The sequence below is a fragment of the Scyliorhinus torazame genome, chromosome 8 (genome assembly GCF_047496885.1).
Source record: "Scyliorhinus torazame isolate Kashiwa2021f chromosome 8, sScyTor2.1, whole genome shotgun sequence".
NCBI classification, from domain to species: Eukaryota; Metazoa; Chordata; class Chondrichthyes; order Carcharhiniformes; family Scyliorhinidae; genus Scyliorhinus; species Scyliorhinus torazame.
Window position 1 is genome coordinate 119,403,649 of NC_092714.1, and position 1,153,433 is coordinate 120,557,081.

General features: G+C 48.3%; 7 protein-coding genes across 23 annotated transcripts; 4 read left to right on the forward strand and 3 right to left on the reverse strand.

Annotated features, from left to right (window-relative positions):
• The first annotated feature begins 2,352 nt into the window (after window positions 1-2,352).
• egfl6 (EGF-like-domain, multiple 6) lies at window positions 2,353-125,634 on the forward strand. Of its 2 annotated transcripts, XM_072514091.1 has the most exons (13): window positions 2,353-2,630; window positions 33,532-33,638; window positions 51,541-51,633; window positions 56,172-56,291; window positions 57,854-57,973; window positions 59,520-59,654; window positions 60,612-60,737; window positions 63,502-63,567; window positions 68,556-68,855; window positions 106,278-106,358; window positions 109,316-109,411; window positions 114,261-114,529; window positions 123,498-125,634. In XM_072514091.1, the coding sequence occupies exons 1-13, from the start codon at window positions 2,557-2,559 to the stop codon at window positions 123,579-123,581; spliced, it is 1,671 nt and encodes a 556-aa protein (XP_072370192.1). In that variant the 5' UTR covers window positions 2,353-2,556; the 3' UTR covers window positions 123,582-125,634. The 2 variants fall into 2 exon arrangements, with proteins under 2 accessions (XP_072370192.1, XP_072370193.1); XM_072514092.1 differs by lacking the exon at window positions 33,532-33,638 and having other exon boundaries at window positions 2,355-2,630.
• A 121,176-nt stretch (window positions 125,635-246,810) lies between these two features.
• LOC140428077 (transcription elongation factor A N-terminal and central domain-containing protein) lies at window positions 246,811-268,280 on the forward strand. Of its 3 annotated transcripts, none has more exons than XM_072514101.1 (3): window positions 246,811-246,941; window positions 258,924-259,014; window positions 267,062-268,280. In XM_072514101.1, exons 1-3 carry the CDS (start codon window positions 246,813-246,815, stop codon window positions 268,150-268,152), a joined length of 1,311 nt encoding a protein of 436 aa, XP_072370202.1. In that variant the 5' UTR covers window positions 246,811-246,812; the 3' UTR covers window positions 268,153-268,280. The 3 variants fall into 3 exon arrangements, with proteins under 3 accessions (XP_072370202.1, XP_072370201.1, XP_072370203.1); XM_072514100.1 differs by having other exon boundaries at window positions 246,813-246,941; window positions 258,924-259,038; XM_072514102.1 differs by lacking the exon at window positions 258,924-259,014 and having other exon boundaries at window positions 246,856-246,941.
• A 39,893-nt stretch (window positions 268,281-308,173) lies between these two features.
• Window positions 308,174-408,957, forward strand: rab9a (RAB9A, member RAS oncogene family). 5 transcript variants are annotated; one of them, XM_072514108.1, is made up of 3 exons: window positions 308,174-308,303; window positions 402,392-402,419; window positions 406,424-408,957. In XM_072514108.1, exon 3 carries the CDS (start codon window positions 406,462-406,464, stop codon window positions 407,065-407,067), a length of 606 nt encoding a protein of 201 aa, XP_072370209.1. In that variant the 5' UTR covers window positions 308,174-308,303; window positions 402,392-402,419; window positions 406,424-406,461; the 3' UTR covers window positions 407,068-408,957. The 5 variants fall into 5 exon arrangements, with proteins under 5 accessions (XP_072370209.1, XP_072370208.1, XP_072370212.1 ...); XM_072514107.1 differs by lacking the exon at window positions 308,174-308,303 and adding an exon at window positions 389,722-389,790; XM_072514111.1 differs by lacking the exon at window positions 308,174-308,303 and adding an exon at window positions 389,725-389,745.
• A 2,439-nt stretch (window positions 408,958-411,396) lies between these two features.
• trappc2 (trafficking protein particle complex subunit 2) lies at window positions 411,397-421,218 on the reverse strand. The gene is made up of 5 exons (XM_072514113.1): window positions 421,065-421,218; window positions 415,450-415,556; window positions 414,611-414,756; window positions 412,901-412,985; window positions 411,397-412,058 (listed from the first exon to the last, which is right to left on the reverse strand). Exons 2-5 carry the CDS (start codon window positions 415,540-415,542, stop codon window positions 411,960-411,962), a joined length of 423 nt encoding a protein of 140 aa, XP_072370214.1. The 5' UTR covers window positions 415,543-415,556; window positions 421,065-421,218; the 3' UTR covers window positions 411,397-411,959.
• On the forward strand, window positions 421,195-595,017 carry ofd1 (OFD1 centriole and centriolar satellite protein). 6 transcript variants are annotated; one of them, XM_072514094.1, is made up of 23 exons: window positions 421,195-421,340; window positions 423,962-424,076; window positions 425,540-425,749; window positions 431,052-431,120; window positions 431,231-431,261; window positions 431,374-431,481; window positions 432,733-432,869; window positions 442,514-442,687; window positions 450,211-450,317; window positions 475,577-475,696; window positions 476,795-476,868; window positions 479,687-479,778; window positions 491,267-491,456; window positions 498,821-498,951; window positions 503,353-503,464; window positions 508,881-509,507; window positions 523,330-523,474; window positions 526,109-526,200; window positions 548,698-548,814; window positions 577,327-577,523; window positions 579,265-579,408; window positions 580,955-581,022; window positions 594,455-595,017. In XM_072514094.1, exons 2-23 carry the CDS (start codon window positions 423,969-423,971, stop codon window positions 594,495-594,497), a joined length of 3,096 nt encoding a protein of 1,031 aa, XP_072370195.1. In that variant the 5' UTR covers window positions 421,195-421,340; window positions 423,962-423,968; the 3' UTR covers window positions 594,498-595,017. The 6 variants fall into 6 exon arrangements, with proteins under 6 accessions (XP_072370195.1, XP_072370194.1, XP_072370198.1 ...); XM_072514093.1 differs by lacking the exon at window positions 421,195-421,340 and adding an exon at window positions 421,347-421,785; XM_072514097.1 differs by lacking the exon at window positions 421,195-421,340 and adding an exon at window positions 421,347-421,785 and having other exon boundaries at window positions 579,268-579,408.
• A 27-nt stretch (window positions 595,018-595,044) lies between these two features.
• On the reverse strand, window positions 595,045-880,246 carry gpm6bb (glycoprotein M6Bb). 4 transcript variants are annotated; one of them, XM_072514106.1, is made up of 8 exons: window positions 880,186-880,246; window positions 854,899-855,078; window positions 661,138-661,324; window positions 649,538-649,694; window positions 636,602-636,767; window positions 606,425-606,498; window positions 605,867-605,932; window positions 595,045-596,849 (listed from the first exon to the last, which is right to left on the reverse strand). In XM_072514106.1, the coding sequence occupies exons 2-8, from the start codon at window positions 854,900-854,902 to the stop codon at window positions 596,697-596,699; spliced, it is 807 nt and encodes a 268-aa protein (XP_072370207.1). In that variant the 5' UTR covers window positions 854,903-855,078; window positions 880,186-880,246; the 3' UTR covers window positions 595,045-596,696. The 4 variants fall into 4 exon arrangements, with proteins under 4 accessions (XP_072370207.1, XP_072370205.1, XP_072370204.1 ...); XM_072514104.1 differs by lacking the exons at window positions 661,138-661,324; window positions 880,186-880,246 and adding an exon at window positions 855,167-855,307; XM_072514103.1 differs by lacking the exons at window positions 854,899-855,078; window positions 880,186-880,246 and adding an exon at window positions 710,046-710,443.
• A 100,146-nt stretch (window positions 880,247-980,392) lies between these two features.
• On the reverse strand, window positions 980,393-1,018,342 carry gemin8 (gem (nuclear organelle) associated protein 8). 2 transcript variants are annotated; one of them, XM_072514114.1, is made up of 3 exons: window positions 1,018,232-1,018,342; window positions 1,012,940-1,013,375; window positions 980,393-980,763 (listed from the first exon to the last, which is right to left on the reverse strand). In XM_072514114.1, exons 1-3 carry the CDS (start codon window positions 1,018,253-1,018,255, stop codon window positions 980,507-980,509), a joined length of 717 nt encoding a protein of 238 aa, XP_072370215.1. In that variant the 5' UTR covers window positions 1,018,256-1,018,342; the 3' UTR covers window positions 980,393-980,506. The 2 variants fall into 2 exon arrangements, with proteins under 2 accessions (XP_072370215.1, XP_072370216.1); XM_072514115.1 differs by lacking the exon at window positions 1,018,232-1,018,342 and adding an exon at window positions 1,017,822-1,018,155.
• Window positions 1,018,343-1,153,433: the final 135,091 nt, after the last annotated feature.

The window sequence follows — 1,153,433 nt, forward strand, 5'->3', positions numbered from 1 at the left end:
AAACTGGCTCTTCGCTTAACTCAAGAAAGCCTGGTTAAATTGGCTCTTTTTGAAATATAAATATAGCTGGTAGGGGAAAGATATTGTTATATTTCTTTGTTGCTGCAAAGAGAAATCCAAACTCTGGGGGCTGTATTCTCCGTTCTCCACTGCCAATTTTGTAATCGCCGATCGGGCGGAGAATCCCTTTTTACAATGAAATCGGGGGCGGCGCCTGTTTGACGCAGGTTTTGCATGCACCCTCCCCTCCAAAACGGCCTCAGCGAGTCACCTCAATGCCCTTTCCCGATGCTCTGCCTCCGATGGGCCGAGTTCACGACGGCACGGATCACTTCTGGTCCCTGCCATATGGGAACCCGGCGTGGCGACTGCGGACTGTGTCTAGCGGCACCACAGTCGGGTGGGAGCCGTGCTGCTGGCCGTGGGGGGAGGGGGGGGGGTTCCGCGAGGGCTGGGGTGACTGGTGGGGGTGGTCAGAGACTGGCGAGGGGTGTCCAGGGGACAATACCTGGCAGGTCGGATCTGGTTGGCGCCATGTTGTATGGCGCGACCGCTGTGCGTACGGCGACGGATCCAACCATTCTCCGGCTGTTTATTTCGTGGAGGCCGGGAGTGTTATGTGGCACGGTTGCTAGGACCTCACCGTTCACAGCATCGGTGAGGGGGCGCCGCTGATCTTTTCCATGTAAAACGCCCTCTGCACTTAGCCTCAGAATCGGGCCCTGGTTCTTGTAAAACACGACATGAGATTTATTAAGGGAATTGCTCAATACAATCAAGACGGTGATCTGCTCAAAGCGCGTGCAAAACTCTGCTCATGTCACTACACATCACGTGATGCATAACCAACAGGAATGTATTTCCAGATACATACCACTTTACTCCATTAGTGTAACAATAACAATTAACATTTACACAACAGAACGTCTGATATATTATTTCTATACATAATACAATTCAATGAGACAGTCTGAGTGGTGGATGTCTATTCCCTTTTCGTAGAATCTGGCATTCTTGAACTTTACTACTTATAACCTCAGAAATGTCCTCATTTCTTTTCTGTCGATGAAACTTCAGTTCAGTATCAACCAGGCCAGCCCACCCCTCACATCCACCTGACAGAGCACCGAGGCAGGTTGTAACAACGTGCACAGGAGTTTGATGTGAGAACATACATACCGATGCATAGCCCCAATCACTAAACTGTGCCCTGCACCTGTGCCAACTTAACTGCTGTCTACGGTTTTGGCTTACGGGGCTGAACACTATGTCTAGGTGGGTCCCCAGATGGTACATCAGGCGTGGAGGCGGCCTACTGTGATTCCCACCTTGTGACCTGGGTCCCCGTTAACGTGTGTCTTCTGGGCGACTGGGCCTGGATGGGCCCAGCTACTGTTCGGGTGTCTTAGGTGCTACCGTGTTATGCTCGCTGCCCACCAGATTTTAATAATTTTATTGTCACAAGTAGGCTTACATTAACACTGCAAGAAGTTACTGTGAAAAACCCCTAGTCGTTACACTCCGGCTCCTGTTCGGGTACATTGAGGGAGAATTCAGAATGTCCAATTCACCTAACAAGTACGTCTTTCGGGACTTGTGGGAGGAAACTGGAGCACCCGGAGGAAACCCACTCAGAGACAGGGAGAATTTGCAGACTCCGCAGTGACCCAAGCCGGGAATCGAACCTGGGACCCTGGCGCTGTGAAGCAACAGAGATAACCAGTGTGCTGCCGTGCGATCCCATGGGAGATTGACACTGGCATAAAACTGATTCTTAGAGTCCCACTGAATCTGCACCACCCCACCCCCGCTTCAACCACCACTCACCATTGAGCCCACCAGCAGGAGCAAGGGAGAATTCTACCCTAAATTTAAAAAATATATATTTTTTAAAAGTGAAGATGTTTTCACCATACAAAAGAAAACTGTTTGCTGTACGGTTTTACAATAGTTGAATGCAGCTAAGGAAGAGAAACAAACTGTGCAGTAATAGAAACATGATCATTGTCCTTTATTATCTGAGTAAATTAACTGACTCCTTTCTCCACTCTTTCTTAATTCCACTAAATCAACACATTACCAATTTAAGAAGGGTGAACAAAGGCTTTAACTGGGATTTCTATCTGGCCGGGCAGCAGAGCGTGCTGTATCAATCAATCCATTATGGTATCTGGGAGGCAGGGCATGGAGCCCTTTGGTTCTGACCCACCTGCCCCTCAGCAGTTCATTTCAGCAAACCGAACTCAGGAATTCATAGTGCTCCAACTTCCCCACCCCAAGAACTGGAGGCAATCCTGAGAGAAGAAACGTCAGCCAGTGCTGCTTTCCTGAGACTGTGTTATTTACATAACTGGGGGGGGGGGGGGGTGTCAGGCAGTGAGAAGCAAGAGCAATAAAGGGTCCTTTCAGTGCAACAGTGACACCACCAGCAGCACTGAGTGCGTGTATGAAAGAAAGAGAGAAAGGGAGACAAAAAGAGGCTGAAGACTTTCCAGCTGGAAGTATTTAGATTGTGCTTACCCAGTGGAGTATTTTATAAAGGACGTAAAGAGGAAGATGCTGCAGAGTGTGTGGATAGGTCTGTTGGCATTTGCAGAGCTTGCTGTCAGCGGGAAAACAGAAAGCAACAGGTAAGAATTCATTTCACAGTGAAGAGAAAACAAGACTTTAGGGAAGTGATCTTTTTTCTTTAAATTCCCTGGTGTTGCTCATTCAAAACCAGAAAGATTGTCAAAGTGAAAGTGACATTTTGAATTCAAACCTTTCTATTCAATGAGTAGGTATGGCTTTCTGCAGAAGGTCTGTAACTAGCTGAGGTGCCACATGAAATGAAATGCCTACTTTCCAATGTTGAAGGATTTCTATTCACCTGAAGAAATGTCTATGCCAGGATCGTCTGGACAATGTGACATTAAATTCCGTGTGTTTGCATTGAATAATTGGGCAAATGGTAAATAAGAAAGGGTAGAGTTTTTTTGTGAGGAAAATTAGCCCCGAAAAGCATTTGGACTTTTTCTGGTTAGGTAAGGCTTTGCATTTCCACTAAAGTCTTTTGAATAATCATAAATACGTTTTCCAGCTGTCCTCGCTAATGGTATCTTCCAGTCCCATCGATGGCAAACCCTTGCTGCGGGTTTCCCAGTGGCCGGAGTGGGGGGGTGGATTCAATGGGAAATCCCACTGACAGCGGCGGGACAAGAAGATGCCGCCACCAGCCAATGGCAGGCCGCCTCCCGGCACCAAGAAACTCGCGGAGAAAATTCCTCTCCAATACATTCTGTACCTCAGCGCAGTCAGGCAGCTTGATCAAATGTGATTATTTCTGTTTTTTCTCATTAATAATTATCTTTTGATGTATGATATGATAATCTGGTGCCGTCTTACTAAAGCAGCTGAAATAGGTTTAGTGTGAAAAAGAAAATAAGCATTTTTAATAAATGTGTTCAGTCCTCCACCACCCAATTTAAACTCACTGAAAATGGACTTATTAAAAAACTATTCTGACGAATTTAAGTTTCATTGATGAACACGAGTCAAATCTTTAGTAAATTAAATTTTATAGGCACACTAACTGTCTGTAGAGCCCAAAGAAGCACAAATAGCAAAATCACCCTGTTTCATCCTGGAGCTGTGACCAGTTTCGTGGGCATGTCCTGATCTGAGCATAATTGAACATTGAACAAGCGGAAAGAGATTGTGGGAAATACGATCCAAGTGACTTTTGGCATAGTTCACTAAATTCCCCAATCTTTTAACTGCCATCTGGGTGTGGAACCAAGCAGAAATGCTACTCCATAACAGTGTGTCACTTTCTATTACAAAAATGTGCTAAGTTCATTACACAAAGCATGCTGATTTTCTTTACTTGAAGATGAAGTTACTGTTAATTAGATTCCTTATAATTTTATATTAAAATATTTGGGATTCGCACTTTTGATGTGAATAAACATTGTGATAGTTTTCATGGTAATAAGTGGAAGTATCGGATGGGTTCTATCCTGTACCCATGCATGGGTATTGTATGTAGTTGATTGAGTCGATCTTTATTTCAAGGGATCAGTGTCAATTCTCAACACTTTCACAGCTGTACGAGCTGTATGCTGTGAGAGAAGTGATACTCCCTTGAGTTTTAATTAAGAGAATAATAGTAAGTAAAGCATAGTCAGCATAGTCCCAGATGACCATAGGCTGTTTTCCCCTTTGAGGGGGAGACTGACTTGTGGTGATTTAACCTGAGAATCACCACACCTCAGGCGAGGGAAAGATTGAGAAGGCGGGACCTTCATGAGAGAATAATAGTTGCGCACTGAATGGAAACAGAAATTTCAGGTAAACATTTCACTGCCTTTTTCGCTTAGGCAGCGGAAGGCAGAATATTACAACGGTCCAATGCTGAGAAGTGAAAGTATATCTTTTGCGATAGAAAATATCTAATAATTTGAATTACACTATATAAATAACAGGGGACAATGCAGAATCAATGCTGGAAGAAACATGATGACTAAAAACTTCAATAAGCCTTTGGATTCAGATGTGAAAACAAAGCTCGTAGTTCGGAGGAGGAACAACACGTTCAAGCCATTTGTTGGCCCTGGGATTAGAGTGAGGCAAGGAGGGTGTGATGAGGGCAATAACAGCTGGGGAATGCACCAAGACCAGGGAATTTAACTGAAGAACCACGGTATAATATTTTTCTTGCGGCTTCTTGAGACTGATCAAATTAGCAGACTGAGTGGCTGCTGGGCGAGGAATTAATATGTGGCAGAGAGAGGAGGGAGAGACCACGATTTGCAGATGTGGGGGCTAGCGGTTTCTCTAAGGGCCCTGGGGAACACTCTTGCTGCAATGGAATATGCACATGACTGGGACAATGCCCAATGAGAGGGAGGGAGCGTGCAATAGATGGCAGGGGAGGGGTGGAAATGGTTTGGCTTACAGCAGGGAGTATACTCCCTAAGGACAAGCCAGCAACTCAACATGTATGTGGTAGATAAGCCCCTTAAATAACCGCAGGGGGTGGAACAGGCCAGAGGGGCAGGGCCCGGGGTTATGCTGATCATAATAGGGCTCGGGGGGTTGCTATATTGGTGGGCACGAGGGTGAGGTTTCAGATGGAGAAGGTGGTGGTTGATCAGTGGGGTAGGTACGTGGTAATGGGGGGTGCGTTGGAGGGGAGGTTAGTGGCATTGGTAAGTGTATGTGGCCCCCAGCTATGACGATGCGGGGACTGTGAAGCCCAGATCTGGATACCCACGAGCTGATATTAGGAGTGGACTGGAACATAGTGTTGGAGCCGAAGGTGACAGGTCCCAGTAGCGCTCACTGACCCAGTCGGGGGAGGGGGGGGGGGGCAAAGGCGTTCACTGGGCCCATGAGAGAGATGGGAGGAGTGGACCCGGGGAGGTTTTTACATCCAAGGGATCAAGAGAATTAGATTTTCTCCCTGCTGGTAGGAAAGGCATTGTTGGCTGGGGTTAAGAGCTCGAAGTACTCAGCAATTGTGATTTCAGATCACACTCCGCGTTGGATGAATGTAGTCTTGGAGGAGGGGGCAGCCTAGAGCCAGGGGTGGAGAATGGATGTGAGGTTGTTAGTGGACCAGGATAGGGAAGGTGATTGAGGAGTATGTCGGGTTTAATTGTACGGGGGAGGTCTCGTGGTCAGTGATCTGGGAGGCTCTGAAGGTGGTGGTGAGGGGGGAGATGATATCATTTAAGGCTAAGGTGGATAGGGAGGAGGGGGACGAATGCCAATGACTGATAGAAGAGATTTTGGAGGTGAGTGGAAAGTATGCGAAGGACCAGACCTGGATCTCCTGGCAAAGAGGAAGGAGTTGCAGATAAGGTTTGACCTTTTGTTCATGGGGAAAGAGATGCGTCAGCTGAGAAGTGTGAGGGGAGCTGTCTATGGGTACGGGGAGAAGGCAGGGCATATGTTGGCAGGTCAGCTCCGAAGGGAGAACGCAAACCATGGGGCAGACTTCCATCTCGCTGTGTTAAACAAGGACTTGGATCCGGTGGAGTGTGGATCGTATTGGCCCATATCTCTGCTGAATGTAGATGCCAAGATATTGGCAAAGGTGTTGACGTTAAGGTTGGAAGAGTGTCTCCCAAAGGTGATTGGGGAGGACCAGACGGGGTTCGTAAAGATAAGACAGTTGTCCTTGAATGTGAGGAGTTTGCTCAATGTGGTGCTTTGTCTGGCAGAGGGCAGGGAGACGGAGATGTGGTGGTGTTAGGTGTGGAGAACGCATTTGATTGAGTGGAGTGGAGGTATTTGATGGTGATATTGGAGAAATTTGGGATTGGTCTGAAGTTGATGGTGTAGGTGCAGCTGCTATATAAGGAGCCAATGGCGAGTGCCCGCACAAATAGTATGAACTCAGAGTATTTTGCATTACGTCGGGGTACATGAGTATCACTGCCTTGTATCCCGATCTCTGCATTGGCTAGAGACCTTGGCTATTGCACTGAGGAGTTCAGGGTTGTGGAAGGGAATAATGAGGGAGGGCGGGCGGTGGAACATAGGGGGCGGAATTCTCCGGTTGCCGACTTCGATATCGCTTTCGATGATCGGCCGGAGAATCAAAGTTTTCGATCAAATCAGGGGCGGCGCTGCTTTCACGATGCTCTGCCCCCTCTAAAGCAGCATATTGACGGCCTCCGAACGTTACCTGAGGACCACCCCCCCCCCGATGCTCCACCCCCCCGATCGGCCAAGTTCCCAACAGCGTCGGTCACTCATGGTCTCATCAGTCAGGAACTCGGCGTGGCGGCTGCGGACTCAGCCCAGCGCCGCCACAGTCGGGGAAGGTCCGATCCGTGGGCAGGGGGACTTTTCCAGGGGCTGGGAACACTGTGGGGGGGGGGGGTGATCTGGGGCACACAAGCCGACCAAAGGGGGGGCACTATTTTGCAGGCTGGGTCTGCGAGTGGCCGGCATCATGTTCCACGGCGCTGGTGCTGCAGGTCGCCACTGTGCGCATGCGCGCCCACGGACCCAGCAATTCTCCGGGCCGTGTCGGCAGCTGGAGCCGGGTGCTCTACGTTGCTGGCATACTAGCCCCCAGCAAAATGGAGGATCGGTGGCCATTTTATGCCATTCTTCCTGTCGTAAAACACCACCGTCCCCACACCGGCGTAGGGACATAGCCTCACAATCAGAGAATCCAGCCATGGGTGTCCTTATATGCAGATGGTCCGCCACTGTATATTTCGGAGCCGAGCGCGTCGGTGGGGATGATAATGGGATCGCTCCAGAGATTTGGGATGTTTTCAGGGTACAAACTGAATTTGGAGAAAAGTTGCATTTTGTGGTCTCCCCTCCGGGAGTGGGAGCAAGGGTGTGGGGGGGGGGAGAGGAGGGGGAGGAGCTGCCATTTCGCCCGCCGGCGTCTCATTTTAGGTATTTGGGGTTGCAGGTGGCCCGGGATTGGGCAGGGCTCCAGAAGTTTAATTTCATGAGTTTTGTGGGGGTGAAGCAGATTTAGTTTTGTGGGAGGGTGAAGGCAGATTTGTTGAAGTGGGACAATGCCACTCTGTCATTGGCGGGCCAGGTGCAGGCGATTCAGATGAATATTTTGCCGCGATTCCTGTTTTTGTTTCAATGTTGACCGGGCTTTTTGCCTGAGGCATTTTTCAGGGGGGTGGACAGGTTGATCTCCTCATTTGTTTGGGAGGGGAAGGTGGCCAGGATTAGGAGGGTGATACTGCAGAGGGGACGGCAGACGGGGAAGGTTAGCCTCCCAAATTTGTTGTATTATTATTGGGTGGCAAATGCAGAGAAGGGGCTGGAGCAGGGAGGTGGGGCTTTGTGGGTGAGGGTGGAGGCGGGCTTTTGTAGGGGGTCAGGGTTGCGGTTGCTGGTAATGAGGCTGCTCCCGATGGCTCAGGGAGGTATTCGGTGAGTCCGGCGGTGGTGGCCATGTTGAAGATTTGGACTTTATTACATCGGGATACAAGGCAGGTATGCCCATGACCCTCGCCCGTTTGCATTGGCTATAGAGCCCTTGGCTATTGCGCTGAGGAGCTCGGGGTTGGGCAGCCAGTGGAACATGGGGGTCAGGATTCTCCGGAGAATCGGCCGGCGAATCAAAGTTTATGCCCAGCACTTTAGGCTGGAGGCCGGGTCAAGGGCAGTCGATTAGGAGGAACCATGGGCGGGATTCTCCGACCCCCCGCCGGGTCGGAGAATCGCCGGGGGTCAGCGTTAATCCCTCCCCCGCGAGTTGCCGAATTCCCCCGCACCGGATATTCGGCGGGGGTGGGAATCGCGGCGCGCCGGTTGGCAGGCCCCCCCGGCGATTCTCCGGCCCGCGATGGGCCGAAGTCCCGCTGCTGGAGTGCCTGTCCCGCCGGCGAGAATCAAACCACCTCTCTTACCGGCGGGACATGGTGGCGCGGGCGGGCTCCGGGGTCCTGGGGGTGGGCGCGGGGCGATCTGGCCCCGGGGGGTGCCCTCACGGTGGCCTGGCCCGCGATCAGGACCCACCGATCCGCGGGCGGGCCTGTGCCGTGGAGGCACTCTTTTCCTTCCGCCTTCGCCATGGTCTCCACTATGGCGGAGGCGGAAGAGACCCCCTCCACTGCGCATGCGCAGGGATGCCGTGAGCGGCTGCTGACGATCCTGCGCATGCGCCGCATGGCAAAGTCATTTCTGCGCCAGCTGGCGGGGCACCAAAGGCCTTTCCCACCAGCTGGCGGGGCGGAAATCAGTCCGGTGCGGGCCTGGCCCCTCAAGGTGAGGGCTCGGCCCCTCAAGATGCGGAGAATTCCGCACCTTTGGGGCGGCGCGATGCCGGACTGATTCGCGCCGTTTTTGGCGCCCGTCGGCGGACATCGCGCCGATTGCGGAGAATCCCACCCCATGTGTTTGAGCTGGGGAGGACGGAGGTGAGGTTTCGGGTATGAGAGAGAAGAAGATTAGGAAATTAAAGATCGGTTCCTGGGAGGGCGATTTGCGAGTTTGGAGGAGTTGGGTGAGAAGTTTGGGCTGGCGTGGGGTGAAGGTTTCAGATATATGCAGGTTACGGGGCTTTGCAAAGAAGGTCTTTCAGACCTTCCTGGTAGCGCCTGCCTCCTCGTTGTTGGAGGCGGTGCTGTCAGTTGGGGATTGGAGTCTCGGCGATTTACGGCAGGATTTTGGAGGAGGACACGGTGGCCTTGGGGGGGAGTTAAGGTGCGGTGGAAGGAAGAGCGGGGGGTAGTGCTGGAGGAGGGTCTGTGGTGTGAAGGATTGCGGAGGGTAAATGTCGCGACTTCGTGCGCAAGGCTGAGGCTGATACAGCTGAAGGTAGTGTACAGGGCGCACCTCACAAAATCAAGGATACGCCGACTGTTTGAGGGGGTGGAGGACGTCTGTGAGCGGTGTGGGAGGGACCCTGCGAACCATGTACAAATGCCTGAAGCTGGAAATGTTTTGGAGGACGGTGTCCAGCACCATCTCGGGTGTCTTACACGTGGATGTGGAGCCCGGCCCCCTAGAAGCCATATTTAGGGTGTCGGATCGGCCTGAGCTGCAGGCGGGTGTGGGGGACAGATGTCTTAGCCTTCGTCACACTGATCGCTCGGAGGCGGGTCTTGTTGGGATGGAGGTCAGTCTCCCCACCCTGTGCCTCGGCTTGGCAGGAGACCTGCTGGAGCTTTTGACCCTGGAGAAGGTGAAGTTTGCACTCGGGGACGAGTGACGGGTTCGACAATTGTTGGGGTTTGCTTATCCTGCATTTTTGGGAGTTGGTTACCATTGACTGTTGAGTTGGGGGGGGGGGCGGGGGGGAGGGTTGTTTTGTATTGTAAAATTGTTAAAATGTGCTGAATAAAAATACTTTAAAAGTAAATAACCGCTGTCTGTAAGCATCACCAATTGCCAAGAGGGTTAATCACATACTCATTCATGTCTTAAAATAACATTTGAAATATGGTGAACACCCTGGAAGCCATTCAATACGGCAGGTGGTTTACGTTAAGGACGTAATAAATAAGTGCGGAACATGTTTTACGTCTGGGGCGTCATTCTCCGACCCCCCGCCGGGTCGCAGAATGGCCGTTGGCCGCCGTGAATCCCGCCCCCGCCGAAGTCTCCGGTACCAGAGATTGGGAAGGGGCGGGAATCGGGCCGCGCCGGTTGGCGGGACCCCCCGCTCAATTCTCCGGCCCGAATGGGCCGAATTCCCGCCCAGAAATTGCCTGTCCCGCCGGCATAAATCAAAGCTGGTAATTACCGGCGGGACCAGGCGGCGTGGGCGGGCTCCGGGGTCCTGGGGGGGGCACGGGGTGATCTGACCCCGGGGGGTGCCCCCAAGGTGGCCTGGCCCGCGATCGGGGCCCACCGATCCGCGGGCGGGCCTGTGCCGTGGGGGCACTCTTTCCCTTCCGCCTCCGCAACGGCCTCCACCATGGCGGAGGCGGAAGAGACTCTCCCCACTGCGCATGCGCGGGAAACTGTCGGCGGCCGCTGACGCTCCCGCGCATGCGCCGCATTTCCGCGCCAGCTGGCGGGGCAACAAACGCCATTTCCGCCAGCTGGCGGGGCGGAAATCCCTCCGGCGCTGGCCTAGCCCCTCAATGTTGGGGCTCGGCCCCCAAAGATGCGGAGCATTCCGCACCTTTGGGCCGGCGCGATGCCCGTCTGATTGGCGCCGTTTTTGGCGCCAGTCGGCGGACATCGTGCCGTTGGCGGAGAATTTCGCCCCTGAATAGCAATTGTAGTGCCCAAGAATTTTTAGATTGATTAAATTATTAACAAATAGATGATTTAACTAATGTCTTGACACTCAAGCGTTCAACCCATAGTGCTTTTCTTAAACCTTTTCCCACTTTAGGACCTTTTTGAGTTCTTCGACCCCAGTGACATTAGTCGAGCCGGTGAAAGGCCACTGGAGCTGCTGTTAGGACCCTTGAGGTGCTTGCAGCTGGGGACTTCTGAGTGCTTAATCCTGTCAGTAGGTTGTGTTTCACTGCAACTCAGCTGCCACTGGAGCAGTCTAGTTCAGCTTGCTTCCTGGTACCATGGCGGATATGGCTTGACAGGATGGTGAAGAAGCGGCTGTCCTGATATCTGAGGCCGGATAACACAGAACCTTCATAGTGGCTCCACCACTCCAAATGGACTGTTAGTTGAGATCAGTGGCACATTGCAGTCACCTATCAATGTGGTCCATCAGTCTTCCTGAAGTGGACCTCAGATTCTGGATGGCAACCAAAGTGGCAAACATAGCACAGAATTTATCTGAGAGGACCCACTGAAGTGGCCATGTAGCTCCATGATAGACTCCAGAGTGTAAAATTACACCACACAGAGTGCAACAAGCTCTACCACACTCAGCCATGAGGTGGTAGCACTTTGTAGGCCTTTCAATATCTCAACTAATTCCTTGTGTTTCTCAAATAGGCCCTCTTGCCAAAGCCCACACATGAGGCAAAATTCTCCGTTATCGGCGGAAAGTCCGCCAATCGGCGCAAAAAACGGCGCAAATCCGACTTGCGTCACGTTGGAAAAATGGTTCGAAAGTCTCTGGCCCGAAATGGGCTAGCAGCGACGTAACGGGATCCGCGCTTGCGCAGTGGTTCACGCCGTGCAGCGTCATACGCGCCGCACGGCGTGACGGCTCATAAGGCCGCGCTGCTCCCCCCCACCCGACCGGAACACCCGGCCGGAACACCCGACTGGATGGCTGCCCGCCGCTCAGCCCCGAGGTTCGAGTCACGGGATGTGGAGGCGCTCCTGGACGCGGTGGAGCAGAGGAGGGACGCCCTGTATCCCGGGCACGGCCGCAGAGTTGCCCCACGCCACAGCCGGCGTCTGTGGACGGAAGTGGCAGAGGCCTTCACCGCTGCGGCCCTGATACCACGGACAGGCACCCAGTGCCACAAGAAGGTGAACGACCTCGTCAGAGCAGGCAGGGTGAGCCTCCCCATATCCCCCCGCCCCCATATCCCCCCTTCCCCCATATCCGCCCCTCCCCATATTCCCCCTCCCCTATCCCCCTCCCCCATATTCCCCCTCCCCCATATCCCCCTTCCCCCATATTCCCCCCTCCCCCATATCCCCCCTTCCCCCATATCCCCCCTCCCCCATATCCCCCCTTCCCCATATCCCCCCTCCCCCATATCCCCAAGTGAATCCAGCCCTAACCTTAACCTCTGCAATGCACGCGCAACCGATGGCGTGCATTCATATACCTGCCTAACACTGTTGCCTTTTACCCCTGCCACCCCCCCCCCCCGCCCCCCACAGGATAAGCGCGCACACAACAATAGGGAGCATGTGAGGACTGGAGGAGGCCCCGCTGATGAGAGGCCACTGACCGAACACGAGGAAAGGGCCCTGGAACTGTCTGGCGGACCTGAGGACCGGGAGGTTGCTGATGCAGAGGTCGGGGGCGTAGTAGCAAGTGAGCCACCGACAGCCCGTCCCCATATCCCCCCTCCCCTATATCCCCCTCCCCCATATCACCTGATCACTGCCTGATGTCTAACCATGCATGCTTCATTGTGTATCGCAGGAGCAAACGTCCAGGCATCCATCCCCGCAGATGCAGACCGCCCGCAGGATGCCCCTCGGAGGCCACGGGAGACAGAGAGACACAGACCCTCCAGCATGCGACGCCCGCAGGATGCCCCTCGGAGGCCACGGGAGACGGAGAGACCTGGACCCCAGCATGCGACGCCCGCAAGATGCCCCTCGCACACCACGGGAGGCGGAGAGACCCGCACCCTCCAGCATGCGACGCCCGCAGGATGCCCCTCGGAGGCCACGGGAGACGGAGAGACCTGGAGCAACAGGGAGACGACACCCCGTCACGTGCGGGAGCGACCACCCAGCCACGAGGGGGGCAGCCACAGGCCCCCGTCACATCCGAGCCAGGACACCACTACCCAGGACACCACTACCCAGGACACCACTACCCAGGACACCACTACCCGGGACACCACTACCCGGGACACCACTACCCGGGACACCCCTACCCGGGACAGCACTACCCAGGAAGACGAAATACCGGACAGTGACTCCGAGTGGATGGGTGGAGACGAACCCCCACCCCAAAGTGCCATGGACTCAGAGTGGGACGAAGAGCACGACACAACGACACTGCTGTCACCAACACCCTCCACCATCGCCGAAACACTCACCTCGGTTGGGCACTTTAGTGATGAGGCGTCTGGTACACTCACTGGTGCGCACAACACAGCCGTCCCGGTACAGCAGGTGGAGGTAGGAGCAGCAGAGGGGCCGGGCGGTCGGAGGGTAGCCCAGCCCAAGCGAACATCTGCCGCCCAGATGGATCATTGATTCCTGGAGTTACCACACCCACACATAGATCCGATGCAACCACCGACCCGGAGACGAGCGAAGAGGGTGACGGGCGGCTTGCAGCGGCTGCAGTCGCAGGTGGAGGAGTCCACCCGCGTCCAGGAGCTGGGAGTGGTCCCGGTCATGCGTGCCACCCAGGCCGACACCGCACGGGTGGCGTCCGTGGTGGAGGCAATGGGTGCGACGGTGTCAGACATGGGGAACGGTTTGCGAGGCCTGGGGCTTTCCGTGCAGGCGGTGTCTGTGGCCCAGGACATGGCTGCCCTCTCACAAGAGGCCATGAGCCAGTGCCAGCGCCAGATGGCAGAGGCGCTCAACGCCATAGCCCAGTCTCAGCAGGCCATGGCGCAGTCTCAGCAGGCCATGGCCCAGTCTCTGCAGGACATCGCTGAGGGCATCGGCGCCAGTGGCCATGTGCGAGTTGGCGTCGCACTGTCACAGACAGGGTTTGCCAACCCCCTGGGCTCCATGGCTGCAAACCTGCAGACCCCTGTCGATACCAGCACGGGCCTCCAGGACTGGCAGCGCCAGATGTCGGAGGGGCGTCGGATGGCCAGTCCGTTCGCATCCCCCACCCATCATATCATAGAATTTACAGTGCAGAAGGAGGCCATTCGGCCCATCGAGTCTGCACCAGCCCCTGGAAAGAGCACCCCACCCAAGGCCAACACCTCCACCCCATCCCCACAACCCAGCAGCCCCACCCAACACCAAGGGCAACCCTGGACACTAAGGGCAATTTATCATGGCCAATCCACCTAACCTGCACATCTTTGGACTGTGGGAGGAAACCGGAGCACCCGGAGGAAACCCACGCACACACGGGGAGGATGTGCAGACTCCGCACAGACAGTGACCCAAGCTGGAATCGAACCTGGGACCCTGGAGCTGTGAAGCAATTGTGCTATCCACAAGGCTACCGTGCTGCATGTAGAGGCCTGGGGGCCATCGGGCACCCCGAGGGAGGAGGAGGTGGTGTGGTCCATCCCGGCTCCCCCTGTAGGGGAGGTCCCGGTACACCGCGACACCTCGGACTCCCCCCCTTCCGTCCCAGGTGCATCGGGTGGGCAACGGGCAGGACAGGCTGGCAGCTCGCCATCCCAGTCGCCCGGGCCGCAGCCTGGCCCATCTAGGCCAGGACGCCCCAGGAAACGGCTGCCAAAGGGATCCAGTGTCAGAGGGCAGGAATCACAGGAGTCCACCTCCAGTTCTGCTGTACCGTCTGGGGAACCACGTAGACGTAGTCAAAGGGCCCGTAAGGCCAAACAATTAGACACTGAGTAAGTTGGCACGGGTGCAGGGCACAGATGAGTTTTAGGGGCGAGGGCACGTGCATGAACTCCTTTGGTTATTAAAGTCAATGTTACACCTACCGAAGCTGCCTTTGTGCTCTGTCCAAAGCGTGCGGGGGTGTCATGTACGTTGAGCGCAAGTGTGTGTGTGAGGGGTGGTCTTACCTCAGCCCCAGGTGAGTCTGCCCCCTTCCCCCTGGGCCGCCATCAACATCCCCCGGGCAGAGGACGGGACCGTGCGCTGCAGTGTCACAGCCGCATGCAGGGATGGTCCGGGTGGATGGTGGTACTGTGGCCATGGGTCAGACATAGTCCAACGATGTAGAGCCAGGAACTCACCGCAGGGCGGGTTGTCATCATCCTCCATGGCCTGCAATAGACACGCGTCCACCCGCAACTGTGTGAGCCCGGCCCGTTGTGCCGCAGGTGGATTGGCAATGGGGGGGGGTGGTGTGCATGCGGGTGGGGTGGATGGGGTTGGGGAGGGGGGTGAGGGTGCTGGGTGGGTGGATGGGTGGGGGGTGTGGGTGATCGGCTGTTGCCATGGTGTGCGGTCTGTGGCCATACTACCCGATTCCCACGCCCATCTAGTCAGTGAAGCGGGCGGCTATCAGCCTGTCCCGTGCCCGCTGGGCCAGCCGGTAACGGTGGACAGCCACCCGCCCGTGTCTAGCCCGTCTGCCCTGACCATTACCCCCATCCCCCTCATCTGGGGAGGACTGCGCCTCTTCCTGCTGCTCCTCCACTCCGCCCTCCTCTGCCTGCGGCACATCGCCCCTCTGCTGGGCTATGTTGTGCAGGACGCAGCACACCACAATGATGCGGCCGACCCTATCTGACTGATACTGGAGGGCGCCCCCAGAGAGGTCCAGGCACCTGAAACGCATCTTCAGCACGCCAAAGCACCTCTCTATCACTCCCCTTGTCGCTACATGGGCATCATTGTAGCGGTTCTCCGCCTCATTGCGTGGCCTCCGTATAGGCGTCATCAGCCACATCCCTGTCGCCCAGCAACCAGCCCCTCAGCCGGGGATGGCGTCCCTCGTACATACCGGGGATGGATGACCGCGACAACACGTATGAGTCGTGTACACTGCCTGGGTAACGGGCGCAGACGTGCAGGATCATCATGCGGTGGTCGCAGACCACCTGTATGTTCATCGAATAGGTCCCCTTCCTATTGGTGAACACGGCCCTGTTATCTGCAGGTGGCCGCACGGCGATGTGCATCCCATCGATCGCGCCCTGGACCATGGGGAACCCGGCCACGGCAGAGAAGCCCACGGCCCGGGCATCTTGGCTGGCCCGGTCCACGGGGAAGTGGATGTAGCGGTGCACCGATGCACCGATGTCTGCGATATGCCAGACAGGTCCCCACTCGGTGCCTGGAATGACCCCGTTGCATAAAAGTTCAGGGCCACCGTAACCTTGACGGACACAGGGAGAGGGTGTCCCCCGCCAGTGCCACGCGGTGACAGGTGTGCCAGCAGGTGGCAGATGTGTGCCACTGTTTCCCGCCTCATCCGGCGTCTCCTCCTGCATTCGCGGTCCGTGAGGTCCTGGTATGACTGCCGGGGCCGGTACACACGGGGCGCCCTCGGGTGCCTCCGTTGCCGTGGGGCCGCGACGTCCTCCTCCCCCTCCTCGTCCTGTCGGTCAGGTGTCCCTCCAGCCTGGGCGGCTGCCGCCTGTCCCTCTGCGGCAGCCTGCGCCGCCTCTCTGGCACGCTCCTCCTCCTCATCCAGGGCAACATAGACATTAGCGGCTGCCGCCACGGCGGCCAACATCACTGGATGATCGGAAAACATGACGGCATGGTGGGGGGGAGGGGAACGACGACATGTCATCATTGCCCATATCCCCTCCTCCCCCCAGCCAGGTAGCATGGACCGCATGGGTCCAACTGTTGGAGGCTGGCACCTGGCCAGGTGGACCAACTCACTTGCCCTCGCATCCCCCTCCCCGGCACGGACCCCCCCCAACCTCCACCCCGGCATGGACCCCCTCCCAACCTCCACCCCGGCACAGACCCCCCCCCCAAAATCCACCCCGGCACGGACCCCCCATCCCCCTCCCCGGCACGGACACCCCCCCCAACCTCCACCCCGGCACGGACCCCCCCCATCCCCCTCCCCGGCACGGACCCCCTCACGGCACTCCCCCGGAGCCCAGCCCACTCTAACCACCCCCCCCCGCCGCACACACACACACACACAACCCGAGACACACCTCTCCCCACACATTCAGACTGCGGCCACGCCATCGCCTGCCCAGAGCCAACCCCCCAGGCCGTCACTCACCTCCACGCTGGTCGGCGTGACCCTGGAGCACAGGGTCACGCCGATGAAAAGGAGGTTTAATTTACGTCGACGTGAACGGTCATCACGTCAACGGGACTTCGGCCCATCCGGAAGGGAGAATATCGGCAGGCCGAAAATCGGCTGCCTTGCGCAGACCCGTGACATTCTCCGCGGCAGCGGCGCCATTAACGCCCCGCCGACTTTTCTCCCTTCGGAGACTTCGGCAACCGGCGGGGGCGGGATTCACGGCGGCCAATGGCCATTCTCCGACCCTCTGGGGGGTCGGAGAATGGCGCCCCTGGTCCCAAACAAGAGAACTGGAAGATGATCTTGCTCTCCACGGGCGAAATTCTCCCCAAACGGCACGATGTCCGCCGACTGGCGCCCAAAACGGCGCCAATCAGACGGGCATTGTGCCGCCCCAAAGGTGCGGAATGCTCCGCATCCTTGGGGGCCGTGCCCCAACATTGAGGGGCTAGGCCGGCGCCGGAGGGATTTCCGCCCAGCCAGCTGGCGGAAACAGCCTTTGTTGCCCCGCGAGCTGGCGCGGAAATGACATGTCGGGGCGGCGCATGCGCGGGAGCGTCAGCGGCCGCTGACAGTTTCCCGCGCATGCGCAGTGGGGAGAGTCTCTTCCGCCTCCGCCATGGTGGAGACCGTTGCGGAGGCGGAAGGGAAAGAGTACCCCCACGGCACAGGCCCGCCCGCGGATTGGTGGGCCTCGATCGCGGGCCAGGCCACCGTGGGGGCACCCCACAGGGCCAGATCGCCCCGCGCCCCCCCCAGGACCCCGGAGCCTGCTCACGCCGCCTTGTCCCGCCGTTAAATTGCAACTCTAATTTACGCCGGCGGGACAGGCAATTTATCGGCGGGACTTCGGCCCACCCGGGCCGGAGAATCGAGCGGGGGGGCCCGCCAACCAGCGCGGCCCGATTCCCGCCCCCGCCGAATATCCGGTACCGGAGACTTCGGCAACCGGCGGGGGCGGGATTCACGGCGGCCAACGGCCATTCTCCGACCCGCTGGGGGGTCGGAGAATGACGCCCCAGATACCTGGTATCACCAGGAGTTCATTCTCACTTCTGATGGATGCTTCACTTCCTTTGGGCCACTGGAACTCACAGCATTAGTGTGCCAGTCCCTGTGCTTGCTGGTGTGGGAGAGGAATGGAAAGGTGAGAGTGCATCCTCAGGAAGATTACCCTCCATGGAGATACCTTTTCCAGAGTCAAGGTGTCAACAGGGGCTTAGAGGAAAAGGAAGAGGAATGGTTCAACATAACTGTCTGTGTGGGTTTCCTCCAGGTGTTTTGGTTTTCTCCTACAGTCCAAAGATGTAAAGCTTAGGTGGATTGGCTTGATGCACTATCAATTACGACGAGACAAGAGTAAAGCGTAATCAAGGCTTTATTACGCAGAGATGTGTAGCCTCCCGCAGCTGCTGCCGAAATGGCTGCAGCTCGGTGAGCACACACATTTATACTCCACCTACTGGGCGGAGCCAGCAGGCAGGGATCTACCCCCGTACCTGTAGTACAGGGGCCTTACCGTAATACCCCTCGTATGCGGTATATACAATACAGCAGTGGTGACTACCACATTCACCCCCTGTTAAAAAAGAGTCCAGCGGGGGTGGTGGAAAACTATTTACATTCAGGTGTTTAACATTTTAAGGAAAAGTTTACAAATTCAGACGATTGGGCGCCTTGATCCGTCGTTGCGAGCGCCGCAGTTCTGGTGGCGATTTCGGCGTCGGTTCGGTCGTCGGTGACTCCGGGAGCGTGTCGACCTCATCTTCATCCCCGGGTGGGACCAAGGGGAGGACGGATCATCCTGGAGCAGGGGCTGTGGTGGGGTGCGTTGGGGGGAGGGAGGGTGGCGCCGGGGCGGGGGGGGGGTGGTGACGCAGCTGGTGCCAGGTCCCATAGGGAGACTGTGTCTTGGCAGCCGTTGGGGTACGCTACGTAGGCGTACTGCGGGTTCGCGTGAAGTAACTGTACCCTCTCAACCAACGGGTCTACCTTGTGTAGCCGCACGTGCTTGCGCAGAAGGACGAGTCCTGGAGCTGCCAGCCACGTTGGGTGCGAAACCACGGAGGTGAACTTCCTGGGGAAGGCAAGGAGACGTTCATGGGGAGTTTCATTAGTCGCAGTGCAAAGGAGCGACTGAATGGAGTAAAGGGCGTCCGGGAGGACCTCCTGCCAGCAGGAGGCCAGGAGATTTCTGGACCATAGGGCCAGCTGGACGGCCTCCCAGACCGTCCCATTCTCCCGCTCCACCTGCCCGTTTCCCCAGGGGTTGTAGCTGGTCATCCTGCTCGAAGCAATGCCCCTGTTGAGCAGGTACTGGCGCAGCTCATCGCTCATAAATGAGGATCCCCGGTCGCTGTGGATGAAGGCGGGGAAACCGAACAGAGTGAAGATTGTGTTGAGGGCTTTGATGACGGTGGCAGATGTCATATCGGGGCATGGGACGGCGAAGGGGAATCTGGAATATTCGTCGACCACATTAAGAAAATACGTGTTTCGGTCGGCGGAGTGGAGGGGCCCTTTGAAGTCCACGCTGAGGCGTTCAAAGGGGCGGGAAGCCTTCACCGGTGCACTCGGTCTGGCCGGTAGAAGTGCGTTTACACTCCGCGCAGACCTGGCAGTCTCTGGTGATAGCCCTGACTTCCTCGATGGAGTAGGGCAGATTGCGGGCCTTTATGAAGTGATAAAAGCGGGTGACCCCTGGGTGACAGAGATCGTCGTGCAGGGTCCGGAGTCGGTCCACTTGTGCGCTGGCACAAGTACCTCGGGATAGAGCATCGGGGGACTCGTTGAGCTTAGCGGGGCAATACAAAATCTCGTAATTGTAGGTGGAGAGCTCGATCCTCCACCTCAAGATCTTATCATTTTTGATCTTACCCCGCTGTGTGCTGTGTGTTGTTGAACATGAAGGCAACCGACCCTTGGTCAGTGAGGAGAGTGAATCTCCTGCCGGCCAGGTAATGCCTCCAATGCCGCACAGCTTCAACGATAGCTTGGGCCTCCTTTTCAACGGAGGAGTGCCGAATTTCGGAGGCATGGAGGGTGCAGGAAAAGAATGCCACGGGCCTGCCTGCCTGGTTGAGGGTGGCGGCTAGAGCGACGTCTGATGCATCGCTCTCGACTTGGAACGGGAGCGTCTCGTCGACCGCGTGCATCGTGGCCTTGACAATGTCGGCCTTGATACAGTTGAAGGCCTGGTGAGCCTCGGCCGTCAGGGGGAAAACGGTGGAGTGAATGAGTGGGTGGGCCTTGTCCGCTTAGTTAGGGATCCACTGGGCGTAGTACGAGAAGACGCCCAGGCATCGTTTGAGGCCCTTGGGGCAGTGGGGAAGGGGGAGTTCCATGAGGGGCGCATGCGATCAGTGTCGGGCCCTAGCACTCCGTTCTGGACCACATAGCCGAGGATGGCTAATTGGTTCATGCTGAACACGCACTTCTTGTTGTAGGTTAGGTTGAGGAGTTTAGCGGTGTGGAGGAATTTGGAAAGGTTAGTGTCGTGGCCGCAGATAGTGACATTGTCCAGGTAAGGGAAGGTGGCCCGCAGTCCGTACCGGTCAACCATTCGGTCCATCTCCCGTTCGAAGACCGAGACCCCGTTAGTGACGCCAAAAGGAACCCTAAGAAAGTGGTAAAGGCGGCCGTCCGCTCCAAACGCGGTGAACGGGTGGTCCGCCTTGCGAATGGAGAGCTGGTGGTAGGCAGATTTCAAGTCCACTGTCGAAGACCCGATACTGTGCAACCTGATTGACCATATCAGATATGCGTGGGAGGGGTTACGCGTGTACCGATTGATGGTCTGACTGTAGTCAACGACCATCCTGTTTTTCTCCCCAGTTTTCACAACTACCACTTGGGCTCTCCAGGGGCTGTTGCTGGCCACGATAATACCTTCCCGTAGCAGCCGCTGGAGTTCAGACCTGATGAAGGTCCTGTTCTGGGCACTGTACCGTCTGCTCCTGGTGGTGACGGGTTTGCAATCCGGGGTGAGGTTTGCAAACAGAGAAGGCAGGTCGACCTTAAGGGTCGTGAGACCGTAGACAGTAAGGGGTGGTAGGGGCCCGCCAAATTTCAGGGTTAGGCTGTGGAGGTTGCACTGGAAGTCCAGGCCGAGTAGCAAGGCAGCGCAGAGGTCAGGGAGGACGTAGAGCCGGAAGCCGCTGAACCTGCACCCTGCGTGGTGAGGGTGGCGATGCAGTACCCTCGGATCGCCATGGAGAGGGATCCGGAGGTCAGGGAGATTTTCTGGTTAATGGGGTGTACCGTGAGGGAGCAGTGCCTTACCGTAGCGGGTTGGATGAAGCTCTCAGTGCTCCCGGAGTCCAGAAGGCAGGATATCTTGTGCCCGTCGACCTTCACTGTTGTCGACGCGGTCACGAGGTTGTGCGGTCGGGACTGGTCGATCGTGATGGAGGCGAGAAGCGGCTGGTCGGCGGCGGTTGCAGGCGATGAGCGGCCTGATGAGGTGCCCGACGGGCAAGGGTCCTGAGGTGAGGAAGATGGCGGGGTCCACGGGCCGCACGTGTCCTGAGGCAGGCAAGATGTCGGCGTCCACAGGCCGCACGTGTTGTGAGGCGAGCAAGATGGCGGCGCCCACGGGCCGCTCATGGTCTGAGGCGAGGAAGATGGCGGCGCCCACGGGTCGCATGTGGGGGGTGCAGGGATAATAGCAGCGATCAAGCGGGCCTGGCACACAGCAGCAAAATGTCCTTCCTTCCCGCAAGCCTTGCAGAGCGTGCTCCGCACGGGCAGTGCTGCCGGGAGTGTTTTGTCTGTCCGCAGAAGTAGCTTGGGTCCCCGGGGTTTGTTGGCTGCCGCACGGCACAGGCCTGGGGTTGGCTGGGGGCGGTCGCCGATGGGGTCTACGATGCCCAGGATGCGTGGGCCGTGCGGTCGGGGGCATACGCCTGTACATTGCGTGAGGCGACTGAGCGAGATCGCTAGTTTCTTGGTCGCCGCGAGGTCTAGGGTAGCCCCTTCTAAGAGGCGCTGGCGGATGTAGGCCGACCCTATGCCCGGAACAAACGCGTCTCCAACTAGCAGGTCAGAATGTTCAATGGCCGAAATGGCCTGGCAATCACAGTCTCTCACCAGGGCATGCAGGGCACGCCTGAAATCTTCCACAGACTCGCCGGGGAGTTGATGCCGCGTGGACAGGAGGTGCCTGGCGTAGATTTTGTTGGTTTGCTGAGTGTAGTTCTCCTTCAGTAGCGCCATGGCCTCAGCGTAGGTCGGCGCGTCCCGGATGAGGGGAAAGATATCGGAGCTCAGCCGCGTGTAAAGGATCTGGAGCTTCTGTGCCTCTGAGGGTGGTTCTGTCGCTGATCCTAAGTAGGCTTCAAAGCAGGCTAGCCAATGTGCGAAGGTCGACTTGGCGTTGTCTGCTTGAGGGTGCAGTTGCAGGCGATCAGGCTTGATGCGGAGATCCATCGTTGTAAAATATCTGCGTAATAAATTGATGCACTATCAATTACAACGAGACGAGAGTAGAGAGTAATCGAGGCTTTATTACGCAGAGATGTGTAGCTTCCCGCAGCTGCTGCCGAAATGGCTGCAGCTCGGAGAGCCCACACATTTATACTCCGCCTACTGGGCGGAGCCAGCAGGCAGGGATCTACCCCCGTACCTGTAGTACAGGGGCCTTATCCTAATACCCCGCGTCTGCGGTATATACAATACCATGTGACTACCACATGGCTATGCTAAAATTGTCCCTCAGCACCCAAAAGATGTGCAGGTTCGGTGGAGTAATGGGGATGGGGCGGGAGAGTGGGCTTAGGTGCTCTTTCAGAGGGTCGGTGCAGACTCGATTGGGCAAATGCCTCCTTCTACACTGTAGGGATTCCATAGATTCTATGGAACAAGCCATCTCAGAATAGCTGATGGTCTTAAAATTGTCACAGCTCGTTGAACATTCATTTACTGAGATAATTGAAGGGTTACTATAGGCAAACATGCCTCCCAATGCTCATTGTTTCTCCCCAGTCCCAGCCTGGTGGATGTCTGGTATCTTCACTCGAGTGCACGGGAACAGCATTTTCTTCCTTACTCGATCTCCACCACCAAGAACTCCACAAAGCCAGGCTGAAAAATTTGGCGGCATTCCTCAAGCCAATTCTGAGATTGACACCAGTATACCAATGAAATCTGTAAACAGCAAGTGCAACCTTCCATAAAGAGGTGCATTGCAACTTTAACTGGATCTTGGGAAGCCCACCAGGAATGGCACCAGGTAAATGAGTGGACTGTCCATTTACTGCGCTACCAGTTGGGCAACTTATACAAATCAGGCCTGGGCTCTAAAGACACCCACGTTCATGCTGGCAACATCAATCACCATTTACCACCCTGAATCCTGAGTTTTATCCCTCAATACAAATATAGGAAACTGTGGAAAGTAATCAAGCATTTGCGCTTTTAAAACTTGTAACTAGACTTGGCTATTTACCAAAAATAGTATTCCTGCTGTGCTGGAATTCTAGCCATTTTTAAAGGGACCTTTTATCAGAGACTGAAGCACTTGTCTGCTGCAACTCAAACTTTCTGCCATTGCCTAACCGGTCTGGGCATCATAGGCATTCTGGGCATGGAAGTGACATTAACACCAAAAGCCATCAGCTTCTTTGAAGCATGTAACATCAGTCCTTGATGTCTTCATCAGTACAATGCCATCCACAAACCACCTCTTCACCAGCACCACATAGGAGTGAAAGCAAGTACAAAAGAAAGTCGCAATGTTAAGAGATACCATTAGTCATAGGATACAATAAAGGGATAAGATGCACTTATCAGTGTGTGTGTTTGTGCAGTTTTTGCTTGAAGGCCTGCTATCGCCTGTCTTACTCAATTAATATTTATAGCCTGGAGGGCCCCCTCTGACCTATCCAGATGTCAGAAAGAGGGTTTAAGAATTCTGATGATATGTTAAGATCCTGGCATGCCCAATGATCATCCTGGTTTCAACCTCCATCTTCAAATTGCTAAAAAGTATCATATGGCAGAAATGATTGCTCCTGCTCTCCAATCAGCCAACCTGTCACATTACCCTGACTGAGCAGTACAGATATCCTCTGTTAATGGATCGATGTCTGTGCCCTAGATAGTGTACATTGACAAGCACAATGAGGAAGTTGAACATTCCTCACTATCTGGACATTAAGAGATGAAATACCTTTTCAGTTTGTGAAGTTGTTGAGGTCTTTATAGCCATAAGATTGTCACCAACAGCACTTTGTACTAGTGAGAATCTAGCTAATCAGTAGAAGTTGGTTGTTCCCTCTCAGTGCTTTAGTGGATCCGTATGAAACGGAGTAAACCCGAATACCTGCCTAACCGGGGGACTTATGACTGTCTAATACAATGATAAACCATTGATTCACTACTGTCACCAGAGGCTGACGAGAGCTATTGTCACCTTCACATTCACAGAAAAAACAATGCCATAGGAGGCAAGAGTTCACAAGAGAGGTTTCAAAAGCTGGAATATTTCCATTATGGCAATAGGGAATACCTTCTCAGCCACTGCTGTTGAATATTCATGTTTGTTCTTAGCTGGATCAAGGCCACGTAAAGAGTTTGGTGAGGGGTTTGTTTCCTGTTGCCGCAGTTGTTTTTGTACTTCTTGGTTATGTATACATTTAAAATGCCTTCAATAAAAAACAGAGTTTGGTCGCGTGACTTATTGATGCTGTCATTGACAGTTTGCACGGGCTGACAGCCAGTCTATTCTAGCAGCCTGTGAGAAAGCACGGGCGGGATTCTCCCAACAGGCAGCTAAATGCCAACGCTGGAGTAAAAACGGGAGTGTTTTACTCCGGCGTCGGCGCCCGTTCCGGGACCCCATTCTCCGACCCACAGGGTGCTAGCACAGCGCTGGAGCGGCCTCTGCCGCCCCAGCTGCCGATCCCGGCGTGTGGGTTCCGCGCATGCGCAGTTGAGCCGACGCCAACTAGCACATGCGCAGTGGCCTTCTTCCCCGCGGCGGCCCTGACGCCAAATGGCGCAGGGCTACAGGAGCCGGCGCAGAGGAAAGGAGGCTGGGGGGCAGAGAGGCCGGCCCGCCGATTGGTGGGACCCAATCGCGGGCCAGGCCACTACGGAGGCCCCCCCCCCAGGATCGGACCCACCCTCCCACCACACAGGCCGCACCCGGACCCTTCAACGCCGAGGTCCCGCCAGCTCAGAGAAAGTTAGAACGGCGCCGGCGGGACTCGGCTTTTCATTGACTGCCGCATACCCCGACCGGCGCATACCCCGACCGGCGCCGCACCGACCACTGCGGAGAATTGTGTCCTGGCGTCGGGGCAGAATGGCGCGTTTCGCGCGGCGCCGTGCCGATTCTCCAACTCGGCAGGGGGTTGGTGAATTCCGCCCCACATTTCTAATTTGTTTGTTTATACCTTTGTGGTCTGTAAGCCTATTTATTAAAAATATCGCAAAAGAAACTGGTGGTGAGTAGGTCTGAATCCACACTGCAAACACTCGAAAAACAACTACAGAAATCCGGTGGACTAAGAAAACCCGTCCATCTACACTGCAGCCGTCCAAAAAAAGATCAAGAAGATAAAAATATGGCTATAAATGGAGGGGTGCCGAAAAAAAGTGTAACCATCAAAGGAATCGAAATTTAAACAAAAATTTCAGAGAAAACAGCATCAAAAGAAGCTTGCCATGTTCTCTGCCCAGAAAGTGCTCCCTCTATTCTGAGTAGCAAGTAAAGTAACAAAATGCTGCAACAATAGTATGGAGCTGAGGGTGTTCCAGACTCCAAAAGAAACAAGCTGAGCTCAGGAAAAAAAAAGAAACGGGCACATTTGAGCTTATGCAAGCCTTCCCATAGCAAAATGGCAGGTGTTTTTGGCACCATGGGATCGTATGTTGAAAGAATCGAGCTCTGGAGAATATACACTGAAATATTTGAATACTTCGTCCAGGTGAACAAAATTTCAGCGGACATAGTAGTTCTAACTTTCCTGAGCACCATGAGGGTGGGGGTGGGGAGGAGATCTCCAGTGAGGTCTGGTGCAACCAGAAAAAACAGGCTTGAAAACCAATGGTGAGATTGTGGAGATATGGCTGGGCCATCTCTCACTGACACATTTGGTCATCGCCAAGAGGTTCAAGTTCCGTAAACGTAACCAGCAAGATGGTAAGTCAACCGTATAATTCATAGCTACTTTGAAAAGATTAGCTGAATACTGTGAATTTGGAGATGTCTTGAATGACACCAGTAGAATAGACGTGTGTGAGTTACGAAGTGAAGCTATCAAGAAAGGCTGTTAACAGAGCAATTTAGACAAAAAGCCACGATCTTTATAGAATAGCAGCTAAAGAAGTATAACAATTAACTCGAGTAAAAAGTCAGCTGAGACCCGAACACAGGCACAGGTTTAAAATAGTCACCAATGTGCAAAAACTGTGCACACAGCAACTGATTGCTGGAGTAGAGATGCAAAATGCAAGAATTGTGAAAGGTGGTACAGTACATCGAACGTGCGGGTTGGAGGAAGAAACAACAAATTTCAAACAAAAATTACAAAAACCAAGAACCAAATACATGAAATGAAAAATTGGACAGAGAGAAGAGTAGCCACACGCTATAAAAAGGGCACGATAAAGGACCAGAGACACAGTCAGATGACGAACTGTCGTTGAATGTACTGGCCATTGCAGGCGCACTGAATCATTACTGGGTCACTCCTTTATTGGACGGACAACCCTGGGCGGGATTCTCTGAGCCCCGTACTGGGCCGGAAAATCGCCGCAACCGCGCCACGCCGCCCCGACGCCGGCCGCGATTCTCCGAGGAGCAGCGAATCGGCGCCATTTGTGCAGGTGCATTTGGCGCGGGGCCGGTCGAGGGCTGCTGTCCACGGCCGGCCCGCCGATTCCCCGGCCTTGATGGGCCGAGCGACTGCGCAGAAACGGCAGAGTCCCGCCGGCGCCGTCCACACCTGCTTGAGCCGGCGGGAACTCTGCCCGCAGGGTCGGGGGTGCGGCCTGTTGGGTGGGGGGAGGTGGCTCTTTCACCGGGGGCGGCCTCCGATGGGGTCTGGCCCGCGATCGGTGGGCTGGCCTCTCTAGCCCCAGCCCTATTTTGTTACATGGCCAGCCCCTGAACCCCCGCGCCATGTTGCGTTGGTGCCGGCTCATTGAGGAAGTCCCCCGTGCATTCGCGGGTTGGCACGCACCACTGTGCATGCACGGGTTGACGCGGCGCCACTGTGCATGCGCGAAACGGGCGCCTATGGGGGCCAGAATCGATAGTGCCCGCGCCCGTTTCGCGCTGTCGTGAAACGCCATGGACTGTATGCAGAACAATACTTTTCACTGTACCTTGGTACACATGACGTAAAACAAATACAATACAACCAGTGACATTTTAAAAAAAAATGTAGTGTACCCAATTCATTTTTTCCAATTCAGGGGCAATTTAGCATGGCCAATCCACCTACCCTGCACATCTTTGGGTTGTGGGGGCAAAACCCACGCAAACACGGGGAGAATCTGCAAACTCCACACGGACAGTGACCCTGAGCCGGGATCGAACCTGGAACCTCGGTGCTGCCCACAACCAGTGAAGATGGAAGTGGATACTGAAGCTGCCTTTTTGTTGGACCCAGAAACTGTTTACCAAGAGAAATCATGACATACCGCCTTGAAATCTTCCAAGATAATACTCAAAACCTATACCAACGAAGTGGTTCCATTAAGGGGCCATTTCACTGTAAATGTGCAGCTAAACAGAGAGACCGCAGACTTGTCCCTGCACTTTCACCTAACCCTAACTCTAACAATCCAGCCCTCATGGGGAGAACCAGGCTGGAGAGAATCAAGCTAAATTGGGCCAAGGTAAATCTCATATCTGAGTCCAAATCAGGCCCAACCGAAAGCCTAAAGGAACAGAAAGTAGCAGCTGCTAAAAAAAAAGCTCTAAAAGCCACTGTGGTCAAGGCTCAGGCTAGCAGTGCTTGGGACCAAGACAATTAAAGCTCAACATACTGTAACAAATGTGGTACAGGATCAAGAAACAAAGGGTCAAGGGCTTATGGAAGATACATATGAGTGCTTTGACAAAAATGAAGGTCAAAACTGTACTGAAAAATTTGGCGAGAATGTCCAGAATGTATTTGCATGCTCCCTTACCATAGGAAACTCTGATTCATTAGAAAGAATATTCAATTTGCAAAAAAAGCTGCTGACTTCCTTCATGCATCAATGGTCAACGAGAATATAAGGTTACTGATAGTAAACAAAGACAACAGGAGCAAAAGGAGCCAGCACAGAAACTCATGAAGGATGTTTGGATGGGAGTTGCTCCAGATGACCAAATGAAAAGTGTTAGAGCTGCTCAGCCTGCAACACCAATATTCCTTTCCCATTTCACCCTGCACAGCAGTAGTCCAACACGCATACCGATAGCAAGAAGAATTACCGTAACCTGACTTTGCTGAACAGACTAACCCTGAAGGCCAAATCTGATTTGTTCTTAAAGGGTGACGACACTTTTGGAAATCCTCAGGACCAACAACTTTAACTAGATAGTTTAGAGGTTGCATTCCAGAAACGAGACCTAAAACATGAGGTGAATGCAGCAAGAATGAAACCTCGAGAAAAGAGACACCAGGGGGGCGGGATTCTCCGACCCCCCGCCGGGTCGGAGAATCGCTGGGGGGCGGCGTGAATCCCGCCCCCACTGGCTGCCGAATTCTCTGGCACCATGGATTTGGTGGGGGCAGGAATCGTGCCGCGCCGGTCGGCGGCCGCTGGCAGCGCCCCCCCCCGGCGATTCTCCGGCCCGCGATGGGCCGAGTGGCCGCCCGTTTTGTGGCGGTCCCGCCGGCGTAAATTAGAGTAGGTCCTTACCGGCAGGACCTGGCGGCGCGGATGGCCTCTGGGGCTCTCGGGGGATCTGGCCCCGGGAGGTGCCCCCACTGTGGCCCGGCCCGCCATCGAGGCCCAATGATCCACGGGCGGGCCTGTTCCATGGGGGCACTCTATTCTTCTGCACCGGCGGCTGTAGCGGTCCACCATTGCCGGTGCGGAGACAGAGCCCTCTGTGCATGCGCTGGGATGATGCCAGAACACACTGGCCCTCCCGCGCATGCGCCAACTCGCCCCGGCTGGCAGAGACCCTTCGGCGGCAGTTGGCGTGGCGCCAAGCCTCTTCCCCGCCGGCTGGCGCGGCGCAAACCACTCATGGGCCGGCCTAGCACCTGAAGGTGCAGAGGATTCCGCACCTTTGGGGCAGCCCGAAGCCGGAGTGGTTCATGCCACTCCTTGCCACCGGAGTTGCCTGCCCTGCCGATTACGGCAGAATCCTGCCCAGGTGCTTGGTCTCCTGAAGATGCGGCTAGGTGCCAAGACCGTACTGGAGGGGCCCTTCAGTATAATGCTTAAAGAGACACCCACATCTCGGTGGCCTGCTGCATCCTCCACAACATCGCTCAGCAGAGGGGCGACGTGCTGGAGGAGGAGGAGGAAGAACGTTCTTCCCCGTCCGCTGAGGAGGATGGAGGAGGATTGTCAGGCTATGGAGCCCAGGCAGGCAAGTGAGGCCGACGACATGACTGCCAGGGCCAACGCGCATGGGATACTCTGATTGCCTCCAGGTTCACCATCTGGGGCGGGGTGGGGTGGACTGGCCAGTGGCATGAGCACCACACCCACACCTACACCCTCTCCTGCCGCGCTATGGGATGGGGGTCCTGGGTTGGTAGTAACACCGTGTCTTGTCCATGGGATGGAGGATGATGACAACCCACTCTGCAATGAGCTCTGATCGCCACATCGTATGACAACATCTGACTCCTGCTGATAACACTTTTCACCATCCACCTGGGTGATCCTTGCATGCGAGCTGGCCATTCACTCACACGGTCCAGATGGTACAGCAGGAGTGGAGGCAGCCTGCTGTGATTTGCGCCCTGCAACCTGGGTACCCGTTGGCAGCTGTCATCTGGGGTGCCCGGGCCTGGATGGTGGTGTGGTGCTGCCCGTTTCCCACCAGATGCAATAGGGTTAGGGAGGAGGAGAGTCCGAGGTGTTGCGGCGTTCCAGCACCTCCCCTGTGGTAGCCACCGGCATGGGCCCAATCTCCTCCTTCTCTCTCTGGGACTGGATCACTTCCCTCTGTGTCTGCACCACATCGACCAGCACCTGGGCAATGTTCCTACCTTCACCTGCTGTACCTGATGCGCTGTGTGGTGCGCACCAGACAGTGTCCCAGGAGCCTCTTCACTAAAGTGCCCAACTGAGTTTTGGGGACAGCTGTGATGGGAAGTCAGTGTCATTCTCAGACTCGAGCTCTGGGGAATACTATGTCTCGGGCGGAGCGCTGGCGTCCAAGCTTCTCTCAGCGTCGGGTGGTGGTGGTGAGGGTGGGGGTGAGGGTGGTGTGGGGGAGAGGGTGGGGGTGAGAATGGTGGGGGGTCAGTGTGAGGGACATGGTGGGGGTGGTGTTGGGGGAGGCAGTTGGTACATGTGTCACGGGGAACCACAAATCAGCCGGCTCTTCCTTCTTTCCTCCAGGCCGCCAGCCACGTCCAGGGCCCTCTGTTCTGCCATGGTTAGGGGCCCCGGTTCCGGCGGTCCCCCTCTAGTTTTCCCTCGCTCCCGGTAGTTGTGGCCAGATTTCTCCTGCGCCGGGGGGGGGGGGGCGGGGGGGGGGGGGGCAGGCGACCTGCAGCTATCGCGGCGTACAACATGGCGCCAGCCACACACGGACCAACCTGCCAGATAATGCCCTCCTGGACACCCGCTCACCACTCCTGGGCAGAGAATCCACCCCTGAAGTTAAAGTCAACACGAAAAGCAGACATCTGAGATTCGCTGACAACCACACTGGAATTAACATCCTCCAAAACGTCTAACTTATTGAGTGTTCTGTTTGTTAATTGTTCATATTGCAAATTTTGATTGTCGACATTATCTTGTGTTTATTTTCAGGAACCTCTGATATAAAGGGGGAGAAATGTGTTTGGCATTCATGTTTGTTCCTAGTTGGAACATGGTTATGTTAAGAGTTTGATCACATGGCATATCAATGACATCATCGGCGGTTTGGGGTGGCTAACAATCAATCTATTTTAGCAGCCTGGGAGAAAACACCTTTCCAATAAAACTCTTGTTTATTTGTACATTTGTGGTCTGCAAGCCTTAAAAATACCAAAACTGCACTTTAAAAATACCAAAACTGTCAATGGTCAAAATCCAAATTGGATCTCCACAGTGTGTGGAAGCTGTGGCATGGAGTTCAGTGGGTCACCTGTTGTTTCTGGATCTGCTCCCAACCAGTTCTCGATTCTCCTCAAAACACAGCAACACTGGAATCCTCAGAGGGAAATGGACTGCTTCATTACTAAAAGTTTGCTTTAACCACTCAATGAGCTTCACAAAGTCCCTTTAAGTGCTCAGAAACTGAATTTCACCTAAATACTTGAAATTACTCCCAGCCAAATCAACACTGCAGAATAGCTCTGCTGTGTGACCTTTCACCCTTACAATCTCTTCTTGCCTATCAGGCACTGTCCAAGCTCAACAAAGCCACCTGAAAGAAAATAGATTGCCAGCTGGCTTCACCACAGAAAGCAGAGAGTCGGAGTGAGGGGTCGTTATTCAGAGTGGCAGAAGGCGGGAACTGGTCCTCGACGAGGATCAGTGCTGACTGCTGTTCACAATTTACATTATTTTAAAATTTAGAGGTTGATATCAAATTGTGGAGCGGGGTGGGGGGGGGGGGGGGGGCTGTTTGCGGTGATAATGAATGCTGAGGAGGACTGCAACAAATTACAGGTTCTTGCAGAATGGGCAAATAATTGTCAAATGAAGTTCAAAACCATCCAGATGGAATAGAAGAGCAAAGGGATCTTGGAGTACAGATAACTAATCACTAAAAGTTTAACTGTACATGAGCAAGGCCATTAAAAAAACAAAGATATAACTTTATAACCAATGAAAAAAATGATATTTCTAGAGGAATAAAATCAAAAAGTTATGTGAAATCCATATTGAATCTTAATTAAACTACACTTAGAATTCTGTATGTAGTTCTGATAGCCATATTATAAGTTCATAAGATAAAGGAGCAGAATTAAACCATTTGGCCCATCGAGTCTGCTCTGCCATTTGATTATGGCTGATCTCATCCTGGCCTCAACTCTACCATCCTGCCCATTCTCCATAACCCTTCAGCCCATTACTTGTGACAATAAAGATTATTATTATTATTAAAAATGTGTCTAACTCTGCTTTAAATTTACTTACTGTCCGAGAATCCATCACACTCTGGGGTAGCTCCATAGATTACAGGAAATAGAGGCATTGGAGAGGATGCAGAGAAGACATACAAGGAGGATACCAGAAATGGGTGGGTAAATGTATAAGGAAAGGATTGATAGGCTGGCTTTCCTTTCTATCAAATAAAGAATGCTGAGTGTTAGCCTAATAGGAGGTCTTCAAAACGATGAAAGGTTTTGATTGAATGGATACAGAGAGAATGGTTCCTCTTGTTGGGAAGATCATAGCTAGAGGCCCTCAATAAAAATTGATTACCAAGAATTCTAATTGGGAATTCTGAAAAAACGTCTTTATCCAAAGAATGGCAAGAATGTGGAGCCCTCTGGAGGCTGAAGCGAATAATAGATGCATTTAAGCGGAAGCTAAATAAACCTTAAGGGAGAAGTGAATAAATGATAACGATGATAGAATCAGATGAGATGAAATGGAATTAAGCTAATGTGGGGCATAAACACTGACATAGCCTGAATGGGGCAGATGGCTTCTTTCTGTGCTGTATATCCTATGTAAATATCTGTAGGTGATATAAGTAGTTGCGAACTTAGGGATATTTTGGCAATGAAGGGGGGGTGACACTTGGCTAACTTCCATTTCATGGGGCAGCACGGTGGCGCAGTAGTTAGCACTGCTGCCTCACGGCGCCGGGGTCCCGGCTCTGGGTCACTGTCCATGTGGAGTTTGCCCATTCTCCTCGTGTTTGCGTGGGTTTCGCCTCCACAACCTAAAGATGTGCAGGGTAGGTGGATTGGCCACGCTAAATTGGCCCTTAATTCGAAAAATTAATTGGGTACTCTTAAATTTTTAAAAAAAATCTTCCACTTCATTTAAATGACTCAGGGCATCGAGTGGGCATTTCAGGATTACAGCGGGGTTATGGGAAGGAATGGTTGTGGCTACGTCATTCTGTTTTCCAGATTGCCTCACCATCACCTGGAATTGGTATTATTTTTGGTCAAAAGCTCCAGAAACTGTCGGAAAACTCCTGATCAATCTGCAGAGTGTAAACGTGCTGTTGTCCTGCACACCATGCGCCAATCCAACTCTCTAGAGAATGCAGCTCCATAGAAAGTAACATTCCCATGGTCCTGAGTACAGCTCCAGTTCCTCGGAGTCACAATGCAATCACGCAGTCGTCAGTCAAAGAGATCTGAGGAATACAAGAGCCACCCGCCATTCGTGAACCATGGTTGGTATTGTTGATCCATAAGGCCACCCGCTTCAGCACCCAAGATTTTAAGCAGTCTGATGAGAAAAGATACATCATAGCTCTAATTAAATGGTGACACATCTGTGTTTTTCTCCCCCAGTTTTCGAGAGCAAAGACATTCTGGAATTCAATCCGGACTTTGTCGCTACGGATCCCGGCTTGAATGCTGCTATGGATGGAAAAAGAATTACAAGGGGCAATGCGAAGGTACAAGAGCAGCATTCCCCTTCTCCTACCTTTCTGACACAGGAAACTGCAGCGTGATCCTGATCTGAAAATGCTGTAACATGAATTCATTTGTTGGTCAATGGATCAGCAGTGTGAAAGAAAGAAGAAATTGCATTTTAATGTAACACTTTTCACAGCCCTCAAGATATGCCAAAGCCCTTTCCAGCCAATGAAGTGCTTTTGAAATGCAGTCTCTATTGTTATGGGAGCAAGTGCAGCTGCAATACTGTGCACAATGTTACAACACCCTGGGATAGGGCACAATTCCAGCCCCACTTACCCCAGAGTCACAAAACAATTGAATTAACCAATTATTCTTTGAACTATACCCAAATTCTTTGGTCCTTGGCTGGTCAATAATTACAGTCACTAGGTTTGTAAATTTAAACCTAATTACTTTTTATTTACAGCAAGAACTATAATGAAATATGCAGCAAATACAACTGGCTAAATATTATCTAATTCTGAAATCCCCTCCCTCTACACACACACACAAGACAAACAAACACAGATGGGAAGTGAGGGATGAAAATAATAAGTAAAAGTATAACAACTCTTTGTTTCAGGTGGTTGTCTTTAAGCACACTTTCCTTCAAAGTATGCTTTCCGATTGAGGTCTCTGTTTGCAGCCTGTAATGGTTTTCACGGTAGATTGATTCATTCAGGTTCTCTTTAGATTCAGGAGGGCAGCAGCTCACCACATTTCTGGCGAGAGCAGCCATTCACAGCTCCTTCTTCTTCAGTGTCCAGGACCTAACACTGAGCTTCTGGGGTCTCTGAAAATCATTCCACTCGAGTAGGATCCAATCACCACCTGTTGCCAGGTAGAATACGGCCTTTTGGCACCAGCCACCCAATTGAACCGAGTCCCACCCCATCTTTTGGGTACCACAAAGTGTGAGTTCTCCTGGTCGAACACTAGCACCAAATACTATGGTTTCGACTTCTTGAATTCCTCATTCTTTCTGCTCCTTGACTTAAAGACACATGTCCATTAAGCATCCATGGACAAAAAATGATAACGGCAAAAACAAAGAAAGGAGAAATAAGGGAATCAACAGGAAAAATGTTTACAACAGCAAAGGTGCAAACAACCACCTGAATTTATTTGGTGCCATAAATGTAGATAAATGTTCCAAAGCACTTCAGAGGCCTGAGGGAAATGGCTGTCTAGCGGGAGAGTCAGTTATTAGATGGGAACTAATTTTTATTAAAAAAATAGGCTCGAAGGAGGATCTCTAGAGGCAGGTGGAGGGACCTATGGAGGAAATTAAAATGGATTGGATCTAGACTTCTATTGCACAACCAGCAATGATGGGGATAGGGGACTGGGATGCACAGAGGCCGAAGTGAGGAGAGCAGAGATTTTGGGATTAATTGTGTGGCTGGTGGAAGTTTTGACAACAGAGTGAGGTAATACAATGTAAGCAGGAGAATCTTCAATTTGTAATGTTTGCAGACAGGAAGGAACGTGGGTCAGCATGGTGTTGGGTGATGTATGGGCATTAAATTGTGTGGGATAAAATACTAACAGTAGAGCTTTGAATAAGATAGAGTGTCTGGATGGTGAAAGGCTGGAAAAGAGAGCATTGGCCTGTAAATCTCAAGGGAAATGTAACAGCGTCAGAGGGGAAGAGATAGGTAGTGGTATGGAAGTTGAAGGAGGTTGTCTCTGTGATAGAGAAGATAAGGAGGCTTAAACTCAGTGTGGGGTGAACAGCATACCGGTGGTACGGGCACTCTGATTCACTCTGATTTAGAGGATAGAATTTGTTCACAGGATCAGGGCTAATTAATGATGAGAGCTCAAACAGCAAACAGCTTTTGGTTTTTAGGTTGAAAGATTTTTCCTGGCCAGAAAACTGTGAGAGTTGCCCTAATTCACCTCTAAATAGTACCATCTGGGATCCTTTAGCTTCATCCAGACAGGCAGACTTGCTCAGCTTAACAATTGTCCTGAAATGCACCTCCTACAACAATGTTGCTCCTTCAGTACTACACTGACTCACTCATGCATGGTGGGACTTTACCCAAACTTCTAACACAGGTGATATTGCCCACTGAACAATATAAGGATTACAGAAATTCGCTCAGGTTCATAGAACTCACTTTCAACAACCCGCGAGCTTGCCTTGTGGAAAGAAAGTGCCTGTAAGGTAGTGATCAAAACCACCTTGCAGGATATGCTCTGCACCCATGTTCAAACAATGCATGTGCCTCTTATGCATACCTTTTAGATTAACTTTATTAGCATAAATGAGGTCTCTAAATATGCTGTCATTGGTCTGCTGTGTGGTATCAGAGGGTTGAAGCTCACTGCCAGGTAGAAAGCAGGAGCTGAACAATAACAGTAATTGGGAAACCCGACGAAGCTTTTGTGCTTTAAGTTTGATTACAATTCCTGGATCACCAGTCTGAGGGAAGCTTGTGAGAACCTGTCTGTGCAAAACAGACTGCAGGAAATGTGCACACCTGCTTTGCCAATGGCTTGAAGTATCTGTAGAAAAGATCTGATGAAAGCTGCTGCACAGGTCGTAATTTTGTGTCTAGAACAATTTTCCCACCAACTTGGATTTAAGCCTTAACTGCATAGAATCTACATTTGGCACCAACCTCAACAAATAAGCATGTCAGAGACAAGGGAAACCAGCAGCTGTGCGTCTGGTTCCTTCAGTCTGAACGGTTTACCTCGTGTCACATCAAGCCATAACTTAAGATTGTTATTCCAGAGACACCAGTATGAAATGCTTTTAACTTATCTGGTGCATGATGTCTGAATTGTTACACCATACTGCATTATTTCCTGAATAACATTGGATTGGTCCTAATGGTGCTTTTCATTGACAAGGATATTGATAGCTTGACTGACGTTATGACTTGGTGATCTTTGATTTGTGGAAGTTATGCAGCTTTGAGGCCAAAATCTTTTCCAACATATGTATTTATATTTAGGACTGTGCAGCAAGCAGAACTAAATTGTTTTGGGGATGTATAGGAAATATGGCTGCCTGCAGGGATACTTCCTTCTTCAATCTATGATGTGGAGATGCCGGCGTTGGACTGGGGTGAGCACAGTACGAAGTCTTACAACACCAGGTTAAAGTCCAACAGGTTTGTTTCGATGTCACTAGCTTTCGGAGCGCTGCTCCGAATACCTCTTCATTCACCTGAGGAAGGAGCAGCGCTCCAAAAGCTAGTGACATCGAAACAAACCTGTTGGACTTTAACCTGGTGTTGTAAGATGTTTGAGACGAGCCTGATTTGGTTACCGATCTCTCCTCTCCAAAGTTCATAGTGAACTATTCAAACAAATAAATTCTAATCACCTCAAAGGCTATTTTCCCAAATCCACAACCCACCCCCCACTCTCTATTTCACCCCTTCTGTTTAGAAGGTGCTGACTCCAGAAGCTTTTGGGTCCACTGGATGATCTGGAGGGTGGGGATGTTGGATATAACAAACCTTGAAGAACCAGGGATTCTGGTGGGATCTGGACGTTTAAGATGACCAATAACAATCTTAGTGGTACCTAATATATGCCAGGTCCTCAGGCAGGCTTTTATTTGTACAAGCTATGGACTCCAATATCAGAGATGAAGGGTCTCACGTGGGTTATATCCCACACAAGGAATTTCCTTAGCCCAAGCTTTCTGCCCATTGACCTGGATGCAGAGGTGAATACAATGGTTAGGTTACCCAAGGGGTAAGAACATAAGAACTAGGAGCAGGAGTAGGCCATCTGGCCCCTCGAGCCTGCTCCACCATTCAATGAGATCATGGCTGATCTTTTGTGGACTCAGCTCCACTTTCCAGCCCGAACACCATAACCCTTAATCCCTTTATTCTTCAAAAAACTATCTATCTTTATCTTAAAAACATTTAATGAAGGAGCATCTACTGCTTCACTGAGCAAGGAATTCCATAGATTCACAACCCTTTGGGTGAAGAAGTTCATCCTAAACTCAGTCCTAAATCTACTTCCCCTTATTTTGAGGCTATGCCCCCTAGTTCTGCTTTCACCCGCCAGTGGAAACAATCTGCCCGCATCTATCCTATCTATTCCCTTCATAATCTTATATGTTTCTATAAGATGCCCCCCTCATCCTTCTAAATTCCAACGAGTACCGTCCTACCTTTTTGTTGGTATAAACCATTCCTGAGCACTGAGAAAAATCACTTGGAAGGTTCTCCACTGTTCCTCAACTGTTTCACCATAAAGTCTTTGCTTCCAGTCTACCTTAGCTAGTTCTTCTCTCACCCCATTGTAATCTCCTTTGTTTAAGCACAAAACACTAGTGCTTGATTTTACCTTCTCACCCTCTCCTCGGAATCCAACCCCTTCAGCTCTGGGATTAACCTAGTGAATCTCCTCTGCACACCCGCCAGTGCCAGTACGTCCTTTCTCAAGTAAGGAGACCAAAACTGAACACAACGCTCCAGGTGTGGCCTCACTAACACCTTATACAATTGCAGCCGAACCGCCCTAGTCTTAAATCCATCCCTCTAGCAATGAAGGACAAAATTCTATTTGCCTTCTTAATCACCTGTTGCACCTGGAAACCAACTTTTTGTGACTCATGCACCCAGGTCTCTCTGCACAGCAACATGTTTTAATATTTTATCATTTAAATAATAATCCCTTTTGCTGTTATTCCTACCAAAATGGATAACCTCACATTTGTCAACATTGTATTCCATCTGCCAGATCCTAGCCCATTCACTTAGCCTATCCAAATCCCTCTGCAGACTTCCAGTATCCTCTGCACTTTTTGCTTTACCACTTATCTTAGTGTCGTCTGCAAACTTGGACACATTGCCCTTGGTCCCCAACTCCAAATCATCTATGTAAATTGTGAACAGTTGTGGGCCCAACACTGATCCCTGAGGGACACCACTAGCTACTGATTGCCAACCAGAGAAACACCCATTAATCCCCACTCTTTGCTTTCTATTAATTAACCAATCCTCTATCCATGCTACTACTTTCCCCTTAATGCCATGCATCTTTATCTTATGCAGCAACCTTTTGTGTGGCAGCTTGTCAAAGGCTTTCTGGAAATCCAGATATACCACATCCATTGGCTCCCCGTTATCTACCGCACTGTTAATGTCCTCAAAAAATTCCACTAAATTAGTTAGGCATGACCTGTGCTTTATGAACCCATGCTGCGTCTGCCCAATGGGACAATTTCCATCCAGATGCCTCACTATTTCTTCCTTGATGATAGATTCCAGCATCTTCCCTACTACCGAAGTTAAGCTCACTGGCTTATAATTACCCGCTTTCTGCCTACCTCCTTTTTTAAACAGTGGTGTCACGTTTGCTAATTTCCAATCTGCCGGGACCACCCCAGAGTCCAGTGAATTTTGGTAAATTATCACTAGTGCATTTGCAATTTCCCTAGCCATCTCTTTTAGCACTCTGGGATGCATTCCATCAGGGCCAGGAGACTTGTCTACCTTTAGCCCCATTAGCTTGCCCACCACTACCTCCTTGGTGATAACAATCCTCTCAAGGTCCTCACCTGTCATAGCCTCATTTCCATCAGTCACTGGCATGTTATTTGTGTCTTCCACTGTGTAGAAACTTTTACTATCTGTTTTTATATTCTGAGCAAGTTTACTCTCATAATCTATCTTACTCTTCTTAATAGCTTTTTTAGTCGCTTTCTGTTGCCCCCTAAAGATTTCCCAGTCCTCTAGTCTCCCACTGATCTTTGCTACTTTGTATGTTTTTTCCTTCAGTTTGATACTTTCCCTTATTTCCTTAGATATCCACGGTCGATTTTCCCCCTTTTTACCGTCCTTCCTTTTTGTTGGTATAAACCTTTCCTGAGCACTGTGAAAAATCACTTGGAAGGTTCTCCACTGTTCCTCAACTGTTTCACCATAAAGTCTTTGCTCCCAGTCTACCTTAGCTAGTTCTTCTCTCACCCCATTGTAATCTCCTTTGTTTAAGCACAAAACACTAGTGCTTGATTTTACCTTCTCACCCTCCATCTGTATTTTAAATTCCACCATATTGTGATTGCTCCTTCTGAGAGGATCCCTAACTATGAGATCATTAATCAATCCTGTCTCATTACACAGGACCAGATCTAGGACTGCTTGTTCCCTCTTAGGTTCCATTACATACTGTTCTAGGAAACTATCGCGGATACATTCTATAAACTCCTTCTCAAGGCTGCCTTGACCGACCTGGTTAAACCAATCGACATGTAGATTAAAATCCCCCATGATAACTGCTGTACCGTTTCTACATGCATCAGTTATTTCTTTGTTTATTGCCTGCCCCACCATAATGTTATTATTTGGTGGCCTATAGATTACTCCTATCAGTGACTTTTTCGCCTTACTATTCCTGATTTCCACCCAAATGTATTCAACCTTATCCTCCATAGCACCGACGTCATCCCTTACTGTTGCCCGGATGTCATCCTTAAATAACAGAGCTACACCACCTCCCTTACCATCCACTCTGTCCTTCCGAAAAGTTTGATACCCTCGGATATTTAACTCCCAGTCGTGACCATCCTTTAACCATGTTTCAGTAATGGCCACTAAATCATAGTCATTCACGATGATTTGCGCCATCAACTCATTTATCTTATTCCGAATATTACGAGCATTCAGGTAAAGTACACTTATGTTGGCTTTTTTACCTCTGTTCTGAATCTTAACATCTCGATCAGTAACCTCTCCTAAGTTATATTTCCTCTTAACCTTTCTCCTAATTTTCCTTGTCGTTGAACCCATATCTTCATGTAACAACCTGCCGCGTCGCTTACCATTAATGTTTTCACTTCCCGTTTTATTTCTTTTAGTATTCCTGGTCCTATTCACTGAGCTCCCCTCAGTCACTGTACCTTGTACTGTCGCCCTTTTTGATTTTTGGCTATGGCTTCTCTGCCTTACACTTTCCCCCTTACTGCCTTTTATTTCTGTCACTGTTTTACTACCTTCCAACTTCCTGCATCGGTTCCCATCCTCCTGCCACATTAGTTTAAACTCTCCCCAACAGCTCTAGCAAACCCCCCCCCCCCCAGGACATCAGTTCCAGTCCTGCCCAGGTGCAGACCGTCCGGTTTGTACTGGTCCCACCTCCCCCAGAACCGGTTCCAATGTCCCAGGAATTTGAATCCCTCCCTCTTGCACCATCTCTCGAGCCACGCATTCATCCTCTCTATCCTGACATTCCTACTATGACTAGCTCGTGGCACTGGTAGCAATCCTGAGATTACTACCTTTGAGGTTCTACTTTTTAGTTTAACTCCTAGCTCCCTAAATTCAGCTTGCAGGACCTCATCCTGTTTTTACCAATATCGTTGGTGCCTATGTGGACCATGGCAGCTGGCTGTTCACCCCCCCCCCCCCCAGAATGTCCTGTACCCGCTCCGAGACATCCTTGACCCTTGCACCAGGGAGGCAACATACCATCCTGGAGTCTCGATTGCGTCCGCAGAACCGCCTGTCTATTCCCCTTACAATTGAGTCCCTTATCACTATAGCCCTGCCATTCTTCTTCCTGCCCAGCTGCGCAGCAGAGCCAGCCATGGTGCCATGAACCTGGCTGCTGCTGCCTTCCCCTGGTGAGCCATCTCCCTCAACAGTATCCAAAGCAGTATATCTGTTTTGCAGGGAGATGACTGCAGAGGACACCTGCACTGCCTTCCTACTCTTGCTCTGTCTTTTGGTCACCCATTTTCTATCTCCCTCAGTACCTTTCACCTGCGGTGTGACCAACTCGCTAAACGTGCTATCCACAATGTCCTCAGCATCGCGGATGCTCCAAAGTGAGTCCATCCGCAGCTCCAGAGCCGTCAAGCGGTCTAACAGGAGATGCAACTGGACACACTTCTTGCACGTGAAGGCGCCAGGGACAGTGGATGTGTCCCTGAGCTCCCACATCGCACACGAGGAGCATGACATGGGTCTGAGATCTCCTGCCATGTCTTAAACCTTCGGTTACCTTCAACAATTACAATTTCCCCCCCACAAAATTAAATAAATAAATAAACAACGAAGAAAAAAATAAATAAATATATCAATGAAAAGAAACAGAAACACTACTTACCAGTCACGTACCAGGGATAAAAAGCACTTCCTCCCCACCCAGCTTCCAATTCCCACCCAGATTCAAATTCCCAAACTCACTTTTAGCTGTGTCTCACTCTGGCTGTGTCTTCACTGGCTCACTGGGAGAACTCACTGGGAGTGAGTTTACAAGTTGCTCTTTTTAAACTGTCCTGAATTGACTCCCCTCCCCCACCTGCTTTTAGATCAAGGTAGATTTAAGTGACTGACACTTAACTGCCAATCAGTTATGTGAGTGGGTGGGGCAGCTCTTCTTAACCTACACTGCACAATTCTAGCTTAATTTAAATTAATTTAAATTCCTGAAATTTAAAAGGAGCTGCCTTACTGATTTAATTCAATTCCCACCTAGATTCAAATTCCCAAACTCACTCTTAGCTGTGTCTCTCTCTGGCTGTGTCTTCTCTGGCTCACTGGGAGAACTCACTGGTAGATATGATATGGGGTCTCCAGGCTGGAGCTATAGCCTGGAACATCATGAAATTATTGTTTTGTTTAAAAACTAAAGTTACATCAAGTCAACAGCACAGAGACATTCAGTCCAGCTGGTCTATACTGGCATTTAGACTCAAAACGAGCCTCCACCTATCCTTCTTCATCTAATCTGATCAGCACATCTTTCTATATCTTTCCCACATGTACTTCCCCTTTCCTCAGTCTTGTTATTCATTTCAACTGTTCTTTCTGCAAGCATGTTCTACAGCATTACCTCTTCTGAAATAAAGAACTTTCTCCTGAAGTTCCCCATTGGAATTATTACTGGTGATTTTATATTTATGAGCTTCATTTCTGGTCTCCCCCCATTAGTGAAAACATTTACTTTTCAACGGGTTCCTGACTCCAGACTATGACTGATGCCTCCTCTGTGGGGCTGTGAACCATGGGTCAGGGAGAAACTGGCCCAGCTCCATGAAAATTGCATGGAGCTAGGAAATGCCTTACCCTGACGTGGAGCCGGCCAGGTCAGGAGCGCAGGATGTGGGTAGCGAGCTTTATCCTGTACCAGCACAAATTGGGAGGGATGCGTGGGGGGAAATATCAAAAATGGGGGCGAGAATCCTAGAATCGCATTCTGCCCGCCATTTTTAAGTAGCTCCAGAGTTCAAAGAACAATATAGCACAGGAACAGGCCCTTCAGCCCTCCAAGCCTGTATCGGTAATAATACCAACCGTTGTCAAAACTTCAGCACTTCCTTGTGCCGTATCCCTCTATACCCATCCTATGCATGTGTTTGTCAAGATGCCTTTTGAACACCGTTAATGGATCTGCTTCCATAACCTCCCCAGGCAACACATTCCAGGCACTCATCACCCTCTGCATAAAAAACCTGCCTTGCACATCTCCTCTAAACTTTGCTCCATAAACCTATGCCCCCTGGTGGCCGACCCCTCCACCCTGGGAAAGAGTGCCTGCTCATCCACTCTATCCATGCCCTCATAATCATGTAGACCTCTATCAGGTCACCCCTCAACCTCCATAGTTCTAATGAAAACAGTCCGAGTATATTCAGCCTCTCCACATAGCTAACATCCTCCAGACCAGGCAACATCCTGGTAAACCTCCGCTGCACCCTCTCCAAAGCTTCCACATCCTTCTGGTAGTGTGGTGAACAGAATTGTGTGCAATATTCCAAGTGCGGCCTTACCAAGGTTCTATATAACTGTAGCGCGACTTGCCAGTTTTTATACTCGATGCCCCATCCAATGAAGGAAAGCATTCCGTATGCTTTCTTGACTACCTTGTTCACTTGTGTTGCCACCTTCAAAGATCTGTGGACATGCACACCCAGATCTCTCTGACTTTCTATATTCCTAAACGTTTTACCATTTACATTATATTTCCCCCCTATATTAGACCTACCAAAATGCATTGCCTCACATTTGGCCAGATTAAACCCCATTTGGCATTTCTCTGCCCAAGTCTCCAACCTATCTATCCTGCTGTATCTTCTGACAATCCTCAACACTATCTGCCACTCCACCAACCTTGGTGACATCCGCAAACATACTAATCAGACTGGCTACATCTTCCTCCAAATCATTTATGTACACTACAAACAACAGAGGCCACAGCACAGATCCCTGTGGAACACCACTAGTCACAACCTTCCATTCAGAAAAACACCCTTCTAATGCTACCCTTTGCCTTCTGTGACCAAGCCAGTTCTGTATCCATCTTACCACCTCTTCCAATTCTGTGAATATCCGGGCATAGTACCAAAGAAGCAGGTGGCCTTCATATTCTTCCTGCTAAAATCCACCGATCACACCTTTTAGATTGAAATTCATTTGCCAATTGCCGATTCTGCAAGTTTAATAATGTTTTATTATATTTTTAGTGCATTCTGTTTTTGTATGAAATATATGTTCAAAATTTGGTGCAACCACAGGTTTTGAAATTGGAAAGGGGAGCAATTAGCTTGTTTGCAATCACTTCTCAGTTTTCCTCCAATTGGCTATCCGGGGCCTTAATTTCCGCGCCCACCCCCTAAAAACACACAAACTATGATAATATTTGCACAGGTGCCTGCTGGCCATGTCATAATGAGCTGACCACAACTTGACCTGAGCAGCCCAGTGTCAGCGTACAGTTAGTGTGCGGTGAAAGCGCAAGAATAATAAGCCTTTTAGTGTATAGTTCCACAGGTTCCAGTAACCCTACGGTACCTCATTCCAGAAACTGGTCTTACTTCATGTGTGCACAGTGGATCTGAGCTGCCTTTTTGACATTTGAAGCTAGGGTCTCATCTTGTTCTCATTTAACAGCCGTACATGTATGGCAGTGTGGTGATGGTATCACTGGCGTACCAATTTAAAGGCTGGCACTCAATCCAGAACCAATGGGCAGAATGTTCCCATCCTCATGGGATAAGGTTGGAGGGGGTGGGGGGAGGGGGTGGTGGTGTTGGTTGGGTGGGAGAATGCGGAATAGCCAGGAGCCTTGGCAGGATGGCTGCCCTATGTATTCTGGCCACTAGGGAAACTTCCCAGGGGTGTGCTGAGATGTGGATCAGCTTCCTGCTACATGGAGGCAAGTAGCCAAATTAAGTAGATCAGAGCCCAATTAGAGACAATTCTTTGGGCTCAGTTGCATTTTGTTAGGAGAGGAGCTGCCACCACCACTGCCCCAAGGCCTTTCTGTGGCAATCTGGATGGTCATCGGAGCCCAGGCTCCATGCCCCATTCTCAGGAATGTTGGAATGAATGACCTTGTGGCCCCAACAGCAATCCCAACCCTGCCAAAGGTCTTTTTCTTCCATGCCATGGGACCTTCCCCACACTGCATTACTAATTTAGTTTTACACCTCTAAGCGCACCTCCCTGCCTCGGCAACGCTGGCCTCTCCCGGTGGAGTTGCTGAGACTTCACAGCTGCCGGTCCCCTGATTGGGCCTGCAGTAGCGAGAGCCGGCCTGCTCAGTTTAATTGGACAACAGCACAGAGAGAGCCAATTAGGAGGCTGCCTCTGGGAGTATTGCCATAATATTGCCTCGTGGTTGGTATCTGGAGGGCTCAATGCTCCCATTTGGTCCAGGTATCAGAATCCCAAAGGAATTGCGGAAATCCTAGTCAGTGAGTTTAAGTGTCACAATAACAACTGGAGAGTTTGAATTCTGTTTTTTTTAGAAGCTGTAATTATTAACGGTAACCACAATGATATTAAATTAGCATAAACCACCACTGGTTTACTAATGCCCCTTTAGTGAAAGAAGCCTTCTATCTTTTACTGCTCAGGCTTATTTGTGACTGCAGGTGGCAGCTGGTGGCTGATAAATTGTAGTCTTGCCAGTGATCCCACATCTCCTGAAAATGCATTAAAAATAAAATTAAAAGACATGAGTGATTTGTCAAATGACGGTCAGCGGAATTGTCAAATTTCACTCTTTTTAGAGACACATCATTTCCTGGATGTTCATATTGTCATAATATACACCAGCATATCATGGTGCAGCCACACACACACACACTGATGGACATGCAGTGGGACCAATCAGCATACACAACACCACAGCCAATCACCAGTGAGAGCACACCCACTATAAAGACAGGGGACAGGAGAGTTCTCGCTCATTCTAGTAGCAGCCAGCTCGGAGCACAGAGCTCACAGCCTGCAACACAGACATTCACCATGTGCTGAGGGCATCACCTGGTTAGGACTAGGCAAGGGTCAACAGTTAAAGCTGGTATTGCATTTACCCACAGTTCAAGTATGTTAATATAGTTAACCTTATAATAAAATAGAGTCACTTCCAGTGTTTGTGACCTGTTTGTGATTCAGAACACCCAACACATCATGATACCAGGATTGGTTGCATACTAGCACTTCTGAGACCCACCTGCAACTAATCAGCATTCCGGCATCCTGCAGTATGGAGAACATCACCCCGCCGCCGCCGCCTCTCCGCATCGCCGGCTACTCAGCGTACAGTGACAACCAGCAACGATACCAAGGCAAGATGTTCAAGATCTGGGTTCCGCAGCAGCTCCAGTGCCATGGCGATCTCCGCGAAAACTGGCGGGCATTCCCGCAAAAGTCTGAAATCTTCCTGCTGGCAGCCGAACTAGAAGACGTAGCCGATTCTGAAAAAACAAAGCGTCTCCTCACCATCACCGGTGCCAGAGCAGAAGAAATCTTAAAAAAATTAAAGTTCTCCAAGGGGCAAAACAGGAGCGACTTCCAGGCAGTCCTGGACAAATTCGGCAAATACTGTGAGGAAAACATACTCCAACCAGCAAGGAAAGGTAAGAGAAGCACCAGTACTCACCTCGAGTCCGAAATCCCGGAGCAGAGAACGATTTTGGTCGGCGGCCATCTTTCTAAAGGGACTGCACTTGCGCAGTTGAGCCACGCCGCGCATGCGCAATCACGAATACGGCCATCAGTAAAGGAACCACGATCTGCGCATGTGCAAATGCCTCCTACGTGCTACGTCACGCGCGTCATGATGTCAGAGGCCCCGGACCACGCCCATTTAAAGGGGAAACGTCCCAAATCAAAGAAAAAATCTTTTAAAGCTGTAAAACAACCTTCCTTCACCTGGAATGACAGCACAATGCCTCAGATTGAACCAGGAAATGAAATAAACCTCCGAAGAACCCTGCAACAAGCAGTTACCTACCCACAAACCGAATCCGATTCCGACTTCCCGCAGTCCAGTGACACCGAGGACCTGAGGGAGCCTCTTCGAGTCGCTGTTAGAACAAAGAACAGGCTGTCCCCGAATCAAAAGCATGGATGCGCATCTATGTTGACGACATCATAATTTGGTCCACCACACCGCAGGAGCATATCAGTTGCCTCTAGCGCGTTTTCAAACGAATACGGGACCAAGGCCTTCGCCTCAACAGAGCCAAATATTCCTTCGGCCAGACGGAACTCAAGTTCCTAGGGGACCACATCTCCCGGTTAGGTGTGCGGCCGGATGCGAACAAGGTGGCAGCCATCACGGCCATGCAGAAGGCAGCTGATAAGAAGGCGGTCCTCCGATTTTTGGGCATGGTCAACTTCCTGGGGAAGTTCATCCCCAACCTCGCCTCCCATACCACAGCTCTCCGGAACCTGGTCAGGAAGACGACAGACTTCCAATGGATTCCCACCCACGAGCACGAATGGGAGGAGCTTAAGACCAAGCTTAACACGGCCTCGGTATTGGCATTTTTTGATCCCACGAAGGAAACAAAAATTTCAACGGATGCCAGCCAATCCGGCATTGGGGCGGTGCTCCTGAAACGCGATGATGCCACATCATGGGCCCCCGTTGCATATGCATCACGTGCCATGACCCCCACGGAACAGCGCTATGCGCAGATCGAAAAGGAGTGCCTGGGCCTGTTGACTGGGGTCGATAAATTTCATGATTACGTATACGGCCTCCCCCAATTCACTGTCGAGACCGACCATCGCCCGCTGGTCAACATTATACAAAAAGACCTGAATGATATGACCCCCTCGCCTCCAGCGCATTCTGCTTAAACTCCGGCGGTACGATTTCCAGCTCCTATACACCCCGGGCAAGGACCTGATCATAGCCGACGCTCTGACCAGGGCAGTCAACACCCCGTGTGACCCAGAGGGGTTCGTCTGCCAGGTTGACGCCCATGTGGCCTTCACGGCCTCCAATCTGCCGGCCACGGATGAACACCTTATCCACATTCGCCGCGAGACTGCGGCTGACCCCCTACTCCAGCGTGTCATGCGCCACATGATGGACGGGTGGCTCAAGGGTCAATGCCCGCAGTTCTACAATATCAGAGACGATCTGGCAGTAGTCGATGGTGTCCTCCTGAAGCTGGACCGCATTGTGATCCTGCACAGCATGCGCCAGCTCTTTTTGGAACAGCTACACGAGGGCCATCATGGCGTGGAGAAGTGCCGACGGAGGGCCCGAGAGGCTGTGTACTGGCCCGGCATCAATGAGGACATCGCCAACACAGTGCTCAACTGCCACACCTGTCAGCGGTTCCAGCCGGCCCAACCACTTGAGACCCTACAGCCCCATGAGTTGGTCACGTCCCCTTGGTCTAAGGTAGGCGTTGACCTGTTCCATGCGCGCGGCAGGGACTATGCTCTGATTGTAGACTATTTCTCGAACTACCCGGAGGTCGTACGCCTGCATGACATCACATCATCGACGTTCATCCGTGCCTGCAAGGAGACCGTTGCTCATCACGGCAACCCACTCACTTTGATGTCGGACAATGGCCCCTATTCGTGAGCCAGGAATGGTCGAACTTTGCCAGCAGGTACAACTTTGTGCATGTGACATCCAGTCCCCTGCACCCCCAATCCAATGGCAAAGCGGAAAAGGGCGTCCACATCATCAAACAGCTCCTCTGCAAGGCTGCCGATGCAGGATCCGACTTCTACCTCGCCTTGCTGGCCTATCGTTCGGCACACTCTCCACGGGCCTGTCGCCAGCCCAGCTGCTCATGGGTCGCACCCTCAGGACCACGGTGCCATCCATTCACGTCCCAGACCTCGACCACGTTCCGGTCCTTCAGCGGATGCAACAGTCTCGTGCACAACACAAGGCGGCGCATGGCGCTCGGGCGACTGATCTCCCTGCTCTGGCGCCGGATGACAACGTCCGCATCCATCTTCCGGAGGGTGGCTGGTCTGCAACTGCTGTGGTTCTTCGGCAGGTGTCTCCCCGCTCGTTCCTGGTTCGTCTGCCAGATGGTTCCATTCGCCGCCGCAATCGGCGTGCCCTTCGTCTCATTCCACGCTCGCTACATGATCCTCCCCTGGTGCCATGCCTCCTGTTGTCCCCAACCTGGACTATGTGGAGATTCCAAATACTCTACATCCTCCTCACTCTGCCGTGGCCCAGCCCGTTCCTCAGCCGGTGGCTCCTGACCCACCCTTGAGGCGGTCAACCAGAATTCGTCACCCACCTGAGACTTTGAGTTTTACGATGTTGGACACTTTGATCTGTTCTGTTATCCTGTTTCATCGTTCCAGTAGTTTGTTTATAATGTTCATTTCGTTGTTGGTGTGACACGCTATTTCTCGGCACCAGGCACCTTCCCGTGTAAATAGATTAGCCTCATGTACATAGTCATGTAAATAACACGCACACACATAGTCAGGTACATTCACTACATGATATTTATTGTCACGCAGGCACATGTTCTTTATATAAAAGGGGGGATGTCATAATATACATCAGCATATCATGGTGCAGGCACACACACACACACTGATGGACATGCAGTGGGACCAATCAGCATACACAACACCGCAGCCAATCACCAGTGAGAGCACACGCACTATAAAGACAGGGGACAGGAGAGTTCCCGCTCATTCTAGTAGCAGCCAGCTCGGAGCACAGAGCTCACAGCCTGCAACACAGACATTCACCATGTGCTGAGTGCATCACCTGGTTAGGACTCGGCAACGGTCAACAGTTAAAGCTGGTATTGCATTTACCCACAGTTCAAGTATGTTAATATAGTTAACCTTATGATAAAATAGAGTTGCACCACTTCCAGTGTTGGTGACTTGTTTGTGATCCAGAACACCCAACACATCACATATCAGCTTTCTATGAATGTCGAAGGGCAGCAAAAAGTGCATCAACAGCTCTCCAATTCTAATCCATCCTCTACCTCACCTCCAGTTGGTTTTGAATTTGATAAAAAGTGGCATCTCCTTGACACAATTTAGGCTTGAGAGACATCGGGTAGGATTCTCTGCAGCCCCGCGCAGAAATCACGTTCAGAGCGGGGGCAGAGAATCAACTTTTACACGAGAATCGGGCCCGGCACCGCTCCCGCGATTCTCTGGTCCCCGGAGAATCGCTCGCCTGCGAATCACGACGCGCGGCTTGGGTGTCATTGCCAGAGGCCCTTCCAACGATACTCCGGTCCCGAACGGCTGAGTTCCTGACGGCGTGGTTCTAACCATGTCTGGCCAGTCGGGACTCATGCGCGGCGGCTGTGGGCTCAATCCCCGGCCGCCCTGGTGGGGGGTGGGGGTGTCCAGCACCGGGGAGGTCTTCTGGCCGGCCGGGGCAGCGATCGGGCAGGTCAGATAAAGCGTTGCAGGGCAGATAGGTGGGACCCTGTTTCTTGGTCCTGGTCTGCTGGGTGACCGGCTTGGGGTGTTTTCAATGGGAAATCCCACTGACAAGCGACGGGCTTATAGAATCCCCCGACCAGCGAAGGGCGTGCTGATGACAAACACGCGGCTGGGGGTCTGGAGAATCCAGCCCCTGGTTCCAGTTGAGTCCAGTCCTATTTTCTCGCCTCCAGATTCCAGTGGCTAAAATTTCACAGATCGTTCATCATCTACCCAAAAGAGAAAAAAATAAGTTAGGACTTTGGGTTGAAACCCTTCAGCAGAATTTAACTTGCACATTCTACTTGTGCTGAGTTGCAGATTCTGGGGCGGGATTCTCCAACCCCCCGCCGGGTCGGAGAATCGCCGGGGGCTGGCGTGAATCCCGCCCCTGCCGGTTGCCGAATTCTCCAACACCGGGTATTCGGTGGGGGCGGGAATCGCGCCGCGCCGATTGGCGGGCCCCCGCCGGCAATTCTCCAGCCCGGATGGGCCGAAGTCCCGCTGCTGGAATGCCTGTCCCGCCGGCGAGAATCAAACCACCTCTCTTACCGGCGGACAAGGTGGCATGGGCGGGCTCCAGGGTCCTGGGGGGGGGCGTGGGGCTATCTGGCCCCAGGGGGGTGCCCCCACGGTGGCCTGGCCCGCGATCGGGGCCCACCGATCCGCGGACGGGCCTGTGCCATGGGGGCACTCTTTTCCTTCCGCCTTCGCCATGGTTTCTACCATGGCGGAGGCGGAAGAGACCCCCTCCACTGCGCATGCGCGGGGATGCCGTGAGCGGCCGCTGACGCTCCCGCGCATGCGCCGCCCGGCAAAGTCAGTTTCGCGCCAGCTGGCGGGGCACCAAAGGCCTTTCCCGCCAGTTGGCGGGGCGGAAATCAGTCCGGCGCGGGTCTAGCCCATCAAGGTGAAGGCTCGGCCCCTCAAGATGCGGAGACTTCCGCACCTTTGGGGCAGCGCGATGCCCGACTGATTCGCGCCATTTTTGGCGCCGGTCGGCGAACATCGTGCTGATTGCGGAGAATCCCGCCCAGGATTAGTAACTTTTAAGTGTTACAAATGCTATGTTTGTCCCTGTGGCAGGTTGGTAAATGAATTCCTTTTTGAGCACAGTCATATTTCAATATCTGGCCCAACTTCCTTGGTAATTTTGAAATACAAATGTTGTTTTATTAAATATGAGAGCTGGTCAAATTCAAATGCTACATTTCTATTCTATTTTCAGCTGTCTGCGAACATGGATGTAAACATGGAGAATGTATTGCTGCAAATAAATGTAAATGTTACCCAGGATTTACTGGTAAAACATGTAACCAAGGTGAGTGCCAAGTCAGTTGCCCCAGAACTTACTTTAAGTTGAATGAAACCATAGCCTGATATTTACTGGGAGGCCGGGAGATAATTGAAGAGCACTTCACCCAACAAGGTGAACTTTGAATCCCTGAATGCTAACATGGTGCCAAGCATGTTAGCCACTTTCAGCGATTGTGAGGACATTCAACATTAAATAACACTGTGTTGACACAGTACAGTTTTGCTCACATATTTAATGGGTTACATGGTCAACACTTTCAGATGGCAACAATACACACTGTAATGTTACATTATTATGATTACATTTGTACTATTATTAGAAAGCTGAACATAAGGTTACAGTTCACCCTATTCTCGCTCTGTGATACTGTTTCAACTTTACAATAAATAGCTATAAAGCACCAAGGTCAAGCCTGCACATTTACTTTGGTGACCTTTAAGCAAAAACTAACTCCCTCTCTTGTTCCCAGGTTGAGGCTACGGGTGGAATGGTAATTATAATCTTCAAATTCAGCTGCCTGTCTTCTCCCATTCCCTTTGTTCAGTTCACAGGCTCCCAAATACTTTTCCCATTTCTCTGCCTACATGTTCTGGACCTGCACCCAGCCTCCTCCCTTCATGTATTCCTGATTTTGATGACTCACCTCCTGCCTCCCACTATAATAATAATAATCTTTATTATTGTCACAAGTAGGCTCACATTACCACTGCAATGACGTTACTGTGAAAATCCCCTAGTCACGACAGTCCGGTGCCTGTTCGGGTACACTGAGGGAGAATTCAGAATGTCCAATTCACCTAACAAGCGCGTCTTTCGGGAGTTGTGGGAGTAAGCCGGAGCACTCGGAGGAAACCCACGCAGACACGGGAAGAACTTGCAGACTCCATTTTGTGAGGGTCACGAAGAATCCAGCACGAGTTGTAGAATAGAAAGAAATAACATTTATTTACAATAACATATATATATACACAACAGTAGCAGTAACTCCCTTGCTGCTCACTCCTCTCTAGCTGGTTCCATACTGGCCAGCTTTATTTATGCAGGGAATCTGCGAATGATTTCTCCGCTCCCCCTCATTGGGGAAGCTCATACTCCCTAAGGATAGACAGATTGTCATTAGTCCCCAGCCAGTGGTAAGCAGGCAGGTTATAGCACCCCCCCCCCCCCAAAGTCCAAGGAATCTACCGAAGACCCTGGCGTAGGAGGGCGCCGGACTCATTTTGCCGCAGGCTGGACACCATTTGCACAAGGCGCTGGATCGGGCGGCGTGTAACGAGGTGGAGAACGGCGCTTCCGTGATGAACGGCGGTTGTACATACAGGGCCCGTGGGCCTGAGGACCTCCCTCTGAGGCGCCCTGTGTCTCCATCTCGGAGTCGGAGTCCAGTGCCTCCATCATCCTGGCATCCCTATCTCCACACGGTTCTGCAACGACCTGCGCAGGCTTTGAGTGCGGCACCAAAGGAAGATTGTGAGGAATTCTCTCCACTGTGTCAGGTCTCTGTGACTGTAGAAGTGAGCTCCGGGGGCGGGGAATCTTTGGAAGAAACGGTCTTCTGGACTGAACGTGGACTACATGTTTGCGCTGGAGATGACCCTGGGCTTGCACCTGGTATGAGATAGGACCCGTTCGGCGAAAGATTACGCCAAGGACCCACTGGGCACTACCAACAAAATTTCGAACGAACACTGGATCACTAGGCGCAAACTGCCGAATCGGCCGATGCCAAGAAAGGCCACGTCCCTGCCGTTCTTGAGTGTGACGTACTTTTGCGCAAATGTCCAGGAAAACCATGTTAAGGCGGTTGCAAAGTCTCCGGCCCATTAGGAGTTCCGCGGGAGCTACCCCAGTCACTGCATGTGGAGTGGTCCTGTATGAAAACAAAAAAACAAGCCAGTCTCGTGTCCATAGGCCCAGAAGACTGCTTCTTTAGGCCCCGTTTGAATGTCTGCACTGCGCGCTCCGCTAACCCATTGGACGCCAGGTGGAAATCCGCATGCAAGCGCACCCAAGGCCGCCCTGGCCATTCCCAGTGATGTAGGGGCGCGGCCGGCGGAAGCGTCTGATGCTCCTGGTAAATGGAGCAGTTTTGGGCCACCTTCTCAATGTCGGTGTCGAGGCCTGGCCACCAGACATAAAACGGGGCCAACATTTTCATTTTGGTCACACCCGGATGCCCCTTAGTATCAGCTCCTGTCCCTTTTCCGGGACAATCACACGCGTCCCCCATAAGAGGATACCATCTTCCACGCTAAATTCTGACAGCTTGGAGGAAAATGCCCGCAACTCGTCTGGGAGCTGTCTATGTTGCCCACCATACAGGACTATGTGCCGAACCTTTGACAGGACTGGCTCCATCTGGCTCCACTCACGGATCTGTGATGCCGTGACAGGCAAGGAGTCCATAAAATTTAGGGTTGCAACCACCTCACCGGTCAAGGGGGTCGACATGGGTCTGGTCAACAAAGGCAATCAGCTCAGTGCATCAGCATTCGCTATCTGGGTCCCTGGTTTATGCTCCAGAGAATACTCGTAGGCAGCGAGCAACAAAGCCCAGCGCTGGGTCCGTGCGGGAGCAATGGGTGGTATTGGCTTATCCTCTCGGAAAAGTCCCAGCAGAGGCTTATGATCAGTCACGATAGTGAAGTGGCGGCCGTACACATACTGGTGGAAGCGTTTCACCGCAGAGACCACCGCCAAGCCCTCCTTCTCGATCTGCGTGCACTTCTTTTCCGCTACAGTCAATGTGCGGGAGGCAAAAGCTATCGGCCGCTCTGCCCCGTTCTCCAGCTTGTGGGACAGGGCAGCCCGAATACCATATGGGGAGGCATCGCATGTGATGAGCAAAGGCTTTTTAGGATCATAGTGGGTTAGTAACCCAGATGACGACAATTGTTGTTTTGCCCACCGGAAACCGGTTTCTTGCAACTGACCCCAAACCCAGGTGTGATTCTTCTTTCGCAGCAGATGCAACGGGACCAGCGTAGTTGCCAGATTGGGGAGGAACTTCCAGTAATAGTTTACAAGCCCGAGAAAAGAACGAAGATGCAAAGTATCAGTTGGGGAGGGGGCCTGTTGAATTGCGCGCACCTTCTCTGTGACGGGGTGCAGACCTTTGCGGTCCACCCGATAACCCAGGTAAACTACTTCCTTCGCCTGAGAGACGTGTACGACGTAAATGAACCCCAGCCTCTGAAAAGCGTCTAAGGACAGCCTCCAAATTTTCCAAATGTTTCTGCTCCGACGTCCCTGTAATCAAAACGTTGTTTAAGTAGAAAGCAACATGCGGCAAACCTCTCAAGGTGCCCCCCATGACGCATTGAAAGATAGCGCAGGCAGAGGATACCCCAAAGGGCAACCGTGTATATTCAAACGGCCCTCGGTGTGTATTAATAGTTACATATAGCCGTGAGGCAGGGTCCAGCTCCAACTGGAAGTAGGCGTGACTCATATCTAATTTTGTGAACAAGAGTCCACCTGCAAGCTTCGCGTAGAGATCTTCTATGCGAGGCATTGGATATCGGTCGAGCCGGGAAGCCGTATTCACTGTAAGTTTACAGTCGTCGCACAAGCAAACTGTGGCATCTGGCTTCATTACAGGTACAATTGGTGCTGCCCAGTCAGCAAAACGGACGGGCCTGATAATACCCAAGGACTCCAAACGAGTGAGCTCCCCTTCTACCTTCTCTAGCAAGGCGTAAGGCACCAGGCACGCCCGAAAATAGCACGGCATGGCTCCTGGTTCGACTTGGATACGGGCTACTGCCCCTTTTATTTTCCCCAAGCTGGGCTGGAATACATCTGGGTACCGTTCTAGTACCTCCGTCAACCCTCCAGAACGCGTTTGAAGGATGAGCTGCCACTGCAGTCGCAAATGGCGCAACCAGTCCCAACCCACCAGGCTGGGCCCATGGCCGTGCACCACGATAAGTGGGAAACGCCCCCCCGGCATCCATAAACAACAGGGGTCATCATAGTTTTGGACGGAAGGGGTTGCGTCCCAAGGCGTGCACCTCCATTCCCTGTAGCTCCTGCACTCCCCGTTCTGCGCTCTCTCGGGACAATACTATTTGAATGGCCTGTTGAAAAGTCAATGTTGGCTCAGCTAACAACTTTCTCTCGGTGGCCGCATTGTTAATACCACAAACCAAACCCTGGAGCTGTGAAGCAACAGTGCTAACCACTGTGCTAGCGTGCCGCCCATTAATCAGATTTTACGTAGGTACTCATTGGCAGCTTCGCCTCCAGCCTGCTTACTAAACTTCTTAATAGCTATGTTCTGGGCCTCACTTTAGGTACTTTATTCAGAGTGGCATTCCCCCCACCCCCTCAGTGATGCAACCACCTACCAATTCAAGGGGGCAATCTTCTATCTCTCCTATACATTTGAACATTAATGGCTTTACCCCATTCAAATGTGTTTGAACACTTTGCACATTTATGTGCTACTCAATAATGTCAAAAATCATCTTGTCAAACAAATGAAGGCAGTTCTTTCAGCTATTCTAGTCTTTGCGCCAATGTTTTTTTGGCTGCTACAGATTTTAACGAATGTGGACTGAAGCCAAGGCCCTGTGAACACAGATGTATGAACACACATGGCAGCTACAAGTGCTACTGCCTGAATGGCTATATGCTGACTCCAGATGGCATGTGTACTAGTGAGTAAAACATCCTTGGAATGTTGTTATTAAATATTTCTGTTGGATTGATCATCTATTAAGTTTATATTGTAAAGCTCCTAAATAGTTTTAAACATTAGAACACTCAGTGTGACTTCTGGTATTTTTGGGACAATATTGTTTTTCCTATACGTCTCTTTTTCAATCACACTCTCTCTTAATCCAAACATTATTTCCTTCTCTTTATTTCACTTTCTGTACCTGATTTGACATTGAATTTATCCTCCTTTTCCTCCTATCAAAGGTTTATTACCCAATTCTTAAATTGTATTGGTTAAGACTTGCCCTCTTCACTCAGGTCCAGTTTTTCTCTACTGTGCGCAACTTTTCTTCAGCACTAAAGGGTGCAAGGGAACGTCTAACTAATGGAAGGTGTCTTTAGATGCCCTATTACAGAGCTGGGTTCAATAGTAGGTTTAGTCCTCAGCAGATGACCATGCAGTTCAAAGTTTCTGTGATGGAAGACGTATATGGTCTTAATTCTATTCTTATATGCTTTTTGAGAAACTGATAGGATTGGGTGCAATCTTCATTCCCACCCGATTGAAAGCAATGGAGGTTACTACTGGGCAGGATGTAAAAACAGCATGTCACCCAATTCCATAGTGCCCTGTGGATAAAGTGTCCTGTGGCCTGGAGAGGAATGAATGACTGTGGAGCCATGGTGCGAGAGTAAAAATTTGGTCCAAATGTTAGGTTTTGAGAAGATAGAAAAATAAGTGGAAATACACTGGGAATTGGGCAAGGGGTTCCAAGCAGTAGAGCTAGGATTTCTTAAAATAAACACCATTGACAGAATCAACTGCCAGGCCACTGGCACTGCCACTAGAAGCTAACTAGAGTGATAAGAAGTCATTTCCTTTGCCCTCAAATTTCTGTATCTCCTTTTGGAAAAATGCCTCAATTCCAAACAGCCTGGCATAAGTCAGGAATTCACTGGTTTGCAGTCACAGGTATTAATTCATGCTTTACCAGACTGTGGCACAGCACCAAGGAACTCCAATGCACAGTGCCAGTGAAGCAACAATATTGGCAACATGGAATCCACCATCTTTGTTGATGGCAGGATGACAGATATTTAGCATAACTGGATGTGGAAACCTTCTTTAATTTGCAATAATTAATTTATCAGTTTTTAATTGATCAATTAATTCATTAATTACTGTTAAGCTCAATAGTTGCATTTGATAAGAATTTGTTCCATCCACTATAAATGACAAATTAATGAACTAACTTTACCATAAAGAAAAATTAATACTAACAAATCACGGTTCAATCCTTTCCCAATCAACCTTCTTGGCCTTTCAGTCGACAAAGACAGAGTTCAAATAGAGAATGCACTTTTCACTTGTCATTTTTACTAGGGAATTGTGAGGAATAATAATGTTGAAATAAATTATATATTTTTCCCAGTACAAAACTCATTGTCCCTATGTAACTTGCATCAGCATCAGGCTTAAATTTCAATCACCCAATAAAATAGGGAAAGACAACTTTCTAAGTACTGACGTGGGTAATGTTTGTGCACATTTGGGTTTTAGATTCCAGGACCTGTGCCATGGCAAACTGTCAGTACGGCTGTGAAGATGTGAAGAGAGAGATCCGCTGCCTTTGTCCATCGCCTGGATTGCAGCTAGGACCCGATGGAAAAACCTGCATAGGTCTGTGTTCTCTGTAACATCATGCATTAGAATAGGTTTACCAGTAGAAAGAAAACTGATTTATAGAAGAAACTATTGAAAACCATCATTGAAGGATGCCCTGATTTAATTCAGCGTGTCCATGAACATGTCACACAATTTTAGCCTTATCAGGATGAGCTAGGCTTCTTGTGGGAAATCATTTTGAAAGGCAGGAACGTTATCCTACCATGAAAGAGAAAATGCTGGAAAATCTCAGCAGGTCTGGCAGCATCTGTAGGGAAAGAAAAGAGCTAACGTTTCGAGTCTGATGACTCTTTGTCAAAGCTGGTTCCAGCATCCGTAGTAATTTGCTTTTATCCAGGTTATTCTACCAGAATCTTTGTGACCTGATATTCTTCAACAACTTCATCACTCACATATGGGCATAGACTGAATGAGAAGATTCGCAATAGAGGTAGTCTGTTGGCCAAGACTGAACAATAACGGAAATACATGGGAGATAGCTTGAAGAGATCAGTGCTGTATTCTGTTCACAGGACAAAGTGAAACGGAGATGGGATCAATGGACACATTCCCTTTCCATTAATGGCATGCTGCTCTCCCTTAAATACATTACAACAGCTAGTGCAGAGCATTTCAGCTCCGATAACTAATTTGCTGCCCATAGATACATAAAACATATGATGATACTTTATTCGCTATGAATAACACTTTCTTTTTCTTTCATTTCCTGATGACACAAGGACATGTAAGTTTACCAATGCTGGTTGACTGAATTCCAGGAGATTTCATCGCATGACTTTAAGGTAGCTTGTAAGACACAGTACATCAAAGATTTGTCAATGAAATCGAGATACATATCAGCCAAGTTCTACATGATTGGCAAACCAGGCTTGAGGGACTCAATGACTGACTCCTGTTCCCCTATTCCTATGTTAACAGGATGGTTGAGAGAGGGTAAGCACACAAAATCTTGATATTTCAAAGAGTGATTGGATGTATCTCCAGGAAAGTATGACAACAGTGAGAAGCTGATAAAACCTCAAATTCACCATTCCATATTCATTTTTGAGAATTCCCTATGAATTCCTTTCCCCCAGGTTGCTTGCAGAAGTGCCCAGGAATTGTTGATTCCTGAAGGCTCTGCAATGGACAAGGAGGATTGAAACTAAATAGCATGGCAGCCCAAATCCATTGGACTCCTGATTTTCCAGAATTACAGGACATTATCCTTCATTAAAATTTCTTGCAAAACATTGCCTCAAAATGTTCCTTCGAGACCGTGAGAGTAAAATTCACATTGAACAGGCAATAGCACCTCAACATCCATTTACACTCTGTTCAATCGCCAAAGACGAATCTCACCCATACCCACCTACAATACCAACTCTCACCTGTGAAGCAATTCTAAATAGCAAGTTAATTCAAAATGAAGCTCCTCAACATTTTCCTCACCATCCAATATTTAATTAAATATCTGCAGTAAATGTCATATTTTGATATTAGGCTACTAACTGATAAAGAATGTAAGTATATCTATCCTTTTTACTGTTTGCCCTTCTAGATATTGATGAATGCACAACTGCCAAACCACTATGCCCTCCTCTGCGGAGATGTGTGAACACCTTTGGCAGTTACTTCTGCAAGTGCCAAGCTGGTTATGAACTGAAATACATCGAAGGCAAATACAGATGTATAGGTAGGTTAAATCTATATGACAATTTCTCAGCAGTCAGCTGACAATAAATCACAACAATTACAAAGCAGATTTTGACAACTCCTGCTCACACCTTCTCCTCTCCAGACGAGTTTTTTTTAAAATTTCCAATAAGGGGCAATTTAGTGTGGCCATTTCACCTACCCTGCACGTTTATGACAGTGAGACCCATGCAGACACAGGGAGAATGTGCAAACTGCACACATGGATAGTGACCCAGGGCCAGGATCGAACCCGGGTCCTCAGTGCTGTGAGGCAGCAGTGCTGACCACTACGCCACCAGGCCACCCTAGAGGGCGTCTGTGGTAACCCGCGAGCAACTTACTGGACGGGAGCAATTAACTTCCCCGTGTAACTTGCACCCCGTTAAGGGGGCTGGGGACCTCTAAATAATGTATAGGTGTATGGTTATATAAAGCCGACCTATTTGGCAGCGGTAAGGCAGACTCAGTAGGGATTTACCATGTGATGTATACAATAGTTATTGTAAATAAACTAAGTTTCTTTGAACTACTCAGTGTGGACTCCTTTGTGGCCTTATAAAATCATTGTCTCAATCTGGGATACAGTTCCATGCATGCCCTTTATTAGCTCACACAACTATGTTTTTTTTTGTAAGTTAAGGCTGCCCACGTGCGCCATTCTTGGGGACCCCCACAGACACTCCCAATCCTATTATTGATGATGTATACCCATGCGTATCGGTTAGTGATCAAGAGCAACAACCCAGGCTATTATTTTGCCTCTTACCCCTGAGGTGTTGCAACCAACATTTGATCCCCTACTGCCATCCTGGCTGACATCAACAAACTCAGCACAGACTGGGAATAAATGCTGGAATATTCCAGCCTCTGTGGCTCAGCTATACAATATTCCTACCAAACAAACTGAAACGTACTTACTTTACACAGGTCCATTGACATTTATGTTGTTTGACAGATATCAATGAATGTGCTGTTAAAAATACACACTCGTGTAGTGCGAATGCAGACTGCCACAACACACAAGGATCCTATAAATGTAAATGTAAGCAGGGATTCAGAGGCAATGGCTTTCACTGCTCTGGTAAGTCTTAACAATTATTGTATCAAAGTTGATTTTCTAAATGCACGCTCTCACTAAGGAGCATCAGCTGCTGGGAATGCAGATCAGCCACACTTCCTGTGATTTTCCCACCTAGTAATACATAGGTACATAGAATATAGGAGCAGGAGGAGGCCTTTTGGCCCTTCGAGCCTGCTCCGCCATTCATCACGACCATGGCAGATCATCCAACTCAATAGCCTAATCCTAGGCGCCGGCCGAGGCCACTCGTCTGCCGAGGAAGCCGACGAGCACTGAAGCTGGGGCGATCCACAGGGAGGGCCCGGCGCGCGTCCAGAGTCGGCAACGCCCCGGAGGACGGCTCCTCATCCAGCCGCGGCACGTGCTCCGCTTCGCACCCCAGCCCGACTGACCCAGCCCTTAGAGCTAATCCTTATCCCAAAGTTACAGATCAAACTTGTAATGCAATGTGCAGTAGGAAAATTGACACCTTAATATGAAAGTTTTTAATAATTACAATTATCATCTTTATAGCTGGAGATATCTGTTCCAAGTAAAGTCACATAACACTCATAAATAACATAGAAACATCCATGAGGACATGAAGGCAACATTTTTTTTAAAAATGGTTCATATTTTCTTGTACATGATTTGAGGCCAAAATGAGAGAACATGTTGGCCAATAAATGCAAGTGACTTAAAAAACATGTAGGACTTTCATTGGTGCTTATGTTAGTAATGGTTAATTAGTGCAGCTTCAGATTCAACCTTTCAAGGCCTGGGCTACTGGAAGGGTCTGGGCTACTGGAGGACCTGGGGTGCTGGATGAGCTTGGGCTACTGGAGGGTTTGGGATACTGGAAGAGTCTAAGATACTGGAGGGGCCTGGGGTACTTGAAAGGTCTGGTATACTGGAGGGGCCTGGGATACTGGAAGGGTCTGGGCTACTGGAAGGGCCTGGGGTACTGAGAGGGTATGGTATACTAGAGGGGCCTGTGGTACTGGAAGGGTCTGGGCTACTGGAGGGGCCTGGGGTACTGGAAGAGTCTAAAATTCTCAGCCTCTCCACCACTTACTTGCTGTTTAAGCCCCATCTTAAAATTCAGATGAGGATTCAACTGTTCATCATCCCTCCTAATAACACCGTTTTTGATTGTATCACTCTGAATGTTTTCTGTGTTAAAGGGGATATATAAATGCAGGTTGTAATTGCCCTTGTTCTCAGGTCCAGGTACAACCATTTATTACTAGTTCAATTTGGCATATATCCGGCACATTCTTCTCCATTCTTTAATAACAGAGTCAAGTTGCACTATGATTGGAGTATACATCCTGTCATTGTGAGTTTGTACCTTTTAGGCAGATTGCAGACAACACAGCATTTTGAGCAGCTTATGACAGCAGGGATTGTGAAACCAGTTATGATCCTTGTGTTCACCAAAATCTCTTTCCTGACGGACATGACTGGAATGTGTGCCCTAAGACTGACAGTGTGGGTTGTACATTGGCATGACTGACAGAACCACATCTGAGGTCAGAGTTAGGCCAAACCACATGCTGCACAGTGTCAACATGAGATCATGTGCTCCCATCTGCACCATCTTTACACAGATCCCTTAATATTATCTAAATGAGAAAAATAAATAAGTCATCAGCAACAAACGAGTTAACAATATACTACAAGAAACTGTTTATTTTTAATATATGCATTCATTTCACAGAGTTCCAACCAGTGAATTTAATTATGTATATAAGTGGTGATGGTTAGCAAGGATTTAACTGTGAACTGTTTATAGATTAGACCTAGCTTTGGTTAAACAGCTTTCTCTGCAATAAAATTATGCTCATTTTCTATTGAGTTTTTAAGATTATAATGCGCAAGATGCTTTATGGGTCATGCCAACAAACCTAGATAAAGCTTTTCATACTTGAGGTGCTTTCAACAATAATGATGTTGACACAGCTGCGTGACTTTTAACTTGCACCAGTCAAGAATTAAGCAAAACCTCGATGTTGAAATAATTTTGGGGGATGAAAGAAGATCCTAGTGTGCTTAATATGTTTGATTTATACTTCTTAATTCAGGTGGATTAATATCTTACAGCTTGATGGCATAATTTAAGGGAGTTTCAGCTGAGAATGTGGTTAATCATTTTTAATAACTCTCAGTCAGGCAGAGTGACATTTTACTCAGTGATGTGATTGTATCAAGAAATAATAATCATCCAGAAGCAAAATCCCGTTCTCCTGGATACAGAGCGCACCACTGTCCATTGAACATTCATTGGGCGACTGGTGTTTGCTTATATTTCTCAAGATATCCAAGGCACTCTGCTCTGGCTCTTGCTCCTGAAACATAGATGTGATAGCAGGGGAAATCAAGGCATTAGGAGCATTATCGGTCGAAGTAGGTAGTAAAACAAAATGTATTTTACAACTGAGTTGAATTGGCACTTAAGACCAAAATAGTGTAATTATGAATGTCTCATAGAGGTAAATGATTTTGAATGCGGGCAAAATAACCTTGGAGATTTTTGTGCCAAATCATTATTTAGTTCTTTAGGAGCATTGGCTGCAATTTTATGATGAAACAATGGTTGCTTCTGAACCTCCATCAGTGGTGCAGCCTGTTGGACAGATTTTCAACCATCTTAATGAGCCAAAGTGTGTTTGCATACACTTTTCAGTTTCAGTTTACTAGTAAGTTTGTCCTCCCCTGTTTCTTATACTGAGATACAACAAACAATTACCTGTAAGAAGTTAACAAACAAATCTTTCTTTCATAGTTAAACCTTTCCTGCAAGGAACCTTGGAAGGAGAACAAGGCAGTGCTGATGATGAGATCCTCAATGGTGAGAAATCAATGAATAAATTGCAATCTCTCAAGCTCCCTCTACATATGCCATTGTCACATATAGCCAATCTTTCTCCACCTGCAGCCAAATACTAAGGGGGCTGGATTTTACAGGAGGTGGGAGTGATGATTGCTCATCCTCCACCCCAGTCAGAAAAGTTGTCTGCAAACCAACTAACTTAGAGAAAAAAGAAAGCTGTCTCGCTTTGAAAATGGTGAAATCATGCTGCGGGCGGCCAAATCAGGCAGAGAGTGGGATTTTGGCCCCTTAGCCAATCAGATTGTCCAACAGCTCTAGCAGTCTCAGCAGTGCCAGAACTCAGTAGTGGGCACTTCAAGGGCTGCACGCAGTCCAACAATGAAGAGAGCAACGGATCACAGACTCCGGTCAGTGGGGGACTTGAAAAAAGGAAGGAATCAGGTACTCAAGAGAGGGGATCAAAGGAGTGAAGGGGCTGGGTTTTTGAATTCTGAAAACATGCACAAAGGTCGGGGGGGGTGGAGGTGGTGCTGTCACAACCCAATGTTATCTCACTGAATTTTACGCAAACACGGTAGTCCCGACTTGTATGTGGTTTCACATTTGTTATATTACTGAGTCTAGTAATATGTATCATTACTGGTTGTTGTTGGTGCAGATGGTCTGGTGGTGTGATCCTGAAGAAACCACGAGTCTTCAACTTAAGCAAATTCATTTATTAAAGTAACGATTGATTATATCTGAGTTCGACACTTTAAAAGAATTGAGCGTTTTATCCGCAACCACCAACCTAGGCATGCAAGGCCTTCATGTAAACATTGGAACAGGAGCAAAATCAGGAGACACTTGTGATCACAACGGGTAGTGGAAATCTAGCTCACTTGCACCCAAAAATCAGTGGATACTGGGCCAATTACATCTTCAAGACTGAGACTGAGATTTTTGTTAGATCAGAGTATTGAGAGAGATGGATCAAAAACTGATAAATAGAGTTGAGATACAGATCAGCCGGAGCAGGCTCAAGGGAGCAAATGAGTTGCTCCTGTTCCAATGTTTACATGAAGGCCTTGCATGAGTTCTGATGCCTAGGTTGGTGGTTGCGGATAAAATGCTTAATTCTTTTAAAGTTACCTGCATCTGTGTCTAAAATGCTGTAACCTGCAAGACTTTGGACCAGGTGCTGTAAAATGGGATTAAACTGAACAGCTAGTTGCTTATTTTTCTTTTCTGGCCGGCACGGACACAATGGGTTGAATGGCCTCTTTCTGCACTTTTCTATGGTTCTACCTCACCTAGACTGCTTGATCTACAAACCAAGTAAATGTAGGCAGGCTCTTTGATGTCCAGACACTTCCATTTTCTAGCAGAGACTGTCTGCAAGAAGTGTTGATAGGATGTTGATGAAGTCTTGACAATGTGTCTCAGAAAGACTCCTGACATGTTTCAAAAATTCTCTTCAAATGTCCAGTAAAATGTGATATGCCTTTGTTAGCGCTGGAAGTCCTCAAGGACAACTTGTTTACTCTCAATCAACTGATTTCTGTTAGGAGAGCGTGTTATGTGAAGTGCTATCCTCCAAAATGCGGTACACCTACTGAATGAGCGCTGACAGGCAATTTCAGTGCCAATCAGCCTCTTATGATCGTCCAAGAAGTTGCTTCTCCTACATGTTTTAACTTATTTCCCAATATGGTGGCTTGCATTAAACACAGTATAAACTGGCATTGAGCAAAGTATAAAGTGGCATTACAGATAAAAATCCCACCTTGTCCACTTTGCAGATTTTGTAATCCTGTAATGTATCCTGAGAAAATTCCTTCCTCAATCTGCTGAATCACATTAGCAGAGGAAAGGTGTGTAATTATGATGCTGCAAACCTGAAGGATATTAATCTTCTGGCATGTCACCCACACTATGCATTATTTCCCAGAGGGGGTCTGTTAGCTCAGTTGGCTGGATGGTTGGTTTGTAATGTGGAGTGACGCCAACAGCATGGGTTCAATTCCTGTACCAGCTGAGGTTATTCATAAAGGCCCCACCTTTTTAACCTTGCCCCTCTCCTGAGGTATGGTGACCCTCATATTAAATCACCACCAGTCAGCTCTCTGTTAAAGGGAAAAGCAGCGTTTGGGACTCTGGGACTATGTCAAATCTAGTTTGCCAGTAGATGACCACCAGAGTTGTACCGTTAGTGGGTGCCTGTGATGGCTGCAGGATTTTAGATATATTGGAATATCAACATTTGGAAATTTAAGGGTTAAACGCCTGGTTTAGACTGTATTTGACTACAGTGGTCATGTTTTTAAAAATAATATTGTTTTGTAAGACGAGAAATCTTTTGGGATCCAGAGGTGAAATTGACCATCGTAAAAGCCTGGGCTAATGCTCTATTGTTTGACTAGGGAGTTCCCAGGGGAGTTAATTTGTTTTCATGCTGGGAGTTAATTTGTTTCCAGCTTGGGGAGATGATGTCATTGCTGGGTGGAACTAAGATATTCAGACATTTTGAGAAAGACTTTGAGTTGAGTTCTAATCTGGCTAACACTGAGTCCACAAGTAAGGTTTTTCGGTCTCACGCTAGGATTGTTTAAAAAGATTAATAGTATTTAAAGCAGTGCAGACTTGTCTGAGGACAAAAGGGAAGCTGAAACAAACCAGTTGAAACAACTATTTGAAGACATTCAACCACAGTGTACAGGGATTCTAACAGGAACCAAATCTGTTCTGGAAAGCAAAACTTAATCTGTGCCATTGGGATGTAGGATGGATTGAGAGCTGTATGTTCTTCCTTTCTTGTTGTTTAATTGGGAATGGACTCGGTGAGGTTAAGATTTTAATATTGTATCCGTGTGAAGTTTCCACATTCTCCCCGTATTTGCATGGGTTCCGCCGCCACAACCCAAAGATGTGCAGGCTAGGCGGATTGGCCAGGCTAAATTGCCTCTTAATTGGAAAAAATGAATTGGACACTCTAAATTCATAAGAAAAAAAAAGATTTTAACACTTTGAAAATTTGAAGTATCTGACCATTATGGGGAAGATGTTGATGAGATTTCTCAGGGCTCTTTGTCTGTAACCCTTGCACTTGAGTTGGTTGGGCATACTCTTTTTACAACCCTGAGGCTCAGGATGCATTTCTGTGTCACTTCTTGGAATCTAACATGGCAGATTTGATTTGGACTACCAAGGTCGTGACTTTTACCAAGGATAAATTTCCATGAGAAGATGTTTCCGAATTTGTGGAATTGAAGTCTTTTCAATTAATTGATCACAAATTAGTTTAATAGGTAGTGTGCCAAATTTACATGTAGATGCGAATTGCTGAAACACAGCCATGCATTGTTTAATATGCTCACCTGGCATCATTGGCGGAATGTATATCAATAGATTATCCCACTTTTCTTTTGCCTGCATATCTTTTGAGAGCACTGTGAACTGCTCACACATTCACTGGCCTTCTGCTCTGAGAGCATGTAGGAGTATCAACGTCTTGCAGATAGACATAGGAACACAGAAACATTGAAAATAAGAGGAGTAGACCATTCGGCCCGTTGAGCCTGCTCCACGATTCAATATGATCATGGCTGATCCTCTATCTCAACATCATACTCTGGCTCTCTCCTCATACCCGTTGATGCCTTGGGGTGTCGAAATCCATCTATTTCCTTCTTAATTATATTAATGACTTTGCCTCCACAGCCTTCTGTGGTAGAGAATTCTACTCATCTCAATCTTAAATCATTGCTACATCCAGACTGTCCATTCCTGTAGTGAGCCGGTACAGAGCTGCACTGAAAGAGCCCAAGAAGCAGCCATTCTACCAATTAGGTGGTACGTACCTGGACACGTGACCTCTCACGTCAAAAAGGCCTGCCCTCACACTCCCACCACTGGTTCATTCTCCAAGCTGACCAAGCCATTTGCAAAGAGACAGAGGCCGGGATTCTCTGAAATCTCGGCCAAGTGTTGATGCCGGCTTCAAAACCGGCGCGAGCGACGCAAGCATCAACGGGCCTCCAGGCCCAGGCATTTACCCCTTCCTAGGGGGCTAGTACGGTGCCAGAGTGGTGTCCGCTGCTCCGGCACTCAAAAGCCGGCGCGCCACGGCCGGCGCGGGTCTACGTATGCGCACCACGGCCGGCGCGGGTCCGCTCATGCACATGGGTTGCTGTCTCCACGCCAGCCCCCAGGCAATATGGCGGAGCCCTACAGGGGCCCGGTGCGAAGGAACATAGGCCCCCACCGGAATTAGCCCACCCGCCGATCGGTAGGCCCCAAGCACGAGCCTGGCCACCGTGGAGGCTCCCTCCCCGGAGTTGGATCACCCCGCCCCCACCAGGACGGCCCCCGCAGCCAGAACTCTGAGTTCCCGCCGGGTAGGACCATACGTAACCCATGCCGGCGGGACACGGCCGAACTCGGCGGGCATTCAGCCCGTCGAGGTGCGGAGAATTGCCGGCGCGACGGCGACCCCGCGGGCGCAATTGGTGCCATTCCTGTGGTCGCTGGAGAATCATCAGCCTGGCGCCGGAGCGGCGTGGCGCGATTCTCGCCCCCCCCCCCCCCCCCCCCCAGAGATTCTTCTCCAACCCGGCTTGGGATCGGGGAATCCCGGTCGGAATGTTTGTTAACCAACTGAATTCATCTTGACTGCTCATGAAATAGCTTTGTCCCCCATGCCAATATTTTCTTAACTAATAATTGCAAGTGGCCAAAGAATAGGGGGAAAAAGGACAATTTTATTACTGTCTCTATGATTATTCTCCAACGTTCTTCCCTCTTAGCTGGGAAATAACATGGGATCTGAAAAGGACCAAAGAGAGAGAACATAAGAAAGAGTAAATGATTACAAAAGCATTAAATATAGTAGGAATTAATGGAAACCAAATTGGGTCCCTGTTAACGGCGTCCATAGAAAGAAAGCAATGGGTTTTTTTGTGTGCAGAATGTAACAGAGATGAGGATGCTGTACATATACATTAAGTAACAGGGTTTCTTTCACTCAGCTGTTCCAGAAATTCCTTACGAAGAAGGACCTGTGATTCTGGGAGGAAGCAGGGAAGCCATAAAGAAAATACTGACAAATAGAAATAACGGAAGAAACAGTGAAGTGTTAAAGAATGCCATCCCTCGACCTGTAGCCACCCCTCCAGCCCAGGGCCATCTAAAGCCATTTGACTATGAGGATGGTATTTACATCGGGAGCCATGATGAGAAAGAATTTGACGTGCGCTACGAAGGCACTGAAGATGAGGTTGAGAACTACATTGACTCGGAGGAGTTGCATCCCAGGGGAGACGTATTTGGTAAGTCAACATTTTGACAAAATATTGCACTTAAGGGCAGTGGGATGACATAGTAATTAGCGCTGCTCCCTCACAGCACCAGGGACATGGGTTCGATTCTAGCTTTGGGTGACTGGCTGTGTGGACTTTGCATGCTCTCCTCATATCTGTGTGGGTTTCCTCCAGGTGCTCTGGTTACCTCCTATAGTCCAAAGGTGTGCAGGTTAGGTGGATTGGCTATGCTAAATTGCCCCTTGGGGTGCAATAATGTGGAGGTTAAATGGTTTGGCCATGATCAATGACCAGGGTTAGGAGGATAGGTTGGGGGAGTGGGCCTAGTAGAGTGCTCTTTCAGAGGGTCAATGCAGACTCAATGGGCTGAATGGCCTCCTTCTGCACTGTAGGGATTGTATGACTTCTCAACATCGACCATAATGATAAGTTTAAAACATCTGGGTCTGGATTCTTTGTAACAGAAGCTCAGCGCTGACGCTGGGACTGAATCGGTGGCGTTCTGTGACCATAGAAGTGGCGCCAGTCCCGAGCAATTCAGAATCTATTAATGGGCTAGCTTCGGCATCGTGTAAAAATAGAGCAATTCCATTGAGAAACAGTGCCGGATTCACTGGGGTCGGGATTAGCACTCGAGAGGCTGACAAGCTGCAGCCACATCCAATCACTCCACTCCCCACACACACTCATCCCAGCCAACAAGATGGCAGCACGCAGAGCGGCACCATGGTTCGCAGATGCGGAGCTTAAGACCCTGATGGATGCCATGGAGGAGAGGCCAGGAACCCTGCTCCCGGGGTGGGAAGGAGGCTGCCATCCATCGACACACACCAGGCCTGGGCGCAGGTGGCAGAGGCCGTGAGTGCCATGGGCCCCACCACCAGGACCGGCCAACAGTTCCAGAAGAAGCTACACAACCTTCTCAGGGCAGCCAGGGTGAGTAGCCAGCACCATGCCCCTGGCACCAACCCTTGTCCCGCTCACCCATGACCACACCTACCCCACCTAGAGGGTGACCGAACCTCACCCGCCGGCTGCCTGCCCGCACCCTACCCCACACTATATGCCAGCATCCGTACATGACTGTTACCCTGTTCACAAAGGCCGCCAGCTGACCATCTCTTGTGCTGGCCACGTCCAGTTGCATAATACTGTACATTTTCTGCTTCCACCCTGCCAGGAGAAGGCAGCGCACAACCAGAGGGAGAGAGAGAAGACTGGAGGGCGCCTGCTGGAGCTGTGGCCTGTCACCGTCGCTGGTAATGGATTTGATCGGTGGGTCCTCCCCACATCACCACCCCAGCCCATGATCCAACCACGCGTCATGTCTTGCAGCATCAATTGGCAGTGAGGCAGGCCCTTCTGGTGTCCCCTACCCTAGCCGACAACCCCAGGACATGTCCAGCGATGAGTCAGCACCGGACAGCGACGCGAGCCCCCAAACGCCAGCTCGTGACACCCCGGAGCACCAGTCCGGGGATGACACTGACTTCCCATCACAGCTGCCTCCACCATCCCAGAGTCACTCACTTCAGTTGGGTACTTTAGTGAAGAGGCTCCTGGGACACGCTCCGGTGCCACCACACACATGTAGCGGTATATCAGGTGAAAGTAGGAACCCCCAAGGGAGCTGACTGTTGGAGCGCGGCTCGACCCAAGGGACTAGCTGCCATCCAGATGGGTCTCAGGCTTCTGGAAACGGCGGTCCCACCGATGCTGGAGATGCAGTCGCAGAGCCAGGGACTACATGAGGGTTTATCAGCAACCATCCAGTGCCTGCAGGTGCAGTTGGAGGAGTCCAACTTCCTGCAGGGCCAGGAGGCGGTGCCGACTATGCGTGCCACCCAGGCCAATATTGCACGGGTAGCATCCGTGGAGGAGGCCTTGAAGGCGAAGGTATCAGCCATAGGTCAGCATGTCCAAGGCCTGGGGCACGAGTGCGGGTGGTGGCTGAGGCATAGGACATGGCTGCTCTGTCACAGGCAGCCATGTATCAGGGCCGCCTGGACATTGCAACGGCACCTCAGAGCTTGGCCCAATCACAATAGGTCATGGCTGCAGGCATCAAGGGCATTGGCCTGGCGCTGGTCGACCTGAGCTGGTCACAGAGGGACCTGGCATAGTCACTGAGTGATGTGACACAGTCCCAGAGCGAGATGGCCCAGTCCCCATGTTCCATGGCCATGAGCATTAAGACTCTGGTTGAGATAAGAGTGGGCCGCCAGGACTGGGAGCGCCAGGTGGCGGAGGAGACCCCAGAGGTCGTACAAGCCACACCCCCATCCCAAGGAAGAGCCCAAGGACCATTGGGCACTCTGGGAGAGGAGGAGGTGATGGGGCCCATGCCGGTGATCCCTGCAGGGAAGGTGCTAGAACACTGCAGACTAACCCCCTGGCGCATCCAAAAGGCAGCGAGCAAAATAGGGTGGCACCATACCACCGAGGACACCTGAGAGATGGCTGGGCCTGTCCAGGCCCGTTTGCACCACAGGACACCGCCAAAGGAGACTAGGATGACAGGGTGGATATCGCAGTAGGCCGTATACACCCCTAATGTACTGCCTGGGATCCACCTAGATGTAGCGTCAGGTGCCATAACGGCAGACAGTTAGACACCAGTGAAGCTGGCACGGGTGAAGTACACAAGATAGTGTTAGGGCCTAGGGCACAAACCTGTAGATAAATGCTCACCTGTTCACAATAAACACCTGTTCACAAACGTTACAACCTTACCTCAGTGTTCTGTCAGAAGGATGTGAGGGATGAGCTGGGCTGGGATGGCTGGGGACAGGGGGGTGGGGGCGCAATTGTGCGGCCATTGGAAGTGGGCCCCCAGGTCAGCCACCGCATACTGCCCCGGTAACCGGCCCCACCCATGGAGGACGCAGCAGGCCACCAAGATGTGGAAGAATCTCTCAGCGCTATACTGGAATGACCCTCCAGAGAGGTTCAGATACCTAAACCACATCTTCAGTGTGCCGATGCACCGCTCGATCACGTCCTTGGTCACAACATGGGTGTCGCTAGAGTGGACCTCCGCATTGGTCTGTGACCTCCGGATAGACGTCATCAGCCATGACCGCATCGGACAACCCCTGTTGCCCAAGAGCCAACCTCTCACCCATGGGTGTGTCTCAAAAGTGTTGGGAACCGCCAATGTGAGTCAGGATGAAGGCGCCGTGCACACTGCCTGGGTATTGGGCGCAGATGTGCAGGATATGCACCACCTTTTTTAAAACAGGGGAGTCGCATTTGCTGTTTTCCAATCTGCCGGGACCGCCCCAGAGTCCAGCGAATTTTGGTAAATTACCACAAGCGCATTTGCTATTTCCTCCGCCACCCCTTTTAGTATCCTGGGATGCATTCCATCGGGCCAGGAGACTTGTGTACCTTTAGCCCCATTAGCTTGCCCAACACTACCTCCTTAGTGATAATAATTGTTTCTAGGTCCTCACCTGTCATAGCCTCCTTGCCAACAAGTATTGGCATGTTATTTGTGTATTCCACTGCCTCAGCCATTTCCTCATTTCCCATTATTAAATCCCCTTCTCTCTAAAAGATCAACGTTTATCTGAGCTACCAATTTTCGTTTTATATATTTGTAGCCTCCTTTGCACCTCCTCCTTCTCGGCCTGTTAGTCCACTGGCTCTCCATCCTGGGCAGCTGCCTCCTGTTCCTCTGGGGCACGTTCGCTGCTGCAGGCTCTGCTGCTGCAGATTCCTCCTCCTCGAGCAGCTCCAGCTCGTACAGCCACAGGTCATCCCCCAAGGCTGCAGCGACTAGGAGGAAGGCCACCATTGCTGGTTGAATTCCAATACCTATTGTCTGCAAGGGGTGAAAGACCAACATGTTAGCATGGCGCATAGCCCCGTGCCCAACCAGGTCCAATGTGCTACATGGTGCACCCAGTTGACACTGCGGGGTCTGTCCCTGCATACCCCCCCCCTTTCCTAGCTTCGTGTGTGCTTACCTCCACGGGGACTCTGACCCTGGCACCTGTCCCTGCTGCCGGAGGTACCTTCGGCTGGCATTGCCCTTGCCAGCGGTATGCTCTCTGGCCCACATCTAGCACCCCCCTTGGGAGCTACTGTGGGCGTTGCCTTTGAGTTGACCGCATGATGCCATGCCGGCCGGTGGGGTGGTATGGCAGAGGGTGGGGTTCGGTGGTTTATGGCGCAGGGTGGGGTGCAGGAGTGGTAGGATGGGAGCACCCATACAATCGGTGTCTCTCTGCAGAACCAGGGGCCAAGTTGGGGGATCAGTGGGATGCACAGAAAGATAGCTGCTTTGCAGGCTGCGGCAATGGCGATCCATGCCTGGACTGGGGCGGAGTCACCCCGGCCATACAGCCCGTTCCTCGCCTCCACCCCACTAAGCCAACCTGGCCAGTGTCCAGCCCGACAGCCCGCTGTCACGCCTCTCCTGGTGCTACCTCCTCGCTCCCTCATCCGCCACCACGCCAGTTTCACGATTTTAAAAATCACAAGTGAACCACGCCATCGGGAATTCGACCGATTGGAGACGGAGAATCATGGAGGCCCCGGAGAATACCGGATCAGTCCCGCTAATGATATGCCAAGGATGTTTACTGTACGTACGTTCTGGAACACATTGACGCCGCTGTCAAGGCGACGGAGAATTTCGATTTGGCGTGAAACTGGCACCCGCCGTGATTTCGGCATCGGAACTGATTCTCCACCCAATCACGTTTACCGATTTTGGCGCCGGCCGACGGAGAACCTCGCCCATGTCTGCTTCAAGCAGTGTGGGTTCAAAAGGGCAAAATTACAAATGCTGTAAATTAAATAAAAGTAGAAAATGCAGGAAATACACAACAGTCCAATCAATGCCAGAAAATCATTATATGAGATAGAAACCTTGGGCTGAATTCTCCGCCGTTGGGAGAACGGGGTTTTCCTGACGGCGTGTTGCACCAGAAATCTGTTGCCATCTGGCTACTGTCTCGCCTGGGGATTCCTTCCTCCACCTGATGGGCATCAGGGACTGGCTGGTGCTCACCAGATTATGTCCCAGAATCCTGTCCACTAACATTTCCCTCTGAGGTGTGTGCATCTGCGCTGGTGGAAGGTGGGGATGACAGCTGTGACACATTGACTATGGCATCCTCAGAGCTCTCCGAGGTGGTTTCATGGGAGGCAGGGGGGTGGTGGGGCCACCCGGATGGGCCGCCGCCATCGGCTGGAGGACCTGCGGGGGAATGGACATGTGGTCAGTGGGAGGGATGGGTCAGTCAGTAAGGCAATAACAAATCACATGTGATAGTTCCTCCAGGTGAGCCCCGTGGATCCTCATCTCTGTGACGTCCGCCGACCTCCGCATTGGTGACCGCTCTATCATCGCCACCCCCGTCACTTCTCGGGCCCACTCCTTGAAGGTGGGTGAGGATTCTAATGTCCGGCACTCCTCCGCCAGTATGGGCCCTCTCCCTGCAATTGTGGGAGAGCTTCTCCTGCGGAGACACAGAGAGGGCATCGTTAGCCTCACGCGTGGTTCACAGTGCTGGGAGTGGGTGTGAAGAGAGGGTTGCGGTGAAGGGAGGGGAGTGTGAAGGGTGGGTTGGGGGAGTGGGGCAGGACTGATTACGTTGGGGGGGTGACAAGGTACCAGGTTGGGGAGGGGAGTCCGGTGTGGTAGTGTTAACTCACCCATGCTGCCCAGTGTAGTTCGTTGACCTTCTTGTGGCACTGGAAGCCAGTCCTCCTGGTCATGCTGCCCGAGCTTACAGCTGTTGCCACTTCTTCCCAGGCAGCACTGGTTGTCCTGTGGCTCACCATCAGGGTCCTTCAGGGGGACAGGACATCCCTCCTGGCATCACTGCATCTAGGAGCCTCCCCAGGTCTGCATCCTTGAATCGCAGGACCAGTTGTCTCGGCACCATGGCTGCGAGCTGAGTGGTGTTGGCTGTGCAATTGCTGCTTGACCTTGATAGCGGGAGGGCTGGCGAGTGTGGTCCAGGCAAATCGGCTGGTGAGTCCTCATTAGCCACATGAATCCCATGGGGCTTCGTTAAGTGGCCAAATTCAAGTTGAATAGCATTGCCAGCCTTTCTGGGCTGAGCGCCTGGAAGCTCGCGGCAGTTCCCACTCGCTACCACACTTAGAAATCTTTTTGGAGAATCGCGCCCATTGTTCTTCCTACACTGAATAGAACACAGCAATATGAGGTCTGGTGGAAGCCACAAATTGTGCCCAATGACGAAAGAATTATTGATTTTTTAAATTTGCTCCTATGAAACACACTTTCAGTTACATTTTTCTTTGCTACATACTTTTCAGGGATTGTCATTATGGTAATAGAGGCTTCAATATATTGGTGTACCTCTTTCTGTTTAGCATGGAATTGTCAAAAGGTAGAAAATTAATATGAAGCTTCGAGGGGCTAAATGTAACTAAAGTGATTATCATCACAGAATATTTTTCTTTTTTTAAAAATAATTTTTATTAAGGTTTTCACAGAATATCAATAACAAAATGAAAAAGGAACCCAACAGGGTTAAATACAAAATACAGTCAAAAAACAACCCTCCATACCCCCCTCCCCCTGTACATGAATAATAAATTAACACCCCAACTTAACACAAAACCAACATAACAAATATATACACCACCTCAGATCCCCCAGTGTAAATAAACATAAATAAAGTAAGCCTCCCCCCCCACCCCCCCCCCTGCCCCGGGTTGCTGCTGCCATTGACCAATGTCTACCGTTCTGCCAGGAAGTCTAAGAACGGTTGCCACTGCCTGAAGAACCCTTGTACCGACCTCTCAAGGCGAATTTCACCCTCTCCAACGTAATAAACCCCGCCATATCGTTGATCCAGGATTCCACGCTTGGGGGCCTCGCGTCCTTCCACTAAAGAAGAATCCTCCTCCAGGCTACCAGGGACGCAAAGGCCAGAATACTGGCCTCTTTCGCCGCCTGCACTCCCGGCTCTTCTGCCACCCCAAATATTGCGAGCCCCCAGCCCGGTTTGTCCCTAGATCCTACCACCCTCGACACCGTCCTCGCTACGCCCTTCCAAAATTCCTCCAGCGCTGGGCATGCCCAGAACATATGGGTGTGGTTTGCTGGGCTCCCTGAGCACCTAACACACCTGTCCTCACCCCCAAAGAGCTGGCTCATCCTTGTCCCGGTCATGTGTGCCCTGTGCAGCACCTTAAACTGTATGAGGCCGAGCCTCGCGCACGAAGATGAAGAGTTCACCCTCCCTAGGGCATCTGCTCACGTCCCTTCCTCAATCTCCTCCCCCAACTCCTCCTCCCACTTACCTTTCACCTCCACCACCAAGGCCTCCTCCTCCTGCATCACCTGGTAAGTTTCCGAGATCTTCCCCACTCCCGCCCACCCCCCCGAGAGCACCTTGTCCTGTACTGTGCGTGGCAGTAGTCGCGGGAATCCCACCACCTGCCGCCTGGCAAATGCCCTTACCTGAAGTACCTGAAGGTGTTCCCCGGGGGGAGCCCGTACTTCTCCTCCAGCTCACCCAGGCTCGCGAACTTCCCGTCCAAAAACAGGTCTCCCAACCTTCGTATCCCTGGCCTGTGGCACCCCAAAAAACCCCCATCTGTCCTCCCTGGGATGAACCGGTGGTTCCCCCGTATTGGGGTCCACACCGAGGCCCCAACTTCCCCCCTGTGCTGCCTCCACTGCCCCCAGATTTTGAGGGCAGCCGCCACTACCGGGCTCGTGGTATACCTCCTTGGAGGGAGCGGCCGCGGCGCCGTTGCCAGCGCCCCCAGACTCGTACCCACACAGGACGCCGTCTCCAGCCTCTTCCATGCAGCCCCCTCCCCCTTCATCACCCACTTGCGCACCATCGTCGCATTGGCGGCCCAGTAGTACCCACAGAGGCAGCGCCAGCCCCCCCATCCCTACTCCGCTCCAGGAACACCCTTCTCACCCTCGGAGTCCCTTGCGCCCACACAAACCCCATTATGCTCCTGTTGCCCCACCTAAAAAAGGCCTTCTGGATAAACACGGGGAGGCACTGGAACAGGAACAAAAACCTTGGGAGCACCGTCATTTTGACTGACTGCACCCTACCCGCCAAGGACAGCAGCAACGCGTCCCACCTCTTGAACTCCTCCTCCATTTGCTCCACCAGCCTTGTGAAATTAAGCCTATGCAGGGCCCCCCAGCTCCTGACCACCAGGACCCCCCAGCTCCTGGCCACCTGGACCCCCAAATACTTGAAGCTCCTCTCCACCCTTTTTCCAGAAAGCGGCCCATCCCTCCCTCCTCCAGTGGGGGCTCGGACCGATACAATTCCTCATAAAAGACCCTGAAGACCTCATTGATGCCATCCCCACTCCGCACCACACTCCCTCCCCTGTCCTTAACTCCCCCGATCTCCCTAGCTGCGTCCCGCTTCCGAAGCTGATGCACCAGCATCCGGCTTCCCTGTCCCCATACTCATAAATCGCCCCCTGGGCCTTCCTCCACTGCACCTCCACCTTCCTGGTGGTCACCAGGTCGAATTCGGCCTGAAGGCTATGCCTCTTCCTCAACAGCCCTTCCTCAGGCACCTCCACATACCTCCTGTCTACCCTCACCATCTTCCCCACCAGCCTCTCCCTCTCCCTCTGCTCCCTCCTCTCCTTGTGGGCCCCAATGGAGATCAGCTCTCCCCTAACCACCGCCTTCAGCGCCTCCCATACCATCCCCACTTGGACCTCCCCGTTATCGTTGACCTCCAGGTACCTCTCTATGCTTCCTCGGACACGCTCACTCACCTCCTCGTCCGCCAACAGCCCCACCTCCAAATGCCACAACGGGCACTGGTCCCTTTCCTCCCCCAGCTCTAAGTCCACCAATGCAGGGCGTGATCCGAAATGACTATCGCCGAGTACTCAGTATCCTCTACTCTTGCTATCAGCGCCCTGCTCAAAATTAAAAAGTCGATCCGGGAGTAAGCCTTATGGACATGTGAGAAGAATGAAAATTCCCTAGCCCCCGGCCTTGCAAATCTCCAAGGGTCCACCCCTCCCACCTGGTCCATAAACCCCCTCAGCACCTGAGCTGCCGCCGACTTCCTACCCGTCCTAGACCTGGAGCGATCCAGTACCGGATTCAACACCGTGTTAAAGTCTCCCCCCATTATCAGGCCCCCCACTTCCATATCTGTGATCCGACCCAACATGCGCTGCATAAAACCCACATCGTCCCAGTTCGGGGCATACACATTGACCAGTACCACCCTCTCTCCCTGCAGCTTACCGCTAACCATTACGTACCTACCGCCATTGTCTGCCACAATTCTCGATGCCTCGAACGACACCTTCTTTCCCACCAAGATCGCCACCCCACGATGTTTTGCACCCAGCCCCAATTAAACACCTGACCTACCCACCCTTTCCTCAATCTTACCTGGTCTACCACCTTCAGGTGTGTCTCCTGGAGCATGACCACATCCGCCTTCAGCCCCTTCAGGTGCACGAACACGCAGGCCGCTTGACCGGCAAGTTCAGTCCCCTTACATTCCAGGTTATCAGCCGGATCAGGGGGCTACCCGCCCCACTCCCCTGCCGACTAGCCATAACCCCTCCTCGGCCAGCCACGCACCCGCACCCCACACCCGGCCCGTTCCCCACGGTGGCAGACCCCCGTCTTGACCCCCCCCCACTCGCTCCAGCTCCCCCTTGGCCATAGCAGCAGCAGCTCGATTCCCCCCCCCCCCCTCCCCCCCCGGCTAGGGCCCCCTCCTAGCTGCTTTACTCCCCCCATTGCACTTCCGCAAGTCAGCTGACTCCTGTTGACCCAGGCCACTCCTGCCTCTCCTTTGACTCCTCCCATTGTGTGACACACCCTCCTCTTCCATTTCCCATCCGCAGGCTCTCCCAGACCCCTCACCCCCGACTCGGGCCTCCCTCTCCCCCGCGGGGCCCCATCACACTGCCGTTCACAACCCCTGTTCCGTTTACCTACCCCCCTCCAAGAGCCCCCCCGACCAACCCAACCAAAACAGTGCCCAACCTGCCCTAACCACCCTCACCAAACCAGAAAGAAAAAAAAAACAAAAGCAAAGGACCCCCCCTCAAAAAGTAACATATCAACCGCAATCCCCAAACGCCCATCCCGACCCTCAATCTGTGTCCAAATTCTCGGCCTGAACAAAGGCCCACGCCTCCTCCGGAGACTCAAAATAATGGTGCCGGTCCTTGCAGGTGACCCATAGTCACGCCGGCTGCAACATGCCAAACTTCACCCCCTTCCGGTGCAGCACCGCCTTCGCTCGATTGTGCCTGGCCCTCCTCTTCGCCACCTCCCCACTCCTGTTCTGGTATATCCGAACCTCCGCATTCTCCCACCTGCTGCTCCTCTCCTTCTTGGCCCACCTGAGCATACGCTCCCGATCGACAAACCGATGGAACCACACCAGCACTGCCCGCGGAGGCTTGTTAGCCTTGGGCCTCCTCGCCAGCACTCTATGGGCCCCATCCAGCTCCAGGGGCCCCTGGAAGTACCCCGCTCCCATCAGCGAGTTCAACATGGTGACCACATAGGCCCCCACGTCCGGCCCCTCCAGCCCCTCCGGCAGGCCCAGAATCCGCAAGTTCTTCCGCCTCGACCGATTCTCCATCTCCTCAAACTGCTCCTGCTATTTCTTGCGGAGCGCCTCGTGCGCCTCCATCTTTACCGCCAGGCCTAAGATCTCGTCCTCGTTGTCGGAGATCTTTTGTTGGGCCTCGCGGATCGCCACCCCCTGGGCTGTCTGTGTCTCCAGCAGCTTATCAATAGAAGCGTTCATCGGCTCAAGCAGGTCCGCTTTAATCTCCCCAAAGCAGCGCTGGATAACCTCCTGTTGCTCCTGCGCCCACTGCATCCACACTGCCTGGTCCCTGCCCGCCACCATTTTGTTCTTCTTCCCTCGCACCTTCTTCGGGTCCACCACCACCTTTTTAGTCGCCCCGCTTCTGGTAAAAGGCATATACTGTCGGGGAGCTATTGTACTCTCCTTCCCACAGCGGGAAACGTCGAAACAATGCCGTTGGGGACCCTGAAAAGAGCCCAAAGTCCGTTTTTTGCAGGAGCCGCCGAATGTGCGACTTAGCTACGCATAGCCGCAACCGGAAGTCCTGATCACAGAATATTTAACAAACCAATGTATTAAATTATTCCAGGATGGACAAAAGAGTTACTCATGAACATGCTGAAAATATTCATTACATGTGATTCAATTCCACAGAATCTACCTTTGCTTTTTACAATGAGTGTGTTGAGAGGTAGCCCCTTGTTCAAACCATAGGGAATATGCAGGGTATGGCGACAAACCTCAACCAGACAGACCCATTCCTTACAAATAATAGTTTTTAATACTGTTTCTCAGGAGAGAACATTGCAAGCAGTCCATGTTCTGTAATGCATGCACACATATATTGAAAACATGCACATATGTCCATTCACCTTGTGTCACTCCCTTCTCTGATTTTCATCTTAATGCTCAAATCCTGAGTGGAACCAGATGATACCTGATTTTCTTTTTGACCTCCTCAATATTCCCAAATTCATCCACTAAAAAGCTAAACACATATTTGTCAAATATTTGGCTAAGGCCATTCCTTCAGTCCGAGCCCGATCTTCATTTCAAAATGCCTGTCAAGCTTGACATACAACCCCACGGTACAATCTTCTCACAGCTAACTGCTCTAATTATTGATCCAAAGCAAAAGGAAAGAATGTAGCAAAGAGAATGGATTATATATTTTTTTAATATGCAGGGTTAAAGAAAAGGTTTGGCATTGTATTTTGTTTCACTTTTCTCGAAGAAAAAAATACACATTGCTTCTAGCTGTAAATAGCTAAATATTAAAGATAAAGATTTGCATTTATATCATCCCTTCCACAACCTCAAGATATTCCCAAGCGCTCTACACATCTTTGAATTGTAACCATTGTTGTAATGTAGCAAAAGCAGCAGTCGATTTTCACACGCAACAAGAAAGTTTGTTTTAGCGGCTGGTTGAGGGAGAAGTGTTAGCCAGGACATCGTGAAGATCACTCCAACTCTTCTTCCAAATAGAGGCTGCCTTCCTGAAGTCAATAATTAGTACAGTATATAATTAATTCTGTAACATTTCAGAGAAGCAGGAGGGCCTTGCAGTAAGAGATGTCAAGGATCAACACCTGAGTTTCTCACACCATAACCCCGGAAGTGTAGACAAATCTCCTCTCTAATACAGTCCTTGTGACATTCTTCCCGACTCCGTGCCCAAAGAACAGTCAACCCATTCAAACACTTTCCAGATCAATTTTATTTTGGCCATGCAGCCTCAGTAAACCATTCCACCAACCAATGTCCCAAAAGCCACAAAGGCAATCTTTTTATTACCAAACATAATAAATGCCCATTCCTTACCCAAGCAATCAACCCACAGTGTTTTTCTTTTAGGAGGTTTCCATCCCTGCTGCTCCTATGAAGTGTTCCTCAAGGGGCCTCAGCCAGTGGAAGTTGAGATGCTCATGGCTAGTGGACATCTGGAGTTGGAGCCTGTGAAGGCACAGCTGCAAGCTGCAGCAACATGGGCTGCTACCGGGGAAGTCTGTCTCAGCTGACTTGTTTGCCCTATACTGTTGCCTTTTTTACCTACTGTAAATATGGCAATCAATGAGGTTGCCCTCCTTTCTTTGGATACCTATATTATATTGCTCAGAGTCGCCAGGTATCAAATGATACCACCATAAGGTTCAACCGGATATCGATCAAAGAGCCAAACACCAGTTAGTTAGTTCAAGATCAAGGGTACTTCATTTACACACAATTAATCATGCAACATAGACACTACTAGTTAAACTACACCTATCAATTATGACAACGTGTACTTAACTTCAGGCACCCGGCTTAGGTCAGAGGAACAGTGGCCGTTGTTCGATTCTGGGTCTATTGGGTCTGTAGAAGTAACTGCTGCTCAGCTGGGCTCATCTGTCTGGTAGCGGGCGTTGAACTTGAACTTGCTTCTGGTGGTGCTGCACTTGGAAGTAGACATTGCCGGAGCGTCAGGTCCAAGAGAGATCGAACACATGGTGGCCTCTCTTTTTATCCTTGGGAGTTTTCGCGCTCTTTTGGGCGGTCCTTCAGTTTGGAACCCGCTAATTGGGTAATTCTTGATCACTGTGTTCAATTCGAACCAATAAAGGGGCGGGTGCCTTGATGGTTGGGCGTGTCCTAAGCGGTCATTGACTCTGTTGCCGAGTACAGGGAGTGGCGCCGAAATGTCTGGGATTGTATCAGTCGCTCAAGTATCAGTCCTTTGTCTGGCGGAGAAGGGCCATCAAATGCTAATCAGTTGGGGGTTCGATACCGTCTGGGTTCCTCACTCACCCATATACGTTCAGGCTCTGAGCCTGCCTGAATCTCGCATTGTCTATTTTTCCAGTTATGCTTTGCGACCTTCCCTGTTCCTTAATGTAAGTGGCCATCCCAGATGGCTGCAGTCCGTCCTCTTGATCCTCAACGCGAAGCGTGAAGGATCACACTACTGGATCTTCTCCTGTTTTCTGACATGCCGGGTACCCTCAATCAAGGACAGATTCTATCCTACTCTGTCCTATGAGTCAAAATATTTACCTAAGTTTTCCCTATTACAACACATATCTCTAAAGATTCTAAGGGGGCACTATAACATTCAAACATACATTTCAATTTCTTTACACAAAAAGGGGAACCTCTAACTGTCTTTAACTAAACTACACTCATGCTGCTATCTAATAACCAAAGAACTTATATTATAATGCAAAATACACCATAGCAGCATCACATTCCTACTTATCACTAATGTCCATGTACAAAGAAAGTAACTTTATTAAAAAGAACAACCGCGGAATGTATTAGGGAGGAAGGGTTCAGAAAGAGTGTGGGGTTTGCTGGAGTCCGGGGAAAGGGGCTCTGAGTGTGTATACCGGAGGACGGGAGGCTCTCCTTCGCCATTTCCGAAGTCTGATCGTCTCGATGACCCTGCAAAGTATAGCTATAACCAGTAGGGTCTCTACTGTGCATGAAAGGGAATACCATTTTATGATATTAGCACACTATGTGGGGGTATCAGTGGCTGTGTCTATGTGTGGTGCAGTGTCCGGGCTAGGGGTGTCGTGTTGGGTGGTCATGTTTAGGGTCTGTGTGGTGAGGGGTGTTATAGCCATGTAAAATGGCTGCGTTCCGATTAATCTGGCCAAAACCCAGTTTAAAACGGCTAACCCGAAAGACTGCTGGGAAAAGCAGCCAAGAAGACACAAGCAGGCAGCTGCAGGCAGGTTTGCATATTCAGCTCTGGGAACGTAGCCCAGATCGATACTCAGGGCTATCAACAGCCCATCAACCCAGGTATCCGCAGTTGCATTCAGGACTGTTTACACCTAATCTACTCAGACATCAACAGTTAAATCGGCTATCCCCGGGAACACTTGCAACATATTAGCAATTGAATACCGGGCCAGACCTGTCGGCGCCTGCAGTGGCCAAAACAAAGACAGGTGAGCGACCACCCCCCGATCGAGGAATCGCCTCACCATTGGACACACCGACCCTAGAGATTGGGGACAGAATCCAATCACTTGGGACTCAGGGTCAAGGGCCGTCCCGGGAGGCGGGAAGCCCCTGGGCCCTATAAAAGTGAAGGTCCAAGTTCAAATCTCTCTCTTTCTCTCATCTTCGCCTGCTCAAGACCTTCGCAAGACCAGCCACTGTGTATAGTAAGTTTGAATCCAGCGATCGCTATCCGGTAGAGACACCTAGCCACCAACCTGTAGCAGCCTTTTGAATCCCGCGGGCCAGATTTGATTGGACAAGCCATTCATTTCCCTGACCTGGTGGGCTCTTCCTAAGTTAAGTATTGGCCAGTAGTGATAGGTTTATTATATAGAAAGTAGTATTAGGGTATTAATATTGCTTGTTGTATATAATAAATGACCGTTGTTTTAATCCTTACTAAGCGGTGTGCTGTGTTATTAATCATAACCTGAACTTGAACCACGTGGCGGTATCATAAAGATACCTGGCGACTCATGAGCAAAGGTGACCTAAACAGAGCAAATAGACTAAGGTTAAAAAGAGCAACAGTGTATGGGCGGGTAACACGCGCAACTGTATTGATCCAACGACGATCATGATGCAGATCATCAGGTTCGTCTTCATCTCGTCTGTCTGTCTTCAGATATCTCCGTATCTTCCTATAGAACAAAGAACAAAGAAAATTACAGCACAGGAACAGGCCCTTCGGCCCTCCCAGCCTGCGCCGATCCAGATCCTTTATCTAAACCTGTCTTCTATTTTCCAAGGATCTACTTCCCACTGTTCCCCGCTCATTCATATATCTGTCTAGATGCTAGGGCGTCTGCTTTCACGTTCCGGGTGGGGAGGAACGATGGTGGCTTCTAACTTTAACAAATCCGTATTTTCTACCTTTTGCTGTCTGGAGGATGTTTTTGAGTAATGGGGCTGAGGGTTTTCCATCGACGGAAATAAATTCTCTAGATTCCCACAGGGGCAGGAATTCTGTCAGGCTGTTGCAGATGTACAAACTGTCTGAATATATGTCTGCTGGGGTCGGGAACAAATCTGGGTGCTGCACGATGTAAGCAATGGCTGCTAACTCGGCTGCCTGCGAACGTAAATGTCCAGGCAACTTTAATGAGATTTCCTCTAGAGCGCGTCCCTGCGCGTCCTCTACATAAATTCCACATCCTGTGATTCTTTTTCCATCTAGAACTGTGGAGGAGCCATTTACATACATTTTTAGAGCTTTGTCTGTGGGCTGGGTCGTCTGTGGTCGGATGCCTGTCTTTTTCGGCACCGATTTGGGAACAAAGGGGCCTGTGCTGTGCTTGGTTGCAATGATCTCGCACTCATGTGGGGTTCCTGCATAGTGTAAATTGTCGGCACGTGTGCGTCTTTGGCCGTTTTACCGTAATGTCACGTCCTTGTAGGAGTAGGGTCCAGCGTGCTGCTCGAATTTGGCTTACGGTGCCATCTTTTAATCTACCATCTAATAAAAGCTGTGTCGGGGTGAGCTCGGTCAAAATGGTTACGGGATTGAGCCCTGTTATGTATGAAAAGTACTGTACAGCCCAAAAAATTGCGAGCAGGTGCCTTTCGCAGGCTGAAAATCCCTGCTTTACCGGATCTAAAACTCGTGAGGCATAGGCTATAGGTCCTAAACGATCGTGCCTTTCCTGTAGGAGTACGGCCGAAAGGGTTCGGTCGGTGGTCGCTACCTCTATCACGTATGGGGAGTGTGGATCTGGGGCCTGTAAAGCGGGAGCTGTGCTTAGGGCGCGTTTCAATGTATCTACGGCATCCGTGTGCTGTGGAAGCCATTTCCATGGGGCCTGTTTCTTAAAGAGCTCGGAAAGTGGGGCTGCTTTTGTGGCGAAACCATCTATGTGGTTCCTGCAGTAACCAACCAGACCTAAAAATGACCAGAGTGCTGTAACATTTTGGGGAAAGGGCAATTTTACAATCAAATCTATCCATTTCTGTTCTATTTCACGCTTACCATGCATGATGACCGTACCTAAATAAGTGAAATGAAATGAAATGAAATGAAAATCGCTGATTGTCACATGAAGTTACTGTGAAAAGCTCCTAGTCACCACATTCCGGCGCCTGTTTGGGGAGGCTGTTACGGGAATCGAACCGTGCTGCTGGCCTGCCTTGGTCTGCTTTCAAAGCCAGCAATTTAGCCCTGTGCTAAACAGCGCCTTGACTTTTTCCTGGAGAATTTGGGCTTTTTGGGGGTTAATTTTGCATCCAATTTCTTTGAGGAGTCCTAATAGTTCCGAAAGAAGTGAAATGTGCTCTTCCTTGGTGTCAGTCTGTAGGAGCAAGTCGTCCACATACTGAACGAGGCATTCAGGTCGGGAAAATGTTGATAATCCGTTCGCCAACTGTCTGTGAAAAATGGAGGGGAGTTGTGGAAGCCTTGTGGAAGGCATGTCCACGTGTACTGCTGTCCCTGGAAAGCGAACGCAAATTTGTACCGACACGTTTTGTCCAATGGAATGGACCAAAGACCATTGCTAATGTCCAATACCGTGAAAAATTTTGACTGAAATCCCTGTTTTACTGTTTTAAGATGGTCTCGAGACTCGTGGCAATGGTGGGGGCTGCTAACGGAGTCACTTTGTTTAATTCCCTATAATCGATGGTCAGTCGCCATGAACCATCTGGTTTTCTTACGGGCCATATCGGGGCATTGTTCGTTGATGCTACAGGCCGAATTACTCATTGGTCCAATAAACTCTGGATTACTTGCGCTACCTCTCCCTCGGCTTGCTGTGGAAAGTCGTATTGTTTCTGGGGCTTAGGATCGGGACCTGTAATGTTAACCATTCCTGGGATCTTACCACAATCATGCTGGCGCTGGGCAAATGATGCTTTATGTCTTTTCAAGACTTCTCTAACCGTTTTGTCTGTGATAATGGTTTGTGGATCAAACCAGTACTCTCCCACTGAGCTAATGCTGTGTGCGTAGTCACCTACTGTGAGCGTGGCGGGGTCTCATGCTGCTCTAGCCATTTTCCACACACATTTATTCACGGGGTCAAAAGAGAGGTTGTGTGAACTCATAAAATCTATTCTCAAGATGTGTTCTGCTATCTGGGGTAAATCTACCAAAACGACTGAGTGTTTCGTTTTAATGTTGCCGATCTGGATATCCACAGGGGCTGTAATGTGTCCCTGCTGGGGGTGACCTGTAAAGCCACTAAGGGTAATGGTGTCTGTAGTGGGCCATATATCTCGCTGGTACATCGTGGAGGAGTTTAACGTGGCTCGGGACCCTCCTGTGTCCCAAAGGAACTCTACTGGGTGTCCCCAGACTGTGCCTGCAACTACCGGTCTTCAGGAATTATCCCAAAGGGTATCGCAGACCCAGGTTGGGGAGTCCGAACACCGTCAATCGGTGCTGTTCATGGCCAAATTATCTGCTCGGGCGCTAACGTTGTGGATTGGTTTGGCATTGTTCCTAGGGGGGGCATTTGTGGGCTGATTCCGTTGCTGTTTCGGGGGGGCTTGACATTCTTGTGCGTAATTTCCTTTCTGTCCACAATTGTAGCATTCCTGCACTTTAGGGTGCTGCGTGTTACTTCTGCCTTCATTTACTCATGCGGGATCTTGGTGTGCCCTTACTGGATTTATGGTGGCGTCTGCTCTTTCTTGGTCTGTCTTTTTCTGTAGGGACTGTTCCCAATCTCTAGATAATCGTTTCAGTACCCACACTTCGTTGTGTGCCGGGTCTGAGGGGTCGTAATTGGCACATGTCTTTTGTCCTGCCTCCATGGCATGGGAGACTAGAATCCGGGTCCATTTGGCCTTATTGTCTACCGATAAATGGGCACGTGCTAAATCACCGAATACTGCGGTAAAATGGATCCAGAGGCGTCCAGCAAATGCTGTTGGATGCTCTCCCTTTTTCTGTCTGCAACGGTTGAGTCCTTCTACCGGATCTCCTCTATTATAGCCAATGGCGTCTAAAATGGCTGTTTTCATGTCTTGAAGGCTACCTCCTCCTACATTTTGTGGGTCGGGAAGGGCTGAACTAACCGACGGGTCAAGGCTCATCACTATGAGCTTTACTTCTTCCTGCTCATCCAGACTGTACATGACGGCCTGTTGCCTAACTCATTCAAAAAAGTGGTGTGGGTCTGACGTGGGGTGAAAAGTCTCAATTTGATCATGGGCATCTCTTAACTGGGTGATGGTCAGTGGGGTGGTGTACACAAAATCGAGTTGGTCCTCTGTTGTTACTCTACGCTGCATGGTGATGGGATTCATTGGGTTGGGTACTGCCTGTGCAGTCGGTGGTGCGGGTGCTTTCCTTTTCGGGGGCCTGGGGGGGCTCTATTCTGATTTTCTGTCTCATTCACGTACCGTTGGGCCGTTTCACTAAGTTCTTGCCAATCGGGGCCATCTTCCTGATCTAACTGTGGGCCAAAGGTGTCTCTGAACCCATTCTGAATGGATAGCAGTGATTGCAATCTTGCAATTTGCTGCCTGCACTTGGCATGATCCACCAAACTCTGCCTCTGTTCTGATGTGTTGGGTACTCTGCTACACAGACGAACCAACACGGTTGCGAATGGTACAACTCAGTTTTATTACTATCATTTATTTACAGTGGTAAACTAGTTACTGAGGTTCGATCATAACCCTAGAATCTGTGGACCTATTCCTAATACTATCTTGTAGTGGCACTCAGCACATGGTGGATGTCTGAGTGGCTTGCTATGAGCTTTGTGCCCTGAGCTGTCTCCTGCTGGAATCCTCAGGAAGTGTTGTGTTCCCTTTTTGTACTGTGTATGCTCTTGCCTGTGATTGGCTGTGGTGTTGTGTGTGTGTTGATTGGTCCGTTGATCTGTCCATCAGTATGTATGTGCTATGATGTTTACCTGAATATCATGACATGTTCTGTGGTGGAACTGTGGAGTGCCCGTAGGGCTGCCTTTAAATCCTCACATTGTTTTCTCAACTGTTCTGCTTGGTTTTCCATTTCCTCTCTTACCAACACTGCACGTTGCGTGTCCTGGTAGGCCTGAACGTATTGAATCTGAAAGCTGCTTAGGTGGGCGAGACAAGATTGTTGTGTCCATTTGACACCAGCCATCTCCTTGTCCTTCGCCACTAGCTGCTCTCGGAGTTGCTCGTTTAATCTCTCACACTCGCTAACATTTCCCATTCTACTCCTCTCTTTCTCCTCAAGCTGTCTAGGGAGGGTTCCCTATGACCTCCTCTGTGCCTCGCAATTGTGCCAAGCAGGACACGATTGCCATCGGCTTACGAACTCTATTCAAATTCTTCTTGTGGATCTCGGTCAGGCTGTCCCACCAAGTTTGTCCTATGCTGCCAGGACCTGTTCCCTCATTCGCACAAAATTCCGACCATAGGGGCCATCCTTTCCCCTTTAGGTATTTCCTAATCTCCTCTTCCCATATGGAACACTGTTTTGCTCTGTTGGTCGCTGCGACCTCGGGCTCTTGTGGATGCATAAGGCGTTCCAATGCCTTCATTACCATCTCTACGATTATCTCTGTTTCTACCGGAAATTTGGAACAAGGGGGAATAAAGCGGTGGTGCAAACACGGGTACGGCTCAAGCTATTTTCCGGTTTACGCATCTCCCAAAAGTTTCACGCAACAATTCCTATCGAGGTTACCTTATATCATTTTGTTAGTACGCATGCAAATTACACACTTCTGAATTTTGGAGGTTTGATTGATAAATTGGTTTCACTTGTGGTTTCTTTTACTTTCCCAATTTGGATTTCAAATTCAAACATTTTGTGGGTTCTCTCAGAGTGACATGGTCACTTCTGGGTCAAATCCCGTCAGATGTCACCAATAACTGTTGCCTTTTTTACCTACTGTAAATATGACAATCAATGAGGTTGCCCTCCTTTCTTTGGATATCTATATTTTATTGCTCAGAGTCGCCAGGTATCAAATGATACCACCACAAGGTTCAACCGAGTATCGATCAAAGAGCCAAACACCAGTTAGTTAGTTCAAGATCAAGGGTACTTCATTTACACACAATTAATCATGCAACATAAACGCTATTAGTTAAATTACACCTAACAACTATGATAACCTGTACTTAACTTCAGGCACCCGGCTTAGGTCAGAGGAACAGTGACCGTTGTTCGATTCTGGGTCTATCGGGTCTGTAGAAGTAACTGCTGCTCAGCTGGGCTCATCCGTATGTTGAGCAGGCGTTGAACTTGACCTTGCATCTGGTGGTGCTGCACTTGGAAGTAGATGTTGCCGGAGCACCAGGTCCAAGAGAGACCGAACACATGGTGGTTTCTCTTTTTATCCTTGGAGGTTTTCGCGCTCTTTTAGGCGGTCCTTCAGTTTGGACCCCACTAATGGTAATTTTTGATCACTGTGTTCAATTCAAACCAATAAAGGGGCGGGTGCCTTGATGGCTGGGTGTGTCCTAAGCGGTCATTGACCCCGTTGTTTACACTTGCCGTGTACAGGGAGTGGTGCTGAAATGTCCGGGATTGTATTGGTGCTCAAGTATCAGTCCTTTGGCGGAGATGGGCCATCAACTGCTAATCGGTTGGGGGTTTCGATACCGTCTGGATTCCTCACTCACACATATACATTCAGGCTCTGAGCCTGCCTGAATCTCGCATTGTCAATTTTTCCCGTTATGCTTTGCGACCTTCCCTGTTTCTTATTGTAAGTGGCCATCCCAGATGGCTACAATACTCAGTGGGATAGGAGTCCAGGCAAATATGCAAATTTGCTGACATTCTAAAAGAGTCCAGTACATAGTACTCACAGTGTCCCCGAGGGTTGGAGGTCACCATTTCAATCTTCCCCTGTGTGATAATTTGTCGTAAATCCCATCTAAAGCACCTATCCATATCGTCCAATATTCTCTCCAGTGTGGATCTCGGAGTTTACATGGTAGCCATTTGAGGCTGTGCTAAAGTTGCAAATCATTCCAGCATGGACTCCTGATGTAAGGGTTCGTCTGCAGTCCACCTGGAGGATACCACATTCTTCAAACTAGATGGCAGAGTGGTAACAGAAGCAGGACAATGAATCCTTCACACTCTCAGCCAAAGCGCTGATGGAAGTGAATGTACTATTTCTGGTTTGCAGATGACACAAAAATAGATGGGAAGGCAAGTGGTGAGGATGACACAGAGTCCATAGAGGGCAAAAAATTGGCAGATGGAATATAATGTAAGAAAATATGAAATTATGTACTTTGGTAGGAAGAATAAAGGTGTTGAGTATTATTTAAATGGTGAAAAACCGCACAAAACTGCAGCACAGAGGGATTTGGGGGCCCTCGTGCTTAAATCACAAAATCTAGCATGCAAGGTCAGCAGGGAATGGGAGTGATAAATGGAATGTTGGCCTTTATTTCAAAGGGAATGGAGTATAAAATAAGGAAATCTTGTTGAAACTATGCAAGGTGCTAGTTAGACCACACCTGGAATACTGCAAAGTTTTGGTCTGTTTATCTAAGGAAAGGTACACTGGCATTGCAGGCAGTCCAGAGAAGGTTCACGAGGTTGATCCCGGGTATGGAGGATTTTCTTATGATGAGGGGTTGGGTAGGTTGGGTCTGTACTCATTGGAGTTTGGAGAATAAGAGGTGACCTTATTGAGACATTCTAAGGAGGCATGACAGGAAAGATGCTGAGAGGTTGTTTCCTCTGGTGGGAGAGTCTAGGACCAGAGGGCATAATCTCAGAGTACGTGATTGCCCATTTAAGACAGAGATGAGGAGAAATGTATTTTCTTCGAGGTTAGTAAACATATTGAAGTCTTTAGCACATAAGTCTGTAGAGGCTGAGATAGACAGATTTTTCATCAGTAAGTGAAGCATGGGTTATGGAGATAAGGCAGGAAAGTGGAGTTGTGGATTATCAGATAAATCATGATCTCATTGAAAGACATGATGGGCCGAATGGTCCCCTTCTGCTCCTATGTCTTATGGTCCTTAATATCTCATCATACAGCTGTTTGTGCCAGGCTAACAGTTTTCTTTTCACGGCTCAGTCCTGGAAATTCTGATCTCTGTTGTGTGCAGTAATACTGGGAGCAGACAAGGTCTTGCCCCAGCTGCAGCCTGCTGGTGCGGGGTATTCCTCCACTTACAGACCCCTCTCATTCACTATCTATCCGATGCGGAGGGCCTCTATCTCAGCTAGTGTCTGGACTGAATGGAGAGCCGAGCACTGCAGCCTCAAAGGGTCTGTCCTCTTCTGAGGTCTGGTCTTCTCTCAGCAGCTCCTCTAACCGTCCTGTTCCTCTCCCTGGCATTAAGCCTCATGGGAGTTATGGAATATATTTCGGGAAGGTGAGTGGAATAGTGCAGGGCTTGTGCATATTGTGTTGAGAGGTGCAGAAGAACCAAGGTGGAATGGTGACGGGGTGGGTGATGGGTTGAAAGGAGAAGTGGGTAAGGAGTGCTGAGTCATTGTGCAAGTGTCAGGATGCTGGAAGAGTTCAAGTTAGATGCTGTTAGTATGAGGTGTGAAAAGAAGGAAGAAAAGAGCCATTTGGAATGAGATAGAGAGGTGAATTGTTTGTATGCGTTGAAGGATATGATGGAGTGCAGATCGTAGTTGAAAGTGATGAGGGAAGGAGTGAGAAATGAAGAGCTGTACTCACTCACAACTGTGAAGTCACTCAACCTCTTTCAATATCCTCAGGACTGCCAACATTGATTTTATCTATTGCCTCTGACCAGCCCTTCTTAGGGATATTCCTATACGTGTTGAAGAAAAGTATTTCCTTCCTGGTTAATCTTCCACAGGGACCTTCAGCTATGCATCAGGAAAGTGAAAAGCAACCCCTGATTCATCTGCAACCATAAGACTATAAGACCATAAGACATAGGAACAGAATTAGGCCACTCGGCCCATCAAGTCTGCTCCGCCATTCAACCATGGCTGATATTTTTCTCATCCCCATTCTCCTGCCTTCTCCCCAGAACCCCTGATCCCCTTATTAATCAAGAACCTATCTATTTCTATCTTAAAGACACTCAGTGATTTGGCCTCCACAGCCTTCTGCGGCAATGAGTTCCACAGATTCACCACCCTCTGGCTGAACCGGCCAAACTTCCACAGTTATTCAATATAAAATGCAAGTATGTGACACAATCTCGCTTAAAGAGTTGTGTCTCGCTTTTAATGGAGTTGGGGAAGGTGGGCAATAATGGACTGGCCTACGTGAATCAAAATAGCCTTGTTTCATCTGACAACACTGCATGGTCAGCCATCTGTTTGCCCCGAGTAAAAATGGGTCCTCACGTATTGATAAATTGCACATTCCCAACCACTGCTTTTTAAATAAAAGTGATAATTTTTCTCTTAAATTGCCTAAAAGATACAAATGTGGCCCTTGCAGGATTTTGCAAAGTTGTTATTGATGTAGTGAGAGTAAGGGAAGAGCAGGTAGGGAGGAGTGGGAGCGTGAGCTCATCGGAGATTGGAGTCAAGACATATTGTTGAGGTAGAGATAATTTTCTTTTCTTTTTTGGATCTGCTCTGCCTCAGGAGTGTCCAACACTAACAATGGATGCTAAAGTTTTCATTCTCCAATATTGGTGCATTTTGTTGGAAAACAAAGTTAATTTTATAACTTCACAGCCTGTGCTCCTAGACTTGTACCACAAGTATGTATATTAGATATGTATGTATACAATATGTATTTATACCCTGGCTTTGTATCCTGTAGACTTTGTAAGATTTCCCATCCCTTTACATGAATGATCAAAAATTCTGAGGCTGGATTTCTGTGGGGAATTCTTCAGCACAACGGTTGGCAGAGTATACCCCCCCCCCCCCCCCCCCAACACTCCCAACCCCCCTCCTCGTCAGAGCAAAGATGGCTAAAACTACTCCTGATTATAGGTATCTGTGTTTTCAGCTTTGGAGCTGAATTGTTAACTCCGCCAAGAGCAAACTTTCAAACAAAACATATTTCTTAAGTGCTTTTAAAATAAAATCGATATACTTTCACAACATCACAGGGTCTTCATTTTTAATGTCAGAGCATTCCATGCTAGTTTCCCATGCCTACTATCGTCATCACCTCTGGGGCTAAGAACTTGCATTTATTTTAGCAAGTCTCTCAACACTTCCTATCTGTTAAATTGCTCAGAGGTGCCATCCTTGTTGTTAGGTAGACAAGCGCAGCAGCATTTTGCTTACAGTAGGATTCTATAAACAGTAATTAGATTGGGTAATGTGTTTTGGGTGGTTCTTTTTTGTAAAGTGCCATTAGATCTACAGTTGAAGAGGCAGAATTGGCTCTGGTTTACAACAATGCAGCCCTCCATGGAAGTGCCTGCTTCAAACTTATGCACCCAAGTCTTACTGTGTGGCTGTGTCAAGTCTCAGGTAAGCGACCACTCGAAAGCGACAACTGTAGAAAAGTTCGGTTTTATTCTCCTCACTATCCACTTCTCCTTATCCCCGAAGGGTCTCCCGTAGCCAGCCCACACCTGGGCTGTCCCAGCAGTCCTAGGAAAAGGAAGATAGCCCCACCCCCATCTGTGGGTCCGTCTGTGACTAAGCCTTTACTTAGGTTCCTTTACAGGTAATGAGTCCATAAAATGTAAGGTAGCGTCTACCTCATCCGATGCCACCAGCGATAGGGTGCTGGTGGTTAGCCGGAGGTGGCTGAGAGCATCCACGTGGGGAATCTGCGCGATATTCTGGAACAAAAGTCCAAAGCTGAATGCAGGCCGATGCCACTGGGAGAATTGCCTTGTCCTGTTTGAATAACCCCAAAAGCAGTTTATGGTCAGGTATCAGCCGTGAACACATGGCCATAGAGATCTTGATGGAATCATCTAACAGCAAACACCAATGCTAACCTTTCCTTTTCTATTTGGGCGTAATTTTGCTCTGCCGCCGCCAAGACGCATGAAATGAACGCAATGGCCCGCTTGGTACCATCATCCATCCTGTGTGACAGACGGCCCCAATTCGGTGGGGCGAGGCGTCATATGTGAGCAACAAGGGCTTCGCCGGCTCGAAGTGAGTCAGCAAGTGGGAGGGCGACAGTCAACGCTTTACTTCATTGAACGCTCTCTGCTGCAGTGGGTCCCAAATCCTCTGCTTGCCCTTCTTTAACAACAGGTGCAGCGGGGCCAAGACTGTCGGCAAGTTCGGATGAACCTCCAGTAATAGTTGACCAAGCCGCAAAACGATTGGAGTTCCATAGAATCCTTTGGTACGGGCGCCTGCCGGAAGGCCTGAACTTTATCGTTTGCTGAGTGTCGTCCGTACCCTGTAGCCCAAACAGACCACCTCCTTCGCGTGGAACACACATTCGTCACGTCGCAGGCAGACTCCGGCCACCTCATAGCACGTCCTCCAGGTTTTTCAGATGTTCCTGGTCGAAGGTACAATTGATCAGCACATCATCCAGGTTAACTGCCACCTGTGGCAACCCGCGAAGGGTATTTTCCATCACCCTTTGGAATATGGCACATGTCGACGAGACCCCAACTGACAGCCTGGTGTATTCATACAACCCCTTTGTGTGTTGATGGTCACAAAGTTGTGTGAGGATGGATCCAAAAACAACTGGAGATAGGCGTGGCTCATGTCGAGCTTGGTAAAAGTCCTTCCTCCGCTGCAACCCGTGTATAGGTCCTTAATCTTCGTCCCTGGGTAACAATCCGGATGGGATGCTCGGTTGATTGTCAATTTGTGATCCCCGCAATGCGGACAGACCCGTCAGGCTTCATAACCGGCACGACCGGTGCAGCCCAATTCGCAAATTGCACCAGGCGGATCATGCATAGCTTGTCTAGCGGCATGGTGGCACAGTGGTTAACAGTGATGCCTCATAGCGCCAGGAACCCTGGTTTTGAATCCGACCTCGGGCAAATGTCTGTGTGGAGTGTGTACGTTCTCTCAGTGTTTCCTCCAGATGTTCTGGTTTCCTCCCAGAGTCCAAAGATGTGCAGGTTAGGTGGATTGGCCAAATTAAATTGCCCCTTCGTGTCCAAAGGTTAGGTGGGGTTATGGGGATAGGGCGGGGGTAGGATGCTCTTTCAGAGGGTTGGTGCAGACTCGATGGGCCAAATGGTCTCCTTTTGCAATGTAGGGATTCTATGATTCTCCAAACGGTTCAGTTCTGCATCGACCTTCGGTTTCAAAGCGTAAGGAATGGGGCGGGCCTGAAAATAGTACGGTTGGGCCACTGGGTTTACAGATATTCTGGCGGAGGCCACCCCAGATGGTACCAAGGCCCTCTTGGAACACCGCAGGTAAATGTGCCAATACCTGTTGGGGTACATTCAGCCTACTCGCCAATCCAGCCGGAGACTTTTTAGCCAAACACGCTCCAGCAAATTTCAGCCTGAACCTTTCACCACTGCTAGTGATAGATTGATTGACTGAGCCCCATATTCCACAGGGAGTTCCGAGGTGCCTGCAATCTCCAATGGTTCCCTGTATATATTGCCAGCATTATCTCTCAATGCTAAAGAGTGTATCCCTGAGAGGATTTTGATCACCGAGGCAGTGGCTCCAGCATCAAGTTCCATTGAATTAGTAACTCGTTGATCTGGACCGTAACCTGGATAGGTGCCACCTGTGGTGCCGAAATGCAGTAAAGATGGTGGACCTCCTCCTGTTCGTCGTCAACAAAATGCGTCCATGCTCTGGGGCGGTCATCGGTGCAGCGGTGGCAGGTGGGTGAGGTTTCCTGCTGGCATCTGTCCCACCGCCTGCCTCTGGTGCCGATGCGTTCATGCCACTTGTCAGGGATCTCCATTGGCCCTGGTTCCCTGCAGTTCGACCCCAATGGTGGGAGTCCGGAATTGCCGCACGCTAGAGGGGTTCTCCATGCCCTGCTGGGTGACCAAGGTTCAAGATGGCTATTCCTCGGAGCTCCTGCACCCTCTCGGGACATAGCTATGTCAGTCACTTTTGTCAGATCCAGTTTCACACAATAAACGTTCTTGGGTCCCCCGCCTCTGATCCCGCAAACCAACCGGTCTGGGGCACTTCTTATAATGCCGGCCTGAACTCGCAGAACCCATCGGGTTTGCGCAACCGCCCCAGAAATTCCGCCATGGGTTCATCCTGGTGTTGAGAAGCCGTGTGGAACTGAAAATGGTTTGGGGACATGGGCAGCAAGGTAGCACAGTGGTTAGCACTGTTGCTTCACAGCTCCATGTACCCAGGTTCGATTCCCGGCTTGTGTCACTGTCTGTGCGGAGTCTGCGGGTTCTCCCCGTGTCTCCATGGGTTTCCTCCGGGTGCTCCGATTTCCTCCCACAAGTCCCGAAATATGGGCTGTTAGGTAATTTGGGAATTCTGAATTCTCCCTCAGTGTACCCGAACAGGTGCCGGAATGTGGCGACTAGGGCCTTTTCACAGTAACTTCATTGCAGTGTTAATGTAAGCCTACGTGTGACAATAAAGATCATTAAATTAAATCTAAATTAAAATGTTTGCCGACCAGCGTAACAAGCTCCACGAACTGGCAGTTATCAGGTGAGTTGGGAAAGTTAAACTTTTGATAATGTCTCTGCCCCACAAACTACGCGGAGGCTCACCACCTGTCTGTCGTCCCCGACTATTTTGTTCAGGTGAAAAAAATATTCCATCCGCTCTATGTACCCAGGCTCGTCTTCGAATGCCCTAAGCTTACCGATGAGCGGCATATCTGCTGCCTGAGCGGAGACCTCCTGAGGCCTAATCGAGGTGGGCACGGTCCGGAGGAAATGGCTTCTCCTGCAGCTCCACTTAACCCTCGTCGCCAGTTAACGTCTCAGGCAAGCAATCACTTGGAAGTGATGACTGTAGAAACAGTCACTATACACTCCTCCTACTCCCCAGAAGGTTCACGCGGGCCCGGCTCACACCCGGACCGGGGTATTATATCCCAGCAGTCCTAGGAAAAGGGGGGCAGTCCCGCTCGCTCATCTGGGTAAATTGTATTCAGGTGAGGCCACAGGGACTCTGATATTGCAGATCCCTGGACCTTCTGTCAGGTTATAACAGGCTGAAAGCTGAATCTGCCAGCCAAGAAGTGCAGGGACTATTAACCAAGTGGTTTGTGTGGTCAGGTCACTGCAATAGGTTTCACTGCACCTGAAGTGAACCAGCTAGGTTGTGGAATAAGTGCTCTTACACCTAAAAATTAAATTAACAAAATAACTACCAAAACATTCAGATTGCAGCAGATAAAGTATACTTTCAATAAGAGCAAGGGGGTTCACCGCAGTATCCAAAGCAATATTTAGCCCTCACCTGACATCACGGGAACAGATTACCAGGTCCATTATCCTGTTGCTGTTTGTGGGATCTTGCTGTGCACAGGTTGGTTGCCGTGTTTCCCTAAAGTAGATCAGTGAGAATGTTTCAAAATGATTATATTGGCTGTAAAGTACTTGCTGATATCCTAAAGCCATGATACATGCTATTCAAATGCAATTTTTTTCCCCTACAGACAGTAGTTTTCTGTATATTAAATATCATTCTGTGAAGTGTATTAATTTAACACTCCAAGGTTTTACGGATGTTCAGTTCATTTGAACAGCAGTCTGAAAGCACCATCTGGTAAGGATAAAAACTCTGAACGCTCTCTTCAAAGGACTTAACGGATGTCACCAGCTCGATGAAACACGACTAGCTTGAAATTTAGGTCACCGAAGAGCACACAAAAATGAATTATTTCCACAAATTAAACATTGGAAAAGTTCTCTTTTATTAAATAAAGTTATTTTACAGCCTTGAAATCCCCATTACCATCGGAATGACAGCTACTGCTGGCAGCTCTTTTGTAGCTAGAGGAAATATTCAAACTAAGGATTAAATACAGGATCATATGACAAAGAACTTGTTTCAATGGATCATTACTGATGACATGGTTGAAGTAAAGAAACAGTAACACAATAAATGACTGCCTCAGGTGAGATCTTTATCATAGTTATTTTCAACAATTGGCTGAAGATAAGATTCTCCCAAAACAGGAGGCTACAGGTCTAGGAATTCCATCATTAATCACATGTGTTTCGAAGGAGTCGAATGCTCTGCAGGAGATTACCCCGAGGTAATAATCCTCCAAGGAGACCGCACATTAAACAGTTTAGTGTACACTGAGAGGCCATGCCTTCTAATAGTCTCTGAGCACAGACGGTGTAAAATCCACACAGATATGTCATAAAAGGCCAAATTCTTTTGAATTTTGTCCTTTACTATGAATAAGTAAAAGAAACTGGACAAAATCAGGAATCTGATGAAACAATGCACAAACCATTTGCTTTCCACATTTCTTCCTTATTAGTATGAATAAATTAGCTGGTAAACCTTTGCACTATATTGACAAAGGCAATGTTGAAAGTTTATTTTAACCTCAAGTGATTTGGAAAGGGCTTCTTCCCCCACTTTTAAATAAATCTTGGAAAACCATAAGAGGTTTAATTTGGATCAGCCTCCACGCAGGCTCAGGGATTACAATTTGTGGTTTACTGTGCTCGTTCAGTATGATGCAGGCAGGATTCAAACTTCATGCTGCCTTATCATTTTTAAAAATTTAATCATGGGATGAGGACATAGCTGGCTAGGCCAGCATTTATTACCCATCACTAATGCCCTTGAGAAGGTGGTGGTGAGCTGCCTTCTTGAACCGCAGCACTCCTTGTGGTGCAGGTACACCCACAATGCTGTTAGGGAGGGAGTTCCAGGATTTTGACCCAACGACAGTGAAGGAACGGCGATATATTTCCATGTCAGGATGGTGAGGGCTTGGAGGGAAACTGGTGTTCCCAAGGGGTTTTGGAAGGTGTTAGAATGATTATAATCATTATGATGACTTTTGTATGCAACTAGTCCTAACCATGCTGTTCATTGGCTGCGTAGCTCAGCAAGGGTCATTATTTGCCACTTAAAGCTAGCCTGCACTATCCTTTGCTAGCCTGTGCCTTTTCAACGGGAGGTGTGTTATGGCTGCTGGAGATGCTGAGACTAATGGGAATACTGTAGCATGTTGTGTAACAAACAACGGATGGCTGGCAGTGAGGTAGAGAGTGAACACCAATGTTTTTCAACATTGCACTGGGAGTCTTGGTGGAGGAGGCAGAAAAGAAGAGAACTTTTAAGTATCTGCAGGGAACCGTAAGCCCTCTAAACCTGTGCTGGGAAGGCAGTGGGAACTGATAGCTGTGGAGGTCAATACCAGGGGTTTAGCCCCCACGGCCTGGATGCGGTGCTTCAAGTTTCATGATCTCATACAAGTGCTCAAAGTCAGTGAATGCATTTTCCATAGTGTGGCCATTGTTCTGGGTTTATACCGGACAGTCACGTTTTCAGCCTTCTGAGGGAGAATGCCACAGGTCAGTAATGACCAGAGATGGTGGCAGCATTTTCACAGCGATATAATGATTTTCACTGGGAACAAACTGCCCAGGTCATTCTCAAAAGCAGCGACAGAGGACAGCACGATGGTTAGCAATGCTGCCTCACGGCACTGAGGACTTCGGTTCGATCCCAGCCCCGGGTCACTATCTGTGTGGAGTTTGCACATTCTCCCCGTGTCTGCGTGGGTCTCACCCCCACAACCCAAAGGTGTGCAAGGTAGGTGAACTGGCCATGCTAAATTGCCCCTTAATGAAAGAAAAAGCAGTGACAGCACATTTACTCAACAGTACTTCTGCCAAGGTGAGGTTTGTGATTGGTAGTGGCACCTTGTAGGAGCTATCACACTAATTGAGATAAAACAGTACAGCAATACGTCCGGGGAGCAATGGTTTTATGTTACTAGGTGAATAATCCTGGGCTAATAATTTTGGAGTTAAAACCCCACCATGCGTTTTGGGGATTTGATTCTGTTTTTTTTAATCCATAGAAAAAAAGCTGGGGAAGAAGGAGAAACTAGCAAGGAAACTATTTTAAGACTTGATTTTGTAACCTCAGGTACTTGTCGTCCTTACTCCTGACCTTGACACTAAGTGATTCAAATCACAGATCAATGTGATTGACTCAAATTCCCTCTGAAGTGGCCTTACAAGATGATCTGTTCCTTCAAATAATTGGCTTATCAAGTCAGCAAGGGATGGGCAAAAAGTGCCAGCCTTGCTGGTGATGCTAACCTCCCGAGAATGAATAAAGAGAAATATATTGTTTCCACTCATTGAAAGGGCTTAAACACTTGTTCACATTCTGTAGTGAGTCTCTTGGTGGTACTGACAGTTCCTACATTAATAAAGGATCTGGTCAGTTGGATGTCGAACAGAATTATTTCAAATTAGCTGTTTAGTTCTGAAGAAGTAATTGTGGTGTTGGGTGCTCTGAGGTACAGATGAACCAACACGGTTGCGATTGGTACAACGCAGTTTTATTCCAACTTGTTATTTACAGATCTGTCTTGGTACTCAGCACGTGGTGACTGTATGAGTGTCTTGTTAATCAGGTCCTGTCCTTGTCCTGTCTCCAGATGGACTGGCCACCAGGTGTCGTGTTTCTTGTCTTATACTGTGTTTGCCCTTGTCTGTGATTGGCTGTCGTGTTATGTGTGCTAATTGGTCTGTTGGTCTGTCTATCATGATGTGTGTGTTTGAATACCATGACAGTAATGACTATGCCATTGACGTGCTGAGCTAATCACCATGTTGTGTATTGTTAGATTCATGCCATTACAGTGAAGAGGCAGAGTATCTCTTTCTTCCTAGTGCTCATTTTCCCCAGTTTTACTCTGGTTCTCTCATGGGACACTTACTGATGCTGGGGTAGACCACAGATACTTGCTGCCCCCCTCCCTGCACCATGGTCAGGTGACATTTCTTTCATATCTAGCTTGAACAGTGAGTGCTGGCAGATGAGTCAAATGTGGCCAGATATGGTCATTCGCCTACAGGACAAATCAATGTAATTTTCTAAGTTTGCGGTTGCGATTTGCAGTCTAACGTGAGCTATGCTACCTGTATGAAGTCTGGATGGAAAAGTGCAAATCTTCTTTTGTCACATTGGTCTTCAGACTTTTTTCTCTTTACTCTAATCTCTTGTCTTGTGGGGCACAATTCAACTACCGCATTGCGCCCGTGAACTACCGGTTGCTGGGTGAATAGCAGGAAAGGCCAAAATCGAGACTCGCGCCGTGCACGAACCATTTTACGATTCACCCAGTCTGCTCCCAGTGGTGACTTCCGGATCTCACCGAAAAGGTCATTAAACCTGATTTGCATTCATGAAGCAGATCCCGGGAGTCATCTGACTCCCCGGTAAGAAGTCACCCGAACGTCATTTAGTGCTCCTTTCCAAAATCAGCAAGTTGACACAATGTCTACCAAGAGGAAGTGAGGTGATGAATATCCATTTCCATTTGCCAGCATGCAACTCAAGAGCACTGGTGGTGGTGGTGCTTTAGGGGTGGTGTTGTTCGGGGGCTGGAGGGGGCCAGGTCGGGGATCACCCCTGGGCCAGGGTTTGTGAGGGGCTTTGTGTCTGTGAGGCCTTCAAGACATCTTTAAATATTGTGGAGACCAGGGGGAACCAGAGCTGCAGCCTGCCTGTCCAACCAAATACTTCAGGACAGAACCCTGCTGCAGCTTCTCTCATGACTGTCAATTTCGCTCCTTTCGACCAGGAGCAACCTCCAGCTTCGCAGCTGCAGGTTATTTCAAATGAGGAATTAGCCTTGTAAGTTGTGATAGCACTTCATACTCCTGAACTCTCAAGTGCCTCCTTGAAAGAACAGGTGCCATGACTGAAAGGTTGATGAGTAGACTGGATGCCAAGCAATCTTTGAGTGTGCCTGTACTCTCGGAACGTCAGCACTATAGAGGCAGCTGTCAACAATCAAACATTAAAGATCAGAACGTCACCACTTAGGATCACATCGTGGCTAAAGAGTAAGTGACTGGATGAGGGGAAGTCAGCTGAGCATGGCCTCCTTAATGGCGCTGGCAGAGGCCTGGGGCCTCTAAGTTCATGATCTGGCAAGGAGTGACTGTGCAGAGTAAGGTTTGCCAGCACAACTTGCTCACTGGGTGGCACTCTGAGAGAAAGTATGACAGACATGGTAAGGGTGGGGGGAGACTGGGAGATATGAGGGTTCAGGGATGGAAGCCCTAACTGATTGTCAGACTCTCTCCTTCTCCAATTCCTTCCAGATACAAAAATGTTTGCTGGTGTAGATCCCGCGGAGGCTGTCCTCGCTGGGCTTGTCGCAGCCGAGGCAGGTAGACGCCGAAGATGGCAACAAGGCCATCACAAGCTAGAGGCAGCATCACATATGCAGGCGGCCTGTCCACACCCTGAAGAACTGGCCGCCCATCAGGTTGAGGAGGCAGTCAGAAGGGGAGGCCAGCGATGTGCCAAGGTGTACAGAAGTCATTGGTCCTTCAGTGAACTTCAATGGACAGCATATGCCGTAGATGACTGCGTCTCAGCAAAGAGACAATGCGGCGCATCCTCGCGGACATAGCACCCCATGGAGGAGGAGAACATCCGCTCCCAGTGGCTATGGGGATCACTACAGCACTAACATTGTATGCCACCAGGCCATGCCAGGACTCGAGCGGGGACTTGTGTGGAATATCGCAGCCATCAGTCCACAGGTGCAACTGGGAGGTGACATATGCTCTGCATGCCTTGGCATTTGGCTTTATCACCTTCGACGTGGACCAGGCCCACCAAGATACTAGAGCTGCAGAATTCGCCACCATCGTTGGGATGCACCAGGTCCAGGGGGCCATCAATGGCATGCATGTCACCACGCACCAGGGCATCAGGGAGTGCCCTATATTAACAGAAAGATGTTCTACTTCCTGAATGTTCAGACCACCACCTGAGGATCATGCATGTGTGTGCCCGCTACACTGGGAGCATGCATTTCAGCTATGTCCTGGGGCATTCGGAGATCCCTGGTGTCTTCAAGAACCACCCACGGCTGGCGGGTTGGCTTGTGGGGGGACAAGGGAAACCAACTGAGGTCATGGCTGATGACGCTGGTGCAGAGGCCTGAGACCGAGGTGGCGATCTATTATAATGAGGCCCACGCTGCCACCCGTGCTGTCATTAAGCAGTGTATCAAGCTGCTCAAAATGTGGTTCCTCTGCCTTGTCCGCTCTGGCAGGGCTCGACAGTACACCCCAGAGGGTCTCTCGCTTTGTGGTGGTCTGCTGTGCCCTCCACAATCTGACATAGCAATGAGGGGACATGCTAGAGAAGGAGGAGGCAGACCAGGAATGGCTGGAGGACAAACCCAAGAAGGAGCTGGAGGACGGAGGACAGGCAACGAGAAGGGTCTGCCATGCCGGGAGGACCAGGGAGGCCCTCATCATATCCAGAATCTCCCAGGACGAGGCTGTGTCCATCAGCTCAACACCTCCCCCTTTCCCCTCCCCCCAGCCTCCCTCAATCACTCCGCCACCTCCCCGACCACTCCAGGATGATGGGCCTGCGTCGGCACTGTTAGTGAGCCACTATACAAGGCAGGTGAATGATGATCACTCACTGTGAGGTATGCTCTGGTGCTCCTCAATTTATGCCAAAGTCTGACTCCTGTTGTTCTGTTGACAGCCATCTTTATGCTGGACTCTGCATCGGGGGCTTTTGATCTTCAACTACTGTGCTGGGGCAGGGGGACCAGGGAGTGTGGGGAACAGGGGGGTGGGGGAGCCAGCAGGCCGGGGTGGGGTGAGGACTAAAGCGACAGAGGCTTCACATGTATCAGGTGGGAAATATTTTAATGGTGAATATTTTAATGTGACAGGTTTCCATTCCCCCAAGCAATGGATAGTGACCTCACCAGTGCCCACTCAGTGCTCCTCACTCTTCTTGATCCTCTGTAGTCTCGTGCCACATCTAGGTGTATCCCCAGGATGCACATTGGAGGAGGAGGCAGCCTGCTGCTTTCCACGCCCTGTGGTCTTTGCCACCCATGGTGGACATCCACTGGAGGGCTTCGAGCCGGAGTATCCTGGCCGACTTACCAGTGTCACAGGCGTCGTCATGCCACCCTGTTCTGTGCCAATGAGACGCGCCGATGTCGGGAGGGGGGTGGGGGTGGATTCGGAAGAACTGGAGATTGCCATAATCTCCTTAGTGGCAGGCTCCGGGTTAGGTTCCAGCGCCTCCTCCTCCCTGACGGTGCCCGTTGGTCCCGGGTAACTCCATGGGATGGAGGTGCAGCTGGAGTGAGCTCCAGCAGCCTCTGGTTCATCTGGCACTGCCAGTCCAGGAGGTTACCCATGGCATGCACCATGGCGTTGACGCCCCCAGCAGTGGTCCTCAGTGACTGGGCCACACTCTGGAGTGCCTCAACAATGTTCACCTGCATCTGGGACATGTTTCTTATCAACTGGGACATGATGTCAAGGCCCTCAGCTACGGTCATCATAGACTGAGCCATGCCTTGTACACCACCACTCAAGGTGCGGATATCGTGCTCCAGGTTTTCCACTGTGGTCGTCACCCTAGCAGTGTTGGCCTAGGTGCCACACATTTCTGGTACCATCTTCTGCACCTGAAGGCTTTAGGACTTCTCCAATCAGCCTTTCAGTTGCTGGAATGTCACTGACACCACCTCTTGAATATCATGACTGTGTCCCACCATCTGCATCATCTCTGGGAGAACCTTGAACCAAAGGCTCAACATCTGGCTGGGACCCAGCTGAGTCCTGGGATCCAGTTGACCTCTGACTCCCTCAACACGATGTGTATTAGCAGCTGCAGTGCTCATCAGATAGTCCCCCAGAACTCTGACTCAGGATGGCCCGGCCTCATCAGATGGTGATCCTGCGAGACAATGGACATGTGGTCAGTGAACGGGACATCAACAACTCAGTTGAAACAGATCATCTGCATGAAGGAGCAGCGGATCTTCTTTGGCGCAGGCCAACCTTAGTGTCAGTCATTGCTCTCTCCTCAGGCAACCCCGTGATCTCCAGGGCCCATTCCGCATAGTGGATGAGAACTCAGATCTCTGGGATTCCTCCCCCTGTCTTCACCCTTTCCCGTTTATTATGGGCTATCATCCCCTGTGGGGACAAAGAGAAGGCCCTGTGAGCCACACGCTTGATGGATCAGGGCATCTATAGCAGGTGGCATGCGTGGGCACCATACCTGGACATGAAGGAGTTGTGCTAGATAGTGCCAGGGGGTTCTGAGGAACATATTTGAAGATTGCATGTGGGGAAGGTGCAGGGTATCAGCCAGTGGATTGGGGGAAGATGGGGGTGTTTGGGAACTTGAGGGGTGGCAGATAGGACTGATACCATGAGAGAGGTAGTAACTTACTATGGTCTCTTAACTCCAGCACATCTGCTCTTTTCGATTAACTCCAGCAATTTGAAGTTTCAACAAGGATTTAGCTTTTTAACAACAGCAAGCGTTTTAAAACCTGCCATCATCTTACATGATCCTTGTGTATTTTGACCTCTTTTCTTACACACTATATGACAAAAGGGGACTTAATAGAGCTGTCTCTTAATAACCTTACACTGGGTAAAAGGTTTACGGTCCCTAAACGACATAAGTGAATCAGTTGGGGCTCTATCAACACTTTTTACTGATTCCAGCTTATTATATCCAGATTTTAAAAAACTTTAGTTCAATTTCTTAAACTATCTTGGGGAAGTTTGAATTTTCCATCTTTGAATTATTAGTTTGAGTTTCCGGATTACCAGTCTAGTAACATGACTGCAACACCAACCAACCCAATTTAGTTCAGTACTCAGAGGTACCAGTATTCTCCATATATTGATCCTCCCTGTGGAAACGACCTGGCATTGACTCTGTGTTGTCCTCTGACTGAGTTGAACAAGTGGGCGATTGCCAGGGTAAGCCAAGTCTCACCACTCAGAATTGTATAATACCTACGAATAACTTAGTAAGAATTCATTTAAGAATATGCTCATTGGATTCAAAATGTATCCCCAATTCTCACAGGATATTACTTTTATTCCCCAATTGTTTCAGTTCCCAGACGGAATGAAGCCGCAATATTTAGTCCGGTTCTGGGTCAGAAAGAAATCGCCGTACAAGAACCGCTTAATGAAGGTAAGGTGGTAATTTGCTTCTGTTGTTGAAGATCTGAAAGCGGTGGAGTTTCAGTATTATAGCTTCCTGTCAGCACACTATCACCACAGGTCTTACTGGTTCGAGAGGGATACTTGTCAGAACTTCTCAACTGCGGCAAGCATGCAAGATGGACAATATCAGGTCAACTGCCCATTACAGGGCCCACTCAATATTCCTACCATCATACCACCCTCCCCATTAAAACTGAAAGCCTCACCATTGGTCAGCTGTCTACAACCTAAGATTGACCTCCAATACAGTGAACAGGATATGGTTTCATATAAATGGTGCCAGTAAGCTGCAGGTGCCCAATGAGCTTCCCCACAGATTTTGTTGAATTCAGTATGGTGTCACCCAAGCTGGCAGCAAGGTCAGTCGTGATGGGGAGTGGGGCAGGTGGGTGGCAATCACAGATGAGTAAGCCCAGGATGGCAGCAGCCCAGGTGATTTATGTGGGCCTGAAAAGAATAATTAAAACTTACCTTCTTGGAGTTTCTTTTTATAATAACACAAGTGAAGCAGGGGTAAGTGCTTCAGCTATTTCTGTCCTAAAACAACAGATTGTTGTGTATGTCACAGAACTCCAATTTGCATGTTAAAAGGAGCCCAAAACAGAAGGACCCTTCAGCTATTCAAAGCCCCGATCCTGTAAAATGCCAGCAGATGGAATTTCAAGGTTATAATGTGGTAAGTCGCCCAACCGTATTTCAAGACCGTTACCATCCTGTTAACACCAATTCGCCAAGTTAAAAATGAGCCTCACTGTTTTCATGACAAACAAATGTTTGCAATCATACAAAAGAGTTTACCAAACAATCGATTCAGTTACATGTGTTGCATTGAAAGACAATGGCACCTCAATGCTACATAATGTGTGATTAAAACTCAGATTTGGCTACTCAAACTCAATCCCTTCCCCATTTTTCCAAGAGGGTGGTACTCCTTTAAGATGCACAACTCTTCAATTTCTCTGTAAGGCAACTTCCAGATGTGAGGAGAACGCAATGACCCCAAATTGACTTTATTTTGTAGTCTATTATCCAACTCACTGGGGTATAAACATGTTGCTCAAAAGTATCAAAGGTTGAGAGCGAACCTGAGAGAGGTGTATAATATTACGAGGGTCATAGATAGGATAGATAGGAAGGCACTTTTTCCATTAGTAGACGGGTCAGATGTCCCTCTACAGATGTGCGATAGAGAGCATCCTATCCGACTGCATCACAGCCTGGTATGGCGACTGCTCAGTCCAAAATCGTAAGAAGCTGCAGACTGTGGTGAACTCAGCCCAATGCATCACATAAACTTGCCACTCCCACATTGATTCTGTATATACCTCCCGCTGCCTCAGGAAGGCAGACAGCAATATCAGAGACCCCTCCCACCCAGGCAGTGCCTTCTTCCAGGCTCTTCCATCAGGCAGAAGGTACAGAAGTCTGAAGACTCACACATCCAAACATAGGAACAGCTTCTTCCCCACAGCTACAAGACTCCTCAATAACCCCCCCTCGGACTGATCTGGTCCCTGTAAGAACACCATTCACGACGCTCTATGCTGCTTTTGCTCATGTATTTACTTTGTTTGGCCCCTTGTTCCGCACTGTAACCAATCACTGTTTGTCGATGTACCATTTGTCAATGTTCCCTGTTGATTATTCTTGTGTCTACTATGTACGTACTGTGTACGTTCCTTGGCCGCAGAAAAATACTTTTCACTGTACGTCGGTACATGTGACAATAAATCAAATCAAGTCAAATCAAAATCAATAACCAGGGCCACAGATTTAAGGTAAAAGGTAGAAGGCATAGAGGGAAATTGAGGAGAAGATTTTTCACCCAGAGCTTGGTGGGAGTCTGGAACTCACTTCCTCAAAGACTGGTTGAGCCGAAACTCTTGTAATATTTAATAAGTATTTAGATATTCACTTGCGCTGCCATAACCTCCAGGGCTGTGGGCCAAGCACTGGAAAATGGGATTATTGTGGTCAGATCTTTGTTGACGAGTGTGGACAAATGGCCTCCTTCTGTGCTGTAAACATTAATGAATCGAAGTAGCAGGAAGTGCACCTATGCCTATGAACTCCTAGCCTTTGATAAGTTAACTGGGATAAGTGTGCTTCCACAAGGAGGAGGAGGCAACTCAAGTTAACTTTCTTTTCCAAAATGTAGTGTCACTGGATGAGTAATCCAGAGACCCAGGCTCATGCTCTGGAGACATAGGTTCAAATCCCGCCACAGCAGCAGATGGAATTTAAATTCAAAAGGTCAAGGTTCATATAGTGCAAGGCATCACCAAGTTTAATCTCAGAAGATGAGGTAAAATAAATAATAGCAATTAGGTGGCACAAGACTTGAGGGTGCAAAGCAGGTGGTGGCAAATTGGTTAGCATTATGCACCCTGCACAATTTCCCTTTCCATTCCAAAGTTGAGTTACACCCTCAATTTTAACGTTTTGAAGATTGTAGGAGGGAAGAAACTAAGGGAGGCCTTGGGTAAGGACCTATGTTAGAGAAGTAGATTTGGTGAGAACTCTTCATTCCTACGCAGTGGAGATCTGGGGAGAGATGTAGGAGAGCCGATAGGCTGAGGTAATTGGGGCTCAGAGTAAAAGCAACAGGTAAGTTCACAGGAGCTCTGACCATCAAAGAATTGATAAAATAAAGCACTCGAAAGGTTATCCGAGTCTATACTGCTGATAGGCATCTCTTCACAGACATAATAGAAGCAAACTTTCAGCAGGTTGGCTGTGCCCCATTTGAAGGATGAAAACATGTGTCACAGGAGCTGAAACTAGTGGGAGAATTTTTAAATGTGAAAGTGAAAACAAGTCATATCAGCAACCGTTATCAAAAAATTCTATCGCAAGGAAGGACGTTCAGGTAAATAAATATGTCAGCCGGTACAGCTTAATAAGATAGTCTGTGCTTCATTTTAGATTTTTCTGTAGACTGCAGTTTTAATCAAGGAGTTTGTGAATGGATACAGGACACAGAGGATGATTTTGACTGGAAAGTTGCTGATCGCCCTATTGGTAATTATATTTTACAATCAAGATACATTTTATTTGGAAAGAATTGTAATTTTTAAGGAAGAACACCACTTTTCAACATGTAGTTATTTATGTTTTTTATCATTAGGTCATTGACATTAATCTAGAAATTAAGATAGCAGGGCAATTATTTAATCATCAGGTTATGCTTCCATTAATTACCAATTACCCCAGAGAAACAGATGGGTCAATACCGGTGATGATATCTAGGTTGATATGTCTTAAAGTTATTACTATATTTTAAAGAAAGTGATAGGGTACAATTGTGTATGCGTATCTGTGTGTGTGATAGAGTGGTGTGTGTGTTTGTGATAGGATACATGTGTGTATGTGTATCTGTGTGCGTGATAGAATGGTGTGTGTGTGATAGGGTACATATGTTTGTGTGTACCTGTGGCCGCAATTCTCCAGAAAGCTTTCTAAGTGTAGTAGCGAACGGGAACTGCTGCAAGCTGCCTGATGCTCGGCCCAGCGAGGCTGGCAACACTATTCAACGTCCACTTAACGAGGCCCCACGGGCTTTTCACCGCAAATGAAGACTTGCCAGCCGATTCACCAGCACTGCGCTCGCCAGCCCCTCCATTAACAAGTTTGAGCAGCACATAAAACAGCACTCGCTCACCCGACCCCAGCTCGCAACAATGGCACCCAGGAGGCCAGCCCCAAGATTCGGGAATGCAGACCTAGGGAGGCTCAAAATAATAATCTTTATTCGTGTCACAAGCAGGCTTACATTAACACTGCAGTGAAATTACTGTTAAAAGCCCCTAGTCGCCACATTCCGGCACCTGTTCGGGTACACAGAGGGAGTTCAGAATGTCCAATTCACCGAATAAGCACGTCTTTCAGAACTTGTGGGAGGAAACTGGAGAACCAAGAGGAAATCCACGCAGACACGGGGAGAACATGCAGACTCCGCACAGACATCCTAGATGCAGTGGAGACCAGGAGTGATGTCCTGTTGCCCCGAGGGTCCCGGAGGGTCAGTCACAGGGCAACCAGTGCTGCCTGGGATGAGGTGGGTGTGGCTGTAAGCTCTGCGAGTGTGACCAGGGGGACTGGCCTCCAGTGCTGAAAAAAGGTCAACGACCTACACCGGGTAGCACAAGTGAGTAGTCACCAACGCCCCCGAAACCTTTCCACCCCACGCAAGCATCCACCCCCTCCAACTCCCTATGCGACCCCCAACCCTTCCTTCACCCCCGCTCGCTTCCCACCACTGTGAGCCATGCATGTGGCTAACGATGCCCTCTCTGCGTCTCCTCAGGAAAAGCTCTCCCATATTCGCCGGAGAGGGCCCAGACTTAAGAATCCTCACCTCCTTCGAGGAATGAGCCCTGGAGGTGACTGGGGTGGCTGAGGACAGGCAGTCTGCCGCAGAGGTGAGGAATCACCGGGAAGCACCCGGAGGACCTGTTGTTCGTGAGTTGTTATTGCCGTACTGACTGGCCCATCTCTCACACTGACCATATGTCCATTCTCCCACAGGCCCTCCATCCGATGGCACCGGCCCATCCCAGGTGGCCCATTCTCCAGCCTCCCAGGAGACCACCTCGGAGGGGAGCTCTGAGAAAGACACAATCAAGGTGTCACAGCTGTCATCCCTACCTCCACCAGCGCAGATACACACACCTCGGTGGGAAATGTTAGTGATCAGGCTTCTGGGGCACAATCTGGGGAGCACCACTCAGTTGCTGACTGGAACAGGTGGAGACAGGAGGTGGAACCCTCAGGCGAGACAGCAGTCGGAAGTCTGCTGGATCCCAAGACCCAGCTGGGTCCCTGCCTGATGCGGAGGCTATGAAAGAGGTTTACCTGGGCTGATGGAGACAATAGGGAGCGGTCAGGACATTCAGAGGGAGATGTCAGCATCACTCCATCAGATCCATAGCCGATTGGAGGAATCCCAGAGGCTACGGACGTAGGAAATGTCATCGGCAATGCATGGCACTGAGGCCAACACCGCTAGGATGGCGACCGCAGTGGAGAGCCTGGTGCACAACGTCGACACCATTAGTGAAGGTGCCTGTGGTAGTATCAGGTATTGCGGTACCCGAGAGGCTGTAGACCATTGGGTAAGCCTAGCAGCTTGCCATTGGATGATGGTATGTGGTTCCGCCCTGACAGGCGGGGTATAAGAACAGATGACGTCCCAGCAGCCCTCATTCTGTACCGAAGCTGCTGGGGAACAGATCTAGTCTATTAAAGCCTTCAGTTATGATATAACCTCGTCTTCGAGTCTAATTGATCGTGCATCAGTGTCCAAGGCGTTGCGTAGTTGGCGACGGTCATGGCTGAGGGTCTCGACAGAATGTCCGACTCAGTGGGGGATGTCACCCAGTACCAGGCTGACCTTGACATGTCCCGCACTCAGATGGGAATAGTGGAGAAGCTGCGGAGCTTGTCCCAGTCACAGGTGAGCATTGCTGAGGCACTGCAGAACATGGCTCTGTCACTGAGGAGCATTGCCGATGCACCAGTGGGAGAGTGGAAAATTCCAAAACATAATAAACACCCTTGACCACAACCAGTATGGTGCCTCTGTCAGTTTCTTCTGCAATGTGGCCCGACCTCCGAACCCTTGGCCCATCTCTCCAGGCAGCTTGCCCTCCGTGTAGCACTCACCCACCCTCCGGTGATGGACATGTCCCCGGAGCTGTGTCCCATCCCCTGGGTGTTCGGATGTTGGCTGTTGCGTGTGTGGTGTTGCCTCCCACAGTGTTCAAGCACAGATTCCATGCATCAAGGTGTAATTGGGATGCTAGTCAATGACTCCCACATGCTACAAGGCCCGTCCACCCATGGGAATCCACTTGGGATGTGGGAGGTGCTCACTTAACCATGATGACCAATTCCCTATTAACAATAGCCTTCGGCCACATGCCAGAGGCCTTGGCAGTCGCTGGGGGTTATGTGCAGTCAGTGGGCAGATGGTCAGGGACAAGGGTTGCACCTGGAGGGGTTGGCATGGTGGTGCCGCTCTGGTGTCTTGCGTTGCTTCTGTGGTGGAGGCTGTCCACGAGCTCTCTGCGGAGGCTTGTGTCACTGGAGTCACTTTCTGTGTGGAGACGTGCAGTTGTCTCGCTGTGGAGTCTTTCATCGCTTTCTGTGTGGAGTCGGGGATTCTTTGCGGTGCGTGGACCACTTTCTGTGTGGAGTCGGGGACTCTTCACAGTGCGTGGACCACGCTCTGTGTGGCAGCAGGCCACTCTCTGTGGGCTTGTACCGCTCTCTGACTCTTGGTGTCAGGCCACAGCATAATCCTGCACTCATGAGTTGGGATGTCATATATGCTGGGCTGAGGATTCCTCAACCTGAAGAACACATCGTCGGGGTCTTCAATGTACAACACCTCTAGTTATGGTACTGGGGTCGCCACATCCAATGATGAAATCTTCGTCTGAGTCGTAGTCTTCTAGGACCATATCATCACTTTCTGTGTTGGAGCTGGCATTGGGCTCGCGATGTCCAAAGAAGAAATCAAAGTCTGCGTTGTAGTCTTCAAGGACTGTATTATCTTTTTGGGTGGTGCTAACTGCTTGTTGCAGGGTTCTGCGGAGGTTACTTTCAGCTACTGGTCGAAGTTCAGGCATTGTGCTGTCGTTCCAGGTGAAAGAATCATGTTTTGAGGCTTTACATTTTTTTATTTTTATTTTGGGGCATTTCCCCTTTATGTGGCCGTGGTCCGGGGTCTCTGATGTCACGAAGCTTGTGACGTAGAGCGTAGGAAGTGATTGCGCATGCGCAGATCACTGTTCCTTTACTTTTAGCCCTTCTCTCAACTGCGCATGTGCGCACCTTTTCCAAGATGACCACTAATCAAAATTGTCATTCGTTGCTCACCTCCCTCGGCCTCGTGGTTAGTATTGGTGCCTCTTTTACCATTTTTTGTTGGTTTCTTTGTGTTTTGCTCGCAGTATTGTCCGAACTTGTCCAGGACTGTCTGGAAGTCTCTCTTTTCTTGCCCTCTGGAGTACTTGAAGGTTTTGAAGATTTGTTCTGCATTTGCACCCTCAATTGTGAGCAGAAGCTCTGTCTTTTCTGCATCGGCCACGTCTTGTAGGTCGGCTGCTACCAGGAAGATCTCAAACCTTTGCCTGAATGCACGCCAGTTTGCACTGAGATTGCCGTGGCACCTGAGCCGCTGTGGAACCGGAATCTCGATCATCTTGCCTGGGTGCTGTTGCTGGTTGTCACGGTTTGCTGAGTTGAAACTATATGGATTTAAACAGTCACTCCTTGGTACCATGTCTTGACGTAGCATAAGCTGCTTCCTTGATGTACACTCTGACAAAGGAAGGTTCAGACTTGGAGATAGCTTTAACACATTTTATTAAACTATTAACAATTCTCCTACTTGGATTTGACTCTCCTGTTAATCCTGCTATAGCTACTCAGACTAACTAACCAGTCTGCTACAATCCACGTGGTGGGTGTGATGTGTTTCAATCAACCCTGTCTATACTCACTAAGTGTCTCCAATGGAAAGAGAAAGATCATGTGTGCTGTGTCCTTATATATGGGTGTGTGTAATGCCCCCCTGTGGTAGTGTCACCTCTGGGTGTGTCTTGACTGCCCATTGGTTGTGTCCTATCTTACTGACCTATTGGTTGAATGTCTGTGTGTCATGATGTCTCTGGTGCTCCTTCTAGTGTTTATCTAGTCTAAGTGTATTTGCATTAACGCCTTGTGTATTTACAGTGATGTATATCACCACAACCTTCAGCTAGGTTTCAATAAAGAAGCACGAAAGAATAGATGGATTTTTAAAAAACTGCTACCATCCTTGATTGATTCCCCTCATTAACCAATATCATTTTCCATTCACAAGGCACTGGACACTACATGGCAGTCCCAGCATTTGCCAGTCTTAAGAACGAGGTCGGTCATTTGACACTTCTCAGCGGTGATTTGAGTCCGGAGGAGGATTTCTGCTTGACATTTAAGTATCGACTTGTGGGAGAGAGGGTCGGAAAACTACGGATTCTTTCTAATGTTCGCGATCCTGCAATCTGGGAGATGAATAAAGATAAAGACGAAGGTTGGAAGATTGGAAGAGTCACAATAGCAGCACTAAGCAGCCCTGAAACCCAGAGAAACGTAAGTCAGTGAGCTACTTCTAATAAGAAGACTAGTTTGAGTTTATGATTGATGGGAGTAATGAAGAAAGGGAATAGGAATCCTACTGTTTCAGTAAATATTTATTGAATACACTGTGTAAAATGCCTCAGGTCAGTTAGAAACTGCAATCTCAACAATCGGAAGATCTGGGAAATTGTTGGGCTTAAATTAAACACACCTGCAACCAAGATAAGTAATTTTAAAAAGTCAGTCGAATTTGAGACCTGACTGCCCGGAACTAGTTTCACAGCACACACACTATGCTGTCATTAACAGGGCTGCGAGTTCCAGGTTGTGACTCTCTAGTAGTTTACTAAACTCACCACATTTTGGAAATAAAATTAAAATGCAAGTTTTTGTTTTACTTTGTTGAAATGAATTGAAAAGACCAGTCGTGGTAAACCACGTGATTGCATTATATGTATTGTATTGTATTGTGCACGCTTGTGCATGCCTGGGCTTGTCCAGGCTGGCTCTGCCTGTGGCTCCTCCCCTCGGGCTTATGTATAAAGGTGGCAAGTCTCCGCCTCCGACGCAGTTCAGGTCCAGAGGCAGGAGGCTTGCAGTTTAGTGTATTAAAGCCTCAGTTACGTTCATCACTCGTCGTGTGTTATTGATGGTGTATCAATTGAATACACTAAACTCCTAAAGATGAACTCATCACTCAAGCCTGATCGCTTGGAGTTGGACCCACAGGCAGCCGACGCTACAGAAACATTTGAACACTGGCTAAGCTGCATCGAGGCGTACCTCGCATCCTTCAATGAAGACCTCAAAGATCTCCAGGTGTATCACCAGTAATGAGCACAAGACATTTTAAATTATTGCTTCCTCCCAACCGACAAAATCTGTAGGGAACTGAGTGATTTCCAGTCCGCCTGGACAAGCACATGCATGAAATAATGAAATAGGCCTGTTTTTGCCTGTGATTAACAACCTGCTAACAAAATCATGGGAACAGTTTTGTAACATGGATCACGGATTCCTGAAATGACCAACGTCGGTGTGTCAGAAATTATGGGGAGAACAAATGTTCCCTCCTGTTCTTCAGAGTGAGCCATTTTGGCTCTCCACCCTGATTGGTCAGATACATAAAAGCCATTCAAAAAGATTGGAAATTAAAGGTTCAGGTGATGCTGCGGGAGCGTCACCGGCTTTTTGGCCATAAGACCAGGCGGATCCTGCAGACATAGCTGCAGAATCGGAGAATCCAGTCCATTGTGTTTGGAAATCACACGTGTCACCAGACATTAGTAGGGTGACAAATAATGCAATGCAATTGGCCTTGTGACAATGAGACATTTGGAAGAAAATAAGTGAGGTAAGTCGAGGTTAATGCTGAACAGAGTGTTCAGATGATCCATCTCAGAATTCCCCAGAGGGATTCATGGAGAAAGCAAATACATCAAACTGTCATATTCAAAATCAAGAGTGACAGGCATTTAGTTTACAGATATTGCTCCTCAGTGGTGGTGTTTCTTAAAGGGGCGTTGTCTTTGTGAAAAAGTTTTTGTCAAGTATGTTTCTTTGCACGTAGAGCTGTTATAAAGCTGACCTGCCTCACTTTCACCTTGGGAGAATGGAACCAAGGGGAATGAAGGGGTGCAGCCTGGGGAAAGGAAAGTGCCCCATGGAAGGAAGGGCTGACAGAGCCCCCCCCCCTAAAATGTAATCTTTCAATATTAGTTACTGAGCCCCTTCAGGCTCTCAATTCAGCTTCTGGCAAGTCACAACTTTCCCATTCAGGCACTCGGCTAATGTTTGTACTGATTCTGTATCAGTGAGGGATTACCAGACCACCATTTCCAAAGCTTTATTTATTTAAAAAACAACTTTGATGCAGCCAAGGGACGAATTGAGGTAAGTTTTACAATCATTCCCAGTAAAAAACAAAATACTAAAAATTGATCTCAAGAATGGAGTAGAATAATAATAAACTGATCATCAGTTAGGGCCTTTACATTATCAGGGTTTAAAGTTTAACAGGCATGAGAGTTTGTTCATTGGACAATGGCATCGTACTATTCTTAATCCTCGTCTTAATCCATCATCTGTTCATATCTACATCCTGAGGTACTTGTACAATGTTGATATCAATTTACACATGGATCCCCTCCCCCGCAGTGATATGCACCCAAACAGCCCAAAATCCCCACAATCAGTTTCAAGCAACCCTCCGGATGTTTATGATCACCTGGAGTTCTCTTCTTTATTCCAGTGCTGTGTTAATGGGATGGTGAAAGTTAATCGAGAAGTAAACAGGGAAGGGGGGGGACACTGGGGAAATGTGGGCGCCGGTGAGGGGGGAGAGGCGGGACATAGTCAGAGAATAGGGAAGGAGAGGGGGAGGGGAAAGGGAGCTGCGCCATAAGAGGCGGGTCAGGTAAAGGGATGTTCCCGCGCCAGAAAGAATAAGGCGGGAAAACAGGCGCAAGGCGGATGGGAGTTCCCTCACACCGGGGGGGCCGAGGAGCGAGCAGGAGTAGCCGGGGTCAGTTGAAGTCAGCTGACTTACGGAAGTGATATGGGGGGAGCAATCAAGCTAGATAGGGATCTAGCGGGGGGGGGGGGGGGGTGGGGGGGGGGGGGGACAACTGGGTTGCTGCTGCGGAAATCCAAAAGGAAATGGCTAAAGAGAGGGTGGTCGGTGGCGGAATGCGACGCTGGGGGAGCGAGCAGGAGCGCGGAGGCGGGATATGGGACTGGCCTAGAGAAGGTAATGGCTAGTCGGCACGGGAGGGGGGCAGATAGCCCCCCAGTGAGGCTGATCACATGGAACGTGAGAGGCCTGAATGGACCGATAAAAAGGGCCCGAGCCCTCGCGCATTTGAAAGGACTAAGGGCAGACGTGGTTATGCTCCAAGAGACGCACCTAAAGGTGGCGGACCAAGTTAGGCTAAGGAAAGGATGGGTGGGACAGGTGTTCCACTCAGGACTGGATGCAAAGAACAGAGGGGTGGCCATTTTGGTGGGGAAACGGGTAGCATTTGAAGCAAAGAACATCGTAGCAGATAGTGGAGGTAGATATGTAATGGTAAGTGGTAGGCTGGAGGGAATGGAGGTCGTGTTGGTTAATGTGTATGCCCCAAATTGGGACGATGCGGGGTTCATGAGATGGATGCTGGGGCGTATTCCGGACCTGGACGCAGGAAATTTGATTTTAGGAGGGGACTTCAATACGGTGCTGGACCCGGGGCTAGATAGATCCAGCTCAAGGACTGGAAGAAGGCCGGCAGCGGCCAAGGTACTTAAGGGGTTTATGGACCAAATGGGGGGAGTGGATCCATGGCGATTTCTTAGACCCAGGGCTAGGGAGTATTCCTTCTTCTCACACGTCCATAAAGTGTACTCCCGGATAGATTTTTTTGTTTTAGGAAGGTCGTTGATCTCTAGGGTGGAAGAAGCTGAGTACTCAGCCATAGCGGTTTCGGATCATGCCCCACATTGGGTGGACCTGGAAGTAGGAGAGGACAGGGAGCAGAGAACACTCTGGCGATTAGATGTGGGACTGATGGCGGATGAGGGAGTGTGTGCAAGAGTGAGGGGGTGTATCGAGAGATACCTGGAGGTCAATGACGACGGCGAGGTCCCTGTGGGAGTGGTCTGGGAAGCACTAAAAGCGGTGGTCAGAGGAGAGCTGATTTCTATTGGGGCCGACAAAAGGAAAACAGAGGCCAAGGAAAGGGATAGATTACTGGGGGAGATTTTAAGGGTGGACAGGGAATTTGCAGAGACCCCGGAGGAGGAGCTGTACAGGGAGAGGAGACGACTCCAGACCGAGTTTGACCTTCTGACCACCAGAAAGGTGGAGGTACTGTGGAGGAAGGCACAGGGGAGGAGGTATGAATATGGGGAAAAGGCTAGTCGCCTCTTGGCGCACCAACTGCGAAAGAGGGCAGCAGCGAGGGAGATAGGAGGAATTAGGGATGAAAGGGGAGACACTGTGCGAAGGGCAGGAAAGATAAATGAGGTGTTTAAGACCTTTTATGAAGAACTGTATAGGTCTCAGCCCCCAGAGGGAGAGGAGGGGATGCGGCAGTTCCTGGACCAGTTGAGGTTCCTGAAAGTGGAGGAGCAGGCGGTGGCAGGCCTGGGGGCGCCGATTGAGGTGGACGAGGTTATTAAGGGACTGGGAAGCATGCAAGCAGGGAAGGCCCCGGGGCCGGACGGGTTCCCGGTGGAATTATACAGAACATATGTGGACTTGTTGGCCCCGTTGTTGGCGAGGACGTTCAATGAGGCCAGGGAAGGGGGGACACTACCCCCGACAATGTCGGAGGCGACGATATCGCTAATTTTGAAGAGGGACAAAGATCCGATGCAGTGTGGGTCCTATAGACCTATTTCACTATTGAACGTGGACGCCAAACTGCTAGCAAAGGTGCTGGCATCGAGGATAGAGGACTGTGTCCCAGGGGTGGTGCACGAAGACCAGACAGGGTTCGTAAAAGGGAGACAATTGAATGTTAACGTGCGACGGCTATTAGGGGTGATAATGATGCCCTCAGTGGAGGGGGAGGCAGAGATAGTGGCGGCAATGGACGCAGAGAAGGCATTTGATAGGGTGGAGTGGAAGTATTTATGGGAAGTGTTAAGGAGGTTTGGGTTTGGGAACGGATTTATTCGCTGGGTTAGACTACTTTATGGGGCAGCGACGGCAAGCGTAGTTACAGGTCGACATAGATCGGAGTATTTCCGATTATATAGGGGAACAAGACAGGGATGCCCGCTGTCTCCATTGCTGTTTGCGCTGGCAATTGAACCTCTGGCCATGGCGCTGAGAGACTCCAGGAAATGGAGAGGGGTGACTAGAGGGGGAGAAGAACACCGAGTCTCGTTATACGCGGATGACCTATTGCTATACGTGTCGGACCCAGGGGGGGGGGGGATGATAGAGGTTATGCGAATCTTGAGGAGGTTCGGGGAATTTTCGGGGTATAGGTTAAACATGGGGAAGAGTGAATTATATGTGATACATCCAGGGGACCAGAGTAGAGAGATAGAAGGCTTACCGCTAAGGAAAGTGGAAAGAAACTTCCGATACTTGGGGATTCAGATCGCTAGGAGCTGGGGAACCTTGCACAGACTTAATCTGACACGGCTGGTAGAACAAATGGAGGAGGACTTTAAGAGGTGGGACATGCAGCCTTTATCGCTGGCGGGCAGGGTGCAAGCAATTAAGATGATGGTCCTCCCGAGGTTCTTATTTGTATTTCAATGTCTCCCTATTTTAATCACCAGGACCTTTTTTAATAAAATAGATAGGAGCATTACGAGCTTTGTGTGGGCAGGGAAAGTTCCGAGAGTAAGAAGGGGGTTCCTTCAGCGCAGTAGGGACAGAGGAGGACTGGCACTACCGAACTTGGGAGATTATTATTGGGCCGCCAATGTGGCAATGATACGTAGATGGATGATGGAGGGTGAGGGAGCGGCGTGGAAAAGGCTGGAGAGAAGGTCCTGTAAAGGGACGAGTCTAGAGGCGCTGGTGACGGTGCCGCTACCGTTCTCACCTAAAAAGTACACCACGAACCCGGTGGTGGCGGCAACACTGAACATATGGGGACAGTGGAGGCGACAGAGAGGGGTGCGGGGAGCCCTGGTGGGGTCCCCTATCAGAAACAACCATCGGTTCGCCCCAGGAAGAATGGATGGAGGATTTCAAAGCTGGTACCAGTTGGGAATTAGGAAGGTGGGAGATTTATTCATAGATGGGACTTTTGCGAGCTTGGGAGCACTGGAGGAAAAGTATAAGTTACCCCAGGGGAATTTCTTGAGATATATGCAGGTGAGGGCATTTACTAGACAACAGGTGAGGGAATTTCCGCGGCTCCCGACACAGGGGATACAGGACAGGGTGCTTTCAGGGGTGTGGGTCGGAGAGGGCAAGGTGTCAGAGATTTATAGTGAGATGAGGGAAGAAGGGGAGGAGTCGGTGGGCGAACTAAAAAGAAAGTGGGAAGAAGAATTAGGGGAGGAGATAGAGGAGGGTATGTGGGCTGATGCCCTAAGCAGGGTAAATTCCTCTTCCTCATGCGCCAGGCTTAGCCTGATTCAATTTAAGGTGCTACATAGAGCACACATAACGGGGGCAAGATTGAGCAGGTTCTTTGGAGTGGAGGACAAATGTGGGAGGTGTGGCGGGAGACCCGGCAAACCACGCACATATGTTTTGGGCGTGCCCGGCACTGGAAGGGTATTGGAAGGGAGTGACGGGAGTGATTTCGCAGGTGGTGAAGGCCCGGGTCAAACCAGGCTGGGGGTTATCTCTATTTGGAGTTGCGGAAGAGCCGGGTGTGCAGGAGGCGAAAGAGGCCGATGTCGTGGCCTTTGCGTCCCTCATAGCCCAGCGCAGGATCCTACTCATGTGGAAGGAGGCGAAACCCCCCGGACTGGAGGCCTGGGTAAATGATATGGCGGGGTTTATTAAACTGGAGCAGATAAAGTTTGCCCTGAGAGGATCGGCTCAAGGGTTCACCAGGCGGTGGCAGCCATTGCTCGACTTCCTAGGGGAACGTTAGAGGGAAGACGGATGACCAGCAGCAGCAACTCAGGGGGGAGGGGGGGGGAGGGGGGGAGGAGGCTCAGTTGAGTATAGGTCAATAGAGTACGAGGTTTTGTTACTTGTATATTATTATTATTATTGTTAAAAAGTTTAAAAATTTCTGTTTTGTTACTGTTATCGTTTCGCTTGTTTTGTAAGCGGGAAAAATGTTGCTCAGGGAAAAAAATTTCAATAAAATATATTTTTTTTAAAAAAGGTGGTCAGGCGGGTTTGGAAAGGCCGAATCAGTTGAAAATGCTATAAGGCTAGGATGCAGAGATCTTCCGCATCTTAATGGGCAGCACGGTAGCATTGTGGATAGCACAATTGCTTCACAGCTCCAGGATCCCAGGTTCGATTCCCGGCATGGGTCACTATCAGCGCGGAGTCTGCACATCCTCCCTGTATGTGCATGGGTTTCCTCCGGGTGCTCCGGTTTCCTCCCACAGTCCAAAGATGTGCATGTTAGGTGGATTGGCCATGCTAAATTGCCCTTAGTGTCCAAAATTGCCCTTAGTGTTGGGTGGGGTTACTGGGTTATGGGGATAGGGTGGAGGTGCGGACGTTGGGTAGGGTGCTCTTCCCAAGAGCTGATGCAGACTCGATGGGCCAAATGACCTCCTTCTGCACTGTAAATTCTATTAATGGCACAGCATCATTAATATATTTGTAAATGTAAAGCCGTCACCTATCCAGCAGCCACGAAAACCTTACCAGCGTGCATGATGGACCACCATCTGCAAGAGGCTGTCGCCAAGGACTCTTGGAAATGGCTGACACCACTCAGGAAGGGAGCATCATCTTGTTGATGAACAGAAGGGCTGCAATCAAGGTTGATGGGTTGAGGGACGCGAGGCTGGTCATTCGGGCTTGGAGAGGCCGAAGGCTTCCTTGTGAGGCTTGCTGGGGAGGACACTCCTGCTCTTCCTGGGCCACAAGGAGTGGTAAGATGACCGTTTACTTTGAGGAGCCAGCAGCTACCTGGAATTCCACAGCTCATTTGCCCTTCATTTACTATTAAATTCAAGTTACAGTGCTGATATTGTCATCGGGCCATAACGTTGGTATGTTAATTAGGCCACTCCCTGCCTTTCATGGGAGTCTTGCCCATGGCCTGATTTCATTTGAAAAGTCAAAGGAGTGGCAATGGGGTCAGTTTGAGGTTATGTTGCTCGCTCTGTATATTTTAGCTCCTTGTCCTTCTCTCACCAGGGGGAGTATTTTAAATTAATGTTATAGATTGCACAGAAGCACAGTGTGTTGAACCACTAAATCTCTTGAGGTGATCTTGAGGTGCAGAATAGTAAATGATATGTTCACTCCTACAATTTTCACTTGTCCATTCTAGGCCTGTGTGGAGTTTGCACATTCTCTCTTGTGTTTGCATGGGTTTCCTCTAGATGCTCTGGTTTCCTCCCATTATCCAAAGATGCGCAGGTTAGGTGGATTGGCTATGCTAAATTGCCCCTTAGTGTCCAAGGATGTGTGGGTTAGGTGGAGTTACGGGGATAAGGCAGAGGGCCTAGCTAGGGTGCTTTTTCGGAGGGTCGGTGCAAACTCGATGGGCCTCCTTCTATACTGTACAGATTCTATGAATTCTATAGATCTCCGTTATATCATCAATTGGGAGTCATTAAGCCTAGCATTTTGCTCATGAATGTAGACGCCTTGGCAAGAACCAAAAGCAGGATTATTTTATTCAGTCTTTCGATGTTAGCATCCCTGTTAAGACCAGTTTTAGTTGCCCTCGGACAATGCCGATGAGTATTTCTTGTGAACCACTGCAATCCATGTTTGTAGTAGTTTGATGCAGCTAAATGGTTTGTTAGGTCACACGTAAAGGACATTAGTGAACCAGTTGCATTCTTGTAACAGTTTCACCGACTCTATAGACTAACACCATTTTCATTTTTTCAAAACTAAATTCAAATTCTGAACTGCTCTGGTGTACTGCCCTCTAGTCTGGATTATTTGACCAGTAACGTAACCTGACAACCGCAATGTTTTGGGCATGTTTCCTGAATGGAAGTTGCTAGAATACCTTTGTAGCTGTGACCCTACATACTGAGATACATGAAAGTAGAGGCCAAGGAAGATCAAAGGAAGACAAGGTCAAGAGTCACTCGTCATAGAAAAGAATACAGTTGACTGAAATAGCTGGGCTAGTTCAGAACCAACAGCAATAGAGTGAATTCTATCAGCACCATCGATGCTGCTGAATTGACACAGGAGAATTTAGTATGAAAAGTAGTATGAAAGCTGTTAGTTGTTAGCTTGAATTATTGGTGGTCGGGCATAGAAATTCAAAACAAAGAGATCAAACACATTAAAGGGAAATCATTTGTTATTATCATTTATGACTTGTGCAATTGAATTTCTGCTTCTGCTTTTTAAATTATTTTGTAGATTGTCTTTGAAGCAGAACGAGGAAAGGGCAGACTTGGAGAGATTGGATTGGACAATGTTATTCTGACCTCTGGACCCTGCTAAGAAGAGACCTCAGAGATTGCTAACTGAGAAACATGTATCAAATTCAAAGCTCCTCAATTCTTTGTCTGCAAACATGTGTGAGCACTAAAACTTACTTCAGACCAGACTGCTCTCCCGGATGTAAAATGTGACATTTTTACACAGTGAAGTATTCTTATTCTGGTGCCTACATTTCTTTGGCATTGCAGGATCCTTACACTCACAGTTTTGATATTAACTATAACAAGCATCTTATTGTATGTTTCCTATCAGTACAACTGTAATGCTGTTGTATCCGTGTAGCGAAGGTACTGTGTATGTCAGATATATGCCCACCTAATGATCTTTAACCTAACTACTCACTCACCTCTTTTACTTGACCTATTAAACATCCAGATTGCCAATTGGATTTTTACTGTCCTGGGTCATTAACAGTATTTTGTTCAATGCTATATTATATGCTAACTGAGTAATGTGATTAAGCACAAAGCTTTTGTAAATGTAAATGTATTAAAGAAAAGTAATCTATGATATTTGAAAAATAACAATGGCTGGGATTTTCCTGTCCCATCAGCTGGGATTGCTCCGGAATATTTGGCAAGCAGCGTAAGGTCCATTGACTTTAGCCAGGAATTTCAGATCCCGCTACCCAATGTAATTTTAAAAACTTGACACAACCTTTACTTTCAGGGTTTGAAGCCATTTACTTTGTTTTTTAATGGAACACTGGTTCCTAGATTATTCCTTATAATGAATGGGAAAAATTAATATCCCAGATGCTACAGAGAGGAATAACAGACCTGCCACCCCTACCACCACACCCCATCCTTGAATATGCCCCAAGGCTTCACGGGTTTCCACAATGGGAAGACGCTGGCCAACATCTACAATAGGTGCAGGCCCTCCATTAGAAAGGACACTCCAGGCCATCTTGCCTCAACCTCATTTTCTAATGACCAAAGCATGCCCATTTCTCTTGACAGCCCAAGAAGTTGCCGAAGACCCAGCGAGTAAGACAGTCTGAGGTGCATTGGCAGGATAGTGTGAAGATGGTCAAAAAGTAGGATTCAGATTTTATTTCAGGTAACCATAAGAAACTTGGGACCAGGGCCCTCCATCTATTGTTCTCCAATAGCAGTCAGTAGAGTCCTCAAGACAGGAACATGGTGGCCTAGTCTAAAAGAAATTTCAGTGCCAACGTTTGCCATGGTCTTGGGCGCGATTCTCCGACCCCCCACTGGGTCGGAGAATCGCCGGGGGCTGGCGTGAATCCCGCCCCCGCCGTGTCCCGAATCCTCCGCCACCAGAGATTCGGCGGGGGCGGGAATCGTGCCGCGCCGGTCGGCGGAAATCACGCCGGTCGGTGGGCCCACCCCCGGCGATTCTCCGGTCTGCGATGGGCCGAAGTCCCGCCGCTGTCAACCCACGCCAGCCTTTCGAACGGCGGGAAAGGCGGTGCGGGCGGGCTCCGGGGTCCTGGGGGGGGGTGCGGGGCGATCTGGCCCCGGGGGGTGACCACACGGTGGCCTGGCCCGCGATTGGGGCCCACCAATCAGTGGGCGAGCCTGTGCCATGGGGGCACTCTTTTCCTTCCGCCTTCGCCATGGTCTTCACTATGGCGGAGGTGGAAGAGACCCACTCCACTACACATGCGCGGGGATGCCGTGAGCGGCCGCTGACGCTCCCGCGCATGCGTCGCACGGCAAAGGCCTTTCCCGCCAGCCGGCGGGACGGAAATCACTCTGGCGCGGGCCTAGCCCCTCAAGGTGAGGGCTAGGCCCCTCAAGATGCGGAGAATTCCGCACCTTTGGGGCGGCGCGATGCCGGACTGATTTGCGCCATTTTTGGCGCCAGTCAGCGGACATCGCGCCGATTGCTGAGAATCCCACCCAAGATCTTTAAAAAATTGGTGTGAATCTGTCACTTTAATATATGATGGCTAAATCACTATCTATGCCTCTACACCCCCAATGGTCTGTACCAGTGATAAATTTTGATACTGATATTTTGTACTATTTCTTGTGTATTTGTACAACATTTTGCAATTAAATTTCTCTTTATAGATAAATGGAAATGATGTTCATGATGTTTTTCTAAATTACATCACAGCGAACGGTTTCAAATTGCTGAGGCTATGGGAAGGTATATGACAGACTGGCATCGCAGACCCACTTGAGTTGGATGGGTCCCAGCTCTTCTTATAACCAACATGTTAAGTGTTCCATCCAAGGGGCAGCACATTGGCACAGTGATTAGCACTGTTGCCTACAGCGCTCAGGACCCGGGTTCAAATCCCAGTCCTGGGTCACTGTCTGTGTGGAGTTTGCACATTCTCTCTGTGTCTGCGTGGGTTTCACCCTCACAACTCAAAGATGTGCAGAGTAGGTGGGTTGGCCACGCTAAATTGCCCCTTATTTGGAAAAAGATAATTGGGTACTCTAAATTTATTTTTAAAAAGTGTTCCATCCATTCCTCTAATTACAAGAATGACCCCTGGAAAGAAGAACTTGTCTTTTGAGGAACGGTTGAGGACTCTGGGTCTGTACTCGTTGGAGTTTAGAAGGTTGAGGGGGGATCTTATTGAAACTTACAAGATACTGCAAGGCCTGGATAGAGTGGACGTGGAGAGGATATTTCCACTTGTAGGAAAAACTAGAACCAGAGGACACCATCTCAGACTAAAGGGATGATCCTTTAAAACAGAGATGAGGAGGAATCTTTTCAGCCAGAGGGTGGTGAATCTGTGGAGCTCTTTGCCGCAGAAGGCTGTGGAGGCCAAATCACTGAGTGTCTTTAAGACAGAGATAGATAGATTGTTGATTGATAAGGAGATCAGGGGTTATGGGGAGAAGGCAGGAGAATGGGGATGAGAAAAATATCAGCCATGATTGAATGGCGGAACAGACTCGATGGGCCGAGTGGCCTAATTCTGCTCCTATGTCTTATGGTCTTATGGTCTTATCGAAACCTAGGTTCTCAACAGCATCTAAACCTGGCCTAAATAATATAAAACTCTCAATCTTACAATTAAACAACACAGTTCACTAAATTGCACACATTCAGTGGTTGGGCATGCTCAATCAAACTTTTCATTGAAAAATTGCAAACAAAATCTCTCACACTTGAGGTACTTTTGCTAATTCAAAACCCAGCTTCTGACTGAAAATACCTACTGTTAGAACCAGTGTGCAAATGAGAATAAACATGGCTTTTAAATAGAGATTGGTCCTTGCCAATGTTCACTGCACAGTAAAGTTAGAGTGGAATAGAGGATTCTGGAACCTTGTGAAAAGCAAACCTGGTTTAGTTTAATAATGAAATTAAGCAAAAATATTATTGGAACAAAAGTCTGTGATCCGTAACTGCTTTCTTCAATAAGTGGATGTCTTAATAGGATTGCCAACTCTAGCTGAACATATTCCTGGAGATATCATCAGCTGACCATCAATAACCCTCCTCCAGATACAAGCCATTGATCATCCAACATGTCACTCTTCAAGGGGCCCCACCTTCCCAAGGCTTTTCAATATCGCTTGTTTTGACTTTTGAATATCTGGTCACCCTGGAGAGATACTTCAGAGATTTTTATTGGGATGATTCATGTGAAGCTATTAAGAACGGAGGCGCTATTTCACTCAGTGAAACCACCATAAATGGGCCTGAAGGTCATCATGATGATGCAATTGGGGAGGGGGGCAGATCATAAACACGCAGACATGGGGAGAATATGCAGACTCCGCACAGACACTGACCCAGCAGGGAATCGAACCTGGGACCCTGGCGCTGTGACGCCACAGTGCTAACCACTATGCTACCGTGCTGCCCTTCTTTTCACAGACCAGCCCGTTAAAGCTGCCAAAGCACTATTATTCCGTAATTAGTGTGCCTAGCACAACTGAGCCTGCATATTACTCCCGTGTCTGCGTGGGTTTCCTCTGGGTGCTCCGGTTTCCTCCCACAGTGCAAAGATGTGCATGTTAGGTGGATTGGCCCTGCTAAATTGCCCCTTAGCATCCAAAAGGTTTGCTAGGTAGGGTGGAGGTGTGGGTTTAAGTAGGGTGCTCTTTCCAAGGGCCGGTGCAGACTCGATGGGCCAAAAGGCCTCCTTCTGCACTGTAAATTCTATGATTCCACATGGCCCTGCTAAGATTGTTGTTCTTTCCAGTTGTCGCCAGTCCTCCTCTGCCAATTATATGTTAGTAGAGCACTGAATCCAAACTGCATGGTATGAGTCTACATCTCAGCTCAGATAAACAGACTACAGCCTCTGCAGAAATGCTGGTTCCATGTAGGAGTTAGCAACATGGTACATTACTCGTGGAATATGGTTTGTTTTCCTCCTGAGTTTGCAGTAATATCATCGACTACCTTTCTCCATGGAGTCACTTCATCTAAACGGTAATTTGGCAGCAAGCAAGAAACTGATTGGAAATGTGTTCAAAATTACCGCAATAGGACAACGCTACTGTGAATACCAGAGACACAGAGTGTGTATTTGCTTGGATTTATACTGTTATCATACTGAACCAATGTTATCATAATGTTGAACTGTTGAATGTCTACTTCTATAAATTTTCAGAATTATAATGTTACATGTCCTGCTTGATATATTTTTTATTTCATCTCCTTGTCAACCATTTATGATTTGAGATCTTCTAGTCGTTTTTTATTTCATCGGGAAATGTTTCTGATCATTTTCTTGTCCAACCTGTGGGCAGCACAAGTGGATAGCACTGTGGCTTCACAGCACCAGGATCCCAGGTTCGATTCCCCACTGGGCCACTGTCTGTGCGGAGTCTGCACGTTCTCCCCGTGTCTGCGTGGGTTTCCTCCGGATGCTCCGGTTTCCTCCCACAGTCCAAAGACGTGCTGTTAGGTGGATTGGCCATGATCAATTGCCCTTAGTGACCAAAAAGGTTAGGAGGGGTTATTAGGTTACAGGGATAGGGTGGAAGTGAGGGCTTAAGTGGGTCGGTGCAGGCTCGATGGGCCGAATGGCCTCCTTCTGCACTGTATGTTCGAACATTTACACCCCCACACTTTGCCAGCCATGTTCTCTGGTTGAATGATTTCCCTCCCCCACTCAGGCCAGGAGTGCTAAAAGGCCTATTCAGGGGCGTCATTCTCCGCCGGCGGGAGTCTCCATTTTGCCGGCGCCCGGGGGTTTCCCGACGGCGTGGGGCTGCCCCACAATGGGAAACCCCATTGACCGGCCGGTGTTACGGAGACTCCCGCCGGCCGGTCGGGGCAGAAATGTGGCGGGGCGGGTAGGAGAATTTCGCCCCAGGTTTCCAATAACTGAAATCAGACAGGAATCACATTGGGGATCTTAACTTGATAAGATCATTTTGGGGTAAAGACCAAAGGATTAATGGGTCTTTTTTCTTATCTGGATCAAACAAAAGTGTCCTTGTAGGCTCGATCGAGGAGACAAGTCTCTTTACAGAGCAAAACCATGTATTTCTTTTATAACCATCATTCTCACAATTCATTCAGTCTGTTCCGTCACATGTGCCCCTTTTGCTTAGGCTGGTTTAAAGCAAACTCTGAAGTGATCAGCAACCAATTGATTAATGAACCTTGCATCTATCACTTTAACATAGACAATGTTCCCGAATGCTAAAAAAAAAATTGATGTTGAACCGAAGGGGCATTAGGAGGGGAAGGATGTTGGCTTTAAGGCTCTTCAAGGGAATTCTAGTGCATAGAGCCCAGATGACAATGCCAATTAGATGCACAAGAAGTCACAGCACTAAAAGGTTTGAGAAGAACCTTGGTTGGGCGGGGGGGGGGGGGGGGGGGGGTGAAATGTACAATTGGAGGACGTGGCAGAGATAGGGAGGGACAACGTCATATGAGGATGCAAATTTTAACTTTGAGAGTTTGAGGAAGAAGCAGCCAGGATGAGAACTCGATGGATGGGTGAGTGGAACTTGCTGTGGGGACGCAGAATTTTAAATGAGCTGAAATTTAGGATGATAAACATAGAACTACTGCTACCAACACTGAGTCTAATTGAAGCTCCAAACAATGGAAGGCAAATCATTACGTTGCTGTCAATTATGGATCTTGTTTTAGAAGCACGAAGGATGCTGGAAATCTGAAATAAAATCAAAATGCTGGAAACCCTCAACTGCAGCTCAGACAACGACTATGGAGAGAGAAACAGAGCGTGCAGCTTGTGTCCTTTCATCCTTTCTCTTCAAGTTCCACTTGTTATTTAATTTCATCATTGGAGGGCACAAGGTGCACTTTGCATTGTAATAAAAAAAACTTCAAAACTAAAAACAAAAACACAGTACTGATTTCCTGACATCAGGAAATGCCAGATCATAACTTTCTTTTAATATAAATTTACCTGTACCCAATTATCTTTTTTCCAATTAAGGGCCAATTTAGTGTGGTCAGTTCACCTAACCTGCACATCTTTGGGTTGTGGGGGTGAAACCCGCACAGACACGGGGAGAATGTGCAAACTCCACACGGACGGTGACCCGGGGCCGGGATTCGAACCCGGGTCCTCAGCACCGTAGTCCCAGTGCTAACCACTGCGCCACCGTGCTGCCCGAAATGCCAGATCATAACTGATTGCATGCATTTAAGTTTCCAGTTACACTGTACTAAACAGTCAATATGTGGACCATTCTAAGAACAATGTGGGTGGATGTTGTACTGCCAGCTCACACCGCTCTCGAATTAACAGCTCGTGTGTATTAGGAATAGTAAGAAGTCTTACAACACCAGGTCAAAGTCCAACAGCTTTGTTTTGAATCACTAGCTTTCGAAGCGCAGCTCCTTCCTCAGACACCTATCCTCTTGCATCATTGACTTTGTCTATATATGTGTTTGTGGAACCTACGTCTTCATCCTGGTGAAGGAGCAGTGCTCTGAAAGCTAGTGATTCGAAACAAACCTGTTGGACTTTAACCTGTTGTTGTAAGACTTCTTACTGTGCTCGTCCCAGTCCAACGTGTATTAGGAAGCATGCAAGTCGTCCACTGGTAGGAAAAACACACACACGTTTCTATAGCACCTTTCACAAGGCCAAGAGGCCTCGAAACACTGTAGAGCCAATGAAGTACTTCTGCAGTATAGTCACAGTTATAATGCAGGAAATGCTTCAATCTGCACACAACAAGCTCCCACAAACAGCAAATAAAATAAAATGTTTTTTTATTGATCTTGGTTGAGGAAAGCATGAAAAAAAACATTTTTCTTTAAATGGTGTCATGGGTACATGAGAGGGCTGATGAGGTCTTTGGCAGATTTGAAAGACCAGGGACGGGATTCTCTGTCAGCCGACGCTGGAATCGCAAAACGCGATTGGTGGAGAATTGGTTTTGACGCTGAAATAGTGGCTGGCACCAGGTTCACACCAAATCACAATTCTCCTCGATAGCGGTGTCAATGCATTTCACTCTCCACGTACAGTAAACGCCGTTGGTATATCATTCGCTGGCCTGACCCGGTATTCTCCGGGGCCTCCACGATCTTCCGTCACCACCGGGGGAAATTCCTGATGGCGAGGTTCACTTGTGCTTTCAAAAATCATGACAGACACCATGGCTGATAAGGTGGTGGGAGGGGGTACGGAAATTGTCCAACATCGCTATAGGGTGCTGACAATTGTGCCGCTGGCCGGGGGGCTTCTGCCACGGCCTGGGGGGGGTAGTGGGGAGGCCCTGATGGTAGGCTGTGGGGTCGGGTGGATGATCACGGAACACCGTTGTCACAGCCTGCCCGGCCAACCATGCAGCGGCGCACACCGCTGACTGCCCGCTGTGAACCTAGCATCATGGGTCGTATGGGTGCCCCCCATAGGTGCCCTCTGGCCCCAGCCGATCCAGCAATGGGATGAGCACGCTCCAGCGTAACCAGTGCCATCTTAGTGGCTGGGATGAGTGTATGTGGGGTTTGGAGTGCTAATATGTGGCTGCAGCTCGTCAGCCTCGAGTTTCAATCTCTACCCCAGCGAATCCGACACCCTTTTCCATTGGAATCAATAGTGTTCCACGGGGCGTCGGTGCTAGCCCCTCAACTTTCGCTGAATCGGTCCAGGTGTGGTGCCAGACTTGCTGTCGTAGAACTCCACGAATTCTGCCCAGATGTCTACGCAGTCTGAGGAACGGGGAATCCAGCTGTAGGTTCTATATAATATACAGATGTTATTTGGAAAGAGAAAACAGATTGTGGTATAAATAGGATAGATGACAAGAGCCCGATGGAGCGAATCTTTCACAATACTTTGTAAGCCTTGTAATCCATAAACGATATTTAGTTAACAACTATTCTGCAAGTCACCGATATGCATTTTATTTATCTTCACACGAGATTTTGTCTTCACAAAAGATATAAATACAGTGAACAATATCTAAAAGATCAGGTGCCCTGTTACATATCTGTATACAGCTACTAATCATTGGAGGCCTACATGGGAGGCGGTGGCATAGTGGTATTATCGCTGGACTAGTAAACCAGAGTCCAGAATAATGATCTCGGGTCCCGGGTTCAAATCTCACCAGGATGGAATGTAAACTCAATAAAATATTTGGAATTAAAAGCCTAATGATGACCATGAAACTATTGCCGATTGTCATAAAAACCCATCTGGTTCACTAATCTGTCATCCTTACCTGCTCTGGCCTACATGTGACTCCAGACCCACAGCAATATGGTTAACTCTTAAATGTCCTTTGAAATAGCCTAGCAAGCTCCTCAGTTGTAGCTACTCAGTTGTATTCAACCACTCAAAAAACAAGGAATGAAACCGGAAGGACCACCCGGCATCTAACCAGGCACCGAAAGTGACAATGGCATACCCAGTCCTGCCGACCCTGCAAAGTCCTCCACATTAACTTCTGGGGGCTCACAGAACTTAAGCAACAGCCTGATTATAGTCATAACTTACAAACAAGGTCCCAGATACCACTATCACCATTCCTGGGTTTGTCCTGTCTCACCGGCAGAGATGGCGGCACAGTGGTATAGTCGGGAGAAGTCCTCAACATCGACTCTGAGCCCCATGAAGTCTCATGGCTTCAGGTTAAACATGGGCAAGGAAACCTCCTGCTGATTACCAGGTACTGTCCACCATCAGCTGATGAATCAGTACTCCTCCATGTTGAACACCACTTAGGAGGAAGCATTGAGGGTGGCAAGGACGCAAATATGCTCTGGGTGGGGGACTTCAATGTCATCACCTAGAGTGGCTTAGTAGTACCACCACAGACTGAGCTGGCCAGGTCCTAAAGGACATAGCTGCTAGACTGGGACTCTAGCAGGTGGTGAGGGAACAAACAAGAGGGAAAAACATACTTGACCTCATCCTCACCTGCACCTCTCCTACTGCAGATGCATCTGTAGAAGTGACCACTGCACAGTCCTTGTGGAAAAGAAGTCCCGTTTTCACATTGAGGATATCATAGAATTTACAGTGCAGAAGGAGGCCATTCGGCCCATCGAGTCTGCACCGGCTCTTGGAAAGAGCACCCTACCCAAGGTCCACACCTCCACCCTATCCCCATAACCCAGTAACCTCACCCAACACTAAGGGCAATTTTGGACACTATGGGCAATTTATCATGGCCAATCCACCTAACCCGCACATCTTTGGACTGTGGGAGGAAACCGGAGCACCCGGAGGAAACCCACGCACACACGGGGAGAACGTGCAGACTCCGCACAGACAGTGACCCAAGCCGGAATCGAACCTGGGACCCTGGAGCTGTGAAGCAATTGTGCGATCCACAATGCTACCGTGCTGCTCCATTGTGTTGCATGGCACTACCACCGACCTAGCAATTCAAGATTGGGCATTCATGAGGCACTGTGGGCCGCAGCAGAATTGTATTCAACCACAATATGCGACTTCATGGCCTGGCATATCCCCCACTCTACCATTACCACCAAGCCAGGGGATCAACCCTGGTCAACGAAGAGTGCAGGACAGCACGCCAGGAGCAACATCAGGCATAGCAAAAAATGAGGTGTCAACCTGGTGAAGCTACAACATAGGACTACTTGTGTGCCAAAGAGCATTAGCATCAAGTAATAGACAGAGCCAAGCGATTCCACAACTAACACATCAGATCTAAACTCTGTAGTCCTGTCACATCCAGCTGTGAATGGTGGTGAACAATTAAACATCTCACTGGAGAAGAAGGCTCCACAAATATCCCAATCCTCAATGATGGAGGAGCCCAGCACATATTTGCAAAAGACAAGGCTGAGGTATTCGCAACCATTTTCAGCCAGACGTGATGAGTGGATGATCCATTTCGGTCTCCTCCGGAGATCCCCAGCATCACAAGTGTCAGCCTTCAGCCAATTCAATTCACTCCAAGTGATATCAAGAAACAGCTGAAAGCACTGGGTACTGCAGAGGCTAAGGACCCTGACAATATTCCGGCAATAGTGCCACACTTGTGCTCCAGAACTTGCTGCACTCCTAGCCAAACTGTTCTAGTACAGCTATAACACTGGCATCTACCTGGCAATGTGAAAAATTGCTCAGGTATGTCCTGTACACAAGAAATAGGACAAATCCAATCAAGCCAATTACCGCCCTAGCAGTCTACTCTCCATTAACATCAAAATGATGGAAGGAGTCATCAACAGTGCTATCAAGCAGCACTTACTCAGCAATAACCTGCTCATGAATGCTAAGTTTGGGTTCCGTCAGAATCACTCACTCCTGACCTCATTACAGCCTTGGTTCAAACATGGACAAAAGAGTTGAATGCCAGAGGTGAGAAAGACTGCCCTTGACATCAAGGCAGCATTTGACCGAGTATGGCCTAACTTATTTGGAGTCAATGGGAATTAGAGGAAAAACTCTTTGCTGGTCGGAGTCATGCCTGGCACAAAGGAAGATGGTTGTGGTGGTTGGAGGTCAATCATCTCAGCTCCAGGCCATGACTGCAGGAGTTCCTCAGGATAGTGCCCTAGGCCTAACCATCTTCAGCTGCTTTATCAATGACCTCCCTTCAAAAGGTCAGAAGTGGGGATGTATGCAGATGACTGCACATCGTTCAGCACTATTCAAGTCTCCTCAGATAGTGAAACAGTCCATGCCCAAATGTAGCAAGCTTGCACAATATCCAGGCTTGGGCTGACAAGTGGCAAGTTCCATTAACACCACACAAGTGCCACGCAATGATCATCTCTTACAAGAGAGGATCTAACCACTGTTCCTTGACATTCAATGGCATTACCATCACTGAATCCCCCACAATCAACATCCTGGAGTTACCATTGATCAGAAACTGAACTGGACTAGCCAGATTAAGACTGTACTACCAGGTCAGATCAAAGGCTAAGAATCCTATAGCAAGTAACACGACAAATTGCTCCCCCTTCCACAAATATTCAAACCCTCCAGCACCGGCGAACAGTGGCAGCCATGTGTACCATCTACAAGATGCAGTAACGCACCAAGGTTCATTAGACAGCACCTTCCAAACCCATGACCACCTAGAAGGACAAGAGCAACAGATACCTAGGAACCCCACTACCTGAAGGTTCCCCTCCAAGTCACTCAACACCCTGACATTTAAATATATCGCCGCTCCTTCACTGTCGCTGGGGCAACATCCTGGAAATTCCTCAGTAACAGCACATTGGGTGTACCTACTGCAGCAGTTCAAGAAGGCAACTCACCACCACCTTCTGAAGGGCAATTAGGGATGGGCAATACATGCTGGCCTAACCAGCGACACCCACATCCTGTAAAATTTTAAGGAAATTTGGCACGTCAGCTACGACCCTCACCAACTTCTACAGATGCACCATAGAAAGCATTCTTTCTGGTTGTATCACAGCTTGGTATGGAGCCTGCTCTGCCCAAGACCGCAGGAAACTACAAAAAGTTGTGAATGTAGCCCAGTCCATCACGCAAACCAGCCTCCCATCCATTGACTCTATCTATAATTTCCACTGCCTCAGAAAGGCAGCCAGCATAATTAAGGACCCCACGCACCCCGGACATACTCTCTTCCACCTTCTTCCTGTTTTGTTATGCTCTTGACATAGCATAAGCTGCTTCCTTGATGTGCACTCTGACAAAGGAAGGTTCAGACTTGGAGATAGCTTTAACACGTTTATTAAACTATTAACAATTCTCCTACTTGGATTCGACGCTACTGTTAATCCTGATGAACCAGTCTGCTACAATCCACGTGGTGGGAGTGATGCTCAATCAACCCTGTGTCTGTACTCACTGAGAGTCTCCACTGGAAAGAGACTGAGCATGTGTGATGTGTCCTTTTATATGGGTTGGTGTAATGCCCTCCTGTGGTAGTGTCACCTCTGTGTGTATCGTGACTGCCCATTGGTCGTGTCCTATCTTACTGACCTATTGGTTGACTGCCTGTGTGTCATGTCTCTGGTGTTCCCTCTAGTGTCTAGCTAGGTGTGTATGTACATAAACCCTTTGTGTACTTACAGTGATGTATATCACCACACTGCCGTCAGGAAAAAGATACCAAAGTTTGAGGTCACGTACCAACCGATTCAAGAACAGGGGCGAGATCTTCCGACCCCCCGCCGGGTCGGAGAATCGCCGGGGGCTGGCGTGAATCCCACCCCCGCCTGTTGCCAAGTCTCCGGCACCGGAGATTCGGCAGGGGCGGGAATCACGCCGCGCCGGTTGGCGGGCCCCCCCGCGCGATTCTCCGGCCCGGATGGGCCGAAGTCCTGCCGCTAAAATGCCTGTCCCGCCGGCATAAATTAAACCACCTACCTTACCGGCGGGACAAGGTGGCGCGGGCGGGCTCCGGGGTCCTGGGGGGGGCGCGGGGCGATCTGGCCCCGGGGGGTGCCCCCACGGTGGCCTGGCCCGCGATCGGGACCCACCGATCCGCGGGCGGGCCTGTGCCGTGGGGGCACTCTTTCCCTTCCGCCTTCGCCACGATCTCCACCATGGCGGAGGCAGAAGAGACTCCCTCCACTGCGCATGCGCGGGAATGCCGTCAGCGGCCGCTGACGCTCCCGCGCATGCGCCGCCCGGAGATGTCATTTCCACGCCAGCTGGCGGGGCACCAAAGGCCTTTTCCGCCAGCTGGCGGGGCGGAAATTCATCCGGCGCCGACCTAGCCCCTCAAGGTTGGGGCTCGGCCCCCAAAGATGCGGAGCATTCCGCACCTTTGGGGCGGCGCGATGCCCGTCTGATTTGCACCGTTTTGGGCGCCAGTCGGCGGACATCGCGCCGTTTCCGGAGAATTTCGCCCAGGTTATTCCCCACTGCCATCAGACTTTTGAATGGACCTACCTCGTATTAAGTTGATCTTTTCTCTACTCCTTGCTATAACTGTAACATTATATTCTGCAGTCGCTCCTTCCTTCCCTATGTACGGTATGCATTGTTTGTACAACATGCAAGAAACAATACTTTTCACTGTATACTAATACATGTGACAATAATAAATCAATTCAATTCAATTCAAATGAGTTTTTAAAAAAATAATGGCATGGCCCTGAATCAGCACAATACTACATAATCAGGAAGAGTATCAGATACAGTTGTGATTGTTATCAGCTAGGAGTTCATTCACACAATAAATACACAAAGTAATCCTGCCACAATTGTGGAAAACATCCAAGGTAATGAGAGTATGGGTTGACTACACAGATGAGGACATTGTCGTAATAAAGTACAACATATTACAGTAAATCAGAGTTAAACATCAGGAAAGTCAGGTCTGTCAAGAACAGTTTGTACATGATAATGCTATTTGTTTTCTGAAATTTCTTGAGAACCAGCTACTGAAGAATTAACGTCGATTTTGTATCCATATTTTCAATGACCGGCATTTTTTTAATAAACATTTTATTGAGGTATTTTTGGTATTATAACAACAACAAAATAAACAATGTACATGAAACTATAAACATAGTGCAAAAGCCGTCTCCCTCCCTTACAGGTCGAACCTTTCTTCACCCCCTACTCGAAGCTAAACTAACCCTTCTGCTGACGATTAATTTTCCACGAAGAAGTCGACAAACGGTTGCCACCTCCGGGCAAACCCTAACAGTGACCCTCTCAAGGCGAACTTGATTTTCTCCAAACAGAGAAAGCTAGCCATGTCCGATAGCCAGGTCTCCGACTTCGGGGGCTTTGAGTCCCTCCAAGCTAATAGTATCCGTCTCCGGGCTACAGGGAAGCAAAGGCCAGAACATCTGCCTCTTTCTCCTCCTGGATTCCCGAGTCTTCCGACACCCCGAAAATTGCCACCTCTGGACTCAGTGCCACCCTTGTTTTTAACACCGTGGACATTACATCTGCAAACCCCTGCCAAAATCCCCTAAGCTTCGGACATGCCCAGAACATGTGGACATAGTTCGCTGGTCCTCCCACACATTTTGTACACCTGTCTTCCACCCCAAAGAATCTGCTCATCTGGGCCACTGTCAAGTGAGCCCGATGAACGACCTTAAATTGTATCAGGCTGAGCCTGGCACATGTTGCGGACACGTTGACTCTACTCAACGCGTCCGCTCATAGACCATCCTCTATCTCTCCTCCCAGCTCCTCGTCTCACTTGCACTTCAGCTCCTCGGTCTGCGTTTCCTCTGACCCCATAAGTTTCTTGTAAATGTCAGAGACGCTCCCTCATACTCGGAAAGCTCCCCTCTATAAACATATCCCCCATTCTCTCAATCCCTGCTCTCCGCCATATCCGGAACCCCCCCATCCATACTTCCCATGGCAAACCAGTGAATATTACAGATTGGGGACCAGACCGATGCTCCCTTTGCTCCCACATGTCTCCTCCATTGCCCCCAGACTCTCAGGGCCACCCCGGGGCTGGTGGAGTTGATGCGACCATCAATTCACACAAAACCAGGAGGAGAAGTAAACTGTCATTTTAATCAACTAGAACAGTGCCTGTCTGCGACTGATATGTTAGTGGGAGCCGCCCACAGGGTGACTACTCTTATACCTCCCCTCAAGGGGTGGAGCCAGGGGCGGAGCCCACACAGGCCCCAATATGCTACATCATAGGTAATACCTTACAATGGTCCATAGGTGGAGCCCACATGGGCAACAGCGTAATACAGATATGTACATGGTAAATTGTTACAGCAATACATTCACCACATTCACCCCCTGTTAAAAAAATGAAGTCCGGCGCGGGTGAAGGGTTCATAAGTTCAGCCTGTCCGGCGCACGGATTGTGCGCTGTGATCGCCAAAGCTCTGGTATCCCCAGCTGGCCTGGGCATCGAACTCAGCCGTGCTGGCATCGGTAGTGAAGTCGCCGGTGCGGGCACAGACTTGGACTCCGGGTACGTGTCTTCTGGGGCTTCATTCCTGTGGGTCGGTGAAGGGGGAATGGTGGGTGGGAGGGTGTGCGGGTGCCATGTACGGGCGTGAGCGCTGGTCAGCGTAGGTTGGGCAGGATAAGCTGGGGCGGTGGAGGTAGTGGAACCTGCGGGTGCCAGGTCCTGGAGGGAGACCGTATCCTGTCAGCCATCGGGGTGTTCGATGTATGCGTACTGGGGGTTGGAGTGTAGGAGCTGGACCCTCTCGACCAGGGGGTCGGACTTATGGCTCCTGACGTGTTTTCAGAGCAGGACGGGCCCCGGTGTCTTCAGCCAGAACAGGAGCGAGGCCCCTGAAGTGGATTTCCTGGGGAAAACAAATAGGCGGTCATGAGGGGTCTCGTTTGTGGCCGTGCAAAGTAGGGACCTAATAGAGTGGAGTGCGTCGGGGAGGACCTCCTGCCAGTGGGGAACTGGGAGATTCCTAGACCGTAGGGCCAGGAGGGCAGTCTTCCAGACCGTCATGTTGTCCCTCTCCACCTGCCCGTTTCCCCTCGGGTTATAACTGGTAGTCCTGCTCGAGGCGATGCCCTTACCGAGCAGATACTGACGCAGTTCATCGCTCATGAATGATGAGCCCCGGTCACTGTGGACGTAAGTGGGGAAACCAAACAGGGTGAAGACACTATGTAGGGCTTTAATAACGGTGGCCACGGTCATGTCGGAGCAAGGGATTGCAAAGGGGAAGCGGGAGAACTCGTCGCTGATGTTGAGGAAATATGTGTTGCAGTTGTTGGAGGCGAGGGGCCCTTTGAAATCGATACTGAGGCGCTCAAAGGGCCGGGATGTCTTTACCAGGTGGGCCTTATCCGGTCGATAGAAGTGCGGTTTACACTCCGCGCAGATTTGGCAGTCCCTGGTCATGGCTCTGACATCCTCAGTGGAGTAGGGCAGGTTGCGGGCCTTGATGTAATGGAGAAGCCGGGTGACCCCCGGGCAGCAGGGGTCATCGTGGATAGCACATAGTCGGTCATCTTGCGCGCTGGCGCATGTGCCACGGGACAAGGCATCTGAGGGTTCGTTGACCTTCCCAGGAAGATATACTATATCGTACTTATAGGTGGAGAGTGCGATCCTCTACCTCAAGATCTTATCATTCTTGATCTTGCCCCGCAGCGTATTATCGAACATGAAGGCTACCGATTGTTGATCGGTGACGAGGGTAAATCTCCTACCAGCGAGGTAGTGCCTCCAGTGCCACACGGCTTGGGCTTCCTTTTCGACTGAGGAGTGTTGAATTTCGGAGGTGGTGAGGGTTCGTGAAAAAAACACTACTGGCCTGCCTGCCTGATTGAGGGTAGCGGCGAGGGCAACCTCTGATGCGTCGCTCTCCACCTGGAAGGGGACGGACTCGTCCACCGTGCGCATCGCGGCTTTGGCAATATCTGCCTTGATGCGGCTGAAGGCCTGGCGGGCCTTAGCCGCCAGTGGGAAGATGGTAGCTTTGATTAGTGGGCGGGCTTTGTCCGCATAGTTGGCGACCCACTGGGCGTAATAGGAAAAGAACTCGAGGCACCTTTTCAGGGCCTTGGGGCAGTGGGGAAGGGGGAGTTGCAGGAGGGGGCGCATACGATCGGGGTCGGGTCCTAGAACCCCGTTTTCCACGACGTAGCCGAGGATGGCTAGTCTGGTTGTACGGAAAACGCATTTCTCCTTGTTATAAGTGAGGTTGAGGGCTTGGGCGGTTTGGAGACATTTCTAAAGGTTGGCGTCGTGGTCCTGCTGATCATGGCCACAGATGGTGACGTTGTCCAAGTACGGAAATGTGGCCCGCAGCTGGTACTGGTCCACCATTCGGTCCATCGTTCTTTGGAAGGCCGAGACCCCGTTCGTGACACCAAAGGAGACCCGGAGGAAGTGGAAGAGGTGGCCGTCTGCCTCAAAAGCCATGTAGTACCGGTCCTCCGGGTGGATTGGGAGCTGGTGGTATGCAGACTTCAGATCCACCATGGAGAACACCCGGTAGTGCGCGATCTGATTAACCATGTCTGCAATCCGGGGAAGGGGGTACGCATTGAGGTGCGTGTAATGGTTTATGGTTTGGCTGAAATCTACAACCGTCCGGTTCTTTTCCCCGGTCCTGATGACCACCACCTAGACTCTCCAGGGGCTATTACTGGCCTCGATGATTCCCTCCCGCAAGAGTCGCTGGACCTTGGACCTGATAAAAGTGCTATCCTGGATACTGTACCGCCTGCTTCTGGTGGCGACTGGCTTACAGTCGGCGGTGAGATTTGTGAAGAGCGGGGGAGGGTCGACCTTTAGGGTCGCGAGGCTACATACGGTGAGTGGGGATAGGGGCCCGCCGAACTTCAGGGTTATGCTCCTGAGATTACACTGGAAATCCAGTCCCAACAGAAGAGGAGCGCAGAGGTCGGGGAGTACATATAATTTAAAGTTGTCGTACTCGGCGCCCTGTATTGCGAGGGTTGCAGTAGTGCACCCCCGGACATGCATCTAGTGCAACCCGGAGGCCAGAGAGATTGTTTGATGCGCCGGGAAGATTGGGAGCGAGCAGTGTCTTACCATGTCTGGATGAATGAAGCTCTCCGTGCTCCCGGAGTCGAAGAGGCAGGGCGTTTCGTGTCCGTTTACCCGGACAGTCATCATAGACCTCCGGAGGTGTTTGGGTCACGGCTGGTCAAGGGTGACCGCGCTGAGTTGCGGGTAGCCGGCGTGGTCGGAGGTGCTGGGGCGGTTCCAAGATGGCTGCTCCATTGGTCGCACGTGTCAGTTGGCGTTGCAGATGGTGGTCAAGATGGCGGCCCCCGTCGGTCGCAAGTGTCGAGCGGTGAGGAAGATGGCGTCCAAGATGGCAGCCCCCGTGAATGACACGTGGCGGGCCGCGTGGGCAAGGATGGCCAAGATGGTGGCCCCCGTGAGCCGCACACGCAGTGCGGGCTGGAAGATGGCTGCCGACTCGGACAACATGAGGCCGATGACGCGTCTGGGGGGGCGGAGCCGGCAGACACGCTGCCACACTGCGGGATCTGCGGGCCTGTGAGTCTGAGGGTCGGGCCTGCGATTTAGAGTTTTTGGACCTGGCCAGGCAAACTTTAGCAAAATGTCCTTTTCTCCCGCAGTCGCTGCAGTTCGCGTTCCGGGCCTCGCAGCGCTGCCGGGGGTGTTGAGGCTGACCGCAGAAATAACAGGGTAGCTCCCCCATGGTGGGCGGGCAGCTGCGGGGCACAGGCCTGGGGTATTCTTTGGTCGGGGGTCCACGAGGGGGTCGCGTGATTGGACGGGAACACGTTTATGCTTTGGAACGCTACTTCCAGAGAGGAGGCTAATTTTACCGTCTCTTCCAGATCTAGGGCACCTTTTTCAAGTAGGCGCTGTCTCACGTAGTTGGACCTGACTCCAGCCACGTAGGTGTTCCGGATGACAAGGTCCATATGTTGAGTAGCCGTAACGGCCTGGTAATTGCAGCTTCGTGCAAGGACTTTGAGGTCACGTACGTACTCTTCCAGCGATTCCCCGGAACGCTGGCGGCGAGTGGTGAGGAGATGCCGTGCGTATACCTCGTTCACGGGCCTTACGTAGAGGCGCTCTAGCATCGCGAGGGCGTCTGGGTAGGTGGAGGCTTCCTCGAGTTGAACAGAGATTCGATGGCTCACCCGTGCGTGGAGGAGACTCAGCTTCTGTTCGTCGGTGACGGAAGGGGAGGAGGAGGCGGCGAGGTAGGTCTTGAAACAGCGGAACCAGTGCGAAAAAATCTCCTTCGCCTCCGCGGCCTGCAGATCGAGTTCCAGTCGGTCAGGTTTGAGGGCTGATTCCATAGTGGCGTTGTAGTTGATTAAATTGATGCGGCCATCAATTCACACGAAACCAGGACTAGAAGTAAACTCTGGCTTTAATCAACTAGAATGGTGCCTGCCTGCGACTGATCTGTTAGTGGGAACCGCCCATAGGGCGACTGTTCTTATACCTCCCCTCAAGGGGTGGAACTAGGGGCGGAACCCACACAGGCCCCAACATGTTACATCATAGGTAATACCTTACAATGGTCCATAGGTGCCCACATGGGCAACAGCGTAGTACAGATTATGTATATGGTGAATTGTTACAGCAATATATTCACCACAACCGTGCTGGCGGGAACGGCAGAGGTGCAGTTACCAACGTCCCCAGACTGGTGCCCTTGCATGAAGCCGCCGCCATACACTCCCATGCCGACCCCTCCCCCACCACCTACTTCCTGATCATGGCTATATTTGCCGCCCAGTAATAGTTACTAAAATTTGGCAGCGCCAGCCCGCCCTCTCCCCAACTCCGCTCAAGCATTACCTTCCTTAAACGACTGACTTTTAATCTTTGAAATCGGGATTTCAATATTGCTGTGCTCCCTACATTTCACGGAGACTAACACCATAACCCAGATATCCACCTTTAGATCATACAAAGAGATAGAGCCCCCATATCCCATATACATCAGACATATGTCGAGCTGAAAGCAGGTTTGTATGCATGGCTTTTGTTTGGTACAAGTTTTCATCTGCTTGCTGAAGAAACCCTCTTTTAATCCTTTCTTTTTACACCTCATATTTACAGTCCCTCGGATAAATCATCAAGAGGCTTAAGTTTAACAGATTACCGAGTAACATAAGTGTCTCACTGGACAAACGATTGCCGTGCATGTCAGGGAACCTTAGTCAAAGTAAATTTGATCCACTTCCTCTGAACGCTTGAACAATTACAGCTGTTAGAATCAGAATAAATTAATCACAAATGGTTCCATGAGGCCCAGCACTGGGTACTTGGTGTGCTTAAGATTTGCTTTCCAAATTTTAATAAGGTTTCAGCGAGGACCACCTTCATGTAGCAGGAAGTTAGTAATAACCAAGTTTTTTAATAACGACTGCCAGCACAATGAGACTAATAGAAATGAATTCAGCATGCAATTAACCTTAGCTCTTAACATAACAGTGATTGCCTTTCTGGTAATCAGTCAAAAGTTCACATCTGTGCTGTGAGCAATTAAAAGAAAAACACACACCAAATGGATTTACTCAACAAAAGACTTAACCATTTTATAAACCATCCAGCAATAAATAAACTTTCATCAATGCAGTGCCATGAATAGAGTTTAAGATTATTGCACATTTCAACAGCCCAGTAAATTATCCGACCGAGTATAATAGATCTAAATGATTTTCATGTGGACCTGGCACCGACTTAATAGGAAACTGCCTGTAGTAATTCCAGCAGAGGCCAGGCTAACTGAAATAAAGCCGCAGCCACGGCATACAAACTAGCTTCCCAGCCCGGGACCAGGGGGAATGCTGAACGGGGCCTGGGACATATGGCGCGATGCTGCAGAAACATTTCTCAATTCATTCATGGTGAGTTTTAAAGGGAGTTTCCCACCGGCTCTGCCAGCGAGTTCCCCACCGCTTTTCAATGACACTTAGGGCGGGATTGTCCGGAAAGATTTCTGAGTGTTGTAGTGGGCGGGAACTGCCACGAGCGTCCCGCTGCTCGGCCCAGCGAGGCCAGCAACCCTATTCTACGTTAATTGGTTCACTTATCGAGGCCCAAGGGTCTTCTTGCCGCAAATGAAGGCTTGCCAGCCGATTCGCAGGCACCGCGCTCATAAGCACCCCCGCCTAACAAGGTCGAGCAGCACTTAAGCAGCACTTGCTCACCCAACCCCAGCCAGTTCCCAACAATGGTGCCCAGGAGACCGGCTCTGAGATTCAGGGGAATGTAGATCTGGGGTGACAGCTAGACACAGTGGAGGCCAGGAGAGTTGTCCTGTTTCCCCGAGCGTACAGGAGGGTGAGCCACAGGGCAGCCAGTGCTGCCTGGGATGAGGTGGCAGAAGCTGTCAGCACGGGATGTATGACCAGGAGGACTGGCCTCCTGTGCCAGAAAAAGGTCAACGACCAACACTGGGCAGCATGAGTGAGTAGACAGCAACACCCGTTCCCCACCCCCCAGATCTTTCTGCCCCCATGCGAACATCCACCCCCGCCCCCCCCCCCCCAACTCTCCTTGCGACACCAACCCTCCCTCCACTCCCCCTCTCCCTTTAACCCCACACAACCCTCCCTTCACACCTCCCCTCTCCCTCAACCCCCCCCCAGCACATCCTTCACACACACCCCTCCCACCACAGTGAACCACGCCTGTGGCTAACAATGCCCTATTTGTGTCTCCTCAGGGAAAGCTCTCCCACAACCATCAGGAGAGGGGCCAGACCAGTGGTGTGCAATACATAGGAATCCTCACCACCTTTAAGGAGCGTGCCCTAGAGGTGACGGGTGGCAAAGGACAGAGCAGCCCCCAACACGGAGGCTGGCCAATGCCGCAGAGGTGAGAAACCACCAGGCCCCACCCGGAGGACCTGTCAAACATTATTTGTTATTGCTTTACTGACTGACCCAGCTATCCCACTGACCACATGTCCATTCTCCCACAGGTCCTCCAGCTGACGGCGCCGGACCATCCCGGGTGACGCCTCTCCAGCCTCCCACGTGAACACCTCCGAGCGGGAGCTCCGAGGAGGATATGGTCGAGACGTCACAGCTATTATCCCCACCCTCCACCAGTGCAGAAACACACATCTCGGTGGGAAATATTAGTAGTCAGGCTTCTAGGTCATAATCTAGTGAGCACCACAGTGCTGCTGATGTACATCAGGTGGAGGCAGGAATCTTCCGGTGAGACAACAGTCAGAGGTCTGCTGGATCCCAGGACCCAGCTGGGTCCCAACCAGATGCTGAGCCTGCAGAAGAGGCTATCCTGGAGCAGCCGGGACATTCATAGGGAGATGTCAGCTTGGAGGAATCCCAGAGGTGACGGGCGCAGTAGATGTCGCCGGCAATGCGTGGCACCGAGGCCAACACTTCTAGGGTGGTGACCGCAGTGGAGAGTCTGGTGCATGACATCGGCACCATTAGTGAAGGTATTCAAGGCGTAGCTCAATTGGTGACAGCCATGGCTGATGGTCTCGGCAGAATGCCCGCCTCACTGGGGGATGTTACCCAGTACCAGGCTGATCTTGATGAGGTTCTGCAAAACATGTTCTTCTCTCAGATGGGAATGGCCGAGGCGCTGAGGAAATTGTCCCAGTCGCAGGTGGACATTGCAGGCACTGCAGAGCATGTCTCAGTCACTGAGGAGCATCGCTGAGGGCGTCGACATAATGATGCAGGAATAGGGGAACCCCCATGACTGACATAACCAGATGATGCAGGGTCTCTGACCATCTGCCCATCCATCCCAAGTTGAAACCCGGGGCCATATTGGCACTGACCAGGAGGAGGGGATGCTGGGAGCCAACCCATACCCATCCCACGGAGTGGCATTGGTGACCAATAGCTCCCCTGAGTTCCACTCTGAGTCCGCATCTCGCAGCCAGCACATGGGACAGAGCGGCATGGCTATGCATGATGCCTCGGTCAGTTTCTTCCGCAATGCAGGCCAACCTCCGAACGATTGGCCCACCTCTCCAGGCATTTCCCGCTCCCCATGGCCCTCACACACCCTCCAGCCATGGACATATCCCCGGAGCTGTGTCCCATCCCTTGGGTGTTCGGATGTTGGCTGCTGCGTGTGCGGTGTAGTGCGCAGTGTTCAAAAACGGTGTCCATGCATCAAGGTGTGATTGGGATGATAGGCAATAACTTCCACATGCTACAAGGCCCGCCCCACTTGGGCTGGGTGAAGTGTTCACTTAACCACGATTGACAATTCCCTATTAGCAATAGCCTTCAGCCGCACGGCCAGAGGCCTCGGCAGTCGGTGGGGGTAATGGACGGTCGGGTCGGTGGAGCAGGTGGGCAAGGACAAGGGTTGCCTCCGGAACGGGTACACACAATCCAGGGCTGGGCATAGTGGTGCCGTGAGCGGTTGCCCCACAGTTACCCCTCCCCTCCCACCCTCCCATGGCGGCCCACCCCTACGGAGGGGCCCCATCTCCAGCTGTGGGTTCCCCACCCCCTGCCGAGCACTGGGGTGGCAAGTCCAGCACTCCCGGATTCTCTGCTAGTGATGGTTACTTAGCTCCTTGGCTCCCGGCAGAAGCCCTCCCACCAGGTTCACATTTTTTCAAAAGGAGTGCTAATCGGCACCAGCGTGACCACTTGCTGGGGAGGCCGCTGAATGACAGGAGGCTGTTGGCTATGGGGTGGCTCTCGTTAATTGTATGGAAATGGAGCTTAAGTGATAATTGGTTTCTTGCCACGCTACGGCGAGATCAAGATTTCGCCTACGGGAGCAAACCATTGGCATCTGCCACGGTTCTAGTTTTGGGCCTCTACCGCTATTCACCGGCCTTGTTTCGCTTGAACGAAAGTGCAACGAGGCCTGAAAATCATCCCTTAGTCACTTTTTTGGGCCCTGGGGAGTTTCTCACCTGTTTAGCCCATGCTCAGGGCTGGATTCTCCCGCCCACAGACAGCAGGATCGGGAGGGATACAGACACTGTAAAGACCGATTGATCTGCGGCAGGAATTTCCAGTCGCCTGGCGAGCGCGGCCGGAGAATGTCGCATTTGAATGTTTTTCAGCGCTGAAGAGCTGAACTCCGTTTGGGCCAGCATTTTGAAAGGGCGCCCTGATCTCCAAGTGAGCTTGTGGGTGCCCCCCACCCCCATGGGAAATGTCACCCCCCCCCCCCCCACACACACATGGGCACTTCCCCACAGCCCAAAAGTGAGGACACCTGCTATGGAGTCCGTGGGGGCCCCCACTTCAGGGCCCCCCCCCCCCAAGTCCTCTTACAGGACCCCCACCTGTCAACCCCCCCCCCCCCAACCTCCCAGAGGCCCCACGTACCTGCCCTACATACTCTCACCTTTCAAACCCACCCTCCTTTAATTTGCTTGGCCCCTTTCCAGCTTGGACCCTTGCACTGCCACTCTGGCACCCAGGCAGTGCTCCTGCCAGCTTGGCGTTGCCACCCAGGTATTTTGGCAGTACCAGGGTGGCAGTGTCAGGGTGCCAGCTGGGCAGTGCCAAGGTGCCGTCCATTTTGGGCCGGGTTCCAATTCCAATGCCTCGCAGGACTTGGGTGAATCCCGCGAGGTGCGGAGGCAACTGGGAAGCCCGCAGGAGGGTTCTCCCAGGACTTTCCAGCCGTGTTGTGCTCTCGCTCAAGCACAACACGACTAGATAATTTAAAATCCCACTAGATCACTCAAAGCGAGAACTCATACTCCACGAAGCTGACAGGGAGGTCAATCAACAATGCCCTGTGGTCTTCGTGAGGGCTATACATCCCTCCCTCCTTAAATTTGTTTCATTCCAGTTGTTCCCATGACAAAGTGGTCTCGCAGCCTTTCAGCACTTGCCCTCGAGTCCGTGGCAGGTGCATCCAGATGGAGGGGTGTGAAGCCGACAGGTGAACTTCACTTCCTCAAGGAGCGCATGAGGTTCACTGATGCAGATTCATCATCAGTACTGCCTCCCAGAGGCAGACCAGTCTCTTCAAGCTCTATGTCAGACCCTAAGTCACAACTTGTATAACATGGGGTCCTTCTGTGTCCAAGCCTTAATCTGTTTGTCAGATACCAGCAAGGTGTCTAAAAGATTTGAGGTCTTGCTGATCTCTTCCAAAGCTGGCAAAGGGGCCAAGCCTGTGGGCAGTGGGAGACGACTCCAGGCGGACTGTGTCTAGCGCCGCCAGTCGGGTGGGAGACGTGCTGCTGGCCGGGGGGGCTTCCGCGAGGGCTGGGGGAACAGGTGGGGGGTGGCCAGGGGGGCACTACCTGGCAGGTCAGATCCGCTCATGGCGGAGCCAAGTTTTACGGCGCGACCGTTGCAGGTCATCGCCACTCGCATGCGTGGCCACGGACCCGGCCATTCTCCAGCCGTTTGTATCGCGGGAGCCGTGAGTTTTACTCGGCGCGGCTACTAGCCCATCACTGGTCACAGGATCGGCGAGGGGTCGGTGACTATTTTTTTGGCGTATAACGCCACAGTTCCTCCGAACATAGACTCAAAAACGGTGAATCCAGCCCATTGTCTCCCAAACGGAGAATCCTGCCCAATATCAGCTGAAGCAGAATGGTGCAAAGCAACACAAGAGAATGGGTGGTGGAGATGCCACAGAACCTTGCCACAGCACAGCAACCAAATTCATTCTGGCATATCATCCATTAAAAACAATTTATAGCAACAGGATTGCTTTTGGAGAAAAGTACTCTTCCCATCTCACTGGAATTCCTGTGGTGCAAACCAGAAATGAAAATGAAAATCACTTATTGTCACAAGTAGGCTTCAAACGAAGTTACTGTGAAAAGCTCCTGTCACCACATTTCGGCGCCTGTTCGAATGAAAGGTATATTAAATGCACCTATGTTATTTGCCTCAACTACTCTATATCAGAGTCACTTATGGCACAGAGTAATGCCATTTGGGGCTGGTTTAGCACACTGGGCTAAATCGCTGGCTTTGAAAGCAGACCAAGGCAGGCCAGCAGCACGGTTCAATTCCCGTACCAGCCTCCCCGAACAGGCGCGGGAATGTGGCGACTAGGGGCTTTTCACAGTAACTTCATTTGAAGCCTACTTGTGACAATAAGAGGTTTTCACTTCATTTCATTCATTTCACTTCATTGAGTCCATGCTGGATCCTTGCGGAGTAATCCAGCTAGTCTCACTCCCTACTCAGCCACTGGAACCCTGCACATTTATTTCCTTCAAGGACCCATCCAATTTCCTTTTGAATTCACTGTTGATTTCTGGTTCCACCTTTTGTATACAGTGTGTTCCTCGCTGGGTAAAACCTTCACATTCCCCCTGCATCCCTTCCTCAGTCCAAAACATTAAATCTCCACACAATCATGAGTTGCCCATTCTCACCATTCTGAGTAAAGAATTTTTTGTTTTACATTTTCATATTGATCTTATTATAGGGAGGTTGTGTGGCACATTGGTAGAGTCCCTACCTCTCGGTGAGAAGCTCTGGGTTCAAGTCCCACTTCACCTTTAGAAGGTGCATGCCTGATGTGACCAATTACCAGCTATAAATCATTCCAACACACCTGGTGCCAGGAGTTAAGCGTGGGAGAGATTCCTGATCAGCGATACTGCAGAAAGTAATGGCAAACCACTGCAATACAATAATTATGGACCAATCCAATGGAAATCCATGGTCACCAATGTCCTTTCAGGGAATGGCTTCTGGAGGAGAAGGATTGGATTTATTTGTGACTTTTTTATGTTTATGGATCCCAGATTTGGACTCAATGCATTTAAATTTATTAAATTCCTGCCCATGCTGTTTTGAGTAACAGGGACAGCTAGCCGAAGGAAAGCATGTCTGAGATGGTGATGCCAGCTGGCCTCCGTGCCACATTTCCTGGCTTACCTCTTTTCATGGGCAGTCATCACCTGTCCACACTGGCATGGGTGCCTGCTGAAGACATACTAAAGTGCCTGCACCCTGATTCTAGATACACCGGCAGGGTCAGGAGCCCAAGTTAGCGACACTTATACTGCTGGAGCTAAATCAGCATTTACATAAGTGCCCCTGATATGAGAGTGGGTAATTTAAGGCAAATGTTAAATCTGTCTGCTATTGCCCAGCAATCAAAAGTTTGCACTTGCTCACGCAGGACTTGGTTTGAATTGGCTATTGGTAAATCCAACAATATATTAAGATTGTCAAAGGCATCCAGAGGAGGTTCACAAGAATGATCCCAGGAATGAAGGGCTTGTCATATGAGGAGCATTTGAGAACTCCGGGTCTGTATTCAGTGGAGTTTAGAATGATGAGAAGGGATCTCATTGAAACTTACAGAATACTGAGAGGCCTGGATAGAGTGAACGTGGAGAGGATGTTTCCACTAGTTGGAGAAACGAGAACACGAGGGCACAGCCTCAGACTGAAGGGACGATCCTTTAATACTGAGATGAGGAGGAATTTCATCAGTAGAGGGTGGTGAATCTGTGAAACTCATTGACGCAGAAGGCTGTGGAGGCTAAATCACTGAGTGTCTTTAAGACATAGGTAGTAGAGTTCTTGATTAATAAGGGAAACAGGGAGAAGGCAGGAGAATGGAGATGAGAAACATATCAGTCATAATCAAATGACAGAGCAGACTCGATGGACAGAATAGCCTAATTCTGCTCCTATATTTTATGGTGTTATGGTCTAAAAGTCTACATAAAAAGAGTTAAGATTAGGAACAGCATTTCACTAACTGAAGACATGCAGTGGCGTTGCTTTACATTCTTTACCATCAGCTTTCCCCACATTCTGTGTTTTTCCCACACTACCCAGCCACCAGGCGAGTAATACAATCCAGCTTTCAAGGTCTACATGACGCAAAGCAGAACTACAGACATTTCCTCGCCAGATGTCTCATCCAAAGTATACAAATGAAAAACATCTTTTATTTGCAGTAACTTCACTTAACCTCAGAAGAGCAATGAGTGGAACTGTTTGTTCTTTGGAAAAAGCCAACCGGCAAAGCTATTGAAATTCACTTCAGCTCAAACCAAAGCAACCTGCAGGATTCTTTTAATGCAATAATTAGATTTCCACCCTGGCACTATAGTAGTGTGTATTAACGTTTTTCATGTTACTTCCTAGGATCAGACAGCACAGAAGAAGGCCTTTCAGCCCATCACCCCTGTGCATATCAAAACTCTGCAATATTTTTTTATTTAGTCCCTCTCTTTAATGTGCATGTGCTTCATCAAGCTTCCATTTAATCAAAATCAAAGCAATTGTAAGTACCTATTACAGGCAGGGCTATAGATGCAGATCCCAGTGTGTCTCTCAAGCAAGGGATATATTATTAAACCATTGCAACAATGCATTATACCACCAGAGTTTGATATTCCTATCTGTGACAGCTTTCCCCTGAGAGCTCAATGTACAAAGTGTACATGCTGATGTAGTACTGAGAGACACAAATGAAAGAGGACTGTTCCTGATTCATGATAGGTTGTCTGATCCCTACCCTGGCAGCAATGGGGTTGTTTCAGTTGAGTGCCATGACCCGTTAGTAGAAAGAGAAAAGAAATCACGTTGGATTGCTTCTCCTTATTACTTTGTTAGAAGTACAGAGGAAACAAAAGTTAAAATAGTTTTCAACTCCCTCTGAATGATCCGAATGGCATCCTTCTTGGCATCGTAAAGAATGGTCACTTAGCATCTATGCAATTGCACGCCAGCTTGGACCAATACCTTTACAAGAGATGGGGAGTAAGACACTCATTTTTGGCAATGGGCCACAACTTCGAGGTAAAACATATGACTGGGAAAGCAACAATTCAATTGCCATTTTAGCCATTGTAAGGTGATCACGAAGTTACTGTCTGTGTAAAAATCTTGGCTCACACATCTCCTCTAAACCTTGCCCCTCGCACCTTAAACCCCTAGTAATTCTCTCTTCCATCCTGGGAAAATGCTTCTGACTATCCACTCTGTCCATGACCCTCATAATTTTGAAGACTTCTTTCAGGTCGCCCCTCAACCTCCGTCATTCAAGTGAGAACAAAGCGGGTTTATCCAACCTCTCCTCATAGCTAATGCCCTCCATACCAGGCAACATCCTGGTAAATCGTTTCTGTACCCTCTCCAAAGCCTCCACATCCTTCTGGTAGTGTGGCGATCAAGATTGAATGCTATATCCCAAGTCTGGCTTAACTAAGGTTCTATACAGCTGCAGCAAGACTTGCCAATTTTTATACTCAATGCCCCAGCCGATGGAGGCAAGCATGCCATATTCCTTCTTGATTACCTTATCCACCTGCGTTGCCACTTTCAGTGACCTGTGGACCTGTGCACCCAGATCCCTTTGCCTATCAATACTATTAAGAATTCTGCCAATTACTGCATATTTCCCACCTGTATTAGACTTTCCTAAATGCATTAATAATATTAATAACCTTTTATTGTCACAAGTATGAATTTCTGTGAAAAGTCCCTAGTCGCCACATTCCAGCACCTGTTCTGGTAAACTGGTAAGGGAATTGAACCCGCGCCGCTGGTCTTGTTCTGCATCACAAACCAGCTATCTAGCTCACTGAGCTAAACCAGCCCTTTAGCTCACATTTGTCTGGATTAAACTCCATATGCCATCTCTCCGCCCCAGTCTCCAACTAATCTATATCCTGCTGTATCCTCTGACGGTCCTCATCACTATCCGTAATTTCACCAACCTTTGTGTCGTCCACAAACTTACTAATTAAACCAGTTACATTTTCCTCCAAATCATTTATATGTACTACAAACAACAATGGTCCCAGCACTGATCCCTGCGCAACACTGCTAGTCACAGCTCTCCATTCAGAAAAGTACCCTTCCACTGCCATCCTCCGTCTTCTATGACCGAGGCAGTTCTGTATCTATCTTGGCAGCTCACCTCTGATCCCGTGTGACTTTACTTTCTGTACCAGCCTGCCACGAGGGACCTTGTCAATTGCCTTACTGAAGTCCATGTAAACAACATCCACTGCCCTACCCCCATCAATCATCTTTGTCACTTCCTCGAAAAACCCGATCAAGTTAGTGAGACACAACCTCCCCTTCACAAAACTGCCTCTCGCTAATATGCCGTTCGCTTCCAAATGAGAGTAAATCTTGTCTTGAAGAATCCTCCCAATAATTTCGCTAACACTGACGTAAGGTTCACCAGCCTGTAATCTCCTGGATTATCCTTGCTGTTCTTCTTAAACAAAGAAACAACATGAGCTATTCTACAGTCCTCTGGGACCTTATCTGTAGCCAGTGAGGATACAAAGATTCCTGTCAAGGTCCCAGAAATTTCCTTCCTTGCCTCCCTCAGTATTCTGGGGTAGATCCCATCAGGCCCTGGGGACTTATCTACCTTAATGTTTTTCAAGACGCCCAACACCTCCTACTTTTTTATCTCAATGTTACCCAGACTATCTAAACACCCTTCCCCAGACTCATCATCCACCAAGTTCTTCTCTTTGGTGAATACTGATGCAAAGTACTCATTCAGTAACTCGCCCATTTCCTCTGGCTCCATGCATAGATTCCCTACCCTCTCCTTGAGTGACCCAACCCTTTCCTTGGCTACCCTATTGTTTTTTATATACATGTAACAAGCCTTGGGATTTTCCTGTTTGCCAATGACTTTTTGTGACCCCTTTTAGCTCTCCTCACTCCTTGCTCATGTTCTTTCCAACTTTCTTATATTGCTCATGGGCTTTGTCTGTTCCCAGCCTTCTAGTCCTTACAAATGCTTCCCTTTTCTTTTAGACTAGGCTCACAATACCCCTTGTTATCCAAGGTTCCCGAAACTTGCCATGCTTATCCTTCTTCTTCACAGGACCATGCCGGTCCTGAATTCCTAACAACTAACATTTGAAAGCCTCCCACATGCCAGATGTTGATTTAGCCTCAAACATCCACACCCAATCTAAATTCTTCAGTTCTTGCCAAATATTGTTATAATTAGCCTTCCCCCAATTTAGCACCTTCACCTGAGGACTACTCTTGTCTTTATCCAACAATGCCTTGAAACGTACTGAATTATGGTCACTGTTCCCAAAATGCTCCCCTACTGAAACTTTGACCACCTCGCCTGGCTCATTCCCTAATTGGACTATCTACATATTGTTTCAAGAAGCCCTCCTGGATGCTCCTTGCAAACTGTGCTAGGACCAGTGTCCTTGCAAACCACATAACTAGGGAAGTAGAAGGGACTTTAAACTAAATAGAGGGGGTGGGGGGTGCGGTTCTGTCGAGGGGATACGTAGGCTTACAAAGTAAAAGGATATGATAGCATTACAAGGCAGCTATTTAGGTAATGATACCCAGAGTGTGACAGGAAGAACAGAGTGCACAAACTTTAAAAAAGCAACTAATAGGGTCAAAATGGGAAAATATGGCATCAGGGCAAGATTAATGGCTCTTTAATTAAATGCACATTGCATTTGGCAAAAAATAAATGAATTAACAGCACAAATTGAGGTTAATGGGTATGATTTTATAGCCATTACAGAGACATGGTTACAAGGAGATCAAAGCTGAGAAGTAAATATTCAGGGGTATGTGACTTTTCATAAGGATAGGCAGGAAGGAAAGGGTGGTGGGGTAGCTTTGTTAGTATTAGATGGAGTAAGTACAATAGCAAGAAATGGTCTCAGATCAGAAGATGTAAAATTCATATGGGTGGAGGTATGAAATAATAAGGGGCAGAAGACACTGGTGGGAGTAGTCTATAGAGGCCCCCAAACAGTAGCTATAATGTAGGATGGAGAATAAATCAGGAGATAATAAAGGCATGTAAAAAGTAGTACATTAATCATGGGTAACTTTAATCTTCATGTAGATTGGGAAAATCAAATTGGCAGAGGTAGCCATGAGGGATAATTCATAGAGTGTATTTGGAATAATTTCCTGTGAACATATGTTGTGGATCCAACGAGGGATCAGGCGATTTTGGATTTGGTACTATGGAGTGAGACAGTAAACAATCTCAGAATAAAAGATTCACTAGGAAGCAGTGACCATAACTTGGTAGAACTTAGCACTCATATTGAGAGTGAGAAGCTTAGGTCTGCAGCAACTATGCTACACTTAAATAAGGATAATTATAAAGAAATGAGGCAGAGTTGGCTGGAAAGGAGTTTAGCAGGAAAGACAGTTGATCAGCAATGGCAGACATTTCTGAAAATGGTTCATGACTCACAACAAGGAATTATCACAGTGAGTAAGAAGGATTCTAGGAAGGGATAAATCAGCCATGGTTAACGAAGAAAGTGAAGGATAGTATTACACAGAATGAAAAAACATAAAAAGTGACAAAGATTAGTGGTAAGCCAGGGGATTGGGAAAGTTTTAGAAACCAACAAAAGATGAAGTAAAGATATGAGGGAGAAGATAAACCAAGACGGTAAACTAGCAAATAATATAAAAATGGACAGCACGAGCTTCTTTAAATATATAAAAAGGAAGAGAAAGGCCAAAGTGAACACAGACCCTATATTATTCCTTGTGTCTGAATAAAGCTCGTAGTCTTACAGTTGAAGTAGATGTTTTATTGTGCGAGTTCATTCTCTCTCTAGCGCTTATATTATGTTACATCTGAGCTGTCTGTCTGTGTCCTGCTCACCAGCTGCCGTTCCTGTGATGAGTGCCCCTTGGCTTCCTGTTTGTATTATATACATCTCTGGTGCTCCCTCTAGTGGTTACTTAGTTGTAGTGTATTTACATTAACCCCTTGTGTATATACAGTGATGCATATCACTACATCCCCCTTTTTGTCTTTTTACATATTTTCTGTACTTTGTTAAAGAAAATTGTACAACACAGGTAGATAAATGATGATATGTACAAGTTGTGATGATATTGATGATTATACAAAGCCAATTAATATTTACGAGTCCAATCTTAATTTAAAAATTTATGAGTCTAACTTTATGAATTTATTCGGTTGAGTTGTTTTTCTTCTTCTGTTGTTGACGTGGTGATGTTGATATTGTAATTTCTTTGTGAATGTCATCAGTGCTCTTGTGTTTAAGTAACCAACAAGTCATCACAAGGTGATTGAATGGTCGAACCACTGATGTTGACTGAGGTGGACTTTTTTCTGTGCTTGTGGTATCGATTTAGTGTGTCATCTGCCTTGAATGCTGGTGTGCTTGTTTGTTCGGGAGCAAACGTGAATTTATGAGATTCGTTGTCATGCCATGGTATGTTTGTACTCTTGTCATTGTTTTGGAGTGTGCTGTTGCATTGTCCTTCATGTGCAGAGGTGTACCATGTTGTACAAGTCGTTGTTTCATTGTTGTTGTTTCTGTCGTTTATGTCTTTGTTGTTTTTGTTGTCATTCTTGTAGTTGTTTTTGTCGTGCTTGTTGTTTTTGTTGTTCTTCTTGTTTTTGTTGTTGCTGTTTTTCTTGTTTCTGTTATGCTTCTTGTGTTGTTCTTGTTGCGCTCAATGACTGTTCTGTGTGGATAATTTGAGTCATTCTCAAAGTTATTGGTATCAGTGTCCTTTGTGGTATCTGATGTTTCATTGAACGTTTCTTCTTGAGGATCGTGAGAATGATCTGATGTTCCATTGATCTTGGTGACATCAGTCATTTGTGGTTGATTTGATTTCTCTTCTTTGATTCCTCGGTGCTCCTCTTCTGGAGTCACTTCTGGTTGATCTGCTTAATCTTTGATCTCTTGGTGCTCCTCTTCTGGAGTCAACGTCGTCAAGATTTCAGTTTCATGTAGGTTGTCAAGAGTAAATGAGGTTTTAATTGATGCGGTCTCACTAAATTCATGAGTGGCTGTGCTTTGATTGTCAAGTTCTTTTGTACAGACGAGCTGAGATCTGTCAGTCTCGCTGTGACCTTGTGTACCTTGTCTGGGAATTGTGATTTCTTTGTCACTTGTCTCACATACAGTGGGTAAACTTACATTGTCTTCTTGTTGATTATGTGCACTGGGTGGACTTTCATAGTCTTTTTGTAGTTCACGTGAGCTTGGTAGACTTTCATAGTCTGCTTCTTGTTGCTCAGATACGGTGGCTAGACCTTCATGGTCTTGTTCATGCATGGATTTCGCTATGGAGTCTTTAGTTGCTTCCATTTTGGAGTCTGTCAAAGAGCTCTCTGTGGAGTCTTTCATCGCTCTCTGTGTGGAGTCGTGCAGTGTTCTCTCTGTGGAGTCGATCTGTGCTCTCTCAACGGAATCGGTCAGTACTCGTTTTCTACTTGGTATTTGACAGGTTGCTATCATCCAATGTATCGACGATCTGCCATTGCATCATGGTGTTGGATTCATCTACCATGAGTAGAGTCATGTTGAGTTTTTCAACCGTGTCGATTATGTTATCCAAATAACTCAGCCATGTCTGAGTCGTATTTTTCGATAAACAAATCATCTTTTTTTGTTTCGGTTTGGTTATTGTGCTCTTCATGTTCAATGAACAAATCATCTTCTTTGGTTTCGGATTTGTCATTGTGCTCCTCACTTTGGGTCATGCAAACTGCTTGTTCCAGGGTGCTGCGAAAGTCATTTTCAACTGCTGGTAGAAGTTCAGGCAATGTTGTGCCCTTTGAGGTTGATTTTTTTGGTTTTGTGCCTTCAAGAGTCTTGTTTGTGTTCTTTGGGCTTTTCCCCTTTAAGTGGGCGTGGTCTGAGTCTTCTGACATCATGATGCTCGTGATGTAAAGCGTAGGAATCGATTGCGCAGGCGCAAATCGATTTTCCTTTACTGTGCACTTTTTCTTCGAACTGTGCACTCTTTTTGTTCAACTGCGTATGTGCGTCTTGCACATGCACACGTCCATCTTCGAACTGTGCGCTTTTTTCGTTCAAGTGTGCATGCGTGGCTTGCGCATGCGCAGATCCATTTTCAAACGATGTTCGATCTTCTTCTGACTGCGCATGCATCACTCATTCCCTGTGCAATTTGGTCTCCGAGCATTGAATGTCTGAAAGCAGCATTGTTACTGATGTTACAGTGATCTTCAAATTTTTTGTGTATTATTTCAGATTGGGTGTTGTCTTCACCTTTCAAGTAATTAAAGCAGTTATAGATTTCTCTAGTTTCATGTCCTGCTAGCAGCAGTGCTATTTTCGTTTCTTCTGAGGCCGTGCTCAAACCATTAGCTACGATATATAGTTCGAACATTTGTTTAAAAATTTTCCATCTATGACTTAAATTACCGGTTGTTTTCAGCTGTGGTGGAGTTCCAACGAGTTTCATCAACTCAGCGAAGTCTTCCCACGTTGAATGTCCAGTATGAGTTTTCTTGTCATTTCGTTCTTTCTTTGACTGCATCTTGTGTAATCTTCTAGTGAGCGTTCTGAAGTCTCCTGGTACCATGTATCATTCCTTGTGTCTGAATAAAGCTCGTAGTCTTACAGTTGAAGTAGATGCTTTATTGTGTGAGTTTGTTCTCTGTCCAGCACTTATACTATGTTACATCTGAGCTGCCTATGTCCTGCTCACCAGCTGCCGTTCCTGGGAAGAGTACCCCTTGACTTCCTGTTTGTATATTGTATACATCTCTGGTGCTCCCTCTAGTGGTTACTTAGTTGTAGTGTATTTACATTAACCCCATGTGTATATACAGTGATGCATTAGAGAACCCTTTAGAGAATGAGACTGGGGAAATAATAATGGGAAACCAGGAAATGGCAGAGAAGTTAAACAAATACTTCACAATGGAAGACACTGATAACATTCCAAAAACATTAAATATTCAAGGGACGGGGACGGGGGGAGGAAATAAATACAATAACAATCACTAAGGAAAAACTACGAGAGAAACTAATGGGGCTAAAGACCGATAACTCCCCTGGACCTGATGGGTTGCATCCCAGGATATTACAGGAAGTAACTACAGAGATAATGGATGCACTGGTAATAATTTTCCAAGAATCCTTAAATTATGAAAAAAATCCCTGAGGATTGGAAAATTGCCTTTATTCAAAAAGGGAGACAAAAATTAAGTAACTATAGATCAGTTAGCTAAATCTCTATCATTGGGAAAGTGTTAGAGTCCATTATAAAGGATGTAATAGCAGAGCATTGAAAATGCATATTACTATCAAACAAAGTCAGCATGGCTTTATGAAGGCAAATCACATCTGGCAAATTTATTAGAATTCTTTGAGGTGGTAACAAGCAGGATAGATGAAGGGGAATAGTAGACAAAATAAACTATGATTTCCAAAAAGCATTTGATAAGGTACCACACAAAAAGCTACCTAATAATATAGAAACCTATGATGTTGGGGGTAGTTTATTAGCATGGATAGACAATCGGCTAGCTGATAGAAGACACAGAGTTGGGACAAAAGGAGCATTTTCAGGATGGAAAACTGTAGAGGGCCACAGGGATCATTCCTGGGGCCACAATTATTTACAATATACATTACTGACTTGGACGAGGGAAGTGAATATACTATTGCCAAGTTTGTAGATGACACAAAAACAGGTGGGAAGGCAAGTGGTGAGGATGACACAAAGTGTCTACAGAGGGATATTAGGTCCCAGATGACCATAGGCTGTTTTTCCGAGGGGAGAGCTGACTGGTGGTGATTTAACCTAGGATCACCACACCTGAGGTGAGGGGCAAGGTTGAGAAGATGGGCCTTCATAAATAACCCCAGCTGGTACAGGAATTGAACCCACACTGCTGACCTAGCTCTGCATTATGAGCCAGTTGTCTAGCCAAGTGAGCTAAACCGGTAGGTCAGTGAATTAAAAACTTGGCAGATGGAATATAATGTAGGAAAATGTGAAATTATGTGCTTTGGTAGGATAATGGAGCTGAATATTATTTAAACTGAGAAAGACTGCAGAAAACTGCAGCTCCGAGGGCTTTGGGGGTTTTGTGCATAAATCACAAAAAGCTAGCATGCAGGTTCTGTAGGTAAAAGGGAAAGCAAATGGAATGTTGGCCCTCCTTTCAAAGGGAATGGAGAAGAAAAATAAGGAAATCCTGCTAAAACTATACAATGCACCAGTTCGGCCACACCTGGAATACTGTGAACCGTTTTGGTCCCCTTATCGAAGGAAAAATTCACTGGCATTGGAAACAATCCAAAGAAGGTTCACTAGGTTGATCTTGGGTATGGAGGGATTTTCCGATGAGGAGAGGTTGAGTAGATTAGGCCTGTACTCATTGGAGTTTTGAAGAATGAGAAGTGTAGTTATTGAGACATAAAGGGTTCTAAGGGGGCTTGACAGGGTAGATATTGAGAGGTTGTTTCCTCCTGTGGGAGAGTCTCGGGCCAGAGGACATAATCTCAGAGTAAGGGGTGGCCCATTTAAGATAGAGATGAGGAGGAATTTCTTCCCTCCGAGGGTGGTGAATTGTGAAGTCTTACACAAATACTTCAAGGTGGAAGACAATAAATACATTCCAAAAATGTCAAATAATCAAGGGATAGAATCATAGAACTAACAGTGCAGAAGGAGGCGATTCAGCCCATCGAGTCTGCACCGGCCCTCAGAAAGAGCACCCTACTTACACCCCATGCCTCCACCCTATCCTCTTCATCCCCGTAACCCAACCTAACCTTTATTTCTTTGGACACTAGGGGCAATGTAAAATGGCCAATCCACCTAACCTGCACATCTGTGGACTGTTGGAGGAAACTGGAGCACCCGTAGGAAACCCACACACACAAGGGGAGAACGTGCAGACTCCACACAGACAGTGACCCAAGCCAGGAATCGAACCTGGGACCCTGGAGCTGTGAAGCAACGGTGCTAACCACTATGCTACTGTGCTGCGCTTAGAAGGGGAGAGAAAGTAAATACAGTAACAATCACTAAGGAAAAGGTTGGATGGAAACTAATGGGAGTAAAGGCCGATATGTCCCCTGGGGTTCTGGGGATAAGGCAGGAAAGTGGAGTTGAGGATTATATCAGATTAACCATCATTTCATTGAAAGGCGGAGCATACTCGATGGGCTGAATAGCATACATCTAATCCTACATCTTATGGTCTTATGACAGGTCCGCTGCTCATTTCTCCACAAGTCACGGTCTAGAGCCTCCCTCTAATAATAATAATAATCTTTATTTGAATCATAAGTAGGCTTACATTAACACTGCAATTAAGTTACTGTGAAAATCCCCTAGTCGCCACACTACTGCACCTGTTCAGGTATACTGAAGGAGAATTCAAAATGTCCAATTCACCTAACAAACACGTCTTTCGGGACTGGTGGGAGGAAACTGGAGCACCCGGAGAAAACCCATGCAATCATGGGGAAAACATGCAGACTCTGCACAGACAGTGACTGAAGCGGGAATCGAACCCAGGACCCAGGCGCTGTGAAGCAACAGTGCTAACCATTGTGCTCCTGTGTTGCCCAAGTAGCTGGGAAGCAACCTGTCAGAGGATGGTCACTACGGAAATCAAAACTAGAGTAACCATGGCAAAGAACTTATCCTCCAAAATAAGGAATTGCTCAGTAGAGGAATGAGTAGAGATCTTAAGAAAAGAGCTGGATAAAAGCAAATTACTGTGGATGCTGGAATTTGAAACGAAAGAGAAAATGCTCGAAAATCTCAGCAAGTCTGGCAGCATCTTTAGGGAGAGAAAAGAGCTAACGTTTCGAGTCCAATGACTCTTTGTCAGAGAAAAGAGCTATTAAGTCCTTAGGGTAAGTCGTCTCAATAAAATAAAACCTTTTAAAACCTGCCAAGGTTCCTGATGTGTTATGTGAGTTGGTTCAATGTTGACTGCAACTGGATGCAGTGAAACTAGAAACAGATTTCCGACACAGGAGATGGTCCAACACTGTTTTATTGAACTTGCTGATTGCTGTACATAATCTGCTGTGGGTTGACACTCTATTAATCTAACTGATAACCTCCTACTGGCTTGACCAGACTAGCTCTCTACCTCATGGAGATGGTGCTCACTGGCATGTGCACTCGAACTATCTCAGTAGCTGCGTCCTGTGAGAGAGGGAGAGTCTTAATGTCCTGTGGGCTTTATAGTGGTGGTGTCCTGTCTGGTGATTGGTTGTTCTGTGTCGTGTGTGTTCATTGGTTATCCTGTGTGTCAATCACTGCCTGTCTGCATCTCATTATATACATGAGTGGCTATTATGACAGTTCCCATTCCTAATAATCATCAATTGACTCCTGCTAGTTAGTGTGTATAAGCATGGATGTCTGTCATCTAAGAATAGGATCCACAGTCACAGAGTCTCTGGGCTGACATAGAACGATCACCTATCTCAGCAACGCTTCATCGGTGATATATTCCCTATTTTACAGTGATGAATGTTACTAGAATGCTAATCCTTTCTGATCTTTTGAAATAATTCTGAGGCTGCCGCTAATGATGTTTCTGTTTTTCAATGTGATGCTCCAAAAAATATAGCTCACCCATCTAGTTTGATATTTTAAACCAAAACCATTTGAAGTAAACATTCTTAACTGGTAATGCAACATTCAATGTCGAACTGAGGTATAATGCAACATTCAATGTCGAACTGAGGTATAATAAGAGTTTATATCCATATCAAGATGTTTAATCTTAAGAGTGGAGTCAGTTAGCAATGCCTGAGAATGGGAATCAAAGATGGTCCGGGAGAGAAGGAGCCAGAGAAGAGCTAATGACATTGCCCATCGCCCACACCTATACTCATACACCTCCTCGCGAACAATCCAAAGCCAGTAGTAGCATAAGTTTGGGAACATGTCACCCCTTGTTTTCCATTACCATCAAACACGCAAGGTGGAACAACAACGGAGAAGGGGAATCTAAACAGATGGGAAAAGTGTGGACAAATATATAAGCAAGTCACATACTTTATAATTATTTTACATTCAGCAAACGTTTACCACATAAAAATGATCTGCCCATTGTAGTGATCTTTATCTGTGCATATACATAAGGGGTTAATGTGTAATCAGTAGCACCACATGATCACCAGAGGGCCAGACCAAAAGAAACCACATCGGGTCTCTCTCTCTCTCTTTTGGATGTACTGTGACCAGGACATGAGTATCAGATTTGGTCAGATGGTTAGTGTAGTCAAGCATAGTTACTGTAGTTAGATCTTGTTAACCCTCACTAGTATCAATGTAAAAGTAAAGAACTCACAATTATTGTATAGTTACTCAATAAACCTTTTGTTACTACTGGATGAGTTCGAGTCTTCTTCATCGAGATTCAGAAGACCTCATCAGTTACCAAGGTTTGAGTAGCACATATTACACTCCGTAGTATATCAAAACACACAGAGAAGTGTAATAAAAGATAATACAGGAGCGAAATAAAAGACCCATGTTGAAGTAGGAGAGTTTTTTTGTGTTGGAAGTGTTTGAATGAAGAAGCTTACCAGCGTCTGATTGCAAGATGATTTCTACAGTGAAAAAAGTGTTCGTGAGGCAAACTGCTAGAAATGGTCTGTCAGTAAGTGAAGAGAAGAGATCTGCTAACCATTTCCACTTGGTCCTTTTCAATCCTGTGGGGCAATCTGCTGTTTCCAATCAACAGAAATTGAATGGCATGGCAGCAAATTACACAAATTTAATTTTGTTTTTAATTTTTAAAAAAACAACTTCACCGTGTGAATTTTTCCCTGGTGTCCATCATCCAGTGTGAGTTGGTACCTGTCAGTACTAGGGCCCGGGTTTGAACCGAGATGTCTCCAGCAATGCAGTCTGAGATTGGCGGCCAGTGTGATCAAATTCTCTGCACAGCATCATCATCAAAAGTCCCTGTGTAACAACAATACTTACCATCTTAGATTCCTAAGGGGGGTGAACAACTATAATCAAAACATACAAGGAGGTATGAGTATTCTCCCTGACACCAAAAGTTAAATAAAAATAAATGCCCATCTCAGATTTCGACCATTACGGTTCAACACTGACCAGCCTAAATTCCACAGGTGATATTTGTATCATCTGAGTTACGGTCATTCACAGAGTATTTAATCATCAGTCTGTGGACTTATCTTTATAATCTCTGAACCAGATATTTATCTAGCTTATTTTCAAAGAACCTTACTGCATTTGTTGGGCGTCTATTCCTTGTAACGACAACCCTATTGTGAGAAAGTATGCTTCTGATCTCTAGTCACGTTTGAAGTTTGTTCATTTTGTACTTGTATCAGCCAGTTTTCAATCAAAGATTAAGTTAAGCGTTCAGGCTCCATTGATATTATTATACCCGTCTTTCATTGAGAATTTCAGTGTGAATTCCTAATTGTCTTCACACTTGTCACTTTTCATTGAAGTCACTTTGATGAAATAGTTTCAGTCAACATCACATTCAAATCTTCACATTTAATAAATGTGTATCTCAGAGAGTATCTGCTGCGCTTAGAATTGTTATTTTGTTCATTAAGAATTCCAAATGATAATCTACATACATGTAATGTCCCTTCTATGAGCCGAAAAATGATGCCAAAGAATGAATTCAAAGCTTTACTTAAGATTTAAATAAAGAAGCTTCGGACTTACATTTAAATGACACCTTTAATGGCTTCAAGACATCCCAAAGTGTTTTGCAATCAATATTCAAACTGTTTTTAAATTGTCTTCACTGTATGGTGCTGAGGACCCGGGTTCCATCCTGGTCCCGGGTCACTGTCCGTGTGAGTTTGCACATTTTCCCCGTGTTATGGGCCAAGGTTTTGAGAACCCCAAAGTGTATCATGGTGTTCACCTGACCCACAACTTTTAATAGATTGTGGTATGGGGAGCACACGGCTCACTCTACAGGTGTGGTACAGCAGAAAATGGACCAGTGGTTTTTTAAAACAAAACAATGTTTATTCTATGAACTCAAGTTAACCTTTTTAAAACATACAGTGAACATCTTAGCGACCATCAATTCAAATACAACCCCAAAGACTACAACACTAAGTAATCCTTGAGCTTTCCTTTTAACATCCATAAGACTTAAAAACATAATCTTTAACAGAAGCACATCAGGTTAAAGTCACTACTGAGAGCAGTCGTTAGTTTTAAATCACCAAAAGGATCGATTTACATTCTTCAGATTACAGAGAGAGACTAATACCCCTTCTGGCTGTGACTGCAACTATCCAGGTCTGAAAACGAAACTAAAACACACCCTGCAGCAAACAGCCTAAAACGAAAGTAAAAAGCTGACAGACAGCCCAGCTCCACCCACTCTCTGACATCACTGCATTAATAAACACCCATTTCTTAAAGGTGCTTTCACTACATATATTTATATACATACCCATTTATAAACACCCATTTCTGAAAGGTACTCTCACATGACACCCGTGTCTGTGTGGGTCTCACCCCCAGAACCCACAGTAGGTGGATTGGCCATGCTAAATTGCCCTTTAATTAGAAATATTTTTTAAAAGATTGTTGTCACGGTTATAATGTTGGAACTATAGCAGCCAATCAGCACACAGCAAGCTTCAATCTATGACTGTCCTGAGTGACAGTGGTTCTTGACATTATTTCTCTTGTGCAAAAATGCACCTTTACACAGACTGAGATGTTTTTACAAACAAGAAACATTGTACACATTAGAATTAAAAGGTCACAAACTCATGTGGCGCATTGCTGGGCAGTCTTAAAGAGGAATAAGGACAATTCTAAAACATCAAACTGTTACAAAAACATTATGATTTCAATGAAACCGTCTTTGCGTTTTCTATTTGTCTTAATGAATTAATTTAACTAATTGGTTCAGTATCAGTTATGGTGATATAATTGAGATATTTAGCTGTGTGCTTATATTATTCACATTTGTTGCTCCTCCAATCGTATCATCAGTTTAAGTTTTAAAAATGACAATCAAAAAAATCAAAGGAATATAAAAGTGATCTAATTAACTTTAACAGCTTTCTTGAGCTTTATACTCACCTCTTTCAAGATATTCATTTAAAGTCTTGAATAAAATGCTCAGTATTGGATACGTTGGCCATTTTGTACACAAATCCATCATTCCCTCCTTATACAAATGCAACCTGTTGCTATTGTTATTCCAGCAAGGAGACACGAGGTGCAATTTAAATATTCCAGCAGCACCTCTGAACATAACAAGTATTTTAAAAAAGTTTTGATAGAATGGTTCCACTTTAGGAACACTCTTCCTTGAAATAAAGCAATCCACTATGTGGTAGTATGCATTACCAGAGCACAAAAGATTTCCCTAGCTGCAGGATCCCACTCCGTACAGATCAAAGGCTTCTGCATAGTTACCCTAACGGTGCAGGGGAGGGAGTTCAAAAACTACAGGCTCTACGTCCTTCCCCAACTCTGCGCCCCCACATTACTGGGATTAGACTTCCAGTGCAATCTGCAGAGCCTTACCTTCAAATTTGGCGGCCCAATACCCCCACTCACTATCTGCGGCCTCGCAACCCTCAAGGTGCAACCCCCGTCCTTGTTTGCAAACCTCACCCCGGATTGCAAACCCATCGCCACTAGGAGCAGACGGTACAGCGCCCAGGACCGGACCTTCATTCGGTCCGAAGTCCAGCGGCTACTAAAGGAAGGCATAATCCAGGCCAGCAATAGTCCCTGGAGAGCACAGGTGGTAGTAGTAAAGACAGGGGAGAAGCAAAGGATGGTCATAGACTATAGCCAGACCATCAACAGGTACACACAACTAGACGCGTACCCTCTCCCCCGCATATCCGATATGGTCAATCGGATTGCCCGATATAAAGTCTTCTCCACCGTGGACCTCAAGTCCGCCTACCATCAGCTCCCCATCCGCCCAAGTGACCGCAAGTACACAGCCTTCGAGGCAGACGGGCGATCATACCATTTCCTAAGGGTCCCATTTGGCGTCACAAACGGGGTCGCGGTCTTCCAACGAGAGATGGACCGAATGGTTGATCAACACGGGTTGCGGGCCACGTTCCCATATCTCGACAATGTAACCATCTGCGGCCACGATCAGCAGGACCACGACGCCAACCTCCAAAAATTCCTCCAGACCACTAAAGCCTTTAACCTCACGTACAAAGAGGACAAGTGCATTTTTAGCACCAACCGGCTAGCCATCCTGGGCTATGTAGTGCGCAATGGGATAATAGGCCCCGACCCCGAACGTATGCGCGCCCTCATGGAATTTCCCCTCCCGCACTGCTCAAAAGCCCTGAAACGCTGCCTGGGGTTTTTTTCATACTACGCCCAGTGGGCCCCCTAATACAGACCACGACCTTCCCTCTGTCGACAGAGGCTTGCCAGGCCTTCAGCCACATCAAAGCGGATATCGCAAAGGCCACGATGCACGCCATCGACGAGTCCCTCCCCTTCCAGGTCGAGAGCGACGCCTCCGACGTAGCTCTAGCGGCCACCCTTAACCAAGCGGGCAGACCCGTGGCCTTTTTCTCCCGAACCCTCCACGCTTCAGAAATCCGCCACTCCTCAGTGGAAAAGGAAGCCCAAGCCATAGTGGAAGCTGTGCGACATTGGAGGCATTACCTGGCCGGCAGGAGATTCACTCTCCTCACGGACCAACGGTCAGTAGCCTTCATGTTCGATAATGCACAGAGGGGCAAAATCAAAAACGACATGATCTTAAGGTGGAGGATCGAGCTCTCCACCTTCAATTACGAGATCTTGTATCGTCCCGGAAAGCTGAACGAGCCGTCCGATGCCCTATCCCGCGGCACATGTGCCAACGCACAAATTAACCGCCTCCAAACCCTCCACGAGGACCTCTGACACCCGGGGGTCACGCGGTTTTACCACTTTATCAAGTCCCGCAACCTCCCATACTCTTTGGAGGAGGTCCGTACAGTCACAAGGAACTGCCACATCTGCGCAGAGTGCAAACCGCATTTTTTCAGGCCGGATGGTGCGCACCTGATTAAGGCTTCCCGCCCCTTTGAACGCCTTAGTCTGGATTTCAAAGGACCCCTCCCCTCCACCGACCGCAACATATACTTCCTTAATGTGGTGGACGAGTACTCCCGCTTTCCATTCGCCATCCCCTGTTCTGACATGACCGCGGCCACAGTCATTAAAGCCCTGAACACCATAATCACACTGTTCGGTTGCCCCGCATACGTCCACAGCGACAGGGGGTCCTCCTTCATGAGTGACGAGCTGCGCCAGTTCCTGCTCAGCAACGGGATAGCCTCGAGCAGGACGACCAGCTACAACCCCCGGGGGAACGGGCAAGTAGAGAGGGAGAACGGCACGGTCTGGAAGACCGTCCTACTGGCCCTACGGTCCAGGGACCTCCCAGTTTCACGGTGGCAGGAGGTCCTTCCGGACGCCCTCCACTCCATCCGGTCACTACTGTGTACTAGCACTAACCAAACGCCTCATGAGCGCCTCCTTGTCTTCCCCAGGAAGTCCTCCTCTGGAACGTCGCTGCCGACCTGGCTGGCGGCCCCAGGACCCATCTTGCTCCGAAAGCACGTGCGGGCGCACAAGTCGGACCCGTTGGTCGAAAGGGTTCACCTCCTTCATGCGAACCCGCAGTACGCTTACGTGGAGTACCCCGATGGCCGACAGGACACGGTCTCTCTGCGAGATCTGGCGCCCGCCGGCAACACACACACCCCCCCGACACCAATCACCCAACTCCCCCCTTCCTGCCACCGCCGCACCCCGCGACCGCCCCCTTCCCAGGAGGATCAGTCCTCCTCCCAGGCCCGACCAGGAATGAAGCCCAAGCTGAAACCGTAAGGCTCCCGGAGAAGACAACACCGAAACAAGCACCACCACCACCACCGGGGCCGAGGCGATCGACACGGACGACCAGACCGCCCGACCGACTCGTGGCGTCGATCTAACAGTACAATGTGGACTTTGTGAACTTTTAACAAGAGCATTTTGCCTTTTCCTGACGATTACTGTAAATAGTTTGAAACAAAAAAAAACCTTGTACATACTGTTATAACATGTGAAAGTTTTCCTCCCAGGACCAGCCTTGTAAACCCTTACCACCATGCGAAGCATCACCCCGCCGGGTTCATTTTTAACAAGGGGTGAATGTGATAGTATGCATTAGGGGTCATGTGGGACTGTGAAGCCATGATGTCATTGGCTGACAGATCCCGGGTCCTGGTTGGACGTTGACCTCTAGCTCCGCCATGAAGGCGGAGTATAAGTACCTGGAGTCCTCCCCCGCAGGCAGTCTACTACCGAACTGTGGGGGAAACAGTCACGCTTAATAAAGCCTCATCGACTTCACTCTATTCGTCTCTCGGAGTCTTTGTGCGCTACACACTATCATCAGATGAGGCTGACACAAGCAGAGATCTTCTGGATAAAGAGACACAGTAGGAGCACTGAAATCAGATCTTGAGGTAATCCATTGTAGTCCTGTTGAATATATGAGGAATGGTAATTTCCCAAATGGCTGTGGAGCAGTAATTTCACTCTCCCAGTAGTTTACAGATTAATCAAGATCGAAGGGATAGGGTGCAAAATAAAACTAAATCAAAATGGGGCAATGGTGAGAAACTGACCAGCCAGATCTGTTCATGGGGAGGAGGGCCGCCACCCTTGCCTTTGCCTCCCTGCTTGCCCACCGAAGAATCCTGCTTGGCTGGCGGTCAGCAGCACCACCTAAAGCTGCAGACTGGCTGTCCGATCTGTCGGAGTTTCTCCAAATGGAGAAAATCAAACCCGTGGGTAGGACGACGGCTTCCTCAAAACATGGGGTCCATTCACCCGACTGTTCCGGGACCTATTTTTGGCCAACGAATAAGTAGTCAGGAGCCAGGAAAAAGTAGCCAAGGCATTGTCATGATATTCAGATAAACATATCATGGTGCAAACACACATACACACTGATGGACAGATCAACGAACCAATCAACACACACGCAACATCACAGCCAATCACCAGTGAGAGCACACGCACTATAAAATGGGGAACACCACAGTTCCCGCTCATTCCAGCAGGAGACAGCTCAGGGCACAGAGCTCACAGCGTGTCACTCAGACATACACCATGTGCTGAGTGCCTCTCCAAGATAGTGTTAGGGCTGGGTCCACAGGTTAACGGGTAAATTACGAACCACAGTCATAAGTTTACAGATGTTGTTATCAAGAGTAATAAAACAGAGTTGTACCATCTACAACCGTGTTGGTTCATCTCTATAGCGGAACACCCAACACGAAATAGTACCAGGATTGGAACCCAGCAACTGTGAGACCTATCTGCACATCTTCAGAGATCCACCATCCTGCGCCATGGACACCATCAGCCCGTCGCAGCCGCTCCAAATCGGTGGAAACCTCGGCATCAACTGGAAGCTGTTTAAACAGCGCCTCCAGTTCTTCCTAGAAGCCACAGAAAGGGAGAATGCATCGGACACCAGAAAGATCGCCCTCCTCCTCTCCACGGCAGGGCAACACGCCATCCACATCTACAACTCCCTGGTGTTCGCGGAAGGTGAGGACAAGACGAAGGACAAGACGGTCCTTCTAAAACTTGAGCAACACTTCAGCGTCGAGGTGAACGAGAGCTTCGAGAGGTACCTCTTCCAGCAGCGCCTGCAGGGTAAGGATGAGCCTTTTCAATCTTTCCTGACACACCTCTGTATCCTCGCGCAGTCCTGCGGCTATGAGGCCACCTCCGATTCCATGATTCGGGACCAGATAGTTTTGGGGTCACCTCGGGCACCCTACACCAGCAACTCCTCAAAATTAAGACCTCACCCTAGCCACCGCTATCGAAACCTGCGTCCTCCATGAAAATGCGACCAGCCGGTACTCCCAATTCCAGGCGGCCGAATCGGCACGGCAGGGGTCCTACGAGGCCGAGCGGGTCCAGTCGATTGAGTTCCTCCTGGCCCGCGGCCCAGACAAGGGCAGCCATTTTACGCGCTTTCCGCGGCCTCCCGCGCTTGTACGCGCCAAAAGAGACGTCGACGCAGAGGGACGTGACGCGCAGGCGTGCTCTACGCAGGACCGAACTGCGCATGCGCGGTGGCGCAACGAACGGCATGACGCCACGACGTGCGGCAACTGTGGATCCGCACATTTAAAGCGCCAATGTCCAGCAAAGAATCGACAATGCCTCTGCTGTGGCAAGATGCGACACTACACTGCCTGCTGTCGAGCAGCTCAACCGGCCAACGCTCCCCAATTCCGCCAGCCTCGCAGGGACGTGCGAGCCATTCAGCCTCCATACACCGAGTTATACCCTGATGATGTACAGACCGGTGAAACCGACGACCAGGAAGCCTTCCACGTCGCGGTCATTGACAGGAATCGGATGTTCCCAAGTAGGACCCACCAGCCGATGCCAGTGAACAGCGTTAATCCGGGTGATGAATGGTGTGCCACCCTAACGGTCAACCGATCACCAATCACATTCCATCTAGACACTGGTGCCTCCGCCAACCTTATTGCATGGTCAGCATTCTACGCCTTGAAGGTCAAACCACCGATTCAGCCATCCCGCTGTCAGATGGTCGATTACAACGGGAATGTTATCCCGGCCATGCCAGCTCGAGGTCACACACAATGCATACACATCCACACTGTCCTTTGAGATAGTTGGATCATCGAAGGACTCCCTGCTAGGCACACAGGCGTGCAAGGTTCTCCACCTCGTTCAGCGGGTACGCACTCTGTCTCCAGAAGGCACGTCCCACTTCCTGGATGCAGACTTTAGGGCACAGCTCCACTCGCTCCTCGCCCACAACCAGGAGGCTTTCGAGGGCATGGGCACACTGCCCTACACTTACAGAATACGGCTCGAACCGGACGCCACCCCGGTCATTCACGCACCTCGTACAGTCCCAGCACCACTCAAAGACCGCCTCAAGCAGCAGCTGCAGGATCTCCAGGACCAAGGAGTGCTTTCCCGGGTCACGGAGCCCACGCCATGGATCAGCTCCATGGTGTACATAAAAAAGCCCTCTGGCGAACTCCGGATCTGCATCGACCCGAAAGACCTGAACAACAACCTCATGAGGGAACACTACCCCATACCCAAACAGGAAGAGATCACGAGCGAAATGGCCCGGGCTAAAATTTTTACAAAGCTTGATGCCTCAAAGGGTTTTTGGCAGATTCAACTGGATCAGTCCAGCAGGAAGCTGTGTACCTTCAACACTCCCTTTGGCAGGTACTGCTACAATAGAATGCCGATTGGCATCATCTCGGTATCCGAGGTGTTTCACAGAATCATGGAACAGATGATGGAGGTCATCGAAGGGGTGCGTGTCTATGTTGATGACGTCATCATCTGGTCCACCACACCACAGGAGCACATCAGTCGTCTCCAGCGTGTCTTTGCTCGGATACGAGAGCACGGCCTGCGCCTCAACCGAGCAAAGTGTTCTTTTGGCCAAACTGAGCTAAAGTTTCTGGGGGACCACATATCCCGGTCAGGAGTGCATCTGGTGCAGGCAAAGTGACAGCTATTACAGCCACGCTGCAGCTGGCAGACATGAAGGCAGTGCTACGCCTTCTTGGGATGGTCAACTTCCTGGGGCTCTTCGTCACCGAGTGAAGAAGACTATGGAGTTCCAGTGGCTGCCCGCACACCAGAAGGAATGGGAGGAGCTCAAGATTAATCTCACCACAGCCCCGGTCTTGGCGTTCTTCGACACTTCTCGAGATACGAAGATCTCGACTGATGCCAGCCAGTCCGGCATTGGGGCGGTACTCCTGCAACGAGACGACACTGCATCAGGAGCCCCGGTCGCCAATGCCCCCCACAGAACAGAGTTATGCGCAGATTGAGAAGGAGTGGCTGGGTTTGTTAACCGGCATAGATAAATTCCATGACTATGTGTATGGTCTCCCTCAGTTCACCGTGGAAACCGACCATCGCCCCCTGGTCAGCATCATACAAAAGGACCTGAATGAGATGACCCCTCGCCTCCAGCGCATTCTGCTCAAGCTTCGGAGGTACGACTTCCAACTGGTCTACACCCCAGGAAAGGACCTCATCGTCGCGGATGCCCTGTCCAGAGCAGTGAGCACACCGCCCGAATCGGGGGGGTTCGTCTGTCAGGTCGAAGTGCATGTGGCCTTCACATCGGCCAATCTGCCAGCTAATGATGCAAATCTGGCCCATATTCGCCGGGAGACTGCGGCTGACCCCCTTCTACAACGTGTGATGTACCACATGACGGAAGGGTGGCTCAAAGGACAGTGCCCACAATTCTACAATGTCCGGGACGACTTGGCCGTCATTGACGGTGTCCTCCTAAAGCTGGACCGGATTGTGATTCCACACAGCATGCACAGGTTGGTCCCCGAACAATTACACGAAGGCCATCTCAGGGTTGAGAAGTGCAGGCTGAGGGCCCGAGAAGCTGTATACTGGCCGGGCATCAGCGACGACATCGCCAACATGGTGCTCAACTGCCCCACCTGCCAAAGGTTTCAGCCGGCGCAACCCCCTGAGACGCTTCAGCCCCATGAGTTGGTAACATCCCCCTGGGCGAAGGTGGATGTGGACCTTTTTCATGCGCTCGGCAGGGACTACGTCATCATAATTGATTATTTTTCAAATTATCCAGAGGTCGTACGCCTGCACGATTTGACATCGTCAGCTGTCATCAGGGCATGCAAGGAAACCTTCGCTCGCCATGGCATTCCGCTTACCGTCATGTCGGACACTGGGCCCTGTTTTGCGAGCCAAGAATGGTCTTCTTTTGCCGCCTCATATGGCTTCACACACGTGACGTCCAGCCCTCTGCATCCCCAGTCAAATGGCAAGGCGGAAAAGGGCGTCCATATCGTCAAGCGGCTCCTCTGCAAGGCTGCTGATGCAGGATCGGATTTCTGTTTAGCCCTGCTGGCCTATCGCTCGGCCCCACTATCCACTGGCCTCTCACCAGCCCAGCTGTTGATGGGTCACGCCCGCAGGACCACTGTGCCATCCATTCATGTTCCTAAACCCGGCCATACTCCAGTACTGCAGAGGATGCGACAGCAGCGTGCTCAGCAGAAGGTGGCACATGACACTTGGGCAACTGATCTTCCTGCCTTGGCGCCTGGAGACAACGTCCGCATCCACCTACCAGAGGGTGGCTGGTTGGCAACTGCCGAAGTTCTCCGTCGCGTGGCTCCCCGCTCATTCCTGGTTCGCATGCTTGATGGCTCCATTCGCCGTCGTAATCGCCGGTCTCTTAGGCTGCTTTCGCGCTCGCTACGTGATCATGCACCGGTGCCACGCCCTCCTGTTGTCCCTGATGTCGACTTCGTGAAGCTTCCTGCCACCATGCCTATTCCTCTATCGCCTGTGGCTAGGCCCATTCCTCAGCCGGTGGATCCTGACCCACCCTTGAGGCGGTCAACCCGAATTCGTCGCCCACCTACTAGGCTGGACATTAGAGCCGGTTTGCACATTGGACTCACTAAAGTGTTATGCCACAATGTTAATGTGTTTCTCTTTTTGTCGTTACAGGAGTTCGTTTTCGATGGTTGATGATTGCACTTGTTTTGTTTATGGTACAACCTCGTTGCTATGTTGCACCTGACACCTTCCTATGTATATAGTTTAGCCTCATGTACATGTTGTAGATATTGCACACACATATTCAGCTGCACTCAGTACACACCAATATTTATTACCACATTGGCACATATTCTTGTAAAAAGGGGGATGTCATGATATTCAGATAAACATATCATGGTGCAAACACACATACACACTGATGGACAGATCAACGGACCAATCAACACACACGCAACATCACTGCCAATCACCAGTGAGAGCACATGCACTATAAAACGAGGAACACCACAGATCCCGCTCATTCCAGCAGGAGACAGCTCAGGGCACAGAGCTCACAGCATGCCACTCAGACATACACCATGTGCTGAGTGCCTCTCTAGGATAGTCATGATGTGGAGATGCCGGCGTTGGACTGGGGTGAGCACAGTACGAAGTCTTACAACACCAGGTTAAAGTCCAACAGGTTTGTTTCGATGTCACTAGGATAGTGTTAGGGCTAGGTCCACAGGTTAACGGGTAAATTACGAACCACAGTCATAAGTTTACAGATGTTGTTATCAAGAGTAATAAAACAGAGTTGTACCATCTACAACCATGTTGGTTTGTCTGTATAGTGGAACACCCAACACGACAGGCATGATCGAAGAGAGGGAAGTGCGGGAGGACCCGGGGGGGAACAAGAAGGAGTAGCCAAACCCAGCAAGAAAGAAAGGGGGTAGCAGAGAAGAAGGGGTGGGAGGGAAACATTATAGGGGAACCAGAAGGGAGAAAGAAGAAGGGAACACAAACTGGGGGGGGGGGGGGGGGAGCACAGGGGAGGATAATGGCCACAGCAAACACAGCAAGGCGAACAGAGAAAGAAAGAATAGGAAGAAGGAATGATCCATGACCGATGCTGAGGCAACTGTACAGCAACAAAAAACTAATCAAAAAGTGTAAACAGCATCAGGGGCACCACCTAGGTGCCCCTCCCACCCTGTTTTTTTTGTTAAAAAAAAAGGGGGAGAAAAACCTTCCTCGTTACGTGTTTTTACTTCCTTTGTTTTTGTGTGTGTATAATTGTAATTATACCATGTACAAAACCCAATAAAAACATTTTTACAAAAAACGGTGAGAAACTGAAGGGGGGAATGGCCTGAGCATGGGAAACCTGAACCCATCATTACTTCAACTTTGTGATGTAAGACTGGCATCTGATGCCAGCTTCACCAGGGAAACTCAGCACCAAGGAGTAGCAGGCCCAGAAGAGGGTGATGTGTTATGTACTCTGGGATAACATAGACTGCAACTTGATGCAGCTTTGACCAAAAGATACTCCAAGCTTTGAAGTAAGTTCAATGTGATTTATTGAACCATCAACACAGTTCTCTATGAGTTCAACTCTCCTGCTAATCTTGCTATAGTAACTCAGTCTAACTAACCAGTCTGCTCGAAGCCACGTGGTGGGTATGATACTTCTGATCTGCCCCTGTCCTACTCTCTAAGTGTCGCCTGTGGAAAGAGACAGAGCATGTGTGCCCTGTCCTTATATATGGGTTGTGTAATGCCCCCTTGTGGTAGTGTCACCTCTGGGTGTCTTAACTGCCCATCGGTCGTGTCCTATTCTATGTGTTCATTAGCTGTATGTCTGCATGTCATGACATCTCCGGTGCTCCCTCTAGTGTTTACTTAGTTGTAGTGTCTATACATTAACCCTATTGTATTTACAGTGATGCATATCACCACAAAGGGTAGAAAACGTAAATTATTTTAAATTTTTAACGGTTTCTTTGTGGCCCTCCACGCATCATAAACATAGATGTGGAGATGCCGGCGTTGGACTGGGGTGAGCACAGTAAGAAGAGCCATGATATGGAGATGCCAGCGATGCCGCTGTCTAAACATAGAAACTAGGAGCAGGAGTAGACCATTCAGCCCTTGGAGCCTGTGGTAACCTCGGGCCTCTCCTTCCCTGGAGCCTCCTGCCCGACTATGATTGCTGTTAGCTTCAAGCTAAAATTGTGACATTAACTTCAAACACTAAACATTTGTTACTGATAATACAGATAGATTTAACTATTTGATATCAAGTAGTATAACCTTTATGGCAAGTTTCTTTTACAACTGTAATAAATACTGAAATCCCAGCTCTTGCTCTGACCTTCCTTTTCAATTTTACAAATACTCAAAGGTGATGTATTACATTAATAACTTGAAAGACATTTTATGACTTAAAGGAGTGAGTACTATGGATTTAACAATAGCATAATATTATTTTATTATAGAACAGGACGAGAGGGCACAAAAGGATATAATTAAAGTTAATAATATGTCCCTATCACTACTGCCTTCTTGGACATAAAAATAAACTCCCGCTGGCTGATCTGAACCACTCTGATATTGACCTTTGTTTTAGTAACTTACATTGAACTGTACAGAATATGCAGCACAAACAGGCAATTTGGCCCAACAAGTCCATGCTCGTGTCCTCATGCACAAATCATAGAATGGTAGTATGCAGGTGCAGTGTCTAATAAGGAAGACAAATTGAATTTTGGCATTCATTGCTAATGGAATAAAGTATACAAGTAGGGAAGTGCTGTTGCAACTGTGTAGGGCATTGGTGAGAATGCATCTAGAGTACTGCACACAGTTTTGGTCCCCTTACTTGAGTAAGGATATAAATGCATTAGAGGTGGTTCAGAGAGGTTTCATTAGATTGATTCCAGCGATGAAAGACTTGTCCCATGAAGAGAGATTGAGCAGTTTAGGCCTATACTCGCCGGAGTTTAGAAGAATGAGAGGAGATCAAATTGAGGTATCTAAGATGTAAAAGGGGGTTAACAGGATAGACGTAGAGTGGATGTTCCTCCACATTGGACATTCTAGAATGAGAGGCCATAGCTTTGGGCTAAGGGGTGGCAGATTGAAAACAGAAATGAGGAGGAATCACTTCACGCGAAGGATTGTGAATCAGTGGAATTTTCTACTCCAGAGAGCAGTGAGTGCCGGAACACGAAACATATTTCAGGAGATAGATAGGTTTTTAATTAGTGGCGGGATGAGGGGTTATGGGGAGCAGTCAGGAAGGTGGAGATGAGGCCGTGATGAGATCAGCCATGATCCTATTGAATGGCAGAGCAGGCTCGAGGGGCTGAATTGCCTACGCCTGCCCCATGTTCTTATGTTCTGCTGCAGACAGAGATTTATTAAAAGAATCCAACACAGCATCGCTGTCTCATGAAGAACCACCAACTCAGTCGTCTACATCTTTAAATTGGAAGCAACGTGACCATTGAATTCAGCCTGAAGTCAACCGAATCACCATATTACAGACCGTATACTCATTTACTATTTTATGGAGTCTAATTTTATGGAGTCTATCCTCCTCCACTCTGTAATCTGTATTTTTGTGCATGCGAACTTGTCCTGTGTGTGCAGAAGTCAGTGTGCATTTTATTTTCTTACTCAGATCTATTTCAGTATAATAAACTAACACCTTTCTTTGTTAAACTTACGAAAACCTGTCTCATTGCTTCATTTATGATCACAAACCGTAAACAGTTAAGTGCTCACTGAATTGGCAAGTAAATACTTTTCAAACACAAACATCTGATCCGGGCAGAGGGGAGATATTGGACCACTCCTCACTTGGTTGTAGCACTCAGTCAGAATAACATTTTAGTCCCATCGCTCTCTACTTCTCTAGCCTCCCTATAAATGCATCCATAAGATTCTCTTCAACTACTTCCTGCCATAGAAAGATCCACATTCTTACCTCTCCCTAGGTAAAGATGTTTCTTCTGAATTTTCTGCTCGATTTCTTGATGATTTTCTTGTAATAATGGTCTCTAGTTCCTCTTCCCCATTAGTAGACACAATCTCTTAGGGTCGAGTCCATCAAAATCTTTCATAACTTTCTCTTAACCTCCTCAATGAAGTCACTCCTCAGTCTTCTCTTTTTTTTAAATTAAGGGGCAATTCTACCGTGGCCCATGCAGACAGGAGGAGAATCCTACCAACTGTCCTGGCTTGACACAATTCACACCTCTTTAACCTGGGGTTACCCCATCTCTGGATCTGTAAAGATTTAATCACCTGATAATGGTCGCATTCCAAGCATTGTTTGGCATCTTTGAATTTGTCTATATATATATCACCTGAGTAAGGAGCAGCGCTCCGAAAGCTAGTGACATCGAAACAAACCTGTTGGACTTTAACCTGGTGTTGTAAGACTTCGTACTGTGCTCACCCCAGTCCAACGCCGGCATCTCCACATCATATATTCTTACAGCATGTGCTTCTTTTATTCCGTAAATACATATTTGGAAACCTGTTAGTCGAATATAACAAGTCAATGTCACTTAAATCCTAGCTGTTTTTGTAACATGTATCTCATTTCTCATATCAGCCACCCAGAGAGTCAAGGGGCTGGATTCTCCTCTTCCCTAGCAGCGTGTTTCTCGGTGACGTGCCATTCACTGGTGGCGGGGTTCCGTCTTCCCGTTTGTCAATGGGATTTCCCATTGGAGCCACCCCACGCTGCCGGGAAACCCGCGGCCGGGGGTGCCCGGCCAGCAGGAAAAGTGAATCATAAGAGCTGGAGAATTTCGGCCAAGATCTAGATCTAACAAGAGGAGCACAACAACTTGGTCCTTCTTGCCATACGGTATTTAACTGATCTCAATCGAGCCATCAGGCAGGCTTCAGGTCATCGGCAATGCATTTCATGCTGATTTATAAAGATATGTTACCAAAGCCAGAAAATCTTCAAGTGCTCCATATGAACCTATAAGAAGCTTAATTTAATCTCGCAATATGTTATTAAGCATATTTGGTACTGTGAAAAATGGATTCCTGATAACAACAAATATTTTTGTCTGAGAATTTTATAAGTGATGGTTGGAATATCCAGACAGGAAGTTTGGAACACTGACATGTTTGTTTCAACAGCATACCTACATAGATAAAGTCTCTTCTTACAAAGTTTGTCAAACTTTCCCTTTCTAATAAAACCTTCTCAATTATTGTCCAGTACATGTATTGCCGTTGCTTCTGGCCTCGCCTGGCTAAAGTGAGCCTGTTTCACTGCAGAGTGAAACGAAACAGGACAACCCAGTGATGAACCACAAATGTTGTGGCTGGGGTATGACCTGTGACCTTTCAGGGTGCACTAAAAAGCAGCACACCTGTTGAGCAAGGCCAGCTGTTACACAATACTAGAGTCAGGGTAGTAGTTAAACCCTCAGCTGCTGGCTACATTTCACCAGAAAGGATTACGGAGAAGTGTGAAAAGAATGCTTCTAAATGTTAAAGCTCCTTAAAATTAAATGAATTGTAATGATACGCTTCACTGACCCTCTCCCAAATTGAAACTTGCAACTCTCATAATTTATACACAGTGAACAACGGCTATCCAGCACAGGAGCTGGAATTCAAAACACAATTAATTCTGAAGGAAGCACTTTTGAAAATTACACTGCAATTGGTGTTTCCATCTTTCCTTTATTGTTAAAATGCAGCCCCATGTCCAACAGTATCACCACACAGGCATTCCCACATCCTATAGGAGAATCAAAACTGATGAGCTCCTTTCTACAAGGGTAAATTTTGACTTTGTCCAATAGCGCAAGGTAGGAGTTAACAAGTTAATACCCCATTTAGCTTCCCTGATAAAGTCAATGGAAATAACGATGGGCAACGATGTAGGCCGGAATTCTCCAACCTTGGCCACAGCTGGGATTCTCCATTCCATTGCAGTGAATGGAGTTTAGGCTAAGCGCCAAATTCTCTGTTCTCGCTGGCAGTGGGATGAAGAGACCTAGAGAATTCCGCCCATAAAGCAGGCTGCTAACTCACTATCACCCATTTTACACAAAAATCTACTCCTTGATGTTCAGGGAATGGATTAATGCCCTATGGAGTAGCAATGGTCTTAAACGTGTTCTACTGGTGTCTGACCAGACAGGTTGAGCTTTCCATTCTGGGTTGCTGGCACCAGTCCTCAGATAGGTTTTAGGAGATAGGGTTGGATCAGCAATGGGGTGATGAGGTATTGGCAGTCGAAAGTATGCACTCCTGCTCCACCTGGTGTCAAAGTAAGGAATTTTTGCATCCAACCGCAGTCACGAGATATATGACCAGATTATCTACTTACGGTGCTGTTAGTTTTTTAAAAATATTTTTATTCTTCTTTTTCACATTTTCTCCCAAATTTACACCCAACAATAAACAATAATCAGTAACGAAGCAATGTCAATCCCCATATCAATAACAACGATCCCATCCTTCCACCAAACCTCCAAACATTAGCCCGCATGTTCACATAAACAAATAACAAAAAGGAATCAGGAATCACCCATAGTCACCATTAGCACATACAATCCCCCTTGCCCCAACCCTCCCTCAATGTTCGATGTAATCCAATTCTTGAAAGTACATAATGAATAATGCCCATGAATTGCAGACCCCCTCCATCGTTCCCCTCAGTTCAAATTTGACCTTCTCAAGAGTCAAGAATTCCAGCAGGTCCCCCCGTCATGCCAGGGCACAGGATGGAGAGGTTGATCTCCACCCCAACAGGATCTGCCTTCGGGCGATCAACGAGACGAAGGCTACAACATCTGCCTCCGCACCCGTTTCCAACCCTGGCTGGTCCGACACCCCGAATATGGCCTCCCAAGGCCCAGGTCCAGTATCACGTGCACCACTTTAGAAATTACCCTAAAAATCTCCTTCCAGTAATCCTCCAGATTAGGACAGAATCAAAACATATGAATGTGGTTTGCGGGGGCCCTGCAATGTTCACACACATCTTCTACCCCTTCAAAGAGCCGGCTCATCCTTGCCCTTATAACGGTGTTGTTAATTGAAGGATAATTGTTGCCCAGGACACCAGGAAAATCCCCCCCAGGTATTTCTTGAATGAAATCTGTAATGTTCTTGTTGGATGGCCTGATTTATATTACAAGAACACTTGTACCTAAAGCTATAAATGATTTATTAACATTAACTGTGGGTCAACTATATACAAAACAACAGATGAATAACATGTGAAAATGCACAAACCACAGTCTCTCTCCCAGTTTCCTCATCAGACTGAGGTCACCTGACTCTTACATTCACTTATATAACTAATGAGACCCCTAGTGGTCAGTCAGTGAATTACAACACAACCATGCTATCACGACAAAATCCATATTCATCTGAAAGAGAGCAGCGTTGCTGATATTAAGCAGAGTGAGTGCGTAGAAGATAATAACAGCAATTGCACCTGGGTGGAAAATCTTTGCTTATGTGGTGAGTTTTGGGAAACTAAATTAATTCTCCCTAGAGCAGAGAAGAATGATCCCTTGAATTAAGTGCTTATCATATGAGGAGTGGTCGAGGACTCTGGGTCTGTACTCATTGGAGTTTAGAAGGATGAGGGGGGATCTTATTGAAATTTACAGGATACTGAGAGGCCTAGATAGAGTGAATGTGGAGAGGATGTTTCCACTAGTAGGAAAAACCAGAATCCGAGGGCACAGTCTCAGACTGAAGGGACGATCCTTTAGAACAGAGATGAGGAGGAATTTCTTCAGCCAGAGGGTGAATCTGTGGAACTCTTTGCCTCAGGTGGCTGTGGAGGCCAAATCACCAAGTGTCTTTAAGACAGAGATAGATAGGTTCTTGATTAATAAGGGGATCAGGGATTATGGGGAGAAGGCAGGAGAATGGGGATGAGAAACATATCAACCATGATTGAATGGGAGAGCAGACTTGATGGACCGAACGGCCTAATTCTGCTTCTATGTCTTATTAGATAGAGGTGCTCAAAATTATGAGGGGTTTTGATTGAGTAAATGGGGAGAAACTGTTTCCCTCGGCAGGAGGGATAGTAACCAAAGGACACAGATTTAAGGTGATTAGCAAAACAACCAGTAAAAAAAAAAGCAGCAAGTTGTTGTGATCTGAAATATACTCTCCAATAGGATTGTGAAAGCAGATTGATCAACAACTTTCAAATGGGAGTTGGATAAACACTAAACAGGAGGAGAAAATCTGCAGTGCAATGGATGAAGAGCAGAGTGGGATTAATTGGATCGATCTCTCAAAGACCCAGCACTATACTGAATGGCCTCTCTGAGTTGTATCATTCTATGATTGTCAGGAATGGACTCTCTGAAAACTCTTTCACACAGAACAGCAACACCATAGCAATTTTCATTTAAATATATTCTGATTAAGTTGCAAGGTTGACCTCACTGTTGTGTGCCCCACAGCTAAAACAAGGTGGCCCCACCCCACTGCTGCTGACAACTGGTGGGACTGGCAAAAGACAAAAAAGCTTTTTTATTATCTAAAAATTTTATGGACTTGCTTTTCTGTCACACCCTATCCTGTCAAAATGTTTCACTGAATTAATTAACGTTGAGTTATCTGTCAAGCCCAAGCGATTGGTAAAAACACATCCCCTGTCCCTGCTGCTGTGAAATAGTGATCTTGCCAGCACAAAAATAGGAGTGACAGGTTTCCTGTTCTTGGGCCACATGACCAATCCTCTTTCTCAGGGGTGACTCATCACAAGAATGCAGTTTTATTTTTGCTATAACTCTAACTGCTTTGGCTTAAATGTAAGGAGTTGGGGAGGGAGAACAGACAAGGGGCGGAATTCTCTCCCCCCCCCCCCCCCCCCCCCGGCCGGGGGAGGGGGGTTCCTGCCCGGGGGAGGCCTCACAGGGGGTCTGGCCCACGACCGGTGCCCACCAATCGGCGGGCCAGCCTCTCTGAAGGAGGACCTCCTTTCCTCCGCCGCCCCGCAAGATCCATCCGACATCATCTTGCGGGCGGCCTCGGGGAGGACGGCAACCGCGCATGCGCGGGTGATGTCATTTACGTGGAGCCGCGTAACCCGGCGCGCGTTAATGACACGACGCCGCTCCCAGCCTCCCGGGGGCGGGAGAATAGGGGGCTGGGAGCGGGCTCCGACGCCGGAGTCGGGACTTAGTCTCCCGATGGGAGAAGTGCGCCCAAGGAAGATGGTGGCAGTTGCAGGGTTTGGTTTGGTTTGGCCTAGTTGCGGTAGCAGAGATTACAGATTTCCAGTAGGGATAAAAACAGTTCCAGACCGCTAGCCAACTGTGCTATGGACACCGATTGTTCTGGTTAACCACGGTTGGTTGGAAACGGTTGTTTCGATCAATGGGAGAGTTGACCTCAGCTGGTTGAATTCCTGTTGATCCCACTTACAGGGAAGTTCTCTTGATATTAATGATGGCACCATTACCCACCCCATGATGACATTTTCTGCTTCATCATGACAGTGATGTGTGTTATAATGAAAATCCAGTTTGACTAGTTTGGTTTTATGATGGGAAAAATTGAAATGGACAAGAATTGCTAATCCCCCAGAAGGCCCACCCCGCATGAAGTAAGCCTTATAAACATGTCAATGTGTGGAATTGTGACTAAATTGTTGACCAAGAATGTCAAGGAGACAGTAGTTGATTTTAAACTTTAATGGCAAAAACAGACATTAAACAATGCAAAAACACAACTGAACCATACGATATACTACATATTTCGAAAGCTCAGGCACAACTAAGTCTCTACTAAACCTGGCTTCTTATTTAGATTCTGGATCTTGTCAGAAATGTGATTGTTCAGTTTCTGCATTTCCTTTGACTCATCCTCTACACTGAAATCCTGAAACTTCTCCTCTCATTTGCCAGTACTTCCCTGCATATAACATCCTTTGCAACCTTACTTGCATTGGCACAATTAACAAAACCATACCACAATAAATCATCTTTTTACTGCTTTGTTCCAAATTAAGTTTCTTCTTTGTAGGCTGTTTAACAGAGGCCCTGGAACTCTGTAATGAGCTAACACTAGCACTGTTCTGTCCTGCCCTGGACTTTCCTGAGCAGCTCTCTCCAGCAGATTCAGATGTGAGATCCTGGGCAGTCGGTACTCTGCCCTATTTGTGTCTCTGACCATCTCTTTCTTAAAACAAAATGATTTATCTTCCCAGTCCGCTTGCCTTGCTTGCTAGCAACAAGAAAATGGAAGAAGCTGTCCTCCGTGGTTTGGTGCCAAAGGCTTGTACATACTGGCCGTGTGCAGTGTACGTACAGGGCGCACTGACCTGCTCACCGCTGCCCTTTATGGCTGGGAAACCGCACACAGCCTCATTTCCTTCTCATGTAAAAGGCAGCAGCGGCTCCTCAATAAAAATGCCATTAGTGGGCGTTGGAGACTTCTCCCATGATCAAAACTACTGCAGGAATGCTACAACCAATCGTTCCGCGACCCTCCTGACACCCACCCACAACACACTTGCGGGACGTGACCCGCAGTTTGAAAAACACTGGCCTACATAGAGCAAGTGCGCTCTGAGGTGCTTCAATTTAATTATGATACATGGCAATTTAGTATGGTCAATCCACCTAGCCTGCACATCTCTGTTCTGTGGGAGGAAACTGGAGCACCCGGAGGAAACCTACGCAGACACGGGAGAAAGTGCAAACTCCACACAGATAGTGACCCAAGGCTGAATTGAACACGGGCACCTGGCACTGTGAGGCAGCAGTGATAACCACTATGTCACCGATGGGCTGAATGGTCTCCTTCTGTGCTATAAAGATTCTATGACGTCCCCATTGTGAAAGATTTCTATAGCAGTGTCTGAATGCGCTTACTTGCATTGTCATATTCCTGGCTGTGAAATGTGAAATGTGTGAATTAACGCAATCACCAGTGAGTCAGAATGAATAGCAATCACATCAGGGCTTCTCTAGCAGTGAATTTACGTCCCTTTTGTGCTTTCTATAGCACTGTCAAATTACAAGTCACAGCTGGTAATACCTCAGCGAGGAGTAACAGAATGAATAGCATCTCCAGCCATTTTAAAATGCATGATTTGATTTCAAATTGAACATCCATCAATTCTACATGTAGAGGGAGTGCATACAAGAGGTAATTAACAAAGCTTTATTTGTATATCTAGACATTTTGCAACCATTGAGTCAGATTTTGCAAGTCTACCCATCATAATATTTGACATACAGGCCAGATTCTCCATTCCCCGCTGCTAAGATCAGGATTCCCGATCAGGTGGACCATCTCAAGTTGGCCTAAAAACAGGGAGCTGGATTCTCCGGTCGCTGAAATCACTTTTGTGATGCTCCGCCCCCTCCAAAGCAAGTACGTCGCGCACCGTATCAACGGCCTCAGGACATTGCCTGAGGCCGAACCGGCCGAGTTCCTGACAGCATCGGTCGCGTGTGGTCTCATCCGTCAGGAACTCGGCGTGGCGGCTGCGGACACAGTCCTGCGCCGCTAGTCAGGGGAAGGTCAATCCGAGGGCAGGGGGGACTTTATCAGGGGATGAGGGCACTGATGGAGGGTGGTCCGGGGCGCGCAAGCCGGCCAAAGGGGGGGACTATTTCGCAGGCCAGGTCTGTGAGTGGCCGGCGCCAGTTGCATGCGCATAGAGGGCCACGGATCCGGCAATTCTCCGGGCCATATCGGTTGCTAGAGCCCGGTGCTCTACGCCTCCTTGATGCTAGCCCCCAGCCAAACGGAGAATCGGTGGCCATTTTACGCCAATTTGTCTGTCGTAAAACGCCAGCGTTCCTACGCCGGCGTGGAGACATAAGCTCAAAATCGGAGAATCCAGCCCATGATACGCAACGGCCGGCAGACCCGACCCCGGTCTCTGGTACCACCCCGCTAGACATAGCGGGTTTCCCTCCCCACGCCAGCAGGAACATGCATGCAACTGATATACATTTATTATGAATGTGATCAATGAGCAGGAATCCAGAATCTCCACTCCCTTGTTATGCCCTGAACCCCCCCTCCCTCAAGCAGGAAGTCCACTGGCCTGGCTTTTGCGTATGTATTGACATGCGCTGTCCTGGCGCGGTGAAACCCAACGGGTGGGTGCGGGGGTTAAGGAGGTTGACCTATTGACCATGTTCCCCACTGCAGCTGCTAGGCTGCACAGAGTCACCCAAGGGTTCAGGGGGTTGGGTGGGGAAGGGTGCCTTCTCTTCCTGGGGTTTGGGGTTCAGTTTGCTCTGTCAGGGGTTTGGGGTCCAGTTGTTCTGTCTGGGGTTTGGAGTCCAGTTTGCTCTGTCTGGGGTTTGGGGTCCAGTTTGCTCTCTCTGGGGTTTGGGGTTCAGTTTACTGTCTGGGGTTTGGGGTCCAGTTTGGTCTGTCTGCGGTTTGGGGTCCAGTTTGCTCTGTCTGGGGTCTGGGGTCCAGTTTGCTGTCTGGGGTTTGGGGTCCAGTTTGCTGTCTGGGATTTGGGGTCCAGTTTGCTGTCTGGGGTTTGGGGTCCAGTTTGCTCTCTCTGGGGTTTGGGATCCAGTTTGCTCTGACTGGGGTTTGGGGTCCAGTTTGCTCTGTCTGGGGTTTGGGGTCAAGTTTGCTCTGTCTGGGGTTTGGTGTCCAGTTTGCTCTGTCTGGGGGTTGGGCTCCAGTTTGCTGTCTGGGGTTTGGGGTCAAGTTTGCTCTGTCTGGGGTTTGGTGTCCAGTTTGCTCTGTCTGGGGGTTGGGCTCCAGTTTGCTGTCTGGGGTTTGGGGTCCAGTTTGCTGCCTGGGGTTTGTTGTCCAGTTTGCTGTCTAGGATTTGGGGTACAGTTTGCTCTGTCTGGGGTTTGGGCTCCAGTTTGCTATCTCTGGGGTTTGGTGTCCAGTTTGCTCTGTCTGGGGTTTGGGGTCCAGTTTGTTGTCTGGGGTTTGGGGTCCAGTTTGCTCTCTCTGGGGTTTGGGGTCCAGTTTGCTCTGACTGGGGTTTGGGGTCCAGTTTGCTCTGTCTGGGGTTTGGGGTCAAGTTTGCTCTGTCTGGGGATTGGTGTCCAGTTTGCTCTGTCTGGGGGTTGGGCTCCAGTTTGCTGTCTGGGGTTTGTGGTCCAGTTTGCTCTGTCTGGGGTTTGGGGTACAGTTTGCTCTGTCTGGGGTTTGGGCTCCAGTTTGCTATCTCTGGGGTTTGGTGTCCAGTTTGCTCTGTCTGGGGTTTGGGGTCCAGTTTGCTGTCTGGGGTTTGGGGCCCAGTTTTCTCTGTCTGTGGTTTGGTGTCCACTTTGCTCTGTCTGGGGGTTGGGGTCCAGTTTGCTGTCTGCGGTTTGGGTTCCAGTTAGCTGTCTGGGGGTTGGGGTACAGTTTGCTATCTCTGGGGTTTGGGGTCCAGTTTGCTCTGTCTGCGCTTTGGGGTCCAGTTTGCTGTCTGGGGTTTGGGGTCCAGTTTGCTCTGTTTGGCGTTTGGGGTCCAGTTTGCTGTCTGGGGTTTGGGGTACAGTTTGCTCTCTCTGGGGTTTGGGGTCCAGATTGCTGTGTCTGGGGTTTGGGGTACAGTTTGCTATCTCTGGGGTTTGGGGTTTAGTTTGCTCTGTCTGGGGTTTGGGGTCCAGTTTGCTGTCTGGGGTTTGGGGTCCAGTTTGCTGTCTGGGGTTTGGTGTCCAGTTTGCTGTCTAGGGGTTGGGGTACAGTTTGCTCTGTCTGGGGTTTGGGGTACAGTTTGCTATCTCTGGGGTTTGGGGTCCAGTTTGCGGTGTATGGGGTTTGGGGTCCAGTTTGCTGTCTAGGGGTTGGGGTACAGTTTGCTCTGTCTGGGGTTTGGGGTCCAGTTTGCTCTGTCTGGGGTTTGGTGTCCAGTTTGCTCTGTCTGGGGGTTGGGGTCCAGTTTGCTCTCTCTGGGGTTTGGGGTCCAGTTTGCTCTGACTGGGCTTTGGGGTCCCGTTTGCTCTGTCTGGGGTTTGGGGTCAAGTTTGCTCTGTCTGGGGTTTGGTGTCCAGTTTGCTCTGTCTCGGGGTTGGGCTCCAGTTTGCTGTCTGGGGTTTGGGGTCAAGTTTGCTCTGTCTGGGGTTTGGTGTCCAGTTTGCTCTGTCTGGGGGTTGGGCTCCAGTTTGCTGTCTGGGGTTTGTGGTCCAGTTTGCTCTGTCTGGGGTTTGGGGTCCAGTTTGCTGCCTGGGGTTTGTTGTCCAGTTTGCTGTCTAGGATTTGGGGTACAGTTTGCCCTGTCTGGGATTTGGGCTCCAGTTTGCTATCTCTGGGGTTTGGTGTCCAGTTTGCTCTGTCTGGGGTTTGGGGTCCAGTTTGCTGTCTGGGGTTTGGGGTCCAGTTTGCTCTGTCTGGGGGTTGGGCTCCAGTTTGCTGTCTGGGGTTTGGGGCCCAGTTTTCTCTGTCTGGGGTTTGGTGTCCACTTTGCTCTGTCTTGGGGTTGGGGTCCAGTTTGCTGTCTGCGGTTTGGGGTCCAGTTTGCTCTGTCTGGGGTTTGGGTTCCAGTTTGCTGTCTGGGGGTTGGGGTACAGTTTGCTATCTCTGGGGTTTGGGGTCCAGTTTGCTCTGTCTGCGCTTTGGGGTCCAGTTTGCTGTCTGGGGTTTGGGGTCCAGTTTGCTCTGTCTGGCGTTTGGGGTCCAGTTTGCTGTCTGGGGTCTGGGGTACAGTTTGCTCTCTCTGGGGTTTGGGGTCCAGTTTGCTCTGTCTGGGGTTTGGGGTCCAGTTTGCTGTCTGGGGTTTGGGGTCCAGTTTGCTGTCTGGGGTTTGGTGTCCAGTTTGCTGTCTAGGGGTTGGGGTACAGTTTGCTCTGTCTGGGGTTTGGGGTACAGTTTGCTATCTCTGGGGTTTGGGGTCCAGTTTGCAGTGTATGGGGTTTGGGGTCCAGTTTGCTGTCTAGGGGTTGGGGTACAGTTTGCTCTGTCTGGGGTTTGGGGTACAGTTTGCTATCTCTGGGGTTTGGGGACCAGTTTGCTCTGTCTGGGGTTTGGGGTCCAGTTTGCTGTCTGGGGTTTGGGTCCAGTTTGCACTGTCTGGGGTTTGGGGTCCGGTTTGCTCTGTCTGGGGTTAGGGGTCCAGTTTGCTCTGACTGGGGTTTGGGGTACAGTTTGCTATATCTGGAGTTTGGGGTCCAGTTTGCTCTATCTGGGGTTTGTGGTCCAGTTTGCTGTCTGGAGTTTGGGGTCCAGTTTGCTTGTCTGGGGCTTAGGGTCCAGTTTGCTGTCTGGGATTTGGGGTTCGGTTTGCTCTCTCTGGGTTTTGGGGTCCAGTTTGCTGTCTGGGGTTTGGGGTCCACTTTGCTGTCTGGGGTTTGGGGTCCAGTTTGCTCTGTCTGGGGTTTGGGGTACAGTTTGCTCTCTCTGGGGTTTGGGGTCCAGTTTGCTGTCTGCGGTTTGGGGTTCAGTTGCTAACTCTGGGTTTTGGGGTCCAGTTTGCTCTGTCTGGGGTTTGGAGTCCAGTTTGCTGTCTGGGGTTTGGGGTCCAGTTTGCTCTGTCAGCCGTTTGGGGCCAAGTTTGATGTCTGGGGTTTGGGGTCCAGTTTGCTGTCTGGGGTTTGGGGTCCAGTTTGCTGTCTGGGGTTTGGGGTACAGTTTGCTGTCTCTGGGGTTTGGGGTTTAGTTTGCTCTGTCTGGGGTTTAGGGTCCAGTTTGCTGTCTGGGGTTTGGGGTCCAGTTTGCTGTCTGGGGTTTGGTGTCCAGTTTGCTGTCTAGGGGTTGGGGTACAGTTTGCTCTGTCTGGGGTTTGGGGTACAGTTTGCTATCTCTGGGGTTTGGGGTCCAGTTTGCGGTGTATGGGGTTTGGGGTCCAGTTTGCTGTCTAGGGTTGGGGTACAGTTTGCTCTGTCTGGGGTTTGGGGTCCAGTTTGCTCTGTCTGGGGTTTGGTGTCCAGTTTGCTCTGTCTGGGGGTTGGGGTCCAGTTTGCTCTCTCTGGGGTTTGGGGTCCAGTTTGCTCTGACTGGGCTTTGGGGTCCCGTTTGCTCTGTCTGGGGTTTGGGGTCAAGTTTGCTCTGTCTGGGGTTTGGTGTCCAGTTTGCTCTGTCTCGGGGTTGGGCTCCAGTTTGCTGTCTGGGGTTTGGGGTCAAGTTTGCTCTGTCTGGGGTTTGGTGTCCAGTTTGCTCTGTCTGGGGGTTGGGCTCCAGTTTGCTGTCTGGGGTTTGTGGTCCAGTTTGCTCTGTCTGGGGTTTGGGGTCCAGTTTGCTGCCTGGGGTTTGTTGTCCAGTTTGCTGTCTAGGATTTGGGGTACAGTTTGCCCTGTCTGGGATTTGGGCTCCAGTTTGCTATCTCTGGGGTTTGGTGTCCAGTTTGCTCTGTCTGGGGTTTGGGGTCCAGTTTGCTGTCTGGGGTTTGGGGTCCAGTTTGCTCTGTCTGGGGGTTGGGCTCCAGTTTGCTGTCTGGGGTTTGGGGCCCAGTTTTCTCTGTCTGGGGTTTGGTGTCCACTTTGCTCTGTCTTGGGGTTGGGGTCCAGTTTGCTGTCTGCGGTTTGGGGTCCAGTTTGCTCTGTCTGGGGTTTGGGTTCCAGTTTGCTGTCTGGGGGTTGGGGTACAGTTTGCTATCTCTGGGGTTTGGGGTCCAGTTTGCTCTGTCTGCGCTTTGGGGTCCAGTTTGCTGTCTGGGGTTTGGGGTCCAGTTTGCTCTGTCTGGCGTTTGGGGTCCAGTTTGCTGTCTGGGGTCTGGGGTACAGTTTGCTCTCTCTGGGGTTTGGGGTCCAGTTTGCTCTGTCTGGGGTTGGGGGTCCAGTTTGCTGTCTGGGGTTTGGGGTCCAGTTTGCTGTCTGGGGTTTGGTGTCCAGTTTGCTGTCTAGGGGTTGGGGTACAGTTTGCTCTGTCTGGGGTTTGGGGTACAGTTTGCTATCTCTGGGGTTTGGGGTCCAGTTTGCAGTGTATGGGGTTTGGGGTCCAGTTTGCTGTCTAGGGGTTGGGGTACAGTTTGCTCTGTCTGGGGTTTGGGGTACAGTTTGCTATCTCTGGGGTTTGGGGACCAGTTTGCTCTGTCTGGGGTTTGGGGTCCAGTTTGCTGTCTGGGGTTTGGGTCCAGTTTGCACTGTCTGGGGTTTGGGGTCCGGTTTGCTCTGTCTGGGGTTAGGGGTCCAGTTTGCTCTGACTGGGGTTTGGGGTACAGTTTGCTATATCTGGAGTTTGGGGTCCAGTTTGCTCTATCTGGGGTTTGTGGTCCAGTTTGCTGTCTGGAGTTTGGGGTCCAGTTTGCTTGTCTGGGGCTTAGGGTCCAGATGCTGTCTGGGATTTGGGGTTCGGTTTGCTCTCTCTGGGTTTTGGGGTCCAGTTTGCTGTCTGGGGTTTGGGGTCCACTTTGCTGTCTGGGGTTTGGGGTCCCGTTTGCTCTGTCTGGGGTTTGGGGTACAGTTTGCTCTCTCTGGGGTTTGGGGTCCAGTTTGCTGTCTGCGGTTTGGGGTTCAGTTGCTAACTCTGGGTTTTGGGGTCCAGTTTGCTCTGTCTGCGGTTTGGAGTCCAGTTTGCTGTCTGGGGTTTGGGGTCCAGTTTGCTCTGTCAGCCGTTTGGGGCCAAGTTTGATGTCTGGGGTTTGGGGTCCAGTTTGCTGTCTGGGGTTTGGGGTCCAGGTTGCTGTCTGGGGTTTGGGGTACAGTTTGCTGTCTGGGGTTTGGGGTACAGTTTGCTCTCTCTGGGGTTTGGGATCCAGTTTGCTGTGTCTGGGGTTTGGGGTACATTTTGCTATCTCTGGGGGTTGGGGTCCAGTTTGCTCTGTCTGGGGGTTGGGGTACAGTTTGCTATCTCTGGGGTTTGGTGTCCAGTTTGCTCTGTCTGGAGTTTGGGGTCCAGTTTGCTGTCTGGGGTTTGGGGTCCAGTTTAATCTGTCTGGGGTTTGGGCTCCAGTTTGCTGTCTGGGGTTTGGGGTCCAGTTTGCTCTGTCTGACATTTGGGATCCAGTTTGCTGCCTGGGGTTTGGTGTCCAGTTTGCTGTCTAGGATTTGGGGTACAGTTTGCCCTGTCTGGGATTTGGGCTCCAGTTTGCTATCTCTGGGGTTTGGTGTCCAGTTTGCTCTGTCTGGGGTTTGGGGTCCAGTTTGCTGTCTGGGGTTTGGGGTCCAGTTTGCTCTGTCTGGGGGTTGGGCTCCAGTTTGCTGTCTGGGGTTTGGGGCCCAGTTTTCTCTGTCTGGGGTTTGGTGTCCACTTTGCTCTGTCTTGGGGTTGGGGTCCAGTTTGCTGTCTGCGGTTTGGGGTCCAGTTTGCTCTGTCTGGGGTTTGGGTTCCAGTTTGCTGTCTGGGGGTTGGTGTCCAGTTTGCTCTGTCTGGGGGTTGGGGTCCAGTTTGCTCTCTCTGGGGTTTGGGGTCCAGTTTGCTCTGACTGGGCTTTGGGGTCCCGTTTGCTCTGTCTGGGGTTTGGGGTCAAGTTTGCTCTGTCTGGGGTTTGGTGTCCAGTTTGCTCTGTCTCGGGGTTGGGCTCCAGTTTGCTGTCTGGGGTTTGGGGTCAAGTTTGCTCTGTCTGGGGTTTGGTGTCCAGTTTGCTCTGTCTGGGGGTTGGGCTCCAGTTTGCTGTCTGGGGTTTGTGGTCCAGTTTGCTCTGTCTGGGGTTTGGGGTCCAGTTTGCTGCCTGGGGTTTGTTGTCCAGTTTGCTGTCTAGGATTTGGGGTACAGTTTGCCCTGTCTGGGATTTGGGCTCCAGTTTGCTATCTCTGGGGTTTGGTGTCCAGTTTGCTCTGTCTGGGGTTTGGGGTCCAGTTTGCTGACTGGGGTTTGGGGTCCAGTTTGCTCTGTCTGGGGGTTGGGCTCCAGTTTGCTGTCTAGGGTTTGGGGCCCAGTTTTCTCTGTCTGGGGTTTGGTGTCCACTTTGCTCTGTCTTGGGGTTGGGGTCCAGTTTGCTGTCTGCGGTTTGGGGTCCAGTTTGCTCTGTCTGGGGTTTGGGTTCCAGTTTGCTGTCTGGGGGTTGGGGTACAGTTTGCTATCTCTGGGGTTTGGGGTCCAGTTTGCTCTGTCTGCGCTTTGGGGTCCAGTTTGCTGTCTGGGGTTTGGGGTCCAGTTTGCTCTGTCTGGCGTTTGGGGTCCAGTTTGCTGTCTGGGGTCTGGGGTACAGTTTGCTCTCTCTGGGGTTTGGGGTCCAGTTTGCTCTGTCTGGGGTTGGGGGTCCAGTTTGCTGTCTGGGGTTTGGGGTCCAGTTTGCTGTCTGGGGTTTGGTGTCCAGTTTGCTGTCTAGGGGTTGGGGTACAGTTTGCTCTGTCTGGGGTTTGGAGTACAGTTTGCTATCTCTGGGGTTTGGGGTCCAGTTTGCAGTGTATGGGGTTTGGGGTCCAGTTTGCTGTCTAGGGGTTGGGGTACAGTTTGCTCTGTCTGGGGTTTGGGGTACAGTTTGCTATCTCTGGGGTTTGGGGACCAGTTTGCTCTGTCTGGGGTTTGGGGTCCAGTTTGCTGTCTGGGGTTTGGGTCCAGTTTGCACTGTCTGGGGTTTGGGGTCCGGTTTGCTCTGTCTGGGGTTAGGGGTCCAGTTTGCTCTGACTGGGGTTTGGGGTACAGTTTGCTATATCTGGAGTTTGGGGTCCAGTTTGCTCTATCTGGGGTTTGTGGTCCAGTTTGCTGTCTGGAGTTTGGGGTCCAGTTTGCTTGTCTGGGGCTTAGGGTCCAGATGCTGTCTGGGAGTTGGGGTTCGGTTTGCTCTCTCTGGGTTTTGGGGTCCAGTTTGCTGTCTGGGGTTTGGGGTCCACTTTGCTGTCTGGGGTTTGGGGTCCAGTTTGCTCTGTCTGGGGTTTGGGGTACAGTTTGCTCTCTCTGGGGTTTGGGGTCCAGTTTGCTGTCTGCGGTTTGGGGTTCAGTTGCTAACTCTGGGTTTTGGGGTCCAGTTTGCTCTGTCTGGGGTTTGGAGTCCAGTTTGCTGTCTGGGGTTTGGGGTCCAGTTTGCTCTGTCAGCCGTTTGGGGCCAAGTTTGATGTCTGGGGTTTGGGGTCCAGTTTGATGTCTGGGGTTTGGGGTCCAGGTTGCTGTCTGGGGTTTGGGGTACAGTTTGCTGTCTGGGGTTTGGGGTACAGTTTGCTCTCTCTGGGGTTTGGGATCCAGTTTGCTGTGTCTGGGGTTTGGGGTACATTTTGCTATCTCTGGGGGTTGGGGTCCAGTTTGCTCTGTCTGGGGGTTGGGGTACAGTTTGCTATCTCTGGGGTTTGGTGTCCAGTTTGCTCTGTCTGGAGTTTGGGGTCCAGTTTGCTGTCTGGGGTTTGGGGTCCAGTTTAATCTGTGTGGGGTTTGGGCTCCAGTTTGCTGTCTGGGGTTTGGGGTCCAGTTTGCTCTGTCTGACATTTGGGATCCAGTTTGCTGCCTGGGGTTTGGTGTCCAGTTTGCTGTCTAGGATTTGGGGTACAGTTTGCCCTGTCTGGGATTTGGGCTCCAGTTTGCTATCTCTGGGGTTTGGTGTCCAGTTTGCTCTGTCTGGGGTTTGGGGTCCAGTTTGCTGTCTGGGGTTTGGGGTCCAGTTTGCTCTGTCTGGGGGTTGGGCTCCAGTTTGCTGTCTGGGGTTTGGGGCCCAGTTTTCTCTGTCTGGGGTTTGGTGTCCACTTTGCTCTGTCTTGGGGTTGGGGTCCAGTTTGCTGTCTGCGGTTTGGGGTCCAGTTTGCTCTGTCTGGGGTTTGGGTTCCAGTTTGCTGTCTGGGGGTTGGGGTACAGTTTGCTATCTCTGGGGTTTGGGGTCCAGTTTGCTCTGTCTGCGCTTTGGGGTCCAGTTTGCTGTCTGGGGTTTGGGGTCCAGTTTGCTGTCTGGGGACTGGGGTACAGTTTGCTCTCTCTGGGGTTTGGGGTCCAGTTTGCTCTGTCTGGGGTTTGGGGTCCAGTTTGCTGTCTGGGGTTTGGGGTCCAGTTTGCTGTCTGGGGTTTGGTGTCCAGTTTGCTGTCTAGGGGTTAGGGTACAGTTTGCTCTGTCTGGGGTTTGGGGTACAGTTTGCTATCTCTGGGGTTTGGGGTCCAGTTTGCAGTGTATGGGGTTTGGGGTCCAGTTTGCTGTCTAGGGGTTGGGGTACAGTTTGCTCTGTCTGGGGTTTGGGGTACAGTTTGCTATCTCTGGGGTTTGGGGACCAGTTTGCTGTCTGGGGTCTGGGGTACAGTTTGCTCTGTCTGGGCGTTGGGGTCCAGTTTGCTGTCTGGGGTTTGGGGTCCAGTTTCCTCTGTCTGGGGTTTGGGGTCCAGTATCCTCTGTCTGGGCTTTGGGGTCCAGTTTGCTGTCTGGGGTTTGGGGTCCAGTTTGCTCTGTCTGGCATTTGGGGTCCAGTTTGCTGTCTGGCGTTTCGGGTACAGTTTGCTATCTCTGGGGTTTGGGGTCCAGATTGCACTCCGGGGTTTGGTGTCCAGTTTGCTGTCTAGGGGTTGGGGTACAGTTTGCTCTGTCTGGGGTTTGGGGTACAGTTTGCTATCTCTGGGGTTTGGGGTCTATTTTGCTGTCTGGGGTCTGGGGTACAGTTTGCTCTCTCTGGGGTTTGGGGTCCAGTTTGCTCTGTCTGGGGTTTGGGGTCCAGTTTGCTGTCTGGGGTTTGGGGTCCAGTTTGCTGTCTGGGGTTTGGAGTCCAGTTTGCTGTCTAGGGGTTGGGGTACAGTTTGCTCTGTCTGGGGTTTGGGGTACAGTTTGCTATCTCTGGGGTTTGGGGTCCAGTTTGCAGTGTATGGGGTTTGGGGTCCAGTTTGCTGTCTAGGGGTTGGGGTACAGTTTGCTCTGTCTGGGGTTTGGGGTACAGTTTGCTAAATCTGGGGTTTGGGGACCAGTTTGCTCTGTCTGGGGTTTGGGGTCCAGTTTGCTGTCTGGGGTTTGGGTCCAGTTTGCACTGTCTGGGGTTTGGGGTCCGGTTTGCTCTGTCTGGGGTTAGGGGTCCAGTTTGCTCTGACTGGGGTTTGGGGTACAGTTTGCTATATCTGGAGTTTGGGGTCCAGTTTGCTCTATCTGGGGTTTGTGGTCCAGTTTGCTGTCTGGAGTTTGGGGTCCAGTTTGCTTGTCTGGGGCTTAGGGTCCAGTTTGCTGTCTGGGATTTGGGGTTCGGTTTGCTCTCTCTGGGTTTTGGGGTCCAGTTTGCTGTCTGGGGTTTGGGGTCCAGTTTGCTGTCTGGGGTTTGGGGTCCAGTTTTCTCTCTCTGGGGTTTGGGGTACAGTTTGCTCTCTCTGGGGTTTGGGGTCCAGTTTGCTGTCTGCGGTTTGGGGTCCAGTTTGCTCTGTCTGGGGTTTGGGTTCCAGTTTGCTGTCTGGGGGTTGGGGTACAGTTTGCTATCTCTGGGGTTTGGGGTCCAGTTTGCTCTGTCTGCGCTTTGGGGTCCAGTTTGCTGTCTGGGGTTTGGGGTCCAGTTTGCTCTGTCTAGCGTTTGGGGTCCAGTTTGCTGTCTGGGGTCTGGGGTACAGTTTGCTCTCTCTGGGGTTTGGTGTCCAGTTTGCTCTGTCTGGGGTTTGGGGTCCAGTTTGCTGTCTGGGGTTTGGGGTCCAGTTTGCTGTCTGGGGTTTGGTGTCCAGTTTGCTGTCTAGGGGTTGGGGTACAGTTTGCTCTGTCTGGGGTTTGGGGTACAGTTTGCTATCTCTGGGGTTTGGGGTACAGTTTGCAGTGTATGGGGTTTGGGGTCCAGTTTGCTGTCTAGGGGTTGGGGTACAGTTTGCTCTGCCTGGGGTTTGGGGTACAGTTTGCTATCTCTGGGGTTTGGGGACCAGTTTGCTCTGTCTGGGGTTTGGGGTCCAGTTTGCTGTCTGGGGTTTGGGTCCAGTTTGCACTGTCTGGGGTTTGGGGTCCGGTTTGCTCTGTCTGGGGTTAGGGGTCCAGTTTGCTCTATCTGGGGTTTGTGGTCCAGTTTGCTGTCTGGAGTTTGGGGTCCAGTTTGCTTGTCTGGGTCTTAGGGTCCAGTTTGCTGTCTGGGATTTGGGGTTCGGTTTGCTCTCTCTGGGTTTTGGGGTCCAGTTTGCTGTCTGGGGTTTGGGGTCCACTTTGCTGTCTGGGGTTTGGGGTCCAGTTTGCTCTGTCTGGGGTTTGGGGTACAGTTTGCTCTCTCTGGGGTTTGGGGTCCAGTTTGCTGTCTGCGGTTTGGGGTTCAGTTGCTAACTCTGGGTTTTGGGGTCCAGTTTGCTCTGTCTGGGGTTTGGAGTCCAGTTTGCTGTCTGGGGTTTGGGGTCCAGTTTGCTGTCTGGGGTTTGGGGTCCAGTTTGCTGTCTGGGGTTTGGGGTACAGTTTGCTGTCTGGGGTTTGGGGTACAGTTTGCTGTCTGGGGTTTGGGGTACAGTTTGCTCTCTCTGGGGTTTGGGATCCAGTTTGCTGTGTCTGGGGTTTGGGGTACAGTTTGCTATCTCTGGGGTTTGGGGTCCAGTTTGCTCTGTCTGGGGGTTGGGGTACAGTTTGCTATCTCTGGGGTTTGGTGTCCAGTTTGCTCTGTCTGGAGTTTGGGGTCCAGTTTGCTGTCTGGGGTTTGGGGTCCAGTTTAATCTGTCTGTGGTTTGGGCTCCAGTTTGCTGTCTGGGGTTTGGGGTCCAGTTTGCTCTGTCTGACATTTGGGATCCAGTTTGCTGTCTGGGGTTTGGTGTCCAGTTTGCTCTCCCTGGGGTTTGGGGTCCAGTTTGCTCTGTCTTGGGTTTGGGGTACAGTTTGCTATCTCTGGGGTTTGCTGTCCAGTTTGCTCTGTCTGGGGTTTGTGGTCCAATTTGCTGTCCGGGGTTTGGGGTCCAGTTTGCTGTCTAGGGGTTGGGGTACAGTTTGCTCTGCCTGGGGTTTGGGGTACAGTTTGCTATCTCTGGGGTTTGGGGTCCAGTTTGCTCTGTCTGGGGTTTGGGGTCCAGTTTGCTGTCTGGGGTTTGGGGTGCAGTTTGCTCTCTCTGGGTTTGGGGTGGTTTGCTCTGTCTGGGGTTTGGGGTCCAGTTTGCTCTGTCTGGGGTTAGGGGTCCAGTTTGCTGTCTGGGTTTTGGGGTACAGTTTGCAATCTCTGGGGTTTGGGGTCCAGTTTGCTCTGTCTGGGGTTTGGGGTCCAGTTTGCTGTCTGGAGTTTCGGTCCAGTTTGCTCTGTCTGGGGCTTGGTGACCAGTTTGCTCTGTCTGGGCGTTGGGGTCCAGTTTGCAGTCTGGGGTTTGGGGTCCAGTTTGCTCTGTCTGGGGTTTGGGGTCCAGTTTGCTCTCTCTGGGGTTTGGGGTCCAGTTTGCTCTGTCTGGCGTTTCGGGTACAGTTTGCTATCTCTGGGGTTTGGGGTCCAGTTTGCTCTGTCTGGGGTTTGTGGTCCAGTTTGCTGTCTGGAGTTTGGGGTCCAGTTTGCTCTGTCTGGGGTTTGGGGTCCAGTTTGTTCTGTCTGGGGTTTGGGGTGCAGTTTGCTCAGTCTGGGGTTTGGGGAACAGTTTGCTATCTCTGGGGTTTGGTGTCTAGTTTGCTCTGTCTGGGGTTTGGGGTCCAGTTTGCTCTGTCTGGGGTTAGGGGCCCAGTTTGCTGTCTTGGGTTTGGGGGTCCAGTTTGCTCTGTCTGGGGTTTGGGGTCCAGTTTGCTCTCTCTGGGGTTTGGGGTCCAGTTTGCTCTCTCTGGGGTTTGGGGTCCAGTTTGCTCTATCTGGCGTTTGGGGTACAGTTTGCTATCTCTGGGGTTTGGCGTCCAGTTTGCTCTGTCTGGGGTTTGTGGTCCAGTTTGCTGTCTGGAGTTTGGGGTCCAGTTTGCTCTGTCTGGGGCTTAGGGTCCAGTTTGCTGTCTGGGGTTTGGGGTCCAGTTTGCTCTCTCTGGGGTTTGGGGTCCAGTTTGCTCTGTCTGGGCTTTGGGGTCCAGTTTGCTGTCTGGGGTTTGGTGTCCAGTTTGCTCTCTCTGGGGTTTGGGGTCCAGTTTGCTGTGTCTGGGGTTTGGGGTACAGTTTGCTATCTCTGGGGTTTGGGGTCCAGTTTGCTCTGTCTGGGGTTTGTGGTCCAATTTGCTGTCCTGGGTTTGGGGTCCAGTTTGCTGTCCGGGGTTTGGTGTCCAGTTTGCTATCTAGGGGTTGGGATACAGTTTGCTCTGCCTGGGGTTTGGGGTACAGTTTGCTATCTCTGGGGTTTGGGGTCCAGTTTGCTCTGTCTGGGGTTTGGGGTCCAGTTTGCTGTCTAGGGTTTGGGGTGCAGTTTGCTCTGTCTGGGTTTGGGGTGGTTTGCTCTGTCTGGGGTTTGGGGTCCAGTTTGCTCTGTCTGGGGTTAGGGGTCCAGTTTACTGTCTGGGGTTTGGGGTACAGTTTGCAATCTCTGGGGTTTGGGGTCCAGTTTGCTCTGTCTGGGGTTTGGGGTCCAGTTTGCTGTCTGGAGTTTCGGTCCAGTTTGCTCTGTCTGGGGCTTGGGGTCCAGTTTGCTCTGTCTGGGCGTTGGGGTCCAGTTTGCTGTCTGGGGTTTGGGGTCCAGTTTCCTCTGTCTGGGGTTTGGGGTCCAGTATCCTCTGTCTGGGCTTTGGGGTCCAGTTTGCTGTCTGGGGTTTGGGGTCCAGTTTGCTCTGTCTGGCATTTGGGGTCCAGTTTGCTGTCTGGGGTTTCGGGTACAGTTTGCTATCTCTGGGGTTTGGGGTCCAGATTGCACTCCGGGGTTTGGTGTCCAGTTTGCTGTCTCGGGGTTGGGGTACAGTTTGCTCTGTCTGGGGTTTGGGGTATAGTTTGCTATCTCTGGGGTTTGGGGTCTATTTTGCTGTCTGGGGTCTGGGGTACAGTTTGCTCTCTCTGGGGTTTGGGGTCCAGTTTGCTCTGTCTGGGGTTTGGGGTCCAGTTTGCTGTCTGGGGTTTGGGGTCCAGTTTGCTGTCTGGGGTTTGGAGTCCTGTTTGCTGTCTAGGGGTTGGGGTACAGTTTGCTCTGTCTGGGGTTTGGGGTACAGTTTGCTATCTCTGGGGTTTGGTGTCCAGTTTGCAGTGTATGGGGTTTGGGGTCCAGTTTGCTGTCTAGGGGTTGGGGTACAGTTTGCTCTGTCTGGGGTTTGGGGTACAGTTTGCTATCTCTGGGGTTTGGGGACCAGTTTGCTCTGTCTGGGGTTTGGGGTCCAGTTTGCTGTCTGGGGTTTGGGTCCAGTTTGCACTGTCTGGGGTTTGGGGTCCGGTTTGCTCTGTCTGGGGTTAGGGGTCCAGTTTGCTCTGACTGGGGTTTGGGGTACAGTTTGCTATATCTGGAGTTTGGGGTCCAGTTTGCTCTATCTGGGGTTTGTGGTCCAGTTTGCTATCTGGAGTTTGGGGTCCAGTTTGCTTGTCTGGGGCTTAGGGTCCAGTTTGCTGTCTGGGATTTGGGGTTCGGTTTGCTCTCTCTGGGTTTTGGGGTCCAGTTTGCTGTCTGGGGTTGGGGTCCACTTTGCTGTCTGGGGTTTGGGGTCCAGTTTTCTCTGTCTGGGGTTTGGGGTACAGTTTACTGTCTGGGGTTTGGGGTACAGTTTGCAATCTCTGGGGTTTGGGGTCCAGTTTGCTCTGTCTGGGGTTTGGGGTCCAGTTTGCTGTCTGGGGTTTGGGGTCCAGTTTTCTCTGTCTGGGGTTTGGGGTACAGTTTGCTCTCTCTGGGTTTTGGGGTCCAGTTTGCTGTCTGCGGTTTGGGGTTCAGTTGCTAACTCTGGGTTTTGGGGTCCAGTTTGCTCTGTCTGGGGTTTGGAGTCCAGTTTGCTGTCTGGGGTTTGGGGTCCAGTTTGCTCTGTCTGCCGTTTGGGGCCAAGTTTGATATCTGGGGTTTGGGGTCCAGTTTGCTGTCTGGGGTTTGGGGTCCAGTTTGCTGTCTGGGGTTTGGGGTACAGTTTGCTGTCTGGGGTTTGGGGTACAGTTTGCTCTCTCTGGGGTTTGTGATCCAGTTTGCTGTGTCTGGGGTTTGGGGTACAGTTTGCTATCTCTGGGGTTTGGGGTCCAGTTTGCTCTGTCTGGGGGTTGGGGTACAGTTTGCTATCTCTGGGGTTTGGTGTCCAGTTTGCTCTGTCTGGAGTTTGGGGTCCAGTTTGCTGTCTGGGGTTTGGGGTCCAGTTTAATCTGTCTGGGGTTTGGGCTCCAGTTTGCTGTCTGGGGTTTGGTGTCCAGTTTGCTCTCTCTGGGGTTTGGGGTCCAGTTTGCTCTGTCTTGGGTTTGGGGTACAGTTTGCTATCTCTGGGGTTTGGGGTCCAGTTTGCTCTGTCTGGGGTTTGTGGTCCAATTTGCTATCCGGGGTTTGGGGTCCAGTTTGCTGTCTAGGGGTTGGGGTACAGTTTGCTCTGCCTGGGGTTTGGGGTACAGTTTGCTATCTCTGGGGTTTGGGGTCCAGTTTGCTCTGTCTGGGGTTTGGGGTCCAGTTTGCTGTCTGGGGTTTGGGGTGCTGTTTGCTCTGTCTGGGGTTTGGGGTACAGTTTGCAATCTCTGGGGTTTGTGGTCCAGTTTGCTCTGTCTGGGGTTTGGGGTCCAGTTTGCTGTCTGGAGTTTCGGTCCAGTTTGCTCTGTCTGGGGCTTGGTGTCCAGTTTGCTCTGTCTGGGCGTTGGGGTCCAGTTTGCTGTCTGGGGTTTGGGGTCCAGTTTGCTCTGTCTGGGGTTTGGGGTCCAGTTTGCTCTCTCTGGGGTTTGGGGTCCAGTTTGCTCTGTCTGGCGTTAGGGGTACAGTTTGCTATCTCTGGGGTTTGGGGTCCAGTTTGCTCTGTCTGGGGTTTGGGGTACAGTTTGCTGTCTGGAGTTTGGGGTCCAGATTGCTCTGTCTGGGGTTTGGGGTCCAGTTTGTTCTGTCTGGGGTTTGGGGTGCAGTTTGCTCAGTCTGGGGTTTGGGGAACAGTTTGCTATCTCTGGGATTTGGTGTCTAGTTTGCTCTGTCTGGGGTTTGGGGTCCAGTTTGCTCTGTCTGGGGTTAGGGGCCCAGTTTGCTGTCTGGGGTTTGGGGGTCCAGTTTGCTCTGTCTGGGGTTTGGGGTCCAGTTTGCTCTCTCTGGGGTTTTGGGTCCAGTTTGCTCTCTCTGGGGTTTGGGGTCCAGTTTGCTCTGTCTGGCGTTTGGGGTACAGTTTGCTATCTCTGGGGTTTGGGGTCCAGTTTGCTCTGTCTGGGGTTTGTGGTCCAGTTTGCTGTCTGGAGTTTGGGGTCCAGTTTGCTCTGTCTGGGGCTTAGGGTCCAGTTTGCTGTCTGGGATTTGGGGTTCTGTTTGCTCTCTCTGGGTTTTGGGGTCCAGTTTGCTGTCTGGGGTTTGGGGTCCAGTTTGCTGTCTGGGGTTTGGGGTCCAGTTTGCTGTCTGGGGTTTGGGGTACAGTTTGCTCCCTCTGGGGTTTGGGATCCAGTTTGCTGTGTCTGGGGTTTGGGGTACAGTTTGCTATCTCTGGGGTTTGGGGTCCAGTTTGCTCTGTCTGGGGGTTGGGGTACAGTTTGCTATCTCTGGGGTTTGGGGTCCAGTTTGCTCTGTCTGGAGTTTGGGGTCCAGTTTGCTGTCTGGGGTTTGGGGTCCAGTTTACTCTGTCTGGGGTTTGGGCTCAAGTTTGCTGTCTGGGGTTTGGGGTCCAGTTTACTCTGTCAGGGGTTTGGGGTCCAGTTTGCTCTGTCTGGGGTTTGGGGTACAGTTTGCTATCTCTGGAGTTTGGGGTCCAGTTTGCTCTGTCTGGGCTTTGCAGTCCAGTTTGCTGTCTGGGGTTTGGTGTCCAGTTTGCTCTCTCTGGGGTTTGGGGTCCAGTTTGCTGTGTCTGGGGTTTGGGGTACAGTTTGCTATCTCTGGAGTTTGGGGTCCAGTTTGCTCTGTCTGGGCTTTGCAGTCCAGTTTGCTGTCCGAGGTTTGGTGTCCAGTTTGCTGTCTAGGGGTTGGGATACAGTTTGTTCTGCCTGGGGTTTGGGGTACAGTTTGCTATCTCTGGGGTTTGGGGTCCAGTTTGCTCTGTCTGGGGTTTGGGGTCCAGTTTGCTGTCTGGGGTTTGGGGTGCAGTTTGCTCTGTCTGGGTTTTGGGTGGTTTGCTCTGTCTGGGGTTTGGGGTCCAGTTTGCTCTGTCTGGGGTTAGGGGTCCAGTTTACTGTCTGGGGTTTGGGGTACAGTTTGCAATCTCTGGGGTTTGGGGTCCAGTTTGCTCTGTCTGGGGTTTGGGGTCCAGTTTGCTGTCTGGAGTTTCGGTCCAGTTTGCTCTGTCTGGGGCTTGGGGTCCAGTTTGCTCTGTCTGGGCGTTGGGGTCCAGTTTGCTGTCTGGGGTTTGGGGTCCAGTTTCCTCTGTCTGGAGTTTGGGGTCCAGATTGCACTCCGGGGTTTGGTGTCCAGTTTGCTGTCTAGGGGTTGGGGTACAGTTTGCTCTGTCTGGGGTTTGGGGTACAGTTTGCTATCTCTGGGGTTTGGGGTCTATTTTGCTGTCTGGGGTTTGGGGTGCAGTTTGCTTTGTCTGGGGTTTGGGGTCCAGTTTGTTCTGTCTTGGGTGTGGGGTGCAGTTTGCTCAGTCTGGGGATTGGGGAACAGTTTGCTATCTCTGGGGTTTGGTGTCTAGTTTGCTCTGTCTGGGGTTTGGGGTCCAGTTTGCTCTGTCTGGGGTTAGGGGCCCAGTTTGCTGTCTGGGGTTTGGGGGTCCAATTTGCTCTGTCTGGGGTTTGGGGTCCAGTTTGCTCTCTCTGGGGTTTGGGGTCCAGTTTGCTCTGTCTGGGGTTTGGAGTCCAGTTTGCTGTCTTGGGTTTGGGGTCCAGTTTACTCTGTCTGGGGTTTGGGGTGCAGTTTGCTCTGTCTGGGGTTTGGGGTCCAGTTTGCTCTGTCTGGGGTTTGGGGTCCAGTTTGCTATCTCTGGGGTTTTGGGTACAGTTTTCTCTCTCTGGGGGTTTTGGTACAGTTTGCTCTGTCTGGGGTTTGGGGTACAGTTTGCTATCTCTGGGGTTTGGGGACCAGTTTGTTCTGTCTTGGGTTTGGGGTCCAGTTTGCTGTCTCTGGGGTGTGGGGTCCAGTTTGCTCTGTCTGGGCTTTGGGGTCCAGTTTGCTGTCTGGGGTTTGGTCTGTCTGGCATTTGGGGTCCAGTTTGCTGTCTGGGGTTTGGGGTCCAGTTTGCTCCCTCTGGGGTTTGGGTTCCAGTTTGCTGTGTCTGGGGTTTGGGGTACAGTTTGCTATCTCTGGAGTTTGGGGACCAGTTTGCTCTGTCTGGGGTTTGGGGTCCAGTTTGCTCTCTGGGGATTGGTGTCCAGTTTGCTGCCTGGGGTTTGGTGTCCAGGTTGCTGTCTAGGGGTTGGGGTACAGTTTGCTCTGTCTGGGTTTTGGGGTCCAGTTTGCTGTCTGGGGTTTGGGGTCCACTTTACTGTCTGGGGTTTGGGGTCCAGTTTGCTCTGTCTGGGGTTTGGGGTACAGTTTGCTCTCTCTGGGGTTTGGGGTTCAGTTTGCTGTCTGGGGATTGGGGTCCAGTTTGCTGTCTGGGGTTTGGGGTACAGTTTGCTCCCTCTGGGGTTTGGGATCCAGTTTGCTGTGTCTGGGGTTTGGGGTACAGTTTGCTATCTCTGGGGTTTGGGGTCCAGTTTGCTCTGTCTGGGGGTTGGGGTACAGTTTGCTATCTCTGGGGTTTGGTGTCCAGTTTGCTCTGTCTGGGGTTTGGGGTCCAGTTTGCTGTCTGGGATTTGGGGTCCAGTTTGCTCTGTCTGGGGTTTGGGGTCCAGTTTGCTCTGTCTGGGGTTTGGGGTCCAGTTTGCTCTGTCTGGGGTTAGGGGTCCAGTTTGCTCTTTCTAGGGGTTGGGGTACAGTTTGCTCTGTCTGGGGTTTGGGGAACAGTTTGCTATCTCTGGGGTTTGTTGTCCAGTTTGCTCTGTCTGGGGTTTGGGGTCCAGTTTGCTCTGTCTGGGGTTTGGGGTCCAGTTTGCTCTGTCTGGGGTTTGGGGTACAGTTTGCTCTCTCTGGGGTTTGGGGTCCAGTTTGCTGTCTGGGGTTTGGGGTACAGTTTGCTGTCTGGGGTTTGGGGTAGTTTGTCTCTCTGGGGTTTGGGGTCCAGTTTGCTCTGTCTGGGGTTTGGGGTCCAGTTTGCTCTGTCTGGGGTTTGGGGTACAGTTTGCTCTCTCTGGGGTTTGAGGTCCAGTTTGCTGTCTGGGGTTTGGGGTACAGTTTGCTGTCTGGGGTTTGGGGTAGTTTGTCTCTCTGGGGTTTGGGGTCCAGTTTGCTGTCTGGGGTTTGGGGTTCAGTTTGCTATCTCTAGGATTTGGGGTCCAGTTTGTTCTGTCTTGGGTTTGAGGTGCAGTTTTCTCTCTCTGGGGGTTTTGGTGCAGTTTGCTCTGTCTGGGGTTTGGGGTCCAGTTTGCTCTGTCTGGGGTTAGGGGTCCAGTTTGCTGTCTGCGGTTTGGGCTCAAGTTTGCTATCTCTGGGGTTTGGGGTCCAGTTTGCTCTGTCTGGGTTTTGGGGTCCAGTTTGCTATCTGGGGTTTGGGGTACAGTTTGCTCTGTCTGGGGTTTGAGGTCCAGTTTGCTCTGTCTGGGGTTTGGGGTCCAGTTTGCTATCTGGGGTTTGGGGTACAGTTTGCTCTGTCTGGGGATTGGGGTACAGTTTGCTCTGTCTGGGGTTTGGGGTCCAGTTTGCTGTCTGGGGTTTGGGGTACAGTTTGCTCTCTCTGGGGTTTGGGGTCCAGTTTGCTCTGTCTGAGGTTTGGGGTCCAGTTTGCTGTCTGGGGTTTGGGGTACAGTTTGCTCTGTCTGGGCTTAGGGGTCCAGTTTGCTCTGTCTGGGGCTTGGGGTCCAGTTTGCTCTGTCTCGGGTTTGGGGTCCAGTTTGCTGTCTGGGGTTTGAGGTCCAGTTAGCTGTCTGGGGTTTGGGGTCCACTTTGCTGTCTGGGGTATGGGGTTCAGTTTGCTATCTCTAGGATTTGGGGTCCAGTTTGTTCTGTCTTGGGTTTGAGGTGCAGTTTTCTCTCTCTGGGAGTTTTGGTACAGTTTGCTCTCTCTGGGGTTTGGGGTCCAGTTTGCTCTGTCTGGGGTTTGGGGTCCAGTTTGCTGTCTGGGGTTTGGGGTACAGTTTGCTCTGTCTGGGGTTAGGGGTCCAGTTTGCTCTGTCTGGGGCTTGGGGTCCAGTTTGCTCTGTCTCGGGTTTGGGGTCCAGTTTGCTCTGTCTGGGGTTTGAGGTCCAGTTTGCTCTGTCTGGGGTTTGAGGTCCAGTTAGCTGTCTGGGGTTTGGGGTCCAGTTTGCTGTCTGGGGTTTGGGGTTCAGTTTGCTATCTCTAGGATTTGGGGTCCAGTTTGTTCTGTCTTGGGTTTGAGGTGCAGTTTTCTCTCTCTGGGGGTTTTGGTACAGTTTGCTCTGTCTGGGGTTTGGGGTCCAGTTTGCTCTGTCTGGGGTTAGGGGTCCAGTTTGCTGTCTGTGGTTTGGGCTCCAGTTTGCTATCTCTGGGGTTAGGGGTCCAGTTTGCTCTGTCTGGGGCTTGGGGTCCAGTTTGCTCTGTCTCGGGTTTGGGGTCCAGTTTGCTCTGTCTGGGGTTTGAGGTCCAGTTTGCTCTGTCTGGGGTTTGAGGTCCAGTTAGCTGTCTGGGGTTTGGGGTCCAGTTTGCTGTCTCGGGTTTGGGGTTCAGTTTGCTATCTCTAGGATTTGGGGTCCAGTTTGTTCTGTCTTGGGTTTGAGGTGCAGTTTTCTCTCTCTGGGGTTTGTTGTCCAGTTTGCTCTGTCTGGGGTTTGTTGTCCAGTTTGCTCTGTCTGTGGTTTGGGCTCCAGTTTGCTATCTCTGGGGTTTGGGGTCCAGTTTGCTCTGTCTGGGGTTTGGGGTCCAGTTTGCTTTCTTGGGTTAGGGGCCCAGTTTGCTGTCTGGGGTTTGGGTTCCCGTTTGCTGTCTGGGGTTTGGGGTACAGTTTGCTCTCTCTGGGGTTTGGGGTCCAGTTTGCTCTGTCTGGGGTTTGGGGTCCAGTTTGCTGTCTGGGGTTTGGGGTCCAGTTTACTCTGTCTGGGATTTGGGGTGCAGTTTGCTCTGTCTGGGGTTTGGGGTCCAGTTTGCTCTGTCTGGGGTTTGGGGTCCAGTTTGCTCTGTCTCGGGTTTGAGGTCCAGTTTGTTGTCTGGGGTTTGGGGTACAGTTTTCTATCTCTGGGGTTTGGGGTCCAGTTTGCTGTCTGGGGTTTGGGGTCGAGTTTGCTGTCTGGGGTTTGGGGTACAGTTTGCTCTCTCTGTGGTTTGGGGTCCAGTTTGCTATCTCTGGGATTTGGGGTCCAGTTTGCTCTGTCTTGGGTTTGGGGTCCAGTTTTCTCTCTCTGGGGGTTTTGGTTCAGTTTGCTCTCTGTCTGGGGTTTGGGGTATAGTTTGCTATCTCTGGGGTTTGGGGTCCAGTTTGTTTTGTCTTGGGTTTGGGGTCCAGTTTGCTATCTCTGGGGTTTGGGGTCCAGTTTGCTCTTGTCTGGGCATTGGGGTCCAGTGTGCTGTCTGGGGTTTGGTCTGTCTGGCGTTTGGGGTCCAGTGTGCTGTCTGGGGTTTGGGGTCCAGTTTGCTCTCTCTGGGGTTTGGGGTCCAGTTTGCTGTGTCTGGGGTTTGGGGTACAGTTTGCTATCTCTGGGGTTTGGTCTGTCTGGTGTTTGGGGTCCAGTTTGCTGTCTGGGGTTTGGGGTACAGTTTGCTCTCTCTGGGGTTTGGGGTCCAGTTTGCTGTGTCTGGGGTTTGGGGTACAGTTTGCTATCTCTGGGGTTTGGGGTCCAGTTTACTCTGTCTGGGGTTTGGGGTGCAGTTTGCTCTGTCTGGGGTTTGGGGTCCATTTTGCTCTGTCTGGGGTTAGGGGTCCAGTTTGCAGTCTGGGGTTTGGGGTACAGTTTGCTCTGTCTGGGGTTTGGGGTCCAGTTTGCTGTCTGGGGTTTGGGGTCCAGTTTGCTGTCTGGGGTTTGGGGTACAGTTTGCTCTCTCTGGGGTTTGGGGTCCAGTTTGCTATCTCTGGGGTTAGGGGTCCAGTTTGCTCTGTCTGGGGCTTGGGGTCCAGTTTGCTCTGTCTCGGGTTTGGGGTCCAGTTTGCTCTGTCTGGGGTTTGAGGTCCAGTTTGCTCTGTCTGGGGTTTGAGGTCCAGTTAGCTGTCTGGGGTTTGGGGTCCAGTTTGCTGTCTGGGGTTTGGGGTTCAGTTTGCTATCTCTAGGATTTGGGGTCCAGTTTGTTCTGTCTTGGGTTTGAGGTGCAGTTTTCTCTCTCTGGGGTTTGTTGTCCAGTTTGCTCTGTCTGGGGTTTGTTGTCCAGTTTGCTCTGTCTGTGGTTTGGGCTCCAGTTTGCTATCTCTGGGGTTTGGGGTCCAGTTTGCTCTGTCTGGGGTTTGGGGTCCAGTTTGCTTTCTTGGGTTAGGGGCCCAGTTTGCTGTATGGGGTTTGGGTTCCCGTTTGCTGTCTGGGGTTTGGGGTACAGTTTGCTCTCTCTGGGGTTTGGGGTCCAGTTTGCTCTGTCTGGGGTTTGGGGTCCAGTTTGCTGTCTGGGGTTTGGGGTCCAGTTTACTCTGTCTGGGATTTGGGGTGCAGTTTGCTCTGTCTGGGGTTTGGGGTCCAGTTTGCTCTGTCTGGGGTTTGGGGTCCAGTTTGCTCTGTCTCGGGTTTGAGGTCCAGTTTGTTGTCTGGGGTTTGGGGTACAGTTTTCTATCTCTGGGGTTTGGGGTCCAGTTTGCTGTCTGGGGTTTGGGGTCGAGTTTGCTGTCTGGGGTTTGGGGTACAGTTTGCTCTCTCTGTGGTTTGGGGTCCAGTTTGCTACCTCTGGGATTTGGGGTCCAGTTTGCTCTGTCTTGGGTTTGGGGTCCAGTTTTCTCTCTCTGGGGGTTTTGGTTCAGTTTGCTCTCTGTCTGGGGTTTGGGGTATAGTTTGCTATCTCTGGGGTTTGGGGTCCAGTTTGTTTTGTCTTGGGTTTGGGGTCCAGTTTGCTATCTCTGGGGTTTGGGGTCCAGTTTGCTCTTGTCTGGGCATTGGGGTCCAGTGTGCTGTCTGGGGTTTGGTCTGTCTGGCGTTTGGGGTCCAGTGTGCTGTCTGGGGTTTGGGGTCCAGTTTGCTCTCTCTGGGGTTTGGGGTCCAGTTTGCTGTGTCTGGGGTTTGGGGTACAGTTTGCTATCTCTGGGGTTTGGTCTGTCTGGTGTTTGGGGTCCAGTTTGCTGTCTGGGGTTTGGGGTCCAGTTTGCTCTCTCTGGGGTTTGGGGTCCAGTTTGCTGTGTCTGGGGTTTGGGGTACAGTTTGCTATCTCTGGGGTTTGGGGTCCAGTTTACTCTGTCTGGGGTTTGGGGTGCAGTTTGCTCTGTCTGGGGTTTGGGGTCAATTTTGCTCTGTCTGGGGTTAGGGGTCCAGTTTGCAGTCTGGGGTTTGGGGTACAGTTTGCTCTGTCTGGGGTTTGGGGTCCAGTTTGCTGTCTGGGGTTTGGGGTCCAGTTTGCTGTCTGGGGTTTGGGGTACAGTTTGCTCTCTCTGGGGTTTGGGGTCCAGTTTGCTATCTCTGGGGATTTGGGTACAGTTTTCTCTCTCTGGGGGTTTTGGTACAGTTTGCTCTGTCTGGGGTTTGGGGTACAGTTTGCTATCTCTGGGGTTTGGGGACCAGTTTGTTCTGTCTTGGGTTTGGGGTGCAGTTTGCTCTGTCTGGGTTTGGGGTGGTTTGCTCTGTCTGGGGTTTGGGGTCCAGTTTGCTCTGTCTGGGGTTAGGGGCCCAGTTTGCTGTCTGGGGTTTGGGGGTCCAGTTTGCTCTGTCTGGGGTTTGGGGTCCAGTTTGCTCTCTCTGGGGTTTGGGGTCCAGTTTGCTCTGTCTGGGGTTTGGAGTCCAGTTTGCTGTCTTGGGTTTGGGGTCCAGTTTACTCTGTCTGGGGTTTGGGGTGCAGTTTGCTCTGTCTGGGGTTTGGGGTCCAGTTTGCTCTGTCTGTGGTTTGGGGTCCAGTTTGCTATCTCTGGGGTTTTGGGTACAGTTTTCTCTCTCAGGGGGTTTTGGTCCAGTTTGCTCTGTCTGGGGTTTGGGGTACAGTTTGCTATCTCTAGGGTTTGGGGACCAGTTTGTTCTGTCTTGGGTTTGGGGTCCAGTTTGCTGTCTCTGGGGTGTGGGGTCCAGTTTGCTCTGTCTGGGCTTTGGGGTCCAGTTTGCTGTCTGGGGTTTGGTCTGTCTGGCATTTGGGGTCCAGTTTGCTGTCTGGGGTTTGGGGTCCAGTTTGCTCTCTCTGGGGTTTGGGTTCCAGTTTGCTGTGTCTGGGGTTTGGGGTACAGTTTGCTATCTCTGGGGTTTGGGGACCAGTTTGCTCTGTCTGGGGTTTGGGGTCCAGTTTGCTCTCTGGGGATTGGTGTCCAGTTTGCTGCCTGGGGTTTGGTGTCCAGGTTGCTGTCTAGGGGTTGGGGTACAGTTTGCTCTGTCTGGGTTTTGGGGTCCAGTTTGCTGTCTGGGGTTTGGGGTCCACTTTGCTGTCTGGGGTTTGGGGTCCAGTTTGCTCTGTCTGGGGTTTGGGGTACAGTTTGCTCTCTCTGGGGTTTGGGGTCCAGTTTGCTGTCTGGGGTTTGGGGTCCAGTTTGCTGTCTGGGGTTTGGGGTACAGTTTGCTCCCTCTGGGGTTTGGGATCCAGTTTGCTGTGTCTGGGGTTTGGGGTACAGTTTGCTATCTCTGGGGTTTGGGGTCCAGTTTGCTCTGTCTGGGGGTTGGGGTACAGTTTGCTATCTCTGGGGTTTGGGGTCCAGTTTGCTCTGTCTGGAGTTTGGGGTCCAGTTTGCTGTCTGGGGTTTGGGGTCCAGTTTACTCTGTCTGGGGTTTGGGCTCAAGTTTGCTGTCTGGGGTTTGGGGTCCAGTTTACTCTGTCAGGGGTTTGGGGTCCAGTTTGCTCTGTCTGGGGTTTGGGGTACAGTTTGCTATCTCTGGGGTTTGGGGTCCAGTTTGCTCTGTCTGGGCTTTGGGGTCCAGTTTGCTGTCTGGGGTTTGGTGTCCAGTTTGCTCTCTCTGGGGTTTGGGGTCCAGTTTGCTGTGTCTGGGGTTTGGGGTACAGTTTGCTATCTCTGGGGTTTGGGGTCCAGTTTGCTCTGTCTGGGGTTTGTGGTCCAATTTGCTGTCCTGGGTTTGGGGTCCAGTTTGCTGTCCGGGGTTTGGTGTCCAGTTTGCTGTCTAGGGGTTGGGATACAGTTTGCTCTGCCTGGGGTTTGGGGTACAGTTTGCTATCTCTGGGGTTTGGGGTCCAGTTTGCTCTGTCTGGGGTTTGGGGTCCAGTTTGCTGTCTGGGGTTTGGGGTGCAGTTTGCTCTGTCTGGGTTTGGGGTCCAGTTTGCTCTGTCTGGGGTTAGGGGTCCAGTTTACTGTCTGGGGTTTGGGGTACAGTTTGCAATCTCTGGGGTTTGGGGTCCAGTTTGCTCTGTGTGGGGTTTGGGGTCCAGTTTGCTGTCTGGAGTTTCGGTCCAGTTTGCTCTGTCTGGGGCTTGGGGTCCAGTTTGCTCTGTCTGGGCGTTGGGGTCCAGTTTGCTGTCTGGGGTTTGGGGTCCAGTTTCCTCTGTCTGGGGTTTGGGGTCCAGTATCCTCTGTCTGGGCTTTGGGGTCCAGTTTGCTGTCTGGCGTTTGGGGTCCAGTTTGCTCTGTCTGGCATTTGGGGTCCAGTTTGCTATCTCTGGGGTTTGGGGTCTATTTTGCTGTCTGGGGTTTGGGGTGCAGTTTGCTTTGTCTGGGGTTTGGGGTCCAGTTTGTTCTGTCTGGGGTGTGGGGTGCAGTTTGCTCAGTCTGGGGATTGGGGAACAGTTTGCTATCTCTGGGGTTTGGTGTCTAGTTTGCTCTGTCTGGGGTTTGGGGTCCAGTTTGCTCTGTCTGGGGTTAGGGGCCCAGTTTGCTGTCTGGGGTTTGGGGGTCCAGTTTGCTCTGTCTGGGGTTTGGGGTCCAGTTTGCTCTCTCTGGGGTTTGGGGTCCAGTTTGCTCTGTCTGGGGTTTGGAGTCCAGTTTGCTGTCTTGGGTTTGGGGTCCAGTTTACTCTGTCTGGGGTTTGGGGTGCAGTTTGCTCTGTCTGGGATTTGGGGTCCAGTTTGCTCTGTCTGGGGTTTGGGGTCCAGTTTGCTATCTCTGGGGTTTTGGGTACAGTTTTCTCTCTCTGGGGTTTTTGGTACAGTTTGCTCTGTCTGGGGTTTGGGGTACAGTTTGCTATCTCTGGGGTTTGGGGACCAGTTTGTTCTGTCTTGGGTTTGGGGTCCAGTTTGCTGTCTCTGGGGTGTGGGGTCCAGTTTGCTCTGTCTGGGCTTTGGGGTCCAGTTTGCTGTCTGGGGTTTGGTCTGTCTGGCATTTGGGGTCCAGTTTGCTGTCTGGGGTTTGGGGTCCAGTTTGCTCTCTCTGGGGTTTGGGTTCCAGTTTGCTGTGTCTGGGGTTTGGGGTACAGTTTGCTATCTCTGGGGTTTGGGGACCAGTTTGCTCTGTCTGGGGTTTGGGGTCCAGTTTGCTCTCTGGGGATTGGTGTCCAGTTTGCTGCCTGGGGTTTGGTGTCCAGGTTGCTGTCTAGGGGTTGGGGTACAGTTTGCTCTGTCTGGGGTTTGGGGAACAGTTTGCTATCTCTGGGGTTTGGTGTCCAGTTTGCTCTGTCTGGGGTTTGGGGTCCAGTTTGCTGTCTGGGATTTGGGGTCCAGTTTGCTCTGTCTGGGGTTTGGGGTCCAGTTTGCTCTGTCTGGGGTTTGGGGTCCAGTTTGCTCTCTCTGGGGTTTGGGTTCCAGTTTGCTGTGTCTGGGGTTTGGGGTACAGTTTGCTATCTCTGGGGTTTGGGGACCAGTTTGCTCTGTCTGGGGTTTGGGGTCCAGTTTGCTCTCTGGGGATTGGTGTCCAGTTTGCTGCCTGGGGTTTGGTGTCCAGGTTGCTGTCTCGGGGTTGGGGTACAGTTTGCTCTGTCTGGGGTTTGGGGAACAGTTTGCTATCTCTGGGGTTTGGTGTCCAGTTTGCTCTGTCTGGGGTTTGGGGTCCAGTTTGCTGTCTGGGATTTGGGGTCCAGTTTGCTCTGTCTGGGGTTTGGGGTCCAGTTTGCTCTGTCTGGGGTTTGGGGTCCAGTTTGCTCTGTCTGGGGTTTGGGGTCCAGTTTGCTGTCTGGGATTTGGGGTCCAGTTTGCTCTGTCTGGGGTTTGGGGTCCAGTTTGCTCTGTCTGGGGTTTGGGGTCCAGTTTGCTCTGTCTGGGGTTAGGGGTCCAGTTTGCTCTTTCTAGGGGTTGGGGTACAGTTTGCTCTGTCTGGGGTTTGGGGAACAGTTTGCTATCTCTGGGGTTTGTTGTCCAGTTTGCTCTGTCTGGGGTTTGGGGTCCAGTTTGCTCTGTCTGGGGTTTGGGGTCCAGTTTGCTCTGTCTGGGGTTTGGGGTACAGTTTGCTCTCTCTGGGGTTTGGGGTCCAGTTTGCTGTCTGGGGTTTGGGGTACAGTTTGCTGTCTGGAGTTTGGGGTAGTTTGTCTCTCTGGGGTTTGGGGTCCAGTTTGCTCTGTCTGGGGTTTGGGGTCCAGTTTGCTCTGTCTGGGGTTTGGGGTACAGTTTGCTCTCTCTGGGGTTTGAGGTCCAGTTTGCTGTCTGGGGTTTGGGGTACAGTTTGCTGTCTGGGGTTTGGGGTAGTTTGTCTCTCTGGGGTTTGGGATCCAGTTTGCTGTCTGGGGTTTGGGGTTCAGTTTGCTATCTCTAGGATTTGGGGTCCAGTTTGTTCTGTCTTGGGTTTGAGGTGCAGTTTTCTCTCTCTGGGGGTTTTGGTGCAGTTTGCTCTGTCTGGGGTTTGGGGTCCAGTTTGCTCTGTCTGGGGTTAGGGGTCCAGTTTGCTGTCTGCGGTTTGGGCTCAAGTTTGCTATCTCTGGGGTTTGGGGTCCAGTTTGCTCTGTCTGGGTTTTGGGGTCCAGTTTGCTATCTGGGGTTTGGGGTCCAGTTTGCTGTCTGGGGTTTGGGGTACAGTTTGCTCCCTCTGGGGTTTGGGATCCAGTTTGCTGTGTCTGGGGTTTGGGGTACAGTTTGCTATCTCTGGGGTTTGGGGTCCAGTTTGCTCTGTCTGGGGGTTGGGGTACAGTTTGCTATCTCTGGGGTTTGGGGTCCAGTTTGCTCTGTCTGGAGTTTGGGGTCCAGTTTGCTGTCTGGGGTTTGGGGTCCAGTTTACTCTGTCTGGGGTTTGGGCTCAAGTTTGCTGTCTGGGGTTTGGGGTCCAGTTTACTCTGTCAGGGGTTTGGGGTCCAGTTTGCTCTGTCTGGGGTTTGGGGTACAGTTTGCTATCTCTGGGGTTTGGGGTCCAGTTTGCTCTGTCTGGGCTTTGGGGTCCAGTTTGCTGTCTGGGGTTTGGTGTCCAGTTTGCTCTCTCTGGGGTTTGGGGTCCAGTTTGCTGTGTCTGGGGTTTGGGGTACAGTTTGCTATCTCTGGGGTTTGGGGTCCAGTTTGCTCTGTCTGGGGTTTGTGGTCCAATTTGCTGTCCTGGGTTTGGGGTCCAGTTTGCTGTCCGGGGTTTGGTGTCCAGTTTGCTGTCTAGGGGTTGGGATACAGTTTGCTCTGCCTGGGGTTTGGGGTACAGTTTGCTATCTCTGGGGTTTGGGGTCCAGTTTGCTCTGTCTGGGGTTTGGGGTCCAGTTTGCTGTCTGGGGTTTGGGGTGCAGTTTGCTCTGTCTGGGTTTGGGGTCCAGTTTGCTCTGTCTGGGGTTAGGGGTCCAGTTTACTGTCTGGGGTTTGGGGTACAGTTTGCAATCTCTGGGGTTTGGGGTCCAGTTTGCTCTGTGTGGGGTTTGGGGTCCAGTTTGCTGTCTGGAGTTTCGGTCCAGTTTGCTCTGTCTGGGGCTTGGGGTCCAGTTTGCTCTGTCTGGGCGTTGGGGTCCAGTTTGCTGTCTGGGGTTTGGGGTCCAGTTTCCTCTGTCTGGGGTTTGGGGTCCAGTATCCTCTGTCTGGGCTTTGGGGTCCAGTTTGCTGTCTGGCGTTTGGGGTCCAGTTTGCTCTGTCTGGCATTTGGGGTCCAGTTTGCTATCTCTGGGGTTTGGGGTCTATTTTGCTGTCTGGGGTTTGGGGTGCAGTTTGCTTTGTCTGGGGTTTGGGGTCCAGTTTGTTCTGTCTGGGGTGTGGGGTGCAGTTTGCTCAGTCTGGGGATTGGGGAACAGTTTGCTATCTCTGGGGTTTGGTGTCTAGTTTGCTCTGTCTGGGGTTTGGGGTCCAGTTTGCTCTGTCTGGGGTTAGGGGCCCAGTTTGCTGTCTGGGGTTTGGGGGTCCAGTTTGCTCTGTCTGGGGTTTGGGGTCCAGTTTGCTCTCTCTGGGGTTTGGGGTCCAGTTTGCTCTGTCTGGGGTTTGGAGTCCAGTTTGCTGTCTTGGGTTTGGGGTCCAGTTTACTCTGTCTGGGGTTTGGGGTGCAGTTTGCTCTGTCTGGGATTTGGGGTCCAGTTTGCTCTGTCTGGGGTTTGGGGTCCAGTTTGCTATCTCTGGGGTTTTGGGTACAGTTTTCTCTCTCTGGGGTTTTTGGTACAGTTTGCTCTGTCTGGGGTTTGGGGTACAGTTTGCTATCTCTGGGGTTTGGGGACCAGTTTGTTCTGTCTTGGGTTTGGGGTCCAGTTTGCTGTCTCTGGGGTGTGGGGTCCAGTTTGCTCTGTCTGGGCTTTGGGGTCCAGTTTGCTGTCTGGGGTTTGGTCTGTCTGGCATTTGGGGTCCAGTTTGCTGTCTGGGGTTTGGGGTCCAGTTTGCTCTCTCTGGGGTTTGGGTTCCAGTTTGCTGTGTCTGGGGTTTGGGGTACAGTTTGCTATCTCTGGGGTTTGGGGACCAGTTTGCTCTGTCTGGGGTTTGGGGTCCAGTTTGCTCTCTGGGGATTGGTGTCCAGTTTGCTGCCTGGGGTTTGGTGTCCAGGTTGCTGTCTAGGGGTTGGGGTACAGTTTGCTCTGTCTGGGGTTTGGGGAACAGTTTGCTATCTCTGGGGTTTGGTGTCCAGTTTGCTCTGTCTGGGGTTTGGGGTCCAGTTTGCTGTCTGGGATTTGGGGTCCAGTTTGCTCTGTCTGGGGTTTGGGGTCCAGTTTGCTCTGTCTGGGGTTTGGGGTCCAGTTTGCTCTCTCTGGGGTTTGGGTTCCAGTTTGCTGTGTCTGGGGTTTGGGGTACAGTTTGCTATCTCTGGGGTTTGGGGACCAGTTTGCTCTGTCTGGGGTTTGGGGTCCAGTTTGCTCTCTGGGGATTGGTGTCCAGTTTGCTGCCTGGGGTTTGGTGTCCAGGTTGCTGTCTCGGGGTTGGGGTACAGTTTGCTCTGTCTGGGGTTTGGGGAACAGTTTGCTATCTCTGGGGTTTGGTGTCCAGTTTGCTCTGTCTGGGGTTTGGGGTCCAGTTTGCTGTCTGGGATTTGGGGTCCAGTTTGCTCTGTCTGGGGTTTGGGGTCCAGTTTGCTCTGTCTGGGGTTTGGGGTCCAGTTTGCTCTGTCTGGGGTTTGGGGTCCAGTTTGCTGTCTGGGATTTGGGGTCCAGTTTGCTCTGTCTGGGGTTTGGGGTCCAGTTTGCTCTGTCTGGGGTTTGGGGTCCAGTTTGCTCTGTCTGGGGTTAGGGGTCCAGTTTGCTCTTTCTAGGGGTTGGGGTACAGTTTGCTCTGTCTGGGGTTTGGGGAACAGTTTGCTATCTCTGGGGTTTGTTGTCCAGTTTGCTCTGTCTGGGGTTTGGGGTCCAGTTTGCTCTGTCTGGGGTTTGGGGTCCAGTTTGCTCTGTCTGGGGTTTGGGGTACAGTTTGCTCTCTCTGGGGTTTGGGGTCCAGTTTGCTGTCTGGGGTTTGGGGTACAGTTTGCTGTCTGGAGTTTGGGGTAGTTTGTCTCTCTGGGGTTTGGGGTCCAGTTTGCTCTGTCTGGGGTTTGGGGTCCAGTTTGCTCTGTCTGGGGTTTGGGGTACAGTTTGCTCTCTCTGGGGTTTGAGGTCCAGTTTGCTGTCTGGGGTTTGGGGTACAGTTTGCTGTCTGGGGTTTGGGGTAGTTTGTCTCTCTGGGGTTTGGGATCCAGTTTGCTGTCTGGGGTTTGGGGTTCAGTTTGCTATCTCTAGGATTTGGGGTCCAGTTTGTTCTGTCTTGGGTTTGAGGTGCAGTTTTCTCTCTCTGGGGGTTTTGGTGCAGTTTGCTCTGTCTGGGGTTTGGGGTCCAGTTTGCTCTGTCTGGGGTTAGGGGTCCAGTTTGCTGTCTGCGGTTTGGGCTCAAGTTTGCTATCTCTGGGGTTTGGGGTCCAGTTTGCTCTGTCTGGGTTTTGGGGTCCAGTTTGCTATCTGGGGTTTGGGGTACAGTTTGCTCTGTCTGGGGTTTGAGGTCCAGTTTGCTCTGTCTGGGGTTTGGGGTCCAGTTTGCTATCTGGGGTTTGGGGTACAGTTTGCTCTGTCTGGGGATTGGGGTGCAGTTTGCTCTGTCTGGGGTTTGGGGTCCAGTTTGCTGTCTGGGGTTTGGGGTCCAGTTTGCTGTCTGGGGTTTGGGGTACAGTTTGCTCTCTCTGGGGTTTGGGGTCCAGTTTGCTCTGTCTGAGGTTTGGGGTCCAGTTTGCTGTTTAGGGTTTGGGGTACAGTTTGCTCTGTCTGGGCTTAGGGGTCCAGTTTGCTCTGTCTGGGGCTTGGGGTCCAGTTTGCTCTGTCTCGGGTTTGGGGTCCAGTTTGCTCTCTCTGGGGTTTGAGGTCCAGTTAGCTGTCTGGGGTTTGGGGTCCACTTTGCTGTCTGGGGTTTGGGGTTCAGTTTGCTATCTCTAGGATTTGGGGTCCAGTTTGTTCTGTCTTGGGTTTGAGGTGCAGTTTTCTCTCTCTGGGAGTTTTGGTACAGTTTGCTCTCTCTGGGGTTTGGGGTCCAGTTTGCTCTGTCTGGGGTTTGGGGTCCAGTTTGCTGTCTGGGGTTTGGGGTACAGTTTGCTCTGTCTGGGGTTAGGGGTCCAGTTTGCTCTGTCTGGGGCTTGGGGTCCAGTTTGCTCTGTCTCGGGTTTGGGGTCCAGTTTGCTCTGTCTGGGTTTGAGGTCCAGTTTGCTCTGTCTGGGGTTTGAGGTCCAGTTAGCTGTCTGGGGTTTGGGGTCCAGTTTGCTGTCTGGGGTTTGGGGTTCAGTTTGCTATCTCTAGGATTTGGGGTCCAGTTTGTTCTGTCTTGGGTTTGAGGTGCAGTTTTCTCTCTCTGGGGGTTTTGGTACAGTTTGCTCTGTCTGGGGTTTGTTGTCCAGTTTGCTCTGTCTGGGGTTAGGGGTCCAGTTTGCTGTCTGTGGTTTGGGCTCCAGTTTGCTATCTCTGGGGTTAGGGGTCCAGTTTGCTCTGTCTGGTGCTTGGGGTCCAGTTTGCTCTGTCTCGGGTTTGGGGTCCAGTTTGCTCTGTCTGGGGTTTGAGGTCCAGTTTGCTCTGTCTGGGGTTTGAGGTCCAGTTAGCTGTCTGGGGTTTGGGGTCCAGTTTGCTGTCTGGGGTTTGGGGTTCAGTTTGCTATCTCTAGGATTTGGGGTCCAGTTTGTTCTGTCTTGGGTTTGAGGTGCAGTTTTCTCTCTCTGGGGGTTTTGGTACAGTTTGCTCTGTCTGGGGTTTGTTGTCCAGTTTGCTCTGTCTGGGGTTAGGGGTCCAGTTTGCTGTCTGGGGTTTGGGGTACAGTTTGCTCTGTCTGGAGTTAGGGGTCCAGTTTGCTCTGTCTGGGGCTTGGGGTCCAGTTTGCTCTGTCTCGGGTTTGGGGTCCAGTTTGCTCTGTCTGGGGTTTGAGGTCCAGTTTGCTCTGTCTGGGGTTTGAGGTCCAGTTAGCTGTCTGGGGTTTGGGGTCCAGTTTGCTGTCTGGGGTTTGGGGTTCAGTTTGCTATCTCTAGGATTTGGGGTCCAGTTTGTTCTGTCTTGGGTTTGAGGTGCAGTTTTCTCTCTCTGGGGGTTTTGGTACAGTTTGCTCTGTCTGGGGTTTGTTGTCCAGTTTGCTCTGTCTGGGGTTAGGGGTCCAGTTTGCTGTCTGTGGTTTGGGCTCCAGTTTGCTATCTCTGGGGTTAGGGGTCCAGTTTGCTCTGTCTGGGGCTTGGGGTCCAGTTTGCTCTGTCTCGGGTTTGGGGTCCAGTTTGCTCTGTCTGGGGTTTGAGGTCCAGTTTGCTCTGTCTGGGGTTTGAGGTCCAGTTAGCTGTCTGGGGTTTGGGGTCCAGTTTGCTGTCTGAGGTTTGGGGTTCAGTTTGCTATCTCTAGGATTTGGGGTCCAGTTTGTTCTGTCTTGGGTTTGAGGTGCAGTTTTCTCTCTCTGGGGGTTTTGGTACAGTTTGCTCTGTCTGGGGTTTGTTGTCCAGTTTGCTCTGTCTGGGGTTAGGGGTCCAGTTTGCTGTCTGTGGTTTGGCTCCAGTTTGCTATCTCTGGGGTTTGGGGTCCAGTTTGCTCTGTCTGGGGTTTGGGGTCCAGTTTGCTTTCTTGGGTTAGGGGCCCAGTTTGCTGTCTGGGGTTTGGGTTCCCGTTTGCTGTCTGGGGTTTGGGGTACAGTTTGCTCTCTCTGGGGTTTGGGGTCCAGTTTGCTCTGTCTGGGGTTTGGGGTCCAGTTTGCTGTCTGGGGTTTGGGGTCCAGTTTACTCTGTCTGGGATTTGGGGTGCAGTTTGCTCTGTCTGGGGTTTGGGGTCCAGTTTGCTCTGTCTGGGGTTTGGGGTCCAGTTTGCTCTGTCTGGGGTTTGAGGTCCAGTTTGTTGTCTGGGGTTTGGGGTACAGTTTTCTATCTCTGGGGTTTGGGGTCCAGTTTGCTGTCTGGGGTTTGGGGTCGAGTTTGCTGTCTGGGGTTTGGGGTACAGTTTGCTCTCTCTGTGGTTTGGGGTCCAGTTTGCTATCTCTGGGATTTGGGGTCCAGTTTGCTCTGTCTTGGGTTTGGGGTACAGTTTTCTCTCTCTGGGGGTTTTGGTTCAGTTTGCTCTCTGTCTGGGGTTTGGGGTATAGTTTGCTATCTCTGGGGTTTTGGGTACAGTTTTCTCTCTCTGGGGGTTTTGGTACAGTTTGCTCTGTCTGGGGTTTGGGGTACAGTTTGCTATCTCTGGGGTTTGGGGACCAGTTTGTTCTGCCTTGGGTTTGGGGTCCAGTTTGCTGTCTCTGGGGTGTGGGGTCCAGTTTGCTCTGTCTGGGCTTTGGGGTCCAGTTTGCTGTCTGGGGTTTGGTCTGTCTGGCATTTGGGGTCCAGTTTGCTGTCTGGGGTTTGGGGTCCAGTTTGCTCTCTCTGGGGTTTGGGTTCCAGTTTGCTGTGTCTGGGGTTTGGGGTACAGTTTGCTATCTCTGGGGTTTGGGGACCAGTTTGCTCTGTCTGGGGTTTGGGGTCCAGTTTGCTCTCTGGGGATTGGTGTCCAGTTTGCTGCCTGGGGTTTGGTGTCCAGGTTGCTGTCTAGGGGTTGGGGTACAGTTTGCTCTGTCTGGGGTTTGGGGAACAGTTTGCTATCTCTGGGGTTTGGTGTCCAGTTTGCTCTGTCTGGGGTTTGGGGTCCAGTTTGCTGTCTGGGATTTGGGGTCCAGTTTGCTCTGTCTGGGGTTTGGGGTCCAGTTTGCTCTGTCTGGGGTTTGGGGTCCAGTTTGCTCTCTCTGGGGTTTGGGTTCCAGTTTGCTGTGTCTGGGGTTTGGGGTACAGTTTGCTATCTCTGGGGTTTGGGGACCAGTTTGCTCTGTCTGGGGTTTGGGGTCCAGTTTGCTCTCTGGGGATTGGTGTCCAGTTTGCTGCCTGGGGTTTGGTGTCCAGGTTGCGGTCTCGGGGTTGGGGTACAGTTTGCTCTGTCTGGGGTTTGGGGAACAGTTTGCTATCTCTGGGGTTTGGTGTCCAGTTTGCTCTGTCTGGGGTTTGGGGTCCAGTTTGCTGTCTGGGATTTGGGGTCCAGTTTGCTCTGTCTGGGGTTTGGGGTCCAGTTTGCTCTGTCTGGGGTTTGGGGTCCAGTTTGCTCTGTCTGGGGTTTGGGGTCCAGTTTGCTGTCTGGGATTTGGGGTCCATTTTGCTCTGTCTGGGGTTTGGGGTCCAGTTTGCTCTGTCTGGGGTTTGGGGTCCAGTTTGCTCTGTCTGGGGTTAGGGGTCCAGTTTGCTCTTTCTAGGGGTTGGGGTACAGTTTGCTCTGTCTGGGGTTTGGGGAACAGTTTGCTATCTCTGGGGTTTGTTGTCCAGTTTGCTCTGTCTGGGGTTTGGGGTCCAGTTTGCTCTGTCTGGGGTTTGGGGTCCAGTTTGCTCTGTCTGGGGTTTGGGGTACAGTTTGCTCTCTCTGGGGTTTGGGGTCCAGTTTGCTGTCTGGGGTTTGGGGTACAGTTTGCTGTCTGGGGTTTGGGGTAGTTTGTCTCTCTGGGGTTTGGGGTCCAGTTTGCTCTGTCTGGGGTTTGGGGTCCAGTTTGCTCTGTCTGGGGTTTGGGGTACAGTTTGCTCTCTCTGGAGTTTGAGGTCCAGTTTGCTGTCTGGGGTTTGGGGTACAGTTTGCTGTCTGGGGTTTGGGGTAGTTTGTCTCTCTGGGGTTTGGGATCCAGTTTGCTGTCTGGGGTTTGGGGTTCAGTTTGCTATCTCTAGGATTTGGGGTCCAGTTTGTTCTGTCTTGGGTTTGAGGTGCAGTTTTCTCTCTCTGGTGGTTTTGGTGCAGTTTGCTCTGTCTGGGGTTTGGGGTCCAGTTTGCTCTGTCTGGGGTTAGGGGTCCAGTTTGCTGTCTGCGGTTTGGGCTCAAGTTTGCTATCTCTGGGGTTTGGGGTCCAGTTTGCTCTGTCTGGGTTTTGGGGTCCAGTTTGCTATCTGGGGTTTGGGGTACAGTTTGCTCTGTCTGGGGTTTGAGGTCCAGTTTGCTCTGTCTGGGGTTTGGGGTCCAGTTTGCTATCTGGGGTTTGGGGTACAGTTTGCTCTGTCTGGGGATTGGGGTGCAGTTTGCTCTGTCTGGGGTTTGGGGTCCAGTTTGCTGTCTGGGGTTTGGGGTCCAGTTTGCTGTCTGGGGTTTGGGGTACAGTTTGCTCTCTCTGGGGTTTGGGGTCCAGTTTGCTCTGTCTGAGGTTTGGGGTCCAGTTTGCTGTTTGGGGTTTGGGGTACAGTTTGCTCTGTCTGGGCTTAGGGGTCCAGTTTGCTCTGTCTGGGGCTTGGGGTCCAGTTTGCTCTGTCTCGGGTTTGGGGTCCAGTTTGCTCTCTCTGGGGTTTGAGGTCCAGTTAGCTGTCTGGGGTTTGGGGTCCACTTTGCTGTCTGGGGTTTGGGGTTCAGTTTGCTATCTCTAGGATTTGGGGTCCAGTTTGTTCTGTCTTGGGTTTGAGGTGCAGTTTTCTCTCTCTGGGAGTTTTGGTACAGTTTGCTCTCTCTGGGGTTTGGGGTCCAGTTTGCTCTGTCTGGGGTTTGGGGTCCAGTTTGCTGTCTGGGGTTTGGGGTACAGTTTGCTCTGTCTGGGGTTAGGGGTCCAGTTTGCTCTGTCTGGGGCTTGGGGTCCAGTTTGCTCTGTCTCGGGTTTGGGGTCCAGTTTGCTCTGTCTGGGTTTGAGGTCCAGTTTGCTCTGTCTGGGGTTTGAGGTCCAGTTAGCTGTCTGGGGTTTGGGGTCCAGTTTGCTGTCTGGGGTTTGGGGTTCAGTTTGCTATCTCTAGGATTTGCGGTCCAGTTTGTTCTGTCTTGGGTTTGAGGTGCAGTTTTCTCTCTCTGGGGGTTTTGGTACAGTTTGCTCTGTCTGGGGTTTGTTGTCCAGTTTGCTCTGTCTGGGGTTAGGGGTCCAGTTTGCTGTCTGTGGTTTGGGCTCCAGTTTGCTATCTCTGGGGTTAGGGGTCCAGTTTGCTCTGTCTGGGGCTTGGGGTCCAGTTTGCTCTGTCTCGGGTTTGGGGTCCAGTTTGCTCTGTCTGGGGTTTGAGGTCCAGTTTGCTCTGTCTGGGGTTTGAGGTCCAGTTAGCTGTCTGGGGTTTGGGGTCCAGTTTGCTGTCTGGGGTTTGGGGTTCAGTTTGCTATCTCTAGGATTTGGGGTCCAGTTTGTTCTGTCTTGGGTTTGAGGTGCAGTTTTCTCTCTCTGGGGGTTTTGGTACAGTTTGCTCTGTCTGGGGTTTGTTGTCCAGTTTGCTCTCTCTGGGGTTTGGGGTCCAGTTTGCTGTCTGGGGTTTGGGGTACAGTTTGCTGTCTGGGGTTTGGGGTAGTTTGTCTCTCTGGGGTTTGGGGTCCAGTTTGCTCTGTCTGGGGTTTGGGGTCCAGTTTGCTCTGTCTGGGGTTTGGGGTACAGTTTGCTCTCTCTGGGGTTTGAGGTCCAGTTTGCTGTCTGGGGTTTGGGGTACAGTTTGCTGTCTGGGGTTTGGGGTAGTTTGTCTCTCTGGGGTTTGGGATCCAGTTTGCTGTCTGGGGCTTGGGGTTCAGTTTGCTATCTCTAGGATTTGGGGTCCAGTTTGTTCTGTCTTGGGTTTGAGGTGCAGTTTTCTCTCTCTGGGGGTTTTGGTGCAGTTTGCTCTGTCTGGGGTTTGGGGTCCAGTTTGCTCTGTCTGGGGTTAGGGGTCCAGTTTGCTGTCTGCGGTTTGGGCTCAAGTTTGCAATCTCTGGGGTTTGGGGTCCAGTTTGCTCTGTCTGGGTTTTGGGGTCCAGTTTGCTATCTGGGGTTTGGGGTACAGTTTGCTCTGTCTGGGGTTTGAGGTCCAGTTTGCTCTGTCTGGGGTTTGGGGTCCAGTTTGCTATCTGGGGTTTGGGGTACAGTTTGCTCTGTCTGGGGATTGGGGTGCAGTTTGCTCTGTCTGGGGTTTGGGGTCCAGTTTGCTGTCTGGGGTTTGGGGTCCAGTTTGCTGTCTGGGGTTTGGGGTACAGTTTGCTCTCTCTGGGGTTTGGGGTCCAGTTTGCTCTGTCTGAGGTTTGGGGTCCAGTTTGCTGTTTGGGGTTTGGGGTACAGTTTGCTCTGTCTGGGCTTAGGGGTCCAGTTTGCTCTGTCTGGGGCTTGGGGTCCAGTTTGCTCTGTCTCGGGTTTGGGGTCCAGTTTGCTCTCTCTGGGGTTTGAGGTCCAGTTAGCTGTCTGGGGTTTGGGGTCCACTTTGCTGTCTGGGGTTTGGGGTTCAGTTTGCTATCTCTAGGATTTGGGGTCCAGTTTGTTCTGTCTTGGGTTTGAGGTGCAGTTTTCTCTCTCTGGGAGTTTTGGTACAGTTTGCTCTCTCTGGGGTTTGGGGTCCAGTTTGCTCTGTCTGGGGTTTGGGGTCCAGTTTGCTGTCTGGGGTTTGGGGTACAGTTTGCTCTGTCTGGGGTTAGGGGTCCAGTTTGCTCTGTCTGGGGCTTGGGGTCCAGTTTGCTCTGTCTGGGGTTTGAGGTCCAGTTAGCTGTCTGGGGTTTGGGGTCCAGTTTGCTGTCTGGGGTTTGGGGTTCAGTTTGCTATCTCTAGGATTTGCGGTCCAGTTTGTTCTGTCTTGGGTTTGAGGTGCAGTTTTCTCTCTCTGGGGGTTTTGGTACAGTTTGCTCTGTCTGGGGTTTGTTGTCCAGTTTGCTCTGTCTGGGGTTAGGGGTCCAGTTTGCTGTCTGTGGTTTGGGCTCCAGTTTGCTATCTCTGGGGTTAGGGGTCCAGTTTGCTCTGTCTGGGGCTTGGGGTCCAGTTTGCTCTGTCTCGGGTTTGGGGTCCAGTTTGCTCTGTCTGGGGTTTGAGGTCCAGTTTGCTCTGTCTGGGGTTTGAGGTCCAGTTAGCTGTCTGGGGTTTGGGGTCCAGTTTGCTGTCTGGGGTTTGGGGTTCAGTTTGCTATCTCTAGGATTTGGGGTCCAGTTTGTTCTGTCTTGGGTTTGAGGTGCAGTTTTCTCTCTCTGGGGGTTTTGGTACAGTTTGCTCTGTCTGGGGTTTGTTGTCCAGTTTGCTCTGTCTGGGGTTGGGGTCCAGTTTGCTGTCTGGGGTTTGGGGTACAGTTTGCTCTGTCTGGGGTTAGGGGTCCAGTTTGCTCTGTCTGGGGCTTGGGGTCCAGTTTGCTCTGTCTCGGGTTTGGGGTCCAGTTTGCTCTGTCTGGGGTTTGAGGTCCAGTTTGCTCTGTCTGGGGTTTGAGGTCCAGTTAGCTGTCTGGGGTTTGGGGTCCAGTTTGCTGTCTGGGGTTTGGGGTTCAGTTTGCTATCTCTAGGATTTGGGGTCCAGTTTGTTCTGTCTTGGGTTTGAGGTGCAGTTTTCTCTCTCTGGGGGTTTTGGTACAGTTTGCTCTGTCTGGGGTTTGTTGTCCAGTTTGCTCTGTCTGGGGTTAGGGGTCCAGTTTGCTGTCTGTGGTTTGGGCTCCAGTTTGCTATCTCTGGGGTTAGGGGTCCAGTTTGCTCTGTCTGGGGCTTGGGGTCCAGTTTGCTCTGTCTCGGGTTTGGGGTCCAGTTTGCTCTGTCTGGGGTTTGAGGTCCAGTTTCCTCTGTCTGGGGTTTGAGGTCCAGTTAGCTGTCTGGGGTTTGGGGTCCAGTTTGCTGTCTGGGGTTTGGGGTTCAGTTTGCTATCTCTAGGATTTGGGGTCCAGTTTGTTCTGTCTTGGGTTTGAGGTGCAGTTTTCTCTCTCTGGGGGTTTTGGTACAGTTTGCTCTGTCTGGGGTTTGTTGTCCAGTTTGCTCTGTCTGGGGTTAGGGGTCCAGTTTGCTGTCTGTGGTTTGGCTCCAGTTTGCTATCTCTGGGGTTTGGGGTCCAGTTTGCTCTGTCTGGGGTTTGGGGTCCAGTTTGCTTTCTTGGGTTAGGGGCCCAGTTTGCTGTCTGGGGTTTGGGTTCCCGTTTGCTGTCTGGGGTTTGGGGTACAGTTTGCTCTCTCTGGGGTTTGGGGTCCAGTTTGCTCTGTCTGGGGTTTGGGGTCCAGTTTGCTGTCTGGGGTTTGGGGTCCAGTTTACTCTGTCTGGGATTTGGGGTGCAGTTTGCTCTGTCTGGGGTTTGGGGTCCAGTTTGCTCTGTCTGGGGTTTGGGGTCCAGTTTGCTCTGTCTGGGGTTTGAGGTCAAGTTTGTTGTCTGGTGTTTGGGATACAGTTTTCTATATCTGGGGTTTGGGGTATAGTTTGCTGTCTGGGGTTTGGGGTCGAGTTTGCTGTCTGGGGTTTGGGGTACAGTTTGCTCTCTCTGTGGTTTGGGGTCCAGTTTGCTATCTCTGGGATTTGGGGTCCAGTTTGCTCTGTCTTGGGTTTGGGGTACAGTTTTCTCTCTCTGGGGGTTTTGGTTCAGTTTGCTCTCTGTCTGGGGTTTGGGGTATAGTTTGCTATCTCTGGGGTTTGGGGTCCAGTTTGTTTTGTCTTGGGTTTGGGGTCCAGTTTGCTATCTCTGGGGTTTGGGGTCCAGTTTGCTCTTGTCTGGGCATTGGGGTCCAGTGTGCTGTCTGGGGTTTGGTCTGTCTGGCGTTTGGGGTCCAGTGTGCTGTCTGGGGTTTGGGGTCCAGTTTGCTCTCTCTGGGGTTTGGGGTCCAGTTTGCTGTGTCTGGGGTTTGGGGTACAGTTTGCTATCTCTGGGGTTTGGGGTCCAGTTTACTCTGTCTGGGGTTTGGGGTGCAGTTTGCTCTGTCTGGGGTTTGGGGTCCATTTTGCTCTGTCTGGGGTTAGGGGTCCAGTTTGCTGTCTGGGGTTTGGGGTACAGTTTGCTCTGTCTGGGGTTTGGGGTCCAGTTTGCTGTCTGGGGTTTGGGGTCCAGTTTGCTGTCCGGGGTTTGGGGTACAGTTTGCTCTCTCTGGGGTTTGGGGTCCAGTTTGCTATCTCTGGGGTTTTGGGTACAGTTTTCTCTCTCTGGGGGTTTTGGTACAGTTTGCTCTGTCTGGGGTTTGGGGTACAGTTTGCTATCTCTGGGGTTTGGGGACCAGTTTGTTCTGTCTTGGGTTTGGGATCCAGTTTGCTGTCTCTGGGGTGTGGGGTCCAGTTTGCTCTGTCTGGGCTTTGGGGTCCAGTTTGCTGTCTGGGGTTTGGTCTGTCTGGCATTTAGGGTCCAGTTTGCTGTCTGGGGTTTGGGGTCCAGTTTGCTCTCTCTGGGGTTTGGGGTCCAGTTTGCTGTGTCTGGGGTTTGGGGACCAGTTTGCTCTGTCTGGGGTTTGGGGTCCAGTTTGCTGTCTGGGGATTGGGGTCCAGTTTGCTGCCTGGGGTTTGGTGTCCAGGTTGCTGTCTAGGGGTTGGGGTACAGTTTGCTCTGTCTGGGGTTTGGGGAACAGTTTGCTATCTCTGGGGTTTGGTGTCCAGTTTGCTCTGTCTGGGGTTTGGGGTCCAGTTTGCTGTCTGGGATTTGGGGTCCAGTTTGCTCTGTCTGGGGTTTGGGGTCCAGTTTGCTCTGTCTGGGGTTTGGGGTCCAGTTTGCTCTGTCTGGGGTTAGGGGTCCAGTTTGCTCTTTCTAGGGGTTGGGGTACAGTTTGCTCTGTCTGGGGTTTGGGGAACAGTTTGCTATCTCTGGGGTTTGTTGTCCAGTTTGCTCTGTCTGGGGTTTGGGGTCCAGTTTGCTCTGTCTGGGGTTTGGGGTCCAGTTTGCTCTGTCTGGGGTTTGGGGTACAGTTTGCTCTCTCTGGGGTTTGGGGTACAGTTTGCTCTCTCTGGGGTTTGGGGTCCAGTTTGCTGTCTGGGGTTTGGGGTACAGTTTGCTGTCTGGGGTTTGGGGTAGTTTGTCTCTCTGGGGTTGGGGGTCCAGTTTGCTCTGTCTGGGGTTTGGGGTCCAGTTTGCTCTGTCTGGGGTTTGGGGTACAGTTTGCTCTCTCTGGGGTTTGAGGTCCAGTTTGCTGTCTGGGGTTTGGGGTACAGTTTGCTGCCTGGGGTTTGGGGTAGTTTGTCTCTCTGGGGTTTGGGATCCAGTTTGCTGTCTTGGGTTTGAGGTGCAGTTTTCTCTCTCTGGGGGTTTTGGTGCAGTTTGCTCTGTCTGGGGTTTGGGGTCCAGTTTGCTCTGTCTGGGGTTAGGGGTCCAGTTTGCTGTCTGCGGTTTGGGCTCAAGTTTGCTATCACTGGGGTTTGGGGTCCAGTTTGCTCTGTCTGGGTTTTGGGGTCCAGTTTGCTATCTGGGGTTTGGGGTACAGTTTGCTCTGTCTGGGATTTGAGGTCCAGTTTGCTCTGTCTGGGGTTTGGGGTCCAGTTTGCTATCTGGGGTTTGGGGTACAGTTTGCTCTGTCTGGGGATTGGGGTGCAGTTTGCTCTGTCTGGGGTTTGGGGTCCAGTTTGCTGTCTGGGGTTTGGGGTACAGTTTGCTCTCTCTGGGGTTTGGGGTCCAGTTTGCTCTGTCTGAGGTTTGGGGTCCAGTTTGCTGTCTGGGGTTTGGCGTACAGTTTGCTCTGTCTGGGCTTAGGGGACCAGTTTGCTCTGTCTGGGGCTTGGGGTCCAGTTTGCTCTGTCTCGGGTTTGGGGTCCAGTTTGCTCTGTCTGGGGTTTGAGGTCCAGTTAGCTGTCTGGGGTTTGGGGTCCACTTTGCTGTCTGGGGTTTGGGGTTCAGTTTGCTATCTCTAGGATTTGGGGTCCAGTTTGTTCTGTCTTGGGTTTGAGGTGCAGTTTTCTCTCTCTGGGAGTTTTGGTACAGTTTGCTCTCTCTGGGGTTTGGGGTCCAGTTTGCTCTGTCTGGGGCTTGGGGTCCAGTTTGCTCTGTCTCGGGTTTGGGGTCCAGTTTGCTCTGTCTGGGGTTTGAGGTCCAGTTTGCTCTGTCTGGGGTTTGAGGTCCAGTTAGCTGTCTGGGGTTTGGGGTCCAGTTTGCTGTCTGGGGTTTGGGGTTCAGTTTGCTATCTCTAGGATTTGGGGTCCAGTTTGTTCTGTCTTGGGTTTGAGGTGCAGTTTTCTCTCTCTGGGGGTTTTGGTACAGTTTGCTCTGTCTGGGGTTAGGGGTCCAGTTTGCTGTCTGTGGTTTGGGCTCCAGTTTGCTATCTCTGGGGTTAGGGGTCCAGTTTGCTCTGTCTGGGGCTTGGGGTCCAGTTTGCTCTGTCTCGGGTTTGGGGTCCAGTTTGTTCTGTCTGGGGTTTGAGGTCCAGTTTGCTCTGTCTGGGGTTTGAGGTCCAGTTAGCTGTCTGGGGTTTGGGGTCCAGTTTGCTGTCTGGGGTTTGGGGTTCAGTTTGCTATCTCTAGGATTTGGGGTCCAGTTTGTTCTGTCTTGGGTTTGAGGTGCAGTTTTCTCTCTCTGGGGGTTTTGGTACAGTTTGCTCTGTCTGGGGTTTGTTGTCCAGTTTGCTCTGTCTGAGGTTAGGGGTCCAGTTTGCTGTCTGTGGTTTGGGCTCCAGTTTGCTATCTCTGGGGTTTGGGGTCCAGTTTGCTCTGTCTGGGGTTTGGGGTCCAGTTTGCTTTCTTGGGTTAGGGGCCCAGTTTGCTGTCTGGTGTTTGGGTTCCCGTTTGCTGTCTGGGGTTTGGGGTACAGTTTGCTCTCTCTGGGATTTGGGGTGCAGATTGCTCTGTCTGGGGTTTGGGGTCCAGTTTGCTCTGTCTGGGGTTTGGGGTCCAGTTTGCTCTGTCTGGGGTTTGAGGTCCAGTTTGTTGTCTGGGGTTTGGGGTACAGTTTTCTATCTCTGGGGTTTGGGGTCCAGTTTGCTGTCTGGGGTTTGGGGTCGAGTTTGCTGTCTGGGGTTTGGGGTACAGTTTGCTCTCTCTGTGGTTTGGGGTCCAGTTTGCTATCTCTGGGATTTGGGGTCCAGTTTGCTCTGTCTTGGGTTTGGGGTACAGTTTTCTCTCTCTGGGGGTTTTGGTTCAGTTTGCTCTCTGTCTGGGGTTTGGGGTATAGTTTGCTATCTCTGGGGTTTGGGGTCCAGTTTGTTTTGTCTTGGGTTTGGGGTCCAGTTTGCTATCTCTGGGGTTTGGGGTCCAGTTTGCTCTTGTCTGGGCATTGGGGTCCAGTGTGCTGTCTGGGGTTTGGTCTGTCTGGCGTTTGGGGTCCAGTGTGCTGTCTGGGGTTTGGGGTCCAGTTTGCTCTCTCTGGGGTTTGGGGTCCAGTTTGCTGTGTCTGGGGTTTGGGGTACAGTTTGCTATCTCTGGGGTTTGGTCTGTCTGGTGTTTGGGGTCCAGTTTGCTGTCTGGGGTTTGGGGTCCAGTTTGCTCTCTCTGGGGTTTGGGGTCCAGTTTGCTGTGTCTGGGGTTTGGGGTACAGTTTGCTATCTCTGGGGTTTGGGGTCCAGTTTACTCTGTCTGGGGTTTGGGGTGCAGTTTGCTCTGTCTGGGGTTTGGGGTCCATTTTGCTCTGTCTGGGGTTAGGGGTGCAGTTTGCTGTCTGGGGTTTGGGGTACAGTTTGCTCTGTCTGGGGTTTGGGGTCCAGTTTGCTGTCTGGGGTTTGGGGTCCAGTTTGCTGTCTGGGGTTTGGGGTACAGTTTGCTCTCTCTGGGGTTTGGAGTCCAGTTTGCTATCTCTGGGGTTTTGGATACAGTTTTCTCTCTCTGGGGGTTTTGGTACAGTTTGCTCTGTCTGGGGTTTGGGGTACAGTTTGCTATCTCTGGGGTTTGGGGACCAGTTTGTTCTGTCTTGGGTTTGGGGTCCAGTTTGCTGTCTCTGGGGTGTGAGGTCCAGTTTGCTCTGTCTGGGCTTTGGGGTCCAGTTTGCTGTCTGGGGTTTGGTCTGTCTGGCATTTAGGGTCCAGTTTGCTGTCTGGGGTTTGGGGTCCAGTTTGCTCTCTCTGGGGTTTGGGGTCCAGTTTGCTGTGTCTGGGGTTTGGGGACCAGTTTGCTCTGTCTAGGGTTTGGGGTCCAGTTTGCTGTCTGGGGATTGGGGTCCAGTTTGCTGCCTGGGGTTTGGTGTCCAGGTTGCTGTCTCGGGGTTGGGGTACAGTTTGCTCTGTCTGGGGTTTGGGGAACAGTTTGCTATCTCTGGGGTTTGGTGTCCAGTTTGCTCTGTCTGGGGTTTGGGGTCCAGTTTGCTGTCTGGGATTTGGGGTCCAGTTTCCTCTGTCTGGGGTTTGGGGTCCAGATTGATCTGTCTGGGGTTTGGGGTCCAGTTTGCTCTGTCTGGGGTTAGGGGTCCAGTTTGCTCTTTCTAGGGGTTGGGGTACAGTTTGCACAGTCTGGGGTTTGGGGAACAGTTTGCTATCTCTGGGGTTTGTTGTCCAGTTTGCTCTGTCTGGAGTTTGGGGTACAGTTTGCTCTGTCTGGGGTTTGGGGTCCAGTTTGCTCTGTCTGGGGTTTGGGGTACAGTTTGCTCTCTCTGGGGTTTGGGGTCCAGTTTGCTGTCTGGGGTTTGGGGTACAGTTTGCTGTCTGGGGTTTGGGGTAGTTTGTCTCTCTGGGGTTTGGGGTCCAGTTTGTTCTGTCTGGGGTTTGGGGTCCAGTTTGCTCTGTCTGGGGTTTGGGGTACAGTTTGCTCTCTCTGGGGTTTGGGGTCCAGTTTGCTGTCTGGGGTTTGGGGTACAGTTTGCTGTCTGGGGTTTGGGGTAGTTTGTCTCTCTGGGGTTTGGGGTTCAGTTTGCTATCTCTAGGATTTGGGGTCCAGTTTGTTCTGTCTTGGGTTTGAGGTGCAGTTTTCTCTCTCTGGGGGATTTGGTGCAGTTTGCTCTGTCTGGGGTTTGGGGTCCAGTTTGCTCTGTCTGGGGTTAGGGGTCCAGTTTGCTGTCTGCGGTTTGGGCTCCAGTTTGCTATCTCTGGGGTTTGAGGTCCAGTTTGCTCTCTCTGGGTTTTGGGACCAGTTTGCTATCTGGGGTTTGGGGTACAGTTTGCTCTGTCTGGGGTTTGAGGTCCAGTTTGCTCTGTCTGGGGTTTGGGGTCCAGTTTGCTATCTGGGGTTTGGGGTACAGTTTGCTCTGTCTGGGGATTGGGGTGCAGTTTGCTCTGTCTGGGGTTTGGGGTCCAGTTTGCTGTCTGGGGTTTGGGGTCCAGTTTGCTGTCTGGGGTTTGGGGTACAGTTTGCTCTGTCTGGGGTTAGGGGTCCAGTTTGCTCTGTCTGGGGCTTGGGGTCCAGCTTGCTCTGTCTCGGGTTTGGGGTCCAGTTTTCTCTGTCTGGGGTTTGAGGTCCAGTTTGCTCTGTCTGGGGTTTGAGGTCCAGTTAGCTGTCTGGGGTTTGGGGTCCAGTTTGCTGTCTGGGGTTTGGGGTTCAGTTTGCTATCTCTAGGATTTGGGGTCCAGTTTGTTCTGTCTTGGGTTTGAGGTGCAGTTTTCTCTCTCTGGGGGTTTTGGTACAGTTTGCTCTGTCTGGGGTTTGTTGTCCAGTTTGCTCTGTCTGGGGTTCGGGGTCCAGTTTGCTGTCTGTGGTTTGGGCTCCAGTTTGCTATCTCTGGGGTTTGGGGTCCAGTTTGCTCTGTCTGGGGTTTGGGGTCCAGTTTGCTTTCTTGGGTTAGGGGCCCAGTTTGCTGTCTGGGGTTTGGGGTCCAGTTTGCTGTCTGGGGTTTGGGGTACAGTTTGCTGTCTCTGGGGTTTGGGGTCCAGTTTGCTCTGTCTGGGGTTTGGGGTCCAGTTTGCTGTCTGGGGTTTGGGGTCCAGTTTACTCTGTCTGGGATTTGGGGTGCAGTTTGCTCTGTCTGGGGTTTGGGGTCCAGTTTGCTCTGTCTGGGGTTTGGGGTCCAGTTTGCTCTGTCTGGGGTTTGAGGTCCAGTTTGTTGTCTGGGGTTTGGGGTACAGTTTGCTATCACTGGGGTTTGGGGTCCAGTTTGCTATCTCTGGGGTTTGGGGTCGAGTTTGCTGTCTGGGGTTTGGGGTACAGTTTGCTCTCTCTGTGGTTTTGGGTCCAGTTTTCTATCTCTGGGATTTGGGGTCCAGTTTGCTCTGTCTTGGGTTTGGGGTACAGTTTGCTCTGTCTGGGGTTTGGGGTCCAGTTTGCCCTTGTCTGGGCATTGGGGTCCAGTGTGCTGTCTGGGGTTTGGTCTGTCTGGGGTTTGGGGTCCAGTTTGCTGTCTGGGGTTTGGGGTCCAGTTTGCTGTCTGGGGTTTGGGGTCCAGTTTGCTCTCTCTGGGGTTTGGGGTCCAGTTTGCTGTGTCTGGGGTTTGGGGTACAGTTTGCTATCTTTGGGGTTTGGTCTGTCTGGCGTTTGGGGTCCAGTTTGCTCTCTGGGGTTTGGGGTCCAGTTTCCTCTCTCTGGCGTTTGGGGTCCAGTTTGCTCTGTCTGGGATTTGGGGTCCAGTTTGCTCTGTCTGGGGTTTGGGGTCCAGTTTGCTGTCTGGGGTTTGGGGTCCAGTTTGCTGTCTGGGGTTTGGGGTACAGTTTGCTATCTCTAGGGTTTGGAGTCCAGTTTGCTCTGTCTGGGGTTTGGGGTCCAGTTTGCTCTGTCTGGGGTTCGGGGAACAGTTTGCTGTCTGGGGTTTGGGTTACAGTTTGTCTCTCTGGGGTTGGGGGTCCAGTTTGCTGTCTGGGGTTTGGGGTTCAGTTTGCTATCTCTAGGATTTGGGGTCCATTTTGCTCTGTCTTGGGTTTGAGGTGCAGTTTTCTCTCTCTGGGGGTTTTGGTACAGTTTGCTCTGTCTGGGGTTTGGGGTCCAGTTTGCTCTGTCTGGGGTTTGGGGTCGAGTTTGCTCTGTCTGTGGTTTGAGGTCCAGTTTGCTCTGTCTGGGGTTTGGGGTCCAGTTTGCTGTCTGGGGTTTGGGGTCCAGTTTGCTCTGTCTTGGGTTTCGGGTACAGTTTGCTATCTCTGGGATTTGGGGTCCAGTTTGCTCTGTCTTGGGTTTGGGGTCCAGTTTGCTATCTCTGGGGTTTGGGGTCCAGTGTGCTGTCTGGGGTTTGGGGTCCAGTTTGCTCTCTCTGGGGTTTGGGGTCCAGTTTGCTGTGTCTGGGGTTTGGGGTACAGTTTGCTATCCCTGGGGTTTGGGGACCAGTTTGCCCTGTCTGGGGTTTGGGGTCCAGTTTGCTGTCTGGGGATTGAGGTCCAGTTTGCTGCCTGGGGTTTGGTGTCCAGGTTGCTGTCTAGGGGTTGGGGTGCAGTTTGCTCAGTCTGGGGTTTGGGGTCCAGTTTTCTGTCTGGGGTTTGGGGAACAGTTTGCTATCTCTGGGGTTTGGTGTCTAGTTTGCTCTGTCTGGGGTTTGGGGTACAGTTTGCTCTGTCTGGGGTTTGGGGTCCAGTTTGCTCTGTCTGGGATTTGGGGTCCAGTTTGCTCTGTCTGGGGTTAGGGGTCCAGTTTGCTGTCTGGGGTTTGGGGTACAGTTTGCTATCTCTAGGGTTTGGGCTCCAGTTTGCTCTGTCTGGGGTTTGGGGTCCAGTTTGCTCTGTCTGGGTTTCGGAGAACAGTTTGCTCTCTCTGGGGTTTGGGGTCCAGTTTGCTGTCTGGGGTTTGGGCTACAGTTTGCTGTCTGGGGTTTGGGTTACAGTTTGTCTCTCTGGGGTTGGGGGTCGAGTTTGCTGTCTGGGGTTTGGGGTTCAGTTTGCTATCTCTGGGGTTTGGGGTCCAGTTTGTTTTGTCTTGGGTTTGAGGTCCAGTTTGCTATCTCTGGGGTTTGGGGTCCTGTGTGCTGTCTGGGGTTTGGTCTGTCTGGCGTTTGGGGTCCAGTTTGCTGTCTGGGGTTTGGGGTCCAGTTTGCTCTCTCTGGGGTTTGGGGTCCAGTTTGCTGTGTCTGGGGTTTGGGGTACAGTTTGCTATCTCTGGGGTTTGGGGACCAGTTTGCCCTGTCTGGGGTTTGGGGTCCAGTTTGCTGTCTGGGGATTGAGGTCCAGTTTGCTGCCTGGGGTTTGGTGTCCATGTTGCTGTCTAGGGGTTGGGGTGCAGTTTGCTCTGCCTGGGGTTTGGGGTCCAGTTTGCTGTCTGGGGTTTGGGGAACAGTTTGCTATCTCTGGGGTTTGGTGTCTAGTTTGCTCTGTCTGGGGTTTGGGGTACAGTTTGCTCTGTCTTGGGTTTGAGGTGCAGTTTTCTCTCTCTGGGGGTTTTGGTACAGTTTGCTCTGTCTGGGGTTTGGGGTCCAGTTTGCTCTGTCTGGGGTTTGGCGTCCACTTTGCTGTCTGGGGTTTGGCGTCCACTTTGCTGTCTGGGGTTTGGGGTCCAGTTTGCTCTGTCTGGGGTTTGGGGTCCAGTTTGCTGTCTGGAGTTTTGGACCAGTTTGCTCTGTCTGTGGTTTGGGGTCCAGTTTGCTCTGTCTGGCGTTTGGGGTCCAGTTTGCTGTCTGGGGTTTGGGGTCCAGTATGCTCTGTCTGGCGTTTGGGGTCCAGTTTGCTGTCTGGGGTTTGGGGTACAGTTTGCTATCTCTGGGGTTTGGGGTCCAGTTTGCTGTGTCTGGGGTTTGGGGTACAGTTAGCTATCTCTGGGGTTTGGGGTCCAGTTTGCTCTGTCTGGGTTTGGGGTCCAGTTTGCTGTCTGGGGTTTGGGGTCCAGTTTGCTGTCTGGGGTTTGGTGTCCAGTTTGCTGTCTAGGGGTTGGGGTACAGTTTGCTCTGTCTGGGGTACAGTTTGCTATCTTTGGGGTTTGGGTCCAGTTTGCTCTGTCTGGGTTTTGGGGTCCAGTTTGCTCTGTCTGGGGTTTGGGGTCCAGTTTGCTGTCTGGGGTTTGGTGTCCAGTTTGCTGTCTGGGGTTTGGTGTCCAGTTTGCTGTCTGGGGGTTGGGTACAGTTTGCTCTGTCTGGGGTTTGGGGTCCAGTTTGCTCTGTCTGGGGTTTGGGGTCCAGTTTGCTGTCTGGGGTTTGGGGTCTAGTTTGCTGTCTGGGATTTGGTGTCCAGTTTGCTGTCTAGGGGTTGGGGTACAGTTTGCTCTGTCTGGGGTTTGGGGTACAGTTTGCTATCTCTGGGGTTTGGGGTCCAGTTTTATCTTCTGGGGTTTGGGATGCAGTTTGCTCTGTCTGGGGTTTGGGGTGCAGTTTGCTCTGTCTGGGGTATGGGGTGCGGTTTCCTCTCTCTGTGGTTTGGGATCCAGTTTGGTCTCTCTGGGGTTTGGGGTCCAGTTTGTTCTGTCTGGGGTTTGGGGTGCAGTTTGCTCTGTCTGGGGTTTGGGGTGCAGTTTGAGCTGTCTGGGGTTTGGGGTGCAGTTTGCTCTCTCGGGGTTTGGGGTGCAGTTTGCTCTCTCGGCGTTTGGGGTGCAGTTTGTTCTGTCTGGGGTTTGGGGTACAGTTTGCTATCTCTGGCATTTGGGGTCCAGTTTGCTCTGTCTGGGGTTTGGGGTCCAGTTTGCTGTCTGGGGTTTGGGGTACAGTTTGCTCTGTCTGGGGTTTGGGATCCAGTTTGCTGTCTGGGGTTTGGTGTCCAGTTTGCTGTCTAGGGGTTGGGGTACAGTTTGCTCTGTCTGGGGTTTGGGGTCCAGTTTGCTGTCTGGGGTTTGGGGTACAGTTTGCTCTCTCTGGTGTTTGGGGTCCAGTTTGCTGTGTCTGGGGTTTGGGGTACAGTTTGCTATCTCTGGCATTTGGGGTCCAGTTTGCTCTGTCTGGTGTTTGGGGTCCAGTTTGCTGTCTGGGGTTTGGGGTCCAGTTTGCTGTCTGGGGTTTGGTGTCCAGTTTGCTGTCTAGGGGTTGGGTACAGTTTGCTCTGTCTGGGGTTTGGGATCCAGTTTGCTCTGTCTGGGGTTTGGGGTCCAGTTTGCTGTCTGGGGTTTGGGGTCTAGTTTGCTGTCTGGGGTTTGGTGTCCAGTTTGCTGTTTAGGGGTTGGGGTACAGTTTGCTCTGTCTGGGTTTGGGGTACAGTTTGCTATCTCTGGGGTTTGGGGTCCAGTTTGATCTTCTGGGGTTTGGGATGCAGTTTGCTCTGTCTGGGGTTTGGGGTGCAGTTTGCTCTGTCTGGGGTATGGGGTGCAGTTTCCTCTCTCTGTGGTTTGGGATCCAGTTTGGTCTCTCTGGGGTTTGGGGTCCAGTTTGTTCTGTCTGGGGTTTGGGGTGCAGTTTGCTCTGTCTGGGGTTTGGGGTGCAGTTTGAGCTGTCTGGGGTTTGGGGTGCAGTTTGCTCTCTCGGGGTTTGGGGTGCAGTTTGTTCTCTCGGGGTTTGGGCTGCAGTTTGCTCTCTCGGGGTTTGGGGTGCAGTTTGTTCTGTCTGGGGTTTGGGGTACAGTTTGCTATCTCTGGCATTTGGGATCCAGTTTGTTTTGTCTTGGGTTTGAGGTCCAGTTTGCTATCTCTGGGGTTTGGGGTCCTGTGTGCTGTCTGGGGTTTGGTCTGTCTGGCGTTTGGGGTCCAGTTTGCTGTCTGGGGTTTGGGGTCCAGTTTGCTCTCTCTGGGGTTTGGGGTCCAGTTTGCTGTGTCTGGGGTTTGGGGTACAGTTTGCTATCTCTGGGGTTTGGGGACCAGTTTGCCCTGTCTGGGGTTTGGGGTCCAGTTTGCTGTCTGGGGATTGAGGTCCAGTTTGCTGCCTGGGGTTTGGTGTCCAGGTTGCTGTCTAGGGGTTGGGGTGCAGTTTGCTCTGCCTGGGGTTTGGGGTCCAGTTTGCTGTCTGGGGTTTGGGGAACAGTTTGCTATCTCTGGGGTTTGGTGTCTAGTTTGCTCTGTCTGGGGTTTGGGGTACAGTTTGCTCTGTCTTGGGTTTGAGGTGCAGTTTTCTCTCTCTGGGGGTTTTGGTACAGTTTGCTCTGTCTGGGGTTTGGGGTCCAGTTTGCTCTGTCTGGGGTTTGGCGTCCACTTTGCTGTCTGGGGTTTGGCGTCCACTTTGCTGTCTGGGGTTTGGGGTCCAGTTTGCTCTGTCTGGGGTTTGGGGTCCAGTTTGCTGTCTGGAGTTTTGGACCAGTTTGCTCTGTCTGTGGTTTGGGGTCCAGTTTGCTCTGTCTGGCGTTTGGGGTCCAGTTTGCTGTCTGGGGTTTGGGGTCCAGTATGCTCTGTCTGGCGTTTGGGGTCCAGTTTGCTGTCTGGGGTTTGGGGTACAGTTTGCTATCTCTGGGGTTTGGGGTCCAGTTTGCTGTGTCTGGGGTTTGGGGTACAGTTAGCTATCTCTGGGGTTTGGGGTCCAGTTTGCTCTGTCTGGGTTTGGGGTCCAGTTTGCTGTCTGGGGTTTGGGGTCCAGTTTGCTGTCTGGGGTTTGGTGTCCAGTTTGCTGTCTAGGGGTTGGGGTACAGTTTGCTCTGTCTGGGGTACAGTTTGCTATCTTTGGGGTTTGGGTCCAGTTTGCTCTGTCTGGGTTTTGGGGTCCAGTTTGCTCTGTCTGGGGTTTGGGGTCCAGTTTGCTGTCTGGGGTTTGGTGTCCAGTTTGCTGTCTGGGGTTTGGTGTCCAGTTTGCTGTCTGGGGGTTGGGTACAGTTTGCTCTGTCTGGGGTTTGGGGTCCAGTTTGCTCTGTCTGGGGTTTGGGGTCCAGTTTGCTGTCTGGGGTTTGGGGTCTAGTTTGCTGTCTGGGATTTGGTGTCCAGTTTGCTGTCTAGGGGTTGGGGTACAGTTTGCTCTGTCTGGGGTTTGGGGTACAGTTTGCTATCTCTGGGGTTTGGGGTCCAGTTTTATCTTCTGGGGTTTGGGATGCAGTTTGCTCTGTCTGGGGTTTGGGGTGCAGTTTGCTCTGTCTGGGGTATGGGGTGCGGTTTCCTCTCTCTGTGGTTTGGGATCCAGTTTGGTCTCTCTGGGGTTTGGGGTCCAGTTTGTTCTGTCTGGGGTTTGGGGTGCAGTTTGCTCTGTCTGGGGTTTGGGGTGCAGTTTGAGCTGTCTGGGGTTTGGGGTGCAGTTTGCTCTCTCGGGGTTTGGGGTGCAGTTTGCTCTCTCGGCGTTTGGGGTGCAGTTTGTTCTGTCTGGGGTTTGGGGTACAGTTTGCTATCTCTGGCATTTGGGGTCCAGTTTGCTCTGTCTGGGGTTTGGGGTCCAGTTTGCTGTCTGGGGTTTGGGGTACAGTTTGCTCTGTCTGGGGTTTGGGATCCAGTTTGCTGTCTGGGGTTTGGTGTCCAGTTTGCTGTCTAGGGGTTGGGGTACAGTTTGCTCTGTCTGGGGTTTGGGGTCCAGTTTGCTGTCTGGGGTTTGGGGTACAGTTTGCTCTCTCTGGTGTTTGGGGTCCAGTTTGCTGTGTCTGGGGTTTGGGGTACAGTTTGCTATCTCTGGCATTTGGGGTCCAGTTTGCTCTGTCTGGTGTTTGGGGTCCAGTTTGCTGTCTGGGGTTTGGGGTCCAGTTTGCTGTCTGGGGTTTGGTGTCCAGTTTGCTGTCTAGGGGTTGGGTACAGTTTGCTCTGTCTGGGGTTTGGGATCCAGTTTGCTCTGTCTGGGGTTTGGGGTCCAGTTTGCTGTCTGGGGTTTGGGGTCTAGTTTGCTGTCTGGGGTTTGGTGTCCAGTTTGCTGTTTAGGGGTTGGGGTACAGTTTGCTCTGTCTGGGTTTGGGGTACAGTTTGCTATCTCTGGGGTTTGGGGTCCAGTTTGATCTTCTGGGGTTTGGGATGCAGTTTGCTCTGTCTGGGGTTTGGGGTGCAGTTTGCTCTGTCTGGGGTATGGGGTGCAGTTTCCTCTCTCTGTGGTTTGGGATCCAGTTTGGTCTCTCTGGGGTTTGGGGTCCAGTTTGTTCTGTCTGGGGTTTGGGGTGCAGTTTGCTCTGTCTGGGGTTTGGGGTGCAGTTTGAGCTGTCTGGGGTTTGGGGTGCAGTTTGCTCTCTCGGGGTTTGGGGTGCAGTTTGCTCTCTCGGGGTTTGGGCTGCAGTTTGCTCTCTCGGGGTTTGGGGTGCAGTTTGTTCTGTCTGGGGTTTGGGGTACAGTTTGCTATCTCTGGCATTTGGGATCCAGTTTGCTCTGTCTGGGGTTTGGGGTCCAGTTTGCTGTCTGGGGTTTGGGGTACAGTTTGCTCTCTCTGGTGTTTGGGGTCCAGTTTGCTGTGTCTGGGGTTTGGGGTACAGTTTGCTATCTCTGGCATTTGGGGTCCAGTTTGCTCTGTCTGGGGTTTGGGGTCCAGTTTGCTGTCTGGGGTTTGGGGTCCAGTTTGCTGTCTGGGGTTTGGTGTCCAGTTTGCTGTCTAGGGGTAGGGTACAGTTTTCTCTGTCTGGGGTTTGGGGTCCAGTTTGCTCTGTCTGGGGTTTGGGGTCCAGTTTGCTGTCTGGGGTTTGGGGTCTAGTTTGCTGTCTGAGGTTTGGTGTCCAGTTTGCTGTCTAGGGGTTGGGGTACAGTTTGCTCTGTCTGGGGTTTGGGGTACAGTTTGCTATCTCTGGGGTTTGGGGTCCAGTTTGCTCTGTCTGGGGTTTGGGGTCCAGTTTGCTGTCTGGGGTTTGGGGTCCAGTTTGATCTTCTGGGGTTTGGGGTACAGTTTGCTCTGTCTGGGGTTTGGGGTCCAGTTTGCTGTCTGGGGTTTGGTGTCCAGTTTGCTGTCTAGGGGTTGGGTACAGTTTGCTCTGTCTGGGGTTTGGGGTCCAGTTTGCTCTGTCTGGGGTTTGGGGTCCAGTTTGCTGTCTGGGGTTTGGTGTCCAGTTTGCTGTCTAGGGGTAGGGTACAGTTTTCTCTGTCTGGGGTTTGGGGTCCAGTTTGCTCTGTCTGGGGTTTGGGGTCCAGTTTGCTGTCTGGGGTTTGGGGTCTAGTTTGCTGTCTGAGGTTTGGTGTCCAGTTTGCTGTCTAGGGGTTGGGGTACAGTTTGCTCTGTCTGGGGTTTGGGGTACAGTTTGCTATCTCTGGGGTTTGGGGTCCAGTTTGCTCTGTCTGGGGTTTGGGGTCCAGTTTGCTGTCTGGGGTTTGGGGTCCAGTTTGATCTTCTGGGGTTTGGGATGCAGTTTGCTCTGTCTGGGGTTTGGGGTGCAGTTTGGTCTGTCTGGGGTATGGGGTGCAGTTTCCTCTCTCTGTGGTTTGGAATCCAGTTTGGTCTCTCTGGGGTTTGGGGTGCAGTTTGTTCTGTCTGGGGTTTGGGGTGCAGTTTGCTCTGTCTGGGGTTTGGGGTGCAGTTTGCTCTGTCTGGGGTTTGGGGTGCAGTTTGCTCTCTCGGGGTTTGGTGTGCAGTTTGCTCTCTCGGGGTTTGGGCTGCAGTTTGCTCTCTCGGGGTTTGGGGTGCAGTTTGTTCTGTCTGGGGTTTGGGGTACAGTTTGCTATCTCTGGCATTTGGGGTCCAGTTTGCTGTCTGGGGTTTGGTGTCCAGTTTGCTGTCTAGGGGTAGGGTACAGTATTCTCTGTCTGGGGTTTGGGGTCCAGTTTGCTCTGTCTGGGGTTTGGGGTCCAGTTTGCTGTCTGGGGTTTGGGGTCTAGTTTGCTGTCTGAGGTTTGGTGTCCAGTTTGCTGTCTAGGGGTTGGGGTACAGTTTGCTCTGTCTGGGGTTTGGGGTACAGCTTGCTATCTCTGGGGTTTGGGGTCCAGTTTGCTCTGTCTGGGGTTTGGGGTCCAGTTTGCTGTCTGGGGTTTGGGGTCCAGTTTGATCTTCTGGGGTTTGGGATGCAGTTTGCTCTGTCTGGGGTTTGGGGTGCAGTTTGGTCTGTCTGGGGTATGGGGTGCAGTTTCCTCTCTCTGTGGTTTGGAATCCAGCTTGGTCTCTCTGGGGTTTGGGGTCCAGTTTGTTCTGTCTGGGGTTTGGGGTGCAGTTTGCTCTGTCTGGGGTTTGGGGTGCAGTTTGAGCTGTCTGGGGTTTGGGGTGCAGTTTGCTCTCTCGGGGTTTGGGGTGCAGTTTGCTCTCTCGGGGTTTGGGCTGCAGTTTGCTCTCTCGGGGTTTGGGGTGCAGTTTGTTCTGTCTGGGGTTTGGGGTACAGTTTGCTATCTCTGGCATTTGGGGTCCAGTTTGCTCTGTCTGGGGTTTGGGGTCCAGTTTGCTGTCTGGGGTTTGGGGTCCAGTTTGCTGTCTGGGGTTTGGTGTCCAGTTTGCTGTCTAGGGGTTGGGGTACAGTTTGCTCTGTCTGGGGTTTGGGGTGCAGTTTGCTCTGTCTGGGGTTTGGGGTGCAGTTTGCTCTGTCTGGGGTTTGGGGTGCAGTTTGCTCTCTCGGGGTTTGGTGTGCAGTTTGCTCTCTCGGGGTTTGGGCTGCAGTTTGCTCTCTCGGGGTTTGGGGTGCAGTTTGTTCTGTCTGGGGTTTGGGGTACAGTTTGCTATCTCTGGCATTTGGGGTCCAGTTTGCTGTCTGGGGTTTGGTGTCCAGTTTGCTGTCTAGGGGTAGGGTACAGTATTCTCTGTCTGGGGTTTGGGGTCCAGTTTGCTCTGTCTGGGGTTTGGGGTCCAGTTTGCTGTCTGGGGTTTGGGGTCTAGTTTGCTGTCTGAGGTTTGGTGTCCAGTTTGCTGTCTAGGGGTTGGGGTACAGTTTGCTCTGTCTGGGGTTTGGGGTACAGCTTGCTATCTCTGGGGTTTGGGGTCCAGTTTGCTCTGTCTGGGGTTTGGGGTCCAGTTTGCTGTCTGGGGTTTGGGGTCCAGTTTGATCTTCTGGGGTTTGGGATGCAGTTTGCTCTGTCTGGGGTTTGGGGTGCAGTTTGGTCTGTCTGGGGTATGGGGTGCAGTTTCCTCTCTCTGTGGTTTGGAATCCAGCTTGGTCTCTCTGGGGTTTGGGGTCCAGTTTGTTCTGTCTGGGGTTTGGGGTGCAGTTTGCTCTGTCTGGGGTTTGGGGTGCAGTTTGAGCTGTCTGGGGTTTGGGGTGCAGTTTGCTCTCTCGGGGTTTGGGGTGCAGTTTGCTCTCTCGGGGTTTGGGCTGCAGTTTGCTCTCTCGGGGTTTGGGGTGCAGTTTGTTCTGTCTGGGGTTTGGGGTACAGTTTGCTATCTCTGGCATTTGGGGTCCAGTTTGCTCTGTCTGGGGTTTGGGGTCCAGTTTGCTGTCTGGGGTTTGGGGTCCAGTTTGCTGTCTGGGGTTTGGTGTCCAGTTTGCTGTCTAGGGGTTGGGGTACAGTTTGCTCTGTCTGGGGTTTGGGGTACAGTTTGCTCTGTCTGGGGTTTGGGGTCCAGTTTGCTGTCTGGGGTTTGGTGTCCAGTTTGCTGTCTAGGGGTTGGGTACAGTTTGCTCTGTCTGGGGTTTGGGGTCCAGTTTGCTCTGTCTGGGGTTTGGGGTCCAGTTTGCTGTCTGGGGTTTGGGGTCTAGTTTGCAGTCTAGGGGTTGGGGTCCAGTTTGCTCTGTCTGGGGTTTGGGGTCCAGTTTGCTCTGTCTGGGGTTTGGGGTCCAGTTTGCTGTCTGGGGTTTGGGGTCTAGTTTGCTGTCTGGGGTTTGGTGTCCAGTTTGCAGTCTAGGGGTTGGGGTACAGTTTGCTCTGTCTGGGGTACAGTTTGCTATCTCTGGGGTTTGGGGTCCAGTTTGCTTGGTCTGGGGCTTGGGGTCCAGTTTGATCTTCTGTGGTTTGGGATGCAGTTTGCTCTGTCTGGGGTTTGGGGTGCAGTTTGCTCTGTCTGGGGTGTGGGGTGCAGTTTCCTCTCTGTGGTTTGGGATCCAGTTTGGTCTCTCTGGGGTTTGGGGTCCAGTTTGTTCTGTCTGGGGTTTGGGGTGCAGTTTGCTCTGTCTGGGGTTTGGGGTGCAGTTTGAGCTGTCTGGGGTTTGGGGTGCAGTTTGCTCTCTCGGGGTTTGGGGTGCAGTTTGCTCTCTCGGGGTTTGGGCTGCAGTTTGCTCTCTCGGGGTTTGGGGTGCAGTTTGTTCTGTCTGGGGTTTGGGGTACAGTTTGCTATCTCTGGCATTTGGGGTCCAGTTTGCTCTGTCTGGGGTTTGGGGTCCAGTTTGCTGTCTGGGGTTTGGGGTCCAGTTTGCTGTCTGGGGTTTGGTGTCCAGTTTGCTGTCTAGGGGTTGGGGTACAGTTTGCTCTGTCTGGGGTTTGGGGTGCAGTTTGCTCTGTCTGGGGTTTGGGGTGCAGTTTGCTCTGTCTGGGGTTTGGGGTGCAGTTTGCTCTCTCGGGGTTTGGTGTGCAGTTTGCTCTCTCGGGGTTTGGGCTGCAGTTTGCTCTCTCGGGGTTTGGGGTGCAGTTTGTTCTGTCTGGGGTTTGGGGTACAGTTTGCTATCTCTGGCATTTGGGGTCCAGTTTGCTGTCTGGGGTTTGGTGTCCAGTTTGCTGTCTAGGGGTAGGGTACAGTATTCTCTGTCTGGGGTTTGGGGTCCAGTTTGCTCTGTCTGGGGTTTGGGGTCCAGTTTGCTGTCTGGGGTTTGGGGTCTAGTTTGCTGTCTGAGGTTTGGTGTCCAGTTTGCTGTCTAGGGGTTGGGGTACAGTTTGCTCTGTCTGGGGTTTGGGGTACAGCTTGCTATCTCTGGGGTTTGGGGTCCAGTTTGCTCTGTCTGGGGTTTGGGGTCCAGTTTGCTGTCTGGGGTTTGGGGTCCAGTTTGATCTTCTGGGGTTTGGGATGCAGTTTGCTCTGTCTGGGGTTTGGGGTGCAGTTTGGTCTGTCTGGGGTATGGGGTGCAGTTTCCTCTCTCTGTGGTTTGGAATCCAGCTTGGTCTCTCTGGGGTTTGGGGTCCAGTTTGTTCTGTCTGGGGTTTGGGGTGCAGTTTGCTCTGTCTGGGGTTTGGGGTGCAGTTTGAGCTGTCTGGGGTTTGGGGTGCAGTTTGCTCTCTCGGGGTTTGGGGTGCAGTTTGCTCTCTCGGGGTTTGGGCTGCAGTTTGCTCTCTCGGGGTTTGGGGTGCAGTTTGTTCTGTCTGGGGTTTGGGGTACAGTTTGCTATCTCTGGCATTTGGGGTCCAGTTTGCTCTGTCTGGGGTTTGGGGTCCAGTTTGCTGTCTGGGGTTTGGGGTCCAGTTTGCTGTCTGGGGTTTGGTGTCCAGTTTGCTGTCTAGGGGTTGGGGTACAGTTTGCTCTGTCTGGGGTTTGGGGTACAGTTTGCTCTGTCTGGGGTTTGGGGTCCAGTTTGCTGTCTGGGGTTTGGTGTCCAGTTTGCTGTCTAGGGGTTGGGTACAGTTTGCTCTGTCTGGGGTTTGGGGTCCAGTTTGCTCTGTCTGGGGTTTGGGGTCCAGTTTGCTGTCTGGGGTTTGGGGTCTAGTTTGCAGTCTAGGGGTTGGGGTCCAGTTTGCTCTGTCTGGGGTTTGGGGTCCAGTTTGCTCTGTCTGGGGTTTGGGGTCCAGTTTGCTGTCTGGGGTTTGGGGTCTAGTTTGCTGTCTGGGGTTTGGTGTCCAGTTTGCAGTCTAGGGGTTGGGGTACAGTTTGCTCTGTCTGGGGTACAGTTTGCTATCTCTGGGGTTTGGGGTCCAGTTTGCTTGGTCTGGGGCTTGGGGTCCAGTTTGATCTTCTGTGGTTTGGGATGCAGTTTGCTCTGTCTGGGGTTTGGGGTGCAGTTTGCTCTGTCTGGGGTGTGGGGTGCAGTTTCCTCTCTGTGGTTTGGGATCCAGTTTGGTCTCTCTGGGGTTTGGGGTCCAGTTTGTTCTGTCTGGGGTTTGGGGTGCAGTTTGCTTTGTCTGGGGTTTGGGGTGCAGTTTGAGCTGTCTGGGGTTTGGGGTGCAGTTTGCTCTCTCGGGGTTTGGGGTGCAGTTTGGTCTCTCGGGGTTTGGGGTGCAGTTTGCTCTCTCGGGGTTTGGGGTGCAGTTTGTTCTGTCTGGGGTTTGGGGTGCAGTTTGCTCTCTCTGGGGTTTGGGGTGCAGTTTGTTCTGTCTGGGGTTTGGGGTCCAGTTTGTTCTGTCTGGGGTTTGGGGTCCAGTTTGCTCTCTCTGGGGTTTGGGGTCCAGTTTGCTCTCTCTGGGGTTTGGGGTCCAGTTTGCTCTCTCTGGGGTTTGGGGTCCAGTTTGCTCTCTCTGGGGTTTGGGGGCCAGTTTGCTCTGCCTGGGGTTTGGGGTCCAGTTTGTTCTGTGTGGGGTTTGGGGTCCAGTTTGCTCTGTCTGGCGTTTGGGGTCCAGTTTGCTGTCGGGGTTTGGGGTACAGTTTGATCTCTCTGGGGCTTGGGGTCCAGTTTGCTGTGTCTGGGGTATGGGGTACAGTTTGCTATCTCTGGGGTTTGGGGTCCAGTTTGCTCTGTCTGGGGTTTGGGGTCCAGTTTGCTGTCTGCGGTTTGGGGTCCAGTTTGCTGTCTGGGGTTTGGGGTCCAGTTTGCTGTCTAGGGGTTGGGGTACAGTTTGCTCTGTCTGGGGTTTGGTGTCCAGTTTGCTCTGTCTGGGGTTTGGTGTCCAGTTTGCTGTCTAGGGGTTGGGTACAGTTTGCTCTGTCTGGGGTTTGGGGTCCAGTTTGCTCTGTCTGGGGTTTGGGGTCCAGTTTGCTGTCTGGGGTTTGGTGTCCAGTTTGCTGTCTAGGGTTTGGGGTACAGTTTGCTCTGTCTGGGGTTTGGGGTCCAGTTTGATCTTCTGGGGTTTGGGGTGCAGCTTGCTCTGTCTGGGGTGCAGTTTGCTCTGTCTGGGGTATGGGGTGCAGTTTCCTCTCTCTGGGGTTTGGGATCCAGTTTGGTCTCTCTGGGGTTTGGGGTGCAGTTTGCTCTCTCTGGGGTTTGTGGTCCAGTTTGTTCTGTCTGGGGTTTCGGGTGCAGTTTGCTCTGTATGGGGTTTGGGGTGCAGTTTGTTCTGTCTGGGGTTTGGGGTCCAGTTTGCTCTCTCTGGGGTTTGGGGTGCTGTTTGTTCTGTCTGGGGTTTGGGGTCCAGTTTGCTCTCTCTGGGTTTGGGGGTCCAGTTTGCTGTTTGGGGTTTGTGGTGCAGTTTGCTCTCTCTGGGGTTTGGGGTCCAGTTTGTTCTGTCTGGGGTTTGGGGTGCAGTTTGTTCTGTCTGGGGTGTGGGGTCCAGTTTGTTCTGTCTGGGGTGTGGGGTCCAGTTTGTTCTGTCTGGGGTTTGGGGTGCAGTATGCTCTGTCTGGGGTTTGGGGTGCAGTTTGCTCTGTCTGGGGTTTGGGGTGCAGTTTGCTCACTCGGGGTTTGGGGTGCAGTTTGCTGTCTGGGGTTTGGGGTGCTGTTTGCTCTCTCTGGTGTTTGGGGTTCAGTTTGTTCTGTCTGGGGTGTGGGGTCCAGTTTGTTCTGTCTGGGGTGTGGGGTCCAGTTTGTTCTGTCTGGGGTTTGGGGTGCAGTTTGTTCTGTCTGGGGTTTGGGGTGCAGTTTGCTCTGTCTGGGGTTTGGGGTGCAGTTTGTTCTGTCTGGGGTTTGGGGTGCAGTTTGCTCTGTCTGGGGTTTGGGGTGCCGTTTGCTCTCTCGGGGTTTGGGGCGCAGTTTGCTCTGTCTGGGGTTTGGGGTGCAGTTTGCTCTGTCTGGGGTTTGGGGTGCAGTTTGTTCTGTCTGGGGTTTGGGGTCCAGTTTGCTCTCTCGGGGTTTGGGGTGCAGTTTGTTCTGTCTGGGGTTTGGGGTGCAGTTTGCTCTGTCTGGGGTTTGGGGTCCAGTTTGCACTGTCTGGGGTTTGGGGTGCAGTTTGCTCTGTCTGGGGTTTGGGGTGCAGTTTGCTCTGTCTGCGCTGATGGAGGTTGACGTTTTTCACTCCTTGCTCCGTTCTGCAGCGCCACCCGCTGGAGGGGAGGATATATCTCCAAACCGGAGCCCGAGGGGATCGGCTGTTTCTCTGGTGTGGAGGCTGCGACACCAGCTGGTTTGTAACCTGGTTTGTTTTCTCTGACGAAAGATCGCCCAGACAAATTAACAGAGTCAGATTTTATACCGGCGGTGCCGGCCGGCTGTTTCTCAACTGCTGCGTTCTGAGCTTGACCCCAAGTCAGGGCGCGTTGCGCTAGGCCCGGCCCCGGCCCTCTCTGAGCCGGCTCTGGCGGGTTTAGTCCACCTGTGGATGTGGTGTTGTTGCTGCACCGCCACCTGCAGGCCGGATGGTTGTGCTCCAGGTGCTGACCAAATGGACCAGGTTCAACCTTCATTTTAATTGGATCCTGTTTTCATCATTTATCATTGTAACGTTTTTGCAGGGAAATTGGTAAATAAAGGAGGAGGGAATAAGTGTGAATATAGAAGAAATTAATAACCTACACCTCAGTATCTTTTTCATTTTGTTCATAGGTAAGTAGGACCAGATGATTCCATCATCTTTATTGTGTTACTTTTCAAGACAACAGAAGAGAGTTTTCAGAACTGTTTTTCGTGGTGTTGCCTCTTTGAAACTACAAACGCAACCAACTTCATTGAGCTTATTACAATCCCCGACGAGACCCAACAGTGGCTAGGATACTGGACCAAACCCCCATTATTTTATTTTAATTTTGTAACACTGAGGGAAGGATACTTCACTCCAGGAGTGATTGCACAAAGAAATAGGGATATGGTATATTAAAACAAACTTTATTATTAACACAGTATTAAAATCTTTAACATCACATCCAACAATAGATTACAATTAGCCCTTAAACTATGCTAATTAATACAGTAAATACAATACCCTCAATTGCTATCTTTATTCCCACTTAAAGAACAAGAAAATAAACCATCTCATCTCTCAATCCACATTAAATACCAATGGCCCAGAAGAATACTTGCTTTACAGAGTTATTCTTTGAGAAAGAGACCATCTTGACACTGCTTTACAGAACAGATCTGACTTCAGTCAGATCTATGAAGAAACTTTGGCTGTATGTCTTCAAAGGCTGTTTCAATTGGCTTATTTCAGCTCCCTATGTCTTCAGACAAGTCTGCACTGCTTTAAATACAGTTAATCTCTTAACTAACCTACAGGGAGAACAAACTGTCTTACTTGTGTTGCTCGTTTTAGCCTTAGTTTACTTTATTCTTATTCTGTGACCATTGCTCATAAGTCGCCAGGTATCTTTCTGACACCGCCACGTGGTTCAAGTCCAAGTAATGATTAATAATGCACCACACCGCTTAGTAAGAGTTAAGTCAACGCTCATTTATTATATACAGCAATTAATACTTATACAATAATTCTACTTCTAGACTACTACCTACCACTAAAGGCCAATACTTAACTTTGGAAATGGCCCACCAGGTCAGGGAAACAAATGGTCTTTCGAATTGGTTCTGAGCCTGCTGGTACAAGTCGGTAGTCAGGAGCGCCTATCTGGTAGCGATCGCTGGAGTAACACTTACAGTTTCTTGTAGAAGGGTCTCGAAGGTTGCGAGCAGGAAGAGAAGGGTCGAGTTGAACTTGGCCCCTATTCTTATAGTCCCCAGGTTCTTCCCGCCTCTCGGGGCGGACCTCGTACCTGGTTCCAAGTGATTGGACTTGGTCCCAATCACTTGGTTCGATATGCTCCAATAATGGGGCGATTCCTTGATCGGGGGGTGGTCGTTTACCTTTCTTTGTGTCAGCCCCTGCTGGCGCCGAAAGGTCTGGGTCGGCTTTCAATTGCCAATTTGTAGCAATTGTTCCTGGGCATGGATGATTAATATGCAGATGGCTGGGGTGTTGTGATGTTGATGGCTGCAGGTATCGGTCTGGGCTGACTTCCCCAGAGGCGAATGCACTGTTTTACCTGCAGCTGTCCGTTTGAGTCCTGTTGGCTGATTTTCCCATCAGCCTCTTTCGTTCGCCATTTTAAATCGGGGTTTGACCATTCTAATCGGGAATCAGCCATTTTATGTGGCTACACTTGGTCTCAGCTTCAGACAGAATCAGAACTGAAACTGAAAAATGCTTTCTCAAAAAGCCCTGATGCCGTAGCTCCACCCTGATGCCTTAGCTCCACCCAACAATGGCAACATCTCACGAAGCTTAGAACTAGTTAACGCCCCAGGGAGCCTCTTAATCAAAACAAAATTGTATTAGCGAAAGTTTTTTCCGATGGTTAATTGCACCTCTGGCTCCTAAAACCTTTGTTGTCTTTCAAACCAAGATTCTCTTAAAAGCATGACTGATGCAGTCAAATACACTCTAACCCAGGCTTTTAACAATTACTTCACCAAATATCTATAATACAATATATCTGAAATTTCAACATTCATCACAGAGCTAAACCAGTGTTTCCCAAACTTAATTTACCGGGTCCCACTTTTACCAACCAGCCGACCTACGTGACCCACGCCGGCCGAACTTCACAACCCATGCCGACCTGTTACCTTGCTTGCTCACAGCTAGAAAAGGGAGGCATCTCTCCTCTGTGATTTCTCACCAGATGCACGGACCTACATGACAGTGTATGTGGTGGGCGCGGGACCTGCTTTCTGCTGTCTCTTCCTTCTGGGAGACTGCATCGTTTCATTTAAAAGACGGTCGCGGCCGTCATTCTCAATTTAAAAGCCGGTGGCGGCCGTTGGGCACTTCTCCCACGATCAGGAATGCCGTGACCAATCGCTCCACGACTGTCCTGACACCTGCCCATGGGTTGCGACCCACAGTTTGACAAACCCTGAGCTACACAATTCCAATGATGCTCTTTGCTGCAAAATGACATTCCATTTATACATTCTTATTCGCCCTTAACCTATCTTCTGGACTCTACTTTGCATTTTATCTGATGTTGGGATGGTAATTATAGTGGATTGCATGAGTGAGTTCCAAAATGTAATGCAGTTTTTGCTTACAAGTAACAAAGTTGTTTTCAACTGTTGAGTTTTAAGTGTGCCTTATTTTGAAAATGTTTTCTCATCTCTGTCCAAACTATGGCTTTAGCAGTCGGTACTATGCATCCAGACTGCCAGCTGCAATCTAAAATTCTTTGATCACTTTTTTTCATTGAATTGATGACACTGTCAAAGCTGTATCCAGCCCTCAACTGGAGCCATATTTTTTAAATTAACTGTGCTTCAATTTCTAGGTATCCCATACCTTTACCCCGACCGTTCCTTTCCCTTCCTGGATACATTTGATTTTAATTATGTAAATTATAAGCCTACTTATTCACAGAATAACCTGAATTATACCTATTCCTATCCCAGTTCCAGGGAATCTCCATTATTTTACCTTAGTTTCTCTTTCCTTGTTGTATCTGCTCTGATGATGCCACCTTCCACACATGAAATTCTTAAATTTTCTTCCATTTCCACAGCCATTCCATTTCCTGTGGTTGGACTCTCATGTGCTTGCCTTCCACCCCGGTAGCTTCCTCATTCAACAGAATATTTTCTGCCGTTTCCAACATGATCCCACCGTCAAACCTCAGGGATACCCGTTCTGCCCCAATACTCGCCCCCTTAACCATCCCAGACTTTCATGGCTCCATCATTGTTGGCCATGCCTTCAGCTGCCTTTGGCACTGGAGTTCACACTCTAAGCCTCTCTAGCTGCCTAATTCATTTCACTCCTTTAAAACACTCCTTAAAACCTACCAGGTTGACCAAGATTTTAAATTATCTGCCTTTATGTTTCCATCTGGGGCTTGGTATCCGATTTTGTTTTATTCTGCTCATGTGAAGTGCCTTGGGACATTAATCATGGTATATAAGTACAAATTGTTTTTGCTTGTGAGAGATGTGCAATGATACATCCAGATTTCCTAACATCACTGGTTTCATTGAATTCAATATATTCAGGAGTTTGAAGAAGTTTCTTTGATCAGTGGTGTTTGGGTGGCTAGGGGTCCTGGCTGTTGTGCTGATGTTGGTTGGGGTTGATTCTCTTCATGACCAGCGGGTGGGAGATAAATGGGGCATCATGTGGTTAATGCCGCCATCTGATTCTAATAGTGCAGAAGGCCGACCATCAACAGCTGCCACAAGGCAGAATATTGTTCAAAAGATCAGTTGTTTTGTGTTTAACTTCAGGGGTCATTGTTGCCCCAGTAACATGCCTTGCAGAAGGACTTTACAATGTGCATTTGTGAAGGTTTCCACAGCACTGAGATGCAGTGAGACAGCGCAGCTATCATTAAGTCACTGGGGCGCAAATTATTAATTTTAGTTACAGTTTGACTAAAATTAAGGTAAAACTCCGAAAACATTTTGTAAAAATGTATTTCACAGAGGTTAATGTGATGCCATTTTTCTTCCTTTAATCTTCTATGTTACTTTGATGTCAGATCTGAATCTTGCCAGGGTGTAATTCTGGGGGTGTCAGCCACCCTTCATTACCTCATCCAGGTCTTCATTTGTGAGCCGAGAAGACAGGTTGCTCACCATAAATGGAGTCATAGCCAAGCCCAATTTCACTGGAGTCTGTATTTATACTTTGCAGTATAAGTGATTGTATGGCAATCAAGAGGATTCCCTGTCCCTAGAATGGACCACTGAGGACATTTGCAGCATCCAGCCTATGGTTAGCTGTTAAGATGATTCTGGAGCATTTGTTGACATTGTTGTTATAACCAAGGCCATTGGAGGGAGCTTCAATATGCTTGATATAATATATCCTGAAATAATATATTATAATATATAATATATCATTATACTTTGAACAAAGTATATTGTTCAAAGGAGTGAGGCGATCCTAAAACTCTCAAGTATGTTGATAGAAACTTCGTAACAATTGGAATTTATAGTTCGTCACATCTTTAGACATCACTTACTGTTATAAATTATTCTAAACACAAGACTGGTAAAGTCAAGAACAACTCCGAGCATTTATGTGGCATCTTTATCTGAGAAACATTTCTCAAGATGCTTCAGAGGCAGAATCCGATTGAATGGAGACTAAGTCAAAGATGAAGCTATTAGGAGGAGTAACCAATGCTCGGTCAAAGAGCTAAATGTTAAGAAGGGTCTTAAAGGTTTAGCGAGAGGTAGAGAAGCAGGAGAGTTTAGATTGGGAATTCCAGGGTGTGAGAGTTAGGTGTCCGAAGGCCCAGTTCTCAGTGGTGGGATATGGGAAAAGAAGGAAACACAAAGGCCAGAGTAAGGGGGACTAGAAAATTCTGGAATAGGGTATTGATGGAGGTGGAAGAGTTGTAGAAAGCTACAGAATTAGGGGGAGGGGCAACAAAGCCATGAAGGGATTTAAACATGAAGGTGAGAATTTTAAGTCGGAAGCATTGGAGCAGCAGCAACTGGGCAGGAGCTGTGTGATGGAGGAATAAGCAAGCAATCTTTGTGATGGAGAGGGTCAAACGCAACACTGGCATTGTAAGCAGCCTGGTTCAACCTGAAACAGTGGTCAGAAAAAGGGTGAAATTAGTGATTCGCGTACCAAGTTTATATTTTGGTTTCCTGCGTGGATTTTGACCACTCCATCATTGATGGCTTTGCCTTCAGTTCTCTAGATCTAAGCTCTGGAATTCCCTCCATAAACATTGCTCACTCTCTGTCCTCCTTTAAGATGCTCCTCAAAAATCGACCACTTTGACCAAATCTTTGGCCACCTGTCCTAACATCGCCTTATGTGACTTGACATCAACTTTTGTTTGATAAGGGCCCCCCATGAAGCATCCTAGGATGTTTTACTACGTTAAGGGGGTTATATAAATGTAAATTGTTCTAGTATTAGCGGGAGACAGTGGGTCCTTGACAGTGTTGAGCTGGATAAAATTGGAGCTCGTCTACTACTGGATGTTGGACGAATGGTCTAACAGCACAGAGGTAGTAGAGGGGTTAAGAAAGGAGCTGAAGAGAGAACTGATTATGATCAACGTGTATATATAGAAGCTGGCCCTTTGTTTTCCAACATCACCAAAGGGAGTGGGGTCAATGAGTCAGGTGTATATCCTTGGGGAAATAAAAAGGTAACATAATAAAACAGCAAATGCTGGGAAAACTCAGCAGGTCTGGCAGCATCTGTGGAGAGAGAAACAGTTAATGTTTTAAATCTGTATGACTTCTTCAGAGCTAAAGAGAGGGATAAATGTGATAGATTTTATCCTGTTTAAGAGGGGGTGGAACAAAATAGACTGTCAGGGAAAGGTGGGAACTCAGGAGAGACTTGACAAAGATGTCATGGGTGCAAGGCAAAGGGAGTGTTGATTAACGGAAAGATTAAAGAAGGTGCTGAAAGTGTCATAAAGGTAAGATAGCAGAATGTGTTAATTGCAGAATAAAGGCCAGCGCTCTTTAAAAGCAAAACTTGAGAAAATGTGTCAGATGGTCCTGGTAGCACAGTGCTTAGCACTGTTGCTTCACAGCGCCAGGGTCCGAGGTTCGATTCCCGGCTTGGGCCACTGTCTGTGCGGAGTCTGCATGCTCTCCCCGTGTCTGCATGGGTTTCTTCCGGGTGCTCCGGTTTCCTCCCACAAGTCCCGAAAGATGTGCTATTCAGTAATTTGGACATTCTGAATTCGCCCTCTGTGTACCCGAACAGGCGCCGGAATGTGGCGACATGGAGATTTTCGCAGTAACTTCATTGCAGTGTTAATGTAAGCCTACTTGTGACAATAATAAAAAGACTATTATGAGGGAGGAGGGGGCGGGGGTTGTTAGGTTTTAAAGAGGGTCAAAATAGAGGAGAGAGTTGATGATCTGAAGTTGTTGAACTCAATGTTAAGTTCAAAAGGCTTTAAGGTGTTTAACCCGAAGATCAGGTGCTGTTCCTCCAGTTTGCATTGAGCTTCATTAACATTGCTGCAGGCCAAGGATGTGAACATGGGAGCACAAGGGTGAGTTCAAATGGCAGTCCGCAAGCATGGCCCCGACTTTCCTGCCACTTGCCGTTTTAACTCACCATCTGTCACTCAAGACTTGCTTTCACAGTGTGCTGCCTACCCCTTGTTCTGATATTAACATGATGTGGAGATGCCGGTGTTGGACTGGGGTGAGCACAGTAAGAAGTCTTACAACACCAGGTTAAAGTCCAACAGGTTTGTTTCAAACACTAGCTTTCGGAGCACTGCTCCTTCCTCAGGTGAATGAAGAGGTAGGTTCCAGAAACATGTATATAGACAAAGCCAAAGATGCAAGACAATGCTTAGAATGCGAGCATTTGCAGTTAATTAAGTGTTTACATATCCAGAGATAGGGGTAACCCCAGGTTAAAGAGGTGTGAATTGTCTCAAGCCAGGACAGTTGGTAGGATTTTGCAGGCCAGATGGTGGGAGGTGAATGTAATGCGACATGAATCCCAGGTCCCGGTTGAGGCCGCACTCATGTGTGCGGAACTTGGCTATAAGTTTCTGCTCGGCGATTCTGCGTTGTCGTGCGTCCTGAAGGCCGCCTTGGAGAACGCTTACCCGGAGATCAGAGGCTGAATGCCCTTGACTGCTGAAGTGTTCCCCAACTGGAAGGGAACATTCCTGCCTGGTGATTGTCGCGCAATGTCCGTTCATTCGTTGTCGCAGCGTCTGTATGGTCTCGCCAATGTACCACGCTTCGGGACATCCTTTCCTGCAGCGTATGAGGTAGACAACGTTGGCCGAGTCGCACGAGTATGTACCGCGTACCTGGTGGGTGGTGTTCTCACGTGTAATGGTGGTATCCATGTCGATAATCTGGCACGTCTTGCAGAGATTGCTATGGCAGGGTTGTGTGGTGTCGTGGTCGCTGTTCTGCAGGCTGGGTAGTTTCCTGCAAACAATGGTTTGTTTGAGGTTGCGCAGTTGTTTGAAGGCAAGTAGTGGGGTGTGGGGATGACCTTGGCAAGATGTTCATCTTCATCGATGACGTGTTGAAGGCTGCAAAGAAGATGTCGTAGTTTCTCCGCTCCGGGAAAGTACTGGATGGCGACGAGTACTCTGTCGGTACCGGAGCGGAGAAACTACGACATCTTCTTCGCAGCCTTCAACACGTCAGCGATGAAGATGAACGTCTTGCCAAGGTCATCCCCACTACCTGCCTTCAAACAACCGCGCAACCTCAAACAAACCATTGTTTGCAGCAAACTACCCAGCCTTCAGAACAGCGACCACGACACCACACAACCCTGCCATAGCAATCTCTGCAAGACGTGCCAGATTATCGACATGGATACCACCATTACACGTGAGAACACCACCCACCAGGTACGCGGTACATACTCGTGCGACTCGGCCAACGTTGTCTACCTCATACGCTGCAGGAAAGGATGTCGCGAAGCGTGGTACATTGGCCAGACCATGCAGACGCTGCGACAACGAATGAACGGAGATCGCGCGACAATCACCAGGCAGGAATGTTTCCTTCCAGTCGGGGAACACTTCAGCAGTCAAGGGCATTCAGCCTCTGATCTCCGGGTAAGCGTTCTCCAAGGCGGCCTTCAGGACGCACGACAACGCAGAATCGCCGAGCAGAAACTGATAGCCAAGTTCCGCACACATGAGTGCGGCCTCAACCGGGACCTGGGATTCATGTCGCATTACATTCACCCCCCACCATCTGGCCTGGGCTTGTGAAATCCGACCAACTATCCTGGCTTGAGACAATTCACACCTCTTTAACCTGGGGTTACCCCTATTTCTGGATATGTAAATACTTAATTACCTGCAAATGCTCGCATTCTAAGCATTGTCTTGCATCTTTGACTTTGTCTTTTTAAATGTTTGTGGAACATACCTCTTCATTCACCTGAGGAAGGAGCAGTGCTCCGAAAGCTAGTGTTTGAAACAAACCTGTTGGACGGTAACCTGGTGTTGTAAGACTTCTTGCTGATATTAACACACCTTACCTTGGTGCCACCATCAGCATCTTCTTTAGTTTTTAACACTACCATTAACACATCCTTTGTCTTGTGACCATTACATCTTTGTCAAATCTCTCCTAGCTCCCACCTATCCCTGACCTAGTTTGCTCCACCTGTTCCAGCTCCTCTGAAACAGTATAAAATCCATCACATTTCTCCCTCCCTTTCGCTCTGAAGAGAGTCATACACATTTGAGACGTGAAGCTGCCAGACCTGCTGCATTTTTCCAAAATTTTCTGTTTTTATTTCAGAATTCCAGCATTCACAGTATTTTGTTTCTATCATAAGAACAGCATATTTTTCAATGTGCCATCCATTGATTTTTAATCATTTATTTTCTGTAATATAGTTTATAGTTAATTATGATTGTCAGTGAACTGTATAGAATTCTTGCACTAAGAGAGAATGGCTGAAATTTTTTATTTGTCGATAATGCGTGGAACTGGCGGTACCTGGGGCTGGTTTAGCACACTGGGCTAAATAGCTGGCTTTTAAAGCAGATCAAGGCAGGCCAGCAGCACGGTTCAATTCCCGTACCAGCCGCCCCGAACAGGCGCCGGAATGTGGCGACTAGAGGCTTTTCATAGTAACTTCATTTGAAGCCGACTTGTGACAATAAGCGATTTTCATTTTCATTTTTCACCTGTTTGAAGTCCTTGGGAACTTTGGGTTTGGGCAAAAGTTCGTGGCTTGGGTACAGCTATTGTGAGAATGAACAAGATAAATTCGGGGTATTTTGGGTTGTATAGGGGGACAAGGCGAGGATGCCCATTGTCATCATTGTTGTTTGCGAGTGTGCTCTGAGCTTCGAATGAGTGACAGGGGATTGTGAGGTGGGGGGGGCATAGGATGTCTTTGCAAGCCAATGATTTATTGTTGTATGTGGTAAATCCACTGGAAAGTATGGGGAGAATTATAGACTTGTTGGGGAAATTTGGCATCTTTTCCGGGTATAAAGTGAATGTCAGGAAAAGTGAGATCTTCCCGGTAAACGCTCTGGGTCGGAGTGCGAATTTGGATGCCCTGCCGTTGAAGGTAGCTGGGGTTAGATTTTTGGTATCTCGGGATTCAGGTGGCACATGACTGGGCAACCATGCATAAGTGGAACTTGATGGGTCTGTTAGAGTGGATGAGGGGGTATTCAAAAGATAGGGTACCCTGCATTTGAAATTGATGGGAGGGTACAGGTGGTAAAGATGAATGTGCTGCCAATGTTCTCGTTTATTTTTTAATCCCTCCCAATTTTCCTTCCGAAGGGTGGACAAACTGACCTCGGAGTTTGTTTGGGCAAGCAAGACACCAAGGGTTAGTAGGGCCCTAATGGAAAGAAGGAGGCAGGAGGAGGAGCTGGTACTCCATAACCTGCTGCATTATCATAGGGCAGCGAATGCCGAGAAGATGAGACGATAGTGAGGGGAAGGAGGGTCGGACAGGGTCCAGTTGTTCGAGGAATCTTGTCGGGGGTTGCGCTTGAGAGCTCTGGCGACGTCCCCAATGCCGTTTTCCTCGGGGAAGTATACGAGTAGCCCAGTAGTGGAGTCTTCAGTTAAGATCAGGAATCAGCTGAGGAGGCACTTTAAATTAGGCAATATGTCAGTATTGACGTTCATTATGTGGGAAACATAAGTTTGCACTGAGGGATGGATGGGATATGACGGGAGAAATGGATAGAGCAGGTTAGGGACCTGTTTGTTGAGGGCTACTTTGCGGGGTTGGAGTAAGTGCAAGAGAGAGAGTGAGTGTAGATATTAGCAGGTGCAGGATTTTGCACAGAAGAGCTGCCGTGGTTTCCTCGGCTGCCGGACTATAAGCTGTTGGTCCCAGATGAGTGGAAGGAAGGGAGGATTGGAGATATTTATGGATGGTTGGGAGAGAAGGGGTTGGTCCTAGTGGATGGGATCAAGCGAAAGTGGGAGGAAGAGTTGGGAATTGAGATGGGGTGGGGAGTTTGGAGTGAGATGATGCACTGAATCAACTCAACCTCCTCCTGTGCGAGGATGAGCCTTAAACAGTTTAAGGCGGTATATAAGGCCATATGAGTGGGTTCTTCCCTGGATCAGAAGATGTGTGGGAGGAGGTCGGCAAAGCAGTTTTGGGGGTGTGCAAAGTTGGGTAGCTTTTGGGAGGCGGTGTTTGAGAGTCTGTTGAGAGTTGTGCAGGTCAGGATGATGATGGACCCACTGGTGGCGATTTTTCAGGAGTCGGAGGCACTAGGGTTGCAGGAGGGGAAGGGGATTGGGGTCACGGCCTTTGCCTCTCTGATTGCCCGGCGACAGATACTACTGAACTGGAGATTGGCAGCGCCACCGGCTTTGTTGGGGGATTTGTATGAATATCCTAGGCTGGAGAAGATACAGTTCGTCTCTAGGGATTCAGAAGGAGGGGTATACGTGCGTAGGAGGCCATTTCTGTCCATGTTTCAGGGATTGTTTGTTGGGGGTTAAAAGGTGGAAAATTGAACAAACTATGTTCTTTATTTATTTGGTGCTATGTTGACGTGTTTGAGAGGCTGTACCCTCCCCATCAATTTCATAAGGTTAATGCAGGGAACTAAAATCCCAAGCCCCATCTCCTAGCTCCCAAATAACCATAAATGGTTTCTGATTAGAAGGAAGACAGGAAATCTTTGTTGCAACTCTATCAGTGCTATTACATATATTTCTATCAATTTATTTTCATTATTTCCATCGATCTGTTTTTCCCTCACCATTATCCCCCCCACCTCATCCCACCCCACTAGGGCAATCTGTTCCCAGTTGCCCTTTGACACACTGCTTACCTTTGTTATGCCATTAACGCATTCTAATCTCTTTATGTGTCACTGTCCTTAACCTTAATCATCCCCATTTATATTCCCTTTGTCTTTCTGCCCACGACATCTTTGTCAATCGCTGGCCCTCTTATCAGCCCCACTGCTCCAGGCCCCCCCCCCCCCCACAACAGTATAAATCTGACCCTATTTCCAGCTCTCTTCATCTTTGACAGAGTCATCCAGACTCAAAACATTAGCTCCCTTCTCTCGCCACAGATGCTGCCAGACCTGCTGAGATTGTCCAGCATTTTTTGTTCTTGTTTCAGTGTTATTATTTGTTCAGCTTATAATCACACCACAGGATTCACCAGCTTATTTTTCTTTTCTCCCCCACTGTCAATCAGCACGAGGGTCAGCACGTGTTCGCCTTTCAGCAACTCTTCCAAATTAGCCAGTTAACACCAGGAACTTGCCAGCTGCATTTAACGGTTCATGGTGAGAAATTTACTTTTCATGCTGGTAAGTTATCAGCGTGAGGCTTTTTGCTTTTTTGAGGATGTCAATGATGTTATAATCTGTTGATACAATCATCCAAAATTTCACCTCCCTTTCGCCACCTTTCTCTTCCGTCAAAACACATGCAAAGTATTTTTTGTTCATCATCTACAAATTGAAAAACCTTTGAGGTCCCAGCTCTCTTTTAAAAAATCTTGCAATAATGATGTACTTGTGAAATACTTATTAATTCCTTTTCCATCCTTTTTGCTTAAAAAAGAAAAATCCTCATACGCCACCTTAGCTTTCCTCACCTCAAATTGACCCAGGAGGTACCAGAATAATAACGTTTTTAAACCTACTTCTCTTAAGGCATTTATATAAACATTAAACACAAACCATCACAGGAGTAAGAACAAACAGAAATCTCATGCAAAATAAATAACTACCCGAACACTCCGACCTCCCTGCCATCCCCCTCCTCTTGACCTATCTTTCCCATTTTTGTTTTTCATTTTGTAATATAAATTTAAGAGTACCCAATTCATTTCTTCCATTAGGGGCAATTTTAGTGTGGCCAATCCACCTACCCTGCACATCTTTGGGTTGTGGGGTCGAAACCCACGCAAACACAAGGAGAATGTGCAAACTCCACACGGACAGTGACCCAGAGCCGGGATCGAACCTGGGACCTCGGCGCCAAGAGGCAGCAATGCTAACCACTGCACCACCGTGCTACCCTCACCTTTCCTATTTTAACCCTGACACCCAATTATCCTTGGAGAAGTCGATGAACTGGTGTGAGGTGCTCTGGAGGATGAACGCCTCCACCTCGTGTGCAAGGTTGGGGCTGATACAGCTGAAGGTGGCGTATAGAGCACACCTTACAAGGGCGAGGATGAGCCGGCTCTTTTTGGGGGTACAAGATGTGTGTGAACGTTGTGGGGTGAGGGCCCGCAAACCACATTCATATGTTTTGGGCCTGTCCAAAGCTGGAGGATTATTGGAAGGAGGTGTTTAGGGTAATCTCTAAAGTGATGCACGTGAAACTGGACCCTGGCCCTCGGGAGGTCATATTCAGGGTGTCGGATCAGCTGGGGTTGGAAACGGGTGCAGAGGCAGATGTTGTAGCCTTCGCCTTGTCGATCGCCCGAAGGCGGACCCTGTTAGGGTGGAGATCAACCTCTCCACCCTGTGCCCTGGTGTGGCAGGGGGACCTGCTGGATTTCTTGACGCTTGAAAAGGTCCAATTTGAACTGAGGGGAAGGATGGAGGGGTTCTACAATTCATGGGCATTATTCATTATGCACTTTCGAGAATTAGATCACATCGAACATTAGGTGAGTTGGGGGCTGGGAGGGGTTGGGGGGAGGGGGACTGTCTGTGTTAATAGTGACTATGGGTAATTCCTGATTCCTTTTTGTCATTTGTTTATGTGAACATGCGGGCTAATGTTTTGGGTTTGGTGCGAGGATGGGATCGTTGTTATTGATATGGGGATTGACATTACATTCATTACTGATTATTGTTTATTGTTGGGTGTAAATTTGGGAGAAAATGTGAAAAAGGAGGAAAATAAAAAATATTTTTATAAAAAGAATACAATAAGAAAGAATGGAGGAAGTATACACACCGGTTTCAAATGGTTGGGTCAAATGTTTTTGCACTGTATCTTATGTTATCCTGTGTAATAGGAGGAGGGTGTGTAAAATACAGACACTGTTTCTAAAGCACAAAACTGGCCATTTGGCCTAAATGATCTATGGCAATGTAAAGTTTACAAACCCTTTCTGAAGTATCCTTTAAAACATATCAGAAAAAAATAAAGCCCATTAATCAACTGGGAGATTAATGTGAGCAAAATAAAATGACTTAAACCTCTTAAAAAAAAAAGTCGATGAACGGCTTTCATCTCTGGGCAAACCCATTAACTGACCATCTTAATGCGAGCTTGATTTTCTCCAACTTTATGAAATCCGCCAGGTCGCTCATCCACAGCCCTGGCTTCGGTGGCCCCGAATCCCTCCACACCCGCAAAATCCTTCCAGGGAGGAAAAGGCCAAAATGTTGGCCTCTCTTGCCCCCTGGACTAGCGGGTCTCCCGACATACCAAATATCGCCACTTCTGGACTCAGGGCCATCTTCACCTTCAGCACCTTGGGCATTACGTCCACGAGCCCCTGCCAGAACCCCTTCAGCTTTGGACAAAACATGTGGACATGGTTTGCGGGCCTCCCCGCACACAGTGCACACCTGTCCTTTACCCCCTCAAAACACCTACTCATCCTGGCCACCATCATTTGCGCCCTGTGAACTATCTTAAACTGGATAAGGCTAAGCCTCGTGCACGATGAAGATGCATTCACCCTCCTCAGAGCCACCTCCCATTTCCTCTTGAGTTCTCCTGTCGGAGCTCCCTCCCAGTCCATTAACTGCTTGTAAATCTCGGACAGCTTGCCCTCCCCCACCCACACCCTCTTTCGACACCACCTTATCCTGTAGTCCTGGGTGCGACAGATTGAGAAAACGGCACCTGCTTCCTCACATAGTCCTGTACCTGCAAATAGCGGAACCCGTTCCCTCTGAGCAGCTCATATTCCTCCTCCAATTCCTCTAAACTCGAAAAGCTGCCCCCCACAAACAGATCTCCAAACTGCCCAATCCCTGCCCATCGCCACCCCTGAAACCCCACAACCAACCATTCCCGGTGCAAATCTATGGTTACCGCAAATCGCTGCCCACATCCAAGCACCTTCCAACCTCAAAAGCTGCCGCCACTGTCCCCACACCCGCAGGACTGTCACCACCACCAGGCTCATGGGGTACCTGGCCAGCGGGAACGGCAGAGGCACCGTCAACAATGCCCCTAAACCCGTAGCCCTACAAGAAGCTGCATCGATCCGACCCCACGCCGACCCCTCCCCCACTACCTACTTTCTAACCTCAGCGATGTTTGCTGCCCAATAATAATTCATTATGTCTGGCAAGGCCAGCCCCCCCCCCCCCCCCCGCCCACACAAATCCCGAGATCAACAAATTAACTTTCCGGAAGAATGATTTTGGGACGAAGATTGGGTGGTTCTGAAAGACAAATAAGAGCCTCGGCAGCACCGCTGTTTTCACTGTCTGCACCCGCCCCACCAGTGATAGCGACAGCACATCCCATCTCTTGGAATCCCCCCTTACCGTTCCACCAACCATGCCAGATTCAATATGTGAAGTTGTTTCCACCCCTGCGCTACATGGTACCCAAATACCTGAAGCTCGCCCCTACCACTTTAAATAGCAGCTCACTCAACCACCTCTCCTGGCCCCTGGCCTCGATTGGGAAAACCTCACTCTTCCCCATGTTTAGTTTATATCCGGAAAACCAGCCAAACTCCTCTAAAATACCTATAATTTCCTCGATGCCACCCAGTGGGTCCTCTGTGCTCAATCCCTTTCCAACTCCTTGATGCTCTAAGCCCCATTCCCAATGGCTCTATTGCCAGGGCAAAGAGCAATGGGGAGAGTGGGCACCCCTGCCTTGTCCCACAGTGTAGCCCGAAGTGCCCTGAGTTCACTCGGTTTGTCCATATGCTCGCTACCGGTGCCCTATACACCAATCGAACCCAGTCTACAAATCACTTACCGAACCCAAACTGTCCGAACACTTCCCACAGATACTCCCACTCCACCCAATCGAGTGATCATTTAGGCCAAATGGCCAGTTTTGTGCTTTAGAAACAGTGTCTGTATTTTACACACCCTCCTCCTATTACACAGGATAACATAAGATACAGTGCAAAAACATTTGACCCACTTCTCCGCATCCATAGCAATGCCACTTCCAGATCCTGTCCCTCCGGGGGCATCATTACCACATTTCGTAATCTCCTGACATTTGGCGACAGTTGCCTCCCCTTTACGAACCGCGTGTGGTCTTCCCCTATAATCCCCAGCACACAGTCCTCAATCCACAATGCAAAGATCTTTGCCAACAATTTGGCCTCCACATTTAACAACAAAATCGGGCGGTAGGACCCACACTGCTCCGGATCTTTATCCTTCTTTAATATTAGGGATAGGGATGCCTGCAATAATGCAGAGGGCAGATCCCCCTTATCCCTCGCCTCATTATATGCCCTCACCAGCAGGGACCCCAGATCACCAGCAAACCTCTTATAAAATTCTACACGGAACCTGTCCGGGCCCGGGACCTTCCCTGCCTGCATCGCCCCATGCCCTCCAGCACCTCAAACAGTCCAATGGGGGGGCCCCTAGCCCCCCCAACCAAGTCCTCCTCCGCCCTGGGGAACTCCAACCCATCCAGGAACTGCAACATTCCCTCCCCTTGGCCGGGGACTTCGATTCGTAGAGCCTCCTCTAAATCTCCTCAAAAACCCCATTAACCCCCACCACCACCCTTCCCCTCCTGTCCTTCACCCTTCCGATCTCCCTCGCCGCCACCTGCTTGCTGAGTTGGTAGTCCAGCATCCTACTAGCCTTCTCCCCGTACTTATACACTGCCTCTCTGGCCCTCTGGAACTGCTCTGCTGCCTTCCCTCTGGACATCAGTCCAAACTCCATCCAGAGCTTCCATCTCTCCTTCAACAATCCTGCCTCCGGGGCCTCCGAATATCTCCTGTCCACCCGCAGAATCTCATCCACCAGGCTTGCCATCTCTGCTCGCTCCACCTTTTCCTTGTGCGCCCAGATCGATATAAACCCCCCCCCTGACCACTTCCTTAAACACCTCCCATAGCGTGGTGGCCGACACCTCACCTGTATCGTTCAGTTCCATATACCCCCGAACGGTGGCCCTCACCCGCTCGCACACTTCCTCATCCGCTAACGGGTCTACATCCAATCTCCACTGCAGGCGCTGGGTCCCCCCCCTGATCCACTTGCAATGCAGTGCAGTGCGTGGTCCTAAACCACGATCGCCGACTACCCCGAATCAATAAACCCCGCCACCAGCATCTTGTCCACTACAAAATAATCAATCCGCAAGTAGACCCTGTGCAAATGGCAGAAGTACGAGAACTCCTTCGCTCTCGACCTCCCAAACCTCCACGGATCTACCGCCCCCCCTTGCGCTCCATGAACACCTTCAGCTCCTCCACCACTGCCGACAACCTCCCGACTTTGGCTCGACCGGTCCAAACCTGGATCAATGACTGTGTTAAAGTCCCATCCCATGAATAACTGGTGCGAGTCCAGGCCCGGTATCTTCCCCAGCACCCGCCTCATGAACTCCACATCATCCCAGTTTGGGGCATAGACGTCCACCAAGACCACTGGCCTCACCTCCAGCTTCCCGCTCACCATCCCAAACCCCCTCCTGAATCTACCACAATATTAACACCTCAAACATCACCCATTTGTTTATCAGCACCACCACCCACTACGTCTTCATATCTAATCCCGAATGAAAGACTTGCCCTATCCACTCTTTCCTTAGTCTCATCTGGTTCCCGATCTTCAAGCCCATTTCTTGCAAAAAGGCCACGTCTGCCTTCAAGCTTCTCAAGTGCGCAAACAAATGCAACCGTTTGACTGGCCCCTCTCACGATCCATGTGACCAACGCCCCCCGCCCATTCTGCCAATCAGCCATATCACTTCTTGGGCCGGCCCGTGTCACATAACCCTCCAGGCCTACCCTCGGATGTACACCATCACCACCTCCCTTCCTGCTGCGTCGCAGGAACCACACCTTTATCAGCAGCACCCTCCCCCAATCAAAACAACAACCCCATCCTCCTCTGTTACACTAACCACCTGCTCACCCCCCCCCCCACTGTACTCTCATTAACTAGCCCGCCCAGCTAGCCTGGCAGCCCCCGCCCATGGTGCCAAACCTCCTACCCCCCACTGAATTCCCTACGCCCCCTGCTCGCACACCTCCATGTCAAAAACAACAATGAAATAAGAAAAAGGTGCACTCACCCTCCAAGTTTTCCAAGTACCCTGCCACAGAACCCAACAAGACTCCTCATAAAAAGAGAGGTTTTCCCATAATAAACAAACAAAAGGCAACAAAAACAAAAAAGGTACAGAAAAAAACAACATCTCCACACGCCTCCTCCACAGTTCAATGTCCTCCTCCTCCTGCCAGTCCCTTAAAAACTCCATTGGCTCCTCTGGTGTCCCAAAAACATGTTCACAGCTCTTGCGAGTCATCCAAAGGCGGGTCGGGTACAGTATCCTGAACATCACCCCCTTCTTAGGGCAGCCTTGACTACGTTGAACCCGGGTCTCCTCTTCGCTAGTTCCGTGCCCGAGTCCTGGTACAACCGGCGTTCATTACCTTCCCAAGTGCACCTCCTCGTCTGCCTTGCCCACTGCAATATTTTCTCCTTGTCGAGGACTCGGTGGAGCCGCGCCACCATCGCCTCGGCTGCTTGTTCGCCTGTGGCTTCCTCATCAGTGCCCTATGCACCCAGTCGACCTCCAGGGGTCAGTTCATGGCCCCCTTCCCCATCAACTTCTCCAACATCTTGGCTACATATGAGCCAGCGTCCGCTCCCTCGATGCCCACGATTCTTAGGTTTTGCCTCTGGTAGAGGTTCTCCAGATCCTCCACCTTCTCCTTTAGCCGCTTCTGGGTCTCCCGCATCATCCTGATCTCGGCCGCTAACGAGGTAAGCTGCTCCTTGTGCTCCCCCAACCCCTCCTCCACCTTCCGAATAGCCAGGCCCTGGGATTCCAGCCTCTGTTCACCCGATCATTTCCAGCTTTTAGTTGTTCCACCACCTTGACTAGTTCCTCGTGGGCTTCCCTCCTGCTGGGTGAACTTCTCATTTATGAAGTCCACCAGCTGCTCTGTTGAACGTTGGGCGGGCAGGACAGGACCTTTACCCTCCGCCATCTTCACTTGTGGCGCACAAAGAATTTCTTGTTCTAACAGCTCCTTCTTGACCCATTTCTAGTCCATGGATCCATCCACCAGCACCACCAGTGGTGTCTTAACGTCCCTCGATCACCTCTTTTATTTTTAATTTAGAGTACCCAATTAATTTTTTTCCAATTGAGGGGCAATTTAGCGTGGCCAATCTACCTACCCTGCACATCTTTGGGTTGTGGGGGCGAAACCCACGCAAGCACGGGGAGAATGTGCAAACTCCACATGGACAGTGACCCAGAGCCGGGATCGAACCTGGGACCTCAGCGCCGTTAGGTAACAGGGCTAATCCACTGCGCCACCGTGCTGCCTTACCACCTCTACACATTTTTCCACCAAAACATCCGCCCAAAAAACAGGGAAAAGGACCAAAAGAAACTGCCTTGAGCAGGAGCTGCCAAATGTGCGGCCACTCACTCCATGGCCGCCACCGGAAGTCCCCAGAAAAATAACGTTGAGCTCAATATGTAAGCTGTTACTTGCGTGTAAAAATAAAATCCAAGATGGAAGAGATATAGTGTGAATTGCGAATCACGGCAATTGTTGGATAATTTGTGCTGCTGCATTAACAAACTCATAAAAAAACAGACTTCCGCTGTCAACCTTCAATGAGTGTCAAGTCAATGCTGGTAAATATGAATTAACATGCCGCAAAAATTTGGGGCTGCTATTTAATGGCAAAAGGACCGCCTTAAGGAATTGGCTTATAGTCCTGACACGCCACTCAACTTTGGAAGCCCAGAAAAGAGCAACTGAAACTGTGGCACCTCACCTGTAGGTAATAAATTAAACTTTCCTTCCTTGCTTCTCAATCCCTTACCCCAAACATTTTCTCTCTTCCTATTTCTCTCTCTGCATCTTTTTCACCTGTTTCTTTCTGTATTATTCACTCTGTTTCTTTCTTTATTGTTTAAACTTAATTGGCTAAGGAGCTAAAACTATTGGTTTTGTCGTTCACCGGGTCCCCAGATGCCCTGCTCCAGTGCATTCTGAGCCAATCTGTTCTCTTATCTCATATTCCCCTTTGATTTTTTAGTCAGTAAACAAATCTTGTATTTGAAGCCATTCAGGTGTGGTACTGATTTTAATTTGGGAATTTATGTAGTATATGTTTCATATCGAACACAATAAATAATGATGCCTCCCTGTTTGATATTTGCCAGGTATGAAAATGAATGATCTGAAAGAGGTGATCTATAGAGCTCATCAGATTGATAAACTTCTTTCAGCAAACAGCATCCAGGAGATAAAGTACCTTTTGAATGATTTTAAGGGACTTCCAGTCACCCCTGAAATCCTGCAGGAGACTGACCTTGTTCGAGCTGTTTACAGAGTTTTAAAGACTTGTCCTGATGCAGATACCAGGAGGAAGGCACGGAATCTATTGTCTGTGTGGAAAAAGCTTTACAAGAACAACTATTTCCAGGAAAAAGGTCAAGATGACAGACTCTGTACTTCCAGCAAAGAAAAGAGTGAGAAGTCAAATAAAATCAATGAAGGGATAGTAAAGACTGGAAAAGAGGCAGATGGAACTGATTCTACATGCGAAATCCATGTGCAACAATTAGAGACCTCCCAGATAATGAAGGGAAATGAGATCATCCACAATCTCCCCACAGATGAGATGCTTGAAGAAACACGCAATGAAAAACAACTTTCATCAAGCAATGGTGTAGCTCCTAAAACACAGCATGTGCTCAGTACCCAGGCTGTACGGGCCAAGTGTGTGGAACTTCTTTTCCAAGCCCTAATTGGTTCAGAGTTAGCTGATGACACAGTGGTTGAAATGTGGAAGAGTATTGCTAAGGAAATTGAGCAATTTATACACACGTTACATCTGAAAAATGATAAAAGGTACAAAGCTTGCATTCGAAGTAAAATTGCAAATTTAAAGAACCCTAAAAATCCCCATTTAAGACAGAAGATATTATCAGGGGAGGTAACTCCGCAGATGTTTGCTGAAATGTCAGTGATGGATATGGCAAATGAGGAGCTGAAACAGCAAAGAGCATCGTACACCACCTCTGGACTTCAGGACCATCAGCTACCCCATAGTCTGGAAGGAACAAAGACAAACAAAATCAGGTGCAGACGGTGCGAAAGATTTAACTGTACGGTGACAGCAATTGCCAGAGGCACACTTTTTATCCCAGGTTGGGTGTGCTATGGAAATCCTGATGAACAGATGATGACTTTTGTCATTTGCAATGAATGTGGAGAAAAATGGTATAACAGTGGCTGGATTTCTGTTTAGATGTGACAAAGGACTTACTTATTTCCTATCCAACATCTAGTGACTATCTGTGTCTGCCAATAGCTTTGCACTAGGTACTGAATAACCAATAAATGTTCTTAAAATTGCCTAGGGAGCATTTAAGTGCCTGCATTTGTTCTCTTGTGAATTGTCTATCTTTTCATACTCTTGAATATATTATGTTTGCAAGAACAATGCATAAACTTGAAATGTAATTTTGAATGTAGGTACTCAACTTGATGGAAGACAAAAGATTGCAGGGTGATGTTATATTGTTTGGCCAGACTGCAGATCTGGAGAGTTGCTATGGCTGTTGTCACAATAGCTCCTGGTGTATAGTAAAACGTTCATTGGCTGATATTGCAGGGAACTTGCATTCCTCCACAGGTAGCCTTCCTCAGCTAATTGTTTTGCAGGACAAAATGTCCACCACATGCAGCCCCTTGGAGAGGGCTTCTCCAATGTTCGTTTTGAGAAGATCACGGGTAGACACTCAACTCTAATCATTACAAGCGCAGTGTCATAATGCTGGCACCAGTTTTCCTGTATTGTTACCTAGGCATCTCTGTGAGTACTGCACAGCCACAACCTTCCACCCACATCTCTGTCTCATTAATCGCAACGAGGTGATGTTTATCTGCCCTTGGTTTCTACCCTACTTTCCTGCAGACCCATTACAGCAAGAGGGGTGACACTGTTCCGTGGAGGATGAATAGGACCAATCCACCCAGGAGTTGCAGCTGTATGGTACTGTTGCCTCTCAGGATAACAGTTGCATGCCAAACAGTGAAAGCAGCATGCAATAGACAGGGTTAAGTGATCCCCCAACCAACAGATCAGGCCTAAGTTCTCCCGTCCAGCAAAGTGATGGAATGGGTCATCAACAGTACTCTCAAGCGGCACTTACTAAGTGACAGCACTTGCACAACCCTAGTCCTCTACCATCTAAGAGGACAAGGGCAACAGATGCATGGGAACACCTCCACTTGCAAGTTCCCCTCCAAGCCACAGCCCAACCGGACTTGGAAATATATTACCATTCCTTCACTCTCAAAATCCTGAAACTCCCTTCCAAACAGCACTGTGCATGTACCTACATCACACTGCCTGCAGCAGTTCAAAATTATGGATTACCACCATCTTCGCAGGGGTAATTAGAGATGAGCAATAAAAACATTGATCTAGCAGCAACCAGTGACGCCCTCACCTCATGAAAATAATTTTTTAAAATGTCAGGCCTACAGGCACCCTCTCACAACGATACACCAGAAGAATGTAGGAGTTAACAGTAAACTTCCAAAGAATAAGGGTTACCTCAGTCTGATGAGCCTTTTGTACAACATGAGCAACCAATCTAGCTCGAAATTGGCACCTACAAGAAGCGTCAAAGTAGGTAAACAAGGCACATGTAGTCAACCAAGGGAAGTATAGGCTGATGAAAGAGTGGGTTGAGAGTGAATGGTTTGGACTTAACTCTAATCAAATAGCATGTGCACTGACTGGTGCTTTGTGATGGAGTCTACAGTCCAATAGGAAAGGGTGCTATGGTTTTAAAGTCTTGTACGATGTTTGACATGCCAGGTAGGGCAAAAAAGGCTGATGTGTATTTATGTTAGGGGATGAGGAGGTTTGCCAGAAATTCTCTTTATTGGCAAGTTAGAATTTCCTGGCTTAAGTCACTGTCTGTGCAGAATCTGTACGTTATCCCCATGTCTGCGTGGGTTTTCTCCGGGTGCTCCGGTTTCCTCCCACAAGTCCCGAAAGACGTGTTGTTAGGTCAATTGGACATTCTGAATTCTCCCTCTGTATACCCAAACATAATAATAATAAAGTTGTTTATTGTTACAAGTAGGCTTCAATGAAGTTACTGTGAAAACAGGTGCCGGATGTGTCGACTAGGGGATTTTCACAGTAACTACATTGCGGTGATGGTCTCACAGTGGGTAGCACTGTTGCTTCACAGCTCCAGGGTCCCAGGTTCGATTCCCGGCTTGGGTCACTGTCTGTGCGAAGTCTGCACGTTCTCCCTGTGTGTGCGTGGGTTTCCTCTGGGTGCTCCGGTTTCCTTCCAGAAGTCCCGAAAGACGTGCTTGTTAGGTGAATTGGACATTCTGAATTCTCCCTCAGTGTATCCAAACAGGCGCCGGAGTGTGGCGACTAGGGGCTTTTCACAGTAACTTCATTACAGTGATAATGTATGCCTACCTCTGACAATAAAGATTATTATTATAATGTAAGCCGACTTGTGGCACTAATAAAGATTATTATTATCGCAGATAGGAAAAGGCTTGTGTCAAAGTGATGACACATGGGCAAATCCACTTAAAGACACAACAGTGCTGGAAATGGCTTTGAAATGAGCTTCCTCACTACAATCTGTTGCATTGTACACATTGGAAGCCAAAATTAGACTTTTCCACTGAGAAAAATATAGCTTTGTAACAATTGAGCAGTTTCAACTTCTGACTATTATCAAAAAGAAACTGATGTCTTCTTGCCTGTCTTGCTATCTGTCTACCTCTGTGTCTCTTTATAAATTAGAATCCTTTGTCAAAAGTAAAAATGAAGCATTAATGGTTTAAATGTCAAATTTTGATATTAAAAAAAATTCCCTCCAGTTTGTTTTCAAATCATTTGGAAAAAGTAAAGGAACTTGAGAACTTTTTTTTGGGGGGGGGAGTTTCAACCTGCAAGGGGGTGGCTGCTGTAGGAGTGTTGGTGCGGTGGTGGGGGCTTTATAAAAGAATAAATGTCGGTGTGTCAGCATGCTGATATGAACCCACTGACTTCTATACTTAACTGGTGTGCATTTCCAGGTGCATGGGAAACCCCATGGGACAGCCCACTGAACTATTTCAATATGCAGAAAGGCAATCGCCTGATGATTTAACCCTGTACTCTGGCTTTAACTGCCGGCATAAGTGGCTCCTGAGCTTACAGAAACCCGTCAGGGTCACCAAGGCGACAGTACAGTCGGAATTGATGGGACTGCCACTGTGCAGATGACCACATTTCAGTTACAGGAGACTGCAGTTCACCATGAGTGATTGTTGAGTGCCATGTGGCTGTATGATATCTAATTCCGTCACCAGGGCCGGGACTCTCCCCTACCCGGCGGGGCAGGGGGTCCCGGCTGGATGGAGTGGTGTGAACCACTCCGGCGTCGGGCCGCCCCAAAGGTGCGGATTTCTCCGCACTTTTAGGAGCCAAGCCCTCACCTTGGGCTAGGCCCGTGCCGGTTGGGTGCCCCGCTGGCCGGCGGGAAAGGCCTTTGGCGCCATGCCAGTCGGGGCCGAAGGGACTCCGCCGGTCGGCGGAAGTCCGAGCATGCACGGGAGCGTCAGCGGTTGCTGACGCCATCCCCATGCATGTGTGGGGGGGGGGGGGGGGGGTCACTTCTGCATAGGCCATTGCGGAGGCTATGGCCAAGGTGGAAGGAAAAGAGTGCCCCCACGGCACTGGCCCACCCGCGGATCGGTGGGCCCCGATCGCGGGCCAGGCCACCGTGGGGGCACCCCCCGTGGCCAGATCGCCCCGCTCCCCCCCAGGACCCCGGAGCCCGCCCGCCAGCGACGCTAGTCCCGCCGGTAAGGTAGGTGGTTTGATTCACGCCGGCGGGACTGGCATGACAGCAGCGGGACTTTGGCCCATCGCGGGCCGGGGAATCGCCGGGGGGGGGGGGGGGGGGGGACCGGCACGGCGCGATTCCTGCCCCCACCAAATTTTCGGTGCTGGAGAATTCGGCGGGGGGCAGGGGCGGGATTCACGCCGCCCCCCGGCGATTCTCCGACCCGGCGGGGGGTTGGAGAATCCCACCCCAGATATCTGAGAATCTCCCATCACTGCATCATCTTTGGCCATATACTTCAAAAGTTATTTGGTTTCCAATGCATCGTCCTCAACAGTATCCAGAGTGGCAATTGCTGGAGGGCCACCTTGTGCAACTGCCTCTCCCTGGGATTTTCGTGCTTTTTCCTACAAGTAGACCAAGCAGAGAGTTATGAGTGTGAGGAACGGAGTGTAATAAGAGTAAGGAGGGACACAACATGTGTGTCAATGTGAGGGAGGATTGGGTGTGAAATGTCAATAAAATGAGGCTGAATGTCAGTGCTGGCAGGATAATGGGACACGCAGAGGTACTCCAAGAGAGAAATGAGTTATAGAACATAACCTTCTACTTTGATTGGATACTGTATGGTTTGGACATGGAAATGACAAGACATAATTGTACACTCAACTATCTGAATTAAGTATTAAACTTTATTAGATTAGATGTACAATACATACATCTATTCTACTAAGGACTATGTAGCACCTACAATAAATATTCCAAACAGATTTTAAGAAAGACCACAGATCTTAGAGCAATAGTCTTATTCACACACACACAAATATAGTTCTAGGTTTCATACAGATTACAAGCTCTTCTTGGTCTATACTTGACGATATTGCCCCAGCAATTCAATGCCCAAATTTGTTCCAAGTAAATGGAATGTTGAACCTCTTTTGATTTTAGATACCCCTCTGACAATGGGTCAGGCTCCGCCTAAATATTCTTCTGATGGTGAGCCAAGATCTCGTAAATACTCTTGTTATGATGAGCAGGATTCTCTTAAATAGTGACCTGATGATGCCTCAGGCTCCCTTAAACATTCTTCCGACGATGGGTCAAGACCTTCAAATCTAGTTCTGAGCACAGAACAGATATTCATCTGAACACGAGTCAAGTTTTCTCTTTGATTGCCATTCTCCTTCTAACGATCGGGTCTCTTGATTGTGGGATTATTTATTGATGAGGCCTTTGTGTTGTATACAAAGTTTGTCAAGGCCACATTTGCAGACATGTCCCCTTTTAACCATGCAAAACCTCTGGTTGCTTCTTGATAGCATTGTCTAGTTTTGCTGCTTTTCACTAGCCCAGCAGGCTTCAATGTTAAAATGGATTCTCCTCTATTAAAAATTGTGGCCGTGATCTAACCAAGGAAAAAACAGTCCGTTCTGGGCGGGATTAAGCACTAGGAATGACCCGCTTTCTTTTTAAAAAAATATATTTTATTCAAATTTTTCGGCCAAACAAAACAGTACAAAGGTTTTTCCCCTTTTTACAACAATAAAACAATATAAATAACAGTGACCGTTTTTAACAAATAAATAAATAATATATAAACTAAATGGCAACTGCCATAACAAAAATAATAGCTCTCCCAAATAATAAAATCAAGCAATCCAATATACATACCCAAGTACAAATATCTATACAAAAACACCCCTGAGGACCCACCCGGGCCCTCCCCCCCCCTTCCCCCCTGGGTTGCTGCTGTTACCTTCCCATTTCCTTTATCGTTCTGCGAGGTAGTTAATGAACGGTCGCCACCGCCTGGTGAACCCTTGAGCCGAACCCCTTAGTGCAAACTTTGTCCGTTCTAGTTTTATAAACCCTGCCATGTCGTTTATCCAGGTCTCCACGCCCGGGGGTTTGGCTTCCTTCCACATAAGCAATATCCTTCGCCGGGCTACTAGAGACGCAAAGGCCAAAACATCAGCCTCTTGCCTCCTGCACTCCCGGCTCTTCTGCAACCCCAAATATAGCCAAACCCCAGCCTGGCTCGACCCGGACTCCTCCTTCGAAAGCACATTCACCACCCCCAACCAGAACCCCTGCAGTGCCGGGCATGACCAAAACATGTGGGTGTGGTTTGCTGGGCTCCTCGAGCATCTCCCACACCTATCCTCTACCCCGAAAAATTTACTGAGCCTTGCTCCGGTCATATGCGCCCTGCGCAAAACCTTGAATTGTATCAGGCTAAGCCTGGCGCACGAGGACGAAGAGTTTACCCTACGTAGGGCATCTTCCCACAGCCCCTCTTCAATCTCTTCCCCCAGCTCTTCTTCCCATTTTCCCTTCAGCTCATCCACCATGATCTCCCCCTCGTCTCTCATTTCCCTGTATATATCCGACACCCTACCATCCCCCACCCATGTCCCTGAGATCACTCTATCCTGAATCTCCTGCGTCGGGAGCTGCGGGAATTCCCTCCCCTGTTGCCTCGCAAAAGCCCTCAGTTGCATGTACCGAAATGCATTCCCTTGAGGCAACCCATATTTCTCAGTCAGCGCTCCCAGACTCGCAAACGTCCCGTCTAGGAACAGATCCCTCAGTTGCACAATCCCAGCTCTCTGCCATGCTCTAAATCCCCCATCTATTCTCCCTGGGACAAACCTATGATTATTTCTTATCGGGGACCGCACCGAGGCTCCCATCATTCCCCTATGCCGTCTCCACTGCCCCCAAATTTTCAAGTTGCCACTGGACTTGTGGTGTATTCCTTCGGGGAGAACGGCAACGGCGCCGTCGCCAGTGCTTGTCGCCTGGTTCCTTTGCAGGACGCCATCTCCAATCTCTTCCACGCCGCTCCCTCCCCTTCTCCCATCCACTTACACACCACTGAGATATATAGCGGCCCAATAGTACTCACTTAAGCTCGGTAGTGCCAGTCCCCCCCCTATCCCTGCTACGCTGCAAAAACCCCCTCCTCACTCTCGGGGTCTTCCCAGCCCACACAAAACTCATGACACTTTTCTCGATTTTCTTGAAAAAAGCCTTCGTGACCATCACCGGGAGGCACTGAAACACAAAAAGGAATCTCGGGAGGACTACCATTTTGACCGCCTGCACCCTACCCACTAGTGACAGGGGCACCATGTCCCATCTCTTAAAATCCTCCTCCACCTGTTCCACCAATCGTGTTAGATTTAGCCTATGTAAGGTTCCCGAACTCCTGGCTATCTGAATCCCTAAGTACCGGAAATCTCTTGTTACCTTCCTCAGCGGTAAATCATCTATTCCCCTACTCTGCTCCCCCGGGTGCACCACAAACAACTCACTCTTCCCCATATTCAATTTGTACCCCGAGAATTCCCCAAACTCCCTGAGTGTCTGCATTATCTCAGGCATCCCCTCCACTGGGTCCGCAACATACAGCAATAAATCATCAGCATACAACGACACCCGGTGTTCTTCTCCTCCCCTGAGTACTCCCCTCCACTTCCTGGAGCCCCTCAATGCTATGGCCAGGGGCTCAATTGCCAATGCAAACAGTAACGGAGACAGGGGACACCCCTGCCTCGTCCCTCTATAAAGACGGAAGTAGTCAGACCTCTGCCTGTTCGTGATCACACTTGCCACCGGGGCCCAATATAACAGCTGTACCCATCCAATAAACCCTTCTCCAAAACCAAATCTCCTCAACACTTCCCACAGGTAGTCCCACTCCACTCTGTCAAATGCTTTCTCGGCGTCCATCGCCACCACTATCTCCGCCTCCCCCTCTGGTGGGGGCATCATCATCACCCCTAGCAGCCTCCGTATGTTCGTGTTCAGCTGTCTCCCCTTAACGAACCCAGTTTGATCCTCGTGGACCACCCCCGTTAAATGCCTTGAACACCCCGTTCACTCTCTCCGCTCCCCGTTCCATCTCTCTCTCCTCATCTCTCACCCCACCTATCTCCCTCGCCGCTCCCCTCTTCCTCAATTGTTGGGCCAGTAACCGGCTCGCCTTCTCTCCATACTCATACTGTACACCCTGTGCCCTCCTCCACTGTGCCTCTGCCTTACCCGTGGTCAGCAGGTCAAATTCCACATGTAACCTTTGTCTTTCCCTGTACAGTCCCTCCTCCGGTGCCTCTGCATATTGCCTGTCCACCCTCAGAAGTTCTCTCAACAATCGCTCCCTTTCTTTACTCTCTTGCTTCCCTTTATGTGCCCTTATGGATATCAGTTCCCCTCTGACCACCGCCTTCAACGCCTCCCAGACCACTCCCACCTGAACCTCTCCGTTGTCTTTAAGCTCCAAGTACCTTTCGATACACCCCCTCACCCTTAGACATACCCCCTCATCCGCCAATAAGCCCATATCCATTCTCCAGAGTGGGTGCTGTTCTTTTTCCTCTCCTACCTCCAGATCTACCCAATGTGGAGCGTGGTCCGAGATGGCTATGGCCGTATACTCCGTCCCTGTCACCTTCGGGGATCAGTGCCCTTCCCAGGACAAAAAAGTCTATCCGTGAATATACCTTGTGAACATGGGAGAAAAATGAAAACTCCTTACTCCTAGGCCTAATAAATCTCCAGGGGTCTACTCCTCCCATCTGCTCCATGAAGTCCTTAAGCACCTTGGGCCACTGCCGGCCTCCTCCCGGTCCTGGACCTCGACCGGTCCAGCCCTGGATCAAGCACCGTATTGAAGTCTCCCCCCATTACCAACTTTCCCGCCTCCAGGTCTGGGATACGCCCCAACATACGCCTCATGAAGTTTGCATCATCCCAGTTCGGGGCGTATACGTTCACCAGAACCACCACCTCCCCTTGCAATCTGCCACTCACCATCACGTATCTACCCCCACTGTCCGCCACTATGGTCTTTGCCTCAAACAGTACCCGTTTCCCCACTAAAATAGCCACCCCCCTATGCTTCGTATCTAGACCCGAATGAAACACCTGTCCCACCCATCCTTTACGTAGTCTAACCTGATCTGTCCGTTTCAGGTGCGTCTCCTGCAGCATAACCACATCTGCCTTTAATTTCTTTAGGTGTGCGAGTACCCGTGCCCTTTTAATCGGCCCATTCAGCCCTCTCACGTTCCACGTGATCAGCCGGGTTGGGGGGCTCTTTAACCCCCCCCTTGTCGACTAGCCATCCCCTTTTTTAACCCAGCTCCTTACCCGGTTCCCACGTACCCGTATATCCCACTGACGTTGCCCTCCCGTCACGACCACCCCGACCCATAACAGCTCCCCCTTCCCCTTAGCAGCAGCAACCCAGTTAACTCCCTCCCCCCCCCCCTCCACTAGATCCCCCTCTAGCGTAATTACACCCCCCATGTTACTCCCAGAAGTCAGCGAACTCTGGCTGACCTCGGCTTCCCCGTTTGCCCTCGGCCTCTCACTGTGCGAGGCCCCCATCTTCCTGCGTCCCTGTTCCCGCCATAATTACCCTAGCGCGGGAGCAACTCCCGCGTTTCCCACTCGGCCCCGCCCCTAATGGCGCAGTTCCCTTCTCCTTCCCCTTTCCTTCCCACCGGCACCCACAGTTCCTCATACTCCCCCCCCCCACCCCCACACACCCCCAATGAGGGGTAGAGAGAAAAGTTACAGGATTGAAAAATTAACAAATTGAAAAATCATCCCCCCCCCTTCCCCTTCCCCTTCCTCGCCCCACATAATCACCCCACCACTTTATCCCAGAAGCTCTTTCTCTCGCCAGACTATTCCAGCTTCTCGTCCACAATGAATGTCCACGCCTCTTCTGCCGTCTCAAAGTAGTGGTGCTTCCCTTGGTGTGTGACCCACAGTCTCGCCGGTTGCAACATTCCAAATTTAACCTTTTTGTGAAGCACCGCCTTAGCCCGATTGAAACTTGCCCTCCTTCTCGCCACCTCCTCACTCCAATCCTGGTATACGCGGATCACCGCGTTCTCCCACCTACAGCTCCGAGTTTTCTTCGCCCATCTTAGGACCATCTCTCTGTCGTTGTAGCGGTGGAACCTCAGCACTATGGCTCGAGGTATTTCTCCAGCCTTTGGTCTTCGCGCCAGAACTCAATAAGCTCCCTCCACCTCCAAAGGGCCCGTCGGGGCCTCCGATCCCATTAGCGAGTGAAGCATCGTGCTCACATATGACCCGACGTCCGCCCCCTCTGCGCCTTCGGGAAGACCCAGGACTCTTAAATTCTTCCTCCTCGAATTATTCTCCAGGGCATCCAACCTCTCCACATACCTTTTGTGCTGTGCCTCGTGCGTCTCTGTCTTCACCACCAGGCCATGTATTTCATCTTCATTTTCAGCAGCCTTTGCCTTCACGACCCGAAGCTCCAGCTCCTGGGTCCTCTGCGCCTCCTTTAGCCCTTCAGCCGCCTGTAGCATCGGGGCCAACACCTCCTTCTTCAGCTCTTCCCAACACCTCCTTCTTCAGCTCTTCCACACAGCGCCGCAGGAACTCTTGTTGCTCCGGGCCCCATACCAAACGGCCACCTTCCAACGCCATCTTGCTTCGAGCTTCCCTTCCTTGCTGCTGCTCCAAAGGATCCACTGCAATCCGGCCGCTATCCTCTCCTTTTTCCATATATACCCGGGGGGATTCCCTTCTATTTCACCGCACAGTGATTTTTGCCGTTAAAAATTGCCGTTGGGGCTCCTAATAAGAGCCCAAAAGTCCGTTCCAACGGGAGGTGCCGAAACATGTGACTCAGCTGGTCATCGCCGCACCCGGAAGTCATGACCCCGCTTTCTAACGGCACCCTTGCTATTTCGGGTCCTGGCGGAGAACGCACCCCCACTCCCCCAGGCCGCACTCAGCGCCATTTCCTGCATTGAGGAGCTCCCCAGAGATAGGGACACCATTTTTAAATGGCACCCCAATCTCCTGATTTCCCAGACGTGACCCCCGGACTTCCCCAATGTCCCAACCCATCTATAAGGAGGTCCTTGGGGCTCCCGCACCCCACCTCACATGGGCAGGGCACCCCAGGCCCAATCCCTTGGCACTGCCAGATTGGCATCCTGGAAGTGCCACCTGAGCACCATGGCAGTGCGGAACTTTGCGAGAAAGGTCTTCCTGGACTTTCCGGTGGCACCATCCTCTTTGTTGCTGGAGGAGGTGCTGTCGGTAATGGGACTGGAAGGTTAGGTCGTTTTGGCGATTTATGGGAGGATCATGGAGGAGGATCAGGTGTTCATGGAAGGGATTAAAGCTAAGTGAGAGGAGGAGCTGAGGATGGCGTTGAAGGAGGGATTATGGTGCGAAGTGCAGCAGAGGGTTAACGCCTCAACCTCGTGCGCAATGCTGGGGTTGATTCAATTAAAAGTGGTGCTCAGGGCGCACTTTACAAAGTTGAGAAATTTTGGGGTCGTTTTTTAGCACAATGTCAGAAGTCCTACACGTAGATTTGGAGCCTGGTTTCCTGGAGGCCATATCCGATGTGTCAGACCTGCCGGAGTTGCAGATGGGTGCGGGGGCAGATATCTTAGCCTATGCCTCATTGATTGCTCGCAAGCGAGTCCTGTTGGGTGGAGGTCAGCTTTTCCCCCCTGTGCCTCAGCGTGGCTGGGGGATCTAATGGAGTTCCTATATTTTGGAGAAGGTGAAGTTTGCTCTAAGAGGGGCGGGTGAGGGGTACCACAAGAGATGGGGCTTGTTTATCTTACATTTTGGGAATCTGGTTGCTGTTAAGGGGTTAGGGGAGGTGTTTCATTTCTTTGCCGGGTGGAAACTTTGCCAGGTGCTGATATGTAGTAGTCCAATTATTTCCACTCACATCTAAATTTGCAGCATTGTGTTATTTCCCCATTCTATTTGAATATTCTGGAGGAAGGTGAGGAGCAAAGGAGGGTGCAGAATTACTCTGGCAATTCATAAGGTTTGTTCATCTTGCAGCAGTCATTGTGTCAAGCCAGATTTAACAGGCCAAGTTGTGCGAGGGAAAAGAGCTCCACACAATACCACAAAATATAAACTAAATGGTACACTTCTAAAAGAGGGTGAAGGAACAGGGGTATGTGTGCCACAAATAGTTGAAAGTGGCAGGGCAGAGAGGGTGGTTAAAAAGATGCACAGGATCCTGGGCTTAATAAGTAGAGGTGTGGAGTACAAATGCAAGATGAACCTTTTGTAGAACACCACTTTGGCTTCAACCTAAATTCTGTGTCCAAATGTGGGCACCATACTTTCGGGAAGGTGAAGATTTTAGAGAGGGTGAAGAAAAGATTGCTAAGAATGGTCTCAGGAATGATGGACAATTACATGGATAGATTGGAGAAGCTGGGATTATCTCCTTGAGAAACAAAGGTTGAAAGGGCCTAACAATGAATCAGGTAGGAGCGGAGGAGTGGCAAGGAGCTGAAGAAGAACACAAGACAATCATAAGAAAGCAAAATTGCCCGCAGAGCTGCTCAGATTACTTAGTTATCAGATGAGATCCAATCACTAAGCCTTTCATTCAAACCAGTGCATAATAGTCCCCTTTACATGAACACAATCTCTATGCCAAATAAAGCTCTCCCTCAGCTGTATATCAACACTCATGACTGCAACTTCATTTGATCCCAGCAGCTAGGGTCAGTCCTTTATCAAAAGAATTGTCTGAGCTCTAATATCAAGCAACCCAAGTTCTGGCTGCTGTGTCCATCATTGCAGTTTATTGCTTTTCATTAGTTAACGAGAATGATGAACCATCGACTGGCACTGTGCCTTTTAATGGCTTGTAATCTGTGGGGATGGAACCTCTGGTCAACAGTGATGTATTTGAAGCCGTACACTAGTACTGCTGAAAGTTGATTCCCCACAAGCAGATATCACAGAATTTACAGTGCAGAAGGAGGCCATTTGGCCCATCGAGTCTGCACCGGCCCTTGGAAAGACCACCCCACTTAAGCCCACCCCATCCCCGTAACCCAGTAACGCCACCTAAACCTTTTTGGACACTAAGGGCAATTTACCATGGCCAATCAACCTAATTTGCACATCTTTGGACTGTGGGAGGAAACCAGAGCACGCGGAGGAAACCCACGCTGACATGGGGGAGAACATGCAGACTCCACACAGACAGTGAACCAAGCCAGGAATTGAACCTGGGACTTGGAGCTGTGAAGCAACTATGCTAACCATTGTCCTACTGTGCACCCACATTCAGCTCACGTTCTCTATAGTGCTTAGTCAGTGTGTATGGGGGAAGCTAGTCTCAATGTAAGAATCTTAGCCAATGCATTCTCCACTGCACAGTGCAATGCAGTAGCCATATTCCAAAGTGCCCCCAAGCCCAAAGTCATAGTTACAAATAAAATGCTCATGTTGAGCTGATACAGAATGTTGCAGGTCGGTTCTGTGTAGTCTGAATCCCAGGGAACAGCAACTGAAAGAGGTCTAAAATGGTCCTTCCAACTCACAAATTGTCCTTTTCTCACTTATTCTCAATACTTTCCCAAGTACTGTGTCCTATAGATCTCGAACAGACCTTCCCAAAGCAGGTACTTCTGGGTATGGTAGCAGTATCACAGGTGATAGAAGGTTGATGCTGTATATTTGGCTGCATCCTTCTGTTGGGCACCAGGAATAGCAGAGGAAGAACATACATTACAATGGTTACAGAGACACAACCCTTGAAACAGTGTCCATGTTTGCCATTATAATACAAATACTGATTTGAGAAGCATAGGCATCAGGTGCTCACTCAAGGACACCCAAGGACACCCAAAGGGGCTGTTTAGCACAGGGCTAAATCGCTGGCTTTGAAAGCAGACCAAGGCAGGCCAGCAGCACGGTTCAATTCCCGTAACAGCCTCCCCGAACAGGCGCCGGCATGTGGCGACTAGGGGCTTTTCACAGTAACTTCATTTGAAGCCTACTTGTGACAATAAGCAATTTTCATTTTCATTTCATTTTCCCACAATCAAAACCTAAATCACAATAATGTGAAATAAACTAGTTTGACTTTGTTGTGAGGTCAATGCTATCTCTGCCAATAATGTATTTATCTTCTGACCTTGTGGTATTTTTATTCATCCATGGGATGTGGGGCATCGCTGGATGGACCAGCATTTATTGCCTCCCTGAGGACAATTAAGAGTCAACCTCATTGCTGTGGATATGGGGTCACATGTAGGCCAGACCAGGTAAGGACGACAGATTTCCTTCCATAAAGGGCATTAGTGAACCAGATGGGTTTTTCTGACAATCGACATGGTTTCATGATCACCTTTTAGACTTTTAATTCCAGATTTTTATTGAATTCAAATTTCACCATCTGCCATGGCGGGATTTGAACCCAGGTCCCCAGAGCATAATTCTAGGTCTCTGGATTACTAGTTTAGTGATAATACCACTTTGCCACTCAGGGGGTGGGGGGTCCTGAGATGAAACCACTTCAAGCTATGATCTTTTAAAAAATAAATTTAGAGTACCCAATTAATTTGTTCCAATCAAAGGGCACAGTGAGGGCAAAACTGACGTAAACATGGGGAGAATGTGCAAACCCCACACGGAAGATAGCTAGGATAACACTAGAATAGTTCTGCGTAAGTTAGTTTATTGAGGATTAAAACTAATCATAGAAAGTATACCCAGTAATCATTATTAACCATTAAACATGCATTCTTAGAATATAGCAGGGCTGCACGGTGACACAGTGGTTAGCATTGCTGCCTCAAGGCGCCGAGGTCCCAGGTTCGATCCCGGCTCTGGGTCACTGTCCGTATGAGGTTTGCACATTCTCCCCGTGCTTGCGTGGGTTTCGCCCCCACAACCCAAAGACAGGTGGGTTGGCCACGCTAAATTGCCTTGTAATTGGAAAAAAATGAATTGGGTACTCTAAATTTATATTTTTTAAAAAGAATATAGCAGTAACAAGCATTTAAACTCATGCTAATAGTAGTGGCCGCAATGTATTATGGGATTTAAGCTAGCTAACTTGACTATATTCCTAAGACAGACAGAATCAGACAGAAATAATGTGGTCAGCAATAACATAGCCAGCTCAATAGCAGTTCTTATCAGTAGCTCCAACATCCTGCACTCAGGCAGACCATGGTACAGGCAGGAACCAACTGAGATAAGATAAATGGGAGTAGGGGAGAGCAAGAGACAGCGGCTGCGTGGGTTTTGAAAAACAACAGATGGCCAGATAACAGGATGGGGCTAAATCCTGAGCTGATCACGCAGTCACCATGCTGCCTAAAATAAAATTCATTGGTCAAGCTAAAATCTACAGCTACAAAGATTGGATCAAGTTAACTGGGGTGGGCTACTGATTTTTGGAAAATTTATAACTGTTGAACCTAAAGCAATGTAAAGCAGAGTGGTTTTAGCATTTATCCAAATCACTCTCCCTCGTACGTTGACCAAGCTTGGAAAATAAAGCCGTCTTAAACTGAGTTGTCTCCGCGAGTCTTTGTGTTAGCTGAACTGCAATTAGGTAGAGAAAGTCACCACTAAAAGCCAACTCAATACTCAGTCTCTGAAAACACTCCTACACCCTGTAACACATTTCTTGTTTGGTTCTCATATTGTATTCTTTAAGGGAAATCTGCATGTTAATATAATAAAATAACAGCCAATGCAGCACTCAGAGGTGATGTGTGAATCATGAATCCTTTGTGATCAACTAGTTAGTGCCTTAATAATAATAATAATAATCTTTATTGTCACAAGTAGGCATACATTAACTCTGCAATGAAGTTTTGTGAGGGCCACGAAGAATCCAGCACGTGTTTTTAAGGATACAAAGTAATAACATTTATTTACAATAACATATATATATATAACAGCAGCAACAACCTCCCTTGCTGCACACTCCTTCCTCTGGTTCCTAAACTGGCCAGCTTTATTTATACTAGGAGTTTACTAATGGTTTCTCCGCCCCCCTCATTGGGGAAGCTCATACTCCCACAGGATTGTGGGATTGTTGCCATTAGTCCCCAGCCAATGGTAAGTAGGCAGGTTATAACATCCCTCCCCCCCAAAGTCCAAGGAATCCACCGAAGACCCTGGCGAAGGAGGGCGTCGGACTCGTTTTGCCACAGGCCGGACACCATTTGCACGCAGCGCTGGATCAGGCGGCGTGTAATGAGACGGAGACTGGCGCCTCCGTGATGAACGGCGCAACGGTTGTACATCCACGGCCCGTGGACCCGAGGATTCCCCCTCTGATGCATCCTGTGTCTCCATCTCGGAGTCAGAGTCTGCTGCCTCCATCATGTCAGCGTCTCTATCTCCATTCGGTTCTGTAACGACCTGCGCAGGCTTCGAATGAGGCACCAGTGGAAGATTGTGAGGACTACCTTCCCTTGTCTCTGGTCTCTGCGGCTGTAGAAATGAGCTCCGGGGGCGGGGAATCTTTTGAGGGGATAGTCTTCTGGACCGAACGTGGTCTACAACGCTGGAGACGACCCTGGGCTTGCACCTGGTAAGATATAGGGCCCGTTTGGTGAAAGATTACACCAGGAACCCACTGGGCACCACCAGCAAAATTCCGAACGAACACTGGGTCACCGGGCGCAAACTGCCGAGAAAATCCCTGTCCCTGCCGTTCTTGTGTACTTTTGTTCTCAGCGTACTTTTGCGCCAATGTCCGGGAAAACCATACTAAGGCGGGTGCGAAGTCTCGGGCCCATTAGGAGTTCTGCGGGAGCTACCCCAGTCACCGCATGTGGGGTGGTCCGATACGTAAACAAAAAGCGAGCCAGTCTCGTGTCCATTGATCCGGAAGACTGCTTCTTTAGGCCTCTTTCGAATGTCTGCACTGCGCGCTCTGCCAACCCATTTGAAGCCGGGTGGTAAGGGGCAGTGCGGATATGGCGTATGCCGTTCATCTTCGTGAACCTCGCAAACTCCTCACTCGTGAATGGAGTGCCGTTATCCGTGACCAGCACCTCGCGGAGGCCATGCGTACTAAACGAAAAATGCACCTTTTCAATTGTTGCGCAGGACGTTGTCCCCTGCATCTTATGCACCTCTAGCCATTTAGACTGGGCGTCAATTAATAGAAGGAACATGGATCCTTGAAAAGGGCCTACGAAATCTGCATGCAAGCATGCCCAAGGCCGCCCTGGCCATTCCCAGTGATATAGGGGCGCGACCGGCGGAAGCTTCTGATGCTCCTGGCAAATGGAGCAGTTTTGGGCCACCTTCTCAATGTCGGTATCGAGGCCTGGCCACCAGACATAACTGCGGGCCAACATTTTCATTTTGGTCACACCTGGATGCCCATTGTGCAAGTCTGTTAGTATCAGCTCCTGGCCTTTTTCCGGGACAATCACACGCGTCCCCCACAAGAGGATGCCGTCTTCCACGCTGAATTCTGACAGCTTGGAGGAAAATGCCCGCAACTCGCCTGGGAGCTGTCTATGCTGCCCACCATACAGGACTATGTGCCGAACCTTTGACAGGATTGGCTCCGTCTGGGTCCACTCACGGATCTGTGATGCTGTGACAGGCAAGGTGTCCATAAAATTTAGGGTTGCAACCACCTCACCGGTCGTGGGGGTCGACATGGGGCCGGTCGATAAAGGCAATCGGCTCAGTGCGTCGGCATTTGCTATCTGCGTACCTGGTTTGTGCTCCAGAGAATACTCATATGCAGCAAGCAACAAAGCCCAGCACTGGATCCGTGCGGAAGCAATGGGCGGTATTGGCTTACCCTCTCTGAAAAGTCCCAATAGAGGCTTATGATCAGTCACGATAGTGAAATGGCGGCCATACACGTACTGGTGGAAGCGTTTCACCGCAAAAATCACTGCCAGACCCTCCTTCTCGATCTGCGCGTACTTTTTCTCCGCTGCAGTCAATGTGCGGGAGGCGAAAGCTATCGGTCGCTCGGCCCCATTCTCCATCTTGTGGGACAGGACGGCCCCAATACCATACGGGGATGCATCATGTGTGACGAGCAAAGGCTTTCCAGGGTCATAGTGGGTTAGTAACCCAGACGATGACAATTGTTGCTTTACCCGCCGGAAAGCGGTTTCTTGCGGCTGACCCCAAACCCAGGTGTGATTTTTCTTTAGCAGAAGGTGCAAAGGGGCCAGCGTAGTTGCCAGATTGGGGAGGAACTTCCCGTAATAGTTTACGAAACCGAGAAAAGAACGAAGATGCGAAGTGTCAGTCGGGGCGGGGGCCGGTTGAATTGCACGCACCTTCTCTGCGACGGGGTGCAAGCCTTCGCGGTCCACCCGATAACCTAGGTAGACTACTTCCTTTGCCTGAAATACGCACTTTGTGCGACGTAAACGGACTCCAGTCTCCGAAAGGCGTCTAAGGACAGCCTCCAGATTTTCCAAATGTTCCTGCTCCGACATCCCTGTAATCAAAACGTCATCTAAGTAGACAGCAACACGTGGTAAACCTCTCAAAATGCCCTCCATAACACGTTGAAAAATTGCACAGGCAGAGGATACTCCAAAGGGCAACCGTGTATATTCATACAGGCCCTGGTGTGTATTAATCGTTACATATGGTCGGGAGGCAGGGTCCAGCTCCAACTGCAGGTAGGCGTGACTCATATCTAATTTTGTGAACGAGAGTCCACCTGCAAGCTTCGCGTAGAGATCCTCTATGCGAGGCATTGGATATCGGTCGAGTCAGGAAGCCGTATTCACTGTAAGTTTATAGTCGCCACACAAGCGAACTGTGGCATCTGGCTTCATTACAGGTACAATTGGTGCTACCCAGTCAGCAAAACGGACGGGCCTGATAATACCCAAACTCTCCAAACGAGTGAGCTCCCCTTCTACGTTCTCGAGCAAAGCGTAAGGCACTGGGCGCGCCCGGAAATAGCGCGGCGTGGCTCCTGGTTCAACTTGGATACGGGCTACGGCCCCTTTTACTTTCCCCAAACCAGGCTGGAATACCTCTGGGTATCGTCCTAGCACCTCAGTCAACCCTCCAGAAACTGTTTGGAGGATGTGCTGCCATTGCAACCGCAAATGGCGCAACCAGTCCCGACCCAACAGGCTGGGCCCATGGCCGCGCACCATGATAAGTGGGAAACGCCCCTCCTGGCGTCCGTAAACAACAGGGGTCACTGTAGTTCCTGCAATGTCCAGTAGTTCCCCCGTGTAGGTGGCCAACCTGGCCTGTGAGTCGGTTAATGTAAGGGTCTGTATACCCTGCTTGATGCGGTCGAATGTCCTCTGGGCGATCACGGAGACCGCTGCGCCAGTATCCAACTCCATCTCAAGCGGGTGGCCATTGACCCGTACTGTCACCTTAATGGGGGCCACACGGGGAGCTGCCACACAATGCAACTGCAGGCAGTCGTCCTCCGTCTCCACGTCCTCAGGAGTAGTTGCCGCAAGTTCATCCACATGGAAGGTATGGCCCCTGGGCTGGTCCCAGTTACGGCCCCTGGGCTGGTCCCAGTTTTGGTCGGAACGACGGCGCCTCTGGCGCCCCCAGGACCGCCGTCCGCAACGGGATCGGCGCCTACAAGTCTGACACGGACATGGCTCCTCATCCATTGGTTCTGGAGAAGGCTCCCTTCGGGGAGGAATGTCCGACGGCCACTGGCGTCGGTCCAGACTTTGCCTCGCCCAAGGTACCGCAGGAGTGCGGGGGGACGTTTTTGGACGATAGGGGTTGCGCCCCAAGGCATGCACTTCCATTCCCTGTAGCTCCTGCACTCCTCGTTCTGCGCTCTCTCGGGACAATACTATTTGAATGGCCTGTTGAAAAGTCAGTGTTGGCTCAGCTAACAACTTTCTCTGGGTGGCCGCATTGTTAATACCGCAAACCAAACGGTCGCGTAACATTTCTGACAAGGTTTCACCGTAGTCACAGTACTCCGCAATCCTGTGTAGCCTGGATAGAAAATCGGCAAGGGATTCTCCAGGGGTCCTCTCAGCGGTATTAAACCGGTAACGCTGGACTATCGTGAACGGGGTTGGGTTAAAATGTTGCCCCACTATATTCACAAGTTCATCAAACGTTTTGGTGTCCGGCGCAGCTGGGTACGTAAGGCTAATCACCCCAAACGTATGTGGGCCGCAGGCGGTGAGCAATATGACCACCTGGCGCTTGTTTTCAGTGATATTGTTTGCCCGGAAATAGTAATGCATCCGTTGTGTGTACTGGTTCCAGCTTTCCAGCGCAGCATCAAAAACATCCAAATGTCCGTACAGAGGCATGGTATAATAGAAAACAACTTCCAACCTGTATCCAACAAAAATCCAGGGAGGTGGCTTCAGCAGTGTAGACAGCTATTCACTTTAACCTTGGTCGCCAGTTTTGTGAGGGCCACGAAGAATCCAGCACGAGTTTTAAGGATACAAAGTAATAACATTTATTTACAATAACATATATATATAACAGCAGCAACAACTTCCCTTGCTGCACACTCCTTCCTCTGGTTCCTAAACTGGCCAGCTTTATTTATACTAGGAGTTTACTAATGGTTTCTCCGCCCCCCCTCATTGGGGAAGCTCATACTCCCACAGGATTGTGGGGTTGTCATTAGTCCCCAGCCAATGGTAAGTAGGCAGGTTATAAAAGAAGTTACTGTGAAAAGCGCCTAGTCGCCACATTCCGGCACCTGTTCGGGTACACTGAGGGAGAATTCAGAATGTCCAATTCGCCTAACAAGCACGTCTTTCGGTACTTGTGGGAGGAAACCCATGCCGACATGGAGAGAACGTGCAGACTCCACACAGACAGTGACCCAAGGGATGGAACCTCTGGTCAACAATGATGTATTTGAAGCCGTACACTATTACTGCCGAAAGTTGATTCCCCACAAGTAGATATCATAGAATTTACAGTGCAGAAGGAGGCCATTTGGCCCATCGAATCTGCACCGGCCCTTGGAAAGACCACCCCACTTAAGCCCACCCCATCCCCGTAACCCAGTAACGCCACCTAAACTTTTTTGGACACTAAGGGCAATTTACCATGGCCAATCAACCTAACTTGCACATCTTTGGACTGTGGGAGGAAACCGGAGCACGCGGAGGAAACCCACGCTGACACAGGGAAGAACATGCAGACTCCACACAGACAGTGAACCAAGCCAGGAATTGAACCTGGGACCCTGGAGCTGTGAAGTAACAGTGCTACCCACTGTGCTACCGTGCCGCCCACTAAATCCTTCTTATCGGATAGATTCACATGTTCTAGGCCGTGGAGAGTAAACCAAATTATTGGAACCAGAACGTACCCACCCAAAAGTGTCATATGACCTGGCCAAAACCATAAACCGGACAAGTTACAAATCAATTCTAACAATGTCAAGAATGCAGCTGCACCTCGGCTTTTCCAGGGAGAACAAAGTATTCAGAAGAAAAACAAAAGACTTTCCATTTATATAGCACCTTTCATGTCCACATATCCTAAAGCATTACAGAACCAATGAAGTAATTTTGAAATCACTGTTGTCATGCACGAAACACAGCAGCAAATGTGCACACCAAAGGCATAATGTGATAATGACCACATAATTTATTTTTGTCATCTTGATTGAGGGATAAATATTAGCCAGGACATCAGGGTTAACTCACCTGCTCTTCTTTAAAATAACGCCATGGGAACTTTTACCTGATAGTGTAGATGGAGGAGACCTCAACATAACATTTCATCCAGAAGACACCTGTTAGTGCAGCACTCTCTCACTACTCCATTGCAGTGCAGGAGTGGGGCTGTGAACCCACAACCTTCTGACTCTGAGTACTACCAATGGTCAGAAAAAAAAGCAAACATACTTAACTTAAGTTTCAGATGCTTCTTACAAAAGAAACAGAGGATGAAAGTATCAAAGTTTGATTACCATTTTCCCCTTGCTGGTGACTGATTTATTATTTCACAAGCACTAATACCCCACCATACAGGAGGAGGGGAATCACAGTTGAGCTTAACTCTCCCACATGCATACATGGTTAGTGATCAGGTTCAGAAACCTTAATTATTTTTCCTCTTCTTGGAAGCCAATTATTGCATACTGCCACCACCCAAAGTTTAGATCAGCTAACTCACCACTAACCAGAACCTCTAGTCTGTATAGCTTAGGACAATGCTAACCATATTGAAAAATCAAGGAGAAATAATAAATAGAAAACTGTTGGCTATTGTGTAGTGATTTCCCAAGATGTGTTCCCCTTTGCATGACTCTCCCTGGTGAAAATGCCAGATTGCAGAAACATATATGGAGCCTTGCACAAGTGAGTTATTTGCTGTTCGTACCAAGATTAGACAATAATCAAATTAATTCCAAGGTGCAGCTGATTCGAATGAAATGCTTCTGCACCCATGTTGATACTTGTATATTTACCTTTTTCGCTTGAAAGGTGAGTCAGTTATTCGATGAACAAATGTATACTCGTTAAGTTAAAAAACAATATTTAAATCTACCTGCAAGCTTTAGGACAATGAGAATAGCATTTCAGTTCTGTTCCTGTCTGTTACTTTTTCCTTCTTTTTCTTTATGATTTAGGGGACCTGATTCTTAATTTGTTCCCAGGATTATGCCCGTATCACTTTGGAGTTTTCTGTTGAAAGCATAACGCTCACCATCGTTAGGGGCGGCAGTGGCGTAGTGGTATTGTTGCTGAACTAGTGATCCAGAGACCCAGAGTCATGCTCTGAGGACCTGGGTTCGAATCTCTGCCTACACGTGACTCGAGACCCACAGCAATGTGGTTGCCTCTTAACTGCCCTCAGGCATGGGCAATAAATGTTGGCCCAGCCAGCGATGCCCACATCTCATAAACAAAAAAAACCAGGAAGTCTTATTTTCCTAACTTATTTTTGGAAGGTGCTGGTGTAGCTCACAGAGACCAGCTAAAATGAAACACTGGCAGAAACCCTGATAATAATAATCTTTATTATTGTCACAAGTAGGCTTACATTAACACTGCAATTAATTTACTGTGAAAATGCAGGGTGTTTATCTGTTCCCTCATCGCAAACAGCACCGGGAGACAAAGCGATAATGCAGAAGAAAATATAGCATGGATGTCAGCCAGCCTTCCCCGTATCATGACTGTGTCCACCTGTGACAGATGTATCTGCTGCTGCTGCTGTTGTATATGATTCAAAAGAACTCCGTTAGGTTTTGGCTCCTCACAGTGCTGAAATCTACAAAATGAATGGAGTACACTGATATATGTATGTAGAAAAGGTTCAAAATGTTAGTTGCACTGCCTTGGCTTATTTGTAAAATACTATAATTTGGGATAAATTTCTCGCATATTTGTTATCAATTAGTAGATTATTAAAAAGGAAAACTGCCAACTGCGACCTGTTGTAGAAATCACCTTACCATACAAAATCAATGCCCATTGTTCAAAGTCAAAGTTTGTGTTTATCTAAAACGATTTATTTGCAGATAGTAAACTTTGGGGATTTCATTGACAGAGCAACTATATCAGATCAGTGATAAAATTAGTACTTCATAAATCAGTTAATCATCACAACAGAAAATGCAGACTACAGAATGGCAGATGAAAATTTCTGACAAATTCAGATCTTCGGTAACATTTTCTGTAACTATTTCAATGAGACACAAATAGAAAATCTGTATATTTTTCAGTTGGATTTGCGAATTAATAGCACGCTAATTTTACTGCCCCTCCCTGTTTGTCCCAGCACTGGGCAAGTGCAGCACTCTGGTCTGCAGCGTGCTATACTCATCTTTAGTGTCCCAGAAGGCAGGATCATCTGAAAGGCTTGGATTATGCGCAGGCCACTTTAAAAAAGCGACAGTATCATAGAAATATAATTGATTACCTCCAATACAGAAAGAGGCCATTCGGCCCATCGGGTTTGCACCGGCCTTCTGACAGAGCACCTTACCTTAGGCCCAGTCTCCGCCCTATCCTCGTAATCCCACCCAACCTGCACATCTTTGGACTGAGGAAGGAAACCCATGCAGACACGAGGAGAACATGAAAACTCCACACAGATAGTTGTCCAAGGCCGGAATTGAACCCAGGTCCCTGCAGTGTGAGGCAGCAATGCTAACCACTGTGCCATTGTGCCGCCCAAAGACCTGGTGTGTTACTACTGGTAATAAAGTTGTGACTTACTTTTTGTATTCTCCTACTTACCGTTGGGCTACTCTGAGAACCTCAAACTTGAGGGCATTCGGGTACAAAGCCCAGTGCTACTTTCTTGGGCACCACTAGACCTGGGTGCTCTCGAATCATAAGGATGTCAATTTAGGGCGAGAAGCCAGGAACACCCCATACTTTATCTCATTTATGATGTGGAGATGCCGGCGGCGTTGGACTGGGGTGAGCACAGTAAGAAGTCTTACAGCACCAGGTTAAAGTCCAACAGGTTTGTTTCAAATGCTAGCTTTCGGAGCACTGCTCCTTCCTGAAGTGTTCCCCAACTGGAAGGGAACATTCCTGCCTGGTGATTGTCGCGCGATGTCCGTTCATTCGTTGTCGCAGCGTCTGCATGGTCTCGCCAATGTACCACGCTTCGGGACATCCTTTCCTGCAGCGTATGAGGTAGACAACGTTGGCCGAGTCGTACGAGTTCCTCTTCATTCACCTGAGGAAGGAGCAGTGCTCCGAAAGCTAGTGTTTGAAACAAACCTGTTGGACTTTAACCTGGTGTTGTAAGACTTCTTATTTATCTCATTTAGGCATGTGCCTATTGCAAATGCAGACCATGTTTCATTCCTTGGGAGAGGTCCCAGAAATCGCAAGGAAATCCTAACATTTTCTGTCTTCCTTCTCCTGGCGTGCGTATCCAGGGGATAATGGAAAATGAGGCAAATCGGCTCAGATAGTGCTAAATCCAAAATTCCCCAGAACTGGAGTGAAGATCACAATGGATGATTAACCCATTGATCGAAGCACAGGCAGCAGAACCGATTCATGCTGCCTGCTCATTTCAATGATTTCAGCATTCAGTCAGCAGTATTCTTTATTCAAGTCACCTCACCCTATCAAAAGGGAGCCAATATTCTGTGTGCTAGCATCACTTAAAACTAGCCTGCACTGCTTCAATGGGAGGTGCATTGTTGCTGGATGAGGTGCTGGTATTCATGCAGAAAGTGGTACGAGCCTAGAAACAGTGAAGAATGACACACAGAGGAGAGGTATTTAGGTGCTGCACTGGAGATCCTGGTAGAGGAGGAGATAAGGATGAGAGATGTCCTGTATCCGCAGAGGGCCAGGATGCCCTCCTACACACAACAGAGGGGAAATTCCTTCACACAGAGAGTGTTGAGCATCTGGAACGAGCTGCCAGAGGCAGTGGTAGAGACAGGTACAATTTTTTCCTTTAAAAAACAGACAGTTACATGGGCAGGGTAGACATAGAGGGATATGGACCAAATGTGGGCAAGTGGGACTAGCTTCGTGATAGAAACTGGGCGGCATGGACAAGCTAGGCCCAGGAGCCTCTTTCCATGCTGTAACCATCTATGACTCTATGAAAGCTAGAAAGGCATGGAATCAATTCCAGGAGTCAAGCTGAGAGGATCTGGATGAAATGCCACAAGACACAATGGTCTTATGTGAGTGGTCAAGGCCAGTGAACACGCTTTCAAATACCACATCCTACAAACTGCACCAATAGCCTCAGATACTCCTCAATTCACCTCACCCCCATCACTCAACCACCACAAATCTATCATTCGGGCCTCATACCTGACATTCGTATGCTGCACTGGACTGTCTCACAATTAGTACTTCTGCAAACCTCACCTACAGCTTGCACATAGTTCCAGCTATTCAACCATGACAGCAGCTCGCCCAAACACATTACACCAAACACTGATACACTTACCTCTGTCGTGCAGGACAAGATGGCACACAACCAGAGACACCAGGATCTAACTGGAACCAGATAGGCTCCCCTGTTCTTCCTAGCCTGCCATAGAGGAGACGTGCTGGTCATTATTGGGGCAATCGTTGATGTGATCAAGGTCATTGGTGGGATGAAACCATGAAGAGGAACTCACATTGCACCTACCCCTCATCCCACAATCGCTTCTGATTTAAAAGCTGCAGATGGTGTACACGTTTCACTCTTGCTGCCCTGCTCTTTAACTCACGTTTTGGAGGTTTAAGAGCAAAACGGTGACCAAAACACAAGCACAAGTAAATCCCATTTCCACAGACACTGTAATTTTGAATAACGGTGGATTTATGTTAACCAGGAACTTCATTCAATTCATCAATGAATTAGTACTCCTTGGATAGAGTTACATCTTGTGACCATATTTTTAAAAAATCTGAAGCCATAATGCAAAACCTTTGTTGCTCCGTGCCCATTTTACTCCTCCTCCTCCCCTGCTGAAGGTTTCATTATTGCTGGATAAGATCCATTTGCCCACGTAATCATTCTTTTTTTGTGAGCTCTGAGAAAGAATGAACTTTTATATTGTCGTCCTCAGGATGTAAGCATCATTGTAATGGAGACAAATACAACTGCCAGTTTGCACATAACAAAATCCCCAAACAGCAGTGAAATATATTATCTGATAATTCAGACAATGTAACACCCCCTCGGCACTGAAATACCAGCCTAGACTGGAAATGCAGTGGAGCTTGGACCCAAATCCCTGTGACTTTGTAGAGATTTGACTGCTATCAAGGGGCACGATTCTTCGGCCTCGTTACACTCTCGCTCAAGCGAAACAAGGTCGGTGAGTAGAGGGAGAGGCAGAAAATGAGAACCACGCCAGGCGCCAAACAGTTTGAGATGCAATCGGCCCGGTCCGTAAGCGAAATCGGGATCTCGCCATAGCGTGGTGAGAAACCAATTATCACCACTTAAGCCCCATTTCTATACAATTAACAGGGGCCACCCCATATCCAGCCCATATCCAGCGGCTGCCTGTCATTCATCGGCCAGTCCAGCAAGTGGTCACGCTGGCACCAATTAGTGCTCCTATTGAAAAACGTGAACCTGGCGGAAGGGCTTCTGTGGGGACCCGAGGAGATGAGTAGCCATCTTTGCTCACATGCAAAGAGTCCGGTGGGGGTGGCGGTTGGGCATGCTGCCCCTGTGCTCGGCGGGAGGTGAGGCCCCTCGGCTAGGGGTGGGGGACCCTCCGCAGGGCTGGGCCACCATAGGAGGGTGGGGGAAGGCGCTGGGAGTCAATCGAGGGGCTCATGGCACCACCATGCCAACCCCTGGATTATGTGTACCCATTCTGGGGGCAACCCTTGTCCCTGCCTGTCTGCCCCATAACCCCTGCCGACTGCCAAGGCCTCTGGCTGTGCGGCTGAAGGTTATTGCTAATAGGGAATTGGCAATCATGGTTAAGTGAGCACTTCACACAACCCAAGTGGATTCCCATGATGGACGGGCCATGTAGCATGTGGGAGTCATTGCCTAACATTCCAATCACACCTTGATGCCTGGAGACTGTGCCTAAACACTGAGAGAGGCAACACCACACACGCAGCAGCCAACATCCGAACACCCAGGGGATGGGACACATCTCCAGCGACATGTCCACGGCCGGAGGGTGGGTGAGTGCCATGGGGAGGGGACCATCACCTGGTCCAGGTGACATTACAAGTGGGTGTCTGGGGTACAGAGTCTGAAGTCCAGTGAGGGGGACCCACTGTGGCAGGGTGTAAGTGGGCAGGGCGTTCTGGGTGGGGAGGATCAATGAGGGATTGGAGGGTCCCGGGGTGGAGCCACCACTGTTTGTCAATCTAACACCCTCTCCCAATTCTTTACAGATATTGACACTCTGGCACGGATATTGGACACACAAGTTACCCTAGTAGAGCCTCTGCTAGGCTGGACTGCCAGATACCAGACAAGGCAGCAGCAGCAGCATCTGCAGATAATCGAGGCGGCAGCCCATGTGCCAGGCCCCTCCGAACACCCTGAGGACCCGGCCACCCATCAGACTAGGGAGAACCCAGGGTGTACAGGCATCGCTGGTCATTTGAACACATGACGGACAGCACGTGCCGTAGGAGGCTCCACCACAACAAGGAATTGGTGTGGCATCTGTGTCATGTCCTCGCGGACTTGGCACCACATGGAGGAGGAGGAGGATACCCTCTCCCACTGGTCGTGGTCATCAAGATTGCTGCAGCTCTGCACTTTTACGCCTTGGGATCATTTCAGGGCTCAAGTGTGGTATCTCACAGGCCACAGCCCACAGGTGCATTTGAGAGGTCATGGATGCCCTGTATGCCCGGGCGGAAAACTACATTGTCTTTGACATGGACCAAGCCCAACAAGATGCCCAGGCAGCAGGTTTCTCTGCCATCGCCAGGATACCCCAGGTCCAGGGGGGTCATAGATACCACGCATGTTGCCCTGCGCTCACTGGGACATCTGGGAGTGCCCTATGTCAACCGAAGGGGGTTCCACTCCCTCAACATACAGCTTGTGTGCGACCACCAGGTGAAGATAATGTATGTGTGCACATGCTTCACAGGGAGACTGCACAACAGCTACATCTTGGGGCAGTTGGTCACCCCGGCCTCTTTGAGGAGCACCCCAGTATGGGCAGCTGGCTCTTGGGGGACAAGGGATATCCGTTGAGAACCTGGCTAATGATGCCAGGACGGAGGCCGGAGACCGAGGTGGAGACCCCCGGGCTGTCATTGACTGGTGCATCGGACTCCTCAAGATGTGGTTCTGATGCCTCGACCGCTCCAGAGGTGCACTGCAGTACATCCCCCGGAGTGTTGCCCGCTTTGTGGTGGTCTGCTGTACCCTCCACAACCTCGCACAGCAGCGGGGCAACGTGCTGGAAGTTGGTGATGAGGAACATGTGGCCACCTTTGAGGAGGAGGACGAGGATGATGATGTGGCGCTGGACCAACAGAGGCTGCCGGACAGGGGGCACCGGTGAAGGTCCGGCAAGCCCGGAGGGCCAGGGTGGCTCTCATACTCCCCGATTAACTTAGGACGTGGCCTGATCCGTCACTCCCACACCCATTTCCCACCTTCCCAGGGTAAGTGTCACATTACTCCAGGGTGCTGGGATTGGCACCGTCAGAAGGTCACTGTCGAGGGCAGGGGGTGATGATAACCCGCAGAGATCTGAGCGCCAGTGCTTCTCAACCTATGCCATAGTCTGACCCCTATTTGTCTGCTGAGTGCTCACTCACACCCATCACCTGCAAGCAATGTGTACGGGGAGTGGGGGAAATGCCTGGAGAGATGTGCTAAGTGTTCGGAGGTTGACCTGCATTGTGGAAGAAAGTGACAGAGGCATCATAATGGTTGTGCACAAGGGTGTTTAATGTGTAATACAATTCCCCACTCCCCAAATGGTGCCGCCCCCCACCCTCCCACCCCCTACCTAACCCCCACCGCGTCTCCCCTCCCCCGGTGCCCTCAGTGGTCCTCGACATGCTTGGCCTTCCTAGCTCTACCATTATGTCTAGGTGTCTCCCCAGGATGCACATCAGAGGTGGAGGCAGCCAGCTGCTTACCTCTTCCCGTGATCTTCGAAGCCCCTGACGGGCATCCTCTGGGGGCTCTAGGGCTGGAGGGCCCTGTGGCGCACAAAGACTCCGTGAGACGAATAGAGTGAAGTCGATGAGGCTTTATTAAGCGTGTCTGTTCCCCAGCAGCCCGATAGTAAACTGGCCTGCGGGGGAAGGCACCGGCTTCTTATACTTCGCCTTCAGGGCGGAGCATGAGGTCAACGGCCAACCAGGACCCGGGATCTGTCAGCCAATGACATTAGGGCTTCCAGTCCCACATGACCCCCAATACATACTACCACATTCACCCCTTGTCAAAAATGAACCCGGCGGGGTGATGCTTCGTATGGTGGTAAGGGTTTACAGGGCTGGTCCTGGGAGGATAGAACAGTTACATGGTAGTACAGTATTGGACAGTATCGTCCTGTTACAACTATTTACAGAGGGTATAGGAAAAACAAAATGTTCATTGGACAGTCCATCTTTGTTTTACATCGACGCCACGAGTCGGTCGGGCGGTCTGGTCGTCCGTGTCGATCGCCTCGGCCCCGGCGGTGGTGGTGGTGCTTGTACCAGCGTTGTCACCTCCGGGAGCCGCACGGTTTCAGCTGTCGGTGCAAAGGGGAGGGGGACTGATCCTCCTGGGAAGGGGGCGGTCGCGGGGTGCGGCGGTGGCAGGAAGGGGGGCGGTTGGGTTGATGGTGTCGGGGGGGTGTGCGTGGTGCCGGCAGGCGCCAGATCCCACAGGGAGACCGTGTCCTGTCGGCCGTCGGGGTACTCCACGTAGGCGTACTGGGGGTTTGCGTGGAGGAGGTGAACCCTTTCGACCAACCGGTCAGCCTTATGTGCCCGCACGTGCTTTCGGAGCAGGATGGGTCCTGGGGCCGCCAGCCAGGTCGGCAGCGACGTTCCAGAGGAGGACCTCCTAGGGAAGACAAGGAGACGCTGGTGAGGCGTTTGATTAGTGCTTGTACATAATAACGACCGGATGGAATGGAGAGCGTCCGGGAGGACCTCCTGCCACCGTGAAACTGGGAGATCCCTGGACCGTAGGGCCAGTAGGACGGCCTTCCAGACCGTGCCGTTCTCCCTTTCTACTTGCCCGTTCCCCCGGGGGTTGTAGCTGGTCGTCCTGCTTGAAGCTATGCCCTTGCTGAGCAGGAACTGGCGCAGCTCGTCACTCATGAAAGAGGACCCCCTGTCGCCGTGGACGTATGCGGGGTAACCGAACAGCGTGAAGATGCTGTTCAGGGCTTTAATGACAGTGGCCGCGGTCATGTCGGAGCAGGGAATGGCAAAAGGGAAGCGGGAGTATTCGTCCACTACATTAAGGAAATACGCGTTGCGGTCGGTGGAGGGGAGGGGCCCTTTGAAATCGAGACTGAGGCGTTCAAAGGGGCGGGAAGCCTTAATCAGGTGCGCTCCATCTGGCCTGAAAAAATGCGGTTTGCATTCTGCGCAGATGTGGCAGTCCCTTGTGACTGTACGGACCTCCTCTAAGGAGTATGGGAGATTGCGGGACTTGATGAAGTGGTAAAACCGAGTGACCCCAGGGTGGCAGAGGTCCTCGTGGAGGGCTTGGAGGTGGTCAATTTGTGCGTTGGCACATGTGCCGCGGGATAGGGCATCGGACGGCTCGTTCAGCTTTCCGGGCCGGTACAAGATCTCATAATTGAAGGTGGAGAGTTCGATCCTCCACCGCAAGATCTTGTCGTTCTTGATCTTGCCCCGCTGTGCATTATCGAACATGAAGGCTACCGACCGTTGGTCAGTGAGGAGAGTGAATCTCCTGCCGGCCAGGTAATGCCTCCAATGTCGCACAGCTTCCACTATGGCTTGGGCTTCCTTTTCCACTGAGGAGTGGCGGATTTCTGAGGCGTGGAGGGTTCGGGAGAAGAAGGCCACGGGTCTGCCCGCTTGGTTAAGGGTAGCCGCTAGAGCTACGTCAGAGGCGTCGCTCTCGACCTGGAAGGGGAGGGACTCGTCGATGGCGCGCATCGTGGCCTTTGCGATGTCCGCTTTGATGCGACTGAAGGCCTGGCAAGCCTCTGTCGACAGAGGGAAAGTCGTGGTCTGTATTAGGGGGCGGGCCTTGTCTGCGTACTGGGGGACCCACTGGGTGTAGTACGAAAAGAACCCCAGGCAGCGTTTCAGGGCTTTTGGGCAGTGCGGGAGGGGAAATTCCATGAGTGCGCGCATACGTTCGGGGTCGGGGCCTATTATCCCATTGCGCACTATGTAGCCCAGAATGGCTAGCCGATCGGTGCTAAAAACGCACTTGTCCTCGTTGTATGTGAGGTTCAAGGCTTTGGCGGTCTGGAGGAATTTTTGGAGCTAGGCGTCGTGGTCCTGCTGATCGTGGCCGCAGAAGGTTACATTGTCGAGGTACGGGAACGTGGCCCGTAACCCATGTTGATCAACCATTCGGTCCATCTCCCGTTGGAAGACCGAGCCGGGGCCGAGCCTGATCGAGCGTAACCGAAGCGAGCCGTGGTTGTAATAGTGGGGTGGGGTCCGTTGTTGCCGTCCAAGATGGCGTCGGGGATGGACAAAATGGCCACCCCCATACATCGCACGTGGCTGAGGGGTCACAAGATGGCGTCGGGGGTGGACAAAATGGCCGCCCCCATGCGTCGTACAGGTCGGGGGCGGTCCAAGATGGCGGCGCCCCTCCTCCCCTCGTGGTGATCGGGACCCAAAATGGCGGCGTCTGCGGATCGCACAGGGTGTGCTGGGGGGTCTGGGGAGCGCTAGGACCGCGCGGAGTTCCTGCACTGCGAGCGCCAGGGCCGCGGGCGCTAGGACCGCGCGGAGTTCCTTCACTGCGAGCGCCAGGGCCGAGGGCGCTAGGACCGCGCGGAGCTCCCTCGCCGGGGACAGCGGTGGTCGGGGCCCAGGTCGGCGGCGCCGGCGAGTCAGTCGTGGGGCCGCGAGCGCTGGGACCGTGCGGAGCTCCCTCGCCGGGGACAGCGGTGGTCGGGGTCCAGGTAGGTTGCGCCAGCGGGTCAGGCGTGGGGCGAGGGACGGGGTGAGGGTGGCGTTAGGGATGCGAAAAAAACCCTCCTCTCCGTGGAGAGTGTTGGCCGGCACCCAAATCGGGAGCGCCGGCGGCGGGTCGTACATTGACTGCGGGGAGGGGGGTTGGGGAGCGTAGGCGGCGTGCAGGGCTCCCAGTTCTCCTGGGACCGCGGTGGTCGGGACCCAAAATGGCGGCGTCTGCGGGTCGCACATGGCGTGCTGGGGGGGTTGGGAGGCATAGACTGCCTGTAGGGCTCCCTGTGGCCCCGGGACGGCGGCGACCTCGCGGGATCGGCACACCACCGCATAGTGGCCCTTTTTCCCGCAGCTTTTGCAGATGGCTGCGCGGGCCGGACAGCGTTGTCGGGGGTGCTTCGCCTGGCCGCAGAAATAACAGCGGGCGCCCCCGGTGCGACTCGGCGTTTGGACTGCGCAAGCCTGTGGGGTGTCCGGGGGTGGGGGTAGGGGGTTTGCCGCGACGGGTACGTACGGGGCTCAATGGCCTGCCGCGCGGTCGGGGCCGTAGGCGCGGGTATTACGCGCGGCTACGTCCAGCGAGGCTGCCAGGGCCCGTGCCTCTGAGAGTCCTAGCGACTCTTTTTCTAGAAGTCTTTGGCGGATTTGGGAGGATTGCATACCTGCCACAAAAGCGTCTCGCATTAACATGTCCGTATGTTCGTTTGCATTCACCGACGGGCAGCTGCAGGCTCTTCCCAAAATCAGCAGCGCGGCGCAGAACTCGTCCATCGATTCTCCGGGAGCTTGCCGTCTTGTCGCGAGCTGGTAGCGAGCGTAGATTTGGTTAACTGGGCGAACGTAGAGACTTCTCAGTGCTGTGAACGCCGTCTGGAAATCGTCGGTGTCTTCAATGAGGGTGAAAATCTCCGTGCTCACCCTCGAGTGCAGGACCTGCAGTTTTTGTTCGTCTGAGACTCGGCCTGTGGTCGATCTGATGTAGGCCTCGAAGTAAGTCTGCCAGTGTTTGAAGGCTGCTGCCGCATTCACTGCGTGGGGGCTGATCCTCAGGCATTCTGGAATGATCCTGAGCTCCATAGTCCTTTTTAGGCACGCTTAATAAATTGTGGCGCACAAAGACTCCGTGAGACGAATAGAGTGAAGTCGATGAGGCTTTATTAAGCGTGTCTGTTCCCCAGCAGCCCGATAGTAAACTGGCCTGCGGGGGAAGGCACCGGCTTCTTATACTTCACCTTCAGGGCGGAGCATGAGGTCAACGGCCAACCAGGACCCGGGATCTGTCAGCCAATGACATTAGGGCTTCCAGTCCCACATGACCCCCAATACATACTACTACAGGCCCCAACGCACTTGTCGGTGGCACATGGACAGCTGTGCTGCCGTGTTCCGGGTCCTGGCTGTGAGACACGGCCCCATCAAAGGGTCGGAACTCGGGAAGCTGGTGGCTACCGTCGCCACTCCATGGGACGGGTCTGGGCTCAAACTCAGCATCCCCTCCTCCCGGTCGGTGCCCATAGGGCCCAGGGGTTTACCTTGGGATGGATGGGCAACTGGTTTGAGCCTTGGCTGCTCCTTCATCATCTGGCTCTGCCAGCCCTGGCAGTTCTCCATAGTCCGCACCATCGTGTCGACGACATCGGCGACGTTCCTTAGTGACCGGGCTATGCTCTGCAGCGCCTCAGCAATGCCCAACTACGATTGGGACAAGCTCCGCAGTGCCTTGGCCATGCCCATCTGAGAGCGGAACATGCCCCACAGCACTTCATCAAGGTCAGCCTGGTACTGGGTGCCATCCCCCAGTGAGTCGCACATTCTGCCGAGACCTCAGCCAGGGCTGTCACTGACTGCGCAACGCCTTGGACACCTTCACTAATGCTGCTGACGTCGTGAACCGGGCTCTCCACTGCAGTCCTCACTCTAGCAGTGTTGGCCTCGGTGTCACGCATTGCCGGCGACATCTCCTGTGCTCGTAGCCTCTGGGACTCCTCCAAGTGGCTATGGATCTGCTGGAATGTCGCTGACATCTCCCTCTGAATGTCTCGGCCGCGCCCTAACATCTCCATCGACTCTGGGTAACCCTGTTCCACAGACTCAGCATCAGGCTGGGACCCCTCTGGGTCCTAGGACCCAGCAGCCCTCCTACTGCTGTCTCGCCTGGGGGTTCCTGCCGCCACCTGATGTACATCTGCAGCAGTGTGGTGCTCACCAGATTGTGTCCCAGAAGCCTGACCACTAACGTATGTATCAGCGCAGGTGGAGGGTGGGGATGACAGATGTGCCATGACTATTATGGTGACATCCTCAGAGCTCTCCGAGGAGGAGGCTGGAGAGGGTGCCGCCTGGGAGGACCTGTGGGAGAATGGACATGTGGTCAGTAGGAGGGATGGGTCAGTCAGTCGATAAGGCAATAACAACTAACTTCTGACGGGTCCTGCGGGTGGAGCCCAGTGGTTCCTCACATCCGTGTTGTCCTCCAGCCTCCGCGTGGGTGACCTCTCTGTCCTCGGCCACCCCAGTCACCTCGGTCTTTGAAGGAGGTGAGGATTCTTAGGTCTGGTACACCACCGCCAGTCTGGGCCCTCTCCCGGCGATTATAGCAGAGCTTTTCCTGAGGAGACAAAGAGAGGGTATCGTTAGCCACACGCGTAGTTCACAGTGGTGGGGTGGGGGGGGGGTTGTGAAGGGAGGGTTGGGGGGGAATGAAGGGGGAGAGGTGGAGAGAGAGTTGGAGGTGGAGAGTTGGGGGTTGGATGCTCCCATACTGCCCAGTGTAGGTCATTGACCTTCTTCCTGTTCTGGAGACCACTCCTCCTGGGTCACAGCTGCCGTCACCTCGTCCCAGGCAGCACTTACTGCCCTATGGCTGACCCTCCGGGACCCCGGGGGGAACAGGACATCCCATCTGGACTCCACGGCATCTAGCAGCCTGCCTAGGTCAGCGTCCCTGAATCTTGGGGCAGGTCTCCTCAGCACCATTGTTGCGAGCTGACTGGGATTGGCTGAGCAAGTGCAGCTTAAGTGCTGATCGACCTTGTAAGCAGTGGGCTGGTGAGCTCGGTGCTGGCGAGCCTTGCTTTGCGGCGAGAATCCTCTGAGGGCTCATTAAGTGGACCAATTAAAGTTGAATAGCGTTGTCGGTCTCGCTGGGCCGAACGCCGGGAAGCTCGCGGCACTGATCATGGCAACCGGGCACCTAGAAGTTCCAACCTGGCACTCTGGAAGTGCCAATCTGGCACTGCCAGGGTGCCATATTGGCACTGTCCAGATGACAAGGGCAGTGCCCATGTGCCAGGTTGGCAGTGTCAGCATGCATATGTGCCCAGTTGGCACTTCCAAGGGCAGGGCCTGAAGGGAACCATTACCATGAAGGGGTGGTGAAGGCAGGGTATGAAGGTTGGAGGGCGGCATGAAGGTTTTGGGGTCCTGAACGGGGGGGCCTTAAAGTGAGTGGGCGCTCAGCAACCCCCATTGCGGGATATGCTGACTTGGGGAGGGGGGGGGGTGATGCACCGATGCCCACAAGGTTGAATGGGCGTGAGCCATGGTCACCCTAACATCTGGGTGGTGGGGGAGGCTCACGATAACTTTAGTGAAAGGGGGGAGGTTGCCCTTTGGGAGTTGAGGGATGGGGGCATTGTCCATATCTGTGAGGGGTTGCATTGTCCATAGGTGGAAGTTTGTGGGGACCCTCAGCCTCACTTTGAGATCAGGGCACCCTTTCAAGATGGCACTGGTCTGGACGGCGATTGTAGTTCCCCACGGCAGAAAAAATTGTAAATGTGGGTTGACTGGTGAGACACTCCCTAAATCCCCAAGAAAGTGTGGGTGAATACAAGTCTGGATCTCATCCAAAAAGCCGGCAGTAATCACCCTGCCAAATTTGACCAAAATAGCACTTATTCATTTTTTGGGAGAATCATGCCCATAGCAATATAAGAGAATGCAAGGGGAAAGAGAAAGTAATGATATACCCATGGTACAAAGAATCATACCAGCTGGATAATATCGAGGCCCTTTAGCCGGCTTAATTCAGCGTCAACATTTTCTACTAGCGCATGAGAAACTATGCAGGCCCTTAAATATTTTGGCTGTGCATGCGGATCCACTTGTATCTTTGACATGGCTCCCTTAATTTTCCCTAATCCTGCCTGGAAAACCGCAGGGTACAACCCAGCCCTTTGTAGAGGCCTCCAGTCCTCATCTGGAAAATCTGTCCCTTCACTGCAATCAGCGGGAGTCTTACCGACTGTTGTCCATCAATCACTGGGGTTTTTGTTGTCCCCGCAATGGCGGGTGGCTCACCCGTATAAGTTACCAACCTTGCCTCTGTGTCTTGCAAATGTAATTATTGAATCCCAGATTTTATGCCAGTGAATGTCTGTCACCCAATGACCAAAACTGCAGCACCCATACCGAGTTCCATCTCTAAAGGGTGGCCATTGACGTGCACAGTGATCCTGGTGGGGACCACTCGGCACGCCACAATACAATTTGACTGCAGGATATGGCAGGCTCTTTATCACCCTATAAATGTTGGCCCCACAAGCAGTTAAAATAATTACCGTCTGTCGGTCTTCACCAGTAATAGCATTTGTCCGAAAAAAATAACGCATACATTCAACGCAGTACATCCAATCCTCAATGCCTGCATCGAACGGGTCCAATCTTCCGAATAACGGCACCTTGGAAAAATAAATTCCAACCTTAGTCTTGTAGTGCAGAGGAGGAGGTTGTTCATCCAACGGTCAAACACGTCGAGAGTTGCTTTTATTCTTGTTGCCACTTTAGTGACCACAGATGAATCGAAGGAGAGTGGAGAAGAGAAACTGTCGTGTTGGGTGTTCTGGTCTACAAACAGGTCAACGTGGCTGGAGATGGTGTAACTCTATTTTATTAACAACTCAACTGTAATAACATACTGTAAGCTTGGGTACGTGCATTACCAGCTTATCTGTGGACCCTGTCCTATCACTATCTAGGTGAGGCACTCAGCACGTGGTGAATGTCTGAGAGGCAGGCTGTGAGCACTGTGCTCTGAGCTGGCTGCTGCTAGAATGAGCGGGAACTCTGGTGTCCCCTGCCTTTATAGTGCGTGTGCTCTCACTGGTGATTGGCTGCGATGTTGTGTATGCTGGTTGGTCCTACTGTATGTCCATCAGTGTGTAAGTGTGTGTGTGATTGCACCATGATATGCTGATGTATATCATGACATCCCCCCTTTTCGCAAAGAATATGTGCCTACATGAGAATAAATAAAGTGTAGTGAGTGTGTCTGATCATGTGTGTGCATTATTTACATCAATATGTACATGTGGCTATGCTGTATACACGGGAAGGTGCCAGGTGCAGAGGAAAACTATGTTACATCAAGAACGAAACAAATGCTATTAACAAACGATGACAAACTCTTAAACAGTATGGCAGAACAAATCAGTGAGTCCAATAGTGCAAGGTTTATAAATCAAGTCTTTGGGGTGGGCGACAAATTCGGGTTGACCATCAGGGTGGCACACAACTCATCGTCCGGATCAATGCTGTGCACCGACAGCGGCTGGTGCGTTCAACTCGGGGACAGCTTGTTCTTGTTGATGACAGCAATGCGGAAAGGCTCCCTGTCCTCAGTGTCACTGGTCTTATGATGTCAGAATCGGACTCGGTGAACGTGGGTAGAATTGCCTGAACGTTTCTGCGAGGCTGGTTAATGTTGCGAGTTGGCAGGCTGAGGTGCTCAACAGCAGGCAGCATAGTGGCCAAGCCTGCCACAGCGTAGGCATTGTCGCGCTTTGGTCGGACATTGCCGCTTTAAATGAGCAGAGCCACAGTTGCCGCACATCATGACGTCAGTGCGTTCGTTGCGCCACCACGCATGCGTGGTGCGGTCTTGCGTAGTGCGCCGTGTTCCTCCGCATCAACGTCCCCTCTTTTGGCGCGTACAAGCGCGGGAGGCCTCGGAAAGCACGTGAAATGGCCGTCCTCCTCCCGGCCACGGGCCGGGAGGTACTCGATCGTCTGGACCCGCGCCGCCTCATGGGGCCCCTGCCGCGCCGTTTCAGCTGCCTGGATGTGTGAGTACCGGCTGGTGGCATTCTCATGCAGGACGCAGGTCTCGATGGCCGTCGCTAGGGTGAGTTGCTTGATTTTAAGGAGCTGCTGGCGCAGGGTGTCCGACATGACCCCGAAAACTATCTGGTCGCGTATCATGGAGTCAGAGGTGTGCCCATAGCCGCAGGACTGCGCGAGGATGCGGAGGTGCGTTAAATAAGACTGGAAAGGCTCGTCCTTACCCTGCAGGCGTTGCTGGAACAGGTACCTTTCAAAGCTTTTGTTGACTTCAACGCTGAAGTGTTCGTCGAACTTCAGGAGCACTGTCTTGTATTTGGTTTTGTCATCGCTGTCCGCGAATGTAAGGGAGTTAAAGATGTGGGTGGCGTGTTGCCCTGCCGTGGAGAGAAGAAGGGCAATCTTCCTGGTGTCCGATGCATTCTCCCTGTCTGTGGCCTTTAGGAAGAGCTGGAAGCACTGTTTAAAAAGCTTCCAATTCACCCCGAGATTGCGGAGCGGCGGCGGCGGGTTGATGTTCTCCATGCTGCAGGATAGTGGATTGCTGATAAGTTGCAGGTAGGTCTCACAGGGGCTAGTATGCGTCCACTCCTGGAACCATGTTGCGTTGGGTGTTCTGGTCTACAAACAGGTCAACACAGCTGGAGATGGTGTAACTTTATTTTATTAACAACTCAACTGTAATAACATACTGTAAGCTTGGGTACGTGCATTACCAGCTTATCTGTGGACCCAGTCCTATCACTATCTAGGTGAGGCACTCAGCACATGGTGAATGTCTGAGAGGCAGGCTGTGAGCTCTGTGCTCTGAGCTGGCTGCTGCTAGAATCAGCGGGAACTCTGGTATCCCCTGTCTTTATAGTGCGTGTGCTCTCACTGGTGATTGGCTGCGATGTTGTGTATGCTGGTTGGTCCTACTGTATGTCCATCAGTGTGTCAGTGTGTGTGTGATTGCACCATGATATGCTGATGTATATCATGACAGAAACTAGATTTATTACGAAATAATAGTATGTACAATGCTCTTCGGATGCCAGCCATGTCTGAGGTGTTGGTTCCAAACCTGGCTAAACAAGTCCTTAGAGTACCATGGGCTCCCCATCCCTCGTACTCAATGAGGCTCAAGGGGAGCCTAATTGCTTCTACCCCATAGGTCTCGTGCGGGCTAGGACAAAATGACGAAGAAAAGTACTTTTTGTTCAACATACTTTCGCATTGTCTATCGGAAAACATGTGCAGATAAAAAAGATGACTTGCCGTTTCTTTAAAAACACCAAATATCTTACTTGATTGGTGACCCAACTTTACTCCAGTGATACACTTAAGAGAGGTGTCCCGCAAAAGCTCCACTGATTGCAGTAGGTGCCATGACACTGAACTGGCCTCGGAACCTAACTGAGAAAATGACCTGTTACCCACGAGGGTCGTGGATGTGGAAATAATCTATGGTTTTAAAAGGAAATTGGGTGGGCACTTGAAGGAAATAAACTTGCAGGGCTACAGGAACCAAGTGAGGCTCACTGGATTGCTCTGCAGGGAGCTGGCATTGACTCAACGGGCTGAATGGCCATCCTCTATGCGGTAAACAAGTCTATAAAGTACCTTAACTGAGAGAAAACATACTTGTTGGTGGATACAGTGCATATTTTCCTTCAGCTGAAAATACTTGGATATTTTATAAAACTGTAAGTAATATTCGCCTGCTGGCTCAGGAGTGAAGTGTCTCAGAACCATACAGATCAGGTAGATCCTAGGCTGTTTGGTGTTTTATTTAGACGACCTCAGCCAGCAGGAGCAAAACAACTGGACTTAAAGCTCCAGCCCATGAATGAATGAGTGAGTGTGTGTGTGGTGCAGCACACACAAGGTTAATTCATTTACTGAAACTTTATTTTCACGAGGATTCAGTGTCACGCTGACAGCATGTGATACAAGTGATATATCAATGATTAGTGGTTAGACAGGGTTCTGTTGTGCGATTTATGTAGCGTGTACTGAAGATGGGGATGTGAAAGAATGAGTCGAGCTCCAACGGTGACTGAAGTCACATGAGACTCTGCTGCAGTGCCCAACCCAGCTGTGTTACTGTGGCAGAGAACAGCAGCCACAGAGATTGCACCATCTCCAACTTGAAGGCAGCAGCAGCCCCTCACCAGAAACAAAATATAGATCTCTTTGGATGTTGCAGTAGAAATGAGCAGGTAGGTACAGTCAGCAAAAAACATTTCACCTGATGTCGAGGGTTTGAGCAGTTTGAAAGGAGTGAGTACAGTGCTGATGAAGAGTGACTGGCAGAAGGCCCGAGACAAAAAAATGTACAGAAATCAGCTGTTCTAGTAAATGGAGATGTATGACAACAGTTGCATTACTAAGTTAAGCATATAGCATATTTTAACTGTGTGTATGACTTATGCAATTTGCAGCATGTGTTCCAATCCAGTCACAGATTTGTCAAGCATCTAACATTATACCTTAAAGACATTTAAAAACCTTTACTAAATAATTTCACTTCATCAGGTTATTATAACATAATGTATTTCTGCCCTTGTGTTGTGTTTGCCTATGTCACAAACAATCATAGAGGCCAAGCAAATAATCTACTGCCTTACTTAATGCTGAGCTCGGCATGAAGAGGTGTGCAACAGTAGCCTTGATTGACTCAACTTATTGGGGGAGGACTTTATTTGGCATAGATTTATATGAGAGCTTGACCAACATTTCAAATGATTACATCACTGGCAGGGTCAGCATCTATTGCCCATCCCTAATTACCTTTGAACTGAGTGGCTTGCTCTTCCATCACAGGGGGTAGTTAAGAGTCAACAATGTTGGGGAACCACAGATTTGAGCCAGGGAGGTGGGATGGAAATTTTCGGAAATGGGAGGAGAAGGGGATTAAGACACTAAAAGATCTGTTTCTTAGGGGTCGGTTTGCAGGACTGAAGCAGCTTGAAGCTAAGTATGGGCTGGAGCAGGGGGAAATGTTTAGATACGTGCAGGTTCGAGATTTTGCCAGAAAGGAGATACAGAGGTTCCCGGTGGAGCCGGCGTCCACATTGCTGAGGAAATGCTGACGACAGGGGGACTGGAGAAGGGGGTAGTGGCAGCAGTTTACAGAGCTATTTTGGAAGAGGAGCAGGCATCACTGGAAGAGATCAAAGCAAAGTGGGAGGAAGAGTTGGGAGAGGATATGGAGGAGGAGTTCTGATGTGAGGTGCTCCGGAGAGTGAATGCCTCCACCTCGTGCGTGCGGTTGGAGCTGATACAGATATATAGAGCGCCTTCTATATCACCTTCACGAGGGCGAGGATGAGCCGATTCTTTGAAGGAGTAGAAGATGTGTGTGAACGTTGCGGGGGGGCCCCCGCTAATCACGTTCATATGTTTTGGTCCTGTCCAAAGCTAGAGGATTACTGGAAGGAGGTTTTTAGGGTAATTTCTAAAGTGGTGCACGTGAAACTGGACCTGGGCCCCCGGGTGGCCATATTCGGGGTGTCGGACCAGCCAGGGTTGGAAATGGGTGCGGAGGCAGATGCTGTAGCCTTCGCCTCGTTGATCGCCCGAAGGCAGATCCTGATGGGATGGAGATCAACCTCTCCACCCTGTGCCCTGGCATGGCGGGGGGACTTGTTGGAATTCTTGACTCTTCAGAAGGTTAAGTTTGAACTGAGGGGAAGGATGGAGGGGTTCTACAATTCATGGGCATCATGGGCATCATATTAAAAGCCTGAGGCTTTTCCCCAGGGTAGAGGGGTCAATTACTAGGGGGCATAGGTTTAAGGTGAGAGGGGCAAGGTTTAGAGTAGATGTACGAGGCAAGTTTTTTACGCAGAGGGTAGTGGGTGCCTGGAACTCGCTACCGGAGGAGTAGTGGAAGCAGGGACGATAGGGACATTTAAGGGGCATCTTGACAAATATATGAATAGGATGGGAATAGAAGGATACGGACCCAGGAAGTGTAGAAGATTGTAGTTTAGTCGGGCAGCATGGTCGGCACGGACTTGGAGGGCCGAAGAGCCTGTTCCTGTGCTGTACATTTCTTTGTTCTCTTTGTATTCATCATGCACTTTCACGAACTGGATAACATCGAACATTAGTTTGGGTGGGTGGGTGGGAGAGTTGGGGGGAGGGGGGCGGTGTGTGTTGATGGTAACTATGGGTGATTCCTGATTCCTTTTTGTCATTTGTTTATGTGAACATGCGGGTTAATGTTTGGGGTTTGGTGGGAGGCTGGGATCGTTGTTATTGATATGGGGATTGACATATTTGTTACGGATTATTGTTTGTTGTTGGTGGGTGTAAATTTGGGAGAAAATGTGAAGAAGGAGGAGAATAAAAAATATTTTTTTAAAAAAGAGTCAACCATGTTTCTGTCAGTCTGTAATCCCATGTCGGCCAGACCAGTAAGGATTTAAATGCCTTCACTTTGAGCTTTCTGAGGAAACCAAAACGTTTTTTTTACAACAGTAAGTGCCTTCCCCACCATTACTGGGGATAACTTCATATTCCACATTTTATTAATTTAATTTAAATTCCACCAGCTGCTATAGTGGAATTTGAACCCATGTCCACGGAGTATTAGCGTGGCTTATGCTTGAGTTCTGTTTTGAGGATATTTGAATACATTGATGAATAACCCATGTGCTGACTCCTGAACTGTTGCATTTAGCATTACAATCCCTTCTCTCACTCTCCCCTACTTTGACACCATGGTGTAGTGTATTGAAAATTACATTGTTCATTTCATTCAATTGAGGTTACTGTACACACATGTACCACAAGAGGGAGTTTAATATGAAGGGAGATAAATAAAGGAGGAATTATGTATAACAGCTCATGCTTTTCTAATTCCAAACGTCTCTGACTGAACAAAAAACTGTTTCTGTCCTAAGAATTTCACACATCTCTTTTATGAGTGCTTTTTTCATAAAGTTTTATTCAATTCCATTCTATTAGGCAATCACATACATTCTAATGCAACCTCCAGGAAGTTTGTCAAAGGTTTTCTAGAACTCCTGGTAAACGCTATTGCAAATTTTCAATATTAGTTTTATATGCACATAGAATTCCTACAGTGCAGAAGGAGGCCATTCAGCCCATCAAGTCTGCACTGACCCTCTGAAAGAGCACCCGACATAAACCCATTCCCCTGTAAAATCCCCGTGACCCCCACCTAACCTGCACATCCTTAAATTCTAAATGGCAAGTTAGCAATCTTTGGACTGTGGAGGAGGGAACCAGAGCACCCGGAGGAAACCCACACAGACACGGGGAGAAAGTGCAAACTCCACACAGACTAGTCACGTGAGGCTGGAATTGAACCCAGGTCGCTGGCACTGTGAGGCAGCAGTGCTAACCTACTGTGACACCGTGCCAACCCCTCATCCGCAAATAAATTAGGGAGACTTGTCAAACAGGACCTCTCATTTCTAAATTCATGCTGTCTGACATTTGCTAATCCGTTATTTTGCAGATACTCATTCAATCTACTCCATAGTTTCCATAATTATACACAGTATTAATATAAATTTCATTTTTTAATCTGGTAAATCAAAATCATCTTTTCATGAGCAATGTAAGAGAAAAGTCAACATTTTCAACATTTGTTCAAGAAGCAGAAAGGAAGCCATTTGAGGGAAAGTTATACTATATCTGCAATAAAAAAATCCTTAGTTTAAAATTTTTGTATAAGGTCATTAAGTGTGTTCATTCACATTATAAATTATTGTATTCATTCCTCTTAACTTCTTTTTAGTTGACTGACCACAGATTTTATATGTATGTATTAAAATGTCTCACTAGATTTCTAGGACCCAAGATTTGTATCAAATTTAAGAATCACATAATGACTTGTGCTTATATCAAAGTGGTGATTTTTATGCTTAATGCTAAATGGTCTGGCTCCACAAGAAGTACTCTGTGGATGATAAATGGTTTCTCAACTGCAAAGCTGTGGAATTTCTATTTCAAGTATAAAAGGTCGACTTAAAGAAACTCTTATGCTAATAAAAAGTATTTGAACCTTTGGAAAGCTGCAGGGAAGAGAATTAGAATTGGAACCTTTGGAAAATCTAGACTTGACTGTAAGGCAATAATGACACAGTAAGCACCAACAGTAACTTTGGAAGCAGAAATTCTGCAGTAAAGCACACACCAAAAACTTCAAGTTAATGATTGGGGTATGACATAGAAGCATGGGAAAGGGTCCAAGTAACTGGTATTTGGAGAGATGTCTCCCAAAGCTAATATATGATGAATAACTCATATCCATAATTTGTCAGTGTTGTTAATTGATTGTTCTGTAATGATAGGCCAGAAAGTGCTGTGGCAGGCCAGTGGCCAATACCCGCTGTTACTTAGACTTTTCCTTACCCATTTAATCACAATGGTATTTTGCCCTCCTGGTAGTGCAAGATGAAAATGGCACGGCACCCTCTCAAGGGCTTCTGGGATCTAAGTGAACAGGGCAAGCAACCAATCAGATTGAGGGATGGTGAACTGGACAATGCAAGGGCTGAGAATGAACTTTAAGGGAAGAAAAAGAAAGAGAAAGAAAAATTGCCTTAAGAATGAGAAAAAAGAGATAGAAAAAAAGTTTTTTAAAATTGTAACTTTCTTAATTTTTTTCCTAGCAGCAATTTGAACCTATTGAAATGAGACTCTACGCAGGGACCAGTCAATTTCAGTGCCAGAGGGGCAGCATGATGGCGCAGTGGTTAGTATTGCTGCCTCACGGTGTCGAGGTCCCAGGTTCAATCCGGCCCTGTGTCACTGTCCGTGTGGAGTTTGCACATTCTCCCCGTGTTTGCGTGGGTTTCGCCCCCACAACCCAAAGATGTGTGGGGTAGGCGGATTGGCCATGCTAAATTGCCCCTTAATTGGAAAAATGAATTGGGTACTCTAGATTTACAGGAAGAATTTTTTTTTTTTTTTTAATTCAGTGTCAGTGAGGTTGACTGGCAGTAATTAATATTTACCACGCCACTAAAAAGATACTTAGACTTGAAATGGTGAAGACAACTTTCTGTTGCAAGTTTAGTTCACAATTAGCACACAAATATAGAAACGATATTTCCTTTCAATGCAGTTCAATTATGAGCTAAATGTAATACCATTCTTGTGAAGTTAGCAGCAAAGAGACCCATCACGGAAATCAACTTTTGGATTTCTGTGCACTTTAAATTGGTGTGGCACTTTCGCATGAATAACACCAACGTTATTAGTCTCCTCGTTATTTTGGCAACAAACCTTGTGCCATTGGTTTTCTTGTTGTTACCCCTCTGTTGGTTTTGAATAATGTGGCACCACACTTTACAGCAAGTATCCAAAATCTCTAAATTTTACCAGGATTTTGGATGACAGTCACATTCCTGAAGCTTTTGCTTCAGGTGATCCGGGAAATCTTTCCACAGGCCACTTCCTACTCTGTTTACTGTCATCAACTCGTTCAAAACCCTTTGACTCACAGGGAACGCAGAATGTATGATTTCAATGCTCGTCATATTGAGAAAATGTAGCACTTCAGCACCCATCACTCTGTCTTTCTGTTTAGTATATCAGAAATTGTGTGTGCCTTTTGAATTTTTTCTAGCTGTTTTGTATGCTATTGTAAAAACCCAAGTTTCACAAGAGTAAGAATGATTGAATTGTAAACCCAATACTTGCTCCCATGTTTTTGGGAAACAGTTCGTCTAAAGATATGCCGCATTGGCATTTTGAAGACAGCTGCTGAGTTATTGGTTGTGATATAGAAAGGAGTTTCATTTTTCAAGGCAGTAGCTGCTTCCCTAAAATTTAAAATTTGTTAGGTCTGTTGTTATAATTCTGCATAGGACTTAACCAGCTGCGGATGATTGTTCCCTCGTGCTGATTGGTTGTGAATTAACCAGAACTAGTTAACCAGCACTAGTATAACAGGTCAGAAAGGAATGAAAAGCTTGAGATGTGTAAGCAGGTCCTGTGCAAATATGAAATGAAAAATGAAAATTGCTTAATGAAATTACGGTGAAAAGCCCCTAGTCACCATATTCCGCCGCCTGTTCGGGGAGGCTGGTACGAGAATTGAACCCGCGTTGCTGGCCTGCATTAAAAGCCAGCTATATTGCTGTGATGCTGAATAAACGTCTTTCTTATGAACTCTTTGGACTACATCTTTGTTGTTTACTTCATTGGCGACAAGGATGAATTGGAGCTGTCAGCCACCTTCCCTGAAATTTGTTTTAAGAGTGTGGACTAAGGTACGGGCTTTTGTTGTTGCTGATTCCCTATAGCTGATTGGGCTGTGAGTTAGCCAGCACTAGTATAACAGGGTGCTGTAGCAGCAGATAGAAAGGAGTGAGAACCTTGGGATGTGTGACTGGGTCATTTGTAAACACTGCTGTGGTGCTGAAGAAACGTCTTTCTTATGAACTCTTTGGACTCCCCCTTTGCCGTTTACTTCATCTGTGAATCTATATTATTTCAGTGCAGGACCAAGGGAGTGCAGCACTGTTGAGGTATCGTCTTTCAGGTCTGTTCTGCCCTCTCAGGCGGATGTAAAATACCCCATGGCAGTATTCCGAAGAACAGGGAGTTATCCCTGGCATTCTGATTAATATTTATCCCACAGTAACATCACAAAAATGATTATCTGGCCATCATCACATTGTTGTTAGGTAGAACAACATCAACAATCTATATAGCAGCTTAAAAGGAATAAAATATTCCTTGACACTTTGCGGCATTATAAAACAAAATATGACACCGAATCACAGTTAGTGAGCCACAGTTGTGGGCAGCACAGTAGCACAGTGGATAGCACTGTGGCTTCTCAGCGCCGGGATCCCAGATTCGATTCCCTGCTGGGTCACTGTCTGTGCGGAGTCTGCACCTTCACCCCATGTCTGCATGGGTTTCCTCCGGGTGCTCCGGTTTCCTCCCACAGTCCAAAGACGTGCAGGTTAGGTGGACTGGCCATGATAAATTGCCCTTAGTGACCAAAAAGGTTTGGAGGAGTTATTGGGTTACGGGGATAGGGTGGAAGTGAGGGCTTAAGTGGGTCGGTGGAGACTCGATGGGCCGAATGGCCTCCTTCTGCACTGTATGTTCTATGTTCTTAGTGGGTAAGATGATCAAAATTTGGTTAAATAGTTACGTTTTAAGGAGTGTCTCACAGGAGGAAAGCAAAGTAGAGCTGTGGAGTAGTATTGGGAGGCAATTCCTGAGCTTAAGATTTATACAGCCATAAATGATGGAGCAATTGAAATTGGGCACTCGGAGTGACAAAATTAGCTGTTTTCCCAATATTTATTTGGAGGAAATTTCTGCTCGTCTAGCACTGGATGTTGGATAAGCAATCTGATAATTTTGTAACAGTGGAAGAGTTGAGAGATCATCATCAGGTACAGCTGGGTGTTATTAGCATACATGTGAAAACTAATTCCGTGCTTTCAAATGCTGTTGCCAAGGGGACAAGAAATAGGAGGAGGCCAAGGATAGGTCTTTAAGGATCACCAGAGGTAATGGTGCTGGAGCAGGAAGTGAAACAATTGCAAGAGATGATTCTCTGGCTATAATTAGATAGGACAGAATGGAAACACATGACAGCAGTCCTGTACAGGCTTAGGAATCATAGGGAACAGAGGAACAGGAGTCGGCTCCTGCAGCCCTTGAGTCTGTCCTGCCATTCAATGAGATAATGGCTGATCGGTGACCTAACTCCATATACCTGCCTTTAGCCCATATCCCTTAATTTATTTGCTTAACTGTCATGTGAGAGTACCTTTAAGAAATGGGTGTTTATAAATGGGTATGTATATAAGTATCTGTAGTGAGAGTACCTTTAAGAAATGGGTGTCTATTACTGCAGTGATGTCAGAGAGTGGGTGGAGCTGGGCTGTCTGTCAGCTTTTTACTTTCGTTTTAGGCTGCTTGCTGCAGGGTGTGTTTTAGTTTCGTTTTCAGACCTGGATAGCTGCAGTTACAGCCTGAAGATGTATTAGAATCTCTTTCTGTAATCTAAAGAATGTAAATCAACCCTTTGGTGATGTAGAACTAATAACTGCTCTTAGGCGTGACTTTGACCTGATGTGCTTCTGCTGAAAGTTTTTTTTAAAGTCTTCTGGATGTTAGAAGGACAGCTTAAGAATTACTTAGTGTTGTATTCTTTGGGGGTTGTATTTGAATTAATGGTTGCTTAGATGTTCACTGTATGTTTTAAAAAGGTTAACTTGAGTTCATAGAATAAACATTGTTTTGTTTTAAAAAACCACTGGTCCATTTTCTGCTGTACCACACCTGTAGAGTGGGCCGTGTGCTCCCCATATCACAATCTATTAAAAGTTGTGGGTCAGGTGAATTCCATGAAACACTTTGGGGTTCTCTAAACCCTGGCCCATAACATAACACAAATCTATCGCAGATTTTAAATGAGCAGCTGTTCTAGCTTCAAGTGAAGAGCGGTGATGCTGGTTGGCTGTTGAGGGGGAAATTTGCATCAGGCGGTCAGTACTTCCAGAAAGTGGACCTCAGCAAGACACCCGTCGAGTGAAGGCAAGCGTGCAGCAGTGCGGCAACGCTGTTTGATTGTTGAGGGGAAGTTTGCATCAGGCTGTCAGTGCTGCCAGAAAGTGGGTTGTGGAGGAGCTGTCGTCAAAGGACAGTTAAACCCCCCTCCTCCTCCTAGCAAGATACCCTCTGTGTTCAAGTGAAGGAAAGCACCCAGCAGATTGTTGTGGGGAAAATTTGGATCAGGCAGTCAGTGCTTCCAGAAAGTGGGTTGTGGAGGAGCTGTTGTCAAGGGACAGGTACCTCCCTCCCTCCTCCTCTAACCAAAACAAAACAGTCACTGTGGACCACAAGCAAGAGAAGGAAAAAAGGAGCGAGAGAGAGAGGTGCGCTATTAGAAAAGTTGCAGCAGAGTGCTTGAGTGGTGAGGTTTTGGCGAATGGTGTCTCAGTAGAGTACGGGTAATCTCAGGTAATGTCCTCTTAACATTCCTCTTTAGTCTTGGTGCAGTTGGGCTGGCAATGAGGGCAGTGATATGCTCCTCCTGCAGGATGTGGGAGCTCAGGGAGAATTCCTTTGCCCCTGATGACTACACCTCTGGGAAGTACACCCAGCTGCAGCTCCTTGGAGACCGGGCTAAGGAGCTGGATGCTCTCAGGACCATCTGGGATACTGAGCACTTTATAAATAAGTGTTTTAGTGAGGCGGCCACACCTAAGGTGCAGTCAGAGAGTAGCTGGGTGACCACCAGGAAAGGCAAAGGGAGCAGGCAGAGAATGCAGGAGTCCCCTATGGACATTAACCTTGTAAACAGGAATACCATTTTGGATACTGTTGGGGGGATAACTGTTCAATTGAAAGCAGCAATAGCCAGATCTGTGGCAATACGACTTGCTCTGGGGCATAGCGGAAAAGGGTAGAGGTAAACAGGACCGTAGTGATAGGAGACTCGATAGATAGGGGGACAGACAGGAGATTTTGTGGCCGCAAACAGGAATCCAGAATGGTGTGTTGCCTCCTGGGTGCCTACATCAAGGATATCTCGGAACGGCAGCAGAACATTCTCAAGGGGGAGGGGGAGCAGCCAGAAGTCGCATCAGGTCCTGAGGAGAGATTATAGAGAGCTAGGAAAAAGGTTAAGAAGAAAAACCTCGAGGGTGGTAATCTCTGGATTACCTCCAGTGCCACGTGCTACTGAGGGTAAGAACAGGAGAATGTGGCAGATGAATGCATGGCTAAAGAATTGGAGCAGGGAGCATGGATTCAGATTCTTAGATCATTGGGATATTTTCTGGGGCAGAGGTGACCTGTTTAGGAGGGACGGGTTGCAGCTCAACTGGAGGAGGACCAATATCCTGGGGGAAAGATTTTCTAGTGCTACAAGGGAGAGTTTAAACTAGATTGGCAGGGGGGTGAGATCATCAGCAGCAGGGAAGCAAATGAGGGGCTGAAAGGAGAAGCAGTACTCAGCAATGGCAAGCTGAATAGACATGATAGGCGGAAGCATGGGAGGGAGCGGGGAAAACCTGTTGGATTAAATTACATATATTTCAATGCAAGAGGGTTTGATAGAAATCAGATTTTGTGGTTAGATAAGATAGATAAAAGGTTTAATAAAGACTTCCGGTGGCGGCTATGAAGGAGTAAGTCGCACATTTGGTGGCTCCCGCTCGGGTCGGACTTTTGGACCTTTTCCCCCATTTTCTACCGGACTTGAACTGTAAAACTGAAGACAGAGGCAATTGTGTACTGAATTCCCACATCGGTGCATGGAGAGAAGGATTAGAAGTGCTCGTAAAGGCAGAAACAGAAAGACAGAGAAGGCTTGGGCTGAAGCTGCAGCAGGAGACAGCAGGGCGGAGGACCGGACCTCTGGTTTGTCGACCCAGCGGTCTACAGAGCAGCTGATGCAAGTTATTCAGGAAGGCTTTGCTGAGCAGAAACGGGTCTGCTTGGACCCGATAAAAGAGTCGATTGAGCGGGTGGAGCTTAAAATGGGCACCCAAGATCGGGTGATTCAGAAGGTGGAGAAGGCGCTGGCTGAGCAGGAGGAACATCAAACTGCGGTGTAGTTGGAGGTGGAGATGCTGAGAGACCAGCAGAAGAAGCTCCTGGAGAAGGTGGAGGACCTAGAGAATAGATCCCGCCGGCAGAACTTGAGAATCGTTGATCTCCCGGAGGGGTCCAAAGGAGCGGACACTGGGACATACATCGCAGATATGTTTGAGAAGCTTCTGGGGGATGGGGCATTCTCCTGACCCTTGGAGGTGGACAGGGCTCACAGAGCACTCGCGAGGAAGCCGCGAACGAGAGACCCCCCGGGGGCAATGGTGGTGAGATTCCACAGGTACCTTGATAAGGAGCGCATTCTACAGTGGGCCAAGCAGACACGGAGCTGTAAGTGGGACAATAGTATCCTGCGGGTCGACCAAGACCTGAGTGTGGAGGTGGCCAGGAGAAGAGCAGGCTTCAACCAGAGTAGGTTTTTAAGAAAAAGGTGAAGTTTGGATTGTTGTATCCGGCCCGTCTCTGGGTCACGTATGAGGAACAGCACTTTTATTTTGAGTTGCCTGAGGACATGCTGGACTTCGTGAAAAGGAAAGGACTGGTGGTGGACTGAGAACTTTTGAACTTTGCTGCAACGTTCATGTTTTTTATTCTTTTTGTTTCTCTGTTCTTTAAAAGAAAAAGTTTCTCGTTTTTCATTTTGTGGAAACTGTTTGTAATGTCTTCTGTATTGATTTGGGACCAGTGGCAGAGCTGAGTGAGTTAAGGTATTCATTTGCACTGTTGGGGGATGGAGGTGTGCTTGTTTAGATTTTGTTGTTTTTCTGTCGGGCTGTTGTGTGGGGATTGTTTGATGTTGGAGTATGTTTATATGAACGGAGGGGAGGGAACAATAGGGAGAGTCTATCTGGCACCAGGGATGGGGGCCACCAAGCTAGCTGGGCGGGCTAGCTCACGGAAGCGCAGTGTGGGGTGTGCATATGTTCAGTTTATCAAAGGGGCTGGGTTACAGAGTGTTGTTACTAGCGGGGGGAGGGGGGGAAAGTGTTCTGCTGACGAAGGAGGGACTTGGGCCAAGAGATAGAGAGGAGGTTGGGGGCGGAAGCTGCCTGGGGGCAGGCCGGTGGAGGCGCAGAGCGTGGGCTGGAGGGGGGCCCAAAAAAGGTGATGGCTGATTGGCGAAGGGGGATGCCAATGAGCCCCCAAACTAGGCTGATCACCTGGAATGTTCGTGGGTTAAATGGGCCAGTCAAGAGGGCACATGTGTTCGTGCATCTTAGGGGACTGAAGGCGGACGTGGTAATGTTGTAGGAGACGCACCTTAGAGCAACTGACCAGATTAGATTGAGGAAAGGCTGGGTCAGTCAGGTCTTTCACTCGGGACTGGATTCAAAGACTAGAGTGGTCGCAATCCTGATCAATAAGCGGGTGGTGTTTGAGGCGGGTAGAATAGTCTTGGACGTGGGAGGTCGGTACATTATGGTCAGTGGGAAACTGGAGGGGGTGCAGGCGATATTAGTAAATGTGTATGCACCAAATTGGGATGATGTGGAGTTTATTAAGAGGATGCTGGGGAAGATGCCGGACCTGGACTCGCACAGGTTGGTCATGGGAGGGACTTCAACACAGTTATTGACCCTGGCTTGGACCGATCAAGCTCGAAAACAGGGAGGGTGCCAGCAATGGCAAAGGAACTAAAAGGGTTCATGGAGCAGTTGGGGGGGGGCGGGGGGCGGGGGGGGGGGGGGGGGGGGGTGTTCGGTGGATCCATGGAGATTTGGGCAGCCGAGGATGAAGGAGTTCTCCTTCTAAGCACACGTGCATAAAGTGGACTCCCGGAACAATTTCTTCATTTTGAGCAGGGCCTCACTGGCAGGGGTGGTGGACACGGGGTACTCGGTGATCACAATCTCCGACCATGCTCCGCACTGGGTTGACCTACAGGTTAGTAAAGAAAGTAACCAGCACCCGCACTGGAGGTTAGATGTGGGACTTTTGGCTGACGAAGGGGTGTGTGAGAGATTGAGGAAATGTATTCAGAACTACTTGCAGGTCAATGACATGGGGAAAATTTCAGCAGCGATGGTCTGGGAAGCACTGAAGGCTACGGTTAGAGGGGAGCTGATCTCGATACGGTCCCACAGGGAGATGGTAGAAAGGGCAGAGATGGTCCTACTGGTTAAGGAGATACTACAGATCGACAGGGTATGCGGAGACCCCAGAGGGTGGGCTTTTAAGGGAACGGTGGAGGCTCCAGGCAGAGTTCAGCTTGTTAACCACAGGGAGGGCGGTGGAGCAGCTGACAAAGGCAAAGGGGGTGATCAATGAGTATGGAGAGAAGGCCAGCAGAATGCTTGCACAGCAGCTTAGAAAGAAGGAGGCAGCCATGGAGATAGGAAAAGTAAATGACGGAGATGGGAACCTGGTTGGAGATTCAGCAGGGGTGAATAAGCCATTTAGGGATTTCTACAGTAGGCTGTACAGGTCGGATCCCCCTATGGGGCCAGAGGGGATGAGGCACTTCTTGGGGGGGCTGAATTTCCCAAAGGTGGACGGGGAGCTGGTAGAAGGGCTGGGGGCCCCGATTGGGTTGGAAGAGATAGTGGAAGAGAGAGGGCGGGCTGGCACTGCTAAATTTTAGTAACTATTACTGGGCGGCGAATATAGCCATGATCAGGAAGTGGCTAGTGGGGAGGTGTCGGCATGGGAGCGCATGGAGGGGGCTTCATGCAAGGGCACCAATTTGGGGGCGTTAGTAACTGCGCCTCTGACGTTCCCGCCGGCACGGTACTCCACCAGCCCCGTGGTGGTGGCGGCCCTGAGAGTCTGGGGGCAATGGAGGAGACATGCGGGAGCAGAGGAAGCATCAGTCTGGTCCCCAATCTGTAATAATCACCGGTTTGCCCTGGGAAGTATGGATGGGGGGTTCCGGATATTGCGGAGAGCAGGGATTGAGAGGATGGGGGTTATGTTTATAGAGGGGAGCTTTCCGGGTATGAGGGCGTTGTAGGAGAAGTTTGGGTTGGCAAGGGGAAATAAATTTAGGTATCTGCAGGTGCGGGACTTCCTACGTAAACAGGTGTCAACCTTCCCGCTCCTACCGCTAAGGGGGATTCAGGACAGGGTAGTTTCCAGAGGGTGGGTAGGAGAAGGGACCGTCTCGGACATTTACAAGGAATTTATGGGGTCAGAGGAGACGCAGGCCGAGGAGCTGAAGCGCAAGTGAGAGGAGGAGCTGGGAGGAGAAATAGATGATGGTCTATGGGCGGAAGCGTTGAGTAGAGTCAACGCGTCCACAACATTTGCCAGGCTCAGCCTGATACAATTTAAGGTCGTTCACCAGGCTCACATGACAGTGGCCCGGTTGAGCAGGTTCTTTGAGTTGGAAGACAGGTGTGCAAAATGTGCGGGAGGACCAGCGAACCATGTCCACATATTCTGGGCATGTCCGAAGCTTAGGGGATTTTGGCAGGGATTTGCAGATGTCATGTCACGGTGTTAAAAACAAGGGTGGCGCTGAGTCCAGAGGTGGCGATTTTCGGGGTGTCGGAAGACCCGGGAATCCAGGAGGAGAAAGAGGCAGATGTTCTGGCCATTGCTTCCCTGGTAGCTTGGCGACGAATACTATTAGCTTGGAGGGAGTCAAAGCCCCCGATGTCGGAGACCTGGCTATCGGAGATGGCTAGCTTTCTCTGTTTGGAGAAAACAAGTTCGCCTTGAGCGGGTCACTGTTAGGGTTCGCCCGGAGATGGCAACCGTTCGTCAACTTCTTCACGGAAAATTAATCATCAGTAGAAGCGGGGGGGTGGGGGGGGGGTACTTTAGCTTAGAGTAGGGGGTTATAAAGGTGGGACCTGTAAGGGAGGGAGAGGGCTTTTGCACTATGTTTATAGTTTCATGTACATTGTTTATAATGTTGTTGTTATAATACCAAAAATACCTCAATAAAATGTTTACTAAATAAAAAGGTTTAATGAAGAAATCCTGGTTGGAAAAATCCTTTAATCCTTAAGAGTATTTAACTAAATCAAAATATATTAACCATGAGAGTGAGGAAAAAGCTGACCAACTGTGAACTGATCAGATTAGATACACCATTCTCACATTTTGTAAGTTTTTTGAAGACTGCTAGCGAGTGCAAGGCCAAATAGCAGAATAGACCCTTTGTGTTATGGAAAACTGGGCTGACATCCCAGTTCCGTTTCGATGATAACGGCTGGTCAGCTCATGGTGATAATTTCTTGTGGGAAACGTGTTTCTCTCAGACCACCATGGAAAATTACCGCAAATCATTTATCTCTTAAATTTGACAGACTGACATTTCGGTCAAAGTAAGTGAATTATAAATTAGTTAAAGCCAATCATAGCTGTAAAGAGGATGAAACTTTAAATATAGTAATCTCATTAAAAGACCAGTTGTCAGGATGAGAAAACACTTTTCTATTCCGGAATCATTCTTACGTAATATCTGAAACCTATTCTCTTGCTTACTTTGCAAATCACCATTTTTTCTTTTGTTTCGTTTTGTCCTGTGCATCTTGATTTGAAGAAATTACCACAAACTATTGTTGTATTTTGAATTCAACCACTGTATTTGCTAAAGACAATCGATCTGACTAGCTTGTTGCCTGGCTAGTTGAAACTTCCTAAATTCTGTATTGAAAAATAAACTTTATTAGTAGACACTAAAGCTGATGAATAAAGTTTCAAATACTTTACCAAGAAGCGCAGTCTGGAATCTGTTATTTGGGAATTAAAAAGGGATAACGCATATCCAGAGTTCTGAATAGACACAGAGATCCATCAGGGTTGATGAACTCAGGGCATGGATAGGTTCATTGGTCTGGGATATTATACCTATAACTGAAACATGGCTAAGGGAGAGACAGGACTGGCAGCTTAATGTTCCAGTGTACAGGTGCTTAGGCGGGACAGAGGTGGAGGAAAGAGAGGAGGGAGAGTTGCATTTTTAATTCAGGGGAGCATCACGGCAGTAGTCAGATGAAATAACCGAGGGATCATCCAGCGAGGGTTTGTAGGTAGAACTAAGGATTAATAAGAGGATGGTCACCTTATTGGGGTTGTACTATAGGCCCCCAAACAGTCAATGGAAATTAGAAGAACAAATATGCAAGGAGATTGGTGAGATTTGTAGGAGTAATAGGGTTGCCAAAGTAGGGGATTTTAATTTTCTTAACATAGACTGGGATTGTCATAGTGTTAAGGGTTTAGATGGGGTGGAATTTGTTACGTGTATTCAGGAAAGTTTCCCCAGGCAGTATGTGGAGGGTCCTACTTGGGAAAAGGACAAAATTTAACCTGCTCTTGGGAAATAGGGCAGGGCAAGTGACTGAGGTGACTGTGGGTGACCACTTTGGGCCAGTGACCATAGTTCTACCAATTTTAAAATAGTTATGGAAAGGGACAAAACTGGTCCACAGGTGCAAGTTCTAAATTGGGGCAAGGCGAATTTTGATAGAAATAGACAGGAGCTTGCAAGGGTTGATTGGAATAGCTTGTATGAGGGCAAAGGAACCTCCTGCAGGTGGGAGGCCTTTGAAAGTGAAATAACCAGAGTTCAGGGTCTATATGTTCCTATTAGGGTTAAGGGGAAGGCTGGCAAGAGTAGGGAACCCTGGATGACAAAACATATTGAAGTTTTGGCCAGGGAAAAGAAGGAGACATTGCTCAGGTACAATCAACTGGAATCAAAGGATTCCCTGGAAGTGTATAGGGGATACAGGAGTATACGCAAGAAGGAAATTAGGAGGGCAAAAAGAGGGCATGAGGTAGCTTTGGCTGAGAGGATTAAAGGTGAATCCAAAGAGATTCTTTAAGTACATAAAAGGAAAAAGAATAACTAGAGAGAGAATAGGACCCCTCAAGGACCAAAGTGGACACATATGTGTGGAACCGCAGGAGATGGGCGAGGTTCTCAATGAATATTTCTCCTCTGTGTTTACCGTGGGGAAAGACATGAAGACTTGGGAACCTGGGAAGGTTAGTACCGATATATTGGGACAGTTCTCATTACAGTAGAGGAGGTGTTGGACGTATTAAAATGTATGAAGGTGGATAAATCTCCTGGCCCTGACAGGTATATACAAGAACACTCAGGCTAGAGAAGAAATTGAGGGAACCCTGGTAGAGATATTTGTATCATCATTAGCCATGGGTGAGGTACCAGAAGACTGGTGGGTAGCAAATACTGTGCTCATATTTAAGAAGGGTTGCAAAGAAAAACCTGGGAAATATAGACGAGTAAGCCTAAAATGTGCGGTGGGTAAGTTATAGAGAAGATTCTGAAGGATAAGATATACAGGCATTTGGAAAGATTGAGTTTGATTAGGAGTAGTCAGCACGGCTTTGTGCATGGGAGATCGTACCCTACAAATTTGTTAGAGTTCTTTGATGAAGTGACCATGAAGGTTGATGAGGGCAGGGTGGTTTTATTGTAGTCTATATGGACTTCTGTAAGGCCTTTGATAACTTTCCACATGGTAGGCTGCTCTGGAAGGTTAGATCACATGGAATCCAGGAGAGCTAGCAAATTGGATATACAATTGGCTTGATGGTAGGAAGCAGAGGGTAATGATGGAAGAATGCTTGTTCGTCTGGAGGCCTGTGACTAGTGGTGTGCCTCAGGGGTCAGTGCTGGGCCCATTGTTGTTTGTTTCTATATCAATGATTTGGATGAGAATATACAAGGCATGATCAGTAAGTTTGCAGATGACACTAAAATAGGTGGCCTTGTAGGCAGTGAGGAAGGTTATCAAAACATTGCAGCAGGATCTTGATCAGCTAGGGAAGTGGGCCTAGTTTTAGAATCTCCAATCAATGGAAATAGTTTATCTTTATCTACCCTGTGTTTCCCTGTTAATATCATGAATACTTCGACCAAATCACCCCAGAACATCCTAAATTCTAGTGAAAACAGGCCTAATTTGAGTAATAATTGGAGGAGGATGGTATGTTCAACTGTGTCAAAGGCTGTAGACAGGTCAAGAAAGAGAGGGTCATTAACCTTTGTCATCGTCATTTGAAATGAGCCTTTTCAGCACTGTGGGAGGGCAGAAACCTGATTGAAGGGATTCAAGTGTGGAATTCTGGAAAGTTTAGACACAGAATCTGAAGGTGACAAAATGTTCAAGGACTTGAGAGAGGTAAATGAGTTTGGAGATAGGGTGGTAGTTTGCAAAGATGGTGGGGTCAGGAAGTTTTTTTAGGAGCGAGGTGATGTTAAATTTAAAGGAGAGAGGGACAACACCTGAAGAGAACAGTTAACAATATTGATGATCATGGGAACAAGGATGGTCAGCAGTTTAGTAATAAGGCTGAGGGAGCAGGAGTTGGGTTTCATGAGGGTAGATAGCAGTTATACTGGAGAAAGATGCAAGTTCAAGGCTAAGACCAGGGAATCTTTAGAGGCAGTTTGGTCAGATGTGCTACAGAAAGGGAGGGACATGACAGAGGCAGCCAATTGTATGGTCTCAATCTTGGTGTTTATAAAGTCCATGAACTCCTCGCATTTGGAGGTGAGGGTGGAGGAAATAGGGGAAATGGGTATAAGAAGATGCTTTGCAGTAGAGATATAAATCTGGGAGTTATCTCTGCATTCCAGGATGATCTTGCAAGCAGTTTTAGTTGACAAGAACAGAACTTCATAGTTTTTATGTGGTCCAGTCAAATCTGGCAGTAGATGGCTAAACCAGTTGTCTGTCATTTCTTTTCAAGTGTGGAATACTTGGATTTAAGGAAACAGAGATTAGGACCTACATTGGGGGAACAACCAGGGTGAGAGTGAGTTGTAGTTTTGTTGACACTTAAGACGTCAAAAGTAGAAGTGTAAGTCTGGTCGAGCAAATCAGTAACTGCAGAGATCTTGTGGTGAATGGAGGGCCAAAGGTTAAACAGTTGGAATTTAAAAAATGTAGCTGTACTGGGGAATAGTTTTTTCCCCAGGGCTGATTATTAGAAGGAAGTAGGCCTGAGGCATAAAAGGGGGTGTGGATGGAAAATGTTCAAGAAAGTGATCAGAGAGAGACTTTTCTGTAATTGATACAATGGGATTAGTAAATCCATGGCATGACAAGACCAAAGGAGTGACTGTGAATATGGATTAGGGAGTTTACGTGGAGAGTGAGATTTGGGCTGGATAATGTTATTATAATGTAATACCTCAGGTCTATTTACTGTACAAGACACAAGGCGCCAACCTCTCATAAGGGATTGGGTAAACATGTGGGTTCATTTATTAAGACTAGACACGCAAGAACAATTCTACATAGATATAAGACTTGAAGACATCAGAGCAGGAGTGTGAGTGTGTGTGTATGCATGACACATTTCCTTTCTGGTGATGCCATGCTGATGTCCCTTAAAGGTATATTACAACATCCCCCTTTATTTTTGAAGATGCTTTCCCCCCTCCCAAAGAAGTATCAATATTTTTGTTGCAGTTCATATTTTACTTTTATTACATATGTGCATGAACTGATGAATCTGAGTCTCTAAAGCATAACGGTAATCTGCAGGTACACCCAGATCGTGTGGTGATAACTTTAAATACTCACAATGAGATTGTTATTCATGGACGTTGTTTTTGGTTGCATTTGGGATCTTGTCCTCGATAGAGTGGGACTGTAAGATGGGTGAGGAGCTGGAACGGATCTGAGTTGTCCTCAGTTTTGTGTCACCGTTACACCTTTGTGCGTAATGACTTCATAGGATCTTGGTTTTGAACAAATCTTTGTCACTTCCACTGGTTGCCAGGTATATTCTATGAGACCATGGACCGCACTTGTTGTCCCCCAACTGTAAACTTGGCAATTCTGTCCCTGAATTGTTATCATGCACATTGGTCATCTTCTCTTGCAGTTTTAAAAGGTGCTCTCCAGTTTCTTGGAGAGTAGAATGGGTTAGAGTAGGTAAATTGGTACATACTGATCTGCCAGGCATGAGCTCAGCCGATGATGAAATAGTTGCACTTAACGGTGTTGCTCTCAGATATAACATTGCAATGTTTTGATCTTGCTTAGTCTGTCTACATTTGAGAATTAGGGATTTCACCATGTGAATCATTCATTCAGCTAGGCAGTTAAATCTAGGGTAATGAGAAGAAGTTTCTGATCTATACTCCACTCCTCACATATATCCTGAAATTGCTTGCCAATAAATTGCAGATATTATCCATAATCTCTCTAGGTGCACCAAATAAACTGAAAATAGCACTTAAAAGTTTCCAGGACAAATATACTTGACATATGTTGAATAATGTGGTACGTGGTAAAGTAGTTAACGTTAACAAAGAAGTCAGTGCCATTGGCATGAAAGAGGCCCGATGCGGTGTTGAAACAAGGATTGGTAGGAACTTCATATAGAATGAATGGTGTTCTGTGCTGACTTGGCATATGCTCTTGACATGCCTCACACTGCTTGATGACAACTTCAATGTCATTATTCATTGCCGGCCAATAGACTGTTTCTTTTGCAAGTCTTCTCATCTGATCTATGCCCATGTGTAAGTAATGAAGTTATTGAAGAATATTAGGCAAAAATTCCTGGATAGTGGCCTGCCTGTCTTTAAAAGTGACTTCCTGGGAAATGCCTAGCTCATCCCAATATGGCCAAAATAAACTCTTGTTAGTGGACATGCTGAATTGAACCTGGTCATCCTTCGATAACGGTTTTCCACAGTTTCTGCAGCATAGACTCTTTCACCATTTCTTCTTATAGCTGCTGGCATTTGCATTGCGCAAAATGTACCAGATCTATTTGGAGAACATCTTCTAATTCAATGTTGATCAAGTCAGCTTGTAGATCTAAAGATATATCTTCTGCTTTCGCTGGTTTTAGCAATCCGCAAAGTGTATCCGTTGTTAGCTGGCTTGTCAACACCTCATGTATATGTTTCTGATGGGATACCGGATAGTCATTCTTATTGCTTGAAGGTACCCATCATGTATGGTCTGTTGGTAGTAGTTGCATCAGCCTTTGCTCTAGGGCACTGCTGCGGTCAATGGCTCTTTCTGCCACATACCATGAAGAATTAATGAAAAGCTTGGCATTCCTTTGGTGCATCCAAAGCTCTACAACTTTCACATGTCTTGTTAGGTTTGGGTGTTCTGGTGAGTGTGACAACAATTGGGTTTATGCTTAGAACCTATAAACATTGTCGATCTGCGAGGATTGCTTTGTATTTACATCCACCCGTCAGCAGCGTTTTGATGCTACATGCTTTAGACTTGTCAAGCAGATGGAATGCTTCTATGGGAGTGGGTGAGATCAACAACTTCACAATTCCGTCTGCTCGGTCCGTATTTGAAAAATCACAATACACACTCTTTACTCTACATCTGCTGACCAAGTACTCTATGGATTTGTAGGTTGTTGTCAAAATGGCATGAACTCTAGTCAATGAAAACAGAAGTTTAACCTGGGGCGAGATTCTCCGACCCTCCGCCGGGTCGGAGAATCGCCGGGGGCTGGCGTGGATCCCGACCCGCCGGTTGCCGAATTCTCCGGCACCGGATATTCGGCGGGGGCGGGAATCGCGCCGAGCCAGTTGGCGGGCCCCCCCCCCCCGCGATTCTCCGGCCCGAATGGGCCGAAGTCCCGCTGCTAAAATGCCTGTCCTGCCGGCGTAGATTAAACCACCTACCTTACCGGCGGGACAAGGCGGCGCGGGCGGGCTCCGGGGTCCTAAGGGGGGGGGCGCGGGGTGATCTGGCCCCGGGGGGTGCCCCCACGGTGGCCTGGCCCGCGATCGGGGCCCACCGATCCGCGGGCGAGCCTGTGCCGTGGGGGCACTCTTTTCCTTCCACCTTCGCCAAGGTCTCCACCATGGCGGAGGCGGAAGAGACTCCCTCCACTGCGCATGCGCGGGAATGCCGTCAGCGGCCGCTAATGCTCCCGCGCATGCGCCGCCCGGAGATGTCATTTCCGCGCCAGCTGGCGGGGCACCAAAGGCCTTTTCCGCCAGCTGGCGGGGCGGAAATTCGTCCGGCGCAGGCCTAACCCCTTAAGGTTGGGGCTCGGCCCCCCAAGATGCGGAGCATTCCGCACCTTTGGGGCGGCGCGATGCCCGACTGATTTGCGCCGTTTTGGGCTCCAGTCGGCGGACATCGCGCCGATACCGGAGAATTTCGCCCCTGATTCTGAACCGGTCTTCCAATGTAGTCCAGGGGCGGGTTTCTCCATCCGGTGTGACATGCCGTCGGGATACTCTGTTTCGCCGGACGGTCAATGGGGTTTCCCATTGTGGGGCAGCCCCACACCGTAGGGAACCCCCCGGACTGCCGGCACAATGGAGAATCCTGATGGCGGAGAATTCAGCCCCATATCTTTGAGGGACCCTATAACTGTTTCTCTATTGTGTTCAGCTTGTGCAGATCTTTATTTCCAATTGCTCGATGAATTTTTATGGCTTGCCGCTCTGGCTCAGGCCCACCTGAATCAAGAAACCACAGCTCTCTACGTTGTTTTAAATATTTTGCATTCGGATAGTAGATCATCTGGATCCCAATCAAACTGGATAAATTTGTGGATATTCTGACAACATCCCTTTGACTCTCCTTCTTTTGTAATGTCTAGGATGAGTCTCATTGTAGCTTCTTTCCCACGTGCTTTTCTGGAGCTCCGCTCACAAAGAAGAATTTGGGGCGGGAACGCACCATGGAATAATGTAATTTATTGTTCAGTGACTCCCAGAGCTGCCCATTATAATTGCAACCTTCTCTGGCATGTCCACATTGACTCTTACCAATTTTTACAGATGCATCATAGAAAGTATCCTATCTGGCTGCATCACAGCCTGGTATGGCAACTGCTCAGCCCATGACCGTAAGAAACTGCAGGGAGTCGTGAACACAGTCCAGTCCATCATGTGAACGCGCCTCCCATTCATTGATTCTGTCTACACCACCTTGTGGCTGCCTTGGGAAAGCGAGCAGCATAATCAATGACCCCTCCCACCTGGGTTATTCTTTCTTCCAACCTCTTCCATCGAGCAGGAGATACAAAAGTCTGAGAACATGCACTAACAAATTCAAAAACAGCTTCTTCTCCACTGTTCCCAGACTCCTGAATGACCCTCTTATGGACTGAACTGATCTCTCCACGCATCTTCTCTGCTGAGTAGCACTACACTCCGTATGCTTCGCCCAACGCCTATGTATTTAATAATAGTAATAATCGCTGATTGTCACAAGTAGGCTTCAATGACGTTACTGTGAAAAGCCCCTAGTCGCCACATTCTGGTCCCTGTTCAGGGAGGCCGGGACGGGAATTGAACCTGCGCTGCTGGCATTGTTCTGCATTACAAGCAAGCTCATTCTTCCAGCGGAGCGGGCAGAGAGTGCAGCGATTTTTGGAGGGGAGAGCTGGAAGGTAAGATGAGTTTTTGATTTTTGATTTACTTTTTCAGAGCTTATTTTTCCTCAGAGCAGCAGGAAACCGGAAGTCGGCCATGGGGAGACCTGGGAAGGTTTGTATTTTTTCTTTAAAAGGCACTTACCTCCGAGGTTTCGGCCTCATTCTGCCAGTGGAGCGGGCAGAGAGGGGAGCGATTTTTGGAGAGGAGAGCTGGAAGGTAAGCTGAGTTTTTGTTTTTTAACTTACTTTTTCTGAGCTTTTTTTTTTCTCAGAAGTCGGCCGTGGGGAGACCCGGGAAGGTTTGTATTACCCAATAAATTTGAACGGTGAGGAAACCCGAGACACGTGTAGTGTCTCCCACCCTCCCTCCTCCTCTAACCTAAAAGAAAAGACTCAGTGCTGTGAGCAGGTAAGCTATTTACTTTTTTTTGTTTCTTATTTACTGGGAGACTAAGTAGAGGTGATGGCAGCTCGGGCAGTGGAATGTTCCTCCTGCAGAATGTTCGAGGTGAGGGAGACCACCGGTGTCCTTGCTGACTTCACCTGTGGGAAGTGCAGCCATCTCCAGCTCCTCACAGATCATGTTAGGGAACTGGAGCTGGAGCTGGATGAACTGAGGATCATTCGGGAAGCTGAAGGGGTGATAGATAGAAGCTACAGGGACATAGTTACACCTGAGAACAAAGGTAGCTGGGTAACAGTTAGAGGTGGGAAGAGGAGGAAGCAGTCAGTGCAGGGATCCCCTGTGGTCGTTCCTCTCAACAATAAGTATACCGCTTTGGATACTGTTGGGGGGGATTACTTATCAGGGGTAGGCTGCAGTGACCGGGTCTCTGGCACGAGGTCCAGCTCTGGGGCTCAGAAGGGAAGGGGGGAGATTAGGAGAGCACTAGTTATAGGAGAATCAATAGTTAGAGATACAGACAGGCGGTTCTGTGGGCACGGGCGAGACTCTCGGATGGTCAGGGTCCATGACGTCTCGGATCGTGTCTTCAGGATCCTTAAGGGGGAGGGGGAGCAGCCAGAAGTCGTGGTGCACATTGGCACCAACGACGTAGGTGGGAAAAGGGGTGTGGATGTAATAAACGAGTTTAGAGAGTTAGGCTGGAAGTTAAAAGCCAGGGCAGACAGAGTTGGCATCTCTGGTTTGTTGCCAGTGCCACGTGATAGCTAGGCTAGGAATAGGGTGAGAGTGCAGTTGAACACGTGGCTGCAGGAATGGTGTAGGAGGGAGGGCTTCAGGTGTTTGGATAATTGGAGTGCATTCTGGGGAAGGTGGGACCTGTACAAGCAGAACGGGTTGCATCTGAACCAGAGGGGCACCAATATCCTGGGAGGGAGGTTTTCTAGTCCTCTTCGGGAGGGTTTAAATGAATTTGGCTGGGGAATGGGAACCGGGTTTGTAGTCCAGCAACTAAGGTAGACGATGTTCAGGACGTCAAAGCGTGTAGTGAGGCAGTGGGGAAGGTAACACTGACAAAGGAGAGTACTTGCAGGCACGGAGATGGGTTGAAGTGTGTATACTTCAACGCAAGAAGCATCAGGAATAAGGTGGGTGAACTTAAGGCATGGATCGGTACTTGGGACTACGATGTTGTGGCCACCACGGAAACTTGGATAGAAGAGGGGCAGAAATGGTTGTCGGAGGTTCCTGGTATAGATGTTTCAATAAGATTAGGGAGGGTGGTAAAAGAGGTGGAGGGGGGTGGCATTGTTAATTTGAGATAGTGTAACAGCTGCAGAAAGGCAGTTCGAGGAGGATCTGCCTACTGAGGTGGTATGGGTTGAAGTCAGAAATAGGAAAGGACCTTGTTGGGAGTTTTCTATAGGCCCCCCAATAGCAGCAGAGATGTGGAGGAACAGATTGGGAAACAGATTTTGGAAAGGTGCAGAAGTCACAGGGTAGTAGTCATGGGTGACTTCAACTTCCCAAATATTGAGTGGAAACTCTTTAGATCAAATAGTTTGGATGGAGTGGTGTTTGTGCAGTGTGTCCAGGAAGCTTTTCTAACACAGTATGTAGATTGTCCGACCAGAGGGGAGACCATATTGGATTTGGTACTTGGTAATGAACCAGGACAAGTGATAGATTTGTTAGTGGGGGAGCATTTTGGATATAGTGACCACAATTCTGTGACTTTCACTTGAGTAATGGAGAGGAATAAGTGCATGCAACAGGGCAAGGTTTACAATTGGGGGAAGGGTAAATATGATGCTGTCAGACAAGAATTGAAGTGCATAAGTTGGGACCATAGGCTGTCAGGGAAGGACACAAGTGAAATGTGGAACTTGTTCAAGGAACAGATGATCTGTGTCCTTGATATGTATGTCCCTGTCAGGCAGGGAAGAGATGGTTGAGTGAGGCAACCATGGTTGACAAGAGCGGTTGAATGTCTTGTTAAGAGGAAGAAGGAGACTTATGTAAGGCTGAGGAAACAAGGTTCAGACAGGGTGCTGGAGGGATACAAGATAGCCAGGAGGGAACTGAAGAAAGGGATTAGGAGAGCGAAGAGAGGGCATGAAAAACTTTTGGCGGGTACGATCAAGGAAAACCCCAAGGCCTTTCACACATATGTGAGAAATATGAGAATGACTAGAGCAAGGGTAGGTCCGATCAAGGACAGTCGCGGGAGATTGTGTATTGAGTCTGAAGAGATAGGAGAGGTCTTGAACGAGTACTTTTCTTCAGTATTTACGAATGAAAGGGGCCATACTGTTAGAGAGGACAGTGTGAAACAGACTGGTAAGCTCGAGGAGATACTTATAGAACATAGAACATAGAACATAGAACAATACAGCACAGTACAGGCCCTTCGGCCCACGATGTTGCACCAAAACAAAAGCCATCTAACCTACACTATGCCATTATCATCCATATGTTTATCCAATAAACTTTTAAATGCCCTCAATGTTGGCGAGTTCACTACTGTAGCAGGTAGGGCATTCCACGGCCTCACTACTCTTTGCGTAAAGAACCTACCTCTGACCTCTGTCCTATATCTATTACCCCTCAGTTTAAAGTTATGTCCCCTCGTGCCAGCCATATCCATCCGCGGGAGAAGGCTCTCACTGTCCTCCCTATCCAACCCCCTGATCATTTTGTATGCCTCTATTAAGTCTCCTCTTAACCTTCTTCTCTCCAACGAAAACAACCTCAAGTCCATCAGCCTTTCCTCATAAGATTTTCCCTCCATACCAGGCAACATCCTGGTAAATCTCCTCTGCACCCGCTCCAAAGCCTCCACGTCCTTCCTATAATGCGGTGACCAGAACTGTACGCAATACTCCAAATGCGGCCGTACCAGAGTTCTGTACAGCTGCAACATGACCTCCCGACTCCGGAACTCAATCCCTCTACCAATAAAGGCCAACACTCCATAGGCCTTCTTCACAACCCTATCAACCTGGGTGGCAACTTTCAGGGATCTATGTACATGGACACCTAGATCCCTCTGCTCATCCACACTTTCAAGAACTTTACCATTAGCCAAATATTCTGCATTCCTGTTATTCCTTCCAAAGTGAATCACCTCACACTTCTCTACATTAAACTCCATTTGCCACCTCTCAGCCCAGCTCTGCAGCTTATCTATATCCCTCTGTAACCTGCTACATCCTTCCACACTATCGACAACACCACCGACTTTAGTATCGTCCGCAGATTTACTCACCCACCCTTCTGCGCCTTCCTCTAGGTCATTGATAAAAATGACAAACAGCAACGGCCCCAGAACAGATCCTTGTGGTACTCCACTTGTGACTGTACTCCATTCTGAACATTTCCCATCAACCACCACCCTCTGTCTTCTTTCAGCTAGCCAATTTCTGATCCACATCTCTAAATCACCCTCAATCCCCAGCCTCCGTATTTTTTGCAATAGCCTACCGTGGGGAACCTTGTCAAACGCTTTGCTGAAATCCATATACACCACATCAACTTCTCTACTCTCGTCTACCTGTTCAGTCACCTTCTCAAAGAACTCAATAAGGTTTGTGAGGCATGACCTACCCTTCACAAAGCCATGCTGACTATCCCTGATCATATTATTCCTATCTAGATGATTATAAATCTTGTCTCTTATAATCCCCTCCAAGACTTTACCCACTACAGACGTGAGGCTCACCGGTCTATAGTTGCCGGGGTTGTCTCTGCTCCCCTTTTTGAACAAAGGGACCACATTTGCTGTCCTCCAGTCCTCTGGCACTATTCCTGTAGCCAATGATGACATAAAAATCAAAGCCAAAGGTCCAACAATCTCTTCCCTGGCCTCCCAGAGAATACTAGGATAAATCCCATCAGGTCCCGGGGACTTATCTATTTTCAGCCTGTCCAGAATTGCCAACACCTCTTCCCTACGTACCTCAATGCCATCTATTCTATTAGCCTGGGGCTCTGCATTCTCCTCCACAACATTATCTTTTTCCTGAGTGAATACTGACGAAAAATATTCATTTAGTATCTCGCCTATCTCTTCAGACTCCACACACAATTTCCCATCCCTGTCCTTGACTGGTCCTACTCTTTCCCTAGTCATTCGCTTATTCCTGACATACCTATAGAAAGCTTTTGGGTTTTCCTTGATCCTTCCTGCCAAATACTTCTCATGTCCCCTCCTTGCTCGTCTTAGCTCTCTCTTTAGATCCTTCCTCGCTACCTTGTAACTATCCATCGCCCCAACCGAAACTTCACACTTCATCTTCACATAGGCCTCCTTCTTCCTCTTAACAAGAGATTCCACTTCCTTGGTAAACCACGGTTCCCTCGCTCGACGCCTTCCTCCCTGTCTGACCGGTACATACTTATCAAGAACACGCAGTAGCTGATCCTTGAACAAGCCCCACTTATCCAGTGTGCCCAACACTTGCAGCCTACTTCTCCACCTTATCCCCCCCAAGTCACGTCTAATGGCATCATAATTGCCCTTCCCCCAGCTATAACTCTTGCCCTGCGGTGTATACTTATCCCTTTCCATCATTAACGTAAACGTCACCGAATTGTGGTCACTGTCCCCAAAGTGCTCTCCTACCTCCAAATCCAACACCTGGCCTGGTTCATTACCCAAAACCAAATCCAACGTGGCCTCGCCTCTTGTTGGCCTGTCAACATATTGTTTCAGGAAACCCTTCTGCACACACTGTACAAAAAACGACCCATCTATTGTACTCGAACTATATCTTTTCCAGTCAATATTTGGAAAGTTAAAGTCTCCCATAATAACTACCCTGTTACTTTCGCTCATATCCAGAATCATCTTCGCCATCCTTTCCTCTACATCCCTAGAACTATTAGGAGGCCTATAAAAAACTCCCAACAGGATAACCTCTCCTTTCCTGTTTCTAACTTCAGCCCATACTACCTCGGAAGAAGAGTCCCCATCTAGCATCCTCTCCGCCACCGTAATACTGCTCTTGACTAGCAGCGCCACACCTCCCCCTCTTTTGCCTCCTTCTCTGAGCTTCCTAAAACACCTAAACCCCGGAACCTGCAACATCCATTCCTGTCCCTGCTCTATCCATGTCTCCGAAATGGCCACAACATCGAAGTCCCAGGTACCAACCCATGCTGCCAGTTCCCCTACCTTGTTTTGTATACTCCTGGCATTGAAGTAGACACACTTCAAACCACCTACCTGAACACTGGCCCCCTCCTGCGACGTCAAATCTGTGCTCCTGACCTCTATACTCTCATTCTCCCTTACCCTAAAACTACAATCCAGGTTCCCATGCCCCTGCTGCATTAGTTTAAACCCCCCCAAAGAGCACTAACAAATCTCCCCCCCAGGATATTTGTGCCCCGCAGGTTCAGATGTAGACCATCCTGTCTGTAGAGGTCCCACCTTCCCCAGAAAGAGCCCCAGTTATCCAGAAATCTGAATCCCTCCCGCCTGCACCATCCCTGTAGCCACGTGTTTAAATGCTCTCTCTCCCTATTCCTCATCTCACTATCACGTGGCACGGGCAACAACCCAGAGATAACAACTCTGTTTGTTCTAGTTCTGAGCTTCCATCCTAGCTCCCTGAAAGCCTGCCTGACATCCTTGTCCCCTTTCCTACCTATGTCGTTAGTGCCAATGTGGACCACGACTTGGGGCTGCTCCCCCTCCCCCTAAGGACCCGGAAAACACGATCCGAGACATCACGTACCCTTGCACCTGGGAGGCAACATACCAAACGTGAGTCTCTCACGCTCCCACAAAATCTCCTATCTGTGCCCCTGACTATAGAGTCCCCAATTACTAATGCTCTGCTCCTCTCCCCCCTTCCCTTCTGAGCAACAGGGACAGACTCCGTGCCAGAGGCCCGTACCCCATGGCTTACCCCTGGTAAGTCGTCCCCCCCACAAGTATCCAAAGCGGTATACTTGTTTCTCAGGGGAACGACCGCAGGGGATCCCTGCACTGACTGCTTTTTCCCAGTCCCTCTTACAGTTACCCACCTATCTCCAATCTTTGGTGTAACTAATTCCCTGAAGCTGCTATTTATGACCCCTTCTGCCTCCCGAATGATCCGAAGTTCTTCCAACTCCAGCTCCAGTTCCCTAACTCGGTCTTGGAGGAGCTGGAGTTGGCAGCACTTCCTGCAGGTAAAATCAGCAGGGACACTAACTGCATCCCTCACCTCAAACATCCTGCAGGAGGAACATTGCACTCCCTTCCCTGCCATTCCTCTAACTTTCTACCAAGATCTGGCTAACAACTAAATTAAATTTTTATAAAAAATAATAATAATATAATAAAATATGGTACTTACCTCAGACCAATGGGTTTTATTATTAGGTTAGAGGAGGAGGGCGGGTGGGAGACACTACACGTGTAGTGTCTCGGGTTTCCTCTCCACCAGAATTTATTGGTGAGGGTCTTGCCAGACGTCCGCGGGTCGACTTCCTGTTCCCGCCTAAAAAAAAACTAATTTAAAAAAAAGAAAAATTCTCAGCTCCTGCTGAAATTGACTAACCAGCCAGCTCCACTCCCGCCGAAATCGACTGGCCTGCCCCTGCAAAGACAAGTGCTTTTAAAGGACAGACTTACCTCCCAGCAGCCACTTCCGCAATGCTCCCGCTGAAACTGACTCACCAGCTGTTCTCCCGCCGAAATCGACTGGCCTGCCCCTGCAAAGACAAGTGCTTTTAAAGGTTGACTTACCTTGTTAGGAAGGAAGACATGTTGGGCATTTTGAAAAACTTGAGGATAGACATATCTCCCGGGCCTGACGGGATATATCCAAGGATTCTATGGGAAGCAAGAGATGAAATTGAAGAGCCGTTGGCAATGATCTTTTCGTCCTCACTGTCAACAGGGGTGGTACCAGGAGATTGGAGAGCAGCGAATGTCATGCCCCTGTTCAAAAAAGGGAATTGGGTAACCCTGGGAATTACAGGCCAGTTAGTCTTACTTCGGTGGTAGGCAAAGTAATGGAAAGGGTACTGAGGGATAGGATTTCTGAGCATCTGGAAAGACACTGCTTGATTAGGGATAGTCAGCATGGATTTGTGAGGGGTAGGACTTGCCTCACAAGTCTTATTGAATTCTTTGAAGAGGTGACCAAGCATGTGGATGATGGTAAAGCAGTGGATGTAGTGTACATGGATTTTAGTAAGGCATTTGATAAGGTTCCCCATGGTAGGCTTATGCAGAAAGTAAGGAGGCATGGGATAGTGGGAAATTTGGCCAGTTGGATAACGAACTGGCTGACTGATAAAAGTCAGAGTGGTGGTGGATGGCAAATATTCATCCTGGAGCCCAGTTACCAGTGGCGTACCGCAGGGATCAGTTCTGGTTCCTCTGCTGTTTGTGATTTTCATTAATTACTTGGATGAGGGAGTTGAAGGGTGGGTCAGTAAATTTGCAGACGATACGAAGATTGGTGGAGTTGTGGATAGTGAGGAGGGCTGTTGTCGGCTGCAAAGAGACATAGATAGGATGCAGAGCTGGGCTGAGAAGTGGCAGATGGAGTTTAACCCTGAAAAGTGTGAGGTTGTCCATTTTGTAAGGACAAATATGAATGCGGAATACAGGGTTAACGGTAGAGTTCTTGGCAATGTGGAGGAACAGAGAGATCTTGGGGTCTATGTTCATAGATCTTTGAAAGTTGCCACTCATGTGGATAGAGCTGTGAAGAAGGCCTATGGTGTGCTAGCGTTCATTAGCAGAGGGATTAAAGTTATGAGCCGTGAGATGATGATGCAGCTGTACAAAACCTTGATAAGGCCTCATTTGGAGTACTGTGTGCAGTTCTGGTCACCTCATTTTAGGAAGGATGTGGAAGCTTTGGAAAAGGTGCAAAGGAGATTTACCAGGATGTTGCCTGGAATGGAGAGGAGGTCTTACGAGGAAAGGTTGAGGGTGCTAGGCCTTTTCTCATTAGAACGGAGAAAGATGAGGGGAGACTTGATAGAGGTTTATAAGATGATCAGGGGAATGGATAGAGTAGACAGTCAGAGACTTTTTCCATGGGTAGAACAAATCATTACAGGGGGACATAAATTTAAGGTGAATGGTGGAAGATATAGGGGGGATGTCAGAGGTAGGTTCTTTACCCAGAGAGTAGTGGGGGCATGGAATGCACTGCCTGTGGAAGCAGCTGAGTCGGAAACATTAGGGACCTTCAAGCGGCTATTGGATAGGTACATGGATTACGGTAGAATGATGGGGTGTAGATTAATTTGTTCTTAATCTAGGACAAAAGTTCGGCACAACATCGTGGGCCGATGGGCCTGTTCTGTGCTGTATTTTCTATGTTCTATGTTATGTTCTATTTAGCCCACTGTGCTAAACCAGCCCCTCAGAGTTTACTCTGTGTATTTATCATATGTCCTATGTTTTTCATTATGGAATGGTCTGTCTGGACTGTACGCAGAACAATACTTTTCACTGTATCTCTGCACACGTGATAATAAATCTAAATCCAAGTTTTTGATCAGCTTTGAATATTTCCTTTTGGGGATTAAGTTTAATTTAATTTGATAACAGTCTTGTGAAGCTCCTTGAAGTGTTTTTACTATAGACTTTTGGCCACCTTCCAAATTTTCCAATCCTACCCATGGCGATGCTGGCCTCTGGTGAGACTGGAAAATCAACCCTCTATTTAAGGTGCTATATGATTACAAGTTGTTGCCTCAGGTGAACTAGGCAGATTACAAGATTCATTATAAACTAAACACCTGAACCAATGTACTTTCCATGATAAAGGCTGCTTTCTGCCACCTCCATAACATCACCAACTTTGCCTCGGTCTCAGCCATACTGTCATGGAAAGCCTTATCCATGTCATTGTCACCTCCAGACTTGACTAGTCCAATACACACCAGCCTCCCATTCTCCATATTCCAACTCATCCAAAACTCTTAGTCCATGTCCAACTTTGTAACAAGTAGGCTCATTGATCACAAGTGTGTTTATTGGCTTCTCCAACACCACCCCCCACCCCATGCCTCAAGCTTAATTCTCATCCAGATATTTAAGGCGTGATTTAACCATCACGTTTCGCCTGGTGCAGATCTAGGCATGCCAGTTAAACAGGGGGAAAGGCCAAAATCAAGATTCACGCTAGGCGCAAATCAATTTACTATCTAACCGGCCGGTACTCGCTGATGATCTTCGGATCACACCCAAATATGACAAGAATATCATTACCCTGATTTGCATTAATTTCCATCTCATTAGCAAAATTAAAATCGACTGCAACGCCCTCAGGGGAGCTAACCGGCTCTCGAGCGAGAAATCACGTGGGCGTTGTTTAGTACTCCTCTTTAAAAACGTAAAGTGGTACAATGGCTGCTGAGGGGAACTGAGGAGGTAAGTAGCTATTTCCATGTTATAATTTGCAGCTCAAGGACAATGGAGCTGCAGCCTCAGTGCTCTGTGGGTGGTGGACCCCCTCAGAGGGGTTGGGCTTGGTCGGGGTTGAATCGTTCCGGGGAGGGAATGGTGTGGGGCTTTTTGCTTGTGAGGCCTTCAAGCCATCTTTAAATATTATAGATACCCATAACAGGGGCAACTACAGCTGTTGCCTGTCTGTCATACCAAACACTTCCAGGAGAGAGCCCTGTTCTTGATTCAATGCTGAAGGCCATTTTAACTCCCTTTGACCATGAGCAGCCTCTAGCTTCAAAGCTGATGGCTTTTGCTACTGAGGAATTGTCCTTGTGAGTTGTGAGAGCACTTCACAGCTGCAGGTTGTGTTTGCAGCTTGCTCCTGCTGGTGGCTGCTAATGCCTGGACACTGCTGTTGCTGTTTCCTTCCTTTTCTTCAGCCGAAAAGAACAGTTTTCTTTTCTAAGCTACCTGGGTGCTGGAACACCTCAGGGGGACATGCTTGGGTGGCAGTGTGGGGAGCAACTCTGGAAAGCCCGGCCCCATCAGATGGAGACAATGGACATATGGTCATATGGAAGGACCATTTTATCTGACATGAACAACTCAATTGAGGCAGGTCATCTAGGTGAAGGGGCAATGTATCCTCACCTCTGTAGCGCAGGCCAACCTTGCTGTCGGTGACTGCTGTCTCCTCAGACAACCCCGCGACTTTCAGGGCTCATTCCTCATAGGGGATGAGGACTCGAATCTCTGGTATTCTGTCCCCCTGTCTTGGTCCTTTCTCACTTATTATGGATTATCTTTTCCTGTGGGGACAAAGAGAGGGTATTATGAGCCGCACGCTTGGTGGGTCAGGAGGTCTATAGCAGATGGCATGTGTGGGCACCGCACCTGGACATGAAGGGGTTGTGCTGGTGGGTGCCAGGGGGGTTCTGAGGAGCAAACACTGAGGTCGGATGTGGGGAGAGTGCGGGATGTCATTCAGTGTTTTGTGGGGATGAGGGATGGAATTTGAGGGATGGCAGGCAGAACTGATGCCAGGAGAGAGGTGGTGCAGCTCAGTGGAGATCATTGGTCTTCTTTCGACATTGTACAGTGGTCCTCCTGGCCTTGCTGCTCACGCTGACAGCTGCTGCCACTGCCTCCCAGGCATTTTTGGTGAGCCTGCTGCAGGCATCCAACCCCTTCAGAGGAACAGGATGTCCCATCTCGCATTGACCGCATCGAGAAGCCAGGCCAGGTTGGCATCCACAAAGCAAGGAGCAGGTCTGCATGCTGCCATGCCTATGTGTTGAGTGGGAGGGAGTCGTGAACGAGCGTTTAAAAACAGCTCCCCCTTGTTAGCGGCGAGGCATTGAGGCACGAGTCTGGCACATCAGATGGCGAAACAGCCAGTAATGGTGAGAGGCTCGTGGGGGCTCATTTCGGACGCTAAGTGCCGATAAATACGGGCCGCAATCTTCCCAACACGGCCGTCGGGTCAAAATGACACATCAAAGTATTTCCGTTAAATTGCACCCTTAATTTCCGACACAATTTTGCTCTCCATATCTCCTCTGGTCCTACAACCACCCCACTCCCATCCCCTCGCACACCAAATATTCCATTCCCTTAATTCTGGCCTCCTGTTACCCCTTCATTCCACCACTAGCAACCGTCACTACCATAACTCCCTGCATTTGAAATGCCTCCCTAAATCCCTGCACCTTTGCTTCCCTCACCTCCTTTAAGTTGATCCATAAAGCTGATCTGTTTACTCAAGTTCTAGTCACTGCTCCTAAAATATCATTGGCTCAGCATCCATTCCTTTTTTGATTATGACCAGGAATGTTTTCTTTTCTGAAGCAAGATATGTAAATGAAGGCTATTGTTCAGCGAACTAATAGGGCGATCACAATATTGGCCTGCAGTGGCTGGTGCTAATTTCTTGCTCTATCTGTAGAAATGCTTGGTGGCACTATTGAAATCTGGAACACATCACATGATGAATCACATGGTGCTTTGCGGCTGAAAGATTGCTTTTCAAATTAATATTCCTGTCAAGACCATGGGCAACAAAGATTTCCTTGTATTATGACCAGTTCTTATATTCTACTTCCACATGTGTTGGGTGACCCGATGGTAACTGCAGCTTTAAAGCAATACAATTGTCTTGATGGGAACGTTCTCATTTTTAGGTTCTCTTTCTGCAGGAACTATTCCCCAAAAATGACACGATGAGAGACATTTATGTTGTGGTGGACACCGCTCTCCCATGAAATAATTAAAATTATTTTTTAAGATTCGCTAATGTCTGAAACCAACATTATCCAGTTATACGATTTTGGACACCTACTGCGTTGGCAAGGTGCGTAGTTAGGTTTAACCGTATTTTCTCTTCTGACTGGATTGCGAGCATGTGTTTTGGGATTTGAGTCGTTTATTAAAGGTGTTTATCATTTGCATTTAGTTACAGCCCCATCTGAAACTGTGGGCTCGATTCTCCAGCATTGTTGCGCTCTCGCTCAATCATAACGCGGCCGGTGAATAACGGGAGAGGCCAAAAACAAGATCCGCACCAGGCGCCATACAGTTTGCGATGCAACCAGCGCAATCCCGATTTTGCTTACAGGAGCGCGCCGTAGCATGGCGAGAAATTAGTTATCATCATTTAAGCCCTATTTCCATACAATCAGCAAGAGCGACCCCATATCCACTGGCCTCCCATCATTCAGCGGCCTCCCCAGCAAATGCTCACGCTGGCGCCAATTAGTACTCCTTTTGAAAAACGTGAACCTGGTGGAAGGGCTTCTGTGCAGAGCCGACGAGGTGAGTAGCCATCTTTGCTCACAGGAAAATAGCCCAAGAGCGCTTGGCTTGCCACCATAGTACTTGGTGGAGGGCCTTCCACAGGTGTGGGCCGCCATGAGGGGGGGGGGGGGGGGCGCGCTAGGGAGATGGATAAAGGGTCTAGTGGACATCCGGCGTTGCAGATGACAGAGGCATCATAATGGTTTTGTAAAAAGGTGTTTAATGTGCTGTACAAACCCCACTCCCAATGGTGCCACCCCCCACACCCTCCCCCCTCTCCCGGTGCCCTCAGTGGTCCTTGACGTGCTTGGTCCTCCCAGCTCTAACACTACATGTTGGTGTTTCCCCAGGATATACATCAGAGATGGAGGCAGCCAGTTTTGTCCTGAGACCTTCAATGCCCCTGGTGGGCATCCTCTGGCGGCTCTGGGGCCTGAGGGCCCCGGCTCACTTGTTGACGGCACATGCACTACCGTGCTGCCCTGTCCCATGTGCTGACCACGAGATGCGACCTCATCAGAGATGTGGAACTCGGGGGAGCTGGTGGTCACCATCGCCATTCCATGGGACGGGGCCATCTTGGCACCCAGTGCCTGCTCCTCCCGATCAGGGTCTATCGGGCCCTGGGGTTCACCTGGGATGGAGGGGCAGCTGGCTTGGAGTCCCGGCTGCCCCTGCATCATCTGGCTCTGCCAGCCCTGGGATATCCCCATGGTCCACACCATTCTATCAACGCCCTGAGCGATGCTCCTCAGTCACTGTGCCATACTTTGCAGTGCCTCAGCCATACCCACCTGCAACTAGGACAAGCACCGCAGCACCGCGGCCATGCCCATCTGAGAGCGGGGCATGTCCCTCAGCATCTCATCAAGGTCAGCCTGGCACTGGGTGACATCCCCAGCGAGTCGGTCAATCTGCCGAGACCCTCAGCCATGGCCTCACCGACTGCATGACGCCTGGGACATCTTCACTCATGGCGCTGATGTCGTGCACCAGGCTCTCCACTCCGGTCACCACCTTGGCAGTGTTGGCCCCCGTGCCACGCATTGCCAGCGCTCCCCCTGCACCCCTAGCCTCTGAGACTCCTGCAAATGGCTATGGATCTGCTGGAGTGCTGCTGTCATCTCCCTCTGAATGTCGCAGCTGTTCTCTATTGTCTCCATCAGCTCCGGGTACCTCTGTACTACAGGCTCAGCATCAGGCTGGGACCCAGCTGGGTCCTGGGATCCAGCAGCCCTCCGACTGCTGTCTTGCCTGGGGATTCCTGCCTCCACCTGATGTACATCAGCAGCGATGTGGTGCTCTCATGATTGTGCTCCCGAAGCCTGTCCGCTAACATGTCCCACCAAAGTGTTTGTATTTGCACTGGTGGGCATGGGGATGACAGCTGTGCTGCGACCACAGTTGCATCCTCGGAGCTCACCTCCGAGGTGTTCTCCTTGGAGTCATGAGAGAATGCCGCCCAGGATGGTTGGCTCCGTCGGCTGAAGGACCTGCGGGACAATGGACATGTTATCAGTGGGAGGGATGGGTCAGCCAGTCAGTCAATAAGGCAATAACAACTCATGTTTGACAGGTCCTCCGGGTGGAGCCCAGTGGTTCCTCACCTCTGCGGCGTCCGCCAGCCTCCACGTGGCTGATCATCTGTCCTCGGCCATACCGGTCACCTCCAGGGCCCGCTCCTTCTAGGAGGTGAGGATGCTTATGCCTGGCACCCCTCCGCCAGTCGGACCCTCTCCCGATGATTATGGGAGAGCCTTTCCTGAGGAGACATAAAGGGCATTGTAACCCACAGACGTGGTTCACAATGGTGGGGGAGGGGGTGTGAAGGCAGGGTGGGGGGTTGAGGGGCGAGGAGGGTTGGGGATCGGATGGGGAGTTTGGGGTGGGTGCTCCCTTGGTGTGGTGGGGGAGGGGGGCGTGTTGGTGTCTACTCACTTGTGCTGCCCGGTTATGTCATTCTCCTTCTTCCTGTACTGCTGGCCAGTCCTCCAGGTCACACTCCCCGAGCTGACAGCTGTTGCCACCTCATTCCAGGCAGCCTTGTGGCTCACCCTCTGGGATCCTCGGGGAACAGGATATCCCTCCTGGCCTCCATGGCATCTAGCAGCTTCCCCAGGTCAGCATCCCCAAATTTTGGGGCTGGTCTCCTCGGCGCCATTGTTAGGAGCAGGCTGGGATTGGGTGAGCAAGTGCAGCTAAAGTGCTGCTCGACCTTGTTAGCAGGGGGGGGGGCTAGGGAGCGCGGTGCCGGCGAATCAACTGGCGAGCCTTCATTTGCGGCAAGAAGCCTGTTGCCTCGTTAGGTGGACCAATTAATAATGAATTGCGTTGCTGGCCTCACTGGGTCGAGCGCCAGGAAACTCACAGAAATTCCTGCTCGCTACCACACTTCAAAATGTTTCCGGAGAATTGCGCCCTGTATTTCCTCTTCTGTTAGGAATTATACATGATTTGATCGTCTGCCGCTTCAGGGTTGTGGGGCAAAAGACATGGGTTGACAAGGTTATGGGAAAGAAACATTTAGAGGAGTGTAGGATTTTAGGGAAAAGCCCCCACACAGGAGGACCGGCACCCAAATGGGCAAGGAAGGAATGAGTGCAAAGCAGACCTGAGTCTGAAGACCAAAGGATGCAGAAGAGGAAGTAAGACTGAGTGGCTGAGGTTTGCAAGGCCATGGAGAGATCTGATGATGAGAACAGGGATTTTAAATTAAATGTGGTGAATGTCACAAATCCATTGTAAAGTGTGAGGATCAGTTGGGCAAGCAGTACTGTATGTGTGACAGAGTATAGTCAGTCGCTTTTTTGACGCGGTTGGAGTTTATGAGCATAAAGTAAGTAAGGCCAGGAGGTGGCTAAATTATACTCCAGTGTTTCAGTGAAGGGTGGCTGAGACGAGGAGCAGAAGTGGGAAAAGAAAGCATTTATATAGTGTCTTTCACAACTTCAGGACATCCCAAATGGGCATTATACACTTCTGAAGTGCAGTCACTGTGGTAATGTAGGAAGCACAGCGACTAATTAGCACAAAGCAAAGTCCCGCAGGTGATAATGACCAGCTCATCTATTTTAGTGATGTTGGTTAAGGGATACATGTCGGCCAGGACACCAGGTGGTCTGATTTTCTTTTTGTTCTTCAAAGAGCATTGCAGAATCTTTCATCTCCACCTGAGGGAGAAGGTGGGGTCTCGGTGTACCGTGTCATCCTGAAGACAGTGCTCCAATCAGTGCAGGGTTCCCTTAATGCTGCATGCAAGTGTGAAGCTGAATTGTGTGCTCAGGTATCTGAAATATTGATCGAAATAAGTAGTTTTGGTGATGGAGAGGATGTGGAATTTGAGGCATAGGTTCAGAATCAAACCATTTGGCATGTATCATTCTATCTGAGAAATCAGCTAGGGAGTGGAATCAATCAAGGGAGCAGATGTCACGTGCAGTAATTTGTTGTGCACCTGCAAATAATCTAAGACATAATAAATTATACAAGTTTAACATTTAAAGAATGAGTCAAGTGGGGCTACATTTAAAATAATTAGAATTGAAGCATCTTTTAAAAATTAAATATAGAAAATAACTCTTCCTAGTTGTCAGTAACTCTCTGCGCCCGATGACTATGTTAAAACACAGGCAGCCACTATTAGAAAGGTGAGATGTTACTGTAAATGTACAGGAATGTCTAAAATTTATATTATGCCGCCTCACTAAAGAAAAGCATTTAGAAAATCAGGCGTTTTAATTATTGAATTTCAATAAGTCTACTTTCTCCTCCTCTGACACAATTATAAACATCACATACACAATTACATACATTTTAAAATCCAATATCAGAATACACAACAGAATGTCATAGATTTGCAAGCTTTAAACTAGTAATATCCTATTTCCCTTTGCTGCCTTCTGAGTAAATTATTCATCTTCTGAAATAACATCACTGTGTGGGCCAACCGGAGATCCGTGCAGCGTGTGAAACCGAACAATGCCAGCTGTTTTTTTTTATATAGCTTTGCAGTTCAGTCTACAATATGTCCCATTGAGTTAATGCAGGAGGCTATCACTGTTGCAGAGAGGGGATGGATAGATCAGCGCAGAACCTCAACCCAGGCTGGTGGCTGCGTTGCTGATCAGTGTTCCGAAAAGCACATCACACCTCTGCACTGTCCCATCACAAAGCCTTCATGGGGCTGTGCCAAGTGTATGCAGAACACCGCAAAACATATCACCCTAAATGGCCAAGGCCCAGTGAGGCCACTGGTGCTGCAGAAGAAGTGCAGTTCATGTCTGCCACTGTGCAAGGGGGGAACATCCACATGCACAGTGTTATGATGCTTCTGCGTGCCATAATCTAACTGTTGTGTTATATGTAATTTGGAATAACACAAGCTGCCACTTGATGCAGTTTTGAGTAAAAGATACTCCAGACTTTGAAGTGAGTTCAATATGTTTTATTGAACTATTAGCACAGTTCTCAATGTGTTCGACTCTCTGCTAATCTAAATGTAGTAACTCAGTCTAACTGAAACAGCCTTGCTCTGAGCCACGGGCTGGGGTGTGATGCTGAGGATACACCCTGTCTCACTCTGTAGATGTTGGCCTGTGGAAAGAGGCGCATCCCTTTTATAGTGAGATACCACCCTTGAGTGTCCTGACTGCTCATTGGTCATGTCCTATTCTATGTGTTCATTAGCTGCATGTTTGCATATCATGACACTAACATCATGCAAAAAGGGTAGGCCTCCTGCATGTCGCTCAGACGGTGCTCAGAGCTTCTAAAATCTAGTCCATGAGGTTCAAGCTAAGGATCACCAGCCCCAAGTAACTCTCTGGACATTGTAGCTCCTTTGCAATGCAAAGGTCAAATGTGTCATTTTAATTTGAAGTGACTTGGAAACTATCAAGCACAAACTGCACCATGGCATATTTGAATTAAAAAACAAACAAACTTGAAAGCGAAAAAGGAAAGATTGGTCTCGATGAAAGATGTTCAAGCTGTCAAACTGCAGGAAGAACCAAACAGATATCCTTTGAGGACATTAATCTGTCCCAGACATTAGACTGGCCTTTACCCCAGCTCCACTCTCTGCTGTCTTTCAACACCTGCCACTGCAAACTACAATGGAAGTGAGCAGGCCCCTACTTCTGCTGCAGCCCTTCAATCGCAATATCGTTTAGCTGCTTCCTGCCAGATGCCAAAGGTTTGGATGTCAGCAAAAACAGGACCTTGTGCAGTCTCCAGTAAAGGGAATTCAAATGGCAATTCATCAAAGATCCATCAGTCAGAGAACATTGAGTAAGGGCCCATGTGAGACTCTCAACCTTCAAACAGACTGGTTTGTGACCTGCAGCTCGGAGCTGCTCTGAAATCACAGTAACTCTGTGGATTGGCGCCCACAGTAATACCCAGAGGTGTGGGCACCTACTCCTAATATTTAAATGACCACGATTTGACGTCATGGTGGGATGAAAGTGGCAAGCATAGCCTTTCATCTTTTTAAGGGGTATATAAAAGTAGTAACACTCAAAAATAATGGGCAGTGAACAAGATGTTGGGAAGATCTTGTACCAACAGCATGATTATGGTGAGTGCAGACCGGGAGGTTGGGGAACAAGCATTTCCGTTTGTTCTCTGCTGGATTCAAGCTCTGACCTACTTTCTATTCACAGTGTATTCTAATTATACACGGAACGGAGCCAGCATAATAATGAGGGACTTGAAGAGCTCCATTGTAACTTGTAATGTTTGGTAGAAATCCTTTCTAGTAAGAGATTAATAGCAAGCTGATAAAAGTCCCAATTAAAAAGGACAGAATGAATAAAAGCTGAAACCTATTTGATTATGTATATTTCATTAGTGCTTCGTGTATGAATACCAACTAATGTTTAGCACGTTGAAAGTGTTGCTAACCGGTACTTGGGGATCCAGATAGCCAAGAATTGGGGTACATTACACAGGCTTAATTTAACGCGGTTGGTGGAACAGATGGAGGAGGACTTTAAGAGATGGGACACGGTGTCCCTGTCATTGGCAGGTAGGGTGCAGGCGGTTAAAATGGTGGTCCTCCCGAGATTCACTTTTGTGTTTCAGTGCCTCCCGGTGGTGATCACGAAGGCTTTTTTCAAAAGAATCGAGAAGAGTATTATGAGTTTTGTGTGGGCTGGGAAGACCCCGAGAGTGAGGAGTGAGGAGGGGATTCTTGCAGCGTAGTAGGGCCGGGGGGGGGGGGGGGGGGGGGGGGGGGCTGGCACTACCGAGCCTAAGTGAGTACTACTAGGCCGCCAATGTTTCAATGGTGTGTAAGTGGATGGGAGAAGGGGAGGGAGCGGCATGGAAGAGATTGGAGAGAGCGTCCTGCAGGAGGACTAGCCTACAAGCAATGGTGACGGCACCGTTGCCGTTCTCACCAAAGAAATACACCACAAGCCCGGTGGTGGTGGCTACATTGAGAATTTGGGGGCAGTGGAGACGGCATAGGGGAAGGACGGGAGCTTCGGTGCGGTCCCCGATAAGAAACAATCATAGGTTCGTCCCGGGGAGAATGGATGGGGGATATGGAGCATGGCAAAGAGCTGGGGTAGTACAACTGAGAGATCTGTTTGTAGATGGGACGTTTGCGAGTCTGGGAGCGCTGACGGAAAAATATGGGTTGCCCCAAGGGAATGCATTTCGGTACATGCAATTGAGGGCTTTCGCGAGGCAACAGGTGAGGGAATTCCCGCAGCTCCCGGCGCAGGAGGTGCAGGATAGAGTGATCTCAGAGACATGGGTGGGGGATGGTAGGGTGTCGGACATATACTGGGAAATGAGGGACGAGGGGGAGATCATGGTGGATGAGCTGAAAGGGAAGTGGGAAGGGGAGCTGGGGGAGGAGATTGAGGAGGGACTGTGGGCTGATGCCCTACGTAGGGTAAACTCAGCGTCCTCGTGTGCCAGGTTAAGCCTGATACAATTTAAGGTGTTACACAGGGCGCATATGACAGGAGCACGGCTCAGTAAATTTTTTTGGGGGTAGAGGATAGGTGTGCGAGATGCTCGAGAGGCCCAGCGAATCACACCCACATGTTCTGGTCATGTCCGGCACTACGGGGGTTCTGGGTGGGGGTGGCAAAGGTGCTTTCGAAGGTGGTGGGGGTCCGGGTCGAACCAAGCTGGGCGTTGGCTATATTTGGGGTTGCAGAAGAGCCGGGAGTGCAGGAGGCAAGAGAGGCTGACGTGTTGGCCTTTGCGTCCCTAGTAGCCCGGCGCAGGATATTGTTAATGTGGAAGGAAGCCAAACCCCCGGGTGTGGAGACCTGGATAAACGACATGGCAGGGTTTATAAAGTTAGAACGGATTAAGTTTGTGTTAAGGGGTTCGGCTCAGGGGTTCACCAGGCGGTGGCAACCGTTCGTCGATTACCTCACAGAAAGATAGAGGGAATGGAAAAGAAGTAGACAACAGCAGCAACCCGGGGGGGGGGGGGGGGGGGGGGGGGGGGGAGGAGGAATCGAACGGACTCTCAGAGATGTTATTGTATATGTATAATATGTATAGGTAGTTGTTATAGGTAATTGTATATTGGATTGCTGGATTGTATTTTTGGAGAGTATTTATTTTGGACAAGGCAGTTGCCATTCAGTTTTGTTTTTGTTTTTGTTTATATATTATTTATCTATTTGTTTAAAACTGGCCACTGTTATTTATATTGCTTTATTGTTGTGTAAGAGAAACACTACGTACTGTTATGTTTGGCCAAAAATCTCGAATAAAATATATTTTTTTTAAAAAGAAAAGAAAGTGTTGCTAACGTCTTTTCCTCAAGTTCAATCGATGTTTAAGATCTATTAATTTTTTTGCTCCAGCTAATGTTTCATGAATTTCCCCCTTGTTTTCCGGATCATGGAGATGTCTGTATAATGAGCGAAGCAACAGAACTATAGAATTTTGCTATCGGGTAGGAGGTTGTTTGGTCTATTTATTTTGCTGCATTGACCCTTTAACCTCTCCTTTGTCCACACCTTTTAAAATATTTATTTTTCAGATTATTATCCATTTCCTTTTTCAAAGCAATCATGGATTCTGCTTGCACTAGTAGGGCATTCGATGCCTGAACAACCATACTTTTTTTTATTATTCTCACCATTATTACAAAGAAACTGACTGTTCAGCAATTCTTTCTGAAAATGGGCAGAGCCAGAAAGAAAATGGGAGCACCAATTTTGCAGTGTGGGAAGGGGCAAGAGCACCCTGAAAAGCATGGTGATGTGCTCACTGCTCCATTCTCAATCTATTTCCACCCAATATCAATTTAGTAAGAGTCTCCTCGTGGTGGCTCTCCCGGAATCAGCCTGTTTCATGTGGGAGCATATTTATAATATACTAATTGGTGTAGCATAAGGGTCAACATAGGGTTAATGTGGGACTGAGTACAGCACTGGCCGTATAGTGATATAATAAAGCACATGACCCAGACCCGCGGTTAGTGTGTTATTGAGCAGTCATGCATGGACCGAACCGTGGAAACAGATCTTAGCCTGCACACTTTACTATACATGTGTAAATAGTTCTGGTAGTTAATAAAGATTTACAGTTAACCTACAGAAGGCTATGGTGACTTCTTTAAGACATACTGATCTGTAACCAACACCCTCCCAACAATTGAAGTGCTACAATGTACAAATTTTGAGTTTGTCCCACCCTGACTATTGTCAGTCCAGAAGACAGGAAGAAGAATATATCAATCTACCTCAACTACTTTATACGATTAAGAAAAGAAGAAATGAACAAACACCCTTTAACATGTCTGTGATGGCCTGCCTCCAAGGCCAAAAGGGTCCCTTACTCTAATAAACACCTCAAGATTCCAGACCTGAGAAAATACATCCTTTGTCCAATACCGAGGAGAGGAAGTGAGATATATTCCAGGACCTCCCCCAAGCTGCTAGAACCTGTAATATTGCCACTTGGAACTGAGCCTAGGCAGTCTATCATTTCACTAACCAACAGGTAGCAGCAGAAAGAGGTAAATCCAGGTAAATGGCCTGCTCCCCATGTACACTGTGTTCTACTGGAACATTGGCACTCCCGTATCAGTGTTTAAAAGACTAATTTATCCCTCTGTGCCTCCTCCTATCATGGCTTCTGGCAAAAATGATCACCATGCAGCAATTTCAGCCTGCTAACTCCTAAAGGAATACATCACTGGACTTTTCATTCTGATCATTCTTGGGGCGGCACGGTGGCACAGTGGTTAGCGCTGCTGCCTCACAGCTCCAGGGACCTGGGTTTAATTCTGACCGTGGATGATTGTCTGTGTGGGGTTTGCATATCCTCCCTGTGTCTGCGTGGGTTTCCTCCGGGTGCTCGGATTTCCTCCCACCATCCAAAGATGTGCAGGTTTGGTGGATTGATCATAATAAATTGCCCCTTAGTGTCCAAAGGTTTGGTGGGGTTATGCGATGGAGCGTGGGCCTAGGTGAGTTCTCTTTCAGAGGGTCGGTGCAGACTCGATGGGCCGAATGGCATCTTTCTATGACTCTGGCCTCTCATGAAACTGTAACTCTTATTTGTATCATGATCTTGCCCTGTGCCCCATTTTTCCCCTGCTCCCTTACTTTATTGTATGAGTGCAATAGCAGCAGAGATTGGGAGGCCCCTTCCTGCATTTTGTGTGTGGGTGTAAAATAAACCAACCCTCCTGTTTTATGTTATCTTGAGTTTGCTGTGGGATTATTAATAGATGATCTGGTCACTCCAAACTGAATAGTTGGGGAAAATATGGCACCACTTATAAAGGGGGAAGTCAAAAATACCTTTCTGTTTATAGATGGGTGGTGAGAGGAGAAATCAGGGCTGTTTATATTAACCCAATCCTGTCCATAACACTATCGATACCAGATGTTGCATGGTCTAACAAATGGTCCTGATCATTGCAGCCTGCTCAGAAAATGACATGGTTTGGTTTTTGATTAAAGATACTTCTGGAACAATACTCCCTCTGGCCCCACAAAAATCCTGTAACTCATTGTTGGCCAGTCTGCGTACCCCTCATCTTCCCCCACCCTGGATGCCAGCTGATGTTGCAGTAGTGCTCTTGAAATTGCTACCTCCCTCACACACTCCACAACCAGTGAGGTGCCTTTTTAAAAATCATTTATGGGATCTGGGCTTGCTGCTCGGCCAGCATGAATTTCACATCCCTTTTTGCCCTTGAGAAGGTGGTAATTGTTGTGTTTGGTCCCTTATACTTTATGAAGTAACTCACCACACACTTCGATATGTCCAAACTAGGATCCTTTTATTGTGTCTCGTGTGGTAGGATGGAAATCTGATACAGAGGGCGGGATACTCTCAGCCCGCACAGGTTCAGAGAATCCCCGTTCCAGACGTTTTTGGCGCGACGCCAGTCTGACGGAGTTTTGCGATTCTCCCAACAAGTCCGCAACAAGATTCTGCGGCCCAGATGGGCCGAAGTCCCAACGGCATGACCCCAGGTCACGCCGGCGCCGTTCTAACATGCTTTTAAAAATCGTGAGCCAGTCGTGCTAGCTCACAATCCGGAGGCGGGAGGTGAAGGGATCGGTGTGGGGGGACCTTCGGGTGTCGGGACGGGCACGGGCGTGGCTGGGGGGCGAGGGGGGTGGCGGGGGGAGGACCTCCCGGTTCGGGGGGGGGGGGTGGCGTGGGGAGGACAGCCCCGCCGGGCAGGGCGGTGCCTAAGGCTGATGGGCACCGACCCTGGGCGCTGGCTGAGAACAAGATCCCGGCCGTGCGGATGGGTGCCGGAACCCCCCCACCCCCCGTCAGGTAGGTTCAGGGCCACACTCATGGCATCCCCCAGTGAGGGCACTGCCATCCATCGGTAGCACCATCATGAGGGACAGGAACAGGGGTCGGGGCACAGACAATGCGGCCATGGGGGGTGTGCATGTATGGGTGTGGCGCAAGCGTGGCGCAACTGGCCAACCAGGGCGGCCATGAAGCCCATGGCGTATGGTTGTGGAGGGGGCCATGCGCCATGGTTAAACCTGTTATCTACCCCCCCCCCCCCCCCCACCCCCTGCAGATCATAATTTTTGGGCACCAGCCAGCGATGTTGGCCGCCGTGGCCGGGCCACAGCCCTGCACTCAGACCTGTGGCAGCGTCGGCGCAGGCAGCTCAGAGAGGCGGCGGCAGCGGCGGCTGCAGCAGAGGGACGGGCTGTATAGGGTCAGGTGGCACCCACTCAGGCTGCAGGGCCACCCGCCCGACAGGCGCAGGAGGAGGAGGACAACGACAGGGGCGAGGCACAGGATGAGGATACCGATGTGGATGGGGGGGGGAGGAGGAGGAGGAGGAGGGGAGGAGGAGGGGGAGGTGGAGGAGGAGGTGCCATGGTGCCAGAGGTGCCTGATGAGGCCTCGTGTCTCCTGTCCTTCGAGGACCTGCCGGACAGAGCATGCAGGAGGAAACTCCAGATGAGCTGGGAGACTGTCGCCCATATCTGCCACCAGATGGCACACCTGACACCGTGTGGCACTGGGGGAGGACACCCTCTCCCCGTGGCCGTCAAGTTTACGGTGGCCCTGAACTTCTATGCCACGGGGTTGTTCCAGTCGCCGAGTGGGGACCTGTCCGGCATCTCCCAGGCATCGGTGCACCGGTGCATCTGTGCAGTGACTGACGCCCTGTATGACATCGCGGCCCGCTACATCCAGTTCCCTGTGCACAGGACCCACCAGGATGCCCGGGCAGCGGGATTCGCAGCCGTGGCCATGATACCCATGGTCTAGGGGTCGATCGATGGGGTCCACGTCGCCATACGGCCACCAGCGGAGAACAGGGACGTGTTCATGAACAGGTAGGGAAACTACTCCATGAACATTCAAGCAGTCCGCGACCACCAGACGAAGATCCTGCACGTCTGCGCCCAGTACCCGGGCAGTGTACATGACGCGTTTTTCCTGGCACAATCGTTCATCCCCGCCATGTCTGAGGGACGTTCCCCCCCCCGTCCCCCCCCCCCCCGTCCCCCCCGGCTGAGGGGCTGATTGCTGGGCGACAAGGGTTACCCGTTGCAGTTGTGGCTCGTGGCGCCTATACGGAGGCCACAGACCGACGCAAAGAACCGCTACAACGAGGCCCATGCAGCAACCAGGGGTGCGGCCAAGATGTGCTTCAGGTGCCTGGACCACTCTGGAGGGGCCCTCCAGTACCCATCGGAGTGGGTCGGCTGCATCGTTGTGGTCTGCTGCGTCCTGCACAATATAGCCCAGCAGAGGGGGAATGTGCTGGAGGAGGAGGAGGAGGAGGCCGAGGGGGAGCCCAGGGAAGGGCACGGCTCTCCAGATGAGGAGGATGGGAGGGGGCGGGAATCAACGGGACATGGGGGCTGGATATGAACGGGAGGCTGCATGACGCCACCGGCTTGGGCAACGAGCACGCGAGGCGTTGATCGCCGCACGTTTCACCAACTAGGTGGTAGGGGCTCGCTGAGCACAGGCATTGACCCCACTGAATAGCACCACCTCACCACTCTGCATCCCCACCTCCCACAACACCCATGAGGAGCACATCCCACACCACCCACCACTCTTAGCTCCCACACGACTGCATGCACAACACCCCTCCATTACACATCCACCTGCGGCACAACGGGCTGGGCTCACACGGTGGCTTGTGGAAGCGCGATTGCTCGATGCCTTGTAGGATGATGACAACCCGCTCTGCGATGAGCTGTGAGCTCAAAATCGTTAGACAATGTCTGACTCATGACCACATTTGCGCCCTCCACCTGGGTGGTCCCTGTCTGCATGCTGGACACGCCATCGCATGGCCCTGTCGAATCGCCGGGGGCAGGCATGCGTGGACGTCCGGGGAGCGGGGTGCACATTACACCCACCGGGGCTCAAGTTCATTCACCCCTTGACCACAGTGGCACTCAGTCCCCTTCCCGGCCCCGCAGACATCGGACATAGCACAGAGGCAGCTTGCATTGGTGTAACAGTGAGTTTAATTAGAAAGGTTATATACACGTGCCCTAGCTCCTATAACTAAACTGTGCCCTGCACCCGTGCCAACTTACTAGGTGTCTAACTTCCTGGCCTTACGGGCCCTGCCACTACGTCTCTGTGCCTCCCCAGATGGTACAGCAGGAGTGGAGGCGGACTGCTGAGACTCCTGCCCTGCGACTTGGCTCCCCGTCGGCGCTCGTTTCCTGGGGCGGCCCAGCTTGAAGGGGCCAGGCTGCTCCTCGGGTGTCCTGGATGGCGTGGTGCCACCCTGTTCTGCCCACTGCCCACCAGATGCACCAGGGACGGAACTGGGGGAGTCCAATGTGCTGCGGTGTACCGGGACCTCCCCTGCAGGAATCACCGGCATAGGCCCCAGCTCCTCCTCCCCCCACAGGGTGCCCGGTGGCCCCCAGGGCCTCTCTATGGGATGGGGGGTGTGAGCGGAGACAAGCCCTGAGGCACCACTGACACCTGGCGCTGCCAGTCCTGGAGGCCCGCTGTGGTATCAACTAGGGTCCTTACGTCTGCAGCGATGGAGCTCAGGGAGTGGGCCATCCCTGTCTGGGACTGCGCCACCACCCTCTGTGCTTGTGCAACGCCACCCAGCATCTGGCCAATGCCGCCGATGCTCTCAGCGATGGCCTGCTGAGACTGGGCCATCACCAGAGAAATGCCACCGATGCTCTCAGCGATGGCCTGCTGAGACTGGGCCATCACCAGAGAAATGGCACCGATGCTCTCAGCGATGGCCTGCTGAGACCGGGCCAGCATCTGGGCAATGCCGTCGATGCTCTCAGTGATGGCCTGCTGAGACCGGGCCAGCATCTGGGCAATGCCACCGATGCTCTCAACGATTGCCTGCTGAGACTGGGCCATCACCAGAGAAATGCCGCCGATGCTCTCAGCGATGGCCTGCTGAGACTGAGCCATCGCCTGGGCAATGCCGATGATGCTCTCAGCGATGGCCTGCTGAGACTGGGCCATCACCAGAGAAATGCCGCCGATGCTCTCAGTGATGGCCTGCTGAGACTGGGCCATCGCCTGGGCAATGCCACCGATGCTCTCAGCGATGGCCTGCTGAGACTGGGCCATCACCAGAGAAATGCCGCCGATGCTCTCAGTGATGGCCTGCTGAGACTGGGCCATCACCAGAGAAATGCCACCGATGCTCTCAGCGATGGCCTGCTGAGACTGGGCCACCATCTGGGCAATGCCGATGATGCTCTCAGCGATGGCCTGCTGAGACTGGGCCACCATCTGGGCAATGCCGTCCATGCTCTCAGCGATGGCCTGCTGAGAGTGGGCCATCGCCTGGGCAATGCCGATGATGCTCTCAGCGATGGCCTGCTGAGACTGGGCCATGGCCTGCTGAGACTCGGACAGACAGCGGAGCACGGCTGCAATGTGCAGCTGGCTCTGGCACATGGCCTGTGAGAGGGTAGCCCTGTCCTGGACTATGGATGACGCATGCACATGAAGCCCCATGCCTTGCATAACCTGACCCATGGCCGACACCGTTGCCCCCATTGCCTCCAGCGCGGACACCACCCGTGCAGTGTTGACCTGGGTGGCAGCCTGACCGGCACCACTCCCTGCTCCTGGATGCGGATGGTCGAACTGCATCGGATCTCTGGGTGGGTCTAGTAAGTACAGGAACCCGGGAACCGTCTGGGCGGCAGCTGGTTGCTGGCCCCTTGGCTGCTCCTACCTCCACCTGGTGTACCGGTACGGCTGTGTAGTGCGCACCAGTCAGTGTCCCAGAACTCTCATCACTAAAGTGCCCAACCGAGGTGATAGTCTCTGCGATGGTGGAGGGTGTGGGTGACAGCAGTGCCGAGAAGTCAAGGTCGTCGTGGGAGCCAAAGTCCGGGGTCTCCTGCGTCGAACCCTGGCTCAATGGGCCCTGATTCGCCCCTGTCTGCGTTTCACTGCCCGGTCTGTCAGTCCTCTCGGTTGCCGTCCTCTGTGTGTCAGTCCTCTGGGTTGGTGTGCTCTGTGTGTCAGTCCTCTGGGTTGGTGTGCTCTGTGTGTCAGTCCTCTGGGTTGGTGTGCTCTGCGTGTCAGTCCTCTGGGTTGGTGTGCTCTGCGTGTCAGTCCTCTGGGTTGGCGTGCTCTGTGTGTCAGTTCTCTGGGTTGGCGTGTTCTGTGTGTCAGTCCTCTGTGTGTCCGTTTCCTGGGTTTGAATCCTCTGTGTGTCAGTGTCCTCGGTGTCGTGTGCATCAGGGTCCTGGGTGTCCGTGTCCTGGTTTTCGTTGTCCTGGGTGTCCGTCCTCTGTGTCTCTGTCTCCTGGGTCTCCGTGTCAGTGGATGGGTTTGCATGGCATCTGGCCTCCCCGCCATGGCCTGCATCCCTGGGGGCCACTGGGCCTGGCACTGGCCGTGGGCCTGCAATGCCAGACGGGCCGGGACCACCGGCGGCTGGTCCTGTAAGACACAAGACAGCACGTATCAATAGACAGGTGGACGGCAGTCTGGGGGGTGAGGGGGGTCCAGTGGGGCATGGGGTGAGGGGGGTGCAGTGGGGCATGGGGGGGAATGGGGGGGGCAGTGGTCCATGGAGGGGATGGCGGGGGAGTCTCACTTGCTGGTTCGCCTCCGACCTGACAGCCAGCAACCTCCCCGTCCTCAGCTCTGCCTGCGAGGTCCAATGCCCTCTGCTCATGGACGGTGAGCGGGTGCTGTACCGGTGGACCCCCTCCGGTTCTCTCCCGCTCCCTGTGGTTGTGGGCAGTCTTATCCTGTAAGGGGAGGGGAAACAAACATCAGTGTTCGGCTGTCCGACGCAGGCAGCGCAGATGCTGGGTGTATGATGGCATGGCAGCACGGGGCACCCGGCCAAAGCACCTGGCATGGGTGGGTGTAGCCAATGTGGGTCAGGTAGGGGGCACTGTTCGCTGGTACGTGGGGTGTGCCCCACAGGGCTGACGGCATTGCCCACCTCCCTCCACAAACGGCGGACGGTGCTGCGCGGGTGGTGGTGTCCACGTCTGGGGCACAGGACCACCCTCCTCTCCTCCACTGCGTCCAGCGGCGTGTCCAGGTCGTGGTCCCTGAACCTCGGGGCGGCACGGCGTGCGGCGGCCATCTTGCGGGTCTCGGGACTGAGCGCCGCTCGCGCATCTTAAGCGACATGGCCCAGCTTCATTGACCCGTCGCGCCTATCCGACGCTGGCCTGGGGCCGCTCCCGCCCCGCTTCTCGCGGGGCCCGTCCTAGCCCCTTTTGCGGACCAGCATCGCTACTGACAGCGGCCCGTTCACGCTGTCGTAAAACTCTCTGGGTTTTACAACTGGCCTAGAGAAGGTAATGGCTAGTCAACACGGGAGGGGGGCAGGTATCCCCCTAGTGAGGCTGATCACGTGGAACGTGAGAGGCCTGAACGGACCGATAAAAAGGGCCCGAGTGCTCACGCATTTGAAAGGACTAAGGGCAGACGTGGTTATGCTCCAAGAGACGCACCTAAAGGTGGCGGACCAAGTTAGGCTAAGGAAAGGATGGGTGGGACAGGTGTTCCACTCAGGACTGGACGCAAAGAACAGAGGGGTGGCCATTTTGGTGGGGAAACGGGTAGCATTTGAAGCAAAGAACATCGTAGCAGATAGTGGAGGTAGATATGTAATGGTGAGTGGTAGGCTGGAGGGAATGGAGGTCGTGTTGGTTAATGTGTAGGCCCCAAATTGGGACGATGCGGGATTCATGAGACGGATGCTGGGGCGTATCCCGGACCTGGAAGCAGGAAACTTGATTTTAGGAGGGGACTTCAATACGGTGCTGGACCCGGGGCTAGATAGATCCAGCTCAAGGACCGGAAGAAGGCCGGCAGCGGCCAAAGTACTTAAGGGGTTTATGGACCAAATGGGGGGAGTGGATCCATGGCTATTTCTTAGACCTAGGGCTAGGGAGTTTTCCTTCTTCTCCCATGTCCATAAAGTGTACTCCCGGATAGATTTTTTTGTGTTGGGAAGGTCGTTGATCTCTAGGGTGGAAGAAGCTGAGTACTCAGCCATAGCGGTTTCGGATCATGCCCCACATTTGGTGGACCTGGAATTAGGAGAGGGCAGGGAGCAGAGAACACTCTGGCGATTAGATGTGGGACTGATGGCGGATGAGGGAGTGTGTGCAAGAGTGCGGGGGTGTATTGAGAGATACCTGGAGGTCAATGACGACTGGGGGAGATTTTAAGGGTGGACAGGGAATTTGCAGAGACCCCGGAGGAGGAATTGTACAGGGAGAGGAGACGACTCCAGACGGAGTTTGACCTTCTGACCACCAGAAAGGCGGAGGTACTGTGGAGGAAGGCACAGGGGAGGAGATATGAATATGGGGAAAAGGCTAGTCGCCTGTTGGCGCATCAATTGCGAAAGAGGGCAGCAGCGAGGGAGATAGGAGGAATTAGAGACGAAAGGGGAGACACGGTGCGAAGGGCAGGAAAGATAAATAAGGTGTTCAAGACCTTCTATGAGGAACTGTATAGGTCTCAACCCCCAGAGGGAGAGGAGGGGATGCGGCAGTTCCTGGACCAATTGAGGTTCCCGAAAGTGGAGGAGCAGGAGGTGGCAGGCCTGGGGGCGCCGATTGAGGTGGACGAGGTTATTAAGGGACTGGGAAGCATGCAAGCAGGGAAGGGCCCGGGGCCAGACGGGTTCCCGGTGGAATATTACAGAAAATATGTGGACTTGTTGGCCCCGTTGATGGCGAGGACGTTCAATGAGGCCAGGGAAGGGGGGTCTCTACCCCCGACGATGTCGGAGGCGACGATATCGCTAATTTTGAAGAGGGACAAAGATCCGTTGCAGTGCGGGTCCTATAGACATATTTCACTATTGAACGTGGACGCCAAATTGCTGGCAAAGGTACTGGCATCGAGGATAGAGGACTGTGTCCCGGGGGTGGTGCACGAAGACCAGACAGGGTTCGTAAAAGGGAGACAACTGAATGTTAACGTGCGACGACTATTAGGGGTGATAATGATGCCCCCAGTGGAGGGGGAGGCAGAGATAGTGGCAGCAATGGACGCAGAGAAGGCATTTGATAGGGTGGAGTGGGAGTATTTATGGGAAGTGTTAAGGAGGTTTGGGTTTGGGAACGAGTTTATTAGCTGGGTTAGACTTCTTTATGGGGCTACAACGGCAAGCGTAGTTACAGGTCGACATAGATCGGAGTATTTCCGATTATATAAGGGAACAAGACAGGGATGCCCGCTGTCTCCATTGTTGTTCGCGTTGGCAATTGAACCTCTGGCCATGGCGTTGAGAGACTCCAGGAAATGGAGAGGGGTGATTAGAGGGGGAGAAGAACACCGAGTCTCGTTATACGCAGATGACCTATTGCTATACGTGTCGGACCCAGCGGGGGGGATGATAGAGGTTATGCAAATTTTGAGGGGGTTCGGGGAATTCTCGGGGTATAGGCTAAACATGGGGAAGAGTGAATTATTTGTGATACATCCAGGGGACCAGAGTAGAGAGATAGAAGGCTTACCGCTAAGGAAAGTGGAAAGAAACTTCCAATACCTGGGGATTCAGATCGCTAGGAGCTGGGGAACCTTGCACAGACTTAATCTGACACGGCTGGTAGAACAAATGGAGGAGGACTTCAAGAGGTGAGACATGCCGCCTCTATCGCTGGCGGGCAGGGTGCAAGCAATTAAGATGATGGACCTCCCGAGGTTCTTATTTGTATTTCAATGTCTCCCTATACTAATCACCAAGACCTTTTTTAATAAAATAGACAGGAGCATCACGAGCTTCGTGTGGGCAGGGAAAGTTCCGAGAGTAAGGAGGGGGTTCCTTCAGCGTAGTAGGGACAGAGGAGGACTGGCACTACCGAACTTGGGTGATTACTATTGGGCCGCCAATGTGGCAATGATACGTAGATGGATGATGGAGGGTGAGGGAGCGGCGTGGAAAAGACTGGAGAGAAAGTCCTGTAAAGGGACGAGTTTAGAGGCGGCAACACTGAATATCTGGGGACAGTGGAGGCGACAGAGAGGGGTGCGGGGAGCCTTGGTGGGGTCCCCTATCAGGAACAACCATAGGTTCGCCCCAGGAAGAATGGATGGAGGATTTCAGAGCTGGTACCAGTTGGGAATTAGGAAGGTGGGAGATTTATTTATAGATGGGACTTTTGCGAGCTTGGGAGCATTGGAGGAAAAGTATAAGTTGCCCCGGGGAAATTTCTTGCGATATATGCAGGTGAGGGCGTTTACTAGACAACAGGTGAGGGAATTTCCGTTGCTCCCGACACAGGGGATACAGGACAGGGTGCTTTCAGGGGTGTGGGTCGGAGAGGGCAAGGTGTCAGAGATTTATAGAGAGATGAGGGAAGAGGGGGAGGAGTCGGTGGGCGAACTAAAAGGAAAGTGGGAAGAAGAATTAGGGGAGGAGATAGAGGAGGGTATGTGGGCTGATGCCCTAAGCAGGGTAAATTCCTCTTCCTCATGCACCAGGCTTCGCCTGATTCAATTTAAGGTGCTACATAGAGCACACATAACGAGGGCAAGATTGAGCAGGTTCTTTGGAGTGGAGGACAAATGTGGGAGGTGTGGCGGGAGCCCGGCAAAACACGCACATATGTTTTGGGCGTGCCCGGCACTGGAAGGGTATTGGAAGGGAGTGACGGGAGTGATTTCGCAGGTGGTGAAGGCCCGGGTCAAACCAGGCTGGGGGTTAGCTCTATTTGGAGTTGCGGAAGAGCCGGAGTGCAGGAGGCGAAAGAGGCCGATGTCGTGGCCTTTGCGTCCCTAGTAGCCCGGCGCAGGATCCTACTCATGTGGAAGGAGGCGAAACCCCCCGGACTGGAGGCCTGGGTAAATGATCTGGCGGGGTTCATTAAACTGGAGCAGATAAAGTTTGCCCTGAGAGGATCGGCTCAAGGGTTCACCAGGCGGTGGCAGCCATTTCTCGACTACCTAGGGGAACGTTAGAGGGAAGACAGATGACCAGCAGCAGCAACCCAGGGGGAGGGGGGGCGGGGTTTAGTTTAGTTTAGATCAATAGACAATGGGGTTTTGTTACCTGTGTATTGTTAAACATTTCTGTTTTGTTATTGTTTCGTTTGCTTTGTAAGAGGGAAAAATTGTTGTTTGGAAAAAAAAAATTCAATAAAATATATTTTAAAAAAGAGAGATGGAGAGAGGAAAAGATGCAACTGAGATGGAGAACTAGGGGATTGAAGTAGAGTCCTTACAGGAAGTGGAGTGGGAGAAGGTGTAGCTAAGGTAACTGGGAGTGAGTGGACTTGTAGGGACTATTTGTTGATATTTAAGATTTAATTGTATGCTACCAACTAGCACAAAGAGCATGTCATAGCTTTCCAATGACATTGCACTGCTGCATGTCTACAGGTACAAGGGGTCTAGCTGTAAATGTGCAGCAGGTTGATCAGCAACACTTTATGGCATCTGTATATGGACCATCTACCTGGTAAATTGTCAAAAAGAGACATGCAATCACCCTTCATGATTTAAGGGTGTCCCAAAGTATCTTACAGCCAATCAAATACTTTTGAAGTGTCGTCACTGTTGTAATGTCAGAAACATAGCTGCCAATTTGCACACAGCAGCTTTCTACAAAGACCAATGTGTTAATATCTTTGTGATGTCGATTGAGGGATGACTATTGGCCAGGACACAAATTAACTCCCTTGCTCTTCTTCAAAGTAGTGTCATGAGATCTTTTGCATTCAGCAAAGAAAACAACATATTTTATAGTGCAACACCCCTTCCGTGTGTTGGCCTAAATTTTTGTGGATTTTCTTTTCAGAAATATATTTTATTCAAAAGATTTGTAAAGGTAGATTGCATAGCCATTCAAATTGGACAGTATATACAATGCAAAACATGTGTTTCTTTCAATACACTGTGTGGTACTCTGAGATGCCTCACTATACTTCCAATTACATTTTACAAGAATCAAATCATGTTGAATATACAGTCCGAGTGCCATAGATGGTTTCCAGCCCTTTGGTATACTATAAAGGGAGGGCCTATTAGACAGTGGTCTTTTAACCTTGAGTCTTTATGATATCTGTGTCAGGTTATGGAGTGGACAATGTGGCTGGTATTTTCCGTGTCCAGTGATGGCGGGCGTGTTTGGTGGCGAGATCGGAGACTCTCACGAGAAGGCCCTAATCCTGTTTCTTGATTTATGTAAATCCAGAATGCAACAGTCCGCCCCCCCCCCCCCCCCCCCCCCCCGGCACCCATTAATGGCGGGTTGGGTTTCCCACCATCGTATATTGGGAGCAGTGTGGCTACACACTGGAATCACCCCATCATGTCAAATTTAAACCCGCCTCGCTATGACTTCAGAATTGCCTGATTTACAACTGGCTTTATAAGGCATGCACCTGGTGACCTGAGCTTTGAGGGGTAGTTGGAAGTCAGTACACACAACGTAGCACAGCCCTCAAGAGAATCCCCCTTACAAATACAAGGTAGCGGCACTGTGGATTCAGGAGGTGGGGTGGAGTCATCGGCAAGTGTCCAAAGTCGCTCTTCCCAGATGGCTTTCAGTGTGGTGCCAGGGCAACGGCACCAACGCAGTGGTGGGGGGCAAGGCAGAACCAAATGGAGCCAAGCAGCAAGGGCTCCAGTGCGAGGGCAACCAGGTGGAGAGGAAAGGCAAAACTGAGGGGAGCTTTGAGGCCAGGACTCCAGTGCGGGGAAAAGGCAGCACAGAATGAAGGAAGTACACAAATACATGATGAGGTGGAGGTGACAGAATCAGCCACACATTTGGAAAGGCATTTCAAGTTTAGGCATTCCATTGGCATGCTTGGAGTCTGGCTTCTGAAGCAATCATGCCCGCTCAAGCAATACAAATTCCTGACAGTGCCACTGATTGCTCCTGAACTTTTAACCCCTTGGGGGCAGAGTGCAAATTAATCTGAGTTTTATGGGGCTGTGAAACAATTGGATGACTGGACAAGTTAAACAATCCCCTTGCGAGAGGTGAGCATGGGACAACCACTGAGGGAGATGCGCAGAACTCCTTGCATTGTAGTTATTCAGGGGTGAGCTGTATTCTTCTTGGTCCAAGCTAACCACGCAGCCTTAGAATGTAGGTTAGGAAATTAACTGTGTCTGAGCTGAGAGCACAGGATGTAGTCGAGTGGCCAAAGCTGTTGCCACTCGGTCATATGGTGTGGAGCAGAGGTAGGTAGGGTTTTGGTCAGACTTCAAGCAAACTGAACACTGGCCATTCAAGTGGTGGACAGGACTCTCTGGCATGCATGAAGGGGCCTTGAGACACAGCTGGAGCTAGAGACTTAACCAAGTGTGGTTATTAGGAGACGTATGAACATAAGAACATAAGAACTAGGAGCAGGAGTAGGCCATCTGGCCCCTCGAGCCTGCTCCGCCATTCAATGAGATCATGGCTGATCTTTTTTGGACTCAGCTCCACTTTCCGGCCCGAACACCATAACCCTTTATTCTTCAAAAAACTATCTATCTTTATCTTAAAAACATCTAATGAAGAACCCTCAACTGCTTCACTGGGCAAGGAATTCCATAGATTCACAACCCTTTGGGTGAAGAAGTTCCTCCTAAACTCAGTCTTAAATCTACTTCCCCTTATTTTGAGGCTATGCCCCCTAGTTCTGCTTTCACCCGCCAGTGGAAACAACCTGCCCGCATCTATCCTGTCTATTCCCTTCATAATTTTATACGTTTCTATAAGATCCCCCCGCATCCTTCTCAATTCCAATGAGTACAGTCCCAGTCTTCTCAACCTCTCCTCGTAATCTAACCCCTTCAGCTCTGGGATTAACCAAGTGAATCTCCTCTGCACACCCTCCAGTGCCAGTACGTCCTTTCTCAGGTAAGGAGACCAAAACTGAACACAATACTCCAGGTGTGGCCTCACTAACATCTTATACAATTGCAGCATAACCTCCCTAGTCTTAAACTCCATCCTTCTAGCAATGAAGGACAAAATTCCATTTGCCTTCTTAATCACCTGTTGCACCTGTAAACCAACTTTTTGCGACTCATACACTAGCACACCCAGGTCTCTCTGCACAGCTGCATGTTTTAATATTTTATCATTTAAATAATAATCCCTTTTGCTGTTATTCCTACCAAAATGGATAACCTCACATTTGTCAACATTGTATTCCATCTGCCAGACACTAGCCCATTCACTTAACTTATCTAAATCCCTCTGCAGACTTGTTTCAGCATGTCTTTTGGGACTTGTTGGAGGAAACCAGAGCACCCGGAGGAAACCCAAGCAGACACAGGGAGAAAGTGCAGATTCTGCACAGACAGTGACCCAAGCCAGGAGTCGAACCTGGGACCCTGGAGCTGTGAAGCAACAGTGCTAACCACTCTGCTACCATGCCGCCCTGCAGTGTCATGCATTTTCGAGACTTATTGCGATGGAAAGATGGGAGGTCCTGGATGATGAGGAGATGGAAGAGCTGCATGTCTCCTCCGATGAGGAGGAAGTTGAAGGGGAGGAAGATGATGAGGACCAGGAAGCCCAGGATGCAGAGTGCATTGCTCTGGCCAGACCAGGCCGGCCCGACGGTGAGGCCCGAATAGCCGCAAGATCCCACAAGGAGGATGGCAAGGTGCAGTGAGGACTCTTCTGAGAGCACAAGATAACAACTTGGAGCATTTGACACCAGTATGATAGAGGTCAGCATACTCAAGGTATGAGCAAAGTATCATCTCATGCAGGTTTTGCTGGAATACTGCGGGAACATGGACTTCAAAAGTACTTGATCCTTTGCTGCACCATCACCTGTCCCTTCTGCATTACACAAAATCTGACAAGAATGCAGACGGTTAAAGGTGCTCAGAGTACACAACAGTACGTAACCCGACAACACTAGGGCAGATCATTCTTGTAGTCAACACAATCCACTTCAAGGTGGAGGGATCACTCACATGGGCAGTGACTGTGGGATGGGACAAACCTTGTTGTCAGAGAGTAATACACTGCACACTTTATTTTTGCAGAGACCAAGGTTTCACTTCGGAGTGACATAAACAAATCTCACCGTAACAAGGAGACATAGGCAAGGAGACATGATTTTTGAGTGTATTTACATTGACAAAAATTATATACAAGTGATTAGAGTCCATGCTCATGTTGTGTAGCTACATCTTCTTGACTTTCCTAATGCTGACGCTACGTCTTGATGCATCCCCAACATTCATAGAGGACGTGGAAGTGGTCTGCTGACGGCTACACCCTGTTGTTTGTGATGACCTTGGCAGGCGTCCTCTGGAGGTCTGAGAAGGTTTCAGGGTCCTTCTGTATGGCAATGGCATCTTCACCAGCATACAGAGCTGGAGCTGTTGGGAGTCAAAGAATGAGGGGATTGGGGTTGGCAGACACTCCTGGAATCACCTGGATGGATGGCCTCATGGTTGCCAGCTGTTGCTGCTCCTCCTGCCTATGGGTGCCCGAGAGCCCTGGTAGACTCATTGATGAGAACAGGCAGTTGGATTGATATTGAAATGCTCCACAGCCCTCTCGTGTGGCCACTGATGGATGCCGACTAGTGCCTCAGCCATGGAGTGCAGCTCCTACAGCAATGGAAGACTGATGTCCTAGGTCAAGGTCTCCATGGTGGCCACCAGCGTACCAGTGTTGACCTCAATGGTCAGCATGCCAGCACAATCACCTCAGACTGAAGGCAGCAGGACTCCTCCATCATGCCTTGCATTCTGAGGAGTGCGGCAGACATCTCTTCTCGATGTTCCCGAGCATGTCTTTGCAACTCCAGCAACAGAGAGAGGGCTGAGTCCGGAGGCTTGTCATCTAACTCGGACTCAGCCGGTTCCTTGACTCCAGCTGTCATTCTAGGATGTGCCTGCCTCCTCCAGCTGTGGATCAGACAGTGCGACATACTCACCAGATTGTGACCCTGAAGCAACTGTAGAACTAGGTACCACCAAGGTGTGTACCTCTGCGCAGGTGGAGAGTGAGCGCTATGACAGGTCTTCAATTAGTGTGTCAGCAGATCCATCTTCTGAGGTGTCCTCGGGCCTTGAGGGCTTGGCTGGTGGAAGGCCTCTGATGCTTCTGGCACTGGGTGGCTGTCCTCTGTTGTAGGGCGCTGGCACTCACCACTGCTTCCCATGCTGGATTTCTCACCTTGAATGAGTCTCTTTGCCCAGAGAAAGGCGAGAGGACTTCATGGTGGACCTCAACTGAATCCAGCAGGCACTCAAGAGAGGCATCACTGAATTTGGGGGCAGCATATTTCCTCCCTTTGGGATCCGTGACTTTCCAGCACCTTTAGAGTGCTAGCTCTGTGCAGGGGTGACCTTTAAACATGGCACTTGGATTATTGAAGGCCTGAGGTGACGTCAGAGCGGGCAAATCGGTGGCTGCCCTGCCAACGATTCGATGGGAAGCTCATGCCTCTGCAGTTCTTCAACAAACTGCTGCACGATATGGCGGATATTAGACAACAAGCAAGAACAGAGTGGTACTACTGATGGATTTTACAGTCAGGGATATAGATTACTGGGGGGGTGGTTATGGGGTTAAAACAAAGCCTCACTGGTGTTAATCTGCAGATTGCTCCCATTGCCACGTACTAGATAAATTAAAGAGAAGATGATTAGGAAGATCAACCCAAAACTGCAGAGCAGGTGGAAGATGGTAGGATTCACATTCTTGGACATTGAAATGAGTTCTGAAGCAAGAGCCAGAGCTGCACAAAAGGGGTTGCCTTTACCTGAACTGAACTTGCATGATTATCCTCATGAAGAGGGTCAGTAGAACCATGAGGATGACTGAAATTCATGTGGCAGACTTTGGGGAAGGTCAGAGACTAGAGGGGGAGAATAGGATTCATTGAAATAGAATCAAAAGCTTAGTTAAAATAACCAGTGATGAAATTGTAGCAGAGAAGACAGGAAGGGAAAGAGCCTTGCAGAGTGACAAATAAAAAAACTGGCTAATGGGAAAAGGGATATTAAAAAATGAAATGAGAAACCCGGATTAAAGCATGTCACTCCACAGTCCAAAAAGCTGGAATCAGTATTCAATGGTATTTAAGTAATTTGATATAACTGATGTAATGGAAATATGTCTTTGGGCAGCACGGTGACGCAGTTAGCACTGCTGCTTCACGCCGTCGAGGTCCCAGGTTTGATCCCAGCTCTGGGTCACTGTCCCTGTGGAGTTTGCACATTCTCCCCCCGTGTTTGCATGGGTTTTACCCCTACAACCCAAAAGATGTGCATGGTAGGTGGATGGATCATGCTAAATTGCCCCTTAATTGGGAAAAAATTACTTGGGTACTCTAAATTTATTAAAAAAAAGAAATTTGTCTTCAGTTTGGACAGGGCTTAAAACGTAATGGAAGTGAATGAGTGGAGTACTCTGTAAATCTCTGGAAGGACTCACTGTCCCATTCCTACTGTCGCTGTGGCCATCGTCATTTTAAGAGGGTCCTGGGGCTCGGCAGTCCCGGTGGCCATTTGAATATAGTGCACTATTCATTGATGTATTTAAGTTGGGGACCATGACATCAGTAGGAACCCATGTAATTTCAAGTTGCAATCAGGAAGAGCTTGTATCCTGCTGGTGGCACAGTAGAAGGGAAGCCCAGAGATTAGTTGTTGTTAATTCTCCTCCCACACCTAGTGGTGGAAAGGGAAGACTTTCAGCTGTTCCCACAGGTTTTGCCTGGAGCTGGTCATGAGCTTGTCATCAGAGGTTTATAGCTTGAGGGGCGTCACTCCACATCAAGTCTGGCTGACCAGGAGTCTCTCCTGCTCTTACTGCCTGCCATTGGCTTGTTTGGAAGGATTTTGCAGGTTGATACTCAAAAAGGGGTGGGAATCAAACTGGGAGCTTCCGGCTCGGAGACAGGGATGCTACTCATTGCACCATGAGACCTCCTCCAAAAGTAAGTAAATTATATAGTTTTCTGGGCAAAGAGGATCAAGAGTACTCCTCTAGGCTCTATAAATGTAAACTGGGTTGCTGTCATGTTAGGTGTGCCTTAGTGAGAATGCCTTCCCAACTAACTTAGTCAGGGCCTGGAATGCTCAACTTCTACCAGCCATCCGAACCTAAAAAGATTGGACCATTCAAATAGACTGGGCCTTCCACTAACATATTCTGAACACTGCACCAAAGGAACATAAACCTCAACGTCCCTGGTTAGGAGATTTTCAAGCGAGGTATGAACAGAATCGGCATGATTATGTTCTTGAGGGGTTTTATCGCAGTGCTGAATGTAAGGATGTACCTAGAGGTTATTTTTAAGTCTGACGCAATGATCACTTCAGAGTCCTGATCCTATACAAATGTGGAAATGTGCACATGCCCCATGTTTGTTACGCAAAGCATTTCATTGTCCATGAGTCACCTTTGCCACCCAATTTGCAGTAATGGATGTGGGATAGGGGCAGGACCAAGCAGGGCACAATTTAAAAACGAAAGCAAAGAAAGGTAGGTAAGGAAAGGTGGCCACACAATGCTCTGTATTTGCCATATTAGCCTGACCTTCATCTCCCATATGCCTTGCCAATTTGCTGTTACTGACAATTCTGCAACTTTTCTGCTGCCAACACTGTGAGGGCCAGCTCACAGTCTTCTCTCTTCAGTGCTGCACTTGCCTCATTGCAGATCACTCCCTGCTACCTCAGTGCCTTCTGCTCCATTATGTGGTTCTGACGAAGCATTGAATCCAACTCATCAAAACAAAAATGCAAACCTACCCACTGAATGAATTGACAACAAGCTTGTGGATATGCTTAAGTTGCGATTTTGAAAGTTTGGGTGTGTTGCCTCTTCCAGCTTCCCTTGGGCGCATTTTGAGATCTGAGCATGTTGATCTTGCGTTGGGAAATCAGCATGCTAACCTAGAGGTTGGTTCAAATAATTGCCCACCTCTGACCCTCCCTCAAACAACCAAACAATCTGAAATTCCCCCCGATGTTTAAAGTCAACCAATAAGGTGTAAAATGATGCAATTTCTGGATAGCATTACAGGTTACCGAAAAAAGAGGATTTAATTGAGGTTGAAATCAGCAGACTGTTCAGGCGAAAGGTTGTTGTCTGAGGCCTTTCATCCATAGTACACTGAGTGGTTGGAAATTTTGTAGAGCCCCCTTGGGCTATGTGCCTAACACTGACTAGGGATACAAAAGTATTGAAATTGTACTGAGCCACCTCAGAGGAACACGCTGTATGGAGGAAAGTTAAATTCATTCTGTCATTTTTCAATTTGAAATGTTTTTGCCCCAGGCTGTATGCCTGACACGGAATGTATATTAAAAATTATAAATTACAGCAGCTTGGAACACTATAGGCTGCTCTGGAATGCTCAACTTCCACCAGCCACACTAACCGAACGGTAGCATAGTGGGTAGCACTGTTGCTTCACAGCTCCAGGATCCCAGGTTCGATTCCCGGCTTGGGTCACTATCTGTGTGGAGTCTGCACATTCTCCCCGTCTCTCCCTGGGTTTCCTCCGGTGCTCCGGTTTCCTCCCACAAGTCCCAAAAGACATGCTGTTAGGTAAATTGGACATTCTGAATTCTCCCTCAGTGTACCCAAACAGGAGCCGGAATGTGGTGACTAGGGGATTTTCACAGTAACTTTGTTGCAGTGTGAATGTAAGTCCTCTTGTGACAATAAAGGTTCTTATTATTATTATTACTACCAAAAGAATTACAATTGTACAGGGGGACCTAAGAGTGGAACACACTATATGGATACAAGTCCAATTTTATGGCACTTTCAGTAAATTTCAAGTTGAAATGTTTTGCCATGCATTTTTACAGATTTTGTGAATACAGTATATTTTCTTTTTGGGGGGGGGGGTGGAAATGGGAACATCACAGCAATAGAATTGGGCGTGGTGCATGTTTCTCTTTAAATACATTCTCGTCTGTTCCTTAGATCGTTGTGTTTATAGTCCAACAAGAAAAAACATTGCCTAATTTAATTCTGGCAATAGATCTGGGATAAATAATTGATGTGAGGATAAAAGAATAATTGTGTAAAAGTACCCATTAATGCTGGCTCGGTGTAAGAGAAGAAGGGAACAAAAGAGTCAAAGATAAATCTGCAGGATGTAAACAGATAAAGTCCAGTGAGATAAGAAGGGACCAAATTAACCAGGCAAAAAAATGAGCAAACCTGTTGACAGTTAGCAGTGGGAAATCTTCAAATTTAAGATGGACAGGGTGCAAAACAAAGATAAGTCTCTCAGGTGAGAAAGAGGTGCATCAAAGAAGAATATAAAGATTAAAACTGACCTGAAACTTAAAGGAAGTAACACGATTAAAATAAGGCTAACAATAGTAAAGGAACTAGTGGGCAAGATAGAATGTGGGGAGACCAGAGGAAGACGGAATTCCTACAATGCAAAGGGTGGCCATTCGGTCCATCGAATCTGCGCCGGCCCTCTGAAAGAGCACCCTACCTAGGCCCCCTCCCCGCCCTATCCCTGTAACCCCACCTAACCTGCACATCTTTGGACTGTGGGAAGAAATGGGAGCACCCGGAGGAAACCGACACAGGCACAGAGGAGAGGTGCAAGCTCCACACAGTCACCCAAGGCCGGAATTAAATCCGAGTCCTTGGCACTGAGAGGCAGCAGTGCTAACCACTGTGCCACTGTGCAGATTAGAAGAACTAAAAGGGAACGCAGAAGTTAACTGCTACTATCACATAATATGGATTTTCACAAGCATATTAAAAAGTAAAAGAATAGTTAATAGAGTGGGTTTCCTCTGGGTGCTCCGGTTTCCTCCCACAGTCCAAAGACGTGCAGGTTAGGTGGATTGGTCATGATAAATTGCCCTTAGTGTCCAAAAAGGTTAGATGGGGTTATTGGGTTACGGGGATAGGCTGGAAGTGAGAGTTTAAGTGGGTCGGTGCAGACTCGATGGGCCGAATGGCCTCCTTCTGCACTGTATGCTCTATGTTCTATATTAATGCAAAGATAGCATAGTAATCGATACAGGCAGAAAAAAATAGTTCAATCATCCCATCCTGTGCACCATACTCTCTGGTGAATTTCAAATGGATGCCAGTCGTGCTCCGTAATGAATGACTCATTTAGCAGGTTAAAAGTATGGCAGAGATATTAAAGTTTAAAAAAAAAAAGATTTGCATCAATGTTTTTCAAGCAATTTTAGAAGTGTGTGTGGAGGTGTAGTGTGTAGTGATCTGTACATCTGCACATACATCTGCACATACACCAGGGACTGCAGACAGATGTAACAGTCACAGCACACTAGAGGGCAGCATCAGAGGCAGGTATAAAGGGTCCAGCCCAAGGTAGGATCCGCCTCTTTCAGAAGCACAGGGCTAGTGAGCAGTAGCACACAGAGACAGCTCAGCATAGGCAGCTTACCTTAGCTTCACTGGTCATACCTCTTGAGTGTATTATATCTAATTAAGCTCTGGAAACAGAACAAATCTACTGAATAAAGTAATTGTGTTAACTGGAAGTCTACAATCTTTATTCAGACTTAGAGAATAACATATAGAGCACATAGAACAAATTAAAGATAGTTGTAGAAAAGGAACTGGTTTGAAAATATTATTGGAACTCAGGCTGGAAAACTCTTAGAATCATAATTACCCCAAAAAATCAAAATACAAAACCACTTTAAAGTGCATGGGGTAATCAATGATAGCCATTGAAAGGGAAGTTTTGTTTTCCAAAATTAATAGAAAGATAGGCTTTAAACACAATGTTCAGTGCTGTACCTATGCTGGAGGTCTGGACATAAAGCTCCAGCTGAAGGTACACCTCAGTTAGAGCCTACTACAAAAGCATAGTTAGTGCTGTGGGGTATCGAACAAACATTTTGGTCAACTTGACAATGAGGGCACTAAGTTGGGAACCAGAGGATGCAAAGTTAGCTTATCTGAAAACGCTAGAAACTTGCAGCTAGGCTGAACCTTGGACGTTACGAACAAAGGTTACTGGAAGCAAAGTGCAAATGATCGTCCAAAGGTGTGAGCTGTGTTGGCCAAGCTCAAAATGAATTTGGGGGGGGGTGTGGAAAATCATGGGCGGGATTCTCCGCCCCCCACCGTGTCAGAGAATCGGCGGGGGGACGGCGTGAATCCCGTCCCCACCGGCTGTCGAATTCTCCGGCGCCGGGGATTTGGCGGGAGCAGGAATCACGCCGTGCCGGTCGGCGGCCGCTGGCAGCAGCTCCCCCGGCGATTCTCCGGCCCGCGATGGGCCGAGTGGCTGCCCGTTTTCGACCGTCCCGCCGGTGTAAATTAGAGTAGGTACTTACCGGCGGGACCTGGCTGTGCGGGTGGCCTCCGGGGTCCTCGGGGGGGCACGGGGGGCTCTGGCCCCGGGGGGTAACCCCACGGTTGCCTGGCCCGCGATCAGGGCCCACCAATCCGTGGGCGGGCCTGTGCCGTGGGGGCACTCTATTCTTCGCGTCAGCCGCTGTGGTCCTCCGCCATGGCCGACAAGGAGATGAACCCCCCCCCTGTGCATGCGCTGGGATGACGCCAGCACACGCTGGCGCTCCCGCGCATGCGCCAATTCACGCTGGCTGGCGAAGGCCCTTTGCCGCCGGTTGGTGTGGCGCCAAGCCCCTTCTCCGTCGGCCGGTGCGGCGCAAACCACCCCGCGCCGGCCTAGCCCCGGAAGGTGCGGAGGATTCCGCACCTTTGGGGCGGCCCGACGCTGGAGTGGTTCACGTCACTCCTCGGCGCCGGAGTTGCCCGCCCCGCCGATTCCCGCAGAATCCCGCCCCATGTTTCTAATGGCTTCACTACTGCTCTTGACGTACCCATATACTTAGAATCATGGAGAATTGTACCGCCATGGTGGACGTGGGGCTGGAAAATGTGGCGAGCTGTTCAAAACTCCATTGACTTCAGGGGCAAAGGAAAATTCCACCAGTGGCAGGGGCCATAGAATTAATAATAATAATCATAATAATCTTTATTATTATCACAAGTAGGCTTACATTAACACTGAAATGAAGTTACTGTGAAAATCCCCTAGTCGCCACATTCTGAACAGCACATAATGAGGCCATTTTGTTTGAATATATAAATTCTGGGTTTCTTGCAGGTGGGTGTCTTTTCCCTGTCCAAAGGAATTTGACTTCCTCCACTACATTTCAGGCAGTCAGGTCAGCAGATGCAATGGGACACCTACCTATGCTCATCTATGTATTTGCAGCTATGGGAGACAATCGGTAGCAGGAAGTAGGCTAATTTTGGAAGAGGCGTTGAAGACGAGTTGAGTTGAAGCAAAACAGAAATTAGCAGAAGGTACACTCGATAAAATACACAAAGTTTTAGTTGGACAAGTGATGAGCAGAATCAAAATACACTTTAAAAAAATTGTTGTAACTTAGCTTTAAGCGGTGGAGTTCTACATTGAGCAGTTGGAGGCCTCCCAGTGCCCACTTATGTGGACCATGATCTAGGATTGCACTGCAGAAGAACACACGTAACCACTGTCGGGGCCAATTTAAATAACTTTGACAAATCTAATGGGTCTTGCAGAGAAAGCATAGTGTGCTTCTTCAAATACTTCATAAACATGTTCTCCTGCGCAGAGTCCAAATCTGCACACACTGAGGAGGCCTGTCAGCCTAATTCTGCAACTTTGTAGATCAGTCAAGTGCTGCTCCTTGAATGTGAGGTTGGGGTATTGGCCCTTCCTCCTCTCCTTTGAGAAATCAATCTGCAAGATTGTCTTTTAATGGAACAATGAGTAACTAGTTTTATAGCAGATACATAAAGACACGATGATGATGGCTAACTGTGATGTTTGGACAGCATTGTCTCTATTAGGACTAAGATAATTAAATTAAAAGGGATCTGGATGAATGTTATTTGCTTAATGCACTTTACACACATCTGATAATCAACTGTTGGCAAGAAGGAAAAATTGCAAAAGCTGAAAATGTGAAATTAAAACAGGAAATGCTGGAATAGATAACACGTTAGACAGTATCTGAAAGAAGAAGTGATAGGTTAAGTTTCATGCCAGTTCTTTTCTTGGGTCTTTTCGTTTCACATTTTAAAAAAAGTACATTTATTGAGGTTTTACATTTTGACAAACAGCCCAACAAAACCACAAGAATAATACAGCACAGCAAAAAAACAAAAGACTCAGCATACATGAATGTCGAGGGGCGGGAGAACAGCACATTCTCCTCGTGTCTGCGTGGGTTTCTTCCGGGAGATCCGGTTTACTCCCACAGTCCAAAGATGTGCAGGTCAGGTGGATTGGCCATTCTAAATTGTCCTTAGTGTCCGAAAAGGTTGGGTGGGGTTACTGGGTTACAGGGGTAGGGTGGAGGTGTGGGCTTGGATAGGCTGCTCTGTCCAAGGGCTGTTGCAGACTCGATGGGCCGAATGGCCTCCTTCTGCACTGTACATTCTATGATTCTATGATACCCGAATGGTTCCAAGGATGAGGGATCTTGACCACAAAGTTAGGTAGGAAAAGCTGAGGTTGTTCTCCATGGAGCAAGGAAGTTGAGGGGAGATCTGACAGAGGGGCACAAGATAACCCCCAGCTCAAAAGACTTATTAGGGACATCTTGAGAGGCTTGGCTTTGCTTCTTCAGTGCACTAGGGCCTGGGGTTGAGCCAAATCCCAAACTTCGGTTGATATCCTGTTGCTCCCCCAATGGTCGGGACACTTTCTTGTTTGAATGAGCAGCTTGTTCTCTTCTTCATTAATAGGTTATGGCCGTGCGCCGGGGATTATGGACCCATGGTGGAGTCCTGATGCTTTGTTATCCTGTGATCCACTCTTGGTAGTTTTATCTCTCCTTCCTTTTTGTGAAAAAGCTGGAGCAATCAGTCTGCCGTGAGTCTCAGTGAGTACGAGCTGCCCCGTTAAGGGGACTGGGAGCCCGAGGACGTTCATGATGGAGTTCTATATAAAGTCAGCCAGGAGGCGACATGGTGGCGCAGTGTTTAGCCTCAAAGTGCCGAGGAGCCGGGTTCAATCCCGGCCCCGGGTCACTGTCCGTGTGGAGTTTGCACATTGTAGTAAACACCACTCACTGTCTGCGGCCTCACGACCCTGAAGGTCGATCCACCTTCCCTGTTTGCGAACCTCACCCCGGACTGCAAACCCGTCCCCACTAGGACCAGACGGTACAGTGCCCAGGACAGGACCTTCATCAGGTCGGAGGTTCAACGGTTTCTGTGGGAGGGGTTCATTGAGGCCAGCAACAGGCCCTGAAGAGCTCAAGTAGTGGTAGTGAAGACTGGGGAGAAGTACAGGATGGTCATTGACTAGTCAGACCATCAATCGGTACACCAGCTCAACGCGTACCCCCTCCCACGCAGATCTGACATGGTCAATCAGATTGCGCAGTATGGAGTCTTTTCCACAGTAGACTTGAAGTCCGCCTACCACCAGCTCCCCATCCGCCCAGAGGACCGCCAATACACTGCGTTCGAAGCAGATGGCCGCCTCAATCACTTCCTTAGGATTCCCTTTGGCGTCACCAATGGGGTCTCGGTCTTCCAGCGAGAGATGGACCAAATGGTTGACCAGTACGGACTGCGGGCCACCTTCCCATACCTAGATAATGCCACCATCTGCGGCCACGATCAGCAGGACCACGACGCAAACCTCCAAAAATTCCTCCATACCGCCAAACTCCTTAACCTCACCTACAATAAGGAGAAATGCGTGTTCCGCACCAACTGCTTAGCCATCCTTGGCTATGTAGTGGAAAATGGAGTCCTAGGGCCTGAACCCGACCGTATGCACCCCCTCCTGGAACTCCCTCTCCCCCACTGCCCCAAGGCCCTGAAACGTTGCCTGGGGTTTTTCTCATATTACGCCCAGTGGGTCCCTAATTATGCGGACAAGGCCCGCCCACTCATCACGACCACAGCTTTTCCCCTGACGGCTGAGGCCCGCCAGGCCTTCAACCACATCAAGGCGGACATCGCCAAGGCCACAATGCACGTGGTCGACGAGTCCCTCCCCTTCCAAGTGGACAGCGATGCATCGGACGTGGCTTTGGTCGCCACCCTCAACCAGGCGGGCAGGCCCGTGGCTTTCTTTTCCCGCACCCTCCATGCCTCCGAAATTCGGCACTGGTCTGTCGAGAAGGAGGCCCACGCCATTGTGGAAGTTGTGTGGCATTGGAGGCAGTACCTGGCCGTCAGGAGATTCACTCTCCTCACTGACCAACGGTCGGTTGCCTTCATGTTTAATAATACACAGCGGTGCAAGATCAAAAATGACAAGATCTTGAGGTGGAGGATCGAGTTCTCCACCTATAACTATGAGATCTTGTATCGCCCGGGAAGCTCAATGAGCCCCCAGATGCCCTATCCCGCCGTACATGGGCCAGCGCACAGGTGGACCGACTCTGGGCTCTCCACTATGACCTCTGCCACCTGGGGGTCACCCGGTTCTTCCATTTTGTCAAGGCCCGCAACCTGCCCTACACCATTGAGGAGGTCAGGACCGTCACCAGAGACTGCCAAATCTGCGCAGAGTGCAAGCCGCGCTTCAACTGGCCAGATAGAGCACACCTGGTGAAGGCCTCCCGCCCCTTTGAATGCCTCATCATGGACTTCAAAGGGCCCCACCCCTCCATCAACCGCAACGTGTACTTCCTCAACGTTATTTTTTTTAAAAAATATATTTTATTCAAAATTTTTGGCCACCCATAACAGTACATTGTGTATCTTTTACACAGTAATATAACAATATAAATAACAATGGCCAGTTTTTTAAACAAGAAATAAATAATATATACACAACATCAAAATTAAAAAACAAAACTAAATGGCAACTGCCTTGTCCCAAATAAATACTCTCCAAAAATACAATTCAGCAGTCCAGGATACAATTACCTATAACAACAACCTATACATATTATACTTATACACTAACATCCCTGAGAGTCCTTCTGGTTCCTCCCCCCCCCCCCCCCCCCGCCGGGTTGCTGCTTCTGTCATCTTCTTTTCCATTCCCTCTATCTTTCTGTGAGGTATTCGACGAACGGTTGCCACCGCCTGGTGAACCCTTGAGCCGATCCCCTTAGGACGAACTTAATCCGTTCCAGCTTTATAAACCCTGCCATGTCATTTATCCAGGTCGCCACACCCGGGGGCTTGGCTTCCTTCCACATCAACAGTATCCTGCGCCGGGCTACTAGGGACGCAAAGGCCAAAACATCAGCCTCTTTCGCCTCCTGCACTCCCGGCTCTTCTGCAACCCCAAATATAGCCAACCCCCAGCTTGGTTCGACCTGGACCCCCACCACCTTCGAAAGCACCTTTGTCACCCCCACCCAAAACCCCTGTAGTGCCGGACATGACCAGAACATGTGGGTGTGATTCGCTGGGCTTCTCGAGCATCTCGCACACCTATCCTCTACTCCAAAAAATTTACTGAGCCATGCTCCAGTCATATGCGCCCTGTGTAACACCTTAAATTGTATCAGGCTTAGCCTGGCACACGAGGACGATGAGTTTACCCTACTTAGGGCATCAGCCCACAGCCCCTCCTCAATCTCCTCTCCCATTTCCCTTTCAGCTCATCTACCATAATCTCCCCCTCGTCCCTCATTTCCCTATATATGTCTGATACCTTACCGTCACCCACCCATGTCTTTGAGATCACTCTGTCCTGCACCTCCTGCTTCGGGAGCTGCAGGAATTCCCTCACCTGTTGCCTCGCAAAAGCCCTCAGTTGCATATACCGGAATGCATTCCCTTGGGGCAACCCATATTTTTCGGTCAGCGCTCCCAGACTTGCAAACGTCCCATCTACAAACAGATCTCTCAATTGTGTTACTCCTGCTCTTTGCCATGTTCCAAATCCCCCATCCATTCTCCCCGGAGCAAACCTATGGTTATTTCTTATCGGGGACCACACCGAGGCTCCCGTCTTTCCCCTATGCCGTCTCCACTGCCCCCAAATTTTCAGAGTAGCCACCAGCACCGGGCTTGTGGTGTATTTCTTCGGTGAGACCGGCAACGGCGCCGTCACGATAGCTTGGAGGCTAGTCCCCCTGCAGGACGCCCTCTCCAATCTCTTCCACGCCGCTCCCTCCTCTTCTCCCATCCACTTACATACCATTGAGATATTGGCGGCCCAGTAGTACTCGCTTAGGCTCGGTAGTGCCAGCCCCCCCACTATCCCTACTACGCTGCAAAAATCCCTTCCTCACTCTCGGGGTCTTCCCGGCCCACACAAAACTCATGACACTCTTCTCAATCCTTTTGAAAAAAGCCTTCGTGATCACCACCGGGAGGCACTGAAACACAAAGAGGAATCTCGGGAGGACCACCATTTTAACCGCCTGCACCCTCCCTGCCAGTGACAGGGATACCATGTCCCATCTCTTGAAGTCCTCCTCCATCTGTTCCACCAACCGCGTTAAATTTAACCTATGCAATGTACCCCAATTCTTGGCTATCTGGATCCCCAAATAGCGAAAGTCCCTTGTTACCTTCCTCAGCGGTAAGTCCTCTATTTCTCTGCTCTGCTCGCCTGGATGCACCACAAACAACTCACTTTTCCCCATGTTCAGTTTATATCCTGAAAATTCTCCAAACTCCCCAAGTATCCGCATTATCTCTGGCATCCCCTCCGCTGGGTCCGCCGCATACAACAACAAATCGTCCGCATACAGAGATACCCGGTGTTCTTCTCCTCCCCTGAGTACTCCCCTCCACTTCCTGGAACCCCTCAATGCTATTGCCAGGGGCTCAATCGCCAGTGCAAACAATAATGGGGACAGAGGACATCCCTGCCTCGTCCCTCTATGGAGCCGAAAATACGCAGACCCCCGTCCATTCGTGACCACGCTCGCCATCGGGGCCCTATACAGCAGCTGTACCCATCTAATATACTCATCTCCAAAGCCAAATCTCCTCAACACCTCCCACAAATAATCCCACTCCACTCTATCAAATGCTTTCTCGGCATCCATCGCCACCACTATCTCCGCTTCCCACTCTGGTGGGGGCATCATCATTACCCCTAGCAGCCTCCGTATATTCGTATTCAGCTGTCTCCCCTTCACAAACCCAGTTTGGTCCTCATGGACCACCCCCGGGACACAATCCTCTATCCTCATTGCCATTACCTTGGCCAGAATCTTAGCGTCTACGTTCAGGAGGGAAATAGGCCTATAGGACCCGCATTGCAGCGGGTCTTTTTCCTTCTTTAGGAGAAGCGATATCGTTGCCTCTGACATAGTCGGGGGCAGCTGTCCCCTTTCCCTCGCCTCATTAAAGGTTCTCATCAGTAGCGGGGCGAGCAAGTCCACATATTTCCTGTAAAATTCAACTGGGAATCCATCCGGTCCCGGGGCCTTCCCCGCCTGCATGCTCCTAATTCCTTTCACTACTTCCTCCATTTCGATCTGTGCTCCCAGTCCCACCCTCTCCTGCTCCTCCACCTTAGGAAATTCCAGCTGGTCCAGAAAACACATCATTCGCTCCTTCCCATCCGGGGGCTGAGCTTCATATAATCTTTCATAGAATGCCTTGAACACTCCATTCACTCTCTCCGCTCCCCGCTCCATCTCTCCCTCCTCATCCCTCACATACCTATTTCCCTCGCTGCTCCCCTTTTCCTCAATTGGTGGGCCAGCAACCTGCTCGCCTTCTCCCCATATTCGTACTGTACACCCTGTGCCTTCCTCCACTGTGCCTCTGCAGTACCTGTTGTCAGCAAATCAAATTCTATGTGTAGCCTTTGCCTTTCCCTGTACAGTCCCTCCTCCGGTGCCTCCGCATATTGCCTGTCCACCCTCAGAAGTTCTTGCAGCAACCGCTCCCGTTCCCTACTCTCCTGCTTTCCTTTATGTGCCCTGATTGATATCAGCTCCCCTCTAACCACTGCCTTCAGCGCCTCCCAGACCACTCCCACCTGGACCTCCCCATTATCATTGAGTTCCAAGTACTTTTCAATACACCCCCTCACCCTTAGACACACCCCCTCAACCGCCATTAGTCCCATGTCCATTCTCCAGGGTGGACGCCGTTCTTTTTCCTCCCCTATCTCCAAGTCCACCCAGTGTGGAGCGTGATCCGAAATAGCTATAGCCGTATACCCCGTCCCCCTCACCTTCGGGATCAGTGCCCTTCCCAAAACAAAAAAGTCTATTCGCGAATAAACTTTGTGGACATAGGAGAAAAACGAAAACTCCTTACTCCTAGGTCTGCTAAATCTCCATGGGTCTACTCCTCCCATCTGCTCCATAAAGTCTTTAAGCACCTTGGCTGCTGCCGGCCTCCTTCCAGTCCTGGACCTCGATCTGTCCAGCCCTGGTTCCAGCACCGTGTTAAAATCTCCACCCATTACCAACTTCCCCACCTCTAGGTCCGGGATACGTCCTAACATGCGCCTCACAAAGTTGGCATCATCCCAGTTCGGGGCATATACGTTCACTAAGACCACCGCCTCCCCCTGTAATTTGCCACTCACCATCACGTATCTGCCCCCACTATCCGCCACTATGGTCTTTGCCTCAAACATTACCCGCTTCCCCACTAGTATAGCCAACCCCCTGTTTTTCGCATCCAGCCCCGAATGAAACACCTGCCCCACCCATCCTTTGCGTAGTCTAACCTGGTCTATCAGTTTCAAATGCGTCTCCTGTAACATAACCACATCTGCCTTACGTTTCTTAAGGTGTGCGAGTACCCGTGCCCTCTTTATCGGCCCGTTCAGCCCTCTCACATTCCACGTGATCAGCCGGGTTGGGGGGCTCTTTACCCCCCTCCCCCCGTGGTCGATTAGCCATCCCCTTTTATCCAGCTCCTCACCCGGTTCCCACGCAGCTGTGTCCCCCCCAGGCGGTGCCCTCCCGCCCTGCCCACCCCACCCCATACCAGCTGCCCCTTCTCCCCAGCAGCAGCAACCCAGTAAATCCCCCCTCCCACCCTCCCCGCTAGATCCCCCACTCGCGTAGTTACACCCCCCATGTTGCTCCCAGAAGTCAGCAAACTCTGGCCGACCTCGGCTTCCCCCCGTGACCTCGGCTCGCACCGTGCGACGCCCCCTCCTTCCTGCTTCCCTATTCCCGCCATAATTATCATAGCGCGGGAACAAAGCCCGCGCTTCCCTTTTGGCCCCGCCCCCAATGGCCAATGCCCCCAGCTCCTCCACCTCCCTTCCTCCCTCCCCCACAACCTGTGGAAGAGAGAAAAGTTACCGGGTCGCAGGATTAACAACATAAAAATCATCTCTCCCCCCTTTTCCCCCCTCTTCGCCCCCCCATATTCGCCCCACCACTTTGTCTCAAACGTTCTTTTTTAATAACCCGCTTATTCCAATTTCTCTTCAACAATAAATGTCCACGCCTCATCTGCCGTTTAAAAGTAGTGGTGCTTCCCTTGATATGTGACCCACAGTCTTGCCGGCTGCAGCATTCCAAATTTAATCTTCTTTTTATGAAGCACCGCCTTGGCCCGATTAAAGCTCGCCCTCCTTCTCGCCAACCCCGCACTCCAGTCTTGATATACGCGGATCACCGCGTTCTCCCACCTACTGCTCCGAGTTTTCTTTGCCCATCTGAGGACCATCTCTCTGTCCTTAAAACGGAGGAATCTCACCACTATGGCTCTGGGAATTTCTCCTGCTCTCGGTCCTCGCGCCATCACTCGGTATGCTCCCTCCACCTCCAACAGACCCGTCGGGGCCTCCGCTCCCATTAACGAGTGCAGCATCGTGCTCACACATGCCCCGACATCTGCCCCTTCAGGAAGACCAAGAATCCTTAAGTTCTTCCTCCTCGCATTATTCTCCAGCACCTCCAGCCTTTCCACACATCGTTTATGGTGTGCCTCGTGCATCTCCGTCTTCACCACCAGGCCCTGTATATCGTCCTCGTTCTCGGCAGCCTTTGCCTTCACGACCCGAAGCTCCCGCTCCTGGGTCTTTTGCTCATCTTTTAGCCCTTCAATCGCCTGTAATATCGGGGCCAACAGCTCCTTCTTCAACTCCTTTTTAAGCTCTTCCACGCAGCGTTTCAAAAACCCGTGTTGTTCAGGGCCCCATATTAAACTGCCACCTTCCGACGCCATCTTGGTTTTTGCTTGCCTTCTTTGCCGCTGCTCTAAAGGATCCACCGCAATCCGGCCACTTTCCTCTCCTTTTTCCATCCGTATCCAGGGGGGATTCCCTTCTGGTTTACCGCACAGTGCTTTTAGCCGTTAAAATTGCCGTTGGGGCTCTTATTAAGAGCCCAAAAGCCCGTTCCACCGGGAGCTGCCGAAACGTGCGACTTAGCTGGTCATCGCTGCACCCGGAAGTCTTCCTCAACGTTATTGATGAGTACTCCCCGTTCCCCTTCGCCATCCCATGCCCCGACATGACTTCTGCCACGGTAATTAAAACCCTCCACAGCATCTTCATTCTGTTCGGTTTCCCCATCTACATCCACAGCAATCGGGGATCCTATTTCATGTGCGATGAGCTACGTCGGTTCCTGCTCAGCAAGGGCATCGCCTCGAGCAGGACAACCAGCTACAACCCCTGGGGAAACGGGCAGGTGGAGAGGGAGAACGGGACGGTCTGGAAGGCTTGCTGGCCCTGCGGTCTAAAAATCTCCCGGTCTCCCGCTGGCAGGAGGTCCTCCCCGATGCGCTCCACTCCATCTGGTCGCTCCTCTGCATCGCCACTAATGAGACCCCTCATGAACGTGTGTTTGCCTTCCCCAGGAAGTCCACCTCTCGGGTCTCGCTCCCAACATGGCTGACAGTTCCTGGACCCGTCCTCCTCCGGAAGCATGTGCGGAGCCATAAATCGGACCCCCTGGTCGAGAAAGTCCACCTCCTATATGCAAACCTGCAGTACGCCTACATGGCACACCCCGACGGGTGCCAAGACACCGTCTCCCTCCGGGACCTTGCACCCGCTGGGTCCCCACCCACGACCCCCGACCTGACACCGCTCCTTCCCCCCTCCCGGTTGCCTCATTCACCCCTGCGCCACTCACCCTCCCTCCAGCGAACCTCACCGCTTCCCCCACCCCAGCAGGATCCGTCCTCCCACTGGATCCACTCAGGGGTGATGTAGAAGAGGTCAACACTCTCCCAGAGTCGCAGGTGACCTGGTCGGCGCCCACATCACCACCAGGACTGAGGCGATCGCAGAGGAGGGTCAAAGCCTCCGACAGACTTAATTTGTAATGTTTCCGTCACACCCGCCGGACTCTTTCTTTAACAGGGGGTGAATGTGGTAAACACCACTAGTGGTATATTGTATGTATTACGGCACTGCCCATATATTACAGGTATGACGGTAAATCCCTGCCTGTGGCTCTGCCCAGCAGGCAGCGTATAAAAGTGTGTGCTCTCCTGCGCTGCAGGTGATCAGGCTTGATGAGGAAATCCATCTTTTAAAATCTTGTTCCGGTACATCACACATTCTCCCCGTGTCTGCGTGGGTCTCACCCCCACAATCCAAAGATGTGCATGGATTGGCCATGCTAAATTGCCCTTAATTGGAAAAAAAAATTTGGTACTTTAAATTTATTTTTAAAAATAAAGTCAGCCAGCCAGGTATGGAACTGACAGAGCAGACCCAGCTGGGACGTGATGTATATTGTAAATACATTTGCTCTGCAATAAAAATAATTTTCTGTCAACTGCTCGATTCGGACTTGTCTATGGCCTACTAAAGGAGTTATTGACAGCACAGATCAGAATCCAAACATGTTGTTGCCGGTCCTCTCTACAAGTGTATGGAATGATTCTGTACTGGGCCTGAGATTGGGGCTAAGTTGTGTTGTGTGATATATACGTAACACCCCATTAGAATGGGGATTTTCACATATTTTCTTTGCATGTTTCCCTTTTTTTTTAAAGGGTGGGTATAAAGAATCCTTGATTGGTTCCTGCATGGGTGCAGATGGGTGTGGTATCTGACGAATGGTAATTGTGAACAATCGCTGAGTGGGAAGGTGTGCACCATTTTACAATGTTTTCATGGCCTTATCCTCCTGTTTCTCCCTTGTTCTCTGGTGGGGCTTATAGAGGCAGCAAGCTATGTTTAATGATTGTACTGAGCTAGTTATACTACCACCACAGCCCCCGCTCCAGGACAATCCGTCCTCCCCTTGGTCCCACCCGGGGATGAAGAGGATGTCGACACACTCCCGGAGTCACCGACGACCGGGCCGACGCCTGAGTTGCCACCAGCACTGCGGTGCTCTCAACGACGGATCAAGGGATCAAGGCGCCCGACCGTCTAAATTTGTAACCTTCTCTGAAATTTTAATGACAACCTGTATGTAAATAGTTTTCCTCCACCCCCGCTGGACTCATTTTTAACAGGGGGTGAATGTGGTAGTCACCACTGTTGTATTATATTGGATATACTGCACTGCATACGAGGGTATTACGGTAAGGCCCCTGTACTACAGGTACGGGGGTAGATTCCTGCCTGCTGGCTCCTACCAGTAGGCGGAGTATAAATGTGTGTGCTCTCCAAACTGCAGCCATTTTGGCAGCAGCTGTAGGAGGCCGCACATCTCTGTGTAATAAAGCCTCGATTACTCTCTACTCTCGTCTCGTCGTAATTGATAGTGCATCACACCCTAAGGGCCGCCACCACCACCTGGCTTGTGGAGTACCTGGCCGGCGAGGACGGCAGAGGTGCTGTTAACAATGTCCCCAAACCCGTATCCCTGCAAGAGTCTGCCTCCATCCACTCCCACTTCGACCCCTCCCTCACTACCCACTTCCGAACCATAGCTATTTTAGCCGCTCAGTAATAATTCATGAAGTTCAGGTGAGCCAATCTCCCCCACCTCGCCCCCGCTGCAGCAGCACCTTCTTCACCCGCGGGGTTTTACCCACCCAAACAAATGCTGGAATCATTGCATTCATCCTCCTAAATAATGCCTTAGGAATAAAAATTGTGAGGTTCTGGCACACAAAGAAGAACTTTGGGAGGCCTGTCATCTTCACCGATTGCACCCGTCCTGCCAATGACAGTGGGAGCACATCCCGCCTCCTAAAATCCCCCTTCATCTGTTCCACCAACTGAGCCAAATTCAGCTTAGCCAGCTGCTCCCACCCCCGCGCAACCTGAATGCCCAAATACCGTAGGATCCCCCCCCATCACCACCCTAAATGGCAACTCCCCCGCCTCTTCTCCTGCCCCCTCACCTGGATCGGAAAGACCTCGCTCTTCCCCATATTTAATTTATATAATTATATTTTAAAGTGTGTGAATTTCATAGAATTTCATAGAATTTACAGAGCAGAAGGAGGCCATTCAGCCCATCGAGTCTGCACCGGCTCTTGGAAAGAGCACCCTTCCCAAGGTCAACACCTCCACCCTATCCCCATAACCCAGTAACCCCACCCAACACTAAGGGCAATTTTGGACACTAAGGACAATTTATCATGGCCAAGCCACCTAACCTGCACATCTTTGGACTTTATTGTGTAGATTTTAGTTTATGTTATTCCTCCAGCATCCATTTGATTGAGTTTTTTCCCTGATCCCCTTTCCTCTACCTTCTCTCATGAAGGGACTGACTTATGCTTTGCACAGTTATACAGCTATTATCAGGTCATTAGTAAGAGCAAAAATGATTAAGAACAAAATAAGGTATGAGCAGTAGGTATAGCCCCTTGATCTTGTCGCATCAATCAATAAGACCATGACTGATCTTGTATCTCAGCTCCACTTTCGTGTTCTCTCTTCTTTTCACTTGGTTTCCTTTCGTGCCCAAAAATCTATTGATCTCAGCCATGATTATACCTAATGACTGAGCATTCACAGCCTTCTGGGTAGAAAATTTCAAACACGCACAACCTTCTGAAGAAGAAATATCTCCGAACGTGAGCTCAGACAGTGAGTGTCCACACTACATTGAAAGCTGCAGTCAATTCTTAGAATGGTTACAGCACAGCAGCAAGTGACCATTTGGGCTGTTGTGTCTGTGCCAGCATAAGAGCTACTCAACTAGTCCCACTTTCTCACCTTTTCCCAGAGCCCTACAGTTTTTTTTCTGTTCAGATAACTATCCAATTTCTTTCTGAAAACTGCGGTTGAATCTGCCTCCACCATACTCACAGGGAGTGGATTCCAGGTCCCAACCATTGGCTGTGTAAAAAAAAATTCTTATGTTGCTGATGCTTCTTTTGTCAATCACTTTAAATCCAACCCTTCTACCGCTGTAACTAGTTTCTCGTCATCTATTCTGTCAAGGCCCCTCATGATTTTGAACACCTCTATGAAATCTACTCAAAATCTTCTCTTCTCAAAAGAGAGCAGCTCCAGCTTTGCCAATCTATTCCTTTGCTGTAAGACCCTCATCCGTGGAATCATTCTTGTAAATCTTTTCACTCTTGTAAACCTTTTCTGCACCTTCTCTCCATGTCTTGAAGATGGTGCCCAGAAGAGGACTTCAATAAAAGCAAAATACTGCAGATGCTGGAAATCTGAAATAAAATTCTGGATAAACTCAGCATCTGCGGAGAAAGAAATAGAGTCAATGTTTTGCGCCCATATCAGAGAATCATAGAATTTACAGTGCATAAGGAGGCCATTCAGCCCATCATGTCTGCACCGGCCCTTGGAAAGAGAACTCTACTTAATCTCCACGCCTCCACCCTATCCCCTTTATTCCTGTAACCCAGTGACCCCACCTAATCTTTTTGGACACTCAGGGCAATTTAGAATGGCCAATCCATCTAACCTGCAGATCTTTGGACTGTGGGAGGAAACCAGAGCACCCGGAGGAAACCCACGCACACACGGTAGAACATGCAGACTCCACACAGACAGTGACCCAAGTTGGGAATCAAACCTGGGACCCTGGAGCTGTGAATCAACTATGCTACCGTCCTGCCTGTAGACCTGTAGACGGTTGATATGGGCTTGAAACGTTAACTGTGCTTTTCTCTCCACAGATGCTGCCAGGCCTGTTGAATTTATCCAACATTTTCTATTTTAATTTCATTATTACTCCGGTTGAGACCAAACCTGTATTTTTTAATAAAAGCAAAATACTGCGGTTGTTGGAGTTTTAATAAACCAGTGTTTTTAGAAAGCTAACTTCCTTGCTTTTTGTAATCTCGTCAGCTCATTGATTTATTTCTGCCTGTCTTTTTGGACACACCTTTGCAGCAGCTGTCACAGGTTGGCGAGCAGTGTTTGTGGAGGAGGCGGGCAGCTGGGTGCCCTTCACGTGATTCCCTGGATGTGAGTGTCAGCTGACAGGGAGGGGCAGGTGGTCAGCCGGCGCCGCGACGCCATTTCCGGTGTGTAGAGGTCCTGATGTGTGTGCGCGGGCGGGTGGGAGAGCGGTAAGTGACCGGGGCAGAGGGAGGAGAGAGCGGAGCGCACTGCCACGGGAAGGGAGAGCGGATCCTCGGGTACCCCCTCCACTTTGGAGGTGTCTCGCCCTCTCGCACGCGGTTTACTGCTTGATGTCTCCCGGCCGGCAGCACAACAACGTCCAGGGAGCCGGGGGGCCCTGCAGCCGGATAGAGTCAGTCACACAACACACACAGTGCTGGTTATCATGGCGCTCAGGTGACTGATCCACCTGGTGTGTTCTGCTGCACCACCTCGATGGGAAGCAAAGCATTTAAACCCCCCCCCCCCAGTTAAAGCACCTGCCAGCTGGTGTTACCGTGGTTGTTCGGGTAGTTGCCAGTGTCCTTAAAACGCAATCCGGGCGGGGATTACTCACTTGGTGTCTGCTTGTGATTTAACATCCCTACCCCTGCCTGCGACACTGATATCATTGATGTGGGCGACCAAGCCAGCTTAAATTCTGCCAAGAGACAGATAAGACACATGCTGGAAACATTTGGCAGATTGGGCAACGTCTGTGTAGAATTGGGGGTAGGGGGGAGAATGTTGATGCTTCAGAATCTGACTTGCCAAACTTTCAAATTCTTTAAACTGAAATACTAAAAAGCAAAAGGATATAATGGGGAAGTTAGTCTTGATTTACTTATTAAGAATTTTGTGGTGATTTAACCTGATGGTCACTGTGCCTCCGGCGAGGGGCAAGGTTGTGAAGGTGAGAGCTTCATGGATAGTCTTCATGGGAATTGAACCTGTGCTGTTGGTGTTGCTCTGTGCCACAAACCAGCCATTCAACCAACTGAGCACAAAGCAGTGTATGAAGCAGTGCCACATCTGGCTGCCAAAGGGTGCTTTCAAGAATTCTGGTTAGGCTTTTCCCAACTATCAAGTGCCTCATTTGACTTTGTGTTAGATTTTGAGCAACATGTTGCCTCTAACATGCTGTTTGGTGTTCAGAATGCTCACCTTTACCAAATTGGAGTGTTGTAGAGTGCCACATGTCGGTGAAGCAGTTGTACATTAAAATAGCTTCTCACGTCTGCAAGTTCAGTTCAAATAATCAACCAAAGCTTTGGGCACTGGGGAGACAAGAAAGGTAATAGCAGCTTGCAAGATGGCCTTACCATAGAAAAATGTGCCTTGGCACTTGACAGGTGTTACTGGGCAAAATGGATGGTGAGCCAAAAAAGGAGGTAATTGTTAGCAAAAATTGATGGTGATGGTGGGTTTTATGGGGAAATTGAAGGATCGGGGGGGGGGAGGGAAGATTGTCGAATGTGAGCCTTCATAGCCGAAATGTGCACAAAATCAAAGGATTTGGGGGAGAGATTTAGGCCTGGGGAGGTTATGGGGCTAGGGGCTCTGCTCAACCAAATAAGATGCAAGTGCATTGAGCCGAGTTAGTCTAAAGCAGTGGTTACGGTCAGGGAGGAGGGTGGAATTGGGTGAAGGCAGAGTTTGTAGTAGGGATCTATGACGATTGTTTTCTCCATGTTTAACTGGAATAAATTGCGGGTCATTCACAATTGGAAGTCAAACGAGCAGTCTTGTCAAAATAAGTTGTGATTGAGAAATGTTGGGGTGGCAGAGCGGTAAGAGCTGAATATCCTTAGTGGAAATGTGGAAGCCAGATATGATAAAGTTTGTTGCTTTGTCGTAAGTAAAATGGATATTTTATCAGAGGTTTAACAGAAATGCAACAGAGTAAAGGTTTTTACACACAGGTACCAAATCTCTGCATGAGGTCATGGTTATGCAAATCAATGGCTGCAGAACTTTGGTGAATGGAAGGCAGATGTGACTTAGAAAGTCCAATTATAAGTGATTGAGGAGAAGAAAACATTACCACAGGATTAGCACAGAAGGGAATTCAGAGCAGTGGGATCAGAGGAGAGAGCAAGTGAGCCAAAATGAATATTGAAATCACTATGCAATGCAGTCCAAAGTTGCATGTTTCGGGATGAGGCTTGGGTTGGTTTGGGCGGGGGAAAGGAATGGGTGGGGTTGGGGTGAGGTGTGTAAGGGGGTGTGGTGTGGGGGCAGGTGGGCAGAACCATACAAATAATTATTTTGAAGGGGTGACGTACTCTAAAAGGAGAAGGCACCAGAGGAATTGTGACTAGGACTGTTCATAACCCACCCACTCCCAAAATTAGCAAGTTGGGTGGATCTTGAGCCAAGTCTCAGTTAAAGTCAGAATCTATACAATAACTCACAATAAGGTTATTAAGGTCCTGGATCAGAAATGAATGAATATTCTTGTGGGAAATAGAAAGTGGGTGGTGATAGGTCCACTGGGAGATCTGAGGCAGCATTGGTGGTTGGGGTGAAGGTGGTGAGGTTTTGGTTTTTGCAGCCGTACTGGGCAGAAATTCTAGCTAGAGAGAAACATGGGTAATGTGTATGGCTTGATGGGCCCTTCATGAAAGGCTAAATTGGGCATAGAGGTAGTAGTGGATTTATAACCTGGATTCAAACCTCAAACAGCTGTGGGAGGATTTTGAGAGGATTAGTTATGATGGAGGCGAGGGTTAAGTATCTGTGAGGGAGAAGAAATGGCAGGACTGGGTGATGGAAAGAGTGTGGACAAAGAAAAAGCTTGCATGTATGTAGCACCTTTCGTAGCTCTGGACATCTGTGCAATGGAGTACTGTAATTAATGTTGTAGGATATATGACAGCAAGCTTCCAGGCATTGCAGTGAGGTTATGACCATATAGACGCTTAAGAGCCTGAGGGGAAAATAGAAAGGGGATAACATAGAATTAATAGACTTCTGGAATAGTGCATAAATGTGTGGTTACAAAATTCGGGCTTCACTACATCTCACTGTTAAAATAATCTTTGATAAGATGGTCAGGAGTATAACTATACCATTAATGGTTGATTGCGCATTCGGGTTTCGTAGGCGAATCTCTTGGCAGCTTCTGACATAATCCAGAAATGAAGCAATTGCTAAGAATTTAGCAAGCAGAGTCAGGGCAGCAGCCCGCAGAGTTAAAGTCAAACTTGATTGCCTTAATGCGTATTGGGTCAACGGCCCTGTCAACTCCTCCTTATTTACATACTGCCAGGCAGCAATATCCACAGGTCTGGGATCAACTACCTTCTGTACACTGATATTCAGCTCTACTTTGCTATTTCCTTCAGACAGACATGGAGAAGACCACAGCCAATGTTCTCATGCTTAAGGGAACTCTGTTTCTGATTCCATCTTCCTCCCTGACGTCTCACACTCTGAAGACCATTTGACTCCGAGTTTCAAACTGTATCTCCTCAAAGACCGTGTTCACTCTCATTCTTAAGCTTTCCTGGCTTTCAGTCCCTCGTCACACATTTTAAGTTTAAAACTCTTGTCTCATCCTTAAATGACTAACTTTGCAAACTGTTGAAATATACTCTTCTTTTGAACCCTTCTGTCTTTCAATTCTTACATCCTGTGAACAATTCCTCCACCCAACAGTTTGTGACTCTACTCTTTGGCCATGCTCTCTACAATTTCCCCTCTGCCTCTGGCTGTCTTCTCTCTTTCTTTGGAAACCTTAAAAGCCTTCTCTTTCCCCAAAAAACGTTTTTGTGACTTGGTAAATTGCCATGGGACATTTTGTGTATTAAAAGTGCTATATGCGGGGGATTCAGGATAGGGTGGTTTCTAGAGGATGGATAGGAGAGGGGAGCTTCTCGGACATATATAAAGAGCTTATGGGTTCGGAGGAGGCGCAGACCGAGGAGCTGAAGCAAAAGTGGGAGAAGGAGTTGGGGGAGAGATAGGAGGGCCTTTGAGTGGACGCGTTGGGTAGGGTCAATGCGACTGCAATGTGTGCGAGGCATAGCCTGATCCAATTTAAGGTTGTTCACCGGGCTCACAGACAGATGAGCAGATTCTTTGGGGTGGAGGACAGGTGTGCAAAGTGCACTGGGGGGGGGGGTTTGCAGCGAACCATGTCCATTTGTTCCGGGCATGCCCAAAGCTGACGGGATTTTGGCAGGAGTTTGCTGACGTCATGTCCACGTCATGTCCTCCCGCGGGGCGGGGGAGGGAGGGGGTTAGGTTAGTGTAGATTAGGGGGGGTAAGAAATAGTAGGACCTGTGGGAGAGAGAGGCGGTACTTGCACTATGTTTATATTTTCCTTGTTATGTACACTGTTGATTTTGTTGCTGTTACAATGCCAAAGAAATATCTCAATGTTTTTTTTTTTAAGTGCTATATGAATGCAAGTTTTGCAGTAGAGGGTGGAAGTGGTAGTGCGGTGGTATTGGCACTGGACTAGTAATCTAAAGACCCAGCATAAGGGGACCTGTGTTCAAATCCCACCATGCCAGATGGTGAAATTGGAATAAAAATCTGGAATTAAAATTTGAATGATGATGATGAAACCATTGTCGATCGTTGTAAAAGCCCATCTGGTTCACTAATATCCTTTTAGGGAAGGCCACCTGCCACCCTTACCTGGTCTGGCCTACATGTAACTCCAGATCCACAGCAATATAGTTGACTCTTAAATGCCCTAGCAAGCCACTCAGTTCAGGGGCAATTAGGGATGGGCAATAAATACTGCCTCAGCCAACAACGCCCACATCCCATGCAAGATTTAAAAAAATTAACTCCAGAGAGATGAGTTGGATTGTGAACTGATATATGTGGTCAATTAGTTCCACTGGAGACCAAGATTGGACAAATCCAAATTTCCTCTAATCCGACTCGAAATTATAATCACCCCCTTTTTCATAGTAATTTAAGCGGAGCTCTGCTATGGCAACAGGTTAGGATAGGAGCATAGCTGGTGAGAAGGGAAATCCTGGATTAGGACTCATCAGAGTTTATACTGACTTCAGCATAGCACATTTAAGAGTAGTTTCTACAAATGTGGAGATAGGAATTTTGAATGAAAAAGTTGACAGAAACGTGACAACGGGATAGGAAATTTTGGAGACATAAGGTGTGTGCCGTCATAAAATTTGTATAGTTGTTTTGTATGGGGTGCTCGTATTGTGCAAAGTAATACTGCCAGCAAGGTGAGCGTGCATGCAGGTTATTGGCCCAATGTATCTGCCAATATTGTTCTGAAACAGTTTGTGATTTTCCTCATTTCTCCCTTCTGTGAGGAATATCTGAGATTGGAAATCTGTGTCCCCTCATTATATTCCGTATTGCTGTTCAAAAATGTGTTGCATATGATTTTATGTAATATACTGTGTACCTGTTGTCAGATGGATTATTTTCCTCATTGCTATTCCTTCCTGAAATAAGGAAAGCTCCCAGTTTGGCTGGCTGAGAAAGGTGCTGAGCAACATGAGGAGTATGCAAGTTTGTTGTTTTCTGACATTTAAAAAATGTATGCTAGATTTGCTGAGGTTCACTTCAGTGAAAGATGAGTGGGAAATGCTTTCAAGGTATAATGCTCAGACTGATAAATATCAAATCAACAAGCTTTGATTAAACAAATGTGACCCAAAAATGGATCAACAAATGAAAAGCAATGTAAAGAGGAAAAAAATAACTACAGATCGAGCCAAGGGAAAATAATTCACTGCAAAGTATATAATAGCATGCAGGAACAAGTTAAGGGATGGCTGGAGGTGTAGAAAAAAGCATATTAGAGACTAAACTTTGCAGTATAAGTATTATTCTAAAGCAGGAAGAGGCCAGTGAGAAGTGTTGCTCTTTTCAACCTTAGTCTATTGGCTCTGATTACGTCACCTTTGCTCATGAGTCGCCAGGTATCTTTATGATACCGCCACGTGGTTCAAGTTCAGGTTATGATTAATAACACAGCATACCGCTTAGTAAGGATTAAAACAACGGTCATTTATTATATACAACAAGCAATATTAATACCCTAATACTACTATTTATATAATAAACCTATCACTACTGGCCAATACTTAACTTAGGAAGAGCCCACCAGGTCAGGAAACGAATGGCTTGTCCAATCAAATCTGGCCCACGGGATTCAAAAGGCTGCTACAGGTCGGTGGCTAGATGTCTCTACTGGATAGCGATCGCTGGATTCAAACTTACTATTGCCGGTGGCTGGTCTTGCGAAGGTCTCGAGCAGGCAAAGAGGAGAGAGAGCGAGATCTGAACTTGGACCCTCACTTTTATAGGGCCCAGGGGCTTCCCGCCTCCCGGGGCGGCCCTTGACCCTGAGTCCCAAGTGATTGGATTCTGTCCCCAATCTCTGGGGTCGATGTGTCCAATGGTGAGGCAATTCCTCGATCGGGGGTGGTCGCTCACCTGTCTTTGTTTCGGCCACTGCAGGCGCCGACAGGTCTGGCCCGGTATTCAATTGCTAATATGTTGCAATTGTTCCCGGGGATAGCCGATTTAACTGTGGATGTCTGAATAGATGGGCTGCAAACAGTCCTGAATGCAACTGCGAATACCTGGGTTGATGGGCTGTTGATAGCCCTGAGTATCGATCTGGGCTACCTTCCCAGAGCCGAATATGCAAAACTGTCTGCAGCTGCCTGCTTGTGTCTTCGTGGCTGCTTTTCCCAGCAGTCGGGTTAGCCGTTTTAAACTGGGTTTTGGCCAGATTAATCGGAACGCAGCCATTTTACATGGCTACAGAAGTAGTGAAAACCACAAGGTGAAAATATAATTGAAATTGAGGATAAACATATAATATTAGAACATAGAACATACAGTGCAGAAGGAGGCTATTCGGCCCATCGAGTCTGCACCGGCCCACTTAAGCCCTCACTTCCACCCCATCCCCGTAACCCAGTCACTAAGGGCAATTTATCATGGCCAATCCGCCTAACCTGCACGTCTTTGGACAGTGGGAGGAAACCGGAGCATCTGGAGGAAACCCACGAAAACACGGGCAGAACGTGCAGACTCTGCACAGACAGTGACCCAGCAGGGAATCGAACCTGGGACCCGGGCGCTGTTAAGCCACTGCTATCCACTTGTGCTACCGTGCTGCCCAATATTCTGGATGATTCCTTGAAGTATTGTTGAGGAAATAAATAAATAGGCTGTCCCCTGAGGTAACCAAAGTAAAATGAATAATTTCAATATTGCAATATGTAGTTCAAAAGATAAAAGGGCTCAAAATAAATCAGGGATAGAAAGTATTTATCCAAGGATGCTGAAGAGAATTGGGAAGGGGGGGGGGGGGGTGGTGGAGGGAAGAGATCTGTGAGGAACTGAGGCACATTATGATGGAGACTGAATCGCAAAATTGTTACAGAGCAGAAGGAGGCCATTTGACCCATTGTGTCTGCATCAGAGCTCCAAATAAGCATTGACTTTGTGTCATTCCCTTGCCTTTTCCCCCGTGTCCTTGCACTTTGTTCTATTCAAATAATCATCTAATGCTCCCTTGAATGCACCTCCAGGCAGTGCATTCTGGACCCGAAACACTCATGTGAAAAAGTTTTTTTTTCCTCACATCACATTTGTTTCTTTGCAAATCACTGTAAATCTGTGCCCGCTTGTTCTTGATCCCTTTACGAGTGGGAACAGTTGCTCCCTATCTACTCTGTCTAACCTCTATGAATTTGAACATCTCTACCAAATCTCCTCTTTAGTCTTCCTTGACAGAAGGGGGAGCCCTGTAATAATTAGATGTTTTTGGGGCTTTAGGGAGTTCTGGATGGGTAAGTTAAGATGGTCAAAAGATTTTCCTCATCCATAATTGTCTTATGGGGAATATTCTCGACAATATCAAACGTTGCAAGATGCATGTGGACTGTGTTGTCTGTATTTATTAGATTGTTAAATGATTAAATTCTCTCATCTCCACTGCATGCTTCCTTATATTGAATAATGTGGGAACTAGTGTCCTCTGATTTATTTAAAGAAACATTTTGACATAATATAATTTTAAATAAATTAAATGTACTTACCTAATAGGAAAGTCAATTTTCAATAACCCAGATTCCACAGGTGGGTCAATATGACAAAATTCACTTCCCCTTGTCAATGGTGGTTTTAAACTGGAACCAAGTTAAGGGGATCTTCAGGTGCCCAGTAGCATGGTATCAGCAAGCAGGATAAGTAGCCGATCTATTTGAAGTATTTCACAGGCAGCAAACCAGAAAGTGAATGCATTGAATGTTCCACTTCTAATTAAAATAGTTATATGAATGTTTTGTATGTATGTGTTTAAGGTAAAAGCTCAAATATAATCTTTTAAAATAAGTTATTTGAAAAATGTGATTCATTTTTATTATTGTGGAAAGAATTGACATTCCAAAAATAAAATTCGTTTTTCAGGGACAGTGAGGCTGTTCAGTAATTATGAATTCAGAACAACATTAGAAGTCCACATACACCATATTCAACATGGTGCAACTTTTTCATGGGTTTGCAGCAAGACTAATAGTGTAAAAGGAGACGTTTTATCAGTTCAGTGATTCCTACACGATTGTAGCCTGATTGGACTTCTACCGTGTAGTCAATGGGCAAGGGTAAAATCAGTGACATCAACCAGATCGGCATTTAATTGCAGAGTCTGAGATTTGCAGAGTATGTGCAGAGTCCTAGATTTGTTATCCGTTTCAGAGGAGTAATGGTGACAAATGTGAATAGTTTTGCCCTCATTGCCACAGCAGAATCAAGGCCGAGACATCAAATTTATAGTTATATAAAAGGAAAGCAGGTGGTCAAGAACAATGTAGACCCACTAAAGCTGAAAGTGGAGATATTGTCATTAATAATGGAGAAATGGCAGACATGTTGAACAATTACTTCACGGTTAAAAAGGATAACTTTTTATCTGAAAATCCCCCCCAAAATTAATAATCAACAGAACAAAGACTTTGTGTAATTCCAAGTTACTGATGCTGTATTTACATTAAACTAATCGAACGAAAGAGTGACAAATCCCCAAGACCTTACGGTTTCCATCCGAGGGTGTTAATGGATGTAGGATAGTATATTGTAGATGCCCTAACTATAATCTTTCAGAGTTCCTAGATTCTGGACTAGTCCCTTTGGATTGGGAAATTGCACATGCCGCTCCGCTTTTTAAGAAGGTGAAAGGGGGAATCCAGGGAATTGCAGACCAGTTTGCATAACATCCATGGTGGGGAAATTGCTGGAGTCTATCATCAGGGATAGATTAGCTGAACACCTCAAAATTTTGGTTGATCAGGGAGAGCTAGCATAGATTTGTGAAAGGCCAAGCCTCACAATCGCATAAAAAAATTTGAAGAGGTGACTAAAGTAGCGGACAGGAGAATGTATATAGATGTCATTTATATGGACTTCTAGAAGCATTTGATAAAGTACCACATAAAAGACTGTTAACTAAGATGGAAGCCCACAGAGTTAAAGGCAACTTATTGACATGGTTAGGAAATTGGTTGAGTGGCAGGTGACAGAGTGGTGATAATGGGTAAATACTCTAATTGGCAGGATGTGGCCACAGGGATTTGTGTTAAAATCAATTAATCATAGGGCAGCACGGTGGTGCAGTGGTCAGCACTGCTGTCTCACGGCGCCGAGGTCCCAGGTTCGATCCCGGCCCTGGGTCACTGTCCGTGTGGAGTTTGCACATTCTCCCCGTGTTTGCGTGGTTTTCACCCACACAACCCAAAGATGTGCAGGGTAGGTGGATTGGCCACGCTAAATTTACCCTTAATTGGAAATGAATTAGGTACTCTAAATTTATTTTTAAAAAAAACAATTAATCACATTATTCATGAATGACTTGGGTGATGGCATGCATAGAAAGTCATATATTCAAATTTGCTAATATACAAAGTTGGGCGGCATTGTAGACAGTTTGGGTGATAGCATGAGTGGGCAAAATTGTGGCAGATGGAATTCAATGCAAGCAAATGTGAGGTTCGCTATTTTGGACCAACAAGAGGACAGAGTAGGGTACTTTCTAAATGGGAAGAAGTTAAATACAGTGGATATCCAAAGACATAGATCTTTAAAATGCCACGAGCAAGTGTAGAAAATAATCAAAGGTGAATGGAATGCTAACCTTAAAATCTGGAGGATTAGAGTATAAAAACCCAGAAGTTATGTTGCAGCCAGACAAAACCTGGTTAGACCCTGCTTGAAGTACTGTGAAACAGTTCTGGGCACCACATCTTGGGAAGGATATATTGGCCGAGGAAGGTGTGCAATGTTGGTTTACAAAAATGATACCTGGACCACAGGTTAAATTACAAGGAGAGATTACACAAATTAGGCCTGTTTTTTGCTGGAGTTAAGAAGGTTAAGGGGTGATCTGATTGAATTCTTCAAGATATCAACAGATAAAGATAAACTATTTCCATAGTTGGAGATTCTAAAACTAGAGGGCAGAGTCTAAAAATTAGGGCCTGACCTATCCAGAGATATGTTAGGAAGCTCTTCTTCACGCAGAGGATGGTAGAGGTTTGGAACTCTCTCCAACATCAGCATTTGAAGCTAGATCAGTTATTAATTTTAAATTGGAGATAGATTGATTTCTGTTAAGCAAAGATATTAAAGGATATGGGCCAAAGGCAGGTATATGGAGTAAGGCCACAGATCAGCCATGGTCTCACTGAATGGTGGGATAGGTCTGAGGAGCTGAATGGCCTACTCTTGTTCCCATGTATCAGTCTGTTTGCCAGTAATTGTCACATTTAAATGTAGAAAACCCAGTCTATACACTGCCATCTCATGCTGTGCAAGTGCTGAAAAGCTACATCCAGGTTCTAGTATGAAATAGTTGTGCATTGCATACATGTTTAATTGCAATGTTTTTTTTTAAAAGATGCATAAAATGTTTCTTGAAGCCACAATCCTTGATCACAGAATTCTTCGTATTTAAAGTGGTGCTGATGCGTAATATCTGATCTTTCAACATTGCCACATCATGAAATTCTTTATTTGCTTTTGAAAGAATTATTTTGTTGTTTGCACAATGAATAATTATTTTACTGTCATTATCCCAAACTCCGTGATCCTTAAGATGTGCGTTATGAGCCATAATTCCATCTAAATGACTGACATTGGCTTGAATGATTTGTAGAAATTAGTACTCGTGCTAATCTGCTGAATGGTAAGCTATTATAAGTGTTTTTTGCAGTTCAGGCTTTCAGCCAATCTTTTAACTTCACTACAAAATGGCAGTTTCCATAAGAAGACCAAGTTCCCTTTGAATGAAACCCATACCTAGAAACATTTGGAGGCCATTCAGCTCATCGTGTCTAGGCTGTCGTGCATGAATGAAATTAAAGTTGTTGTGGTCCCAGAGGACCATAGGCTGCTCTCCCCTTTGAGAGAGAGCTGACTGGTGATGATTTAACCTGAGGGTCACTGCACCTCAGGCGAGGGACAAGGTCGAGAAGGCAAGGCCTTGATCGTAACCTCAGCTGGTATGGGAATTGAACCAATGCTGTTGGCAACACTTTGCGCCACAAAGCTAACTGACCTCCCTATACATGAATGAAATGAAACATTCTGTGAGTAGGATAGTGTGCCAGAGGACTAACCATTATATTGTAAATGTGCTGAACACGTGGGTTGCCCACCACTTTTTACCTGCTCTGGAAAGCAAATAAGCACTGATGTTTGACTGGTGAATTCAGGTTAGAATTAAGTTGGGGTTTAATTATACATAATTAGTTCCATATTTAGATGGAGTGCTTATAAGCACTCAGTCAAAATTAAGTGCAGGAGGGGTTACAATGTCAGCATGGTTCTGGCTTTGTTTGCAATACATTTGGAGTAAACCATTTTTTGTAGTATCATTGTATGTGGAAGAGGTGACATTACTACTCACTTCCAGAACTGAAATGGAGCTAAATGCTGTTGAATAGTGAAATAAAATTGAGCAGCTAAAAGGAGCCATTCATCTCATTGGTGTAACGTTGAGATGTTAACAATGTTTTGTGCTCTTGTCATCTAATAAACATTGATCACCTTTGCACACAACCGATTATGATGTTGATCCACTGCTGTGAAACTAAAGAGATTCTTGACCTCTTTCAAAATGATTAGTGTTAATATGCTTTTCAGACGTAGAAGTCATTTTTTGAAGTGTTCTGTGTTTAGTTCCTTTTTTCTTCTCCTGCTCTCTTGAAGTTATGTCTTATGGTGAGTTGGTTGATGTATTAATGTGTGTGAATATTCCATGTTCATTTAAATAATTTGTTTTAATATATGCTAGATGAATAATCATGAGTGCTTGTAGAATTCAGCAGGCTTCGTTTCTAAAGTGAGAATGAAGATGTGATTAGGTTTGGAATCAGCCTGAGCACAGATATTTTTGTTTTATGTGGTTCCAGCACCTGGTCTACATTGACTGTCCACCAATAATATCGTACTGCCACAGCCTAATCAGTGACACTAAATCTTACCGGGTACTAAGCATTTACTGATGTGACCATATTGTGGGTGAATGAGGGGGCATGCTGTCAATGTTGATAGTGTATAAATTATTTGGCTGCTGCCTGAACAACTCTAACTTTGTCAGTTTGACTGTATTAGGAACAAATATAGATTCTATTTTGAATGACCACTATAATTAATTATATACAACAGTTAAGAGGATTTTATAAATGCTCAGTAAGCAGCGATGAGATCTGACAAATGATTAATGTGGTAATATAATTCACAATTGTTATTCATCTTTTTAAACTTTTTTTACACAGGAATCTAATGATGCATTAATCTGAAAAGGTAAGGAATGACTTAATTCAGTTTCTATAGGGCATTCTGACCTTTATATTTAATGTTTTTAGAACATTTTTAAAAATTTAAAGTGCCCAATTCTTTTTTTCCAATTGAGGGGCAATTTAGCATGGCCACACCTTTGGTTTGTGGGGGTGAGACCCATGGAGACACGGGGAGAATGTGCAAATTCCACACTGACAGTGATCCAGGGCCGGGATCGAACCCGGGACCTCAGTGACATGAGGTAGAAGTGCTAGCCACTGTGCTGCCCTTTTAATATTTAATGTTGAGCGTTAATTTGCAAAAATATGAAGGCTGAAAATGTTCACATTTGTGCATTTTTAAATCGAAGATGTGGCAAATAATTTGAAAATATAATCTTGCTTTGTCTGTAAAGTTTGTATTTGGGAATTGTATACATCAATTTGTAGAGCAAAAGAGTGGAATTATGTACCTGTCCAGATGACTTCAAACGGAGTAAACCTTTAGCACTTTGGAGTCTTTTTGAAAATTGGGATTATTTGCAAATTTAAAATGCTTGATTTGTTAATGTGAAACTTATCAGATTACATCTTTATTTTTAAAATTGAGTCACTGGAATTAGCAATTTCACATGGTTGGAATGAAGAGTACAGGCAGATGTATACACTGGGATAGAATCAGGTGACAGGCAGCATAATTTATTTGCTGAGGTCTGATAACCTGTTGGAACTTGTTTTGAGATTGTAGCATAAACCTGAAGGGTTCGGCTCAGGGTGAAACTGAGAGCCAGTTATAAGTGAACAGACCATATCATGCCCTTGAATATGTTTACAGATTTTTTAGCTTGGTTGACATATAATTGGTTTCTGTATCTTGTCAGAATTTGGATATCTGTCTTCATCGCTTGGCGGAGAGGGAAATTTTACAAGATTAAGCCAGGTTCTCAATATCAGGTGTTCAAAATAGTGTTTTAGAAAAAAATTGTATTGGGCTGCTCTTTGTAAATGAAAATATTTTCATTCAGCTGTAAAGATTTTTAGTCAGCCTGACTGATGGAAATAAGGATAGACTGATGGAAATCAGGATATAATAGGTGAGGACCTTGAGATGATTGTAATCACTAAGGAGGCAGTATTGGGCAAGCTAATGGGGCTAAAGGTAGACAAGTCTCCTGGCCCTGATGGGATGCATCCCAGAGTGTTAAAAGAGATGGCTAGGGCAATTGTAAACGCACTAGTGATAATTTATCAAAATTCACTAGACTCTGGGGTGGTCCCAGAGGATTGGAAAGTAGCAAACGTGACACCACTGTTTAAAAAAGGAGGTCGGCAGAAAGTGGGTAATTATAGGCCGGTAAGCTTAACTTCGGTTGTAGGGAAAATGCTGGAATCTATCATTAAGGAGGAAATAGCGGGGCACCTGGAGGGAAATGGTCCCATTGGGCAGACGCAGCATGGGTTCACAAAGGGTAGGTCGTGTCTGACTAATTTGGTAGAATTTTTTGAGGCCGTTACCAATGCAGTAGATAACGGGGAGCCAATGGATGTGGTATATCTGGATTTCCAGAAAGCTTTTGACAAGGTGCCACACAAAAGGTTGCTGCATAAACTAAAGATGCATGGCATTGAGGGTAAAGTGGTAGCATGGGTAGAGGATTGGTTAACTAACAAAGCAGAGAGTGGGGATAAATGGGTGTTTCTCTGGTTGGCAACCTGTAACTAGTGGGGTCCCTCAAGGATCAGTGTTGGGCCCGCAGTTGTTCACAATTTACATAGACGATTTGGAGTTGGGGACCAAGTGCAATGTGTCAAAGTTTGCAGATGACACTAAGATGAGTGGTAAAGCAAAAAGGGCAGAGGATACCGGAAGTCTGCAGAAGGATTTGGATAGGTTAGGTGAATGGGCTAGTGTCTGGCAGATGGAATTCAATGTTGCCAAGTGTGAGGCTATCCATTTTTGGAGGAATAACAACAGAATGGATTATTATTTAAACGGTAAGATGTTAAAACATGCTGCTGTGCAGAGGGACCTGGGTGTGCTGGTGCACGAGTCACAAAGTTGGTGTGCAGGTGCAACAGGTGATTAAGAAGGCGAATTGAGTTTTGTCTTTCATTGCTAGAGAGATGGAGTTCAAGACTAGTGAGGTTATGCTGCAATTGTATAGGGTGTTGGTGAGGCCGCATCTGGAGTATTGTGTTCAGTTTTGGTCTCCTTACCTGAGAATGGACATATTGGCACTGGAGGGAGTGCAGAGGAGATTCACTAGGTTGATCCCAGAGTTGAGGGGATTAGATTATGACGAGAGGTTGAGTAGACTGGGACTGTACTCATTGGAGTTTAGAAGGATGCGGGGGGGATCTTATTGAGACATATAAAATTATGAAGGGAATAGATAGGATAGATGCGGGCAGGTTGTTTCCACTGGTCTGGGAAAGCAGAACGAGGGGGCATAGCCTCAAATTAAGGGGAGGTAGATTTAGGACGGAGTGTAGGAGGATCTTCTTCACCCAAAGGGTTGTGAATCTCTGGAATTCCTTGCCCAGTGAAGCAGTTGAGGCTCCTTCTTTAAACGTTTTTAAGAAAAAGATAGATGCCTTTCTAAAGAATAAAAGGATTCGGGGATATGGTGTACGGGCCAGAGAGTGGAGCTGAGTCCACAAAGATCAGCAATTATCTCATTAAATGGCGGAGCAGGCTCGAGGGGCCAGATGGCCTATTCCTAGTTCTTAGGTTCTTATGCACAAACCTTTGAATTTGGTAAAATATGTTCAGGCACAGATTGGCTGAACCGGACTTATTTATATCAAGTACGATTTATCCTCCTCTCTAAAGCGCTAATGTATTTGCTGTTTTATTAGGAGTAAATAGTCGTAAAATTTAAAATCAGGACAATCTTCAGGCACTGTGTTCCTGTTGGTAAATTCAAACTGCTTCCATGTTTGAGTAGTTCTACTTTAATTTCTCCACTGAGTTTTCAGTATGCTCTGCCCATTCTTTACAGGCATGTAAACATTCTGTGGCACTCAGAATGTTACATTCCTAACCTGCAGGAGATTTTGGTAAACTTAAGACAACTTGTTTACAATTGAAACTTTGAACCAGCCAGTAACTACCCCTACCCATAATTTGCTCCTCTTTCCCCCCCCAAAACTATAAAATCAGTTGGAATAAACTTTCAGTTTGTATGGTTATCTGAACCTATTAAACGTTGTGCATGAGGTACAATTGTTTGGCAGGATCCCTATAGTTTCCTCCCACAAGTCCCAAAAGACGTGCTTGTTCGGTGAATTGGACATTCTGAATTCTCCCTCCATGTACCCAAACAGGCCCTGGAATGTGGCGACTAGGGGATTTTCACAGTAACTTCATTGCAGTGTTAATGTAAGCCTACTTGTGATACTAATAAAGATTGTTAAAGTTTCAACCCATCTAGTCTGCATCAACCCTCTGAAATAGCACTCCCCTGCCTGAGGACCGCAAATCCACCTAAGTTGCGCATCTTTGGACAGTGGGAGGAAGCCGGAGAACCTGGAGGAAACCCATGCAGACACGGAAAACATGCAAACCCCAGACAGGCAGTCACCGAAGGCCGGAATTGAACCCTGATACCTTTGCTAACCACTCTGCCACCCTGTCACTCATTTACATTTAGTTTGCATTTTAAAATGTGCCTGCGTAACAACTAACATTTATGAGTAAATTAATGCACTGAAGTTGCATACTGCTCAGAGGTTCTCTTCAATCCTTGTCTCTGTAACCAAAGGATGGGATGACCAGATTAAAGATATTTTACTGTTTTGAGGTTCATCACGATAATGTAGGATCATTTGACAGCCCCCCCCCCCCCCCCCCCCCCATGCATGCTCCCTCAGACAAATGGTGTTCTTGTATCCAACTGTTATTAATAGACAGATTGACTCTCACTGACATTGCAACTCGGTGGTGATGCATTTTGATCAGTTTGCATAAATAGTCTTTATATACTCTGGAGTAGATGGCAATAAAAACCTTTGTTTTGTATTTTATAGACCATTTGATTTCTTCATTTAAAACAATTGAGGGTGCCATGGCTGGAAAATCAACTCTACTGAAAGTGATCCTCCTGGGCGATGGTGGAGTGGGAAAAAGTTCACTCATGAATCGATACGTTACCAATAAATTTGATATACATCTATTTCACACAATAGGAGTTGAGTTTCTAAACAAAGATTTGGAAGTAGATGCACATTATGTGACAATGCAGATATGGGACACTGCTGGTCAAGAGAGGTTTAGAAGCCTTCGGACACCATTCTATCGAGGCTCTGATTGTTGCCTCCTTACTTTTAGTGTTGATGATCACCAGAGCTTCCAAAATTTGGGCAATTGGAAAAAGGAATTCATCTACTATGCAGATGTCAAGGAGCCAGATAATTTTCCATTTGTGGTTCTAGGTAATAAAATTGATGTTACTGAGAGGCAAGTTTCAGCAGAAGAGGCTCAGGCTTGGTGCAAAGAGAACGGTAACCATCCTTATTTTGAAACAAGTGCAAAAGATGCTACCAATGTAGCAGTAGCCTTTGAAGAAGCTGTTCGTCGAGTTCTTGCTGCCGATGATAGATCTGACAGTTACATGCAAACAGACACGGTGAATCTAAATCGAGGGAAAAAACACAGCTCTTTCTGCTGTTGACTGGAAGATGCAATCACCTTTCCATTGTGTGCCATTGATTTACTGACTGGTGTTTATTGGGTCATGCAGATCTGCTGGAGCTGTTTTGAGAAAACCAATGCCAACCAGCTGAAAAACTGGGTTCCATTGGTTGTGAAAGGGTTTGGATGTACACATGCACAATACTAATGTGACGAGTTATCCACAGATAATCGACTCATTCATTGGCCAGATGTGATTTAGACAAAAGGGTTTTGTGAGTTTAAAATCAACTTTTAAAAATGGCAAAACTACACAAGCGTTAAATTTAAAAAAATAAATACATTTGGTGTTGGTATTTTTAACTGAAGTATAACAATTTTGAGCAAAAAACATACTGTAGCTTGGATAATGGTTGGGAAATTGAAGTTTAATCAACTCTAAACATTTGCTATTTGCTGGTTCTATAAAATTCTCCTTTATGTATTGGTGTCCCTAATCTGACCCTAAAATATACTGGGTGGACTTTTAATAATTTTTTTCCCTTTGCAAAGAAAACAAAATAAAAGTTCTAATTATATACTGATGTTGGATAGAAACCTTCTGTCTATTCTCACTCTAATTTTGAGTTTTGTGTAACTAAAATGTCTACTGATCATTTTTTCTATTGAACAATGTGTTTGCAGGTACTGAAAATATTGTCTACATAGTTTGGTTTAAGTTTGCAGAATGTTACAATGTCAAAAGGTAGAGGTTTGCTTACCAATTCTGGGTCAGTCAACTCATGTTCATTTTGTTAATGCACAGCTAAATTAAGAAGTGTTGGGATCACATGGAATGATACAAATATAGTATATTTTGAAATGACTTGTCAAGGACTGAAATAATTTCAATTCAATTCTGCATTATATATTAAAAAGTAACTGTTCACCATTACATGAAGCACCTTCTGCATTCATTTTTTTCCTCCGGGTTTAATGTAACCTATAAAACAATTTGTGTTCTCAATGGTGTGTTCACATGCACCAGATTACATAAATGTTACATACAAGACTGCCTTTACTTTAATTACTCCAATTTTCAAATTGTACCTTTGTGTACATAAAGATCTTCAAGATTTGAAAATGTTGAACGAGATAAATTTACAACTACGAGCATGTAGCTCAATATTTTTAATTTAGATTTTTCCTGCTGCAGAATGTTTCATTGTATGTCAAAACTGTGTAATCTTTATACATATTTTACCACTAAAAGTATTTATTTCCTTTCCATTTTCCCTTCATGCAACTGTCTCTTCCCTAGCCAAGAGTATTGGTTGAAACCTGCTCAAACGCCTTTGCTGCTACTTAGCTGGGTACAAGCTGTGCAATGTAGCCTGGTTGTCCATTTTTCCCTGTGCTCTCTGGTGTCTTTCCATAGTATCACAGTTGAGATCAGGAACATAGCTTGTGGAAATCACTGAGACAACTTGTATTTTAACACAACAGTGCAGTTGGAAGACTCGACATGAACCATTATATTATCTTTACAGAGAGCTATTTATTAAGCACAATGACAGATTTATTATTGAATGGTTGGACCTGGCTATGCTTCGTGAATCAATCAATTCAGTTAAAGCAATGAAAGGAGAATTAAATCCTAAAATAAAAGTGCTTTATTTCTAAGCTTAGCAGTAAATATGCTTGTAATAGTTAAACTGTCCCATTTACCACATTAGGATCTTCACTGTCAACCTTGGCTGATAAGTGCTGCTGAATTATGAAGGGGAAATAAACATTTCAATGTTGGCTTGGGTTGCATTTGTTAACAAATCACTGCATTCCCTCTGTCAAGATTTGAGTGGTCATTCCTAAACTCATCTGCTTTCCAGTCTGTCACCATATTTTCTGATCACTGCTTTTGTTAACTGCTGTATAAAATGCTTCAATCACTGATTTTTTTTTGGTGTCTTTTTTTCTTCAGTAACTGGCACTCCTTACTAAGTGAGGTTTTCATATTATATTTTACTCATTGATTTTTAATATCTGTCTTTGAAGTTTTACTTAGTACTTAAAAACCTAAGTCAAGCCAAAAGACTGGGATTTGGAAGCTTTGGACTCTGGTTTCAACCTTTGCTCAATGGTCATGTTCTGAAGGTTAAGTTCAAACCCCCCCTCCATAGACTTCACAATCTTGGATGATGCTCAAGTGCATCAATGAGGAAGATAAAATCTTAAAGCAATGCTAGACTGGAAATCTGAAATAAATATAAAAAGAAATTGGAAATACGTAGGTCAAGCAACCTCAGGTGGTGTGTGGGGAACAAATCAAGGCAAAAGAGTGGTTGGTAGTAAGAAAAATAAATAAAAGCTGGGTCTAAATCTAAATGGCAGCAGATTTATCACCTGCACCTACTGTCCAGGGAAAATAAATTGTTAAAAACATTGGTTGTCACCCACTTAACCAACAGTGGGTGACTTTACTGTTCTTTAAGATCTTCTTTGAGATCAAGAGACCAAGGACCGGTCAAAGTGGGACGGCAAACTAAAATGACATGACCAGAAATTTACAATCAAACTTATGAACGGAATGGACATGTTTAAAGTGGCTTCTAAATTTGCATTTAGTTTCCCTACTACAGGGGATATTTCATTGCTCACGATGTAGATGGTGTGTTAAATTGAAGTAAATCACTTCAATCTAGACAACATGTTTGAGAGTCTTGGTTGGTGGTGGAATTGGTGATGTAGAGTCAATTTACCCATTAACTCCTTATTTACAAGTTCTGAAATGATTCAAAGTTATTGGGGACACTGGTTACATATTCAGTATAACTAATACTTGACACGTGCTGATGTCTGAACACGTGTCAATGCATAATAGCATTAATATTGCTCTGCATATAACTATTCCCATGTCATTTTTTAAAATATTCATTTACAGGAAGTGGGTGTCACTGGTTAGGCCAGCATTTATTGTCCATCCCGAGTTGCCCCTCAAGGTGGTGATGAGTTGTCTTCTTGAACTGCTGCAGTCCTTCAGGTGTAGGTGCACCCACTGTGCTGTTAGGGAGGGAGTTCCAGGATTTTGCTCCTGTGACAGTGAAGGAGCGATGATACATTTCCAAGTCAGAGTGGTGAGTGACTTGGAGGGGAACCTCCAGGTGGTGAGAGTCCCAAGTATCTGCTGCTCTTGTCCTTCTAGATGGTAGTGGGTTTGGAAGGTGGTGTCGAAGGAACCTTGGTGAGTTACTGCAGTGGATCTTGTAGATGGTACTCACGGCTGCCACTGTTGGTGGTGGAGGGTTTGAATGTTCGGAAGGAGGAGCAGTCAAGCGGGCTGCTTTGGCCTGGATGGTGTCAAGCTTGTGTTGTTTGTTGGAGCTGCACTCATCCAGGCAAGTGGAGGGTATTCCAATACACTCCTGACTTGTAGATTGACTTTTTTTGGGGGGGGGGGGGGGGTGTCAGGAGGCGAGTTACTAACGGTACGATTCCTAGCCTTTGACCTGTCCTGGTAACCACAGTATTAATATGGCTAGTTCAGTTCTTGATCAATGGTCCCCCCCCCCCCCCCCCCCAAAAATGGTGATTGTGGGGGATTCAGCGATGGTAATACCATTGAATGTCAAGGGGTGTTGGTTAGATCCTCTCGAAGGAGATGATCATTGCCCAGCACTTGTGTGGCATGAATGTAACTTGCCACTTGTTGCCCAAGTCTGGAAATTGTCCCAGGTACCATGATACCACCCAAAGAAATCCCTACAGTGTAGAGGAGGCCATCAGCCCATCAAGTGCACAAACCCGCTGGCACCCTACCTAGGCCCATTCTCTGGCCCTATCTGTATACCCCACCTAACCTACGCATCTTTGGACTGGGATAAAACCCACGCAAACACTGGGAGAATGTGAAAACTCCAAGGCCGAAATCAAACTCTGGTCCCTGGCACTGAGGTAGCTATGCTAACCGCTGTGCCACAGTGCTGCCCAATCTCTACTGAGAATTCTTCCTTAAAACTTCCCACACACAACAAAGCCATGGAGATTAATTTAACCCAATCATTACCTCGCTATTTGAATTGCCCAAATGCAATCATTTCATGTATCCATCTACCTGCCAAAGCTAAATCAGAATCTCACATTCAGATGCCTATCGGCTTGTACATATTCCAATACAAAGCTTGATTAAAACAAGAAAAACACTGGCCTTGGTGCTGTTATTTTCTCCCAGCTCTACCAATATCTGGGCTTGGGATTCCATTAATGTGATTATCCTTTCATTTAGGATGTAGCAGTCTTATCTTTTTAAAACCCAAAGGGCCAGACCAGTTTTCCATCACCCCTTCAGCTGGTTTTATCCAGCACATGTTGCAAGAAGGAATAACACTTGAAATGTGTAATCAATCATTATATTTATTTATCTTTGGGTTTTTTTGAGATGTCTCGGATTCTTTGTGGGAGGGGGGAAAAAAGGGCAGTTGATGCAGCTCATGCACTTGCATGGGAAGGTCAAGTAGGAAGAGTTGGAAATTGGTGAAAGAGTGGAATGGGTTTTGGTGAAGTCAATAATCCCTTTGGAATGAAGAAAAGCGAGGAAGAGAAGAAATGAGGATCTGTTAAATTTGAAGGCAAGTGTAAGTAGAAAGTGGAGAATCCTACTGTGGTTCTGGGAGGGAAGGCGCAAGAGTAGAAGTGTGGGATATGGAATAGATGTAGAGGGTCCAGTCAAGCACAGATTAGAATGAAAGGTGTTATTTTGAGTAGGAAACAACACCAAGGAATGGAATAATTTCCCAACATATGGTTTCTTCCACATACATATATACACACAAGCTTGAAGGGATAGCAGAATTCTTACAGTCAAATCACCATTTTGTGAAAGACAATTGTCTATACAGAATACAGGTACTTCTGTTTTTTGTATTATTTACTTAAATACACATACACCTCATCTGTTCAACTAAGCAGATGCTTCTTCCCCAAGAATTGAACTTTTCTGTCAAATGCTGTTGATCGAATGAGGGTGTTGGGTTCGTAAAATGGATTCATGGCAAACTGGAGGGAAAAACAAAATATATTATTAGAATGGAAATCCACAGAATCCCCATCATGCAGGAGGCCATTCAGTCTGCACCGACCCTCCGAAGAACACCCTACTTAGGCCCACTTCCCCACCACCACGCCTAACCGTTGGACACGGAGGGGGAAATTTAGCATAAAGATTACTGTAGAGTAATTATATTGCTGAACATATCCAGGATCAGAAATGTTTGGAAATAAATGTAAATGTCGCCACAGGTTTCTCTCCCCTAGAGCTGACTGGTGGCGATTTAACCCGAGGGTTATTACACCTCAGGCAGGCAAGGCGCAAGGCTGAGAAGCCTTTATGACTATCCTCAGGAATTGAACCTATGCTATCGGCCTCGCTCAGCATCACAAATCAGTTTTCAGCCAACTGAGCCAAGCGATCATCTGTTTAGCTATAGTTATTTAAAATTGATGTATTTCAAATCAAAAATGTGGACAATTATGATTTGGGCTGCATTTGTTCCTATCCTTTGATCCAATGTCATATCTGGTAATCATTTTATGGAAAGACAATTTTGCTTCTCTGCCCCCCCTACTAAGCCATCTCCCAAGAGCTGACAGAGGATCTTCCTTGCCCACCCTCAAACATGAGAGTTTAAATTAATATAACATTCCACACTGCACTAAGTCTGCATAAGCCCATTGAAATCACAGCCATATTCATTAGTTAATCTTTATAACCATACAGACGATGGAAACATTGGTAAGATTACCTAATCAGACAAGTTAAACAGTATGGCATCCTAATTTTCACCTATTCCAGTAGGAAAACAAGGCTAAAAATTAATGGAATTGTAAAATCGACTTACTTTAATGTACAAATCATAGACATCATTAAAGAAATTTTTTATTCCATCTTCTTGCCGAACATCATGCAACATAATGAATCTCATGTGTGAAATGGAATTAAGGAAGCATAACAAACAGAAGAAAAAAATTCTGTGGAACAAATAGTTCCATTACATATTTTCAGCACAGCTGCCATAGTCCATGGAGGAACCAATGGCATAGGAATGATTTCCTGTGATGAGAGTTTGAGGAGTTAGAGTTCAAATTAAAACCCAGAACTTCAAAAAGTAGTCGTCTATGGATTATCACCTGACCCAATTTAGGATTAAGCAAATTGAACACAAATGAATGTGCAGCTCCAAGAATGCTATGAGAAGAGGTTTTTGATTCATGGCGGACTGGCACTAGTACTTGGGAAAGAGGGTGGAGTTTTGTTAAAATAGATGCCACTTAAACTGGGCTGGGATCAGCATCCTGGCTAATCATACAAGCAAAGGCCCATGGATATTAATTATATTCTATTGAGACTTGCAACGACTGCTATTAGAAACCACAAGTCACATTATTGCTCCCTTTATCTAGATATTTGAGTGTAACTACAAGGAAGTTTCCACTTTGTAGTAATAGTATAGTTGCTGTATAAGAATAATGACCTCCACTGAAATCATTGTGCTTGGATGTGAAATCACAGCCATATTCCAATTTTCAATCCTTGTATTATTCTGTTGCAAGAAATTATATATTTTTTTTTTAAAAAGCCAGTGTGTTCAATATTGTGTCTCCATCAGAGAAACTATGGCAAACCAACTTTCCAATTACACAAGATTAAAATGAGGGAACTGGCTGCCAGTGATTCCAGGACATAATTGTATCGGCTCTGGATTCTTGTTTAAATTAAAGCAAGACAGGCAGAATAAATCTCTCCTTTTTCTAAATGAGGGTTTTATGTGAAATTTGTTGCGGAGATTTCATGTTTATGTCACAATGTTGAATACCGGACTAATTGGAGTTTTATTACTCTCCTGAATACTGTTATGGCTTAGAACAACAATTTCTTCACAAAACAGTGCTTTTCAAAGCATTACTGAAGTCATATTGTTATATCTGTTTCACATACTCCAGACATGTTAGGAAAATAATGAAACTTGGGCTTTCTAAAGTTGAAAATCATTGTGTGACTCAATGCTGGACTTTGTAGAATATAATTAAAATACCAATTTAAATTTGAGGTAAACCTATCACATTGAACTTATCATCTAGAATGCTACACCTCAGCATTCACTTTTCTGAAATGCAAAGCCACTTTAATTAATTCTAGAGTGCGACTCTTGCAACATACTGACAAAGTTGCAACATACTGACAAAGTACCTATAAGGCACATGTCAAGCTTCTCCTTGGATCAGGGGAAATATTGGACCTTCTCTGGAGAGTTAAGTAATATTAATAACACCAGCCAAAGTAGTGAAAAAGTACAACACATTGCTGAAGAATTTACCACTAGCATAGGGTAGCCAGTTACTTTCTTTTCTCCCTCCCCCAACTAGAAATATTTTGCTCTTTCATGTACAATTCTGACTAAGCTTACACAATCATATTCAACCCATCTGTACAATGTATCAGTGTACAAAGTACTATGTGAGCAAATGTTAGACACGTAAAGGCAGGTTTTTCTGTGAATTCTCTTCCTGGAGAACAAAGAATTAGAGAAAATTTGCTCAGAAAAAGGATATGACCAGCTGTAACAAATGCAGAGACAAACCATTCATTGAACTTATCAACAGTCTTCAGGTACATATTATTGGATAACCACATGTTTTCATCTACTAAATCAAGAGCAGCATGAGCTATGAACTGGTTCAAGTGTCGGTGATCATCCTGTTTTGGAGAAGAAAATTTAATTAATTGCAAATAACCAAGAAACCATTTGCGGGGAAAAGAGGCAACTTTCCTTTCCAATTGCTACCCTGAAAAATGATTCACTCAAGTGGTTAGCTTGGAAACAATACTTCCCTGTTCTGCCATTAGAGCAACCAAATCACAATTCTAGGTAGCTGTAGAAGTATACTGACAAGCCAAAGGGGTGGATGCAGGGGAGAAACAAGAGGCTGGCAGAGCCCAAATGCAGGGTGAAATAGGGTGCTTTTGGAGATGACGACAAGCGTAGTGATTGCCTGCTTCCACAGAAACAGGTGTATCGGTGCTCGAGGGGATCACTTGGGTTCAAGCAAGGTCACAGGAATTTGAGAACAAGGATCCTGGAAGTTGATTTCCTGGGACACTGGAAGCTAGTCAAGCATGGCATGGACAAGAAGATGGGTGTTGGACTTTGAGTTATAAGACATAGGATGTGGAGTTTTCAATAACTTGAAGTTTGCAAAGGGGGGGGGGGAACAGAATAACATTGGAGAAGCGTTAGTTCTGGAGGTAACAAAAGTGTGAATTAGAACTTTAGAAAGCAAGATTGCCAGAGGTGTGTGGGCATAAATGGCAAGATGGAAACACTCAGCCGTGACGGTGTGTAGGGTAGAAATGTTTTCCTAGGAGTGCATTAAAGTACTATATACTCACTTTGGGTTCCATTTTGCCTGCTGGAAGAAACTCCATTTCAAAAACAGGGTTGTCATGGTGACCAACTACAACAAAATAAAAACTACCAGACATGTCGCTGGTCTAACCTGTAGAGAAAATAACATTCATATTAAAATTAATGAATAATGTTCCACAAGAACTATCACTTTTTTTGTGGCTCTTGCAGGAGTTCAAGTTCATGTGGTCAAGGTGGGAATCAAATTTAAAAAACTACTTTGAAAAAGGGTTTATATTTTGCCTCTGGGAAAGGTTTATTAATTTCCATGATTTTTAAAAAAATAACATTTTCTCTCATTAGATTCCCCTCTGCCATGCATAGTTGATTTCTAGTTCAAAGTGAGCCATCTGTTCCCAAGACTGTCAATAATGCTCTATAACTAATGGCTAGCAATAATTAGAGCACAACTGATGCAGATTTTGTGTCTTGTCATCCTGACATCTGCAGCTAGCTGGTCACTATTTTAAGCCACATTGTGCAGCATCCACATTCTTCAATAAGAACATAAGAACTAGGAACAGGAGTAGGCCATCTGGCCCCTCGAGCCTGCTCCTCCATTTAATGAGATCAAGGCTGATCTTTGTGGACTCAGCTCCACTCTCCAGCCCGTACACTATATCCCCGAATCCCTTTATTCTTTAGAAAGGCATCTATCTTTTTCTTAAAAATGTTTAAAGGAGCCTCAACTGCTTCACTGGGCAAGGAATTCCAGAGATTCACAACCCTTTGGGTAAAGAAGTTCCTCCTACACTCCGTCCTAAATCTACCTCCCCTTATTTTGAGGCTATGCCCTCTCGTTCTGCTTTCCCCGACCAATGGAAACAACCTGCCCGCATCTATCCTATCTATTCCCTTCATAATTTTATGTCTCTCAATAAGATCCCCCCGCATCCTTCCAAACTCCAATGAGTACAGTCCCAGTCTACTCAACCTCTCGTCATAATCTAATCCCCTCAACTCTGGGATCAACCTAGTGAATCTCCTCTGCACTCCCTCCAGTGTCAATATGTCCTTTCTCAGGTAAGGAGACCAAAACTGAACACAATACTCCAGATGCAGCCTCACCAACACCCTATACAATTGCAGCATAACCTCCATAGTCTTGAACTCCATCCCTCTAGCAATGAAAGACAAAACTCAATTAGCCTTCTTAATCACCTGTTGCACCTGCACACCAACTTTTTGTGACTCATGCACCAGCACACCCAGGTCCCTCTGCACAGCAGCATCCCAAAATGGATAGCCTCACACTTGGCAACATCCATCTGCCAGACCCTAGCCCATTCACCTAATCTATGCAAATCCTTCTGCAGACCTCCAGTATCCTCTGCCCTTTTTGCTTTACCACTCATCTTAGTGTCGTCTGCAAACTTTGACACATTGCACTTGGTCCCCAACTCCAATTCATCTATGTAAATTGTGAACAACTGTGGGCCCAACACTGATCCTCGAGGGACCCCACTAGTTACAGGTTGCCAACCAGAGAAACACCCACTTATCCCCACTCTCTGCTTTCTGTTAGTTAACCAATCCTCTACCCATGCTACCACTTTACCCTCAATGCCATGCATCTTTAGTTTATGCAGCAACCTTTTGTGTGACACCTTGTCAAAAGCTTTCTGGAAATCCAGATATACCACATCCATTGGCTCCCCGTTATCTGGGCAGCACGGTAGCATTGTGGATAGCACAATTGCTTCAAAGCTCCAGGGTCCCAGGTTCAATTCCGGCTTGGGTCACTGTCTGTGCGGAGTCTGCACATCCTCCCAGTGTGTGCGTGGGTTTCCTCCGGGTGCTCCGGTTTCCTCCCACAGTCCAAAGATGTGCAGATTAGGTGGATTGGCCACGATAAATTGCCCTTGGTGTTGTGTGGGGTTTACTGGGTTATGGGGATAGGGTGGCGGTGTTGACCTTGGGTAGGGTGCTCTTTCCAAGAGCCGGTGCAGACTCGATGGGCCGAATGGCCTCCTTCTGCACTGTAAATTCTATGATCTACTGCACTGGCAACAGCCTCAAAAAATTCTACCAAATTAGTCAGACACGACCTACCCTTTGTGAACCCATGCTGCATCTGCCCAATGGGACAATTTCCCTCCAGGTGCCCCGCTATTTCCTCCTTAATGATAGATTCCAGCATTTTCCCTACAACCGAAGTTAAGCTTACCGGCCTATAATTACCCACTTTCTGCCGACCTCCTTTTTTAAACAGTGGTGTCACGTTTGCTACTTTCCAATCCTCTGGGACCACCCCAGAGTCTAGTGAATTTTGATAAATTATCACTAGTGCGTTTACAATTGCCCTAGCCATCTCTTTTAACACTCTGGGATGCATCCCATCAGGGCCAGACCAGTCTACCTTTAGCCCCATTAGCTTGCCCAATACTGCCTCCTTAGTGATTACAATCATCTCAAGGTCCTCACCTATCATATCCTTATTTCCATCAGTCACTGCCATGTTATTTGTGTCCTCCACTGTGAAGACTGACCCAAAAAACCTGTTCAGCTCCTCAGCCATTTCCCCGTCTCCTATTATTAAATCTCCCTTCTCACCTTCCAAAGGACCAATATTTACTTTAGCCACTCTTTTTTGTCTTTAATATTTGTAGAAGCTTTTACTATCTGCTTTTATGTTCTGAGCCAGTTTACTTTCAGGTCTACCTTACTCTTCTTTATGGCTTTTTTTAGTAGCTTTCTGTTGTCCCCGAAAGACTTCCCAGTCCTCTAGTCTCCCACTAATTTTTGCCACTTTGTATGTTTTTTCCTTCAATTTGATACTCTCCCTCACCTCCTTGGCTATCCACGGTCGATTTTTCCCCTTTCTACCGTCTTTCTTTTTTGTCGGTATGAACCTTTTCTGAACACTGTGAAAGATCGCGCGGAAGGTTCTCCACTGTTCCTCAACTGCTTCACCATGAAGTCTTTGCTCCCAGTCTACCTTAGCTAGTTCTTCTCTCATCCCATTGTAATCACCTTTGTTTAAGCACAAAACACTAGTGTTTGATTTTACCTTGTCATCCTCCAACTGTATTTTAAATTCCACCATATTATGGTGCTCCTTCCAAGAGGATCCCGAACTATGAGATCATTAATCAATCCTGCCTCGTTACACAGGACCAGATCTAGGACCGCTTGTTCCCTTGTAGGTTCCATTACATACTGTTCCAGGAAATTATCCCGGGCACATTCTATAAACTCCTCCTCAAGGCTGCCTTTACCACCCTGGTTAAACCAATCGATATGCAGATTAAAATCTCCCATGATAACCGCTGTACCATTTCTACATGCATCCGTTATTTCTTTGCTTATTGGCTGCCCTACCATCCTGTTACTATTTGGTGGCCTATAGACTACTCCTATCAGTGACCTTTTCACTTTACTATTCCTGATTTCCACCCAAATTGATTCAACCTTGTCCTCCATAGCACCAATATCATCCTTTACTATTGCCCGGATGCCATCCTTAATGTTGCACTGTCTAGACCTCAATCAAGGTCATTTAAATATAACGAAAAAAGCAAAGACCTAACTATTAATCCCGGGGAGGGGGGGGGGGGCTCCACTACACACATTGCTCCAGTCAGCAAAATACCTTCCGAAATGTCATTTAGGAATATTCAAGGTCCTAGTCTGCCACCCTGCAGCCAGGTGATGGCAGGATTTTGTGAATCTACCGTGGGCAGCACAAGTGGATAGCACTGTGGCTTCACAGCACCAGGGCCCCAGGTTCAATTCCCCACTGGGTCACTGTCTGTGTTGAGTCTCCACATTCTCCCAGTGTCTGCATGGGTTACCTCCGGGTGCTCCCACAGTCCAAAGATGTGCAGGTTAGGTGGATTGGCCATGATAAATTGCCCTTAGTGACCAAAAAGGTTAGGAGTAATTGGGTTACAGGGATAGGGTGGAAGTGAGGTCAGTGTATGTTCAGATCATAGAATTTTAGTGTAGAGGAGGCCATTCAGCCCACCGAGTCTGCACCGGCCATTGGAAATTGTACCTTACCCAAGCCCATATCTCCACCCTATTCCAGTAGCCCCACCTAACCTTTTGGACCCCAAGGGGCAATTTAGCATGGCCAATCCACCTAACCTGGACATCTTTGGACTGTGGGAGGAAACCAGAGCACCTGGAGGAAACCCACAGACACAGGGAGAAAGTGCAAACAGACAGAGACTGGAATTGAACCTAGGACCCTGAAACTCTGATGCAGCAGTGTCAACCACTGTGCCACACAATATATTATCTGGTCATCAAGAAAGGTCAATATGTTTCACTATAAGCATCTAGCTGCCCTCAGCAAAGGTGTAATGGAGGACAATGCAATTGGCATCAGTTGTCCAAATTGTTGTGTGCACAGAGGGAGAGAGAAAGAGAGAGAGTGTGCTTAGGTTTGTTGTTGAACACCAAGCAGATTTAGCAGAATGGCAAGGTACAGACAGATGTGCAATAGTGATCAACGTATTAACCAGTAGTCAAGCTGGATTCAGAAAGGGAAATCTAAGAATAACCCTTGGAAAGCTTGAAGACATGAACACAAGAAACTGGATCAAAAACAGAATACTTATTAAAGAGGTTACATTTGGATGATGAAGGAAGTAGTAGGGAATTCTGTCATTTGTTGGGACCATTACAATTCAGGTTAGTGATGGATTCAGAAACTTACTGCAAAGTTATCAAATTATACAAACTCGATAGGTCAGTGAAATCAGAAAAGGCCACAAAATTACACAGCAAATTGGATGAAATGTAGAATCTAACTTCTTTCTAGGGGTGCATCAACTGCTGAATACAAGTAGAAGAAACAAATCACACAGTTCCCCCAATGCGTCAAGATGTCCAACCAGTGAAGAGTGGCAATCATCAAAGCTAATGGGATGTTGAATGACACAGGCAAAACAGTGAGACTACAAGTCAAAGGAAACGATGAACAAACAGTATAGAATCCTGGTTAAAATGCCCCTTGAATAGTGCCCATTTCTTATTGCGGAGACACAAGAAGGACGTTCAAGTGCAGAAAGAAGCCAGCAAGATCTTTGGGGCAAATGGCCAGTGGGTGCAGCAAGATTCACTGCAAGTCTTCACGAGAAGCCGATATCACCGTAGACTGAAAGTCATGAGAAATGATTAATCTCAGTCATCGCTATCATCTAGAATTTATTTTTAATGGGGGGGGGGGGGGGAAGACGCGGAAATAATATTGCAGATATGTTTTACATTGTTTTAACCTTGCCTACAAGGCTGTCGGCTGGATGGAGACTGCGGAAGACGTTCAAGTTGCCCCGTTGGATGGAGCAGCTGCTTCCCCCTCCCCTATGTTGTCAACGAGGGGGAGAAAGGAGGCTCCCCGAGTGACATTACTCAGTCTGAACTCACAAACGGTCGCTACGGGTGGCGAAGCCAAGATGGGGTTGTTATATAGCTTTCCCCTCCCTCCCGCCCGCTTCCTCCTCCTCCTCCTCCTCCTCCAAACTCCCGAGGGTTTCATCCGACTGAAAGGGAACTTCGTTCCGTAAACACGGTTAATCCATGACCGGGTCCCACCCATCCCGAGGCCTGTGCTATCGGAGTCTGCTCTGCGAAGCCTCACCCCCGCACTCACCGCGTCTCCTCAGCCTGGTCCCACCGCAGCAGCCGACACAACCCAACCTGTGACCGTCCGGAGAAGCCGATTGGACCGCATGCAGTGGGAAGGCACGTCACCCGTTTCTTTTTAACCAATCGGGTTCTCGCTTCCGAAGCAGGGCGGGGTGCTGTTAACGGCTGGTTTGCGCGTGACGCTCCGCTGGTGGCGCGCGGGTCGCGTGAATCGGCTGGTTGCTGGAGTGACAGGAGGAAGCGGTTAGAGACCAGTTGCCGCCCCGCATCTCGAGCTCAGGTGGGTGGCTACCCGCCCCAGCAAAGGGCAGAACCGTTGTTGAAATGCGCGGCCCTTTTGAAGAAACTCACGCAGAGAGGCCTTTAAACTTGTAGATGTTACCCCACATCTTTGGGGAGGAGAGGGCTTATGGTGTGTCTCCGACCACGACTAACATCCGGATCCTGCCAACGTTTTTAAATGCGAGTAGCGCTCTAAATGAAGATGATCTGAAGATGGGCCTTGAAGATTGTGCTGTGACTGTTTCCTTCGGCAACTTGTTCCACTGTGGAACTGTTCTTGAAAGGGACAGCACGGACATGATGGGCAGAATGGCCCGCCACGCTGCATCCTTGTAGGAATTGCAGACATTCTGTAGTTTCCAAGTTGTGAACGGCGAGGACGTAAATGTTGATTGGGTGATCCGCTGTGGTGGAAAGGTGCTTAGAAGAAATCCGCTTGGAAGGTGCAAATTGAATAAGATGTACAAAAACGGGCATATTTCTAAACAAATTGAGTGAACCTGGATCCAAGCGATGGATCAGTATGTAGTGTACAATGGCTTAACAGTAAAGAACCTTGCATGGATTCATTGAAGATCAATTGTTTAGTGAGACACTATTAATATGATGGGAAATCTGGCTATAATACAGTAGGCTGTCACTGAAGAGGGATAAAGGGTTCACAACAACAAAATTGGAAGAGCAGACGGTGCTGGCTGGTGTGTAGTGCTGGCTGTAAAAGTAAGAAAAGTGAAGATCAAGTTCTTGAAGGCAGGACAGGTGTTTTGAAATTGAAATGTGGACAGATTGGAACAAATGGAGATTGGCAAACATTGGATGGGGGTCAGGGGTGTGTGTGGCTGTACTCTTGATTCAAAGTTTATGTGGAAAGTGGAGGTTGAGAGGCCGGGGTTTCTGAATATGTTCAGTGCTTTCTTGAGGGTTTCATTGGGAGTTATGGAGAAGGAGAAGCTGTGAAAATATTTCCGAAGTTGAAGTAGGCAACTTTGGAAGTGAACAGAATGTGAGGTTTAAAGCTTGGTTCAGAATTGAGTAGCCTACATGGGTTGCACATTTTTGGGTTCAACTTGAGCAGAACCTGAGGGGTGAGGAACCAGGAGCCATCACATAGAGTTTGCGGTAGCCAAAGAGGAATATAATATTTTTCCAATCTTCTGGTCTACCACTAATCTTGATAGCACTGTACTTCTTCCAATTTAATACTATCCTTGAATTGCTTATTTACCGAGACCTCCGGTGGCGGCCATGGGGTCAGCGGTCGCACATTTGATGGCTCCTGCTCAAGGTGGTATTTTTTTGGCCTTTTCCCACCCGAAAGTTAGCACTGGAGCATCACAGCGCCAGGGTCTCAGGTTCGATTCCCGGCTTGGGTCACTGTCTGTGCGGAGTCTGCACGTTCTCCCTGGGTCTGTGTGGGTTTCCTTTGGGTGCTCTAGTTTCTTCCCATAAGTCCCGATAGACATACTTGTTAGGTGAATTGGACATTCTGAATTCTCCCTCAGTGTACCAGAACAGGTGCCAGAGTACGGCGACTGGAGGCTTTTCACAGTAACTTCATTGCAGTGTTAATGTAAGACTACTTGTGACAATAATAAAAATTATTATTGGTATGTCAAGAGGTCTGTAAAGTACTCCAATCAGTCACTTCTTCCATTTGCTATTTCGTGTCCTCCCGCAAAGTGATTCTGCATCTTGATCCTCTGAAGCAAGATCATTATTACCAAAGCTAACCCACCTCTGTTTCCTTTCTTTCTATCTGTCTGAAATGTCAAACATTTCTGGTCCTAGTTGTGATCATTTTGTACTTGTATCTCTGTAATTTCAGAATAACATACTCATTTGTTTTTACCTGTGCTATCAATTCATCCACCTTGTTATGAATGCTGCATGCATTCAGATAAAGAGTCTTTAATTTGTCTTTTTATGATTTTCCCCTACTCTTGGATACCTTATTTTCTGGTGCACTCTTTATGTTGTATGTTCTATCGCTTCTTTTCATGCTCTGATTACCATGACATGTATTGCTAACCTTCAGATTGCCTTGTCCTTCCTCTTGCACTTTCCAAATCTCCCTCGGGGGTCCCAGCTCCCCCCACTTAGTTTATACGATTTACCTGCACATTGGTCCCATCGTGAATCAGGTGAAGGAAGTGCCAATGGTAACTTCCCTCTTTCCCTGAGTACTGATGCCAGTGCCCGTAAAGTGAAATCCATTTTTTTCCCACGTCATTCTTTTGAGCCCCATAAAACTCTCTGCCTTCATTCTTACTAAAATTAAGCTTCTGACTCACCCATCGTTTGATATTGAACAGACAATCTAACGATAGTCATGAAATGGGAGTTTTGGACAGGATTTTAACCATTTCAAAGAGAAAATGTCAAATCCGTATCTTATCCAATTACTAAAATATATTTTCAACATTGTTTATTTGCTAATGTCGAAGGATTATTTGTAATTAAATAAAAAGTTTATTTGTAACTAAGAAAACATTGTGGATGTTCTTATAATTTTTGATGCTTACATTTTATACTATTCATGTATAGAACATGCAGACAGTGCAGAAGGAGGCCATTCGGAGGCCATACAATAAGAAACCTTTTTGTTTTAATTTTCTGCAGTGCATAAATGGAATCTAAAATGACTTCTGGTACTTGTGAAGCTATTTCTTCAGAAGAACTTAGGAGGCGACTTTATCAAACATTCAAAAATCGGGGTGTCTTAGATTCCTTAAAGGTATTTATTTATCTTGAACAAAAGGATAATACGTTTCAGCATCTTTCTGTAACAGTGTGTCCTTACAACTTAACTAAATCTTTAAAAAACTGTGGCTAGGCAATTTTTTATATTTCTAGCTGATACGTTATAATGTATTCAGATTTCAATATTTAGCTATTCAGTATAAAGTAAGAAATGCAGTAACCACAAATGAAACCCAAAAAGTTTCCCGTGGGTACGATTCAACAGAAAAATTTCAAAGTACGGTTTTGGCGTGGTTGGCGGGGTGTTTCTTGGCGCCTGCAGTGTCGAGATTAACGACGCTATTCAACGGTGCATAGCCGTTTTTTTGGGCCTCGAAGTGTCTCCCTGTCAAGGCCATACTTAGGCAGATTTCCTGCACTGGGGAGCTGAACTCGCCAGTGGGGCTGGCTCATCATAGATCGTAGCGCCATTTTGGACAGTTGCCTCGATCTCTTTCAGATCCCTCCTCCTTTTTCACGACCCCTCCCCTGTTCAGGATTCTTCCCATCCCGCCCCTTTCAGGATCTTCCCTTCACCCCCACCCACCCTTTTGTACCCCCTCAAATCCCCTTTTCATGTACATGGTCCCACAGGCCCTGACCCCAGCAGTGCCAACCTGGCAGTGCCTAGGTGCCTGAGTGCCAGGGGGAGTGCCGGGCTACTACCCTGCCCTGTCCCCAAACTACTGGGTGCTTTAATAGCCTGCGCGATCCCCTGAGGTGTCATCATGTCTATTCCACGCTAGTGGAAGCCAGTGCTAAATGATCCGGTTGAGACCTCGCAGGAGCAGCCATTGACTCCCGGACGTTTGGTGCATACGGCACCTGATTATTTAAATGCAGCTAATGACTCATTTAAATATCATTATCTAGATCACGCCCAGTGAGGGTGTGATCCAGATCACGCCGGATGTAGGGGTCGCTTGACATGCAATTGGCCCATCGCGAAGCCTGATTTGGGGCTCTCCCAGGATTCACCCATTGCGCCTGGCTATGCACCGGATGCAATACGGTAGCTGAATTACATCCATATTTCTATAATTTTGTGATCCTATATCGGTTAGCTAGAAAATATCAAGTCCATTCAGCTGCTGCATCGGGTTGATGGTAATTGGTTGTTCAATAACTAATTCTTCAAATTTGTGTGCCTATTCCATTAAATTCATCTTTGAATAAGTTTTAAAGATTCTGATATTTGACTTCTGGAAGGTATCAGATGAAACCCACATTTATTCTGATGGTTTTTCAACAGCCAAGCCAATTAGTACATTGTTTATGAAACATACTTTACATAATTTGACAAGTTCCCATTAATGCTAATTTGCACATCATCCAGTGTCAAATAACAATATCAGATTAAATAAATGAACATTTTAGGCATCTTAATAGATTTAACAAGTTTCTGCAAAAGTTTGTGTAGTACTCACTTGCTTCACTTACAAATTTTCTGTTGGGCAGTCTCAGCTTCGAAATCAACTTGTTCATGAATTAACACACCCTGGCTTAAATGGACCTACATTTGGTCATCGTCATCCAAGTCCTTCCACAGATGAAGATTCTCTATTGGTTATGGCTGCAAATAGCATTGTGGTGGACCACTTGCATAGGATTGGATACGAATACTCGCTGTCTGTCTTTTATCCAGAATGTGGCTTAGAAAAGGGGAAGGTAAAGTAAAACTAATATTGTCTTTTTAAAAAAAAAATATAACGACTGCAGTGGGAAACAAACCTGGAGTTGAAATAGTGAATCAGAACACCGATTATAGAATAGACTGAGCTAAACCAATGAAACCTGTCAATGTTTTTGTGAAATGATTAATCATATTTTGCAAATGTTTTTTCTTAAGAGTGTAAATTTGATTTTGGACAACCGACAAGCATGGTTGAATTCATCCAAATATTCAATAAAATGAGGAGTCTAATTTCTAATGATATCCATTAATTAAATAGAAATCCAATAACAAATTTGTCTGTTATTAAGTAAACAAAGAAAACCTTTCCTTCTTTCGACTGGTGAAGCCACTGACTCATTCCAGGGATAAAAACAAATTACTGCGGATGCTGGCATCTGAAACCAAAAAGAAAATGCTGGAAAATCTCAGCAGTTCTGGCAGCATCTGTAGGCAGAGAAAAGAGCTAACGTTTCGAGTCCAGATGACCAAGTGTTTGACAAAGGGTTATCTGGACTCGAATCGTTAGCTCTTTTCTCTCCCTACAGATGCTGCCCGACCCCCTACTGAGATTTTCCAGCATTTTCTTTTTGGACTCATTCTAAGGTACAGCCCCAGCAGCCTTCAGGCACTGAAGTAACTTCTCCAGGTGGTAATGGGGATAGGCTATTTGAACACAAGGGGCATCATACATGTTTTCAGCAGTTGATGGCAATCATGTAGGAATCCTAACTGATTTAATTTTCCCTCTCCCTTATCCTGGGAATACAGATCGGCGGAGAATCCTGCAGCGGGGCAAAATCTGGATTCGCACTGGGTGACAAAGCAGTTGTGAGTCTCCATGCCCGCCTGCCAGCCATAATGGGTTTCCCGATGGCCCTGTTGGGCTTCCCGCCCTGACCCGGCAGGACTATGTGAATAGTTCATTAGAGCTATTTTGCATGTCATTGGCAGGTAGAAAGCACTTATCGCTAGTCAGTTGGGTTGCTCTGGTGCCCTCAACGAGAGCACCGCTTTCATGAACTGGTGCAAGTCCTGAGGAGCGTGGACCTGGCTGCTTGCAGTTTCGAGGGGTTGCAAGGTGGTAAGTACCCCCCCCAACAATTGCCGCCTGGGTGCCAAGGGGGGTCCTTCATGGGAAGTGGGGGTCAGTGTTAAAGGGGCTCAGATCGGGGGTCTTTCCTGTGATGGGGCTCCTTTGGCTGCTCCTCATAATAAATTGAAAATGTGCTCATCTGTGCCCCTGTACCATTTAGACAGTTCCTAATTATTTCATAAATACATATCCTGAATAATAAAGTGATAATGTTCTAAATCTGCACCCATTTTTGTTTTTATAAATGTTTTTTATTGGGTTTTGGGAATCTGCACCCATAAACGCTTTTAAAAACTCAGTCAGTATGTCAAGTTTAGAGGTCTGTGAGATGAAGGTGCTTTTAAAGTGGTGGAAACCTTTGTTTTCACACGAGTCAATTTCATTGCCTTTTGAAGTATTGAAGGCACTGTGTATGACTAGGAGGCTGAATGCTTTGAACTGGATTGTTTATATTGAAATTTTCAACACTCCGTTGTCTGCTAAAAGCATCGCGATTGACAGCTCGCAGGAACTTCAAAGTGATGAATTGATATTTTGTTAGCTCTGCAGGGAGCTGTTTCTTTAACCGCATATTTGTCTGCCTCTGTTCACGAGGGAAGAACAGCTGTGGGGGCTGTCCCTTCACTTTCTATGAAACACTCGAGAACAGAGGGGGGCTGAGGGGAAACCTTTGCCAGCGATTAGAGCGGGCTGGTGCCCTGCCTGTGATCCTGGGTGGGGGGCACAGCAGCTGATGAAGTTCAGAGGGCCCTATAAAAGCGGCGCTCCGATCTCAGATGGGGGACTTGCCTGAGAGATTAGGTCTCGCCCCTCTTGGTTGCGGCACGAATCCCAGCATGCTATGGAATGGCACGGAAAATGTAAATTTGGAACCAAAAATCCCAAGTGCCATAGAATGGCACGTCAGGGGCACTCCTAGCACCAGCAGAGACCAAGCCTGATTCTCTGCTGGCAAGCGCATCTAGACTTGGGAACGGAGAATCCCGGCCACTAACTTAATTATATGCCAATTTATGGCATTCTGCACAACACCACAATATTTCCTATGAATTTAGCTGTTGGGCTATGGAGGAAATGACAACGGTTGAATTCAATTTATGGATATTTTTGCAGCAAGCTGTAAATTCTGTGACTTCTGACTGTACCCAAGTTAATTTATCTCTACTAACAATATTTTGAAGATGATGGCCAAAGAACTGTTGCAGAAAAGAAGTATGTTTAAGGACTGTGTGAAATTCTAAATTGCCTGGATGCCAGACTAAAACAGATGACAAGATTATTTGGTGAAATACCTCAATGATTGATTATTTGACACTGTGACCAGTCAGCAAGTTATTCATTAACCATAGAATAATAACATGTTGTGAATGTAAATGTCACCACAGTCCCAGAGGGTGCTCCCCTTTTGAGAGAGAGCTGACTGGTGGTGGTTTAACCTGAGGGCCACCACACCTCGGGTAAGGAGCAAGTTGAGAAGACGGGACCTTCATGAATAACCTCAGCCAGTGTGAAAATTGAACCCACGCTCATGGTGTCGCTCCACATCACAAACCAGTCGATCAACCAATTGACCTAACCGACACTCTTTATTGTAAATACCATGCAATGTGGGCAATTTCTATTGCGATGTAAAATTTAATAAATAATACTTAAAGTTAAATCACAATTATCTAATAATTCTGATGATTCTTTACAAATTAAATCTAGACAAGAGTGAGTGTTTTGTGGTGTCGCGGCTGGGGGTAGGGGCAGGGGTGGGGGTAGGGGCTGCCATTCCTTAGGGCAGGGACTCACTTTAGATACCTGGGGGTGCAGGTTGCTCGGGATTGGGGGGGGGGGGGGTGCTCCGTAGGTACAACATTTCTAGTTTGGTGAGGAGATTGAAAGCTGATCTGGCAAGGTCGGATGGTCTCAATGTGTCACTGGCGGGTTGGGTACAGACGGTTAAAATGAACATGTTGCCGCGATTTCTGTTTATCTTCTGATGCCTGCCGATTTTCCTGCCAAAGGCAATTTTTAGAGGGATTGAAGGAATGATTACCTCGTTCATATGGGGAGGGAAGGTGGCCAGAGTTAGAAAGGTGCTGCTACAGAGGGGAAGGCGGGTAGGGGGTTTGGGTCTTCCGAACCTGATGTATTATTATTGGGTGGCGAATGTGGAGGAGGTGCGGAGCTGGGTCAGAGGGGTTGTTTCCCAGTGGGCCAGAATGGAGGAGAGTTTGTGTAGGGGGTCAGAATTGAAGGCGCTAGCAACAGCGCTAGCAACAGCGCCGCTCCCGATGGCCCCGGGGAAATACTCAGGGAGTCCGGTAATAATAGCTTCATTGAGAATTTAGAGGCAGTTTTGCCAACACTTCGGGTTGGGCAGGGTCAAGGGAAATGCCGATTTGGGGGAACCACAGATTTCAGCCAGGGAACTGCGACGGAAATTTTCGGAAATGGGAGGCGAAGGAGATTAAGACACTAAAAAATTGTTTCTTGGGGTCGGTTTTCAGGATTGAAGGAGCTGAGAGCGAAGTATGCGCTGGAGCAGGGGGAATATTTAGATACATGCAGGTTCGAGATTTTGCCAGGAAGGAGATACAGAGCTTTGGTGGAGCTGGCCTCCACATTGCTGGAGGAGGTGCTGATGACAGGGGGACTGGAGAAGGGGGTAGTGTCGGTGGTTTACGGGGCTATTTTGAAAGAGGAGAAGGCACCACTGGAAGGGATCAAAACAAAGTGGGAGGAAGAGTTGGGAGAGGGTATGGAGGAGGGGTTCTGGTGTGAGGTGCTCCGGAGAGTGAACACCTCCACCTTGTGCGCGAGGTTGGGGCTGATACAGCAGAAGGTGGTGTAAAGAGCACACTTTACAAGGGCGAGGATGAGCTGGCTCTTTGAGGGGGTAAAAGATGTGTGTGAACGTTGGGGGGGGGGGGGGGGTCGCGAACCACGTTCATATGTTTTGGTCCTGTCCAAAGATAGAGGATTACTGGAAGGAGGTGCTTAGGGTAATCTCTAAAGTGGTGCACATGAAACTGGACCCGGGCCTTCGGGAGGCCATATTCGGGGTGTCGGACCAGTCGGGGTTGGAAACGGGTGCGGAGGCAGATGTTGTAGCCTTTGCCTCGTTGATCGCCCGAAGGCAGATCCTGTTGGGATGGAGAGCAACCTCTCCGCCCTGGCGTGGCGGGGGGACCTGTTGGAATTCTTGACTCTTGAGAAGGTTAAGTTTGAACTGAGGGGAAGGATGGAGGTGCCTACAATTCATGGGCGTTATTCATTATGCACTTTCAAAAATTGGATAACATCAAACATTATTGGGGGGGGGGGGGAGGGGGACTGTATGTGTTAATGATGACTATGAGTGATTCCTGATTCTTTTTTGTTTTTGTTTCTGTTAACATGCGGGCAGCTGTTTGGGGGTTGGTGGGAGGATGGGATCGTTGTTGATATGGGGATTGACATTATATTCGTTATTTTTTATTGTTGGCTGGTGTAAATTTGAGAGAAAATGTGAAAAAGAATAAAAATATTTTAAAAATCATTCTGATGATTCTTCAGGTCTAATTGCATCATATTAACGTTTCAAATGCTTCTGGTAAAATAAAAAAAACGTTCTTCTCTTTTCTGATTGCTCCAGGCTTTACTAAAGTAGATTTGAATTTATCCATGATTTTTCTAACAGTCAAATCACACTCCCCCTAGTATTAGCCAGACTAATTATGCAGCTATTTTTCAGTCATTTTTATTCAGTAACTAAAGGCATTCATGCTGATTAAAATAAAACAATGAAGGATCTTTTATTGTATTTCTCTTTTCAGGAAGAGGATCATGTTAATTTTATAAATAACATTTTTCTTTATCAAATGCTTAAATTCTTTCCTGCATGCAACAAAGGAAATACTAATTATTTTTCTCGTTATGCAGTAATTCCTCATTAACAGTGCTGTGTAGCACTGGAATTCATAGGGAAGTGTTGATCAGTTACAAACACTGTGCTTGCAGCAGTTGATGTATACTTGTATTTGTGATTAGATTTTTTTTTGGCAAATAGCTAGATGAAATCAAATAATTAGAGCATGGTAATGGGTGGCAAACTAATCATATGGATTTGCATAAAGTAAGATTTTGTTCATGTATTCAGAGATAGATCTCATAATTAAATACTATAAAACAGAGCAGTTTTGAACTGAATTTCACTTTAAAAATACTTTTCATAGGTATTTACAGCAAGAGATCTCCTACAGATCATGAAAATCAACCCCAGATCAGACCTTTACAAATCCATTGTGAGTTTGAGTTTGATTATATTATAAATGAGGTTGTCATTTCAGCATTTTCTCCTTCACATATTGGGTAACATTTATGTTTTTATTTTGTCTTACTTTCCCTACTGCAGATTTCAAATCTGGAAAAGGATCATCAAAAAGGTAAAAAATGTAGTTTAAAATACTATAATATTACATGTATAAAGATATTTCAATTCTTCCAAAATGGCTGAAGGTTATACTTGTAACAAAATTGCTTTTTTGTTTCTAATAGGGTTTCTTATTCAGTTTCTGATGGAACTGACTGACTATCATTTAACTCGGGATTATCGAGATGCACAAATTCAGACCAGTTACGTGTCAGAGTACAATGAATCAATTGGTAAGAAGCAGAGATGGGGATTCTATTTCAAAAAATAATTATCCGTGCAGGTTTTTTTTTCAAGAGTATGTCTCTAAATTAAACAAGTCTTCCAGCAATATATGCAATTTCATTATACAGTGTTGGACCTAGAGGCTGTTCTTTAATTAGTCAGCTTCCATTGAACGAATGGTGGGATAGGCCTATAGTTCTTAATTATGAAGCTTCACAGTTCTGGTCATGGATTATTAATTCTAAAGAATGGCACGGAAAATACAATTATACTGAAACAAGAAAGTATTTTTAGTTCCAAATTTTATTGCTGCAATTTTACCTCTGATTAATAGGTCTGTTTAACCATCAAAATATTAATTGGTTATGGTATAATGGCTATAGAGACATTATTCCATAGAATCTCTACAGTGCAGAAGGAGGCCATTCGGCCCATTGAGTCAGCACCAGCCCTCAAAGAGCATCCTACCTCGGCCCACTCCCTCTCAATCCCCGTGCATTAAGGGGCAATTTTATCATGGATAATCCACCTAACCTACACATATTTGGACTGTGGAAGGAAATACCCAGAGGAAATCCATACAGACACAGGGCAAAAGTGCAAACTCCACACAGGCAGTCGCCCAGGGCCGGGATTGAACCCAGGCCCCTGCTGCTGTGAGGTGCTAACCTCTGTGCCACTGTGCAGCCGTAAGTTGTATGCAAACAGTTATAGATGTTTTTTTTGTCATGAACCAGATGGATGGCAGTCATCAAAATCTATCAGCATTTCTAAATTAAGTTACTGAAAATTCCACACAAACGGTTTTTCATTTGTCAGCACAACAAAATTTGGCACTTCTGGCACAGCTGAAGCTGACAGCTGGAGGTTGATGGACTTGAGGACAGAATCCCAGAAATGCTGATAGTAGCTGAAGGGGCTGACTTGAGCTTCGCTAATATTCGGCTGGAGATAGTTTTTACTCATCTTGGTCTTGATAATAGGCAGGAAATTTGAAGGTATGTCAGCAATATTTAGGTCAGTGGAGATGGTAGTGAAGCTCTGCTGGTTTTATCTCTGAATGAATCTAGAACTTGATCCCATGCATCCCCATGTAATGTCACCTAGGTGCAGAATGTACTCAATGAAGAAGAGAAGCCAAAGTACTCCCTCCATGAAACCATCTAAGAATGGAACCAGAAGGCAAGTCCGTTGTTCCCTTCTGATCTGTTCTTTTACTGCAGTAATAAATAGTTAACTCCCCATTTTCTTTCTTACAGTTGATAAACTTCAAATGGTTGATGAAGAGTATGCAGCATTTCATCCAACAAATTTGCAAGACGATTTTTGGGAAACAAAGCTACTTGTATATCGCAAACAAATAGAAGAACAGCTTCAGGCAGAGATGCAGCAAGAGGTAGTACACTATATTTTTCAGTCATTTTATCACTAGCGTTCTTACTAGATACTGCGTTATTTGATTACTCTTTGTAAATTAGCTGAAATATTTAATTTCCAGGGTTTTGAACCATTGAAAGAATATAATGAAATCCACTGAAATATAAGTACTACACTGAAAACTTGAGTAGTTTGCAATAGGTGCCCTAATTAACTGATGTCCAATGTAGCACAGTTTCAACACCATCAACATCCATTGTAAAACTAGGGTTGAAGTTACAACTCATTAGAACAACATTATAGTATTCTTGCATTGTGTGTGACCTTGTGCCTGTGTTACTCTTGTTGGCACGCCAGATATGATTCTAGTGGATGTAATTGTTTTTTGGACGACTTCCGGTTGTGGCTATGCGGAGCTAAGTTGCACGTTCAGCAGCACCCGACAGAAACTGACTTTTGGGCTCTTTTTAGGGCCCCCAGCGGCATTTGTTCGACGGTTCCCAGTGTGGGAAGGTGATAGTAACATATCCCCGGCACTGTATGGATTGGACCAGGAGTTGGGCGGTGAAAAAAGTAGTTTTGGAGCAGTGAAAACTGCGAGGGAGGAAAATCAAGATGGCGGCGTGTGGAGACCAGGCAGCCTGGGCGCACTGGTCGCAGGAACAGCAGGAGTTTCTCCAGCGCTGCTTCACGGAATTGAAGGCAGAGCTGTTGGAGCCGATTGAAGGCTTCGATAGACCAGCTGCTCGAGACCCAGAAGGCCCAAGGGGCGGCGATCCGGGAGGTGTGGCAAAAGGCTTCGGAGAACGAGGACGAGACCTTAGGCCTGGCGGTGAAGGTAGAGGCGCACGAGGCGATGCATAAGAAATGGTAGGAGAAGTTCGAGGACATGGAGAACCGGTCGAGGAGGAAGAATCTGCGGATTCTGTGTCTCCCGAAGGGAGTGGAGGGGTCGGATGTTGGAGCATACATGGTCACGATGTTGAACACGTTGATGGGCGCGGGGGCCTTCCCGGGGCCCCTGGAGCTGGAGGGGGCCCACCGAGTCCTGGCGAAGACGCCCAAGCCCAACGAGCCGCCGCGGGCGGTGTTGGTGCGGTTCCACCGCTTCGTGGACAGGGAGTGTGTCCTAAGGTGGGCAAAGAAGGAGCGGAGCAGCAGATGGGAGAATGCAGAGGTCTGGATATACCAGGACTGGAGCTCGGAGGTGGCCAAGAAGAGGGCCGGGTACAATCGTCACCCCCCCCCCCCCAAAATCCGGCTGATAACGTGAAATGTGAGGGGCCTGAATGGGCCGGTAAAGAGGGCCCGAGGGTTCGCGCACTTAAAGGGACTGAAGGCAGATGTGGTCATGCTCCAGGAGTCACATTTGAAGGTGGCAGACCAGGTCAGGTTAAGAAAGGGATGGGTAGGACAGGTATTCCATTCGGGGCTGGATGCGAAGAACAGAGGGGTGGCAATATTGGTGGGGAAGTGGGTGTCGTTTGAGGCCAAGAATATTGTAGTGGACAATGGAGGTCGATACGTGATGGTGAGCAGTAGGTTACAGGGGACGTGGGTGGTATTGGTAAATGTATATGCCCCGAACTGGGACGATGCTGGATTCACGAAGCGTATGTTGGGGCGCATTCCGGACCTGGAGGTAGGAAGCTTGATAATGGCGGGGGATTTCAAGATGGTGTTGGACCCAGCACTGGATCGCTCCAGATCTAGGACCGGAAAGAGGCCGGCTGCGGCCGAGGTGCTTAGGGGGTTTATGGACCAGATGGGGGGAGTGGATCCGTGGAGGTTTGCCAGGCCGCAGGCCAGGGAATTTTCTTTTTTCTCCCACGTGCACAAAGCCTACTCCCGGATAGATTTTTTTTGTTCTGGGCAGGGCGCTGATCGCGAAAGTGGAGGGAACGGAGTATTCGGCCGTAGCCATTTCAGATCACGCCCCGCACTGGGTGGAACTGGAGTTGGGAGAGGAGAGGGACCAACGCCCGTTGTGGCGGTTGGATGTGGGACTGCTGGCAGATGAGGCGGTGTGCAGCAGGGTGAGGGAGGGGGTGCATTGAAAGGTACTTGGAGGCCAATGACAACGGGGAGGTGCAGGTGGGGGTAGTATGGGAGGCGCTGTAGGTGGTGGTCAGGGGAGAGTTAATCTCCAGGGCTCAGAGGGAGAAGAGAGAGGGCAGGGAAATGGAGAGGTTAGTGGGGAGATTTTAAGAGTGGACAGGAGATACGCAGAGGCCCCTGAAGAGGGACTACTTAGGGAAAGGCGAAATCTCCAGACGGAGTTCGACCTGTTGACCACAGGGAAGGCAGAGGCACAGTGGAGGAAAGCGCAGGGGGCGACGTACGAGAATGGGGAGAAGGCGAGCCGGATGCTGGCACACCAGCTCCGTAAGAGGATGGCAGCGAGGGAGATAGGTGGAGTCAAGGATGGAAGGGGAGCTACGGTGCGGAGTGCGATGAAAGTAAACGAGGCATTCAAGGCCTTCTATGAGGAGCTGTACAGATCCCAGCCCCCAGCGGGGGAAGAGGGGATGCGACGATCCTTGGACCAACTGAGGTTCCCGAGGGTGGAGGAGCAGGAGGTGGCTGTTTTGGGGGCACCAATTGGGTTGGAGGAGCTGATTAAAGGTCTGGGGAGTATGCAGGCAGGGAAGGCCCCGGGACCGGATGGGTTCCCGGTTGAGTTCTATAGGAAGTACGTAGACCTGTTAGCCCCGCTGCTGGTGAGGACTTTTAATGAGGCAAGGGAGGGAGGGACCCTGCCCCCGACAATGTCTGAGGCGACGATCTCTTTGATCCTGAAGCGGGAAAAAGACCCACTGCAATGTGGCTCGTACAGGCCGATCTCGCTCCTCAACGTGGATGCTAAGTTGCTGGCAAAAGTGCTGGCTACGAGGATCGAGGACTGTGTCCCGGGGTGATTCACGAGGATCAGACGGGATTTGTAAAGGGCAGGCAGCTAAACACCAATGTGCGGCGGCTCCTAAACATGATAATGATGCCATCGGTAGAGGGAGAGACGGAGATAGTGGCGGCTATGGACGCGGAGAAGGCCTTTGACCGAGTAGAGTGGGAGTACCTTTGGAAAGTGCTGCGGAGGTTTGGGTTCGGGGGAGGGTTTATTAGCTGGGTTAAGCTCCTATATAGAGCCCTGGTGGCGAGTGTGGTTACGAATCGGCGGAGGTTGGAGTATATTCGGCTGTATCGAGGGACGAGGCTGGGGTGCCCCCTGTCCCCCCCTGTTGTTTGCATTAGCAATTGAACCCTTGGCCATGTCATTAAGGGAGTCTAGGAAATGGAGGGGGGTGGTCCGAGGGGGGGAGGAGCATCGAGTGTCGCTTTACGCAGACGACCTGTTGTTGTACGTGGCGGATCCAGTGGAGGGGATGGTGGAGGTCATGCAGACTCTAAGGGAGTTTGGGAATTTTTCGGCTATAAGCTCAATATAGGGAAGAGTGAGCTCTTTGTAGTACAGTCAGGAGACCAAGAAAGGGGGATAGACGATCTACCGTTGAGGAGGGCGGAACGGAGCTTTTGGTACTTGGGAATCCAAGTGGCTGGGAGTTGGGGGGCCCTACATAATCTTAATTTGACAAGGCTGGTGGAGCAGATGGAGGAGAACTTCAAACGATGGAACATGTTGCCGCTCTCACTAGCGGGTAGAGTGCAGTCGGTCAAAATGGTTGTCCTCCCGAGGTTTCTCTTTGTGTTCCAGTGCCTTCCAATCGGGATCACCAAGGCCTTTTTTAAGAGGGTAGGCAGGAGCATTATGGGGTTTGTGTGGGCGAATAAGACCCTGAGGGTAAGGAGGGGGTTTCTGGAGCGCAATAGGGACAGAGGAGGGTTGGCGTTGCCGAATCTGGGAGGCTACTACTGGGCAGCCAATGTGGCGATGATCCGTAAGTGGGTGATGGAGGGAGAGGGGGCGGCATGGAAGAGGTTGGAGATGGCGTCCTGCAAAGGAACGAGCCTTGGGGGGGGGGGGGGGGGGTGCTCAGCCTGATACAATTTAAGGTGGTTCATAGAGCGCATATGATGGGGGCGAGGCTGAGTAGGTTCTTTGGGGTGGAGGACAGATGTGGGAGGTGCTCAGGAAGTCCGGCAAACCATGTCCATATGTTTTAGTCATGCCCGGCACTGGAGGGGTTCTGGAGGGGAGTGGCGGGAACAGTATCTAAGGTGGTGAAAGTCCGGGTCAAGCCAAGCTGGGGGCTAGCACTATTTGGAGTAGTGGACGAGCCGTGAGTGCAGGAGGTGAAAGAGGCTGGCATTCTGGCCTTTGCGTCCCTAGTAGCCCGGCGAAGGATCTTACTAATGTGGAAGGAAGCGAAGCCCCCCAGCGTGGAGGCCTGGATAAATGATATGGCAGGGTTTATCAAGTTGGAGAGGATAAAGTTTGCCTTGAGAAGGTCTGCGCAGGGGTTCTACAGGCGGTGGCAACCGTTCCTAGACTATCTCGCGGAGCGTTAGATGAAGGTCGGTCAGCAGCAACCCAGTGGGGGAGGGGGGATATCTTTCGTGGGGGGGGGGGAGGAGGGAGGGAGGGAGAAGGGGGGTTTATTTGGGGGGCATTCGAGCAAGAAAATACATGAATGAGCCGGAAAACTGACATGTACGGGAGGAATCCAATGCACAAAGCTCTGTATCATATCGATTTACCATGTTCATGTCTTGCTATGTGAGCTTTCGTTCTTTTTGTCACGGTGGGGGGGGGGGGCTTGTTTCTAAGGGTGAAAAATTTTGTTAAAATTCTTAATAAATATATTTTTAAAAAAAGAGAGTGCGGGAGGCACGGGCACGTGGCTGGCCTAGAAAGGGAGATGGCTAATCGGCAGGGGAGGGTGGGGGATGGGGTGGGGGGGGTGCGCGGGCAGCCCCCTGATCAGGCTGATAACTTGGAATGTGAGAGGCCTGAACGGGCCGGTGAAGAGGGCCCGTGTGTTCGCGCGCCTGAAGGGACTGAAGGCAGATGTGGTCATGCCTCAGGAGACGCATTTGTGGGTAGCAGACCAGGTTAGGCTGAGAAAGGGGTGGGTAGGGCAGGTTTTCCACTCTGGGTTGGACACAAAGAATCGAGGGGTGGCGATTTTTATGGGGAAGCGGGTGTCGTTTGAGGCGCTGAACGTTGTGGCAGACAATGGAGGTAGGTACGTGATGGTGAGCGGTAAGCTGCAGGGGGTGCGGGTGGTCTTGGTGAATGTGTATGCCCCGAATTGGGACGATTCCGGATTTATGCGGCGCATGTTGGGCCGGACTCTGGACCTGGAGGCAGGGAGCTTGATAATGGGGGGGGACTTTAATGCGGTATTGGATCCAGCATTGGACCGCTCTAGATCCAGGACGGGTAAGAGGCCGGCGGCGGCCAAGGTGTTGAGGGGATTTATGGATCAGATGGGAGAAGTGGACCCATGGAGGTTTGTTAGGCCGGGGGCCAGGGAATTCTCTTTCTTTTCCCACGTCCATAAAGCCTACTCCCGGATTGACTTCTTCGTTTTGAGCAGGGCGCTGATCCCGAGGGTGGAGGACACGGAGTATTCGGCCATAACCATCTCAGATCATGCCCCGCACTGGGTGGAGCTCGAGCTAGGGGAGGAGAGCGACAAGTGCCCACTGTGGTGCCTGGAGGTGGGTTTGCTGGCAGATGAGGAGGTGAGCGGGCGGATCCGGGGGTGCATTGAAAGATACCTAGAGGTGAACGATAATGGGGAGGTGCAGGTAGGGGTGGTCTGGGAGGCGCTGAAGGCGGTGATTAGGGGAGAACTAATCTCCACTAGGGCCCACAAGGAGGGGAAGGAGGAGAGAGAGGGAGAGGCTGGTGGGGGAGATTTTAAGGTTAGATAGGAGGTATGCAGAGGTCCCCGAGGAGGGACTACTCCAGGAGCGACGAAGCCTCCAGGCCGAGTTCGACCTGTTGACTACCAAGAAGGCTGAGGTGCAGTGGAGGAAGGCGCAAGGGGCGGTGTATGAATACAAGGAGAAGGCTAGCCGGATGCTGGCACACCAGCTTCGGAGGCGGGAGGCGGCGAGGGAGATTGGGTGAGTTAGGGCTAAAGCGGGGAACACGGTGTGGAGTGCGGTGGGGATAAATGGGGTATTTAGAGACTTCTATGAGGGGCTGTATAGGTCTGAGCCCCCGACGGAGGAGGGGGGGATGCATCGTTTTCTGGACCGGCTGAGGTTCCCGAGGGTAGAGTTGCAGGTGGCGGGGCTTGGGGCACCGGTAGGGCTGGAGGAGCTGACTAAGGGGCTGGGGAGTATGCAGGCGGGGAAGGCACCGGGGCCAGATGGGTTCCCGGTGAAATTTTACAGGAAGTTTATGGACCTGTTGGGCCCACTACTAGTGAGAACTTTCAATGAGGCGAGGAAGGGGCGGGCCCTACCCCCAACGATGTCCAGGGCGCTGATCTCGCTGATCTTGAAGCGGGTCAAGGACCCTTTACAGTTTGGGTCGTATAGGCCAATCACGCTCCTCAACGTGGATGCGAAGGTGTTGGCTACCAGAATTGAGGACTGTGTTCCGGGGATGATCCACGAGGACCAGATAGGTTTCGTGAAGGGAAGGCAGCTGAACACCAATGTGCGGAGGCTCCTAAATGTAATCATGCCTGCAGTGGAGGGGGAAGCGGAGATAGTGACGGCTATGGTTGCGGAGAAGGCCTTCGATAGGGTGGAGTGGGGGTACCTGTGGGAAGTGTTGATGAGGTTCGGGTTCGGGGAGGGGTTCGTTAGTTGGCTTAGGTTACTGTACGAAGCCCCGGTGGCGAGTGTGGCCACAAATCGGAGGAGGTCGGAATACTTTCGGCTGTACCGGGGGACAAGGCAGGGGTGCCCCCTATCCCCCCTGCTATTTGCGTTGGCAATTGAACCTTTGGCGATGGCTTTGAGGGAGTCCAGGAACTGGAGGGGGCTGGTGCGGGGGTGGGGGGAGGAACACCGGGTATCGCTGTATGCAGACGACCTGTTACTGTATGTGGCGGACCCGGTAGGGGGGATGCCGGAGGTGATGCGGATCCTCAGGGAGCTTGGAGACTTTTCCGGGACAAGCTCAACATGGGGAAGAGTGAGCTATTCGTGATACACCCAGGGGACCAGGGAAGGGGGATAGACGAGCTTCCACTGAAGAGGGCGGAAGGGAGTTTTCGGTACTTAGGGCTCCAGGTGGCCAGGAGCTGGGGGGGCCCTACACAAGCTCAACTTGACGAGGCTGGTGGAGCAGATGGAGGAGGAGTTTAAAAGGTGGGATATGCTGCCACTGTCCCTGGCGGGTAGGGTACAGTCGGTGAAGATGATGGTGCTCCCGAGGTTCCTTTTTATATTCCAGTGCCTCCCCATCCTGATCCCTAAGGCCTTTTTTAAGCGGGTCAGCAGGAGCATCATAGGGTTTGTATGGGCGAATAAGACTCCGAGGGTGAGAAGGGTGTTTCTGGAACGGAGCAGGGACAGAGGAGGGCTAGCGTTGCCTAATCTGTGTGGGTGCTACTGGGCTGCCAATGTGGCGATGATATGCAAGTGGGTAATGGAGGGGGAGGGGGCAGCGTGGAAGAGGCTGGAGATGGCGTCCTGTGTGGGCACGAGCCTGAGAGCACTGGTGACGGCATCACTGCCGCTCCCGCCGACGAGGTACACCACGAGTCCAGTGGTGGCGGTGACCCTCAAAATTTGGGGGCAGTGGAGACGCCGCAGGAGGGAGGCAGAGGCTTCGGTGTGGTCCCCGATTCGGGAGAACCATTGGTTTGTCCCGGGGAGAATGGTCGGAGGGTTCCTGAGCTGGCACAGGGCAGGTATTAGAAGGATGGGGGACCTGTTTATAGATGGGACGTTTGCCAGCCTTGGGGTGTTGGAGGAAAAATTTGGGCTTCCCCCTGGAAATGCCTTCAGGTACATGCAGGTAAGGGCGTTTGTAAGACGGCATGTGAGGGAATTTCCGCTGCTGCCAGCACATCGGATCCAGGATAGGGTGCTCTCGGAGGTGTGGTTGGAGAAGGCAAGGTCTCGGCGATCTACCAGGAGATGCAGGAGGAGGAAGAGGCCTCGGTGGAGGAGCTGAAAGGGAAATGGAAGGAGGAGCTGGGGGGGGAGATAGACGAGGGTACGTGGGCGGACGCCCTGGGTAGGGTAAATTCTTCCTCCTCTTGCGCCAGGCTTAGCCTGATACAATTTAAGGTTCTGCACAGGGCGCACATGACTGGGGCAAGGCTGAGTCGGTTCTTTGGAGTGGAGGACAGGTGTATGAGGTGTTCGGGGAGCCCAGCAAATCATGCCCACACGTTCTGGGCGTGCCCAGCGCTGGATGGGTTCTGGAGGGGTGTTGCGAGGATGGTGTCTAAGGTGGTAAACACCCGGGTTAAGCCGAGTTGGGGGCTCGCACTGTTTGGGGTATCGGACGAGCCGGGAGTGCAGGAGGCGAAAGAGGCCGGTATTCTGACCTTTGCGTCCCTGGTAGCCCGGCAGAGGATTCTGCTACAGTGGAAGGATGTGAGGCCCCCAAGCGTAGAAGCCTGGATCAGTGACATGGCAGGGTCCATTAAATTGGAGAGGGTAAAATTTGCCTTAAGAAGATCTGTGCAAGGGTTCTTCAGGCGGTGGCAACTGTTCCTAGACTTTCTAGCAAAGCGTTTGGAGGTGATCAGCAGCAGCAGTAACCTGGGGGGGGGGGGTTACTTTGTGTGTACTACTGTGTTTATTATCGTTTAATGGGGGGCTTGTATATTGGGGGAATACGTGACATAGCTATAAGATGTTTATTTCTGTGTTCTTTGTTTTTTCTTATTTCTGTAAGGGTTTGTTGAAAATATGTAAAACATTTGAATAAAAATATTTTTTTAAAAGTAATTGTTTTTGGACTGGTACAATCTATGTCACTCCTGTATGCAATTGAATTAAAATGGTATTGTCATGGTGAAAAATAGAACTAACTAATCCATTACTGTGCCACTTGAAGGTGACATCTGAGGATGCGCAAAAGGCTGTGTGCAAATTGGTGAAGAGGCTGAATGGAATAAACATCTACTGCCAGACTTTGCTTCCCAATGATCCAAAACCCCTTCCTCACATCCCAACCTCTCTACCGCTCTCAGATTCCCTCACATTGTTGACAGATCCAAGGATTGCATTCACAATGTTCCCCAATCCTGAAACTATCACATTGCTTCCAGACTCAGATATTTGGGTTAATGTATCCAGGATCCTTCTCATGGTAACCCCAGATCATCTTGCTGTCTTCCTGGAACTTCTCTCTTCATTGTTCCAATGGATCCTATTAAAAATAATGCCAGACTTGGATTCTCCATCCAGTACTGCCTGCCCCTGGATCTCCTTCCCAGGTTCCGGGTTGCCCTAGAGCTGATGAAGTTAGTGTTCCTGGCATAATAATTTGTGTTCTCAAAATCTCCCACAAACCACGAGTAATGTAATTTGTAGGCCTGCTTTAATATTTTCTGCTACTGACAATTTCTCTTCACTTTTGTCTTCCACACTCTGATGCTTTATATTCTATTACAGGAAAGCTATCCACCAGAAAGTGTGGTGATGGTGTAATTTGTAATTGCACATTTCCTGCTGAATTATAATACAGTTAGTTATAGTGTATGTTTTTTTAATTAGATGTATGCTTTCCCTTGAAAAATCATCTTGTAAGAAACTTACCCATCCTTTTGATTATGGTAGCTGCAGCATTTTAAGGATCTGGAATTGACCAAGGTTCGGATTCAGGAGAAAGAGCATTCACAGAAGAATATAGAAGAGCACAGATCAAAGCTCGATAAAATGTACCAGATGAAGTCTGAAACATTGATCACAAGAGAGAAGAATGCTATTGAGAGACTTCAGAAACAACAGGAGGTAGGCTTAGATGCAATGAGAAATTTTTCACCAGGCAACAATGCATGAGTCTATGAATGAGTCACAATTTTCTACAACTACCAGTACCTATAAAGAATAACCTGAATGCAAATAATTCATACATTTCCTCTTGTGGAAGTGCCTACAATCAAGGATGGATCAAATCTTGTATACTGTTTGCACACATGAAAAAGGCTTCTGTCACAAAACATTTGAAGAGGGGTGAACCCTTTTGTTCTTTCTGTCCACTCCAACAAGTCGACCACTGAGTATGTGGTGATATTATCATAAGAATAAAGAAGACCAAACAAATGTATAACCTTTTTTAACTTTGCATTAATTTCCTCTGGTCTTAATTCCACATCCTTTATTCTGGCAGAGAGAATTGTCTTCGGAAGTCTATGCACATGGGTTTTTTCCTCAAAATTAAAGGCTGTCTGGCACAAAAATCAAAACTTGATGGCAGAGTGTTGGGGCTGCAAATAATCAAAACCACTAAACACCTAACACCCCACCATCCCGCTCCCCAACTCCCCTACCTCCTCCCCCTCTGCTGACATCTCAACGATTCTCGAAGAAGTCCATGAACGGCTGCCATCTCTGGGCAAACCCCTCCACAGACCCTCTCAAGGTGAACTTTTATCTTCTCCAGCCTGAGGAACTCTGCCAGGTCACTCACCCAAACCCCCAGTTTCGGCGGCCCCGAGTCCCACCATTCCAATAAGATCCGTCTCCGGGCTACCAGGGAAGCAAAGGCCAAGACATCAGCCTCTCCCGCCCCCTGGACTCCCGGGTCTTCTGACACTCCAAGATCACCGCTTCTGGACTTGGGACTACCATCACCTTCAAGACCTCCGGCATAACGTCGGCGAACCCCTGCCAGAAACCCCTAAGCGTCGGACAGGCCCACAACATGTGGACATGGTTCGCGGGCCCACCGCGCACTGCCCACACTTACCCTCCACCCATTCAAAGAAACTACTCATCCTGGCTCCAAGTCATTTGTGCCCTGTAAATCACTTTAGACTGAATAAGGCTAGCACACAAAGAGGATGCGAGCACTCTCCTCAAAACTTCCTCCACCTCCCTCCCAACTCTTCCTCTCACTTACACTTCACTACCTCCTATCGGGGCTCCCTCCCAATCCATTAACTCCTTATAAATTCCTAACACTTTACCCTCACCTACCCTGTTTTTGACCATCTTGTCCTGTAGCCCCTGTGGCGGCAGGTGGGGAAAGGACGGTACCTGCTTCCTAATAAAATCCCTCACCTGTAAATATCGGAACCTATTCCTGGCGGGAACCTCAAATTCCTCCACCAGCCTCTCCAAGTTCCAGAAGCTGCCCCCAACGAATAGTTCCCCAAACCGCTCCATCCCCGTCCATTGTCACTCCCGAAACCCCCCCCCCGTCCAGCCCCCCCCGCAAATCGGTGCCAAACTAAGCCCCCCTCCACTGCCCCCACACCCTCAAGGCCGCCACCACTACCGGGCTTGTGGTGTACCTGACCAGCGAGAACGGTAAAGGTGCCATCAACAGTGCCCCCAAACTCGAGTCTTTACAATAGGCTGCCTCCACCCGCTCCCATACCGACCTCTCCCCCACTACCCACTTCCTAACCATTGCTATATTCGCCACCCAATAGTAATGCAACAAATTTTGAAGAGCTAACCCCCCACCACTCCCCCTTGACACCGCTCTAGCAGTACCTCCTTCTCTCGCGAGGCTTTACCAACCCACACAAACCCTGAAATCCGTGCATTCACCCTCCTTTTAAAAAAAAAAAAGAAGCCTTTGGAATGAAGATTGTGAGGTTCTGGAACACAAACATGAACCTTGGGAAAACAGTCATCTTCAACGATTGCACTCGTCCCACCAGCGTTAGCGGGAGCACTTCCCACCTCCTAAAATCCCCCTTCATCTGTTCCATCAACCGAGCCAGATTCAGCTTGTGCAGCTGCTCCCACCCCAGCACCACCTGAATTCCCAAATACTGAAACCTCATCCTCCACTACACTTAGCGGGAACTCCCCCAGCCTATTTTCCTGCACCCTCACTTGGTTCGGAAAAACCATGCTCTCCCTATATTCAGTTTGTACCATGAGCACTGTCCAAATTCCTCCAATTTGCCCATAATCCCCCAATAGCTTCCAAAGGGTTTCATATATAGAGCAATAGATATCCGTGTACAATGAGACTCTATGCTCCACCACCCACCCCCGCCCCCCACACACTATCCCCCTGCCAGTCACTTGACACCCTAAACGTCATCGCCAGTGGCTCTATAGACAAGGCAAAGAGCAATGGGGAGAGTGGGCATCCCTGCCTTGTCCACCGATGCAAGCTGAAATACTCCAAACTCACCCGGTTTGTTTGCACACTCTCTGTCGGCACCTGGTACAACAGCCGGACCCAATCCACAAACCCCTGCCTAAACCCAAACTGTCCCAGCAACTCCCACGAATAGTCCCATTCCACCTGGTCGAAGGCCTTCTCCACATCCATGGCGACCACCGCCTCCACACTTCGTCCCTCCAGGGGCATCATTATAACATTCAACAACCGTCTGATGTTAGCCGACTGATGCCTCCCCTTAACAAACCCCGTCTGGTCGTCCCCTATCACCCCCTGCACATAGTCCTCAATCCTTGAGGCCAAAATCTTGGCCAGCAACTGAGCATCCACATTTAATAATGAAATTGGCCTGTAGAACCCACACTGCTCCGGATCCTTATCCCTCTTTGAAATTAAGGATATCGAGGCCTGCGAAAACGTAGGGGGGGGAGCATTCCCTTCTCCCTCGCCTTATTGAACGCCCATACCAGCAGGGGCCCCAGTCCTGGTCCAAGGCCTTCCCCGCCTGCATCGCCCCCATGGTCCAAGGCCTTCCCCGTCTGCATCGCCCCCATACCCTCCAACACCCCCACCAGCCCAATGGGGGCGCCCAATCCCTCCACTAGGTCCTCCTCAACCCTAGGGAACTTCAACCCATCCAAAAAGCGCCTCATTCCCTCCACCTTGGCCGTGGGTTCCGACTCTTACAATTTCTTATAAAAGTCCCCGAACACACCATTCATCCCCACCGGGTTCTAGACCGTGTTTCCCTCTCCCTTATCCTTCACCTTTCCGATCTCCCTGACCGCCCCCGTAGCCCTCCACAACTGCCCTACTGCCTTACCCGTGTACATCAGTCCAAACTCCATCTGAAGTTTATGTCGCTCCCTCAACAACCCTGCCTCAGGGGCTTCGGAAAACCTCCTATCCACCTGCAGAATCTCATCCACTAACCTCGCCATCTCCGCCCGCTCCGTCTTGTCTCTATGTGCCCATATTGAAATAAACTCCCACCGCATCACTGTCTTCAGTGCCTCCCACTGCGCGACAGCTGAAACCTCACCCGTGTCATTCAGCTCCACAGATCCCCGAATGGCAGCCCTCACCCGCTCACAAACCTCATCTGTCAACAGCCCCACGGCCAACCTCCACTGTGGGCGCTGTCCCCGCTCCCTGCCCCCGATTCATGTGCAAGTCCACCCAATGCGGCGCATGGTCCGAAACCACAATTGGCGAGTACTCCGAACTGACCATCAACAGTCAACCTCGCCAAACACATCCTCCAAAGTCCTCCTCCTCCTGCCAGTCCATTGGCTTCCACAAACTCCAACGTCGCAAAGTAGAATTCCTGACCATTGTAGATCACCCAAAGGCGGGCCGGGTGCAGCACCCCCTTAAAGAGGGCAGCCTTCACTTTGTTAAAGCCCACTCTCCTCTTGGCTAGCTTGCACCCAGGTCCTGGTATACTCGCAAGTTCGCTGCCCTCCCAGTTACAGCACCTCGTCTGTCTGGCCGACCTCGGGGTCCGTTCCTTATCCAGAAACCAAAGCAACCGCATCACCATCGCTGTTGGCGGCTGGTTACCCTGCGGCTTCCTCTGCGCCCTATGTGAGCGATCCACTCCAGGAGCCATTTGAAAACCCCCTCACCCAGCAACGTCTTCAGCATCTTGGCTATATACGTGCCAGCGTGCACTCCCACAATGCCCTCTGGCAACCCCACAACCCTTGGGTTCTGTGTCCAGGAGCGGTTCTCCAGATCTTCTACCTTCTGAAGCTGCTTCTGGGTATCTCGCATCACCTCCATCTCGGCCGCCAACGAAGTAAGCTGCTCCTCATGCTCCCCCACTGTCTCCCCCACCTTCCGGATCGCCTGGCTTTGAGATTCCAATCTAAGCTCCACGTGGTCGATCCTGCCTTAAGCGGATCCACCATCCTCGCCAGGTCCTTCAAAAACTCCTTTCTCTGCAGGGTAAGCTTCTCGTTCAAGAAGTTCACCAGCTGCTCCATAGACTACTTTACCTTCTTTACCCTCTGCCATCTTCTCCTGTGTTACTGCAATGTTTCTCACTCCGACAGCTCCTTTCGCCTAAACCCACTTCTGGTCCTCAAACCATCCATCGGTGGAATGAACTCTTCCTCTGCTATTCCTGCACCTTTTTCCATTGAAACATCTGCCTGTTATTCGGGGAAAAGGTCCCAAAACACCGCCACAAGCAGGAGCTGCCAAATGTGCTACCACTCACACCATGGCCACCACCAGAAGTCGGCTTCTTTGTCAATGGTACTGAAAAATGTTCCCATATGCATAACCTCCTTTTATTCTCCACAAACATTTCAGTTTTATAATTTTGTTTTTTATTCCCCTGTAAAACCTTTGAAGGGCAGCGTGGTAGCACAAGTGGATAGCACTGTGGCTTCACAGTGCCAGGGACCCAGGTTCGATTCACTGCTGGGTCACTGTCTGAGCAGAGTCTGCACGTTCTCCCTGTGTCTGCGTGAGTTTCCTCCGGGTGCTCCGGTTTCCTCTTCAAAGTCCAAAGATGTGCAGGCTAGGTGGATTGGCCATGATAAATTGCCCTTAGTGACCAAAAGGGTTAGAAGGGGTTCTTGGATTACGGGTATAGGGTGGAAGTGAGGGCTTAAGTGGGTCGGTGCAGACTCGATGGACCGAATGGCCTCCTTCTGCACTGTATGTTCTATGACATGTATCATGATCCATGCTTTTGTTTCAATGTATGAAGTGGTGTTGTATGCAAAGAATATACTAAAGATCTGAAACAATTTGTTTGCATTTAAAATGGAGCTTACAGAGGCAAAAAATGTATGCGGTTTGTCTTCTCATCTTGCCACTTGTTGGGCTCTGTTTCAGTCAGAACATTTGTTTATCCATCCTGTTAAGGTCATTCAGTTTTATGACTTGTGATTGTTAGCTGGATTCCTATAGTACAGGTAATCTTACCTACCCATCATGCCTTCATGCTTATAGTATTGGCGATCTATCCCTTCTTTCTTGAGCTCTCATAACAGTCATTTGTCTTTTTTAAAGCTATTGATGCATATCTCAATATCAATCATAATATGAAATAACTTCACTCGCCCCTTTCAATCCCATGCACCTATGCACTGACTTACGTGGTGAGTGAAACTTGCTGAAGTGAAAAGTTGAGGCTAGCTCCTAATGTGAGTATAGCATTTCTTAGCAGAAAAAGGAGGTCAACTTGTATGCTGAGTATAGGCCTAAATATGGCTTGGAATTCTCCAGCTGGCAAGATTCTCTGATCCTGCCTGCAGCCCATCCTTGATGCGTGTTTCCAGGTGGCGTGGGATGGCTTCAATGGGAATCCCCATTGACAGTGGTGGAATCAGAGAATCCCGCCACTAGCGAGCAGTGCACCGCCTTCTGCTGCCGAGAAACAGACGTCTGGGATGCCATAGAACCCTGCACATGATCGCCGGTGCTGACAAAATGGACTTGTCTTAAATGCTGAGAACTAATAAATGGCACGGTAGCACAGTGGGTAGCACTGTTGTTTCACAGCTCCAGGGTCCCAGGTTCGATTCCTGGCTTGGGTCAGCACGTTCTCCCCGTGTCTGCGTGGGTTTCCTCCGGGTGCTCTGGTTTCCTCCCACAAGTCCCGAAAGACATACTGTTAGGTAATTTAGACATTCTGAATTCTCCCTCTGTGTACCCCTACAGGCGCCGGAATGTTGCGACTTGGGGCTTTTCACAGTAACTTCATTGTAGTGTTAATGAAAGCCTACTTGTGACGATAAAGATTATTGTATTATTATTTTTATTATTTTCTTTGTTTTCTTTTCTTTACTCTCTCTCAATCCAATCATTGCCTCTCTTTCTGCATTGGTCCAGATTTATTTTTTAGAACTCCAACAATTGAAACTTGAAATAATAAGAAACCATACTTCATTTTTAGTGCCATGAGGGTTTAGTAGACAGTAATTAAGACTTATGCCATTAGAAATGGTATTTGGACTGAAATGGACAGATCTTCACTTCATGTACAAAGATACAGAAATTTCATGCCATTCAATCATTAGAATGAGGAGTTGGATGGTGAGATGTCATTTTTTGATACGCTTGAGGCAGGGCAGAGCTGTGCATTTTGGACCCATGGAAATTGCCCAGGAAGTTTCAACTTTCTGACGAACAATTCCTCTGCTGTCTGGGACCCTCAGCAAGACCAACTCTGAGCTGGAGTCAGAGATTTCAGATAGTTCTGATGTACTTGCCTGAATAGATATCTAGGAAATGTTAGACAAATTAAAACCTAGTCAAACTCCTGGGTAACTTTATCCCCAGTCACTTTCACTGACCTATCTGACTATCCTCCTGACCACCCAAATAACTACCCCTCCCACCCACTACCCGATTAGCTGGGTTTAGCACACTGGGCTAAATCGCTGGCTTTTAAAGCAGACCAAGGCAGGCCAGCAGCACGGTTTAATTCCCGTACCAGCCTCCCCGAACAGGCACCGGAATGTGGCGACTAGGCGCTTTTCACAGTAACTTCATTTGAAGCCTACTTGTGACAATAAGCGATTTTCATTTCATTTCATTTCACTTCATTACCCCTAAACTGACCCGAGTATCCTCTGACCCACCTAGCCATGTGCTCCACCTGACCCATCTAGCAACTCATTCATTTGCATTACCCACTCTGTATATTCACTCACTCACCCATTCACTAACACTCCTACATTTCTCCCATTCACATTGGACCATTAAACCTCCTATGGCAGCTACTGCTGTATAAAGATGCTGCTGCGCTGTGACGGAGTTTTCTGATAGATGCTGCGCTCTGTATTTCTGGAAAAGCCGAGCTTAGAAGAACCGATACGAAACGTGGAACAGCGTCAGGGTGAGGGAACAAGTGGCGCAGCAATCCGGTGAAGATTGCTGATTCGTGGAAGGTCTCGGCCATTGTATCTCCGTTTTAAATTATGACAAAAATTTTCACTTTTTTTGAATACATCTCCATGTTTATATAGTTAAATATTCTAAATGGACTGACAGCAAATCATTGGGGTAAAGTAATAATTTTATTTAAATTGGGTAATCCACAAGTATGAAATTAAGAAGTCCTAGTTCTGTATTTATTTATTTGGTTAGTTACAAAATTGAGCATTTAATAAAATTAAGATAATGTTTATAATATCAATTTTCTTAGATTGAGGAAAAAGAAATATATCTCCAGAGACAAAGTTTATTGAAAGACATTGAAGCTGTGCGAAATAGAGAGGTCGAACTTAGACAACGAATTGAAGCCTTTGAACTGTAAGTAGAAATGGCAAATTAGCTAAAGAAATAAAGATCGGAATTCTCCGGTTGTCGGTATTCACTTTCCCCGCTGGCAGCGCACACCGGCCAGCGGGTTTTGCAACAGTCTAGGGTGGTTTCAATGGGAAATCCCAATAACAAGCTATGGGAGGATAGAATCCCGCTGCCAACAAACATCTCTCCAACGAGAAACACGCTGCTGGGGGAACCGAAGAATCCCACCCAACGTCTATAAATGACATGTCAATAAGTTCTTGCAGGAATGTGGGTATACTTGTGGTTTCTCATGCTTGCAATGAAATTATTTAAAATTATGAATTCTTGGATTGAAACATTAAATCTAGTTGACTGTTCATCTGTTTCAAATAAGTACTAATCAATATTGTTGCAACCAAAGAGGGCACCTGTCAGGACTTCTCATTTTCTTTTCACCCTTCGGTCGATCGTAACAGGGTTTTGCTTAATTTTTTAGGATAAAGATGTTCAGTCAATGGCTGTACTTTACCATCAGACACACTTTCTTTGAGCTTTATTAAAAAAGGAGTTAGTTTTTATTGAGTTAGAAACCCACCCAAGTAAAGATGTTGGGCGCGATCCTCTAGAAAAATTTCTAAATGTGATAGCGAGTGGGACTTGCTGTGAGCTTCCTGGTGCTCGGTTCAGCGAGGTCGGCAGCGCAATTCAACGTTAATTGGTCGTCTAACGAGCCTCGGGTTTCTTGCCGCAAATGGAGGCTCAGCAACTGATTCGCCGGGACCACTCTCACTAGCCCCCCTCCAACAAGGTGGAGCAGCACTTAAGCTGCACTTACTCAGCCAACCCCAGCCAGCTCGCAACAGTGGCGCCCAGGAGAACAGCCCTAAGAGTTGGCGATGCGGAACTAGGGAGGCTCCTTGATGAGTTGGAGGCCAGGAGAGATGTCCTGTTCCCCCGAGGGTCCGGAGGGTGAGCCATAGGGCACCCGGTGCTGCCTGAGATGAGGTGGCGGCTGCTGTGACCAGGAGGACTAGCATCCAGTGCCGAAAAAAGGTGAACGACCTACATGGGGCAGCACGAGTGAGTAGACATCAGACACCCGGGAAGGCGGTGGTGGGTTGGGTGGGGGGGGGGGGGGGGTGGGGTGGGGTGGGGGGGGGGGGGGGGGGGGGTGGTGCCGGGTGCCGGAGTGCCAGAGCCGGACCCTCCTCACCTCCCTATGCCCTGGATGTGACTGGGTGGCTGAGGACCAGGTGATCAGCCAAGCAGAGGCTGGCGGAAGCCGCAGAGATGAGGAACCACCAGGAACCTGTCAAATGTGAGTTATTGCCTTCCAGACTGACTGACCCATCCCTCCCACTGACCACATGTCCATTCCCCTGCAAGTCCTCCAGCCGACAGCCGGGCGGCCCCCTCTCCTGCCTCCCATGAGAACATCTCTGAGGAGAGCTCCGAGATTGCAACTGTTATAGTCGTGGCACAGCTGTAATTCCCATCCTCCACCAAAGCAGATACACACACCTCGGAGGGACATGTTAGTGGACAGGCTTCGGGGGCACAATTTAGTGAGCACCACACTGCTGCTGATGCACATCAGGTGGAGGCAGGAAACCCCAGTCGACACAGCAGTTGGAGGGCTGCTAGATTCCAGGGCCCAGCTGGGTCCCAGCCTGATGCTTAGCCTGTGGTACAGAGGTAGCCGGAGCTGATGGAGACGATAGGGAGCAGCTGCGACATTTAGAGGAAGATGTCAGCGTCACTACAGCAGATCCATAGCCGTTGGAGGAGTCCCAGAAGTTACAGGCACAGGAGATGTCGCCGGCAATGCGTGGTCTGAGGCCAACACTGCTAGGGTGGCGAACGCAGTGGAGAGCCTGATGCTTGATGTCGGCACCATTAGTGAAGGTTTCCAAGGCGTCGCGCAGTCGTTGACGGCCATGGCTGAGAGTCTCGGCAGAATGTCTGCCTCGCAGGGGGATGTCACCCAGTACCAGGCTGACCTTGATGAGGTTCTGCGGGACATGTCCCCCTCTCAGATTGGCATGGCCGAGGCCCTGCGGAGCTTGGCCCAGTTGCAGGTGGGCATTGCCGAGGTGCTGCAGAGCGTGTCCCAATCACCGAGGGGCATCGCCGAGGGCTTCAACACCATGGTGCAGACTATGGGGAACCGCCAGGGCTGGCAGAGCCAAATGCTGTAGGGACAGCTGGGGCTCGAACAAGCTGTTTCTCCACCCCAAGGTGAACCCCAGGGCCCTTTGGGCATTGACTGGGAGGAGGGGTTGCTGGATGCCAACCGGGACTCGTTCCATGGAGTGGCAACAGTGGCCACCGGGTCCCCCGAGTTCCACCTATCCGATGAGGCCACGTCTCTAAGTCAGCACACGGGACAGAGTGACACGGCTGCGCATGTGCCAGCGACAAGTGCGCCAGGGCCCTCCGGGAGAGTGGGAAACTGCATTACACATTAAAAACCCTTGTGCACAACCATTATGATGCCTTTGTCACTTTCTTCAACAAGGGGGCTGACCTTCGATCCCTTGGCCCATCTCTCCAAGCATCTCTCCCCTCCCCGTGGCACTTACCTACCCTCCGGTCGTGGACATTTCTCGAGAGCTGTGTCCCATCCCCTGGTGTTTGGATGTTGGCTGCTGCGTATGTGGTGTTGCCTCCAAGCACAATGTCCATGCATCAAGGTGTGATTGGGTTGCTAGGCAATGACTCCCACATGCTACATGGCCTCTTGGAAAGAGCATCCCACTTAAGCCCACACCTCCACCCTATCCCTGTAACCTAGCAAACCCATCTAACCTAAGGGCAATTTATCATGGCCAATCCACCCAACCTGCACATCCCTCGCGGGAGGAAACCAGAGCACCCGGAGGAAACCCACGCAGACCCGGGGAGAAGACGCAGACTCCGCACAGACAGCGACCCAAGCGGGAACCGAACCTGGGACCCCGTGGAAGGGTGGGTTAGTAAGTTTGCCGATGACACGAAGGTTGGTGGAGTTGTAGATAGTGTTGAGGGCTGTTGCAGGTTACAGCAGGACATTGACATGATGCAGAGCTGGGCTGAGAAGTGGCAGATGGAGTTCAACCTAGATAAATGTGAAGTGATTAATTTTGGAAGGTTGAATTTGAATGCTGAATACAGGGTTAAAGGCAGGATTAGAACATAGAACATTACAGCGCAGTACAGGCCCTTCGGCCCTCGATGTTGCGCCGACCTGTGAAACCACTCTAAAGCCCATCTACACTATTCCCTTATCGTCCATATGTCTATCCAATGACCATTTGAATACCCTTAGTGTTGGCGAGTCCACTACTGTTGCAGGCAGGGCATTCCACACCCTGAGTAAAGAACCTACCTCTGACATCTGTCTTATATCTATCTCCCCTCAATTTAAAGCTATGTCCCCTTGTGCTAGACATCACCATCCGAGGAAAAAGGCTCTCACTGTCCACCCTATCCAATCCTCTGATCATCTTGTATGCCTCAATTAAGTTACCTCTTAACCTTCTTCTCTCTAACGAAAACAGCCTCAAGTCCCTCAGCCTTTCCTCATAAGATCTTCCTTCCATACCAGGCAACATTCTGGTAAATCTCCTCTGCACCCTTTCCTTTTAAAAAAAAATATATTTTATTCAAATTTTTCGGCCAAACAAAACAGTACAAAGGTTTTCCCCCTTTTTACAACAATAAAACAATATAAATAACAGTGACCGTTTTTAACAAATAAATAAATAATATATAAACTAAATGGCAACTGCCATAACAAAAGTAATAGCTCTCCCAAATAATACAAATACCAGGTACAAATATCTATACAAAAACACCCCTGAGGACCCCCCCCCCCCCCACCCCCCGGGGTTGCTGCTGTTACCTTCCCATTTCTTTTATCGTTCTGCGAGGTAGTTAATGAATGGTCGCCACCGCCTGGTGAACCCTTGAGCCGAACCCCTTAGTGCGAACTTTATCCGTTCTAGTTTTATAAACCCTGCCATGTCGTTTATCCAGGTCTCCACGCCCGGGGGTTTGGCGTCCTTCCACATAAGCAAGATCCTTCGCCGGGCTACTAGAGATGCAAAGGCCAAAACATCAGCCTCTCTCGCCTCCTGCACTCCCGGCTCTTCTGCAACCCCAAATATAACCAACCCCCAGCCTGGCTCGACCCGGACCCCTACCACCTTCGAAAGCACATTCGCCACCCCCACCCAGAACCCCTGCAGTGCCGGGCATGACCAAAACATCACTTTTTCCTGAATCTCCTGCGTCGAGAGCTGCGGGAATTCCCTCCCCTGTTGCCTCGCAAAAGCCCTCAGTTGCATGTACCAAAATGCATTCCATTGGGGCAACCCATATTTTTCCGTCAGCGCTCCCAGACTCGCAAACGTCCCGTCTAGGAATAGATCCCTCAGTTGCACAATCCCAGCTCTCTGCCATGCTCTAAATACCCCATCTATTCTCCCTGGGACAAACCTATGATTATTTCTTATCGGGGACCGCACCGAGGCTCCCGTCATTCCCCTATGCCGTCTCCACTGCCCCCAAATTTTCAGTGTTGCCACCACCACTGGACTTGTGGTGTATTTCTTCGGGGAGAACGGCAACGGCGCCGTCGCCAGTGCTTGTCGCCTGGTTCCTTTGCAGGACGCCATCTCCAATCTCTTCCACGCCGCTCCCTCCCCTTCTCCCATCCACTTACACACCATTGAGATATTAGCGGCCCAATAGTACTCCCTTGAGCTCGGTAATGCCAGTCCCCCCCCCCTATCCCTGCTACGCTGCAAAAACCCCCTCCTCACTCGCGGGGCCGTCCCAGCCCACACAAAACTCATGGCACTTTTCTCGATTTTCTTGAATAAAGCCTTCGTGACCATCACCGGGAGGCACTGAAACACAAAAAGGAATCTCGGGAGGACTACCATTTTGACCGCCTGCACCCTACCCACTAGTGACAGGGGCACCATGTCCCATCTCTTAAAATCCTCCTCCATCTGTTCCACCAATCGTGTTAGATTTAGCCTATGTAAGGTTCCCCAACTCCTGGCTATCTGAATCCCTAAGTACCAGAATTCTCTTGTTACCTTCCTCAGCGGTAAATCATCTATTCCCCTACTCTGCTCCCCCGGGTGCACCACAAACAACTCACTCTTCCCCATATTCAATTTGTACCCCGAGAATTCCCCAAACTCCCTGAGTGTCTGCATTATCTCAGGCATCCCCTCCACTGGGTCCGCAACATACAGCAATAAATCATCTGCATACAATGATACCCGGTGTTCTTCTCCTCCCCTGAGTACTCCCCTCCACTTCCTGGAGCCCCTCCATGCTATGGCCAGGGGCTCAATTGCCAATGCAAACAGTAACGGAGACAGGGGACACCCCTGCCTCGTCCCTCTATGAAGACGGAAGTAGTCCGACCTCTGCCTGTTCGTGATCACACTTGCCACCGGGGCCCAATATAGCAGCTGTACCCATCCAATAAACCCTTCTCCAAAACCAAATCTCCTCAACACTTCCCACAGGTAGTCCCACTCCACTCTGTCGAATGCTTTCTCGGCGTCCATCGCCACCACTATCTCCGCCTCCCCCTCTGGTGGGGGCATCATCATCACCCCTAGCAGCCTCCGTATGTTCGTGTTCAGCTGCCTCCCCTTAACGAACCCAGTTTGATCCTCGTGGACCACCCCCGGGACACAATCCTCTATCCTCGCTGCCATCACCTTGGCCAGGAGCTTAGCATCTACGTTCAAAAGGGAAATGGGCCTGTAGGACCCACACTGCAGCGGGTCTTTTTCCTTCTTCAAAAGTAACGATATCGTCGCCTCCGACATAGTCGGGGGCAGCTTCCCCCTTTCCCTGGCCTCATTAAAGGTTCTCGTCAAAAGCGGGGCCAGTAGGTCCATATATTTCCTATAAAATTCCACCGGGAACCCATCCGGTCCCGGGGCCTTCCCCGCCTGCATGCTCCCAATCCCCTTTATCACCACCTCCACCTCAATCTGTGCTCCCAGTCCCGCCCTCTCCTGCTCCTCCACCTTCGGGAATTCCAGCTGATCCAGGAAATGCATCATTCCCTCCTTCCCTTCCGGGGGCTGAGCCTTATACAACCCCTCATAAAATGCCTTGAACACCCCGTTCACTCTCTCCGCTCCCCGTTCCATCTCTCCCTCCTCATCTCTCACCCCACCTATCTCCCTCGCCGCTCCCCTCTTCCTCAATTGTTGGGCCAGTAGCTGGCTCGCCTTCTCTCCATACTCATACTGTACACCCTGTGCCCTCCTCCACTGTGCCTCTGCCTTACCCGTGGTCAGCAGGTCAAATTCCACATGTAACCTTTGTCTTTCCCTGCACAGTCCCTCCTCCGGTGCCTCTGCATATTGCCTGTCCACCCTCAGAAGTTCTCTCAACAATCGCTCCCTTTCTTTACTCTCTTGCATCCCTTTATGTGTCCTTATGGATATCAGTTCCCCTCTGACCACCGCCTTCAACGCCTCCCAGACCACTCCCACCTGAACCTCTCCGTTGTCTTTAAGCTCCAAGTACCTTTCGATACACCACCTCACCCTTAGACATACCCCCTCATCCGCCAATAAGCCCATATCCATTCTCCAGAGTGGGTGCTGTTCTTTTTCCTCTCCTACCTCCAGATCTACCCAATGTGGAGCGTGGTCCGAGATGGCTATGGCCGTATACTCCGTCCCTGTCACCTTCGGGATCAGTGCCCTTCCCAGGACAAAAAAGTCTATCCGTGAATATACCTTGTGAACATGGGAGAAAAATGAGAACTCCTTACTCCTAGGCCTAATAAATCTCCAGGGGTCTACTCCTCCCATCTGCTCCATGAAGTCCTTAAGCACCTTGGCCGCTGCCGGCCTCCTCCCGGTCCTGGACCTCGACCGGTCCAGCCCTGGATCACGCACCGTATTGAAGTCTCCCCCCATTACCAACTTTCCCGCCTCCAGGTCCGGGATACACCCCAACATACGCCTCATGAAGTTTGCATCATCCCAGTTCGGGGCGTATACGTTCACCAGAACCACCACCTCCCCTTGCAATCTGCCACTCACCATCACGTATCTACCCCCACTGTCCGCCACTATGGTCTTTGCCTCAAACAGTACCCGTTTCCCCACTAAAATAGCCACCCCCCTATGCTTCGTATCTAGACCCGAATGAAACACCTGTCCCACCCATCCTTTACGTCTTTACGTAGTCTAACCTGGTCTGTCCGTTTCAGGTGCGTCTCCTGCAACATAACCACATCTGCCTTTAATTTCTTTAGGTGTGCGTGTACCCGTGCCCTTTTAATCGGCCCATTCAGCCCTCTCACGTTCCACGTGATCAGCCGGGTTGGGGGGCTCTTTACCCCCCCCCCTTGTCGACTAGCCATCCCCTTTTTTAACCCAGCTCCTTACCCGGTTCCCACGTACCCGTATATCCCACCGACGGTGCCCTCCCGTCTCGACCACCCCGCCCCATAACAGCTCCCCCTTCCCCTTAGCAGCAGCAACCCAGTTAACTCCCTCCCCCCCACCCCCCCTCCGCTAGATCCCCCTCTAGCGTAATTACACCCCCCATGTTACTCCCAGAAGTCAGCGAACTCTGGCTGACCTCGGCTTCCCCGTTTGCCCTCGGCCTCTCACTGTGCGAGGCCCCCACCTTCCTGCGTCCCTGTTCCCGCCATAATTACCCTAGTGCGGGAGCAACTCCCGCGTTTCCCACTCGGCCCTGCCCCCCCCCCCCCCCCCCCCCCCCCCCCCCATGAGGGGTAGAGAGAAAAGTTACAGGATTGAAAAATTAACAAATTGAAAAATCATCCCCCCCCCCCCCCCTTCCCATTCCCCTTCCTTGCCCCACATAATCACCCCACCACTTTATCCCAGAAGCTCTTTCTCTCGCCAGACTATTCCAGCTTCTCGTCCACAATGAATGTCCCCGCCTCTTCTGCCGCCTCAAAGTAGTGGTGCTTCCCTTGGTGTGTGACCCACAGTCTCGCCGGTTGCAACATTCCAAATTTAACCTTTTTGTGAAGCACCGCCTTAGCCCGATTGAAACTTGCCCTCCTTCTCGCCACCTCTGCACTCCAATCCTGGTATCACCACGTTCTCCCACCTACAGCTCTGAGTTTTCTTCGCCCATCTTAGGACCACCTTTCTGTCGTTGTAGCGGTGGAACCTCAGCATTATGGCTTGAGGTATTTCTCCAGCCTTTGGTCTTCGCGCCAGAACTCGATAAGCTCCCTCCACCTCCAAAGGGCCCGTCGGGGCCTCCGATCCCATTAGTGAGTGAAGCATCGTGCTCACATATGCCCCGACGTGCGCCTTCGGGAAGACCCAGGACTCTTAAATTCTTCCTCCTCGAATTATTCTCCAGGGCTTCCAACCTCTCCACACACCTTTTGTGCTGTGCCTCGTGCGTCTCTGTCTTCACCACCAGGCCCTGTATTTCATCTTCATTTTCAGCAGCCTTTGCCTTCACGACCCGAAGCTCCAGCTCCTGGGTCCTCTGCGCCTCCTTTGGCCCTTCAATCGCCTGTAGCATCGGGGCCAACACCTCCTTCTTCAGCTCTTCCACACAGTGCCGCAGGAACTCTTGTTGCTCCGGGCCCCATACCAAACGGCCACCTTCCGACGCCATCTTGCTTCGAGCTTGCCTTCTTTGCCGCTGCTCCAAAGGATCCACTGCAATTCGGACGCTATCCTCTCCTTTTTTCATATATATCCGGGGGGATTCCCTTCTATTTCACCGCACAGTGATTTTTGCCGTTAAAAATTGCGGTTGGGGCTCCTAATAAGAGCCCAAAAGTCCGTTCCAACGGGAGGTGCCGAAACGTGCGACTCAGCTGGTCATCGCCGCACCCGGAAGTCCCTCTGCACCCTTTCCAATGCTTCCACATCCTTCCTATAATGCGGCGACCAGAATTGCATGCAATACTCCAAATGCGGCCGCACCAGAGTTTTGTACAGCTGCAACATGACTTCATGGCTCCGAAACTCAATCCCTCTACCAATAAAAGCTAACACACCGTACGCCTTCTTAACAACCCTCTCAACCTGAGTGGCAACTTTCAGGGATCTATGTACATGGACACCGAGATCTCTCTGCTCATCCACACTGCCAAGAATCTCACCATTAGCCCAGTACTCTGTCTTCCTGTTATTCCTTCCAAAATGAATCACCTCACACTTTTCTGCATTAAACTCCATTTGCCACCTCTCAGCCCAGCGCTGCAGCTTATCTATGTCCCTCTGTTAACTTGTAACATCCTTCCGCACTGACCACAACTCCACCGACTTTAGTGTCATCTGCAAATTTACTCACCCATCCTTCTACGCCCTCCTCCAGGTCATTTATAAAAATGACAAACGGCAGTGGCCCCAAAACAGATCCTTGTGGTACACCACTAGTAACTGGACTCCAGTCTGAACATTTCCCATCAACCACCACCCTTTGTCTTCTTCCAGCTAGCCAATTTCTGATCCAAACTGCTAAATCTCCCTGAATCCCATGCTTCTGTATTTTCTGCAGTAGCCTACTGTGGGGAACCTTATCAAACGCTTTACTGAAATCCATATACACCACATCAACTGCTTTACCCTCATCCACCTGTTTGGTCACCTTCTCAAAGAACTCAATAAGGTTTGTGAGGCACGACCTACCCTTCACGGAACCGTGTTGACTATGTCTAATCAAATTATTCCTTTCAAGATGATTATACACCCGATCTCTTATAAACCTTTCCAAGATTTTGCCCACAACAGAAGTAAGGCTCACTGGTCTATAGTTACCGGGGTTGTCTCTACTCCCCTTCTTGAACAAGGGGACAACATTTGCTATCCTCGTCTTCTGGCACTATTTCTGTTGACAAAGATGACTTAAAGATCAAAGCCAAAGGCTCAGCAATCTCCTCCCTAGCTTTTCAGAGATTCTTGTAAGTGTGGAGAAACAGAGGGATCTTGGGGCCCATGTACATAGATCCCTCAAAGTTGCCACCCAGGTTGATAGGGTTGTTAAGAAGGCGTATGGTGTGTTGGCTTTCATTAACAGGGGGATTGAGTTTAAGAGCCACCAGGTTTTGCTGCAGCTTTATAAAATCCTAGATAGACCACACCTGGAATATTGAGTCCAGTTTTGCACGCCTCATAGGAATGATGTGGATGCTTTGGAGATGGTACTGAGGCGATTTACCAGGATGCTGCCTGGACTGGAGGCCAAGTCTTATGAAGAAAGGTTTTGGGAGCTAGGGCTTTTCTCACTGGAGCGCAGAAGGCAGAGAGGTGACTTGATAGAGGTGTACAAGATGATGAGAGACATGGATAGAGTGGATAGCCAGAGACTTTTCCCCAGGGTGGAAATTGCTGTTGTGAGGGGACATAATTTTACAGTGATTGGAGGAAGGTATAGGGGAGATGTCAGAAGTAGGTTCTTTACACAGAAGGTATAGGGGAGATGTCAGAAGTAGGTTCTTTACACAGAAGGTATAGGGGAGATGTCAGAAGTAGGTTCTTTACACAGAAGGTATAGGGGAGATGTCATAAGTAAGTTCTTTACACAGAGTGGTGGGTGTGTGGAATGCGCTGCCAGCAGAGGTGGTGGAGTCAGTCATTAGGGACATTTAAGCGACTCTTAGACAAGCACATGGACAGCAGTAAATTGACGGGGTGCAGGTTAGGTTGATCTTAGATTAGGATAAATGGTCGGCACAACATCATGGGCTGAAGGACCTGTACTGTGCTGTACTGTTCATAGATCATAGAATTTACAGTGCAGAAGGAGGCCATTCGGCCCATCGAGTCTGCACCGGCTCTTGGAAAGAGCACCCTACCCAAGGTCAACACCGCCACCCCATCCCCACAACCAGTAACCCCATAACCCAGTAACCCCACCCAACACTAAGGGCAATTTTGGACACTAAGGGCAATTTATCATGGCCAATCCACCTAACCCGCACATCTTTGGACTGTGGGAGGAAACTGGAGCACCCGGAGGAAACCCACGCACACACGGGGAGGATGTGCAGACTCCGCACAGACAGTGACCCAAGCTGGAATCGAACCTGGGACCCTGGAGCTATGAAGCATTTGTGCTATCCACAAGGCTACCTTGCTGCCCTATGTTCTATGTTCTATGATTAGATTTTGTAATGTCCCAGCCATTAACTCCTGAATGATCCATTATCCATTCAGACACCTTCCATGTAGCTATTGTCTTGATAGACTTTCAGAACCAGCTTAAGTGATTGCTTTATAGAAATGCAAATGTGAGGTCCAGTATAGCTTCAGTAAATCTTTTATAGATGTTCTTGACATTTTTGCAGGAGTATGTCTGTGCATGTCTTCATTGTATTCCACATTGGAACCTTACAGAAAACCGATTAACTTATAATGCCAAATGTCAGGTTACTTGTGGCAGCCATCTTAACTCGGCATCTTTGCTTACATTATAATAGTCCTTTTTCAACTGTTCAATATGTGTTTAGTCAGCCAATGAAATTGAAGATTGATATCACACATGACACATGTTACATATGGAGATCTGTTTTCAGTGGAACACCGCAGTGGGTAATATAGCAGAAATTGTTGCTCCTCAGCATCACAAAGCAGATATTGTAAGTGGGTAGAAAATAAATGAGAAGTGGGAGCTGAAGAGTATTTAAAAGCAAAATACTGTAAATTCTGGAAATCTGAAACATAAGCAGAAAGTGCTGGATGTACTTAGCAGGTCGAGCAGCATCTGGACTTCAGGGGCGGCCATGGTGTAAGTGGTCACACACAGGGCAGCTCCTGCATGAAGGCACAGGAAAGAGCTCTTTTAACTCGATATTAGGTGGAATTTTGATGAAAAGGTGTAGGTGAAGGTCGGAGGAGTAGTTTCCCCTGGGAATGGTATGTCTGCTGGTTACCAAACACAGCAGATGAATGTGAGAGCCCTGGTCAAAGAGGAGGAAACCTGTGGTGCAGGAGCCAGTGTAAGGATAGCTGAGGGGAAAGGGCTGGTGTAAGGTGAAAATCCCCAGATGGAGCAGTTTATGACTTTCATTAAGGAAGAAATATTGCCAACAGAGGAAGGAATTGCGGGAGGATCACTCGAAGGCAATCAAAGGAGCTGAGGCACCCCAGAAGAGTTCGATGGAACGGGTGAAGAAGTGTTTTTAGGCGCAGGGATCTCGGATTCGGGAGATCGCAGGAATGATCTCGGACCACAGCGATCGTGTTGTGGCTCTGTAGGAGGAGGTGGGGCTCCTGGAAGACCTTTGTAAAATGTTGAGGGCAAAGGTGGAGGAGCATGGAGAATATTTCTGGAAGGCGCATAGTGGGCCTGCCTGAAGGTGTGAGTGCCACGAGGTACGTCTCGAAGATGCTGGCGGGGCTGGTTATGGAACGGGTGCTAGATGAGGCCCCTGAAGTGGACAGAGCATATAGGTCCCTGAGGCAGAAGCCTAGAGCTGGGGAGGTGCCGTGGGCGGTGATCGTGAGACTCCACAAATTTGTGGAGAAAGAGAAGATTTTGCGTTTGGCCAAGGAGAAGCGTACCTGGGAATGGGAGGGGAATAAGATCCAAATTTATCAGGACATCGGAGCCAAGTTGGCGAAGCAGCGGACAGGGTTCAACAAGGCCCAGGTGGTGCTGTACTGGTGGCAGATCAAGTTCAGGATGCTTTACTTAGCGAAATTATGGGTGACGTTCGGAGGCCAGGAATATTAGCCAGAAGTGGCTGAAGAATTCATTAAGGAGCATAAACCGGGGGAGAATGGAGTGGACAATGCTTGGGAAATGGGGTGCTCGCACTTTGTAATGGTTGGGAGCGTATTTGAAGTGTGTAGGGATTTGGGGATTTTTGTCCCCTCGGGTTTGGAGGGGGTTCTTTTCTGGGTTTGCTGTTTACTGTTGGGATTGTCAGGGGTGGTAGGGATGAAAGGTTTGTGGGGATGAATGTTCCCATCCCTCCCTCCTGTTTTATGGGACTGTTTGTGTTTGGCATTTGTTTGTTTGCTTTTTGGGGGAGGCGGCCTGGAGTTCAGGAGGAGTCTTTGTTTGGGTGGGAGAGGGTAATGTCAGCAGGGAGCCTTCTTCCTTGATCTGAGGAGTGGGGGCAGGGCACATCATTGGGAGGTGCCTTTGAGCAGGGGCTGCCATGCTAGCAAGTAATGCTGGTGAACGGAAGTGAGATGGTGGGGGAGAAGCCCGAGAGGAGTGGAGGGCGGTGCAAGGGGGGAGGGGAGTGGGGGGAGGTTGTTGCAATGTGGCAGGGAGTGAGAGATGACATAGTCAGGGGCAGAGAGGGGGCCATTTGGGATGGGCTAGGTATTAAGTGGGGAAGACGACGGAAGGTAGAGGGGATTGGAGGCGTAAGCTCCGGTAAGGTTGGTAACGTGGAACGTCGGGGGACTGGATGGGCCGCTTAAAAGGTCGCGGGGTATTCACGCACCTCAGGAGCTTGAAAGCGGGGATGGTCTTTCTGCAGGAGACACACCTCCGCGTGAAGGACCAGGTTAGGTTAAGGAAGGGGTGGGTCGGACAGGTTTTCCACTCGGGGTTTGATTCGAAATCGAGAGGAGTGAAGATTTTAATGAGCAAAACAATGGGATTTGTGAGTGCAAAGGAGGTGAGGGATCCGGGTGGGAGATATGTGATTGTGAGTAGGGTATTAGAGGGGGCGCCAGTGGTATTGGTAAATGTGTATACCCCAAATTGGGATGATGTGAGTTTTATGATCGCTGGCAGCGATCCCGGATTTGGCCACGCATCAGTTGATCATGGGAGGAGATTTTAACTGTGTCCTAGAGCCGAGGGTGGATAGGTCGAGCCCCAGGTCGAAGGGTAGGGTACAAATGGCAAGGGAGCTGTGCGCGTTTATGGAGAGGATGGGTATGGTGGAACCAAGGCGCTTTCAGAACCCAGGGGGAAGGGAGTATTCCTTCAATTACTATGTAGTGAGTCGGGAGATTTCATTGGGGTGGAGGGGGCAGAATATGTGGGAATAGTTGTCTCAGACCATGTACCCCACTGGCTGGAGATTCGGTTTAGATCAGGGCGAGAACAGAGGCCGCGGGTTGTTGGCGGATTGAGTTTTTGTGATAATGTGCGGGTGATGATTAAGGAATATGTCGAGTTGAATCAGGATGAGGAGGTGTCGGTGGCCATTTTTGGGGAAGCACTGAAGGCAGTGGTCTGGGGGGAAATTATTTTGTTTAAGGCTTGTGCAGATAGGGAAAGGAGAGAGGAATATGACCGTCGAGTGAGCAAGATAGTGGAGATGCACAGGGAGTAGTGCCTACCGTGGAGGGATTGGCGGGGATGAAAAAGTTGCAGGGGCAGGTTGACAAAGGGGAGAGCGGTTGGGCAACTGTGTAGGGAAAGAGGTGTGTAATATGTGTATGTGGAGAAGGCGAGCCACATGCTGGTGCACCATTTGCAGAGGCATGCCGCGTCCAGGGAAATATTGAAGACACAGACTGGGGCTGGGGATGTGGTGTCGGAGACGGGGAAGATAAATGAGGCGTTCAGGGAGTACTACCAGGAACTGTACGAGGCGGATCCGGGGGGAGAGGAGGAGGACATGGGGTGGTTTCTGGACGAGTTGGAATTTCCCCAGGTGTAGGAAGTAAAGAGACAGATGTTGGAGGAGCCCTTGGGGCTGAGGGAGTTGCTGGATAGTATCAGGGATTTGAAGTCCGTGAAGGCCCCAGGGACGGATGGGTACCCGGCGGAATTTTATAAGGAATTAGCGGCAGACCTGGCGCCATACCTGTTGGGGACTTTTAATGAAGCACTGGAGAAAGGGGAGCTGCCGGAGACGATTATACAGGCAGTAATCACGCTCACCATGAAAAAGGTGAAGGACCTGGGGGAATGTGGGTCATATAGTCCATATCACTACTGAACACGGATGTGAAAGTATTGGCTACGTTGTTGGCAAGGCGGATGGAGGAGTGTGTCCTGGGAGTGGTTGCAGAAGATGAAACTGGCTTTGTGAAGGGCAGGCAGCTCGCGGGTGATATACGACGGCTGTTGAATGTAGTAATGAATCCGTTGGGGGCTCTGGTACCGGAGCTGGTGGTGTCCATGGACGCAGAGAAGGCATTTGATAGGGTGGAGTGGCGGTATTTGTTCGAGGTTTTGGGAAGGTTTGAGTTTGGGCCGAGAATTGTGGCATGGGTGCGGTTGATGTATGTGGCACCAGGACGAGTGTGAGGACGAATAATGTGAGTTCACGAAGCTTTGACTTACACGGGCACGAGCCAGGGGTGCCCTCTTGTCGCAGTTGCTCTTTGTGCTGGCCATAGAGCCGTTGACGATGGCTCTTAAGTGGTCGGAGGAGTGGTGGGGGATTATGAGGGGACAGAGGGAGCATTGGGTGTCGCTCTATGCCGATGACCAGTTGCTGTATGTTTCAGATCCGTTGGCGAGTATGGGAAGGATTATGGGCCTGTGGGGAGGTTTGGAGGGTTCTCTGGGTACAAACTGAATGTAGGGAAAAGTGAAGTTTTCTCGGTGAATGAGCTGGGATAGCAGGCTTATTTAGGTGCGATGTCATTTACGATAACAAGGGATACGTTTAGATATTTGAGGATTCGGGTAGCGAGGGAATTGACGTGGCTCCATAAGTGGAACTTAATGATGCTGGTGATGGAAGCAAGGGGAGGGGTTTTCAAGAGGTGGGATACACTGCATTTGACATTGGCGGGGAGGGTCCAAGTGGTGAAAATGAATATTCTGCCAATGTTATTGTTTATTTTTCAGGCCCTCCTGATCTTTATACCAGAGGCCTTTTTTCGGAAATTGGACACTACCTTTTCAGACGTTGTATGGGTGGGGAAGGTGCCGAGGGTCGGGAGGATCCTGTTGCAGAGGCAGCAGGTGGGGTTGGCATTGCCGAATCTGCTTCATTATTATTGGGGGGCAAATATGGATAACGTGCGGCGATGGTGGGAAGGAGAAGGGGTAGAGTGAGTTAGGATGGAGGAGGAATCTTGTAAGGGGTCCAGTTTGAGGGCTATGGTGACGGAAGCGTTGCCAATGCTTCTGAGTAGGTATTCAGGGAGCCCAGTGGTGCAGTCCACGGTGATGATATGGAATCAGTTGAGGAGGCATTTTAGGGTGGATGGGATACCCGTGTTAACACCGCTGTGCGAAAATCATGGGTTTGCGCCGGGGGATGGATTGTGTATACAGGAGGTGGAGGGAAGTGGGGCTGGTCAAGGTGAGGGATCTGTATTTGGAGGACGGGTTCGCCATCTGGAGGACCTAAGGGAGAGGGAAGAGCTGCCGAGGGTGAGTGAGTTCAGGTATCTGCAGGTTAGGGACTTTGCGCGAAAGGTCTGGAGGGGATTCTCTGGGTTGCCGGGATACACCCTGCTGAGTGACTGCTGCTTCTGGATGTGGAAGGGGAGGGAAGAATTGATGATCTCTAAAAGTGGCTGGGGAGCAGATAGTTGAGCGGGTGGTGAAGATCAAGGAGAAATGAGAAGGGGAGTTGGGAGGGGAGATCAATTGGGGAGTACGGTACCTCCTCTTGGGCAAGGATGAATTTGATATATTTAAGGTGGTGCACAGAGTGCATATGACTCGGGCGAGAATGAGTGTGTTCTTTCAGGGGTAGCAGATGATTGTGAGGCGTGTGGGCGGGGGCCAGCGAATCACGCGCACATGTTTTGGGGTTGCAAAAAATTGGGAAGATTCTGGGCAGTCTTAGCCAGGATAGTGGAGGAAGAGCCTTTGGTGGTGATGTTTGGGGTTTCAGAGAAGCCGAAGCTTATGGAGAGGAGGAAGGCTGATGTCGTGGCTTTCGCCTCTGATTGCATGGCGGCGGATTTTGCTGGAGTGGTGGTTGGCATCGCTGCCGGGGATAGCAGCTTGGTTGGGTGACCTGTACGACTCCCTGCAGTTGAAGAAGATAAGTCTGAGTTAAGGGGCTCTGCAAAGGGTGGGGGGCGGGGGGGTAAAAAAGGGGAAAACATTTGTGCAGACTGTATAGGTGATTGCTGGGCAGTTTTTGTTGAAAAACATTTTATTAAGGCATTTATGATTTTATAACAGTAATTACAAATGTAAACATAACTCAGTAAATAACTGCCCACCCCCTCTCCTCCAGCCAACAACCATACCCAGCCAACATGGATTGCGCGCACACAGTTCCCCAGTCCCCCCTCCTCCACTCGCTGGTCTCGCAAACCTGAGAAACTCGGCCATGTCGCTAACCCATACCCCCGGTTTCGGGGCTCCGAGTCCCTCCACACCAATAAGATCCATCTCCGGGCTACCAGGGAGGGAAAGGCCAAAACGTCAGCCTTTCTCGCCCACTGGACTCCCCTGGATTTTTCGACACTCCAAAAATCGCCACCTCTGGACTCGGTGCCACCCTTGTCTTTAAAACCGTGAACGTGACATCAGCAAATCCCTGCCAAAATCCCCAAAACTTCAGACATGTCCAAAACGTGAACATGGCCCTCCTGCACACCGCCCACACCTGTCCTCCACCCCTTCCAAAAACCTGCTCATCCAGGCCGCCGTCATATGTGCTCAGTGGGCCACCCTGAATTGTATCAGGCAGAGCCTGGCCCACAATGAGGACGTGTTAACTCTACTTGGAGATCCTCCCACAGACCCGCCTCTAGCTCCTTCCCCAACTCATCCTCCCATTAACGCTTCACCTCCCCTTTCTGGGTTCCCTCCCACTCCATAAGCTCTTTATATATTTCCGATACCTTCCCCTCCCCCACTCCCGTTTTTGAAACTACCTTGGGCGAAATTCTCCGGTATCGGCGCGATGTCCGCCGACTGGCGTTCAAAACGGCGCAAATCAGTCGGGCATCGTGCCGCCCCAAAGGTGCGGAATGCTCCGCATCTTTGGGGGCCGAGCCCCAACCTTAAGGGGCTAGGCTGGCGCCGGATGAATTTCCGCCCCGCCAGCTGGCGGAAAAGGCCTTTGGTGCCCCGCCAGCTGGCACGGAAATGACATCTCCGGGCGGCGCATGCGCGGGAGCGTTAGCGGCCGCTGACGGCATTCCCGAGCATGCGCAGTGGAGGGAGTCTCTTCCGCCTCTGCCATGGTGGAGACCGTGGCAAAGGCGGAAGCAAAAGAGTGCCCCCACGGCACAGGCCCGCCCGCGGATCGGTGGGCCCCGATCGCGGGCCAGGCCACCGTGGGGGCACCCTCCGGGGCCAGATCGCCCCGTGCCCCCCCCAGGACCCCGGAGCCTCTCCGTGCCCCCTTGTCCCGCCGGTAAGAGAGGTGGTTTAATCCACGCCGGCGGGACAGGCATTTTAGCAGCGGGACTTCGGCCCTTCCGGGCCGGAGAATCGCGCGGGAAGGCCCGCCAACCGGCGCGGCGCGATTCCCGCCCCCGCCGAATATCCGGTGCCGGAGAATTGGGCAACCGGCGGGGGCGGGATTCATGCCAGCCCCCCGCGATTCTCCGTCCCAGCGGGGGGTCGGAGAATCTCGCCCCCTATCCTGTATCCCCTGTGGCAGTAGAAGCGGAAAGGTCGAAACCTGCCTCCGTACAAAGTCCCTCACCCTCAAATAACGAAGCCCATTCCTTCCCGGCAATTCAAACTCCTCCCCCAAATTCTCCAAACTATAAAAGCCCCATCATTAAACAGGCCCCCCAGCCTCTCAATCCCTGCTCTCTGCCACCTCTGAACCCCGCCTCGCCCCTACCGGCACAAACCGGTGGTTCCCACAAATTGGACCCCACACCAACGCTTCCTCCACTCCCATATGCTTCCGCCACTGCCTCCAGACCCTCAAAGTCGCCACCACCACCAGGCTTGTGGAGTATTGAGATGGTGAGAACGGCCGTTACCAGTGCCCCAAAGCTTGTGCCCCTACATTATGCAGCCTCCTTCCGCTCCCATACCGACCCCTCCTCCACTACCCACTTCCTGATCATGGCGAGATTTGCCGCCCAGTAGTAATTCCTAATGTTCGGTAAGGCCAGCACCCCCTCCCCACTCGGCTCCGCACCAACAGCACCTTCCTTACTCGCAGTGCTTTACCCGCCCAAACAAACCCAGATATCACCGCATGGACCCTCTTAAAAAGCTTTAGGGATAAAAATAGGGAGACACTGGAAAATAAGCAAAATTCTCAGGAAAACTGTCATCTTTATGGTCTGCACCCTCCACCAGTGACAACGGGAGCATGTCCCACCTCTGAAAGTCCTCCTTCATTTGCTCAACCAACCGGGCCAGATTTAATTTATGTAACTGCTCCCATCCCCGTGCCACCTGAATTCCCAAGTATTGAAAACTTCCATCACTTTAAACGGCATCTCCCCCAGCCACCTCTCCTGCCCTCTCGCCTGGATCACAAAGACCTCACCTTTACCCATATTCAACTTATAGTTGTAACCTGTTTTGATACATGTTTGTAATAAAATACATTTTACAAAAAAAAGGTCTGGTAGGATCTGGGAAGAAAGAAAGTTTACAATTTGAAGTTGATGATTGTTGATTTGCAGCACCTGGGGTGTTTTGCTTTTGACATGCACTGGATCACTTGAACTCCATTAATTATTTCTCTCCAGTGTTGGAGCACTTCCCGATAGAGGCCCATTATATGGTCAGACAAATATTTGACGAAAGTTAGACGTCGGAACTCTCTATTCCTGAGACTAATTGTTGATGCTGGCACAGGATTCGTGGACTTCCATGACAGCAAAACTGGTGCCATACCTGGACCGATTCAGCTACTGTTAAGGGGCTAGCACCGGCGTCACGTGGCACACAATCGATTCCAATGAGAAGAGGTGCCAGATTCGCTGGGTCCAAGATTGACACTCAGGAGGCTGACAAGCTGCAGCTGCATATACACACTTCACTCACACTGCCATCCCAGCCAACAAGATGGCAGTGAGGAGCGCAGCACCAAGATTCACTGATGCCTAACTGGAGACCCTACTCCCTACTGGACGCTGTGGAGGAGAGGTGGTTGACCCTATAGCATGACCCGGAAGGAGGCTGCCAGCCGCCGCCATTAACCGTGCCTGGGCACAGGTGGCAGTGGTGATCAGCGCCGTGAGCAAAACCTTCTGGACCAGCCAGCAGTACCTGAAAAAACTGTATGACCTCCTCAGGGCAGCCAGTGTGAGTAGTCAACACTGTGCCCCTGGCACTAACCCACATCCCACACACCTGTAACCCGACCCCCCACTCGGAAGGTGGCCGAACCTCCATACTGCACCACATGTTGGCACCCATACCGGCTGCCATTGCAGGGTGCCCTGGCAACTGAGAGGCCAGCTACCCACCCCCTGGGCTGCATGCGACGGACTGTCTAACACTGTCGTTTTCGGTCTCTTTCCCCCCCCTGCCCCCCAGGAGAATGCCGCATATAACCGCCGGGAGCGGGAGGAAACTGGAGGAGGACTACCGGACCTGTGGCCCCTCACCGTGGCAGAGCAGAGGGCATTGGACGTGGTCGGTGGCCCAGAGGAAAGTGAGATCACCGGGTGGAAGTCGGCCATAGGCAAGGAAGTGAGACCGTGTCAGCCCCCATCCCCCAACACTACCTCCGCACCATTCTCACCCACCCCATGACCTTGAGGTGGTGCCAACCATGCGTGCCATCCAGGCCAACACCGCGTGTGTGGCGTTCACGGTGGAGGCTTTGGGGATGAAGGTTATGGCTATGGATTAGCATGTCCAAGACCTGGGGCACTCTGCACAGGTGGTGGCCCAGGACAGGGTGCCGCCTCACAGGCAGCCATGTGACAGAGCCACCTGGAAATTGCAGCAACGCTTCTGAACATGGCCCAGTCACAGCGGGCCATGGCTGAGAAGGTCAGTGGTATTGACCAGCTGCTGGCTGAAGAGGCGCAGACACAGAGGGCGGTGGCCCAGTCCCAGAAGCAGAAGGCGCAGTCACTGAGTGATGTGACAAAGACCCAGAAGGTGGTGGCACTGTCAGTGGGTGATGTGGCCCAGTCCCAGACGGCGATTGTGCCGTCACTAGCTCATGTGACGCAGACACAGAAGGTGGTGGCAGTGTATTGGAGATGTGACGCAGTTCCAGGTGGCAGTGGTCCGCTCCATGGCCACAAGCATGCAGACCCTGGTCGAGGCCAGAGCAGGCCTCCAGGACTAGCAGTGCCAGGTGGCAGGGAAGCCTCGGGATAGCTCTGTTCACATTCCCGTCCCATGAAGTAGCCTGGGGGCCAGAGGGCACCATTCCCCCGAGGATCTGGTGGGCAGCGGGCAGAACAGGGAACCACTACATCGCCGTGGACACCCGAGCAACAGCCGGGCCCATCCAGGCTCGATGACCCAGAAGCGAACCCAGCACAGTAGTTAGCACTGTTGCTTCATAGCGCTAAGGTCCCGGATTTAATTTCTGACTTGGGTCACTGTCTGTGAGGAGTCGGCACGTTCTCTCAGTGTCGATTTCCTCCGGGTGCTCTGGTTTCCTCCCACAAGTCCTGAAAGAGGTGCTTGTGAGGTGAATTGGGCATTCTGAATTCTCCTTCAGTATCCCTGAACAACCGCCGGAATGTGGCGACTAGGGGATTTTCACAGTAACTTCATTGCAGTATTAATGTAAGCCTACTTGTGAGAATAAAGATTATTATTAAGATAGCCGCCAGGTCGCAGGGTGGGAATTACAGCAGGCCGCCTCCACTCCCGATGTACCATCTGGGGACCCATCTAGACGTAGCGGTGGGGGCCCATAAGGCCAGAAAGTTAAGTTGGCGCGGGTGCAGAGCACAGCTTAGTTATCGGGGCTACGGCCCGACTCTGTACATATGTTGTGACATTGAACACGTGTTCACACTTTAAAAAAAAAAATGTCTTTATTCTCCTCCTGTTTCACATTTTCTCCCACATTTACATCCATCAACAATAAACAATAATCAGCAAGATATGTCAGTCCCCATAATAATAACAACGATCCCATCTACCCACCAACCCCCAAACCTCAACCCGCATGTTTACATAAACAAATGACAAAAAGGAATCAGGGATTACCCATAGTCACTCTTAATCTTACACAGCTCCCACCCCCCCCACCCCCCACCCCCCCACCCCAGGTCTCCAGCTCCTCCCGTCCACTGCCTCTTGTTAAACTCCTCCTCCCAACCTCGGTTCCTTCCCCCCAACTTTCCACCACGGCTAGACCACTCGGACCCTGTTCTGCCAGGCTCCGATGGCTACAGCCCCTCCCCCCACCTCACTCCCATTCACTGGCCGTCTTAAACCGGCCAGCGTGGAGGCCCCCACCCGGGTCCCTTTCCCACTTGCCCGGCCCTAGGAAAGCCCAAAGATCCCCTTTTAGCACACAAACCCCGCATATCCACCTGCACCCCAAAGAACCCTCATTTCGAGTGAAAGTCCCGTCCCTTCCCTTGTCCAAATATATACCACATTGGCTCCTTTAGCCTCTAGTGTTCACACTGTTGCAACCTGCCTTGGCGCGCTGTCATTTGGGTGTGAGGGGTGGGCTGGTCTGGGCTGGCCAGAGAGCAGGTGGGGGGGGGGGTATAATGGGTGGACATTGTGGGTGGCCTGGACCGTCCCCACTACAGTCAACCCAGGATTTTCATTGGACCATGTCATGGAGTGAACAGCTCATATGCAGGGAACACCCAGGTGGAAAGTGCTACCGTGTGCAGGAGTCAGAGGGTGTCATACGATGCGGAGCACCAGAGCTCATCGCAGAGTGGGTTGTCATCATTCTCCTTCCCATGGTGGGATACGATGTCCATGCCCCTGACCAGCTGACCGAGGGGGCTTCCGCGAGGGCTGGGGGGAACTGGTGGAGGGTGGCCTGTGGGGTTGCGGATGGCGGGTTGAGTCCACGCACGGCCGGCGCCATGTTATTCGGCGCGACTGCTGTAGGTCGTTAGCGTGCACATGCGTGGCCAGAGACCTGGCCATTTCCTGGCTGTTTTCGGCACGGGAGCTGAGAGTTTCACCTGGCGCTGCTGCTAGCCCCTCCCCGGTCCTGGAATTGGTGAGGGGTGGGTGCCGGTTTTGGGGTCTTAAAACGCCCGCGAATTCTCCGTTCGAGCCGGCACTTTCTGCTCAATCCAGCCAGGGGCTTTTGCAGCAACTAACTATCAGTGCAGAATAAGAAATTGATGAACTTGTTCCTTCTATTTATGATGATCACCATGGTTACACAAATTTAGAATTTCATTATTCTTGCAGCTTAGATCCTTAATTGGAGGGTAAATTCTACTCAAAATTGTGTTTCACTAGCGTTTGAAGAATACTGAATTACACTTTTGAAAGTTAGTTATTTTAATATTATAAAAAGCAGTGTTGGGCTTTTAATAGTTACAAAATTATGGCAGCTGTATATTTTTCTCCAATTAAAGCAAAATTGTATGGTGAGTTAAAGATTGCTGCATGCAATACCATTCAAAACTAGATGGTGGTTGGAATTCTCCGCCCGTCGGGATTCTTTTCCCGCTGGCAACGCACACCCCTTTGTGGATTTCTCACTGGTGTGGGGTGGCTTGAATGCAAAATCCCATTGACAGGCGGAGGGAAGATATAATCCTGCCGTCAACGAATGGCGCACCAGAAACCAGCTGGGGAACCGGAGAATCCCGCCTGATATGTTTGGAATATCATTCCAGCTATAGTAGACAAATCTGACAGTGCCAAGAATTTTGGTCCAATTTTGCTGTAAGAATAATTCTAAGGCTGTCAGTTCTTCGAGGAAAATTGGCAAAAACATTTAGCATCCACGTGTGCAGTTAGAAGCAGTAATCACACAGTCTGAGTTTTCTACTGCTCCTGAAGCTTCAAGTTGAGATTTCTTTCCCACTATGTGCCATAAAATGTTGAGGCTTGTCTATTTAAGTGTAAGTCATTCTTTTAAAAGGCAAAAGATTTATATGATCTGAAGAGAAGTCATTCTTTTTAATGGGGAAAGTCTTAATTACTGCCAAACAACCTGTGGTCTGAATATTTATTTTTACAAGTGCAAAGTCATAGGGCGAAATTCTCCCCCAACGGCGCGATGTCCGCCGACTGGCGCCAAAAACGGCGCCAATCAGACGGGCATCGCCCCGGCCCAAAGATGCGGAATGCTCCGCATCTTTGGGGGCCAAGCCCCAACATTGAGGGGCTAGGCCGGCGCCGGAGGGATTTCCGCCCCGCTAGCTGGCGGAAATGGCGTTTGTTGCCCCGCCAGCTGGCGGAAATGGCGTTTGGTGCCCCGACAGCTGGCGCGGAAATGCGGCGCATGCGCGGGAGCGTCAGCGGCCGCCGACAGTTTACCGCGCATGCGCAGTGGGGAGAGTCTCTTCCGCCTCCGCCATGGTGGAGGCCATGGCGGAGGCGGAAGGGAAAGAGTGCCCCCACGGCACAGGCCCGCCCGTGGATCGGTGGGCCCCGATCGTGGGCCAGGCCACCGTGGGGGCACCCCCCGGGGTCAGATCGCCCCGCGCCCCCCCCAGGACCCCGGAGCCCGCCCACGCCGCCTGGTCCCGCCGGTAAATACCAGCTTTGATTTACGCCGGCGGGACAGGCAATTTCTGGGCGGGACTTCGGCCCACCCGGGCCGGAGAATTGAGCGGGGGGTCCCGCCAACCGGCACGGCCCGATTCCCGCCCCTGACCAATCTCCGGTACCAGAGACTTCGGCGGGGGCGGGATTCACGGCGGCCAACGGCCATTGTCCGACCCGCTGGGGGGTCGAAGAATGACGCCCATAGTTCTTCAGATTTGAATTATTGTAGGAATTGTTTTTTAAATTAAAATTTTTTCTTTGTTTCTTTTTATAATTTTCTCTTAATCCAATTTCCCCCCCTCTCTATTTTGTTTCCTCGACATGAATTGACATTAAATTCAATATTCTCATCTGAACAACCTGATTTACACTGTGTGCGTGTGCTTCAATAAAGATTTTTTGATTTGGTAAAAGAGACGCACGGTTATTTGCCGTGTACATACACACCCCAGAGAGCTGCTCTCTGTTTTCCCTCTTTAATTACTCCAAGTTGCAATGCTAAGAGCTCGCAGTCTGTGGGCAAGTATTAGTGTAATGAATAGTGTCTGATATTTATTGCAAAATCCGGTCTATTTTGTTAGCTGCTTATTTTCTTAGAATGGTATGGGAAGATCGTTTTTACTTTTGTTGGAATGAGAAAAGCATATTAATGTATGTGATCATAGTTTGTTTTAAAACATTCCAAGTTTTTGACTTACAAAATGAAAAGCTGCATATTTACACTTGATAACAAGTCAGTCCTTGCTTCTTTCATATCTCGTAGTAGATATGTTCAAATACAGATTTCCTAAATGATTTGTCTGATATTTCAGGTCTCAGAATTTGCATGACCAAAGGAACAAGAGTTTAGAACAGGATCTCCGGAGACGGGAGCTGGCAGTGAAAAATATTGAGGAAACCTTTGAGCAAAAGCTGAAGAATGAGCAGTGCAGGTAAGGCAAGGGTAAGGCAAGCATGATGCAAGAATTTAGTTAAAGCAAGGAACGGATGTTTTCAATGTGCAGCTACTCTGTTAACCAAAATTTCAACTACCTTACTTTAATATTCTAAGCAAAATGGGTGGATTTAAAACATTGCTATCCCTCTACGACTGTATAGCCTAAAGAATAGGGAACCTTTTAATTTCTAGATGTCTCATCTTTGTGTGAGTGAGGTTGTGGTAGAATTATTTGTGGTACAACAAGTTTTTATATTGCAAAAAAATATTTTCACTGGCAAGTTTGAGCTTCATTTTGTATAAATTAATCCCATTAATCAAAACAGCTATTTAACAAATCAAACATTTATTATTCTTGCATTACATGCATTTCTCTATATTAACATAGAGTAATACATGTTTATTTACACCAATCCAGATTTGGTTTGCTCAGCAGCTCGGTCAAAACATTTATGGTATGGTGCTGTGCAGGATGATGCCAGGTTTAAACCTTGATCTTTGCAGTTGGTTGATTTGAGCTGAGGTGTTTAACCTTGGGATCCCTGATTTAGAGAAGAGGATTGTTGAAACAAAATTCCTGTTCCTTATCACTGTTCATCACAGTGTCCCTCCACAGCTGGATTGGAAAATGTGTGTACCTTTGTTTTCTGGATAATATTAATTTTCAATTTATGTTTAAATTTCCAACCTAGATAAAATCCTGTAATCAACATCAGATTTTGTTCACCTAAATTTGTGACAAGGCAAATTCTATGCCGAGTGTAGGAGAGAGTTCAGGGATCGAATGTCTTTTTGTTAGGTGTTTTAAGACAAAGTTCACTCCTCTGCACTTGTTGAGTGTTTGAAAAAAGTTCCTGTGAAAAGTTGTTGTCGCAACAATAATCTGCTTCTGCCTTAGCTGATTTTAAAATATGCAAGTGACTTTCACTAGGAGGGTTTCATTACACACACATGTTTATTTGTACTTCTCTTTATTATATCGATAGACTTTTTTGAGTTTGGATCCTTCCTTTCGAAGGTGACTACCGTGACTTTGAGATGGATTAAACACTCATTAGCATTATTTGCTAAATAAATACATTTTTCTGCTTAGGTATCAGCTGGAACTACAGGAAGAGTATCGTAAAAGAACTGAGAAAATAACAATAAATGAGAAAAGAATTGAAGGTCTGGTTCATTATTTAGCAGCTTAATTATGTTTAACAAGTAAGATGTTTATGTAGGGTTCTATACAAGTGCCACACTTGGCATTTGAGCAAGAGAATATTTTGATATCCTTATTGTGCAAAACATCTTCTTGCTATTTTCTTTTTCAAATACATCATTGTGCTCAATGTATGTCATTTATGTATTTGGTAGACCATTTACAGAGCAAAACTAAACAAACAAGCTTTTACGTGTTCAGCTATGGCTCAATTTGGTAGTGCATTTGGTCCTAAACCTAAACTGGCATCTTATCAATGCATTTGAATATGGGAGGACAGAGCCCATCCATCTTACTACTTTATATATTTCCATTTTTTCAACTCCCTTTCAAGGTTTTATACAAAGATTTCTTTGTTGTAGTTGTGGACCATTTTGCCAGCAACACAATTATGAGAAATTCACTAGAGGAAGAAATTTTAATGCACAAGAATTCAGTGCATTTGGGGAAGGTGGGACTAAGTTAAGCCAGGGTAGTCATACATGTCTCAAGCTAGGAGGTAAATATCCTATACTTTTAATGAGAATTTATTATCTCTAAGGTTTATCCTGATGACAGTCAGGAGGGCTAGAAGGGGTCACGAAAAGTCATTGGCAAATAGGGTTAAGGAAAATCCCAAGGCTTTTTACACGTACATAAAAAGCAAGAGGGTAGCCAGGGAAAGGGTTGGCCCACTGAAGGATAGGCAAGGGAATCTATGTGTGGAGTCAGAGGAAATGGGCGAGGTACTAAATGAATACTTTGCATCAGTATTCACCAAAGAGAAGAAATTGGTAGATGTTGAGTCTGGAGAAGGGTGTGTAGATAGCCTGGGTCACATTGTGATCCAAAAAGACGAGGTGTTGGGTGTCTTAAAAAATATTAAGGTAGATAAGTCCCCAGGGCCTGATGGGATCTACCCCAGAATACTGAAGGAGGCTGGAGAGGAAATTGCTGAGGCCTTGACAGAAATCTTTGGATCCTCACTGTCTTCAGGTGATGTCCCGGAGGACTGGAGAATAGCCAATGTTGTTCCTCTGTTTAAGAAGGGTAGCAAGGATAATCCAGGGAACTACAGGCCGGTGAGCCTTACTTCAGTGGTAGGGAAATTACTGGAGAGAATTCTTCGAGACAGGATCTACTCCCATTTGGAAGCAAATGGACGTATTAGTGAGAGGCAGCATGGTTTTGCGAAGGGGAGGTCGTGTCTCACTAACTTGATAGAGTTTTTCGAGGAGGTTACTAAGATGATTGATGCAGGTAGGGCAGTGGATGTTGTCTATATGGACTTCAGTAAGGCCTTTGACAAGGTCCCTCATGGTAGACTAGTACAAAAGGTGAAGTCACACGGGAGCAGGGGTGAGCTGGCAAGGTGGATACAGAACTGGCTAGGTCATAGAAGGCAGAGAGTAGCAATGGAAGGATGCTTTTCTAATTGGAGGGCTGTGACCAGTGGTGTTCCACAGGGATCAGTGCTGGGACCTTTGCTGTTTGTAGTATATATAAATGATTTGGAGGAAAATGTAACTGGTCTGATTAGTAAGTTTGCAGACGACACAAAGGTTGGTGGAATTGCGGATAGCGATGAGGACTGTCAGAGGATACAGCAGGATTTAGATTGTTTGGAGACTTGGGCGGAGAGATGGCAGATGGAGTTTAATCTGGACAAATGTGAGGTAATGCATTTTGGAAGGTCTAATGCAGGTAGGGAATATACAGTGAATGGTAGAACCCTCAAGAGTATTGAAAGTCAAAGAGATCTAGGAGTACAGGTCCACAGGTCATTGAAAGGAAAACACAGGTGGAGAAGGTAGTCAAGAAGGCATACGGCATGCTTGCCTTCATTGGCCGGGGCATTGAGTATAAGAATTGGCAAGTCATGTTGCAGCTGTATAGAACCTTAGTTAGGCCACACTTGGAGTATAGTGTTCAATTCTGGTCGCCACACTACCAGAAGGATGTGGAGGCTTTAGAGAGGGTGCAGAAGAGATTTACCAGAATGTTGCCTGGTATGGAGGGCATTAGCTATGAGGAGCGGTTGAATAAACTAGGTTTGTTCTCACTGGAACGAAGGAGGTTGAGGGGAGACCTGATAGAGGTATACAAAATTATGAGGGGCATAGACAGAGTGGATAGTCAGAGGCTTTTCCCCAGGGTAGAGGGGTCAATTACTAGGGGGCATAGGTTTAAGGTGAGAGGGGCAAGGTTTAGAGTAGATGTACGAGGCAAGTTTTTTACGCAGAGGTTAGTGGGTGCCTGGAACTCGCTACCGGAGGAGGTGGTGGAAGCAGGGACGATAGTGACATTTAAGGGGCATCTTGACAAATACATGAATAGGATGGGAATAGAGGGATACGGACCCAGGAAGTGTAGAAGATTGTAGTTTAGTCGGGCAGCATGGCCGGCACGGGCTTGGAGGGCCGAAGGGTCTGTTCCTGTGCTGTACATTTCTTTGTTCTTGTTGTTTCATGTATCAATAATATGACATGCTGATAAATATTACTGTTTAGCACAGGGCTAAATCGCTGGCTTTGCAAGCAGACCAAGGCAGGCCAGCAGCACGGTTCAATTCCCGTAACAGCCTCCCCGAACAGGTGCCGGAATGTGGCGACTAGGGGCTTTTCACAGTAACTTCATTGAAGCCTACTTGTGACAATAAGCGATTTTCATTTCATTTCATTACCTTCTGTCTAGCTGTTTAAGTATATTTTTAAATTGATTAACTAAAAGTTTAATGTGTAGTTTAATGATTCTTAATTCTTCATAACTTTTAGTAACCAAAGTATGGTTTTCCTTTAACAGCAGAGGCAGCTCGATTACATGAAGAGTCTGTTATCATCCATTCCAAGAAAGAGGAATTCCAAGAAACCCGCGTTCAAATTAAGAAGATGGAGGTAAACAGTCTAAACTGTTTTTATGTTTTTTTAAAGCATATTTAAAATTCAATAATATTGTTTGACCTTTTGTCATATGAGTGTCCCTTTAAGAAAGGTTTTGTCGCTTATCGTGTGACTTGTAGCACATTGGGCTATGGCTGTGAAATGAGAGGGGGGTTTCAGTTCGACTGCTTTGGACTGCAGAAGGAGAAAGAAGTGTTTTCACTGTTTTTCTCTGTTTTCGTTTTAAAAACTGTTTCAGTAAAAAGCACATTGGTTGTGGCTAAATGCCTTGGTAACTTTAAAGTTAAAGTTGCTTTCCGGAAGGAGTTTGAATCTGCTGGTTGGAGCTGGATCAGAATTTCAGGAACAGGACCAGTCCCATTCAAGTGAGAATAGTGTGCTGGGCCATGACCTTTAAAAGGGGTTTTGGTTTAATTGGATTTTGTCATTGAAGTGGAACAGCTAAGGGGGGATTCATTGAGGGTTATGTACATAGATTACTGTAGCTGTGCGGTGTCTTTATGTTTGTAATTGATAAAAATTCTTGCTGTGTTTATTTATATATATATATATATATATATGTGTGTGATTATATATATGTTAACCACATTCTTAGAATACACCTTGCTTTGATTAAAGTGTCTAGGATGTCTGATGAATCACACCTGCAGTGAAGGCTCTTGTGCTCATCCTAGCCTTCACGGCAGGTGTGATTCATCAGACTTCCTAGACACTTTAATCAAAGCAAGGTGTGTATATATACATATAATACATATAAGTCAGGTGAACTTCATAATACACTTTGGAGTTTCTAAGCCCTGGCCCATAACACTTTACTGATGGATTGTCTGTTACCATTAGCTTGTTGGAACCACAGACTAGGTAATTTGCTCTGTGTTGGCAATTCCTTGCTTTGTGGATAATATATCCTTGTCAGTTTTAAACTACTGCCATTCTAGTCTCCTCCAAAATAGATATTTGGGCACAAGACACCGAAGAAGGAAAGCAAAGATGTTTTTTCAGGGAACTTTAAGCAAGAGGAGCGTTCAAAAATGTTATACTGGTTGGGGTGAGAAAGTAAACTCAAGGTTAAATCCATAAAAGTTGGGAAACAGAAAATGGAAAAAGGAAGACAGCAGCCAGATATGTTTTAATTTAAAATTGTTCTTAGGTTTTAAAAGAAATTGTATAATGGACTTCCGGTGGCAGGGATGTGCTGAATAATCGCATGAAATGTGGCTCTCCCCTGGAAATTTAAACTTTGGCCCTTTTAACCCGAAAATTGACAGGAAATCAACAAACCACCCCCAACCCTCACCCTGTATCAACAACCACCTGAGGAAATGCCCTCAAATCAGCCAAGGAACCGTAAGAGCAGCAAGAGTCGGGAGGAAAATGCAGACCGCAGACATGAGGATTGAGTGGGATCGCCAACGCAAACACCGGCCCACCCACCGACAGCGCAGTGGATGGAACTCCTGATACAAGAGCTCCTAAAACATAGAGACTCCATTAAACAGGACCTCATGGCGACCGTGAAGTCGGCGATAGTAATCGCTCTTGACCGAAGCATTGGAGAGGACAGAACGGCGATTGGAGACTCCGGAAGTGATGATACAGGAATTGGAGAATGCGGCCACTGACCAGAGTGATCAGATTGCCTCGCTCAAGACAGAAATCGTTGGTGGCGGCCCAGGGAATGCTCAAGGAGAAAGAGGAAGACCAGCAGAAAATGTCTCGCCGCCAGAACCTCAGGATTGTCGGACTATGGGAGGACACAAGAGGGTAGAAACCCAACAAAGTATGTGGCACAGATGCTGGGAAAACTGGTCGGTGGAGAAAGCTTCCCCAAGCTCTCAGAGGTGGGCGGGGCCCACAGATCGCTCCGGCAGAGGCCCAAGGCAAGAGAACCACCGCAAGCAATTATTGCAGAACTCCACCGATTCTAAGATAAGGACTCAATCCTGAACGGAGCAAGGAGCACATGGTCCTGCAATTGGGAAAGGCATACGATCCGCATATACCAGGACAAGGCCGGCCTGGCCACGTACCAGGCAGAGTTCAATGAGACCAAGGCAACCCTATTCGAGAACAAGGTGCAGTTCGGGATGCTGTATCCGGCAAAACTCTGGGTGACATGCAATGATAAGCAGCACTAATTCAGCATGCCGGGAGAAGCCTGGAAGTGGGGGGATAGAAGAAGAAGGGGTACTTCATCTCCCAAGTACACAAAGTATATAAACCTGCATTGACTTCTTCATACTGGGGTAATCAGTGCTTCTTGGGTGGTAGGGGCGGAATACTCCACAATAGTAATCTCCGACCGCGCTTCACACCACGTGGATGTGAGGTTGGAGATGGGCCGGGCCCAGAGTTCCCATGGAGGCTGGCCACAGCGTTCCTCGCTGACCAGGCATTCTGCAAGTGAATGTGACAGGCCATCGACGGATGCATAACCTGCAACCAGAATGGGGAGGTCTCACGCTCCATATTCTGGGAAACACTGAAGGTGGTGATAAGGGAGAAAGTAATAGCGTATAGGGCATTCGACAGGAAGGAGAGGGCGGCTAGGCAACCTGTTGATCAACTCCATATTGGAGGTGGATCGACGGTACTCCACGGCTCCGATCTTGGAACTACGGGCAGAGAGGAATAAATTACAAATGGAATTTGATCTGCTCTCCATCGGGAAAGCAGTCCACCAGTTCAACAGACACCAGGGACTTTTTATGAACATGGAGACGAGATGGCTCACCAGCTGAGAAAGCAGGCAGCTACGAGGGAAATATCACAGGTGAAAGACTGGAACGGCAAGCTAGCCACAGCAATCAGACAAGATCAATGAGGCCGTTGCGACTTTCTATTGAAGGCTGTATACCTCTGAGTCCCTGGAGGGTGGTGCAAAGATGAAACGGTTCCTTGACGGGCTGGACATACTGGTGATGGGGGAGGACAAGAAACAGGGTCTGGAAGCATTACTAGAACTGGGGTAAGTCATGCAGAGTATTAACTCCATGCAGTCGGGGAAGGCACCATGTTCGGATGGATTCCCGGTGGACTTCTATAACAAATCCCCACAGCACTGGCCCTGCACCTGCGGGAGATGTTCAACATCTCGCTATTGAGAGGGACGTTGCCGCCCACATTGGCACAGGCCTCTATATCGCTGATCCCTAAAATGACACAAGACCTGACCGAGTGTGGGTTATACAGATCCATCGCACTCCTAAACACTGATGCTAATGTTCTGGCGAAGGTCTTGGCGAGGTGACTGGAAAGTTGTGTGCCAGAGGTAGTCGCGGAGAATCAGACAGGCTTTGTCAAGGGCAGACAACTAACAGCAAACATCAGACGACTGCTGAATATGATGATGACCCCACTTGGGGAGGAGACACCAGATGGGATCATCTCCCTCGATGTAGAGAAGGCTTTCGACAGAATCAAATGGAGGTACTGAAATGGTTTGGGTTTGGGTCAGGGTTCACCTCATGGATGAGACCACTGTACAGCGCTCCTGTGACGAGCGTACGGGCGAACACCAGCAGCTCTGAATACCTCCGGCTGCACAAGAGACACGAGGCAGGGATGCCCATTGTCCTTGTTGCTATTTGCCCTGGCAATTGAACCACTGGCCATTGGTCTCAGATCAGTGAAGGGGTGGAAAGGCACCCAGAGAGGAAACAGGGAGCATTGAGTCTCACTCTTTGCGGATGATCTGCTCCTCTATGTCTCAAACCCACTAGCCGGCATGGAAGGAATAATGGAACTCCTAAAGGAATTCGGAGCCTTCTCAGATTACAAACAATCTGAGCAAAAGCAAAATCTTCCCGTGAATCCGGGGGGGGGGGGGGGCGGCGGGGGGGGGGGGCGGCGGGGGGGGGGGGGGGGGGGGGGGGGGCGGCGGCGGCGGAGGAGAACGTCATTCTGCTGCCATTCAAGTTGGTCCAAAACAAATTCTGCTACCTGGGGATCCAAATAGCCCACGACTGGACACGGATACGTGAATGGAACCTGTCAAGTCTGGTGGAGGAGGTAAAGAGGGACCTGCGGAAGTAACATTTGCCAGACTGTCTCACAACAATAGAGAAGAAAAAATTGGTATACAAGAAGGAAAAAAGAGATGACAGAGAAACAAGTACACATCCAAAATTAACATATGCACAGGTATGAGGCCCTTATTTTTGAGTCGCAGGTGATTGATTGATGACATGGTGCGTTTGTGTCGGGAGGGATGAGAGAGAGAACCAAAGGATTCGAAAGAGCGTACTGCAGAGCCAAACCTCCTATTCAATTTTGGGCTGCTACTGCAGAAAGAGTACAGGGATGGGTCAAAGAGGAGGGAGTGAAATGGATAAGAGCAGAGGAGAGCTCCTGTACGGGGACATCCCTCCGAGCACTGGCCACCACCCCTTTCCCATTTCCCCAAGCCAGGTACTCAGGACTAGTGGTAGTGGCCACGCTGAGAATGTGAAGCCAACTTAAACACCACTTTGGTCTGGTTGCAATATTCACCATGGCCTTCATCTGCAGGAACCATAAATTCACAATGGACGATGCCTCATTTAAAAGGTGGAGAAAGGACGAAGAGGGACTGACAGTAAAAGACTTGTACGTAGACGGCAGAGTAGCAACCCTGGGGGAACTCGTGGATAAGTTCCACCTCCCGAAAGGGAATGAGTTTCGGTACATACAATTAAGGAACTTCCTCCACAAAGAAACAGCAGCGTTCCCCCAGATACTTGGACACTCCCCACTGAAGAGACTTCTGGCTGCGGGCGAGCTATGGGACGGTAAGTGTGCGGAAATGTACGACCGACTATTAGAGTAAATATGGTCACCACTGGATAAGACATTGGAGAAGTGGGAAAAAGAACTGGGTATGGACATAGGGGGAGGACTCTGTATCGAAGCGTCGCATAGTGCGATATCCACCTCCTCAGCGCAAGGCTGATCCTAACACAGCTGAAGATAGTGCACAGGGCGCACTTGACCAGAAAACGTATGTTCTTCCCGAGAGGTGGAGGACAAATGTGAATGGTGCCAGGGAAGCCCGGCTAACCACGCCCACGTGTTCTGGTCCTGTCTCAGACTTGTCGGGTACTGGACTGCCTTGTCCAAGATTGTGAGGGTCGAGCCATGCCCACTAGTGGCAGTCTTCAGGGTATCGGAACAGCCAGAACTCTTTACTGGGAGAGGGGAAGACGCCCTAGCCTTTGCCTCCCTGATTGTTCACAGTAGACTCCAGCTGAGCAGCCGATCAGCAGCACCACCCAAGGCCACAAACTTCCTGTCTGACTTGGCAGAATTCCTTAAATTGGAAAAAATTGAATTCTCTATTTGGGGATGGGTTGAAGGCTTCCACAACATGTGGAAGCTATTCACCCAGTTGTTTGTGACCAGCAACCAATGGGAGATGGAGGGAGAGCGGAAATGGACAACGGAAGGAGAAAGGAAAGGCGGTGGTATAGGAGGAGAAAGGGGGAGGACTTCAAGCAAAGCACAGAGCAGAGGGGTCGGAAGGGACAAATGGTGAGGACATACATGGGTGCCAAGCACGCTCGGTTGGCACCAACCCCCCCCGGTCACCTTTGAGTGAGTTTACTATTTATTGTTAAAGTTTGCTTAAGAAACACTGTTAACTAAAACCTAAAAGGGGAAAGAAAGTCCATGAGCAGCATATTTTATTTATTTATAAAATTCAATTTATTGAAAACTGATTTGCTTAATCTTCTGGGGCAAAGGGAGGCCTACAAGGGTTGGTCTACAATCTTTGTGATACGACTAGGAAACGCCTTCTTTTATGTTCTGTCGGGGAACCTATGCTAATAGTTGTCCCAGCACCATCTAAACCTTGAGAAATCATTCTGCTAACTTGGTTTGCAGAGTACTTGAGTGATAATATGGTTTCCTGGTAGTTGGTGGTTCTGGGTTGGCTCCACAGCCCCAAGTTTGCGATCCAGTGTTTACAATGGAACTGCAATGGGATAATAATTAAAGGTAGCATCGCAAATGACTTGACAGAGAGGATGATCGAACCTGGCTTGCCCCACCGCTGTTCACAAAATTGATAAATGTGAAAAAGACAGCTTAATCCTTTGTCTAATATAAAATAAGGTGGGCTATGAATTGAAAATGCTTCTGAGATTTACCTCCCAATTAAAATGATGTCCATTCTAGGGCAGCCTACAGCTGAAATTAATAAGAGCTGTGAGATGTTTATCTGTCATTCATTCAAGGAATGTGGACACCACTGACAAAGCCAGCATTTATTACCCTTGAGAAGCTTCTTGTCCTGCTGCAGTCTGCATGTTGAAGGTCTAGTGACAGTGATGCGTTCCCAAATAAGGATAGCATGTGACTTGGCGGGAGCTTTAGGTGGTGGACTTGTCTAATCTTTCTAGGTGCCGGACATCATGAATTGGGGAGGGACTGCCAAAGAATGATTGGCCGAGCAGCTTGTAGATTGTAACACCACAGTTACAGTGCAGGGGGTGAACACTAAGATGGTGTAACGGGTGCTGATCAAGTGAGTTTTGTCCTGCATGTTATTGAGCTTGGGTGTTGTTGGAGTTGCGTTGATCCAGGCAAGTGGACATTATTCCATCACACTCCTGACTTGCGTCTTTTAGGTGTTGGAAAGGTGTTGGAAGTCAAGCGTTAAATCACTGATACAGAAGACGACACAGTCTTTCATCTATTTACGTGGCTGGCCAAGTTTCTGGTCAATAGTAACTCCTGGGATTTTGATGGCTAGGGATTCCACAATAGTAATTTCATTGAATGTCAATGGAAAGTGGTTAAACCTTCTTGTTGGAAATGGCCATCACCAGGTACTTGTGTTATACGATTGGTGTTGCTTGCCACTTATCAGCTCAAGCCTGAAAGTTGTCCAGGTCTTGTTGCATGCAAGCAGTGTTCGTTAACAAAGGAATTGCAATTGTCAACAAACATCCCATCCCACCCCTGGGACTGAGATTATTGACCTCCAAAAACCATGCTTATATTCCGTATGACTCCGTCCAGTAGAGACTTTTCTTCCTGTTGCACATGATTTCTATTTTATTCTAGTATCTTGCTGCCATAATCAGCCAAATACTCCCTCGATGTTAACACTTGCCATGCCTCAGGAATTCAGCTCTATTTTCTATCTTTGAATCAAAACTGTAATGATGCGTTAAACCAAGTGGTCCTGGAAGAACTGCAAGTAAGCCATTGTTTATTGCTGTATAAGTGTCACTTAATAACCTTCCGTCACATTGCGGATTAAGAGGGAAGTGGGGTGATAAATGTTGGCTTGGATTTGTCCTTTTTGTGGACAGGATAACCCCTGATTATTTTCCATTTTGTCAGATAGATGCTAGTAAAGTACCTAGTGAAATAGCTTAGCTAGAGGCCTGGTTAGTTCTGGAGCACAAGTCTATTGAACGACAGTGTGGATTTTTCGGACAAGTACCCTTTGCTGTAACAGACTGCTCAACCAGCGTCAATGTTGAGAACTTTTGGGGCCAGTCCTTCCCCAGTGTATAAACCACTGTGCCATTATGTATGGTGTATCTATCCAGTCTGTGTTAAAGAACGTACTCCGGTTAATGATTGGGGTGCCTGCGATGTTGCCTGAAAGGTGTGATTTTCTGAGTATGACTATACGTGGGTTTGTGGGACAGATCTCCCAATTTTGGCACAAAGTCCTCAGATATGAGTGAGGCGGGTATTCCAAGGTTGATTGGTTGGTTGTGCCTTCATCCAGTGTTTAGGTTAGTGCTGGATGGTCTGTCCATTTCATTTTTATTATTGGGTGGATGTGGACTTCATATCAGTGAGATTGTTGAGGAATTTATGGCACCAAAATTAAATACTTTTCGAGAGGGAGGGAGTGAGAGGCCCCCGATCAGGTTGATCACCTGGAACGTGCGGGGCTTGGGGGTGGGGAGGGTCTGTGAAGAGAGCAAGGGCTTTTTTCCATTTAAAAAGGCTGGGGGCTGATGTGGTGTTCCTACAGGAAACTTTCCTTTTGGGTACAGGACTAGATCAGGTTGCAAAAAACCTGGATGAGTCGGGTTCTTCACTCCGGGTTTAACAGCAGGGCACCGGGGCTGGCGATTCCATTTTCAGGCTATTGTGGTGGTGGCTGTCCCAAGGGGTCAGTATATGATAGCCACAGGTATGTTAGAGGGGAGGGCTGTGGTGATGGTGAACATACATGCCTGAATGTCAAGTTTATGAGACAGTTGTTAGCTGCCATTCCGGAACTCTGTACACGCCAGCTGATTTTAGGTTTTTTTTTGGGGGGGGGGGGTGGATTTCAATTGCGTTTGGACCTAAAAGTTGGATCATTTTAGGCACAGATCACAGGTCCCTTCGGGGATGGGGCCGCATCTGGTGGACGTTAAGTTGGAGAAAGTGCCGAGTGCAGCACGCATGTTGGAGGCTGGATGTGGGTCTGTTATCGGATCTCTGGTTCTGTGCGAAGATTTCAGGAGCCATAAAGAACTGTGTTGAAAAGAAGAGATTGGGATGGTCTCGCTGTCTACGGTGTGGCAGGCATTAAAGGCGGAGATTGGAGGGAGTTTATCTTGTACAAGTCATATATGGATCGGGAGAACAGGCGGGTGCGTCAGGAGGTAGTGGATGAAATTCTGGGTGTGGATAGGGAGTATGCGAGTGACCCAACATCAGAGCTCTTGGCGCGCAGGAAGAAGCTGCAAATGCAGTTTGACCCGCTGTCCACAGGCCAGGTGGTGCGACAGTTGTGGTGCTTAAAAGGGATGGCATAAGAGTATGGGGAGAAGGCTAGCTGACTGTTCGCACATCAGTTAAGGCGCCAAGAGGCTGCCAGGGAAATTGTGTAGGTTCTGGAATCTGGAGGTCGATTGGTCTCTGCTCCAGAGAAAATTAATGAGGTGTTGTGTTCCTTTTATGAAGGGCTTTACAAGTCTGTGCCGCCAGAGGATGAGCAAGAGATGGTGGCAGTCTTGGAAGGCTTGGAGTGAGGGATGAGTTGCAGGAGTCATTGGGGGTGCCAATGGGATTTGAGGGCTCTGGGTAAGATGCAGGTGGGGAAGGCGCCGGGGCCTAATGGGTTCCCGGTAGAATTTTACAAGACGTTCGTTGACCAACTGGCCACATTGGTGCTGGGAATGATTAATGACTCGTTGGTGTGGGTTCCCTTCAAGAGATGTTGAGGCAGGCATCCATCTCCCTTTTTCTGAGTGTGGGTCGTACTGCCCAATCTCTGCTCGATGTGAATGAGAAACCTTTGGCTAAAAGCCTAGCCTTGAGTTTGGAGCGCTGTCTCCAGGAGATAGTAGGGGATTTGAGAGGAGCAGAAAACTCATCTAATATGAGGTGAATAATTAATGTAGTTCTTACACCGGCGGTAGGACTAGAACAGGAGATTATTGTGTCTCTGGATGCTGAAAAGGTGTTTGGTATGGTGGAATGGAGCTGCTTGCTCTCAGTTTTGGAGAAGTTTGGAATTGATCTTGGGTTTGTATTGTGGGTCCGGCTGTTACATGAAGCGCTGGCGGCTGGTGTTCGAATGAACATGAATTTGGGGTCATTCAGGCTGCACAGGGGTACAAGGCTCTATGTCCCTGCTGTTGTTCGCGTTGGCAATCAAACTATTGACGTTTCCTTTAAGGGCCTGGGAAAAGTGGAGGTGAATTGTGAGGGGTGGAGTAGAGTACAGGGTGTCCTTGTACATGGACAACCTTTTACTGTATGTTAGAATCTAGGGCAGTTATGTGGGAGATAATGGGGATACTGCAGATGTTCGGTTCCTTTTCAAGCTGCAAACTAAATGTTGGGAATAATGAATATTTTGCGGTTAGTCCTGTGAGGGGATGTGAACGCCAAAGCATCCACCTCTGCCCCATCCTCAATTCCGGTTGGTCCGATATTCCAAATTCAGTAACTAATGGATGGGGCTCTAAGTCAATATTCAGGATTGCCAATATAGTGCCGAAAAAGGATCCCCAAAAACCACCAGTTGGGACAGGGCCAGAACATGTGCGTATGGCGAGTAGGCCCTCTCGAGCACCTTTCACACTTATCCTCGACTTCATCAAAAATTCATCTCATCCTGGCCCTGGTAAGGTGCGCCCTAAATCATGGAATCCCTACTGTGCAGAAGGAGGCCACTCGGCCCATCGAGTCAGAACCGGCCCTGAAAAGAGCACCCTACTTAAGCCCACGCCTCCCCCCCTCCACGTAACTCACAAACCCCACCCAACCTTTGGACACTAAGGGCAATCTATCATGGCTAATCCATCTAACCTGCACATCTTTGTACTGTGGGAGGAAACCGGAGCACTCGGAGGAAACCCACGCAGCCTCCCGTACCAGCCTCCCCGAACAGGTGCCAGAATGTGGCGACTAGAGGCTTTTCACAGTAACTTCATTTGAAGCCTACTTGTGACAATAAGCGATTTTCCGTTCATTTCATTTTCATTTCAGATACGGGGAGAAAGTGCAAATTCCACACAGACACCTGGGTCCCGAATTGAACCCGGGTCCCTGGAGCTGAGGCAGCAGTGCCACTGAGCCGTCCCTAAACACCACCTTTAGCTGTATCAAGCTCAACCTCACGCAGGATGACTTAGCAGTCACCCTACGAAGGGACTCATCCCACACTCCCTCCTCCAAAATGAGTCCTAGCTCCTCCTCCCCCACAACCCAAAAATATGCAGGTTAGGTGGATTGGCCATGCTAAATTGCCCCTTAATTGGGAAAAAAAGTAATTGGGTACTCTAAATTAATAAAAAGAAAAAAACCCCAAAAACACTGCAGTGAAGTTACTGTAAAAATCCCCTTATCACCACACTAGAGCGCCTGAAAAAAACCCCAAAACACGACAATGAAGTTACTGTAAAAATCCCCTAGTCGCCACACCACAGCACCTATTCAGGTGCACTGAGGGAGAATACAGAATGTCCAATTCACCTAACACGCACATCTTTCAGGACTTGTGTGAGGAAACTGGAGCACCCGGCGGAAACCCACTCAGACACTGGGAGAACGTGCTGATTCGCATAGACAGTGACCCAAGCCGTGAATCGAACCCGGGTCCCTGGTGCTGTGAAGCAACAGTGCTAACCACTGTGCTACCGTGCTGTCCCTTTTTGAGATTTTAAGTCAAAATTGTCAGCATAAGTGGAAAGAAAATTAAATTTCTCTAGCGAACTAGCGAACTATCATTGTGTTAATTTTACTGATTTGAGATTAGTTCCAATTTCAATGTTTTAGATTTTTAAATGGTCATAAATTCCTGCCAAAGATTTATTTTTTATACTTATTTATTTTGTACTGAGAAAAACATATTAAGCTTCAAAGCTATACATGTCTTTACTTGTATTTAGATCAAAATTATGTATTCTTTAATATTAGAGCGATATAGTGATTCTCTTCTATCTGTACCAATGAATGATTGGAAAATGCTATCCCTAAAGTTCACTGCAATTGATCCAGATAATACTTATTTATCAAACTATCTCATCATACACAGGTGGAACTGAATGCAGCTACAACCCAAGTTTGTTTGCTAATGAAGCAAAATGAGTTGCTCAATGAAAAGTTAAAGGACACAGCAGACTATACATCATTAAAGACAGAACATGTACAGCATCGGGCTGAGATCAACAGGCTGAGAAAGCAGCTAGATGAGGCTTGTCATGAAAATCAGAAACTGTGTGAAAGTTAGTATACTTTGTTTCTCTGACAAATAATACTCTTGCATGCACAAAGGGGCTGGTTTAGCACAGTGGGCTAAACAGCTGGCTTGTACTGCAGAACAATGCCAGAAGCGCGGGTTCAATTCCCATACCAGCTTCCCCGAACAGGTGTCGGAATGTGGAGACTAGGGGCTTTTCACAGTAACTTCATTGAAGCCTACTTGTGACAATAAGCGATTTTCATTTCATTAGAAGATGTTTAATGACATTTAGACTGTAAACTTAATTAACGGCATTAGAGCTAATGTAACTTTGTAATACTAGTTCAGAGTCCCACATATCAAGAGTCCATATTGGACATCTGAGAACATCAAAGTAATGATTAGAATATTATTTGGAGTGTGCCTAAGTTTTCAGTGTACATTCTCAACAGTCAAGGGCCTCTACCAGGAATTGAAATATTATTTTGATTAGGTATGATTGAAGAAATGACTGTCCAGTGCAATAATGCTCCAAAATGCTTTGTGGAGTAAGAGGTATGTTTGATCTGATCATTGTTGCATTAATGGAAAGAGGCATTGAGCAGACGTCACTGGGAATTAGAGAGTGGAAAGAACCATCTTTGGTTGTTTGTCTGTGAAATGGTGCAGGGAGCAGTGCATGTTTAAACTTGTATTCAGACTGCAAGTTGAATTTGTTGGCTACAGTCAAATTCAGTTTGACTTTGTTTTGCATCTGCTGCTGGCCAAATTCAGGATAGCAGTTGCAGAAGACAGGATAGCAGTGCCAGAAGACTTTACTGTATAACTGTCCCACACCGGTTCACAGTAAAAAGAACCTTGGAGAAAAATACAATTGAAGAAAATGGGAAGAAAGAATTCTATTATATCATCAGAAACTCACAAAGCACTTCATTCTTTCTTATTTATTATGAAGATAAATACAGCAGATGATTTGTACGTAACAAAATACCGTAATTACCAATTAAGATAAATGAACGATTTATTTGTTTTATGTGGCATTGGTTGAGGGGTAAATGAATGCCAGGAAAATTTAATTGCTCGTTTTTTGATTAGCATCTTGGGTAGATTGTCTTTTGTTATGACCAATCCGCAGGTGAGGTTCCCCAAACTTGCTAAGCCAGGCAAGATCCCTCCCTTTGTAACCATAGGATCATAGAATTTACAGTGCAGAAGGAGGCCATTTAGCCCATCGAGTCTGCACCGGTCCTTGGCAAGAGCACCCTACTTAAGCCCAACACCTCCACCCTATCCCATTACCCAATAACCCCACCTAACCTTTTTGGACACTAAGGGCAATTTAGAATAGTCAATCCACCTAACGTGCACATCTTTGGGAGGAAACCAGAGGAAACCCATGCACACACTGGGAGAACATGCAGACTCCACACAGACCGTGACCCAAGCCGGGAATTGAAACTGGGACCCGGGAGCTGTGAAGCAACTGTGCTAACCACTGTGCTTCTGTGCTGCCCAATCTGGCTGGGATACTCCAAATTCCTTTGCCCCTGATGAGGAAGGACTGAGACACAACCAGAATGTGGTTATCAGGAATTTGAAACAGAGTGAGAATCGGTGCAGAGCAGGAAGAGGTGCTTTTTGCTTTTGCTCCTTGCTTTGTGACTTTTAAAATCTTCAGCGAGTGGTGTTACTCTGCTGCAGCATTTGATGCTACAAATAAGAGAGCTGATTGTGAGTAGTGGGTAAGGTTGGTAAGTCTTTACTACTTCTATCACATATCATGGAAAGATTGAATAAGAGTGGGAGCCGAAAGGGGCACCACTGGGCAGTGGGCTGTGTCTGAAAAACAACCCAGGAAAGATAACATAGTAAAACGGTAAGTTAATTGGCTGGTAAATAACTGCTAATTTGCATTACCTATTCTAAATTGCTTTAGATTAAAGATAAAAAAGAGAAATATTTCATAGATTACAAAGTTAAAAACCAGCTGTAAATTAAAAAAAAAAAATTAAAAGCTAATTAGATAAAATAGAGATGCAGGACCAGGCGATGTGTTATACCTGCATAATTTGGGAGCTGGTGGACCCCATTGTGGTTCCTCGTGAACACATCTGTAGCAAGTGTTGGCTGCTTGAGGAACTTCGGCTCAGAGTTGATGAGTTGGAGTATGAGCTTCAGATGCTGCGACACATCAGGGAGGGGGAGAGTTACCTGATGCTGTGTTTCAAGAGACAGTCACACCCTTTAGATTAACTACCTAAATTCGGCCATTGATCAGGTACAGGAGGGTGTGACTATCAGTGAGGTAGGTAGAGGGATCCAGGAGGTAGGGTTGCAGGAGCCTCAGACCTTGTCCTTGTTTGAGATTCTTGCTTACTTTGTGGATGAGGCAAGGACTGTGGGGAGAATGAGCAAACCAATCACAGCACCGTGGTACAGGGAGCCATTCAAGTTTGGAGCAGAGAAAAGAAATGTGGTAGTAATCGGGGATAGTATAGTTAGGGGCATTGACACTGTTCTCTGTGACTAGGATCAAGAGTCCAAAGGCTGTGTTGCCTGCCTGGTGCTCAGGTTCGGGATATCTCACCTAGGCTACAGAGGAACTTGGAGTGGGAGGGTAAAGACCCAGTTGTCGCGGTCCATGTCAGTACAACTGTGAGAAGTAGGGTGTTCAATGCAGGACTGAGGGTGTTGTACTCAAATGCGTGCAGTATCGAAACAATGAGCTTGTAGCGCACATTGAAATTGGCGGATACAATGTTGTGGGCATTTCAGACGTGGCTGCAAGGGGTTCAGGCTGGGATCTACATATTCAAGGATATGTATCCTATCGAAAGGACTGGCAAATGCGCAGAAGGGGCGTGGTTTCAAATTGATAGCAAGAAGCAATGTAGGGTCGGAAGGCGTAGAATCTGTGTGGGTAGAGTTGAGGAATCGCAAAGGAAAAAAAGACCCTGATGGGATTTGTAGAGGTCTCCTAGCAGTGGTCAAGAAAATAAATCCGGAGATAGGGCATATAAAAATGGCAGTATTACAATAATCATTGGGGACTTCAATATGCAGCTGGACTGTGAAAATCATGTTGGTAGCGGATCCCAAGAAAAGGAATTTGTGCAATGTTTACAAGATGGTTTTTGGAGCAGCTTGTGGTCGAGCCCACTAGCAAACATAAACTTCTGGATTTGGTAATGTGTACTAAGGCAGACTTGATGATGGAACATAAGGTGAAAAACCCTCGGGGGGCAGTGACCACGTGAATTTGAGTTTGAGAAGGAGATGCAGAAATCAGATGTTATAATATTACAATTGAATAAAGGTAACTGCAAAGACATGAGGGAGAAGTTGGCCAGAGTTGATTGGAAGGGGAACCTAGCAGGAAAGATGATGGAACAGCAATAGCAGGAGTTTTTGGTGGTTATTAGGGAGGCACAACAGAAATTCATCCCAAGGAGGAGGAAACATGCTAAGGAAAGGATGAGGCATCCATGGCTGACGAGGGAAGTCAGGGACAGCGTAAAAGCAAAAGAAAAAGTATACAATGTGGCAAGTGGGAAGCCAAACGATTGGGAAGCCTTTAAAAGCAAACCGAGGTCAACTAAAAAAGCAACAAGGGGGTAGAAGAGAAATATGAGTGTAAGCTAGCTAGTTATATAAAAAAAGGTAGCAAGTGTTGTTTTTTTTGATATATAAAAGGTAAGAGAGAGGCAAGAATAGACATTTGACCACTGGAAAATGAGACTGGAGAAATAGTAATGGAGAACAAAGAAATGGCAGAGGAACTAAGTAGATACTTTGCATCAGTTTTCATGGTGGAAGACACCGTGGCATCCAGATCTTCAAGAGAGTCAGGGGGCAAAGGTGAGTGTAGTTGCCATCACTAAGGAGAAGGTGCTTGTGAAGCTGAAAGGTCTGAAGGTGAATAAATCACCTGAGCCGGATGGACTGTACCCCAGGGTCTTGAAGGAGATAGCTGAGGAGATTGCGGAGGCATTGGTGGCGATCTTTCAGGAATCACTGGAGTCAGAAATTGTCCCAGAGGTTTGGAAAATGGCCAATGTAACACTCCTGTTTAAGAAGGGAGGGAGGCAGAAGATGGAAAATTATAGGCCGGTTAGACTGACTTCAGTCGTTGGTAAGATTATAGAGTCCATTATTAAGAATGAGATTGCAGAGTACTTGGAAGTGTACTAAAATAAAACTTGGAAGCCCTAAAATAGGGCTGAGTCAGCATGGCTTTGTCAAGGAATGGTCATGCCAGACAAATCTGATAGAATTCTTTGAGGAGGTAACGGATCAGTTCGACAAAGGAGAGCCAGTCGACGTGATCTATTTGGATTTCCAGAAGGCCTTTTAACAAGGTGCCATACAGCAGGATGCTAAATAAGATAAGAGCCCATAGTGTTAGGGGCAAGGTACTGGGATGTATAGAGGATTGGCTGACTTGTCAGAAGGCAAAGAGTGGGGATACAGGGGTCTTTTTCAGGATGGCAGCCAGTGACTAGTGGTGTTCTGCAGGGATCAGTGTTGGGACCACAACTATTCACGATATACACGAATGAGCTGGAAGAAGAAACTGAGGGCATTGTTGCGAAGTTTGCAGATGATAAAGTTTTGTAGAGGGACAGGCAGTGTTAAGGAAGCGGGGAGGCTGCAGAAGAACTTGGACAGGCTAAGAGAGTGGGCAAAGAAGTGGCAGATGGAATACAATGTGGAAAAGTGTGAGGTTATGTACTTCGGTAGGAAGAATAGAGGCATTGACTATCTTCTAAATGGGGAAAGGCTTCAGAAATCTGAAGCACTTCGGAATCCTAGTTCAGGGTTTTCTTACGGTTAACATGTAGGTTCAGTTAGCAGCTCGAAAGGCAAATGCAATGTTAGCATTCATGTTGAGAGGGCAAGAATACAAGAGCTGGAATGTGCTGCTGATGTTGTGTTAGGCTCTTGTCAGACCCCATTTGGAATAGTGTGAGCAATTTTGGGCCCCGAGTGTGGAACTACAGGGGGGCCTTCCAGATTTTGGCTATGGTATGGAGATCCTTCTGTCCCCGCAAAACTCACTCCCATGTCAAGCTCCAGCTGGAAAGAAAGGGATGTTGAGATTATGCTCTGTTTGAAAGAAATAAGGCATTATATTTTTGTTAGCTAAATTAGCCTCCTGTTCAAATCTCGATATCAAGATACCATGGTTGCCTATACTCTCTGAGCATGCCTCTGGTGCACTGCTGTAACTTGGAGTTATGTAATTCTGCAACCAAGTGTTGTTCCTACTAATTGCATCAAAATTCTGAAAGATCTATTTTTTGTGTTTATTCCCCCTCAACCATGAAGTTAAATTAAAGTTATTGTCAGAAATTGAATGATTGGTACAGGGATCACATTTAGAATGTGAATCTGTGGTTAAGTTGCTTTCTGGATTACTTCAGAGGGCAGTTAAAAGTCAAACCTATGATATGGGGCTGATGCCACTTATAGACAAAACCAGGTAAGAAAGAATTATCCATATAAAGGGTTTTAGTTAACCAACTAGATGATTACTACAATCTGATAGCTTCATGATCACATTTACTGCCACCAGCTTAAAGACTTAAAACTGAATTCAAATTCTTGAATTATAATAGATTTGAACTCCCATTATCTGGTTATTAGACCAAACCTTCTGAGTACTAGCCCAGTAAGATAACCACTACATTTCTTTGGAGGATAAACACAAATGTGGGATAGTTGGGCCAAAGGGATCATGTTAGAATTCCATGTAATTCTGTCTTTTGTGCATCTCGTAACAAGTTGGAGGACACTGTAATGGAGGGTTGTGAACATGTCTTTTAGTTGATGAGAGACTGGGACAATGAATATGTAAGGATTGGGGTGTGTGTAGTGAGACAGTACATTTTCTTTTTCTGCCTCTGTCAGCCAAAATTAATGTGAAAATTCAAATTCTGTTGTTACAAATACACACCTGGGAACTAAGATCGGTGAGCTTTACTTCTGTAGTAGGTAAGTTGTTAGAAGGTGTTCTGAGGGACAGGATCTACAGGCATTTAGACAGGCAAGGGATAATTAGCGAAAGTCAGCATGGCTTTGTAAGGGAAATCATGGGAGGAATTCTCCGCAATCGACGCGATGTCCGCCGACCGGCACCAAAAACGGTGGGAATCAGTCCGGCATCGCGCCGCCCCAGAGGTGTGGAATCCTCCACATCTTGAGCGACCGAGCCCTAACCTTGAGGGGCTAGGCCCGCGCCGGACTGATTTCCGCCCCGCCAGCTGGCGGGAAAGGCGCGAAACTGACTTTGCCGGACGACGCATGCGCGGGAGCGTCAGCGGCCGCTCACGGCATCCCCGCGCATGCGCAGTGGAGGAGGTCTCTTCCGCCTCCGCCATGGTGGAGACCATGGCGAAGGCGGAAGGAAAAGAGTGCCCCCACGGCACAGGCCCGCCCGCGGATCGGTGGGCCCCGATCACGGGCTAGGGAGTTGGGGAGAGTTACAGAACAAAGAGATCTAGGAGTACATGTTCATAGCTCCTTGAAGGTGGAGTCGCAGGTGGACAGGGTGGTGAAGAAGGTATTCAGAATTATAGGTTTTATTGGTCAGAATATTGAATACTTGAGTTGGGACGTCTTGTTGAAGTTGTACAAGACATTGGTAAGATCACACATGGAATACTGTGTTCAGTTCTGGTCACCCTATTACAAGAAGGATATTGTTTAACTAGAAAGAGTGCAGAAGAGATTTACGAGGCTGCTACCAGGACTTGATGGTCCGAATTATAAGAAGAGGCTGGGACCTTTTTCCCTGGAGCGTAGAAGGCTTAGGGGTGAACTTAGAGAGGTCTATAAAATAATGAGGAACATAGATAAGGTAGATAGTCAACATCTTTTCCAAAAGGTAGAGGAGGCTATAACTAGCGAGCATAGGTTTAAGGTGAGAGGAGAGAGATTCAAAAGAGACCAGAGGGGAAATTTCTTCACACACAGGGTGGTGAGCATCTGGAATGGGCTGCAAGAGACAGTGGTAGAGGAGGGTAGAATTTTGTCTTTTAAAAAGCAGTTAGATAGTTACATGGGCACGGAGGGTATAGAGGGATATGGGCCAAATGTGGGCAAGTGGGACTAGCTTAGTGATACAAACTGGGCAGCATGGACAAGCTGGGCCAATGGGCCTGTTTCCATGCTGTAAACATCTATGACTCTATGACCTCCATGAATGATTGAATGATTCAAGAACAGTGTTAATGTGATATGTACTTATTTTATTTCCTCGAATGGTTCTTGATCCTATTTAGTATACTAAGAACTGAAAATACATGATAAATATATTTTAAAATTCCATCCATAAAAATACACAGAAAGCATTAATCAAGTAAAACATCATTATGGAGTTAAGTTTTCTAACTATCGTATTTTCAGTGCTGAATCAACCTACTGCTGCTCATTTAGCTCTTCAAGCTGCATTGAAGAAAGCAGAATATTCCAGAAAGCTTGATCAGGATGAGCATCAAAACCATAAACAGATACTGGAGCAACAGCTACAGAATGAGGTAAAGTGTAAGCTGAAATACTGGCATGCTATTTATTATAGCTTTTGTAATAGTGGTTCATTTTGATCAAAAATGCTGGGTGGGATTCTCCGTTGGCTGATGCCGGAATCGCAAAACGCAATTCGGCGGCGAGTAGGTTCCGACGCTGGCCAGTATTCATTGCCCATCCTTAATTACCCCAGAGAAGGCGGTGGTGAGCTGCTGCCTTAAGCTACTGTCAGCCATGTGGTGTAGGTACACCCACGGTGCATTTACAGACTTCTAGAATTTTGACCCAGTGACAGTGAAGGAACGGTGAAATGATTCCAAGCCAGGATGGTATGTGATTTGGAGGGGATCTTGCAGTTGGTGTGTTGCCATGCATCTACTGCACGTGTCCTTATAGGTAGAGGTCACAAGTTTGGAATATGCTGTCAAAGGAATCATGGTGAGTTACTGCAGCGTGTAAATGGTACACGCTGCTGCCACTGTTAATCAGTGGTGTAGGGAGTGAATATTTAAGGTGGTCGATGGGATACCAAGCTTTGTCCTGGAGGGTGTTAAGCTTCTCGAGTTTGTTCGGATCTGCACTCATTTAGGCAAGTGGAGAGTATTCCATTACGGTCACGACTTGTGCCTTGTAGGTGGTGGACAGGCTTTGAGGAGTCGGGAGGTGAGTTACTCGCTGCAGAATTCCCAGCCTCTGACCTGCTCTTGTAGCCACAGTATTTATATGTTTGGTCTGAAAATATATTCTGTTGTTGGTAAGTTATGCACATGTAAACAAGGTATGTTGTTACAACATGGCATAGCTTTGTTTCAGGTAACACTGTTCTGATTGGGCATTCTGAAGCCAATTTTGACTTGACTAAATAGGTCAGAGAGGGTGTAGGAACCCCAAAATGGGGTTGATAGACTTGCTGCTCTGGTCATGCAAAGCTATGTTTTAGGTGGTGGCTCTTTTAATATGAAGTGCAGGATGCAATGATAAACATGATGTTCTGACAATGAATACTATTTAGTGAAGGTCAAGATTAAAATATGTGGCTTGGTCCCGCCAAATCATCTGGGAGGAGATCCTCAACTTATTCCTCCATGCAACGATTTTTACTGTGACACTGTCCTACCTGGTCTTTAATTAATATATAAATTTTCACAGTATGAGATTGTACAAGAATGTTATGTTTTGGGACTGTTTCTTTAATTTGGAATAAATTGGAGGAATGAAAAGAGTCATATGATCTGTTCTGAATTCTGCTTGTGACAAGTTGAGTGGTATGGTTGTTAAAGGTTATGGTGGGCCCAGGCTGTTTTACTGGGAAGGAGCTGTGAGTTATTCACACCTGTAAACAATGACCTGTGCAGCTGTGATGATGGCAGATAGATTGTCAGGGCGCGATCTACCATCCAGGTTGCGCCCGAACAGGAGCGCGGCACGGCCGGTAAATGCCGGGAGAGGCTTCCGCGGACTTCCCGACAGCCACTACACCTCGTGAGATCCACCCAGGTCTCACGAGGTGCTGTGATCAGGACCTGGGCCACAAGAGGCGGGATCAAGCCTCGCACACCTAAGCAGGTTTAAAAGCCGCTTGGGCGTGCTCACCTGGGAGTTATCTGGGTCCTGGCAGCTACTGGCCTCCCCAGAGTCCCCAGCCGTGTGTAGTTCATTACTGGTCCATACAGACCTAGATCAGGGAGAACGGCACCCGGCGGATCTCCTGGTCCATCAGAGGCCGCTAGGTGGTCAGGGACAGGGCAGGGTGGCCCACTGGCCCTCCCACTTGAATGCGGGCACCTTGGCACTGCCAGGCTGGCACCTTGGCACTGTCACCCTGGCACTGCCAAGGTACTCAGGTGCCACTGCAAAGCTGGCAGGAGTACTGTCAGGGTGGCACTGCCAAAGGTCAGGGCCTATGGGGGGGGGGCATGCCCATGAACAGAGGGTAGAGGGGGCGAATGAAGGGTTGGGGCGTTGGTGCAGCTGGGTATGAAGGGGCTCCGAATGTTTTGGGGAAGGGGGGGGGGGAAGGATGGAGAATCCTGGAATGGGGTGGGGGCCAAAAGCCTGAAAAGGGACATCCTTTAGTGGGGTGTCATCAGTTGGGGAGGTGTGTGGTAGTGCCAATTTGTGTGGGACATTGTGTGGGACATTGCCCATGGGTGGGGCATGTGGGGGACCTACAAGCTCACTTAGAGATTGAGTCACCCTTTCATGATGGTGGCCCGATCTCTGAGAAGCCTCACAAGTTGGGTCTGGACGAATCAGAGAGAGAGAGACACTTGAGAGTGATCTCACTTGCTTTGTTATTCAATGTTACATTGAAAAAAAAATAGAGAGGTTTGTCCTCGAACTCGCCATGCTTAGTCTTCAAATGTCTTTAAAGTTTTGAGGGTTTCAAACTTTCATTTGCCAGTGCTTCCCTGCATATAGCACACATGTGGCAGGGTTCTCTGTCTGCCGACGCCGGAATCAGGAAACGCGATTGGGCGGAGAAGAGGGTTAGATGCCGAAATCGTGGCGGGCGCCGGTTTAACACCATATCGCAATTCTCCTGTGCCTCGACAGCGGGGTCAAATGCGTTCCAGTACGCATGTACAGTAAATGCCGTTGGCATATCATTAGCGGGCCTGACCCGGTATTCTCCGGGATGCTCCGCCTCCACAGGGGCGAATTCCCGACGGCGAGGTTCACTTGTGAAACAGGCACAGTGGCTGCTCAGGGAGAGAGAAGGGGTACGGAGAGTGTCCAACATTGCTAGTCGTGCCACTGGCAGGAGGGGCTTCTCCCAGGGCCGGGTGGATTAGCAGGGGGAGGCAGAGCTGGGCTGTGGTGGGCAGTCACGGAACACCATTGCTGCACTCTGCAAGGCAGCCATGCAGCTGCTCATGCTGCTGACTGCCCACTGTGAACTTAGGCCACAGGTCATATAGGTGCTTTCTGGACCAAGACAACCCATTAGCAGGATGGCGTGCTCCAGCACAACCAGTGCCATCTTGTTGGCTGGGATGAGCCAACCAGTGTGTGCGTGGGTTTCCTCCGGGTGCTACGGTTTCCTCCCAGTCCAAAGATGTGCAGTTTAGGTGGATTGGCCATGATAAATTGCCCATAGTGTCCAAAATTGCCCTTAGTGTTGGGTGGGGTTGCTGGGTTATGGGGATAGGGTGGAGGTGTGGACCTTGGGTAGGGTGCTCTTTCCAAGAGCCGGTGCGGACTCGATGGGCCGAATGGCCTCCTTCTGCACTGTAAATTCTATGAAATGAGTGTGTGTGGGGAGTGTAATGTGTGTATGCAGCTGCAGCTCATCAGCTTCCTGAGTGTCAGTCACGGACCAGGTGAATCCCGCACCATTTCTCATTGGAATAGATTGTGGTCCATGTGGCGCCGGTGCTAGCCCCACCATGGTCGCTGAATCGGTCCAGGTATGGCGCCAGTTTTGCTGTCAGAAGTCCATGAACCCTGATCCGGTGTCAACACTTAGTCTCCGGAACGGAGAATCCCGCCAATGAACTTTGAATCCACGTGGCACTCGTAAGACCATATTTTGAGTACTCTGCACAGTTTGTGCTGTTAGGTCATTTGGAAATTCTGAATTCTCCGTCTGTGTACTCGAACAGGCGCCAGAATGTGACGACTAGGGACTTTTCCCAGTAACTTCAATGCAATGTTAATGTAAGCCTACTTGTGACAATCAAGATTATTATATTATATTTAACGAAGGATGTAAATGCATTGGAAGCAGTTCAGAGAAGGTTTATCAGACCAATACCTGGAATGGGAGATTTGGCTTGTTGAGGAAAGGTTGGACAGGCTTGGCTTGTATCCGCTCGAGTTGAAGAAGAGTAAGTCGACTTGATTGAAACATACAAGATCCTGTGGAATCTAGAGTGGATGTGGAGAGGATGTTTCCTCTTGTGGGAGAATTTAGAACTAGGGGTCACCCATTTAAAACGGAGATGAGGCAAACTTTCTTCATTCAGCGGGCTGAGAGTCTTTGGGACTTTTCCTGCAAAGGTGGTAGCAGAGTCTTTGAATATTTTAAAGGCAGAGTTGGATAGATTCTTGGTTAGCAAAGGGGTGACAGGTTATCCACAGTAGGCGGAATGCAGTTTACTGTCAGATCAGCCATGATCTTATTAAATAGCAGAGCAGGCTTGAGGGGCTGAAGGCTTACTCCAGCTCTTTGCTCGTATGATATTGCATTTAATTTTAACCTTGGGAAAAGTTGAGAATTCAAGGTAGTTCTGTTATTGGATAGTTAATTCAGTTATCCAAGATTTTAATTTAAATTCTAAAATTGATTTTTAACAGCATCAAGAAAAGGAGATAGGAAGGACACAGGGAAGATGAGTGAGGACATTCACTGAGTTGTCATCTAGCATGCTTTTGCAATCATGTTTTTGGTTCGGTTTTTCCTGCTATAGGTAGAGCGCTTTGCAAAGGTCAGAAGCCAACTCTTGGAGTGTGAGGATCAAACCAGAAGACTGAATGGACAAGTTGATGACTTGAAACTTCAGCTACGACAGACACAGTTGGGTATGTTATTTTGTAACAGCACTTCAATCATCTACTGCACAAATTCTACTTTGTAGAGTATAGGAACAGAATTGGGCCATCCGGCCAATCGAGTCTGCTCCCACCGTTCGATTATGGCTCATATGTTTCACATCCTCATTCTTACATAGGGCGGCACGGTGGCACAGTGGTTAGCACTGATGCCTCACAACACCGGGACTCGGGTTCAATTCCGACCTTGGGTGACTGTCTGTGTGGCGTTTGCACTTTCTCCCCGTATCTGTGTAGGCTTCCACCGAGTGCACCGGTTTCCTCCCACAGTCCAAAGATGTGCAGGTTAGGTGGATTGGCCATGCTAAATTGCGCCTCAGTGAACAGAGATGTGCAGGTTCGGTGAAGTTGCAGGGATAGGGTGGGGGGGAGTGGGCCTAGGTAGGGTGCTGTTTGGGATTTGGTGCAGGCTCGATGGCCTGAATTGCCGCCTCCTGCACTGTAGGAATTCTATGGTTCCATGGTCCTGCCTTCTCCCTGTAACCCCAGATTCCTTTATTAATCAAGTACCTATCTATCACTGTCATAGACATTCAGTGACTTGGCCTCCACAGCCTTCTGTGACAATGAGTTCACAGATTTCTCACCTCCTGGCTTCAACCAGCTTATTTCAAATTTGGCTGCCTGCGAGAATTTTGTTGCCTGCGTCTTGCAGATGTTTGGTGTGGTCTGGTAGCCAATGAGCTGATTCTCTTGTCCAAGTCTTGTGTGGTTCATCAGGCAACGACAATCGGCTATTTGAGACCCCCAGGATCGACCTGTCAATCGCAATCGGCTATTTGGAGCCTGTGGGCTGGAAGGATTAATGTGCAGATTTGCAGAGAATACTAACATAAAAGGCATGGGGTGGGATTCTCCAATAATGGAGCTATGTTCCCACTCCAGCGTCAAAACGCGGGTGTTTCACTCTGGACTTTTCTACCTAAGGGGGCTAGCAGGGCCCCGGAGTAATCCACGCAGCTTTGCCTGCCGATACAGGGCACTGCACTTCCAGTCAGGAGTCCGCGCATGCGCAAGGCTGCCACCCCGCGCAACATGGACTCGCACCGCGAATCGGCTCTGAAAATATAGGCCCCCCCCCACCGAGATCTGCGGATCGGTGGCCCCTGATCGCTAGCCTGGCCATCCCTGAGGCTCCCCCACCCCACCGATGAAGGATCCCCGCCGTGGATTGAGTCCGCAGCTGCCGCCGACCATTCCCGACAGGCAAATCGTGGTTGGAACCATGCCATCGGGAGCTCGGCCAGTTTTCGGTGATGAATGGCGGGTGGAGCCTCTATCAATGGCCCCTTATCCGTGCCACGTAGCCGCCGCAATCGCGGGAGCGGCGTCGTGCCGGTTTTCGGCGTCAACGCCCATTCTCCACCCCCGCGCCGATCGCGATTTCGGAGCGGAGGGTCGGAGAAATCCGCCCATGGTAACTAATTCCAAAGCTCAAGGGAAACTATATGAGAATATTGGCATGATATGGAATGGGCAAAAAAATGTGGCAGATACAATTCGGTATCAATAAATAAGAAGTAGCACAAGTAACAATTATGCTTTGGGGAAAGACTGAACGATGCGGGGGAACAGAGGTTTTTGAGGCCTCAAGTTCACAACTTCGAAGTAGTGTTTCAAGGACTTCTGGTGGCTGCCATGGAGTGAGTGGTCGCACACAGGGCAGCTCCGACTCGAAGGCGTTGGTTTGGACACTTTGGGGAGGGGGAATTGCAATGTGGCAAAGTTGGAGAACTGAGTGTGGTCATGGACAGAGAGAGGGGCCTTCTTGGTTGGACCCTTTACGGTGGTATTAGAGGGGGCAGATCCGGAGGGGGATGATGGCGGACGGTAGGGGGTGTGGAGGCGTAAGCCTCTAAGAATTGTAACGTGGAACGTCTGGGGGTTAAATGGGCCAATAATAGATCCCAGGTTTTTGCGCACTTGAGGAATTTGAAGGCAGAGGTGATCTTACAGGAGACGCACTTCCGAGTGAAGGATCAGGTTAGGCTGAGGAAGGGATGGGTGGGACAGGTATTCCACTCGGGGTTGACTCAAATTCACGGGGACCTGGGATAGGTATATGATATTGGGGAGCTGGAGGGGATGCTGGTGGTGCTAGTCAACGTATATGTAGCAAATTGGGATGATGTGGCGTTTGTGAGGGGTTTGCTGGGAGCAATGCCTGACCTGGATATGCACCAATTGATAATGGGGGGAGATTTTAATTGCATGATGGAACCAAGGGGAGCCCCAAGTTGGTTGAGGATGGTGAAGGAGTTGGGAGGGTTTATGGAACGGATGGGAATGGTTGACCCATAGATGTTGAAGAACCCTGTGAGGGGGGGGACTCCTCCTTCTCGCACTTGTATAACTTGTACTTGAGAATTGATTTCTTTGGTGAGCCGGGCAGTGTTGTTGGGAGTGGTGGGGGCGGAGTATGGGGGAATTGTGATATCTGATCATGCACCGAATTGGTTGAAGGTGAGGCTCAGCGAGGGGCAGGTGCAGAGACCGGGATGGATGCTGAATTTGGGTTTGTTGGCAGATAAGGGGTTCTGTGAAAAGGTGAGGTCAGTGATCGGGGAGTATGTGGAAATCAATCAGAACGGGGACGATCTGTTGTTGTTTGTGTCAGACCAGCTAGAGAGTATGGGTAGGATCATGGGAATATTGGAGAGGTTTGGGGCCTTCTCTGGGTATAAGTTAAATGTCGAGAAGAGCGAGGTGTTTCTGATGAATGCGGCGGGGCTGGGGGCAAACTTGGTTCCATCATGCAATTAAAATCTCCCCCCATTATCAATTGGTGCATATCCAGGTCATTTAAGGTAGCTAGGGAAAGGTTCAGGTATTTGGGGATTCCGGTGACAAGCGAATGGGCTATGATGCACAAGTGGAATTTGACAACATTGGTGGAGGAAATTGGGGTGATTTTAAGAGATGGGACACACTACACATGACACTGGCAGGTTGTGAAAATGAATGTGCTGCCAAGGTTCCTGTTTGTTTTCAGGACCCCCCTGATCTTTCTCCCGAAGGCCTTCCTTCGGAAATTGGAGAAGGTGATTTCAGAGTTCATGGGTGGGGAAGGTGCCGAGGGTAAAGAGGTCCCTGCTACAGAAGCAGAAGGGGGCGGGGGGTTGGCACGCCTAAGCCTGCTGCACTACTACTGGGCAGTGAACATGGAGACGGTGAGGCAATGCCAGGGTGGGGGGGGGTAGGATGGAGGAAGAGTCCTGTAGGGGAACCAGTTTGAGGGCCACGAAGACGGCTCCACTGCCGTTAGCTCCGGGGAAGTATACGGGGAGCCCAGTGGTACATTCGACAGTCAGGGTGTGGAATCAGCTGAGCTGAGGAGGCACTTTGATTTGGAGGGGATGTCGGTGTTGCACCACTGGGTGGGAACCACAGGTTTAAGCCGGGGGAGATGGATGGGATGTACGGGAATTAGAGGGGGGCGGGATTGGAGAGGGTGAGGGCTTGTATCTAGAAGTGCAGTTGTGGCCTATTGAGTTGAGAGAGGTTTGAGTTGCTGAGGGGGAGTGAATTTAGATATGTGCAGGTGCAGGACTTTGCAGGAAAGGAGTGGAGGGTGTTTCCCAGGTTTCTGGGGTATACCCTATTGGAGCAACTGTTGCTCCCGGACGAGTCGGGAGAGGGTAGGATTGGGCCATATATGGAGGGGGAGGGGGGGCAATAGGCGGGTCTGTGGTGTGAGGCGGTGCGAAGGGTGAATTCAACCTCCTCTTGCGCGAAGATGAGCTTGATTTAGTTCAAGGTAGTGCATAGGGTGCATATGACTCGGGCGAGGATGAATGGGTTCTTTCAAGGGGTGGCTGACCAAGTGAGAGAAGTGTTGGTTAGGGACGGCGAATCATGCGCGCATGTTCTGGTGTTGTGAGAAGCTGGAGAGGTACTGGGAAGCGGTGTTTGGGACGTTGTCTAAAATTGTGGGGGTGGAGGTCAGGCCCCAATAGTGGCGATCTTTGTGGTATCGGAAATGCCGGAGTTGTTGGAGGGAAAGAGGGCCGATGTTGTGAATTGGATATTGCTGAATTCAAGGTCAATATGCCGCCGGTGGTGGCGGTCTGGCTGGGGGAACCTGTATCACTTTCTCCGGATGGAAAATATCAAATTTGAGTTGAGGGGGTTGGGGGAGGGCTTTGAGACATGGGGCGAAATTCTCCCCCAACGGCGGGATGTCCGCCGACTGGCGCCAAAGCCGGCGCCAATCAGACGGGCATCGCGCTGGCCCAAAGGTGCGGAAGGCTCCGCATCTTTGGCGGCCTAGCCCCAACATTGAGGGGCTAGGCCGACGCCGGAGGGATTTCCGCCCCGCCAGCTGGCGGAAATGGCGTTTGTTTCCCCGCCAGCTGGCGCGGAAATGCGGCGCATGCGCGGGAGCGTCAGCGGCCGCTGTCAGTTTCCCAGCGCATGCGCGGGAGCGTCAGCGGCCGCTGTCAGTTTCCCGCGCATGCGCAGTGGGGAGAGTCTCTTCCGCCTCCGCCATGGTGGAGGCCGTAGCGGAGGCGGAAGGGAAAGAGTGCCCCCACGGCACAGGCCCGCCCGCGGATCGGTGGGCCCCGATCGCGGGCCAGGCCACCGTGGGGGCACCCCCCGGGGTCAGATCGCCCCGCGCCCCCCCCCCCCCCAGGACCCCGGAGCCCGCTCACGCCGCCTGGTCCCGCCGGTAAATACCAGGTTTGATTTACGTCGGCGGGACAGGCAATTTCTGGGCGGGACTTCGGCCCATCCGGGCCGGAGAATCCAGCGGGGGGTCCCGCCAACTGGCGCGGCCGGATTCCCGCCCCCGCCCAATCTCCGGAAGCGGAGACTTCGGCGGGGGCGGGGGCGGGATTCACGGCGGCCAACGGCCAGCGGCCAACGGCCATTCTCCGACCCGGCGGGGGGTCGGAGAATGACGCCCATGGTGTGGGTTGTTCATAACAATGTTTGAGGAACTATTCATCATGCGGGTGGGGAAGGGGGAGGAGGGGAGGGTAAAAATGTACAAACTGGATTGTGAGGTTGTGGAGTGTGTTGTGTCTTACTGTTTTTACACATGTTTGTAATAAAATACATTTTTTAAGAAGTAGTGTTTCAAATGAATTTGAGCTACTGTTTCTGTGGAGAACAAACACCAACACAAGCTGGTTAGACTAAATAGTCTATGCACAGTAATTTCTCGATAAATCAGTTTTGCAAAGGGTTGTAAAGCACTGACATTGTATCATGTGCAAATGTTTTACAACTTAGTTTTAAAATGCTTGTCAAAGTGTTGCTACCTACATATTTGCATCCTCTTAAGAGTTACCTAATGATTCGGTAGCTTTCAGGTTGTTCCCTTGCTACCCTTATTTCTAATTGTGCATTCAGCTTTCCTCTTTTGTGTTTTCTTGCCTTGCAGCTTTAGAGAATGAAGTTTACCGTAATCCAAAATCCTCTCTGGTTGACCGGTCAACCATTGACCTCAGTGCTGACAGAATTGTACCTCGTGACATTTATCTAGAAGCTGGTTTACTTAGGAGTCAGAGAGCACCTGAAGATGGCCTCTTCTATCCAGGCTATGGTATATGTGCAAACTACGGCAAGTACACTGAAACACAAACACAATGTTCCTCACCAGATTCTGACCAGGATTTTGTGGCAGGAGCCAAGGCTCGAATAAAGGAACTGGAAAAAGAGTCGGAGAACCTAGAGGAAGCCTACAGAAACTACCAAAACAGAATTATTCAAACTGCTATTCAAAAGAGTTCAGAAGCTTGTGCTTTTTCTCCGTTGCCAATTAACAATATTCTCAGTAAAATTCCAGCCAGTCACCAGCACAGAGTAACATTTGCAGACAGCGTTTTTACTTTTCAACAGCTAGAACACACTGCAAGAAGACAACTGTATGGGGAAAGTCATCAACAAATAACTAAAATTGAAGAACACCAAACTCCCTCTGCAGGTCAGTTTACATCTCCAGGATGCTGCTCTTCAACACCTTTCAAATATAAATTTGAATATGACAAGTGCAGGACAAATACAGAAGGTAGGATTTGTTGTGTGCCATGAAATACCAAATTTTAATGGTGTGAGATATATAGTTTGTGTGACCCCGAAACTGTAGTGGTATTTGTATAACAAATTTCAAACCTCATTTTAGAAGCCTCCAGTATTATGGCATAATTATAATACAGTATAGAGAATTAAAGTGAGAAAAATTACTCCCAAGTAGATTTACCTAATCAATCTACTTGACAAATTACTCAATATTCCACACTTATAATGCTATTTCTCACAGATGCATTAATGGTTAACTGTTTACAGCTTTGTTACACCTAAGGTGCTTTATTTACTTTGCCAATAGCATTCTAATTTTGTAATGGGAAACGGAGGTACAGCTTTCTGAGAGTTTCCCCTAGCTGAGCAATTAGCAGTTATATGCTGGAGTAATGGTCTAGAAGGCATTTGTATTAGACAAGCTCAATTGACACCAGTTAAACTGATTTCACTTTGGGCCCAAACAGATGGGTGAAGAGAGAAGACTTTTGTTCCATCAGTTTGGATTGGATTTTGAGCACTGGCACTGGTCCAAGAGGTTCTGAACTGCCTAATCTTTTTTTTTTTTTTAAATATTTTATTGAAAATTTTTGGCCATCACAGTACATTGTGTATCCTTTACACAGTAATATAACAATATAAATAACAATGGCCAGTTTTATAAACAAGAAATAAATAATATATAAACAAAAACAAAACTAAATGGCAACTGCCTTGTCCCAGATAAATATTCTCCAAAAATATGTTTTAACAGTCCAATATACAATTATCTATAGCAACAACCTGTACATATTATACTTGTATATTAACATCCCTGAGAATCCCTCTGGTTCTCTCTTTCCCCACCCCCCCCCCCCCCCCCCGGGCTGCTGCTGCTGCTGTCTTCTTCTTTTCCATTCCCTCTATCTTTCTGTGAGGTATTCGACGAACGGTTGCCACCGCCTGGTGAACCCTTGAGCCGATCCCCTTAGGACGAACTTAATCCGTTCCAGCTTTATAAACCCTGCCATGTCATTTATCCAGGTCTCCACACTCTTGGCTTCCTTCCACATCAACAGTATCCTGCGCCGGGCTACTAGGGACGCAAAGGCCAAAACATCAGCCTCTCTCGCCTCCTGCACTCCCGGCTCTTCTGCAACCCCAAATATAGCCAACCCCCAGCTTGGTTCGACCCGGACCCCCACTACCTTCGAAAGCACCTTTGTCACCCCCACCCAAAACCCCTGTAGTGCCGGACATGACCAGAACATGTGGGTGTGATTCGCTGGGCTTTTCGAGCATCTCGCACACCTATCCTCTACTCCAAAAAATTTGCTAAGCCGTGTTCCAGTCATATGCGCCCTGTGTAACAACTTAAATTGTATCAGGCTTAGCCTGGCACACGAGGACGATGAGTTTACCCTACTTAGGGCATCAGCCCACAGCCCCTCCTCAATCTCCTCCCCCAGCTCTTCTTCCCATTTCCCTTTCAGCTCGTCTACCATAATCTCCACCTCGTCTCTCATCTCCCTATATATGTCTGACACCTTACCGTCCCCCACCCATGTCTTTGAGATCACTCTGTCTTGCACCTCCTGCGTCGGGAGCTGCGGGAATTCCCTCACCTGTTGCCTCGTAAAAGCCCTCAGTTGCATATACCGGAATGCATTCCCTTGGGGCACCCATATTTTTCGATCAGCGCTCCCAGACTTGCAAACGTCCCATCTACAAACAGATCTCTCAATTGTGTTACTCCTGCTCTTTGCCATGTTCCAAATCCCCCATCCATTCTCCCCGGAGCAAACCTATGATTATTTCTTATCGGGGACCACACCGAGGCTCCCGTCTTTCCCCTATGCCGTCTCCATTGCCCCCAAATTTTCAGAGTAGCCACCACCACCGGGCTTGTGGTGTATTTCTTCGGTGAGAACGGCAACGGCGCCATCACCATGGCTTGTAGGCAAGTCCCCCTACAGGACGCCTTCTCCAATCTCTTCCACGCCGCTCCCTCCTCTTCTCCCATCCACTTACATACCATTGAGATATTGGCGGCCCAGTAGTACTCGCTTAGGCTCGGTAGTGCCAGCCCCCCCACTATCCCTACTACGCTGCAAAAATCCCTTCCTCACTCTCGGGGTCTTCCCGGCCCACACAAAACTCATGACACTCTTCTCAATCCTTTTGAAAAAAGCCTTCGTGATCACCACCGGGAGGCACTGAAACACAAAGAGGAATCTCGGGAGGACCACCATTTTAACCGCCTGCACCCTCCCTGCCAGTGACAGGGATACCATGTCCCATCTCTTGAAGTCCTCCTCCATCTGTTCCGCCAACCGCGTTAAGTTTAACCTATGCAATGTACCCCAATTCTTGGCTATCTGGATCCCCAAGTAGCGAAAGTCCCTTGTTACCTTCCTCAACGGTAAGTCCTCTATTTCTCTGCTCTGCTCCCCTGGATGCACCACAAACAGCTCACTTTTCCCCATGTTCAGCTTATATCCTGAAAATTCTCCAAACTCCCCAAGTATCCGCATTATCTCTGGCATCCCCTCCGCCGGGTCTGCCACATACACCAATAAATCGTCCGCGTAAAGAGATACCTGGTGTTCCTCTCCTCCCCTGAGTACTCCCCTCCACTTCCTGGAACCCCTCAATGCTATTGCCAGGGGCTCAATCGCCAGTGCAAACAATAATGGAGACAGAGGACATCCCTGCCTCGTCCCTCTATGGAGCCGAAAATACGCAGACCCCCGTCCATTCGTGACCACGCTCGACATCGGGGCCCTATACAGCAGCTGTACCCATCTAATATGCTCATCTCCAAAGCCAAATCTCCTCAACACCTCCCACAAATAATCCCACTCCACTCTATCAAATGCTTTCTCGGCATCCATCGCCACCAATATCCCCGCATCCCCCTCTGGTGGGGGCATCATCATTACCCCTAGCAGCCTCCGTATATTCGTATTCAGCTGTCTCCCCTTCACAAACCCAGTTTGGTCCTCATGGACTACCCCCGGGACACAATCCTCTATCCTCATTGCCATTACCTTGGCCAGAATCTTAGCGTCTACATTTAGGAGGGAAATAGGTCTATAGGACCCGCATTGCAGCGGGTCTTTTTCCTTCTTTAGGAGAAGCGATATCGTTGCCTCCGACATAGTCGGGGACAGCTGTCCCCTTTCCTTCGCCTCATTAAAGGTTCTCATCAGTATCGGGGCAAGCAAGTCCACATATTTCCTATAAAATTCGACTGGAAATCCATCCGGTCCCGGAGCCTTCCCCGCCTGCATACTCCTAATTCCTTTCACTACTTCCTCTATCTCGATCTGTGCTCCCAGTCCCACCCTCTCCTGCTCCTCCACCTTAGGAAATTCCAGCCGGTCCAGGAAGCACATCATTCTCTCCTTCCCATCCGGGGTCCGAGCTTCGTATAATCTTTTATAGAATGCCTTGAACACTCCATTCACTCTCTCCGCTCCCCGCTCTATCTCTCCTTCCTCATCCCTCACTCCCCCTATTTCCCTCGCTGCTCCCCTTTTCCTCAATTGATGGGCCAGCAACCTGCTCGCCTTCTCCCCATACTCATACTGTACACCCTGTGCCTTCCTCCACTGTGCTTCTGCAGTACCCGTTGTCAGCAAGTCAAATTCTACGTGTAACCTTTGCCTTTCCCTGTACAGTCCCTCCTCCGGTGCCTCTGCATATTGCCTGTCCACCCTCAGAAGTTCTTGCAGCAACCGCTCCCGTTCCCTACTCTCCTGCTTTCCTTTATGTGCCCTTATTGATATCAGCTCCCCTCTAACCACTGCCTTCAGCGCCTCCCAGACCACTCCCACCTGGACCTCCCTGTTATCATTGAGTTCCAAGTATTTTTCAATGCACCCCCTCACCCTTAGACACACCCCTTCATCTGCCATTAGTCCCATGTCCATTCTCCAGGGTGGACGCCCTTCTGTTTCCTCCCCTATCTCCAAGTCTACCCAATGTGGAGCATGATCCGAAATGGCTATAGCCGTATACTCCGTCCCCCTCACCTTCGGGATCAACGCCCTTCCCAAAACAAAAAAGTCTATTCGCGAATAAACTTTGTGGACATAGGAGAAAAACGAAAACTCCTTACTCCTAGGTCTACTAAATCTCCACGGGTCTACTCCTCCCATCTGCTCCATAAAATCTTTAAGCACCTTGGCTGCAGCCGGCCTCCTTCCAGTCCTGGATCTCGACCTGTCCAACCCTGGCTCCAGCACCGTATTAAAATCTCCCCCCATTATCAGCTTTCCCATCTCTAGGTCCGGGATGCGTCCTAGCATGCGCCTCATAAAATTGGCATCTTCCCAGTTCGGGGCATATACGTTTACCAAGACCACCGCCTCCCCCTGTAATTTGCTACTCACTATCACGTATCTGCCCCCGCTATCCGCCACTATGGTCTTTGCCTCAAACATAACCCGCTTCCCCACTAGTATAGCCACCCCCCTGTTTTTCGCATCTAGCCCCGAATGAAACACCTGCCCCACCCATCCTTTGCGTAGTCTAACCTGGTCTATAAGTTTCAAGTGCGTCTCTTGTAACATAACCACGTCTGCCTTAAGTTTCTTAAGGTGTGCGAGTACTCGTGCCCTCTTTATCGGCCTGTTCAGCCCTCTCACGTTCCACGTGATCAACCGGGTTGGGGGGCTTTTTACCCCCCCCCCCTTGTCGATTAGCCATCCCCTTTTTCCAGCTCCTCACACGGTTCCCACGCAGCTGTGTCCCCCCCCAGGCGGTGCCCCCCCCGCCCACCCCACCCCATTCCGGCTCCCCCCTCTCCCCAGCAGGAGCAACCCAGTAGCTCCCCCCTCCCACCCCCCCCCCCCCGCTAGATCCCCCACTAGCGTAGTTACACCCCCCATGTTGCTCCCAGAAGTCAGCAAACTCTGGCCGACCTCGGCTTCCCCCCCGTGACCTCGGCTCGCACCGTGCGACGCCCCCTCCTTCCTGCTTCCCTATTCCCGCCATGATTATCATAGCGCGGGAACAAAGCCCGCGCTTCCCTTTTGGCCCCGCCCCCCATGGCCAACGCCCCATCTCCTCCACCTCCCTTCCTCCCTCCACCACCACCTGTGGAAGAGAGAAAAGTTACCGCATCGCAGGGTTAATAACATAAAACTAATCTTTCCCCCCCTTTTTCCCCCCCTCTTCGCCCCCCATACTCGCCCCACCACTTTGTTTCAAACGCTCTTTTTTAATAACCCGCTTATTCCAGTTTTTCTTCCACAATAAAAGTCCACGCCTCATCCGCCGTCTCAAAGTAGTGGTGCCTCCCTTGATATGTGACCCACAGTCTTGCCGGTTGCAGCATTCCAAATTTTATCTTCTTTTTATGAAGCACCGCCTTGGCCCGATTAAAGCTCGCCCTCCTTCTCGCCACCTCCGCACTCCAGTCTTGATATACGCGGATCACCGCGTTCTCCCACCTACTGCTCCGAGTTTTCTTTGCCCATCTAAGGACCATCTCTTTGTCCTTAAAACGGAGGAATCTCACCACTATGGCTCTAGGAATTTCTCCTGCTCTCGGTCCTCGCGCCATCACTCGGAATGCTCCCTCCACCTCCAGCGGACCCGCCGGGGCCTCCGCTCCCATTAACGAGTGCAGCATCGTGCTCACATATGCCCCAACGTCTGCTCCTTCTGCACCTTCAGGAAGACCAAGAATCTTTAAATTATTCCTCCTCGCGTTGTTCTCCAGTACCTCCAGTCTTTCCACACATCGTTTATGGTGTGCCTCGTGCATCTCCGTCTTCACCACCAGGCCCTGTATATCGTCCTCGTTCTCGGCAGCCTTTGCCTTCACGACCCGAAGCTCCCGCTCCTGGGTCTTTTGCTCATCCTTTAGCCCTTCGATCGCCTGTAATATCGGGGCCAACAGCTCCTTCTTCATTTCCTTTTTAAGTTCTTCCACGCAACATTTCAAAAACTCTTGTTGTTCAGGGCCCCATGTTAAACTGCCACCTTCCGTCGCCATCTTGGTTCTTGCTTGCCTTCCTTGCCGCTGCTCCAAAGGATCCACTGCAATCTGGCCACTTCCCTCTCCTTTTTCCATCCGTTTCCAGGGGGGATTCCCTTCTGGTTTACCGCACAGTGCTTCTAGCCGTTAAAATTGCCGTTGGGGCTCTTATTAAGAGCCCAAAAGTCCGTTCCACCGGGAGCTGCCGAAACGTGCGACTTAGCTGGTCATCGCCGCACCCGGAAGTCCTGAACTGCCTAATCTAACAATCACTTTGTGTGTTCCTAGATCTGTTCAAGATCTATCCCATTTAGCACTGTGGTTGTGCCACACAACATAGAGGGTATCCTCTGTGAAAACGAGACTTCGTCTCCACAAGGACTGTGCAGTGGTCACTCCTGCCAATCACTTTCATGGACAGATGCATCTGTGACCGATAGATTGGTGAGAAGAGGCAAAGTAGGTTTTTCCTTCGTATTGGTTCCCTCACCATCTGCCAAAGTTCTACCAAAGATCTACATCCTTGAGGACCCAAACAGCTCAGTCAATAGTGATGCTACCAAATCACTCTTGGCGATGGACATTGAAGACCCCACCCAAAGTAATTTTGTTTCCTTGGCACCTTCAGTGTTCGTCCTGCAGAGCATTGAATCATCAGCTGATGGGGGACGATAGAGATATCCGAGATTTCCTTGCCCATGTTTGACCTAATGTCATGAGACTTCATGGCATGCAGAGTCAATGGTGGGGACTCCCAGGGTAACTCCCTCCCGATTGTATACTGACTGTACACCACTGTGCCGCTACCAAGTAATGCCAAAGTATACACAATAAAGGGTAGGATACTGAGAAGTGGTAGAGGAACTGAGGGACCTTAGAGTGCATGTCGTCAGATCCTGAAGGTAGCTAAACAGGTGAATAAAGTGATTAAGAAGACATATGATTGCTTTCATTTATTTGATGAGGCATATGTGTATAAGAAGAAGGAAGTCACGTTTGAACTGCACAAAACATTTGTTGCATTACTGTACCATTCTGGTCACCACATTATAGGAAGGATGTGATCGCACAAGAGAGAATGCAGAGGAGATTTTACAAGGATGTTTCTAGGAATAGAAAATGTAACTTCTGAAGAAAGGTGGTTTGTTTCCTTTAGAACAGGGAAGCTGACAGGTGGTTTTAATTGCAGTTGTGCCCACAGGGTGACAGACCAAGAACTAGAGGGTGGGATGAAGTTGGATAATTCTCTTTTGGCTGCCATGGATATAATGGACTGAGTAGCAGACTTCTGTTGCATAAGTATTTTCTGTTTTTATGTATACAGGTTGAGCATCCCTTATCCGAAATGCCTCTGGCCGAGTGTGTGCCAGATTTTGGAATTTTTCGGATTTCGGAATATAATGTGCATCTGCTTTGGGACCTGCGCATGTGCGACACACATTGGGACCTGCGCATGTGCGACACACATTGGGACCTGCGCATGTGCGACACACATTGGGAACTGCGCATGTGCGACACACATTGGGACCTGCGCATGTGCGGCACACATTGGGACCTGCGCATGTGCGAGACGTGCTGGGAACAACGCGTGTGCAGCGCATTGGGAACTGTGCATGTGTGGCGCTTTGGGACTTGTGCATCGCTCGGGAACCTTCCCAGAGCGTTGTAGGATTTCCACTTGTGACATCACATCGGCGCTCGAACAAAGTGCCGATTTTGGAATTTTTTGCAATTTTGGATAAGGGCTGCTCAATCTGTATATACGCAAAGGTAGGGGGCTGGATTCTCTGCAGCCCCGCGCTGAAATCGCGTTGTGGCACAGGGGCGGAGAATCGACGTTCCCGACCGGATCGCGACCAGCGCCGCTCCGACGATTCTCTGGGCTCCGAAGAATCGCTCATCCGTGAATCATGCCGTGCGGCTGGGGGGCCTTTGCCAGAGGCCCTCCCAGCGATACTCAGATCCCCACCGACCGATTTCCCGACGGTGTGGTTCTAACCACGTATGGCTGGTCGTGATTCTCACGTGGTGGCTGCGGACTCAGTACGCGGCCGCCCTGGTGGGGTGGTGGGGGCGGAGGGATCCAGCACCGGGGGGCCTTTATGGGCAGCCGGGGCAGCGCTCGGGCTGGTCTGATGCAGCGGCCCGCGACATATTGGGGGGGGGGGGGGGCCTTCTTTCTTGGACTTGGTCCATGGTCCGAGTCCGCCATGCGCTCGGCGTGGCTGCTGGAGGACTCGGAACCGGAAGTGCAGGGGCCCGTATCCGCAGCCAAATCTGCGTGAATTACTCCGGGTCCCTGCTAGCCCCTTCAAGCTAAGTGAGTAGCTCTTTATTTTTTGCAGGAAACTGGGGATTGAAACCCCACCGTTTTTACGCCGGCGTGGGGACATAGCTCCATTTTTGGAGAATCCAGCCCAGGGTGTTTCTCATAAATGTTTATTTCACCATAAATTGTTGACAGTTTAATTGTTCACTTAGTTGCTATGTTGTACTCCATCTTGTGGCCTGCATGCGCAATTGCAAAATTCATTAAATTATGACAAGTAAATTTTAACGGTAAAGTGAAACTCAAATTAAAGTAATAACCTTCTGGAGGTAAAGGGAAACAAATGAATGAATATTGTATATTTAAAAAGGAGTTATAGCATGGATATGATATTTACCAATGTCACAAAGTGGAAAAAAATTATGTTTTCAACCTGGTTAGTCTGTCTGTAAATATCTCAGTAACTTGCCAAGGTTCCTTAGCCAGCACCTTCCAAACCCACGACCAATACCATCTATAAGGACAAGTGCAGTAGATACCTGCGAACTCCACCTCCTGTAGGTTTCCCTCCAAGTCACTCACCATTCTGACTTGGAAATATATCACCGTTCCTTCACTGTCGCTGGGGCAATATTCTGGAACTGCCTAACAGCACAGTGGATGTACCTAAACCTCAAGGACTACAGCGGTTCAAGAAGGCAACTCGCCAACTTCTGAAGGGCAACTAGAGTTGGGCAATAAATGCTGGCCTAACCAGCGACTCCCACATCCCGTAAATTAATTTTTAAAAATCTCTATAACTAATCTGTATGCACCTCAAAAACTGATGGACATAGTTCAATAAAACTTGGTATACAAGTGGTGCATGGCACATGGTATGGTTGATTATATTTTGGTGAAGATGTGGATCTGGATCCTCTAATTTTGTAAAGGATCAATCTTTTATGTTTGTTCACTGGATGTGGACATCACTGGCAAGGCCAGCATTTATTGTCCATCCCTAATTGGCCATGAGAAGGTCATAGTAAGCTACCTCTTGAACTGCTGCAGTCCATGTGATGTAAGGTCACCCACAGTGATGTGGGAGGGGTGGAGAGAGTACCAGTATTTTGACTCAACAACAGTGAAAGAATAGCAATAGATTTCCAAGCCAGGGTGGTGAGTAGGTTGGAGGGAAACTTCCAGGTGGTGGTGGTCCCATTTATCTGCTCCTTTTGTCCTTGATGGTAGTGGTCATGGGTTTGGAAGGTGGTGTTTGAGGAGTCTTGGTGAGTTTCTGCAGTGCATCTTGTACATAATGACAGCACTGTGTGCGGTGCTTGGGGGGTGGGTGGGGGGGGGGGGTGTCAGGCAGTAAATGAATGTTTGTGGAAGGGGTGCCAGTTAAACAAGCTGCTTTGAACTGGATTGTGTTGAGCTTCTTGGGTGTTGTTGTTGAAGCTTCAAAATTACAGAAAGTGAGAATATTCTATCACACACCTGGGGCGTCATTCTCCGACCCCCCCAGCGGGCCGGAGAATGGCCGTTGGCCGCCGTGAAATCCGCCCCCGCCGAAGTCTCCAGTACCGGAGATTGGGCGGGGGCGGGAATCGGGCCGCGCCGGTTGGCGGGACCCCCGCTCAATTCTCCGGCCCGGATGGGCCGAAGTCCCGCCCAGAAATTACCTGTCCCGCCGGCTTAAATCAAAGCTGGTATTTACCGGCGGGACCAGGCGGCGTGGGCGGGCTCCAGGGTCCTGGGGGGGGACGGGGTGATCTGACCCCGGGGGTGCCCCCACGGTGGCCTGGCCCACGATCGGGGCCCACCGATCCGCGGGCGGGCCTGTGTCGTGGGGGCACTCTTTCCCTTCCGCCTCCGCCACGGCCTCCACCATGGCGGAGGCGGAAGAGACTCACCCCACTGCGCATGCGCGGGAAACTGTCGGCAGCCGCTGACGCTCCCGCGCATGCGCCGCATTTCCGCGCCAGCTGGCGGGGCACCAAATGCCATTTCCGCCAGCTGGCGGGGCAGCAAACGCCATTTCCGCCAGCTGGCGGGGCGGAAATCCCTCCGGCGCCGGCCTAGCCCCTCAATGTTGGGGCTCGGCCCCCAAAGATGCGGAGCATTCCGCACCTTTGGGCCGGCGCGATGCCCGTCTGATTGGCGCCGTTTTTGGCGCCAGTCGGCGGACATCGCGCCGTTGGGGGACAATTTCGCCCCTGATTTGTATCTTGTAGATGAAACAAAAGAGAAAATGCTGGAAAATCTCAGCAGGTCTGGCAACATCTGTAGGGAGAGAAAAGAGCTAACGTTTCAAGTCCAATGACTCTTTGTCAAAGCCTTGTAGATGTACCTTGTAGATGGTGGACGTTCTGGAGGTGAGTTAATCACCTCAGGATTCTTAGCCTCTGACCTGCTGTTGATGTCACAATATTAATATGGCTAGTCCAGTTCAGTTTCTGGTCAATGGTAACCCCTAGGTTAGGATGTTGATGGGGGATTCAGTGTTGGTAATGTCATTGAATGTCAAGGGGCAATGGATGGGTTCTCTCTTGTTGGAATTGGTTATTGCCAGGCACTATAGTGGCGCAAATATTAATTGCCTCTTGTCCATCCAAACCTGGATATTATCCAGGTCTTGCTGCATTTGGACACTGACTGCTTCAGTATCTGCAGAGTTGTGAATGGTGCTGAACGATGTGCAGTCATCAGCAAACATCTGACCTTATGATGGAAGTAAGGTTATTGATGAAGCAGCTGAAGATGGTTGGGCCTAGGATGACTCCTGTGGTAAATTCCTGGAACTGAGATGGTTCATCTTCAACATCCACAACCATCTTCCTTTGTGTTAATATGACTCCAATCAGTGGAGGGTTTTCTCCCAGATTCCCAATGACTCCAGTTTTTCCAGGGCTCTTTGATGCCATACTTGATCAAATGTTGCCTTGACGTCACCTCCAGTGTTGGGGGGTGTTTTTTATTGAGAATGTTGGTGATTGTTCTAGAATGTTGTAGATCGTCTTTGCTGTTTTGGTGGAATTTGCCACAGCTGTCAACTCAGCAGTTTTCAGAGCAGGCCCTCCCCGGCCCTTTCGATTCTCTACAACCTTCCCCCCCCCCCCCCCCCCCCCCCCCCCCCCCCCCCCCCGAACCCTTCGCACCTCCCGGCCCATCGAAACCTGTTCGACCAGGCTCCAATGACCCCAGCCCCTTCCACCACGCTCTCGTTGACTAGCCAACTAAGCTTGCTACTTTGGAGGCCCCTGCTCAGGCCCCCCTTCTCCCAATCCCCTCCCCCATGCCCAGACCCTTAAAAAAATACCATCAGATAAACAGCTAAACAAACCCAGTGCAAACACATGAACCCCAGAAAACCGCCATTGTGCAAAATCCCAACTCCTACACTTGCCTCAAACAGGCAACTTCACAGCCTTAAACCACTATTCAAAAAACAAGAATCAAAACTATATACAACTTTCCACCACCCTACCCTCAGTCCACAACCTGGGGCGCGATTCTCCGACCCCCCCGCCGCGTCGGAGAATCGCCGGGGGCTGGCGTGAATCTCGCCCCCGCCGTGTCCCGAATTCTCCGCCACCAGAGAATCGGCGGGGGCCGGAATCGCGCCGCGCCGGTCGGCGGGCTCCCACTGGCGATTCTCCGGCCCGCGATGGGCCGAAGTCCCGCTTCTGTCAACCCTCGCCAGCCGGCGTGGATTGAACCACCTACCTTACCGGCGGGAGCAGACGGCGCGGGCGGGCTCCGGGATCCTGGGGGGGGGGGCACGGGGCGATCTGGCTACGGGGGGTGCCCCCACGGTGGCCTGGCCCGCAATCGGGGCCCACCGATCGGCGGGCGGGCCTGTGCCGTGGGGGCACTCTTTTTCTTCCGCCTTCGCCATGGTCTTCTCTATGGCGGAGGCGGATGAAACCCCCTCCACTGCGCATGCGCGGGGATGCCGTGAGCGGCCGCTGACGCTCCCGCGCATGCGTCGCCCAGCGAAGTCCTTTTGGCGCCGGCTGGCGTGGCGCCAAAGGCCTTTCCCGCCAGCCGGTGGTGCGGAAATCACTCTGGCGCGGGCCTAGCTCCTCGAGGTGTGGGCTTGGCCCCTATAGCTGCGGAGAATTCCGCACCTTTGGGGCGGCCCGACGCCAGAGTGGTTCCCAGCACTCCATTACGCCGGATTCCCCTGCCCCGCCGGGTAGGGGAGAATCCCGGCCCAGACCTCAGTCCCATTTCTCATTTCCGTCCCAGTCCTCCTGCCTATACGAAAGCCTCTGCCGCCTCCACCATCCTGAAGTAAAAGTCCTTTGAGTTGAGTTGGTGTACCCAACTTCGCTGGATACACCATGCCAAACCTAACACCACTGCTATACAGTGTCGCCTTCACTCAACTGAAAGCCACCCACCTTCTCGCCAGCTCGACGGTTAGGTCCTGGTAGAGACCAGCTCATGCCCACTGCACCTCCTGCTTCTGTTTCACCCAACTCAGGACCTTCTCCTTCACATGGTACCTGTGAAAACAAATTATTACTGCCCTTGGTGGTTCATTCGCCTTCAGTTTAGGCCTCAACGACCGATCCAGTTTATACTGGTAGGGAACTTCCCCCACCCCCAGCAGCTCCGCCAATATCTTGGCAAAGTACTCAGTCAACCTCGGGCCCTCCACCCCCTCGGGCAGACCCACGATTCTTAGGTTCTGCCGCCTAGACCTATTTTCAGGTCTTCCACCTTCACTTTCAGTCCTTTGTTGTCATCCTCCACCCTCCACTGCTTTTCACCTATCGAGGTGAACTGGATGCTATGCTGCGATAAAGCTTCCTCCATCCCCTTCAGCGTTTCTCCCTGCTCCCGCACCTCGGCCGATGTCTTCAACACCACCGCCTTCACCGGGGCAATTTCCTCCTCCATCAATACCTTCATTGCTGCCATCATTTCCTTCCTCATCACCTCTATGTGCTTGGCAAACTGTTTGTCAAATTCCATGGCCATCACCTTGGTCATCTCTACTGTGAAGGGCGCCGCCCCACCCAGCGATCCAACCTCCGCCATCTTTCCTTTTGCCTGGCTGACCCTTTTGCTCGACGGCGAACCTTTGCTTGCCCTCTTCTTCCTGACAGCTTTCCTCTGTATTTTTAGACATACCCTTCCTTCCTTATGTCTTCTTGCACCTGTTCGTCTGAAAATTGTCCCTGGGACAGGGCATTAAATTCCGAAAAACCGAGCTTCGAGCAGGAGCTACCCAAAGTGTGACTTCCACTTACATGCCGCACCGGAAGTCATGGTGTTGTTAATATGTAGTATTATTGCATCCCTAAGAGTTTTGGACTCCACTAATAAAACTTTATTAGAATAATAGTGATATCCATGCTTTGACTTCTTGCTTCTAAATTGACTCATGCATGTTCCATTTTGGAGAGAAGTCCCATTCTGAATTGAAACAAAAAGAGGAGGGAATGTTTTTATTTTAGTTTATTTTGAATATTTTCAGAACAAAATGTTAAACGGTATGTATAAATCATGAAGTATTTTGAGCATTTTACTAATATGCATAAATTGCAGCACACATGCTAATAAAACCTTTTTTTAAAAAAGATGTTGATGGCTCATTTCTGGCCTCTGTTCCTGGTTTGCCTGAACATCAAGTGTCAGTGGCAATCAATGAAATCCAATCCTGTGATGTCCACGCAGTCAACACTGAAAACTTTCCTTCATCTGTTGATTATGGTACCAATGAAAGGTAATGATCCAAGCCACTGGGCAAATATCCCTAATGTCTTTCTGTAAATTATTGTGTACTATTAGTCAAATAAATTACAATTTTATAAAACTATCAAGTAATTAAGATAACCAATAAATCAGCAGCATGTACTAAACCTGGCATTTTAATTTCTGTAATCTTTTTATTTATTCATTCCTGGACTGTGAGCATCGCTTTCTCGGCCAGCATTATTAACCACCCCTAATTGCCCTTGATAAGGTAGTTATTGAGTCACCTTAATGAACTGCTGCAGTCCATATAGTACAGGTATGCCCACAACTATATAAGAAGGAATTTTCAAGAGGCCATTGCTTAAAATCCAGCCTAGACTGTGGGAACAAAAGTCTTCTCCTTTTTCCCCCCCATTTGTTTGGAGCCCCAAGTGAAATCTGTTTAATTGATGTCAATTTAATTTCTCCATTTTACAGATTATATAATTGCTCCAGCACAGAATATAATTGCTCTGCTAATTTCTCAGCTAGAGGAAGAAGGTGGTTTCCAAGATAATTCTCTGAAAACTGTACTTCGATAATTAGTATTTATAAGTGTGGAATATTGAGCAATTCATCAAGTTGATTGATTAGATCACTCCACTTGGAGTAATTTTTTTCAATTCAATTTTCTATACTGGGGTCCCCATTTTAATGACCCTCGATGGCAATTAGTGGCTGAAGGGTGAGAATGGACATGGGACACCAGAGGAGTGGGCCACACTCTGCCGTTGCTGTGTCTGCCATCTGTGCGTAAAAAAAGAGGATATTAATGTTCAAAGTGGCCAAGGCAAATGGTGAGCTGGAACTGCGGATAGGATATTAAACCATTAGCTATTAAAATTTTATTACTCATTTTTTTGTCCTAATTTTCAGTTTTTTGCAAAACAAAAGTGTTGCCACCTCTGTTCCTGCCAGGTTGTAGCTGATCAGTTTCAAAGAACGGCTGCCTGCCCCCATGAAAAGGGAGCCCAGAAGAGGAGCTTCCTAATGAACTTGGTACAACCAAATAACAAGGTGGGAATCTTTGCTTTCCCTCCTGACCCCTGCGTAGGGGAAAATCGTCAGAGCCAGGAACAGAAGTGGCAGACAGCACGGTGCCATTTCTTTTTGCCGTGCTGTCTCTGTCCCAATTCAGGATGAGAAAATCTGTCCCCTAGAGTATGGTGGTTGATACTGAGGATATAACACCAGTGCATTCTGTTATAATGTGAATAACTCAATATCACCAATACACCTGTTCTACATTATTAGTCCTTTATATAGCTGTTCATTTGATTCAATTTTTCAGTTCCGTGTAATTTTCCATTTTCACCGAATTTGATATCCTTATTAAAACCTGCAAAATGCTACTTTTTAAAACCATATATTTAATTCCAAACACACACAAACACGTTAACATAGCACAAAATAAACAAAGTACATATAGTTTGTTTGATTTTCCTGCTTTTAATCCCCACCACCCCCCAAGTGACGAATGATCCTCAAACATGGACAGAAACGGCCTCCAACGCATGCAAAACCCTTTCTCTGACCCCCCTAAGGGCGAACTTTATCTTATGTAGCCTAAGAAATTCATACAGATCCCCCAACCATGCCGTGATCCCCGGCGGTGCTTCCGACCTTCAACTCAGTAGTATCCGTCGCCGGGCAATTAGGGAGGCGAAGGCCACCACATCAGCCCCCTACCCTTCCTGCAGCCCCAATGCCTCTGACACCCCAAAGATTGTCACCATAGCGTCCGGCGTCACCCTCAACCTCACAATCCCCAACAGATTCTCACACCGCCTCCCAGAAGCTACCCGACTTTGCACACCCTCAGAACATGTGAATGTGGTTCGCCAGCCCCTCCCCACACCTCTTTTACACATCCTCTACTCATGGGAAAAACCCACTCATCCAGGCCCAAGTCATATGAACCCAATTTACCACCTTAAAATGTGTAAGGCACATCCTCACACAGAAGGAGGTTGAGTTGCTTTGATGCATTATCTCACTCCAAATTCTCCACCCCATTCCGACCCCCAACTCTTCCACCCACTTTCGCTTGGTCCCGACCCCTTATCTCCTAATCACCCATAGATATCTCCAATCTCCAACAATGAGGTTAATATCAGCCGGCCCCGGCCCCAGGTCACTGTCCGTGTGGAGTTTGCACATTCTCCCCATGTCTGCATGGATCTCACCCCCACAACCCAAAAGATATGCAGGGTAGGTGGATTGGCCAAATTGCCCCTTAATAAAAAATAAATTATGCGGTTAATACCAACATATGCCCTAATTTAAAGTGTCTGCCCAATGCTACTTATGCAGTAAATTTGGTCCACGGCGTTCCAATACTTTGCTTAATGAGTACCTGCTTAATGGGTATCTGTATTTTTAGTGACCTGAAATTTTACTTCATTCAGGTGTTCTGTTTAAAATTCATAATTTATAACGGTTTTAAAATCATTCATTTTTTTGATATTTGAACTAACACTGCAAAATGTACAGCTTTGTGCATGATTTTGTATTGGAAAGGACAAAAGAGAAAGTTAATTTCTTTATGTATCACTTTTTGGCAAATGTATATTTGCTTGATACATCTTGTATCACTTGGCTTTCTCTTTCTATTTCTATCCAGATCAGAAAAAACTCTGGTAGATAATACTGGGTCTCATCAATCTTCAACAATTCAAAGGTTTGAAGAGCAATCAGATGACCATTGTGAAATTGGTAAGCTGAATATATGGCAATAAAACTATTGATGGGTCCGTATAATTTTATAGAATGAAAACTCCAAAGGCTGGAATTATAATGCAAAAGTAGAAAAGGGATATCTGATTAGTCCGCATTTGAAACGGAAAAGACATTGGGTAAAATTCTCCACCTTACGTCGCCGCAAACGAGTACTGCTCGGGCGGAGAATCAAGCGTATGGTCAGAATTGAGGGGCACGCCCGGTGACGATTCGTCCCTCGCTGGTGGCAATAACTAGGTTTGCACCCCCCGCCAGGAGCCACATGCAAAAACCAACATCTGCATCCTTTAAATGTGATTAGCACGTCTGACCCAGTATGCTCCGAGCCTTCGCGAATTTCCGCCCCGCTCAGGTGGAAGTTACGTGGGCACGGTATACTACAGGTATTTCTTTTAAAAATGTTTTTATTCATGGCATTTAACTAATGTATGCAGACTATCGGGAGAACAACACATCAATCCAGTAAACGACTACAACCCTCCAATCACCCAGATAGCAACACCCCAACATGTCCCTCCTTCCCCATTTAACCCCCTTACTTCCCCCCTCCCCCTTGCTGACCCCTCAATTTTCCTTGAAGAAATAGGTGACGGTTTCCACCTCAGGCCGAACCACTCTACTGACCTCCGCAGAGCGAACTTGACCTTCTCCAACCTCCGGGATTCTGCCAGGTCACTTGCCCACACCCACATCCCCGCTTTCAGCGGCTCCGAGTCCCGCCACCATAACAAAATCTGTCTCCGGGCTATCAGGGAGGCAAAGACCAATACATCGGCCTCGCTTTTCCCCTCCTCCCACTTGATTAGGATTCCTGGGTCTTCCAACACACCAAATATCGCCGGTTCTGGACTCGGAACCGCCCCCACACCCAGCACCTCGACATCACATCCGAGAACCCCTGCTAGAACCCCCTCAATCTTGGACACACCCAGTGTAGACGTGATTCATGTGCCCACACATCGCCCATACCTATCCTCCACCCATCAAAGAACCTGCTCATCCTCGCCACCATCATGTGGACCCTAAGCACCACTTTAAACTGGATGAGGCTTAACCTCGCCACACAATGAGATTGTGTTCACCCTTCTGAAGACCTCTGCATAGGTCCTGCCCCCACCTCCCCTCCCAGCTCCTCTTCCCATTTGCACTTAATATCCTCCACCGGAGCATCTCCTTCTCCACAAATTCCTTATAAATATCTGACACCCTCTCCTCCCCTATTTCGTCCTCCAATAACAGCTTGGCTTGCAACACTGGAGGCAGCAGCCCTGGAAAGGATGTCTCCTCTCGAAATCCTGAACATGCAGGCACCTAAAACCATTCCTCTTTGGCAACTCATACAATTCCTCGAACTCCTCCAGCCCAGCAAATTTGCCCCCTATAAACAAGTCCCTGAAGTACTCAATCCCCCTCTGCCACCACCCCCGGAACCTCACATCCAGTCCCGCCAGCACGAACCTATGGTTGTCGCGGATCGGCACCCACAACGACATATCCTCCAGTCCAATATACTGCCTACACTGCCCCAACACCTTGCCGACACCACAACTCGGCTCACGGAGTACCTGGCTGGTGAAAGCTGCAAAGCTGGCAACAACAAAGCCCTCAAACCCATTCCCCTACATGACGCTGCCTCCACCCGCCCCCAAACCGACCTCTCCTCCACAGCCCACTTTTTCACCATCGCAATATTAACCGCCCAATAATTTATCAATTCATCAACGCCAGCCCCCCCCCCCGCCAACTCGCCCCGCTCCAGTAAAGTCCACCGCACCTTTCCCGCCCACACAATCCCCGAGATCATCCCATTGACTTTCTGAAAAAAAGACTAGGGGACATAAGATAAGGAGGTTCTGAAACACAAACAGAAACCTAGGCAGCATCGTCATTTTCATTGTCTGCACCTGTCCAGCCAGCGACAACGGCAAAATGTTCCATCTCTTAAAATCCCCCCATATTCCCTCCACCATTCGAGCCAAGTTCAATCTATGTAGTTGGGTTTAGCTCCATGCCACCTGAATGCCTAGGTACCTGAAGCTCGCCCAAACCACCCTAAACAACAACTCCCCTAATCTCCTTTCCTGCCTTCTGGCATTGATCAGGAACAGCTCACACTTCCCCATGTGCAATTTATATCTTGAAAACCAACTATAATCCCCCCCCCCCGATTGGTGCCCATCGGGTTCGAAATATATAATACCAAGTCATCCGCATACAGGGAAACCATATTCTCCCCGGTCCAATCCCTCAACACCCTAAGCGCCATTGTCAATGGCTCTATCGCCAAGGCAAAAAGCAGTAGGGAGAGCAGGCACCCCTGTCTCATCCCAAGATGTAACCTAAAGTACCCCGAATTCACTGGGTTTGTCGGCACACCCGCCACCTACGTCCTATACAGCAGCCAGACCCAATCTACAAACCCCTGCCCGAATCCAAAACTGCCCCAAGCACCTCCAACAAATACGCCTACTCCACATGAGCAAAAGCCTCTTCCGCGTCCATCGCCACCACCCTGCCCCTCCGAGGGTATCATAAACATATTAAGTAACCTCCGCACATTCACTGACAACTGCCTTCCCGTCACACAACCCGTCTGATCCTCCCCTATCACCTCTGGCACACAGTCCTCAATCTGTGATGCAAGCTCCTTCGCCAATAGCTTGGCATTGACATTCAATAACGATATTGTGCAGTACAACCCACACTGCTCTGGATCCTTATCCTTCTTTAAAATCAGGGAGATGGAAGCTTGTGACAATGGAGGAGGGAGATCCCCCCCCTCTCTCCTTGTCTCATTCTCACCAGCAGTGACCCCAGCTCCACCCCAAACATTTTATAAAACTCTACTGGGAACCCATCTGGACCCAGGGCCTTCCCTGCCTGCATCGCACCCATGCCATCCATCAGCTCTCTCACCCCAATCGGGGCCCCCAGGCCTTGAACTCGCCCCTCCTCTACCTTTGGAAACTCCAACCCATCCAGGAACCACCGCATCTTCTCTTCCCCTATCGAGGGCTCTGACTCATAAGCCTCCTATAAAAGGTCTCAAATATCCCATTCACACCCTCATGGTCCATCACCCCCTTGCCGCTGCTTGCTCCTTCAACTGATGGGCCAGCATCCTACTCGCCTTCCCCCGTACTCGTACATTGATGTTCTGGCCCTCCGCAACTGCCCTATCGCTTTACCCGTGGACACTAACTGAAACTCCATCTGGAGCTTCTGTCTCTCCTTCAGCAACCCCTGCTCCAGTGCCACCGAGTACCTCCTGACCATCCTCAAAATCTCATCTGTAAGCCTTGTCCTTTCCTCGTGCTCCATCCTCTTCTTCTCTGCTCGTATCAAAATAAACTCCCGTCTAACTACAGCCTTGTGTGCCTCCCACAGCATGGTAGTTGTGACCTCCCCCGTGTCGTTCAACTCCACAAATGGCAGCCAACACCTGCTAGCACACCCTCTCCTCCGCCAACAGCCCCGCATCTAACCTCCACTGAGACCGTTGGGCCTCCCACTGAACCACCCGCAAATCCACCCGACGACATCCTCAACGACGTAGGACTCGACTGTTCCAGGACCATATTGAAATCACGCCCCCCCATAATCAGCCGATGCGTGTCCCGGTCCAGATCTTCCCCAACACCCGCCTCATAAAATGCACATCGTCACATAAACCAAGACTACCGGCATCCCCTCCAGCTTCCTACTGACCATCATATACCTATCCCCCAGATCAGCGACAGTGCCCCCTACTTTAAACGCCACCCTCTCATTAACCAACATTGCCATCCCTCTTGTGTTTATATCCAGCACCGAGTGGAACACCTGCCCCAGCCAACCTTCCTCAGCCTCGTCTAATCCCCCAACTTCGGGTGTGTCTCTTGTAAAAACACCACGGGCTGGATGCTCCGCACCCCGATGCTGAAATCGCGGCTGGCGCCGGGGTGGAGAATCCACTTCAGCGCATGGATTCGGGACAAATGCCGATTTCCCCGATTCTCCAGGCCCCGAAAAATGGCATACTCGGAGAGTACGCCGCGTATCCCCTACCTGCAGCCATTGCTGGAGGCCCACCCCGCCTCCTCCCCCGACCGGCCAAAGTCCCTACGGCGTGGATCTAACATGGTCCTGCTGGTCGGGATACTAGCATTGCGGCTGCGGAATCAGCCTGCGGCCGCCATGATCGGGGGCGGGCCGATCGGAAGGCAGGGGGGTCCTTGTACGGCACCGGGCTAATTTTGGGCGGGCAGTCCAGGTCGGGCACGCGGCCGATCGGGGCATTATTTGGGAGGTCTAGCTCCGCGCTCTATGAGTCTGCAATGGAGCAAGGCACGGCTGCTGGAGGAGGCCGCCGCTGTGCGCATGCGCGGCCTCTGACCCGGAAGTGCGGGGGACTGTATTGTCACAATCTGTGTGTCACACCCAGGACCCACATCGATCTGCCTATATACAAGCCTCAAAAGCATGAAGGTGATTGGTTGCGTCGGCACACAGTGACCCTTTCCACCGCACAATCAGGTGCCACCCTGCTGGCAGGATAACACATAGCTCACCCAGTGAGGAGACCCACAGTAGACCCCATGAGTTGTGACAGCCACCGAAACCCCTGTTTACAGGGATGGATGGTGAGGATAGAGGCTCCATGGTCCCACTCACTGCTGGGGACAGAGGTGCAGTGTGGAACCCAAGATATCGAGGTGGGGGAGGACACGGTTGAAGGGGGAGGATTGGGAGGGCATATGGAGGGTGGATCTGAAGTGCAACTCTGTCACCATGCGCGCTATCGACCTGGCCGCAGCTGCCTTTGTGAATCAACGGAGGCTGGAGGCACAGGGCCTACTTGCGGAGGACCTAACACAAGAGGAGCTTGCCCCAGAAGAGCAGGGGACAGCCGGAGCCGGAGAGCTGGCCGTTCAACACACCGAGGAGGAGGTGCAAAAGAGGCGCCACATCAGATCACATTTATATCGTTGGCGCCTGTCCTTTTGAAGACCTGCAGGACCACGTGTGCCGCCAAAGACTTACCAGGAAGACGGTGCACCACCTGTGCTAGATGATGGCGTACCTGCTGCCGTGGGTGTTTGGAGCAGGATGTCTATTCCCGGTGACCCTCAAGGTGGCGCTCACCCTGAACCTTTATGCCTCTGGATCTTCCCAGGGGCTGAGCGTCTGGATCTATCCAGGGGCCGGGCGGGACATGGCTGGTATTTCTCAGACATCCTCACACAGGTGCATCCACGCTGTGACAGATTCCCTGTACGCCTGGGCAGCCTGCACGGTAGCACAGTGGTTACACAGCTCCAGGGTCCCAGTTTCGGTTTCCGGTTTGGGTCACTGTCTGTGCGGTGTCTGCACGTTCTCCCCATGTCTGCGCGGACTTCCTCCAGGTGCTCCGGTTTCCTCCCACAGTCCAAAGATGTGCAGGTTAGGTGGATTGGCCATGCTAAATTGCCCTTAGTGTCCAAAAAAGGATAGGTAGGGTTACGGGGATCGGGTGGGAGTGTCGGCTTAGGTAGGGTGCTCTTTCCAAAAGGGCCGGTGCAGACTCGATGGGCTGAATGGCCTCCTCCTGCACTGTAAATTCTATGATTCGAAAGTGGGAGCAAGGAATGATCACTGTTTTATAGTGGGCCTACACAAATAATTTCTTAGTTTTGATTTACTTGAAGCTGCTGGATGTCCCCAGTTAGCTCAACTGTAAAGTTTATTTGAATTCTGGCATGCTTTTTTGTCAGGTGTGGCCCTCAGGTGACACTTGCGAGTTGAGAGGGGTAGTGAATAGGGGAAGGGGACAAGACTGTGTTAGAGAACAGGTGAGGCAAATACCCTGAGAGGGAGAGAGGCTGGCAATCAGAGGCAGAGGTTTGCTTCGGCCTATAATTTTCATGTGGAATCAACTTCTGGTGGCAGCCATGGAGGAGTAGGTCACACATTCGATAGCTCCCGCCTGTAACGGACTTTTTCCCCCTCCTTTTCTTGGATTTTATGGGATAAATCGGTGAACTGGCTACAGTAAGGAGGATTCCCTCTCTGATGTATGGAGAATTGGACCAGAAGTAGCCGTGTGAAATGACTCAGTCCTTGTAGTGAGAAGCAAGCGGAGCTGGTACCGCGGGACAGCGTGGCGGAGGGCAAGGGCCGAGGAGAGACGGCACAGTGGTCAACGGAGCAGCTGGTGACGTTTTCGGTGGATTGCTTCACCAAGCTGAAAAAGGATATGCTGGACCCGATCAAGGCTTCGACTGATCAAGTAGTCTTGAAACAGGAGACCCAGGGGATAGCGATACAGGAGATCGAACAAAAGTTATCCGACCAGGAGGACTATATAACCGTGCTGGAGAACAAGTTGGAGGTGTTGGACGACCGCCAGAAGAGGATGCAGGAGAAGCTGAAGGACCTGGAGAATAGGTCCAGGAGGCAGAACCTCAAGAATTGTTGGCCTCCCTGAAGGCAGTGAGGGATCGGATGCGAGGGCATATGTGACGGGCATGCTGGAGAAGTTGATGGGGGCTGGGGCATTCCCTCGGCCCCTAGAGGTGGATCGAGCGCACAGAGCCCTCGTGAGGAAGCCCAGGGCGAATGACCCGCCGAGGGCCATGGTGGTACGTTTTCACCGTTTTACGGATAAGGAACACGTCTTGCGGTGGGCCAAGAAAGAACGGAGCAGCAAGTGGGAGAACTGTGAGTTGCATATTTATCAGGACCTGAGAGCGGATTTGGCCAAGAGACGGGCTGGGTTCAATCGGGCAAAAACGGCCCTATTCAAGAATGGGGTGAAGTTTGGGGTGCTGTACCCAGCGCGGCTGTGGGTTACGCACGAGGAACGGGACTTCTATTTTGAGACGCCGGACGATGTATGGGCATTCATTAAAGAAAAGAAGCTGGAGACGATTTAAAGGACAATTAAGCTGCGGAGAAGTTTTGTAGCGGTGGTTCGTAATACTGTACTGTTTTTTTTAAAAGAAAAAAGATTTTGGCGTTCTGGGTGAAATGATGGGCTGTGATGATGGTTGTTGGAGGGCGCTTTGTCTTGCAGGGATTTGATGCGGGGGGGCAGGGGGTCTTGAAGTTAGAGCTGTTCTTCGGGAGACTGGGTTGCGTGTTAAGTGACTGTCTCTTCACTGGTTTATGTTAATTTTGTCTTTTTTGTTGTTTTTGCTGCTGTTTACTCACTGGGGAATGTGATGCTGTTAAAAGGTTTAGACTCACATAACCTGATCATGGGTGGGGGGACTTTAACATTGTCATTGGATCCGGAATTGGACCAGTCAGTATCCAGGTCAGGGAGGAGGCCGGCTGTGGCAAAGAAATTGAAGGTCTTTATGGTACAGATGGAGGGGTATAGACACATGGAGGTTTACACGACAGAGGGCGAAGGAGTTTTCGTTTTTCTCTCACGTCCATAAGGTTTACTCCCGCATTTACTTTTTTGTTCTGAGCAGGGCGCTAATACCGAAGGTGACAGAGATGGAATACTCGGCAATTGCAGTGTCGGATCATGCCCCACATTGTGTGGATTTGCGGGTTAGTGAGGAGAGAGGGCAATGTCCATTATGGCGACTGGATGTGGGGTTGCTTGCAGATGAAGCGGTCTGCGGGCGGGTGAATCAGTCCATCCAGAACTACCTGGAAACAGATGACACGGGAGAGGTATCTGCAGCAACGGTTTGGGAAGCTCAAGGCAGTTGTTAGAGGGGAGCTAATTTCGATTCGGTCCCACAGGGAAAAGGGGGGATGGGCGGAGAGGCAGAGATTAGTGGAAGAGATACTCCGGGTGACAGGAGATACGCAGAGGCCCCGGACGCGGGGCTCCTGAGGGAGCGGCGGAAGCTGCAAGCGGAGTTTGAGTTGCTGACCACAGGGAAAGCAGTGGAACAGTTGAGGAAGGCAAAGGGGGCGGTTTATGAGTACGGGGAAAAGGTGAGTAGGATGTTGGCGCAACAGCTTAGGAAGAGAGGTGGCCAGTTAGATTGGTAGAGTGAAGAATAGGGAGGGGTCTTGGACCCAGGGCGGGTGAACAAAGTTTTTAAAGATTTTTACAGTAAGTTATATGAGTCGGAACCTCTGGCTGGAGTGGAGGGGATGAGGCAATTTCTGGATCAGTTGAGGTTTCCAAGGGTGGAGGAGGACCTGGTGGAGGGGCTGGGGGCCCCAATTGAGATTGAGGAAGTTATCAAGGGGCTGGAGGGCATGCAGTCGGGCAAAGCTCCGGCGCCGGACGGCTACCCGGTGGAATTTTATAAGAAGTTCTCAGAGTTGTTGAGCCCACTGCTGGTGAGGACATTTAACGAGGCTAGAGAGAAGGGAATCCTCCACCCGACAATGTTGCAGGCCTCAGTTTCACTTATTCTTAAACGGGAGAAGGATCCCGAACAGTGTGGGTCAAAAAGGCCGATCTCGCTTTTGAATGTGGATGTCAAGTTGTTGGCTAAGATATTGGCCACAAGGATAGAAGACTGCATTCCGGGGGTTATAGGGGAAAACCAGACGGGATTCGTTAAGGGCAGGCAGCTCAAGGCCAACGTACGGAGGCTTTTAAATGTAATCATGATGCCCTCTGAAAGAGGAAACCCCGCGGGTGAAGAAAATGTGGTTGGAGCGTAATCGGGGTGAGGGTGGGTTGGCGCTGCTGATCATCTGCAACTACTACTGGGCGACTAATATAGCCATGATTAGGAAGTGGGTAATGGGGGAGGGGTCGGCATGGGAGCGGTTGGAGGTGGCGTCGTGTAAAGACACCAGTCTGGGAGCATCGGTAACGGCACCTCTGCCATTCTCGCCGGCCCGATACTCTACAAGTCCGGTAGTAGTGGCGGCACTGAGGATCTGGGGGCAATGGAGGAGGTATAAGAAGGTGGAGGGTGAGTTGGTCTGGACCGCGATTTGTAACAACCACAGGTGGGGTGGGAGGGTGACACCCCGATGCCTGTGAGTGCCGATGCCTGTGAATGGGGGTGGGAGGGTAACTCTCCGATGCCTGTGAGTGCCGATGCCTGTGAATGGGGATGGGAGGGTGACGCCCCGTTGCCTGTGAGGCCCGATGCCTGTGTGTGGGGGTGGGAGGGTGATGCCCCGATGCCTGTGAGTGGGGGTGGGAGGGTGACGCCCTGATGCCTGTGAGTGCCGATGCCTGTGAATGGGGGTGGGAGGGTGACGCCCCGATGCCTGTGAGTGTTGATGCCTGTGAATGGGGGTGGGAGGGTAGCTCTCCGATGCCTGTGAGTGCCGATGCCTATGTGTGGGGGTGGGAGGGTGACGCCCCGATGCCTGAGTGCCGATGCCTGAGTGTGGGGGTGGGAGGGTGATGCCCCGATGCCTGAGTGGGGGTAGGAGGGTGACGCCCCGATGCCTGTGAGTCGGGGTGGGAGGGTGACGCCCCCGATACCTCGGAGGGTTTGGAGGAGGGTGACGCTCCAATGCCTGTCAGGCGGGGCGGATTTGAAGGGTGCTGCACTGCATGTGATGGGGAACTTGTAGGATGGTCCTCTGTGTCCGGCTCCATCTGGCCCAACCAGATTGACTCTGCAAACCATGTCAGCAGATTCACTGTAGAGTACCAGAGAGTCAGGAAAGAAAACTAGGCTGTGCAGTTGGAGAGCTACATGCCGGTTTTCTGCCTGAAACTGACACTCTTAACAAATTTTGGGCCGATTCTCCATCATGGCTGGAATTCTACGGCCTGTCGCTGGCGATGGGTTTCTTTGGTCCTGCCAGCAGCGCACCCCCTCGCCTGCAGGTTACATGGTGGCTTCAATGAGAATTCCCATTGCATTTTGTTACTTTTGCAAAGAACTCATCAATTTTTCGTACATTTTTTCATTTTTGCAAGTCCACAATGGCTGTGGTTAATTTCACAATGTCTTTTAAATAAATGCTAATTTTATCCAATTTCTTCAGTGGATGTGATTTAATAATCTTTATTGTCACAAGTAGGCTTATATTAACGCAGCAATGAAGTTACTGTGAAAATCCCCTAGTCGCCACACTCGGGCGCCTGTTTGGGTACACTGAGGGAGAATTCAGAATGCCCAATTTACCGAACAGCACGCCTTTTGGGACTTGTAGGAAACCGGAGCACCCGGAGGAAACCCACGCAGACACGGGGAGAATGTGCAGACTCCACACAGACAGTAACCCAAGCCGGGAATTGAACCTGGGATCCTGGAGCTGTGAAGCAACAATGCTACCAACTGTGCGGCCTCGTCATGCCCGACTTGGTGTCCCGACGAAGCTGCCGAATCTCACACTGGGAGAGATCCAGATCAGCGAAATACGCGTTCGCCGGATTCTTCCAGGGCCTAGGATTCACCGGACATGAATGGGAGATCTCACCTGGGCGCCATTTAGTACTGGTTCCACACTGACCTGGACCAGTTGTAATGGCTGCTGGGGGGGATTTACCCGGCCATTGGAGACCTCCGGATGGTCAGGCATTGGGCCGGGAGGCACCCTGGCACTCTCGCTGCCAGCCTGGCACTGTGGCACTGCCAGCCTGCATCCTTTCTACTGCCACCCTGGCACTGCCATGGTACCCATGCCAGGTGTTGTACCCGGGGTTTCTTTACTCGTATGATCCGGATGAGGGGACTTGAGGACTCCGGAAAAGGTAAGTTGGGTGAAGTGGGAAGGAGGGTCCAGAGGCCACGTTGGGGGTACTGAGAGGGGGGGGGGGGGGGGGGGAGGGTCGAAAGATTGGAGCTGCCTCTACCAAAGGCACCCCAATCCTGAGTAGTCTTCCTGCACAGTAAATTACGAAAGTGTCCTCGAAGGGGTGTTCCTCGTTGAGGCCAAAATAAACAGCAAAATGACAGTGAATAGATGAGGCAGGGCCAAGAAACAGCCCGAATCGCGCCAAGTATCTCTTATTCATCTGCATTCATTCTGTTTCTAGCTTGCCGTTATTCCTAATTGCTCTACCTGCTCCTCTTGTATCCTTTCATTCCCAATATGACATTATTTGTGAAAATCGACGAAAAATGCTCAATTTGGAATATTTGCTATTCCCTCCCTCTCCATAGAGGTGTTCTTTATTCATCTCTAATCAGTCCTCTAATATTTTGAACTATTCTTTGTAGAAGCCTTTATATTGTCTACCCAATTTTCTTTATTTCCACTAACTCTCTTAACCTCAATAAAGATTTTTTTTTTTCCTTTGTTTCCCTACTGTGTTGCTTCTATTCATGTATCTGGATCAATTTCCTTTTTATATAATTTCTTTTCTAGTTGAGCACTTTTAGCTTGGCTTTTTATGTCAAACTATTTTCATTATGTTTCTAGATGTTACTGTTCTGGGCCAAGGTTTAGTAATCCCAAAGTGTATCATGGAGTTCACCTGACCCCCGACTTTTGCTAGATTGTGGTATGGGGAGCACACGGCCCACTCTACAGGTGTGGTACAGCAGAGATCGAAAAGTATTTTTTTAAGCACAACAATGTTTATTCTATGAACTCAAGTTAACCTTTTTAAAACATACAGTGAACATCTTAGCAAGCATCAATTCAAATACAACCCCCAAAGAATACAACACTAAGTAATCCTTAAACTTTCCTTTGAACATCCATAAGACATTTAAAAAAGACTTTTAACAGAAGCACATCAGTTTTAAATTCATTACTGAGAACAGTTATCACTCTGAATTCACCAAATGATCAAGAGATAGTCTTTACATGGCCGAGAGAACAACATTACACCTTCTCTGGCTGGCTGCAACACTAAAACGAAACCAAAAAACATACACACCCAAGCTTTTCTCAAAGTGAAACTAAAAGCTGACAGACAGCCCAGCTCCACCCACACTCTGACATCACTGCAGTAATAGACACCCATTTCTTAAAGGTACACCCACTACAGTTATTCTATATAAAACACACATTTGTTAAAGGTACTCTCACATGACACCTCCCCCTAAGAAAAAATAAATAAACCATCAACTGCAAGATGGTTTCATTTTTCACCTTTTCACTTTCCTTTAAGAAATATGGACAGTGAATACATTTTTTTTTTCAAACAAACAAAACACGCAAACATTTAGAATAATAAAGTCCATTTTTGTTCTTCTTCCTCCAATTGGAATCCCTCTCGATTGACAGTCTCTTTGAACAAGAAGGTCTCTGCACGATCCATCCATTTCTTAACGCCTCGGCATTTCTCTTTAAAGCCAAATACTTTAATTCAATCTGATCACAGAGTCCCTTGTAATTCTCCAACCCAGCAGCATTGGTTATCACAGCTTTCAGGCAGTCTAATGCTTGTTGAAACTCCGCTGTCCACTGAAATTTTCGACGTTTCTTCAGCAAGTCCGTCAGTGGAGCAACCACGCTTAAATATTTTGCACAAATGTTCGATCAATTCCACTCATGCCAAGAAATCGCATTATTTCCCTTTGTGTCAAGGGTATTGGAAACTCCCCAATAACTTTTGGTTTCACATCCCGTGGGACCATTCGACTCTGTCCGATTGTATGGCCAAGGAAAGTGACTTGAGATTTTCCAAATGCACTTTTGGCTAGGTTTATCACCAAACCCGCCTCCTGAAGTCGATTGAATAACTCCATCAGATGGTTTAAATGTTCTTTCCATGTCTAGCAGAAAATTACCAGGTCATCGATGTATACAGCACAATTGGGTAATCCGGAAACAACTTTGTTAGTTAACCGTTGAAATGTGGCTGTGTCGTTTTTCATGCCAAATGGCATAACTTTGAATTGATATATACCATCTGAAGTCACAAAAGCTGAAATCTCCATCTCCCTTTCGGATAAAGGTACCTGCCAGTAACCTTTAACTAAATCCAATTTGGAAATAAAACCTGATTGTCCCACTTTCTCAATGAATATCCTCCAAACGTGGGATAGGATAAGAGTCCGTTCTTGTAACTGCATTAACCTCCCTATAGTCCACACACAACCGTTGGGTACCGTCTGGTTTAGGTACCATCACTATGGGGGAGCTCCATTGGCTGCAACCCACTTCAATTATGCCATTTGTAAGCATACTCTAAATCTCTGTTAACCTGTGGCAATTTTAAAGGGTTAAGTCTATATGGATGTTGTTTGATTGGAACAGCATTTCCCACATCTCCATCATGTATAGCCATTTCAGTACAATTTATCTCCACAAACTTGCCCATGTGATATCAATAACTCTTTCAGGTCAGTCCATTTTTCCTCTGGAAGGTAACTCAACAATTTATAATTCACAGTCATCTGGATTTGGTTTGTAACCTTGAATTAGAATCATTAAAACCTCCCCATTTTTCTCTCCTTCCCTTTCAAAGTATCTTTTAAGCATATTCACATGACTCAATCTCAAACTCGGTGAGTTTTCCTACTATCTGGTGTTTTTACCATATAATTCACCTCACTTAATTTCCTTTCAATCTGATAAGGTCCACAAAACCTTGCTTTTAACGGTTCACCTACCATTGGCAACAATACTAAAACTTTATCTCCACTGGCAATACTATGAACTTTGGATTTCCTGTCCGCTACCCGTTTCATCACGTGTGCAACTTTTAGATGTTGTCTTGCCAACTCACCTGCTCTATTTAATCGTTCCCTAAAATTTGACACGTAATCCAATAATGTAAGAGATTGCTTACTCACAAATTTTTTCTTAATCAATTTAAGTAGTCCTCTTACCTCACGACCAAAAATTAGTTCAAAAGGACTGAATTTGGTTGACTCATTAGGTGCATCCCTAATTGCAAACAGTACGAATGGAATTCCTTTATCCCAATCCTTTGGATAATCGTGACAATAAGCCCTCAACATTGTCTTTAATGTCTGATGCCACCTTTCTAACGCTCCCTGCGATTCTGGATGGTATGCAGTTGATTTAAATTGCTTTATTCCAAAGCTACCAATAACTTCTTCGAATAACCTTGAGATAAAATCTGATCCTTGATCCGATTGTATTTCCGTGGGTAGTCTATATCTAGTAAAGAATTTAAGTAACTCCTCCACAATCTTTTTAGCTGTCATTTTACATACTGGAATGGCCTCTGGAAACCTAGTAGACACATCCATTATAATCAAAAGATATTGATTCCCACTTTTCATTTTAGGAAGCGGTCCTATGCAAGCAATTAGGACCCTTGAAAAAGGTTCCTCAAATGCTGGAATGGGTAATAAGGGCGCTGGTTTTATCACTGCTTGAGGTTTCCCTATCACTTGACATGTGTGACATGATTGACAAAATTCAACTACATCTTTCTGTAGTCCAGGCCAATAAAAATGTTTTTGGATTTTTGCTCGAGTTTTCCTTACTCCCAAGTGACCTCCCACTGGTATCTCATGTGCAACTCGCAACACCTCCTTTCTATACCCTACCTGCAATACTACTTGATGAACTTGTGCCCACTTTTCATCCGCCTGCATATGTAAAGGCCTCCATTTTCTCATCAAGACATCACTTTTACGGTAATAACATTCTGGTATACACTCAGATTCCTCTTCTGTATATGCTTTCTGATAGATCCATTTTATTTCTACATCTTTCTGTTGTAACTCCGCCAATTTTCCTGAATTAAAATTATCCGCCTCATCCTCCACCTGTTCTTGTTCTTTTTCAACCATCTGATCAAAAATCGTTTCTGATAATTGCACTTCAACTTGATCTTCACTCTTCGATTTCTCCTCTTGTCTTTTTTTTTCTTAAAAAATTTAGAGTACCCAATTAATTTTTTCCAATTAAGGGGCAATTTAGCATGGCCAATCCACCTAGCCTGCACATGTTTGTGTGCGAAATCCACGCAAACACGGGGAGAATGTGCAAACTCCACATGGACAGTGACCCAGAGCCGGGATCGAACCTGTGACCTTGGTGCCATGAGGCAACAGAGCTAACCCAGTGCGCCATCGTGCTGTCCTCCTCTTGTCTTAACCTGTGACTTTGCGACCTTGTTATTTCACAATCCGGAACAATCCCAGGATATTAGTCCTTCAACACTTCAGTTGTCTGATTTTCCACTGGCTTATCAACCACTGTAGGCGTCACTCCCACCTGCGATCCCGCTATATCATTACCCAAGATAAACTGTATTCCTGGACAAGATAGTTTCTCTATCACTCCTACTACCACTTCACCACTCTTCACTGGACTTTCCAACCTTACCTTATATAATGGAACACTACTCCTCTCACCCTGAATTCCACATATTACCACCTTTTCTGGCAATATTCTTCCCAAACTACATAACTCTTCATCACTTGTCATTAAAGATTGACTAGCTCCCGTATCTCTTAAAATTGTGACTTCTTTACCTGCTCCTCGTGTTACACATGAGTAAACTTTACCCACACAAGTAAATTCTTTAAAGACATCTGGCACCTTCTGATCAATCACCTCTTGATCAGGCGGTACAATCTTTTGCATCTCCTTCGCTTCACTTGGGCTTTCCTTTACCACTTTCACAAACCCCACTATCTTATTCTGTTTTACCACATCAGCCTTCCCAGTGCTTGTCTTCAACCACCAACATTGTGACTTTACATGGCCTAGTTTATTACAGTGAAAACATTTGAAACTTTTCATTTCTTTTCCACCCTCCTGGATTTCTTTTTTAACCTGAGGTACACTCTCCTTATTATCTCCCATCAGATCACTGTTGCCTCTACCAATTGAGTATTTCTCATATCCCCAGTTTCTATCCCTCACAGGCTGAAACTGATGTCGGAAACCAAGCTTTGATTTATGAACTAATTCATAATCATCTGCCATTTCTGCTCCTAATCTCACAGTTTTAGCCCTCTGCTCTTCCACATGAGTTCTCACTACATCAGGAATTGAAATTTTCACTCCTCCAAAAGTATAATTTCTCTGAGAGCTTCATACGTTTGGTCTATTTTCAAAGCACTTATCCACCTATCAAAATTCCTCTTTGATCCTTTCAAACTCCATGTATGTTTGACCAAATTCTTTCCTTAAGTTTCTAAACCTTTGTCTGTGGGCTTCAGGCACTAGTTCATATGCACCAAAGATGGTTTTTTTCACCTCCTGATACGTCTCAGATACCTCTTCCGGTAGTGATGCAAACACTTCACTAGCCCTACCTACCAGCTTTGCTTGAATCAGTAATTCCCACATGTCCTGTGGCCATTTTATTTGTTTTCATAGAATCATAGAAGTTTACAGCATGGAAACAGGCCCTTCGGCCCAACCAGTCCATACCGCCCAGTTTTTACCATTAAGCTAGTCCCAGTTGCCCGCACTTGGCCCATAACCCTCTATACCCATCTTACCCATGTAACTATCTAAATGCTTTTTAAAAGACACAATTGTACCCGCCTCTACTACTACCTCTGGCAGCACATTCCAGACACTCACTACCCTCTGAGTGAAGAAATTGCCCCTCTGGGCCCTTCTGAATCTCTCCCCTCTCACCTTAAACCTATGCCCTCTAGTTTTAGACTCCCCTACCTTTGGGAAAAGATGTTGACTATCTACCTTATCTATGCCCCTCATTATTTTATAGACCTCTATAAGATCACCCCTAAGCCTCCTATGCTCCAGGGAAAAAAGTCCCAGTCTATCCAGCCTCTCCTTATAACTCGAACCATCAAGTCCCGGTAACATCCTAGTATATCTTTTCTGCACTCTTTCTAGTTTAATAATATCCTTTCTATAATAGGGTGACCAGAACTGCACACAGTATTCCAAGTGTGGCCGTACCAATGTCTTGTACAACTTCAACAAGACGTCCCAACTCCTGTATTCAATGTTCTGACCAATGAAACCAAGCATGCCGAATGCCTTCTTCACCACCCTTTCCACCTGCGACTCCACCTTCAAGGAGCTATGAACCTGTACTCCTAGATCTTTTTGTTCTATAACTCTCCCCAACGCCATATCATTAACTGAGTAGGTCCTGGCCTGATTCGATCTGCCAAAATGCATCACTTCACATTTATCTAACTTAAACTCCACCTGCCATTCGTCGGCCCACTGGCCTAATTGATCAAGGTCCCGTTGCAATCCTAGATAACCTTCTTCACTATCCACTGTGCCACCAATCTTGGTGTCATCTGCAAACTTACTAACCATGCCTCCTAAATTCTCATCCAAATCATTAATATAAATCACAAATAACAGTGGACCCAGCACCGATCCCTGAGGCACACCACTGGTCACAGGCCTCCAGTTTGAAAAACAACCCTCTACAACCATCTTCTGTCGTGCAGCCAATTTTGAATCCAATTGGCAACCTCACCCTGGATCCCGTGAGCTTTAACCTTCTGCAACAACCTACCATGCGGTACCTTGTCAAAGGCTTTGCTAAAGTCCATGTAGACAACGTCTACTGCACTGCCCTCATCTACGTTCTTGGTCACCCCCTCAAAAAACTCAATCAAATTTGTGAGACATGATTTTCCACGCACAAAGCCATGCTGACTGCCCCGAATCAGTCCTTGCCTCTCTAAATGCTTGTAGATCCTGTCTCTCAGAATACCTTCTAGCAACTTACCTACTACAGACGTTAGGCTCATCGGTCTGTAGTTCCCAGGCTTTTCCCTGCTGCCCTTCTTAAACAAGGGCACAACATTCGCCACTCTCCAATCTTCAGGCACCTCACCTGTGGCGGCCGATGATTCAAATATCTCTGTTAGGGGACCCGCAATTTCCTCCCTAGCCTCCCACAACATCCTGGGATACATTTCATCTGGTCCCGGGGATTTATCTACCTTGATGCGCTTTAAGACTTCCAGCACCTCCTCCTCTGCAATATGCACACTTCTCAAGACATCACTATTTATTTCCCTTAGTTTCCTAACATCCATGCCTTTCTCCACCGTGAATACCGATGAGAAATATTCATTCAGGATCTCACCCAACTCTTGTGGCTCTGCACATTGATGTCCTTGTTGATCCTTAAGAGGCCCTACTCTGTCCCTAGTTACTCTTTTTCCCTTTATGTATCTGTAGAAGCTCTTTGGATTCTCCTTTGCATTATTTGCCAAAGCAATTTCATGTCCCCTTTTTGCCCTCCTGATTTCCCTCTTAACTCTATTTCGACAATCTCTATACTCTTCAAGGGATCCACTTGATCCCAGTTGTTTATGTACATCATATGCCTCCTTCTTCTTTTTGACCAGAGTCTCAATATTTTGCCACCTTCTCAAATGAAATGAAAAAGGCTTCTACCTCCTTCTTGTCAAACCTTGGCCATGCTTGGGCATATTTAAATAGATCCCCACCGAACCTTCGACTTTGACGCTCTTTCTCACTATCCTCATCACTATCCTCAAACTGTACATTTCCCTTTAAATCCGCCAATTTTAACTGACTGTCATGTTTCATGGCCAATTTCTTTTTTTTTTTATTTAGAGAACCCAATTCATTTTTTCTAATTAAGGGGCAATTTAGCGTGGCCAATCCACCTACCCTGCACATCTTTGGGTTGTGGGGGTGACACCCATGCAAACACGGGGAGAATGTGCAAACTCCACCACAGAGAGTGGCCCAGAGCCGGGATCGAACCTGGGACCTCGGCGCCGTGAGGCTGCAGGGCTAACCCACTGCGCCACCGTGTTGCCCTATATGGCCATTTTCCGAAGTTCAAACTCTCTCTCTATTTCCTCTCTCTTTCTTTTTCCTCTCTATCTCTTTCGTATTCAAGCTGCTTTAATTCTTTCTCATGTTCCATTTGTTTAATTTGTAATTAAATTTTTGCCATTTCCACTGAGTCAGACTGTATCTCAGACAATTTTAAATGCTTAGCCACCGCCATAATTACTTCACCTTTTCGCATTTTGTCAGGTAATGTTAACTGCAATGTTTTTGCCAAATCTAACAATCTGTTTTTAGTCTCTGTCCGTAAGGTACTGCGTGCGACCGTCTCTACCCCCAAAGACTTCAGAGCCTCTGAAAGAGCCATTGTCCACAACACACTCCCTCCTTAAACTGAAATACCAACCCTGAAAAGCAATCACAATATGCTCACCCCTCACTGTCTTTAAGTTCACTAAGTCAATCCAATAGATAGACTTTTATCCCCCTCGAGTCTCCAATTTGTTATGGGCCAGGGTTTAGAGAACCCCAAAGTGTGTCATGGAGTTCACCTGACCCATGACTTTTACTCGATTGTGGGATTGGGAGCACACGGCCCACTCTACAGGTGTGGTACAGCAGAGATCGAAAAATATTTTTTTAAGCAAAACAATGCTTATTCTATGAACGCAAGTTAACCTTTTTAAAATCTTAATCTTAGCAACCATCAATTCAAATTCAAATACAACCCCCAAGGAAGACAACACTAAGTAATCCTTAATCTTTCCTTTTAATATCCATAAGACATAAAAATAAACTTTTAACAGAAGCACATCAGGTTTAAATTTACTACTGAGAACAGTTATCACTCTTAATTCACCAAATGATCAAGAGATAGTCTTTACATGGCAGAGAGTACAACTTTACACCTTCTGTGGCTGGCTGCAGCTCCAACACTAAAACAAAACCAAAAAACACAGACACACCCAAGCTTTTCTCAAAGTGAAACTAAAAGCTGACAGACAGCCCAGCTCCGCCCACACTCTGACATCACTGCAGTAATAAACACCCATTTCTTAAAGGTACACCCACTCCAGTTATTCTGTAAAAAAACACACATTTCTTAAAGGTACTCTCACATGACATTACCAACTATTGCATTACCTTGTTCGCCCACTTCATTTTCTTTAAGTAGATTCAGTATTGCATCTATCCTTGTTGGAAGTGAAAACAAACTGATCCTGAAATTGGGAACATGTTTGTGGGAGTATGAGTAGGGCAGCACGGTAGCATTGTGGATAGCACAATTGCTTCACAGCTCCAGGGTCCCAGGTTCGATTCCGGCTTGGGTCACTGTCTGTGCGGAGTCTGCACATCCTCCCGTGTGTGCGTGAGTTTCCTCCGGGTGCTCCGGTTTCCTCCCACAGTCCAAAGATGTGCAGGTTAGGTGGATTGGCCATGATAAATTGCCCTTAGTGTCCAAAATTGCCCTTAGTGTTGGGTGGCGTTACTGGGTTATGGGGATAGGGTGGAGGTGTTGACCTTGGGTAGGGTGCTCTTTCCAAGAGCCGGTGCTGACTCGATGGGCCGAATGGCCTCCTGCATTGTAAATTCTATGATGATAATGATGAATTCACTTGTCTTTGCAATATATATTTGAGTGCTGTCGTGTGAGAGTACCTTTAAGAAATGTACCTTTAAGAAATGGGTGTTTATCAGTGATGTCAGAGAGTGGGTGGAGCTGGGCTTGTCTGTCAGCCTTTTACTTTCGTTTTAGGCTGTTTGCAGCAGGATGTGTTTTAGTTTCGTTTTCAGAGCTGGATAGCTGCCGTCACAGCCAGAAGGGATATTAGTCTTTCTGTAATCTAAAAACTGTAAATCGATCCTTTGGTGATTTAAAACTAATAACTGCTCTCAGTAGTGACTTTAACCTGATGTGCTTCTGTTAAAGGTTTTGTTTTTAAGTCTGATGGATGTCAAAAGGAAAGCTTGAAGGATTACTTAGTGTTGTAGTCTTTGGGGGTTGTATTTGAATTAATGGTTGCTAAGATGTTCACTGTATGCTTTAAAAAGGTTAACTTGAGTTCATAGAATAAACATTGTTTTGCTTTAAAAAATACTTTTCCATTTCTGCTGTACCACACCTGTAGAGTGGGCCGTGTGCTCCCCATACCACAATCTATTAAAAGTTGTGGGTAAGGGAACTCCATGATACACTTTGGGGTTCTCTAAACCCTGGCCCATAACAGTGCTTTGAGAGCCAATGTGCTAGATCAAGTCTTTGAATTTGTCATAAGTCAAAATTAGAAAATCTAAGTTCGCTGCTAGTTTAGAACTAAAAAAATGGATCATTATCAAGAATTTAACTGCAAATTTTGAATCCTTGTCCACGCTTGACTTTCTTAGAGTTTCAGTTACGCTCGGAGTAAGTAAATATTAGAATGCAAACTCCATAACTGCCGGTTATGATGTATTTATACATGAGTAATTGACAGATGTAAAGCATTAAAAAAATGATCAGATATTTTTGTCTTGTTTTTTAATAAAAAAGATATTCTGCCCTTTCCCTACATCCCCTTTTTAACCCCCTAAATGCTGCCTCCTACCCTCGAGCATCCTGCTTTAACAAGAAAAAGAAAATGCTATGGATTAGTGATTGTTCCATAGCTGTCTCTGTTGCTTATTAGTAACTTGACATAAACTGCTCCTGCTCGTTTTTGCTCCACTTCAGATAGCAAGTTACAGAGCTCATTTTCTCATCTAACAGCTCCCAAGAATTGACAGTACTACCTCAACGAAGGCTTGAGGGACTGAATGGCTGAGATTCAATCTTGCAGTCCCCTGACAATCTCCGCATTCTCACTGAGGCAGGAGTAACTGCTTTGTAGATTTATAATGATGCGGAGATGCTGGCGTTGGACTGTGGTGAGCACAGTAAGAAGTCTTACAACACCAGGTTAAAGTCCAGCATGTTTGTTTCAAACAATAGCTTTCGGAGCACTGCTCCTTCACCTGAGGAAGGAGCAGTGCTCCAAAAGCTAGTGTTTGAAACAAACATGTTGGACTTTAACCTGGTGTTGTAAGACTTCTTACTCTACTAGATTTATAATGTTAAAGGAATACTAAATGCAAACAGATGTGCCACTGTTGAAATAAAACGGCAAACTTTGGACAGTAATTAAAAGGGAAATACATTGCTTCAAAGGCTACAAATTTAAAGGTGATTCACCTGTTGAAGGAGCTGTGCTCCGAAAGCTAGTGACTCCAAACAAACCTGTTGGACTTTAACCTGGTGTTGTAAGACTTCTTACACTGCCTACCTCAGTCCAACGCTGGCATCTCCACATCATTATGTCAGCATGGTAGCACAGTGGTTAGCACAGTTGCTTCACAGCTTCAGGGTCCCAGGTTCGATTCCCAGCTTGGGCCACTGTCTGTGTCTGCGTGGGTTTCCTCCGGGTGCTCCCGTTTCCTCCCCCAGTCCAAAGATGTGCAGGTTAGGTGGATTGGCCATGATAAAATTGCCCTTCGTGTCCAAAAAAAAAGGTTGGGTTGGGCGGGGTTACGGGGATAGGGTGGAGGCGTGGGCTTAAGTGGGGTGCTCTTTCCAAGAGCCGGTGCAGACTTGATGGGCCGAATGGCCTCCTTCTGCACTGTAAATTCTAAGATTCTATGATGATTACAAATTTAAATGTTCACGGATAGTTCTGTTGGTGAATGTCGCTCAGACTACAAAGAATAAAATGCATTTTCCAGTTTCCCAGGCAGTTAAAATTTCTGAGAGCAATTTTCAGAACAGAGATGTATTGAGGATTAACATGCAAATCTTGTTTGAGAGAGCAATGGGAGATAGAGTTTTTAATGAGTACGTGAAGAATCTGGTCAGAAAAGGTAATGATTTGTTGATATTCCGAGAGTTCTACTTTTATTGACTCGCCTTCCATTTCATTGTTGGAGTCAAACAAAAGATCCATTGTCTGTTTCTTACAGTGCAAGAAGGCATTCCAACACTTGACAAGAATATGTCCCAGTACTGGGAGGAAAATGTGAATAGAGGATCTGTTTCTTCACTAGACCAAGAAGTCATTTTATCCCCGCCAGATACATGTGAGTTTGCTATCGTCATGTGATATGTCGCATGAGAGTGTAGGCTGTTGTATTGACCTTTGAGAAATTGTTAGAAAATTACTTTTTTTTCCAAAAAATTGAACTTTGGAGTTTGTGTTTGCAAGGCTTTTGTTAGTACTCAAACGTACTTGGGATAGTATAATTATTCCTATACTGTAAATTTGTTAGAAAAGGGTGATGAATGCTGTTGATTCTTGGTTGTTCAGCTTCATGTGCTAGTTGAATTATTCACTTCACTTTGGGAGAAATCATCTAAAAATATTAGTGAATTCAGTACTCAACCTGCAGGAGCAAAATGGTTGCAGGAGATCTGATCTTGGGTAGGTTTCACCTTGAAATCCTTCTTACTAACTTTCTAGTGCCAGACCCGACATAATTTACCCTGCATTTTAGCCAGATTTGTTTGTTTTGCTTCCAAAATCTATTTTGAATAGACACAATCAAAACTGCAATTTAATTCTTGAAGTGGAATGTGCTTTGATTTTTTTTTTTTTGTTCAGTGTTTCAGTAACCTTTTAATCCCATTTTTACCAATTTTATTTTCAATGTTCAACATTTTAATTATTATTTAACTTTTAGGAGGCAAATTCTATTTTCTCACTGTGGTAAGCTTGCTTTTAAATGTTTCAAAAAACAATTATTGCCCAATAGGTTCCCTTAAGAGTGTGAAAAGGAATTCTTTCAATGCCAACTTTCAACAAATGCCACAAGCTGTAGAATTTCTTGACCGATGGCAAGTGAAGATAAATTTAATGATGGCCATTGGTTTGTATTTTATGGTCGAGGTGAAAAAGATGAAAGAAGGTATGCCAGGAAGATCAATGGGCACCTGAGCCACACTGTCCATAGTTACCATTCTGTCACCAATCAGCTCTGAAGGCCTTCAGCCACCTAATGATAACTGAGCACAGCAGCCTCCATATGCTGTCAGTTAGCAGGACGTTAGTTGCAAGGCTTAGCCATCAATTGCAAGTCAACCTTCAACTCAGACTAGGTCCCTGGTCTACCACTGGGAGTCCACCTCTGTCCCCTACCGGACTTTTAGCCTACCACATGTGAGGAAAACACATGCTGACTGGTACATTCCAGTCAGTGTCAGCAGAGTGACCTTAATAGACCCTTTAGGTGAGCTAATTAATTGCTACCACCACTTTCGAGTGGCTAACCACCACCACCTCCCTTCTTGAATCTGTTTCAAACTGATAACTGATGTTGTCAAAAGCATGGCCAATATTTTCATCTGCTATTTTAACGAGGTAGGGTGAAATTCTCCAGAAAGATTTCCAAGTTTGGTAGCGAGCGGGAACTGCCGCGGGTTTCCTGACGCTCGGCCCAGCAAGGCTGGCAACGCCCCACGGGCTTCTTGCCACAAATACATAGATACATAGAAGACAGGAGCAGGAGGAGGCCTTTTGGCCCTTCGAGCCTGCTCCGGCATTCATCACGATCATAGCTGATCATCCAACTCAATAGCCTAATCCTGCTTTCTCCTTATAGCCTTTGATCCCATTCCCCTCAAGTGCTATATAGACATAGAATAGTACTGCACAGTACAGGACCTTCGGTCCACGATGTTGTGCCGACCATTTATCCTAATCTAAGATCAACCTAACCCACACCCCTTCAATTTACTGCTGTCCATGTGCCTGTCCAAGAGTCGCTTAAATGTCCCTAATGACTCTGACTCCCCCACCTCCGCTGGCAGTGCATTCCACGCACCCATCACTCTCTGTGTAAAGAACCCACCTCTGACATCTCCCCTATACCTTCCTCCAATCACTTTAAAATTATGTCCCCTCGTGACAGCCATTTCCGCCCTGAGGAAAAGTCTCTGGCTATCCACTCTATCCATGCCTCTCATCACCTTGTACACCTCTATCAAGTCAGCTCTCTGCCTTCTTCACTCCAGTGAGAAAAGCCCTAGCTCCCTCAACCTTTCTTCATAAGACATGCCCTCCAGTCCAGGCAGCCTTCTGGTAAATCTCCTCTGTACCCTCTCCAAAGCATCCACAACCTTCCTATAATGAGGCGACCAGAACTGGACACAATATTCCAGGTGTGGTCTAACGAGGGTTTTATAAAGCTGCAACAAAACCTCACGGCTCTTAAACTCAATCCCCCTGTTAATGAAAGCCAACACACCATACACCTTCTTAACAACCCTACCAACCTGGGTGGCAACTTTGAGGGATCTATGTACGTGGACCCCAAGATCCCTCTGTTCCTCCACACTTCCAAGAATCCTGCCTTTAACCCTGTATTCAGCATTCAAATTCGACCTTCCAAAATGAATCGCTTCACATTTATCTAGGTTGAACTCCATCTGCCACTTCTCAGCCCAGCTCTGCATCCTGTCAATGCCCTGTTGTAACCTGCAACATGCCTTAACACTATCTACAACTTCACCAACCTTTGTGTCATCGGCAAACTTACTAACCCACCTTCCACTTCCTCATCCAAGTCATTTATAAAAACCACAAAGAGCAGAGGTCCCAGAACAGATCCCTGCGGGACACCACTGGTCACCGACCTCCAGGCGGAATACTTTCCATCCACTACCATTCGCTGTCTTCTTTCGGCCAGCCAATTCTGTATCCAGACAGCCAAACTTCCCTGTATCCCATGCCCCCTAACTTTCTGAATGAGCCAATCATGGGGAACCTTATCAAATGCTTTACTGAAATCCATATACACCACATCCACTGCCCTTTCTTCCATCAATGTGTCTCGTCACATCCTCAAAGTATTCAATGAGGCTTGTGAGGCATGACCTGCCCCTCACAAAGCCATGCTGACTATCTTTAATCAAACTATGTTTTTCTAAATAATCATAAATCCTGGGCGGAATTTGCCACCTCTCAGCCCAGCGCTGCAGCTTACCTATGTCCCTCTGTAACTTGTAACATCCTTCCGCACTGTCCACAACTCCACCGACTTTAGTGTCATCTGCAAATTTACTCACCCATCCTTCTACGCCCTCCTCCAGGTCATTTATAAAAATGACAAACAGCAGTGGCCCCAAAACAGATCCTTGTGGTACACCACTAGTAACTGGACTCCAGTCTGAAAATTTCCCATCAACCACCACCCTTTGTCTTCTTCCAGCTAGCCAATTTCTGATTCAAATTGCTAAATCACCCTGTATCCCATGCCTCCGTATTTTCTGCAGTAGCCTACCGTGGGGAACCTTATCAAACGCTTTACTGAAATCCATATACACCACATCAACTGCTTTACCCTCATCCACCTGTTTGGTCACCTTCTCAAAGAACTCAATAAGGTTTGTGAGGCATGACCTACCCTTCACAAAACCGTGTTGACTATCTCTAATCAAATTATTCCTTCCCAGATGATTATACATCCTATCTCTTATAAACCTTTCCAAGATTTTGCCCGCACCAGAAGTAAGGCTCACTGGTCTATAGTTACCGGGGTTGTCTCTACTCCCCTTCTTGAACAAGGGGACAACATTTACTATCCTCCAGTCTTCTGGCACTATTCCTGTAGACAAAGATGACTTAAAGATCAAAGCCAAAGGCTCAGCAATCTCCTCCCTAGCTTCCAGAGAATCCTAGGATAAATCCCATCCGGCCCAGGTGACTTATCTATTTTCACACTTTCCAGAATTGCTAACACCTCCTCCTTATGAACCTCAAGCCCTTCTAGTCTAGTAGCCTGAATCTTAGTATTCTCCTCGACAACATTGTCTTTTTCCTGTGTGAATACTGACGAAAAATATTCATTTAGCACCTCTCCTATCTACTCGGACTCCCAAGCACAACTTCCCACTACTGTCCTTGACTGGCCCTACTCTTACCCTAGTCATTTGTTTGTTCCTGACATATCTATAGAAAGCTTTAGGTTATCCTTGATCCTACCTGCCAAAGACTTCTCATGTCCCCTCCTGGCTCTTCTTAGCTCTCTCTTTAGGTCGTTCCTAGCTAACTTGTAACTTTCGAGCGCCCTAACTGAACCTTCATGTCTCATCTTTAATAAGCCTCCTTCTTCCTCTTGACAAGTTTTTCGTCTGCTTTAGTAAACCACGGTTCCCTTGCTCGACCACTTCCTCCCTGCCTGACAAGTACATACTTATCAAGGACACACAGTAGCTGTTCCTTGAACAAGCTCCACATTTCCATTGTGCCCATCCCCTGCAGTTTTCCTCTCCATCCGTTGCATCCTAAGTCTTGCCTCATCGCATCATAATTGCCTTTCCCCCGGATATAACTTTTGCCCTGCGGTATATACCTATCCCTTTCCATCACGAAAGTAAACTTAATCGAATTGTGGTCACTATCACCAAAGTGCTCACCTACCTCCAAACCTAACACCTGTCCTGGTTCATTACCCAGTACCAAATCCAATATGGCCTCGTCTCTCGTTGGCCTATCTACATACTGTGTCAGGAAACCCTCCTGCACACATTGGACAAAAACAGACCCATCTAAAGTACTCGAACTATAGCGTTTCCAGTCAATATTTGGAAAGTTAAAGTCCCCCATAACAACTACTCTGTTGCTTTCGCTCCTATCCAGAATCATCTTTGCAATCCTTTCCTCTACATCTCTGGAACTTTTCGGAGGCCTATAGAAAACCCCTAACAGGGTGACCTCTCCTTTCCTGTTTCTAACCTCAGCCCATACTACCTCAGTAGACGTGTCCTCATCAAACGTCCTTTCTGCCACCGTAATACTGTCCTTGACTAACAATGCAACCCCTCCCCCTCTTTTACCACCTTCCCTGAGCTTACTGAAATATCTAAACCCAGGCACCTGCAACAACCATTCCTGTCCTTGCTCTATCCATGTCTCCGAAATGGCCACAACATCGAAGTCCCAGGTACCAACCCATGCCGCAAGTTCACCCACCTTATTCCGGATGCTCCTGACATTGAAGAAGACACACTTTAAACCACCTTCCTGCCTGCCGGTACACTCCTGCAACTTTGAAACCTTACTCATGACCTCACTACTCTCAGCCTCCTGTATACTGGAGCTACAATTCAGGTTCCCAAGTCCCTGCTGAACTAGTTTAAACCCTCCCGAAGAGCATTAGCAAATTTCCCCCCCAGGATATTGGTACACCTCTGGTCCAGGTGTAGACCATCCCGTTTGTAGAGGTCCCACAGATCCCAGAATAAGCCCCAATTATCCAGAAATCTGAAACCCTCCCTCCTGCACCATCACTGTAGCAACGTGTTCAACTCCTCTCTCTCCCTATTCTTCATCTCGCTATCACGTGGCACGGGTAACAACCCAGAGATAATAACTCTGTTTGTCCTAGATCTAAGTGTCCACCCTAGCTCCCTGAATTCCTACCTTACATCCCTATCCCTTTTCCTACCTATGTCGTTGGTACCTATGTGGACCACGACTTGGGGCTGCTCCCCCTCCCCCTTAAGGATCCCGAAAACACGATCCGAGACATCACGCACCCTGGCACCTGGGAGGCAACACACCAACCGCGAGTCTCTCTCATTCCCACAGAATCTCCTATCTATCCCCTTAACTATGGTGTCTCCAATGACTAATGCTCTACTCCTCTCTCCCCTTCCCTTCTGAGCAACAGGGACAGACTCTGTGCCAGAGACCTGTACCCCATGGCTTACCCCTGGTAAGTCTCCCCCCGCCCCCCCCCCCCCCCCCCCAACAGTATCCAAAGCGGTATATTGTTGCTCTTATTAGCCTTAGTTTTATTAGCTCTAATTCTGTCACCTTTGCTCACGAGTCGCCAGGTATCTTTCTGATACCGCCACGTGGTTCAAGCTCTAGTTATGATTAATAAGACAGCACACCACTTAGTAAATGTTAAATCAACGATCATTTATTATATACAGCAATAAATACTTATACAATAATCCTACTTTCTAGACTACTACCTACCACTACAGGCCAATACTTAACTTTGGGAATGGCCCACCAGGTCAGGGAAACAAATGGCTTATCGAATTGTGTCTGGCCTGCGGGGTTCAAAGGCTGATACAGGTCGATGGCTAGGAGTCTCTATCGGGTAGCGATCGCTGGAGTCAAACGTACGGTTTCTTGTCGATGGTTCTTGCGAAGGTTGCGAGCAGGAGAAGAAGGGAGAGAAGGGTTGATCTGAACTTGGCCCCTATCTTTATAGTCCCCAGGGGCTTCCTGCCTCTCGGGGCGGACCTTGACCCTGGTCCCAAGTGATTGGACTTGGTCCCAATCACTGGGTTCGATATGCTCCAATAATGGGGCGATTCCTTGATCGGGGGATGGTGGTTCACCTTTCTTTGTCTCGGCCACTGCTGGCGCCGAGAGGTCTGGATCGGCTTTCAATTGCTAATTTGTTGCAATTGTTCCCGGGGATCGCCGATTAAACTGCAGATGGCTGGGTTGATGTGCTGCTAATGGTTGCAGGTATCGATCTGGGCCGACTTCCCCAGAGCCGAATACACTGTTCTGTCTGCAGCTGTCCGTTTGTGCCCTCTTGGCTGATTTTCCCATCAGCCTTTTCAGTTAGCCATTTTACATCGAGTTTTGGCCAAATTAATCGGGAATCAGCCATTTTAGGTGGCTAGTTGTAGCCACTTTGTGATCCCAACGCGAAGCGTGAAGGATCACATAAATTTTGTCCTTTACGTTCCCTGACCAGGGGGGACACCTCCTACATGGCCACTACTTTGACCCTAGCTATGCACCAAACATTTTTACCTAAACATTTCTAAGGGCGCTATGTCAGGCAGGGGCATGCATTTACAAAATAAAAAAACTTGGAGCCTCTAATTTTACCTAAATACACTATACTCACTAAACATTGCATTATCCTATCTTCCTAAAACATACAACAACATTTAATATACTCTTTCCTGGCTTGGCAGTCAAGCTCAGGATCATACATTTTGTTTGTTTATGACAAGTTTTGTACATCTTTTATTTACAGAAAAACGCAAGTGCATGTTCTTTATTATCGTGTTATAGGTCGCGGGGGTCGGGGGGTCTGGTCATAACCGAATATAGGGGATCGGATCCGATATACCTGGGTTCGAGCGCGGTACGCTCTCCTTCTCCATTTGCGGAGGCGCATAGTCTGCACTACACAGCAGAGTATCGCCAACGCTAACAGTGCTTCAATTACGTAGGACAGGGAGTACCAGGTTATGAATCTGGCACACCAGGAAGATGCAGTGTCGCTGGTGACTGGGCTTTGGGTACTGCGGGGCAGTGAAACATTAACGGCAGCGAGGTTTGGAGTAATGGGGTCCGCGTTCCCACGCAACCAGATGTTCATCAAAAAGATGTTGAGCACGATGAAAGAAGTCCCCATGGCTGTCCTCTTTCTTTTTCTTTCTTTGTGTTCTCTGTTTTCTCCGGTCCTGGAGCTTCTGGAGTTCTGTAAAACAAGCATAGTATCTGTAACTACCTTGGTTTAATATCTGGTATGATAGTGTGTCTGTCCTTTTTGGGGCCAATTATACCCTTATAATTGGTCACTATGTGTGACTCCCTTATTTTATTTTTTCAAACAAATTTTAGGACACGGCACACTTCCCAATGCGGGACCAGTGCTGATTTACCATCCCAATGTTCCAGGATGTAAATAGCATATGGCAGCAACCTAAAGGTCGCCTAACCAAAATAAAACTTTTTGAAATGAAAATGTCAAATGAGGTGCGTATGGGCCGGGATGGGTAAGATTTGGATGGAGTCCCCGGGTAGGATGGCTACCAATGCCGTATATCCCCTACCCGAGCGTGTTTGACCAACACTGAGTCCCCAGGCAGGGCGGGTCTCACGCCGTTTCTCCACTGCCTGAGCAACCGACAAGAACGGGCAAAAATGTAGTCATCATGGTGGGGCTGCTATAGTGATTCTACCCTTGAATCAGAAGAGCAGTTATGATCGGGCGTCTGGTGAGCAGGTATCTGCTGAAAAGCTAGTTCCATTGAACAAGCGTCTGGTCTGTTGACCAGGTATCTGTAGACAAGTTGGTACCGCTGACAAGCATCTGGCCGCGGTGGGTCTCTTGAGGGCAAGAGCTCAGCAGTTTCAGGTGAATGAGTGTGTGACAGTGAAAAAAATTCTCCTGTCGGACGAACAACATAAAACAAACGTACGAACAACATAAAACATCCTGCAGGTTCCATCAGGAAGGACAGCACTTCTCCCAAGCGTTTCCTTTTTACATCATGTGGACACCTCATTTCTCTGTTGCGAACAGGGTCGCAAAGGGGTTGGCGGCTTGGGAGTCCGACTTGAGGTCGTCCCCTTCTCCCGGGTGCCAAACTCTGGAGTGAATTAAGGCTGAGAGGGCTGCGTGGTGTGAGTTGGAGTTGCTTTCTTTGTTGCGGACGAGTCTATAGGAGTTGTCGCGGTGCCAATGAGTTGTGTCGAGTTGTGTGGGGACAAAGTCGGGGTCGTCCGTGTGGTTCGGTGGTCGGTGGTGGGATTTGTTTAGAAAAGTGATCATGAAGGGATCACTGGAGTCGAAATCGGAGTCGCTGGGTGTGGGTCCGGTTGTATGGGGATAGTAGGGAGGTGTGCTGTGGCTATCGTCTGAGTCACAGTCACTGTCTCTGCTGCGGCAGTCTGTGGGCGTTCCGGGGCGGAGTGTAGATTTTGGGGGTGGAGTTGAGGGCGAGTCCGTGGCTGGGCTGGACGTGGTGGGGGTTGGTCTGGTTACGTTGGCTCTGGGCGGGGTGTGGTTTGCTGCGTCAAGCATGACGTGGTGGGCGTAGTTTGACTGTGCTCCATAAGCCTTTAACTGGCTTATATGAAACCACGCAGTCTTACCATTTGGGTATTTGATTTTATATACCGATGGGCTTATTTTATCCGTAATGGAGTACGGACCTGAGTATTTCGGAGACAGGAATGTGCTGGGGTTATATACAGACAACATCACTTGCTGTCCTATATCATACTCGGTTGCATGCACTGCCTTATCAAAACAGGCCTTGCTCTGTTTCCTTTTGGTGCCCAATTTAACTACGGCTGCTAACTGAGCCGTTTTGACATTCGCAGCTAATTGCTCAACGGCTTTCTCGTGGGTGAGGGCCGTAACTTCAGGGCTGGTCAGGTCTAAACCTAACAAGTATTCTGTCCCTTTCATGGGGCGTCCGGTCATGAGAGTGTGTGGGGTGTAACCTGTGGAGGTGGAAACAGTGTTACGCAAAAACATCAGCGCAAACGGGAGGACTGAGTCCCAAGTGGTGTTGTTCTGCTGGACCATTTTTCGGAGGGTGGTTTTTAGGGTCCGATTCATGCGCGCCACTATACCACTCGACTGTGGGTGGTACGCAATGTGGAATTTTTGGGTTATGCCAAATATCATGAGGACGTTCTGCATAACCCGATCGCCGATTAAACTGCAGATGGCTGGGTTGATGTGCTGCTAATGGTTGCAGGTATCGATCTGGGCCGACTTCCCCAGAGCCAAATACACTGTTCTGTCTGCAGCTGTCCTTTTGTGCCCTGTTGGCCTTTTCAGTGAGCCATTTTACATCGGGTTTTGGCCAAATTAATCGGGAATCAGCCATTTTAGGTGGCTACAATACTTGTTACTAAGGGGAACGACCACAGGGGATCCCTGTACTGACTGCTTCTTCCCAGCCCCTCTCACCGTCACCCATCTATCTTTATTCTTCGGAGTAACTACATCCCTGAAGCTTCTACCTATGACCACCTCTGCCTTCCGAATGATCCGAAGTTCATCCAGCTCCAGTTCCCTAACGCGGTTTCTGAGGAGCTGGAGATGGGTGCACTTCCCACAGATGAAATCAGCAGGGACACCGATGGCGTCCCTCACCTCAAACATTCTGCAGGAGGAACATTGCACTACCTTCCCTGCCAACCCCTCTAGATAAAAAAAGAAAAAGAAAGAAAGAACTTACCTGTTATTCACTCCCCTTCTCAGCAAACACTCACTCAGCAACCTCTGTGCCCTGCACGATAACACCTGAGGGAAAATAAAAGAAAAACTACTTACCAGTCACCAGCCAGTCCCCTACCTACAGGCTGTGACGTCACGGTTCAACTTCTTTGGACTTCTACCTGCCTTCGAGCCTTCCTCTTGATCTTTACAGCGGTTGTTTTTTTTTTGGTTATAGGAGTGGGTAGGGAGGAAAACACTGAAGAAGTGTTTCGCGTTTAAGTGTCACTTGACAACAGCTCCTCCACAAAGCACCTTCAAGTTCGGGTGAGCACATGGACGTATGCAAATTTCCCCGCAACAGCCAATCAGCAGCTCCGCGCAACTGCCCTCTGCTGGATGCTTGTCTTCACTTGAACAGCTAGGGTCTCTTGCTGAGGTACACCTTCAAGTTTGGGTGAGCACACGGACGTATGCAAATTTCCCTGCAACAGCCAATCAGCAGCTCCGCTCTACTGCCCTCTGCTGGATGCTTGTCTTCACTTGAACAGCTAGGGTCTCTTGCTGAGGTACACCTTCAAGTTTGGGTGAGCACACGGACGTATGCAAATTTCCCTGCAACAGCCAATCAGCAACTGCGCTCTACTGCCCTCTGCTGGATGCTTGTCTTCACTTGAACAGCTAGGGTCTCTTGCTGAGGTACACCTTCAAGTTAGGGTGAGCACATGGACGTATGCAAATTTCCCCGCATCAGCCAATCAGCAAAGATCATCGCCAAAGGTGCAGCAATCTCCTCCCTCGCTTCCCGTAGCAACCTTGGATATATCTCGCCATCTCTTGAATATATTCAATGTTTTAGCATCAACTTCTTCCTGTGGTAATGAATTCCACAGGCTCAACACTCTGGGTGATGAAATCCCTCCTTATATCTGTCCGAAATGAATCCTTAGACTGTGACCCCTAGTTCTGGACACACCCATCATTGGTAACATCTTCCCTGAATCTACCCTGTCTAGTCCCGTTAAAATTTTAAGTCTCTATGAGTTCTCCCCTCATTCTTCTGAACTCCAGCGAGAACAATCCCAGCCTAGTCAATCTCTCCTCATATGACAGTCCTGCCATCCCTGGAATCAGTCTGGTAAATCTTTGCTGCACTCCCTTGAGAGCAAGAACATCCTTCCTCAGAGAAGGAGACCAAAACTGCACACAATACTCCAGGTGTGGACTCACCAAGGCCCTGTATAATTGCAGCAACACATCCCGACTTCTATACTCGAAACCTCTTGCAATGAAGCCCAACATACCATTAGCCTTCTTTACCGCCTGCTGCACCTGCATGTTTACCTTCAACGGCTGGTGCACAGGGACACCCAGGTCCCGCTGTACACTCCCCTCCCAATTTACAACCATTTTTGCTTCCAAAGTGAATAACCTCACACTTATATAAATTATACTGCATCTGCCAATTTGCCCACTCACCCAACCTGTCCAGATCATGCTGTAGGATCGCTGCATCTACTTCACCGTTCACCCTCCCACCGAACTTGGTATCGTCTGCAAACTTTGAGATGTTACATTTTGTTCCCTCGTCCAAATCATTAATATATATTGTGAATAGCTGACTCGCCAGCCAATTCGCCAGGACAGCGCTCGCCAGCCCATCGTTAACAAAGCCAAGCAGCGCGTAAACAGCACTTGCACAGCCAACCAAACTCAGCTTGCAGCCATGACGGCAAGAAGACTGCCCAACATGCGGATCTGGCGAGGCTCTTCATAATGATAAAAATCTTTATTGTCATAAGTAGGCTTACATTAACACTGCAATTATGTTACTATGAAAATCCCCTAGTCGCTACATTCCGGCACCTGTTCAGGTAGACCGAGGGAGAATTCAGAATGTCCAAATTACCTAACAGCACGTCTTTCGGGACTTGTGGGAGGAAACCGGAGCACCCAGAGGAAACCCATGCAGACACGGGAAAAACGTGCAGACGCCGCACAGACAGTGACCCAAGCCAGGAATCGAACCTGGGACCTTGCAGCTGTGAAGCAACAGTGCTACCCACTGTGCTACCGTGCTGCAGTTGGATGCAGTTGAGGCCAAGCGGAATGCCCTGTTCCACCAAGGGTCCCAGAGGGTGAGCCGCAGGACAGCCAGTGCCACCTGAGACGAGGTGGCTGCGGCTGTAAGCTTGAGGAGCGTGACTAGGAGGACCTGACTTCCAGTGATGTAAGAAGGTCAATGACCAATGACCTACACCGGGGAGCACGGGTTAGCACCACACAGCTGCTGAACCCCCAGGCGAGATAGCAGTCGGAGGTCTGCTGGATCCCAGGACCAGCCGAGTCCCAGTCTGATGCTGAGCCTCTGGTACAGGATTACCTGGACCTGATGCAGACGATAGGGTGCGGCTGGTACATTCAGAGAGAGATGTCAGTGACACTCCAGCAGGTCCATAGCCAATTGGAGCAATTCCAGAGGCTATGGGCACAGCTGTCGCCGGTAATGCGTGGCACTGAGGCCAACACTGCTGGGGTGGCGACCGCAGTGGAGAGTCTGGTGCATGACGTCAGCACATTAGTGAAGGTGTCCAAGGTGTCATACAGTCGTTGACGGCCATGGCTAAGGTCCTCGGCAGAATGTCTGACTCGCTGGGGGATGTGACCCAGTACCAGGCTGACCTCTGTGGTGCTCCGGGATGTCTCCCGCTCTCGGATGGGAATGGCCAAGGTGCTGCGGAGGTTATCCTAATTGCAGGTGGGCATTTCCGAGGCGCTGCAGTGCATGTCCCAGTCACTGAGGAGTATCGGCAAGACCATCGATGATGCTGAGGCAGCCGTGCCTCAAACCAGCTGCCCCTCCGTATCAAGGTGAACCCCGGGGTCCTATGGGCACAGAGCAGGAAGAGGGAGCGTAGGGTGCGAACCTGGACCCGTCCCATGGAGTGGGGATAGTGACCACCAGCTCCCCCGAGTTTCACCCCTCTGATGAGGCCACGTCTCGAGGTCAGCACATCGGATAGGGTGGCATGGCTGCGCTTGTGCCGTCTACAAGTACGCCAGGGCCCTCCTGCCCCAGAGCTCAGATGTGCATCCTGTGGAGATACCTAGACGTAGCAGTAGAGCTAGGAATGTGAAGCATGTTGAGGATCACTGAATGCATCGACGGAGGGCGGAGAAGATGCGGGGGGTAGGTAAGGGGGTGAGGGGTTGGTGATGGTGGGGAGAGTGGGGCGGCACCATTGGGAGGGCGACGGGGAGGGGGGGAGTTGTATGACACCTGTGACACATTTTAAAAATCGTCGAGCACAACCAGTATGACGCCTGTCACTTTCTTCCGTAGTGCAGGCCGACCTTCAAACTCTTGGCTCATCTCTCCAGGCATCTCCCCCTCCCCGCAGCATTTGCCCACCCTCTGGCCTTGAACATGTCCCTGGAGCTATGTCCCATCCCCATGGCATTCGGATGTTGGCTGCTGTGTGTGTGGTGTTGCCTCCCACTGTGTTCAAGCATAATATCCATGTATCAAGGTGTGATTGGGATGCTAGATAATGGCTCCCACATGCTACGTGGCCCGCCCATCCACGGGAATTTACTTGCCATCTGTTTGGTGCTCAGCTAACCATGATTGCCAATTCCTTATTGGCAATAGCCTTCAGCCGCATGGCCAGAGGCCTTGGCAGTCGGTGGGGGGTATCGGTGGTCGGAGGGGCAGCTGGACAAGGAAAAGGGTCGCCCCAGAACAGGTACACACGATCCAGGGGTTGACATGGTGGTGCCCCATGCGATTGCCGCCCCCCCCACAGCGCATCCTCCCCCCTGCGCCCCCGGGCTCTTTGCCTGTGAGCAAAGATGGCTACTCACGTCCTTGGATCCCCACAGAAGCCGTTCCCCCAAGTTCACGTTTTTCAAAAGGAGTACTAATCGGTGCCAGCGTGACCACTTGGTGAAGAGACTGATGAATGACAGGAGGCCGTTGGATATGGGTTGGCTCCTGTTAATTGTATAGAAATAGGGCTTAAGTAGTTATAATTGGTTTCCCGCCACGCTACAGCGAGATCCCGATTTCATCCATGGGAGCGGGCCGGTTGCATCGCAAACTGTTTGGCGCCTGGCGCAGTTCTCGATTTTGGCCACTTCCGCTACAGACCGACCTTGTTTCGCTCAAGCAACTGGCTGTGTGGAGTTTGCACATTCTCCCTGCCTGCGTGGGTCTCACCCCACCAACCAAAAAAGATGTGCATGGATTGGCCATGCTAAATTGCCCCTCAATTGGGAAAAAAAGAATTGGGTCCTCTAAATTTATTTATCAAAAAAAAACGAAGCCAGAGAATCGGGCCCGTAGTGTCATAACTAATTTGACCACGCTGCTTGAAGGATTTGTAAGAAAAAGAATAGTCACATGGGAGTTTGGCAAGTAGACCTCTTTTTATTTCCATTATCTTCTCCTGAATACACTGCAACAAACCTAGTATGTCTCTTCAGGCTCACTAACGTCATCCTTCATAATATTTTCAGCTATTTTGTTAATGCTTGCTAACATTAATGAGAAGTGTATTGGGCTTTGTGACGCTATCGTCTTTTGCACAACTGGAATTAATAAGAGGTCACGTTTCGCGTCTGTAGTAAATAAAAAGGAACAAGGGTTAGAAAGCTGGTTTCAGGACTTCCGGTGGCTGCCATGGAGTGAGTGGACGCACATAAGATGGCTCCTGCCTGAGGATTGATTTTTTGGCCCTATTCTGCCTGTTTTACGGGGGTGGTGCAGGTGGCAAAGTGGTAAAATTGAAGAACTGGAACTTCTCCTCTGGTGGGTGATGTCAGAAAGTAACCAGACGAGGAGTGAGTCGAGCAAGGGGCATTCTTTGGACCTGGAGGACACACAGGAGGGGTAAAGATGGAGGAGGGCTTGGTAGTGTCGTTGCCTGCAAAGTGGTTAAGTTAGCCGAATTCCTATCAGCCGAATTCAAAAAGCGAAGGCAGGCGTTCACTGAGGACTTGGCAAGAGTGGCAGAACTAATTTGGGCAGCCCTGGAGAGGGTGAAACAGCGGCTGGAAGCGCAGAATGTGCCTGTACCGAGTTGGAGGGGACAGTTGCTGACCACCAAGATTGGATTGTCTCTTTGAAGCAGAGATGTTGATGATGTCAGAGGGTCAAAATAAGCTGAAGGCCAAGATCGATGATCTGGAGAACGGCTCAAGGCTGAGCTTGAGGGTCATCAGGCTGCCCGAAGGCATTGCAGGTACGAAAACCACAGAATATGTGGCCAAGGTGTTCGAGCATTTGGTGGGGAGGGGGTCTTTGCCCTCCCTCATGAAGGGGACTGGGTCCATCGGTCGTTGAGAAAGGGAGCTGGGGAGCTGCCAAAGGTGATAATAGTATGGCTCCATCGATATTTGGACAAGGAAAAGATCCTGAGGTGGGAAAAGGAAACCCAGGAGTGTAGCTGGATGGCCATACCGTTTGAGTCTACCAGGAATTTGGAGCAGAGATGGCAAAGAGAAGGCCCGAGTTCAACAAGGCCTCCTTTTGTAAATTCTATGAAAGGCTGCTCTTTTCAGGAGCAAGGTACGATTTGGCATAATCTACCTGGCTCGCTTGTGGGACACGCATTGGGGAAGAGAACACCATTTCAATATACCGGGGGAGGAGAATAACTTTATATGGCTCATTCACCCCCAGTGAGACAGAGAGGACACATCCAGAATGAGGCACATCGAAGAGTGTTTGGGAGCTGGGAATTTGAAGCTCGGTGGGAATTTGAGGCTGGGTGGGGAGGTGCTTTTTATCCCTTGATTTATTCCTCAAATGTCCAGTGAGTGTCCTTGCCCTGCTGCAGGTGACTACAAGGGAGAGAGGTAATTGGTGAGCAGCAGATAATGTGGGTAAGTCTTTAACTTCTATCACTTATAATACTTTCTTGGTTTCTAATCTGTAAGGCTGGTCAAGATCAGGAAAGAAGGGCCATAGGGAAGTGGATTTAATCTAATATAAAGTACTCTCCAAGGTTTAATTTAATTGAAAGAGGTAAACCATGACAGGAGAGTTCAAAGTCTTGGTTTGCTCCATGCGGCAGGCTGAGGACAGTTCCAATTCCCCAGATCAGCACATGTACGGGAAGAGTCTCCAACTATAGCTCGTGGAAGAGCTCGGGTTTCAGAGCTGGGGCGGCGGTTGTGGACACTGTGGAGCATCCACGAGACAGAGAGTATCGTGAATAGCACGTATAGAGAGGTGGTCACACTGCAGGCTCAGACTCCACCAGACAGAGCAAGAGAGGTAGGCAAGTAGTGCAGGAACCTCCTGTGGCCATTCCCCTGCAAAACAGATATACCATTTTGGATACTGTTCAGGGGAATGACCTCTCAAGCGAAAGCAGCAGCAGCCAAACTCGTTGCACCACAGTTGGTTCTGTTGCAGAGGGGAGGGGTAAAAAGTGTGGGAATACGATAGTAATAGGGGACTCGATTGTAAGAGGAATAGACAGGCGTTTCTGTGGTCACAAACAAGACTCCAGGATGGTATGTTGCCTCCCTGGAGTGGGCACAGGACATTCTGGAGGGGGAGGGTGAACATCGGTACCAACGACATAGATAAAAAAAAGAGATGAGGTCATAAAAGCAGAATACAGGAAGCTAGGAAGAAAGTTAAGAAATTGGACCTCTAAGGTAGTGATTTCAGGATTACTACCAGTGCCACGTGCTAGTCAGAGTAGAAATGACAGGATCTATTGGATGAATACGTGGCTGAAGAGATGGTGTCGGGGGAGGGTTTCAGATACCTGGGACATTGGGACCAGTTCTGGGGGAGGTGGAACCCGTACAAATTGGACAGGTTACATCTGGGCAGGACCAGGACTGATGTCTCAGGGGGAGTGTTTGTTAGAACGATTGGGGAGGGTTTAAACTAATATGCCAGGGGATGGGAACATATGTAAGGAGTCCGAGAAGAAGGGAGCAAGGACAAAAACGGAAGGTGGAAAGGCGAATAAGAAAAGTGATAGGTAGAGAAACCAAGGACAAAATTCAAACAGGGTTATAGTGAAAAATATTGGGAGCAAGACAAACAAGTGTTAAAATGACAAGCTTAAAGGTTTTGTGCCTTAATGCACGGAGCATATGCAATAAAGTGAATGAACTAATCGCACAGATAGATGTAAACGGGTACGATATAATTGGGATTACGGAGACATGGCTGCGGGGGACCAGGGATGGCAACTGAATGTCCCAGGGTATTCAGTATTTAGGAAGGACTGGCAGAAAGGAAAAGGTGGTGGAATGGCATTGCTGGTTAAAGAGGAAATTAACACAATAGTGAGAAAGGATATTAGCTCCGACAATGTGGAGCCTGTATGGGTAGAGTTGAGAAATATCGAGGGGCAAATATCACTAGTGGGCATCATAAATTGACCCCCCAAACTGCTGTGGTGATGTTGGGAATGGCATTAAACAGAAAATTAGAGATGCATGTGATAAGGGAATATTTGTGATCATGGGTGATTTTAATCTGCACATAGATTGGGCAAATCAAATTAGCCATAGTAACGTAGAGGAGGAATTCCTGGAGTGTATACAGGATGGTTTTCTTGACGAATGTGTGGAGGGACCAACTAGAGAGCAGGCCATCTTAGGTTGGGTACTGTGTAATGAGAAGGGAATCGTTACCAATCTAGCTGTGCGAGACTCTTTGTGGATGAGCGACCATAACATGTAGAATTTTTTATCAAGGTGGAGAGTGAAGTAGTTGATTCGGAGATTAGGATGCTGAATCTTAATAAAGGAAACTATGAAGATATGAGGCGTGAGTTGGCCTTGGTAGATTGGGGAGAGTTACTTAAAGAGATGACAGTGGATAGGTAATGGCAAACATTCAAGGAATGCATGGAGGAACTGCCACAACTGTTCATTCCTGTCTGGCACAAAAGCAAAATAGGTAAGAGGGCCAATCCATGGCTTACAAAGGAAATTAGAGATAGTATCCGATCCAAGGGAAGAAACATACAGATTGGCCAAGAAAAATAATAGGTTTGAGGATTGGGAGCAGTTTAGAATTCAGCAAAAAAGGACCAAGAAGGGGGCAAATACAGTATGAAAGTAAGCTTGAAAGGAACATAAAGACTGACACGATGGGCGGGATTCTCCAGTTGCCGATGGCGAAACCGCGTTCGGCAATCGGCCGGAGAATCAACGTTCGCGATGAAATCGGGGGCAGCGCCGCTTTTGGTATGCTCCGCCCCCTCCAAAGCGGCGTACTCTAGGAATACGGCACACGCTGTATCGACGGCCTCCGGCAACCTGATGCTCTGCCCCCGACCAGCCGAGTTCCCGACGGCGTGGGTCTCTCATGTTATTATTTGTCGGGAACTCAGCGTGGCGGCTGCGGACTAATCTGCATCCCAGAGTACTGAAGGAAGTGGCTCTAGAAATAGTGGATGCATTGGTGGTCCAGGATTCTATGGACTATGGAGCAGTCACTGCAGATAGGATACCCGCTAATGTCACTCCAATATTCAAAAAGGCAGGTAGAGAGAAAATAGAGAATTATAGACCAGTAAGCCTAACATCGGTAGTGGGGAAAATTCTCGAATCCATTATCAAGGACTTTATATCGGAGCATTTAGAAAACAGTGGCAGGATCAGACCGAATCAGCATCAATTTATGACAGGGAAATCATGCTTGACAAATCTATTGGAATTTTTTGAAGATGTAACTATTAAAGTTGACAAGGGGGAAGACAGTCGATGTAGCACATTTGGACTTTCAGAAAGCATTTGACAAAGTCCTGCACAAAAGATTATCGTGGAAGATTAAAGCACATGGGATTGGGGGAAGTGTATTGAGATGGATAGAAACTGGTTGGCAGAAAAGACACAAAGAGTAGGAATTAACGGCTCCTTTTCAAATTGGCAGGCAGTAACTAGTGGGGTGCCACAGCGAGTGGTGCTGGGACCCCAGCTATTCACAATATATATTAATGTTTTGGGCGAAGGAACAACATGTAACATCTCAAAGTTTGCAGATGATCCCAAGTTGGGTGGGAGGGTGAATGGTGACGAGGATACAGAGATCCTTAAGCATGATCTGGGCAGGTTGGGTGAGTGGGCAAATCAATGGCAGATGCAGTATAATTTGGATAAAGATGAGGTTATTCACTTTGGAAGCAAAAACAAGAAGGCAGATTACTACCCGAATGGTTGTAAATTGGGAGAGGGGAGTGTGCAGCAGGACCTGGGTGTCCTTGTGCACCAGTCACTGAGGGTAAGCAGGCAGGTGCAGCAGGCAGTAAAGAAGGCGAATGGTATGTTGGCCTTCTTGCGAGAGGTTTCAAGTAAGGAGCAGGGATGTATTGCTGCAATTATATAGGGCCTTAGTCAGGCCACACCTATAATATTGTGTGCAGCTTTGGTCTCCTTTTCTGAGGAAGGATGTTCTCGAGGGTGTGCAGCGAAGGTTTACAAGGCTGATTCCGGGGATGCCGAAACTGACGTATGAGGAGAGATTGACCAGTTAGGATTGTTTTTGCTGGAGTTCAGACAAATTCAGGGGCAGCACGGGAGCACAGTGGTTAGCACTGTTGCTTCACAGCTCCAGGATCCCAGGTTCGATTCCCAGCTTGGGTCACTGTCTGTGCGGAGTCTGCGCGTTCTCCCATGTCTGCGTGGGTTTCCTCCGGGTGCTTCGGTTTCCTCCCACAGTCCAAAGATATGCGGGTTAGGTGTATGGGCCATGCTAAATTGCCCTTGGTGTCCAAAAAGTTTGGGCGGGGTTACTGGGTTGCGGGGATAGGGTGGGGGTGTGGGCTTGGGTAGGGTGCTCTTTCCAGGGGCCGGTGCAGACTCGATGGGACGAATGGCCTCCTTCAGCACTGTAAATTCTATGATTCCATGAATGAAGGGGGATCTCATAGAGACTTATAAAATCCTAACAGGACTATATAGGATGGATGCAGGGAGGATGTTCCCGATGGCAGGTGTGTCCAGAACCCAGGGGATCACAGTTTGAGGATTTGGGGTAGGCCATTTAGGACCGAGATAAGGAAACATTTCTTCACCCAAAGAGTGATGACCCCTGTGGAATTCATTACCACAGAAAGTAGTTAAGGCTAAGACATTGAATACATTCAAGAGGTGGCTAGATATGATACTTGAGGCGAATGGGATCAAGGGTTATGGGGAGAAAGCAGGATTAGGTTATTGAGTTGTACGACCAGCCATGATCGTGACGAATGGCAGAGCAGGCTCGAAGGGCTGAATGGCCTCCGCCTGCTCCTATCTTTTATGTTATGTTTCTATGGACTGGGGGACATGTGAGGATTCTGGGTGGGCTCACCTGCATGTTTGAGCTACGGCATTGTGCTCAGGGGTGTGAGGATTTGTTTTGTTTTTCGTTGCTGTTTTCTGTTTACTTGGTTTGTTTTATAGCTTTTTAATATCTGCCACCCGCGTGTGGGCTATAGGCACTGGGTGTATTAAAACATTTTTTGGGTGTGGTGGGGAGTGCGGGCTGTGACGGGGGATAAAGGGGACAAGATTAAAGAAGGGTTGGGTAGGTGGTGGGGGGAATATGTGGGTGTTTTTTGTAAATAAAGTTTGTGTATAGCCTCAGGTAGGGGTCACCCTGCTAGCAGAAATGCTGGTTAACGGAAGTGAAGTAGGGGGAAAGCCATGGCTGGCTATTTGGGGTGGGCGGGAGGGGTTGTTTCTTGTCTTTCATGTGGGTTGGGATAGCGAGCCTGGGGCGTTGGAGTTTTCTTTGTTTGGGATGGGAGGGGAATGATGGGTCGCTGATGATGAAGGTTTCTTTCTGGGGTCATTGGTCTGGAGGGAGGTGGCGGTGGGCTCGGGGGTTGAGCGAGGTAGGGGCCTGGGGGAATCCATTAGGATTAGAGTATGGCTGATCAGGATGGAGGGATGGTTTGGAGCCCCTCAACCAGACCGGTCTCATGGGATGTGAGGGGACTGAATGAGCCGATTAAAAGATCTTGGATGTTCACCCATTTGAAAAATTTGAAGGCAGACGTCATTATTTGCAGACGACTCACAAAGAACAAAGAAATGTACAGCACAGGAACAGGCCCTTCGGCCCTCCAAGCCCGTGCTGACCATGCTGCCCGACTAAACTACAATCTTCTACACTTCCTGGGTCCGTATCCCTCTATTCCCATCCTATTCATGTATTTGTCAAGATGCCCCTTAAATGTCACTATCATCCCTGCTTCCACCGCCTCCTCCGGTAGCGAGTTCCAGGCACCCACTACCCTCTGCGTAAAAAACTTGCCTCGTACATCTACTCTAAACCTTGCCCCTCTCACCTTAAACCTATGCCCCCTAGTAATTGACCCCTCTACCCTGGGGAAAAGCCTCTGACTATCCACTTTGTCTATGCCCCTCATAATTTTGTAGACCTCTATCAGGTCGCTCCTCAACCTCCTTCGTTCCAGTGAGAACAAACCGAGTTTATTCAACCGCTCCTCATAGCTAATGCCCTCCAAACCAGGCAACATTCTGGTAAATCTCTTTTGCACCCTCTCTAAAGCCTCCACATCCTTCTGGTAGTGTGGCGACCAGAATTGAACACTATACTCCAAGTGTGGCCTAACTAAGGTTCTATACAGCTGCAACATGACATGCCAATTCTTATACTCAGTGCCGTATGCCTTCTTGACTACCTTCTCCACCTGTGTTGCCCCTTTCAATGACCTGTGGACCTGTACTCCTAGATCTCTTTGACTTTCAATACTCTTGAGGGTTCTACCATTCACTGTATATTCCCTACCTGCATTAGACCTTCCAAAATGCATTACCTCACATTTGTCCGGATTAAACTCCATCTGCCATCTCTCCGCCCAAGTCTCCAAACAATCTAAATCCTGCTGTATCCTCTGACAGTCCTCATCGCTATCCGCAATTCCACCAACCTTTGTGTCATCTGCAAATTTACTAATCAGACCAGTTACATTTTCCTCCAAATCATTTATATATACTACAAAGAGCAAAGGTCCCAGCACTGATCCCTGTGGAACACCACTGGTCACAGCCCTCCAATTAGAAAAGCATCCTTCCATTGCTACTCTCTGCCTTCTATGACCTAGCCAGTTCTGTATCCACCTTGCCAGCTCACCCCTGATCCCATGTGACTTCACCTTTTGTACTAGTCTACCATGAGGGACCTTGTCAAAGGCCTTGCTGAAGTCCATATAGACAACATCCACTGCCCTACCTGCATCAATCATCTTAGTGACCTCCTCGAAAAACTCTATCAAGTTAGTGAGACACGACCTCGCCTTCACAAAACCATGCTGCCTCTCACTAATACGTCCATTTGCTTCCAAATGGGAGTAGATCCTGTCTCGAAGAATTCTCTCCAGTAATTTCCCTACCACTGAAGTAAGGCTCACCGGCCTGTAGTTCCCTGGATTATCCTTGCTACCCTTCTTAAACAGAAGAACAACATTGGCTATTCTCCAGTCCTCCGGGACATCCCCTGAAGACAGTGAGGATCCAAAGATTTCTGTCAAGGCCTCAGCAATTTCCTCTCCAGCCTCCTTTAGTATTCTGGGGTAGATCCCATCAGGCCTGGGGACTTATCTACCTTAATATTTTTTAAGACACCCAACACCTCGTCTTTTTGGATCTCAATGTGACCCAGGCTATCTACAAACCCTTCTCCAGACTCAACATCTACCAATTTCTTCTCTTTGGTGAATACTGATGCAAAGTATTCATTTAGTACCTCGCCCATTTCCTCTGGCTCCACACATAGATTCCCTTGCCTATCCTTCAGTGGGCCAACCCTTTCCCTGGCTACCCTCTTGCTTTTTATGTACGTGTAAAAAGCCTTGGGATTTTCCTTAACCCTATTTGCCAATGACTTTTCGTGACCCCTTCAAGCCCTCCTGACTCCTTGCTTAAGTTCCTTTCTACTTTCCTTATATTCCACACAGGCTTCATCTGTTCCCAGCCTTTTAGCCCTGACAAATGCCTCCTTTTTCTTTTTGACGAGGCCTACAATATCTCTCGTTATCCAAGGTTCCCGAAAATTGCCGTATTTATCCTTCTTCCTCACAGGAACATGCCGGTCCTGAATTCCTTTCAACTGACACTTGAAAGCCTCCCACATGTCAGATGTTGATTTGCCCTCAAACATCCGCCCCCAATCTATGTTCTTCAGTTCCCGCCTAATATTGTTATAATTAGCCTTCCCCCAATTTAGCACATTCATCCTAGGACCACTCTTATCCTTGTCCACCAGTACTTTAAAACTTACTGAATTATGGTCACTGTTCCTGAAATGCTCCCCAACTGAAACATCTACCGCCTGGCCAGGCCCATTCCCCAATACCAGGTCCAGTACCGCCCCTTCCCTAGTTGGAATGTCTACATATTGTTTTAAGAAGCCCTCCTGGATGCTCCTTACAAACTCCGCCCCGTCTAAGCCCCTGGCACTAAGTGAGTCCCAGTCAATATTGGGGAAGTTGAAGTCTCCCATCACCACAACCCTGTTGTTTTTACTCTTTTCCAAAATCTGTCTACCTATCTGCTCCTCTATCTCCCGCTGGCTGTTGGGAGGCCTGTAGTAAACCCCCAACATTGTGACTGCACCCTTCTTATTCCTGATCTCTACCCATATAGCCTCACTGCCCTCTGAGGTGTCCTCCCGCAGTACAGCTGTGATATTCTCCCTAACCAGTAGGGCAACTCCGCCTCCCCTTTTACATCCCCCTCAATCCTGCCTGAAACATCGAAATCCTGGAACGTTTAGCTGCCAATCCTGCCCTTCCCTCAACCAGGTCTCTGTAATGGCAACAACATCATAGTTCCAAGTACTAATCCAAGCTCTAAGTTCATCTGCCTTACCCGTAATACTTCTTGCATTAAAACATATGCACTTCAGGCCACCAGACCCGCTGTGTTCAGCAACTTCTCCCTGTCTGCTCTGCCTCAGAGCCCCACTGTCCCTATTCCCTAGTTCTCCCTCGATGCTTTCACCTTCTGACCTATTGCTCCCGTGCCCACCCCCCGCCATACTAGTTTAAACCCTCCCGTGTGACACTAGTAAACCTCGCGGCCAGGATATTTATGCCTCTCCGGTTTAGATGCAACCCGTCCTTCTTATATAGGTCACACCTGCCCCGGAAGAGCTCCCAGTGGTCCAGATAACGGAAACCCTCCCTCCTACACCAGCTGTTTAGCCACGTGTTTAGCTGCTCTATCTTCCTATTTCTAGCCTCACTGGCACGTGGCACAGGGAGTAATCCCGAGATTACAACCCTAGAGGTCCTGCCTTTTAACTTTCTGCCTAGCTCCCTGAACTCCTGCTGCAGGACCTCATGCCCCTTCCTGCCTATGTCGTTAGTACCAATATGTACAAACTGGGTTTGAGTCGGGATTCATTGCCTGGATTAGGTTGTTGTACAGGGCCCCAAGGCTAGTGTTCGCACTAACGCAACAAGTTTGGGGTATTTCCGTTTGGACAGGACTACAAGGCAGGGATGTTCACTCCACCCATTACTCTGCGCTGGCGATTGAGCCGTTGGCGATTGTGCTTCGGGCATCGATGGAGTGGAGGGGAATAGAGAGGGGGGCATGGAACATCAAATGTCCCATTTTGCGGATGCCATTTTATATGTGACAGACCCGATCTCCAATATGGAGATGCTGACTAAATTTGGTTCTTTTTTGGGGTACAAACTAAACATAGGAAAAAGTGAGGTGTTTGAGTTCCCAGGGACCAGGTATGGCCTGGAAAAGTTTTTTTAAATATAAATTTAGAGTACCCAATTCATTTTTTTTCCAATTAGGGGCAATTTAGTGTGGCCATCCATCTACCCTGCAAATCTTTGGGTTGTGGGGGCGAAACCCATGCAAATACGGGGAGAATGTGCAAACTCCACACAGACAGGGACCCAGAGCCAGGATCGAACCTGGGACTTCGGCGCCGTGAGGCAGCAATGCTAACCACTGCACCACCGTGCTGCCCCGGGCCTGGAAAAGTTGCCGTTTTGATTGGACAGGTCGCGTTTTCAATATCTGGGGATACGGGTGGTGCATAGCAGGGCTTTGTTGCACAAGCTGAATAAGGCCAACTTGTTAGAGGGGGTGAAGGAGGATTTGAAGAGGTGGAATGTTCTTCTACTATCGCTGGCAGGGCGGGTTCAAACCATGATGATCCTTCCGAAGTTTTAATTTATTTTCTAGAATATCCTGATTTTCCTGCCTATATCTTTTTTTGGGGACGGTAAATAGGATAATTCGTCCTTTGTATGGGCAGGTAAGGTGCCTCTAATTTAGAGAGCGTTTTGCAGAGGGACAGGTGATCGGGGCAGTTTGGCATTATGAATTTGATGAACAATTGTTGGACGGCTAATGTTGAGAAAGTTCGGAAGTGTGTCGTGGAGGGCGGGTAGGCTTGAGGGCGGAAGCTTCATGAACAGGGTCAAGTCTGATGGTGATGGCTTCGCTTTCGTTCTCGCCGGCCAAATATTCTCCAAGTTCAGTGGTGGTTGCCTCCTTAAGAGATGGAATCAGTTTAAGCAACATTATAAGCTGGAGGACATATCGCTGTGGGTGCCGATTTGTGGAAATCATCGATTTATTCCACTGGGGATGTATTCGATGTACAGGGCTTGGGAATGGGAAGGGATAGAGAGGTTTAAGGACTTATTTGTGGAAGGTAGATTTACAGAGTTGGGGGAACTGGCAGAAAAGTGTCAGCTTCCGAGGGGGAATGGGTTCCGATACTTACGATAAGGAATTTTGTGAGGAAGGCGTTTCCGTGGTTACTGTCCCCTTCGTTACTACAAAAGATAGTGGGCTAGATTCTCTGACAGCATGATCCTCCGTCTCGTCGGCAGCGCACCCACGCCCGTGGGCTTTCCAAAGATGTGGGGGTGCCCACAGTGGGAAAACCCATTGGCCGGCTGACGGGACATGGATTCCGGTGCCAGCAGGGGGGGGTGCCGCACCAGAAAACGGGTGTGGCGGGATGGAGAATCCTGCCCAGTGTCTGCGGATAAGATGGGGAGGACAGGATTTCCGATATTAATGGGCAGTTAATGGGGAGGGAGAGGGCCTCGCGGGAGGAGATGAAGAAAAAGTGGGAGGAATGTTAGTGGCGCATTTGAGGGGGATGGTGTTTGGCGTGAGGCCTTGTGTAGGATAAACCCGACCTCATGTGTGAGATTAACCTTAATTTAAAGTGATACACATAGCACATATGACAAAGATGCACATGCATGGGTTCTTTCCAGAGGTGGAGGACAGATGTGAGCGGTGTTTATAATGGGGCCAGCGAACGACACACACATGTTCTGGTCCTGTCCGAAGTTGGTGAGATTCTGGGAGTCCTTTTCAGGGATAATGTCGGAGATTTTAGGGGTATAGGTGGTCCCGAACCCATGGGTGGCGATATATTGGGTGTCGGGAGTGCAGGGGGGGGCTAATGTGTTGGCCTTTGCCTCCCTGATAACCTGGAGGAGGATTTTGTTCGGGTGGCGGGCAGCGGGATGCGCGAGTGACCTGTTGGAATTTTTGCATTTGGAGAATATGAAGTTTGGCATTAGAGGTTTGGAGGAGGGGTTCTACTCGAGGTGGAGATTGTTCATCTTTTTCAAGCGTTGGTAATCGTCACAGGCAGGAAGGGGCGCGTTTGTATTATTATGGGGCAGCACGGTAGCATTGTGGATAGCACAATTGCTTCACAGCTCCAGGGTCCCAGGTTCGATTCCGGCTTGGGTCACTGTCTGCGGAGTCTGCACATCCTCCCCGTGTGTGCGTGGGCTTCCTCCGGGTGCTCCGGTTTCCTCCCACAGTCCAAAGATGTGCAGGTTAGGTGGATTGGCCATGATACATTGCCCTTAGTGTCCAAAATTGCCCTTAGTGTTGGGTGGGGTTACTGGGTTATGGGGATAGGGTGGAGGTGTTGACCTTGGGTAGGGTGCTCTTTCCAAGAGCCGGTGCAGACTCGATTGGCCGAATGGCCTCCTTCTGCACTGTAAATTCTATGATATGAATTTTATAGTTGTAAAACAGGGCGTGGGGTGATATAGTGGGTGGGGTGTTGTTAACAAGAATTGTATAATGTTGGATTGAGTGTTGTGTTTTGTATATAAAATGAAAATGTCCTGAGTAAAAATATTTTTAAAGAAAGAAAGCTGCATTCAGTTCACAACCTTGAAGAACTGGCCTTACTGTGTACTTACATTTATGCAGTTACATCTATGACTGTGTGGCAATGAGAGTAATGAGGAACAAGATATACAACTGGATGGTACGATCCCATTGTCCCCATGTGCAAGGGTGCTCAGAGTGACTTCTCCAAGGGCGTTGAGAGTTTGTGAAACATCAACATTTTTACAGCTCCTTGCTTTCCCCTTGTATTTTACGAATTGTTGTGCTTCAGAGAAGTATTATTGAAATGTTATAAATTGAACGAACACCTAACAGTTACAGGCATGTGTCCAGCCCGCTGACGATCCTGGATGTTAGTAAGCAGCTAGGTTGAGTTAAGCACGTGAAGTTTTAAGCATGTCAAGATTTTTGATTAGTAATTTGTGCCCATTGAAGCATATTTGTGAAATTCAATGAAAGAGCGAGCAGGTAATGTGAAAGTTTGGCATGGTAAGTAGCAAATATAACAAATTAACAGGCAACACGGTGGCACAGTGGTTAGCACAGTTGCTTCACAGCTCCAGGGTCCCAGGTTCAATTCCCGGCTTAGGTCACTGTCTGCAGAGTCTGCACGTTCTCCCAGTGTGTGCGTGGGTTACCTTCGGGTTCTCCGGTTTACTCCCACAGTCCAAAGATGTGCAGGTTAGGTGGATTGGCCATGCTAAATTGCCCTCTGTGTCCAAAAAGGTTAGGTAGAGTTACTGGGATACAGGGATAAGTTGGAAGTGTGGGCTTTAATGGCGTGCTCTTTCCAAGGGCCAGTGTAGACTCAATGGGCCGAATGGCCTCCTTCTGCACTGTGAATTCTATGATGATATAGTCTATGATGTAACACTTTGTGGCATACGTAGTTACCCCATTTAACTGGCAAATGGTGCTTCTGGATGACTTGCCTGCCAGATTTCTTTCAGGTATATCATTTTGTGCATTTGTTCCTGGATACCACAGATACTGTATACAGGTTTGAACCTGGTGGCAACTGCTTAGGCACCACCTCTTATTAGGCGGAACACATTGCTGTCATGTGGATGAACCTAGTAAACTTAATTGCTCAAAACCTTAGGGAAAGATTGATACACAATATAGAGCGATTGCTTTCAGTAGACAACAGGCCTGGCTGTATGGGTCTAGTTGGAAGAAATCTGTCTTGTTTTAGTATGTGGGTGCTGTATGCCACTGGAGATTGCAACTACATTCCAGAACAAAATACTGCTAACATTTCACTCTGACTCTTTCACACAGATTAGCATTGAAATCTCTTTGCAGGGGTAAAATGGGGATCGTTCATAATGCTGCCAGGAAAGATTTGATCTTGACTTTTTGGCCTTGCTGTGTCAAATGATTCATTGGAATCCTATAGATGAAAATTATTGAAAGTTACTCCTTGATTCATTAGTTTGAAAATTGAGGCCACAATCAAAATAAGTTGAGAGAATCAAATTGGTCCATTTGAGTTGAACCTAATACGGCTTGCATGTTGTGCAGCTACATTCAAAGGTCCAGAAGAAGAAGAAAAAAACAGAGAAGATGAAAAATGCAAAGGAGGAGAAGAAAAGACTTGTGAAGATCAGAGACAAAGAGATGAGGAGAAACAGTGCCTGGAAAGGCAGGAGGAAAGGGAAAGAGAACAGAGAGAGCTGGAATGCCGAGAACAGGAAAAGATGGGAATGTTTTCCAGTATGGTAAGGCATTTTACAGTTTTCATTTAATCTTTCATCCATTACTGCGTTTGTATATATATTGATTGTCTTTTCTGGCGGTTACCATTATTACTATCACTAGAATACATTCCAGGAGCAGAGTCAGAGAAAACTTTCTGACCTCTAGGTAAGAATCAGAAACCTGCTATCACCCCAACAGATAAATACAGTCATTGAGGGATAACTGCAAAAATTCATTGAGTAATGTACATAGAACATTACTCACGTTTCAAATGAACTCTGAGCAACACACCCTAATTGTCCTTTAAGAAAGGAAACCTGCCGTCCTTACGTGGTCTGGCTTACATGTGACTCCAGATCCACAACAATGTGGTTGACTGTTAATTGCCCTCTGAAATGGCCGAGCAAGCCACTCAGTTCAAGGGCAATTAGAGTGGGTAAATGGAGTTGAAATCAGCCATGATTGAATGGTGGAGTGGACTCGATGGGCCGAATGGCCTTACTTCCGCTCCTATGTCTTATGGCAATTAGGGATGGGAGCAAATACTGACCTTGTCAGTGATATATTCCATGAAAAGGTGTGGGACACAAGGAGAAGAGTGGAATTAGACTAGGGGTAGGATTTTGGACTTTGGATCAAAATCCTGATTGATTCAAATGGTGGTCACGACCATGCACTGTAGAGAAACAGTCAACGGCAGTGAAGGTCGCTAAATCGGCTAATTAATGACCAGAAGGCAGGTTCGGGGCAGGCTCATCGTCCAATTAAGGATGGTGGGAGGGTTCTCCATGTTGGAAGCCCAACAGGAGGACCTGCAGCTTAGAAAGAGCTGCAGCCTACAGTTTAGGTAAGAGAAAGATAGGGCACCTCCATCTTGGAGTGTCCTCTCCCAAAACGGCCTTAGCAGCTGCGAACCATTGTGGAGAGAAACCCTTCCCCATGGTGGGCTACAGCTGTAGCCAGGCAGACCTAGTCCCACACCTTGGTGGATGAGTCGACGAGGAAATTCCAGCCATGTAATTGGGTCATTTGAGGCCAGTTATCTCCCTTCAATTGTCTACCTACTCCTTGTGGCCAAAGAGCCCTTCCAACCCCATCATGTCTCCTGTGTAAATTGTCCAGGAGCAGCATAAGAGCTAGAAATTGACCCTGCCAGGGATTTATGCTTGCCTTTCTCCATATGGGGAACATATTCAGACCCAGTTAGCCAGAAATGTCCCAGCAGTTTAATTTTAATACTTATGTTAGCCCATGGTTTGCTATCAATATTAAAACAATAATGTCAGATAATGCAACTGTTTATGTATTATTCCATAATTCAATGTTATTCCATAATCAGTCACTAGGAGGCATCATAGAATGGCTTCTATATCTTTTCTCGCTGCCTGATGCACAGTGAGACCACTCTGAAACTTGTGTGGAGAACTGCCAAGTGCAAGGCCACACCCAACTGCTTTGGTCAAGTTGTGGTTATCACCCTAATGTCTGGTGCTACTAAATAATTTAAAATCATTGTTTGTGATCTCCTGATTCAGCCATAAATACAATTCTGTAAACGTCACTATTGTCGAAAATGTCAAAATGCTCATGACTTTTATTCTATGCAATCCGTCTTTCATAATTTTTAATGATTATAAATATCAAAATGTGCCTAACATCAGAATGAGGACCTTTCTTCAAATAGGTTTGCCATTTTAAATGCATTTTTCATTCTGGGCCAGTATAATCTCAATAATGTTTTGAACTTTACACAACCTAAAGCAGGAAAAGCTAAAGACAGAGCCAAATGGACAACGACCAAAGGAGCAGGTTTTGGAAGGTGTAGAATTGCCAGCTTCAACTACAGATCCACTAGAGAAATATATGAAAATAATTCAACAGCAAAAAGATGAAAAGCAAGAACAGGTGACTCTCAAATATTTTAAAGAGGAACAAACAGCTTTTTTGTGACGTCACAAATAGGCTAGCGGGGAATGGTGGGTAGTTTTTAAATCTTTTGCAAATAGAATTCAAGAATTATTCTTCCTACAAAGCAACTTGATACCATCCTCTTTTAGATAGTTCCGATATTTTGATGATGGATATTCATATTTTATTTATTTTGGGAGGAAACCAGTAATTGTTCATAAGGTACAATCCAAATAACATCATTTTGTGGTTCCATCAGTTTTCTGAATATAAGTACAAAGACTTCAAAAATATTCTGTTGAAATATTGCATTTGATATTTCAAATTATTTTGGATGTAACATAACATGTCTGCTAAATCCAAGTTAATCTAAAGCACAAAACCTTAAAAGTTGAGATTTTACTGCAAGTTAAGAAAATGTTGCCATTGAATCTTCAATGTCGTTTTATTTGTGCAACAGTCAGTAATGAAAAGAAGGCTGGAGGCTTGAAAATGTAATGGAGAAGGAAAATATTGGCAAAAATGTAGAGAAACAATTTTCATGACTTTTGTTTAGCCAATTACATCCCCCCCCCCCCCCCCCCCCACCCCCTCAATGTGCTTTCCACTCTGATCGGTTGGTACGTCCCTGAAAAAATTTCAGGCAACTGTTTTTATTGCCACATGGACATTAAATGGTGACAAACATTTTAATAAAGTTTGATGCCAATTGCTCACGTATATTATTTCAACCGTATGCATTTAATGGCTCTCACATAGTTATGGGAGGATCAGGAGCCAAGATAGATCACCAACAACAGAGACTATGGGCAAGTTGGACCTAATGCTGAATAAAATATGGACAACAGGGTTTGGTTGAGCTCATGGAGGATTACCATGAAATAATTTAGTCGGGAGGTGACCCAGATATGAATGAGGTGTTTCAGCAGGAGTCGAGATAGAGGCTGAGATGAACAATGTTACAGATGGGGAAGTAGTCATGCTTCTGATAGAGAGGAATTAGGTTTTTAAAGGGAAAGTGGCAGTTCGCGGCCGTACTTAGATTGCTATCATTACGGATTTTCCACTTACTGAATCACTCCATGACAAACACTGCGTAGTTCCAACTTTCTAGTATTACAGACATTACTAAGGGTAACTATTACAATCCTATTGTGGCCTGCCTCCTGTTCCTCATCTTCCATAAAATACAGCTTAACCAAAATTCTGCTGCCCATCTTCTTTCCTTTACCAAGTTGAGTTTACTTATCACCTTTGTCCTTGTTGACTTGTGTTGGTTTCCACATCCTCAGTGATCAAATTTTAAGTTGATCCCTAATCTCCTGCAGCACGGCCCAAATTCTGTTCCTCTGCCTCTGGCCTGTTCTCCATTCTTCTTTCACCTCTCCCTGCCTTCCCTATGCCCCATCATTTACAGATATTCCTCCTCCACCATCTCTTTCTTTAAGGATCTCCTTAAAATGCATTTCTTTGTCCATGCCTCATTGTTCCTTTTTGCCTGATTGCATCTCTCTGAAGTACCTTGGGGCATTTTTCTTTTCAGAGCTGTGAAAAGGATGTATCGGAAGAGAGTTCTCTACTCCAAACACTGTCTGATGGGAAAATTGGGAGGTAAGGACAAAGCCAAACTTTAGAGTTACATTCACAACGTGTTTTTAAAGTTAACAACACAAAAAAGAAAAGGAACACAATCTATCATATTTATTATGGAAAAACTAAAATTGCACCACTGATTTGGGGCGGCAGGGCAGCATGGTGGTTAACACTGCTCTCTTACAGTGTCATGAGAATGTCGCTTTAAGAAATGGTTAGCTGCTCATGTTACTGCAGTGATGTCAGAGTGTGGGTGGAGCTGAGCTCTGGTTCTGCTTTTTCGTTTCACTTTGAGAAAAAGCTTGGGTGTGTCTGGGTTTTCCACTGAGCTGCAGCTGAAGTTAAACAAAAAGCTGTCCTGTTGATCTCTGCCATCCAAAGACTACCTCTGGATCATTTGGTGAATTCAGAATTATAAATGTTCTCAATAGTGAATGTGAACCTAATGTGCTCCTGTTTAAAGGTTTGTTAAGTCTTTTGGATGTTAAAAGGACAGCTTAAAGGATTACTTAGTGTTGTATTCTTTGGGGAGTGTATTTGATTTACTGGTTGCTAAGATGTTCACTGTTTGTTTTAGAAAGGTTAACTTGAGTTCATAGAATAAACATTGTTTTGTTTTAAAAAATACTGGTCCATTTCTGCTGTACCATACCTGTAGAGTGAGCCGTGTGCTCCCCATACCACAATCTATTAAAAGTTGTGGGTCAGGTGAACTCCATGATACACTTTGGGATTCTCTGACCCATAACAACAGCGCCAGGTACCCAACTTCGATTCTGACTTTGGGTGACTGTGTGGAGTTCTCCCCGTGTCTGCATGGGTTTCCTTTGGGTACTCCCACAGACCAAAGATGTGCAGGTTAGGTGGACTGGCTATGCTAAATTTCCCCTTAGTGTCCAAAGGTTAGCTTAGGTGTGGTTAAGGAGTTACGGGGATAGGGCGTAGGATTGGGCCTAGGTAGGGTGCACTTTCAGAGGGTCTGTGCAGACTCAATGGGCCAAATGACCACCTCATGCACTGTAGGGAATCTATGACTGTCAAATAGAATATGTTGGAGAAGTTGAGCCCACGTTTTCTTTTCAAAATATTGTTGCCAACATAGATAATTTGCAATGACAAATGGTTGTGCCACATCTGGTTGTTCCATGCATTTCAGTTTACATTAAAGTATTATTAAATAAATGATTGTGGTGATAAGTGAGTGCTCATAGAGGAGTAGAAGAAATGATACTGTCAGATGAACCTCCAGTCCATGTAGGAGAGATGGTACTGCAGGATGCAACGATGGTACTGCAACATTGCCTCCAGCCCATGTAGGGCAGATGGTACTGCAACATCCACCCCTAGCCCATGTAGGACAGATGGTACTGCAACATGCACCTCCAGCCCATGTAGGACAGAAGAGACTGCAGTGTCCACCTCCAGCCCATGTAGGAGAGACTTGGAAACCTGGCAGGATTGGACAGAGTCAGCATGTATTTATGGTGGGAAAATCATGTTTGACAAATCTACTGGAATTCTTCAAGGTTGTAACTAGTAGAGTTGATGAGGGGGAGGCAGTGGATGTGGTTTATTTTGACTTTCAGAAGGCTTTTGACAAAGTCCCGAACAAGAGATTTGCAGGTAAAATTAAAGTGTATAGGGGTAGTGTATTGAGATGGATAGAAAAATGGTTGACAGGAAACAAAGAGTAGGAATTAATTAGTCTTTTTCAAATTGGCAGGCAATGACTTTTAAAATTCATTTACAGGATGTGGGCCTCGTTGGTTAGGCCAGCATTTATTGTCCATCCCTAAGTGCCCTTCAGAAGGTGGCAGTGAGTTGCCTTCTTGAACCACTGCAGTCCTTGTGGTGTAGGTACACCCAATGTGCTGTTAGGGAGCGAGTTCCAGGATGTTGCCCCAGCGACAGTGAAGGAGCGACAATATATTTCCAAGTCAGGGTGGTGAGTGACTTGAAGGGGAACCTCCAAGTGGTGGGATTCCCAGGTTTCTGCTGCTCTTATCCTTCTAGATGGTAATGGTCATGGGTTTGGAAGGTGTTGTCTAAGGAAGTTAGTGAGTTACTGCAGTGCATCTTGTAGATGGTACACATGACTGCCACTGTTCATCAGTGATGGAGGGTTTGAATGTCTGTGGAAGGGGGAGCAATCAAGCGGGCTGCTTTGTCCTGGATGGTGTTGAGCTTCTTGAGTGTTGTTGGAGCTGCACTCATCCAGGCAAGTGGAGAGTATTCCATTACACTCCTGACTTGTGCCTTGTAGATGGTGGACAGGCTTTGTGGGGTCAGGAGGTGAGCTACTTGCCGTAGGATTCCTAGTCTTTGACCTGCCCTGGTAGCCACAATATTAATGTGGCTAGTCCAGTTCAGTTTCTGATCAATGGTAACCCGCCCAGGATGTTGATTGTGGGGGATTCAGCGATTGTAATGCCATTGAATGTCAAGGGGCGGAGGTTAGATCCTTTCTTGTAGGAGATGGTCATTGCCTGGCACTTATGTGGTGTGAATGTAACTTGCCACTTGTCAGCCCAAGCCTCGATATTGTCCAGGTCTTGCTGTATTTGGACATGGACTGCTGCATTATCTGAGGAGTCACGAATGCACGAGGCAGCACAGTGGTTAGCACAGTTGCTTCACAGCTCCCGGGTCCCAGGTTCGATTCCTGGCTTGGTTCACTGTCTGTGTGGAGTCTGCATGCTCTCCCCATGCTTGCGTGGGTTTCCTCCGAGTGCTCCAGTTTCCTCCCACAGTCCAAAGATGTGCAGGTTAGGTGGATTGGCCATGCTAAATTGCCCTTAGTGTCCAAAAAGGTTGGGTGGGGTTGCTGGTTTACAGGGATAGGGTGAAGTTGTGGGCTTGGGTAGGGTGCTCTTTCCAAGGGCCAATGCAGACTCGATGGGCTAAATGGCCTCCTGCACTGTAAAATTCTATGATACTATGAATGATGCTGAACATTGTGCAGTCATCCACAAATATCCCCATTTCTGACCTTATGATGGAAGGGAGGTCATTGATGAAGCAGCTGTAGATTATCATAGATTATCATAGAATTTATAGTGCAGAAGGAGGCCATTCGGCCCATCGAGTCTGCACCGGCTCTTGGAAAGAGCACCCCACCCAAGGTCAACACCTCCACCCTATCCCCATAACCCAGTGAGCCCACACAACACTAAGGGCAACTTTGGACACTAAGGGCAATTTATCATGGCCAATCCACCTAACCTGCACATCTTTGGACTGTGGGAGGAAACCGGAGCACCCGGAGGAAACCCACGCACACACTGGGAGGATGTGCAGACTCCGCACAGACAGTGACCCAAGCCGGAATCGAACCTGGGACCCTGGAGCTGTGAAGCAATTGTACTATCCACAATGCTACCGTGCTGCTCTGCATGGTTGGGGCGAGGTCACTACCCTGAGGAACTCCTGCAGTGATATCCTGGAGTTGAGCTGATTGACCTCCAACCACCACAACCATCTTCTCAGTGGGATACCGCAGGGATTGGTGCTAGGACCCCAATATTTATTAATGATTTCGATGATGCACAAAATGTAATATCTACAAATTTGCAGATGACACCAAGTTGGGCGGGAGAGTGAGCTGTGAGGATGCAGAGATCCGACTTCCGGTGGCGGCCATGGAGTAGGAGGCCACACATTTGGTAGCTCCCGCTCGTGACGGATCTTTTGGACCTTTTTCTCCAACTTTTTTTGAATTTTATTTGAAAAATCGGGAGTGGATGGGACAGTGAGGAGGAATCCCACACCGGTATATGGAGACGTGGACCAGAAGTAGTCATATAAGAAGGAATAATCGAGTAGAGAAGGCACGTGTAAAACCCACAGCACAGAAAAACATGGCGGAGGTGCAGGGTCAACGGAGCAGCTGGTGACATTTATTCAGGAGGGATTCGCCAAGCAAAAGGAGGAAGGTCTAGACCCGATCAAGGCATCGATCGACCGGTTGGAGCAGGGGCTGGAAGCCCAAGGTCGGGCGATTCAGAAGGTTGAGGAGAAGGTGGTCGAGCACGAGGAACACCTAACTGCGCTGGAGTTACAGGTGGGACTGATGAGGAATCAGCAGAAAAGGCTGCAGGAGAAGATGGAGGACCTGGAGAACAGGTTCAGTCATCAGAACTTGAGGATCGTCGGCCTCCCTGAGGGCTGCGAGGGAACGGACGCAAGGGCCTATGTGGCGAATGTGCTTGAGAAGTTAATGGGTGATGGGGCGTTTGCTCGAGCCGTGGAAGTGGATAGAGCGCACAGAATGCTTGCGAGGAGACCGCGTGTGAACGAGCCGCCAAGGGCAATGGTGGTGCGAATGCACTGGTTCCTGGATAAGGAACAGATTTTGTGGTGGGCCAAGCAGACACGGAGCTGCAAGTGGGAGAACAGCATGCTGCGCATCTGCCAGGATCTGGGTGCGGATCTGGCAAAAAGAAGAGCGCGATTCAACCGAGTAAAATCGGCCCTTTTCAAGAAGAATGTGAAGTTTGGGCTGCTTCCCGTACCGGCCTTCCCGAACAGGTGCCGGAATGTGGCGACTAGGAGCTTTTCACAGTAACTTCATTGAAGCCTACTTGTGACAATAAGCTATTATTATTATTATTATATCCAGCTCATTTATGGGTCACTTTTGAAGATCAGGAACGCTATTTTGAGTAGCCTTACGAAGCGATGGACTTTATTAAAAGTAAAGGGCTGGCAGATGACTGAGGACACTGAACTCTTGGGACGGGTAATGCTGTATTGATTTTGTTTTTAAGTTATTCTCGCTTTTGAACTGTATGTGAAATGTTTTTTTATATTGATTCTTGGGCTTTTGCTCAGTTCTGTAAGTTAACCTGGTGCTGGAAGGGTGGATGGATCTTCTTTGTCTTTTCTTTGTTTGGTTGGAACTGTGCTTTTTGAATTTGTATGTCCGAACGGGGGAGGGGGGGAAACAATAGTGAGTAGGATGTTTGGCGCCATAGGGGGGGAACTACCAGGCTAGCTGGGCGGGCTAGCTCACGGAAGCGCAGCGGGGGTTGAGCAGATGATACGTTTGTTGGAATGGTTGGGCTGTTAATGGGGGGGGGGGGGGAATTGCCCTTCTGACAGGGGAGGGATTGTTGCTGGGAGACAAATGGGAGGTCGAGGACGAAGGGTGCCGATGGACAGGCCTGCGGGGGCGCGAGCTGGAGACTGTCCTAAGAAAGGTGATGGTTGATCGGCAGGGTGGGGGGGCGATATGCCTCCCGATCAGGCTGATCACGTGGAACGTTAGAGGGCTGACTGTGCTGGTTAAGAGGGCTCGCATGTTTGCCCATTTGAGGTGTTTGAAGGCGGACGTGGCAATGCTACTGGAGACACATCTGAGGGTAACAGATTGAGGAAGGGGTGGGTCAGGCAGATATTTCACTCGGGGTTGGACTCTAAGACTAGGGGGGTTGCGATCCTGATTAATAAACGAGTGTCATTTGAGGCGGGGAAAATAGTTGCGGATATGGGGGGCAGGTATATTGTGGTCAGTGGGAAGCTGGAGGGGGCACCGGTGTTGCTCGTGAATGTCTACGCACCAAACTGGGATAATGCAGAGTTTATAAGACGGGTGTTAGGGAAGATCCCGGACCTGGATTCACACAAGCTGATCATGGGAGGGGGGACTTTAATACGGTCATTGATCCAAGGTTTGACCAGTCGAGCTCAAAGACAGGGAGAGTGCCAGCAATGGCGAAGGAACTAAAATGGTTCATGGAGTAGATGGGTGGGGTAGACCCATGGAGGTTTGGTCGGCCAAGAGCGAAGGAGTTTTCTTTCTTTTTGCATGTACATAAAGTATACTCCCGGATCGATTTTCTGATCCTGAACAGGACTCTACTGGCAGGGGTGGTTGATACCGAGTATTCGGCGATTGCTGTGCTGGACCATGCCCCACAATGGGTGGATTTACGGGTGTGTAAGGAAGGGGGCCAGCGACCGCAATGGAGATTGGACGTAGGACTGTTAGCAGACGAGGGGGTGTGAGGGAGTCCATCCAGAACTACCTGGAAATAAACAACACTGGGAGATCTCGGCAGCAATGGTTTGGGAAGTGCTGAAGGCAGTGGTTAGAGGGGAGCTAATATCGATAGAGGCCCACAGGAGGAAGGTGGAGGGAGCAGGTAGACAGGAGATACGTGGAGGCCCCGGAGGCAGGGTTATTGAAGGAACAGCGGAGGCTACAGATGGAGTTTGGTCTGTTGTCTACAGGGAAAGCGGTGGAGCAGCTGAGGAAGGCGAGGGGGGCGATATATGAGTATGGAGAGAAGGACAGCAGAATGCTTGCACACCAGCTAAGGAAAAGGGAGGCGGCCAGGGAGATGGGTAGAGTGAAGGACAGAGCTGAGAACACGGTCTTGGACCCAGCAGGGGTGAACGGGGCGCTTAAGGAGTTTTACTGCCGGCTATATGTGTCGGAACCCCCAGCTGGGGTAGAAGGGATGAGGCAGTTTCTGGGAGGGCTGGAGTTTTGCGAGGGTGGAGGAAGGGTGGGTGGATGGGCTGGGAACCCCGATCGGGATTGAAGAAATAGCAGAGGGGCTAGAGGCCATGCAGACGGGTAAGGCCCCGGGACCGGACGGCTATCCAGTGGAATTTTAAAAGAAGTTCTCTGAGATGTTGGGCCCGCTGCTGGTGAGGACGTTTAATGAGGCTAGGCAGCGGGGGATTCTTCCCCCGACAATGTCACAGACCTCTATCTCACTGATCCTGAAGCGGCAGAAGGACCCTGAGCTATGCGGGTCATACAGGTCAATCTCACTATTGAACGTTGATGCCAAACTGTTGGCTAAAATCCTGTCCTCAAGGATAGAAGATTGTGTCCCAGAGGTGTTAGGGGAGGACCAGACGGGGTTTGTAATGGGCAGGCAGCTAACTGCCAACGTTAGAAGGCTCTTAAACGTGATCATGATGCCCCCAAAGGGGAGGGAGTTGGAAGTAGTGGTCGCGATGGACACAGAAAAGGCCTTCGACTGAATGGAATGGAACTATTTGTGGGAGGTGTTGGGGCGGTTCGGGTTTGGGCGGAGCTTTATTAATTGGGTCCGGTTGTTGTACCAGGCACCAGTGGTGAGTGTCCGAACGAATCGGTGAACGTTAGACTATTTTAAATTGCACCAGGGGACTAGGCAGGGATGCCCCCTCTCCTCATTGCTGTTCGCTTTGGCCATAGAGCCACTGGCGATGGCGCTGAGAGCTTCAAGGGACTGGAACGGGGTAGTCCGAGGGAGGGTAGAACACAGGGTCTCGCTATACGCCGACGACCTGCTCCTGTACATTTCCGACCCATTAGGGGAGATGGGAGAGATTATGAGGATTTTAGGGGAATTTGGCCGGTTTTTGGGGTACAAATTGAATATGGGGAAAAGAGAGATGTTTGCGATCCAGGCAAGGGGGCAGGAGAGGAGATTGGGAGAGCTGCCGTTCTGAGTGGTGGGAGGGTGCTTTTGTTATTTGGGAGTCCAGGTGGCAAGGGAATGGGAGCTGCTACATAAACTAAATTTGACCCGGCTAGTAGAACAGATGGAGGACGTTCGCAGGTGGGACATGCTCGCGCTGTCACTGGCAGGGAGAGTACAGACCGTGAAAATGACGGTCCTCCCGAGGTTTCTGTTTGTTTTTCATTCCTCTCCATCTTTATCCCAAGGGCCTTTTTTAACTGAGTAAACAAGATGATTTTGGATTTTGTGTGGGCGGGAAAAACCCCGCAAGTGAAGAAAGTGTTGCTGGAGCGTGGCCGATGGGAGGATGGGTTGGTGCTGCTGAACTTTAGCAACTATTATTGGGCGGCAAATATAGCCATGATTAGGAAGTGGGTAGTGGGGGGGGGTCGGTCAGTGTGGGAGCAAGTAGAGACGGCATCATGCAAGGACACAAGATTGGGGGCATTGGTAACGGCACCTCTGCCGTTCTCGCCGGCCTGATACTCCACAAGCCCGGTGGTAGTGGCAGCCCTGAGAGTCTAGGAGCAGTGGAGGGAGCATCGGCCTGGGCTCCAATCAGCAATAACCATCCGGAAGGCCGGATGGGGGGCTTCAGAGATGGCAGAGAGCAGGATTGAGAGGATGGGGGATCTATTTATAGATGGGGGCTTCCCCTGTTTAAAGGATTTAGAGGAGAAATTTGAACTGCCAGCAGGAAATGGATTCAGATATCTCCAGGTACGGGATTTTTTGCGAAGGCAGGTTTCGACCTTTCCGCTCCTACCACCACGGGGGATACAGGACACGGTAGTTTCCAGAACGGGGGTGGGAGAGGGGAATGTTTCGAATATTTATAAAGAACTCATGGAGTCGGAGGAAACGCAGACAGAGAACCGAACGTGCAAATGGGAAGATGAGCTGGCGTGGGAGATCGAGGCAGGCCTTTGGGCGGATGCTTTGAGCAGAATCAACACGTCCTCATCATGTGCCAGGCTCAGCCTGATACAATTCAAGGTGGTACACCAGGCACACATGGTGGCCCGGATGAGCAAGTTTTTTGGGATAGAGGACAAGTGTGCTAGGTGTGTGGGAGGGCCAGCAAACCATGTCCATCACCTCCATACTCCCAGAATGCCTTGATCCACTGCAATTCGCATACTGCTGCAACCGGTCCACATCAAATCCATTTCCCTGGTCCTACACTCATCCCTAGAGCATCTCGAAAACAAGGACTCCTACATTAGACTCCTATTTATTGACTACAGCTCCGCCTTCAACACCATAATCCCAGCCAAGCTCATATCAAAGCTCCAAAACCTAGGACTTGGCTCCCCACTCTGCAACTGGATCCTCGATTTTCTGACCAACAGACCACAATCAGTAAGAATGAACAACAACACCTCCTCCACAATAGTCCTCAACACCGGCGCCCCGCAAGGCTGCGTACTTAACCCCCTACTCTACTCCCTGTACACACGCGACTGCGTGGCAAAACTTGGTTCTAACTCCATCTACAAGTTTGCTGACGATACGACCATAGTGGGCCGGATCTCGAATAACGATGAGTCCGAATACAGGAGGGAGATAGTGGAGTGGTGTAGCGACAACAATCTATCCCTCAATGCTAGCAAAACTAAAGAGCTGGTAATTGACTTCAGGAAGCAAAGTACTGTACACAGCCCTGTCAGCATCAACGGGGCCGAGGTGAAGATGGTTAGCAGTTTCAAATTCCTAGGGGTGCACATCTCCAAAAATCTGTCCTGGTCCACCCACGTCGACGCTACCACCAAGAAAGCGCAACAGCGCTTATACTTCCTCAGGAAACTTAGGAAATTCGGCATGTCCACGTTGACCCTTACCAACTTTTACAGATGCACCATAGAAAGCATCCTATCAGGCTGCATCACAGCCTGGTATGGCAACTGCTCGGCCCAGGACCGCAAGAAACTTCAGAGAGTCGTGACCACCGTCCAGTCCATCACACGAACCTGCCTCCCATCCATTGACTCCATCTACACCTCCCGCTGCCTGGGGAAAGCGGGCAGCATAATCAAAGATCCCTCCCACCCGGCTTACTCACTCTTCCAACTTCTTCCATCGGGAAGGAGATACAGAAGTCCGAGAACACGCACGAACAGACTCAAAAACAGCTTCTTTCACACTGTCACCAGACTCCTAAATGACCCTCTTATGGACTGACCTCATTAACACTACACCCCTGTATGCTTCATCCGATGCCAGTGCTTATGTAGTACATTGTATACCTTGTGTTGCCCTATTATGTATTTTCTTTTATTCCCTTTTCTTCTCATGTACTTAATGATCTGTTGAGCTGCTCGCAGAAAAATACTTTTCACTGTACCTCGGTACACATGACAATAAACAAATCCAATCAATCCAATCCATATGTTTTGGGCATGTCCGAAGCTTAGGGGATTTTGGCAGGGTTTTACAGACGTCATGTCCATGGTGTTAAAAACAAGGATGGTGCCGAATCCGGAGGTGGCGATTTTCAGAGTGTCGGAAGAAGATTTGGGAGTCCAGGAAGTGAGAGAGGCTGACATCTTGGCCTTTGCCTCCTGGAAACGGATATTGTTAGCATGGAGGGACTCGAAGCCCCCAAATTCAGAGATCTGGCTTAGTGACATGGAGAAAATAAAGTTCGCTCTAAGAGGGTCAATGCTAAGGTTCGTCCGGAGATGGCAGCTGTTTGTCGACTTCTTTGGAGAAAACTGTCAGCAGAGGTGGGGTGTGGGGCGGGGGTTAGATTATTGTTTAGAAGAGGTGGGACTTGTGAGGGAGGGAGGTGGTCTTTGCACTATGTTTATATTTGTATTGTTATTATAAATGCCTTAATAAAATGTTTTTCAAAAAAGAGGATGCAGAGATCCTTACGTGTGATTTGGACAAGTTGAGTGAGTGGGCACATAAATGGCAGATGCAATATAATTTGGATAAATGCGAGGTTATCCACTTTAGTAGCAAAAACGGGAAGGCAGAGTATTATCTCACTAGCCATAAAATAGAAGTGGGAATTAGGAGTTGGGAATGTGCAGCGAGACCTGGGTGTCCTGGTACACCAGTCAGTAAAGGTAAACATGCAAGTACAGCAGGCGGTAAAGAAGGCAAATTGTTTCATTGCAAGAGGATTCGAGTACACTAGCAGGGATGTCTTGCTGCAATTATACAGGGCTTTGGTGAGACCATACCTGGAATATTGTGTGCAGTTTTGGTCTCCTTATCTGAGTAAGGATGTTCATGCTATAGAGGGAGTGCAGCAAAGGTTTACCAGACCGATTCCAGAGATGGCGGGACTGGCACACGAGGAGTGATTGAATCGGTTACGATTGTATTCACTGGAGTTCAGAAGAATGAGAGGGAATCTCATAGAAACCAATAAAATTTTAACAGGACTAGACAGGGTAGATGCAAGAAGGATGTTCCCGAAAGTGAGTGTGTCCAGAACCAGGGGTCACAGTCTGAGGATATGGGGGTCGACCATTTAGGACAGAGGTGAGGAGAAATTTCTTCACCTAGAGCGTGGTGAGCCTGTGAATTTGTTACCACAGGAAATAGTCGAGGCAAAAGCATTGTGTGTTTTCAAGAAGCAGTTGGATATAACACTTGGGGCGAAGGGGATCAAAGAATATGGTGGGCAAGCGGAATTAGGTTATTTGAGATGGATATTCAGCCATGATCATAATGAATAGCGAAGCAGGCTCGAAGAGCCGAATTACCTCCCGCTCCTATTTTGCACCTCCAACTCTGCAGGACAAATGGCACTGCAATGTGCATCCCCAGCCCATGTGGGACAGATGGTACTGCAACGTGCATTCCCAGCCCATGTAGGACAGATAGTACTGCAACCTGAACCTCCACCCCATGTAGGACAGATGGCACTGCAACATGTATCCCCATCCTATGTGGGACAGATGGCACTGCAACATGCATTCCCAGCCAATGAAGGGCAGATGGCACTGCAACGTGCATACACAGCCCATGTGGGGCAGATGGCACTGCAATGTGCATTCCCAGCCGATGTAGGGCAGATGGCACTGCAACGTGCATCCACAGCCCATGTGGGGCAGATGGTACTGCAACGTGCATTCTCAGCCCTTATACGGCAGATGGCACTGCAACGTGCATCCCCAGCCCATGTAGGGCAGATGGCACTGCAACGTGCATCCCCAGCCCATCTAGGGCAGATGGCATTGCAGTGTGCATCCCCAGACTATTTAGGACAGATGGTACTGCAACCTGCACCTCCAACCCAGGTAGGACAGGTGGTTCTGCATCATGCATCTCTAACCCATTTGGGACAGATGGTACTGCAACATGCACCCCAGCCCATGTCCAGTGACTCTTGTCTGTTGCTGAATCTCACTGAAAGGTGTAAATATTCCCTTTAATTTGGAAGTGATAAAGCGATTGTAGCCGTTTGTGCTATAATGTTATAGCTATTTATGATCAGAGCCATATTGTGTTCAGGGCATCATTCATGACTTTTCAGGTAATGAAGCAATCCATGCGTGCATGTAGCAAGACCATATTCAGGCTTAGACTAATAAGTGACAAACAACATTCGTACACACGAGTGCCAAGCAATGATCATTTCCAAAAAGGGAGCAGAAACTCTCCATTGACATTCAATGGCATGACCATCTCTTAATTCCGAACCGTCAACATCCTGAGGACTAGATATTTATCTGGACCAGCTACATAAAAATAATGTGGCTACTAGATCAGGTCAGAGGTTGGGAATTCTGTAACAAGTAATTTACTTTGACTACAACACAAACCAGAAATGTGATGGAATACTGTCCACACACCTGGCTGAGTGTAGCTCCAACAATATTGAAGAAGCTGAACATCATCCATGTCAAGGCAGTCCCAAGCACCATTTCCTCCACCAATGGTGCACTCTAGCTGCAGTGTGTGCCATCTACAAGATGCCAAGGCTCCTTTGACAGCACCTTTCAAACCTGTAACCTGCAGGCTCTAGAAGAACTATACTTGGAAGGCCACTATCCATAAGTTCTCATAGTTATATACCATCTTCACTTGGAACTATATCACTGTTCCTTCACTGTCGCTTCATTGAAATCCTGAAACTCCCTCCCTAACAGCACTGTGGGTGTACCTGTTAGTCTGCAGCGGTTTAAGAGTATCAAGAGCAATTAGGGATGGGAAACCAATATTGACCTTGCCAGCGATGCCCACATCCTACGAACAAATGTTTTTTTAAAACTCCCTAATTATGGCATGGACCAAGAAAGTGAAAATGCTGACATGAAAATATTTACATACTTCGTTCAGTTCCTTTTAAATCCATGTGAAGTAAATCTGTATCCAGATAAGTCCCATTTAACTCATCAACGGTCAGAGATGCAATATCAGAACGGAATGTTTTTTCTGCTCATAAATGAGGGCTGTCAAATCCTGTTTCATTGAAAAGTCTGCATGTAACCCAAATGGGAAATGTGTTTAGCTTTTTGTTGTTAAGATTTAGAAATGTCTAATAAGACCATAATTAGATCATTATCTCTCCTTTAGTACTTAGCATACAAAATGCACCATATTTATTTATTTTAATTTCCTTCATTCTTTTCCTTCCTAAAACTAAACTTTAGTGGTATACAAGGGGTTTTCATCCTGATGACAGAAGGATAGGAATTGCATTGATACAACAATGCCTTTTTGCCTTTTGGAGTGTTTTCTTCCTTTCCCTATTTCTTTCAGTTTCACACAGAATTGCTAAACCAGAGAAACAGAAGGAAATCTGCTCCCAAGCCGTGATTTCAATCAGAAATGGCTATAAGATGTGTGAAAGGGGCCTGTGATGAGGTGTTAATATTTTAACTGCTTTTATGTGATACCGAGCTTGGCCTTTCCTTGGACTTCCAGCATATATTGCATTTAAACTCTACCAGATTAATTATGTTTTAATGAGGACTATGGCTGGGACGAATAACATTGACTTTCTTACAGTGATATTTTTTCTTTTACAGTCCCACAGCTTCCCATGAAGAAACTGATGACAATTTCTGGTGAAACAACACCAGATGTTTTGACACAGACCCATCACAGAATGTATTCTTATGTTCATTTAAAATTAATGTCATTTTAATGGAACAATGTTTTTAAAAGTTCTGTCTAAAGACAGTTTCTAATAAACTTAACTAGTTGGTAGTATGTTTACATTGATACAATTTTAATGCAAAATCTCTAAAAACAGAAAGAAAATTTTAGAAAAATCAATGCCTTGCATGAGTGATTTAACCTATTGCTTCAGATCTGAATCTCCTAGTGTAGCATGCTAGAACTCCTAGTGTAGCATGCTAGAACTATCTCTTCACTCTGTTTATATGTATTCTAACTTATTGTGTGTCAGTGATGCTGATGAGGACAAAGGAAGGTGGATTGAGAAGAGAAAGGACTAATTAAAGGTTGCACGTGGGTAGTATGAAAAGGAAAGTGAAATAAATACAGATTTCATAACTGAGAAGATGGGAAGAAACCAAAAAGATTGGAGATAACAAAATAAAGAACAATAAAGAGAATTATGACTTTTTCCCGGAGTGTTGATGCATGTGCATAATTGTAAAATTCTAACTGCAATGATTTATTCATCATTTAAAAGGGAATTACAGGAAGCTGCTGACTCTTGCAGTAGGAAATAGTTTACATATCTGATAATAAAAGAGCTAAGTTACAGAAAGTGATTCTAAACCACGCAATTTCAATGGTAACAATGTTTTCAAGCAACTAAAGAAGCCAGGGTACCATTTTGTTATATTAACAGATCTAATTTTTTGTTCAAAGAAAACATTTGAGACAAATTTACCCACATGCTTTGTTCACTCATTTCCTCACATACAAAGAATTTAACATGCTGAAATGTACAAGAATACTTTAAACAACTTAACACTCATAAGAAAGAGCTTTTATTGAATTGTTAATGAATTAGCACATAACTACTAAAGTTGAAAAGTAAATTTCCACAGAAAATTCATGGAAACATAAACTTTGTTAATCTGTCTGTAATTGTGAAGTGGTTTATATTGCCAGGTTAAATTTATAGTCATTTAATATACAGAATACTGTATATGAAAAATGTCTCTAATTACAAAGTAAGAATGGATTTCACATCACGCCTATCAGAATGGCTGTTTCTGGATTTCATCACAGCCAGCTGTCAAGGTTAACAGCGTGCAAAGATATTAATGCAACACTTTATTCCTAATAATTAAACCGTGATGATTAAATACTGAAATTTTAGTTCGAAATCACAAAATCAAAATCTGCAAGTATTTGCTATTGCATATTAGTTTTAAGAGTATGTTTAGTAACGAAAGATTGTGAACACCTAAAAATTAGCATTTATTATCTTTGAAAATACTGCAGAAACGAGGCCGTCTCTTCCTTAACTCAAAAATAAGGTTTAATAGATTTGATTATTCTGCCTATCAAAAATTAGCTAAAACTAAATAATTAGTGGCGATGGTTAACATAAATGACAATAACTATTTTAAAATTAAACAGCATGTAATTAAAATGGTTAATACTTTAGGTTATATTTACTATTTGCTTACAGGGTATTAGCAACATGGAAAATACTAATTTCAGGTGGGGTATATAAAAAGCAGGCATAATTAAACTAACTTGAATATTTTAGATTTTCTAATGATGAAATTATAAAATAAAGAAGGCCATGGTCTACAGTAATAAATCAGCAGACTACTATATATATATGGAAAATGCAAGGGCTCCATTGCAAGACATTTGTGAACTCGGGAAGTATTTGCTTGGATTCCAAAAGTTGGCTTTCTTCTGCTGGCTAACATAGTGTTTCTCCCCCCCCCCCCCCCCCCCACCAATCACACTGCTGTTGGCCTGCTTTATAATGCACATTGCACAGCAAATTTAGTCCAGAAATATGGGGAGTGGGGAGAGAATTGGACTAAAAGATGAATGGCTATAAGAATACTTTTTTTTTTCCAATTTGAATTCAAGATGGAAAAATACTGCTGAACTGAGCACTCTTTCCCAGAATCTTATGAACTGAGAAATGATTTGTAATATAGGAATTAATACAAACTGCTCATTGAAGATGTTCAGTTTTGTACTTAACACTTGCACATCTCTCGTTAGTGGAAGCACATCTGCACTGCACAGCAGTCTATAGATTTGTCACAGCTGCTAGGTTTTCTGTTCAGTGGTTCTGTTGGCAAATGTCGGACTATGTTGTTCTTATGTGTAAGAATTCAGTCGTTCTTTTGATCGGGAAGCATGGATATCGTGAAGTTCCTGCTCTTCTTTCGTTTTGAGATCCTGGTATATTTGCATTTTGCATGCATCCTTCAAGTACGCCCAGTTTGCAGACAAAATCATGAGGAAATGGATCTGGAAGAGAAGGGTGAGGAGGATGGCTAGTAAGCATGTCAAGATGCATAGCATGCTGCTAGTCAAATTACTCCGAGCTGTTAAGACAAGGTTACAATACAGGGTAACATAAAGGACTATGTCATTCTAGGTAGTAAGACAACCCAGATGTTATTTGTGATCGCACATAGACAGCTGTGAACACAATGAAAACATTGATATGAAAGCTAATTCATGAAGCTCTATGTTGAAAACTAGTTTCATGTCCTGAAAAATTTGGAAAGCCATGAACCAGAGCTAGGAACCACATCTTGCAAAGCTGAATTCAGCATTTTGTTTTTTAGAAGATATTTTCTTGGTATGTGTATACAACAGCCTAAATTCTAGGAAGCATAAGATGTTGTTTTCATGATGAGAGAATCCTCGTTATCTTGGGATAATTGTCTGACTGTAACATAAAATTTATGGACACGTAGACTGGAGAGTGCTGCATTTTACTGTCATTGAAAATGTATAGCAGGAGTGCTATGGAGGAGGGGTGCATCGGAATATATATCAATGACTGCAAGCTGATGCCCAATAGTCATATTGTAGTATTGTTATAGTTGCAAAAATTATGCTCAGCAATTAAGCTTTGGCAAGAATGTCTCTGCCTCAATATCTTAAAATACTCCTAAAGGAAAACAAACCAAGAAAATTGGTTCAAAGAAAGTAATCACTTTTGGTTAGCTAGAAAACAGAAGTTTTAATCAGATTGTCATTTATATTCTCTTTTACTTTTTTCTGTTAAATGTTAATTTAAATTTCCCTTCTAACACACTAGACTCAACTTTGAATAGTAGTTTATTTTTCATATCTTTTCCAACTCAAAACTACCTAATCAAAAACTACTTTTAAAGTAAAACCGATACACCGAATGACATATTGTTTTCATATTTATTCTATTGCACAAGCTTAAAAACAAATTGCGGCAGGACGTCAGGTTGTGAAAAGAAGTGGGGCTTTGAGACTGCCCAGCACTTAGGAAAACTGTCAAGAAGCTTGTTTAAGTATCTGGGGCCAGGGTCACAATACAAGCTCCTCATTCATCAAACATTTGATCAAGGGGAAACTGACAAGAAGATTGAAAAAAGACCAAAATAAGGGAGGCACAGATTTGAAGATCAAGTGACAAAGAGAGGAAAAAACCCTTCAAAGGTGGCAACTCTTCGGGAGTGATCAGGAACAAATGAGATCAGAAAGAGAAAAGGACAGGTTACAAGTAGAATCAGGAGTATTGTGAGACTACTGTAGAAACACAACCATATGCTATAGATTCTGGTCTCTATGACCAGAATATTAGCTGTTCAAAAATATAAACTCAAACATGAGTTTTATAGAGCAAATAACTTGGGAGTTCCAGCTTAATTGTTCCCTCAACATTTTTTCTTGTCTGTCACTGTCCAAATGCAGTTGAAGGTTAGAAAATGCTTTCATCGTCCAAATGAAAATTCTAACTACCATCTGACAAGTTACAGACTTGGCTGGCTACATCGATGGAAACTCTTCTGGTTAGACTAGTCTCTGGATTTAATGATTGTCCAAAGAATTGAGTGTCTTATGTAATTATTCACACAAGTGTCAAGTTCAGTTGGTCTACCACCACTATCAAAGTTAGCAATGACCTGTGCTAACTACATTAATCTGCGTGGAGTCCAGTCCAACTCAATCTAAATTAAAAATCTGACATTTCTGACTGATTAAAAAACGCTTCATTGCTATGTAGCTTTAAACATCTAGCTAATATCTGGCCAAAGTATCTCTGATAAGAACTACCTTATTCAACTCAAGCAAGAAACTGAAGGGCTATTGATATTGGATTGCTCAATGGGATTACTGGGAGAGAAAATTAGATGATTGACACAGAAATGAGCGAATTAAATGGGCAAGCAATTATTGGCAACCAAATGATGGTAAATTGTAACTTTCAGATTTGCTTCAAAATGTTAATATACATTTTCTTTATATGAACTGCAAACATCCAGTCACAATCAGATTCTCATTGTCGAATATATAATTGATTTGATATGCTGTGTTGTATATTCTTATACTTCCAAAATAATATGTAGGGATTATCTTCCAATAAAAGATTTGCATTATAAAAAGGGGAAAGCTGCATAAATGTGAAACAGATTTGCAGAATGCTACTCTGCAATATCCTTTAGAAGTATCTAGTTTGCTAATTATAATTTAAAACCTTGTAATTCTGAAGCATATCAAAACTTTTACCAAGAGAGGGCTGGATTCCGACAGCCTCAGTTGGAATCCCATTCTGATTATTATTAAGAATGAATTGTCCTCAATGGGCGGGTTAAGCTACTGCTGGAGTCGTATCTGTACTGGAAAGCAAAGAAAACAAGCGCAGCCAGTCTATATCACCTGTACCCTTTGTTGCCTGATGATTCTGAAGCAGAATTAAAAGCTGTAAAGAAGTTCGTTCGGCCGTTGTTTCCACCCTCCCAACTAAAGGAGACGGTGGATTAATGAAATCAAACTGGGTTTGGAATAAATAACAAAAGGAACACGTGTAATTCCTAAAAGCATAACTTCACTGAAAAATGATGGAAATCACGAAAAGGCAGCGATTTTGTAAAGAAAGCATGTTTATTTTGAGTATAAGAAGAAAAAAATGATTGAAAGTCAATAAAGTGTCTATACATACAATTTCAAAATACGGTATTAAGAAAATTAAATAATGCCGAAATGTGGGAAATTTGTAACAAAAGGTGACTAAAAACAAGCATAAAGCATGCAGTTTTGAGGTTAACAAATATTATAATGGCACATTTGAAGATTTTTTTAAATTGGCAAACGCATGTGTTACACTTAATTAACAAGAAACAATTTAGCTGCCAACACTGTAACTGGAGAAAAAAAATTAGTATTTAGCGCAATCACTCTTAATCTCATACTAAGCCTCAAACTGGTGCATTCCCAGCATCACAGAAAAATCCTTCTCACGGGAATGGGGGTGGATAGGAGACAACCTAAATTCTCATCACTTCTTACACCAAGCAACCTATTTCTCACCATTTCCAACAACCAAAACATCTTTGCCATGGGTCAGGTGCAAGATCTGGCTACTTAAGGAGTTTATCTCTTAGAACCAAGGCAGATCTAACCATATTCAATTGACCAAGGCTGATCTAACCGTATTCAATTGGCCATTTAGCAAATTTAGGCAAATGTTTTTTGATGCACAATGTACCTTTAAGGCAATAAAGTTATTCTCACTATGATTTCCCTTTCAGAACTTCTATGATTCACTGTGATTCTGAAAGCAGTTCTGCCATAGAGCACAAAGCACCCCTCCCAATATTTTAAACAGTTAATCAATTCTGTTGGCTTATATATTTTCACAATACTGGAATTGTTTGATGATATTCCATATGAATGAGCCAATTAGAAAACTTAATTGGGTACAAAATGCCAGTCAATGCAAATTTAGCTCAGAAGGTTGCTTTTGCAAATCATGTATGTTCACAGCCCGCTATGTGTCCTTAACTGCCTCCTTTTGAAAAACAGTAAATAACAAATAGCAGAGTTGCATGTAAAAGATGCTCTCAAACGGATTTTGCAATTTGCCATTACATTGCAAACATAACATCTACTTTAACCATAGCACAAATGTCCTAGGTTTCCACTACCAGCAACATTTTAAATTGGACCCAATATTTTCAACCTGATTTAAACGATTAATCCGGAGAGTGCATTGAATCCTAAACCGGAAATTATAGTTTTTTTGTTTAATTTACAAAAAGTTAATTTAGAAAAATGTGTGCCTTGTAACAACCAAAACTTACTTATTTGTAGAGAGGCAATTCACTGGGTGGCCTCTGTTGCTTTTATTGAACTGGGAAGTCATGACAAAGAAATATAGGAGAGGGGCATATGATTTCAATATTAATGGTGCATTAGTCTGACCAGGTAATTTGATTTGGTTGAAATGTATCAGCCACTTGAATTTTCAAAGCAGCCAAACTGTTTGCAGTGTACATTCAACTTTGCCACCCTGTGGTAAATACATGAATTCCTACAATTACACATTTGCAGCACCAGGCAAAGTGGATCTAAATGAATTCTGCCAATTGAAGTGGAGTTGGAGCAGACTGCGAAAAAGGTTTGATATAAAAACTTTGATCTGTTCCTGTGAATTTCTATTGTATGTAACACACAGGAATTAACTTTTGGACTTTTTGATTTAATTACAATCTCTTTGCAACAAACCATTGATGCATGTTAACTATTCTGGTTGGTTTCTGCTAGTAATCAATTGATAACATCATCTTGCAACGGGGCATAATATATGAGCAAATGAATAAATTGGGACTATGATCAGTTCCGATCAACTGAGCTGCACACTGCTGCCCTCAGCAGGTCATCCTCCAAGTTAATGCAATGCTCGCAAGTAACAGCTTCTTACCTGATTCAGAGCTGTACCTAATAGTTCCAAGCAATGTTGTCTAGTTCAACTGAAACATCTGAAATTGGCTTTTATTAAAACTAGACCAATAGTTTTAAACCTTTTGAATTTCTCTAGTTTGGGGTTCTTGGTTGTCGCAACTCCTAAAGTCTTTCTAATTTAGAATGATGGATTTCTCTTACTATATGCATCATGCGGGCTTTGACAAGAACCATTTCATTAGATTTCAACGCTTTTAAATGTAAGTACTACCATTGAAACAGAACCACATGGAGCTATCATCTGATACTTGGTTCCGCCTTCATTCATTTTGGATTTTGTGTTTATTCTCATGGGAGATCCCTAGTGTTGGCCTTTTGGCTTCATGGAAAGCAGTTAATTTATTCAATAACATTGAAAAGCAATTAGTGGCTTCTTAGTCCACACATCTGAGATTAGTGTTAATGGCAGATTTATAGCTGGTTTGGAACTGTACGCTCTGGGTCGGGAATCGGAGCACTTATTTTGTTTCCCTTACTCAATAGAATTCAGCCATTGGTGACATTCTTTGTATTGACCCCGTATTTGGAAATAAAAATAGCCAGATCATACACCTTTATGGCGGTCATGTTAATTCAAATAAGATACTAAAAAGAGTGCTTAAGTGTTGATACTATATGATGCTTTCTTGTGCTATTTACAAATTATTCTTTTGTAAAATGCAGATTAATAAGTTCTGTTTTAGTCCATGATGCCAGTGGTAGTTCAAGCTACTCAGTGCGGCTCGTAGAGCTCTGTATACTGCTTCTATAGCAACTTAGAATTTTGTGCAGCAGTCTTCTCGACTCTTAAACTTCAAAACAGCAAAGTTATATGTGGTAGCCATCATGTAGATGAGCTGGTAGAAGGAAACAGAACAAAGTGATAAGACAATGCTCACCAACATCGGCAACCCCAGGCACAACACTGCAAATCCACATAAACTCCTCACGATAAAGTTTGACAAGAAAAGAAAATCCATTCATATCGGCAGAAATAACTACAAGCAATATTGTGCCTTTCAATTAATATAATGACATTTTTAAACTGTACAGTGCAAGCCCCTAGCCCCAAAACAGCTTTGACTGTAAAACGGTACAAACAGTATTCATCAACAGGCACAAGTGAAAGTCAGTCTATGTACAAACAATTTGTAGGTCACAGTGAAAGCACTGCAAACACATCTGTCTAATTGTTCTTATAGTCCTGACATTCGGATAAGAGACCCACAAGTAAGATCAACATGTTCCGTTAAACCCTAAAGTAAACAATTTTCCTAATTAAATGAATTTGGACGGGAAATGATGGATTAGCTGCAGCTCCAGAAGAGAGGACTCTAGATTCAAGACACCAAGTTCAAATCTCATTCTCCACTGATATTCATGCATGCTGAAAATGGGTGATTTTGGCAGTGGATCAGAATGTGAGACAACCCAGTGGTCCTGTTTCAGATTACTCAAAAGCACCCTCAACAGAGTCAAAGGAGCGAGAGCGGTACCGGTTCATCAGCTCATCCAAGTTGGGAAAGAAATGGTGTCAGCAAAACTAGTAAAGTAAATGTAAAATATACATAAAAAGAGTGGTTGAAGGTCAGTTCTGTGGTTACAGATAACCTGGTAGAATAATAAAATCGTGTAGTCTGCCCTTTTCTCATTCAACACCCCCTCATTCCCCCCCCCCCCCCCCCCCTCACACATGAAATAACGAGTTCTGCTCCATGAGGTAACCCCAGTGCCGTAGGAGCTTATCTTTGGATTACCTGAGTATTCCTTTAATTTTTGTTCATTATATGACTACCTAAGACTTTCCCTTTTGCCCAGTGTTTGCCGGGAATGTATTATTATGACAATGTGTCCTTTGTCAGAAAGATCTAATAAGGTTCGTACCAAAATTAACTTCATATTCTAATAGTTATGAAGTTTGTGACCATTATCCTTTGTTCACGGTGTTAAAAAAAAAATAGACCAATATACTGTAGCAAAGTTTGCATCCACCTTTCAAATTCTAATAGATTGTAATGAAACAATTGAGTTCTTCCTGGTGCAGCAACTCGGGTAACATTTCTTTAAAATAACTGGCATTCCATAATCTCTTTACATTCCTGTTTTCCACCACCATTCTTTATGTTGTGGACTCAATTATATCTCATGGACTCATCTAGACTCACCTAATTCTACTCCCAAAATGAGTGGGTTGCATGTCCTGCAGCTAAAGGGAGGCAGGAAAGACTGGGTATAACAGGCAAGTGCCTTTGTAGCACTGGTTGTGAGCCAGGATAAAGGGGGGTATTTCACTGTGTTCCCCCCACCCCCAACAACCTGTCTTCCACACCACGTGATCAAACCTCCCCACGATTTATCCACAGTTTCCTGCTCTCCACTTTGTGTAAGCGGTCTGCTACTGCAGGCTGTCCCACTAAGAGCTGGCCAGCCTCTCAATCATTAATTTAGCAGGACATCCAGGAAACTCATACTTCCAGATTTCCCAGCCAATACACCTTCCACCATGCCTCTCTGCAGATATCATAGCATCAAGTCCATGATACAGAATGTGGGAATTTTGAAAGTGTGACTCCGAATGAGTGAGAAGTTTTCAAGAGTAGGATTGAGAATATGAGAGGAAATAGGGGGTATATTTCCTCTCCAAGTAAATTTCCTGGCCTATCAGAGGAAGTATATGAGACAAAGGTTGTGAAAAGTATGTGACGGGCTGATTGCGAATGTGAGAACACACAAGGGCAAGTGTGAATATGAGAGGAGGTGAATTTGATAGCATGCAAGCAAGACTGAACATGGGACTATATACGGTAAGAATATGAATGTGACAAAATGCAAGGAAGATTGTGAATATCAGAGTATGGCAAGAGGATTGTAACTGCATTTGTATGTCCAACAAGGCACCATTTTGCTTACACACTTTGCAAATTTCTGCGCATGTATTCCCAAACACTTAAAATTAATGTCCTACTCCTTCTTCAGTCAGACGTCTTACAACACCAAGTTAAAGTCCAAAGATTTGTTTCGAATCACGAGCTTTCGGAGCACTGCTCCTTCCTTAGGTGAATGAAGAGGCAGGTTCCAGAAACATATATATAGACAAAGTCAAAGATGCAAGACTATACTTTGAATGCGAGTCTTTGCAGGTAATTAAGAATTAAGTCTTTACAGGTCCAAACGGAGCAACTGGAGAGAGGGATAATCACAGGTTAAAGAGGTGTGAATTGTCTCAAGTCAGGACAGTTGGTAGGATTTCGCAGGCCAGATGGTGGGGGATGAATGTAATGCGACATCAATCCAAGGTCCCGGTTGAGGCCATACTCATGCATGTGGAACTTGGCCATAAGTTTCTGCTTGGCGATTCTGCATTGTCGCGCGTCCTGAAGGCCGCCTTGGAGAATGCTTACCCGAAGATCAGAGGCTGAATGCCTGTGACTGCTGAAGTGTTCCCCGACTGGAAGGGAGCATTCCTGCCTGGCGATTGCCGCGCGATGTCCATCCGTGTTCACAGTGTCTGCATGGTCTCGCCAATGTACCACACTTGAGATAATTCACACCTCTCTAACCTATGCTTATCCCTCTCTCCAGTTGCTCCGTTTGGACCTGTAAAGACTTAATTACCTGCAAAGACTCGCATTCAAAGTATCGTCTTGTATCTTTGACTTTGTCTATATATATGTTTCTGGAACCCACCTCTTCATTCAACTGAGGAAGGAGCAGTGCTCCGAAAGTGAGTGATTCGAAACAAACCTGTTGGACTTTAACCTGGTGTTGTAAGACTTCTTACTGTGCTCACCCCAGTCCAATGCCAGCATCTCCTCATCATTCCTTCTTCAGGGCTGTTCTTGCAGAGGTTCCCAAACATCTTGAGCCAGTCCAGTGTATGAGTTTGTGTATTTAAGTCATCAAAATTATTTCCTCTTCAAAAAGCTCACTTCTTACCCTTCCTCATGCTACCTTGAGTCAAGAGTATTCTACATAGATCCTCAACAAAGCTCAGTTTCCAAATGAAATGGCCGGGGGGAGTGAGGGAGGGAAGTACCATTACTGCAAGAAGCATTTCCACACTGTTCTGGCAGATCTTATGATAAAAGATTTTTCAGCTCCTTGGTCTTCCCCAACACCTCCCCCCACCCCAACTTGGCCACCTATATCTGACTGTTCAGTTGCCCCCATTAACACATTCCGCTATCTCACCTTTTGCCACCATTTGCACTTTTCATCCTTAATGGCACCATTAACACTCCCCTTTGTGTTATGTCCCATGACAAATTTGTCTGTATCTCCTCTGCCCCAATCTATCCTTGGTCTTCTGATCTGCCCCACCACTTGCACACGCTTTCCAACTATATAATTCTGTATATTTCTACCTTGCTTCAGTTCTGTAGAAGGATCATTCAGATTTAAAACGCTAACTCTGTTTTCTACAGATGCTGCCAGACGTGCTGAGTTTATCCATCATTTTCTGTTTTTATTAGGGCCCTAAATTGGAACATATTAGGCGGACTTTAAAACAAATGAATTGAAGAACGCTCATCCTAAATAGATTCCACCCCACTTACCAATGCAATAACAGTAACACCAGCTCCAGCACAAGCCACGATGAACAGATGATAAGACAAGTCGAACTGGAAACAAAAAGGAAAAAGTTAACCACATCTTCAGTTACTTTTTGGACTATTACAAAGTTCTCAAATTTTTTCAATATATTTTAGGAGCAGCATTGAAATTGGCAAATGAGGTGCTGCTGTGGGCAGCATGGTGGCACAGTGTTTAGCACTGCTGCATCACAGCGCCAGGGACCCGGGTTCAATTCCGCCCTTGGATGACTGTGGGGTTTGCACTTTCTCCCCAGCTTGTGTGGATTTCCTCTGGGTGCTCTGGTTTCCTCCCATAGTCCAAAGATGTAAAGTATAGGTGGATTGGTCATGCTAAATTGCCCCTTAGGGATAGAGGGTGGGAGGGGCGTGAGCCGAGGTAGAGTGCCCTTTCGGATGGTCGGTGTGGACGAGATGGGTCGAATGGCCACCTTCTGCATTGTAGTTACGCTATGACTATATATTTCCTTCACAATATCTCTCGCATGCAAAAACATACTTTATGTTCTCCAGTTAGGTTACCTCGGATGTATTGCAGATAGCGACTAACGTTGAGCCACAGGCTTTTCCAGGTGAAGCATTCCAGGGAATAATACCTGACAAAATAATGAAAGCAAAAGTCAAGTTACCAGCATCCTAACATTTAAAATCTGATGATTTTAAAATTTGTTTCCAGAAAGATGATAAAATTAAAAATCTGCCAAATTAAGAATATTGGGTTGTTGGGCCGTGTGACTAAAAATGTAATGTACTATCTGGTATATAATTGCGGCCTTGCCCTTGTTCTATCAGATTGTAAATTCAGCAGCAGGCATGTGGAAACTTCAGCATAGTATTTTTCTAAGTGCTTTACAAAACACCTTGGGCGGGATTCTCCGACTCCCCGCCGGGTCGGAGAATCTCCGGGGGCTGGCGTGAATCCCGCCCCCGCCGTGTCCTGAATTCTCCGCCACCAGAGATTCGGCGGGGGTGGGAATCGCGCCGCGCCGGTCAGCGAGGGTGGGAATCGCGCCGGTCGGTGGGCCCATCCCCGGCGATTCTCCGGCCCGCGATGGGCCGAAGTCCCGCCGCTGTCAACCCTCTCCCGCCGGCATGGATTAAACCACCTACCTTACCGACGGGAGCAGGCGGCGCGGGCGGGGTCCGGGGGGGTGGGCGCGGGGCGATCTGGCCCCGGGGGGGGTGACCCACGGTGGCCTGGCCCGCAATCGGGGCCCACCAATCCACGGGCGGGCCTGTGCCGTGGGGGCACTCGTTTTCTTCCGTCTTCGCCATGGTCTTCACCGTAGCGGAGGCGGAAGATACCCCCTCCCCTGCGCATGCGCGGGGATGACGTCAGCAGCCGCTGACGCTCCCGCGCATGCTTGGACTTACGCAGGCCAACAAAGTCCTTTCGGCCCTGTATGGCGTGGCGCCAAAGGCCCTCCACGCCAGCTGGTGGAACGGAAACCACTCCGGTGCAGGCCTAGCCCCTCAAGGTGAGGGCTTGACCCCCAAACGTGCGGAGACTTACGCACCTTTGGGGCAGCCCGACGCCGGAGTGGTTCCCGCCACTCCATCACGCCGGGACCCCCCACCCCGCTGGATAGGGGAGAATCCCGTCCCTTAACTCTGAATCTGTATGCTCTTTAAGCTGCACTATGTGAGCATGTATTCTACATTAGCTAAAGAGTCATAATGAAGGATCAAAATCAGGTTTATCCAAGGCTAATCCAAATTATTAAAATTTGAAGAAGCATTGAAATCTGTCACATAAGATATGTTGCACTGCTCCATGGTAACTGGATAATTTATCGTGTCCAGTTCAATGAGAAATTAAATTTTTAACTCCTATGTAAGTTTTGTGCGCACAAAGAAGTCAGGTATGCAAGTATAATGAAAACAATTTATAGTTTAGGCAAACTATTTATGGGTGTCAATACAGGTGCCAGTCGGGACTTCTCTGCCTAGGCACGTATATGGCCAGCTTTTATGTCCATAATCAATTACCCCGCTGATGGTCCCACACCCCCCATTGGGGAAGCTCGCATTCCACAAGGTTTACCAAGAGGCTGAGCGGTCCCTCCACGGAGGTCTTGAGGGTTCTAACACCCCTCCCCAACGTCCGATGACTTATGTGAGGAAGGGGGGGCGCCTGCTCTTCGCCCGCGGCTGTGTGCCTGGATCAGTGGCGTGTATCTCGTCGGGGAACGCTGCTTCCTTGCTGACCACCTGGGGGGTATTATCAATGGCCCTTGATTCCCTGGCTAGCTCAATGTTGGAAACCACCTGGGTGTCCATATCCGAGTCGGAGTCAATGAGCTCTTGTATCTTGAAGCCGGGCCATCCACAGGGTGACGCCCAAACGTTTGCTTGGGACGGGGCGATGTGTTGAGAAGCTGGTTCCTCCGGAGGGGCGTGACACAATGCCGGTCTCCTGTGCCTGAGGTGCACTAAATGTTTCTTCATTTCCCGTTCTCGCGTCTGCATCTGGTACGAGACTGGTCCTGTCCACCACATCGCTGTCCCAGGAATCAACTTGTCGCCGAAGTTCCGAATGTGAACCGTGTTACCTGGTCTGAACTGCCTGGTCCGTGCTGGCCCATCTGGGCTACGTCCCTGCTGCTCCTGACTCCATGCACTTTCCTACCAAGGTCAAGAACATGAGGCTGAGGCGGGTCTTGAGCCGTTGGCCCATTAAAAGTTCTGCCGGTGCTACGCCGGTCGCGGCATGTGGTGTGGTCCGGGAGCAAAACAGAAATCTAGCCAGCCATGTCCCCCATTTGAGGATGGGTAGTACGGGGCCGTGCGGATATGCCGCACCCCACTGGCCTTCGTGAAACCCCCAAACTCTTTGCTGGTACAGGGGGTGTCGCTTTCCGTGACCAACACCTCTGGAATGCTGTGTGTGCAAGAAGAGAGACAGAGCTTCTCAATCGTCACTTGCTCTCAATGTGGTGGAGGCCATCTTGTGGATCTCTAGCCACTTGGAATGAGCACCAATTATAAGTAGGAACATGAATCACTGGAATGAGGCCGGGGAAATCGGCATGAAGACCAAAGCCGGCCTAGCCATTCATACGGATGAAGTGGTACGGCAGGTGGGAGTTTCTGCTGCTCCTGGCAGATGTCACACTGTTGGGCCAGCCGTTCTATTTCTCCATCCAGGCCTGGTCACCACATGGAGCGACGTTCCAGCATTTTCATTTTTGAGACACGTGGGTGAACAATGTACAGATCCCATAGTATGTGGTGTCGGCCATGGTGTGGCACCACGAGCCTGCCACAGGAGAATGCCATCCTCAACACAGCTCCAGCATCTTGATCACGAAGGCCCACAAATCGTTGGGCAGCTTTCGGTGCTGATCTCCGTAAAATACCACGTAGCAGAAATTTGACAATATGGGGTCTTTTTGCGTCCAATCACGGATCTGGGAGTGGTGACCGGGAAAGTAGCCATGCAATTTGGTGCGGCGATGACTTCATCAGTCCAGGGCGTGACAGGAGCGCCACGGTAGCGGGAGCCTGCTCAACGCATCTGCATTCGCAATCTACCTCCCTGGGCGATGTTCAAACATATATCTGTATGCCTCTAATAACAGGGATCCTTTGGATTCTGGTGGACGCTATCGGCAGAATTGTCTTGTCTTCCCTAAAAAGTCCCAGTAATGGCTTGTGGTCCGTTAGGATAGTACTCGTGGAATTTTTTTACCATGAATACTATTGTCAAACCTCAAACCCTCCTTTTCATTCTGAGCACAATTACACTCCGCTGCAGCCAGCGTCCTGGATGCAAATGTGATCTGCTGCTCTCTACCATCATCTATATGGTGTGACAATAATGCACCAATGCCAAATGGTGAGGCATCACATGTGACCAACAATGGTTTGGCGCGGTGGTAATGAGTCAACAGGCCAGACGACATCACCTGTCTTCACCTGGGCAAAAAGCTTCCTCCTGAGGAGCTCTCCATGCCCACCCCTGGTGCTTTTTCAGCATAGCATGTAATGGGGTGGTGACGGTTGAAAGGAGGGTAGTTCAGTTGCATTTTTCAGAGTGAACGCTCATCTAATCACTCGCACCTTCTCCTCTACCGGGTGCAGTCCATCCGGGTCCACGGGGTATCCGAAGTAGACAACATCCTTGGTGTGGAAACACTTCTCCCTCTTGAGACGGACTGCCGCTTCAGAAAACCGGCGAAGGATCTCGTCTAGGTTGTTCAGATGCCGTCGCTCCATGGCTCCGATAACCAAGATGTCGTCCAAATAAACGGTGACGTGCGGCCGCCCTCGCAGGATGTATTCCATAACACTTTGAAAAATGGCACAAGCCGATGACACACCAAATGGGAGCCTTGCATGCTCGTATAGACCCCTGTGCGCATCAACAGTCACATAACCACTGAACTCTGGGTACAGCTCCAGCTGGAGATATGCATGGCTGATGTTGAACTTAGTAAACAAATGACTCCCAGCCAATTTTGTGTGCAAATCTTCAATTTGTGGCAACGGGCACTAGTCCAAATGGGAGGCCTTATTCATAATCGCCGTTCAGTCAAACTGTTTTCTCTGGATTAAATGCGGGGACTACCGGCGTTGCCCAGTCGGCGAACCGTACCAGCCGGATGATCTCGAGGCCCTCTATCGGTCGGGTTCTGCCTGTACCTTCGCCAGTAATACGTAGGGAGTGGGCGAGCAAGGAAGTACTGGGTGAGCAAGGAAGTACTTGGGTTGCACTTCAGGGTCCACTTGTTTTTTTTCCCTTGGCTCCCTTGATCTTACCCAAGCCTGCTTAAAAAACCTCAGGGTACTTTCCCAATGCCTCATTATAGACCTCCAGTGCCCATCCGAAAGATCCGCTGTCAATCCAGGCGGAGGCGATGCAGCCAATTGCAACCCAGTTGGCTGGGTCTGGGGTCCTTCCCTATAATCAATGGCAGCCAAATGGATTGTTGTCCATAGGTCACCAGGATCATTGTTGTCCCTGCTATGCCGAGGGTTCCACTGTATAGGTCGCAAGTCTTGCTTCTGTGTCCCGCAGACTCAACCGTTGCACCTCAGTCCTAAATTTCTCGAACGTCTGTTTCTCAATGATTGAAACTGCGGCTCCCCGTGTCCAACTTCATCTGGTAGGGGGTCCCAACTCACCTGAACGGTGATCCAAATGGGCGCCACTCTTGGTACCATGATGCAGTTCAATTGCATGCAGTATTTGTCCTTGGGTTGGTCCACGCGGAAAGTCCGCACTCTGGGCTGGTGTCTGCCTCGGGCAGGGCGGCGCATTGGCTGGCTGCCCTGGGGTTTTCTTTCCCTGCAGCTGCTCTGGCCACAAATGCCGCACCATCTGGGGTCATTCTCTACCAATTTGGGGGAGGAGTCCTGCCTGGTCTTCGCAGCCCTAGAGCCAGGGCGTTGAGTCTCGGCGGACGGCATATGTCGGATGGTGCACATCCCACTCTGTTTACCTCCCTCCTCGATGTCCTCCGGAATTCTTGGACTCCATTCTCCGCACTTTCATTTGAAAGGGAGATCTCCACGCCGTTTTGGTCTAACAATGGTTCAGCCAGTAACTTCTGCTGTGTCGCCATGTTGTTCACTCCACAGACTTGTCGGTTTCGCAGCATCTCAGGAAAGGATGGGCCGTAGGCGGAGAACTCAGCTGCTTTTCGCATGTCAAGAACTCAGTAATAAACTCCTCTGAGGTCCTCTCAGCTGTATTAAAACAGAATCAACAAACAAAGAACAAAGAACAAAGAAATGTACAGCACAGGAACAGGCCCTTCGGCCCTCCAAGCCCGTGCCGACCATACTGCCCGACTAAACTACAATCTTCTACACTTCCTGGGTCCGTATCCTTCTAATCCCATCCTATTCATATATTTGTCAAGATGCCCCTTAAATGTCCCTATCGTCCCTGCCTCCACTACCTCCTCCGGTAGTGAGTTCCAGGCACCCACTACCCTCTGCGTAAAAAACTTGCCTCGTACATCTACTCTAAACTTTGCCCCTCTCACCTTAAACCTATGCCCCCTAGTAATTGACCCCTCTACCCTGGGGAAAAGCCTCTGACTATCCACTCTGTCTATGCCCCTCATAATTTTGTATACCTCTATCAGGTCGCCCCTCAACCTCCTTCGTTCCAGTGAGAACAAACTGAGTTTATTCAATCGCTCCTCATAGCTTATGCCCTCCATACCAGGCAACATTCTGGTAAATCTCTTCTGCACCCTCTCTAAAGCCTCCACATCCTTCTGGTAGTGTGGCGACCAGAATTGAACACTATACTCCAAGTGTGGCCTAACTAAGGTTCTATACAGCTGCAACATGACTTGCCAATTCTTATACTCAATGCCCCGGCCAATGAAGGCAAGCATGCCGTATGCCTTCTTGACTACCTTCTCCACCTGTGTAGCCCCTTTCAGTGATCTGTGGACCTGTACTCCTAGATCTCTTTGACTTTCAATACTCTTGAGGGTTCTACCATTCACTGTATATTCCCTACCTGCATTAGCCCTTCCAAAATGCATTACCTCACATTTGTCCAGGTTAAACTCCATCTGCCATCTCTCCGCCCAAGTCTCCAGACAATCTAAATCCTGCTGTATCCTCAGACAGTCCTCATCGCTATCCGCAATTCCACCAACCTTTGTGTCGTCTGCAAACTTACTAATCAGACCAGTTACATTTTCCTCCAAATCATTTATATATACTACAAAGAGCAAAGGTCCCAGCACTGATCCCTGTGGAACACCACTGGTCACAGCCCTCCAATTAGAAAAGCATCCCTCCATTGCTACCCTCTGCCTTCTATGGCCTAGCCAGTTCTGTATCCACCTTGCCAGTTCACCCCTGATCCCGTGTGACTTCACCTTTTGTACTAGTCTACCATGAGGGACCTTGTCAAAGGCCTTACTGAAGTCCATATAGACAACATCTACTGCCCTACCTGCATCAATCATCTTAGTGACCTCCTCGAAAAACTCTATCAAGTTAGTGAGACACGACCTCCCCTTCACAAAACCGTGCTGCCTCTCACTAATACGTCCATTTGCTTCCAAATGGGAGTAGATCCTGTCTCGAAGAATTCTCTCCAGTAATTTCCCTACCACTGAAGTAAGGCTCACCGGCCTGTAGTTCCCGGGATTATCCCTGCCACCCTTCTTAAACAGAGGAACAACATTGGCTATTCTCCAGTCCTCCGGGACATCCCCTGAAGACAGCGAGGATCCAAAGATTTCTGTCAAGGCCTCAGCAATTTCCTCTCCAGCCTCCTTCAGTATTCTGGGGTAGATCCCATCCGGCCCTGGGGACTTATCTACCTTAATATTTTTTAAGACACCCAACACCTCGTCTTTTTGGATCACAATGTGACCCAGGCTATCTACACCCCCTTCTCCAGACTCAACATCTACCAATTCCTTCTCTTTGGTGAATACTGATGCAAAGTATTCATTTAGTACCTCGCCCATTTCCTCTGGCTCCACACATAGATTCCCTTGCCTATCCTTCAGTGGGCCAACCCTTTCCCTGGCTACCCTCTTGCTTTTTATGTAAGTGTAAAAAGCCTTGGGATTTTCCTTAACCCTATTTGCCAATGACTTTTCATGACCCCTTCTAGCCCTCCTGACTCCCTGCTTAAGTTCCTTCCTACTTTCCTTATATGCCACACAGGCTTCGTCTGTTCCCAGCCTTTTAGCCCTGACAAATGCCTCCTTTTTCTTTTTGACGAGGCCTACAATATCATTCGTCATCCAAGGTTCCCGAAAATTGCCGTATTTGTCTTTCTTCCTCACAGGAACATGCCTGTCCTGTATTCCTATCAACTGACACTTGAAAGCCTCCCACATGTCAGATGTTGATTTGCCCTCAAACATCCGCCCCCAATCTATGCTCTTCAGTTCCCGCCTAATATTGTTATAATTAGCCTTCCCCCAATTTAGCACATTCATCCTCGGACCACTCTTATCCTTGTCCACCAGTACTTTAAAACTTACTGAATTGTGGTCACTGTTACCGAAATGCTCCCCTACTGAAACATCTACCACCTGGCCGGGCTCATTCCCCAATACCAGGTCCAGTACCGCCTCTTCCCTAGTTGGACTGTTTACATATTGTTTTAAGAAGCCCTCCTGGATGCTCCTTACAAACTCTGCCCCGTCTAAGCCCCTGGCACTAAGTAAGTCCCAGTCAATATTGGGGAAGTTGAAGTCTCCCATCACCACAACCCTGTTGTTTTTACTCTTTTCCAAAATCTGTCTACCTATCTGCTCCTCTATCTCCCGCTGGCTGTTGGGAGGCCTGTAGTATACCCCCAACATTGTGACTGCACCCTTCTTATTCCTGATCTCTACCCATATAGCCTCACTGCCCTCTGAGGTGTCCTCTCGCTGTATAGCTGTGATACTCTCCTGAACAAGTAGCGCAACTCCGCCTCCCCTTTTACATCCCCCTCTATCCCGCCTGAAACATCTAAATCCTGGAACGTTTAGCTGCCAATCCTGCCCTTCCCTCAACCAGGTCTCTGTAATGGCAACAACATCATAGTTCCAAGTAGTAATCCAAGCTCTAAGTTCATCTGCCTTACCCGTAATGCTCCTTGCATTAAAACATATGCACTTCAGGCCACCAGACCCGCTGTGTTCAGCAACTTCTCCCCGTCTGCTCTGCCTCAGAGCCACACTGTCCATATTCCCTAGTTCTCCCTCAACGCTCTCACCTTCTGACCTATTGCTCCCGTGCCCACCCCCCTGCCATACTAGTTTAAACCCTCCCGTGTGACACTAGCAAATCTCGCGGCCAGGATATTTATGCCTCTCCGGTTTAGATGCAACCCGTCCATCTTATACAGGTCACACCTGCCCCGGAAGAGCTCCCAGTGGTCCAGATAACCGAAACCCTCCCTCCTACACCAGCTGTTTAGCCACGTGTTTGTCTGCTCTATCTTCCTATTTCTAGCCTCACTGGCACGTGGCACAGGGAGTAATCCCGAGATTACAACCCTCGAGGTCCTGTCTTTTAACTGTCTGCCTAGCTCCCTGAACTCCTGCTGCAGGACCTCATGCCTCTTCCTGCCTATGTCGTTAGTACCAATATGTACAACGACCTCTACCTGTTTGCCCTCCCCCTTCAGGATTCCCTCTACCCGTTCGGAGACATCCTGGACCCTGGCACCAGGGAGGCAACATACCATCCTGGAGTCTCTTTCACGTCCACAGAAGCGCCTATCTGTTCCCCTGACTATAGAGTCCCCTATAACTATTACTCTTCTGCGCTTTGACCCTCCCTTCTGAACATCAGAGCCAGCCGTGGTGCCACTGCTCTGGCTGCTGCTGTTTTCCCCTGATAGGCTATCCCCCCCGACAGTATCCAAAGGGGTATATCTGTTCGAGAGGGGGACAACCACAGGGGATTCCTGCACTGACTGCCTGCCCTTTCTGGTGGTCACCCATTTCTCTGCCTGCACCTTGGGTGTGACCACACTTACATAACTGCGATCTATGACGCTTTCCGCCACCTGCATGCTCCTAAGTGCATCCAATTGCTGCTCCAACCGAACCATGCGGTCTGTGAGGAGCTGCAGTTGGGTGCACTTTCTGCAGATGAAGCCATCCAGGACGCTGGAAGCCTCCCGGACCTGCCACATCTCACAGTCAGAGCACAGCACCCCTCTAACTGACATTGCGTCAATTAATTAAAATTAAAATTTGTCTTTTTTTTTTAATAAATACTTTTTTTTTTTAAATTACAAAGTTACTGTCAACTATCTGTTTCCTAGCACTAGATTTCTAATAGAAATGCGATAGCTAACTATAATATCCTCCGATCTCTGGCTTAGATATCCTCTAAATTATAATTAAGTTATTATGTTTAATTAGTTCCCAAATAGTCAAAAAAATTTAGGTTAGAATCCCAACCAGCCACTCAGGTCACAGCTTTTCTGTCCCCCCCGACACACACAATTTGAAAAAAGGTATAAAAGTAAAAATCACTTGCTTACCTTCTGAGATGTTCTCAGGTTCTCTCGCTGACAGAGACTGCTCCTCCACCTCCAATCCTTGGCCTGCACAATGCTAATAATATATAATATAATATGGCACTTACCTTACACCAATGGGTCTTATTATTAGGTTAGAGGAAGAGGGTGGGTGGGAGACACTACACGTGTAGTGTCTCGGGTTTCCTCTCCACCAGAATTTATTGCGGGGGGGGGGGGGGGGGGGGGGGACTTGCCAGAGGTCGAACTTCCGGTTCCCGCCGAAATCCAATGGGCTGCTCCTGTAAAGGTAAGAGCTTTTAAACTAACTACTCACCTCCCAGAAGGCCCCTGCGCACCGCTGCCGCCGAAATCCAAAGGGCTGCTCCTGTAAAGGTAAGGTTTTTAAACTCACTACTCACCTCCAAGAAGGCCCCTGCGCACCGCTGCCGCCGAAATCCAATGGGCTGCTCCTGTAAAGGTAAGAGCTTTTAAACTAACTACTCACCTCCCAGAAGGCCCCTGCGCACCGCTGCCGCCGAAATCCAAAGGGCTGCTCCTGTAAAGGTAAGGTTTTTAAACTCACTACTCACCTCCAAGAAGGCCCCTGCGCACCGCTGCCGCCGAAATCGCTGAACTATGACCGACGACTTGCAGTTGTAGTGGTTCGTCACCAATGGCACCAGCTCTTCAAATTTCTTGGAGTAAGGGATGCGGAATAAGTCAGGCTTTTTATAATGGTGAAAGTGGGGGCCTCACAGGAGGTCAGGAGAATCACCATCTGTCACTCGCCTGCAAAGCCTTAAAGAAATAGCGCATTGGCTCTGCTCATTGCATCCATCCTCCACGCTCACATCAAACACATTGTATATTCCAAACAGCAGCATTTTAAAAATGGCACATACCTTATTCCGGCATGACGAGAGGAGGTGGCTATGCTTCAAACGGTTAGTAGCACCAACTGTAACTCCACTTGACCCTCATTGCCATTTTAGTGGTCACAGAGGAGTCACGTACGCGATTATAATGAAAACAATTTATTGTTTAAGCAAACTATTTAGAGGTCCCAGCCAGGACTCCTAGGCTCCTATCTGAGCCGGCTTTTATGTCTATAATCCAATTATCCCATGGATGGGCCCCCACCCCTCATCAGGGAAGCTCGTATTGCACGAGGATTAGGGGGACCTAATTGGTCTCCCCCCCCCCCCCCCCCCCCCCGCCCCCCCGTAGGCCCCGTGAGGGTTATAACAGTAAGCATACCTTTCAAAAGATTTTGTTACCTTGAACACTAAAACAATTACAGGAAACCATTGTTAACATCCATACTATTCTCAATGTCAAAAAGAAACCTTCAAAATTTTGTGGGGGGAGTTGAATAAATAGGTCTGCTGCCAGCCCATGAATATTCTTCATAACTCACTGAAGCTGTCGACTAAACAGGCTCTCTCTTCAATTTTGGTAGAGATCAGTTCAAAAGAACTGCTACTCCTGTTATATGTGTGTCGGTAAATCTGTTATCAACCTGGTTAGAGGCCAGTTTAAAGCATCATTCTTTAGCAGGGCATGTCCAGAGGGGCAGAGGTGATGGTGTTGTCTCTCAGGACATCAACACTTCTGCAGCCTCCCATCAGCTCCCTCTAATGATTGCCTGGGTGACAGGCTTGCTGAGGTTGTCTATGCAACAGTCCACCTCGAACAGAGCACTTCTGGTACAACCTGCCTTTATCATTCTATGATTCCTGTAAGAGAAGGAACAACAGAGCTAGAAGATGCCCTTGATAAAACCCATTGTGGCACCATGCAGCAGGTGATTGAAATGGACGGCAACAAGACAATTGTCACCAAAGCTCCAAGAAGGCAGTGCATAAGATGTTTACTGAATCTCCTCACGTGGAGCTTTAATTCAACTTCCCTATACTCTGTCATAATATGCACTCATGTTCATAATGAGATACAGACAGGCAGTGATGGACACACATAGGAACCAATCACCACCCCGAATACAGAACAACCAATCATCAGGCAGGACACTACAGGTACATTATCAGTATAAAACACATGAGGCAGGAAGGCTCGGCCTCTTCGTACTGGTGATAGCTGTAGCAACAGTCAGAGTGCAATGTACAGTCAGCACCTACTACACATGGCACAGAGCAAGTCTGGGCAAGCCAGACCAAGGTTAGCAAGCTTAGATTAATAGAGTGTCGACCCACAGCGAACTGTGTACATTACTCGGCAAGTTCAATAAAGCAGCGTTGAACTATCTACAGCGTTGGAAGCCTGTTTTCAAGTGATACTACATCGAGTTGCAGTCTGTGTTAATCCAACATATATAACACATCATACTCTTCTTAGTAAAACGGGATATCTACTTTGTATTAGTGTTACATAAAAAGAAAGAACTTGCATTTATATGGCACCTTTCACAGCCTCAGGACTTCCCAAAGCATTTGATAGTCAATGAGGCATTATTTTGAAACATGGTCGCTATCGTAATGTGATAAAGTTTGCAGCCAATTTGTTTACAACAAGGTCACCCAAACATCAATGAGATAATGAGCAGCGAATCCGTTTTTAATGATGTTGGTTGAACAAGAAATATTGGCCAGAATGCCAGGGGAAAAGTCACCCACTGTTATTTGAAACAGGATTTCATGGTTTTACTTATGACCAACTGTTCCGAAGTGACTTGTGGGCTCAAGTCTCCGGCACTTGAATCCACAACCGTCTAAGTTAATAGAGAGAAGAGTTATACCAATGAAGCAAGATGAGTGGTTTAATACACAAACCATGACCATGAGAGATTGCGCGTTTGTGCGTCAAAATTACATCACTGCAATGTTCATTTAAATGCCACAGTGACATTCCTCGTCTTTTCAGGATGGTTTCATATATAAATACTTACGGTGTGCAAAATAGTGAGCTCAAGTGCGATTGATCACCCCATTCTCTATCGTTAATGCCCACTTTACATCCCCCAAAAAGGTGTTAATAATTAGATAACCAATTGTGGGCTGTCTACTTAAAAAGTACTTTTAAGAATATATACAGCTGAGAGAAAGAGGCTAATGTCGACAAACGATGAAGACAGGCTAAGGAAGCTGCATCTGTTTTAACTCAAAAAAGATTAAGAAGAAGAGCAATGCCAAAGCTTTGTACAAATCTGTTCCAAATAGATGATTATTTTTTCGCAAATGCTGCAGTGGTCTAATAATCTTCGGAAAAGCTGCCTTGTTGTTTTTCTGGAGAAGTAAACTCTTTCAAAGCTATTAAGCTCACTGAAAGAATCCGGCCTGGAATCCTGGGGCTAGTGAGTGAAGCATAAACTAATGCTCTGCTATTCAAAGGCAGCATCACAACATTGGAACAATGATGCACTCTTCTCAGACACTGTTGACCAGTGATGCAAAAATAGAAGCAGTGTATTCTGAATCCAGATTTTCATTCTGGGCATCCCCTGGGGGCTATATGACTTCAGTTTCAATGCAAGTACTTACTGCACTTTAATGTGAAAAATATGTAATTGTTCTGTTCTTCCAGGAATACGTAATTCTATTTTAAAATTGATTGTTAATGTAACAGGAAATGGACGTCTGGTATATAATAATCAAAACTACAGCTGCTTTCAATAGGAGGTTGTGACCTGAAACAGAAATGACCGCTGGGATGAAAATGTTGCATCATCTACAATGAGACAATAAAATCCATAAATGTGTTAAAACTCATTCCTTATATCTTTTTTCCAAAAATCCGTTATGTGTATTGCTGGTTAACAACTTTGACAAGTATTGTTGAAATAAATGAGACATTTTGTCAAAGTTTTTCATCTTGCACTCATCAGAACCATTCCCAAGAAGACCAATGTGAGGGAAGACAACAAATTTATGTAAAATCTTACTGTATGAGAGTGCTGATTGGTTAGCACATGGACTCTGATTGGTCGAGGCGTGACCAGGGAGAATGCACTGAGGAGTGACAAGGGAGAATGCACCAATTGATGGTGATTAATGGTTAACTCTCAAGCCTTGTTTGAAATTCATACCAGGCAGCTTGATTCAAGGCATTGCCCTGAGGAATGAACTAGTGAGGGGTGTCATCTATTTTGTTTAGCTGAAACAGGTGCAATGTGTGATCATGTTCTTTCTGTCTGCAAATAAGAGGGGAGTGTGTGTTTTTATATACGTAGTTCCCAGTACATGCAAATACGCCACACTGCAAGCCTGACTGAAAATATTAAATTAAGAATAATTCTTAGCACACTGAGGATCATTTAGCAGATGTTGTCCAATCACAGAATCACATCTAATGTTGGACAATGTGTTTTGCACAATTGGATAGGGTCTGTACCCAATGGGGCTGGTCTGTACCTTGCAGACTTTGACAAGGCAGAATTCTTGCACTTTTCACCATGATGTCATGCTAACTTTAAATATTTTAATGAAATATACCTCTTTCAGCAGTTTTGACATAAATCCCATAAATGGCCCTCAGATATGAATCAGAAACTGCAGCTACTCTTAAAAGTTCAGAACCTTTAGAACACATGCATATCTGAATAATAGTGCCCATAGCATTTTAGTTCTCTCCAGAAGGCACTCTGGAAGAATTTATTATACACCATAATCCAAATTAACGGTCCAGGTTTATATGCAGATTTCTATTTTGAATGAGGGACAGATACGAAATACCCATCTTAAAATTACAGTCTGCTGAAATAGAAGTGAGTGTAAGGCAAGTCTCTTCACCGCCAGACTGTACCTTCTCCAGTACATGAGTTCAGATTCATTTTCTTCAGGGCCACTGTCATTCCCCAATACAAGTGAGAACATATTACAAATTTTAACACTATATTTAAAAAAGTGTACACAAAAGCTGTTCAGATAGCTGCATCTTACCATGTGACTTTTGCCATTTGAATTGTAGACAGTGGAATGTGTGGTCAATACCAGATTAAATTTGGACTTAAATGAAGGAACCTCACAACTGCTTGTGAAATTCAGACATCTCTTTGTTTATGGATGGACCAAAACTTACAGGCAATGGAATTTGCAGACATCTCGTCACCATGTTTTGTAAAGAACAAATGGGAAGATCATCTCTTAATTTTTAGGAAGTCAAAATGAATAGCCACCATTACATTTCTATTGTATAATGATGGCTTGTCCAGTCCAGCCAGAATACGTGCGCGTCAGAAGTATTAACCTCATAGTCATGTGACCAAAACTGGTTTCAGGGCTTGAAGCTTATTTACTCAGGAAAAAATGGAAAATGCTATCCAAAGGTTATTGAACCAGCTGCAGTTAAGCAGCCCAGGGAATAAACAGCAATTCCTTGAAAGAGGGAGAAGAAAACTCTCCCAACTTCAAGTTCATCTGAGAACCAACCTTTGGCAATTCAACAACATGAAGCTTCATATCTTACTGAGAAACCTCATACAGCATACAAACCTTCATTTCAACTAAAATCATCAACTCATCCAAGAAACAACAGACAGGTAACGAAAGAGAGACTGAAGCAATTGCACTTTATAATCTTTTTTTGTTGATTCGTCTGCATTTAATCATTGTGTGAATGATAAGAGTGTTTGAGAGGAGTAAGTGAGACGTTATATTTTTAAACCTCTGAGAAAAATGTGGGATAATAAATAACCTCCTTTATTTTAAACTCACACAAAACTTGCTGCTGGAATCAATTAAACTGGGACCACCATTCCGAGGGCAACGTAATACAAACATCTCACACATAAAAACATTTTGATCATGGGAATAAAACACAAATTCTACAGTGACAACCACCCTGTGATTGAATCCCCTTTATTCCTCTCTCTGCTGCTTCCAGTGTCAAGCACCAGCATTAAATACCCCCTCTTCCTTTTGAATGCCTGAAATGGATATAAAATTCCAGGTAGATAAAATTAATGTTACAGGCTTGATTCTTGATCTTTTGATCGTCCTGTTTCTAGTTTGAATGTTCCACAGGGCGGTGTGGCTCAAAGCTCACTCAGAAAATCTTTGTCACGTAAGTAATAATATTTGCAAGACAAAGGCCATTACCTGAAGGCTGAGCACATTGGAGAGGAGCGGCCAGTGGAGACCTTCCCCAGCTTTGGCTATACATTCACAGCACGGCCTCAACCCATCGACTTACATTTGTTTGTAAAGCCAATCTTTTTTTATTCAAGCTTAGCCGGTAGTACACTAAAACAGAAGGTTGTGGATTCAAAGCCATCTACAAAATCTAGGATAACACTTCAGTGCAGAACTCAGGGGATATACCACCCTATTCCAGATGCTGTCTCTCGCGAGAGCTGTTCAATCAACACCGTGCCCTCAGGTGCAAAGGATCCCAAGGCACCATTGCATACAAAAGCCACAGAGTTTGCCACTATATATATATTTTTAAAAAGTTTTCAAACACAATTTTTCCCCTTACAAATCAACAAAAACGGTAATGTGATAACTGATATATAACATTGTTTAAATAATATAGTAAACTAACCAAATAACACGAAGTACTGCTTCCCCCACCCCCTCTCCCCATCTAGAACACAAACAATTTACCTCCCCCCCTCCCTGGGCTGCTGCTGCTGGCTATCTATCTTTCCACTCTCCTTAGCGGTAGGCCATCTATCCCTCTACTCTGGTCCCCAGGGTTATCACAAAAAGCTCACTCTTTCCCATGTTAAGCCTATATCCCGAGAAATCTCCAAACTCCCTCAATATCTGCATGGCCTCTGTCATCCCCCCCACTGGATCTGCCACATACAGCAGTAGGTCATCCGCGTAGAGTGACACTTGGTGTTCCTCTCCCCCTCTAACCACCCCTCTCCATTTCTTGGAGTCTCTCAGCACTATGGCCAGTGGTTCAATTGCCAGCGCGAACAGTAATGGGGACAGCGGGCATCCCTGTCTTGTTCCCCTGTGTAGTCGAAAATACTCCGACCTTTGCAGATTTGTGACTACACTTGCCATTGGGGCCCCATAGAGAGTTTAACCCAGCTGACAAACCCCTCCCCGAACCCGAACCTCCTCAGCACCTCCCATAGATACTCCCACTCTACCCTATCAAATGCCTTCTCTGCATCCATTGCCACCACTATCTCTGCCTCCCCCTCTACTGGGGGCATCATTATCACCCCCAATAGCCATCGCACGTTGACATTCAATTGTCTCCCCTTTACGAACCCTGTCTGGTCTTCGTGCACCACCCCCGGGACACAATCCTCTATCCTCATTGCCAGCACCTTTGCCAGCAACTTGGCATCCACATTTAGGAGTGAGATAGGCCTATAGGACCCGCATTGCAGCGGGTCTTTATCTCGCTTCAAGATTAGTGATATTGTCGCCTCTGACATTGTCGGGGGTAGGGTCCCCCCTTCTCTGGCCTCGTTAAAGGTTCTTACCAGCAGCGGGGCCAACAAGTCCACATATTTTCTATAAAATTCCACCGGGAACCCATCTGGTCCCGGGGCCTTCCCTGCCTGCATGTTCCCCAGCCCTTTGGTCACCTCGTCCACCCCAATTGGCGCCCCCAGGCCCTCCACCTCCTGCTCCTCCACCTTCGGGAACCTTAGTTGGTCCAGAAACTGCCGCATCCCCTCTTTTCCCTCCGGGGGTTGGGACCTATATAACCTCTCATAAAAGGTCTTAAACACCTCATTTATCTTCCCTGCGCTCCGCACCATGGCTCCCGTTTCATCCCTAACTCCCCCTATCTCCCTCGCCGCTGTCCTCTTTCGAAGCTGGTGGGCCAACAGGCGACTCGCCTTTTCCCCATATTCATATCTCATCCCCTGTGCCTTCCTCCACTGTGCCTCTGCCCTCCCTGTGGTCAGCAGGTCGAACTCCGTCTGGAGTCGTCGCCTCTCCCTGTATAGTCCTTCATCCGGGGCCTCTGCATATTTTTTATCTACCCTCAGAACCTCCCCCAGTAATCTTTCCCTTTCTTTGGCCTCTGTTTTCCCCTTGTGAGCCCTGATGGAGATCAACTCTCCCCTGACCACCGCCTTCAGTGCTTCCCATACTACCCCCGCTCAGACCTCCCCATCATCGTTGGCCTCCAGGTACCTTTCGATACATCCCCGCACTCTTTCGCAGACTCCCTCATCCGCCATTAATCCCACATCCAGTCGCCAGAGTGGACGCTGCTCCCTCTCCTCTCCTAGTTCCAGATCCACCCAGTGTGGGGCATGGTCTGAAACAGCTACTCAGTTCCTTCCACCCTCGAAATCAGTGACCTTCCCAAAACGAAGAAATCTATCCGGGAGTATACCTTATGGACATGGGAGAAAAAGGAGAACTCTTTGGCCAGCGGCCTAGCAAATCGCCACAGATCCACTCTCCCCATTTGGTCCATAAACCCTCTAAGCACCTTGGCCGCTGCCAGCCTGCTTCCGGCCCTAGATCTAGATCTATTTAACCCTGGGTCCAGCACGGTGTTGAAGTCCCCCCCCCCCCCCCCCCCATTACCAGGTTTCCTACCTCCAGGTCCGGGATGCGTCCCAGCATCCGCTTCACAAATCCCACATCATCCCAATTCGGGGCATATACATTAACCAACACGACCTCCATTCCCTGCAGTCTGCCACGCACCATCACATATCTGCCACCGCTGTCCGCTACAATGTTCATAGCCTCGAACGACACCCGTTTCCCCACCAATATGGCCACCCCTCTATTCTTTGCGTCCAGCCCTGAGTGGAACACCTGTCCCACCCATCCTTTCCTTAACCTAACCTGGTCCGCCACTTTCAGGTGCGTCTCTTGGAGCATGGCCACGTCTGCCTTCAGTCCTTTTAAGTGCGCGAACACGCGGGCCCTCTGAATCTGCCCATTTAGGCCTCTCACGTTCCACGTGATCAGCCGGACTGGGGGGCTGCCCGCCCCCCTCCCGTCGACTAGCCATCACCCTCTCTGGGCCAGTCCCACGTCCCGGTTCCGCGCACGCACCCGTCTCCCAGGCGGCGCATTCCCGCCCCGACCACCTTTTCTTTTACCAGTTCCCTTTCGATCTCCGCAGCAGCAATCCAGTTATCCCCCCCCTCCCTCCCTCTAGCATGGTTACTCCCCCATATTGCTTCCGAAAGTCAGCTGACTTCAACTGACCCCGGCTTCTCCCGCTCTCTCCTTGACCCCCCCCCGTGTGAGGAACTCCCATCCACCTTGCGCCTATCTTCCCGCCATCATTTTTCTGACGCGGGAAAGAGAAAAAGAAACCCCGCGCTTTCTAGAACCGTCCCGCCCCTCATGGCGCAGCTCCCCCTACCGCCCCACTCCCATTCCCCATCCCCCACCTGTGTCTCTTCTTCTTCCCCCCCACCGGCACCCTCATTTCTCAATGTCCCCCCCTCTCCAATTTACATCTCTATATACATCAGCATTGTCGTTTCCCCTCCAACATCAGTCCCTCAGTTCTGATCCAGTTACTCGTTTTTAATGAAGGTCCATGCTTCTTCCGCCGTTTCGAAGTAGTGATGCCTCTCCAGGTGCGTGACCCACAGTCGCGCCGGCTGCAACATCCCGAACTTCACTTTCTTCTTGTGCAGCACCTCCTTGGCTCGATTGAAGCTCGTCCTCCTTCTCGCCACCTCCGCACTCCAATCCTGATACACTCGTATCACCGCATTCTCCCATCTGCTACTTCGTACCTTCTTGGCCCATCTCAGAACCACCTCTCTATCATTGAAGCGGTGAAATCGCACGATCATCGCCCTAGGTGGTTCTCCAACCTTTGGTCTCCTCGCAGGGACCCGATGGGCCTCTTCCACTTCCAAGGGGCCCGAGGGGACCTCAGCTTCCATTAGCGAGCGTAGCATCGTGCTCGCGTAAGCCCCGCCGTCAGCTCCTTCCACTCCCTCGGGGAGACCCAGGATCCGGAGGTTCTTTCTCCGTGATCTGTTTTCCAGGACTTCAATCTTTTCGGTGCACTTCTTATGGAGCGCCTCGTGCGTCTGCAATTTGACCGCTAGGCCCAGGATCTCGTCCTCGTTGTCAGTCACCTTCTGCTCCACCACACGGAGCTCTATCTCCTGGGCCTTTTGTGTCTCTTTAAGCCCCTCAATTGCTTGTAGCATCGGGGCCAGCACCTCCTTTTTTAGCAGCTCCACGCACCGTCTTAAGAATTCATCCTGGTCCGGTCCCCATGTCGCCTGGGCTCCCTCCGCCGCCATCTTGCTCCTTTCTTCCTTCTGCCACTACCCTCGAGGATTCTTCGCGATCTGGCCACCACCGCCGATATTTTTCTTTTCTGCTGGGGGGGGGGGGGGGGGGACACTCCCTGTTGTCTCACCCCACACCGGGTTTCGTCCCGAACAAATTTCCCGTTGGGGCTCTTAAAAGAGCCCGAAGGTCCGTTCGAGCTGGAGCCGCCGAAACGTGCGGCTTAGCTGGACATCGCCGCAACCGGAAGTCGAGTTTGCCACTATATTCTGGTAAATATTCATCCCGTACCACTAAAAATAGATCCTGGCATTGCTGTTTATGGGAGTTTGTGCTGACTGCTCATCTTCTGCATTGGAACAAATGAAAATTGCTATAAAGCTCTCTGGGGTAACCTGAAATTGTGAAAGGAGCGAGATAAACACAGATATTTGCTCTTTTTACATGGTGTCACAGCAGCTTCAGGAAATCTGAAGTACCTAGAATCCAAGACGAAAGTTTAAAACTTAAAATATAAACTTAAATGTCTTAGTTGAAAAATAAAATAAAATTAAGTACAGGCAGAGATGTGAACAGTTTTAAATAGGACCTGTGGATGCAGTGATTGCAGTCAAGTGTAAAAAATGGATTTCTGCCCGTAAAAGTGCAAAGGTCAGCTGGAACGTTCCCCTGCCTTGGTTTGCACTCATCATTAAGAGGCCCTCTTACAGCTGATTTTGTTCAATTCCTGTTAGAGGAGATTGCGTGTGGTGTTCATTTATCTGAAAGAAGGAATCTCAATGCTTTAATAAAATATTATAGTTGTAAAGAATTCTCATCAATATTTTTTGACCTTTTTATTTCTGTGGTCTTTTTATCTACATGCTGAAAGCTGATGATGCTCCAGGGACTACCACAGAAGAGGTAATGAGGCCTACAATGAGTGATTAGAATTATTTCTAATAAAGATCATTATTTATGAATTGTGAGGGGCTGACTCCACATCAACCCTGCATGTTAATCTATCTGCATTTAGAGAATCTAGCTCAGTGCAGTAGAAATTATCTTGGGCAGCAATGCAAACTGGACCGTACTGAATCAGCAGCCTCATCTGCACCTCATTTATTCTGATCTTTTCTGAACCCCCCCCCCACCAACAAGATGCAACATGGCCCAAGACTAACATCGGCCACAGTATTAATTTAAGCCAGCAACCACTAATGAGGTCATCATCATTCACAATTTTGAAATAAAACTTATGTGGGCGGATTACAGAAATAAAATGTAATGTTTCCAAGAATGTTTTGACTTTTAAATGTCATACGTTCCTTTGGGGGGGTGGGAATACAGAGGTCGAAGAAGCATTCTCTGAAAAATATTAGGAGGTTCTTCATCGTTGGATTTATATTAAATGGAAAAAAAGTTTAGCCATGAAGAAACTCTTTAGGAGTGCAAAATTGGAATCGTTTGTGCCCCTCTTTTAGAGCGCTATGAGTACCCTTAGATCTCCAAAATGACATTCACAGCACGCGCATCCACTTTTGAAGCGATTCGCACAGGATGACATAATGGTGAGGTAGTTAGCATTCATGCAGGAAACCATCAGATATCTGCGAAGCAGGAAATTCATGACATCAACCAGCATGAAACCAACGCTGCCATTTTGGAGTTTAATATTCCAACAAATGTTTTCTCTTAACCTTACATAAGCGACCATCCATTCAGTAGCAGGGAGAACCCACCACCGGCAGTATTTAAAGGGATCATCAACAATTTACTGGCTAATTTCTTCAATGGTTGCTTTGATTGTCCAAGTATTTTGTGCTGTATTACAAATTCTAAAAATCAACAGGGGTGGTGTGGTAGGTGCTCATGGTGTTTTTGCAGCGTTCAATGTTTCAGCACCAATCAGTTCTTCCCAGGCACATGAGTATGAGACAGTTTTCCTTTAGGACTTGGAGAATGAGCAGAGGGGATAAAGAGCAGGAAAAGCTGCTCGAAGAGGGAGGAGGAGGATGGGGAGACGGGCTCTCCTTTCTGAAAGCCAGTGATGAACAAAATGTGCAATCTCTGTACTTCAATCAGGATGTCCACACTGAAAGCTGTTACCTACTGCAGCCAAACGAAACCCTCAGTGCAACAGGAGGGGCAGCAGTGCCTATGAGGGTGACCATGGAAATGAACTCTCATGAACTTCTTACTGGCCAGAGCTATTTTGAAAATATCCCAGTTTTTCATCCACGGTGTCGAACTGAGGCTGTGCATTCATTGAGAGCTGACCACATTTCATTCTCTCTTGCCAGAGATTAGCAGATGGAATGAGCACATGGCTTCACCAGGATTGCCGGCTTCCCCATGGCGCAGGGTGACATGGGCTGTACACAAATTTCTTTGCAGGCGACGCAAACTAATTCTGTCTTACACCGCGACTGTAGATGATTTCAATATGCAGGTGGTGTGTGGCCATCAGCAGAGAACCATGCAGGTCAATGCCTGCTAGCCTGGCAGCTGCCATGATGCTTTAACTCAGTCTGATTACCATCAGCATTCGAGCCCATACGGCAGGCCAAAGGGTGGTTACTGGGTGACGAGGGCTATCCACTGACCACGCCACTGATGACTCCTGTGTGCAACCATAGTATGCACATAATGAAAGCCATGCAGCCACACAAGATATGATACAGAAAACCACTGGCATGCTGAAACAATGATTTTGTTGTTCTAACTGCAATGGTGCAGCCATACAGTAATCAGCAGAGCCTGTGTCAATATTTGCCATAGTATGAGAGCAACAGCCTTGCCACCGGGTACACAGCAAGCGGCTGAGGAGGAACAGAGGAGACAGCCTCACTGCAACTTACTGGCTGTCCATGAAGAACTCATCCCAGTCTGTTATCAGTAACTACACACTCAATTCCCACTCCCAACCTCACCTTCCGTCTGTTACTGACCACTTCAGTTTGGACACAATGCAAAAATAACAGCCAAAAAACAAAAATATTCCAAACCAAATTTAGAAATGAAACATCCCATTTTGTACACAAAAGTCAATAATTACTCTTGTGTATTGCCTTCATGTGCCTTTGCCTATCCGAGTGCTCTTACACAGTGCTGCCCCAGCATGGCTTCTGGAAGGTCAGTAATTTTCAGAAGAGGAGTCAGATTATGGCCTTGGAGGTGAACTGGAATAAGTTCTGGGCCTAGAGTGCTTGGCTTGAGACTGCATCATCTTGGCAAGAGCTGCAGCGGCCTAGGCTATTGAACTGGCAGGCAACAGTCAGGTGGAGTGGTCATGCTGGGAGGACATATGCTGTCTTCCTGAAAGAGGACATCTTGGGTGTCATTCACCCACCCCCCGCCGGGTCGGAGAATCGCCGGGGGCGGGCGTGAATCCCGCCCCCGCCGGTTGCCGAAGTCTCCGGCACCGGAGATTCGGCGGGGGCGGGAATCACGCCGCGCCGGTTGGCGGGCCCCCCCGCTCGATTCTCCGGCCCGGATGGGCCGAGGTCCCGCCGATAAATTGCCTGTCCCACCGGCGTGGATTAAACCACCTTTTGAACGGCGGGACAAGGCGGCGTGGGCGGGCTCCGGGGTCCTGGGGGGGGGCGCGGGGCGATCTGGCCCCGGGGGGTGCCCCCGCGGTGGTCTGGCCCGCGATCGGGGCCCACCGATCCGCGGGCGGGCCTGTGCCATGGGGGCACTCTTTCCCTTCCGCCTCCGCCACGGTCTCCACCATGGCGGAGGCGGAAGAGACTCCCCCCACTGCGCATGCGTGGGAAACTGTCAGCGGCCGCTAACGCTCCCGCGCATTCGCCGCCCGGGGATGTCATTTCCGCACCAGCTGGGGGGCACCAAAGGCCTTTTCCGCCAGCTGGCGGGGCGGAAATTCGTCCGGCGCCAACCTAGCCCCTCAATGTTGGGGCTCGGCCCCCAAAGATGCGGAGCATTCCACACCTTTTAGGCGGCGCGATGCCCGTCTGATTGGCGCCGTTTTGGGCGCCAGTCGGCGGATATCGCTCCGTTTCGGGAGAATTTCGCCCAAGCTTTGTGCTCTATCGAGCTATGCTGACAGCAGACTGACCTTGACTGACTTTAGTCTGAGCTTCCACTGCACGTGTGATGGTTGTTGTATATTGGGGGTCAATCACGCGCAGGAAATGTTACATGGGCTGGGGGAGAGAGACAAGGCTGCGACAGGAGCTGCGCCAGAGGGGGCGGAGCGGGCTTTGGAAAGCGCAGGGTGTTTTCCCGCGCGCGGGAAGAAAGGCGGGAAGGGGAACAAAGGAATGCATATGGATTGGGAGACTCCCACGCGGGGAGGTCAATGGGACGGCAGGGGAAGCCGGGGTCAGCAGGCGTCAGCTGACTTACGGGAGTGACATGGGGGAGCAAAAAAGCTAGACAGGGGTCTAGCGGGGGGGAGGGGAGGGGGGAAAGGGGGGGGGGAAGGGTTGCTGCTGCCCTGGCCGAAAGGGAATGGGACACAGAAGAGGTGGTCGGGACGGGGGTAGGTTCTTTGGGGTAGAGGACAGATGTGGAAGGTGCTCAGGGAGCCCGGCGAACCATGTCCATATGTTTTGGTCATGCCCGGCACTGGAGGGGTTCTGGAGAGGAGTGGCGGGAGCAATATTTCAGGTGGTGAAAGTCCGGGTCAAGCCAAGCTGGGGGCTAGCTATATTTGGAGTAGTGGACGAACCGGGAGTGCAGGAGGGGAAAGAGGCCGGCATTCTGGCCTTTGCGTCCCTAGTAGCCTGGCGAAGGATCTTGCTAATGTGGAAGGAGGCGAAGCCCCCCAGCCTGGAGGCCTGGATAAATGATATGGCTGGGTTCATAAAGTTGGAGAGGATTAAGTTCGCCTTGAGAGGGTCTGCGCAGGGGTTCTACAGGCGGTGGCAACCATTCCTAGACTATCTTGCGGAGCGTTAGAGGAAGGTCGGTCAGCAGCAGCAACCTTGGGGGGGTGGGGGGGGGGGGTGGAGGGGACGTCCTGGGAGGGGGGGGAGGGGGCGGGGAAAGGGGGGACTGCCTGGGAGGGTGGATGAGCAAGAGATAACATGAAGGATTGGGGAAACTGGCACGTACGGGTGAGGGCCAGTGTACAAAGCTGTGTAAATATATCATTTTGCCATGTGTATATCTTGCTCTGCGCGATTTCTCGGGTTTTTTTTGTTACGAGGGTGGGGGGGGGGGGGGTTATTGTTTGTAAGGGAGAAAAATTGTGTTAAAAATCTTTAATAAATATATATATTTTTAAAACTCTGTCTGACTGAACCAGACTAGCTCTGAGCCACATGCTGGAGGTGTGATACTGTACATACACCCTGACTCACTCTGTAGATGTTCATCAGTGGAAAGAGGCGGAGTGTGAGTGCCTCGTGCCTTTTATAGTGAGATACCACCCCTGAGTGTCCTGCCTGCTCATTGGTCATGTCCTGTTCTCTGTGTTCATTAGCTGCCTACCTGTATATCATTATCGGTGTGTCTGCATATCATGACATCTCCCTTTTTAAAAAAGTGTTTTGTTGGTACATGGGAATGTACTTGCATGTGGCAGTATATATTAACATATTTACAAGCGGTGGCATATGTGAATGTATTTACATGTGAAGACAGCTGTCTAATGTGAGAAAACAGAACATGGGCAGCACGGTAGCCTTGTGGATAGCACAATTGCTTCACAGCTCCAGGGTCCCAGGTTCGATTCCGGCTTGGGTCACTGTCTGTGCGGAGTCTGCACATCCTCCCCGTGTGTGCGTGGGTTTCCTCCGGGTGCTCCGGTTTCCTCCCACAGTCCAAAGATGTGCAGGTTAGGTGGATTGGCCATGCTAAATTGCCCTTAGTGTCGAAAATTGCCCTTAGTGTTGGGTGGGGTTACTGGGTTATGGGGATAGGGTGGAGGTGTTGACCTTGGGTAGGGTGCTCTTTCCAAGAGCTGGTGCAGACTCGATGGGCCGAATGGCCTCCTTCTGCACTGTAAATTCTATGATGATCTATGAAACATAGCAAACAAAACAAATGTTCATAAGTCCAGTCTCTGGGGCTTGCGCCTGATCCTTGTCGACCGCCGGAGAGGTGGGGGTAGGGATGACAGGCAGGATGGAAGCCTGACTGGTGGCCTCGTAGTTCAAGGTATCAGGAGGTGGCAAAACAACGGACGGAAATGGAGAAGAAAGCGGTTGCGGGCAGGCAACTTTGCGCAGTGCCCGTTTGTTTCGTCGCACAACAGAACCATCAGCCATACGTACAACATACGAGCGGGGCGTAGGCTGTCGAACAACAACAGCTGGAGCAGACCAGCCACCATCCGGTATCTTGATCCCGACAGTGTCTGCCGGGGATAACACGGGCAAATCGGTGGCATGAGCATCATAGCCCTGCTTTTGCTGGTTTTGGAGCTGCTGCACCTTCTGCAGCACCGGGAGGTGATCCGGGTTGGGCAAGTGTATGGATGGGAGCGTCATCCGCAGGTCCCTATTCATTAGGAGCTGAGCCGGCGACATGCCAGTGGACAGTGGGGTTGACCTGTACGCAAGCAGCGCGAGGTAGATGTCAGAAGCAGAATCCGCGACCTTGCAGATGAGCTGTTTCACAATGTGCACCCCTTTTTCAACCTTCCCATTGGACTGCGGATAGTGTGGGCTGGAAGTGACATGTTTGAAATGGTATGACTTGGCAAACATAGACCACTCGTGGCTGTGAAGCACAGGCCATTCTCACTCATAACAGTGAGTGGGATACCATGCCTGGAGAACGTCTCCTTACAGGCCTTGATGACGGTCCGAGATGTGAGGTCTGAGAACTTCACGACTTCAAGGTAATTGGAGAAATAGTCAATAATCAACACATAGTCACGACCATTCGCACAAAAGAGGACGATGCCAACCTTGGACCACGGGGAGGTCTCGATTCCATGCTGCTGGAGCCTCTCCTTGCTCTGCACTGGCTGGAAGCGTTGACAGGTCGCACAGTTGAGGACCATGTTCGAGATGTCCTGGCTAATACCGAGCCAGTAGACAGCCTGCCTGGCTCTGCTTCTGCACTTCTCGGCGCCCAGGTATCCCTCATGGATTTGGCGGAGCACCAAGCTCTGGAGACTGAGTGGAATGACAATCCGGTCCAATTTGAGGAGGATACCATCAATCACCATCAGGTCGTCCTTTACATTGTAGAATTGAGGGCACTTCCCTTTTTGCTAGCCATTGGCGAGGTGGTGCATGAAGAGGGGGTCGTTGGCTGTCTCTTCGCGGATACGAACCACCTTCTCATCAGACGCCGGGAGGGTGCTAGCACACAGCTGCGCCTGTGATTCAATCTGCTGGATGATTTCCAGCGGTTCACTAGGCAATGTGATGGAGCGGGACAATGCATCAGCAATGATGAGCTCCTTGCCAAGCGTGTACACAAAGTCAAAGTCGTACCTTCTGAGTTTGAGGAGGATGCGCTGCAACCGAGGCGTCATGTCGTTCAGGTCCTTGCGGATAATGTGGACCAGAGGCCTATGATCCGTCTCGACAGTGAATGTCGGCAGGCCGTCGACATAGTCGTGAAATTTGAGAATGCCAGTGAGAAGACTCAGGCATTCCTTCTCTATTTGCGCATACCTTGTTTCGGTGGGTGTCATTGCCCTCAATGCTGAGGCTACCAGTGCCCAGGATGAAGTGTCATCGCGTTGAAGCAGCACCGCACCGATGCCATCCTGGCTCGCATCTGTCGAGATCTTCGTCTCCCTGTCTGGGTCGGAAATGCCAAGACGGGTGCAGTGGTGAGCTTGGCATTCAACTCGAACCACTCTGCCTGATGTGCTGCCTTCCACTCAACGGCAGTGGACTTTTTTACCAGGTTTCGTAGGGCCGTGGCGTGTGAGGCCAGATTTGGGATGAACTTGTCCAGAAAATTGACCATGCCCAGGAAGCACAGCACCGCCTTCTTGTCTTCAGGGACCTTCATGGCTTCGATGGCCCTGACCTTGCCTGTGTCCTGGCGCACACCCTGCTGAGACATCTGGTTTCCTAGGAACTTGAGTGTCGACATGCCAAAGCATCATTTGGCCCTGTTCAGCTTCAGGCTATTGGCATGGACACGGCGGAATACCTGCTGGAGACGGGAAACATGCTCTTCAGGGATCGTGGACCATATGATGATGTTGTCCACATACACACGAACGCCTTCAATGCCCGCCATCATTTGCACCATGATGCGATGGAAGATCTCCGATGCAGAGACAATGCCAAACGGCATGTGATTATAGCAGTATCTGCCAAACGGTGTAGAGCCTTCTGCTGGACTCATCCAGCTGGATTGTCCAATGTGGAAAAACCATGTGACGCATCTAACTTGTGAAAAAACGTGCGTGTGCCATCTCACTGGTGAGTTCCTCCCGCTTCGGGATGGGGTAGTGTTCACGCATTATATTCTTATTGAGATCCTTGGGATCAATGCAGATGTGCAGGTCTCCAAAAGGCTTTCTAACACATACCATCGAGCTGACTCAGTCAGTCGGTTCGGTTACCTTGGAAATGATGACCTGTTGCTGAAGATCCTTGAGCTGTGCCTTAAGGCGCTCCCTCAGCGGAGCCGGGAACTGGCATGGTGCGTGGACCACTGGCTTGGCATCAGGTCGTAGCAGAATCTTGTATCGATATGGCAGCGTGCCCATCCCGTCGAACACATCTGGATACTGAGCGAGGATGTCGTCAATGCCGGCCTGAAGATCCACATTGGAGGATGTCGTTGTGTAAATCCACTGCACGAGGTTCAGCTGCTTGCAGGCATGCGCGCCAAGTAGGGATACCCTGTCTGGCTTGACAATTTCAAAACGTAACCGTGAATGGGTGCTCCGGTTGGAGACGAGTAGATGGCAGGATCCCAGTGCCGTGATGGCATTTCCATTGTAGTCCAGGAGCCTGCAGGCTGCTGGAAGGACCTTGGGGGCTTCTTGATGTGTTTGAAATCTGCCTGTGATAGGAGGTGGCAGAAGCACCTGTGTCCAGCTTAAACTGGATGGAGCAGTGGTTGACCTACATCACCGCCATTCGACCGCAGTATCCACAGCGAGAATGGATTGAATTTGTGATGAGTTTGATGTGGCATATTCACATTTGGTAATGATGCCCACACAGTAGGCGGAGTCCAGGCATTCTTCCTCTGGATCCGTTGTGCTGCCAGGATCAGAATCCTGTAATCGTTATTGCACACTCTGAACGTGCCGTCGTCGGAGTTGGGAGCGCTGGCCCCTGACTGGTGGTGCAGACCTGCACAAGGCTGCATAGTGTCCAGGCTTCCCGCAGTTTAAACATCGCCTGCCTCTTGTAGCGCAGTATTTCTTTAAGTGGGCGGTGCCGCAGTTAGAGCATGTCACGCCGTCGGCGTCCTGACGCTCCGCGCGTTGTCGCACATGCGCAGTGTGGGTGTCGGCCGCTTCATTATCCCGTTCGCATCGCGCATGCGTGGGGCCCCAGGAAAAGCGCGCAAAATGGCCGCTTTCATCAATGCTGAGGCGCTGCATCCGGGAGATGGCCTGCACACTCACTGCCTCATGGGAGGCAAGTTTCTCATTTTCAGTTGATTTGTACTGGGCATAGCGATTTTTGGCGTGCTCATGCACTGTGCATGTTTCAATCGTGACTGGCAGGGTCAGATGCTTGATTTTTAAGAGCTGCTCGCTCAGAGGATCAGAGTGAATCCAAAAAAGATTTGGTCTCTGATCATGGAGTCAGCAATATCACCAAAGTTGCAGGACAGCGCTAGCAGGCGGAGGTTAGTTAAGAAGGAGTTGAAAGATTCATCTTTACCTTGTAGATGCTGTTTGAATATGTAGCGCTCGAAGATTTCATTGGTGTCCACTTCATAGTGACTGTCAAACTTGTCCAGGATGGTCTGAAACTTTGTCTTGTCCTGGCCTTCGGTGAAGTGAAAAGAGTTGAAGAGTTTGATGGCTTGATCACCACTGTTGAGAGGAGAAGTGCGATCTTCCTTGCATCAGACCCACCCATGAGGTCTGAAGCTTCGATGTACAGCAGAAACTTTTGCTTGAATGTCTGCCAGTTGGCACTGAGATTGCCGGAGGTCCTGAGCTGGTGAGGAGCCTGAATCTTCTCCATGGTGCTGGGATACATTCACTGGTCGTCACGGAATGGACTGAGGTAAACCACCTAGATTAAGCAGTCTCCTGGTAGCATGTCATGTTATGTACTCTGGGATAACACAGGCTGCAACTGGATGCAGCTTTAACCAAAAGATACTCCAGACCTTGAAGTTAGTTCAATCTGGTTTATTGACCCAGTAGCACAGTTAGCACAGTTCTCTATGAGTTCGCCTCTCTGCTAACCTAAGTGTGGTTACTCTGTCTGACTGAACCAGACTAGCTCTTAGCCACGTGCTAGAGGTGTGATACTGTACATACACCCTGACTCACTCTGTAGATGTTCATCAGTGGAAAGAGGCGGGGTGTGAGTGCCTCGTGCCTTTTATCGTGAGATACCACCCCCGAGTGTCCTGCCTGCTCATTGGTCATGTCCTGTTCTCTGTGTTCATTAGCTGCCTGTCTGTATATCATTATCGGCGTGTCTGCATATCATGACAATGGCAAAAGACAAATTATAGATACATTACCGTACTGTCGGACGTCCACACAAATATCAGTCACTGTCAGATTCATTGGTGGGGAGTTGATTGTCTGACAGGTCAACCACATGTTGTAATAAATAAAGACTGGGATCGCGGAAAAGCCAAAAACTCCAAGCCACGCTATCCCCAACAGGTAGGTCAGAAAGACAAACTGTAGAGAAATTAAAACAATCAATATGTAAGTTCACATGTACACATAAAAATATTCTAAGTCCAAACAGCATGATTACACAGCAGGTGTAGCTCCAAAATAGTGCTTTAGGTGCCTGGTTTTTAGTTGTTCTGATATTTACCTGCTACACATGTTGACACATTTCAGTGGATCCCTATAAATATTGACACACCCCTGGGAATACAGTACCAATACCAACTCATTCCAGGGGAATACTGACACGTTCTGTGGAATACACATATTCCAGATAAATGCTGACACCTTCTGGGGGGAAATTGGCACGTTCCGGGAAAATACTGACACGCTCCGAGGAAATACCGACACGTTGTGGGGAATTACTGACACGCTCCGAGGAAATACCGGCAAGTTCCGGGGAAATACCGACACGATCCGAGGAAATCAGGGAAATACCGACACGCTCTGAGGAAATCAGACACATTCTAGGGGAATACTTGCACATTCTGAGGGAATGGTAACACATTCTGGGGGACTGCTGACACATTCGGAAGAATATCGACACATTCTGGGAAAATACTGACATATTTCGGGGGAATACTGACATGTTTGGGGGAGGGGGGAACAGGCACGTGCAAAGGGTAAACGGACAGGTTCTGGGGGAACACTGACAGACTAGGTGGATATTGTGTCGAACTTTATATGATAAACATCCTAGATCCATTGTAAACAATAACACTCCCAGAGCTTCCGGCAAACATGGACAGGCTCCCCCAGAAATCCTCACAATGAGTGAAATGCTCCTGGGTGATCTCGATCTAACCTTTGATTGCCCCCATGTCAGCGAAGGACAGTGGTGCAATCCCTTAGTCTGTTGACAATATAAAAATCTGATCACAGGTTTACAATCTACTGACCAACCCTGAAATATCAGATAGCACCAAGTGGGTTATGAGAGTTTGCGACTTGGAGGAATGTATTTATTTATTCAGACTGCCCAACATTACACCTTTAAAGGTATCCCAAGTTGTTCTCTAACTGGAATGTTGTTCAGCCAACAAAATCAGTTTGCTGAAGTTACAAAGAACAAAGACATGTACAGCACAGGAACAGGCCCTTCGGCCCTCCAAGCCCGTGCCGACCATGCTGCCCGACTAAACTACAATCTTCTACACTTCCTGGGTCCGTATCCCTCTATTCCCATCCTATTCATGTATTTGTCAAGATGCCCCTTAAATGTCACTATCGTCCCTGCTTCCACCACCTCCTCCGGTAGCGAGTTCCAGGCACCCACTACCCTCTGTGTAAAAAACTTGCCTTGTACATCTACTCTAAACCTTGCCCCTCTCACCTTAAAACTATGCCCCCTAGTAATTGACCCCTCTACCCCGGGGGAAAGCCTCTGACTATGCACTCTGTCTATGCCCCTCATAATTTTGTAGACCTCTATCAGGTCGCCCCTCAACCTCCTTCGTTCCAGTGAGAACAAACCGAGTTTATTCAACCGCTCCTCATACCTAATGCCCTCCATACCAGGCAACATTCTGGTAAATCTCTTCTGCGCCCTCTCTAAAGGCTCCACATCCTTCTGGTAGTGTGGCGACCAGAATTGAACACTATACTCCAAGTGTGGCCTAACTAAGGTTCTATACAGCTGCAACATGACTTGCCAATTCTTATACTCAGTGCCCCGGCCAATGAAGGCAAGCATGCCGTATGCCTTCTTGACTACCTTCTCCACCTGTGTTGCCCCTTTCAGTGACCTGTGGACCTGTACTCCTAGATCTCTCTGACTTTCAATACTCTTGAGGGTTCTACCATTCACTGTATATTCCCTACCAGCATTAGACCTTCCAAAATGCATTACCTCACATTTGTCCGGATTAAACTCCATCTGCCATCTCTCCGCCCAAGTCTCCAAACAATCTAAATCCTGCTGGATCCTCTGACAGTCCTCATCGCTATCCGCAATTCCACCAACCTTTGTGTCGTCTGCAAACTTACTAATCAGACCAGTTACATTTTCCTCCAAATCATTTATATATACTACAAACAGCAAAGATCCCAGCACTGATCCCTGTGGAACACCACTGGTCACAGCCCTCCAATTAGAAAAGCATCCTTCCATTGCTACTCTCTGCCTTCTATGACCTAGCCAGTTCTGTATCCACCTTGCCAGCTCACCCCTGATCCCATGTGACGTCACCTTTTGTACTAGTCTACCATGAGGGACCTTGTCAAAGGCCTGACTGAAGTCCATATAGACAACATCCACTGCCCTACTTGCATCAATCATCTTTGTGACCTCCTCGAAAAACTCTATCAAGTTAGTGAGACACGACCTCCCCTTCACAAAACCATGCTGCCTCTCACTAATACGTCCATTTGCTTCCAAATGGGAGTAGATCCTGTCTCGAAGAATTCTCTCCAGTAATTTCCCTACCACTGAAGTAAGGCTCACCAGCCTGTAGTTCCCTGAATTATCCTTGCTACCCTTCTTAAACAGAGGAACAACATTGGCTATTCTCCAGTCCTCCGGGACATCACCTGAAGACAGTGAGGATCCAAAGATTTCTGTCAAGGCCTCAGCAATTTCCTGTCCAGCCTCCTTCAGTATTCTGGGGTAGATCCCATCAGGCCCTGGGGACTTATCTACTTTAATATTTTTTAAGACGCTCAACACCTCATCTTTTTGGATCTCAATGTGACCCAGGCTATCTACACACCCTTCTCCAGACTCAACATCTACCAATTCCTTCTCTTTGGTGAATACTGATGCAAAGTATTCATTTAGTACCTCGCCCATTTCCTCTGGCTCCACACATAGATTCCCTTGCCTATCCTTCAGTGGGCCAACCCTTTCCCTGGCTTCCCTCTTGCTTTTTATGTATGTGTAAAAAGCCTTGGGATTTTCCTTAACCCTATTTGCCAATGACTTTTCGTGACCCCTTCTAGCCCTCCTGACTCCTTGCTTAAGTTCCTTCCTACTTTCCTTATATTCCACACAGGCTTCGTCTGTTCCCAGCCTTTTAACCCTGACAAGTGCCTCCTTTTTCTTTTTGACGAGGCCTACAATATCTCTCGTTATCCAAGGTTCCCGAAAATTGCCGTATTTATCCTTCTTCCTCACAGGAACATGCCGGTCCTGAATTCCTTTCAACTGACACTTGAAAGCCTCCCACATGTCAGATGTTGATTTGCCCTCAAACATCCGCCCCCAATCTAGGTTCTTCAGTTCCCGCCTAATATTGTTATAATTAGCCTTCCCCCAATTTAGCACATTCTTCCTAGGACCACTCTTATCCTTATCCTTGTCCACCAGCACTTTAAAACTTACTGAATTGTGGTCACTGTTCCCTGTGCAGGGTGGGGGTGGGGGTGGGGGGGGGGTCACAGGGGGATCTGACCCCAGGGGGTTGTTTGCTACTTTCTTTGGAATTAGCCCTTTTCAAAGTTAAACAGTCACACCTGCTCATTTTTGGTCATGTTGCATTTAAAAATTTTGTAATAACAGTCCTAGCCTCCCTCCCGAGTGTTACATCCTCCATTTCTTGTACGTCCAGGTCAAAACAAGCACCACCACTTGTGATACCTAATACACCAGCTCATGGATAGATTGTGCCTTAACAGTCAGTAGCTTTAACTTCCAACAATTTTAATTTTCTCTAGTAGTATTCGCTTCTTTTGATCTTGTAGCTTGATGAGTATCCAGAAAGACACCAGCAAAGTGAAGACACAAGCAATTCCATTGTTAAAAGGACTAACTAAATAGCAAGGATCTGGGGCGGGGTTCTCCGCGAACCGGCTGGGGGGGCCACTCTGGCGCCGAGGAGTGGTGTGAACCACTCCGGCATCGGGCTGCCCCGAAGGTGCGGAATCCTCCGCAACCTTAAGGGGCAAGGCCAGCGCCAGAGTGTTTGGCGCCACGCCAACTGGCGCGAAAGGCCTCCGCCGGCCGGCGCAAGTTGGTGCATGCGCAGGAGCGCCAGCGTGTGGTTTCATGCCAGCGCATGCGCAGGGGGGTTCTTCTCCGCACCGGCCATGGAGGAGATTGACAGCGGCTGGTGCGGAGGGAAAGAGTGCCCCCATGGCACAGGCCCGCCCGCGGATCGGTGGGCCCTGATCGCGGGCCAGGCCACCGTGGGGGCACCCCCTGGGGTCAGATCCCCCCGTGCGCACCCCCCCCCCCCCCGCACAGTGGCTGCTGCTATGCCTTGAACAGACATGTGATTGAACACAGCCCCTGTGTGTCGTGCACCTGAGAGAACGACTCCTGAGTGAGACACGATTCTTGAGCATTCGTGACCAGAAAACACGAGCTCCACCTCCTCTGAGACTTCACGCCAGCACCAAGGCCCAGGTGCTCATGCCCTACTCATCTCTCTCTCACTCTGGGTCATGGGCTCCTGCCACTTCACGGAATCTTCTGGCACTGAGGTATCTGGAGAGCCGGCTGAAAACGCAGTGGCCAGTAACTGGCATACATTATGTTCAATGCCTGTTTAGAAGCACTACACTTTGCTCAAAGTCAGACCCCAGCCATGAACCCAGCGGCAATGCCTCTGCTGCTGAGCTGCGGTTCCTATAAGCTCAACCCCATCACCATGGCACTGCGTAACAACCCGGCATCCAGCATCAACCACCTCAAGACCCTCAACCTGCTTTGACAAAGGGTCATCTTTGATGTTAGCTCGAAACATTAGCACTTTTCTCTCCTGACAGATGCTGTCAGACCTGATGGGATTTTCCAGCATTTCCTCTTTGGTCTCAACCTGCACACCCTCTGCTTTCTGGCCATGGTCCATGAGTTTGAGCAGCTTAGATGAAGAAGTACACTGGTGATTACATAAAATAAAGGGCGAGATTGTCCATTTCTGAGACTAAGTGTTTGGTGCCGACGCAAAATTTGTGGACCGTCGCGACAGAAAAACTGGCGCTGAACGTGGATCGATTCAGCAACTGTGGAGGGGCTAGCACCAGCACCATGTGGAATACAATTGATTCAAAAAAAAACGGTGCGGGATTCGCTGGGTCTATGATTAAAACTCAGGAGGCTGACAAGCTGCAGCCACATATACACATTATACTCCCCACACACGCTCATCCCAGCCAATAAAATAGCACTGGTTGTGCTGGAGCGTGCCCATACAGCTGATGGGTCGGCTAGGGCCAAAGGGCACCTAGGGGGGTGGCCTGGGGGACACCTATACGACCCATAGCTCTTGGTTCACAGTGGGCGATCAGCGACATGTGTTTCTCCCTCTCTCTGCTGCCTGTTGCCTGGGACTACAGTGACTATCATTACAAGCTGAAGGAAAATACCCAATTGAAGGACTAACCTTGAGAAAGGAACTAACTGGAAAACACCGATCTGAATCAAAGATCCTTACCCTTTCATTTTATTATTATTTTCTTTATCTCACAACCACCCTTTTCCCTCTGTGATGTCTGTCTGGATGTAGAGAGTGGGCTGGGGGCTGTTGCATTTTTTGCCTATTTAATTATAATTATTGTTAATAATAAAAGGTTACTTGTGTTTAAATTTTACAAACCTGGTGACTAGTCAATTCAACTCAACCAAAACCACGAGTATTGATATAAAAACAAATTTCACCTGTGTTGTGACTTTGGGCCAAGTGGGGCTGGAATTGACTACGCACTAGCCCAGGGTGTCGTGACAGCATGTAAAGTAAGGGCAAGTGAAGTGAGGTGTATGCTAATTGCACACAACACTGACTGTGAGAGCTGTGCCCTCCCTCTGCATCCAAAGTGTAAATATTTATTTTGTTTTTACCATTAGACATTGATGATAGTTCTATTGATATATAAATGATGAAGCATTTTCTCGAATTTTCTCGAACGCTTTATGATATATTCGGCGTGTATTAAATATATTTCATCTATAGTACTCCTTACAGTGCAGAACATGACCATTCAGCCCATCGAGACTGCACCAACTTCCGAAAGAGCACTCTGCCTCAGCCCACTCCATCGCCGTAAACCCACGCAATGGTCATGGCAAACCCACCTAACAGCAATTCTTTGGACCGTGGGAGGAAACCGGGCACCTGGAGGAAACCCACACAGACACTTGGAGAACATGCAAACTCCACACAGAGAGTCACCCAAGACCGGAATCGAACCCGGGTCCCTGGCGCTGTGAGGCAGCAGTGCTAACCACTGTGCCACCCACGAGGTTACGATTAGTGAACAAGCTTGATTTCAATCTTGCTGCCTGCTGAGATGAAGGAGGGACACTCAAGTGGCCCACTCACTCGCCTAGATTGCCCATCACTGGTGGAGAGGCATTGAAGGAGGCTGCAGACAGGCCAAGAGGGAGGAGGGAAAGTTTACCTTTGTCACAGTCACACAGGACACCAATTGTGACTTTGATAAGAGCTGTTTTGGTATTGTGCCAGGGGCAATGACCTAATTGGAGAGATTCAAACACCAAGTTCCAGGAAAGAGGAGCATTGATTTGAGAGGTGAAAACAAGTTCAAGACTTTGTATTGGAAAGGGAGGAATGTAGAGTTACTTTAACAACAGGCACTCAGTAAATTGCATTCCGCATATCAATTTCACATGCTTGCTGTTCCCTGAATGGTACTGACTTAGTAGGAATCTGGTGCATGTGGGCACTCATACTTTCAAAACAAATCACAGCTACTGCCAGAGTGCAGGGCTATCAGTTTCAGAGTGGTTTTATTTTCTATTATTTTCGTGGAAGAACGTTCGTTTTTTATTTTGTTGACGGCAGATTTAGCCGGCAATACTTGGATAGTCTACTTCTGTATTGGACCAGTGGGTTGCAGGTAGAATTTTTTTCCAAGCGGTGTTTGGTTATGAGTTTGCAAATAGGAATATCGCAGAAAAGATCAAATTGAAACATTATTGCCCCATTAGCAATTCAAATATAGCAAATTAACAAAACTGATGGTTAATTTCAAACAGGGTGTCACAAGTTTCTGCTCTCTCAGTGCTCTCCTGATTGTTCTTTGCAACATCCCTGCAGATGTTTAGCAACTCAAGGAAAACAAATTAGTCTTCCCTAGTTTAACTGTGGAACTGTCTAGTTCTGGAGCACCGTCCATTTATTCTGTGTCTTATCAAATGATTGATCGCACATTCTTTCAAAAAGAGTGTTACAATTCAGAACAAAATCATAAAGGTATCAGAGTTGTATGATCAGCCTACCCGCCTTTGTCCATTTAGAGATTCTTGCTACGCACTCTGTGTTTCCTATCTCTACTCTGAGAATTTAGTTGATGGACAGGAAGTCCTGATCCATTTTGCCACTGAACCCAAATTAGCATGGATTCAAATATTGGATGGTGGGCCAACAGTATAACTCAGGAATAAATCACTAGGGGTGGGAGCAAAATCAATGCTCTAGGATTTTAAAAACCTACCAATGAGGCAGCAAATTTGTGGAGACAGCAGGTGAGTGTTTTATTTATTCCTTTGACTTTTGGTAGAGTGTTCAACCACAATGATTTCTTGCCAAAGGATTGTTTTGTGATTTCTCATGTTTTTGTGATGGTTTCAACTTCGTTCGCCAGTAAATTTCAAGGAAGGGCACAAACAAATGGTGACCCACAAATCCTCCTGACAAGATAAACAAGTGGAAAGACCAGCTGCTAGACTGGCAAGAAGCGGAAGCCACCCGAATTAGAGCAAAGTGGAGGGAACGGGCAATGGTGCTGAATTCCACCATTCTCACTCTTCGGATAGTGGGCTAGTGCCACTATTCGTTGAAGGAGCTGACGAGGGCAGCCAAGGTAAGACAGCTGTAACTTTGCCCTTTTCACTCTGGCCATTTCTCAAATGTTGCAATAAGTCTTCATTTACACCACATGGCTAACTCTCTAATGTTGGATTTCTCAACAGAGACCCATATTGCATGCTGCCCTTACAATTCCAATCTCTTATTTTATAGGATCTGTTGAGACCTGTAACATTAGCTGCCACCTAGGAAATTCCCTTCAGATTTTTACCATCACATAACTGTTGTTGTGTTCCTGTAAAACTAGCACAGAATATCCAGCAAAGGTGGGCCAACGTGTGCTCACTCCCGTTTGGTTGCTTCCTCCTTCTCATTTTCCACGCAGAAGGTAAATAGGGGAAGCATTGCAGTTTGACAGTCTGTTTTACTACAAAGGGGATTCAGGCATGTTCTAGTGGCCAGCAGGTTTCTAACTTTGAATGGCAACTCAGCAGCTCTCCAGTGCAAAAACGAAAATTCCAAAGTATGCAGGCTAACTTTAAAAAATAAACTTTAACCTGGTGTTGTAAGGCTTGTTACGTTAAAAAAATAGAGAAAGGTTTTCCAAGGAATTTGCCTTGTTAAGTATATCATTTCCACCGAAAGGGTCAGCTCATGAGAAGGTTATGCCTCATTTATCTGCATGTTACGCCGATGGAAATAATGCCTAATGGGGGCTTAGGATAACACAAAATGTGACCACTTACACCATGCATATAATTGGCAAGTGTGCACCAGTGGAAGGACCACTGGGGTTTCAGGTTGGAACATTGGAAATGGTGCTTCCCAAAAAGACTGCCAAGACCACGCAAGACGAAAAACTGGAGTAACATTGGGTGGGAATGGGTTCCACCCAGAACCACAAGATGTTGATGCCCATGGGAAAGCCCCTTTTTGCACATCACAAACAACATGAGTATTCAGTCCTCTGTTTGCACACGTGCAAAATTTTGAAAACTTCACTCGACATTGGCTGCAGTTCTTCCATACTGGTTGCAACATGGAAGCAGACAGCCAGCAGGTCACAGCCTCACAACTCTCGCCCTCTTTACATTTTTCAGAAGTTGCACATTCAACACTGCAGATCCTCAGTACGGCGGTGTGGAACCACACATTGGAAACTAAAAACATGGTCCTTCCGCAAATTCACAACAGGAGATGACTTCAAAAGATCTTAGTTCTTACCATAGGGTCATAGAATTCCTACAGTGCAGAAGGAAACTATTCGGTTCATCCAGTTTGCACCGACCCTCTGAAAGATCACCCTACACAGGCCACTCCCCCTTCCTATCCCCGTAACCCCACATAACCTGCACATGTTGGGACACAAAGGAGTAATTTAGTACGGCCAATCCACCTAACCTGCACATCTTTGGACCGTGGGAGGAAACCGGAGAACCCAGAGGAAACCCACGCAGACACACGGTGAAAGTGCAAACACCACACAGAGTCAGCCGAGGCCGGAATAGAACCCGTGTACCTGGCGCTGTGAGAAAGCAGTGCTAACCACTGTGCCACCATGCCACCCCTTACTTTGGCCAATCTCTGAACAAGGTAGCATGATGTTACAATGCTGGATCTGGATTAAATGTATGAGAAGCACTAGTCAAACTGGTTCAACCACTGAAAGAATGGTGTGGGAAAGAGGGGTTCCTTTTCATGGGACACTGGCATCAGTTTTGGGACAGGGGGGACCTATACCGTTGGGATGGTCTCCACCTGAACCGAGCTGGGACCAGTGTTCCGGCGAAAAGAGTAAATAGGGTGGTCAATAGGACTTTAAACTAAAGATTGGGGGGGAAGGGAAAGTCAGGGAACCAAGAGGTGAAGTAATCAGTGGGAAGCGTAGCTGCTTAGGAATACAAAAAAGTATGAAAAGACAAAACTCAGGAGAGGTTACGATTGTCCCCATCCCACAAAATATGACACAGTGTATGGAAAGGCTCAGTAAACCAAGGTCCACCACACTGAGAAAACAAAAAGGGACGGTCAATAGAGAATTAAAGGTGCTATATTTAAATGCGCGCAGTGTACGGAACAAGGTAGATGAGCTTGTGGCCCAGATTGTGACTGGCAGGTATGATGTGGTAAGCATCACAGAGACGTGGTTGCAGGGGGTTCAGGACTGGCATTTAAACATCCAGGGATTCACAACCTATCGAAAAGACAGAGAGGTGGGTAGAGGTGGCGGGGTTGCCTTGTTAATTAGGAATGAAATTAAATCAATAGCACTAAACGACATAGGGTCAGATGATGTGGAGTTTGTGTGGGTAGAGTTGAGGAACCACAAAGGCAAAAAAACCATAATGGGAGTTATGTACAGGCCTCCTAACAGTGGTCAGGACCGGGGGCACAAAATGCACCACGAAATAGAAAGTACATGTCAGAAAGGCAAGGTCACAGTGATCATGGGGGACTTCAATATGCAGGTGGACTGGGTAGATAATGCTGCCAGTGGACCCAAGGAAAGGGAATTCATTGAATGTTTACAGGAGGGCTTTTTGGAACAGCTTGTGATGGAGCCCACGAGGGAACAGGCCATTCTGGACTTAGTGTTATGTAATGAGCCAGACTTGATTAAAGATCTTAAAGTAAGGGAACACTTAGGAGGCAGTGATCACAATATGGTAGAATTCAATCTCCAAATTGAAAGAAAGAAGGTAGAATCAGATGTAAAGGTGTTACAGTTAAATAAAGGTAACTACAGGGGCATGAGGGAGGAACTGACGAAAATCGACTTGGAGCAGAGCCTAGTGGGAAAGACAGTAGAACAGCAATGGCAGGAGTTTCTGGGAGTAATTGAGGACACAGTACAGAGGTTCATCCCAAAGAAAAGAAAGGTTATCAGAGGGGGGATTAGGAAGCCATGGCTGACAAAGGAAGTTAGGGAATGCATCAAAGCAAAAGAGAAAGCCTATAATGTGGCAAAGAGTAGTGGGAAGTCAGAAGATTGGGAAGGCTACAAAAACAAACAGAGGATAACAAAGAGAGAAATAAGGAAAGAGAGGGTCAAATATGAAGGTAGGCTAGCCAGTAACATTAGGAATGATAGTAAAAGTTTCTTTAAATACATTAAAAACAAACGGGAGGCAAAAGTTGACATTGGGCCGCTCCAAAATGACGCTGGTAATCTAGTGATGGGAAACAAGGAAATAGCTGAGGAACTAAATAAGTACTTTGCATCAGTCTTCACAGTAGAAGACATGAGTAATATCCCAACAATTCCGGAGAGTCAGGGGGCAGAGTTGAATATGGTAGCCATCACAAAGGAGAAAGTGCTAGAGAAACTAAGAGGTCTAAAAATTGATAAATCTCCGGGCCCAGGTGGGCTACATCCTAGAGTTCTAAAGGAGATAGCTGAAGAAATAGTGGAGGCTTTAGTTATGATCTTTCAAAAGTCACTGGAGTCAGGGAAAGTCCCAGAGGATTGGAAAATCGCTGTTGTAACCCCCCTGTTCAAGAAGGGAATAAGGAAAAGGATGGAAAATTATAGGCCAATTAGCCTAACCTCGGTTGTTGGCAAGATTCTAGAATCCATTGTTAAGGATGAGATTTCTAAATTCTTGGAAGTGCAGGGTCGGATTAGGACAAGTCAGCATGGATTTAGTAAGGGGACGTCGTGCCTGACAAACCTGTTAGAGTTCTTTGAAGAGATAACAAATAGGTTAGACCAAAGAGAGCCAATGGATGTTATCTATCTTGACTTCCAAAAGGCCTTTGATAAGGTGCCTCACGGGAGACTGCTAAGTAAAATAAGGGCCCATGGTATTCGAGGCAAGGTACTAACATGGATTGACGATTGGCTGTCAGGCAGAAGGCAGAGAGTTGGGATAAAAGGTTCTTTTTCGGAATGGCAACCGGTGACGAGTGGTGTCCCGCAGGGTTCAGTGTTGGGGCCACAGCTGTTCTCTTTATATATTAACGATCTAGATGACGGGACTGGGGGCATTCTGGCTAAGTTTGCCGATGATACAAAGATAGGTGGAGGGGCAGGTAATATGGAGGAGGTGGGGAGGCTGCAGAAAGATTTAGACAGTTTAGGAGAGTGGTCCAAGAAATGGCTGATGAAATTCAACGTGGGCAAGTGCGAGGTCTTGCACTTTGGAAAAAGGAATAGAGGCATGGACTATTTTCTAAACGGTGACAAAATTCATAATGCTGAAGTGCAAAGGGGCTTGGGAGTCCTAGTCCAGGATTCTCTAAAGGTAAACTTGCAGGCTGAGTCCGTAATTAAGAAAGCATATGCAATGTTGTCATTTACCTCAAGAGGCTTGGAATATAAAAGCAGGGATGTACTTCTGAAGCTTTATAAAGCACTAGTTAGGCCCCATTTAGAATACTGTGAGCAATTTTGGGCCCCACACCTCAGGAAGGACATACTGGCACTGGAGCGGGTCCAGCGGAGATTCACACGGATGATCCCAGGAATGGTAGGCCTAACATACGATGAACGTCTGAGGATCCTGGGATTATATTCATTGGAGTATAGGAGGTTGAGGGGAGATCTAATAGAAACTTACAAGATAATGAATGGTTTAGATAGGGTTGATGTAGGGAAGTTGTTTCCTTTAGCAGAGGAGACTAGGACCCGGGGGCACAGCCTTAGAATAAAAGGGAGTCACTTTAGAACAGAGATGAGGAGAAATTTCTTCAGCCAGAGAGTGGTGGGTCTGTGGAATTCATTGCCACAGAGGGCGGTGGAGGCCGGGACGTTGAGTGTCTTTAAGACAGAAGTTGATAAATTCTTGATTTCTCGAGGAATTAAGGGCTATGGAGAGAGAGCGGGTAAATGGAGTTGAAATCAGCCATGACTGAATGGTGGAGTGGACTCGATGGGCCGAATGGCCTTACTTCCGCTCCTATGTCTTATGGTCTTATAATAACCAACCAGTAAAGCACTGCAATGCATTAATTCTGCTGAACCCATTCCTTTACTGTCATGTCACAGCTCTGTTTATCTGGCAGACACATAATATCAGCACTGTTTCTGTGACAACTCAGAAATGATGAACGACAGCCTGGTCTTCATACCATTCCACTGATGCAGCGTCCACACACAGTTGTTTTGAACTCGCCATGAATTTCCTTAACAGCGCTTGTGGTGTAGAAACCTTCTGCCAAGAGGATTATTCCGTAGAGGAAGAAGAAAGAAGCCACTCCATAGATGACATACTGCATCATCTGGATTCTGAGGAGTTAAACAAAAACAGGTACATTTTATACATTACAGTGCAGATCTCCGAGCTGTGTGTAAAACAAAACAGGCAAAGTGGAACATGGGGTTGCACTTCACAGTGGAATTTTCAATTGCTGGGATAAAGCATTAAAAAGAAAGAAAATTGGCAAAACTATGAGAGCATTTCAGAGTGATATCAGGAGGCTGAAACCAAAATGTTAGAAGGTACTCCCCACTGAGTGCAATGGTCATGGTTACGTTGTGGGATTCTACTTGCAAATGATTAAGTTTATTGCTCCTCATCTCTTTTTAGTAGGCATTCGTTTCCAATAAATGGGTTAAGTCTCTGCTAAAACCACCAAGATAAACTTTGAAACAATGCATTAAAGAGCAGTACCCCACTGTAAGATTTTGGAACCACTTTTCTGCTTCTTTACTTGTTATCCGTCTCAGGCTTTAGGATACACTTCAAATCATCAAATGGATGATGTCACAACATAGAGATTTACACTTAGCAGTGCTATGCCTCCTTACTGCTCCACATGAATGTACAAATTAGGAGTAGGAGCTACTATTCAATAAGATCATGGTTGATCTAATTTTAACATCAACTCATATCCTGCCTACCCCAATAACCTTTCACCTCCCAATTCCCTATCAAGGACCGATTCATATTTTTTACAAATTTAGCGTACCCAATTATTTTTTTCCCAATTAAGGCACAATTTAGCGTGGTCAATCCACCTAACCTACACATCTTTGGGTTGTGGGGGTGAAACCCATGCAGACACGGGGGAATGTGCAAATTCCACACGGACAGTGACCCAGGGCCGGGATTCGAACCCGGGTCCTCAGCGCTGTAGTCCCAGTGCTAACCGCTGCACCACGTGTCACCCTAAAGACCTATTCTTAAAGATATCCGAAGACATAGCCTCAACCACCCTTGAGGAAGAGAATTCTAAAGTGTCACAACCCTCTGAAACCCGCTGCCTTAAATGGGCGACCCCTTATTTTTAAACAGTGACTCCTGGTTTCTAGTTCCCCATGTTATGCATGGCAGCATGGTGGCACAGTGGTTAGCACTGCTGCCTCACAGCACCAGGGACCAGGTCCAAATCCCACCTTGGGTGACTGTCTGTGTGGAGTTTGCACGTTCTCCCCATGTCTGCGCAGGTTTCCACCAAGTGCCCTGGTTTGCAGAATAGGTGGGTTGGCCATGATCAATATGCGGGTTCCGGAGATAGGGCAGAGGAGTTGGCCCAGGTAGAGTGTTCTTTCGGAGGGTCAGTGCAGACCCGATGGGAGGAATGGCCTCCTTCTACACTGTAGGGATTTTATGGATTCTATTAAGATTTTACCTGACATCTGAAACAGAGTACATTCAAATCATACTCTTATACACGGGGTACACCATGTTTTGAGTATTAGCCAGGAAATCCAAAAAGCATAACATAATTCAAGGATTCAGTAAAAATCCATCCATAAAACATGGGGATGATGGTTTGGGGTAGGATGGAATTGTTCAAACATCCCATGATTTTTCAAAACAGGGCATCTTTGATTGTTTTTCAAAATCATCCTTTCCTCTTTTCAATTCAGTTGAATATTTATGTAGTATCTTTGTTTTCCTCTCTCCATATAGTGTGCTCTTGATCTGAGGGTTGCTAATCATGGCTCATGCCATAATACCACTGTAGGGCAAGCTGAAGAGGCAAAGGAGTTGAACCTACACTGTTGGTGTTAATCTGCACCACACCCTAGCCATCTTGCCAACTGAGCTAAAAGACTCAACCCTTTACATAGTGCCTTGAGCATGGTAAAATGTCTCACAAGCAATCAGACAAAAATTGACACTGAACCAGAAGGAGACATGAGGGCGGGTGACTAAATTCTTGGCCAAAGAGCTAAGTTTGTACTGTAGACCATCTTGACTTGCTGTTGTCTCTGCGTTCTTGCAGGTCGTCATTGACACCAGGGACAATCAACAGAATCCACAACCTTCTTACCAGGATAAATGAGATAACAAGAGATTGCTCAAAGTATTGAGGGGGGGATGTCACTGGTATTTTCCTTCTCTTCCCTTCGAAAAAGAACAGTATTTATCAAAGAAAATGTCAGAAGGAATGGAGGCAATGGCGCTACAACAGGTTTTAAAACAACTCGATTTTCCATTTTAATTGTCCTTTCTATCAAAGAAGTGTCCTCAATCATCTCAGCAGCATATCAACACATAATTGCCACAGTCATAACTGAATGCGGAAGGAACAATGCTCCACAAACAAGCCTGATGGTTTACAAAGCGCCTTTGAGGAACAACACTTATTTTTAAAAATTCATCCATGGGATCTGGGCGTCGCTGGCCAGCATTTATTGCCCATCCCTAAGTGCCTCTGAGAAGGTGGTGGTCAGCAGCCTTCTTGAGCCGCTGCAGTCCATGTAGTGTAGGTCCGTCAACAGTGCTGTTAGGAAGTAGTTCCCAAGATTTTGACTCAACAACAGTGAAGGAATGACAATATATTTCCAAGTCAGGATGGTGAGTGGTTTGAAGAGGAACTTCCAGCACGTGTTGCCAGGTATCTGCTGCACTCGTTCTTCTAGATGGTAGTGGATATTTGTAATATCACAGGTCAGGGTTTACTGGTAATTATATGAAGTGGTTTTATATCTGTAAGACTCTTATTTGAGGAAGAAAATTGCAGCTTTAACCAACTGCACTGCAACCCAAATTACAACTTTAAAAATATTGTAATAAGCCTCTTCAGATCTGGCGGAGGACCCACAGAGCACCAATTTTGCACCAAATGATTTCCTCATGTTAAGCTGTACTCCTCCTATAACCAACTATTTAAAAACCTGCAGCACGTGACTTATGAGAGATCAGTCCATTCCAGACTCCAATGTATAAGGAGCTGCAGGAAAACAGATGGGCTAGGGCAGAAACATATGGGGCTGGATTCTCCGCCCCCCCCCCCGCCCCCCCCCCCCCGGTTGAGGAATCGCCGGGGAGCGGCGTGAATCCCGCCCCTGCCGAATTTTCTGGCACCGGGGATTTGGCGGGGGCTGGAATCGCGCCGCGCCGGTCGGCGGCCGCTGGTAGCGGCCCCCCTGGCGATTCTCTGGCCCGTGATGGGCCGAGTGGCCGCCCGTTTTCGGACGGTCCCACCGGCGTAAATTAGAGAAGGTACTTACCGGCAGGACAAGGCTGCGCGGGCAGCCTCCAGGGTCCTCGGGGGGATCTGGCCCCGGGAGGTGTCCCCACGGTGGCCTGGCCCACGATCGGGGCCCACCGATCCGCGAGCGGGCCTGTGCCGTGGGGGCACTCTATTCCTCCACGTTGGCTGGTGTAAAAGTCCACGATGGTCGACGCAGCGATGAACACCCCTGAGGATGCGCTGGGATGACGCCAGCACACGCTGGCGCTCCCGCGCATGAGCCAACTCGCGCCAGATGGCGGAAGCCCTTCGTCGCTGGTTGGTGTGGCGCCAAGCCCCTTCCACGCCGACCGGAGGGGCGCAATCCACTCCGGCGCTGGCCTAGCCCCTGAAGGTGCAGAGGATTCCGCACCTTCGGGGCGGTCCGACGCTGGAGTGGTTCACGCCACTCCTCGGCGCCGGTACCGCCCGCCCCGCCGGGTACGGGAGAATCCCGCCCCTGGTCCTGAGAGTGAAAGCAAACATAAGGTGCATCCGAGGCAGGAGGCTTGAGGCCGACTGGGTTACACTTCAGGACCCCTGCCTTTTCAGCAGTGGTTGTCAATTAAGTCTCTGATCCTCCCCTGCCCTAAAAATGGCGATGAGCCAATTTTACCACCTTGAAGACTCTCCAGGCAACCTCTCAAAGGGTGAAACATCTGGAGATGGAGCCAGAACTGGGTGTTGTCCTGTCACGTCTTCCAGATGATGTCAAGTCTCAAAGCCATTACAATCATGGCTACAGTGATTTGCTGGCATGGGAAAGCCATAGTCATGACTACAGCATCTGGGACTTGGTCAAAGCCACACACTATGGAATTTATGGAGACTGTCCACGCAGTCCAGGATTTCCCACTGTCTCGGTTCAGTCAAGATCTGGAGTAGGACTGGAGACAATTCGCTGAGCCAGAGACCATTTCTAGGTTCCCACTGAGGAGGTAAGTGTAGAGACTGGAGGGTTCCAGAAACGACCAGCCAAGTTTCAGGAAAAACTGTTAGCGATTTTAACTATTGGGTTATGCTGTTGTCCAGGTGTTGCATAGAACCATAGAATTCCTACTGTGCAGAAGGTGGCCATTCGGCCCATCGAGTCTGCACCGACACTCTGATAGAGCACCCTAGCCAGGTCTATTCTCCTGGCTATCCCCATATCCCCACCTAACCTGCACATCTTTGGACACGAAAAGGTAATTTAACATCGCCAGTCCACCTAATCTGCACATCTTTGAACTGTGGGAGGAAACCGGAGCACCCGGAGGAAACCCCGCAGACAGTAGGAGAAAGTGCAAACCCCACACAGACAGACAGTCACCCAAGGCTGGAATTGAAGCCGAGTCCCTGGCGCTGTGAGGCAGCAATGTTAACCACTGGACTTAAGCTGAGCCACCTATTAGACAGGACTGTGTGTTCCAGGATTTGTTTCAGGAGAGGAGAGTACAGATTTGTTGGCACCGAGGGAATCTTAAAGACCAGCTTTGGAAGATATCAGTTCAGTTGGCTGATGGCAACCTTTAGGTTGGCCAGGGACAGTGTTTTGGCTGACCTGAGGGATACCTCAGAGAGCTGGATAGAAATGATTAGATCTTGAATGAAGAAGGAACTCTCACTCTTACTGCTTAAGTAAAGGACTGCTTTGTTGATCTTAAACCAGTGAGTGCCTAGCACATCTTTACTATACAGTTGAAATTATCTTGAATCTAGAAAGAAAATAGACAGTCTAGCCAGAGAAAGCCCTCTCAAGCTTACAAGGAAGAAGCATTGCAACAAAAGCTTGAACAGCTGAAAGACTTTAACATCAGCGATTTATCCTCTTTACTTCATAATCATTTTTTTTCCCTCTCCAATACCCTTTCCTTCTATTGTGTGTAGATATATAGAGCGGGGCGTTTGAAGGGGGGGTTGGGTAAAGGGTATTAGGTAGTTTAAAAAAAAATCTTCATTCAAATTTTAACATTTTAGCAATTAAAAACAGATAAAACACATAACATTTAATTAACATAAGATAAAATCTACTCAAAACAATCCCATGGACCCCCCCTAACCAACACCACCTCCCCCCCTCCAGCAGTTGGCGACAACTAGCTCCCCGAAATGCAATACAAACAGACCCCATCTCTTGTTCAACCCCTCACTTGCCCCCCTCAGAGCAAGTTTCACTTTTTCCAAATAGAAGAATTCAATTAGATCCCCAGCCATACTGAGGCACAGGATGGAGAGATTGATCGCCACCCCCGACAGGACCCGCCTGCGAGTGATCAACAAGGCGAAGGCTAAAACATCTGCCCCGCACCCGACTGCAACTGCGGCAAGTCCGACACCCCGAATATGGCCCCCAGAGTCCCCATGCAGGATCGCCGACATAGTGCAGGAGAACGACCCCCAAAACCTCTCCATCTTCAGGCAGGACCAGAACATATGTACATGATTGGCTGGACCCCTCCCACACTGCTCACAGATATCCCCCACCCCCTTAAACATCCTCGGATTCGTCAGGTACACCCTATGTACTGCCTTTAGCTGCATCAACCCCAGCCTTGCACACGAGGGTGAGGCATTCATCCTCCACAACACCTCATACCACAATCCTAGAATCCCTCCTCCAGCAGCATCCCCAACTCAGAGACGCCATAACCTCCTCTAAAATCCTCCCAGAAATCACCAAGACGATCCCCCACCCCCCCAAACCCCATCACCGACAACATCCGCTGTAGTAACGAGGGGGGCGGTGCCAGAAAGGTCGGACAGACCTTCGTCACAAAATCCCACACTTGCACGTACCTGAAGCCCTCCCCTCGCCAGACTCCAAACCTCGCCTCCAACTCCTCCAACTCGTCCTTCTAAAAATAGATCCTTTATTTCCACCACACCTCGCTCCTACCATCCCCAAAACCTTGCATCCACCCTCCCAGGCTCAAACCCATGGTTCCTTCATATCGGATTCAACTTCAACCCCGTCCCCAACTTAAAGTGATGTTGATATTTTCAGGGTGGCCACCACCACCGGACTTCCCGAATATCTCCTTGGAGCAAACGGAAGTGACGCCTTTCCCAGCATCCGCAACCCAGACCCTTTATAGGAACCTGTCTCCATCTCCACCCACAAAGCTTCCATCTCCCTGCCCCAGCCCTTCTCAGCGGTCGCTGGCCAATAATAATATAACAAGTTCAGAAGAGCCAAGCCCTCCCCCCACCCCCTGACTGTTGCCCTCTCTGGAGCACTGTCCCCCTAATGATTGGAACCTTACCTGCCCACACAAATGACAAAATCAGCCTCTCCACCCCCATAAAAAACGATTTCAGTAAAAAGACCAGCAAGCACTGAAGAATAAAAACCACGGCAAAATATTCATCTTAACCGTCTGCACCCGGCCTATCAATGATAGGGGAAGACTCAGTAACTCTTCCTTAATCCTACTCACCATGCTAGTAAAGTTCAACTTACGGAGCCGAGCCCTGTCCCAAGTCACCTGCACTCCCAGATCCCTAAAGTGGGTCGTTGCCACCCAAAATGGCAACACCCAACCCAGTTCCCGCCCCAGAGAAGACACTACAAAACACTCACTTTTTCCCAAATTTAATTTGTAGCCTGAAAAAGGGCCGAATCTCCTAAGCAGTCCCATTATATCCCCCACTGAGAAGCTGGATTGGAAATGTATAACAGCAGATCATCAGCATACATCGACACCGTATACTCCACACACCCTCCTTATCTCCCTCCTTATGCCCTCCATTTATCCAAGCACCTCAGCGCTATGACCACGGGCTCTATTGCCAGCGCAAACAGAAGGGGGGGACATAGGGCATCCCTGCCTCGGTCCTCTGTGCAACGGAACGTACCATGAATTCATTTCCTTTGTACGCACACTCGCCATAGGGTCCTTGTACAACAGTTCCACCCACTCCACAAACGTAGCCCCAATTCCAAACCTCTCCAACACCGCAAACAAGTAACTTCACTCCACATGATCAAACACCTTCCCTGCATCCAGAGCTACCACCATATCCAACTCCTCCCCTTTTGCTGGAGAAAGCACCACATTCAACAGGCGCCGTACATTAGATGACGACTGTCTGCCCTTCACAAAAACCGTCTGCTCCTCCCCAATCACCTTCGGGAGGCACTCCTCCAACATGAGCGACAACAGCTTTGCCAAAATCTTGGCATCCGCATTCAAAAACGATATAGGCCTGTATGACCCACACTCTACTGCGTCCTTGTCCTTTTTCAGCAGCAGAGGTATGGATGCCTGTACCATGCTCTCTGGCAGTGCTTCCTCGCTCCCGTGTCCTGCAACATCTCCATCAGCAGCGGCGCCAACCTATCCAGAAAAGTCTTATAAAACTCCACCGGGAAACCGTCCAGTCAGGGTGCCTTACCTGTCTGCATCTTCCCTATCACCGGCCACAGTTCCTCCACCCCAACTTGCTCCTCCAACCCTGCCCTCGCCTCCTCTCTCACCACAGGACACTCCAACCGCCCCAGAAACTCCCTCATGCCTAACGTATCCTCCAGAGGCTCCAACTTATACAGATTCTTATAAAACTCCTCAAACACCTTATTCACCTGCTCTGAAGGCCCACCAACTCCCCTCTCCTATCCTGTACCCGATCAATCACTCTCGTGGCCTTCTCCCCATACTCATACCAACCCCTTCTCCCGCCTTAACCGCCGAATCGCCTTTCCCGTGGACAGAAGGTCAAACCTCGCCTGTAGCTCCTATCTCCCCACCAGAAGATCCGGAGTCGGACCCTCTGCATACTTTCCATCCACCTCCAAAATCTCCTCGACCAACCGCTGCCAGCCCCTCCCTTGTCTCCCTGTCCACCTGATCCTTAAATGAGATAACCTCATCCCTCACTACTGTCTTCAACGTTTCCCACACCACTGACGGCGACCCCTCCCCAGTCCTCTTAAACACTGCGTAGTTCTCAATCACCCTTCCCATTTTGGTGTAAAGGTTTGACTCCGCCAACAATCTCACGATCAATCTCGTGCCGACCCCTTCTCCAGGACCATGTCCACCCAATGTGGAGCATGGTCTGAGGTAAAAATTGCAGAATATTCTGCCTTCCTCACCCCAGCCAACAACACCTTTCTCATAACAAAGAAGATAATCCTCAAATACACATTGTGTACTGGCGAAAAAAACAAATACTCCCTCTCCCACGGGTGTAGAACCTCCACGGTTCTGCCCCTCTCATTTCCTTCATAAACGCAGCCAACACCTTCGCCACACAGTGAACGTGACTTGGATCTATCTACCTTCGGGTTCAGCACTGTATTCAAGTCCCCACCCAGTATTAACTGATGCTATCCAAATCCGCTATGGCAGTCAACATCTTCCTCAAGAATCCTTCATCGTGCCAATTCGGGTCATATACCCTAACCAGCACCACTAACCTCCCTTCCAAAGTACCCATTACTATTACATACCTACCTCAACTGATCCACCATCACCTTCTTCACCTGGATCCTCACCCTCTTACCCACCACTATTGCTACCCCCCCTACCCCGGGCCGTGCTATCAAAACCCAAATGGAATACCTGACTTACCCAACCCTTCCGTAGCCTCTCTTGGTCCGTCACCCTCAGATGGGTCTCATGCGGCAGCACCACCTCGGCTTTCAAACTCATCAGCTGCGAGAAAACTTCTCGCTCGTTTCACGGTCCACCCCAAGCCTCATACGTTCCACGTCACCACCCGGATGGGAGGACTCTTCCCCTTCCCCCGCCCCTCCTGTCAGTCACAACTGCTACTCCTGACCCCACCAACAGGCGGGTCCCAGCCCTATCCTGAGTCACCGTCGGCTACCCGCCCCTAGCCCCTTCCCAGAAGCTCCCAGCCACTTCCTCTCGAAACCACCTCTCCCAGTATCATCCCCAGTCCCCCATCATTCACACCTCCCTTGGCCATCGAAACCTGTCCATACGGGTTCCAATGACCGAGGCCCCTCCCCTCACCTTGCTCCCCGTTCATAAGCCAACTTGCGCCTGCTGGCGCGGTAGCCCCTGTCAGAGCCCCTCCCCCACATAGAAAAAACAAACCAACGTCAAAGCTTCCCACATCCACCCTTCCAAACTCCCAACATGATAAACCCACAAACCCAAAAGCAACAAATCCCAATCAACATGCCAAACCCATCCCTACCCAACCACCACTAAAAAAGAACAACTAGAGAAAAACAGCAATACAGAAAGAAGAGAATGTAAAAGAGAACAAAAAGCCTAACACCATCGAAGTCCAAGTTCAGTCCCAGCACTACAGGTTTCACAAAGGCCTCCTCCACCGTCTCAAAATGGTCATCTCTGGAGTTGTGTGTAACCCTCAGATTCGCCAGGTAGACCACCCCAAACCTCACGTTGCTTTTATATAACGCTGCCTTCGTCTGACCATTGGCTGCCCACATCTTTGCCAGATCCACTGAGAGATCCTGGTACATACATATACCACTAGCTTCCCACATCACCTCTCATTTCAGCTTCGTCCATCTCAGAGCCTTCTGCTTCACCAGAGAGCTGTGGATGAAGGCATTCACAGCCCTTGCTGGCTCATTTGCCTATGGTTTCGGCAGGAGTGACCTATGGGCCCTATCCAACTCATCGAGAGAGGGGATTTCCTCCTCCCCGTCAGCTTGCCGAACATTTCCGTAAAATACTCCGTCGGCCTCCAGCCCACCAGGCAACCCCACGATCCTTAGATTCAGTCTCCGCGACATGTACTCCAGGTCCTCCACTTTGTCTCTCAGCCCTGTTTTACTCTCCACCACCCTCCACAGCTCCTCACCCATCGAGGTGAACAGGTCACTGTGCTGTGGCAATTCTTCCTCAACCCCCTTCAAAGCCTCTCCTTGCCTCCGCACTACCGTCGACGTCTTTGCCAGAGCCTCCTTCATCAGGCAAGGATCTCACTCACCCACTCCATCATAACCTCCATTTGATGCTTATTGAAGTGTTTCAAAAACAGCCACTCGAGCTCCCCCGTCATCGCGTCAGCCAATTTTTCTACTGTAATGGGCATGGCCCCATTCGCCGAGCTTACTCCCGCCATCTTTCCTCGCACTGAACTCCCCACCAAACTCGCCGGCGGACCTTCGTTCACCCCCTTTTTCCTGGATTTGTTTTCTGGGATTTTGTCATCCTTTAGTTGCCTTAGACTTTCCCATGAATGTTTATTTAAAACTCTCCCCAAAAAACTGGGTGCAAGGGGCCAAAAATCAAAGACTCTGGCAGGAACCACCAAATGTGCGACCTGCACCTACATGCCACCACCAGAAGTCGGGTATTAGGTAGTTAGTTACATTTTGTCAGTTTCATTATATTACGGTTATATACTAACAGGTTATTTGTATTAAATTTACACACCTGGTGACTGAGCCGAGATTTCATCCCACCTCGCCCAAATCTCAGCTTGCCCCAAATCAGTACAGCAACAATCCCATTCCCAATGTTGCTATAACCCCAATCCCAGTGTTGCCACAATCCCATTGCCAGTACTACAACATTCCCATTTCCAGTGCTACCACACTTCTGTTTCCAATGCTGCCACAATCCCAACTCCTAACTTATCGAGGTCCCAAATATCCACAGCACATCTGGAGCATTCCTGCCGTAACAGTGGGAGGAATCTGCTAGAAAAGCCACAGATTAGACCAGAACTAGAATATGACGAGTCCTCGTTTGACAGCATTGTTTCCAGGATCTCATTGTGGAAGAGCTGGAGGTTATTTGAGAATGTGTCCCCAAAGCCACAAAATTCCTCGATCCAGATATCCAATTAGAACGGATAATCCTTCTTTCTATCCCCAACTTTGAAACAATAAGGGATTAAAATTAAAAACATAACTAGGTAGTACACAAATATGTCAAAATGCCCACTTGTGTATGGTTTTCATATGTTACTGGACACATGTTCAAATTTGATCTCCGAAAGACCAGTGAGTATTCCAGAATAACATTTAATGTAAATGGAATTTTAATCATTCAGCCATTATAAATCAGCAGACCTCATAGTCCTCTCAATGTGGCGCATACACCAGCATTACAAAACAGCAAATTCTCTGACTCATTACAGGTAATGCCACAGGAGACCAGCGGGTGTATTCGGAATAAACAATGGCTCAGGGTCTGTTGCCAGGCAACATTTCTATTTGGCATGAGACATAGCAGGAAGCCGCCACACTGAGTGATCCTAAGAATATGCTTTTTGGACAAAGTTAGAAGAAAGAAATGTCTCTGCAGCGATGAAAGATTTCACACACTTACACATCAGTCAGCAAGGCATGATCGTTTAGGGTGTTGGAGAAGTACATCTCGACGATACTCTCCACCTTCGTTAGAGCCACATGACCACAGCCACAGAACAGCGCCACGCCAGAGAAACACAAAATGGTTGCCAACAGCGACGCATAAGGAACTCCTCCAAGGCACTTAATACAGCACTCAAAGCAACCTGAGGGGAAAATAAAGAGCAGAACAGTAAATGGGGGTTCCTCCATAATTAGAAATGCTTCTCCAGTTAAAATGGTCTTATGTTTCTCTAGAAAGTTGCCAATCACCCGAAAGCAATCCATTCAGCTACAGAATATATTCATACACATTCAGAGTGAAATGTTATCACTGAATGGTCCCGAATATTAATTGCACCTGTTTTTAAGCAGTTAATATAAATCAGACTAAAGCAAAAGTTCATTCAGGCGCTTGGAGTAATGGCATCACATATGAGGTTAGAAACACATCCAATTTTCTATTTCTGACCAAATTGTCCTAAGCAAGGTGGGAAGAACACCAGAAGATGACTAGGCCATTCGGTCCTTCAAGCTTTATTCACCTTTCAACTGGATCATGGCGGTTTGTACCTCAACATCATCCACCTCCCTGTCACCTAAATCCCTTCATGCCTATCAATTTCAATCTTCAAAGAACTTAGTCCTGATGGAGATGAGAAGGACTCAGTGAGGGTAACTCTATAATCTCACAGTTCCGGCGAGGAGTAACACCTATGAGTTTGAATCTGTGAATGTTAATGCATGGAGAATCACAGGTTGTGTACCCAAAATGTCCTGAGATGTTTCCCCTTGAGATCTATCCCACACCTGGGAAACTGGGCTGTGGACCATTCCAGGAGTGACCAGAGGAACTCTTGCCCCACTGACCCTTTCCTGGCTCTGACTGGATAGGTTAATTAGTATATTTTCCAATTGTCCAGGGTGGGAATTATGATTCCAAGTTTAAATATGGACTGCAAAGATCAGAGTCCTAATAATTCTGAGGACGATTTGAATGGGGCCACGGCTCTTTCGGATTATTCCTCGAGAGGGCATTCTGCCACCCATTCTGGCAGAGGTCTGTGAATTCAACTGTATGTGGAGGGTAGCACAGATGCTGACATGGCGGAGGGTGTGTGTGTGTGTTGGCGGGGGACGGGAGAGGTTGCTCCCCAATCCTGTATCCTGTGAAATCCAGTGATGTGTTCCATGGCAGGCATAAACCTGGTGTAACTGCCAGCATTTCAGTTCCATTTCTTTTTAAAGCATCACACCTTCACCTATGATTGAGTGCACTGGGCATGATTCTATCTTTTGAATTTTAAATGCCTCTTGTGTCTTGTCGACAACAGGAGATTGGCAATTCTGGAGTCATATTCAACAGCTGGGAATCCCAGCTTGAGGGCCTGCAGTAAGATACTGGATATTTGAGGTGCATTTCCTGTGTTAATTGTCTCCTTTGAAAATTCCTACATCCACAAAAAAGTCAAAAGTCATTAAAACGACCTATGTAACCGCATCACAGTGGAATGGCAATCTCCCACTTGCAATGATGCTGTAATCCCACCTCCTTCATCTGCACGAAAAACCCAATGCTTCAAACTGTTTGCCGTAGGTTTTGTCAAAAGTATTACATAAAAATGAAAACAGAATTAGTTCTGCAAGCCTTTCTGCAGCTCTACCCTCCTCTTTCACAACCTCCCCCAGCCCCGCCCGCCCTTTCAACTGAAGACTGTAATTGGCCTTCAGCCACATGTATAACACCACAGCAGATCGGTTACGAGTTATCAATGTAAACTACGTTTATAATAACGTGTTTTTGTTTTGCTAAATACGAGCTTGGATCGAGTGCATGTCTCAAGGCAGATCAACACAATGTTGTTTTACAGAGTATTCCAAAGCTTAATGGGATGTTTGGAGGGAGCACAAAGCAGAAGTGAGGCGATTTCTGATAGAATGCTCAAAGACAATCTATAGACAGGTCAAGCTGCCATATTTATGATGCTCTGCAGACACAATCTCAATCTCGGCCATTCCCTCTTGGAATATCGTGCCTAGAAAGCAAGCTCCTCCCTCTTGGAACAACTGGGAACAAGAGGAGGTTTTACCTCAGTCCACTTTTGTACTCCTCCCCAAAACCAATCCCAAAGCAGTAATGGTTGGCACAAGCACATCTTCTTGACTAAAAATAATGCACGGCAGAGGGAGTTTCAAAAAAAAGATGGAAGACTAACTCAAAATTAAAGTTGTTTTCTCCATTCGATGAAATATTTCAGCAAGTTCCTTAGAACTGGCCAGATTTAAAGTTACAAGATAAAGCAAGGTAAATGTCAAAACATGCTCCTGCATTAAACTGCATTAATTACATACATTGGGCTTAACGTTTACAAATCAGTTAAAATCTATGTTGGCACTAGATTAATGGAGTCACTGTTGTGATTCAGTTAACATAAGGGATAGCCACGTGATGCAGGATGGTCAGTGAATTCAGACAGTGTTAGAAACAATTGAGATTATAACTCCGAAATGGAGTCTAAGTGCCGACGCCGGAGTGAAAACCGGAGTGTTTCACTTGGCGTCGGAGCCCCCCACCAGCCCCTATTCTCCTGCCCCCTGGAGGCTAGGAGCTGCATCGCATAATTTACACGTGCTGGGCCTTGGCGCCGCGTAAAAATCAGTGCCACGTAAATGGCGCGGCCGGTGCCGCATAAATGACGTCACCCGCGCATGTGTGGTTGCCATCCTCCCCGAGGCCGCCCTGCAAGAAGATGGCGGATGGATCTTGCAGGCAGCGGAGGAAAGGAGGTCCTCCTTTAGAGAGGCCGGCCCACCAATCGGTGGGCACCGATCGCGGGCCAGACCCCATCAGAAGCCCCCCCCGGTGCAGGAACCCCCCTCCCACCCCACAGGCCGCCCCCCCCCCCCAACGTTCCCACGCAGTTCCTGCCGGCAGCGACCAGGTGTGAACAGTGGCGGTGGGAACCTGTCGTGTTGGGGCGGCCGCTCGGCCCATCCGGGCCGGAGAATCGCCGCTCGCCTTTTGCAAACAGCGAGGGGCGATTCTCCCAGCGGCCAGGCGTGATTCTCGATGCGCTGGTTTGGGGGGGGGTGGGAGGGAGAATTGCGTGCGGGTGTCGGGGCGGCGTGGCGGGATTCGCGCGGCACCCCGGCGATTCTCCCACCTGGCGTGGGGGGGAGGGGGGGGGAGAGAATTCTTCCCTCTGTATTTTGGATTTCCACATATAAAAAAACAATTTAGCACAGCAGCAAAACATGCAGATGTTGGAAATTTTAGATAAATATAGAAAATATTCAGCAGGTCTGGCAGCATTTGCGGAGAGTATTTTAGCAGATAGTAGATCATTAAGCTGAAACGTTAACTCTATTTCTCGCTCTGAAGGTGCTGCCTGACCTGCTGAATATTTCCAGCATTTTCTGTTTACGTTTTGAACAACAATCTGTACAAGTGTAACTGGATATGAATTCATTATATTCTCCTCTAAGACAGGAACCAGGGGCGAAATTCTCCGTTATCGGCGGAAACTCCGCCGATCGGCGCAAAAAACGGCGCAAATCCCACTTGCGTCACGTCATAAAAATGGGCCGATAGTCTGCGGCCCGAAATGGGCTAGCAGCGACGTAACGGGATCCGCGCTTGCGCAGTGGTTCACGCCGTGCAGCGTCATACGCGCTGCACGGCGTGACGGCTCATAAGGCCGCGCAGCTCCCCCCCACCCGACCGGAACAGCCGACCGCAACACCCGACTTGATGGCTGGCCGTCGCTCAGCCCCGAGGTTCGAGTCACGCGATGTGGAGGCGCTCCTGGATGCGGTGGAGCAGAGGAGGGACGCCCTGTATCCCGGGCACGGCCGCAGAGTTGCCCCACGCCACAGCCGGCGTCTGTGGAGGGAGGTGGCAGAGGCCGTCACCGCTGTGGCCCTAACACCACGGACAGGCACCCAGTGCCACAAGAAGGTGAACGACCTCGTCAGAGCAGGCAGGGTGAGCGTCCCCCATATCCCCCATATCCCCCCTCCCCCATATCCCCCCCTCCCCCATATCCCCCATATCCCCCCTCCCCCATATCCCCCCTCCCCCATATCCCCCCCTCCCCCATATCCCCCATATCCCCCCTCCCCCATATCCCCCCTCCCCCATATCCCCCATATCCCCTCTCCCCCATATCCCCCATATTCCCCCTCCCCCATATCCCCCATATCCCCCCTCCCCCATATCCCCCCCTCCCCCATATCCCCCCTCCCCCATATCCCCCATATCCCCCTCCCCCATATCCCCCCTCCCCCATATCCCCCATATCCCCCCTCCCCCATATCCCCCATATTCCCCCCTCCCCATATCCCCCATATCCCCCCTCCCCCATATCCCCCATATCCCCTCTCCCCCATATCCCCCATATTCCCCCCTCCCCCATATCCCCCATATCCCCCATATCCCCCCTCCCCCATATCCCCCCTCCCCCATATCCCCCCTCCCCCATATCCCCCATATCCCCCTCCCCCATATCCCCCCTCCCCCATATCCCCCATATCCCCCCTCCCCCATATCCCCCATATTCCCCCCTCCCCATATCCCCCATATCCCCCCTCCCCCATATCCCCCATATCCCCTCTCCCCCATATCCCCCATATTCCCCCATCCCCCATATCCCCCATATCCCCCCTCCCCCATATCCCCCCCTCCCCCATATCCCCCCTCCCCATATCCCCCATATCCCCCTCCCCCATATCCCCCCTCCCCCATATCCCCCATATCCCCCCTCCCCCATATCCCCCATATTCCCCCCTCCCCATATCCCCCATATCCCCCATATCCCCCCTCCCCCATATCCCCCATATCCCCTCTCCCCCATATCCCCCATATCCCCCCTCCCCCATATCCCCCCTCCCCCATATCCCCCCCTCCCCCATATCCCCCATATCCCCCCTCCCCCATATCCCCCCTCCCCCATATCCCCCCTCCCCCATATCCCCCATATCCCCCCTCCCCCATATCCCCCCTCCCCCATATCCCCCATATCCCCCCTCCCCCATATCCCCCCTCCCCCATATCCCCAAGTGAATCCAGCCCTAACCTTAACCTCTGCAATGCACGCGCAACCGATGGCGTGCATTCATATACCTGCCGAACACTGTTGCCTTTTACCCCTGCCACCACCCCCCCCCCCCCCCAGGAGAAGCGCGCACACAACAATAGGGAGCATGTGAGGACTGGAGGAGGGCCCGCTGATGAGAGGCCACTGACCGTACACGAGGAAAGGGCCCTGGAACTGGCTGGCGGACCTGAGGACCGGGAGGTTGCTGATGCAGAGGTCGGGGCCCCACGAGCAAGTGAGCCACCAACAGCCCGTCCCCATATCCCCCCTCCCCTATATCCCCCTCTCCCGTATCACCTGATCACTGCCTGATGTCTAACCATGCATGCTTCATTGTGTATCGCAGGACCAAACGTCCAGGCACCCATCCCTGCAGATGCAGACCGCCCGCAGGATGCCCCTCGGAGACCACGGGAGACGGAGAGACCCGCACCCTCCAGCATGCGACGCCCGCAGGATGCCCCTCCGAGACCACGGGAGACGGAGAGACCCGCACCCTCCAGCATGCGACGCCTGCAGGATGCCCCTCGGAGACCACGGGAGACGGAGAGACCTGGAGCAACAGGGAGACGACACCCCCGTCACGTGCGGGAGCGACCACCCAGCGATGAGGGTGGCAGCCACAGGCCCCCGTCACATCCGAGCCAGGACACCACTACCCAGGACACCACTATCCAGGACACCCCTACCCGGGACACCACTACCCAGGACACCCCTACCCGGGACAGCACTACCCGGGACAGCACTACCCGGGACAGCACTACCCAGGACACCCCTACCCGGGAAGACGAAATACCGGACAGTGACTCAGAGTGGATGGGTGGAGACGAACCCCCACCCCAAAGTGCCATGGACTCAGAGTGGGACGAAGAGCACGACACAACGCCACTGCTGTCACCAACACCCTCCACCATCGCAGAAACACTCACCACGGTTGGGCACTTTAGTGATGAGGCGTCTGGTACACTCACTGGTGCGCACAACACAGCCGTCCCGGTACAGCAGGTGGAGGTAGGAGCAGCAGAGGGACCGGGCGGTCGGAGGGCAGCCCAGGCCAAGCGAACATCTGCCGCCCAGATGGATCCCGGGTTCCTGCAGTTACCACACCCACACATAGATCCGATGCAACCACCGACACGGAGACGAGCGAATAGGGTGACGGGTGGCTTGCGGCGGCTGCGGTCGCAGGTGGAGGAGTCCACCCGCGTCCAGGAGCTGGGAGTGGTCCCGGTCATGCGTGCCACCCAGGCTGACACCGCACGGGTGGCGTCCGCGGTGGAGGCAATGGGTGCGACGGTGTCAGACATGGGGAACGGTTTGCGAGGCCTGGGGCCTTCCGTGCAGGCGGCGTCTGTGGCCCAGGAAATGGCTGCCCTCTCACAGGAGGCCATGAGCCAGTGCCAGCGCCAGATGGCAGAGGCGCTCAACGCCACAGCCCAGTCTCAGCAGGCCATGGCCCAGTCTCAGCAGGCCATAGCCCAGTCTCTGCAGGCCATGGCCCAGTCTCTGCAGGCCATGGCCCAGTCTCAGCAGGCCATCGCTGAGGGCATCGGCGCCAGTGGCCATGTGCGAGCTGGCGTCGCACTGTCGCAGACAGGGTTCGACAACCCCCTGGGCTCCATGGCTGCAAACCTGCAGACCCCTGTCGATACCAGCACGGGCCTCCAGGACTGGCAGCGCCAGATGTCGGGGGCGCGTCGGATGGCCAGTCCGTTCGCATCCCCCACCCATGTAGAGGCCTGGGGGCCATCGGGCACCCCGAGGGAGGAGGAGGTGGTGTGGTCCGTCCCGGCTCCCTCTGTAGGGGAGGTCCCGGTACACCGCGACACCTCGGACTCCCCCCCTTCCGTCCCAGGTGCATCGGGTGGGCAACGGGCAGGACAGGCTGGCAGCTCGCCATCCCAGTCGCCCGGGCCGCAGCCTGGCCCATCTAGGCCAGGACGCCCCAGGAAACGGCCGCCAAAGGGATCCAGTGTCAGAGGGCAGGAATCACAGGAGTCCACCTCCAGTTCTGCTGTACCGTCTGGGGAACCACGTAGACGTAGTCAAAGGGCCCGTAAGGCCAAACAATTAGACACTGAGTAAGTTGGCACGGGTGCAGGGCACAGATGAGTTTTAGGCGCTAGGGCACGTGCATGAACTCCTTTGGTTATTAAAGTCAATGTTACACCTACCGAAGCTGCCTTTGTGCTCTGTCCAAAGTGTGCGGGGGTGTCATGTACGTTGAGCGCAAGTGTGTGTGTGAGGGATGGTCTTACCTCAGCCCCAGGTGAGTCTGCCCCCTTCCCCCTGGGCCGCCATCAACATCCCCCGGGCAGAGGACGGGACCGTGCGCTGCAGTGTCACAGCCGCATGCAGGGATGGTCCGGGTGGATGGTGGTACTGTGGCCATGGGTCAGACATAGTCCAACGATGTAGAGCCAGGAGCTCATCGGAGGCGGGTTGTCATCATTCTCCATGGCCTGCGATAGACACGCGTCCACCCGCAACTGGGTGAGCCCGGCCCGTTGTGCCGCCGGTGGATCGGCAATTGGGAGTGGGGGGGTGGTGTGCATGCGGGTGGGGTGTGTGGGGTTGGGGAGGGGGGTGATGGTGCTGGGTGGATGGATGGGTGGGGGGTGTGGGTGGTCGGCTGTTGTCATGGTGTGCGGTCTGTGGCCATACTACCCGATTCCCACGCCCATCTAGTCAGTGAAGCGGGCGTCTATCAGTCTGTCCCGTGCCCGCTGGGCCAGCCGGTAACGGTGGACAGCCACCCGTCTGTGTCTACCCCGTCTGCCCTGACCATTGCCCCCATCCCCCTCATCTGGGGAGGACTGGGCCTCTTCCTGCTGCTCCTCCACTCCGCCCTCCTCTGCCTGCGGCACATCGCCCCTCTGCTGGGCTATGTTGTGCAGGACGCAGCACACCACAATGATGCGGCCGACCCTATCTGACCGATACTGGAGGGCGCCCCCAGAGAGGTCCAGGCACCTGAAACGCATCTTCAGCACGCCAAAGCACCTCTCGATCACTCCCCTTGTCGCTACATGGGCATCATTGTAGCGGTTCTCCGCCTCATTGCGTGGCCTCCGTATAGGCGTCATCAGCCACGATCGCAATGGGTAGCCCCTGTCGCCCAGCAACCAGCCCCTCAGCCGGGGATGGCGTCCCTCGTACATGCCGGGGATGGATGACCGCGACAACACGAATGAGTCGTGTACACTGCCTGGGTAACGGGCGCAGACGTGCAGGATCATCATGCGGTGGTCGCAGACCACCTGTACGTTCATCGAATAGGTCCCCTTCCTATTAGTGAACACGGCCCTGTTATCTGCAGGTGGCCGCACGGCGACGTGCATCCCATCGATCGCGCCCTGGACCATGGGGAACCCGGCAATGGCAGAGAAGCCCACGGCCCGGGCATCTTGGCTGGCCCGGTCCACGGGGAAGCGGATGTAGCGGTGCGCCATGGCATAAAGGGCATCTGTCACTGCCCGGATGCACCGATGCACCGATGTCTGCGATATGCCGGACAGGTCCCCACTCGGTGCCTGGAATGACCCCGTTGCATAAAAGTTCAGGGCCACCGTAACCTTGACGGACACGGGGAGAGGGTGTCCCCCGCCAGTGCCACGTGGTGACAGGTGTGCCAGCAGGTGGCAGATGTGTGCCACGGTTTCCCGGCTCATCCGGAGTCTCCTCCTGCATTCCCGGTCCGTGAGGTCCTGGTATGACTGCCGGGGCCGGTACACACGGGGCGCCCTCGGGTGCCTCCGTTGCCGTGGGGCCGCGACGTCCTCCTCCCCCTCCTCGTCCTGTCGGTCAGGTGTCCCTCCAGCCTGGGCGGCTGCCGCCTGCCCCTCTGCGGCAGCCTGCGCCGCCTCTCTGGCACGCTCCTCCTCCTCCTCCTCCTCCTCCTCCTCATCATCCAGGGCAACATAGACATGAGCGGCTGCCACCACGGCGGCCAACATCGCTGGATGATCTGAAAACATGACGACCTGCTGGGGGGGAGGGGAACGACGACATGTCATCATTGCCCATATCCCCTCCTCCCCCCAGCCAGGTGGCATGGACCGCATGGGTCCAACTGTTGGAGGCTGGCACCTGGCCAGGTGGACCAACTCATTTGCCCTCCCATCACCCACCCCGGCACGGACCCCCTCCCCAACCCCCAACCTCCACCCCGGCACGGACCCCCCCACCAACCTCCACCCCGGCACGGACCCCCTCCCCAACCTCCACCCCGGCACGGACCCCCTCCCCAACCCCCAACCTCCACCCCAGCACGGACCACCCCCCAACCTCCACCCCGGCACGGAACCCCTCCCCAACCCCCAACCTCCACCCCGGCACGGACCCCCCCCCCCAACCTCAACCCCGGCACGGAACCCCTCCCCAACCCCCAACCTCCACCCCGGCACGGACCCCCCCCCCAACCTCAACCCCGGCACGGACCCCCTCCACAACCCCCAACCTCCACCCCGGCACGGACCCCCTCCCCAACCTCCACCCCGGCACGGACCCCCTCCCCAACCTCCACCCCGGCACGGACCCCCCCCCAACCTCCACCCCGGCACGGACCCCCTCCCCAACCCCCAACCTCCACCCCGGCACGGACCCCCTCCCCAACCCCCAACCTCCACCCCGGCACGGACCCCCTCCCGGCACTCCCCCGGAGCCCAGCCTACTCTAACCACCCCTGCCCCCCCCCCCCCGCCGCCGCACACACACACAAGCCGAGACACACCTCTCCTCAGACAATCAGTCTGCGGCCACGCCATTTCCTGCCCAGAGCCAACCCCCCAGGCCGTCACTCACCTCCTCGCTGGTCGGCGTGAGCCTGGAGCACCGGGTCACGCCGATGAAAAGGAGGTTTGATTGACGTCGACGTGAACGGTCATCACGTCGACGGGACTTCGGCCCATCCGGAAGGGAGAATATCGGCAGGCCGAAAATCGGCTGCCTTGCGCAGACCCGTGACATTCTCCGCGGCAGCGGCGCCATTAACGCCCCGCCGACTTTTCTCCCTTCGGAGACTTCGGCGGGGGCGGCATTCACGGCGGCCAACGGCCATTCTCCGACCCGGCGGGGGGTCGGAGAATGACGCCCCAGGGGCGGGATTCTCCGCAATCGGCGCGATGTCCGCCGACCGGCGCCAAAAATGGCGCGAATCAGTCCGGCATCGTGCCGCCCCAAAGGTGCAGAATTCTCTGCATCTTGAGGGGCCGAGCCCTCACATTGAGGGGCCAGGCCCGCGCCGGACTGATTTCCGCCCCGCCAGCAGCGGGAAAGGCCTTTGGTGCCCCGCCAGCTGGCGCGGAAATGACTTTGCCGTGCGGCGCATGCGCGGGAGCATCAGCGGCCGCTCACGGCATCCCCGCGCATGCGGAGTGGAGGGGGTCTCTTCCGCCTCCGCCATAGTGGAGACCATGGCGAAGGCGGAAGGAAAAGAGTGCCGGCGGGGGGTCGGAGAATCCCGCCCCAGAACTCAACATGAGTGATCTAGAGAAATAATTTTTTGGAGCCAATATACTACTTGTTACAAAATACAGAACTGATGAACATTGCATGAGAAGATTGCAGGGATCTCAAAAGCGCAATTAAACTAACGAGCCAATATCTAATCCCAGCACCTGTAACGTACAACCATTTGTATGATCCCCAACAAATGTAAATGACTCCCATTCATAACCTTTTCAACAGCTGTTAACAACTTCCAAAATCTGGAGTCCCATTTGCAGATTCTGTAATCTACTCAAATACAGCAAAAAGCTGAATGATCACAGTTTCCCTAAATACTAAAATACTTCTCTCCTCTCTTCTCCTCCGCCTCCCCCACCAACTATTTATCCTTGACACACTTCCACATGATAGCATAACAAATTCTGTTTCTAGGTTATGCCTAAAAGCTGTTAATATAACCAGTAACAATAAAATAACTGCTTCTCTTGTATTTCTCCCTAGAAAAATATTTACTAACTGCAGTGGAAGACAATAGTGCTACAATTGACAGCCTGAGCTGATGGCAATAAAGGAAATCAATATTAACTCATGACTGGAGTACTATTTTCCAAAGGCTTGGCAGCCTCTCTAATTGCTATTACTGGTAGATTATAGCACCAACGAGCGCATGTATTCATTATCACATCCACACTAAAGAATTTTTTTTTTAACCACATAACAGGAAATACCAAATTCAACACTTTCAGGCTTGTTTGGTGATTAATGTGAAGGAGAAAATACAACTAATTTCAAACCTTTACCCACAACCATGCGGGTTGAAGTGGGAAGTGGTTCAAAAGGGCACTTGGCACAGAAGATGGCTGCCTGACACACAAGATGGAGACATAGAGAATAAAGCAGACATAACTGATGCCTGGAGTCCAGCAGGGTGCCAGTAGGACAGATAGGAACAGATCCAGGACCAAGGAAGATTAAGAAATACATAAATACGGGACACCTCTTGAATAAAGCTGACTTCAGCCAAGGTGTACACAATGATATGCTAATACGAATGTCTTGGGCCATTTCCTAAAACAAAGGGACAATCGATACTACCTTCCTGCTGCTGCCTGTAACCTGTAAAACCTCTTTGACTGTGGCCATGTGTAAATGGCAAAATGCTTACAAATAGCGATGTACAATCTATAAAATGTTTAAAGATAACAAGGTGATAATTGTTTTGTACCTGGGCTCATTGTGAACCCAAAGTATAAAATGAATGACTGCCATTCAAACCGGGAGAAAGGCTGGCTACTGTACCGCGGGGTACGTACACTTTCTCCCGAAGCTTCGTGTAACAATAAAACTGCATTTATCTGATCACAGCAAGTCTGACTCTTGAAGTGGTTGATTTTTCCCACAACAGGGTAAAAGCAGATTTTCTGCAACACCTTTCAGCCAATACTTCAATGCAATGCTGTAAGAGGGCAGTTCCATCAAGGGCTTTCAAACAAGGCATCCCCACAGCACCATTCAATGAAAGGCAGGGTCCATCTCTCCCCCAAACCCCCCCCCCCCCCCCCCCCCCACCCCCCAGTCTCTTGGCCCCTCTTGCAGCCAAACAAAAATTCATCAGCTTATTTATTTCGTTGCCAATTGTGACATTTAAACCCAGTCCTAAAATTAGACGGTCAAATGTCTGTGCCTGCCCATCAATCAGCCTGACAAAGCAGAACTCTTATCAAAGGGTACTTCATCTTTGCGGCTTTCTCCAGTGGGAGTACTGGGGAGTTATTGCGACTACAAAGATCTCCTGTTCAAGCTTCAGGTCCTGGTTTGTCTTGTTCGTGGCCGGGCCAGAGGTGAGGGCAATACAATTAGCCATTGTGAATCTTGGGGAAGGGGCAGATAAGGAATCAGCAAAACCGCCTATGTGGTGGCGCTGAGAAGTAATGTATTGGCACCTGATTCCACCGAGCAGGGATAGATGTCATGCACTGATCCCACTGCGCTCAGTTCCTGAATGAAGCTGTGTCCAGTCTGGAGGCGTGAAGCCAAGGTAACCACATCAACAGCTTTCAGAGGAGGCGAGAAATCAGAGAGAAGAGTTGTGCTTGGTGACTGGAGAGCTCTGGCACCTCATAGCTGTTGCTTGAGGGCAAATTGTGAACGTCTTTCAGGGCAACAAGTGTCACAGCTAATGGGCTAAAGGAATAAGGAATGAAAAAAATTACAAACTGGAGGAGAAACTTTCTCAAATGCGTTCAGGAAAATAAAATCCTGTGGCCTCTGCTGGAAAGTGTATACGTATGGCTGTTGGACAAGAGATGGGAAAAATAAGTAAAGAAAACTTTGAGAAGCAGAAAGAAGCTGTAAAATTTCACCAGGAGGGTGACAAAACCATTGAAATGCTGGGGAGTGGCTGTGAACTCCAAAATAGATTTTTTAAAAAACAGGATTGGAACGGAGCCTAGTCCACTGGCAATGCCAATCGAAGAATTTGAATGGATACTGTCCATGGGTTTTCACAGACAGTGCGTGTCCAAATTAGTCAAGGTGCCCTGACTGGGAGTGCAGAGTCAGAAAATGAACCCTCACAGATAACCCACACAAGAATATTCTGTGTTCACAACACAATTCAATGTGAACTGCCATCACCCTGCGGTGCTTTGCAAACCTTTTTTTTTTGTTTGTCTCTCAAACACTTTCCCAACAAAGACAGTGGCCCCTTTAAATCCTTGGGGGAACAGATGTACAGGATTCCTTGAACAATTGTGCCGTGGTTACAGGATTCCTGGGGACACAATTGACCGTAACAATGAGGTTACAGCACGCTGAAGGGAGAGGGAGTTGAAAGCAGACTTGAAGGGAAACTCAGGCATTGCTTGTTTCTTGTTCCCATGGCCTTCTGATCTCTCATAATAATCCAGGCGCCAGAACTGAACAAATCCCCAGCTCCTTCCAAGGAATGCAGACCATACATGTTTTAGTGTGTCACTGCTTTAAACACGGGGAAACAATAGGCTGAAAATCAGTCACTTGGAGCTTCAAGATACACCGACAAATGGGACAATGTGAAGGGCAGCCTAAATCACATAGTCTCAGTCACCTTTCATCTATCAAGCTGGTTTACAACATCTTCACCGCGCTAGAAAGAGTAAAGTACATGGTCCAGTTAGGGTGTCTTTTAAGTCATAAATTGCCTAACCTATCCAGTCTATCAATCTGAAGAAATGGGGCGGGATTCTCCACTCCCGCGCCGAAGTGGCTGCGCCGTCGTGAACGCCGTAGAGGTTCACGACAGCGCGAAACAGCCCCGATCCCGACCGATTCAGGCCCTGACAATGGGCTAGGATCGGGGCCAAGTCATCTACATGCGCCAGGCCTTGTCGCCCGCGTAAAGGCGGCGACGCATAACTGGCGTCATCCACGCATGCGCCGGTTGGCCGCGCCAACCCGCGCATGCGTGGTTGCCGTCCTCTCTAAGTCCGCCCCGCAAGAAGGTGGCGGACGGATCTTGCGGGGCCGCGGAAGGAAGGAGGTCCTCCTTCAGAGAGGACGGCCCGACGATCGGTGGGCACCGATCGCGGGCCACCCCACATTTGAGGTACCCCCCGGTGCAGGATCCCCCCTCGCCCCCCCGCAGGCCGCCCCCCCCAGCGTTCACGCACCGTTCACAACGGCAGCGACCAGGGACACAACGGCGCTGGGGGGAACCCGCCGTTTTGGCCTGGCCGCTCGGCCCATCCTGGCCTGAGAATAGCGGGGGTGCCGGAGAATCGCCATTTTGGGTGTCTCCGGTGATTCTCCGGCCTACGGAACTCGACGGGGCCGTTCCCGCCGCTTGGGAGAATCGCGGGAGGGCGTCGGACCGGCGTCCCGGGAAATTTTGCCGGCCCAGGCGATTCTCCCAACCGGCGCGGGAGTGGAGAATCTCGCCCAGGGGCATCATTCTCCGACCCCCCAGCGGGTCGGAGACTGGCCGTTGGCCGCCGTGAATCCCGCCCCCGCTGGTTGCCGAAGTCTCCGGCACCGGATATTCGGCGGGGGCGGGAATCGGGCCGCGCCGGTTGGCGGGCCCCCCCGCTGGATTCTCCGGCCTGGATGGACCGAAGTCCTGCCAATAAATTGCCTGTCCTGCCGGCGTGGATTAAACCACCTTTTCAACGGCGGGACAAGGCGGCGCGGGCGGGCTCCGGGGTCCTGGGGGGGGCGCGGGGCGATCTGGCCCCGGGGGGTGCCCCCACGGTGGCCTGGCCCGCGATCGGGGCCCACCGATCCGCGGGCGGGCCTGTGCCGTGGGGGCACTCTTTTCCTTCCGCCTTCACCACGGTCTCCACCATGGCGGAGGCGGAAGAGACTCCCTCCACTGCGCATGCGCGGGAATGCCGTCAGCGGCCGCTAACGCTCCCGCGCATGCGCTGCCCGGAGATGTCATTTCCGCGCCAGCTGGCGGGGCACCAAAGGCCTTTTCCGCCAGCTGGCGGGGCGGAAATTTGTCCGGGGCCGACCTAGCCCCTTAAGGTTGGGGCTCGGCCCCCAAACCTTTGGGGCGGCGCGATGCCCGACTGATTTGCGCCGTTTTGGGCGCCAGTCGGCGGGTATCGCGCCGATACCGGAGAATTTCGCCCTTTGACTGCAATGTTCCCAGTCCAGTAAAACTGCAGTAAATGAGGAATGAACTATATAAAATGATTAAGAGCCAATGAATATCAGCTGAGATACAACTTCACGAATATAAGATGGTGCAGATTTAAGAAATTGGGCTGTATTTTTACTCATCAATGTGGTTGAAAGCTGGTTTTATAAACCGTCTCGTAGCACTTACTTTTTTTAGATTGAGCTCTCAAACTAAAATTGCAGCCCAGTTCTCTGAGAAGCAACACAAATCTATCTTGGGTCATCATGACTCCTCAATTTTCCTTCCTTTCGACCAGTTTAAAGGAATTTCCAAGTCAGTCCAGAGGTCAGAAAAAACATGTGGGATCTATTGTGGTCTTGCAAGGGAGTTCATTGCATTGGCAGATAAAAGGGGAGCTATGTAGGTACATCATGCTCAGGATCGCAATGTGGGAGGGCATGTGTTAATGCCCGAGATTTGATCACAAAGTAAACTTGCAATCTTTGTTCTGACACTGGGAGTGAAAGGTGGGTCGCATGAGCTTGGAGAGCAGAAGGATGGGATGTAATTTCAATAAGAAAATAGATATAGATCTGGGAACTAAAGGAATCAAGGGAGGGGAAGGCAGGATCAGAGTACTGAACTCGATGATCAGCCATGAACATAATGAATTGCGGAGCAGGCTCGAAGGGCCTCCTCCTGCTTCTATTTTCTGTGTATGTCTCTGTGTATAAACAAGAAAAAGATGTGAGTTCCAGGCTAATGCAGGGGGGAGCTTTGGGGGAATTGTTGTTTGGTGGACTGAAGGATGGGAGAAAAACAGCAGAAGTAGCTGAACATGCCGTCCCAATCTTAGTGTTAAAATGGTCAGTGAGCACCACACACCAAGTGAAGGCAATATGTGTCCCACAAAAATAGGTAAAATGTGAAAGCTGAGGGACATCTGCGGTACACCCCTTAGTTGCCAACTTACAATTGTGTGACGAATGAAGGATTTTAGGAATATTGGATTCTAAATATTGGAACAATTTAAGAGTTTAAAGCCCAGGGTTATAGTGTGTTTGACTGCAGTGGTGTTGTTTTTAAAAAGGATTTTGTTTTGTAAAAGCCTGGGAGCTTCTAGGAGTCAGAAGGTGGAATTGACCAAATTAATGTGGTTTTTCAGTCTGGTTTCACTGTGGTTTGACTGGGGAATGTCCCTGGGGTGTTAATGTACTTTCAGTCTGCAGAGAATTTTTTTTTCAGCTTGGGGAGATGATGTCATTGCTGGATAGAGCCCAGGAATGATGAGAGTCAGTTTTGAAGAAGGCTTTGGTGAGAGAACAGGTGAGTGCTGATCTGTCTGACACCAAGGCCACAATTCTCTTACAGTAGAATAGATATAAAGTATGATAGTATTTAGAGCAGAGCAGTCTTGTCTGGGGACAAAGAAGATGCTGAAACACGCCAGGTGTACCAGCATTTTGAAGATATTCAGCCAGAGTCTGAAGGGGTTCTAACAGGAGCCAAATTTGTTTCATAAAGCGAGTATTACTCTATGCCATGCTGATTTTAAGACAGATTGAGAGCTGTATGTTTCTTCTCTTGTTTAATGGGAAATCAAATAGCAGTGTTTAAGGGGTAATTGTAAGCTGCTCTTTTTGGGTGTGACGTTAAAGAGTTTAAAATTTTATTCGTAATAACGTTTTGTTTTTAAAAAAAAAAAACATATTCCCATTTCTTCATGCAATCACTCCTGGAGTGAATCATTCCTTCCGCACATTCTTACAAATAACCTAAAATGTTGGGGTTTCGGTCCAGTATCCTAGCCACTGTTGGGATCTGGTCTGGGATTGTAATAACTAACACTGGCAGAAGTCACAGCAGCTGTGTTTCAATGTGACGGCCAGAGATGTCAAAAAAGAGGGATCAAAAGAACTGCAAGATATCCGTATATTCTATCAGTGAAGAAGATCTGCTGGCTCGTACACCAAATTGATGATCACCTTTTCTTATACATCCATTGTTTGGGGGATAGGGTTGAGGGGGAGGGAAGGGGGAAGAGAAAGATATATATATATATACAGAGAGAGAGTGGGGGATGGCTGCAGAAGTAGAGAATCTCAAAGCACAGAAGCCATTAACCCAATGTGCTTAGGCCCACAGCTCTTTGAAAGATTGATTCAATTATTATCACTTCCCCATGTTCTTTCCCTGTAGCCTTTCAAATTTTTGCCCTTCAAATACTTATTTAATTTATTTTTTAATATCATTATTAAAAGCATTTTGATCATCCTTTCGAGGCAGTACACGTCAATTGATAACATTTGTTTTGTAAAAGTAGCCTCCTCATCCCACAATCATCCACACAAAAATCACCCAAATGATTATACCACAAACAGAAAAGCCACTTAGGCCCCGGCATTGATGCTCCTGAATTTGCTTCTGTTAAAGGGTTTACACTTAAGACCTGTCTTTTCTGACTAACCTGTTGCATGTCCAGCCTTTTCTGTTCTTATTGCAGATTTCCATAATTTCCCATTGTTTTTCATCTTACTGGTATGGATCACTTATTCTTTCAGTACTCCATTCCCTCCCTCCCTCTTTTCTCCACCCAGGAGTAACACTGGGAATTTGCAAAAACTCCCAACACTTCGATACCTTGAGGTATGCTGCACGGGACCTCAAAAACAAGAAATTCAAGTTTAAATATACCATGTTCACGGAAAATCGAAGATTCAGATCGAGAGATTCAGATCTAGACACAGGTTCCAAGTAAGTGGACCTTATTAACTTACATCAAAATCGCACCAATAAACAAGATTGGTTAATAGGCTAATGGTGGCCGTGTTAAGATACAAGCTGAATTTGGAAGATCAATATTCGTGAATGAAAGCTTCAGTTCAGGCTTCCTACGTAACGTGCGCTTTTATAGCGAGGGAGCTCTCTCACAAGCTGCCTTCCAGTGCATCACAAGCATTTCCATACATTTGGCCTTCAATAGCCATTTTGTTCAAAAGTGTCACTGTGCTCTTTTGTAAAATGCTGCGGATTGAAAAATTTTTTTTGTCTCCCAGCCTGCAAAGAAGTGTTTCCATGGAAACACGGTTACTAACGAGCCAGTGATTCGCCAAGATCTGGCCACACAGCAGAGTATTTGTTGGCGGTGGACTTAATGCATTGGGGGGTGGGGGAGCAAAATTTTTTTTAAAACACAGATTATGATTATTCCCATGGCAGTAAATGCTGTTTAAAAAGTGAGGGAGGTATATTTTGAAATATCCTGAGAGAGAAAGGGCAGGACGGGGATTCAACCCGCGACACAGACTTGCTATCAATATTCTTAGCACGGTGAAAGACATTTGTTGAAGTGGGCCATTCAGAAGCACCAAATGCAGCGCACAGTCTTTTCTCGCCCCACGATTCTCCATTCTGAAAGGGAGAGAGAAAATAACACTGGCAGAATGTGCTGCTCCTGCGTGTCAGCTTTAGAATAAGGTCTCCCGACAGTAATAGCCAATTCGGCCTAATATTCCAATACTGTACTGTTGGTTTTCTTGTTTGAACTGCTAATATCTCAGACCTGGTAAAAATGGATGTAAGACGATTGAAAATCCTGGTTCCTGCTATTATTCTTTCTATGCTGCAGAGATGGGTAATAAATTAGCACCTACCCCCCTCCCTAATTTCCCCATGCCACGACTTGGTCAAGCGATCTGTATGCCCAGAAAATTGCCGGAATGTTTTTCTTTAAGAACCCTCCCGAAGCCGCTCCTCCTCGACCTCTCTTGATCTTAGATGTTCTTTTAAGATCTGCTTCTTTGATCAAGCCTTTTGGTGCCCTATCCTCGCATCTCCCTGCATGGCTCACGTGGTCAGATTTTCTGTGATAATCACTCCCAAGAAGTGCCTTGGGAGGTTTTACTCTGTTAAAAAAAAATACAAATAAAAATTGTTGTTGTTGTTGCGTCCATTCTTTATCCGAGGGGCACACTGTTACCATCCACAAGGAACTGCATAAAAGCTGCCCAGTGACTCACATGGGAAAGTGCCTAGTCTCCAATTCCCGCCACCTCCCATCACATCATGAACTCAGTGCATGAATAGCCAAGTCTTTCCGTTCCAAGAGGCGGTCTACAGGAATACTGATAGGCTACGTCAGCATACTGCTTTCCCTGCCACCCACATCCACCCATCCCCACAGCGAATCCTTGCAGGGGAACGGGTAGGTGGAGCTCAGAAGGGTTTCTAGGGACATGCCCCACGTGGACATTTAATGAGACAAATAAATAAATCCCACATTTCATCCCTTCTTAATATTCATCTCCTTTTGCAATTTGTGTTTAAAGACAGAGTCATTTTCCCAGAAAGTCACCATCGCTCCAACAATGCAACCGATGAAGGAAAATTTGTCCCTAAAGAAATTTGCCTCCATTAAAAGCAGGACTGGAAACTTATATTTTATACAAATGCTGTACAAGGACAATTTCTATCTCCTTCATATTAAGAACGACTGGTTTATCCACTGTAAGTTCATTGATTTGAATATGTGGGCTGCACACACCAGGAGTCAGGCCAGGCGGCCTCCACCAGGAGCCTGGCCAGGCCCTGTATTCTCTGGGAGTTAGGCCAAATATTGTACAAGGGTCAGGCCAGGCCTTGGCCTCCACTGGGAGTCAGGCCAGGCCTCTGCCCACCGGATGGCCAGCTCTCACTGGGAACTAGGCCAGCTCCGTATGGGAGTCAGGTCAGGCCTCAGCCTCTACCACACTTGAGGCAGGCTGCACACACAGAGTCGGTCAGGCCTCAGCCTCAATTCAGGCCAGGCTGCACAAACCGGGGATCGGGCCAGGCTAGGTGCTTCAGGAGTGAGACCAGGCAGCCACTTCCACTGGAAATTAGGTCTGACAGGAGATACTTTTTGGAGTATCACCATGCTTTTTGGAGATACTGTGGGGAATAGGTCAAGTCATGAAGGGCATCAGAGATTGTTGGACCTGAAAGCAAGGAGGTTAAGGTGGTCACTTTAAAGCTCTCAGTGAACAGTCAAAATGGAAGGAAATACCAATACTCTATGTTAACTTACATGTGCCTTTTTGTTAAAAATTTTGCCCACAGAGGGAGACATTGCACTTGATTGTTTCTAACTATTTCAAGCTGTAATATTTAACAGCAAGTTAAATTATATAAAGTCTAAGCTCTTAATTATGTAGTGTCTCACGCAAACATCAGGACTGCTTAAGCCTGAACAAAAGCCATGTGGAGAGATATTACAGCCAGAGAGCAGCGTGTTCTTGGCACTCAGCACTTGATCCAGCCTTCGCTTCAGAGAAGCACTGCACAGAACTAAAGTGCCACATAATCCAGAGTGTGACAAAAGGGAAATATCTACACACTCACTGTTCTTTCGCAGTCATCCTTATGATATCACCACACAAAGAATTCCGCACAAATTATTGCCCCAGCAGTTTGGAAATATGAAATCTTCCTTTGGAATGATGCAACACTGACATGGATGCTGTTATCCTCAATGTCATTGGGAATGGTTCACACTGGATCACGCACAAAAACGTTCTTTCACTCTGAGGAAAAACACCTGCTTTGGCAAATGATATGTCACACTAGGTCCTGGATATTTAATTAAAACCAAAAAAAAACACTGCATCATGTTAAATTATAAACTTGTGATCTGCATTATCACTTTCCTGTTTCTGTGACAACCCTCCTCCTCGCTCTGCCCCCTCCCCCATACAGATAGTCACATGTGGTAGGTGTGCCTGAAGCCGCAATACAATTTGGGGACATCTTATTTTGCGTATATGGCCACAGTATGTTTTTGGCTGTTGTTTAAATATCAAGAGCCTAGGGTGTTTAGAGGTCCTTCACCATGCCACAGTTGCTTCTTTTACTCACAGTAAAGAACATTTTTAGTGCAATCGGGTGCTAATTATTTCCAGCGACATGGAGAACAACTGTGCCAAATCAGTGGTGCAACATTATGGAAAGAATTTGCATTTCTATAGTGCCTTTCGCCACCTCAGTCCGTTCCAAAGTACTTTAGAGCCAAAGAGGTACCGGTGAAGTGTAATCACTGTTGTTATGTAAATGCAGCAGCCAACTTTCAAACTTCAAGATCCCACAAACATCATTAAAGTAATGACCAGATCATCTGTTTGGACGATCATTGTTGAGGAGCAAGAAATTGGCCAGGACAATGTGGATAATTCCCCTGCCCTTTCTTAAAATAGTGTAATCTACACCCACCAAGAAGGCAGATATTCAGCTCATTCAAAGCCATCTCTGGCACTGTGCTCGTTCAGCACTGAATTACAAGGGGCAGCCTGAATTAATATGGAGTCAGACTTGGACCCAAGATTTTCTGATCAGAACACAAGAGTGCTCTCATTGAGTTACAGCAATCACACTTCAGCAGAAGTAGATATGTCACATATGGCACATATACACCTCTGCCAAAGTGTTCCAGCAGTGACTCAGTGAGAATACTCGTGTCTTCTGATCATGTCCCCTTGAACCAGAAAATTAACCAGCAAAACAATGATAGATTTTGGCCCCCCTCAAACTGGGATTGTGTCTGGGATGGATGTTTGGAGCGGTAGAGTACAGTGGCCTGTTTATTGCTCATTTAAATCATAGAATTTACAGTGCAGAAGGAGATCATTCGGCCCAACGAATCTGACCAGCTCTTGGAAAGAGCACCCTACTTAAACCCACGCTTCCACCCTATCCCCGTAAACCAGTACCCCCACCTAACCTTTTGGGACACTAAGGGCAATTTATCATGGCCAATCCACCTAACCTGAACGTCTTTGGACTGTGGGAGGAAACCGGAGCACCCGGAAGAAACCCACGCAGACACAGGGAGAACGTGCAGACTCCGCACAGACAGTGACCCAAGCCGGGAATCAAACCTGGGACCCTGGAGCTGTGAAGCAACGGTGCTAACCACTGTGCTACCGTCACTGCTGGTGCTAGTAATTCCAGACCCGTATGGCAGTACAAACATGCAGCCTGGTCATAGTTTCAAATTAATGATAGAATCTAGTCACTGGGATGCACCTCCTGCCACATCCAAAATAGTCACTAGGGTGCAAAACCATTCAGAACTCAAACGAGGCCCCATGGGGTTATGCACGAGGGACATCTTGGTGGCTTTGTGCCTTCGGTGCCACCAAATACTCTCTTTAACAACTTTTTGTTTGTCTTTCTATCGCACTCACACTGGAACATGCTGGCACATCTGCCCAGCAGCAGCACAAGACTGTACCAGCCTCATTACTGTGCTCACAGCTCTGTCCCATGTTCTCCATCCCAATGGGTGGATTTCTCTTTGTCTAACGTGTGGTAGCTCCGAATGAGAGAAGCAGAAAGTTAACACCGCGCACAAACACTTCAGCCCCTTCTCGTACCTGATTTTCAAGAGGTGATGACCCGATGAGCACTGGAACAAAGGAGGAGGAACAAGTGAAGGTGCCAACCAAACAATTGCAACAAGAAAAAAGAAAGGGCCAGGCGTTTGCTGAGAAGAATAAACATTTTACACAGCTCCATAAGTACAGGTTTAATGTGCAAGTCCGATTAGTCACTGATTGATGCGTTATTCCTGCTGGCTATTTCTAGACTGGTCATTTCAGATATTGAGTCAAGACCATACGGTGCCTCACTGGCCAACTATCCAGTCTGCTTGCTCCTCGAGATGACATTGCCACAAAGCCAAGACGCTCACCTGCTCCAGGGGCCCACGCACAGCTTGTGCATCAATGGAACGGCAGCCGTTCCTGTCTGTATGTAGCAGGTGACTGTCATTAAGAGGCCTGGAAGGCTACATCTGCTCCACCAAGGGTGCCTTCCTCTTTCACTGCTATATTTTTCACCTCAGTGCGTTAACACTGTTCTTTCCGGCCTGGTTTTGATGCACGAGATGAAAGTAGCCTTTTAGGTCAGCTGGTTAAAAAGATCCTGGGTCAAAAATTCTCTTTTTAAAAAATATTTTTATTCTCCTCCTTTTTCACATTTTCTCCCACATTTACACCCATCAACAATAATCAGCAAGATATGTCAGTCCCCATAATAACAACGATCCCACCCGCCCACCAACCCCCAAACATCAGCCCGCATGTTTACATAAACAAATGACAAAAAAGAATCAGGGATTACCCATAGTCACCCTTAATCCACACAGCACCGCTCCCCCCACCCCCAACTAATGTTCGATGTTATCCAGTTCTTGAAAGTGCATAATAAATAGTGCCCATGACTTGTAGAACCGCTCCGAGCTTCCCCTCAGTTCGAACTTAACCTTCTCAAGGGTCAAGTATTCCAACAGGTCCCCCCGCCACCACGCCAGGGCACTGGGTGGAGAGGCTGCTCTCCATCCCAGCAGGATTCGGGGGCTTTGTATTCTTACTTAACTTTCCAATTGACATAAATCAGCACTAAATTAGTCATCTCAAAGGGGCTTTAAAACCTATTGATATGGGAAACAGGTAAACTGACACCAGGAGGAGGTACTCTTGGAAGATGGACATATGTTAATACTTTAAGAACAGAGCCTGTTGTTCTACATCAAATCCATGGGACCTGTTATTAAATTCAGCTCATAACAAACCAAGACAGACTGCCGAGCTTTGAGTCAAGTGGTTTGTATGGATCGGCCATTTCAGTTCAGAGCCTGCAGCTGCTGATCATTCAATCATTTCCAGGACAGCGGGAGCGGCTAAAATTCCCTCGCTCGGAGACCTGACAGTTGATCCATTTTGTACCCACAACACTAGCCCAAATCTATCATCCCTCCTCACAAGTCTCCATCGCCACATTGACTGCAGCACTGGGCCACCCGCCCACCCAGCTCAAGGGCAATCCACTGCCCCAAGTTGCCGTGGGAGTCTCCAGGAATTGAAGATTAATCCCCAGGTCTCTGCTGCTGGAAAGGCAGGAGAAGAATAATAGCAGCCTGATGACTGCGCTATTATTTTCCATTTGCTTTGAACACTTTCATTCATTAGTTATAAAAATATCAGAGATGGGAGAAAAAGGCTGCTTTATTAGCAATCAAGGTTGTGTAACAAAGAATTTATTCCTTTTCAAATTGGCGTGGGAAGCGGTTCTCTCCGGACGGAAGGTCGAATGGATGGAGTTTGGGGGGCGGAGAATGTGACGAGACCTCCAGGAAGAATTGGAAAGTTGGCAATAAAAGATAGCTTTACCAGTAATGCCCACTGCCCAAAATATGAATCAAAATAAATCTATGTTCACCACAATTCCTTTCAACTCATTCAGCAGTCAAAGTTCAGTCAGACCTGCATGTTGCCAGGCTCTGGTGAAGAGTGCAGCAACTCTGGAAGATTACTGTTCAGCGTGGGCTTCATTTTTACCAGCTGTAAAATGCACCACTGAAGTTATCTGATTAACGTGGCATAATTACAGAGACTCATGGGGCAACAGGGGACTTCAGATGTTAGCATTGGACAAGAAAATGACTGACAGTAAACACTTTAATTTGTTATATTTATCCTGATGCAGTGATCACATTGCAAATTCCAAACTGCATATTAAATTAATGTTGGTTAAGAGAGGAAAAAAAACAGTGACCATAAAGTGAAAGTGATGTCCTAAAAATATAGAATAGCAATCTGTACAGGTGCAATGCCAGTAAAGTGCCCTGAAAATTGAGTAATAACATGTACAGTGAGATGTGGGAGGGAGGTGGGCAAAAGGGAGATGGTGGGAGATGGCGAGAGTTAGAGAGGAAAAGGAGCAGAGGTGAGACATAGAACATACAGTGCAGAAGGGGGACGTTCGGCCCATCAAGTTTGCACCGACCCACTTAAGCCCTCACTTCCACCCTATCCCCATAACCCAATACCCCTCCGTACCTTTTTGGACACAAAGAGCAATTTAGCATGGCCTGCATGTCTTTGGATTGTGGGAGGAACACGGAGCACCTGGAGGAAACCCACACAGGCACGGGGAGAACATGCAGACTCCGCACAGACAGTGACCCAGCGGGAAATCAAACCTGGGACCCTGGCACTATGAAGCCACAGTGCTAGCCACTGTGCTACCGTGCTGCCAACGAGGGTAAGTTTCACATTCACGACACAGGCAGCAATCTGGCGGAATGTATCACCCGTTCTTATTGAACTGACCTTATGTTCAAACTAGTCATGGTGAAGAAGAAAATAATGAATGGACTGAACCTTTGGTTTGGTGGGAACACCCCTGCCTTGAACTCACAAGATGGAGGGATTGAATCACACTCCAGAGCATGCCGGTGAGAGGAGGCCACTACAACATCTCTGAATTCTGGGGTCATATCCAGTGGGATTTGTGAGGGGGGGGGGTGGGTGGGTAAATGGCTGGCCCCTCATCATATGAGGTTGTGGGTGCTCAGAAACATCACACACAACCCCCTCCCCCACCTCTGTCCTGTAGGTCACAGCACCCACCCTGTTCATCCATGATGTGGAGATGCCGGCGTTGGACTGGGGTGAGCACAGTACGAAGTCTTACAACACCAGGTTAAAGTCCAACAGGTTTGTTTCGATGTCACTAGCTTTCGGAGCGCTGCTCCTTCCTCAGGTGAATGAAGAGGTCTGTTCCAGAAACACATATATAGACAAATTCAAAGATGCCAAACAATGCTAGGAATGCGACCATTAGCAGGTGATTAAATCTTTACAGATCCAGAGATGGGGTAACCCCAGGTTAAAGAGGTGTGAATTGTATCAAGCCAGGACAGTTGGTAGGATTTCGCAGGCCAGATGGTGGGGGATGAATGTAATGTGACATGAATCCCAGGTCCCGGTTGAGGCCGCACTCATGTGTGCGGAACTTGGCTATAAGTTTCTGCTCGGCGATTCTGCGTTGTCGCGGGTCCTGAAGGCCGCTTGGAGAACGCTTACCCGGAGATCAGAGGCTGAATGCCCTTGACTGCTGAAGTGTTCCCCGACGGGAAGGGAACATTCCTGCCTGGTGATTGTTGCGCGATGTCCGTTCATTCGTTGTCGCAGCGTCTGCATGGTCTCGCCAATGTACCATGCTTCGGGACATCCTTTCCTGCAGCGTATGAGGTAGACAACGTTGGCCGAGTCGCACGAGTACGTACCACGTACCTGGTGGGTGGTGTTCTCACATGTAATAGTGGTATCCATGTCGATGATCTGGCACGTCTTGCAGAGATTGCCATGACAGGGTTGAGTGGTGTCGTGGTCACTGTTCTGAAGACTGGGTAGTTTGTTGCAAACAATGGTTCGTTTGAGGTTGCGCGGTTGTTTGAAGGCAAGTAGTGGGGGTGTGGGGATGACCTTGGCAAGATGTTCATCGTCATCAATGACGTGTTGAAGGCTGTGAAGAAGATGACGTAGTTTCTCCGCTCCGGGGAAGTACTGGACGACGAAGGGTATTCTGTCGGTTGTGTCCCATGTTTGTCTTCTGAGGAGGTCGGTCCGGTTTTTCGCTGTGGCGCATTGGAACTGTCGCTCGATGAGTCGAGTGCCATCTTTCAACGTCTGTAGGTGTCTGTTACGCTTCTCCTCGTCTGAGCAGATCCTGTGTATACGGAGCGCTTGTCCATAGGGGATGGCTTCTTTAATGTGTTTAGGGTGGAAGCTGGAGAAGTGGAGCATCATGAGGTTATCTGTGGGTTTGCGGTAAAGCAAAGGTACAATTCACACCTCTTTAACCTGGGGTTACCCCATCTCTGGATCTGTAAGGATTTAATCACCTGCTAATGGTCGCATTCCAAGCATTGTTTGGCATCTTTGAATTTGTCTATATATGTGTTTCTGGAACAGACCTCTTCATTCACCTGAGGAAGGAGCAGCGCTCCGAAAGCTAGTGACATCGAAACAAACCTGTTCATCCAATCAGCTACCAGGAGAATTGGATAGTTTAATGTGTGAAGTGATGAAGCCCATTGACAAATAGTTAATTGCTCAACAGTACAACCTACTCCCCACAATAATGCAACAAAGGCTCACTTCACATATGTTCATGGTTCACAAAATTTACAGTGCAAAGAAGGCCATTCAGCCCATCGGGTCTGCACCGGCCCTTGGAAAGAGCACCCTACCCAAGCTCACACCTCTACCCTATCCCCGTAACCCAGTAACCCCACCCAGCATTTTTGAACACTAAGGGCAATTTAACATGGCCAATCCACCTAACCAGCACATCTTTGGACTGTGGGAGGAAACCAGAGCACCCGGTGGAAACCCACGCTCACACTGGGAGAACGTGCAGACTCCGCACAGACAGTGACCCAAGCCGGGAATCAAACCTGGAACCCTGGAGCTGTGAAGCAACTGTGCTAACCACTGTGCTACCGTGCTGCCCTTTTTATCAGCGGCGTGGAAGTAAAGAATCAGTCTTTTCAAAAATGCAAATAGAAGGGTTACTAAGGACTCTGTGAAGGTCAGCTTTATGTAGCTGCTACCATTAATCTGACTTGTTCTTTTTTTAAATAAAAGCTGAAAAATGCCTGAGGAAGTGAGAGACAGATAGGACTTGTTATATTTTATTACAGTGCAGTCAACAAGACAGGCACTGTTCTCTTGCACTAACACAATTCCCTTGGGTAGCAAGATCCACCAAGCTGCCAACAGCCCCTTATCTCGCAGATTAAATCCCAAACCCAGCAGTGGTTCTTATAGAATCTGTGAACAAATGTTACAACGTTGACAGAAATTCCCTGACTCTTTATAGAAGCAAATACATTTACATAGTGACTTCTACATCGAGCTAGCCCAGAAATGGGCCATTCAGCCTAACTGGTCTATACCAGCATTTAAGCTCCACATGAGTCTCCTCCACCACTCTTCTTCATCTAACCTTATCAACGTATTCCTTTCTCACACCACTGTCCCCACCACAACCATGTGCTTTATCATTCATCTCAATTATGTTGCGAAGTTCCACATTCTAACCATGCTTTGAGCAAAGAGGTTTTTACCAAATTCTCTATTGGTGTTTACATAGATTACATTACATAGAACATACAGTGCAGAAGGAGGCCATTCGGCCCATCAGGTCTGCACCGACCCACTCACTTCCACCCTATCCCCATAACCCAATAACCCCTTCTAAACTTTATGGGACACTAAGGGCAATTTAGCATGGCCAATCCACCTAACCAGCACATCTTTGGACTGTCGGACGAAACCGGAGCACCCGGAGGAAACCCACGCAGACACAGGGAGAACATGCAGACTCCGCACAGACAGTGACCCAGCGGGGAATCGAACCTGGGACCCTGGCGCTGTGAAGTCACAGCGCTAGCCACTTGTGCTACTGTTATATTTATGATCTTTGGTTCAGGTCTCCCTCATAAGTGCAACCATCTCTACAGTCACCTTACCCTCTCATAATTTTCAGGTCACCACTCTGCTTTCTATTTTCGAGACAGAATGACCAAAATCTTCAGTCCTCGATCATGGCTGGCATTTTTCAGTGCTGGTGAAAGTGAATGGAGTTTTGCCTGAAGCCCCAAATTTTCCGTTCTCGCTCGCAACGGGTCCCATCTCGGACGAGGCCAGAGAATCCCGTCCAATAGTCCCAGTCTGTCAGCCTTTCCTGACAAGTATATACTCTTAGTTCCGATATCATATTTGTGAATCTTCTTCGCACCTTCTCCAGTGCTCTTGGACATTTTTCATGATATGAAGACTAAATGGATGGCACGGTAGCACAGTGGTTAGCACAGTTGCTTCACAGCTCCATGGTTCCAGGTTTGATTCCCGGCTTAGGTCACTGTCTGTGCGGAGTCTGCACATTCTCCCCGTGTCTGTGTGGTTTTCCTCCGGGTGCTCCAATTTGCTCCCACAATCCAAAGATGTGCAGGTTAGGTGGATTGGCCATGCTAAATTGCCGTTGTGTCCAAAAAGGTTGGGTAGGGTTACGGGGATAGGGTGGGGGTGTAAGTAGGGTGCTCTTTACAAGGGCCAGTGCAACCTCGATGGGCCGAATGGCCTCCTTTTGCACTGTAAATTCTATGATTCTATGGAAATAGGAGTTGGTTGACGATTAAACCTCTGAAGCATGGGTGGCTTTCAATTTAATGATACAAAATTATCACAAGTAACTAACCCGGACACTAATTGCAATCAGCAGGGTTAGCAATGATATTTGCTTCTTTGTGACAGAGAAACCTGACTACGTTTGTATTTCGACAATGTTCATGGTTTAGTAATCAGACACATCATGGACAAATAGAGAGATACATGAAGCTGAATGGTGTGCAAAGCTCAATCATGATAACTAGGTTATTCAATATTATGGTTCAGTAAGCATGCATAACACATGCGACATCCAATTAACAAAGAACAAAGAAAAGTTCAACACAGGAACAGGCCCTTCGGCCCTCCAAGCTTGTGCCGAACATGGGGCGAAATTCTCCTCCAACGGCGCGATGTCCGCCGACTGGCGCCAAAAACGGCGCCAATCAGACGGGCATCGCACCGGCCCAAAGGTGCGGAATGCTCCGCATCTTTGGGGGCCGAGCCCCAATATTGAGGGGCTAGGCCGGCGCCGGAGGGATTTCTGTCGTTTGGTGCCCCGCCAGCTGGCGTGGAAATGCGGCGCATGCGCGGGAGCGTCAGCGGCTGCCGACAGTTTCCCGTGCATGCGCAGTGGAGAGAGTCTCTTCCGCCTCCGCCATGGTGGAGGCCGTGGCAGAGGCGGAAGGGAAAGAGTGCCCCCACGGCACAGGCCCGCCCGCGGATCGGTGTGCCCCGATCGCGGGCCAGGCGACCGTGGGGGCACCCCCCGGGGTCAGATCGCCCCGCGCCCCCCCCAGGACCCCGGAGCCCGCCCACGCCGCCTGGTCCCGCCAGTAAATACCAGGCTTGATTTACGCCGGCGGGACAGGCAATTTCTGGGCGGGACTTCGGCCCACCTGGGCCGGAGAATTGAGCGGGGGGTCCCGCCAACCGGCGCGGCCTGGTTCCCGCCCCCGCCCAATCTCCGGTACCGGAGACTTCGGCGGGGGCGGGGGCGGGATTCACGGCGGCCAACGGCCATTCTCCGACCCGGCGGGGGGTCGGAGAATGACGCCCCTGATGCCCTAACTAAAAAAAAATCTTCTGCCCTTTCTCGGACCGTATCCCTCTATTTCCTCCATATTCATGCACCCATCCAGATGTCTCTTAAATGTCGCTAATTTGCCTGCTTCCACCACATCCTCTGGCAACGCGTTCCAGGCACCCACCACTCTGTGTGAAAAACTTACCCTGCACATCTCCCTTAAACTTCCCCCTCTCACCTTGAACCTGTGCCCCCTTTGTAACTGACACTTCCACCCTTGGAAAAAACCTGACTATCCACCCTGTCTATGCCTCTCATGATTTTGTAGACCACTATCAGGACTCCCCTCAGCCTCTGTCTTTCCAGTGAAAACAATCCTAGTTTATTCAACCTCTCCTTCTAGCCAACACCCTCGAGACCAGGCAACATCCTAGTGAACCTTCATTGCACTCTCTCCAAAGCTTCCACGTCCTCCTGATAATGTGGTGACCAGATCTGTACGCAATACTCAAAATGGGGCCGAACCAAGGTTTTATATAGCTGCAACATGATTTCACAACTCTTGTACTCAATGCCCCAGCTGGTGAAGGCAAGTATGCCATATGCCTTCTTAATCACCTTGGCCATATGTTGCAACTTTTAATGAACTGTGGATCTGCATACCCAGATCCCTCTGAATGTTAATATTCCTAAGGGTCCTGCCATTTACAATATAATGCATACCTAGATTTGACCCTGCAAATTGCATCGCCTCGCATTTGTCTGGATTAAACTCCATCTTATATTTCTGTGCCCAAGTCTCCAATGTATCTATATCCTGTTGTATCTTCTGACAATCCTCGGCACTATCAGTGACTCCGCCAATCTTCATGTCATCCGCAAACTTACTAATCAGACCAGCCACATTTTCCTCCAGATCATTTATATATACTACAAACAAAGGTCCTTGCACTGATCCTGGCGGAACACCACTAGCTACAGATCACCATTCAGAAAAACACCCTTCCCCCACTACTCTCTGTCTTCTAGCCATCATCAATTTTGGATTCTCAATGTTTTGCCCTTTTCGATATTATCTACACTTGCCAATATCTCGGATTAATATTTTTATATTCTGCACTGGAATAAATTTAATACATTAAACTACTTAGCTTTCAATATTCTTACACATGATTCTGCTTTTATTTATTCGAGGAGGCAGAAAGTCAGTGCCATATGTAGCATCACATCATCAGACGTAGACCCAATTCCACCATCTGGCAGATACACAGTGGACTGAATTTTCAAGATGTGAAGGCGGGTGAGGCCGCAATTTCCTGCTGCTGACCACATCGCAGGTCGGTTGCCATGGTTCTGCCTCTGAGCTATTTTGAAGGATGCTGCATTCAGTGTGGCGGTTTCGGGTTGATGTTGGAGGTGATGGCTACCTGCCCAGCAGTAGCAGGTGGCCAACTAAATTGCCCAAGAGCACTTATCAGAAACTGTCTGCAATGCCTGCTTCCATTGAGGCCAAAGCCCAGCCAATGGATGGAGGTGGCTTCCCTCATTTAACTTAAACCCTGCCTGGTAGCTGTGGCCACATTTATTTATTATTCTTAAGGCGCTTTCTTGTTCCCCAAAGTACACTCGGAGGGCCTACCTCAGTGGGACTGCCAATCATCCAGTACTGGATGGCTGCATCTTGGCCCTCTCGACTCATGGGCCTGCCCACCATCCTTCACTCGACTGGACTCCAAGGCAAAGCCACTTAATTGGCCAACATTCCATAATCTCCCTCCGAGTATCACCACTGACATTTATGAGTTTCCAACCTGGAACTGGAGGTAATTTATTCAGGATTTCAGTCAATGTAAGCCTAGCAAAACTTGAATTGTTTGTCATCTGAATTCTGAGATGAGATTGATTGCAGGTTTGAAAGTGCCCAGGAGTACCTCCTTGCTTATAATATGGTTTGTAAATTTCCTGGGTTAGCTCTAATTAGCATGTTAACAGCGCCGCTGTTCGCGCTTATGTGAGATAATTCACTATCAAGGATCAATGATGCTCGGCACTACTGCAGTTTTATCGAAGTTGAATTTATTGTTCATTCCTTGGAGTTTCTATGATAAGTATAGATTGTTGTATGATAAGTATAGATCAGTTGTATTTATTTTTTGGGATTAAAGCTTTTTTCCCAACCTATAGTAATTATGTTAATTGTGACAGTGAAGAATGAGCAGGATTTGCACTCCTGTGCTAATCCCACTGTCAGGACAAAATTCAACCTTCTCGTTCTTGATCCAGTTACAAATAGGAGCAGTTTCTCCCGATCTACTCTATCCAGCCCTCTCATGATTTTGAACATCCCCATCAAATCTCTTCTTCTCTTCGTGGAGAACAGCCACAACCTTTCCAATCTATCCTCATAACTGAAGCTACTCATCCCTGGAACCATTCTTGTAAACCTCTTCTGCACTCTCTCTAATGTATTCACATCTTTCTATAGTGCAGCACCCAAAACTGTATATAATTCTCCAATTAAGATCTAACTAGTATATTGTGTAAGTTTAGCATAACCTCCCTGCTCTTGAACTCTAAACTCCTATTAATAAAGCCCAGAATACCACATTCTTTATTAACTGCTCTCTCCACCTGTCCTGCCACCTTCAATGGACTATGCATATACATGCATATGTGCATATATACATATACAATGTTATCCCTTACTTCATATTGTCTGTCCATATTCTTCATACCAAAATGCATCACCTCACACATCTCAGCATTGAACTTTATCTGCCACTCATGTGCTCACTCCACTAAAATGTCAATGTCCTTTTGAAGTTTTACACTGCCTCCTCATAGCTTGCAATGCTTCCAAGTTTTATGTCACCTGCAAGCCTTGAAATTGTACCAAAATCGAAATCATTAATATATAACTTCCATGGTTCAGCTGTGACTTTGGCCGCACCTAGGCCTATGTATCACAGATGAGAGGAAAGTAGTGCTGGTCTGCTCTGCTCTCCTTGCACATGTAGGCTAGAAGCCCCAGTCTCTCTCTGCACAGGGAGAGGTACATTAGGGTGAAGCTAACATGTTCTGAAGGCTTGCCAGGAGAGAAAGGAGGACAACAATCAGCAATAACCTACAGCAATAGTAGGCAACTAATCTGTCTTCTTGCAAACAGAAGTGTGAAGACTAGGGAGGTGTAAAGGATGAGGGAATACATTTATTAAAATCAGTCACTCGACTGATATAAAGAAATAAAGATGCAGCAATCATTCAACCATGAAATACTTAAGCTGTAGAAACTCACCAAGAGTCAGGCTTCAAAAGTCCCACAATCAGCTTGTTGCTACTCTCTGAGGCCCACTTGTCAGTTATTGTGACATGGTCATGCAATAAACAAAGTGCACAGTGAGATCGAGGGATCTTTACAGCAATTAAACCATACTCCACATCAGGAATGTTGTTTAAAATAACCGCACCAACAGAGCATGTGCCCTTTCAAAGAAATAACAGGATAAATCCTTGCAAATAACTCTGATGCTCATCATTCCAATGCAGCACCTACAAATTACTACTGAATTGAAAAATGTTTGAAAATGTCAGTATGGTGTAAGACTCTTTATTCCACAGCATGAAATACTTAGAAAATCTCTACCCCTGCCGACCCTCAGGTCCAGCAACTTCCCAACTGATTTCTGCCAGTACCCAGGATATTTGCAAAACAAAACAAATACTGCAGATGCTGGAAACCTGTAATAAAAACAGAAAACACTGGAAAGACTCAGCAGGTCTGTCAACATCTGTGCAGAGGGAAATGAGGATTCCACAGAAAGATTATCAACCTGCAAAGTTAACTCTGTTTTTCTCTCTCCACAGATGCTGCCAGACCTGCTGAGCATTTCCAGCACTTCCTGTTGTTATCCCAAAACACAGTAGGTTAGGCTGTAGCCTTAAAGCTGCACGTCCAAACTGAAACAGTTTCCCCAACTAGTCTACTCCTCATAATTTAAACCAAGTTGTGCGGTTAAAGGTAACGGGTGAGATTCTTTGGCCTCCCCGTTTGTTTCCCGGCGGTGGGAGGCAGCCCGCTGTTGGCTGACGGTAGGATCTTCTGGTCCTGCCGCTGTCAATGGGATTTCCCATTGGATCCACCCCACACCGCCGGGAAGACCACGGCAGGGGTGTGCCATCGACGGGACTGGGAGATCCTGCCGACGTGAACAGCCAGAAGGTCTCGGTCATTGAATTAGACAGCATAAATGACACAGGAATTTAGTGCTAAGTGAAGTTAGCAGATAATTTGAAATAAGCAACTGTGAATAAAAAGGAGTAAACTGTAACCAGAACTGAAGGTGCAAATTACAATAATATAAATAGGAAGCTTTTACATCATTGTGCTCTAATTCCTCTACGGTCTCAGCCCTCCTTCTCTTGCACATCCCCAACTTACTTTACCTCCACCATTGCTGCCCATTTCTTCAGCTGTCAAATGAAAATTATTCTTACTGTGCAATTTGCTCGGTTGTTTTTCAGTGGCAACAATTGTTTGATTTCCTTATTTCCAACCAACCAATTGTCTCCCTTGTAAACTATGATTACTCCCGGCAGATTATCAAAACGTTACATCATTCAATATACCGTGGCACCTAAATTTGCACGAGTGCTGAACCTATGATTAGGAAATGCACTTCAAATTTTCTTGCAATACCTTTGTCTGTATTACAATTTTCACAGGGAGGGGCGTGGCGTCAATTTTAGCAGGGCGGCATGGTGGCACAGTGGTTAGCAGTGCTGCCTCACAGCGCCAGGGACCTGGATTCAATTCCAGCCTGGGGTGACTGTCTGCGTTGAGTTTGCACTTTCTCTCTGTGTGTCTGCGTGGGTTTCCTCCGGATGCTCCGGTTTCCTCCTGCCGTCCAAAGATGTGCAGGTTAGATGGATTGGCCATGCTAAATTGTCCCTTAGTGTCCAAAAGGTTAAGTGGGGTTACAGGGATAGGGCGGGGGAGTGGGCCTGGGTAGAGGGTCGGTGTAGACTTGATGGGCTGAATGGCCTCCTTCTGCACTGTAGGGATTGTATGAACAGATTAATACTCAATTCTTTTCAATTCACTTTCCTGGCAAATATTTCCTATTCATAGGTTCAGCGCTAGTGCAATTTGGGTTCCAGTTTTCTAAATGTGTAATGTTTTAATAATTTGACAAGAGTAATGGTCTTTGAAGAATCATAGTTTACAAGGGAGACATTCTGTTGGTTTCTCGTGCAATAATCTGTGCATTTACTTTGTTAAAGGTGCTATATAAACACAGGCTATTGTTTAATTCTAGCATGACTTTATGTGAATAGTTATAATCTTCTTCGATGTGTAATGTCACTGGAGATGGACAATGGAGATTGCGAACTGAATTTTGTGTGTTTTTAAGGAACCAGTAACAGAACTACGGGCAATGAGTAGGGGTGTGTAACTATTGGTCTTGCTTTTTCAATGAGCCTCCTTAATTCAGCCACCCCGTGAACTGGATTTTATCAGCCATTTTGGTCGATCACATATCCTTGGATATGACAATCCTTTCCTAAGCTTCTGTTTACTGTAAATATCAAACCTTAACTCAGACATTGGCTCTTCTAGTCCACATTGAACAATTCAGCGTTAGATGATAGACAGAATAATCGGTTCCAGATGCCACTATAATCGTCTATAAAGACTAAACCTTTCTGGGGGAGGGAGGCTAGAAGGAAGGATTATATCCCAGACATAATCAAAGCTGACTTATAATTTAAAAGGTTTATTTACTTGCAAACTAAGAATCCCACGATGTGGAGATGCCGGCATTGGACTGGGGTGAGCACAGTAAGAAGTCTTACAACACCAGGTTAAAGTCCAACAGGTTTGTTTCGATGTCACTAGCTTTCGGAGCGCTGCTCCTTCCTCAGGTGAATGAAGAGGTATGTTCCAGAAACATATATATATAGACAGATTCAAAGATTGTCTGGCATCTTTGAATCTGTCCATATATATGTTTCTGGAACATACCTCTTCATTCACCTGAGGAAGGAGCAGCGCTCCGAAAGCTAGTGACATCGAAACAAACCTGTTGGACTTTAACCTGGTGTTGTAAGACTTCTTACTGTGCAGAATCCCACAATAAGGGAATCAAACAATTGTTTCCACTGAAAAGCAACCTAGCAAATGTGTGCAGTAAGAATGACCTTCATTTAAACAGCATCCGTATACATGAACAACAATGCCTAGGCTGCTGTCTGGAAATTTTCACAGGCCTGAATAAAAGGGTCAACATCTGGATAGAAGTGACTGGCAACCATGTTGCAATTTGTTCCAAGTGCTCTTTATTCAGCTGTGCTTGTCAAAACCGTCTCTAAAATAAATTAAATAAATCCTGAATGTTTCCTGAGAAGCAATAAAGCATACACTTAAGATTTACTGAAAAAGGCGAGGAAACGTGGCCACTTGGCCTGTACACTTGCGCAACTATTCACTTCCAGAAAACCACTGGCATTATCGAAAGTAATTATAATTATCAGTGACCAGTAAACTGACGTCATTCAGCCGAACAGAGTCATGACCTGATTACTCAAAAATTCTTCAACTGAAGACCACTGACATGTATACTTAAAACAACAGACATGTAGTTTGAATCTTTGGAACTGAATTCTGTAATTACTTTTGTCTACATTGCAATTATAACATACTAATACTTGATTTTTCTCAATTCACTTTCCGTAACTTGTTCACATCACTGCTTCATATCCAACAGAAATTACGGATCTAGAAATGACTGATTATTGCAAGAGAAAACTAGCCCATTGTCTCCCTTGTGAACTATGATTCTTTGACGATCCTTACTTCCGTTAGATTATTAAAACATTACATCATCTCATAAACCGTAGCCCCCAAAATTGCACGTGTGTTGAACCTCTGAATAGGATATATTTGCGAAGAAAATGAACCGAACATGCTGTGGCTAGTGCGTAGCTCAGGTTGTAGACTTGCACACACAGTGGAAGATTCCTGCGACAATCTCCTTGGGGACTGTTCTCCTTCAAAGTAGGGATATCGCTCGAGTCAGTGTTAAATATTAACACAAGCACCATTATAGGGTGATTATAGCCAGCTGCTTTCTGGGCAAGTAGAGGGATGCTGTTACTGGAAAATAAAATGGTGTCTCTTTCTCACAGAATGCGTCCTGAGGGAAACTAATTTTCATGCAAGAAGAGTGTGAAAAGAACGTGAAATATTACAGCAAAACTCTTGCATATTTTACCAACTTTACTTGAAACTGTTCAATTAAGAAGAAACATCTGCAAATAAGGTGCCTGTATTCGTAGAGTACTCAGACACTCCTAGTCAGCTCAAAGAGGGCAAAAGAAATCATTAGCAGTTATTCACCTAAAGCGAATCATCCACTTGCCTTGGTTATTTCAAAGAAATTTCAAGAATGCAACTTCCTAGTTAGATATGGGTGATTAGAGATGGTGATACACATGGAAAGTCGAGAGCTAATGTCGGCTTCAGCTGAATCATGGTTACAGTCAGGAATGTACGTCAACCGCAGAGCACAGACAGAAACTGCTCTGACTGTAAGGTCTTCTAGTCTGTCTTGAATATTACATTCGATTAATGCTTCATGTAAGTATCTTTGTAATTGAAACTTGTCAGCTTCCAATGACACTTTTGCTCCCATCTTTACTGGCATGGTGACGTACAACGTGACAGGTTTACATTGGCAATTTTAAAAATTCATTCATGGGATGTGGCATTCATTGCCAGCATGCCAGCATTCATTGCCCCTCCCTTATCGCCCTTGAGAAGGTGGTGGTGAGCTGCCTTCTTGAACTGCCGGAGGCCAAATTTTGCAGGAACACCCACAGTGCGAAATCTCTAGAGAGTTCAAAGATTTGACCAGTGACAGTGAAGGAATGGCGATATATCTCTAAATGATGATGGTGGGTGGCTTTGAAGAAAATCGCAGATGATGGTCTGCAATGTTCCTATGTGCCTGCTACCATTGTCCTTCTAGATGGCAGCAGTCATGGGCTTGGAAGGTGCTGTCGAAGGAGCCTTGGTGAGTTGCTGCAGTGCATCTTGTGGATGGTACACACTGCTGCTACTGTGTTATGGTGGTGGCGGGAGTGACGGTTGATGGCGCAGAATAGGGTGCCAGTCAAGCGGGTTGCTTTGCCCTGGATGATGTCAAGCTTCTTGAATGCTGTTGGAGCTGGACTCATACAAGCAAGTGGAGAATATTCCATCATATTCCTGACTTGTGCCCTGTTGATGGTGGACAGATTTTATTAGGGAGTCAGAGTGTGAATTACTCTCCACAAAATTCCCAGCCTCTGTAGCCACAGTATTTGTATGACTGGTCCAGTTCAGTTTCTGGTCAATGGCAACCCCCCCTAGGATGTTGATAGTGGGGGTTTCAGTGATAGTAATGGCATTGAATGTCAAGGGGAGTTGGTTAGTGATATAAACTGTTATTATTTAGCACCTTCTTATTTAAATCCATTGCTGATGTCACCAGTAAGTGCTGTGATGTCATTAGTTGTTGTTACCTGTGTATCTTTGTATTTAACTGTCGTTAGTTCTAGCTCTGTTCTGTTACTGTTATTTCGATGTTTAACTAGCTACTCCTGTTGTTGAGTCCATACTGTATTTTAAACTTTGTTATCTATATTATCTTTATATAAGTTTAACTTTAAGATTAACCCGTTTTGACTTTTTGTGGTCAAGTTGCCACAGTTAGGATTCTCTCTTGTTGGAATTTAGAAGGATGCGGGGGATGGGGGGTCTTATAGAAACAAATAAAATTATGAAAAAGAATAGATAGGATAGATGCTGGCAGGTTGTTTCCACTGGTGGGTGAAGCAGAACTAGGGGGCATAGCCTCAAAATAAGGGGAAGTAGATTTAGGACGGAGTGTAGGAGGAACTTCTTCACCCAAAGGGTTGTGAATCTATGGAATTCCTTGCCCAGTGAAGCAGTTGAGGCTTCTTCATTAGATGTTTTTAAGATAAAGATAGATAGTTTTTTGAAGAATAAAGGGGTTAAAGGTTCTCGGGCCGGAAAGTGGAGCTGAGTCCAAAAAAGATCAGCCATGATCTCATTGAATGGCGGAGCAGGCTCGAGGGGCCAGATGGCCTACTCCTGCTCCTAGTTCTTATGTTCTTGTTGGAGATGGTCATTGCCTGCCACTTGTGTGATGTGAATGTTACTGAATGTTGCCACTGTAAATAATGAACATTGGATTTTATAATGGAAACCAGATAAAGCACAGAAAAAGCCTTTCAATACATTAAATGTAGATGTCACTTCAATACGAAAGAACACATCCTTATCAGGTTTCTCACAGATTTCTATCACTCGGGCCTGGATTTTCCAGCCTCTGCGCAGCATGCTTTCCAGTGGTGGAGGCGGCTCGTTATTGGCCGCCGGCAGCATCTTCCGATCCCACCAAAGTAAATGGCAATTTGCGCTGCCGAGGAACCCGTCATGCCGGGGTGGCGGGGGGTGGAGGGCAGTACAGGGTACACGGCATCTAATTTCCAATTCATTTTTTCCAATTAAGGAGCAATTTAGCGCAGCCATTCCACCTACCCTGCACATCTTTGGGTTGTGGGGGTGAAACCATGCAAACACGGGGAGAATGTGCAAACTCCACACGGACAGTGATCCAGGGCCGGGATCGAACCTGGGACCTCGGCGCCATGAGGCAGCAGCGCTAACCACTGTGCCACCGTGCTGCCCTGACTGCATCTAATTTCCATAGATTACATATGTACATGTGTGTAAAATGCACACACAGCTCTCACACATACATAATACATGATTTTGAGACAAATTACATTTTCTTACTCTGTATTGTACCAGCAATAGTTAAATTCATTCCCATGCAAGTCTGACATGGGGCTAATATTACAGAAATGCCAATCTCATCAGTTACTCTCTGTTAATTGAGCTGATAAATAAAATGAGAATTGATAGAGCAAGTTAATCATTTCTGATAACAGAAACACATATTTTCATGCAGTCGCTTGCCTGGCGAGTATTGTGTCCAAGTAGCTTAAAGTACCTGTAAGTCCTGCTGGGATCTGTCAAACACACAGCCTCTCCTTCATCGATTTGTCTTCATGTGTTGTTTTATTCAACTGGTAGAACTCTGAGTCAGAAGAGTCAAGACCCGCCCCAGAGACTTGGGCACATAATCTAAACTGGCACTTCAGAGCAGTACTGAGAGAGTGCTGCACTATCAGAGTGCTTTTTGTCATGGTGAGTCCTTATCGGTTTTCTCAATTAGACATAAAAGCTCCCATGGCCCCACTCAAAGAGAAAGGGTGGTTCTCCAACGTCCTGGACAATATTTATCCTTCAGCACACACCCAAAACACATGGGGCGCGATCCAATGGCCATGCTGTGCCGGAATAGCAGCTTGTTGTAGCGCAGCATGGCCAATGAATGGCGGGACACCCAGCTCCCAGGATCTACCCAGCTCTCCATGCCTCACGAGATCCAACGCAATTTCGTGGGCCGTTGCGCTATAAACCCCGCCCATTATGGCGGGACCACTTTATGGCAAATCTGTATATTCGAGCGAGGCAGTAAGTCTCACTCGAATGTGCAGATTCCCAAGGTACCTGAGGCTTTAGAATACATCCCCTTTGCCTCAGAGATTTCAGGTGAGCGCTGTTCAGCACTGGTCCTCACAAACAGGGACCAGACAGAATGGAACTGGTGGGGGCCTCCCAGGAGATTGGAGGTCCCCAGCTGCATGCCATTTTAGCATGGTGGTGCACTGGCACTGCTGGCACCACCTGGGCACCTTGGCAGTCCAACATGGCACCCTGACAGGACCACCTGGGTTCCAGCCTGGCACTGCCAGCTGGCATGGGCACTATCAGGGTGCCAGTTTGACACTGTCAAGGTCCAAGCTGGCATTTTTTGCATGTGCGCGATCAGGCCTGGGGTACCCAGCGTGGGTGTTGGGGGTGCGAAGACCATCCTATAGTATGTTCAGGCAGGGCGGGGGGGAGGGGAGGGGGGGGGGGGGGGGAGGAGGATGGGAGAGGGGATCATTTTGGCATCCCAATCTCTCACTACACTTCGGAGATCCAGTGAACAGAGCTCCTCACTGTGAAAAACAGAGCAATGTGTGGCCTCGGCCGCGCATTCCCTGTTCAGGCCCCTTATACGCGAGTTGCGTTGAATAGCCATGTGTTTCTCGGTACTGCGAGCGCCGGGAAGCACGCAGTTAAACGCGCTCCCTTGTGGACTTTGTACCCTTATGGGAGAATCGTGCCCATGAAATGAAATGAAATGAAAATCGCGTCAAATGAAGTTACTGTGAAAAGCCCCTAGTCGCCACATTCCGGCGCCTGTTCGGGGAGGCTGGTACGGGAATTGAACCGTGCTGCTGGCCTGCCTTGGTCTGCTTTAAAAGCCAGCTCTTTAGCCCTGTGCTAAGCCAGCCCCTATCTGATCATTTCAAATGATCTGGTCATTTATTTAATTGCTGATTGTGAGACCATATTTATGCAATTGTCACATTTCCTATATTATTAAATATGGTCAATTATTGTAATATCGAAGTGTGTCATTGGTGCAAAAGCACTTTGGGACAGCTTAAGATTATAAAAGATGCTGCAGATCTGCAAGCTCTTTCTTTCTAACACCTTAAAGTATCTTACATGATCTTCAAAAAGCCTAAAGTGCTAAATAATTATTACCTTAACTACATGAGCTCTCACAGGGTTAACATGTTTAATTTTGAAGATCGTGTTCAACTGAATCATATCTGCTAACATGGTGTTTGCCCAATGTACTTCCCATTTGGATGGAGGAAGAGGACAGCTTTACCGTTTGGATTGTCCCACAAACTGCCTGTAACTCTCTGAATTCCCCACCATCACCCAACCTGGAGAAGACATTGTCCACCCACCCCGCCCATGTTCAATCTGATGTACGCATTGGATCTTACTGGCCGCTGCTGAATGGACATTATGTTCACACTGGATTCATTCAAAGCCCCACAACTACATGGCTACCTTTCAACCAGAGGTGGCATCGATAACCTGAGCCAAGGCTGGAACTAATTAGAGAGATGAAAAGGAGAAAAAGAAAACTCACAAATGCTACAAAATCTAAACTGAATGCAGACGGTTCTGGATAGGAGCAGTATGAACACAGCTGAAATCCTCATCATTCCTCCTCCCTCACTTGCTGTTTCACCAGAATTTTTTGTTTTGTTTCAATGTTGGTATAAATAAATTGTCTCACACAACATTTTCAGCGGCAACCTCCAGTTACCGTGAAAGATGTCAAAATGTTTTCATTTCAAATGAGACCCCCTGATCTGTATAATTTTGAAGAAAAACTGATGCAATCTGGAACTTCAAATAGATTTACATTTCATACGTTAAGGAAGTCATCTGTTTTAACCTTGTGAGCTCACAAAAGATGGTACTGTGGCTGAGTGGGTGTTTCCATATGGTTTTTTAAAAAAAAAATGTTATTAAGCCAGCAGTGGATCTCAGTCTGCCCACGTTTATCTGACCCATTTGAATCTGTGCCTGGGAATGTTCATTTTCCCACCCTGTCTGCACTTGTGGCCACAATGAGATCAAACAGGATTGCGCCTTACCAGCACGCTGCATCATTCTGGGAAACTGCACTGGTTTTCTGGACTACGCTCCTTTTCAGAAGGTGGTTCACCTCATCCACCAGCCATGTACATCATAGCTCGGATTTTTCTGCAGGCTCGGGGAAAACTGACCTGTGGACTTCTCCGCCTTCCAAAATATATTTTGCCCGGGGCTTTTGTCTTTTCACACAAGGTTTGCATTCACAGTCCAGTTTGCCAGCTGCAATGGAGTGCGGGATGAGGCGTAGATGCAGAATGGGCAATTCTTGGGAGATAGCCGCCTACCGCCTGGCTCCCAACATAGCTTAAAGGCCCCTGAAACACACCTCGCCCCCTCACATCACCCCCCTCCCCCCCACCACAATCCCCTAGCCACACCATGCCCCTCAGATTCCCCTTGCTCCCTCCATGTGCTCTCAAATACCCTGGGCGCGATTCTCCACACCCACGCCGAAGTGGCCGCGCCATCGTGAACGCCGTCGAGGTTCACGACGGCGCGGAACGGCCCCGGTCCTGACCGATTCAGGCCCTGACAATGGGCTAGGATCGGGGCCGCGTCATCTACACGCGCCAGGCCTTGTCGCCCGCGTAAAAGCGGCGCCGCATAGATGACGCGACCGGCGCCGCATAACGGGCGTCATCCGCGCATGCGCGGATTGGCCGACGCCAACCTGCGCATGCGTGGTTGCCGTCCTCTCTAAGTCCGCCCCGCAACAAGATGGGGGACGGATCTTGCGGGGCCGCGGATGGAAGGAGGTCCTCCTTCAGAGAGGACGGCCCGACAATCGGTGGGCACCGATCGCGGGCCACCCCACATTTCAGGTAAAGCCCGGTGCAGGATCCCCCCTCGCCCCCCCGCAGGCCGCCCCCCAGCGTTCACGCACCGCTCACGACTGCAGCGACCAGGTGTGGACGGCGCCGGGGGGAACCCGCCATTTTGGCTTGGCCGCTCGGCCCATCCGGGCCTGAGAATAAGCGGGGGTGCCGGAGAATCGCCATTTTGGGTGTCTCCGGCGATTCTCCGGCCTGCGGCCCGCGAAACCCGACCGGGCCGCTCCCGCCGCTTGGGAGAATCGTGGGAGGGCGTCGGACCAGCACCCCCGGAAATTGTGGCGGCCCAGGCGATTCTCCCAACCAGCGTGGGAGTGGAGAATCGCGCCCACAATGCCACCCAATACCCCCTTAGGTCCTCCATGACCTCCTTATCCTGCACCAACTCACAATCCCTCAGATCTTTTATGCCACCCTTTGCCCCTCAGATCCCCTTGCCATCCCATATACCCTCTCTATGTCCTCTCAGACCTCCATGCCATGCCATGTATTTTCCATAGCCATTCCAACATATGCTATTGATAATACCAAAGAAAACTTCTCCATTGACAAAGTTAATCCTTTAAATTACCATTAGGTTATGTAAGCAAAAGCCATTTGCTCTGAAACCACATCAAAGGCAGAGTTTTCTTTTAAAACTTCATAAAACTGTCAGTCATTCTCCTGAACAGCTGTGTCAACAGACTAACAGCTTTTGGAACTCAGCCACAAATCGATAATGACCACAACTATCAAAACATTGGCTTATCCACTCCAAAGGCTGAAATTGAAAGAACTGATGCTGTCTTCTGCATTTTAAAGCAGATTACCTCCCGATCAAAGGAAGGGAGCGAGCTCTTGGATCTTTTTTATCTTTACAAAATCAGGGAATTCAATTTTTTTCACAGTCAGAGCTATCTAGACATTGAAATCCCAGTGGCAAATATGACAGAGGATTTTCTAAATACGTTCCCACATTTTTGAATGCAGGATTGCACTATTTCCAGGGGGGAAAGTTCTGTAATGCATGCCAACACTTACACAATGGGGGTTAATGAATTGGTCAACTTACCTTTGTGGAACAGGGGGTACAATCTTTTCCTTTAACCACAAATTGGGAGCCCTTTGATGAATCACTGCATTAAAACACATCTATATTATATCATCTAATAGTGATATTTAACAGTGTCAAAACACTTGTGTTCCAGAATGTTTTCAATCCCTTAGCAGGCTTCTTCAAGGCGGTGCATCCTTTAAAGACTTCCAAAACCTGCATCAGCACACATAAATAGTGCATGGGAGAAAATACAATTAAAACACAATGGGGGCCCTGACCTCAGGCCTGTGCATTTAGTACCCAAGGCCTCCACGGCCAGCGAGAAAGGCACATATAAATGGCATGGGGTAGTGAAGGTTGAGGATTTTTTTCTAATTAAAGAAACAAAGTTCAGCGATTCATGACCCAATTCGCACATCCATTGTATGACAAAATTATGTTCCCCATGACTGAAATCTCTGAAAACTTATTTCTAGTGACCAACTAAGCCGAATAACGTGCTATCTCAACTAAGCCTTTCAACACTGCCTGCTAACACAAGCAACTGGGTGCCACACTTACAATAAAGAGATGAATAAAACGTCTTCTGGCTTAGGGAGCATGGTTTAAAGCTTCTGATCTTGATCCTAATTTGTGGTTGAAGGAAAAGATTGTAATTTGGAAGAGCAATGGAATGCCACAAGTAAAATGCAGTTTGTGGCTTTAAATACAGCTTGGCTTTGGCGTTGAACTCTGCAGTTAATTAATCTGTTTACCAGTAACAGCCTAAATTATAAGGCATTATCAGTTGCAAGCTGCGATCAATGTGACTTTCATCTGCCTATTCTCCATGTTAGTTTTCTGGTAACCACAGCACCCCATAGGGTACCTGGGAAGGGCTCAGAGTGCCCATATTAGCTATCCTGACATAAATCAAAATGGCACCCCTAAGTGCAGGCCCATCCCCTAGAGGTACTATGAACAGGAGTAAGTAACAGGAATGATCTCCCCTGCATCGTTTCCCTGGCCTCATTGGGCCTATATCGATTGGAGCTATGGCCAAGGTACACTCATTCAGAGTGAAATCACTTGGCAATATGAGGGTAGGAACCTGGCACTGTGGATCTCACCTTTCCTCTCTGCAGTATGTGGCAACTGAGCATTTCTCAGTGGCCTCAATGAGGACAATCATTTTTTACATGTTAAGAACATACTGATCTGGCACATGCTGCAAGATTTCAATTTCCTGAAGGCCTATGTTCATTGCTTATTTTGAGTTGCACTTTGAAGCTTATAAAGATGCACCACGAGTCTGTCAGATTGTATGCAGCAACAACTTATAATTATACAGCACCTAAAACGTAATAAAATATCCCAAGGCGCTTGTCATAAAAATCCATCTGGTTCACTAATGTCCTTGAGGGAAGGAAATCTCTCATCCTTACCTGGTATGACCTACATGTGACTCCAGATCCACAGCAATGTGGATGGCTCTTAATTTCCCTCAGGGATGGGCAATAAATAATGGCTCAGCCAACAACACCCACATCCCATGAACATATTTTAAAAAAGGAGGATAATAAAACAAACTATGTCATCGAGCTACAGATCAAATTAGACCAAATAACCAAAAGCTTGGTCATAGAGTTAAGTTTTCACAGGAGGAAAGCGAGTTGGGGAGGTGGACACTATAGGGAGGGAATTCCAAAGCTTGGGACCCAGGAAAGTGAAGGAAATAATGATGGAGTGATTGTAGTTAGGAATGCACTAGAGGCCCGAATTCAAGAACATATATTTTCATGGATCCTGGAAGTCGTCACCAATATTTAAAAATGGTTGGTGTAACCCAGATGCAGAATTTCTCCCCTCCCTCAATTTTTGACAAATCCATTTTTTGTCAGCACGGGGAAGAAGACATAGGAAGGAAACCTGAACTCAGCAGGGAAACTTCAAATTGGCGCTGAGTTCAGACAGACCCCATTTTATTTGTTGCAAGGGCCTTAACCCACAGAATGGAAGTAACACATTGATGGTGTGGACTTAAAGGTTCTTGAAGAGCAGGTAACTGTCGTGATCTGAAGTATTAAACTCCATGCACTTTGAAGTTTTAAAAAAAATGGTAGGGCAACACGGTGGCACAGTGGTTAGCACTGCTGCCTCACGCGCCAAGGTCCCAGGTTCGATCCCGGCTCTGTGCCACTGTCCGTGTGGAGTTTACACATTCTCCCCGTGTTTGCGTGGGTTTCGCCCCTACAACCCAAAATGCGCAGGCTTGATGGTTTGGCCATGCTAAATTATCCCTTAATTGGAAAAAAAAAAGAATTGGGTACTCAAACTTTATATTAAAAAAAACACAGACGCAAAAAGCATTGAGAGTTTAAAAAAACCCTCTGCTGGACAGCATTGATTGACAGGTCATGTGGGCCAGGTTTGAAAAAGAAAGTAGTGTCCTGTCATGCAGTTTCGATGGAGATCTTTGTTGACAATTTCCCAAGGGCTATTATTAAAACTCTATGAATGCTTGGCTGTGTTCTGGATACTGAATGAGTTGCTATAGGGGTTGTAAAGGGGTATGAGGGAGCATGGTGTGGGCAGGGGCCCGAGTTGCCACTGAATGGGCATGGAAGTTTTATGGGGTCATGGCAGGTGGGTGAGGGGCATGCGTTGGTATTGAAAGTATGAGGGGCAATGGTGGGTAGGTATTAGGATGAGGCAGTGTGAGGATGAGTGAGCTTAACTGCCTCCGAAACAACTGGGGCACAGTTACAGAGAACTGAGGTGGGCCTCGCAATCAGCCCTCCTTGGCAGCCACGTACACTCAGCGGACATGACACCATTCTGCATCCACAAACTGCTCCCACCCCCCCAATAAACAAGAATGGACCTTTTACTTCAATGGGAAATTTCTCAACTCGAGCCACCTGCCTCAGTGGTGAAAATCCAGCTCCTGAAGTCAGGAAGTGAGCTCCTAACCCTAAACCTCTGGGTTAGAGCGAGCTAGGAACACCCCAACTAGCCAAGGGATGTGTAAAAAATGGAGGGAGGTTCACAAAGCTACTTTGGTGGTGGCCTGAAAATATTAATTCCGCCCACTGATCAGAAAATAACAGAGAGCACACAGCGATTGGCTAAAGTGAGGTTAAATATAGCGGACAAATGGTTCCAAGGAAACAAAAAGATAAAGTTTCCACAGACAATTGAAACCTGTCCCTTCCACCTACTCTTAGGTAACGTTATCATGGAGCATTTACAACCTGTCACAGAAGCTTTAGTGAACTTGATTTCCCTGGTTCAGGTGAACCACCTGATCATTATGCTAAGTGTCCAAATCCACAAGAATGTGGAGAAGCACTGTAAATTCTATGATTCTTCAAATCAACATTACTTTCTATTTGCTTACTGCCACAACCCTATCGGGTAATGGAATCTTAATAACATGCTGCATAATTCTCTGGAGGTGAGGCATGTTCATTTATATTGACCATAATGAATTAAATATGGAAATCTCAAGTATAACAAAGGTAGACCAAGACACCAAGGAGTATTTAGAACTGTAAGTAAGATGTAACAGCCCCTAACTGGTTGAGGGTTTTTTGCAGTATTTCAGGCAATTATACGGCGCACTTGTACATAAACATCTGCTGCTTAATCTAGCAGGATAACTAGTTTTAAACCCACTAGGGCTGAATTATGCATTACTGTATATTAAATTAAAACAGCCAGTTTCTGCTAATATACATTCTGATAATGATGAACACAGTCCTGACAACCTCCATTTGCAAAAGATTTATTCTGACAGTTGAATCCCATTACTGTCTGGTAATGCATTATATCACTGATGGTAGCTTTCGGTGAGGGATGAAAGATCAGACTAGATTTACTGTGTCTGATGAAATGTTGAATTTGGTCTCATTGATCACCTACAGCATCCCTATATTCCTGAAATGACTCTTGTTGTCCACCATGATGCCTATCGAACATGTGTCAGCAGTCAACACAAAAGGGACATCGATGGACACTTCTAACCAGCTGAATATGAAATAACATTAAAGCAATTATTTCATCTCTACCAAAACGGAAGCCATTGTGAAATGGCAGCACTAAAATTCAGAGTCAGTTGCAACACATAGGCAGTATTTAACAATCCAATTCTATCAAGATGTTTAAAACCTCTTCATACCGAAGTGGTAACAGACCCATATGTTGCTCAGAGCTGAGCCCCTGTGGTACGGTACCTTTGCTCTCTTGGTTTGATTCGTTGCTTTCCCCGGGGGTTGTAGTTTCCAAGATTGGCTTCATTCTATACACAAAGACAAATTCAGGGACAACGCTTTCTGCTCTCTGGTGTCTCTTTGTTTTCTGTTCCTTTTCTTCTTCACCTCAAATTCGCACGGGGGGAGTGATTAAGCTGCTATGTGGTGCTTTTGTAAAAAAACACTGTCCTTTCCAGAGATGCAGAGGTCTTGTCAGATCCGATTTTGCTCAAACTCACTGAAAATCCCTGCCAGCGACTGGTCACACATACGTCACCAAGGATTCCACTTATAAAACAGCTTTTCAGAATTAAAATGCAGCTCGAGTCCCTGCCCAATTACAGTTTAAAAGTACATTTCTTCATCCACTGCCTGTCCTCTGAAACGATCCGAATAAAATGACAATGAACCGCATCACTGGAGGATGGATTGATTACATTGCAAGAGAGTTTGTGTGCTACAATGAAAGGGACCCCCTCCACTCGTAGAAATCTCCAAGCATACCCCCACCATGTGCTGTCTCAGGGGAGAATGCATGTCATCACACAACAAGAGGACCACTTTTCTCAAAGGGGACCATTAAACTGTGCTCTGCATTTTTAATTTACTCCTTGTGTCTTTTGCTCCCTCCCACCCTGTTCCCTTAACCTCATGCACAACCCCGCCCTCCGAATTTCCACCCAGACCACAACCATGATTATTACTATCTGCTGGATTTTGGTTGACAAATCAACCATACCCGTCACTATTCATGAGGTTATTAAAATATATTTGCTCTAACGTTTTTATTGGCTCCAGAATAAATAAAATATCAGTTGTTCATGAATATGATGCTTTCTTAGTTGGATAGGAAGACCACAGATCATTGAAAATATATTAAGAGTTTGTAAGACAAAAGATTCATAACTAAATTCGTGTCTATTTGCATTTAATACAATATCGGCAGGTCCCATTTGAATGTGATCCTGTTGAAAGTCCTGGTCCCCAGGGTGTACTTGGAATTTAACAGAAAGTACGAACAGACTTAACAGTATAGTCTCATGATAGAACAAGTAATCTGGCATCTCCCATACTTGGATGCCTTCAGGTCCTGAAGAAGACCTATAATTTTGAACACTTTTTTTTATAGAGTACCCAATTATTTTTTTTCCCAATTAAGGGGCAATTTTAGGATGACCAATCCACCTATCCTGCACATCTTTGGGTTGTGGGGGTGAAACCCACGCAGACACGGGAAGAATGTGCAAACGCCGCATGGACAGTGACCCGGGGCCAGGATTCGAACCCGGGTCCTCAGCGCCATAGGCAGCAGTGCTAATCGCTGTGCTATGTGCCACACTGAAGACCTTTAGGATTGATTTTACAGCCTGCCCTGTGCAAGTCTCCATTGATTTCAATGGAAAGTAAAATTGAGTGGGATATAATAATAATAATAGCTTATTGTCACAAGTAGGCTTCAAAGAAGTTACTGCGAAAAGCCCCTAGTCGCCACATTACGACACCTGTTCGGGGAGGCAGGTACAGGAATTGAACCTGCGCTGCTGGCATTGTTCTGCATTGCAAGCCAGCTATTTAGCCCACTGTACTAAACCAGTCCCTATATACAACAAGTGTATATAACAAGTATATATAAAACAAATGTTGTACCATTTCCCAACTGGGTTAGGTTAAATTTGGACACCATCCCTCCAACAGTCCCTACATTGTCTAATGATGATATGCTTTATTAGCATAGGATCCATTTCTATATATGCATCAATAAAACTCAGCACCACTTCCAATAGGTACAATAATCTCAGCACCAGTTTCTAGATATACAATGCCATCAACACCAGTTTGTATATGTATAATGACCTCAGCACTGGTTTATATATGTACAATTACCCCCAACACCTATTTCTAAAAGTATACTGACTTCAACACAATTTTTTATATGTACAATACCCCAACACCAGTGCAATATGTGCAATAACCCCAGCATTTATTTCTATATTTACAATGACCCCAGTACCGGTTTCTATTTGTACAATGGCCCCAACACCTATTTTTATATGAACAATGACCCCAGCACTGGTGTCTATATGTATAATGACCCCAGCACTGGTTTATATGTGTCCAATGACCCTAGCACTGGTTTCTATATGTACAATGATTCCAACACCTATTTATATATGTACAATGACCCCAGCATTGGTTTCTATATGTAGAATGACCCCAGCATCGGTTTCTATATATACTCTGACCCCAACATTTGTTTCTACATATATAACTATGAGAGAATAAAGTATCAAAACCTACTCAAAACATTTCTACACTAATCATGTCTCTCCTGTAGACTTATAAGGGCAATTTTCCAACTTTGTCTAGTCACTGAGTAAATTGATGAGTGTTCATGTGTAGCTGGCAAAATAATTTCTTAGATACATTCCTGGTCCTCATCAGAAGCATCGCATAAAAGCATTATCCTCACATCTCTAAAACACCAGAAAGACCAACATAAAGACTGGGCAACATTAGTTTGTACAAAAAAAGACCTTCAATCTTACTTTCCAAATCGATATACACAGTAATACCTTTCATGCATGCTGTGCTATCTGCAGTAACACACAGCAGTTGGAGAAAAATAGTTGTCGCCAGAGCTCACCCAACAAAAATATGTATTTCTATAGTGCCTTTTACATGAGAAAGCATTCAAGGAGCATCAGAAGCACCCAACCAAATTTGTCACCGAGCCATGTATGATGATATTAGAGCAGAGGTAGTTCAGAAGTAGGTTTTAAGGACTACTTTGAAGGAGGAAAATGTGTTCCAGAGGTGGAGAGATGCAGGGAGCAAGTTCCAGCACTCAGCCTAAGCAGCTGTAGACATGCCACGACTGGTGGAGAAATTTAAATCCAAGTTGTGCAAGGGGCCAGAATTGGAGGAGCATGGCTATCTCAGAAGGTTGTGGGCCAGGGCAGATTATAATAATAATAGTCTTTATTGTCACATGTAGGCTTACATTGCAATGAAGTTACTGTGAAAAGCCCCTAGTTGCCACATTCCGGCGCCTGTTTGGGTACACAGAGGGAGAATTCAGAATGTCCAAATTATCTAACAGCACATCTTTCGGGACTGGTGGGAGGAAATCTGAGCACCCGGAGGAAACCCAAGAGAACGTGCAGACTCCACACAGACAGTGACCCAGCCGGGAATCGAACCTGGGACTCTGGCACTGTGAAGCCACAGTGCTAACCACTGTGCTACCGTGCTACCCAAAGGTTACAAAGATAGGAAGGGAAATGGCCATGTGGGATTGGAAAACAAGGCTGAGAATTTTAAAACCAAGGTGTTGCTCAATCAGTAGCTAACTTAGGTCCATCAGTACAGTTAGTGGTGGTGCAAGTTAAAATACAGACAGCCTGGTGTTTTCCTGAGTTCAACGTTATGGGGGGTGAAATATGGGAGGGCGGCAAGAGTGTGTTGGAATAGTCAGATTTAGAGATTAAGGGGTGGATGAGGGTTTCAGCAGCAGGTGAGCTGTGGCAAGGCGGAATCGGACAGTGTTACAGAGGTGGAAATGCAGATGGAGCAGATATGTGGTCAGAAGCTAATCTCAGTTCTGTAGAAGGGTCATATATGGACTTGAAATGTTAACTCTATTTTCTCTCTCCATAGATGCTACCAGACCTGCTGAGTTTATCCAGCATTTTCCATTTTTATTTCAGATTTCCAGCATCCACGGTATTTTGCTTTTATCTCAGGGTCAAATGATGATATCAAAGTTGCAAACCATTTGGTTCAGCCCAAGAACAGTTGCTAGGAAGAGCCATGGAGTTGGTAACCAGAAACAGGGCTTGTAGTGAGGACTGAAGACAATGGCTTTGGTCTTCCCACTACTTGTTAGGAGAAAATTGCTGATCACCTAATATGTGCTTTCGGACCGGCATTTTGACAGCTTCGAAAAGATGGAGGAGTCAAAAAAGGTGATGTGGTGGGGTAGAGCTGGGTCTTTTAGATGCGGAAACTGTTACTATATTTTCAATGTTGACACTGAGGACCTACTAATGCTCCTAATTTGTATATTTGTAAGTTATGGAACTAGGTAAGTGCAACTGGATGAGATAGGTGTTGGAAGAGGATGGTCTGGTCAACCAAATCAAAGGCCGCAGACAAATCTCTACATAAGCATCGCTGACCAAATCCTCCAAGTAATCTTCATCACTGCCCTGGAAGCAAGTTCTCACAATGGTGAAAGGTGGAACACAAAGTGCAATGCATAATCAAAGTAAGCAACATTCACAATGTGTGATTCCCTTGCCTCCACAAATTAAATGCGTATTGAGATGACTTTTTCTTCTCTCTGCTGAAGGTTGTTCTTAAGATAGGAAAAATACATGGGGGCCATTTTTTTAAATTCTCGATTCCTTTCTCCACTCTCCTGAAGAAAATGACTTTGATGAGGTATTATTTTAGAAACGCCAGACCATCTTACCAAAGGGTGGCACAGTGGTTAGCACTGCTGCCTCACAGTGTCAGGGACCCGGGTTCAATTCTGGCCTTGGGTGACTGTCTGTGTGGTGTTTGCACTTTCTCCCTTTGTCGGTGTGGGTTTCCTCTGGGTGCTCCGGTTTCCTCCCACTGTCCAAAGATGTGCAGGTTAGGTGGATTGGCCGTGCTAAATTGTCCCTCAGTGTCCAGGGATGAGCAGGCTAAGTGGGGTTATGGGGATAGGGTGGGGGAGTGAGTATATGTAAGGTGCTCTTTCAGACAATCAGTGCAGAATCAATGGGCCAAATGGCCTCCTTCTGCACTGTAGGAATTCTTTGAGTGATCATTCTATGTTTATACAGACATGGCGACGAATAGATTTCCCACCACAGTCCCACTGTTGAGGTGATAATCAGGTGGCCAGGGGTGGAAAATGGATAAAATTCCTCTTTGCTTTTGGGTCTTTTCTGTGCTCTGATTTTAACTATTTCAGCTTCTGTATTTATGATTACACACCTTCTTAAGAGTGCCTTCACTGATCTTACCTGGTTTTTGGTCACTTGCCAAGGATACTGAAGAGAAGAACCTTTCTTAGAAATGTCTTTGGTGACTAGATTTATCCTTGTGCCCCTACAGGCTCTTTCTCAAATCTTCAAAAAAGGCTCACAAAGTCAACCTTGTTCCAAATGATCAAAGTGAATAGATAAACAACTGAATTGACAATGCTAACAAGACGTGCATAAATTATCAGTGAATGTTACATTCTCTTGACACTCAGGATTCTTCCAATAGTGTGCTACACTAAACATAAAACTCATCCATGAGCCTGAGCTCGGAGCTGTATGGGCAACACAAATTGTTGTCACTACAACATCTGGAAATATACCCTTCCTTGCTTTCTGTTGCTGCCTGCATCCCGTTCCTAAATTGCTTTCATTGTCAGCTCATATGTGCCAATATTTTGGCTCTCGATTTTCCTATGTGTACAACCACGAGTGATTTAAAAAATAAAATCATACTTTTACATTACCTTCTCCCTATGTATCTCTAAGACTGAATAGGTGTGATTCATTTTCACTTATACAAAGGTGTAGAACGATGCTTAACATGAAACCTTAATATTTTAACGACAAATAATGGCATGGTTGTCGTATTATTGTTTAATATTATTAGCACTGTCACTAATGTGACAATCCAAAATATTCCCCTTCATCAAAGAGGCTCATTCCAGCTCTGACCTGGAGTCAAATGCCCCTTTCTGATTTAAGTATGACCAAGTAAGATATTCCTCATTAATAATCTTTTCTCCAAAATCTTTGCTAACATTTGTTCATTCCTTTTTGAAGGAATATACTGAATTTTAGGTCAGTGCTGTGGTTATATGCCTATGCACCGTTTTGTAGATAGTTAATGATGCAATCTCCAACCAGCTGGTGGCACCAGACATTCTTCATGTGACCTGCGATACCCGCCTGTTGGTAGTAGGACGTACAAAAGGATAGTCGCAGTTAGAGTAGTTCCAGTAAAATTCATTTTGCAGTTAGTGTTTGCATAGTAATTTGTTAGTTATCTTTCCACGTGTGTGTTAATAAATCACATTTTAGTTAAGCAATTGGATGTTCTGTGTACCTCATTGCAATGGCCATCTCACAGAACGCAAGTGCTAAACACAGGCTGGTAGTGTGTTAGTACCAACTTGTACTCACATGTACTCTATGTTAAAAATGATCAGAAAGAGGATTGTGTCATTCTTGAAGACCTGAAGCATTGATGGATGTGAAATGTAAACTGGGGCACAAATATGAGGGAAAATGTCCAATCTTTACTCCCGCCCTCCAAAGAAAGACAGGTTAGTACAAATATTGCATTTCGGTGTTATTTTTCCTTTTCACTACTTCTGTACTCTGCTACTGTGAACTATTGCTTTCTTAAACAACAACATTACCAACAGACAGTATAAAAATTAAGACCAATAATTCACAGCTAAAATGTGAAAAAAGAGATATTTGGTGCAGGGAGAATCCCAATCATTTCAAGTACAATGGGGTAGTTTTCCCTTTCACCACCTGAGTGGTGACCTGTTAGAGTGCATCATTCGCTGTAGAATCTGTCCCTCATTCATTCCATTAATTTCAGTGGGATAGAAGTCAGTGGGCTCCATAACGGGCAGTCAATCTTCTTTGTCAGATCGCCACTAAGATAGTAAAGCTGAAAATCATCCCCAATTAACTCGTGGACCTTTGGATTCTAACAAAGGTACAGCAACATAGGCCTGGAATCAATGTCGCGAGATTATGGCAATGAGATTAGCCTTGAGGCCACTGGATGTAATACCTTGGGCGGGATTCTCCAGTTCTCCAGTGGAGTGTTTGTTGGCTAGTTACCGTTCGCTGGCAGCGGGACTCTACCTTCCCGCTACTTGTCAATGAGATTACCCATTGAAACCACCCCTCACAGCAGCAAAACCCACTGGTGCACTGCCAGCGAGAAAAGAGAATCGCAACGACCTGAGAATTCTTGCCCTTGGTTCTTTGAATCCTGAGCGATAGACTTGTAACCCATGATTTCACAGTGGGCTGTGTCTGAGTGCAGTATGTCTAAACGCACATGACAATGAACTGCAAGCTGAAATGCAAAATAAGCAAGACACTCTGTGGTGACTGGTATAGAGCCACTTTATTCAGACAACAATGGACCCCACTTTTCATCCACTGTCCACTCCTGCTGGCTTGTTCAAAAGTACTTTAGAAACACACTGCCTACCTGCTCAAGTGGTCAGAGAATACTTTATGCCAACCTGAAGGAGAAAAGGACATAACAAGAGCATGAGGCCCACTGCAATAGGTGCAGGCCCCGTTATAGCAAACACAGATGGTAATTTAAAGCTTTCTTTCATTGAATGATAGAACCTTCGAGCACATAGAACCTTATAGCGCATATGGTCACTCACCCTTTCTTCAGAAACACCCAATGTATTTCCACACCAAGCTTTGTCCCATACTCCTGCAAATTATTTCTCTTCTAGTGCACGTTCAATTGCCTTTTAAAAGTTCCTTTGAGATCTAATGCTGCCACCCCTTCAGCTAGTGTTCCAGATCTCAACAACACTCTGTATGAAGACATTTCTCCTCATCTGCTCTTTAGTTTGCTTGCCATTTATTGCATGGGTTATTGGCTCCCATGCCAGAGCAATTAGCTTCTTCCTACTTGCTCCACCATATCCCCCATAATTACCCTATCCGGTCTCCCCATAACCTTCTCTGCTGTGAGGAGAACAATCCCAACTTCTCAATCTCTCCCTATAACTGAACGCCCTCATCCCTGGTACCACCTTGATGCATTTTCAGCACAGCCTCTCGAGGGCCCTGGCAACCTTCCGAAAATGTGGGGCCCAGGATTGTACACAATACTCCATTTGCTACAAGACTTTCTGGTTCACGTATTCAATACCCCTTAATACAAAGCATATTCCATATGCTTTTTAACTACCTTCTCAACTTTCCCTGCCACCTTTAAAGATTTCTGAACAGAAGATTTCTATTCTAAAGATTTCTGCTCTCCCAGGCTCCTCTGTCTTGCACCCTTCGCAAAATAGTACCGATTAGATTATACTACCACTCCATGTTGTCTCTTCCAAAGTGTATCACAGAGTTCTGAAGAAGTCATGTGAACTTGAAACATTAATTCTGATTCTCACTCCACAGATGCTGCCAGACCTGTTGATATTTTCCAGCATTTTCTCTTTTCGTTTCGCATTTCCAGCATCCGTAGTATTTTGCTTTGATATTATTGCATCACATCTCAGTTACCCGCATTAACTTTCATCTGCCATGTGTCTGCCCATTTCACCAATCTGCCTGAGTCCCCCTGAGGTTTGCGACTATCATGTTCACTGTTTCTCACTTTGTCAAGTTTTGGAACATCTGCAAACTTCAAAAATGTATGCCCTATCCCCGAGTTCAGGTCTCATATATGTTGCAGGAAAAACAATGAGCCTAATACCAACCCCTGGAGACCCCATGGCATATTTATCTCTAGTCAGAAAAACATCCGCTCACCACGACTCTTTGCCTCATATTCATTTCTTAAGTAAACCGTGGAATACTGGAATATTTATTATCATTCCTGACGCACAACTGCAATTTGGCTTCATCAGATTCAGCAGTGAAGATAACCCCCCCACACACACCCTCAGCCCCACACACACACATACATACATACATACACACACACACACAATCACAGCCTTCGTGTTATGCTTCAGCAAATTTGAAAGCGTTTTTAAATGAGTGGTTTCAGCCAGCAATAAGCATCTGTATCACGTACAGGAACTGTGGGAGAGACAGCAATACCAAACAACAGCAGAAACAGGACGCCGCGGGAATCACAAACACATGTGCCAATCGTTTTATACCCTTATCTGTTTCAGTGTACTCATGGTTTTTGCTGCGAGCATTATTCTGTATTGCAGCAGCACCCCAGAGTTGCTCTTCCAGTGGATGCTGCCCATGAGAAACTGCTCGTCTTGGGGCAATTTGCCGGCCCTGGGTCTTCACGGGTGAATGGTCTCTTCACATCCATTCAGCTCCGTTCTGAATAGATAATGGGAGACAGCAACAGAAGACTTGCCACTGAGAGTCTCTCCCATTGTGCTCTCTCCTTCATTATCATTCATATCTGAGCTGTGACATGGGAACAAAAAAAAACTTTTGAGGTAATTGCAGTTCAAATTCTGAGAACGCAGCTTGCATAAGGCATTGATTTGTGCTTATTTTATTTGATTCACTTCATTCCATAACACAGCAAATGGCACAACGAGGTCGTGATCTGGCATCAGTGTTGTAAATGCAAAGGGGAGGAAGAGGCAATTCAGGAGATGTTTGAATCATAAAGAGGCTGGACAGAGTAGATAGGGAGAAACTGTTCCTGCTCATAACTGGATCAAGAACAAGGGGGCACAGATTTAAAGTGATTTTCAAAAGAAGCAAATGTGATGTGAGAAAACAATTTTTCACACAGCGAGTGGTGTGGGTCTGGAATGGACTGCCTGGAAGGGTAGTGGGGACAGGTTCAATCGAGGCACTCAAAATGGCATTAGATGGTTACTTGAATAGAAACAATGTGCGGGGGTAAGGGGAAAAGGCAAGGCACTAAACCATGATGCTCGTTTGGAGAGCTGGTGCAGACACGATGGGCCAAATGGCCCCCTTCTGCACCATAACAATTCTGTGATTCCGTGAAGAGCCTTCATGGAACCCAAAATGCAACGCCTGATGACAAGCCATTTAAATGCCTGCTATCCCGGCAATCAAGGCCAGCGTCGGCAGCCAAAACCTCAACCGAAAATATTGCAGTTTCTTTGCAAGATTCCACTGCACTCTGAATCACACAGGTTTGGAGATGAGAATTGCTTTCAGTGGCACTCATCACCAGGCAGCAGCAGCCCACTCAACAAGTTTATTTGTGTTAAAATAACAGTTTGACAGCACGCGGTTTACCTGAGAAATTATTTTTCAAAATGTACACCAAGTAACACAAAATGCAAGTGACCTTTTAGGACAAAAAACACCCATCAATGACTGCCTGTAGATCTTCACAGAATTTAACGAGCACGTTAATTAAATGAATCATATTAAAACGCTGTCTATTTAACGATGAAGAATGAGCATGAAAGACACTTGACAATTATCGTTTAATGTACAGATGAAAATGGATGTTCACGCTTAATTAATGACGACTCAATGAGCTCAATCAACGAATCTGAGGGCAGACATTGGCTTTAGACAAATAAACAATTTAATAATCCATGACAAATGGTCTGGTTTTTATATGTCAGGCCTGCAATAAAGACAATAAGAACAACAAAGGCGCCATTACGGTCTATTGTAGGGTATGTGAACTGTGTCATTCTGCTAATTATCATCCCACATGCTCGTTTTTAACCACTAATTTTACTCAGCTTTAACTCTGAATTTTGTTGACGCAGAACAAGTAGCTTGAAAATGAATTCACGCAAAACTGGATTCTGTGCCAAACTGATGGTAAAAATAAATATTTGAGAATTTATTTAAAGTTAAACAAACCATACTTTCCTTGTTTAACTTTACTGCATTTCTCAAAACAGCCGTAAGTTGAAGACATGAGGCTTTTATTATTGACTTCCATCGGCGTCACAAAAAGACACAGCAGGAAGAGTCAAAGGTTAAGTCAGCTGAGTAAACAGATTCAGCAAATGGCCACCAATCTAAACTTCTCTAAATCTCAGTGATGGGAGAAATTAAATTCTGATAAGCTTCCATGCCTTTGGTTAGCCTTTCGCAGGCTAGACATCTATTCAAACAGGTCACACTGCCAGCAACTTATGAGCCTTGTTCCAATTTCTATAAAGTTGGTGAAAACCGCTGCAAAAGCACTTCTTCACACAATGGGAAGTGGAAATCTGCAACTTACTTTGTCCCAAAAAGATGTTGGGGCAAGGTCAATTAAAAATGCCAAAACTAAGATTGAAAGATTCAAATCATAGAATCCCTGCTGTGCAGAAGGAGGCTATTCGGCCCATCGAGTCTTTACCGACCATCTGAAAGAGTACCTTACCTAGGCTCAATACCCTGCTCCAAAACCGTAACCCCACCCAACACTTGGACACTAATGGACAATTTAGCCTGTCCAATTCACCTAACCTGTACATCTTTGGATTGTGGAAGGAGACTGGGGAACCCGGGGGAAACCCACGCAGGCTCAGGGAGAACATACAGACTCCACACAGACATTCACCCAAGGCCGGAATCGAACCCAGGTCCGTGGCCCTGTGAGGCAGCAGTGCTAACCTCTGTGCCTCCATGTCACCCTAAGCTTTAAGTTAAGAATTATGGAAGGCAGGAAATAGAGTTAAGATACAGAGGAGCTATGATCTAACAAAATGGGAACAGGCTCAAGGGCTGAATGGCTTCCTCCTGTTCCTATTTTTCCAATGAGGCTAACACTTGCGGTGTTGCTTCTGTACCTTTGCAACTTATGCTTGACCACAACGCTTAACAATTTGTACATTGAGATGGATCAGATGAGATGGGCCAGCAACACCACTCATGATTGTCAGCAGTCTGTCAGGCCATTTGAAGATTACACAGACTTCAAAACTGGAATTTGGCAGCAGCAAAATCTGATAAACACTGTGTGCAAACCGCAACTTTACAACCACACACAAAATGGAAATAAAACTCCAGCCAATATCCAGCCTGACGTGGCTGGCACAGAGAAAGATATTTTTCTTTTAAAAGTAGTGAGCGTGGCAACCTCGCATCCACCGCTGATGACACAAGGAGCACAAGTGAGGTGATGCAAACCAATGCACAGTTTGACACGGGGAAGGAGAATGTCAGGACAGTTGGTCCAACTTATTCTCTGGTTTGTGAGGAACCTCATTGTGTTGGGTGTAAATAAATTGAGAGTCTTCATTTAACGGTTTGAAACGGTGTTTCTTAAATCAAAGACATTTGTAAAATATTTGTTAGGCCCTTCTTAAAAGAGTACAAGTCATAGCATAGTCCAATCCAATTTGAAGCAGCAGTTAGGAGTTTATACACTGGAAAAATTAGCAAAGTTTTCCCCCAGTGCTTATAAATGAAGCACGTATTCTTGGAAAAACAGCTGCCGATACTGGTCAATTTATATCCTACTGATGAACCATACACCCAGGAGAAGATATGATTCCATATGTCATGAAATGGATATGAAAGGAAAGGGAGTGAGACAAAATGCTGCATTAACGAATCAGTTCAGTGCTCTTTCAAACAGCCAACATAATAATTAATAATTGATCCAAAAGATCCATTATTAATGCTGGGTTTTCAGCAAATCCATCCTCTCTCGAAAGACAGCTCGTGATTTTGTACAGAGGGGGAAGCACCCTCTGATTGTCGCCCTATTTCTGGGCCTTCTGGACTCCCTGTGAGGAAGTTGACTGTTCTGAGTCTGTCCACCACGACAAGACTGAGATGTGGCTGAGTCAAGGATGAAACTACTTCCCAGTAGGCAAAAACAAAATCATATTCCCTGTGCTCTCCCCAACGTTCTAACAGGAGCAGGTCAGTGCAGTCCAGTCATCCCCAATTAAAATAGCACCAATGTCCTTGCAGACAGATAAACGAAAAGGAGCTGGAGGGAGAAGGTTTGAACTAATACGATAGCGCAGCTGGGAAAAGTCTAACCTTGAGATTGAAACAAGGGGAGAGAGTGAGAGAGAAAGAGAAAGAAAGAAAGAAAGAGAGAAAGAGAGAAAGAAAGAGAGAGAGAGAGAGAGAGAAAGAAAGGGAGAGAAAGAAAGAAAGAGAGAAAGAAAGGAAATAAATGAAAGAATGAAAGAAAGAAAGGAATGAAAGAAAGAAAGAAAGACAGACATTGGGTAGCAAGGGGCAAAGCATTGTGGAGAAAATGTGAGAGATATCAAATAATTGAATAAGAACATGAGGAGAAGGAAAAATGGGTCAATGTTGCAAACAATGGAATCAGGCTTGAGTGGTGTGTTGGGAATGTAGAGGAAGTCAAAATAAAATTGGAGCAGTAGAACGATTAATAACTTTGGAGAAAAATGATAGACCAGAACTGAAAAGTGGATTCAATTTACCAGGATTATGAATTTAAGATCGCTTATGACATTCTTAGCCATAGCCTGGATTTCCATGTGTGCACATGTGCAGGGTCAGGAGAATTCCCATATCATCAAGCACAACTTTTAAAATTGGCTGCCCAGATCAGTTTAGAAGTCGGGGCAAGCAACCTTGGAAGTAGTGCGGAGGTGTCGGGTGTGGAGGTAAGCCGCATGAAGGCATTGTGTCCAATTTAAAAAAAAGATTAAACCATGAAACATCCTCCAGCCCTTGACCCTCGTCCTCCCCCCTTACACCCCGCACTCCCTACGCCTCATCCATTTTAATCCATACCATATCATGCCCTGTACTCATCCCCCATGGCTCATCATACCCTCCATGCCAATCTATGTTCATGTACACACCCCATACCCCATTATAAGCCCAATGCCAACTTATGGCCTTATACTCACCACCCCACCCCATGGTCCTTCATAAACTCCATGCAATCTTATGCTCCTGTACCCATCGGCCCGGTCCTTTGTAATCCCATGTCAACTTCTTGCCAACTCACGCCAACCCATGTCTCCTACTCATCACGCTTTGCCTTTACACCTACTATGTCAACTCACCTAGTATCCACATGGCCCCATGCAGAGATGAGATGAATGGAAGCTCTAAGTGTCTTTCACTATGTTAAAAAACACTCATTCATAAAAAAACATTTCCAACATATACATTCCTTCAACTACACAAAGCCTTAGAACAAACATTTCAAGTGCTTAATCCCTTATAACAACAGGCATTGAAATTCATAGTCCCACTTCAAAGAGTCTATAACTACTTGTGGCTGCGACACGATGGGCACGCTACTGTGATAATGAATAGTTGTGAAATCAGTCATGCAGCACACTAATACAGTCATGGAAGCCCTCTGGCTTATGCCGACATAGATAAATAGCAAGTAATGGTAATGTTTAGAAAACCCAGACATGGGGCGAAATTCTCCCCCAACGGCGGGATGCCCGCCGACTGGCGCAAATCCGGCGCAAATCAGACGGGCATCGCGCCGGCAAAAAGGTGCGGAAGTCTCCGCATCTTTGGCGGCCTAGCCCCAACATTGAGGGGCTAGGCCGACGGCGGAGGGATTTCCGCCCCGCCAGCTGGCGGAAATGGCGTTTGTTGCCCCGCCAGCTGGCGCGGAAATGCGGCGCATGCGCGGGAGCGTCAGCGGCCGCTGTCAGTTTCCCAGCGCATGCGCGGGAGTGTCAGCGGCCGCTGTCAGTTTCCCGCGCATGCGCAGTGGGGAGAGTCACTTCCGCCTCCGCCATGGTGGAGGCCGTGGCGGAGGCGGAAGGGAAAGAGTGCCCTCACGGCACAGGCCCGCCCGCGGATCGGTGGGCCCCGATCGCGGGCCAGGCCACCGTGGGGGCACCCCCCGGGGCCAGATCGCCCCGCGCCCCCCCCCCCCCAGGACCCCGGAGCCCGCCCACGCCATCTGGTCCCGCCGGTAAATACCAGGTTTGATTTACGCCGGCGGGACAGGCAATTCCTGGGCGGGACTTCGGCCCATCCGGGCCGGAGAATCCAGCGGGGGGTCCCGCCAACCGGCGCGGCCGGATTCCCGCCCCCGCCCAATCTCCGGGAGCGGAGACTTCGGCGGGGGCGGGATTCACGGCGGCCAACGGCCATTCTCCGACCCGGCGGGGGGTCGGAGAATGACGCCCTCGATTTTTAAAGATTTAAAAGGGCAGGACTTTTAAATTCCTCAACAGCATGGCAACTCCCTTTGGCTTGTGTTTTTGATAGTTCTCTTTGACAACTTTGACAGGTCGTCTTGGAAGGTGCTTCTGATAGTTTTAACAGCTGATTTTGACAGAACTGTTGATAGTTCCAATGAGTTTAAGAGTAATGTGTTTATGCACCTTTTTTTTACACACATTTATGCCTACTTGTAATAACTCCAACGGGTACCTGACCTCCCTCAGAGGTGGCCCAGGATCATAACCAAAGGGGTTCTGTACCTCTCCAAAGGGATACCCCGGCAATTCAAAGAAGTTCACAAAGTTCTGACTTGCTCTTACCAGGTTTACTTTGCACACCTCGGATTTCATACTCCAGTAAACAATAATCTAACTTCAGTGAAGGCAGCTGATGATTTAAATGACCAGCTGCTTTTGTGGACCGTGCAGGCACAAAACGCGAACCACCCCGATTCCTGCCCTCGTGAAAATGGAAATGCTGTTTTGGGGACAGGATTTACAATTTTAGAGCACTTCCACCCTTTTTGCGATGACGAATAGACCCAGTTAAATTGAGGGGAACAGAGGGTAAATGTACTTTTAAATAATCCTCAGTGTTTGAACATAAAGATGTCCGCAGGGGTAATCTTTGCTTTGGACAATAATGTAAAATGGGTGAAACGGATCAGTTATACATGTCTGCCAATTTAAATTTTCTACAGGTTGTCAAACTAGGAATGAGGTTTTAGGTAGTCATGTCGAGATGGGCAGTGAGGATTAGTTTGTGGATAATTTGTGTGTGGTTAGAGCCAGTGGGAGGGATTCTCCGTCAATTCGCTGACGGCGGGATTTCCTGGTCCTGTCGGCAGTGCACCGCCGCTCGCGGGTTTCCTGGCAATGTGGGCTGGTTTTGATGGGAAATCCCATTGACAAGTGGCATGACTAGAGAATCGCTCTGCCAGCAAATGGCCGTGCATAATTCTACGTCCTTTCCAGCAGCCATAGCAGGACGGACTCGCAACGGAGAATCCTGGCCAGTAATTAGTGTATAGTTAGAGATGATCAGTTCTCCTACCATTCAATCTTTTCTCAGGGCAGAGTACCAATCCTCACCTGAACCAACCTGCTCCAGAGCAAAGGAAAGACACTTATCAATCTGTGGATCCATAGAATCCCTACATTGCAGAAGGAGGACATTCGGCCCATCGAGTCTGCACCGGCCCTTGGAATGAGCACCCTACTTAAGCCTACGCCTCCAACCTATCCTCGTAACTAGCAATCCTACTTAACCTTTAGGACACTAAGGGGCAATTTATCATGGCCAATTCACCTAACCTGCACATATTTGTACTGAGGGAGGAAACCGGAGCACCAGAGGAAACCCACGCAGACACGGGGAGAAAGTGACAGACAGGCACCCGAGGTCGGAATTGAACCCGGGTCCCTGGAGCTGTGAGGTAGCAGTGCTAACCACTGTGGCACCGTAGACCATTCCTCTTGTTGAGTAAAGAGGTTGTGATTTGTATGAGTTTTATCTTAGTTAATTCAAAACTAAAATATTATGTTTGGCTTTTAATTCACTCTAAACTCTGGCACCATAGACTGTAATGGAATACATTTGATCTTGCAGCACTGTTATTCCTTAATTAGCTGTGGCAGTAGAATTGTTACTACTGATAACAAAAGAATCTGCCAAATATTGTTTTTTTTTAAATTGAGATATATTTTTACGTTTGTAAGCCAACATTAATATGTAATTTGAAAATATAACAAAATGAATTGGCTGATATGAATATTTTATTTCAGCAGAGAGGACATGAATAATTCCCACTTGGCACAGAGGTTTGCTGCACATACTTATCAGCAGGAGCATGTTGTTCTGAAGGGGTATCTTCCTAACAGTTCCTGGATTTTGCTGTAATTGTATTGCTGTGTAACAAGCTTACAATTTACTATCAATGACTGAACGCCCATGATTGTTCATTTTTATTGATGTCATAATCACAAGATGCAAGGCATACTTTAATAACGTGTTCAAAACTGTATCATTTCCAATATCTTCTTAGGACAATCCAATTTATGCCACCCTTGGCACAGTATTTATAATTTCTAAATAAAGACCTTCAGATCCAAAGACTACCTCAAATAATCCGTGCAAGGTTCAATTTGGAGCAATTTTACCACAATTACCCTCCAGGATCATTATATCTTCATAAGAATCGAAGAATAACTTAGAAGTGTCTCTTGGTGAGTCATGTAAGCACCGTGCAATTATCTTTATGATACATTCCAATTATCATCCTTAATGTGGCTTTGCTGCAAGCTGCACTTGACCAAAATGCAGAATTAGAATTGGGGCCCAATTCTAATTAGCACTGAAGATCTTTAACATAGGCATATTTCAATAAAATGAAGTTCTCTGCAGTGGCTAATGGTTCGATTCTCAATGTAGCTACCCCATGTAGATAATAGAATAGGTTGTTGTTTTTCTATCTTCGTGCTTTTCTCCTTGGAGGAGAGTGTAAAATGGTTGAAGTATTTGCGGGCTGATTAACAGTCTGTCAGGCAATGGTTATACCAGTCAAAAGGGGGTTTAGTCATCTACATGGAGGGTTTTTGTGGGCTCCCACAACCCATATCCACTGGAACAGAGCATCCCATTTGGACGTCAATCAAGAATCCACAGCAAACACTCAAGCCTCCACTTGCTAGGACTGTCTGGAGCAGGGTTCAAACCCAATAACTTCTGGTTCAGAGACAAAAATGCTACCGCTAGGCCAAAGGCCCATAATACAGTCAGTACTGTGCTACCTTGCCTCTGCAGCAAATTCTGTACAGGCCTGACCTGCGTGCTGAGGCTAACCTTGCTCAATAACACTCATGAACATTGTTGTAAGATCCTTTCATACATTGTGCTAGAAGCACAGTGAGTTGGTTGGCTGGAACTTCAAGCACCATAAAGGAGTGCTGATTTATTGCAGAGACCACTTGCTTTGGAGGAGAAAACAATGGTATGCATACAGTCCAGTACCGGCAGAAAACCAGCCTGCGGAGGACCAAGTCTTCCAACAGCAGATTTGGCAGATAAGATGTGTGGCCCTATCTTAAGGTGAGGGTGAGGACCACTCAAAAAAGCTGTCAATGATTCTCGGGATGTGAACTTTGTTGCCAAGGCTGGAATTTATTGCCTAACCATGGTTACCCGTGAAAAAGTGATGGTGGACCTTCTTTTTAGTGGTTTTATACAATCGAGTGGATTGCACAGTTGCATTCCAGGCATTAGGAGACATTTTCACTCCTTAAATGGAAGCTACGTTAGACCATTGTACACCCAGAGGGACAACTGGATGGCACAGTACACTGTTCTTCCAACTCTAGGAACAGAATCTGAATCCAATTCAAACAAATGCCAAGGAGTGCCTCCTTTCACTGTGTAAGGTCCCAGTTTGGCAAACTCAAGATAGGTCTCCAAATACAAGCAAAATACTGCGGAGGCTAGAAATATGAAATTTTTAAAAAATGCTAGATAAACTCAGCAGGCCTAACAGCATCTGTGGAGAGAGAAACATAGTTAACGTTTCAAGTCTGTATGACCCTTCTCTAGATCTGTTACAGGTTACAAAACTTCAGAGGCAGATCCAGGTACCTTTTAAATGAGTTGAGTGTTTCAGCCTCAATCACCAACTTAGGCAGTGAAATACAGAAGCACACCACCCTCTATATGAAGAGGGTTTTCCTTATGCCACCTTAAATCTATGCCCTCTGGTAATTGATCCTTCAGTGATGAGTAAACTAGACTCGAAAATGGGCACACAGGAAGGGAAACTTAGGGGAAATACATGCACTGTCCTACTGCTTAGCAACTCTGCCCACAACATTCCATTGTTGCTACAGGGGACTAACGTACCATCAAACTGAACATGTCTCAGAAATTACTTCTTAAATTGATTTTGCAAGCACAATTTAATCTTTGCACTGGGGAATTGAATCATATGTAAAATGATGCCTTTAACATCAGTTAAGCCCTAAGTGGACTTGAGATACGAAGCCAAGCAATGTGTTGACTCAGTGACTTTTACTCCGGCTCAAGTGTTCATTCATACAGGAAAAGCTGCTATTTTTATGACTCATTTTGGATTTTACTGAGCAGTGAAATGAAGCTCATATATTTCATCTTGCAAACCCCACAGAGCTCAACTTTTCCATTCAGCCAGTGCCATCCCTCATTAACCCAAACTGCCACTCCTAAAATAAAGTCAGAATTGAAACCGTGCTGTGCTGGTTTTAGAAGTCATACACACCTGGCCAAATATTTACATCCCCCATGCACAGGTAATTTACATCAGGGTTTTTCAAAGTGCGGGTCGTGACCCCCCCGGGTGGGTCGCGGGTCTTCCCAGTGTGGTCCCGATCTCAGGAGAAGTGCCCAACCTGGCGCCACTTCCAAGGTCTCTGACAATGCGGTAAATGCAGTAAACTGCAGTAAAGCCCTGAAGGGCTAATAACTTGGAGAGTGTTTTTGTTGCATAGCACCCTTTCACTCGCGGTGGAGGTGTGGTGCTGAGCTGATTTTTAGCAGGAGGCTAAGGAGAGCAGCCCCTTCCATCACTGCTCATCATGTCGGCACAGACACCCCGCGGTGTGGTTCCCCGTTTGCAGCGTGTCATTGGATCTCTGCTCGCACCGCACCAAAGTGCAGCGAGGCTTTATAGTGTCGCGTTGCCCCTCAGTTATCCACCTTGTCAAAAGTTTTAATGTCAACTGAGCACAAACAGAATGATGGAAGCAAGAGGAAAGCATCAAACATTAAACAAGAAATAACTGCTCACAGGGGCAACACCAGCTCTTTGCTTTCTTTATTTACTCCTGGGCAAACCAGAAAAAGAGCAGCATTCGCAAAAAGCTAAACGAGCGACACATTGGGTGATGCTTCAACAGTGGCTAAAGGTGCAACTCTGTCAGTTCCAATAAAGCCTTTACGGACAGACGAATGGAAGAAATTGAAAGCAGAATGGTGCACTAAAACTCGGTTTGAAGTAAGCATGATGGAAAAACTATTGTCTACTCGTGCTAATGTTGATGTGGCTAAATCACTATTAGTTTTGTGACAATACTGTTAATTATGAACTCCTTCTGAAGTACTCGGCATTATGTCCAAAAGCAATACCTGAGCGAGGTGCTTGATTGATATGTCATTCTGCAAAGATATCATTATTTCTGCACTCTGGCATAATGAAGCAGAAACTGCTTGGAGGTCGTTTAATGAGATGGAAGGCAAATATTTAAAACCAAATGAGGATACCTTACTGGCATTTTTTGATTGTGGCAAGTCATTTTGTGATGATCAATATGAAAATAAGATGATATATATCCTTTCTTTCCTGAGAGACAATCAGATGTATTCTGGAGAACATTTGGCTACACAGCCTTAATTCATGGTCTGAGAGGTAAATATTTAGTTCCAATACCCCGTGTGAAAGTTGCTTTGAAGTTACTTGCTAAATTTCAATATATATTTGAATGTTGGATTAGGTGCAATAAAAATGGGTGGCACAGTTGTTAGTACAACTCCAGGGGTCCAGGATCAATTCTGACCTTGGGTGACTATGTGGACTTTGTATGTCTCCCCATGACTGTGTGGGATCCCTTCTGGGTGCTCTGGTTTCCTCCTGCAGTCCAAAGATGTGCAGGATAGGTGGTTTGGTCATGCTAAAATTGCCCCTTGGTGTCCAAAAGATTAGGTAGGGATAGGGCGGGGGAGTAGGGCCTATGTAGGGTGCTCTTTCAGAGGGTCGGTGCAGACTCAATGGGTTGAATGGCAACCTTCTGCGCGTAGGGATTCTAAGGTTCAATGAACAGCCGCTACTAGCTTTTACATCGAGAATGGCGGCCGCTTCTACCTTTTAACTGGAAATAACTTAGGCTGTGTGGAGTTATCCGGCCAGTAGCGGTCACAGATAGAAATTTACGCACCCTGCATGCACACTTGACATCATACGTCCTCAAGAAACATGCTTTTGGCACCAAATCACGGACCAGTGTTGCTTCCATTTTCTAGTTGCTGGCAAGCAAGGCAAGTGAACTGTGAATATGGATAGTTTTCTTAAAAAACAAGAGATGGCCAGAGACTCAAACAGGCAGTTTACCTCTTGGAAGGATCTCACAACAGAATCTGCTGGAGAGAGCTCGTCAAGAGAGTCCAGGGCAGGACAGGGCAGTGTTAGCGTTAGCTCTGCACAGAGCTCCAGTGCATTAGGTTAACAGCCTACAAAGAAGAAACCCAACTCGGGAACAAAGCATTATAAAGATTTGTTGAGGTATGGTTTTGTCAATTGTGTCAATGCAAATAAGAATGCAAAGCCCATGTGTGTAATATGCAGGGAAGTACTGGCAAATGAGAGGGGAAGTTTCAGATATTGGGCACAATTTAACTAAATGGGAACAAAGTTCCATAGTGAGCCTATTTAGCCCCGAGATTCCCGGCACTCGCAGTGCCGAGAAACACAGCGCTACTGAACGGCAGTCGGGCCTCAGAGGGAAAGGTGCTGCCAAGGCTGCACATAGCCCCATTTTCTGCACTGAGGAGTTCCGTTCACCGGAATGCCTCAGCGTAGCGAGAGATCGAGATGTCATTGTTGAATGGTGTCCCGATCTCTGGAGCCCTCGACATGACCCCTGACCTCCTGAAGCCCCAACACATTATGAGGGGGTACCCAGGCACCCCCGCAACCCCCAACACCTTCGCAGGGCACCACCAACCCGATTGCCACCGCATGAAAAATGTCAGCTTGGCCCATGGCAGTGCCACTTGGTACCCTGGCAGTGCCCTACCAGCTTGCAGTTCCACATGGGCACCTTGGCAGTGCCAGGCTTGCACCCAGGTGGCACTGCCAGGGTGTCAGGCTGGCACTTCCAGGGTGGCACCAACAGTACCAGGGTACCAGTCTGCCCAAATTGTATGTACCTGGGGGCTTCTGATCCCATGGAAGACCCCCACAAGCGTTGTTCCCTTTGGTCCTCGTTTGTGGAGACCAGTACTGAATGACGCTCGTCCACGGTAGAGAGATGGCACAGTCCATTAGCTTTTAAACATTGTTAGATCCTATCAAGTCTCTCTTTACCTCATATATGCAGAGTAATAAATGTATAGTCTTTCTTCAACTCTCTTACCTTTTTGTTAATCAGGAGACTTCCTTTGCATTCTCTAGTCTCGTTCTTTTAGTAGCTACTTCCTAAAATATACATAAAGAGTAATTTTACATGCAAAAAGTATACCATGGTTGAAGGCAAAGGTAATAAGGCCGAGGGATGTATGTCATTTAAGATGTTGAAGCTTCGGTGGATTTGGTGAAGAGGGACCTGGGTGTCCTCGTGCATGAATCTCAGAAAGCTAGCATGCAGTACAGCAGGTAATAAGGAAGGCAAATGGAATTTTGGCATTTAGAACTAAAGGAATAGAGTATAAAAGTAGGGAAGTGTTGTTGCAACTGTACACGGCATTGGTGAAACTGCATCTGGAGTACTGTGTACAGTTTGGTCCCCTTATTTGAGGAAGTATGTAGTTGCATTAGAGGCAGTTCAGAAGAGGCTCACTAGATTGATTTCCAATCCCGCGGCAGAGCGTTCACTCCAGCGTAAACGCTGTCACGTTTTACGATGGCGTGAATGGGCCGCTCCCACATCTAATTCTGGCCCCTACAGGGGGCCAGCATGGTGCTGGAGCAGTTCGCGCCAGCTGCAGATCCCGGCGCGAACTGTGCGCCGCGGGATCCGCGCATGCGTAGTTGCGCCGGCGCCAATGAAGACATGCGCACTGGCGCCGGCGCCAACTCGCGCATGTGCAGTGGCCTCCTTCAATGCGCCGGCCCCAACGCAACATGGCGCAGGGCTACAGGGGCCGGCGCATAGGAAAGGAGGCCCCCAGCCACAGAGGTCGGCCCACCCATCGGTGGGTCCTGATCGCAGACCAGGTCACATCGGAGGCCCCCCTCAGGCCGGAACCCCCCCCCCACAGGCTGCCACCCGACCCTTACACGCCGAGCTCCCGCCGGCCCAGAGCAGTTTAGAACGGCGCCGGCGGGACTTGGCTCTTTTCCTATGGCCGCTCGGCCCATTTGGGCCGGAGAATCGGCCGGGTAAAGCAGTGCGGAGAATCGCGTGCCGGCATCAGGGCGGCGTGGCCCATTCGCGGGGATTCTCCGGCCCGGCGCAGGGCTGGGAGAATCCCACCCGAGGGGTTTGTCTTATGAAGAGAGATTGAGCAATTTAGGCCTATACTCTCTCGAGTTCAGAAAAATGAGAGGAGATCTAATTGAGGATTATAAGATGGTAAATGTTATGGATAAAGTTCTGGATGTAGAGCGGATACTTCCTCTTGTGGGGAAATCTAGAACGAGAGGTCATAGTTTTAGGATAAGGGGGAGCAGATTTAAAACAGAGATGAGGAGAAACTACTTCTCTCAAAAGGTTATGAATCTGTGGAATTCACTACCCTTCAATGTGATAGATGCTGGGACATTGAGTGAATTTAAGTAGGTAGACAAATTTTTGTGGTGAATGGTAATTCACCAGTGCACTGTGATATCATGTTACTGCTGCATGGTGTTACGTTATGTGTTTAACCATGTGGGCTCCACCTATGGGCCATTGTACGGCTTCACCCACAGGGGGATATGTCGGGGCATGTACGGGCTCGCCCATGGCTCCACCCCTTACAGGAAGTATAAAGGCAGCTGACCTGCAGGGCCGCATTCTTTGTTGTACCGGTCACAGGCAGGCTCAGTTGCAAGCTGATTAAAACCACGGTTTACTTCTCAACGTGTCTCTCAGTGAATTGATGGTCGCATCAATTTTTAATTAGTAATGGGTTGAAGGGTTATGGAGAATGGACTGGAAAGTGGAGTTGAGGACGAGATGATATGAACCATGATCGTATTGAATGGTGGAGCGGGCTCGAGCGACTGAATTCCCTACACCTGCTCCTTGTTCTTGTGTAAAAGAGATGAGTCAATTCGCTCAAAGACCGTCACTCGTTTGTAAGAAAGGTTCAGGCAGAACTGAAGATAACTCAACAGGCAAAATATTGCAGATGCTGGACATCTGAAACAAAAAGAAAAGTGCTGGAAACATTCATGTCAGACAACGTCTGTGGAGAGGAAGGACCTGAAACTCTGTTTCTCTCTCCACAGATGCTGCCTGACCTGCTGAATATTTCTGGCATTTTCTGTTTTTATATGAACAGATAAACTCTGCTGTCAAAGGGGCTCCTGTAACTAATGCCTGTGTCCTCCGGAAGAAAAGAAAACAACTTAGCCACATTGCCCATGGCTAACAAAGTGGCCATATAAACTCTGAAACATAATCACCTTCATTGACTCTTATTCAATAGACTGGTTCTTATTCGATAGACTAGTTATCAAAGACTAGATAGCTGACCAGTTACGTCTAAATTAACCTCGCTAATGTCAGATACTGATGCTGCTATAATTAATATTTTGCATCCACCAATGCTTGGAGAAGGACATGCCTGGGCAGTGTCTTGGCACTGTTCTGGTACTGCCCCCTGGCACAGTGCTAAACTGGCAGTGCCATCCTGTGTCAAGGGGGGGGGGACCAGTTACGTACGGTGGTGGGGGGTGGGGGTGGAGGAGGAGGAGAGAGAGAGAGAGAGTATGGGCAATGAAGGGGGAAATGAAATGAAATGAAATGAAAATCGCTTATTGTCACAAGTAGGCTTCAAATGAAGTTACTGTGAAAAGCCCCTAGTCGCCACATTCCGGCACCTGTTCGGGGAGGCTGATACAGGAATTGAACCATGCTGCTGGCCTGCCTTGGTCTGCTTTCAAAGCCAGTGATTTAGCCCTGTGCTAAACAGCCCCTTGCAGGAATGAGTGGCCTGCAATACTTCTGTGTCGGGGGGGGCTGCTAGGAGCTCCTAATACCTCCGCGGTGGAGGAGTTCCACTTCAATTCTGATCTCGCCCCTATCTCCATGGAGTCTGTTGCTGGTTCTATCATGCCCCACCCTATCAGAGTGACGGTGGAAACCACGTCCACTCATTTATTTTTTTTCCTTTCAGAGACTTGGAGAGAAAATTGGTCTGTACAGCTGGAGAGCTACAGGCCAGTTTTCCATCTGAGCCTGACACAGTGCAAAAATATGGTAAGATTCTGCCCATAATTCTTGCAGCCTGTGTGCTAATGAAGTTGGCTCAATTCTTGACTGTGCACTCAACCACCTTCCAGCCTCCACTCCACTCCCCCGGACCTATGGGTGACTGAGATAAATCTCATCACAAGACGAGTAATATTGATGGCTCCAGGCATCCGTGAAGCTTTAAACTGCCAGTAAGGTTGTAGCACACACTTTTTCCAAAAGGGCATAAGTTACCAGTTACTAAATGAGAAATGAATGCCGCTTCTGCAATGATCTACATCGAGACTTTGAGAGCCTTTAGCAGTCAGAGAAAAAGAGAGGACAAATTGCCAATTAGATCAGCCAGTTATCATTTAAGACTTTTATTTTGTAGATGTTCGACAAAGATTTAGGGGTCATATTTACAGCGGACTTCAACTCTGGGGAAAGAGGGTCATTGGGGTGAGGTAAGTACTGATTAACTTACTTACCTTGCAGGTCAGCTGTGTAGTTCGGGAGTGAGAGCCGGGACCTTAGAAACAGCGCGGGAATTTGAAAAAGCGCGGGAGCTGCGAGGCAGAGGGGACCGTTTAAAAGGTCGCTGCCTGGGGTGAGGTAAGTACTGATTAACAACTTACTTACCTTGCAGGCCAAGTCGATTTCAGCAGGAGCGGAGCAGGCTAGTCTATTTCAGCGGGGGCAGTGCGGAAGTGATTTCTGGGAGGTAAGTCTTTCCTTTAAATTTTTTTTTTAATTTTAGTGTTTAAGGTGGGAACAGGAAGTCGACCCGCGGACTTCTGGGAAGACCCTCACCAATAAATTCTGGTGGAGAGGAAACCCGAGACACTACACGTGTAGTGTCTCCCACCCGCCCTCCTCCTCTAACCTAATAATAAAACCCATTGGTGTGAGGTAAGTACCATATTTTATTATTGTTATTAATATTTTTTTATATAAAATTTTTTTTAAATTTAGTTGTTAGCCAGATCTTGGTAGAAAGTTAGAGGGATGGCAGGGAAGGGAGTGCAATGTTCCTCCTGCAGGATGTTTGAGGTGAGGGATGCCGTTAGTGTCCCTGCTGATTTTACCTGCAGGAAGTGCTGCCATCTCCAGCTCCTCCAAGACCGAGTTAGGGAACTGGAGCTGGAGTTGGAAGAACTTCGGATCATTCGGGAGGCAGAGGGGGTCATAGATAGCAGCTTCAGGGAATTAGTTACACCAAAGATTGGAGATAGATGGGTAACTGTAAGAGGGACTGGGAAAAAACAGTCAGTGCAGGGATCCCCTGCGGTCGTTCCCCTGAGAAACAAGTATACCGCTTTCGGTACTTGTGGGGGGGGGGGGGACTTACCAGGGGTAAGCCATGGGGTACGGGCCTCTGGCAAGGAGTCTGTCCCTGTTGCTCAGAAGGGAAGGGGGAGAGGAGCAGAGCATTAGTAATTGGGGACTCGATAGTCAGGGGCACAGGTAGGAGATTTTGTGGGAGCGTGAGAGACTCACGTTTGGTATGTTGCCTCCCAGGTGCAAGGGTACGTGATGTCTCGGATCGTATTTTCCGGGTCCTTAAGGGGGACGGGGAGCAGCCCCAAGTCTTGGTCCACATTGGCACTAACGACATAGGTAGGAAAGGGGATAAGGATGTCAGGCAGGCTTTCAGGGAGCTAGGATGGAAGCTCAGAACTAGAACAAACAGAGTTGTTATCTCTGGGTTGTTGCCCGTGCCACGTGATAGTGAGATGAGGAATAGGGAGAGAGAGCAATTAAACACGTGGCTACAGGGATGGTGCAGGCGGGAGGGATTCAGATTTCTGGATAACTGGGGCTCTTTCTGGGGAAGGTGGGACCTCTACAGACAGGATGGTCTACATCTGAACCTGCGGGGCACAAATATCCTGGGGGGGAGATTTGTTAGTGCTCTTTGGGGGGGTTTAAACTAATGCAGCAGGGGCATGGGAACCTGGATTGTAGTTTTAGGGTAAGGGAGAATGAGAGTATAGAGGTCAGGAGCTCAGATTTGACGTCGCAGGAGGGGGCCAGTGTTCAGGTAGGTGGTTTGAAGTGTGTCTACTTCAATGCCAGGAGTATACGAAATAAGGTAGGGGAACTGGCAGCATGGGTTGGTACCTGGGACTTCGATGTTGTGGCCATTTCGGAGACATGGATAGAGCAGGGACAGGAATGGATGTTGCCGGTTCCGGGATTTAGGTGTTTTAGTAAGCTCAGAGAAGGAGGCAAAAGAGGGGGAGGTGTGGCGCTGCTAGTCAAGAGCAGTATTACGATGGCGGAGAGGATGCTAGATGGGGACTCATCTTCCGAGGTAGTATGGGCTGAGGTTAGAAACATGAAAGGAGAGGTCACACTGTTGGGAGTCTTCTATAGGCCTCCAAATAGTTCTAGGGATGTAGAGGAAAGGATGGCGAGGATGATCCTGGATAAGAGCGAAAGTAACAGGGCAGTTATTATGGGAGACTTTAACTTTCCAAATATTGACTGGAAAAGATATAGTTCGAGTACATTAGATGGGTCGTTTTTTGTACAGTGTGTGCAGGAGGGTTTCCTGACACAGTTTGTTGACAGGCCAACAAGAGGCGAGGCCACATTGGATTTGGTTTTGGGTAATGAACCAGGCCAGGTGTTGGATTTGGAGGTAGGTGAGCACTTTGGGGACAGTGACCACAATTCGGTGACGTTTACGTTAAGGATGGAAAGGGATAAGTATACACCGCAGGGCAAGAGTTATAGCTGGGGGAAGGGAAATTATGATGCCATTAGACGTGACTTGGGGGGGGGGATAAGGTGGAGAAGTAGGCTGCAAGTGTTGGACACACTGGATAAGTGGAGCTTGTTCAAGGATCAGCTACTGCGTGTTCTTGATAAGTATGTACCGGTCAGGCAGGGAGGAAGGTGCCGAGCGAGGGAACCGTGGTTTACCAAAGAAGTGGAATCTCTTGTTAAGAGGAAGAAGGAGGCCTATGTGAAGATGAGGTGTGAAGTTTCAGTTGGGGCGATGGATAGTTACAAGGTAGCGAGGAAGGATCTAAAGAGAGAGCTAAGACGAGCAAGGAGGGGACATGAGAAGTATTTGGCAGGAAGGATCAAGGAAAACCCAAAAGCTTTCTATAGGTATGTCAGGAATAAGCGAATGACTAGGGAAAGAGTAGGACCAGTCAAGGACAGGGATGGGAAGTTGTGTGTAGAGTCTGAAGAGATAGGCGAGATACTAAATGAATATTTTTCGTCAGTATTCACTCAGGAAAAAGATAATGTTGTGGAGGAGAATGCTGAGCTCCAGGTAAATAGATTAGATGGCATTGAGGTACGTAGGGAAGAGGTGTTGGCAATTCTGGACAGGCTGAAAATAGATAAGTCCCCGGGACCTGATGGGATTTATCCTAGGATTCTCTGGGAGGCCAGGGAAGAGATTGCTGGACCATTGGCTTTGATTTTTATGTCATCATTGGCTACAGGAATAGTGCCAGAGGACTGGAGGAAAGCAAATGTGGTCCCTTTGTTTAAAAAGGGGAGCAGAGACAACCCCGGCTACTATAGACCGGTGAGCCTCACGTCTGTAGTGGGTAAAGTCTTGGAGGGGATTATAAGAGACAAGATTTATAATCATCTAGATAGGAATAATATGATCAGGGATAGTCAGCATGGCTTTGTGAAGGGTAGGTCATGCCTCACAAACCTTATCGAGTTCTTTGAGAAGGTGACTGAACAGGTAGACGAGGGTAGAGCAGTTGATGTGGTGTATATGGATTTCAGCAAAGCGTTTGATAAGGTTCCCCACGGTAGGCTATTGCAGAAAATACGGAGGCTGGGGATTGAGGGTGATTTAGAGATGTGGATCAGAAATTGGCTAGCTGAAAGAAGACAGAGGGTGGTGGTTGATGGGAAATGTTCAGAATGGAGTTCAGTCACAAGTGGAGTACCACAAGGATCTGTTCTGGGGCCGTTGCTGTTTGTCATTTTTATCAATGACCTAGAGGAAGGCGCAGAAGGGTGGGTGAGTAAATTTGCAGACGATACTAAAGTCGGTGGTGTTGTCGATAGTGTGGAAGGAAGTAGCAGGTTACAGAGGGATATAGATAAGCTACAGAGCTGGGCTGAGAGGTGGCAAATGGAGTTTAATGTAGAGAAGTGTGAGGTGATTCACTTTGGAAGGAATAACAGGAATGTGGAATATTTGGCTAATGGAAAAGTTCTTGGAAGTGTGGATGAGCAGAGGGATCTAGGTGTCCATGTACATAGATCCCTGAAAGTTGCCACCCAGGTTGATAGGGTGGTGAAGAAGGCCTATGGAGTGTTGGCCTTTATTGGTAGAGGGATTGAGTTCCGGAGTCAGGAGGTCATGTTGCAGCTGTACAGAACTCTGGTACGGCCGCATTTGGAGTATTGCGTACAGTTCTGGTCACCGCATTATAGGAAGGACGTGGAGGCTTTGGAGCGGGTGCAGAGGAGATTTACCAGGATGTTGCCTGGTATGGAGGGAAAATCTTATGAGGAAAGGCTGATGGACTTGAGGTTGTTTTCGTTGGAGAGAAGAAGGTTAAGAGAAGACTTAATAGAGGCATACAAAATGATCAGGGGGTTGGATAGGGTGGACAGTGAGAGCCTTCTCCCGCGGATGGAAATGGCTGGCACGAGGGGACATAACTTTAAACTGAGGGGTAATAGATATAGGACAGAGGTCAGAGGTAGGTTCTTTACGCAAAGAGTAGTGAGGCCGTGGAATGCCCTACCTGCTACAGTAGTGAACTCGCCAACATTGAGGGCATTTAAAAGTTTATTGGATAAACATATGGATGATAATGGTATAGTGTAGGTTAGATGGCTTTTGTTTCGGTGCAACATCGTGGGCCGAAGGGCCTGTACTGCGCTGTATTGTTCTATGTTCTATACCAAGCTTATGAGATAATTTCTACACAGAACGCAGTAAGGGCTCTTGTTAGGATTTTAAATAGAGCATGATGATATGCACTAAATCGCCATCCAGCCTCATCACATGGCATCTGAGTCATTTCAAAAATAGAGACATTTTTAGCATCTTGCCTAATTGTTCCAAGATTGCGTGGGTTTGTAATATGTGCAATTGCCTTAAAGCATTCACATATTGTGTGGATATAAAGCAGTGGGCCTTCCAGCAGTGAAACAAAGCTGCTGTGTTAAATGATATAAATTCTATCTTCACTTGAAGAGGAAATATTAATTAACCAGTAATGTGCCAAAGGGAAAAACATGTAGGAAATTAAGCTTTCTGTTCCAAAGCCATTCCAGGCTGGTTGCAGGAATGCTTTCCAATCTGTTTGGGGAGATTCTCTCGTTCTCCACTAGATTTAGCCCAGTGAGCTATACGCAGGGCATCACTTCTGACGGTGCAATCTCCTCTCCCACTCCAACCATAAGTTATTATGAACTACGCCAGCTCAAACTGAATGACACTTAAATCCTTGTCTTAATCCAAGTTCAGATTAAACCAATTAATGTAAACAAGACAACAAATGGAAAGCACATGGTTGCTACCTCCCACTATGACAAAGAAATATGGAATGTCTGGTCACTAATATATTTCTGTTTTTACAGTCCAGGGTTTCACATACAGTAAGGAAACAGATTTTTGATACAACTCCAAAATCATGACTAGATTTTGGTTCGTATGCAAAGTGCAAAAAAATACTTTTATTGCTCTGTCATTATAAGTTCTTTAAAATAATTACACAGAGCAAAGTATGTCCCAGAAAACATCAGCAGTTCTGATTCTTTCTTCACAGATGCTACCAGACCTGCTGAGCATTTTCTGTATTTTATTTCCGATATTCCAGCATTCACAATATGTTGCTTTTGGGTCAGAAGTATTTCAATTTATCCCCTCCCTGAAAATACATTTTTTTCCTGATTAACCTTTTGCTTTAAAAGAATATGCTTTCATTTCTTGCTGCTACAAAGTAAATCTTCTCTAAGGGGTTTCACTAAACATGCAGTTCATTAGCTTGCAACTAGCACAGTGGCTATGATTTGGGACATATTCAAATAAAGCTTGATGGGCAATCCTTTCTTCACAGGTCAAAGTACCCTAGTGTGAAGTTTATTGGACCCTTCAGGAGAACTTTTTTATCCAGGGTAGTGTAAGCAGGAGATATCGCTATTGGAATTAGTCACCTATATGATGACTGGGAGAGAAACAGAAAGGCCAGCTGATGTGATATTGTCCCAAGCCAGAATTACTCCCTGTATTTCATTAGTCTATGAAGGATGGGATTTTCCAGTTCTGTCTGCTGCGAGACCCCAAATTTGCTAGTCTGGCAAACTTTCCAAACCGTCCGCAACATTTCCCCCATGAAAAGGCCATATTTCACAAGACTAGATATTTCACTCTCAAAACCATTAAGTTATTTGAAGTCAAGAGTACTGGGCGGGATTCTCCCAGCCCTGGGCCGGGCCGAAGAATCCCCGTGAATGGGCCACGCCGCCCCGACGCCAGCACGCGATTCTCTGTAGAGCATTGGCGCCATTGGCGTGGTTGGCGCGGCGTCAATCGCTCTATGCGACTGGCCCGTCGATTCTCCGGCCCGGATGGACTGAGCATTCGTAAGAAAAGAGCCCAGTCCCGCCGGCGCCGTTCTAATCTGCTCTGGGACGTCGCCGTGTAAGGGTCGGATGGCGGCCTTTGGGGCGGGGGGTGGGGGGGCCGACCCCAGGGGGGCCTCCGATGTTGCCTGGCCCGTGATCAGGGCCTACCGATCGGCCGGCCGGATGGCCTCTGTGGCTGAGGGCCTCCTTTCCTACGCGCCGGCCCCTGTAGTCCTGCGCCATGTTGCGTCGGGGCCAGCGCGTTGAAGGAGGCCATGTGCACATTGGAGCCGGCGCCACTGCGCACGTCCTCGTTGCTGCCGGCGCAACAGCGCATGCGTGGATCCTGCGGCGCACAGTTCGCGCCGGGATCTGCAGCTGGAATTAGTCGTGTGAGTGGCCCGTTCACACCATCGTAAAACGTGACGGCGTGGACACTCTGCCGCGGGATTGGAGAATCCCACCCATAATATTTAAATTAAAGTTCTATGAAGCTCATTTTCTGTTTCCTCGACTAGAAAATCCTGCCGTTGAAGAGTGCATTTGATAATCTCAGGAAGCTCTAAGTCATTACCTCTTGGCTTGTTAATGTGTAAAAACTGTTACCATCCTGATTCCATGAGTACTACCAAATAAAACCTCTTGGCATTCAAAGAAAAATCTACCCTTATAATCCCGAAACCTTCTTGTGGTGCTCAGCATTACAACCTGCACCTCAATATGTAAAGGAAGAGGACCAGACCTCTTGTAGAATATCGTAAATACATACTATCAATGAATAAAAGTGTGCTATATTTGTACTTCCTGATATGGCAATGTCATGGGAATCTCACACTATCTCCCATAAATTATTTCCATGATCCCCAGGCTAACCATTGGATCTGGGCTGCAATAACTCACCACAGAGAATATATAGATAGTCACAGGGTTCTATTCATAGGAGATCATTTTTTAAAAAAATTGTTGGCAAGCTGTAAACATAAGGAAATATGCTGGAGGAAAAAATCTTCAACTGAAGTATGCTAGCCTTTAATAGTTGTTTTTTCAATATATATTAACATATCGCACTTGTCATGATATTCAAACACACATCACAACACACACATCATGATAGACAGACCAACAGACCAATTAGCACACATAACACGACAGCCAATCACAGACAAGAGCAGACACAGTATAAGACAAGAAACACGACACCTGCTGGCCAGTCCATCTGGAGACAGGACAAGGCCAGGACCTCATTAACAAGACACTCACACAGTCACCACGTGCTGAGTACCAAGTCAGATGTGTAAATAACTAGTTGGAATAAAACTGCGTTGCACCAATCGCAACCGTGTTGGTTCATCTGTACCTCAGAGCACCCAACACCACAGCACTGATTCACAAACCTTACTTTCTCAGTCACTCTTATTAAAGCATTTCCATTTCAACTCTGAAGAGGAAACCCATCCAAAAATATTCACATCCCACAGTGGGACTTAATCTAACAAGAGTGCTCAAATTGAGCTACAACTAATACCATTGTTGTACAGAATGGTCACAGTGCAGAAGGAGGCCATTCTGTCCAACCATTTTGGTCTGTCTACTGCCAGCATTATCTTGTTTCTTTTTTAAATGCTTTGTGTTAACGCAGTAGAATTGCCACTGTTCGTTCGTCAAAACAGTGGAGCACAAATAAGCACCTCATCTTTTAATGAAGCTGTTTAATACCGTAATCTATTGTCAACTCTCAGTGTCCTCATCTTCATTTCTAAGTTGTCGTTCGTTCTTGTTCTCACAATAACCTTTGACTTGCTATAACTGAGCATCACTAAGTTTATACATACTCGGTTCCTGAGCCTGCATTTTCAGAAGCCAGATTTGCCCAGGCATGCTGAAGTTTAAGAACCCACAAATTAAATAACAGCAGTAATCAGACAGGTGTTGCATTTCTGACTGACTCCATATAATGAAACAAAACAGGTCAAAAACAATCTTTCCACTGTCGGCCATGGAAATATAAATGTTATTAATGTACCATAATGACTCCTGTGATTGGCCACCAGAATTCTGCACAAGCTGCTAAATCTTTGTGGAATGAACAATCTGACCCAAGGGTCATGAGCTGCTAATGGGTGTTACAATGTGGTACATTCTGTTTGCATACATTACATACCACCTCAGTTTGAAAAATAGGTTCATTTAATGTGGAGCCAAACCAGACAGAGCAGCAGGTCAAACCCAGTCGACAATGCTGTGTTCGTTGATACTGGTTAACAGAATGTTATAAGGGGTCTCAGGACCCAGAGCTAGAGAAGGAAACGGAAAAGCACTCCTGCACGAATGAGTAGAAGTGTTGGGGTATGCTTCATGGTCAAACTGTTAGCCAAATATTGACATCTGCATTTCTCAACTTCAAAATGGCCACCCAGGAGGTGCCAATGGAATATACTCCAGCAGAGTGGCAGTGCTGTCTGCAATGAAGGGGAGAAAATTGGTGAAGATAAATCAAATAAAAGCTTCAAAAATATTGCTGCACATTCCCAACAATCACAATTCTGTGGTTTGTTTTGAAGACATTGACCGCAGAATGATTCTCACACATAACACAGCAGACATGATGGACAGAATTGCCTCCTTCTGCACTGTGACCATTCTGTACAACAATGGTATTAGTTGTAGCTCAATTTGGAGCACTCTTGTTAGATTAAATCCCACTGTGGGATGTGGTGAAGTTTGGGTGAGGATCCACCATCGGAGTTCCATCTGCCTTCTCGTGTTTGAAGAAAAGAGATCCCGTGATGTTCTCTTGAAGAAGAGCAGCAGAGTTCATCCTGGTGTCCTGGGTGTAGTGATATGCATCACTGTATATACACAAGGGGTTAATGTAAATACACTACAACTAAGTAACCACTAGATGGAGCACGAGAGATGTATATATACATAGACAAACAGGAGGTCAGGGACTCTTCACAGGAACGGCAGCTGGTGTGCAGGGCACAGACTGGCAGCTTAGATGTAACATAGTATAAGCGCTGAAGAGAGAACAAACTCATACAAAGAAAGCATCTACATCAACTGTAAGACTACGCGCTTTATTCAGACACAAGGAATAATACATGGTACCAGGTGACTTCAGAATGCTTACTAGAAGGTTACACAAAATGCAGACAAAGCAAGATCGAAAACAGAAGAAAATTCGTACGTGGGGAGACTTTGCTGAGTCGATAAAATTTGTTGGAACTCCACCGCAGCTGAAAACAACCGATAATTTAAGTCATAGATGGAAAATCTTTAAGCAAACGTTCGAACTATATATTGTAGCTAATGGGTTGAGCACGGCCTCAGACGAAATGAAAATAGCACTTCTACTAGCAGGACATGAAGCTAGAGAAATCTATAATGGCTTTAATTACTTGAAAGGTGAAGACAACACCAAATTAGAAGTAATACTTAAACAATTACTGTAACACCAGTAACAATGCTCAGAGACCAAATTGTACAGGGAATGAGTGTTGCGAAACTCAAACAATCATCAGAACAGAAAGGTTTAATGCTTGAAATCGCGATTGACAATGATCGCAAGAAAAAAAACTTTACATTTTTAACAAGAAAAAACGGCAAAAAAGTTCTTTTCCACGGGTCTGAAGAAGTTAAAATGGTGTCTGAGCACATTTTAAACTGCCTGGGGAACAAAAGACGCAAATCTGGGTCTGCGCACGCGCAGGAAATCACAGCCGCGCGTGCGCAATTGAAAAAAATAAGTTTTGGCCGCAGATCGTTCTGCGCATGCACAAGCCGCGTATGCGCAGCCAAAAGAAGATCGAACACCATTCGCTGATGGATCTGCGCATGCACAAGCCGCGCATGCGCAGTTGAACAAAAAGAGCGCACAGTTCGAAGATGGATCTGTGCATGCGCAGTTTACGAAAAAGCGCACAGTAAAGGAAAATCGATTTGCGCCTGCGCAATCGATTCCTACGCTTTACGTCACGAGCGTCATGACGTCAGAAGACTCTGACCACGCGCACTTAAAGGGGAAATGCCCAAAAATCACTAACAAGACTGTTAAAGGCACCAAACCAACAAATGTAACCTCAAAAGGCACAACAATGCCTGACCTTCTACCAGCAGTTGAACATAACTTTCGCAGCACCCTGGAACAAGCAGTTTGCACCACCCAAAGTGAAGAGCACAATGACAAATCCAAAACCAAAGAAGATGATTTGTTTATTGAACATGAAGAGCACAATGACAAATCCGAAACAAAAAAAGATGATTTGTTTATCGAAAAATACTACTCAGACATGGCTGTGTAATTCGGATATGATGATCATCGCATCAGCGACACGGTTGAAAAGCTCAACACGACTCTACTCATGGTAGATGAATCCAATACCATGATGCAATGGCAGATCGTCGATACATTGGATGACAGCAACCTGTCAAATACCCAAGAAGAAAATGATGCCACACAGAGAGCACAGAACGACTCCGTTGAGAGAGCACAGATCGACTCCAAAGAGAGAACACTGCACGACTGTGCTCTTTACAAGAGCCGGTGCAGACTCGATGGGCCGAATGGCCTCCTTCTGCACTGTAAATTCTATGAAATTCTATGACTCCACACAGAGAGTGATGAAAGACTCCACAGAGAGAGCGACACAAGCCTCCACAGAGAGCTCGTTGACAGACTCCAGAATGGAAGCAATTAAAGATTCCAGAGCGACAACCGTGCACGAAGAAGACTATGAAGGTCTATCCACCTTATCTGAGCAACCAGCAGCAGACTTTGAAAGTCTACCAAGCTCACATGAACAACAAAAAGACTATGAAAGTCTACCCAGTTTATTTGAGCCACCAGAAGAATACTATGAAAGTCTACCCAGCTTATTTAACCAACAAGAAGACTCTGAATGTCTACCCACTGTATGTGAGAATAGTGACAATGTGACCACGATCGACATACAAGATGTGCAAGATCACAGCGAGACTGACAGATCTCAGCTCGTATGTACAGAAGCACTCAACAATCAAAGTGAAACTACTCTTGAGTCCAGTGAGACCACGCCAATTAAAACCTCATCTACTCTAAACTATCCACAAGAAAATGAAATATTGAAGATTTTGACTCCAGAAGAGGAGCATCAAGAAACCAAAGATGATTCAAATGAACCAGAAATGACTCCAGAAGAGGAGCACCAAGGAAGCAAAGAAGAGGAATCAAATCCACCACAAATGACTGATGTCAGCAAGATCAATGCAACATCAGATCATTCTCACAATTCTCAAGAAGAAACGCTCAATGAAACATCAGATACCACAAAAGACACTGACACCAATAAATTTGAGAATGACCCAAATTATCCACACGGAACAGTCAGTGAGCGCAACAAGAACAACAAAAACCACAAGAAGCACAACAGAAACAAGAACAACAACAGCAACAACAAAAACAACAAAGATGTAACACGGAATCACTACCACAAGCATAGAAAAAAAGTCACAATTAGACAACAAAAGTGATTCAACCATTCAAACACCTCATGATAAACACAAGAACACTGATGACATTCACAAAGAAATTACAATATCAATATCACCACGTCAACAACAGAAAAAAACCTCAACCGAATAAATTCATAAAGTATGGACTCATAAATTTTTTAAAATTAAGATTGGACTCATAAATATTAATTGGCTTTGTATAATCATCAATATCATCACAACTTGTGCATATCATCATTTATCTACCTGTTTTGTACAATTTTCTTTAACAAAGTACAGAAAATATGTAAAAAGAAAAAAGGGGGGGTGTAGTGATATGCATCACTGTATATACACAAGGGGTTAATGTAAATACACTACAACTAAGTACCCACTAGAGGGAGCACCAGAGATGTATATATACCTAGACAAACAGGAAGTCAGGGACTCTTCACAGGAACAGCAGCTGGTGTCGAGGACACAGACAGGCAGCTCAGATGTAACGTAGTATAAGCGCTGAAGAGAAAACAAACTCATACAAATAAAGCATCTACTTCAACTGTAAGACTACGAGCTTTATTCAGACACAAGGAATAATACACTGGGTAGTATTCATCTTTCAATCACCATCACTTAAAAACAAATCTGGCCATCGTTACATTGCTAATTGAGGGGCCTTTGTGCAAATTGGCTGCTGTATTTTCCAGATTAAAACAGTGACTGTATTACCTTCTAAGCACAGCATTGCCTGTAAAGTGTTTGGAGGTGCCCTAAGATCATGAGAAGTGCTTTATAAAAGCAAGTCTTTCTTTCTCATAACACAATATATGTAGCATAAACACTATAATAATAAGACACAATATAAACATGCATGAGCATTGTGCTTTTCCCAAGTGGTAATCTGTATGAAAATTTAATTAGGAGCTCTAATTCCTGAGGCAGACAAACAGATGTACAAAGGTTTATTTCATCATCAAAACTTGTTTATCTACAGCTAATCCATGGCATATTTTTACTTCAAGCCACGATAACTACTTTTACAGAGCTCAGAATTTATTTTCTGTTGGTCCCTGTAATTCAGGGTTTAAGCCAAGAATACATGCTTTAAAGAAGCTGTGTTCCATTTAACTCCTTTATTTCCGATCCAAAGGAATAAACAGTTTCCAAAAAAAATCACATAAAAAACGCATTTTATGTAATTCCATATGGTTCTTGTTTGTGCTTGATGGGTGAGAAAACTAACATTTTTGTCAAACAAAAATACCTTTGTTCAACATAACACCTAATGAGACATTGGTTACAGTGATATCCTTATGCGTCATCTATCTATCTAATGACATGTTTGTGACATATGATAATATCATTCTGAATCATACAACATGGCGCAGCAAACAAGCCATGTCCCACACCTAGTCAATGCCAGCGTTTTCCTCCATCTCTGCAGAATCCCATTCCCCTGCTTACGCCTACTTTTAAGAAATTGCCTGTTTCGCTTTCAAAATTATCCAGTTTTTTTTCCACAACCATTTGTGGCACAGCATTCCACATTCTAACTCTTTAAAAACATTTTTTCCAACCTCCACTTTGATTCTTTTCCTGATTTTCTTAAATTGCTCTCTTCTGCCACCATCTCATGGAAACAGCCCCTCTGTATTTACCATATTATAATTATACAAACACACAAATTAGGAGCATAAATAGGCTATTTGGCCCATCGAGCCTGCTCCACCATTTGATAAGATCATGGCTGACCTGTTTGTGTTTCAAGTTCCATGTTCCCATCTGCCCCCAGTAACCTTTGATTCCCTTACCTAACAAGAATCTATCTACCCCCGCCTTAAAGGTATTCAATGACCCTGCCTCCACCACTGTTTGAGACAGAGGGCGCGATTTATCGGGCCGTGTACCGCCAGAATCGAGGCAGAATACCCAGGTTGCGCTGCCAGGTTGCCAGGTTGGCATTTTGCCCACGCAGGTGATCGGACCCAGGGGTGCCCTGCCTGTAGGGAGTAGGATGCGGGGGGAACCGAGGGACCCCTTATAGGTGAGTTGGGGCGTTGGAGGATCCTGGGGCCGTGTCAGGGGGGGTCGGGAGATCAGGGCCCCATGTCTGCACTGAGGAACTCTGTTCGCCGGAGCTCCTCAGTGCAGGAAATATCGCTAAGTGCGGCCTTGGGGCACGAAAAAAGACTGCCGTTGGATAGCGGGGTCCCGGACTCCGTTTTATTTTGGTTAGATCACATCCCGAGAGATCCAATGTTGCACAACCCACTGAGAGAGAAAAATTCTCCTCATCTCTGCCCTAAAAGGGCAACTCCTAATTTTAAAGCAGTGCCTTCTCGTCCTGGACTCAGCCACAAGAGGAAACATCCTTTCCACATCCACCTTGCCAAACCCATTCCGGATATTATATGCTTCAATCAAGTCATCCCTCACTCTTTTAAACTCCAGTGGAAACAATTCTTCAGGTCACACGCGATCTTGCCACAAAAACATGCGTAGGTATAGCATCTTCAAGGCAGGCAAAAACATTACAAGGTGCCTCACAGACTTGTTGATACGAAAAATGGAGGCAAAGCCAAATGAGGAGCTACTGGGAGGGGCGGCTAAAGAACTTGGTCAAAACAAGTGAGCTTTAAGAAGGGTCACAAAGGAGTAGAGAGAACTGAAGAGGCAGAGGGCTTTAGGGAATGAACTCCAAAGTATATTTCCCTCGGCGGGGGTGGGGGATCCAGAACCAGGGGGCTGAATAAGATCGGGCAGCAGGCTTTTAGATGAGCTGAAGTCACTGGAAATGAGGAATGGTAGGTCTGTGAGAAGCTCACTGCAATAAACAAAATAGAATGCAATTCATTCAACATCCAAACATAAACATGTATTTCCAAGAGAGAGGAAAAGAACACAGCCCCTTTCAGAATATTATGTCATGCGTGGGCATAGAGACTTTCGTCCTTCCTCACGAGGTACACTTTTATGGCAGGAGATCTTAGGCTTTTAAAAATATATTTACGCATCTACATGGCGATCTTTATCATTTACAGCCAAGGAAGCAGTTTTTTGACATATTCCTTGGTCCCTATTGATGCCACCCTGTAACTGGTCAACTTTAACAATGTCAGAAGGGTGGAATTGATCGAAGTCTATTAATCTTGCTTTCACTCAGCACCATATCCACATCACCCTTACCTGAAATCAACAAATTTGGAAAGCCAAAAACCACCAACAATAAAAATAATAAATGCCGCACAAGATTGATCATGCAGAGTTGGTCAAAATTTATATTTCACCCATTGTCATCAACGAAAGGCAGGAATAAACAAATGGAGTCCAGGAAGTGTCCAGGAAAGCTGGGGGCCTGTGGCAGCTTGCATCGTCAATCATGGTTCCCCAACTCTTTGTTCCTGGGCACTATTGCCCCCATTGGCTGGAGTGGCTCTCAGGGTCACTGGAGGAAGCTAAACTATTTGGTTCACGGTACAGCATTGGTTCCAATACAACAGAATCTCCAGAGGAAGGTCTGTAATGTAAGCAGGGTTCAGATAATTGTCCAATGCTTTGCTCCCAAGGAAAACAACCAACTGCTGAGATTTACTAGATCTGTCATGCTAGATAGAAGGTGCGATCCAATGGCCACACTGTGCCCGAAAAGCAGCTGGTCGCGGCACAGCATGGCTGAATGAAGCTGGCAGACCCCACCCCTGGGATCTACCTGGCTCGCAACTTTGCAATGTAAATCCCACCATCATGGACTGAATCGCTTTTTGGCAAATCTGCATATTAGAGCGAAACAGTCAGTTCCACTCTAATGTGCAGATTCCCGGGGTACCTGAGGCTCTGGGATTCATCCCTTTGCCTCGGAGACCTTGGGCATGCGCCATTTGGTACTGGACTCCACAAATGGGGACCAGGTGGAACAGCACTCTTGGGGATCTCCCAGGGGATCGGGGGCCCTTAGCTGCATGCCTTTGGGCAGGTTGGTGTCCTGGCACGTCTGGCGCCACCTGGGAAGCCTGGCAGTGCCAACTGGGCACTTAGGCAGTGCCAGGCTGGCACCCAGGTGGCACTGCCAGCTAGCATTTCTTTATGCATGCGATTGGGCCAGGGCTGCTCTGCAGGAGTATTTGGGGGGCAGGGGACCCTCCCATAGTGCATTCGGGTTGGGGGGTTTCGGGGGTCGCTTTGGGGGGCCTCGGAGATCAGGACGGCATTTAAAAATGGCATCCCAATCTCTCACTACACTGGGGAGTTCCGGCGAGCGGAGCTCCTCAGTGTGCAAAACGGGGCTATGTGCGGTCTCGGCCATGCGTTTTCCATTGATGCCCTTATACATGTGAGCTTGCTATGGGACTTTGTTCCCAATTAGTTGAATCATACCCTAGTTGCATATAGATATAGGAGGTTAATGCACTGTGCACACTGATTTAGACTTGGGCATGGGTATTAAGGGTTCCAGAAGCAAAAAAGTAGGTGAAATTAAGATGCTCAGCCTTGACCTATTTGAATAGGGACACAAACTCGAAGGAAAGAATGATCTACCCTTGTTCCTATGTTATATCACAAGGGGAAAAAAGCCTCAACATATATGGTTTCCACACAAACCTCAGTTCCATTCTAGCACCACCAATAACTGCTACTTTGAAAGCAGTACTATAATATAATACCTCAGGAAGCGTTTCCAGACCATACTTCCAACGTGGAAGCTCTGCTGCCAGGAGTAATTCCTTCTAGCTCGGGGTGAACAGAGTGCACAAGGCATCCTTTCCCACTTGCTGCCCAGTTGGCCCTGCAAGATGTTTTGAATGTCATCCTGTATATAAATGGAGCAAGGTCAGAGCACATGGGAGTCAGTATATACTATCGAAGCAGTCCAGCAAGATAAATGGGCTGGTCATGATTCACGTGGGGCCACTGCATGCAGCCTTGTCTCACCAGATACACATGCCGCACTGTAAAACAGTCAGGACCATGTGCATTTTAGATCCCCTAACTAAAACCTTCCAAATTTGGTGCCAAGGAATCAAAACCAGTAAGGGAAAATTCTACTTTGAAATTAACTTTCATTATATGGGTAAAGTTACAACAATAAATATTTATTGGGAGCTGGAATTTTGAAGCGACGATCTGTGTACTATATAGAAGCAATCTGGAATTAGCTTCGGCCCATGACATCCTGAACATTGAAATAACCAACTTAATGGTCACGGTGTTACTGAATGGAAGAGGTGATGGATTAAATCTTGGTGGAAGGTAGGATTACAGTCACAGTTAATAAACCTGCCACTTGGGGTTGATTTTAATTGCCTGGAGTTAATGGCCTCAAATGGAAGGTGTATAACTTTACCAGGCCTTTAGCATCAGTTCTAAGTTCAAAGGGGCCAATCATCAGCTGTCCAAGGTGCCTGCCTGTATCAGGAGATAGGCCCAATACGATATGGGAATCAGGATCCTATGACATTAACAGGACTTGGACTACCATTTTTCGTGCTGGCTCTAACATTCCATGGGCAGCTGCCCTCATGAGGCTCACTGAAGGTAAATGTTGAATCATCTTTTGGGGTCCTGGAGGAGCAAGAATCTTGGTCGCCTGTCCGATTTAAACAAGGGCGTGTCCTTCGTTGCCAGAGTGGGCAGCTATAAGGGGCTGGTTTAGCACAGTCGGCTAAATAGTTGGCTTGTAATGCAGAACAATGCCAGCAGCGCAGGTTCAATTCCCGTACCGGCCTCCCCGAACAGGCGGCGGAATGTGGCGACAAGGGGTTTTTCACAGTAACTTCATTGAAGCCTACTTGTGACAATAAGCGATTATTATTATTATTATTCATGTCCTCCACCAGTCAGTGGCACATGAATCAAAGTTGGCTTCCAAGTCTGAATTACCCAGCAATGTAGAGGAGCGAATGCAAAAGAACAATTCTGGTAGAAAATTCGTACCGAAGCCATGCTCGTCTGTCATAACAAACTGCTTCTTCCAGTTTTATCACTAACATACACAAAAAGAAAGTAAAACTAACCGTGGTCTTTTACACAATTGGATTTCATAGAAATATGGGAGCAGGAGGAGGCCAATTAACTCTCGGGCCTTTTCCATCACTCAAGGAGATCATGGCTGATCTGTGATCTAACGTATATCCACATTTGTCCCATTTCCTTTCAAACCTATGAATCTCAGAATTTGAATTGATCCGCCATCAATTGCTGTTTGAGGAAGAGAGGGCAAACGTTCTGTCACAATTTGTGTGTAAAAATGTTTCCTAACATCACTCCAGAAAAGATATGGCTCTATTTTTTGGGTTACTTCTTCTAGTCACAAATTCCCAACCGGTGAAAATAACTTCCTTCCCTCGAGCTTGCCAGATCTCCTCAATATCTTGAAGATGTCACTCAAACCACCCCTTAACTGTCTAAATTCCAGGGAATACAACCTTAGATTGTGCAATAAAGAAAGAAAATGCTGGAAATACTCAGCAGGACGGGCAACTTCTGTGGATAGAAAAAGAGAGTTAACATTGACCTAAAATGGTGAGCCAGGACTTTAGCGTCCTGACACTATGCAAACTCACGCAGGCAGCATAAAATGGAAGCACCAGACCGTAAATTCAAATTTCCCACTTTATTCCTAGCTGCCACCACATCAACTGGCACGAGAATCATGGCAGGTGGCAACCTGCTGCTCCACGCAAAGTGACATTGAGTTCAGCTTTTCCAATTTCTGCCTCAATTTTGAGTTTCCTTGAGTTTGATTACTTTAATGAGGTGAGTAGATTCCTAAATCGCGTGAAACACTTCCAGTCAGTCAGGTTCTAAACCTTTAGGAAAGTCTATTATAGAGCCAGGAACATTCTGACAGTGAAGTTTAAAATGTGTTGTCAACTTCAAATGTGATAATTAGATGTTCTGTCATAAGTTAAGTATGTTATTAATACAGTGATTGATCACAGGCCTTTGTCCTTAAAAAGTAATTGACCATTACATTACCAGTGTTCAGATGTATTAAAATACTTGCTCCAGTGTATAAAGTGTTCTTCTTCATTCAATAGTATTGAGAATCAGATATTAATGTGGCATCTGGACCCAGTGCTTTGATTTATAGATTGATTTAAAGTCCAGTCCAGGCATCTGCTAAACATTTGAAATAGCTGAACATCTTTGGCTGAAAGTCCATCTCTGGGGTTTTACAAAAATTAACAGATTTCTAGGCATCTATTTAGTTAACTCCATTGTATTGAGCTCTAGAGGGGTTATTTGTACAGTTGTGCAATGGAATCTCATTATGAATACTTGGCTGAGTTCAAAATTCCACTAATGGATTTGGCCCAGCAGGGTTTGTTTGCACAGCTGTGAAGGGGATGTTGAGCTTTTGTTTAATTGAGCATTTGATAGGATTAAAGTGTTTTGAAGACATTTTGAATGCTTGTTTGTTTATTTTGACAGATTTACAAGCTCTTAAATGAATGAGTGTTTTTAAGTGGAGTTTGAATGGTTGCGTTTGTGGGCAGTTTTAAGAGCTTCCAAGAGGAGCAATTTGTTCCAGTGAATGCAAATAATGGATAGCTATTTCTTTATTTCATGAGTATTTCAAAGACTTCCAGTGTTATTATAGAGCTCATGAGTTCTGTCCATAGTGGATACTAGGTTAGTGGGTATGGAGATGCATGGGATGGTATGGGGGTGACATGGAGGCATGGAAGACACATAGTGGAAATTAAGAGGCATGGGGGTGAAGGGGTGTGAGTGCTGGGGGCTCTAACAGTCATCTATTGATGACCCAGTGAATGGAGGTGGGCCTTCTAACCTTAGCATCTACCCATTCCAACCAGCTTCTGGAGACAATGGCCCAGAATCCATCCACCCCCAAGGGAGTTCGGGGAGGGGAAATAGAATTTGCATGAGCATTCAGAATTTAGGAACATGACATTGGGAAATGGCACGACTAGTGATTCCTCAGTCTATCATGAAAATCAAGCAAATTAACTTCCTATCTCCACAGATGCTGCCTGACCTGCTGAGAATTCCAACATTTCTGTTTTTATCTCAGATTTCCAATGGTATTTTTGCTTTTGTCCTAACTTACATAATGTCACCTTCTCATTTGACTCTTGGAATCTAGCTGACATTCTGGTAAATCTACACTGTACTCCCTCCAAGGCGGTGCCAGGGACTGAACACAGTATTCCAGATGTTCAGCCATAAAGGAGTCCATTTATGGAGCAACAACTTCAGGGACATCATTTTCAAAATTATATTTTTAGATATCTGGGGGGCGATTTAATGACCTTGTTGCGCCCAACTTGATGACACGATGAGGCCATTGAATCTGATTCTCGACGCTCGGAATACCTCGCAAGATTTAAGGAGATCTCGCGAGACGTTGAGATCTGGACTTTGCCCTCACCATTAGACTCATTTAACTATATTCTCCCGAGGCCCCGGTACTAACAACCACACCAGGAAGACCTCGTCACAGTGCCGTATAGCACTATTTTCCACAAACGTAGACCAAGCATAACAGCACCTGGGCGGTCTCCCATGCCATTAGAGATACCCGGGTGGTTGGACTCTGGGCAGGGTGGTACCCTGGCACTCCTGCTGGCAGGGGGTCCCTTTGGCACTGCCAGCTGCCTAGCTGGCACTACCATGGTGCCAGGCTGACAATGCCAAGGTGTCCGGGTTCAGGGTGCCCGTGCCAGGGATCGGGCCTGTGATGCCTTGCCCTTAAGAGGTGGAGTGAGCGGGTGGTCGATGACCCCCTAAGAGATAAGTTGGGTGCAGTGGGGAGGGGGTTGGAGGCCACGGTGGGGTGGCTGAGGGGGGCGACTGAAATGCTGCCCCCGATCCACAAATACAAATGACATAAAGTGTGGCCTCAGCAGAGCGTTCCTTGTCGAAGCCAAAAGAAACGGCAAAGTCCTGTTAAATAGCGGTGTCGTTCTCGGCACTGCAGCCGACGAGAAACACCCCGTTAAACACGCCCAAAACAGGACTCTGTTTTTGTCCCGTTAAATCTTGCCTCTGATTAATGTTGCATTCTCAGTTTCTAACTGACATTGCAGTTTGTATTGATCAGGGAGAGGGGTCATTGATTTCACAGTTGCTGTAAAGTCAGTTATTCTTATTTATATCCTTTCCTTCATAAATCGGCACGTTGATCACGGCCAACCCACCTAACTTGCACATCATTGGACTGTGGGAGGAAACCGGAGCACCCGCAGGAAACCCACGCACACACGGGGAGAAGGTGCAAACTCAACACAGACAGTGACCTAAGGCCGGAATGGACCTCGAGTACCTGGCACTGTGAGGCAGCAGTGCTAACCACTGTGCCGTCATGTATCTTAAAATTAATTGTTTTTCTGGCGACAAGTATTTCATGTTCTTCAGTGAGGTTTTAAGAATTAATGATAAGTTATTAAAAGCAAATTATTCTACATCAAATGGTAATTATGGCTTTTACTGATTTCGATCCGAATGCATTATGTTTTTCTTCCCTTCCAATCCGAAAGAAATTATGTCATACCTACAATCACGCCCACACAAAGTCCTGAGTGTTATATAAGGTTATTTTGTTTTTACTTCCATTGTCTCTTTTGGCAATTTTCTTCAGTTTTCTTCATTCCACTCCATCCCACACAAATATACCTGACAAAGGAATGTTCTCAGCCAGGATGTCAATGGACTCAGTTGGTTGCACTCTGAGGTGAGGCAGCACATTGTGGATTTGAAGCTGCATGCCAGGCCATAACCACATCATCTACTGCAGAAAGAAAGGAGTGCAGCATTGTCAGAAAGATCCGTCTTTCACACAAGTTTTGAACGGAGGCCTTGACTGCTTGCTCAGGTGGCTATTAAAGATTCCTTGGTCTTCCTTGTAGAAAGGCGCGATGTTTCCAATATACTAGCCAACATTCTTCCCTCAGCCATCACTTCCAAATAGATCAACTATTTGTTTCCTGCTGTGCACAAATAAGACGTTGGGTGCGTTTGAACGGCCTAGGCAAGCCCGACACGGTGACGCGACGAGGGCCGTTGAATCCCGCGAGGGGCCTCTCAAGAGATTTGCGACGCTTGGAACGCCTCAGGAAATCTAATTTGATTTGATTTGATTTATTTATTGTTACATGTACCGAAGTACAGTGAAAAGTATTTTCCTGCGGCCAAGGAAACATACACAGTACGTACACAGCGACAAAGAAGAAAGTAGATAGTTACAGTGAATGCGAAAAAGTACTCAGTACATTGACAAATAAATAATTAGCTACGTATGGAACAAGAGCAAAATAACAAAGAAAATACGACACACCAAGAGCAGCATAGAGAGTTGTGAATCGTTGTGGAGTCTGGTCACTGTGGGAACAAGCTGTTCCTAAGTCTGGATGTACAGGTCTTCAGACTTCTGTATCTTCTGCCTGATGGAAGGGTCTGGAAGAGGGCAAAGCCTGGGTATGAGGGGTCTCTGACAGTGCTGTCTGCCTTCCTGAGGCAGCAGGAAGTGTAGACAGAATCAATGGGAGGGTGGCAAGCTTGTGTGATGCGTTGGGCTGAGTGACACTCTACAGTTTCTTGCGCTCTTGGGCCAAGCAGTTGCCATACCAGGCTGTGATGCAGTCAGATAGGATGCTCTCTATGGCACATCTGTAGAAGTTTGTGAGAGTCGATGCAGACATGCTGAATTTCTTTAGCTTCCATAGAAAGTAGAGAGGTTGTTGGGCTTTCTTAACTGTTGCATCAATGTGAGTGGACCGGGACAGTCTGTTGGTGATGGTGACCCCCAGGAACGCAAAGCTATAGACCACCTGCACTTCGGAGCCAATGATGTAGGTGGGTGTGTGTCACACTACGCTTTCTGAAGTCAATGATCAGTTCCTTGGTTTTCCTGACATCAAGAGAGAGGTTGGGCGGGCTTCTCCATGGCCCGATGGCGATCGGGCAGAGAGTCCCTTCTGATGCCCAAATCAGGGGTGGCGCCGGTTTCTCCCAAGGCCTGGGATGAACACCCATACCTGGGAGACCTCACCATGGTGCCGTTTGGCACTGGTCCACACAAACAGGCGTAGTGGCATTTGGGGTAGGGTCTCCCAAGCCATTGGAGGCCCTTGGGTGTTTGGGCTCTGGGCAGGGTGTTACCCTGGCAGTCCCGCTGCCATCTGGGCACCTTGGCACTACCAACCTGGCACTGCCAAACAGGCATCCTGACAGTGCCACCTGGGTGGCAGTGCTAGGCTGGCATGGGCACTGCCAAGAATTTGAAGTAACCTTATCCGAAGTATTGATGGTGGATGGGCAGAATCATATGTTATTTTACCCAACCACTTATTATTTTCTTTTATTCATCCATGGGAGGTGACTGTCACTGGCAAGGCTAGCATTTATTGCCCATCTCTAATTGCCCTAAAGAAGTGGTGGTGAATTTCCGTCTTGAACCACTGCCATCCATGTGATGGAGATGCATCCACAGTGCTATTGGGGAATGAGCTGCAGGATTTGTTCCCAAGATGTTAATGAGGAGGACTTTTCAATGTTGACTGGGCTGGGTGTGCCTTTGCCATAGTCCTGCCTATAGATTGATGCTTGGTCAGCTGACTGGTTTTATTCTTTGCATTTATTCTTGGCGTTTACTCTCCACTCTATGTTCTATTACACGAGTGCTCCTCAAATCCCAAATGCCCACTTTGTCCATCAACTACGGCGCTGATCGATTCTTAAACACACGGCGTTCTTGAATGTTTCACTTCTTGCCCAATTAGAATCTCACCCGACTTCTCCCTGGGAACACATGTCGAAACAAGACACATAGGAAATATGAAGAAAATTTAACGTAAGAGCTCCATGGAGGAAGGAAATAAGGATGGAAAACTTATAAAAGAGCAGAGATAAAAAGAATGTGGGTTGGGCTCCTCGAACTTCAAAGAACAGAAATGGATGTATTATTTAAAAACACACTTCCTTATTCTTTTCCTAAGCTTCCTGCAGCAGTAATGAAGATAGTTGGTGGAATTCCCATTGTAATATCTCCAGCTGAATAAGCAGTTCGTATGCCAAATAACATCTTTTTTGGAATCTAGTTATGCTTAACTCGCGTAATGACCGCAGTGTCCCTTAAAAATGCCTCAAGCCATCCAATATGCAGCAGCTGGATTACTGGATTATTAAAACTCAGAATATTTAATAATAAAGAATACTTATTTTTGAAAAGATTGAATAAATATGAGCGATATGGCGGCGATTTTGAGCTTGGGTTAGCTGTCAGTGAGAATCCCGACTCAAGCGTGAAATCAGCAGCGAATCGGGAAATGTGATTCTCTCCGGAGAGATTGTGGGCAGGATTCTCCCTGCCCTGCGCCGGGCCGGAGAATCCCCGCGAACGGGCCATGCCGCCCCGACGCCGGCACGCGATTCTCCACAGTGCGAAGAATTGGTGCCATTGGCACCGGCGTGGTTGGCGCGGCCCCAGTTGCGGGCCGCTAAACGCGGCCGGCCCGCCGACCAATGTGGCTGGTCTGCGATCGGAACCCACCAATCGGTGGGCCAGCCTCTGTGGCTGGGGGCCTCTTTTCCTAGGCGCCGGCCCCTGTACCCTTGCGCCATGTTGCGTCGGGGCCGGCGTGTTGATGGAGGCCACTGCGCATGTCTTCGTTGGCGCCGGCGCAACTGCGCATGCGCGGATCCCGCGGCGCACAGTTCGCACCGGGATCTGCAGCTCGAGCGGCGGGAACTGCTCCAGTGCCGTGCTGGCCCCCTGTAGGGGCCAGAATTAGACGTGGGAGCGGCCCGTTCACGACGTCGTAAAACACAACGGCATTTACGACGGCGTGGACACTGTGCCGCGGGATTGGCGAATCCCGCCCCCAGTTTCCCGATTTCTCCCGCGCCTCACCGGCGATGTCACGAGGTTCACACCCACAAAGGCGGGAACATCATTTAAATGTATTTTAATATTATTAACAGGCCTCCCTGCCGCATGATTATCCCCCTCACTAAATATTCATATCTCAACGACGTGATGTTGACAAGGTTTACAACAGGTTTGGCAAAACGAGAAACAGTCGAGGAGATCCATCCGGGGGTACAAAGATAAGTGTAGCCCCTGGGGAGGGAAGAGGGACATGCCCAGAGAGTGCCCCGGTACTGCCCATTCGCACTTACCATTGCCAATTTGTGCCAGAAGGCAGTGTCAGGGGTAGGCCCTCGCGGCAGCCCCATGAATGGGGAATGGGGGAGCATTTCCATTAATGTATGGTGGGGTGGAAGTGGGGGAACACCAGCGATTCTTTCACGCCGGTGATGGTGGAGGACAGGGGGATTATCTGGAGCGAAAGGAGCCCCCGGAATGGGACCATTCAGATGGCACCCCGATCTCTGTGGAACCGAGTGCCGGCTTTATCAGAAACCGCACCCCCCCCCCCCCCCCCCCCCCCCGCCGCCGCCAGTGTGACGATGTGAACCCCATCCACACATTCTTTTTTTCTTTAACCAGGTTCAACTTCTGGGGAGAAAACTGGTCTGTGCAACTGGCGAGCTACATGCCAGTTTTCATTCAGAGCCTGATACTTATGCCAAGTTCTGGTAAGATTACACCCTATTAAAACTGTCAGCATACTGCATGAAATTGAAATGTGGAAGAAACACACCAAAATGAAAGAAGTGAATGAGAATGTACAATCTCTCTCACACCAGTCAGTCTAGATCGTTATTTGCAACAGAACTCACAAAATTTTACTGCCGTTAATTGGGATCCAGAAAGGTTTTTATTTAAGTGGAGAAAGGAGCCCGGGTAAAGCAGCTATATATTTGATAGTTTAATCATCATGCCTTTTTGATATTTGGAGAAAGATCTTCAATATAAGAGCGTAAGAACCGAACTAGCAATTGGGTGGTTAATTTGAAACTGAAATCGAGGTATAGACAATCGCATTATTAGAGGATAACGAAAGTAAATATATGAATTAAAAATTGTAAAATGGGTACAACACAGGAGGCCACTTAGTCCGTTGTGTTGATGTTCGCCCTCTCCAGGGGCAATTCACCTACTGCCTGGAAGTATATTCCAGATCCTAACCACTCGCTGCATAATTAAGCTTTTCCTCATGTCGCTTCTTTTGCCTTACATCTGTGCCCTCTGGTTCTGAATCCTCCCACCAGCAGGAACAGTTTTTCCCTATCTACTCTGTCCAGACCCCTCATGAATTTAAATACCTCTTATCCATTCCCCTCTCATCCATCTCTTCTCTAATGATTTTGTGTAACTGAGGTTCCTCATCACAGGAGTCATTCTCATGAATCTTTACTGCGCTTTCTCTAATGCTTTTACATTCTAAGGTACAGGGCTATGAGGAAACAGTTAGATATGGGAATTCCTTTAGATTGCTCTAGCAAAAAGTCAATATGAAAACAATAGGCCAAGTGTTGCAAACATTTCCGGTACTAATGTACATCTTTATTCTCCTCTTTTCCCAAAGATTTGTTTAAAATTAAGTTTTACAGGATGTGGGCTAGGCCAGTATTTGTTGTCCATCCCGAATTGCTCCTGAGAAGGTGGTGGTGATCGTCCTTCTTGAACTGCCGCGGACCAAGCATTGCGCAGGTCAAGGAGACACAGCCTGAGTGAGAGAAATACAGACCGAGTGAGAATTTGGTAATTTGGTGCAGTGAGGTAACCAGGAAAGGTAAGTGGTTAATCTAATTGTGCTGTTTTTCAGTTAAAAGTGCAGTGTAGATTAGTGTCTGATTGGCTGAAGCTGCCCCCACCCTAATTGCTGAGAGGCAGTTATCTGGCAGTCACCTGAGGCCTGTTAAGGGGCACAAAGGTACACATTGTATTCTTCTCTTTGAAGTTTTAGTGTGAGTCATCCTAAAGTCTGTATAAAAGACAGACAGAAAGCGCACATTAGTAAGCATTGCGCAGGTCAAGGAGACGCAGCCTGAGTGAGTGAGACACAGACAGAGTGAGAATTTGGTAATTTGGTGCAGTGAGGTCATTCAGTGAAGAGTGGGAGAAGGTGCTTTTTCCCGACTGTTTTGTTCTCTCTCTTTCTTCGGGCCTAATTTCGGGAGCCGTTCGGAGGAGGAGGAGCAGTCTCTGTGAGTATAAAAACCTAACGGTAACTTCCTGTTTTCCAGTTTTTTTTCCAAAAGTGACGTCAGAGGGAAGCTGTGATCGGAGTGGTTGATAGCAAATCTGCCACAAATTTAAAAAAAAAACACAGCTAAACTCATAAACTTAAATTAAACTAATTAATTAATTAGTGATGGCTGGTCAGGTGATGTGCTTGAGCTGCTTGATCTGGGAGCTGGCAGATCCCATTGCGAGCTGCAGTGACCACATCTGCAGTAAGTGTTGGCTGCTCGAAGAGCTCCGGCTCAGAGTTGACGAGCTGGAGTCTGAGCTTCAAACACTGAGGCACATCCGGGAGGGGGAGACTTACCTGGACACTGTGTTTCAGGAGGCAGTCACACCTGTCAGAGTAAGTAGTTTAAATCCTGCCAGTGGCCAGGGACAGAAGGGTGTGACTGCAAGTCAGGCAGGTAAAGGGAACCAGCAGTCAGGAACTCAGGAGCCTCAGCCCTTGACTCTGTCCAACAGGTATGAGGCACTTGCTCCCTGTGTGGATGGCGAACTGGGCTGCAGGAAGGATGAGTCAGCTGACCAAGGCACCATGGTTCAGCAGGCCATTCAAGGGGAGGGAGTAAATAGGCAAGTTGTAGTTGTAGGGTATTCTATTATCAGGGGGATAGATAGTATCCTTTGTGAGCAGGATAAAGAATCCCGCATGGTATGTTGCCTGCCCGGTGCTAGGGTGCGGGACATCTCTGACCGGCTTGAAAGGATACTGGAGAGGGAGGGAGAGGATCCAGTTGTTGTGGTCCATGTCGGTACCAACAACATAGGCAAGTCTAGGAAAGAGGACCTGTTTAGAGATTATAAAGAACTAGGATTCAAATTAAAAAACAGGTCCTCAAGGGTCATAATCTCCGGATTGCTGCCCGAGCCACGTGCAAATTGGCATAGGGAGGCAAGAATAAGGGAAGTTAACACGTGGCTGAAAGAGTGGTGTGGGAAAGAGGGGTTCCTTTTCATGGGACACTGGCATCAGTTTTGGGACAGGGGGGACCTATACCGTTGGGATGGTCTCCACCTGAACCGAGCTGGGACCAGTGTTCTGGCAAAAAGAATAAATAGGGTGGTCAATAGGACTTTAAACTAAAGATTGGGGGGGAAGGGAAAGTCAGGGAACCAAGAGGTGAAGTAATCAGTGGGAAGCGTAGCTGCTTAGGAATACAAAAAAGCACGAAAAGACAAAACTCAGGAGAGGTTATGATAGTCCCCATCCCACAAAATATGACACAGTGTATGGAAAGGCTCAGTAAACCAAGGTCCACCACACTAAGAAAACAAAAAGGGACGGTCAATAGAGAATTAAAGGTGCTATATTTAAATGCGCGCAGTGTACGGAACAAGGTAGATGAGCTTGTGGCCCAGATTGTGACTGGTAGGTATGATGTGGTAAGCATCACAGAGACATGGTTGCAGGGGGTTCAGGACTGGCATTTAAACATCCAGGGATTCACAACCTATCGAAAAGACAGGGAGGTGGGCAGAGGGGGTGGGGTTGCCTTGTTAATTAGGAATGAAATTAAATCAATAGCACTAAATGACATAGGGTCAGATGATGTGGAGTCTGTGTGGGTAGAGTTGAGGAACCACAAAGGCAAAAAAACCATAATGGGAGTTATGTACAGGCCTCCTAACAGTGGTCAGGACCGGGGGCACAAAATGCACCACGAAATAAAAAGTGCATGTCAGAAAGGCAAGGTCACAGTGATCATGGGGGACTTCAATATGCAGGTGGACTGGGTAAATAATGCTGCCAGTGGACCCAAGGAAAGGGAATTCATTGAATGTTTACAGGAGGGCTTTTTGGAACAGCTTGTGATGGAGCCCACGAGGGAACAGGCCATTCTGGACTTAGTGTTATGTAATGAGCCAGACTTGATTAAAGATCTTAAAGTAAGGGAGCACTTAGGAGGCAGTGATCATAATATGGTAGAATTCAATCTCCAATTTGAAAGAAAAAAGGTAGAATCAGATGTAAAGGTGTTACAGTTAAATAAAGGTAACTACAGGGGCATGAGGGAGGAACTGACGAAAATCGACTGGGAGCAGAGCCAAGTGGGAAAGACAGTAGAACAGCAATGGCAGGAGTTTCTGGGAGTAATTGAGGACACAGTACAGAGGTTCATCCCAAAGAAAAGAAAGGTTATCAGAGGGGGGATTAGGCAGCCATGGCTGACAAAGGAAGTTAGGGAATGCATCAAAGCAAAAGAGAAAGCCTATAATGTGGCAAAGAGTAGTGGGAAGTCAGAAGATTGGGAAGGCTACAAAAACAAACAGAGGATAACAAAGAGAGAAATAAGGAAAGAGAGGATCAAATATGAAGGTAGGCTAGCCAGTAACATTAGGAATGATAGTAAAAGTTTCTTTAAATACATTAAAAACAAACGGGAGGCAAAAGTTGACATTGGGCCGCTCCAAAATGACGCTGGTAATTTTGTGATGGGAGTCAAGGAAATAGCTGAGGAACTAAATAAGTACTTTGCGTCAGTCTTCACAGTAGAAGACATGAGTAATATCCCAACAATTCCGGCGAGTCAGGGGGCAGAGTTGAATATGGTAGCCATCACAAAGGAGAAAGTGCTAGAGAAACTAAGAGGTCTAAAAATTGATAAATCTCCGGGCCCAGATGGACTACATCCTAGAGTTCTAAAGGAGATAGCTGAAGAAATAGTGGAGGCGTTAGTTATGATCTTTCAAAAGTCACTGGAGTCAGGGAAAGTCCCAGAGGATTGGAAAATCGCTGTTGTAACCCCCCTGTTCAAGAAGGGAACAAGGAAAAAGATGGAAAATTATAGGCCAATTAGCCTAACCTCAGTTGTTGGCAAGATTCTAGAATCCATTGTTAAGGATGAGATTTCTAAATTCTTGGAAGTGCAGGGTCGGTTTAGGACAAGTCAGCATGGATTTAGTAAGGGGACGTCGTGCCTGACAAACCTGTTAGAGTTCTTTGAAGAGATAACAAATAGGTTAGACCAAGGAGAGCCAATGGATGTTATCTATCTTGACTTCCAAAAGGCCTTTGATAAGGTGCCTCACGGGAGACTGCTGAGTAAAATAAGGGCCCATGGTATTCGAGGCAAGGTACTAACATGGATTGACGATTGGCTGTCAGGCAGAAGGCAGAGAGTTGGGATAAAAGGTTCTTTTTCAGAATGGCAACCGGTGACGAGTGGTGTCCCGCAGGGTTCGGTGTTGGGGCCACAGCTGTTCTCTTTATATAGTAACGATCTAGATGACGGGACTGGGGGCATTCTGGCTAAGTTTGCCGATGATACAAAGATAGGTGGAGGGGCAGGTAGTATGGAGGAGGTGGGGAGGCTGCAGAAAGATTTAGACAGTTTAGGAGAGTGGTCCAAGAAATGGCTGATGAAATTCAACGTGGGCAAGTGCGAGGTCTTGCACTTTGGAAAAAAGAATAGAGGCATGGACTATTTTCTAAACGGTGACAAAATTCATAATGCTGAAGTGCAAAGGGACTTGGGAGTCCTAGTCCAGGATTCTCTAAAGGTAAACTTGCAGGTTGAGTCCGTAATTAAGAAAGCAAATGCAATGTTGTCATTCATCTCAAGAGGCTTGGAATATAAAAGCAGGGATGTACTTCTGAAGCTTTGTAAAGCATTAGTTCGGCCCCATTTAGAATACTGTGAGCAATTTTGAGCCCCACACCTCAGGAAGGACATACTGGCACTGGAGCGGGTCCAGCGGAGATTCACACGGATGATCCCAGGAATGGTAGGCCTAACATACGATGAACGCCTGAGGATCCTGGGATTATATTCATTGGAGTTTAGGAGGTTGAGGGAAGATCTAATAGAAACTTACAAGATAATGAATGGCTTAGATAGGGTGGATGTAGGGAAGTTGTTTTCATTAGCAGGGGAGTCTAGGACCCGGGGCACTGCCTTAGAATAAAAGGGAGTCACTTTAGAACAGAGATGAGGAGAAATTTCTTCAGCCAGAGAGTGGTGGGTCTGTGGAATTCATTGCCACAGAGGGCGGTGGAGGCCGGGACGTTGAGTGTCTTTAAGACAGAAGTTGATAAATTCTTGATTTCTCAAGGAATTAAGGGCTATGGAGAGAGAGCGGGTAAATGGAGTTGAAATCAGCCATGATTGAATGGTGGAGTGGACTCGATGGGCCGAATGGCCTTACTTCCGCTCCTATGTCTTATGGTCTTATGAGGTGTAGGTACACCTACTGTGCTATTAAGGAGGGAGTTCCAGGATTTTGATCCAGTGACAGTGAAGGAAGGGCAATATATTTCCAAGTCAGGATGGTGAGTGACTTGGAGGGGAACTTCCAAGTGGCGGTGTTCCCATGTATCTGCCCTTGTCCTTCTGAATGATTGTGGTCATGGGTTTGGAAGACACTGTGTAAAGAGCCTTGTTGAGTTACTGCCGTGCATCTTGTAGATAGTACACACTGCTGCTACTGTGCATCGCTGGTGGAGGGAGTGAATGCTTGTGGAAGAGGTGCTTTGTCCTGGATGATGTCGAGCTTTTGGAGCATTTTTGGAGCTGCAGTTATCCAGGCAAGCGGAGAGCATTTCATCACTTGTGCCTTGTAGATGGTAGAAAGTCAGGAGGTGAGTTACTTGCCACAGAATTCCTAGCCTCTGATCTGCTGCTGTAGCCATAGTATTTATATGACTAGTCCAGTTTGGATTGGATTGGATTGGATTTGTTTATTGTCACGTGTACCGAGGTACAGTGAAAAGTGGAAGAAGTTGGAAGAGAGAGTAAGCCGGGTGGGAGGGATCTTTGATTATGCTGCCCGCTTTCCCCAGGCAGCGGGAGGTGTAGATGGAGTCAATGGATGGGAGGCAGGTTTGTGTGATGGATTGGGCGGTGTTCACGACTCGCTGAAGTTTCTTGCGGTCCTGGGCCGAGCAGTTGCCATAGTAATTATATGACTAGTCCAGTTTGGATTGGATTGGATTGGATTTGTTTATTGTCACGTGTACCGAGGTACAGTGAAAAGTATTTTTCTGTGAGCAGCTCAACAGATCATTAAATACATGGGAAGAAAAGGGAATAAAAGAAAATACATAATAGGGCAACACAACATATACAATGTAGCTACATAAGCACCGACATCGGATGAAGCATACAGGGTGTAGTGTTAATGAGGTCAGTCCATAAGAGGGTCATTTAGGAGTCTGGTAACAGTGGGGAAGAAGCTATTTTTGAGTCTGTTCGTGCGTGTTCTCAGATTTCTGTATCTCCTGCCCGATGGAAGAAATTGGAAGAGTGAGTAAGCCGGGTGGGAGGGATCTTTGATTATGCTGCCCGCTTTCCCCAGGCAGCGGGAGGTGTAGATGGAGTCAATGGGTGGGAGGTTTTGCTCTTGTCAGGCAAACTATGTTCAGCACTTTACGTGCAAAATGAAGATGCTAGGTATTTATGGAAATTTCTGCTGATAGTAGCATTCGAGTTAATCAGAGGACCGCCTACATACAAGAGGAGTCATTGCATTTAATCAGTTATAGATTAAGCTAGATTGTATACAGGTATACAATATATGGAGTGGTGCGGGAAATGGCATAGCTGAAAGAAAAGCTGAATGCAATACCTATATGAATGTGGGTGACAAATATTGAAACAAGGGACAAACATTCCTTCAACCCAGTAGTCGATGATCCCAAATACATTTTATCGTGAAAAATGGCCTGACGGAATGAAAGGCCTGGTCAATAATTACAGCCATCCACAATGAGCATAATCAATTATTAATCAACTTTCCCATTCACCCACATCCCACAACTCTTTATATCAATGTTGAACTCCCTAGAGTCTCGCTAGATTGATGGTATTGCGAAAGCATGAATATGGATCACCCTCTGGGTGACATTTGGAATTAGGGTACTCTGAATGGAAAGCTGCCTTGTTTAAGCAGCTTCTTCAAATAAATGCAGTCCCCACTTAAAAAAAGAGGGAGTAGCTTTGGAAATTCAACTTGATTGAGGTTTGAAACAGTGGCATGACAAGTGTATCTGTGGCTATTTTGATCCTGACACCATTCTAAGGCAAACTATTTTATTTGCGATCATAGCTTATGAAGTAACAAACACAGCGGCAGACCTGACTGGCTTTGACTTCTTGAAACTGGAGCTTCTGATTGCCCATCTCAAACAATAAGATCACTCACTTCCTGCTGGATTTATTAAATATCTTTAACCGTATAAAATGATATATTCAGTCATTTAACAAAAACAATTATGAATGACCAATCCAGCTGAGAGGTCTTAGACAATAGATTATTTCAAAAAACTTGTCACTCTTGAGCAGACTTGGTCAATGACTGACTTTTAGTAAGAATCTCACAGCAACCGTGAGTATTACCCAGTAACATACTGTAGCACAGCCATAAAGAAGTCTTTTTAAAAGCCATTGCATATCTCTGTAATATATTGTGACACTTTATGGCAGTCACTGAAAACCACTCAGCATGCAGTGTATGAGAACAAAGTTGTTTCCAAATAAATCAGCATATTTCACACTCAGGGCAAGGAAGAGTTTTGGCAGCATTCTGTTCTAAAAATCTACCAGTAATTACAATTACATTGTGTGAATGTACTCTATACACGAGGGCAAACCTTATAACAAATTACTTTGTGCAATTCAGGATGGTGAATAGTGATAGACTTATATCATATTCCACTGCGCAATACAATACTGTGTGTGTTTTAATATTCACACATTCCTTGGGGATCATTCGTGGCAGAAATCCATCCTGGGTTTTTTTTCACATGTAACGCAAACCCACATTAAATATGCTCTCGGTGCAATATTCTGCATAGCAGTTGGGCTAGTACAGAACATAGAAATAGCATTTAGGTTAATATAAGAATAAGAAGGTCTGCCTTCATAAACGTTTCCACATCTAACACTTACCTCCGCTAAGGCCCATTTCTCAAGGTAAAATGATGCATTGCTTATGAGCAAAATCATGTCAGCAACACTGGCAAGAATAATGCGTAACACTTCATAAATACATCTTTATTTATGAATACATCTTTATTTCTGAATAATTAAAAGTAAAAATATTAATCTATTTTATTGGTAAATGATCCATGCCGAAGAGTCCACTAAGGTTGCTTTTCCAATGGCTTTAGTCTGCTGACATTTGTCCAAGGAAAGGGAAAGGACTTGCATTTACATAGCGCCTTTCACAACTTCAGGATGTTGCCAAGTGCTTTAGAGCCAAGCATCAAAACACAAGCATCATAATGACACGTCTCACAAGTTATCCAAAAGCATCATTGGCCAAACTAATAGTTAAATTCAGTTGAAGGAACATTGCTCTAGTTTACTTTGAATATATTGACACATCTGTTGCTTTGTACTTTAAATAGATCCTGTTGCCTTCTTGTACTTCAATATAGAGCTGTAAGATGCGGTGCACTTAGATCTTCTTCCCCAGTCCCAAACGTGAGTTAGACCATCACCAGCTGTAAATCTTAACATCTGCCATTAATCCCTAGGAATATCCCTTATTCCGGGATGATACAAGATTTCAATTATTTTTTAAAAAAAATTAATTCTTAGCAGTTTACTGTCTCTCCCGACAATTGTTAAGGTAGAACATCCTGGTGAAAATATCAAGACATGCCCACCACTCAAATAGCGTGGCTGGGGGAAGTTCCGATGTTTAGCCAGTTGCAGCCATATCTGGGGAAACCCACAATTGTCAGAAACAATATTTTGCCGGAAAAGAGAATTCCTAGCCAGATCCTTGGGGATCAGAGTGCTCCAGATGTTGATCCCACATTCGGCTCCCACGTGGCTCCACATCCAACCCATTGTCAGCTGGTTCAACTAATTTCACCATTTCCATCTCTGTTGACTGTACACTTCATTCCATTATACATCTTAACGTGGGAACGGCAAAGGCCAGAGTACCTACCCTTCAGCCACACCTTCTTATGTCAATTGCCTCACAATGAGAATACAGAATCTCCATCCCCAAAAGGTCATGCAGGAATTCTGGGAACAAGTCCTTGATATGGATATGTTTGAAGCCAACCTCTGCCAGGTTATCGCAGGTCATAGTTGGTCTGTATCTCAATTCCATTGACCTGTCTTTTCACTGTATCCTTTGATCCATCTTCTCCTTCAGGTATCATGCCCTAAGAAGGCATTGGCAACCTTGGACTTCCATTGGATTGGTTCATGATAATGCTCAGCAAAGTACTGCAGCCTTGTGAAGTTTTGTTGACCAGGAAACTCTCTCACTTTTATAGCCTGCCATCAGTCATATTGGAGGATTTACATGCTAGCAAACAACCTGTTTGGCCATGTTATAAATGCACTTTCCACATCCCATCAGGTCCTGAAGTGAGACTTGAATTTGCACCTACTGGTCCAGAAGTAGGGACACTATCACTGTGCCAAACAACCTCCATATACCTCAAAACTCTTGTCTAAAAAGGCAAACATTTATAAGATACAGAAAGGATGGATAATTGGAGCAAGGTTATCTTGCACAGAGCCAGCATGAGTTCAATGGGCCTAAAAGACTCTTTCTTTGCTCTAGTTATTCTGTGATTCTATTCCACAATTTCTCATGATGTTCAATGCAGCTCAGGCCAAATATTAAAATTTCACCTTCACCCATTTACCAATGCTGCCTGCCTCACATACACCTCTCACTCCCTTCACATACCTCCAGGTGTTCAGCTGTGGCAGGCATATCAACCAAACACTGCAGCACAATCTCTGACATTCCTCCATCTCTTTGCAAACAAGGTTGCAGATAACTTCAGGGAATAGCAGAGACCTGACGGGGAATGGGCATGCCTGTATCACCTCAACCCTTTAGCGGGGATGGTGCTCTGCATCACGGGGAGTCAGTGAACAAGATTGTCATCTCTGGCATCACAGAGAATATTCAGGTTGACGGGCCATGCTGGAAGGGAGCAAAAGTAATGTGGCCACGTTTCTGAAGTTTTGGGATTCCATAATACCTGCACGACAGAGCTATATTTTGAGGCCATTATCTTTACTCTGGAATATTTATCTATCAACCTTAACCTCGTTCATTAATAACACTGAATAATCCCTATTATCATTTTCTGTCATTCAGTGACCAGTCGAAAGTGAAGAAAGCTCAACTAAAAAATTACATCTTGTTCTGCGAAAAATTTAATTAGTCCTACTTTTCTCAGTCTTATTTTAAATAAAAGTCTACAGTAAGCTCCCAATCCATTCAGCTTCAGACGCTATGCTCTGTCTGATCCAACCTCTTTCCTTCCCTTTATGCACGGCTATGCAGCTAAGCCCCAGCAAAGCTCATTATGACCTGATGTGCCTCTGACGATATAGCCATGAGGCAATTTCAATGTCAGGACTTTTCCAAGGATTTGACGGATCCTCTGGTGAAGTTACAGCACGCGATTGGGAAAATCTCTCATAGAAATTGAACCCCAATTTCTCTGATACTCTTTGTCAACCAACATTAACACCACCTGGTCTGAAGCTGGTACCCTGACTCACACATTCACCCGACACCCCCAGCCTCACTGATATTCAAAGGCTCCCAGTGTATATTAAACATGTTGAATCAAAATTCTTGACTTGAAATCCTTCCTGATCTTACTCAGCATCCATGTGCACCCCCCCCCCCCTCCCCACCTTCTGTCCTCTTCCATATTCTATTAGCTACTAAATTTATGCACCCCTCCAACTATACAACCCCACCACTGATCAGCTTTCAGCCTCTTTGGTCCTACTCCATGGAATTCCATCCCTAAAAGCCCTCAATCTTTCCTCCTCTTTCTCCACCCTGGGTGACCTTCTTTCTCAAAGCACATCATCTTGCCCAAGCCTCTCACCCTCCTAATCTCTCTCCCCATTCCTTTGTGCATTATTTAGTTTTTCTCACCTCCCCTCCCCAACCGAAAAGCACTGATGGATGTTTGTTAAAGATGCTATGTGAGAGCAATCTGCTGTTATTAAAGAGATAAAGGGTCACAGACTATTCATAAAAAGGGTAGCACATCCTGCTGAAGGGAAATGAGAGAGACAAAATTCTGTTCGAGGTGATTCAGAACTTGTTGGCAGGTGAGAGGGAACAACCATGGAGTGAATAGAGAGGAAGGGACCCTTTTTGGGAGCAGGGGTGGAAGCTTCTGTTGGGTGGGAGAGTGAAAATGAAATGAAATGAAAATCGCTTATTGTCACAAGTAGGCTTCAAATGAAGTTACTGTGAAAAGCCCCTAGTCACCACATTCCGGCGCCTGTTCGGGAAGACTGGTACAGGAATTGAACCGTGCTGTTGGCCTGCCTTAGTCTGCATTCAAAGCCAACGATTTAGCCCTGTGCTAAACCAGCCCTGTGCTTAACCAGAGCCAGTGAAGCTCTGTTTCTGCTGAGAGAGAGAGACAGAGAGAGAAGAGACGCCTTGTTGAGGGGGTGACAGACACAGGAGCCATGTTGAGAAGGAGTACACTTATATTTTTTATTGGTTACCCCCCTCAGATTCACCATTAAGAGGAATCGAGAGAAAGCTATTGTTCAGCAGTTACATGAGAGGGAAAGAAAGACATCCTGTGGAGTGAAGTGAGGAAGGAGATGACTCCATGGAGTAAAGTGATAGAAACCACATTTTGGGGCAGGGAGATGGAGGGACACTATATTGAGTGGCCAATGGGGCAGAAAGAGAGACAGTGATTTTGTAATTCGTTAAAATGCTGACTTCTGTAAAATAAAGTATTGCCCATCAGTTCAGTCGAATAGTAGGCTTTCATGACTGCAATCAAAATGTAGAGACTTGATGAGACATTCCAAGCTAATTTTGTGAAAACACACAATATTCTGCTTGGTTACAATACAAGATGGGTTACATGTAAGAATATTTTGGGGGGTTTTAAAGGAGGAATATTGAGAGGAGAGAGGGATAGAAACTGGTTCAACAGGGAGGGTAACAGTGGCATTGTGGGTGTAGGGAAGAGGAACAGAGACAACACTCAGATGAATTGGCAACCATCCTGACCAGAAGCCCCCACCATGGGATAAAGCTTATTACCTTTTTATTAATTCTTCCTTGAGATGTGAGTGTCACAGGCAAGGCCGGCCTTTGTTGTCTGGGAGTCTGAAGTCACATGGAGGCCAGGCCAGGTAAGGAGAGCAGATTGCCTTCCTTAAAAGGGCATTGGTGAACCACGTAGGTTTTTATGACAGCTTCTTGGTCGCCATTACAGAGACTAGCTTTCAAAATCAGGTTTTATTTATTGAATTTAAATTCCACCCGTTGCCGTGGAGGGATTTGAACCCATGACCCCAGACTGGGCTCTGGATTATTAGTCCAGTGACATTACCTCTACTCACCATCTTCCCCTTTTCTTCTGGCTACTGATAGGTCATAAAATTGTAAACAACTTCAATAAGGGTAGTTGTCATAATGGCGCTACACATAGCGAACAGGAACAATTACCCAACGACTAACTGTTATTCTGCACTCAAATGTCACGATGAAAATTCAAAGAAAATCAAGTGCCTTCAATGGTTTGATAGTAAGGTTTACATTTAGAAGTTAGTATGTAAAGTTTCTTTCATTCTCCAACCTCATTATTGGTCCCTCTGTTATCAGGGAATGAGCCGTTACTGTTTTTTGCACAGGGTATGTGCGTATGACTAATTTCTCGGCAATCCTTTAGAAAGTAGGGCGTTTCAGTATTCACGCCAATCAAGTGGCATTTTCTATTTTTCAATTGATCTACGAATAGAAGCATTTACAGTATAGAGCGTGCATTCTGACCTTTCAAAACGGCCAGCATTTTGGAAAAAGAAACAGAAACATTTCCCTACAGCCAGAGCTGTTGAAAAAAATGTTCTATTTTCAGAGATCAGCGATTGATCGTGACAGTGTACAAGGCACAGGATTGTTTTACTTTAACAAAGACTTGCGTTAGGAAGATTCTTAACAAGCTTTACTTGATGCGACTGATTAAACCACCAAAATACATGGTAACATGTGAATCACATGGTGACTAAGATCTGAGAGGGTGGAGACTCAGGGAGGGTAGAGAGTAGGCTCCCTGGGCGATCAGTAATTTTAAGCAAGATCCCAATTCTACACTCATTAAACTCTGACTCAAATTCGGGTAAGAGGGAATGAGTGGGCGAGTCTCTCACTTACCACCCCAAGTTTCCGCAGGGGGATAGGTGGGGGAGGCATCTGAGGGAGTCACCGGGCTATCCTGTAATATCCTCAGCAAGTCCAACATGCCCCGCTAGAACTTAGGGAGAGCTGCCTTGTGCTCCACTGAAGCAAAACATCCTGAAACAAAGATCATGCAGAAGGGGGCTGACTTCGGCCATCTTGTCAAACTGTCCACATGCCCGAAGTTAACCTTTCTGCTCTTTCAACACATGTTACGGAGTGGGTTTCCAACATTTTCTGTCTTGGTTAGGGATATCAGGCATTGTAGTCAGTCCAGCTTTGTTCCTCACACTTGATAATGGATTTAGAGACTTTATTACAAAGAGTCCAACAAAGATAGTGTTTAAACTCTGACTCGGTGGAACTCCCCGTTAAGGCCGCTCTTTAAGTCATTTCCTGCAGTAACAAGCTCAGCTTGCCAGTGCAGGAAGACTACTCTCAGCTGGTCTGATTGCAACCCATACCCGCACCCTCCCTTCTTTCTCCATGTTCACCCCTGCCCCACCCCACTCACACTGAAAATCCTTTTGCAGCACCTTCTCCCAAGGCGGGTTAGCTCAGCAGGGAATTTTATGCCTGATGCCACCCACCTCAAGGATGAAAATCCAGGTGGTGGGCTGGTCAAGGGTGGGGGGGAGGGGTAATCAGAGGAGGTTGGCCAGGGACTGGTGGATGTGGCATAGTCAATGGTGTTGGGGAGTGTAGTTGTGAAGTAGCCGAGTGGACTTCCGGAAGGGATCCCAGTGCATCTTCTGGGGTAGCTCTGGAGTAAAATAAGTAAGTAAAGGCGCCATGGTCCCAGATGACCATAGGCTGCCTTCCCCTTTGAGGCGGAGAGCTGACCGGTGATGATTTAACCTGAGGATCACCACACCTCAGATGAGGGGCAAGGTTGAGAAGATGGGGCCTTCATGAATAACCTCAGCTGGTACAGGAATTGAACCCGCACTGTTGGCCTTGCTGTACCCATGCTGTACAACCCCATGGGAATAGGGTGTGTCCCAGCCACCATGTTTAAAGGGTTCCCAAGTCATCCTGACGGGGTGAAAATCCAAGCTTGGTATGTTTCGGATATGAAAGGCAATGTGTAAATATTCCTTAGATTTTCCTTATTAGCAGTTACGGGGAACATTACTTCCACAGAATGAACAGCTGCAACTAATCCGTTGCACAGCTTCACAACATGAAGTCGCCATGAGGAATGTAATAAATTCTTGAGACAAATGGAGGGTGCTGGGAGGGAGTGACTCACCAAGTTAGACAAAGGTTCACAATGGACCTTTTAAATAATTCAAATATCCACAGCTTCTTACAGGTTCAAAAATGTGTGGGATGCTGACAGATTCACTTCGTCCATCTTTCGAGGGCTTCATGAATCATAGAACATACAGTGCAGAAGAAGGCCATTTGGCCCATCGAGTCTGCACCGGCCCACTTAAGCCCTCACTTCCACCCTATCCCAATAACCCCATCTAACCTTTTTGGACACGAAGGGCAATTTAGCATGGCCAATCCACCTAACCTGCATGTTTTTGGACTGTGGGAGGGAACCGGAGCACCCAGAGGAAACCCACGCACACACGAGGAGAACGTGCAGACTCCACACAGTGACCCAGCGGGGAATCAAACCTGGGACCCTGGCGCTGTGAAGCCTCAGTGCTATCCACGTGTGCTACCGTGCTGCCCGTTAAAAGGCAAGCCCACACCTCAACCCTATCCCCATAACCCAGTAACCCCACCCAACACTAAGGGCAATTTTGGACACTAAGGGCAATTTAGAATGACCAATCCACCTAACCTGCACATCTTTGACTGTGGGAGGAAAGCAGAGCCTGATAGGCTTTCACAAAATGTCCAAAGTATTATCAAAGAAGAAGTTATCTGGAAAGGTAAATATTTACTGCCAGTGAGTCCCGTTTATTATTAAATTGTACAATTTTTATGCATTTATGTCGTGCTTTACAGGACTTCCCGGCAGGCAATAAGTACTTTTGATGTGCAGTTATTATAATAATGGAGGAACCATGGAGCCAATTTGCACACAGCGATCTCACACAACAGCAATGAGATTATGGCCTGATAATCTATATATAATGCTGCTACTTGTGGGAAAAATATTGGCCAGGACACAAGTTAAAAACCCAAGACTCTTCTTTAAAATCAAGGACAGATGAAACCGTTGTTTAATGTCTCATCTGAAAGACCACCTCTGACAGAGCAGCACTCCTCCAGTACTGCAACATCCTCCTAGATTGTGGCGCTCATGTCTCTGAAGCAGGGTCCCACAGCCATTTGGCAGAGAGGCAAAAGTATTACTACGACTGATCGAATGCTGACGGCTATTAAAACAAATGCTTCAACCAATTTTCACCTCCATTTGGGGGAATCCCCCAGTTTAAGGTCTTTCCCACCACTCTTACAGAACTAGCTGCACGGAGCGACACAAACAAATGTTCACATTCCGAGGGAAAATAAAATGAGAAATAGAGACTAAACTAAGACAGCAGAAATAAACAACACCCACATGGTCTGAATATCAAGTATCTCTAAGAATGTTCTCTGGTGGGAAATAAAAGAATCATTACATCAGGTTCTTGTGTGCCTACAATGTCAATTAAATTAATCTCAGAAATTTGCCAACTCTGCACTTCAGAAACAACATTTTTGTCACTAACAAAATGTATACAGAAATGCAGGCTATTTCATCAGTCAATGACGAGGTATTATATCTGTATTAAATCTCTTCAGTCCCTTAGAAACACAAGGAACTGTTCTAACTTCCTTCGTCTTCTTCAATTGAACCCTACTTATTTATTTCGACGAACTGTATCACGAGTCACTGGAAAGTCTGCAGTGCTTGACGGACCCATAATTTACCCCAAATCCACTATCAATAGCTTCAATAATCAAACATTTCAATCTAATTTCATCCAAATATTATCATGTTTGTTGGTTTAATACAAACTTCAACATCTTGCCCACTAAAGATGGGTTAGGTTTGGAGTTAAAGAATAGTTAACTGCCTCCTGCAGAGGTACAGGCAGGTCTCATATCCGAGAAGAAGATGTCTTAATGTGTCATTGGTGCCTCTGGAATAGTTGGGAGTTGAGGGAGCTGTGTTTCAGTGCTTATGCTATATTCTCCTTGGCTAAGTGAACACGTGAAGGTGTGCGTCGCTTTACCACCTTTCCATGGCTCCCTTATTCTCTCGTTTATCTGTTCACTGTCTTTCCTGATATAAATGGAGGTGCCACGTTTAATGATTAAGCTGAACCAACTGTGTTGGTTTTTGCATGTCTTTTTCTATATCAGAATATGCAGAAGCATTTATACTCTACTGTACCTGTTTTGAGGATTTTGTTGCGTTATTTGTTAAAATGGAAATTTTTTTGTAAAAATATATATATTTAAAATAGATGCATTAGCCACAACTCGTTTGAGTGGCACATCTCGGGTTGTATGCAGGGTCGGTGAAGGTAATCACAAATAGTTCAAAGTGTACCTCACCTCATTAGTGGTTACTCCAAGAACACAGTCAGGGTTACGCTCTGAAACAGACAATGGGAAATTGGCCGCCTGTTTTGTACCAGGCTCAATTTTCCTTTATGTCGACTTCAAGATTACAGTGAATCATCAGAAATTAACCATTTGGCACTCCCAATGAAAAATACTTCTTTTGATTGTCATTAAAACGGCCTTCTCCCCTGGCTGCAGAAGCATTGGGAATTTTTTGTGACGTTGTAAAATGAATAAGATGCAGTTTACTGACGTTATCTTTAAAAAAAACTCTTGAGTAATACCAGATAAACAGCAACTGGTTCTAATCATTACAATTTTGAAATAAATTCCTCAACACCATGTTAGCTTTGATAAAGTCATTGGACTCGAAACGTTAGCTCTTTTCTCTCCCTACAGATGCTGCCAGACCTGCTGAGATTTTCCAGCATTTTCTCTTTCCTCAATACCAAATGGATTATTCGCAGTCTATTTCGCTATACATAGGAATTTAATTCCCAATTCTCGTTTAGATTTTTCTTGGTTGAAATCTATTTCTCTGGCTGCAGTGAAGGCCCTACAACGAAATAAAATGATTTTAATGTTTGAAAGAGGACATTCAGTTTTAAATCTGATTTATTAAAACACTCTCTACCGGGAATACGGGATTCAAATACTGGTCTTTAGATCCAGAGTTCCCAACTACTACACTTTAAAAATGACATACGGGAAGCCCAGAAAGGGATGACGGACAGATGAACAAGAGTCTCTGTGGGAGGAGAGCAGGGTAGGAGTGGGCACAGATACATTGGGAGAGTAATCAGAGGGGGCATTGCGATACTGCAGGGGGCCAATGTACATCAATGTCCTGCAAATTTATGGAAGAGCAAAGGGGTACCTCAGGAAAGAGGGTGCAGAAATGCTACAGGGGAGGAATTAACAGGAGCTGAAGCTGACAGAGGGTCTCTGGGAGTGGAAGGACACAGAGGCCTAGCATAGCCTGGACACTCGCGGAATGGTGGCAGTAAAAGAAATTGCAGCAGGAAATATATTGGCTGGGATTCTCCAGTCCCCCATCCAACTGTTTCTCAGCCAAGCGACGTTTGCTGGTGGCGTGATTCTATCCTCCCGCCGCTTTTTAAAATTCATTTTCGGGATGTGGGCGTCGCTGGTTAGGCCAGCATTTATTGCCCATCCCTCGTTGCCCTTCAGAAAGTTGTGATGACCAGCCTTCTTGAACTGCTGCAGTCTTGAGGTGTAGATACAACCGTTGTGCTGTTAGGGAGGGAGTTCCAGACTTTTGCCCCAGCGACAGTGAAGGAACGGCAATATATTCCCAAGTCAGGGTGTTGAGTGACTTGGAGGGGAACCTCCAGGTGGAGGGGTTCCCAGGTATCTGCTGCTCTTGTCCTTCTAGGTGGTAGTGGTCATGGGTTTGGAATGTGCTGCCTAAGGAACCGTGGTGAGTTACTGCAGTGCATCTTGTAGATGGTACGCACAGCAGCCACTGTTTGTCGGTGGTGGAGGGTTTGAATGTTTGTGGAAGGGCGAGCAATCAAGCAGGCTGCTTTGTCCTGTATGGTGCAGAGCTTCTTGAGTGTTGTTGGAGCTGCACTCATCCAGGCAAGTGGAGAGTATTCCATTACACTCCTGACTTGTGCCTTGTAGATGGTGGACAGGCTTTAAGGGTTCAGGAGGTGAGTTACTCGCCATAGGATGCCTAGCCTTTGACCTGCCCTGGTAGCCACAGTATTAATGTGGCTAGTCCAGTTCAGTTTCTGATCAATGGTAACCCCCCAGGATGTTGATTGTGGCGCATTCAGCAATGGTAATGCCATTGAATGTCAAGGGGAGGTGATTAGACCCTCTCTTGTAGAAGATGGTCATTGCCTGGAAGTTGTGTGGCACGAATGTAACTTTGTCAATGGGATTTCCAATTGAAACTGCTCCCACTGGTGAAACCCTCTGGCGGGGGTGCATTGCCAGCAGGAAAAGTGAATCCCGACCCGGAGAATTCGGACCAGTAGGATTTGTATATTATAGTTCACATTATGAACTTAATTGAATAACTGATTCTTATGCAATTTTCCCTGAAGAATTACGGAGACTTGGGAGATTAATATTATAGCACAGATAAAGGGTTTAGATAAGCACAAAACATACCAAGCACATCTAGCAACACATTCACTAGTTAAATTAAAGATATAAGAAGAGCAAGGATAACCGCTGGTGAACTAATTACTTCATGTATTGATATGTATACATGTATGCCAGTGAAGGGTTAATTATTACAGCTCAGTGTAATTCAAACACTAGAGGGCACCACCAATTCCCAGTATAAATATCAAATCTCAGGGTATCTTGGGTAGTCTTAGTAGGTGTTAGCAGAGGAGAAGTATTGTTCACAGCTCAAGGAATAGTTTAGATTGGAGAGAAGTAGCACGAGGACATCATTAGTTAATTCTAGATTATAGATTACTGCTTAACAGACTCAATCTTAATTTATTAGTAGTTATAGCTCCGTAGAGTGTGCAAACTCTATTTAATTTAATCATTATTCAATAAATCAGTTTTGCTTCAATCTAAAGATATGTGATTTCTTTATCATCAACTGTCCGACCATTCTGGACCACAAGGCAAAGAATAACAACATATTACCACAAAGCGTAATATAACACTTCATTTATCATTTAACAACACTCCTATTACAATAAAATTACTAATTCGTTTTGGTAACATTTGGAAGGTAATTGCTTAGCCCATTAAGACCACAAAAGTACTCATCGACGGTATTTAAAATGAATGTCTTAAATCATCACAAGCAATTAATTTCTGCCTCTGTATTTACAAAATCCTTCAAATGCATTTTTTAAAAAAAATTCCAATTAAAGGGGCAACTCAGGGTGGCTAATCCACCTACACTGCACTTCTTTGGATTGTGGGAGTGAGACCCATGAAGATACGGGGAGAATGTGCAAACTTCACAGGAATAGTGACAGTGACTCGAGGCTGGGATCGAACCTGGGTCCTCAGTGCTAACTACTGTGCCACCATGCTGCCCCATTTAAATGCATTCTGAATAAACACTCATTCTAGTTCTGCTTCAGGAAACAGTAATGCCAGATTGTAGATGCTTCTTAATAAGACATGCTGTCTTCAGACTCGCCATTTCCAGGAACAGAATATAATGGTAGACTTTCCAAATTCAGCCAACAGCATGGACGATTTAAGAGATTTCAGTAAAAAGTTTAAAATCAGGGGAAATGGTACTACAGTGAATAATAGTAATTTCTCATGAAATGTGCAAAGATTGACATGGATGCTTGTGACAGCATATTCCTCGAATTGCAAGGTCTTTAAATAACGTTTTGAATTAACGTCAAGAATGTAGTAACTTCAAACTGAGCCAATTGTTAGCTGTAACTGGACGGACTTGGGTTCGCTCAGTTCTGCATTCCACTGAATTAACAGCCAGCCCTCCATCCGATGACATTTTGTGCTGGCAAACATTTTATTGAATAGATTAGAAAAAAAGTTTTGATTATATGTTCACAGCTGCCCAAGTATCTCAGAACGTGGGGAGAAATCATACACAGAATTATGGACAGATTGTGCACCCCAATAAACAGGTTCTCACAGGACAGAAAGATGAAGAATTTGTCCTTTTAACAGGGGTGCTCACCTTTAGTCTCTGTGCGCCACTTTGTTCAATACAACGGGTGCTATGTCACTCAGACACAAGGGCAGAATGTACACAGTAGATTAATGGACAAAACATTTTATAGAATTGCACACACAGACTAAGGGGGCAGAAAGACAGATGGAGTTTATGGTGGGGGGAATTGTGGGATCATGCATCCTTGATCTAAGAGTGACAAATTGGAATATCTTGACATTGGGAGCTGTAGAGGAGCAAAGAAATTTATGTGGTTTCTATGTTGGCTTGGAGGGTATGTCGAGCCATAGGGATGGATAGAAGGGCATGATTTGGCATGGATGATAGATGGGGAGCTTCTGAGAGGATAGACGGGGCGAGGACTGTTTTTTGTTCTGGTTACAACTGAGGCAAAGTCCCAGAGCACCGAGGCAGGCCTCTTAATCAGCCCACCTCCATCACACCGTTTCTGGGGGCAGTGGACCTAACCCCAGTTACTACCCACCCTTTCCCCTTGCCCTGTCGTACCTACCCCTCCCACCACCAAAACGAAAATCCGAACATTTGGGGCACTTTCTCCCGAGTCTTGAGATTACCCAACTCTGCATGCCCAACTCGGGACTGAAATTCAATCCCACATCTTCTGGTGGCATTCCAAAACAAGTGACAATCGTAAAATTAGAACATAAGTCAATTAGGAGTGAAATCAAAAATCACTTTTTCACACATTGTGTCCTGAGTATCTGGAACTCTCTCCTCCAAAAGGTTACTAATGCTGAGTCAACTGGAATTTTCTGGATTAAGTTCGATAGGTTTTTGACAGATAAGGGTTATGAAGAGCTATGAAGACAACGGCAGGTAAATGCAATTGAGTTATAAAACCGGACATGATTTAACTGAAAGCTTGAAAGTGTACGAGGGGTTGAATAGCCTGCTCCCATTGCTATCTTTCTACCTCACATTGTTTCTACACTGTACGACCTCTGCACTACAAGCACAAATCTACAAGCACAAAGTCATAAAACCTGTCTGATCAAGAATTCCACAGGAACCCCCAGCTGCCATGATTGAGATAAAATTCTATGGATGGGAAACCTCAAAGTTAGATTTTGTAGGGATTCAGAATTTATCCAATCAGGAAGGAACAATCTTTATAAACTGCCACACCAACAAAATTTAAACAAACCAAACTCCATGGAACAGTGCATGTAAAGGCAAACAGATACTGTGGATCACATCACAAGCTGCGGTTTGCTCACTGTCGCATCAGAATATTGTGAAATGTGTGACATATACTTGAAGCAGCTTGATTCATTTTTCCCCTCACGGTTCAAGGACTGGCTGAAGGCAATAACTTCCCTTTAAAAGTTTTCTCCTAAAATATCATTGTTGATGAAAGAGCTAGGTTTCTACAGTGGCATTGATATCCAAGTAGGCACAATTTATGGTTTCAACCCACTGACCTCTGCCCTTTGCCCCAAGGCCTGGAGCCCAAGGCTTAACCCCAAGGGAAAAGAATGGAAGTCAGTGTCACACATACATTAACCATGCTACCCTTAAATTGATGTTACTCCACAAAAACAAATATGAACATAAATATTTGTGAGAGCAAGAATATTTTTTAATTTGAACTTTAGTTCCCACCTGTCATAATATACACCAGTATATCATGGTGCAGACACACACTGATGGACACACAGTGGGACCAATCAACATACACAACACCGCAGCCAATCACCAGTGAGAGCACACGCACTATAAAGACAGGGGACATCAGAGTTCCCGCTCATTCGAGTAGCAGTTAGCTAGGAGCACAGAGCTCACAACCTGCAACACAGACATTCACCATGTGCTGAGTGCATCAACTGGTCAGGCCAAGGCAAAGGCCTTTAGTTAAAGCTGGTATCGTATTTACCCACAGTTCAAGTATGTTTAAATAGTTAACCTTTTAATAAAATAGTGTTGCACTACTTCAAGTGTTGGTGACCTGTATGTGATCCAGAACACCCAACACATCACCACCCACATACTTGGAAAAATGCTTTTGCAACAATTAAGGTTAATTTTGATTTCCCAACAGGATGCTAAGATGCAGAAAGAAAGTCAGTGATATGTTTGTGGCGTATCGGGCACTTTGCCGATCTGTGGCAGGTTCTTGCTGATAATACATTTGCATACCATAAATACTTATCATCATAAAACTTTTTTCATTACATCCCAGCTTCATGATTAAATCTGCGGTGCATGAAAATCTCATGCCACATGGGTTCATGATTGGTTAAAGGTGGCGTACACCTATCAGCTTTGGTCAGTTGTGTGTACAGTTAGTGGTCTTCCTTGTTTTGCTCCACGGTACAAGGGAGGGGATAAGGAGAATTAACTCTCGCACAGAGACTCGGGATTGACAAAGATGAGTCAGTGGTGAGGGGGGTTGTGGCGTGAGGCTGAGAGCCTGGTGGAGTGGAAGAGGGATCCAAAGTGGACCACAGGGCATGATTGGAGACATGGAGGAGTGAAGGGTGAGGGGCCTGGCATTTTGGGTGTGGTGGTAAGGACTGTTGTGCTGAGAAGAAATGGCTGCCGGTTCCTTTTGTAAGGAAAGAGTTAATGTTCCCCAATGCCTAAGTCAGAAATAGAGCTGTAATTGTTTAATAGACCTCACTGATTGTTTGATAAATTGCACATATATATGTATATATCTATAAATATATATATAATAACGGGGATACAGCTGGCACTGTGGAGTTGGATGAGAAGTGATGTAGAAAAAAAAGGGAGTTCAAGAAGTCAAGACTTGCTTTCCAGTTTTTATTAGAGATACCATCGGAGCTAAACACGTTCAACCGTTCCTTCGCATCAATTTTGTTCCAACTTCTTTTTGTGCCATTCCCCAGCAGCCCTCTCAGTACAGTTCAATTGAAGTCGCGGAATTGTCCTCCTGCCTACTCTGATCGGGCAGCGATCCCGGAGGCGGTTTCTTAACGGGACACCTCCCAGAAGATTGAGGCAGAAAGCATGCCACTCTCAGCTCCGGGTTGCAAAGAAGAACAAAGAACAAAGAAAAATTACAGCACAGGAACAGGCCCTTCGGCCCTCTAAGCCTACGCCAATCCAGATCCTCTATCTAAAACTGTCGCCTATTTTCTAAGAATCTGTATCCCTCTGCACCCTGCCCATTCATGTATCTGTCTAGATACATCTTAAATGACGCTATTGTGCCCGCCTCTACCACCTCCGCCGGCAATGCGTTCCAGGCACTCACCACCCTCTGCGTAAAGAACCTTCACACATATCTCCCTTAAACTTTTCCCCTCTCACTTTGAACTCGTGACCCCTAGTAATTGAGTCCCCCACTCTGGGAAAAAACTTCTTGCTATCCACCCTGTCTATACCTCTCATGATTTTGTAGACCTCAATGAGGTCCCCCCTCAACCTCCGTCTTTCTAATGAAAATAATCTTAATCTACTCAACCTCTCTTCATAGCTGGCAACCAGGCAACATCCTGGTGAACCTCCTCTGCACCCTCTCCAAAGCATCCACATCCTTTTGGTAATGTGGCGACAAGAACTGTACGCAGTATTCCAAATGTAGCCGAACCAAAGTCTTATACAACTGTAACATGACCTGCCAACTCTTGTACTCAATACCCCTTCCGATGAAGGAAAGCATGCCGTATGTCTTCTTGACCACTCTATCGACACTCTATACACCTTCAGGGTACAATGGATCTGAACACCCAGATCTCTCTGTACATCAATTTTCCTCAGGGCTTTTTCATTTACCGTATAGTTCGCTCTTGAATTGGATCTTCCAAAATGCATTACCTCACATTTGCCTGGATTGAACTCCATCTGCCATTTCTCCGCCCAACTCTCCAATCTATCTATATTCTGCTGTATTCTCTGACAGTCCCCTTCACTATCGGCTACTCCACCAATCTTAGTGCCATCTGCAAACTTGCTAATCAGACCACCTATACTTTCCTCCAGATCATTTACGTATATCACAAACAACAGTGGTCCCAGCACAGATCCCTGTGGAACACCACTGGTCACAGTTCTCCATTTTGAGAAACTCCCTTCCACGACTACTCTCTGTCTCCTGCTGCCCAGCCAGTTCTTTATCCATCTAGCTAGTACACCCTGGACCCCATGAGACTTCACTTTCTCCATCAGCCTACCATGGGGAACCTTATCAAATGCCTCACTGAAGTCCATGTATATGACATCTACAGCCCTTCCCTCATCAATCAACTTTGTCACTTCCTCAAAGAATTCTATTAAGTTGGTAAAACATGACCTTCCCTGCACAAAGCCATGTTGCCTATCACTGATAAGCCCATTTTCTTCCAAATGGGAATAGATCCTATCCCTCGGTATCTTCTCCAGCAGCTTCCCTACCACTGACGTCAGGCTCACCGGTCTATAATTATCCCTGCTACCCTTCTTAAACAAGGGGACAACACTAGCAATTCTCCAGTCGTCTGGTACCTTACCCGTGTTCAAGGATGCTGCAAAGATATCTGTTAAGGCCCCAGCTATTTCCTCTCTCACTTCCCTCAGTAACCTGGGATAGATCCCATCCGGACCTGGGGACTTGTCCACCTTAATGCCTTTTAGAATACCCAACACATCCTCCCTCCTTATGCTGACTTGACCTAGAGTAACCAAACATCTATCCCTAACCTCAACATCCGTCATGTCCCTCTCCTCGGTTAATACCGATGCAAGTACTCATTTAAAATCTCACCCATTTTCTCTGACTCCACGCATAACTTTCCTCCTTTGTCCTTGAGTGGGTCAACCCTTTCTCTAGTTACCCGCTTGCTCCTTATATATGAATAAAAGGCTTTGGGATTTTCCTTAACCCTGTTTGCTAAAGATATTTCATGACCCCTTTTAGCCCTCTCGACTCCTTGTTTCAGATTGGTCCTACACTCCCGATATTCTTCCAAAGCTTTGTCTGTCTTCAGTCGCCTAGACCTTATGTATGCTTCCTTTTTCCTCTTAGCTAGTCTCACAATTTCACCTGTCATCCATTGTTCCTTAATCTTGCCATTTCTATCCCTCATTTTCACAGGGACATGCCTGTCCTTCACTCTAATCAACCTCTCTTTAAAAGCCTCCCACATATCAAATGTGGATTTACCTTCAAACAGCTGCTCCCAATTCACATTCCCCAGCTCCTGCCGAATTTTGGTATAGTTGGCCTTCCGCCAATTTAGCACTCTTCCTTTAGGACCATTCTCATCTTTGTCCATGAGTATTCTAAAATTTACGGAATTGTGATCACTATTCCCAAAGTAATCCCCGACTGAAACTTCAACCACCTGGCCAGGCTCATTTCCCAACACCAGGTCCAGTATGGCCCCTTCCCGAGTTGGACTATTTACATACTGCTCTAGAACACCCTCCTGGATGCTCCTTTCAAATTCTGCTCCATCTAGACCTCTGACACTAAGTGTATCCCAGTCAATGTTGGGAAAATTAAAATCTCCTTTCACCATCGCCCTGTTGCTCCTACATCTTTCCATAATCTGTTTACATATTTGTACCTCTATCTCACGCTCGCTGTTGGGAGGTCTGTAGTACAGCCCCAACATTGTTACCGCACCCTTCCTATTTCCGAGCTCTGCCCATATCGCCTCATTGCTCGAGTCCTCCACAGTGCCCTCCTTCAGCACAGCTGTGATATCCTCTCTGACTAGTAATGCAACTCCTCCACCCCTTTTACCTCCCTCTCTATCCCGCCTGAAGCATTGATATCCTGGGATATTTAGTTGCCACTCATGCCCTTCCCTCAACCAAGTCTCAGTAATAGCAATGACATCATACTCCCAGGTACTAATCCAAGCCCTACGGTCATCTGCCTTACCTATTACACTTCTTGCATTAAAACAAATGCACCTCAGACCACCAGTCCCTTTGCGTTCATCATCTGCTCCCTGCCTACTCTTCCCCTTAGTCACGCTGACTTCATGATCTAGGTCTTTACAGGCTTTAGTTACTGCCTCCTTACTGTCCACTAACCTCCTCATTCGGTTCCCATCCCCCTGCCACATTAGTTTAAACCCTCCCCAACAGCATTAGCAAAAGCACTCTCAAGTACATTGGTTCCAGTCCAGCCCAGGTGTAGACCGTCCAATTTGTAGTAGTCCTACCTCCCCCAGAACCGGTCCCAATGTCCCAAAAATCTGAACCCCTCCCTCCTGCACCATCTCTCAAGCCACGCATTCATCCTGCCTATTCTTTCATTTCTACTCTGACTACCACGTGTCACTGGTAGCAATCCTGAGATTACTACTTCTGGGGTCCGACTTTTTAATTTAGCTCCTAACTCCCTAAATTCTGCTTGTAGGACCGCATGCCGTTTTTTACCTATATCATTGGTGCCTATATGCACCACGACAACTGGCTGTTCACCCTCCCCCTCCAGAATGTTCTGCAGCTATTCTGAGACATCCCTAACCCGTGCACCTGGGAGGCAACATACTATTCGGGAGTCTCGTTTTTGACCACAGAACCGCCTATCTACTCCCCTTACAATTGAATCTCCTATGACTACAGCCCGGAAATAAAGTCGCCTCGCATTTAAAAACTAAGCTGGGGAAATTCAGGCCAGCATTTGGGCTGGAATCAATATTTGCTCTGACTTCAGAAGCAGACCGAGTCTCTATAACTTGCCGATAAAGGACATTTGAACAGGATCTCTGGAGATAATCACATTCCAGATGCAGTGTGAGCAATGCTATTAAAGTGGGAGTAAGTCAGCCACAATTTCAGAATGGTTAAACAGAGCTAAAATACAGCAGTGCTAATTCCTTGCTGACCTGAATGGACATTCCCTAGCTAATGAACGACAGGGCAAGAAATAAAATCCGCAGCCACAAGACCAAGATACAAGCTCGCATGTGCAAAGGTATCGATTGTTCCTGAGCACGAAGAACCTCACAATCTATTCCAGAACTGCAGCTTTAAATCCATTGCAGTAAATGAATCGACTGGAGCCGTATGGGGAGAAGATCTGCAATCAATGCGAACAGCATGTTCTGGTGGAGGCAACATGCAATTTAAATTTACTTTGTGCGTGCACTATAATTGCAAAGCTCAAATGAAGAGTTTGTGTCACACGAGTGTAATGTGAAAACCATAATTTGCATGCTCGAAAGGCCATCTCAACAACACAATTCACCTCCCTCCACTAAATAAGCCTTCCCTGTGCTTATTTACAGAAAAAGACCATCAAACTCGCCCAAGATCATTAAATGTGCTGCAGTGCACATACATTTTGAGCAGGGATTTCATTGTAGACTGTTAAACCTGGTGGCCAACATATGTTCTGCGAAAGCTACCCACGATCTACCAAGCCTAACATATGCACAATATTAACTAACTCCATGCAATGATCTGTATTTGCGTTTGTGAGTGCCTGCATACGTGACATGGTGAGCCCTTCTGCAACTCAGTGCTAAAATAGTACCGGTCCAGCCACAGTATTGCATACATACCTTCAGGTCCAAAGCTGAAAAACAGAACATGGACAATGCTGCTTAATCCTGTCACACCGCATTGCTTTCATCATCCAGTGAAGCTGCAAAAATCTCACTTCAAAGGAACACAGTGCAAGGTTATGATAAGAATAATGAATACTGATTATAAATGTGGTTAATTTCAAGCCTACCACACAAAAGGGCTAGGATAATAATAACCAGACTTCTTGCCAAGGCAAGCTAGAACGTTTGTCAGTCATACATTAGTGGCACCACAGAGAATTGCCTCGCTAAGGAGGAAAGACGTGATGGAATGAAATCTATCATAGAAACGATATTGCGTCCAATTTGAGCCAGGTCAAAATGGGCCTTCTCCACTGAGTCCATTCTTTGCAACAGCTTAACACCATTGAGTGACTTAATGAGTTACTTGACAGGCCAGTCATAATCACAACAATGTGGGACATCGGTGGCAAGTTTAACGTTGAGAAAGATCACAAGGGTACGAGTGAACCATTCAGGTGTTTATGACAATCTAACAACGTCATGGTCACGCTTCCTCATACCGGTTTATTTTTCCTCCAGAATTTCATTTTTCAAAAACTCGATTAATGTTCTCTGGCTTCTAAATCTGAATTTCAAATGTGAATTAGACTAGCCTGAAAAGAAAGAACGTGTATAATTGTGAAGAAAAGACAGAGGAATAGCACTTGATGAATTGCTCACTTGGAGAGCCAGTGTAGCCACAACGAACTGAATTGTCTCCTTCTGTGCTGTAAAAATTCTGTGATTCTGTAACATTTCACAATATCATGACATCAATCCAGCGAATTTTCAATTGTGCCTTTTATTAAAGCTTTTGGTTGAAAGCCTCAGCCTCTACCAAAAGCCAGTTTGTGTTCCTTTGAATGCACTATTTTCAGCCCTTATCTATAACTCGCGGCTTCCCAAACTGTGGGTCGTGGCCCTCAGTGGGGTCACGGAACAGCAAGCACTGTCACGGGTGCCAAGGCAGCAATAGCGGCTGTAGGGAGCAGAGATTCCGATTTGAGAGTGCTGGAATTGGCAGGAAGGCCCCTCTAAACCTGTGTGTTTTGTTCTCGCCTGTGGGCACAGTCCAAGGAAGTGAGCTGTGAGGCTCACTTTCTGCCACATGCAGTCAGCAAAATGGTACCTGTCTTTGGCTTTTATTGTGCCTGTACCCCTGTGGTTTTAAACTCACCCCGTCTCCCAGCATCCCCCAGCCCAGACCTCACTATCTCTTGGTCAGCATCTCCCCACCCCACTCAATTTTCAATCGGGGGTCGCACCAAGTATCAAGCATCAAAATGGCGTCACGGTGAAAAGAATTTGGGTAGCACTGCTCCAGCCAAATGCAAATTGTGCAGTCTGAACACGTACCGGCCTTTTGAGGATGCATCCATACTGTTGTCAGCTGAATTGTTGAACTGTTTTCCTTTAGCTTCTAGCAGTTATTTTTAAAACTCGGCTTTAGTTTGATGTGAATCATATGTGATTGTAGAACAGTGCCATCAGATCAAATAAAGAGATAAAGACACAACAGGTTGTCAGTTTAAATTGTGATAGCACAAACACCACTGTGTATTAATTGCATACTATTGCAAATGTTACACTGTGGCAACCATTGTGGCTCATTTGTTTCAGTATTCGGGCAAGAAATGGAATTATAATACTCGTACCAAGGGAAAGAGTGAACCTCTCACAGAATTTCCGATACACTGGATCTCATACGTCAAATACACCGGCATCCAAGCTGGGAGAAGAAGGCTTATCAGCTGAGTGCAAGTCATTCATATTTCGGAAGGTATTTAAACCATGATAAGTTCAAGGGATTTGAAGTACCCAAATAAAATTCCCTTCACAGATGAATGGATTGTGCTACTATCTGTGAAATCCCATCATCACCAGTGGTAGCTTTGGGAACTCTGCTTAAGTTCTGTGTTTGTTGTCCATCAGTATTGATGGCACTCCCTTTTTAAAAAAAACTAAAATCAGAACCAAACTTTTCATTCCAGAAGGGTTGAAGTACAAAGAGTTTTGTCAGTCTTTAACTTCCAGGGCGCTGCTCGGTTTGTTGTGACTCATGTCTGCCATTATGTACATTAATAAATGTTCTTTCTGCATGACAATCATGAGTGGAGAGATTATTTGACCATGGTCACTGTAACCCAAATGAATATCATTCGTAAGTGTTGCAAACTCATATTTCAGTCAAATATCAGCATAAAATATAGAAATATATATAAAATAAATATATAAACCATGCATTTCTATCTTATCTGATATAAAGTGTCCTTTCAAATTAGTTTGGATTATTAATTTTGACATACAAATCCGAACCGTACCTTTACAACTCCCCATCTTCCTTAACCATCTCATCAACCCCTCCTACATACTATTTGCTAACCTCTGCATTGGCACAGCTTCTTGAACCTTTCTTCATGGCTGTTTTGCCTCCTTTCTGAACAAGCATACAGCACACAGGGACAAAGAAACCAACAGTGGAAACTTCACCCACACTCTTCAGTATCATAAATCTCCAACCTCAGCTGGCCTATTTGAAGTAAGTGAAGGCTTCGCCACATCGAGGGAAGAACAAAGGCATCTGAACATAGGCCAACTCACACTCATTGTCAGACATTTGTTTTGCAGTATGAATAGAAAGGATTAGAAATAACGGACCCAAACTGTCAGTCAGGTAACAATGTGCTGAATGGGGAGATGTGTCTAAGAATAAGGGAGATTTATCTTCTCCCCTCAATATCCACCCTTTCACCTCATCCCCTAAAGACAGTTGAGTCTTACTTCTGACTCATTTCCATTGGGAGTGGCAGCCTTCCACTACTTCAGTTAAGTTGACATTCAGGGCCATATTCTGAGCATCAAGTGCCATGTTGTCCACCACACCTCAATCGTGTCTTCATCCATTGGCTGAGGGTCACTAGAGGCAACCACAATCTGGCCCATTCCCACCCGCACCCCCACTCCTTCCAACCCACTTGGCACTGAGGCTAGTTGTGTCTTAATTGAGATTAGGTAACCAGGCATGCACCAGGATCTCTACCGCTTATTTCACGCCGTATTTCAATGTGAAAACTGAATTGTCAGCCATGTCATAACTGTATAACATTTAGGCAAGTTTAGATTCTCACATTTTCTCTCTCATCAATCAAATGGAGATGGTGCCAGCAATATATTGGTTCATTATGACTGGGTGGACAGGACCTGTCTGTAGAGCAGTAAGACTTGGCATACATTTCTGGCAAAGTAGCATGGACAGCACAGTATCTCTGCTGTATGGACCACAGCTGTTTTCATCGCCCCCAAAGGCTTACTGAATACAGACAAAGCTTGTATTTGTTAATAGCAATTCATGTGACTCCAATGGAATAATAACGTATTTTTAAAAATCATTGCTGAAAATTTAGGATTTTATTTGCACGCTAAACAAATTTTGGGTGTATGAAAGTCCATCAGGGAACCTTTTAAAGGCCATGAGTATGGTGGCCTAAAGGTTGGGGTCCTGGGTGAGCATTCTGCGGTTGTGAATTCCACCACAACAAATTGTAAAATTCAATAAAATAATTTGCTGGTTGGCATTAGTGAATAAGACAATTAAAACTTTTGGCTTGGCATATAAACATCAACTTGTTTGTGACTGTCCCTCAGAGATGTCGGAGGGTCGATGCAGACTCAATGGGTCGACGGCCTCCTTCTGCACTGTAGGAATTCAATGGTTCTATGTCCGGTCACCCACACCTGGCCAAGTTTCCCTGCGATTCCCATCCCATTCTGTGCACTCAGGACTACAAGAAGTTGGACAATCAGTACCGATTTGTTGTCTCCACAACCAATGAACAAAATGAATACTCAGTGCTATGTCCATCACAAAAAGGACAATTCTCCAACAAATAAATGATAGGAGAGGAAAAAGAATCACATTATTCCAAATATGACTAAAACGTTAGCTTGCTGTAATAGTAATTGCGGTAGGTCTGCCAGGGCATGTCTTGCACCATTACAAAGGCGACTGTGACAAACGTTAAACAACACTGAGGGTTTTGATGCTTCATCAAAATGCCCCAAATAATTGAAATATTGCACCAGTGAAATGCATTGTGAACCATGTACAGTCCTCACTGCTTTTCACATTGGCATTAACACAAGGGTTGGGATTTACTGCTCACGTTCCTGCGGGCATATTTGGCAATGCGACTGGAAAATATCGCAAAAAGGTCCTAAATACATTTCCCCATGGCATAAATGCAATATATGATCGTCTCACCAAGGCAGGCTAGCAGCACGGTTCAATTCCCGTACCAGCCTCCCCGAACAGGTGCTGGAATGTGGCGACTAGGGGCTTTTCACAGTAACTTCATTTGAAGCTTACTTGTGATAATAAGCGATTTTCATTTCATTCATTTCTCCTCCCCCGTCAATGGCGGGCCATGTTTCCCACTGTCTAACTTTGGGAACATCATTATAATGAACTTGCATCTCATTATGGCGCCCACATGCCAGAATCAGTCCCCCATGTCAAATTTAAATCCCATGGCGGCATGCTTTCAGATCAGCACATTTCACAACTGTCATTGAAAGGCATGCACCTGGCGGCCTGAGCTTCGAGGCAAACTCGGAAGTGAGTGCACAGAACTTAGTGCGGCGTTCGTGAGAATCCCAATACAGGGAGGCGGCTCACGGATTCAGGCTGGTCAAGGGCTCAGAGGTAAGTCTCCGAGGTGGCTTCTTTGTGGCTTGTTTCTGATGCTGGGGAAATGGCAGCAGTGCAGGGGTGGTGGTGGTGGAGGGGTGGAAAAGAGGGGTCGGCATTGGCATGGGCCATGCAATTGCTAAAAAATGTCCAGATTGAGCATTCTTCCACACCTGAGACAGACAGCTCCATTGCCACGCTTGGAGTTTAGCCTCTGAAGCAATTATGCTGACTCAAGTAACACAGTTTCCTCCCACAGTCCAAAGATCTGCAATTTCCTCCCACAGTCCAAAGATGTTCAGTTTCTTCCCACAGTCCAAAGGTGTGCAGGTTAGGTTGATTGGCTATGCTAAATTGCCCTTCGTGTCCAAAAAAGGTTATGTGGGGTTAAGAGGATAGGGTGGAGGTGTGGGGATAGGGTGGAGGTATGGGCTTAGGCAGGGTGCTCTTTCCAAGGGCTGGTGCAGACTTGATGGGCCGAATGGCCTCCTTCTGCACTGTAAATTCTATGATTCTAGGAACACTAATTGCTGAGAGTGCAAATGATCGCTCATGCAATAGGTCACCCCCTTGTATGCAGACTATTGTTTTTGGGCTGCAGAACCATTGGGTGACTGGAAAAATCTAAGGATCCTCTGCTGACAGGTGGGCATGGATCATTAACTGAGGGTGGCTCTCGGAGCACCCAGCACTAAAGTTATAGAATCATGGAATTTACAGTGCAGAAGGAGGCCATTCAGCACATTGAGTCTGCACCAGCCCTTAGAAAGAGCTACTTCAGCCCATGCCTCCACCCTATCCCATAACCCGGTAACCCCACCTAACCTTTTGGACACTAAGGGGCAATTTAGCATGGTCACTCCATCTAACCTGCACATCTTTGGACTGTGGGAGGAAACCGGAGCAGCCGGAGGAAACCCACGCACACACGGGGAGATAGTGCGAAGTCCACACAGACAGTCAGCCGTGGCTGGAATTGAACCTGGGCCCCTGGAGCTGAGGCAGCAGTGCTAACCAATGTGCCACCGTGCCACACTGAACATTGACCTCCATGATTTAAGCAAACCGCTCAGCCTGGGACTGCAGGTTAGGCTAATATTTGTGTTTGTACTGAAAGCCCAGGTTGCAATTGAATGGTCGAGGCTGCAGACACGCTGTCATGTGGCCTGGGGCAGATGTGGATTGCGTTTTGATCAGGCATCAAACAGGCACAAGACAGGCATCCATTTGGTGGGCAGGACTGTCCAGGAGCTTCTATCGCTTGAAGAGTGCTACCTCTGTGCGGAGGCTCCGTTCAAATAAAGTGCTTGGATTACTAAAGTTCTCCGGTCACGCTGGGGCAGACGAATCAACCTGCCATTGACGTGGGCGTTCCAACACCGCATTCCCTGCCGGACATCAGACGTTGCCGAATTCTGGGACAATTCTGCACAATTTGTTCAATTTAAGTGGGGAAACTAAAACTTGAATTTTTAAACTTAAATAAATGTGGGTTTTGCAGCTGAGTCTCAAAAGTACATAAATTGTTTTTATTTTTTCTTACAGAGTTTCGCACACTATAATCATTAACACAGGTTTTGTGCGGAATGATACACTGCATCCAATTAGATCTGGCTATATTCACATTATATTAGGGGGGTAAAGTATGCTATCAAACCACAGCAGGAAATCAAATTCATCAAACAGAGCAATACTGCGATCCAAACTCCTTCTCTCCCACATGCCACAGCAACATATGCATTCATTACAGTACTTGCCTTGTCTGAACAATTTCCTGCATATTGTATTACCATTCGGGGAAATGGGATTTACTGATGCTTACACCAGAATGTCAGAGGCACATTTAGTTTTAGCAGAGTAACCAGCTGCTGTTGTTTTAAAAACTCTAAATAATGACTTCAATGCAAAGGGAAGAATGAAAGAACAATTGTGCATTTATATAGTGCCCAAAGCACTTCACAATGAAGTACTTTATTCACTGTTGCAATGTTACATGGACTAATATAGAACATTGATGCTTATTTATACCATATAGTTCTGGCTTCAGAATAGGAATTTTCACACCCATATTTTCCCTCCAAGTACCCTAAAGGAAGTGCAATGGAAAACACCATGTCGTCGATTTTCATATGGCTGTTCCCATTTAATGAGGCGATTCTGGGAGAGGGAACATTGGAGTGTCGGGTATCAAGGGATGGAGGGGCATTTTTGTGGATCAAGGAGGAATATTCTGAAAAATTATTTACAAAATGTTTTTGGACATTCAGCAGTCTGGTTAAGGATTGCCAGTTCGGCCACTCATTGAGGGGAATGAGCATGGGTCAAAATGTTGCTGCAGGGACTTGATTTATGTAGGCTAATGAGGTGCTGCCCTGGGATCCCCCGCCATAATGGAACATGGCAGGAAGTACTGCTCTGTGATTTTCATGGTGTTCCCAATCCACTCCCACCTGGTAGAAAAAGAACAATGACTTGTATTAATATAGTTGCATTCATGGTGTCTCAAAGGACTTTACAGCCAATGAGGTACTTGTTGAAGTCACATGTAATGTATGGCTTGGGTATTGAACAGAATATCGCACAAAGTGCACTGCTAATCCCTGACGTTGCGCAATCTTTGTTAATAAAGTGTTACGAAAATCTTTTTCATAACATTGCATTGACAGGAAAGCAGATGTATGACTGGGGTGGGATGTGGACATTCACATAGCCTATCATGGAAATGTAACTTCACCACCTACAACAACCATACATAGAATTCCTCCAGTACAGAAGGCCATTCAGCCCATTGAATCGGTACCGACCCTCTGAAACAGCACCTTCCCCCACCCTATCGCTGCAAGGCCACCTAGCCTGCACATTTTCGGACTAAGGGGCAATTTTACATGGCCAATCAACCTAATCTGCACATCTTTGAACTGTGAACGGAAAATGCAGCAAGACCTGGAAAATGTCCAGGCTTGGGCTGACAAGTGGCAATTTACATTCGCGCCACACAAGTGCCAGGCAATGACCATTTCCTACAGGGAGGATCTAACCATTGCCCCTTGACATTCAATGGCATTACCTTTGCTGAATCCCCCACAATCAACTTCCAATGCGTTACTCTCCACTTGCCTGGATGTGTGTAGCTCGACCAACACTCAAGAAACCCTGATACCTGGGAACCCCACCACCTGGAGGTTCCCCTCCTACTCACTCATCACCCTGACTTGGAAATATATTGCCATTCCTTCGCTGTCGCAGGGGCAAAATCCTGGAACTCCCTCCCTAACAGCACAGTGGGTGTACCTACACCTGAAGGACTGCAGTGGTTTAAGAAGGAAACTCATCACCGCCTTCTGAAGGACAACCAGGGATGGGCAATAAATGCTGGCCTAACCAGCGACATCCACATCCCGCAGATTAATCCAAAAATGTTTTTAAAATGAAACTGGAGCACCCTGAGGAAACCTACACAGACAGGGGGAGAACGTGCAAACTCCACACAGTCACCCAAGGCCAGAATTGAATCCAGATCCCTGGTGCTGTGAGGGAGCAGTGCTAGCTACTGTGCTACTGTACCACCCCAAATCCTGCATCTGTTGCACATCTGACAAGATCAATGAAAGTTGCTATGAAGATTGTGGCAACTTACGGCAGAGGAGACAGGGAATGATAGTTACAGAGGTGTAACAATTCCAAGGGACAAAGTGCAAGTAAATAGATCGGACAGCAAACACACTTTCACCTCTGACCATGAAGCACCCACAGCTTTATCTCTTTCAGATCTCAGATGAGACATTAGGCAAAGGTTGCTCCTGTCGGTTTTATTGCACTTTGAAAGAGTAGCAAGAAGTTGTCCCAACGTTCAGCAGCACAGATTAACTTGCCATTTATTTTACCTGTGCAAATCGGCCGCCACATCTCCCTGTAAAACCAGATAGTGAGTACAGGACCACAGATAAATAGTTTGTTGGTCATGACATGTCTTGTGATATGCTGAGGTTGAGAAAGATGTTACGTCAAGCAATCTCTTTCGTTAGTCCATTTATATTTTACACATAAAACTACAACCAATGAAGAACAATAACCTGTGTTTACCTGCCACCTTTAATGAAATACATGGCCCAAAACCTATCAGTTTGATCAAAAGATAGAACTATCAGGGCATTGGAGATATTGGGATAAGTGTCTAGGAATTTGGTCAAGGGTTTAAATTTTAAAGAATATCTTAAAAGCAGATAGAGAGGTGGAGAAGTGGCTGAAAACAGGACTGCCAATGATAGGGTGATGGGAATGCACAATAGATTAGAGTTGAGGATACGTAGAGTTATTGAGAGGTTGCAGCGATGGAGGAGGTTAGAGATAAGGAGGAGGCAAGGCCATGAAAGGATTGAAAACAAGGATGAGAATTAAAAAATAGAGGCAATGGTGGGCCAATAGGCAATGCAGGTCAGTAAATACAGGTGATGGATGAACGGGACTTGGTGCGAGTTAGGATACAGGTGTGGGAAGCATGGATGATGGTTTCAGTCACAGGCAAGTTGAGATGGGTGATGTCATGGAGATGGAAGTTGGAGATTTTGTGAGGGTGAAGAAATAGGGCTTCAAGCTCCGCTTAGAGCCAAACAGGGCACGAAGTTGGTAAATCACATAGTTCATCCTGAGGCAGTGTTCAGGGAGAGGCACAGAGTCCATAGCTAGGGCACATAGTTTGGTGTGGTGAATGAAGACAATGACTGGTCTTCTCAGAACTTACCTGAAGGAAATTTCTAGTCATCTGACAATGGATGTCAGATAAATAGGCGGAATTCCACTCCCCACCCCCGTCTCACACCCGTGACGTGTTTTGCGGTGACGAAGGCGGCCTGCCATTGGTCAGTTGCAGGATGTTCTGGTCTTTCCGCTGTCAATGAAGTTTCCCAATGTTTGTACCCTCCGCTGCCAGGGAACCCATGGCGGGGGCTCGCCGTCAGCAGGACTGGACGATTCAGCTGGCGGGAACGGGCAAGATATCCTGCCCGTAATCTTTGCAATACAGAAGTAGTGGAGAGGTCAAGAGAAATGACAGTGAGATCGGGCAGAATGTCATCATGTGGATCCTGATGTCATTGTCACAATGTCATTGAGAGGCAGCATGTAGGTGAGAAATAGGAAGGGCCGAGGAGAGGGGGGATTCTAAAGGGAACAGTGTGGGTTGAGAAGCCGCTGCAACAAATCTCTGGCTGCGACTGGATAGTTAAGGATGGGACCAGGTGTGATGAGTCCCACTGAGCTGGGCAATGAAAGAGACATTAGGAGAAGATGATTTGGTCAACTACGTCAAAGATTAGAGATATGCAGAGAACGATAAGGGAGAACCCATGTTCAGAGAGGGTGTGGTTTGTTAAATTGATAAGGGCAATTTCAGTGCTTTAATGAGGGTGTAAACCCAATTGGAGACATTCAAACAATGAAATTTTGGACAGAAGGGCACCTATTTGGGAAGTGCCAGCACTTTTAAGGACATCGGAAGGAAAGAAAAGTTTGAGATGGTAGTTTTCATTGATGGAGGAGTCAAGGATGATGACAGTAGATGTGAAAGGAAGGGGACAGTACCAGAAGAAAGAACTGTTAACATGATCAACTAACATTGGGATCAAGAAGCAAAGTTGAGTGGTCAGCAGTTTTGTGGGAATAAAATCAACTGTATCCAATACAAATCTGATTAGTTATAAATAATCTTTCTTCTCTTCTCCTTAAATTGCAAATACACAGTCCTACACACTCTTCCATCTCTCTGCATCTTGTATACTATTCTCACAGTAAAGGGGGAAGGTAAGTAGTAGTAGTACAAGAGTACATATAAATAAGTTAAGGGGAGGAATCTACTGGATTGAATGCAAGTTTAAAAGAGAGTAATGGTAAAATATTGGGTCTTTGAGGACCCAATCTTTGAGGTCAAATCTCCAGGACCTGATGGCTTCCAGCAAAGAGAATGCAGATGTTGTAGTCATTATTTTCCAAGGGTATATTCAGCATTCAACGTTTTAAAATTGCAACATTTTTGAATTATATTAGAAAATCGCAAATGTCACGCCAAGGAAGGAGGGAAAGCTCAAGAAACTAAAAAACTGGTCCTTTAACATATGGGTTGTGGAATTGTTCCAGACATCTGTCATCAAGGACAGGAGTCACTGAACACTTGGATAAGAATGAACTGAACAAAGAAAGTCAGCATGGATTTGTGAAAGTGTGTCAAATCCAATAAGGTTGCTAACATGTTGGATAATGGAGGGTCTATGAATGCGGCTCAATTGGGGCTGAATGACTTACTCCTATTCCTGTGTTCCAACCTTCACCATGTTGACACTGAGACTCAGTACAGTCTCCTACTCAAAATTCTCTGCCAGCACCTCAAAATATATCTCCCGCAGTCTTTCCTTCCATCTACAGTTTTAATATTTTTTAAAAGGCTTGGTGTAGCAGCCTGTTGCAACTTTATAAATCTCATCTTCTCAACTCGTGAAAGATTTTAACAACTTTAACAATTTGGTGCTCCCAGCACAGAACTTTGCATGATGTGAATGCATATTAGACCATAAGATATAGGAACAGAATTAAGCCATTGTCCATCGAGTCTGCTCTGCCATTAAATCATGGCTGATATTTTTCTCATCCCCATTCTCCTGCCTTCTCCCCATAACCCCTGATCCCCTTATTAACCAAGAACCTATCTATCTCTGTCTTAAAGGCCTCCACAGCCTTCTGCGGCAAAGAGTTCCACAGATTCACCACCCTCTGGCTGAAGAAATTCCTCCTCGTTTCTGTTTAAAAGGATTGTTCCTTCAGTCTGAGGCTGTGCCCTTGGGTTCTAGTTTCTCCTACTGTGGAAATATCTAGTACATGTCCACTCTTTCTAGACTTCTTAGTATTCTGTAATTTTCAATAAGATCTCCCCTCATCGTTCTAAACTTTGTTGAGTACAGTTCAAGAGTCCTCAACCGCTCCTCATATGACAAGTCCTTCATTCCGGGAATCATTCTTATGAACCTCCTCTGGACCCTCTCCAAGACCAGCATATTCTTACTTACCCAAAAATTCTCACAATATTCCAAATGGGGTCTGAGCAGAGCCTATCCAGCCTCAGCAGTGCATCCCTGCTCTTGTATTCTAGCCCTCTTGACATGAATCTTCCTTCCTAACTGCTAACTGAACCTGCATGTTAACCTTAAGAGAGTCTTGGAGAAGGACTCCTAAGTCCCTCTATGCTTCTGATGTCCGAAGCCTTTTCCCATTTAGTCAATGCCTCTATTCTTCCCACCAAAATGTAGAACCTCATACTTTTCCACATTCTATTCCATCTGCCACTTCTTTGACCAGTCTCCTAGCCTATCCAAGTCTTTCTGCAACCTCCCTGCTTCCTCAACAGTACCCGTCCCTCCACATATCTTTGTATCATCTGCAAACTTAGCAACAATGCCCTCAGTTCCTTCTTCCAGATCGGTAATGTATATGCCACTATCACTGCTGTTCACAGTGCCAGTACTCAGGTTCAATTCCGGCCTTAGGTGACTTTCTCCCCGTGTCTGTGAGGGTTTCCTCCGGGTGCGCCGGTTATCTCCCACAGTCCAAAGATGTGTAGGTTAGGTGGATTGGCCATGATAAATTGTCCCTTAGTGTCCAAAGATGTGCAAGATAGGTGAGGTTATGGGGTTACACCGATAGGGTGGGGAAGTGGGTCTATGTAGGGTCCCCTTTCAGAGGATTGGTGCAGACGTGATGGGCTGAATAGCCTTTTTCTGCACTGTAGGAATTCTATGGTTCTATCATGAATAGTTGTGGTCCCAACACTGACCCCTGCGGAATACGGCTGTCATCCTGAAAAAGACCCTGTTGTCCCCACTCTCCGCCTTCTGCCAATCCTCTATCCATGCCAGTACCTTTCTCCTAACACCATGGGTTCTTATCTTATTTAGCAGCCTCCTGTACGGCACCTTGTCAAAGGCCTTCTGGAAATCCAAATAGATCATGTCCGCTGGCTCTCCTTTGTCTAAATTCCTTGTTATCGCCTCAAAGAATTCCAACAGATTTGTCAGACATGACCTCCTCTTGACAAAGCCGTGCTGGCTCAGTCCTATTTTATCACACACTTCCAAGTACTCCACAATCTCATCTTTAATAATGGGCTCTAACATCATACCAACAACTGAAGTCAGGCTAACTAGCCTATAATTTCCTGTCTTTGACCTCCCTTCCTTTTTAAACAGGGGTTACATTCATCATTTTCCAGTCCTCTGGGTCCTTCCCTGACGCCAGTGATTCCTGAACATCACCACCAATGCCTCCACAATCTCTTCAGTTATCTCCTTCAGCAGTGTTTTTCAAACTTTTTTCTGTGGACCCATTTTTACCAACCGACCAACCTTCGGGACCCAACCTGGCCGACCTTCGCGACCCACGCCGGCTGACCTTCAAATCCACCATTTTCTCTTACCTTGTTTGCTGCTGACAAAAGGGAGGAAATAGTTTTGGGTCCCTTTGGCCCTCGTACATGCTTCTTCAATGGAAGCTGTTGGATGAAGGTGAAGCCTTCCGGTCTCGGAAAGTATGTCTTCTCCATCTGTCTAAAGTTAAGCTCCACAGCACAATTGTGGCACAGAACATGCAGAAATAAGGCTCTGTCAGCAAGACTATCTTTCCCAATCTTAAACGGTACACCCAGGTCCTGACCATTCTTGGAGTAAGAGATTTCCACTTCATCAGCATCAAAGTTCAGAAAGCAACCAATCACATCTTTCTCCCCGAACTTTTTGCAGCCAGCTTTTAGCAATGCCGGCTGCGAACAGCCTTTAAAAAGGCTGCGATCATATATGGTCGCAGCCTTTTTGAAGGCTGCTCGCACCAAGCATTGTTAAAAACCGGCAGCTGCGGCTGTTGTGTGCGAATTTGCGCAATCGGGAGCGCCGTGACGGATGGCTCCGTGACGCTCCCGACACCTGCCCGCGACCCACCCGCGGGTCACGCCCCCAACTTTGAAAACGCCGGTCCTTCAGAACACTGGGGTGTAGTCCATCTGGTCATTTATCCACCTTCAAACCTTTCAGTTTCTCCAGCACCTTCTCCTTAGTGATGGCCACTACACGTACCTCTGCCCCCCGATTCTCCTGGAGCTCTGGCATCCCACTGGTGTCTTGCACCGTAAAGACTGATGCAAAGTACCTATTCCATTCCCCTTCTGCTAGCCAGCATTATTATTTCATCTTCTCCCCCCAACCCCCATTGCCTTTTTAGTGACCCTCTACTTACTTTTAATGGCTTCCGAATCCTCTGGCTGCCCAGTAAACCTCGCCACCTTGTATGTTTTTTTGGGCTTTTATGCCGTCCTTGACTTCCTTTGTTAGCCATGGTTGCCTTGTCCTCCCCTGAGCATGTTTCCTCGTCCTTGGGATGAAATTTTGTTGTGCCTCCCAAATGACCCCCCCAAAACTCCTGCCATTGCTGGTCCACTGTCTTCCCTGTTAGGCTCCCCTTCCAATCAACTCTGGCCAGCTCCTCCCTCATGTCTTTGCAGTTACCCTTGTTTAATTGTAATACTGTTACATCTGATTGCAGCTTCTCCCTCTCATACTGCAGGGTAAATTCTATCATATTGTGGTCACTGCCCCCTAAGGATTCCTTCACCTAACATTCCCCAATCTAGTCTGCCTCATTACACATCACCAAATCCAGAATTGCCTGTTCCCTATCTACCACATGTTGCTCCAAAAAACCATCTTGTAGACATTCCACAATTCTTTTTCTTGGGATCCACTACTAACCTGATTTTCCCAGTCCACCTACATGTTGAAGTCCCCCATGATTATTGTGATATTGCCTTTCTTACATGCCTTTTCTTTCTCCTAATTTATTTTCTGCCCCACATCCCGACTACTGCTAGAGGGACTGTATATAACTCTCATCAAGGTCTTTTTACTTTTGCGATTCCTCAACTCTACCCACAGCGATTCTATGCCTTCTGATCCTATATCGCTCCTTGCTTTTGATTTAATTTCATTCCTTACTAACAGTGCAACACTGACCCCTTTGCCCATCTGACTGTCCTTTGGTAGGACACATATCCTTCGCTATTTAGGTCCCAGCCCTGATCCCCTTGCAGCCACATCTGTGAAGCGCACAACATCATACCGGCCAATTTCAATGTGCGCAACACGCTCATTTACCGTGTTTCATATGCTGCACGCATTTTGGTACAACACCCTCAATCCTGCATTGACTGCAACCGCCGCGCCCCCCCCCGCCCCTTCTCATAGTTGTCCCCTTTTTTGCTCTGCCTGAAGTTAGGTTCCTGCCGCTTTCTGTACTCTCTGTTCTATTACTTGTTCTGGAAGCTATACTAATCTCTCCTGAGCCGCCCCCCCCCCCGTCCCTTTAGCTTGCTTAAAGTCTTCATCATTAACCTGCACTCTCACCTTCTCCTTTAACTTTTGTTTTCTAATTTCCCATACAACTGAACCCCCCACTATTTAGTTTAAAGCCCTATCTACAGCCCTAGTTATGCGATTTGCCAGAACTCTGGTCCCAGCATGATTCAAGTGAAGACCGTCCCTTCGGAACAGGTCCCATCTTTCCCAGTACTGGTGTCAATGTCCCATGAATTCAAACCTATTTTTCCCACACCAATTTGAGCCACGCATTTACCTCTTTATTTTTATTGACCTTGTGCGAATTAGCTCGTGGCTCAGGTAGTAATCCAGAGATTACGTTTTTGGTTCTGCTTTTTATTTTAGCTCCTAGCTGCTCATATTCCTTCTGCACAACCTCTATGCTTGTTCTACCTGTAGACAGTCCAACTAGGGAAGGGGCGGTACTGGACCTGGTATTGGGGAATGAGCCCGGCCAGATGGTAGAAGTTTCAGTAGGGGAGCATTTCAGGAACAGTGACCACAATTCAGTAAGTTTTAAAGTGCTGGTGGAGAAGGATAAGAGTGGTCCTAGGATGAATGTGCTAAATTGGGGGAAGACTAATTATAACAATATTAGGCGGGAACTGAAGTACCTAGATTGGGGGCAGATGTTTGAGGGCAAATCAACATCTGACATGTGGGAGGCTTTCAAGTGTCAGTTGAAAGGAGTTCAGGACCGGCATGTTCCTGTGAGGAAGAAGGATAAATACGGCAATTTTCAGGAACCTTGGATAACGAGAGATATTGTAGGCCTCGTCAAAAAGAAAAAGGAGGCATTTGTCAGGGCTAAAAGGCTGGGAACAGACGAAGCCTGTGTGGAATATAAGGAAAGTAGGAAGGAACTTAAGCAAGGAGTCAGAAGGGCTAGAAGGGGTCACGAAAAGTCATTGGCAAATAGGGTTAAGGAAAATCCCAAGGCTTTTTACACGTACATAAAAAGCAAGAGGGTAGCCAGGGAAAGGGTTGGCCCACTGAAGGATAGGCAAGGGAATCTATGTGTGGAGCCAGAGGAAATGGGCGAGGTACTAAATGAATACTTTGCCAAAAGTTCACCAAAGAGAAGGAATTGGTAGATGTTGAGTCTGGAGAAGGGTGTGTAGATAGCCTGGGTCACATTGAGATCCAAAAAGACGAGGTGTTGGGCGTCTTAAAAAATATTAAGGTAGATAAGTCCCCAGGGCCTGATGGGATCTACCCCAGAATACTGAAGCAGGCTGGAGAGGAAATTGCTGAGGCCTTGACAGAAATCTTTGGATCCTCACTGTCTTCAGGTGATGTCCCGGAGGACTGGAGAATAGCCAATGTTGTTCCTCTGTTTAAGAAGGGTAGCAAGGATAATCCAGGAAACTACAGTCCGGTGAGCCTTACTTCAGTGGTAGGGAAATTACTGGAGAGAATTCTTCAAGACAGGATCTACTCCCATTTGGAAGCAAATGGACGTATTAGTGAGAGGCAGCATGGTTTTGTGAAGGGGAGGTCGTGTCTCACTAACTTGATAGAGTTTTTCGAGGAGGTCACAAAGATGATTGATGCAGGTAGGGCAGTGGATGTTGTCTATATGGACTTCAGTAAGGCCTTTGACAAGGTCCCTCATGGTAGACTAGTACAAAAGGTGAAGTCACACGGGATCAGGGGTGAGCTGGCAAGATGGATACAGAACTGGCTAGGTCATAGAAGGCAGAGAGTAGCAAAGGAAGGATGCTTTTCTAATTGGAGGGCTGTGACCAGTGGTGTTCCGCAGGGATCAGTGCTGGGACCTTTGCTGTTTGTAGTATATGTAAATGATTTGGAGGAAAATGTAACTGGTCTGATTAGTAAGTTTGCAGACGACACAAAGGTTGGTGGAATTGCGGATAGCGATGAGGACTGTCAGAGGATACAGAAGGATTTAGATTGTTTGGCGACTTGGGCGGAGAGATGGCAGATGGAGTTTAATCTGGACAAATGTGACGTAATGCATTTTGGAAGGTCTAATGCAGGTGGGGAATATACAGTGAATGGTAGAACCCTCAAGAGTATTGAAAGTCAGAGAGATCTAGGAGTACAGGTCCACAGGTCACTGAAAGGGGCAACACAGGTGGAGAAGGTAGTCAAGAAGGCATACGGCATGCTTGCCTTCATTGGCCGGAGCAGTGGGTGTAAGAATTGGCAAGTCATGTTGCAGCTGTATAGAACCTTAGTTAGGCCACACTTGGAGTATAGTGTTCAATTCTGGTCGCCACACTACCAGAAGGATGTGGAGGCTTTAGAGAGGGTGCAGAAGAGGTCTACCAGAATGTTGCCTGGTATGGAGGGCATTAGCTATGAGGAGCGGTTGAATAAACTCGGTTTGTTCTTACTGGAACGAAGGAGGTTGAGGGGGTGACCTGATAGAGGTCTACAAAATTATGAGGGGCATAGACAGAGTGGCTAGTCAGAGGCTTTTCCCCAGGGTAGAGGGGTCAATTACTAGGGGGCATAGGTTTAAGGTGAGAGGGGCAAGGTTTAGAGTAGATGTACGAGGCAAGTTTTTTACACAGAGTGTAGTGGGTGCCTGGAACTCGCTACCGGAGGAGGTGGTGGAAGCAGGGACGATCGTGATATTTAAGGGGCATCTTGACAAATACATGAATAGGATGGGAATAGAGGGATACGGACCCAGGAAGTATAGAAGATTGTAGTTTAGTCGGGCAGCATGGTCGGCACGGGCTTGGAGGGCCGAAGGGCCAGTTCCTGTGCTGTACATTTCTTTGTTCTTTGTTGTTCTATGTTGTTGGTACCGGCATAGACCTCGACAACTGGATCGTTGCCCTCCCACTCCAAGTTCCTCTGCAGCCCAGATGAGATATCCCGAACCCTAGCAGCAGGTAGGCAACACAACCTTCGGGACACTAGATCCTGGTCACAGGGAACAGTGTCAGTGCCCCAAACTATATATGTCCCCAATTACAACTAAATTTCTGGTCCCCCCACTTGAATGGCTCGCTGTACCACGGTGCTGTGGTCAGTTTGCTCATCCTCCCCACAGTCCCCACTCTCATCCATACAGGGATCAAGAATCCCAAACCTCTTGGACAAGGGTAAGGGATGAAGCTCTTGCAATCCTAACTCCTAGATCCCTCTACCTACCCCAGTGATAGTCACACCCTCCTGTCCCTGATCACTGGCCAAATTCAAGGTAGTCAATCTGAGGGTTGTGACTGCCTCCTGAATATAAAAAATTCGGGCCCAGAAGTTTGTGCACCCGAGGTGCAGCTTCCATGATATTCTGGCCAGAGTAGAGAAAGTTTATTGTTCATTCTCCATTAGTCCTGAGAGTGTTTTATGCGAACACTGGATGCCCAAAATGGAAATGTTTTCCATTCCTCATTGCTGATATAGCCTTCCTTAATAAGAATTTAAATTCACCATAAAAGTCCAACTGTCTAAAAGGATGCTTCAAATCTTAAACACCAAGTTTTCTCCTGCCAAGTTACATTTTCAGAAAGTGAGAACTATTATGATTAGCAGCAAAATAATCTACATTCTTCCCTGTACACGCGCAGTCATTGTTCTTTCATGGCATCAATTTGCGTTCAGCCATACTCAGGCTGTCAAAGGTGCAACTTTAATAAGGATTCACAATGAATAATGCATGAAAAGAGACAGATCTAAGATAAAGGTGTTGAAGTGGAAATTAGCTCATATGAGCAGGATAAAACTGAGCCTAGCCCAAAATAATTGGATGACAAGTAATGGAAGATTGGATCAATTTAAAAGGACTCAGCAGATGTATGAAAGGAGACAGGAAGTCAACATCAGGGGAAAAAGAAAAGCTGTCATAGGCTCCAGAGAAGTAAAAGGGAAGGGATAGTTTGGAATGTCGGAGGTAAAATGGGCCACCTGAACATTTGGGAGTGAGGAAACAGCAGAGATGATTAATACGGATATCAGGGAGGAATCATCCTCTGTTGCAGCATGACCGAAATTCCCTTGTCGCATTGGCAGTTGCTCATTTGATGGTCGTAATTTCACTGGAGTCCCACCGTATACATGTGGAGGACCCATTCTGACCCAGGAAAATAGAAATTTCCCCTTCTCCCCATAGAGTTTTAATAGAGGAAGATGAAAATGGGATGTAACGAATATGAGAGGGCTGTCGAAGAGCCTTCAGTGAAGATAAATAGTCAGAAAGAATCTATGAAAAAAAGTTAACGTGACTAAAATTAGAAAAACTTACTCGGTCCAGATGGTTCAGAATACTAAAAAGAGGTTAAGAGGGTTCGCAGGTGCACTCATTTTAATTTTCCAAACATGCCAGGAAGGAGGAAACATGCCAGGAAGTAATAGAGGGCTGCAAAATGCTTCATGATTGTTGAAGGAAAGAGAAACAGATAAGACAAGAAATTTCCAGTTAAACGTAACTTATTGTGGGTAAACTGAAACCAATAATGCAAAATTATGACATTCAACATGTAAAAACAGTCAGTATGCATTTGTAAAGGAGGGTCTTGTTTGGTTCATTGAATATGTTGAGGAAATCAAAGGTAATCATATTATGAAGTAAAGGAACATGGGGTCTGCAGTATGAAGAGATTTTCAAATTTAAATAAATTCAATAAAATGCAAATTTGCAGCATTTCAAAAGTACTGGCTGTAAATTGGGTGTAAATTTTGCAATCTCTGGATGTCCCAAAGTGTTTCACAGCCAATGAAGGACTTCTGAAATGTAGTCATTGTGGTAGGAAACAAGGCAACCAATTTGCGTACAGAAGTAAATGACCAGGGGCGGGATTCTCTGACCCCCCCGCCGGGTTGGAGAATCGCCGGCGGGGGCAGCGTGAATCCCACACCCGCCGACCGCCGAATTCTCCGGCACCGAAAATTCGGCGGGGGCAGGACTCGCGCCGCGCCGGTCGGCGGTCCCCCCCCGCCCCAGCGATTCACCGGCCCGCGATGGGCCGAAGCCCCGCTGCTGTCATGCCAGTCCCGCCGGCGTGAATCAAAGCACCTACCTTACCGGCGGGACTGGCGGCGCAGGCGGGCTCCGGGGTCCTGGGGGGGGGGGGTGCGCGGGGCGATCTGGCCCCGGGGGGGTGCCCCCACGGTGGCCTGGCCCGCGATCGGGGCCCACCGATCCGCGGGCGGTCCTGTGCCGTGGGGGCACTCTTTTCCTTCCACCTCGGCCACAGCTTCCGCGATGGCCGATGCGGAAGTGACACCCCCCCTGCGCATGCGTGGGGATGACGTCATCAGCCACTGATGCTCCCGCGCATGCGCGGACTCCACCGCCTGGCACAGTCTGTTCGGCCCCGGCTGGCGTGAAGCCAAATGCCTTTCCCGCCGGCCGGCAGCGCACCAACCACTCCGGCGCGGGCCTAGCCCCTCAAGGTGAGGGCTTGGCCCCTAAAGGTGCGGAGAAATCCGCACCTTTGGGGCGACCCGACGCCGGAGTAGTTCCCGCCACTCCATCCCGCCGGGACCCCCCGCCCCGCCGGGTAGGGGAGAATCCCGGCCCAGATCATCTGTTTTAGGAATCGGCTGTGGGAAGAATGCAGATCAAAACATGTGGGACCCACTTCTCTTCAAATAGTGCACCAAATCTTTTATGTCAGCCCGAGAGTGAAGGTCAATTTAAAATTACATGCGAAAGTTGACACCGACAACAATGCTGCACTCCCTCAGCCAAATGTATTCGTTCAATTGTAAGGTACGGGCTTGAACTCGCAAACCTCTACTTCTGGTGAGAGTGCTACCATTGAGCCATGGTTGAGAGCTTTGACAAAAGGGATTGGATAAGATGCCACACATAGTTATCAAATGAAAATGAATGGACCTATTTTATCAAAAGGATGGCAGCTGCCCGAGGATTATTTTGCAAGAGTAAGTTGAAATTATGATCCAGGGATTTATTACGATCTGGAATAGAACATAGAACATAGAAAAATACAGCACAGAACAGGCCCTTCGGCCCACGATGTTGTGCCGAACCTTTGTCCTAGATTAATCATAGATTATCATCGAATTTACAGTGCAGAAGTAGGCCATTAGGCCCATCGGGTCTGCACCGGCTCTTGGAAAGAGCACCCTACCCAGGGTCAACACCTCCACCCTATCCCCATAACCCAGTAACCCCACCCAACACTAAGGGCAATTTTGGACATTAAGGGCAATTTATCATGGCCAATCCACCTAACCTGCACATCTTTGGAATGTACTGCATGAAAGAGTGGTGGAAGCTGATTCAATAGTAACTTCCAAAAGGGAAATGAATATATACTACAAGAGGAAATCACTGAGGGCTCTGGGGAAAAGTGTAGGTGAGTGAGCTTAATTAGGGAGAACTTTCAAAGAATTAGCACAGGCACTATGAGCCAAATAGCCTCCTTCTGTGCCGTTGGTTCTATCAAGAGGATGATTTTCAGATTGGCTGGAGGAGGAAGTGACGTGCCTCAGGTATCTACAGTGGGACTTTTTTTCCCAAATTAGGGACATGGCAAATTGTGAGCAAGAATGACGAAAATTGCAGAAAGTAATTGGTAGATCAGAAGACTGTACTGAAATGTGGCAGACAAAATTCATTGTCGAGGAATGTGAAGTCATATTTATCGATGAAAAAAAAGTGAAAGGAAGAATGCGGCAAACAGAAAAACCCTTAACAAAATGGAGAAAAGGAGAAATTTAGCCACGTAGATTCAAAAATCTTTTTTTAAAAGAGTATAGATCGAAAAAGCCATAAAATCTTGGGTTTCTATGCTTTATACAAATTATATAAGAGGAAAATAATGTTTAATTTTTACAAGGTATAGATTAGGCAGATTAGGCCGCAGTTGAAATAATGGGTTGCCAATACTAGGAAGGATATTAAAGAAGGTAGACAATTAATATCAGTGGAATTAATGCAGGAAGAGGAGATTATAGTTACAAAGCGAGGGATTTTTTTCATTATGAGGCAAAAGCCAGAAAATTGCAACAGAATCTAAGGAGAGTGCATAGTTACAGATTGTTTCCATGGAACGGCAAACCAGTGACAAGGGAGCATAGAATTACCAGTCAAAGAAAGAGATGCGAAGTTAGAAGAAAAGCTTTCACACCTGGAGTTGTTTAGACATTGGACACTTTTTCACAAGGTGCTTTAGAGGCCAACATTCAAAATGGAATTGGAGCAGGTAGTCCAGCAGAAGATCCAGCACTGGCACAACTAATCAACTAAATTGCCTCCTGCTGTGCTGTAATTCCCTGACCAATCATCTGTCAAAGGAAGGATAATGAAAGGAACCCAGTTGGATCAGGGACGATTGTGAGCTTTTGAATTTTTCAGGTTGCAACAATCACTGGATTGGGAAGGAGGCCTGTGTAATACCACTCCCACCACCGGCTCCCTCCCCTCCCCGGGTCTTTCACTCTTACCTGGAGGTTCTGCTGCAGGTTCTAAGGGTCTGCAGTGATGTGAGCTCTCCCAAGGACAGGAAGAAGAAGACTGCTTCTCCAACTAGGCAGGCATGGATGGAAGTGGGCGGGGAATTCACATGGTACCTCCAAACTGGAAGCAATGGGTCAAAAGGATCCAGGGCCTCAAGAGGGTGGGAATAGAGAGGGGTGTGGCACTTTCAGGTATCAAGCCTGACCTTTCGACTTTCTCAGCATGCTCCTTTACAGTACTGCTCAGAACACCCTGAAGCTCCACCTTATTCCTCTCACCAGACAACGCACATTCCCTACTTGAGCAGCCAACACTCACCCTCAGTTATAAATTAAAACAGAAAATGTTGGAAAATTCAGCAGGTCTGCCAGCATCTGTGGAGAGAGAAACAGAGTTAGGGAGTTCTGTCATGTGGACCTGAAACGTGAACTCTGTTTCTCTCCATAGACATTGCCAGACCTGCTGAGTTTATCCTTCATTTTCTGTTTTTATTTCAGATCTCCACTATCTGCAGTATTTTGCTTTTATTTGAGTGTTTAACTCACACTCAGTTTATTGTTCTCTTGAACCCATCCATGCCTTACAATCACCCTCAAAAAATGTTGTCCTTCCCTCGTACACACACAGCCATTGTGAACACACATCTTTCTGCTCTCTCTCTTTGCAGTAGAAAAGTGCACACAACTTGGAGACTTTGACCTGACGCCATTTAGCACTGGTCTCCACAAACTTGGACCAGGCGTAACAACACTTTGGGAGGGTCTCCCAGGCGATTAGGAACCCCTTCCCCCCACCCCCGGGTGGGCGGGCTCTGGGCATGGTGGTACCCTGGCACCCCCGATGTCACCCGGGCACTGTGGCACTGCCAGCCTGGGAGTACCACCCAGGCACCCTGACAGTGCCACCTGGGTGTAACCCTGGCAGTCCGCCGACTGGCGCCCAAAACGGCGCAAATCAGACAGGCATCGCGCCGCCCCAAAGGTGCGGAATGCTCCGCATCTTTGGGGGCCGAGTCCCAACTTTAAGGGGCTAGGTCGGCGGCGGACGAATTTCCGCCCCGCCAGCTGGCGGAAAAGGCCTTTGGTGCCCGGCAAGCTGGCGCGGAAATTACATCTCCGGGCGGCGCATGCGCGGGAGCGTCAGCGGCCGCTGACAGCTTCCCACGCATGCGCAGTGGAGGGAGTCTCTTCTGCCTCCGCCATGGTGGATACCGTGCCCCCACGGCACAGGCCCGCCCGCGGATCGGTGGGCCCCGATCGCGGGCCAGGCCACCGTGGGGGCACCCCCCAGGGCCAGATCGCCCTGCGCCCCCCCCCCAGGACCCCGGAGCCCGCCCGCGCCGCCTTGTCCCGCCGGTAAGGTAGGTGATTTAATTTATGCCGGTGGGACAGGCATTTTAGCGGCGGGACTTCAGCCCACCCGGGCCGGAGAATCGTGCGGGGGGCCCGCCAACCGGCGGGGCGCAATTCCCGGAGACTTCGGCAACCGGCGGTGGCGGGATTCACGCCAGCCCCCAGCAATTCTCCGTCCCGGCGGGGGGGTCGGAGAATCTCGCCCATGGAGACCAAAACTGCACACAATATTCCAGGTATGGTCTCACCAAGGCCTTGGATAATTGCAGCAAGACATCCCTGCTCCTGTACTCTAAACCTCTCGCTATGAAAGCCAACATACCATTTTCCTTCTTTACCGCCTGCTGCAACTGCATGCTTACTTTCACCAACTGATGTACAAGGACACCCAGGGATCATCACACATTCCCCTCTCTCAATCTGTAGACATTCAGATAATATTCCGTCTTACTGTTTTTGCTACCAATGTGGATAACCTCACATTTATCCATATTATACTGCATCTCTCATGCATTTGCCCACTCACTCAAATTGTCCAAATCACAATGAAGCTTTTCTACATCCTTCTCACAGCTCACCCACCCACCCAGCTTTTGTCATCTGCAAATTTGGTGATATTACATTTAGTTCCCACATCTAAATCATTAATATACATTGTGAATAGCTTGGATCCCAGCACTGACCCCTGCGGTACCTCACTAGTCACTGCCTGCCAATTTGGGAAAAGATCAGTTTATTCCTACTCTTTGTTTCCTGTCTGCCAACCAGTCTTCATCCATCTCAATACATTGCCCCCAATCCCATGCGATTTAATTTTACAGGCTAATCTCTGAAATAGGACTTAGTCTAAAGCCTTCTTAAAGTCCAAACATACTGGGCGAGATTCTCCGACCCCCCGCCGGGTCGGAGAATCACCGGGGGCGGGCGTGAATCCCGCCCCCGCCGGTTGCCGAAGTCTCCGGCACCAGAGATTCGGCGGGGGTGGGAATCGCGCCGCGCCGGTTGGCGGGCCCCCCACTCGATTCTCCGGCCCGGATGGGCCGAAGTTCAGCCGCTAAAATGCCTGTCCCGCCGGCGTAAATTAAACCACCTACCTTACCGGCGGGACAAGGCGGCGCGGGCGGGCTCCGGGGTCCGGGGGCGCGGGGCGATCTGGCCCCGGGGGCCTGGCCCGCGATCGGGGCCCACCGATCCGTGGGCAGGCCTGTGCCGTGGGGGCACTCTTTCCCTTCCGCCTCCGCCAGGGTCTCCACCATGGCGGAGGCAGAAGAGACTCCCTCCACTGCGCATGCGTGGGAAGCTGTCAGCGGCCGCTGACGCTCCCGCGCATGCGCCGCCCGGAGATGTCATTTCCGCGCCAGCTGGCGGGGCACCAAAGGCCTTTTCCGCCAGCTGGCGGGGCGGAAATTTGTCCGGCGTCGACCTAGCCCCTCAATGTTGGGGCTCGGCCCCCAAAGATGCGGAGCATTCCGCACCTTTGGGGCGGCGCGATACCCGTCTGATTTGCGCCGTTTTGGGCGCCAGTCGGCGGACATCGCGCTGTTTACGAAGAATTTCGCCCACTATATCCACTGGCTCCCCCTCATCAACTCTACTAGTTACATTCTCGAAGAATTCCAGTAGATTTGTCAAGCATGATTTCCCCTTCATAAATCCATGTTGTCTCTGTCCGATCCTGCCATTATTTTCCAAGTAGTCAGCTATTAATTCTTTTATAAAAGACTCTAGCATTTTCCCCACTACTTGGTCTATAATTCCCTATTTTCTCTCTCTCCTTTTTTAAATAGTGGAGCTACATTAGCTATCCTCCAATCTGCAGGAACTGTTCCAGAGTCTATAAAATCATGCAAGATTACCACCGATGCATCCACTATTTCCAGGGCAATTCCTTAAATAGTCTGTGATGTGTATTATCAGGCTCTAAGGATTTATTGGCCTTCAGTCTCATCAATTTCTCCAATACCATTTCTCTACTAATATTGATCTCCTTCAATTTCTCCCTCTCGCTAAACCCAAAATTTCTGGTATGTTATTTGTGTCCATATTTGTGAAGGCAGAACTAAAGTATGTATTGAGTTGCTCAGTCATATCTTTGTTCCCCATTATAAATTCCCCTGTTTCTGACTGTAAGGGGCATTTTCGCGTTGCAATCCTATAGAAAATTTTACAGTCGGTTTTTAATGTTCCCTGCAAGCTTACTCTCGTACTCTATTTTCCCCTTCTTCATCAATCCCTTTGTCCTCTGCTAAATTATAAACTGCCCCCAAACCTCAGCTCTGCTGTTTTTTTCTGGCCAATTTGTATACCTCTTCCTTGGGCCTCATATAACGCCAGACAGGAATGAACAATTGTTGCAGTTCACCAATGCACTCTTTGAATGTTTTCCATTGTCTATCCACCGTCATTCATTCAAGGAACATTTTCCAATCGTTCATAGCCAACTCACACCTCATATCATCATAGTATCCTTTAGTAAGATTCAGGAGCCTAGTCTCAGAATCAATGACATCACTCGCCACCTTGATGAAAAATTCTATCATATAATGGTCGCTCAACCCCAAAGGGCTTCGCACAACTAGATTGCCAATTATTCCTTTCTCATTACACAATATCCAGTCTAGGATAGCCCTTTCTCCAGTAGTTTCCTCAACGTATTGATCCAGAATACAATTTCATATACACTCCAGGAATTCCTTCTCTATGGCACTGTTACTAATTTGACTTGCCTAATCTAAAGTCTAAAGCCACCCATAATTACAGATGTTCCTTTCTCACATGCTTCTCTAATTTCCTGTTTAAAGCCATTTCCAACATCACCACTATAGTTTGAGGGTGTATATACAACCCCCACTAATGTTTTTTGCCCCTTGGTGCTTCTCAGCTCTACCCATACAGATTCCACATCATCAAAGATAATATCCTTCCTTATTATCGGGTTAATTTCCTCTTTAACCAGCACTGCCACTGTCTGCCTTTTCCATTTTGTCTGTCCTCTCTAAATACTGAATACCCCTGATGTTCAGTTGCCATTCCTGGTCCCCTGCAGCCATGTCTCCATATTCCTGACTGTATCATACCTGTTTATATCTATTTGTGTGACTAATTCATTTTCTTTATTATGAATGCTCCGCGCATTAAGTCAGAATGCTTTAAGGTTTGTCTTTTTAACATTCTTCGTCCTGTTCCCATTACTTTTCATTGTGGCCCTGGTTGATTCTGGCCCTTGATTTCTTTACCTATCACTTTTCTTATTCCCCTTTTTGTCTTTTGCTCTTGTCCTTGATTTCCCCCTCCTCTGACTCCTTCCCATTCGCCTGCCATTTTGGTTTAAACACTCCCCAACCACTCTAGCAAATACGAGCCCCCCCCCCCCCCCCCCCCACCCCCACCCCCACCCCAGACATCAGTTCCAGTCCTGCTGTGTGTTGCCTCCCTCCCACTGGATCTTGGTGCACATCATATCTATCCTTAGGAGAGGCATAGGGGTGACTTGCAGGCAGCTGGTGCTGCCAATGGTGTTGCTCCTGATGCTGCTGCTGGAGCAATTGGTGGTGATGTAGCCTCTAGTCTTCTCCCTCAGCAGAGGTGGAGGACGGAGCTGCATAAGCTGCTCCCATGCTGGGGTGAAGGCTACAGTTAGTGTGGAAATGAAGTTGAAGGAAATGCTAGACAGGTGAAGCAACAAAAGAACTAGAATTGCTTTGAACAGCACTCCCTCAATGGCCATGGCTGTGGCTCTTCAGGGCAACTGATAAAGGATCTCCCAGGTTGTCAGCTTCATTGATGTAGCTCTCCGCACTTTGCACTCATCTCGCTGCCCCTAGAGAGGTGCTGGCAGGTTGACAAACTTGCACCCTAGATAAGAAATCCAGAACCGAGAGTTCAAACAGTTCTTAACTAGCTTTTTAAACACCTTAATTACTCGCCATCAAAGCCAAGGGGGTTCCCTGATCACCTTCAATTTCTGGAAGGGGACAGGATGATATCAAGACCCAACCTGACATTGATTCCAAGGGATTTACCTCTCTGTGTGAAATGAATGAAATGAAATGAAAATCGCTTCTTGTCACAAGTAGGCTTCAAATGAAGTTACTGTGAAAAGCCCCTAGTCGCCCCATTCCGGCGCCTGTTCGGGGAGGCTGTTACGGGAATCGAACCGTGCTGCTGGCCTGCCTTGGTCTGCTTTCAAAGCCAGCGATTTAGCCCTGTGCTAAACAGCCCCTATGCGTGGAGGCAAACCCCTTCCAGAGCCTGGAAAAATGCCTCCCGGTTGAGTGTGTCTCCCTCTCACCTCTGCAGAATGATCAGAACGAGTAGGAGGTCATGATTAACGAAAGCTCACTGCACCACTGTCGTTTGAAGGGTTGCAAGCCAAAAATCAGCAGAAATCTGGATTATGACCTCTGCTCGGTTTTGTACAAAACAGCAATATTTATTTTGATCTCTGGACCAGCTCTACACATGGCACAACTTCCGAGCCAAACAAGTATCATAGGAAGGAAAACAGACTACGGAATTAAAATCCTGCTAATTTTTCCGATCTCACATCAGAAAAAAAAATTTGCACTTTTTTTATTTTGGCACGTAATTAAACACGGTGAATATAACTGGGCTCTGTGAAGTTCAAATCTTACAAGCCCCGATTTTCACCTAACCCACCTGGACAGCAAATGAGCTGGTTTGGCTTTGGATATTTGTTTTCCACCCCGTTACATTCTTCCTTGGTGCCCCACCTGAACCTGCCCATAACCACCAGGCAGGTTAGGTCAAAATTGGTGCTTTAATAAAACAATAAGCTCAGAGATTTTTCCTGGGACAATTTATTAAAGACTTATCATTGGTGCCTAATTCAAGTTGGTCAGAGTAGTAAAACAGGCGGTGTCATACAATGCCTATTATATGTCCTGTTCAATATCCAGTTCCATTGACTTCAAAGGGACTGAATGTTGGATGGACTGAAGACTGTCAGGAGATGAGATATCGCCTCTTTTGCATCCCCTCCATGTAAGCCTATTGATTCCCTCCCGTTCTTTCCATTTCTCAATCGGGAGAAAAACGAAAGCCACAGAGGGCGGAAGTCCATGGAGAATGAAACTAAATGCTTCTTCTGTAACTGAAAATAATCCCAATCAACCTCATAAAGTGACCAAGAGAATGCATCACGATGGTTTGTGTGCAGGAAATAAAACAGAGCTGAGTGGAAAGAATACTATGCAGATGTCAGGGATTGCTCATGTAGTTTTCTTAATGAGCAACATTACCAAATACAGCCTGGGAATAATCGGGACACACACTATCGAAGTGCTAGCACCCCTGCAAACATCTGTCACTACAGAAACAAAAACTCATTTCATTAAAGATAGCAGCCAAGTTGAAAGAATTTGGTCATAAATTTGTGGCCAGACTCCTCACCTAATCAATCCTGATCAGCCCAACATACACATATAAAACGCGCAGCCCGCGGGAAATTCCATGTCTCATCAAATTTACCTTCTAAACAATTATTTACAGGCATTAAATCATAAATTCACACTCGGATATTCCCCCCTATCTTAACTGCAAGCAATCAGCAATGTGAACCTATATACACAGCCAGCCAGCTATCCCCCCACCCCCACCGTTCATTTTCCATAACATCTGCCAGTGTTCCATGAACAGCCAAAAACAATGTAAAACTAACTTATTTGACATTGGTTTGGATCCATTCCTAGTGACTTTTCAGAGTTTACAGAATGCTTATGTTTCCACACACTTAAAACTGGAACATTTTATCTAAGAAAATAAAGCAATACTGAATCAGTTCAATGGCTTCAAATTCAGAGCCATCAGGTTCACAACAACAAGAGAAGGGAAAATCTACGTGTTGGAAGGAAGTAAAAAAGAACAATAGTGTAAGTCAGAAAATTGGAACAAAAACGCACAATGGGGATTACCTCATGGAATAAGCTCCTGACCCATGTTCCCTTGCTTAAACTTATTTTTTCAGTCAATTATTTTGCGGTTTTAACTTGTCGTAAACTGCACGTACAAGGGGGCTGACATTTTTTTTTTAATGCAACTCCGGTTGGAAATCCAAAAGCAAGAACTAAGAGAAAATAAGGGAAAGAGAAATGGGAAACAAAACAACCCGGCAACTTTATCTGAGGCATATTTTTCAGATACCGTACAACAGGCATTGTCAAACTCGGAGGCACGACCTGCGGGTGGGTCGCGGGTGGTTGTCGGGAGAGTCACGGAGCCATCCGTCACGGCGCTCCCGATCGCGCAATTCTGCGCGCAACAGCCACAGCAGCCGGCTGCAAGCGGTCTTCAAAATGGCCACAAACATGTAAAAAAAATGCGGCCGCACTGCGAATGCGTGCCAGATCATCGGCGCGCATGCGCAAAACTATGCCCATGGGCGCCAATGATCGGGCACACATGCGCAGTGCGGCCGCTTTTTTCTTAAACGGTCGCAGCTTTTTGTTTTATAAGTTTGGGGTTTTTTTTAAATTCATTTTACTTTTTTTTTACAAGTTCGGGGAGGTTTTATTTGATAAAATTTTACGGGAAAAAAATGCAGAACTTTGGACAGATGGAGACTCCATACTTTCCGACACCGGAAGGCTTCACCTTCATCCAACAGGTTCCATTGGGGGAGCATGTACGAGGGCCATAGGGACCCAAAACCATTTCCTCCATTTTTGTCAGCCGCAAACAAGGTAAGAGAAAATGGTGGGTCGCGAAGGTCGGCCGGTTGGTAAAAATGAGTCCCCGTAAAAAAAGTTTGAAGAACACTGCCGTACAAGATACATTGGGCCATTGGTAGGGCATATTACCGATATGTAGTTACCAACACTCCAAAGGTTAATATGGAGTTACTTTGCAATGAGATGGCTCGCATTATCAATGTATTATTACTGCTGGGTATTATATTTGAGAATTCAGACCACATGAACAGGGGGATGAAACGGATTCTTTGAGAGCATTGCACCAATCGGTCACGTGTCTTTTTAGGCAGACTTTCTGCTCAATAGCTAAAGGAGCAGACAGATGTTATGGATCACGTCAAAATCCACTGGCGTTCACGTAATAGGATCAGAGACAAGCCCCCTCAGAAACATAACCAAGTGAAGAAAAAAGGCATAGTTGCCAGGGTTGGGGGTGGGGGAGGGGGGAACAATTATGTTACAATCACGTAACTAGCTGTTGGAGCTAAAAGTTATTTAAAAAAATACAAGGATGAGTGTGAAATCAGTTTAGGAGCAAGGACAAACACTTTTAATGCTCTGGAATAAAGATCCTTCTTGACATTGTCCATGCACATTAGTATATATATCCATGCACATTCGTATATATATTCAAGCCCCAAGATCATCCAAATGCTGGTAGTGAAGATGTTATCCACTACAACATATCAGTTTAATATAATATGCGCCAACATTTTCACGAAGTGGTGGTTGAAAGATTCAGGCATATAAGGCTAATATGATTTATAAGCTTTTCTGTGTAATAGATTAACAGCAAAGTTTTATCAAACTAGCCACGCTGACCGACTGTTATTGGAACATATTGTACAAAGAGCTGTCTGTTATAAACTGAATGACCTCGAGTGTTGTGTCAGACTCAATCCTTTTGTATACTGGTCTATAGATGTCTTCAAAGAACCAAAACCTCGGCAGTAAAGGATTTTATTCTTAAAAGTCAGATACAGTTAAATTGTTTCGAAGACTGAGATCAACTCAGCCTGATTAGAATACAAGTTGCAGCTTGGTAAAATGAAGAAACTTTTCCCTGTTACCAGACCGTTATAGGGACATTGCGACTACACACCAGAGCTATTCATCCGCATCAACAAAACACCCTTTCAATAGAACTCCATTTCTAAAAGCTTGAGACACAGCTTCCACATACAAATGAGCTTTATCTAAGGCTTTCATTAACTTCCTGCTTATAACCACAAAAACTTTTGTTTTCTTTTATGAATCAGACGAGTGCAAAGTGGAACTGAACCAAAGCAACTTGACAACTAACATTTTCCCTATAATCTTGCCAAATTGAAATGAAACAGTTCTTATAGTCACTGGGGTGCTGGTGGGGATTGGAGGAAGGGGAGTTTTGGCTGAACCTTGAACCATCCTGACCAATTTATTTCATCAATTCTTTCAAGGGACAATTCAGAGAAACTGATCCACGGCACATTTGAGAAGAAATGCACTTTGCCACTTTACCATTGATAGCCTACTCTCAAGTGTTAATGCTGGCCCCTCTAAGGAGCTGTTTAACACTTTGGAAAGCAGCTCCATTAATCCATAGAGCAAAAAAATAAATAAACTTCACTTGGTTTATTGAATTAATATGATTAAGTTCAATAGGTCTGTTTCTGAGAAGAGAAATGCAAACCTTTGTTCGACGAATGCAATGTTAAAATACTACTCACTCCAATTTTAAAGTTGTTGATAAACTGCAAGTTATTCGGGAAGGTACCATGAAACAATCAACTAGACTCCTTTGCCATAGCTGAGGTAGGTCGGTGTGAGAAGTTAAGATAAAGGTTAAGGTGGTTAAGACAATGATTAGCAGGATAGGGCTTGTTCTGAGGCCAAGAGACCCAGAAGGACAGATTTCCCTCACGCCCGGCCAAATTAAATGGCAGGAGCGGGTAAATATTTCTATCTCCATTTGCTGGTCACAATCAGGACGGTCGAGACATTGACCTGTCAGCTGCGTAGCCCTTCAGTACCAAACTTAGGCAAGACACGAAAGGGGATGGTGGAGGTGGGGGGCAGGGATAGATCAGTGATTGGGGTGATGGGGAGCGGGGGTTGCGATGGACAGAGGTTGGAGGACTGGAGAGATCAGGTTCTGGGGGGAGGGGGAAGGAAGGTGTGGGTAAATCAGAGGCAGGGGGTGGATTGTGTCGAGACTGGAGGCCAGAGTTGTTAGGGGAGGGGGGTTTGGGAGAGGGCAATGTAGAAATCGAAATCCAAGATGGAGAGGAATTGGATGCTAGAGGGGCCGGGGGAGAGGAACGAAAGCCAGATAGGAGAGGAGTCGGAGCCAGAGAGCAGGAAGAGGTTGGGGGTCATGGGCGGTTGGTAGGGAAGAGAGATCGGATAGGGAGCAGTAGCACCTTTGTGAGGATCGATGGGCCCTGTAGAAAGTGCCTTGAGGCATAAGGGGTGACAATATGCGATTGGTTTGTGTCCCTGGATGCAGAAATGGGGATCCTGGGGGACCTATGCAAGTCGCTGAGAGTGAAGGTTGAGAAGCAGGAGAACAGGTCCAGACGTCAGAACCTGCGAATTGTGGGTCTGCCAGAACGTGTGGAAGGAACAAACACCACAAAATATGTGTTGAGGCTGCTGGCTGGATTGGTGGAGGAGAGAGAGTGCTGGACAAGCCCCAGAGGTGGACAGGGCATGCGGGTCTCTAAGGCAGAATCTGAGAGCGGGGGAGCCACCGTGGGTGCTGATTGCGTGGTTGCACAAGTTCGTGGAAAAGGAGAAAACCCTACGGTGGGCCAGGGATAATAGAGACTGTGAATAAGGGGGCAATCATGTCTGAATATACCAGGATATTGTTACAGAGCTGGCGAAGAGCCATGCTGGATTCAACAGGGCCAAGGCGGTGTACCAAAGGAAGATTCATAGAGTAGAATCATAGAATTTACAGTGCAGAAGGAGGCCATTCAGCCCATCGAGTCTGCACCAGCCCTTGGAAAGAGCACCCTACTCAAGCCCATGCCGCCATCCATTCCCTGTAACCCAGTAACCTCACTTAATCTTTTTGGACACTAAGGGCAATTTAGCATGGTCAATCCCCGAACTCGTACATTTTTGGACTGTGGGAGGAAACCAGAGCACCCGGAGGACACCCACGCAGACACAGGAAGAATGTGCAGACTCCACACAGACAGTGACCCAAGCCGGGAATCAAACCTGGGACCCTGGAGAGGTTTTTGTTAATTGGAGAGAACGGGCGGGGCGGAAGGATGAATGGAGCCGGGAGGTGAGGGTGAGGAGGGAGCGGATGCTTCATAAGCACCCGGTGTAGGTCCCAAGCCCAAATATGACCCCGCAGGTCTGGAGTTTGTAGTTCCAATGCTTTTTCCTGAGAATAGGCCCAGGCTTGAAGACATCTTGAAGCAACTGTGCTACCCACTGTGCTACCGTGCAGCCCACTGTGCTACCATGCTGCCCACGGTTTGGGCGCTGTACCGGCAAAACTGTGGGTCACATTTGAAGGCCAGGAGCATTATTTCAAAACAGGTAGGGGGAGGGTTGGGGGGTTCATTTTTTCTTTGGGGAGTTATATGGGGATAATTAACTCCACCCCCTGCCCCCCCCCCCCTCCCCCCCCTCTCCTCCTCCACCATTTGTGGTGTTTTCCTTCCAGGAGCGGAGATTTGCGATTTTGGGTGCTTTTTCTTTACGGGTAAGGGGTGTGATTGGTGGTGCCCGCTGGGTGGGGTGGCTGGCTGAGGGGCGTTCAGGTGGGTAGAGGGCTGTTTGCACAGGCTAAGGAGGGACTGGAGGGTGGGAGGGGGGGGGGGGGCGGAGGAGTGTGTAGCTGGGGCTGCCACAGTGGCATGTAATGCTGGTGAACGGAGGTGAAGTGGGGAGGAGGCTGCGAGAGATGGCCAGGCCGGGGGAAGAGGGGGGCAGAGGGAGAAGGGAGGGTGGGAGGGGCAGCGAGGGGGGATCGCGACATGGCAGGGTTGGAAACTGAGTGTTGTCATAGGCGGAGAGTGGGGCCATTTGGATGGACCCGGTTTAGGGTGGTATTAGAGGAGGCAGATCCGGAGGGGGATGATGGCAGCCGGATGGGGGGGGGGGAGTGGAGGCGTAAGCCTCTGGTTAGAATTGTAACGTGGAATGTTCGGGGGTCAAACAGGCCGATTAAGAAGTTTTTGCACTCCTGAGGAGTTTGATCTTTTTACAGGAGACACACCTCCAAGTGATGGACCAGGTTAGCTTGAGGAAGGGATGGGTAGGACAGGTATTCCACTTGGGGTTTGACTCCAAGTCACGGGGGGTGGCCATTCTGTGAAACAAAAGGACGGGATTTGTGGGAGCCAAGGAAGTGCGGGACCCAGGGTAGCTATGTGATAATGAGTGGAGGGGATGTGGTGGTGCTCGTCAATGTATATGCGCCAAATTGGGTTGATGTGGTGTTTGTGAATGGTTTATTGGGAAACTTTGGACTTAGATATGACGAATGTGATATAAAATAGTTACTTTAGAGATATTAGTTACTGTAATGTAGAGATAGGCCAGTCTCATTCTGGTGAGTTCACAGACAAAGGATTTCAGACCGCATGGCAAAGCAAGGAGGAGGCGTGTCCACCAAAGGAGGATAAAAGGATGCTGGGTAATAGGGGCCAGAGGAAGGGATTGGAAGTGAGCCAATCAGAATGTATGACCAGGTCAGGAGGGGTATAGGATAACCTATGGGAATCGTGTATGTGAAACTTGATACCATTTGAATTGATTTGCAGAAATCCCTTTGTCTCTTTGTTCATTCACTTTCCGGGGTGTAGGAGACTGGATGTGTCTTATGTCTCTGTGAAATGAATCAGGCTTGCAAGCCAAATAAAATAACTAATGCTGTACCTGCAAATCCATCTCGACTTTTATTGAGGCCAGACTGACGGGTAAAGAAATTTGTATTTTGTCAGATACACACCAATGGATTATGGGTAGAGAATTGTGTGACGGAACCCAAGTGGATAGGTCAAATGCCAAGTCAATGGGAATGTTGAGGATGACGAAGGAGTTGGGGGGGGTTTATGGAATATATAGGAATGGTTGATCCATGGAGAGTACTTCTTCTTCTTCTCACACTTGTATAAGGTGCATTCAAGAATTGATTTCTTTGTGGGGGTTATGAGGGTGGAGTATGCGGGAATCGTGATTTTGGATGACGCGCCACATTGGCTGAGGTGAGGCTTAGTTCGGGGCAGGTGCAGAGGCCGGAATGGAGGTGAGATTCAGGTCATTTGGCAGATAAGGGGTTTTGTGAAAAGGTGAGGTCAGCGATTGGGGATTACGTGGAACTGAATCAGAACGGGGAGGTGTCAGCAGCCACGTACTGGGAGGTGTTGAAGGTGGCGGTCCAAGGGGAGATTATCTTGTTCAAGACGCAAATGGATAGGAGGAGCATGGACGGTTGCTGGACCAAGATAGTCGAGGTGGACAGGAGATACTTGGGGGCCACCACTAAGGAGCTGATGGTGGAGATAAGAGGTTGCAGGGGCAGTTTTATAGGTTGAGAACAGGAAGGGACTGGAGGCCACTACGGAGGGCGAGAGGGGTGCAATATGAATATATGTTGGCCCACCAGCCGAGGAGGCAGGCTGCGTCCAGGAAAATTCTAAGGGTGCGGACAGAGAAGGGGGGGATAGTGACAGAACCAGGGAGGATAAATGAGGTGTTTATGAAATACTGTACAGGGCCGAGACATGTGGAGAGGAAGGGAAATGGGACAGTGTTTGGATGGGTTAGAATTTCCAAGTTTCCAAGCATCCTATCGGGCTGCATCACAGCCTGGTATGGCAACTGCTCGGCCCAGGACCGCAAGAAACTTCAGAGAGTCGTGAACACCGCCCAGTCCATCACACGAACCTGCCTCCCATCCATTGACTCCATCTACACCTCTTGCTGCCTGGGGAAAGCGGGCAGCATAATCAAAGATCCCTCCCACCCGGCTTACTCACTCTTCCAACTTCTTCCATCGGGCAGGAGATACAGAAGTCCGAGAACAAGCACGAACAGACTCAAAAACAGCTTCTTCCCCACTGTCACCAGACGCCTAAATGACCCTCTTATGGACTGACCTCATTAACACTACACCCTGTATGCTTCATCCGATGCCAGTGCTTATGTAGTTACATTGTATACCTTGTGTTGCCCTATTATGTATTTTCTTTTATTCCCTTTTCTTCTCATGTACTTAATGATCTGTTGAGCTGCTCGCAGAAAAATACTTTTCACTGTACCTCGGTACACGTGACAATAAACAAATCCAATCCAATCCAAGTTTACAGGAAGAGAAGAGCCAAGTGTTGGAGGAGCTGTTGGGTCTGAGGGAGGTGATGGACAGCATAAGCGGGATGAAGTTGGGGAAGGCTCCAGGGCTGGGTGGTTTGCCAGCAGAATTTTATAAGGTGTTTGTGGCAGCATTGGCACCACATTTGTTGGGGATGTGTAGTGAGGCACTGGAGAAGGGGGAGCTGCCAGAGACACAGACACAAGTGTTGATCACGCTAATCCCGAAGAAGGGGAAGGATCCGTTGGGAGTGTGGATTATATAGACCCATTCCATTGCTGAACACACACATAAAGACTCTGGCTAACTTGGTGGTGGGAAGGATGGAGGGATGTGTGCCAGGGGTGGTCGCTCAGGATCAAACAGGTTTTGTAAAGGGTAGGTACCTCTCTATTTTCATCAGGAGGCTGTTAAATGTGGTGATATATCTGCCAGTGAAGCGGCAGCCGGAGGTTCTTGTCTCTGTGGATGCAGAGAATGCTTTTGATTGGGTGGAAGTATTTATTTGAGATCTTGGGCAGTTTTGGGTTTGGCCCGAGGTTTGTGGCGTGGGTGCGTCTGTTGTATATAGCCCCTGTGGCAAGTGTATGTACAAATGAGATGAGTTCACAGAGTTTTGGACTGCATAGGGGAACGAGACAGGGGTGTCCAGGCTCTTCCCACTGGCGATTGAGCCCTTGGTGATGGCCCTTAGGGGGTCTGTGGAGTGGCAGGGGATGGTGAGGGGGGGGCAGGGAGAAGCAGGTGTCACCTTACATGGACGACCTGCTGTTGTTTGTGTCGGACCCGTTGGGCAGTAGGAATATGGGAATATTGGCGACGTTTGGGGCCTTCTCTGTGTAATAAGGAGGGGGGTGAGAAGTGAGTCAAGATGGAGGAGGAATCTTGTAGGGGTTCCAGACTGAGGGCTATGGCAAATGCGCTGCTGCCACTAGATCCGGGGAAGTACCCTGGGAGCCTGGTGGTGCAGTCGGCAGTTCGGATGTGTAATCAGCTGCGGAGACACTTTAAGTCGGAGGGGATCTAGGCGTTGACACCATTGTACGGGAACCACAGGTTTAAGCCAGGAGAGGTGGATGGGATGCACGGGAAGTGGAGGGAGGCGGGACTGGTGAGAGCGAGGGACTTATACTTGGAAGGGAAGTTTGTGGGTCTGAATGAGTTGTGGAAGTGGTTTGAGTTGCTGAGGGGAAGTGAATTTAGATATATGCAGGCGAGGGACTTTGCAAGAAAGGAGTGGAGGACATTTGTCAGGTTGCTGGAGCACACCTTATTGGAACAGCTGCTGCTTCTGGGTGAGTTGGGAGAGGGTACGATTGGGGATGTACACGTGATGGGAGGGAGAGAGGGCGGGGGGGGTGAGGATCGTGAACAATTGGGAGGAGGAGTTGGGCTGGGGGAAATAGGCTGGGGATTGTGGTGAAAGGTGATGCAAAGGGTGAATTCAACCTCCTCCTGTGTGAGGATGAGCTTGATTCAGTTCAAGATGGTGCATGATCCGGACGAGGATGAGTGAGTTCTTCCAAGGGGTAGCTGATGAGTGCAAGAAATGTAGGTGAGGGCCGGCGAATCATGTGCACATGTTCTGGTGTTGCGAGAAGCTGGAGAGGTACTGGGAAGCGGTGTTTGGGACGTTGTCTAAAATTGTGGAGGTGGAGGTCATGCCCCAATAGTGGCGGTCTTTGGGGTGTCAGAAGGGCTGTGGCTGCTGGAGGATAAGGGGGCCGATGTTGTGCCCTTCACCTCTATGATTGCCCGGCGAAGGACCTTGCTAAATTGGAGGTCAGATATGCCCCCGGGGATTGAGTTGAGAGCGTCAGTGGAGGGCTTTGAGACACGGTGGGGGTTGTTAATGACAATGTTTGAGGAACTGTTCATCGTGGGGGAGGGGGAGGGGGAGGGGCATGGAAAAGATTGTACAAACTGGGGACTGTGAGTTTGTGGAGTGTGTTTTTGTACATGTTGCTGTTTTTACACATATTTGGAATAAAATAATTTTTTTTAAAAAGAGAGTGGCAGTGGCTCATGGAGCCTGGGAGGTGCCCTCCTGCTGCTCCTCTTGGCCCACAAGAAGTGCTGGGAAGGCCCTTATTCTCCTTTGCAGCACTCCACACTATTTAGCTGCTGGGTTAAATTTAAAATGGAGATAAACTCTGAAGCAGGCAACCTCAATCCAATATTTAAATGGGCAAACTGCCCCCTGAGAACAGTTTCCTTGTCCACCCCAACCCCCACCGCCAGTTAAAACTAGAAGTTAATAATAATAATAATAATTTTTTTTATTGTCACAAGTAGGCTTACATTAACACTGCAATGAAGTTACTGTGAAAAGCCCCCAGTCGCCACAGACTGGGTAGACAGTCAGAGACTTTTTCCCCAGGTGGAACACACCATTACAAGGGGACATAAATTTAAGGTGCAAGGTGGAAGATATAGGAGGGATATCAGAGGTAGGTTCTTTACCCAGAGAGTAGTGGGGGCATGGAATGCACTGCCTGTGGAAGTAGTTGAGTCAGAAACATTAGTGACCTTCAAGCAGCTGTTGGATAGGTACATGGATTACGGGAAAATTATATAGTGTAGATTTATTTGTTCTTAAGGGCAGCACGGTAGCATTGTGGATAGCACAATTGCTTCACAGATCCATGGTCCCAGGTTTGATTTCGGCTTGGGTCATTGTCTGTGTGGAGTCTGCACGTCCTCCCCGTGTCTGCGTGGGTTTCCTCCGGGTGCTCCGGTTTCCTCCCACAGTCCAAAGATGTGCGGGTTAGGTGAATTGGCCAATGATAAATTGCCCTTAATGTCCAAATTGCCCTTGGTGTTGGGTGGAGGTGTTGAGTTTGGGTCGGGTGCTCTTTCCAAGAGCTGGTGCAGACTCAGGGGGCCGAATGGCCTCCTTCTGCACTGTAGATTCAATGATAATCTATGATTAATCTAGGACAAAGGTTCGGCACAACATCGTGGGCCGAAGGGCCTGTTCTGTGCTGTATTTTCTATGTTCTATGTTCTATGTTAGTACAGCGCCTGCTCGGGTACACAGAGGGAGAATTCGGAATGTCCAATTCACCTAACAGCACGTCGTTTGGGACTTGTGGGACGAAACCGGAGCACCCGAGGAAACCCACGCAGACACAGGGATAATGTGCAGACTCCGCACAGACAGTGACCCAAGCCGAGAATCGAACCTGGGACACTGGCGCTGTGAAGCAACAGTGCTAACCACTGTGCTACCGTGCCGTGTTGATGAGGTTTGAGAGGGTTTGCATTCAAATTTGAGGATTTTTGTTAGTTTTTACATCTCACCTGGCCAAATCCACCATTTTTGGGAGTAACCAGCCCCCCTTGATTTCTGAGATTCTCTCAACGATAGCTGAATTGCCCAGCCTAACGTTATCAACACTTTTCTCCGATAATCCTCCCCCCTACAATGTAGCTCCCTCAGAGGTCCATTGCAATGTAACACCACGGCCAGAAGCAGGGAAACCTGCTTCAACAATGCATAATTGTTTGGCAGCAGACACGTAGCTGGGACCAGAGCCACGTGTTTTTGGCAAAGAGCGCTCCTGCCTCACCGAAGAGGCACTGGGATTCCGTCCTTGCGTTGAAACTAATCCAGAAAAGAGGCCAGTTCCATGAGATATTGGAAGGGTGCCTGGAATTCATAGTCATACCTTCATATGGGGAGCTGGCGAACTGAAAAAGGTGGCATGGATAGTACAGAGCAAAAAATTCCACGTGTAGGAATCGATTTATATTGGCGAGATTGAAGAGCAAGTACATTCATAGAATCATACAACACATAAGGTGACCATTCGACCCATCATACCCATGTAAGCGCTTTGAAAGCTGTCAAATTAGTCCCACTCTCCTGGTCTCTCTCTCCTACAGTCCTGCATATGTTTCCTTTTCAAATGTATATCCAACTCCCTTTTGGAATTTACTACTGAATCTGCTTCCAGCATCATTTCAGACAGTTATATTCCTGATCAGAACTCACTGTGTAAACAAAATTCCTCAGCTTCCCTCGGGTTCTTCTGTCAACTTGCTCAAACCTGTTCATCAAACTCCTTGCTACTGGAAACAATTTCTCACAATCTACTTCATCAATAATTTTAAACATCACCCACAAAATGGCACGGAGCGCTATCCAATGGCCACGATGCGCCTGGAAAGCAGCTCGCCGCAGCGCAGCGTGGCCAATAAAAGCCGGAAGACCCCGCTCCCGGGATGTACCCGGCTCGTAACGCCCCGTGAGATCCAACGCGATCTTGCAAGGCATTGCGATGTAAATCCCACCCATTGAGGGCAGGATCACCTTTTGGCAAGTCTGCATATTAGACTGAGACAGCTAGCCTCACCCTGTGCAGATTTCCGAGGGACCTGAAGCTTTGGGATTCACCCCCTTTGCCTCGCAGACCTCGGGTGAGAGCTGTTCAGCACTGGTCCCCAGAAACGGGGACAACCAGGGGATGGGCCTTGGGGTCGGGGTGACTCCCTCTGGGACTTGCACTGCAGCGGCCTGCACACCTTGACCTTGCTGCACACCCCACTTAACGCCCACCATGGCCCGTGGTTGCGCAAAGAGGCACTGGCCATATGTGTGCACCTACCACATCACCACCACACTCCACCGCCCCAAACTCCCCCGCATACACACTCACAGAAACAACCGGGCACCAGCCACCGGCGGGGCATCAGGCGCCCCGCCCAAGGACAATTCCCACAGTAGCACCTATAGGACGCCGGACAGGGGCCACAGAGCGTACCCTTCGCATGGGTATTCCACCGGTACTCCTGCTGGCAGGGAGGGGTGCTGAAGCCAGAGTCCCGTGCGGTGCAGAGGGCAGAGTGTGAATGGATGTGGGGATGGGAGAGAAGGACTTGCGGGGGCAGAGACTGCAGTGTAGACCGGGGCCACCGTGTAGCCCCTTGGGTAGGTTGGGCACGGGGGTACGCACCATGTTAACATGTTTGCTTTTAACCCCCTGAAGACAATGGACTTCGGAATTCAACCAGGAATGGTGGCCTTCATCCTAGCCGCTGCAGCCCTGTGGGATGTACTGAGGTTGTAAGAGCAGGAGCAGCTCAGGGAAGAACCTGTAACAGCAGAGCCTGTCCCAGAGAAACAGGAGCCAGGCGAAGAGGATGGACAGCTGGCCACCCAACGGACCGAAGAGGAGGTGGGAAGGACGCTCTGCATCAGACACCATGGGCGGAATTCTCTGATAATGGGGCTATGTCCCCACGGCCGTGGGAAAATGGGCACGAATCACTCTGGACTTTCGATTCTCCATTTTGCAGGAGGCTAGCTTCTTGCAGCTCCGACTGCTGATATGGAGCCCTGCACTTCCCGCCCCGGGTCCGCGCAACATGGCGGATCCACACCGCGGCAGGCCCTGACAATATAGGCTCCCCCCGAGATCGCGCATGCCCGCCAATCGGTGGCCCCCGATCGCGAGCCTGGGCGTCCTGGAGGCCCCACACGATGACAGATCTCCCCGCCTCCCACCAGGGCGGCTGCGGACTCACTCCGAACTCCCACCGGGTGGAACCATGAGTGAGCCACGCCGGCGGGAATTCGGGCTTTGTCGGCGGAGAATCACTGCGGGGGCCTCTTTCATTGACCCCCGACCGGCGCCAAGTCGATTGCGATTGCGCGAATCCCGGAGAATCGCGGGAGTGGCATCGGACCCGATTGCAGGTCCTACGCCCATTCTCCGCCCCCGCGCCGAGCGCGATTGCGGCTCAGAGTCTCGGAGAATCCCAGCCCATGTGTACCGGCAGTGCTTGTCATTCGAGAATCTGCCAGACCATGCATGCTCGGTCCTGTGACTCGGCCACCGCCCACACAGAGTTCCCCAGGCTTTGGACATCTTGACCCATGAATGATACCTTCGCCCCCAAGGTCTGAACCGCAGACGCCACCCATGCAGTGTCAGCCTGGGTGACACGCAAGGTCGGCACCGCCTCCTGCTCCTACAGGCAGTAAGGGGCTCCTCCAATTGCACCTGAATGCACTGAATGGTTTCTGACAGCCCTTCATGCAGGCCCCAGCTCGGTGTCTGCATCTCCATCATCGATGGGACCAACCTTTCCAGAAGCCCGAGACCCATCTGGACGGCAGTTAGTCCCTAGGGTCGGGCCGCCTTGGGGATTTCTACCTCCACCTGCTGTACTGCTGCATGAATGTGGTGTGCACCAGATAGTGCCCAGGAGCATCTTCACTATCGTGTCCAACTGAGGTGAGTGTCTCTGGGATGATGATGGGTATTGGTGACAGCAAGTCAGTGTCGTCTCCGGGCTGGTGTTCCGGAGTGTCTCAGGCTTCCTAAAGTGTGGTGACCAATATTGGGCCATGCTTCAGCTGAGGTCTAACCAATGATTTATAACTTTTAGATAACTTATTTGCCTTTGTTCTCTATTCCTCTATTTGTAAAGCCGAGAATCCATGTGCATTAACAGGCTTAACACCTTCAGCTCTGTCCTATAATTCCTAAATGTTATGACGAGGAAGATATTGAAAAGTAGAATCCCTCCATACAGTGCAGAAGGAGGCCATTCAGCCCATCAAGAATGCACCGATCCTTTGAAAGAACACCTCACCTAGGCCCAACCCGCCACCCTATTGCCATAACCCCAACTAACCTTTGGATATTAAAGGGCAATTTAGCATGGCCAGTCCGCCTAACCTGCACCTCTTTGAACTGTGAGAGGAAACCGGAGCACCCGGTGGAAACCCACACAGACACGGGAAGAACATACACTCCACACAGTCAGCTGAGGTCAGAATTGAACCCGCGTCTCTGGCGCTGTGAGGAAGCAGTGCTAACCACTGTGCCACCTTGATGCCCCAGTAGCCATTGCTTACCACATCATTTGATGACCAGACTGTGTGACACTGAAACTGATGGTGGTTTGTGTAGCATCACTCCATTATGTGTAAGTCTGCTACATTGTTCAGTCCTAACTGTTGGTGCATAAAATAAGAATTCTTTTAGAAAATGTATAATTGAAAATTTAAATATTGGCAATTTGCTTTGAAGCAACAACTTCTGTTTGTAGCTATAAACTGTATCATGTTGATCAATGCACTACAATTTAAACAAGCACATTACAGATGTATAACGTTTTTTAAATTAAAAAAAAAGTTTGAGTACCCACTTTCTTTTTTCCCCATCAAGGGGCAATTTAGCGTGGCCAATCCACGTATTCTGCACATCTTTGGGTTGTGGGGGTGAGACCCACGCAGACACGGAGAAAATGTGCAAACTCCACACAGACAGTGACCCGGGGCCGGGATTGAACCCAGGTCCTCAGCAGCGTAGGCAGCATTGCTAACCATTGCGCCACCGTGCCTCCCGCTACAGATATATAAATATAGAATTTTCATGCTGACTTAACTATTTTTCCAGATCACAATCGGTGACAAGTGTGGGTCAACAATGCAATATAATATTTAAACAAAGATTTCATTCAATTCACACTGAACATCTTGAAAAAGTTTGTAGGTGGTGCAACAAGGCTGTCTGTGTTTTGAAGTTGGGTTTTGAATTATCACATGCTTTCCCATCGCTCGGCCATTCTCCGGCCGAACAAACCATTGCTTCCCCCACCCTTGAAAGAAAAGCAGTGGGAAAACACTTAATATAACCAGCATTTCTGTTGCAATCTCAGGGATGCCATGATGATTGCAGTGTGGCGCATGAGTATGGCACAAAGAGGCAGTGAACTGCAAAATCCTGAAAAGGGAGCATTGATAAGAGGAACTAGGAAAAGAAGAAACAACTTGCATTTATATAATGCCCTATAATACCTCAGGATATCCCAAAGCACTTTATAGCCAATGAAGTACTTCTGAATTGTAGTCACTACTGTACTGAAGAAACAAGGTGTCATGATATTCAAGTAAACATCGTGGATGAACCCTTTCAATCTTTCCTTACACACCTCCGTATTCTTGCGCAGTCCTGCGGTTACGACACCACCTCCGATTCAATGATTCGGGACCAGATTGTTTTTGGGGTCATCTCGGGCGCCCTACGCCAGCAGCTCCTCAAAATTAAAGGCCTCACCCTCGCCTCCGCAATCAAAGCCTGTGTCCTTCATGAAAACGCGACCAACCGCTACTCCCAATTTCAAGCAGCCGAATCGGCGCGGCAAGGGTCCTACGCGCCCAAATCGGCAAGGCAGGCGTCCTACGAGGCCGAACGGGTCCAGGCGATCGTGTTCCTCCCGGCCCGCGGCCCGGACGAGGGCGGCCATTTCGCGCGCTTTCCGTGACCTCCCGCGTTTGTACGTGCCAAAAAAGACGTTGACGCAGAGGGACGTGATGCGCAGCGGCGCTCGACGCAAGACCGAACTGCGCATGCGCGGTGGCGCAACGAACGCCATGACATCACGAGGTGAGGCAACTGCGGAGCCGCACATTTAAAGCGGCAATGTCCGGCAAAAAACCGACAATGCCTCCGCTGTGGCAAGATGGGCCACTACGCTGCCTGCTGTCGAGCAGCTCAACCTGCCAATGCTCCCCAATTCTGACAACCTCGCAGGGACGTGCGGACCATTCAGCCTCCGTACTACGAGTCGTGCCCAGACGAAATCCAAACCAGTGACACAGACGACCGGGACGCCTTCCATGTTGCGGTCATTGATAGAAACCGGATGTCTCCAGCCAGGACCCACCAGCCGATGCTAGTGAACAGCGCCAATCCGGGTGATGAATGGTGTGCCACCCTAACGTTTAACCGATCACCGATAACATTCCGCTGGACACTGGTGCCTCCGCCAACCTAATAGCATGGTCAGCCTTCTACGCCTTGAAGGTCAGACCACCAATTCGGCCATCCCGTTGCAAGATGGTCGACTACAATGGAAACGTTATCCCGGCCATGGGATCCTGCCAGCTCCAGGTGACACACAACACATACACGGCCACACTGTCCTTCGAAATAGTCGGATCATCAAAGGACTCCCTGATAGGCGCACAGGCATGCAAGGTTCTCCACCTCGTGCAGCGGGTCCACGCTCTGTCTCCAGAAGGCACATCAGACTTCCCGGATGCAGAATTAAGGGCACAGCTTCAATTGCTCCTTGCCCACAACCAGGAGACATTCGAGGGCATGGACACACTGCCCTACACTTACAGAATACGACTCAAACCGGACGCCACCACGGTCATTCACGCACCTCGCAGGGTCCCAGCGCCACTCAAAGACCGCCTCAAGCAGCAGCTGCAGGATCTCCAGGACCAAGGGGTGCTATCCAGGGTCACGGAGCCCACGCCATGGGTCAGCTCCATGATGTGTGTTGAGAAGCCCTCTAGCGAACTCCGGATCTGCATTGACCCGAAAGACCTGAACAACAACATTATTGACTGAACACTACCCCATACCCAAACGGGAAGAGATCATGAGCGAAATGGCCCGGGCTCAAATCTTTACAAAGCTGGATGCCTCAAAGGGTTTTTGACAGAGCCAACTGGACCAGTCCAGCAGGAAGCTGTGCACCTACAACACTCCTTTCGGCAGGTTCTGCTATAACAGAATGCCGTTTGGCATCATCTCGGCATCCGAGGTCTTTCACAGGATCATGGAACAGATGATGGAGGGCATCGAAGGGGTGCGCGTCTACGTTGACGACGTCATCATCTGGTCCACCACACCACAGGAGCACATCAATCGTCTCCAGCGCGCCTTTGCGTGGATACGGGAAAACGGCCTGCGCAAGGTGTTGAGTTTGGGTAGGGTGCTCTTTCCAAGAGCCGGTGCAGACTCAAAGGGCCGAATGGCCTCCTTCTGCACTGTAAATTCAATGATAAGGTTCGGCACAACATCGTGGGCCGAAGGGCCTGTTCTGTGCTGTATTTTCTATGTTCTATGTTCAACCGAGCCAAGTGTTCTTTCGGCCAAACGGAGCTGAAGTTTCTGGGGGACCACATATCCCGGTCAGGGGTCCGTCCGGATGCTGACAAGGTGAGTGCCATTATAGCCATGCCGCAGCCGGCAGACAAGAAAGCAGTGCTACGTTGCCTAGGCATGGTCAACTTCCTGGGGAAGTTCATTCCCAACCTTGCCTCCCACACGACGGCTCTGCGCCACCTAGTCAAGAAGTCCACGGAGTTCCAGTAGCTGCCCGCACACCAGAAGGAATGGGAGGAGCTCAAAATTAAGCTCACCACAGCCCCAGTATTGGCGTTTTTCGACACATCTCGTGACACTAAAATTGCGACTGATGCCAGCCAGTCCGGCATTGGGGCGGTACTCCTACAGCGGGATGATACTGCGTCATGGGCCCCGGTCACCTATGCCTCGCGGGCCATGACCCCCACAGAACAGCGCTATGCGCATATCGAAAAGGAGTGCCTGGGTTTGCTAACAGGAATAGACAAGTTCCATGACTACGTGTATGGTCTCCCCAGTTTACCGTTGAGACTGACCATCGCCCCCTGGTCAGCACATACATAAGGACCTGAACAAGATGACCCCTCGCCTCCAGCGCATCCTACTCAAACTCAGGAGGTACGACTTATGACTGGTCTATACCCCGGGAAAGGACCTTATCATTGCGGATGCCCTATCTAGAACAGTGAGCACACCGCCTGACTCAGAGGGGTTCGTCTGTCAGGTCGAAGCGCAGGTGGCCTTCACATCGGCAAAGCTGCCAGCCGGTGAATCCAGTCTGGCCCGTATTCGCCGGGAGACTGCAGCTGACCCCCTGCTACAACGTGTGATGCGCCACATGACGGGAGGGTGGCCCAAAGGACAGTGCCCGCAGTGCTACAATGTCCAGGACGACTTGGCCGCCATTGAAGGTGTCCTCCTAAAGCTGGACCGGATTGTGATTCCACACAGCATGCACAAGCTGGTCCTCGACCAACTACACGAAGACCATCTGGGGGCCGAGAAGTGCAGACGGAGGGCCCGAGAGGCGGTATACTGACCGGGCATCAGCGATGACATTGCCAATATGGTGCTCAACTGCCCCACCTGCCAAAGGTTTCAGCCGGCGCAACCTGAATGAAATGAAAATGAAAATCGCTTATTGTCACGAGTCGGCTTCAATGAAGTTACTGTGAAAAGCCCGTAGTCGCCACATTCCGGCGCCTGTTCGGGGAGGCTGGTACGCTTCAGCCCCATGAGCTGGTGACGTCCCCCTGGGCGAAGGTGGATGTGGACCTTTTTCACGTGCTTGGCAGGGACTATGTAATCGTCATAGATTACTTTTCAAACTATCCAGAGGTCATACGCCTGCACGATTTGACATCGTCCGCTATCATAAGGGCCTGAAAAGACACATTCGCACGCCACGGCATTCTGATTACTGTCATGTCGGACAATGGGCCCTGTTTTGCCAGCCAGGAATGGTCGTCCTTTGCTGCTTCGTATGGCTTCACACACGTGACGTCCAGCCCTCTGCATTCCCAGTCCAATGGAAAGGGGGAGAAGGGCGTTCACATCATCAAGCGGCTCCTCTGCAAGGCTGCTGCTGCCGGATCGGACTTCTGCTTAGCCCTGCTAGCCTATCGCTCGGTCCCACTAGCCACTGGCCTCTCACCAGCCCAGCTGTTGATGGGCCGCGCCCTCAGGACCACTGTGCCCTCCATTCTGGTCCCCACAACCAACCATGCTCCAGTACTGCAGAGGATGCGACAGCAGCGTGTTCGCCAGAAGGTGGCATATGACACACGGGCAACTGATCTTCCCGCCCTGGCGCCTGGGGATGACGTCTGCATCCACCTGCCAGAAGGTGGCTGGTCAACATCTGCCGAAGTTCTCCGACGCGTGGCTCCCCGCTCGTTCCTGGTTCGCAAGCCTGATGGATCCATTCGTAGGCGCAATCGCCGGGCTCTTCGCCTGCTTTCACGCTCGCTACGGGAACTTACACCGGTGCCACGCCCTCCTGTTGTTCCTGATGTCGACTTCGTGGAGCTTCCTGCCACCATGCCCATTACGTCGTCGCCCGTGGCCAGGCCCATTCCTCAGCCGGTGAATCCTGACCCACCCTTGAGGCGGTTAACCCGAATTCGTCGCCCACCTACTAGACTGGACTTATGAGCCTGTTTGAACTGTGAACTCACTAATGTATCATACCACTGTGTTAATATGTTTCTCTTTTTCCTTGTCATTACAGGAGTTCGTTTTGACGTTTAACATTTCCACGTGTTCTGTTTATGGTACAACCACGTTGCTATGTCGCACCTGACATCGCCCCACGTATATAGTTTAGCCTCATGTACATGCTGTAGATATTGCACACACACACATTCAGCTGCACTCAGTACACATCTCTATTTATAACCACATAGGCACATGTTCTTGTAAAAAGGGGGGGATGTCATGATATTCAGGTAAACATCATGGTGCAAACATACATACATACTGATGGACAGATCAACGGACCAATCAATACACACACACCACAGCCAATCACAGGCAAGAGCATACACACTACAAAATGGGGAACATGACACTTTCCGCTCATTCCGGCAGGAGACAGCTCAGGGCACAGAGCTCACAGCAAGCCACTCAGACATCCACCATGTGCTGAGTGCCACGACAAGATAGTGTTAGGGATAGGTCCACAGATTCAAGGGTAATGAACGAACCACAGTAACCAGTTTACCATTGTAAATATTGTTAGTAATAAAACTGAGTTGTACCATCCGCAACCGTGTTGGTTCGTCTGTGTAGCAGAGCACCCAACACGACACAAGGAAGCTGGCTAATACACAACAAGCTCCCACAAACAGCAATGTGATAATGCCCAGATTATTGGAAGGAGAAAATTGAAAGAAGAAATAGTCTATAAATCTGGTGTCTTTACGCTGCTGTGGGTGATGATGAGGCAGGGGTCATTTTGAGACATACCCCTGCCTTAAATCCTGCCTTTCCCCTCCATTCCCTCCTGGGCTTATATCCACCTAAGGCCCAGGTTTCATCTAGGGCTTCCCCTCCAGACCCTAGTCTCATCATCCACCTCTCATTTCAGCGCTAAGAACAGCCCGGGCCCTGTGCCCCAACTTTCAATGTCCAATTTCTCTCTGTACGCATATCTCCTAGAAACACCCAAACACCATGGGACAATGAACACCACCCAGTCCAGGGGAGACACTTAACCTTTTCTGACAACCAGTCTCCAGTTCTATCTTAACGATAGGCCCTATCCTCCCATTCAAAATAAAAATCTTTCCATTCTATCACCATCATGCCCCTCACAGAGCTGGATAGCAGCAAGGGTCAAAGATAAAATCCTAATCCATGTAAAGATTTGACAGAGGTGTACAAAATCATGGGGGCTCTGGACAGAGTAGAAAGGTAGAAACTGGCCCAGTTGCAGAAGGGTCATCAAACCGAGGACACTAATTTAAAAGGGTTGGCAAAACAACCAGAGGCAAATGGAGAAAAATCTGTTTTCACAGTGTGTGGTCAGGATCTAGACAACACTGCCTGAATGTATGGTGGAAGCAGGTTCAGTCGTGGCTTTCAAAAGGGAATTGGATCTTTACAAGGGGAGGAAAGGTTTTCGGGGTTATGGGTAAAAAGGGGAGTGGTACTAGCTGAGTTGCTCCGGGGTGCCAACAGGGACACTGAAGGCCAAATGGTCTCTTCTGTGCTGCAACCGTTCAATGATTCTAAATCCAGGAACTGCACTACAGAAGATGCATTAACCGGATTATAAAAATAACTTCTCACTCTGCTTTAGCCACCTGTATTCCTTCCACCTTTCCTACAATACCAGTCCTGTAATTTTCTTTGTTCTTAATATAGATCTCCAGCATCAAACATTGTTATTAAGTACAGGGTGACACTTAAATTGCTTAAAAATCATAAGTTAATGGGAAAACTTGTTGTACAACTGTGTCGCAAAGCATCTTACCAAACAACAACATCTTCCATACATGCCCAATGCGTTTGAGGGATAATCTACTTGGCTATCAATAGTAACTGGGCTTCGTGAGCTGCTTAGTGGTCATAAAAATAAACAAGCAGGATATATTCAGTGGTGATACTTCCAAGTCGATAGCTGATCAACTTGAATGAAAAAATACTCCTTGGAAGATTTTTAAAACAGCAGTGCATTCCAGACGGTGTACACTGTACATGAATAGCATCTTACAATTTAGTACGGTGCCCCAGCACTCAGTTGCAATTTGTCATCTTAGGGTGACATGCTTGCTATAATATAGGAAGATAGGTCAAACCACATTTCCCCAGGGTTATATAGCTATGTAACGGACCACTACCCGAGCCATTCCCTGCACTGCACACAGGCACTGGTTGTTCCACTGCAAATATTAGCTCAATTAAGGTTTTCTGGTGTGCACCATTCCCCCAAGTGAAACCTCTTACATCTTGGAAACCAGCTCACTTGGAGATCCCAGTGAAGAAATTATAATTGTGTTATTATAACTGATGAAACAAGTTAGAATCTTAGGGTTGTGGAATACATACTACAGAGAAAGAGGCCATTCAGCCCACTGTGGCTGTGCCAGCCCTCTGCAAGAGCAACTCAGCAAATCCTATTCCCCCCACCCTTTCCCCATAGCCCCTCAATTTTTTTTTTCTCTTCAGGTGCTTATGCAATTGTCTTTCGTGAGCCACTATGGTGATTCATGTACGATGATTCACCTCATCAGCATCCTTTCAGGCAAAATAGATTTTCTTGTATGTTTTGCATGGGTGTCATACTCATTCAAAGTCCTGAGATACTGGAGGGAAAGGTGTGTTGGCGAAGATATCTTTAAGCTACTTTAATCCTCATGAGCATTCATATGTTTCAGTTACCTTACACACTGGCCTGTCCACCCTCCCACACCTCATTCCCCCATTATAAATTTCCAGAAAGGATTGGGCTATTGGTTGCTGAACAACAAAGGATTTAAGATGAATTTTCACTTGCCTTGCAACAAATATTTCCCCTGTGTCAAACACAGTTCAATCCACATATGTGCAACACCAGTATGTACAAATTGTTACCAAACTCTAACATGCTCCTCACATGGGCCCCAGAATATTCGCTGGTCTAAATTCTAGGTAATTCTTCTCAACCTATGAAGAAAACATGACTCCAATGTTCAAAAGCTGGTCAATAGTTAAGGTCCAATGTTCGTAACACCTGTTTCCTTAATATATATTTGCAACTGAAATGGACTTTTTCTTTTTGTGTCAAGAAGCATACTCACGATAATTAAAGATATGACAGCTTTGCATGATATCAACTACATAACTGCAACTCTCAGCAGTGAATAACTATTAAGTACTGGAATGATGACTGATTTCTCTCTTCATAGTTCAAGGAACCCTGAGACCAGTTCTAGTGTGTTTATTGTTACCTTAGCTGACACCTCACTCAGCAGAAAGATGAGAGAGCTTTGTACCCATAGATACCTATTAGGAGGAACCTGTGGTTAGTCGAATTAATAGGCACGATTTAATGTACAGAAAACAGAGTCCCGTTTTAGGCGTGTTTAGTGGGGTGTTTCCCGGTGACTGCAGCGCCTCACTCAGGAACGCCCCGCTGAGGGGCTGAACTCATCGGTGCAGGAAGATGAATCTCGGATCAGAGCGCCATTTTTAAAGGCTGCCCCCATCGTTTCAGCCCCTTCAGCTCCTTCTGCTCCTCTATCATGGCCTCTGGACCCTCGCTGCCCAACTTACCTCTTAGGGATTCCTCGAGCTGCCCCTCACCTCCCCCTTCTTAAGGACAGAGTACCCCTGGGCTTGATTCCTGGCAACCGGACATCTTGGCACTGCCTGTCTGGCACCTTGGCAGTGCCCCTGTCAGTCTGGCCATGCCACCCTGGCACTGCTGGGCTGGCAGTGACAAGGTGCCTGGGTGTCAGCAGGAGTGTCAGGATACCATACTGTCCAGAGCCCGACCGGCCGGTGACCTCCAATATTTATTCCTCAATTATCTGGTCATTATCAGATGGCTTGTGGGAGTGGCTGCATGCAAATTTACTGCTGGTGTTGCCGAGATTGCAGTGGTGACTACACTTCAAAAGTACTTCATTGGTTGTAAAAATGCTTTGGGATATCCAGTGGTCATGAAAACCCCTGTAAAGAAAGTCTTTCTTTGCTCTTTATTTTTCACTCAGCCACAAGAATTCCCCAATCTCCCCACGCTTCCTACATTTGAATTGGAGCAACTGACCCGCTCAAAGATTTCTCCAATGTTGATAAGTTTTCTCTCCAATTTCCTTTCCCACCAGCTCCATGGGGAGATGTAGGTTCCACAGCTGCAGCTTCTCTATGACTGCACAACAGAACTCAGTGACATGGGGAACTAATCCCAATCTGCCAAAGTACTGTAATGGCAGCCTCTAATTTGTGCCACTATGTACTCGGCCTCTTCTGTCAGAATCACATACAAAATGCAAACAACAATTCAATTTGGGACGATCAAGAGTTCAAACATACAAAATCCTAGTTTGGATGGCCCGGCAATGCCAAACATTTTGGGTCAACAACCATTGCATTTTTAATTTGTATTTTCTCCATTTCTTTTATTATAACAATTCATGGCACGGAAATATTTGCCATCATGTTTAATAGAAGGTAAGTTCCGCTGTATTCCGCAGGCAATTCTGGATTTGGTGATGTGTAATGAGGCAGACTTGATTAGGGATCTTAAGGTGAAGGAACCCTTAGGGAGCAGTGACCACAATATGTCCAAAGATGTGCAGGTTAGGTGGATTGGTCACGATAAATTGCCCTTAGTGTCCATAATTGCCCTTAATGTTGGGTGGGGTTACTGGGTTATGGGGATAGGGTGGTGGTGTGGGCTTGGGTAGGGTGCTCTTTCCAAGAGCCGGTGCAGACTCGATGGGCCGAATGGCCTCCTTCTGCACTGTAAGTTCTATACCTCTAAAGGATAGAATTTACCCTGCAGTTTGAGAGGGAGAAGCTGGAGTCAGACGTAACGATATTACAATTAAATAAATTGTATTTCCCCATGAGGGGACATGAGGGAGCAGCTGGCCAGAGTTGATTGGAAAAGGAAGCAGACGATGAAGAAGCCTTTAAAAGCGACCAGAGGACAACTAAAAAAGCAATAAGGGGAGAGAAGATAATAATAATAGGAAACAAAGAAATGGCAGATGAAATGATTAGTTATTTTGCATCAGCCTTCACGGTGGAAGACACCAGTGGGCTGCCAGAGCTCCAGGAGAATCAGGGAGTAGAGGTGAGTGCAGTAGCCATCACTAAGGAGAATGTTCTGGGGAAACTGAAAGGTCTGAAGGTGGATAAGTCACCTGGACCGGATGGACTACACCCCAGGGTCCTAAAAGAGATAGCTGAGGAGATTGTGGAGGCAGTGGTGGTGATCTTTCAGGAATCACTGGAGGCAGGAAAGGTCCCAAAGGACTGGAAAGTGGCTAATGTAACACCACTGTTTAAGAAGGGAGGGAGGCAGAAGATTGGAAATTATAGGCCGGTTAGCCTGACTTCAGTCATTGGTAAGATTTTAGAGTCTGTTATTGAAGATGAGATTGTGGATTACTTGGAAGTGCATGGTAAAATAGGACTGAGTCAGCACGGCTTTGTCAAAGGGAGGTCATGTCTGATAAATCTGTTCGAGTTCTTTGAGGAGGTAACAAGGGAGTTAGACAAAGGAGAACCAGTGGACGTGATTTATTTAGATTTCCAGAAGGTCTTTGACAAGGTGCCGCATAGGAGATTGTTGAATAAGTTGAGAGCCCATGGTGTTCAGGGTAAGATCCTGGCATGGATAAAGGATTGGCTGACTGGCAGAAGGCAGAGATTGGGGATAAAGGGGTCTTTTGCAGGATGGCAGCCGGTGACTAGTGGTGTGCCTCAGGGGTCTGTGCTGGGACCACAACATTTCACAATATACATTAATGATCTGGAAGAAGGAACTAAAGGCACTGTTGCTAAGTTTGCAGATGATACAAAGATCTGTAGAGGAACTTATAGTATTAAAGAAGCAAGGGGGCTGCAAAAGGATTTGGACAAGCCGGGAGAGTGGGCAATGAAGTGGCAAATGAAATACAATGTGGCAAAATGTGAGGTTATGCACTGTTGAAGGAGGAATTTAGGCATAAACTATTTTCTAAATGGGGAAATGCTTAGGAAATCAGAAGCACAAAGGGACTTGGGAGTCCTTGTTCATGATTGTCTTAAGATTAACATGCAGGTTCAGTCGGCAGTTAAGAAGGCAAATGCAATGTTAGCATTCACGTCGAGAGGGCTAGAATACAAGACCAGGGATGTACTACTGAGGCTGTTTAAGGCTCTGGTCAGACCCCATTTGGAGTACTGTGAGCAGTTTTGAACTCCATATCTAAGGAAGGATGTGCTGGCCTTGGAAAGGGTCCAGAGGAGATCCACAAGAATGATCCCTGGAATGAACAGCTTGTCGTATGAGGAACAGTTGAGGGCTCTGGGTCTATATTCGTTGGGAGTTTAGATGAGGGCGATCTTATTGAAACTTACAGGGTACTGCGAGGCCTAAATAGAGTGGACGTGCAGAGGATGTTGCCACTCGTAGGAAAAACTAGAACTGAAAGACACCATCTCAGACTAAAGAGACGATCCTTTAAAACAGAGATGAGGAGGAATTTCTTCAGCCAGAGGGTGGTGAATCTGTGGGACACTTTGCCGCAGAAGGCTGTGGAGGCCAATTCATTGAGTGTCTTTAAGACAGAGATACATAGGTTCTTATTAATAAGGGGTTTAGGGGCTATGGGGAGAAGGCAGGAGAATGGGGATGAGAAAAATGTCAAGAATGAAAACCTCAGGATCACAAAATTTATTACTTTAACTGAGAATATGAAAGTGATGACAACCCAGTCAATATAATTTTCTGTATAACTTTTTCCCATCTAACTTCTGCTAACTCCTTGCAACAGTAAATACAAAAGGTTTTCAAATACGGGTGTTTATAACACAGCAGGAGACTGGATGCGTAACAGCTCTAAACATGAATTTCATTGCTCTCTGGGACAGATTACATAACAGACATCTTTCATTTAATTTCTCTTTCAAGGGAACAACAAAACAATGGACCGGGATCTGTTATTGTTATTAGAAGTGGCTTCAGGACAATTGTTACTAGTTATCTGGTGATCAATGATACAAATTTATCTTTACACACCCGTAGTCACTGCAATTTGCATGGCATTTGATGGTTCTGTAGATGTGGAAGCAGGGCCGCCACTGAGGTAAAATAGCATCAGCAACAGGCAAAGCAGCTAAAGGGAGCAATCGGCAGATCTAGATTTTCTTGTCTTGTGATGAAACCCATAAGTACTCTTCCCGCAGGAAAGACATTATTGGGAATATCAATATTATCTGTTCTCTGACATTAGCAATTAATACAAACAGAACATGCTGGAAAAACTCAGCAGATCTGGCAGCGTCTGTGGCGAGAGAAACAAATTAACGTTTTGAATCTTTGTGACTCTACTTCAGGGTTCAAGAGAGGAGAAATGTGATGGATTTTATAATGCCTCAGAGCGGGTGAAGCAAGTGGAGAAAAATAGGTCAGGGATAGGTGGGAGCTAAGAGAGATTTGACAAAGATGTTAAGGGCACAGGATAAAGGGAGTGTTAATGATGATGTTAAAGACTAAAGAAGGTGCTGATTGAGGCATATAGTTAAGACAGCAAATCGCCGGTACTACTGATCCCAGGACAGGACCTTATAGCGGGGTGAAGTTACTGTTAGCTGCTGCACTGAGTACAGGAGAACCAACAGGTTTGATTCCCCATTCGCTAACTGTTAAATCTCTGCTGCACTCTCAGAAAGCCAAATAGGCAGTCTCAATTGAAGTGAGAAATTAGTGAAAAGGACCAGCGGATTAAAATTGATGTAGGATAAAATAATAAGTTTTGTCTCTTCTGCTGCCCTCATAAAAAGTCAGTCAATGCTGGTGTCTGTTGCCCTCATAAAAAGTCAGTCAGTGCTGGTGGTGGCAGGATATGCCGTAATGACATAAAATGTTTTTATTTACCGGCCTCCATCCACTCCTAGTAGCCCACTAAAGATATGCTCTTGTCACTAATGGGGAAAAACATCATTTGCATCTTTGTAACTGTTTGGTTCCAATTAAGAGTCAGATAAGTAACTCACGCTTCTATCCAACCTTGCATTTCATCAGCCACTACACTCCAAAAGAAAGCATTATCTTGTGCTGTATTGCTGTGAAAATATAAGTACCACATTACAAACTGCATGGTTATTTCAGTACTCAAACTAATAACCTCTTTCAGGTCCTTGTTGACTCCATGAAGTAGGCAGATGTTCTTCACGTCAGAAACACTGTCTTGTATAAGCTGTACACAAATTTCCCTTCATATTCTTCCTGTTGCCTGTGACAACTACTCTTTACACTTCTATCATTCAACAAAGAAGTGCAGAAAAAAGCTGAAGCAAACGTTAAAGAATTTGCACAGCAGTCGACTAAAAGATTTACCAATTTGCCAAATGGCAGCTTTATCAGGAAACTGGGTGTAAAATCTAAAACACAAGAAACCGAGCTGGCAAAAACAATGAGCAAATTTTGCATCGGCTCTGCTCATTTTTGTCAACTTTGGAGGGAACCATCTCAGTTCTAGATTGCTAACAAGTGTACTTTGCCTGAGGAGATACTCTCCTGCTCTATAAAATCTCCTCCTGAGTCAAGGACTCTGAAAATCATCGGCCATGGCCAAACAAAATAATAGATGACATCAGCAATTGAAAATAGTCAAATCTACATTCGATATCTTTACAGAGTATTTCAATTTGCAGCCCACAGTTCAAGATTTCCGCAGTGATCCTTCCAATGCTTTTAAAACATAAAACAGGTTGGTGTATAGTTATGCCTATTTCTAATAACTAACATTTCTGCTTCATACATTTGTGTTAAAAAAAAGCAATCGTCGAACAGGGCAACTAAACATATTTTTCATGCTGAAGCACAAACTCAATTGATTAATAATAAAACCCAAACTAGTTTTTTTAAGATAGTGAGAGATATTACTGCAGGCTTTGAGCTGCCACATATTTTACAACTTGATTTGTAAGCTAGAAATTTGTCAATGTGTCACAAATTATAGCCTGGGCACATGACCTTGTCCTTCACCATTGTACTAAGTGTATGAAAAAAGTTAAAGGCACTTCAATTTGAGTTAATCGGCCTGAGCACTAGTTCTCAAATGTGTTCAATTCCATAAAAATGTTAAAGCTACGAATAAAGAGCCCAATAATTGTGCAAGTCTTGGATGGGATAAATTAGAAGCCAGAATAATGCTAGCGCTGTTGTACGAATAATTACAGTCCATTAGGCTCTCAACCTGATGACAGCTCCTTGGCTTCACTGTAAAATTTCAATAGTAATTCAAGCAATGACTTTATTAGATATGAAAGAGATATGCAGCGGAATAGCCTGGTTTATGATAAGGGAGTTTGTTATGTAAACTCACACAATACAACTAAGGTTTTATCTTAATACCACATTTCTGGTATGTTGAGCTACATATCGTTCATAGGTCTTAAACCCACAAAAGCCACAGATAAAGAGGGCCACCGGATAAAGGCCCCCACATAGCCCAATGAACAAGGGAATAAGACAATCAGTGTAGCATTCTGTGAAAAAATAGGCAAGGTTGATTTCTGAGCATTTAGCCAAATTTCAATGTAGAAAATTGTGCTTTCAATATTTTTTGTTTTATAATCTTTATTGTCACAAGTAGGCTTACATTAACACTGCAATGAAGTTACTGTGAAAAGCCTCTAGTCGCCACATTCCGGTTCCTGTTCAGGTACACAGAAGGAGAGTTCAAAATGTCCAAATTACCTAACGGCACGTCTTTCACGACTTGTGGGAGGAAACCAGAGCAGCCGGAGGAAACCGGAGCACCCGGAGGGAACTTACGCAGACACAGGGAGAACGTGCAGACTCCACACAGACAGGGCCCAAGCCCGGAATCGAACCAGGGACCCTGGACCTGTGAAGCAACAGTGCTAACCACTGCGCTACCGTGCCGCCCGCAACACATTCCAGACATTAATAGAAAGCGCAGGTGATGCATTTTTTCCCCAGATAGAAACCAAACAGCAGCTGGTCATTTTTAAGCCTCATAACACCATATTTTGTGGAATTCTTTTTGAAAGAGGTAATTAATGCTCTTTGCTGATGAACATGTACCATGGGCATGGGAAGAGTGGTGCATATAGCCTAAATGGAGGAATGTTCAAATATCAGACTTCCCTCATGTACCTCCGAACAGCCAGTTCCAGAGCGGCACTGACCATTTAGTTAGACAGATACCCAGCCAGTGTTGGCTGCAACGAAAGAATGGAAACTCAATTATTGGAAAAAGGAGCGCAAGATATAAATCTGGCTCCAAAAGCAGCTACACATTCAGTATTCACCGACAAACAATAATGTTACCACTGTGACATTTCTTTGGAATCTCACAGAGATTACACCATAATTGAGCACAGATGGCACTGTAAGGAAACAGAAGATTTGATGATGACTTCCCCCACCATCGGTGTGTCAATTTGAGTCCTGCTTGCCATCAAAAAGGTAGATCCTCTCACGTTTTCCAGAACATTCCACTCTGCCAGGTTAGCAAATCAGCCTCAGCTTCAAACTAACACCAAACACCTGGGATGCAAGTGAGCTATGAAGGCTCGAGCTGCCTCTGAAGGAATAATGCAAACCTCCTCTGGAGAATCCCACTCCTCCAGAAGCCTGACTTTAGATTTGTGCTGCATGTATTCGGTTTTGTACTAACACTACAGCTATGGTCTGGGTGCACCCTCAGCCATTTGTCTCACCTAGTGCATGCTGAATCTCAAATGAGTTTCCGTGAAATGCTGGTTAAATCCCAATTGAAGTGTTGACCTCAACGAACAGCCAGCTAGGCTACAAGTAAATTATCAGGTCAATGCTCGAGATCGTATCCCACAGCCCTCGATTATTTACCCTCCATTTATCACACACTCCCTCATTGCTGATCCTAGTCGTTCAGCCAGCCAGAACCCATTTCTATTGATAAGCCTTCAGGCTCCAATGTGACCTGATTGTGCTTTTGGTCAACAAATCTGAAAAGAGAGCCAATAATGCAACATACTGATATATCAAGGTGCTGCAAACACAGTGAGGGAAAGGCGTTCATCACTATACATTTTCTAACACTGTAAGCTCCTGATCTTGGCTGGCTGGGCCATTCAGAAGAAAATGTTTCACAACAGAAAAAAAAACAAGGAATGAGATGGAACGGCTGGTCTCCCAGCAGCTATTTACAAAACCGAACCATCCATAAGAGGCCTTCCTCTGAGGACAAGGCAGAAACAAGTCAATCATTTTTTCACCGGATCAATTTTCTCCCCCATCATGCTTTGCAATAGTTTAGGATACCTGCTATTTGATGTTGTTAATAACCAGCCCCACACTGCACATTCTACATCCAAATTATAATCTCAATCCCTGATGAGTCAGTAGCTTTACTCAAACATGTAGCTGGGCCACACAGACCCGCAAGATTGCAATTTTGAATCCCAATTTTTCATTGAGTCGGCCGGAATGACAGTGTACAACCATTGTCTTTAGTGAACCTAGAGTGGAAAACCAGTCAATGTTGTCGCAATCACTATCTTGTGATTCCATCAGGAAGTGCACATCGACGTTAGGGAAGAGGAGAATAGGAGTCCACTGTGGCACCCCATGTCAAGTTCACACAGAAAAACATTACTCACATTCTTTTAATGAAATACAATGCAACACCGATCGCCCAACCATTACAAAATAAAAAGCAAGCGGTGATAACCTGAAAAACACTGCCTACATGGGGGTTGGAAGCAGTGACCATAAATGATTTCAGTAATTGAATAGTCATGATTGAAATGAACTTCCGAGGCCACAGGGACAGAGTTGGGAAATGGGCCTGACTGGGTTGCTCCATAGGTTCGATAGGCTAAATGGCAGCCTGGGCCATAATGACTCCATGAATAGATTTCATAGAAGTGATCAAAACTATGAAAAGTTTTGCTAGCCTCTCCGTAATTACTATGTTTCCGCAGGCAGGAGGGTCAGTAATTACGAGGACATTGATTGCATATAGGATCATAGTGTCATAGAAAAGTTACAGCACAGAAGGAGGCCATTCAGCTCATCTTGTCCATGCCAGACCAAGGACACCCAGGTCCCTTTCCAATCGCACATTCCTGCACGTGGTCAATAGTCCTGTAGCTTAAAGCACTTAAAGTGCAGATCCAGGTACCTTTTAAAAGAGTTTAGGGTCTCTGCCTCCACCACCAACTCAGGTAATGAATTGCAGACTCCCACTACCCTCTGCATAAAATGTTTTTCCTCATGTCCCCTTTACACCTTCTGCCATTTATCTTGAATCTGTAACTATAGACCAGTGAGCCTTACTTCTGTTGTGGGCAAAATCTTGGAAAGGTTTGTAAGAGACAGGATGTATAATCACCTGGAAAGGAATAATTTGATTAGAGATAATCAACACAGTTTTGTGAAGGGTAGGTCATGCCTCACAAACCTTATTGAGTTCTTTGAGAAGGTGACCAAATAGGTGGATGAGGGGAAAGCAGTTGATGTGGTGTATATGGATTTCAGTACAGCGTTTGATAAGGTTCCCCACGGTAGGCAACTGCAGAAAATACGGAGGCATGGGATTCAGGGTGATTTAGCAGTTTGGATCAGAAATTAGCTAGCTGGAAGAAGACAAAGGGTGGTGGTTGATGGGAAATGTTCAGACTGGAGTCCAGTTACTAGTGGTGTACCACAAGGATCTGTTTTGGGGCCACTGCTGTTTATCATTTTTATAAATGACCTGGAGGAGGGCGTAGAAGGATGGGTGAGTAAATTTGCAGATGACACTAAAGTCGATTGAGTTGTGGACAGTGCGGAAGGATGTTACAAGTTACAGAGGGACATAGATAAGCTGCAGCGCTGGACTGAGAGGTGGCAAATGGAGTTTAATGCAGAAAAGTGTGAGGTGATTCATTTTGGAAGGAATAACAGGAAGACGGAGTACTGGGCTAATGGTAAGATTCTTGGCAGTGTGGATGAGCAGAGAGATCTCGGTGTCCATGTACATAGATCCCTGAAAGTTGCCACCCAGGTTGAGAGGGTTGTTAAGAAGGCGTACGGTGTGTTAGCTTTTATTGGTAGAGGGATTGAGTTTCGGAGCCATGAGGTCATGTTGCAGCTGTACAAAACTCTGGTGCAGCCGCATTTGGAGTATTGCGTGCAATCCTGGTCACCGCATTATAGGAAGGATATGGAAGCATTGGAAAGGGTACAGAGGAGATTTACCAGAATGTTGCCTGGTATGGAGGGAAGATCTTATGAGGAAAGGCTGAGGGACTTGAGGCTGTTTTCGTTAGAGAGAAGAAGGTTAAGAGGTGACTTAATTGAGGCATACAAGATGATCAGAGGATTGGATAGGGTGGACAGTGAGAGACTTTTTCCTCGGATGGTGATGTCTAGCACGAGGGGACATAGCTTTAAATTGAGGGGAGATAGATATAAGACAGATGTCAGAGGTAGGTTCTTTACTCAGAGAGTAGTAAGGGCGTGGAATGCCCTGCCTGCAACAGTCGTGAACTTGCCAACACTAAGGGCATTCAAATGGTCATTGGATAGACATATGGACGATGAGGGGATAGTGTAGATGGGCTTTAGAGTGGTTTCACAGGTCGGCGCAACATCGAGGGCCGAAGGGCCTGTACTGCGCTGTAATGTTCTATATTCTATGTTTTATGTCCCCCGGTTCTAAAATTCTCCACCATGGGAAACAATTTTACCCTATCAATTCCTCTCATATTTTTGTACACCTCAATTAATTCGCCCCTCAGCTTTCTTTGTTCCAACTTATCCAATCTCTCCTCGTAGTCACACTTTTCTAGCCCTGGCAACATTCCTGTAAACCTCCTCTGCACTCTCACCAGAGCAATACTGTCCTTTCTGTAACGTGGCGACCAGAACTGCACACAATATTCCAGTTGTGGCCTCACCAGTGTTTTATACAATTCTAACATTTTATATCCTTATTTTCATATTCTGTACCTCTGCCAATGAAGGACAGCATTCCATATGCTTTCTTTTTTAATATAAAACATTAGTGGGGTATTTGTGGTTTTGTAACAATAACAGAAGAAACAGTGTACATACAAATATAAACATAGTGCAAAGGCCGTCTTCCTCCCTCACAGGTCCTACCTTTCTTACCCATTAATCTAAGCTAAACCCCCCACCCCCACCCCCGTCTCTGCTCCATATGCTTTCTTAACAACCTTGTCTAATTGAACTGCTGCCTTTAGGGACCTGTGTGCCTGTACGCCAAGATCACTCACTTCATTTACCTCTCTTAGTATATTCCCATTTATTGTGCACACCCTACAATTGTTCGACTTCCCTAAATGCATGACCTCGCACTTCTCTGTGTTAAATTCCATCTGTCACTTTATCGCCCACTCCACCAATCCATCTATATTGTTTTGAAGATTATAGGTATCCTCTGCACTGTCCACCACTCGACCAATCTTTGTTGTCTGCAAATTTCCCAATCATGCTCCCCACGTTCACGTACAAATCGTTAATACATAACAAATACAGTCAAGGTTCCAACACCGAGCCCTGTGGAACACCACTTGAAACCACTTTCCAATTGCAAAGGCAGCCATCGACCATTACCCTTTGCTTCCTGTTACTAAGCCAACTTTTTACCCAGTTTGCCACATTGCCCGGTATCCCATAGATTTTCATTCTCTTGACCAATCTGCTATGTGTGACTTTGTCAAACGCTTTGCTGAAATTCATGTACACCACATCCACTGCACTACCTTCATCAACCTGCACGTCTGCACGTTCTCCCAGTGTCTGCGTGGGTTTCCTCCGGGTGCTCCGATTTCCTCCCACAGTCCAAAGACGTACGGGTTAGGTGAATTGGCCGTGATAAATTGCCCTTAGTGGAGCACGGCGCGGCCGTTGGAGGCTGCCGTCGTGTACATGTGCGGCCGCCGACCTGGAAGTGCGGGGGCCCGTATCTGCAGCAAAAGTTGCTAGATCTACGCCGGTTCCCTGCTAGCCTCCTGCAGGGCTAGGAATTTGTGGCCCTTCACGCCAGTGTTTCTGTCGTGAAATTCCACAGTTTTGATGCCGGCGTGGGGACATGGTCCCAATAACAGAGAATCCAGCTCAGTAACTTTCAAAAGGGACTTGGATAAAGGAAATAATTGTAAGACTATGGCAAAGGAGCAAGGGAATAGCCTCCTTCTGTGTTGTATGATTCGATGACACCAGGTCCTTAAGGATAGCCTGGAATAAATAAATCAATTTGTATCGCCTCTCCCCACCCTCTTGGAATTTCTATTTGAGAGAAATACCCATACTTCATGAGTTACATACCACCAATATATGTTCTATAAGTTTAAGTTAAATTTGATAATTCCACAGGCGGATTCATGGAATAAAATATGGCTACACAGAAATACACCATTCGGCCCATTGAGTCTGTACTAGCTCTTTCAAAGACCAATCCAGTTAGTTGCACTCAGTTTGTCATTTAATCTTCTTCTAGCTTCCATGGCACCAGACATCCCCCTTTGGTTCATCCCCCCCCCCCCCCCCCCCCACTCCCACACACACTTTCCCTGGACTTGTTACATCTATAACATTTTCCAGTTCAGTCAAAAGGTCATTGACCTGAAACATTAACTCTGTTTCTTTTTCCGCAGATATGGCCTGACCTGCTGAGTATTTCCGGCATTTTCTTGTTTTTCAGTCCCTCTCTCACCCGCTCTTTTCCCACATCCCTGCAAATTCCCACATCCCTGCAAATTCTGTTCTCCTTCAGTTGTCCACCCCTCCCCCCAACCTGACCAACCACTAACCCTGAGGGACTCCTGCATCCCAGAATGAAATACATCAGGAGACCAGTAACAGTATCAAGCAATGATAAACTAAACCCACTGTACACTGGGTATTATTGCAAGGGGCACTTTAAGAAAGAGAGCTGTGTCCACAGTTACATTACCGCTTAACCGAGACACTACAGCAGCCAAGAGAATCATATGGTTTCTGCCAAATAATAAATTCATTAATAGAACAAAAATGAAACAAATCCCAGCGAGACAATCTGCAAGCATTTTCACACACAAGGCCTCTTGATAATTCAAACACCAGCCGTGCATTCCTGCAGAGTGCTGTTGTTCTGAGTGAAAGTCGTTCTAAAATCAGGACACAATAAGTACAAAATCCAAGATTATCTTGCCAAACACATCTCTTTCAAACCATATCCTGTTCGATCACAGCTGCCACAAATCAGCTCCTCATGCTTATTAAAAACACGTTTTTTGTATTACTTTTGCTTTTAGGTTATAAATGGATTTGATCAAAAACATCTCAAATTTTTTTTTTAACCAATCCTAACCACCACCCCCCCGCCCCGACCTGGAGCTTGGAACTTGTGAATTCAGTTGAGTTTGATTAAAGACCCTTTAAATCAAAATAAATCCTTGCACTTTGTGCAGACAAATCCAGACAGCAAATTTATTCCAGTCCGCCTGACTCATTTATCCCACGGAACGGGCAGAGTCAGCGAGAAATACTTTCATCCCTTGCAATAATGTAGCCCGCATTTGACTGAAAAGTTAACTATATAATAAGCGAGCCAGCAGTGCACTCTCCCTCCCAGGTACATTCCAGAGGTTCCAGATGTGTCGCTTTCACACTCAGTTTCCAAGGGGCGGTGGGGGGGGGAGCAAACTTTACAAATCAACTCATTGCAAACCAGAACTTGGGCTGCACAAGGAGCAAGAAGGGTGGGGGGTTGGAGATTAGCAACATGAAGTTGCATTATTATTTTTGCAACTTTTGCTTTCTAACTCCCGAGTAACGGTCTTATTTCTTTTTGTAACAAAGGTTTTGCCAGCTCAGAGAGGGGAACGTTCCTGACTGCAAACTTCAGCGCTTTTGCACACACACACACACACACAAAGGACAGAAAGCAAACTGGTCAAATGCCCCCCTGGCTGTGCGAGTGTACTTACCCATCCTGGCTGAGCTTGCAAAGGCGAGATTGGTAGAAGGTGGTGGCCCTGATCCTCCTGCTGTTGCTGCTGCTGGGTTTGCCTCCTCTTCCCTCTCTCTCTGTCCCTGGTTGGTGAGACTGAGCTCGGGGCTCACACACACAAGAGAGAAAGAAAGGCTGGCTGACGTCAGTCTCCCTGCTGTGGAGAAGGATTAAAACAAAGTCAACAAGGACCCAGCCAAGTATTGAGGGTTGGGGGGCAGTGCAATATTACCAGGGTAACTAACCCAGACGTGCAGGAACAAAACCGCATTCCCAATATATAACAATGTCACTTTGACTGAGGGTACCCCAGCCAGCATAGCAAGGAGCAAGGGCTGCTGCCAGAAGCTATGGATGTCACTCAAGACAGTTTCACTGAACACAAATATATCCGGCTAATGATTGAGGGGCGGGGGGCAGACTAAACATTTTGGGGTTTTGACAGCACTGAAAATGCTGCACTGCTGGGGATTAGTCCAGCTCTGGTCAGCTATAGATGCTTAAAATAGGATTTGCGAGGCAAATGCATTTTGCAGTTTTAATTGCCTCATTCTCTACAGATTTCTCCTTCCCTCAACACTTAGAAAAGATAACACAAATTTACATAAAACTGCCCACAACAAAATGACAAAGGATCCATGTTTCTACTAAACGTGTATATTTAAAATCTTATATTTAACACATTCGTTTCTGCACAAACATACTACCTGTTGTCATGTTTTTGTCAACTTTTTAAATTATAAATGTCTAAATCCATCCTTATAATTGCAAGTCTACGTAAATTTGTTAACATTGTGTTTACATTCTCCCACCAGTGCTGATGTGCAACACCTCGATTTTGTGCATCCCAGTTCTTTAATACCTATTGCAGAACAACATCTATGCTCCAGCAAACAATACTTCCCAACTTCACATTGATGCTTATATTAAAGTATTAGAACCATTAAACTATAGAATGCAGAAGGAGATACACCAAGTCTTTTTAGGTCTTTGCCAGAGCAATATACAACAAATCCCACACTTCATACTCTATAGACTGTTCTTTGCTTCATGTATATAGCCAATTTACTCTTAAAGGATGCAATAGTTCCTACCTCAACCATCTCTATGGCAAACTATGCTTCAACAACCTGCTAGATAATGGAATTGTTTTTAATCTCTCTCCTCATTCTTTTGGTGACAATTTTAAATTGATGACCCTTCATCATTTCTCAATCTTAGCAAACAAGCTTTCTCTCTTCATTCCAACAAAAACCTTCAAAAGTTAAGAAAAAAACTTCTTTAGTCTCTTCTTAATTTTCACTCTTCTTTCGAAAATAAACTCATAACAATTGCTTTCCATCCCTGGTATCATTCGGACACTCAACAACAACAATAACAACATCACCTCCATACTCCCAGAATGCCTTGATCCACTGCAATTCGCATACCGCTGCAACCGGTCCACATCAGACACCATTTCCCTGGCCCTACACTCATCCCGAGAGCATCTCGAAAACAAAGACTCCTACATTAGACTCCTATTTATTGACTACAGCTCCGCCTTCAACACCATAATCCCAGCCAAGCTCATATCAAAGCTCCAAAACCTAGGACTTGGCTCCCCACTCTGCAACTGGATCCTCGATTTTCTGACCAACAGACCACAATCAGTAAGAATGAACAACAACACCTCCTCCACAATAGTCCTCAACACCGGCGCCCCGCAAGGCTGCGTACTTAGCCCCCTACTCTACTCCCTGTACACACACGACTGCGTGGCAAAACTTGGTTGCAACTCCACCTACAAGTTTGCTGACGATACGACCATAGTGGGCCGGATCTCGAATAACGATGAATCCGAATACAGGAGGGAGATAGAGAACCTAGTGGAGTGGTGTAGCGATAACAATCTCTCCCTCAATGCCAGCAAAACTAAAGAGCTGGTAATTGACTTCAGGAAGCAAAGTACTGTACACACCCCTGTCAGCATCAACGGGGCCGAGGTGGAGATGGTTAGCAGTTTCAAATTCCTAGGGGTGCACATCTCCAAAAATCTGTCCTGGTCCACCCACGTCGACGCTACCACCAAGAAAGCACAACAGCGCCTATACTTCCTCAGGAAACTAAGGAAATTCGGCATGTCCACATTGACTCTTACCAACTTTTACAGATGCACCATAGAAAGCATCCTATCAGGCTGCATCACAGCCTGGTATGGCAACTGCTCGGCCCAGGACCGCAAGAAACTTCAGAGAGTCATGAACACCGCCCAGTCCATCACACGAACCTACTTCCCATCCATTGACTCCATCTACACCTCCCGCTGCCTGGGGAAAGCGGGCAGTATAATCAAAGATCCCTCCCACCCGGCTTACTCACTCTTCCAACTTCTTCCATCGGGCAGGAGATACAGAAGTCTGAGAACACGCACGAACAGACTCAAAAACAGCTTCTTCCCCACTGTCACCAGACTCCTAAATGACCCTCTTATGGACTGACTTCATTAACACTACACCCTGTATGCTTCATCTGATGCCAGTGCTTATGTAGTTACATTGTATATGTTGTGTTGCCCTATTATGTATTTTCTTTTATTCCCTTTTCTTCTCATGTACTTTATGATCTGTTGAGCTGCTCGCAGAAAAATACTTTTCACTGTACCTCAGTACACGTGACAATAAACAAATCCAATCCAATCCAATCCAACATCTGGCATTTGCACAGCACCTTTAACAGAATTGAACATCCTTAAGGCACTTCATGGGAGTGTAGTCAGACAAAATATTATGTTCAGTCTAGCAGGACATAGGACGGGTGATCATAAGCTTGATCAAAGAGGTAGTTACTATAAATACAATTGAATTATTACCTGTTATAATTTTATCATTTTTTTTAACTCAAAGCCCAAAATGCTTTGGTCTTTGTTTTTTTACAGATTTATCCATCAGCACTGATGCTTCAGAAAATGATATTGTTAAACTTAGAATGGCTGTTGACTCAGCATTTTACAGTCAAATTCACATTCCCATCGCGTGTTTGTCCTCCCAAAAATAATTGCCTCACACACACATTAAAATGCATCTTCCACCTCCTGTCTGCCCATTCCACTAACCTGCCTACACCCCCCCTGAAATCTTTTGTACACCTCCTCACCAGCTGAGAGCCCTATTTTTGTGACAACAGAAAATGTTGCGTTTGTACTCTTTATATACAACACCTGCAATTACCAAGGGCAAAAGTGGACCCAGCACCAGCCTCTGGGGTACATCATTTCCAATCTTTTCCCAATGGGATCCTGACTCTGTTTCCTTTCAGTGAACTAACTTTCTATATATACTAATATATTTTCTTTCATCCAAAAGGCCTGGGTTTTCTAACGTCTCTTGTGAAGCATCAATGCAAAGGGCTCCTGAAATTTGATCTACACTACCTACATCTTGGATATTCCCTTCAGCTACCAATCAGTCACCTTTCTGGAAAATTTGATTGAGCAAGTAACATTTGCCTATATCCAGGCTGGCTGCACTTGATTAACCTACGCATTTTAAGTATTCAAAGAGTATGACCACAACCGATGTTAGGTTAGCTGGTTTATGGTTATATTTATAGTACTATTTTCTCCCTGCCTGGTTATTTCCAGAAAAATTGATAAATTGCGGTCAGAGCTGCGCACTCCAATTAAATATTGGGAGAAGTGAAGCCACTGACTTCAGATTCTCACCATAAACTCCAAACCATCTCTTTCCCCGGCAACTTTGTCAGACTGAACAATACTGGTCGCAGTCTTGGCAACATAGATCATAGAATTTGCAGTGCAGAAAGAGGCCATTGGGCTCATTGAGTCTGCACTGGCCCTTGGAAAGAGCACCTCACCTAAGCCCACACCTCCACCCCATCCCCATAACACAGCAACCCCTCCTAACCTATTTTATTTGGACACTAAGGGCAATTTATCATGGCCAATTCACCTAATCTGCACCTCTTTGGGCGGTGGGAGGAAACCGGAGCACCCGGAGGAAATCCTCGCAGACACGGGGAGAACGTGCAAACTCCGTACAGACAGTGACCCAAGCCGGGAATAGAACCTGGGACCCTGCAGCTGTGAAGCAACAGTGCTAACCACTATGCTACCTTGCCGCCATGTTTGGCACGGAGCTGAATTTCCAACCTCGTATCCTTCTCATTCAGTCAGACCATTTCTGTTGCTGCCCAGCTGATGTTTATCTTTCAAAGTTTGATTATTCCAATGCTCGCCGATCTGGCCTCCCCACCTTCCATCCTCCATAAATTTAACATCATCCAAAACTCTGATGCTGGTATATTAGGTTTTAGCAAGTTCATAGGAGCATACAAACCAAGGGCAGGACTGCAGGAGTAGGTCATATAGCTCCTCGAGCCTGTTCTGCCATTTAATAAGATTGTGCCTGATCTGATAGCGACCTCAAATCTACATCCCGCCTACCCCCAGTAATGTATTACCCCCTTGCTTACCAAGAATCTGTCCACCGTTGCCTTCAAAATGTTTGAAGACTCTGCTTCCACCACCTTTTCAGGAAGAGAATTCCAAATATTCACATCCATCTGAGTGAAAACAAATGTGACCTCATCTGTGTTTTAAATGGGCAAATGCTTATACTTAAACAATGGCACCTAAAGTCAGTTTGGCCTTCTTGAAATTGAACCCTTGGAAAGCAAAGGGTTCTGATGGAGTCCCTGGTCATGCACTCAGATCCTACGCGGACCAACTGGCAGGTGTGTTCACGGACATCTTCAACCTCTCCCTACTCCGTTCTCAAGTTCCCACCTGCTTCAAGAAGACCACCATCATACCGGTGCCAAAGAAGAACAAGGCAATGTGCCTCAACAACTACTGTCCGGTGGCCTTGACATCTATCATTATGAAGTACTTCGAGAGGTTGGTCACGGGAAACATCAACTCCATACTCCCAGCGGAGTCTGCACGTTCTCCCCATGTCTGCGTGGGCTTTCTCCGGGCGCTCCGGTTTTCTCCCACAAGTCCCGAAAGACGTGCTGTTAGGTGAATTGGACATTCTGAATTCTCACTCTTTGTCACCGAACATGTGCTGGAGTGTGGCAACTAGGGGCTTTTCTCAGTAACTTCATTGTGGTGTTAATTTAAGCCTACTTGTGACAATAATAATGATTATTATTATTATTATCCACTGCAGTTCGCATTCCGGCTCAACCGGTCCACAACAGGCACCATCTCCCTGGCCCCACACTCATCTCTGGAGCATCTCAACAACAAGGACTCCTACATCAGACTCCTATTCATTGACTACAGCTCCGTCTTCAACACCATAATCCCAGCCAAGCTCATATCAAAATTCCAAAACATAGGACTTGGCCCCTCCCTCTGCAATTGGATTGTCAACTTCCTGAACCATAGACCACAATCAGTAAGGATAAACAACATCTCCTCCATGATAGTCCTCAATACCAGGGTCTGGCAACGCTGTGTACTTACCCCCCTACTATACTCCCTGTACACACACAACTTCTTCCCCGCTGTTACCAGACTATTGAATGACCCTCTTATGGACTCAACTGATCTCTTCACACATCTTCTTACTGAATAGTACTGTGCTCCGTATGCTTCGCCCGATGTCTGTGTCTATGTATTTACATTGTGTATTTATGTATGTCCTATGTTTTTTCATGTGTGGAACAATCTGGACTGCACTCAGAACAATACTTTTCACTGTACCTCGGTACACATGACAATAAATCAAATCAATCAACCAATCTTCACAGCCAATCTGTCAAAATCCTTCAGCATCTTATATGTTTCAACTCTTACTCTTCTAAACTTCAGTGGATACAAGCCTAACTTGTTTCCTCATAAGGCAACCCACCATTCCAGGTATTAGTCTGGTAAACCTTCTCTGATTGCTTCCCACACATTTACATCGTTCCTTAAATAACATGACCAGTACTGTATACAGTGCTCCAAATGTGGTCTCGCTAGTGTCCTGTAAAACTGAAGCATAACCTCCTTACTTTTATATTCATTTCTCCTCACAATAAATGCTAACATTCTATTAGCTTCCCCAATTTCTTGCTGTACCAGCATACTAGTCTTTTCTGATTCATGCTCTAGGACACCCAGATCCCTCCGCATCTCAGAGCTTTACAATCTCCCACCATTTAGATAATAAGCTTATTTTTTCATTCTTCTGCCAAAAGGAACAATTTTGCATTTGTATACATTTTACTCCATTTGACGGATCTTTGCCAACTCACTAATCCCATCTTATATCTTTTTGTAGCCTCCTTAGGTCCTCTTTATAACTTACTTTCCTACCAACTTCCGGTTGCAGCTATGCAGAGCTAAGTCGCACGCTCGGCCGCTCCTGCTTGGAACGGATGTTTGGGCTCTTTTCAGGGCCCCCAACGGAATTTTTTCGACATTTCCCAGTGTGGGAAGAAGACTGCAGCATTCCCCCGACAGTGTATGGCTTGGACCAGGAGCGGGGCGACTAAAAAAGTGGTGGTGAACCTAAAGAAAGTGCAAGGGAAGAAGAGCAAGATGGCGGCGGGCGGGGACCAGACAGCGTGGATGCAGTGGGCGCAGAAGCAGCAGGAGGTCATCCAGCGCTGTTTCAGGGAGCTCAAAGCGGACCTGCTGGAGGAATTTTGGAAGGGCGTAGCGAGGATGGTGTCGAGGGTGGTAGGATCCAGGGTTGAACCGGGCTGGGGGCTCGCAATATTTGGGGTTGCAGGGGAGCCGGGAGTACAGGAGGCGAAAAAGGCCGGTATTCTGGCATTTGCGTCCCTGGTAGCCCGGCGAAGGATTCTTCTCCAGTGGAAGGATGCGCGGCCCCCAAGCGTGGAATCCTGGATCAACGATATAGCGGGGTTTATTAAATTGGGAAGGGTGAAATTTGCCTTAAGGGGATTGGTGCAAGGGTTTTTCAGGTGGTGGCAACCATTCTTGGACTTCCTGGCAGAACGATAGACAATGGTCAGCAGCAGCAACCCGGGGGGGGGGGTTATTTTTGTTTGACTGTTCCGGGGGATCTGAGGGGGTGTATATATTTGCTATGTTTGCTATGTGTTAATTTGGGGTGTTCATTTATTATTTGTGTATGGGGGGAGGGGGGTATGGGGTTGTTTTGTTTGGTTTTGTATTTAATTCTACTGGGTTCCTTTTACATTTTGTTGTTGATATTTTGTGAAAACTTGAATAAAAAATATATATTTTTTTTAAAACTTACTTTCCTACCTATCTTTGAGTCATCAGCAAATTTGGCAACTATCCCTTTAATCCCTTCCTCCAACTCACTTACAGAATTGTATTGTCACTGGACGAGTAACACAGAAACCCAAGGTGCTGCTCTGGGGAGCAGGTTCGAATCCCACCATGGCAGCTGGTGAAATTTTAATTCAATAAACATATCTGGAATTAAAAGTCCAATGATAACCATGTTGATTGCCATAGAAATCTATCTGGTTCACCAATGTCCTTTAGGGAAGAAAATCTAATATCCTTACCTGGTTTGGCCTACATGTCACTCCAGATCCACAGTAATGTGGTCAACTCTTTTAAAAATTGCCTTTTGAAACGGCCTAGCAAGCCATTCAGTTCAAGGGCAATTAGGGGTGAGAAATAAATGCTGGCCCAGTCAGTAATACCCACATCTCATGAAATAGTTTTTTTTAAATTGTAAAGGATTGAGTTCCTGGGACTGATCCCTGTGACACACCACTGGTTACATCTTTCCAACTTGATAAAGACCATTTGTATCTCTGCTTCCCGTTAGCTAGCCAATCTTCCATCTATGCCAATATGTCACTCCCTACACCATGAGCTTTTCGTTTCTGTAATCTTTGACCTGACACCTTCTGGAAATCTAAGTATAGTACATCAGCACGGTAGCATAGTGGTTAGCACAGTTGCTTCACAGCCCCAGGGTCCCAAGTTCGATTCCCGGCTTGGGTGACTGTCTGTGTGGAGTCTGCACGTTCTCCCCGTGTGTGCGTGGGTCTCCTCCGGGTGCTCTGGTTTCCTCTCACAGCCCAAAGATGTGCGGGTTAGGTGGATTGGCCATGATAAATTGCCCTTAGCGTCCAAAAAGGTTAAGTGGGGGTTACGGGGATAGGGTAGATATGTGGGCTTGAGTAGGGTGATCTTTGTAGGGGCCGGTGCAGACCTGATGGGCCGAGTAGCCTCCTTCTGCACTGTAAATTCTATGATTCTATGATCCACCAGTTTCCCCTTTATCCCCACACATGTTACTTCCTCAAAAACGTTAGTTAAACATGGTTTTTCTTTCATAAAACCATGTTGACTCTGCCTGATTACTTAGAGTCTATCCAAGTGCTATAACTTGTTTAATAATAGCTTCTAATAGCTTTAATCCATTCATTGCGTCTGTGCTTGTTGATCTACGTTGGATACCAGTCCAATATCTCAATTCTAAAATGTTCATCCTCCTATTCAAATGGTTCCAAAGCCTCACCCCTCCCTATCTCTGTGACCCCCTTCAGCTCCACAGCTCTTTGTGAATGTGCATTTCTCCAACTCAGGCCTTTTGTGTAACTCTCACTTTCTCAATTCCACCTTTAATCAGCAAATTCCTAATCTGTAGGAATGCTCCTCTAAATCACTCCCCGTCTGCCTCTTCCTTTAAAATGCAGCTTCAAACCACCTCTTTCATCAAGTTTTTGGCTAATAACCTCTCATTCTTTTATCACATTGTTAATGTTTTACTGGTTATAATACTGTGAAGCACTTGGGAAAATGTTACCATGTCAATGGAGCTATATAAGTGCTGGTTGTTGTTGTTGAATGATTCCATCCATCCTCTATTTAATAATTATATTATATTTTAGATGCTTACGAAAGTTTCAAACTGTGCATTTTTATATTATATGCAAGTTTCTTTTTTCATTTTCTTTTAGCGCCATTTGAATCTCCAATGTTTTATTTGAAGCCCTCATTCTCTCTCAGAAGCTTGGACTTCAACTCCATGGGCTGGATTCTCCATTATTGAGACTATGTCCCCTCCAACGGCTGCGCCGTGCTCCATGGCGGGCTCGGACCACGGAGCTGGACCCGGAAAAGAGACCCCCCGATCGGCCGCGCGCCCGACCCTCAAACCCCGCACAATCATTCCCTGGCCGCCTATAAGCACGCCCCCCCCCCCCCCCCCCCCCCCCAGCCTCCGATCATCCTGCCCCCAACCAGGGCGGCTGCGGACTGAGTCGCACAATAGCAGGTTAGCTCCAAGTTGTCGGGAACTTGGCCGGTCGGAGGATGGCAGAGCAGGCCTCTGGCAATGGCCTCCGTCAGCGCAGCGTACTCCCTGGTGATGCCGATTCTCGGTGCCCGGAGAATTGCCGAACAAGCGCCGGTCCTGATTACGGCGTCAAACTGGACTCTCTGACTGCGCCGGCAGTGATTCCGCCGTTGCGGTGCGGAGAATCCAGCCCCATATCTTTGCTCAGAGCAGTGACTCTATCAGCTAATGCAGGTTTTGCAGTTTGAGTATGTGGTCAAATCTCAGAACATGTGAGAAGACTTTAGAACAGCCAAGTGGGAGAAGGCCTCATACTGTGTCACTGACATAATACAAAGGAATAGTAGGGTAATAATAATAGTTACCAAACTAGTAATCCAGACTAATGCTCCAAAGACATGTGTTCAAATCCTACCATGGCAGCTGGGAGAATTTAATAAATCTGGAATTAAATACATCTAGAATTAAAAAGCTATCTCACTAATGGTGACTATAAAGCCAACAGATTGTGGTGAAAACCCATCTGGTTCCCTAATGCCTCTCGGATTAGGAAAGCTGCTGTTCTTACCCAGTGTGGCCAGACCCTCAGAAATGTTGACTGACTTAGCTGCCCTTTGAAGTGGCCTGACACTTCAGTTACATCAGATTACGAAGAGAAAGGCAAAACCAGAATAAAACAGGACAGATAACCTGGCATTGAACTGGGACACATCTGTAACATCCCGCATGGGACATACGGGGTGGGAATGATTATCTTTCCTGTGTTTTTTGTGGAGTACGACCTCCGACGCTGAGGGGTTGGGGAACTCCATTTAGTTGTGTATAAAGGCACTGACCAAGAAGACACTTGGTAGGGATCTACCGGAGTTGTATATAACATAGCTGTAAATAAATCAAAGTTCTTTCTTTTACTTGGTGTAGACTTCCCATATCCTTACTAAAATACACTGCCCAATTGACCCTGAAAAATCTCACTTATTAATATCTGGGATCTTGTGCCAAAGTTGATGAGGCTGGCCTATAGACTTGTTAAGCAACAGCTTGACACGGTCATACTCATGCAAACACACCTTACTACCAATCTCCTGAACGTATCCACCCCATTGCTGTCTCATCAGCAGGACAGATCTACCAGAGATGGCAGCACTGTGCTATATAGTCAGCAGGGAGTGGCCATGAGAGTCCTCCATATTCACTCTAAGACTCAGAAAGTCTCACAGCATCAGGTCAAACATGGGCAAGGAAACTTCCTGCTCATTACAACATACCCTTCTAGAATTCAGTGCTCCTCTCATGATATGCAAACATGCAGCTAATGAACACATAGAATAGGACGCGACCAATGAGCAGAATAGGACGCGACCAATGAGCAGCCAGGCCACTCAGGAGTGGTATCTCACTATAAAAGGGATGAGGCACTCACACCCCGCCTCTTTCCACAGACCAACATCTACAGAGTGAGACAGGCTATATCCTCAGCATCACACCCCAACATGTGGCTTAGAGCAAGGCAGGTTCAGTTGGACTGAGTTACTACATATAGATTAGCAGAGAGTCGAACACATTGAGAACTGTGCTAATAGTTCAATAAAACACATTGAACTCACTTCAAAGTCTGGAGCATCTTTTACTCAAAACTGCATAACACAACACTCCTCCATGTTGAACACCAATTAGAAGAAGCACTGATGGTAGTACAGGCACAGAAATGTACTCTGGCTTGAGGGTATCAATGTCCATCGACAACAGTGGTTTGGTTGCATCACTGCTGACTGAGCTGGCTGATGTCTGAAGAACATAATTGCCAAATTGGGCCTGAGGCAGGTGTTGAGAGAACCAACACAAAGAAAAAAAATCTATTTGACTTCACCCTTATCAATCATGCTGCTAATGCATCTGTATTGGTAGGAGTGAGCACCACCCAGTCCTTGTGGAAAGGAAGCCCCATGTTCACACTGCAAGCATCCTATATCATGTTGTGTGGCACTACGACTGTGCTAAATATGATACTTGCTTCCGAAAAGATCTGGCAGCTCGAAATTTGGCATTTGTGAGGGGCTGTGGACCATCAGCAGCAGATTTGTATTCAACCAAAATCTATTAGCTGACGGCCCAGCATATCCCTCATTTCACAATTAGCATCAAACCATACAACTACTCCTGCTTCATTGAGAAGTGTAAAAGAAGATGCCTAGATCAGTACCAGGCGTACCTAAAAATAAGGTACCAACCAGATGAAACTACAACACAGGACAACTGCAGAGCCACTGTATCAGATGAAAGCTCTGATTTCCTGTCACACTCAGAGCTGTGTTTGGTGGTGGACAATTAAATAGCTAAAGAGAGGGACAAGCTTTGCAAAGAACCCCATCCTCAAAGAAGGGGAAGCCCAACATGCCAGTGCATTTGTAACCATCTCCAGCCAGAAGTGTCAAGCAAGTGATCCACTTTGTACTCCTCCTGAGCACAGATGTCAGACCTTACCCAATTCAATTCAATCCTTGTGATATTAGAAAAGGACAGAACACATTGGATTCAGCAAAAGCTATGAGCCCCTGCAATATCCTAGCTGAAGAGTTGTGCTACAAAACTAGCCACTCCTCTGGCCAAACTGTTCCAGTACACCAACAGTAAAGAATGCCACAGATTCATTACATTCTGAATCTGACTTAAATGGCCGACCCCTTTCTTTGAGATTATGCCCTCTGGTCCTAGAATCTCCCACAAGGGGAAGCAACCTCTCAGTATCTACCCTGTCAAACCCTTGAGAATCCTTTCTGTTTAAATAAGGTCACCTCTCATTCTTCTTAAATGAGTAAAGTCCCAACCTACTCAACCTCTCCTTGTAAGAAGATTCCTCCATACCCGGAATCAACCTAGTGAACCTTCTCTGGACTGCCTCCAATGCCAGTGTATCTTTCCATAGATAAGGGGACCAGAACTGTCCACAGTATTCCAGATGTGGTCTAACTAGTGCCTTGTATAATTTTAGCAAGACTTCCCTATTTTCATATTTCATTCCCTTTTCGGCCAACATTCCATTTGCCTTCCCTATTACCTGTTGAACTTGCATGCTAGCTTTTCATGATTTATGCACAATGACCCCCAAATCCCTCTCAGCTGCAGCTTTCTGCACTCTTTCTTCATTTAAATAATATTCAGCTCTGATAGAGTATTGATTTATTTATAGTTTCTCGGTGCTAATTGAGTGCAATTAGCTGAGAGGGAAAATTATTAAAAGTGTCTTGACTGTGAGAATCCAGACATTGTTTTGTCAACGTTTCATATAATGAATCAGCCATTGTATTCCAGAGTATTCAGCACTAAAATCTATCAACTAATGAGCAAGGTCTCCGGGCCGAGCTCTGGCATGAGAAACCAGTAATTTTCCTAAGACTGCGCACACAGACGCTGAGCTAGTTTTGATAGGCACCAGTCAATCTTAAGTAATGTCCAATGTTTGATTAATAAATCATCCTCTAAGTAACAGGCATCCATTTGAACAAACCAGGAGGTCTCAGCTGAGAATTAGAAACCAATGAGAGTAAATGAGAGGTTAAACCAGAGATAATAATAATAACCTTTTATTGTCACAAGTGTGAAGTTACTGTGAAAAGCCCCTCGTCACCCCATTTCGGCGCCTGTTCAGGTAAGCTGGTATGGGGATTGAACCAGCACTGCTGGTCTTGTTCTGCATCACAAACCAGCTGTCTAGCCCACTGAGCTAAACCAGCTCATTAAGAATGCCCTTAAAAGTAGGACCACGTGGTCAAGGTCTTGTTCCTGAATTCCTGCATTCGTGAATCATCTATCTGTTTGTTTGTGTTTAAAGTGATTTCTTTATGCTTTTTGCCATGTGTTCGACCCTTTTATGCATTGTTTGATATTTCATTTCTAAAGTTTTGATTCAGTTCTTAACCAAGTGTGTTCAAGTGAATAATTAGCAATAAAATTGTATTTTGATACCTCCAATAACTGGACTATCGACTCTTATTAGAAGGTCAAATAAGAGCCCCAACTAGCTCCTTTATTCTTCCTACCAAAGTGCATAACTTCACATTTTCCTGCATTATATTCCATCTGCCAAGATGTTGCCCATCACTTAACCTGTCCAAATCCCTCTGTAAACTCTGTGTCATCCTCACCACTTGCCTTCCCACCTATTTATGTGTCATCTGCAAAGTCCAAGTCATTAATAAATATTATAAATAATTACAGTCCAGCACCGATTCTGTGGCACTTCACTAGTTACAGGTTGCCATCCTGAATACGCTCCTCTTACCCTAACTCTCTGTCTTCTATCAGTTTGCCAATCCCCTATCTGTGCTAATATGCTACCCCGAACACCATAGGCTCTTATTTTATTAAGTGGCCTTTTGTGCATAACTTTCTCAAACACTTTTTGCATTCCAAGTATATTACATTTACTGGTTCCCCTTTATCTATCCTGCTTATTATCACCACAAAGTATTCTAATAAATTTGTCAAGCATGATTTCCCCTTTATGAAGCTCTGCTGACTCTGCTTGATTATATTATGTATTTCTAAATGCTCTGCTATCACATCCTTTATAGTCGACTCTAACGTTTTTGCAATGACGCCTATAGTTACCCATTTTTTGTCTCCCTTCTTTTTAAATAAAGGTGTTAGGTTGGCAGTTTTCCAATCCTCTGGGACATTTCCAAAATGTAAGGATTCTTGGAACTACCAGTGCATGCACCATCTCTGGAACCATTTCCTTTAATATCCTAGGATGGAACTCATCTGGTCCAGTGGACTTATCGGCCTTCAGCCCCATTAGTTTCCCTAACATTTTCTCTAGTGACAGTTATTGTATTTATTTCTTCCGCCCGCTTGTGCCCATGGATTATTTAGTATTTTTGCAAAGTTATCACTGTCTTCTACAATGACTACTGACACAAAGGCCGGATTCTCCACTTCAGAGACTAAATGCTGACGCCGGGACTGAATCGGTGGTGTTCTACTACCACAAAAGCAGTGCCCAGAGGAATTCAGGATCTGTTAATGGGCTAACACTGGTGCCATGGCACGTCTGCGAACCGCGGTGCCACTCTACGTGCTGCCGCATTGTTAGCTGGAATGAGTATGTGTGGGGAGTGGAGTGCTTATTTGTGGCTGCAGCTTGTCAGCCTCTCGGGTTCCAATCCCAACCCCGGCGAATTGCCCCACCCTGCACCACATGCTGACACCCATACCACCCGCCATGGCCTGGTGCCTTGCCCACACAGGCCACCAGCTACCCACCCCCTGTGCTGCCCATGGCTTACCACTAATCATGCCACATTGTATGTTTTTTCTTTCAGTTTAATAATATTCTTAACCTCCTTGGTTAACGATGGTTGATTTATCCCCTTCCTAGAATCCTTCTTCCTGACTGGGATATATCTTTGTTGTGAGCCATGAATTACTTTCAGAAAAGCCCGCCATTGCTGGTCACCATCTTCAGTGCTTCATCAATGATCTTCCCTCCATCATAAGGTAAAAGGCAGGTAACCTTCACACCACACAAGTACCAGATAATGATATAACATATCATCTACAACAAGAGGCATTCAACCTTATTACCAGCATTGAAACCCCACCATCAACATCCTGGAGGGGTTAATCAATTACTAGACATTGAACTGGATTAGGCACATAATTTATGTGGCTACACTAACAAGTTAGAGGTTAGAAATTCTGTGGTGAGTGACTCATCTTCGGACGCCCCAATATCTATCCACTATCTACAAGCACAAACCAGGAATCTAATGGAATACTCTCTATTTGCCTAGCTGAAATCCAACAGCACCTAAGATGGTTGACATGATCCGAGAGACTTCCGGTGGTGGCTATCGAGTGAGTGGTCGCACATTAGGGGCTCCTGCCAGAGGGTGGATTTTTTGGTCCTTTTTGCCCGTTTTACGGGGTGTTACGTAGGTGGAAAATGAAGGAATAGTGAGAACCAGTGAGTCTCCTTCGGTAGGGAATGTCTAAGCCCTACCAAACGAGGAGTGCAAAGAGTGAAGGACAACAGTCAGACCAGGAGGGTTCTCGAGGTGCAACAGAGAAAAAGAAAGCGGAGAGCACTGTTGCGTTGCCCACAAAATGGTCAATGGAGCAACTAGCCGAGTTTTTGACAGCTAATCCCAGCAGCAGAGGAAGGAGGTCTCAGAAGACTTGGCTAAGGTGGCAGTGCTGCTCCAGGCTGACCTAGGGCAAGTGGAGCAGAGGCTGGAGACGCAGCATGCGTCACTTTGTAAGGTGGAGGAGTCAGTGGCCGACCACGTGGACCATTTGGCCTCATTGGAGGCTGTAATGCTGATGATGGCGGAGGGCCAGAAGAAGTTGCAGGAGATGGTGGACGCCTTGGAGAATTGCCCGAGGAGGCGGAATCTCAGGATCGGGGGCTGCAGAAGGGATCGAGGGAATGCGGGTCACGAAGTATGTGACTCAGATGTTCGAGAAGCTAGTGGAGGAGGGGGGCTTCGACCGACCTCCTGAAGTGGATCGGGCACAAGGTCACTAAGGAGGAGGCCAAAAGCAGGAGAGTTGCCAAGGGCGATCATTGTGCAGTGACACAGTTATTTGGACAAGGAAAAGATTCTATGTTGGGCAACAGAGACGAGTGTGTGTACCTGAGAAGGTCATGCGGTTAGCATCTACCAGGACCTGGAAGCAGAGCTGGCCAAGCGGCCAGCCGGGTTCAATAGGGTCAAGGCGGCCCTATTCAGGAACAAAGTGCGGTTTGGGGTGTTGTATCCTGTTCATTTGTGGGTCACATATGAGGAACAGGAACATTATTTTGATACGGCAGAGGAGGTGAGCAAGGTCCTCAGGAACCGTGGATTGGGAAACTTATGAGAACGTTGGAACTTGGGCGAATACACCTGTTGAACGGATTGGAGGTGCTGTACTCAGGGAGGGAGGGGAAACTGTTTGTGCCGGGTTATTATGTTTGGCTTTGTTCATAACACCTACTTGATTTAGTTAGTTGTCTGTGTTAAGGTTGAACTGTTGTAACTTCTTATCCTCCCAGCATTGGGAGCAATGTCAGATGTATATTAACATGTGGGTTTTCTAGTGGGCAGCGTTGGGGAGAGTGGGGGTGGGGGTTTGGCAGGAGGGGAGATGGGGGTGAAGGAGTACGGGAGGGCACAGAGCCTGGGCGGGGCAGAGGGGGCGGACGGTTTTAAGAGGGAAGAAGCTGTTGCCTCAAGTGGGGCTTGCCCCTGCTAGCGGGTAGGCTAGTTAACAGAAACAAAGTGGGGGGAGAGTGATGGAGAGAGAGGGGGAGGGAGGATGCTTGGGAGAGGATAGTTTTCTTTCTTTGTAAGAAGTCTGACAACACGAGGTTAAAGTCCAACAGGTTTGTTTCGAATCACTAGCTTTCGGAGCACTGCTCCTTCCTCAGGTGAATGCCTGAGGAAGGAGCAGAGCTCCATTCACCTGAGGAAGGAGCAGTGCTCCGAAAGCTAGTGATTCAAAACAAACCTGTTGGACTTTAACCTGGTGTTGTAAGATTTCTGGCCTCACCCCAGTCCAACGCCAGCATCTCCACATCACATTCTTTCTTTGTGGCTGGAGAGAGATGGTGGGATGTTTGGTGTTTGTGTTGTGGGATGGCGGGGGGGAGGGATGGGTTGCTGACGTGGAATTTGTTGGAGTGGCTCAGTTGGTCATGGCGGTCGTCAACTTGAGGAGGACGGGGAGGTGGGCGGTGCATGGGCATGGAGAAGCTTATTAAACAGTGGATATGGCTGATCGGGGTGGGGGGGTCTGGAGCCCTCCAACCAGGCTGATCACCTGGAACATTAGGGGACTGAATGGGCCGATCAAGAGGTCCCACGTCTTTGCACACTTAACAGCTTGAAGGCAGATGTGATTTTCATGCAAGAGACTCATTTAAAAGTTGCAGAACAAACGAAGTTGAGAACAGGTTCGGTGGGCAGGTGTTTTATTCAGGATTGGATATGAAGACAAGGGGAATAGCGGTGCTGGTGAGTAAGAGGGTGATGTTTTCGGCTGGTAATACTGTGGTGAATCCTGAGGGCAGATTTGTGATGGTGAGTGGGAGGTTGGAGGTGGCACCCACGGTGTTGGTGAACATAACAGCCTCCCCGGACAGGCGCCGGAATATGGCGACTAGGGGCTTTTCACAGTAACTTCATTTGAAGCCTACTTGTGACAATAAGCGATTTTCATTTCATTTCATATATGCCCCCAACTGAGACGATGCAGAGTTTGTGAAGGTGTTGGCGATGGCCCCGGACCTGGATACACACCGATTGATTTTGGGGGGGACTTCAATCCGGTTTTGGGTCCAAAGGGAGATCGGTCGTGTCTTAAGTCCCTGAACGTGTTCGCGATGACAAGGGAACTGCTGGGGTTTATGGAGCGAATGGGAGGAGCAGACCCGTGCCGAATGAGAGGCCGATGGTGAAGGAATTCTAGTTCTTTTCGCATATTCAATGGGTGTATTCCCGGATCGATTTTTTGTGCCAGATAAGAGGTTGCTGGTGGGGTTAGTTGAGATGGAATACTCGGCGATTGTGATCTCAGACCATGCGCCGCGTCTGATGGACTTGCGCGTGGAAAGACGGGATTCCCAGAGGTCGCAGTGGAGGTTAGATGTGGAGTTGTTGGCTGATAAGGAGGTCGGCGAAAGTGTAGGGGTGGCTACATTAAATTATGTGGAGCTAAATAGTACAGACGAAGTATCCACCTCCGTCATGTGGGAAACGCTGAAGGCGGTGATCAGGGTGAAGTTTATTTCGATCTGCGGAAATAAAGAGAAGGGGGAGTGGCTGGAAAGACAAAGACTAGTGGAGACCATTGTGGAAGTGGATCGGAGGTATTCGGCAGTGCCTGAGGAGGCATTGCTAAAGGAGAGGAAGAAGCTCCAGATGGAGTTTGAGCTTATGCCTATGGGGAAGGTGGTGGGGCAGTTACATATGGGGCGAAATTCTCCGGAAACGGCGCGATGTCCGCCAACTGGCGCCCAAAACGGCGCCAATCAGATGGGCATCGCGCCGCCCCAAAGGTGCGGAATGCTCCGCATCTTTGGGGGCCGAGCCCCAACATTGAGGGGCTAGGCCGGCGCCAGAGGAATTTCCACCCCGCCAGCTGGCGGAAACGGCCTTTGTTGCCCCGCCAGCTGGCACGGAAATGACATCTCGGGGCGGTGCATGCGCGGGAGCGTTAGCGGCCGCTGACAGTTTCCCGCGCATGCGCAGTGGAGGGAGTCTCTTCCGCCTCCGCCATGGTGGTGACCGTGGCGGAGGCGGAAGGGAAAGTGTGCCCCCACGGCACAGGCCCCCCCGCGGATCGGTGGGCCCCGATCGCGGGCCAGGCCACCATGGGGGCACCCCCCCCGAAGTCAGATCGCCCTGCGCCCCCCCCCAGGACCCCGGAGCCCGCCCGCGCCGCCTTGTCCCGCTGGTAAGGTAGGTGATTTAATTTATGCTGGCGGGACAGGCAATTTATCGGTGGGACTTCGGCCCATCCGGGCCGGAGAATCGGGCGGGAGGGCCCGCCAACCAGCGCGGCGCGATTCCCGCCCCCGCCGAATATCCGGTGCCGGAGACTTCGGCAACCGGCGGGGGGTCGGAGAATGTCGCCCCAGATCAGGGGAGGCGATACGTGAACATGGGGCAAAGGCCAGCAGGATGCTCATTCATCAGTTGAGGCTGCAAGAGAGATTGTTTGGATGAAGGATTTGGGTGGTAAGGTGGTCACTGAGTCGGGGAAGGTAAATGGCGTATTTGAGGCCTTTTATCATGGGCTGTATAGCTCAGAGCCTTAAGTGGGGGACGAAGACATGAGGCGGTTTTTGGATAGATTGGAGTTCCCGGTGTCGAGAAATGGAATGTGCAAAGGTTGAGTGCCCCCAATCGGGTGAGGGGAAGTAATGAGGTGCGTGGGGTTGCGGCAGTCCGGGAAAGGCCCAGATCCGGATGGGTTCCCAGCAGAGCTCTATAAAAAGTTTGGCATGGAATTGAGAGCCCTACTAGTCGAGATATATAATGAGTCGGTCGTTGGGGAACTGCTGCCCACGTTATCTCAGGCTTCAATGTTGCTCACTTTACAAAAGGATAAGGACCCAGAGAAATGTAACGTGTACAGGCCGAGATCGCTACTAAATGCGGATGCGAAGCTGCTGGTGACAGTGCTGACAACATGCCTAGAGGACTGTGTGTTGGGGATGATAGCTGAGGCCAAACGGGGTTCGGGAAAAGGCGGCAGCTGTCGGCGAATACTAGATGACCGTTGAATGTGATCATGATGCCCCTCGGGGGGGGGGGGGGGGGACAGGAACCGTTTGTGATCATGTCTAAGGATGTAGAGAAGCATTCAACTGGGTGGCATGGGTGTATTTGTTTGAGGTGTTGGGATGGTTCAGGTTTGGGCAGTGGTTTGTAAATTGGGTTAGGTTGCTGTATAGAGCCCCCACGGCGGGTGTTCGTACAAAAATTGTGAGCTTGAGATATTTTGGTCTCCATCATCTCCATCAGAGAATGAAGTAAGAGTGTCCGCTGTCTCTGTTGCTTTTCACTTTGATGATCAAACCTCTAGTGATGACACTTAGAGCCTTGGGGGGGGGGGGGAGAGTTATCGTGAGGGGGGCGATGGAGCACTGGGTCTCTCTATGTTCAGATGACCTTTTCCTGTATATTACGAACCCGATGGAGAGCTTTGATCGGATCATGGGGCTATTGGGGGAGTTTGGCTCGTTCTCGGGTTTAAACGCAACACGAGGAAAAGTGAGGTATTCCCAGTCAATGCGCGGGTGGGGTGGGGTGGGGTGGGGGGTGCGGGGAAGGGTTTGGAGAAGTTGCAAGTTTCCGATACCTGGGGATATGAGTGGAGCATAGTTGGGCCCAGTTGCAGAAGTTGAACTTGTTGAATCTGGAGGAGGGGGTGAAGAAGGATTTTAAGAGGTGGGATGTCTTGCCATGGTCAATGGCTGGAAGGGTCCAGACAGTTGCTGCCGAAGTTTATGTTTGTCTTCCAAAATCTCCTGGTATTTGTATCCAAATCTTTTTTTCAGCAGCGTCAACAGGATGATCTCAGAGTCTATATGGGCGGGTAACGTACAACAGATCAGGAGGGCGTTTTTGGAGGGAGACAGATGAAGTGGGGGGTTGGTACTGCTGAACTATTACTGGGCAGCGAATGTTGAGAAGATCAGGAAATGGGCAGTGGGGGAGGGGTCAGTATGGGGGCGGATGGAGTAAGCCTTGTGTAGAGGGACGAGTTTAAGGCCGCTGTCATTAGCACCTCTTCCGTTCTCTCCGGCCAGGTATTCCACAAGCCCGGTGGTGATATCAGTGCATGGAATCAATGCCGGCAGCATTTGAAGATGGAGGGGATGCCATTGTGGGTGCCAATCTGGGACAATCACAGGTTTATTCCAGCAGGCCTATTTTCCACGTTTAGAATGTGGGAGCGGGCGGGGATAGTGCTTTAGGGACCTGTTTGTGGGGGCGATGTTTGCAGAGTTGGGAGAGCTAGAGGAGGAGTACCAACTACTGAAGGACTTTGATATCTACAAGTTTGGCACTTTGGCGGAAGCAGTTGGTTATGTTTCTGAAGTTATCACTCCCAGCACTGCAATATAAAATTCTGTCCGAGAACAAGACCGTGGAGGGAAGGAGCTGAGACATATATGGGAAGTTGATGAAGAGAGGGACAACTTTGGTGGAGGAAATAAAATGGAAATGGGTAGAAGGGCTGGCAGGGTGTTGTAGAGGCTGGTCTATGGAGTGAGGCCCTGGGCCACCTGGATTCCCAGATATCGAAAGCGCTTCCCTACCATTCTAAGCGGCAGTTCTCCCAGTCTCTTCTCCTGGCCTCTTGCTTGGATCGCAAATATCTCACTTTTCCCCATGTTCAATTTATACCCCGAAAAATTGCCAAATTCCCCCAAGATTTGCATTACTTCTCCCATCCCCTCCAACGGGTCCGAAATGCACAAGAGCAGGGCATCTGCGTAGAGCAAGACTCAGTGCTCCACCACCCCCCACCCCCGAACCAGTCCTTTCCATTCCAAGAGGCTCTTAACGCCATGGCCAATGGCTCTATGGCCAGAGCAAACAGAAACGGGGAGAGAGGGCACCCTTGCCTTGTCCCTCGGTGCAGTTCAAAATACCCCGACCTCAGCCGGTTTGTACGCACACTCGCTACTGGTGCCTGATAGAGCAACCACACCCAGTCAATAAAGCCCTCACCAAACCCAAACCTTCCCAGCGCCTCCCACAGGTAATTCCACTCCACCCGCCCAAAAGCCTTCTCCGCATCCATCGCTACCACCACCTCCGCCTCCTCTCCTTCTGCGGGCATCGTAATAACATTTAGAAGCTTTCGGACATTGGCCTTGAGTTGCCTGCCCTTAACAAATCCCATCTGGTCTTCCCCTATCACCCCCGGGACACAGTCCTCTATCCTTGTGGCTAGTATCTTAGCCAGCAGTTTGGCATCCACATTCAGTAGAGAAATCGGCCTGTGTGACCCGCATTGCTCCGGCTCCTTCTCCCGTTTCAAGATCAATGAAATCGAGGCCTGCGACATTGTTGTGGGGGAGGACTCCCTTCTCTCTTGCTGCGTTAAATGTCCTCACCAGCAGTGGGCTCGATATCTCTGAACACTTATAGAATTCCACCGGGTAGCGGTCAGGCCCCGGGGCCTTGCCTGACTGCATGCCCTCCAACCCCTTGATTATTTCCTCAATCTCAATTGGGGCTCCCAGCCCCTCCACCAGGTCCTCCTCCACCCTCGGGAACCTCAACTGATCCAGAAATTGCCTCATCCCCTCCACCCCAGCCGGGGGTTCCGGCTCATATAATTTGCTATAAAAGTCCTTAAACACCTCGTTCACCACCGCTGGGTCCAGGACAGTTTAACCGTCTTTACTCTTTACCTATCTCCCTGGCCGCCTCTCTTTTCCTGAGCTGGTGCGCCAACATTCTGCTTGCCTTTTCCCCGTACTCATAGATCGCCCCCCTTGCCTTCCTCAACTGTTCCATTGCTTTCCCTGTGGTCAACAGCCCAAATTCCACCTGTAACTCCGCCGCTCCCTCAGTAGCCCCACGTCTGGTGCCTCTGAGTATCTCCTGTCCACCTGGAGTATCTCCTACACTAATCTATCCCTCTCAGCCCGTTCCACCTTTTCTCTGTGGGCCTGTATCGAGATTCATTCTCCTCTGACTACTGCCTTGAAAGCTTCCCAGACCGTCGCTGCAGAGACCTCCCCCCTATCATTTGTTTCCAGGTAGTTCTGGATGGACTTGTTAACCAGCCCACAGACCGCTTCGTCCGCTAGCAACCTCACATCCAGTCTCCACAGCGGGCGTTGCCCTCTCTCCACACTAACCTGTAGATCCACCCAGTGCGGGGCATAATCCGACATTGCAATTGCCGAGTACTCAGTATCCACCACCTTCGGTATTAGTGCCCTGCTCAGAACAAAAAAGTCGATGCGAGAGTATACCTTGTGGACATGTGAAAAAAAGGAAAAGTCCTTCATCCTCGGCCGTGCAAACTTCCATGGGTCTACTCCCCCCACCTGTTCCATAAAACCCTTCAATTCCTTTGCCGCAGCCGGCCTCCTCCCTGTCCTGGATTTTGACCGGTCCAACTCCGGCTGAATGATTGTGTTGAAGTCCCCTCCCATGATCAGGTTATGTGACTCTAAGTCTGGGATCTTACCTAACACCCGCCTCATAAATTCCACGCCATCCCAATTCAGAGCATGCATGTTCACAATACCACTCACACCCCCTCCAGCTTCCCACTCACCATTATGTACCTATCCCCCTTGTCTGAACAATTCTCCCTGCCTCGAATGCCACTTATTTGCTGATCAAGATCGCTACTCCCTGGGTCTTTGAGTCCAGTCCTGAGTGGAACACTTGGCTAACCCACCCTTCCTCAATCTTGTCTGGTCTGCAACCTTTAGGTGTGTCTCTTGTAGCATTGCCATATCCGTCTTCAGTTCCCTCAAATGCACGAACACGTGAGCCCTCTTGACCGGCCATTTAGTCTTCTCACGTTCCATGTGATCAGCCTGCGTGGGGGGCTTCAAACCCCCCTCCCCACCCCCACTGCCAACTAGCCATCACCCTTTTTAGGCCAGCCTCGAACTCGCGCCCTCCACTTCCTCGAGTCCCCACTCGGGCTGTCGCCTTTCCCGACCTCCCATTTGTCCCCTAGTAACAGTTCCTCCCCTGTCAGCAAAGCAGCCCCCCCTGCCCCCCTAGCAGCAACACTAAAACCCACTCCCCCAAGTCAAGCTCCAACTTAACACCTGTCCACCCCCCACTGCTCTTCCGAGAGTCAGCTGACCCATGCTGACTCGATCGCTCCCGCCCCGGCACCAAGCAGTGTGTCTCCCGATTGTACTCTCCTCACTCCCCCCAACATGAATAAACATTTTAAAAGCATCACATTCCCCAGTAAACAAACAACCGAAAAACAGTGAAGAAACAGTCACTTTAGAAAAATAGTCTCCCAAAAAGCAGAACTAAATTAAAAGCCCACCCCCTCCTCTAACAAGGTCCCTGCAAGACAGATCAGCCTTTAACCATCCACACAGCCCATTATTTCACATAGAGCTACTTAATTGTTTACAATCCAGCCCCACAAATCGCTGCCACAGTACTTCTCCAAGGCCTAAGTGTCTTTTAATTCGCCTCCATCTTCATTTCTTTAATAAAGATCCATACTTCGTCTGGCGTTTCAAAGTAGAAGTCCCGTTCCTCATGTGTGACCCACAGGTGGGTTGGGTACAGCATCCCGAACTTCACCCCATTCTTAACGAGGGTTGTTTTTGCCCGATTGAACCCAGCTCGCCTCTTGGCCAAATCTGCTCCCAGGTCCTGATAAATGCGGAACTCACAGTTCTCCCACTTGCTGCTCCGTTCTTTCTTGGCCCACCGCAAAACGTGTTTCTTGTCCATGAAACGGTGAAAACGTACCACCATGGCCCTTGGCGGTTCATTCGCTCTGGGCTTCCTCGCGAGGGCTCTGTGCGCTCTGTCCAATTCCAGGGGCCGAGGGAACGCCCCAGCCCCCATCAACTTCTCCAACATGTCCGTCACATAGGCCTTCGCATCCGATCCCTCACTGCCCTCAGGGAGGCCAACAATTCTGAGATTCTGCCTCCTGGACCTATTCTCCAGGTCCTCCAGCTTCGCCTGCATTCTTTTCTGGCGGTCGTTCATCATCCCCACCTTGCTTTCCAGCACAGTTATATACTCCTCATGCTCGGAAAACTTTTGTTCGACCTCCTGGATCGCTCTCCCGTGGGTTTCCTGATTCTGAACCACTTGATCAATCAAAGCCTTAATCGGGTCCAGCGTGTCCTTCTTCATCTTGGCGAAACAATCCTCAAAAAACTTCACCAGCTGCTCTGTCGACCACTGTGCCGTCCCCCCGCGGCCCTTGCCTTCCGCCATGCTGTCCCGTGTTACCAGCTCTGCTTGCGTCTCCCTTATAGGACTTTGTCGTCTCACATGGCCACTTCTGGTCCAATTCTCCATACACCGGAGGGGAATTTCTCCTTACTGTCTCACTCTTCACTGCTTCATCCCATAAAATCTGGGAAGAAACGAGGGAAAAAGGTCCAAAAGTCCGTTACAGGTGGGAGCTATCAAATGTTCAACCTATCCCTCCAGGGCCGCCACCGGAAATCCCCTTCTATATAAAACTTAAAATGCCTTGAATAAAAATACTTGAAAAAAATGATTGACATCATCCAGGTCAAAACACCCCTATTGATTGGCACCCCAACCACCATCTTTCAATTGATTCTTTCCGCACAGTGAACTGTACATTCAATGTATTTATATGATGTGCACCAGCACATAGAAGAGCACGACACTATTTCCAAATTCCCCTTCAAGTCACACACCATTCTATGTGAAAAGATAGCTCTTTGTTGCTGGGCCAACATTCTGGAAATCTCTCCTTCACAGCACTGTGAGAGTAAATGAATCATACAGTTCAAGAAGGCAACTCACCACCACCTTCCCAAGAGCAAGGAGATGTGGACAAGAAATGCTGGCCTTGCCAGCAAAGCCCATGTCCTGTGAACGAATAGAATACATGTATGGTGAGCAAGTTTGTGGTTGAGATTAGACGAGTAGCACAGGTATTGCAAACACACGGCTATTGAAGTGCTGCAACATTTTGTGATTTGAAACAAGGGCTGATGTGTGCGATACTGGAAATGGTCTTCTGGGTGGGATAGTATAGTCAAAGAAGCTTAAAGCCTAATGAAGAATCAATTAATTGATCCAACAAGGTAATGTAGGTCTTCTATTATTCATGGATACCAAATGATTCTGATGGCTTTACTTAGTTGTATCTGGCATGTGTTGTTTTTTGTCTCTAGTTTATGTTGTTTTATTTTCTCTGTTGTAAGGTGTTCCTATGAGCTATTCCCGAGCCAAGTTGCCAGATGGTCCGACATAGGCCTCTACTAATGCTACTTTGGCTGTGTACAAACCAGCTTCAACTGGAAATAATTCACCCCATGCATTCCTTACTTCTAAAACATAATATTCTAAGAAGTCTCATAGCATCAAGTTAAAGTCCAACTGGTTTATTTGAAATCACAAACTTTCAGAGCACTGCTCCTTCATCAGGTGAAGTAGAGGCAGAATCACAATCACAGCATTTATAGGAGAGACACATCTTGCAATCGTGAAATTGTGTCTCTCCTATATATGTTGCGATTTTGAATCTGCCTCCACTTCATCTGATGAAGCAGCATTGCTCCGAAAGTTTGTGATTTCAAACAAGCTTGTTGGACTTTAACCTGGTCTTGTGAGACTTCTTACTGTGCCCAGCACAGTCCAGCAATGGCATCTCCTATCATGATATTCTAAAACATGTACATGAGTGTCAGTCATTCATTCCGCCACCCACCCCCACCCTCGCAACTGCTTGAAAGAAGGCTGAACAAGTTAACATATCATTATAGACGTGTAATTTACTTGGGAATCAAGGCTATCTGTGCTTTGGGAGTAGAGGTTTTGTTGATGACGTTTGGAATCAAGCTTTGTTAATGTCGGACTTTCCCGAATGAGATTAATGGATGGAGCCAGATGTAAGATCGAACTTATAGGCCGGGATTTTCCATTGCGAGTCCACCCCGCTACCTCTGCTAGCGAGGATGGAGAATTTGGCAGCCAAATCTCCCATTCACTGCAGCAGAACCGGAGAAACCCACTGCCGTGAATGGACAGAGAATCCGGCCCATATGGCCTGTGCAGTGTATGGGACTGATGAACAACATGGCCTTAACTTCTTCCATAATTTCTTATACTTATCCTCTCCTGCACGTAGCAGATATGCCGAACCCTGGCACAGGACAAACAACACAGCTGCCTGGACTTACTCTTGACTGTAGAGAACTGTGTCATTCCCCTGACTATGTTGTTCCTTATCTTCACTATATTCCTATTAACTCTTCCCACTTGAATACATTTCTGTACCCCAGTCAGTTTGCTCATCCACCCCAAAACCCTAACTTTCCTCCCCACAAGCTGCAAAAACCTTGAAGCAATTGGACAATTGCAACGGCCGAGTTTCCTCCACATCTACCTTCTCAATCCTCTCAACTGTCTCACTTGCAGCCACACCTGACTGTACCTGACCAAATTCAAATATTTCAACCTCTGGGGTGTGACCACCTCCTGGAAGTGTCGAGGGCTACTTTACCATTCCTGAGTCATCGCAGCATCTGTCTCTCAACCTCCAGCTCAATGACTCTGAGCCAAAGCTTCTCAAGTCACTAGAACTTACTACAGACATGTTTTTCCTGGATCACACAGATGTCCAGGAACTCCTACATTCTGCAGTTACAGCACATTACCTTCCTTGCAATTCTTTATTAAAATGTAATGAAATTTAAGTTAATTTCTTAACTAATTTATAATTAAAAAACAGCTATTCCCAATGAGCTATTACTAGTGCTGGTAAACCTCATTAATATCAATAAAATCTTGTATACATTTCCTAAGTTTTGAAATATAAATGAACAAAATACTCAAAAGCCAGTCAGATATTTGCTTGCCGCCTCTCTCATTGTACCAAATTTCCTTACTCACCAAATTCCCAAGTTCAAAGTCTGTGCCGAAGTGCATTGAGTGCTGAACTGCTGCCTTTGTGCGTGCTTACTTTGTGCACTTAGCAAGAGCACCGATATTTATACCAGATGAAATTCTACAGAGGTGTGTCAGCACTCCTGTCCAGAGAAACGAGTTCAAACTGGCTACCTAATTAACAGACTATAGCCGCATCTCTGGTAGGGAGCTTGTTTTTCACTGAACTTCAACAGTAAAATGCAGTTAAATTCTAAATGCAAACTAGATTAAATTTTAGAAAGAGATTAACCCTAAAATGAGACCTGTACTCTGGGATAACACAGGCTGCAACTGGATGCAGTTTTAACCAAAAGATACTCCAGACCTTGAAGTTCGTTCAATCTGATTTATTGAACCAGTAGCACAGTTAGCATCGTTCTCTATGAGTTCAACTCTCTGCTAACCTAAGTGTGGTTACTCTGTCTGACTGAACCAGACTAGCTCTTAGCCGCAGGCTGGAGGTGTGATACTGTACATAAACCCTGACTCACCCTGTAGATGTTCATCAGTGGAAAGAGGCGGGGTGTGAGTGCCTCGTGCTTTTTATAGTGAGATACCACCCCTGAGTGCCCTGCCTGCTCATTGGTCATGTCCTGTTCTCTGTGTTCATTAGCCCCTGTCTGTGCCTGTCCGCATATAATTATCTGCATGTCTGCATTGTGGTGATGTGCATCAATGTAAATACATGTAGGCTAGCTAGACACTAGAGGGAGCAGCAGTGACATCACACACACACACTCAACCAATAGATCAGATAGATAGGATACGACCAATGGACATTCACGATACACAAGGAGGTGACACAACCACAGGGGGGCATTACACCAACCCATATATAAAGGACACCACACACATGATCTGCCTCTTTTCAGTGTAGACAGCCAGTGAGTAGAGACACAGGGTTGATTCAATATTACACCCACCACGTGGATTGCAGCAACTGGTTAGTCAGTCTGGGTAGCTATAGTAGGATTAGCAATAGTGTCGAGCCCGAGTAATAGAAGTGTAAATAGTTTAATAAACTTGTTGAAGTTATCTCCAGTCTGAACCTTCCTTTGTCAAGTGCACCACAAGGAAGCCGTTTATGTCACACCTACAACATAACAAATCATGGTGCCAGAAGTGAACAGTTTCAATCCAGATAGCCTTACTTCCATGTACAGTGACAACCAGCAACGATACCCAGGCAAGATGTTCGAGATCCGGGTTTCGCAGCAGCTCCAGTACCATGGCTATCTCCGCGAAAACTGGCGGGTGTTCCGGCAAAAGTTTGAAATCTTCCTGGTGGCAGCCGAACTAGAAGAAGTGGCCGATCCTGAAAAAACAGAGCTTCTCCTCACCATCGCCGGTGCCAGAGCAGAAGAAATCTTTTAAAAATTCAAGTTCTCCAAGGGGCAAAACAGGAGCGACTTCCAGGCAGTCCTGGACAAATTCAGCAAATACTGTGAGGAAAACACACTCCAAGCAGCAAGAAAAGGTAAGAGAATCGCCAGTACTTACCTCGAGGCCGAAATCCCAGAGCAGAGAACAATTTTGGTCGGTGGCCATCTTTCTAAAGGGTCTGCACTTGCGCAGTTGCGCAAGAAGTGCGCAGAATTGGAAGGTCCATTTGCACATGCGCGAGAAGCCGCGCATGCGCAATCATGAAAACAGCCATCGGTAAAGGAAGAGCGATCTGCGCATGCGCAATTGCTTCCTACGCGCTACGTCACGTGCGTCATGATGTCAGAGGCCCCTGACCGCGCCCATTTAAAGGGGAAATGTCCCAAATCAAATAAAAAACTTTTAAAGCTGTAAAACAACCTTCCTTCACCTGGAATACATATAACATAGAAAAGTACAGTACAGAACAGGCCCTTCGGCCCACGATGTTGTGCCAAACCTTTGTCCTAGATCAATCATAGATTATCATTGAATTTACAGTGCAGAAGGAGGCCATTCGGCCCATTGAGCCTGCACCGGCTCTTGGAAAGAGCACCCTATCCAAAGTCAACACCTCCACCCAACACTAAGGGCATTTTTGGACACTAAGGGCAATTTATCATGGCTAATCCACCTAACCTGCACATCTTTGGACTGTGGGAGAAAACCGGAGCACCCGGAGGAAACCCACGCAGACATGGGGAGGATGTGCAGACTCCGCACAGACAGTGACCCAAGCCAGAATCGAACCTGGGACCCTGGAGCTGTGAAGCAATTGTGCTATCCACAATGCTAGCGTGCTGCCCTTAAAAACAAATTAATCTACACTATATCATTTTACCGTAATCCATGTACCTATCCAATAGCTGCTTGAAGGTCCCTATTGTTTCCGACTCAACTACTTCCACAGGCAGTGCATTCCATGCCCCACTACTCTCTGGGTAAAGAACCTACACCTGACATCCCCCCTATATCTTCCACCATTCACCTTAAATTTATGTCCCCTTGTAATGGTTTGTTCCACCCGAGGAAAAAGTCTCAGACTGTCTACTCTATCTATTCCCCTGATCATCTTATAAACCTCTATCAAGTCGCCCCTCATCCTTCTCCATTCTAATGAGAAAAGGCCTAGCACCCTCAACCTTTCCTCATGAGGCCTACTCTCCATTCCAGGCAACATCCTGGTAAATCTCCTTTGCACCTTTTCCAAAGCTTCCACATCCTTCCTAAAATGAGGCGACCAGAACTGTACACAGTACTCCAAATGTGGCCTTACCAAAGTTTTGTCCAGCTGCATCATCACCTCACGGCTCTTAAATGCAATCCCTCTGTTAATGAACGCCAGCACACCATAGGCCTTCTTCACAGCTCTATCCACATGAGTGGCAACTTTCAAAGATGTATGAACATAGACCCCAAGATCTCTCTGCTCCTCCACATTGCCAAGAACCCTACCGTTAACCCTGTATTCCGCATTCATATTTGTCCTTCCAAAATGGACAACCTCACACTTTTCAGGGTTAAACTCCATTTGCCACTTCTCAGCCCAGCTCTGCATCCTATCTATGTCTCTTTGCAGCCGACAACAGCCCTCCTCACGATCTACAACTCCACCAATCTTCGTATCGTCTGCAAATTTACTGACCCACCCTTCAACTCCCTCATCCAAGTCATTAATAAAAATCTCAAACAGCAGAGGACCTAGAACTGATCCCTGCAGTACACCACTGGTAACTGGAATCCAGGCTGAATATTTGCCATCCACCACCACTCTCTGACTTCTATCGGTTAGCCAGTTCGTTATCCAACTGGCCAAATTTCCCACTATCCCATGCCTCCTTACTTTCTGCAGAAGCCTACCATGGGGAACCTTATCAAATGCATTACTAAAATCCATGTACACTACATCCACTGCTTTACCTTCATCCGCATGCTTGGTCACCTCCCCAAAGAATTCAATAAGACTTGTAAGGCAAGACCTACCCCTCACAAATCCACGCTGACTATCCCTAATCAAGCAGTGTCTTTCCAGATGCTCAGAAATCCTATCCTTCAGTACCCTTTCCATGACTTTGCCTACCACCGAAGTAAGACTAACTGGCCTGTAATTCCCAGGGTTATCCCTAGTTCCTTTTTTGAACAGGGGCACGACATTCGCCACTCTCCAATCCCCTGGTACCCCTGTTGACAGTGAGGACGAAAAGATCATTGCCAACGGCTCTGCAATTTCATCTCTTGCTTCCCATAGAATCCTTGGATATATCCCGTCAGGCCTGGGGGACTTGTCTATCCTCAAGTTTTTCAAAATGCCCAACACATCTTCCTTCCTAACAAGTATTTTCTCGAGCTTACCAGTCTGTTTCACACTGTCCTCTCCAACAATGTGGCCCCTCTCATTTGTAAATATAGAAGAAAAGTACTCATTCAAGACCTCTCCTATCTCTTCAGACTCAATACACAATCTCCCGCTACTGTCCTTGATCGGACCTACCCTCGCTCTAGTCATTCTCATATTTCTCACATATGTGTAAAAGGACTTGAGGTTTTCCTTGATCCTACCCGCCAAAGATTGTTCATGCCCTCTCTTAGCTCTCCTAATCCCTTTCTTCAGTTCCCTCCTGGCTATCTTGTATCCCTCCAACGGCCTGTCTGAACCTTGTTTCCTCAGCCTTACATAAGTCTCCTTTTTCCTCTTAACAAGACATTCAACCTCTCTTGTCAACCATGGTTCCCTCACTCGACCATCTCTTCCATGCCTGACAGGGACATACATATCAAGGACACATAGTACCTGTTCCTTGAACAAGTTCCACATTTCATCCTTCCCTGACAGCCTATGTTCCCAACTTATGCACTTCTGACAACATTGTATTTACCCTTCCCCCAATTGTAAACCTTGCCCTGTTGCACGCACCTATCCCTCTCCATTACTAAAGTGAAAGTCACAGAATTGTGGTCACTATCTCCAAAATACTCCCCCACTAACAAATCTATCACTTGCCCTGGTTCATTACCAAGTACTAAATCCAATATTGCCCCTCCTCTGGTCGGACAATCTACATACTGTGTTAGAAAAGCTTCCTGGACACATTGCACAAACACCACCCCATCCAAACTATCTGATCTAAAGCGTTTCCACTCAATGTTTGGGAAGTTAAAGTCACCCATGACTACCACCCTGTGACTTCTGCACCTTTCCAAAATCTGTTTCCCAATCTGTTCCTCCACATCTCTGCTACTATTGGGGGGCCTATAGAAACCTCCTAACAAGGTGACTGCTCCTTTCCTATTTCTGACTTCAACCCATACTACCTCAGTAGGCTGATACTCCTCGAACTGCCTTTCTGCAGCTGTATACTATCTCTAATTAACAATGCCACCCCCCCCCCCCCCACCTCTTTTACCACCCTCCCTAATCTTATTGAAACATCTGTAACCAGGGACCTCTAACAACCATTTCTGCCCCTCTTCTATCCACGTTTCCGTGATGGCCACCACATCGTAGTCCCAAGTACCGATCCATGCCTTAAGTTCACCCACCTTATTCCTGATGCTTCTTGCGTTGAAGTATTCACACTTCAACCCATCTCTGTGTCTGCAAGTACTCTCCTTTGTCAGTGTTCCCTTCCCCACTGCCTCACTACACGCTTTAGCGTCCCGAATATAGGCTACCTTAGTTGCTGGACTACAAATCCGGTTCCCATTCCCCTGCCAAATTAGTTTAAACCCTCTCGAAGAGTACTAGAAAACCTCCCTCCCAGGATATTGGTGCCCCTCTGGTTCAGATGCAACCCGTCCTGCTTGTACAGGTCCCATCTTCCCGAGAATGCGCTCCAATTATCCAAATACCTGAAGCCCTCCCTCCTACACCATTCCTGCAGCCACGTGTTCAGCTGCACTCTCTCCCTATTCCTAGTCTCGCTATCACATGGCACCGGCAACAAACCAGAGATGACAACTCTGCCTGTCCTAGCTTTTAACTTCCAGCCTAACTCCCTAAACTCGTTTATTACCTCCACACCCCTTTTCCTACCTACGTCGTTGGTACCAATGTGCACCACAACTTCTGGCTGCTCCCCCTCCCCCTTAAGGATCCTGAAGACACAATCTGAGACATCCCTGGCCCTGGCTCCCGGGAGGCAACATACCTTCCGGGAGTCTCGCTCGCGACCACAGAATCTCCTATCTATTCCCCTAACCATTGAATCTCCTACAACTATTGCTTTTCTATTCTCCTCCTTCCCTTCTGAGCCCCAGAGCCAGACTCAGTGCCAGAAACCTGGCCGCTAGGACCTTCCCCCGGTCGGTCATCCCCCCCAACAGCATCCAAAACGGTATATTTGTTTTGAAGGGGAACGGCCACGAGGGATCCCTGCACTGTCTGCCTGTTTGTTTTTTTCCCCCTGACTGTAACCCAGCTATTCTTGTCCTGTACCTTGGGTGTGGTTACCTCCCTGTAACTCTTCTCTATCACCCCCTCTGCCTCCCGGATGATCCGAAGTTCATCCAGCTTCAGCTCCAGTTCGATAACACGGTCTTCGAGGAGCTAGAGTTGGGTGCACTTCCCGCAGGTATAGTCAGCGGGGACACCGGTGGTATCCCTCACCACCCACATCCTGCAGGAGGAGCATGCAACTGGCCTAGCTTCCATCCCCTCTTACCTTACAGAATATAGCTGCCCTGTGGACCAACTGGATCTCCGCCCTCCGACTCTGCTCCCAGTCAGCTGCACTCTCTGTAAACTCCTGGCTCTCTTCTCACTCTTTGCGGAAATGTAGGAAACAAAATGAAAGGAGCACCTTACTCCCTCCTCCGTTACCTACGCCCAAACCGATGATTCCGTCCTTGAATACTTTGATACCGACCTTTACATTTTCTCTGGACCTCGCGAGCCCAATGCCAGCTCCAACGCAAACAGTGATGATATGGTCCTAGAAGACAACGACTCGGACAAACCTTTCACCTTGGGAGGCTACCCCAGTACCAAATCCGAACCGCAACTAGACGTGCTGCACATTGGCGACCCCCGTATTGAATCTGACGCAGACGCGGATTCGTTCTTCGGATAGTCAGTCTGGGTAGCTATAGTAGGATTAGCAGTACCGTCGAACCCGAGTAATAGAAGTGTAAATAGTTTAAAAACGTGTTGAAGTTATCTCCACGTCTAAACCTTCCTTCGTCAAGTGCACCACAAGGAAGCCGCTTATGTTACACCTACAACATAACAAATCATGCATATTATGACATCTCCCCTTTTTTTGTTTTGTTGGCACATGGGAACGTACTTACATGTGATGGCATAGATTAACATATTTACAAGCAGTGGCACATGTGAGCGTATTTACATGTGAAGACAGCTATCTAATGTGAGAAAACAGAACATAGCAAACAAAACAAATGTTCATAAGTCCAGTCTCTGGGGCTTACGTCTGAACCTTATCGACAACCAGAGAGGTGGTGGTGGGGACGACAGCGCCTTGACAGGCGGGATGGAAGCCTGACTGGTGGCCTCATAGTTCGAGGTATCAGGAGGTGGCAAAACAATGGACGGAAACGGAGAAGAAAGCGGGTGCGGGCAGGCAACTTTGCGCAGTGCCCGTCTGTTTCGTCGCACAACAGAACCATCAGCCATACGTACAATATATGAACGGGGCACAGCCTGTTGAACAGACAGGAGCAGACCAGCCAAAATTCAGTATCTTGATCCTGACAATGTCTGCCGGGGATAACACGGGCAAATCGGTGGCATGAGCATCATAGCCCTGCTTTTGTTGGTTTCGGAGCTGTTGCACCTTATGCAGCACCGGGAGGTGATCCAGGTTGGGCAAGTGTATGGCTGGAAGTGTCGTCCGCAGGTCCCTGTTCATCAGGAGCTGAGCCGGCGACATGCCAGTGGATAGTGGGGTTGACCTGTACGCAAGCAGCGCGAGGTAGATGTCAGAAGCAGAACCCACGGCCTTGCAGATGAGCTGTTTCACAATGCACACCCCTTTTTCAACCTTCCCATTGGACTGGTGATAGTGTGGGCTGGAAGTGACATGTTTGAATTGGTATGACTTGGCAAACATAGACCACTCGTGGCTGCTGAAGCATGGGCCATTGTCACTCATGACAGTGAGTGGGATACCATGCCTGGAAAACGTCTCCTTACAGGCCTTGATGACGGTCCGAGATGTGAGGTCTGAGAGCTTCACGACTTCAGCGTAATTGGAGAAATGGTCAATAATCAACAGGTAGTCACGACCATTCGCACGAAAGAGGTCGATGCCAAACTTGGACCACGGGGAGGTTTCGATTTCATGCTGCTGGAGCGTCTCCTTGCTCTGCGCTGGCTGGAAGCGTTGACAGGTCACACAGTTGAGGACCATGTTGGAGATGTCCTGGCTAATACCGGGTCAGTAGACAGTCTGTCTGGCTCTGCGTCTGCACTTCTCGACGCCCAGGTGTCCCTCATGGATTTGGCGGAGGGACTTCCGGTTGCGGCTATGCGGAGCTAAGTCGCACATTCGGCGGCTCCCGCAAAAACAGTCTTTTGGGATCTTTTCAGGGCCCCCAACGGCACTTTTTTGACGTTTCCCGGTGTGGGAAGGAGTCTATAACAGCTCCCCGTCAGTATATGGCTTCATATAGGAGCGGGGCGACAAAAATGGTGGTGGTGGACCCGAAGAAGGTGCGAGGGAAGAAGGACAAAATGGCGGCGGGCGGAGACCAGGCAGCGTGGATGCAGTGGGCGGAGGAGCAGCAGGAGATAATCCAGCGCTGCTTCAGAGAGATTAAAACGGACCTGCTAGAGCCGATGAAGGCTTCTATTGATAAGCTGCTGGAGACACAGACGACCCAGGGGGTGGCGATCCGCGAGGCTCGACAAAGGATCTCTGACAATGAGGACGAGATCTTAGGCCTGGCGGTAAAGGTGGAGGCGCACGAGGCGCTCCACAAGAAATGGCAGGAGCGGTTCGAGGAGGTGGGGAATCGGTCGAGGCGGAAGAATCTGCGGATTCTGGGCCTCCCGGTGGGGCTGGAGGGGCCGGACGTGGGCGCCTATGTGGTCACCATGTTGAACTCGCTGACGGGAGCGGGGTCCTTCCAGGGGCCCCTGGAGCCTGAAGGGGCCCATCGAGTGCTGGCGAGGAGGTCCAAAGCTAACGAGCCTCCGCGGGCGGTGCTGGTGAGGTTCCACCGGTTCGTCGATCGGGAGTGTGTGCTCAGGTGGGCCAAGAAGGAGAGGAGCAGCAGGTGGGAGAACGCGGAGGTTCGGATATACCAGGACAGGAGTGCAGAAGTGGCGAAGAAGAGGGCCGGGTACAATCGAGCGAAGGCGGTGCTGCACAGGAAGGGGGTGAAGTTTGGCATGTTGCAGCCGGCGCGACTGTGGGTTACCTACAAGGACCGGCACCATTTCTTTGAGTCTCCGGAGGAGACGTGGGCCTTTGTTCAGGCCGAGAAGTTGGACACAGATTGAGGGCCGGGATGGGCGATTGGGGACTGCGGTTGATATGTTATGTTTATTTTTGTTTCGAGGGTGGGGGCCTTTGTATTGCTCCGGGTTTCTTTTTCTCTGTGTCTTTCTCTTTCGGGTCGGTGAGGGTGGCTGGGGGGGGAGGCCCGAGTCAGGGGTGAGGGGACCGGGCCTGTAAAAGGAGCTGCGTCAGAGGTGGCGGGGCCTGGGCGGGGAAGCTAGGGTAGTTTCCCGCGCTTAGAACGGAAGGGGGAGGGGGAGAGCCTATGGATGGGGACGGGAGAGGAGGGTGTGCCACACAATGGGAGGAGTCGAAGGAGAGGCGGGAGTGGCTGGGGTCAGCAGCAGTCAGCTGACTTGTGGAAGTGCAATGGGGGGAGTAAATCAGCTAGGATGGGTCCTAGCCGGGGGGAGGGGAGTGGGGGAGTGGGGGGTTGGGTGGGGTTGGAATCGAGTTGCTGCTGCTATGGTCAAGGAGGAGCTGGAGCGCGTGGGGGGGGGGTCGAGACGGGGGTATGCCGCGGTGGGGAACGGGCCGGGTGTGGGGTGCGGGCGCGTGGCTGGCCGAGGAGGGGTCATGGCTAGTCGGCGGGGGAGGGGGGGGGGGGCGGGTCGCCCCCTGAACCGGCTGATAACCTGGAATGTAAGGGGACTGAATGGGCCGGTTAAGCGGGCCCGCGTGTTCGCGCACCTGAAGGGGCTCAAGGCGGATGTGGTTATGCTTCAGGAGACACACCTGAAGGTGGCAGACCAGGTCAGATTGAGGAAAGGGTGGGTAGGTCAGGTGTTCCACTCGGGGCTGGATGCCAAAAATCTAGGGGTGGCGATCTTGGTGAGAAAGAAGGTGTCATTCGAGACGTCGAGCATTGTGGCAGATAATGGCGGTAGGTACATAATGGTAAGTGGTAAGTTGCAGGGAGAGAGGGTGGTACTGGTCAATGTGTATGCCCTGAACTGGGACGATGCGGGTTTGATGCGGTGTATGTTGGTTCGGATCCCAGACTTGGAAGTGGGGGGCCTGATAATGGGGGGAGACTTTAACATGGTGCTGGATCCGGCACTGGATCACTCCAGGTCTAGGAAGGGTAGGAAGCCGGCGGCGGCTAGAGTGCTGAGGGGTTTATGGACCAGATGGAAGGGGTGGACCCTTGGAGATTTGCAAGGCCGGGGGCTAGGGAATTTTCATTCTTCTCACATGTCCATAAGGCTTATTCCCGAATCGACTTTTTCATTTTGAGTAGGGCGCTGATAGCGAGAGTAGAAGACACTGAGTATTCGGCAATAGCCATTTCGGACACGCCCCGCATTGGGTGGACTTGGAGATGGGGGAGGAGAGGGACCAGCGCCCGCTGTGGCGCTTGGAGGTGGGGCTGTTGGCGGACGAGGAGGTGAGCGAGCGGGTCCGAGGAAGTATAGAGAGGTACGTGGAGACCAACGACAACGGGGAGGTCCGAGTGGGGATAGTATGGGAGGTACTGAAGATGGTGGTGAGGGGAGAGCTGATAGCCATTAGGGCCCACAAGGAGCGAAGGGAGTGGGGGGAGAGGCTGGTGGGGGAGATGGTGAGGGTAGACAGGAGGTATGCGGAGGAGCCCGAGGAAGGATTGTTGAGGAAGAGGCGTAGCCTCCAGACTGAATTCGACCTGGTGACCACCAGGAAGGCAGAGGTGCAGTGGAGGAAGGCCCAGGGGACGATTTACGAGTATGGGGAAAAGGCAAGTCGGATGCTGGCACATCAGCTTCGGAAGCAGGACGCAGCTGGGGAGATTGGGGGAGTTAAGGACAGGGGAGGGAGTGTGGTGTGGAGTGGGGTTGGCATCAATGGGGTCTTCAGGGACTTTTACGAAGAATTGTACCGATCCGAGCCCCCACGGGATGGAGGGTGGGCCGCTTCCTGGACCAATCGAGGTTTCCAAAGGTGGAAGAGGGACTGGTGGCGGGACTGGGGGCCCCGATTGGGCTGGAGGAGATGATCAAAGGGTTAGGAAGAATGCAGGCGGGGAAGGCACCAGGGCCGGACGGTTTCCCGGTCGAATTCTATAAAAGACCTGTTGGGCCCGCTGTTAGTCAGGACCTTTAATGAGGCAAGGGAGAGGGGGGCTTTGCCCCCCGACTATGTCCCATGCACTGATCTCCTTGATCCTGAAGCGGGACAAGGATCCCCTGCAATGTGGGTCTTACAGACCAATTTCCTTGCTAAATGTAGATGCCAAGGTGCTGGCGAAGGTCTTAGCCACGAGGATTGAGGACTGTGTGCCGCAGATCATCCATGAAGACCAGACGGGGTTTGTGAAGGGGAGACAGTTGAACACGAATGTGCGGAGGCTTTTGAACGTTATCATGATGCCGGCGAGGGAGGGGGAGGCGGAGATAGTGGTGGTGATGGACGCTGAGAAAGCCTTCGATAGGGTAGAGTGGGGGTACCTGTGGGAGGTGCTGAAGAGGTTTGGGTTTGGGGAGGGGTTTGTCAGGTGGGTTAGGCTGTTGTATGAGGTCCCGATGGCGAGTGTGGTCACAAACAGGAGGTCCGAGTACTTTCGGTTGCATCGAGGGATGAGACAGGGGTGTCCCTTGTCCCCCCTGCTCTTCGCACTGGCGATTGAACCCCTGACTATGGCACTGAGGGAGTCAAGGAACTGGAGGGGGTTGGTGCGGGGTGGGGAGGAGCATAGGGTGTCACTTTATGCGGACGACCTGCTGCTGTATGTGGCGGACCCGGTGGGAGGAATGCCGGAGGTAATGAGGATTCTTAGGGAATTCGGGGACTTTTCGGGGTACAAGCTCAACATGGGGAAGAGCGAGCTGTTCGTAGTTCATCCAGGGGACCAGGAGAGGGGGATTGGCGAGCTCCCACTAAAAAAGGCGGAGAGGAGCTTCAGGTATTTGGGAATCCAGGTGGCCAGGAGCTGGCGGCCCTGCATAGGCTTAATTTTACAAGGCTGGTGGAGCAAATGGAGGAGGAGTTCAAGAGGTGGGACGCGTTGCCGCTGTCCTTGGCGGGTAGGGCGCAGTCAATCAAAATGACGGTGCTCCCAAGGTTTTTGTTCCTGTTCCAGTGCCTCCCTGTGGTTATCCCGAAGGCTTTTTTCAGGTGGGTTAACAGGAGTATAATGGGGTTTGCGTGGGCGCGAGGGACTCCGAGGGTGAGAAGGGTGTTCCTGGAGCGGAGTAGAGATAGGGGGGGACTGGTGCTGCCCACTACTGGGCCACCAATGCGACGATGGTGCGCAAGTGGGTGATGGAGGGGGAGGGGGCTGCATGGAAGAGTCTGGAGACGGCGTCCTGTGTGGATACGAGTCTGGGGGCGCTGGCAACGGCGCCGCAGCCGCTTCCTCCAAGCAGGTATACCACAAACCCGGTGGTGGTGGCTGCCCTCAAAATTTGGGGGCAGTGGAGGCGGCATAGGGGGGAGGTTAGGGCCTCGGCGTGGACCCCATTACGGGGGAACCACCGGTTCGCCCCAGGAAGAACAGGTGGAGGGTTTGCGGGGTGGCATAGGGCAGCGATACGAAGGTTGGGGGACCTGTTTGTGGACGGGAAGGTCGCGAGCCTGGGTGAGCTGGAGGAGAAGTACGGTCTCCCCCCCGGGGAACACCTTCAGGTAATTACAGGTAAGGGCGTTTGCCAGACGGCAGGTGGTGGAATTCCCGCGGCTACGGCCAAGCACAGTACAGAACAGGGTGCTCTCGGGAGGGGGGGGCGTGGGAGTGGGGAAGATCTCGGAAACTTACCAGGTGATGCAGGAGGAGGCCTCGGTGGTGGAGGTAAAAGGTAAGTGGGAGGAGGAGTTGGGCAGAGGAAATTGAGGAAGGGACGTGGGCAGATGCCCTGGGGAGGGTGAACTCTTCCTCATCGTGCGCGAGGCTCAGCCTCATACAGTTTAAGGTGCTGCACAGGGCACACATGACCAGGACAAGGATGAGCCGGTTTTTTGAGGGTGAGGACAGGTGTGTTAGGTGCTCAGGGAGCCCAGCAAATCACACCATTATGTTCTGGGCATGCCCAGCGCTGGAGGAATTTTGGAAGGGCGTAGCGAGGACGGTGTCGAGGGTGGTAGGATCCAAGGTCAATCCAGGCTGGGGGCTCGCAATATTTGGGGTGGCAGAGGAGCCGGGAGTGCAGGAGACGAAAGAGGCCGGAATTCTGGCCTTTGCATCCCTGGTAGCCCGGCAGAGGATTCTTCTTCAGTGGAAGGATGCAAGGCCCCCAAGCGGGAAATCCTGGATCAGCGATATGGCGGGGTTTATTAAGTTGGAGAGGGTGAAATTCGCCTTGAGAGGGTTGGTATAAGAGTTCTTTAGGCGGTGGCAACCGTTCTTAGACTTCCTGGCAGAACGGTAGACATTGGTCAATGGCAGCAGCTACTCGGGGGGGGGGGTTACTTTATTTTTTGATTTTGTTATTTACACTGGAGGGTCTGAGGGGGTGTATATACTTGTTGTATTAAGTCGGGGTGTTAATGTTAATTTATTATTTATGTACAGGGGGGAGGGGTTATGGAGGGTTGCTTTTCAGGACTGTGTTTTGTACTTAACCCTGTTGGGTTCCTTTTTCATTTTGTTATTGATATTTTATGAAAACTTTTAATAAAAATTATTTTTCATGGATTTGGTGGAGCACCAAGCACTGGAGACTGAGTGGAATGACAATCCGGTCCAGCTTGAGGAGGATACCATCAATCACCGTCAGGTCGTCCTTTACATTGAAAAATTGAGGGCACTGCCCTTTCTGCCAGCCATTGGCGAGGTGGTGCATGACACGCTGCAAGAGGGGGTCTTTGGCTGTCTCCTCGCGGATACGAACCACATTTTTATCAGACGCCGGGAGGGTGCTAGCACACAGCTGCACCTGTGATTCAATCTGCCGGATGATTTCCAGCGGTTCACTAGGCAATGTGATGGAGTGGGACAACGCATCAGCGATGATGAGCTCCTTGCCCGGCATGTACACTAAGTCAAAGTCGTACCTTCTGAGTTTGAGGAGGATGCGCTGCAACCGAGGTGTCATGTCGTTCAGGTCCTTGTGGATAATATGGACCAGAGGCCTATGATCCGTCTCAACAGTGAATGACGGCAGGCCGTAGACATAGTCGTGAAACTTGAGAATGCCAGTGAGAAGACCCAGGCATTCATTCTCTATTTGCGCATACATTGTTTCGGTGAGCATCATGGCCCTCAATGCGTAGGCTCCCGGTGCCCAGGATGAAGTGTCGTCGCGTTGAAGCAGCACCGCACCGATGCCATCCTGGCTCGCATCTGTCGAGATCTTCGTCTCCCTGTCTGGGTTGAAAAATGCCAAGACGGGTACAGTGGTGAGCTTGGCATTCAGCTCCAACCACTCTGCCTGATGTGCTGCCTTCCACTCAAAGGCAGTGGACTTTTTCACCAGGTTTTGTAGGGCCGTGGTGTGTGAGGCCAGGATTGGGATGAACTTGCCCAGAAAACTGACCATGCCCAGGAAGCACAGCACCGCCTTCTTGTCTTCAGGGACCTTCATGGCTTCGATGGCCTTGACCTTGTCTGTGTCCGGGCGCATGCCCTGCTGAGAGATCTGGTGACCTAGGAAGTTGAGTGTTGACATGCCAAAGCAACGTTTGGACCTGTTCAGCTTTAGGCCATTGGCATGGACACGGCGGAATACCTGCTGGAGACGGGAAACATGCTCTTCAGGGGCGTGGACCATATGATGATGTTGTCCACATACACACGAACCCATTCAATGCCCTCCATCATCTGCTCCATGATGCAATGGAAGATCTCCGATGCCGAGACAATGCCAAACGGCATGCGATTATAGCAGTATCTGCCAAAAGGCGTGTTGAAGGTGCAGAGCCTTCTGCTGGACTCATCCAGCTGGATTTGCCAAAATCCATGTGACGCATCTAACTTGGTGAAAAAACGAGAGTGTGCCATCTCACTGGTGAGTTCCTCCCGCTTCGGGATGGGGTAGTGTTCACGCATTATATTCTTATTGAGATCCTTGGGATCAATGCAGATGCGCACGTCTCCCGAAGGCTTTCTAACACATACCATCGAGCTGACCCAGTCAGTCGGTTCGGTTACCTTGGAAATGATGTCCTGTTGCTGAAGATCCTGAAGCTGTGCCTTCAGGGCTCCCTCAGTGGAGCCGGGACCGGCGTGGTACATGGACCACTGGCTTGGCATCAGGTCGTAGCAGAATCTTGTATCAATATGGCAGCGTGCCCATCCCGTCGAACACATCCGGATACTGAGCAAGGATGTCGTCAATGCCGGCCTGAAGATCCTCATTGGGGGATGTCGTTGTGTAAACCCGCTGCACGAGGTTCAGCTGCTTGCAGGCATACGCACCAAGTAGGGATGCCCTGTCTGGCTTGACAATTTCAAAATGTAACCGTGCATGGGTGCTCCGGTTGGAGACGAGTAGATGGCAGGATCCCAGTGCCGTGATGGCATTTCCGTTATAGTCCAGGAGCCTGCAGGCTGCTGGAAGGACCTTGGGGGCTTCTTGATGCGTTTGAAATCTGCCTGTGAGAGGAGGTTGGCAGAAGCACCTGTGTCCAGCTTAAGCTGGATGGAGCAGTGGTTGACCTGCATCACCGCACGCCATTCATCCGCAGAATCCACAGCGAGGATGGATTGAATTTGTGATGAGTTGGATGTGGCATATTCATATTTGGTAATGATGCCCACACAGTGGGCGGAGTCCAGGCATTCTTCCTCTGGATCCGTTGTGCTGCCAGGATCAGAATCCTGTAATCATTGTTGCACACTCTGAACGCGCCGTCGTCGGAATTGGGAGCGCTGGCCCCTGACTGGTGGTGCAGACCTGCACAAGGCTGCATAGTGTCCAGGCTTCCCGCAGTTTAAACATTGCCTGCCTCTTGCAGGGCAGTGTTTCTTTAAGTGGGCGTTGCCGCAGTTCGAGCACGTCATGTCGTCGGCGTCCTGACACTCCGCGGGTCATCGCACATACGCAGTGCAGGTGTCAGCCGCTTCGTTATCCCGTTCCCATCCCGCATGCTTGGGGCCCTGGGAAAATAGCACAAAATGGCCGCTTTCATCAATGCTGAGGCACTGCATCCGGGAGATGTTCGAACTGCAGCAACGCCCACTTAAAGAAACACTGCCCTGCAAGAGGCAGGCAATGATTAAACTGTGGGAAGCCTGGACACTATGCAGCCTTGTGCAGGTCTGCACCACTCTCTGCCTCGTGGGAGGTAAGTTTCTAATTTTCAGCCGATTTGTACTGGGCATAGCGATTTTTGGCGTGCTCATGCACTGTGCATGTTTAATCGCGACTGGCAGGGTCATATGCTTGATTTTCAGTAGCTGCTCTCTCAGAGGATCAGAGTGAACTCCAAAAACGAGTTGGTGTCTGATCATGGAGTCAGCAATATCACCAAAGTTGCAGTACAGCGCTAGCAGACGGAGGTTAGTTAAGAAGAAGTTGAAAGATTCATCTTTACCTTGTAGACGCTGTTTGAATATGTAGCGCTCGAAGATTTCATTGGTGTACACTTCACAGTGGCTGTCAAACTTGTCCAGCATGGTCTGAAACTTTGTCTTGTCCTGCCTTCGGTGAAGTGAAAGGAGTTGAAGAGTTTGATGGCTTGATCACCCGCTGTTGAGAGGAGAAGCGCGATCTTCCTTGCATCAGATGCACCCACGAGGTCTGAAGCTTCGATATACAGCAGAAACTTTTGCTTGAATGTCTGCCCGTTGGCACTGAGATTGCCGAAGGTCCTGAGCTGGTGAGGAGCCTGAATCTTCTCCATGGTGCTGGGATACATTCGCTGGTCGTCAAGGAATGAACTGAGGTAAACCACCTAGATTAAGCAGTCTCCTGGTAGCATGTCGTGTTATGTACTCTGGGGTAACACAGGCTGCAACTGGATGCAGCTTTATCAAAAGATACTCCAGACCTTGAAGTTAGTTCAATCTGATTTATTGAACCAGTAGCATAGTTCTCTATGAGTTCGACTCTCTGCTAACCTAAGTGTGGTTACTCTGTCTGACTGAACCAAACTGGCTCTTACCACGTGCTTGAGCTGTGATACTGTACATACACCCTGACTCACTCTGTAGATGTTCATCAGTGGAAAGAGGCGGAGTGTGAGTGCCTCGTGCCTTTTATAGTGAGATACCACCCCTGAGTGTCCTGCCTGCTCATTGGTCATGTCCTGTTCTCTGTGTCCATTAGCTGCCTGTCTGTGCCTGTCTGTATTTCATTATCTGCATATCATGACAAGACCCTTACAATTCCCTTACTCGCCAAATTCCCAGTCAGTGATAGCTGCACTCAGTGATGAGCTGTTATCTTTGCGCTTGCTCGTTTTGCAAGACCACCTATATTTATACTAGTTGAAATGCCAGAGAGATGATCTGCCACTGCTGGCTCGAGAAACTAGTTCAAACTGGTTAGCTAGTTAACGAGCTGCAGCTGCATCTCGTGCAGGGCACTGTTTCTCACCTTTAACAGTAAAATGCAATTGATTCAAAATGTAAGCTCGACTCGACTTTAGAAAGAGATTAACCCTTAGATTAATATCTTAAACTTCCCTGACTCTCCAAATTCCCATGTTCACACACTGTGCCTAGCTGCACTCAGTGCTGAGCTGCTGCCTTTAAGCGTGCTCACTTTGTGCAAGGCCACCTCTATTTATACACAATGAAGTTCTACAGAGGTGTGTCAGCACTCCTGGCCAGAGAAACTTGTTCAAACTGGCTACCAAATTAACTAACTGTAGCTGCCTCTTTGGTAAGCAGTTTGCTTATCACTGACCTCACTGAAAGAAGCTGAACTTTAACAGTAAAATGTAGTTAAATTCTAAATGCAAACCAGACTAGATTTTATTTTCTTCTTAAGTATTTTTATTCAAACTTTTAACATTTTAACATTTGAAAAACATTACAACACAAAAATGAACCCAACACAAAACTCCTCCCCCACTGCTCCCCCCCACCTCAACAATTGACGGTAACTAGTTCTCCAAAATGCAGAATAAACCAACCCCATCTCTTGTGGAACCCCTCATTCCCCCCTCTTAGGGCGAATTTTACCTTCTCTAAATGCAGGAAATTCATTAGATCCCCCCCACCACACCGAGGCACAGGGTGGAGAAGCTGACCTCCACCCCAACAAAACCTGCCTGTGAGCGATCAGCGAGGTGAAGGTTAAAACATCTGCCCCCGCTTCCACCTGCAACTCCGGCAGGTCTGATACCCTGAATATGGCCCCGAGAGGATCAGGCTCCAAATCCACATACAGGATCGTCGACATGGTGCTGAAAAGCAACCTCCAAAATTTCTCCAACTTCGGGCAGGATCAGAACATTTGTATATGATTGGCTGAGCCCCTCCCACAACGTTCATAAATATCCTCTACCCCCTCAAAACAGCCAGCTTATCCTCAACTTCGTCAGCTGCGCCCTGTGCACCACCTTTAGCTGTATCAACCCGAGCCTCGCACATAATGTTGAGGCATTCACCCTCGGCAGCACCTCACACCACGATCCCTCCTACAGTGCCATCCCCAGCACCCCCTCCCACATGACCTTAACCCCCTTCAAAGATGCCTTATCTTCCTCCAAATCCTCCCAGAAATCACCAAGAAGACTCCACATTCTAACTTGAAGGTGGTTTGTGGAGGAGCTGTTGTCAAGTGACGCATAAACCCGAAACACTTCTTCAGTGTTTCCCTCCCTACCCCCTCCTCAAACCAAAAAAAAAACCGCTGTGAAGATCAAGAGGAAGGGCTCGAGGGCAGGTAGAAGTAGAAAGAAGTTGAACCGTGATGTCACAGCCTGCAGGTAAGCCTGCTGGTGACTGGTAAGTAGTTTTTCTTTTATTGTCCCTCAGGTGTTATCTTGCGGGGCGCAGAGGTTGCTGAGTGAGTGCTTGCTGAGATGGGGAGTGAATAACAGGTAAGCTCTTTCTTTCTTTTTCTTTTTTTATCTAGAGGGGATGGCAGGGAAGGTAGTGCAATGTTCCTCCTGCAGAGTGTTTGAGGTGAGGGACGCCGTCAGAGTCCCTGCTGATTTCATCTGTGGGAAGTGCACCCATCTCCAGCTCCTCAGAAACCGTGTTAGGGAACTGGAGCTGGAGCGGGATAAAATTTGGATCATTCGGGAGGCAGAGGTGGTCATAGATAGAAGCTTCAGGGATGTAGTTACTCCAAAGAATAAAGATAGATGGGTGACTGTGAGAGGGGCTGGGTGGAAGCAGTCAGTACAGGGATCCCCTGTGGTCGTTCCTCTTAGTAACAAGTATACCACTTTGGATACTGTTGGGGGTGACGACTTACCAGGGGGTAAGCCATGGGGTACAGGTCTCTGGCACAGAGTCTGTCCCTGTTACTCAGAAGGGAAGGGGGGAGAGGAGTAGAGCATTAGTCATTGGAGACACCATAGTTAGGGAGATAGATAGGAGATTCTGTGGGAACGAGAGAGACTCGCGGTTGGTGTGTTGCCTCCCAGGTGCCAGGGTGCGTGATGTCTCAGATCGTGTTTTCGGGATCTTTAAGGGGCAGGGGGAGCAGCCCCAAGTCGTGGTCCACATAGGTACCAACGACATAGGTAGGAAAAGGGATAGTGATGTAAGGCAGGAATTCAGGGAGCTAGGGTGGAAACTTAGATCTAGGGCAAACAGAGTTATTATCTCTGGGTTGTTACCCGTGCCACGTGATAGCGAGACGAGGAATAGGGAGAGAGAAGAGTTGAACACGTGGCTACAGGGATGGCGCAGGAGGGAGGGTTTCAGATTTCTGGATAATTGGGGCTCATTCTGGGGTCGGTGGGACCTCTACAAACGGGATGGTCTACACCTGGACCAGAAGGGTACCAATATCCCTATGGGGGAAATTTGCTAATGCTCTTCGGGAGGGTTTAAACTAGTTTAGCAGGGGCTTGGGAACCTGAATTGTAGCTCCAGTATACAGGAGGTTGAGAGTAGTGAGGTCATGAGTAAGGTTTCAAAGTTGCAGGAGTGTACCGGCAGGCAGGAAGGTGGTTTAAAGTGTGTCTTCTTCAATGCCAGGAGCATCCGGAGTAAGGTGGGTGAACTTGCGGCATGGGTTGGTCCCTGGGTCTTCGATGTTGTGGCCATTTCAGAGACATGGATAGAGCAGGGACAGGAATGGTTGTTGCAGGTGCCGGGGTTTAGATATTTCAGTAAGCGCAGGGAAGGTGGTAAAAGAGGGGGAGGGGTGGCATTGTTAGTCAAGAACACTATTACGGTGGCAGAAAGGACGTTTGATGAGGACCCGTCTACTGAGGTAGTATGGGCTGAGGTTAGAAACAGGAAAGGAGAGGTCACCCTGTTAGGGGTTTTCTAAAGGCCTCCGAAAAGTTCCAGAGATGTAGAGGAAAGGATTGCAAAGATGCTTCTGGATAGGAGCGAAAGCGACAAGGTATTTGTTATGGGGAACTTTAACTTTCCAAATATTGACTGGAAACGCTATAGTTCGAGTACTTTAGATGGGTCCGTTTTTGTCCAATGTGTGCAGGAGGGTTTCCTGACACAGTATGTAGCTAGGCCAACGAGAGGCAAGGCCATATTGGATTAATGTAGATTTAATGTAGCTCTGTCAGTACAGATTTGATGGGCTGAAGGGCCTTTTCTGTGACTTTTCTGTGATTTGTCGTCTATATCCTTGCTTTCCTTTAGATAGGGCCTCAGTTTAATGCCTCAAGCAGAAGATTGTACTCATGAAAGTGCAAACTCCTCTTCAATACTCCACAGAGGCCTGGAGTGGAGCATGAAACCACAACCTTCTGACTCAGAGCCAAAATGCAATCCACAAAGGCACAGTTTATACCTTCATGTTAGTACAGAAATAGGAGATAAATAATGTTGAATACTGGTATATGTAATAAATATCACACAGGTATAAAAGTGATTCGAAATCACAATAATTGCTGATTTCTGTTGGGAGGAAAAATGAAAAATGGCTTTTCAAGATGGAGAGGTTACTGAATGTACTAACCAGTTTGTGTAACTCAAAACAAGGCAAAACATTCAATCCCACTGTCTGATTTCAATTAGTCGTCAGCTATTATGAAATAACACCAGCTACGTTGTAAATTGAGTCACAATCCACTGTTCCATGCAAAAGGAATGTTGTCAAAGTTTTCCACAACATTCTCGGAGCCGATTGGTTCAAATCTCTGCAGCAATGAGAATGACATCATGCAGTGTTCTTGCTGGTGACTTGGTTTTTTGCTAAATACAGACTGAAATAGGAGTGCAATTATTACTCACATGCCCCATTATCCTGTTGGCCCATGGAATTGTAGAATACATAGAATGACATGGAATATACAACGGAAAAACAGGCAATTTGACCATAATAGTCTGTGCTGGTGTTAAAACTTTACACGGGTCCCCTCCAATCTCCCTCGTATCAGCCTCCCAGCAACTCCCTTTCTTACCTTTTCTTTCATACACCCATCCAGTTTCCATTTGAAAGCATCTGAGTTATTTGCCTCAACCAATCCCTGCATTCGTGATTTCCGCATGCTCTGAGTAAAGACTATTAGGTTATCACTGCTGCCTCACAGTGCCAGCGACCCAGGTTCGATTCCGGCCTCGGGTGACTGTCTGTGGAGTTTGCACGTTCTCCCTGTGTCTGCATGGGTTTCTTCCGGGTGCTCCGGTTTCCTTCCACAGTCCAAAGGTGTGCAGGTTAGGTGGATTGGTCATGATAAATTACCTCTTAGTATCCAAAGGTTAGGTTGGGTTGTGGGGTTACGGGGACAGAGCAGGGGAGTGTGCCTTGGTAGGGTGCACTTTCGGAGGGTCGGTGCAGTCTTGATGGGTCAAATGGCCTCCTTCTGAACTGTAGGGATTCTGTGATTCAATGATTTCTCTTTTTTTCCTTTCAGATTTATTGGCAACTATCTGCTATTTATGGCCCCATAGTTTGAATTCTTCCACAGGTGGAAACATTTTCTCCATAGCTACCCTACACAACCCATTCATAATTTAAAAGACCAGGTGTGGACGGCGCCGGCGGGACTCTGCCGTTTCCACGCGTCCGCTCGGCCCATCAAGGCCGGAGAATCAGAGGCCTGGCTGTGGACAGCAGCCTGCGACCGGCGCCACGCCAAACGCGCCGGCGCAAATGGCGCCGATTCTCCGGCCCGGCGTGGGGCTCGGAGAATCCCGCCCCAGAACTGTGCACAGTATTCAATTGTGGCCTGACCAAATAGCATAGTGTTGTTATTTTTGAATTGCATATCGTTGGAAATAAATCTCAGCCTTTCGAACAACAAGTCACCAACAAAAACTCTGTTGTGATTATCCAGGCCCAGTCACCATGGGTGTAAATCCGTTGTGGTCGCTAATACTCGTGAGAGGATTTGCACTGGAGCGATAGAATGAATCTTCCCCGCAAGCCCCCCCCCCCCGCCCCCCCACCCCCCACTCCACCCGCCAGCGACGTAATTGATGCGCGATCAATGACCATTAAAGCGAGGTTGTAATCCAACTGAAGGCTTTAATAAGCTAGATGTTTCCCCCAGCAGCTCAGGTACAGAAAGAAGGCTGCTGGGGCGGCACGGGGTCTTATACCCCACATTGCAGGGCGGAGCTACCATACAGCTTGACCAATAGGAAACATACAATATCTACCAATGGTGCTCCAGCATTACCAGGTACCGTAATACCTCTACACAGACTACAGTAATCAGATACAGTGAGGGTGTGAACCTTATTACCACAAATTTGCATGAATTCAAATTTTCCAAAACAGCATAGTGCCGTAGCTTCCTTGCTAATATCCCCCTTGTCAGATATCCCCCTTGCTAATGAGAATCACCACTGCCCTCCAGCAGTTGAGAAGACCATGCCAGGGGTGTGGAGGCCAGCGTAGCCCCTGCGCAGTCAGGGACATGGCAAGGCAGTGCCCTGGTGAGCTCTGAGGAAACTGCAAAGATCCTTCAGCAGCATTTGGACAGGCTGAGTGAGAGGACATAGGCATGGCAGATGCAGTATAATGTGGAATAATGTGAGGTTGTCCACTTTAGAAGCAAAAATAGAAAGGCAGGTTTGAATGGTTGTAAATTGAGAGAGGTGGATACTCAGCTAGACCTTGGTGTCCTCGTGCATCAGTCGCTGAATGTAAGCATGCAGGTACAGCAGGCAGTAAAGAAAGCAAATGGTAAGTTGGCCTTCATAGTGAGAGGATTTGAGTATAGGAATAGAGATGTTTTACTGCAATTATATAGGGCATTGGTGAGACTACATCTGGAGTGCAATTCTGTGTGCAGTTTTGGTGTCCTTACCTGAGGACGATGTTTTTTGTAAGGGCCACGAAGAATCCAGCACGAGTTTTAAGGATACAAAGTAATAACATTTATTTACTATAACATATATACATAACAGTAGCAGTAACTTCCCTTGCTACATACTCCTTCCCCCTGGTTCCTGAACTGGCCAGCTTATTTATACTAGGAGTTTACTAGTGGTTTATCCGCCCCCCCCTCATTGGGGAAGCTCATACTCCCACAGGATTGTGGGATAGTCATTAGTCCCCAGCCAATGGTAAGTAGGCAGGTTATAACATCGCTCCCCCCCAAAGTCCAAGGAATCCACCGAAGACCCTGGCGAAGGAGGGCGTCGGACTCGTTTGGCCGCAGGCCGGACACCATTTGCACGCGGCGCTGGATCAGGCGGCGTGTAACGAGACGGAGACCAGCGCTTCCGTGATGAACGGCGCGGTTGTACATCCACGGCCTGTGGACCCGAGGATTCTCCCTCTGATGCATCCTGTGTCTCCATCTCAGAGTCAGAGTCTGCTGCCTCCGTCACGTCAGCGTCTCTATCTCCATTCGGTCCCGTAACGACCTGTGCAGGCTTCGAGTGAGGCACCAGTGGAAGATTGTGAGGACTACCTTCCCTTGTCTCTGGTCTCTGCGGCTGTTGAAATGAGCTCCGGGGGCGGGGAATCTTTTGAGGGGATGATCTTCTGGACCGAACGTGGTCTACATGTTTTCGCTGCAGACGACCCTGGGCTTGCACTTGGTAAGATATAGGGCCCATTTGGCGAAAGATTACACCAGGAACCCATTGGGCACCACCAGCAAAATTCCGAACGAATACTGGGTCACCGGGCGCAAACTGCCGAATCGGACGATGCCGAGACAATCCCTGTCCCTGCCGTTCTTGTGTGCGGCGTACTTTTGCGCCAATGTCCGGGAAAACCATACTAAGGCGGGTGCGAAGTCTCCGGCCCATTAGGAGTTCTGCGGGAGCTACCCCAGTCACTGCATGGGGGGTGGTCCTGTACGTAAACAAAAAGCGAGCCAGTCTCGTGTCCATTGATCCGGAAGACTGCTTCTTTAGGCCTCTTTTGAATTTCTGCACTGCGCGCTCTGCCAACCCATTTGAAGCCGGGTGGTTAGGGGCAGTGCGGATATGGCGGATGCCGTTCATCTTTGTGAACCTAGGAAACTCCTCATTCGTGAATGGAGTGCCATTATCCGTGACCAGCACCTCGGGGAGGCCATGCGTACTAAACGATAAGCGCATCTTTTCAATTGTTGCGCAGGACGTTGTCCCCTGCATCTTATGCACCTCTAGCCATTTGGACAGGGCGTCAATTAGTAGAAGGAACATGGATCCTTGAAAAGGGCCTGCGAAATCTGCATGCAAGCGTGCCCAAGGCCGCCCTGGCCATTCCCAGTGATGTAGGGGCGCGGCCGGCGGAAGCTTCTGATGCTCCTGGCAAATGGAGCAGTTTTGGGCCACCTTCTCAATGTCGGTGTCGAGGCCTGGCCACCAGACATAACATTTTCATTTTGGTCACGCCTGGATGCCCATTGTGCAAGTCTGATAGTATCAGCTCCTGGCCTTTTTCCGGGACAATCACACGCGTCCCCCACAAGAGGATGCCGTCTTCCACGCTGAATTCTGACAGCTTGGAGGAAAATGCCCGCAACTCGCCTGGGAGCTGTCTATGCTGCCCACCATACAGGACTATGTGCCGAACCTTTGACAGGACTGGCTCCGTCTGGGTCCACTCACGGATCTGTGATGCCGTGACAGGCAAGGTGTCCATAAAAGTTAGTGTTGCAACCACCTCACCGGTCGTGGGGGTCGACATGGGGCCGGTCGATAAAGGCAATCGGCTCAGTGCGTCGGCATTTGCTATCTGCGTACCTGGTTTGTGCTCCAGAGAATACTCGTATGCAGCAAGCAACAAAGCCCAGCGCTGGATCCGTGCAGAAGCAATGGGCGGTATTGACTTATCCTCTCTGAAAAGTCCCAGCAGGGGCTTATGATCAGTCACGATAGTAAAATGGCGGCCATACACGTACTGGTGGAAGCGTTTCACCGCAAAAACCACTGCAAGGCCCTCCTTCTCGATCTGCGCGTACTTTTTCTCCGCTGCAGTCAATGTGCGGGAGGCAAAAGCTATCGGTCGCTCGGCCCCGTTCTCCATCTTGTGGGACAGGACGGCCCCAATACCATACGGGGATGCATCACATGTGACGAGCAAAAGCTTTCCAGGATCATAGTGGGTTAGTAACCCAGACCACGACAATTGTTGCTTTACCCGCCGGAAAGCGGTTTCTTGCGGCTGACCCCAAACCCAGGTGTGATTTTTCTTTAGCAGAAGGTGCAAAGGGGCCAGCGTAGTTGCCAGATTGGGGAGGAACTTCCCGTAATAGTTTACGAGACCGAGAAAAGAACGAAGATGCGAAGTGTCAGTCGGGGCGGGGGCATGTTGAATTGCACGCACCTTCTCTGCGACGGGGTGCAGACCTTTGCGGTCCACCCGATAACCTAGGTAGACTACTTCCTTTGCCTGAAATACACACTTTGTGCGACGTAAATGGACTCCAGCCTCCGAAAGGCGTCTAAGGACAGCCTCCAGATTTTCCAAATGTTCTTGCTCGGACGTCCCTGTAATCAAAACGTCATCTAGGTAGACAGCCACACGTGGTAAACCTCTCAAAATGCCCTCCATATCACGTTGAAAAATTGGGCAGGCAGAGGTTACTCCAAAGGGCAACCGTGTATATTCATACAGGCCCCAGTGTGTATTAATCGTTACATATGGTCGGGAGGCAGGGTTCAGCTCCAACTGCAGGTAGGCGTGACTCATATCTAATTTTGTGAACGAGAGTCCACCTGCAAGTTTCGCGTAGAGATCCGCTATGCGAGGCATTGGATATCGGTCAAGTCGGGAAACTGTATTCACTGTAAGTTTATAGTCACCACACAAGCGAACTGTGGCATCTGGCTTCATTACAGGTACAATTGGTGCTGCCCAATCAGCAAAACGGACGGGCCTGATAATACCCAAACTCTCCAAACGAGTGAGCTCCCCTTCTACCTTCTCGAGCAAGGCGTAAGGCACTGGGCGCGCTCGGAAATAGCGCGACGTGGCTCCTGGTTCAACTTGGATACGGGCTACGGCCCCTTTTATTTTTCCCAAACCAGGCTGGAATACATCTGGGTATCGTCCTAGCCCCTCAGTCAACCCTTCAGAAACTGTTTGGAGGATGTGCTGCCATTGCAACCGCAAATGGCGCAACCAGTCCCGACCCAACAGGCAATGCCCATGGCCGCGCACCACGATAAGTGGGAAACGCCCCTCCTGGCGTCCATAGACAACAGGGGTCATTGTAGTTCCTGCAATGTCCAGTGGTTCCCCCGTGTAGGTGGCCAACCTGGCCTGTGAGTCGGTTAATGTAAGGGTCTGTATACCCTGCTTGATGCGGTCGAATGTCCTCTGGGTGATCACGGAGACGGCTGCGCCAGTATCCAACTCCATCTCAAGCGGGTGGCCATTGACCCGTACTGTCACCTTAATGGGGGCCACATGGGGAGCTGCCACACAATGCAGCTGCAGGCAGTCGTCCTCCGTCTCCACGTCCTCAGGAGTAGTCGCCGCAGGTTCATCCACATGGAAGGTACGGCCTCTGGGCTGGTCCCAGTTATGGCCCCTGGGCTGGTCCCAGTTTCGGTCGGAACGACGGCGCCTCTGGCGTCCCCAGGACCGCCGTCCGCGACGGGGTCGGTGCCTACAAGTCTGACACGGACATGGCTCCTCATCCATTGGCTCTGGAGAAGGCTCCCTTCGGGGTGGAATGTCCGATGGCCACTGGCGTCGGTCCGGACGTTGCCTCGCCCAAGGTACCGCAGGAATGCGGGGGGACGTTTTTGGACGGAAAGGGTTGCGCCCCAAGGCATGCACTTCCATTCCCTGTAGCTCCTGTACTCCTCGCTCTGCACTCTCTCGGGACAAGACTATTTGAATGGCCTGTTGAAAAGTCAATGTTGGCTCCGCTAACAACTTTCTCTGGGTGGCTGCATTGTTAATACCGGAAACCAAACGGTCGCGTAACATTTCTGACAAGGTCTCACCATAGTCACAGTACTCCGCAATCCTGCGTAGCCTGGATAGAAAATCGGCAAGGGATTCTCCAGGGGTCCTCTCAGCGGTATTAAACCGGTAACGCTGGACTATCGTGGACGGGGTTGGGTTAAAGTGTTGCCCCACTATATTCACAAGTTCATCAAACGTTTTGTAGTCCGGCGCAGCTGGGTACGTAAGGCTCCTAATCACCCCAAACGTATGCAGGCCGCAGGCGGTGAGCAATATGACCACCTGGCGCTCATTTTCGGTGATATTGTTTGCCCGGAAATAGTAACGCATCCGTTGTGTGTACTGGTTCCAGCTTTCCAGCGCAGCATCAAAAACATCCAAATGTCCGTACAGAGGCATGGTATAATAGAAAACAACTTCCAACCTGTATCCAACAAAAATCCAGGGAGGTGGCTTCAGCAGTGTAGACAGCTATTCACTTTTACCTTCGTCGCCAGTTTTGTAAGGGCCATGAAGAATCCAGCACGAGTTTTAAGGATACAAAGTAATAACATTTATTTACTATAACATATATACATAACAGTAGCAGTAACTTCCCTTGCTACATACTCCTTCCCCCTGGTTCCTGAACTGGCCAGCTTATTTATACTAGGAGTTTACTAGTGGTTTCTCCGCCCCCCTCATTGGGGAAGCTCATACTCCCACAGGATTGTGGGATAGTCATTAGTCCCCAGCCAATGGTAAGTAGGCAGGTTATAACAATGTTCTTGCTATGGAGGGAATGCAGCGAAGGTTTACCAGGCTGATCCCTGGGAAGGCGGGACTGTCATGGACAGATTAAGTTGGTTAGGATTATATTCATTGGCGTTTAGATGAGTGAGAGGGGATCTCATAGAAACTTGCAAAATTCTAACAGGATTAGACAGGGTAGATTCAGAAAGAATGTACTCGGTGGAGGGGGAGTCCAGAACTAGGGGTCATAGTTTGAGGATAAGTGGTAAAACCTTAGGTCTGCGGTGAGGAGAAACTTCTTCACCCAGAGAGTGGCAAATCTGTGGAATTTATTACCACAGAAAGTAGTTGATGCCAAAACGTGTAATTTCAAGAAGGAATTAAATATAGTTCTTGGGGCTAAAGGAATCAAGGGATATGGAGGAAGGTGGGATCAGAGTATTGAACTTGATGATCAGCCATGATCATATTGAATGCTGGGGCAGGCTCAAAGGGCCGAATGGCGTCCTCCTGCTGCTATTTTCTATGTATATATGCCACCCTGGCAGTTGGCACTGCCGATGGTGGGGCCATGGTGCAGGGTGATGATGGCGGTGTGAGCGGGGGAGGGGGGGGGGGGGGCGTGCGGGATGGGTGGTGGCTGGGAGAGCTGCCGGCAATGATGGGGCCCCGGCAAATTGTATGTCATCCCGGTGAGTACTGAGTTTTGTTACTTGTGGTGGCCAGTCTTTTCTTTATAATTTTGTAGTCATATGATGGTTGTCTGCTCTGTCCTGGGTCTGGATGGGGGTCAGCTTGCATTTTGGGGCATGAATGTAATTCCCCCCTAATTCTGGGATTCTCCTGAATTTATTTTTCTTTGAAGCTATGGGTATGATGTATCTTTGTGTTGTTGAATGTATCCTGCAGGTAGGTCTTGTATCCGTAAACGGAACATGTTGGGATCTTGTCCCTAACTCAGTCTGTATTGTTTGTTCCTATGCTGGCAATGACTTGTGTTATGTGCTGTACCTGCTTTTCATTGATACTTATTTCTTTTTCTCTTTTTCTTTTCTTTTTCTGTGATCTTTGTAAAAACTGGAACATTTCAATAAAAACACATTTTTAAGGAATGGTGTCCTGATCTCTCTGGAGCCAAGATTGTTGGTGTCTTTGGGCCCCGCCCCTCAAGAATGATGACGCAAAATATTGCCCCCCCCTACTTTTTCTGGACAAACCGTCAGAAGATGCAGAGAAAAAAAAACTGGCTGCTTCTCTGGGGAGAAAAAAGCTATTTTTCAGTCAGAACATGTTACCATTTTTAGGGTAAACTGCATGATGTCATTCTCAAAGTTTGAACCAACCGGCTCCGAGAATGTTGTGGAACACTCTGATAACATTCCTTTTGCATGGAACAGAGGATTGCGATTCATTCTATACCTTGACTGGTATTATTTCATAATAATTGGTAACTAATTGAAATCAGACAGTAGCATTGAATATTTTTGCCTTGTTTCGAGTTCCATTGCACAAGCTGATATATTCAGCAACTTTGTTAGCCTTTATAATTGCTTTGTTAACCTGCTGTGCCACTTGAAATAATTTATTCAGCTGTCTCTCCCGATCCCTTTGCTCTTCTAACCTATTTAGTTTCTTATTTTCTCAGGTGCAGGTGTTGACTCTATCTTTTCTAGCTGAGAACATCTCCCACATGTATCTGTGATAAATTTAATTTGCCACTGAACTGCCCGGTCTGCAAGTTCTCTGAGGTCTTCTTGCATTATGTTGCATTCTTCCTCAGCTTAATACCATTTGCAGATTTTGATATTGAGGTACTTGTCCCTGAGTCCAATTCAAAGAACAAAGAACAAAAAACAAAGAAACGTACAGCACTGGAACATGCCCTTCGGCCCTCCAAGCCTGCGCCGACCAAGCTGCCCGTCTAAACTAAAATCTTCTACACTTCCGGGGTCCGTATCCCTCTATTCCCATCCTATTCATGTATTTGTCAAGATGCCCCTTAAACGTCACTATCGTCCCTGCTTCCACCACCTCTTCCGGCAGCGAGTTCCAGGCACCCACTACCCTCTGTGTAAAAAACTTGCCTCGTACATCTCCTCTAAACCTTGCCCCTCTCACCTTAAACCTATGCCCCCTAGTAATTGACCCCTCTACCCTGGGAATAAGTCTCTGACTATCCACTCTGTCTATGCCCCATAATTTTGTAGACCTCTATCAGGTTGCCTCACAATCTCCTTCGTTCCAGTGAGAACAAACCAAGTTTATTTATTCTCTCCTCATAGCTAATGCCCTCCATACCAGACAACATTCTGGTAAATCTCTTCTGCACCCTCTCTAAAGCCTCCACATCCTTCTGGTAGTGTGGCGACCAGAATTGAACACTATACTCCAAGTGTGGCCTAACTAAGGTTCTATACAGCTGCAACATGACTTGGCAATTTTTATACTCAATGCCCGGCCAATGAAGGCAAGCATGCCGTATGCCTTCTTGACTACCTTCTCCACTTGTGTTGCCCCTTTCAGTGACCTGTGGACCTGTACACCGAGATCTCTCTGACTGTCAATGCTCTTGAGGGTTCTACCATTCACTGTATATTCCATACCTGTATTAGACCTTCCAAAATGCATTACCTCACATTTGTCCGGATTAAACTCCATCTGCCATCTCTCCACCCAAGTCTCCAAACGATCTAAATCCTGCTGTATCCTCTGACAGTCCTGATCGCTATCCACAATTCCACCAACCTTTCTGTCGTCCGCAAACTTACTAATCAGACCAGTTACATTTTCCTCCAAATCATTTATATACACTATGCACAGCAAAGGTCCTAGCACTGAACCCTGTGGAACACCACTAGTCACAGCCCTCCAATTCATTTTTGTAAACTATGAATAACAGTGGTCCCAGCACTGTGTCCTAACGGAGCCACAATTTCCACCTTCCTCCAATCTGATTCATTTACCTTTACATCTACACACTTGCTTTCTATTTTCTTTAGCCAATTTTCTATCTATTCAGTTATATGTCCCCCGACTTCAGAGGTCCTCACTGTTTCACAAACCTACTGTGTGGTAGCTTACCTATGACCTGATGAAAATCCAAATAGATGACATCCATAACATTACCTTGATCTACTGTTTCCATGATCTCTGGCAGGTTAGCTAAGCATGACTTAGTCTTTCAGATTCCACGTTGCCTATATATTTTAAAGCTATATTTTCTGTTGTTAGATACTTTTCTCTTACTTCTTTTAGTATAGATTTGAATATCTTTCTGATTGCTGCCGTTATGCTGACTGGTCTGTAGTTCCCAGGTTTTGTTTTAGCTCTCTTTTTGTGCCGAACAGGCATTGAAAAGTTCAGTTCAGGGAAAAAATGCCCCTGGTTGAAGTACTAGTGTGTGTCCAGTGAAGAATTTTGTAGCTTGTAATCAAAATTATGATTCTGGTATGAAAAATCTAACCTCTGCATTAAAACCAACTGAACCCTGTATATTTACAAGAAAATAAAATCAATGGTGGAACAATCCTCTTGCTTCAGAAGAACACTGTTATTGATTCGGGGATGCACTAGCTTTACATTCCCATCCAGCTTTACTACGACCTTGTTTCCATGGCAACACATAGCGCAGAACAGAAATAATTGACATTAAAACAAATTGTGACCCTGCAGCATCTCGAAAGTTGACAGGACTGGCAAGATAAAGCATGAGGATCATAATTCGAATTTAAATTGTAGTTGAAAACATAGTTATAACAAAATGCCACTCAGAAGTGCAAAAGAAACCATAATTTTTATATTAAAACCAAATCAAAAGTTAAATAAATGGTCCTAACAACGTGTCGATAAATACGCTGCTCAGCATGGAATTGAACTATGCAGAACAAGAAGACTCCCCTATTTAATTAGCTGACTGTGCGAATCTTGTTTCATAAGACCACAAGATATTTCTTTTTTTTTAATAAATATTTTATTGAAAATTTTTGGTCAACCAACACAGTACACTGTGCATCCTTTACACAATATTATAACAACACAAATAACAATGACCTATTTTATAAACAAAAAAAAATGAATAAATAATAAATAACAAAAATGAAAACTAACCCTAATTGGCAATTGCCTTATCACAAGTAACACTCTCCAAAAATATAATTTAACAGTCCAATATATAATTATCTGTCGCAACGACCTATACATATTATACAGTATATATTAACAACCCTGAGAGTCCTTCTGGTTCCTCCTCCCCCCCCCCCCCCTCCTCCCCGATCCTGGGCTGCTGCTGCTGCCTTCTTTTTTCCATTCCATCTATCTTTCTGCGAGGTATTCGACGAACGGTTGCCACCGCCTGGTGAACCCTTGAGCCGACCCCCTTAGAACGAACTTAATCCGCTCTAGCTTTATAAACCCTGCCATGTCATTTATCCAGGTCTCCACCCCCGGGGGCCTGGCTTCTTTCCACATTAACAATATCCTGCGCCGGGCTACTAGGGACGCAAAGGCCAAAACATCGGCCTCTCTCGCCTCCTGCACTCCCGGCTCTTGTGCAACCCCAAATATAGCCAACCCCCAGCTTGGTTCGACCCGGACCCCCACTACTTTTGAAAGCACCTTTGTCACCCCCATCCAAAACCCCTGTAGTGCCGGGCATGACCAAAACATATGGGTATGATTTGCTGGGCTTCTCGAGCACCTCGCACACCTATCCTCCACCCCAAAAAATTTACTGAGCCGTGCTCCAGTCATATGCGCCCTGTGTAATACCTTAAACTGAATCAGGCTTAGCCTGGCACACGAGGACGACGAGTTTACCCTGCTTAGGGCATCTGCCCACAGCCCCTCCTCGATCTCCTCCCCCAGCTCTTCTTCCCATTTCCCTTTTAGTTCATCTACCATAGTCTCCCCTTCATCCCTCATTTCCCTATATATATCTGACACCTTACCATCCCCCACCCATGTCTTTGAGATCACTCTGTCCTGCACCTCTTGTGTCGGGAGCTGCGGGAATTCCCTCACCTGTTGCCTCGCAAAAGCCCTCAGTTGCATATACCTGAATGCATTCCCTTGGGGCAACCCATATTTCTCGGTCAGCGCTCCCAGACTCGCGAACTTCCCATCCACAAACAGATCTTTCAGTTGCGTTATTCCTGCTCTTTGCCACATTCTATATCCCCCATCCATTCCCCCCGGGGCAAACCTATGGTTGTTTCTTATCGGGGACCCCCCCAAGGCTCCAGTCTTTCCCCTATGCCGTCTCCACTGTCCCCAAATCTTCAGCGTAGCCACCACCACCGGGCTTGTGGTGTAGTTCCTCGGTGAGAATGGCAATGGGGCTGTCACCATAGCCTGTAGGCTAGTCCCCCTACAGGACGCCCTCTCTAATCTCTTCCACGCCGCTCCCTCCTCCTCTCCCATCCACTTACTCACCATTGAAATATTAGCGGCCCAATAATACTCACTTAGGCTCGGTAGTGCCAGCCCCCCCGCTATCCCTGCTACGCTGTAAGAATCCCTTCCTCACTCTCGGGGTCTTCCCGGCCCACACAAAACCCATGATGCTCTTTTCAATCCTTTTAAAAAAAGCCTTCGTGATCACCACCGGGAGGCACTGAAACACAAAGAGGAATCTCGGGAGGACCACCATCTTAACCGCCTGCACCCTCCCTGCCAGTGACAGGGATACCATATCCCATCTCTTAAAATCCTCCTCCATCTGTTCCACCAACCGCGTTAAATTTAACCTATGCAATGTGCCCCAATTCTTGGCTATCTGGATCCCCAGGTAACGAAAGTCCCCTGTTACCTTCCTCAACGGTAGGTCCTCTATTTCTCTACTCTGCTCCCCTGGATGCACCACAAACAACTCACTTTTCCCCATGTTCAATTTATACCCTGAAAAATCCCCAAACTCCCCAAGTATCCGCATTATTTCTGGCATCCCCTCCGCCGGGTCTGCCACGTATAGTAGCAAATCGTCCGCATACAAAGATACCCGGTGTTCTTCTCCTCCTCTAAGTACTCCCCTCCACTTCTTGGAACCCCTCAATGCTATCGCCAGTGCAAACAATAATGGGGACAGAGGGCATCCCTGCCTTGTCCCTCTATGGAGCCGAAAATATGCAGATCCCCGTCCATTCGTGACCACACTCGCCATCGGGGCCCTATACAACAGCTGCACCCATCTAACATACCCCTCTCCAAAACCAAATCTCCTCAACACCTCCCACAAATAATCCCACTCCACCCTATCAAATGCTTTCTCGGCATCCATCGCCACTACTATCTCCGTTTCCCCCTCTGGTGGGGCCATCATCATTACCCCTAACAGCCTCCGTATATTCGTGTTCAGCTGTCTCCCCTTCACAAACCCAGTTTGGTCCTCGTGGACCACCCCCGGGACACATTCCTCTATTCTCATTTCCATTACCTTGGCCAGGATCTTGGCATCTACATTTAGGGGGGAAATAGGTCTCTAGGACCCGCATTGTAGCGGGTCCTTTTCCTTCTTTAAGAGAAGCGATATCGTTGCTTCAGACATAGTCGGGGGCAGTTGTCCCCTTTCCTTTGCCTCATTAAAGGTCCTCGTCAATACCGGGGCGAGCAAGTCCACATATTTTCTATAGAATTCGACTGGGAATCCATCCGGTCCTGGGGCCTTTCCCGCCAGCATGCTCGTAATTCCTTTCACCACTTCTTCTACCTCGATCTGTGCTCCCAGTCCCTTTCCTGCTCTTCCACCTTGGGAAATTCCAGCCGATCCAAGAAGCCCATCATTCTCTCCCTCCCATCCGGGGGTTGAGCTTCATATAATTTTTTATAAAATGTCTTGAACACTCCATTCACTCTCTCCACTCCCCGCTCCATCTCTCCTTCCTCATCCCTCACTCCCCCTACTTCCCTCGCTGCTCCCCTTTTCCTCAATTGGTGTGCCAGCAACCTGCTCGCCTTCTCCCCATATTCGTACTGTACACCCTGTGCCTTCCTCCATTGTGCCTCTGCAGTGCCCGTAGTCAGCAAGTCAAATTCTACATGTAGCCTTTGCCTTTCCCTGTACAGTCCCTCCTCCGGTGCTTCCGCATATTGTCTGTCCACCCTCAAAAGTTCTTGCAGCAACCGCTCCCGTTTCTTACTCTCCTGCTTCCCTTTATGTGCCCTTATTGATATCAGCTCCCCTCTAACCACCGCCTTCAACGCCTCCCAGACCACTCCCACCTGGACCTCCCCATTATCATTGAGTTCCAAGTACTTTTCAATGCACCCCCTCACCCTTAGACACCCCCCCTCATCTGCCATTAGTCCCATGTCCATTCTCCAGGGTGGGCGCCCTCCTGTTTCCTCCCCTATCTCCAAGTCCACCCAGTGTGGAGCGTGATCCGAAATGGCTATAGCCGTATACTCCGTTCCCCTCACCTTCGGGATCAACGCCCTTCCCAGCACAAAAAAGTCTATTCGCGAGTAGACTTTATGGACATAGGAGAAAAACGAGAACTCCTTACTCCTAGGTCTGCTAAATCTCCACGGGTCTACACCTCCCATCTGCTCCATAAAATCTTTAAGTACCTTACTGCTGCCGGCCTCCTTCCAGTCCTGGACTTCGACCTATCCAGCCCTGGTTCCAACACCGTATTAAAATCTCCCCCCATTATCAGCTTTCCCATCTCTAGGTCCGGAATGCGTCCTAGCATCCGCCTCATAAAATTGGCATCATCCCAGTTCGGGGCATATACGTTTACCAAAACCACCGTCTCCCCCTGTAGTTTGCCACTCACCATCACGTATCTGCCTCCGTTATCTGCCACTATAGTCTTTGCCTCGAACATTACCCGCTTCCCCACTAATATAGCCACCCCCCTGTTTTTCTCATCTAGCCCCGAATGGAACACCTGCCCCACCCATCCGTTGCGTAGCCTAACCTGGTCTATCAGTTTCAGGTGCGTTTCCTGTAACATAACCACATCTGCCTTAAGTTTCTTAAGGTGTGCGAGTACCCGTGCCCTCTTTATCGGCCCGTTCAGCCCTCTCACGTTCCACGTGATCAGCCGGGTTGGGGGGTTTCCTACCCACCCCCCTTGTCGATTAGCCATCCCCTTTTTCCAGCTCCTCACCCGGTTCCCACGCAGCTGTATCTCCCCCAGGCGGTTCCCCCCCGCCCATCCCCTCCCACACCAGCTCCCCCCTCTCCCCAGCAGCAGCAACCCAGTAATTCCCCCCTCCCACCCCCCCCGCTAGATCCCCCGCTAGCGTAATTACTCCCCCCATGTTGCTCCCAGAAGTCAGCAAACTCTGGCCGACCTCGGCTTCCCCCCGTGACCTCGGCTCGCACCGTGCGACGCCCCCTCCTTCCTGCTTCTCTATTCACGCCATAATTATCATAGCGGGGGAACCAAGCCCGCGCTTCTCCCTTGGCCCCGCCCCCAATGGCCAACGCCCCATCTCCTCCACCTCCCCTCCTCCCCCCATCACCACCTGTGGAAGAGAGAAAAGTTACCACATCGCAGGATTAGTACATAAAACTCCTCTTTCCCCCCTTTTTAACCCCCTTCTTTGCCCCCCACATTCGCCCCACCACTTTGTTCAAACGTTCTTTTTAATAACCCGCTCATTCCAGTTTTTCTTCCACAATAAAAGTCCACGCTTCATCCGCCGTCTCAAAGTAGTGGTGCCTCCCTCGATATGTGACCCACAGTCTTGCCGGTTGCAGCATTCCAAATTTTATCTTCTTTTTATGAAGCACCGCCTTGGCCCGATTAAAGCTCGTCCTCCTTCTCGCCACCTCCGCACTCCAGTCTTGATAAACGCGGATCACCGCGTTCTCCCATTTACTGCTCCGAGTTTTCTTTGCTCATCTAAGGACCATTTCTCTATCTTTAAAACGGAGGAATCTCACCACTATGGTTCTAGGAATTTCTCCTGCTCTCGGCCCTCGCGCCATCACTCGGTATGCTCCCTCCACCTCCAATGGACCCGCCGGGGCCTCCGCTCCCATTAACGAGTGCAGCATCATGCTCACATATGCCCCGACGTCTGCTCCCTCCACACCTTCAGGAAGACCAAGAATCCTCAGGTTGTTCCTCCTTGCATTGTTCTCCAGTGACTCCAACCTTTCCACACATCGTTTCTGATGTGCCTCATGCGTCTCCGTCTTCACCACCAGGCCCTGTATGTCATCCTCATTCTCGGCTGCCTTTGCCTTCACGACCCGAAGCTCCCACTCCTGGGTCTTTTGTTCCTCCTTTAGCCCTTCGATCGCCTGTAGTATCGGGGCCAACAGCTCTTTCTTCATTTCCTTTTTGAGCTCTTCCACACAGCATTTCAAGAACTCTTGTTGTTCAGGGCCCCATGTTAAACTGCCACCTTCCGACGCCATCTTGGTTTTTGCTTGCCTTCCTTGCCGCTGTTCTAAAGGATCCACTGCAATCCGGCCACTTTCTCCTCCTTTTTTCATCCGTATCCAGGGGGGATTCCCTTCTGGTTTACCGCACAGTGTTTTTAGCCGTCAAAATTGCCGTTGGGGCTCCTATCAAGAGCCCAAAAGTCCGTTTCACTGGGAGCTGCCGAAACGTGCGATTCAGCTGGTCATCGCCGCACCCGGAAGTCCCACAAGATATTTCTGATGACGAAAGCCATTTAACTCATCCAGTTTCATGCAGCCAAAATCATTAAAGTCCCCTGTTGCATTATCCAATTGTTTCTCAAAGAGTTTCAGTCTTTTTTCTCCACTGCTTGATGTGACAATTCCTTCCCATGTCTTAATCACTCTTTACATCAGTCTTAGATTTGCCTTTTCTGACTGTGAACCTGTACCATCTCGCAATGGAACAAAACAATTTTCTGGATTGACTTTCCTATACGATTTATTATCCTGTATGGTGCCATAAGATCACCTCTCAGATGTCTCCTTTCAAGGTTGCTAGTCCTTCCTCCTTACTGAGACCTATAATACTAAGGCCTACAATGTCCTCCCTTCCATCATAAGGTCAGAAGTGGGGATATTTGCGGATGACTGCACAATGTTCAGCACCATTTGAGACTCCTCAGATAATGAAGCAGTCCATGTCCAAATGTGGCAAGACCTGGATAATATCCAGGCTTGGGCTGACAAGTGGCAAGTTACATTCGCGCCATATGGGTGCCATGCAATGACCATCTCCTACAAGAGAAGATCTAATCACGTCCCCTTGACATTCAATGGCATTACCATCACTGAACCCCCACAATCAACATCCTGGGGCCATTGATCAGAAACTGAACTGAACTAGCCATATTAATACTATGGCTACTCGGGCAGATCAAAAGCTAGGAATCCTATGATGAGTAACTCACCTCCTGACTCCCCAAAGCCATTCCACCATCTACAAGGCACAAGTCAGGAGTGTAATGGAATACTCGCCACTTGCCTGGATGAGTGCAGCGCCAACAACATTCAAGAATCTTGACGCCATCAAGGACAAAGCAGTCCACTTGATGGCTCCCCCTTCCACAAATATTCAAACTCTCCACCACCGACGAACATTGACAGCTGTGTGTACCACCTACCAGATGCACTGCAGTAACTTGCCAAGGTTCCTTCGACAATACCTTCCAAACCCACAACAACTACCATCTAGAAGGACAACAGAAGCAGCTACCTGGGAACCCCACCACCTGGAGATTCCCTTTCAAGTCACTCACCACTCTGACTTGGAATTATATCACCGTTCATTCACTGTCACTGGGATAACGTTCTGGAACTCCCTCCCTAACAGTACAGTGTGCAAACCTACACCTCAAGAACTGCAGCGGTTCAAGAAGGCAACTCACCACCACCTTCTGAAGGGCAACTAGCGATGGGCAATAAATCTTGGCCTAACCAATGACACCCACATCCCATAAATCAATAGAAAAAATAATCAGCCTCCTGGCTCTTTTCCAAACAGGAGACTGCACTTACAATGTGGTTTGACCAGACTACTATATGATTCTAACATGACCTTCTTTGACTTACAGTTGTTACAAACTGCCCCAGGTGAGGACCACCCCCGCGCTGCCCACACCTATCCTCCACCCCTGCAAAGAACGTACTCATCCTCACCACCGTCATGCGGGCCTGATGGACCACTTTAAACTGGATGAGGCTGAACTTCACGCACGAGGAGGAAGCATTTACCCTCCGCATGGCCTCCGCCCACGTCCTAGCCCCCAACTCCCCACACATCTCCTCTTCCCAAATGCACTTACTATCCTCCAACTGAGCGCCCTCCATCTCCATAAGTTCCTTATAAATATCTGACACCCTTCCCTCCCCTATCTCGTCCTCCGACAACAACTTGTCTTGCAACACCTGAGGCAGCAGCTCGGGAAGGACGGCACTGATGTGTTAAGTAAGTTGGTTCATCGTTGACTGCAACTGGATGCAGTGAAACTAGAAACAGGCTTCTGACACATGAGATGGTCCAACACTGTTTTATTGTCCTTCCTGATTGCTGAACATAGTCTGTTGTGAGTTGACACTCTATCAATCTAACTGATAACTTCCTACTGGCTTGACCAGATGAGCTCTCTACCTCATGGAGATGGTGCTCACTGGCTTGTGCACTCTTACTATCTCAGTCGCTGTGTCCTGTAGAGAGAGGGAGAGTCTTAATGCCCTGTGTGCTTTATAGTGGTGGTGTCCTGTCTGGTGATTGGTTGTTATGTGTCGTGTGTGTTCATTGGTTATCCTGTGTGTCAATCACTGCCTGTCTGCATCTCATTATATACATGAGTGGATATTATGACATCTCCCCTTTTTGAAGTAAATTTTGGAACGTGGCGATATACATGCATTATTATATACAAGTGGTGAGTGAATGAACATATGTACATGGGAAGGTGTCTATCGTGCAGATACAGAGCAAACTGAACAAAATCTACAAGATTTAAGTCTATAGATTCAGTCTTTGTGGCGGGTGATGAATTCTTGACAATCGCCTCAGAGGTGGAGGGGGGATGCCGGCACTTGGACAGGCGGGATTGCTGCCAGATCGGTGGCCTCATGGAGCGGCAGGATCGCTGCGAGATCGGTGGCCTCATGGTGCGAGACGTCCGGAGGAGGCATGATGACATGCAAAGAAGTGCGGCCAGGCGGTGGGCAGGGAACTTTTCGTAGCGCCCTCCTGTTGCGCTGTAGAATGGAGCCATCAGCCATTTGGACAACGAAGGACCTGGGGGCAGTCTGCCTGACGACAATGGCTGGGGCTGACCAACCTCCCTCAGGCAACTGGACGCGAACAACATCGTCTGGAGCCAGCGCAGGTAGATCCTTGGCATGAGCATCATACGTGATCTTCTGCTGGTCCCTGGATCGCTGTACTTTCTGCAGCACTATGAGGCGGTCAAGGGCTGGAACATGGATGGCTGGAACAGTCGTCCTCGGGTTGCGGGTCATGAGCAGCTGCACCGGAGACAAACCAGTCAACAGAGGGGTTGCCCTGTATGCCAACAACACCGGGTTGAAGTCCAAGGCTGAGTCTGCAGCCTTGCACAGCAACCGCTTGACAATATGGACCCCTTTTTCGGCCTTCCCGTTTGATTGCGGGTAATGAGGACTGGATGTGATGTGACTGAAGTGGTAGGTTCATGCAAAGTCGGACCACTCTTGGCTGTAGAAACATGGGCCGTTGTCACTAATTACTGTGAGTGGTATGCCGTGCCTGGCAAACGTCTCTTTGCAGGCTTTAATCACTGACTTGGACGTGAGGTCCGACTGTTTCACCACTTCCGGGTAGCTGGATAAGTAGTCGACCAAGAGCAAGTAATCACGCTCTTTTGCATGAAAGAGGTCTATCCCCACCTTGGACCACGGAGAAGTCACGATTTCGTGCTGTTGCAGTGTTTCCTTGGGCTGAGCTGGTTGAAACTTCTGGCATGTTGTGCAGTTGAGGACCATGTTGGCAATGTCCTGGCTGATGCCAGGCCAGTAGACTGCCTGCCGTGCTCTGCGTCGACATTATTCGACCCCAAGGTGACCCTCATGGATCTGTCTGAGCACCATGGCTTGCATGCTTTGGGGAATGACGATTCTATCTAGTTTAAGAAGGATCCCCTCGACAACCGTTAACTCGTCCTTAACATTGAAGAACTGGGGGCATTGCCCCTTTTGCCAGCCATGGGCAAGGAGTTGCATCATCCGCTGCAGCAGAGGATCTTTGGCAGTTTCTTCGTGTATCTGCACAACTCGTTCATCAGTGGCTGGGAGGTTGCTGGCACACAATTGCACCTGTGCCTCGATGTGACGAATGAAGTCGCCCGGTTCACACGGCATGGTGATGGAGCGGGATAGGACGATCAGCTCCTTGCCCGGTGTGTAGAGGAGTTCGAAGTCATATCGGCGGAGACGAAGAAGAATTTGTTACAGCCGAGGTGTCATATCATTTAAATCCTTCTGGATTATGTGGACTAAAGGCCTGTGGTCTGTTTCCACAGTGAACTTCGGCAGACCGTATACGTAGTCATGAAACTTGACTATTCCTGTCAGGAGACCCAGACACTCCTTTTCGATCTGGGCATACCGTTGTTCGGTCGGAGTCATGGCCCTGGAGGCATATGCCACTGGAGCCCAGGACGAGGAATCGTCTCGCTGGAGGAGCATCGCCCCAATGCCGCCCTGGCTTGCGTCTGTGGATATCTTGGTATCCTTGGTTGGGTCAAAGAACGCCAGTACTGGGGCTGTGGTGAGCTTCGCCTTCAGCTCAAGCCACTCCGCTTGATGTGCGGGAAGCCACTGGAACACTGTCGACTTTTTAACGAGATGCCGGAGGGCCGTGGTGTGGGATGCCATGTTGGGAATGAATTTTCCAAGAAAATTTACCATCCCGAGGAAGCGGAGGACCGCCTTTTTGTCCTCTGGGGTCTTCATGGCATTGATTGCCAGCACCTTGTCGGCGTCAGGTTGCACACCTTGCTGTGAAATGTGGTCACCTAAAAACTTGATAGCGGACCGCCCAAACGAGCATTTGGCCCTGTTGAGCTGGAGGCCATTTTCATGAATCCTCTGGAAAACCTGTTTGAGGCAAGCAATGTGATCCTCGGGTGTCATGGACCAGATGATCACGTCGTCCACGTAAACTCGCACCCCTTCAATGCCCTCCATCATTTGCTCCATTATGCGATGAAATACTTCGGAAGCTGATATGATACCAAAAGGCATGCGGTTGTAGCAATACCTGCCAAACGGAGTGTTAAAAGTGCACAGCTTCCGACTGGACTCGTCCAGCTGAATTTGCCAGAAGCCACGGGAGGCGTCCAGCTTGGTAAAGAATATGGCGTGAGCCATCTCACAGGTTAATTCTTCACGCTTCGGGATCGGGTAGTGCTCTTGCATTATGTTGCGATTCAGGTCTTTGGGATCAATGCAAATGCGGAGTTCACCGGAGGGTTTCTTGACACAGACCATGGAGCTGACCCAGTCTGTGGGTTCCGTGACCTTTAAGATGGTGCCCTGGTCTTGGAGCTCTCGTAGCTGCGTTTTCAGACGATCCTTGAGAGGAGCCTGCACCCGGCATGGTGCATGGATGACTGGGGTGGCATTCGGCTTGAGCAATATCTTGTAGCGATATGGGAGCGTGCCCATCCCATCAAACACACTGTGGTATTGTGTGAGAATGTTGCCTATCTCAGCCTGGAGATTCGCATTGGGCGAGGCCGTCGCCGGTGTCGAGGACATGGCAAATGAACTTGCTGTACCAGATTTAGGAGATTGCATGCGTGAGCACCGAGCAGGGATGCCTTGTCAGGCCGGACGATCTCGAATCTCAACGTCGCCTTGACTTCCTTGTGAGAGACACCTAGCTGACACGACCCACTGGCAGCTATGGCATTACCATTGTAGTCAAAGAGCTGGCAGGCTGGTGGAAGAATGCTAGGTTGGTCTCGGATGCTGTCGAGGTCCGACTGTGATATGAGGTTCACAGACGCGCCAGTGTCCAATTTAAATCGGCTGCGAGACTGGTTGACCGTGATGACGGCACACCACTCGTCATCAGGGTCCACACTGAGGATCGAAAGGCGGTTGGCAGGCACGGTAGAGACCAACACGCGTGTGGTGATGATGCCCACCCGATAAGGAGACTCGAGGCAGTCAGCATCGGGGTCGGTTGGGCTGTCTGGATCAGAATCCTGCATGCCTTGTTGTACGCAGCGGACACGTCTGCGCTGCAGCTGGGATCGCTGGCTGTTGTTCGGTGGAGCGGACCTGCAGAAGGCCGCGCAGTGGCCAGGCTTTCCACACGGTAGACATCGCCTGCCTTTGGCTGGACATTGCCGCTTTAAATGGGCGGAGCCACAATTCGGACATGTCATGACGCTGACGTCAGCACGTTTTATGCGCCATCGCACATGCGCAGTGCGGTCGGCCGACGTTTGCGCATGCGCCTCAGGGTCTTCGGCCTCATCGTCCACCCGGTCGTGGCACGCAAGCGTGGGGATCCGAGAAAAGCACGTGAAATGGCCACTCTCCTCGATGCTCAGGCCTTGCATTTTTGCTATGGCCTGCACCCTTTCTGATTTTGAGGAGCTGCTCCCGCAGGGAGTCGAACTGGACGCCGAAAACGATCTGATCCCGGATCATGGAATCAGTTGTCGAGTCATAATTACATGACTGCGCTAGGATGCGGAGATGGGTCAAGAAGGACTGAAAAGATTCATCCTTACCCTGAAGCCTCTGTTGGAAGATGTACCGTTCAAAGCTCTCATTCACCTCAATGTCGCAGTGGTTGTTGAATTTCAGCAGAACTGTCTTGAACTTTGTCTTGTCTTCGCCATCGGCAAATGTAAGCGAGTTATTGATGTGGATGGCGTGATCCCCCGCAATCGACAGGAACAGTGCGATCTTTATGGCATCCGATGCTGCCTCGAGGTCGGAGGCCTCGCTATACAGGAGGAACTTTTGTTTGAAGACTTTCCAGTTGGCGCCGAGGTTGCCGGAGATCCGGAGTTGCGGAGGAGGCTGGATCTTTTCCATGCCGCTGGATGGCTGCTTGCTGGTCGCTGCAGATGCACTCGAGGTAGGTTCATTAGCATTAATAGCACTCTGGTACCATGATGTGTTAAGTAAGTTTGTTCAACGTTGACTGCAACTGGATGCAGTGAAACTAGAAACAGGCTTCTGACACAGGAGATGGTCCAACACTGTTTTATTGAACTTCCTGATTGCTGTACATAGTCTGCTGTGAGTTGACACTCTGTCAATCTAACTGATAACCTCCTACTGGCTTGACCAGACTAACTCTCTGCCTCATGGTGATAGTGCTCACTGGCTTGTGCACTCTTACTATCTCAGTAGCTGTGTCCTGTAGAGAGAGGGAGAGTCTTAATGCCCTGTGGGCTTTACAGTGGTGGTGCCTGTCTGGTGATTGGTTGTTATGTGTTGTGTGTGTTCATTGGTTGTCCTGTGTGTGTCAATCACTGCCTGTCTGCATCTCATTATATACATGAGCGGATATTATGACAGGCACCTTTCTCCTCACAAAATCCCTCACCTGCAGGTATCTAAAACTGTTCCCTTGGGCAGCTCATACAACTCCCCCAACTCCAGCAGCCCCGGAAGTTTCCCCCCGTATAAACAAGGCTCTGAAATACTCAGTCCCCATCTGAAATCTCGCATCCAGCTCCACCGGCACAAACCTATGGCTGTCGCACATTGGCGCCAATGACGATGTACACCCCAGACCAAAAGGCTGCCTACGCTGCCCCCACACCTTGCAAGCCGACACCACCACTGGGCTCACGGAGTACCTGGCCGGCAAGAACAGCAAAGGCGCCAACAACAAAGCCCTCAAACCCCTTCCCCTACAGGACGCTGCTTCCACCCGCTCTGTTCCACAGTCTACTTCCTCACCATCGCAAATATTCGTCGCCCAATAATAATTTATCAAATTCGGCAATGCCAGCAACCTCCCCACCGTCCTCCCCCGCCCCGCGCCTCCATTCCAAAAATGTCCACTTTGCCCACACAAACCCCCAAATTAACCCATTGACTTTCTTAAAATAGAATTAGGAACAAAGAAAAGGAGGTTTTGGATCACGAACAGAAACCTAGGCAGTATTGTCACTGTCTGCACCTGCCCAGTTGAGCCCAGCTCCACACCACTTGAATACCCAGGTACCTAAAGCTTGTCCCAACCACCCTAAATGACAACTTCCAATATCTCCTTTTTTGCCCTCTTGCATTAATCGGGAACACCTCGCTCGTTCCTATGTTAAATTTATATCCCAAAAACCTGCCAAATAGCCCTAAAATCTCCATAACCCCCTCAATGCTGCCCATCGGATCCAAAATATATTATAACAAATCATCCGCATAAAGCAAAACCCTATGCTTGGCAACCCCCTGATCAATCCCTCTCCAATCTCTCGACGCCCTAAGCACCATTGCCAATGGCTCTATCTCTAAGGCAAAAAAAACTGTCTGATCCTCCCTTATCACCCCCGCACACAGTCCTCAATCTGCGATGCGAGCACCTTCACCAACAGCTTGGCATTGACATTCAATAACGATATTGGGTGGTATGACCCACACTGCTCCGGGTCCTTATTCTTCTTTAAAATCAGGGCGATGGAAGCTTGCAAGAGTGTGGGGGGCCTCTCCCTACCTTCATTATACGTCCTCACCAGCAGTGGCCCCAGCTGCCCCCCAAATCTTTTCTAAAACTCTACAGGGAACCAGTCTGGTCCCGCTTGCATTGCTCCCATGCCATCCATCCATTAGAGAGAGCATTTAAACACGTGGCTACAGGGATGGTGCAGGCGGGAGGGATTCAGATTTCTGGATAACTGGGGCTCTTTCTGGGGAAGGTGGGACCTCTACAGACAGGATGGTCTACATCTGAACATGAGGGGCACAAATATCCTGGGGGGGAGATTTGTTAGTGCTCTTTGGGGGGGTTTAAACTAATGCAGCAGGGGCATGGGAACCTGGATTGTAGTTTTAGGGTAAGGGAGAATGAGAGTATAGAGGTCAGGAGCACAGATTTGACGTCGCAGGAGGGGGCCAGTGTTCAGGTAGGTGGTTTGAAGTGTGTCTACTTCAATGCCAGGAGTATACAAAACAAGGTAGGGGAACTGGCAGCATGGGTTGGTACCTGGGACTTCGATGTTGTGGCCATTTCGGAGACATGGATAGAGCAGGGACAGGAATGGATGTTGCAGGTTCCGGGGTTTAGGTGTTTTAGTAAGCTCAGAGAAGGAGGCAAAAAGAGGGGGAGGTGTGGCGCTGCTAGTCAAGAGCAGTATTACGGTGGCGGAGAGGATGCTAGATGGGGACTCTTCTTCCGAGGTAGTATGGGCTGAAGTTAGAAACAGGAAAGGAGAGGTCACCCTGTTGGGAGTTTTTTATAGGCCTCCTAATAGTTCTAGGGATGTAGAGGAAAGGATGGCGAAGATGATTCTGGATATGAGCGAAAGTAACAGGGTAGTTATTAAGGGAGACTTTAACTTTCCAAATATTGACTGGAAAAGATATAGTTCGAGTACAATAGATGGGTCGTTTTTTGTACAGTGTGTGCAGGAGGGTTTCCTGAAACAATATGTTGACAGGCCAACAAGAGGCGAGGCCACGTTGGATTTGGTTTTGGGTAATGAACCAGGCCAGGTGACTGAACAGGTAGACGAGGGTAGAGCAGTTGATGTGGTGTATATGGATTTCAGCAAAGCGTTTGATAAGGTTCCCCACGGTAGGCTATTGCAAAAAATACGGAGGCTGGGGATTGAGGGTGATTTAGAGATGTGGATCAGAAATTGGCTAGCTGAAAGAAGACAGAGGGTGGTGGTTGATGGGAAATGTTCAGAATAGAGTACAGTCACAAGTGGAGTACCACAAGGATCTGTTCTGGGGCCGTTGCTGTTTGTCATTTTTATCAATGACGCAGAAGGGTGGGTGAGTAAATTTGCAGACGATACTAAAGTCGGTGGTGTTGTCGATAGTGTGGAAGGATGTAGCAGGTTACAGAGGGATATAGATAAGCTGCAGAGCTGGGCTGAGAGGTGGCAAATGGAGTTTAATGTAGAGAAGTGTGAGGTGTTTCACTTTGGAAGGAATAACAGGAATGCGGAATATTTGGCTAATGGTAAAGTTCTTGAAAGTGTGGATGAGCAGAGGGATCTAGTTGTCCATGTACATAGATCCCTGAAAGTTGCCACCCAGGTTGATAGGGTTGTGAAGAAGGCCTATGGAGTGTTGGCCTTTATTGGTAGAGGGATTGAGTTCCGGAGTCGGGAGGTCATGTTGCAGCTGTACAGAACTCTGGTACGGCCGCATTTGGAGTATTGCGTACAGTTCTGGTCACCGCATTATAGGAAGGACGTGGAGGCTTTGGAGCGGGTGCAGAGGAGATTTACCAGGATGTTGCCTGGTATGGAGGGAAAATCTTACGAGGAAAGGCTGATGGACTTGAGGTTGTTTTCGTTGGAGAGAAGAAGGTTAAGAGGAGACTTAATAGAGGCATACAAAATGATCAGGGGGTTGGATAGGGTGGACAGTGAGAGCCTTCTCCCAAGGATGGATATGGCTGGCACGAGGGGACATAACTTTAAACTGAGGGGTAATAGATATAGGACAGAGGTCAGAGGTAGGTTCTTTACGCAAAGAGTAGTGAGGCCGTGGAATGCCCTACCTGCTACAGTAGTGAACTCGCCAACATTAAGGGCATTTAAAAGTTTATTGGATAAACATATGGATGATAATGGCATAGTGTAGGTTAGATGGCTTTTGTTTCGGTGCAACATCGTGGGCCGAAGTGCCTGTACTGCGCTGTATTGTTCTATGTTCTATGTTCTACCTCCCTCAGCCCAATCAGGTCCTCCAGAACCTGAACTCGCCCCTCCTCCACCTTGGGAAAATCCAACCCATCCAGGAACCATCACATCCCCTCCTCCCCCCTCGGTGGCTTCGACTCATACAGCCTCCTATAAAAGGCTTCAAATGCCCCATTCACCTCCTCCAGGTCCGTCACCACCTTACCCTACCAATCTCCCTCGCCATTGCTTGCCTCCTCGCTTTCTCCCCTTCCTCAAACACTGCCCCTCTGATCCTCTGAAACTGCCCCACTTCCTTCTCCATAAACACTAACCCAAACTCCATCTCGAGCCTCTGCCTCTCCATCAGAAACATTTATCCTGCGCCACTGAGTACCTCCTGACCATCCACAAAATTTCATCTACCAGCCTTGCTCTCTCCTACCGTTCCATCCTCCCACTGTGCGCCCAAATTGAAATAAACCCCCGTCTAACTATAGCCTTGTGGGCCTTCCACAGCTTGGCGGCTGTGATCTCGCCCATGTTGTTCAGCTCCACACAGCCCTGAATGACAGCCGTCAACCGCTCACACACACCCTCATCCGCCAACAGCCCCACATCTAACAGTATGTAGATAGGCCAACGAGAGGCGAGGCCATATTGGATTTGGTACTGGGTAATGAACCAGGACAGGTGTTAGATTTGGAGGTAGGTGAGCACTTTGGTGATAGTGACCACAATTCGATTATGTTTACTTTAGTGACGGAAAGGGATAGGTATATACTGCAGGGCAAGAGTTATTTCTGGGGGAAAGGCAATTATGATGCGATGAGGCAAGACTTAGGATGCATCGGATGGAGAGGAAAACTGCAGGGGATGGGCACAATGGAAATGTGGAGCTTGTTCAAGGAACAGCTACTGCGTGTCCTTGATAAGTATGTGCCTGTCAGGCAGGGAGGAAGTGGTCGAGCAAGGGAACCGTGGTTTACTAAGGTAGTCAAAACACTTGTCAAGAGGAAGAAGGAGGCTTATGTAAAGATGAGACATGAAGGTTCAGTAAGGGCGCTCGAGAGTTACAAGTCAGCTAAGAAGAGCCAGGAGGGGACATGAGAAGTCTTTGGCAGGTAGGATCAAGGATAACCCTAAAGCTTTCTATAGATATGTCAGGAATAAAAGAATGACTAGGGTAAGAGTAGGGCCAGTCAAGAACAGTAGTGGGAAGTTGTGCTTGGAGTCCGAGGAGGTAGGAGAGGTGCTAAATGAATATTTTTCGTCAGTATTCACACAGGAAAAAGACAATGTTGTCGAGGAGAATACTGAGATTCAGGCGACTAGACTAGAAGGGCTTGAAGTTCATAAGGAGGAGGGGAGGAGGTGTTAACAATTCTGGAAAGGGTGAAAATAGATAAGTCCCCTGGGCCAGATGGGATTTATCCTAGGATTCTTTGGGAAGCTAGGGAGGAGATTGCTGAGCCTTTGGCTTTGATCTTTAAGTCATCTTTGTCAACAGGAATAGTGCCAAAAGACTGGAGGATAGCAAATGTTGTCCCCTTGTTCAAGAAGGGGAGTAGAGACAACCCCGGTAACTATAGACCAGTGAGCCTTACTTCTGTTGTGGGCAAAATCTTGGAAAGGTTTATAAGAGATAGGGTGTATAATCATCTGGAAAGGAATAATTTGATTAGACATAGTCAACACGGTTTCGTGAAGGGTAGGTCGTGCCTCACAAACCTTATTGAGTTCTTTGAGAAGTTGACCAAACAGGTGGATGAGGCTAAAGCAGCTGATGTGGTGTATATGGATTGCAGTAAAGTGTTTGATAAGGTTCCCCACGGTAGGCTACTGCAGAAAATACGGAAGCATGGGATTCAGGGAGATTTAGCAGTTTGGATCAGAAATTGGCTAGCTGGAAGTAGACAAAGGGTGGTGGTTGATGGGAAGTGTTCAGACTGGAGTCCAGTTACTAGTGGTGTACCACAAGAATCAGTTTTGGAGCCACTGCTGTTTGTCATTTTTATAAATGACCTGGAGGAGGGCGTAGAAGGATGGATGAGTAAATTTGCAGATGACACTAAAGTCGGTGGAGTTGTGGACAGTGCGGAAGGATGTTACAAGTTACAGAGGGACATAGATAAGCTGCAGCTCTGGGCTGAGAGGTGGCAAATGGAGTTTAATACAGAAAAGTGTGAGGCGATTCATTTTGGAAGGAATAACAGGAAGACAGAGTACTGGGCTAATGGTAAGATTCTTGGCAGTGTGGATGAGCATAGAGATCTCGGTGTCCATGTACATAGATCCCTGAAAGTTGCCACTCAGGTTGAGAGGGTTGTTAAGAAGGCGTACGGTGTGTTAGCTTTTATTCGTAGAGGGATTGAGTTTCGGAGCCATGAGGTCATGTTGCAGCTGTACAAAACTCTGGTGCGGCCGCATTTGGAGTATTGCGTGCAATTCTGGTCGCCGCATTATAGGAAGGATGTGGAAGCATTGGAAAGGGTGCAGAGGAGATTTACCAGAATGTTGCCTGGTATGGAGGGAAGATCTTATGGGGAAAGGCTGAGGGACTTGAGGCTGTTTTCATTAGAGAGAAGAAGGTTAAGAGGTGACTTAATTGAGGCATACAAGATGATCAGAGGATTAGATAGGGTGGACAGTGAGAGCCTTTTTCCTCGGATGGTGATGTCTAGCATGAGGGGGACATAGCTTTAAATTGAGGGGAGATAGATATAAGACAGATGTCAGAGGTAGGTTCTTTACTCAGAGAGTAGTAAGGGTGTGGAATGCCCTGCCTGCAACAGTAGTGGACTCGCCAACACTAAGGGTATTCAAATGGTCATTGATGCTGGTAGGGCAGTGGATGTTGTCTATATCGACTTCAGTAAGGCCTTTGACAAGGTCCCTCATGATAGACTAGTACAAAAGGTGAAGTCACATGGGATCAGGGGTGAGCTGGCAAGTTGGATACAGAACTGGCTAGGCCATAGAAGGCAGAGAGTAGCAATGGAAGGATGCTTTTCTCATTGGAGGGCTGTGACCAGTGGTGTTCCACAGGGATCAGTGCTGGGACCTTTGCTCTTTGTAGTATATATAAATGATTTGGAGGAAAATGTAACTGGTCTGATTAGTAAGTTTGCAGACGACACAAAGGTTGGTGGAATTGCGGATAGCGATGAGGACTGTCGGAGGATACAGCAGGATTTAGATTGTTTGGAGACTTGGGCGGAGAGATGGCAGATGGAGTTTAATCCGGACAAATGTGAGGTAATGCATTTTGGAAGGTCTAATGCAGGTAGGGAATATACAGTGAATGGTAGAACCCTCAAGAGTATTGAAAGTCAAAGAGATCTAGGAGTACAGGTCCACAGGTCATTGAAAGGGGCAACACAGGTGGAGAAGGTAATCAAGAAGGCATACGGCATGCTTGCCTTCATTGGCCGGGGCATTGAGTATAAGAATTGGCAAGTCATGTTGCAGCTGTATAGAACCTTAGTTAGGCCACACTTGGAGTATAGTGTTCAATTCTGGTCGCCACACTACCAGAAGGATGTGGAGGCTTTAGAGAGGGTGCAGAAGAGATTTACCAGAATGTTGCCTGGTATGGAGGGCATTAGCTATGAGGAGCGGTTGAATAAACTCGGTTTGTTCTCACTGGAACGAAGGAGGTTGAGGGGAGACCTGATAGAGGTCTACAAAATTATGAGGGGCATAGACAGAGTGGATAGTCAGAGGCTTTTCCCCAGGGTAGAGGGGTCAATTACTAGGGGGCATAGGTTTAAGGTGAGAGGGGCAAGGTTTAGAGTAGATGTACGAGGCAAGTTTTTTACGCAAAGGGTAGTGGGTGCCTGGAACTCGCTACCGGAGGAGGTGGTGGAAGCAGGGACGATAGTGACATTTAAGGGGCATCTTGACAAATATATGAATAGGATTGGAATAGAGGGATACGGACCCAGGAAGTGTAGAAGATTGTAGTTTAGTCGGGCAGCATGGTCGGCACTGGCTTGGAGGGCCGAAGGGCCTGTTCCTGTGCTGTACATTTCTTTGTTCTTTGTTGGATAGACATATGGACGATAAGGGAATAGTGTAAATGGGCTTTAGAGTGGTTTCACAGGTCGGCGCAACATCGAGGGCCGAAGGGCCTGTACTGCGCTGTAATGTTCTATGTTCTATGTTCTATGTTCCCCTGCAGCCATTGGCCTCCCCCTGAACCAGCCGCAAATCCACCCAATGGAACCCACAATCGCCGAGTACTCTGAGTCGGTCACCCCGCCAACAGAGCCTTGTCCATGGTGAAGAAATCGATCCGTAAATACATCAGGCGCACATGGGAGAAGTATGAAAACTCCTTCACCCTCGGCCTCCCAAACATCCAGAGTCCATCCACCTCATGTGCTCCATGAACTCCCGCAGCTCCCGAGCCACTGCCGACATCCTCAACGACTTGGGACTCGACAGATCCAGACCCGTGTGCAGGACCATATTAAATTCACTCCCCATTATCAACCGATGCGTGCCCAGGTCCGGAATCCTCCCCAACACCCGCCTCATAAAGTCCTAATTGTCCCAATTTGGGGCATAAACATTTATCAGGACTATCGGCATCCCCTCCTACTTCCCACTGACCATCACATACCTACCTCCCCGGATCGGCCACAATGCTCCCCACGTCTGTGGTAGTATGCATTAGGGGCCATGTGGGACTGTGAAGCCGTGATGTCATTGGCTGACAGATCCCGGGTCCTGGTTGGCCGTTGACCTCTAGCTCCGCCCTGAAGGCGGAGTATAAGAACCAGGAGTCCTCCCCCGCAGGCCAGTCTACTACTGAACTGCGGGGGAACAGTCACGCTTACAAAGTCAAACACCACCCTCTTATTGATCAACACCGCTGCCCCCCTCATCTTCATATCCAGCCAGAGTGGAACACCTGCCCCACCCATCCGTTCCTCAGCCTCATCAGATTCCCCAACTTCAGGTGCGTCTCCTGTAAAAACACAACGTCTGCCTTCAGACGAGTGAACACACGCGACCATTTAACTGGTCCATTCAGCCCCCTCACCTTCCACGTGACCAGCCTGGTCGGGGGGCTCCTTGCCGCCCCCCCCCTGCCGATCTGCCATATTCCTTTTTGAGATATGTTGTGGAGCCCACCAGGCGCGCCCTCGGATGTCTGCTGCCATCACTCCCTTTCCAACTGTGCCACACCAACTACTCCCAAGTCAGCAACACACCCCTCCCCTCCCCGCTCCATCCTCAAACAAAGAACCAACCCCATCTCCCCCACACCTTCCTACTGACAACCCTCCACTTTACCCCCGTTAACTAGGCTGCCCAGCTCGCATGTTGACCCCCACCCAAAGTCTCTGACCTCCACTCATCCCTCCAGTCCTTCCCTTCCCTTCCTCCCAATCCTCCCAACCACCAACAAACAATGAGAAACAAAAGGCACACTCACTCTCTCCGCTGCCCTGTCGAAACCTACCCCAAACTGCCGACCAAATACACTTTACAATGAACACAAAGCTCCTTTCCAAAGTCCAGGGCACGATATTCTCCCAAAAATCTTCTAAGTTTAATTTGTGGCAGATTTTCCAGGGAGTTTCCTGGCAGGTCTGCCGGCAAGTTCCCCACCAGTATTTAATGCCTCTTAGTCACTTTTTTGGGCCTTGGGGAGTTTCTCCCTCATTTAGCCCAAATCGCCTGGTGACTGGAGTATCCCGCCCGAGGTCAATGGACTTTTCCATTGTCTGCGTCTCACCTGTGGCGTTCTTGTTGTGGGCTGAGTGGAAGAACCCAGCCCAGAATTTTTTTTAACACTGGGGAGCTCAACTCAGCGATCGGGCCACCATTTTGAAAGGGAGCCTCAATCTCTTAGTGAGCTACACCTCCACCCATGGGCAATGTCACCCCCCACACACATGGACACTACCCCACAACCCCCACCCATGGGCAATATCACCCCCCCCCCCCCCACATGCATGGACACTACTCCACACCCCCCCCAAGTGAGGAAACCCCACTATGGGGTCCCTGGGGTCCCCCTTCTTCAGGGCCCCCAAGCTCTCTTACAGCACCCTCTCCATTCCAGGACCCACACCCGTCAACCTCCAACCTCCCAGAGGCCCCTAATTACCTGCCCTGCATTCAACCACCCTTCAAACCCTCCCTCCACCTTCATTTCATGGGCATGGCCCCCCTCGCCCCTGGCCCTTGCCAGTGCCACCCTGCCACCCTGGCATTCAGGCAGTGCTTCTGCTGGCTTGGCAGTGCCAAAGTGTTTGGGTGGCAGTACCAAAGTGCCAGCTGGGCAGTGCCAAAGTGCTCACACCCAGGGGGAGGATCAGGGAACCACCCTGCACTTATCCTGACCACCTAGGGGTCTTCGATGGCCCGGGAGACATTTCTGTGGTCCAGCACTGATCGGCGTCGGTTGCAGCCTCCCAGGGGAGGCCGGAGAATCGAGGGACGTCGGCGGATCCCGGGTAAGTAGGTTTACGACCTACTTTCGTGAGCGGCATTTAGTCACGCCCATTTGGGGTGGAGTTCCGACTCCGATATCTTGCGGGACTTCGGTGAATCCCGCGAGGCGCAGAGGCTGTTGGGAGACACGCTGCAGGCCTCTCCCGGGATTCTCCGGCCGCATTGTGCTCTCCCTTGAGTACAACGCGGCCAGAGATTTGCACTCTCATTGTCCTCACAATCCTCTCAGTCCATGGCCTCTCATAAAACCCGTCACCTCCTCTGGCAAATCAAAATAAAACTCCTGCTTTTGACGTGTCACCCACAAGTGGACAGGGTAAAAAAAAAAACGTCACCCCCTTCTTAAAGCGGGCAGCCTTTATCAGGTTGAACCAGCCTTCCTCTTCACCAGTTCCACACCCAGGTCCTGGTAGACCCACAGCTCTCTCCCTTCCCAGGTGCATTTCCTGATCTGCCTTGCCTACTTCAGCAATTTTTATTTCTCCAAAAGTCGATGCAGCCTCACCACCATCGCCCTCGGCCGCTCCCCTACCTGCACCCAATCCACCTTGAGGGCTAGTCAAAGGCCCCCTCCCCCATCAACTTCTCCAGCCTATTCACCACATACTTGCCGGCCTCCGCTCCCTCGATGCCCTCAGGCATCCTGACAATCCTGAGGTTCTGTCTCCTGGAGCGGTTCTCCAGGTCCTCTAATTTCTTTCGTAACCTCTTCTGGCTGCTTAACATCATTCCCAACTCCGTCTCCAGCGAGGCCATCCACTTCTCATGCTCCACCTCCATTTCCTCCACCTTCTGGATCACCAGGCCCTGAGCCTCCTGTCTCTACTCCACTCTCTCAATCGCAGCTCCGAGCGGCTCCACCACCTTAGCCAAATCTTCCAAAGTCTCTTTCCTCTGCTGTTGGAATTTGCTGTTCAAAATCTCCACCAGCTTCTCCGGCTACCACTGGGCGGGTAGCACTGCCCCCTTGTCCTATGCCGTCTTCACTTATGGCGCACCAGGAACACTTTCCTGCTCCAGCTGCTCTCTCTTTCTCGTGGCACTTCCAATCCTCTGATCCGCACACCAGACTCACCAGAGGAGTATTACCTTCCCTGGGCACTCACACATTTTTTTGCCCTCAAAAGACCCCCCATAAGGGTGGGGAAGGACCAACAAAGTCCACCTAAGCGGGATCCACCAAATGTACATCCACTCACTCCATGGCCACCACCAGAAGTCCAGGTAGAGTAAGTTCATTAACTACTAAAAGTTAAGGTGAAATGATAAAATACATGTATCTACATTTATACAGATTAACGTAAGAATTGAGTCCAATAGTGAGTAAATATAACTAAAAGATTACACGGAACAGTCCTGGAGTTTCAAGGAGTAGATGATGAAGCATTGGGGCCATTACAATTTGTACATAATTTCACTTTTATTTGCATTTGTTCAGCTGTCATTTGCATCTTTTGTTCAACTCGCTCTGTAATTTCTAAGCTGCCATTTTCCACTGAACTGCAGTGAATTTTCCAGTTCCCTGAATTTGCTATTATCTACAAATTTTACCAAGTTGCATTGGATTGTTATATCACTGACGCAAATTAGAAACAGCTTTCCAGTACTGATCTCCGTGGCAGCCTATTTCATATTTCCCCCCCCCGGCCTCAGCCATTACTACTCAAATGAGTATCCATAGTTAACCCTTCACAACGTTCCTTATCCATTTCAAGTTTCAACTCTCGGTGTACAACTCAGTGAAATGGTATTTTTTCAAATGTCAGGGGCTGGATTCTCCATTTTGGCAGCAGCCCGGGCGGACTTCCCGACAGCGTGGGGCTGCCCCACAATGGGAAACCCCATTGACTGGCCGGCGTAACGGAGCATCCCACCGGCGGGGTGAAATAGAAATGTGGCGTGGTGGGGCGGAGAATCCAGCCCCAGGTCTAGTACGTCAGACGGCAGGACTCTCCGTTCCTGGGACTAAGTGTTGACGCCGGCGCAGTATTCGTGGAGTTCCACAACAGCAAAACCGGTGCCGCACCCGGACTGATTCAACTACTGTTACAGGGCTAGCACCAGTGCCACGTGGAACACAAACAGTTCCGATGAGAAACGGTGCCGGATTCTCAGGGTTCGAGATTGACACTCAGGAGGCTGACAAGCTGCAGCCGCAAACACACACCTCACTCGCCACACACCAAGCCAAGAAGATGGCAGCGAGGAGAGTGGCACCCCATTTCACGGATGCTGAGCTGGAGACCCCCTTGGACGCTATGGAGGAGAGGTGGACTACCCTGTACCCTGGACTGGGAGGAGACTGCCAGCCGCCATCATCCGCCGTGCCTAGGCACAGGTGGCAGAGGCGGTCGGTGCCGTGAGCAACATGGTCTCAATCAGCCAGCAGTGCCGTAAAAAACTGCACAACCTCCTCAGGGCGACCAAGGTGAGTAGGCAACACAGTGTCCCTGGCACTAACTCGCGTCCCATTCTACCCCAAACCCCCTCCCCACCCCCACCTGAAGGGTGGCCAAACACCCACACTGCACCACATGCCAGCTCCCATAACAGCCATCATGGCAAGGTGTCCTGGCCACTAAGGCCACCAGCTACCCACCCCCTGGGCTACATGAGTTTCACTGTCTAACACCAGCTCACATGCAGGGATCACCCAGGTGGACAGTGGAAAGTGCTACCGTGGGCAGGAGTCAGATATTGTCAAACGATGCGGAGCACCAGAGCACATCACAGAGTGGGTTGTCATCATCCTCCACCACATGGACCAGAACAGCTGTTACTGCCAACGCAGGGCCCTCACCCCATAGTGAGGCAGGTATGTATCGGAGGGCATTGCAGGTGAGGGGGGGAGGGGTCGGCAGGGGTGTGTGGGGGTGGGATACCGTTTCCGTGCCCCTCGCCAGTCCCCCCCCCCCCCCCCCCCCCCGCCCGCCCTAGTCAGTGAACGTGGAGGCGATCAGAGCGTCCCATGTGCAATTGGCCCTGGTACACACATCATGTGGCCTCCCGAGCCTTCTTGGGCTCTATGTCCTGCCCACCCTCGCCCTCCTCCGCATCCTCCTCGTCGGACGAGACCTGCCGTTCATCCTCTTCCTCCAGCACATCGCCCCTCTGCTGTGTGATGTTGTGGAGGACGCAGCAGGCCGCCACGATGTGGGCGTCCCTCTCAGCATCACTCTGGAGGCCCCCTCTAGAGCAGTCCTGGCATCTGAATCGCATCTTCAGGAGACCGAAGTGTCGCTCGATCACGCTCCTGGTTGCTGCATGGGCATCGTTGTAGCGGGTCTCGGCGTCAGTCTCTGGCCTTCGGATAGGCGTCATCAGCCACGACCATAGTAGATAACCCCTGTTGCTCAGAAGCCAACCTCCCAGCCAATGGGATGGCATCTCGAACATGTCAGGAATCGTCGAGTGCGCCAGGATGAAGGCGTCGTGCACACTGCTTGGGTGTCGGGCATAGACGTGTATGATGCGCAGCTGATGGTCAAATATCAGCTACACGTTCATCGAGTGGCACACATTTGGGTTGGTGTAGAGTGGACTGTCATCTGCAGGAGCTCATAGGGAGACATGCATCCAGTCGATCTGAACCCGGGGCATATCGGCGATGGCAGTGAACCCCGCTGCCTGGGCATCCTGGTGGGCTTGGTCCACATCAAAATGAATGTATTGAGTCTACTGGGCATATAGGGCCTCCGTGACTGCGTGGATGCACCTGTGCGCCGAGATCTGTGAGATCCCGGACAGGTCCCCATTCGGCGCCTGGAAAGACCCCATCACGTAAAAGTTTAGGATTATTGTCACCTTGATGGCCACAGGGAGTGGGTGTCCTCATCTGGCAGATGTGTCGCACTGTCTCCCTGCCGGAGTCTTCAATGTCATGCCCGGGCTGGTAGGTCCTCGAATGACAGGCGCTGATGGTACACATGAGGCCTCATGTGGCGCCTCCTTTGCACCTCCTCCTCCTTGGCCTGTTGGGCGGCTGGGTCTTCATCCTGGGCAGCTGCCTCCTGTTCTTCTGGGGCTGCTCCGCTGCTGCATGTTCCACTGCTGAGCGCTCCGCTGCTGCACGCTCTGCTGCTGTAGCTTCCTCTTCCTCTTTGAGCAGCTCCAGCTCACACAGCCGCAGGACATCCCCCACGGCTGTGGTGACTAGCAGGAAGGCCACCATTGCTGGTTGAATTGTCTGCAGGGGGTGAAAGGCCGACATGTTAGCATGGTGCGCACCCCGTACCAACCAGGTCCACCGGGCTACATGATGGCCCTGGTTTGCACTGCGGGCTCTGCCCCCGCATGTCTCCCCCACCTCCCACCTCCGCACGCCTGGCAGCATCGTTGGCCCGCACCGTGGGGGCCTCTGGTCCTGGCACCCATCCCTGCTACCAGTGGTACCGTTGGCTGGCGCTGATCTTGCCAGTGGTATGCTCCGTGGCTCCCACCCAGCGCCCCCGTAGGGGCTACACTGGGCATTGCCCTTGAGTGGGCTGTGTGATGCCCCGCTGGCAGATGGTGGCTGGGTGGGAGGGGCTATGGCGGAGAGTGGGGTGCAGGGGTGGGAGGGTGGGGCATCCATATGGCTGATGTCACTCTGCAACAATGGCGGTACGTAACTGGACATCGCCCCAGTCCCGTGGGGGGTCACCCCGACCACAGGGCCCATTCTCTGGTCGCCCCCCCTCCCCCAGCACTGGCAGGGCCCCCCACACCAGCCAGCCTAGCCAGTGTCCGGTCCAACAGCCCATGGTTGTGCCTCTCTGTTTTCTACCCTCTCTCTCTCCCTCATCAGCCACAACGGCAGTTTCACGATTTTTAAAAGCACAAGTGAACCACGCTGTTGGGAACTCAGCCCATCGAAGGCGGAGAATCGCAAAGGCCCCAGAAAATACCGGCCAGGCCCGCTAGTGATATGCAAACGGTGCTTACTGTACAGGATTTCCTGACCGCATTGACGCCGCTGTTGAGGAGACAGACAATTGCGATTTGACGCCAAATCGGTGCCCGATTTAGGCATCGGAACCGATTCTCCGTCCAATCACGTTTCCCGATTTCGGCTTCAGCCAATGGAGAATCCCGCACAGAGTGTTTATCACACTGCATCAGCAATATTCTCTCAAAAGGTCAATAATTGATAAGACATGATCGTCCTCTTCTGAATCTCTGTTATTGATGAATTTTATTGTTTTAAAAAATGTATTTTTATTCAAATTTTTAACATATTTTAACAAACTCCCCCCCCTTACAGAAATAAGAAAAAACAAAGAACACATAAATAAACATCTTATAGCTACGTCACGTATTCTCCCACTATACAAGCCCCCCATTAAACGATAATAAACACAGTACCCCCCCCCCCCCCCCCCCCCCCCCCCCCCCGGGTTGCTGCTGCTGCTGACCACCTTCAAACGCTCTGCTAGAAAGTCCAGGAACGGTTGCCACCGCCTGAAGAACCCTCTTGCACAGACCCTCTTAAGGCAAATTTTACCCTCTCCAATGTAATGCACCCTGCCATATCGCTGATCCAGGCTTCCACGCTTGGGGGCCTCGCATCCTTCCACTGTAGCAGAATCCTCCGCCGGGCTACCAGGGACGCAAAGGTCAGAATACCGGCCTCTTTCGCCTCCTGCACTCCCGGCTCGTCCGATACCCCAAATAGTGCGAGCCCCCAACTAGGCTTAACCCGGGTGTTTACCACCTTAGACACCGTCCTCGCAACGCCCCTCCAGGACCCATCCAGCGCTGGGCACGCCCAGAACACGTGAGTATGATTTGCTGGGCTCCCCGAACACCTCACACACCTGTCCTCCACTCCAAAAAATCGCCTCAGCCTTGCCCCAGTCATGTGCGCCCTGTGCAGAACCTTAAATTGTATCAGGCTAAGCCTGGTGCAAGAGGAGGAAGAATTTATCCTACCCAGGGCGTCCGCCCATGTACACTCGTCCATCTCCCCCCCCCAGCTTCTCCTCCCATTTACCTTTCATCTCCTCCACCGAGGCCTCTTCCTCCTCCTGCATCTCCTGGTAGATCGCCGAGACCTTGCCTTCTCCAACCCACATCCCCGAGAGCACCCTATCCTGGATCCTACGTGCTGGCAGCAGTGGAAATTCCCTTACCTGCCGTCTTACAAACGCCCTTACCTACATGTACCTGAAGGCATTTCCAGGTGGGAGCCCAAATTTTTCCTCCAAAGCCCCAAGGCTCGCAAAAGTCCCATCTATAAACAGGTCCCCCATCCTTCTAATACCTGCCCTGTGCCAGCTCAGGAACCCCCCATCCATTTTCCCCGGGACAAACCGATGATTCTCTCGAATCGGGGACCACACCGAAGCCTCTGCCTCCCCCATGTGGCATCTCCACTGTCCCCAAATTTTGAGGGTCGCCGCCACCACTGGACTCGTGGTGTACCTTGTCGGCAGGACCAACAGCAATGCCGTCACCAGCGCTCTCAGGCTCGTGCCCACACAGGACGCCATCTCCAGCCTCTTCCATGCCGCCCCCTCCCCCTCCATTACCCACTTGCGTATCATCGCCACATTGGCTATGCTGACTTGCAATCAGTCACCAATATGAAACATTTGTGGCCAGCATATTGCTGAAGCTATGGCTGATCCTTATACTGTCAGGGAAGGAAACAGAGGCAATAATAATGAGAAAAAAGGTAACTTTGACTACCGTTTGCAGTGCCTATTCAATGTTGGAGATGTCTACAAATATCCTTTCAGCAGATTATATAGTTTGGCAACAGGCTTTGTGCTGACAGAGAGAGTCTTTGAGAGGAATGTGTGACAGGAACTGCAAATATGTACATTGGCATCACTGTGGTGTCCACAGTTAAGTAGGTAATCAGTATGGCAATGCATTGTCTGTGAAATCAATTAGTTTTGCAGTAATGCAGTATGCATAACCTGAATGAATATCATTGTTACTGTGTGTGTGTATGTGTTACCAATGTACAAGTATAGTGAGAATGGGTGGACAGTGTGGTATTCCAGTTTGTGTTCTACGAGTTAATAATGTGCTAATATAGTGAGAATCACTTGAGTGGATGGTGTGGTAATCCAGTGTGCGTGTGAGATGTGTTAATATGAAATGCATGACTTGAGTGGATGGTGGGGTGTGCTGATTTCTTTGACATTCCTCCTTTCACTCTAATCATGAAATATCATATTTATGCTGTTTTGAAACCAACTCTCATCATTAATTTTAACGTGGCCTGCTAAATGTCACCAAAAAGTAAAATTCAGTTGGACACAATGATTTGAAGGTTTCTGCTGTCAGCGCTCTCTTTTCATGTTTCCCTCTCCTTTTCATCTCCATTCAATTGAAATCCTTTCAAGGCTTCAACTAAAGAGGCTCTCTTGTGAATTAGCAAATGCCATTTGTCTAGTCTTGGGAACTAATTGAAGAAAATTACATTTTTCAGAAAGACAGACGAAAAAATATTTCATTAAAAAATCAACAACTGATAACTGAAGTTGATACTGAAACTAAACTTTAAAACTGGAGAATAATAAAAAGTTTCTGATACATTAAGATCTCCATCGCTAACAAGCACCCCTTAGGGTCCCCTCACATGAATGAAGCAAGTGCCCAGCCCAATCCTATTAGGCAGAGCAGTATTGTCTTCACTTAAAGGAAGTAATATCATCATAGTCCCAGATGACCATAGGCTACTTTCCCCTTTGAGGGAGAGAGTTTACTGGTGGTGATTTAACCTGAGGATCACCAAACCTCAGGTGAGGGGCAAGGTTGAGAAGGTGGGACCTTCATGAATAACTTCAGCTGGTATGGAGTTTGAACCCACACTGTTGGCTTCACTCTGCATCACAAACCAGCTGTCCAGTCAACTGAGCTAAATTACATTTCATTGAAGTTATGCCTTCTTCTTGACAAGTCCGTTTAAACCAGTCTCGAGGTTCTGCACAAAAACAATGTGTGTCACTAGATTGGCACAGGTGTAGGCAGCAGGTAGTGCAGGATAAATTAGGGTTACAGTGTGTATGTGATTGCACGGAGTGCGGTAAATAAGATTGGTGAGATGCAGGCACATAATATATCTGCAGAAGAGATTTACAAGGATGCTACAGGGCTTGATGGTCTGAGCTATAAGGAGAGGCTGGGTAGGCTGGGACCTTTTCCCCTGGAGCGTAGGAGGCTGAGGGGTGATCTTATAGAGGTCTATAAAATAATGAGGGGCATAGATAAGGCCAACATCTTTTCCCAAAGATAGAGGAGTCTAGACCTAGAGGGCTTAGGTTCAAGGTGAGAGGGGAGAAATACAAAAGAGACCAGAGGGGATATTTCTTCACACAAGAGGGTGGTGAGCATCCGGAATGAGCCGCCAGAGGCAGTAGTAGACACGGGTACAATTTTTTTCCTTTAAGAAACAGTTAGACAGTTACATGGGCAGGGTGGGTATCGAGGGATACAGGCCAAATGTGGGCAAGTGGGACTAGCTTAGTGATAGAAACTGGGCAGCATGGACAAGCTGCGCCAAAGGACCTGTTTCCATGCTGTAAACATCTATAAATCTTTGACTATACATCTGGAAATGATGGGTGAAATACTCCGGAAACGGCGCGATGTCCGCCGACTGGCGCCCAAAACGGCGCAAATCAGTCGGGCATCGCGCCGCCCCAAAGGTGCGGAATGCTCCGCATCTTTGGGGGCCGAGACCCAAGCTTAAGGGGCTAAGCCCGCGCCGGACGAATTTCCGCCCCGCCAGCAGGCGGAAAAGGCCTTTGGTGCCCCGCCAGCTGGCGCGGAAATTACATCTCCGGGCGGCGCATGCGTGGGAGCGTCAGCGGCCGCTGACGGCATTCCCGCACATGCGCAGTGGAGGGAGTCTCTTCCGCCTCCGCCATGGTGGAGACCGTGGCGAAGGCGGAAGGGAAAGAGTGCCCCCACGGCACGGGCCCGCCGGCGGAATGGTGGGCCCCGATCGCGGGCCAGGCCACTGTGGGGGCACCTCCCGGGGCCAGATCGCCCCGCGCCCCCCCCAGGACCCCGGAGCCCGCCCGCGCCGCCTTGTCCCGCCGGTAAGGTAGGTGGTTTAATCTACGCCGGCGGGACAGGCATTTTAGCAGCGGGACTTCGGCCCATCCGGGCGGAGAATCGCGGGGGGGGGCCCGCCAACCGGCGCGGCGCGATTCCCGCCCCCCGCCGAATATCCGGTGGTGGAGAATCTGGCAACCGGCGGGGGCGGGATTCACGCCAGCCCCTGGCGATTCTCCGACCCGGTGGGGGGTCGGAGAATCTCGCCCATGATGTGCAATCAGTATTCAGTTCTGAGAGTGATGCTTCATTTGGGGAGTACAGCCAGAGCCAAGTCCACAGCACCATCACTGGCTCAAATGTACCGAGGGAGTATGAAGAAGGATAAAAGAGCAATAGAGATAAGGGGCTGGATTCTCTGATTGTGAGGCTATGTCCTCACGCTGGCGTGGGAACGGTGGCGTTTCATGCTCGATAATCCGGCATAAAATGGCCACCAGTCCTCCGTTTGGCTGGGGGCTAGCAGCCGAGCAGCGTAGATCAACCGGCTTGAGCTGCCGATACAGACCTGCAGCGGCCTGAAAAATAGTGTCCCCCCTTTGTCCGGCTCATGAGCCCTGGACCACCCCCAACAGTGCCCCCAGCCCGTGACAAATTCCCTGTGACAAAGTGATCGGCCCTCCCCTGACTGTGGCAGCGCTAGACTGGGTCCGCAGCCGCCAGGCTGAGTTCCCGACGAATGATAGCACACGCGACCGGCGCATTCGGGAACTCGGCCGGTCGGGGGCGGAGCATCAGGGGGTTGGTGCCAGGCAACGTCTGTGAGTACGCCACTTTGGAGGGGGCGGAGCAACGAAAAGCAGCACCGCTCCCGATTTGGTCGGAAAACAGTATTATCTAGCCAATCGCCAAACGCGATTTCAGCGTCGCCGACCAAAGAATCCTGCCCAAGGGTCAGATTCGCCATTTCTGAGACTAAGGGCTGGATTCTCCGATTTCTGGGCTATGTCCGTAGCGTTTTATGTGGGAGAAATCGGCGCCACACCAACACCGATCCTCAGACCGGTGAGGGGCTAAAACGTCTAGCCTGCACAAAATGAACGGCCGGAGAATTGCTGGGTCCGTGGCTGCGCATCTGTTTGGCGTCAAACTGCAGCGGCCGCGCCATGCAACACGGCGTCGGCTGTGCTCGGACCTGACCTGCCAGATAGTGCCCCCTGAACACCCTCTGGCCACTCCCTGGCCACCCCCCACCAGTCCCCCCCCCCCCCCCTGCCAGCAGCATGGCTCCCCCCCCCCGACTGTGGCGGCACTGGGCACAGTCCGCAGCCGCCACGCTGGGTTCCTCACTGCTGAGACCACACGTCAACCACGCAGTCGGGAACTCGGCCCATCAGGGGAGGAGCATAGGGTAGGGCCTTCAGATGACGTCCTGAGGCCGCCTTAACGGCGTGCGGCGCATGTCACGATGACCATAAGACCATAAGACTCTCAGACATAGGAGCAGTATTAGGCCACTCGGCCCATTGAGTCTGCTCCGCCATTCAATCATGGCTGATATTTTCTCATGCCTCCTCCCCATAACCCCTGATTTCCTTATTAATCAAGAACCTATCTATCTCTGTCTTAAAGACACTCAGTGATTTGGCCTCTACAGCCTTCTGCGGTAAAGAGTTCCACAGATTCACCACCATTTGGCTGAAGAAATTCCTCCTCATCTTTGTTTTAAAGGATTATCCCTTTAGTCTGAGATGGTGTCCTCGGGTTCTAGTTTTTCCTACAAGTGGAAACATCCTCTCCACGTCCACTCTATCCAGGCCTCGCAGTATCCTGTAAGTTTCAATAAGATCCCCCCTCATCCTTCTAAACTCCAACGAGTACAGTCCCAGAGTCCTCAACTGTTCCTTATATGACAAGTTCTTCATTTCAGGGATCATTCTTGTGAACCTCCTCTGGACCCTTTCCAAGGCCAACACATCCTTCCTTAGATACGGGGCACACAACCGCTCACAATACTCCAAATAGGGTCTGACCAGGGCCTTATACAGCCTCAGAAGTACATCCCTGGTCTCGTAGTCTAGCCCTCTTGACATGAATGCTAACATTGCATTTGCCTTCTTAACTGCCGACTGAACCTGCACGTTAACCTTAAGAGAATCATGAACAAGGACTGCCAAGTCCCTTTGTGCTTCTGATTTCCGAAGCATTTCCCCATTTTAAAATAGTCTATGTCTAACTTCCTCCTTCCAAAGTGCATAACCTCACACTTTTCCACATTGTATTTCATTTGCCACTTCATTGCCCGGTGTCCCAGCTTGTCCAAATCTGTTTGCTTCCTCAATTCTACCTGTGCCTCTACAGATCTTTGTATCATCTGCAAACTTAGCAACAGTGCCTTCAGTACCTTCTTCCAGATCATTAATGTATATTGTGAAAAGTTGTGGTCCCAGCACAGCCCCCTGAGGCACACCTCTAGTCACCAGCTGCCATTCTGAAAAAGACCCCTATATCCCCACTCTCTGCCTTCTGCCAGTCAGCCAATCCTCTATCCATGCCAGGATCTTACCCTTAACACGATGGGCTCCTAACTGTTTTGAAGGTTGCGGAGCATGTACAACCTGCGTAAAACAGGCGCCACTCCCGATTCGGCCGTAAAAATGGATTCTCAGCCCGATCGCTGATTATGAAATCGGCATCGGGAAACGGAGAATCCCGCCCTAGGTGTTGACGCCAATCCGTGGCCTTTGAGGATAGAAAATCCGATGTGGCACCTGGATCGATTCCGCTACCGTTGATGGGCTAGCACCGGTGTCACGTGGAACACAATCGATTCCAATGAAAAATGGTGTGGGATTTGTCGAGTCCATGATCAACACTCAGGAGGCTGACAGGCTGCAGCTGCATATACACATTACAATCCCCACACACACTCATCCCAAGCAACAAGGTGGCACTGATTGCGCTGGAGCGTGCCCATCCAGCTGATGGGTCGGCTGGGGCTGGAGGACATCCGGGGTGGGGGGCTAGCACTCAATTCAAATTGGGCTGCTACTGGTGTGCGCAGCTGCATGGCTGCCTTGCTGGCTGCGGCAATTATGTTCCGTACCTATCCACCCTGACCCCACAGCCCACTCCTGGCCACCCCCCACTACTCCCTCTGGCCCTGGCAGGAGCCCCCCCCCCCCAACGACCCTGCCAGAGGCACAACTGTCAGCAAACTATGGCAATGCTGGACACTTTCCGTAGCCCCTCTCTCTCCCTCAGCACCCGCCACGCCAGCTTCACAATTTTTAAAAGCATAAGTGAGCCCCGCCATCGGTAACTTGGCCCATCGGAAGCGGAGAATCATGGAGGCCCCGGAGAATACCGGGTCGGGCCCGCTAATGATACGCAAACGGTGTCTACTGAAGGTGCATTCCGGAATGCATTGAAGTCGCTGTTGAGGTGCTGGAGCATTGCGATTTGGCGTCAAATCAGCGCATGCTGCAATTTTGGCGTCGGCTAACAGAGAATCCAGCCGCTGATATTTGATAGTTAGGGAATAGGGATGCATTTCTGTTGCTGCAGAGTGGACCTCGGATGGTTTGGTGCCTGCCTTATTCAAGGACAATACTGAATAGCTTCAAAGCACCCTGAGCGGGAAGGGTGAACAGCCATCAATGGTGGGTCACGTCGGAACCAACATACATAGGTAAAAAGAGGGATGTGGCACTGGAGTCACATTTCAGGGATCTGGGTTGGAAATTACTAAGCAGGATCTCAAAAAGAGTAAAATTCCCCCAGTACCATGTGTGAATGGTCATAGAAATAGGAGGTTAAAGCAGAAGAATACTTGGCTGGAGGGATGGTGGAAGAGGGAGGGTTTTCTATTCTTGGGACCATGGGATCAGTTTTGAATAAAATGGGACCTGTAAAGGCTAGATGTGTTGCACCTAAACAGAGCCAAGATCAATTTCCAGGCAGGACGATTTGCGAGTGCTATTGGGGAGGCTTTAAACTAAGATGTCAGGGGTGTAGAAACCAGGAGGTAATATTAGAGGGGAATATCACAGTAAAAATAATGCAGAGAGAGACAGATAGTACTAAAGTAGGAAATAATAAATTATTAGGTTGGTTCAGTGCGAAAGGGAAAGTAAAAAAGTCTAAGTTAGGGTTACAGTGCATGTATGTGATTGCACGGAGTGTGGTAAATAAGATTGGTGAGATGCAGGCACAGATAATCATGTGGGAAATATGATGTTGTGGCGATAACAGAGACCTGGCTCAAAGAAGAGGGGGACTGGGTATTAAATATTCCTGGATACAAAGTGTTCAGGAAAAATAGAAAAGGAAGGATGGGTGTCAGAGAGAAGATGTGCCAGAGGGGTTAAAGACAGAATATATTTGGCTAGAGCTGAGGAACAGCGACCCAGTGACACTGAAGGAACGGCGATGTATTTCCAGGCTAGGATGGTGAGTGACTTGGAGGGGAACTTCCAGGCCATGGTATGCCCATGTACCTGCTGCACTGTTCCTTCTAGATGGTAGTGGCCATTGGTTTGGAAGCTGCTGCCTAAGGAGCCTTGGCGAGTTCCTTCTGTGCATCTTGTAGATGGTGCACATGGCTGCCACTGTGCGTGGTGGTGGAGGGATTAGATGCTTGTGGAAGGGATGCCAATCAAGCGGGCTGTTTTGTCCGGATGGTGTCGAGCTTCTTGACCGTTTGACAAAGGGTCATCTTGATTCAAAAGTTTAGCTCCCTTCTTTCTCCACAGATGCTGTCAGACCTGCTGAGATTGTCCAGTATTTTCTGTTTTTATTCTTGAACTTTGTTGGAGCAGCACTTATTGATTAGGATAATAATGATGCGGTGTAAGTGGACATCCAAAAGGTGCCACATAACAGACCTTTTTGGGCAAAGTTTGCTTCCTTTTCAAGACAGGCTTTCTTCACAGACATTGCTTGCTGGGAGTTAAACAGCTATTCCTGCTGTTGGCAAAGGTTAAAAAAAAACCTTCCCTGCAAGAGGTTTTATCATCCCTTTATATACAGTTTTCTCTTTTGATCTTCCCTTACCCGATCTAACTTATTTTAGAACTCAGACACAATTATCTTTCTTTCTTGATTTTAGCTTTTAGGCTGTAAAAGCAAAGCGCACTCACTTTATGAATCTTTCTTCACATCTTGTATCTCTTCTTTTGAAACCCTTGACACGCAACAGAAATCCATTCATGCTCTGTTCCCCCATTGTTACTAATTTGCCTTAGCAACATTGTAAACAGATGTTTGCCTGTGTTCATCAACATATCAAAGACATTAGGTCCACCAACACAGCCACACTATCCCTGCCTTAATTAACTTACACTTTCCCACATTTCAACATATATAGTGAACAGAAAATATTCCAATTTCTTGAATTTCCCTGATACGTTTGTCATGATATGCACTCATGCACATAATGAGATACAGACAGGCAGTGACAGACACCCAGTACAGCCAATCAACACACAGGACAGAACACAACCAATCACCAGGCAGAACACTAGAGGGTGGTCTCCCACTATAAAACACACAAGGCATCAACACTCTGACTCTTTCCACTGGTGACAACTGGATTGACAGTCAGGGTGTATGTATCAGTTAGAATCTTCTACACGTGGCTCAGAGCTAGTCTGTCTAGTTAGTTATAGTTAGCACGCTTAGATTAGTAGAGTGTCAAAACCACAGCGAACTGTGTGCACTGCTTAACAAGTTCAATAAAGCGTATTGAACCAACACCAAAGTTTGGAGTCTACTTTCAAGTACAACTGCATCCAGTTGCAGTCTGTGTTACCCCGGGGTGATTAACACGACAACGTTCATGTCACCAATATTTTCCTGACACCAAGGACCTGTGTTAAAACTCCTGCTCTTCCTGATATGAATTGATGACCTAATCCTTGGTGTACACGGCACAATTTGCAGATGATACAAAACTTGGAAGTATTGCGAACCATGAGGAGGATAATAATAGAACTTCAAAAAGATGTAGACAGGCTGGTGGAATGAGCAGTCAAGTTGCAGATGAAATTGAATGCAGCAAAGTGTAAGGTGATTCACTTTGGAAGGAAGCACACGGAGAAACAATATAAAATAAAGGAAGGGTACAATTCTAAAAGGGTGCAGGAGAATGGGGACCTGGTGCATATGAACATAAAGCATAGAACATGGGCAAATAGGTTGAGAGACTGGTTAATAAAGCATATGGAAACTGGCCTTTATCAATAGGGCATAGAGTACAAAAGCATGGAAGTGTGTTAAACATCCAGTCCTGGGCACTACACTTCAGGAAATATACGAAGGCATTAGAGAGGGTACAGAAAGGATTTACAAGAATGGTCCCAGGGATGAGAAACTTCAGTTTTGTAGATAGATTGGAGAAGTTGGGACTGATTTCCTTGGAGAAGAGTAGGTTGAGACGGGATTTAATAGAGGCATTCAAAATCATGAGGCGGCTGGACAGAGTAGATAGGGGGAAAATATTCCCATTGGTGGAATGGTTGAGAATTTAAGATTTAAGATGATTGGCTAAAGAATTAATGGCAACTTGAGGAAAAGGTTTTTGTTGAGCAGGTGGTTAGAATCTAGAATGCACTGTCTGAGAGAGTGGTGGAGGAAGGGTCCATTGAGGCTTTCAAAATGAAATTATCGGAAAAGGTAAATAATTGCAGGGCTAAGGGGGAAATGCAATAGAGTGGGACTAGGTGCATTGCTCCTTCAGAGAGCCAGTACACATGATAGGGTGAATGGCCTCCATCTGAACTGTAACCATTCTATTAAGGGGGATGTTGCACCTGCATTTGCTGTGAGCTTAAACGGCGATGCAGGCGCAAAGTCCAGCGATAGTCGGGAAATGAGATTCTCTCCGGCGAGATCTCGTTTCCCAATATTCTCCGTACCTCGCCAGTGATGTCATGAGGTTCCCACCCACAAAAGGCGGGAACCTCTAATCATATATTTTAAGCGCTCCGTATACACAGGATCTGCTCAGACGAGGAGGAGCGTGACAGACATCTACAGACGTTGAAAGATGCCCTCGTACGAACAGGATATGGCACTCGACTCATCGATCGACAGTTCCAACGCGCCACAGCGAAAAACCGGACCGACCTCCTCAGAAGACAAACATGGGACACTACCGACAGAATACCCTTCGTCGTCCAGTACTTCCCCGGAGCGGAGAAACTACGTCATCTTCTTCACAGCCTTCAACACGTCATTGATGACGATGAACATCTTGCCAAGGTCATCCCCACACCCCCACTACTTGCCTTCAAACAACCGCGCAACCTCAAACGAACCATTGTTTGCAGCAAACTACCCAGTCTTCAGAACAGTGACCACGACACCACACAACCCTGTCATGGTAATCTCTGCAAGACGTGCCAGAGCATCGACATGGGTACCACTATTACACGTGAGAACACCACCCACCAGGTACGCGGTACATACTCGTGCGACTCGGCCAACGTTGTCTACCTCATACGCTGCAGGAAAGGATGTCCCGAAGCGTGGTACATTGGCAAGACCATGCAGACGCTGCGACAGCGAATGAACGGACATCGCGCAACAATCACCAGGCAGGAATGTTCCCTTCCAGTCGGGGAACACTTCAGCAGTCAAGGGCATTCAGCCTCTGATCTCCGGGTAAGCGTTCTCCAAGGCGGCCTTCAGGACCCGCGACAACGCAGAATCGCCGAGCAGAAACTTATAGCCAAGTTCCGCACACATGAGTGCGGCCTCAACCGGGACCTGGGATTCATGTCGCATTACATTCATCCCCCACCATCTGGCCTGCAAAATCCTACCAACTGTCCTGGCTTGATACAATTCACACCTCTTTAACCTGGGGTTACCCCATCTCTGGATCTGTAAAGATTTAATCACCTGCTAATGCTCGCATTCCTAGCATTGTTTGGCATCTTTGAATTTGTCTATATATGTGTTTCTGGAAAAGACCTCTGCATTCACCTGAGGAAGGAGCAGTGCTCCGAAAGCTAGTGACATCGAAACAAACCTGTTGGACTTTAACCTGGTGTTGTAAGACTTCGTACTGTGCTCACCCCAGTCCAACGCCGGCATCTCCACATCATATATTTTAGTACATTGTTGTATTATTAAAGGGCTTCCCAGCCACATAAACCCCCTCGATAAATATTCATACCTCGTTGAATTGGCGTTTACAACAGGAATCAATCTGAAGGTGGGTCGGTTCAAGCCGCGTTCACTGACCGCTCCGTTGTGGGGTCAGGGGGCGGTGAAGGTGTTGGCTGCGTTTATGAGGGAGATGCGGGACGGACCCGTGGAGGTTTTTACACCCGCGGGATAGGGAGTACTCATTCTTTTGGCCAGTACACAATGCGTATTCAAGGAGTGACAATTTGGTCATGCAGAAGATGCTGTTGGCCAGGGTGAGGAAGGCAGAATATTCTGCGATCGTTATCTCAGACTATGTTCCAGATTGGGTGGATGTGGTCCTGGAGAAGGATCTGGCACAGAGGTCTGCTTGGAGGTTGGATGTGGGGTTGTTGGCGGGCCAAAGTTTTGTACCAAAATGAGAATGGTGATTGAGGAGACTTCCGGTTGCGGCTATGCCTAGGTAGGTCGCACGTTCGGGAGCTCCCATCGGGAACAGACTTTTGGGCTCTTCAGAGGGGCCTTAACGGCAATTGTTCGATGGCTTCCAGTGTGGGAAGGTGACAGCAAGGTCCCCCCGACAGTATATGGATTGGACCAGGAGTGGAGTGGTTAAAAAAGTGATCCTCACTTCCGGGTACGGCTATGCAGAGCTAGGTCGCATATTTGGTAGCTCCCGCTTGGAACAAACTTTTGGGCTCTTTTACAGGGCCCCCACGGCATTTGTTTGACATTTCCCGGTGTGGGAAGAAGACTGCAGCATTCCCCTGACAGCGTCCCCCAGGAATGTTATGTCTTTTGGCTACCAGACCCGGCAGAAACAGTAAAAGATTTGGCTTGAGCTGCAGCAATAGACAAAGGCCTCTTCCAGCATGCAGGCAGGGGAAGGGCAAGCTTAAAGCTGCAATCTGACTTGACTCTATCAAAGGTGAATTCTAGCAGCAGAGGGAACAACTGTGAAAAGATCTACCAAGGCCATTGAAGAAGCAGGGACGAGGCTTCCGGTGGCGGCCATGGAGGAGTAGGTCGCGCATTCGGCAGCTCCCGTCTGGAACTGACTCTCCACCTTTTTCAGGAGTTTCCATAGACTTTTTGGGGCAGACTGGTGAAGCGAACACTGCCAAAAGGATTCCCTCTCGACTTCCGGTTGCGGCTATGCGGAGCTAAGCCGCACGATTCGGCAGCTCCCGCTACCACGGACTTTCGGGCTCGTTAGAGAAGCCCCAACGGAACTTTTTTTTGACGCAGCCAGTGGGGAAGGGAAGAGAGAGGTCCCCCTCCAAGTTCTATGAAACGGACCAGAAGTGTAACGGCCAAAGGAGCGGCACTGGAGCAATGGGAGAAGCGAGGGAAAGAAAACAAAATGGCGGCGGCCAGGGACAAAGGGGAGCTGCAGGAGTTCATCAAGCGCTGCTTCAAGGAGCAGCGCGAGGAAATGCGCAAGGAGATGTTGGCGCCTATGCTTTCGGCAATTGAAGGACTCGGGATCACCCAGAAGGCCCACGAAGCTAAGATCCAGGATGTACAGAAAAGAGTCAGTCAGAACGAGGACGAGCTCGTGGGCCTGGCGGTGAGAGTGGAGCAGAACGAGGCGCTACACAAGAGGTGGGCGGGAAGACTCGAAGACCTGGAGAACAGGTCGAGGAGAAAGAATCTGCGAATCCTGGGTCTCCCTGAGGGAGTGGAGGGGGCTGATGCCGGGGCATACGCGAGCACGATGCTCGAGGCGATGATGGGCACGAAGGCCCCTTCGAGGCCGCTGGAGTTGGACGGGGCACATCGGGTGCTGGCGAAGAAGCCCCAGGCAAATGAGCCGCCAAGGGCGATGGTGGTGAGGTTCCACCGGTTCACGGACAGAGAGTGGGTCCTGAGATGGGCCAAGAAGGAGCGGAGCAGTAAGTGGGACAATGCAGAGATCCGAATATACCCGGACTGGAGCACGGAGGTTGCAAAGCGGAGAGCGGGTTTCAACCGGGCCAAAGCGACGTTGTACCGGAAAGAAGTGAAATTCGGAATGCTGCAGCCAGCGCGACTGTGGGTCATATACAAGGGCCAACACTATTACTTCGAAACGCCTGAAGAGGCGTGAACCTTTGTACAAGCCGAAAAGTTGGACTCTAACTGAGGGTTTGTGAGGGTGGGGGGGATGTTTTGGGGTTTGATGTGTGATGGTTGTTGTATATAGGGGGTCAATCACGCGCAGGAAATGTTACATGGGCTGGGGGAGAGAGGCAAGGCCGCGACAGGAGCTGCGCCAGAGGGGGCGGAGCGGGCTTTGGAAAGGCGGGAAGGGGAACGAAGGAATGCATATGGATTGGGAAACTCCCATGCGGGGAGGTCAATGGGATGGCGGGGGAAGCCGGAGTCAGCAGGCGTCAGCTGACTTACGGGAGTGACATGGGGGGAGCCAAAAAGCTAGACAGGGGTCTAGCGGGGGGGGGGGGGGGGGGGGGGGGGGTGAGGGGGGGAAGGGGGGGGGGGAAGGGTTGCTGCTGCACTGGCCGAAAGGGAATGGGACACAGAAGAGGTGGTCGGGACGGGGGTCCCCCCTCTGGGGGACTGGAGGGTGAGGGAGGCATGGACACGGGACTGGCCCAGAAAAGGAGCTGGCTAGTCGGCGGGGCGTGGGGGGGGGGGGGGGGGGGGGGGGGTGTGAGAGCCCCTCCAATCCGACTGATAACGTGGAATGTGAGGGGCCTGAATGGGCCGGTGAAGAGGGCCCGAGTGTTCGCGCACTTAAAGGGACTGAAGGCGGACGTGGCCATGCTCCAAGAGACATACCTGAAGGTGGCGGACCAGGTCAGGCTAAGAAAGGGATGGGTAGGACAGGTATTCCACTCGGGACTGGACGCGAAGAATAGAGGGGTGGCAATATTGGTGGGAAAGCGGGTGTCATTCGAGGCCAAGACTATTGTAGCGGCAATGGAGGGTGATATGTAATGGTGAACGGTAGGCTGCAAGGGACGTGGGTGGTGTTGGTAAACGTATACGCCCCGAACTGGGATGATGCAGGACTCATGAAGCGCATGTTGGGGCGCATTCCGGACCTGGAGATAGGAGGCCTGATAATGGGAGGGGACTTCAATACAATGTTGGATCCAGCACTGGACCGTTCCAAATCAAGGACTGGAAAGAGGCCAGCGGCGGCCAAGGTCCTTAGGGGGTTTATGGATCAGATGGGGGAGTGGACCCATGGCGGTTTGCAAGGCCGCAGGCCAGGGAATTTTCTTTCTTCTCCCATGTACACAAAGCCTACTCCCGGATAGATTTCTTTGTTCTGGGTAGGGCGCTCATCCCGAGGGTGGAGGGGACGGAGTATTCGGCTATAGCCGTTTCGGACCATGCCCCGCACTGGGTGGAACTGGAGCTGGGAGAGGAGAGGGACCAACGCCCGTTGAGGCAGCTGGATGTGGGACTGCTGGCGGACGAGGTGGTGTGTGGGAAGGTGAGGGGGTGTATCGAAAGATACTTGGAGGCCAACGACAATGGGGAGGTGCGGGTGGGAATGGTATGGGAGGCGTTGAAGGCGGTGATCAGGGGAGAGCTAATTTCCATTAGGGCTCATACAGAGAAGACAGAGGGTATGGAAAGGGAGAGGTTAGTGGGGGAGATTTTGAGAGTGGACAGGAGATACGCAGAGGCCCCGGAGGAAAGATTACTTGGGGAAAGACGACGGCTCCAGGCGGAGTTTGACCTGTTGACCACAGGGAAGGCGGAGGCACAGTGGAGGAAAGCGCAGGGGGCGACCTATGAGTATGGGGAAAAGGCTAGTCGGATGCTGGCACACCAGCTCCGTAAGAGGATGTCAGCGAGAGAAATAGTGGGAGTCAAAGATGGAAGGGGAGCCACGGTTCGGAGTGCGACGAAAATAAACGAGGTATTCAAGGCCTTTTATGAAGAGCTGTACAGGTCCCAGCCCCCAGCGGGGGAAGAGGGGATGAGACGATTCCTAGATCAGCTGAGATTCCCGAGGGTGGAGGAGCAAGAGGTGGCTGGTTTGGGGGCACCAATTGGGTTGAAGGAGCTGAGCAAGGGTTTGGGGAGCATGCAGGCGGGGAAGGCCCCGGGACCAGATGGATTCCCGGTGGAGTTCTACAGGAAGTACGCAGACCTGTTGGCCCCGCTACTGGTGAGGACCTTTAATGAGGCAAGAGAGGAGGGGACCCTGCCCCCAACAATGTCGGAAGCGACAATTTCTTTGATCCTAAAGCGGGACAAGGACCCACTGCAAAGTGGATCGTACAGGCCGATCTCGCTCCTCAATGTGGATGCAAAGTTGCTGGCAAAAGTGCTGGCCACGAGGATCGAGGACTGTGTCCCGGGGGTAATCCACGAGGACCAGACGGGATTTGTAAAGGGCAGGCAACTAAACACCAATATGCGGAGGCTCTTAAACGTGATAATGATGCCATCGGAGGAGGGAGAGGCGGAGATAGTGGCAGCTATGGACGCGGAGAAGGCCTTTGACCGAGTAGAGTGGGAGTACCTCTGGGAGGTGCTGCATAGGTTTGGGTTCGGGGTAGGGTTTATCAATTGGGTTAAGCTCCTTTGCAGAGCCCCGATGGCGAGTGTAGTGACGAACCGGCGGAGGTCAGAGTACTTTCGACTGTACCGAGGGACGAGGCAGGGGTGCCCCCTGCCCCCCCTGTTGTTCGCATTGGCGATCGAACCATTGGCCATGTCATTGAGGGAGTATAGTAAATGGAGGGGGGTGGTCCGAGGGGGAGAAGAGCGTCGGGTGTCGCTATATGCGGATGACCTGTTGCTGTACGTGGCGGATCCAATGGAGGGGATGGTGGAGGTCATGCAGACTCTAAGGGAGTTTGGGGAGTTTTCGGGCTATAAGCTCAATGTAGGGAAGAGTGAGCTCTTTGTATTACAGGCGGGGGACCAAGAAAGAGGGATAGGGGACCTACCGCTGAGGAGGGCAGAGGGGAGCTTTCGGTATCTGGGGATCCAGATAGCCAGGAGTTGGGGGACCTTACATAAACTGAATCTGAGGAGGTTGGTGGAGCAAATGGAGGAGGGTTTCAAAAGATGGGACATGTTACCGCTCTCGCTGGCGGGTAGAGTGCAGTCGGTCAAAATGGTGGTCCTTCCGAGGTTTCTGTTTGTGTTTCAGTGCCTTCCCATTGTGATCACTAAGGCCTTTTTTAAGAGAGTAGGCAGGAGTATTCTGGGGTTTGTGTGGGCGAATAAGACCCCGAGAGTAAGGAGAGGGTTCCTGGAACGCAGTAGGGACCGAGGAGGGTTGGCGCTGCCAAACCTGGGGAGCTACTACTGGGCAGCAAATGTGGCGATGATCCGCAAGTGCGTTATGGAGGGAGAGGGGGCGGCATGGAAGAGGATGGAGACGGCGTCCTGTAAAGGAACGAGCCTGGGGACGTTGGCGACGGCACCGCTGCCGCTCTCGCCGACAAAGTATACCACGAGCCCGGTGGTGGCGGCAATGCTCAGGATCTGGGGCCAGTGGAGACGGCACCGGGGTGCAATGGGAGCATCGGTGTGGTCCCCGATCAGGGGTAACCACCGGTTTGTCCCGGGGAAGATGGACGGGGGGTTCCAGAGCTGGCATCGGGCGGGGATTAGAAGAATGGGGGACCTGTTCATCGACGGGACGTTTGCGAGCCTAGGGGCACTGGAGGAGACGTTCGAGTTACCCCCGGGAAATGCCTTTAGATATATGCAGGTGAGGGCTTTTGTGAGGCGACAGGTGAAGGAATTCCCGTTGCTCCCGGCACAAGAAGATCAAGATAGGGTGATCTCGGGTGTATGGGTCGGGGAGGGCAAGGTGTCGGAAATACACCAGGAGTTGAAAGAAGAGGGGGAAGCGCTGGTAGAAGAGTTGAAGGGTAAATGGGAGGAGGAGCTGGGGGAGGAGATCGGGGAAGGTCTGTGGGCTGATGCCCTAGGTAGGGTTAATTTCTCCTCCTCGTGTGCCAGGCTCAGCCTGATACAATTTAAGGTGGTCCACAGAGCGCACTTGACGGGGGCGAGGTTGAGTAGGTTCTTTGGGGTGGAGGACAGATGTGGAAGGCGCTCAGGGAGCCCGGCGAACCATGTCCATATGTTTTGGTCATGCCCGGCACTGGAGGGGTTCTGAAGAGGAGTGGCGGGAGCAATATCTCAGGTGGTGAAAGTCCGGGTCAAGCCAAGCTGGGGGCTAGCTATATTTGGAGTAGTGGACGAACCGGGAGTGCAGGAGGCGAAAGAGGCTGGCATTCTGGCCTTTGCGTCCCTAGTAGCCCGGCGAAGGATCTTGCTAATGTGGAAGGAGGCGAAGCCCCCCAGCCTGGAGGCCTGGATAAATGATATGGCTGGGTTCATAAAGTTGGAGAGGATTAAGTTTGCCTTGAGAGAGTCTGCGCAGGGGTTCTACAGGCGGTGGCAACCGTTCCTAGACTATCTCGCGGAGCGTTAGAGGAAGGTCGGTCAGCAGCAGCAGCAACAATGGGTGGGGGGAGGTGGTGGAGGGGACGTCCTGGGAGGGGGGGAGAGGGGGGGGGGAAAGGGGGGACTGCCTGGGAGGGTGGATGAGCAAGAGATAACATGAAGGGTTGGGGAAACTGGCACGTACGGGTGAGGGCCAGTGCACAAAGCTGTGTAAATATATCATTTTGCCATGTATATATCTTGCTCTGCGAGATTTCTCGTTATTTTTGTTACGGGGGGGGGTTATTGTTTGTAAGGGAGAAAAATTGTGTTAAAAAACTTTAATAAATATATATTTTTTAAAAAGTGATCCTGGTGCAGCGGAAAGTGCGAGGGAGGAAAAGCAAGGCGGCGGGTGGAGACCAAGCAGCGTGGGTGCAGTGGTCGCAGGAGCAGCAGGAGTTTCTTAAATGCTGCTTCGAGGATCTGAGGACAGAAATGCTGGTGCCAATAAAGGCAGCGATTGAGAAGCTTGTGGAGACCCAGAAGGTCCAAGGGGTGGCGATCCGGGAGGTGCGGCAAAAAGCCGCGGAGAACGAGGACGAGATCTTGGGCCTGGCGGTGAAGGTGGAGGCGCACGAGGCGCTGCACAAGAGGTAGGCGGAAAAATTTGAGGACCTGGAGAATAGGTCGAGGAGGAAGAATCTTCGGATTCTGGGTCTCCCTGAAGGAGTGGAGGGGCCCGTGCCGGGGCATATATGAGCACGATGCGGAACCTTAGGGAGTTTGGGGACTTTTTGGGGTATAAACTCAACGTAGGGAAGAGTGAGCTCTTTGTGGTGCATTCAGGGGACCAGAGAAGGGGGATAGATGAGCTACCGCTGAAGAGGGCGGAAAGGAGCTTTCGGTACCTCGGGATTCAAGTAGCTAGGAGCTGGGGGGCCCTGCACAAGCTCAATTTGACGCGGTTGGTGGAGCAGATGGAGGAGGATTTTAAAAGATGGGATATGCTGCCACTCTCACTAGCGGGTAGGGTGCAGTTCGTCAAAATGACGGTCCTCCCGAGGTTCCTCTTTGTGTTTCAGTGCCTTCCCATTTTGATCCCCAAGGCTTTTTTCAAACGGGTAAGCAGGAGCATCATGGGATTTGTGTGGGTGAATAAGACCCCGAGGGCGAAGAGAGTGTTTCTGGAGCATAGCAGGGACAGGGGGGGGGCTGGTGCTGCCGAATTTGTGTGGCTATTATTGGACTGCCAATGTGGCGATAATCCGTAAGTGGGTAATGGAGGGAGAGGGGGCGGCGTGGAAGAGGATAGAGATGGCGTCCTGTGTGGGCACGAGCCTGAGGGCGCTGGCGACGGCACCGCTGCCGCTCTCGCCGACAAGGTACACCACAGGTCCATTGGTGGCGGCGACGCTGAAGGTCTGGGGGCAGTGGAGGCGACACAGGGGCGAGGTGGGAGCCTCGGTTTGGTCACCGATTCGGGAGAATCATCGGTTCGTCCCGGGAAAGATGGATGGGGGGTTTCAGAGCTGGCATCGGGCAGGGATCAGAAGAATGGGGGACCTGTTCATCAATGGGACGATTGCGAGCCTGGGGGCGTTGGTTGAGAAGTTTGGGCTACCCCCGGGAAACGCTTTCAGGTACATGCAAGTGAGGGCAGGTGAGGGAATTCCCGCTGCTTCCGGCACGTGGGATTCAGGACAGGGTGATTTCGGGTGTATGGGTTGCAGAAGGCAAGGTTTCGGCGATTTACCAGGAGCTGAAGGAAGAGGAGGAGGCCTCGGTGGAGGAGTTAAAGGGCAAGTGGGAGGAGGAGCTTGGGGAGGAGATAGATGAGGGTCTGTGGGCTGATGCCCTGAGTAGGGTTAATTCTTCCTTCTCTTGCACCAGGCTCAGCCTAATACAATTCAAAGTTACTCACAGAGCGCATATGACAGGGGCGAGGTTGAGTAGTTTCTTTGGGGTGGAGGACAGATGTGGGAGGTGCTTGGGGAGCCCGGCAAATCACGTCCATATGTTCTGGTCGTGCCCGGCGCTGGATGAGTTTTGGAGGGGTGTTGCGAGGACTATGTCCAAGGTGGTGAACGCCTGGGTGAAGCCGAGCTGGGGATTGGCATTATTTGGAGTATCGGACGAGACTGGAGTGCAGGAGGTGAAAGAGGCCGGTATTCTGGTCTTTGCGTCCCTGGTAGCCCGGTGGAGGATTTTGCTACTATGGAAAGATGCGAAGCCCCCCAGTGTGGAAGCTTGGATCAATGACATGGCAGGGTTCATTAAGCTGGAGAGGATAAAGTTTGCCTTACGAGGGTCTGTGCAAGGGTTCTCCAGGCGGTGGCAACCATTCCTAGACTATCCCGCGGATCTTTAGGAGGAGGTCAGCAGCAGCAGCAGCCCAGTGGCCGGGGGGGGGGGGGGGGCGGGGGGGAGGTTTCTTTTGGGGTGGCGTTTGGGTGAAGGTGGTTTTTTCCCCCTATTTTGTGCTTTTAAATGTTATATGGGGGGTTATTGTATATGGGGGAAATCCAATGTATAATTTCTGATTGTTGTGTTTTTGCTTCTTTTTTCTTGTTGGGGGGGTTTTGTTGAAAATTTGTTGGAAAATTTGAATAAATATATTTTAGAAAAAAAAAAGAGAATGGTGATTGAGGATTTAATAGGAATGGGGGGGGGGGGTTCGCTGTCAGTGGTGTGGGAAGCATTAAAAGTAGTAGTGAGGGCGAGGTCATCTCGTTTAAGTTTCAGGTGGACAGAGAGGCAAGAGAGAAGTGACAGAAGTAGATGGAAGGTTGGAGGATCCGACTCAGGATCATCTAGTGAGGAGGAAGGAATTAAAGGCTAGTTTTGACCTGTCCACGGGAAAGCCGTTTGGCAGTTGAGGCGGGCGAAGGGGGCCGTATACGAGTATGGGAGAAGGCCAGCCACTTGCTGGCGGGCCAGCTCCGTCGGCAGCAAGGAGATTGTTCGGGTCCAGGATGGGACAGGGGAGCTGGTGGTAGCATCAGGGGGCAGCACGGTAGCATAGTGGATAGCACAATTGCTTCACAGCTCCAGGGTCCCAGGTTCGATTCCGGCTTGGGTCACTGTCTGTGCGGAGTCTGCACATCCTCCCCGTGTGTGCGTGGGTTTCCTCTGGGTGCTCCAGTTTCCTCCCACAGTCCAAAGATGTGCAGGTTAGGTCGATTGGCCATGATAAATTGCCCTTAGTGTCCAAAATTGCCCTTCGTGTTGGGTGGGGTTACTGGGTTATGGGGATAGGGTGGAGGTGTTGACCTTGGGTAGGGTGCTCTTTCCAAGAGCCGGTGCAGACTTGATGGGCCGAATGGCCTCCTGCTGCACTGTAAATTCTATAATAATCTATGATAATCTATGATAGGTGAGCAAGGTATTTGAAGAGTTCAATAAAAATTTGTATAAGTCAGAGCCTCCGGAGGATGACTCAGACGTGAGGGAGTTTTTGGGGCGGTTGGAGTGTACCGAAGTAGGAGAGGAGGAGAGGGCAGAGCTGGAGGTGCCAGTGGGGGTGCAAGGTTGCGGATGGCGATAGGGACGATGCATACAGGTAAGGCACCGGGGCCAGATGATTTCCCGGTGGAGTTTTATAAAATGTTTCTGGATAAGCTGGTGCCGCTGTTGGTGGAGGCGACTAAGAGGCACTGCCGGAGACAATGGGACAGGCATCCATTTCATTGCTGCTTAAAAAGGATAAGGAGTGTGTGTCATGAAGGCCAATATCGCTGTTGAATGTGGACGCCATGATATTGGCGAAGATGCTGGCGTTCAGGTCGGAGGAGTGCCTCCCGATGGTGATTGGAGGCGATCAGATGGGGTTCGTAAAGAGCAGGCAGTTCTTGTCAAATGTGCTGTGTCTGTTGAATGTGGTGCTTTCTCTGGCAGAAGGGAGGCAGTTGGAGGTGGTGGTGGCGCTGGGTGCGGTGAAGGTGTTTGATCGTGTGAGGTGGAGCTATTTGTTTGCTGTGTTGGAGAGGTTTCAGATTGGGCCTAAGTTTGAAGCATGGGTAAAATTGTAAAAGGTCTGGTGGCGTGTGCGCGCACAAATGAGATGAATTCAGGGTGCTTTCCGTTGCATAGGGGAATGAGGCAGGGGTGCATTCTGCCCCCCCCCCCCCCTTCTGTTTCCACTGGCAATCGACCACTTGGCTATAATGCTGAGGTGCTCGGATAAATGGAGGAGGGACAGTAAGGGGGCAGGGAAAGGTGGAGCATAGTGTGCCCCTGTATGCGGATGACCCGTTGCTGTATATCTCCAATCTGGGTTCTTCAGTGGGGGACATATTGGGACTGCTTAAGAGATTTGGGGCTTTTTCAGGTCTCAAGTTAAATTTGGGAAAAAGTGTGTTTTGTGGTGACTTCTCTGGGGCCGGAGTCGGGGAGGGTGTTGCTATTTTGGGTGGCAACAACCCACTTTAGGGGTCTGGGAGTACAGGGGGCTCGGGACTGGGCTCAGCTCCATAAGTTGAACATTACGAGTCTGGTGGGTAGGGTCAAGGCGAATTCACTGAGGTGGATTCCACTATTGGTGGAAAGCCAGGTGCAGGCTGTTAAGATGAATATTTTGCTGATATTTTAGCCTTCGCCTTGTTGATCGCTCGCAGGCGGGTGGTTGGTTAGAGTGGTCAGGGGGTGCGGTAAATTTTGGGTATTGTGTTGGTTTTACTTTGTTAAAATATTTAAAAAATTTTAATAAATATATTTTTTAAAAAGAACAGGGATCAGTCAAGGGGACACCTGTGGGCATGCCAAGGTAAGTATAACTCCCGGGGCAGAGAGAGTCATACCTAGTCGGTGCCTGAGCACTACCACCTGGCATTGGTGGTACTATTCCTGACACAGGTTGGTACTGCTCCACCACAGATTAGCACCGCTTCGGTACAGGCCTTCTTTGGAGCCCCTTTTAGGGGGGGTTCCCCTTATGTGTGGTGGGGGAGGGCCGATGCCTGAGAAGGTGGGTGGTGATGCCTGAGAAGTTGGGGGCGAGGGGAAATGCCTGCGAAAGGTGGCGATGCCTGTGGAGAGAGGGAGAGGTGATCGCAGTGAAGGAGGTTGGGGAAGTACCTGTGAGGGAGGGTTGTGGTTCCTGTGAAAAGTGGGGGTCACATTGTCTGAGAAAGGGGGGTGGCAGTGCCTGTGAAGGGTGCAATGCTTGAGAAGGGAGAGTGGGCAGTGATTGGAGGGGGGGGCCGATGGCAATGGTGGCAGGGTAGGGGGACGATGGCAGTGAGGGAAGGGGTGATGGCAGTAAGTGCAAAGAATGCCCACAATACTCTGTGGCAGTGGGGAGAGTGCCCCGATGCGACCATCAATTCACACGAGACGATTAGTAGAAGTGAACAGTGGTTTTAATAAGCTAGATCTGTGCCTGCCTGCGACTGCTCTGTACTGAGTGCCGCCTACAGGCTGCAGGTTTATATACCACCCCTGAGGGGGCGGAGCCACAGGCAGAGCCCACTGGGGTATCAACATAGTACAGTACAATACAGTGGTGAATTGCAGTAGCAATATGTTCACCACACCCCCTTTGTGTGCTTGTGGTGGAAATGGATGGGAGAAAGGCCACTGCAGTCAGTTACCAAGATGATCTTGCATGCTGACATAGAGTTTAGTACACTGGGGGTGGGTGTGGGGGGGGGTGAGGGCGAGGAGGGGTGGCAGGGGTGCAGACTAGGAATTCAGGTGCAAACTGAATTGAATGGATATAATATTTATGTGTCACAAGTAGATTTACATTAACGCGGCAATGAAGTTACTGTGAAAAGCCCCTAGTTGTCACATTCTGGCGCCTGTTCGGGTACACTGAGCAAGAATTCAGAATGTTTGATTCACCTCACAGCACATCTTTTGGGACTTGTGGGAGGAAGCCAGAGCACCCGGAGGAAACCCACACAGACACAGGGAGAACATGCAGACTCCGCACAGACAGTGTCCCAAGCCAGGAACCATACCCGGTTCTCTGGCGCTGTGAAGTAATAGTGCTAACCACTGTGCTACTGTGCCGATATAATTGAATGGCAAATTAAGCAGGCAGAGAATTACATCCAAATCCCACTCTGATTGTGTGGAATCTGCACCCGAACTGTTACGCCATGAGATTTCTTTGTGTTGGACAAAATGCTGCTGGCAGAAGTGGTAGATGCTGAATATTCTGCAATAGTGGTGTCAGACCACGCTTCACACTGGTTGGACCTGCTAGTGAGTAAAGGAAAGGCCCAGCACCTGCAATGGAGGTTAGATGTGGGACTATTAGCCGAGGAGGAGATGTGTGTGTGGGTGAGGGAGGCTATTCGGGGATTCATAAAGATCAATGATACGGGTGAGGTGTCGGCGGGGGTGGTCTGGGAGGCATTGAAGGCGGTTATCAGGGGAAAATTTATCTCAATTTGGGCCCATAAGGAGAAGGCGGCAGGGTGGAGTTAGACAGGCTGGTGGGAGAAATCCTACACGTGGACAGGAGATATGCGGAGACTCTGGAAGACGGGCTTTTGAAAGAGCGTCAGAGGCTGCAGCTCGAATTTGAGCTCCTGTCCACAGGTAAGATGGTGGGACAGCTGAGGGGGATAAGTGGGGTGGTTTATGAATATGGGGAGAAAGCCTGGCACATCAGTTGAGGCAAGAGAGTCCGGCCCGGGGGGGCATGATGTGTTTCGGGAGTTTTACGGTCAGTTGTATAAATCGGAACCTCCAGCAGGGGAGAAGGGGATGAGACAATTTTTGGGGTGGCTGGAGTTCCCGAGGGTAGATGAGGAGTCAGAGATGGAGGGTCTGAGGACCCCAATCGGACTCGGGGAGGTAATGGAGGGGTTAGGGGCGATGCAATTGGGCAAAGCCCCGGGACCGGACGGATAACCGGTGGAGCTTCATAAGATGTTTTCCAGGTTGCTGGGGCCGCTTTTGGTAAGGCTTTCAATGAGTCAAAGGAGTTAGGAGTGCTCCCCCCGATGTTATCGCAGGCATCAATTTCTCTTATCTTGAAACGAGATAAAGATCCGGAATGCTGTGGGTCGTATAGACCAATCTCCTTACTACATGTGGATGCTAAATGGCTAAGATCCTGGTCACATGGATCGAGGCCTGCATCCCAGGGGTAATAGTGGAGGACCAGACGGGGTTTGTTAAGGAACGACACCTGGCGACCAACATTAGGCGGCTCCTAAATGTAATAATGATGCCTGTGGAAGGGCGCGAGGTCGACGTGGTGGTGGCCATGGATGCAGAAAAGGCCTTTGACGGGGTGGAGTGGAAGTATTTGTGGAATGTCCTGGGAAGTTTTGGTTCGGGCAGGGATTTGTGGATTGGGTCCGGTTGCTTAATCAGGCACCGGTGGCAAATGTAAGGACAAATCGGGTGCGGTCGGAATACTTTAGCCTGTGCCGGGGGACGAGACAGGGGTGTCCACTCTCCCCACTACTGTTTGCCCTGGCCATAGAGCCTTTGGCAATGGCGCTGTGAACATCCAACATTTGGCGGGGGATAGTGCGAGGGGCGGTGAGACATAGGGTCTCGCTCTACATGGACGATTTGCTTCTTTATATAACAGACCCATTGAGGGGATTGGAGGGATTATGGGGATATTGGAGGACTTTGGACGGTTCTCAGGTTATAAATTGAATATGGGCAAAAGTGAGGTTTCTGCGATCCAGGCAAGGGGGCAGGAGAAGAGATTGCGGGTTAGGTACCTGTGGATTCAAGTGGCACGGGACTGGGGTCAGCTTCACAAATTGAACTTGCGCAGATTTGCGCAGATTAATAGAACAGATGAAAGGGGAATTCCAAAGGTGGGACGTGCTCCTGCTGTCAATGGCAGGGAGGGTACAGACTGTGAAACTGACAGTCCTCCCGAGATTGCTGTTTGTATTCAGTGTCTCACGATTCTCATCCCAAAGACGTTTTTTAGGAAGGTGAATGCGGCGATCTCGGGTTTTATTTGGGATGGGAAAACCTCGCGGGTGAAGAAGGTCCTACTTGAATCGGGGCGCGGGCAGGGGGGGCTGTCTCTTCCAAACTTTATCAACTATTATTGGGCGGCTAACATATCGATGGTCAGGAAGTGAGTATTTGGGGAGGGGTCGGTGTGGGAGCGGGTGAGGCGACATCTTGCAAGGGCACGAGTCTGAGGGCATTGTTTACGGCACCTCTGCTGTTCTCGCCGGCTCAGTACTCCACAAGCCCGGTGGTAGTGGTGGCCCTGGGGGTGTGGGGACAATGGAGGCAGCACATGGGGTTGGAGGGGGTGTTGGTGTGGTCACCGATCTGTGACAACATCCTGTTTGCTCCGGGGGAGTTGGACGGGCGCTTTAGGAGGTGGCAGCGGGTAGGAATCGAGAGATTTGGAGATTTTTCATTTATGAGGACTTTCCGAGTCTGGAGGAGCTAGAGGAGGAGTTTGAGGTTCCAGGTGGGAATGGATTCCAGTACTTGCAAGTGTGGGACTTTGTTTGGAGGCAGGTCCCACTAAGGGGCCTATAGGATAAAGTGATGTCAAAAACAAGAGTTGGGGAGGGGAAGGTTTTGGAAATATATGGGAGGAGGCCCTTCGGAGAGTTAACGCGTCCTCGACGTGTGCCAGGCTTAGCCTGATCCAATTCAAGGTGTGGAGATGCCAGCTCACCCCAATTCAAGGTGGTCAACAGGGCTCATATGTCTGTGGCCCGTATGAGCCAGTTTTTTGATGAGGTGGAGGACAGGTGTGGGCGCTGTGGGGGAAGTCCTGCTAATCATGTGCACATGTTCTGGGCATGTCTGAGGTGGTGGGGCTTTTGACAGGGATTTGTGGATGCCATGTCTGAGGTCCTGGAAGGGAGGGTGACTCCGTGTCCAAAGTTGGTGATATTTGAAGTGTTGGAAGATCCGGGAGCCCAGGGGGAGAGAGGCCGACGTCTTGGCCTTTGCTTCCCTGGTGGCCCGGAGACGGATCCTGCTGGGATAGAGGGACTCAGGGTCCGTGAAGTCGGGGGTTTGGGTTAGCAACATGGCGGGGTTTCTCTGGTTGGAGAAAATCAAATTTGCCTTAAGGGGTTTGGTACAGGGGTTTGCTCAGAGGTGGCAGTCTCTTCTTCAAGGAAAATTAATTTGTCAATGGGGTGGAGGGTGGGGGAGAGGGTGGTGTCATGTGGGAGTACCTTTAAAAAATAGATGTTTATCAAATAGCTGCAGTGGCTGTACCTTTAAGAAATGGATATTTATCAAATAGCTGAAGTGATGTCAGTGTGTGGGTGGAGCTGAGCTGTGACTCTGCTTTTACTTCCGCTTTGAGCAAAAAGCTGGTGTGTGTCTGTGTGTTTTAGTTTAGTTTTCAGAGTTGAAGAAGCAGCAGTCACAGCAAGAAGGCGCATTTATCTCTCTCTGCAATCTAAAGACTGTCTCCAGTTCATTTGGCGATTTCAAAGTAATACCTGTTTCTGTAGAGAATTTAAAACCGCTGTCTTTCTGTAAAAAGATCTTTTGGATTCATGGATGTTGTTAGGAAAGTTATGAAGGGATACTTATAGAATATTGTATCTGTTGGGATTATTGGTGTTGCTATTTGTTAAGATGTTTACTGTGGGTTTATAAAGTATTAACTGGATTCATAAATAAACATGGTTTTGTTTTAAAAGTACTTTAGCTCTCTGTTGCATCACACCTGTAAAGTAGGCCCTGTGTTCCCCATAACCACAATCTATTGAAAGTTGTGGGTCAGGTGAACTCCATGATACACTTTGGTGTTCTCTAAACCCTGGCCCAAAACAGTGTGAGGGGGAGGGGGGCATGGAAGTGACAAATAAGGGTAGGAAAACCAAGGAAGTGAGGACCATGAGACAGAGTAGTTACCTGGACCATGATAGGTGGGGTCCGTGTTTGGGGGGAGATGGCTATGTTATTGTGGGTTTTTTTGTCTTTGTTGGATCTTTCCGTTTAAAAGTGTTAAAATGATAAATGCCTTAATAAAATATTTTCTAAAAAAAAATGAGGGAATCCAAATGATGGTTGTTAATTTTATCACATTTATGGATTACTATTATCAGAATGTATTTTAAAGTTAACGCTGGAAAAATGAATTAAGCCTGACCCTTATTTTGAAAAGCACAGAGATCACATGATGTCGACACTCCACTTTATTATGCAATACAAAGGGGGAAGAAAACTACAAATATTGGAAATAAAAACACAAAGTATCAGAAATAGACAGCAAGTCAGTAGGCAACTGGAAAGAAAAATGGATATACACACGAAGAATCAGAACCTGCCTTGTCTTGCCAGATGCAGATTCACCTGCTGTGTATTTCCAGAATTTTGTTTATATTGAGATTTTTGACCCCTCCCCCACCCCCTTCTCCGGGGCTGGGGCCTGCACTCAGGCCGAGGCAGAGTCCACTCCTGCCTTTGTTCTTTGTTCTGCTCATCCTTCAATCCTTCACTGTTGCTCAGAGTTTGGTGAGGAGAGTCCTGCCCAGTGTCAACACTGTGAACAAGTTTGACTTGTGAGCTGTTGATTTTCTCCTCTCGCACTTCCTCTTTATCCCACTGATTCTTTCTGTTGGATCTGATCTTGGCTCTGATAGCCTGGTCCCTGGGATTTATTTTCTTCTTCATAAGACCATTTGAAGATGTTGCATGCAGGGGACTCACTAAGCTCGGTAGTTTCTGTTTCTTGTTCAGTTTCCTGTCCTGCATTCGGAGATAGGAAGGTAGATTAACCAACCGATTGATCAGAAAATAATTAACTAGAGCCTGAGGACGTGTCAGTTCTTACACTGTGGGTGGTAACAGAGGGTCCAGGGTAGGGTGAGTGGGGGCATCTGGTCAGAAAGGGCACAGTATCAATTGCACAATTTTTCCCAGCTTCAGTTTACTTCCCTGGAGTGTGGTTGGGTGAACTTTACAATAAGACATTTTACTTAAAAATATGTCCAGAAAATATGGAATTCCTAATAGGCAATAGTTGGTAGGCTATTAACAGGAGTGTGGGGTTGGCGAATCACAGTCCCAGGTTGTCAGAGCTGCCACACCTCCAGCTTGCTGACCTGTGTGCTGTCTGGGAAGGAGAGGGAGGGGGCTTATTAAAATGTGTGTCTGGGAAAGGGGAGGGGCAAAGAGGGGCTGATTAGAGCATGTGTGTTTGTGAAAAGGGCTTCACTGAGTCTTCTGTCACTGGGGAATATGATGAGCTTAGCTGAAACCAATGAGTATAAAAAATAACATTTTTACAAAGTACTTAAAAACACAAATTTTCGTATTTATGTAGTGTGTGTTCATCTATAATATACAATATTTACTATTTATATATGAGTGTTATATGGGCCAGCACAATAGCACAAGTGGCTAGCACTGTGGCTGCATAGCGCCAGGGTCCCAGGTTCGATTCCCCATTGGGTCACTGTCTGTGCGGAGTCTGCACGTTCTCCCCGTGTGTGTGTGGGTTTTCTCCGGGTGCTCCGGTTTCCTCCCACAGTCCAAAGACATGCAGGTTAGGTGGATTGGCTATGATAAATTGCCCTTAGTGACCACAAAAAGGTTAGGAGGGGTTATTGGGTGATGGGGATATGGTGGAAGTGAGGGCTTAAGTGGGTCGGTGCAGACATGATGGGCTGAATGGCCTTCTTCTGCACTGTATGTTCTATGTTATGCTGCTTTATTTGTTGTTTTGTTTTTGATGGCATCTGATACCATATTCATTTTCATGTGTTAAAATGGGATCACATTGGAAAATAGTTTGGGCAGCACTGGTTTAACTGCTTCCTGCAAGCCATAAAATTATCCTCTTAAGTTTACATTTCTTTGTCTTTGTCTCCTTAAATTCTTCCCTCTCCTGTGAGATACACTGTATGCTCCTAGTTGATTGCCCAAATTAATCAATGCAATGTTAGGAGCTCTTGTGATACAGTGGTAGTGCCTCTACCTCTGGGTCAGAGCTCTGGGTTCAAGTCCAATACTAGGGCTTGTTGGCCAAGGAAGGAGCGTTCATAACATGGTTCAACAGGAATCCTTCCCTAAATGGAAAAAAGTGTGGGTGTGAAGATAGCTAAATAAAAGTGCAGGTTGCTCCATTTTGCAGATTGCTTACTGGAATCATTACAACTCACCATTGCTACATAAACAGCAGCTAAATAAAATACCCTTCAGTTTTGACACTTGTCTGCCTGATTTAGAAGAATGGAGCCTTCACCTATTGAAGTCAAATCTTGCTTGCCAAGGGTTAACACTGCTCGAACTTGTTGATACTTACAGCTTCTTTTCGCTCCTGATCCGCCACTGTGGAAAGTACGTCAAATTGTCAGTTTTAATTAAGAATAATACCTTTTCTTAAAGTCTTATTTTATGCTAGTTTGAACATCAAAGACAGACATTTAATTGCCCCATGTTCTTTATTTCTCACGTTGCTGGTTGCAAATTTAAAAAGGGTCTTCAGGAAATTATTTATGGGAATTCTACGATGCTGGTTTGTGCTTGACCTTTACTGGGGTAGATTAACCTTTGGGAACATGGATTATAAAAGCAAGCTATATAGTTCAGCAGCAGCCAGACAGCTCCCAGAATTACACTGGAGCCAAGCTACAGAAAGCTACATGAGGTGATTCACTTTCTGAGTTTTCTTGCTTTATGCCATAAAATTATCGGACTCTGTCAATGGAGCCCTCTCTAATGGTCGGCAATGTTGCTAACTTTTGGTTGGCTCTTAGTAAATGTTGCTCGTGTGTCTTTACTTAATTTGCTCTGTTTTATAACCTTTGCTCTAGAGTCGCCAGGTATCTTTATGATACCACCACGAGGCTCAAGTTCAAGTGCTGATCAATAACTCAATACACCAGTTAGTAAGTTTCAAATCAAAACACATTTATTATACACAGTCAATCACTACTCATGTATAAAATTCTATTTACTAGATTATCTCTAACACTAAAAGGCCTATACTTAGCTTTGGAACTGGCCCACCAGGTCAGGGGAACAAATGGCCTTTCGTTCGATTCTGAGTCTGCAGGCTTCAAAGCTGGTATGGATTGGTAGCCAGGAGCGCCTATCTCGTCGCGTGCGTTGACTGGAGACTTATTTGGTTGGTGCAGCTACTAGGCGGGTCACGGTCAAGGGTTGTTTCGAGCTGCTGAGAGACCCTGCCAAGAAGGACGAATTGAACTTGGGGACTCTATTTTACAGTCCCCAGGGGCTTCGCGTCCTTCGGGGCGGACCCCGTACCTGGTTCCAAGTGATTGGACTAAGTTCTGATCACTTGGATCGATTTCTCCAATACTGGACTGTTCCCTGATCACTGGGCAGTTCCTAAGTGTCCGTTGGCCTTCCTTTGTCTTGGCTCCTGCTGGTGCCGAGGAGTCTGGCTTGGCCTTGTTTACCTTAACTGTTTCCAATTGTTCCCGGGGATCGCTCATCAGCATGTAGATGGTTGTTAGTTTCAGTGCTGTCTGGGTTCCTGCAAGTTCTGATTACAGGAAACTTTGCACCTGCTTGTTTTTCCTGCGTTGGCTGAATTTCCCTGCATCTTAGCGGATCTCCATTTTAAAGTCGGGAAGTGGCCAATGTCATGGTATTCAGGTTAACATCATAGCACATACATACACACATAATGATGGACAGATCAACGGACCAATCAACACACACAACACGACAGCCAATCACAAACAAGAGCATACACAGTACAAAACAGGGAACACGACACTTCCTGGGCACTCGAGCAGGAGACGGCTCAGGGCACAGACCTCATTGCCAGCCACTCAGACATTCACCATGTGCTGAGTACCAGAGTTTACTATGTTAATAGTTGATTGAAATAAAACTGCGTTGTACCATTTGCAAACGTGTTGGTTCGTCTGTGTATCAGAGTACCCAACACTTCAGCCAACCCAGGTGGCTACAGCATGATTAGGGACTTCCTTCTTAGACAACCAAGGGTACAAACCCATATGCTCCTACGTCGTGGTGCTGTTTGTCATTGAAGAAAAGTTGCATCATGAAAATATTACTTTTAAAATAAAATGTACAATGGATCTGCTTAGTTAATTAGTTTTGTAAGTTCTCTGTTCCGCTCTTCATGTTTTTAACAGAAGTTAAACTGCTGCGTAAAGGGTGTTTTGCATCGTGGATGTAGATGAGTTATGTGCATCCCCGGTGAAAGAATTGAAAGTAAATTTGCAGAACATTTTCCCAGAAACAGTAAACAAAGTACTGATTGATTACTTTTTGAAATATGAATTATAGGTTCCTTTAGTGAGTGGTCAGAATGTTTTGAAGCTATTGAATCTGTAGAAGGTGCATTGAGTAAAAACAAAATATACATCACACTGTCACTCACAGCGTACCCCGTGGAATTGCAGCTGAGATAAGGTGTCAAAGTTCATAACCCTCTTTTTAAAATTATTCAAGCACTGCGTTGATGGTTCCTTCCTGGGAATTCCTTCTGAACAGCAAACTGAGAGTTATCCGATGAATCATTCTCTAGCACATCGAATTGAGTTTATGCACTGTCTCGACACTGAGTTAAATAACTTCATGTACCAATATAAAACCTTACAGCCAATCTCAAGTTTTTAAGCACTCCAAGTGTGAAAGATTTCTTTGTACTGCAATCCAATGCAGAACAAACTGTGCCCTAACATTTCCATGGCAATGAAACTATCTGCTTAGGAGTGCGTGTTCATTCATCACTCAGGCCGTGTCTTCCAATTTTGCTGGTCAGTAACCACTTAAAAACATTTGAAATCTCAGATCGTTTGCATCGCGATAAGGATTTGCAGGTCAATGTTCTTTTCCAGTAATTTCTAACGTAAACTTTCCCTTACCCTCGTTTCCTTCCAGATGTATTTCCTGCCTGTGTGTTGTGACTTTCAGACTATTACCATCATCTGAAGATGTACAATAAAACCACAGTTATCAGCCCTTTCACTTACTCTCATTCTACCCGTCTCTTTTTTTTGGAAAATATTTTAATCCCGTTTTTAACTTTTTAAACATACAACATAATGCAAAACAACATAAAACGCTGAGCCCCCAATCTCCAATGCCCCATAGTACAAAACAAAAGCCCCACTCCCACCCTGCCAGCAGCTGACAGTAACCAACTCTTTAAAGTGTAATGTAAACAAAGCCCATCTCTTGTTGTACCTGAAGTGTTGGGGACTCTGTTACACAGACGAACCAACACGGTTGCGAATGGTACAACTCAGTTTTATTTCAAACATCTATTTACAGTGGTAAACTGTTTACTGAGGTTCGATCATAACCCTTGAATCTGTGGACCTATTCCTAATTCTATCTTGTAGTGGCACTCAGCACATGGTGGATGTCTGAGTGGCTTGCTATGAGCTCTGTGCCCTGAGTTGTCTCCTGCTCGAGTGCCCAGGAAGTGTTGTGTTCCCTGTTTTGTACTGTGTATGCTCTTGCCTGTGATTGGCTGTCGTGTTGTGTGTGTGTTGATTGGTCCGTTGATCTGTCCATCAGTATGTATGTATGTATGTGCTATGATGTTTACCTGAATATCATGACAGTACCCCTCACTCACCCTCCTCAAAATAAACATAACCGCTTCAAATACAGGAACTCCATCAAGTCTCCCAGCCATACCGAGGCGCAGGACGGAGATGCTGACCTCTACCCCAACGAGACCGGCCTACGAGCGATCAGTGAGGCGAGGATTGCCAACATGGTGCTGAAAAACGACCTACACAATTTCTCTAACTTCAGGCAGAACCAGAACATATGCACATGGTTGACCGGACCCCTCCCATATCGCTCACAAATGTCATCCACTCCCTCAAAGTACTGGCTCATCCTCGACTTTGTTAGGTGCGCCCTGTGTACCACCTTTAGCTCTATCAGCCTCAGCCTCGCGCATGAGGTTGAGGCATTCACCCTCCACAGTATTCCACACCACAACCCCATCTCCAGCGCCAGCCCCAGCTACTCCTCCCACTTGGCTTTGATCCCTCCAACAACACCCTATCTTCCTCCAACGTCCTCCCATAAAACGCCGAGATGACCCCCAGATGAAACCAGAGCACCCGGAGGAAATGCACGCAGAATGTGCAGACACCGCAGACAGTGACCCAAGCCGGGAATCGAACCTAGGACCCTGGAGCTGTGAAGCAACAGTGCTATCCATTGAGTTACCGTACTGCCCTTGGCCAAGATCTTGGCATCCACATTTAGCAGAGATATTGGTCTATACGACCCACACTCCACCGGTTCCTTATCCTTTTTTAACAACAAAATGGATGCCTGTCTCATCTTCTATGGGAGTGCGTCCTTAACCACAGTATCCTCAAACATCTCCACCAACATGGGTGCCCAGTCTACCCAGGAACATTTTATAAAACTCCACCGGGAACCCATCCGGGCCCGGTGCCTTGCCCACTTGCATCGTTCCTATCGCGGTCCAAGCCTCCTCTTCTAGCCCTGCTCTCTCCTCCTCCCCTTGTCCCAGACACTCTAACCCCACCCCCACAAAAATACCCCCTATTCAACTCGGGTGCAAATCCCTCCACTGATCTGTTCCCCCCATCTCTCTCATAAACGAAGCCAACACCTCCCCTCCACCCACCACCCCCCAAGGGAGTCAGCAAGCTACGGATTTAGCACTGTTTTCAAGTTTCTCCCCCCCCCCACCCCTCCCCCAGTATTAACTGATGTATCCAAATTTGGTATTGCTGCCACCACCCTCCTCATAAACCCTATATTGTCCCAATTGGGGGCATACACGCTCACCACCACCACCAGCCTCTCCTCAAAAGCACCCATTACCATAATGTACCTGCCCCCCGGTCTGCCACAACCTTCTCCATCTGAAACCTCATTACTTCTGCAACTGTGTAGCTCCCCACCCCACCCCACCCCCACCCCGACCCTGCTATCAATAGACATTCCAATGCCTCACCTGGTCCTTCATCCTCAAATGGATCTCATGCAACTGCATCACATCCGCTCTCAAGTTCTTCAAATGCGAGAAAACTCACGCTCGCTTCATTGGCCCACCCGACTCTTGCACGTTCCATACAGACCAGGGGTCTCTTAGCCCCCCTCCCCCAGCGAGCAGGACCCAATCCTACCCCTAGTCACCATCAGTGAACTGCCCCTACCCCGCCCCAGAAATCCCCAGCCATTTCCTCTCTAAACCACTTCTTTCTGCATAGTCCCCAGCCCCCAGCATTCACATCACCCAGGATCATTGAAACCTGTCCACACACATTCCGACAGCCGTGGCCCCTTGCCCCACCTCTCTCCCGTTCACTAGCCAACTCGCATTTGCTAGCGAGGTGGCTCCTGCAAGAACTCCCTTTTCCCACATGCCCAATACCGTAAAACCAACATAAACCCCCTCCCCCCACCTAGTCCTCCCAAACAACCCAACCTCCCCTCAAAGGGGAACAAATCCCAACATATTACCCCCAATGGGCAGCACTGTTGCTTCACAGCGTCAGGGTCCTGCGTTCGATTCCACTTGGGTCACTGTCTCTGTGGAGTCTACACGTTCTCCCAGTGTCTGGGTTCCCTCTGGATGCTCCGGTTTGCTCCCACAAGTCCTGAAAGACATGCTTGTTAGGTGAATTGGACATTCTGAATTCTCCCTCTATGTACCCGAACAGGCGCCGGAGTGTTAATGTAAGCCTATTTGTGACAATAATAAAGATTATTATGTCCCCAAACCATCCCCTCCCAACACACCATAAAGAAAAACATATTCCAAACTCAGTTAAATCCCAGGCCTTCAGCCTTCACAAATGCTTCCTCCGCTGTTTCGAAGTAATCATCCCTGGAGTTGCATGTAACTCTTAACCAAGCTGGGTAGACCACTCCAAACTTCACGTTGCTCTTGTACAACGTTGCCGTTGCCTTACCAAAGGTCACCTGCCGTCCTGCCAGCTCCGCTGTGAGATCTTGGTATATACGAATACCACTACCTACCCATCTTGCCTCTCAATTCTGCTTCGTCCATCTCGGTAGACGATCGCAGGTCGGCCAGACCAACCGGTGAGGTCGATCCAACTCATAAAGGGAGGTTTCCTCCTACCCCAACTTGGCAAACCTCTCTGCAAAGTACTCAGTCGGCCTCCGGCTCTCCAGCCCCCCAGGCTGTCTGGCAATCTGCAGATTCTGTCATTGTGAACCTGTTCTCCAGGTCCTCCACTTTGGCTCTCAGTCCTTTGTTACTCTCCGCTACCTTCTGCAGCTCCTCACCCACCGAGGTGAACTGGTCGCTGTGTCGCGACAATGCGTCCTCTTTCCTTGCTCCCGCACCGCCATCGATGCCCTTCTCAAAGCCTCCTTTATCGGGGCCAGCGTATCATCCAACAACTCCTTCAGCGAGGCCATCATCTCCTTCCGATGCCTATCAAAATGTTTGGCGAACTGCCACTCAAACTCCACTATAATCACCTCGGCCAGCGTGTCCACCGTAACGGGAGCAGCACCAGCTTGCTCCCACCATCTTTCTGCCCACAGTACTCCTCACCGAAAGCGAGTTCTCAGGCAGACTATCGCTCGCAACCTTTTGGCCAGTATTCTTCTTCAGGGTTTTCGACAGCCTTTAGTTGCCGCAACCTTTCTAGAGATCAATCATATAAAATTTCCCCCCCAAATCTGGGTGATAAGAGCCAAAACAAAAGCTCTAACAGCAGCCACCCAGCACGTGACCTCCACCTACATTCGCCACTGGAAGCCCATTTTATCCATGTCTCAACACTGCATTGTCCCTGAATATATTTTTGCCCAATGTAGGAACTTGTGAAACAAGACTATTTACCCCAAACCATTCTACCAATCTCATTAAACTATACCACGACACTCATTTACAGTGAAATTACATCTTTATTTGAGAATTCAACTTTAACTTGCAGTCCCCATATATTGTCACCAAGTGGCTGCCTCCATAACCCTGCAAGTTATTATCTCTATTTCTCCTCGTTTTCCTGAGACTTCATATTATATGAATGCATTACTTTTCAACTGCTTTCAAAGGTTATTTCCCCACTTGCACCCTTTCAAGCTGTATTTATACAAACATTCTTACTCAAAGCTTGCACTTCCATTATCTGATCAGTGCCACCTAGCCCCACTAGCTCCTCACACCACTGTAAATCAATTTCAATTCATCCTCCCACTCTTTTGGTGCAACCTATCTTGGTGCAAATACTTGTTAACCTCATGACAGTTTGCTACTTTCACAAGTCCACCCTTTGTTCCTTGTACTTTTAAATCCACCTTTGGGGAAGCAATCATTTAGCAACTTGGCTTCTTCATTGCATAGCCACTTCGCAATATCCCTTTGCCTTGCTGCTTTCTATCTTCCATTCAAAAGTATCAGTTTCTCTCTCTCCGGTTCTGACTTAAGTAAATTCTATTTACTCTCCCCATAGCTAATCAATATACAATTAAATGATCTGCAAAGCACTTGAAACAGTGGAAAGAATGCAAACAATAAGATTTATCTAAACTTGGGAACGAGCAAAGATTAGAGCAGATATTTTACAGACATGGTAAGGGGAGGTTAGCAAGTTGACCACATTGTTCATCTGAACTCGAAACGTTAGCTCTTTTCTCTCCCTACAGATGCTGCCGGACCTGCTGAGATTTTATAGCATTTTGTCTTTGATTTCAGATTCCAGCATCCACAGTAATTTCCTTTTTTCCCTCAGCTTGTTGAGTTGCCAATTTATTTATTCTTTCATGGGTGTGGGAGCAACATTTGTTATCCGTCCTGAATTGCCCTTGAACAGAGTCCCCTGCTGGGCCATTTCAGAGGGCAGACCAATTGCTGTGTGCCTGAAATCGCATGTAGGTCTGACCAAATAAAGGCGGCAGATTTCCTTCCTGAAGGACATTAGTGAAACAGATGGGTTTTTACATCGATGGTGGATTCACAGTCGTCGTTACTGGGACTTAGTTATATATTTTTTTATTCGTTGATGGGATGTGGGCGTCGCTGTATTGCCTATCCCGGAGGGGTTTAAGAGTCAACCTCATTGCTGTGGATCTGGAGTCACATGTAGGCCAGACCAGGTAGGATGACAGATTTCCTTCCCTAAAGAACAAAAGTGAACCAGATGGGTTTTTACGACAATGGCTTCATGGTCATTTGAGACTTTTAATTCCAAATTTGTTTTATTGAACTCAAATTTCACCATCTGCAATGGCGGGATTTGAACATAGGTCCCCAGAACATGACTCTGCGTCTCTGGATTACTAGCCCAGCGACAATACCACTACATCACTGCCTCTCCAGACTTTATTAATTGAACTTATTCCACTAGTTGCCATGGTGGGATTTGAACCTGTGCTGCCCCACCCCCAAGCATTAGCCTGGGCCGCTGGATTATTAGTCCAATGACATCAGCTTTACACCACCATTGGCCACAATATTGTGCAAACATTGAGTTTCCTATGGTAAAGCATCTCTTCAGATTTCATTGGTAATTGTACAAATGGTCATGTTTATTAAAATATAACAAACATCATAAAGTACATAATTATAAAATTTGAAACAAAGTTTTAAAAAAAATAGTTTTATAGGATCAGGAAACACAATCAAAGTTTCAATGGAATTACAGGCCAATACTTCGGCTGCTTCCCATCACACTTTCTATCAAACAAGAGTTGCATCGCAGTTTCCATTCCCTGGATTTTAGTAGCATCATCTCCATACAGTCTCTTCATTTCAACCAGTCTCCTTTCACCAGGTCTTTCTGCAGGCGGCTGGATTGTTCTCCCCATTGTACTGTGAAAATCACGGTCAGCCAATACATACTTTGCCTGCTGTTCATCATCATACTGCTGCTGTCGCTCTGTGAACATACCAAAGAAAAAAACTCCAGTAAGCATTATGTAGAATAAATGTAAATGTCGACGACCAAACTTCACAAATAGAGAGCAACAACGGGCATATTGCTCCAGCTTGCCCTGTGTGCCAACATTTCCACATTTGAAGTTGTGCACTAAATTGTGCCAGCTACCCTCTTGCATTAGATGTAACTTTATTCAATTCTAGTGATGGAAGATGGAAACGCCAAAAAAATCTAATATATCCTGGAGGTCTAATTATTTTAAGTGATTTTTCTTATGTTAATACAGCCCATATCTTTCTTTCTAAAAAGACCCCAAAGCAAAGAAGTATTGCATTCTTGACCTATAGATACATTCATCACGTTATCACATCCATACATACAAACGCTGCAGAATATTTAAATACAATTTACAGACAATTTACAGATAAAAATAGAATTTTGGCCTAGAATTTAATTAAAATCCGTTAAAGTACTTAGTAGTGGTTTAATTGTAAAATCCTGTAAATGTCATAGGCAGTGAGAAAACAATACCGATACAGTATGGTATAGTGTCATGGCTAAGCTACCAAATTAGGAAAAGCATGATCGACTTATTTGCTAATGTTTTGCCCTATGGTCTGCTACTGGTTGTGAAATCATCACTAATTGTTGCGTCTAGGAATATGAAACTGGAGGCAGGGGCTTCATAACCATAGTAATTTGCATTTCAAGAAATCAAAAATTGCTTTGTGTTGTTGAGATAAATTGATCCTTTTAACATGCGACAAATTCAGTAAAACAAATCTGGGCAACAAGCCAGCCCATCAGTAAGTAATGACTCACTGGGAAATCAGGCCTTTCATTAACTACACAGAAACATGGGGTTTGTTCGATTTTTAAAAAAAAGAGTCCATCTGGTTTGGCTTCCACTATCCTGGTAGTTCCATGATACAACCATTGAGCTCTCTCAGTTCAATATTTGTAATATGGATGTTTCAAACTCTCAGCAACACTTAAAATCCTTCATTAATATGAAACCACAGAATAAAGATGAGAAACAGAAATTTACACAACATAAATTCATTCAAGATAAAAGCAAATTGCTGCGGATGCTGGAATCTGAACCAAAAACAGAAAATACTGAACAATAGCAGCAGGTCTGACAGCATCTGTGGAGAGAAGGGAGCTAACATCGAGTCTGGAGGACTCTTCTGCCAGACCTGCGATTGTCCAGTATTTTGTGTTTTTATTACAAATTCATTCAGAGATTAAAAAAACAAACAGTTCTTCGTACTACATCTGTATCTCTTAAGATTCAGAGCTATTCCGATCAGCCACTTTAGATTTTCAATATTATGGTGTTTTTGAAATCACCAGGGCAATCCACAGACCAAGGTCAAATGGACAAAATCTTCTTCATTTAGAGGATGGCGCGCTCTCCTTAAGAATGACAATGCCATTCGTCAACACTTGAAAGAACATTTTGGACTTCCGGTTGCGGCTATGCTGAGCTAAGTCGCACGTTTGGCAGCTCCCGTCAGAAATGGACTTTTGGGCTCTTTTTAGGGGCCCCAGCGGCATTTGTTCGACGGTTCCCAGTGTGGGAAGGCGACAGTACGATTCCCCCGGCATTGTATGGATTGGACCAAGAGTGGAGCGGTGAAAAAAGTGATTTTGGTGCAGCGAAAAGTGCGAGGGCGGAAAGCCAAGATGGCGGCGGGTGGAGACCAGGCAGCGTCGGTGCCATGGTCCCAAGAGCAGGAGTTCCTCAAGCGCTGCTTTACGGACCTGAAGGCAGAGCTGCTGGAGCCAATGAAGGCATCGATCGATAAGCTAGTCGAGACCCAGAAGGCCCAAGGGGTGGCGTTCCGGGAGGTGCGGCAAAAGGCCTCGGAAAACGAGGACGAGATCTTGGGCCTGGCAGTGAAGGTGGAGGCACACGAGGCGCTGCACAAGAAGTGGCAAGAAAAGTTTGAAGACATGGAGAATCGCTCGAGGAGGAAGAACCTTCGGATTCTGGGTCTCCCGAAGGGAGTGGAGGGGTCGGATGCTGGAGCATATGTGGTCATGATGCTGAACATGCTGATGGGCATGGGACCTTTCCCCGAGGCCCCTTGAGCTTGATGGGGTTCACCGAGTCCTGGCGAGGAGGCCCAAAGCCAACGAGCCATCGCGGGCGGTAATGGTGCGGTTCCACCGCTTTGTGGACAGAGAGTGTGTCCTGAGATGGGCTAAAAAGGAGCGGAGCAGCAGGTGGGAGAACGCAGAGATCCGTATATAATCAGGGCTGGAGCGCGGAGGTGGCCAAGAAGAGGGCCGGGTACAACCGGGCCAAGGCGGTTCTGCATCGGAAGGGGGTGAAATTCAGGATGCTGCAGCCGGCGCGATTGTGGGTCACGTTTAAGGACTGACACCATTACTTTGAGACGCCGGAGGCGGCGGGGACCTTTATTCAGGCCGAAAAGTTGGACACGGACTGAGGGTTTGTTGGGAGGGGGTGTCGAGGGGGGGTTATTGTGTTTTAGGGGCTGTCCTGTTCTGTTTTCTTTGGTGCTGGGTGGGGTTGGGTAAATGGTTCGAAGTGGGGGTTGTGTGAGAGTGTGGGCGTCGGTGGTTGGAAGGACGGGGCCCTGCCGAGTGGGAGGGGCAATGGGAGGCCCAAGGTGGGGGAGCTGAGATAAGGCCGCAAAAGGGAGCTGCGCCAGAGGGCGGGGCCGGCTTGGTGGAAAGTGCGGGTTTTTTCCCGCGCTAGGGAAGGAAGGGGGCGGGGCTGGAGAGCAGCACACGCTGACTGCCAGGAGGGGGAGGAGAGATTCTCACACTGGGGGGTCGACGGAGTGGCGGGAGAGGCCGGGGTCAGCAGGAGTCAGCTGACTTACGGGAGTGCCATGGGGGAGCAATACAGCTAGGGGGTCCTGGGGGACGGGACGGGGGGGGGGGGGACTGGGTTGCTGCTGCATTGGCCAAAGGGGAGCTGGAGTTCGGAGAGGAAGTCGGGGCGGGCGTCCGCCGCCTGGGGGAATGGAGGGTGCGGGAGGTGCAGGCATGTGGCTGGCCTAGAAAGAGATGGCTAGTCGGCAAGGGGGGGGGGGGGGGGGGAAGAAAGAGAGAGAGAGAGAGAGCCCCCCTGATCCGGCTGATAACTTGGAATGTGAGAGGCCCGAATGGGCTGGTCAAGAGGGCCTGTGTGTTCGCGCACCTGAAGGCAGATGTGGTTATGCTCCAGGAGATGCATTTGAAGGTGGCAGATCAGGTTAGGTATGTAATGGTGAGTGGTAAGCCGCAGGGGGTACGGGTGGTACTAGTGAATGTATACGCCCCGAATTGGGACGATGCCGGATTCATGAGGCTCATGTTGGGTTGGATTCTGGACCTGGAGACAGGGAGCTTGATAATGGGGGGGGGGGGGGCACGGTGTTGGACCCAGCATTGGTCCGCTCCAGGTCCAGGACTGGTAAAAGGCCGGCGGCGGACAAGGTGCTTAGGGGGTTTATGGACCAGATGGGGAGAGCGGACCCATGGAGGTTTGCCAGGCTGGGGGGGGGCAGGGAATTTTCCTTTTTTTCCCACATCCATAAAGCCTACTCCCGGATAGATTGCTTCATTATGAGTAGGGCACTAATCCCGAGAGTGGAGGGAACGGAATATTCGGCCATAGCTATCTCAGATCATGCCCCACATTGGGTGGAGCTGGAATTGGGGTGCAGGTGGGGGTGGCCTGGGAGGCACTGAAGGCGGTGGTCAGGGGAGAGCTAATCTCCACTAGGGCCCATAAGGAGAGGAAGGAGAGGAGAGAGAGGGAGAGATTGGTGGGAGAGATATTAAGGGTGGATAGGAGGTATGCAGAGGTCCCCGAGGAGGGATAACTCGAGGAGCGACGAAGCCTCTAGGCCGAATTCGACCTGTTGACTACCAGGAAGGCAGAGGTGCAGAGGAGGAAAGCGCAAGGGGCGGTGTACGAATATGGGGAGAAGGCGAGCCGGATGTTGGCACATCAGCTTCCGAAGCGGGAGCAGCGAGGGAGATTGGGGGAGTTAGGGATAGAGGGGGGAAACATGGTGTGGAGGGAATAAATGGGGTATTCAGGGACTTTTATGGAGGAGCTGTATAGGTCTGACCCCCTGATGGTGGGTGGGGGGGGGGGGGGCGATTTTTGGATCGGCTGAGGTTCCCGAGGGTGGAGGAGGAGCAGGTGGTTGGGCTAGGGGCACCGATTGGGCTGGAGGAGCTGGTTAAGGGGTTGGGAAGCACGCAGGCAGGGAAGGCCCCGGGGCCGGGTGGGTTTTCGGTGAAATTCTACCGGAAGTACATGGAACTCTTGGGCCCACTACTAGTGAGGACTTTCAATGAAGCGAGGGAGGGGGGTACCCTGCCCCCGACAATGTTCAGGGCACCGATCCCGCTGATCCTGAAGCGGGACAAGGACCCATTCCAGTGTGGGTCATACAGGCCGATCTCGCTCCCCTACGTCGACGCGAAGTTGTTGGCAAAGGTGCTGGCTACCTGAATTGAGGACTGTGTCCCGGGGGTGATTCACGAGGACCAGGCGGGATTTGTGAAGGGTAGGCAGTTGAACACCAATGTGCGGAGGCTCCTCAACGTAATTATGATGCCTGCAGCGGAGTGGGAGCGGAGGTAGTGGCGCCTATGGATGCGGAGAAGGCCTTCGATAGGGTGGAGTGGGAGTATCTTTGGGAAGTGCTGAGGAGGTTTGGGTTCGGGGAGGGGTCATCAGTTGGGTTAGGCTACTTTATGAAGCCCCGCTGGCGAGTGTGGCACGAACCGACAGAGATCGGAATACTTTCAGCTGTACCGGGGGGAAGAGGCAGGGGATCCCCTTGTTGTTCGCATTGGCAATTGAGCCTTTGGCCATGGCACTGGGGTAGTCCAGGCACTGGTTCGGGGGGGGGGGGGGGGGGGGGGGGGGGGGTAAGAGGAACACCGGGTGCCGCTGTATGCCGATGACCTGTTATTGTATGTGACGGACCCAGTGGAGGGGATGCGGGAAGTTATGCGGATCCTCAGGGAGTTCGGGGACATTTCCGGATGTAAGCTTAACGTAGGGAAGAGTGAGATCTTCGTGATACACCCAGGGGACCAGGGAAGGGATATAGACGAGCTTCCGCTGAAGAGGGCGGAAAGGAGCTTTCGGTACTTGGGGATCCAGGTGGCTAAAAGTTGGGGGGCCCTGCACAAGCTCAATTTGACGCGGCTCGTGGAGTAGATGGAGGAGGAGTTTAAAAGGTGGGATATGTTGCATTGTCGTTGGCGGGTAGGGTGCAGTCGGTGAAAATGACGGTCCTTCCGAGGTTCCTCTGTGTGTTCCAGTGCCTTCCCATCCTGATCCCCAAGGCCTTTCTTAAACGGGTCAGCAGGAGTATCATGGGATTAGTGTGGGCGAATAAGGCCCCGAGGGTAAAAAGGGTGTTTCTGGAGCGTAGCAAGGACAGAGGAGGGCTAGCGTTGCCCAATCTATGTGGGTACTACTGGGCTGCCAATATGGCGATAATCCGTAAGTGGATAATGGAGGGGGGGAGGGGGTGGCGTGGAAGAGGCTGGAGATGGCGTCCTGTGTGGGCACGAGTCAGCGAGCGCTGGTGACGGCACAGCTGCCGCTCCCGCCGACAAGGTACACCACGAGTCCGGTGGTGGCGGCAACTCTAAAAGTTTGGGGGCAGTGAAGGAGCCACAGGGGTGAGGTAGAGGCCTTGGTTTGGTCCCCGATCCGAGAGAACCATCGGTTCGTCCCGGGGCGAGTGGATTGGGGGGGGGGGGGGGGGAGGGGGGGGGGGGGGGAAGGGGGGAGAAGAGGGTTTCTGAGCTGGCATCGAGCAGGAAATAAAAGAATGGGGGACCTGTTTATAGATGGGACGTTTGCGAGCCTTGAGGCGCTGGAGGAGAAATTTGGGCTGCCCCCCGGAAACGGCTTCAGGTACATGCAGGTGAGGGCGTTTGTGAGACGGCAGGTGAGGGAATTTCCACTGCTTCCAGCACGTAAGATTCAAGACAGGGTGCTCTTGGGGGTGTGGGCTGGAGAAGGCAAGGTCTCGGCAGTCTATCAGGAGATGCAGAAAGAGGAGACGACCTCGGTGGAGGGGCTAAAGGGTAAATGGGAAGAGGAGCTTGGGGAGGAGATAGATGAGAAACTGTGGGCTGATGCCCTGGATAGGGTTAATTCTTCCTCCTCTTGCGCCATGCTTAGCCTGATGCAATTTAAGGTTCTCCACAGAGCGCATATGACAGGGGCGAGGTTGAGTACGTTCTTTGGGGTTGAGGACAGGTGTGTGAGGTGCTCGGGGAGCCCAGCGAACCACGCTCATATGTTCTGGGCGTGTCCGGCGCTGGATGGGATTTGGAGGAGCTTTGCGAGGACTGGGTCTAAGGTGGTGAACACCCGGGTCAAGCCGAGCTGGGGGTTAGCATTATTTGGGGTATCGGACGAGCCGGAAAGTGGCCGGTATTCTGGCCTTTGCGTCCCTGGTAGCCCGGCGGAGGATTCTGCTACAGTGGAAAGATGCGAAGCCCCCAAGCATAGAAGCCTGGATCAGCGACATGGCAGGGTTCATTAAGTTGGAGAGGGTAAAGTTTGCCTTGCGAGGGTCTGTGCAAGGGTTCCTCAGGCGGTGTATCATGGGGGGGGGGTTGTACATTGGGGGAATTCGCGATATAAGTGTACGATGTTGATCTCTGCGTTTTATGCTTTTCTTTTTTCTGTAATGGGGGGGGGGGGGTGTTTGTTGAAAATTTGCTAATATTGAATAAAAATATATATTTTTAAAAGAACATTTTGAACAACTCCTCAATCGGGAATCCGTAGTAGAAGCTGATACTCTCCAGGTGATCCCCTGTACCCTGTGGTTGAATCCATGGGTGGACCACCATCAATGGGAGAGCTGTAACAACAATCAAACGGATGAAAAGCAACAAGTCCTGCCCCGATGGCATTCCAGCTTGAGGTCTATAAAGTCAGTTAACATCAATACTCTTTTTTTTTTTAAGAATATTTTATTAAAAATTTTTGGTCAACCATCACAGTACATTGTGTATCCTTTACACAATAATATAACAGTATAAATAACAATGACCTGTTTTATAAACAAAGAATAAATAATATACAACAAAAACGAAAACTAAAACTAAATGGCAACTGCCTTGTCTCAGATAAACACTCTCCAAAAATATGGTTTAACAATCCAATATACAATTATTTATAGCAACGACCTATACATATTATACATATATATTAATACCCCTGAGACTCCTTCTGGTTCCCCCCCCCCCCTCCCCCCTGGGCTGCTGCTGCTGCCTTCTTCTTTTCCATTCCCTCTATCTTTGTGTGAGGTATTCGACGAACGGTTGCCACCGCCTGGTGAACCCTTGAGCCGATCCCCTGAGGACGAACTTAATCCGTTCCAGCTTTATAAACCCTGCCATGTCATTTATCCAGGTCTCCACCCCCGGGGGCTTGGCTTCCTTCCACATCAACAGTATCCTGCGCCGGGCTACTAGGGACGCAAAGGCCAGAACATCGACCTCTCTCGCCTCCTGCACTCCCGGCTCTTGTGCAATCCCAAATATAGCCAACCCCCAGCTTGGTTCGACCCGGACCCCCACTACTTTCGAAAGCACCTTTGTCACCCCCACCCAGAACCCCTGTAGTGCCGGACATGACCAGAACATGTGGGTGTGATTCGCTGGGCTTCTCGAGCATCTCGCACACCTATCCTCTACCCCCAAAAATTTACTGAGCCGTGCTCCAGTCATATGCGCCCTGTGTAACACCTTAAATTGAATCAGGCTTAGCCTGGCACACGAGGACGATGAGTTTACCCTACTTAGGGCATCCGCCCACAGCCCCTCCTCAATCTCCTCCCCCAGCTCTTCTTCCCATTTCCCTTTCAGCTCATCTACCATAATCTCCCCCTCGTCCCTCATTTCCCTATATATATATCTGACACCTTACCGTCCCCCACCCATGTCTTTGAGATTACTCTGTCCTGCACCTCATGCGTCGGGAGCTGCGGGAATTCCCTCACCTGCTGCCTCGCAAAAGCCCTCAGTTGCATATACCGGAATGCATTCTCTTGGGGCAACCCATATTTCTCGGTCAGCGCTCCCAGACTTGCGAACTTCCCATCCACAAACAGATCTTTCAGTTGCGTTACTCCTGCTCTTTGCCATATTCAAAATCCCCCATCCATTCTCCCCGGGGCAAACCTATGGTTGTTTCTTATCGGGGACCCCACCAAGGCTCCCGTCTTTCCCCTATGCCGTCTCCACTGTCCCCAAATTTTCAAAGTCGCCACCACCACCGGGCTTGTGGTGTATTTCTTCGGTGAGAACGGCAATGGGGCCGTCACCATAGCTTGTAGGCTAGTCCCCCTACAGGACGCCCTCTCCAATCTCTTCCACGCCGCTCCCTCCTCTTCCCCCATCCACTTACTCACCATTGAGATACTGGCGGCCCAGTAGTACTCACTTAGGCTCGGTAGTGCCAGCCCCCCCTATCCCTACTACGCTGTAAGAATCCCTTCCTCACTCTCGGGGTCTTCCCGGCCCACACAAAACTCACGATACTCTTTTCGATCCTTTTGAAAAAAGCCTTAGTGATCACCACCGGGAGGCACTGAAACACAAAGAGGAATCTCGGGAGGACTACCATTTTAACTGCCTGCACCCTCCCTGCCAGTGACAGGGATACCATGTCCCATCTCTTGAAGTCCTCCTCCATTTGTTCCACCAATCGCGTTAAATTTAACCTATGCAATGTACCCCAATTCTTGGCTATCTGGATCCCCAAGTAACGAAAGTCCCTGGTTACCTTCCTCAGCGGAAAGTCCTCTATTTCTCTGCTCTGCTCCCCTGGATGCACCACAAACAACTCACTTTTCCCCATGTTCAGTTTATATCCTGAGAATTCTCCAAACTCCCGAAGTGTCCGCATTATCTCTGGCATCCCCTCCGCCGGGTCCACTACATATAACAACAAATCATCCGCGTACAGAGATACCGGTGTTCTTCTCCTCCTCTAAGTACTCCCCTCCACTTCTTGGCACCCCTCAATGCTATTGCCAGGGGCTCAATCGCCAGTGCAAACAGTAATGGGGACAGAGGGCATCCCTGCCTTGTCCCTCTATGGAGCCGAAAGTATGCAGATCCCCGTCCATTCGTGACCACACTCGCCACTGGGGCCCGAGACAACAGCTGCACCCATCCAACATACTCATCTCCAAAACCAAATCTCCTCAGCACCTCCCACAAATAATCCCACTCCACTCTATCAAATGCTTTCTCGGCATCCATCGCCACCACTATCTCCGCTTCTCCCTCTGGTGGGGGCATCATCATTACCCCTAGCAGCCTCTGTATATTCGTATTCAGCTGTCTCCCCTTCACAAACCCAGTTTGGTCCTCATGGACCACCCTCGGGACACTAGCCTCTATCCTCATTGCCATTACCTTGGCCAGAATCTTAGCGTCTACATTTAGGAGGGAAATAGGTCTATAGGACCCGCATTGCAGCGGGTCCTTTTCCTTCTTTAGGAGAAGCGATATCGTTGCCTCAGACATAGTCGGGGGCAGCTGTCCCCTTTCCTTTGCCTCATTAAAGGTCCTCATCAGTAGCGGGGCGAGCAAGTCCACATATTTCCTGTAAAATTCAACTGGGAATCCATCCGGTCCCGGAGCCTTCCCCGCCTGCATGCTCCTAATTCCTTTCACTACTTTCTCTATTTCAATCTGTGCTCCCAGTCCCACCCTTTCCTGCTCCTCCACCTTGGGAAATTCCAGCCGGTCCAGAAAGCCCATCATTCTCTCCCTCCCATCCGGGGGTTGAGCTTCGTATAATTTTTTATAAAATGCCTTGAACACTCCATTCACTCTCTCCGCTCCCCGCTCCATCTCTCCTTCCTCATCCCTCACTCCCCCTATTTCCCTCGCTGCTCCCCTTTTCCTCAATTGGTGGGCCATCAACCTGCTCGCATTCTCCCCATATTCGTACTGTACACCCTGTGCCTTCCTCCACTGTGCCTCTGCAGTACCCGTTGTCAGCAAGTCAAATTCTACGTGTAGCCTTTGCCTTTCCCTGTACAGTCCCTCCTCCGGTGCCTCCGCATATTGCCTGTCCACCCTCAGAAGTTCTTGCAGCAACCGCTCCCGTTCCCTACTCTCCTGCTTTCCTTTATGTGCCCTTATTGATATCAGCTCCCCTCTAACCACTGCCTTCAGCGCCTCCCAGACCACTCCCACCTGGACCTCCCCATTGTCATTGAGTTCCAAGTACTTTTCAATGCACCCCCTCACCCTTAGACACACCCCCTCACCTGCCATTAGTCCCATGTCCATTCTCCAGGGTGGGCGCCCTTCTGTTTCCTCCCCTATCTCTAAGTCCACCCAATGTGGAGCGTGATCCGAAATGGCTATAGCTGTATACTCCGTTACCCTCACCTTCGGGATCAACGCCCTTCCCAAAACAAAAAAGTCTATTCGCGAATAGACTTTGTGGACATAGGAGAAAAACGAAAACTCCTTACTCCTAGGTCTGCTAAATCTCCACGGGTCTACTCCTCCCATCTGCTCCATAAAATCTTTAAGCACCTTGGCTGCTGCCGGCCTCCTTCCAGTCCTGGACCTCGACCTGTCCAGCCCTGGTTCCAACACCGTATTGAAATCTCCCCCCATTACCAACTTTCCCACCTCTAGGTCCGGGATGCGTCCTAGCATACGCCTCATAAAATTGGCATCATCCCAGTTCGGGGCATGTACGTTTACCAAAACCACCGTCTCCCCCTGTAGTTTGCCACTCACCATCACGTATCTGCCCCCGCTATCCGCCACTATAGTCTTTGCCTCAAACATTACTCGCTTCCCCACTAATATAGCCACCCCCCCTGTTTTTCGCATCTAGCCCCGAATGGAACACCTGCCCCACCCAACCTTTGCGTAGTCTCACCTGGTCTATCAGTTTCAAGTGCGTTTCCTGTAACATAACCACGGCTGCCTTAAGTTTCTTAAGGTGTGCGAGTACCCGTGCCCTCTTTATCGGCCCGTTCAGCCCTCTCACGTTCCACGTGATCAGCCGGGTTGGGGGGATTTTTACCCCCCCCCCCCTTGTTGATTAGCCATCCCCTTTTTCCAGCTCCTCACCCGGTTCCCACGCAGCTGTGTCCCCCCCAGGCGGTGCCCCCCCGCCCATCCCACCCCATACCAGCTCCCCCCTCTCCCCAGCAGCAGCAGCCCAATAATTCCCCCCTCCCACCCCCCCCGCTAGATCCCCCACTAGCGTAGTTACACCCCCCATGTTGCTCCCAGAAGTCAGCAAACTCTGGCCGACCTCAGCTTCCCCCCGTGACCTCGGCTCGCACCGTGCGATGCCCCCTCCTTCCTGCTTCCCTATTCCCGCCATGATTATCATAGCGCGGGAACCGAGCCCGCGCTTCCCCCTTGGCCCCGCCCCCAATGGCCAACGCCCCATCTCTTCTACCCCCTTTCCTCCCCCCACCACCTCCTGTGGAAGAGAGAAAAGTTACCACATCGCAGGATTAACAACATAAAACTCCTCTTTCCCCCCTTCTTCGCCCCCCATACTCGCCCCACCACTTTGTTTCAAACGTTCTTTTTTTTAATAACCCGCTCATTCCAATTTTTCTTCCACGATAAAAGTCCACGCCTCATCCGCCATCTCAAAGTAGTGGTGCCTCCCTTGATATGTGACCCACAGTCTTGCCGGTAGCAGCATTCAGAATTTTATCTTCTTTTTGTGAAGCACCGCCTTGGCCCGATTAAAGCTCGCCCTCCTTCTCGCCACCTCCGCACTCCAGTCTTGGTATACGCGGATCACCGCGTTCTCCCACTTACTGCTCCGAGTTTTCTTTGCCCATCTAAGGACCATCTCTCTGTCCTTAAAACGGAGGAATCTCACCACTATGGCTCTAGGAATTTCTCCTGCTCTCGGTCCTCGCGCCATCACTCGGTATGCTCCCTCCACCTCCAGCGGACCCGCCAGGGCCTCCGCTCCCATTAAAGAGTGCAGCATCGTGCTCACATATGCCCTGACGTCCGCTCCCTCCGCACCTTCAGGAAGGCCAAGAATCCTTAGGTTGTTCCTCCTCGCGTTGTTCTCCAGCGCCTCCGGCCTTTCCACACATCGTTTATGGTGTGCCTCGTGCATCTCCGTCTTCACCACCAGGCCCTGTATGTCGTCCTCATTCTCGGCAGCCTTTGCCTTCACGACCTGAAGCTCCCGCTCCTGGGTCTTTTGCTCCTCCTTTAGCCCTTCGATCGCCTGTAATATCGGGGCCAACAGCTCCTTCTTCATTTCCTTTTTGAGTTCTTCCACGCAGCGTTTCAAAAACTCGTGTTGTTCAGGGCCCCATATTAAACTGCCACCTTCCGACGCCATCTTGGTTTTTGCTTGCCTTCCTTGCCGCTGCTCTAAAGGATCCACCGCAATCCGGCCACCTTCCTCTCCTTTTTCCATCCGTATCCAGGGGGGATTCCCTTCTGGTTCACCGCACAGTACTTTTAGCCGTTAAAATTGCCGTTGGGGCTCTTATTAAGAGCCCAAAAGTCCGTTACACCGGGAGCTGCCGAAACGTGCGACTCAGCTGGTCATCGCCGCACCCGGAAGTCCCACATCAATACTCTTAAGCTCTCACCTTATGGATTTGTACTTCAAAAAGAGAGATAAACCTATTGAGGTATTTCTCTTGTCCATAGCAGGAAAAATCCTGATATGCATTCTCCCGAATTGCCTGCTTCTTCTGACTGCAGGAAATCCTCCCAGAGACACACACACACTGCGGCTTTGGATCTTCCACAAGAATCTCTGACTTAGTCTTTGTTGCCAGGCAAATCCAAGAAAAATGTCTCATTGCATTCAACAACCTGTCCGAAGCATTTGACTTGGTCTATGCATTATAGAAACATATTTGGATGTCTAAAAAATTTAAATCACAAATCTGCAATTGCTTCAACTATCTCAAGTGGGAGAGCTGAAATAGATCCCTTCAAAATCCAGAACGGGGACATGCCCCCATACTATTTACCACTTACACAACAGTGGCTATTCACCTCAAAAGATTAACCGTCATCTGGTGCATTAAATGCCATCTCAATGGAAAACTCCAACCTCAGTCACCTCCATGCCAAAACTAAGCTGACCACCAAAGATACACATGATCTACAGTTTTCAGATGACTGCAGTGTCAGTCCCCATTCTGCACTAGATTTGATACACTCTTGACCTCTTCAATGCTGCATACAAGAATCAGGGCCTGTCCTTGAATGTTGACAAAACAAATCTCATATCAACTCACAGCTGGTCAGTCATAATTTCCACTTTCAATATTTGTTGAAAGAGAGCTCTTGAATTTGTTAAGCTCTTCACATTACAGTCACCTCCCTCAAAAGACCACCATTAATGAAGTGACCCGACACAGAAGGCCAGCTCAGCCTTCTACAACCTACGGCAGTGAGCACTTGCCGACAAAACAGTAGCACAAGTGGGTAGCACTGTCGCTTCACAGCTCCAGGGTCCCAGGTTCGATTCCTGGCTTATCACTGTCTGTGCGGAGTCTGCACGTTCTCCCTGTGTCTGCGTGGGTTTCCTCCAGATGCTCCGGTTTCCTCCCATAAGTCCAAAAAGAAGTGCTATTAGGTAATTTGGACATTTTGAATTCTCCCTCAGTGTACCCTAACAGGCACTGGAATGTGATGACGAGGGGCTTTTCACAGTAACTTCATTGCAATATTAATGTAAGCCTACTTGTGACAATAAAAGATTATTAAAAACCCTTGGAAGTTAACAAAAGTCCTAGTGTACTCCACAGTTGTTGTCACCAGACTCCTGTACTGTAATTTTGATGGACAGGATCCTGTGCCTGGCTGGTTGAAAACTGTCTTCCATATTAGATCTGTTTTCTCAACTCTCAAATCGCCAATGTTCCAGGGAAGGACATAGAAAATGCTTCAAAGACACTCTGAAGCTCTCCTTGAAGTGCGGCAGCATTGACATTAATAGTTGGGAGGAGCTTGCTACCAATGGCTCAACATGGCGACAACTTGTTCATCAAGCTGCATCACACTTTAATTACATTGCTTTAATGATAAGGCAGTAGAGAAAGAAAGAAAAGGAAGCAAGTCCTGCACTCCGATCGCACTACTCACATGACGCCTTGCTCCATGACCCCTGTGGATCAAATTGTCCTGTTTAGTCACATGAGGATCGGTGGCAGAAACTCATAACCCCCATGTAGATCTCATCCTCAAAATAAGGGACAGATGACAAGTCATCACATTTAGTACATGTTATTTACCAAATAGATATCAGGTCAAACTGTTTCCACTAACACTTCACCACTGCTTTATAATAAAACTCCTAGTTATAATAAAACACTAGTTATTAACCAAGTTTGAAAGGAGAAAATCTCCCATCTCACTCTTAAATTTATCAGCCTTCCCTTTCCTGCCGGAAAGTGTTATTGTAATTCTAGTGACAGCACTGAAACAATAAAGTGCCAGTGTCCCAGACATATATAACGAACTGACCATTTTGATAATGAGGTTTCTTTATATCAGCTTCATTAAAAAGGAACTATAATCCCAATGTTTTCCACTAAGTGGGTTTGCTTGCACTCTGGCTGCAGAGATTTAAGGAGGTTCAGACTAGAGTTGCTGCCAGCAGCGTAAACACTCCACTGACACCAACACAAGAGCAACTATTCCCACTCAAGCAATAAATGCATCAATATTCACTCTCTTTTCATGGGATGAGAAGCCCAAAGAAAGCTGATTCAAATGCACTGTTTGTGAGTGGAGATGTTGATCATCCCCTTGGAATCAATGTTGTATTATTTTCTGTTATTTTGCACTGACACAGCTGTCTGCTTCATAGATCAGAATGCAAACAATAAGATTAGATTTAAACCAGCTGACATTGTTATGTCAGATGTTAACTCTAATCTGTTATCATTTCCAGTAAGTAAACTAATAAACCAGGCTTCAAGCAATTGATAATTAATCCATCGATTCAAATTTTCCATATATGAATGACAATACACTAAATTTATCTGCTAGTAATATAATTATTTAAAAAGTGGGTGAGATGTTATTCAAATGGTAGCAATTGAAAATAAATGAGAATCCTGATAATCACTGGTCACCAACAAATAAGTAACTAAAAGCTTTTGTAAGAGTTGCAACTTCCTCCAGTTAAACATTGGGAAGACTGAAGTCACTATCTTTATATCCCCCTCCCATCCTTACCAGTCCAGAGTGTCAGACTGAAACAGACTTTATAAAAAATCTGTTCATGGGTTGGGACAATTACTGACAAGACCAGCTCTATATTGCCATTTGCCACTTGCCCTCGAGAGTGTGGGAGAGACACTCTCTAGAACAGTTGCAGTCCATGTGGTGAAGGTAAACCTCAGTACCTTTACGAAGGGAGTTCCAGGTTTTTGACGGAGTAGCAGTGAAGGAATGGTGGTGTATTCTCAAGTCAAAATGGTGTGCGACTTGGAGCAAATCTTGCAGTTGATTGTATTCCCAGTTGCTTTCTACTCTTGTTCTTCTAAGTGGCAAAGTTTGTAAGTTTGGGAGGTGCTGTAAAAGGAGCCTTGGCAAACGGCTGCAGTGCATCTTGTAGATGTTAAACATTTACCCTCCTCTTCAAGACACACACTGCTGCCAGTGTGTGTCGGAGGAGGAAGTAAATGTTTAACATGTGAATGGGTGCCGATCAAGTGGCCTATTTTGTTCTTGGTGGTGTTGAGCTGTTTATGTGCTTTTGCAACTGCAATCTTCCAGGCAAGTGAAGATTATTTCATTACACTTCTAACTTGAGACTTATAAATGGTGGACCGGTTTTAGGGATTCAAGAGGCTACTGCAGCATTTCCACCCTCTAAGTTGCTCGCTTTTCTAGCCACAGGATTTATATGACTAGTCCAATTAAGTTTCTGGTTAATGTTAACCCCCAGGATGTTAGTGGTGGGAGAACACTAAGGGAAAATGGTTAAATATTCTTTTTGGAGATGGTTGTTGCCTGACACTTGTGGGGTGTAAATGCTATTGCCACTCATTAGCCCAAGTCTGAAAGTGGGACAGGTCTTGCTGCATGTGTTCACGGACTACTTCATTATCTTTGAAGGTGTGAATGGTACTGAATATGTGCGATCATCAGTGAACATCTCTTCTTCTGAGCTCATGATGAGAAAAAAAAATCATGAATGAAGCAGCTGCAGATGTCTGGGCCTAAAACACTATCAAGACGTCCTTGCAGTGATGTCCTAAGGTTGAATTAATTGGCCTCCACCAACCACAACCATCTTCCTTTGCATTAGGCATGACTCCAATCAGTGGTTTTCTCAATTCCCATTGATTTTAATATTGCTAGGGTTCCTGGATGCCACAGTCAAATTCGGCCTCGATATCTATGGCAGTCACTTTCACTTCAAATTATTTTTTTCCCCCATGCTCGGTCCAAGGTTGTAAAATGAGGTCTGGAGCGGAGGGGTCCTGGCACAACCTAAACTGAACATTGGTTAGCAGGTTATTGCTGTGTTAGTGCTGGTTGACAGAGCTGTTTGACATTTTCTATTAGTTTGCCGATGACTGAACATAGAGTGTTGGAGCAAAAATTAGATGGATTAGATTTGTCCCATTTTTTGTGAACAAGACATACCTGGGTAATTTACTTCTTTGTCTGGTTGATATCAATGTTTTAGCTGTGCCAGAACACCTTGACTAGGGGCCTGATTAATTCTGAAATACAAATCTTCAATACTATAGTTGGGGTGTATCAGGGTTCATAGCCTTTGCTGTATCCAGTGCACTCAGCTGTTTCTTGACATAATGTGGAGTGAATTGGACTGGATGAAGATTGACAACTATGATGGTGGGGACCACAGAAGGAGGTCAAGATGGATCATCCACTGGGCACGACTGTCTGAAGATAGTTGCAAATGCTTCAGCCTTGCTTTTTGCACTGATGTGCTGAACTCGTCAATGATTGAGCATGGGAATGCTGGTGGAGCGTTCTTCCACTCTTAGTTATTTAATTGTCCACCAATTAGATGTGGATGTTGAATCTCTTAGCTGTCTATAGTTGCATCTGCTGTTTAGCATGTTCATTGTCCTGTTATGTAACTTCACCAGACTACATATTTAAAGACATTTCTGGTCCTGCTCCTGTTACCATTCTGATGTTGGGCTCTGAGGTTTGATCTATGACATGCTCCTGGCTAGCTCATTTCAGCTAAGGTTTCAATACAGAAGGAGGTGCAACAATTTACTTATCTTAGAAGAGGAGGTCAGGGAGTAAACTATTCAGGGTGCCTATCGAAATATGCATGGGTTCACCATCTCACTTGGCCGTGATGCCCCCACAGTTGGGTCACATACAGCCATGTAAAGTTAAAGGTGTTAGCCTTGGTTTAGTGCCAGCACTCTCACCTTGTTGTCAGAAGGTTGTGGTTTCAAGTCCCGCATCAGAGATTTAAGCACATCATTTAAGCTGACAGTATAGTGCAGTACTGAGAAAATACTAGTTCCTATCCTAAATACAAGGTACAAATTTTTAGAGGAGTGTTAAGAGGAAATACATTTGAAATTTCTGGTATACGATCATTAAACACCTAAAGGCTGGAGAATTGTCAGTGAAGAGATGACATGTCTAAGCATCAAATATATATACATGGGGGTGAAGATAATTAAAGATCCAGTTGACAAGGCAGGAATGCCCACTCTCTGCACTGCTCTTTGCCTTGGCTATACGGCCATTGGCAATGGTGCTGAGAGCATCAAGGGACTGACAGGGGAAAGTGCGGGGGGAGGGTGGGTGGAGCATAGGGTCTTGCTGTACACGGACGATCTGCTCCTCTACCGTTCAAACTCTTTGGAAGGTATCGGGGGGGGGGGGGATTTTGGTTATATTGCAGGAGTTTGGCCGGTTTCCAGGATATAAACTGAATATGGGGAAGAGCGAGGATTTTCCGATTCAAGGGAGGGGACAGGAGAAGAGGCTGGAGGAGTTCCGTTTAGAGTAGTGGGGGTGAGCTTTCGGTATTTAGGAGGCGCGGGGGTGGGAGCAGTTGCACAAGTTGAATCTGGCTCAGTTGGTGGAGCAGATGAAGGGTGATTTTAGGAGGTAGGATGTGTTCCTGCTGTCGCTGGCAGGACGGGTGCAATTGAATCATAGAATTTACAATGCAGAAGGAGTCCATTCGGCCCATCGAGTCTGCACCGGCCCTTGGAAAGAGCACCCCACTCAAGCACACCTCCTCCACCCCATCCCCTTAACCCAGTAACCCCAATTAACCTTTTTGGACACAAAGGGCAATTTAGCATAGCCAATCCACCTAACCCGCACATCTTTGGACTGTGGGAGGAAACCCAGGCAGACACGGGGAGAATATGCAGACTCCACACAGTGACCCAAGCCAGGAATTGAACCTGGGACCCTGGAACTGTAAAGCAACTGTGCTAACCACTATACTACTGTGCTGCCCCCACGTTATTCACGAGGCTATTGTGTGTGTTCCAGAATCTCCTGATCTTCATTCCAAAGTCTTTTTTAAGAGGGTGAATGCACTAATTTTGGAATTTGGCTGGGCAGGCAAGGTGAGCGGTGAAGAAGGTGCTGCTGGAACGGGGCTGGGGGTGGGTTAGCGGGTTAACTCTCCCAAATTTAATGAATTACTACTGGGCGGCGAATATAGCCAGAGTTAGGAAGTGGGTAGTGGCGGGTGAACGCGTCCTCGACGTGTGCAACTTATACACTTCAAGGTAGTCCACAGGGCACATATGACTGTGGCCAGGATGAGCAGGATTTTTGAAGGGGTGGAGGATAGGTGTGGGCGGTGTGTGAATGGGCCCGCGAATCACGTCCCATGTTTTGGACTTGTCCGAAGCTTGGGGGATTCTGGCAGGGGTTTGCCGACGCTATGTCTTGAAGGTAAAGGTAGTCCGAGGCCAGAAGCGGCGATCTTTGGAATGTCCGAAGAACCGGGAGTCCAGGGGGTGAGAGAGGCCAATGTCTTTGCCTCCCTGGTAGCCCGGAGATAGATCTTATTGGAATGGAGGGATTCGGGGCTGCTGTGGGTGAGTGACCTGGCAGAGTTTGTTCGGCTGGAGAAGGTAAAGTTCACCTTGAGAGGGGTTTGCCCGGAGATGGCAGCCGTTCATCGACTTCTTTGAGAACAGTTAAGATGTCAGCGGGGGGGGGGGGGGGGGGGGGGAGGAGAGAGAGAGGAGAGAGAGAGGAGGAGGTAGGGGAGTTGGGGGGGGCGGGTTGGTGGGGTGTTTGGTATTTAGTTGCAGCCCTGTTACCTGTGTTGTTTTATGGTTGTGTTTGATGTGTAAATATATGAATGCCTCAAAAAAAGATTTTTTTTAAAAAGATCCAGTTGCAAAAAGCACCAAATCCTTTGAAGGATATGACAATATATCACACATCTGTATAGATTCTAAGTTCACATTTTCACAGTACTGAAACTGAAATTCAACAGTTAAAAATACTTAAAGTACTAAATGTATTTATATGAACTTTAACCTTTTAATAGTGGATTCTGCCATCCCCACTCAATGATTGTAAATTCCACTGCACCAACCCATGGGGGACTAAACAGTCATGGTCATTAGCAGACCCCAGTACTTAATTCTAGTAATTACTATTCAAGTTTGTGTCAACAGACCATGTGCCAAGTCTCCAGTTGTCAGTACATGTCTACTCTCCAGAGGGGATTGTAAAGTCAACTGCAGCATCCTATATAGCTGATATCAGTTAACATAGCAAGGCTCATTTCTTGATTTTTTTTTTACAACTGCCAGAGGGGTAGGGGTCAATGACTGGTATGATAGTTTTGTCTGCCGTTCGACTGTAAAGGTCTTGCATAAATGTTTAAGCAGTCTCAACTCAGCTCCTGGCGGGTGCAGTCATACAGGTCAAACAGCACTTCTCCCAATTCAGCATCAATCGGCAATTTCACCCAGAGGCCACAGGATAGCTCAGAAATATTACGGCATAAGAGGCGGCCATTCGACCCATGGTGTCTGCACTGGTGCTTGAATGAGCAATTCCCTTTGTATGATTCTCCCACCTTCTCCCCATAATCTGGAACATTCTTCCTTTTCAGACAACAGTTTAGTTCCCTTTTGAATGCTTTGGATGAACCTGCCTCCACCACTCTCGGGCAATGCAGATAACCACTCACTACATGAAAAGTTTTCCCTCATGTTGTTTTTGCTTCTTTTACCAATTACTTTAAATCTGTGCCCTCTCTCGTTCTCTATCTTTTCATAAGTGGGAACAGTTTCCCCCAGCCTATTCTGTTTAGACCCTTTATGATTTTGAATACCTCCATAAAATCACTGGCTTTCTTTTGACCAAGAAAAACAGTCCTAACTTCTCCAATCGATCCTCACAACTGAAGGTTCTCATCCCTGGAACCATTCTCTTAAATCTCTTCTGTCACTGTCTGCAATGCCTTCACATCCATCCTGAAATGGGGTGCCCAGAACTTGACGCAATACTCCAGCTGAGGCTGAACTAATGACTTATACAAGTTCAACATAACCTCCTTGCTCTTGCATTCTATGGCTCCATGAATAAAGCCTAGGATACTATGTACTTTATTAATCTGCTCTCTCAAACAGTCCTGCTACCTTAAATACATCCAGGCCCTCTGCTCCCCTGCACCCCAATCAGGATTGGAACCGTTATAGTTTCATAGAATTTACAGTGCAGAAGGAGGCCATTCGGCCCATCGAGTCTGCACCGGCTCTTGGAAAGAGCACCCTACCCAAGGTCAACACCTCCACCCCATCCCCATAACCCAGTAACCCCACCCAACACTAAGGGCAATTTAGCATGGCCAATCCACCTAACCTGCACATCTTTATATTGTCTCTTCATGCTTTTCCTCCTAAAATGAATCACTTCCCATTTCTCAGAATTGAACTTCATCTGCCACCTGTCCATCCACTCCACCAACTTGTACATGTCCTTTTGAAGTTCAACATGGGACGGCATGGTGGCGCAGTGATCAGCACTGCTGCCTCAAGCGCCAGGGATCCGGGTTCAATTCTGACCTTGAGTGACTGTCTGTGTGGAACTTGCACATTCTCCCCGTGTCTGCATGGGTTTCCTCCGGGTGCTCCAGTTTCCTCCCACAGTCCAAAGATGCACAGGTCAGGTGGATTGGCCATGCTATATTGCCCCTCAAGAGTTCAAACGATTAGGTGGGGTTGCAGAGATAGGCAGGGGTGTGGGACTGGGTAGGGTGTTCCTTCAGAGAGTGGGTGCAGGTTCGAAAGGCTAAATTAGCCTCCTTCCGTACTGTAGGGATTCTATGGTTCTATGATCGACCTCAACAAGACAAAGTTGCCACATTTTGCATTATCCGGAAACTTTTGCAATTGTGCCCTGTACACCAAGGTCTATGCCATTAATATATATCAGGAAAAGCAAGGGTTCCAACATTGATTCCTGGGGAACTCGACTAGAAACTGTGCTCCAGTCCAAAAAAATCCATTAATGACTCCTCTCCGTTTCCTGTCAATGAGGCAATTTTGTATCAATGTTACTACTGTTCCTTTTATTCCATGTGCTCACAAGTCTGTTGTGTAGCTCGGTATCAAATTCCTTTTGGAGGGCCATGTACACCACATCAATAGCATTACCCTCATCAATCTTCTCTGTTACCACATCAAGAGATTCCAGCTAGTTAAACAAGGTTTTCCCTTAAGAAATCCATGCTGGCTCTCCTTAATTAACTCACATTTGTCCTGATTATTTCTATACGTTCTGCACCTTGAAGTTAAACTGGCTGGTCTGCAGTTGCTGGGCTTATCTTTATCCCCTTTTTTGAACAAGGGTGTAATATTTGCAATTCTCCAGTCCTCTGGCACCACCCCTGAATCGAAGGAAGACTGGAAAATTAGGACTAGTGCCTCTGGAACTTCCACACACACTTCCCCCAGTATCCTTGGATTAATCTCATCTGGTCCTGGTGCCTCATCAACTTTAAGTACAGAGAGACTATCCAATAGTGTGTCAATTTTAAACCCTTCTAGTGTCTGAAATACTTCCTCTTTCACTGTGGCTTGGGTAGCATCTTCTTCCTTGGTAAAGATGGATACATGATATTTATTAAGTACTTCAGCTATGCTCTCTGCCTCCATTCATAGACTTCTCCTTTGACCACCTTTTTACTATTTATAAACCTATAGGAGATTTTATAATTCCCTTGTATGTTGACTGCTAGACTCTTCCTTTGCTTCCTATTTTTTTTAAAATTTAGAGTACCCAATCATTTTATTGTTTTCCAATTAAGGGGCAATTTAACTTGGCCAATCCATCTAACTAGCACATCTTTGGGTTGTGGGGGTGAAACCCACGCAGACACGGGGAGAGTGTGCAAACTCCACATGGACAGTGACCCAGGGCCGGGATTCGAACCCGGGTCCTCAGCGCCGTAGTCCCAGTGCTAACCACTGCGCCACCGCGCTGCCCTCTTTGCTTTCTAGTTGATTTTACACCTCCCCTCTGAAACTTCTATATTCAGCCTGGCTCTCAATTGCACTTTCTACCGGACAGAAACATACATGGAAAATAGAAGAGGCCATTCAGCCCTTCAAGCTTGCTCCACCATTCATTATGATCATGGCTTATCATCAAGTTAATTACCCTGATCCCACCTTCCCCCCCCCCCCCCATATCCCTTAATTCCTTTAGCCCCCCCCCCCCCTCCCCCCTTCCCCACAGAGCTATATCTAACTACACAATGTTTTGGCCTCCACTACTTTCTGTGCTAGTAACTTCCACAGATTTATCACTCTGGGTGAAGAAATGTCTCCTCACCTCAACCCTAAAACATTTACCTCTTATCCTCAAGCTATGACCCCTAGTTCTGGACTCCCCCAGTGCCCTATACATTTGCAGTAAAACATCCCTATTCCTATACTCAAATCTTATCGCTATGAAGGCCAACTTTGCCTTCTTTACTACCTGCTGTACCTGCGCGCTTACCAACACCTGTGAACAATGGAAAAATGACACTTCTATGGTATGGGGCAATCTTCCAAGCTCGATATACATTATTGGAATAGAGAGAGAGAGGTTCACTCCACATTTATGATTGCTAGATCTGACGTGAAACTGTTTAACAGCCTGCATCTGATATTCCCACTGATTAGGTGAGAAAAGATAAAAAACACTGGCAGACAATTACAACCGCAGAGGAAGGTGGTTCTAATGAATCCAAGTGTGTTAAATTAACAATAATGATACTCATTAACCTAGCAATACTTCAGCAACTGCCATTTTAACTACATATGTAAACTCAATTACCTCACATAGTACAACTCAAGCCAGCTGATATCATCAGCATTCAAATATTCATTTCAACATTTTTGTCTAAACAAGGAGGGAATCACTGCTGGAAAACAAAAGTGTTTCTTTTAGTCCTTGGCATTTATAGTAGGCATCAACTCCCACTACCAGCATGTCCTTTCTTCTGATACCAGGTTTTGAATCCATCCCAAGAGTTATGGGGTGCAAGTCTTCTCTCTGTTGGCTGCAAGAGCCCGAAGTGAAATGTCTTTGAATAGCTAGTCTTGAGTGGTTATTACTGCAAAGCACAGAAGTGCCTTTAATTCAGCATTATTAATTAATGTTAACTAGTTACCAAACGAGCAGAAAGAACTGACATTGGAGGTGGAAAATTAACAAATTACTTTGCACTTCTGAGATCGGGACTAAGTAACATTGCTAGTGCTTTGGCCAGAGTAGAGGAAGCTTTGTTCTTATATCTGGATCAACGTGACCTATTTATGCTGGATACTGGCTGCCAAACACTGAATAAAAGCATCCCATTTCCAAAACTGACAATTAACTCGCCAAGGGGAAAAGAAGTAAATTAAACAGAAATTTAACAAGCAAGCCATCTTTATATTTTACAAGAGTATAATAGAAGTTGTTTTTGTGTGGTTAACAATGACTCTTCATTTACATATTCTATTTTTACAAAGGTTAATTGTTTCCTTGTTGAATTAAGATTTATTTTATGCAAGTTTATCTAGTTTAATCTATAAAGATGACATGTCAGTAATTTATATTATTGATCCGCACACATACAGATCAGAGAAAGGGTACTTTATTTCCTCCATTTCTGCAGATTACTAATTGTCACTGTATTTTCAGTGACTCAGAGTTAATTGAGAAAAAGACATCTACAGAACAGGAGAATCATGGTTTTTATTCCTGATCGGTGCGGAATTATCAAATTTCAGTGGGGACAGAGGTAGGAGTGTGACAAATGGCTTCAGAACCCCTGGCTACAGAATGATAGGAAGGTTAGCCAGAGCTCTTAACCCAATAAACCCAACCAGAAAATATAGGTGAGAACTTTTGGTTCTGATAATTTTGTGGTTAAACAGCCCACCAACTCTCAACATCAAGGCTCATGCTCAACAGGATGAGGAACTGGAAGTAGTTGGCCAGAAACAAAATCATAGATCAGCAAAGAGTCAAAATCTTCAAAGGGATGGGGAGGCAAGATGGATCTTAATTTCTTAAAAAGCATTGCCAGCACACATGGAACCAGACTCGGGTTTAACATCCACCAACACCCAAAAATCTGCCAAGAGACTACAATTGGTTGTCGCCTTCCAAAGTTCTTTGGATTCTGGAACAGTTCTAGTAGATTGGAGGGTGACAAATGTAATCCCACTATTTAAAAGAGGGAGAAAACAGGGAATTACAGACTGGCTAACCCAACATCAGTAGTAGGGAAACTGCTAGAGTCTATTAGAAAGGATGTGACAACAGGACATTTGGAAAATATCAACAGGATTAGACAAAGTCAAATCATTTTTGACAAACCTATTGAGTATTTTGTGGATGTAACTAGTAGAATAGGTGCGGGTGAACCAGTGGATGTGGCATATTTGGATTTTCAGAAGGCTTTTGATAAAGTCTCGCTTGAGAGGTTAGTGTGCAAAGTTTAAGTGCATGGGATTGGGGTAAAAATATATTGGCATTCTAGAAGGGGAGATTATCTCAAATGAGAGGTCACAGATATAGGTTGAGGCGGTAGATTAAGAACTGAGATGAGGAGGAACTACTTCTCGCAGAGAGTGGTGAATTTCTGGACTTCGCTGCCCCATAGTGCAATGACATCTGAGTCACTAAATGGTTTCAAAAAGGAGATATATACATTTCTGATAAAACACAGTTTAAAGAGATATGGGGAACAGGTAAAGAGGTGGATTTGAGACCAGGAAAAGATCAGCAATGATCTGATTGAATGATGGAGCAGGTTCAAAGAACTGAATTGCCTACTTCTGCTCCTAATTCCTATGCTCCTATGGAATGAGAATTGATTAGCAAACAGGAAACAGAGAGTGGGAATAAATGGGTGTTTTTTTGAAGTGGCAGGCAGTGATAAGTGGGATCCCGTGGGGATCAGTGCTTGGGCCTCAGCTATTCACAATATATATCAATGATTTGGATAAGGGAATCAAAAGTAACATTTCCAAGTTTGCTGATGACACAAAACTTGGTAGGAATGCAAGTGGGAGAAGGATGTTGAGAGGCTTCAAGATGATTTAGACAAGTTGAGTAAGTGGGCAAATACATGGCAGATGCAGAATAATGTGGATAAATGTGAAGTTATCTACTATGGGTGGAGAAACAGCACGGCAGAGTATTATTTCAATTTAGATTGGGAAATGTAAAGGGACCTCGGTGTCCTAATACACCAGTTACTGAAAGCAAGCATGCAGATTCAGCAAACAGTTCGGGAGGTAAATGGTATGTTGGCCTTCATTGCAAGAGGACTTGACTACTGTAGCAAGGGCGTCATACTGCAGTGGTACATGGCCATGGTGAGACCATATCTGGAGTATTGCGTGTAGTTCTGGTCTCCTTATTGGAGAAAGAATATACTTGCCAAAGGGAATGCAGCGAGTGTTCACTAGACTGATTCCTGGTCTGGCAGGATTGCCATAAGAGGACAGATTGGGTCGACTAGGCCTGCATTCATTGGAGTTTAGAAGAATGAGAGGGAATCTCATTGAGATATATCAAATTCTGACAGGGCTGGACAGATTGGATGCAGGGATGTTATTTCCTCTTGCTGGGGGATCTAGAACAAGGGTCACAGTCTCAGGATAGGCCATTTAGGACTGAGAGGAGGAGAAATTGCTTCACTCAGAGGGTGGTGAACCTGTGGAATTCTCTACCACAGAAGGCTGTGGAGGCAAAGTCACTGAATATATTTAAGAAGGAAATAGATAGGTTTCTAGGCCCTAAAGGGCTGGTTTGGCTCAGTGGGCTAGAGAGCTGGTTTGTGATGCAGAACAAGGCCAGAAGCGTGGGTTCAATGCCCGTACCAGCTGAGAATTCTGAATTCTCCCTCTGTGTACCCGAACAGGTGCCGGAATGTGGCGACTAGGGACTTTTCACAGTAATTTCATTGCGATGTTAATGCAAGCCTACTTGTGACAATGAAGATTATTTAAAATGTATTTATTTAAAAGGTGTCAAGGGGTATGGGGAGAACATGAGTGTGCTGTATAGAGATAGAGGATCAGCCATGATCATACTGAATGAAGAAGAGCCGAATGGCCTTCTCCTGCTCTTATTTTTTATGTTTCTATACAACCCACTTTTAACTCAGTGGGCAAGGAGATAGAGAAAATCAGGTACCAAGCTGGTGTGTCAACAGGCCTGTGGAGGGAGGTGCAACATTACAACTCGCATCCATGTAGCCCAAATAGATAAACTGACAACTAGTCTGTATTTACTCAAGCAGATTATCAATCACAGCATTCTTTCTTTGTATTTGTGAAACATTTTTCACGCCAAACAGGAAAGATTAACCACGTTCAGAAACAACTCCTGCACTGGAAAAATATCAATTGGACAATTTGTTGTGTGTTAAGATACCAAGAGGTAATCCCTTGGTTTGGAACTTTAGAAATACTCTGAAAGCAGGAGGAAGTAATTTCCACTTGAGGTGCTGCAAATGAAATTTAAAGAAACTGTCAAACTTGAACATTAGAAGAATTTTGAAGTATTCCCCCAGAATTTTGAAGTATTCTCCCAACTGTATAGCTTACAATCACTGTCAATACCACTACATACCCACCTGTAATTTCCTAGATATTAAATGCAACAATGTAATATAATATTTATCAGCATATATTGAATTTCCATTTGACTCCCCTTCTTTAGCGGAATGCTGTGTCTTTCAGGAATGGAGTTTTCTGCAGCTTCACTTCTGGACTTGAATAATTTAAATGCTAGTCACAACTCCAACACATTTCATACTTTCTTATGGAAATGAGAAACCCTGTAATTTAGCACCATACAATTTGGAAGATTAACGTATAGTGAAACTGCAGTGAGTCTGGCATTGGTTAACGTTTCTCCACCAGTAATGTTGCTTGTTGCCATGTCTACGTGTATTTTTAGATTACAGGACTATAAAAAGTTACTTTCCAGAATATAATGTAAACCAGATGGCCATTTGCTCAGAAAATGTTAACAGATGTCAGTAAAGAACAATCTTATAATGGGGTAGCAACAGAGGTAATTGCAATTTTGTTAGGTTTTCAATTGGGATTTTGTTAAACTGTCGAGTATATGTGCAGAGCCTTCAATCAGTTTGTTAACTGCATTTTTAAGTCTTAATCCGGAAATGGGCACAATCCAAATTGTAACAATCTTAAAAATGTCGACTTTTCTAGTGTTTCTGTTCCCCCAGGAATATTTATGCCTTCTCCAGATATGCCTGGAGAGATTAGGAATTGACTTCCCAGAGACTGAGAAAACCTCCATTCTGCCAGATTAGGAATTGACTTCCCAGAGACTGAGAAAACCTCCATTCTGCCATTCCATACGGCTGCATTCTCAATGAACAAAAAGTGCAATTCTGTTTTTTCAGTTCCGTTTTTAAATACTCCCCAGTGACACCCATCGCCAAGCAACAGTACTACAGAATACAAAATCTCTTTTCTACTTGCAGGAAAATACTGCCCTCTTTTGTGGGAAATTGCATAAGACAGGATTTCATACTTCAATAAAGTTCTGCTTTGCCCAACAGTGAGAAATTTAAATTCCACAAAAATAAAATTATATCCTGACAAAAAGCCACAAGTTTTAATATAATACATCTGTTAATGATTGATTGATTTTATTATCATGTGAACCGAAGTACAGCGAAAAGTACGTTTCTGCGGCCAAGAGAACATACACAATAGACAAATGTACTATATTAACTCAGATTAAAACAAGCGCTGTACAAGGAATGTGCAAAACCTACCCCACCAACATGAATTTTGATAGTTCTTGGATTCCAATCAGTTTCATGAAATCCAAATCTCCCTTTTATTTTTCTTCAACTCTTCCCATCTCATTTAACATCCTCAATCCCATTTTTCATTTTTCACTGCTCCCCTCCAGGCCCAACCCCACACACACATTCCATCTCAATCCACTCTCAAGATTGACCGGCAGCAGCCATGTTCGACAATTCCCAAGAATTTCGCAAAATTTGCAACAGAGAAACGGTCATTCGGTTTAACTTATCGGCGCTATAGTATTTATGCTCCATATGAGCCTTCACCCACCCTCGGCATCTCAACCCATCAGCAGATTCTTCTCTTTCTTTCTCCCTCATGTACTTACTTAGCTGCTCTTTAAATACATGCATGTGGCTGCAGTGTCACTTCCAATTTGTTCTACCCTTGCTTTAACTGCTGGAAAAGGTAAATATATTATCGATTAATTAATTTTAATCCGAAATATGTTTACCCAGAGTGGAATAAAGACAAGCCAAGGGAACAAAGCTCTACAATTCAGTTGGAAGAACCATGAGGCTCGGGTGAGCTCAGTAGTTTAGCCCCAACCTCCTTCCAAAATGATTGGATGAAATTGCCAATATTGTACTTGCTTTAGGCAATTTATATGTCAATTTTCCCCTTTAGTGATATTCTTCTTCACTCTTTGGTAGCTTTACTAATTCTACTTTATAGTGATAAGATAAGAGTTGAGCAATACTCCAGGATAATTGGCAATGCTCTTGCTTAGCTGTGTGGGTGTGCAGCCATGCAGCATCCAGGAAGGAACTGTGCAGGCCTTGATTGGTGTTGAAAACCATGCCTGTGCTAAAATGTAAACATTCAAAAAATTAGCTGCACAAAACAAATTAATAGCTGGAGCCTGAATCTTCATTGTCTCCCTTTGGATGGTGTTTGGTATTGCCCTTCTTTTGTTTGGTTGAGACTGTGATCTGCTATGTGGCACTGACTGCTGGTGAAGCGTGATTGAGCTTACACTGCCAAATAACCACGTACTTTGAAAGCAAATGTGCAATCCCAAAAATATTGTTAATACTTTCGAAGTAAGACATAGTTGCCATGGGCTCAATAAGTGTATTAGATTTTGTGTCAGCACTGCACATGATCTCTGTACTGTCCTTGTGTTAATGCTCTTAGTTGCCTATAATGGAGGAAAAGTCTCCATTAGGCAGTTTAAATGGAAGTATTTACTGCCAGTCCCTCCACCTACACCGTTTTATTTAATGTGCGCTTTGATTGTACACGGTTTAAAAGGACTCTTCCATAGAACTCAGAATGCATTCATTATCTTTGCAAGTCAAGTGATTAGTTCTAAATCAGCCAGTGTAGTATGTCTGCTGCTCAGTGCTGTAGTGTAATTTGTACATTTGGTCTTATTCCAAATTGGTCAGGAACACAGACCACTTGCTAAACACTGTAAAATCCTCCTGGGGACTAATGTTCCCTCTAGGCTGTGCAACTGCACAGCAGCCCAAACGTTCCTGGCTCCTTTAAGATTCTGCATGTGCACAGCTTGGTAAAAGTTTTAAAGCGTCCGTGCACTTAAACAAATCACTTGCATACCACAGAAAAAAAAATTAGAGGGCATGTTGCTGGGACAGAATGAAAATAGTTGACCAAGTCTGGAACAGAACCAAAAAATTAATTTTCAACTTAATTTACAAATGACTAAGCTGGAAATACAATGCTGCGCTGAAATGTAAAGAATGATGGTAGTGGAGCACATTTGTAATCAAAGTTATTGCAAAGCATTTTGTTTTGGTCACAGAATGATTAGTTCACATTTAAGCCCCATGCTAAATTATGGCTATATTTTCAGTCAATACTCACTTCAGATTGGAAATAGAGCAATAAAACAGTTTATTTTCAGCTATTAAATATATTACAGTAGTAAAATTCATGGTGATAATAATTTTAAAGTAGGGAAATAATCTTATTTATGCAAAATATTGTCTCAGCATCTGGTCAATTATCTTACCAGCATCATAAATAATAAATTTTTAAATTATTGTCACAAGTAGGCTTACATTTGTTTTTATAAATTTAGAGTACCCAATTATTTTTTTTCCCAATTAAGGGGTAATTTAGCGTGGCCAATCCACCCAACCTGCACATCTTTGGGTTGTGGGGGTGAAAACCACGCAGACACAGGGAGAATGTGCAAACGTCACATGAACAGTGACCCAGGGCATTCGAAACGGGTCCTCAGCGCTGTAGGCCCAGTGCTAACCAATGTGCCACCGTGCTGCCCACAAGTAGGCTTACATTAACACTGCAATGAAGTTACTGTGAAAATCCCCTAGTTGCCACACTTCAGCACCTGTTCGGATATACTGAGGGAAAATTCAGAATGCCCAATTCACTTAACAAGCACATTTTTCTGGACTTGTGGGAGGAAACCGGAGCGCCCGAAGGAAACCCACGTAGACAAGAAGAGAACGTACAGACTCCGCACAGATAGTGACCCAAGCTGGGAATCGAACCAGAGACACTGGCGCTGTGAAGCAACAGTGCAAACCACTGCGCTACTATGCCACCCCATTCAACTTTCACTGAATGAACTGTTTGGAATAAAACCAAATGCACAATATAAACTGTTCAGATTGATGACATATTGGTGTAATACAATTTTGCTTCCACTCAGCATCTTGTACCATTTGAAGCCTCATAGTGCTCGATAGATGAGTGCGAAAACAGAGTCATGGCTATGGCCATTCAGTCTGACAGAACAGATGCTGATTGAGATTTTTAGAAAAGCTAGCATGTAAGTTCAGAAGGTAATAGGGAAGGCAAATGGAATTCTGGCCTTTATTTCAAAGGGAATGGAGTATAAAAATAGGGAGGTCTTTTAAAAATTACACAAGGCACTAAGATCCACACCTGGAATACTCTGAATAGTTTTGGTCTGCTTATCTAAGGAAAGATATACTGGCATTGGAGGCAGTCCAGAAGAGGATCACACGGTTGATTTTCTTACAAGGAAAGGTTAAGTAGGTTGGGTCTGTAATCATAGTAACTCACTTAATATTTATAAAGAGAGAAGGGAATCTGGTAATATTGGTGGCACGGTAGCACAGTGGTTAGCACTGACCCAAAGTCAATGTACCCGAACTGGTGCCGGAGTATGGCGACTAGGGGATTTTCACAGTAACTTCATTGCGGTGTTAATGTAAGCCTACTTGTGGCACTAATAAAGATTATTATTAATTATATATTAATTGTATATCGGTGGTGGTCATTAATCAGGGGTACACTTAAGCTTCTATAAATAGATAAGACTAAGTCTGTGGTAGTTGGATTAGGAGTTAAATGCTTGTACGCTCCAGTTCTATCCTTTACGGCTTTCTGGAAAAGAACAAATTATTATTCAACCACCAAAAAGGAGGTGGAGGAAGAAGAGGTGTGATCTGTTCACCTGGTCACGAACAACACCGTCTGATATCTCTGAAAAGTTACTTGTCTGTCTTGACAGTAATAGTACAGTGACATCTGGACAGACTAAACAAAGAACACTTAAAATTAGGGGAAAGAGTGCAAACCCTTGCTGGATCTCTGCTTTCATGTAAAAGTTTATCTTGAAATTTTCTGCAAAGTGTATTCAGTGGTGCTACATAACAAGCATCAATGCACTGTGCCAGGTTGGAAATATGACAACTTTCATACTTCCATTTTATGTTTTCTGACCTGAGTCATACAGAGATGGTAGGAAGAATTTCTGTAAGGGGTACAGATGACCACAGGAACAGGGAGAAACATGGAAAGGTTCAGCAGTGACATATATCCAGGTCCTGGAAGTATATTCCAAGAAGAAAATTCTACACAATCGCACTTACTTAACTCCTCTTTATGGATTTCTGTCTGTTTGAAGTACTGCCGCAATTCTTCTGTTATTTCCACATTGCTGATATCACACTCTATTTCACTATCGGTGTCTGTTTCCCCTTCTTGGTCAGCATTCATATCAGCTTCAGTGTTCAAATCTTCCACTCCAATCTCTGAGCTGTGTGGGCACTGCCCTTGTCTGCTTTGGCTGCACTCATTTTGCCAAGTATATCCTGAAGAGCACGGCGATCCATTATGCCAGTCAGCAAAGCGAGTTGTTGCTGGTTCTGCATTATACCAGGGAGAATACTCAAGTGATTCGACTGCCTTGCGATAAGCCCGTCTATGTTTCTGTAGCCATCCCATCGCGAGCTGATAATGGTTCCAAAATCTGGAGTACATTTTATGATTGTACCAAATGTCCGTAGTTTCTCTCATCCTATCACCCTATTTAAAAGAAAACATAAACAATTATTTGCCTCCCTTTTTTCCTCTCCAATGCTTCCCCATCTCTCCTGAAGGCAATCACTTATGCTACATTAACAGTTTCACAGTTATAATGCCCAAGCAGCAAGTCTAGACACTGACAACCTTTAGCTTGAGAAGCTAAGAAAATATTTAAAATTTGCTAAAACGTACTTTAGCTGCTAAAACACAGGCTGTTGCGGAGGCAGTGGATATGGGATTCTATCTGTACACGGTAGTATACCCAGTGAATGCCCACTATACAAAAAGTGTGATTGAGGAAAGGTTAGTTTGACCATGTTGGTTTGATCCAAATGCTGGAAAGGAAATCTCTAAAACTAAATGGGTGGATGTAAGTCATCAACTATACAATGCATTTCTAATGATTAGTGCAGTAACAGCATCTATCGCTTTTGCATCAAGAATGGTACAGTTAGTTCTGGGTTGGGGGCAGAGTGGGATATTGGAATTAGAACCAAAACATTTTACACACAGGCACACCCTGCCACTGTATCAATGTCATTACTGTTGTTTGTCACGTTATGAGCTTTCCACAGTATAATTTAGTTGGGGGGGGGGGGAATGCGACTGAAAACAAATTAATTTGAAAACAGATTCTTTAACCAAAAAAGATTGAAAAGCAATAGAGAATTCTCTTTTCGGTTGGTGTTGGCCATAAAATGTTATTTGAAGATACTGGGAATCTTATTCTGCATGCAACTAAAAGTGAATTAAAAAAAAAAACGAACAAAAGTTCCAAAATTTAAAGCAAACAAAATGCATTCACGTCCATTAGCTAAGGCCAGATATAGATATAGATTTCACATCATAAAATCAGAGGGCTATAGGAACAAAAGCAATGATTATGTTGTTACAAATCTAAAGCTGTTGCAGCTCATCAGATCATGTCGTACTCATTCTTAGAGAATTCATTTTGTATATGAACTGTTAGGACCAACTCAAAGTTTGCTCTGATAAGGAAAATTACATGGTAGAATATGATTTGACTACTGTACCCTCCCTTTCCCAGCTTTACAGCAACTTTCCATTCTTTTCAATTCCCCCAAGTACTATTCACCAACGGATAGGTATCCTGTTCTCAAACGTTTAACAGCACCATCCTTACATAGAGCATGGGTCAACACAATTTCCTGAAGAGTACATAGGTTTGAAGATGTCTGTTCTATCCAAGCTGCTGTAGCTAAATCCCGCCAGGAGGCCCTTTGGCCCATCAAGTCTGCACCAACCCTCTGAAAGAGCACTCAACCTAGTCCCAATCCCATAACCCCATCTGGGAGCAATTTAGCATAGCCAATCCACCTAACCTACACATCTTTGGACTGTGGGAAGAAACTGGAGCACCCAAAGGAAACCTCAGCAGAAAGGGAAACATATGCACACTCCATACAGTCACCTGAGGTTGAAATCGAACCTGGGTCCCTGGCGCTGTGAGGCAGCAGTGCTAACCACTGTGCCGCTCTAGATAGAGACAGAGTTAAAGTTTCAGATTGAGATCAACTTTCCTCTAAAGAAAGGCTACCTCGACTTGAAATGTTAATTGTTTCTTCCCACAGATGCTGCCTGACCGGAGTATTTCCAATATTTTCTGTTATCTCAAATTTCCAGCATCCACAGTATTGTTGCACATACGCCTCCTCTGCCTTTGTTAGATCATGACTGATCTGCAACCTAATTCCATTCAGTCAACTTTGTCCCATATCCCTTAATATGTTGGCCCTTTGGATGACAGAAATCGGAGTTAAAATGTACAGAATTTGTCCTGATGAGATCACATCTGGACTTTGGCACCGTATTAGACTTATTTGAAACAGGATATAATTGCTTTAGAAGCAGCCCAGGGAAGGTTCACTTGACTCATTCCTAGAATGAGAGGTTTATCTTGTGAAGAAAGGTTGAACAGGGTGGTCCTATATCCATTGGAGTTTAAGACCATAAGACATAGGAGCGGAAGGCCATTCGGCCCATCAAGTCCACTCCACCATTCAATCATGGCTGATTTCAACTCCATTTACCCGCTCTCTCTCCATAGCCCTTAATTCCTCGAGAAATCAGGAATTTATCAACTTCTGTCTTAAAGACACTCAACATCCCGGCCTCCACCGCCCTCTGTGGCAATGAATTCCACAGACCCACCACTCTCTGGCTGAAGAAATTTCTCCTCATCTCTGTTCTAAAGTGACTCCCTTTTATTCTAAGGCTGTGCCCCCGGGTCCTAGTCTCCCCTGCTAATGGAAACAACTTCCCTACATCCACCCTATCTAAGCCATTCATTATCTTGTAAGTTTCTATTAGATCTCCCCTCAACCTCCTAAACTCCAATGAATATAATCCCAGGATCCTCAGACGTTCATCGTATGTTAGGCCTACCATTCCTGGGATCATCCGTGTGAATCTCCGCTGGACCCACTCCAGTGCCAGTATGTCCTTCCTGAGGTGTGGGGCCCAAAATTGCTCACAGTATTCTAAATGGGGCCTAACTAATGCTTTATAAAGCTTCAGAAGTACATCCCTGCTTTTATATTCCAAGCCTCTTGAGATGAATGACACATTGCATTTGCTTTCTTAATTACGGACTCAACCTGCAAGTTTACCTTTAAAGAATCCTGGACTAGGACTCTCAAGTCCCTTTGCACTTCAGCATTATGAATTTTGTCACCGTTTAGAAAATAGTCCATGCCGCTATTCTTTTTTCCAAAGTGCAAGACCTCGCACTTGCCTATGTTGAATTTCATCAGCCATTTCTTGGACCACTCTCCTAAACTGTCTAAATCTTTCTGCAGCCTCCCCACCTCCTCCATGCTACCTGCCCCTCCACCTATCTTTGTATCATCGGCAAACTTAGCCAGAATGCCCCCAGTCCCGTCATCTAGATCGTTAATATATAAAGAGAACAGCTGTGGCCCCAACACTGAGCCCTGCGGGACACCACTCGTCACCGGTTGCCATTCCGAAAAATAACCTTTTATCCCAACTCTCTGCCTTCTGCCTGACAGCCAATCGTCAATCCATGTTAGTACCTTGCCTCGAATACCATGGGCCCTTATTTTACTCAGCAGTCTTCCGTGAGGCACCTTATCAAAGGCCTTTTGGAAGTCAAGATAGATAACATCCATTGGCTCTCCTTGGTCTAACCTATTTGTTATCTCTTCAAAGAACTCTAACAGGTTTGTCAGGCACGACCTCCCCTTACTAAGAGTTTAGAAGAATGAGAGGTGATCTTATTGAAAATACACGATGCTGCGGGGGTCTTGATAGGGTGGATACCCAGAGGGTGCTTCCTCTTGTAGGGGAGACTAGAGCTAGCGGACACAGTTCAAGAAAAAAAATGCTCTTTTAAGACAGAGATGAGGAGAACTTCTCTCAGAGGATTGTTAGTCCAGAAAGCAGTGGAGGCTGGGTCATTGAATTTATTCAAGTTTGAGTTAGATATATTTCAAATAGACAGTCAAGGCATTTGCGGGGGGCAGGCAGGAGAGTAGAATTGAGACCAGAATCAGATCAGCCATGATCTTATCAAATGACAGAACAGGTTCTGGCCTACTGCTGTTTCCAAGTCATTTGTTTTTGTGGTGCTACTGTGCCATATTGTTGACAATAAGTCATAATATGATGTTAAATGACACTAACATATCAGAACTAAATGCATGATATGCAACTGGACCATGCCAAAGCACAACATTAATTAAAAAGTGGTGTTGAACTAAATTTTCTTTATTAAAAAGGTATGCACTTTCACAATAAGTGGTCTGTTATTTTATCCTCAATCCCTAACCATAGGAACAGGAGTAAACCATTTAGTCCATCATGCCTGTTTTGCCTTTCAATGGGACCTGATTTAGCCACTTTTGCCCCACATCTCTTAATATGTTATCTCTGTAGATAACAAAAATCTATCATTCTCATAGTTAAAATTTACAGTTGATCTAGCATCAATTGTAATTTGTGGAAGAATGTTCCAAATTTCAACAACCCTTTTCGTGAAAAGGTGCATCCCAATATCACTCTGAAGGCTCTAATTTTGACAACTATGCCTAGTTTATCTCTATCTACACAAGCTTAACGTCTTGAAAATATGATCAAATCACCCCTTAACCTTCTCAATTCCAGGCAATACATTGTACTCTCTCCTTAACTGTGAAGAGTTCAGGTTCTGTTTTAGTAAACCTACACTGAACTCCCAAGGTCAATATATTTACAAATATGTGCTGGCTTATTCTGATTAACAAAATATTTTCAATGCCACCCTATATCGAAGTATAAAACTCCAATAATTTGCTGACAACAGCAGATAAATCGAGTCTATAGTTCCCTGGTTTTCTCTCTCTCACCTTGCTTGCATATCTCTTGACACCCTTACCAAGTAATATAAATCTATTTTGAAAATTCCAATTAACCCAGCATCCACACCTTTATTATTATGGGTTAATGGGCAGAAAGTGCCCTCTGTGTGAAAAGGTGTTCCCTGATTTCACTGCTGAATGGCCTGGTTCTAACTCGAACACTGCGTGTCTCCTGGTCCTGGGTTCTTCCACTACAGGAAAACGCTTCTCCCTATGCAGCCCTGCTATCATTTTCAGCAGTCTGAAGGGCAGGTTCATGTTGAAAGCAGTGGGTGAAGATTATTCCGATCCGGATCCTGAACAGGACTCTTTAACTACAACCTCTTGTGGGATGTGCTGGTGAGAGCTTGCCCAGCAAGGACTGTGAGGAACCGGTGCAGGTGTCGCACGGGGCAGCGTCTCCCTGACCGTCCGGCCACCCACATATCAGCAACACGCAAACTGCGGGCGTTCATACCAGGCCAGAGCGGACATTACCTGACGACCGCTTCCCTCCTCCATCCTCCCTCCGCCAGCCGACACTTCACCCAACGCGCGTCAGCTGCGCATGGCACTAAAGGATTCACGGAGGAGTCGGAGAATCACGTGTCATCGGCATGCCGGTCCGTGATTGGACCGGAGCTACTGGGCGGCCATCTTTGGAAGACGCCCTGAAATTGAGCTGGGTGGCCATTTTGGGAAAGGAAGACCCTCCGCCGAAGAGGAACTTCAGTGCGACAATCTTGGCAAAGGAAGAGAGGCCTGCGACCTCAAACAGGCTATGGAGCGGCCATCTTTGTAAAGGAGAAGTTTCTGATTCAGAGAACCGACAGTGCAGAAGGAGGCCATTCGGCCTATCGAGTCTGCACCTACCCTTGTGATGCGACCATCAATTCACTCGAGACAGGAGTAGAAGTAAACTGTGGCTTTAACCAACTTAGAACAGTGCCTGCCTGCAACTGATCCAATACTGAGAACCACCAACAGGTTGACTGCTCTTTATACCTCCCTTCAAGGGGAGGAGCCATGGGTGTAGCCCATACAGGCCCCAATATGTTCCCCTATGGATAATGCCATTACAATGGCCCATAGGAGGAGCCCACAAGGGCAGCAGCATAGCACAGATACAAATACAAGGGCAACAACACAGATACAAATACAATGGTGGATTATTGGCATAATACATTCATCACACCTTGGAAAGAGCACCCTACACCTCCAGTCTATCCCAGTAACTCAGTAACCCAAGCTAGCCTTTTGGACGCCATGGGCACTTTGGACAGTGGGAGAAAACCAGAGCACCCAAATGAAACCCACGCAGACACAGGGAGAAAGTGCAAACTCCCCACAGACAGCCACCCGAGGCTGGAATTGGTCCTGGAGAGCAGTGAGGCAGCAGTGCTAACCACTGTGCTGCCCCAATAAAGCGATTAATCTATCAGATGAATGCCAGCTGAACCTGGAGCCAGTGAAATGCCCTTGTGGAACCTGACACCAAGCTGAGGCTAAGAATCACAGGGCAGTCTTTCAACTGTGAGGCTTTTCACTGCTGGTTTCGCAACAAATATACCAACATCTCAGCAGACCAATCAAAACCTACAAAACTTTAAAAAAATAAATTTAGAATACCCAATTATTTATTTTTTCCAATTAAGGGGCAATTTTAGCGTGACCAATCCATCTAACCTGCACATCTTTGGGTTGTGGGGGTGAAACCCATGCAGACATGGGGAGAATGTGCAAACTCCACACGGACAGTGACCCAGGGCCGGGATTCAAACCCGGGTCCTGAGCGCCGCAGTCCCAGAGCTAACCACTGCGCTGCATGCCGCCCCTAAAAAAACCCACAAAATTTACCTGAGAAGGAAAAGTGATACTGCGGAACGTGCATGATCATGAATTAGTGCCATCTGTGAATGACAAACAATTTGATCTAAGTTGTGATCATTAAATAATTGTGACAGACGGTATCATATAAAATATCTACAGCCATGGGGACCAGATTCGCACCCCAATACGCCAACATCTTCATGCACAAGTTTGAACAGGACCTACTCACCGCACAGGACCTTCAACCGACGTTATACACCAGATACATCGATGACATTTTTTTCCTTTGGACCCACGGCGAAGAATCACTGAAACGACTACACAATGACATTAATAAGTTCCATCCAACCATCAGACTCACCATGGACTACTCTCCAAAATCAGTTGCATTCTTGGACACACTCGTCTTCATCAAGGACGGTCACCTCAGCACTTCGCTTTACCGCAAACCCACGGATAACCTCATGATGCTCCACTTCTCCAGCTTCCACCCTAAACACATTAAAGAAGCCATCCCCTATGGACAAGCGCTCCGTATACACAGGATCTGCTCAGACGAGGAGGAGCGTAACAGACATCTACAGATGTTGAAAGATGCCCTCGTACGAACGGGATATGGCACTCGACTCATCGATCGACAGTTCCAACGCGCCACAGCGAAAAACCGGACCGACCTCCTCAGAAGACAAACATGGGACACAACCGACAGAATACCCTTCATCGTCCAGTACTTCCCCGGAGCGGAGAAACTACGTCATCTTCTTCACAGCCTTCAACACGTCTTGATGACGATGGACATCTTGCCAAGGTCATCCCCACACCCCCACTACTTGCCTTCAAACAACCGCGCAACCTCAAACGAACCATTGTTTGCAGCAAACTACCCAGTCTTCAGAACAGTGACCACGACAGCACACAACCCTGTCATGGCAATCTCTGCAAGACGTGCCAGATCATCGACATGGATACCACTATTACACGTGAGAACACCACCCACCAGGTACGCGGTACATACTCGTGCGACTCGGCCAACGTTGTCTACCTCATACGCTGCAGGAAAGGATGTCCCGAAGCGTGGTACATTGGCGAGACCATGCAGACGCTGCGACAACGAATGAACGGACATCGCGCAACAATCACCAGGCAGGAATGTTCCCTTCCAGTCGGGGAACACTTCAGCAGTCAAGGGCATTCAGCCTCTGATCTCCGGGTAAGCGTTCTCCAAGGCGGCCTTCAGGACCCGCGACAACGCAGAATCGCCGAGCAGAAACTTATAGCCAAGTTCCGCACACATGAGTGCGGCCTCAACCGGGATCTGGGATTCATGTCGCATTACATTCATCCCCCACCATCTGGCCTGCAAAATCCTACCAACTGTCCTGGCTTGATACAATTCACACCTCTTTAACCTGGGGTTACCCCATCTCTGGATCTGTAAGGATTTAATCACCTGCTAATGGTCGCATTCCTAGCATTGTTTGGCATCTTTGAATTTGTCTATATATGTGTTTCTGGAACAGACCTCTTCATTCACCTGAGGAAGGAGCAGCGCTCCGAAAGCTAGTGACATCGAAACAAACCTGTTGGACTTTAACCTGGTGTTGTAAGACTTCGTACTGTGCTCACCCCAGTCCAACGCCGGCATCTCCACATCATGAAAACATACAACATAGATTTTTGAAAACAAACTTCTGCGAGATGCAAATTGTAAACACTGTGGAAGCGATCATGTATTTGACCAAGAACCTGGAACACATATCAAAATGCAATACTAGACTTTAGTAAAGCATTTGATTGTGTGGCTCACCACCAAAAGCTCCTGTGTAAAATCAATCATTATGGAATAAGAGGTGAAACCCTAGAATGGATAGAAACATGGCTAACCTAGAGATGTCAATGTGCTATTGCAGTAAAGAAATGGGAAATTCTCATTGTAAGGTGTCATAGATTGTAAAGCAACAACAAATGATCAGAACTCCAGGTACTGACACATTCCGAGAATGCTGATGGGGTTCTTGCTGCTGAGATTAATTTAATTGGAGAGATCAGTTTGTATCCACTACAGTTTAGAAAAGTAAGAGGCAAGTTGATCAAAACCTTTAAAATGCTGAGGCGTATTGACAGGGTGGACATAGAGAGGATGTTTTCTCTTGTTGAATCTAGAACTAGGGGTCACTATGAAAATAACAAGTCACTCATTTAAGACAGATATGATAAGAAATCTTTTCTCTCAGAGGGTCATGAGTCTCTGGAACACTGAATATTTTTAAAGCAAAGTGAGATAGATTCTTGACAAGCAAGGGAGTGGAAGGTTATCAAGGATAGTCAGGAATGTGGGGTTGAGGTTACAATTAGGTCAGCTATGATCTTACTGAATGACTGAGTAGGCTCGAGGGGCTGAGTGGCCTACCCCTGCTCCCAGTTTATATGTTCACATGTTTGTATGTTATGATCCTGATGGGATACCCCCAAATTGTTATGCTCCTGGGTGAGGAGGGATGAACTGGCTCCTCCTTTTAATTCAACCCTCTCGGTTGGTTGCAACAAGTTAATTTAAAAAGGATCCATTCCCTTGTAGATACCTTTTCCCAGTCCAAATGCATTTATGCTTTAAAAGTAGCCAATTCAACCAGGCTTTCTTGAGTTAAAGAAAGAGTGCGTTTGTTAGTTACTAAAATGCGAGAAAAATAATAAAAATGCATGCACATGTGCACAGATTAGAAATGAGAAGTTAATCAAAAAATGAAAGTGAAAAATGATACACAAATCAAACTTTGGCTTGTCCATGTGGAGTAGATGGTGAAAAGTTGCAGCTGTTGAGTTGGGTGATTCTGGTAGCACTGACTTCAGCAGTTGAGCAGATGGTTTGGAGATTCTTGGTTCTGCAGGTTAGCTGAAAGGAGTTGACTTTCTTCCTTTTCAACTGTGGCTTTGCGTGAATCTATCACCTTCACACTCTCAGGCAGTACATTCCAGGTCTGAACTATTCACTATGTAAAAATGTTTTTCCTCATGTTGCCATTGCTTCTTTTGACAATTACCTTTAATCTGTGCCCTCTGCTTCTTGATCCTTCCACAATGCAAACAGTTTCTCCCTATCTACTGTGTCCAGACCTCTCATGATTTTGAACACATTTATCAAATTGCCTCTTCCTTGAGGAGAATAATCAGTTTCTCCAATCTATCCACATAACTGAAGCTCCTCATCCATGCAACCATTCACATGAATCTTTTCTGCACCCTCTTCAATGCCTTCACATCCTTCCTAAAGCGTGGTGCGCAGAACTGGACACGGTTCTCCATTTGAGGTTGGACCAATGTTTTATGCAAGCTTATCATAATGTCCCTTGTTTTGTGCTCTGTGCTACAATTGCGCAAGTCCAGGCTCCCGTACACTTTATGAGACACTTTCTGAACCTGTCCTGCCATCTTCAATGGTTTATGCGCATATACCCCCAGGTCCCTCCGCTCCTGTACAAATTGCAGGATTTAACAAATGTAGCCTTTATTTTATAATGCCTCCCGTGATTTTTTTCTACCAAAATGAATTACTTCACATTTCTCTGCATTAAATTTAACCTGCCATTTGTCACTTATTCATTCAGAGGATGTGGGTATCGCTGGCTCGGCCTACCTACATTTATTGTCCTTAAGAAAATGGTTGTGAGCTTCCTTCTTGAACTGCTATTTAAGCGATTTGATACAACTGAGTGGCTTCCTAGGCCATTTCAGAGCCTATTGAATGAAACTATGTCCTTTCGAAATTTCACAATTCACCTTGCATTACTTTGCAGAGAAGTGGTAATAATGTTCATGTTTGAATTTCAAACACATGGAAATTTTTTCTTTTGTACTTTTCAAAGCAGGAAAGATGCTTTCCACTGAGCTCAAACAAGAAGAAGGGAGCTGTTTTTATATGGTACCATTTATATCCTCAGGATGCCCCAAAGCGCTTTACAGCCATTCAATTTATTTTGCAGTGTAATCACAGTTCGGCAGGCAGATAAGCTGTAGTCACTGAAGAGAATTGTTTTCTTTGTTTCATAATAGGTTTGTAGAAGTGTTGAGTAGAGTATGTAAACTATTGCCAAGCATGATGACGCTATTCCATAATTAGCAGGTTTAGGATTTTTGACGGGTTTTAAGATGCTGAATGGTCACCATAGTTGCAAATGGGATTTATATTTCCACTTTGGTTCATGGTACTGTTCAATAGCACTTTTGTTACACAGATGCTTCTTTCCTCCTGCTTTCACATCACTCTCACTCAGGCTTGTCCAATCTTTTTGTACAGAATGGGAGCACATTTCCATTTTTATTCAGGGGCCGACAAGCAAATTTCAGAAAGCTGGTTCGGCACAATATTAAACATGAACTTTTTTTAAAAGTTGAGGTGTGAAGAAAAGAAACAACTTGCTGAGCAAAAATAACAAAAAGCGTAATTAATAAAAATGGCCATTAGACTGTGAGAGGGCCAGAGTTTGTGTATGTGTCCGGCTCACTCCTCGGCTCAGTGTGATCATTCACTTACCCTTACCACTGTAAGTGGGTGTGAAGATGTGCTGGTGTGTGGGGGTGAAGGAGAACCTTGAAGCTGTGTGTGAGCCAGACTCTCTCTCTCTCTTACACACACTCTCTGGGCGCAGGCAGGAGCAGGGAATCTATCAGGAGCTAAAAGGTCAGAAACCCACCCAGCGTAAAAACGCGTTGCAATTCTTCCAATCCCGGGTTTGTTTTCCCATTGCCTGGTGGTATGAGCGCAATTTGCATTCATTTGCATTCCATGAATGCTCATTAAAATGGCTGCATGCTGGAATCGCACCAGACCTTCCAATCTTGCGCTACACCAGAAGGAAATTATATTGGCTTCAAACCCCTTTGAAAAAGTGCGGTGTACACAAGGCAGACCTAAGTTTGCTCTAGACTTCGAGGTTTGTTCAGCATACTTAGCAAAGCTGCCATTGCACTGCAGTTCTTCTGTTGCACTGGATGCCTCTCTGCTGAGGCAGACTGGTTTATGCCCCCCAGCTCCATGTCGAGCTGATCCTTATGGACAGAACTATGCTGCAGGACTCATGGACCCTCCAGTTGGACCGACTCTGACAAGTGCTGTGCCCGAGGTAGCGGACTGCAGGGTCTTTTGCTCCCATGCTTGACACCATTGAGTGTATAGTCAGTACTGTGCTGCAGGACTTATATACCATCCACTTTGATTAAAGTTCGACTGGGAATGGGGTGCAAGGTGAGTGTGGGCCTAACAAGCACAAAGGGCAATGGAGACGGAGAGCTGTGCAAGGACGAGGGTAAGGAAAGACAAGGGGACATGATGGAAGGCAAAGGGGCAGGAAGTTGGAGGAGGATGATGAACAATGAAAGGCAGAGGGAAGACCAAAGGGTGACCCTCGACAAGGGTGCATGAAACGCTGATAAAGAAGTGGGTCAAAGGGATAGCAAATTACTTAGTGGAGGGAAATGCACACAGTCTCTGGAGTGGAGATGTGCAGGGCTGTCTCACAGTCAATGTCTCTGGGCTTAGCGGTACTGATGATGGTTACTGGGAGTATCTGAGGCCTGTAGATAAAGAACATATAGCATGGGGTGGGATGGGTGGGGGAGTGTGATGCTTTCATAGAGGGGGGGTTAACCTCTGGTCATTACTGCGCAACCTCCAGATGGGGTGAGTAGAGGTCCATGTGGGGCATGGGCACTTTGCAGGTGATGGGCTCATAGTGTAGCCACCTAAAATGGCTGATTCCCGATTAATTTGGCCAAAAGCCGATGTAAAATGGCTAACCGAAAAGGCTGATGGGAAAAGCAGCCAACAGGGGACAAACGGACAGCTGCAGAAAGAACAACGTATTCGGCTCTGGGGAAGTCGGCCCAGATCGATACCTGCAACCATTAGCAACACATCAACCCAGACATCTGCAGTTTAATCGGCTCTCCCAGGGAACAATTGCAACATATTAGCAATTGAATGCCGATCAAGACCTCTCGGCGCCAGCAGTGGCCGAGACAAAGAAAGGTGAACGACCACCCCCCGACCAAGGAATCGCCCCATTATTGGAGCATATCGAACCCAGTGATTGGGACCAAGTCCAATCACTTGGGACCAGGGTCAAGGTCCGCCCCGAGAGGCGGGAAGCCCCCGGGAACTATAAAGATAGGGGCCAAGTTCAGATCGACCCTTCTCTCCCTTCTTCTCCTGCTCGCAACCTTCACAAGAACCATCGACCAGAAACCATAAGTTTGACTCCAGCGATCGCTACCCGATAGAGACTCCTAGCCATCGACCTGTATCAGCCTTTGAATCCCGCAGGCCAGGCCCAATTCGATAAGCCATTCGTTCCCCTGACCTGGTGGGCCATTCCCAAAAGTTAAGTATTGGCCAGTAGTGGTAGGTAGTAGTCTAGAAAGTAGGATTATTGTATAAGTATTTATTGCTGTATATAATAAATGACCGTTGATTTTACTCTTACTAAGCGGTGTGCTGTCTTATTAATCATAACTAGAGCTTGAACCACGTGGCGGTATCAGAAAGATACCTGGCGACTCGTGAGCAAAGGTGACAGAATTAGAGCTAATAAAACAGAAAGCAACTGAAAGCCATTCCTTTCATTTAGTGCCATTAAAAGGATCGACAGAACTCACGAGCCTCACATCAAAGTGGTAACACTGACAGAGTTTCAGGCCAGAATGCAGCTTTGGCGAGTGAAGGCAATAGTGAAGGGGGCACAGGTGCATCATATCTGCCATCCCAACAGTGACGGGCAGGCATGGGTTGACAATAATGCCATTCGTCAGTGGCCAAATAGATTCCACTTGACAGTGAGCAATTTAAAGGTCATAGTTATGTCATTTTAAGGATTGGCATGCAGAGTTACTTTGATTTAATCATTTAATTCACAACTTATTACTCCCCACAGAGATCCAGAAGTCACAACTCTGGAGTGGAATGTTGATCACCCCTATATGTGTGCTCAGGGTAAGGCTGCATCATGCACAATGCAACCAAGGTGTCAAAAGCTGTGCAGCCCCTCATCCCCCATATGTCACTCACTCACAGCTTCGCTTTCCACACTCTTTAACATTGTTGTCTTCGATATTTACATTCAGATAGAAGGCAACAAAGCTAATGGAACCATGGCTCAATAATGCTGTGATTCTCAGAGTCCTCATTCAATGGAGGAAACGAAGGATGGAGAGGTGTCGGCACATGCAGTTCCTGTAGGAGGCATCACCTGGGGGTCATGGTCAACGGGACCCTGACATTAACAGGAGGGTGAGGAGGAGAGACTCAGACAGTGGAGGTGACTGACCACACCAAAGGTTTATTGTCAAAGAGTCTCCTACTTACAAGTGAGTGAGAGTGCTGGGCACGCCTGCGATTATTTAGAGACCCCACACATCACATATGCCACATTCTTCTTGAGGGACTGATGCCATACGGAGGTTAATAATTTTTAAATAATCTTTATTGTCACAAGTAGACTTACATTAACACTGCAATGAAGTTACTGTGAAAGGCCCCTAGTCGCCACATTCTGGAGCCTGTTCGGGTACACAGAGGGAGAATTCAGAATGTCCAAATTACCTAACAGCACATATTTTGGGACCTGTGGGAGGAACCCTGAGCACCCGGAGGAAACCCATGCAGACACAAGCAGAACGTGTAGACTCCGGACACAGACAGTGACCCAAGCTGGGAATCGAATCTGGAACCCTGGAGCTGTGAAGCAACAGTGCTGCCCACTGTGCTACTGAGGCTTCCCCCTGCCAGTGGCTTTGAAGTTGACAGCAGCACTCAATTTTGTTGCCTCTGGGTCTTTCTAGGATCAACAGGGGACCTCTGCAGCATCTCGCAGTTTGCAGCAAATCGTTGCGTAAAAGAGGCGACCAATGCCCTTTTCAGGAAGGCCAATCATTATGTCAATTGATATACCTTCAATTCACCAAGAGGCAGAGAGAGTGAGTGAACATTAGGCTTTATTAATCATGAACTTGCCTAGCCAGAGTCGGTTGCACAGATGAATGCCGCCGACAGGCGGCCGGTCTATAGATGGCCCCGGTGAGGGCTGGGCCAGAGATTGAGCCCACCGGGGTTACAGTACAGTACCTGGAAGCAGCTCGGATTACCAGTTCCAGGTCATAGGTCATAGGTTACAGTATCATACATGCATTAGGTGAATACATTCACCACATTCACCCCCTGTTAAAAAAATCAAATCCAGCGGGAGTGATGTGGGGTCATTACATATTCAGTCTATCTGGAGGCCGGGTCATTCTCTTTGACCTCCTCAGCTCTGGCAGTGCGGTGGCTGCAGGTGATGACTCCAGGGGCGTTGTGTCTGGAACTTGAGCCTCAGTCCGGCGTGTCGGAGACGGTTGGGGTGTGGGGGTAGGCAGGGGGTGATGGGTGGTGGCAGTGTCGGCGCGGGACAACACAGAAGACCCAGGGGAGCGTACAGGGCGCTGGGGGTGGTGGCAGGCAGTGGGGAGGGGGCACGTTGGCAGGGCAACCAGTTGGCGCCAGGTCCCGTAGGGAGACCGTATCTTGCCATCCGTCCTGGTGCGCAATGTAGGCATACTGGGGGTTGGCGTGGAGCAGCTGGATCCTCTCGACCAGAGGATCGGTCTTATGGTTCCTCATGTGCCTCCGGAGAAGGACTGGTCCCGGAGTTGTCAGCCAAGATGGAAGCGAGACCCTGGAGATGGACATCCTGGGGAGATAAACAAACGATCGTGAGGGGTCTCATTCGTGGCTGTGCAGAGGAGTGATCTGATGGAGTGGAGGGCATCGGGGAGGTCCTCCTGCTAGCGAGGGATCGGGAGACTCCTCGACCTGAGGGCCAGAAGAACGGCCTTCCACACCATCGCGTGCTCCCTCTCCACCTGCCCGTTTCCTTGCGGGTTATAGCTCGTAGTCCTGCTCGAGGCGATGCCTTTGCTGTGCAGGTACTGACGTAGCTCATCGCTCATGAACGATGTGCCCCGGTTGCTGTGGACGTAGGCAGGGAAACTGAACAGTGTGAAGATGCTGTGCAGTGCCTTTATTACAGTGGCTGAGGTCATGTCGGGCAGGGGACAGCGAAGGGGAAGCGGGAGTACTCATCGATGATGGTGAGGAAGTATATATTACGGTTGGTGGAGGGGAGGGGTCCTTTGAAGTCAATGCTTAGACGCTCAAAGGGCCGGGAGGCCTTTACCAGGCGGGCCTTGTCTGGCCGGTAGAACTGCGGTTTGCACTCCGCTCAGACTTGGCAGTCCCTGGTCATTGCCTTGACCTCCTCGGTGGAGAAGGGCAGATTGTGGGCCTTAATGAAGTGGGTAAGCCGGGTGACCCCCGGATGGCAGAGGTCATTGTGGATAGCCCGAAGTCGGTCACCTTGCGCGCTGGCGCATGTGCCGTGGGACAGGGCATCTGGGGGCTCGTTGAGCTTCCCAGGACGATACTTGATATCATAATTGTAGGTGGAGAGTTCGATCCGCTACCTCAAGATTTTGTCATTTTTTATTTTGCCCCGTTGTGCGTTGTCAAACATGAAGGTGACTGACCACTGTTCGGTGACGAGGGTGAACCTCCTACCGGCTAGGTAGTGCCTCCAGTGCCGCACGGCTTCCACTATGGCTTGTGCTTCCTTCTCGACCGAGGGGTGTCGAATTTCGGAAGTGTGGAGGGTCCTAGAGAAGAATGCCACTGGCCTGCCCGCCTGGTTGAGTGTGGCGGCCTGTGCGACGTCTGACGCATCACTCTCTACCTGAAAGGGGATGGACTCATCCACCACGTGCATTGGGGCCTTGGTGATGTAGGCCTTGATGCGGCTGAAGGCTGAGCGGGCCTCATCCGTCAGGGGGAAACTGGTGGTTTGAATAAGTGGGTGGGCTTTGTCCGCATAGTTGGGGACCCACTGGGCGTAGTATGAGAACAGCCCCAGGCATCGTTTTAGGGCCTTGAGGCTGTGGGGAGGGGGAGTTCTGTGAGGTGGCGCATAGGGTCGGGGTCGGGCCCTAGGACTCCGTTCTCCACGATGTAGCCGAGGATGGCTAGCCGGGTAGTACAGAAGACACACTTTCCTTTGTTGTATGTGAGACTGAGGGATTGGGCAGCCTGGAGGAACCTCTGAAGGTTGGCGTCATGGTCCTGCTGATCATGGCTGCAGATGGTCACATTGTGCAAGTATGGGTATGTAGCCCGCAAACCGTACTGGTCCACCATTCAGTCCATTGTTCTCTGAAAGACCGAGACCCCGTTAGTGACGCCGACGGGGACTCTGAGGAAGTGGAAGAGTCGACCGGCTGCTTCAAAGGCAGTGTAGTGGCGCTCTTCCGGGCGGATTGGGAGCTGGTGGTAGGCCGACTTCAGATCGACCGTTGAGAACACACGGTACTGCGCGATCTGTTTGACCATCTCTTATGCGGGGGAGGGGGTACGCATCCAGTCGCATGAACCGGTTAATTGTCTGGCTGTAGTCCACAACCATCCGGTTCTTTTCCCCGGTCCGGACGACCACCATTTGCGCGCTCCAGGGGCTGTTGCTGGCCTCGATGATCCCTTCAATCAACAGTCGCTGGACCTCCGACTTGATAAACGTCATGTCTAGTGAACTGTACCGCCTTACAGTCAGGAGTGAGGTTCGCAAAGAGTGAAGGGGGGAGACCTTGAGGGTCGCGAGGCTGCGCACCATGAAGGGGGGGCAAGGGTCCACCGAACTGTAGGGTCAGGCTTCGGTGATTACATTGAAAGTCCAATCCGAGCAGTAGGGGGGCGCAGAGGTGAGGGAGGATGTAGAGCTTAAAATGAGCATACTCTGCGCCCTGCATCGCGAGATTGGCGATACAGGACCCCCGGATCTAAACCGAATGGGACCCGGAGGCAAGGGAGATTGTTTGGGAGGCTGGGTAGGTGTGGAGGGAGCAGCGCCTTACCTTGTCGGGGTGGACAAAACACTCCGTGCTCCCGGAGTCGAAAAGACAGGGGGTCTCATGCCCGTTGACCCGGACGACCATCATGGAGTTCTTCAGCTGTTTCGGCTGCGACTGATCGAGAGTGACTGCGCCCAGCTGCGGGTAGCCTGTGTGGTTGGTAGAATCACAAGACGGCTGCCCCATGAGTCGCACGTGTCGGGCTGGGGCGAAGATGGCGACCAAGATGGCCGCCCCCATCGGTCGCACGTGCTGGTCGGTGCCAGAGCCAGTGGCCAAGATGGCGGCCCCCATGAGTCGCACGTGTCGGTCGGTGTTGGGGTCATCGACCAAGATGGCGGCCCCCGCGAGTCGCATGATGCTGATGACGCATCTGACGGGGGCATTCCGGGCAGGCATGCAGCCACATTGCAGGGTCTGTGGGGCTGTGAGTCCATGGGTCGGGCCTGGTGCGTTTTCGATTTCTGAGCCTTAGGTCGGCCCAGACAGACTCTAGCAAAGTGCCCCTTTTCCCCACAGTTGCTGCACATCGCTGTGCGGGCTGGGCAACGCTGCCAGGGGTGTTGGCCCTGGCTGCAGAAGTAGCACTGCGGTTCCCCGGGCTGGGCTGGCAGACGCGCGGCGCAGGCCTGCGACGTAGTCGGGTCCGACGGGGGGCGCGACGAGGGTGTCCACGAAGGGTTCGCCAGGCCCGCAGCACTGAGGTTCTGGTAGGCCACCTCTAGCGAGGTAGCTAGCTTTACCGTGTCCCGCAGGTCGGAGATCCTGTTTTCCAGGAGGCGCTGCCTGATGTAGTTCGAGCGAACCCCCAACACGTAGGTGTCCCGGATCTGTGAGTTCATGTATTCCCCCGCCATCACATCTCGATAGGTGCAGTTCCTCACGAGTAGAGTCAGGGTTTCCAGATACTCGTCCAGCGATTCTCTGGCGCGTTGATGGCGAGTAGTGAGGAGGTGTCTGGCGAACACCTCGTTTACGTGCTTCATGAAGTGTGCCTTGAGGGTTGCGACTGCGCCTCGTACGAGGCTACTTTCTCGATCATTACTGAGATTCGATGGCTCACCCGAGCATGGAGGAGTCGCAGCTTGAGGGTCTCCGTGGGAGGCGTTGTGGAGGAGTCGAGGTACGCCTCGAAGCATCAAAGCCAATGTTCGAATATCTCCTTGGCTTCGGACGGGCGGGCATTGAGTTCGAGCCTGTCTGGCTTTAGAGCGGCTTCCATAGAGCTGTCTATGATTAATAAATTGATATACCTTCAATTCACCGAGAGGCAGAGAGAGCGAGTGAACATTAGGCTTTATTAATCATGAACCTGCCTAGCCAGAGTCGGCTGTACAGATGAATGGTCTATATATGGCCCCGGTAAGGGCGGAGCCAGAGGCGGAGCGCACCGGTGTTACAGTACAGTACCTGGAAGCAGCTCGTAACACCACTTCCAGGTCATAGGTCATAGGTTACAGTATCATACATGCATTAGGTGAATACATTCACCACATCAGGTTTGCTCTGCATGAGGATAGTCAGTCTGCAAGGTTCACCAGCTTTGCAGCCATCTCTGGCTTCCCAAGAGTGCAGGGTGCAATAGACTGCAGCAATGTGGCTTTAGGAGCTCCATGGCAGCAGCCCTTAATGTCTTTCGACCGCAAGGGCTACTGTTCCAACAATGTGCAACTGCTTGTGAGACCATCAGAATCACTTGTGTGCATGGTACCCTGGGAGTTGCCATGAACCCTACATCCTCAGTCACTCCCAGATGCCTGAGATTTTCAAGGGGTGAGAACATCTGCAGGAATGGTTGCTGAGTGTAAGGGCCACTGAAACACTGGCTGATGACTTTTGTGCGTTGGTCTCAAACTGGTGCCGAGGAAAATCCAATGCTGCTCAGAATTCCGCACATTCCCTTAGCAGTCCACAGGGCTTCAGAGGATGCACTTCAGATGCTTGGATCGCTCAGGTGGCTCTCTGCATTACACACTGGACAGGATTTCCGTATAATCCTAATTTTCTGTGTCCTTCACAATCTGGCTATGCAAACAAGTGAGGCCCTGCCAGAGGGTGAATGGGAGGAGGATGAGAGCTCATCGGAAGATAAAGATGCAAAGGTGCTGGATGCTCAGAGGGCTGTTGAGGGACAGTATGGGCACACTGATGTCACGGAGGAAGGAAAATGTGGGAGATCTCTCAAGATGCTTTAATTGCTGACAGGTTCCTGGCTGTTTAGCACAGGGCTAAATCGCTGGCTTTGAAAACAGATCAAGGCAGGCCAGCAGCACGGTTCAATTCCCGTACCAGCCTCCCCGAACAGGCGCCGGAATGTGACGACTAGGGGCTTTTCACAGTAACTTCATTTGAAGCCTACGTGTGACAATGAGCGATTTTCATTTCATTCATTTCATTTCATGAAGTCATCTGAAAACATTTCCCCTGGTCCTCCAAATAATTCCCTGTCATCTCAGGGGCTAGCTGAACAATTGCTGAGAGAACGAGTCCTGAATTCACACTTGTAAGTTCAGATCTCATGACTGATCTTAACATTGGTCAGGGGTGACCAGTTTATGCATTCACTCTGTCAACTTAAAGTTTAGTGAGGAATGACATTGATGTGAGACCAGGTTTAATGCTTTCAATGTCATTTAATGATACAAACCGTTCCGTGAATGAGATACAGACCAGCCTAGGGATCTCATCCTAAAGAGCTTGGGCTGGATTCTCCGATTCTCAGGCAATGTCCTGACACTGGCGTGGGAACGGTAGCCGTTTACGACTGAAAATTCCGGCGCAAAACGGTCACCGATCCTCCGTTTGGCTGGGGGCCAGCAGGAAGGCAGCGTAAAGCACCTGGCTGTAGCTGCTGATATGGCCCAGAGAATTGCCAGGTCCGTGGCCACGCATGTGCACGGCGGCGGCATGCAGCAGCTGTGTCGTGCAACATGGCATTGCCCGCGTGCGGACCTGGCCTGAAAAATAATGCCCCCCCCTTTGGTCGGCTCGCAAGCCCCAGACCACCCCCCCCCCCCAACAGTGCCAAGGTCCCCCCTGCCCATGGATCGGCTCTCCCCTGACTGTGGCGAGTTCCCGACAGGTAAGACCATGAGAGACCCATGCCGTCGTGAACTCGGCCGGTCGGGGGCGGAGCATTGGTGGGTGGGCCTCAAGCAATGTCCTGAAGCCGTTGATACAGTCTAGGATTACGCCGCTTTGGAGGGGGGACAAGCATTGCGAAAGTGGTGCCGCCCCCGATTTCGTTGGAAACTGGGATTCTCTGGTGATCGCCGATCGCAATTTCGGCGTCAGCGACCGGGGAATCCCGCCCCATGTCTTGGGTTCAGACACTAATGCTGAGGAGACCCAGAAGCTGCTAGAGTATCAGTGTTGATGAGCTGTCTTCACCATTGTTATCCCTTGAGGATTAAGGTGCAAAACTTCCCCATAATAAGCTTTTAATAAAGATTTAAATGGTGAGGCAGTGATGCAGTGAAATTGTCACTGGACTAGTAATCCAGAGACCGAGCATAATGCCCTGGGGCCCAGGGTTCAAATCCTACCATGGCAGATGGTGAAATTTGAATTCAATAAAATTATGGAATTAAAAGTCGAATGATAACCATGTCGATTGTCACAAAATTCTATGTGGTTCACTAATGACCTTCAGGGAAGGAAATCTGCCATCCTTACCCAGTCTGGCCTCCATGTGACTGCACACCCACAGCAATGCGGCTGACTCTTAAATGCGCTCTGAAACAGCCTAATAAGCTATTCAACAATAAATGGTGACCCAGCCAGCGAAGCCCACATCCCGTTTAAGAATTTGAAAAAAACATTTCCTTGACAACACAAAATGGTCTGGACACTAGTTACACTGAGGATGACATCACATGTATGTTCATGGTTATAATGGGACTCTATCACTGAGTGAGAGGGTGACTAAATCTTGAGATAAGAGGATTCCAACTACAAAATCAAAATACCTTCAGTTGACCAGGCCACTGACATTCCAATCCAGCAAATGTCAAGAAGTTCAGTTTATTTACAGTGGGCATACCCGTGAACCGAAGTGACATCAAAATATTTTAACTTTCCTAATCTTACCACTACATCTGGTGCAGCATGGAAGGGCCCTGGCCTGGTAAGAGTCTCCTGCTCAGGGGCAGAAGAGCCATTGGTGACCAATGATGCTGGAGTGGGTGTGGGCACAGGCAGAGGGGACTCTGAGCAGCTGCACACCCTTGGAGTGTCCTGAGACGAGGCTCCTGGGGTTTCCGGCTCCCTATGGGTGGAGAGGGCCCCGGCCTGACTTCTGCAAGAGATGGGGCATCTGGAGGGAAATCAAGGTGCCTCATCTCCATGTTATCTTCATCCTGATGGTGCCCATCATGGAGTGCAGGGCTGAGGCAAGACCTGCTGGAACAAGGTCTCCATGGTAATTGGCAACTTTCCCATGATAACCTCAAGGCACTCGCATCTAGGGGCCACGACATCAGACAGAACGCGAATGGACTGCTCCATCATTTCTTCTAGTCTGCTGGCTGACTTTGGAACCTCCGCCTGTCAGTCATTCAAATGCCAGAGACCTGGGCTGTCCCCGCCTCTGACTGCTGCGGAGATGTGTCAGTGAGGTGTTCTCCATAAAGTGTCCCCAAATCTAATTTAGATTTGTGCCCCACTGAGGTGTGCGTCTCTGTGCTGGTGGAGGGTGTGGATTAGCACTGTGATGAATCTTCATGAGCCACTTCATCCACATGGGTGCTTGAGGGGCTCGGTCTGTTGCTTTATACTCTTTTTTTAAAATTTAAAGTACCCTGTTATTTTTTTCCAATTAAGGGGCGGTTTAGCATGGCCAATCCACCTAACGTGCACATCTTTGGGTTGTGGGGCTGAGAATGTGCAAACTGCACATGAACAGTGACCCGGAGCCGGGGTCGAACCCGTGTCCTCAGTGCCGTAAGGCAGCAGTGCTAACCATTGCATTACCGTGCCACCTGCTTTATACTCTTTTGATTAAAACAAATACATCAGTAAAATAGACAAATTAAGGCAGCACAGTGGCACAGTGGGTAGCACTGCTGCCTTACGGCACCGAGGTTCCAGGTTCGATCCCGGCTCAGCTCACTGTCCGTGTGGAGTTTGCACATTCTCCCCGTGATTGCGTGGGTTTCACCCCCACAACCCAAAGATGTGAAGGATAGGTGGATTGGCCTTGCTAAATTGCCCCTTAATTGGAAAATGAATTGGGCACTCAAAATTTATTTTTAAAAAATAAGAAAAAAAAATAGACAAATTAAAAGAGGTGTGACAGCCACTGTAACTAAAATAAAATGTCAAAAGAAAACGATGCACCCCAGCCCCAGCGATGCCCGATGATCGCGGAAGGCCTGAAGCATACCGGGTTGCTGCTTTATATTACTTTTCCTTTAATTTGGAATATTATTTTTTGAAAGAGGGCTGCTTAGGGTTTAAGTGATTGCTTTTGATGATTTGGTCATTCCAGTCAAAATCCACCCTCACTTGGTTAACACCTATTGTGTTGACAGTTAGACATTGCAAACATTTTAGTTATTAACTGCTGTGAGGAAGATAGAGAGAGAGAGACCAGCAGATAAATAATGTATGCTCCCATGAAGGGCTAATTTTAACCCACATTGTCTGCATTGATCATTGACCATCATGCAATACTTTCCATCTTTTGAGAGAGACAAAGACACATAGTGGGAATCCTGTGTGATTTCCAATGTGCTACGTATTGCAATTAGGGGTCATTTTTAATCCTTGGGAAATACTTCCTTCATAATTACTACGTACAGTAGCATTGTAGTGGGTGTTACTGGATTATAGACATGAGACATGAGTTTAAGTCCCACCATAGCAGCTGAACATTTTAAATTCAACAAATTAAATAAATTCAGAAGATAAAATTGGTGGACTACAGGTAAAAAAAACCATCAGATTCACTAATGTCTTACAAAATCTGAAGTATAAGTGATTCCAAACCCAGAGCAATGTGATTCACTTTAATTGCCTGCTGAAATGCTGTTAAAGTCATTCAGTTGTTTTCAAGAAGTTAGATTGTCATGATATTTAGATCAGCATATCATGGTGCAATCAAACACACACTGATGGACATGCTGTAGGACCAACCAACACACACACAACATTGCAGCCAATCACCAGTGAGAGTACACGCACTATAAAAACAGGGGACACCAGAGTTCCCGCTCATTCCAGCAGCAGCCAGCTCAGAGCATCGAGCTCAGAGCCTGCCACTCAGACATTCACCATGTGCTGAGTACCTGGAGGAGACCGGCCATTTCGCTTGCTTTCCGAGGACTCCCGCGCTTGTACGTGCCAAAAGAGGGGATGCTGATGCAGAGGAATGCGATGCGCAGGCGCGCACTATGCAAGACCGCATCGCGCATGCGCGGTGGTGCAACAAACGCACTGACGCCACGACGTGTGGCAACTGTGGCTCCGCCCATTTAAAGCGGCAATATCCTGCCAAAGCGTGACAATGCCTACACTGTGGCAGGTTGGGCCACTACGCTGCCTGCTGTCGAGCAGCTCACCCTGCCAACTCGTACCCGTTTAACCAGCCTCTCAGAAATGTTCGGGCAAATCAACCCACGTTCACCGAGTCCGATACCGACGTCACACAGACCAATGACACTGAGGACAGGGAGCCCTTCCATGTTGCTGTCATCAGCAAGAACAAGCTGTCCCCGAGTCGAATGCACCAGCCGCTGTCAGTGCACAGCATTGATCCGGACGACGAGTGGTGTGCCACCCTGATGGGTCAACCCGAATTCGTCGCCCACCTGGGAGACTTAATTTATGAACCTTTTCACATTGGACTCACTGACTTGTTCTGACATACTGTTTTTGACATTTTGCCATACTGTTTAAGATTTTGTTATTGTTTGTTAATGACATTGATTTTGTTCTTGGTGTAACATAGTTAGTTTCTGCACCTGGCACCTTTCTGTGTATATAGTATAGCCACACGTACATATTGTTGTAAATATTGCACACACATGATTAGATGCACTCACCACACTTCTTTATTTATTATCATGTAGGCACATATTCTTTGCGAAAAGGGGGATGTCATGATATTTAGATCAGCATATCATGGTGCAATCAAACACACACTGATGGACATGCAGTAGGACCAACCAACACACACACAACATCACAGCCAATCACCAGTGAGAGCACACGCACTATAAAAACAGGGGACACTACAGTTCCCGCTCATTCCAGCAGCAGCCAGCTCAGAGTATCAAGCTCAGAGCCTGCCACTCAGACATTCACCATGTGCTGAATGCCTCACCCAGATAGTAATAGGACAGGGTCCACAGATTAGCTGGTAATGCACGTACCCAAGTTAGCAGTGCATTGTTATAGTTAAGTAGTAAATAAAATTGAGTTCCACCATCTCCAGCCGTGTTGGATCATTTGTACACCAGAACACCCAACACGACAGGATAACCACCAGATTTTCAAGCGTTGGATAACAAATACTGGCCTTGCCCACAATGCCCATATCATACGAATGAAAAAACAATGTGGTTTTGAACTTTAGGGCCTCATTGTCCTGAATTCTTGCAAAGACAGGGAGGCTCTTCAATTTTATAAAAATGGCACCAGAGGACCAAATCCATGAGCCCCGTTCTCAAACCCATTCTCCAATATTTATGTGGGACGGGGAGGGGAGGGTGGGTTGAACTTTGGATGTTCGTAGTTCATGGTAGCAGCTGCACATGTTAAAGTGAAGCTGCATTCAGTTTGATCTAATTTTCGCAAGGAGGGAGCGGACAACATTACTTGTATACATTAGACCTACTAGGAAAAGATCTAGATTTATTGGAGTTCTTTGATGAGGCAGGATCCCTGTTTAGAGAGGCAAGGTGGATCTTTGATATGGTCTTGAGACACCTTGGGGAGAGGTCAAGTGCCCTTTGGAATTCTAAAAGTAGAAGTGAATGTGCATATAAAAGGATACACTCATTGGAACTGTTAACTGTTAAAGGGAGCTGTCAAGGACTTTAAATCCCTTGCCCTTTAAATATTTGAACAAGAGACCTTCTGCAGTGTTAAAGAGAAAAAAAAACATACTTGCTATTTTAATCTGCCTGCTGATATCACCTGAGGGTCACCATAAGTGCTGCATGGCTGATTTCACAATTTATTATTATCACAGTGTGGTGCATGTCATTTCATAGTTTGATTGACAGCTCAAAGTGCTTATAAATCTTTCACGTGTGACTATGAATATAGACGCTTGTTCCTGTAATGGAATAAAAGAAGTTAAATGTCATATTTTTAAAATCAATTTGAGTGTTGTTTTAAATAGTGAATTCATCAATAGACACTTAGGATCTTTACTTAATCTTAGGGTCTTACGGTCTTCCCATGGTGGATACTGGATGAGTTGGCTCAGAGAATATTAGGACAAAGGGTAATGGGTTGGGTCATGGATTGGCATGAGTTAACATTAAGTTGGCATAGGGGCTATACTGAGCCAAGGGAGATATGTGACGGGGGTACGTTGGAATCAAGGGTATAAGTGGCTATGGGAGTGGGGCATAAGCTAGCATGAAGGGTATGAGGGCGCATGGGGAGTGTGAGGGGCATGAGGGGTGAGTGCTGGATGGCTGTTTTTTGGTCTTATTTTTCTTTCACAGCTGGGGCAAAGCACTGGTGCGCTGAGGCCGGGCTTTCTCCTAGCCCACCCCTAGCAGTCCCTATAGCTGCCTACAAACTCTTTTGTGGGGGCGGCAGGCATAACTCCCATAAAACCTCCCCACTCCTCCCGAAGGACAATTTGAACTTTCAGTGCACCTTTTCAGGAGGCGGGCTCGAGGGAGCTGGGAATTCTCCAGACTCCGTGCACTCGACGTGAGAGTGAAAATACAGGCCCGTATCTTCTTGCTGTGACCACAAACCTGCTGGGGAATAGCCTAAACTGTAGCACAAATTTCACACATCTAAAGCCAAGCAAACCTATTCCAGGGTTTAACTGCATTTACACTGGCATGCAGTTTGCTGTGGGAATTGCTGGCTGGCTAGAGATCTAAGTCTGAAAGTCGATCAGGTGGTAACTTCCCATAACGTACAGCGCCAGAATCAGAGAACAGAACAGCTCTGTAACAAAAAAGAAAACATTGGAATTACACAGGAGTTGTTCGCATAAGTAACGATAAAAGGTTAGGCTAACATTTCAGAAGTCAGAAATGAAAAATTAAAGTTAACCAAACATTCTTTTTTCAAATACTGACAGACATTTTGTACTGATTTTCCCAATCACTGATTACTGATTTCTACCATTCTCAAGTTTTTTTTCCTTTTAATTTGAACTGTATAATGCGTCTTTGTTGTGACAAACATCTGGCCACTGTCACAGCGCAGCTCTTACAACTGTGTATTACATCTGAGTGATGGGCTGATACAATCTGCTTGTAATTTACATTTTATAATCTATCAAATGAATTGAAAACCAAGGGCTTCACATATTTGACTATGTTGTACATATAAAGAACTTCATCACAAAGGGCAATTTCCCCCCTTTTTTCTTGCCCCTTTTCTTCAGTGCGAAGCAGAGTTACCAATGCTCACAATTTACTTGTGGGGCCTTCAATCCTGAAACTGTTTTTGAAATCCATTCACTTCAGGCGGTGAATTTAAACGTTGGGAAAGCCTTGTTTAAATCCTCTGACAATCGCAGAACTCACAAATAAATTGTGAAAGCTGCTGATGCATAATTTAACAGGTCATTTTTCTTGTTGACAAGCTATTTGGCTGTGAAAGGTGGCATTCCTATTGTCACAATGCGCACTTTCTAGCAAGCAACATTGAGCTGTGGGGAGGAAGTGATCTTGACTGATTGGTATTCTTAGTCCAGCAACTCTCGGGTCACATTGCAGCACCAATCACAAGCCTGCCTGTGGAATCTGCTACCATGTGACAAATGAACATTGTACCATTATTTAAAAAGGCTATGGGGGTAGGCCAGAAAACTAGCTGACTAATCTGACTAACTGGTGGGCAAATTATTGGAAACAATTCTGAGAGACTGTTACTTAAATAGGCACTGATTGATCAGGGGTCGTCAGCATGGTTTTGATGGGAAAATCGTGACTTACTAACTTAATAGAATGTTTTTGAAGAAGGACAAAGGTTTGATGAGGGCAGTGCACTGGATATTGTCTATATGGAATGTGGTAAACACCACTGGTAACACACTACGAGTATTATGCGGTACTGCCACTGTATTACAGGTACCACAGTAAATCTCAGCCTGCTGGCTGCTCCCAGCAGGCGCTGTATAAAAGTGTATGCTCTCCTGCGCTGCTCCCATTCTGGTTCCAGCTGCAGGAGGCTCAACATCTTGCACAATAAAGCCTCAATTGTTTCACCAATCTCATCTCGTGGTCATTGATGATACATCAATTCATTGCACAAGATTTTACGAGATGAACCTCTTAATCAAGCCCGATCGCCTGGAGCTGAACCCTCACGCAGCCGAAGGAACTGCCACCTTCGAGCACTGACTAGCCCGCTTTGAAGGATACCTCGGAGCAGCCACTAAAGAGCTCTCAGACCCGCAGAAGCTCCAAATCCTCTACTCACAGGTGAGCCCACAAGTTTTTCCCCTCATCCGGGACGCGCCCACCTACTCAGAAGCAATGGCGCTACTAAAGGGACAGTATATCAAGTTTGTGAATCAAGTGTACGCCAGGCACCTCCTGGCCACGAGACGGCAACTCCCAGGGCAGTCTTGTGGTAGTCACCACTGTTTGTATAATAGTTGTATTAGAGGTAATACGGTAAGGCTCATGTACTACAGGTACGGGGGTAGATCCCTGCCTGCTGGCTCTGCCCAATAGGCGGAGTATAAATGTGTGCGCACACCAAGCTGCTCCCATTTCTGGTAGCAGCTGCAGGAGGCCACACATCTCTGCTTAATAAAGCCTCGATTATTCTCCACTCTCGTCTCGTCGTAATTGATAGTGCATCAAGTCTCAGGATGACTTTTTGCGGGCTCTACGGATACTCAGTAGGAACTGTAACTGCCAGGCAGTTTTGGCAGACCAACACACCGAACTGTTAATCAGGGACGCTTATGACACGGGCATTAAGTCTACTTACGTTCGCCAGCGGCTATTGGAAGGGGGTAAGCTGGACCTTGCAGAGACTGTGCAGCTTGCTAACTCCCTACAAGTGGCCTCCCGTAATCTGGAGGGCTACACCTCCGACCGCGCAGCACCCTCGTGGGCATCGTGGGCCCCACCAGCGACCAACTCGAGTACACCGCAAGCCTGCGCTGCGCGGCGGCCAACCAACTCCGGAGGGCCCAAATGTTACTTTTGTGGCCAGAGCATGATGTCGCCCGCCATGTGCGCCCTGTGGGCGCCGCCATCTTGGACCGCGCCTCAGGACCCCTGCTCGCCTGACCAATCGCAGCCTGCCGTTACCTCCGCCACCGCTGATCAGCCCGGGACCTCCCAACATCTTCCGCAACTCGCCTCCATCACCCTTGATCAGTCTCGGCCCCGCAACCTCGCGAATGCTACGATGATGGTAAAGATCAACGGGCACGAGATGACCTGCTTCTTTGACTCCGGGAGCACAGAGAATTTCATCCACCCTGCTACGGTAAGGCGCTGCTCCCTCACGGTACTCCCCATCATCCCGAAAATCTCCCTGGCCTCCGGATCCCATTCCGTGCAAATCCGGGGGTACTGCGTTGCGATCCTTACCGTTCAGGGCGTAGTGTATGGCAACTTCAGGCTCTACGTCCTCCCCCATCTCTGCGCTGCCCTGTTACTAGGTCTCAATTTTCAATGTCACCTCCAAAACCTTACTCTGAAATTCGGCGGACCCCTGCCCCCCCCTCACCGTTTGTGGCCGCACGACCCTTAAGGTTGAGCCACCTTCACTGTTTGCAAATCTCACCCCGGACTGTAAGCCCGTCGCCACGAGGAGCAGACGGTACAGTGCCCAGGACAGGACCTTCATCAAGTCGGAAGTCCAACGGCTTCTGCGGGAGGGGATCATTGAGGCCAGTAACAGCCCCTGGAGAGCCCAAGTGGTGGTAGTCAAGACTGGGAGAAACACAGGATGGTAATCGACTACAGTCAGATCATCAATTGGTACACACAGCTCGACGCGTACCCTCTCTCACGCATATCTGACATGGTCAATCAGATTGCACTGTATCGAGTCTTCTCCACAGTTGACTTGAAGTCCGCCTACCACCAGCTCCCCATCCGCCCGGAAGACCGCCAATACACTGCGTTCAAAGCAGATGGCCGCCTCTATCACTTTCTTAGTGTTCCCTTCGGCGTCACCAATGGGATCTCGGTCTTCCAACGGGAGATGGACCAAAGGGTTGATCAGTATGATCTGCGGGCCACGTTCCCGTAATGTCACCATCTGCGGCCATGATCAGCAGGACCACGACGCAAACCTCCAAAGATTCCTCCATACCGCCAAACTCCTTAACCTCACCTACAATAAGGAGAAATGCGTTTTCCGCACCAACCGCTTAGCCATCATTGGCTACGTTGTGGAAAATGGAGTCCTAGGGCTCGACCCCGACCGCATGCGCCTGGAACTTCCCCTTCCCCACTGCCCCAAGGCCCTGAAACGTTGCATGGGATTTTTCTCATATTACGCCCAGTGGGTCACCAATTATGTGGACAAGGCCTGCCCACTCATCAAGTCCACAGTTTTTCCCTTGACGGCTGAGGCTCGCAGGGCCTTCAACCACATCAAGGCGGACATCGCCAAAGCCACGATGCACGCAGTCGACGAGTCCCTCCCCTTCCAGGTGGAGAGCGATGCATCGGATGTGGCTCTGGCCGCCACCTTCAACCAGGCTGACAAGCCGTGGCTTTCTTTTCCTGCACCCATCATGCCTCCGAAATTCAGCACTCCTCAGTAGAAAAGGAGGCCCAAGCCATTGTGGAAGCTGTGCGACATTGGCGGCATTACCTGGCCGGTAGGATATTCACTCTCCTCACTGACCAATGGTCGGTTGCCTTCATGTTTAGCAATACACAGCGGGGCAAGATGAAGAATGACAAGATCTTGAGGTGGAGGATCGAGCTCTCCACCTACAATTATGAGATCTAGTATCGCCCGGGGAAGCTCAATGAGCCCCCAGATGCTCTATCCCCTGGTACATATGCCAGTGCACAAGTGGACTGACTCCGGGCTTTCCATAATGACCTCTGCCACCCAGGGGTCACCCGGTTCTTCCATTTTATCAAGGCACAAAACCTGCCCTACTCCATCGAGGAGGTCAGGACTGTGACCAGGGACTGCCCAGTCTGCGCGGACTGCAAACCGCACTTCTACCAGCCAGATAGAGCGCACATGATGAAGGCCTCCCGCCCCTTTGAGCGCCTCAGCATGGACTTCAAAGGGCCCCTCCCCTCCACCGACCGCAACGTGTACTTTCTCAATATTGATGAGTACACCCATTTCCCATTCGCCATCCCATGCCCCGACATGACTTCTGCCATGGTCATCAAGGCCCTGCACAGCATCTTCACCCTGTTTGGTTTCCCCACCTACATCCACAGCGATCGGGGATCCTCCTTCATGAGTGATGAGCTGCGTCAGTTCCTGCTCAGCAAGGGCATCGCCTCGAGCAGGATGACCAGCTCCAACCCCTGGGAAAACGGGTAGGTGGAGAGGGAGAACGGGACGGTCTGGAAGGCCGTCCTGCTGGCCCTTCGGTTTAGGAATCTCCCGGTCTCCCACTGGCAGGAGGTCCTCCCCGACGCGCTCCACTCCATCCGGTCGCTCCTGTGCACCGCTACTAATGAGACCCCTCACGAACATGTGTTTGCCTTCCCTAGGAAGTCCACCTCCGGGGTCTCGCTCCCAACATGGCTGACAGTTCCTGGGCCCGTCCTCCTCCAGAAGCATGTGAGGAGCCATAAATCGGATCTCTTGGTTGAGAAAGTCCACCTCCTCCATGCGAACCCACAGTACGCCTACGTGGCACACCCTGACGGGCAACAGGACACAGTCTCCCTCTGGGACCTGGCACCCGCTGGGCCCCCACCCACAACCCCCGACCTGGTACCGCTTCTCCCCCCTCCGGTTGCCTCCCTCACCCCTGCGCCGCCCACCCTCCCGCCACGGAACCTCACCGCAGCCCCCACCCCAGCAGTATCTGTCCCCTCACTGGATCCACAACAGGGTGACGATGGGGAGGACACCACGCTCCCGGAGTCGCAGGTGACCACATCGGCACCCACACCATCACCAGGACGGAGGCGATCGCAGCGGAGGGTCAGAGACCCTGACAGACTAAATCTATAATGTTGTTCTTCACCCCCGCCGGACTCTTTTTTAAACAGGGGGTGAATGTGGTAAACACCACTGGTAACACACTACATGTATTACGGTACTGCCACTGTATTACAGGTACCACAGTAATCCCAGCCTGCTGGCTCCTCCCAGCAGGCGCCGTATAAAAGTGTATTCTCTCCTGCGCTGCTCCCATTCTGGTTCCAGCTGCAGGAGGCTTAACATCTTGTGCAATAAAGCCTCAATTGTTTCACCAATCTCGTCTTGTGGTCATTGATGGTACAACATGGATTTCAGTAAAGCATCTGACAATGTACCACATAGCAGACTGATCAGAAAAGTGAGATCTCCTGGGATACAGGGGAATGGCAGGTTGGATCCAAAATTGGTTCAATGACAGGAAAACAAGGGGAATGGTTGACAAATGTTTTTGTGAATTGAAAACAGTTTCTAGTGGTGTTCCACAGGGCTCAATGTTGGACCCTGCTGTTTGTTGTATATATTAATGATTCAGGCTTAAATGTGGGAGGCGTGGATTGGGAAATTTGCAGATGACACAAAAATTGGACGTGTAGTTGACAGTGAAGAGTATAGCTGTCAACTCCAGAATGATATCAATGGTTTGCTTGAGTGGGCAGAGAAGTGGTAAATAGGATTCAATCCGGAAAAGCATGAGGTAATGCAATTGGGGAGGGAAATAAAGCAAAGGAATTCTCAATAAACAGGAAGATTTGAGAGGGGTTGAGGCAGTGAGGGACAATGGAGTTCATGCCCACAGGTTCTTGAAGGTGACATTCAAATGGAATACTTTCCTTTATTGGGCGAGGTATTGAATATAAAAGCAGGGATGTAATTCTGGGAGTGTATAAAATGCGGCTTAGTTCACAGCTAGTTCTGGTCACCACAAGGACATCAGCTATGAGGAGAGATTGGGTTGGGTATAGTTGTTTTAAAACAGAGAAGGCTGTGGGATGACCTAATCGAAGTGCACATAATTATGAGGGGCCTAAACAGGGTAGACAGCAAACATTTGTTTCCCCTAGCTGAGGGGTCAGTTGCTAGGGGCATAAATTGGATTAGAAGGGTCATCAGGAAAAACAGAGGATGGTTGGCATCTGGGACTCACTGCCTCAGTTGGTGGTTGAAATGCTTAACTCATTTGAAAAGTACTTGGATCTGCATCTGATGTTCTGTAACCTACAAGGCTATAGACCAGGTGCCGGAAATCGGGTTTAAAATGAGCGGCGAGTTTCTTTTTTTCTCCTTTTTGCCTGGAGAAAACACAATGGGCTGAATGGTCTCTTTCTGCATCATAACGTTTCTATGGTTTTATGATAATGTATTTTTACAATAGACTGGTAACTTAGAATCATAGACTTTACAGTGCAGAAGGAGGCCATTCAGCCCATCGAGTATGCACTGGCCCTTGGAAAGAGCACCCTACTTAAACCCATGCCCCCACCCTATCCCGTAAACAAGTAAACCCACCTAACCTTTTGGACACTAAGGGCAATTTAGCGTGGCCATTCCACCTAACCTGCACATCTTTGGACTGTGGGAGGAAACCGGAGCACCCGGAGGAAACCCACGCACACACGGGGAGAACATGCAAACTCCACATAGTCACCCAAGGCCAGAATTAAACCTGGGTCCCTGGAGCTGTAAATAATAATAATGATAATAATCTTTTATTGTCACAAGTATGAAGTTACTGTGAAAACCCCTAGTCGCCACATTCTGGCGCCTGTTTGGATAAGCTGGTACGGGAATTGAACCCGCACTCCTGGCCTTGTTCTGCATCACAAACCAGCTGCCTAGCCCACTGAGCTAAACCAGCTTTTAAGCAGCAGTGCTAACCACTGTGCCACCCTAAATAGGGTTATCTGTCTACAATTCATGCCTATTTACACATGCCCATGTGTAGCAGCTCTAATTCCCATTCTAAATCTTTTTGCCATCCTATGAAACTTCACACAAGCTGGTGTCCTCAACTCGTCTGAAATAATTCATGCTCAGCACAACTTTCTCCTAACTTAATATCAACAGCAATTATCTGAGCATTAGTATTTTGTAGATAGCCTCTCTGATTAGCTACTAAGCAGCATCAGAGCCTCAGATAAATATATTATGCCTTTTTTTTTTCTGATTGTTACCAAGCTCTGTATATACCTGATGGTGAATCTGTTGCACTTGACCCTGAATTATCCAAGGTTTTGGGGGATTTGTCTGGCTTGAAATTTGAATGAAGGTGAGATACTGTCAGTGAAACTATCATGACTGATCAGTAGGTGGCAGAGTAGGACAAGAAAACCATCGGTGTCGATTGTTCATCGGGAAAACGCGACTGGTTAAGTGGTCAAAAATGTAGCCGACAGAGTGGGCAGAGAAGTGGTAAATTTCTGGTTTATATATATTCAGCTGTTTTAATGCTTACATCCATGGGATGAAGCTTCATAAAAAAATGCAACAGTAAATAATTTACCTCCAGGAAACAGTTATTTTCACTTGCCTTTCGGCTTCTCTATGCTCAGGCAACTTTATAGGAATAATTATTGATTGTCTGTGAAAATTTAAGAAATGGCTTTTCCAAGGACCCTTTAGATGCTCACATTCATCCCTTTATTGATGGGAAACAGAAAAGGGTTAAAGCTAAGAATCAGTTAAAAGGCAGGCAAATGAAATCCAATGGTTTTTGAAAATGAAATGTCGGAGAATGTGGCCAATTCTACTTCTAAGCCTCCATCTCCATGACAATGTGCACTGTTGAGGCAGTGATGATCTTTTCTGATAGACAATGAAACAGAAACAGCACGAGGGGACATACCTTTAAATTGAGGGGAGATAGATATAGGACAGATGTCAGAGGTAGCTTCTTTACTCAGAGAATAGTAAGGGCGTGGAATGCCCTCCCTGCAACAATAGTGGACTCGCCAACACTAAGGGCATTCAAATGGTCATTGGATAGACATATGGACAATAAGGGAATAGTGTAGATGGGCTTTAGAGTGGTTTCACAGGTCGGCGCAACATCGAGGACCGAAGGGCCTGTACTGCGCTGTAATGTTCTATGTTCTATGAAACTTCTGGAAATAGTCAGCCAGACTGGCAGCATCTGTAAGGATAGAAACAGAGTTGATGTTTAAGGTTGACAACCTTTCGGCAGAACGGCTATCCTGTGCAGAGTTTGCTAGGGAACTTGCAGGGAAGCATGAAGGTAAAATTGAGCTAGATGTTGAAATACTCTGTATTCCTTTTTAATTTTGACTTTGAATCTTTGAGCTGCCTATGCACTTTTTCCACTTCTGTCTCTGTAAGTCGGTGGCAGTTACCAGCTAATAAGAGAATGTCATTGTTTGAAGCTTCGGATGTAGGTCTGTATCTTCTCCTGATTTCCGTCTATTTTGTAAAAGAATAAAACAGAAAATAAAAGACAGCAGGCGCTGAAAGATTTGAAATAAGAACAGACAATGTTGGAAACTCTCAGCAGGTCAGCCAGCATCTGTCCCAAACAAAAGGTAGGCTTAACTTTTCAGGTCGATGATCTTTCGGTCAGTAGTGGTTCTGAACAAACCCACTGAGTGTTTCCAGCATTTCCACGCTGTGGAAAAAGTAGAGGCAGGCAGGAGAGAGGGAGAACAATGCGGTAGGGAGACTGAACACTGTCACCTTGCTCGTGAAGAAACCTATTGCCAAGATAGGGAGATTTGGGTCCAGAAATGGGATCCAAGATGTAGCAGGCAATTTAGGGATTAAAAAGACAGCAGAGTTAGAGAGATGCACCCATAGCCTTGTACCATTCAGTCTTAACCTCATTAGTGGGAATACAAAGGATGATCCACTCAAGATCATTGGCATTTGGAATAACTTTGTTTGACCAGCCATCAGCCCACCACAGAGTCTGATGACCTATTTGTCTGTCAATGGAAGATTAGTTGCATATGATCAGCCTCACATGTTTGCCAGTTCATTTCCTTTCACTAACACTTGAGGTCATCTCTAGAAAACAGTACCTGCATGAAAGAGATGTTTTAGGCAGCATTAGATAGGGATAAGAGTGTTTAAAAGAACCTTTTGGGGGACTTTTTCCTCACTGAAACATGGTTGCGGAAGAATTGACCCTGCATTTCTGCTCCTTTTCTTCCATCTCACTAAAAGTTGCAACACTAAGGCTGGTGCCATGCATTTGAACTTCTTTTTCCTTTATCTATAAAACAAAACTGGACTAAATAGCTTTTCTATTAATGACTCTTCGCTTTGAAGGCACACTTTCATAGCATACTTTCATAGCACATTTTAGCCATGCAGTCATGGATCACTGTCGGCTGTTGCAACCTTTTGCAAAAAAAGGAGGAAGGGGAAGATGTAGAAAGGTAGCAGGATGAATGATGCATGATCAATGACCACTAAAGCGAGGTTGTAGTCCAACTGAAGGCTATAATAAGCTAGATGTTTCCCCAGCAGCTCAGGTACAGAATGAAGGCTGCTGGGGCAGCACGGGTTCTTATACCCCGCCTATCAGGACGGAGCTATCATACATTCTACCAATAGAAAGCATACAGTTTCCACAAATGGTGCTTTAGCCTGTCAGGTACCGTAATACCTATAATACCTCAATGAGCAGGCAGCTGAAACCTGGTTTCAGAAAGCTGCAGCCAGCTACCAGACACCTGTGGACACAGCTCAAATGACATACTTTCACACAAATAAAAACCCTCCCTGCTGCAAACTCAGTCATGCCATATTGCTCCCATTTGGCTACTTCATCAACTGGAACAATTTTATGCAGCTATGTAGACCTATGCCTCCTAGTACCGAACATGTGACCCAATTGGTCCCCAAGCCAGGCGACCTTACTCTGCTGTGTTGCCCTGAAAGAGACAATCACCACAAATCACCACATATAGTCACCTCATTCTGGCAAAAAGCTTTTAGCCCAATTTCTGGCACAAACACCTCAAATGAAGAATCTTTAAATTTAGAGACTTGATGGTCTGATGAATCACCAGTTACAGCGATTGAAACTGTTACTGCCACAAATTTGCTGACTTACGCATTTAAGCTGCTGCAACAATTCAAGTGCTGCTGCTGCAGCAACTTTGCATTTCCTCCCCTTTCCTTCTGTGTAGGTGGACTGCCTGTAGAGGGCGCTGATAGCACTGGCACAGGCTTGGAGTATTTGAAGGTACTTTGAAAAAAGGTAGAAAGGGTCATCGTGGGATTTTGAAGGTAGATAGAAATGTATTCCTTGTGCACTCCCAGTGATGATCTGATACAGAATTAAGACAACCTTTAATCTTAGCCCACAAAAGATGTATTAATGCTAGGTTCAGTGATGTGTATGTTATGAAAAACAACAAAAACATGTAATGATATAGCAACTTTAGCTAGGTAAGATGTCCCAAGGTATTTCACAGGGGTGTTATGAAAAATAAAATTGCTATTGAGCCATTTAAGGAAATATTGGTACAGCTTACCAAAAACTTGGAGAAAAGGTAGGTTTTAAGTAGAGTTTTAAAGAAGGGGAGATGGATAGATGAGGAGAGTTTAGGGACAGAATTTGAGAGCCTAGGGCCTAGGTGGCTGAAGGCATCATTGTCAATGGTGGAACAATTACATTTAGGAATGCTCAAGAAGCTAGAATTGGAGAAGCGCAGATATCTCGAAAATTTGTAGGTTTGGGAAGATTACAGACTGGGAGAGAGAGAGAGTGAGAGAGGAGTGGGTCTGGGTGCAAAAAGCAATTTGAAAATCAGAGCGCAATATTAAAAATGAGCTATTGTTGGACTCGAAGGGCGGCACAGTGGTTAGCACCATTGCTTCACAGCACCAGGGAACTGGATTCAATTCCGGTCTTGTTCACAGTCTATGTGGAGTTTGCACATTCTCCCTGTGTTTGTGTTGGTTTCCTCTGGGTGCTCCGGTTTCCTCTCACAGTCCAAAGATGTGCAGGTTAGGTGGATTGGCCATGCTAAATTGCCCCCTAGTGTCCAGGGATGTTCAGGTTAAGTTATGGAGGTGTGGAGATAGGGCAGTGTGAATGGGTAAGTGGGCATGGGTAGAGTGCTCATTCAAAGGGTCGGTGCCGACTGGATGGGCCAAATGGCCTTCTTCTGCACTGTGGGGATTCTATGGCTTTATGAATACATTGTAGGTCAATGAACACAGGGATGATGTCTGTATGGGGCAGCATGTAAATTGTAAATAGCAATGAATCAAAGGTAGATTTCTGTGGGACAGAGGTATCAGTGCAAGAGTGGAAAGAGAAATCATTGCAGGTGATTCTTTGAGCTTGACTGTACAGTTAAGAATGGGACCAGATCAGGCCAGTCCCACCCAGCTGAAAAGTGAAAGAGAAGTGTTGTTTATTTATATTTATTCCATCTCAGGATTCAGGCATCAATAAAAGTAATCTCAACATTTATTGCCCATCCTAATTGCCCTTGAGAGGATGGTGGTGAGTTGCCTTTTCGAACCACTGTAGTGCACCCCCCCCCCCCCCCACATAGGCCGGTGAACCCTGCTGGCAGTGATGGGATCAGTAGATCCCGTCGCTGATCAACGGAGGGCCGCCTCTGCTGCTGCGTGGGAAAATCCCGTCCCCTATAGTGTAGGTACATCCACAATGCTGTGCAGTGCAGATTAGTGAACTAGATTGTTTTTTTACAACATGGTCACCAGCCGTGGCAGTGAAGCGTTTTGACAGAGGAGAGCATGGACCAGTGGCGGTTTATGAGTTCCAGACATATCGGATGACAAATGGTTAAACTAGAAGTCCATTGTGAGTAATCAAGTCTGTGCTTCTTGGATTTAAGGGACGAAGGCTACAGCAAGAAGAGTTAGGGTGGAAGAGAGGAACAGTTTTCATGGGGATTGAGCACATCAGTAGCTGCAGAAATCCAATGGCGAATGGAGGGCCAAAGGCCCAAAGTGGCAAATTTGAAATTGCCATTGTATGTGACTTGGGGAAGAATTTATTTTTCAGCAGCAGACACAGAAGAAAGTGGAGTTGGGAGAGGGAACAAAGATTTAGTTGGAGAGGGATACAAAGAAAGGATCAGAGATGGCCTTTGTCTATGATTGACACAAGAGGGATTGCAATGTCGAGGCAGTGGCCGGAAATATGGGTAGGGGAGTTTATATGGGAGATGCATAAGAAGGATAAGAGGGCAGTGAACCCAGGGGAGAGAGAGCACGATGAGTAATATCACGCCAGTCAGCCAAGTTGTTTATTTTGTATGCAATTGAAGCATTTATTTGATTTATGTTGGTTTGGTTTATTAAATGCAGGGTAAATCTGCCTAATTATGTGAGTTGTCGAAGTAGCTTCCAGTATGGCAGATGGTTTAGCTGTGCTGATTGATAACCTGCCCTTCTGTGTCTCAATAAACTAATTTTGTTCAACTGTGTTCAGCACTTCATTAGCAGGCATTCTAGCTCACCTTTATCCCGAGGAAGACATCATTTCTGAACTAATAGTTGCGCATTTTATATGCGCTTAAATTTATTTTATCACTTGGTTTACTGATATATTTTATATTGAACAGAATAAATAATATGATTATGATAGCCTATAATGCTTCGGGACCTAATCAAGCCTGTGAACCCCCCAGTAAATTTAGCTACAAATAATTGCCACAAACAATTGGCTGTGTCTTCATTGTCATAACATTTCCTGAGGCTGGAATTAAGTTAGTGAAGGATAAAATGATCCAGAACTGATTTGGGAAGATTTGGATATAACAGCGACAGACCTCCGGTTGCATGTGATCAATTTTATGAATTCTCAATTGGGTTAAAAACAATGGGTGACATTCTCTGCCTCGTACCGCTGGAGATAGACTTCCTGGTGAGGTGGAGAATCCCGGGATCAGCGTCCATTTCCGATGCTCCGGCCCCACTTGCGCGGGAAAGGTTTGCGCTCCACACCAGCGGGCGGATGGAAATTTCTCATTAAGTGCTTTCAAATTACCCTCCTTCACGCTTGAGTGAATTTGAAGTGGTTAGCTGAAAAGTGACAGCACGTAGTCAGCAAAAGATTAATGTTTATAAACATTACAGTTGGAGCACTTCAGAGTTACTCAACCATGAAGGAAGATGAATGGAGCAATGGTGACAGCTGTATGTGTGTGTGTGTGTGAATGTGCCTGTGGAAGCTGTCAATCACAGTAAAATCAATATCAAAGAGAAATGAATGAATAAATGGCTTGGAGCTCAATGATCTGAGGGGGTTTAAACCCAGCTGACTGGTTTTCCCTTTCCAGGAATTGACACCTGCTGCTTCCTGTGTCTGAGCCTGCAGGTGTTTTGCTCAGGTCAGTGTTAAAGCAGTACTGTTTTACAATGCCTTTGTCTGGACTGCTCTCCAGCTTCCAGACAGGGATTGCTCTTCTGGGGGACTCCCTGACAGGGGTTTCTTTTCTGGGGGGGGGAGGGGGGGGAGGGGGATCCTATCATGGGTCTCTTTTCTCGGGGGGGGGGGGGAGGTGTCCTGACAGGGGTCTCTTTCTGTGGGATTGGATGGAGAGTCTCTTTTTTAGGGTGTTCATGTAGGGTATCCCTTTATTTAGGGAGTCTCTGTGGGGGAGGGTCTCTATTTTGTGCGTTTCGGTGGGGGGCCCCTTAATTTGAGGGGACTTTGGAGGGTCCCTTTATTTCGGGGGTCTCGGGGAGGGGGGGGGTGGGGGGGGTCAGGTCACTCCTGGACTAGGGCTGGAGGGTGGCTGAATTGCACAGCAGGGGGTGGGGTGGCCAGCCAGGAGATATCGCTATTGGGCTGCCCGCTCAAAATGGCAGGCCGAAAGTGGGATTCCCTAGGGAATCCTTGCCATGCTAAAATTTGCATGGTGAAGGATTGGGAATCGCTTCCTGATTGGAAGCGCAAATCAGGTGCAATTCAGCTCCAGCGGGAGAACATCATCTCCCAAATGGAGTATTTCGCCCAGTATCTCACTGTTGGGACCTTAGATAATGGGAGCTCATCTTGAAAAAAAATGAAACAGAAAATCACTTATTGTCACAAGTCGGCTTCAAATGAAATTACTGTGAAAAGCCCCTTGTCGCCACATTCCGGCGCCTGTTCGGGGAGGCTGGTACGGGAATTGAACCCGCGCTGCTGGTCTCCCTGGGTCTGCTTTAAAAGCCAGCTATTTAGCCCTGTGCTACACCAGCCCCATCTTTTGTATGTATATAAAACTAAAGCTTATTTATTTTGATTTTTCGACTTCTAAGTGCAGAGCAACGTATTCTGGGAATGCATTTCAAAAAAGGCAGGTGTACAGGAAAGCAGCCCATTACACAGCCTTCCTGACATTCTGTCGATTACAATTAATGAAGTTTGGGAAGACTATAAATGGACATGCCATCCTCCACAGTTCTGATTCCAACTTGAGCATGCATAGTGGTGCACTGCAAAAACAACGTTACCTCTTAAATAAAAACAGAAAATGCTGGAAAAATTCAGCAGGTCTGGCAGCATCTATAGAGAGAGACAATAGAGTTAATGTTTTGAGTCCGTATGATTTCTTCAGAGCTACGAAGAGTCATATGGATTCATAACATTAATTCTTGTTTCTCCCTCCACAGATGCTGCCAGACGTGCTGAGATTAACCAGATTTTGTGTTTTATAAGAGATCACAATTTTTGCAAGAACCCAATCATGTAGGTACTGGAGTCTAATAATCTTATTTTCTTGAATTTATCTGTAAGGAATACTAGAATTAGGCAACTTGTCAACAAGAATTCTAATGAGTTCATATGAAAAGAGGCTAAGTGAGATGATTAACATTCCTTTACAGACCTACTGACAACACTTCATCTTTTGTGTTCCACGTTCTTCCCTCACTACAGGTGGTGGAGCCTCTAACCTACTCTCTGAAGCTCCCTCATTAAACTCCTTTCATTCAGCATTTCTTTTGACCATCAAAATCTTCTTATAAACCATTTTCTTGACCAATTTTTCAATCATTGCACCTAACTCCCCTTGGTTAGGTATCTGTAAAACACTTTGCATTAGAGGTTCTATGTAAATTCTAGATGTCAATATTGTTTAAGGTTTCACTACATTTTTGTTGGCCAATGATGTTAAGGGCTATGGAGCTAAGATCGACAAATGGAGTTGAGTGCAGATCAGTTATGATTTAATCTACACTGTCAACTCCTTTAAGAATGTAAAATGTCAATCCTCTCATTTTAGGAGTGAGTCGAGTGAACTTGCTTCAGAGCCAGTGCATTTGCTTCAAAGCCAGCATGTCTTTCCTGAGGCAGTAAGGTTAACTTTCTGTGATTTGTGTACATGCACACCCTGGTCGCTCTGAACTTCAAGATTTACCAGTCTCTCCCGTGTAACAAAAATCTGCTTTTCTGCTTTCCCCACCAATTTCTCCATATCATATTCAATCTGCACATTTTTGGCCACTTACTTAACCTGCCTAAATCCTTTTGCAATCTCTTTCTGTTCTCCACACAGCTTACTTTCCCATCTAACATTGTATCATCAGCAAACTTGGATTATTACACTGGGCCCCCTCCTTGAAGTCATTGGAATGGATTGTAAATAGCTGAGGATGAAGTATTGATCCTTGGGTATCCAGTTGGGTGCAGCCTGTCAACCTGAAAATGTCCTGTTTCTTCCGAGTCTCTTTTCTCTGTCTGTTAGCGAATCCTCAATCATGCTAATGTATTACCCCAGTCACTGAGCTTAATTTTGCGTCAACATCTCTTGTGCCGCACCTTATCAAATGCCTTCTGAAAATCATAATATCCGCTGGTTATCATTTACTCACCTTAGTTACAACCTTAATAAAGGCTGTCAATGTTTCACAAAGTACTGGTGTAATCCTGCTCACCTTCATTCTCTGACAACTAAAGGCAAGAGGAAACACTTATTAATTCTACAGCCAGGATTATTATCCCCTGATAATTGCCCACCATAACTCATAAACTGTATTGCAACCCAGATTTTTGCCACAATGGAAAGCCTTTGCATTGTGGGAAAAATGGTGGAACTTCATGAAAATTGTATGTCCTGCCCCCAAACGTAAAATTTACTGTTTTGCTGAGGGCAGGAATGGGGATGGTTCGCATTTCACGCATGCACAGTTTATGGAGGCAGCTGACCATTTAAATCATCATCAGCTTCCTCCACTGAAATCAGATTTTGGTAGTCCAGGAGTGTGAAACTCGAAGTGTGCAGATTTGACCTGGTAAGAGTAGGATTGAAGTTTGTGGATTAGTTCGGATAGCCTGAGTACCCATTTGGATTTGGGCCTGCGACACCTTTAGGTTCTCTTTAGTGGAGGTCAGGTGCCCTTTGAGGGAGCTCAAGTACGCTTTGAAATTGTAAAAAGGTTTGCATAGGTATGTCTAAAATGTGCATAAATACAATACTGTCAAGCTCACTGGAACTGGTAGCAAACCTGTCAAAATCAACTGTCAAAAGTACCCGTAAAGAGGATCTGTCAAAAGATTCAAGAGAAACTCTCAAAAGAGTGCCTGTCAAAACAAGCTCTCAAAAGTGTCAAGAGGAACTGTCAAGGGAGCTGTTAAGTTGTCAGGCATTTAAAGGTCCAGCGCTTTAAATCTTTGAAGAAAATTGCGGATGATAAAAGCAAATGCGATGTCACTCTGTTGACATAAGCTTGACGATTTCCATTACTGGATTAGTACTGCATAATTGATATCACAACCGTTGCCAAAAGCAGGGTGCCATCAGTTTAATAGACAGGTGGCTATAGATCTTTTGAAGTGGGCCTATGAATTTCAATGGTTGTCGTAATCAGAAAGCGTGCATTTAAATGTAATGTTTGTTGTTATATAGCTTTATGTAACTGAAGGAATGCAAATGTAGTAAATAGTTTCTTATGAATGATTTTTTTCAATATTGTGAAGTCTGCAATAAACACGTATAACTTTATTTTATAGAACTTTATTTGATCTCATCTCTGCATGGGTCCTGAGGTCTGCCCATGGTGGATACTGGCTGAGTTGGTATGGTAGGTGTAAGGGAAAAAGGTGGTGTGTGAGGGGCATGAGTTGGCATGAGTTGACACTATGTTATCCTTGAGCTATAAAGAGCCATAGAGGGAGGGCACAAGGGCATGGGTTGGTATGGAGGATATGTTGGCCATGGTGGTGGGTACAGAGGCATGCTCTGGCATATAGGACATGTGAACACATGAGGGATGGATATGGGCCATAGGCTGACATGGAGGATATGAAGGGCCGTGAAGCTTGGGTACAGGACATAACGTAGAATTGGTTGGTATGGATGAGACATGGGGAGCGTTTGTTGCAGGCGGTGAGGGGTGGAGGGTTGTTTCACATCTTCTTCATTTTTTAATATCTTGGGCACATTACCGGAGCCCCATGGCCCGCCTTCCCACCTGTCCCTTCTCCACACCCGCCGTCCTCCTCAGTTCTTCTGGGGTTGCCTGCCCTGTCTTCTAACCTAGCTTGCCCTTCTGGGCAAAAGTCCGATGTCTAGGCAGCCATTTTGCGAAGTCGCGTCCATGGAACTGGAAATTCTCTCAACTCTGTGTACCCAACAGGCGGACGAAAATCATAGCCTACATCTAGCTCAGTGCACCATGTCCCACGGGTCTTTGGTGATCACCACGTTACACCACATCCTAACTAATCATTGGCCTTCTTATATGTAATAGCAAAGAACAATTGTAGACTGAATTAAAAGAAATGCAAATTATAAAACACATTTATCGTGAAACAAAATGTCAATTATGAATGATCTTCTGCCATTGAAGTATCTGCTTCTTGTTTTGCAGTCAGCAGCTGCTAAGAGGTTTCGCTATGCAGTACATCACTTTAAATCTGCCCTAATCCTGACATGTGACCATTCAGTTGGCTGCCTGCTTAATTTGCTTGTGTTGGAACAGAAGATCACTTGTCGGAACTGTCGCATAACTTATGGCACCTCATAGCTCTGTTGCACTTGCACTGAATTTGCAATTACAGTGGTGGTAATCTTGGCCACAAGCAGTGCTTTGTAATAAATGAAAGCAAACTACTGGCGTGCTGTTGGGAACACCACTTTGTATTGCAGGCAATGCCATACAATCAGCCCTACGTTCAGGAGCCCAACTGAATAATTGAACAGAACAGGACTGATCATTAATGCAACTTGGGAAAAAACATCAACTCTACGGCAGCAGACCTTTCACATTCGCAGGAGTAATGTTGGGGCAAAACAGGCAGCAAAAACAAACATAATTCAGCAAATATCTAAAAGAAAAATAACAGTGTACAATATATACATGCTTCATAATCTTAGAGGATGAAAACTGAAGACATTATAGAACATTTGATCAGTGCATATTGTCATGTGAGAGTACCTTTAAGAAATGGATGTTTATAAATGGGTGTGTATACAAATATCTGTAGTGACAGTACCTTTAAGAAATGGGTGTTTATTACTGCAGTGATGTCACAGAGTGGGTGGAGCTGGGCTGTCTGTCAGCTTTTTACTTTTGCTTCAGGCTTTTTGCTGCAGGGTGGGTTTGGTTTCATTTTAGTTTTGGAGAAGCTGCAATCACAGCAAGATGTGTGTGAATCTCTGCAAGCTTATGAGTGTCCATTTGCTGATTTCAACGTGGTAACTGTTCTCAGCAGTGAAGTTAAGCCTGATGTCTTTCTGTTAAAATGTGTTTTTAAGTCTTATGGATGTTAAAAGAAAATTGAGAATTACTTAGTGTTGTATTCTTTGGGGGTTGTATTTGAATTAATGGTTGCTAAGATGTTCACTGTATGTTTTATAAAGGTTAACTTGAGTTCATAGAATAAACATTGTTTTGCTTTAAAAAATACTTTTCCATTTCTGCTGTACCACACCTGTAGAGTGGGCCGTGTGCTCCCCATACCACAATCTATTAAAAGTTGTGGGTCAGGTGAACTCCATGATACACTTTGGGGTTCTCTAAATCCTGGCCCATAACAAATTGGGAGCTCGAAGGGGATAAAAGTCTATCTACTGGATTGGCTTAGTGAACTTAAAGACAGTGAGGGGTGAGCATATTGTGGGTGCTTTTCAGGTGTGGTATTTTACTTTAAGTAAGAGGTGTGTTGTGGACAATGGCTCTTTCGGAGGCTATGAAGTTCTTGGGGGTGGAGACGGTCACACGCAGTACCTTACGGACAGAGACTAAAAGCAGACGGTTAGATTTGGCAAAAACATTGCAGTTAACATTACCTGAAAAAATGCAAAAAGATGAGGTAATTATGGCGGTGGCTAAGCATTTAAAATTGCCTGAGATACAGTTTGACTCATTAGAAATGGCAAAGATCCAGTTGCAGATTAAGCAACTTGAACATGAAAAAGAATTAAATCAGCTTGAATAAGCAATGAGAGAGAAAGAAAGAGAAAAGGAGTTCCAGATCACGGTAAAAGAAAAGGAGAGAGAAGAAAGAAACAAAGAAAGAGATAGAGAGGAAAAGGAAATAGATAGAGAGGAGAGGGAAAAAGAGAGAGAGTTTGAACTTCAGAAAATGGCTATGAAACATAACCGTTAGTTAAAATTGGCAGACGTAAAGGGAAACGTACAGTTGGAGGATAGTGATGAGGATAGTGAGAAAGAGCATCATAGTCGAAGGCTTGGCGGGGATCTATTTAAATATGTCCAAGCATTGCCAAGGTTTGACGAGAAGGAGGTGGAAGCCTTTTTCATTTCATTTGAGAAGGTAGCTAAACAAATGAAATGGCCACAGGACATATGGGTATTACTGATTCAAACAAAGCTGGTAGGCAGGGCTAGTGAAGTGTTTGCATCACTACCAGAGGAGGTATCTGGGATGTATGAGGAGCTGAAAAAATCCATCTTAGGTGCAAATGAACTAGTGCCTGAAGCCTACAGACAAAGGTTTAGAAATTTAAGGAAAGAATTTGGTCAAACATACATGGAATTTGAAAGGCTCAAACAGAGTAATTTTGATAGGTGGATAAGGGCTTTGAAAATAGACCAAACGTATGAAGCTCTCAGAGAAATTATGCTTTTAGAGGAATTTAAAAATTCAATTCCTGATGTAGTGAGAACTCAAGAGGAAGAGCAGAGGTTTAAAACTGTGAGATTAGCAGCAGAAATGGCAGATGATTCTGAATTAGTTCATAAAGCAAAGCTTGGTTTCCAACATCAGTTTCAGCCTTTTAGGGATAGAAACTGGGGCCATGAGAAATACTCAAGTGGTAAAGGTGATCTGATGGCAGATAATAAGGAGGGTGTACCTCAGATTCAAAAAGAAATGCAAGAGGGTGGAAGAGACATGAAAAGTTTCAAATGTTTTCACTGTAATAAACTAGGCCATGTAAAGTCACAGTGTTGGTGGTTGAAGAAAAGCACTGGGAATGCTGATGTGGTAAAACAGGATAAGACAGTGAGGTTTGTTAAATTGGTAAAGGAAAGCCCAAGTGAAGCGAAGGAGGTGCAAAAGATTGTACAGCCTGATCAAGAAGTGATTGATAAGAAAGTGCCAGATCTCTTTAAATAATTTACTTGTGTGGGTAAAGTTTACTTATGGGTATCAGGAGGAGCAAGTGCTAGTCAATATTTAATGGTAACAGATGAGGAGTTATGTAGTTTGGGAAGAATATCGCCAGAAAAGGTGGTAATATGTGGAATTCAGGGTGAGAGGAGTTGTGTTCCATTATATAAGGTAAGGATGGAAAGTCCAGTGAAGAGCGGTGGAGTGGGAGTAGGAGTAATAGAGAAACTATCTTGTCCAGGAATACAGTTTATCTTGGGTAATGATATAATTGGATCGTAGGTGGGAGTGATGCCTCCTGTGATTGATAAGCCAGTGGAAAATCAGACAACTGAAGTGTTGAATGATGAATATCCTGGAATTTTTCCGGATTGTGTAGCAACAAGGTCGCTAAGTCACAGGTTAAGACAAGAGGAGAAATCAAAGAGTGAAGATGAAGTTGAAGTGCAATTATCAGAAACGACTTTTGATCGGATTGAAAAAGAACAAGAACAGGTGGAGGATGAGGCGGATATTTTTAGTTCAGGATAATTGGCGGAGTTACAACAGAAAGATATTGAAATAAATCGGATGTATCAGAAAGCATATACGGAAGAGGAATCTGAGAATATACCAGAGTGTTATTACCGTAAAAGTGATGTCTTGATGAGAAAATGGAGACCTTTACATATGCAGGCGGATGAAAAGCGGGCAGAAGTTCATCAAGTAGTATTGCCGGTAGGGTATAGAAAGGAGGTGTTGCGAGTTGCACATGAGGTACCAGTGGGAGGTCATTTGGGAATAAGAAAAACTCAAGCTAAAATCCACAAACATTTTTATTGGCCTGGACTACATAAAGATGTAGATAAATTTTGTCAATCATGTCACACATGTCAAGTGACAGGGAAACCTCAAGCAGTGATAAAACCAGTGCCCTTAATACCCATTCCAGCATTTGAGGAACCTTTTACAAGGGTCCAAATTGATTGCGTAGGATCGCTTCCTAAAACGAAAAGTGGGAATCAATATCTTTTCACGATAATGGATGTGTCTACTAGGTTTCGAGAGGCCATGCCAGTGCATAATATTACTGCTAAAAAGATTGTGGAGGAGTCACTTAAAGTCTTTACTAGATATGGACAACCCACAGAAATACAATCGGACCTAGGATCAAATTTTACCTCACGGTTATTCAAAGAAGTTATGGATAGCTTAGGAATAAGACAATTTAAATCAACTGCGTACCATCCAGAATTGCAGGGAGCACTAGAAAGGTGGCATCAGACATTAACGACAATGTTGAGGGCTTATTGTCATGATTATCCAGAGGATTGGGATAAAGGAATTCCATTCGTACTGTTTGCAATTAGGGATGTACGAAATGAGTCACCCAAATTCAGTCCTTTTGAACTAATTTTTGGTCATGAGGTAAGAGGACCACTTAAATTGATTAAGGAAAAATTGGTCAGTGAGAAATCGGAAATTACATTATTGGATTATGTGTCAAATTTTAGGGAACGATTAAATAGAGCAGGTGACTTGGCTAGACAACATTTAAAAGTTGCACAAAATGTGATGAAACGGGTAGCGGACAAGAAATCCAAAGTTCGTAGTTTTGCCAGTGGAGATAAAGTTTTAGTATTGTTACCAGTGGTAGGTGAGCCTTTAAAAACAAGGTTTTGTGGACCTTATCAGATTGAAAGGAAATTAAGTGAGGTGAATTATGTGGTAAAAACAACAGATAGAAGGAAGGCTCACCGAGTGTGTCATGTGAATATGCTTAAAAGGTACTTTGAAAGGGAAGGAGAGAAAATGGAGGTTTTAATGATTCTAATTCAAAGTGACGAACCAAATCCAGATGACTGTGAATTTGACACACCTCAAATTAAGTTGGAAAATGAGGATGTTCTTAAATTGTTGAGTTACCTTCCAGAGGAAAAATGAACTGACCTGAAAGAGTTATTGATATCACATGGGCAAATTTGTGGAGATAAATTGGGAAGTACTAAAATGGCTATACATGGTGCAGATGTTGAAAATTCTGTTGCAATCAAACAACATCCATATGGACTTAACCCTTTAAAATTGGCACAGGTTAACAAAGAGATTGAGAGTATGTTTACAAATGGCATAATTGAAGTGGGTTGCAGCCAATGGAGCTCACCCATAGTGATGGTACCTAAACCAGACGGTACCCAACGGTTGTGTGTGGACGATAAAAAGGTTAATGCAGTTACAGGAATGGATTCTTATCCTATCCCACATTTGGAGGATTGTATTGAGAAAGTGGGACAATCAGCTTTTATTTCTAAACTGGATTTACTTAAAAGGTTACTGGCAGGTACCTTTATCTGAAAGAGCGAAGGGGATTTCAGCTTTTGTGACTCCAGATGGTATATACCAACTCAAAGTTATGCCATTTGGCATGAAAAACGCCCCAGCTACATTTCAATGGTTAATTAACAAAGGCTGTGCAGTATACATTGACGATATGGTACTTTTCAGCCAGACATGGAAAGAACATTTAAAACATCTGATGGAGTTATTCGATCGACTTCAGGACGCGGGTTTGGTGATAAACCTAGCCAAAAGTGAATATGGAAAAGCCCAAGTCACTTTCCTTGGCCATACAATTGGACAGGTTCGAATGGTCACACGGAATGTGAAACCAACAGTTATTGAGGAGTTTCCGATACCCTCGACATGAAGGGAAATTATGTGATTTCTTGGCATAAGTTTATTTGATTGAACATTTGTGAAAAACTTCTGTGGCGTGGTTGCACCACTGATGGACTTGCTGAAGAAACGTCGAAAATTTCAGTGGACAGCGGACATTCAACAGGCATTTGACTGCCTGAAACCTGTGATAACCAATGCTCCTGTGTTGGAGAATTACAAGGGACTCTGTGATCAGATTGAACTAAAGTATCTGACTTTAAAGAGAAATGCCGAGGCATCGGGAAATGGATGGATCGTGCAGAGACCTTCTTGTTCAGAGAGACTGTCAATCGAGAAGGATTCCAGTTGGAGGAAGAAGAACAAAAAAAAAAATGGACTATATTATTATTTCTGTGTTCGTGTGTTGGTTTTTTGAAACAAAAATGTATACTTACTGTGTGCATTTCCTAATGGATAGTGAAAAGGTGAAAAATGAAACCATCTTGAAGTTGATGGTTTATTTTTTTTTCTTGGGGGGAGGTGTCATGTGAGAGTACCTTTAAGAAATGGGTGTTAATAAATGGGTGTGCATATAAATATTTGTAGTGAGATTACCTTTAAGAATGGGTGTTTATTACTGCAGTGATGTCAGAGAGTGGGTGGAGTTGGGCTGTCTGTCAGCTTTATACTTTCTCTTTAGGTGTTTTGCTGCAGGGTGGGTTTGGTTTCATTTAGTTTTGGAGAAGCTGCAATCACAGCAGGATGTGTGTGAATCTCTGCAAGCTTATGGGTGTACATTTGCTGATTTCAACGTGGTAACTGTTCTCAGTAGTGAAGTTAAGCCTGATGTCTTTCTGTTAAAAGGTGTTTTTAAGTCTTATGGATGTTAAAAGGAAAGTAAGAATTACTTAGTGTTGTACTCTTTGGGGGTTGTATTTGAATTAATGGTTACTAAGATGTTCACTATGTTTTAAAAAGGTTAACTTGAGTTCATAGAATAAACATTGTTTTGCTTTAAAAAATACTTTTCCATTTCTGCTGTACCACACCTGTAGAGTGGGCCGTGTGCTCCCCATACCACAATCTATTAAAAGTTGTGGGTCAGGTGAACTCCATGATACACTTTGCGGTTCTCTAAACCGTGGCCCATAACTATAATTTTGAATATTCAGGAAGACCCTGCAATTTTGAATATGAACCTACAATGCACCATTTTGATAATTAGAGTAATAAGCAAGGTTTTAAACCAATTTTCTCTTCTACTGGAGGTACAATCACACATCGGCGTACAGTCCATCGGTATTGACCAGCTTCCAGTTTGTCACCTGAGCCAATTTGTCTCATTCAGCTCTCACCTGACCAAACACACATTGGCACTTTCAACAAGATGTCGGAGTATGGCAATCCGGATTGTCTGCTGCAATCTGTTTTCTCAATTTTGGCAGGAATCAGCTGCCTCAGTTTAGACCAAGGATCAAAATGGAAACCCTCTCGATCTATATTCCAGGAAAAGCTGTCAGAATAAATTTGACTCTTGCAAGTTACTGATACTGTCCCGCAATATTGAGTATCTGCAGAATTGTACAGTTAACATCCAGGGCGGGAATTGCTGGGGTGGGGGGGGGGGGGGGATTTACGCGACGCCACTCCGATGCCGGTCCGATGATTCTCTGATGACCGGAGAATCGACGCCATTGGTGCCGGCCCCCCGACGATTCTCCACATGTGATGGGCCGAGTGGCCTCCGAGATAGGCCGTGTCCCGCCGGCGCCGTTCACGTGTGGTCCTACCCGGCGGGACTTCGGCTTTCATCCTGCGGGGGGAGCGGCCTGGTGGGGGGGGAGGGGGGATCAGACCCCGGGGGGGCCTCCACCGTGGCCTGGCCCGCGATCAGGGCCTACCGGTCGGCGGGCCGGCTTCTCCTGGTGGAGGTGTATTGGAGGGTGCACCGGAGCGGTCGAGGCATCGGAACTGAATCATGAGGACTCCGATGCACTGCTCAATCACAGCCCGGGTGCCACATGGGCCTTGGTGCGCTGGGCCTCCACTTCAGTCTCAGCCTCCATACTGGCATCATTAGCCAGGTCCTCAGCGGGTATCCCTGATCCCCCAAGAGCCAGTCGCCCATCCTGGGGTGGTCTTCGAAGAGGCCGGGAATGACCGACTGCGCCAGGATGTACCTGACATGGACTCCTCCTGGGAATTGTGCACACACGTGCATGATCTTCATGTGGTGGTCACACATGACCTGTATGTTCAGGTGGTGGAACCCCTTCCTGTTAATGTAGGGCACCTTCAGGTGGCCTGGTGGACGCAAGGTGACATACGTGCAATCTGTCAGCCCCTGGACCTTGGCATCCCGGCAATGGCGGACAAATCTGCTGCCCAGGCATCTTATTGGACTTGGTCCAAGTCAAAGTTGATGTAGGTTTCCACCCAGGCAAACAGGGCGTCCGTAACCTGTCGGATGCACCTCTGGGCTGCGAGATAACACACAGGTCCTCGCTCGAGCCCTGGAATGATCCCGAGGTGTAAACATTCAGGGCTCCGGTGACCTTGACGACCACCGGGAGCAGGTGTTCTCCTCCACCATGTGGTGCCAAGTCCGCGAGGACATGGCACAGGTGCCGCACTGTCTCCCTATTAAGGCGGAGCCCCTGTGGCACGCGCTGTCTGTCATCTGTTCAAACAACCAGCCTAGGCCGTTGTGGGACTCCCTTTCTGGGTCCCTCCCTGGCCTGATGGGTGGCTGGGTCCTCAGGGTGTGGGGCAGGGTCCAGCACTTAGAGAATCTGCAGACACTACTGCTGCCACCATCTCTGGCGTCTGGCTGCCCGGCCTAGCAGCAGCACCACGAGGGCAAGTTCTGGGTCCAAATTCCCTGCCATGGCGTTCAATATCTGTAAGACATTTGGAGAGGGTGTTAGACTGACAAACAGCGGTGGATCCCACCCGGGACCCTCCATTCCCCCCTTGAACCTTCTCCCTCGCTCTCAGAACGTCTTGCTCATGCACTCCCAGCCACAGCGGGCTCCCCTCACTGGGCCCCAGACCCTGGACCCCGGATACCCACTTATAATGTCACCTGCACTAGACGCAGGTCCCATCCCCGCTGCACTCACCCACCTTCCGGGCATGGACATATCCCTGGAACTGTGTCCCATTCCCTGGGTGTTTGGATGTTGGCTGCCGCCTGTGTGGTGTTGCCTCCTGTCGTGTTCAGGCACACTTTCCAGGCATCGCGGTCTGATTGGGATGGTTGGCAATGACTCCCACATACTATATTGCCTGCCCACCCACGGGAATCAAATTGGGATGTATGCAGTGCTTACTTAACCACGATTGCCAATTCCCTATTTGTGATAGCCTTCCGCCAAATGGCCAGAGACCTCGGCAGTTGGTGGGGTTTATGGGTAATTAGTGGGGCAGACAGGCAGGGACAAGGGTTGCTCCCGGAATGGATATACACGATCCAGGGAGTGGCAAGGTGGTGCCGCGCACGTTTGTCCTCCGGTGGCTCCCTTAGCGTTTGCCCCACCCTCCCATGGCGGCCAACCCTTCAGAGATCCCCCACCCCCAGCCGAGGCTCCCCCACCCCCCGCTGAGCACTGGGTGGCAAGGCCAACACTGCCAGGCTTTTTGCCTGTGGGCAAACATGGCTACTCAACTGCTCGGCTCCTTCTGCCAGGTTCACGTTTTTCAAAAGGAGTACTAATCGGCGCCAGTATGACCACTTGCTGGGAAGGCTAATGAGTGATCAGAGGCCATTGGATATGGCTGTTAATTGTGTGGAAATAGGGCTTAAGTGGTGATAATTGGTTTCTCACCACGCTATGGTGAGATCCCGATTTCACCTCCGGGAATGGGCCGGTTGCATCATAAACTGTTTGGCGCCTGCTGCAGCTCTCGTTTTCGGCCTCTCCTGCTATTCATCAGCCTCGTTTCACTTGAGCCAGAATGCAACGAATCCGGAGAATCAAGCCCTTTGTGTTCATTGTGTTATGGACAGGAGGGATGTTAATTTAAACAGCCCTGATTTTTCCTCTCATTATCCCTCCATAAACAGGAAGGTGTTTTTAATTTTAGAGTTCCCTCTCTATGAGTGGTGTCATATTTTCCCCAACCTTTCAGTTCAGAGAGATACGATCCTCTGTTGATAATACCACAGCACGGGCGGCATGGTGCCGCAGTGGTTAGCACTGCTGCCTCATGGCGCTGAGGACCTGGGTTTGGTCCTGGCCCCGGGTCACTGTCCGTGTGGAGTTTGCACATTCTCCCCATATATGCGTGGGTTTCATCCCCACAACCCAAAGATGTGCAGGTTAGGTGGAGTGGCCACGTTAAATTGGCCCTTAATTGAATTTAAAAATTGGTTACTCCAAGTTTATATAAAAAAATTACAACACCACATCAAACTCCAGGTAAGTTAAATAGGAGGGTTGGTTTATTTTACACATACACACAATGCGGTAAGGGGTTTGCAATGCCGTCCCTTTTGCACTCATACAATAAAAGAGGGATAAGGGAAAGAAAGGGGTACAGGGCAGGACAACGATGAGAATAAGAGTTATGATTTAATATGATTCCAGGATCGATCAAAAGTGCAATGATGCATTCCTTCAGAGGCTAGCAGGCTGCAACTGTTTGAGAAGTGAGGAGTTCATGCTGGAAGAAGGCATGCAGAAATGATTTAATCTTCTAGGTGCTGATCCAGGAGTTTCGATGTTCCAGTACACAGTATAGATGAGGGCTAGGCAATTTACCTGCACAGAGCTGTTTCTGCTGCTACCCTGTTGGGTGATAAAATGATGGACTGTCTGGGTTCAGTTCCAAACAGCAATATTACACGTTCTAGCAGCTTAGGGGGTCTTCTGAGCTACGTTACACTTATTTATCTAGGTCTTGGGACATACTTCTTCTACTGGATTTTGGATGAAAGGTGTGTTTTTCAAGGTCTGGAATTTTGAGGTGTTTAACAAAGGGGTCAGGGTCCCTTTTGTCCTTGCAGACATACCGGCCGGGATTCTCCGATCCCGCGGCGGGTCGTAGAATCGGCGGGATGGCGCGAGAACACCGCTCCGACGCCAGGCCGCCGATTCTCCAGCGACCAGAGAATCGGCGGCAATTGCGCCCGGGGGATCGCCGCCGCCGCGCCGGTCGGGGGCCGTTGAAAGTGACTCCCCCGGCGATTCTCTGCGCCTCGACGGGCCGAGTGCCCGCCGAGTTCGGCCGAGTCCCGCCGGCGTGGGTTATGTATGGTCCTACCCAGCGGGACCTCAGAGTTCTGGCTGAGGGGGCCGCCTTGGTGGGGGCCGGATGGATCCGACTGCGGGGGGGGGGGGGGGCCTCCACGGTGGCCCGATGGATCCGATTGGCGGGCGGGCTAATTCCGTGGGGGGCCTATATTCCCCCGCGCAGGGCCCCTGTGGGGCTCCGCCATATTGCCCAGGGCCGGTGCGGAGACGGCAACCAATGCGCATGCGGGGACTCGCGCCGGCCATGGCACGCCGGCTTTCGACGCCGGAGCAGCGGACACCACTCTGGCGCCGTACTAGTCCCCAAGGAAGTGGTGAATGCCTGGGCCTGCAGGCCGTTAGACGCCGGAGTCGCTCGCACCGCTTTTGACGCTGGCGTCAGAACCTGGCCGCAGGATTGGAGAATCCCGGCCACCATCTCCATGGTCAGAGCTCTGTCTTGGAAGTGTGAACGGTGTTGATGTAGTTCTTTGGAATTTGAACTTTTGCAGTCACAGCGGGCATGACCAGATCTTTAAAGATCATGGGGCCCCTGTTTGTTTTCGAAGGCTAGAAATTCCTTTGTTATGAGATATGGCTAGTCAGGCATATCATGGTAAAGCCTTTGTTCATTTTTGAAAACAAAGTTATTAAGTAGCCAGGTTGACATAGATATATATTTTTTTCCTCCTTTCTCCTGGGCGGGTCATTCATTTGTGGATAATTAATGCGAAAGGATTAACCTGATATGACATTTGGGGATTTCTGACCATTTTTCATGAACAGAAATGAGTTTATCTCCATCAACGCCCGTCGACTGGTGACAACTGCACTAACTGCACTGCACCATGCACATCAAAGCCACTTGGCAGACAACGTAACGCAATCTTTGAACTGAAAATATGTCGAACAATATGTTGAGAAAACAGAATATTTGAGCTTGTTTTTCCATGCATAAAAGTTCTTGGACTAGATTTTCTTCTGTATTCTAGTATAATGATAGAGAACGGGATAAAACTAGGAGGCCAGACCTCTCAGTAGCCTCCCTGGCCCAAGCTCCGTTTCCCGCTCTTTCCCTGTGAAGACTGTGGATGTCTGTCCCTTCCCTGCCCAATGCACAAATTTGCTGGCCAGTGAGAAGGGGCATGGAGCATTGGGTGGTGGGATTGTGGGGGGTTGTGGCAGGAGAGTGCCTACCTTTTGTGTTTACCCTTCTTTCTTCTGTTTCTTTGGGAATGCTCGGCGAAAGGTGGGTCAAATGTAGCAACAGTAAAGCATTGAATTATATAGATGTGCACAATGTGGTCGAGCAGCAGCTAGCCTCCAATTTATCCCCCAGATACTTATCAGGCCTCAGTTTCTGCCAGGGCTTGCAAAGTCAGAGGCTTTCTATATTTTAAAGGCTCCTCAGCCCCTTTAGCCATTTTTGGTGCTGCAACCATGTTCCAGAGGCATGCCCTCATCATCCCAGGGCCTACGTGCAATCCAAGAAGCACCCACTGCCAATCAGATTGGTTGGCCGCTCTCGAGGGTGGGGCCTCCTCCCACTGAGGGTTAAAAGTTCCACCCTTGCATCCTTAATGTAATTAAGGCCACCTGGAATGTGTTATTGATGCGGGGCAGCCTTGCTCAATATTGGTCCTCTCTGGACAGACATTTCCTCTGGGGAGGGTGGTGGTGGTGGGTGGGAAGTATGCACCCCACCCCCAGCAAAATTCTGCCCATGAACTTCCAGAGGGCTGTTTTGTTATGCTTTTGTCGTAGCATAAGCTGCTTCCTTGATGTGCACTCTGACAAAGGCAGGTTCAGACTTGGAAAAAGCTTTAACACGTTTATTAAACTATTAATAATTCTCCTACTTGGATTTGACGCTACTGTTAATCCTGATATAGCTACTCAGACTGACTAACCAGTCTGCTACAATCCATGTGGTGGGAGTGGTGTTCAATTAACCCTGTGTCTGTACTCACTGAGAGTCTCCACTGGAAAGAGACTGAGCATGTGTGATGTGTCCTTTTATATGGGTTTGTGTAATGCCCTCCTGTGGTAGTGTCACCTCTTTGCGTATCGTGACTGCTCATTAGTCGTGTCCTATCTTACTGACCTATTGGTTGACTGTCTGTGTGTCTTGTCTCTGGTGTTCTCTCTAGTGTCTAGCTAGGTGTAGTGTATGTACATTAACCCTTTGTGCACTTACAGTGGTGTATATCACCACATACCCCCTTTTTTCATGTTACATATTTTCTGTACAGTGTTAAAGAAAATTGAACAAACTAGGTAGATGAGTGATACTCTGTACAAGTTATGATAACAGTGATCATTAAACAATAAATCCAAATCATATGCATGAGTCCAAAGTTCATTAATTATTATGGTGGAGTGGCTTTCTTGTTTGGTTGGTGAGTTGGTGATGTTGATGGTGGCATTGCATTGTAAACGCCATCAGTGTCCCTGTGCTGAAGGAACCTAGAAGTGGTCAAATCACTTCGTTGTTGGATTTGGACTCTTTTTTTCTTCTTTCGATGCTTGTGGTGGTAATTCTTGATGGCATCGGTCCTGAAAGCCAGGTTGCCTGTTGGTAGTGCAGCAAACGTGAATTGGTAAGATGCATCGTCCTGCCATGGCATGTCATTGTACTGAGCTGAGCAGTAACAGTGTCCCTCATTTGCAGAGTTGTACCATGTCGTACCAGTCATAGTTCCATTGGTGTTGTGTTTGTCGTGCTTGTTGTCGACGCTGTTGCCTTTGGTACACTTCTTGCTATTGTCTTTGATGTTGTTGCTGTGGTGGTAGGTTTTGTTGCCGTGTTTGCTGCGCTCAAGGACCACACTCTGTGGATAATACGAGTCCTTCACACAGTTACTCGTGTTAGCGTGCTTTGTGGCATCTGCTGTTTTCTTGAGCGTGCCGTCACTGAGTTCGCGGCGCTCCCCGTCTGGAGTCATGTCCGGCTTACTTGAATCAGCTTTGGCTTGTCGATGCTCCCAGTCTGGAGTCTGGTCTGTTTCACCTGGGTCAATTTTGGCTTGTCGATGCTCCCCGTCTGGAGTCATTGCAGGCTTACTTGCATCTTCTGAGGTCTCTTGATGCTCCACGTCCGGAGTCATTTTAGGTTCACTTGAATCGTCTGAAGTTTCGTGATGCTCCCTGTCCGGGGTCAAAACAGTCAGGAATGCATTTGTTTGTGGAGAGGCTCGAGCGAGTGAGGTTTAAAGTAACCTGGTGTCACTGGAGTCACCAGTAGTCTCACTGTGCTTGTCGAATGCCTCTGTACATTCTAGCTGAGGTCTGTCACGTTGCACAACTGGTATGGGAAGTGGGATGCCGTCGTCACTTGTCGCACATACAGTGTGTTCTTGTCGTCCACTTGAACTGGGTAGACTGTGAGAGTCTTCTTCTTGTTCACTGGAGCGTGGTAGACTGTCATAGTCTGCTTGCTGTACATTTGAGCATGGCAGACTGTCATAGTCTTTCTGTTGTTCACTTGAGTGTGGCAGACTTGCATTTTCTGCTGCTGGTTGCTCAGAGGAGGTTGCTAGACTCTCATGGTCTTGTTCATGCAAGGACTGCACTTTGGAGTCTTGCATTGCTTCTATCGTGGAGGCTGTCCACGAGCTCGCTGTGGAGGCTTGTGTCATTCCCTCTGTGGAGTCTTGCAGTGTTCCTTGTGTGGAATCGTGCATTGGTCTCACTGTGGAAACTGTCATCACTTCTTGTTCATGCAAGGACTGCGCTCTGGAGTCTTTCTTTGCTTCTATCGTGGAGTCTGTCCATGAGATGTCTGTGGAGGCTTGTGTCACTTGAGTCACTTCTTGTTCATGCAAGGACTGCGCTGTGGAGTCTTGCGTTGCTTCTATTGTGGAGTCTGTCCACGAGCTCGCTGTGGAGGTTTGCATCACTGGAGTCACTTCTTGTGTGGAGACGTGCAGTTGTCTCGCTGTGGAGTCTTTCATCGCTTTCTGTGTGGAGGCTGGGACCCTTTGTGGTGCTTGGACCACTCTCTGTGTGGAGTCGGGGACCCTTCGCAGTGCGTGGACCACTCTCTGTGTGGCAGCAGGCCGCCCTCTGTGGGCTTGTACCGCTCTCTGTCTCTTGGTGTCAGGCCACAGCATAATCCTGCACTCACGAGTCGGGATGTCATATTGGATGGGCTGAAGATCCTCAAAGCCGAAGAACTCGTTGTCGGGGTCGTCAATGTGCAACACGTCTAGTTGTGGTTCGGATTTGGTACTGGGGTAGCCTCCCAAGGTGAAAGCTTCGTCTGAGTTGTTGTCTTCCAAGACCATATCATCACGTTTTGTGTCGGAGCTGGCATAGGGCTCGCGATGTCCAAAGAGGAATTCCAGGTCTGAGTCATAGTCTTCAAGGACTGTATCATATCTTTGGGCGGTGCTAACTGCTTGTTGCAGGGTTCTGCGGAGGTTACTTTCAGCTACTGGTCGAATTTCAGGCATTGTGCTGTCGTTCCAGGTGAAAGAATCTGGTTTTGAGGCTTAAAATGTTTTTTTCCGTGTTTTGGGACATTTCCCCTGTAAGTGGGCGCGGTCCGGGGCCTCTGACTTCATGACGCTTAGGATGTAGTGCGTAGGAAGCGATTGCGAACACGCAGATCGCTGTTCCTTTACTTGGGGCCTTTTTGACAATTGCGCATGCGCGGCATCTCGTGCATGCGCAAACGGACCTTCCCGTTCTGTGCGCTTTTCGCGCAACTGCGCATGTGCAGCACCTTTTCCAAGGCGGCTGCAATTCAAAACTACCGTTTGTTGCTGCAAGCTACCTCGTGGTGAGTTTTAGCGCCTCTTTTACCTTTTCTTCTTGTATGTTCCTCGCAGAATTCTTGGAATTTGTCCAGGACTGCCTGGAAATCGCTCTTTGTTTTGCCCCTTTGAGTATTTGAAGGTCTGGAAGATTTCAGCTGCTTCTGGACCTGTGATGGTAAGTAGGAGCTTTATTTTCTCTGCATCTGCCACGCCATCTAGCTATCAGGTAGATCTCGAATCTCTGCCTGAACCAACGCCAGTTTTCACTGAGATTGCCTTGGTACATGAGCTGTTGTGTAACCGGAATCTCGAACATCATCTTTCCTGGCTGCTGTTGCTGGTAGTCACTGTTTGCTGAGTTTTCACTATATGGATTGAAACAGTTCACTCCTGGAACCATGTTTTGTTATGCTCTTGGCGTAGCATAAGCTGCTTCCTTGATGTGCACTCTGACAAAGGAAGGTTCAGACTTGGAGATAGCTTTAACATGTTTATTAAACTATTAACAATTCTCCTACTTGGATTCAATGCTACTGTTAATCCTGATATAGCTACTCAGACTGACTAACCAGTCTTCTACAATCCATGTGGTGGGAGTGATGTTCAATTATCCCTGTGTCTGTACTCACTGAGAGTCTCCACTGGAAAGAGACTGAGCATTTGTGATGTGTCCTTTTATATGGGTTGGTGTAATGCCCTCCTGTGGTAGTGTCACCTCTGTGTGTATCGTGACTGCCCATTGGTCATGTCCTATCTTACTGACCTATTGCTTGACTGTCTGTGTGTCATGTCTCTGGTGTTCCCTCTAGTTTCTAGCTAGGTGTAGTGTATGTACATTAACCCTTTGTGTACTTACAGTGATGTATATCACCACAAGGGCATAGACAGGCTGGCAGTATTGGGGAACAGATGGGAGGCAATGCAGAAAAGTAAAAGATACATTTTGGTCGGGAGAATGAGGAGCAGCCATACATATTAACGGGTATAATTTTAATTGGGATGCGGGAAGAGAAGGACGAAGGATTAGATTTATATGGGTAAACTAGTTTGATCTGTTTAGTGAAGAGAAGGCTGAGAGGAGATTCAATAGCAGTGTTGAAAATCATAAAACATCTACATGCAGCACTGTTTCCAGTGGCTAAAGGGTCAATAATGAAGGGACATAGATTTGAAGTGAACGACAAAATAATGAAAGGTTTCATGAAGGAAAATTTTTAATGCAATGAATTGTTAAGAAATTTGAATAATAGGCTGGTAAATAAAGATTCAACAGTCCTTGAAAAGGACATTAGATAAATACATGAAGGGGAACAAAATAACAGTGATGTAGGATTAGCTGGTTTGCTTTTCAAAAGAGCCAACACAGATTCAATGGGCTGCTTGGCCACTGCTAAGCTATTCTAGTATGTTCTTAGATGGCAGGTAGTCTTATCATTGATTAGGAGCATTACACTGTGCTGGCATTTGTTGGGGCCTTCAACTCTACGTTTAATAAAAATTGAGCAATTCTGTAATTTGAACCTAAATATTATCTATCTGAATGCTAATATTGGATGTACAACCTTAATAGGGTCTCTAGAGGGAGTAGCTTGATCTTGGGAATATTGAAAGGTTGATGTTGTTGTCTTAATTCACAATAAATGCATCGCATGCAAAAGTTTACCAATGACATGCTGTACAAAACAAAGAATGAGGGAACAATTATTTACATAAAAATTCATCCATCAGAAAATTCGCTAACTGCTATAAATGACGCAGGCGTCTCCATGGAGACTGTGTCAGACCCAATGCGCTGCTGGGTCATGGGAAATCTCACATGCTTGCAGACAGGACGTTGTGGGATAAACAAAGAGTTGTGCCTGGAGCTGATGCCTTCGTGCCAGATGTACCTCAAGCCTCTTACATTGAGGTCACTCATCATTCTGCATACCAGCTGGAAGATGGCTATTCAAGTTTGTTTGTTGGAGGGTGAGAGTCTCCTCTGTGCTGTGAATACGTGCACAGCTACGCAGTCACCTCATGGATGCTAAGGATCGGGTGTACTATATTTATTCCATACATTCGGGGGTGGGGGGGGGGGGTGATCTAATTAAGGAGTTTAAGATGATTAGAGGATTTGATAGGGTCGTTAGAGAGAAATTATTTACCCTGGTGGGGGCATCCAGAACAAGGGAAAATAACCCTTAGAGCTTCGCTTACAGAGTGGGGATGAGGAACGTAACAATAAAATTAGAGCTACACTGTTTAGGGACGATGCTAGGGAGAATTTCTTCACTCAAAGTGCTTTGGAAATCTGGAACTCTCTCCCCCACACAAATCTATGTAGGCTAGGTTGATTGAACAATTCTGAACTGCGTTTGGCAGACTATTGTTAAGCAATGGAATGAAAATGTGGATAAATGGAATTCAGATTAACCATGATTTAATTGGGTGGCGGAACAGGCTGGAGGGGCTGAATGGCCTATTGCTGTTCCCATTACGCATTTCCCAATATGTGCTCCTGGTGCCAGGAGTGAAGTCCATGTCAGAGTTCTTTAAACAGCTCCTCATTTCTTCATATGTAACATCTCGAAGCAAATATGCCTAGTCGTGATTGCCAATGAAACCCTGCTTGGTATAGCTGATTGGTAATTGAAAGTGAAGCGATAGAACATAGAGAACATAGAACATTACAGCGTAGTACAGGCCCTTCGGCCCTCGATGTTGCGCCGACCTGTGAAACCACTCTAAAGCCCATCTACACTATTCCCTTATCGTCCATATGTCTATCCAATGACCATTTGAATGCCCTTAGTGTTGGCAAATCCATTACTGTTGCAGGCAGGGCATTCCACGCCCTTACTACTCTCTGAGTAAAGAACCTACCTCTGATGTCTGTCTTATATCTATCTCCCCTCAATTTAAAGCTATGTCCCCTCGTGCTAGACATCACCATCCGAGGAAAAAGGCTCTCACTGTCCACCCTATCCAATCCTCTGATCATCTTTTATGCCTCAATTAAGTCACCTCTTAACCTTCTTCTCTCTAACGAAAACAGCCTCAAGTCCCTCAGCCTTTCCTCATAAGATCTTCCCTCCATACCAGGTAACATTCTGGTAAATCTCCTCTGCACCCTTTCCAATGCTTCCGCATCCGTCCTATAATGCGGCGACCAGAATTGCACGCAATACTCCAAATGCAGCCGCACCAGAGTTTTGTACAGCTGCAACATGACCTCATGGCTCCGAAACTCAATCTCTCTACCAATAAAAGCTAACACAACCCTCTCAACCTGGGTGGCAACTTTCAGGGATCTATGAACATGGACACCGAGATCTCTCTGCTCATCCACACTGACAAGAATCTTACCATTAGCCCAGTACTCCTTCCAAAATGAATCACCTCACACTTTTCTGCATTAAACTCCATTTGCCACCTCTCAGCCCAGCTCTGCAGCTTATCTATGTCCCCCTGTAACTTGTAACATCCTTCCGCATTGTCCACAACTCCACCGACTTTAGTGTCATCTGCAAATTTACTCACCCATCCTTCTACACCCTCCTCCAGGTCATTTATAAAGATGACAAACAACAGTGGCCCCAAAACAGATCCTTGTGGTACACCACTAGTAACTGGACTCCAGTCTGAACATTTCCCATCAACCACCACCCTTTGTCTTCTTCCAGCTAGCCAATTTCTGATCCAAACTGCTAAATCACCCTGAATCCCATGCCTCTGTATTTTCTGCAGTAGCCTACCATGGGGAACCTTATCAAACGCTTTACTAAAATCCATATACACCACATCAACTGCTTTACCCTCATTCACCTGTTTGGTCACCTTCTCAAAGAACTCAATAAGGTTTGTGAGGCACGACCTACCCTTCACAAAACCGTGTTGACTATCTCTAATCAAATTATTCCTTTCCAGATGATTATACATCCTACCTCTTATAAACCTTTCCAAAATCTTGCCCACAACAGAAGTAAGGCTCACTGGTCTATAGTTACCGGGGTTGTCTCTACTCCCCTTCTTGAACAAGGGGACAACATTTGTTATCCTCCAGTCTTCTGGCAGGTTAATGGATGGTTAATGGATTTAGCTGGTAGGTATATTTTGTACAAACTAAATCCATTGTTTGGACAAAATGGGAGACCTAGTATATCAGCTTTCACATGACTTGTCACTTTGATCTTTGGGCCTTTTTTGTGCTGATTATTCCAACATAATCCCAGCATTTTTAAGTAGGAATGACCTGATTGGAAAGTATGGAGATGAAATTGCAAAGGTCATAACTTCACTGTAATTGATTGCAATGAAGCTGTAAAATTGCCCATATCTGACAGCTCTATCTGTCATTTCACCTTCCCCAGATTTAAGATGTGTATGGTTCAGCTTCAAATTAATGGTTCAGAATTGGCACTTTGAGTCACGACAGCTTCTGTCATAAGTTTTGTTACTTAAGGTTAATACCATGGAGACGGGCTGCTATTAAGTACTGTCAACAGCAACTCAGGTAATGTAATCAAATGGTTACATTACCAAATTTTAAAATAAATCTATTAAGTTGTAATATTTTAGCTGTAATTAAGAAAGAATTTACATTGAGCATCTTTCTCAACAGCGGAATGTCTCAGAGTGTTTTATACAAAGTCCTTCCAAAGTGTAGTCACTGCTGCAATGCTGGAATTGGCCTACCAATGAATGCACAGCAAGATCTCACAATAGGTAATGAGGTAGTAGACCAAAAATACTTGTTGAAGATAAATGTTGACCCAGGCCCCAGTTGACGTCCAAAGCTCTTCTTGGAATAGTACCTTAGGACCTTTAACATTTACCTGGGGAGGCAGGTGGGACCTTGGTTTAAAATCTCATCTCATTTTTGGCAGTGTGCTTCTTTTGCAGAAGTGTACTGGAGTGTCAGCCAAGCCGAAGTGGCCGCGCCGTCGTGAACGCCGTTGAGGTTCACGACGGCACGGAACGGCCCCGGTCCCGACCGATTCAGGCCCTGACAATGGGCCAGTATCGGGGCCGCGTCATCTACCCGCGCCAGGCCTTGTCGCCCGCGTAAACGCGGCGCCGCATAGATGACGCGGCCGGCATACTGGCCCATTGTCAGGGCCTGAATCGGTCGGGACCGCGCATGCGTGGTTGCCGTCCTCTCTAAGTCCGCCCCGCAAGAAGATGGTGGACGTATCTTGCGTGGCCGCGGAAGGAAGGAGGTCCTCCTTCAGAGAGGACGGCCCGACGATCGGTGGGTACCGATTGTGGGCCACCCCACATTTCAGGTACCCCCCGGTGCAGGATCCCCCCTCGCCCCCCCCCCCCACAGGCCGCCCCCCCCCAGCGTTCACGCACCGCCCACGACTGCAACGACCAGGTGTGGACGGCGCCGGGGGGAACCCGCCGTTTTGGCCTGGCCGCTCGGCCCATCTGGGCCTCAGAATAGCGGGGGTGCTGGAGAATCGCCATTTTGGGTGTCTCCGGCGATTCTCCGGCCTGCGGCCCGCGAAACTCGACCGGGCCATTCCCGGCGCTTGGGAGAATTGCGGGAGGGCGTCGGACCGGCGTCCCCGGAAATGTTGGCGGCCCAGGCGATTCTCCCAACCGGCGTGGGAGTGACGAATCGCGCCCCCGCTCCAGACCTGGATTCAGACTTGAACCTACAGTGCTTTGATTCAGAGCTGAGAGTGCTATTATGGTGCCAAGGTTGATACTCCTAAACTGTTCCTTTGCCCAATGATTTTCTAATCATCAATTAACCTAAGCAGTTTCTAATTGTCTGACCTAATGCTCACCTTCTTTGTGTTGACAATGAGAAAATGTAACTATTGTAATTGCTAAGAGTTAAGATATGAAGAGACACACCCGCACAGTATTATTCTTCCTTTAACTTGCATTTTCCAATAAAAAGACAAACAACTTCAATTATGAAAACTTTAATTACCATGTGTAAGAGACAGAAAGAGGACCAGAGACAATGGGATAGGGAGACGTATCTTCAAAGTACTAGTAATAGTCTCCGAAGCCCTGGAGTTAACAGCACCTCAAGCACAAATCTGGTGTTCTTGATTATTAAGGGGGTTTCTTGATTAATATGGAGATCAGGGGTTATGGGAAGGCAGGAGAGTGGGGATGAGGAATGTATCAACCATGATCGAATGGCGGAGCAGACTCAATGGGCTGAATGGCCTAATTCTTCTCCTATATCTTATGGTCTAATGCATTTCAATAATTTTCTGTTTTTATATGATATAAGGGCACCAATCACTCATAAGGGATTGGGTAAACACACTGCGGGTTCATTTATAAGACTAGGCACAGGAAAACAGCAATATAAAAGTATAAAGCTTGAAGACACATCAGCAGCAAAGCTGTCTGTGTGTAACTAGCTTAAAAGCAAAAGTGAATTTAAAACTGAATTGTATGACGCACTTTCTTTCTCGTGATGCCACGCTCCTATCCCTTAAAGTCATATTACAACAAATAAGAATTAAATTTGACTTATTCAATCACTGTAACTTGTTGAGAAGGGTCTTGTGGTTCAGGCAGTAGCACCTTTGCCTCTGAGCCAGACTACTCCAGGTTCAAGTTCCGCTCCAGAACGCGTTGCCATGGAATGGCCAGGCACGGATAAGCCAGTGTGTATCGATGCTGATCCCTAGTCTGGATAAATGGGGAGTGTTTGTGGCAGGAAGAACATCCAACTGTAAAACCACCCGCCAAATGGAAAATATGGTGATCAAAGTGAATAGAAAAAGGGTGATCGTGTTCCGGTGGTGGCCATGGAGGAGTAGGTCGCCCATTTGATAGCTCCCGCCTGTGACGGACATTTGGACCTTTTTATCCTGTTTTTTCCCGGATTTTATTGGATGAATCGATGGAGAGTGAGACGGTGAGGAGAAATCCCCCTCCAGTGTATGGAAAATTGAACCAGAAGTGGCTGTGTGAGAAGACAAAGTTCTACAAAGAAGACGCAAGCAGAGCTGGCAATGTGGGAAAGCATGGCAGAGAAGAAGGGCACAGTGGTCGACGGAGCAGCTGGTGAAGATTTTTGAAGATTGCTTCGCCAAGCTTAAGAAGGACTCGCTGGACCTGATCAAGGCTTAGATTGATCAGGTGGTGCAGAATCAAGAAATCCATGGACGTGCGATCCAGGAGGTGGAGAAAAAGGTGTTCGAGCACGAGGAATACCTAACCATGCTGGAAAACAAGGTGGAGATGATGAATGACCGCCAGAAAAGAATGCAGGAGAAGCTGGAGGACTGGAGAACAGGTCCAGGAGGCAGAACCTGAGAATCGTTGGCCTCCCTGAGGGCAGTGAGGGATCGGATGCGAGGGCCTATGTGAAGAACATGCTGGAGAGGTTGATGGGGGCTGAGGTGTTCCTTCAGCTCCTGGAAGTGGATAGAGCGCACAGAGCCCTCGCAAAGAAGCCCCGAGCGAACGAGCCGCCGAGGGTGATGGTGGTACATACGCTCCGGTTCCTGGACAAGGAACACGTTCTGTGGTGGACCAAGAAAGAACAGAGCAGCAGGTGGGAGAATTGCGAGCTGAGCATTTATCAAGGCCTGGGCGTGGATTTTGCCAAGTAGCGAGCTGGGTTTAAACGGCCAAAATTGGCCCTCTTTAAGAAGGGGGCGAAGTTCGGGATGTTGTACCCAGCGCGTCTGTGGGTCACATATGAGGACCGAGAATTTTATTTCGAAACACCAGACGATGCATTGACTTTCATCAGGGAACAATGACTGGATGTGAACGAAAGACACTGAATCCTTGGGGAGAGTACTGCAATGGCGATTTGTTGACAATCACTCTTGTGCCAGTTTGAATAAGTAGTGTCATGTGCAATAAAGGGCTGTTTTGATGGCTAAAGTTAACTTTGTCTTACTGGGAGCTGGGTGGGGATGGGGGCGGGGGGGGAGGGGGGGGTAGGTGGGGGAGGTTGTTTCTGTGGTTGTTTTTTCTGTGGTTGTTTTTCCACTGTTTTTCTGCTGTTTGTTTACAAGGGAATGTGATGATTTGAATATGTATGTTCAAGTGTGGAGAGAGGTGAGAGAACAATGGGGAGACAGTCTGTTTGGTGCCATGGGTGGGAGCTATCAGGTCAGCTAGGTCAGCTGACTCACGGAAGCACAGTGGGGGTATTAAGCTTGAGCTTGATATGTGGGATTGGGTTTCTGATGCCGTTACCAGAGGGGGGGGGGGTGAACTGCTTTGCTGACAGGGGAGGAGCTGTTACTAGGGGACAAATGGGAGGTTGGGAACGGTGGATGCTCAAGGGCGGGCCCGAGGAGGCCAGGCATGCAAGCTGGAGGCTGGCCTACAAAGGGTGATGGCTAGTCGGCCGGACAGAGGGGGGTGGGGGGGGAAAGTCCCCTGACTAGGCTGATTACATGGAACTTAAGAGGGCTGAATGGGCCGGTCAAGCGGGCTCGCGTGTTTGCACATTTGAGGGGGCTGAAGGGTGCTGAAGGTGGACGTGGCAATGTTACAAGAAACACACCCAAAAGCTACAGACCAGACTAGATTGAGAAAGGGGTGGGTTGGCCAAGTATTCCACTCAGCGCTGGACTCAAAGACCAGGGGGGGGTAGTGAATTTGATTAATAACGGGTGGCATTCGAGGCAGGGAGAATCGTGTCAGACACGGGGGACAGGTACATAATGGTGAGTGGGAAGCTGGAGGGGGTGCGGTGGTACACGTGAACGTATATGCTCCGAATTGGGATGATGTGTGTCATGTGAGAGTACTTTTAAGACATGGATGTTTAAGCAATGTACCTTTAAGAAAACAGTGGTGTCAGATAGTGGGTGGGGCTGAGGTCAGGTCAGCCATTTTGCAGTTTAGTTTTGCAGGTTTTTAGTTTCACTTTTGAAAAGAGCTGGGGTGTGTCTGTGTTTTGCAGTGAACTGGATATCTGCCATGAAAGACTATCTCTGGATCATTTGGGTGATTTAAACTTATGATAATGAAGCCTTTAACCTGATGTGATTTTGTTTAAAGTTGTTAAGTCTCTTGGAAGTTTGGAGGAACATTTTAAGGAATTATTTACTGTTGCAATATTTTCTGAGTTATCTTTGAAGTAAGGGGTGTTAAGAGATCCAATGTTTATTTACGATGTTAAGTTGAGTTCATGGAATAAACAGTGTTTTGTGTTTAAAAACCCACGTGTCCATAATTGTAGTTCCACACTGTTATAACCTGCCTGCTTACCATTGGCTGGGGACTAATGACAATCCCACAATCTTGTGGGAGTATGAGCTTCCCCAATGAGGCGGGCGGAGAAAATATTCGTAAACTCCAAGTATAAATAGAGCTGGCCAGTTTAGGAACCAGCAGGAAGGAGTGTGCAGCAAGGGATGTTGCTGCTGCTGTTATATATATATGTTATTGTAAATAAATGTTATTACTTTGTATCCTTAAAACTCGTGCTGGATTCTTCGTGGCCCTTACAAAACTGGTGACGAGGGTTAAAGTGAATAGCTGTCTACACTGCTGAAGCCACCTCCCTGGATTTTTGTTGGATACAGGTTGGAAGTTATTTTCTATTATACCATGCCTCTGTACGGACGTTTGGATGTTTTTGATGCTGCGCTGGAAAGCTGGAACCAGTACGCACAACGTATGCGTTACTATTTCCGGGCAAACAATATCACCGAAAACGAGCGCCAGGTGGTCATATAGCTCACCGCCTGCGGCCCACATACGTTTGGGGTGATTAGGAGCCTTAGGTACCCAGCTGCGCCGGACACCAAAACGTTTGATGAACTTGTGAATATAGTGGGGCAACATTTTAACCCAACCCCGTCCACGATAGTCCAGTGTTACCGGTTTAATACCGCTGAGAGGACCCCTGGAGAATCCCTTGCCGATTTTCTATCCAGGCTACGCGGGATTGCGGAATACTGTGACTATGGTGAGACCCTGTCAGAAATGTTACGCAACCATTTGGTTTGCGGTATTAACAATGCGGCCACCCAGAGAAAGTTGTTAGCTGAGCCAACATTGACTTTTCAACAGGCGATTCAAATAGTATTGTCCCGAGAGAGCGCAGAACTAGGAGTGCAGGAGCTACAGGGAATGGAAGTGCATGCCTTGGGGCGCACCCCCTTCCATCCGAAAACGCCCCCCCGCGCTCCTGCGGTACCTTGGGCGAGGCGACGTCCGGACCGACGCCAGTGGCCGTCGGACATTCCTCCCCGAAGGGAGCCTTCTCCAGAACCAATGGATGAGGAGCCATGTCCGTGTCAGACTTGTAGGCGCCGATCCCGTCGTGGACGCCGGTCCTGGGGGCGCCAGAGGCGCCGTCGTTCCGACCGAAACTGGGACCAGCCCAGGGGCCGTAACTGGGACCAGCCCAGGGGCCATACCTTCCATGTGGATGAACCTGCGGCAACTACTCCTGAGGACTTGGAGACGGAGGACGACTGCCTGCAGCTGCATTGTGTGGCAGCTCCCCGTGTGGCCCCCATTAAGGTGACAGTACGGGTCAATAGTCACCCGCTTGAGATGGAGTTGGACACTGGCGCAGCGGTCTCCGTGATCGCCCAGAGGACATTCGACCGCATCAAGCAGGGTATACAGACCCTTACATTAACCGACTCACAGGCCAGGTTGGCCACCTACACGGGGGAAGCACTGGACATTGCAGGAACTACAATGACCCCTGTTGTTTATGGACGCCAGGAGGGGCGTTTCCCACTTATCGTGGTGCGCGGCCATGGGCCCAGCCTGTTGGGTCGGGACTGGTTGCGCCATTTGCGGTTGCAATGGCAGCACATCCTCCAAACAGTTTCTGAAGGGTTGACTGAGGTGCTAGGACGATACCCAGATGTATTCCAGCCTGGTTTGGGGAAAATAAAAGGGGCCGTAGCCCGTATCCAAGTTGAACCAGGAGCCACGCCGCGCTATTTCCGGGCGCGCCCGGTGCCTTACGCCTTGCACGAGAAGGTAGAAGGGGAGCTCACTCGTTTGGAGAGTTTGGGTATTATCAGGCCCGTCCGTTTTGCTGACTGGGCAGCACCAATTGTACCTGTAATGAAGCCAGATGCCACAGTTCACTTGTGTGGCGACTATAAACTTACAGTGAATACGGCTTCCCGACTCGACCGATATCCAATGCCTCACATAGAGGATCTCTATCCGAAACTTGCAAGTGGACTCTCGTTCACAAAATTAGATATGAGTCACGCCTACCTGCAGTTGGAGCTGGACCCTGCCTCCCGACCATATGTAACGATTAATACACACCGGGGCCTGTATGAATACACACGGTTGCCTTTTGGAGTATCCTCTGCCTGTGCTATTTTTCAACGTGTTATGGAGGGTATTTTGAGAGGTTTACCACGTGTTGCTGTCTACTTAGATGACCTTTTGATTATAGGGATTTTCTCAGCATCAGCCGATTCGGCAGTTTGCGCCCGGTGACCCAGTGTTCGTTCAGAATTTTGCTGGTGGTGCCCAGTGGGTTCCTGGCGTAATCTTTCGCCAAACGGGCCCTATATCTTACCAGGTGCAAGCCCAGGGTCGTCTCCAGCGCAAACATGTAGACCACGTTCGGTCCAGAAGATCATCCCCTCAAAAGATTCCCCGCCCCCGGAGCTCATTTCTACAGCCGCAGAGACCAGAGACAATGGAAGGTAGTCCTCACAATCTTCCACTGGTGCCTCACTCAAAGCCTGCGCAGGTCGTTACAGAACCGAATGGAGATAGAGACGCTGACATGACGGAGGCAGCAGACTCTGACTCCGAGATGGAGACACAGGACGCATCAGAGGGAGAATCCTCGGGTCCACGGGCCGTGGATGTACAACCGTTACGCCGTTCATCACGGAAGCGCCGGTCTCTGTCTCGTTACACGCCGCATGATTCAGCGCCACGTGCAAATGGTGTCCGGTCTGCGGCAAAACGTGTCTGACGCCCTCCTTCGCCAGGATCTTCGGTGGATTCCCTGGACTTTGGGGGGGGGAGGGATGTTATAACCTGCCTGCTTACCATTGGCTGGGGACTAATGACAATCCCACAATCCTGGGGGAGTATGAGCTTCCCCAATGAGGGGGGCGGAGAAACCATTCGTAAACTCCAAGTATAAATAGAGCTGGCCAGTTTAGGAACCAGCAGGAAGGAGTGTGCAGCAAGGGAAGTTGCTGCTGCTGTTATATATATATGTTATTGTAAATAAATTTTATTACTTTGTATCCTTAAAACTCGTGCTGGATTCTTCGTGGCCCTTACAAAACACACCTAGGGAAAAAGCCACGTGCTCGGAAAAGCAACAAATCCATTAAAGGGAGAGGTTGGTTGAACTCCATGATATATTTTGGGGTTCTGAAAACGCCTCGCCCATAACAATTGTGGGCTTGAGGGGGATAAAAGTCTATCTATTGGATTGGCTTTTGTGAACTTAAAGACAGTGAAGGATTGTTGCTTTTCCGGTGTGGTGTTTTAGTTTAAGTGGGGAGAGTGTTGTCAACAATGGCTCTTTCAGAGGCTCAGAAGTTTTTGGCGGTGGAGAATGTCACACGTAGTACTTTACGGACAGAAACGAAAAGCAAACTGTTAGATTTGGCAAGAACATTGCAGTTAACATTACCTGATAAAATGCGGAAAGATGAGGCAATTATGGCGGTGGTTAAGCATTTAAAGTTGCCTGAGATAGAGTTTGACTCATTGAAAATGGCAAAAATTCAGTTGCAAATTAAACAAATGTAACATGAGAAAGAATTAAAGCGGCTGGCATACGAGAGTGAGAGAGAGGAAAAAGAAAGAGAAAGAGAGAGCGAGGAAAAGGAAAGAGAAAGAGAGAGGAAAAAGAAAGAGAAAGAGAGAGAGAGGAAAAAGAAAAGGAGAGAGAAGAAAGAAGAAAAAAAAGAATAGCCCTAGCAGAACAAAAAGAAAAAGAAAGGGAGATACAGATCAGGGAAAAAGATAAAGAGAGGGACTTTGAACTTTAGAAAAAGGCCATGAAACATGACAATCAGTTAAAATTGGCAGACGTAAAGGGAAACGTACAGTTGGATGATAGTGATGAAGATAGTGAGAAAGAGCGTCATAGTCGACAGCTTGGTGGGAATCTATTTAAATATATCCAAGCATTGCCAAGGTTTGACAAGAAGGCAGTGGAAGCATTTTTCATTTCATTTGAGAAGGTAGCTAAATAAATGAAATGGCCACAGGACATGTGGGTGTTACTGATTCAAACAAAGCTGGTAGGTAGAGCTAGTGAAGTGTTTGCATCACTACCGGAGGAGGTATCTGGAACGTATGAGGAGGTGCAGAAATCCATCTTAAGTGCATATGAGCTAGTGCCTGAAGCTTACAGACAAAGGTTTAGAAATTTAAGGAAAGAATTTGGTCAAACATACATGGAGTTTGAAAGGCTCAAACAGAGTAATTTTGATAGGTGGATAAGGGCTTTGAAAATAGACCAAACATATGAAGCTCTCAGAGAAATTATACTTTTGGAGGAGTTTAAAAATTCAATTCCTGATGTAGTGAGAACTCATGTGGAAGAACAGAGGGTTAAAACTGCGAGATTAGCAGCAGAAATGGCAAATGATTATGAATTAGTTCATAAATCAAAGATTGGTTTCCGACATCAATTTCAGCCGGTGAGGGATAGAAACTGGGGGCCATGAGAAATACTCAAGTGGTAAAGGTAAAGGTGATCTGATGGGAGACAATAAATAGAGTGTACCTCAGATTAAAAAAGAAATCCAGGAGGGTGGAAAAGAGATGAAAAATTTCAGATGATTCAATGTAATAAACCAGGCCATGTAAAGTCACAATGTTGGTGGTTGAAGAAAAGCACTGGGAAGGCTGATGTGGTAAAACAGGATAAGACAGTGGGATTTTTTAGAGTGGTAAAGGAAAGCCCAAGGGAAGTGAAGGAGGTGCAAACGATTGTACAGCCTGTTCAAGAAGTAATTGTTAAGAAGCTGCCAGATGTATTCAAAGAATTTACTTGTGTGGGTAAAGGTTACTCATGTGTATCAGGAGGAGCAGGTAAAGAAGTCACAATTTTAAGAGATACAGGGGCTAGTCAACCTTTAATGGTAAGAGATGAGGAAGTATGTAGTTTGGGGAGAATGTTTCCAGAAAAGGTGGTGATATGTGGAATTCAGGGTGAGAGGAGTAGCGTTCCATTATATAAGGTAAGGTTGGAAGGTCCAGTGAAGAGTGGTGAAGTGGTAGTAGGAGTAATAGAGAAACTATCTTGTCCAGGAATACAGTTTATCTTGGGTAATAATATAGCTGGATTGCAGGTGGGAGTGATGCCTCCTGTGGTTGATAAGCCAGTGGAAAATCAGACAACTGAAATGTTGCAGGACGAATATCCTGGGATTTTTCCGGATTGTGTCGTAACAAGGTCGCAAAGTCACAGGTTAAGACAAGAGGAGAAATCAAAGAGTGAAGATGAAGTTGAAGTGCAATTATCAGAAACCATTTTTGATCAGATGGTTGAAAAAGAACAAGAACAGGTGGAGGATGAGGTGGATATTTTTAGTTCAGAAAAATTGGCGGAGTTACAACAGAAAGATGTAGAAATAAAACAGATATATCAGAGTGTTATTATCGTAAAAATGGTGTCTTGATGAGAAAATGGAGACCTGTACATATGCAGGCGGATGAAAAGTGGGCAGAAGTTCATCAAGTAGTATTGCCGGTAGGGTATAGAAAGGAGGTGTTGCGAGTTGCACATGAGGTATAAGTGGGAGGTCATTTGGGAATAAGGAAAACTCAAGCTAAAATCCCGAAACATTTTTATTGGCCTGGACTACATCAAGATGTAGTTAAATATTGCCAATCATGTCACACATGTCAAGTGAGAGGGAAACCTCAAGCAGTGATAAAACCAGCGCCCTTAATACCCATTCCAGCATTTGAGGAACCTTTTACAAGGGTCCTAATCGATTGTGTAGGACCGCTTCCTAAAACAAAAAGTGGGAATCAATATCTTTTGACTGTAATAGATGTGTCTACTTGGTTTCCAGAGGCCATTCTAGTACGTAATATTACAGCTAAATGGATTGTGGAGGAGTTACTGAAATTCTTTACGAGATATAGACTACCCACAGAAATTCAATCGGATCAAGGAACGAATTTTACTTCAAAGTTATTCAAAGAAGTTATGGATAGCTTAGAAATAAAACAATTTAAATCAACTGCGTACCATCCAGAATCGCAGGGAGCGTTAGAAAGGTGGCATCAGACATTAAAGACAATGTTGAGGGCGTATTGTCAAGATTATCCAGAGGATTGGGATAAAGGAATTCCATTCGTATTGTTTGCAATTCGGGATGCACCTAATGAGTCTACCAAATTTAATCCTTTTGAACTAATTTTTGGTCATGAGGTAAGAGGACCACTTAAATTGATAAAGGAAAAATTGGTGGGTGAGAAATCGGAAATTACACTCTTTGATTACGTATCAAATTTTAGGGAACGAATGAATAGAGCAGGTGAATTGGCTGGACAACATTTGAAAGTTGTACAAAATGTGATGAAACGGGTCGCGGACAAGAAATCCAAAGTTCGTAGTTTTGCCAGTGGGGATAAAGTTTTAGTGTTGTTACCATTGGTTGGGGAACCTTTAAAAGCTAGGTTTTGTGAACCGTATCAGATTGAAAAGAAATTAAGTGAGGTGAATTATGTGGTAAAAACACCAGATCGACTCACTGAGTGTGGCATGTGAATATGCTTAAAAGGTACTTTGAAAGGGAAGGAGAGAAAAAGGAGGTTTTAATGATTCTAACTCAAAGTGACGAACCTAATCCAGATGACTGTGAATTTGACATACCTCAAATTAAATTGGAAAATGAGGATGTTCTTAAAAATTGGGATGAATTGTTAAGTTACCTTCCAGAGGAAAAACAAACTGACCTGAAAGAGTTATTGATATCACATGGGCAAGTTTGTAGAGATAAATTGGGAAGTATTAAAATGGCTATACATGATATAGATGTGGGAAATGCTGTTCCTATCAAACAACATCCATATAGACTTAATCCTTTAAAATTGGCACAGGTTAACAGAGATTGAGAGTATGCTGAAGAATGGCATAATTGAAGTGGGTTGCAGCCAATGGAGCTCACCCATAGTGATGGTACCTAAACCAGACGGTACCCAACGGTTGTGTGTGGACTATAGGGAGTTTAATGCAGTTACAAGAACGGATTTTTATCCTGTCCCACCATTGAAGGATTGCGTGGAGAAAGTGGGACAATCTGCTTTTATTTCCAACTTCCAGACATGGGAAGAACATTTAAAACATCATATGGAGTTCTTCGATCGACTTCAGGTGGCGGATTTGGTGATAAACCTAGCCGAAAGTGAATTTAGAGAAGCCCGAATCACTTTCCTTGAGGAGTTTCTGTTATCCTCAAGACAAAGGGAAATAATGTGATTTCTTAGCATGAATGGCTTTGATCGAACAGTTGTGCAAAAGATTTGTGGCGAGATTACTCCACTGATGGACTTGCTAAAGAAACCTAAAAAATTTAAATGGACAGCGGACTTTCACCAGTCATTTGACTGCCTGAAAGTTGTGATCACCAATGTTCCTGTATTGGAGAATTGCAAGGACTCTGTGGTCAGATTGAACTAAAGTATCTGATTCTGAAGAGAAATGCCGAGGAGTAGAGGAATGGATGGATCGTGCAGAGACTTTGTTCAAAGAGACTGTCAATTGAGAAGGATTTCGGTTGGAGGAAGAAGAACAAAGAAAAATGGACTATATTATTATACCTGTTTACATGTGTTGTTTTTTTTTAAAAACAAAAAGGTATATTTACTGTGTACATTTCTTAGTGGATGGTGCAAAAGTGAAAAATGAAATCATCTTAAAGTTGATGGTTTATTTTTTTTTCTTGGGGGGAGGTTTCATGTGAAAGTACTTTTAAGACATGGATGTTCAAGCAATGTACCTTTAAAAAAACAGTTATGTCAAAGAGTGGGTGGGGCTGAGGTCAGGTCAGCCATTTTGCAGTTTAGTTTTGCAGGTTTTTAGTTTCACTTTTGAAAAGAGCTGGTGCGTATCTGTGTTTTGCAGTGAACTGGACATCTGCCATGAAAGACTATCGCTGGATCATTTGAGTGATTTAAACTTATAATAGTGAAGCCTTTAACCTGATGTGATTTTGTTTAAAGTTGTTAAGTCTCTTGGAAGTTTGGAGGAACATTTTAAGGAATTATTTACTGTTGCAATATTTTCTGAGTTAATCTTTGAAGTAAGGGGTGTTAAGAGATCCAATGTTTATTTAAGATGTTAAGTTGAGTTCATGGAATAAACAGTGTTATGTGTTTAAAAACCCACGTGTCCATAATTGTAATCCCACACCTAGGGAAAAAGCTGCGTGCTCGGAATAGCAACAAATCCATTAAAGGGAGAGGATGGTTGAACTCCATGATACATTTTGGGGTTCTGAAAACGCCTCGCCCATAACATGTGGAATTAATGAGGTGGGTGTTCGGTAAGATCCCAGACTTTGAGTCACATAATTTGATCATGGGGGGAGATTTTAACACAGTCATTGATCCGGAATTGGACCAGTCAAAATCCAGGACAGGGAGGGTGCCAGCTGCGGCAAAGGAATTGAACGGGTATATGGAACAGATGGGGGGGGGTAGACCCATGGAGGTTTGCATGGCCAAGGGCGAAGGAATTTTCCTTTTTCTCCCATGTCAACAAGTTATACTCCCAGATTGACTTTTTGTTCTGAGCAGGGCTCTAATACCGGGGGGAGTGGATACTGAGGGAGCGGCGGAGGTTACATGTGGAGTTGGGGCTGTTGACTACAGGGAAGGCGGTGGAACAGCTGAGGAAGGCAAGAGGGGCGATCTGTGAGTATGGGAAAAGGCAAGCAAAATGTTAGCGCACCAGCTCAGAAAAAGGGAGCGGCCAGGGAGATAGGGAGAGCAAAAGGTAGAGGTGGGATCACGGTCCTGGACCCAGTGGGGGTGAATGAGGTGTTTAAGGACTTTTACAGCAAATTATATGAGTCGGAACCCCTGGCGGGAGTGGAAGGGATGAGGCAGCTTTTGGGTCGTTGAGGTTCCCGATGAGGATCTGGTGGAAGAGGATCTGGTGGAAGGGCTGGGAGCCCCAATTGAAATTGAGGAAATAATTGAGGGGCTGGAGGGCATGCAGTCGGGCAAGACCCCTGGGCCTGATGGCTACCCGGTTGAATTCTATAAGAAGTTTTTGGAGATATTGAGCCCATTGCTGGTGAGGACATTTGATGAAACAAGAGAGAAGGGAGTCTTCCTCCCAACAATGTCACAGCCCTCGGTTTCATTGACCCTGAAGCGGGAGAAGGATCCGCTTTACGCAGATGCCCTGCTCTTGAAAAATTCAGACCTGTTATGCGGATTCAAGGGGAATTTGGTAATTTTTCGGGTATAAATTGAACATGGGGAAAAGTGAGATGTTCGCGAGCTTAGAATGGTAGGAAGGAGCTTTCAATATCTGGGAATCCAGGTGGCTCAGGAATGGGAGGCACTGCACAAGTTAAACCTATCCCGGCTCGTAGAACAAATGAAAGAGGACTTTAAGAGATGGGACATGCTCCCGCTATCACTGGCGGGGAGGGTACAGAACGTGAAAATGACGGTTCACCCCAGATTTCTGTTTGTCTTTCAGTGCCTCCCCATCTTCAACCTGAGGGCCATTTACAAGCGGGTGAATAAGGTTATTTTGGGCTTTGTGTGGGCGAGTAAAGCCCCGCGAGTGAAGAAAGTGTTGCTGGAGCGCAGTCGGGGGGAGGGTGGGTTGGAGCTGCCGAACTTCTCCAATTACTGCTGGGCGGCTAATATAGTCATGATTAGGAAGTGGGTAGTGGAGGAGAGGTTGGTGTGGGAGCGAATGGAGGCGGCGTCATGTAAAGACACAAGTTTGGGAGCACTGATAACGGCACCTCTTCCGTTCTCGCTGGCCCGATACTCCACAAGTCTGGTAGTGGTGGCGGCTCTGAGAATCTGTGGGCAATGGAGGAGATATAAGAGAGTGGAGGGAGCATCAGTTTGGACCCCGATTTATAATAACCATCGGTTTGTACCGGCAGGCTGGATGGTGGGTTCCGGAGATGGCAAAGGGCAGGAATTAGGAGGGTGGGGGATCTATTTACAGACAGGAGCTTCCCCAGCTTGAAAGCCTTGGAGGATAAATTTGAATTGCCAACAGGGAATGGGTTTAGGTATCTGCAGGTACGAGACTTCTTGAGAAGGCAGGTTCCGGCCTTCCCACTGCTGCCGCCATGGGGGATACAGCACAGAGTGGTCTCCAGTACCTGGGTGGGAGAGGGGAAGGTAGCAGATATCTACCAGGAACCTTTGGAATCAGAGGAAACTCCAGTGGAGGAGCTTAAGGGCAAGTGGGAAGACGAGCTAGGGGGAGAGATAGACGCAGGTCTGTGGGTGGATGCCCTAAGCAGGGTTAACACATCCTCATCATGTGCCAGGCTTAGCCCGATACAGTTCAAGGTAGTCCACCGGGCACACATGACGGTGGCCCGGATGAGCAAGTTTTTCGGGGTAGAGGACAGGTGTGCGAGGTGCAAAGGAAGCCCAGCAAATCATGTCCACATGTTTTGGGCATGCCAAAAGCTTAGAGGGTTGTGGCAGGGTTTCGCTAAGGCGATGTCCACGGTACTCTAAACATGGGTGGTGCCGAGTCCAGAGGTGGCGATTATTGGAGTGTCGGAAGAGCCAGGAGTCCAGGGGGCGAAAGAGGCTGATGTCTTGGCCTTTGCCTCCCTGGTAGCCCGGAGAAGGATCTTATTAATGTGGAGGGACTTGTGGTGAGCCACGTATGGCTATTGTATATACTCACTGTTGTTCTATTACTACTATTGTCATCGACATCCACTATTGTATATACTTACTGTTGTTGCTGTTACCGTTGCTGTTGAATTGTTGCGTTGATGTTGCTGTTGGCTCCGTCTGTGGCTCCGCCCCTCTGAGGAGGTATATAACCGGCTGATCTGAGACAGGCTCTCAGTGCTGGAGAAGCTACAGGTTGGCACACATCTACTTGATTAAAGCCACTGTTCTTCAGTACAAACTGTCTCAACTGAATTGATGGTCATCAATTTAATCAACTAGTTTTTTTTTTCACAATGGACACCGCTCTGAAACCTGATCATCTTGAACTCGACCCGCAGGCAGCTGAAGCTACAGCTATCTTCAAGCATTGGCTCAGTTGCTTCGAGGCCTACCTCGACTCCTCAGCCGGCGTGGTCTCCCCGGTACTCAAGCAGCGTCTCCTCAATGCCCGGGTGAGCCACAGGGTTTTTCGGCTAATCAGGGACATGGCCTCGTACACGGAGGCAGTGGAGCTGCTCAAAGGACAGTTTGTGAGGCCAGTGAACGAGGTGCTCGCTCGACACCTCCTGACCACACGGCGTCAGTGCCAAGGTGAGTCGCTGGGGCTGAATATCTGCATGAACTGAGGGCACTTGTCCAGAGTTGTAACTGCCAGACGGTCACGGTAGTACAGCACGCTGTAGCCATCTGGGATGGCTACTTCCGGAATACAAAATGGACGCTTGCAAAGACTGTAGGGAACTATGGACAATGTTAGGAAAGCAAGCAGGCACAGAGCCTGTATGCATATTGGGAAGGCAGCTCCCAGACAGGACTGAAACTGTAGGTCAATTAACATATTGATGACCCATCTCCGGGAACAAAGGAAAGACACTCAAGCAACCGATACTGTTTCAGACATCCCGGCGTGAGTTCCCCAAACCGAAAGCACAAACAAAGCAAGGCCAACGGCCACCTAAGACATGCCCAGCCATCAGGGCACCCACCCCTTTATTGGTCAAGATCAATGCCAGTGATCAAGATACGGCCCAATTAATTGGGGTCAAGTTTAAGGCCCGCCCAAAAGCACGCGAAGCCCCTCCGGGTATAAGAAGAAACCCCAACGAGAGAATCGCTCTCTTGGACTTGGCTCTCAAAGCGGAGAGACCCGTCCACCAGCTGCACCAGAAGCAAATAAGTCCAAGGTAAACGTTCGCTACCAGACGGACGACCTTAGCTGTTCTCCTGTACCACTTCGAACCCAACAACCTCAGATCCGAACAATGACCATTGTTCCTCTGACTGAGTGGGCACCCGAAGCTAAGTATAGGCATTAGCAGTAGAGATAGTTTAGTTTGTCGTACTTTGTGCATGTGTAGATCTTACTGTGTGTGTAAATAAATAGTATTGACTTTGAACTAACTAACTGATGTATTGGCTCTTTGATCAATATTTGGGTTTGAACCTTGTGGCGGTATCGAGAGATACCTGGCGACTCTAAAGCAAACATAATTAGGATTAAGGAAGGGGACCATATTGGCCGCCACATTCATAACCAGAGAAACAGAGCAACAACGCAGAGCTGGTGATCCGAGACACCTATGCGGCAGGAGTCAGGTGCTATTACATCCGGCAGCGCCTTATCAAGAAAGGGTCCCTCGACCTCGAGGAGACGGTGAAACTAGCTACCTCGCTGGAAGTGGCCTTCCAGAGCACGGAGGCCTTTCCATCCGACCACGCGGCATCCTCGGGGGCGTCGGAGGCACAGCCATCACCTGACCCGGGCGTGCCCCATATCTGCGCCGCGCGGCAGCCTGCCAGCTCTGGAGGGCCGTATTGTTACTTCTGCAGGCAGGGCCAGCACCCCAGGCAGCGTAGCCCAGCTCGAAACTCGACCTGCAACGAGTGTGGTAAGAAAGGGGACTTTGCTAAGGTATGCCTGGCCAGACCAAAAGTTCAAAAATCAAAAGCCTGCCAGGCCTGGCCTGAGGCTCACAGACCCCGCAGCGTGGCATCGTACCTGCCGGGCCCGCCCTCTTCTGACGTGTCGTCCGTCTCGTCCGACCTGTGGGGGCAGCCATCTTGGTCACCATCTTCGACGCCGCCTTCCGCGTGCGACCTGTGGGGACCGCCATTTTGGCCGACATCCTCGTCGCCACCCACCACGTGCATCTCATCGGGGCCGCCATGTTGGGACCATCCCGCCTCTGCCGCTACCAGTCGCCCGCAACTCGGCTCGATTCAGCTCAACCAGTCCCGGCCTTATCACCTTCAAAACTCCACGATGACCGTCCAACTCAATGGACAGGAGATGTCCTGCCTCTTCGACTCCGGGAGCACAGATAGCCTCGTCCACCCGGATATGGTAAGGCGCTGCTCCCTCCGTGTCCTGCCCATCTCACAAACTATCTCCCTTGCTTCCGGATCACACTCCGTGCAGATCCGGGGGTATTGCCTCGCTAACCTTGCGATACAGGGCGTTGAGTATGCCGATTTCAAGCTTTACATCCTCCCCCATCTCTGCACCCCGCAGCTACTAGGTTTAGACTTTCAATGCAACCTCCGAAGCCTGACCTTAAAATTCGGGGGACCCCTGTCCCCTCTCACCGTCTGCAACCTCACGACCCTGAAGGTCGCCCTTCCCTCGCTCTTCGCGAACCTCACCCCAGACTGTAAGCCCATCGCCACCCGGAGCAGGCGGTACAGTGCTCATGACAAGGCCTTCATTAGGTCAGAGGTCCGGCGGCTCCTGAAGGAAGGGATCATTGAGGCCAGTAACAGCCCCTGGAGAGCACAAGTGGTGGTCGTCAGGACCGGGGAGAAGAACCGGATGGTCGTCGACTACAGTCAGACGATCAACCGGTACACGCAGCTCGATGCTTACCCTCTCCCCCGCATGCTGGTTTAGCACACTGGGCTAAATCGCTGGATTTTAAAGCAGACCAAGGCAGGCCAGCGGCACGGTTCGATTCCCGTACCAGCCTCCCCGAACAGGCGCCGGAATGTGGCGACTAGGGGCTTTTCACAGTAACTTAATTGAAGCCTACTCGTGACAATAAGCGATTTTCATTTCATTTTCATATCTGACATGGTCAATCAGATTGCGCACTACCGAATCTTTTCCACGGCAGACTTGAAGTCCGCATACCAGCAGCTCCCTATCTGCCTGGAGGACCGCCAATACACTGCCTTTGAGGCAGATGGCCGCATCTTCCATTTCCTCAGGGTACCCTTCGGTGTCACCAATGGGGTTTCGGTCTTCCAACGAACGATGGACCGAATGGTTGACCAGTGCAGGCTGCGGGCCATGTTCCCGTACTTAGATAATGTCACCATCTGCGGCCATGACCTGCAGGACCACGACGCCAATCTTAGAAAATTCCTCCACACCGCCCAACTCCTTAACTTGACGTACAATAAGGAGAAATGCGTTTTCCGCACAACCCGGCTAGCCATCCTCGGCTATGTCGTGGAAAACAGAGTCCTAGGGCCTGACCCCGACCGCATGCGCCCCCTCCTGCAGCTCCCCCTTCCCCACTGCCCCAAGGCCCTGAAGATATGCCTGGGGTTCTTTTCTTACTATGCCCAATGGGTCCGAAATTACGCGGACAAGGCCCACCTACTTATTAAGTCCACTACTTTTCCCCTGACGGCTGAGGCCCGCCTGGCCTTCAACCGTATCAGAACCGATATTGCCAAGGCCACGATGCATGCTGTGGACGAATCCATCCCGTTCCAAGGGGAGAGTGATGTGTCAGACTTTGCCCTGGCAGTTACACTTAACCAGGCAGGGAGGCCTGTCGCCTTTTTATCCCGTACCCGCCATGCCTCTGAGATTCAACACTCCTCTGTTGAAAAGGAGGCGCAAGCCATTGTGGAAGCTGTGCGACACTGGAGGCATTACCTGGCCGGCAGGAAAGTCACTCTCCTCACAGACCAATGGTCGGTTGCCTTCATGTTTAACAACACACAATGGGGCATAATTAAGAACGACAAGATTTTGCGGTGGAGGATCGAGCTCTCCACCTATAACTACGAGATCTTGTATCGTCCTTGGAAGCTCAATGTGCCCCCAGATGCCCTGTCCCGCGGTATCTGCGCCAACGCGCAAGCAGACCGGTTACGGGCTATCCACAATGACCTCTGTCATCCGGGGGTCACCCGGCTTCTCCACTTCGTCAAGGCCCGCAACCTGCCCTACTCCACTGAGGAGGTCAGGGCCATGACCAGGGACTGCCAAATCTGCGCAGAGTGCAAACCGCACTTCTATAGGCCAGACAAGGCCCACCTGGTGAAGGCCTCCCGCCCCTTCGAACGCCTCAGCATGGATTTCAAAGGGCTCCTCCCTCCCACTGACTTAACCTATACTTTCTCAATGTTGTTGATGAGTGCTCACGTTTTCCCTTTGCCATCCCATGCCCCGACATGACCTCTGCCACTGTCATCAAGGCCCTGCGCAGCATCTTCACCCTGTTCGGTTTCCCTACCTACATATATAGTGATCGGGGCGCCTCTTTTATGAGTGATGAGCTGCGTCAGTACCTGCTCAGTAAGGGCATCGCCTCGAGCAGGACGACCAGCTACAACCCCCGGGGAAACGGGCAGGTGGAGAATGAGAATACTACGGTCTGGAAGGCCGTCTTTCTTGCCCTATGGTCTAGATGTCTCCCAGTCTCCCACTGGTAGGAGGTCCTCCCCGATGCGCTTCACTCCATCCGGTCGTTCTTGTGTACTGCAACTAATGAGGCCCCTCATGACTGACTATTTGTCTTTCCCAGGACGTCGATCTCCGGGGTCTCGCTTCCATCCTGACTAACAACACCTGGGCCTGTCCTCCTCCGGAGACACGTGAGGAGCCGTAAGGCAGACCCCCTGGTCGAGAGGGTCCAGCTCCTCCACGCGAACCCTCGGTATGCCTACGTGGCACACCGCGACGGACGGCAGGACACAGTATCCCTCCGGGACCTGGCTCCCGCGGGTACCCCCGCGCCCACCATCACCGTGTCCCTTCCATCTACACCAAAGTCCCTCCCTGGGTCCATTAGATCCGCCCCTGCGCCATCGCCCTGTCCGGGACCCTGTTGTAGGACTACATGCTCCTGGAGCCGAAGGTCTCGCCACCTGTGCCCACACCGTAGCTGGGGCTGCGGCCTTCGCAGTAGACGATATGGGCTCCTGTGAGACTTAACCTATGAGCCCGCTTCACCCCCGCCGGACTTTTTTTTTTTAATAGGGGGTGAATGTGGTGAGCCACGTATGGCTATTGTATATACTCACTGTTGTTCTATTATTACTATTGTCATCGACATCCACTCTTGTATATACTTACTGTTGTTGCTGTTACTGTTGCTGTTAAATTGTTGTGTTGATGTTGCTGTTGGCTCCGCCTGTGGCTCCGCCCCCCCTGAGGAGGTATATAACCGGCCGATCTGAGACAGGCTCTCAGTGCGGGAGAAGCTATAGGTTGGCACACATCTAGTTGATTAAAGCCACTGTTCTTTGGTACAAACTGTCTCGACTGAATTGATGGTCATTAGGACTCAAAGCCCCGAGTGTAGAGACCTGGGTTAGTGACATGGCTGGGTTTCTCAGTCTCGAGAAAATAAAGTTCGCCTTAAGAGGGTCAATGGTTGGGTTCACCCGGAGGTGGCAGCCGTTCGTCGACTTTCTCAGGGAAAATTAAAATGTCAGCAGAAGCAGAATTCCAAAGGGTGGGGGGGGGGGGGGGGGGGGGGGGTGGAAGATGGAAATGTTTATTGTACCATGTTTATGTCGCTGTTATTATTGTTAAAATTGCAAATACCCTAATAAAAATATTTCTTTTAAAAAAGGAAAGGGTGTTCGACCAGGTTTGCGGCATGTAACATGGGAAAAGTCAAAGAGAGAGAGAGAGGGACCCACTGTTGAGCACAAACACCCTAACTGTTGTAAAACAACAAATCCTCTTTCTCATCATGAGCAATGTCATGGTAGACCTATTGAATTCCAGCCCCCCTTCTCCGCCCCCCAACTTTCTACTCATTAAAATCAACCATTGTGAGTGGAAAGTCGAGTGAGCGGTGAAGGTTCGCAATTGTATATTTCTATTGTGGAAAGCTCAGCACAGGCCTCTGTCAAATTTGCCTTTACAAATTCCTATCTTAATAAATTCCAAAATAATTACAGCCTCCCCCACTGGAGGTGTTCCAGCTTCATCACTAACAGGAGACAAGTTTACATTATAATAGGAATATAAACAATACAAGACAGAATATCTTGTTGGGAATGTCCTCCCGGGTTCTCTGATTTGGCTGTTGTAACTTTGGCAGGAGATTGGCAGACATCTGAGAGAGATAAACATGTAAATGGGGTGAAAAGCAAAATACTGCGGATTCTGGAATCTGAAACGAAAGAGAAAATGCTGGAAAATCTCAGCAGGTCTGGCAGCATCTGTAGAGAGAGAAAAGAGCTAACGTTTCGAGTCCGATGACTCTTTGTCAAAGCTAACAGACAGAGAAAGTGGGAATATTTATATTGTGGAGTGAGAATGAAAGATGAGTCATAGCCACAGAAACCCAAGGAAACTGTGGTGTTGGGTGTTCTGACACACAGATGAGCCAACACGGTTGTATATGGTACAACGCTATTTTATTTAAACTTACTATGTACAGTTTTGTCTTGACACTCTGCACGTGGGGATTCCCTGTTTGTGATTTTGTAGCAGCTCTTCTCCGTGTCTTTGTCCCCAGACCTACTGACCACCAGGTGTCGTGCTCATGCTTTTCATGTGGTTGGTGTTCTTGTGTGTGATTGGTTGTGGTGTTGTGTGCTCTGATTTGCCTGTTGGTGTGTCCATCATGATGTGTGTGTTTGAATATCATGACATCCCCCCTTTTTACAAAGATATGTGCCTACGTGGTAATAAATATGATCGTGTCGTGAGTGCATCTAAGAGTGTGTGTGTGTCGTGTACAGCATGTGCATATGACGGAACTATTTACATGGGGCGATGTCGGGTGCGTCACATGAACCAAGTTGTACCATAACATAACATGAATGCGAACGAGAGAAAAAAAAAACTTGAACAGTTGTCCAGTCAGACGATATCTGGAACGATAAACAACAACAGGTTATCATGTAAAATTGTGCAACTTGTTAGACATATGAACGGTATTATAAGTCCAGTCTAATGGGCTTGTGACGAGTTCGGGTTGACCGCCTCAAGGGTGGATCAAGAACCACCGGCTGCTGTGCAGGCATGGCCATGGGTGGCGATGGAAAGGGCGTGATGTGCGGCAGCTCCACAAAGTCATCCTCGGAAGCCTGTTGAGGATCTGGCGTGTGCTTACTGTGTGGCTGTGAGCGTGGAAGTCGGCGAAGGGCGCGCCGATTGCGGCGACGCACTGAACCATCCGGCATGCGAACCAGGAACGAGCGGGGAGCCACTTGTCGGAGGACTTCGGCCGATGCTGACCAGCCACCATACGGTTGATGGACGCGTACTTTGTCTCCGGAGGACAGGGGGGGCAGGTCCGTCGCTCGTGTGTCGTACCGACTTTTCTGGCGATCACGCTGCATTTGCATGTTCCGAAGAACCGTCTCATGGTCTGTTGTTGGTGCCAGGATGGAAGGTACCGTCGTCCTGAGGGAGCGACCCATTAGTAGCTGCGCTGGCGAGAGACCCGTGGATAGCGGGGCCGATCGATAGGCCAGCAAGGCGAGGTTCAAGTCCGATCCGGCAGCAGCCGCCTTGCACAGGAGCCGCTTGGCGATGTGGACACCCTTTTCAGCCTTCCCGTTCGATTGTGGATGTAGAGGGCTGGATGTCACATGAGTGAAACCATATGCTGCGGCAAAGGACGACCATTCACGGCTGGCGAAACAGGGTCCATTGTCTGACATGACAGTCCTTGGAATGCCATGGCGGGCAAATGTTTCTTTGCAGGCCCCAATGACTGCGGACGACGTCAGATCATGGAGAGGCATGACTTCCGGGTAGTTTGAGAAGTAGTCTATAATAACGATGTAATCTCTGCCGAGCGCGTGAAATAGGTCAACACCCACCTTCGCCCAGGGGGACGTCACCATCTCGTGTGGTAGAAGCGTCTCCGGAGGATGCGCCGGCTGAAACCTCTGACAGGTTGTGCAGTTGAGCACCATGTTGGCTATGTCTTCATTAATACCCGGCCAATATACCGCCTCTCGGGCCCTTCGTCTGCATTTTTCGACGCCCAAGTGGCCTTCGTGTAGTTGATGAAGAATCATCTGGCGCATGCTGTGCGGAATAACGATCCTGTCTAATTTCATAAGGACCCCGTCTATGTTGGTAAGGTCATCTCGCACATTATAAAACTGGGGGCACTGCCCTTTGAGCCACCCTTCCGTCATGTGGCGCATCACTCGCTGCTGAAGGGGGTCAGTCGCCGTCTCTGCGCGTATGTGGGCCAGACTAGGATAATCAGCTGGCAGATTTGCTGCTGTCAGAGTTACGTGTGCCTCAATTTGACGCACGAACCCCTCCGCATCTGGTGGTGTGCTCACTGCTCGGGAGAGAGTGTCCGCCACGATGAGATCCTTCCCCGGAGTGTAGATCAGTTCGAAATCATACCTCCTGAGTTTAAGTAAGATGCGCTGGAGGCGAGGGGTCATGTCGTTCAGGTCTTTGTTAATGATGTTGACCAGGGGGCGGTGGTCAGTTTCAACCGTAAATCGTGGCAGGCCATACACATAGTCGTGGAACTTGTCCAGTCCAGTTAACAAGCCCAGGCATTCTTTTTCTATTTGCGCGTAGCGCTGTTCGGTAGGGGTCATGGCTCGTGAAGCATATGCAACCGGGGCCCATGACGACGTGCTGTCTTTTTGCAGGAGTACCGCTCCAATACCAGATTGGCTGGCGTCTGTTGAGATCTTTGTAGGGCGAGTCGTGTCAAAGAACGCCAGCACTGGTGCCGTGACCAGTTTGTGCTTGAGCTCCTCCCATTCCCGCTGATGCGATTGGTGCCAGTTGAATTCTGTCGATTTTTTTACGAGATGGCGCATATTCGTTGTATGAGAAGCCAGGTTGGGAATGAACTTCCCAAGGAAGTTGACCATGCCCAGGAATTTTAGGACAGCCTTCTTGTCAGCCGGCTGTGGCATGGCTGTGATGGCGCTAACTTTGTCTGCATCGGGACGGACCCCTGACCGTGAGATGTGGTCCCCGAGAAATTTCAGCTCTGTCTGGCCGAAGGCACACTTCGCACGGTTGAGTCGCAGGCCATTTTGTCGTATGCGGGTGAAGACACGTCGTAGACGATGCATGTGTTCCTGCGGAGTGGTGGACCAAATGATGATATCGTCCACATATACACGTACCCTTTCGATGCCTTCCATCATCTGCTCCATAATGCGGTGGAAAACTTCAGATGCTGAAATGATGCCGAATGGCATCCGGTTGTAGCAGAATCTGCCAAAAGGGGTGTTGAATGTGCATAGTCTTCGGCTGGCCGGGTCCAATTGGATCTGCCAAAATCCTTTGGACGCATCCAATTTGGTGAATATTTTGGCTTGCGCCATCTCGCTGGTGAGGTCCTCTCGTTTCGGGATGGGATAGTGTTCCCGCATGATGTTGTTATTCAGATCTTTAGGATCTATACATATGCGGAGCTCGCCAGAGGGCTTCTTTACACAGACCATGGAGCTGACCCATGGCGTGGGCTCCGTGACCCTGGATAGGACCCCTTGGTCCTGAAGATCCTGCAGTTGTAACTTGAGGCGGTCTTTGAGTGGCGCAGGAACCCTGCGAGGTGCGTGAACGACAGGGATGGCGTCCGGTTTGAGTCGAATCTTGTACGTGTATGGCAATGTCCCCATGCCTTCAAAAACCTCCTGGTTGTGAGCAAGGAGGGAATGGAGATTTGCGTGGAACTCAGCATCCGGGAAGTCGGATATCTCATCTGGAGCGAGAGACATAATGCGCTGTACCAGGTGAAGGACCTTACACGCCTGTGCACCCAGTAACGAGTCTTTTGATGAGCCGACAACTTCGAAGGGGAGTGTGGCCATGTGCATCTTGTGAGTTACCTGTAGCTGGCAAGATCCTATGGACGGGATGACGTTCCCGTTATAGTCAACCATCTTGAGCCGGGATGGCGTGATGGGTGGTTTGACCTTCATGGCCTGGACTGCAGAATATGCAATCAGGTTGGCGGATGCGCCGGTGTCCAGACGGAAGGTGACGCGCGATCGGTTGACCGTCAGGGTGGCACACCACTCATCGGCTGGATTGATGGCATTGACCTTGTTGACATCGATGACGGAAACGCGGAAGGCATCCTGGTCATCTGCATCACTTAACTGGAAGTCTTGATGCGTGGGCTGGACGGTCCTGACTTGTCTGCGAGATTGTCGGGGATGTGCCGGATCCATGGGTTGAGCCGAACGACAGTGGGCAGCGTAGTGGCCCATCTTGCCACATCTGAGGCACTGTCGGTTTTTTGCAGGACATTGCCCTTTTAAATGTAGAGCTCCACAATTGCCGCACGTCATGATGTCACGGCGTTCGTTGCGCCACTGCGCATGCGCAGTGCGATCTTGCGGTGGGCGCGCCTGCGCAGTGCGTCCCTCGATGTGGCCGTTATTTTTGGCGCGCACCAGCGCGGGAGACCGCGAAAAGCGCGGGAAGCGGCCGCTGTCGTCCGGGCCGTGGGTCGGGAAGTAATCGACGGATGCGTTCGACGTCGTGGGCGGCCTGGCTTGCCGATTCGACGGCTGGGGACCCCCTCCGTGCCAACTCGGACGCCTGAAATCGGGCAAAACGGCAGGTAGCATTTTCGTGGAGGACACAGGCTTCCACAGCAGATGCTAAGGTGAGGCTTTTTATTTTAAGAAGCTGCTGGCGTAGGCCACTAGAGGCAACGCCAAAAACAATCTGGTCCCTGATCATGGACTCTGTGGTGGTGCCGTAACCGCAGGACTGCGCTAGAATCCGGAGGTGCGTCAAAAAGGGTTGAAAAAGCTCCTCCTTACCTTGCAGACGTTGCTGAAAGAGGTATCTTTCAAAACTTTCATTTACTTCAACTTTAAAGTGCTGGTCCAGTTTGAGGATGACCGTGTCATATTTGGATTGGTTTTCGCCTTCTTCGAACACCAGTGAGTTGAAGACGTCGAGGGCGTGCTGACCTGCGTAGAAGAGGAGCATTGCAATCTTCGTTTCATCCGAGGCACTCTGTTTTTCGGTGGCTCGGATGTACAGGTCAAATCGCTGCCTGAAGAGCTTCCAATTGGTACCTAGGTTCCCCGCGACTTGCAACGGCTGCGGTTTGTCGGTGCGGTCCATGTCCAGAATGGCAGGTTAGTTGGCAGGTATCGATCCACTCCTGTACCATGTGGTGTTGGGTGTTCTGACACACAGATGAGCCAACACGGTTGTATATGGTACAACGCTATTTTATTTAAACTTACTATGTACAGTTTTGTCTTGACACTCTGCACGTGGGGATTCCCTGTTTGTGATTTTGTAACAGCTCTTCTCCGTGTCTTTGTCCCCAGACCTACTGACCACCAGGTGTCGTGCTCGTGCTTTTTATGTGGTTGGTGTTCTTGTGTGTGATTGGTTGTGGTGTTGTGTGCTCTGATTTGCCTGTTGGTGTGTCCATCATGATGTGTGTGTTTGAATATCATGACAGAAACCAGGTGCTAAAGGCCACAGAAACCAAGGGGAAAGAGTGCGAATGGCAATGGGGTTTCTGCCTGTCTTTTGCCGAAGTAACAGCAACCATTCAGGCGAACTGTTGTGAAAACGTTCCAAATATGACTTTAAAATGGGGATAGAATTCTGAATAGTTGGATTGTGCTCTAGTCCAATTACTCACTGTAATCTAACCATGTTTCACCTGAAGACTACATTTTGCGTCGACTCCTTGGCTAGAATATTGTGGAGGCAATGGGGTTGTCGGCTGGAGAGGTCTGCCAAACTATGAGACAATCAGGCAGTAGAGGGGCCACTGGCAAGCCTTTCCTAGGATCAGGATCTTGGAGAGGAAGTCGTGGAGTACGGGGGCGGAGAGCAGATATCCTTCCTGGCGGCCAATAACAGGCCAACGTCACTTTTGCTCAGCCACATCTCTGGAAAGATGGCAACTGCTGCTGCAATTATAGTCACCCAAGGCCTAGAATCTCATATTGAACCAGGCCACAGGTAAGTAATATTGTGAGGGGTTACATGGTGTGGGAGTCACAATGGAAGGGGGTATAGGGCATAAGGGGGTTGGCAGCAAGGGCAGGGTGGTGGCTCTTGTAGTATAAGGGTCTGGCATAGAAATGGTTAACATGGGACTGGGTACTGTACTGCGCACACTGTGATGTAAGAAGCATGTGACCCGAGCCTAGAGGGCAGTCTTGGACTTAGCAGAGACGTGTGCAGAGGCAAGCATGGAGACAACTATTAGCTTAGATCCTATAATGTATAAACATATATAGTTACTCGTTGTTAATCAACACTTACTGATAAACTATACTGGACTCAGAACCTATTTGTGACACCTCCTGAACTACACACAACAATAAACTATACTAGACTCAGAGCCTATTTGTGACACCTCCTGAACTACACACAACATCTTACAACATAGTGGCAGCAATAGGAACAACCCCGAATCTCACAAACACTGGAGAAAAACTTTAAAATCTGGAAGATTGAAAAAGCAGAATTCTGACCTGACTGAAAACACCAGAAGTGAAAAAGCAGAGGGGGATTGCCTGAAGACTACCAGAATTGGGAGCGGAAGGCAGAAATAAAACTCCACACTTCAGCAGAAGACTGAATCCTTTGGAAGTCTAGCTTCAATACCCAAAGAATTCAGAGTCAGGAGACCTAGCAGGAGTGAGTTGAAAAACTTAATTTTTTAGCCAGAATGAGTTTTAAAAAGCTTCTGATTCAGCGACAGACAGATTTACCATTTTAAAATGTACTATGAAGAGCCTATTTCTGTGACTGACCATATGGTGGCCGAGCTTGTTTCAATCAAACAAAATTAAACCAAGAGACAAATAACTGGTAGTTAAAAAACCCCGACTATCTAGCTGGTAAAACCCACAGTTACTGCTGAAAATTTAAAACATAAATCAAAACCATTACTGTGGGAGCCTGCCAAAACCATTGAGAAGAAGCAAACAGCGGCACCATTTTGAATTTCCTAACAGCATTTAAAGCTATACACTATTTTAATTGTGAGTAGCCATGGATAAACAATCTACCTTACCTTACCAGTTGGACTCATCCAAGGCCCAGACCAGTCACAAAATTGGGGACTTTGGAAAAAATGATTCTGTAGATACATGATTGCTCGAACTAACACACTGTTTTATTCAGTAGGTCCAATAGCCAACGATATAATAGCTAGAAAAGGAATCAATGAATCCTCAACAAAAGTCTTAAAATCATTTGAAATATTTTAATTTGAGCAGTAATAAGATCCTTCTAAGAGCAAAGTTTAACAAACATATCCAACAACCAGGAGAACCTGTTGATTTGTTTAATAATGAGCTGTACAGAAGGCTCAAGGGTGTGACTGTGGTGATTTTAATTCAGCGCGAAACAGGAACAGAATTATTGTTGGAGCGGCCGACAATGCATTCTCAGACGTGCTTCAAGATAAGAAAGATTTGACCCCCTGAAAAGGCCATTCAGATGGTCAGTCAATCCAAAATCAGTTAACATCACAGATCCATCTTAAGAGATGGAAGCAAGTCAGTGAGTAAATTTAAAGAGGAGTTAGACAGATTTCTAATTGGTAATGGGCAGAATGGGCAGGATGATGTAGTTAAGACCAGGATGAGATCACCATGATGGAATGGCAGAGCAGACTCGATGGGCCAAATGGCCTAATTCTGCTCCTATATCTTTTGAACTTACGAACTTAAGTCATGGTACAGAGCAACCCCCACTGGCCAGCTAGTAAAACAGCAGAGGAGCAGCGACACTCCAGGACAAGGGAATAAATATCCTGACTGACCAATTGAGGTTGGGTGCCCATGTCAGCAGTGCAGAGTCAAGCGACCCTACAAGCGTTTCAATGCCCAGTAGTCTCAACGAAGTGTCTCAATTGCAACTTTGCAAAGCTAATTGACGCACAGGTGATCCCAAGAGAAACACAATTCTGCTTCTTAGATCGGGTTAAAAATCAAGGGTTTTCTTTTTGGGGTGAGGACAACTTGATTAATGGTCATCTCACAATCTTTAAATTGGATATGGGAGGCAGTGTTATGGTCCTCTCAGACAAGGGACAGTGCTGAGAGACCCCTGGCTATGAGTGACAGACACACTGCTCTATGGACTTGAAGAAATCCAATCTCCAGTTATCAACATGATAATGGAATTGTTAAGTATGGTGGCAAACAAATCTTTGAAATCATGCATGTCATCCATAATCAGTCATTTTCCCTTCTGAGCAGAATGCCTGTGTTGCCCTGTGGTACTGAAAACAGGTTGCGAAGGTACACATAGGCAAGGAACAGAAACTGTCTCATGAGACCCTGGCTGGAATCGATACTGGCCATCTGCAAAAGCACTCTAGTCAAGGCATAAACCTTTATTGCATATATGGACTTTGTGATTACCCACTCCAAAGAACAAGATCATGCTATGAATATGTAACAAACTTCCAGACTTAGATGATCAACTTTGCAGCAGGACGAAGTTAAGACAAAAGAAGCCATCAGACTCCATAATGGGCTGGTAGCTGGTCAGACAAGGGGAGTTTCAGAGGACAATGGGTCTTGATTGAATCACCATGGACAAACAGGAGTATCCTGTATTTCCTATTGACCAGTTGGGGTCTGGGAGGGACAATGGCCAGTGGTGGGCGTATACCTATGACTCAATCCTAACTTCACAGTGTAAAGAAAGGAACATCGATCAGATCTTCAGCGATAACCTGGGGGATCCCCAGGCACAACCATCGCAAGAAGAAAAGACCCTGGGTTTCAAACCCAGAGAAGATATCCCCATTGAGTGATCGTAGCCTGCCAGCCTCCTTTACTAAGTGCGGGTAAATCCCAAAGCCCAGCTGTGAGTCTGAGTCATATTTTCCTGAGTAAGAGAATTGTGAATAAAACTGTGAACCTGTTTTGTACTTTGTTCATCTCGCAAATAAGGCCGCAAATCGAGGGGGAAGGGGGGTTTGTAGAAAGTAATGTTTTAGAAGATGTAGTATAAGGGTCTGCCATTAAAAGGGCTTAGAGGGACTGGGTACAGTATCGCCCTGCTATGATGTAATTGTGGGCAGCATGGTAGCACAAGTGGATAGCACTGTGGCTTCACAGCGCCATGGTCCCAGGTTCGATTACCCGCTGTGTCACTGTCTGTGCGGAATCTGCACGTTCTCCACGTGTCTGATTGGGTTTCCTCCGGGTGCTCCAGTTTCCTCCCACAGTCCAAAGACGTGCAGGTTAGGTGGATTGACCATGATAAATTGTCCTCAGTGACCAAAAAGGTTAGGAGGGGTTATTGGGTTATGGGGATAGGATGGAAGTGAGGGCTTAAGTGGGTCGGGGCAGACTCGATGGGCCGAATGGCCTCCTTCTGCACTGTATGTTCTATGTAATTGAACAGATCCAGAGGGCTGAGGGCAGTTTTGGACTGGGGATGTGTAGAGGAAAGTATGGAAACAGCTCCTAACTTAGACCTTGTATTTTTCTTATATATATGTATATAGTTTTAGTAGTTAATACACATTATACAACAGCTCTCAGTCGGCACACCTCTTCCCGATGCTAGGCCTCCCGTTCTTTGAATGCCTTTGAAGGAGGGACCCCCACCTTCCAGGTGGTGGCAAGTAACCCACACAGGTTTACTAAACATCCTCTCCATGTGGCAACATGCCTGCCCTCAGCTGGGTTAGTACCAGGGACAGTGGTTGAGACTTTCAAGTGGTTATTAATAGTCCATTTAAGGGCCTCAATAAGTGGTGGGGCGTGAAGGCCACATCAAAGAGATGAAATGCATTCCAATCACTCAAGTGTGTGATTTCACTGCACTTACCTCTCTTTAATGTGGTCAATGATCACAAAACACTTAGGCAACTGAACCATGAAGAGATATGAATGGATCAAAGCAGCAGATGGCTTGTAGAAGCTGTCAATCACAGACTACTACTGGAAAGCTATGAATGGCTTGCAGCTGATGGATTTGTGGGAACCAGATGCAAGTCGCAGCTACTCTCCTTTGAGGAATGGACCCTTGGAGCCAAAAGGCCAGTATTACAGCTATAATGCTTCCCACTGCCCCTGTCTGGACGGCTCTCTAGATAGACACGGGACCCTATTCTGGGAGGGGGGTCTGTATGGTGGAGGGGGATCAGTGGAGGGGGTTCCTTTAGGCAGGAACTCCCTGTGGGGAGTCCCCATATTACAGGGGTTCCACTGGTGGGGTGGGGGGTTGTGGCTGGGGATGGTCTGCTGGAGGAGGCATGGGCAGCAAGTGCATTGTTTGGAGGAGGGGGCGGTGGCCCTCAGATAAGCATGGGTGGTCTCTACTAGCATGGCTCTGGTGTGGTGGACCTCGTGGTGGGCCCAACTGTTGCCCCCTTGGTTTACCACGAGGTCCACCATGTCAGGGCCATGCTGGTAAAAACTACAAATGATCCGCGCCCACGTGATTCCCAGCCATGAGGACCGGAGTACTGAGAGAGGCCAGAGCATAGGGTTCCAGACACACTAAATAGATGCAGATGGGTCATTAAGACCATTTGCATTTATTTACATCCCCGTTGCCAGCACGCATCATGGCCCTCGTTCATGCCACCAGCGGGGGCCGGTCAAAGCATCACGTTCAGGTTGGCACCCAGCGCTGATGTCAATTTTCCCCCAACACTGATTCTCTGTCCCATCGGGGAAAGCATTCCAGGCGTCCCGGGCGGAGGATCCCGCCCATTAACTCTGTTTCACTCTCCACAGCTGCTGCCTGACTGGGAGTATTTCCAACAATTTTTGTTTTCAAATCATAAAATATACTCAATATTGATTGAAAAATACACTTTTACCTTAAAGTGTGAAATAATGAACATATAAAATTGATTTAGTCACATATCACTGGTATTGACATCCGTCTGTCTGGAGATGTTGGATTGCACCTGGGGTATATGTCACTTCTGGATTGAACAGATTGAATATTTCTGTGGCTGTAGAGGCCGATTTGTGAGTGGTGGTCCCTTCTGTAGCTGGCACAGCTGAATAGCGGTGATCCAATGTTGACTGATGTTCATTCGTTCCGTAGGGCTCACCTTTCCACATCTGGTCATTTCTTTTGCCCTCTGCTTTTTCCACACCCTTTCTCACTGCTTCTCTCCAGACACTGTGGTTAACAGTGTGGATTTCCCGGATGGGATTCTCCGGTCGCCGACGTCGCAATTGCATTCAGCGATCGGCTGGAGAATCCCCATTTCCGACAAAATAGGGGGCGGCGCGGCTTTCGCGATGTTCCGCCTCCTCCAAAGCGGCGTATGCCTTATCGACGGCCTCAGGACGTTGCTTGAGGCCCACCCACCGATGTTCCGCCTCTGTCCGGCCGTGTTCTCGACGGCGTCGGTCACGTGTGCTATCATTTGTCGGGAACTCGGCGTGGCGGCTATGGACTCATCCCGCGCCGCCACAGTCGAGGGAGAGATGATCCGCGAGCAGGGGGGGCTTTGGCACGGGCTGGGGGCACCGTTGGGGTTGGTCCGGGGCTCGCGGGCCGGCCAAAGGGAGGGCACTATTTTGCAGGCCGCCATGCACATGCACGGCCATGGGCCCGGCAATTCTCCGGGCTGTATCGGCAGATAGAGCCAGGTGCTCTATGCTAGCCCCCAGCCAAACAGAGGATCGGTGGCCGTTTTGTGCCAAATTTTCGGTCGTAAGACGGCACCGTTCCCACGACGGGGTCAGGACATAGCCTGAAAATCGGAGAATCCAACTCCCCATGCATCAACTCTGATCCTGGTTAACCTGAGGTATCGCCTAAAGACATCCTTGCATTGCAGATGTGGGTGGCCTGTTGGTTGCATGCCAATAGCAAGCTTGCCTTTAAGCCTGTCTTTGGGGATACGGCCAACACCCACTCATCTCACTTGACCCAACTAATGGTGGCTCAAGAGGGCAAACACGCTGGGGATTCCTTCATGCTGGTGTACTTCCAGATTTGGTGTTCTTGACTTGCCAGGAGATGTCCAATATTTGTCTGAGACAACGGAGATGGAAATTATTCAGCTGCTTTTCTTGGCTTGGGTAAGTTGTCCTTGCCTCACTACTGAAAAGGAGGTTGCTGAGTACACAAACCTGTATTTTCAGTAAGCTTGCTGTTGGTCCAAACTCAAATTTCAAAATTTTGACATAACAACTGTGGTCTTGGCAATCCCGGTGCTGATTTCTTTATCGAGGGACAGGATGCTGGTAATTTCTGAACCATGGTTTGTGAAGCTGTCGATGACTCCAGAGTAAGATTGTCAATGTTGATAGAAGGTGGAGTCCCTGCATCCTGGCCCATAACGTTGCTCTTCCTGATGCTGATTGTCAGACCCAACTCCTTGCAGGCCAAGGACAACCGATCGACAAGTTGCTGCAAGTGAACTTCAGTGTGGGATGTCAGCGTGGCATCATCAACAAAAAGCAGCTCACAAACTAGGACATTACACATTTTGGTCTTGGCACGCAGTCTTGCCAAGTCAAACAGCTTGCAGTCAGCTCTGTCACTAAAATCTACAATGAAATAGTTTTATTTTTCGAATGGTGAGGGTTTGTACCAAATTAAACCCTTCTGAGAATTAGCTGAAAGAGAAAGAAAAAAGCATGCTGCATTGGTTCCATCATTGATGGACAAAGACAATAAAGCTGCACCCAAAAGAGAAAATGCTGGAAAATCTCAGCAGGTCTGGCAGCATCTATAGGGAGAGAAGAAAGTTAACGTTTTGAGTCCAGATGACCCTTCGTCAAAGCTAAAAGACATAGAAAGTGGGAGATATTGATACTGTAGGGTGAGAGAATGAAAATGAGTCATAGCCACAGGAACCAAGGGAAAAGAGTTCTAATAGTGACTCATCTAATAGTTAGCTCTTTTCTCTCAAAATCCTTTCGAACTACCTGAAACAGGTGATAGATCTTGCATTATCTTGAGTACTACTACTATCATAGTATGGTAGCATGGCCCCTTCAAGGGGTGATCCTTTGTGGGCCATGTGACCCACCTGGAGCCTATGGGGATGGAGTGCACGAACGTTAGCCTTTCAGGTGTTTTGGTGTGGACCTGCTTTGTGGACCTGCCTGTTGGGGTTTGGTCAGAGTTAGCCTGGAGTGGAGGGGACTCGAGCTGTGTTGTAGTTTTCCTGTTCTGTATATAAAGTTCTTCGAAAATCCTCGTCGAATGCCTTGCAATACAACACATGGTGTATGATAAAACCGCCAAGATTGGTTCAGTGCTTCCTTTGTCTCCTTATTTACTATCTTTATTTTATATCCCAGTGCTTTGAGCTATGGTAGTAAAGTGGCTATGTCATTGGACTAGTGATCTAGAGGTTCGGGCTAATTATCCAGTTCAAAATCCTTCAAAGCAATTGGGAATTTAAATGTAATTAATTGAATAAACCCTGGAATATAAATTGGTATCAGTAACATTGACCAGGAAGCTGCCAGATCATTGAATACCCCCTTCAGATTCACTGGGCGGGATTCTCTCAGCCCGGGGCCGGGCTGGAGAATCCCCGCGACCGGCGCGAATCGCGCCATGCCACCCAGTCGCCGGCACGCAGTTCTCCACAGAGCGGAGAATCGGAGCCATTGGCGCGGCACCGGTCACGGGCCACTCTACGCGGCCGGCCCGGGATGGGCCGAGCGGCTGTCGTGAAAACGTCGAGTCCCGCTGGCGCCGTCCACACCTGCTCTCAGCCGGCGGGAACTCGGCGTCGAAGGGGCGGGGATCGGCCTGTGGGGGGGGGGGGGTCCAACCCTTGGGGGGGCTTCCGATGTGGCCTGGCCCGCGATCGGGGCCCACCGATCGGCGGGTCTGCCTTTCTGGCTGGGGGCCTCCTTTCCTAAGCACTGGCCCCTGTAGTCCTGCGCTATGTTGCGTCGGGGCCGGTGCGTTGAAGGGAGCCACTGCGCATGCTCGGATCCCGCGACGCCCAGCTCGCGCCGGTACCAGCAGCTGGAGCGGCGTTAACCGCTCCAATGCCGTGCTGGCCCCCTGTAGAGGCCAGAATTAGTCTTGGGGTCGGCCCGTTCACGCCGTCGTAAAAAAGGACGGCGTTTACAATAGCGTGGACACTCTGCCGCGGATTAGAGAATCCCGTCCACTTCTGTCTGTTAAGGCAGGTTTCTTACCCTGTCCGGCCCATATGATTAACTTTTAGCCTCTGAAATGGTTTAGCAAGCCTTTCAGTTATAATCAAGAATCTGTCTCCTCACCACCCATTCAAGAGTTATCAGCGGTGGATAATAAATGCTGGCCTTAGGAGTAATACAACACCCCATGAACAAAAAACACATTCTCTTTCATCTTTCAGATTACACCCTACTCCAGCTCTTTTGGTTCCTCAGCTCTTCAGCCAATTTGTTTTCTAAATTAATCATTGTCATAACATTAGAAACTCTAAGAATGACTCAGCTTCCTCAGTCCAATACTGTACCTTTAGAACCCAGTATATAAAAATGATGGACAGCATCCATCGCCTTGCCGTGATCTTTTCTGATTACTTCCACACAGATATTTGAGGGATCTTCGCGTAGCAGCTGAGATTTATGCAGATGGTTCCTAAACAGATATAAATCTGGCAGAAATGAAAAGCATTTCATGTTGCTGGTGACGTAAACTACTATGCTGGCCAATCTCCTGACGGACCCTCAAGAGAAATGTTAGACGAATATATTTTGAATGCAGAAACACAACCAGCTTGTTTTCTTTTGTTGATGTCTTTGTGAACTGTTGCTTCCCTGCTATAAGTGTAAAGGTGTTAAAATCGTACCGTTTCTGATCCAGTCCCTCGTGTACTTGTATCCTCATGTCCACAGAACACAATTCCACTTGCAGCAAGAATGCCACTGATTCAGAGATCCATTTAGAAGCTACTAGGAATAGATAGGGGAAATGGAAATATCGTGGTCAGGAGAGAATCCTTTCCAAACTGTTGTCAAGATAAAAGTTCAGCGATAAAGTACATTATCTAACCACGGAAAAATAATTAATTCCTTCTGCAGTCATCCTTTGCCTGTTGAGCACCAAAGCATGCAAAAAATAAGCATGATTAAAACATTTACAACGTGTTTATTGCTGCTGTAAGTATTCTTTCATAGTTTTTTATGTTTGCCTCGAGCCAATTCTTTCCAATAATTGCAGCTTAAAAGTATTGTCACTCAAATGTAATCTCTCACGGTTATAATTTGTAACTGTGTTGCTGTAATAGACATAGGTGATGGATATTGCAAAGCTGCTCTTCAGTTTGAATCACTGATTATTTATAATCATGTTTTGAAATCATAAGCAAATATAATATAACTGTGTTTTGCATGACACAGTCTTGACCCTGACAAAAGGATGTATTCTTGCTGCTGTAACATGAATAGCTTCATTGTGCCTTTGTTGTATTTTACAAAACAAAGTACCGTGCCAATTAAAAAATTCAACTCCCTTTTGCCAGCATGAAATAATATTTAGCTTTGAACAAAGTACTCTCCACCTATCATCAATACAAAGAATGGTTTAAATATAATGCAATTAGAATAATAGCTGGGTTATACCATGTTATTACTTTATGGTGCGTGATTCAATAAGCGAATGCATTTTTATTTATATTGCATATTACATTATATATACTTATATATATATATATATATATAAATAAAAATATATACACATCAGTGGAACTCTGTATTTTTGCACCAGCATTCAGATGACACCACCACCGATGTATTGTGTTAATTTATGATTCTACCACTAGATTTTGCCATTCTGGTGCATATGTTCAACTGCCATCATATTTTACCTGGTAAAATACTGAAATGGATATTTTTAAAGCATCTACCAAATTACCAGAAAGAGACTTTGGCTTCACACTCTCCAATGTCTGTTCATTATCTTGGTGCTTTATCTCATCTTCAAGAGCGTGGTTCTTGGCTGCAGACCACTTAATCAGGGCAAATAACCCTGCGGACCACCTACAAGTCCTACCCCACCTGCTTTCAATTACCACCATTAAGAAAATCTCACCGGAATGAATGGGAAGATTGGAGCTGCTTTTGTTGAGATACCAGTGAGTTGATGACTACTTCAAAACTGGAGAGCTTCTGTCTCAACAGGCAACAGATGTTAAGAACTGCAGCGACAAGTCCTGCATATTCAGAACCAACGTGAAGTCAAAGGTCCATCACTCATTTCTTGATGAAGACCAGCTTTAGTGATTTGCACTTTGGATCAACCTGTGGTCCATCTGCAGGTGATGGCCTGCAGACCCACGCTTTTTGAACCACTGTCTTAAAGCAATTAACTAATCAATAACTTGGAAATTGGACTTCCGGTGGCAGCATGTAGGAGGATGGCTCCTGCTCGAAGTTTGATTTTTTTAGAATTTAATGCCAGTCCTGGGGGCAATTTTTCATTAAGTAAGTGCAGGAAGACATGAGGAAGAAGGATGTCCAAAACTCAAAGGAAAGCCGCCATGAAGAAGCGGGCGAGTGAAGGTTCGGTGTCGAGTGGAAGGGTCTGCGCGGCAACTGGAAAGATGGCGGAGATCGGGTCGCTGCGTGGGGCCGCACTGTTCATGGCAGAAAGGATGACCGAGGTGATGGCTTTCGAACTTGAGAAACAGTTTCCAAAGCACATGGAAGTGATGAGGAAGGAGGTGATGGCGGCATTGGAGGTGCTGGTAGAGGAGATGATTGCCCCGGTGAAGGTGGCGGTGTCAAGGACATTGGCCGAAGTGCGGGAGCTTGGAGAGAAACTGAAGGGAGTGGAAGAGGCCTTGTCGCAACACAGTGATCAGCTCACCTCGATGTGGGAGGAGCTGAAGAAGGTGGTCGAGGCCAACAAGGGTCTGCGAGCCAAAGTGGAGGACCTGGAAAAGAAAGCTAGGTGGCAAAATCTGAGGATCGTGGGCCTGCCCGAAGGGGTGGAGGGTGGGAGGCCGGCGAAGTATTTTGCCAAGATGTTGGCGGAGCTGTTGGGGGAGGGGGGATCCCTCCCAGTACAAACGGGATCGGGCTCATAGGGCGTGGACGCTTAAACCACAGGTGAATGAGCCACCAAGAGCAGTGATTATTGGTTTCCGTAGGTACCGCGTGAAGGAGAAGGTCCTGAGTTGGGTGAAGCAGAAGCGGGAGGTACAGTGGGCTGGAGCTTGTTATCGCATTTACCAAGACTTTATCATGGAGTTGGCGAGGAGGCAGGCAGTCTTCGGCCGAGTGAAGTCGGCACTGTTTAACAGCGGTATGCAGTTCAGCATAGTATACCCAGCTAAATTGAGGGTGACCTACAACTCCAAAGACTTTTATTTCAAGATGGTGGAAGCGGTGGAGGTGTCTATGAAGGCAGAAGGACGGGGGCAGAAGTGAGAAATGGGACTGAGGATTGGTCTTGGACTGAGGGTAGGGGGGTGGAAGATTGTATGTACCTCTACTTTTTTTATCTCATCTCATTATTTGTGCTAAATGAGTTGAAGTTGCCTATTTGGGCAGGGTAGAAGTTCGGATTTTCTTTTGCAATGATAGCTCTTTGGGGTTTGTGTGTTGAAGAGGGTTTCTTTGTTTTCCTGGGACCGGGCAGGGGGGAGGGGATTGGAGGGGAGTGGGGCCTGGGCAGGGGCCACCTCACTGGCTAGCTTAAGCTGCCCAGTGAACGGAGTGTGGTGGAGAGAGGGGCTGCGGCCATCGGAGCCTGGTAGAACAGGTATCGATGGGCCTAGTAGGTGTGGAAGGTTGGGGGAGGGGACCGATACTGGGTGAGGTGTTCGAGAGGAAGTGGATGGGGGGAGTCTGGGAGGGGGGGAAGGGTTCGATGGTAACAATGGGACACGCGGGCCAAGCCCAGTGGGCAGGGCTCGGATTTATGATGATGGTGGATAGGAGGGGCGGGGATGGGGTAGGGTGGGTGGGGGGGGGGGGGGGGAGGGGGGGGAGGGGGGGGGAGAGACTCCCGGTTAGGATAGTTTTTAAAAATAAATTTAGAGTACCCAATTCATTTTTTCCAATTAAGGGGCAATTTAGCAAGGCCAATCCACCTAGCCTACACATCTGTGGGTTGTGGGGGCGAAACCCACGCAAACACGGGGAGAATGTGCAAACTCCACACAGACAGTGACCCAGAGCTGGGATCGAACCTGGGACCTCAGCACCGTGAGGCTGCTGGCCTAACCCACTGCGCCACCAAGCTGCCCCACCGGTTAGGATAGTTAAGTGGCATGTGAGGGGTTTGTGGAGGGAGGTTTTTAGTGTCATCTCTGGGGGGAATGCTCGTGAACTTGGAACCAGGGCACCTAGAAGTCATTTTCGAGGGGTCGGACCGGCTAGGGCAGCAGATGGGTGAGGGGGAAGATGTTTTTAGCCTTCGCCTTGCTGGTTGGGATGGAGGTTATCTTCTGCATCCTGTGACACGGCTTGGCGGGGAGACCTACTTGAATTTCTTTGACTCTTGGGAAGGTGAACTTTCAGCTGAAGGGGATGAAGGAAGGGTTTCACAATTCATGGGGGCTGTTTATTATGCACTTCTGAGAATTAGTTGGCATTGAACATTTGGGGGGGGGTGAAGGGGGGTCAGCGGTATTGTTGTCTTTGATTACACTGTTTACGGATTGATTGTTAGTTTTTGTTTTTTACCTGGAATGCACGGGTGGATGTTTTGGGCATCCACCCCTGGATTGAGCAGAGCGTGGTTTGTGTGTGGGGGATTGTTTTTGTATTTGTTTTTGTTTGTTTTTTCTTTGGTTATTTATTGATGAAATTGTTGAAAATGAGGAGAATAAAAAGATTTTAAAAAACAACTTGGAAGTTTTCCTTTCCCACCTGAGCAGTAATCTTATAAAGTGGATCTCTTTGATAAAGGGAAGGGGAGAGTTGGAGACGAACCATGCAGAGGTGAAGGAGGAGTGGAAGCAAAGTTCATGAATTTTTCCAATTCATTGCACAAGTAGATAGCAGCAGTCCTAGAGTTATTAATGCACTGGATAAAGAGGCAAAGGTGGGGACCTGAGTAAGACTTGAACAAAAAATGTTTCACGTAACTCGTGAAAAGGTAAATATCGCTAGGTCCCATAGGGGTTTCCATTTTAACTTCTATTTTTTGGGAGTGAATGGAGTCAAAAAAGAAGTTGTTCGCTATAATAGCAACTTCAGACAGGCAGGGGAGGGTGGTGGGGGCTGGGGATTAGTTGGATGTCATTTAAGGAAGAATCAGAGAGCCCTCAGATCATCCTGATGGGGGAGGCAGGGTGAAAGTGTCGAGAGACTGGACGTCCATCATGAAGTGGAGATGATTAGAACTAGTTAACCAGAAACAGTATTGAAATGGCGCTAAGTTATGAATGTAGGAGAGAAGAGATTGGGCAAGGGGAGAAAATAAGTCATGTGGAGACAGGAAGAAGTTCTGTGGGGCAAGAACAGGCTGAAATGATGGGTCTATGAGGGAAATCCTGATTTAGCAGACACACATCTCACATAATATTCTACCTGTTATTATGATCCTGGACCAGATCCCAACAATGCCTGGGATACTTGACTGGAACCCCAATATTTAATTTTAATTTTGTAAGACTGTGAGGAAGGATATCTTGCTCCAGGAGTGATTCTGTGAAAAATAGGGATACGGAACATTAAAACAAACTTTATCACAAACACAGTATTAAAATACCTCCACTGTCACACCAGAAAATAGCTTACAATTACCCCGTAAACATTGCTAATTAATAGAATGACTACAGTGACCCTTAACTGCTATCTTTATTCCCACGCAAACAACTAGAAACAATCCACTGTTAAATACAGTTAGCCCTCATCCCTGATATACAGAGATAATAATAATCTTTATTGTCACAAGTAGGCTTACATTAACACTGCAATGAAGTTACTGTGAAAAGCCCCTAGTCGCCACATTCCGCCACCTGTTCGGGTATACAGAGGGAGAATTCAGAATGTCCAAATTACCTAACAGCACGTCTTTCGGGGCTTGTGGGAGGAAACTGGAGAACCCAGAGGAAACCCACGCTGACACAGGTAGAACGTGCAGACTCCGCACAGACAGCGACCCAAGCCGGGAATTGAACCTGGGACCCTGGTGCTGTGAAGCATCGGTGCTAACCACTGTGATGTTCTTTTGCAACTGCTGTAAAGAAAACCTGAATCCCTGTCAGAACCATGCAACTCTGGCTATGTTTCTTCGGAGGTGGCTTCACCCTGTTTCAGCTCACCTTCTAACCACACTCTTCTGAACTGCTTGAAAGGAAACTGCTAATCTAGCTCCAGGCATATCTTTTAACTGAACTGAGATTCTGCTCACGTCTCCATCTAAAACTCAACTAACACTGCTTTCCTGTAAAATGTCTGATATCTTGTTTTCTCCCATTAATTACATCATCTTGCCAAGCTGAAATTTAATTAACTCCACAGGGAATTCCCTTAATCTAAACAACATTCTGTCAGCCCAAGATTTTTACAATGCTTTTAAAAATATGACTGCAGCAGTCATATACTAACTCAGGTTTGTTACCCTTACTGCACCAAATACCTGCAATACAATATATTGGAAATGCTTACATTCATCGCAATATTATAATGGTAAGAAGTCTTACAACACCAGGTTAAAGTCCAACAGGTTTGTTTCAAACACTAGCTTTCGGAGCACTGCTCCTTCCTCAGGTGAATGAAGAGGTATGTTCCAGAAACATATGTTTCTGAGGAAGGAGCAGTGCTCCGAAAGTTAGTGTTTGAAACAAACCTGTTGGACCTTAACCTGGTGTTGTAAGACTTCTTACTGTGCTCACCCCAGTCCAACACCGGCATCACCACATCATGACTATTATAATGGAGCAACGGTGGGTGGAAAATCAAGTAAGCTCTGTTTAGATGTCCGATGATATTTGTCTGTTGTGGATCGCTCAGTGAAGGGAAGCGTGATAGATGCAATAGGATGGTTTTTTTTTCTGCCTTTGTAAACTTTAATCTCTGCTATTTAGTACCTTGAGGTATTCCTTTTGCATTTGCAATTCCAGTATGAAACGATGGCTACTGGAAGTAGATATCAGGATAATTGAGAAGGTATTTCTCATGATTTTTCCATCCATTATTTTTAGCACAGAAAACTTTGGAGGATGTGACTTTCCAATATGCTCACCTCAGGTGTACACTCTCGTAAAAATGATCTCTTCCACAGGTATTTTATGCCACCAGGGAATATTTACAGAATCTCTTTTATGGGACAATGGATAATGCATTTTTTACTGACTTAAAAATAATAAATGGCCCAAATAACATAGAATTTAAATAATTTCTCAAAATACAAGTGACCCTGGAAGATTCCATGAACAAATGGGACAGATAATGTTTGCAATGATTTTTATTATTAAAAATGAGCAATAATGGCCATACACCTTAATTCAGTTCTTAAGTACAGCTTAATGGCAGAGTTTATATTCTGACGTGGTAAGGATTTTTAAAAAGAAAATGGAGCTGTATTCTCCGTTTTTGGGACTATGTCTCCACGCCGTCGGGAAAACTGTGGTCTTTTACACCAGGAAAACTGGCATCAAAAGGCCACAGATTCCCCATTTTTCTGCGGGCTAGCAGGCAGCCGTCGTAGAGCTCGCACCTCTAGCTGCCGATACGGCCCCCTGCACTTCCGGGTCAGAGGCCGCGCATGTGCACGGTGGCACCCTGTAGCGGCTGTGCCGTGCTTCATGGCGGACTCAGCCCGTGGACCTGGACCGGCAACATAATGCCCCCAGCCTGAATGAAGCCCCCGTGCCCACTGATCGGCCCTCCCCGGCTGTGGCGGCCTCGGACTGAGTCTGCAGCCCCCATGCGCGGATCACGGACGGTGGGACTATGTTAGAACCACAACGTCAAGTATTCGGCCGGTCAGCAACGGCGCATCGGGGGGCGGGCCTCAGGAAATGGCCTGAGGCGGTGGATACTCGGTGTGGCGTACTCCACGAGTACACCGATTTTCGGTGGGGGTGGGGGGAGAATTTGAAAACCGGCGCTGCTTCCGATTCCGGTGTCAAAGCGGATTCTCCGCCCTGCTGCCGAACGCAATTTCGGCATCAGGGAGTGGAGAATCCAGCCCAATGGAGTCTGGCCTGGAAATCTAATTATGCACGAAAAAGGGGTCAAAGATCTGATGGGGTTAAAACACAATTTATGGTTTTCTATTTCCAGGAATTGACAGGTGGTGCTTCCTGTGTCTGAGCCAGCAGGTATATTGCTCAGGTCAGTGTTAAAGCGGCAAATGATTCATTGCCTCTGTCTGGACTGTTCTCCAGCTTGCCGGCAGGGGTCTCTTTTCTGGGTGACTTCCTGAAGGGACCTCTCTTCTGGGGCTTCCTGACAGGGGTCACTTTTCTGGGGGACCTGTGGGGAGTTTCCTTATTTAAGAGGTCTCTGAGGGGGGTTCCTCATTTAGGGGTCTCTGGAAAGGCTCCTTATTTAGGGGGCCACTTGGGAGGTTCTTTATTTAGGGGGTGTCTGGGGGCTCCTTATTTAGGGGGTCTCTGAGGAGGGTCTTTTTGTATAGGGTCTCCGATGGGGGGCGGTGGGGTGTTCTGGTGGGGGATGGGTGGGCAGGTCTTGCATTGTGGCAGTGAGGGTGGCCCTCACCTTGGACGACAACTCCCTTAAACAGTCATCCCCTTGGCCCACCGTGACGTCCACCACGCCAGGGCTGTGGTGTTGGGTGCTCTGATGCACAGATGAACCAACACAGTTGTATTTGGTACAACTCTATTTTATTTTAACTTCTATATACAGTTCGTTCTGGATACTCTGCACGTTGTGTCTCCCTGAGTGTGTAGTGTAACAGGTCTGTCCTTGTCCTGGTCTCCAGCTAATACTGGCCACCAGGTGTCGTGTTTGTCCTTTTATACTGTCCCTGTCCTTGTCTGTGATTGGTTGTGGTGTTGTGTGTTCTGATTTGTCCATTGGTGTGTCTATCATGATGTGTGTGTTTGAATATCATGACATCCCCCCTTTTTACAAAGATATGTGCCTACGTGGTTATAAATATAATCGTGTCGTGCGTGCATCTAAGAGTGTGTGTGTGTGTTATTTACAGCATGTGCTTACGACGTAACTATATACATGGGGCGATGTCGGGTGCGTCATGCTAATGAGGTTGTACCGTAACAAAACATGAATGCAAAAAAACTTTGACTAGTAGTCCGGCCAAACGATATCTGGAACAATAAAACAACAACAGGTTATAATACAGCAGTGTTTAACGTTTAAACGTATGAGCAGTGTTATAAGTCCAGTCTAATAGGTGTGCGACGAATTCGGATTGACCGCCTCAAGGGTGGGTCAAGAACCACCGGCTGATGTGCAAGCCTGGCCACGGGTGGCGATGGAAGGGGCATGATCCGTGGCAGCTCCACGAAGTCATCCTTGGGAACCAGTGGAGGATCCGGCGTGTGTGTACGGTTCAGTTGCGAGCGTGGAAGGCGGCACAAGGCTCGCCGATTGCGCCTACGCACCAATCCATCCGCCATGCATACCAGGAACGAGGTGGAGTCTTTCTTCTTTTTATGTTTGTGGTGGACGGCATCTTGTAGCCGATGGGACGTTGCCATTGAAGAGGCAGCATCACTAATGTCATGCAAGGCGATGAATGTGCCAGATGTTGAAGTCGGCCGAGACCGTGCACGCTGGTTCCGGCCACATGCTGTGCTGGAAGGGCGACTCCGCAGAGGAACGTCGAAGCATGTCGCCTTGGAGAGAGAATTGTTGCTCGCATCAACGTCTGGCGATGGCGCGAATTGGTGTATCCGTCTTGGACCGCCGGGGCTGGTCGCCACTGCCGACCCAGTGTGACTGCCACGCGATCCATTCCCTGTCGCCGTGGCATCCGCCGTCAACCCTGAGCGTGCCATCACCGAGGCCGCGACACTGCCCTTCCGGAGCAAAGTCTGGCGTACGCAAATCAGAGTCGGCGCTTGGCTGCTCCCCATCTGGAGTCCGGTCTGCCTTCCGTCGATGCTCCCCGTCCGGAGTCCCAACAGGTTCACTGGAGACAGCCGAGATTCCCTGAAGCTGCACTTCTGGAGTCGGAACATGCAGGAATGCACCGACCAGTGGAGAGGCTCGAGTCATCAAGGGTGGAAGCGGTGCGGCGCCACCGCAGTCGTCAGTGGTCCCACCATGATCCTCGAGTGCCTCTGTACGCACTAGGCGAGGTCTGTCACCTTGCACCTTTTGCATGGGAAGTGGGATGCTGTCGTCACTCGTCTCACATCCCGTGGATAGATCCTCATTAGCAGCTTGCTGTTCACTAGGGTTGGGTAAATTGTCAGAGTTTTCATCTGGTGGTGCAAACCATGTCGGTGGACTGTCATTGTCTTGCCGTTGTCCTTCATTTGGGCTTTTCTTCTTTGGAATATTAAATCTTCCCCCAGACATTGCAGAACCTTGTTTATTACCCTCAAATTCTCCCATATGTATGGCCTCGAATGTAGGATCCAATGTTTCTTTCGACATTGTACTATTTTCCAAAGAACATTCCGTTTCAATTTTCTTCTCAGTTACCTCATATGTATCTTTGTCTAATGTACATGCCTTCATAGTCTCTGGGTCTGATTTTGCTGGGACTGGTATAGTCACAGTCTCTCTTTTACTGTTCTTAATTGCCCACATTATACTCCCCAGACATAACTGCTTAATCTCTGGGGTTAGTGTGGTACAATGGATAATCGGGTCGACCTTATCTGCATCTTCACCATTAGTGGAAAGCACACTTGGTTCACTTGAAACTGCTGCGGGTTTTAAGTTCTTTATCTGGCTACTTGATGTCGGTGTCCTCAGGATTCTTGCTCCAATGTTCTGCTCATTTATCAGTGGAGTGTGTATAGATTCAATGCAGTTAATGTTCCCCTCAAGGTTTGAAGAGTCATTACTGACTAACTGCTGGTCTCCGAAGTTGGGACTTTGCGGTGTTGTGTTGAAGGGAGACATTTGTCCCTGCTGTAGGTCTGATTCAGGTTTGTTATTTCCATTAACTGAGGATCAATGTCTTGTCCATTTTTTTTATCCATACTAAAACACTGGCAATTCTCAGTCTGCTCCTTGCAAGTTAAACATACAAGTGATTTCGTTAGCAAATCCTCAGCATCCTTCTGTGACCGTGCAGCATTATTAATCTCTGTTCGGCTATAATGATCCTGAAGGTCAGCGCATAAACCTTTTTCCTTCGGGCTTGGAAGAGGAGATTCCTTTGGCTTGTCTTCAGTTGGGCTTGAACAGTCATCAGCGCTGTGCCCTTCATTGTAGCATGAGAGACCGTCATGGTCATGCTGCTGTGCAGTGGAGCATGGTAGGCTGTTATAGCCTTCTTGCTGTTCACGTGAGCATGGCAGACTTGCATCGTCTGCCGCTGGTTGGTCAGGAGAGGTTGCTAGACCCTCATGGTCTTGTTCCTGCAAGGACTGCGCATCGGAGTCAAGCGTTTCTTCTTTCGTGGAGTCTGGAACGCTGAGCGGGATGTGGACCATGCTCTGTGTGGCAGCAGGCCGCTCTCTGTGGGCTTGCACCGCTCCCTGTCTGTTAATTTCAGGCTGCGGCATCATCCTGCACTGATGAGTTGGGACGTCATATCTGCTGGGTTGAAGATCTTCAAATCCGAAAAATGAATCCGCATCTGCGTCGAATTCAATGCGGGGGTCGCAATGTGCAACACGAAAGGTTCGTCCGAGTCGTAGTCGTCTAGGATCATGGAGCTGTCATTGGGCTCGCGAGGTCCAGAAACAATGTAAAGATCGGTATCGATGTATTTGAGGTCGGAATCATCGGCTTGTGCGTAGGTAACTGCTTGTTGCAGGGTTCTTCGGAGGTCAAATTCATCTCCTGGGTCAATTTGCGGCAATGTGCTGTCATTCCAGGTGAGGGAAGATTGTTTTACAGCTTTAACAGATTTTAGTTTTTTTGATTTGGGACGTTTCCCTTTTAAATTGGATTTGGGACGTTTCCCCTTTAAATTGGTGCGGTATGGGGCCTCTGACATCCTGACGCTCGGTATGTAGCACGTAGGAAGCGACTGCGCATGCGCAGATCGCTGTTCCTTTACCGATGGCCGTTTTCTTGACTGCGCATGCGCAGCGTCTCGCGCATGCGCAAACGAAACTTCCGGTTCTGCGCACTGCTCGCGCAACTGTGCTAGCGTGATACCTTTAGCAAGATGGCCGCCGACCTCGACCCAACTCTCTCTCAGGCCCGGGATTTCGGCCTCTGGGAATTCGGCCTCCGGGATCCCAGCCACGAGGTGAGTACTGCAGCTTTTCTTACCTTTCCTTGCCGATTGGATTGCGTTTTCCTCACAGTACTTGGCGAATTTGTCCAGGACTGCCTGGTAATCGTACCTTTGTTGCCTCCTGAAAAACCTGAACCTTGTGAATATTTCTTTTGCTTTTGCACCGGCGATGTTGAGGAGAAATTCAATTTTTTCATTATCATCCTGTTCTTTGAGTTCAGCTGCCACCAGGAACAATTCAAACCCTTGCCAGAATCGCCGCCAGTTTTCGCGGAGATCGCTGTGGCACTGGAACGGCTGCGGAACCGGGAGCTCTATCATTTTGCCTGGGTACTGCTGGTTGTCTGTGTACACTGAGGTATGCCGGCAGGTGTCGATCCACTCCTGTACCATGTGGTGTTGGGTGCTCTGATGCACAGATGAACCAACACAGTTGTATTTGGTACAACTCTATTTTATTTTAACTTCCATATACAGTTCGTTCTGGATACTCTACACGTTGTGTCTCCCTGAGTGTGTAGTGTAACAGATCTGTCCTTGTCCTGGTCTCCAGCTAATACTGGCCACCAGGTGTCGTGTTTGTCCTTTTATACTGTCCCTGTCCTTGTCTGTGATTGGGTGTGGTGTTGTGTGTTCTGATTTGTCCGTTGGTGTGTCTATCATGATGTGTGTGTTTGAATATCATGACAAGGGCCATGCTTGCTGGACCAGGAGTAATTCTCGCCAATGTGATTCCCGACCCAGAGGACCGGAGAATCATGTGGAACTGGAGAGCATGGTGCCCGGCCCCCGATGTGGCTGCAAATGGGTTTTATTGACCCACCTGCCCCCTCCCACTGGCATGGGGTGTGAACCTTGATCCCGCCGCCAGAGGTGGGGGGGGGTGTGGTGCGGTGGGGGTGCAGAGCCTCAGAAACTGAGCCGATCACATTTTCGTTCACAACACTGGATTCTCAGCCTCATCAGGAACTCCGCTACCCTTGAGCAAGGAGCAGAGTTTCGCCCAGGATCTTTCGTGACTTCTGTATGTTCCAAAATATTTTGCAGCCAGTGAAGTACAAACAAGGCGCCCATAAAAAACAAAGAGAGAAATGACCATAACCATTGGGATGGAGTCTCCATTGCCCCAGCGCTGTGATCAGGTCTCCCCCACAAAATGGTGCCAGACCCGTTGTGGTGTTCCGATCTCCCAATGTCAGCCTCAGCATGCCACCCACCCTGCAGAGGGTGCAGTCTGGTGATTTTCATCCACTTCAATATAATTAACGGGCTGGAAGACCAATTTACACCCCCCCCCCCCCCCCCACATTGTGCACCAACTCCCACAGCGGGAAATCCACCAGGAGGGCTTTGCAAATTTGCCCAAACATGGCCCCGACGTAGTGGCCATGAGGTGGATCAAGAGGGTCAGTGCATAACTGAGGTCGCTCCAAAGTCCATCAGAAGGCCCCCCCCACAACACAAATCCTGCACCCCACCCACTGGCAGGCAGGGGCATCCCCCCCTCACCATGGGAATAACGGGTCACAATCCCCCCACAGCACACATGCATGAGTGCGACCCTCCCCCACCAACCCTCACTGACCCCCCAGCCCTTCCCATCAGACCCCCCATAAGTCACTCCCATAAGACCCCCCATCAGAAACGCCCATCAGAGACCTCCATCAGAGACCTTCGTCGTAGACCCCCATCATAGACCCCCAATCAGACCACCCACCAGTAACCCCCTTTGGACACCCTCATCAGACTCCCATTAGATCCCCTCATCAGAGATACCCATTAGAGATCCCAATCAGAGGCCCCCATCATTCATCTCTCCCTGAAAGCTGAAGAGCAGTCCAGGCAGTACAGTGAAAGGTCATTGCATTTTCACTGACCCTTTCCTAACATCTGCTGCCTTAGATAAAGGGCGGGATTCTCTGTGAATCGGCGCGATGGCCCGAACCCGGCGGCAAAAATGGCGTGAATGACTCCGGTGTCGGGCCCCCTGAAACATCGCGAATTCTCCGGCTGGGAATGGGCTAGCAGCGGCGTGACGCCATTCGCGACGGAGTCACCCGTCACGGACCAGGGACAGACACGGCCCATTAGGCATATGGCGCCCCCAGGATGATCCAGAGCTGCCATAAGCCAGGGACAGACCCGGAGCACCAGGGAGACGATGCTTCCATCTCGTGCGAGTGCAACGGCGCCGGCGGGCCAGACCCAGCGACGATGGGGGCAGCCACAGGAACAGGCCCCCGTCGCAGCCGACCCAGGACACACCTACCCAGGACACACCTACCCAGGACACACCTACCCAGGACACAGCTACCCAGGACACACCTACCCAGGACACACCTACCCAGGACACACCTACCCAGGACACACCTATCCAGGACACACCTACCCAGGATACAGACGCCCAGGACACCCACGCACAGGACACTGACGCCCAGGACAATGACGCACAGGACACCCACACACGGGACGGATGGACAGGAATCACCACTCCAGGGGACCCCGGACTTCGAGTCGGATGAGGAGCACGACACTACGCCACTGCTATCTCCTACACCCTCCACCATCGCAGAGACACTCACCTCGGTTGGGCACTTTAGCGATGAGGCACCCCGAGGGAGGAGGAGGTGCTGGGGCTCGTTCTGGGTCCCCCTGTAGGGGAGGTCCCGGAACGCCGCAACACCTCGGACTCCCCCCCTTCCGTCCCAGGTGCATCTGGTGGGCAACGGGCAGCACAGGCTGGCAGCTCGCCATCCCAGTTGCCCGAGCCGCAGCCTGGCCCGTCTAGGCCGGGCCGGCCCAAGAAACGGATGCCAAAGGGGTCCCTAGTCACAGGGCAGGAATCACAGGAGTCCACCTCCAGTTCTGCTGTACCGTCTGTGGAACCATCTGGACGTAGTTAAAGGGCCCGTATGGTCAAAAAATTAGACACTTGGCACGGGTGCAGGGCACAGGTTAGTTCTGGGGCTAGGGCACATGTATGAACTGCTTGTTATTAAAATCACTTTCACACCTACAGAAGCTGCCTTTGGGCTCTGTCCGATGCGTGCGGGGGTGTGGTGTGAGGTGAGCGCCAGTGTGTGTGTGAGGGGTGATAGAACATCGGCCTCAGGTGAGTGTGCCGTGTCACGGCCGCATGCAGGGACGGTCCGGGTGGAGGGTGGTACTGTGGCCATGGGTCAGACATTGTCCAACGATGTAGAGCCCAGAGCTCAGCGCAGAGCGGGTTGTCATCATCCTCCTTGGCCTCCAATAGACACGCTTCCACCGGCGACCGTGTGAGCCCAGCCCGTTGTGCCGCAGGTGGATGTGCAATGGAGGGGTGGTGTGCATGTGGGTGGGGTGAGGGTGGTTGGTGGTGGGTGGGTGGGGTGAGGGTGGTAGGCTGGTGGGTGGGTGGGGTGAGGGTGGTTGGTGGTGGGTGGGTGGGTGGGGTGAGGGTGGTAAGCTGGTGCCGTAGTGTGCAGTCTGTGCCCATACTTGGTGATTCCCACGCCCCCTTAGTCCGTGAACCGGGCGGCTATCAGCTTGTCCCATGCCCACTGGCCCAGCCGGCAACGGTGGGCAGCCTCCCTTACATGTCCAGCCCATCTGTCCTGACTATTGCCCCCATCCTCCTCATCTGGGGAGGTCTGCGCCTCGTCGTGCCGCTCCTCCCCTTCCCCCTCTGCCTGCAGCACATTCCCCCTCTGCTGGACTATATTGTGCAGGACGCAGCAGACCACAACGATGCGGCCGACCCTATCTGACGGGTACTGGAGGCCCCTCCAGAGTGGTCCAGGCACCTGTAGCGCATCTTTAGCAGCCCAAAGCACCTCTCGATCACACCCCTGGTTGCTGCATGGGCATCGTTGTAGCGGTTCTCCACGTCAGTCTGTGGCCACCGTAGAGGTGTCATCAGCCACGACCGCAATGGGTAACCCCTGTCGCCCAGCAACCAGCCCCTCAGCCAGGAGGGGCGTCCCTCGAACATGGTGGGGATGAAAGATTGCGCCAATACGAATGAGTCATGTACACTGCCCGGGTACCGGACGCAGACTGCAGGATCATCATGCGGTGGTCGCAGACCACCTGAATGTTCATGGAATAGGTCCACTTCCTATTCGTGAACATGGCCCTGTTATCCGCAGGTGGCAGCACGGCGATGTGCATCCGCTCGATCTCCACCTGGACCATAGGCATCCTGGCTGCCGTTGCAAAGCCCGCTGCCCGGGCACCCTGGCTGGCCCAGTCCACAGGGAACTGGATGTAGCGGTCCGCAATGGCAAATAGGATGTCTGTCACTGCAAGGATGCACCAATGCATGCGAGATGTCGGACAGGTCCCCACTCAGCACCTGGATTGACCCCGTGGCATAAAGGTTCAGCCACCGTACCCCTGATGGCCACGGGGAGAGGGTGTCCACCACCAATGCCAAGCGGTGCCAGGTGTGCAATCATGTGGCAGATATGGGAGACGGTTTCCTGGCTCATCTGGAGTCTCCTCCTGCATGCCCGGTCCGTGAGGTCCTGGTATGACGAGCGGGGCCGGTACACATGGGGCCTCGTCGGGCGTCTCCGTCGCCATGGCACCACCACCTCCTCCTCCTCCTCCTCCTCCTCCTCTTCATCCTGTCGGGCGGGTGGCCCTCCAGCCTGGGCGCCTGCCACCTGCCTCCCTGCAGCACACTCCTCTGCGGCAGCCTCCGCCACCTCCCTGGCACGCTCCTGCTCCAGCCCCCCCAGGGCAACATGTAGAAGTGCGGCTCCCGCCACAGCGGCCAACATCGCTTGGTGATGACTAAACATTACAGCCTGCAGGGGGTGGGGGGTGGGGGTGGGGGGGATAGACGACATGTCATTATTGCCCATGCACCCCCCTCCGCAGCCAGGTGCCATGGGCTGCATGGTCGCAACTGTTGGAAGCTGGCACCTGGCCAGGCGGACACCCTCCCCAACCCCCCCCCCCCCCCCGGCACGTGCCCCCCCCCCTCCCCAGCACGCGCCCTCTCCCCCCCGGCACCCGCCCTCTCCTCCCCGGCACACGCCCTCTCCTCCCCAGCACTCGCCCCCTCCTCCCCAGCACTCGTCCCTCCTGCCCAGCACTCGTCTTCCCCCCTCCCCAGCACTCGCTCCCCCCCTCCCCAGCACTCGTCTCCCCCCCCCCTCCCCAGCACGCACCATCTCCTCCCCGGCACGCGCCCCCCCCAGCACGCACACTCCCCCCCACCACCTGCGACCGTGCCATCACTTCTCCTGTGGCCGCCCCACACCGAACCCTACCTCTGTGCTGGCCGGCGTCAACTAGCACGACTGGTTGACGCCGTTAAATAGGTGATTTGATTTATGCCCATGTGACCCGTGGTCATGTCGGCGGGACTTCGGCCCATCCGGCCCGGAGAATTCGGGCGGCCTCGGGACCCATTGCATCGCCCCGGTCCTCGCCATTCTCTGAGGCAGGCGTCGCGATTCATGTCGATGGGATTTCTGGGGGGCCGGCGAATTCGGCAGCTGGCGGGTAGGGAATCATGCCGCCCAAAATGTTTAAAGCTGCAGCTGTTACAAGTGTCAGAGGCTTCCTCCAAAGCCAAATATACCTGACAGGGCTGCAAATCCCCTGGCTGCCAGTGACTGACAGTTTTATTGGTCCAGACACAGCTGCTTGGTGGGTTGTTTATTAATCTTTCCTTTCATGCCGGAATGCATCTCCATTACCCTGCTTTAATGCTAACCACAATGTTTATAAACACTCTTGCTATGATTGACAGCTGCTCACCACATCAAGGAATCTCCCAAGCTGCTCCTTTGCCCAATGTTCTTCCTCACTGAGGTTTGTAACAGTTTGTAATTATCTGACCTGATTGCCAGCTATTTGTTGTTGACAATCAGAAATGTATTCATTCTAATCACTAGATGTATAAGATGCAGGGAGAGAAAGATGCACACGTGCAGATTACTGGGCGAAATTCCCCCCAACGGCGCGATGTCCGCCGACTGGCGCCAAACACGGCGCCAATCAGACGGGCATCGCGCCGGCCCAAAGGTGCGGAATGCTCCACATCTTTGGCGGCCTAGCCCCAACATTGAGGGGCTAGGCCGACGCCGGAGGGATTTCCGCCCCGCCAGCTGGTGGAGATGGCGTTTGTTGCCCTGCCAGCTGGCGCGGAAATGCGGCGCATGCGCGGGAGCGTCAGCAGCCGCTGACAGTTTCCCGGCGCATGCGCGGGAGCGTCAGCGGCCGCTGTCAGTTTCCCGCGCATGCGCAGTGGGGAGAGTCTCTTCCGCCTCCGCCATGGTGGAGACCGTGGCGGAGGCGGAAGGTAAAGAGTGCCCGCACGGCACAGGCCCGCCCGCGGATCGGTGGGCCCCGATCGTGGGCCAGGCCACCGTGGGGGCACCCCCAGGGGTCAGATCGCCCCGCCTCCCCCCCAGGACCCCGGAGCCCGCCCACGCCGCCTGGTCCCGCCGGTAAATACCAGGTTTGATTTACGCCGGCGGGACAGGCATTTTCTGGGCGGGACTTCGGCCCATCCGGGCCGGAGAATCCAGCGGGGGTCCCGCCAACCGGCGCGGCCTGATTCCCGCCCCTGCCCAATCTCCGGTACCGGAGACTTCGGCGGGGGCGGGGGCGGGATTTACGGCAGCCAACGGCCATTCTCCGACCCGGCGGGGGGGTCGGAGAATGACGCCCACTGTTCTTCATTGAGTTTGTTTATTCAAGTAAAAAGACAAGTAAGTTCAATTATTAAAGCTTTTATTACTATTCATTGTTAGTTGATAGTTAGAATATTTATATAGTTTGATGGATGCATGAGGTAAAGAACCTCGCTGAATGGTTAAAGAAATATAATGACCTCACCAAAGTTGTTCAGGTTACAAACTCTCCCCTCACATCTGCACTACTCCCCTCACTATTCACAATATCATCCTCTCCAGATTCCTTTCATCTTCTACGATCACTGCACCACACCACCACCAAAGTGATTTTGCACACTTCACCTAACTATGCGTCTTTCATGTAACATCTGCACTATTTGATCCTGACAGCCACAAACTCAGAACAGCTCACAAGGAGGCCACAAACAGGCTATTCTTTTAGGCAGGAAAATATTGCATCGAACATGTGTCAGCAGATGGTGACTGGAGAAGTCAAGAAATCTAAGAAATCTGCAAACTCTCTTCCACTTAAGGAGGACAGTACGAAGTCTTACAACACCAGGTTAAAGTCCAACAGGTTTGTTTCGATGTCACTAGCTTTCGGAGCGCTGCTCCTTCCTCAGGTGAATGAAGAGGTCTGTTCCAGAAACACATATATAGACAAATTCAAAGATGCCAGACAATGTTTGGAATGCGAGCATTAGCAGGTGATTAAATCTTTACAGATCCAGAGATGGGGTAACCCCAGGTTAAAGAGGTGTGAATTGTCTCAAGCCAGGACAGTTGGTAGGATTTCGCAGGCCAGATGGTGGGGGATGAATGTAATGTGACATGAATCCCAGGTCCCGGTTGAGGCTGCACTCATGTGTGCGGAACTTGGCTATAAGTTTCTGCTCGGCGATTCTGCGTTGTCGCGGGTCCTGAAGGCCGCCTTGGAGAACGCTTACCCGGAGATCAGAGGCTGAATGCCCTTGACTGCTGAAGTGTTCCCCGACTGGAAGGGAACATTCCTGCCTGGTGATTGTTGCGCGATGTCCATTCATTCGTTGTCGCAGCATCTGCATGGTCTCGCCAATGTACCACGCTTCGGGACATCCTTTCCTGCAGCGTATGAGGTAGACAACGTTGGCCGAGTCGCACGAGTATGTACCGCGTACCTGGTGGGTGGTGTTCTCATGTGTAATAGTGGTATCCATGTCGATGATCTGGCACGTCTTGCAGAGATTACCATGACAGGGTTGTGTGGTGTCGTGGTCACTGTTCTGAAGACTGGGTAGTTTGCTGTAAACAATGGTTCGTTTGAGGTTGCGCGGTTGTTTGAAGGCAAGTAGTGGGGGTGTGGGGATGACCTTGACAAGATGTTCATCGTCATCAATGACGTGTTGAAGGCTGTGAAGAAGATGACGTAGTTTCTCCGCTCCGGGGAAGTACTGGACGACGAAGGGTATTCTGTCGGTTGTGTCCCATGTTTGTCTTCTGAGGAGGTCGGTCCGGTTTTTCGCTGTGGCACGTTGGAACTGTCGATCGATGAGTCGAGTGCCATATCCCGTTCGTACGAGGGCATCTTTCAACGTCTGTAGATGTCTGTTACGCTCCGCCTCGTCTGAGCAGATCCTGTGTATACGGAGCGCTTGTCCATAGGGGATGGCTTCTTTAATGTGTTTAGGGTGGAAGCTGGAGAAGTGGAGCATCATGAGGTTATCCGTGGGTTTGCGGTAAAGCGAAGTGCTGAGGTGACCGTCCTTGATGGAGACGAGTGTGTCCAAGAATGCAACTGATTTTGGAGAGTAGTCCATGGTGAGTCTGATGGTTGGATGGAACTTATTAATGTCATTGTGTAGTCGTTTCAGTGATTCTTCGCCGTGGGTCCAAAGGAAAAAAATGTCATCGATGTATCTGGTGTATAACATCGGTTGAAGGTCCTGTGCGGTGAGTAGGTCCTGTTCAAACTTGTGCATGAAGATGTTGGCGTATTGGGGTGCGAATTTGGTCCCCATGGCTGTTCCGTGTGTCTGAATGAAGAACTTGTTGTCGAAGGTGAAGACGTTGTGATCCAGAATGAAGCGGATGAGTTGCAGAATTGCGTCTGGAGATTAGCAGTTGTCGGTGTTGAGTACTGAGGCTGTTGCAGCAATGCCGTCGTCATGGGGGATGCTGGTATAGAGTGCCGAGACATCCATTATGACGAGGAATGTTCCTAGTTCAACTGGTCCATGGGTGCTGAGTTTCTGTAGGAAGTCCGTCGTGTCGCGACAGAAGCTGGGTGTACCTTGTACGATGGGTTTCAAGATGCCCTCGATGTAGCCAGAGAGGTTCTCACACAGGGTCCCATTGCCTGAAACAATAGGGCGGCCTGGTGTGTTGGCCTTATGTATTTTTAGGAGGCAGTAGAGATCTCCAATGCGGGGAGTACGTGGGATGAGAGCACGTAGGGTGCTCTGAAGATCTGGATCCAAGGTCTTGATCAGTCTGTTAAGTTGGCGGATGTGTTCCTTTGTCGGATCTGCGGGTAACTGTCTGTAGTGTTCTTGGTTGTTCAGTTGTCGGTATACTTCTTTGCAGTAGTCCGTTCTGTTCAGTACGACAGTGGCCCCCCCTTTGTCTGCTGGTTTGATGACGATGCTGTGGTTGGTCTTGAGAGCGCGGATGGCATTGCGTTGTGCTTGGGTGACGTTCGGGGTTGTCTTGTGAATGCGACTGATGAATCTGGCATTGACGCGACTCCTGACGGCTTGAGCATACATGTCGAGTCTAAGGCAGCGGCCTTCCGGAGGGGTCCAATTCGACTCTTAAGGAGGAGATATTGGACATATCGGTAGGGAATCTGGGGCGAAATTCTCCATCCTGCCGCGCCACATTTCAGCTTCACCCCGCCGGCGGGATGCTCCGTTACACCGGCCGGTCAATGGGGTTTCCCATTGTGGGGCAGCCCCACGCCGTCGGGAAACCCCCGGGCGCCGGCAAAACGGAGACTCCCGCCGGCGGAGAATGACGCCCCAGGTATGGCTCTGACAAGTGATAATTCTGGAGGAGTTGTTGCTTATGGTCGCTTCACATCCTACTCTCGTTTACCTTTCTTCTGTCTAGCTCATCTTACACAATCTAATTTACAAACTGCTTTCAGAAGTCTCTCATCCCACCTTGTTCTCCATTCACATTTCAATCCATTGCTTGTCTTGGAAAGGTTGCTCTCTGAGAGCTCTGCCAGCCAAGGACACTGGTGAATAATGGACTCCCTGTTCTTTCTCCCTTTCCTCTTCTTTTTGGTGCAGTTAGTGATAAGGGCTAACCTCTCAGTGTAGCCAGGTTATGCAGCCTCCAACACACCACTCCAGATCTGAGAACATAGTCAATATTGTACTGCTGAGAGCTTTCTGAATGGTGCAGGTAGCTAAATGCTTACTGGAACGCATCACCTGCCTTCTCAGTGAGTTTACTGGTGGCATCCTGACTCTCAAAGTAAGGCAGCTCTACATCTGTGCCTGATTTCCTGAGAGGAGAAATGAGCCATGCCCTGACGTGCAATCTATTGTCGCCAATTAGTCAGCCTGGTGTTATGAACCAGGGTTTAGAGAACCCCAAAGTGTATCATGGAGTTCACCTGACCCACAACTTTTAATAGATTGTGGTATTGGGAGCACACAGCCCACTCTACAGGTGTGGTACAGCAGAAATGGAAAAGCATTTTTTAAAAGCAAAACAATGTTTATTCTATGAACTCAAGTTAACCTTTTTAAAACATACAGTGAACATCTTAGCAACCATTAATTCAAATACAACCCCCAAAGAATACATCACTAAGTAATCCTTTAAGCTTTCCTTTTAACATCCATACGACTTAAAACACCTTATACCAGAAGCACATTAGGTTTACATTCACTACTGAGAACATTTATAATTCTGAATGCACCAAATGATCAAGAGATAGTCTCTTGATGGCAGAGGGAACAGCAGTACGCCTACTTGGTCTGGCTTCAGCTCCAACACTGAAAACGAAACTAAAACACACCCTGCAGCCTGCTCAAAAACGAAAGTAAGAAGCTGACAGACAGCCCAGCTCCACCCACTCTCTGACATCACTGCAGTAGTGAACACCCATTTCTTAAAGGTACTCTCACTACAGATATTTATATACACACCCATTTATAAACACCCATTTCTTAAAGGTACTCTCACATGACACTGTTTGGAAAAAAGGTGGCATACAATCCCTAGAGTGCAGTAGGAGGCCATTCGGCCCATCAAGTCTGCACTGACCCTCCAAAAGAATACCCTACTTAGGCCCACACCCCAATCTATCCCCATAACCCAGTAACCCCACCGAAACTTTTGGATACTCAGGGACAATTTAGCATGGCCAATCCACCTAACCTGTGTGGTGATATACATCACTGTAAGTACTCAAAGGGTTAATGTGCATACACTACACGTAGCTAGACACTAGAGGGAACACCAGAGACATGACACACAGACAGTCAACCAATAGGTCAATAAGATAGGACACGACCAATGGGCATTCACGATACACACAGAGGTGACACTACCACAGGAGGGCATTACACCAACCCATATAAAAGGACACATCACACATGCTCAGTCTCTTTCCAGTGGAGACTCTCAGTGAGTACAGACACAGGGTTGATTGAACATCACTCCCACCACATGGATTGTAGCAGTCTGGTTAGTTAGTCTGAGTAGCTATATCAGGATTAATAGTAGCGTTGAATCCAAGTAGGAGAATTGTTAATAGCTTAATAAATGTGTTAAAGCTATCTCCAAGTCTGAACCTTCCTTTGTCAGAGTGCACATCAAGGAAGCAGCTTATGCTACGTCAAGGGCATAACAAAACAACCTGCACTTCTTTGGACTGTGGGGGAAACCAGAGCACACGGAGGAGACCAAAGCAGACACAGGGAGAACGTGCAAATTCCACAGTCACCCAAAGCCGGAATAGAACCCTGGTCCCTGGTGCTCTAAGACAGCAGTGCTAACCACTGATAAGTGAACCATGACTCTTGCCAGGAAACTTGGAGTCGACTTGCATTATGCCTTGCCCACTGGTGCAGACCAAGTTCACAAACACTTCTACTACCTGCACAGGACCCTCATTAAAGTATTAATTAATATATGAGCTCGCTGCATCATTCTGCACACACCATGGCAGCCAAACCAGGCATTCTGGATAGTGCACTTCCTGAGTTGTAGATGCATGCATGTTGCCCATCATATTGGACTCCTAGGTGCCTGCTCTAAGCCAGAAAATTGGATTGAAACAAATATGTTTCTAGGGTACGCTTTTAAATATTATTTAATTTTATGTCAGCTATCAAACGTTTACATGGAATCCATATCAATCGTGTTATTAGATTAAAAAACCCATGTTTAATTTTTAGGATATGATCTGTAAATAGACTGGATGAATGACAGGATATGCCATAAGCATTTTCTTGGTGTTTAAACACAGTAGGTGAACTGTGAATGCTGCCACAGCTCCCCTCAGGGTAAGATGCAGATGCACCAGAAACACTGGCTGCAGTCATTCATCAGTTCTGGCAGATAAATGCAAGTCCTGTTTACAATCAGTGAGGAATCCATCTTCCTGTTTAAATTAGTTCAGTCAGGCCACATTGTCCTCTACATATCCTGTTTGAATAAAATGCTATCATCATTGCAGAAGTTTGATAGAACTTTAAGTTTCAGGTTTAAAAGAAATTCTATTAAATATTGTTCTCCCACTAGCGTTTTGGTTAGGTAGCTATATGACATGTGCGGCAACCCACTCCCATGTTCAGGATTATCTGAACCAAGGTACTGAGTTAGGACTAAAAATAAGGCCTTCCTGTTCGCTTAAAAACGCACGCCCTCTGTCAGATATAGATTGTTATACCTGGGAAATAAAATATTTTCCTTTTAAGCATTCAGTGTTAGCATCAACCACTCCCAGCTGCAATCAGGATTAACTGTCACAACAATGATTTACATTAATAAAGCAGCACTAACGTAGTTAAACAGACAAAGCACTTCATGAGAGCGTTATCAGACAAGGTTTGACATTGAGCCTTGTAAGGACATATCTGAGACAATGACAGAAATAGGTTTTAAGGAGCGTCTTAAATGGATGAATCAAGGAAGGGAGGTGGACAGGTTTAGGGAGGAAATTGCAGAGTTTACGGCCTAGGCAGCTGAAGGCACAGTTGCCAATAATGGAGAGATTAAAATCAATATGCTTAAGAGGCAGAATTGGAGGAGCGACGATATTTTGGATGTTCGTCCAAACGAACTGGAGGAGATTGCAGAGGTAGGGAGGAGCGAGGCCAAGGAGGGGTTTGAAAACAAGGATGAGAATTTCAAAATCGAAGGGTTGTGCAACTGCGAGCCAATGAAAGTCAATGAAAAGAGAAGTGATGGACTTCCGGTGCAGGCTATGAAGGAGTAAGTCGCACATTTGGTGGTTCCCGCTGGGTCGGACTTTTGGACCTTTTCCCCCGATTTTCTCCCGGACTTGAACTGTAAAACTGAAGACAGAGGCAATTGTGTACTGAATTCCCACATCGGTGCCTGGAGAGAAGGACTAGAAGTGCTTGTAAAGGCAGAAACAGAAAGACAGAGAAGGCTTGGGCTGAAGCTGCAGCAGGAGACAGCATGGCGGAGGACCGGACCTCTGGCTTGTCGACCCAGCGGTTAACAGAGCAGCTGAAGCAAGTTATTCAGGAAGGCTTTGCTAAGCAGAAACGGGACTGCTTGGACCCGATAAAAGAGTCGATTGAGCGGCTGGAGCTTAGATTGGACGCCCAAGATCGGGTGATCCAGAAGGTAGAGAAGGCACTGGCTGAGCAGGAGGAACATCAAACTGCGGTGGAGTTAGAGGTGGGGATGCTGAGAGACCAGCAGAAGAAGCTCCTGGAGAAGGTGGAGGACCTAGAGAATAGGTCCTGCCAGCAGAACTTGAGAATTGTTGGGTTCCCAGAGGGGTCCAAAGGAGCGGACACTGGGGCATACATCGCAGACATGTTTGAGAAGCTGCTGGGGAATGGGGCATTCTCCCAACCCTTGGAGGTGGAGGGGGGGGGGGCCGCGGGGGGGCGGGCCGGGTGGGCGGGGGGGGCGGGGGCGGGGGGGGGCGCGGGGAGGGCGGGGGCGCGGGGGGGGTGGGGGTGGGGGGGCGGGCGGGGGGGCGGGGGGCAGCGGGGGAGGCGGTAGGGGGGGGCGGGGGGGAAGAGGTAACAATAGGTGGGAGACTATCCGGAGGCAGGGATGGGGGCCACCAAGCTAGCTGGGTGGGCTAGCTCACGGAAGCGCAGTGGGGGGTGTGCATATGTTCAGTTTATCAAAGGTGTTGGGTTACAGAGTGTTCTTACTGGGGGGGGGGGGGGGAAATGTTCTGCTGATGAGGAAGGGACTTGGGCCAAGGGACAGTCAGGAGGTTGGGGGCGGAGGCTGCCTGGGGGCGGGCTGGTGGAGGCGCGGAGCATGGGCTGGCGGCGGGCCCAAAATTGGGGATGGCTGATCGGCGAAGGGGGGGGGCAATGAGCCCCCAATTAGGCTGATCACCTGGAATGTTTGAGGGTTAAATGGGCCGGTCAAGAGGGCACGTGTGTTCGCGCATCTGAGGGGACTGAAGGCGGACGTGGTAATGTTGCAGGAGACGCACCTTAGAGTAACTGACCAGATTAGACTGAGGAAAGGCTGGGTCAGTCAGGTCTTTCACTCGGGACTGGATTCAAAGACTAGAGGGGTCGCGATCCTGATCAATAAGCAGGTGGTGTTTGAGGCGGGTAGAATAGTCTTGGATGTGGGAGGCCGGTACATTATGGTCAGTGGGAAACTGGAGGGGGTGCAGGTGGTATTAGTAAATGTGTATGCACCAAATTGGAATGATGTGTAGTTTATAAAGAGGATGCTGGGGAAGATCCAGGACCTGGACTCGCACAGTTTGGTCATGGGAGCGGACTTCAACACAATTACTGACCCTGGCCTGGACCGGTCAAGCTCGAAAATGGGCAGGGTGCCAGCAATGGCAAAGGAACTAAAAGGGTTCATGGAGCAGATGGGGGGGGGGGGGGGGGGGGGGGGGAGGGGGGGGGGGTTGATCCATGGAGATTTGGGCAGCTGAGGGTGAAGGAGTTCTCCTTCTACTCACACGTGCATAAAGTGTACTCCTGGATCGATTTCTTCATCTTGAGCAGGGCCTTACTGGCAGGGGTAGTGGACACGGGGTACTCGGTGATCACAATCTCAGACCATGCTCCACACTGGGTTGACCTGCAGGTTAGTAAAGACATGAACCAGCGCCCGCACTGGAGGTTAGATGTGGGACTTTTGGCTTGTAGCCACCTAAATTGGCCAACTCCCGATTTAAAATGGCGAACAACAAAGGCTGATGGGAAAGTCAGCCAACATAGACAGAAACCAGCAGCTGCAGGTTTGCTGTGTATTTACCTCTGAAAAGGCCAGACAACATCGATACCAGCAACCATCAGCATAACAATGTAGCAGCCATCTGCATACTGATGAGCAATCCCCGGGAAAAATAAGTAACATTTTGGACACACAAAGCAAAGCCAGACTCCGCGGCGCCAGCAGGAGCCAACACAAAGGAGGTGAACGAGCACCTCAAGACCGCCCATCTATCAGGGAACCGCTCCAGTATTGGAGAAATCGAAGCAAGCGATTGGGACAAAGTCCAATCACTTGGGACCAGGTACAGGGTCCGCCCCGAAAGGCGGGAAGCCCCTGGGGACTATAAGAGTTCAAATCGCTCTCTTCACCTCTGCGTCCTGCTCAGGTCACCCAGCAACACAAACCAACATTGACCGTGACCGGTGCAGTGACCCCCGAACAAAGTAAGTCTTAATTCAACGCTCGCTACGAGATAGGCGCTCCTAACTACCAATCCGTACCAACTTCGAATCCCGCAGACTCAGAACCCGAACTAAAGGCCATTTGTTCCTCTGACCTGGTGGGCCAGTCCAAAGTTAAGTATAGGCCTGTTAGTTGTAGAAGTAGCTTAGACATAGAATTTGTGCATGAGTAGCGATTATTGTGTGTAATAAATGTGCTTTGAATTGAATCTCACTAATCGGTGTACTGGGTTATTGATCATTACTCGGACTTGAACCTCGTGGCGGTATCATAAAGATACATGGCGACTCGCGAGCAAAGGTAATAAAACAGAGCAATTGAACCAAGGAGAAAGTTAGCAACATTATTTGGCGACATCCTGACGGGACCCGGTCTAGAAGTGGCATAACCACTCCGGGAGAACCCAAGAATTTGAATTAGAGATCCAATTGGGAACAGAAAACCACAAGCGTTCAAGCTGTTCTGATCAATACTCATAATTCGGAAGTATGTGTATGCATGCGTAACTAACAGGGCGATAAGGTAAAACTGATAGATTTTTTGTTGTGACAAAACTGTCGGGAGTTTGTATATTGGAAAGTAGCGAAAGCCGTACCCGTATTTACAGCACCGCCTTAATACCCCTGTCCCAAATTTGAAGAGCAGCATTCGGATAGGAAAGATGGCAATGCAGGCAATGCAGCACGTCATGAACCCCGAGGAATTTGCGGTTGCAGCGACCAGCAGCAGTAGAGTGGGACAATGTCCCATTTGGGAGGAAGAAATCAGGAAATATCTCAAAGAGAAAGGATGGCCCCTTTGGAATGAATTCTGTGACAATGAGGAATCAGGCCCCGGGAGTATAGGACATACTTGGTGGGAGAACCTGAGTGAGATCCACTTAAAGAGCTTAGGGAAAGCTCGCAAGCCGATGGCAATCATGTCCTGCTTGGCACAGTTGCGAGGCACAGAGGAGGTCGTTAGGACGCTCCGGAAAGAAGTAGAGGGCATACATCGAATGAGTAAGGTCGATGTAAGCGAGATAGAAAGAGAGAACTTAGAATTGAGGAGGAAGTTGGCAGCAAAAGACGGAGAGGTGGAGGATGCCAAAAGGGCACACCAGTCTTGTCTGGCGCACTTAAGCAGCTTCCAGTCTCAATATGAAAAGGCCTATCAGGACACGCAACGTGCAGTCTTGGTATGTGAAGAAACAGAAAAGCAGGTAGAAGCATTGCAGAGACAGTGCAGCGATCTAAAGGCAGCGTTAAGAGCACTCCATGCTGCCACCACAGAGCAAAGACAAAGCACGCTAGATCACGCAAAGTGCCGGAAGCAGATTGCAGAGCTGCAATCGCTGCTTTCAGTTCAGAACGGATTCCAGGAAAACTTTGGAGCGAAATTAGATCAGGAAGACGGCCCTGATTGGGAAGAATTGAATGATACAGCACAGAGATATGTTCAGGGAACATGTGCGCAGGGAAAGCCACAAAAGAGGAAAGCGCCCCAACCCCCCACAGAGCAGATAGTTCAGGCTCCAATGAACCCAGTAACCACCCACCGCACAGCCTTAGTGGACGATACGGAATTTCTATACTACACCCCCTTAACAGTGACCCAATTACGGGACGTGTGCGATAAGATCACACCGTTCCTCCCCACCTCAGACCCCCACCATTTCTTTGCCACAATAAAGCATCAGGCGACCATGTACGGTCTGGATGAGAGAGAGCATGTAAAGCTCACAGTTTTAAGTTTAGACCCTTCAGTAGCAGCAGCCCTTCCCGACCCACAGAATGTAGGAGGAGGCACCCTTGCAGAAATGCAGACCGCGATTCTGGATGCGATCGGGTATAACCGGGGTGACCCCGTAGATGGCCTCAACAAATGCAGGCAAAAGAAAGCCGAGCACCCCACAGCGTTTGCTGGACGCCTGTGGATCCATTTTGCAGCAGTTTTTGGAGACTTAGACCGCGCCCATTTGTCCCCAGACAACATGGCCAAATGGAGCCGCACCCTTATCTCCCATGCCACAGAAACAGGACAGAAAGTGTGCGCGAGTTATGATCCCTCAGAGGAGGCCCATAACGAGAAATGGGTAGTGAAAAGATTGTCCCGCGCTTGGGAGCAATCTGTACAAAGCAAACCCGCAGTCAAGAATCCCGAGGAAAAGCAGGCCGCCGCAGATATACAGGCCGTTACCACACACCAGAACCCCGCATGGCTGAATGAAGGAAAGAACTGCTCCCCCACCCAAGTCACAGGAGAGTGACAACTGGACAGTTGGGACACTTCGCAAGAGAGTGCAATGCCCCTAGAAAGCCACAGAGATCCCAGCAGATGGGCACTCTGTGTAAGAAGAAGACAGAGCACATTCATAGTGTTAGCGCCCGTTCAGATCAGACGGACCTGACCGGAACGGACTGACGGTGTTCGGGCTCCCCCAGTTGGGTCTGCGACACCCTTTGGGATAGGTCCGGACGACCGGTAGTTGCAGCGAAAAGTCGGGGACAGCCCATCGAATTTCTCTGGGACACAGGAGGGTCCCGCACCACAATAAATTCCTCCACCCTGTTTCAAAACGACACGTGGCCCACTACAGCCACCATCACCCTCAGCGGCTTTACAGGCCACTCACAGCAGGGACACATCACAGCCCCTGTACCCATTCAAATCGGTACCATCACCACCAAGCACCCCGTGGTTTTAGTTGACCTGCCCCACACAGCAGAACACATTCTGGGAATCGATTTCATGAATTCCCACAATCTTTCATTCGATCCAGTTAACCAGTGTGTCTGGAAAACGGCAAAGTCTGCGAGAGCCCCCGCAACGCTCAACATAGGAGAGTACATGAACAAAATTAGCGCCGTAGGCAAATTTTGGTTCAACCTGACCACGCTTAGCACGGACAAGCAGGTTAGGGCAGTTCTGCAAAAGAACAGGGCAGCATTCGCGACCCACAAGCACGACTGGACGGATGACTGGCTCCGTACAAATAACAGGAACTGACCATAGACCCCCAAAACAGTACGGATTTCCCCAAGAGGCAGAGGGAGAAATCTTAAAAGTAATCGAAAGCTTATTAGAGCAGGGCGTACTTAGATCAGTAGCCACAACTAATAATGCCCCGATTTGGCCAGTGAGAAAGCCCGATGGATCATGGCGACTGACCATCGATTACCGGGAACTCAACAAAATCACCCCCGCAGCAGCCCCCACCATAGCATCAAGTCCCGAGACCATGCTCAAGCAGGGACTCAATTCCCGATTCTTTACGGTTTTGGATGTCAGTAATGGATTCTGGTCCATTCCATTGGCAAAGGCGTGCCAGTACAAATTTGCCTTCACCTTTAAAAATCAGCAATATACGTGGACATGCCTGCCACAAGGATTCCACAACTCCCCCTCCATTTTCCACCGACAGCTGGCAAATGGTTTAGCCAAATTCTCTCGCCCCGAATGTCTGGTTCAGTACGTAGACGACCTACTACTGCAGACAGACACCAAGGAAGAGCACATTGAGCTTCTGTCCGAACTCCTGGAACTCTTATACTCAATTGGTTGTAAAGTCAACCCCAAAAAGGCCCAGATTTTGGAAGATACGATGATATATTTTGGAACAATTATCACACATGGTAAACGCGAGATCGAGCATAAAAGGATTGACTCGATCGCTCAATTGCCCCTTCCCCAGAACGTTTCAGCTCTCTGGCCATTTTTAGGACTGGTTGGCTACTGTCGAAACCACATTGACGGTTTCGCCAGCAAGGCAGCGCCCCTCTCAGACCTCCTAAAGAAAGGAGCCCCCTGGGAGTGGCTTCAGCAGCATACGGATGTTGTGGATGCGTTGAAGCAAGCACTCATAGCAGCCCCCGCACTACAAGTTCCAGACCCACTTTCCCCTTACGCTATAGAGGTAGCAACTACAGACCGCACCCTTTCGGCCATGCTCCTCCAGGAACGGCACGAACAATTAAGGCCCGTAGCTTACGCCTCCAGACTTTTAGATGCTGTGGAGCAGGGATTTTCAGCCTGTGAGAGGCACCTGCTCGCAGTATTTTGGGCAGTTCAGTATTTTTCGTATATTACCGGACTGAACCCCATCACAATTCTCACCGAACACAGCCCCACCCAACCTTTACTGGACGGACGACTCAAGGATGGGACAGTAAGCCAGATTAGAGCAGCTAGATGGACCCTTCTCTTTCAGGGACGGGACATCACTGTTAAACGGACAAAGACGCACACCTTTTTAGCCGACAACGTACAGTACCCCGGAACCCCCCATGAATGTGAAATTATCTATCCACACCGCAACACAGGCCCCTTTATCACGAAAACACCCCCCAGAAAGATAGGTAGTTCAACCCAGAGCCCCCAGCACACAGACACGTGTGAGCCCATAAGGATATATGTGGATGGATCTTCCACAGTATTGGATGGGAAGCGCATAACAGGTTGCGGTATTTATGTCGAGGACACGGAGGGACATGCCCTAGAAGAAATCGCAATAAAACTTCCAGGCCACTTAGGCGTGCAGGCAGCAGAGCTTGCGGCCATCACATATATAGTGGAACACCCAGATTCCTTCCCCAGCCCAGCAGACATATACTCGGACAGCCTCTATGTCTGCAGCAGCCTCACAGAATTCCTGCCCCTGTGGAAAGCAAGAGGATTTGTTTCCGCAAACGGGAAACCCCTCCCCTCAGCCCCATTGCTCCGTCACATTTTAGAGAGAGCACAGAACAGGACTTTTGGGATAGTCAAAGTTCGAAGTCACCATCGTTCCTCCCCCCCTGGAAATGTAAAAGCCGACGCACTGGCTAAAGCAGGTTCCAGACACGGATATTTTTGGATACACCCCAAAAGCGCACCAGTTAATGCAGTTCAGGTCTCGCAGACAAAGATCGAGGATCTAGTGGAGGCCCAGAAGCAGGACAGCAATCTCAGGGAGATTTTAAAAGGAAAATATCCAGCACCCTACGAAAGATTTAAAAATGCTCTCACCACACATGACGGTGTGGTGTTAAAAGACACCCTTTATGTGTTTCCTGAACAGGACAGGAATCAACGATTTGTTTATTCCATGACGGTCATGGACACCAGGGAATCGATCCCACTACAGCCCACCTCAAGCAGCTTTGTTGGTGGCCGAATTTAAAGGATGATGTTAATAACTACATTGAGAATTGTCTTATCTGTGCCCAGAATAATCCGGACAGATATGCCAAAAAGGCTCAACTCAGCCTCGCCTGACCCGTTAATGGCCCCTGGACTAACCTCCAGATTAATTTTATAGGACCATTGCCCCCTTGCAGGAATGGTTATCAATATGTACTCGTGGTGATAGACATGTTTACAAAATGGATGGAAGCATTCCCAGCCAGAACAAACACTGCAAAAACCACAGCCAAGATTTTGACCCACCACATCTTTACGAGATGGGGACTCCCCCACAGCATTGAATCCGACCAAGGTTCCCATTTTATGGGACGTGTCATGCAGAACGTCCTCACGATATTTGGCATCACCCAAAGATTCCACATAGCATACCACCCACAGTCGAGTGGTAGCGTGGAGCGCATGAATCGGACCCTAAAATCCACCCTCAGAAAAATGGTCCAGCAAAACAACACTGCTTGGGACTCAGTCCTCCCTTTTGCGCTGGTGTTTTTGCGTAATACAATTTCTACTTCCACAGGTTACACCCCACACACCCTCATGACCGGACGCCCCATGAAAGGCACAGAATTTTTATTAGGTTTAGACTTGACCAGCCCCGAGATGACGGCCCTCACACACGAGAAAGCAGTAGAGCAATTAGTGAATAATGTTAAAATGGCTCAGCTGGCAGCTGCAGTGAAATTGGGCACAAGGAATAAACAGAGCAAGGCTTGTTTCGACATGACAGTGCATGCGACTGAGTAAAGCGTAGGACAGCAAGTCATGCTCTCCGTATACAACCCCAGCACATTCCTGTCACCAAAGTACTCGGGTCCGTACTCCATTGCGGACAAAGTAAGCCCTTCCGTATACAAGATAAAGTATCCCAACGGAAAGACTGCGTGGTTCCATATCAACCAGCTGAAGGCATATGGAACACAGTCTAACCACTCACACCACGTCATGCTCGACGGAGCACACCACACCCCGCCCACAGCCAACGTAACCCTACCATCCCCCAACACGTCCAGCCCAGCCACGGACTCGACCTCGACTCCACCCCCGAAATATACACTCGCCCCGGAACGCCCACCGACTGCAGCAGCAGAGACAGCGACTGTCCCCATGCAACAGGACCCACAGCCAGCGAATCGGACTACGATCCGAGTGATCCCTTCATGATCACTTTCCTAAACAAACCCCACCACCGACCACCGACCTACCATGACGACCCCGATTCCGTCCCCACACAACTAAACGCCACCTATTGGCACAGAGATAACTCATACAGACTCGTCCGAAACAACGATAGCGACCCCAAATCACACCATGCAGCCCTATCAACCTTAATACATTCAAGAGTTTGGCATCCGGGAGAAGATGACGACCTTGAGTCTGACTCCCAATACGAGAACCCCTTTGCGACCCTGTTCGCAACCGATAACTGAGGTGTCCAGATGATGTTTTAAAGGAACCGCTTGGGAGAAACGGTGTCCTTTCTGATGGAACCTGCAGCATGTTTTACGCTGTTTGTAAGTTTGTTAAATGTTGTTTGTCAGACCGCAACATTTTATTTCACGGCCCCACGCCTTTTCGGCCGAAACCGCTTTGGACTTGCCCACAGAGACTTGCTATTGGCCAGACGCTAGTTCAGAGGAACTAGTTTGTCTGCAGAGACTTGTTAAGGTCCCAGCCGCCAGTTCAGCGGAACTCGTCTGTCGACAGATACCACACGCTCATTCATAACTGCCCTTCTGGTTCGAGGGAAGAACCACTACGGCAGCCCCACCACGATGACTACATTTCTTGCCCGTTCTTGTCGGTTGCTCAGGCAGTGGAGAAACGGCTTGTGACCTGCCCTGCCTGGGAACACCCCCTCTGGTCAACTACGCTCGGGTAGGGGAGACACGGCATTGGTAGCTGTCCTACCCGGGGACTACATCCAACTCTTACCCGTCGCGGCCCATACGCACCTCATTTTGGAAATTTTAGTTCAAAAAGTTTTGTTTTGTTTCAGGTAACCCTTAGGTTGCCAACCACATGCTATTTACATCCTGAAACATTTGGATGGTAAATTGCACAGTCTGCGAGACGGCTCGCACTGGTTCATTATTTGAAAGTGTGACTTGTCCTAAAATTCAGTTTTTGGAAAAAAAAATGAGGGAGTCACATACAGTGACCAATTATAAAGGGAGTAATTGGCACTAAAGGACAGACAGGCTACCATACGAGATGTTAAACCAAGATAGTTACAGACACTATGCTTGATTCCACAGAACTCCACAAGCTCCAGGACCGGAGAAGAGAAGGGAAGAGAAGAGAAGAGACATGAAAGAAGACGCACCATGAGGACATCCTCCGGATTGTGCAGCATGATAATGGACATTTGGTTGCGCATGAACGCGAACCCCATGACCTCAAGCCCCCCAGCCGTTAATGATTCACTTCCCCACAGTACCCAGAGCCCAGTCACCAGCGACACCGCACCATCTTGGTGTGACAGGTTTATAACCTGGTACTCCCTGTCCTACGTGATAGAATCCCTATTGGTATTGGCGATACTCTGCTGCATCGTGCAGACTATGCATCTAACAAAATGGATAAGGAGAGCCTACCGCGCTCGAACCCCGGTATATAGGATCAGATCCCCTATTTTCGGATACGACCAGACCCCTGACCCCCGCGAGCATTCATTTGCGTTTTTGTTGTAAATAAAGAAATGTTCAGAATGTTCATGAGCAACTGTACGATCCTGAGCTTGACTGCCAAGCCAGGAAAAATGTGTATAAACTGCTATGATTTTGTTTGTATGGTTGAGGAAGTTAGAGTGATGAAATGTTTAAGTGAGTGTAGTGTATTAAGGATAGTTAGAGGTTCCCATTTTTATTGTTTTGTATTTCATGTCCCTGTTTGACATAGCGCCCCTTAGAATTGTCAGTTAAATTTTTTTTGCATAGTTATGGTCGGTGTAGAGGCAATGAAAGAGTGCTCGCTGGGTCAGGGAATGGAAAGCAACGTAGTTATGTGATCCTTCACGTTTCGCGTTAGGATCACAAGGAGGGTGTGCAGCCACCTAAATTGGCCAACTCCCGATTTAAAATGGCGAACGGCAAAGGCTGATGGGAAAGTCAGCCAACATAGACAGAAACCAGCAGCTGCAGGTTTGCTGTGTATTTACCTCTGAAAAGGCCAGACAACATCGATACCAGTGACCATCAGCATAATGATGTAGCAGCCACCTGCATACTGATGAGCAATCCCCGGGAACAATAAGTAACATTTTGGACACACAAAGCAAAGCCAGACTCCGCGGCGCTAGCAGGAGCCAACACAAAGGAGGTGAATGAGCACCTCAAGACCGCCCATCGATCAGGGAACTGCTCCAGTATTGGAGAAATCGAACCAAACGATTGGGACAAAGTCCACTCACTTGGGACCAGATACAGGGTCCACCCGAAAGGCAGGAAGCCCCTGGGGACTAGAAGAGTTAAGCCCCAAGTTCAAATCGCTCTCTCTTCACTCTCTTCACCTCTGCGTCCTGCCCGGGTCACCCAGCAACACAAACCAACATTGACCGTGACCGGTGCAGTGACCCCCGAACAAAGTAAGTCTTAATTCAACGCTCGCTACGAGATAGGCGCTCCTAGCTACCAATCCGTACCAACTTCGAATCCCGCAGACTCAGAACCCGAACTAAAGGCCATTTGTTCCCCTGACCTGGTGAGCCAGTCCAAAGTTAAGTATAGGCCTGTTAGTTGTAGAAGTAGCTTAGACGTAGAATTTGTGCATGAGTCGCGATTACTGTGTATAATAAATGTGCTTTGAATTGAATCTTACTAATCGGTGTATTGGGTTATTGATCATTACTCGGACTTGAACCTCGTGGCGGTATCATAAAGATACCTGGCGACTCGCGAGCAAAGGTGATAAAACAGAGCAATTGAACCAAGGAGAAAGTTAGCAACAGGCTGACGAAGGGGTGTGCGAGCGGCTGAGGAATTGTACTCAGAACTACCGGCAGGTCAACGACAGGGGGGAAATTTCAGCAGCGGTGGTCTGGGAAGCACTGAAGGCGGTGGTTAGAGGGGAGCTGATCTCGATATGGTCACACAGGGGGAAGGTAGAAAGGGCAGAGATGAACCGACTGGTTAAGGAGATACTACAGATCAATAGGAGATATGCGGAGACCCCAGAGATAGGGCTTTTAAGGGAAAGGCGGAGGCTACAGGCGGGGTTCGGCTTGTTGACCACAGGGAGGGCTGTGGAGCAGCTGAGAAAGGTGAGGGGGACGATCTATGAGTATGGAGAGAAGGCCAGCAGAATGCTTGCTTGGCAGCTTAGAAAGATGGAGGCAGCCAGGGAGATAGGGAAAGTGAATGACGGAGATGGGAACCTGGTTGGAGATTCAGCAGGGGTGAATAAGGCGTTTAGGGATTTCTACAATAGGCTGTATAGGTTGGAACCCCCTATGGGGCTGGAGGGCATGAGGCATTTCTTGGGGGGACTGAATTTCCCAAAGGTGGACGGGGAGCTGGTAGAAGAGCTGGGGGCCCCGATCGGGTTGGAAGAGTTAGTGGAGAGTCTGAAGGCCATGCAGGCGGGTAAAGCCCCGGGGCCGGACGGGTACCCAGTGGAGTTTTATAAAAGGTTCTCTGGGATATTGGGGCCAGTGTTGATGAGGATGTTCAATGAGGCAAGGGAAAGAAGGGTGCTGCCCCCGACGATGTCACAGGCCAAGATTTTGCTGATTCTGAAGCCGGACAAGTACCCGGAGCTGTGTGGGTCCTACAGGCCGATATCCCTGTTGAATGTGGACGCCAAACTGCTGGCCAACATTTTGTCCTCCAGGATTGAGGATTGTGTTCCGGACATTATTGGGGAGGACCAGACGGGGTTTGTTAAGGGTAGGCAATTGGTGACCAATGTAAGAAGGCTGTGAAATGTGATCATGATGCCCCCGGAAGGTAGGGAGGTGGAGGTAGTGATCGCAATGGATGCAGAAAAGGCTTTTGATCGGGTAGAATGGGACTATCTGTGGGAGGTACTGGGACGGTTTGGATTTGGGCGGGGCTTTATTGACCGGGTCAGGTTGCTGTGTCAGGCTCCTGTGGCAAGTGTACGGATGAATAGGACAGCATGGGACTATTTTAGACTGCACCGGGGGATGAGACAAGGATGCCCCCTCTCCCCATTGTTGTTCGCGCTAGCTATAGAGCCGTTGCCAATTGCTCTGAGAGCCTCAAGGGGCTGGTCCGGGGGGGGGGGGGGGGGGCGTGGGGGGCGGGGCACAGAGTCTCGCTCTATGCAGACTACCTGCTTCTGTATGTATCGGACCCATTAGAGGGGCTGGAGGAAATCATGAGGAACCCAGGGGAATTTGGCCACTTTTCAGGGTATAAGCTAAATATAGGGAAAAGTGAGATGTTTGCGATCCATGCAAAGGGACAGGAGAGGCGATTGGGGGAGCTGCCGTTTAGATTAGTAGGGGGAAGCTTCAGGTACCTAGGCATTCAAGTGGCGTGAGAATGGGACCGGTTGCATAAATTAAATCTGGCCTGGCTAGTAGACCAAATGAAGGACGATTTTCGGAGATGGGACACGCTCCCGTTGTCACTGGCTGGGAGGGTGCAGACGGTGAAGATGACGGTCCTCCCGAGATTCCTGCTCGTGTTTCAAAGTCTCCCCATCTTTATTCCGCGATCTTTTTTAAGCGAGTCAACAAAGTGATCTCTGGCTTTGTTTGGGCGGGCAAGACCCCGCGGGTAAGGAAGGTAATGCTTGAGCGGAGTCGGGGAAAGGGCGGGCTGGCGCTGCCAAATTTAACTATTACTGGGCGGCAAATATAGCCATAATCAGGAAGTGGGTGGTGGGGGAGGCATTGGAGCGTATGAAGGCGAATGGAGCATATGGAGGAGGGGGGAGGGGGGTGTTTAGTTTTGCATAGAGTAGGGGGTTAATAAAGCTGGGACCTGTAAGGGAGGGAGATGGCTTTTGCATTATGCTTATAGTTTCATGTACATTGTTTATTGTGTTGTTGTTATAATCCCCCAAAATACCTCAATAAAATGTTTATTAAAAAAAAAAGAAAAGGGAAGTGATCGCTGAATAGGATTACGTTTGAGTTAGGACCTTGACAGCAACGTTTTGAATGACTCCAAGTTTGTGGAAGACAAAATACTGGAGTTTAGAAGAGTAACATACAAAATCCTGAGGTGTCTTGGCAAGGTGGATGTGGAGAGAATCTAGAATTAGTGGTCACTTATTAAAAGTAAGACAAATGAGGAGAATTTCTTTCTCTCAGAGAGTCTCTGGAACTCTCCTCCTGAAAAGGCAGAACCATTAAACATTTTTAAGGCAGAGATTCTTGATAAGCAAGAGGTGAAAGATTATTGGCTATAGGCAGGAATGTGGGGTTGAGGTTATAATCAGATCATCCATGATCTTATTGAACGGCAGAGCAGGCTCGAGGGACCGAGTGGCCCACTTCTGCTTCTAGTTTATGTGTTGGTAAAACATTTATTGTTAACATGTATGTAAACATTGACCCAACTATTGAACTCAAGCCCTAGAACACTCTTGCCACCTTTGCTACTTCTTCTAATAGTCATCTTACTAATGATACTTAAATGGTTAATCTGAACTAGCACCTGTGTTCATCTGTCAAACCGATGCCTACTTTCACTCACGGTGTATGGTTCCAAACCTATGGCTTGTTTTCCCCCTCTGAGTATTTGATGTTCCTATTTGAAATTTTGCCCAGCAAATTGTTGGAGCCATTTGATCGACAACACACACACACGAATGATGAGGCAACTCAATGGATCACAAGAAACTGAAAATTTCAATATGGCCTATAGCAGCATCGATCTCTTGTGCAAACGTTGCCTGTGCACATAAAACTCAGATTGTCATTGCGCTTTAATCCGGTTCCCAAGAATGAGTATGTAGGAATTTCTTGATCTGTGAAAAGCTAGACAAGATGTTTATTCAGTCTTCTGCTGAGAAGCCAGAGGTCATGTCCTAAACCAACAGCATTGAAAAACAGATGATCTGGATATTGCCGTACTATTGATTGTGTGCTCAGTTGGCTGCTGCATTTCCGACATTACAATTGTGACTACACTTCAAAAATACTTAATTGCCTGTAAAGCACAATGGGATGTCGTGAGGTTGTAAAAAGAGGCTATATAAATGCAATATCTAGGAGGCAACACAAAGCTGCCAATAACAATCTCTAGAGATGCAACAGCAGCGTTCTTCTATTTTAAATAAAATCTTACTTGGTTCTCATATGATCTGTGATCATGGTGATATCATATAAAGTTTATGCCCTTGGAGAATGACTTACTTGCCCCTGGGAAACCTCATTCTATACCAGGGGTAAGTACTTCCCAGTGTTCTCAAATTGTCAGAAACAAAAATAAACTCACTGCAAATGTCTTGCCCAGCTGCAGAAATTGCTATGGTAACCCTTCACATATTTCAGGCTCACAGACTTCTCACATCGGCTTGTCTCAGCTGATTCTTTCAACGGAATTGTCAATCTAACTTACACAAGTTCTTTGTGAAAGTAAAAGCAGTAAACTTAGAGCAGCCTTGCCACTGTTCTTCGTTACAATTAGGTCTCTCAGGGCTTGGATCACAGAAAGGGCCAAAAACCATGAGGAATA

Coding starts and splice junctions, on each gene's coding strand:
- egfl6 (XM_072514091.1), top strand. CDS start 2,557: ATGCTGCAGAGTGTGTGGATAGGTCTGTTGGCATTTGCAGAGCTTGCT. Junction 106,359..109,315: donor ACAAGAACCGCTTAATGAAG/GTAAGGTGGTAA, acceptor GCTTCATTTTAG/ATTTTTCTGTAGACTGCAGT. Junction 114,530..123,497: donor GCCCTGAAACCCAGAGAAAC/GTAAGTCAGTGA, acceptor ATTATTTTGTAG/ATTGTCTTTGAAGCAGAACG.
- LOC140428077 (XM_072514100.1), top strand. CDS start 246,813: ATGGAGGTTGACGTTTTTCACTCCTTGCTCCGTTCTGCAGCGCCACCC. Junction 246,942..258,923: donor GGAGGCTGCGACACCAGCTG/GTTTGTAACCTG, acceptor ACTGTCAATCAG/CACGAGGGTCAGCACGTGTT. Junction 259,039..267,061: donor GAAATTTACTTTTCATGCTG/GTAAGTTATCAG, acceptor GATATTTGCCAG/GTATGAAAATGAATGATCTG.
- rab9a (XM_072514108.1), top strand. CDS start 406,462: ATGGCTGGAAAATCAACTCTACTGAAAGTGATCCTCCTGGGCGATGGT.
- trappc2 (XM_072514113.1), bottom strand. CDS start 415,542: ATGTCTGGTAGTTTTTATTTTGTTGTAGTTGGTCACCATGACAACCCT. Junction 412,986..414,610: donor GCATTTGTTACAGCTGGTCA/TATCCTTTTTCT, acceptor TTCCATTTCACA/CATGAGATTCATTATGTTGC. Junction 412,059..412,900: donor TCTATGATTTGTACATTAAA/GTAAGTCGATTT, acceptor TTTTCCCTCCAG/TTTGCCATGAATCCATTTTA.
- ofd1 (XM_072514094.1), top strand. CDS start 423,969: ATGGAATCTAAAATGACTTCTGGTACTTGTGAAGCTATTTCTTCAGAA. Junction 424,077..425,539: donor GTGTCTTAGATTCCTTAAAG/GTATTTATTTAT, acceptor TCTGTTGGGCAG/TCTCAGCTTCGAAATCAACT. Junction 450,318..475,576: donor CGAATTGAAGCCTTTGAACT/GTAAGTAGAAAT, acceptor CTGATATTTCAG/GTCTCAGAATTTGCATGACC.
- gpm6bb (XM_072514103.1), bottom strand. CDS start 710,109: ATGAAGCCAATCTTGGAAACTACAACCCCCGGGGAAAGCAACGAATCA. Junction 649,695..661,137: donor CATGCCTTGCTGACTGATGT/GTAAGTGTGTGA, acceptor TTAACTCCTCAG/AATCCAGATGATGCAGTATG. Junction 605,933..606,424: donor CTATCTGCAATACATCCGAG/GTAACCTAACTG, acceptor TTTTGTTTCCAG/TTCGACTTGTCTTATCATCT.
- gemin8 (XM_072514114.1), bottom strand. CDS start 1,018,255: ATGGAGGAGGGAAGCGGTCGTCAG. Junction 1,013,376..1,018,231: donor AGGAGGGAAGCGGTCGTCAG/GTAATGTCCGCT, acceptor TCTTTTAAATAG/GGTGATAGGATGAGAGAAAC. Junction 980,764..1,012,939: donor AATCCATAAAGAGGAGTTAA/GTAAGTGCGATT, acceptor GTATGTTCACAG/AGCGACAGCAGCAGTATGAT.